Source organism: Rana temporaria, chromosome 6 (genome assembly GCF_905171775.1).
Source record: "Rana temporaria chromosome 6, aRanTem1.1, whole genome shotgun sequence".
Lineage (NCBI taxonomy): Eukaryota > Metazoa > Chordata > Amphibia > Anura > Ranidae > Rana > Rana temporaria.
This window is the reverse complement of record NC_053494.1, coordinates 88277292-89430724: the sequence shown is the minus strand read 5'-3', so window position 1 is coordinate 89430724 and position 1153433 is coordinate 88277292. Positions and strand designations below refer to the sequence as shown.

The 1153433-nt window shown below is 45.1% G+C and overlaps 4 protein-coding genes and 2 pseudogenes across 6 annotated transcripts in view; 4 read left to right on the top strand and 2 right to left on the bottom strand.

Annotated features, from left to right (window-relative positions):
- Positions 1–244736: 244736 nt before the first annotated feature.
- TMEM114 (transmembrane protein 114) lies at positions 244737–351387 on the bottom strand. Its single transcript, XM_040356985.1, has 4 exons — positions 350863–351387; positions 350626–350706; positions 291874–292011; positions 244737–245331 (listed from the first exon to the last, which is right to left on the bottom strand). Exons 1-4 carry the CDS (start codon positions 351044–351046, stop codon positions 245102–245104), a joined length of 633 nt encoding a protein of 210 aa, XP_040212919.1. The 5' UTR covers positions 351047–351387; the 3' UTR covers positions 244737–245101.
- A 4084-nt stretch (positions 351388–355471) lies between these two features.
- Positions 355472–759841, top strand: METTL22 (methyltransferase like 22). Of its 2 annotated transcripts, none has more exons than XM_040356984.1 (11): positions 355472–355628; positions 397293–397452; positions 413192–413527; positions 519506–519546; positions 555682–555826; positions 614371–614442; positions 629736–629789; positions 689033–689113; positions 698947–699049; positions 723057–723222; positions 735891–736232. In XM_040356984.1, the coding sequence occupies exons 2-11, from the start codon at positions 397347–397349 to the stop codon at positions 735900–735902; spliced, it is 1116 nt and encodes a 371-aa protein (XP_040212918.1). In that variant the 5' UTR covers positions 355472–355628; positions 397293–397346; the 3' UTR covers positions 735903–736232. The 2 variants fall into 2 exon arrangements, with proteins under 2 accessions (XP_040212918.1, XP_040212917.1); XM_040356983.1 differs by lacking the exon at positions 735891–736232 and adding an exon at positions 757298–759841 and having other exon boundaries at positions 355502–355628.
- On the top strand, positions 583301–583419 carry LOC120944608 (annotated as a pseudogene).
- LOC120944610 lies at positions 703462–703570 on the top strand (annotated as a pseudogene).
- A 221301-nt stretch (positions 759842–981142) lies between the features above and the next one.
- The window catches only part of ABAT (4-aminobutyrate aminotransferase), a 396642-nt gene continuing 224351 nt past the window's right edge, over positions 981143–1153433 (top strand). Inside the window, exons 1-3 of one of the 2 annotated variants that reach the window (XM_040356981.1) lie at positions 981143–981327; positions 1050506–1050637; positions 1143172–1143269. In XM_040356981.1, coding sequence (XP_040212915.1) covers positions 1050568–1050637; positions 1143172–1143269 — 168 coding nt within the window. In that variant the 5' untranslated portion in view covers positions 981143–981327; positions 1050506–1050567. Of the gene's footprint in view, positions 981386–1050505; positions 1050638–1143171; positions 1143270–1153433 lie in introns of both variants that reach the window. The other variant, XM_040356980.1, reaches the window with a different exon arrangement.
- On the bottom strand, positions 988186–992005 carry LOC120943602. The gene is made up of 2 exons (XM_040356982.1): positions 990878–992005; positions 988186–988740 (listed from the first exon to the last, which is right to left on the bottom strand). Exons 1-2 carry the CDS (start codon positions 991898–991900, stop codon positions 988330–988332), a joined length of 1434 nt encoding a protein of 477 aa, XP_040212916.1. The 5' UTR covers positions 991901–992005; the 3' UTR covers positions 988186–988329.

Below are 1153433 nucleotides of genomic sequence, written 5' to 3'. Positions count from 1 at the left end.
AGGCGTATATTTCAGCTGATGGCATCCTAGGCTGCCATAGAATTTGTATTCAAATATGCAAATGATGTAGATGCGCTGATTCCCGAACCTACGCACGATCGGCTTAGGCTACGCGCTGTGCGCGTAAGACGATTGTCCGGCTGAAAGTTACCCCTTATAAAGCTCGGTTAACTTTGCTCCAGACCTGAGTAAGTTAGCTTGAAAAAAGCAAATACAGCAGCACCATCCCGGACGAGCTGAGCAACCAAATTTTGCGGACAACACATTCGTATGCCAACATGCCAGGGGCAGGCGTGGTCTTAGCACTGCTAGTGTGTGAGGAGGAAGAGGCACTTAGAAGGAGGAGGGCACGGAGGAGGGCACGTGAGAGGATCTACCACAGCGCATTAGCCTCTTTGGCATGGCTGATGTGGATGTGTATCACCGTTATAGATTCAGCCCTGATGCCATCCTTGAAATTACCAGAGCCCTGAAGAATGACATCAGCAGCCCAACACAACGATCCCATGCAGTGCAGCCACTGGTGAAGGTCCTGGCAACATTGCATTTTCTTGCCACAGGCTCTTTTCAAAGAACCAGTGGAGACGTGGTTGGGATATCCCAAACCAGCATGAGTAGATGCGTGCACCAAGTTGTCCCCGCAATACTCCGACGCATGTCGCACCACATAATCAGACCCACCCAGGAGGACATGAGGCTGAAGGCAATGACAGATTTCTGCCTAATTGATGGTTTCCCACGCACTGTGGGTGCAATTGATTGTACCCATGTGGCAATACAGCCCCCCCACGAGACCGAGCACATATACCGCAACAGAAAACATTGGCATTCTATCAATGTCCAAGTGATCGTGGATGCACATGGCCTCATATGGCACGTCCGTGCAAAACACCCCGGATCCAGCCATGACAGCTTTATATTCAGGCAAAGTGACATCCCAAGACAATTTGAGCAGAATGTGTATGGGGACAGTTGGCTGGTTGGTGAGTGACATGGGTGTCAGGTATGACTGTCCCCCCCCATGATGCAGACATCACGAGGGGCACATGCATTACTAACATCCTCCTGTCTTTTCCCTTCCAGGTGACTCTGCATATGCCCTGGGACCTCATCTCATGACTCCATTCCGCAATCCGCAAACACCAGGAGAGAGAAGATATAACGAAGCACACGCACGCACCCGTGCAGTGGTTGAGCGAACATTTGGCCTCCTTAACCTCCCTGGCGGTCTTCCCGAGACTGACACGGGGTTAGATTTTCTTGCTACTATCGGTAACCCCGTGTCAGTCACGGGCTTGCCTCGCTAGATCCACAGGCACTTTTTACTTACCTTGTCCCTGGATCCAGCGATGCCACCGCGCTGTGTGAGCGAGCGGGACCTCGCTCGATTCACATAGTGCCTCCGTGTGACGCCGATCTCCGTTCCCTGCGACGTTATGACGCACGGGGACGGAGAACGGCGCCAAATTCAAAAACGTAAACAAACACTATACACACAGTATACTGTAATCTTATAGATTACAGTACTGTATGTAAAAAAAAACACACCCCCCCCTGTCCCTAGTGGTCTGCCCAGTGTCCTGCATGTCATTTTATATAATAAAAACCTTTTTTTCTCCCTGCAAACTGTAGATTGTCCATAGCAACCAAAAGAGTCCCTTTATGTCAAAAATAGTTTTAGATCAGCTAAAAAACAGCGATAATAAATTATAATCACTTGCAGAATTGTGCGATAGCGATTTGTGGGGAAATTCGTCATAAAAAAATAAAAGTAATGACAGCGACAATTCTGCAACTGAGCAAATTTCAGTGATTTTGATTTGATTACATTATTGAATAATTTTTATTATAATTATATTATTATTTGTTATAATTATTTATAATTATTTATTATATTATAATTTATAATTTTGTTTTTAAAAAAATGTAATACACGGGATGCCTATTAGAATCTTGTTTGGTCAGATTTAAGTGAGTTATTTCTAAAAATTACAGACCTACAATATAAAACGCCAAATTTCCTTGCAAATAATGGTACCGCTTTTAGCATGTTTTTTCTGAAAGAATCATACCGCCAGGGAGGTTAAGTCACGATTTCGATGCCTGGATAAGACTGGGGGTACCCTGCTGTATTCCCCCAACTTCGTGTGCCAAATCATCGCTGCATGTTGCGTGCTGCACAACTTCGCAGTGAGAAAGGGCCTGCAGATTGACCTACGTGATGACCTGACCCCCCAACCACCATGTCCCCCCCTAACCGAGGCTACCCCGTCTGCTGATGGTACAGCAGTCAGGAGATGTCTCGTGGAGCGAATCTTTGAACGTTAAACACAAACATTAAACATGGCACACAGAAAATGCACGCATGCACACCACTGTGGTCCCTAACACACACCCCACATGCACAGAACATTGGATTAGACCGAAGTACACCGCACGGTACTAAGGAGCAGCAACGCCGCGTCAAGGCCCCAATGATGTTGCTGTCCATTCATACGTCATTCATACGGACCTGGGGAGAACTTATCACCAGCGCCCGAGGGTGACACCCCTTACTGGCAGGAATATCACCACCCCACATTCACACACCATTCACACTGTACTCTGCAACACTGCCTGTGTGCAGCACCCAAAATTAAAAAAAAAGCTCTTAACCAGAGCAAATAATAAAATAAGCTCTTAACCAGAGCAAATAATAAAATAAGCTCTTAACCAGAGCAAATGAAGAATAAATAATCACTTGCCCCGGCGCGGGCTACGCCTGGTGCCCAGGTTCCTGGCCCTCACTTGCCTGGGGGGAGCTGGGGCATCAGGTGGAGGAACATCTCCAGGTGGAGGAACATTCCCAGGTGCCTCCCTGCCTGCCTGTCTGCCCTCCAAAGCTAGTGCTATGCAGGTGAGCAATGACTCCTGGGTAGCTGTCTGGGCCTGAACAGCCCTTCGCAGGCACCTGACCTCCCCCACAAGTTCGGCAGTTGTAGTCTGCAGCTCACCCAGGCTGGTGATTGTGGCTGCGCAGTTTCCAGCCACATCTTGGAGAGCATCTGGTACTGCTCCCGAGGAGGCCAAGCTGTCGGACAGGCGCCTCAACTCCACCAAGATTTCCCCCATATGACGGGTTTGCTGGTCCTGCTGCCTGGCCAGATTCTCATGCAGCATTTCTGCCGCACCCCTTGTCCTGTGGGTAGCCCTCCTGGGGACAGGAGTGGCTGGGCCCCTTGCATAGAGTGAGGACCTGGAGGGGCTGGAGATGAGGGGGATGGGACGGGAGGGACTGGAGAGGGTGTTGGAGGACCCTGAGGGGCTGGAGATGCGGGGGCTTTGTGATGGTCCTGCCACCACATGCGACTCCTCCAAAAAAATGAAGACCTCCTGCTCGCTGTGGACCACCTCTTCCTGGACCACCTCTTCCTGGACCTCCTCTTCATGGACCTCCTCCTCAACAACCTCCTGCGCGGAGGACTGACCACTCCCCTCCACCAAGGCCTGTTGGCTTCCCAGGAGGTCAGTCACAGAAGCAGACTGCTCAGTGGATGATGGTCTGTGACGGCCACTGGCAGCATTGGATGGCCCCGCTTCATCCTGCTCACCTGTGGATGACACAAAACATTCACATGTTGGTGGACCCACACACTTGTCACATAACCCACCACCCCCACCACACATGCAACACACCAGAAGATAAAACACACTTACCTGTCCTCATGGGTGGCTCACTTGAGTCATGGCCCTCCAGGCCCTCCACCTGCTCCCTCCGAAGGCAGTGGGCAATCACTTCCTCCTCTTGAGTGAGCCGGGTAGAACAGGGTGGCCCCCCTCCTGTGCCCCTGGCATGCTTTGCAATGATGGCCATCTTGTTCCTGACCACACCACGCAGGTCATTCATTTTTTTCAGAATTTCCTGGGGGGTCCTTGCCTCATGGCCTAAGGCATTGACCTGGGCAGTCACTTTCCTAAGGATCTCCTCCTTTTTGGTTTTACTTGTGCTGCCACTGTCAGCACCATGGAGTCTTGAATCGTATCTCTCCATGGCAGAGACTACGATGGCCCTCTCATCTTGGCTGAAATTTTTTTTTCTCCTTTCCTTCCTGGGTCCAGGCATTGCAAAGCTAAAGAGCAAAATCTCACGGACACCACCAACAGAATAAATGGAGTCACTTTGCACTCGTTGGGCGCATGTGGTGACGCTTTTATGCACTGGGCCGGCCCAACTCAGCAGGGATTTACGCCTACTGTTGTTTTGCGCATGCGCAGAGGGCGGGGCACGTCCGGCGCATGCTCCGTTCGGTCTGGACATCATTTGCATGGGGTCACGGTTCATTAGCATTCTTCACGCCCACATCCCTCCTACCGTCACTTGCGCCTACTTACGCCGACACATTTCAGCTCCGCGAGCGCAACGTAGGACGCATGTGGTACGGGAATATGGGAGAGCTCTCTCCAAGTTAAGCCGGCGTAGCGCAACTATGATGCGCTACACCTGAGTAAATATGCGCCGATCTACGAGAATATGGCCCAATGTGTTACACTGTCGGATCTTTTTTTCAATTTAAAAATGGCGCCGGGGGCGTTCCCGCTGATTTACGATAAATAATATGTAAATCAGCGAAATACGCAAATTCACGAACGTACGCGGACCCGTCGCAGTGTTCTTACGTCGTTTCCGTATCGGTTTTCCGTCGTATACTTACCCCTTCTTTTATCAGGTGCAGCCAATGTTAAGTATAGCCGGCGTTCCCAGGTCGAATTTGAATTTTCCTATGTCATTTGCGTACGCCGATTCACGAAAACGCGCGTCGCAAGTCCCGCTCACGTCGCAACCACTGACGTCCTAGTGACGTCAGTGGGAGCAATGCACGCCGGGAAATTCCCCGGACGACGCATGCGCATTTAAATCGGCGCGGGAACGCGCCTGATTTAAATATGACACTCCCCTAGCCGCGGAATTTGATTTAGGATCCGCCGTCGCAAGTTTGGAGGTAAGTGGTTTGTGAATTAGCCACTTGCCTCCTAAACTTGCGGGAGCGGATCTTAATTCACGTAGAACGAGCGGATCTATAGATCCGCTGCGCTACGTGAATCTGGCCCAAAGGGTCAGATTCAGAGAGCTTCGCCTATCTTTAGGCAGATACACTACGCGCCGTAAGTTTGAGCAGCAAGTTGTGTATTCACATAGAACTTGCACTGAAACTTACGGCGACGTAGTGAAACTGGGCCGGCGTAAGCCCGCCTAATTCAAAATAGGCTGGTTGGGGGCGTGTACTATGTAAAATAGTAGTGACCCCACGTTTTTAACGAACGGCGCATGCGCCGTCCGTGGATGTATCCCAGTGCGCATGCTCCAAATGACGTTGGCAAATCGTCATGCTTTCGACGTGAACGTAAATTACATCCAGCCCTATTCGCGAACGACTTACGCAAACGACGTAAAAATTTCAAAACTCGGCGCGGGAACGACGGCCATACTTATCATAGGATACGCCGCACATACCCCTCATATAGCAGGGGTAACTTTATGCCGGAAAAAGCCGAACGCAAATGACGTAAAAAAAAAGCGCCGGGCGGTAGTTCGTTCCTGAATCGGTGTAAATACTAATTTGCATATTCCTCACGTAAAAATACGGAGGCGCCACCTAGCGGCCAGCCAGAAAATGCAGCCTAAGATACAACGGTGTAAGACACTTACACCTGTCGGATCTTAGGGATATCTATGCCTAACTGATTCTCTGAATCAGGCGCATAGATACGACCGACCGCACTCAGAGATACAACGGCGTATCAGGAGATACGCCGTCGTATCTCTTTTCTGAATCCGGCCCAGTCTGTCCTACACAAACCTTCTGCATCAGATTGACCTGGGACTCCAAAGAGGATATCTTGAATTTGAAATTGTAGAGGCTGTAGTCAATGCCATTAGCCTAGGCCTAAGCATCAGAGGCATGCTGGAAATGAAAAATGGACTGACTTTAGTACAACTTAGGAGAATACTAAAGAGCTACTACAAAGAGGAAGATGCTGCTGAACTATATCATCAACTGATAAATATGGCACAGAGCAGTCAGGAGACTCCCCAGAGGTCTGTGGTTACAGGACTGAGAAGTGACTATATCAAGTTCCAGTTAAGGCAGTACTTGGACGATCCTTTCATTCCAGATGAGATGCTCATTGAAGAGACTAATGAAGCAGCCAAGATGGAAATGGAAAGGGAGAAGAAACAAAGAAAAATTCAGTCCAGCAACACAGCAAGAACCAAAGGGCATCAATCCAATATTCTACAGGGCTCTTAGGAACCCAGTGTCCTGACAGTGAACACTGACCAAATGCCCTGGTCCTTACCTGTACAACATCTGCCCAAGTCTGAATTAGGGAAACTGTTTCAGATGCAGAAGGAGATGTTGGAAATGATGGCTAGAGATGTATAGAACGGTTCGCCGGCGAATAGTTTGCAGCGATTTTCGACCCGCCTCCTATTAATTAACATTGAGCAAACTTTGACCCTCTACCTCACAGTCAGCAGACACATTCCAGCCAATCAGCAGCATACCCTCCCTCCCTGACCCTCCCACCTCTAGGGCAGCATCCATTTTAGATTCATTCTGAACTTGCATTCTTAGTGAGAGGAGGGACAGTGTTGATGCTGCAGATTTTATAGGGAAAGCGATAGCTAGGCCAGTGTACTCCAGTCCTGAAAGACTCATCTGATCTCTGCTGTTAGAACAGCACCCCAAACAGCCCTTGTTAGGGCTAATCAATCAGTCTGCTTTTTTTTTCTCTGTAATCTGTGCTGCGTTGTTTACAGAGAGAGACAGAGAGAGAGAGAGAGAGAGAGAGAGTGTAATTTTTTGGAGTTAGGCAGGCTAGTCAGTTAATGTTACAGTGTGTAGAGGATATATATACATCCCAGGAGTTGTACATATATTTATACACTGTATAGTTTAGTTAGATTAGAGGTGCAGGGTGCTGTGTAATATAAAGTTGTCCAGTGGTGCAGGGTGCTATGTATATCGGCCCAGAGCTGTGGGGTGCTGTGTAATGTAAGGGGCCCAGTGGTGCAAGCTGCTGTGTAATATAAAGGGGTCCAGTGGTGCTGGGTGCTATGTAGAGGGGCTCAGAGCTGTGGGGTGCTGTGTAATGTAAGGGGCCCAGGCTCACAGTGTAAACTGTGCCCACCTGCCAGTGCCACATCTCATCTATATTGTGTTGGCACAGTTGATAAGATATAAAAAACAAAATGCACTGCAATACTAAATAGTAGTCTTTTGTCTGCCAGGGTGTCTTTGCCTCACAGGGTAAACTGTGCCCACCTGCCTGCCAGTGCCACATCTCATCTATATTGTGTTGGCACAGTTGATAAGATATAAAAACAAAATTCACTGCAATACTAAATAGTAGTCTTTTGTCTGCCAGGGTGTCTTTGCCTCACAGGGTAAACTGTGCCCACCTGCCAGTGCCACATCTCATATCTGGTGGCACAGTATATTACATTAAAAAAAATGCAGGGGGTCCAGAACTGTTAGGGGGGTGTCTGTGTAACATACAGGTGTCTAGAGCTATGGGGGCTGTGTAATGTAAAGGGGTGCAGGGTACTGTTCAATGTAAAGGGGCCAGAGCTGTGGGGTGCTATGTAATGTAAGGGGTCCAGTGGTGCAAGGTGCTGTGTAGTGTAAAGGGGTGCAGGGTGCTGTGTAATGTAAAGGGGTCCAGAGGTGCAGGGTGCTGTATAATATAAAGGAGTCCAGTGGTGCAGTGCTGTGTAATGTAAAGGGGTCCAGAGGTGCAGGGTACTGTTCAATGTAAAGGGGTCCAGAGGTGCAAGGGGTTGTGTAATGTAAGGGGCCCAGTGGTGCAGGGGGCTGTGTAATGTAAAGGGGCCCAGAGGAGCAGGGTGCTGTGTAATATAAAGGGGTCCAGAGGTGCAGGGTGCTGTGTAATGTAAAGGGGTCCAGTGATGCAGGGTGCTATGTAAAGGGGTCCAGAGCTGTGGGGTGCTGTGTAATGTAAGGGGCCCAGTGGTGCAGGGGGCTGTGTAGCGTAAAGGGGTCCAGAGATGCAGGGTGCTGAGTAATGTAAAGGGGCCCAGAGGTGCAGGGTGCTGTGTAATATAAAGGGGTCCAATGGTGCAGGGTGCTGTGTAATAAAAAGGGACCCAGAGGTGCAGGGTGCTGTGTAATGTAAAGGGGTCCAGTGGTGCAGGGTGCTGTGTAATAAATAGGGGCCCAGAGGTACAGGGTGCTGTGTAATGTAAGGGGCCCAGTGGTGCAGGGTGATGTGTAATATAAAGGGGTCCAGTGCTGTGTAATGTAAAGGGGTACAGAGGTGCAGTGATGTGTAATGTAAAGGGGTCCAGAGGTGCAGGGTACTGTTCAATGTAAAGGGGTCCAGAGGTGCAAGGGGTTGTGTAATGTAAGGGGCCCAGTGGTGCAGGGGGCTGTGTAATGTAAAGGGGTCCAGAGGTGCAGGGTGCTGTGCAATGTAAGGGGCCCAGTGGTGCAGGGGGCTGTGTAATGTAAAGGGGTCCAGAGGTGAAGGGTGCTGTGTTGTCACGTACCTGGTTATAGAGCCCAACGTGCAGGGAGCGGCCTCTCGTAAGCCTCCGACCCAAGACCTACTGGTAGAATGGACAGGGGGTCAAGGGTCCGGAGGGACACAAGTGCCTGGTGGTAAAGCTGAGTAGTGGTCCAGGAATGGTAGCCGGTAGGTATGCTGGTTCAGGCAGGGCACTTAAGCAGCAGACAAGACGGTAGTATGGCACTTGTAGGTACAGAGATCGGGCAGGTAAATAAGCCGGTCGGGTCACCGGTAAGTGGTTCAGGTAACAAGGAAAGTCCAGAGAATCGTGGTAGTCCAAGCCGGGTCAGTAATACGGGCGGGCAGCGACAAACCAGGGATTGAGCAGAGCCGTGGTCAGAAGAAGCCGGGGTCAAAGGCGGGTTGCAGACAAGGAAGGTCAAGGAAGGCCGGGTCAGGTAAACAGGTGAATCAATAGGTAGCAGATGCAGGTTCTCAGGTAAACGCTGTAGACTGGTCAGCAAGATGGTGAGGGACTGACCAGTTTAAATAGCGTTTCCTTGGCGCCAAACGCCGTCAGGGGGCGCGCGCACTCCCGCGCCGCGCGCCGCGCACACTAACGCGCGCATGCGCACGCGCTGGGGCTGAATTCCCCTGACATTGACAGGACTGCAGAATCTCCTTTCGTGACATTGCCCCCCCTCTACGGGCAGCCTCCGGATGCCCAACTGGGCCAATCTTCTTGGGTGTGCCCTTTTATAAGCTTGGATCAGTCTCTGGGCATGAATGTTGGCTTCTGGTTCCCAGGAATTTTCTTCCGGACCATAACCCTTCCATTTCACTAGGTATTGTACTAGGTTACGTCTCTTCCGACAATCTAGGATGGATTCCACCTCAAATTCCTCCTCGCCGTCGATAAGTACCGGCTCGGGGGGACCGACATTCCGGTCGGTGAAGGGATCCGGGATCGCAGGCTTGAGAAGTGCCACATGGAAAACTGGATGGATCCGGAAAGAAGCAGGTAGTTTTAACTCGTAGGCCACTTCGTTAATCCTCCTGAGAATCTGGAAAGGCCCCACAAACTTGGGACCAAGTTTCTTGGATGGGCAGGCTAGTTTTAGATTCAAAGTGGACAGCCAAACTTGGTCTCCTGGAGCCAGATCAAGTTCCCCCCTTCTCCTCCTGTCGAATACCTCTTTATTATGTACTTGGGCCTTTGCCATTGTCTCTTGGAGTAATTTGTTATTAGTGGCGAAAAAATCCAAGGTTTCTTGGGCAGCTGGTACTGAGCATTCCGGGATAGTGTTGGATAGGAAGAGAGGGTGGAAGCCATAATTAGCAAAAAATGGAGATTGGTTGGTGGCCGAATGGACCGAGTTGTTGTAGGCGAACTCTGCCAGAGGCAATAGAGAGGCCCAATCGTCCTGTGAAAAACTGGAGAAGCATCGCAGATATTGCTCGAGCGTCTGATTGGTGCGCTCCGTTTGGCCATTGGTCTGCGGGTGGTACGCAGAAGAAAAGGAAAGGTCAATCTTCAATGCCCCGCACAGAGCCTTCCAAAACCTTGAGGTGAATTGCACCCCGCGGTCCGATACAATATTAGCAGGTATGCCATGAAGTCTCACAATCTCTCTTATGAAAATTTTTGCTGTTTCAGCCGCAGAAGGTGTCCCCAGCATTGGTAAGAAGTGCGCCATCTTTGATAGCCTGTCCACCACCACAAAGATAGTGGTATATTCTTCCGAAGGGGGTAGCTCAACAATGAAGTCCATTGAAATCCTTCTCCACGGTTTCTCTGGAACAGGCAGTGGTTTGAGTAAACCCCAAGCTTTGGTTCTGCTACCCTTATGCTGAATACAGGTAATACAGGATTCCACGTCATTTTTACAGTCCTGAAGTAGTTGGGGCCACCAGAAGGTGCGCTGGAGGAGCTCAGCCGTCTTATGTATCCCAAAATGACCAGCTAGCTCATGGTCATGGCAGGACTTAAGAGCTGCTACCCGTAGCTGTTGAGGGACGAAAATCTTGTCCTTGTTCCAGAGTAAGCCATCCCTTAACTGTAGAGTAGGATCTGGGGCTAAGGAACTTCCTGAAGAAACCTGCTTGATTTGAGAGAGAAGGTCTCCTTGTAACATGAGAAAATTTCCAGGAGTAAGGATGGTGTCTGAAGATGAAGGGACTTCAAGACCACTGAACATCCGGGAGAGAGCGTCGGGCTTGGTGTTTTTCGACCCAGGTCTGTAGGTTATATGGAACGAAAAACGGGTGAAGAACAATGCCCACCTGGCCTGGCGTGGCTTCAGTCTTTTGGCAACCTTTAAATACTCTAAGTTCTTATGATCCGTGAAGATCAGAATAGGGTGTGCAGCACCCTCCAGAAGATAGCGCCATTCTTCGAGGGCTGCTTTGATTGCCAAAAGCTCCCTGTCCCCAACATCATAATTCCTCTCGGCTTCTGAAAGTTTGCGGGAAAAAAAAGCGACTGGATGTAGGAGAGATTTGGACCCCTGTCTCTGAGAGAGCACTGCCCCGACCGCCACTTCAGAGACATCCACTTCCAATGTATAGGGTAGGACCGGGTCAGGATGCTTCAGGATAGAGGCTGAAATAAACAGATCCTTCAAGGTGACAAAAGCAGCTTGTGCCTCGGGAGACCACTGAAAACGGGTGCCCTGTTTGGTTAGACTTGTGATAGGGGCGATTATTGAAGAGAAGCCCTTGATGAACTTACGATAAAAATTCGCAAATCCCACGAAGCGTTGGACTGCTTTTTTATCGGTGGGAGCAGGCCACTCTGTGATAGCAGTGACCTTTTGAGGATCCATCCTGACACCTTCGATTGAGATTATAAGACCCAGAAACTGAATACTTTCTTGTTCAAACTCGCATTTCTCGGCTTTAGCGTATAGGCTATGTTGACGGAGCCGAGCTAGAACTCTTTGGACATGCTTCCGATGATCTGGCAGGGAGGAAGAGAAGACCAGGATGTCGTCCAGATAGATAATGACGAATAGATCAAGGTAGTCTCTAAATATATCATTTACGAAATGTTGGAAGGTGGCTGGGGCGTTGCACAAACCGAAGGGCATAACTAAATATTCAAAGTGCCCGAATCTGGTGCGGAACGCTGTCTTCCACTCGTCTCCGTCTCTAATACGGACAAGGTTGTAGGCCCCGCGTAGATCGAGTTTGGTAAAGATGACGGCTGCTCCTAGTCTCTGGAATAATTCGGGGACAAGAGGAAGGGGATATCTGTTTTTAATTGTGATCTTGTTCAAATCCCGATAGTCTACGCAGGGGCGTAGAGAATGGTCTTTCTTCTCCACAAAGAATATGCCGGCTCCCGCGGGGGATGTGGAAGGGTGTATGAAGCCTTTTTCAAGGTTTTCGTCGATATAGGATCTTAACGTGCCCAATTCCAGTTCTGTCAAGGGGAATATCCTACCGAACAGGATTTCTGCACCAGGTAAAAGTTCAATTGGGCAGTCGTAGGACCTGTGTGGAGGTAAGGTTTCTGCCCCTTTTTTACTAAAAACATCCAGGAAACCATGATACGCCTCCGGAACCAGTTGACGGTTTCCAACTTCAGAGTCTAGACACATTAAGGGAGATGAGGAAGCTGCAGACTCCTGGAGGCAATGTTGGCGGCAGTAGGAGGAAAGGAAGTTGATCTCCCCGGACTCCCAGTCAATTTGGGGATTATGAGTCTTTAACCAGGGCATTCCCAAGATAACGGGAAAGATAGGTGACACAATGATATCAAAACAAAGAACTTCCCGATGGTTGTTAGCAATGAGCGTGTGTAAGGGGGCAGTTTCCTGTGTGACAGGACCGGATCTGATGGCCGATCCTTCGGCTAAATGAACGGTGAGTTCCGAGCATCTAGGTCGAAGAGGAACTCCATGTCGGGCGGCAAAGGAAGCATCCATGAAGCCGCTGCAAGCACCGGAATCAATAATCACGGGTACTTGGACGTCCCCTCCTGGGAGCTGCAGAGAGATTGAAATTACCAGGTGAGTATCATTATTACATAAAGTGGATGAAAGGGTAGAAGGCAAGACTGAACACTTACGGAACTTGACAGGGCAGGTGTTTACATAGTGCCCGGATCCTCCGCAATACAGACAGAGATTATTGCGTCGGCGCCGCTGGCGCTCTTCCAGTGTTAGAGAGGGCCGCAGTAGGCCTAGTTGCATTGGTTCTGGGGCATCGGCAAAGGTCGATACAGCATTTGGAGGAGGTATATGCGGAGAGCTTGGTACCCGTGGCATCATCCATGTGGGTCGTGCGGGACCGGACGTACGTTCAGCACGCCGTTCCCTTAAACGTCTGTCGATTTGTACAGAGAGGAGGATGAGGGCGTCAAGCGTTGCGGGAATGCCCACTCGAGCCAGTTCGTCCTTTAATGAGTCCGAGAGGCCCGCACGGAACTGGTGACGCAGGGCAACATCGTTCCAGTTGGTGTCGGAACTCCACTGTCTGAATTCAGCTACATAGTCCTCTACTGCCCTGCGCCCCTGTTGGAGTACACATAACGCTGCTTCAGCAGTTGCCGCTAACTGAGTATCCTCATAAATAAGGTCCATGGCTTGAAAAAAGGCAACAAGATGGTTCAGGCATTCTTCCTTGCGTTCCAATAGGCGGTGGGCCCAGGTTTGGGGTTCGCCGGATAACAGCGAGATGACGAAGCCCACTTTTGTAGCTTCGAGCGAGAAAGTTCTAGGTTGTAGCGCAAAGAAAAGTTTGCAGGCGTTGCGGAAGGCTCTGTATTTGCTGCGGTCACCAGAAAATCTTTCAGGCGTGGGCACACGGGGTTCCGGTGGCAACATCACTACAGAAGGGGTGGCTGAAGTTCCGGATGCCGCAGGAGCGGTTGTAGCCAAAGTTTGGACGCGCTCCTCCAGACGGGTATAACCCTCTTGTAGGTTCCTTACAGCTGTAGTAAGACCATCCAGATGGCGGCATAAGTCCTCCATAGGAGATGCTCCCTGCGTGGGCTCGGTCATGGCTGACCAGTACTGTCACGTACCTGGTTATAGAGCCCAACGTGCAGGGAGCGGCCTCTCGTAAGCCTCCGACCCAAGACCTACTGGTAGAATGGACAGGGGGTCAAGGGTCCGGAGGGACACAAGTGCCTGGTGGTAAAGCTGAGTAGTGGTCCAGTAATGGTAGCCGGTAGGTATGCTGGTTCAGGCAGGGCACTTAAGCAGCAGACAAGACGGTAGTATGGCACTTGTAGGTACAGAGATCGGGCAGGTAAATAAGCCGGTCGGGTCACCGGTAAGTGGTTCAGGTAACAAGGAAAGTCCAGAGAATCGTGGTAGTCCAAGCCGGGTCAGTAATACGGGTGGGCAGCGACAAACCAGGGATTGAGCAGAGCCGTGGTCAGAAGAAGCCGGGGTCAAAGGCGTGTTGCAGACAAGGAAGGTCAAGGAAAGCCGGGTCAGGTAAACAGGTGAATCAATAGGTAGCAGATGCAGGTTCTCAGGTAAACGCTGTAGACTGGTCAGCAAGATGGTGAGGGACTGACCAGTTTAAATAGCGTTTCCTTGGCGCCAAATGCCGTCAGCGGGCGCGCGCACTCCCGCGCCGCGCAAAGGCGCACACTAACGCGCGCCAATGCGCACGCGCTGGGCTGAATTCCCCTGACATTGACAGGACTGCAGAATCTCCTTTCGTGACATGTGTAATGTAAAGGGGTCCAGTGATTCAGGGTGCTATGTAAAGGGGTCCAGAGCTATGGGGTGGTGTGTAATGTGAGGGGTCCAGTGGTGCAGGGGGCTGTGTAGTGTAAAGGGGTCCAGAGATGCAGGGTGCTGAGTAATGTAAAGTGGCCCAGAGGTGCAGGGTGCTGTGTAATATAAAGGGGTCCAGTGATGCAGGGTGCTGTGTAATAGACATGTGCACAGAAAAAAAAATGTTGTTCTGTTTCGTATCGTTCCGTAGGTTCGTTTCCGTTCTTTTTCGTAAGACGCCCGTTTTCCTGTTCGTTCCCGTTCGTTTTTCGTACGACGAGATTTTTTCGTATTCCGATCGTTTCGTATTTTCGTTACCGTTTTATTTTCGTACATGCGGGATGGTTCGTTATTCTGTTTAATTCATGTTCGTTACTTGTTAGACAATAATTTTCGTGAATTTTCGTCAATGATTTGCATTCTGTGTTTTGGATTCCTTTTTCTGTTCGTGTTTTCGGTCGTGTGTTCGTGTGACATCTATGACAATTTGTTGTGGATGTCATGTGGGCATGCGACTGAAGATACGAACAGAAAAAGGATTTTCGTCATTTTGTACTTTCGTAAATATATCGCGGGATTCGCGGCACTTTCAACACGCGGCTTATCCATATTAACGATTGTTAAGCCCCATACACTTGGTCAGACTTTTTTAACAACAAACATAAAAACGGTCGTTTTCCGTTTGTTCTCAGAAAATTTGTTCGTTTTTAAACTCGATAAGAAAACCATTTTTGGGTTCAAAAGTCTGGCCAACTGATCTCCCTTCAGATGAAAATCCACAGAAAAGTTTATTTGGCTTTACTGTACTACTCAGCACAAAAGAGAAGCTGCTTTACTAACTACACTCACTGCCCATTCAAAAAAACTAAAATTACATCTGTGGCAAGGGATTTGCATTCTGTGTTTTGGGTCCTTTTTCTTTTGGTGTTTTCGGTCGTGTGTTCATGTGACATCTGTGGAAAAAGATTTGCATTCTGTTGAATCCAAAATACGAACAGAAAAAAGGAATTCAAAATACAGGGTCTTTTGTTGTGGATGTCGTGTGAGCATGCGACTGGGGATGCGGACAGGGAAAGGATTCAAACAAGATACAGAGTGCAAATCTTTTGTTGTGGATGTCGTGTGAACATACGGCTGAGGATACGAGCAGAGAGGGGATTCAAACAGGATACAGAATGCAAATCTTTTGTTGTGGATGTAGTGTGAACATACGGCTGAGGATACGAGCAGAGAGGGGATTCAAACAGGATACAGAATGCAAATCTTTTGTTGTGGATGTCGTGTGAACATACGGCTGAGGATACGAACAGAGAGGGGATTCAAACAGGATACAGAATGCAAATCTTTTGTTGTAGGTGTCATGTAAACATGCAGCTGAGGATAAGAGCAGAGAGGGGATTCAAACAGGATACAGAATGCAAATCTTTTGTTATAGATGTCATTTTCGTTCTTTTGCCGTTTTCGTTTTGTCGTATTTTCGTCAGATCGTTCGTTCGTATTTGCGGTTGTTCGTTATGTGGCTCATTCGTAATCCCGTCGTTTTCGTATTTTGGTGCTTTAATTTTTTCGTATGTACACATTATTCTGCGGGTACGAAAATGAACATTTTCGTACGAAAATAACATTCGTACGAACGGGAATGCACATATCTACTGTGTAATAAAAAGGAACCCAGAGGTGCAGGGTGCTGTGTAATGTAAAGAGGTCCAGAGGTGCAAGGTGCTGTGTAATATAAAGGGGTCCAGTGGTGCAGGGTGCTGTGTAATGTAAAGGGGTCCAGAGGTGCAGGGGGCTGTGTAATTTAAAGGGGCAATGCAGAGAGAGGAGTCTGAAGAAGAGGAGTCAGAGGAGGAAGGTGTCTTTGAGGAGGTGGAAGACCAACCACAGCAGGCGTCCCAGGGGGCTTGTTGTCACCTTTCAGGGACCCTTGGTGTTGTACGTGGCTGGGTGGAGGAAGAGACATTCAATGACGTCAGTGAGGACAAGAAACGGGACATGGCTAGCTTGGTATCCAACCTTGTGTAAATGGGGAGTTTGCGGTTGTGCAAATGGACTGTTTGCGGTGCGTTAAACGGGGAGTTTGGTCTGTCAGAGTTTGGTCTGTCACTGTGAACCCTAACCCTAACCCTAACCCTGTCTGTAACCCTAACCCTAACCCTTACACTACCTGATCGATACATCATCATACCTGATGTTTTAAAGCACGTTATTCCAAACAATTTAGGAATGTTAGGTGATTTATGCCCTTTAAGGATTAAAAACGGACTCTGTGACAACAACGTAATTTTCCATGGGAGTTTTGCCATGGATCCCCCTCCGGTATGCCACAGTCCAGGTGTTAGTCCCTTTGAAACAACTTTTCCATCACTATTGTGGCAAGAAAGAGTCCCTGTGGGTTTTAAAATTCGCCTGCCTATTAAAGTCTATGGCGGTTCGCCCGTTCGCGAACATTTGCGGAAGTTTGCGTTCGCCGTTCGCGAACACAACATTTTAGGTTCGCGCTATCACTACTAATAAATACGAATGAAACAACAACAGATGAACCAGCATATGCTCAAACGGCTTTAAGAAATAACTCCACCTTTAATCCTACTAATTCAGGAAACCAATGTTTAGGAGCTTTTAAAAAAATGGTTGAAGGTGATCTGAGAAAATTGGAAAATAAATGTAATAGAAAGAGCAAGAATGTATGGAAAACAATCAAAGAGATAGGCAACAGAAATGAAGTTATCATACGGCCAGCAGATAAAGGGGGAGGACTAGTTATCCTCAATAAGAAAGATTATGAACAAGAATATCCTCAATAAGAAAGATTATGAACAAGAAATTGATAATCTACTTAGTGTTGAAAATACATATAAGAAACTTAAGGGGAACCCCAAGCAGAGATTTCAGAAGAAATCAGAAAAAAAGAAAGGCAAATCGAGTGCGCATGCGCGAGGCTTCCTGGATGGCTGCGTAGTCCGGGAGCTCCGACCTGCCTCGGCCAACTTGCCTCCCCAGAGCGGAATCCACTACTGAAGGCAGACAGCGTGCCCCGGGACCAGATCGGGGATCACCCCAACTCCCTACCCATGCTCGGGAGCTCAGTCCGGCGGGATTTGGGCCCAAGTTTCACCGCCGAGGGAGCGGTGGAGGAATCCAAGATGGCGGACACGTCGCAGCAGTGAGAAGCACACGGCGGAGGGCCTCTGGGAAGCAGGCAAGTACTAGCGCCTGCAACGCTGACATTCACCCCTCAGGCTTCTCAGGGGGTTCCCCACGCCGTTACTCCCTCTCCCTCCTCCACTGAATCCTTAATAGGCCGCATGCTGGGAGCTGGCCTATTAACTCCACTAGGTGCTGCTTCTCCTCACATGGAGGATGTTTTCACTCCTGGAGGCCCTGACTCTGACATTCCCCAAAATGCAGGGGACTTGTTCCTAAAACTGTCTGAGCTTTTGGAAAAAGGTCTTGCCCACACTGCTAGCAAAATAACAAATGATATCCGATCAGATTTTCAAAACCTGGGGAGTAGAATGGAGGCCATTGAAAACAAATTAGATATCACAGTCTCTAGAGACAGTCAAAACACTGACCACATCCAGGCTCTCCAGTAATTAGATGAGGCCTTATGTAAATTGGACGACCTTGAGAACTGCTCAAGAAGGGATAATTTTAGAATACGAGGACTCCCTGAATCCCTTTTGCCTTCCATACCCCCTCACAAGCTTGAACTTGATAGAGCCCACAGATCACTGGGTCCTCCCAGGAAGGACGGTTCCCCCAGGGACGTGGTGGTGAAACCCCATTTCTACAATGTAAAGGAAGATATTATGAAAATATCCCGTCAAAGCTCCAACTTATCTTTTCAAGGTCATGACATTCAGTTTTATGCGGATATATCCCCCTTGACTATCCAACGGCGTAGGGCTCTGAAACCGTTGCTTTCAATTCTCACGCAAAAGAATGTTAGGTATTGGTGGGCCTTCCCTTTTGCCCTAAAATTCTCTTTTAAGGGAAAAATGTTCTCTTTTTCATCGCTTCCAGAGGGTGAAAAGATTCTACTGCACCTCAAATTCATCACGCAAGAATCTGAGATGGACACTTCAAATCTGCAAGCGGTTTCCTCGAAACGTCCTACACCTACGAGTCCAATCTCCCCCTTATGGAAATCCACGAAGTCTAGGCGCACCAAAGCTTCGTCGCCCACCTGAGGAAGAGGCTGTTTGAGATTTCGGTTTGCCGTTTTGTCCCTCCTCTTCCTTGAAAAATTTTCCTTCTTCAGGAACTGATTCATCCTCAGTGGAGTTCCAGGAGTGGGTTTTTTTTCCATTTCTTCGGTCCTCGGTTGAGAATCCTATTTTTTGTCTGTGACTTCGAGAGTTTTTTTTTTTTTTTCCAAATTCCCTCCCACAGGGAGGTTATGTTTTTTATTTTTTTTTTATTTTTTTCTTTGCCGGGAGTCTGTTTGATTATTTGTGTTTTGCTGTTATTATGCATGTAATCGGGCACCTGTGATCGGGTGAGTATGGATTCCCTTATGGGGGGTTCGTGCTTCCTGTTTGCTGGTCTTTGATTTTTTTTGGCAAGTGGATTTACATATATTGCTAACTGTAATTTACTTTATCTAGCTTATGGCTTATTTTTATTTTTATTTTTTCACGATATTACTAGCTCAAGGTTTCCTGGGGTTGGTTTTGGCCGAGGCAACAGTCATGTGCCTCCATTCACCCTCTGAGTATGATTTTTTCATGCTTAGGGGTTGAATTTGTGGCCCGATTTTTGGGCCGCTGTGTTTCACTATTTGGAGGGGTAGAGGGAGATTATTATCCCTCTCTGCCTCGTAAGCCCATTTTGGGTTTTTTTGTTTCGTTTTTTTTTCTCATTTCCTTTCTTTTCTTTGCTAATTCTTTTTCTCTGTTTGTCAGTACAAGAGTGCTTCAAGAATCAAGCTTCAATCCAGATCCCAGGTTCCTGTGTCGTTTTAGTCTTGTCTGCTTCCAGTTGGGGGAGGTAAGTTCCATCTATATTGCCAGATTTTCCCTGCCCACACAATATGTCTCATAACACGGGGTCGAGTCCGGTGCTGAAGGTGGCAACTCACAATGTACAAGGCATTAATTCGGCAATTAAGAGGAGAAAATTTTTTAATTTATATCAATCACAAAAATTAGAGGTAATATTATTGCAGGAAACTCATTTTCCTTCTAGTTATTCTTCGTCCTTCCTTCACGCGCATTTTCCACAATTCTTTCTGGCAAGCTCGGATAACAAAACTAAAGGAGTAGCGATTTTATTCGCTAAAACTTGTAAATTCAAAGAATCTTTGGTGTATAAGGACCCTGGGGGTAGATTTATTTTGGTGAAGGGGCTGTTAGAGGATCAAATGTTTTCATTTGTTTCCTATTATACCCCTAACACTGGCCAGACGGGGTTCTTTCGAACAATGTTTCTTACTTTGGAGGCGTTGTTGGAAGGAATAGTGATCTTTGGTGGCGACTCAAACGTGGCTTTTGACCAAGGGCTAGATAAATGGTTCCATCCAAACAATTGACCCATCCCAGTAGGAGCAGCTCTAAGGTTGACGTCTGGAGGGAAATGAATCCGACAAATCGTGATTATACGCATTTTTCGAACCCGCATTCAAGTTACTCTAGGATAGACCACATTTTTTTGGGATCCGTCCATACTCCTCTAGTGCAAAAGGCCTTTATTAAGGATACGGCTTTATCGGATCACTCATTGGTAGTTATGACTCTAAACGGAAACTTTAATAGACCCCATCTGTCCCATTGGAGGCTGAATGAATTTTTACTTGATGACCACGTTATTGTTGCCGAAGTGGAAAAAGCAATTCAAGAATTTTTTCAGATTAATGATACGGATGAGATCTCGGCGGAGATGCTGTGGGCCTCACACAAGGCCACGATCCGTGGAAAATTCATTCAGTTGTCTTCCAAAAGGAAGAAAGAGAGGGCTCTGGATATCGAGAGACTCGAGAAGGAGTTCGAGACTCTCAGTGCTCAGCATAAAAAGGACTCATCTTCAGTAACTGCGGCTAAACTTGCTAGCGCTAAATTAGACTTAAATTTAGCACTTACAATTAAAGTGGAAAAATCCCTCAACAGTTCGGGGGCTAAATTTTATTTGAACTCAGACAAAATGAGTACCATGTTAGCTAATAAACTCTCCCCGAAATTTCGCTCTTATACCCTTCCTCACATTAGGCTTCAAAATGGTGACGTCACTCATAACCCTCAGCGTATCTTAAGCTCTTTTCAGTATTACTACTCTAAGCTATATAAAAACACTGATTCGGTTGGGACTTCATCCATTAATTAATTTCTAGATACCCTCTCTATTCCTACCTTAGGTGAGGACCATAAGGCTTTACTGGATTCTCCGATTACTACTGAAGAAACATTAGGAGTGATCAAAGATTTAAAAATTGGGTCAGCACCAGGCTCTGATGGGTTCTCTACCCAGTATTACAAAACCTTTATGAATACTCTTTCCCCTCGTTTAACTAAATTTTTTAATTCTAAAAGCTCGGGTGATTCGATGGAGGTTAATCTTAATTCGGCCTACATTTCGGTGATTCCCAAGCCCGACAAAAATCATGAATTGGTCGAAAACTTTAGACCTATTTACTTAATTAATAACGATCTAAAGATCCTTACGAAAATTTTAGCCAATAGAGTTAGTTCCTTTATCAATCTGTATATTCATAAGGACCAGGTGGGGTTTATACCGGGCAGGCAGGGCCCTGATCAGGTTAGGAGGGCTATTGACATAATTTCTATTCTTCACTCAGGTTGGGATGGGGGCCCTAGTCAAGAAGGCTTTATACTCTCGCTCGACCTACAAAAAGCCTTTGACTCTTTGTCTTGGTCATACTTATTTTCAGTCTTAAAACGCTGGGGTTTCGGAGATTACTTTTTGGGACTTCTAAGTGCACTTTATTCTAATCCGGAAGCTAGGATTAAGCTCCAGGGATATTATTCGGATCCCATCCATATTGCTAGGGGTACTAAGCAGGGGTGTCCTCTTTCGCCTCTAATTTTTGCCATAGCAATAGAAACACTGGCAATAGCCATCAGATCGGATCATAACATTGAGGGGGTCAGATGCGGACAAGTGATGCACAAATGCGCGCTTTTCGCTGATGATGTCCTCCTCTTCATCACCTTACCGAAAACTTCCCTTCTCGCCATAAATAATCTCCTTGAAACCTTTGGAACTATATCCGGCTTGAAGGTAAATATGTCTAAATCTCAGGCCCTAAATGTCTCGCTAACGCCTACTACGGTCGCTCATTTACAGTCCTCTTTTAGATATAAGTGGAACTCTTCCACAATTCGTTATTTGGGGATTGATTTGACCCCTAAATTTGACCAATTGTATGAAGCTAACTTTCCCCCGATGTACAGGAAATTGGTTAGTGATCTTAAAAAGTGGTCTTCCAATAATATTTCTTGGTTGGGTAGGGTTCACTCGATTAAGATGACTTTGCTTCCGAGGCTTCTGTATTTATTTAGACGCCTTCCTATCGGAATTTATAGGGGTCATCTTAAATCCTTCCAGGGGAAAGTGATCAAATTTGTCTGGGGGCATAAGGGTTATAGGCTCTCCCGTGCAGTCCTCTTTAGCCCTAAAACGAGGGGGGGTGGGTCTTCCTGACCTCTTTAAGTATTTCCAGGTGGCAAGATTAGCTCAACTCTCAATGATATACTTTAAATACGAAAAGCCAGATTGGATAAATATTGAAAGACAGGCAGCTCCTTCCTTTACATTGGACTTCTTGCTTTGGTGCCCCCGTAGGTCTAGACCCTCGATATTATCCCCTACATTATCTCAGTCCCTGGCCCTGTGGGATGGGATGAGGCATTATCGCTCCCTAATCTCTGACATTGAACCTTTAGCTCATATTTTTCGTAACTCTTCATTTTGCCCAGGAATGGACATAAAATCCTTTAAGTGGTGGTTGGATAAGGGGATGTACAGAATAGGTAATTTTTTCTCCTCTTCGGGACCTTTTTCTACACAATATTGTCGAGACGAATTAGATATGCCGGACTCAGAAAATTTCAGACACCTCCAGATCTTTGAAAATGGAAGGTAGAGTGCGCTCAACCACACAATAGTGATTGTGAAATGTGGAATACCACACAACAACGTGCAACAATTAATAATAAAATATGTTTCCAAAAGTATATGTGAACAGTGATTGCTGAAACAATATAAATCAATATACAGCAGAAATGTCCCACACAGATGTGCATGAATACGCAGATTCCTCTGCAGTGTAAGCAAAAAACACTGAGGCCTCGTACACACGACAGAGAAACTCGACGTGCTTGGCACGTCGAGTTCCTCGTCTCGTTTTGGGATGAAGCCGCCGAAGAGCTCGGCGGGCCGCCTTCTCCTATAGAACAACGCGGCCAACGAGAAAATAGAGAACATGTTCTCTATTTTCTCGTCGAGCTCCTCGGCGGCTCCATCGAGCCAAAACTGTACAGACGACAGAGATTCTCGGCAGAATCCGGGTTTTGACCGAGTTTCTCGGCGAATTCTGCCGAGAATCTCTGTCGTGTGTACGAGGCCTGAGGTTCACTGTGTTAAACACCAAAAAAATATAAAAATAAAAATAGAGTCCCAATATCATGCATAGAAAGCCAAACGAATCTTGACAATTACTGTGATCTTCCTAGTGGAGAAAAGTAGAAAATGCCACCACCATACTTTTCAAATTTCACTTGTTTCCACCCAAGGTGCTTTGTATATAAAGTGCTCTTACCAGAGCCTGTTGACCACTTTACTTAAAAAGATGGTCATACGGGCTAGTGCAGGATTGTGCCTACACACACATGGATATGGACTATTGAATCTCGTTTCCAGGCATTCCAGATAAGGATGATATGCAAAAAAAGAGAACCGGTAGACGCCGATAGCGTAATAACGTTTTAATAATAAAAACAACTAAAAACAACGGAAAGCCGAATGGCCTCTTACTTTAAAAGTGCCTACCCGGCACTGGGACTGCAGGCCTGTCACCGCCAATCTGCGGTTCAAAACTTGGGTTATCAGGATCGGATACCACCGCCGTAGTTCCACCATAAACTCCTTCCTGTCAGCTTCACCAGAGCGGGGGGGCGTCTCGTGACCAGGACTGCCTCCAACGTCTGTTTCGATTACTCGTCTTCAGGGGGGCGTGCCTGATCACAATGCCCGAGAGATGCCGTTTTTTATTTTTTATTTTTATTTTATTTTTTCGTCTAGCTCCGTGCAGGAGCTATTTAAGAAAGAAATTTTGCAATACTATTGAAGGGATGTTTTATTCAATGTATGCATTTGCTTGATTATGGTATTGTTAATGATTTTGATGAATGCTTAAACGGCACTGGGGCTGTGTAGTTTGGAACTTTCCCTAATTGGACAATTGAGTAGCCATACTGACTACAAATACAGAGATGCATTGTGATCAGGCACGCCCCCCTGAAGACGAGTAATCAAAACGGACGTTGGAGGCAGTCCTGGTCACGAGACGCCCCCCCGCTCTGGTGAAGCTGACAGGAAGGAGTTTATGGTGGAACTACGGCGGTGGTATCCGATCCTGATAACCCAAGTTTTGAACCGCAGATTGGCGGTGACAGGCCTGCAGTCCCAGTGCCGGGTAGGCACTTTTAAAGTAAGAGGCCATTCGGCTTTCCGTTGTTTTTAGTTGTTTTTATTATTAAAACGTTATTACGCTATCGGCGTCTACCGGTTCTCTTTTTTTGCATATCATCCTTATCTGGAATGCCTGGAAACGAGATTCAATAGTCCATATCCATGTGTGTGTAGGCACAATCCTGCACTAGCCCGTATGACCATCTTTTTAAGTAAAGTGGTCAACAGGCTCTGGTAAGAGCACTTTATATACAAAGCACCTTGGGTGGAAACAAGTGAAATTTGAAAAGTATGGTGGTGGCATTTTCTACTTTTCTCCACTAGGAAGATCACAGTAATTGTCAAGATTCGTTTGGCTTTCTATGCATGATATTGGGACTCTATTTTTATATTTATATTTTTTTGGTGTTTAACACAGTGAACCTCAGTGTTTTTTGCTTACACTGCAGAGGAATCTGCGTATTCATGCACATCTGTGTGGGACATTTCTGCTGTATATTGATTTATATTGTTTCAGCAATCACTGTTCACATATACTTTTGGAAACGTATTTTATTATTAATTGTTGCACGTTGTTGTGTGGTATTCCACATTTCACAATCACTATTGTGTGGTTGAGCGCCCTCTACCTTCCATTTTCATTATCACAATTCAGTATTGTTCTTTGAGGAGCAGCTTATTTAGTTTAATTTAGTATTTATTTATATTTGGCGCGGAATTTTCTATTCTACACCTCCAGATCTTTCATTTTCTTTCTTCCTGTTGGAAGAATAAATCGAAACCCCCAGAATTCACGCCCTATGAGCAGTGGTGTGGGCAGGGAAAAGAATATAGAGGAGGCATTTCTATTATTTATCTATCTTTGAAGGAACCCGTTGCCAAGTTCTCCTTCATGGAAGCATGGGAAGCAGATATGCAGGAGACCTGGGATCTACAGGATTGGCACAAAGTTGTGTCGAGAGCCTCTAAAGGTATATTAAATGTGCAATTGATTGAATATTAAGGTTCTAATGAGATGGTATCTGGTCCCCACCAGGCTCGCATTGATGTTTCCGTCCACGTCTCCAGATTGTTTCAGAGGGTGTCAGGCACGGGGTTCCATGTGGCACATCTGGTGGGAATGCCCAAAAATTAGAGGCTTTTGGAATAGGCTATTCTGTCTTATAAGGAAAGTTACGAACATTTCTATACACCAATCCCCTCAAATAGCTCTACTAAACGCCGATATTCCGAAAGCCTCTAAACACAATCGTAAATTGATAGCCTTTATGCTTTTGGGAGCGAAACTTACCCTAGCTAAAGCATGGAAACAACCAACGGTTTCTCTGGCAGCTGCTAAGAGAAAGATCTCATGGTTACTGACACAAGAGAAATTGGTAAGCCGTATTTTGAAGACCACCTCTACTTTTGAAGCGACTTGGGAACCCTGGGCCTCTCATATGGGTATTTCTTTGATACCTGGAGTGATAGTTAAGTAACTTGTCACAATATGCTTTTTGTCTTGCTGACGGGCATCTGCCGTCTTTTCTCTTTTTCTATTTCTTTCTTTCTTCTATCTCTCTTTGTTTATGTTATTTTATTTTATTTTTTCTATTTTTTTTTGTTGGATTTTGGAAGATGTATATTTACATGTGGTTTTACCATCCTACTATTAGGATTGGTGTCCCGTTTTCTTTGAGTGGATACTGATCCTCTGCAGCTTATTTTTGTTTTTTATTCATGATTATCTTTTTGCTTTAGTTTATGTGGAGGCTAACTACGAATCCTTTTGCTATTATATTTCTTTTTTTTTGCTTGACGAACAGGAGGGAGTTTTTTTTTCTTTTTTTTTTATGACATAGCTTTTTCCCACGTCAGGTTAGATTCTGGGTTGCTTGCAGGGTTCGGGAGATTTCTGTTATTCCCGGATCCGGGAAGCGACCCCACTGAGAGTGGAGTGTTTAGTTGGGGACTTTTATTTCTCCGGGTCCAGGCTATGTTTGCACCCTTAGGGGCGCTTGGCCCGGTGATTGTTACTAGTTCGCTCCACTGAACTCTTGTATTGATATGTTAATTCCCTTCATTGATTCAGCTGACGTATTTTTAGAAGTCTCCATTCTGAAGATGTGATGGTTTATGATAAAATGGCATATTTCTTATAATTTGTCTTTATCTTATGCCAAAGAATGTTGCCCTATGTAGGGCTTTATTTTGTACTGTGATATGATTTACAATAAAACATAAAAAAAAAAAAGAAAAGAAAGGCAAATCTATGGGCATATTAAATAAGAACGAAGCAGAATACCTCGTGTCTAACTCCACCAAGACACCAGTGATCTGCTACACCCCCAAAATCCATAAAAGATTGGAAAAACCGTCGGGGAGAGCAATCAACTCAGCAATCAACTCAGTGTTCTCCCGGTTAGGGGAATATTTAGACACCTTTCTTAAACCTCTAGTTAAGGAAGGTAAATCATACCTGCGGGATAGCCTACAACTTATACAGGAGCTTCAAACAATCAAAGTGGCAGAAAACTACCTACTAGCTACAGTGGATGTTAATTCACTGTACACAAGCATTGTACAAGATGATGGAATAATGGGGGTAGAAAAGGCGCTACATGAGAAAACTAATTTAAAACAAGAGCATATACAGTTTATTTTGGAAGGTCTGCAGATGGCAATGCAATGTAATTATTTTTGGTACAACAAAAATTATTTTATTAAAACGAAGGGTGTTGCCATGGGGGCTCGATATGCCCCCAGTGTGGCTAATCTGCGTATGAACCTATGGGAAGAAGATTATGTGTACAACAAGAATATTCCAGAACTCAGACTGTATCGGAGATACATAGATGACCTAGTGATACTTTGGGATGGCACAGTTGAGAAGTTTCAACAGTTCAGGAACTTGATATCAACAGATTCTGCTTCTCTTTCACCAGTAAATGTGATTTAGAATGTATTGAGTACCTCTATCTGGAAATCTATAAGAAAAGGAACCTCACTGCATACGAGAACCTTTAGGGGACAGATCGCAATGGGTACATTCCCACTTCTAGTTGCCATCATCCAAGACGGAAGGCGAATATCCCCAAGGGGCAATTATTGAGGCTACGGAGAAATTGCGATTCAGATGAGGATTTCCAAATACATCATTGACAGATTCAAGGAGAAGGGGTACTCCTCTGAAATTCTGGCTAAATTGAAAGAAGACACCATCAAAATAGACCGAAAGAATCTACTAGTACAGAAAAACAGAGCAACAAATAGCCAACAGAGTATGGCCTTCATCACTGGGTTTAATACACAGTATAAAGAATTTGAATTCATACTCAAAAAGTATTGGCCAATCCTTAAAGAGGACCACACTCTTTCAAAAATTCTGCCTAACAAACCTACCTTCATATACAGAAGAGCTCCATCCCTAAGACACCACCTTGTACACAATGTAATAAATCCTCTCAAGAAAGTTAACATCTGCCCTGAATTAAAAGGTTTTTATAAGTGCCAAAGGTGCCTGGCATGTAGGGTCAGTAAAAAACAACCACGCAGGAAAACCAGTTTCAAATCCAGAACAGACCATAGGGAATATAAAATTAAGGACCTCATAACATGCAATACTACTCATGTTACTTACATCATAGAATGCCCATGCCACCTCCAATATGTGGGTAGGACCACTAGACCATTATATATTCGGATACGTGAATATATCAATAATATCCGTAAAGGGTTTCCAAAACACAACCTGTCTCGTCACTTTGATGAAGTACACCAAAGAGACCCTACTGGCCTCATTTTTATGGGATTGATATGGTCAAGGACAACTGGAGTGGAGGCAATAAGCAGACAGCTATATCACAAAATGAAACAAGCTGGATATATCGCTTAGGATCCTTATTACCACATGGCCTGAATCTGGACATAGACCTGAATTGTTTTTTTAGCAAACCCTTAATTAGAACCTACACATGGCAGGTTATGTACACAGTTTCTTCCTTGGCAAATCTTTTCAGGGTACCATTGGAGCCATAGTTTCTCAGAACACATAGAGGTTCCCATGTACTATATATCTTTCTTTCCCCTTTCTCTTTTTTTCTCTCTAGTCTAGTTATTTATTTCCCATTTTTTTTTCTTTTTTTTCTTTCCACTTCAGACTAACCACAGCAAGAGACTTGCTCATGATTTTATTCATAATTCTGTCTCTACTTCCGGTTTTGCATCATTTGTGGTTTTATACATGTTTTTGTGAATGTTGATCTACTTTTTATATCTTATTTCTTCTTTTTTTTTTTTTTTTGCATACCGTCTCTTTCCCCATCTACTTGGGACTAAAGCGTTTAGCACAAAAACAGAATTACCAAATATATTTTTCATCTCTGGGGAAAAAAAACCAAAGAAACAAATATACTACCCCTCTCCCCAACCTCCCCCCCGACCCCCCCGACCCCCCCGACCATCTCACGACTCCACCTAATGAAACTATTCCCTTTATTCCAACTGTTTTCCTATTCCTCTTTCAGGTTTTCTGTGAAACTCCTAGATTTTTTAAATTCTAACCAGGATGCCCAGCTGTCCTTGCACTCCTGCTTGTTTTTATCTGTACCGAATTTTAATTTCTCCCTCCTATATGTATCCTCGACCGAGTCAATCCACTCCCACATTTGGGGACTTTCCGGCTCCCTCCATTTTAGCGGTATCAGGCGTTTCGCTGCATTCAGCAAATGGGGAATCAGTGATGCTTTATACTCTTTAACTGACACCTCCCCCCATGAAAAAGGACTACCCATGGGCTGTCTTCTACTTCTTTTTTTGTTATGTTTTTTATCAGGGACAGAGTTTTTTTCCAATACAATTTTTTCTTTGGGCAGTTCCACCACAAATGGGCCATTGTTCCCCTGTACCCACATCCTCTCCAACATTCCTCTGACTCTCCTTCTCTAAATTTGCCAATTTTGTCTGGGGTGGCGTACCATCCCGTCAGGCATTTATAGTTCATTTCCGCAGTTCTTACATCTACCGCCGAGGTGTGAGTCAAATTTAAGATTCTTCCTATAGTTGTTTTTCCCCTTGGGACATTTAGGTCTCTTTCCCACTTTTGAATATATTTTAACGTATCCGACTCATCCATTTTTTGCATATACTTATATATTTTGGAAATGTTCCCTTTTGAGCTTTCGGTGCTACACATTTGTTCCAATATGGTGTACTCCTCCTGTGACCGTATAGGATGTGGAAGACGCTTGACGAATGATGACAGATGCAAGTACCTCCACTCGTCAAACATCGTAAAATCTATCTTGTGTTTAATTTCGTGAAATGTCATTATTTTACCTTGTAGTGTTATATCTTTTAACTGAACTCTATTTCTTATCCAATTACCACCTACTTCCCTTATCCCTGGTGCGAAATATTCATTTTCTTTTAGATCTATAAAAGGCGAGTTGAATTTTGTTTTTATTTGTTTGTGCAATCTGTCCCAGATCCTCAACGCGTTGTGTGTGATTGCATGTGCTGATGTGTGAATAGATCTGAATTGTGGTGGGTTCCAAATCAATCTCCCTAACTGTGCCTTAGCTAGTGAACATTCAACATTTATCCATCTTTTATCCTGTGACTCTTTAGCCCATTCTATAACCCTTGAGAGAACCGAAGCGTTATAATATAATCTGACGTCTGGTACCGCTAAACCCCCCTTGTATTTGGCCCGTTTTAGGGTTTGAGCCGAGATCCTGTGTTTTTTGTTGTTCCAGATATAATTCATGATAAGGGAGTTAAGTATTTTAACCTATGGTGGAGGTAGATAAATTGGGACCATTTGAAATTTATATATGATTTTAGGAATTAGGATCATTTTCGCAACATTAATCCTTCCGAACCACGAAATTGGTCTATTATAGATATTTTTAATTTCCTTTTTTATTTCGTCGAGCAGAGGGATATAATTTATTCTATAAATTTTTTTAAGGGTGTTTGCCAATTTGATGCCCAGATAATTTATCTCTTTCTGCCATGAGAAGTTATATTTTTTCCGCAGGTATTGTTCTTCCTTTTTATGGATATTGACATTCAGAATCTCCGTCTTTACTGTGTTCATTTTAAAGTTAGAGACCTCACCATATTGTCTTAAGGTAGCTAATAGATTTGGGAGAGTGACTCTTGGACTACAAATAAAAAATAAGACATCATCGGCAAAAGCCGACAGTTTATGCTCCTCTTCTCCTACTTCTACTCCATAGATTTCTGGGTTTTGTCGGACCATTGCCAATAGGGGTTCTAATGTTAACACAAAAAGAAGGGGGGACAGGGGGCATCCCTGCCTGGTCCCATTTCTCATCTCAAAGGGTGCTGATAGGGATCCGTTGATTTTTATCCTAGCACGTGGGTGATGGTAGAGAGTTTTGATCCACCTTATCATCCTTGGGCCTAGTCCTATAGCTTCTAATGTTTTTATCAGGAACCCCCAGTCTACCCTATCGAATGCTTTCTCAGCGTCTACAGATAGGAGCAGACCGGGGGTCCCACTTTCCCTCAGCTGTTGAAGAAGAAGAAGTGCCCTAACCCCGTTATCTTTACCCTCCCTTCCCGGGATAAATCCAACCTGGTCGGGGTCTGTCATCACTCCCTTCATTCGTCCAGCAAAAATTTTCGCGTACAACTTAGTATCCGCGTTCAGGAGCGAGATAGGTCGAAAGCCTGAGCAAATCGTATTATCCTTCCCCTCTTTTTTTATCACCGTAATCGTCGCTGTTAACGCCTCTCTGCTCATCTCATAATCTAACCCCAGGCCATTAAAATATTGACACATTCTGGGAACTAGAATGGTACTAAACTTTTGTATGTAGGCGGTCGTGAATCCATCTGGCCCAGGACTTTTCCCCTTAGGGGAATTCTTTAGGGCCTCCCTAATCTCCTGCTCAGTTATACATTCCTCCATTTTTAATCTTTCGTGCTCTTCTATCTTTGGTAGGTTGGCTTGCTTTAATACTTCCCATATCTTGCCATTTTTTTCCTCCAGATCCCTAATCTTATGTTGAACCCCGTATAAATCTTTATAGTAACTTCTAAAGGAGTCTGCTATCTTATTTGTCGCATATACAAGATCCCCTTTCCCATCCCTGATTTTTTCTATGAAATTCCTAGTCTTCTTTTTTCTTACCATTCTGGCCAAGTTTTTACTAGGTTTATTTCCCCATACATATCTTTCTCTTGCTGTCCTATCTATATATTTCTTGGTTTCTTGTTCAACGAGAGCTCTGTATTCATCTCTTATTATAGTTAGCTCTCGCAGTGTTTCCCTCTGCCCCTGTGATTTATGTTCCTGTTCCAGCCTATATATTTCTTCCCTTAATGTTTTAAGTTTACTCATTCTTATTTTATTCTTCCTTGCCCCTTCTCTAATAAAGGTCCCTCTTATATAGGCCTTGTGGGCATCCCAGAGTGAAGCTTTTGAAATTTCCTCCTTGTCATTCTCCTGAAAATAGAATTCCAGCTCTTTTCGCACTCTCTCGACTACATCCTTGTCCTCCAACAGACCTTCATCCAGTCTCCACTCTGGGGGACTGGCTTTTTGTATGGATGTTCTTATTTTCATGGTTATAGGGGCGTGATCAGAAATCGTCATGATCTCGCAACTTGTCTCGACCACACTCTCCAGAAGTCTGTGGTTCACGAGGATGTAGTCGATCCTCGAGTACGTCCCATGCACTGAGGAGAAGAACGTATAGTCACGGGTTTTGGGGTTGCAGATTCGCCAAACATCCACCATTTGACTCTGCGACATTTGCTTTTTAAACGACTCTAGGTGCTCCCGCTTAGTCCCCATTACATGGGACGTACTATCAAGGCTCGGCGTCATACAAAAGTTAAAATCGGCCATCATCACTACCTGTCCTTCTTCATACTCTTTCAATTTTCTAAGAATCTTACTAATATATTTGACTGAATTAACATTAGGGGCATATACATTCGCCAAGGTAAAGACTTCCCCTCCCAATTTTATTTTCATGAATAGATACCTACCCTCGGGATCTGTCTGTCTATCCACCAGAGTAAAGCGAACTCTTTCTGCAAAACCTATTGCTACCCCACGGGATCGTGATGAGACTGTGTCCCCGTAATACCAGACAGGATAGTCCGATGAGTACAGTTTGATGTTGGACTCTAAGGTAATGTGAGTCTCTTGGAGGTAGACTATATCTGCTTTATACTGCTTTAATTCTCCTAGGATTTTGTGCCTCTTGATATGCGAGTTCAATGCTTTTACATTGTATGTAAGAAACTTAAATTCTGTCATTTATAGATATATATCTCCCCCCCTCTTTTTTTTTTTTTTTAAGGAGTTTAGGAAAATTTCTTGTGGAGTCGTTCAGATGGTCCCCCTCCCTCATCCCCCCAAAACCCCCCCTTACCCTTCCCCTCCCCTCCCTCCAATTCCCCCCCCTCCCCCCACACCCCAGCCCCCCCTCCCTCCCTCCCCCACCCTGGCCCACTCTTGGCCTGGGAGCCGCTGGTAGAAGACTCCTCGCCTTCATCCTTGGCTCCTCTTTCGTGGTGGTGTTCAGGGCTCTCCCTTGACTCCCCCCCCCCCCCCCCCCCCCCCCCCCTCCCCCCACCTCCCCGTCCAGCATCTCAGAGTTCCATACTAGGCAGAGCCCAGCTAATCCACCCAATCAGGAAGTTCAGGGATTGTTAATTCCATTTTAAGGCAAAATTCGTTCAGTTCCTCCGGGTACCTAAGTCGTGCTGTTTTGCCCCCCTTTATACCTATGAGGCACGCCGGGAAACCCCATTGGTACTTAATATTTTGTGCCCGCATCAGCTCTAAGAGGGGTTTCAAGCATCTCCTCCTTGCCAGTGTTTCTTTCGCCAGATCGGAGAATATTTGTAAATCAGTGTCTCTATATCTCAGGGGGGGTTTCCCCCTAAGCCTGCTCCATATTTCTGCTTTATCGACGTAATTCCTGAACCTAACGACCACATCCCTTGGGCCGTATCTTTCTATCTGTTGGGGGTTCCCCACTCGGTGCACTCTCTCAATCTTAAGGGGCTTAGATTCTACTGATCTCTCTAGCAGAGGGTTAAAAATTGTGTTCATGATGTTTCTAAGGTCTTCATCCTTTTGTTCTACTAACCCTCTGATTCTAAGGTTCTGTCGCCTGTTGCGATTCTCCTGGTCCTCAATCCTATATGCCGCCAATCTCTGATTTTCAGTCAGAGCCTTTACTTGCTTTTTCAAGGAGTTTATTTCCTGATCCTGCTCCTCTATTCTCTTTTCCGTCTCTACCACTCTTTCACGAAGCCCTCCAAGGTCTATTCTTACCCTGTTAATTTCTGTCCTTATGATATTTTCCATGACATTTTCCATCCTCAACAGCATTGCGTTCATCTCTGCCTTTGTAGGGGGCTGTGTATCTTGGGCTAGCTCCTCTGCATTATTTTGCTCTTGCTCTTGCTCGCTTTCTAGTGTCGTTTCACCTCTAGAGCTCTCCACACTACCTGTTCCTACACCATTTTTTTATCAGTCTTCTTCTTTTCAGTTTTTTTTGCGAGTCCTGGGCTTTTAAGGCTCCCTTCCTGCGTCATATATTGCTGTATGGAGCTATTCCCCGAGTTATTCTTAGTTGGTTTTGTAGTGCCACCCCTCGTAGATCTATTCATTTTGTTGGGGGGTCGAATTCTCTTCCCCAGTTTGGAAATGGATTTTTTTTTTTTTTTTATATAATTAACACCCTTATCGGCCCACAATTTTCTTCACCGATGTATGCTCTTATCTTCCCTTAACTACTTCTCATGCCCTGAGAAAATAGATATTTTAATATAGAGAGGGCCACGGGAAAACGAGAGTCCCGAACTAAAGAGAGGAGGTAAAGGGCTGATCAACAGGAGAGAGGACTGTAACGGACATATGCCTGCTGCCGGGACAGTTATAATCTTCATGCAGGAAGGACTACAAGGAACTGCATGGCTTGTCACAATTGGATGTACCACATTGTATTCTGAGCTCAAAGGGTTAACTGGACAAAGGGTCTCTTTCACTGCTGAATGCTAATGTACCCTTCGCATAGCTAATGAACTCTCTCTTTTGTGGAGGTAAACAGCCCCCCTGTGAGGTGTATGCTGATGGGGATTATGTGTGAGTGATAATTGTTTTAAAGGTTAATTGAATTCTATTGAGAAAGGAATGTGCCTGGCCAGAAAATGTTAAGTGGGGTGCGGTGCCGAAGCGGCTAGAGACTGGCCAAGTGATTAATTCAAGGAGATGTCATTGTTTCAGGGGGTCTGTGTTGAAGCCCCCTACTGGGTGAAGGGGGGGGGCGGAAACTGTCATTGTTCTTGTAACAGTTGTAAGCAGATATAAGCAGGTGAAATATGCCAAATATAGTTAGTCTGCTTGACCCTTCAAACGTAGCCCGTCTCGTTTCTTGGAAGGGCGTTCGATGGGATATACCGGCGGTACCTGCATATCATAGCTTGCCAGGGAAAAGGACGTCGCCAACGGCTGAGACCCTCACACTACATGGGTAGCCGTTACATTGGTTGGCAGCGGTGGGATGGTCCTTTTATCCAAAGAACAAGTTCTGAATGGAGTCGCAGTACACCAGGCTGAAAAGATCCACACTAAAAGATCTATTGGAGAGTCGTGGTAGGAGCGCCAGCAACAGACCACGGAGGGAGCTGATAGCTGAACTGCTGGAGCTGGACGAAATGGATGGATCCATGGAAGGAACTGAGCCCCTTGCACCGGTCAGCGAGGAAGATGTAATTACTGGGATTGTACAGCGGAGATTATCCTTGTATCCAGAAACGTCCGTGGAACTAATAAACCAGCTGTTCCGGGAAGCAAGGGAGGAGATACAAACGAAGAGGGGACAAGAACTGGAACTGGTAAGAGCGAGACAGCCCAGTACACCTGCAGTTCCTACCCCCCCACCTGCTGCTACAGGAAAGAAAATACCGTTCACTGCATTTAAAGCTTTTGTAGAAAGTGAGGAGGAAATAGATGGATATTTGGCGGACTTTGAGAGGCAGTGCTCACTACACCAGGTACCACCAGACCAATGGGTCACTATTTTGTCGGGGGAAATTGTCGGGCAAAGCCAATGAAGCCTTTCGGGCTCTCGCTCCAGAGGATATTTTACAATACCAGCAAGTTAAAAAGGCGCTGCTAACCCAATACGCCGTAACTCCAGAAGCCTACCGCCGTCGCTTCCGGGAGTCCAAGAAGAAGGCTGTGGACTCCCACATGGAATGGGCAAACCAGTTACAAAGGGTGGCATCCCATTGGGTCCAAGGGTGCAAGGCCAACACCGGGGAGGAGGTATTACAGCTGTTCCTAATGGAACATTTCTTCCAAGACCTGGCCGCAGACATACAAGACTGGGTACGAGATCGCCGTCCCGCTAACTTAAACGAGGCGGCTCGGCTAGCAGATGAGTACGCGGAGACAAGGAAAGTAAGCCAGAGTACTACACGGCTGGCTCATAAGGTGGAACCACGTACTCCAACCGTCACCCCACGCCCAGAGTTTCGGGCTCCAGTCCCACCAGGACCACCACGTCCTCAGGGGCCTAACAACTACCCCCGGGATTCGTCTAGGGTGACGTGCCATCACTGCAGCAACACGGGACATATTGCTCGTTATTGCCCCCTAAGAGCTACAAATAACAACTGGAGACGTACAACACCCAACACAGAAGTCACTCCATCACGCCCCTCTGCGGCCCACTGCCTGGAGACCGAGGGGGGCCCGGAGGAATGTCTGGGAATTTTGTATGAGGCAGACCCAATACAAGCTGCCTCTCCAGATAACCGTCAGCATCACCGTCAGGAGGTACGGGTGAATGGACAAGTAGCACAAGGCTTAAGAGATACCGGGGCCACTATCACTCTGGTTCAAAAACATCTGGTAAAGCCAGAGAACGTCTCCACTCGTACAGTTGCCGTCCGGGTCGCAGGGGGCGCTGTATTCCGCTTACCCACCGCCCGGGTGCACTTAGACTGGGGAGTCGGGTCAGGAAAGACCACCGTTGGTATCATGGACAACCTACCGGCCGAGGTTGTGCTGGGCAACGACATTGGCCCTCTGACTTCGGCGTATCTACCTACACCTGATGCAGCTTGCCCCGTGACCACCCGCTCACAGACCCGTATCACAGATGATCCTACAACAGGCCAGGAGACCCAGGTAAGCCAAGAACCGACATGTAACCCCACTACGGTAGAGAGACCCATAGCTTGGGACACCCCAGAGGAATTTGGGAGGGAAACTAGGGAGGACTCCACCCTTCAAAAGTATCGAGAATTAGCAGACAGTAGAGGGGATGAGCGGGAACGTTTTATATGGGATGGTGACAGGTTATACAGATTGACTGAAGGCAGAAAGAGAGGCGGTGTCCCTTCGCAAAAGCGCCAACTAGTGGTACCCAGAAAGTACCGGTTGGAACTTCTCCGAATCGGCCACGACATTCCGTTGGCAGGGCACCTAGGGGGTAACCGCACCACCTACAGGATCACCCAGACTTTCTTTTGGCCGGGGATCTCGAAGGATGTGCGACGTTACTGCAGCACCTGTGACGTATGCCAACGGGTAGGAAAAAGAGGGGACCACCCTAAGGCTCGACTGTCACCTATGCCCGTGATCGAGGAACCGTTTAGCAGGGTAGCAGTCGACCTAATGGGACCTCTACCTAACCCCAGTCCCTCAGGTAAGAAATACATTCTTACCGTAGTAGACTATGCTACCCGCTACCCGGAGGCCGTCGCTCTGACGAATATTCAGGCGGACACTGTTGCCAGTGCGCTTGTCGGGATATTCACCCGAGTGGGGTTCCCTCAGGAAATCCTGTCCGACCGAGGGACCCAGTTTACTGCAGACCTAACCCAACAGTTATGGAAGGTCTGCGGTATTAAGACCCTGCTTAGTTCACCGTACCACCCTCAGACCAACGGTCTCTGTGAACGCTTTAATGGTACCCTCAAGCAATTGCTGCGGACCTTTACGGCGGAATACAGAGACTGGGAGCGATTTTTGCCGCACCTCTTGTTTGCCTATCGAGAGGTACCGCAGGAATCCACAGGGTTCTCCCCCTTCGAGCTGCTCTATGGACGGAGAGTGCGAGGCCCCCTCGACCTCATCCGGGAGCACTGGGAGGGCGAGACAGAACATGAAGGTGTCCCCATTGTGCCATATGTGCTGGAAATGCGGGACCGCATGGAACAGTTAGCTCGGATGGCACGGGACCATCTCCAAACGGCCCAGGGACGACAGAAACACTGGTACGACCGGGGCGCCCGTCAGAGAACGTTTCAAGTGGGCCAGAAGGTGCTGGTGCTTAGGCCTGTCAAAGGGAATAAGCTCCAGACCTCATGGCAGGGCCCTTACAAAGTGGTAGCACAAGTCTGCGATACTACATATGTAATCGCCAGCAGCCAAGATGAAAGGGTCCAGAAATCCTTTCATTTAAACTTATTAAAAGAGTATCAGGAAAGACCAGAGGATGTAGCAGCCATATGTATTCCAGCCACTGAAGACCCTGACAGCTTACCCATCCCAGATCTATTAGCAGATTCGGAACCTAAAACTCTGCTCAATACGATACAGCTAGGGGAACGGTTACCTCCCGCAGAAAAGGGACAGATGCGACAATTGATAACTGAGAAAGGACTGACATTTTCCCAGGAGCCCGGGTACACTCTATTAGCGACTCACTACGTAGAGACCCCAGGACAAAACCCGCTCAGACAGACTCCCTACAGAATCCCTGAGGCAGTAAAAGAGGAGATGAGGAAGGAAATACAAGAAATGTTAAGACTGGGGATCATAGAACCATCTGACAGCCCCTGGGCCTCGCCCGTTGTCCTAGTACCCAAAAAGGACGGAACAACCCGATTCTGTGTCGATTACCGACGCCTCAATGACAAAACCGTGACAGATGCCTACCCCATGCCCCGAGTAGACGAGCTATTAGATCGTATTGCCAGGGGACGTTATCTGACCACAATCGACCTGTGCAAAGGGTATTGGCAGATTCCCCTGTCCAAGGAGGCTATCCCTAAGTCGGCATTTGTCACCCCATTTGGCTTATTCCAGTTCAAGGTCATGCCATTTGGGATGAAGAACGCCCCAGCCACATTTCAGCGCTTAGTGGACCGCCTCCTTGTTGGCTTCAAGGATTTCGCTTGCGCGTACCTGGATGACATTGCGATCTATAATGAGACTTGGGGGGAACACTTGAGGCATGTTGAGGCTGTACTGGATCAGATTAGGGCCGCGGGCCTAACCCTGAAACCAGAAAAATTTAATTTCGGGATGGCAGAAGTCCAGTACTTGGGACACAGAGTGGGGTGTGGGAAACAACGACCAGAACCCGCTAAGGTTGAGGCTGTAGCCAATTGGCCAACTCCCCACACTAAGACCCAGGTACTGGCATTTCTAGGGACAGCGGGGTATTACAGAAAATTTGTCCCTGACTATAGCACCATTGCTAAACCCCTGACGGATTTGACCAAAAAGAATTTGCCTAGAGTAGTCCTGTGGTCTCCCGCCTGTGAAACAGCATTCCAAACCTTGAAACAAGCATTGATCAACGCACCTGTTCTATCTGCCCCCGTCCCTAACAAAAGATTTGTCGTTCATACAGATGCGTCCATGTACGGACTGGGGGCAGTTCTAAGCCAGATCGGGGAGGATGGAGGAGAACACCCTGTTGCGTACCTGAGTAGAAAATTGTTACCCAGGGAAGTGAGCTACGCGGCCGTGGAAAAGGAATGTTTAGCCCTGGTTTGGGCTTTAAAGAAGCTCACACCCTACCTGTATGGTCAGGAATTCACCCTGATCACGGACCATAACCCCCTAGTATGGCTGAACCGGGTAGCCGGAGTGTCAGGGCCAAAGCGCTGTACTTCCTCCTTTAACACACCAGCGTAGTAGATTGGCTTCCCGGCGGCTAACTGGGCACTTTAGGCGTGTGCGCATACGCATGTGACCTCTCGGGGCCAATCACCAGCGTGACCGCCCTATTTAAACCAGCTCCTGTCAGTAGACAGGTTGCTGGTTTATCGTCAGCTACTTCCTGAACCTGTGTCTCTGGAAACCATTTCCTGTTGGAATTCCGTTCGACTCACCTCTCACCTGGAACCTGACTTTGGATTGCTTCACCACTCTATTGAACTCTTCTGACCCCGACCTCGGCTTGTGACCTGGACTCTGTTGTTGTTTCTCCTGCCCTTGAACCTCTTGGCTTGTGACCCGGATCTGCTGTCTTCTCTGCTCCCCGAACCTTGGCTTGCACCCCGGACTTTCCAGTTTGTTGCTTGGACTCTTTCAGTACCGGTTATCCGGCTTCAGTATCGTTTGTTCCTGTTTCCGTCTGCAGTCACCCAGAAGCACCTGTCATCTACAACCGTCACCGGTCAACGCTTCTCCACTGGCACCGGTACCGCCTCGTGCTTCCGCCACCTGTTCCAAAACTCAGTGGGCGGGCGCGCTTGGTCGTAAAGGTGAACCACCCTCGGCAGTTCGGTCTCGGTGAGTACTTGATTCCTGATACGGAGATAATGGGCGCCTGCTAAGATGGAGCTTGGCCCTACAACCCTACAATTTTTCTATCCAATACCGCCCCGGCAGATTCAATGGGAATGCCGACGGACTGTCCAGGCAAACGGAACTTTTACCCTAACAGCAGACCGGACATCCCCAAGTTGATCCGAAAAAGATCAATCCGGGTCTGCCGGAGTGTTCCACAAAAGGGGAGTAGTGTAACGGACATATGCCTGCTGCCGGGACAGTTATAATCTTCATGCAGGAAGGACTACAAGGAACTGCATGGCTTGTCACAATTGGATGTACCACATTGTATTCTGAGCTCAAAGGGTTAACTGGACAAAGGGTCTCTTTCACTGCTGAATGCTAATGTACCCTTCGCATAGCTAATGAACTCTCTCTTTTGTGGAGGTAAACAGCCCCCCTGTGAGGTGTATGCTGATGGGGATTATGTGTGAGTGATAATTGTTTTAAAGGTTAATTGAATTCTATTGAGAAAGGAATGTGCCTGGCCAGAAAATGTTAAGTGGGGTGCGGTGCCGAAGCGGCTAGAGACTGGCCAAGTGATTAATTCAAGGAGATGTCATTGTTTCAGGGGGTCTGTGTTGAAGCCCCCTATTGGGTGAAGGGGGGGCGGAAACTGTCATTGTTCTTGTAACAGTTGTAAGCAGATATAAGCAGGTGAAATATGCCAAATATAGTTAGTCTGCTTGACCCTTCAAACGTAGCCCGTCTCGTTTCTTGGAAGGGCGTTCGATGGGATATATCGGCGGTACCTGCATATCATAGCTTGCCAGGGAAAAGGACGTCGCCAACGGCTGAGACCCTCACACTACATGGGTAGCCGTTACAAGGACGTTTACTGCTGTAAGCAGAGTTACATGGACTACCGGATTCTCTTCTTATAAGGTGAATACCTTCAGTGTTTTTACAGAATTATCTCTTGTGTTACATCAGCCCAGTACGTCCTAATTGTTCCAGAGAACGAGGAAGACACTTTGTGTCAGGAAGGGTCTAAATGATCTTTTCCCTGTCCCCCAATCATCAAAACTGGGATTTTACCAGCTTCTCACAGTCACATATGCGTTTTGTACCGGTACAGTCCAGAGAGAATAATATATTTTTGACCATCCTTCACCAACCTGAGTTTTCCCTCACAACGCTAATGCTTCAATGCCCAGGCCATCGGAGTTGTCGTTGGTTCAACTATATGCAGGGCAATTAGGCAAGTCACGAGAGGGGAGTTTAGAATTTAGATCGCCCTAGATTTCCCTCCTGTTTAACACCACAGACCAGCCAGGGCCAATCAGAGCGGTTCAGTAAAGACAGGAGCCAGACTCTTAAATATATCCTAGGCAAAACAAGCAGTGTAGAGATATTGCAACAGGTGGGGAGCTCAATTAAACCGGATATCATACCCCTCAGATATTCCTTCAATTACTTCATCTTGTCCCGGTGTGAGTTATATATTTAATTATATGTTCAATTACATTTTGTATTCATATTCCCTTCATATGCGGCTCTCACAGATTTCAAACCCAGTAGAAGATTAGCATCTCATTATTCTCCAATTTTTACACAAGAGGGCGCCTTATGGTGTATAGATGTAAGAACTTCTAGAGAGCAGTATCATAACAAACGGGAGGGGGGGTCACGGGGGGGGGGGACCCACTCAGACTCGGCTCTACTGAGCGCCTCACCAGTCCCTTTGATTTTCCTCCTGGGCCGCTGCCCGGCGACGTGTCTCTGATGGACTTCTGAAGACCCCGCACAGCATGTCACCGCTCAGGCTGCTGACCTCCAGTGCTGGGTACGCAGCAGCTTCAATTCCTCCGGCGCAGCGTGTCCAGCGGGAGCTCGTTCACCGGCGCCTCTCAGGTAAGGACCCCCTGAGTATGTCTGATCCCGGGCAGGGATGAGGCACCCGCTCGCTCCTCGCAGATCCCGGCCTCTCACGCTGTAGACTGCGGGGCCACGAGCGGTGCTGACGGAGCCTTGGAGCGGCGTGTGTCTCCTGCCGCTATGGAGCCGTCCGGCACCTCCCACCTCACTCACGCCACGTCACGTCCTCCGCCGATTTATTTCCCATTTCATACCAGTTATAGTTACGGGGTATGTATATCCACCTATATTATAAAGGGGCGTCCTGAATTGCCACTCATTAGGGGGGGTTGGGATTGTCTTTAGGACCCTAATAAGGCCTATATCCTCCATGGTATTATAGGCAGGGGATTGCAATGAGACAACTACCCCCCTCCATTTTTGACCTTTCAGATTCAGGGTGTTGGTCCTTTGAGTGGCCACCTATTCAATAGCTGCTTGTTATACTGCCACCACTTGTTCAGTTTTATTACATTACAACAATGCATTATGGAACTTGAAGTACATGGAGATAAAGACTCCATTGCCTTGGGTGTTTAACAGACTACAATGCCCACAGTGCTACTGTGCTACCCAAAGTGCATTGCATCATGCACAGCCTTCTGGGAGAAGCTACTAAACCACTTGCCGACCGCGCCATAGACATTTTACTGCTACAGCGCGGTCGAGTTATTCTGGGAGGACGTCCCTGGGACGTCCTCCCAGAATCCTCCACTCGCGCGCCCCCTGGGGCGCGCTCCTGGAATCATCCGTGAGCGCCGGGTCTAGAAGACCCGGCGCATCACGGATCACAGTAAATTGCCGCTGATATCGGCCGTTTACCACGTGATCGCTCCGTCAAATGATGAAGCGATCACTTGTAAACAAACCGGCATCATTTGATGACGCCAGTTCCTCCCTCTCCTCTCTGTACCGTTCGGTACAGTGTGAGAGGAGGGGGGGAGCGCAGGTGTCAGCAGCAGCACTGAGGGCTGGATCTGTGACAACTGCAGTCATAGATCCAGCCATCCATCCATCCCAGCTCAGCTATCCCTGCGCAATACTCTGCAATACCCCAATACTCTGCAATACCCCAATACTCTGCAATACCCTGCGCAGTACTCTGCAATACCCCAATACTCTGCAAAAACCCTGCGCAATACTCTGCAATACCCCAATATTCTGCAATACCCCAATACTCTGCAATACCCCAATACACTGCACGATACTCTGAAATACCCCAATACTCTGCAATACCCTGCGCAATACTCTGCAATACCCCAATATTCTGCAATACCCCAATACTCTGCAATACCCCAATACTCTGCACGATACTCTGCAATACCTCAATACTCTGCAATACCCTGCGCGATACTCTGCAGTACCCCAATACTCTGCAATACCCTGCGCGATACTCTGCAATACTCCAATACTCTGCAATACCCTGCGTGATACTCTGCAATACCCCAATACTCTGCAATACCCTGCGCGATACTCTGCAATACCCCAATACTCTGCAATACCCTGCGCGATACTCTGCAATACCCTGCGCGATACTCTGCAATACCCCAATACTCTGAAATACCCCAATACTCTGCAATACCCCAATACTCTGCAATACCCCAATACTCTGCAATACCCCCCATACTCTGCAATACCCCCCATACTCTGCAATACCCCAATACTCTGCAATACCCCAATACTCTGCAATACCCCAATACTCTGCAATACCCCCCATACTCTGCAATACCCCAATACTCTGCAATACCCCAATACTCTGCAATACTCTGCAATACCCTGCGCGATACTCTGCAATACCCCAATACTCTGCAATACCCAAATACTCTGCAATACCCATTTTTTTAAAGCGCCCCTGTCCCCGTGTGCTCGCATGCAGAAGCGAACGTATACGTAACGGTGTTCAAGCTACACATGTGAGGTATCTCTGCGAACGTTAGAGCGAGAGCAATCATTTTGGCCCTAGACCTCCTCTGTAACTAAAAACATGTAACCAATAAAAGTAATTAAAGCGTCACCTATGGGGATTTTTAAGTAGCGAAGTTTGGCGCCATTCCATGAGTGTGCGAAATTTTGAAGTGTGACATGTTGGGTATCTTTTTACTCGGCGTAACTTCATCTTTCACATTATGAAAAAAAATTGGGCTAACTTTACTGTTTTGTTTTTTTTTTAAGCACAAAACAGTTTTTTTTTAAAAACACGCGTTCAAAAAATTTCGGCGAAAATACCATGCGAGATAAAAAGTTGTAACGGCCGCCATTGTATTCTCCAGGGTCTTTGCTAAAAAAGCATATATAATGTTTTGGGGTTCTATGTAATTTTCTAGCAAATAAATGATGATTTTTACATGTAGGAGAGAAATGTCAGAATTGGCCTGGGTGCTTTAGAACGCCTGATGGTGCTCCCTGCATGTTGGGCCTCTGTATGTGGCCATGCTGTGTAAAAGTCTCACACAAGTGGTATCACCATACTCGGGAGGAATAGCAGAATGTGTTTTGGGGTGTAATTTGTAGTATGCATATGCTGTGTGTGAGAAATAACCTGCTAATATGACAGAAACTAGATTTTTTTTTTTTTCACAGAATTTTCAGTAGTTTTTCTTTTATAGCGCAAAAAATAAAAAACCCAGAGGTGATCAAATACCACCAAAATAAAGCTCTATTTGTGTGAAAAAAAAAGGACAAAAATTTCAAATGGGTACAATGTTGTATGACTGAGTAATTGTCATTCAAATTGTGAGAGCACCAAAAGCTGAAAATTGGTCTGGTCAGGAAGGAGGTTTAAGTGCCCAGTGGTCAAGAGGTTAAAGAAAGGGGAGGTTTGCGTCCGGCCTCTTGGGATGGCAACTTCTAGCAAGCAGGAAGCCTGTGCTGAGGCCTGCTTCAAGGAAGCCTCAGAAGCCTGGGCCTACAGTCGCCAGTGCGGATCGCCTATCCAGTGTCAGGAATGCTGGTAGATCAGACTGTGTGACCGCACAGAGGAACCAAACAAGGTGAGTAGTGAAATAAAAGGTGTTTATTTACAAATGTGTGAACCACCAGTGCACAATAAAACGACAAACAGTATGTACAAATAAAGGGGAATACCGTATTCATAAACGAGCCAAGCCGAGGTCATACACATGGGAGGTCAGTAGATGGGTGAGGATGGGAACACAGCGGATCAGGGAGCGGATGGATGGACAGGCTGCGGGGCAGGAATCCAAGAGGGAACAGGAACCAATGTAAACAGGCAAAGGGAAGAACGGGTCCAGGATAAGCTCAGGATGGGGAACAGAAACAGAGTCCAGATAGCAGGGTCAGATAACAGACTCAGGTCCAGGAGGTATGACGATACCAGGGCGAGGAGTGATTACACACGCCGGGTATTTATAGAGGCGTGCTGATTGCATTCAGGTCACACCTGAACGCAGCAAGGGCTGTATGCTCCATACTGCCAAGAACCCCCCGCTGGTGGACGCCAGTACTGCAGCCCAAGGATCACATAATACCACCAGGGGAGAGCTCCCCCGGCAGTCCAAGACTGCCGGGAGACACCTGGTGGTGGGCCACAGTACTGCACGCCAAATACCAGGCAGTAAAACCAGCGGGGGGAACCTTCCCTGACATCCAGAGGGGGATCCTTGACGCAGTGTTTGGCCTACGTTCTTCGGCAACCAAAGTCGCCTGTCGACCAGCACTTTGTGGCGGCTGCGCGGAGGACCAGAGACTGCCAGTTGCAGAGAGGCCGAGAACCGGGACACTACAGATGGAGCATACCGGAGAGGCGAGGCCTCATTGGGTGAGAATGGCACCTGCCCAGCGATATAATAACTGTATCGCAGGAAGGTGGATCTGATAGACTCACCATTGTTGTTTGGAGGTTAACACGCCACGTGCAGGGACACATTGCAGGGATACATTGCATCCGGCAGTGACTGTGCATTAAAGGAGTTTGCGATTGTGTCACCAACACGCCATATTTACTTTGAATGTTCGTTTTCCATTTTCTTTATCCCTATTGGATTACAAATTGTTAACGTGCACCAACTAATGCTAGCGAAGACTTCAGTAAACCGGAAAGGACCGATTACAAGACCCAGTCTGACTAACTAAGCTATCATAGTAGTACACGTGTCCAAGAACTGCCGGCTAGGGGGAGCTAAAGAGTCATAGACTCATATACATAACAGTTGTTGTTTAACTCTGTTTCATTTTTTTCTCTACCAAGTAAACACTTCTTGGTTAAAGTGCATTTTGTGTGGAGCCATATCTATTACCATTTGAACAGGTGGTCAACACAAGGTTATAACATTAAATTGTATTTGTATAACTGTATGATATCATTATGATATCCCAACTGCCAGTGGGTTCCACAATTGTTGTGTTATTCAGTTGTGCCAAGGGAGGGTTTCGAGCCAAACTTCTGTGGTTGTTAGGCAAAGTAGACCCAAAATCTAAACCAGCAGGGTAGTGCTACAAAGCCTTTTCAGAAAGTAGACACCCCAAGGAAATTGCTGAGAGGCAAGTTGAGCCCATGGATGATTTTATTTTTTGTAAGTTAAAAAAAAAACTGATGACAAAAAATGTTTTTATTATTTTGACACAAAGTTGTCACTTTAATGATATTTTTCACACATGTGTGTATGTAAAATGACACCCCAAAACACATTCTGCTACTTCTGAGTATGTAGATACTACATGTGTGAGACTTTTCACGTACTGGGCCCAAAAACCAATGACCCCCTTCAAGCTTTCAAAGGGTGTAATATCCTCATTTAAAGGGTCACTAAAGGAAAGAAATGTTTTTGCTGAAATGACTGTTTACAGGGTATAGAGACATAAAAGTTAACTGATTCCTTTTAAAAATGATTAAAAGTAGATAAAAATCAATCATATAATGTGCCTCTAGTTTCACTTTCACTTTTAAACTGGCTTCATGTTTCTGTGAAGTAGAGAGACACACAGAACAAAAACAAACAAATCCAGGGCAGTGTTGTGTTTTTAAAATGAATCTGATTGGTTCTGGGAAGTTTTAGACACACAGTAATGACAGCTTAGACCACCGTGAGAAAGCTCCCAGTACCATGGTTATAAGGAGCCAGACAAGCAGGAAGTGTGGAGATTACAGCAGAATTACAGCTACTTCAAAGCAAAAACAAACAATGAGGACATGAAACCAGTACTGCAGTAAGGTAAAGTAAGCTATTTAGATAAAAAAAAAATTCCTTTAGTGACCCTTTAACTTCCTGATTACCTATCAGTTTCAAAGGCCCTGAAATGCCAGAATAGCACACTTTGTTTTTTACTGATCAGAACTGTAACCGTAAACTTTCAAGACCTTCATTTTAGGGTCTCTCAACATGTGATGAGAGACTATCTACCTGACTATCTACCATCTTCAAGGCCCTTCAAGGCTTATGTGAATTGTGTGCCCTAGACTGCTTTACCCTATACTTTTGCCACGTACACACGACCGTTTTTCATGACGACAAAAATAGAATTTTTTAAATTGGTCATTAAAAACGATCAGAGCATTTTTCGTGACGTGAAAATGGGCTTTAAAAATGTAGAACATGCTCTTTTTTTTCTCTACGTTTTTCACGTCGTGAAAAATGGTTGTGTGTAGACTTTAACGACGGGGAAAAAAACATGCATGCTCAGAATCAAGTTATGAGAAGGAAAATGTGCATAATCAAGCCCAAAGGGTGGCACCATTCGAATGGAACTTCCCCTTTATAGTCCCGTCATACGTGTTGTACGTCACCGCGCTTTGCTCAAGCATTTTGTTTTCACGATCGTGTGTATGCAAGGCAGGCTTGACAAGAATCACGTAGAGAAAAACTTTGTTTTTTCCATGACATTAAAAACGATCGTGTGTACGTGGCATTATATTCCACTAATGTGTGGTAGAAACGGAAGCAGAGACGAGGTTGGCATGGACAGTAGAAGAATAAAAAACGTTTGTCTTCTCTTATTCCGCATCTACTACAGACACAACATATTCTTTGGGGTGTTTTTTGGGTTGGGGTACCAGGGAGATCAGAAAAATGCCTCTAGTGCAGCCGGCTCACACAGCACCACGGATACCCTGGATACAAAAGGGCCGTGATAATCCGTTCTTAAAATTTTAGGAAGGATCCACTTCTTTCTGAAGAATACTTTTTCTAATTCTATGTGTTTATGAACTGTACTTCATTCAATTATAGCTATGTAGTGGCTTTTAACCACTTACTGCCAGGTCTATAGCAAAATGATGGCCTGACTGGGCGTCATATGATATCTAGAAGGATAAGCGGGGATTGTGCACCCGGGGGGCGCACAGCGTGGCGATCGGTGGTGCAGTGTGTCAGTCTGACACACCGCAAAACCGATCTCAGTAAAGAGCCTCTGACGGAGGCTGGACAAGGCTGATCACAATGTAAACAGAAAGAGACATTTATCAGATTTTCCTCAAACGTGTCTGACAGACGCAAGTAGAGCAGAGCCGATCTGCGGCTCTCCTAACAGTGTTCATCAGCACAGCCTTCCCATGGATGCCCACCCAGGACCATCATGGATGCCCACAAAGGACACCCACTAGGTATGCCACCTGGAACACCAGGGATATGCCAATCAGTGCCCAGGCAGATGCTAATCAGTGCCCATTAGCAATACCTGCCAGTGCCATCGGTGATGCCTATCAGTGCCACCCATCAGTGCCGCTTATCAGTGCCCATCAGTGCTACCTATCAGTGCCCATATGTGCCGCCTATCACTGCCAACTATAAGTACCTATCAGTGCGGCCTTTCAGTGTCTATTAGTGTCACCTATCAGTGCTCATCAGTGCCCACCAGTGCCACCTATGAGTGTCCATCAGTGTCGCCTATCAATGCCCATCAGTGCTGCATATCAGCACCACCTATCAGTACCCATCAGTGACGCCTATTAGTGCCTATCGTCAGTGCCCATTAGTGCCACCTCATTAGTGTCACCTCATCGGTGCCGCCTTATCAGTGCCCTTCAGTGCAGCCTCATCAGTGCCCATTAGTGAATAAGAAAACATACTTATTTACAAAGTTTTAGAACAAAAACTTGTCATTTAAAAAGTGACAGCGCTAAAAGCTGAAAATTGGCTTGGGCAGGAGGGGGGGGGGGGGGAAGTAACCGGTATTGAAGGGGTTAATCTATTTCATGTTGAGTGCAAATTTATACTCTCTTTATGACAGTAAATTCAGTAAGTCGCTATATATGCATTACTTCTGTAGCGCCCACCCCAAATCTAGGGGGGCTATTTCAAATTTAGGGGAAGTCTGGGCCAGTACTTGGGCCCAGACCTGTTTGATTAACACAAATTTGCCTCTGTTCTGGCTGTGGTACTGCTTGGTAGTTTCCCTTGTTGCCTGAAGGTGATGTTGCAATCCTGGCCTTATGTTGGAACACAGGTGTACCGGGTGTCCTTTCTCGGCAGCGGTACTGGTCCCGCTGTGCATGCTGGGGGAGGATACTTAAGGGGCAGACGCCATTTTCTGGGGTCCTTCGCCTTGTTGCCCTCCTGGCACGAGGTGTGCGTGTGTGTGAGTCCGACTTCGGGACCACGTTGGCCCGGAGTTGCTTCGCTGTTTAGTAGGCCCAGCTATGCTGGCTGGGGCCTGCAATCCCAAAAGGGGATCCCAAGCTGTCTGTCCACAAGGGAGGAAGCTGTCTTAATGAAGGAAACCAGGGGAGGACCTGCCCTGGAGGAGATCGGCAAAGTGCTAGCGTTTTGGGTGAGGCCTGGTGATCGAATTTAGGAGGGATCCACTATATTAAAAGCCCTGCAGTCCACTGGTATCGGCTTAGAGGCTCTTCTGCTGCGTGGCTGGAGGTTTGGGACTTTGAAATCCTGTGGCAGAGGATTCCTGGATGCATCCACATACATTCAAGGGTCTGTGGCAGAGACCAAGTTCATTCCAAGAGGTCTGTTATGTCCGTTATGTATGGCGGAAAACTAACACTGCACATCACCCTCAGAGTTGATTCACACAGGGGCGACTAGTCACGCTCTGCTCTATTCAATAGAACCATTCTAATAGGCGCTCCGATCTAGAAAAAGGTTCTTGTACGACTTTGGGGACGACTTGGGGCGACTTGCATTGACTTCAATATAGAAGTAATTTTGCAAGGTCGCCTCTCAAGTCGTCTTGAGATCACCTTGCCGAGTCGCCCCCAAAGTCGTGCCTCCCCTGTGTGAACCGGTTTTTAACCGATTGCCAACTGCCTAACACATATACTGTATACGTCAGCAAAATGGCATGAGCAGGCAAAGCAACTTATACATATATTGCTTTGAATCCTGCCTGTGCGCGCCTGCCGCAGTCTCCGTGATCGTGCCCGCGGGACCCGCAGACTCGATGGTCGCCGGTGTCCCACGATCGGGTCACGGAACTGCAGAACGGGATAATGCCTTTGTAAACAAACTGTTCTGCCTGGTGACATGTCACTGATCGTCTGCTTCCTCTCATCAGAAGCAGCGATCAGTGACGTGTCACAGTAAGCCACGCCCCCTAACAGTTATAATCACTCCCTAGGACACACTTAACCCCTTCCCACCCCCTAGTGGTTAACCCCTTCACTGCCAGTCACATTTGCACAGTAATCAGTGCATTTTTATAGCACTGATCACTGTATAAATGAGAATGGTCCCAAAATGGTGTCTGCCATAATGTCGCAGTCACAAAACAAATTTCGGATTGCCGCCATAACAAGTGAAAAAAAAAATGCTATAAACTACCAAATAAAACATACAAAAATATGTAGAAAAATACATATCGGCCTAAACTGAAAAAAAAATTGCTTTTTAAAAAAAAAAAATGGGGATATTTATTATATGGATAGAAAGAAAAACAACTGCGCTATACAAACAAATAGAAAATGAACCGTGAGCGACTGGCACACAAACAAACAAAGTAAATAACAAATTATATAACAAAAGTGCAGCGCTAAAATGGAAGGTCAATGACATAAATCTTGACCACTGGTGTCTGGTGATGAAACAATAAAAGTCCAAATATTGAATCTCAAAACAGCTTAATGGATTGCTCCAGCTGATATATAGAGCACAGTTCAAATCAACGAAGGTGAATGGATAGTTATCCCATGTAGTTGTCTGAAGTCATCATCCAAAACATTACAATAAATAAATGGGTACTCTTACCGACAGGTGTGGACTTACGTGTTCGTACAAACAGTGAGTCTGTAAGGCGTGATGGTCTCAACAGACCTAGGACTCTGCAAGGATGGTCACTTGGTGGTGGTTGTATCAATCCTAGTAGAACGAATACCTCCAATCCAGGAACCAGGCGCATGTGATTAGGCATGATGGCCAACCTCAATGAACAGGTAGGACAATTGGACATGGAAATAAAAAGAAGAGTGCTCCAGATGGTGCAAATCAAACTAAACCTTGGAAGGTTTTATTTGAAAAGTAAAAAATAAATTACATAAAATCACGTGAAAATATAAAAAGCAGTATAGGGTGCTAACATAGCGGTACCCGACGCGTTTCGGCTGAAAAAGCCATCAACAGGGGCATATCTCTGCACCGTCATACTGCTAACTTTAAATAGAACATAAAAACAAAGCCACAGCTACTAGTGGGAGTGGACAGGAAGTTGCAAAGTGGCCATATGTGTTACAATACAATATTATAATATCTGATAAGGTTATAATAATAAAATGCAAAATATACATATATATGGTATACAATATAAATATACAGATCCACAACAATACAATATCATGAATAATTGGACTGCATGAATTAATCCTAAGCCTCTGTGCATAGGGCCTGTGTGGACGTGATATATTTGGATTTTGGATTTTGCAAAAGCGTTCGGTACAGTTCCGCACACACGGCTCATGTGTAAGGTAAGGTCTACAGGATTGGATATATCAGTTTGTAAATGGATAGAAAACTGGCTGAAAGACAGAATTCAGAGAGTCGTGGTTAATGATTCTTACTCTGAATGGTCCAAGGTTATCAGTGGTGTACCCCAAGGTTCAGTGCTGGGACCCTTACTTTTCAATATATTTATAAATGATATTGGGTCTGAGATCAAAAGTAACATTTCTGTCTTTGCAGATGACACCAAGCTATGCAGTGGAATAACGTCCTTGCAGGATGTCTCCAATTTACAAGCCGACCTCAATGCTCTGTCTAATTGGGCGACTAAGTGGCATATGAGGTTTAATGTAGATAAATGTAAAGTTATGCACTTGGGGGCTAAGAATATGCATGCATCATACATACTAGGGGGAGTACAACTGGGGGGATCTGTAGTGGAGAAGTTGATCATAAGCTCAATAATGGCATGCAATGCCCAGCTGCGGTTTCCAAAGCGAGCAAAGTCCTTTCTTGTATTAAGAGAGGTATGGACTCCAGACACAGAGATATAATTTTGCCCCTGTACAAATCATTAGTAAGACCTCATCTGGAATATGCAGTTCAGTTTTGGGCACCAGTTCTCAAAAAGGACATCGGAGAACTGGAGAAAGTGCAGAGAAGGGCAACCAAACTAATAAGAGGCATGGAGGAGCTCAGCTATGAGGAAAGATTAGAAGAACTAAATGTATTCACTGTGGGTATGGAGTTGGGTGTATAGGATTTTACTGTGTTTTTTATTTTTTATGTTTTTTGTGGTTGAACTGGATGGACTTGTGTCTTTTTTCAACCTGACTAACTATGTAACTATGTAACTATGTAACTACCCGGAAATGGTTGATGAAAATCTATCCAGGGGACACCTTTAATGGACAGGGCATCAAACACATAAAGAAAATCTATATTAGGCCCTAATAGCTCGAAACGTTTCCACCTGAGCGATGGGGCACTGACAAATAAACAGCAATCCTCCCAGAGCCTCACAGATATGCAGGCCTGGGAGACAAAAAGCCACGCCATGGCTTAAAGTGTATTGTGGGGACACTGTCTCAGCTGTATAACAGCGTGTAAACACAGGAGAGAGCGGGGCGGTGCCAAACAAAGGGCTGGCGGCGGACATCCAAAAGGGGCAGTCCGCGACCATGGCTCCTCCCATAGGCCCGCCCGCATCTCTAAGTGTGTACAGCACTGGGCGGATGACACAATGACCCCGCCGCGCTGAACACCAACCAATAGGTGCCCGCGAGTGACGTTGGATCGCGGTGACGTCAGCTGCACCGCCCAATGAGGTCTCAGACTCGCGTTAAAGACAGAAAGAACGCAAATCCACACTAAGGGGACACCACCACTGGATGGTATGAAGTATAAAGGCTAATACAACTACTATCCAAACGTGGATCTAGAGCACAATATGCGGGGCATTCTAACATACAATATCTTACTGCAGCGCTGATAGACCATACCTTAAATAAAAGCCCACAGCTGCTTAAAAAACACAATAAAAAACAATAAAGATTTTGACAGATTATATTTGAATAAACCTGTATTGAGCATACAATAATTATATAGGAGAATGAGAAAGCTATTTTAAACAGCGCATGAACATAAAGATGTAGAGCACACCAGCCCAGAAAGGTGTGCCCACATCATAGAGTTCGACGCTGATATTCAGAAACACAGATATGGCTCCTAAAAAAAGGAGGAAAACACAGAGGGAGAATTGGAAATGGAAAAACACGAGCCCAGGGTACTCACGCCCGGTTAATGAAACAATTAATGTCCCATTCAACATTCATGCCGTGGGGTGAGTAACTCCTGAGCTTGTGTATCCAATAGGTCTCTAAACGAGAGACTCCCCTCAACCGAGAGTCACCCCTCCAATAAGGGACACATTTATCGATAATCTGAAAATAAGTACCTTTAGGGTCTTTGGCATGGTATTCTAAATAATGTCTCCAGACCGTATGTTTCGGGCAGCCCTTCCTAATTTTTGCTAAATGCTCGTTGACCCTGATAGCAAAATTACGAATAGTACGACCCACATATTGTAACTTGCAAGGACAAGTGATGAGGTATACTATATGGCTGGTGAAACAAGTAGTGAATTGCTTCATCTGGTAGGTACGATTAGTCACAGTAGACCTGAATGTATCGGTCCTGCGTCTACCACAGATATTAATGACACATACATTGCATTTGTGGCATAGATGGTACCCATTGGTCTCAGGAAAAAAATAGATTTTTTTAGGGGGATCTACTGTATAACATTAGGGGCCACCTCGCTCTGAATAGACCTGGGGCCCCTAAATATTATACCCGCCCTTTCAGGTAAGGATGGTCCCAAAATCTTGTCGCTACGAAGCACTTTCCAATGCCTGTTCAGAATTTTCTTCACCTCATTGTGTTGTGTGGAAAACTCTGTAAAAAATTACCACTTAAAACTGTCATCATTAACCTTTTTAGGTTTATCAACCAAAAGGGATGACCTTTCAATGGTGGAAACTGAATTGATAGCCTCATCAAGTACCCAGCGTTTGTACCCCTTATCTACAAATCTCTCTCTTAAGATCTGGCATTGGGACTGAAAATCCTCCTCTTTAGTACAGTTCCTCCTGAGTCGGAGGAACTAGCCTCGAGGTACAGATCCCAGCCATTGACCGTGATGGCAACTGTCGATCGGTATATAATCGTTCTGATCAGTTGGTTTGAAGAATGTTTTAAACTCAAAGTGACCATCAGTGGCTGAGATTTCTAGATCTAGAAAGTGGACTGATGTGGAACTTGCCTCATAAGACAAAATAATGCCACAATCGTTGTTGTTAAGGCCAACCATGAAGGAGTCAAAGGATTCCTTGGTGCCTTTCTACAGGAGGAGGATGTCGTCTATGTAGCGTGCCCAAAGGACCAACTCGGGTCTCTGAAGGGCATAGATGACATCCTCCTCCCACTGCGCCATAAACAGGTTGGCGAGGCTGGGGGCATATTTAGCCCCCATAGCCACGCCTTTAACCTGTGAAAAAAATTGACCCTGAAACCAAAAATAATTATGCCGTGTGGCAAAGTTCAACAATTGCATAATAAAGTTCCTCTGTATCACAGATAGAGATTGGTTCCTAGTGAGAAACATTTCTTCCGCGGACAAGCCTAGCTGGTGTGAAATACATGTGTAAAGAGCCGATACATCGGCTGTCACCAGCCAGATTTCGTCCTGGTAGTGAACATCCTCCAATAACTTAATAGTATCCCTAGTGTCCTTCAAATACGAAGGAACTAGTTTAACCAATGGTTGAAGGTAGAAGTCTATATACTTGCCGATCCGAGAGGTTACGGAATCGATCCCGCTGACGATAGGATGTCCAGGGGGATTTATAGGATCTTTATGAACCTTCGGCAAGTAATAGATCACTGGGATACGGGGGGCCAAAGGAACCAAAAAATCAGCTTCTTTCTTACTTAAAATATTCAAAGCTGAACCTTCTTTGATAACGGCTATCAAAGCCTTTTTATATTTAATGGTTGGGTCACCAGGTAAAGTAATGTATGTAGTCTTATCCTCAAGTAATTTGTTCATTTCTCGGAGATATGCATCTTTATCCAATACCACAATCCCACCGCCTTTGTCGGCGGGACGAACAATGATATTTTTTTTAACACAAAGTGTCTCCAATCCAGCCTGGATGGCCGGATCTTGGTGTACTTTTATATTAGGTAATTTGTCCAAATCTTCCAGAACTAAACTGCGGAAAACATTGATGGAATGGGCTGCATTAGCCGCAGGATTGAACGTGGAAGGGTTCGACAAACCTGAATGTAAAGTTGCCGCATTGGAAACCGAACCGACAGTGGCGGGGGGGGCGAGAACCCCGCACAGCCACCAGATCCGTTTGGTTGACTGAACTGGGCAAGGATAAAAAGTGTCTCTGAATATTTAGCTTTCTAATATATTTTTGGACATCAATAAAGGTTGAAAACTTGTTGATATTTATTATAGTAAAAAGTACAAAATATAGCTTTTTTTCAAAATTTTCGCTCTATTTTTGTTCATAGCGCAAAAAAATAAAAACCTCAGAGGTGATCAAATACCACCAAAAGAAAGCTATATTTGTGGGAAAAAAAGGACGTAATTTTTTTTGGGAGCCACGTCGCAAGACCGCGTAATTGTCAATTAAAGCGACGAGGTGCCGAATCGCAAAAAGTGGCCTGGTCATTTGGCAGCCAAATGGTCCGGGCTGAATTGGTTAACACACCATCCTCACCATGAAACATGGAGGTGGCAGCATTTTGTTGTGTGGATGCTTTTCTTTAGCAGGGACAGGGAAGCTGGTCAGAGTTGATTGGAAGATGAATGGAGCCAAATGCAGGGCAATCTTAGAAGAAAACCTTTTTTACCTCGTACACACAATCGGGTTTCCCGGTGGACTTTTTACCGCCGTGAAACCCGAGGAGAAAGCAGAGAACCTGCTTGGTTCAGTCTTTCCCCTACACACGGCCGTTTTTCCCGACAGGAAAACTGCAGTGGAGCTTTGGCCGGGAATCCCGGCCGTGTGTATACTCCCATAGGAAAACTGCCAACTAGGCAGTTTTTCCATCTGAAAAACTGCGAGGAGCATACACATGGCTGGGATTCCTGGCCAAAAGCTCTCCTCACAGTTTTCCCGTCGGGAAAACTGATCGTGTGTATGTGGCTTTATGCCGCGTAAACACGACCATTTTTAATGGTCTAGAAAAAATGTCATTTTTTTCAACCCGATTATTGTTAAGCCTGCCTTCACGATCGTAAAAAAAATGCTCTAGCAATGCGCGGTGACGTAAAAAACGTACGAAAGCACTATAAAGGGGAAGTTCCATTCGGATGGCGCCACCCTTGGGGCTGATTTTGCTGATTTTATGTTAGTAAAAGTTTGGTGAGAGACGATTCGCGCTTTTCAGTCTTTTACAGCATGATGAATGTGCTATCTCCATTACGAATGCTAGTTTTACCAGAACAAGCTCTCCTGTCTCATAACATGCTTCTGAGCATGTGCGTTATTTTCACATCGTTAAAGCCCACACACGACCATTTTTTACAATGTTAAAAACGACGCAAAAATTTAGAGCATGTTCTAAATTTGTAATGGCCATTTTTAACGTCGCGAAAAATGCTCTGGAGCCCACACACGATAGTTTTTAACAACAATAAAAAAAAATGTCGCGTGTACGCGGCATTACAGTCTGCAAAAGACTTAAGACTGGGGCAGAGGTTCACTTTCCAGAAGGACAATGACCCTAAAAATATAACCAGAGCTGCAATGGAATGGTTTAGATCAAAGCATATTAATGTGTTAGAATGGTTCAGTCAAAGTCTGTGTCAAGACTTGAAAATTGCTGTTTACAGATGCTCTCCATCCAATCTAAGAGAGCTTCCTCTATTTTTCAAAGAAGAATGGGCAAAAATGTCACTCTGTAGATGTGCAAAGATGGTAGAGACTTCCCCGAAAATAATTTGTGCTGTAATTGCAGCGAAAGGTGGTTCTACAAAGTTATTATGCCCCTCACTACACGTGACTGATGTGTATTCGGGCACACTGGTAACTCTTCTCATACTAATGCATTCCAGTAGGCGCAGAATCCTTATGAACTTTTATTAGCACAAGACAGAGTAAAACTGTAATAGATACAAACAGATTACAATTAATAAACAATAATACAATTAGAGCCTCCCTATCTATCTATCTAGAGAGACAAAGTTGCACGTACCGTAGATGCATCGATATGGCTGACGTGAGAAAGAACTCAGCAGACATGTGCTTCCTTGGAAGGAAAAATGGAAAAGAAGGCTCTGGAGGTGCTGCAAAGCCTCATGGGATATAAATACGGAAGCTTGCATGGACCAAATTAATGAACTATTCTAGCTGACTATATTAACATAGAACAGGTGCAATTAAACAGAAAGTCCACTAGATGGCAGCATTGATTTAATTCAAACTAAAGTCAAAACTATGAAGACGATGAGCCTTATGAATGAAGGCATGACACTCCTCGCCTGGTTTCCCACGGATACCACACATCATGGCACTCCGGAGGAGAGTAACAAAACAAGTTCGGAAACAGGTCTGAGGAAAAGTTTAGGCTGGCCTTGCCTAATGACTTTGAGTTCAACTTTCCTGACGTGTCCATCTTCACTGGGAAACACTTGGGTTATCAGACCCAAAGGCCACTCGTTTCTCCTTGATTGAGAGTCTTTCATGAGAACAATGGCACCAGGCTCTAAGTTGGGCTTGCTGTCTTGCCATTTGTTCCTGGTCTGTAGATTAGACAAGTATTGTTTCTTCCACTTGTTCCAAAAGGTGTCGGCTAACACTTGTACTCTTTTCCATTGACATCTGTATAAGTCCTTTGGGTCGAGATTGACAGAAGGAGCTGTGATCACCTCGACTTTCTGAGTGAGCAAAGTGGAAGGTGTAAGCAAGAAAGGATCTTCAGGATCATTGGGTATAGATGTCAAGGGTCTGGCATTCATTATAGCTGATACTTCAGCCATGAAGGTTGTCAGAGTCTCATGTGTGAGTTTTGAAGTTCCCAATTGTAGAAACATTGAATCTAGGATTCTTCGAGCTATACCAATCATACGCTCCCAGGCACCTCCCATGTGAGAAGAGTGTGGGGGGTTAAATGTCCATGTACAACCCTGTTCTGAAAGGTATCTCTCAACATATTCTGTGTCAAGGTTTGAAGTGATATTCAATTCTTTGCAAGCTCCAACAAAGTTGGTTCCTCTATCAGAGCGTATGTGCTTGACAGGGCCTCTAATAGAGATGAAACGTCTCAGGGCATTGATGAAGCTGGATGTGTCTAAGGACTCAATTACTTCTATGTGTACAGCTCTGATGCACATGCAAGTAAACATGACAGCCCAGCGTTTGCTGTTGGCACTGCCTCCTCTGGTTTGACGTGTGATGACAGCCCAAGGTCCAAACACATCAAGACCGACGTTTGTGAAAGGGGGTTCTGTACTGAGACGGTCTGCAGGAAGGTTGGCCATTTTCTGGGTTTGGAAAATACCACGAAGCTTACGACAGGTGATACATTTGAAAATGGTTTTACTCACAAGTCTCTTGGCTCCCACTATCCAGAGTCCAGCCACACGCAAAGCTCCTTCCGTGAACAAACGTCCTTGATGTTTTGTCTGTGTGTGGTAGTGTTCCACAAGTAAAGAAGCAACATGGTTATTTGGTATTATGACAGGATTGCTTTCACCAGTATCAAGTCCTGCATTTGAGATGCGCCCTCCAACTCTTAACAGTCCTTCATTGTCTATAAAGGGGTTGAGTTTCCTTAGAGGACAGTTCTTTGGAATGCTCTTGTTATATTGAAGACATTCTAGTGTTAGTGCATAAGTCTCTTGTTGGATACAGCGGATGATTAAATTTTTTGCTTCTGTGAGCTCATCTACTGTATATGGCTTGTGGCAATAATGCCAACCTTTGCAACAACTTGGTCTTGTAGGGGTGCCTTTAAAGGATCTGGCTATGTTAACCAAGCAAGCTGTAGCTCTTTGTAAGGATTTCCAAGTGGAGAACTTATCGAAGCGCTTGGATCCCAACAGTTGGTTAGAAATTGTTGTATGTAGTGTGGAAACCTGAGGACGGATGTCTGAGTCAGATTCAGGTTCTAACAGTTCATAAGTCTCCCTTTGTGGAGTGGTAGGCACTGACTTGTACAGGAAGGGTGGTCCTGTGAGCCATGTAGTGCCTTTGAGACGGGATGCTGGCACAGACCTTGTGGCATGATCTGCTGGGTTATGATCAGTTGAGACATAACGCCACTGGGTGGGCTGTGTAGACTTCCTGATCCTTAGGACTCTGTTGTGCACATAGACATAGAATCTCCTACTTTCGTTGTAAATGTAGCCCAACACTACCTTGCTGTCTGTGTAAAACTCTGTATCCTCGAGTTCTATATCCATCTCAGTTGTAATAAGTTCTGCTAGTTCTACTGCTAATACAGCAGCACACAGTTCCAATCTTGGAATGGTGGTTTCAGGACATGGTGCTAGCTTGGCTTTGCCCATAACGAACCCAATATGAATTTGGCCCTCGATGTCTACTGACTTGAGGTAGGTTACTGCTCCTATTGCTTTGACTGAAGCATCGCAGAATACACATAACTTTCTAGACTGAACCCTTTCAGGAGGAAAGTGGGAGTATGGTCTATGTATGTGTAGGTTAGATAAAGTCTTTAAAGAGTCTCTCCATGTTACCCATAATGTCTCTTTCTCAGGAGGTAGTGGAGAATCCCAATCACATGTGTCTGCAGTAAGCTCTCTAAGCATAATCTTACCTTGGACGGTCACCGGTGCTGCGAACCCGAGTGGATCATACAGGCTGTTGATGGTGGATAGGACACCTCGCCGAGTGAAGGGTTTTGGCTCTTGGTCGACCTGAAAGGTAAGGGTGTCAGTCTTGAGGTCCCAGTTGAGTCCTAGGCTGCGTTGCATAGGAAGGGAGTCTGTAGCTAAGTCCAGATCTTTGAAGTCACTGGCATAATCTTGAGAAGGGAAGGCCTCCATGACGACCTTGCTGTTTGATGCTATCTTATGCAGTCTAAGATTTGAAGAGGCAAGTGTGCTTTGAGTCCTCTTGAGTAGACTTATTGCAGCTTCAGGTGAAGAAAGTGATTTCAGACCATCATCTACATAAAAGTCTCTTTCAATAAACTGTGTAACGTCTTTCTCAACTTCTTGAGCGGATAGCTTAAGTCCGTAGATGGCAACAGCAGGGGATGGACTGTTACCAAAAACGTGCACTTTCATGCGGTATTCTGTAATGTCTTTAGTAGGGTCATTGTCTTTGAACCATAGGAATCTCAAGAAGTTCCTGTGTTCTTCCTTGACTTGGAAGCTGTGAAACATTTGCTGTATGTCTGCAACTATGGCAACTGCTTCCTTGCAGAACCTGATGAGAACACCAAGAAGTGTGTTGTTGAGATCTGGTCCCTTTAGGAGGACATCATTTAGTGAGACCCCTTCGTGCTGAGAGCTGGAGTCAAACACTACCCGGATTTTACCTGGCTTCTTGGGGTGGTAGACACCGAAGATTGGTAGGTACCAGCACTCTTCTTTGTCTTTTAAAGGTGGGGCTATCTCAGCATGGTCATCCTCAAACATCTTACTCATGAATGAGAAGAAATGCCCTTTCATTTCTGGCTTTCTTTGAAGATTGCGTTTAAGGGAAGAAAAGCGCTTTAAAGCTTGTTCTCTGTTGTTAGCAAGGCAGGGTCTCTGTGCTTTGAAAGGCAGGGGTGCTACCCAGCTGTTTTCATTATTTTTGTGGAATCCCTGTCTCATTATTTCCAAGAAGATATGATCTTCAATTGATGGGGCAAGTTTGTGATCTTCTTTAGTCCCTTGGAAAACTGAGCATCCTAAACGATCTCTGTCTTCATCACAAAGAAGATTAGCGGTGTAAGGGTTGGAATGAATTACACTGGCAGGCTTCTCTCTTACAAAGAATCTGTTGGTACAAGGCTGAAATAAGGATGGACGCCCACCCTCTAGTGTCTTTGTAAAGAGAGAGTTCACGCTGGTTGGTTTGTGAACACTCCCTAGGCATACGTTGCCTATGATGACCCATCCGAGATCTAGCTTCTGGGCATAGGGGGAGTTGTGGGGACCATTGATTTGTTTTCTCACCTTGTGAACTCTGATGATGTCCCTCCCAAGGAGAAGTGCTATCTCAGCCTGGGGATCCAGTTCAGGGATGAGGTGTGCTATGCCCTTCAGATGTCTGTGATGAAGTGCCACCTCTGGTGTAGGGATCTCCTCTCTTTCAGTTGGGAACTGATTGCACTCGATTAGAGTTGGCAGAGGCAGGGTTGTCTGACCATCAAAGGATTCGATTTGGTAACCGATGGCTCTTCTCCCAGTTTCTTCACTTACCCCTGTACAAGTCTTGAGTAAGTATGAAGAGTTTGCTTCCTTGATTTTGAAGGTGTCAAAGAAGGTTGAGCTGGCGAGTGATCTGTTGCTTTGATCGTCCAGGATCACGTATAGCTTCACTGCTTTTTCTCTGTGGCCTGTGGGGTAAACTGTAACAAGACAAATCTTGGAGCAGGATTTGTTAGACGAACCTTCTCCACATACTTGGGTGCACTGGGGTGTAACTACAGGAGGTACTGTGTCTTGTTGCTCCCCGCCGTGCTCTTCCACCTGGAGTGAGGGGGTAAGAGTCCATGGCGCTGGCCCTGGATGTAGAGCTGTGTTGTGTTCTGTGCTGTTACACTCAGACCAGTTGATGCTCACCTTACAGTCTTTACCGATGTGAGAAGTTGATGCGCAGCACCTGTAACAAATTCTGCTTTCTTTGAGGAAGGTTCTGCGATCTTGGAGAGTCTTTTCTCTAAAACCTCTGCACTTTGACAATGAATGGGGCTTCTTGTGAAGAGGTCACTCTCTGCTTGGATTCTCAGCTGGAGATACACTTGCTTTGCGTACTGCAACAGGTGTGACTTTGAAGTTGCGGGTTAGAGCAGGCTTACTTGGCCTAGGGAGAGCAGAGAGGCTCCTTGCTAAGATCTGGTGTGGAATTTCTGATCAGAAGTGGAATTTTTGATTACAAGTGGAAGAGTTAAAAACCAGGAGTTTAAAACAAGAGTTAAGACAGGAGTCTTCTAAAACTGTAAGTATTATCTTAATCTTCATACAAGTAATTATATTGTAACTGGGAAATGAGTGCTAGCAGGGTTGAAGGTTTTGCTCAGTGCACAGTGTGTCACATGTATGCAAAATTGGTGCAACAGCTTCAAGATGGATACCGCTGTGACAGGTGTGAGCAGGTTGCCCTTCTGGAAGCTCGTATTAGAGATCTGGAGGAGCAAGTTGCAACACTGGGTAGAAATGACAACCTTGAAAGGGGTCCTCTGCTCGCTGAGCAAGTGGTCAGTAAGGTTGATGTGGAGGGTGGAGGGGAAAGTCAGGATTATCAGATAGGGAGATGGGTTAATGCAGTTAGAGGGAGTGGAAGGGGCGTGAAGAAAGGGAAGGCCAGTCCTGTATTTGCGCATCAAAACAAATTTGCCAAGTTGGGTGATGATGTGGAGGTGGCAAACACAGAGGTGGCAGCCCTAGATGTTACTGCTACCCCTAACAGCCGGGAGAGCAACCCATCTAGTAGAGGTGGGGAGGGGAGTGCAGGTAGGCCTAGACAGTTGGTGGTAATAGGGGATTCTATAATCAGAAGGACTGATAGAATAATTTGTCGCCAGGATCGCTTCAACCGAATGGTTTGCTGTCTCCCTGGTGCCAGGGTTCGGCATGTGGTGGACCGGGTGGATAAATTACTGGGAGGGGCTGGGCATGACCCAGCTGTCTTGGTCCACGTTGGAACCAATGACAGTATACATGGAAGGTGGAGGCTCCTTAAGAATCAATTTAAAGAACTAGGCTGCAAGATGAAGGGAAGGACCTCCAAGGTGATATTCTCTGAAATATTGCCTGTGCCATGCGCAACACAGGAAAGGCAGGGGGAGATTAGAGAGCTGAATGCATGGCTAAAGACCTGGTGTAGGAAGGAGGGATTTGGGTTTCTAGAGCACTGGGCTGACTTTTCATTGGGGTGCAGCCTATATGCTAAAGACGGTTTGCACTTGAATGGAAGGGGGTCTGCTGTGCTGGGGGAGAGGTTTATGGGAATGCTGGAGGAGTATTTAAACTAGGATTGAGGGGGGAGGGTGAATTAGAATTACATCGAGCAGACAGGTCAGTTAGTTATCAGACATTAATGGAGAGTGGAATGGGGATAGATGGGGGGAGGGTTATGGCAGGTGACAAGAAAGTTCCCATGTTGCAAACAGCCATTGGAAATAATAGTGCCATTTGTACTACTATAAATTATATGAAAAACACCAGAGAAAAATGTAACAATACATTTAAGTGTTTGTTCACCAATGCCAGAAGTCTGCCAAGCAAAACAGGTGAGCTGGAAGCTCTGGTGCATGAGGAGAGCTATGATGTAATCGGTATTGCTGAAACTTGGCTTCAATCCTCACATGACTGGGCTATTAATATTCCTGGCTATGCTCTCTTTCGGAAAGACAGGGTAAAAAGGAAAGGTGGAGGGGTCTGTCTCTATGTGAGAAGTGACCTCAAAGCAAGCGTGAAAGAGAACCTGGTTGATGGAGAGTGTGATGAGGCTGAAGCATTATGGGTGGAACTGCATACAGATGTGCGTAGTTCAAAATTAATCATTGGAGTTTGAATAACAGGTTGGGTGTAGTAGCGCTTGCCCAATTAAATAACCTAATAAAAATATAGATATAATAAATAAGGTGACAATCCAAAATAAATGAAGGTAAAAACGTCAATCCACCACCGACTGTGGGTCTAAAAGTGTTCCACTCAAATTAGTGTCCAAAGAATGACCACCCAACATTTAGAAATCAAATGTGGTAAGTCATGATGAGTGGTAAATAATAATGGATAAAGAAACAACAATTATGCCAATCTCAGCACAATGTAAATCATTAAGAACAGTGATCACAATAAAGATAGTGACATCCAAAAAGTGCTTCAATCAAAAAAGTGCATAGTGCAACATGATGCAATAAAAAATATAACCACAAAATAGTCCACAAAATAATCCAAAAAAGTAGCATGCATAAGTGGGCATGAACAAAAATAATTTAAATAAATAATGTGCCAATCACAAAGAAAATCAGATGATGATCAATACTGACAGTGCAGTGTTAAAAAAGTGTCCAGTGCACAATCCGTGCAGAAAATAAATAATGTTCTTAAAAGATCTTTCAATCAATAAAATTAAATAAATAAATATGTGAAAATCTATATATCAAATATAAAGTGCAAATAGTGCTCCAATGAATCCATTAAAGAAACTTGAGTGGTTGATGCTGAACGTGCAATCGTGCTTGTATAGAATCCTTCGGGCTCCCCACAGTGTCTGGAGAATAGTGTGTTCCAGCCCCTTACCTTTGGAGGGCTTTACATAAAGCCTCTATGTAAATAATCCCAAATACGGCGGCTTGCTGCTCCACTCCCATATAACACGGCTCATGGGTTAAAGATGACTCTCAAATGACAAAAGGGAAGCCTCCATAGCATAAAATCTTACGATTTATTAGGTAAAACAAAGTAAAAAAACACTCACAAACAGATGAATGTAAACAGCGTGTCTGTCGTTGTGTCTCCGCTCTGCGGCCGCGAGCGGATGACGTCACCAGCAGCTCTCCACGTCCTCACGCGTATCGTGACTGACAAAACGTCACTTAATCATAGGATGGAGAGCGGCTGGTACGAGGGTGACTTATATAGTGCCGTGGCGGCAAATAGTTGACAAATAATCTAAAACATTTAAATATGCAACGCTACTGATAGGGCTTCAAAAACAATAACTGGATCGTTCATTTTTGCAAACATACATTATCAGGCAAAAATGAATTGAAAGCGGAATGCACTCCCTCCAGTGGTGGAAAAGGCACAGTGCAAAAGGGTTACTTGGAATAGGTGTACCTCTACCCCCTGCTGGATGGCTAGGGAATAAGTGAAAGGAAAGAATGACAAAATTGGGATATCTAGATAGCAAATAGATATCCAGGCAGGAATAATGGTCCAAAATGTTTTCATAACACTGGGATAATACCCAAATGTGGGAGGAAGATCATATAAGGTGGGAACCAAGGATAATTAAAATAGAATATAAAATAACTGATCACTTAGACAAGGGACAAAAATGTATATCCATATAGGTCTTCCAAATGAAATAATGTATCCACATAAAATGTGGGTAGGAATAGATGGCCTTAATGATAACTAAAACCACTAAAAGCAATAATAATGACATAAAAACACTAAAATAGGTCATAATAAAAAGGAGAAGGATAAAAGACTAAAAATTAGATATAAAACAATTAAGATCAAACTCAATGTTATGCCCGTGCGGTGTTAAAGTACACAATTCATGTATCCAACGGGATTCCGCCTGACTAATTTTTTGTATTTTGTTATCTCCTCTCCAATGGGGTTTGTATTTCTCTATGCCCCATACCTTTAGTGAGGAGGGGTCTTTATTATGATAACGCTCATAATGGCGGGACAGGCTGTGTTTTGGGAACGCATTTATAATGTTTTGTGTGTGTTCACGTAGTCTTATCCAAAGTTTTCTTTTTGTTCTGCCGACATATTGGATTTTGCATGGGCATTCTAGGAGGTACACGACCCCTTCAGTATCGCAGGAAATAAACTCTTTGATTTTATATTCTTTTCCTGTGACACTGGATTTAAAGTTTTCCTTTTTCTTTTTGCTCTCTTTTGTATGTTTACATGTAAAGCATCTTTTACATGGGTAATATCCTTTCTCATTGAAAAAAGAAAAACTTTTTTTCTCAGGTGGGTCGAGAACATTTTTAGCAATCATGTCTCTTAAAGTAGGTGCCCTCCTATATGTAAACATTGGTTTTTCTGGCAATATTGATGATAAATGACGATCGGCTTTTACAATATGCCAATATTTCTTGCAGATTGCTTCTATTTGCTTATGCTGTACACTGTAGTCCATTATTAGGGGTACTTTGCCGGCAAAATAATTAATCCTAGTAGAGTCCTGGATAAGCGTATCTCTATCTAATGCAACCACATCTTTAATTTTTTTCTCAATAAAATCTTGTTTGTAGCCTTTTTCTACAAATCTCTTGCCGACAAAGTCAGCCTGTTCCAAAAATACGTCAGTCTTTGTGCAGTTTCTCCTTAGTCTTAGGAACTGGCCCTTAGGAATATTTTCCAGCCAGGGAGTGTGATGACAGCTGTCTAAGGGTAGGTAGCTATTTCTGTCTACCGTTTTAAAATGTGTTTTTGTTACCAACTTAGTTTCTTCTTTGGTAATCTCCAAGTCCAGAAAGCTGATTTTCTCATCACTAATCTCCCATGATAATTTAATGTTTTTTTCATTAAAATTCAAATAAAAGCCAAAGTCTATAAGACTCTCCCTATCTCCTGACCAAATAATTAAAATATCATCAATAAAACGTCTGTATAAAAGTAACTGTGGTGGTTTTCTGTTATATAAAACTTCTGCTTCCCATTCAGCCATGTACAAATTTGCCACACTAGGGGCATACTTAGCGCCCATCGCAATCCCACATATTTGTTTGAAGTAATCATTGTCATACCAGAAGTAATTGTGGTCTAAACTGTATTCTAAACAATTGGAGATAAAATTCTTTTGTGGGGTTTTTAGATCACTCAGATTATTCATAGCCCAATTTGTGGCTTGGATCGCTTCTTTATGATTTATAATCGTGTAGAGCGATGATACATCTGCTGTGGCCATGTATATAGAACTCCCATCAAGTACAATAGTATCCAACAACTGGATCAGATGTTTTGTATCTCTGAGGTAAGCTTCAGTTTTCTTCACCAAGGGTTGCAGAAACCAATCTATGTATTCTCCTATTCTCGCACCTACGGAGTTTATGCCATTAACTATTGGTCTTCCTGGTGGATCATCTCTTGATTTGTGGATTTTTGGGAGTGTGTACAGTACTGGTATCTTGCATCCCACTGGTTGTAGGTATTTTGCTTCCTTCTTGTTTAGCAATTCTTTCTTCCTTCCTTTCTTGATAAGTCTTGCTAGATCATCTTTGTAGCGTACTATTGGGTTCCCGGGTAGTTTTAAATAGGTAGTTTTGTCACTCAATTGGCGCTCGATTTCCTTCTTGTAGGCCACTTTAGATTGAATGACAATAGCCCCCCCCCCCCTTGTCAGCTTGTCTAACCACCACATCATTCCTTTCTTCAAGTTTCCGTGTCCCATTTCTGATGTCTCCTGGATCAGATATTTTCTTAATCTTCAAATCATGTAAATCTTTCAGTACCATACGCCTGAATGCTTCAATGTGTCCGTCGTTACTAATTGGTGGATTGAATACAGATTTGTTCCTTAGATTACTGAACACAACATCATTATTTTCAGTAGTAATTCTTGTTACACCTTCTCCTGGTTTGTTCATTATGTACTTTTTAATGTGGAGATTTCTGGCAAATTTGTTGATATCCACATACGCATCAAATTTGTTAAAGTTTTTCTTAGGGGCATATTTGAGGCCCTTATCCAATACTTTAAGTTCTTCTTTGGTGAGTTCTATTCCGCTAATATTAATGACTCCTTCCCCTATCAATCTCTTCTTCTTCTGTTTTTTTGTTCCCGCTCTGCATCCTCTCCTCGGTTTCCGTGACTTCCAGATTGATTTTCTTGGGTCCTTGCAGGTGTTCTTCTCGGCTTTTCTTCTTTGTCCCGACTCCTCCGAAAATCTTTGTTCCTGTGTTCTCCTTTCCTCATTTCTCCTGGTCTCGGTCCCGGGCTCCAATACCTCTGTCTCTGCACCCCATTCTCCCGATGACGCCTTGGGGATTCTTGGCGTCTCGGCTCTAAAAAACGCCTAGGAGATGCGTTTCTATTTTCTCTTCCATAGGAAAAATGACGATACGGTGTTCTCCTATTATCAAAAACTCTAGGGGTTCTTCCCCCTCCACCATCATCTCTTCTTAAATGATCATAATAATTGTATACAGGTACATTGTATGAATGATCATAAGCCCTTCTTTCTTCCTGTGGATAATAGTTTCCTTCACGTCTTTGGTTTTCATAATGATTCATATCCTGGTACGCTTGATTTCTCCACGGTGGTGTTCGTGATCTCCCCCTATTAGGTATTTGTTGAAAAGGTCTAGGGGCATTATAGGTATTTTGGTTATTCCGGTTGTTTTTCCAGAAGGGTTTCCAGCCATTATTATTCCCATTTTTTCTGGGTTTATGATTTGGGGTGTTTGTCCCATTGTTCAACTCCATTGTATTGACATTCTGATTGCTTTCTTTTCCATTGGCTATAGTATCTCTTGTGTCTTGTTCAGGTGAACTCCTATTAGAAGAAGTCCCAGGTTCTTCTAGTTTGTTCTGCCATTTATAGACTAGATCATCCTCATAGTCTATCATATCCCTTTGATATTTTCTTTTTTTCCTAGCTACTGTTTCCTTGTCTTTTTGTTCCATGTCCCGCTGTAATTGGTTAGACAGGGCTATAAATTCAGGTAGTTCCTTACTACTTTCCAGGTTGTTTTTCAGTTCAGTGATAGTGCGATCAAGTGTTCTGATTTTGCGTTGTTTTCTTTTTATCAAAAAAGCTAAAAGCTCTAGGCCTTTATCATTAAAGAACTGAAACTACTCTTCCGTGGACTCTTTATCTATTAGACCATCATTGATGGGTACATCCCACCTTAATCTCCTTGGGATTAATCTATCCTTTATGTATTTCTCATGGGTTGCGATGTCCCACCAAGCATTAATTTTCTTCTCCATTAAATGGCCCATCTTTCTGAAAAAATTTCCAATATTCCCTGTTGGGTTCTCTTCAGGTTTCTCAAATATATTTTCCATATCTAATTCCCTATTCTCAAGGAACCCAAATACCTCCATGATATGCTGCACAAGTAATGTAGATCTAATAGCAAGTATGAAAATGGGGGGGAACTAATGCGCAAATCAACCTAACCAAGGTGATAATAAACTAAAAATAGAGTAGATAACATAAATAACAACTAATAAGCAGCAGCCACTACTAAAAATGCTCACGCACTAAAGGTAAATGAATAACAGGTTGGGTGTAGTAGCGCTTGCCCAATTAAATAACCTAATAAAAATATAGATATAATAAATAAGGTGACAATCCAAAATAAATGAAGGTAAAAACGTCAATCCACCACCGACTGTGGGTCTAAAAGTGTTCCACTCAAATTAGTGTCCAAAGAATGACCACCCAACATTTAGAAATCAAATGTGGTAAGTCATGATGAGTGGTAAATAATAATGGATAAAGAAACAACAATTATGCCAATCTCAGCACAATGTAAATCATTAAGAACAGTGATCACAATAAAGATAGTGACATCCAAAAAGTGCTTCAATCAAAAAAGTGCATAGTGCAACATGATGCAATAAAAAATATAACCACAAAATAGTCCACAAAATAATCCAAAAAAGTAGCATGCATAAGTGGGCATGAACAAAAATAATTTAAATAAATAATGTGCCAATCACAAAGAAAATCAGATGATGATCAATACTGACAGTGCAGTGTTAAAAAAGTGTCCAGTGCACAATCCGTGCAGAAAATAAATAACGTTCTTAAAAGATCTTTCAATCAATAAAATTAAATAAATAAATATGTGAAAATCTATATATCAAATATAAAGTGCAAATAGTGCTCCAATGAATCCATTAAAGAAACTTGAGTGGTTGATGCTGAACGTGCAATCGTGCTTGTATAGAATCCTTCAGGCTCCCCACAGTGTCTGGAGAATAGTGTGTTCCAGCCCCTTACCTTTGGAGGGCTTTACATAAAGCCTCTATGTAAATAATCCCAAATACGGCGGCTTGCTGCTCCACTCCCATATAACACGGCTCATGGGTTAAAGATGACTCTCAAATGACAAAAGGGAAGCCTCCATAGCATAAAATCTTATGATTTATTAGGTAAAACAAAGTAAAAAACACTCACAAACAGATGAATGTAAACAGCGTGTCTGTCGTTGTGTCTCCGCTCTGTGGCCGCGAGCGGATGACGTCACCAGCAGCTCTCCACGTCCTCACGCGTATCGTGACTGACAAAACGTCACTTAATCATAGGATGGAGAGCGGCTGGTACGAGGGTGACTTATATTATATTATATATTTTTAGAGCCGAGACGCCAAGAATCCCCAAGGCGTCATCGGGAGAATGGGGTGCAGAGACAGAGGTATTGGAGCCCGGGACCGAGACCAGGAGAAATGAGGAAAGGAGAACACAGGAACAAAGATTTTCGGAGGAGTCGGGACAAAGAAGAAAAGCCGAGAAGAACACCTGCAAGGACCCAAGAAAATCAATCTGGAAGTCACGGAAACCGAGGAGAGGATGCAGAGCGGGAACAAAAAAACAGAAGAAGAAGAGATTGATAGGGGAAGGAGTCATTAATATTAGCGGAATAGAACTCACCAAAGAAGAACTTAAAGTATTGGATAAGGGCCTCAAATATGCCCCTAAGAAAAACTTTAACAAATTTGATGCGTATGTGGATATCAACAAATTTGCCAGAAATCTCCACATTAAAAAGTACATAATGAACAAACCAGGAGAAGGTGTAACAAGAATTACTACTGAAAATAATGATGTTGTGTTCAGTAATCTAAGGAACAAATCTGTATTCAATGCACCAATTAGTAACGACGGACACATTGAAGCATTCAGGCGTATGGTACTGAAAGATTTACATGATTTGAAGATTAAGAAAATATCTGATCCAGGAGACATCAGAAATGGGATACGGAAACTTGAAGAAAGGAATGATGTGGTGGTTAGACAAGCTGACAAGGGGGGGGGGGGCTATTGTCATTCAATCTAAAGTGGCCTACAAGAAGGAAATCGAGCGCCAATTGAGTGACAAAACTACCTATTTAAAACTACCCGGGAACCCAATAGTACGCTACAAAGATGATCTAGCAAGACTTATCAAGAAAGGAAGGAAGAAAGAATTGCTAAACAAGAAGGAAGCAAAATACCTACAACCAGTGGGATGCAAGATACCAGTACTGTACACACTCCCAAAAATCCACAAATCAAGAGATGATCCACCAGGAAGACCAATAGTTAATGGCATAAACTCCGTAGGTGCGAGAATAGGAGAATACATAGATTGGTTTCTGCAACCCTTGGTGAAGAAAACTGAAGCTTACCTCAGAGATACAAAACATCTGATCCAGTTGTTGGATACTATTGTACTTGATGGGAGTTCTATATACATGGCCACAGCAGATGTATCATCGCTCTACACGATTATAAATCATAAAGAAGCGATCCAAGCCACAAATTGGGCTATGAATAATCTGAGTGATCTAAAAACCCCACAAAAGAATTTTATCTCCAATTGTTTAGAATACAGTTTAGACCACAATTACTTCTGGTATGACAATGATTACTTCAAACAAATATGTGGGATTGCGATGGGCGCTAAGTATGCCCCTAGTGTGGCAAATTTGTACATGGCTGAATGGGAAGCAGAAGTTTTATATAACAGAAAACCACCACAGTTACTTTTATACAGACGTTTTATTGATGATATTTTAATTATTTGGTCAGGAGATAGGAAGAGTCTTATAGACTTTGGCTTTTATTTGAATTTTAATGAAAAAAACATTAAATTATCATGGGAGATTAGTGATGAGAAAATCAGCTTTCTGGACTTAGAGATTACCAAAGAAGAAACTAAGTTGGTAACAAAAACACATTTTAAAACGGTAGACAGAAATAGCTACCTACCCTTAGACAGCTGTCATCACACTCCCTGGCTGGAAAATATTCCTAAGGGCCAGTTCCTAAGACTAAGGAGAAACTGCACAAAGACTGACGTATTTTTGGAACAGGCTGACTTTGTCGGCAAGAGATTTGTAGAAAAAGGCTACAAACAAGATTTTATTGAGAAAAAAATTAAAGATGTGGTTGCATTAGATAGAGATACGCTTATCCAGGACTCTACTAGGATTAATTCTTTTGCCGGCAAAGTACCCCTAATAATGGACTACAGTGTACAGCATAAGCAAATAGAAGCAATCTGCAAGAAATATTGGCATATTGTAAAAGCCGATCGTCATTTATCATCAATATTGCCAGAAAAACCAATGTTTACATATAGGAGGGCACCTACTTTAAGAGACATGATTGCTAAAAATGTTCTCGACCCACCTGAGAAAAAAAGTTTTTCTTTTTTCAATGAGAAAGGATATTACCCATGTAAAAGATGCTTTACATGTAAACATACAAAAGAGAGCAAAAAGAAAAAGGAAAACTTTAAATCCAGTGTCACAGGAAAAGAATATAAAATCAAAGAGTTTATTTCCTGCGATACTGAAGGGGTCGTGTACCTCCTAGAATGCCCATGCAAAATCCAATATGTCGGCAGAACAAAAAGAAAACTTTGGATAAGACTACGTGAACACACACAAAACATTATAAATGCGTTCCCAAAACACAGCCTGTCCCGCCATTATGAGCGTTATCATAATAAAGACCCCTCCTCACTAAAGGTATGGGGCATAGAGAAATACAAACCCCATTGGAGATAACAAAATACAAAAAATTAGTCAGGCGGAATCCCGTTGGATACATGAATTGTGTACTTTAACACCGCACGGGCATAACATTGAGTTTGATCTTAATTGTTTTATATCTAATTTTTAGTCCTTTATCCTTCTCCTTTTTATTATGACCTATTTTAGTGTTTTTATGTCATTATTATTGCTTTTAGTGGTTTTAGTTATCATTAAGGCCATCTATTCCTACCCACATTTTATGTGGATACATTATTTCATTTGGAAGACCTATATGGATATACATTTTTGTCCCTTGTCTAAGTGATCAGTTATTTTATATTCTATTTTAATTATCCTTGGTTCCCACCTTATATGATCTTCCTCCCACATTTGGGTATTATCCCAGTGTTATGAAAACATTTTGGACCATTATTCCTGCCTGGATATCTATTTGCTATCTAGATATCCCAATTTTGTCATTCTTTCCTTTCACTTATTCCCTAGCCATCCAGCAGGGGGTAGAGGTACACCTATTCCAAGTAACCCTTTTGCACTGTGCCTTTTCCACCACTGGAGGGAGTGCATTCCGCTTTCAATTCATTTTTGCCTGATAATGTATGTTTGCAAAAATGAACGATCCAGTTATTGTTTTTGAAGCCCTATCAGTAGCGTTGCATATTTAAATGTTTTAGATTATTTGTCAACTATTTGCCGCCACGGCACTATATAAGTCACCCTCGTACCAGCCGCTCTCCATCCTATGATTAAGTGACGTTTTGTCAGTCACGATACGCGTGAGGACGTGGAGAGCTGCTGGTGACGTCATCCGCTCGCGGCCGCAGAGCGGAGACACAACGACAGACACGATGTTTACATTCATCTGTTTGTGAGTGTTTTTTACTTTGTTTTACCTAATAAATCGTAAGATTTTATGCTATGGAGGCTTCCCTTTTGTCATTTGAGAGTCATCTTTAACCCATGAGCCGTGTTATATGGGAGTGGAGCAGCAAGCCGCCGTATTTGGGATTATTTACATAGAGGCTTTATGTAAAGCCCTCCAAAGGTAAGGGGCTGGAACACACTATTCTCCAGACACTGTGGGGAGCCTGAAGGATTCTATACAAGCACGATTGCACGTTCAGCATCAACCACTCAAGTTTCTTTAATGGATTCATTGGAGCACTATTTGCACTTTATATTTGATATATAGATTTTCACATATTTATTTATTTAATTTTATTGATTGAAAGATCTTTTAAGAACATTATTTATTTTCTGCACGGATTGTGCACTGGACACTTTTTTAACACTGCACTGTCAGTATTGATCATCATCTGATTTTCTTTGTGATTGGCACATTATTTATTTAAATTATTTTTGTTCATGCCCACTTATGCATGCTACTTTTTTGGATTATTTTGTGGACTATTTTGTGGTTATATTTTTTATTGCATCATGTTGCACTATGCACTTTTTTGATTGAAGCACTTTTTGGATGTCACTATCTTTATTGTGATCACTGTTCTTAATGATTTACATTGTGCTGAGATTGGCATAATTGTTGTTTCTTTATCCATTATTATTTACCACTCATCATGACTTACCACATTTGATTTCTAAATGTTGGGTGGTCATTCTTTGGACACTAATTTGAGTGGAACACTTTTAGACCCACAGTCGGTGGTGGATTGACGTTTTTACCTTCATTTATTTTGGATTGTCACCTTATTTATTATATCTATATTTTTATTAGGTTATTTAATTGGGCAAGCGCTACTACACCCAACCTGTTATTCATTTACCTTTAGTGCGTGAGCATTTTTAGTAGTGGCTGCTGCTTATTAGTTGTTATTTATGTTATCTACTCTATTTTTAGTTTATTATCACCTTGGTTAGGTTGATTTGCGCATTAGTTCCCCCCCATTTTCAATCATTGGAGTTTGTTATAAACCACCCAATGTTAATGAGGAGGTGGAGACTCAGCTCCTTGCACAGATGGAAAGGGCTGCAAGGTCTGGGACGGTGATAATAATGGGGGATTTTAACTACCCAGAAATTGACTGGATTAATGGCACTTCTGGGACAGTTAAAGGACAAAAATTTAAAAACCTATTGCAGGACAATTTTATGGTGCAGTTTATTGAGGCCCCAACTAGGAATGATGCCCTGTTGGACCTGATAATTTCAAACCATGCAGAGCTTATTACTAATGTTCAGATAAAGGAACACCTGGGTAGCAGTGATCATAACATGATTTCATTTAATGTTAACTATAAGCAAGAAATACATACAGGAAATATTAAAACACTAAATTTTAAGAGAGCAAATTTTCCAAGGATGAGGGCTGCTCTCCAGGACTTGGACTGGGAGGGACTATTGGCACAGATGAACACAGAACAAAAATGGGAATTCTTCAAAAAGACTGTGTGGAACCTCACTGCAAAGTATGTTCCCATGGGCAATAAGTTTAAAAGGCTAAAAATAAAACCTATGTGGCTCACGGTCAAAGTTAAAAAAGCTATAAACAATAAGAAAGTAGCTTTTAAAAAATATAAAAATGAAGGAACACTAGTGTTGTTTAAATGTTACAAAGAATATAACAGGATATGCAAAAAGGAAATCAAGGATGCAAAAATTCAAAAAGAACGACAGATTGCAAAAGATAGTAGAACAAACCCCAAAAAATTCTTTAAATATATTAATAGTAAAAAGGTGAAGTCTGAGCATGTAGGCCCCTTACAAAATAATCTAGAGTGGGTGACTGGGGACAAAGAGAAGGCAAATTTATTAAATGTTTTCTTCAGCTCTGTGTATACAATGGAGCATGGGGGAGCTCATGTCCAAAATGGGGGTGGGAGTGACACAGCCCCAAATCCACAATGGCTCAAAAGTGATATGGTCCAGAAATATTTAGACAGAATAAAGGTGGATAAAGCACCTGGACCTGATGGCATCCATCCACGGATCCTAGGTGAGTTGAGCTCTGTCATTTCAAAGCCACTGTATCTAATATTTAGGGACTCATTAAAGACAGGAATAGTACCACTGGATTGGCGCAGGGCCAATGTGGTGCCCATATTTAAAAAGGGAACAAAGTCTTTACCAAGTAACTATAGACCTGTTAGTTTAACTTCTATAGTTGGGAAGATACTGGAACGTTTAATAAAAGACCACATGGATGCGTTCTTGCTGGAAAAAAACTATTTAAGCAGCAGACAACATGGATTCATGAAAGACAGAAGTTGTCAGACAAACCTGATTTCCTTTTATGAAGAGGTAAGTAAAACCCTGGACAGAGGAGTGGCTGTGGACGTGATATATTTGGATTTTGCAAAATCGTTCGATACAGTTCCGCACACACGGCTCATGTGTAAGGTAAGGTCTACAGGATTGGATATATCAGTTTGTAAATGGATAGAAAACTGGCTGAAAGACAGAATTCAGAGAGTCGTGGTTAATGATTCTTACTCTGAATGGTCCAAGGTTATCAGTGGTGTACCCCAAGGTTCAGTGCTGGGACCCTTACTTTTCAATATATTTATAAATGATATTGGGTCTGAGATCAAAAGTAACATTTCTGTCTTTGCAGATGACACCAAGCTATGCAGTGGAATAACGTCCTTACAGGATGTCTCCAATTTACAAGCCGACCTCAATGCTCTGTCTGATTGGGCGACTAAGTGGCAGATGAGGTTTAATGTAGATAAATGTAAAGTTATGCACTTGGGGGCTAAGAATATGCATGCATCATACATACTAGGGGGAGTACAACTGGGGGGATCTGTAGTGGAGAAGGATCTGGGGGTTTTAGTTGATCATAAGCTCAATAATGGCATGCAATGCCAAGCTGCGGTTTCCAAAGCGAGCAAAGTCCTTTCTTGTATTAAGAGAGGTATGGACTCCAGAGACAGAGATATAATTTTGCCCCTGTACAAATCATTAGTAAGACCTCATCTGGAATATGCAGTTCAGTTTTGGGCACCAGTTCTCAAAAAGGATATAGGAGAACTGGAGAAAGTGCAGAGAAGAGCAACCAAACTGATAAGAGGCATGGAGGAGCTCAGCTATGAGGAAAGATTAGAGGAACTACATTTATTCACTCTTGAGAAGAGGAGAATAAGGGGGGATATGATCAACATGTACAAATATATAAGAGGTCCATACAGTGAACTTGGTGTTGAGTTATTCACTTTACGGTCATCACTGAGGACAAGGGGGCACTCTTTACGTCTAGAGGAAAAGAGATTTCACCTCCAAATACGGAAAGGTTTTTTCACAGTAAGAGCTGTGAAAATGTGGAACAGACTCCCTCCAGAGGTGGTTCTGGCCAGCTCAGTAGATTGCTTTAAGAAAGGTCTGGATTCTTTCCTAAATGTACAGAATATAACTGAGTACTAAGATTTGTAGGTATAGTTGATCCAGGGTAAATCCGATTGCCTCTCGGGGGATCAGGAAGGAATTTTTTCCCCTGCTGTAGCAAATTGGATCATGCTCCGCTGGGGTTTTTTGCCTTCCTCTGGATCAACTGTGGGTATGGAGTTGGGTGTATAGGATTTTACTGTGTTTTTTATTTTGTTTTTTTGTTTTTTGTGGTTGAACTGGATGGACTTGTGTCTTTTTTCAACCTGACTAACTATGTAACTATGTAACTATGTAACTATGATGAGATGTCAAAACTAGGATCATTTTTAACCTTTGCTTGATGGCGAATAAAGTCCACAAAATAAGAGAATGGTGGGAAGGGAACGTTGTGCCTTTGCTTGTAGTTGGAGCCTTGTGTAATCCAGGCTTCTTGAAGGCTGTAAGGTAGCTTCTGCACTATAGGGTTAACACCACGGGCTGTGTCCAGAAAGGCAAGGCCTGGCAAGTCTCCTTCTGATTTGGCTATTTGGAGTTCTGTCACTAGGTCACTCAATTCTCTCAGCTTCTGGTAGCCTTTGTTAGAAATCTTGGGAAAGTCCTCTATTCTTTTAAAAAGAGAGTTTTCTAGAACTTCTGGGGAACCGTAACATTCGTCAATCCTCTCCCATATCATGCTCAGCCCTTTGGTTGGGTAATTAATGTTAATGTCTCTGATTCTCCTTGCATGCTCTGATGACTCATTCCCCAGTGATTGGACTAAGAGATTGGCTTCCTCACTTGCTTTAAAACCAAGATCCTTAATTGCATTTCTGAAGGACGAACGCCATGCTCTATAACTTTCAGGGCGATCGTTAAACTTTGCAAGTCCTTTTGCTAACAGTTCACGTTGTGCTAAGAGCTTGAAGAAATCTGACATACCTTGATCGTTGTGTGAGTAGCCAGGGGGCGCTTTGTTGTGCCAGGAACTTGTGGAGTAGATACGGTCATCAGAGATGCTGTCGCTGGGTCTTTTAACTTGTTGTTCTTCATTTTCGACTTGGTCAACTGTGACGTAGTGCTTTGATAGCCTGGATGCAGAATGTGCTGAAAACTGAGTAAGTGCAGGTTTACTTTCTTGCTTGATATATGGCGTGTGAATGGCGGGAGTTGATTCCGCTCTTGGCGCTGTAAGCCGGCAGTTGTCTGGTTTGGCGTGTCGCCGCACATATTCTGAGGTACGCTCTGTACTGTCATGAGGAACGGATTCTTCCCCTAGCACGTTGCTGTGCCGCTCACTGGTGGGCTTTGCAAGTTCTTCTAGGATGTCTGCCTCGGCTGCAGCAGCCGCTGACTCCTTCTCTGCAGCTAGTTTCTCTAATGCAGTTTCCATGCGTAACTTAGTTTCCATGCGTAACTTGTCTAATTTGATTTGCATCTCTTTTTCAGCAAACCTAGCCTTTACTTCGGCCTCTTTTGCTGCAAAGTCAGCTTTCACCTTGGCAGATTTTGCCTTTGCGCGGGCAATGGCGATTGTTTCGCTTTTCACTGACCTCCTTGAGCTCGTGGAGTAAACTTCTGACCTTGTCACGAGGTGCTCTGACTTTGTCTGCGACATGATGTCTAGCTGTATATGGAAGCTGATAACTTTGATGTCTCTTTGGCGTTCTATGTGGTAGCTGTGCTTAGAAGCCTTGGTTCCTATGGCGTTCTGTATGCTGGTCGTGCTTAGAAACCTTCGTTTTGCTGGAAGTTCTGTATGCTAGCCATGTTTAGAAGCCTACGTTTTACTATTATGCCCCTCACTACACGTGACTGATGTGTATTCGGGCACACTGATAACTCTTCTCATACTAATGCATTCCAGTAGGCGCAGAATCCTTATGAACTTTTATTAGCACAAGACAGAGTAAAACTGTAATAGATACAAACAGATTACAATTAATAAACAATAATACAATTAGAGCCTCCCTATCTATCTATCTAGAGAGACAAAGTTGCACGTACCGTAGATGCATCGATATGGCTGACGTGAGAAAGAACTCAGCAGACATGTGCTTGCTTGGAAGGAAAAATGGAAAAGAAGGCTCTGGAGGTGCTGCAAAGCCTCATGGGATAGAAATACGGAAGCTTGCATGGACCAAATTAATGAACTATTCTAGCTGACTATATTAACATAGAACAGGTGCAATTAAACAGAAAGTCCACTAGATGGCAGCATTGATTTAATTCAAACTAAAGTCAAAACTATGAAGACGATGAGCCTTATGAAGGCATGACAAAAGTATTGACTCAGGCCTCGTACACACGACAGAGTTTCTCGGCAGAATTTGTCGAGAAACTCGGTGAAGAGCCGGATTCTGTCGAGAAACTCTGTTGTGTGTACAATTTCGGCCCGATGGAGCCGCCGAGGAACTCGTCGAGCAAATAGAGAGCAGGTTCTCTATTTTCTCGATGGGAGTGGATTTTGGATCGACGAGTTCTTCATCGGGCTGTTTTTTCAACGAGAAACTCGGTCGTGTGTATGCTAAGAAACCTGTGAAAAACTTAGACACTGGAGAACAACATCGGTAAAAGTAGCGTTTGGAATGGAGATAGCACATTCATCTCGCTTCCAACATTATTGCATCGTTTATTTGCAGCGCTTTAAACAATTTTTTGTAAGGGCACAAAACAGCAATATTCTTTTTTGCTTTTGTTAGGATATTCACACAGAGTTCTGTAAAATTTGGTGGAACCTTTTTCTTACTGATCTCAATTATATATTTTTTAAAAATTCTCACCTTATTTTGGTCCTGTGTTTTAAATCCTGCTCTTAATATTCCCCTTAATTTTTTATTTATCAAAAATGCAAATCCTCTGATTTTTTGGAATGTCAAGTTCCCCCCATTTAAACCTTATTGCTTTGTCTTATCTCATCTGTCCCTTTCAAATTACATTTTATATCACATTTTTTTTAAACATAACCTGCCTTCTCACAAGATAAATTTTAAAGCAAAAAAAAACAAGGACAAGTATGAACTGTAAAATCAAAATTTACCATTTATTTTGGTTTGAAAAATAAAGTAAGTAAGCAAAAGTCAGCACTGGAGAGCTTGCTGCCATTTGTGCACAGCCAGGTGTGGCCTGATGTGACTGGTGAGCAATTGGAGGCCAAAATGGGGACTTGAGAGGTTCATTCAGGAAGGAACGCATCAAGGTCTTGGACTCCCCGAGGTCACAAACTGGAGCAGGGCAGGCAGATGTCACCACATGGAAGTAAGGGAGTCACTTTCTTGTTTTCTTCAAGGCCTTCCTTGGTGGCTTCCATGCAGCCTGCTCTTTGACCTTCTCTGCAGCCTCCTCAGCAGCCTTCCTCTTCTGCCTGGCTGGAGGTGGTGCCACAGGGGTAGTACTCATGCCAGGAGGAGGAGTAGACCAAGGTGGTGGAGGATGAGTAGACAAAGGTGGTGGAGGAGGAGGTGGAGGAGGAGGAGGTGGAGCAGTAGAAGGAGGAGGAGCAGTAGAAGGAGCAGTAGAAGGAGGAGGAGTAGTAGAAGGAGGAGGAGTAGTAGAAGGAGGAGGAGTAGTAGAAGGAGCAGTAGAAGGAGGTGGAGCAGTAGAAGGAGGAGGAGCAGTAGAAGGAGGAGGAGTAGTAGAAGGAGCAGTAGAAGGAGGAGGAGTAGTAGAAGGAGCAGTAGAAGGAGGAGGAGTAGTAGAAGGAGCAGTAGAAGGAGGTGGAGCAGTAGAAGGAGGAGGAGCAGTAGAAGGAGCAGTAGAAGGAGGAGGAGTAGTAGAAGGAGCAGTAGAAGGAGGAGGAGTAGTAGAAGGAGCAGTAGAAGGAGGTGGAGCAGTAGAAGGAGGAGGAGCAGTAGAAGGAGCAGTAGAAGGAGCAGTAGAAGGAGCTGGAGCAGGAGTAGTAGAAGAAGAAGAGGAAGAAGAATGTTGAGAAGGAGCAGGAGAAGAAGAGGAAGAAGAATGTTGAGAAGGAGCAGGAGAAGAAGAGGAAGAAGAATGTTGAGATGGAGCAGGAGAAGAAGAAGGTGGGGGAGGTTGAGAAGGAGCATGAGAAGAAGAAGGTGGGGGAGGTTGAGAAGGAGCATGAGAAGAAGAAGGTGGAGGAGGTTGGGAGTTATCTGGTGTCTGAGGATGGGGATGGCGGCAAATGACAGTGTCCTCCGTGAGAAGACCCCTCACCCCCTGATTTGCTAGGGTAAAAAGGAGTCCCTCAAAGAGGAGGCGCTGGTCCACTCTCATGTCTGCCATTTTAGCCAAAACCACTGTCACAAATCCCTCCTGAGCAGTGGGAGGCTGTTGAAGGGTTGCATGGGCGTCCCGAATGAGGGCTAGTGAGGCTCACGCACCCTCGTATCCCTCACCTGCCTTCTCGGACGCAGGCGAAGAGGAGGCACCTGACATCTGGTACTTCGCCCAGCCACCTCGTCCAAGCCACTTGGGCCTGCCACCTTGTTCAAGCCACTTGGGCCTGCCACCTAGTCCAAGATACTTGGGCCTGCAGCCTCCTCCAAGCCACTCACCCTACCCTCCTCCTGCCTGGCATTTTCCCGATCCTCCTGCTGTCTGGTCTCGTCCTGTGTATGGAAAAAAAGTACAGTTTTACTTTCTTTTTTAAAAATAAGACTCAATTTTCAGCTCCTGACTGTTGCATATTTTTTATTCACGACTTAGCTAAGCCAATCATTGTGACCCATGTTTTATAGTGAATCACACAAAAATAATTCCTGGCCAATACTGACAAATGATCTGTATAACACTTTTATCTCTACCTTTTTTTTACCTTTAACATCTTAATTTACATCTCTTTAACAACATTTAAACACCACACATTTGCACATTGAAAGTACTATATACCTGGCTCCAGCTGGGCAAATCCGGATCTTCATCCAGGATGGAAGGCTGCTGAGAGGGTTCATCTGCAGAGGGAGCAGCAGGTTGGCTGGAGGGAAGGCTGGAGGGAAGGCTGGACCTTCTGTTCCTTCTGGGGGCAAGGCTAGAAAGTGACTCCCTTACCTCCAGGTGTTCATCCAGGAAGCTCAGTTTACTATAGTACCACAACTTGGGTACATATACCTGCCCTGCTCCAGCTCTCATCGAAGCCAAGACCTTGTTGCGTGCCTTCCTGTCGGTGCCTCTCAAGGTCCCAATTTTGACCTCCAACTGGTCAGTCGTCACATCAAACCCCACCTGTCTCAGCACAAGTGGGAGCAGGCTCTCCAGTGCTGTTTTCCGCAAGTCTTTGTTGCGGGAGATGGGGTCTTTGATGGCCCACAGAACTGGAAGTTCTCTCCACCGGTCAATAAAGATGTCCAAAAACTATGGTCTATTGAACAGGTTCATCTTTTCCTGTCCAAAACCAAGGAGAAATAAATAATGTCAATACACAGTCTATAAAGTTAATTACTCTTTCTCACCAGCTAGCCCTTAAAGGGTCACTAATGGATAAATCTTTTTTTGCTGAAATGACTGTTTACAGTGTCTAGAGACATACAAGTGCATACATATAATGTGCCTCTAGTTTCACTTTTGCTTTTAAACTGATTTAATGTTTCTGTGAAGTAAAGAGACACACAGAACAAAAACAAACAAATCCAGGGCATATTTTATTCCAAAAAATTATTACCATTGTTTCTGTGGATTTTTAGACACACAGCTTAGACCACAGTGAGAAGCTCCCATGATAAATTTTAGAGGGAGCCAGAGAACCAGGAAGTGAGGATTTATGCAAAGGATTACAGCTGCTTAAAAGCAAAAACGGACAATGAGGACATGAAATCCAGACTGATATAATGTAAAGTAAGTTATTTCTGCCCCAAAATATTTGGGGTTATTGCTCCTTTAAATGTCTGTCTTTCCTGAATATGCCACTGCTGTCCCAAGTTCGAAGCATACCTACACGCTTGTCGTTCAAACGTCTTTCTTACGCAACCCGGTCGTATGGACGCTACGTGTGTTCGAGCCTTATATACACTCCGCACACGTCATCCGCCCATGCTTAAAAAATTAGATGTTTCCCCCCGCCCCTTATCTTCCGTCGCGAAAACGACAAGGAGGAATTGGCAGCAGATCATGTTGGGTAAGTTCGTAGGAAACAGATGACCAGTTGTGTTGAACTAATAAGCCAGATCTCCTCCTCATTTGTGTATGAAACGTTAGAGAAAAGCACTCCGATCTAGTTTGGTCAAGACATAAAAGCGACCATTTGCATCATGTTTAAAACGACATTTTTTCTAAAGACATCCTGAGAACCGAGATTGGCCACACAACAGTAGTTGGATCAAAATGCATAAGCAAAGCGTTGGTTACGTACGACGGCACTATAGCGGCCCATTACCTTCAATTTTAGAACTAGCTATGTCTTAGTTTATGAACATAATATGTAGCCCACAAAATCATTCAATTAAGAATAACATGTAAAATGTAGTTACATACCGGTGTTTGACCCGACCGTTATCTCCGCCGTCTTCCACAAACTGTGAACGCCCCTTTTACTCATGTGGTAGCCCTTTATACACGCGCATGTGTGACTTTACGCACGTCTCCCCGCCCCTGACGTTCGCGGTGTAGTCCTTTCCCCGCCCCTTTTCATTCTTTTTTTTGGTTGGGAGCACATGTTAAGAAATATGGCAGCAATACAGGAGCCAGGCCAGGCGGGACGAGGGATCCACAGAAGAATCCGTTTTAAGGCCACCAACATGACCTTTGAAGAAATGGTGGAGATGGTCCTCATCTTCAAAGCAGAGGACTATGATGGGAGGCATGGGCCATACAAGTACCCGAACAAGGTAAAGGCCGCAATAATGGAGAAGGTGAGGAGGAGTCTCCATCGCAAATTTGGGGTGAAAAGATCTAAGGAACAGATCAGAAAAAGGTGGTCGGACCTCAAAAAGCGGGAGCCGGAACAAATGAAGCGGATCAGGAGAGTGATTAGAAGAAGTAAGTTTTTTATATATTTATTATTATTTGTTCCGCGCCATGTGTTTTTAATTTCAGGTTGTACTGTATTATGTTTTTCTGCCCAATAATTTGTCATCAAAGTCGACGTACATTCTTAACGACAACTCATACGACAAAATATTGTGCATAAAATCCAGAAAATTATGACATTTCAATAAATTTAGGGTGAGATCAATATTGAAGCGGATCAGGAGAGTGATTAGAAGAAGTAAGTTTTTTATATATTTATTATTATTTGTTCCGCGCCATGTGTTTTTAATTTCAGGTTGTACTGTATTATGTTTTTCTGCCCAATAATTTGTCATCAAAGTCGACGTACATTCTTAACGACAACTCATACGACAAAATATTGTGCATAAAATCCAGAAAATTATGATCTCAGAAATCTGGGCCTGCAGAGAAGAGGTGGAGGAGATACATCTGGCCAACAGAAAAATAAAAGAACGAACAAGGAGGGTGGAAAATAAATTAAAAAATTTAATAGATGTTTTGGGGAGAGTCTGAATGTTACGAAAAAAGTTTGTGAAACCAAAAAAATTATGATTTTTTTAGTATTTAATATTAATCCAAAAAAAACAAAAAACAAAACAAAACCAGATTTGAAGGATTATTTAATCCAAAAAAATACAAAAAAATAACAAAACCAGATTTGAAGGATTATTTAATAAAAAAAAAACAAAAAAATAACAAAACCAGATTTTTAGGATTATTTAATCAAAATATTATAAAAAAATAACAACATTTTTGTATATTGTATGATAAAAAAGAAAAAAAAAAAGAAAAAAATGATTATTGGATATTGTATGATAAAAAAGACGAAAAAAATGATTATTGGATATTGTATGATAAAAAAGACAAAAAAAAAAAAGAAAAAAATGATTATTGGATATTGTATGATAAAAAAGACAAAAAAAGAAAAAAATGATTATTGGATATTGTATGATCCAAAAAAGACAAAAAAAAAGAAAAAAATGATTATTGGATATTGTATGATCCAAAAAAGACAAAAAAAAAAAGAAAAAAATGATTATTGGATATTGTATGATAAAAAAAGACAAAACAAAATGAAAAAATTATTATTGGATATTGTATGATCCAAAAAAATAATTAAAAAAATAAAAAAAATTTTGTGGGTATTTGGTAAACCCAAAAAAATAAAAATTCAGAAAATAAAGAGCTTTTGAACCTGAAAAAAGTGTGTGGTGTTTTTCATAAAATACGTCAAATTTTCTATGTGTTTGGTTTGGGGGTCACCTGGGAAATGTTTGCTAGTTGATAATGAAAATACACTTAGTTACACTTAGTAAACAACTCCAAGCAACACAAGCAAGACATAACAAGTTTTTTCAAAATATTTGTATTTATTTTTTGTAAACCAAAAATTATGGCAAATTGGCTTGAGGTGGTATTGCCCCCCTACCCATGAAATAGTCCATGTATTTGTCCCGCACTTCACGGGCACTCTGGGGGGGCAGTCCTGTGTGGCCAGCTTCAAGGCCCGGCAAAGTTTCTGATGGAGACAAAACTTGTGCCTCGGGCCCAACCAGGGCCATATAATTAGCCTCTTGACCACTGGGCACTTAAACACCCTTCCTAACCAGACGAATTTTCAGCTTTCGGTGCTCTCACATTTTGAATGACAATTACTCAGTCATGCAACATTGTACCAATATGAAATTTCCGTCCTTTTTTTCCCACAAATAGAGCTTTCTTTTGGTGGTATTTGATCACCTGTGGGTTTTTTATTTTTTGTGATATAAATGAAAAAAGACTGAAAATTTGGTAAAAAAAATGAATTTTTCTTCATTTCTATTATAAAATATTGCAAATAAGTCATTTTTCTTCATAAATTTTGGCAAAAATGTATACTGCTACATATCGTTAGTAAAAATAACCCAAATTAGTGGATATTATTTAGTCTGGGTGAAAGTTATAGGATCTACAAGCTATGGTGCCAATCACTGAAAATTGATCAATTTGATCACACCTGATGTGCTGACAGCCTATCTCATTTCTTGAGACCCTAACAAGCCAGCAAAGTACAAATACCCCCCAAATGACCCCTTTTTAGAATGTAGACATCCCAAGGTAGTTAGTAAGAGGCATAGTTAGTTTTTTGAAGTTGTCATTTTTTCCCACAATTCTTTGCAAAATTAAGATTTATTTTTATTTTTATTTTTTTCACACCAAATTGTCATTATAACAGGTTATTTCTCTCACATGGCATGTACATTCCACAAATGACACCCCAAAATATATTCTCCTACTCCTCCTGAGTATGGCGATACCACATGTGTGAGACTTTTACACAGCATGACCACATACAGAGGCCCAACACCGAAGTAGCAACTTCAAGCATTCTAGGAGCATAAATTACACATCTAATCTCTCAACCACCTATTACACTTTTGAAGACCCTGGAGCACCAGGACAATGGAAACGCCCACAAAGTGACCCCATTTTGGAAAGCTAACACCCCAACGTATAATCTATGAGGCATAATGAGTCTTTTGAACAGTTCATTTTTTTCCAGATGTTTTTGGAAAATGTGGAAAAAAATAAAAACGCATTTTTTTTTACAGAAAGTTGTCCATTTATAGGATATTTCCAACACATAGCATGTACATAGAAAAAATTACACCCCAAAATATATTCTGCTGCTCCTCCTGAGTATGGCGATACCACATGTGTGAGACTTTTACACAGCGTGGCCACATACAGAGGCCCAACACCGAAGTAGCAACTTCAAGCATTCTAGGAGCATAAATTACACATCTAATCTCTCAACCACCTATTACACTTTTGAAGGCCCTGGAGCACCAGGACAATGGAAACGCCCACAAAGTGACCCCATTTTGGAAAGCTAACACCCCAACGTATAATCTATGAGGCATAATGAGTCTTTTGAACAGTTCATTTTTTTCCAGATGTTTTTGGAAAATGTGGAAAAAAATAAAAACGCATTTTTTTTTACAGAAAGTTGTCCATTTATAGGATATTTCCAACACATAGCATGTACATAGAAAAAATTACACCCCAAAATATATTCTGCTGCTCCTCCTGAGTATGGCGATACCACATGTGTGAGACTTTTACACAGCGTGGCCACATACAGAGGCCCAACACCGAAGTAGCAACTTCAAGCATTCTAGGAGCATAAATTACACATCTAATCTCTCAACCACCTATTACACTTTTGAAGGCCCTGGAGCACCAGGACAATGGAAACGCCCACAAAGTGACCCCATTTTGGAAAGCTAACACCCCAACGTATAATCTATGAGGCATAATGAGTCTTTTGAACAGTTCATTTTTTTCCAGATGTTTTTGGAAAATGTGGAAAAAAATAAAAACGCATTTTTTTTTACAGAAAGTTGTCCATTTATAGGATATTTCCAACACATAGCATGTACATAGAAAAAATTACACCCCAAAATATATTCTGCTGCTCCTCCTGAGTATGGCGATACCACATGTGTGAGACTTTTACACAGCGTGGCCACATACAGAGGCCCAACACCGAAGTAGCAACTTCAAGCATTCTAGGAGCATAAATTACACATCTAATCTCTCAACCACCTATTACACTTTTGAAGGCCCTGGAGCACCAAGACAATGGAAACCCCCACAAAGTGACCCCATTTTGGAAAGATAACACCCCAACGTATAATCTATGAGGCATAATGAGTCTTTTGAAAAGTTCATCTTTTTCCAGAAGTTTGGGGAAAATGTGGAAAAAAAATGAAAACGCATTTTTTTTACACAAAGTTGTCCATTTATAAGATATTTCCAACACATAGCATGTACATAGCCAAAATGACACCCCAAAATATATTCTCCTGCTCCTCCCGAGTATGACGATACCACATGTGTGAGAATTTTACACAGCCTGGCCACATAGAGGCCCAACATCCAAGAAGAACCATCAAGTGTTCTAGGGACATAAATTACGCATTTAATTTCCTTACAATCTATCCCATTTTTGAAGGCCCTTCATATTTCTAGCATATACATACCAAAAATTACACCCTAAAATACATTTTGCTGAGTAATGGGTAAACAAAATATTACCTGTGGTTTTAGTAGTCCAGTTGTCCACAGGAGGAGAGCCCTGATCCAGGCAGCAGGCAGGGACGTGGTCAGCGTCGGTGAATGGAATTGTCCAGGCAGAAATATTGTCCATAGTCAGTACTGGCAGGGTTACAGTCCAGGGTCAGTGCAAGTAGAGACATTGCCAGCAGTGCCAAAATATTGGTCCTGGTAGTAAGCAGGAACATGGTCCAAGTAGCAGGCCAGGAAAGAAGGGGGACAGGGGTAGAGGCTTCTCCCACCCAAATCTCTTTGAAGCCTCCGGGCAACCAGACCCTAATCCGGGAATGAGAAAACTAAAAAACTAGTTTTTTCATCCAGAAAAACAATTCTGGAGCCCCTCACATATGTGAGACCCCTGTGTTCCCACTAGCATAGCAGGGTAAAAGATCAATCCAAGGGGCAGGCAAAAAGCGTGGTCAAACAGTCCAGGGTCAGTTCCAGAGCGGGCAGAAGTGGGTACAGTTTAGTGTTAGGCAGAAGCATAGTCGTATAACAGGCCAGGGTCAGTTCCAGAGCAGGCAGAGGTAGGTACAGTTTAGCGTTGGACAGAAGAGTAGTCGTATAACAAGCCAGGGTCGGTTCCGGAGCAGGCAGAGGTAGGTACAGTTTATCGTTAGGCAGAAGAGTAGTCGTATAACAAGCCAGGGTCAGTTCTGGAGCAGGCAGCGGTATGTACAGTGGCATAAGAGGTGTGGCGGTAAATGACAATTACGTTTACCATACTTTCCTAATAATTTAGAAAAGAATGGTAACGGCGGAAACATTGATTGAAACAAAGGCCTGGTTGGGAAGGACAGTCAGGGCAATAATATATAGTGTCTCTTCTAGTTCCTGCTTTGGTGCACACACGGCATCTCTTCTGACGTTTTCGGCCTGATTCATGGGGGGGGAGTTTATCAATATAGTGTCGTTCATGGAGTCTGCTCACGCAATCAGAGCGAATGCCATCTGGTGAGTCTTCAGGGTACAAAAGGGAGGAGACAATTTCTTCTTGGTAATAAAGATAAGATAAGGGGTTACTTGTAGATTTACGGTAAACGACATAAGTGTTGTAAATGGCCAAACTGAAAAGATATATGGAGACCTTTTTGTACCAATAGCGGCTTTTTCTTGTGGGAAGGTATGGTTCGAGCATCTGATCATTGAAATCTACTCCCCCCATGAACAGATTATAGTCATGAACACATGCCGGTTTTTGGACAGGGCCGTTTCTTTTGGGGATTTCCACGTAGGTGTCATTATGTATCGTTGAGAGCATGTGGACGTTTCGTTTGTCCCTCCACCGGATAGCCAATACTTCTTCATTCCGCAAAGACGCCGTCTCCCCTTTTTGCAGTCTTTCCATAATGAGCCTTTGCGGGAAACCCTTCCTATTGGGTCGCACTGTACCACACGCTGGAGTGCCCATCCGGTGAAGGTTGCGGAAGAGGGGCAAGCTAGTATAGAAGTTATCCACATAAAGGTGGTAACCCTTTCCAAGGAGTGGATATACTAGCTCCCAAACAATCTTTCCGCTGGCTCCGATATATTCTGGACATTCAGGGGGCTGCAGTTGGGTGTCCTTCCCTTCGTAGACCCGGAAGGCGTAGACATACCCCGTGACCCGGTCACATAGCTTGTAGAGCTTAACCCCATATCGGGCCCTTTTGTTTGGGATAAACTGCTTGATGCCAAGCCTGCCTGTGAAGTGGACCAATGACTCATCCACGGAAATATTTTGGTCGGGGACAAATAACTGGGGAAATTTCTCTGAGAAAAAGTTTAGAAGTGGCCGAATTTTAAATAATTTGTCCTGTGATGGGTCATTTCGGGGAGGGCACTGGTCGTTGTCATTGTAATGGAGGAAACGCATTATCCTGTGGTATCTGGTTCTTGACATAATGGATGAAAAGACTGGCATGTGGTGGATGGGTTTTTTGGACCAATATGAGTATGATTCATTTTTTTTTGAGAGCCCCATGTTGAACGTTAGGCCTAAAAATAATTTAAATTCCTCCACTGTCAATGCTTTCCATTGATAGGGACGGGCGTAACTTGAATCAGGGTTGTCTCTTATGAATTGCTGTGCATAGAGGTTGCACTGGGCCACAATGGAGGATAATAGGTCTGGGGTAAAAACTAAATTAAAAAAATCAATAGGGGCAAAGTTCTCTGTGTTCACCTTAACACCTGGCTGGGCGGTGAAAGGGGGGACGTTTGCTGCTCCGGAATTGGGGGGAAGCCACGTAGGGTTTTCAAGGGCATAGGGAAGGCTGGCATGGGTCCTAACCCTTTGGGGCTGAGATGACACTCTGCTGGTTATTGGCCTTTGCTGCAGTGGTACTTCATTTCTCCTGGATGGTACTGAGCTGCTAGTTGATGCCACTGTATTTCTGGTGGATGGCTGCGAGCTGCTGGTTGATGCCACAGCGCTACTTGTGGTAGCCTGCTGCCCCATGTCAGAACGCCTTCGTTTCATGGGCACACTTTGCTCTTCCTCTGAATCTGTAGAAGACCCAGTGCTTCCAACCGGTTCATATTCTGAATCAGAATCAGAGAGCTCCCCGCTGCTCTCGTCGGTCAAGCACATATGTTCGTATGCCTGCTGAGTGGTAAAAAACCTTTTTGCCATACTGGTGACTGTGGGCTGTGGTGACAAACTATGGTAGGGAAACTGGAACAGATATGGCTGCACTGATGGGTGCTGATGAGATGAGGCTGGTCTAATGAGTGTGCACTGATGGGTACTGAGGGTGCACTGATGGGAACTGATGAGGGTGCACTGATTATCTGCCACTGATATGCACTGATAAGGCGGCGGTGATGAGGATCCACTGATGAGCACTCACTTATGGGCACTATTGGGCACTCTAGTGGCACTGATGAGCGCTGTAGTGGTGTAGATGAGCACTATAGTGGCGCTGATGTGGTACTGATGGCACTAATGTGGCACTGGGCACTGATGGCACCGATGGGCACTGTAGTGACACTGGGCACGGTAGTGGCACTGACGGAGCACTGGTGGCACTGATGGAGCACTGGTGGCACAAATGGGCACTGTAGTGGCACTGATGGTGCACTGACGGACACTGGTGGCACAGATGAGCACTGGTGTAGCACTGATGAGCACTGACAGACACTGGCGGCACAGATGAGCACTGTAGTGGCACTGATGGAGCACTGACGGCACTGAGCACTGTAGTGGCACTGGTGGTGCACTGATTGGCACTGATGAGTACTGTAGTGGCACTGGGCACTGGTGTGGCACTGATGGACACTGGCAGCACCGATAAGCACTGTAGTGGCACTGACGGACACTGTAGTGGCACTGACGGACACTGTAGTGGCACTTATGGACACTAGCAGCAGAGGTGGCACTGAAGTGGCAGAGGTGGCACTGGTGGGGACTGTATTGGCACTGGTGGAGACTGTATTGGCACTGGTGGGGACTGTATTGGCACTGGTGGGGACTGAAGTGGCACTGTAGGGGCACAGATGGGTACTGTAAGGGCACAGATGGGTACTGTAAGGGCACAGATGGGTACTGTGTGGCACAGATGGGTACTGTGTGGCACAGATGAGCACTGCTAGGCACTGCTGGGCACAAGAAAAAAATGACACTCACTTTAAAATGTCTTCTCTCCTCACACTCTGTAACAGGGTGAGGAGAGAAGAGAAGGAGACCTTTGAGTGACCTGTTTTTGTTTACATATTGATCGCTCCCTCATTGGAGGGAGCGATCAGGTGGTGAAGAGCCGCTTTCATTGGCTCTTCACCGCGATCTCTGTTGCGCCGGGTCTCCTGGACCCGGCAAGCACACACACTCCCGCGAGCGCGTCGCAGGACGCGCGCGAGACACGGAGGTGTACGAGGACGTCCCATGGACGTCCTGTCACAATAACCCGGCCGCGCTGTAGCAGTATTTCTGCTATGGCGCGGTCGGCAAAAGGTTAGGAGATTGTCTCCGCAAAAAATTATGTAGTATGCAGCATGCAAAAATAATTATATTCCACTTATATTCCGCCATGTGGAGAGAGGTGAGGAAAAGGCGGAAACGGCTGGCCATGATGCCGAAGGCGTTCTCAACCACTCTGCGTGCTCGGCCCAGCCGGAAATTAAAGACACTCCTCTCTGGGGTGAGGGTGCGCTGAGGGTATGGCCTCATAAGATGGGGTCCCAGGGCAAACGCTTCATCAGCCAGGAAAACAAATGGCAGGCCTTCTACATTCTGGTCATCCGATGGCAATGACAGATCATCATCCTGAAGGCGAAGCGCAAACTCCGTCTGCCTGAAGGCTCCCCCATCCGATATCCGTCCGTTCATCCCGACATCCACAAAAAGGAATTCGTACTGTGCTGACACCACCGCCATCAGCACAATACTGTTGAACCCCTTATAATTAAAGAACTGGGATCCTGAACGGGGTGGAGGCACGATGCGGACGTGCTTCCCGTCGATGGCTCCCCCGCAGTTGGGGAAGTTCCAACGGGTCTGGAAGTCCAAAGCCACAGACTGCCACTCCTGTGGTGTGGACAGAAGCTGGGGAAGAAAAAATCAAAAAATTAGCCACATAACCTTGCAAGCAGATTAGACAAAGACATTATAAGCATTATAACATTTCTGGGAACTAGCATATTATATCTAAATATATTTAGACAATTAGCACATTAAACACCCCCTCTGATGGGCCAGTGCCCAAGTTTGGGGGAGGGCTAGATGAGTTTGGGAGTCAAAAAAATCATATAATTAGGATTATTGGAGTCCAAAAATCAAAAATAACAATTATTTAATATTGGTGAACATAGACTTTACAACACATTTTGGAGGGGAGGGCTAGATGAGTTTGGGAGTCCAAAAATCAAAAATAACAATTATTTAATATTGGTGAACATAGACTTTACAACACATTTTGGAGGGGAGGGCTAGATGAGTTTGGGAGTCCAAAAATCAAAAATAAAATGTATTTAATATTGGTGAACATAGACTTTACAACACATTTTGGAGGGGAGGGCTAGATGAGTTTGGGAGTCCAAAAATCAAAAATCAAAATTATTTAATATGGGTGAACATAGACATTACAACACATTTTGGATGGGAGGGCTAGATGAGTTTGGGAGTCCAAAAATCAAAAATAACAATTATTTAATATTGGTGAACATAGACTTTACAACACATTTTGGAGGGGAGGGCTAGATGAGTTTGGGAGTCCAAAAATCAAAAATAAAATGTATTTAATATTGGTGAACATAGACTTTACCACACATTTGGGAGGGGGGGGACATTACAATGGATATAACACAATACATTGGGAAGTGACTAGACTAGGTAGGTTGGGGCCCAGGATAGCATGCTGGGGAGGTAAGTGATGGGAAATATGCATGTAGGCCAAAAAAGGGGCATCAATAAAGTTTACAGCATGCATGGGGGCAAAGGGAACATTCACAGCATATTCCAGACATGGTAATTAGGGAAGGAGGAGATAACTACAAGACATTAGCATACATTATAGACATAAAATGGGATATTAAAGGAGAAAACTTACCCTCATATATTCCTCCTGCAGAACCTGGATGATGGCAGAGCAGGTGTCAGGAATGATGAGGCCCAGAGCCTGGGGGGAGATGCCCATCGAGAACTTTAAGTCCTGAAGGCTTCTCCCAGTTGCCAGATAACGGAGGGTGGCAACTAGCCTCTGCTCAGCACTGATGGCTTCCCGCATAACGGTGTCCTGCCGGGTAATATAGGGGGACACCAAAGCCAACAGGTGCTGAAAGACGGGATCAGACATCCTCAGGAAATTCCTGTAATCAACAGGATTATTTTCCTGAAGCTCCCGCAGCAAAGGCATGTGTGAGAATTGGTTCCTACGGAGCAACCAATTCTTGGTCCATGAACGCGTCCTCCTCCTGTTCATGAACTCCTCATCGTCTAGGTCATAAACAAACAGACCTACACACAGAAGATGCTTAGCACGAAGTCGGCGACGACTAGGTGCCTGCAACATGGCTACAAGGCTAGGAACGAACGACAAATCAGAATTGCACTAAACAGACCGCAGTGAAGAACAGCAAGACCTATGAAGAACGACCCTGACAATGAAAAACGCGGGGACAGGACCGCAATGTAAAACAATACGACCTGACCGCACGTTCCGATTGCCTAGATACGACCCCCACAAGTACAAACTGAACGGCAGAGATCAATCTGAAAGCACAAAGACTGAAAAGCACGAATCGTCACTCACCAAACTTTTACTAACACGCGTAAACACGGAATCAGCAAAAGGAGCCCCAAGGGTGGCGCCAACAAAATCAAACCTCCCCTTTATAGTCGCGTCATACGTGGTGAGCGTCACCGCGCTGGAGAACGACCAAATTGTTGTCTGTTACGTGTGTACGCAAAGCAAGCCTGTCGAGCTTCTCGACAAGTTCAACAAGGAACTCGACGAGGAACTCGATGTGCTTGGCACGTCGAGTTCCTCGGCCGTGTGTACGGGGCCTCAGAGGCGCTGAATACAAATGCATGCCACACAAAAAAACATTGATCATTTTATTTCCACTTCACAATTATGTGACACTGTGGTGGTTATTTACGAAAGGCAAATCCACTTTGCACTACAAGTGCAAACTACAAGTGTAAAATGCACTTGGAAGTGCAGTTGCTGTAAATCTGGGGGGTAGATCTAAAATGAGGAGAAGCTCTGCTGATTTTATCATCCAATCATGTGCAAGCTAAAATGCTTTTTTTTTTTTCGTTGCATGTCCCCCTCAGATCTACAGCGACTGCACTTCAAAGTGCACTTTCAGTGCAATTTCAAGCGGTTTGCACTTGTAGTTCAAAGTGGATTTGCCTTTAGTAAATAACCCCCTCATAAAGAAACCAAAGTTGTTTGACAACTTCAATCCTTTGGCCCCGTACACACGACCAAACATGTATGCTGAAACTGGTCCGCGTGCCATTTTCAGTAGACATGTTTGGTCGTGTGTGGGCGCGAGCGGGCCGAATTCCAGCAAACATTTGCCCGCCAGGCCTTTTCCCAGCGGACAAATATTCCTGGACGTGTTTTAAAACCGTCCGCTGGAATCCTGCCCGCTCGGACATGTACGGTCGTCAGTACAGACCTACCGTACATGTCCAGGCGCCCGCCGTCCCTCGCATGCGTCGAATGACTTCGACGCATGCGTGGAAGCCTTAAAATGGCAGGCCCGCCAACGTCTCCGCGTCATCGTCGCGGCGACGACGCGGACACGCCCCGCGTAATGTTTACGCGCGGACTTCTGTACGATGGTGTGTACAACCATCGTACAGAAGCCCTCTGGCAGACATGTATGGTGAAAACGGTCCGACGGACCGCTTTCACCGTACATGTTTGTTCGTGAGTACCCGGCCTTTGTGTATCCATGCTGACTCTTGCTTATAATAGTGTTTTCTAGAAAAAAAACTCTTCTGTGTGTTCCTTTTTTAAACTCTCTAGTATTTTCTTCATTCTGTAATTATTTTGTAAAAACTTGTTCCGTCGTTATTGCCCATACAATGAAAAGCAGGGCTCCCCCATAACTGTGTTTCTATGTTTGTTCACAGTAAATGTCACTGGCTGAAGCCACGTCTTTCCCGGACTGTCTCCGGTGAAGACAGGTGATGCGCTGCGCTGGATGGACATCTCATTGCTGGATCCTGGACCTGGATGAAGAGATCTTCTCATCGTTGGACCCCAGGGAGGAGATCACCTATCGTAGGATACCGACATCGTTAGGGTGGAGACCGAGAGTGGATTACCACCGCTGGAATCTTTTTTTTTTTTTTTTAATACAGGACTTTCCCAACGGTGTCTGTGTTTTTTTTTTACAATTGTTACACTTTATTTGTGAAATAGTAGGAGTACAATGTACCCCATTACCAATTCATATAGTGGGGGGCTGAGATCTGGGGGTCCTCCTTGTTAAAGGGGTCTTCCAGATTCCAATAAGCCCCCCGCCCGCAGACCCCCACAACCACCGGGCAAGGGTTGTGGGGATGAGGCCCTTGTCCCCATCAACATGGGGACATGGTGCTTTGAGATGTCACAGACCCCCAAAGCATCCTCCCATTGTTTCGGGCATGTAGCCTGGTACGGTCCAGGAGAGGGGGGTCACTCTCTCGTCCCCCCTCTTTTCTTGCGGCCTGCCAGGTTGCGTGCTCGGATAAAGAGTCTGATGTGGATTTTTGGGGGGAACTTTTTTTAAAAATTTGGGGTGGAGTTCCCCTTAAAATTCATACCACACCCCAAGGGTCTGGAATGGATATTTGAGAGGAACCCCATGTCATTCTTTTTTATATTTGACGCGGGGTTCCCCTTAATATCCATACCAGACCTGAAGGGCCTGGTAATTGAATTTGGGGGGACCCTCATCTTTTTTTTTTTTTTTAATGAATGACTTTTCTCGGTATTGCCAGGAGCCGACAATTCATTATAGCCGCAAGTGATTTTAAATGATACTTTGTGCAGGGACAGTTCTAAGCACGGGAAACAAGTGTTGCTTTACAGGCATTCTATACACGGCACGAAAAAACGGCCATTTTTACAATAAATATTTGCATTGATACATGTCCCCTGGGGCAGGACCTAGGTCCCCAAACACTTTTTATGACAATGACTTGCATATTAACCTTTAAAATTAGCACTTTTCACACAAACTTTTGGTCTTTTTGCAGGTTCTGGTGCAAACCGAACGGGGGGGTGTCCCTACTTGTGGCAAATGCTTCACAGAAGCAGGCTAATACAGAGCAATGCCTGGCCAATGTTACACTCCATAAAAAGATAATCACAATGAGAGAAACCACAGCATCACAAAAAGACTCTTACTGATAAATCACTGTTTTAAAGTCATGAGCAAGTGGTTGTTGGTCCCGGCAAACAGAAAACCTCCATGTCATGTTTTACACATGACTTGCAGTTATTTATGACAACACTTCAAAAGACAGCAGAAAAAAAAGGGTGACCGAAAGACAAATAGGCTGGCCCAAATTCTTTCCTCCAAGAAAAAGGCATATTATGACTCCACTCTTAAGAACACTAGGGTGTGTGATTTTAACCCATCTGGCGGTAATAACAGCTGTTTACGAATATTAGGTGCACTGGTCAAGCTACCAATAAGATTAGCTGCCACAGTCACAAATGCATGATTTGATCCTGTTGTTCACTAAGTGGCTCAAATGGTGGAGAGAGCCATTACGGAACAGTATCTGAATGGTCCCTGTCGGTTAACCTAGTGGGTGTGTCAGAGATCTGAAAAATGCAGACCATCTTGTGGAAATGCTGGAAAGGTATACACTGATTGAGAAACTCACCCCCACCAAATAGAAGGGAAAAACAGTTTGCAGAACTCTGGATTCAAACTAAAAAAAATCCATGGAAAAGTCAGCCCAGGCCCCTTTGGCAAAGCACCATAGGTTCATTGTGCTGCAGATACAATGTTTCAGCCCAGTGCAATGTTGGAGTCATAATTGAGGCCATATTAGAGCACAGTACCAATTAGGGATGGGTCGAATGGACCCCTGTTCGGTTCACACCAGAACTTTCGAACACTGCGAAAGTTCAGACCCGAATAACGTACCCCATTAAAGTCAATAGGACCACAAACGTCAAGAATCAAAAGTGTCCATTTTGAAGGCTTATATGCAAGTAATTGGGCATACAATGGTTATAGGGGTCCGGGTCCTGCCCTGGGGGACATGTAATTAAAAAAAAGTTTGTGAAAAACTTCATTTTTAAATGAGCAGAGATTTTTAGGTTTTTTTAAGTGAAAATAAAAATGAAAAAATCCTTCCAATATAGAGCCTGGCAGTCCCCTTAGTCTATCTGTAAAGTGGCAGATCTGTATCATGTCTAGAATCTGCTGCAGAGATAACTGCATTTATAAAGCCCAAAAAAAAATGTTTTCCCTGCAAACTGCTTTTATTTTGCTCAGCAACAGCTGTGGGGCCAGTGTGTATGGTAGGACCACAATGTAGTGCACTGGGAACAAGATTAGAGATTTTTTTGATACATTCTGGTGTCACTTTGACTCTGGATAGAAGTAAAGGGTGCGTTGGTCTTTGTGTGTTGGTTGCGCCTTCCCACCGTAACTCTATAGAGGTACTCTTGATGAAAGCAAGAATTGGCCTTGCTGTAAAAAAATTGCACCTTCCCACCTGTCAAACAGATGCTGAAAAATTGGTATTTGGGTGTCAGTGGTGCCTTCCCATCGTAACTCTATAGTGCAGTGGTCATCAACCCTGTCCTCAGGGCCCACTAACAGGCCGGGTTTGCAAGATAACTAAAATACATCAGAGGTGATATAATTTGCTGCTCAGTCATTGCAGTATTCTAGTCTGCATCTCCCCAAGATAATAGATAAAACCTGGCCTGTTAGTGGGCCCTGAGGACATGGTTGATGAAAGCACAAATTGGTCTTGCTGTAAAAAATTGCAATGATATTCACCTGTCAAACAGGTGCTGAAAAATTGGTTTTTGGGTGTTAATTGTGCCCATGAAACCAAAACCAATACCAAAAACATTCTTCCAGATGAAATTATTGAACACCCTCAAAGCTAGGCAGCCTCAAAGTCCCGCAGAGATTCCACATCCCACTAATACCTAATCAGTGACATTAAACTTGCAGTAACGCACACGGAAGTAAATGGCGTTAAACTTGAAGTAACACACAAAACTATATGGCGGTAAACTGGCAGTAACGCACACAAAACGATATGGTGTTAACCAAGATGCTTTTGAACATCTACATCCATGGAGATACAAGGACTTAACCACTGGTGTCTGTGTCTATTTCCACCCTCGATGGAACTGTTGAAAATTAAGTGAGACTGGTTACAAATCTGAAAAAAACTGTAATGGTAGGACTTGACTTTGCAGTTTCTGAGAACTGTAGGAAACTGTGAGGTAGAAGGGGTCTGGTCAGATGGGTAGAACAGACCCTCAACCTTCAGTGGAAATAGTTGTAGAAATGCTAAATGATATTTTATGTGATTAGAGCAGGATTAATGCTGTTGCTCTGTTAGCCTTCTTTCTTGCAGCTCTCTACTGCTCCACTGACACCTCTACCGTGCAGACACACACACTTTTGGCTGTTTGCTTGCACCGACATGGAATTCTTTGGGAGGGTGGAGACCAGAACCCTAGTTCTGAGTCTACAAAAAACCCAGCTTACACCCGCTACCAAAACCAGGACCTAGGCGATTTCATCCCACCCAAACCACTGAGAAATCTACAGGTTCCAGGTCCCAAACTGGATTTTACAAACCACTGAGGAAGCTGAAAAAACTGTTTCCTCCAAATGAAACAAGCACCCTGGAGCCCCTCAATTCGCCTGGCTGAGAATTGTGGGTGATATAAAAGCATTTAAACATCATGAAATGGCACTGCACTGTCACTATATATATATATATATATATATATATATATATATATATACGTATGCACGTATGTAGTGACAGTGCAGTGCCATTTCAAGATGTTAAAATGCTTTTATATATACGGTATCTCTCTCTCTCTCTCTCTCTCTCTCTCTCTATATCTACATATATATATATATACTGTATATATATATATATATATATATATATATATATATATATATATATATATATATATATATATTATACACACACATTCTTACTAGATTCTATCTACTGTACTTACAATTCTAAACCATAGCATCACTTTGCATAAGGCTATCAAGTCCACAGGAGTTGGAGATTGGAGTTTTATGACATATGGGTTCAATCTTCTCAAACTGCTTGCTTGCAGTTTTGTGCAGAGCATGTGTGATATGAGGCAGAAAATCAGATTGAGATTTGTGTTCTCATACCTGCTTTCAGCCAACAGCAGATACCAATGTAGTCCCTTCCACTTGAAATGACCCACTTCCCTTTAATGCAAAATTGCTTTTTAAATGTATGTTGAAATTCACAAAGGTGCAATAGTGTATGTTTGTGACTTGCGCGCTGAAGTTAAACTGCCATAAAGTTGTGCAACATTTATTAAATGCATTAAGTAAAGGCTAATTTGTTTAGAAAACTGCCCTGTAATTATGCATGTGGTCTCATGCCAGCCTTTATCCAATAATATATGTGTTAGTTGAGTAAATTAATGTGAGTTGTTTTGTTTACTAGCTGTAAAGAGTTGCATATATAGATTTTGTTACAGTAATTAACCTGTAAGAAAAACATACCTTAATTTGTCTTCGCACCAATAATTATATGCATAATTCACAAATGATATAGCACAAACAAATGTCAGGCCCCATACACACGAGAGGATTTATCCGCGGATACGGTCCAGCGGAGGAGTTCAGCAGATTTCTATGCGATGGCGTGTACACACCATCGCATTGAAATCCGCGCCGAAATCCTCTGGCGATGACGTGTCGCGCCGTCGCCGCGATTATGACGCGGCGACGGGCGCGACGCTGTCATATAAGGAATTCCACGCATGCGTCAAATCATTACGACGCGTGCGGGGAATCCCTTTGGACGGATGGATCCGGTGAGTCTGTACAGACGAGCGGATCCATCCGTGGGATCCGATTCCAGCAGATAGATATTCTGTGCATGTTGACAAATATTTATCTGCTGGAATTCGGAAATATCCGCAGATAAATATCCGCCGGAGTGTACACACCATAGAATCTATCCGCTGAAACCCATTCGATGGGATTTATCTGCGGATAGATTCTATGGTGTGTACGGGGCCTCACTTTTCCTGCAAACAGATCCTAGGAAGCAACATATACTATGGTGACCTGTGTGTATAGACAAAGTAAGGTTAGCTACAATGTATCACAATTATAGCACCCACGCAGGAGCCTCTGGATAGGATGGTTCCTCTGTTCTTTGTCTCAACCTTATTCAAAAACCTCAGCCCCTCTTAAAGCGGTAGTAAACCCGCAGCAGTTTTTTTTTTACCTACCTGAAAGGCAAAAGGCACAGTGAGCTAGTATGCACCGCATACTAGCTCATCACGAAATACTTACCTTGGAACGAGGCGTGGGGAACTTACCTGGTCCACGCCGAGGGAGATGTCATCTTCCGGGTATTGCCGCTCCAGCGCTGTGATTGGCTGGAGCGGCTATGTCGTCACCCCCGCGCATGCGCAAGGGAGACTTCTTTCCGGCAGGGTCCGGCGGCTGCCGGGCCTTTAGCCAAGGATTCCCGCTGCGCATGTGCCACTGCAGTCAGCGGCTCATTGCAAGGTAAGCGGCTTTTATCTACAGGTAAGCCTTATTATAGGCTTACCTGTAGGTAAAAGTGTTAGTACAGAGTTTACTACCACTTTAAGGCCCATACACACGATTGTACTTTTTGACAACAAAACTCAGACGGATCTGATTTTGCAGACAATCTGACCGTGTGTACGCTCCATCGGACAAACTTTTTTGCTTTTTATTTGGACAAATGTTCGCTATGAGAATAGACAAACATTCCAGCAACAAATGTCCTACATCAGCTAATCCGATCGTGTGTACACAAGTCTATCGGACTAAAGTCCAAACTACAAACACGCATGCTCAGAAGTAAGGACCCGCGGGAAGCGTTCGGTCTTGTAAAACTAACGTTCGTAATGGAGATATCACATTTGTGACGCGGCAAATTATGAAATCTCAAAATGCAGCGCACATTAGACATGTGCACAGCAAAAATTTTCGTTTATTTCTGTTTCGTTTCTGTTCATTTATCGTGATTCGCAACGAGTCGTAATTTCGTAAGACGTTAGTTATCGTATTCGTACTCTTTAGTATTTTCGTAACACTCTTTTTTCCGTTTCCGTTTTTTTCTGTTAGTTTATTTTTTGTTGAATCGAGATTAGTATTTTCGTTATATTTTGTATTCTGCCGCGTTCGTATTTTTAAAATGATTTTATTCGTTCCTTCGTTTTTACGTTGGTTAATTTTTCATTGTTTTGCTATTCGTATTTACATTATATTTTCCATCATGCCGCGTTCGTATTTTCGTAAGAAATATATTTTCGTTGCTTTATGATCATTCGTATTTTCGTGTCTAATTTCCTTTGATTGTAAAAACGTACTTTTGTAGATTTTATTGCATTCGTAATTCTGTTAGAATACATTTTACGTTTAGGCCCCATACACACGAGAGGATTTATCCGCAGATACGGTCCAGCGGACCGTATCCGCGGATAAATCCTCTGGAGGATTTCAGAAGATTTCAATGCGATGGCGTGTACACACCATCGCATTGAAATCCGCGCTGAAATCCTCTGCCGATGACGTGTCGCGCCGTCGCCGCTATTATGACGCGGCGACGGGCGCGACGCTGTCATATAAGGAATTCCACGCATGCGTCAAATCATTACGACGCGTGCGGGGAATCCCTTTGGACGGATGGATCCGGTAAGTCTGTACAGACGAGCGGATCCATCCGTTGGAATGGATTCCAGCAGATGGATTTGTTGAGCATGTCAGCAAATATCCATCTGCTGGAAATCCATCCCAGGGGAGATTTATCCGCGGATAAATATCCGACGGAGTGTACACACCATAGGATCTATCCGCAGAAACCCATTTGATGGGATTTATCTGCGGATAGATTCTATGGTGTGTATGGGGCCTTATTCGACACACTACTCGTCGTAATTTTGTAATTCGTACTTTACTGTGATTGACTTGACTGTCTTAGTTAGCACACACACCCTGTCTAGAATGAAGTCTGACGTAGAAGAAAACTAAAATATGTCAGATATTACAAATACAAATCTAGAAATTAGATGCACTGCAGTCTAACACAGAAAAAGACACAAGGAGCCAGGAGGTAATGAGAAAGAAGCTCATTGGGGGAAGGAATAAACCTCTTCAGAGGAAAGGGACAGCGCTCAGTGGCTATTGGTCAATGTCCAGAAATATTTCAGTACTAACGAAAGCTAATTTACATTATTTCGTATTTTCGTTGTTTTCATTTCCGTTTTCCGAAGATTCGTAATTTATTTTTCGTTAGTTTTGATTTTTGTTTTTTATTCTTTGTTCGGCATTTCGGTTGTTTTCTTTTCGGTCTTCGAATATTCGCAAGTTTGCATTTTCGTTCATTTTGTTTTTCGTAATTATTATTTTTTTTGGGTCCGGTATTTTCGTTGTTTCTATGTTTTCGTTTCTTTCTTCTTTCGTATCTTCGTTGTTTTTCATATTCGTTATTTTGAAAATATCGTTATTCGTTATTAATTGCGCTAAACCGTTCGTTCATTCGTATGTTAACGAATCAACTAAAATAACGAAAATTTACGGAAAACGTATTCGTAACTTAAAAAATTGCACATGCCTAGCACACATTCTCTTCTTGTTTATAATGGCTTAATACGCTTCTTTACTGGTGATACTGACGGAGTAAGACCAAACATATTAACAAAGGATTTGTGTTCTAGTGATACCAATAAAAGATATTTTTTTATTTATTTTTGTGTCAAGTTAGCACAACCCCATTATCCCCTAGTGGTTTTGAAGCTCAACGCTCCAACTCTATTTGTGTTCCTTGTTCTTATATTTAAGAAATGTACCTGCCTACTCCCAAGCTGTCATTAGAAGTTAAACACAAAAGCATTTTCTTTTCGTTATTATTATTTATTTATTTTTTAATAGTAAGCACAAGAATGGCATATCAAAATCAAGAGGAAGGCAGCATTAGATCAACTGGTGGGATTGGTGAAGCCTCTGTACCCCAGGGCAGACATAAATTATGTGAAGAGCAAAATTGGGAACCTGAGGAGTCCATACAATAGGGAGCAAAAGAAGGTCGCAGACTCCAAGGCCCCGTACACACGAGAGGATCTATCCGCTGGAATTTATCCGCAGATCACTTTCAGCGGATAGATCCGCTGGTGTGTACAACCCAGCGGATATTTATCCGCGGATATTTTTCGGGCCGATGGTTTTCCAGCGGATCAAAATTTCTTAGCATCCAGTCCAGCGGATTGATCCGATGGTCTGTACAGACTCACCGGATCAATCCGTCCGATTCCCTCCCTCGCATGCGTCGTAATGATTCGATGCATGCGTGGAAGTCCTTATATTACAGCGTCGCGCACGTCATCATCGCGGCGACGGCGCGACACGTCACCGCGGAGGGAATTCCACGCGGATTTTGATCTGATGGTTAGTACAACCATCAGATCAAAATCCGCCAGAGGATTTATCCTCTCGTGTGTACTAGGCCCAAGAGACCGGGAGCAGCAGCAGATGACATATATGTCCCCAGGCTGTACGTGGTACTACAACAGGCTGTGATTTTTGACAGACCAGACCGAACCACGCTCATCACTCTCCACATTTCTTTCCACATCAGCTGAGGCCATTATGTCTCTTGTGCATATAGAACAAAAATAAAAGAAAAAAATTAGTAGACATATTCTCTGTCATCAAAATTAACAAACTGAAACCAAAAGAGCAAATGATACACAGAAAAGGAACTCAATTATAACAAACAAAATCATAATTAAATAAAAACAAATCTAAATTAGTAGGCCTAAAACTCCCCAGACCACTGGCCTTGTTGGGGATCCTGTGGCTGATTTTGCCACTGACCACTATGCTGCTGGGGTGTGTGGGCTTGCTGGGGTGGGTAGGTTTGCTGAGGCGGGTACGGTTGCTGAGGTGGGTAGGTTTGCTGGGGTGGGAAAGTTTGCTGGGGTGGGTAGGCTTGTTATTGTGGAGGTGTGTGCTCCAAATCACACACATGTGATTTTGGGGTTAGCTCATGCTTCCTGGCCTTGCTGAGGAGCTGGATCAGTATCCCCTAACATAGCTCCCATTGATCCTCATCCATCTCCTGGAGCTTATTAGCTACAAAACAGCCAAACCCTTCAGCACTAATCGGATGCTGTTGTGATGACCGATGTGGCCCTAGGAAGGAAGTCAGCTGTGGCCTCATCCAGGTGGTGTCTCTTCCTGGCCCTTTTGTAGGAGGGCGCAGGGGAGGGATTTGGCACAGTGTTGTCTGGCTGCTGGGCCCGGCCTCTTCTTGGCTGAAAAGTTCCTGTGTGTGAAAATGGAACATCATTTTAGTTTTTTTACATCAATCACCAACACTTTTCAGCTCATGACTTTTTAAATGTGAATGTGTCCAAATAGTAGACTATCATTCTGACTCCAGCATTTCTCATTCTTGTCCTTATCCTTCTTGGCCACTACTGTCTATTGATATGCAACTCACTTTGTTAATGCAGAAAATTATTATCCATAATAACATCTACCGTATTTATCGGCGTATAATGGGCCGTACACACGACCGAACATGTCTGCTGAAACTGGTCCGCGGACCAGTTTCAGCAGACATGTTCGGTCGTGTGTAGGCCCGAGCGGACAGGATTCCAGCATACATTTGCCCGCCGGGCCTTTTTCCAGCGGGCAAATATTTCTGGACTTGTTTTAAAACAGCCCGCTGAAATCCTGCCCGCTCGGACATGTTCGGTCATCTGTACAGACCTACCGTACATGTCCGAGCGCCCGCCATCCCTCGCATGCGTCGAATGAATTCGACGCATGCGTGGAAGCATTGAACTGGCAGGGCCGCCCACGTCGCCGCGGCGACGGCGCGGACATGCCCGCGTATTGTTTACGCGCGGATTTCTGTATGATGGTGAGTACAGCCACCATACAGAAATCCCCGGGACCGGTTTCATCGTACATGTATGCTTGTCTGTACGCGGCCTTACACGCACAGGCGTATAACACGCACCCTAACTTTAAGAGGGAAGTTACAGAAAAAAAAACTTTCCACAGCCCCCTATGTATAACACGCAGGCACAGTTTTCACTCCATTTTCAGGATAAAAAAGTGAGTGTTATACGCCAATAAATACAGTAATTAACATCATTTTTTTTTTGTCTTTCTAATCTTTTCAACTACGCTATACCTGGCTTAAGCTGAGCTCCTCCTTCTCCTCTTCATCCTGTGTAGGATCAGGCTCAGTATCGGTGGCCTCAGCTGATGTGAAGGGTAGTGTGGAGAGAGATTTTCGTGGTACAATGTGATCCAACAAAAATTGCAGACTCCCGATTGTTTTGATTCCTCAATCTTCTTTTGCTCCCTGTTATACATGCTCCTGAGGCCCCCAATTTTGGTCTTTACCAAATTGTAGGTTGCCTTCGGATGCACAGTCTTCGCCAATTCCACCATGCTCTTGCTTCCCTCCTCTTGATTTTATTAGAATAATCTTTATGTTTTACTTGCCACAGACAGGTCAGCTCCCTGTATTTTTCTATAAATTGCGCCACAAATTTGTGGGTATTCAATACTGACCTAATTTTTGTGTCAAGTATCAAATAGCTGCAAGACAGAACACAATACAATACAATACGTAATGGGTGGCATTCAGCTCATAATCTGGTCACAATATAGGCCTCTATCTAAGCAGTATATGCCACTAACCACCACAAACCCAAGTTTCAAAAGTACCTTTTTTTTGTGGCGCCCTTTGGCTTGCACTCGTCTCAAAACTATCGGAACTTTCCTATGGCCGTTACATTGACCGCTCATTATGGATTGATATACCCTGTGCATTCATGAAACTCCACTCTCTGAGCGTCATGAAGCTTGGGCATGACCAGATACTTTATTCTGCATGCGACATACACGGCGGAACATTCAGACTACATGATGGCAGAATCACCGATAACGAGCAGGCCCCGTGGTGGTGGAGCTTATCGAAAACACAAGGCCACTGCCATAAGCAAGAGGGGGAAGGTGGAGATGATGCTCATATTGGAGAAATATGACTACGACTGTAAGCTGCAGAACTATGATAGGCCCAACAACATAAAAACTGGATTCTGGAGGGAGAATATTCGTTGTAAGGATGAGCCAAATGCCCCCCATTCGGTTCGCACCGGAACCTGCGAACAGACCAAAAGTTTGTTAAAGTCTATGGGACTCGAATGTTTGAAATCTAAAGTGCTAATTTTAAAGGCTAATATGCAAGTTATTGTCCTAAAAAGTGTTTGGGGACCCGGGTCCTGAACCAGGGGACATGTATCAATGCAAAAAAAGTTTTAAAAACAAATCTTTTTTCAGGAGCAGTGATTTTAATAATGCTTAAAGTGAAACAATAAAAGTGAAATATTCCTTTAAATTTCGTACCTGGGGGGGGGGGGTTGTATAGTATGCCTGTGAAGTAGCGCTTGTTTCCCATGCTTAGAACTGTCCCTGCACAAAATGTCGCAGCTATAGTGAATTGTTGGCTCCCAGCAATACAGAGAAAAGTCATTGATAAAAAAAATGCATGGGGGTCCCCCCAAATTCAATTACCAGGCCCTTCAGGTCTGGTATAGCTATTAAGGGGAACTTCATCCCAATTTTTTTTATGACTTGGGGTTCCCCCCAAATACCCATACCAGACCCTTCAGGTCTGGTATGGATTTTAAGGGGAACTTCACCCCGAATAAAAAAAAATGGTGTGGAGTTCCCCCCAAAAATCCATACCAGACCCTTTATCCAAGCGCGCAACCTGGCAGGCCACAGGAAAAGAGGGGGGGGGAGAAAGAGCGCCCCCCTCCTAAAAAAAATTTTTAACGCGCCCCGTCCCGACAAGCTCGTGCGCAGAAGCAAACGCATGCGTGAGCAGCGCCCGCATATGAAAACGGTGTTCAAACCACACAAGTGAGGTATCACCGTGATCGTTAAAGGGAGAGCAATAATTCTAGACCTCCTCTGTAACTCAAAAGATGCAACCTATAGAATGTTTGCAGACATCTCATTGTTGGATCCTGGACCTGGATGAAGAGGAGATCATCTCATCGCTGGACCCCGGAGAGGAGATCACCCATCGCAGGATACCGACAGTGTTGGAGCGGAGACCGAGAGTGGATTACCACCACTAGAATCTTTTTTTTATTAAATTTTTTTATTTTGAATAAAGGATATTCCCAACGTTGTCTGTGTTTTTTTGTGAAATGGTAGGGTTTCAATGTACCCCATTACCAATTCACATGAGGGGCGGGATATGGGGGTCCCCTTTGTTAAAGGGGTTTTCCAGATTCCGATAAGCCCCCCGCCCACAGACCCCCACAACCACCGGGCAAGGGTTGTGGGGATGAGGCTTTGTCCCCATCAACATGGGGACATGGTGCTTTGAGGGGTCATAGACCCCCAAAGCATCCTCCCCATGTTGAGGGCATGTGGCCTGGTACGGTTCAGGAGGGGGGCGCTCTCTTGTCCCCCCTCTTTTCCTGCGGCCTGCCAGGTTGCGTGCTCGGATAAAGGGTCTGGTATGGATTTTTGGGGGGAACCTCGCGTAATTTTTTTTTTTTTATTTGGGGTGGAGTTCCCCCTTAATATCTATACCAGACCTGAAGGGCCTGGGAATTGAATTTGGGGGGACCTCCCACGCATTTTTTTTTTTTATCAATAACTCTCAATGCCTTTTCTCTGTATTGCCGGGAGCCGACATTTCATTATAGCCGCGAGTGGTTTTAAATTCCTTTTGTTCCTTCAGAAATTACACTCAGTTCTAAGCACAGGAAACAAGTGTTGCTTTATAGGCATACTTTACACACCCCTAGGTACGAAATTTAAAGGAATATTTCACTTTCATTGTTTCACTTAAACCACTTATCCCTCGGACCATATTGCTGGTCAAAGACCAGAGGACTTGCGATTTGGCACTGCGTCGCTTTAACTGACAATTCCGCGGTTGTGCGATGTGGCTCCCAAACAAAATTGGCATCCTTTTTTCCCCACAAATAGAGCTTTCTTTTGGTGGTATTTGATCACTTCTGCGGTTTTTAGTTTTTGCGCTATAAACAAAAATAGAGCGACAATTTTGAAAAAAAAATATATTTTTAACTTTTTGCTATAATAAATATCCCCCAAAAATATATATAAACAGTTTTTTTTTCCTCAGTTTAGGCCGATACGTATTCTTCTACATATGTTTCGTAAACAAAAATCACAATAAGCGTTTATTGATTGGTTTGCGCAAAAGTTATAGCGTTTACAAAATAGGGGGTATTTTTATGGCATTTTTATAGCGACCATTGCTATAAAAATGCATTGGATTACTATAAAAATGCCACTGGCAGTGAAGGGGTTAACACTAGGGGGCAGGGAAGGGGATAAGTATGTTCCCTGGGTGTGTTGTAACTGTAGGGGGCAAGGCCTCACTAGGGGAAATGACTGAATCTTCTGTTCATACATTGTATGAACAGAAAATCCGCATTTCTCTCCCTGACAGGACCGGGAGCTGTGTGTTTACACACACAGCTCCCGGTCTCCGCTCTGTAACGAGTGATCGCTTGTGCCCGGCGGCGATGTTGCCTGCCGGGCACGCGCACGGGAGTTGGGGGCGAGAGCCGATTTATAGCTACAGGGCTCTCGCGCAGGGGAGCCGACCTGCCGCCATAAAATGACGGCGGCTGTTCGGCAAGTAGTTAAGCATTATTAACCCTTTCACGCCGAGCGTACGCATATATGCGTCCTCGGCTTTCAGGGGTTGTACCGGGATGATGCCTGCAGCCGCAGGCATCATCCCGGTACCGTTGTTTAGAGCGGGCGATCGGCTTTCCAAACATAACAACCGATGCGGCTAAAAGCCGCTCGGTTGTTATGCCGGAGGAGCGGGAGGGGACATCCCCCCCCTCCCGCCGCCTCTCGCCGCTCTGACCGGGCCTCCCGTCCCACCGGGAGACCCGATCCACGATCCGGCGCCTCCAGCGTCTCGGCGCGCTCTGAAACAAAGCCGTAAACGGCTTTGATTCAGTCTCCGCATTGAAACCACGGAAGCGGCGTCATGACGTCACTTCCGGGTTTCTCGGCTGCCAATGGCGCCGGATTTAAAAAAGTACACAGTATTCAGAATCGCCGTTTTCGGCGATCTGAATACTTTGAAGTGCAAAGGAGGGCTCGGAGGTCTTTTAGACCCCGATCCCTCCATAAAGAGTACCTGTCACGACCTATTGCTGTCACAAGGGATGTTTACATTCCTTGTGACAGCAATAAAAGTGATCAAAATGTAAAAAAAAAAAAAAAAAAAATGTAATATTAGAAAAAATAAATAAATAAATAAGAAAACAAAAAAAAAATTTTTTAAAGCGCCCCCCTCCCCGCGAGCTTGCGCAGCAAAGAAAGCGCATACGGAAGTCGCGCCCGCATATGAAAACGGTGTTCAAATAACACATGTGAGGTATCGCCGCGATCGTAAGAGCGAGAGCAATAATTATAGCACTAGGCCTACTCTGTAACTCTAACCTGGTAACCGTAAAAAAAGTTTAAAGCGTCGCCTATGGAGATTTTTAGTTACCGTAGTTTGTCGCCATTCCACGAGTGCGTGCAATTATAAAGCGTGTCATGCTTGGTATCTATTTACTCGGCATAACATCATCTTTCACATTATGCAAAAAAATTGGGCTAATTTTACTTTTTCATTTTTTTAAAATTCATGAAAGTAAATTTTTCCCAAAAAGTTGTGTTTAAAACACCGCCGCACAAATACCGTATGACATAAAATATTGCAACAATCGCCATTTTATTCTCTAGATTCTCTGCTAAAAATATATATATAATGTTTGGGGGTTCTAAGTAATTTTCTAGCCAAAAATATGGATTTTAACTTGTAAACACCAAATGTCATACATAGGCATAGGCATGAAAGGGTTAAAATCACTGCTCCCAAAATTTTTTTGCCATTGATACATGTTCCCTGGGGCAGGACCCAGGTCCCCAAACACTTTTTATGAAAATAAGTTGCATATAAGCCTTTAAAATTAGCACTTTAGATTTCTCCCGTAGACTTTTACAGGGTGTTCTGCGGCTTTTCGAATTTGCCGCGAACCCCCCCAAATTGTTCTCTGTTCGGCCAACAGGCAATGTTCGAGTCGAACATGAGTTTGACTCGAACTCGAAGCTCATCCCTAATTCATTGCACCGAACGAATTATTAAATCTGCAAGCGCTGGTCAGATTTAAAGCACCGCAAGAAAGACTAGATGGACTCCATCCATCGCATCATAAAAAAAGTAAGCCAGATTAATAACTAAAATCATTATGTAAATGTTGAAATTAGCTGTCTGTATATTTGCTTTATACAAGTAGGTCTTCATAGACATAATGTTTTCTCTAATCTAGGTATGAATATTTTGTGGAATTGTGAAAATAGTGCGCTTATCTGATACAATAATAAAAAGCAGCAAACTCAAAATGTTATACAAACATAAATATCATAGGCAAAAGGTGGAGTTGCGCTAAAATAGCGCAACTCCACCTTTTGCCTATGAATATTTTGTGTAAAGTTGAAGTTATTTTAAAGCAGATATGAACTCTATGAACTATACTTGTTTTTTATTTTGGATTACCCTTTTTTGGTGTAATCATTTTTAGTGTATTTTCTTCTTTCAACAGGAAAATAGAATAGACAAAATCACCAGACAAGCCACCAGAGGGGACAAAGGGAGGCTTCCCTTGGCTGGGCCCCAACAGGGGAGACAACTGGTCCATCTTCCCCCCCAAAATCGGAAGTGACAACTTCAAACACACTCATTTAGCCACCAACAGGTGTGTTTCTAGGTGGGACAAAGGCCATGGGCTTAGGGCGTAATTTAAGGGGTAAAGAACACTTTATGTTTGCTGCGTGGCTCAGCAGTGCCCATTAACCACTTAAGGACCTTGCCTGTTTTTCAGATTTGGTGTTTACAAGATTAAAACTGTTTTTTTGTGCTAGAAAATTACTTAAAACCCCCAAACATTATATATTTTTTTCTAACACCCTAGAGAATAAAATGGCGCTCATTGCAGTACTTTTTGTCACACCGTATTTGCGCAGCGGTCTTACAAGCACACTTTTTTGAGAAAAAAATCACTTTTTTGAATAAAAAAATAAGACAACAGTAAAGTTAGCCCATTTTTTTTTATATTGTGAAAGATAATGTTACGCCGAGTAAAATTATACCCAACATGTCACGCCCGCCCGCTCGTGGAATGACATCAAACTTTTACCCTTAAAAATCTCCATAGGCAACGTTTTTAAAAATTCTATAGGTTGTATCTTTTGAGTTACAGAGGAGGTTTAGGGCTAGAATTATTGCTCTTGCTCTAACGATCGCGGTGATACCTCGCTTGTGTGGTTTGAACACCGTTTTCATATGCAGGCGCTCAGTGGCGGCCCGTCCATAGGGACGCCTGGGCGCCGCCTTCCCCCCTCCTCTCCTGTAGTCACCAAAAAAAAAAACGGGCCCTTTAAGAATTTTTATTTGGCTTAAAATGTAATTTTACATTTTACTTTCAATAAATTTTTATTTTTCCAAGAATAGAGTACAATTACAGTATGACCAAAGGCCGTGTCTACAACATCAAAATATTCAACAAATAAGGCAAAATGTCAGCAACAAGGCCTCAACCGACTTCATATTGCCCGATTGTAGGCTGATTAAAGGAAATATACGAGCTTGCTAACAGGGGAAGGGGAGGAAAAAAAATGAATATAGTGGTCACTCGCTCAGGGGAGTCCTACCTGTCCCGGGCACCCCTAATGGGATCATTCTGTGCCCCGGCCAGGCCCCCCCCCAATCAACCCCCTCCAATAAAATCATTTGTTAGAAAATTAGTGGGTTTGAATTTGACTTCAGTGCACTTCTAGCTCGTACTTAAGAATTCAATTAGGCCTATAGTGTTGCAAAATTGTTTTTATAAAAAACCGAATATAAAACATTACCCTTAAGTCATACAACTATCTTAAAAGGATAAGAGGTAGGAAAGAGAAAGAGAAGTGGGGGGAAGAGAAAAAGAAAGGGAAGGGAGCATGTGCCTAACTAGAGCTGGAGGATGCAGGTTGCACAGGGTGTACCCCAGTAGCTAGAGATAAACCACAGTGGGACGCCCATGGTTCCCATACAGCTTCAAATGTTTGTTTCGTGTTAGATAGGATGCTGGCCAGCTTTTCCTGCATCATGATCCACGAAATCTTGCGGTTTACCGCTTTAATGGAAACCCTGGGTTGTTTCCAAGCCCTAGCGATGGTAATTTTAGCCCTGAGGAGCATAAATCGGATCAGCTTCTGATTGGGCTTGGATATACCCGGAATCCGAGCGTTTGGGAGAGCAACAGATGCTGACCTGGGGACCGAGCATTCAGTGACTGTGTAGATGAGGTTAAAAATCTTCTTCCAGACTGGTCTAATTCTGGGACATTCCCACCAGACATGCACCATCGAACCCAGGAGTTGGCATCCTCTAAAACAACTGGGATCTGATAATGGGTAGATGGCCGCAAGTCTGGCGGGAGTCATGTACCACCTCATGAGAACTTTTAAGTTTGCTTATATCAAGGAAGTATTTAAGATACCCTGAAATGAATCAAAGCAAGCCGCTTGCCAGGTCTCCAGGTCCCATTCAAGTTGGAGGTCGGCCTCCCATGCCATCATGTAGGAAGACTTCTCGGTCGGGCGAGTGAGGGAAGAGTAGATGACAGATATCCCTCCCCTTTGTCCCATGGCCTGCCCGCACCAGAGCTTGTTGTCAAGGAAGCATGAATCAGACGTACAAAACAGATAAATGAATAAGAAGATTTTATTGGAAACCAAACAGCAAGGTCAAAGTCCAAACTGACGGTCGGAACAGCCAGAAGAGTAGTCCAACGGTGCCAGGGTCGATAGCCAGGGATGGGAGTCAGCCAAGCGGGAGTCTGTAACCAGAGACGGGGTGAAACGAAGCCGGGAATCAGGAACCAGAAGGAACATCCGTAGCCGGGTCGGTGTCCAGGAGCAGGCAGCACGAACACAGAAGGGGTGTCAGACAAAAGGCCCAAGCGAGGAAATGCTGCAGCTGCCGTCATATATATATGCTGAGCAGCCAGCTCTTCCCAGTGGGAAGGAGGAGCCGCAGGGTGTGGCAGGTTACAAGAACCCCATGAAGCAAGATGGCTGCTAGCACAGGTCAGTGATGAGAAGCCTGCAAAGAGGTAAGACCATGACAGTACCTCCCCCTCAAGGGCCCCTCCTCCGCGTCGCAAAATACGGCTTCTGGGGAAAGCGCGCGTGGAAGGCTCAGAGGAGAACAGGAGCATGGACATCTGCGGAAGGAACCCAGGAACGCTCCTCAGGACCATACCCACGCCAGTGGACCAAGAACTGCAACCGGCCACAGACCAAGCGTGAGTCCAGGATATCGCTCACCTCGTATTCTTCATGATTGCCGCATAGGCAACCGGGTTCACCCTGCGGAGCACACGGAAGGGACCAACAAAGCGAGGAGCCAGCTTGGGAGTGGGCACTCGGAGGTTGAGATTGCGAGTGGACAACCATACATGATCTCCGACCTGGTAGGAAGGAGCAGGCAACCGTCTGCGATCAGCCTGGAGCTTCTGGCGCTGCGCAGAGACCCTGAGGGACCTCTGGATCTGTACCCATGAAGCACGTAGGGCAGAACGGTGGTTCTCCACAGCCGGAACATCTTGGGGAGAGAATGACTCCGGCAATACCGCAGGTTGGAACCCATAATTGGCCATGAAGGGATACATCCCAGAGGAAGAGTTAACCGCTGTGTTCCTGGCAAACTCAGCCCATGGCAGAAGGTCAACCCAATTGTCCTGATGATCGGAGACATGGCAACGAAGAAATTGCTCCAGGGCTTGATTGGATCGCTCTGCGGCCCCATTGGACTGAGGGTGGTAAGCCGAAGAGAAGGAGAGTCGAATACCCAACTGAGAGCAAAAGGCACGCCAGAACCTGGACACAAACTGACTCCCTCGATCCGAAACTATCTCTTTAGGCAAACCATGCAACCGGAAGACCTCCCTGGCGAAAACCGTGGCCAACTCCTGTGCAGTGGGTAACTTCTTGAATGGAACACAGTGGCACATTTCAGAGAACCGATCCACAATCATGAGAATGACCATATGGCCTCGGGACACAGGAAGGTCCACAATGAAGTCCATCCCCAGGTGTGACCATGGGCGCTCCCCATTGGTAATGGGTTGTAGAAGTCCCAACGGAAGATGCCGAGGGGATTTATTCTGGGCACAAACAGAGCATGCCGCTACATATGCGGCAATGTCGGACCGTAGAGAAGGCCACCAGAACAAGCGTGAGACAGCCCAGGACAGTTGATTCTTTCAAGGATGCCCCGCTGTCTTGGAGTTATGGTAGGTTCGCAACAGCCGGGTGCGCAACTCCTCAGGCACGAAGCACCTACCATTGGGTCTCCCATAGGAAGCACCAGATTGAGCCACCAGAATCTGCTCTCCAAGGGGAGAGGTCAAGCTAGTGCGGATGGCGGCCAGGATCTGATTTGGAGGTATGACCGAAGTTGGTATCGAATCCTCTTTGGACAGCTCGGAGTATTGACGTGATAAGGGATTCGCCCTGACGTTCTTGGAACCGGGTAAGTAGGAGACCACGTAATTAAAGCGTGACAGAAACAGAGCCCATCTAGCCTGTCAATCTCTTGGCCTCCGAAAGGTACGTCAGATTCTTGTGGTCCGTCAGGATGAGAACCGGAACCACAGAACCCTGTAGCAAGTGCCTCCATTCTTTGAGAGCCTGCACGATAGCTAACAGCTCTCTGTCACCAATCTGGTAGTTGCATTCCGCGGGAGACAGTTTCCTGGAGTCAAACCCACAGGGAAGCAGAGGTCCCTCTGGTGTCCAACGCTGAGACAGAAGGGCGCCTACTCCCGTCTCAGACGCATCCACCTCAAGGACGAAGGGCAACCCAGGATTGGGATGAGACAGTATTGGAGCCGAAACAAAGGCTGATTTCAGAGCCTCAAAAGCCACGATGGCCTCGGCCGGCCAATCATGGGAATTACTGCCCTTCCTGGTCAGATCCGTGAGAGGCTTGGCCAGCATGGAGAAGTCCCTGATGAACTTCCGATAATAATTGGCGAAGCCCAAAAAGCGCTGCAGGGAACGAAGACCAGTGGGCTGTGGCCACTGTAGGACTGCCGAAACCTTCTCAGGGTCCATGGAGAACCCCTCCGCGGAAATGATGTAACCTAAGAAGGTTACCTGGGACCGGTGAAATTCGCATTTCTCAAGCTTACAGAAAAGCTTGTTCTCTCGTAACCGTTGCAACACTCGCTTGACGTCCAGAATGTGGACCTCCATGGATTCAGAATATACCAAGATGTTGTCCAAGTAGACCACTACACACTGCTGCAACAGGTCACGAAAAACATCATTGATAAACTCCTGAAAGACTGCGGGCGCATTGCACAACCCAAAGGGCATAACCAGGGATTCGTAATGACCGGTCCTGGTGTTGAACGCGGTCATCCACTCATCACCCTCCCTGATCCTTACAAGGTTATACGCAGCCCTCAGGTCGAGTTTGGTAAAGACCGTTGCCCCCTTGAGACGGTCGAACAACTCGGAAATCAACGGAATCGGGTATGCATTCTTAATCGTGATGCGATTCAGGCCCCTATAGTCGATGCAAGGCCTCAATTCTCTGCCCTTCTTCTTTACAAAGAAAAATCCAGCCCCGCTGGGGAAGAGTATTTGCGAATGTGCCCCCGGGAAAGCGCCTCCCTCACGTACTCCTCCATGGCTTCATTCTCAGCAACCGACAGTGGATATACCCTGCCACGAGGAGGAATGGCACCAGGCTGTAAATCTATGGCACAATCGTATGGGTGGTGCGGAGGCAGGGCACCAGCGCGCACCTTATCGAATACATCCAGATACTCCCTGTATTCAGAGGGCAACACGGAGTCTGAGGAGACACACAACACCTTGACGGGCCCATGGATGCAACTAGCCCCACACTGTGGGGACCACGAGAGGATCTCAGCTGATCTCCAATCGAAAGTCGGATTATGCCTCTGGAGCCAGGGGTACCCCAAGACCACCGAGTAGTGAGGAGATGAAATGACCTGAAGACAGACCGACTCCCTGTGAGCGGCCCCAATGGCTATCTCCACTGGAAGGGTCTCATGAGTCACCTGCGACGGCTGAAGGGGTCTGCCGTCAATCGCCTCAAGAACCAGCGGAGAAACTCGAGCCTGCAGAGGAATGGAGTTTTCGGCAGCACCAGAATCCACCAACGCCTGGGCCGTCACCAAGCCCCCGGCCCAGGAGATGTCACGTACCTGGTACAGAGCAGAGCCTGGCGTGCAGGGAATGGCAACTCTTGCTCCTCTGACTCCGGAACCCCTGGTAGAGCAGACAGGGAGCGCTAGAGTTCAGAGTCGCACAAGCGCCAGGAAGGTGCCGTGCAGGTCTGCGGTGGTCTCCTGAAGACTCCACAGATGCTGTGCAGGAACTGCAGAGATGCTGGAGGTAAGACAGCAGACAACAGGAGCTTGGTGCAGATGGCTGGAACAGGCAGCAGGTGGGAGGTGTGCTGTAGTACAGATGCTGGCAGAGTCAGGCAGGCCGGGTCAAACACAGGCGGGCGGATCAGGTACAGGGGGAAGCCAAAGCAGAGTCGTAGTTCAAGCCGGATCAGTAACAGGCGGGCAGCAGACCGTTTGGAAGGAGGAGGCAGAAGCGAAGTCAGACAAGCCAAGGGTCAGGGCAGGCGGAGAACAGCAGGGTCAATGGTAAGCCAAGGTCACAGGAAACAGGAGCCAATCAGGTAACAGGTATCAGGTAGGGTAAACAGGAACGCTGTTGACTGAGCAGCAGGGGGCTATGGGGAGAGCCCCATTAAATAGCCTAAGTGGCGCCAAAATGGCGTCAGCACGTGCCCGCGCGCGCCGCTATTGCGCGTGCCCGCGCGCGCCGCTATTGCGCGCACCCGTGCGCGCCGACGTGCCGCGAACGCGCGCTCCCGTGCGTGCTAATGCGCTATTGCCGCTATTGCGCGCCGGTGCGCGATTAGCGCCACCTAGTGGTCTACCAAGTCCATGACATTGCCCCCCTCCAATGGGCAGCCTCCGGATGCCCAACTGAGACATCTTGAGTGGATGAGCGTTCTTGAAGGACCGAATCAAGCTCTTAGCGTGGATGTTACGTTCAGGTTCCCAGGAGTTTTCCTCAGGGCCATAGCCCTTCCATTTCACCAGGAACTGAACCTGATTGCGCCTTTTTCTGCAGTCAAGGATAGACTCAATCTCGAATTCCTCCTCACCGTTAACCAAGACCGGTTCGGGTGGATCAGTGCTTCGCCCAGGAAAGGGGTTGGTGACGTCAGGCTTCAGGAGGGTGACATGAAAGACCGGATGGATGCGGAAAGACTCTGGTAATTCGAGTTCATAGGCCACACTGTTGATCTTCCTTCTGATTGGAAATGGCCCCATAAACTTAGGCCCCAGTTTCTTAGACGGACAGGCAAGTCTCAAGTTCACAGTAGACAACCATACCAGATCCCCAGGTTCCAGGTTGAGTTCTCCTCTTCGCCTTTTATCAAATACCTCCTTATTATGCTCCTGAGTCTTTGCCATAGTTTCCTGGAGAAGCCTGTTGTTAGCGCTGAAGAAGTCTAATGTCTCTTGGACGGCGGGCACCGTACATTCCGGGACACGATTAGACAAAAATAGCGGGTGGTAGCCGTAATTCGCAAAGAAAGGGGATTGTTTGGTAGCAGAGTGAATTGAATTATTATATGCGAATTCAGCCAGTGGAAGTAGAGAGACCCAATCTTCCTGGGAGAACGAAGAGAAACAGCGTAGGTATTGTTCTAAAGTTTGGTTTGTCCTCTCAGTTTGGCCATTTGATTGTGGGTGATAAGCAGATGAGAACGACAGCTCAATCTTGAGGGACTCGCAGAGCGCTCTCCAGAACCTGGAAGTAAACTGTACTCCACGATCTGACACGATATTTGCGGGGATGCCGTGTAACCGCACAATTTCCTTAATGAAGATTTTAGCAGTTTCGGGAGCAGAAGGTGTACCCCTCATGGGCAGAAAGTGTGCCATCTTGGATAGTCTGTCCACTGTCACAAAAATGGTGGTGAAACCCTCAGAAGGAGGGAGCTCAACAATAAAATCCATGGAGATCATTCTCCATGGTCTCTCTGGTACGGGCAAAGGCTTCAACAGTCCCCAGGCTCTGGATTTGCTCCCTTTACTTCGGATGCACGTGGTGCACGACTCCACATAACTCTTACAGTCTTTCATAAGCTGGGGCCACCAAAACGTGCGCTGCAAGAGTTCCGAGGTCTTCTGTACCCCAAAATGGCCAGCCAGCTCATGGTCATGACAGAGACTCAGGACACTGACCCGTAAGTCTTCCGGCACAAAAATCCTGTCCTCATGCCACAACAAGCCATCTCTGAGTTGCAAATTTGTATCCGAAGAGGAGGCCATTCCTGCAGAGGCCTGTTTGATCCGTGACAATAGGTCATCCTGAAGCAACAGAAAATTTCCCGAAGATAAGATAGTGTCCGGAGGAGCAGGGTTTTCAGAATCGCAGTACATCCGGGAAAGAGCATCGGACTTGGTATTCTTCGACCCTGGCCTGTACGTTATATGGAAAGTGAACCTGGTAAAAAAAAGCGCCCATCTGGCTTGACGTGGTCTTAGTCTCTTGGCTACTCTCAGGTATTCTAAGTTCTTGTGATCTGTATAGATCAAAATTGGGTGCGCTGCACCTTCCAATAAGTACCGCCACTCCTCCAGCGCTGCCTTGATCGCTAAAAGTTCTCGGTCACCCACATCATAGTTCCGTTCCGCGTCAGATAGTTTGCGGGAAAAAAAAGCAACCGGGTGGAGAAGGGCCTTTGGCCCCTGTCTTTGGGAAAGCACCGCCCCGACTGCCGTCTCCGAAGCATCCACCTCCAAGATATAGGGCAGGCTGGCATCTGGGTGTCTAAGGACCGGTGCAGACGTAAACAGTTTCTTCAACGCCTCAAAAGCTCCTTGGGCTTCAGGGGACCAACGGAACCGGACAGTTTGTTTGGTTAGGCCAGTTATGGGGGCGATGATGTTGGAAAACCCCCTAATGAACTTTCTGTAGAAATTGGCAAACCCGATAAAGCGTTGGATGCCCTTTTTATCTGTGGGCGCAGGCCACTCAAGGATTGCCGTAACCTTCTGCGGGTCCATCTCAATGCCGTTGACTGAAATAACAAGTCCCAGGAACTGTATGCTTTCACATTCAAACTCACATTTTTCAGGTTTGGCGTATAATCCGTGTATTCGGAGTCGCTTAAGTACGCTTTTGACGTGTTCCCGATGTTTGACAACAGAAGGGGAAAAAATGAGGATGTCATCAAGGTAGACCACGACAAAGAGGTCAAGGTAGTCTTTAAAGATGTCATTCACGAAGTGCTGGAATGTGGCAGGCGCGTTGCAGAGCCCGAAGGGCATCACCAAGTACTCAAAGTGGCCGAAGCGGGTGCGGAAGGCAGTCTTCCATTCGTCGCCGTCCCGTATTCGTACCAAGTTATAGGCCCCCCGCAAGTCCAGTTTCGTAAAAATGACCGCTGCTCCCAGTCTTTGGAATAGTTCCGGCACCAGCGGGAGAGGGTATCGATTTTTTATTGTTACCTTATTAAGCTCGCGGTAATCCACGCAGGGGCGGAGAGAATGGTCCTTCTTCTCGACAAAGAAAATTCCTGCCCCTGCTGGTGAGGTAGAGGGGCGGATAAACCCCTTCTTGAGGTTATCGTCGACATAAGTCTTTAGATTTCCAAGTTCTAGTTCAGTTAGGGGGAAAATTCTTCCGAAAGGGATTTCGGCCCCGGGGAGGAGCTCAATCGGGCAGTCGTATGGTCGGTGAGGGGGAAGGGTGTCAGCCCCCTTTTTGCTGAAGACGTCCAGGAACTCATGGTACACCTCGGGGACGGATTGGCGGATGTCAATGTCGGAGTCCATGCAAAGCAAAGAGGGGGGAGATGAGATTGTCTGCAAGCAGTGTTGTTGACAGTAGGTGGAACAAAAGCAAATCTCACCGGTAGTCCAGTTTATCTGAGGGTTGTGAGCCTGGAGCCAGGGTATGCCCAGGATTATAGGGAACAGAGGGGATTCAATAACATCCAGGCATAAAAGTTCTCGATGACTGTCCGAGATGGTAGTGGCGATGGGCAAGGTTTCTTGGGTGACTGGCCCGGATTTCAAGATAGACCCATCGGCCAAGTGTACAGACAGTCCAACAGCCCTTGGGCGCAACGGAATATGGTGATGAGTGGCAAAGGCAGAGTCCAGAAAACAGCTGCAGGCCCCGGAATCAAGTATGGCGCTGGTCCGTATATCCCTTCCTGGAAGCTGCAATAAAACGGGGACAGCCAGATGAGCAGATTTGTTGAAGACAATGGGTGAGGGGACAGATGACATGAAGGTGCACTTACGGAATTTTGCTGGGCAGGTCCTCACGTAGTGGCCGGACTCTCCGCAGTAGAGGCAAAGGTTGTTTGTCCGGCGTCGAAGTCGTTCCTCAGCAGTGAGAGAAGGGCGGATCAAACCCAGCTGCATGGGTTCTGGAATGTCTCTAGAGGCAGTGGTCGGGGCTGGAGGAATCGGGTTAGGGTACGCGGGTACCCGGGGTAGCATCCATGTTGGGCGATTCAGACCGGTGGCACGTTCAGTCCTGCGTTCCCTCAAGCGTCTGTCAATCTGGATGGTTAGGTTGATAAGAGCCTCCAAAGTGTCAGGGACCCCTACACGTGCGAGTTCATCCTTAAGTGCTTCGGCGAGGCCCAAGCGGAACTGATAACAAAGGGCCGAATTGTTCCAGGTAGTGTCCGCACTCCACCTTCTGAACTCGGCTACATAGTCCTCAACGGGTCTGCGACCTTGCAGGAGGGCATGCAAAGCGGCTTCAGCGGTAGCGGCCTGATGAGGGTCTTCATACAACAATGACATAGCCTGAAAGAACGTGTCCAACCGGTCAAGGGATAAGTCCTTTTGCTCCATCAGACGGTGGGCCCACGCCTGCGGTTCACCCGATAGGAGGGCCATAACAAAACCTACTTTGGTAGCTTCTAGTGAGAAAGTTCGTGGCTGAAGCGCAAAGTAGAGCTCACAAGCATTCCGGAACGCTCTAAACTTGCTTCGTTCTCCTGCAAATCTTTCAGGCATGGGCACTTTAGGTTCAGGAGGCAGCATAATAACTGAAGGTGACGCGGATGCGCCAGACGAAGAAGAAGTGGATGGAGTAGACAGTTCCTGGACACGATTTTCAAGTCGGGTATAGCCTTCCTGCAGGGCCCTGACTGCTTGGGTAAGGCCATCCAGATGGCGACAAAGTTCCGTCATAGGGTCCATTCCCTGCGCAGGCTCAGACATGGCTGCTCAGTACTGTCACGTACCTGGTACAGAGCAGAGCCTGGCGTGCAGGGAATGGCAACTCTTGCTCCTCTGACTCCGGAACCCCTGGTAGAGCAGACAGGGAGCGCTAGAGTTCAGAGTCGCACAAGCGCCAGGAAGGTGCCGTGCAGGTCTGCGGTGGTCTCCTGAAGACTCCACAGATGCTGTGCAGGAACTGCAGAGATGCTGGAGGTAAGACAGCAGACAACAGGAGCTTGGTGCAGATGGCTGGAACAGGCAGCAGGTGGGAGGTGTGCTGTAGTACAGATGCTGGCAGAGTCAGGCAGGCCGGGTCAAACACAGGCGGGCGGATCAGGTACAGGGGGAAGCCAAAGCAGAGTCGTAGTTCAAGCCGGATCAGTAACAGGCGGGCAGCAGACCGTTTGGAAGGAGGAGGCAGAAGCGAAGTCAGACAAGCCAAGGGTCAGGGCAGGCGGAGAACAGCAGGGTCAATGGTAAGCCAAGGTCACAGGAAACAGGAGCCAATCAGGTAACAGGTATCAGGTAGGGTAAACAGGAACGCTGTTGACTGAGCAGCAGGGGGCTATGGGGAGAGCCCCATTAAATAGCCTAAGTGGCGCCAAAATGGCGTCAGCACGTGCCCGCGCGCGCCGCTATTGCGCGTGCCCGCGCGCGCCGCTATTGCGCGCACCCGTGCGCGCCGACGTGCCGCGAACGCGCGCTCCCGTGCGTGCTAATGCGCTATTGCCGCTATTGCGCGCCGGTGCGCGATTAGCGCCACCTAGTGGTCTACCAAGTCCATGACAGGAGAGGACAATGGTAATTGTTTGTGTATAGGGATTCTTTACGCGCTGTTAAGGAAATCCCTAGATATTTGATGGATGAGGGACACCATTCAAATTTGAATGACTGTTGAAGGAGGGATACTGTGGAAGGTGGGAGGGACACGTTCAAGGCTTGTGATTTGGCATAATTAACCCGAAGCCCAGAGATTTTAGAGAATTCTGAAATTACCCTGTAGAGGTTTGGTAAGGAAGTAATGGGAGAGGTTAGAAATAATAGTAAATCATCGGCAAAGAGCCCACATTTATGAGTTTGATCTCTGCATGATACACCCATAATGTCAGGGTTCTGTCGGATAGCTATTGCCAGGGTTTCAATTGCCATTGCAAAAATGATTGGGGAGAGAGGGCATCCCTGTCTGGTACCCCTAGCTATGTCTATTGGGGAAGAATAGTACCCTTGGATTCGGATTAGGGCCTTGGGGTTGGAATAGAGAGCTTGTATCACCCCCAGGAATCTCGGGCCAAAGCCCCATCGCTCTAGTAGGGGGCGGAGATATTGCCAGGACACAGAATCAAAGGCCTTCTGCAGATCAAGTGCTAGGAGAAAGCCTTGTAATAGAAAAAAAGCATGACAGGTCCTCTTAAATATGAGATCTGGGGTAAAAAATACCTCAGATCCCATATTTAGACTAAAATGCAAAAAAAATAAAAAAAATAAATGTGTAATTTGAAAAAATTACAACAAGAAAATGTCCCTTTAAGAAGCATGGGCGAAAGTGACGTTTTGACGTCACTTTCGCCCTGCTATGGAGAAGGATGGGGGCCATCTTGCCCTCACTCGTATCCCAGCCGAGCAGGGGACAGGACCCGCTGCCGACGGCTCCGATAAGCGGCGGAGGGCGCGGGAGAGCAGCGGGAGGGGGGGCCACCTCTCCCGCCGCCGATGACGGTGATCTCGCGGCAAATCCACTGCGGAGACCACCGTTATCGTTTAGAGGACCGCTCACTAAAAAGATGGATATCTCGGTTGTGGCAGCAGCTGCTGCCGTTACCGAGATATCCATCTTTAAAAAAATGACGTATATATACAGTGAGGGGTCCTTAAGTGGTTAATGATGCCTTGCCAGGGTAGACATGGGTAGAGGAGAGGACTTGGGATCACAGTCACACAGAGTCCTGCCTTATAGAATGATCATCATATATACCCTATCCTATAGGAGACAAGAGGGGTGGGTGGCAACTGAATGAGTTGCACAATGTGGGTATTTAGCCGTTTTTTCCCCTTTTAACCACTTCCTTACTGGGCACATATACCCCTTCCTGACCAGGTGAAATTTCAGCTTGTGGCGGTAGTCTCGGGGCGTGGCTCGGGAATGGCGGTGTGAGAGACACGTTGGTTTGGAGCTCCGGGCCTTCTCCATATCCCCATGAGGAACATAGCATGAACCCAGCAATCTAGCATGCACTTTACCCCACTTTAGTGACCAACGGTGTGTTCCTGGCAGCAGATGAAGCACTACAGCACGGTATGCATAGTGGTCGCAGACGTATAACGCGAGCTGAGTAAAAGAAGGCAGACCTGGCTGCCGGTACTATAGCAAGCAGCGCAGCAAAAAGCATGCAGGGAGACATCCAGCGCTACTTTACCTCAGCGTCCCCTGTGCTCATATCAGCGAGCGGGTCTATTAACATAGGTGCCCGAGGATGGGGAAGCGAGTGTTACGTCAGCAGGGGAAGGTCAGCATCACAGCGGAGATCTTCCGGTGTAGGGAGTCCCCAAACACAGACGCCGGCAAGTATACAGACCTCGACGGACGCTCTGAAGGTGGGAACCGCGGAGATGGAGACTACGGAGGCCGCAGAGATAAAAGCTATGCTGGCAGCTCTTCCCACTCGTCAGGATATCGAGAAACTACCTACTCGGCAGGAGATCGAGGTATTGATATTGCGCGTGGAAGAGACGCAGCGCCAGGAACTACAGGCGGTAAGACACGACTTAAACACACTGACAGAGAAGGTGATGCTGAGAGAGGACACAATAGTCTCTATAGAGCAAAGAGTGGGGGCTATTGAGAAAGCAATGGAAGCAAAACAGGACACTGAAGTAGAGTGGGTAACAGAAACAATTATTGACTTACAGCTACAGATGGAGGTCTTAGAGGATAGGTGCCGTAGGTGTAATTTACGGTTGCGGGGTGTACCTGAAGCGGCAGACAATGAGGACTTGGACATTAAAATCAAAGTGATCTTTGAGGCTATACTAAAATCACCCCAGAAGGAGATCGAAATAGAGAGGGTGCATAGAGCCCCCGGCCCCAAATCCTCTAATTTAGAAAGACCAAGGGACATAATCTGCCGATTGTATAGATACCAGCAGAAAGAAATGATTTTGAGGAAGGCTTGGGACCTGGGAGACATAGAACATGAGGGTGCACACATAAAAGTTCTTCCTGACCTGTCCTGGGCCACACTCCAACGAAGAGCATGCCTGCGACCTATATTGGACCTAGCCAGAGAAAAGGGGTTCACATACAGGTGGGGATACCCACTTGCGGTGACATTCCGTAAGTCTACAGTCTCGTTTATGCTCAGAACCCCATCAGAACTTCCGGATCTGTTTCAGTTTCTGGGAACACCTCCCATTCAATATCAAACTGGCTATTTCCCATAACATATAAGGGGAGCAGAGGAAGACCCCAAACGAGGACAGGACAAGGACAGGGAAATGTCCCAATAATTTTTTTTGATCAAAAAGGTTTTTATTGCTCACATGCCAAATAAACATAGTACAGATGACATTGTACATTTCCAATTGCAAAAGAGTATGTCTTCAGGAATACAGTTCAACCATCAGATGCACTTTGTAAGGTCACTTATGCGCGATCATTTTGACAACAGACCCATCTGGGCACCAACCCTTCCACTCCACCCCCACCCTCTCTCCCCATTCTCCCCCCTTCATATATCCGCACATGTACACAGGCCCGGGGTTCCGCGAATCATTCCCCGTCTCTACATCCCCCCAAGTAACCGCTCTTGAACTAGTTCAACGGGGCTCAGCCCTGGCGTTGCAAGCCATGGGTCCCACAGTCTGAAAAATTTACCTGCATTGCCCCTGTGCTGGTAGATGTATTTCTCCATCAGTAAAGTCTTGCCCACATGTTGTACCCATACCTTAACAGACGGGGGCTCCCTTGACTTCCAATGTATAAGGATAAGCTTTCTCGCCTGGAATAGAGCCCTGGCAAACGCCACTCTAGTGGTTTCTTCCGCTATCGCCCCTTCCAGCACGCCCAAGAGGCAGCAAAGTGGGTCTAATGGGACACTAGTCTGAAATACCGAGTTCAGGGTCGTCAGAACCTCCGACCAGTACCTGTGGAGCTTTGGACACCGCCATAGCAAGTGCACCAAGTCTCCCTGGGTTGCCCTACATCGACCACACAGTGGGTCTGGGGCACAGCCCATTCTAAAGAGTTTGACAGGAGTGTAATGTACCCTGAGTAGGATGTAGAGCTGAGACACCCTTTGCGACACATTCAGCGAGCACGCGTTCACCGCCAGCAGGGCCTCCTCCCATACCTCCCCCTCAATCGGCCCCAAGTCTGCCTCCCATTGCTCTGCCACCTTCATAGGGTGCCCCTCTAACAATGACGACAGGAGCATATTATAGCATTGCGAAATCATGCCTTTGGTATCCTGCGCTTGAAACACCGTTCGGAAAACCGGAGTGGGGGACTGAACCCACTCAACTGCTGTCCCCTGCGCTCTCACTGCATGCTGTAGCTGTATGTAATAAAAGTGCATATTGTGTGACAGGTTAAATCTACTTTGTAGTTCACTGAAGGGAAGTAGGGCCCCCCCTCTAAAGATATGTTTGAGGTGCGTGACCCCACAGGAGCTCCACCTGCTACCCTGCTCGAGCTTGGCCAGCTCCCCATAGGTGTCATTCCCCCAAATGGGACTGAACTCTGTGAACCCGGTTACTCCCTGGAGCTGTCTAGCCTTGTTCCATATCTTCTGGACAAGCGCATATGTGGGCATTTTCCTATTGGGTTTTTGAAATTTACACGCCTCCAGCCCCTCTGGTATCAAGGCTGCCCCCGATCCCCGCAGCATAAGTAGAGCCGCCGAGGCATCGGGTTGCACCCCCGTGGTTCCTATCAAATGTTGGAGTTGGGCCGCTAAGTAATATATCCAGGGATTCGGCAGTGCCAGCCCACCCCCCTCCTTCGGACGCTGCAACTGCTCAAGTTTGATCCTAGGGGTTTTGGTGCCCCACAGCAGCTGCCTAAAGAGAGAGTTGACCACTCTGAATACCTTCAGGGTGATCACCATAGGAGCATTGTGCAAGAAATACAGCAACTGGGGCATTAGTATCATTTTGATGAGATTAGTTTTGCCCGCCAGGGACATTTTTAGTTTGTTCCATACTTGAATTTTGTCTCTAAATTTGGATAACAGGGGGTAGATATTTAATTTACAGAAGTCAGTAATCGTGGGGGATATCCAGACCCCCAGATATTTAAAGGATGACACTACGGGTACTGAGCACGCTGGGCCACCCCCCTGCGCGGGTGCCCCATCCAGAAACATCAGTGCTGACTTGGTCCAATTAATGGTAAGCCCCGAAAAGCGGCCAAAGTCAGTAACAATGGCCATGGTCCGCTGCAGAGATCCCTCCGTATCCTCCAAAAAGAGGAGCATGTCATCTGCGTATAACATGATTTTCTCCTGCATGTCTCCATACCTGAACCCCCGAATCGCCTCGCAGCTCCTCACCAGGACCGCAAGGGGCTCGATGGCCAGAGCAAAGAGCAGGGGGGACAGGGGACAGCCCTGCCTAGTCCCCCTGCCCAGAGCAAAGGCATGGGACATCCTATCCGCCATACGTATGGCCGCCTGAGGTGTAGCATACAGAAGCCGGACCCATCCCTGGAACCTAGGGCCGAAGCCAAATTTGTTCAGTACCGCCCATAGATACCGCCAGCCGACACTGTCGAAGGCCTTATTGGCATCTAGCGACAACAGTGCCCTACTGCCGACGGCCTCCGAGGGGGTCTGCATGTTCAGGTACAGCCGCCGGAGATTCGTCGCCGTGGATTTGCATGGCATGAATCCTGCCTGGTCTGGGTGTATGATGGACAGAATAATTTTGTTCACGCGCATGGCCAGGACTTTTGCAAGTATTTTGACGTCGCTCTGTAGCAAAGAAATGGGTCTATACGATCCGGGATCCAAAGGATCCTTGCCCGCCTTCAGTAATAAGATAATATTCGCCCTTGTCATGGACGGAGGCAGGGCCCCCGAGTCGAGCGAGGCGTTAAACACCTCGAGCAACCTAGGCAGCACCACCCCCCCATACTGGGTATACACCTCCATGGGTAGGCCGTCATCCCCCGGGGCCTTGCACGTGGGGAACGAGGCCACCGCCTCCCCCAGCTCCTCCACAGTCAACGGCTTCTCTAGCTCGGCCCTTGCCCCCTCTTTCAGGGCCGGGAGAGCTATCGCATCCATGTAGCGCTGCAACTCCTCGTCCGTGAAGTCATCCCTTGAACTGTACAGTGACGAGTAAAAAGCCGCTAACTCGGTCAAGATTGATTCAGGTTCATTCACCAGCCTACCCCTTGTATCCCGAATTGCTCCTATGGCCGGGGACGCCTGCTGTGACCTCGCTATTCTGGCCAACAAGCGGCCTGTTTTTTCCCCTTCCTCATAGTAGGCCTGCTGGGTAAAGAATCGCTTTTTCTCCGCGGTGGAGGATCTCAGCCGGTCCAGGGCGTCCTGGGCCGACATCCACCCCTCCCTCGCGGATTCCGAGGGGTCAACAACATAGGTCAATTCTAACCGTCTCACCTGGTCCTCCACCTGCTCCATAAGAGCAGAGGAGTTGTGTTTTATGGACGCAATCTCCTCAATGAACGTCCCCCGCAGGCATGCTTTAAAGGCATCCCAGCCCAGGGCCCTCTCCGTCCCCTCCCAGTTGTCTCGGAAGTATTGTTCTATTCTGCGGGTAATATGGTCATGGGAGGTGAACAACTTTAGCCAGAAGGCGTTTAGTTTCCACGGGGCCCTGGGCAAAGAGGACACCTGACGCGTGACCAGGTGGGCCACAAGTGGGGAGTGATCAGAGACCCCCCGTGGAAAATATTCCACCCTAGGGATCATATGAAGTACCTGCGGGGACCCGACACATAGATCGATGCGGGACAGTGAGCCGTGCGTTTTGGAGAAGCACGAGAACTGTTTGGTCACAGGGTATCTAGCTCTCCAAATATCTAGCCACCCTACCTCCCCCATCAATCTGCTCAGGGCTGTCCCCCTACTCCCCTGGGGCATCCTAACCGGTGGGTGCCTATCCTCCCTCGGATCCATACATGCATTGAAGTCCCCCATAATCATCACGGGAACATCCGACTTATCACCCAGATATGACAGCAGAAGCTGTAACACCTCTTTCGAGAAAGGGGGGGGAATATATACAAAAGCAATAACCATCGTTACCATAAATACTTTGCAATATAGAAAGACATATCTACCAAGCGGGTCAACCTGTGCGTCTATTTCCTGGTAGGCCAAGGATCCGTGTACCAACACACTCACCCCCCTTGAATATGAGGTGTGAGTGGAGTGGTATGCCTTGCCCACCCAGGAAAATCCCAGATACCCAACCGTGTCCTTGGTAAGGTGAGTTTCCTGCAACCCCACAATAGCAGGGAGAAATTTCTTCAGGCCCGCCCGTATCATAGACCGTTTCAGTGGATCATGTACCCCGCGCACATTCCAAGTCACTATCGGGGTGGTGGCCATAGTTGAGTCTGAAAATAGTTATCGTTCAGGGTATAAGGCCTCGAGGCCTTTTCCGAAAAACCAAGCCCCAGCCGGGGCCGGGTCTGGTCCATCAAGTAATCTTGCATCATGTGGCATAAGTCTGTGAGCAGAGTATCAAAAATAACCAATAATAAAAAGGAGAAAAAACAATTAAACATACGTGTCCGCCTCTCGGCCCCGTCCGGGGCAGAGGTCGATATCCTGTTGCGTGGATCCAGCAGTCCCTGTGTGCCAACAGGGCACCAAAAAACTAGGGAAGACTCCCCCGGCCGGGGTTCGTCGCTGGTACCAAATAGCTCATACGTGTAGGCCCCCCCCTGTAGCATGGAGTCCAGAGGGGGTGCAATTCAGCTTCCGAAGCTCTTAGGTAACGCTATCAAAAGTGGAATCAGGTAAAGTTCCGGCTTGCAGGTAACAACAAAACTGGTCTGCGGCGAACTCAGCGGCTATGTGTGGGTGTCCCTAGGGCCTCAGTCCCCCCTGTCCTCCTCGCGGCGTCTCCTCAAGTCCTGTTCGTTGTGGTCTAGCCACTGTGCGGCCTCCGCGGCAGATTCGAAAAACGTGGCTTGGCCCCTCACCGTAACCCTCAGCTTGGCCGGGAACAGCATGGCGTAGTTAACTTGGATCCTCTGCAGGCGCTTTTTAACATCTACAAACTTGGCCCTCTTGCGTTGCACCTCAGCTGAGAAGTCGGGGTAGAACGACACCCTGGCCCCATTGTAGTGCACCGATCCCCTCTCTCTGGCCAGCCGCAGGATGGTTTCTTTGTCCCTATAATTTAGGAGCCTGGCTAGGACGGATCTGGGGGGGCCGCCAGGGGGAAGGGGTCTGGGAGGCGTTCGGTGCGCCCTCTCTACCGCGTACAGCGTGGAAAATGCCTCCTTGCCAAAAGTCTCCTGGAGCCATGTCTCAATGAACGTAGTGGGGTCCCTACCTTCCACCTTCTCGGGGAGGCCCACTATGCGGACATTGTTCCTCCTCAGGCGGTTCTCAATGTCGTCTGTTTTTGCGGCGGCCTGTGCGGACTGCTGCAGTGCTGTCCTAGCATCTCTGGTGAGGGGTGGGAGCGCGTCCTCTACCTCGCTGATGCGTCCCTCCACAGCCGTGGTTCTCTCCCTAATTTTCTGGAGGTCATGGCGCATGAGAGATACTGTCTCAGTAAGCTCCCCAAACTGTGCCTTCAGGCCGTCCACAGAGGCTGTAACTGAAGTTGTGCACTTCTGCACCGCCCGGAGGATCTCACTAAGTGTGGGTTGTGGGGCATCATCCTGTAATTCCCCAAATATGTCCTGCATAGTGTCTGTGGAGCTCTCAAGCGGCAGCGTGTCATCCATAGCAGAGTCTCCATTGAGGCCCTGCACTCTCTGCGCCCACGTCGGCTGTGTATGCGTCGGGGAGCTGGTAGGGCCCTGCAGCCTTTGGGTGTAATATAACATGTCCTTGGGGGGTTCTTTCCCCTGGTGTTTGGCCGTTTTGGGCGCCTTACCTCCAGCCTCTGCTTGTCTTTCAGGCCCGCGCACTGCACGCTGCTGCTGAGAGGCCCCGGCGCCATCTTGGATCTCCATGGCCGAGCCGACCGCGGCTCCTTTCTCGGGTTTGCGGGTCATTCGGATCCCCGCCGCTCGATCAGACACCCCCCGCTGAGGTCCGTGAAGTGCGCTGTCGCTTTTGGTCCGCTCGTTGGCGTCAGTTGTTGCCGGTAACAGGATCGTAGCAGGATCAGTAGCGGGAGCTCCGTGAACTGCGACTGTTCACATGCCCGTCCAGGCCACGCCCCGTCCCAATAATTTACAACCAGGTGGATGCGAATAGGCCAGGTGACCCTTGAAAGGCCTAACAGAAGAAAGGAGCCGGCTGTTAGATAAAGATGGAAATAATGAAAACGCGCATAGAACGGCCAGACTGAGGCAATGAGATACACCTGCTTAGAATAAATAGTAGATAGAATAGTGGAGAGACTGAAGATAACGTGGTTGAACCCTACTGTCTCCCCCCCTTTTTTTTTTTTTTTTAACCTTAGCCTCGGAGTTGGAGTGGAAGGTCCATCCCCCCCCCTTTTTTTTTGGGGGGGGAGTGGTTGGACTGAGGGGGGGATATACCCCTTTCACCCCCTTTTTGGGGGGGGGGGCCTGGGGGAGGGGGGACAAACAAAATGGCCTGAAGAGGTCTGAATTAGGGATCTGAATATGGGACAGAGTACAGGACCTAAGGACAATAGGCCAGTACGCAGATTATGGCATTATGTAGATAAGGAACTGCTCATTATGTTGCCTAATATGTACGGGTGGCGGATAGTATGAAGAAGGCCTAATAATGGGTAACGCTGACGCTACCGGTTGGGATGGTAGGGGAGAAAGAGGGACGGGTTTATGGAGGCCCCCTTCCTTTTTCCTTTTCACTCTTAATCAGGGCTGGACTGGGAATGAAAACCAGCCCTGGAAATAATAATTTCATACCAGCCCCACAGCATAACATCATTATTTTCTTGTTCATAAAAAGGAAAAACATTTGAAAGCACATTTGAAGAGTGTATTATGTAAAGATATGACACAGCATGTTGTATAGGCTTCCCAGTTTTCCACTATACCTACTACATGCTGTGTACCCCTGGCGGGGAGTTGGATCTGGTGAGTGGGGACCCTTGTGGGGGAGCACCGGGACCACCGCGAATGCTGTATCAGCTGTATAGGAACACCTTTTCTCACTGCAAGAACCTGCATCCATAAGCCCTGACTGGAATCAATAGAACCTCTCCCACTAGAGCAGTGGTTCTCAACCTGGGGGTCGGGACCCCCTCGGGGGTCAAATGACAATTTGCCAGGGGTCACCGGATCTTGGGCAGTTCCTGGAGCCTGTGGCCGCCCATTCAGTTCACGGCATGGCTGGGGGGCAGAGACTAGAGGTCAGCTGACTGGTGAGAAATGTGAAGTGGGAGGGACTGGAGGAGACCCTATATTCTGATTTCGGCATAGGTGTCACTGCTGCGAGACACCACAGAGCTGGAGACACATTAGGTAACACTACCTGTGATTAGAGTTGCCATTTAGAGTCCCCACTACAGTTCTCAGATCAGCAGGTGATCTTGATCAAGAGCACCCAAGTTGGCTGATCAGAACTCCCTGCCAGCACTGCCACTCACCCCCCCCCCTAACCCCCAAAAAGGAGTAAGAGAAGGAATAAAAATCGAGAATACATGGAAGGGAGAGGAAAAAAGGGAGAGAAAGAACATGAAATATGGCTAGAGAGAGGGTTGGGGAACAAAAAAACAAGAAATTAAGATACGAGTGGAAGGGACGCAGGGAGCCCTAAATGTCCATGGGTTAGGGGCAAATTACTTGTCTTGCCTTGGTTGCTGACAACCTGGGCTGCGAAAATTCCACTGTTAGGGGTCCCCACAACCTGGGAAATTTTATCAAGGGGTCATAACACTATTAAGGTTGAGAACCACTGCACTAGAGACTATTGTGTTTTATGTTTTTATGTGATCTCCTTCATGCGGTCTTACTGGTCAGACATCATATAGCCTTAGACCTGAGGCTGCAATTGGACTATATACTTTGTATCTCGTTCACCTACCCCTTTTAGGGGATTGGTTTCCAGCAGTGGCGGGCCGCCCATAGGGGGCGCCCGGGCGCCGCCCCCCCTCCTGTAGGCAAAATATAAAAAATAAAAAAATAATATATTTTTTTTTTCAATGGCCCCTTTAAAAAAAAAAAAAAAAGAAGTCCTTTAAAAAAATTAGATTGAGCGCCGGCCACCATTGCACTATGAAGCGACACGTCAATGCAATCTCTAGATTGCAGACGTGGCGCTTCATTTGCAGGCTTTTATCCCGCCTTTTGGCGCATTGCACAGTGCTGAATAGCTTCCCGTGCGTCCGTATCCACTATGGGCGCCTGGAGCATTACTATTGTTGTTGCTTCCGGGATTCGTCTTACAGACGAAAACCGGAAGTGACGTCACGCGGGAAAGCTACGTCGTTTACACTGCCCCAGCGGAGCTGGAAAGGTAAGCCATGCCATTGCGGCATTGCCTCATCCCATCGCCTTGTTTTTTATTGACTCAAAATCAGCGATGGACTGCCTGATGCCCACCCATCCACCTCGGAGCCTGTAATTTTAGTAAGACTGCTGGGACTTTTAGTTCTCCATCTTCTCCTGGGGCTCATGAAGAAGATGGAGATCTACAAGTCCCAGCAGGTTATACATACAATAAGGCTCTGAGGTGGATGGGTGTGGATTGCATGCACCTGAGCCCAGGAGAAGATGGAGAACTACAAGTCCCAGCAGGTTATAATATAAGGCTCCAAGGTGGATGGATGTCCGGACACCCATCCACCTCGGAGCCTTATAGTATAACCTGCTGGGACTTGTAGTTCCCCATCTTCTCCTGGGGCTCAGGTGCATGCAATCCACACCCATTCACCTCAGAGCCTTACTGTATGTATAACCTGCTGGGACTTGTAGTTCTCCATTGTCTCCTGGGGCTCAGGTACATGCAATCCACCATCTATGGGACTACAAGTCCCAGCAGTGAGAAAAACAGAACAAAGATGGTGGATTGCATGCACCTGAGCCCCAGGAGACGATGAAGAACTACAAGTCCCAGCAGGTTATAATATAAAGCTCCGAGGTGGATGGATGTCTGGACAGTGACACAGTGGGGACAATTGGCACAGCGGCATGAATGGGCACAGTGGCGACAATTAAAGGGCACAGTGGCTGTGTTTGATGGCATGGCACAGTGGCTGTGTTTGATGGCATGGCACAGTGGTGACAACTGATGGCACAGTGGCTGCGTTTGATGGCATGGCACAGTGGTGACAATTGATGGCACAGTGGCTGCGTTTGATGGCATGGCACAGTGGCTGCATTTTATGGCATGGCACAGTGGCTGCGTTTGATGGTATGGCACAGTGGTGATAATTGATGGCATGGCAGTGGCTGTGTTTGATGGCATGGCAGTGGCTGCGTTTGATGGCATGGCACAGTGGCTGCGTTTGATGGCATGGCACAGTGGTGCGAATTGATGGCACAGTGGCTGCATTTGATGGGCACAGTGAGGCTTCGATTTTTTTTTTTCGTTTGCGCCCCCCCCAAAAAATTTGAGCACCAGCTACCACTGGTTTCCAGGGGGGGCAGCAGCCCAATTCACGGTCCTAAGCGCAGGCAGATTATTGTTTTTTTTTTTTCATTTAAAAGGTAGGTGCAGAGAGGGGGGAGTTGACCATGGAATGGTGAGAGAGAGATTATACACTCCAGAGTACAATTTGCAGGGGCAGCAAAGGTGACAATGAAAGTGGGGTGCACCATGCAACCCCCCTCTCTCTCTCTGTCACCTCTGCTGCCCCTGCAAATTGTAATCTGGACTGTATAATCTCTCTCACCATTGCATGGTCAAACCCCCCCCCTCTCTGCACCTACCTTTTCTGCCCCTGCAAATTGTAAACTGTATAATCTCTCTCTCTCACACCACCATTGCACGGTGCACTCCCCCCCCCTCTCTGAGATTATTATACAGACAGACAGTTTACAATTTCCAGGAACAGCAAAGGTAGGTGACAGAGAGAGGAGGGGGGCCTGGGGGGTGCACCGTTATATGGTGAGAGAGAGTCGAGATACAGACAGTATGGATTTCAAATCTATTTTCACCTTGTGCTCCATGGGTGGCCGAGCGTTCACTTCTTCTTCTCCTCTGCGGGTGGCTCTGCCTTCCCACGTGACTCTGCACTGGGCAGTGCTGGCGCTGTACGGGACGATGGAACAAGAGCTGTTCTCCTGCTCGGCTCCTCCCCTCCCTCAGATATGTGACATGATCGCTCCAGTCAGCGCGGGAAGGAAGAGAAGTGCAGCGGCGAGCATGGCGGCCGCAACCAGCCGGCGGCCGGCCCGCCGCTGCATTTTATACATACACGACAATGTGATGTGACACTGGAGAGGGGCCGGGCAGGTATATAATTGAAAAGTGCGGCCGCCGCCGTGGCCCACAGGCAGCTGAGCTGACTAATTTTTGACTGACAGCAGGCGGCCTACCGGGAATTTTCCCGGTCTCCCGGTAGGCCAGTCCGGCCCTGCTCTTAATGCATTTTTTTTTATTTAAGTGTGGGTCTAAGACACCTCAGGGATGTGAAACATATTCCTACTTAGGGCACTAAGACACTAACTGTAAGTAGACATCACAAACACAAACACTATGACAGACACCACGACACAAAATAATAAGTACTATCAACACAATATACAATACAACACACACATTATTCCACTGCATATTATATAATATAATATAACACTGACAGGGTGTATTTTTTTCACATGACCGCTTAATAAGTGGTACACACACACTTTTTTTTTTTTCTCCGTTAGCACGTCTCACTTTTTTTTTGGGGCTTTCCATTGTCCGGTCTATATGGAAGATAACGCCTAGCTGGGAAGGAATAAAGTTCACCCCCCCCTTTTCTTTTTTTTTTTGGTTTGTCTTTTTCTCTCCAGTAAGGGGGGTGGAAGGAGAGTTAAAGGGTAAATGTAAAGGCTAAAGGTTTAAGTAATGTATATGACTATGTGTATGATAATCTATGACAAATTACAACCAAATGTTTATGGTTAAGGATATATATGTTTTATTTCTGGAATGGGATTTTTCTTTTTCTTTGGCCCTGTTTTGTGGCAAGATGGTGGAGGTCAAGGGGGAAGGAAGGGAAGGGAGGGAAGGGAGAGCGGATCCCCCGCCGTGGAGGGGAGGCCTTTTGGCATCTGGCCCAAGCTAGCTGCCCCCCCCTTTTTTTTTTGTTTCTTTTTTTTCTCTGGGGAGAAGCTTACCCCCCTTAATGTCTTCTCTAGGGGGGGACGATGAGGGAGAAGGAGAGGGGGTGGGAGTGTGGGAGGAGCAGAAAATTCAGAGTGATCTATGGCTTTGAAATAGATAAAGATATGGATTTCCTGTGAGAGTCCTACATGTCCCACTCTCCTCCTCCTCCCTCTTCAGGTGATGGCAATTGTGATGAGTTTTTTTTTTTTTTTGGGTATGCCTCTCCTGAAACACCTCTGAAACACCGAGGCCTCCGTCTCCCCCCTCCCTCCCGCAGATACCCCTTTGGGGGAATAAAATGACCTCACCAGATTGCTATCCGGGCGACTATAGAGGGGCTACGGAGAGGCCCGAAGCTGCAAACTTTTATTTTTATCTTAATTTTTAGATTTTGGATAACTGTCTTTTTTTTTTTGTCTCTCCCAAAAGGGAACATCTATGTCCTGAGATTCTTTTTTTTCTTTTATCAATTTTTTTTGTACTGAATCTCTATAAGATAAAGGACATAGGTATAACATAGGAGCCATCCAGGGTACACGCCCCTACACATAGGACGACGCTCAAATACCGTTAATACGGTGAGTGTTTAGTAGCAAGGTAGCTAATATTAGTAAGGGGGGACCTCCTGCTCGACTACGGTGGGAGACTACCCCCCCCCCCTTTTTTTTTCCTTTCTTTTTCTTTTTCCTTTTTTTTTTTGTCTGTAGGGTTTTTTTTTCCTCTTCCCCTCCCCCATCTCCCTTTTGTACCCACCTCCCCCTGCCCTCCTCTCGTTGTCGGCCCTTTCCCCCACATAAGTATAATAAAGGTGTGGAAATAGGAAAATAGGATGGAAGCATTAAACGTATTATCATTGAACGCGAAGGGACTAAATACACCCGAAAAAAGGAGGGTACTTATGGAGGATCTGCAAGGATTAGGAGTAGACGTGGCGTACATACAGGAAACACATTTTAGAGAAGATAAAACCATTTTAAAGACTAGAATATATCCAATAGTATACCACGCGACAAACCAGGAGGCTAAGTCAAAGGGGGTGTCTATCCTTATAGCAGGGAGAATTAAATGGACATACGTAGACTCTATGAGAGATCCGAAAGGAAGATATATATTTGTGAAAGTTAGGATAGGAGGAGTGGGGGTAACACTTGCCACTGTATATGCACCAAATGAAAAACAGGAAATCTTCCTAGGCAAAATGATCACGCGTCTGCAAGATTTTACGGAAGGTCACCTGATTCTGGGAGGGGATTTGAATATCCCACTAGATCCTAAAGAGGACACATCAGCCGGAAAGTCTTCTATCCCGTATGGGGTGAGAAACCGTACCACCCAAATTTTGCATAAAAATCAGTTGATCGACATATGGAGGCTGCTACATAATAAAGAAAAAGACTATACGTTCTATTCCGTCCAACATAAAATATACTCTCGTATAGACCTTTTCTTAATTCCACATGCTCAACTGCATTCAGTACGATCGGCTAAAATAGGACCCATTACATGGTCAGATCATGCACCGATTTTCTTGGAATATGAGATACAAGACCTAAGACAGACCAGACCAAACCAATGGAGATTAAATGAAAGTCTCCTGCAAGATAAAGAAGTCCTAGAAGACGTAATCAAAGAGTTGGAGTTTTACTTTAGCACTAATGATACCCCAGAGTGCGACCCAGGAATTGTCTGGGAAGCACACAAGGCGGTCATCAGAGGTGTGTTAATCAAACACGGATCTAGAATAAAGAGGAAATGTATGGAAAAATTAAAAAGGTTACTGGAAGAATTAGTCACTTTAGAAGGTAGACATAAGCAAACAAGATCAACTATAGTAGAGGAAGAGATAGTTACATAGTTAGTCAGGTTGAAAAAAGACACAAGTCCATCCAGTTCAACCACAAAAAATAAAAAAACTAAATAAAAAACACAGTAAAATCCTATACACCCAACTCCATACCCACAGTTGATCCAGAGGAAGGCAAAAAACCCCAGCAGAGCTAGATCCAATTTGCTACAGCAGGGGAAAAAATTCCTTCCAGATCCCCCGAGAGGCAATCGGATTTACCCTGGATCAACTTTACCTACAAATCTTAGTACTCAGTTATATTCTGTACATTTAGGAAAGAATCCAGGCCTTTCTTAAAGCAATCTACTGAGCTGGCCAGAACCACCTCTGGAGGGAGTCTGTTCCACATTTTCACAGCTCTTACTGTGAAAAAACCTTTCCGTATTTGGAGGTGAAATCTCTTTTCCTCTAGACGTAAAGAGTGCCCCCTTGTCCTCAGTGTTGACCGTAAAGTGAATAACTCAACACCAAGTTCACTGTATGGACCTCTTATATATTTGTACATGTTGATCATATCTTCCCTAATTCTCCTCTTCTCAAGAGTGAATAAATTCAGTTCCTCTAATCTGTCCTCATAGCTGAGCTCCTCCATGCCTCTTATCAGTTTGGTTGCCCTTCTCTGCACTTTCTCCAGTTCTCCAATGTCCTTTTTGAGAACTGGTGCCCAAAACTGAACTGCATATTCCAGATGAGGTCTTACTAATGATTTGTACAGGGGCAAAATGATATCTCTGTCTCTGGAGTCCATACCTCTCTTAATACAAGAAAGGACTTTGCTCGCTTTGGAAACCGCAGCTTGGCATTGCATGCCATTATTGAGCTTATGATCAACTAAAACCCCCAGATCCTTCTCCACTACAGATCCCCCCAGTTGTACTCCCCCTAGTATGTATGATGCATGCATATTCTTAGCCCCCAAGTGCATAACTTTACATTTATCTACATTAAACCTCATCTGCCACTTAGTCGCCCAATTAGACAGAGCATTGAGGTCGGCTTGTAAATTGGAGACATCCTGCAAGGACGTTATTCCACTGCATAGCTTGGTGTCATCTGCAAAGTCAGAAATGTTACTTTTGATCTCAGACCCAATATCATTTATAAATATATTGAAAAGTAAGGGTCCCAGCACTGAACCTTGGGGTACACCACTGATAACCTTGGACCATTCAGAGTAAGAATCATTAACCACGACTCTCTGAATTCTGTCTTTCAGCCAGTTTTCTATCCATTTACAAACTGATATATCCAATCCTGTAGACCTTACCTTACACATGAGCCGTGTGTGCGGAACTGTATCGAACACTTTTGCAAAATCCAAATATATCACGTCCACAGCCACGCCTCTGTCCAGGGTTTTACTTACCTCTTCATAAAAGGAAATCAGGTTTGTCTGACAACTTCTGTCTTTCATGAATCCATGTTGTCTGCTGCTTAAATAGTTTTTTTCCAGCAAGAACTCATCCATGTGGTCTTTTATTAAACGTTCCAGTATCTTCCCAACTATAGAAGTTAAACTAACAGGTCTATAGATACTTGGTAAAGACTTTGTTCCCTTTTTAAATATGGGCACCACATTGGCCCTGCGCCAATCCAGTGGTACTATTCCTGTCTTTAATGAGTCCCTAAATATTAGATACAGTGGCTTTGAAATGACAGAGCTCAACTCACCTAGGATCCGTGGATGGATGCCATCAGGTCCAGGTGCTTTATCCACCTTTATTCTGTCTAAATATTTCTGAACCATATCACTTTTGAGCCATTGTGGATTTGAGGCTGTGTCACTCCCACCCCCATTTTGGACATGAGCTCCCCCATGCTCCATTGTATACACAGAGCTGAAGAAAACATTTAATAAATTTGCCTTCTCTTTGTCCCCAGTCACCCACTCTAGATTATTTTGTAAGGGGCCTACATGCTCAGACTTCACCTTTTTACTATTAATATATTTAAAGAATTTTTTGGGGTTTGTCCTACTATCTTTTGCAATCTGTCGTTCGTTTTGAATTTTTGCATCCTTGATTTCCTTTTTGCATATCCTGTTATATTCTTTGTAACATTTAAACAACACTAGTGTTCCTTCATTTTTATATTTTTTAAAAGCTACTTTCTTATTGTTTATAGCTTTTTTAACTTTGACCGTGAGCCACATAGGTTTTATTTTTAGCCTTTTAAACTTATTGCCCATGGGAACATACTTTGCAGTGAGGTTCAACACAGTCTTTTTGAAGAATTCCCATTTCTGTTCTGTGTTCAGCTGTGCCAATAGTCCCTCCCAGTCCAAGTCCTGGAGAGCAGCCCTCATCCTTGGAAAATTTGCTCTCTTAAAATTTAGTGTTTTAATATTTCCTGTATGTATTTCTTGCTTATAGTTAACATTAAATGAAATCATGTTATGATCACTGCTACCCAGGTGTTCCTTTATCTGAACATTAGTAATAAACTCTGCATGGTTTGAGATTATCAGGTCCAACAGGGCATCATTCCTAGTTGGGGCCTCAATAAACTGCACCATAAAATTGTCCTGCAATAGGTTTTTAAATTGTTGTCCTTTAACTGTTCCAGAAGTGCCATTTATCCAGTCAATTTCTGGGTAGTTAAAATCCCCCATTATTATCACTGTCCCAGACCTTGCAGCCCTTTCCATCTGTGCAAGGAGCTGAGTCTCCACCTCCTCATTAACATTGGGTGGTTTATAACAAACTCCAATGATTAATTTTGAACTACGCACATCTGTATGCATTTCCACCCATAATGCTTCAGCCTCATCACACTCTCCATCAACCATGTTCTCTTTCACGCTTGCTTTGAGGTCACTTCTCACATAGAGACAGACCCCTCCACCTTTCCTTTTTACCCTGTCTTTCCGAAAGAGAGCATAGCCAGGAATATTAATGGTGAGGAAAAGAACGGAAATCACTGACCTTCTGTACTATAAAGCAAAAGCAGCAATACAGAGATGTAAAAAGTTTGCATATGAATCAGGTGACAAATGCGGGAAAAGACTTGCTAGATTATTAAGAGAACAGAAAATGAGCAATTATATTCCACAGATTAAGCCACCAAAGAAACCAAAGGTTACTAAGCCAAATGATATAGCAAAAGAGTTTCAAGAATATTACTGCTCTCTTTATAATATACAGAGTAAACTCCTGACCCAAGACCAGATTGATCGGTACCTCACGGAATCAGACATTCCAAGACTATCAGAATCAGACAAAGAGAGGTTAGATGCCCCCATAGCAGAAGAGGAATTCAAAGTGGCAGTAAGCTCAATAAAAATGGGTAAAGCCCCGGGACCTGATGGCTATACGGGTCAATAATTTAAAATCTTGTTCCCCTCGTTATCGAAATATATGACTAAATTATTTAATGCGTTGGGGACAGCTGCTAACCTAACGAAAGAAACCTTATTAGCCTATATCTCGGTGATACCAAAAGAGGGGAAAGATCTGGGCCTATGCGGAAGTTACCGGACGATTTCCCTACTAAATTTAGATGTCAAGATCTTTGCTAAGGTTCTAGCAAACAGGATACAACAGCATATCCCAGATCTGATACATCTGGACCAGGTGGGATTTGTTCCCACGCGGGAGGCACGCGATAATACTATCAAAGCCATCAACCTGGTACAGATAGCAAACACAACTCAGACGCAATGCGTGTTCCTAAATACAGATGCAGAGAAGGCCTTTGACAGGGTGAATTGGAGTTTCATGCGGGCAGTTTTACAATATGGAGGCTTTGGAAACAAAATAATAAAATGGATATTCTCTATGTACTCAGGGCTAACGGCCCAGGTACGGGCCAATGGAATACTGTCAGAGCCCCTACAGATCTCGAACGGGATTAGACAGGGCTGCCCCCTGTCCCCACTCCTCTTCGCCCTGTCATTAGAGCCATTTCTGAGTACGGTGCGCCAAAATCGGGATGTCTCAGGAATACAAATAGGGAAGAACCATTGCAAAATCACAGCCTACGCAGATGACATGTTGTTTACCCTCACTAATCCGTTGATCTCAATCCCGAATTTGATGAGGGAATTTGAGAAATATGGATCTCTCTCGAACTTGAGTATCAATTTCAATAAATCAGAAGCAATGGGAGTTAATGTCCCACAAACATCTATAACACACCTAAAACAAACATTTAAGTTCAAGTGGACAGATAGAGCATTGACATATCTTGGTATACAATTAGCAGGGAAAGTGGACAAGATCTTTGATCTAAATTTCCCACCACTACTGCAAAAGGTGAAGTTGTTACTTGACAAATGGAACCAGGGGTTCCATACTTGGTTGGGCCGATGCAACATCGTTAAGATGAACATACTTCCGAAAATCCTTTACTTACTACAAACACTACCAATACATATCCCAGTGCAGTATTTCAAACAATGTCAGAGAGTTATCTTTGAGTTTGTATGGGCACATAAAAACCCAAGGATACAAAGGAAAAAATTAATGTATACTAAGCAACAGGGAGGACTGGGGGTCCCAGATATAAGGAAATACTACTATGCTGTACACCTGAATAGATTAGTAGATTGGAATAGGCATTCAAGTAAATTATGGGTACAAATTGAACAGTCACAATCTAAAATACCATTAGAAAGGGCGCCATGGTGGTTTGCTGCACTGCCTAAAGAAACAAATAAGAACCCGATATGGGGAAATACGGTGAAGATATGTGCAGCAGCATTCTCTATGATTGGTATTGACCCTAGGACCTCCCCACTATACCCGGTGATAGGTAACCCTATGTTCCCGATGGGATATCAAGAGGGTGCTTTCCGACATTTAAGAGACAGAGAATGTATACAGGTAGTTAATTATATCCGAATGGGAAAATGGGTTACAATAGCCGACCTGATGGAACAAGGGAACGTATTCTGCCTAAAGTTTTGGAACGCACTCCAGATGGTTCACTTCCTGAACACATTACCAAATCCAGGGGGTTTTGAGAGACCACTTAAGAGATTTGAGAAAATGTGTAGTGAGAGGGGAATACTGACACACACCCTATCAATGAGTTACGAACTACTAGCGCAATCAGGGAGTTGCCCTCCGAAGTGTGTCCAAGACTGGGAACAGGAACTAAAAAAGACATTTAATACGGAACAACGACAACGTCTATATAAACGAACGCATGAAACATCAATTTGCGCGAGAACCCAAGAGACAAATTATAAGATTTTTGCAAGGTGGTATAGGACACTAGAAAGATTAAATAAAATCTTTCCAGAAGTGTCAGACAAATGCTGGAGTTGCCAGGTAAGCAAAGGGATGATGCTTCATATATTCTGGGATTGTCCCTTGTTAAAGTGCTTCTGGTTAGAGATCAAAAGGGCCCTCCAGTTCTGTTCAGAATATGAGATACCTGAAAATCCAGAATTCTATCTTTTACATATGAACCAAATCCCAGAGAAAGCTTATAGGGAGACAAGCATATGACACTTATTAGATGCGGCAAAAGCATGCATAACAAAGAAGTGGAAGTCATCAGCCCCACCAACTATAGAGATGTGGATAAGTAAAGTGAAGGAAATTAGTAAATTAGAAGAACTAGTATTGACAGCACGACACCAACAGGAAAGATACTTAAGAACATGGACTTCCTGGAAATCCTTTTTGGACTCCAGGGCAGAGATGTAAGGAGGGTAAGGGCAAATATTACAGAGGCCACTGCGAACATAGATTTGCAGGGAGAGGATAACAGGGAGTGGTTGGGGTGGGGGGGGGGGGCAGGGTTGTTTGGGTTTTTTTTTTTTTTGTCTTTTTTTGTCTTTCTGTTTTTTCCCTCTTTTCTCTTTTTTCTTGATGTATTGTTTTGGGTGGTGTCGTTGTTTCTCCCGGATAACCAGGAGGAGGGATGTGAAGTAAGGTAGTGACGACTAAGGTTAAAAGGGGATGCTCGATAGTATGTATTGTATTATTGTATCTTGTATGCTCAGTTGTATCATTTGTACATGTATTATTAATTTGTTTTAAATAAAAAAAAGCTTAAATCTAAAAAAAAGATATTTCAGCTTGTGCCACTGCGTCACTTTAACTGACAATTGCGCGGTCGTGCGACGTGACTCCCAAACAAAATTGACGTCCTTTTTTCCCCACAAACAGAGCTTTCTTTTGGTGGTATTTGATCGCCTCTGCGGTTTTTATTTTTTGCACTATAAACAAAAATAGAGCGACAATTTTGAAAAAAAACAATATTTTTTACTTGTTGCTATAATAAATAGCCCAATTTTTTTTAAAACATTTTTTTTCTCAGTCTAGGCGATAAGTATTCTTCTACATATTTTTGAAAAAAAAAAAATCGTCTGGTTTTTGCGCTTACAAAATAGGGGACAGAATTATTATTATTTTTTATTATTTTTTTTTACTACTAATGGCGGCGATCAGCATTTTTTTCGTGACTGCGACATTATGGCGGACACATCGGACACTTTTGACACATTTTTGGCGCCATTCACATTTATACAGCGATCAGTGCCTGGCATTGAAGGGGTTAACACTAGGGGGGTGAGGAAGGGGTTAAATGTGTACCCTAAATTGTGTTCTAACTGTAGGTGGAGGGGGGGTGACTGGGGGAGGTGACCGATCTATGTCCCTATGTACAAGGGACACAGATCGGTCTCCTCTCTCCCCTGACAGGACATGGATCTCTGTGTTTACACACAGAGCTCCACGTCTTGTCCCTGCCGCCGATCCCGAGTGTCACATCACGGCCGCCAGGCACTCGCATTAGCATCTCAGCGATGCGGCGAGCACGCGCGCGCCGCCGCTGGACGCGCGCACAGGCCGTAAAACACGGCCAGTTAGAGATTCAGAACCACCCCGCGGCCGTATAAAGTCGTACGGCCGTCGGGTAGTGGTTAAAATGACATCACCTTCCCTTTTCAATGCATTTTTCAAAGTTTAATAAAGAATAGTGCAGTATGTTGGAGTCCACTAGTCAGGAGCAAACATTTTCACCAGTGCAAGGCTGGTCAACTAATTCAGCAAAAGGGATGCTAGGAACAGATGTGACTTGGGGTGGCTTCATGAATGTTGTATTGTTTATTTTTAGAGGAACGTGAGTGTGGTCAGAGCCCACATTTGGAGGACTGGGATCTGAGAGCTGGACACAGCACAGAGCCTCCACTGGACAGAACATCTCCTGATGAAAAACAGACAGAGGGCGGAAGACTGCAACAAGTTAAATTAAATCTCTTTGAGCAGCCATGAAAACATCAAAATGTATTATACTGGGGACCTGTACATATTTTTTCCTCTGCAATTCTATTTGTATTTGTAGTTCTTGTTCTCTCCTTTTTTGTTTCTTTTTTGCTGCTGCAATATTTGAGATATATTGTCCTCACAAATATGCCTTAAAAGCATCCCAGACAATATCTATTGCAGATGTACCTTCATTATTCTCCCAGTAATCCGACTCGAACATTGCCTGTTCGCATGTTCGGCGAACAGCGAACAATTTGGGGCATTTGCGGCAAATTTGAAAAACCGCGGAACACCCTGTTAAAGTCTATGGGAGAAATCTAAAGTGCTAATTTAAAAGGCTAATATGCAAGTTATTGTCCTAAAAAGTGTTTGGGGACCTGGGTCCTGCCCCAGGGGACATGTATCAATCAATGTTTTAAAAACGTTATTTTTTTCGGGAGCAGTGATTTTAATAATGCTTAAAGTGAAACAATAAAAGTGAAATATTCCTTTAAATTTTGTACCTAGGAGGTGTGTATAGTATGCCTGTGAAGCAGCGCATGTTTCCCGTGCTTAGAACTGTCTATGCACAAAGTGTCATTTCTGAAGGAAAAAAAGTCATTTAAAATCACTTGCGGATATAATGAATTGTCGGCTCCGGGCAATTCAGAGAAAAAGTCATTCATAAAAAAAAAATTGTGGGGGTCCCCCCAAATTCAATTACCAGGCCCTTCAGGTCTGGTATGGATATTAAAGCGGAGGTTCACCCAAAAATCCACTTTTTGACATTAGCTGTAGCATACTGCTAACATCTGCAGTATGCTGTTTTTTTTTTTCTTGTACTTATCGTTATATGAGCCCTTGTTTTCCGGCTCCGAGCGGGGAATCCTGCGGGGAATGGGCATTTCTAAGCGAAGAAGAGTTGATTGACAGCTGCTAAGGCGCGTCACGCTTTCCGAAAAAACCCGAAGTCACACTCGGGCGTTTACGGTGCCTGCGCCTGCCGTGTAGAGTTGACTGCGCAGGCGCCGCAAACACCCGAGTGTGACTTCGGGTATTTTCGGAAGGCGTGGCGCGCTTTAGCAGCCGTCAATCAACTCCTCTCAGCTTAGGAACGCCTATACCCGGAAGTAATCCCCCGCTCAGAGCTAGATAACAAGGGCTCATATAACGAGTACAAAAAAAAAACCCAGCATACTGCAGATGTTAGCAGTATGCTGGAGGGATGTAGCTAATGTAAAAGAGTTTATTTTTGGGTGAACCCCCGCTTTAAGGGGAACCCCACCGTAAATTTAAAAAAAAAAAGACGTGGGTTTCCCCCCAAGTATCCAAATCCACACCAGACCCCTTATCCGAGCACGCAACCTGGCCGGCCGCAGGAAAAGAGGGGGACGAGAGAGCGCCCCCCCCTCCTGAACCGTACCAGGCCACATGTCCTCAACATTGGGAGGATGCTTTGGGGGTCTGTGACCCCTCAAAGCACCATGTCCCCATGTTGATGGGGACAATTGGGCCTCATCCCCACAATCCTTGCCTTGTTGTGGGGGTCTGCAGGCGGGGTGCTTATCGGAATCTGGAAGACCCCTTTAACAAAGGGGACCCCCAGATCTCGCCCCCCCATGTGAATTGGTAATGGGGTACATTGTACCTCTACCATTTCACTAAGAACGTGTAAAGAATTGTAAAAATAAAACACACACACCGTGGAAAAAGTCCTTTATTAAAAAAAAAAATCCACTGGTGGTAATCCAATCTCGGCCCCCGCTCCACCGTCACCCGTCACGTGACCCCAACCCCCTCTGATGCAAGGGAGAGCCTGGGATTCCCCAGTGACATAGTCACAGGGTGCGTCAGAGGGGGATGGGGTCACGTGACAGGTGGCCCCGCCTCACCTATATAAGAGCTGTCACTGGCTGAAGCCGCGTCATTTGCCGGGCTGTCTCCGGTGGAGACAGACGGCCGGCAATGCGTGCGCCCTGGATCCTGGACCTGGAAGAAGAGATCTTCTCATTGCTGGACCCCGGCGGAGATGAGATCATTCGTCGCAGGATACCGACAACGTTGGAGAGGGGACCAAGAGTGAATTACCACCGCTGGATTTTTTTCCCTCGGTGTGTGTGTGTTTTATTTTTACAGTTCTTAGTGGAAATGGTAGAGGTACAATGTACCCCATTACCAATTCACATAGTGGGGGCGGGATCTGGGGGTCCCCTTTGTTAAAGGGGTCTTGCAGATTCCTATAAGACCCCTGCCCGCAGACCCCCACAACCACCGGGCAAGGGTTGTGGGGATGAGGTCCTTGTCCCCATCAACATGGGGACATGGTGCTTTGAGGGAAAGAAGGAACCGCCGCTCCAGATGATGTACCTCAGTGGTGAATAAAATAGCCCTAAATCCAGTGGGTGCAGGCAATGCACAGAGCATAAATGGGAGAAAAGAAATTTTGGACAACCGCACTCCAATAAAAGGTACAAAGGTGGTGCCTTTTATTCTGGTAAAAAAAATACTACAAAAGCAAGAAAAAAACAGCAAACAGTGGGGTAATAGAGCTAACTAGTTTCACATTGATAACCAATGCTTAGTCATAGCTATGGATATAGAACATAAGCGAGGATATGTGAGTGCACTAAGTGCAGCCTTTATCCACATCTATATGGTACAATATTGCGCTATGTTTCCTTTTCCTCCTCTTTTGCATGTGACTGAATGAAACTGGAAACATCTGATCGCTTGCTGGAGGTTGTTGTAACCTGATCACATTGAAGTGAGAGCTTGGCAATTAGGGAAGGATCACTGCAGACTGGCTGATTCAATCATCAGGACTTTTTCATGATCTACTCATATATATATTAAGAGTTTCTTCACCAGGTTTTTTTGCTTGATTGTATATGTATGATTCACATTGCACATGACATGAGTTAATACGAGCGCATCAGTATTTATTCATTTATCATTTGGTTTAGTTCACCGTTTTTTGATTGCTGCTGTATTATTTAGTTATTTTTTGTGTGGTTTCTTTGAGATTATTTGTTAGCAGTGTTGCTCATCTTACTTTAAAAAAGTAATTAGTTACAGTTACAAATTACTTCTCCGAAAAAGTAATTGCGTTAGTGACTCAGTTACTACATTGAAAAAGTAATTAGTTACTCAGCAAAGTAACTGACTTTTTTTTTAATATTCTACAATGCTTTGTTGAGATGATTTCCTTTCTAGAATGCAGGTGACGGGCGCTTGCCAGGGAGCAGTGAGTTAATACTCCAAGACAAAAGAATGCCAGATCCTTGAGAGAAGAAAACCGGAAACAAATGGTGATCTTGTGTATATCCCAGCCTAGGTGCATCCGTCCCACCATGTATGTGCAGTTAATAGGACTTAAAACCCTTATCCATCTGCTATATATTACATCCAAATTATAATCTGGATTAAAATGTATGTTTATAATATACATTCCCTTGACGTTTACAGAGTCTGTAATTTAAAATCTTATATTAGGCTTTATAAGAATTTTCTATAGTTTATTGTTTATTATTTTATTTATCTTATATAAGCTTTATTAGATGCAAGGGATCTGGAATGGGGATGTCAGATTTTTCTTTGTCTGATGAAGAGATGAAATCACTGACCAAAAATAACCTGCTGATCATTGGTCTGTATAGATGTCCTGCACTTACCATGTTGACCACTAGATGTCGCTGTGTACACTGTGTTGTATAGGGAACGTTTGTTCTGTGGAACATTTTGTTCCGGCCATGTGTTCCCCGGATCATTGATCAGGTTGCGCACACAGTGTAAAAAAGAACAAAAAGCGGCGCCCTCTAAGCGTAGTATGTAGTTTAATAAGGCAGACAAGCAACAGTAAATCATATGAGGGGTTACTCACAAAAGTAGAGGGAACACAGGTATTTATATACTGGTTTCATCTGAGGATAAAGTCCGGAAAGTGTAGACTCTGCTGGGAAGATCTTTAATGCAGGCTCCAGGCAGCGTGATGGTAGATCCACACGATGATGGCCGTGGGGGGTGTCTCTGGGGGGATCCCCGGATGATATCACAGCAGTAGTACTGGGGGAGACAGAGACGCCACATTCGGCGTGGTGGAACGCAGCCGTGGAGCGCAAAGCAGTCGTACGTCACTTCCGGGTGAAGCCTCAGCATCACCCTGAGGCTTCACCCGGAAGTGACGTACGACTGCTTTGCGCTCCACGGCTGCGTTCCACCACGCCGAAAGTGGCGTCTCTGTCTCCCCCAGTACTACTGCTGTGATATCATCCGGGGATCCCCCCAGAGACACCCCCCACGGCCATCATCGTGTGGATCTACCATCACGCTGCCTGGAGCCTGCATTAAAGATCTTCCCAGCAGAGTCTACACTTTCCGGACTTTATCCTCAGATGAAACCAGTATATAAATACCTGTGTTCCCTCTACTTTTGTGAGTAACCCCTCATATGATTTACTGTTGCTTGTCTGCCTTATTAAACTACATACTACGCTTAGAGGGCGCCGCTTTTTGTTCTTTTTTATGTTTTCTCCAGAATTGCTTCTTCTTGACAGCTGGCAGCCCTCCAAGCAAAAGAGTATATACTTAATCAACAAACTTTTGTGCTATCGTTCCGTGAATTACCCCATGGACTGAACTCTTATCACAAATATCCTAAGGACATTATCATTTTTAATAATTGTTTTTAATATAACCAATTAATTATTCCCTAATTCCTCAGTCTTTCTCTAAAGTTTCACCTTTATACTATTCCATTTCCCATACGTATATTCCCATCTCCCTCATTTCTTTTTAGTGAGCGCTTGATTCTATTTGTTTTTTGCGCACACAGTGTGTGTGTGTGATCGATGTGAGTTGTTCCCCGGTGATAGGTCAGTGTGAGGCGGATGGGGCTCATTGTATCCAGGGCTCCTTGCGATTGGGAGTTTTCAGACCGCTGTGACAGGCCATCACAGCGGTCACATGACTCTAAAGTGGAGTTCCACCCATATTCATATTCACAGCGCCGGCAGAAGCAATTACTCTGCTGCCATCTAGTGGCGGTAGATGTAATTGCGGTAATGTCGCCCAAGTAATGGGAACTGCGTTACCGTGAGGGGAAGAGTAATCAGGTAGATTACTCATTACCCTCAAAAGGGGCTGCGTTAGGTAACTGCGTTTATTGTAACTCCGTTACTTACAACACTTTTTGTTAGTAGCGCTGTAGTCCTTTTCACTATATATCTCCCCATCATATGGCTTTCCGCAGAGACGTCCATACACTATATAAACCACACCATTGCTCCCTCCTCCCATCCCACCCTATCCCCTTCCACTCCCCTCCCTAATCTAAAACCCCATTACATAGGAATAGACAAAAACATATTTGAACAGGGAAATAAAAGTGGGGGGTTCTTAGCAAGATTAGGCCAACAAGAGTATCAAGCGACAATTATTTCAGAAATAGAAAATATGAGGGGAGAGATTAAAAAAGAACCAGAAGGAATTTTGGAGGCCTTTAGAGAGTACTATAGTTCACTATATGCCTCTGCTCTCCCCTCCGACTTCCGCCCAGGAGCTATCAACCACCTTCTGGATCGGGTAGCTCTTGGGTGGTTGACGGACAGGCAGAGAGAGGCATTGGTTCAGCCGATCACAAGTGAATAGGTTATGAGGATAATACATATGTTTCCTGGGGAGAAATCGCCAGATCCAGATGGAATACCTGTGGAGTTCTATAAAAAATATGAAATAATATTAGCTCCAAAACTTGCAGAAGCATATACTCATGGGCTAATGGGGGGAATTCTGCTGGATTCAATGAGACGGGCACATATAACACTTATATATATAAAGAAACGGATATAAAGAAAAAGGATCCAAAACAATGTGCACCATATAGGCAAATAGCATTTTTAAATATGGATTTTAAGATACTGACTAAAATAATAATACAAAGATTACAATTCCATCGCTCTCTTAACTCTTTGATATAGTTAAATTAAGTAGAAGAGATGAAATGTAACATCCTGTAACGTAATTCTTGAAATAAATAAAGAATTTATAAAATAAAAAAAGGAACTATTATAGATTCAGACCAGGCATGCTTTATGCCAGAGAGAACGATGGATAATAATGTATGGAGATTATATACAAACATACATACACACCATATACACAAAGAATCGAGAAGGCCTTCGATACCATAGAATGGCCCTTTTTGTGGGAAATACTCAGGCAGATGGGCTTCCCAATAGTTTTCGTTAAATGGATTCAAACTATATACGATAAACCCATGTCAGCAGTTAAACTGGGGGGAAGACTCTCAGCTTTCTTCCAGTTGAATAGAGGCACGAGACAGGGATGTCCCCTGTCGGCAGCTCTTTTTGCGATACCGATCGAGCCGGTGGCAGAGGCACTTAGGACTTCTCCAAACGTGCAAGGGCTCCATATAGGGGGACTAGAAGAAAGAGTAGCATTATATGCCGACGATATGTTGTTGTTTTTGAGAGATGCAGGACCATCATTAGAGGGAGCTCTGGAATTCCTGAATAGTTTTTCAGTTTTCAAAGTAAAAGATTAAAAGTAAACTGGGATAAGTCCATATTATTTCTGATAGATCAAGGGGTAACAGAATTGAAATATTTAGGTATAATAATATCTCGACGAGCTGACGAATTTCGAACATTAAACCTCAAGCCTGTAGTATATTAAGTTAAGAAAAAATTAAGGGCCTGGGAGGCATTACCTATATCCCTGCTAGATTGTATCAACTTAATAAAAATGAAGATTCTTCCTAAGTTCATATTTCTATTTAGAAACTCCCCACAATGGCTATCAAAACGTTTTTTTTTCAGCAGTCAAAATAACCACACTTATGAAGCCGATACTACAGGAGAGACTGGCATTTCCAGATATATATGGATATTTCCTAGCGGCGCAGCATCCAAGGGGATGGCTGAATCTGGATAAAACGAATCCTGCCACAATGTTAGAGGCTGCAGTAGTGGGCTCGGTGGAAGCACTTGAAGCACTACTATATTGTGGGCTGAAATCTAAATATGAACTAACCCCTTCGATGAAAACAACAATCAAGACATGAAAAGTGGGGCTATGAAAGAGAGGCAATTAACTACTAGGATATCCCCAAATACTCCATTATGGAGGAACCCAGAGCTTTCACATCTGGACTCCATGCTGGAGCCTGGGGCATGGACCAAATTTGGAATTAAAAAGTTATCGCAGGTAATAAAGGAAGATAGAATTGCCTCATTCATAGAGATAAAACAAGACAAGAATATACCAGAGAGTTATAAATTTTGATACAGACAGCTGGCACATGCCCTATAGGCCCAGTTTCCTGACGGCATACCTCAAATAATAGAATCAGACTTAGAACAAATGATCAGAAAGAAATGCGAAAAGAAGGCGATTTCAGTTCATACACACCTATTAAAAATTGTACCATCATATATGAGTAATCTTAGGGAATGCTGGCAAATAGATGTTTCAGAATTGGTAGAGGAGAACTGGAAAGAGATCTGGAGAAATTCACATCAGATACTGATATCACTTTGTGATAGGAATATACAGTTCAAGATAACACATAGAAGGGGGCGTGGCCAGCAGCCGGAGCGGATGGCTGTGTGAGGAGAGATCTCCGTATAGAGAACCAGCATCCAGCGGCATCAAGCGACGAATCCAGCCAAAAAACGACTCTAGTGTCCTGCAGCATACCCCGGAGGAGACTCGGTGACTATGGGGAAGAGAAAGACCAACAGAAAACCAAAAAAACTCACGGATTTCTATCCGCCGACGAGCACACCTAGGCCGCAAGATGGCCCAGAGGCCTCGGGCTCGCGGCGCAGTCTGCAGTGCGGGGGAGACCTAACCAGCTCAGCACAACCCGCAAGAGAGTCGACACTCCACAGCGGTGGCGGAGGCAGCGGAGGATCCACACCGAATCCCTCTCCCATCAACAGCCCACAGAAATCTGGCCAGAAGCGATCAGCGGAACACAAGTATGCAGGTGAGCCAGAAGAACCCTGTGATTCCCAGAACAGCACTAGGGATTTCATAGAACAGATCCATGAATTCCCAACCTCAGGGGTGCCTCTTAGTGATACAGTCATGAGGGATATGTTGGTAACTCTCAGAGGCTCACTGCACAAGGACATGATCCTTGTGCAACTATAGGAGGCAGAGTCAGTAATTTGGAAGACAAGATGGGGGAATTCACTGTCGCGCATAATGATTTAGTGGATGCACATTATGATGTGGAGGGGGACATCCAAGCCATGCGGGAAAAGATAGCGGACTTAGAAGATAGGTCCCGCCAAAACAACATTAAGCTATGGGGAGTGGAGGAATCTGTGACGCCGTCTGAATTAAGGCGTTATGTCTAAGATTTCATAGCGGCAATTTTGCCTGATGCCCCAGGCAATGAAATCATTGTGGACAGAGCTCACCGTCTCCCAAAGCCAAAATTTCTTCCTGAAAAAGTCCCTAGGGATGTAATCGCCCGCTTTAATTTTTTTTACGTTAAAGATGACCTGATGCGTTTTTCAAGGAAAAATCATCCCCTAACCGCCCCCCCCCCCCCCCCCCCAACTCAGATATTTCGGTTTTTGCGGACCTGTCACAGCACACCATGATGGCAGGCGAGAATTTGTCATCCATCACTAATGTAGCGCTACCCCCTCAGGAGCCGCTGGTTGTTGTTGGGATCGGCATATTAAGTTACCTCTTACCGTTGTCTAGGGGTGAAGGTGATGAGTAGATTAAGTGAGCGAATGTCCAGACAATAAATAAATGTTTTCTGAATGCCTTATTCTCGGCCCAACATGACCAACATCAACATGAGGTAGAAAGGAAAGGTTGATGAAGCAATAGAGAACTTTGCAGTATCAGGCCTGGATATGAAACAAGCAATCCTGCTCTCAGTAGTAGTAGATACAGTTCGTCGCCACTCTAGCCAGAGTGGGTGAAGTGCCCCCGGACAAACTCTTGCCACGTGTTTGGCAGCAGCGCTACTTTAAGGTTGCTGGGAGGAACAGGTCTCTGCCACAGACCTGGCTCTAGGGACCTCTGCCACAGGCCTAGTACTTGGATGAGCTGAATGGATTGAGCGAATCCTCCCAGTAAATTAAGTCAGGGTCACCGGGTGACAGTTGAAGTGTACCTGTCAATGTCCCAGTCACCAGATCCCCGATGGTTCGTTCAAGCCTCTCAGATACGAAAACAAAAGAAGCAGTGCTCGATGGGTAGGGTAATTGCACTTTATAGTCTAAAATGAAAAATAACAAATAACAGAAGTATTGGCACATACAAAGATAAAAATTAGTAAAAATAGAATGTCATATATAAAAGTGTAATAAAACAACAAGTCCACAATGAAAAAAAAAATACAATTTTTTTTATAAAAAAAATATATATAAAAAAAATATATATAAATATAATAATAATAATAATGCTGCTGCAAATGAAAAATATAAAATATATATGTACATTAACACATATATAAACACACACATATACATCAAAAAGTCACCAAAATATAACATAAAAATTAGATGATAAGGTCCCAATGAAAAATATATATATATACACAATATACACAATATATATATATATATATATATATATATATATATATATATATATATATACTGTGACAGGAAGTCAGGTAAATCTGGGGGTGTTGTCACAGACGGGAGATACATTTCTGCCTCGTTTAGAAAATTCACCAATTTCTATCAGGTGTCGGCTGCAGAAGTAGCCAGAAAGGTTTAAGGACGTTGGATAGCTTCAGCTGTTCAGAATGAGGAAATTAAAGTCTCTATAAATTGTCCAGAGGATTACTACTCAATGCTGCATCCTGAGGCTTGTTGAGTTAAGGAGAGCAGTGAGCTGAGGAAGACTTCTGAAGGTGACGTGGTTGTTGATACTTTTGCTGTGTGATAAGAAAATCAAAAAGACTATTGTTTTCTGCTGGAAGACCAGCAGTGTCTGCCTAGCAGTAGGCTGTGCCAGACTCCATGGGGCTGATTTACCAAGCCTTTACTCCATGACTCATGGAGTAAAAGCAGGAGTAGCAGCCGTTTTGACATTTACTAAAGAAATACGCTGCTAGTGCAGTGTATTTCCCTAGTTACTAATGTGCTCCGTGCGCCCAGGAGAGGGTGCATTGTGCACCAGTACAGACCTGGCGCACGGCACATTGAACTGTAAATTGCGGGGGTTTGGGCGGGAGTTTATTAGGGGGGAGGTGGGGGGATGCAGGGGAAGTGAAGTGACATGTGTTTTGAAGTGTTTGGCGGGCCGAATTGAAAGGGAAAGTGTTTTTTGAAAACAGATCCCTGTACGCTTGCACAGTGCGCACGGGAATCTCCGAGCTGTTTTCAGCCCTGAAGGGGAACTCCGCGCCAAATTTCAAACTTGAAATCGGCGCGGGTCCCCCTCCAGGGCTACCTTAGGCTGTTAGGCTTGGTCCAGAACGTGAGGGGTTAAACCCGCGCCGATTCGGCGCGGGGGTCCCCCCCCCAGATCCAAACCAAGCCCTCATCCCAAGCATGCAGTCTGGCCCGGACAGGAATGGGGGAGGGGACGAGCGAGCGCCCCCCCCCCTCCTGAGCCGTACCAGACCGCATGCCCTCAACATGGGGGGGGTGTGTGCTGTGGGGGAGGGGGGCACTGCCCCCCCACCCCACAGCACTCTTGCCCCCATGTCGATAGGGACAAGAGCCTCTTCCCGACAACCCTTGCCATTGGTTGTCGGGGTATGCGGGCGGGGCTAATCGGAATCTGCGAGCTCCCTTTAATAAGGGGGCCCCCAGATGCCGGCCCCCCACCCTATGTGAATGAGTATGGGGTACATCGTACCTCTACCCATTCACATGGGGGAAATGTAAAGTAAAATAAAACACCACACAGAATAAAATATTTTATTAATCTGCTCCGGAGCCCCCCCCTTTCTTCTTTAGCTCTCTTACAAGGGGGGGTTTCTTCTCTCCCGATCTTCCGCCGGGACCCTGGGCTTCGGTGATTTCTGCCGGGGGAGGGCGCCATCCCTCGGTCCTCTCCGAAGCCTTCCGCCGGATGCCCCCACCCCATTTAAGCTCTTTTTCATTAGGGGGGGGCATCCGGACTTCGGGGTCTTCTGCCGGGGGATGGCGCCTATCCCCCGGTCTTTCCGGTGCCTTCCGCCAGGGTTCCGGTCTTCCTGGTCTTCTGCCGGGGGTGCGCCAACTCCCCGGTCTTTTCTCTGCTCCCTCTTCTGCCTGGCTCCCCCGCGGAGCCAGGGCTTTCTTCCGTCTTCTTTCTTCTCTCTTCCTTCTTCTGCCTGTCTCCTCCGGGAGCCCAGGGCTTGTCTCCGCTGTCTTCTTCCTTCTCTTCCATTGGATGTTGACACGACGAGGTCCCGCGCTAACATGCCCTGTCAGCGGCGGGCATGGACTTATATAGGGTAATGCCACCATGTGACCTCAACCCATGTGACATCACATTCCTTGGGCATGATGGGAATGTGATGTCACATGGGTTGAGGTCACATGGTGGCATTGCCCTATATAAGTCCATGCCCACTGCTCAGACGGCATTCCAGCGCCGGACCTCGTCGTGTCAACATCGAATGGAAGAGAAGGGAGAAGACAGCGGAGACAAGCCCTGTGCTCCGCGGAGGAGACAGGCAGAAGCGGAAGGCATCGCAGAAGCCCGCGGGTGTCGCCCCCCGGCGGAAGACACCATACAACCCTCCCCCAAAGGCAGGAGCCTCACTGGTGAAGGGGGTCCCGGTGAATTACGTCGCTGAAGACGGGGGTGGGGTGCCAGTGCACCCCCCCCCTGCAGAAACCGTCGTGGAAGCCCGGGACCCTCCCCCAAAGGCAGGAGCCTCACTGGTGAAGGGGGTCCCGGTGAATTACGTCGCTGAAGACGGGGGTGGGGTGCCAGTGCACCCCCCCCCCGCAGAAACCGTCGTGGAAGCCTGGGACCCTCCCCCAAAGGCAGGAGCCTCACTGGTGAAGGGGGTCCCGGTGAATTACGTCGCTGAAGACGGGGGTGGGGTGCCAGTGCACCCCCCCCGCAGAAACCGTCGTGGAAGCCCGGGACCCTCCCCCAAAGGCAGGAGCCTCACTGGTGAAGGGGGTCCCGGTGAAAGACGGCGAAGCCCGGGGCCTAATGGGGTGGTGGTGGTGGTGGGGGGCCCCGGCAGAAGACCCCCGGCAGACTAATAAATTAATTTATTCATATGTGGTGTTTTATTTCTTTACATTTTTTTCCCCAGGTGAATGGGTAGGGGTACGATGTACCCCCATACTCCTTCACATAGGGTGAGGGGCCGGAATCTGGGGGCCACCTTATTAAAGGGGCCTCTCAGATTCTGATAAGCCCCCCGCCCGCATACCCCGACAACCAACGGCCAGGTTTGTCGGGAAGAGGCTCTTGTCCCTATCGACATGGGGACAAGAGTGCTTTGGGGTGGGGGGGCAGTGCCCCCTCCCCCACAGCACACACTCCCCCATGTTGAGGGCATGTGGTCTGGTATGGCTCAGGAGGGAGGGGGGCGCTCGCTCGTCCCCACCCCCATTCCTGTCTGACCAGACTGCGTGCCTGGGATAAGGGCTTGGTTTGGATCTTGGGGGGGACCCCACGCTGTTTTTTTTTGCACGGGTTTAACCCCTTATGTTCCAGACCAAGCCTAAGAGCCTGGTATGCACCTGGAGGGAACCCACCTTATTTTTTTGGGGGGGTCTGGAGTTCCCCTTCATGAACAGCGATCTGTCATTTACACATGTCAGTCCCACCCCCCCCTACAGTTAGAACACACCCAGGGAACATATTTAACCCCTCCCTCGCACCTAGTGTTAACCCCTTCCCTGCCAGTGGCATTTTTAGAGTAAGCAATGCATTTTTACAGCACTGATCGCTAGAAAAATGCCAATGGTTCCAAAAAAGTGTTCGATGTGTCCGCCATAATGTCGCAGTACCGATAAAAATCGCTGATCGCCGCAATAACTAGTTAAAACAAAAAAAAAATATTTTGTAGACGCTATAACTTTTGCCAAAACCAAACACTAAACGCTATTTGCGATTTTTTGGAACCAAAAAGATGTAGAATACGTATCGGCCTAAACTGAGGATTTTTTTCTTTTTTAGAATATATATTTTTGGGGATATTTATTATAGCAAAAATTATTATTTTTTTTTACATATGTGGGCGGGACTTACGCAAGTCCCGCCCACATATATAAACATTGTTCAAACCACACATGTGAGGTATTGACGCGTGCGTTAGAGCGAGAGCAATACTTTTACCACTAGACCTTCTTTGTAACTATAAACTGGTAACCTGGAAAAAAAAAGAAAAAGGTCGCCTATGGGGATATTCACGGAATTAATTTTGGCCCGATTGCAGGAGTGTTTCCAATAGTAAAGCGTGACATGTAAGGTATCTATTTACTCGGTCTAACATCATCTTTCACATTATCCCCAAAAATTGGGCTAACTTTTGTGTTTTGTTAATTTTTAACCACTTGAGCCCTGGACCATATTGCTGGTCAATGACCAGGCCAGGCTGGAAAGCATGAGATCAGGGGAAAAAAAAAAAAAAACTCATGCCATTGCAGCTTGGTTCCTACATGTGTGATGAACTGAGCGTGCTCAAACACTTAGAAAAAATCCTTTCTTTTTAAAAGGTGAAAATCTCTTGGATGGTCATAGAGCGTGGGTTGGGTTAATTAACCAGGTGTAAGCTCACCCACACTAGAGACTGCAATTTGTTCATGTGATTTCAATTGCTTCATTACTAGCACATGTTATAAAAACCGTGCATCGATCTGCCCTCATAGGGGCAGGCAGAAATGCTGTTGTGGAACACAAATGTGGTTTGTTGCATGGGTTTTTATTTTGCCAATGGTTTTTTGTTTATTTTTAAATGATGTTCACTTTGATGTATTTGTCTCTGCTGCCTTATTTTATGAAAAAATTGTGAAGATGTTGCGACTTTAAATCTGTTTATTTTGAGTTTTGAAATGTATTTTTGTTTGTGTGTGTTTGTTTGTTTTTTTTCTTTCCTTGTTTTGTTGACCAATAAAAATTACTTTAAAATTTTGAAGTTTGTTTTTTGTTACTTTTTCATGCAACATATTTTGACAGCTGCAGCTGAACTAGGTTAGGGCCTAACAAATTAGGTGTGATTTTTGTCTAAGCTTCTTTCCTGGTGTGTAATCATGAAATGTTTGCCATGTTTATTCCCCATGACTTTAAAGACAAAAACTGGTAAGTATTTTCTTTTAACTGTAGTGGTCCTCAGCCCTCAAGTACCCCCGACAGGACATGTTTTGTGGATTTCTCTTAAGAATTGCTGTCCAGACTGTCTTTTAAAGCACATGTGCAAGATGAAGGAAAACCTGCAAACATGGCCTGGGGGGGGGGGGGGGGGGGGTTGCTATTGGTGGACAGGCTTGAAGTGCTGATTTACAGCACTGTGCTTAAATCTAGCGCAAGGCAATCCTATTCTAATTGTGGGTGTTTGAGGGAAGCCAAGTGAGTGTTAGAACCCCTGCTTGTGTTTTTTTTTTTTTGGTGTTGAGCTTTGTGTCCCTTTTCTTAAAATTGGCTTCACTTCCTGTCACACAGCTGAACAGGAAGTGAGGTTAAAACCCTACCAGTGTCTTTTCTTGGGGACACAGGTCAATCTAACTAGTGTCCCCATTAAGCAAATTGCACTCCAGCACTGCTGTGTACACCCCAAATCATGGGTCTTCAAACTACGGCCCTCCAGTTGTTCAGGAACTACAATTCCCATCATGCCTAGTCATGTCTGTGAATGTCAGTGCATTACAAGGCATCATGGGATGTGTAGTTCTACAACAGCTGGAGGGCCGTAGTTTGAGGATCCCTGCCCCAAATGATTATTTAGTTTGGGGTTTAGTAAAGGCAAAGCCACTCTGCAGTACAAGCATAGTTGCTGAAAATCAGAGAGGAAGCACTGATGGTTTTAACATCCAATCCTGTAGAAGCAAAGTTGTTTTGTTTTCTTCCTTGCTTTGCACTTGTAGTGCAAAGTGGATTTGCCTTTAGTAAATGGACCCCAAAGTCCAAGATCCCTAATAATTTGGGGTGTACACAGCAAAATACTAGAGTGCAATTTACATAATGGGAAACTATTTAGATTGATCTCTGTGTCCCCAAGAAAAGATATTAGTAAGGTTTTACCCTCATTTCCTGTTTGGCTATGTGACAGGAAGTGAATGAATTTGAATTAGAAAGGGTGAAGACACCTCACAAATGTTCTCACTATCAGGGGTGCAGACATCCCCAAAAAATAAGCAGATAATACTTATTTGCAAATTAATAATTTTTTAGTTAACATTGGGTGGGGTGCTCTAACACACACATTCATACGTATTAGCAACGCTGTATCCTGGCCTATTGGCATGGTTATATTTTCTTAGGCCTCTCAATAAAACTCTATGAAATTTGTGCTTAAACTAGAACCAGGGGCGGACTGACAACTCATGGGGCCCCCGGGCAATAGAAGAGTATGGGGCCCCTCTGGCTTACAGATGGCCACCACGCCAGGAGGTAGTGCAGAGGCGGGCAGCTAAAATCTTGGGATATTCACATTAAAAGCATGTCATTTTCGGACATATCGGGGACAGATCTAAAAAAAACACAGATTTTTACATACTGAGCCTGGCAACCCGGATGGGGACCCCTAGTGGCATGGGGCCCTCGGGCAGTGCCCGAGTGACTCAATGGTCAGTCCGCCCCTGACTAGAACTATAATCAACACTTTTTATTTTCTTTAATTTTGGATAGAGTGAGGGAGGGTTATAGGCCCTGTCAGTTTATTTTGTATTATCTGTGTCCAATTGGGGAGATTTGCCTTCACTTCCTGCCCCATAGCCAAACAGGAAGTGAGAGAAAAACTATGCAAATGAACCACTTCCCGCCCAGCCTATGGCCGATTTACGTCCGGGAAGTGGTTACACAATCCTGACAGGACGTCCTGCAGGATTTCATGCCGCGCGCGCCTGTGGGGGCACGCAGCGCGGCGATCGGTGATGCGGGGTGTCAGTCTGACACCCTGCATCTCGGATCTCGGTAAAGAGTCTCTCACGGAGACGGAGACTCTTTACCACGTGATCAGCCGTGTCCAATCACGGCTGATCACGATGTAAACAGGAAGAGCCATCGATGGCTCTTCCTCACTCGCGTCTGACAGACGCGAGTATAGGAGAGCCGATCGGCGGCTCTCCTGACAGGGGGTGTTCGCGCTGATTGTTTATCAGCGCAGCCCCCCCTCGGATGACCACACTGGACCACCAGGGTGGGCAAAAAAACTAAAACAATATGGAAAAAAAAACAACAAAAAGCATTAAAAAAAAAGAAAAAAGATGCCAATCAGTGCCCACAAATGGGCACTGACTGGCAACCTGGGAAAATCAGTGCCACCCCACAGTGCCCATCCATGCACAGTGCCCACCTATCAGTGCCCACCTGTGCCACCCATAAGTATCCATCAGTGCCACCCATAAGTGCCGCCCATGAGTGCCCATCTGTGCCGCCCATGAGTGCCCATCAGTGCCGCATACCAGCACCGCCAATCAATGCCACCTCATCTGTGCCCGTCAGTACTACCTCATCGATGTCCATCAGTGCCATCTCATCGGTGCCCATCAGTGCCGCCATATCAGTGCCCGTAATTGAAAGAGAAAAACTTATTTACAAAAAAATTAACAGACAAAAAAAAAAAACGTTTTTTTTTTTTCTAAATTTGCTGTCTTTTTTTAGTTGTTGCGCAAAAAAAAAATCGCAGAGGTGATCAAATACCAACAAAAGAAAGCTCTATTTGTGGGGGAAAAAGGACGCCAATTTTGTTTGGGTACAGTGTTGTATGACCGCGCAATTGCCATTCAAAGTGCGACAGTGCTGAAAGCTGAAAATTGGCTTGGGCGGGAAGGTGCGTAAGTGCCTGGTAAGGAAGTGGTTAAGGGAATCCAGTGCCCCCCCAGAACTAGTGTGTGGGTCCCCTGAAAATTACTGGGCGGGTCATACAAAAACAGGGTGTGACCTTGACAGGAAGGGGTGGGTCATTTTTCTATTAGGAGGTGCAGATATGTAGTCAGGCCTAGGGCAGAACAAAACCTAAATATACTACTGCATATTAGGGCTTATTTAGACCGGATCCGATTTACAGCGTGTTTTTATATTGTGGGAGGAAACCCACACAGGCACAGGGAGAACATGCAGACTCCATGCAGATGGTGTCACGGGCTGGATTCGAACCAGCGACCGCAAATACCGTTGGAAATCAAATAAAAAATGACCGCCACTTTATTCCCTAGGGTGTCTGCTAAAAAATTAGATATAATGTTTGGGGGTCCTGATTAATTTCCCAGGAACAAAATATAATTTTTACATGAAGGAGAGAAGTGCCAGAATAGGCGCGGTATGAAAGTGGTTAAAGTGAAATAATAAAAGTGAAATATTCCTTTAAATTTCAGACAGGGGGGGAGGGGGGGTACACGCATGTTTCCCGTGCTTAGAACTGTCCCTGTACAAGATGTCATTTCTGAAGTGAAACAAAAAAAAGGAAGTTGAAAGTACTCATGGCTATAAAGAATACAGTCATTGCTCATTAAAAATAATTAAAAAAAAAAAAAAAAAATGGGGGTCCCTCCAAATTAAATTACCAGGCCCTTCAGGTCTGGAATGGATATTAAGGGGAACCCCGCCGTAAAAAAAACCCCAAAAAATGGCGTGGGGTCCCCCCAAATATCCATACCAGACCCTTCAGGTCTGGTGTGGATTTTAAGGGGAACTCCACCCCAAATTGAAAAAAAATGGCGTGGAGTCCCCCTAAAAATCCACACCAGACCCTTATCCGAGCACGTTGACCTGGCCGGCCGCAGAAAAGAGGGGGGGACAGAGTGCGGCCCCCCCCCCTCTCCTGAACCGCACCAGGCCACATGCCCTCAACATGGGGAGGATGTCCCCATGTTGATGGGGACAAGGGCCTCATCCCCACAACTAGGGTTGTCCAGATACCGATACTAGTATCGGTATCGGGACCGATACCGAGTATTTGCGGGAGTACTCGTACTCGCGCAAATGCTCCCGATACCTAAATAGAATACTTTTTTTGTATTTATCAACATGTTCTATGAAAATTCTTTGAGTATTTTACTACTGCGTGACAAGCAAATACATTTTTTTATTCTTTTATAATGTCTTGAGTTAGAGTTCTTCATAATTCTAAAGAAAATATCCTTAGTCTGTATTGTGGTTTGAAAACTGTCACATGACATTTAAAAAAAGTATCGGTATTCGGTATCGGCGACTACATGAAAAAAAGTATCGGTACTTGTACTCGGTCCTAAAAAAGTGGTATCGGGACAACCCTACTGTAGATACAGTCATGGCCGAAATTGTTGGCACCCCAGAAATTGTTCTCACAGAAAAGTATTGCAGTAACACATGTTTTGCTATACACATGTTTATTCCCTTTGTGTGTATTGGAAAAAAACAAAAAAAGGGAGGAAAAAAGACAAATTGGACATAATGTCATACAAAACTCAAAAAATTGACTGGTCAAAATTCTTGGCACCCTTTCAAAATTGTGGATAAATAAGAAGTACGTTCGTAAATCGGCGTATCTAGTCTTTTGCATATTTTTAATGGGAACTCTGAATGCTTCCAGCGTAACTATGCTCCTACGATACGCTGGCATAGGCAAGTTACGTCGGACGGCTGAAGCCATGTTTTTGGACGTATCTCGCTTTGTGAATCGGCGTAAAGATGCGACGGCGCACATTTGAAATTACGGCGGCGTATCTGGAGATACGCCAGCATACATCGTTTATGAATCTGGCCCCATATTTTTTACTTTTTAAATTAATATATATAAATTAAAAATATATATATTTTTTTCCTCAGTTTAGACCGATACATATTCTTCTACATATTTTTGATAATTTTTTTTGCAATAAGCGTATATTGATTGGTTTGCACAAAAGTTATAGCGTCTACAAAATAGGGGATAGATTTATGGCATTTTTGTTTTTTTACTAGTAATGGCGCCGATCTGCGATTTTTATTGTGACCGTGACATTGTGGCAAGACATATCAGTCACATTTGACACGTTTTTGGGACCATTCACATCTATACAGCGATTAGTAGGGTTGTCCCGATACCACTTTTTTAAGACCGAGTACAAGTACCGATACTTTTTTTCCCAAGTACTCGCCGATACCGAATACCGATACTTTTTTTTAATCTCATGTGACAGCGGCACATGTGTCAGTAGTTTTTTTTTATCTTTAACAATTTGCCCCAAATTCTCAAAGAAGTTACGCCGGCGTATCTCGAGATGCGCTGCGTAAGTGTATATATACGCCAGCGTATCTATGCGCCGTACCCACAGAACCAGATACGCCTGAAAATAGGCTTCTTCCGACCAACGTAACTTTTCTACGCCGGCGTAGCGTGGGCGCATATTTATGCTGGGCGCATCTTGCACTCCCATTGATTTCCTATTTAAATATGTAAATGAGGGAGATACGCCGATTCCCAAACGTACGTGCGTCCGACGCAGGCTACGCGCGGTGCGCGTAAGACATACGTTCGGCCTAAAGTTACCCCTCATAAAGCAGGGGTAACTTTGCACCAGACGTGCGCAAGTCAGCTGGAGAGCAACTACAGCAGCACCGTTATGGACGAGCTGAGCAACCACACTTGCAGGACAACACATCCGTATTCCAACATGCCAGGGGCAGGCAGGGTCATAGCACTACTAGTGTGTGCAGAGGCGCGTAGAAGGAGGAGGGCACGGGAGAGGATATACCGAACGCGCATGAACGTCTTTGGCATGGGGGATTCAGAGGTGTATCGCATCTTCAGATTCAACACTGCTGCCATCCTGGAATTAGCCACAACCCTGCATGATGAAATCACCAGCCAGACACACCGCTCACATGCAGTGCAGCCACTGGTCAAGGTACTGGCAACACTGCATTTCCTCGCCAGTGGATCATTCCAGCGTACAAGTGGAGTAGTGGCTGGGATGTCACAAACCAGCATGAGCAGATGTGTGCACCAGGTTGTCCCCGTAATCCTCAGACGCATGTCCAACCACATCATCAGACCCACCCAGGAGCACACATGTGGCACTACGGCCCCCCCGTGCCACAGAGCACATATACCGCAATCGTAAGCACTGGCATTCCATCAACGTACAGGTGATAGTCGATGGCCAAGGCGTATCTCAGGGTTTACGCCGGGCGTAGTTGTGAGCATGCGCAGAGGGGCGCGGGACATACATTTCTACTTTGAATTACGCCAGCTTACGCCAACAAATTTACGTTACGCGGGCGCAAAATTGGGTGCATTTGCTATGAGAATGCGGAGCTTACCTCTCTAACTTACGTTGGCATAATGCATATGAGATGCGCTATGCCGGCATAAAAATGTGCCTATCTACGTGAATCTGGGCCTTTGTTTTTAATTTTTTACAATTTTTTTTTTTACATTTTTTTTACAAATTTTTTTATTTATAATGCTTTCTTTTTTTTTAAGGGGGGGGGGGGGTGGACCGTGTCAGTGTGTTATTTATTTTATTTTTTTATTTTCTACAATAATTTTTTTATTCTTTTGTTTTTTTATTCTTTATTAATTTTTTTCAGCCCGGCTTTGGTGAGATATCAGGGGTCTTAACAGACCTCTGACATCTCCCCTTTGAGACAGGGAAAGGGACTAGGGACACATGTTCCCCAGTCCCTTTCTCAGCAGCATCAGCTGCGCTGAAAATGAAAGGAGAGAAGACAGCGTCTTCTCTTCATTCATAAACAAACATTGGCCCAGATTCAGGTAGATTTGCCCATTAGTTGCACATGTGAAGAGCAGCTGATTTGCTCTGCGCTGGGGCAAATTGGAAAGATTGCCACCTGATTCAGGATTCCCTTTGTCTGCTAACTTGCTCCTTTGTAAGGCAAAAATCAGGGCCTAAGGCAGCGCAAGTGAAAGTGGGTGTGCCCTATGCAAATGATCTTTTTTCCACTCAGCAGTGGTTTGCGCCTATTTTCAGGGCAAATTTTGCCCAACTGCTTGCACTGAGCAAATAAATAGGGGCAGACCTGCGCAGGTTGGGCCAGATTCTCAAAGGCGTTACGACGGCGCAACACCATTAGCGCCGTCGTAACACCTCATCTGGCCCCGGGTATCTATGCGACTGATTCTCAGAATCAGTTGCGCATAGGTACCCATTAGATCTGACAAGCGTAAGGCTGTTACGCTGTCAGATCTTAAAAGTAATTTTTTTTCCCGCCGCTAGGTGTCGCATCGTCGCTTTTCCCCGTCGTCTATGCAAATGAGGTAAGTACGGCGATTCCCGAACATACGCGAGGTCGATGCAGCGAATTAACGTCGTTTGCGTAGCGTACCCGACGCGTAAGGTTGCCCCTGCTAATTAGCAGGCGCAACCAATGTTAACTATGGCCGTCGTTCCCGCGTCGAATTGAATAAAAGTTACGTCGTTTGCGTAAGACGTCCGTGAATGGCGCTGGACGCCATTTACGTATACATCTAGGCAAATGACGTCGGGGCGACGTCATTTAGCGCAATGCACGTTGGGTAATTTACCCGACGGAGCATGCGCAGTACGCTCGGCGCGGGAGCGCGCCTAATTTAAATGGTGCCCGCCCCATTTGAATTGGGCGGGCTTGCGCCGAGCAATCTAACGCTACACCGCCGCAAGTTTACAGGTAAGTGTTCTGAGAATCAGGATTTAAACCTGTAGACCTGCGGCAGTGTAACGTAGAGCTCATACATTACGCTGCCCAGGAGCAGCGCTAATGTATGAGAATCTGGGCCGTCCTGTGCAAAATTACATCCTGCTTGTTCCACCCCCCCCCTGAGCAAGGTAATTTTGCCCTTTGCTGCGAGATGGCACCTCCCGGCCAAAAAAAAAAGGAGGAAGGCTAATTTTGTGGCAGCGGAGATGGAGATCATGCTGGCGGCACTGACGCGCCATATTGCTGTTCTGTATGGCGCTGAACGCCAAAATACTACCGTATATTTGAGGCGATAACCTTAGACATCAATGCCCTGGGCTTTGAGGACCGGACTTGGATGGACATCCAGAAAAAGTTCACGGACATGCGGCGTCACGTCCGGGACAAAATTGTCCTCATTAAAAAGCACAGCAGGGGCACCGGAGGAGGACCAGCCTGTTCTGTGCGACTCAATCCGGAGGAGGAGGTCATCTCTCAGAGTCTAGCGCTGGAGCAGGTGGAGGGACTCCCAGGCTATGACTCCACTGTTGGGGACTTGGGGACTGGTAAGTTTTTTGTTTCTCATATCTGCTGTGTATCATGGGAGGGGGTAGAAGTGAACATATGAGGGGGTAGAAGGGAACATGTAACAAGTTTTTGTTTCTCATATCTGCTGTGTATCATGGGAGGGGGTAGAAGTGAACATATGAGGGGGTAGAAGGGAACATGTAACAAGTTTTTGTTTCTCATATCTGCTGTGTATCATGGGAGAGGGTAGAAGGGAACATATGATAAGTGTGTTGCTCCAGCAACATTTTTGTTTTGTGTCATCCACAGATGTTGATGATGAGGCTGGGCCGTCGTCGGCTGTAGGGCGACCCACGCCATCCCCAGAACATCATGGGGTGCAGTCAGGCCCTCTGCAGATCCTGGGCATGTTGGTGGAGGAGGATTTCGGCCAGAGTCCATCTAGGAAGGATGAAGTGATGGAGGAGGCCGTTATCCTCAATCTGGAGGAAGCAGTGTCCCTCCAGGAGGATCCCACCATCCCTGACCGACCCACCACCCCCCGACCATCACGTCATCCCCCTCCAGGGCAAGCCCCTCCAGTGTCCCTCCCTCCAGTGTCCCTCCCTCCAGTGTCCCCCCTCCAGTGTCACTCCCTCCTGTGTGACCCCCTCCCCTTCTGCTCCCTCAGTTTGTGCCCCAGCCTCTCCTCCAAGGAAGGCTCTTTCTAAAACTAGGGGTGTACCCTCCAGCCTCCGTGAGGGTCTGCAGGAGGAGCAGGTAGGGTTGCCACCTCATCCCTTTAAAACAGAACACATATGAATTACACAGGTTCTGTGGCTGATTTAATTTAGATAAGGCTCCACTTGAGTTCAATTACCACCTTAATCAGCCACAGAACCTGTGTAATTCATATGTGTTCTGTTTTAAAGGGATGAGGTGGCAACCCTAGGAGCAGGCCCGGCAGACCCACCATATAGGGGAGATGGTGGGAGACCTGAGGCGGGTGGCGGACAGCCTGGCATCCTCCTCCTCCTCTGTCCAGCAGGCCCTCACCCACCATGCTGACCGGGGGGACCGACAGAATGAGACCCTGGAGGATGTTAGTGGCAACTGCGCAGCCATTGTGACCTGTCTGGTTGAACAGCAGGATGCCACTGCATTATTAACTTCGGAGGTGAGCAGGTTGGCAGGTGCGGTGGAGGCGCCAACACTGCTGCTGTGCGGGAGAAGGGGAGACTTACCCAATGGCAGTTGAGGATCACCACCACATGGCAGATGAGGATGTTGGGACAGACCAACACCGTCCTCAACCGCCTGGCCAACGCCATGGAGGGCTTGCAGGCACCACCTGCCAGGAGAGATGAAGTGGGGGTTGATGCTCCCCCCCCTCCATCCCCACCCCATGCTCCACCACGGCATCTGAGGAGCCAGAGCCGGGGCACCCTTGGGCCAAGGATGTCCAAAAAAAAAAAAAAAAAATTATGACCATTTTTTTTTTGTGGCTCAGATTATGAGCTTGTTTTTTTTTATTGATGCTCAGATTATGAGCTTTTTTTTATTTTGTAGCTGCCCCTGGCATGTTGGCACACAGATGTGAGATCCAGAAAGTGTGGGTGCTCTGCTTGTTCAGCTCGTCCGTCTTGGTGCTGCTGTAGTTGCTCTCCAGCTGACCTGTGGCCATCTGTTGCTAACTTGCCCCTGCTTTTATAAAGTGCAAATTTGCCCCGGCCAAACAGCTTGCGCGCTTTGGGAGCAAAATGCTCCTCACACGCGCAAGTTTATGAATCAGTGGCAGTTCCTCATTTGCATATTTGCTGAGGGAAAACCATGAGAGCGCAAGTTGCTCCCTGAGCAAAATTGCCCCTTAATTGCGCCGGGGCAGAGAAACTGCCTCCGTGCAAAAATGGCACATTTCAGGCTTAGCTTGCTTTCTGGGTCACCCGCAAATTTGCCTGGGAGAAAATCCGTACTTGCGCGGCGCAAATCACACTTGCTCCCGCGCAAGTCGTACCTGAATCTGGGCCATTGTAAACACAGGTTACGATGTTTCAGTTATGTGCAATGCCGCGTCCTGGCGTGCACGTGGCACCGGCGGCGTGCGCGCCCCCTAGCGGCCGCAAAGCAAAGGACATCATATGACGTCTACCCGGAGGGAGAAACAGTTCCTGCCGACGTCATATTACTATGGCTCGGTAGGGAACTGGTTAAAATGGTTATTTATTTTAAGTTTACAAAATTGTTAAATAAATAGGCCGTAAGGCCAATTTTTCTCCACAAACTTGTCAGTTGTTTTATTGGTATATAGGGGGTGTTGGGGAGGTTGTTGATAACATGTCATTACTAGGGATCTGTCCTTAACATGTCATGGTCCTTCAGTATCTTTCTTTCTTCCAAATACTCTCCATGGCTCCTTGGTGGACTTTTGCATTTACCAAACTGTTTTTGGGTCTTAGATCCATAAGGTCCCTGAGACCCCACAGGCAATGTAGAACTCCACTCTGGATATGTTTGGATTTGCTGACAATGGCCCAGATTCAGGTACGACTTGCGCGGGAGCAAGTGCGATTTGCGCCGCGCAAGTACGGATTTGCGCCCAGGCAAATTTGCGGGTGACCCAGAAAGCAAGCTAAGCCTGAAATGTGGCATTTTTGCACGGAGGCAGTTTCTCTGCCCCGGCGCAATTAAGGGGCAATTTTGCTCAGGGAGCAACTTGCGCTCTCAGGCCTGGTACACACGATAGGATTGATCCGCGGATAAATCCTCTGCGGATTTTAATCCGATGGAGTGTACACACCATCGGATCGAAATCCGCGGTGAATTCCCATCACGGTGACGTGTCGCGCCGTCGCCGCGATGATGACGCGGCGATGTGCGTGACGCTGTCATATAAGGATATCCACGCATGCGTCAAATCATTACGACGCATGCGAGGGATGGGTTCCGACGGATCGATCCGGTGAGTCTGTACAGACCACCGGATCGATCCGCTGGTGCCGATTCCAGCGGATAGATTTGTAAGCATGTCTACAAATTTTTATCTGCTGGAATTCGGAAATATCCGCGGATAAATATCCGCTGGAACGTACACACCAGGGGATCTATCCGCTGAAACCGATCCGCTGAGATTTTTCAGCGGATGGATCCTCTCGTGTGTACGGGGCCTCATGGTTTTCCCTCAGCAAATATGCAAATTAGGAACTGCCACTGATTCATAAACTTGCGCGTGTGAGGAGCAAATTTACACTTTATAAAAGCAGGGGCAAGTTAGCAACAGATGGCCACAGGTCAGCTGGAGAGCAACTACAGCAGCACCAAGACGGACGAGCTGAACAAGCAGAGCACGCACACTTTCTGGATCTCACATCTGTGTGCCAACATGCCAGGGGCAGCTACAAAATAAAAAAAAGCTCATAATCTGAGCATCAATAAAAAAATAAAAATAAAAATCTGAGCATAACCAAAAAACAAGCTCATAATCTGAGCCACCAAAAAAAATAAAAATGGTCATAAATTATTTTTTTCTTTTGGGACATCCTTGGCCCAAGGGTGCCCCGGCTCTGGCTCCTCAGACGCCGTGGTGGAGCATGGGGTGGGGATGGAGGGGGGGAGCATCAACCCCTACTTCATCTCTCCTGGCAGGTGGTGCCTGCAAGCCCTCCATGGCGTTGGCCAGGCGGTTGAGGACGGTGTTGGTCTGTCCCAACATCCTCATCTGCCATATGGTGGTGATCCTCAACTGCCGTCGGGTAAGTCTCACCCTCCTCCCGCACAGCAGCAGTGTTGGCCTCCACCGCACCTGCCAACCTGCTCACCTCCGAAGTTAATAATGCAGTGGCATCCTGCTGTTCAACCAGACAGGTCACAATGGCTGCGCAGTTGCCACTAACATCCTCCAGGGTCTCATTCTGTCGGTCCCCCCGGTCAGCATGGTGGGTGAGGGCCTGCTGGACAGAGAAGGAGGAGGATGCCAGGCTGTCTGCCACCCGCCTCAGGTCTCCCACCATCTCCCCTATATGGTGGGTCTGCCGGGCCTGCTCCTCCTGCAGACCCTCACGGAGGCTGGAGGGTACACCCCTAGTTTTAGAAAGAGCCTTCCTTGGAGGAGAGGCTGGGGCACGAACTGAGGGAGCAGAAGGGGAGGGGGTCACACAGGAGGGAGTGACACTGGAGGGGGGACACTGGAGGGAGGGACACTGGAGGGAGGGACACTGGAGGGGCTTGCCCTGGAGGGGGATGATGTTATGGTCGAGGGGGTGGTGGGTCGGTCAGGGATGGTGGGATCCTCCTGGAGGGACACTGCTTCCTCCAGATTGAGGATAACGGCCTCCTCCACCGCTTCCTCCTCCCTAGATGGACTCCTCCACCAACATGCCCAGGATCTGCAGAGGGCCTGACTGCACCCCATGATGTACTGGGGATGGCGTGGGTCGCCCTACAGCCGACGACGGCCCAGCCTCATCATCAACATCTGTGGATGACACAAAACAAAAATGTTGCTGGAGCAACACACTTATCATATGTTCCCTTCTACCCCCTCCCATGATACACAGCAGATATGAGAAACAAAAACTTGTTACATGTTCCCTTCTACCCCCTCATATGTTCACTTCTACCCCCTCTCATGATACACAGCAGATATGAGAAACAAAAAACTTACCAGTCCCCAAGTCCCCAACAGTGGAGTCATAGCCTGGCAGTCCCTCCACCTGCTCCAGCGCTAGACTCTGAGAGATGACCTCCTCCTTCGGATTGAGTCGCACAGAACAGGCTGGTCCTCCTCCGGTGCCCCTGCTGTGCTTTTTAATGAGGACAATTTTGTCCCGAACGCGACGCCGCATGTCCGTGAACTTTTTCTGGATGTCCATCCAAGTCCGGTCCTCAAAGCCCAGGGCATTGATGTCTAAGGTTATCGCCTCAAATATTACCCTCCTTTGGGCTACGGTAGTATTTTGGCGTTCAGCGCCATACAGAACAGCAGTATGGCGCGTCAGTGCCTCCAGCATGATCTCCATCTCCGCTGCCACAAAATTAGCCTTCCTCTTTTTTTTTTGGCCGGGAGGTGCCATCTCGCAGCAAAGGGCAAAATTACCTTGCTCAGGGGGGGGGGGGTGGAACAAGCAGGATGTAATTTTGCACAGGACCTGCGCAGGTCTGCCCCTATTTATTTGCTCAGTGCAAGCAGGTGGGCAAAATTTGCCCTGAAAATAGGCACAAACCACTGCTGAGTGGAAAAAAGATCATTTGCATAGGGCACACCCACTTTCACTTGCGCTGCCTTACGCCCTGATTTTTGCCTTACAAAGGAGCAAATTAGCAGACAAAAGGAATCCTGAATCAGGTGGCAATCTTTCCAATTTGCCCCAGCGCAGAGCAAATCAGCTGCTCTTCACAGGTGTAACTAAAGGGCAAATCTACCTGAATCTGGGCCCAAGCGTTCGATCTGAGCATGCTCCGTAGAGGATGCGCCGGGCATAAGCCACTGCTGAGCGGAAAGACCATCATTTGCATAGGGGCACACCCACTTTCACTTGCACAGGCTTGCGCCCTCAATTTTGCCTTACACAGGAGCAAATTACCAGACAAAAGGCATCCTGAATCAGGTGGCTGTAACATCTCTGATGTTATTCTTTCTACAATGAGCGCAGCTGTCCCTTCTACTAGAAGCTGCGCTCCGTTCTGTATGGCGTCCGCGTCACTTCCGGTGCGCGGACGTCTGCGTTCCACGCTGGAACGCGGAAGTGCGACTCAGCGTCGTTTCCCCGCGAATTCGCGGCTATTTAAAGCTTGCAGAAATGACGGCAGGGTGTTCCGTTATTTTGTCGGATCCCTGCCGTCACCTGCGATCACCCCATTGAGCGCTGAACCCCACGATCCACTGGAGACCTTGTCACCCAGATCCATCCCTGCCTACGGAGACCTTGGCTTCCTGAACCTGCAAGCTGCATCTCTTCACCACTCTGCATCCTGCCACAATCCCTCTTGGATCATCCATACAAGGAACCATCAGTACTCAGGATCTTGGGACTTCCCTAGCACTTTCCTACAAGCTCCTCTCAGTGCACCATAAGCTCCAGCAGTACCGCAAGTATCTTTACCCACATAATACACTTGAATTGATATTAATGACCTATCTGCTTACCATTGGGAGGATTTACTAGTTGCTGTAACCTATCCTATATACATCTCCTTACCATCTGAAAGACTGTGTCTATTTCAATATTGTGCCTAATATATGTGGAGTAACATAACACTAGTCACATATTAATCATCCAGCCACTTACATACTTGTCAGCTAAGAACTGCCTAGTTAGGTTGCACTGTAACGTTCCCACCTCTCAGCGTCACTTATCATTTGTTTCCTTTTATTGCCATGCTTATGATGGAATAAGCAAGTTTCATGTTGGTACCACTTTGAGGATGTGATGAGTTAACCCCAAACTTTCTGTATACTAAGAGAGTGAACTGGTGGTTACACCTGAGAAGCCTCTGCAGCTGTGATCCAACCCTCTCATTAATTACTCATATAGCAGAGACTTTACAGTGGCAATCTTGACAAATTGCCCCGGCGCAGAGAAATTCAGCTGAGCTGCACAGGTTTAAGTAATGGGCAAATCTACCTGAATCTGGGCCAGCGTCCCAGATTCAAGAAGCAATTGCGCCCGTGTAACCATGAGTTACACGGCGCAATTGCTTACTTGCTCCGGTGTAACGAGTGCTCCTGATTCAGGAACCTCGTTACACCGGCTGCAGCCTAAAATCTGCGCAGCATAAGGCTCTTATGCCTCGCAGATTTTAGGCTGCATTGTTGCGGGGGCCGCTAGGGGGCGCTCCCATTGTGTATCAGCGTGTAGTATGCAAATTGCATACTACCACTGATTCACAATCTTGCGCGGGCCCCGCGCAAGCCAGGTACGGAGTTTCCGTACGGCTACTTTAGCGCAAGGCTGCGCTTTCTAATAGCAGGGGCAGCCTGTGCTAAAGTATACCGCCGCTCCCGCATCGCGACGTTCAAATGTTACGTCGTTTGCGTAAGTGCTTCGTGAATGGCGCTGGACGCCATTCACGTTCACTTTGAAGCAAATGACGTCCTTGAGACGTCATTTGCCGCAATGCACGTCTGGAAATTTTCCCAAAGGAGCATGCGCTGTACGCTCGGCGCGGGAGCGCGCCTAATTTAAAGGATTCCCACCCCCGGCGGGATCATTTAACTTGCGCGCGCTTACGCCGGGCAAATTTGCCGGCGCGCCCTCGCAAGTCACGGAGCTACTGCTCCTTAAACGAGGGCAGCGCAAAATATTTGCGTGGGCGCAGGGCAAAATCATTGCCCTGCTCCCCCGCAAATATAGCGCAAGCTATGCTGAATCTGGGCCAATGTTTACTTTTATTTGCTATTGAAGCCTGCCTTGGACATTTAGCATCATGGGTCATTCCCTGGTCATGTAACTGTTGGATGGAACTTGAACAAATAATGATGGCAATAAAGTCTTATAAGCTTTAAACGATCAAAAAATTAACCAACATCAAAGAAAGCAAAAGCAGCACACTTCAGTATGTAAAACCACTTTTTTCCAAATAGTCCAAACTCGTTACAACCCTAAACAAGTGAGTCCAAAAATGAGGCTTTCTCCACTCAGTGTTTCTTTAGGATATGACAGGTGTATAAATATACAGATCCTTCACCACACCTCGTGATTAGGGATGAGCTTTGTGTTCGACCGTTCGTAGAATTACGAACGTTATGGGTCGTTCGCGCCAAATTCGAGTGGCGTGTCATGGCCCAAAATTCACTACGGCTTTGCTGTGCATTGCTGGCTGATGATTGGCCAAGCATGCACTATGACCCGCATGCTTTGGCCAATCACAGCGCGCAAAAAACTAAGAGCCATAATTGGCCAAAGCCAGAGTTTAGCACACGCCCCAGACTATATAAGGCCGCCTCCGTGGCGGCCTTGTGTAGTGTGTTGCGGTGGGTAAAGACAGATAGAGAGAGAGTGTCATTTATTTTGAGTTAGATAGAGCAGGCAGGCGAGTCAGTTACAGTTACAGTGTGTAGAGGATATATATGCATCCCAGGTGTTGTATATATATATTTATACACTGTATTGAGTTTAGCTAGATCCGTTCCTGTTTGCTCTTCCTAATATAGTGACATGCAGGCAGGTGATTGTGCTAGCTGCAGTATTTTCACTTGGTGTACTGTGTCCTCTGCACAGTGTGCACCTAAAACTACGTGAATACATTTGCTGGTGTTCTCATATTAATACCACAGGCAGTGACTGATCAGCAAGTATTCTCACTTGGTGTACTATTACCTCTGCCCAGTGTGCACCTAAAGCTATGTGAATACATTTGCTGGTGTTCTCATAATAATACCACAGGCAGTGACTGATCAGCAAGTATTTTCTTTTGGTGTACTGTGTCCTCTGCACAGTGTGCACCTAAAGCTACGTGAATACATTTGCTGGTGTTCTCATATTAATACCACAGGCAGTGACTTATCAGCAAGTATTCTCACATGGTGTACTGTGTCCTCTGCACAGTGTGCACCTAAAGCTACGTGAATACAATTGCTGGTGTTCTCATATTAATACCACAGGCAGTGACTTATCAGTAAGTATTTTCACTTGGTGTACTATTACCTCTGCACAGTGTGCACCTAAAGCTACGTGAATACAATTGCTGGTGTTCTCATATTAATACCACAGGCAGTGACTGATCAGCAAGTATTCTCCACTTGGTGTACTGTGTCCTCTGCACAGTGTGCACCTAAAGCTACGTGAATACAATTGCTTGTGTTCTCATATTAATACCACAGGCAGTGACTGATCAGCAAGTATTCTCACTTGGTGTACTGTGTCCCTGCACAGTGTGCACCTAAGGCCTCGTACACACGACCGAACATGTCTGCTGAAACTGGTCCGGCGGACCAGTTTCCACGAACATGTTTGGTCGTCTGTACGGCCGACCGGACAATTTTCCGGCGCATCGGACAGGTTTCCAGCGGACAAATATTTCTTAGCATGCTAAGAAACATGTCCGCTGGAAGCCTGTCCGTCGGACATGTTCGGTCGTCTGTATGACTCACCGGACATGTCCGCTTGGCCAAAAGCCCTTGCATGCGTCAAAGTGATTTGACGCATGCGTGGAAGCATTGACCTTCCAGGGTCGCGCACGTCGCCGCGTCATCGTCGCGGCGACGGCGTGGCCACGTCACCGCATTCACTGTCCGCGGGAAATTTGGTCTGATGGTGTGTACAGCCATCAGACCAAAATCCGCCAGCGGACATGTCCGATGAAAACGGTCCACGGACCGTTTTAATCGGACATGTCCCGTCGTGTGTACGAGGCCTAAAGCTACGTGAATACATTTGCTGGTGTTCTCATATTAATACCACAGGCAGTGACTGATCAGCAAGTATTCTCACTTGGTGTACTGTGTCCTCTGCACAGTGTGCACCTAAAGCTACGTGAATACAATTGCTTGTGTTCTCATATTAATACCACAGGCAGTGACTGATCAGCAAGTATTCTCACTTGGTGTACTCTGTCCTCTGCACAGTGTGCACCTAAAGCTACGTGGATATAATTGCTGGTGTTCTTATATTAATACCACAGGCAGTGACTGATCAGCAAGTATTCTCACTTGGTGTAGTGTCTCATCTGCACAGTGTGCACCTAAAGCTATGTGAATACAATTGCTGGTGTTCTCATATTAAATTCCACAGGCATTGATCAGCAAGTATTTTCACTTGGTGCAGTGTCTCATCTGCACCGTGTTCACCTAAAGCTACGTGAATACAATTGCTGGTGTTCTCATATTAATACCACAGGCAGTGACTGACCAGCAAGTATTTTCACTTGGTGTACGGTGTCCTCTTCACAGTGTGCACCTAATGCTACGTGAATACAATTGCTGGTGTTCTCATATTAATACCACAATCAGTGACTGATCAGCAAGTATTCTCACTTGGTGTCAGTATTTGTGCAGCTACATCTCCCTGCAGGCCATTAGTATGTCTGGAAGGACAACAAGGAGAGGCAGAGAGTCACAAGCTCGTCCTTTTTTTGGCAGCTGGCCGTGTTGAGCCGCAACATGCCGAACACTTGGTACAGTGGAAGACCAAGCCATCCTCATCCTTCCCATCCTCTCTCACCCAGGCTCAGAGTACTTTGTCTGGCAAAGCAGCTGCCAACGTGGCCTCTTCCCTCTGCTCAATGGCATCAGTCACTCCTTCACTAGCCCCACCATGTCCTCCTGAGGAGTCCCCCGAACTGTTTGACCACAGTGTTGGGTACATGCTGCAGGAGGATGCACAGCGTTTTGAAGACTCCGATGATGGTACACAGCTAGAGGAAGGCAGTAACGTGAGCCCAGAGAGAGGGGGTGCCCAAGAAGGACAGCAATCTGGCAGTCATGTTCCCCCAGCTGCAGCATACTGCCAGGTTTTCTACAGTGATGAGGAGGGAGGGGATGATGAGGTCACTGACTCCATGTGGGTGCCTAATAGGAGAGAGGAGGAGGCACATCTCCAACGAGACAAGATGCCCTCCAGGGGCCAGCTTAAGGGCAGCACACAGACTGCATCACAACGCAGAGCTCCGCATGTGCAGGGTGCTGCTGTCTCTCTGCGTTATTCCAAAAGTTCTTTGGTGTGGACCTTTTTTGAGACAAGTGCATCAGATTGCACCGCTGCTATTTGCAACATATGTCGCAAGCGTACCTCGCGTGGCCAAAACATCACCCGCTTGGGCACCACATGCTTGACCAGACATATGTCGACCTGCCATGCAGTTTGTTGGCAAGTGTACCTTAAAGACCCACACCAAAGAACAAAGCAGACCTCTCCTTGCTCCTCATCAGCTGGGATCTTCACTGATAGGACTGAAGGTGTAGAATTAGGTGTATCACAGCCAAGTACTTGCGGCCAATCTACTATCGGTACACCGACGTCAGTTTGTACCAGGCAAATTTCCTTGCCCCAGCTGCTGCAGCATCGATAGAAGTTCTCTCCCAGCCATCCACATGCCCAGCGGTTGAATTCTAGCCTAACTAAATTGCTAGTAGAGTTGAGCGGACACCTGGATCATCGGGTTCGGACCCGAACCCGGACTTTGAAAAAAAAGTTCGGGTTCGGGATCGAACCCGACCCAAACTTTGACCGAACCCCATTGAAGTCAATGGGGACCCGGACTTTTGACTACAAAAATGTCTCTAAAAAACAAAGGGAAAGGGCGGGAGGGCTGAAAATGGCAGCAAAATATTGGGAAGAGCATGGCAAGTACTCTGGAAATAAATGTAGATAGGGAAATAACTTAAAATAACATAAAATAAATAACAAATAAAAAATTTAATAATTTTGACCTAGGAGGACAAGGTCCATATGTAGTAGGAGGTTGAGGTGGATGTGGCGGTGTAGGTGGAAGCGGCGGTGGAGGAGGAGGAGGTAGCCAACACAGCAGGTTTTGGTTTTTAATTGATTTATTTTTTAAATTAGGGTAAACCCCAAAAGAGTGAGAAAGATCTAGGGTTGCTACCTCATCCCTTTAAACCTGAACACAGAGTAATTACACAGGTTCTGGGGCTAATTTAATGTCGATAAGGCACCAAGTGTGTTTAATTAGCAGCACCTTATTCAGCCAGAGAACCTGTGTAATTAATATGTTTTTGCTTTTAAAGGGATTAGATGGCAACCCTAGAAAGATCAGAAAAAAAAAACAATGGCTGGGTAAGGCCGGCCCGGTGTCTATTCTGCACAAGGTACGGACAAGTCCTCTGGGATCCATGCCTGGTTCTTTTTAATGAACGTGAGCTTGTCCACATTGGCTCTGGACAGGCGGTTGCGCTTGTCTGTGATAACGCCCCCTGCCATGCTAAATACACGACTGGCCGCAGGGCAGGCCAGCACCTCCAAGGCGTAAAGGGCAAGCTCAGGCCATGTGCCCAATTTGGAGACCCAGAAGTTTATGGCGGCATAGCCGTCATTCAGTACGTGTAGGCGTGTGCACACATACTGCTCCACCATGTTGCTGAAATGTTGCCTACTGCTAAAACGTTCTATATCAGCTGGTGGTGCTGTTTGTTGTGGCGTGCTGACAAAGCTTTTCCACACAATGGGCTGATAACAAGACACAAGTGGTTTGTGGGAGGTGTATCATCTGTGTCCTCTGTATCCCCCCAGCCATTCACCAGTGATGGCCATGAGCTGGTCTGGATGCCATCCTGCTGTGAACATGGTTCCTCCTCCTCCTCCATGTCTTCCTCCTCCTCATCCTCCACCGCGTCATCCTCCAGAACTGTGCCCTTGCTGGACAATTGTGTACCTGGCCTTTGTTGGTGCACGAACCCACCCACAGAGCCACTTGTGAATGACTGCCCTAAAAGCCTTGGAAATGATCCTGATTCCTCCTCCTCCTCCTCCTGTGCCACATCCTCTTCCATCATCGCCCGTAGCGTTTTTTCAAGGAGGCATAGAACTGGGATAGTCACGCTGAGAGCGGTGTCATCGGCACTGGCCATGTTGGTGGAGTATTCGAAACAGCGCAACAAGGCACACAGGTCTTGCATGGAGGCCCAGTTATTGGTGGTGAAGTGGTTCTGTTCCGCAGAGTGACTTACGCGTGCGTGCTGCAGTTGAAACTCCACTATCGTCTGCTGCTGCTCGCACAGTCTAGCCAGCATGTGCAAGGAGGAGTTCCACCTTGTGGGCACATCACATATGCCAATTAGGCTATCACATATTATCACACTCAGGTACTTGTATTCTTTTCACTTGTTTTGATCACATACAAGTCACATCTGTACCTTATTGGTACATTCAGCCTCTATTCTAGACAGCGCCACTACCCCTTCCATTTTTTATTTTAGTTCTGTTTGTATCCCCTAGGGGATTACTTATTAGGGGGGCTGCAGTCTCCAGCTACATTCACACTCATTGTCTCTGAGTTATTCATATTACTGACATCACCCCAGTTCACCCTCACTAATTCTCTCCTAAGCGCGGTACACCTTCCCCTTTATTCACATCACATATGAGGCGGTGAGCGGGAAGGCTGAAGTTACGCTGCAGCGCTGACAGGCGAGCAGCAGCAGGGTGAGAACGCCAAAAGTGCGCACAGACGGCCCGCACTTTCTGCAGCAGCTGTGGCATATCGGGGTAAGTTTTCAGGAAACTCTGCACCACCAAATTCAGCACATGCGCCAGGCAAGGGATGTGCGTCAAACCGGCTAGGCCCAGAGCTGCTATGAGATTTCGCCCATTATCGCACACCACCAGGCCCGGCTTGAGGCTCACTGACGCCAACCACTCATGGGTCTGTTGTTCCATGTCCCTCCACAACTCCTGCGTGGTGTGTGGTTTTCCCCCTCAAACAGGAAAGTTTTAAAACTGCCTGCTGGCGTTTACCCATGGCTGTGCTGAAGTTGGTGGTGAATTTGTTACGCTGACTGGATGAGGAGGCGGTAGAGGATGAGGAAGCGGAGTAGGAGGAGTTAGGAACAGGAGGCAAACTGAAGCGCCCTGCAATCCTCGGTGGTGGAAGGACATGCGCCAAACTGCTATCCGCCTCAGGCCCAGCCGCCACTGCATTTACCCAGTGCACTGTTAGGGAGATATAACGTCCCTGACCGTGCTTACTGGTCCACGTATCCGTAGTTAGGTGGACCTTGGCACAGATGGCGTTGCGCAGTGCACACCTGATTTTGTCCCCCACTTGGTTGTGCAGGGAAGGGATGGCTCGCCTGGAAAAGTAGTGGCGGCTGGGCACGACATACTGTGGGACAGCCAATGCCATCAGGCTTTTAAAACTCTGCATCTCCACCAGACGGAATGACAGCATTTCAAAGGCCAGTAATTTTGAAATGCTGGCATTGAGGGCCAGGGATCGCGGGTGGGTAGGGGGGTACTTCCACTTCCGCTCCAGTATTTGGGAGATAGAGAGCTGAATGCTTCAATGGGACATTGTGGAGATGTTTGGGGACCCAGGTGGTAGTGTTGCTTGCCGGTCCTCTAATTGAGGGGTGGCAGGTGGCACTGTCACTACAGAGGTGGATGAAGAGGCCAAGAGGCCCGAGACTGATGCAGAAGAGGAAGCAGGAGGAGCCAGACACCTTTCTTGGTTTTTGAGGTGTCTACTCCACTGCAGCTCGTGCTTTGCACTTAGATGCCTGGTCATGCAGGTTGTGCTCAGGTTGAGAACGTTTATGCCTCGCTTCAGGCTCTGATTGCACAACGTGCAAACCACTTGTGTCTTGTTATCAGCCCATTGTGTGAAGAACTGCCACGCTAGGGAACTCCTTGGACCTGGCTTTGGTGTACTCGGTCCCTTGCTGCGTTAGGCAGTAGCAGGTGTACTGTCTAGGGGACGGACACTCTGCTTTGGCACCCTGCTCCCTCTTCTGCTGTGCTGGTGGCTCTGTGCGACCACCGCCTCTTCCTCCGAACTACATGGGTCACCTGCATGAGGTTGATTCCATGTTGGGTTGAGGACCTCATCGTCCTCCACATCATCTTCCACCCAGTCTTCACCACTGCCCTCCTTGTCGGTCTGCACAATTGCAAAAGCACCACCTGTGATGGTCCCCCTATGTACTCATCTTGAAATATAAGTGGTTGGCCATCGGTGCACTCAATCTCTTCCACTTCTGGGGCTGGGCTAGGTGGATGGCCCTGGGAACACATGCTAACAGACTCATCAAAAAGAAGAAGAGACTGCTGCACGATTTGGGGCTCAGACTGCTTGGCTGATTTTCAAGGGGGTGAGGTGAAAGACTGATGGTGGACATCGGCTGCAGGCGCCAACTCTGAACTTTCCTTCACTTTGGTTGGAAAACAATGTGAAGGAACTGGAGGCACTGTCAGCAACCCAATCTACTACCGCCTGTTCTGCTCCTGGCCTCAACATTCGTAGAGCTGGATTAGGCCCGACCAAATACCGCTGCAGGCTCTGTCGCCTACTCGCACCTGAGAAAGGTGTTTCACTTGTGCGTGTAGCTGGCACAGATCGACCACGTCCTCTCCCTGTAACAGAAGCTCCACCAGCAGCACCACGACCGCGGCCACGTCCCTTATTTGACGTTTTCCTCATATTTCTCAAATGTAGGATCTTGCCCTAAATGAGTGTATGCAAAGATTCCCCTATACAATTCTTTCCCTATAGCAGGAACCTAGCCCTAAACAATGTACTGCACAGTAAGTGAAGTGAACTCCTGCGCTGTCTAGAGTGAGGAGACAAGTGAAAAGTGGGGATACTGCTGCAAATAAAAAAGAGGTCTACCTCGATAGACAAAAAGTGATAATTGTAACAAGTGAAATATTTGCGCTGTAAAGTGTTATACAAATTAATGTGTGTGTGCATATAACCACATACATATACAAGTACAAAAAATGTGTGGGGAAAGTCCAAAAAAGGGGGAGTGACACTAATATACCAGTAAACAATATTGTTGAATAGTCATTAATCGAGGGCACTTCATTAATCATTAAACAAGTGACACTAATATACCAGTAAACAATATTGTTGAATAGTCATTAATCGAGGGCACAGTCATTAATCTCTTCAGCACTGTGCCCTCGATTAATGACTATTCAACAATATTGTTTACTGGTATATTAGTGTCACTCCCCCTTTTTTGGACTTTCCCCACCCATTTTTTGTACTTGTATATGTATGTGGTTATATGCACACACACACATTAGTTTGTATAACACTTTACAGCGCAAATATTTCACTTGTTACAATGTACTGCACAGACAGTATATCACAGGGAACAGGTAGAGTGCTGGTGAAATAGGCAGAGATTCACCTATATATTTCTCTCCCTATAGCAAGAAGCAGGAACCTAGCCCTAAACAATGTACTGCACAGACAGTATATCACAGGAGACAGGTAGAGTGCTGGTGAAATAGGCAGAGATTCACCTATATATTTCTCTACCTATAGCAAGAAGCAGGAACCTAGCCCTAAACAATGTACTGCACAGACAGTATATCACAGGGGACAGGTAGAGTGCTGGTGAAATATGCAGAGATTCACCTATATATTTCTCTACCTATAGCAAGAAGCAGGAACCTAGCCCTAAACAATGTACTGGACAGACAGTATATCACAGGGGACAGGTGGAGTGCTGGTGAAATATGCAGAGATTCACCTATATATTTCTCTACCTATAGCAAGAAGCAGGAACCTAGCCCTAAACAATGTACTGGACAGACAGTATATCACAGGGGACAGGTGGAGTGCTGGTGAAATATGCAGAGATCCACCTATATATTTCTCTACCTATAGCAAGAAGCAGGAACCTAGCCCTAAACAATGTACTGCACAGACAGTATATCACAGGGGACAGGTTGAGTGCTGGTGAAATATGCAGAGATTCACCTATATATTTCTCTACCTATAGCAAGAAGCAGGAACCTAGCCCTAAACAATGTACTGGACAGACAGTATATCACAGGGGACAGGTGGAGTGCTGGTGAAATATGCAGAGATTCACCTATATATTTCTCTACCTATAGCAAGAAGCAGGAACCTAGCCCTAAACAATGTACTGCACAGACAGTATATCACAGGGGACAGGTGGAGTGCTGGTGAAATAGGCAGAGATTCACCTATATATTTCTCTACCTATAGCAAGAAGCAGGAACCTAGCCCTAAACAATGTACTGCACAGACAGTATATCACAGGGGACAGGTGGAGTGCTGGTGAAAAAGGCAGAGATTCACCTATATATTTCTCTCCCTATAGCAAGAAGCAGGAACCTAGCCCTAAACAATGTACTGCACAGACAGTATATCACAGGGGACAGGTAGAGTGCTGGTTAAATATGCAGAGATTCACCTATATATTTCTCTACCTATATCAAGAAGCAGGAACCTAGCCCTAAACAATGTACTGGACAGACAGTATATCACAGGGGACAGGTGGAGTGCTGGTGAAATATGCAGAGATTCACCTATATAATTCTTTCCATATAGCAAGAAGCAGGAACCTAGCCCTAAACAATGTACTGCACAGACAGTATATCACAGGGAACAGATGGAGTGCTGGTGAAATATGCAGAGAGTCACCTATATATTTCTGTTCCTATAGCAAATAGCTGGAACCTCTCCAGAAACTATGTACTGGACACACACAGTATATCACAGGTGGTGACAGGTGCAGTGCTGGTGAAATATACAGAGAGTCACCTATAGATTGCTGTCCCTATAGGAAATGGCCGGAACCTCTCCCTAAACTATGTACTGGACACACACAGTATATCACAGGTGGTGACAGGTGCAGTGCTGGTGAAATATACAGAGAGTCACCTATAGATTGCTATCCCTATAGGAAATAGCTGGAACCTCTCCCTAAACTATGTACTGGACACACACACAGTATATCACAGGTGGTGACAGGTGCAGTGCTGGTGAAATATACAGAGAGTCACCTATAGATTGCTGTCCCTATAGAAAATAGCTGTAACCTCTCCCTAAACTATGTACTGGACACACACAGTATATCACAGGTGGTGACAGGTGCAGTGCTGGTGAAATATACAGAGAGTCACCTATAGATTGCTGTCACTATAGGAAATAGCTGGAACCTCTCCCTAAACTATGTACTGGACACACACAGTATATCACAGGTGGTGACAGGTGCAGTGCTGGTGAAATATACAGAGAGTCACCTATAGATTGCTGTCCATATAGGAAATAGCTGGAACCTCTCCCTAAACTATGTACTACACACACACAGTATATCACAGGTGTTGACAGGTGCAGTGCTGGTGAAATATACAGAGAGTCACCTATAGATTGCTGTCCCTATATCAAATAGCTGGAACCTCTCCCTAAACTATAAGATGCAGATCTCACAGAAATAAACAGTGCTTGTGTAGATTTCTGAAGCAGGATACACCTCTCTGACACTGTCCCTCAATCAACAGCAGCCTGTCCCTACCCTAGCTAAAGCAGAGTGACGAGCCCTAAACGATAAGATGCAGATCGCACAGAAATAAACAGTGCTTGTGTAGATTTCTGAAGCAGGATACACCTCTCTGACACTGTCCCTCAATCAGCAGCAGCCTCTCCCTACACTAGCTAATGCAGAGTGACGAGCTGTGCTGTGTGCCTCTATCTGATATAGAGGCTGGTCACATGCAGGGTCACATGCTGCACTGGCCAATCACAGCCATGCCATTAGTAGGCATGGCTGTGATGGCTTCCTAGTCACACTAGTAAAACAAATGGCGATTGGCTGCCGTGCAGTGCGCCATAAAATAGCCGAACTCTGAACCCAAACTTTTTCCAATTATTCGGGTTCGGGAGGAAAAAAAAAACAAAGGCCCAGATTCAGGTACGACTTGCGCGGGAGCAAGTGTGATTTGCGCCGCGCAAGTACAGATTTGCTCCCAGGCAAATTTGCGGGTGACCCAGAAAGCAAGCTAAGCCTGAAATGTGCCATTTTTGCACGGAGGCAGTTTCTCTGCCCCGGCGCAATTAAGGGGCAATTTTGCTCAGGGAGCAACTTGCGCTCTCATGGTTTTCCCTCAGCAAATATGCAAATGAGGAACTGCCACTGATTCATAAACTTGCGCGTGTGAGGAGCATTTTGCTCCAAAAGCGCGCAAGCTGTTTGGCCGGGGCAAATTTGCACTTTATAAAAGCAGGGGCAAGTTAGCAACAGATGGCCACAGGTCAGCTGGAGAGCAACTACAGCAGCACCAAGACGGACGAGCTGAACAAGCAGAGCACCCACACTTTCTGGATCTCACATCTGTGTGCCAACATGCCAGGGGCAGCTACAAAATAAAAAAAAGCTCATAATCTGAGCATCAATAAAAATAAAAAAAACTCAAAATCTGAGCATAACCAAAAAACAAGCTCATAATCTGAGCCACCAAAAAAAAAAAAAATGGTCATAAATTATTTTTTTCTTTTGGACATCCTTGGCCCAAGGGTGCCCCGGCTCTGGCTCCTCAGACGCCGTGGTGGAGCATGGGGTGGGGATGGAGGGGGGGGAGCATCAACCCCTACTTCATCTCTCCTGGCAGGTGGTGCCTGCAAGCCCTCCATGGCGTTGGCCAGGCGGTTGAGGACGGTGTTGGTCTGTCCCAACATCCTCATCTGCCATGTGGTGGTGATCCTCAACTGCCGTCGGGTAAGTCTCCCCTCCTCCCGCACAGCAGCAGTGTTGGCCTCCACCGCACCTGCCAACCTGCTCACCTCCGAAGTTAATAATGCAGTGGCATCCTGCTGTTCAACCAGACAGGTCACAATGGCTGCGCAGTTGCCACTAACATCCTCCAGGGTCTCATTCTGTCGGTCCCCCCGGTCAGCATGGTGGGTGAGGGCCTGCTGGACAGAGGAGGATGCCAGGCTGTCCGCCACTCGCCTCAGGTCTCCCACCATCTCCCCTATATGGTGGGTCTGCCGGGCCTGCTCCTCCTGCAGACCGTCACGGAGGCTGGAGGGTACACCCGTAGTTTTAGAAAGAGCCTTCCTTGGAGGAGAGGCTGGGGCACGAACTGAGGGAGCAGAAGGGGAGGGGGTCACACAGGAGGGAGTGACACTGGAGGGAGGGACACTGGAGGGAGGGACACTGGAGGGGCTTGCCCTGGAGGGGTATGATGTTATGGTCGGGGGGGTGGTGGGTCGGTCAGGGATGGTGGGATCCTCCTGGAGGGACACTGCTTCCTCCAGATTGAGGATAACGGCCTCCTCCACCACTTCCTCCTCCCTAGATGGACTCTGGCCGATATCCTCCTCCACCAACATGCCCAGGATCTGCAGAGGGCCTGACTGCACCCCATGATGTTCTGGGGATGGCGTGGGTCGCCCTACAGCCGACGACGGCCCAGCCTCATCATCAACATCTGTGGATGACACAAAACAAAAATGTTGCTGGAGCAACACACTTATTATATGTTCCCTTCTACCCCCTCCCATGATACACAGCAGATATGAGAAACAAAAACTTGTTACATGTTCCCTTCTACCCCCTCATATGTTCACTTCTACCCCCTCCCATGATACACAGCAGATATGAGAAACAAAAACGTGTTACATGTTCCCTTCTACCCCCTCATATGTTCACTTCTATCCCCTCCCATGATACACAGCAGATATGAGCAACAAAAACTTGTTACATGTTCCCTTCTACCCCCTCATATGTTCACTTCTACCCCCTCCCATGATACACAGCAGATATGAGAAACAAAAAACTTACCAGTCCCCAAGTCCCCAACAGTGGAGTCATAGCCTGGCAGTCCCTCCACCTGCTCCAGCGCTAGACTCTGAGAGATGACCTCCTCCTCCGGAATGAGTCGCACAGAACAGGCTGGTCCTCCTCCGGTGCCCCTGCTGTGCTTTTTAATGAGGACAATTTTGTCCCGGACGCGACGCCGCATGTCCGTGAATTTTTCTGGATGTCCATCCAAGTCCGATCCTCAAAGCCCAGGGCATTGATGTCTAAGGTTATCGCCTCAAATATCGCCTTCCTTTGGGCTATGGTAGTATTTTGGCGTTCAGCGCCATACAGAACAGCAGTATGGCGCGTCAGTGCCTCCAGCATGATCTCCATCTCCGCTGCCACAAAATTAGCCTTCCTCTTTTTTTTTTTGGCCGGGAGGTGCCATCTCGCAGCAAAGGGCAAAATTACCTTGCTCAGGGGGGGGTGGAACAAGCAGGATGGAATTTTGCACAGGACCTGCTCAGGTCTGCCCCTATTTATTTGCTCAGTGCAAGCAGGTGGGCAAAATTTGCCCTGAAAATAGGCGCAAACCACTGCTGAGTGGAAAAAAGATCATTTGCATAGGGCACACCCACTTTCACTTGCGCTGCCTTACACCCTGATTTTTGCCTTACAAAGGAGCAAATTAGCAGACAAAAGGAATCCTGAATCAGGTGGCAATCTTTCCAATTTGCCCCAGCGCAGAGCAAATCAGCTGCTCTTCACAGGTGTAACTAAAGGGCAAATCTACCTGAATCTGGGCCACTATCGCTAATAATGAATTGTCGGGTCCCGGCAATACAGATAAAAGTCATTGAAAAAATGGCAGGGGTTCCCCTTAATATTCATAACAGACACAAAGGGGCTGGTAATGGACTGGAGGGGACCCCTGTCATTTTTTCAATTACTTTTCTCTGTATTGCTGGGAGCCGCTTTATTATAGCCGCTAGTAGTTTTAAATTACCTTTTTTCCTTCAGAAATGACACTTTGTGCAAGGACAATTCTAAGCACGGGAAACATGCGCTACTTTACATGCATACTTTAGACACCCCCCAGGTACAAAATTTAAAGGAATATTTTACTTTTATTGTTTCACTTTAAGCATTATTAAAATCACTGCTCCCGAGAAAAAACTGCAGTTTTTAGAACTTTTTTTTGCATTGATACATGTCCCAGGTCCCCAAACACTTTTTAGAACAAAAGCTTGAAAATTAACCTTTAAAATTAGCACTTTAGAATTCTTCCATAGACTTTTACAGGGTGTTCCGCGACTTCTCGGATTTGCCGCTAACACCCCAAATTGTTCGCTGTTCGCCGAACTGGCAAACACCCAATGTTCGAGTCAAACTCATGTTCGACTTGAACTCGAAACTCATGCCTACTTCTAATTTGTTATATCTTTAAAGACCATGCAGGTACAGAAACAGTGGCTGTGGTTTCTGTCATTTGACAAATCCCAGGCAAATGTAAGCCACCACAGAAATAAAGGTCTGAGCAATGTCTTACAAAAGCTTAAGCACACGCTGCTTGATGCATCCTGACTTTTAATAGATGAAACTAAAAAATACAATTACATGAAGTAAATGGAAATTTGGAAAGGCAGACCACTGATGACAGAAAGAGATAAACAAAGTATTAAAGTGCAGTTCAATGTTTTAGTAGTGTGTAGTCACATATGAACATGTAAAGCTATTTATAAAAATACAAAGATATTATAAAATCTTAAAACTCCACTCTTAAAGTGGAAGTAAACCACTTTAAGGTGTCCGTTTAATAAACTGTGAAGTTTTTTCTCAGTTCAGTTCACAGCAGTTCATGGCAGTTCTCATGAGGAGAATTATCTCCTCTGCAGCCGGTTTAATAAACTGAGAACTTCAGTTCTCAGCTGGTGAACAGAGGTGAAGTTTTTTCTCTGAAAACAGCCGAGATCTGTGTAAAAGTGGGTGGACTGCATGTAATCTCGTGAGATATTGTGAGATTATGGTGCAGCCGAATTCAAAAAGTGAAACTAAAGTTTAAAAGAACATGTAATTAATGTTTTCAGACATGTGATAACATATTATATATATATATATATATATAAAATTACATATATATATATATATATATATATATATAGTATGTATGTGTGTGTATATATATATATATATATATATATATATATATATATATATATATATATATATACACACATATATACATACATATATACCGTATTTATCAGCCTATTGTGCGCACCCGCGTATAGCGCGCACCCCTACTCTGGATGTGAAATTCTTGAATTTTATTTATTTTTTATTACTTACAGTTTTGGTGTCTTGCCTAGCGTCCATCGGCGGCCTTGTCCGGTCCGGCGTCCGTCTGCGGCCTTCGTGGTGTCCTCCCCGCTGCTCCTGCGCTGTCTCTGAGCCGATCCCTGCTTCCCGCGCTGTGTTTGAACGCCGCCGGCGACATAAACCGAGCGCAGTACACTCGAGCACGCTCGGCTCCTCTCGCATAACCTAGAAGGGAGCCGAGCCTGGCCGACTGTACCCGAGTGTACTGCGCTCGGTATATGTCCGCGGCGGCGTTCAAACACAGTGCGGGAAGCAGGGATCGGCGGCAAAGTTCAAACACAGTGCGGGAAGCAAGTATCGGCGTATATCGCGCACCCACAATTTTGCCCTCATTTTAAGGGCAAAAAAGTGCATGGTATACGCCGATAAATACGGTATATATGTGTGTGTGTGTATATATATATATATGCGCACACACGCACACACGTGTTATATAGATACTGTATGTGTGTGTGTGTATATATATATATATATATATATATATATATATATATACACACACACACACGTGTATATTGTTGTTAATATTCATTTTTAACCCACTGGTGTTAAAATTAGGAAGAAATAAGCCTTCTTCCTCTTATCACACCAGCTTCTCTCCCAGATTCTCCACCTCTGAGCTGGTGAATCTGGAAGGGAGATATTTCAGGTGAAGAGCTGTGAAATCTTCATATCACGGTTTATTAAACTGGCCGTTTGTGACAAAACATCCATGTGATGTGATATGAAGTGGAGAATGTGTTCTCTGCTCCTTATCACAGTTTATTAAACCGGCAATGCTCTGTGATAAGCAGTGATCAGCCGTGATCATCATGATCTCGGCTTATCACGGTTTATTAAACGTACACCCATGAGTGGAGTTTTAGCCAAGAGTGGAGTTTTCATCCAAGGAAGCAGCCATCTTGACCTCTGTTTAATCTGCAACTGCCATGATGCTGTACATGTGGCCTGTTATGAAACCAGCCATTGGATGGTTTGGCAGTTTGGTTGAGAGCACAAACAAATGTGACAGCTAGCTTTTCCGGCATGCCTGGAATGTTAACTGTTTTTGTAACTATCAAATTGAAGGGTTTACTTCCGCTTTAAAAAAAAGTAAAAACCGTATTTGGTACTATGACACATTATTTTATTTAAAGAATTTGTCATTTTGTCCATCTAATCTTGAGATTTACACAACCTTTCCAGCTAGGTTGGCAGGTTAGTGTCCTGACTTTTCTCTGCTACACTACAGTTAAAGTTGAATTAAACCCCCCAAAAATACTCACCATCCACTTTCCAGCAATGTATTATATCCCTCATCAGCCACTGCCACCTTCAACCTGGCTACTTCTAGTTGCAGAGTAGATTGCCCAATGGAGAAATCAGGTATTTTTACACATACACATAGGTCCGGATTCACAAAGCCCTTACGCCGACGTATCACCAGATACGCCGCGTAAGTGTAACTATGCGCCGTCGTATCTATGCGCCATGCCCATAAACTGAGATACGCCTGAAAATAGACTTCATCCGACCGATGTAACTTTCCTACGCCGTTGTATAGTAGGCGCATATTTACGCTGGGCGTATTTGCCGCTCCCATAGATTTTCTACCCACATATGCAAATTAGTGTGATACGCCAATTCATGAACGTAGTTGCGCCCGGCGCATAATATATGCGGTTTGCGTAAGTCGTACGTTCGACGTGAAGTTATTCCCCATATAGGAGGTGCAACTCATGCAAAGGTATGGACCAGGGAACACAAGCCGTCGTATCTCTTGTCGTTTAAATAGGGCTGGGCGTAGGTTACGTTCAAGTCGTAGGCAGTGATCCGTCGTATCTTAGGGAGTAGTTCCGACGTGATTCTGCGCATGCGCACTGGGATGCGTCCACGGGACGGCACATGCACCGTACGTTATTCGTATCTTTATGAGGCTCAATCCATCATTTGCATGGGGTCACGCCTCATTAGCATGGCTCACGCCCACTTCCACCTACGCTGGCTTACGCCGAGGAAGCCCAGCGTATCTTTAAGAGCGAGTTGGAGCGAGTGCTTTGTGAATCCAGTGCTTGCATCTGTGCGCTGCGTCGGCGTAGCTTATATTAGATACGCTACGCCCGCATAAATTTGCGCCAATGTATGTGAATCCGGGCCATAGTATATAACATATGTAATAAAAGATGATAGATGCAAGTTATATGACATATATTTTTTTTATAGTGGCATTATGCCTAAAGTGGACGCAAACCCACTCTCATCCTTTCTAAACTACTGCCATAGTGCTGATCTATAAGGATATACATGCCTCCTTCATGTATCCTTACCTGTCAAATGTCTCCCCTCTGTCTGTTATAAGAACTGAAAAACTGCCGATTCTGTGGGTGGATCTGTTGTCTGGAGTTCGGTGGGTGGAGTCGTGATGTCAGTAGACTGCCCCGCCCTCCTCTACACTCCACTTGTCAACATGCATTTTCTCTTGTGTATTTCTTACACTAAATTCTGCTATGATCACTAACATCCAGTCAAAATCTGGAAAAGTAACCCCATGACTTCAGAAAAGGAGTGAGGGTGGGAATTAAAAATATAATGCCTGTCCAGGCTAGTGCATGAGATATGTAAATAACCTGTCACTCACAGCAAGGGGGCGGAACGGACCAAGGTCTTTCTCTGTTAGTCCGTTTTATCTCACTGAAAAATAAAAGAGGATTGCTCAGAGATAGATTAACTCTGTGTGGCAAGATGGGGACAGATGATAGGAAATCTTTTACTCTACATTGTGACAGCAAAAAAATAAAATAAACAAAATTGGGGTTTATATCCACTTTAAGATCTGCGTATTCAGAAAAGGATGATCTAAAGAAGGGTTTGGATAATATATATAGATAATCAGGGGGCTCATAGCATCTGGGGCTCTTTCTCCAAGTGGGGCTTTTTCTATAAGTGGAAGCACTTCTGACTCTGCACTTGTCTGAAGATTTCTTCTCTGTCTCTTCACAGTGGATATTAGGAGCATAGCGTGCTGATCGTTTACAGGCTTTGGATTTGGAGGAAGTCGGATGGTGCAGAGGTTCAGAGTTTGTCTAACTCTACCTTTTGGTGAGTAGATACCCATAAGGGGAGATTGACACGGGAGAAGTGTGGAGTGTGCACGTTTGATGTCACCTGCAGCGGAGAACTCACCATTCTTTATAGAGCACTTCTTTCACTGGACTCTTGCTTACATCCCTTCATCTTAATATCATTTCCTTCTATGCTTGGTCATAGGAAAGAGGATTCACAGTCTATAGCAGTGATGGCGAACCTTGGCACCCCAGTTGTTTTGGAACTACATTTCCCATGATGCTCATGCACTTTGCAGTGTACTAGAGCATCATGGGAAATGTAGTTCCAAAACATCTGGGGTGCCAAGGTTCGCCATCACTGGTCTATAGTGACAACTAGCGCTGCTGCAGTAACTGATAAAAATTTTATTGCTTATTGTAATTTACTATAATTTTAGATGTTTTGTATTTTAAAGCGGCTGCAGACAGTTTTATATTGAATGACTAATGGTAACATTTAGTCATCTGTTTTCTGTTATGAATTTCTTTGTTTGCTCGTAGCGCCGAGATAGTGAAAGTAGGCCTTGATCTTCACTATATTAGTTTGTAATAGTAACTCCTAGCTACATTAGTGTCTGTAATTCGCATTTGTCTTTATTTAGCTGCACTTTGCTATTTTTTCACTAGATGTCAGGCTAACACTACTATTTGAATAAAAATTGCATATACTATATATTTAGCAACGTAGTGTATTCAAATCGAATATATATACCTAATCATGTAAACTATAGTCAATAAAATATAATTAGAATTGATACAAAGGTGGATTAGACTCGACACAAAGGTGGATCTTTTTTTAAAACCTCTTTGCTCTTATCTTTTCAGGCTCTTATTAAAGTGGAGGTTCACCCAAAAAAAAAAAAAATTTTAACATTACAATCAGCCGACAATCGGCTGTTTTTTTTTTTTTTTTTCGTACATACCTTATTTTCACCGCCGCTTCCGGGTTTGTCTTCTGCGGGACTGGGCGTTCCTATCTGATTGACAGGCTTCCGACCGTCGCATACTACGCGTCACGAGTTGCCGAAAGAAGCCGAACGTCGGTGCGCAGGCGCCGTATAGAGCCGCACCGACGTTCAGCTTCTTTCGGCAACTCGTGAACCGTAGTATGCGACGGTCGGAAGCCTGTCAATCAGATAGGAATGCCCAGTCCCGGAGAAGACATACCCGGAAGCGGCGGTGAAATAAGGTATGTACGGAAAAAAAAAAAAACAGTCGATTGTCATTAGGACAACTCGGCTGAATGTAATGTTAAAAATAGATTTTTGGGTGAACCCCCGCTTTAAGGTATTTCACAGAAAACTGAAAATTGTATACTCACCTTTCCGTAATTTTCCTTTCCTGACGCATCTTCATGGCAGCACACACTGGGTTGTGACTCCGCCCCCACAACCTGACAGGATTGGTTAGCTATAAATTTGAAGGGGAGACGCCCCGCACCATTCTCTGTATATATCATCATAAAACAGCAGGGCGGGCATCTGTGTGCTGCCATGAAGATGCGTCAGGAAAGGAAAATTACGGAAAGGTGAGTATACAATTTTCCGTTTTCCTGACGCATTCATGGCAGCACACACTGGGAAATAACTCGCCAGTCGGGAGGGTGCAAGAAAACAGTAATATTTATTCTCTATAGCGCTGAGGAATTGGCTCTAAGAACAGATCTGCCAAAGTCGACGGTAGCCAGGAGAGCAGAATCCACTCTGTAGTGAGAAATGAAGATGTGTTGGGAAGACCAAGTTGCTAATCTGCCTATGGTTTCCGGTGAAGTCCTGCAATATGCTGCCCGAGAAGTGGCCACTGCCCCTGCCCTAATGCTCTTTAGGAGTCGTAAGTTGCTGGATGGAATAGGTCTCCCCGATAGCCCTAACAACCAAGAGGTAATGGTACGGGAGGTAGCTGGCTGACCTTGTCTGCTCCCGTGTGGGATAATTAAGAGAGAATCCGTCTTCCTGAGATGTAGCTGTGAAGTAACTGGAGATGGTAGACTTGACATCCTAGGCATGGGACTCGCCCCTCTCATTAGTAAAAGACGGAAGGACGATGTCCTGGTTATAATGAAAGGAGGAAGTTACCCTTGGATAAAAATGGTCTGAGGGCTTCAGAACCATTCTGTCAGGGGAGAACACTAAATAGGGGTTCCGTAGCCAAAAGTGCTTGTATCTCCGACGCCCTCTTAGCTGAGGTGATAGCAATACGGGAAGCCATCTTCAGAGCTAGGTTCCACGGTGAGACTAAGTTGAATGGAGAAAAGGGTGGATTGGACAGGGCCTCGAGTACTACACAGAGATCCCCTGTTGGAAAGGCTGGCCTCCTAGGTGGTCTTATCTTACGCAGGCCCTGAGAAACAGAGTGACTGGATGATGAAGAGCCCATCTAGTACCCGTCATGGCTGAAAGGGCGGATACTTGCACCTTCAGGGTACCCGAGCCCGGGCCCTTGTTAAGCCCTGACTGAAGAAATTCAAGAATTTGAGATGGGATTCCAATCTCTTTGCTGCGACGACACAAACCTCTCCCAGATCCTAGTATAGGTGACATCAGTGGAGCTCCTTAGAGCTTGTAATAAGGTTGATATTACCTCCTGAGAGTATCCTAGTTCCCCTAACCTAGCCCTCTCAACTTCCAAGCTGGCAAATGCAGCTTCTCTGGGCTGGATGGAAGAATTGCCTCTGATGTATGAGATCTCAGGTTACTGGAAGATGTATTGGAGGCCGCGTACCTAGTTGTAGCAGGGACGTAAACCATGGCCTCCTCGGCCGGAACGGTATTAGTACAATAACCGTGGCTGAGGACCTCCAAAGTTGGGACAGGAATCTTGTAATCCGAGAAGTTGGAAGAAAAATGTACCCCAGCTCGAACTTCCTCTTGAAACGTGCGACTCCTGATGCCCCCCTGTATCTGGATACATGACACCGCTACTTGTTATCCATCCTGATCAGGACACTCTTCCCCTCTAGAAGAGGCGCAACGGCCAGGAGAGCCTGAAAGGCTGCTCTGAGCTCTAAAATATTTGACACTATGCCCTGAGCCCGAAAGTGCCACTGTCCTTGAGCTACTTGGTCTAGATAGTGTGGACCCCATCCCCCCTGGCTGGCGTCCGATGTTACTACTTCTGGACTTGGGGGAACTATTGGAATAGACTCCCTGAGGTTGGACGGGTGTGTCCACCACCATACTAATTGCTTTACCCATTTCGGGATGTGAATGGTTAGGAGTATTGACGTTCCATTCCACTCCCTGAGAAAGGAGTTCTGTAAGACTCGCATGTGCCACAGGGGCCACTGTATCAAAGGTATGGATGCTGACATGGACCCCCGGGTACTGAGGCAGGCTCTGACAGTAGACGTCTGGATGATAGCAGATTCTGTATCTTCTGGAGTAAGGGCTTCAGCCTCTCTTGAGGGAGTTGCACCCGGGAAAACCTGGTATATTATTCTGCCCCTAGGAACACCCTGACTTGCTGAATGCTCTGGGTGCTGAGGCGATGCCGAATGGGGGGCACCAAAATTGGAAATGAGATTGATAGATTGAGAACCGAAGGGACCTCTGGAAGGCGGGATGATCGGGACGTGAAGGTAAACGTCCGAAAAATCTAGAGATAGCATCCAGTCTCCCACGTCTACTGTCAACAAAATGGACTGAAGGCTTTTCCAATCTGAGGGCCTCTATTTTGATCGTCTGTTGAACCTCTTTAGGTCCAGGACTGGACGTAGATCCCCTGTTTGTTTTTTGTACCAGAAATAAAGGGGAATAAAACCCCCTCCCTTTCTGGTGCGGAGGTACTTGGTAGGCTGGAATGTGTTCCCTGGCAATGTGCCCATGAATTTCCAATTGTGACCGGTCTTGATAGAGGATAGTGTCCATGAATCTGTTATACGAGTTGCCCATATCCAAGCAAATCTCTTGAGTCTGGTGCCCACCTGAGCTGGGTGGGCAGACGGACCCTCAAAAAGGACTTCTGCTGTTCCCCGGCTGTGATAGCCTTGGCTTACTGTACCTACATGAAGGAGGGTCGAGTCTTCCAGTCCCTCCTAAATTCCCTGCCGGGACAGTAGGATCTAACATCCCTGTACTTGACAGGAAGATCGCGTCTGTAGGCGGGGCCCTTCTGGGGCTCTGGTCTCCTATCGGAGGGAATCAGCCCGGATTTTCCCCCGGTAACCTTGGAGATGGCCAAGTCCATCTTTGTGCCAAATACACTTGAGCCGCCATATGGCGTTTTGCACCAGTGGATTTTGATGCTGTCTCCGCTATCCAGGGTCTCAGCCATAAGGCTCTTCCCAGTCATGAAGTCGCCCCCTCAGGAGCCGTAAACCAACTTAATTTTCCTGCAGGGAGGAAAATATCTTCCCCTGGTCGGCTCCTTCTAGAATGGAATTCTCAACGTTAGCCGCCCATGCAGCGATAGTTTTAGCTACTGCCGCCGTGGTGATAGCCGGCCTACTTGCGTCTCCTGTCGCGGAGCAGGCTTTCTTCAGTTCTATATTGATTTCAAGATCAAGAACGTCCCAGATGGTAACTGCATCTTCAATCGGTAGAGAAACGTCTCTAGCGAGTCGCATTAAAGATGAATCGACCGTAGTTGCATTGATCAAAGAATTGATCTTAGACTCCCACAAGGGGTACAATCTGCAAACTTATGCGATCTCCCTCACTCATCCTTTATGAGGTTTTCCAGCTCTTTGATGAAGGGAAATGATTCAGGACCCCCTTTTTAGCACCGGGAAATATTTCTGAACCTTCAGAGGTTCTGCCATAACCTCCTCCCAGCCGATCGCTTCCTCGACTGAATGGGCAAATGGTTCAACTAAAAGAAGAGACAGTCTGACGCCTGCTCACACTCCTCATTCTTAGAGAGGGTTTTTGCAGCCTGGCGTAATGGCCGGGTGCTGGGCGATGTGCTTGGGGAAGGATCGCCCACAATTGACCCCTGTGGCGATTCTCCTAGGAGCTCAGTATCTACTCTGGCCTCCGAATCCTTGGTTACTTCAATGAAGCACATGCGGCAGGCCAATTCCCCTGGCAAAGCTGGCGCCCCGCATATTTGGCAAACATTTGCTGTGGTGCGGGTAAGATAGCTCCATCTGGGATGAAGGTAATCGTCTGCGGTGGGACCGACTATGACGGGAGTGGCTGTGACGCGAGCGGCTATGCCTTGATTGAAGAAAGCAAAAGGGTAACCTTGAGTGACGACTTGCGCCTTCTGCCGGAAGCATGGCTAGAATCTCCCTCTGTGCCGCAAACTTGCGTCTCTTGACCCGATAGGGCTACCAAAACTGTATCGTCAGTGGTCAGGCTCTCTTTTTGTCTCTTCTCTACTTACCACCTTCTGGACGGCCTCTATACCTGGTCAGCTGATGGTGGTCTGCGAGGGCAGTGGCCCCCATGAGGATAGCAGAGAGACAGCCCGGAAAGGTGGGAAAAAAGAGAGAAGGGAAAACATTACAATATGTCCCCCCCCAACATTTCTATTTATTAAATATAATAATTTTATATATATATATATCTATCCTTATTTTATTTTTTATTTTTTGGATTATATTAATTGTTTAATTATGGATATACTTTTTTCCTATAATATGTTATAAATTAATATATAAATGCATTATATCTTCTATCCTATTGTTCCTTTTTTTTTTTTTTTGTGTAATCAATTGGCCCAGGCTGAACTGGGACGTGCCTGCACACACCTGGTGCAATCTTCACTCTGAGTAGAGCAGAGAAGCAGGACTGCAGCCAGAACTACAGAGCGATAGGACTGTTTCTTTTTTTTTTTTTTTTTTTTTAAACGGCGCCGCCATTGGAAGAGGGCAGAGGAGACAGGCGGCGTCATCACTGAGCTGCGTGCATGCGCAGAGCGCTGAGGGGTACACGGCGGTGACCCCGAGAGTATGGGGTGTCAGAGGAACCACAGGGCTCAGCAGAGCTGAGAAAAAAACAACAGGCAGACAAAGGTACAAAACGGACTAACCTTAGATGGCAAATGTAATGATACAAATACCTTTGTGGAAGCACACACTGCACTGGAAGGAAAGACAGAGCGAAAGTGGGGGCCACTGCGAGATTTGAAGCTTCTTTAAAGCTTGCTACAGATGCCAGTATAATTCCAGAGCCCCTGAGACCACCAGAATGGGGTTCCCACCATAAAGCTCATTTAGAGACTGTACAGGAGGGACTTCCAAACAGGAGAGGCTGAACCTGCTGGGGCGATCTGCGGTAAGAGGCATGCTTCTTGCTTGTTCGTCCAATCTGTCAGGTGAGGATAAAAAAAGAGAATGGTGCGGGGCGTCTCCCCTTCAAATTTATAGCTAACCAATCCTGTCAGGTTGTGGGGGCGGAGTCACAACCCAGTGTGTGCTGCCATGAATGCGTCAGGAAATACACTTTTAGTGCAGTTACAAGTAGAGGGACCTTACTGAGTAACCCTGACATGCCTGTCTATACTCTGCCATACTCTAATGCCGCATACACACCATCACTTTATGTGATGAAAAAAAACAAAATTTTCTGTGAAGTAAAAAACGACGTTTTTGAAACTTCAATTTTCAAAGACGAAGTTGCCTACACACCATCGTTTTTCTCACAATGTTCTAGCAAAGCGAGGTTACGTTCCACCACGTTTTTCCATTGAAGCTTGCTTCATAAGTAGCTTCTGGGCATGCGCGGATGAAAAAACGTCGTTTTAAACGACGTTTTTGCTACACACGGTCAATTTCTGTGAAGTAAAAGTTGACGTTTTGAAAAACGACACATAAAATTGAAGCATGCTTCAATTTTTTTTGGTCGTTTTTTAGAAGACATAAAACAAAGTTTTCCCCCACACACGGTCAATTAGAGTGACGTTTTTAAAAACGTCATTTTTTTTCATCACATAAAGTGATGGTGTGTACGTGGCATTACACTAAAGGGATGAGCAATGTAAAGCATATGTAAAGGCAAAAGGCAGTTTATCCTTGCAACACATGCAGATTGCCCGCATTGTATTCCTTTAACTACTTGCCACACAAATAGAGATTTATGTCGGTGGTATTTAATCAGCACTGTGTTGTTGTTTTTTTTGTGCTATAAATGAAAAAAGACAGAACATTTTGAAAAAAAAAATGTTTTTCTTTGTTTCTGTTACAAAATTTTGCAAATAAGTACATTTTCTTCAAAGATTTTGTCCAAAATTAATTCTGCTAAATAAATTCAGCTAAATAGAAATAATCCAAATCAGTGTCTGTTATTCGGACTGTGTGAAAGTTATAGCATCTAAAAGCTATGGTGCCAATCATTGAAAATTGATCACACCTGATGTACTAATGGCCTCATTTCTTGAGACGCTAACAAGCTAGGACAGTACAAATACCCCCAAATGCCCCCTTTTTGGAAAGTAGACATTCTAATGTATTTAGTAATGGTGGCATGGTGAGTTTTTGGAAGTTGTAATTTTCCGTCCAGAAAAACTATTCTGGAGCCTCTCACATATGTGAGATGCCTGTGTTATCATGAATCCCACTACAACAGTATCAGGGCAAAAGATCAGTCCAAGCGGCAGGCAAAAAACATGATAGATTAACAGGCAAATGGTCAGCACAGATATTGAAAATAGAGAAATGGCAGGCTGTTAGAAATATATTTTAGTGATGAGTGAAAATGTCAGAAGCAAGTCTCCAATGCATAGGCCCGGTTGGGAGGGACACTGTGGACAATGATAACTGGTGTCTCTTTTAAATCCCCCTCTGCTGCATACGCAACATCCTTTCTGGCATCTTAAGCCTGCTTCTGTTGGTGGAATGCTCTAAGGCAGTGGTTCTCAACCTGGGGGTCGGGACCCCCTCGGGGGTCAAATGACAATATGCCAGGGGTCACCAAATCCTGGGCTGTTCCTGAACCACACAGCACTCACAGCGTTTTCGCAGCCACCCAGCAGGGCAGTCCCTGGAGCCTGTGGCATGGCTGTGGGGCAGGCAGAGACTAGAGGTCAGCTGACTGTTGAGAAATGTGAAGTGTGAGGGGCTGGAGGAGACCCTGGAGGAGCCCTTATCTCCTGATTTCAGCATTGGTGTCACTGCTGCTAGACACTACAGAGCTGGAGACACAGTGGAGTAACACTACCTGTGATTAGAGTTTCCATTTAAAGTCCACACTACAGTTCTCAGATCAGCAGATGACCTTGATCAAGAGCACCGAAGTTGGCTGATCAGAACTTTACGCCAGCATTGCCACTCATCCCCCCCCCCCAGGGAGTAAGAGAAGAAAGAAATATAAAAATAGAGAATACATGGAAGGGAGAGGAAGAATAAGAGAAAGAACAGGAAAGATGGCTAAACAGAGGGATGGGGGGAAAAAACAAGAAATTACGATAGAGAGATAAAAGGGAAAGCAAGGAGAACATAGAGAGAGGGATAAATCCTAAAAGGTACCAGAAGGGGTTTTAATATTGCACTAGTGGAAGGGGCTCAGGGAGCCCTAAATATCCTTGGGTGCTGACAACCCACGCTACAAAAATTCTACTGTTGGGCGTCCCCACAACTTGGGAAATATTATCAAGGGGTCACGGTACTAGAAAGGTTGAGAACCACTGCTCTAAGGGAAATGGCCTTCATGAAGTCTGCTAACAGCATCAAAGCAAAGGTTTTCTGGGTATGAATTTGAGCAAGGCAGTGGGCTTTTATGTCTTCCCAGGAATCTCTACCAAGGTGTCATTGTGGATGGTGGAAACCTCTCTCATATCCTTCCACTTTACAGCTAACACTTTGTCATTTCTCAGAATTGCTAATTCTCCTTTGTAGCCATGTGTTCCTTAAAGTTTGTGGGAAGCCCTTCCTGTTTTTTACTGATGGGACCACAATCCATTTTTTTTTTATGGTACAGGTGGCAAAAAAGGGGCAGACTGGTATAGAAATTGTCTACGTAGATGTGATAACCTTTTTGGAGAAGTGGAAATAACAGGTCCCAGACAATTTTTCCACTTGTGCCGATGTAGGTTTGGCACTCAGGAGGCAGGAGCTGAGAATCTTTTCCCTTGTACGCGCGGAATGCATACAAATATCTAGTGGCTCATTCACAAAGCTTGTAGAGCTTTACTTCATATCTGGCCTTTTTGGAATGTATTGTTTGATTCCCAGCCGACCATTTACATTTTTGGTTGTAACATGACAAAATGTGGAAAAATTCAAGTGGCATGAATACTTTTTCAAGGCACTGTAAAAAAAATTCTCATGTATGGTACGGCAACAAATATACTTGCACAGTAAATTGAGGCTTAGAGTAGGTTCTTTAAAAATTATACAAAATCTTTATTGTTCTTAAAAAAAAGTATAGATAAAAGAAACAAATCACATGATGTTAAAATGGTTATTACAGAATCCTTAGTTATTATACAGTATACTCAGATTTCCATATGAGATCACCAAACAGGAAATTCAAGTGGTGAACACCCAACGTGTTTTGAAATCTGTATTTGAATTACAACCCACTTCCGGCCACACGTCTCGGGCAAAAGACGGATTTTTCCAGACTTCCCGTCTGTCCCCCGTTGTGTGCTCGGCTCCCAGCACACAGCGTGTGAGCCAATCGGCGGGCGCAGCGCGACTCGCGCATGCGCCGTAGGGAACCGGGTAGTGAAGCCGGAGCGCTTCACTTCCTGGTTCCCTCACTGAGGATGGCGATCACTCATCCTCTGCTGCAGACGGCGCTGGACTCCAGGACAGGTAAGTGGTAAGTGTCCTAATATTAAAAGTCAGCAGCTGCAGTATTTGTAGCTGCTGGCTTTTAATATTTTTTTTTAATGGCACATCCGCTTTAAAACCAGCTCTGCAGCTCTAGTTTGCAGAGCTCCCTCTGTCCACTGCACTGAATGGTCATTTCCCTGTAGCTTCCTGATTCCTTACACGTCAGCCATTCAGACCCCTCATACTAGTTTCACCACACCTCGTGACTTCCTCAGGGATGGGTACCAAATTTAAACAAATCTGAAATAACAACAAAAAATTCAGATGAAATTCAAATAGATTTGAATAGTTTTCGAATAGATTTGAATGATTTTCAAATCAATTTTGAATAATTTTAGAATTTGAAAACTTTTCAAATTCAAATAGTTTATGAATTGAAATAGTTTTTGAATTCAAATAGTTTTCAAATTCAAATAGTTTTCAAATTCAAATAGTTTTTGAATTCGAATAGTTTTTGAATTTGAATAATTTTTTATTTAAATCATTTTCAAATTCAAATCGTTTTTTTTTTCCAATTTCCAAAGAATATAAATGAATAGAATAGAAACAAATAGAATATACTAGAAAAGAATATAACATCAATTAAAAGAATAGAATATAATAGAGTAAAACAGAACAAAATAGAATAGCAAATAAAAGAACAGAAAATAATAGAAATGAATAGAATAAAGAATAGAATAAAATAGAATGAATATAACTATCTTCTAAAATTTGAATTTCAAATAGAAAAAAATTGAATACTTAAGAAAAGAATATAATAGACTGTAATAGCATTGAAAAGAATATAATTTAAAAAAACAACAGAATACAATAGAAAGAATATAACCATTTCCCAATATTCAAATAGAATCAATTTGAATAGAAAAGAATAGATTCGAATAGAATAGAAAATAACAGAATAGATTTGAACGAGATTTAACAAAATTTGAGGAGTACTGCAACGGGAATGGAACGCTTCGACATACTCTCTCTAAAATGTGCGAACTGTTGAACACACCCACAGAGGACTTCAGATTGCCCTTTTTTAATAGGTGGCAGCGGGAACTGGGCAGGGTTTTTTCAGAGGAGCAAAAGAATAAGATAATACAAAATATGTCCAAGAAGGAGTGTTTAAAAAGAAGAATGTAGCAGCGTGCACCTTCCACCAAAATCCTCTCAATCCACCACTTGTGAACACTCGCCCCGTCGGGGTTCAAACTCACCACAATTAACCCCCTTGGCAGTAAACCCGAGCGTGACTCGGGGTTGGTTTTCAATGTTAGGATCGGTAACCCCGAGTCACGCTCGGGCTGGACGTGCAGAGTGTGCAGCGGCGCGGCTTACCTTCTCGCTGGATCCACAGGCAAGTTACTTACCTTGTCCCTGGATCCAGCGATGCCACCCCGCTGTGTGAGCGAGCGGGACCTCCTCGCTCGATTCACAGTGTCCCCGTGTGCCGCTGATCTCCGTTCCCTGCGACGTTACGACGCACGGGAGCGGAGAACGGCGCCAAATTCAAAAAAGTAAACAAACACTTTACATACAGTATACTGTAATCTTATAGATTACAGTACTGTATGTAAAAAATACACCCCCCCCCCTTGTCCCTAGTGGTCTGCCCAGTGCCCTACATGTACTTTTATATAATAAAAAAATTTCTTTCTGCCTAAAAACTGTAGATTGTCCAAAAGTGTCCCTTTATGTCAAAAATGGTTTTAGATCAGCTAGAAAACAGCGATAATAAATTATAATCACTTGCAGAAATGTGCGATAGCGATTTGTGGGGAAATTCGTCATAAAAAAAATAAATAATGACAGCGACAATTCTGCAACTGAGCAAATTTCAGTGATTTTGAGTTGATTACATTATTGAATAATTTTTATTATAATTATATTATTATTTGTTATAATTATTTATTATATTATAATTTATCATTTTGTTTTAAAAAAAATCATACCTGGGATGCCTACAAGACTCTTGTTTAGTCAGATTTAAATTAGTTATTCCTAAAAATTACAGACCTACAGTATAAAACGCCAAATTTCCTTGCAAAATAATTGTACCGCTTTTGGTACGTAATTCCAGACAGAATCATACCGCCAGGGAGGTTAAATAAATGATAAGCCTTTCAGTGAATCAAACTTCATTGACCATGGACCTCTGCAGACAGCATCTATCATGGAGCCACTTATGATAAGGAACTGTCATTTGGAGTTGTAGCAGCCATTTACCTTTTATGAATGTATCTGTAATTGTTGACTGGTTAGCTCTTGGGCTTGCTCCTTAATTTGACCATGCATCTGTATAATCCCAGCTATGGGCTGGGTAACATCGAGCCTTTGACTCCGAATTAACACAGGCAATGCCTGCCTGCTATAACTCCAAATGACAGTTCCTTATCATGATGGATGCTGTCTGCAGAGGTCCATGGTCAATGAAGTTTGATTCACTGAAAGGCTTATCATTTATTTCATTGTGGTGAGTTTGAACCCCGACGGGGCGAGTGTTCACAAGTGGTGGATTGAGAGGATTTTGGTGGAAGATGCACGCTGCTACATTCTTCTTTTTTTTTTTTTTTTTTTTTTTTTTTCTTCCGCCTCAGAGAACTATCAGGATATTCAATCAATTTGCGTTCAATTCGCAGTCTCCTTAGTTCGCATCATGGTTGGAAAATTTATTTATCTATCCATTTCATTTTCTTCCCTTTTTTATTCCCTTTTTTTTCTTTTTTTTTTTTTTCTTAAATATATGTCAGTAAATATACAAAAGGAGAGAAAGGAAAAAATACTTAAATACATAAATAGATACATTAGTTTCCCCTAGCCGAACAAACCCTCGTCCCACCCTCAAGCCGCCCCCAGCCCTTATCCCCTCCTTCCCGCCCTCCCCTATCTCCGGAATTCTGTCTCCTATTGAATCACTCTTTGCCCATTAACCTTCCTACACTATATCATATCATCCTATCTATATACCTTGGTGCAAGTTTAAAATTAGCCCAGTCCTGCCATTTTCGTTTAAATCCGCCTTCTCCTTCCTCTCCCATGTACCTGAGCTGTTCAGCATAATATATATCATTGATTCTGCAAAACCAGCTCTTCTCTGTCGGGCTCATAGGGTCCTTCCATTGTTTGGGAATCAGACTCTTTGCTGCATCTAGTACGTGAGGAAGTAAAGTTCTCATGTACTGTTTAGTTGACATTTCTGTCCCATGGAACAAGCAGACCCATGGATCAGGAAGTATTTTAATTCCGGTTATCTCCTCAATTACCAATAATACATTATTCCAGTATGTTTTAATTTTTGGGCAGGTCCACCATATATGTGACATAGTTCCCACTTCAAGACAGCCCCTCCAGCAATATTTGGAGGTGTCGTCTTGATAACGGTGTGCTATGGCCGGGGTTATATACCATCGTGCTAAACACTTAAAGTTCATTTCGATCAATGCACAATTAAATGAAGTCGTATGCGTCCTTTCTAATATTTTCCTGACCTCTGTCTCGGTTTTACCCGTTCCCAATTCCTCTTCCCATTTATTAATATAAGGAGGGAAACCGGGGTCTTTCAATCCCATCAATATTTTATAAATTGCGGAAATCGCGCCCCTTCCCTTTGGAGCTAAACACAGACGCTCCAAAGGAAGCAAGTGTCTATCTGACCTCAGGGGGGAGGGGAAGGAATCTACAAAATGCGTCAACTGCAAGTATCGCCACCTGTTCAACTCAAACAATTCTTTTTTTTTACTTAGTTCCTGGTAGGTAAGAATTTTGCCATCTTTTAATATGTCTTTTAATTGTGCATCTGTTTTTTTAATCCAGTTACCAAACAGGTCCATTTTCCCTGGTACAAAAAAATTTGTGTCAAATAAAGGGATTAGTGGGGAGTTATAGCCCCATCTATGTTTTTTATGTGCCCTATCCCATATAGACGTGGATGCCAATGTGATTTTGTGCATGTGCGTATTTATTTGTCTAAAATGTGGCGGTATCCAAATCTCTTTTCCTAACCGTGACTTATTTGAGCAACTTTCTATTCTCACCCACCTTTTCTCTTTGTTATCTCTGACCCAATCAACCACCCGTGCCATGTGAATGGCCCTATAATATGTGTAAATATCCGGTACCCCCAAACCACCATGTTCCTTATCTCTAATTAACACCTCCATACTTATGCACATTTTTTTGTTCCGCCATATAAACCTATTTAGTAACTGTTTTAGTATTTTAAAATAAACACCCGGTAATGCGATTGGTAACATTTGCATTATATATAATATCTTAGGGAGAGTAAACATTTTAAAACAATTTATTCTCCCTAGTAGGGATCTTTGTCTCAATGCAATTCTCTTTAAATTTTTTTTAATATCATTTAATAATGGTATATAATTCTGCAGGTAAATTAGGTCAGGGGATGATGTAATATTGACTCCCAAATATTTTATCTCGGTATCTTTCCAAATAAATGGGAACTCTTGCTTATATCTCCGTACGTCCTGTGCGTTCACGCTAATATTGAGGATTTCTGATTTTAGAGGATTGATTTTAAAATTAGATACATCTCCATACAATTTGAGGGTTTTTAATAGATTCGGGAGTGTTATAGTTGGATTCGTTATAAATAATAAGATATCGTCGGCGAACGCTGCAAGTTTATGTTCCCCATCATTTGTTTGAATCCCCCTAATGTCGGGGTTATTTCTAATCCCGGCCAGCAATGGTTCCAAAGATAAAATAAATAAAAGAGGGGACAGGGGGCACCCCTGTCTAGTCCCATTGAACATTTCGAATGTCCCTGACAATGTCCCGTTCACCTTAACTCTTGCCGTTGGGTGTTTATACAGAGCGCTTATCCACCCCATCATTTTTGGACCGATCCCGATAAACTCCAATGTGTTCAATAGAAATCCCCAGTCTACCCTGTCGAAAGCCTTTTCGGCGTCTATAGACAGGAGTAGACCTGGGGATTTACTATCTTTTATTATCTGTGTCAACAGAAGTGTTCTGATGCTATTGTCCCTACCTTCCCTCCCGGGGACAAAACCTACTTGATCAGTATGTACTAAATCTTTCATGATTGTTTTCATTCTCCCTGCTAAGATTTTGGCGAACAATTTTACGTCTGCATTTAATAGCGAAATGGGTCTAAAACTAGAACATAAGGAGGGATCTTTACCTATCTTGGGGATTACTGTAATTGCAGTCTCCAAAGCCTCTTGACGAATATCCCAGTTTAAACCGATACCGTTTATATAGGAGCACATCCTGGGGATCAGAATGTCACTGAACTTTTGATAGTATGCAATTGTTAGCCCATCGGGGCCTGGGCTTTTCCCCTTTGGTAACTCCTTTAAATTATTACGGATTTCCATTTCCGTTATAGGTTCTTCTAAAAAACTAATTTTGTCATCTGGTATTTTATTTAAACATGTGTTACTTAAAAAAATTTTTGTATTAACACTTCTCCTTTTTGTTTTTTCTGAGGTGTCCCCTTGCGATATCGAATACAACTTCCCATAGTATTCTTGAAATACTCTTGCAATTTCTGATGTTGTGTGTACCTTACTCCCTTTGCCTGTTTGAATACTTTCTATAAAATTACCCTTAAATTTGTTTTGAAACCCTTTTGCTAGGTATTTACCCGACAAGTCACCCCATTGATAGTTCTCTTTCTTACGTCTGTAAGATGCCGCTCTATTATCATATTCAATGAGATCTCTTAATTCCTCTCTTTTTAAGATAACGGTGCGCTCCGCTTCATGCTCTCCTGTTAGTTTATGGGTCTGTTCAAGATCCAAGATAGTTTTATATAACTCATCATATTTTTTCTTAGTTTCTTTTTTTTTCGCTGATCCTATTGCGATCAGTATGCCCCTGATATAGGCCTTGTGAGCCTCCCAAACTAATGATTCCGACATGTGTTCGGAACAGTTTGTCTTGAAATACCATTCCAATTCCTGTTTTATCCTTACTACAACCTCTTCGTCCTGTATTAAATCCTCGTTAAGTCTCCATTTGGTGTTGCTTTTGGGAGCTCCCTCGTTTTTTAAGTTGATTGAAACTGGCGCATGATCCGACAGGGTAGTTATCCCAATTCCCGAACTTGTCACTACATCCAGTGAGCTATGATCCACTAAAAAAAAGTCGATCCTAGAGTACGTCCCGTGCACAGCGGAGTAGAATGAGTAATCTCGTGTTTTCGGATGCTGAATTCTCCAAACGTCTATCAATTGGAGTTGGTGTAATTTTTTTTTAAGTAATTTTCTTTGTGCATCTCCAGTCCGCTGTGCACGGGACGTACAATCAAGGTCCAGATCCAGGCAGAGATTCATATCACCCGCCACAACTGCCCTGCCTATCCTGAAGTCCATAAACATCTCAATGACCCCCTTAAGAAATCTCATGGAGTTCTTATTTGGACAGTAAATGTTTGCAATAGAATAGTCCACTTCGTTTATTTTTCCTCTAAGTAGGAGATACCGCCCCTCGGGATCTACTTTTCTCTCTACCAGGACGAATCTAACTTCCTTGGCAAACCCTATGGCAACCCCCTTTGCCAGTTTAGTCGGTGAGTCTCCATAGTACCATAGTGGGTATTCCGGTGAACTTATTTTAAGATTTGACTCCTGCGAGATATGTGTCTCTTGTATGAGTACTATATCTGCTTTAAGATGTTTAATTTCTCTTAAAATATTACCCCTTTTTAACGGGGAATTTAATCCCCTTACATTATATGAGAGTATTTTTAAGGTTCCCATAGTTCTACCAGATAATCCCTCGCCCCCGGACCACTCCCGTTACATTGTTATTATTATATTCAGTTGTTATGAATTGAGTCGTGTCACTCGTCATCTTACATAGACAGGATTTCCAATAAGCATCAGGGCAAAGCCACAACAGGCAGCTTATTTCTGATACTGATAACCGGAGATACTCCCCCCCGAACCCTCTCCCACACCCCCCCACCTCCCCCCATTTACTCTGTACTATGACCCCTATATTCACCATAACCCTCCCCCCCTCCCTCCCTTCCCCCACCAATAGGGGCATTACGGCCTAAAATAGGCACCTGGATCCGTGGCCAACCTGCTCCACCCGGCCCACGGTTCTCGCCCCAGAGGTTGAGCTCTGCAAGTGTGACTACATCCCGAACTGCCCCCGCCCCCCCCCCCAACCGGAGGCTGGGGGTGGGTGAGTAGCCCCAGGACCCCAGAACTCCCCGGGCTCACACCAGCCGGCCCCCCCCCCCCCCCCCTAACCCCCCCCCCCACCCCCCGGCCCCCCTCATCATCTCCCTTTTTATTCATCTTATGTGGATTTTTTCTTAATTATTTTCCTCTTTTATTTCCTGGGATGAGGTTCCATGTCTGATGACCCGGTATAGGTGATATCTTCTCTTGTGGTTCATTCCATCCAGGTATCTCTATCAATGGAATGTCCAGTCTCTTACAGAACTTAGTCATCTCTTCAGGGAACCTTAAGGTCGCGGACCTGCCCTCCTTCTTCCCGATTAAACACGCTGGGTAACCCCAGGAATATTGGATACCATGTATTTTTAAATGTTCGAGTAGCGGTTTTAATAATCTCCTTCTAGAGAGGGTCTCGGTGGCAAGGTCCGGAAAAATCTGTAATTCAGTCTCATTGAATGTTACCGGCCTGATGGTTTTAAGACGCTGCCATATCTGTTCTTTATCTTGGAAATTATGAAATCTTGCGATCACGTCTCTGGGTATTCCGGCTGCCAATTCCGCCGGTTTTCTAATCCGATGAATTCTTTCGAATTTGATTTTTTCCGTTTCTGTTTTACACAAAATGGGGCCGAATAATTTATCGAGTTTTACTCGAGTTTTACTCTGGTAAACCCCGGATCCTCAAATTTTTCCTCCGGTTCCGATTTTCTTGATCTTCCATACGGTACCTCAAGTTCCTTTGTTCTATTTGTAATTCCTTCATTTGCATTTTTAACTCTGACACCTCAGCTGCTTGGCTATCCAGTTTTTCTTCAGTTTCTTCCACTCTTCTCAATAAATGACTCATGTCTTCGTGTACAATCGTTATCTCATTTTTTAACGAGAGCTCCATTCGTGAGATTGATAATTCTAGTCGCGAAAACATCTCTAATAGCTCTGTTTTTGATGGGGGTAAATCTTTATGGGTGGCACCGTGTGGTTCCGCAACATCCTCCTCAGACTCTCTGATTGTCACTGTTTCAGAGTACCTTCTCTGTCCATTTTTTTGTTGGCCCAATGATGGTCTGCTTTTGGCCCCAGATGTTTCGCTAGGACAGTCTTTGGAAGTGTCTTGTGTCATGTATTTTTTTATGGTGCCAGGGCTGGCACTTATTTTGGGGGCGTTAGCCACAGCACCCCTTACTGGGCGGCCTCTCATTTCCTATATTCTGTTAGTCACACAAAAAAAAAAAAAAAAAAAAAATGATCGGGGGACCCCCCAAATACCCTTAACACGGCCAATTGATCGACTATAAGGGCTTTCAATTCTGAATAGTTTTCCACTAATGACCCCTCAGACAACTCAACAGTTGGATAGCGGATAAGTGGTGGGGCTGTTATATCCCTTCGCTTGTTGCAATCGATTACCGGAGCATTTGCCAGAACTTAAAGTTAAGACTATAGTTACCAGTTGATGAACCTCTGAAGATAGAAAGGTGTCCTTTGTTTTCCTTAATTTTTCTCTTTCTCCTTTATCTCACGTCTCCTGCTCAGGCGTCTCCCATCCTTTGATATTTAAAGTGTAGTGAGAACCTGCGGACTGTGGGAGCAATGTGAGCTGGTAGGTGAACTTGAGCTTGAGCTGAAAGGTGGTAGGGGGCAGGGAAAGAAAGCCACGCTTCCCCGCACACTATTCTGGCACACTATTCCCCACACACCCCACGCCCCTTGTAATCCCTTAAAGTGGCAATCCACTATCCACTATCCGCTTCGGTTTCTGCTTCAGCCTCGCTCACTAAAGTGCCCTGTAGTGCGCTGTCCCCTGACACGCTAATCACAACTCCATCGCCTATAATTGTAATCATTTATGATGACTTATAGTTACTTATAGTTACTTATAGTTGCATACAGTTGCTATATAATTAGCTTATGATTAGCTGATAGTTAGTATTTATTTAGAATTTAGTTAGTGACAGTCTTCAATCGGCAAACCGCTTCAACACTTATCATCACTTGCTGGAGTGCAATTTTATAGTTGACTGATGGTTAGCGTTTAGATAGCATTAGATAGCATTGGGTCAATAACAGTCTTCTATCGATCCTCCTCTATCAGTAATCTGCTGCCGCTGTAGCCACATTCACTGAGGTGCCTTTATATATGCCTTGTATGCCTTTGTATAATTAGCTGATGGTGATTAACATTTAGGTAGCATATAGGTTTTATCAATGATAATAATGATAATGATAATCACAGTCTTTCTGTTAGTCCACTATCAGTAGTCTATCAGTAGTCAGCTGCAGCTTCACTCACTGAGGTACGCTGCATGCTGAACCGTGCTGACACACTGACACACTGGGAACTCACACCGCCTGAGACAGACGAATCAGACTGCACTTCCTCACCGCTCCTCAGCTCCTCAGCACCGCACAGCGCGCCCAGCACACCCAGCACACAGAACCCAAGCCCCTCAGCTCCTCCAACACCTGCGAACGTCGGGGCTCCACAAACTCACGTCTCCAGGAGATCCTCGCGACCACTCTCCACAGCGCGGTTCCAAGGTACCGAGGCAGCACGACGGGACGAGAGGTGGGGGGAGCGGGGGGAAGAAGCACGGCGGGGGGGAAGGGAAGAGACGCAGCCTAGTGCACGCCCGAGTGATCCATGGAGCCCACGGAGCTCCTCAGAGCTAGCAGCGTGTTCCGACGAGCACCCTCATCAGGCCCCTCCCTCTCACAAGTCCCCTACATTGTTCTTTTTAAACACTCCTTCTTGGACATTTTTCATCTGCTGTTCTACATCTACCTTGGATTTCATGGTGGTAGTGATTACGCCACCTAATGATTAGCGCTGTTTGTGCTTTATTTTATTGAATGGACTTACCTTTTTCATCAATAAGCGTTAGGGTGCTATTTTGTATATGTTTTCTTTTTTTAAACAGCTGCTTCCGTTTAGGTTGTCTGTTATTTAATTAGCAGATCATTTTATATTTATATTGTTATTCTTTACTCTTGGTTTTGCATAGGTATTTATATCCAGGTGGCTCTAAGCAGTGTATATTAGGCCTTCTTATACACTATTGAAATATAATACAAAATATGTTTGAATCCTCAGTATGTGTAAGAACGCAGGAGATGAATTTTAAGATCTTATCGCAGTGGTATCGCACCCCAGCAGTTTTAAGTAGATGTTACCCAGATATGCTAGATAGATGTTGGAGGTACAGGTGAAAAGGAGGGACGTTAATACACATCTTCTGGACCTGTCCCAGAATACAGAGTTTTTGGAAGAAGGTGCGGGAAATTGTGCAAAAAATTTTGAGAGGAGGAGTTGCCGGAGGATTTGTCTTTTTTTTTTGCTGCAGGACTCGGATAGTGCGGTTAAACGGTATAGGAGGTCGGTCACTTGTCATCTCCTGAATGCAGCAGGAGCTTGTATTCCAGTTATGTGGAAGCAGACCCAGCCCCCGTCAGTAGGGATGTGGCTTAAACGAGTAGAAGATCTGAATAGGATGGAGGACTTGGTGTGGACCCCTAGGCAGAAACGGGGGGTCTATTTGGAGACATGGGCGGAATGGAACCTCTTTAATTATTCAGAGGAGGGGAGGACTCTTATAGATGTAAACTAAACAGATGCTAATGGGAGTTTGATTTGGGGGGCACAGGGGAGAGAGAGCGGTGGCCGAGAGGGGCTGGGGGTTTTTATTATTTTTTTTGGTGGGGGGGGGGAGGACAAGTTGAAGCGAAAAGAGTTGCAACAAGATAGGGATGAGAAGCCCCCCTCCAGCTTGGGGACAAGAAATGGAGCCACGAGGGGAGGGGGACTAACCGCCCAATTGGGTGCATATGAGGAACCTAAGGTATATGAAGGGAGGTAATACAAGTAAGATTTGTCTAAAGATGGTTATGAATGTGAAGTATTATGATGTTGTATATGAGGGTATAGTATACACAGCAGACAGGGGATGTTGCATGAATGAATGAATGAAATTTGTTTTCATAAAACAAATAAAAAGGATGAATTACAAAAGAAAATAACAGAATAGTATAATGAAAAAAACAGAATAGAATAGAAAGAATATAACCATCTTCTGAAATTCAAATTTCGAATAGAATGAATTCTAATTTGAATAGAAAAGAATAAAAAATAAAATAATAGCATAGAAAAGAATAGAATAGAATAGAATAGAATAAACAAATAGAAAAAGAATAGAATAAAAAATAGAATAGAAAGAATAGAACCATTTCCCAAAATTCAAATAGAATCAATTTGAATTTGAATTGAATAGAAAATAATAGATTAGAATAGGAAGCTGGTTATATTCTTTCTATTCTATTCTGTTGTTTTTTTTCTATACTATTGTGATATTTTCTATTCTATTCTAACCTATTATTTTCTATTCTATTCAAATTCGAATTGATTATATTTGAATTTGGGGAAATGGTTATATTATTTCTATTCTATTCTTTTTTTTTTTTTTTTTCTCTTTTTTTTTTTTTTTTTTTTCGACTCAGAGAACACTTACCGGAGACCTAATCAATTTTGCGTTCATACGCTGTCTCCATCCTGGTTCGCATCATGGTGGGAAATATCTCCTTTTTTTTTTCCTTGTTTCTTTCTGTTTTGTTTTGCTTTGTTTGCTATGTCATTATGTGTTTATATTAAGCCAGCGTGGCCACAGTATGGCAAAGTACAAAAAAAAATTGTATCATAAAACCAAAGTGCCCCTACCCAAGTCAACTAACCCATCCCCACCCCCCCCCCTGTACCCAAACCCTCCCCTTTCTCTCCGAACCTCAGTCTCTTAGTTTATCAACTTTTACTTCACTACACTTCCTGTCCTATACCATCCGGACTAGATAACTCTGTGATGACTTATAGTCAACCCAGTCCTGCCATTTAAGTTTGAATCCCCTTTCACCTTCCTCCCCCATAAACTTAAGCTGTTCAATGTAATAAATATCATTTATTTTATCAAGACAATTCTTCATTGTTGGGCTCTCGGGATCTTTCCACTGTTTAGGGATCAGGCTCTTTGCTGCATTCAGGATATGGGGGAGCAAAGTTCTCATATACTGTTTACTATTCATATTTGTCCCATGGAACAAACACACCCACGGGTCAGCTACTATTTTAATTCCAGTAATTTCCTTGATTAATGATACCACTTTATGCCAATATCTGTTGATTTTGGGGCACGTCCACCAAAGGTGTGACATGGTTCCGGGTTCCGTACAACCCCTCCAACAGAATCCGGAAGTCTCCCCTTGGAATCGATGTGCAATATCTGGGGTGATATACCATCTTGATAAACATTTAAAATTCATTTCTATCAACCCGCAGTTAGTTGAAGTAATGTGCGTCATCTTCAGTATTTTCCCAAAATCTCTCTCAGTGTCCCCTGTTGCCAACTCTTCATCCCATTTTTTAATATACGGAGGTAGCCCCTTATTTTTTTGTCCCGACAATATTTTATAAATCCGTGAGATCCCACCTCGTCCGCACGAGGCCAGGCACATACGCTCTAGTGGGAGCAAATTTCCCTCTAGCCTGATCGGACGAGGAAGGGAGTCCACAAAATGTTTCAACTGTTGGTATCTCAGCCAATTCAGCTCAAACATTTCTTTGTGTTCCCCAAGTTCCTGATAATTACAGATTTTGCCATCTTTCAGTATATCCCTTAATTTCACGTCAGTCTTCTTTATCCAACTCCCAGACAAGCTTACTTTCCCTGGTGCAAAATAATTTGTGTCGTATAGTGGTATTAGTAGGGAATTGTATCCCCATTTTTCGTTTTTGTGAACCCTATCCCATATTAACATAGATGTCCGTGTAATCGTGTACAAGTGCTCTTTTGCCTGTCTAAATTGTGCCGGGATCCAAATCTCCTTTCCTAACCTAGTTTTATTTAAGCTACTTTCCAATTTAACCCATAATTTTTCTTTATTTTCTCTAACCCATTCAACCACCCGTGTCATGTGAATGGCCGTGTAGTATGCCTTAATGTCTGGTAACCCCAACCCACCCTGCGCCTTGTCTCTGGTGAGTATAGACATGGCTATGCGCGCTTTCTTTTTCCGCCATATGAATCTAATTAATAACTTTTTTAACGTTTTAAAATATACTTCTGGTATTGCAATTGGCAGCATTTGTAATTTATATAGAATCTTGGGCAAAGTTAACATTTTAAAACTATTTATTCTTCCTAATATGGACCTCTGTCTGGAAGCAATTTTATTTAAGTCCATTTTAATATCATTCAATAATGGAATAAAATTATACTGATAAATTGACTCAGAAGATGTTGTTATATTGACACCTAGGTATTTTAATACAGTAACTCTCCAAATAAATGGGAAATCTTTTTTAAATCTGGTTACATCCTGTGCTTTCACAGTAATATTCAGGATTTCGGACTTTAAGGGATTAATTTTGAAATTAGAAACTTCACCGTAGACTTTAAGAGTTTTTAAAAGATTAGGGAGAGATGTAGTTGGGTTCACTATATATAAAAGAATGTCATCGGCGTAGGCCGCAATTTTATGTTCTCCGTCTTCTGTCTGTATCCCCTCGATGTCAGTGTTATTTCTAATCGTAGACAGTAAAGGTTCTAAGAACAAAATAAACAATAAGGGTGACAAGGGACAGCCTTGACGAGTCCCATTAAACATCTCAAAAAGCCCGGATACCGTCCCATTTACCTTAACCCTTGCCGTAGGGTGGTTATATAGAGCTTTTATCCACCCCAACATCTTGGGGCCTAGCCCATAAAACTCTAAAGTAGTCTGAAGGTATCCCCAGTCTACTCTGTCGAAAGCTTTTTCAGCGTCTATCGACAGTAGTAGACCTGGGGACTTACCTTCTTTTATTCTCTGAATCAGTAACAGTGTCTTAATACTGTTATCCCTACTTTCCCTACCTGGGATAAAGCCCACTTGATCATTATATACCAATTTATTCATGATATTCTTCATTCTACCAGCTAAGATTTTGGCGAACAACTTTACATCTGCATTTAATAGGGAAATAGGTCTATAACTGGAACACAATGAAGGGATAATCGTAATTGCAGCCTCAAGTGCCTCACGACGAATATCCCAATTCGTGCCGATGCCATTCATATAAGCACACATCCTAGGAACTAGGATATCGCTAAACTTCCTATAATACTCAGTTGTTAGCCCATCCGGGCCAGGACTTTTCCCTAATGGGGACTCACTTAAGTTTTTCCTAATTTCCATTTATGTTATAGGGTCCTCTAGAAAGCTAAGTTTATCTACTGGTATTTTTTTAAGACCTGCTTCCTCTAAGAATTTCTTTTGGTATTCTGATCTCCTTTTCACTTTCTCAGGGGGATCATTTTGAGATATCGCGTACAGCCTCCCATAGTATTCTTGGAATATTCCCGCAATCTCAGGGGTTGTAAATACTTTATTTCCTTTACTAGTTTGTATACTTTCAATAAAATTTCTGGTAGATTCATTTTTTAACATTTTGGCTAGATATTTACCCGACAAGTCCCCCCATTGGTACCTTTCTTTCTTAACTTTAAGACAGGCTGATCTATTCTCTTGTTCAATAAGGTCCCTTAGTTCTGCCCTTTTTAGAATAACCGAATGTCCAGCTACACAATCACCTGTTAATTTATGTCTTTGTTCCAGATCAAGAATTGTTTTATATAAGTCATCTCGTTTCTTACTACTTTCTTTTTTTTTAGCTGTTCCGATTGCGATCATAATACCTCTGATATAGGCCTTGTGAGTTTCCCATACTAATGCGTCTGACAGAAATTCTGAACTATTTTCTTTAAAATACAATCCTAATTCCCTTTTAATCTTATCTACAGCCTCTTCGTCTTGCATTAAATCCTCATTAATTTTCCATGTTCTATTATTCTTTTGTATTCCCGCTATGTTTAAATTAATTGATACTGGGGCATGATCCGACAAAGTTACTATTCCGATATTAGAACTTTTGACTGTCTCCAAAGATTCAAAGTCAATTCTGGAATATGTCCCGTGTACAGAGGAGCGGAATGAATAATCCCGTACTTTTGGATGTTGAATTCTCCATACATCCATTAATTGGTGTTGATGTAATTTCTTTTTTAGTAATTTCCGTTGTACGTTCCCTCCCCTCTGTACACGCGACGTACAGTCTGTATCTAGATCCAGACAGAGATTCATATCTCCGGCCATAATTACCCTGCCGGACCTAAAACCCATGAACCTCTCAATTACTCCCTTAAGAAATTTAACAGGGTTTTGGTTTGGGCCATAGATATTAGCTATAGAGTAGTCGACTTCATTTATTTTGCCCCTGAGGAAAAGATAGCGCCCCTCGGGGTCTACCATTCTCTCCCCCAGGGCAAATCTGACTGCCCTAGCAAAACCAATGGCGACACCCTTAGCACGTTTAATAGGTGAGTCCCCATAGTACCATAGCGGGTAGTCATATGAACTTATTTTAAGATTAGAGTCCAGTGAAATATGTGTTTCTTGTAATAGAACTATATCTGCTTTAATAAATTTTAGTTCTCTTAAAATATTACCTCTTTTTGTAGGGTTATTCAAACCACGAACATTATACGAAAGAATTTTTAGGGTTCCTATTTTATCTGCCGGATGGTATGTCACCAGGACTACACTGCAGGTTCGGAGAGAACCTCAATCCAAAACCCACCCCCCCCCTTTCCCACCACCCCCCCATTCCATCCACCCCCTCCCACCCACCCACAACATCCCATACCCGGCCTACCCCCCCAAAACCTCCCCCTACTACCCTATCATATTGGGGGATTGCAGCCTTCAAAAGGCTTAAGGATCCGTGGCCCTCCTTCTCCATCCGGCCCTACGGTTCTCCCCCCTGAGGTTGAGCTCTGATTTAAGACCCTCAGAGAGCTTCTGCCACCCGCCCCCGGTATCCGCGCCCCTACTTAAACTTCCGTCACTTATAAGGTCGACTCTAACCCCAAATCCTTCCCCTTTCCTCCCCCCTTTTTTTTTTTCTTCCTTATTCCCCCCCTCCTCCTTTCCCAAAACGCTTCATGCCGTGGGATCCTAGGCCTTTATTCCCCAACCCTCCCCCCTCTATTTAAAGCCACCCTACTACTCCCTCGTTCTTATTATTATTTCTGCTATAAACTATTTTCCTCTTTTATTTCCTGGAATGCGGTGCCAAGTCTGTTGTTCAAGTGCTTTCGATGTTTTCTCTTCATTTTCACTCCTTTCAGGTATATCTATCAGGGGAATGTCAAGTCTTTTGCAGAACTTAGCCAGCTCTTCAGGAAATCTTAGGGTCGCGGACCTGCCTTCCTTTCTTCCCGTTAAACAAGCAGGGTAACCCCAAAAATATTGAATGTTATTCAATTTAAGATGTTCCAATAGTGGCTTTAATAGTCTCCTTCTGGACAGGGTCTCGGTAGCGAGATCCGGAAAGATCTGTAAGTTGACCTCATTTAACTTCGCAGGACTGGATTTCAGGGCTTGCCAGATTTGTTCTTTATCTTGGAAGTTATGGAACCTCGCGATCACATCTCTAGGTATTTCTGCGGCCAATTCCGTAGGTTTCCTGATCCGGTGAAACCTTTCGAATTTAATTTTTTCGGTTTAAATTTTTCCCAATAATTGACCAAAAACTTTATCCAATTTTTCTTGAAGATCTTCTCCTTCCTGATCATGCAAACCACGAATCCTCAGATTTTTCCTCCGGTTCCGATTTTCTTGATCTTCCATTCTGTACCGCATATTCCGTTGCTCCCTCTGTAAATCCTTCATCTGTTTTTTTAACTCTGTCACTTCTTCTGCCTGGCAGTCCAGTTTTTCCTCTGTTTCTTCAACTCTTCTTAATAGGTGATTCATGTCATCATGTACTATTGATATCTCATTTTTTAACGTATGCTCCATCCGAGTGATAGATATTTGCAATTTTGAAAACATCTCTAATAACTCCCCTTTTGATGGGGGTAGATCTATATAACTTGCTCCGCTTGGTCCTGCAGCAACCTCCTCTGTTTCTTCAGTTATCCCAATTTCTGATTGTCTTCTTTGGCTGTTTTCTAATTGGCCCTCCGATAGTCTACTTTTGGCCCCTGCTATTCTCCCAGAGTTATCTTTGGAGCCATTTTGAGTCATATATTTTTTTATAGTGCCTGGGCTAGCACTGGTTTTGGGGGCATTGGCTACCACTCCTCTTACAGGACGGCCTCTCATTCTCCCTTCCCTCTTTTCTGCTTTGCCAAGAAAAGCACTCCAGAAAAAGAGAGATGCCCGGTTATAATACAAAAATATGAATGTATAAGAAGGAGTAAATAATACCCGCTACTTATAATAACAATTATATTTTTATTATTGCAGTTACTGTCTGCGATGCGATTGAGCCATAACCATTAGTGAGACAGCCCACGTGTGCATACAATCGGTGCTGTAAAGCTGGCCAATCTGTATCACGATTAGGGAGTAATCAAAAAGGCACCTCTTAAAATCTTATTAATAGTCACAGTTATATTCCCATGCAGAACTCACTTTAGCGATCATTTTCATTCATTTCATCTTGCAGAACAGTCTTTGAAGCACATGAAATATGAGATAATTACAGAGATGGTGACACTCCGTTTATTTAACTCTGAACTCTCTATGTGGGCTGTTTTTGATTTGTTTTAGAGTTACCTGAAGAGCAGCCTCTGCGTGTTCATTGGGACCGCCACATCTACTTGTCCTTCAGGCGTCAGTCACCCCGTAAGGATATTGGTAGAGTACACAAGGCCGCTCCCCCCAGTCCAAAGCCCAAAGACCACAGGGAATATCCAAGCCACCGAGCAGCCACGATGGATCAGTGCAATGGGATGTGGGTGGAGAGAATGATCCCTTGCATGGGACACCCAGAGCCTGGTGCTCAAAAAAAAAAAAAAAACTTTATGAGTCAATGTGTGGTATATAGTAACGGCAGTATTGGATCAAATTTAAGATTTAAAAAGTCACATTTAACAGTCGCACAGATACATAATGCAGGATAACCAGGTTGATGTTACTTTCTTACAGCCTTCTTATCTTGTTATAGTGTGATAGACCAACTATGCATGATATATATGCTGGAGTAAATGCAGAGGGAATGCCCAGAATGTCCAATCTCTGTTCCAGTCTGCAAGCTCAATTATATCACTCTCCTTTGTTCACTTTAGTATTTATAGTCAAAACCATACATCTTGCATTACATCTTGCAGGTCAGTTTTTTAGATATAGGAGCGTGAAGTATGAAGTATGCAGAGATGACTCACCATTTGTAGAATTCTCAGTGAATACTGTTTCTAGATTTATATAGTATACCTGTTGTACCTCCTTGTACCTCCCTGCTTGCTCATGGATATTGAACCCGTCGGTCTGCCGTTTCTTCAGGCTGTATCACTTTACTGGGGGGAGGGTGGATTCGTGTATGAATGAATACGTTGGACCCCTTTACCCTGACACAGAACCTGTCAGGCTACCAGAGTGAGCCAGCTGACCCACTAAAGCAACTGGAGGATGAGAGGGGGGGGTAGCCTCCCCAAATGAGGTCAGTGTATATGCATGCTGTAGCTTCTGGCTTGGATTAGTTTGGCTCAGCTCAGCTCCATCCGCACACTCACGAGCCCTCCCTTTTAAACCCACTGAATATGGATGTGAGCGTGCTGGAAGCTCCAAGTGAACCAGCACAGCCCTGCACAACACATCCCAGCGTGAGCCCGCCAAGCAAAGCAAGCTGTCATACTCCGGGGGAGAGAGCGGGGAGAGAGGGGGAGGAGGGGAGCCGGTCAGTTCAAAACAAACCGGCGCGCTGACACGGGGAGATGGGGGAGATTGCTCAGCTAATCGCTCAGCTGATCACCGCCGAGCAGCTGAACGGCTGGACGCCACCTATCGCAGCACCGCCTATGGGGATGGCTCCTAGATCTCATGGAGCCTGTAGAGCCTGTAGAGCCTGGGGATCCGGGTTCAGCGGCGGCAGCAGCATCAGGAACGAGTCCTCACATTATGCTCCTCCTCCCACCAGGGTCCCAGTTTTCTATTCTATTCTATTGTTTGTTTAATTATTTATTTTTTTCTATTCTATTCTTTTCTATTTTAATTTTAGACAATGGTTATATAAATTTTTATTATATAATTTTTATTATATTCTATTCATTTTTTATTATATTCTATACCATTCTATTCTGTTGTTTTATTTTCTATTCTATTTTACTCTATTATATTAGATTATTAAATTTTTTTCTATTCTATTCCTTTATTTTCTATTCAATTGTATTATCTTTGAAAATTGGAAATCTATTCGAATTAGAAAACTTTTCAAATTCGAATTTGAAAACTACTTAAATTCAAAAAAAGATTCAAAATGTATTCAAAAACTTTTCCAATTGATTCGAATTTGGAAAATTCAAATCAATTTGGATACGAAAATGAAAACATTCTGAAAATGAATTAAACTAATTGAACTAAATACATTTTTGTAAATAACTAATCGAAAGCAAAAATTGTTTTAGTTCTGCACATGTTTACGAGTTTCTTCACCCATGTCACAGCAGATTACATATGATGGCCTTGAAATTGAGAGGCAAAAGTTAATAGCCCTCGGTTGCTCTCAGAAGGTAAAGTCTATGGACCAGATTCAGAGAGAATTGCGTTACGCTGCGGCGGCGTAACGTATCGCATTTACGTTACACCGCCGCAGGTTTACAGCGTAAGTGCCTGATTCACAAAGCTCTTACCTGTAAACTTGCGGCGGTGTAACGTAAATCCGCTCGGCGCAAGCCCGCCTAATTCAAATGGGGCGGGCACCACTTAAATTAGGCGCGTTCCCGCGCCGAACGTTCTGCGCATGCTCCAGTTAAAATTTCCCGACGTGCTTTGCACGAAATTACGGCGCCCCAACGTTTTTTTTGAACGGCAACGTGCGTTACGGCGTTTCGTATTTCCGGACGTCTTACGCAAAAAAAAAAAATTGAAATTCGACGCGGGAACGACGGCCATACTTTAACATGGCTGTTCTAAAGATAAGCCATGTTAAAGCAGGCCTAACTTTGCAACGGGAAAAACCGACTAGCGACGACGTACGAGATTGCGGCGAACATGCGTATCTTCGTGGATCGCCGTAACTAGTCATTTGCATATTCTACGCCAACCGCAATGGAATCGCCACCTAGCGGCCGGCCTAGAGTTGCATCCTAAGATCCGACGGTGTAAGTCAATTACACCTGTCAGATCTTATGGCTATCTATGCGTAACTGATTCTATGAATCAGCCGCATAGTTAGGACGGGCGGATCACAGGGATACGACGGCGTATCAAATCAAACTTACCATAAGGTTTGGCTGAGATATATATATTTTGCTTAGACCCCTTTCACACTGAATCGTTTTTACAGCGTTTTAGCGTTAAAAATAGCGCTATTAAAACGCTCATAAAACGCTCTCCATGCATCTCAATGGACCCTTTCACACTGAGTCCTGCAAACAGCATCTTTGAAACAGCTTTTGGGCGCTGAAAAAAAAAACACTCCAAAAACGCCCCTCTCCATTGAAATTAATTGAAAGCGCTGTAAAACAGGCATTGATAAATGCTTATATAGCACTACCCCCACAGGTTTTACAGATGACTGATTCCCTGACTTCTGCAGAGCCAGGCAACAAGCATTTTCCACTTTCATTCAGACACACAGAACAGTCTTTGAGCTTGGTTTTTGTTGTTTATTAGGGGTAATAATTTGGATGGGGAATAGGAATTATGTGAGGCCGAGCTTGATTGCAACAATAACAGGGACAACGTGCTCCCTGTGAACATGCTCCAAAACTGTCCTCCTCCTGAATACTGACAGTCTCTGATAATTAAAGATCAAAAGGCCCCTTAAAGACTAGGATCTCTCGGTCCTTTAGAAAGTAGCACAAAAGTGTTGTAGGATGCATGCCTGTTTAGCTTGTGTCTAGCTATTAACCAGTTGCCGACCGCAGCACGACAATATACCTAGACAGAATGGCACGAGCAGGCAGATGGGTGTACCTGTACGTCCCTGCCTCCCAGCGGGTGAGGGGCTCGATCGAGATCCCCCACGGTGCCGGCGGCGGTCAAAATCCCTCCAGGAGCGGTCCGTGATTAGTGGGCAGCCATCGATTCGTGACCACCCCCTCATAATCGCTCCTGGCGAATGAGAAGCTTTCTCCTCTTCTGTAAACATAATCAGGAGCAGAGGAAGTGATGCGATCTCTCCTCGCGGCGGTCTTTTCGTGTGGAGCGCAGAGAGAAGACATTAAGTAAGTGCACAACACTGCACTGACAACAGTACACATAGGCACACAAATCACCCCCAATCACCCCCCGATCACCCCCCAAATCACCCCCTGCACCCCCAGTCACAGTGTCACCGTTTGCAGTGGTCATTTATTTATTGATCACTGCATGCTATGTCATTTACTACTTTACAAAATAGGGTTATTGGGGGAGGTTTTATGCCATCTTGGCATTTTATGGCCTGCAAAACTGTAATAGGTAGTGAGGAGTGAAATCAAAAATTTGTGCCCTTAGAAATCCTGAAGTTGGTGCTTGGTTTTAGAGGCCCCGTACGCAGCTAGGCTCTCAAAAAGTTCAACACATGTGGTACCCCCATACTCTGGAGAAGCAGCAGAATGTATTTTGGGGTGTAATGCCCATGGCATGTTTGAGCAATATATCATTTAGTGACAAAATTGTGCAAAAAAAAAAAAAAAGAAAGAAAAGTTTGTAATTTTCCCGCAACTTGTGGCAAAATATAAAATATTCCATGGACTCAACACGCCTCTCAGCAAATAGCTTGGGGTGTCTACTTTCCAAAATGGGGTTATTGGGGGAGGTTTAATGCCATCTTGGCATTTTATGGCCTTCAAAACTGTGATAGGTAGTGAGGAGTGAAATCAAAAATTTGCGCCCTTAGAAATCCTGAAGGCGGTGCTTGGTTTTGGAGGCCCCGTACGCGGCTAGGCTCCCAAAAAGTTCCACACATGTGGTATCCCCATACTCAGGAGAAGCAGCATAATGTATTTTGGGGTGTAATTTCACATATGCCCATGGCATGTTTGAGCAATATATCATTTAGTGACAACTTTGTGCAAAAAAAATAAAGAAACGTTTGTAATTTTCCCGCAACTTGTGGCAAAATATAAAATATTCCATGGACTCAACACGCCTCTCAGAAAATAGCTTGGGGTGTCTACTTTCCAAAATGGGGTTATTTGGGGGGGGGGTTGTGCCATCTTGGCATTTTATGGCATTCAAAACTGTGATAATTAGTGAGGAGTGAAATCAAAACTTTACGCCCTTAGAAATGCTGAAGGTGGTGCTTGGTTTTCGGGGCCGCGTACATGGCTAGGCTTCTGAAAAATTCCCACACATGTGGTATCCTCAGACTCAGGAGAAGCAGCAGAATGTATTTTGGGGTGTAATACCACATATGGGCATGGCATGTTTGAGCAATATATCATTTAGTGACAACTTTGTGCAAAAAAAAAGTTTGTCATATTCCTGCAACATGTGGCAAAATAGTAAATATTTCATGGACTCAACATGCCTCTCAGAAAATAGCTTGGGGTGTCTACTTTCCAAAATGGGGTAATTTTGGGGGGGGGGTGTGCTATTTTGGCATTTTATGGCCTTCAAAACTGCGATAGGTAGTGAGGAGTGAAATCAAAATTGTGCGCCCTTAGAAATCATTTGGAAGGGTTTTGTAGTGCCCTGCCATTTTAGCACCTTAAGAAATTAGATAGGCAGTCATAATACTAAAAGCAATGTAAATTCCAGAAAATGTACCCTAGTTTGTAGACGCTATAACTTTTGCGCAAACCAATAAGTATAGGCTTATTGACCTTTTTTTTTTACAAAGGACATGTGGCTGAATACATTTTGGCCTAAATGTATGACTAAAATTGAGTTTATTTGATTTTTCTTATAATAAAATGTAGAAAATATAATTTTTTTTCAAAATTTTCAGTCTTTTTCCGTTTATATTGCAAAAAAATAAAAATTGCAGAGGCAATCATATACCATCAAAAGAAAGCTTTATTTGTGGGAAAAAAAGGACACAAATTTTGTTTGGGTACAACATTGCATGACCACGCAATTATCAGTTAAAGCAGTGCAGTGCCAAATTGTAAAACAAAATGGTCTTTAACCACTTACCCCCCGGACCATATTGCTGCCCAAAGACCAGAGTACTTTTTGCGATTCGGGACTGCGTCGCTTTAACAGACAATTGCGCGGTCGTGCGACGTGGCTCCCAAACAAAATTGGCGTCCTTTTTTTCCCACAAATAGAGCTTTCTTTTGGTGGTATTTGATCACCTCTGCGTTTTTTATTTTTTGCGCTATAAACAAAAATAGAACGACAATTTTGAAAAAAATTAATATTTTTTACTTTTTGCTGTAATAAATATCCCCCAAAAATATATAAAAAAACATTTTTTTTCCTCAGTTTAGGCCGATACGTATTCTTCTACATATTTTTCGTAAAAAAAAATTGCAATAAGCGTTTATTGATTGGTTTGCGCAAAAGTTATAGCGTTTACAAAATAGGGGGTATTTTTATGGCATTTTTATTAATATTTTTTTTTACTAGTAATGGCGGCGATCAGCGATTTTTTTTTCGGTATTGCGACATTATGGCGGACACTTCGGACATTTTTGACACATTTTTGGCACCATTGGCATTTTTATAGCGATCAGTGCTATAAAAATGCATTAGATTACTATAAAAATGCCACTGGCAGTGAAGGGGTTAACACTAGGGGGCGGGGAAGGGGTTAAGTATGCCTGGGTGTGTTCTTACTGTGGGGGGGGGGGTGGCCTCACTAGGGGAAACACTGATCTTCTGTTCATACAGTGTATGAACAGAAAATCAGCATTTCCCCTGCTGACAGGAACGAGAGCTGTGTGTTTACACACACAGCTCCCGTTCCCCGCTCTGTACCGAGCGATCGCGTGTGCCCGGCGGCGATCGCGCCCGCCGGGCACACGCACGGGAGTCGGGCGGCTAAAAGGCAGGACGTCCATTTACGTGGTCTCGCCTAGGAGAGCCACCTTGTGGACGTATAATGACGGTGCGGCGACGGTAAGTGGTTAAGCTGATAAAAATGGTCCGTGGCTGAAGTGGTTAAAGGTTCTTGTGGTAAAAACCAAGGAAGCTTAGCCTCTGTGGTGTATCAATGCTTTTCTTAACAGAAAAGCCGTACATACAATTTGTTACAAAATATGCCCACAACATGTACAAGCCAATTATCTGTTAGGCCTCGTACACACGAGGGGACATGTCCGATGAAAACGGTCCACGAACCGTTTTCATCGGACATGTCCGTTTGGAGATTTCGGTCTGATGGTTGTACACACCATCAAACCGAAATCCGGGCGGACAGGATACGTGGTGACGTGGCCGCGCCGTCGCCGCGACGATGACGCGGCGACGTGCGCGACCCTGGAAGGTCAATGCTTCCACGCATGTGTCGAATCACTTCGACGCATGCAAGGGCTTTCGGCTGAGCGGACATGTCCGGTAAGTCGTACAGACGACCGAACATGTCCGACGGACAGGCTTCCAGCGGACATGTTTCTTAGCATGCTAAGAAACATTCGTCCGCTGGAAACCTGTCCGATCCACCGGAAAATCCGCGGACCAGTTTCAGCAGAAATGTCCCCTCGTGTGTACGAGGCCTTAGGCCTCGTACACACCACCGGATCTATCCGCTGGGATTGATCCGCGGATCATTTCCAGCGGACAAATCCGGTCGTCTGTACGGCCTAGCGGATATTTTTACGTGGAGATTTCTCAGCCGGATCGATTTCAAGCGGATATAAATTTCTTAGCATGCTAAGAAATGTATCCGCTTGAATCGGGTCCAGCGGATTGATCCGGTGGTCTGTACAGACTCACCGGATCAATCCGTCCGCTCCCCTCCCTCGCATGCGTCGTAATGATTCGACGCATGCGTGGAAGTACTTACATTCCAGCGTCGCGCACGTCGCCGCGGCATCATCGCGGCGACGGCACGACACGTCACCGCGGATGAATTCCGCGCGGATTTTGATTCGATGGTGAGTACAAGCCATCGGATCCAAATCCAGAGGAGGAATCTCCGCTGCAAACGGTCCGGCGGATAGGAGTAGATAGATAGATAGATAGGAGTCAGTCAGTCCTGTTTCAGAAATCAAATTACTCAGCGATCTACATAGCACAGCAAGTCACTCTGCTTTAGATACTTTAGGGAAAGGTTGCTGCTGTTGTTTTTAGGGAGAGAATTAGATAGGAGTCAGTCAGTCCTGCTTCAGAAATCAAATTACTCAGCGATCTACATAGCACAGCAAGTCACTCTGCTTTGGATACTTTAGGGAAAGGTTCCTGGTGTTGGTTTTAGGGAGAGAAATAGATAGGAGTCAGTCCTGCTTCAGAAATCAAATTACACCAGCACTGCATATGTTACTGTGAGATACACCCTTTAGATACTTTTCTTCTATTGTGCTATTCAAAAAACATCCATTTAGGGCAAAAAAAAATTTTTTTGCAGTGTTTCCACCATATCTGTACGTGTGAGATACACCCTTTAGATACTGTTCTTCTATTGTGCTATTCAAAAAACATCCATTTAGGGCAAAAAAAAAAAAAATTGCAGTGTTTCCACCATATCTGTACGTGTGAGATACACCCTTTAGATACTGTTCTTCTATTGTGCTATTCAAAAAACACCCATTTAGGGCAAAAAAAAATATTTTGCAGTACTAGCTTTCGGCTTCACAGCTGGGCACTCACTGCGCATGCGCGAGCGGCGCTGCACTACCTGATTGGACAGGCGATCGCCTGGGACCTGTCACGTGTCCCAGGCGATCGCCTACAGGCAGTGGTGTATTTAGGTTTCGTGCTGCCCTAGGCCTGACTAAACTCGTGCACCCCCTAATTTAAATATGAGCCACCCCTTCCTGTCAAGGCCACGCCCCATTCTGTTTAAGACCCGTCCTGAAATTTTTGAGTGTGGACACTAGTTCTTAGGGCCTGGGGGGGGGGGAATGGATTCCCTTAATTTGCATAGATTTTCTCTCACTTCTTGTTTGGCTATGGGGCAGGAAATGAAGGGAAATCTTTGCAATGGGACGGAGATGGTAAAAAATAAACTGACAGGGGCTATAACCCTCCCTTACTCTATCCAAAATGAAAAAAAAGTGTTGCCTATAGTTCTACTTTAAGCACAAATTTCAGATACTTTTATGGAGAGGACTAAGAAGATATAGCCATGCCAATGGTGCAGAAGAAAACATATAGCACAGTGAGGAAGGTTTGTGGTCCAGGATGATAGGACAGTCAAAATTAAAAGCAGCTTATGTTATACTAACAGTGTAGTGCAAGCCGACAGGGACTCTTTCCATGCTGCCCCCCTGCAAAGTGCTGCCCTAGGCCTGGGCCTTGTTGGCCTAGGCCAGGATACAGCCTTGCCTACTGGGAGGGTCCGCCGTAGGCGATATGACGTATCACCTAAGCAGTCCCTGGGTGGAAGGAGGAAGTTGAACAGGAAGTCCCACTCCTCCTGAAGCCCTCACTCCCCCCCAAAAAAAATACAGGCCAAATGTGGCATATAAGGGGGCGAGAAGTGGGTTAAGCGGAAGTTCCACTTTTGAGTGGAACTCTGCTTTAATCTAGCGCCCTCTATTCTTCACATTTAATCAATTAGGTATTACACTTTATTTGCAGAGGAGAAGCTCTATTTTTTTATAGTTAATATTTATCACTTAATTGGCACGGAATCAATTTTTGTTTATCAGTGAAAGGATCTGCCTGAATCTGTCTCATTCATTCTGTGGATCTGTGCTTTCTTTGAGACTCCTATTGCTTCTCCCACTGATTGTCAGATCGACAGTTATCAGAGGGACAGCTTTGACTTGAGGAAACTAAACCCTGCTCCTCTAGACATGTGCAGAATGGAAACATTTGCTTTGGATATATTCGTTATGTTACCTCGTCCTCCTCCACCGCCACTTCCACCTACACCGCCACATCCACCGCCACCTCAACCTCCTACTGGTCCTAATGGTCCTCCTAGGTCAAAATTATAATTTTTGTATTTTTATGATTTTATGTTATTTTAAGTTATTTCCCTATCCACATTTGTTTGCAGAGTACTTGGCATGCTCTTACCAAAATGTTGCTACTATTTGCAGCCCTCTAGCCCTTTCCATTACTTTTTTAGGGACATTTTAGTACTCAAAAGTTCTGGTCCCTATTGACTTCAATGGGGTTCGGGGTTAAGTTCGGGTCCCGAACCCGGACTTTTTTTCGAAGTTCGGCCGAACTCGTCGAACCCGAACATCCAGGTGTCCGCTCAACTCTAATTTCTAACATTATGCTTTCTAGCAAAATGAGCATCTACAATATGTTTACAATAAGTAAACTAAACAATTACTCAACTTCCATTGATGAGGTCATCTCATGGTTCCTTGGTCAAAGTCCTCCAGCTTGAAGCAGCCATGTCTTACCTCTTTGTCCTCCAAATTAAAACTCCTTTGTCTCACTGTATGCTTGTTTCAAAACCTAATCCCCTCCCCCTAAACTCCTCTACCGTATATCCTGTAAAGCGCTTCCTCTGAGACCAGTCCAACTGGTATATTTGCTTACCAATGGGGATGTTCTATCCCCTAATATAGCAGATCCACTATCAGTAAGCCGGCATTTGGGAAATCTTTATTGGCTACTTGATCAGCATATGCAGTGACTATGGGCCAGATTCACGTATCTGGCCGTATCTTTGTGCGGGCGTAGCTTATCCTATTTACGCTACGCCTCCGCAACTTGGACAGGCAAGAGCAGTATTCACAAAGCACTTGCTCCGTAAGTTGCGGCGGCATAGCGTAAATTGGCCGGCGTAAGCCCGCCTAATACAAAATTGGCTGGTAGGGGGCGTGTTGTATGTAAATGAATCGTGACCCCACGTAAATGACGCGCCTAACGAATGGCGCATGCGCGCGCATGCTCAGTATCATGTCGAATTTACTCCATAATATACGCCAGGCCCAATGCCTGTGACGTGAACGTAACCTATGCACAGCCCCATTCATGTACGACTTACGTAAAGATACGCTTGCCGACGTCCATACTTTGCATTGGCTGCGCCTCATATAGCAGGGGTAACTTTGCGCCGGACGTAAGCCTAACGTAAACGGCACAGCGGGCGCAAGTATGTTTGTGAATCGGTGTATCTACCTAATTTACATATTCGAAACGTAAATCTACAGAAGCGCCCCTTGCGGCCAGCGTAAATATGCACCCAAGATACAACGGCGTAGGAGACTTACGCCGCTCGTATCTTGGCCAAATCTATGCGTAACTGATTCTAAGATACAGGCGCATAGATACGACGGCTCACGTTTCGGACTTACGACGGCGTACGTGGAGATACGCCATCGTAAGTCCACTGTGAATCTGGCCCTATATGTATAGACACTGTATATGCTGATCAAGTAGCCAATAAAGATTTTGCAAAGAAGAATTCTTAAGTGCCAGCTTTCTGATTGTAGACCTGAACAGGACTGTCTGCCCGGGAAGCACGGAACACCTGTGAACATCTGTAAACACAGCCCTCCATGGGCATACAATTTAGTACAACCTATGTGAACAAGGCCTTAGCAGCAATTTAGCTGGAACTTTGTAAGCTATGTTGTGTTTTTCTGCAATAATAATAAAAGTCATGTGCTTTCAGAAAATGTATGATTTGGGGGGTCTTTTACAAATTCTGAAAACTATAAGTGAAAATGGATAATCTCCAGTGCATTGTTTTTTGTTACAATTTTGTGCACCTTTAGTTTTCATCATTTCACAAAAAGGTGTAAATTTAAAATGTACAAATATTTGTTATTTATTAGCTCAATACAGTTTTAACTTTATATTTATGTTGCTGTACTCCCGTAGGGGCTGCTGGGAATTGTGGTCCGTCTGTCACCCTGCCTAGCAAGGCACACACTTTTACACTCCTCAGAGACAATAAAGCAGTCCTTTCACTTTGTTTTTTTTGTTTTTATTTATGGATATTAAACTTGGATAGGGAAAACCAAAGTGATTAGAACATTGCAATTTGGGACTACATATCCATCTGATATATACATCACTCCTGCACATTACTTCCTCTCTAATCTTCATTCCTTTCTCTTCCTGCACATCACTTCCTCTCTAATCTTCTCCAGTTAAGCTAGCACTGATTTGGTAGGCCTGACGCTGGCTCAGCCAGGTCTAAAGCAAATGCCCTTTACAGGCAAGGACCATTGGCCCTTATGGTGTAGCAGATAGAAAAGTCCCAATGCTAGCTGTCTCTGTGGCTACTGCTCCAAGTACCACCTCTTCAGGCACTGCCAGCCCTCCTGGCTGCAGCTGCTTCGATCCACTGCCCATGACATTACCATCCTTCAGACTGGCTCTGCACCCATCCAAGACTGCTCCTCAGTCCTCTCAGGTGTGCCTCCCAGTCCTCCCGACGATGTGCTCACTCCTCAGCCCTCCTGGCTGCCCCTATGGAACTCCTGGAGACTTGTCTGGTTGTGTTCCCTCTGCCTCCTGTCCAGGACGATTCCACGCTTCCTTGGAAGGCAATGACCGTACCCAAGCCCAAGGTCACCCCACCAGACTGGGAAGCTCCTTCAAAGGCCTCGACAGCCAAATATCACAGTGCCTTTAAAATAAGTAGCACTTTAATTTTATTCTATTGATTCTATGCTTTCAGAAAATTTATGGTTTCGAGGGTCTTTCAAATACACTGAAAACTGTAAGGAAAAAATAAAAAAAGCAATTGGAAAAATTGCAAAAATGGCCTGAACACCAAAGTTTAAAAGTGGAGTGCAGAGCCTGGCAGCAAAATGGTTAAAGCATCTCACAAGCATGTTATTAAAAGGAGAAGTCCAGCCAAAGCTTGTTTGGCTTTACTTCTCCTATGAGTCACAGGAGTGCAATTCGGTTTGCACTCCTGTGACCCGTTTTCCTCAGAGAGCAGGCTAAAGTCCACTCTCTGCTGACATCACAGAGAACAGTCCAGGCACTGCGTCATCCTGACAATGGTAGTTTTAATCAGCCAGGTACCTGGACTGATACCTATCTCCCCCTCTCAGTGAGCCACTGAGAGCTTGAGATGGTCACTTCCACCCCTCCACAGCCCAGCGCTCCAGTGAGTGAGGAGGGAGCAGAGCAGAGAGCTGCTGATTGACAGTCTATAGCTCTCTGCTCGGAGAACTGTGAGAACCGAGCCATCGATGATGTTCGATCACTCGGTTCTCAGTGCAGAGGCACCGGGGGACATATGCAGCATCGTAACGATGCTGTATCCACCAAGGTAAGTATGAAACTGAAAAAATCCCTTACTTCTCTTTTAAAAGGTATTGCATTTTTATGTTGCCCTTTTAGCTGCTCCAAAATGGCTGTTCCCTGTTGAATGATAACTTTTATTTATTTTTTCTTTGGTATAAGTCCCGCAGAAACGTGCCCTGCCCTCCATGCCCCTTCTCTGTCATTCCCTTGACTTTTAGGTTTGAAAATGCCCATTACTGAAATTAAAAGTTCAGCTTCTAATTATATTGGCTAGGTTCAGATTCTGAATCTATACTTCAATAAAGTTCACCAAACCCCGTACATTTGGGTCATCCCTAAACAGCAAGAATTTTGGGGGGCGTGGCCAGGCAGCGGATGTAGCCGGACGCACCTTTTGCTTCTCTCCGCCGAATCTCCTGCAATCCATCCTGATACTTACCCGACAGACCCGCTCTTCACGCCAGCTCGCTGCAGGAAGGCTCCCTGATTGCTCCGGTACCTCTTGTTCCCCGATCCGAACACGATGGCGGCGGCTAGGAGACAAAATGCGGCCAGGTCCCCGGACAGCGTGGGGATCCAAGATGGCGCTCAGGCCCAGCGCACGGCCAAGGAAAAATACAGGGATGGGGCGGAGAAGTTATTCTCCAGAGTGCTGGCCGCCGATCCCAATGCTCGCCCGGGAGGCCAGAACGAGATGCAGGGTGCAGTATCGGACGCGGATGATACAGTCCCCCTGGAGGATGGTGGAGGCCCGGACTTTCCATGGAGTGCAGTGAGTACCCCTAACAGCAATACCACTAGGCCGCAGGCCCTCACCAGCCCAGCCACTAGTCCTGCTACTGACGGGGAGCCCTCATTAAGAGATATATTTGCAGCTATAACTACATGCAATACCTCCCTAACTGCCCTGACTGCTGATATTAAGGGGGTGAAAGCAGAAATGTCATTCATGAGGCAAGATGCACAGAAACTAAGGGAGAGGACATCTGCTGTGGAGGGGAGGGTGAGCTCCATAGAGGATGATATGGCCCCCATGCAAAGAGATCTTTCCTACAATAATCATCTCCTTACACAACATTCCTCTCGTTTAGAGGAATTGGAGAACAGAATGAGACGAAATAACGTGAGGCTGGTGGGTCTACCTGAAAGAGCTGAAGGGAAGAATCCTGTAGAATTTATTGAAAACTGGCTGGTGACTGCTTTTGGCAAAGAAGCTTTCACTCCATTATTCTCGGTGGAAAGAGCTCATAGGGTGCCCTCCCGTCCCCCTCAGCCAGGAGCACCTCCGAGACCCTTTTTATTTAAACTTCTGCATTACAAAGACAGGGATGCCATACTGCGCAATGCCAGGATTAAACCCGAGGCCATGAAGGTTGATAATGCTAAAATCTCCTGCTTCCCTGATTTTTCTGCTGAGCTGCAAAAGCAACGTGCAAAGTTTCTGGATGTTAAACGTCGCCTCAGAGTACTAGATGTGAAATATGCTATGCTGTACCCCTCCAAGCTTAGGGTGGAAGCATTGGGATCTGTACACTTCTTTGATCTTCCGTCATCAGCTGCACAATGGCTAGACAGAGAGGAACATTCAATCCGAGAAGGTCGCAATCGTCACCGTGCTCAACAAGATGGGTAATACCTAGATAGACTTATCCTGCCATTTACCTACTATTCCCCTTTATCAAGGCGGAGAAGTTGCTGAGATTTCGCTCATACTAGATACACTGGGCTATTTGTTCTTGCTGTTGAGAAGTTTAGACACTTGGTGCACTTCCACTGTTGCCCCCATACGGGCCTGGTTCAGGCCTCGCACTGCCTGTAGGCAAACAAAGTTGGCCATGTTGGCCTGTTATTTTTTGAATATATCTTTTTTTCTTTTTCACTTAACATCCCTTTTTTCATCTGCCAATGTAACTGTGGGTTCGTCGTCCTCTACATACCACCTGCTTTGGGGGTTCACTACCCCACCAGTGACTACCTATGTTGTGCACTTTGTGATACTCCTCGGCCTGACCTCACCTACTACGTTGGGCTGTCTGGCCCTGCTATGTGTGCCTCTGCACTCGACTGAGGGCATACTAATGAATCCTCCCCCAAGGGGGACTGACTGTCCTGTTTTTTGCTGCTGTGTGTCTGCCATTGACTCCTATGTTTTACTTATTACTAATATGCAATGTCTAAGATAACCAGATTTGTGTCCTGGAATGTGCGGGGATTGAACAACCCTGTTAAACGCTTGGCTGTGCTCCGCACAATCAAGCGTATAACCGCTGATATTGTCTGCCTGCAGGAGACTCATCTCCCCCCGACCTCCACACCCCAATTTGCGATAAGGCAATTTAGCCACCAGTATCATTCTACTTTCTCAGTGTACTCGAGGGGGGTGAGCATCCTAGTCAAACAGGGCACGCAATTTACGGCTCTGGAGACACTAATTGACCCTGAGGGGCGCTATGTCATTATTCTATGCTGTATATGCGGTACTAAATGTTTACTTGCAGGTATTTATATTCCCCCTCCATTTTCTACTAGCGTACTGAAAGTATTGGCAGATTTTGTTGCCCGTTTTCCGGGTGTCCCTGTGTTGGTTGTAGGGGATTTTAATAACTGTCTGGACCATACTAGGCATAGGTTGTCTGCCCAAGGGGTGGTTGGAGTACAAAGGGGATGTGGGCCGACCCCGTTCGCTCGATTACTATTGGAAATGGGCCTAACAGATGTCTGGAGGGTCCGCAATCCGGATGCCAGAGTCTATTCGTGTCAATCTGCTTCGGTAGGGGGCCTCTCTAGAATAGACCTAGGGCTGGGAAATGCATTGCTCCTGTCATTGTTGGAAACCTCTCAATACCACCCTAGGCAAATTTCTGATCATGCTCCTCTCTCGATTGACATCAGGTGTGGGGCTCGCAGGGGCAATACCCTCTGGAAGCTTAACCCCTTTTGGCTATCACTTTTTCCGGACCCTGATCCTATCCCAGAGCTCCTCAAAAAAATTTTCAATCAAAACCTAGATACTGCGGCATTAGATATAGTCTGGGACACAGCCAAAGCCTTCCTCAGAGGGCAATTTATTAGAGTAATTTCCAAGATAAAAACCTCCACTAAGGAATGGGAAATGTCGGTCCTAGAGGAAGTACGATCCTCGGAGGCCAGATATATTGCTGACCCCACAGACGATACGAAACGCTCGTGGCTGGCATCCCAAACCTTACTTAAAGATCTAACTATGCAACTAGCTGAAAATAAGCTCTTTTTCCTACAACAAAGTCATTTTGAGGAGGGAGAGAATACGGGGCATATGTTAGCGCTACTGGCCAAGTCACAACAGCCGTCCTCGCATATCGCATCTATAACAAACTCCGAGGGGAATCCCTGCCACTCTACTAGAGAAGTTACTAGGGTATTTAGTCTTTTTTTTCAGGATGTTTATTCCTCCAAGGTTAACCCCACTCGAGAGGACATACACTCGTTTCTAGACAAGTATCCTGTGCCATCCTTGTCTGCTTCGGATGTGGCCCTTCTTAATGCTCCTCTGACTGAGGATGAATTACTTGAGGCGCTGGCCCACTCGAAAAATAGCCGGGCACCCGGGGCTGATGGGTTACCCTCTGAGGTATACAAAAGGTACTCAACTCAACTCCTCCCCATTCTTCTTAAAATGTATAATCATGCATTCGAAACAGGGTCTCTCCCCCCTTCTATGAATGAGGCGCTTATTGTGGTCCTGTTGAAGCCCGGAAAGGACCCATCTTACAGACCGATCTCACTTTTAACCTATGATGTCAAGCTGCTGGCCAGGATTTTGGCTAGCAGGTTGGCTAGCTGTATACAAAAAGTGATACATAGAGATCAGTCTGGGTTCATTCCTACGAGATCCACATCTCAGAATTTGCGCAGACTTTTCCTGAACTTACAACTCCCCCCGGACAATGTAGGTAACAGGGCAATCCTATCGTTGGACGCCGCTAAGGCGTTCGACAGCGTGGAGTGGCCATACCTTTGGGAAGTCCTAACTCGATTTGGGGTGGGTCCCTCATTTTTGAAATGGGTGCAGTTATTGTATAGCTCCCCGTCGGCGAGAATGCGTATTAATGGAGAGGTGTCGGAACCCTTCTGTCTGGCTAGGGGCACTCGGCAGGGGTGCCCTTTGTCGCCCCTGTTGTTTGCCCTGGCTCTTGAGCCACTGGCCATTCATATTAGAAACAGGCAGGATATAGTGGGGTTTCAGAGAGGTCCCAGAAAAGATGTGGTTTCACTTTACGCGGATGATACATTGATATATCTGGGGGACACGGCAAGCTCCCTGCAAAACGTAATGAGCCTGATCGCTGACTTTGGTCGGCTCTCGGGGTTCAGTATTAACTGGAACAAATCAGTTATTATGCCTCTAGACCCGTTGCCAAACCCTCTGCCGGACTGTGCGAAGGACATTGCAATAGTAGATGAATTCCGTTACCTGGGCATACAGGTCACACCTAGTCCATCCCAGTACCTTGACAAAAACTTATCTCCGCTAATGCAGAAACTACGGCTGAAATGCTCAGCCTGGAGAAAGTTACCTCTATCCGTGACCGGAAGAGTTAACCTAATTAAGATGATATGGGCACCTCAACTTTTATATATTTTTCACAACTCCCCGATCTGGATCACTCATAAATGGTTTACCCGTATAGACTCTCAATTTAGAGAGTTGATATGGAAGGGGGGGTCGGCCCGCATTGGTTTGCATTCTCTGCAATTACCAAAAGATCAGGGAGGCATGGCAGTTCCGCATTCTCGTTTTACTTCATAGCGTCACAGCTCCAGCAACTGGCTAATTGGGGAATAGCAGATGAATCTGACCCGATAAGATCACTGATAGTCCCAGTGGACTCAACCCTCCCAGCGCTGGTGTATCTGGATGCAGGCCTTACCCAATTTCCTACTGCACTGCCCACGATTGGCCTATTAACTAAGTTATGGGACTATGTAAGGACCATTTTTAAGATCAAGACAATGTGCCAGTTTACCCCAATATGGAGGAATAGACATTATTGTGAACTTCTTAAGTTGAAAGGATTTGGCTCATGGGAAGGGTTGGGCATACATTATATCGCCCAGCTGTTCTCTGGACCTATACTTAAATCCTTTGCGACTCTAAAAGAGGAATATGGTTTATGTAACTCCCAATTTTACCAATACCTGCAACTGAGACACGCTGTACAATGCGAAAGCAGACTTACTCGACCAGCTGTAGTGGTACATCCTCTGATGAGAGATGTGCTCATTACTGATGACCGGGCGGGCATGATATCTAGGGTCTATGCAAGACTGATTCAATCTACACATGATGCAAGTAAGCTCCCCTGCAGACGAGGATGGGAACGGGATTTGGGACCTATAGATGGTGAAACATGGGAACTGTGTCTGACATCCGCCCCACTAGTGTCTGTATCGGCGTCACAGAGGCTCTCTCACTTATATCTGTTACATAGGGTATACAGAACACCGGCTAGGCTACATAAATGGGGTTTTAGAGAGACACCTTTGTGCCCAAAATGTAATGCGCATACTGGGGATCTCTTGCACATGTTCTGGAAATGCCCGAAACTCTTTAGGTACTGGAAATATGTCCTTGATACCATAGCCCAGGTATTTCAGATACCAGTTATTACCGACCCAGTGGTCTGCCTCCTTGGCGCGCTGGAGTTACCTGATCTGTCACCAAACGGTCACACGGCGGTGCTACGGTTGCTCTACCTAGCTCGCAAGGAGATTGCGAAGATGTGGATTACGCCTAGGGTACCAACGGGCACAATATGGGTGAAACAGGCCAATAACTTACTGATTCGTGAAAAATTAACATACCAACACAGGGGTGCTTCGAAAAAGTTTTACTCACTATGGCAGCCCTGGTTAGATGTCCCAGGATTGGGACCTCTTCAGCTAGTGAGGGACAGATTGTTACAGGGATGATCCCTCAAAACAAATGATGATAAATCAATATTGAATGGTGTAACTGTACTAATGGTGGGGTATGAGGAGTGAGAATGCAACACTACCCTTTGCTCACTAGGTGGAGGTTGGAAACATGTTGAGGACCACAGTTCTAGAGATAAAGATCTTCTCTCTCTTTTTCCTCTTTTCTTTTTCTTTCTTTCTTTCCCCCCCCTTTTTTTTTCTTCTCTTTCTGTCCCTATTTGGTTTTATTTTTCTACCTCTGGAGTTAAAGAGTTACTATTGAAATACACAGTCAGACTGAGCTAATGTGGTAATGCCTTGTGTGATGAAGTAAGTTATACTATCATACCCATCCCTCTATGCATCTGAAGTGTAGATATTGATTCGTTCATTTAATATATGTCTTGGCATTACTTAAAGATTTGGATGTTTGCCACTGTGGGAGTACACTTGGTATATTCCCTTTACCATTCTGATGCACTTTCTATTGATCTGCCTGTGTATATATATATATGTTTGTTTTGATACAATAAACTTATTTTTGATTCAAAAAAAAAAACAGCAAGAATTTTAAAAATATGTACCAAATGTCAAAATATAAACTATTGATGATTTTTAAATACATTGGGGGTTATTTACGAAAGGCAAATCCACATTGCACTGCAAGTGCACTTGAAAGTGCAGTGGATTTAGATCCGAGGGGGACATGCAAGGAAAATAAAAAACAGCATTTTAGCTTACACATGATTGGATGGTAAAATCAGCAGAGCATCCCCTCATTTCAGATCTACCCCTCAGATTTACGACGACTGCACTTCCAAGTGCACTTTCAAGTGCAAAGTGGATTTGCCTTTCATAAATAACCCCCGTTGTGTTGTACAATACACACATTATCTCACAAAAGTGAGCACACCCGTCACATTTTTGTAAATATTTTAGTATAACTTTTCATGTGACAACGTAAAGAAGTGAGTGTACAGCTTGTATAACAGTGTAAATTTGCTGTCCGTTAAAAATAAATCAAAACACAGTCATTAATGTCTAATAGGGATGAGCCGAACACCCCCAGTTCGGTTTGCAGCAGAACATGTGAACAGGCAAAACATTCGCGTAACACCCTTCAAAAGTCTATGGGAGAAATCTAAAGTGCTAATTTTAAAGGTTAATATGCAAGTTATTGTCATAAAAAGTTGTTAAAGGGGGCTTCCAGATTCTGATAAGCCCCCGTCCGCAGACCCCCACAACCACCGGGTGTGGGGTTGTGGGGATGAGGTCCTTGTCCCCATCAACATGGGGACATGCTCCCCATGTTGAGGGCATGTGGCCTGGCATGGTTCAGGAGGGGGGGCAATCTCTCTTTCCCCCTCTTTTCCTGCGGCCTGCCAGGTTGCATGCCTGGATAAGAATCTGGTATGGATTTTTGGGGGAACCCCACATCATTGTTTTTTAATTTTGGCGTGGGGTTCCCCTTAAAATCCATACCAAACCTGAAGGGTCTGGTATGGATTTTGAGGGGGACCCTACGCCATTTTTTTTTATTTGGCACAGGGTTCCCCTTAATATCTATACCAGACCTGAAGGGCCTGGTATGGAATTTGGGGGGACCCCCACCCATTTTTTTTTTATTTTGGTTCGGGGTTCCCCTTAATTTTCATACTAGACATAAAGGGCCTGGTAATGGACTGTGGGGGGGGGGGGGTGCATGCCATTTTTTTCAATGACTTATTTTATCTGTACTGCTGGGACCCGACAATTCATTATAGCCGTGAGTAGTTTTAAATTACTTTTTTTCCTTTAGAAATTTCATTTTGTGCAAGGACTGTTCTAAACACGAGAAACATGCGCTACTTTACAGGCATACTACAGACACCCCCCAGGTATGGAATTTAAAGGAATATTTCACTTTTTTTGTGTTGTTTTTTGTATTGAATAAATGAAATCTTTTATATAAGACATTCTTCTTTCTCATCATTACCGCCTAAATAGTTGGACCGTAAATTTATCCCCTTTTTCCACTTGTCCACAAATTCAATATTTCACTTTTTTTGTTTCACTTTAAGCATTATTAAAGTCCCTGCTCCTGAAAAAACTTCAGTTTTTAAAACTTTTAAAATGAGCACTTTTGATTTCTCCCATAGACTTTTAAAGGGTGTTTCGCGGCTTTCGAATTTGCCGCGAACACCCCAAATTGTTTGCTATTCGGCGAACACCCGATGTTCGAGTCAAACTTATGTTCGACTCAAACATCGGGCTCATCCCTAATCTCTAAACTTCTGGCAACAAAAGTGTGTACACCCCTAAGTGAAAATGTCAGAATTCAGCCCAATTAGCCATTTTCCCTCCCCAGTGTTATGTGACTCATTAGTGTTACAAGGTGTGAATGGGAAGCAGGTGTGCTAAATTTGGTGTTATCGCTCTCACCCTCTCATATTGGTCACTTGAAGTTCAACATGGCACCTCATGGCAAAGAACTCTCTAAGGGTCTGAAAAAATATTATTTTGCTCTACATAAAGATGGCATAGACTATAAGAAGATTGCCAAGACCCTGAAACTGAGCTGCAGCACGGTGGCCAAGACAGGAGCCATTTAACAGGACAGGATCCACTCAGAACAGGCCTCGCCATGGTTGACCAAAAGAGGTGCATGCACATGCTCAGTGTCATATCCAGAGGTTGTCTTTGGGAGATAGATATATGATAGCTGCCAGCATTGCTAAAGAGGTTGAAGTGGTGGGGGGTCAGCCTGTCAGTGCTCAGACTATATGCTGCACACTTCATCAATTTGGTCTTCATGGCTGTCATCCCAGAAGAAAGCCTCTTCTAAAAATGATGCACAAGAAGGCCCACAAACAATTTGCTGAAGACAAGCAGACTAAGGACATGAATTACTGGAACCATGTCCTGTGGTCTAAAGAGACGAAGATAAACCTATTTGGTTCAGATAGGCCCAATTTGGACATTTCCACTTAGGAGTGTACTCACTTTTGTTGCCAGCTTTTTAGACATTAATGGCTGTGTTGCGTTATTTTGAGGGGACAGCAAAATTACACTGTAATACAAGCTGTACACTCACTACTTTACATTCTAGCAAAGTGTAATTTCTTCAGTGTTGTCACATGAAAATATATAATAAAAGATTTAAAAAAATGTAAGGGGTGTACTCACTTTTGTGAGATACTGTATGATAAATTAGCGTTAGAAATATTTTACTCAAGGACAGGAATAGATGAAATCAAGGAACAATGTTTCTCTGTCTGTGCTGGTATTTCTTTTCTGAAATGATATTGTTCTACAGATGAAAGGGTAGCTTACTGAATAAGATGTGAAAAGATCATTCATTGTCATCATTAAGGATGAGCCGAACACCCCCCTGTTCGGTTCGCATCAGAACTTGCGAACACACCAAATGTTCGTGTGAACTTTAGAACCCCGTTAAAGTCTATGGGACTCGAACATTTGAAATCTAAAGTGTTAATTGTAAAGGCTAATATGCAATTTATCGTCCTAAAAAGTGTTTGGGGACCTGGGTCCTGTCCCAGGAAAACGGCCGTTTTTTCAGGAGCAGTGAATTTAATAATGCTAAAAGTAAAACAATAAAAGTGTAATATTACTTTAAATTTCGTACCTAGGGGGGGTGTAAAGTCAGCATGTGAAAAAGCGCATGTTTCCCGTACATAGAACTGTCCCTGCACAAAGTGTCATTTCTGAAAGAAAAAAAGGCATTTAAAACCGGCTTTGCGGCTCTAATGAATTGTCGGCTCTGGCAATTCAGAGATGATTCAATCATAAAAAATAAAAATAAAAAAGCCCCCAAATTCCATTAACAGGCCCTTCAGGTCTAATATGGATATTAAGGGGAACCCCGCCGTCAATTTAAAAAAAATGACGTGGGGTTCCCCCCAAATATCCATACCAGACCCTTCAGGTCTGGTGTGGATTTTAAGGGGAACTCCACCCCAAATTTAAAAAAAAATGGCGTGGAGTTCCCCCAAAAATCCACACCAGACCCTTATCCGAGCACGTTAACCTGGCCGGCTGCAGAAAAGAGGGGGGACAGAGTGCGCCCCCCCCCCTCTCCTGAACCGCACCAGGCCACATGCCCTCAACATTGGGAGGATGTCCCCATGTTGATGGGGACAAGGGCCTTATCCCCACAACCCTTGCCCGGTGGTTGTGGGGGTCTGCAGGCGGGGGGCTTATCAGAATCTGGAAGACCCCTTTAACAAAGGGGACCCCCAGATCCTGGCCCCCCTATGTGAATTGATAATGGGGTACACTGTACCTCTACCATTTCACGAAGGAAGTGTAAATAGTTAAAAAAATAAATACACACAGACACCGTAGAAAAAAATCCTTTATTAATAAAAAAAAAAATCCAGCGATGTGAATCCACTCTCGGCCCGGGCCCCGCTCCAACGTTGTCTTCTATCCTGCGACGGATGATCTCTCCAGCGACGGACGGGTGATCAGCGGTCCGGTCCAGCGATGAGAAGATCCATCCGTCCAGAGCGCAGCAGGCGAGCTCCACTCTCCGCTGGACACAGCCCAGCGGAATGACGCGCTGGAGCTGTGACATTTCTTATATAGGGGAAGCGGCCACCCGTCACGTGACCCCGCCCCCTCTGACGCACCCTCGTACATCACTAGGAAAGCCCGGTCTTTCTCCCCTGTCTCCCCTGGTGCAGTTCAGGAGAGGGGGGGCCGCACTCTGTCCCCCCCTCTTTTCTGCAGCCGGCCAGGTTAATGTGCTCGGATAAGGGTCTGGTGTGGATTTTTGGGGGAACTCCACGCCATTTTTTTTTTATTTGGGGTGGAGTTCCCCTTAAAATCCACACCAGACCTGAAGGGTCTGGTATGGATATTTGGGGGGGAACCCCACGTCATTTTTTCTTTAAATTGACGGCGGGGCTCCCCTTAATATCCATATCAGACCTGAAGGGCCTGTTAATAGAATTTGGGGGGACCCCCAGCTTTTTTATTTTTTATGAATGAATCATCTCTGAATTGCAAAAGCCGACAATTCATTAGAGCCGCAAAGCCGGTTTTAAATGCCTTTTTTTCTTTCAGAAATTACACTTTGTGCAGGGACAGTTCTATGTACGGGAAACATGCGCTTTTTCACATGCTGACTTTACACCCCCCCCTAGGTACGAAATTTAAAGTAATATTACACTTTTATTGTTTCACTTTTAGCATTATTAAATTCACTGCTCCTGAAAAAACGGCCGTTTTTTTTTTTGCATTGATACATGTTTCCTGGGACAGGTCCCAGGTCCCCAAATACTTTTTAGGACAATAAATTGCATATTAGCCTTTAAAATTAACACTTTAGATTTCTCCCATAGACTTTAACAGGGTGTTCCGCGGCTTTTCGAATTTGCCGCGAACACCCCTAATTGTTCATTGTTCGCCGACCTCGAAGCTCATCCCTCCCTAGTCATCATATCTATATCATGCAAAAATAAAACCAAGTTTATTTGATAAATTTAAATTTACATTAAGTCCATACATGTCTATAACCACTTGTGGTGAAATAAATAGAATAGAGGGTATATTAAACACCAACACTGCTAGTAACAAGGAACATTCATCAATTTCTACTTCACAAAAAGCCCTATACAAGTCAATTGTCAATCTTGCCTGAATTTTGGACAGTGATTATTTAGTGGCAAAAAAAAACATTACATTGCTCTTCCCACACTGTCATTTACAGTTGAAAATATACGTTTGACAGAACTCTACAAAAGATTGTGTTGTATATTTCAAAAGTTAATTTGGATCTTCTTGTGAAATCTAGGAGACAACAATATATGCAATTCTCATGAGGTATATGCAGTGGTGAGAAGGGTCCTCTCAATCATTTATATAACTTGATCTCCAGTTCGTTTGAGGCCAGTAACTCTGGCTGCCAAGAGAAAGGCCATTCCAGTCAATATTTCTGTGATGAAAGATATCCATGCCAAAGCCAATGACCATCCAAAACGTATGTCAATTTCAGACAGAATTGCACTGCCCGAGGAATACAATACATAATTAAATGCAGCGGCAGAATAGGCAATGTAAATGCTAATTCCCATTAGCGTCAATAGTGCTGAAGAGAAAAGAAAGAAAAATAAATGATATGCACACATTTTTATACAGCATGTAAGTTCAGTGCCAGCTAAATTCAGTATATGTTTAAAAGTGAAACTGTGACCAGGCTATGGACATTCAAAAATGCACAAATTCCTAATTTTTTGTAGGTTGGTTTCAAAACAAGCTCTTAATGACTTGTTACAGCTACAATGGAGCAATAAACCCTCAAAGTTTACAGCAAAAAAGACTTTGTTTTATTTCAGCAGTTGAATAATTCTTTTGATATCTTTGGTTTGTTTTCTGAACTGATTGTGTTTAAAAGGTACCTGTTAAAGTCCCATTTTTGTTGTGCTTTTACATTTGTGTAGCCAGGTGACTGGCAAAGGACATGAAGTGAGAGAAACACTGCTCTCTGTAGCTGCTGCCCTGCAGTGCTGAACTGGTTAGCAGCTATGACAGTAATAGGAGGGAGCTGCTGAGCAGGAAGAGTTTAATTGACAGATTCGGGCAACACTGCACTGTGGGAACTGTAGTCCAGAGAAAAGAGACTCTACTGTAACCAAGCATATTTCCCAGAGGGAGATTGCCAGGATAAAGGGGAAGAGATTTTTTTTTCAGGCTGTAGAGGACACAGTTTCCTCTTGCTATGAGTGAGCCCAGAGAGTGCACATTACTACCCAGTGTGCACCACTACTGCTTCATAAGGGCGACCTGAGCAGGCTCTGGAGTGCTGAGTTTAGCGTGACAATAATGCCGCGTACACACGATCGGTTTGTCTGATGGAAAACGGTCTGATGGACCGTTTTCATCAGACTAACCGATCGTGTGTGGGCCCCACCGGTTTTTTAACCATCGGTTAAAAAAATAGGAACTTGTTTTAAAATGATCAGATGGTTAACTAACCGATAGAAAAAAACTATCGTCTGTAGGCACGTCCATCGGTTAAAAATCCACGCATGCTCAGACTAAATTAGGGGATGGGAGCGCTATTTCTGGTAAAACTAGCGTTCGTTATGAAGATGGCACATTCTAAATTTTTTAAATTAGTGCCTCGTTTATTGCAGCGCATTTTTTTCTTCGTTCTATTGCTAGAATAAAGACGTTGTTTTGCTGATGGTATTAAGACAGAGTTCACACATACTGACTTCTTGTACTTTTTGCTTGTGATCTCATGAAAACATTTTTATTTTTTAAAAAGCCAGATCTCCCTAATAATTTTCTTTACTCCACATCTCCTTTTTTTTCCCAGGTGTTTTTTTTTTTATCAAGTTATCACAACAACATTTTTTTTTGTTTCCCCCCCTCAAGGAGGTTGTGTCCTTTGTTAACAACTTAAGGCCCGCCTTCTGCACATTTACGTCGGCAGAATGGCACGGCTGGGCACAAGCACGTACAGGTACGTCCTCTTTAAGTGCCCAGCCGTGGGTCACGGGCGCACGCCCGTGACCCGGTCCGAAGCTCCGTGACCGCGGGACCCAATCGCCGCTGGAGTCCCGCGATCGGTCCCCAGAGCTGAAGAACGGGGAGAGCTGTGTGTAAACACAGCTTCCCCATTCTTTTTTTTTTATAATTCTTTATTTTATATATGTTTTTCTTTTTCCTTTCATATACAGAAAAAATAAATACAGCAATTTCAATATCTTCTGTATCATAACATTCATTTGAAACATCAACTAAACATCTCGTAATCTTTATTTTAAATTGCTACGGCCTATTCCGTGTCTGTTCTCTCTTTCACTGGCTATAATACTACCTTCTAAATGGTCTTACACCCTTCGACTACGACCATCGGAGAAGCCTCTTAACCTCAGAGGGAGTGATAGTTCGATAGTTCCCTCCTTACTCCCCCCCCCCCCCCAAAAAAAATAATTGTATATCTCTCTTCCCTCCTCCCCCCCCATCCCCCCCCCCTAGGGATTTTGTTCCCTATATTCTATGTATGGAGTCCAAGTCCTTCAATACTCCTCCTCTCGCTCCCGCATTCCCATAGTGAGATTTTCCATCAACTGGATCTCAGTTATTCTACTGAGCCAATGTGACCTTGTTGGGAGAGCTGTACTCTTCCATAGGATTGGTATACAAGCCTTTGCAGCTGTTATCAAATGTCGCAGTAAAGATTGCTTATAATTTTCCAGAGATAATGGGATGTCAAATAACAAAAAAGCTGCAGGTCTATCTCCAAGATTCACCGCGGTGATTTCCAGAATTGTATCCGAGACCATCTTCCAAAACTCTCTTATCTTTTGACAACCCCAAAAAATGTGTATCATGGTGCCCTCTTCTTTCTGACATCTCCAGCAAACTTTTGATATATTAGGAAAGATCCGATTTAATGATGCTGGTGTCCTATACCACCTAGTCAGTACTTTGTATCCCCCCTCCTGATACCTAGATGCAATTGATGCTTTGTGTGTGAATGAGAAGATCTTATTTTTCTGTGTCTCTGAGAACTTTATACCCAAATCCTTTTCCCAGGCCTGTATGAAAACCAGTTCTTGTGGTGCGTTTAATTCGATCAGTAAATTGTACATATATGATAGCATGTGTCTCATTGGTTCTTTTTTTAAACAGATTTCCTCAAATTTCGAGGGTACCCCTATATCTTCCAATCAGAGTTTCAACGAGCCTATGAAAGTTCTCAACTGATTTTGTCTCCATAAATCTATATCCTCCCCGTATGCCTGCTCCAACTCCTCACTATGCATCACATGATTATCTCTCATAAAATGAGTCAGCCTGCTGATTCCTTTCCGTCTCAGATTGCTAAAACATCGGTCTTTTAGGCCCCGTACACACGATAGAATCTATCCGCAGATAAATCCCAGCAAATGGGTTTCTGCGGATAGATCCTATGGTGTGTACACGCCAGCGGATCTGTTTCCGCGGAGAAATCTCCTCTGGGATGGATTCCAGCAGATCGAATATTTGTTGTGCTGCACAACATATCCATCTGCTGGAATCCATTCCAACGGATGGATCCGCTCGTCTGTACAGACTTACCGGATCCATCCGTCCAAAGGGATTCCCCGCACGCGTCGTAATGATTTGACGCATGCGTGGAATTCCTTATATGACAGCGTCGCGCCCGTCGCCGCGTCATAATCGCGGCGACGGCGCGACACGTCATCGGCAGAGGATTTCCGCGCGGATTTCAATGGGATGGTGTGTACACTCCATCCCATCGAAATCAGCGGATTTCTTTGAGAGAATTTATCCGTGGAAACGGTCCGCTGGACCGTATCTGCGGATAAATCCTCTCGTGTGTATGGGGCCTTAGACCTGGCTCAAAACTCGGATTACCCAGAATAGGTGTCATAGGGCCGATACAATTCCGCAACTTCGTTTTCTTACCGATCCTTCTGATAACTCTAAGGCCCCATACACACGATAGAATCCATGCGCTTGAATTTATCCGCGGATCAGTTTCAGCGGATCGGCGGATTTATCTGTTGGTCCGCTGGCACGTCCACACTAGCGTATAAAAATCCACGCGAACCAGAACGTATGCAACGTAAACCACGTAAGACGTCACTATAAAGGGGAAGACCAAAGTCAACGGCGCCGCCCTCTGTTCCGCTTTTCTAGTTCCGTGTTACAGCGTGCTAGTGAAGGTTTGGTTAGAGCCGATTCGTGCTTTTCAGTCTCCGCGTTTTGACAGGTGGTATTCTTGGGTTCAGTGCGTGTGCTTGCGGGTTCGCAGTTGGCATTCGGGCACAGGCTTTCAGCACGTTTCAGCGCACTGTGCGCTCGTATCTGTGTGTCATGCTGGCTTAGCAGGTTGTGCTGGATTTGGGGGTGCTTTCTGTTGGAGTGTGTTCTTGACTGACCAGCCGGCCGGTTTGAAGCCATGATGGAGCAGCATCGTCGATTCTCGCGAATTGGTGGTGTTTATGGGTTTGCTTATGGACAGGCTCAGCGAATCAGTTGTTTGGCCAGGAACAGTGGGAGGAGGCGTTTCTGGGCCAAGAATTGGTTGCGCCAGCGTGACCATTTTTCTCATATGCCTCTGCTTAGGGAACTCCAGGAGAATAATCCTGATGATTTTAGGAATTTTCTCCGCATGACGGACCCCGTATTCAACCGTCTGCTGGAACTTCTGTCCCCCTATATCACGAGGCAGGACACTGTGATGCGCCAAGCCATCACGGCCGAGCAGAGGCTTATTGCCACGTTGCGGTACCTGGCGACTGGGAGGAGCCTGCAGGACCTCAAGTTCTCGACAGGCATCTCTCCCCAGGCGCTTGGGGTCATCATACCGGAGACGTGTACTGCCATCATACATGTTCTGCAGGAGGAGTATATTATGGTAAGTTCCCTAATTTTAACATCACAATGTATTTTTTTTAAATGTGTGCGAAAGTCTAATATTTTTTTCTTCCCTAATAACCATGAGATTGTAATCTGCTGTGTGTGGGATGTTCCCTTTTCTCCCCATGCATATTGTTAACCTTTACATGTTTTTTTTTTTTGGCCTACCTGCATATTTTGACTTTACCCACCATAAACCTGTCCAGCATGCTTTCCTAGGGCCAAATATTTTTTTTTGGCTAATCAATTGTAGCTCTGCCCCCCCCCCTTCTCCCCCCCCGAAATTAGTTTATTGCTCTATCATCAGAGGGATGTGGAGTCTGATAATTAAGTGTGCCTATATTTTTTTAACTAAATACTCACTTCACAATGATTGTATGAAATTAGAATCCTGTTGTTGAAGTTGCACAATGATGGTTTTTGTATTGTGATTGCAATGTTTATCTGATAAATTACTAATATTTTTTCTTTTGTTTGTCCCCACATCTACCCTCCACACCACAGGAATGGCAGTCTGTGGCTTCCCAATTTGCCCAGCTTTGTGATTTTCCGAACTGCGGTGGAGCAATAGATGGGAAGCACGTCCGCATTGTGCCCCCACCCCACTCGGGGTCCTACTATTATAACTACAAGGGTTATCATAGTATTGTGTTGATGGCGGTGGTGTCGGCACAGTATGAGTTTCTCTATGTGGACGTGGGGAAGAACGGCCGGCTGTCAGATGGGGGAGTGTTCTCACGGACTGAATTCTACGATCGTCTCCAAACTGGTGGTCTGGCATTGCCACCAGATGAAGATAATGTTGAAGGACTTCCGTTTGTGTTCCTAGCGGACGAAGCTTTCGGGCTTGGACCTCACCTAATGCGGCCTTTTCCCCATAGGACTCTCACCTACGAGAGGAGAGTGTTTAATTTTCGGTTGGCCAGAGCTCGGAGGGTAGTCGAGAATGCCTTTGGGATTCTCACCAACCGGTTCCGCCTGTTCCTGACAGCTATACATCTGGCGGAATATAAATTGAACACCATTGTATTTGCCTGCTGCATTTTGCACAACTTTTTACGCAGGCATTCCCAGACGTACCTACTCGACAGAGTTTCTGAGGCAAGACTACTCTCAGATCCTCTCCCTGGTCTGGACACTGGTCGCGCTGGCATTGGCACCCAATCTGCTCGTGAGGTACGTGACAAATATGTTGAGTACTTCATGGGTCGGGGGCCATTGCTATGCCAGATGATATTTCTTTCTAATTCGGCCCCCAAAAGAAAGGAATATTCACAGAACTAATAAATAATTAGACCATTGGACTTTATACAGTTGTTTGTCATTACTGCTTTTTCTCTTTTTATCTGTCTTCCTGGTTTGCAACAAAAATAGTGCACTTCTAGTGCCAAATGTAGGGTTCAGGTTTTAGTAAATAAACACAATTGCACATTATTCACTCATCTCCAAACTGGGTATTCAGCATATAAAGAATAAAGCCACTCATTGATTGGATTTTGGAAAAGCTTTTTTTATTTTGAGCTTTTTCATTTTCCTTGATTACTCAAAATATTTTTAGTAACAAACATGTCAACATTTTTGTTTTGCAAGGCTTTTATTTTTAGGTATATTTTTGATTTTTTAATTTTTATTTTTTGGTACAATCATTATTAGAAAAAAAAATTGGTGTTCACAAACAATGTATTACAATTGTAACATTTTTCACACAAATATAATATTTCCCAAATGTAAACTTAACAAAAGTTTTATTTGGTCATTTTTTTTTAATTTTTGCTTTCCAAAAAAAATTGTGATCTTATTTTTTTTTTTTTTTTTAGTGAATTTTTTTGGGCTAATTTTTTTCTCAAATATTTTTTAACTTTTTTTGTATTTTTGAAAAATATTTTATTATTTTTTTTGTATTTTTTCACAAATATTGGTAACATTTTTGTTAGATATTTCTCACCAAATATTTTTTTTTACACTTTGAATTTTTTGATTGTTTTCGTCAAACAAATCTTCAATTGTAGCAAATTTTTTTAAAAATGTTTAAAATTATTTTAACTATTTTTATTTTGTTTTATTTTTTTTTTTTTTTAAAATTGGTTAAATTTTTGTTATATATGTGTTACCTATTTTTTCATTTTTTTTTTTTTGTTGTTTATATATTTTTTTATTTTTTTTAAAGATTTTTCTGGCTTGTTGATTTAAGCCTTTGTTTTTTTTAAAACATATAAAATGTCAAACAAATATAAAAGACAAATGTGTCACTTTTACATCACAGTCATGGTGTGAGTTCACACCTGAACACGCCAAAATTTGAAGATGCACACATTCAGTGCAATTCGCCAAATGTCAGTTCTACAACATAGAAACACAGACAAAGGGCGACATGTGCTATCTGCCATCATGAGTGATCAATGTCTGTGTTATGTGGGAGCAAACCCTTCCTCAAAAACTACTTGAGAATCGAGGAGGGGTTTGTACCCACAAAGCACAGATAATCAATATTCTGTGATGGCAGATAGCACATGTTGCCACACTGTGTGTGCATCTTCAAATTTTGGCGTATTGCTGAGTCCCAAAATAAAACAGGTTGGGGGATGGGCGGGTGGGGGGGGTGTTCAGTCTTTGACCCGGCCCATCATGTCAATGATATTTTTATAGTTCTGTTCTATACCGATCATTTTTTGGTGCATAGTTTCCAGCTCTGTGCAGCACTCTAAAAAGTAACTTTTCACATTCTGTTCCATGAGAAGCAGTCTTTGGAGCATATTGTCCATCTCACTGCTGCACTCCATCACTTGCTGGATAATTATTCCAGCACTTGCGGCTGAAAAATGATGAACAACATCTTCATCCCCTACAAAATGAAGCCAAAAAAAATAAAAAATTATAAAAAGCCTATCTACATCTATATAGGGTTGCCACCTCATCCCTTTAAACCAGAACACATATTAATTTAACAGGTTCTGTGGCTGATTAAGGTGGTAATTAAACTCATCTGGTGCCATATCAGCATTACACTAGCCACAGAACATGTGTAATCCATATGTGTTTGTGATTAAAGGGATGAGGTGGCAAGCCTATCTACATCTGTTTTTCCATATAAAGCTGGTGTGACACTGACCTGATGTTGTGCTCCTTCCAACCTCCACATCTTCTCCATCTTCAATAACTCCTCCTTCTTGCACCACTTCCCCCTCATCCTCCACGACTCCTCCTTCTTCATCTTCCATTAATCCACCATCTTCTAAATTGCAAAAATCCTCTTCATCAAATTCCCCTTCCTCTTCCAGAAGTACAAGATCCAAAATGACTCCATCCTCCTCTCTTCCTTGCACATCCTCCTCCTCATCCACATCCTCCTCTCTTCCTTCCACATCCTCCTCCTCCTCCACATCCTCCTCTCTTCCTTCCACATCCTCCTCCACATCCTCCTCTCTTCCTTGCACATCCTCCTCCACATCCTCCTCTCTTCCTTCCACATCCTCCTCCTCCTCCACATGGCGAGATGTTCGATTTTGGCCTTGTCTGGCCCTCTCAGCCTCCTCAAACTGCAGGCGTCTTCTTTCCCCTAAATAAACAAAGAAAAAAAGGTATACTCATCAACACACAGATATTGTAGGGCAGAAATCGCATACATTGCTTAGAAGGAAGAGGCTTTATTTTTTCCGCTAAATTGGGTCTTCTCCCCCCCACTCAAAAATTTTGGATGACTTCTAGGCCAAGCTCTGATTCGGTCCCTATTTAGCGAAGTGACACACATGGATGTCCCCCCCCTTAAAATTTTAACACGGAGACCATACAAATTTTAATATAATATTTTGGTGGAGACACAGGTGCTCTGGATTACAGATATGAAAACACCTGCTTAGTAGCACTGTTGGCATTACACAATCTTGGATTTGCATTTTCCACAACTGTATTTGTACCCAATGTTTACAAACCATGTTTTTGGCCAGAGAGGCATGTCCAGGTGTTTTGTTCCTGGGCCAACATCGTATTTGGGAGAAAGAAGCTGATGTGAACGATGTTTCCTATTAACAGTCGTTGCCCAAGCAAAATGTTTGTGCAAAACACCTTCTATTTCAACATGAGCTCAGATGTACAACCAGGCCAAGGAGACAGATGTAGAAATGTACCTGACCAAGCTTAAACTCTTAAAATGTTCCCCCCCCCAAATAATATAAATAACTTACTTTTCTTTAATATTTTTTTTATCTTCTTGTACTGATGTGGCTCCCTCAGTTTCAAATCGGACCACCGCTTCCGTAGCTGCTCCTTGGACCTGGTGATCCCAAACATCCTCTTCATTCTCCTTGCCACCTTCTCCATAATTTTCCCCTTTCTGCGGTTGGAGGTCTTGTATGGCCCATATTGGCCATCATAGTCCTTCCTCCGCATTATGTCCACAAGCTCAACCATTTCTTCAAAAGCCATATTAGTGGCCTTATACCGTTTTGGCCGGGATCGGGACGTTCCTGCCTCTTTCCCCTGACTTGTGGCCTGAGAGCTCCGTGCATGCTCGCCTGACATCGCCATCTTTCTTTCCCACAGAGATTAGGGGCGTGGAAAACAGGAAATGTCCCGTCATGGGCGGGGACGAGGGCAGCGGTTCATGCATACGCGGAGTGTAGAGAATGAATAAGACGTGATTACGTAGGTTACGCGGAGATTATTCGCTCGTTTCACAGAAGTTACATAGTTCACGCCATATTTTTGGAGATAACATTGATTAGGGGGCATGGCAAAGGTGACGAAGGCGGGGTGTCACGCACACGCGGAGTGTATAGAAGGGAAGCCACGTGGTTACGTACGTTACGCGGAGATGATTATAACATTTGACAGAAGTTACACAGTTAACGCCATATTTTTGGAGTTAACATTGATTAGGGGGCATGGCAAAGGTGACGAAGGCGGGGTGTCACGCACACGCGGAGTGTATAGAAGGGAAGCCACGTGGTTACGTGGAGATGATTATAACATTTGACAGAAGTTACACAGTTAACGCCATATTTTTGGAGTTAACATTGATTAGGGGGCATGGCAAAGGTGACGAAGGCGGGGTGTCACGCATACGCGGAGTGTATAAAAGGGAACCTACGTGGTTACGTACGTTACGCGGAGATTATTTCAAGGTGCTTTACGAGGAGCTAGAGATAATAAGGTAAGAAATTTAGAACATGGGATCAGCAGAGGCCTAAAAACTATAGAGCCATGGGATTGGGGTTTTGTCTGTTGTTTGCACCCTTTTAACGCTACTTATGTTTCTTGTGTCCCCAAAACGGTATTTACTTCTCACAATGCTTTCACACATCACTTAAATCTAGATGTGAAGAATGCTCTACCTATTTGTACTTTTTGCCAGGTGTATTGTGATCATGCAAGTATTGTTCTGTGTTGGTTGGCCAGAGGTTATTATGAAGTGTATTTATATGTCAGGAATGATGAGGGGCATGCTAGGTACACATGAAATAGTGCCTTGAGGAATGGTCAAAATATAAAAAGTGGAGGATGGTTATAGATGACACGTATTTAGCAAACTTTATTCCAAAATGGTCTGCATGTGAAATAATTGTTGGTCACAACAATGGGGCAGAGCTGGCCAGCATTTTAGCTGCAGGAGACACTGTGTTTGCATAGTACTTTATAAATCTGGGGCCACATATTATTACAATGTGAATGCTGTGCATTTTTTAATGCTTATTTATTTTGGTTTTAACAGTGTGAATTTTGAGTATTGCGAAAATACATTCGAACAATCAATGGACCAGATTGTGGGCAAAGAACCAATAAGTCGCCTTATTGAAAGGTATCGGGAGACGCCCCTACTTTGGGATACCAGACACCCCCTCTATAAGAATCGGCCGCGACGAAGGACAGCACTTGCTGAGATTGCAACATATATGCAGACATGGGTTCCCGGCTGCACAGGCCACATAGTCAAGACCAAAATGAACAACCTGAGGGCCGCATACCGCAGCAAAAGAAAACAACTACGGGAGCAAAGATCAGGAGCAGCAGCAAGCGAGTCCACGTAGGCCAGTCTGTGGTACTACCAAGAGATGGAGTTTTTGGGGGATCAAATGGATGGCCGGCCATCAATGTCAAGCCTTCCTTGCAGACAGCAGTGCAGCAGACCTTCCACGGATCACTACAGCCAGGAGGAGAACAGTGAGGGGCTGGCTGGCATGCGTCCAAATCTTCGACTGACCACTTCTTCTGAGGTAGAGTATTTTCCCCTAAATTTTTGGGCTGCTAATTATGGTTTAATTATTGAGTTGATATTGTAATCCCAAAAGAAAAAATGGTGTAGAAAAGTCGTGGGCATAAAAATAGGGGTCCTGGATGACAAGTGCAGGGATCAGAAGGAGAGTATATTCAAGATTAAAGTAAGATAAAACAAACCAGTCTAGAGCATGAAAATGTGTGTGATTTGCTTGTGTCAAATTGTAAAACATGTCCCTTTTTTTGCCACAGGAAGAAGTGACCAGCCAGGATTTGACGGCTACTGATGCCGAGATGCATGCCAGCCATGAGGAAGGGGTCATTGGCAGCCAGGAGGAGGAGGCCGGGCCAAGCACAAGTCAGGAGGGCCCCAGGCCCAGGGCTAGCACGAGCACGCATGTCCCTCCCCCCCCCCCCCCGGGTCAGGCAAGCAGGCCTAATGAGGTGCAGGAGGGAAGTGGAGGATAGGAGCCTAGAAATGATACGAGAGGCGAGCGCCATAATGAGGGTCCCCCTCACCCGCACTGAATCCTACAGTGCCTATGTGGCGCACGAACTATCAGAAGGGGGAGGAAGATCAGATGCGTGCCAGGAACCTCTTCAATAAGGTTATTTTATGGATGCAGAAGGGCTGGCTGACCGATGACACCGAGCTCAGTGACCCGGCCCATCCTGCCCAACACCTGTTACCTCCTCCTGCTGCCACATCCTCCCCACCTGCAAGGGGCCGTGGACAGATCCGTGGAAGATCTGCTGCAATGCAGGCTGCAAGGAGGGTTACAAGGAACAGGAGAGGATGATTCCCGGCCTTCCATTTGATCCCCCAAAAACTTTAATCTTTTTGGACTACCACAGCCTGGGCTCCATTGGCTCACTTGCTGCTGCTCCTGGTTTTTGTTTTTTGTGGTTGTTCTCTTTAGTTGTCGGTATGTGGTCCTCAAGGTTTGCCATTTTGTCCTTGACTATGTTGCCTGTGCAGTCTGGAACACAAGTCTGCATGTATGTTGCTATCTCATCAAGCGCTGCCCTTCTAGTTATTTTTTTTGTGAATTATGTTGAAAATAAATGGTGATTTTGTTTTCAGAAATACCTTGTCTATTGTGTTTTTAGACTGTGTTGATTAGGCATGAAACATTTTTGCTAATATGTGTCATTTAGAAAGGACACCAACTCCTTGGGGGGGGGGGGGGAACATTTGGTGTACCAACTTGGTAAAACAAAAAAGGAAAAACACACGCATAACAAAAATGGTGACATAACTTCACCCAAAAAGAAGAGAAAAATAAAGTGCAAGAAAAAACAATGGTGCCATAAATTGCACAAAAAAAATATATATAAAAAAAATGTGCAAGAAAAAACAATGGTGCCATAAATTGCACAAAAAAATAATTAAAAAAAAATGTGCAAGAAAAAACAATGGTGCCATAAATTGCACAAAAAAAATATATAAAAAAAATGTGCAAGAAAAAACAATGGTGCCATAAATTGCACAAAGAAAAAAAAAATTAAACACAATAAAAAAAAACATTGAATTTAACAAAAAACAAAAAAACATTAACATGTGGAGGACAAAAAGAAAGTTACAACATCTGGATAGATAGCATCAGCAAGAGAACGGGTTTACTCTAGCAAAAGAACGCAGAAAAAAAAAGAGGCAAGAAACAACACAATAGAGATTTAAAAGGACAAATGTGCCATATCCCAAACAAACGAGAGTTTTACCTGAACGAGTGCTCCCATCCCCTTATTTCGTCTGAGCATGCGCAGGGTTTTTATCCGCGGATATTGTGTACTAACCAACGGATCTATCCGTCGGATAGCTTCACAGCGGATAGATTTGTTAAGCATGTCATCAAATATTTGATCTGCTGAAAAGCGATTAGACGGAAAAATATCCGCGGAAAATTATCCGCTGGAGTGTACACACCATAGGATCTATCCGCTGAAACCCATTTGCACGGATTTATCCGCGGATGGATTCTATCGTGTGTACGGGGCCTAAGTGTTGCATTCATCATTGGATGTTTTTTTACACTCTGAGGTATATTATTCTCTGCTAACCATGCCAGTCCTTCTAAGGGGATATTGCTCGCCTCCCGTTCCAGATTGACCCACGGTTTATCTGCCTGATGTGTACACCAGTCCGCTATACGTGCTAAATGTGAGGCATCATAATAACACATTGGGTCTGGGAGTCCAGCTCCTCCTCTTTCTTTTGGTAGGGTCAATATATTTCTCCTCACCCTTGCAGGTTTTCCTGCCCATATGAACTTCATGAGCCTTACTCTCAATTCTCTCAGAAATCCCGACGGTATATTTATGGGTAGAGTCTGAAACAGATAGAGTATTCTTGACATCACATTAATTTTTACTATGTTAATTCTACCGAACCATGAGAAAATTTCTTTGTCCCACTTTTGTAAATCTAGTTTAATTTGTTTTATCAGGGGTGCAAAATTTAACTCAAAGACTCTACTTAGTTTCTTTGGTATCTTAGTCCCTAGATATCCTACGTGGGAGTCTGTCCATCTGAAAGGGAAGTTAAAAGCTAATTGCTGCTGCATCCGAATGTCTACCTCCACTCCCATAGCCTCTGACTTGTTATAATTCACTTTAAAATTGGATATTTCTCCATATCTTTTTATTTCCGCTAATAAGCATGGTAACGATGTTGCTGGGGAAGTTATTGTAAACAATAGGTCATCCGCGTACGCAGCCACCTTATACTCATCCCCCTTACCCCGGATACCCCTTATGTCTGAATTTGCTCTTATAGTTCTCAAAAACGGCTCCAGCGTGAGGATGAATATAATAGGGGAGAGAGGGCATCCCTGCCGCGTACCGTTCTGAATATGGAAAGGGCCTGATTTCATCCCGTTTATCTTCACCCTTGCTGTAGGACAAGAGTAAAGACCTGTAATCCAATTCTGTAACCCCCTCCCTATTCCTATATGTTGTAATATAGCTTTTAAAAACCCCCAGTCAACCCTATCAAAGGCTTTTTCTGCATCTGCGGATATGAGAACTAGTGGCTGGTTGAGTTGCTGAGATAGATATATTGTACTTAATACTCTTTGAGTATTTTCTCTACCTTCTCTGCCCGGCGTAAACCCTACCTGATCCGAATGTATCAGGGCGGGAATGTGCGTCAATAGTCTATTGGCCAGTATCCTTGCCAAAATTTTTAAATCGACATTTAGCAAAGATATTGGGCGATAACTCACGCATTGAGCGGGGTCCTTCCCTTCCTTAGGAATTACTACTATTTCGGCCATTAAGGTTTCCTCCAGCATCCTATGTCCGTCGCGGATCAAATTGAAAGCCGCGACAAACCTAGGCGCCAGCTTTTCCTCAAAAATTTTATAATAACGTAATGTATACCCGTCAGGGCCCGGCGCCTTTCCCATTTTCAATGATCTCAGGGCCCCTACGAACTCTTCTATTGCAATCGGGCCATCTATGTTCTCTGCCTCCTCTATGGATATCCTAGGCATCCCTGAGGCCATTAAATATTCCTTGATCCTTTCAAGGAGCTTCCCCGTTCTTCACTGTGGCGCCGTGATCGATTGTGTTCCCTTTTATAGGGAAACACAATCGATGATGTCACACCTACAGCCACACCCCCCTACAGTTAGAAACAGACATGAGGTCACACATAACCCCTTCAGCGCCCCCTTGTGGTTAACTCCCAAACTGCAATTGTCATTTTCACAGTAAACAATGCATTTTTAATGCATCTTTTGCTGTGAAAATGACAATGGTCCCAAAAATGTGTCAAAATTGTCCGAAGTGTCCGCCATAATGTCACAGTCACGAAAAAAATTGCTGATCGTCGCCATTAGTAGTAAAAAAAATAAATGATAAAAATGCAATAAAACTATCCCCTATTTTGTTGCTATAAATTTTGCGCAAACCAACCGATAAACGCTTATTGCGATTTTTTTTTACCAAAAATAGGTAGAAGAATACGTATCGGCCTAAACTGAGGAATTTATATATATATATATATTTTTTTTTTTTTTTTTTTTGGGGGGGGGGGATATTTATTATAGCACAAAGTAAAAAATATTGAATTTTTTTCAAAATTGTTGCTCTATTTTTGTTTATAGCGCAAAAAATAAAAACCGCAGAGGTGAACAAATACCACCAAACTAAAGCTCTATTTGTGGGAAAAAAAGGACGCCAATTTTGTTTGGGAGCCACGTCGCACGACCGCACAATTGTCAGTTAAAGCGACGCAGTGCCGAATCGCAAAAACTGTCCGGGTCCTTTAGCTGCCTTGTATTTCTGAAATGTTTTATGGCTATTCACCAGAAAAACACATAGACAAGTATTTAACTTAAATGAAATCTCCATTTATTCTGGACCAAAAAATTTAAGATGAAGGGCAACAATTGAGCAATCAGCCAAATATATGCAGACTTTGGATCCCAAAGGCAGATTTCACCATGATAAACAACAAAATCAATAACATGAGGAGTCCCTCTAATTGGGATCACAATCTGGTCCCCAAATCACAGAAATCAGGAGCAGCAGCAGATGTCATACATGTCCCCAAGCTGTGGTACTCCAACAACAACCTCCGTTTTCTGGCAGATCAGCTTGAAGCCAGGGAATCACTTTCTGGTCTTCCTTCCACGGCTCCCTGCAGCGTTCCTTCCACGGCTCCCTTTACGGCCCCTTGCAGGCGTTGGTGGTGAGAAAGTGGCAACAGGAGGAGGAGGAGAAGGCTGGGCCAGGTCACTGAGGTGTGTGGTCTCAGTCAGCAGGCCCCTTTTTCCCCTCTGAATCACAGTGGCAAATACATCTTTTGCCAGTGCCCGTTGTCCCTCCTCCATTCTTTGCAACTGGTCTGCGAGGTAGCAGCTGTAGCCCTCTGCAGGGTTAAGGGGTGCTTTCATTATTGCAGCTGCCTCCCTAATGACCTGCAGAGACTCCTCCTCCAGCTGTGACATGCGTTTTTGTCTTTTTGATCGCATCTGGAGGGGAGGCACCTGTGATTCAGTGCTGTCACTGGGCCAGGGCACCTGCTGACTGCCACTTGGCCCAGCCTCCTCCTGGCTGCCACTTACCCCTTCCTCCTCCTGGCTGCCACATTCTGAAGCCTCCTCATCTTGGCTGAGCTCTGTGTATAAAAAAGGGACATGGTTTTATTTTTTGCTTCATCAATAATACACATTTTAAAGCTCATGACTGTTGCAATTAGAATTTTGTTGGCATCCCTGTCACACTAATTTCTGTCCACGACTTTTTTTTTGGTTTCAAGCTTTCATTTTGTTTCCCAAAACATTTCGTTAAACCAACAATAATTTGAGGCCAAGAAATATGTTGTAAACTACTATACCTGACTGAAGATGTTCAGATCTGGCTCTTTGAGCTCAGCCTGCTCCTCGGCACCCTCTGCAGGGGTGGGTGGAACCGTGGAAGGAACCTCTGGAGGGAACGGTGGAGGGAAGGGTGGAAGGAAGAGTGGAAAATGATTCTCTGGCCTCTATGTGATCGTCCAGAAAACGGCTTTGGCTCCTGTACTTCGTCTGCTGCTGCTCCTGACCTCCGAGAAGCACGGACCTCTTTAAATTGCTTCTTGTAAGCATTCCTGATGTTATTGATTTTGTTGCTTATCATGGTGGAATCTATCTCTGGGATCCATGTCTGCATATAAATGGCCAATTGCTTAATTGTTGCCCTTCTAACATTGTTGTTATAATAATGTTTGTTTTTAATCTCCCAGAGGTTTCTGAGTTCACGGTATTTTTCGATGAACCTCAACATAATTTTTGGCTCGCGTAACTTATCCATATTCAATAAATGTCTAGAAGATAAAACCAAAAACATATAAACACTAGGACCTGGATTCACAGACATCGGTGCACATTACGCCGCCGCAGCGCATCCCCCTGTGCGCTACGCCGACGCATAGCAGAGAGGCAAGCACTGCATTCAGCAAGCTATTGCTCCCAACGCTGTGTCGGCGTGACGTAGATTTCGAAGGCGCAGGCCGGCGTAGAAGGAAGTGGGCTTGACCCATGCAAACCCATGCAAATGAGGTGTGACCCCATGCAAATGATGGTCCGAGCGCCAGACAAGTACATTTAATGAACTGCGCATGTGTTGTGCCGTGGACGCATCCCCCTGCGCATGCTCACAACCACATCGGAACTACTGCCTTAGATACGCCGGATCACTGCCTACGCCATGAACGTATCCTACGCCCAGCCAGACTCACGTCCAACGTAAACTACGTAAAATACGCCGGCTTGTATTCCTTGGTGCAGACCTTTGCATGCCTGCTGCTGGGTTACACCTCCTTTATGGGGCTTAACTTTACGCCAGACGTACAACTTACACGCACCACTCATAGCCTGCGTCAAGCGCACGTACGTTCTTGAATTTTCCTCGTTTGCATATTTGAATGGCTGATCAATGGGAGTGCCACCATGCGTCCAGCCTAAATATGCGCCCACGCTACACCGGCGTAGGCAAGTTACGTCGGTGGGATGAAGCCTATTTTTAGGCGTATCTTAGTTTGTGGGTCCGGCACACAGATACGACGGCGCATATTTGCACTTACGCCGCGTATCTTGGGATACGTCGGCGCAAGTGCTTTGTGAATCCGGGCCATGGTCAGCTTAAATTGTCATAATCTTATCACAATCTAGACCTTTAAACACAGTGGGTTTCAGGTAGACGGCGTATCTCCAGATACGCAGTCGTATCTCTGAGTTGCGGCGTCGTATCTATGCCCCTAATTCATAGAATCAGTTACGCATAGATTTCCCTAAGATCCGACTGGCGTAAGTGTCTTACACCGTCATATCTTAGGCTGCATTTACGCTGGCCGCTAGGTGGCGCTTCCGTCGATTTACGCGAGGAATATGCTAATTAGGTAGATACGCCGATTCACAAACGTACGTACGCCCGGCGCTATTTTGTTACGTCGTTTACGTTAGGTTTTTCGGCGTAAGGTTGCTCCTGCTCTTATGAGGCGTACGCAATGTTAAGTATGGACGTCGTTCCCGTGTCAAATTTTTTAATTCTTACGTCGTTTGCGTAAGTCATTCGCAAATAGGGCTGTACGTAAGTTACGTTCACATCTAAAGCATTGACGATTTGCAGCGGAATTTCGAGCGTGCGCACTGGGATTCTTTTACGTAAAAAGAATTTGTTCGTAAAAAACGTCAAATACGTGGGGTCACACTAAATTTTTTAAATAAAACACGCCCACATCATCCAAATTTGAATTAGGCGGGCTTACGTCGGAGCACATACGTTACGCCGCCGTAACTTAGGGCACAAGTTCTTTCTGAATACGGAACTTGCGCCCTAATTTACGGCGGCCTAATGTATCGGAGATACGTTAGGCCCGCACAATATTACGCAGGGCTACCTGAATCCGGCCCAGTGTCTACTGCTGCCACTAAATGCTGCCCAGCTCTACCCAATTGTTGTGTAATGATGATTTAACTGCAGACCTGGGCCCCGATTCAGATACATTTTCGTATCTATCAGCAGGCGTAACGTATGTCAGATACATTACGCCCGCCGTAACTTAGTGCGCAAGTTCCGTATTCAGAAAGAACTTGCGCCCTAAGTTACGGCGGCGTAGTGTAAATGTGTCGGCATAAGCCCGCCTAATTAAAATGTGGATGATGTGGGCGTGTTTTATCTAAATTACTTGTGACCCCACGTATTTGAAGTTTTTTACGAATGGCGCATGCGCCATGCGTGAACGTTTCCAAGTGTGCATGCTCCAAATTACGCCGCAAACTGTTAATGCTTTCGTCGTGAACGTAACTTACGTACAGCCCTATTTGCGAACGACTTACGCAAACTACGTAAAATACGACGCTGTTCATTCGTTTCTGACGTCCATACCTAACATGACTTACCCCTGCTTTGAGGGTAACTTTACGCCGGAAAAAGGCTTGCGTAAACTACGTAAAAAAATGCGCCGGGCGGACGTACGTTTCTGAATCGGCATATCTACCTAATTTGCATATTCAACACGGAAGTCTAGGGAAGCGCCCCTAGCGGTCAGCGTAAATATTGCACCCTAAGATACGACGGCTTAGGAGACTTATGCCGCTCGTATCTAGGTAACATTGAGGCCCGCACTCTGGAGATACGCCGTCTTAACTGCTTTCTGAATCTGGGCCCTTGTGTTTACATCTAAATAAATACGTGGCATTAATATGCTAAAGTAATGAGAGCATTCATCAAGGCACCATTCATGTGTATATATCATGCCCCTCTGCATTGATGAGTTGATACACTGCTTAATTACCTCTGTCCAACAGTCACAATCATTGCCTGATCTGATACACAGTAAAATAATCTGTTTTGGAGTCTATATTGTAGATGTCTCAGAGCAGATGGAGAGAAAAATTGCATAGGGGGCCCCAAGATTAAATTGGTTCAAGGGTCCAATCAGCATAAACCCCCCATCCCTGCCTTGATATCATGACTCAAGTATATATAGGCCTCTGATGGCCCCATTTTAATTTTTACCTTCTTTTCAGTCGGTCGTGACTTCCGCTCGTCTTTACTCCACGTAACCAACGTAGTCACGTCATTCTCCTTATATATCCAGCGCATGCGTGAAACACCAATCTTTTCACCCGCCCATGACGGACCTTTTCCTCTATTCCACGCCCCTTCTCAGTGTGAAACGACAAAATGGCGGTGTCACATGAGCGTGGTATATCCCGTACCGACGAGGAAAGCCCGGAGGCGGGAACGTCCCGATCCAGGCCCAGACGATACAAAGCCACGAATATGTCACTTGAAGAGATAGTAGAGATGTTGGACATACTGCGGAGGAAAGATTACGATGGCGATCATGGCCCATACCATACCCCTAATCGGAGGAAGGCCCAAATAATGAACAAAGTGGCGAGGAGTCTTTACGATAAATTTGGGGTCATAGGAAAAATAGAAAACATGTTCTATTTTTTTACACCGATGGAAAAAAGACTGATGGGGCCTACACACGATCGGTTTGTCCGATGAAAACAATCCACCGGTCGTTTTTCATCAGACAAACCGATTGTGTATACGCGGCTTTAGTGTTTTTATAGGTGCTTGCAGTAACTTTCACCCAACCAGGTGTGTCTGAGGGGCTGAGGTTGTTCTTGGAGTTAAGGTGCAGAACCCAAATTACCAAGCATCTCACTTTCATAATATTAGACTTCTTTTTCATTCTCTCTGTCTCTAACTATGAACCCTAATCTGGAACTATGAAGAATATATTCTTACAGTGCAATAGAGTCTCTTAGAGCAAAAAAAAAAAGAAATGGCAGCACAAAACTAAGTAAATTGGGGGTGATGCAAGATCATTTTATTTGGGTATTGTACATCCCTGTTTTCCTCTGCATTATAAAGTAAACGCTGTTGTGGGGGGCGGAGTCATCTAACATGGCGCCGTAGGAAGAGCGGCGTGCTACGAGCTCCTGAAAACCCCCCCATGAGACTAAACTGACCGGATGATTTGTGGACGATTTCGGATGGGGTGGTGTCTGTTGCTGGGCGCATTCTGAACAGCGGAGGTCCCGTGCTGGATATCGGCTCCCATGTGTGGTAACGGGCTCTGAAGGAGGCTATCTGCGTTTGGACTTACCCCCCCCCCCCGAGCGGTCTCCCAGAGCGGCGGTACCCTGACCTGTGCACGGCTGTGGAACGGAGCCTGGCTCCAGCGGTTTAGCTGTCGGCCCCCCCCCCCCCAGGGCTGTAAGGAGGACGCAGCGCTCACCTGCACAGCGGGTTGCTTCCGAGGAGGACGCTGACGAGCCGCCGGCGGAGAGTGTGGAGGTGGGTCCATCAGGAGCGGGTGTCCTCGGGCTCCCTGGCTGAGGAGAGCGCGGAGTTGCTTGGACGCGGTGACCAGCAAGTGCATCCAGGATAGAAGGTGTCAGTGACAAAAAAAACCTACCCAGCAGTGACACCCGAAGGAAATCACCAGCAATAGCAGCACTCATAAAATGACATAAGAGGGGTGCTCAGCAAAAGAAGCTGGTAAGACTGTTCAAGTTTTTTTCTTTTTTTTTGCTCATGTATATTGTCTGCTGTTTGCTGTTGGAGAAATCAGGGGCAGAGTAAAGATTCTGGCGGTTGCCAAGTAAAAAATACAATAAAATACAGAAGAGATAAGTGGACTTGTTATGAAGTGGCTAACGGTGGCGAATACCCTCTATTAATTTTCCCCCCACTGACTTTAGGAAAAGGATCGCCTATAAAGAGGAGGTGTACCCTGAGTGCCCCATATAGCCCCATATAGCTCCCAGTATAGCTTTCGGCGTATTGATAAACGGTACCATAAATTCTCCGTATAATTGGACTTGGCATTTAGCATACGGGAGGAAAAGCAGACAGAGGGAAGCTGAGAGTGCCCCAATATATCTGAATTAATTGACTATCATCTGACGGTTGTTAAACGACTTAAAACAGAAAGTAAAGAAGAATGGTGAGGAAGGCGGCCAAAAACAATACAATAACATCTTATCTGGTGGCCGATGGCCCTAGCCAAGGGGCAGAGAGCCCAAGGAAAAAAGGGACTGTAACCTCCCCAGTAAAGAACACTCCAGACCCAGAAGCGTACCGTACCCTAGAGGCGACCCCAGGAACAAATAAGGACAAAAGCAAAAAGGGTATGGCACCTGGGGGTAAAGGTATAAATAAGGATCAAAGATCCCCAGAGAAATTGCAACAACTGGACGGCTCCCCTGAAGGGGCACAGGCCCCCCCTACTAGGCAGGATATGATGGAAATGATGGAGATGATATTAAGCTTGGAGCGGACAGTAAAGGGGGAAATGGGAGCAACAAGGAAGGACATACAGAGTGTATTACAGAGGGTAGAAGGTATAGAAGAGCAATTGGAGGAGCACAAAAATGCAATTGACGAATTGAGAGGTCGGGCAGACAATGACTGGATTGAGATAAGGAACACACGATATAGATTAGAAGATCAAGAGAACCGCAGTAGGAGAAAGAACTTGCGTGTAAGGGGCCTTACGGAAGAGGTAAAGGATGTAGAACTTGCCGAGACATTGCGAGAGATATTCAATAAAGCGCTTAAGCGAGAGCCGACAGCTCAGATGCATTTTGTAAGGGCACATAGAATACAAAGGTCATATAATGCCCAGAGGGACTCACCAAGGGACACTATAGTAAGATTTCAGGACTTCGGCCAGAAAGAGTTAGTGTCCAGAAGTACAAGAAACTCTGCCTCATTGGACTACAAAGGTACACCGTTGCTTATTTTCTCAGATCTATCCCCAGAAACCTTGGCACGTAAAAGGGCACTGAAACCGGTGACGATCCATCTCCGGGAAAAAAACATTATTTATAGATGGGGGTTTCCCTCATGTCTGTCGGTTAAAAATCAGGGGGTGTCGGCATATATTCGGTTTCCTGAGGATGTAGAAGAATTTTGCAGCAAACTAAGCATACAGCATATTAAGGTGGAAAACTGGGAGAGAAGACCCCTTGGATGGAGGAGTTGGAAAGATCAAGATTGGAACAGAGCATAGAGCTCAGAAATATAGGGCATGAATTATAAGGAACTAAGAAATCGGAAAGACTATCCCCCCCCCCCTTTTTTTTTTTTTTTATCTATTTATTTTATTTATTTTTTTATTCATTTTTCTTTACCTTTTTTGGGGGTGTCAAACTCCTGTCTTTTTTTTTTTTTTTTGTTTGTATTTTTGCTGACATTTTCTTTTTTCTGGGGTTGGTGTAAGCTACTGGCTTCTGTGTCTTTTTTTTTTCTTCCCTTGGCTTCTCTCCCCCCCCTCCTTGGAAGGGGGGGGATTAGAGAGGGGATGGGAGGGAATGTATTAAGGATTATAGATTAAGTGTCAAATGGGTCCGGTCAGGTCCATGGGGGGGTGGGAGGGGGCACGGAGTAAATGTGTCTCACCCCCAGTCCGGGGAACACCCCTAAGCGGGGGGGGGACCGGCTGAGGGGGAGACATATTCCACGCCCCTAGATAGGCCCGCTCGGCAAGCCGCCTGGATGGGCGCAGATCGAGGGTGTCTAAATAATGTGGTACAATGTGATTTGGGGTTGGGAAGGGGGGGGAATGGGGGAATATGTGGTCTCCAAAAGGTATGTTTCCTAGGTTGCTTTGGCTAATGTCGGTGGCTTTAAAATTGGTCGGGAGTCTCTCCTATGTCATGCAGAAGTCTGAGTTAGGATATGAAAAGGAAAGATAGAAAATGGCAGCATTAAAAATTGCCACGTACAATGTATGGGGGTTGAACAACCCAAGTAAGCGATACCAGATACTGCAGGAGATGAGGAGACTCTCGATCAATATAGTGTTTCTACAAGAAACCCACTTAAAAACAACATCTATGACAAGATTGAAGTCAAAAGAGTTCCCTACTTGGTATCATAGTTATTCTCCTGATAAAAAATCGAAAGGTACCGCAATTGGGTTTGATAGAAACACTAACTTTATCCTAGAAGCAATAGAAATGGACCCTGAGGGTAGATATTTATTCATAAAAGGCTCTATGCTTAATTCGAAATATACATTAGCAAATGTGTACTGTCCTAATGTGAGATCGGCAGCATTTTTGAAGAAAATCCTGAATAGATTAGAAAGATTTAGAGATGGTAATGTGATATGTACAGGGGATTTTAATTTTGTTTTCGATCCATTTTTGGATACCCAACCGGTGTCATTGAGATCAGAGGGAAAATATCTTAGTGCAATCAAACAAAAACTTCACCAAATGCAATTAGTAGAAGCTTGGAGAATTTTACACCCAAGGGTGAAAGATTTCACATATTTCTCATCGGTCCATAGGTCATACTCAAGAATCGACCATATCATTCTAGATCATCGGTTATTAGAAGGATTGAGAAGCGTAGACATAAAATCTATAACACTGTCAGATCATGCTCCAGTGGTGATGTCTTTAGATGTTGGCGAGGTCCCTCTGGAGCAGAGAACATGGAAATTAGATGAATCTCTCCTAAATAACACTAAGATAGCCGATGATCTGGAAAAGGATATGTGTCTATTCTTCCAGGAAAATGATATAGAAAATGTTGCCCCCTCGACGCTATGGGAAACACATAAGGTATTCATGAGAGGGAGGTTAATCTCTGAAAAAGTTAAAAGAAAGAAAATTAGGCAGGCACAGAAGCAAAGGTTACTAGATGAAATATGGAGTTTAGAACAGTTACATAAAAGATCACAGGCAGAAGAGGTCTATAAATCATTAAGCAGGAAGAGAGAGGACCTTTGTAACCTGTTAGAATTGGAAACAAAATGGGTATTTAATAAAATGAATAATAATTTCTATGCTCTGGGGAACAAACCAGGGAGATTTTTGGCAAGGATTATTAAGCCACAAAACTCAAAAAACTTTATACCAAAAATAAAGGATAAAAAGGGAGAACTGAGACACTCTACGAAGGAAATTATGGGAATATTTCAGGAGTATTATCAAAATTTATATAAGGTTAATCAAGAACAGGGATTAATAGAAACCCAGAATAAGAAAATGAAGATTAAACAATATTTAGAAAAGGTGAAGATCCCGTGCCTATCGGAGGAAGTGAGTAGTAGATTAGAGGGGGAAATCACAAAAGATGAAATAAGCCAAACAATAAAGAACATTAAGATGGGGAAAAGTCCTGGCCCAGACGGGTATACATCAGCCTACTACAAAAGGTTTGGAGAGACACTAGGGCCCTTCTTCCAGAAGTATATGAACTCCATCGGGGGAGGTATGAGAATAAGGGATGAGGCTCTAGGGGCCCATATAACCCTGATTGGAAAAGAAAATAAGGATCCCTCACTATGTGCAAGTTATAGGCCTATATCCCTGATCAATGTGGATATAAAAATCTACTCAAAAATCCTGGCTGAGAGAATAAGACCACTCTTACCTGAATTGATAGAAAATGATCAGGCGGGATTTGTACCAGGGAGGGAAACAAGGGACAACACCTTGAGAGCCCTGTTCTTGATACAAAAGGCCAGAAAAAGTAAGAAACCAACACTGTTTTTGTCATTGGACGCTGAAAAGGCGTTTGACAGGGTGGACTGGGACTTTTTGCTAGCCACCCTGTCACATGTCGGATTGGGCCCAAATATGTTGAGATGGATAGGGGCATTATATTCTAGCCCCTCGGCCCAGGTAAGGGTAAACGGTACCCTGTCAGATAGATTCCTACTCCACAACGGGACCCGGCAGGGATGCCCACTTTCCCCCCTCCTGTTTGTTCTGACATTGGAGCCACTAATGGAGACAATAAGAGGGAATCAGGAAATAGAGGGGATAGCAGTGGGGGAGAAGGAGCATAAGATCTCTGCGTTCTCTATTCGTCCAAGGATAATAGCCGAATACGAGAGATATGGAGAGATCTCAAATCTAAAAATCAACCAAGAGAAAACAGAGATTTTGAGTATTTCGGTGGGGCGGGGTGAACGCAGAGATCTTGAAGCTTTATATCCATTTAAGTGGAAGCAGAGGGGAATGAGATATCTGGGGGTATTTCTATCAACCAAGGATAGGTATATATATGAAGACAACTATATACTCCTATTAAATACAATAAGATCAGAGTTAAAAGGGTACAGCATAAGTAGAGTGTCGTGGTTAGGAAGAGTAAATACAATAAAAATGATGATATTACCTAAAGTTCTATACATTTTTCAAACCCTCCCGATAGGAATCCCAGAAGCTTTTTTAGAATTTTAGGAAGGATAGTTGGGGGATTCATATGGAAGGGTAAGAAACCCCGTATAGCAATAGAAACTTTGAACAGATCCAGACAGGAAGGAGGACTCCTACTGCCCAATTTTAAGCGGTATTACGAGGCTTCGGTACTAAGGAGGATGACAGATTGGTTCTTGAGTGAGGGAAGGGAGAAAAAGAAATGGGTGGAAGTGGAAGAAAGTTTAAGTGCTAACAAACTAGGAGGGAGAATATGGTTACCAAAACAGTACAGGGGGTTGCCCCAAGATGTCCCAACAATTACAAAAGAAACATATAGAGTCTATGATAGAATATGCAAAAGGGAAGAATGGCCATATAACAGTCCACTGATGCCCTTAACGGGCTCAGACTATTTCAAGCCTGGCAGAGAAGGAGGTATATACTTGAGGTGGGGGACGTCAGGAACATTAAAATTGATAGACATGATGAAAGGTGAGGGTCTGTGTTCACTTTTAGAGTTGCGAGAAAGATACAGAGTATCCCCAGGAGATACTTGGAGATACAGGCAAACTAAACATTTTATAAATACTCTGCCGAAACCCTTACGAGGCCCAAGTGAATTAAACCAATGGGAAAAATGTACCCTCCGGGGAGGTATAGGAAAGCAGGGACTCTCCAATATATATAAGATCCTGACACCCAATGGCAAGCGGGAGGCATGTAAAATAGTCGAAAAATGGGAAGTAGAATTGAACCAAACTATATGTATAAAAAAAAAAGGAAGATACTTGAATACGCCCACTCTATGTCAATGGATTCCAGGGTTAAGGAAATGAATTATAAGCTTCTTTGTAAATGGTATCTTGTTCCAAAAAAAATGCACAAGATAGATAGAGAGATATCGCCCCTGTGCTGGAGAGAGTGCGGGATGGAAGGATCCCACGCTCACATATGGTGGCAGTGCCCCCTGATCCAGGAATACTGGAAGGAGGTATTGGCACATATAAAGGAGATCAGTGGATTTGAGGTGAAACAGGACCCCTGGGAATGCCTGTTCCATAACGCCGAAATGTCTAGGAAAAAATATAGAGGGTCAATAGTCCCGCATCTACTAAACGGAGCTAAGATACTTATCCCTAGGAATTGGAAGAAAAAAGAGGCACCCAATATAGAGGAATGGTTCCGTGAGATAGACAGAATTGGAAGGATGGAGGAATTGTGGGCCTTCCATGGCAACCCTAGGAGGGGACAGGAGGAGGTATGGGCGGGATGGAGGAGGTTTAGGAGGGGGGGGGGGGGGGGGGGGGGGGGGGGGGGGGGGGGGGGGGAGATGTGGTAGAGTTCCCCTAAACATGTTCCCCTTCTCCCCATTGATTTCGCCTCTCTTCTCTTTTCTTTTATTCTTTTTTTTATTTTATTATTTTTTTTTCTCTCTCTCTCTTCCTTTTCTCACAAGTCACTAGGGTGGGAGGTAAGGGGCAGGTGCTGCCCCCTTAGAGTTGGGTAGGCTGGGCACTTTTTTTTTTTGTTTTTGTTTTTTAGAGTTTAGAGGATATAGCACTTATATATATAGTAGGAAGGCGAGAGTACTTCCCCTATGGGTTTTTTTTTTTTTTTTTTTTACTTTTTCACTAAGCACTAGGGTTGGAGGTATGGGACAGTTGCTGCCCTTTGAGAGTTAGGCAGGTTTAGCACTATAATATATATTTATATATATATATATATATATATATATATATATTAAAAAAAAAAAAGAAAGAAAAGGAAAGAGGACTTTTTTTTTCTCTCTTTTCCTTTATCTTTCCCTCTTTTTCACTAAACAATAGGGGTGGAGGTATGGGATAGAAGCTGCCACCTGAGAGTTATGTAGATTTGGCACTAAATATATATACAAAAAGGGGAAAAAGGAAAAAGGTGATATATCTAGTTTTTTTTTCTTTTTGTTTATTTAATTATTTATCTATTTATTTATTTTTTCCTTTCTCACAATCACTGGGGGGGGGGGGTGGTAAGGGGCAGGGGTGCCCCCATAGAGATAGGTAGGTTAGCACAAAATATGCATATATATATGTAAAAAAAGAAAAGAAGAAGAAGGGAAAGGGAAGGGGAAAGGGAAGGGGGAGGAGAAGGGTTTTTTTTTTTTCTCTTCTCCTCTCCTTCCCTTCCCTTTCTCCTTCCCTTCCCTTTCTCTCTCTCTCTCTCCTTCTTTCTTCCTTCCTTCTTCCTTGTTGGGTTCCCCGTTTCCTTATATTCTATTCCTCTACAGCCAGTATTAGTATGTGGATCAGGTTTCATGATGCACCGCTTTGTATATATACAAGAGAGGGGTCACTCTTTCTCTAGAGTGAACTGGTAGAAAGATAGGCCATCATAGAATAATCAATATAAAGGACAACAAGGAGACCATGTATGTGTGTGTTTTTATATGTATGTTAACATATAGTCATAATAATGTGTATGTTAATATTAAGTTATTGTCACAAATATTTAATAAAAATTTATAGAAAAAAAAAAGAGAATGAGCACAGCTGTTGTTCCAGTTACCGGAATGCAATTTGCTGTGGATGGAATTCTCTAAATGATGCTTAGATGTGTCATCAAATCCTCTTAAAGGGATGCTGTATTAGATTTTGGCCAAATAAATTCATTTTTTCGATAGAAAAAAATAAATAAAATAAAATAAAGTAAACGCTGTTGAGCATGGATATTTCTCTCCCTGGAAATCATTATGCTATTCCTGATGAGCCTTTTGTGACTGCCTTTATGAGCTGACAATGCATATACTGTATCTTGTGAATGTCCCTAAGCTTTCCATGTTTAATTCAGGGACAATAACAAACAAGTAAATATTTCAGTGTGACATTTTTTTTAGGTGGTCCAGTGCAAATGGCTGAAGCTTATAGATGAGTTAAAGTAGTAGGTGTGGCTCTGTTCTTAGGAGTGGTTCACCTGAAAAAGATTTTTTAAAAGCCAGCAGCTACAAATACAGCAGCTGCTGACTTTTAAAAAATGACACTTACCTGTCCAGATCGCCCACGACGTCGGCAGCCGAAGCTGAGCGGTAGCTCGGCTTTCCGCTTCCCCAGCCGCCATCCTCAGTGAGGGAATTGGGAAGTGAAGCGCTGTGGCTTCACTGCCCGGTTCCCTACTGCGCATGCGCAAGTCGCGCTGCGCCATTCCCACTGGTCCCTGTTGTGTTCGGGGAGCCGAGTGTTTCCCAGAACACAACGGGGGGGGGGGTGACGTGGAGGGGCCAGACTCCCGCAGGAGTCTCTACCAGGAAGTGGTGCAAATATCTGTTTTATATAGGTATCTTCACCCCCTTCCCCCTGAAAGGTGTCAAATGTGACACCGGAGGGGGGGAGGGATCCGAAAAGTGGAGGTTCACTTTTGGGTGAACCTCCGCTTTAAGACAGAAGTCTAAGTGCTCTAATGTTCAGCCTCTTATCAGTGACTTCCTGATTAGGGATGATTGTTGATCCTGTAGCTATCCTGAGTGCCAGCAGCATTTGATTTTGCCAGATTCAGGCTGCACTGATGAGGCTGCACTGATGGGCACTGACGAGGCTGCACTGATGGGACTGTACTGATGGGTATTGGTCGGCTGCACTGATGAGGCTGCACTGACAGGAACTGATAGGCTGCACTGATGAGACTGCACTGATGGTTACTGATATGCTTTATGTTAATATTGTTAAAGTTGTTGTTAATATTTATTTTTGGAACTTAATTCTGCATAAAACATTTAACAGGGTAATTTCATTCGATAATTTACGAGGATGTGTTTAGGGGCGGACTTAGAGGCGGAGTAGGGTAAGGGTTGGGTAGGGCAACTGTTGGCGAGCAACTCTTAAGGCCTGGCTAGTGGCTCAGGACTTGAAATTTTGAGCCCTGGGTTAAGCACTCATTATTCTCTGGTCATATCAAAAGATTTAAACCATATATTATTTTATTCCAGGAAACCCATTTGCAGGGCTCCACGTTCATGGCACTGAAACGTTCCAATATTGTACATGCAGAGTACTCTACCTATTCTAGAGTTGTTACTATTTTGGATACTAAATCCCTCAAAATACATATTTAATTAATTAAAACGGACCCAAGGGGGCGATATGTTATTTTGTTGTGTAAGATCTTTAATACATGTTTAACTATAGTGAGTATGTACAGTCCCTCGCCATTTTCTTTTCAACCTTTGGAGGCTATTTGGGCTACTGTTATCTTGGTGGCAGAGGAGCTTTATTACTCCTGGGAGATGTTAATGTAGTTTCTTTTTTTTTTCATTCTTTATTATATTTTTATCTCATACAAATTTTTAAAAATTCATTAAAAACAGGAAAAAATTGTTCCTTATATATATATATCATAATTTTAGTACAAATACAAAAAGTGAGATCTCCTGAATTGGTATACTGGGAGGCAAATAACATTTACTGGAGTTGAGGAGCCCACTGGGCCAGTAGTTATATATAATATTATAATTTGTACTATTTGTCAACCCTCCTCTCTTTTTATTCCTCCCCACTTAGTACTACTCCATTAATCTATTTTACTGTTGGTTTCGTAAATCTATTCCATCGCCCGGTTGTCGCCCTTCCCCCATCTAAATCCAAAGGCTACAATAGTCATAGCTCTACCAAGATATCCCACATGTGACTTTTCAATCAGCTATTATATTTGGTTATTCTCTACCCCAACTATAATTCTTACCCCCTAGATAGAAGCGCCCTTTTTCTCCAACCATGGTCCAACCAAGTCCTTAAGATTACCTCTTTTTATATAGACTTCTCTTTCTTTACAGATTGACTCGTTTATTACCCTGGTCCATTCTCTTACTGCCGGTGGCGTTGTTGCCTGCCATCTCATGGCTATTAATTTTCTGGCTTGAAACAAACATCTCAATATTGCAACTGTAGTACTTCTTTTCTCCTCCTGTTCCTTCCTGTAGCCCAGTACACATAGTGTGGCCTCCATCTCCAACAGTGTTCCAAATATATCTCTCAAAGTATTGAGTACTCCCTCCTAATAGCGAAACAGCTTTGGGCAGCGCCACACCATGTGCACTAGGTCTCCCGGCCCCTGACATCTGGGACATTTTTCATCTGGTCTTTTACCAAACTTGAACAGGCGCTTTGGCGTGTAATAGGCTCTATTTATCAACATCAGGTGGGAGATGTTCTGAGGGGGTGGAACTGAAACCTTTGATCCCATCTCTAGGATTCTCCTCCACTGTTCCTGTGTTATTTCCACTATATCTTCTTCCCATCTCTCTCTTACTTTAAGGAGGTGTGACCCTGTATTGATCTTTTTGGTTATCTGTACATATATTTCGGATATGAGACCCTTGGTTGGGCCACCTTTAACTAAGTTTTGGAATAGGGGCGTTTTATTCCACACTAGGGTTTGTGTCCTAAATTGGGCTTCAAGGGCATGCCCTACCTGGAGATAAGTAAAAAATGAGGGTTGCGGGATATTAAATTCCTCCCTCAAATCCTGGAACTTCCTATAACTGTCGCCCTTGTACAGTTGTCTCAGCCTTTTTATACCGCACATTTCCCATTCCCCCACCTTTCCTATCTTAAGTATTTTCTGTAGGTTAGAGTTATTCCACAGAGGGGTATACTCAGTGAATCCAGTGTAACCCATCAGTTTTTTGGCCTTTTTCCATATTTTAATTATCATTTTTATTGTTGGGGTCCTATATCTAAAGGAATCTGCTTCTAATACTTCAATAACAGAATCATGTGAGGCACCATTCAGCATTATTCTCCCATTAGGGGTGTCCCCCCCCCCGGCATATTACATCCCATTAGTTGTTGCAATTGTGCCCATAAGTAGTAGCTCTCAGGGTGGGGAACAGCCAGACCCCCTTCCACTACCGGGGCTGCAGTGTACGAAGTCGGATCCTGGGTTGTCCCCCTTTCCATATTAGTTCTCTGATTCGATTTTATTAAACCATTTTCTACAAATCCAAACAGGACAATTATGCATTATATAATAATACAGCAGTTGTGGCTGCCAAATCATCTTAATTAAGCTGCATCTGCCAACCACTGATAAAGGGAGCCGTTTCCAAATATAGATTTATTTTTTGTTTAAATTTAGCCAGTAGGGGGATTAGATTTTTATCTATATATAGATTTGGATCTTTCATCACCAGTATCCCCAAATATTTCAATGTGTCCACCACCTTCAATTGTGGTATTCCCAATGCCCCAGTTTCTCCAATTGGGTCTACCTGTAATAACTCAAATTTTTCCCAATTTATCTCTAGGCCCGTAAAGCTACCAAATTCCTCTACTATACTCATTGCTCTTACCAGTGATTGTTCTGTATCTCCCAAGTAGAGGAGAATATCATCGGCATAGAGCGCGATTCTTTCGTCTCCCTTTGAAATCCAGTTATCTCAGTGCTTGACCTTATGGCAATCGCCAATGGTTCCATCGCTAGGGCGAAGAGCAGGGGTGACATTTAATGTAGTTTCTGATGTCACCTTGGATCACCATGGGAGTGCGTCAGTGGTTTCTCCTTTGCTGTCAGCATGGTTGGAGAGTTAAGCCCTTGTGAATGTTGGCCACACAGGAATCTTGGGATTACAGAATTCTCTTACCGTTCAGAAACCCATTGTACACTTTTACGTATACACATGTTACTGTCTACATCAGTGGTTCTCAACTCCTGTCCTCAGGACCCACTAACATGCCAGATTTAAAGTATTACCTTGGGGAGATGCAGACTGGAATACTGCAATCACTGAGCAGCAAAATGTATCACCTGTGATGTATTTCAGTTATCTTGCAAACCGGGCCTGTTAGTGGGTCCTGAGTTGAGAACCATTGGTCTACATGTACAGATTTCTTTAAAACAGAATGTGAAGTATTTGCCAAGGGCTATTTCCGAGCATTCTATTATGGTTGGTTTGCAGTTGGGTGCTCGACACAGGATTAGACACTGGTTTATGAACACATATTGGTTGCTAGAAGAATATGTGAAACTAGGCTATTTGTCGACAATACATTTTTACTGGGCAGAAAATTGTTTGGTTACTGCTCTTTCTTCCCTTTGGGAGGCGGTTAGGGCTACCCTTTAGAGGAGCATTAATAAAAGAAGTCAAGGATTTTTCCAGAGTTTTGGAGGTTGAGGTGACAAAGATAGGGAAACAAGTGACCTTGGTGGAAAGCTTAGATGTGCGTGAACCATCTACTGCTAATTACGGGGCATGGCAGGAATATTTATATAGGTATCGTCTGCTTTGGGCAGAACAATCTAGTAAGAATCATCAACATAGATGAATTTTTCAGGGAGTTCGGGGAGAAAAACAGTCACCTTTTAACTTTTTTGCGCAACCTTCCTATACTTCAATATCTATTTTGCGTATCCGGACTCCTCAAGGACATATAGTGGAGAATTCCCAGGAGGTATTAACTACTTTTAAGCAGTTTTATCAATCCCTTTATAGCCTTCTGGGCGTATTTTCAGATTCTGATATCTCCTTTTATCTTTCTAGTATTGAACTTCCGAAACTGTCCAGGGAATGTAAAGATGTACTGCATTAAGCTATTACTTTCTGGTCAAAGCCCCTACTAATATTAGGAGAGTCATACTGCAGTAAGCAGCAGTGTGTGTACATACACACTAGCAGTATGTGTCTGGGTTCTGGCCTGTCAGGCCATAAAGACAGGTAACTTGACCAGACTGTCTCCTGAGAGTGGTGAAAGTCTATGCGGCAGCACACCGATGGACTATGTGGCCAGTATATTCAGGAGGCTAAGTTGTTTTGTCTGTAAAGTTTGCTATGTACTGTACAGTTGTGCTCATAAGTGTACATACCCTGGCAGCATTTATGATATCTTGGCCATTTTTCTGAGAATATGAACGATAACACAAAAACTTTTCCTCTCACTCATGGTTAGTGTTTGGCTGAAGCCATTTATTATCAATCAACTGTGTTTACTCTTTTTAAATCATAATGACAACAAAAACTACCCAAATTACTACCCAAATGATCAAAAGTTTACATACCCCAGTTCTTAATACCGTGTATTGCCCCCTTTAACATCAATGACAGCTTGAAGTCTTTTGTGGTATTTGTGGATGAGGCTCTTTATCTTCTCAGATGGTAAAGCTTCCCATTGCTCTTGGCAAATAGCCTCCAGTTCCTGTAAACTCTTGGGCTGTCTTGCATGAACTGCACGTTTGAGATCTCCCCAGAGTGGCTCAGTGACATTGAGGTCAGGTGACCAGGGCCGCTGATAGGGCAGTACAGCCAGCCCTGATGTACCGGGCCCGGCTCAGCTAGGGGGCCCGGGAAGCTTTATAGTTAAATTCTGACAGAATATATTAAAATGTTTTTCTAAACCACCCATGTTCCTGCTTGCTTTTTAGGGTGTACTTACATAATCCTGGGCCCCATTAGGGCAATAGAGGGGCCCAGGAAGTGAAATAACTGAAGGGACTTTATTTCCATTTTCGGGGGGCGCAGGTAGATAAAGCCCTCTGCTTGTACCATCCCTGGCGGAGTGATTTATGTGTACAGGGCTCCCTCAGTAAGTGCTGTCTGTGGGAGTGAGAGAGTCATGTGACTGTCTGGCTGAGAGGATGCAGGAAACTTAATCGAGCAGCGGTGCACAGCTACAGGCAAGGAAGGGCACACAGTCACACCAGCTACCATGGAAAGAAGGTACAGCCCCCTGACTCCCCACTGTGTTCATGATTATCGTTATTAGGATGATCACAACACTTTAGATCCTCTATTGCTCTTCCACAGTGTCACATGGCTATTGGGTCTGAGTGTGTACAGACTGTCACACAATAGAGCCATAACAAAGTCAGCACTCAATAGCCATGTGGCACTGTGGCAGAGCAATAGAGGATCTAAAGTTCTGTGATCATCATAATGATAATCATAAGCATGAGATGCTATTTTACACTTGCTACTTGTTTGGATGGAAGGGGGGGGGGGGAGTAAAAACATGTAGCTGAGCTGCATTTTTTTAACCACCCACCAACCACCCCTCCTTAAAGAAGCTTTCACCCAAACCTTACAATTAGATCTGCCTGCCATTTTTTCATGTGGATCTGTATGATCTGTATGAAAGCTCTATATAGGATGGAATCCAGATATACATAGATTTAAAAAAAAAAATGCTGCTATCTCTCTGTATTGTGGGTTTGTGATGCTTTTCTATGTGGATATAAAAGCTAATTTTTTTTTTCTGATGCTGGAAGTGTGGTCAATCTTCCTTCCACATTGCCTGTTGTGAGTGGACACAAGTCCAAATTTCCATTTGGCCACCCATAGAGACATCACAAGTCCTCCCCTGTGGGCTGTGCATTGTGTGCAGATGCAAACTGAACAGACCTGGAAATCAGAACACATCTGTCCCATTTAGCTCCAATTCTGCAGAGAATCCACTCACTGATCCCTTGCTGAGTGGAGCAGCACTGTGTGAAAGGGCCCTCATGCTGGAAAGGTAGTGGTTGGCAAAGTACATATGCAGCTTCCGCAAAGCAACTACTGTAACCACCCACCATGTTTCCTGCTGAGGAGGTGATACAGTGCCTGTTCACCACCAGCCAAATTCTGTCAGAAGAGCAATCCGCATGCAGATCACTCTTCAGAGAGCAATGCTAGTGTGAATTGGGTCATACAGATTTAAATAATTTTTTGGAGTGCATGCCTCAGCTGATTTAAAGGCATAATAGATGTGCTGGCTTAAGGAAAATTGAATCCTTAAAGTCAGCTGCAGCACTCTCATTTGTTAGAAGGAATGTGATTAGCCTGGACAAAGATAAATATCACTTAAAATATCACTTTTTTGAGGCGGGGTTGGGGGGGGGCCCATCAGGTAGGCTGTACGGGGCCCCATGATTTCTAACAGCGGCCCTGCAGGTCACTGAGATATCCACTCCAGAACCTTCACTTTATTCTGCTGTAGCCATTGACAGGTCGACTTGACTTTGTGTTTTGGTTTATTGTCATGTTGCAATGTCCAAGTGCGTCCCATGCGCAGCTTCTAGGCTGATGAATGGAAATGTTTCTCCAGTATTTTTGATAACTTACTGCATTCATCTTGCCATCAATTCTGACCAAATTTCTTGTGCCTTTGTAGCTCTCACGTCCCCTAAACATCAGCGATCCACCTCTGTGTTTCACAGTAGGAATGGTATACCATTCATCAGTAGGAATGGTATACCTTTCATCATAGGCCGTGTTGACTCCTCTCCAATGTAGCATTTATGGTTGTGGCCAAAAAGCAAAATTTTGGTCTCATCACTCCCACTTTGTGCCAGAAGGTTTGAGACCTGTCTGTGCGTTGTTTGGTGTATTGTAAGCAGGATACTTTGTGGCATTTGCATAGTAATTGCTTTCTTCTGGTGACTCGACTATGCAGCCCATATTTCTTCAAGTGCCTCCTTATTGTGCATCTTGAAACAGCCACATCACATGTTTTCAGGGAGCCCTATATTTCACCTGAAGTTATTTGTGGGTTTTTCTTTGTATCCCAAACTATTTTCCTGGTAGTTGTGGCTGAAATTTTAGTTGGTCTACCTAGTTTTGTTTTAACAGAACTCCTCATTTTCCACTTCTCTTTGAGTTTGAACACTGCTGATTGGCATTCTCAATTCCTTGGATATCTTTTTATATCCCTTCAAACCCTTATGCATGTTATCAGGCCAAAATCACCAGGGCAAACTTTTGATCAGGGTCATTTGGGTAATTTCTGTGTCCATTATGACTTAAAAAGAGTAAACACAGTTGATTGATAATAAATGGCTTCAGCCAAACACTAAACACAAGTTCAAGAAATGTTTTTGTGTTATCATTCATATTCTCTGAAAAATGGCCAAGAAATCATAAATTCTGCCAGGGTAACTTATGAGCACAACTGTATATATCATGTGTTATGCTGAACACCTGCATGAGAAATCTGATGTAAAGGAACTTTCTTTTGAATAAAACTGGGCAGAAGAGCCCTTAAACACAAGTTAGCATATGTCTGAGTCCTGGCAACAAGTCTTTACTGCAGAATGTCCCAGTAAACAGTGCAATAAGGATCATTACAGTGTATGACCCCATGTAAATAGTAAATTATAAACTATAAATAAAAACAAGGTTTTTAATGCATGAATACACCTTTATAACACTTTTAACATTAAAGGGTATGTAAAGGTAATTTTTATTTTTTTTAAATAACAAACATGTAATACGTATCTCCACTGTGCAGCTCGTTTTGCACAGAGTGGCCCCGAACCTGGTCTTCTGGGGTCCCTCGGCGGCTGTCTTGGCTCCCCCTCACAAGAACTCATCACCTTCATGCGAGCGTGCTCGCATGGTGATGAGTTGTTGCGGGCGTGCTACTGTGATACAGCCGGCAGCCATAACCGCTTACTGTATTACTCGACCCTGACCCCCGACGCGCCGCGTCATTGGATATGATTGACAGCAGCACGAGCCAATGGCTGCGCTGCTTTTAATCAACCAATGAATGACCCGAGAAGCCGACCGACAAGCCTGCGCGTTCACGGCGCGGGACTTTTGAAGGGTCAGGTAAGTAAACGGGAACTCGGGGGGTGCTATTCCTCGGATATTTAAGGTGAAAAAACTTTTACCTTTTTCAACCCCTTTAAGTTGTTTTTTTAATAAAAAAAAAAATACATTCCTACAACATTAACCTAATCTTAAAAAAATTAGAAGATCTAAACAAAAGTATGTACTGCATGCTTATTTAATAAGAAAATGTACAAAGTGCAATGAGCATTTAGAATTTCTTCTTAATGATTGGATTACTTAAATAGTATTTAACCACTTAAGACCTGGACCAATATGCAGCTAAAGGACCCAAGGGGGCAGATCCACAAAGATCTGCCCCGTCACATCGTATCCGAGACACGCTACATCGCCGTACCTTACCTGGCTTTAAATCGAATCCATAAAGAATTTGCGCCGTAAGTTACGGTGGCGTAGTGTATCTCAAGCGGCGTAACGGCGCGGAATTCAAATCGGCGATTAGGGGGCGTGTTTCATTTAAATGAAGCGCGTCCCCGCGCCAAATGAACTGCGCATGCGCCGTCCCTGAATTTCCCACCGTGCATTGCGCTGAATGACGTCGCAAGGACGTCATTTTTTTTTAACATAGACGTGAATTACGTCCATCCCGATTCACGGACGACTTACGCAAACAAAAAAAAAATTCTAAATAAACGCGGGAACGACGGCCATACTTAACATGGCAGGTCTAACTATACGCCACGAAATACCAGCTTTAACTATACGCCGGAAAAAGCAGACTAGAGACGACGTAAAGGATTGCGCCGGCCGCTCGTACGTTCGTGGATCGTCGGAAATAGCTAATTTGCATACTCAACGCGGAAAACAACGTGAACGCCACCCAGCGGACGCCGAAGAATTGCATCTTAGATCCGAAGGCATATGAAGACGTAAGCCTGTCGGATCTAACCCAGATGCCATTGTATCTTGTTTTGAGGATTCAAAACAACGATACGACGCGGGTAATTTGAAAGTACGCTGACGTATCAGTAGATACGCCGGCGTACTCGCTCTGTGGATCTGCCCCAAGGTGTTTTTACAATTTGGCACTGCACTGCTTTAACTGGTAATTGCACGGTCATGCAATGTTGTACTGAAACAAAATTTTCATCCTTTTCTTCCCACAAATAGAGCTTTCTTTTGATGGTATTTGATTGTCTCTGCGATTTTTTTTTTTTGCGATTTAAATGGAAAAAGACCGAAAATTTTGAAAAAATAATTATTTTTTACTTTTTGTTATAAGAAAAATCGAACAAACTAAATTTTAGTCAAACATTTAGGCCAAAATGTATTCAGCCACATGTCTTTAGTAAAAAAAATCGCAATAAGTGTATATTTATTGGTTTTCGCAAAAGTTATAGCGTCTACAAACTAGGGTGCATTTTCTGGAATTTACACAGCTTTTAATTTATGACTGCCTATCTCAATTCTTGAGGTGCTAAAATGGCAGGGCAGTACAACCCCCCCCCCCCAAATTACCCCATTTTGGAAAGTAGACACCCCAATGAAACTGCTGAGAGGCATGTTGAGTCCATTGAATATTTTTTTTTGTTGTCCCAAGTGATTGAATAATGACAACATTTTTTTTTTTTTTACAAAAAGTTGTCACTAAATGATATATTTCTCACACATGCCATGGTTATATGTGGAATTGCACCCTAAAATACATTCTGCTGCTTCTCTTGAGTACGGGGATACCACATGTTTGGGACTTTTTGGGAGCCTAGACGCGTATGCGGCCCCAAAAACCAAGCACCGCCTTCAGCATTTCTAAGGGCACAAATTTTTGATTTTACTCCTCACTACCTATCACAGTTTCGAAGGCCATAAAATGCCAAAATAGCACAAAACCATCCCAAATGACCCCATTTTGGAAAGTAGACACCCCAAGCTATTTCCTGAGAGGCATGTTAAGTCCATGAAATATTTTATATTTTGACACAAGTTGCGGGAATATGACAAACTGATTTATTTTTGCACAAAGTTGTCACTAAATGATATATTTCTCACACATGCCATAGTTATATGTGAAATTGCACCCCAAAATACATTCTGCTGCTTCTCCTGAGTACGGAGATACCACATGTGTGGGACTTTTTGGGAGCCTAGTCGCGTACAGGACCCCAAAAACCAAGCACCGCCATCAAGATTTCTAAGGGCATTAATTTTTTTATTTCACTCCTCACTACCTATCACAGTTTTGAAGGCCATAAAATGCCAAGATGGCACACAACCCCCCCAAATGACCCCATTTTGGAAAGAAGACACCCCAAGCTATTTGCTGAGAGGCATGTTGAGCCCACTGAATATTACATTTTTTTGCCCCAAGTGATTGAATAATGACAAAAATAAAATAAAACATTTACAAAACGTTGTCACTAAATTATATATTTCTCACACATGCTATGGGCATATGTGGAATTATACACCCCAAAATACATTCTGTTGCTTCTCCTGAGTACGGGGATACCAAATGTGTGGGACTTTTTGGGAGCCTAGCCGCGTACGGGACCCCGAAAACCAATCACCACCTTCAAGATTTCTAAGGACATACATTTTTGATTTCACTCCTCACTACCTATCACTACCTATCACAGTTTTAAAGGCCATAAAATGCCAAGATGGCACAAACCCCTCCCCCCCCAAATTACCCAATTTTGGAAAGAATACACCCCAAGCTATTTGCTGAGAGGCATGTTGAGCCCATTGAATATTACATTTTTTTGCCCCAAGTGATTGAATAATGACCAAAAAGAAAAAAAATTACAAAAAGTTGTCACTAAATTATATATTGCTGACACATGCCATGGGCATATGTGGAATTACACCCCAAAATACATTCTGCTGCTATTCCTAAATACGGGGATACCACATGTGTGGGACTTTTTTGGAGCTTAGCCGCATATGGGACCCCGAAAACCAAGCACTGCCTTCAAGATTTCTAAAGGCATACATTTTTGATTTCAGTCCTCACTACTTATCACAGTTTCGAAGGCCATAAAATGCCAAAATAGCATAAAACCCCCCCAAATGACTCCATTTTGTAAAGTAGACACCCCAAGCTATTTGCTGAGAGGCATAGTGAGTATTTTACAGCTCTCATTTGTTTTTGAAAATGAAGAAAGAAAATAGAAATTTTTTTTTTCTTTTTTAAATTTTCAAAACTTTGTGACAAAAAGCGAGATCTGCAAAATACTCACCATACCTCTCAGCAAATAGCTTGGGTGTCTACTTTCCAAAATGGGGTCATTTGGGGGGGTTTTGTGCCATATGGGCATTCCATGGCCTCCGAAACTGTGATAGGTAGTGAGGAGTAAAATCAAAAATTTACACCCTTAGAAAGCCTGAAGGCGGTGATTGGTTTTTGGGGTCCCGTACGCGGCTAGGCTCCCATAAAGTCCCACACATGTGGTATCCCCGTACTCAGGAGAAGCAGCAGAATGTATTTTGGGGTGTAATTCCACATATGCCCATGGCATGTTTGAGCAATATATCATTTAGTGACAACTTTGCGCAAAAAAAAAAAAATTTTTTTCCCGCAACTTGTGTCAAAATATAAAATATTCCATGGACTCGAGATGCCTCTCAGCAAATAGCTTGGGGTGTCTACTTTCCAAAATGGGGTTATTTGGTGGGTTTTGAATTATCCTGGCCCTTTTTTTGCACAACATGTGTTAGAAGCTTATGTCATACATCACCCACTCTTCTAACCACTTGAAGACAAAGAAGCCCTTTCTGACACTGTTTGTTTACATAAAAACATATTTTTTTTTTTGCAAGAAAGTTAAGTTGAACCCCCAAACATTATATATTTTATAAAGCAAAGGCCCTACAGATTAAAATGGTGGGTGTTGCATTTTTTTTTCCACACAGTATTTGCGCAGCGATTTTTCAAACGCATTTTTTGGGGAAAAAATACACTTTTTTTATTTTAAAGCACTAAAACACACTATATTGCCCAAATTATTGATGAAATAAAAAAGATGATGTTAGACCGAGTACATGGATGCCAAACACGACATACTTTAAAATTGCGCACAAACGCGCAGCGGCGACAAACTACATACATTTTTAAAAGCCTTTACAGGTTACCACATTAGATTTACAGAGTAGGTCTACTGCTAAAATTACTTCCCTCGATCTGCCCTTCGCGGTGATACTTTACATGCATGGTACAATTGCTGTTTACATATGACTCCAGACCGACGCTTGCGTTCGCCTTTGCGCAAAAGCAGGGGGGGACAGGGATGCCTTTTATATATATATATATATATATATATATATATATATATATATATATATATATATATATATATATATATTTATTTAGCTTTTTTTATTTTATTTGTAAACTGTTCCTTCCATTTTATTTTATTTCTACCATTTTTATTGTTATATCAGGGAATGTTAATATCCCTTATGATAGCAATAGTTAGTGACAGGTACTCTTTTTTTTTTTTTTTTAAATGGGGTCTATTAGACCCAAGATCTTTCCTCTGCCCTCAAAGCATCTGACCACACCAAGATCGGTGTGATAAAATGCTTTCCCAATTTCCCAAAGGCGCTGTTTATATCCGGGGGGAGGGACATTCCCTCCCACTGAATGTAAAAGCAGTCTAGAGGTTAATTAGCCGCTAGGACTGCTTTTACATGAAAGCCGACCGCTGGCTGAAAAGAATGATACCAAGATAACACCAAAACCTGCAGGCATCATTCTGGTATAACCATTCAAAGTCCAGCAACATACCAGTACGTTGATGGTTCTTGTTGGACATGTATTGTAATCTTTTTTTCCATGCAGCCTGTTGGGTATGCCCACTATTAGAATACCTCCCTTCATCCACCCACTTCTAATGATCGGCATACATGCACCATTTATATATGCCGAAACATGTGGGCATCCTCCCGCAAAAAGGTTATGCTGCGTACACACGGTTGGACTTTTCTATGTCGTGTACACATGGTCAGACTTTTCCACGAGAAAGCTCCCGTAGGAATGTCAACCGTATGTACGCGGCATTAGGAGCAAAATCGCTCCTCCGCCCCTAATGCCCCACATGCTTCGGCATATATGCTCTTTTTTTAACTGTGGTGGTGAAATCACCTCCTACAGCATAGGAGTCGCGGCTTTATATATCGTGGGAGCAAACGCTGTTGCTGTCACGCTAAATAAATCCGCGCTGCAACTGAATAGCGTACCTGCTAAGCAAATGCAAATGATGGTTAACATTAAAACAAAGTAACATTACAGTATAACAGTAAGATCATACCATACCTGCAAATAAAAAATACCAAAAAAAAAACATAGTAAAAAATAAAACATTTTTTAACGCAACCTGTGCCTAGGGCCTCGTACAAACCAGAGGATATCCACTGGAAACAGTCCGCCGGACCGTGCTAAGAAATTTATATCCGCTTGAAATCGATCGGCTGGACGAATCTCCGCGGATAAATATCCACTAGGCCGTACAGACGACCGGATTTGTCCGTGGAACTGATCCGCGGATCAATCCCAGCGGACAGATCCGGTCGTCTGTACGAGGCCTAAAATATATATATGCCGAAGCATGGGGGCATCCTCCCGCAAAAAAGTTATGCCGCGTACACACGGTCGGACTTTTCCACGGGAAAGCCTCTGTAGGAATGTCGGCAGTATGTACGCGGCATTAGGAGCAAAATCGCTCCTCCGCCCCTAATGCCCCCATGCTTCGGCATATATGCTCTTTGTTTTTTTATTTTATATTTTTTTGTGTTTTTATTTTTTACTTTTTAACACTTTTTTTTGTAACTGTAACTGTTCAACTTTTCGGTTCCAGGTTTGGATCTCTCAAAATGCGATGGCATCTTGGGAGACCCTGTGTAAGTGTGCCTAGCCTGTGAAATGTTTTACCCTACGCTAATACTTCACTAGTGTGTGGAAGCGTTCAAAACATTCACCAATACAAAGACCAGGATCGTCAGGACAGCGGGGACAAAAATAACGGGTGTCACGCCTAGATCCGCGCTTGCTACAGACACGACATCTTCTTTGGGGGGCTCGTTGGGTAGGGGTACTCCTGAGGACATAAGAAAAATGCTTCTCATGCAGTCGGCTTACTGCATTTGGTAGGGGATGGTGAGGTGCAGAACTGCCTGGATACAGGAGTTCTAAGATGATCTCATCCTGGAAATCAAGGAAGGATCCATTCCGTCCTGAAGCTTTGTATAAGACATAAGCATTCAGTAAAGTCAATTGAAATAAATATAGAGAGACTTTTTTCTTACCAGCGTCTCGCCTTACAGGCAATATGATATGGTGCCATCAACTGGTCGTTGAGGTCCACCCCTCCCATATTTTTGTTATATTCGTGGACACAGAGGGGTTTCTCCACAGGACCAGCCGCCGTACGAATTTGGACTGTCGTATCTGCGTGAAGGGTGGTAAGAACGAAAACATTCTTATTGTCCCGCCACTTCACAGCGAGCAAATTATTACACCTGCAGCAGGCTCTCGCCCCCAGCCTAAGACGGGAATCTACAAGTCGCTGGGGAAAGCCCCGGCAATTAGGTTGCACGGTGCCACATGCTCCAATCTGATGATCAAACAAGTGACTAAAAAGTGGCACGCTGGTGTAATAATTGTCCACGTATAAGTGGTACCCCTTTCCGAATAAGGGTGATACCAAGTCCCACACCATCTTGCCCCCATGTAATCTGGGCATCCCTCCGGCTCTACCTCACTATCTTTGCCCTCATAAACCCTAAAGCTCCATGTGTAGCCTGTTGCCCTGTCACAAAGCTTATAGAGCTTGACCCCGTATCTGGCACGCTTGCTGGGAAGGTACTGCTTGAAAGACAAGCGGACAGAACATTTAATCAGGGACTCATCAACGCAGACAACTTGCTGGGGATTAAACAAGGCGGGAAAACGTTCGTTGAAATGGTTTATGAGGGGCCAAATTTTGTAGAGTCGGTCAAATTCAGGGTCTCCGCGTGGACGACAAAGTGCATTGTCACTGAAATGCAGGAACCGCAGGATCGCCTTGTATCGTTTCCTGGCCATGTGAGCAGAGAATATGGGCATATGGTGGTGTGGACTTGTGGACCAATACATCCGCAACTTCGGAAATTGGTGTATGCCCATGTTGAGGGTAAGGCCCAGAAAGGTCTTAAATTCGGAAACCGTAAGTGGTTTCCATTCTCTGGCAAGGACGGAACAGGGATTAGCGGCGATGTAAGTAATAGCATATAAATTACTCTGGTCCACAATAGATCTATAGAGATCTTCCGTGAAATACAGCGAATAAAAATCAAGTGACGTAAAATTAGCTGTATCCACCTGAATACCGGGTTGGCCAGTGAATGGGGGAAGTACGGATTCTGCAGAAGTGGTGGGGACCCAATAAGGATAGGCAAATAATGCAGGAAGGGCACTATGGGCACGACGGGCCTGTCTTTGTCTTTTTCTCTGCGGCAGCGGTACACTACTTGTGCTTGGCACCTCGCCAGCTTGAACTGCACTTATGAGACTCGCCACGTCACCACGTGATACTGCAGTGCTGGATTAACGACCAGGGTGTACTAGGCCGCTGGTGCTTGCCAGTTCACCAGAAAGATTAGCGGCGCTAGTACTTCTCTGCTCCATTCAAGGGTCCTGCGGTTCTTGCTGCTCAACAACATCAGAACGGGGTCGGGCACGCCTGGCCTTAGCAGGGACCACAACTTCGTCGTCAGAGCTATCTGGCATGGAGCCGCTGTCATAAACAGGATCGTATTCTGAGCCAGAATCTGACAGATGCGTGATCTCCTCTTCACTATCTGTCATGCTCAGTAACAAGTAGGCCTCTTCATCAGTGTATATTCGCTTTGCCATTTTGGGCTCTAAATTTAGTGGTACACTGGTGATGATTCACAGGTAAAAAAAAGGACCTGACTGTCAGCAAACGTAGAAAAAAAAAATGTTAATGTTTGCAGGGATCAGGCCTGTCTCTGCGAACGCTGCAGTTATGTGTGTTATGTTTTGGAAGTGACAGTGATCGATCGATACTGCACTTGGGTGGGTTGGGTTGGGCTGGGCGGAGGGGCAAAACGCAGGTGCTAGCGGGTATCTGGGCTGATTCCGCTAACAATGTGTCTTTGGGTACCCTAAATTGCTGGGTACGGTAGTATAGATCTGATCAGATCAGGTATCGATCCGTTTAGATACTATACCACTAAGGGGGGTGTATGCTTTGCGCGTGGGTGTAAGCGTTACTGGCACTAACCTAACGCTGCCTCGGGCGATGCAGACCCTGACTGACGCTAAAATTTAATTGATATCATCCGCCGGGTGATCAGGGGGTTAAACCTTTATTGGGTTATATACGGCGGGTGCCCTGATGCTATAAACAGCAAACTAACTAACCAGCGTCAACCGTAACACTTATACGGTGATCACTGGTTAAAGGGTTAACTAGGGGGCAATCAGGGGGTTAAAACCTTTATTAGGTAATATATGGGGGTACCTGACGCTTTCTAAAAACCTGGCGGCGAACCTAAATAACGAAATAACTAACTGGCTAACCTGCATCACCAGTGACACTTATACAGTGATCACTGGTGAAAGGGTTAACTCTAGGGGCAATCAGGGGTTTAAACCTTTATTTATGGGGGTACCTAACGCTAAAAAAAAACTGGCGGCGAACCTCAAAAAATAACTAGCTACCTAGCGGCAACAGTGACACTAATACAGCGATCAGAAAACCGTTCGCTTAGTGACACTGGCAATAGGGAGTGAAAGGGTTAACTAGGGCGGTGATCAAGGGGTTAAACCTTTATTAGGGGGCTACCCTGAACCTAAAGGGGCCCAACACTAACTGCCCTGCAACATTTACTGTCACAAATGACACTAAATGCAGTGATCAGTAAATAAATGATCACTGCAATCAGTGACACTGTGACTGGAGGCTGGGGGGGGGGTGATCGGGGGGTGACTGGGGGGGTTATGTGCCTGTGTGTACTGGTGTTAGTGTGCTGTTAGGTGCAACTTACTGTGAGATGTCTTCTCTCCTTTGTGTCGGACAAAAAGACCGCCAGAGGAGAGATGACATCACTTCCTCCTGCCTGTGTTTACATTACACAGGCAGAGGAAGTCCATCGTCGGAAGGGGATTGGCTGGATCACTCCTACAGCCACGGGAACCGCCGCATGTACCGGGGGGTCCCCATCGGACCCCCGACCCACGTCAAGGCAGGCACGTACAGGTACGTGGATGTGCCTGTCCGTGCCATTCTGCCGAGGTATATTTACATGCGGCGGTCCTTAAGTGGTTAAACCGAAAAACAAACACAATATATACCTTTCCGCTTTGTACCATGTAATCCTGCAAATAATATACTTCTCATCACTGGATGGCCAATCTCATTTCTCCACTGTATGTATGAAGGGAGCTATGGTTGTTACAAGGGTAAGTAGTTTACACAACAAAAATAGCAATGTGTTATGATTCCAAGTAAGTTCACAAAGTAAAAAGGACTATTTTCTGTACTTGCTGAAAATGTTTTTAGCTTGAAAATGAAAATTAATGCGCTGCATTTTATTACCTTTTTACTCTTGGGTTTAGAGATGATTTAAAGATAACTTGATCGAATAATTAACTGCACTTTGTATATCATTGTTGCTCATTGTATTACTTTTTAATAAGAAAGTCTGTATTTGTTATACAGTATGTGCAGCACATTCCAAATTGTGCTTTCTAATGAAGCAAACTAGATAGTAATAGTAAATACAAGCTACAGTAAAAAATAACATAAATTCGACAATATAACTTATTTTTCTTAATAAATCCATACATTACCTCCAAATAGAAAAAACATTCCAGTTAAAAGCAGTAGCAGATATGCCCTTGCTAGTATACTAACAAATCCAGTCATTCCTCCAAAAATAATCAGGATGAGACTAAGGGGCAACAGAATTACAAGAGTTCCATGCATACCTGCATATAAAATAAAGGATTTGTTATTGCTGGATAACAGCTCTGGAAAATAACAAGCTTAATTAAGAATATTTTAATTGGATGCACATTAAAAAAACAAAAACTCAGTAATCTGCAGAACAAATAATGCTTCAAATGAATTAATGCTTTCAGTGTTTGGTAGCTCTGTAAGTAACTTGTATAATTATATAATCCCCCCATTTGCATTTTGTTCCTAATTGTAATGACACTTATGGTGCATGCAAGTAAAAGTGAGAAATTAAATGTTGATATGCATGTTATTTGCTACCTATTAATCAGCTATATGAAATACATTTGGAAGAAGTTCTGTGAAAGAGAATTATTTGCTAACTCATAGCCAAATCTAAAGATGGCTCCAGATCTATGGGTAGCAATTGCACTGGTAGTCAGTCAATCTATATAGAGATAGAATGAATGGTAGAGTATGGCTTACTTTAGGCAGGAAGGACAAGTGCCCTTTATATAAAAATGTGTCTTTTAACTCTTTTTACATTCCTGCATTATGCTTACCTAGGATTTGACAAACCATTAAGGCCGCGTACACACGGTCGGTCCAAACCAATGAAAACGGCCTGAAGTCCAGTTTCATAGGTCCAAACCGACCGTGTGTACGGCCCATCGGTCCGTTGTCCTTCGGTCAAAAATTTTAGAACTTGCTTTCAAATCGAACCGATGGACCGCTGCCCGATAGGTCCAAACCGATGGTTAGTACACAAAAGCATCGGTTCAAAACCCACGCATGCTCAGAAGTCGACACATGCTTGGAAGCATTGAACTTCGTTTTTTTCAGCACGTTGTGTTTTACGTCATCGTGTTCTGCCCCGATCGGTTTTTGAACTGATGGTGTGTACGCACATCAGACCATCAGGCCACTTCAGCGGTGAACCGATGAAAACGGTCCGTCGGACCATTCTCATCGGTTTGGATCGACCGTGTGTACGTGGCCTTAGAGTATGCCCAAATCAAAATTGATAACAAGATGCCCACATGGACTCACCTCTTGGGTAATTGCATTTTTTATACATATATGTTAATTACTTATATTGTAAAGGAATTAAGTATTAAAGTCAGCAGCTAGAAGCACTGCAGCGGCTGACTTTCAAAATAAGGACACTTACCTGTCCAGTGCACCTGCGATGTCGGCACCCGAAGCCGAACTCTGCTTCGGCTCTCGGATGCTGCCGCCTCCATCTTCGGTAAGGGAATCAGGAAGTGTCTCCCAGAAGACAGCAGGGGGGCGCCGAACGTGGCGTAGATTCCTGCAGATAATGTGGGAATCTATGCCCTGAAGTGGGTGAAAATACCTGTCTTAGACAGGTATCTGACCCCCCCCCCCCCCGAAAGGTGCCAAATGTGACACAGGAGGGGGGGGGGAGGAATCCGAATAGCGGAGGTTCCATTTTTGTGTGGACCTCCACTTTAAGTAAGGAATATACTCCCTTACAATTAATTACCAAATATAGTAATACAATTGCTGACAAATTCTAATAATAAAAAAAATGAATGAATATTTGTACATTTGTGCATTAATCAAGTCACATATGTGTTCTTAAAATACATGTAACAAACAAATCAACAATGTATACCAATATGTCCAAGCACATACTTCAAAGTGAAAAAAAAATAAGATGTATTGACATTAAATCTCTCTCTTGTATACTGTGGAGGAAATAATTATTTGATCCCCTGCAGATTTTGTAAGTTTGCCCACTTACAAAGAAATAAAGGGTCTATAATTTTATCATAGGTGTATTTTAAATGATCGAAACCAAAAATCCAGAAAAAAACCCACATGATTCAAATGTTATAAATTAAACAGTTCAGTGAGTAAAATAAGTCTTTGATCCCCTACCAACCAACAATAATTCTGGCTCCCACAGACTAGCTACAGTATGTGTTCATGTGGTACACAGATTAGTTCTGTCAATTTAAAGCAGAGGTTCGCCCAAATCTTTTTTACAATTTAAACCAGCAGCTACACATACTGCAGCTGCTGGCTTTTAATAATAGGACACTTACCTGTCCTGGAGTTCAGCGATGTCGGCACCGCAGCTGATGTTTCTGTTAGCTGTCTGGTGCTGCCGCCGCCGCCATTGCATGTAAGGGTACTGCGCATGCGCAAGGTCTGCTCCTCTCTCCTACTGGCCCGGCAACAGTGGAAGGACGAGGGAGGAGGAGGTAGCCCCAACTGTGATGTCAAGGTAAAGTCCCCCGGAAGTGGGAAAGGATACCTGTCAAAGACAGGTATCCTGTCCCCCCTCTCCCCCGAGAGGTGCCAATTGTGGCACCGGAGGGGGGAGGAATCAGATGAGCAGAAGTTCCACTTTTGGGTGGAACTCCGCTTTAAGAAGATGCTCCTAACGGCAACTCGTTATATGTATACTGTAAAAGACACCTGTCCACAGAATGTTTGCGTTCATGGGCAAGACCAAAGAGCTGTCAAAGGACATCAGGGACAAGAGTATAGACCTGCACAAGGGTGGAATGGAAGCTTGGTGAGAAGGAGACAACTGTTGGAGCTATTGTTCGCAAATGGAAGAAATGCAAAATAATCATCAATCGCCCTCGGTCTGGAGCTGCATGCTAGATTTTGCCTCATGAGGTAAGGATGATCATGTACATTCATTGAGTTCATTAAGAGTAGGGAGTCAAGGGGCAATTTTAACAGAGCAATTCAAATCATTGACCATCCACCCTGTCTCCTCCAGTCCATGGATAACAAAAAGGCATTTGACAGCAGGGCGGGTGCTAGACTATTTTGTGCACTAGGCTAAACCAGCTACTTGCGCCTCCCCCCCCCCCCCCAGAAAAAAAAAAGCTATTGTGGAGGTCTGGGGGGTGAATGTTTGCCAATGATTCCCCACGATTCAGTATACAATATTTCCCCATATACTATCTACATGAGAGAGAGAGAGAGAGAGAGAGAGAGAGATTAAGGATATGAGAGAGGGGGAGATGATGAGAGAGGGTGGGAGGGGATGAGAGAGGGGGAGAGGATGAGAGAGGGGGAGAGGGTGAGAGAGGGGGGAAGGGATGAGAGAGGGGAAAGGGATGGGAGAGGGGAGAGGATCAGAGAGGGGGGAGACGATTAGAGGAGGGGGGAGAGGATGAGAGAAGGTGGAAGGATGAGAGAGGGGGAGAGAGGATGAGAGAGGGAGAGAGAGGATGAGAGAGGGGGAGAGAGGATGAGAGAGGGGGAGAGAGGATGAGAGAGGGGGAGAGAGGATGAGAGGAGGGGGGAGGATGAGAGAGGGGTGTGAGGATGAGAGGGGAGAGGATTAGTGAGGGGGGATGAGAGAATGAGAGAGGGGGAAGAGTATGAGAGAGGGGGGGCCCTAACAGTGTCTGCAGTCCCTTCTATGCACCCTTAGTCCCAGTCTGTGGGTAAGTGTATACCTCCTTCCATAGACGTACACGCTGGACAGCAGCAGGCCATTCTTGTAGCTGGTGAGGATGGAGGTGCTCTGTTCTATGCCATTAGATCATAGATCACTCTGGCTATGTTTTGACTATGCTTAGTCTGTTTATCTTTTTATTATTATTATTATTAAACAAGTATGATTTAACTGTACTTCTGTCTCGAAGCTGATTCATGGTTTCTGACATTTATACTGAAACTAATTGACTTGTGATCGCTGTTTCATAAATTGCATCCATGATCAGGTCTGTATTGTTGGTTATCACTAGGTCTAGTAACACCTTGTTTTTAGTTGGTGCGTTTACCATCTGCAGGCTTTATACTTTACTGTTTACTGTGTTTTATTGTTAACGATTATTTTCTTTTGGTTCCAATCAAGGTATTGCACACACGATTTTCTCTTCAGGCATGCCATTTAGCTGCAGCTCTGATTTATTTATCTTGAGAGCAACCGCATTTGTTCTCACGATACGTAAATCAGTAAAATCAGGAGGTCATTTTACCCCCACAGTTGAAAACAAAAATGGTGCATGTATGCCCATCATTAAAAGTGGGTTGATGCAGGACATAATTCTAATGGTGGGCACACCCACCGATCAATCTCTTTTTTGTTCAGCCCACAGGCTGCATGAAAAAAAGAACATTACAATATATGCCAACAAGGACCAGCTGGACTCTGGTATTGAGTAGTTATGAGTGGTTATACCGTTAATGATGCCTGCAGGTTTAAGTATGATTTTGGTATTGTTCTTTTCAGCCGACGGTCAGCTTTAATGTAAAAGCAATCCTACAGCAAATTAGCTGCTAGACTGCTTTTGCAAGCAGGGGAAGCGAACATTCCCCCCTCGGCGTGGCTTTACCGTGCCGGGGGAACTCGCGAATGCAGCTGGTGGTTTCCGCCAGCTGACCATAGAGCTGAGTGGAGACCAGAATGGCTCCAATCATCTCTATGGCCTAAGAAACAGGAAGCTATGAGCATTTCATGACTTAGACCCCGTACACACGACCGGATCTATCCGCTGGGATTGATCCGCGGATCAGTTCCAGCAGATAGATCCGGTCGTGTGTACGTCCGAGCGGACATTTCCCAGCGGATAAAAATCCAGCTGACGGATTCCCAGCAGGTAAAAATTTCTTAGCATGCTAAGAAATCTATCCACTGGAATCCAGTCCAGCGGACTGATCCGGTCATCTGTACAGACTCACCGGATCAGTCCGTCCGCTCCCATCCCTCGCCTGCGTCGTAATGATTCGACGCATGCGTGGAAGTATTTACCTTCCAGGGTCGCGCACGTTGCCGCGGCGATGGCGCAGCCACGTCACCGCGGATGTATTCCGCTGGGATTTCGATCTGATGGTGTGTACAGCCATAAAATCCAAATCCGCCAGAGGATTTATCCGCTGGAAATGGTCCGGCGGACCATTTCCAGCGGCTATCCTCTCGTCTGTACGAGGCCTTAGGTTTCTTTGGATATAAACAACGCCATTGCGAAATTGAGGGCAGAGGAGAGATCTAGAGTCTAATAGATCCCATTTAAAAAAAAAAAAAAGGAGTACCTGTCACTACCTATTGCTATCATAGGGATATTTACATTCAGTGTGATAACAATAAAAATAGTAAAACAATACAAAATAAAGGAACTTTGTAAAAATACAAGTAAAAGGCAAAATAAATAATCAAAAAATAAAAGCAAAGCACCCCTGCCCCCCTGTAAAGGCTTTTAAAAATGTATGTAGTTTGTTGCCACTGCGCGGTTGTACGCAATTTTAATACATGCTGTGATTGGTATCTATGTACTTGGCATCAGATCATCTTTTATATTTTACCAAACATTTGGGCAATATATTGTGTTTTAGTGCATTAAAATTTTTAAAAAAATGCGTTTGAAGAATCGCTGTGCAAATACTGTTTGAAAAGAAATTGCAGCACCCACCATTTTAATCTCTAAGGCCTTTGCTTTAAAGAATATATAATGTTTGGGGGTTCAAAGTAATTTTCAAGCAAAAACAATATTTTTTCATGTAAACAAAGTGTCAGAAACACATCTTCAAATACATGCGTACGCCACAGAGCCTTGTCACGGCACGCTGGTATCTGTGGTCCTATCACTAGCTTATGAGTGACCCCACAATGGAAGCACTTGCATTCTGATGGATAGGTGGAGGGCAGGTGGATTGAAGGATTTTCAAATGTGTGCTGACTAAACCCCTGTTTTAATGCATACTGTTAGATAGGTTGATTCGGTTGTCAGCGGCTGGTAGGTGAGTAAGCTTGGATCTTTCCTTGGATTTATCCTTGACCTTGTTTATATCATATGTTCATACCTCCCAACATCTTGAGATGGGAATGAGGGACACCTCATGTGTGCAATCATAGGACACTGCCACGCCCCTTAAATGGCAAATAACAAAAATAAGGTTGATTAAATCCTCAAGTGCTTATTTTTACCACTACTATTCCTTTATATTGGCTTTTAAAATAAAAAGATGCAGCAATTTAGAATTTGAATGAAATGTTTAGCACTGGTAAACACTTTTTGAAAGATAAAAAGTGCATTTTATATACAGCTATATAGATCAGACCAAAATGAGGGACAAATGAGGAGGAAAGAGCGACATAGGGGCATTGCTCCAAATCAGGGACAGTACTTTGAAATCAGGGACAGTTGAGAGTTATGTATGTTGCCTTCCAATGCTGCTTGTTGAAATGGCCAGTTGTCAGCAGATAGCACAACCAGAGGCGTATCTAGTGAAAATGGCGCCTATGGCAAGCACTGAAACTGCGCCCCTGTCAAAACATTGGAAACCCATCTTTTAGATAACCTTAACAAAAAAAAAAATCAAGCTCTTTAATCTCACAATTAAATTATGAATTGACGCTACATAAAAATTACAACCGCAATTACACTACTTGTTGCTTTTAGCCGGTATTGTACTCAATGACAGTGTTTACAAATTCAAATGAATGGCAGCGCTCTGCAAGCTCTCCAAAACTGCGTGCAGTGTGGTTCAAGGGATTAAAGCGCACAGTGTGGCAGAGATACGCCTCCTCACCACCTCTCAAATGCACATGTGAAAGAGCCCTACATATTCCTGCATCATGTCAATGGTGAAGGGAAGCTCAAACAAAATGTCATGCCTTTTGCTGAACCACGAAAAAACACTGATCACCAAGTTGTCTCACAAAAATTGCATTTCTGTATATATATATTTTTTACAGTACATCTCAGCATATATAAAGGTCCACTTTTTTGAAAGCCAGACAGAGCAGACTTGCTATACTGTATGTACAACGTGCACTGTCCTGTGTAAAACATTTGCTCTTCCCTCTTTGGGTGCCAGAAGGATCAGCAAGGTGATCTCTGTCCCAGTGTGCAGTGACTCGGTACCAGCACACTTGAGACTGTGCAGGATGAGCTGAACACACAGCTTACACCAAGGATGGGGCACAGGAATTTTGGTGACTCTTTGCTATGACACAGCACCTTGGCATTGCAATTGGAGAGGGGGGCCTAGAATTGTGACAGGCAGGGGGTACCTGGGCAGCGTGATGGGGGGTACCTGGGTAGTGTGATAGGAAGAGGGGGTACCTGGGTAGTGTGATAGGAAGACGGGGTAGCTGGGCAGTGTGATAGGAGGAGGGCGGTCCCCGGACAGTGTGATAGGAGGAGGGGGGTCCCCGGACAGTGTGATAGGAGGAGGGGGGTCCCCGGACAGTGTGATAGGAGGAGCGGGGTCCCTGGACAGTGTGATAGGTGTAGGGGGGTCCCTGGACAGTGTGATAGGTGGAGGGGGATCCCTGGACAGTGTGATAGGAGGGGGGTCCCTGGACAGTGTGATAGGAGGAGGGGGGTCCCTGGACAGTGTGATAGGTGGAGGGGGGTCCCTGGACAGTGTGATAGGAGGGGGGTCCCTGGACAGTGTGATAGGAGGAGGGGGGTCCCTGGACAGTGTGATAGGAGGAGGGGGGTCCCTGGACAGTGTGATAGGAGGAGGGGGGTCCCTGGACAGTGTGATAGGAGGAGGGGGGTCCCTGGACAGTGTGATAGGAAGAGGGGGGTCCCTGGACAGTGTGCAGTCCCGCTAAAAATCGCACATCGCCGCCAAAATGTAAAAATCTAATTTGTTCATCATTTTTGGCCAATTTGTTTTCTGCCACATACTTTTGGTTAAAAAAAATCCCAATAAGTGTATTTTGATTGGTTTGCGCAAAAGTTATTGCTTCTACAAACTAGGGGAAAGATTATGTCATTTTTTTTTTTACTAGTAATGGCGGCGATGTGCGATTTTTAGCGGGACTGCGACATTGCGGCGGACAGATCGGACCCCTAACTGACATTTTTGACACTTTTGGGGGGGTCCAGTGACACGAAGGGGTTAACCCTTGAAAATCCGGAGAAACTAAATCTGACAGCAGCAGTGTTACTGAGAGGGTTCAGGGAGGGTGACAACACTCCTTATACCCCTCATGTATGTGTGATGATCATTTTCTGCCTTCTTGTGATGGGATTTGCATTGTGGCTTCTCTGAATAGAGCCTCTCATCTTCACATACATGTAACATGTATGTGTGCCATTATATCATTGTATATACGTGTGTTTAATGCTTCACTATTATCCTGAAATTAATGGCTGCATCGGGAGCGCGCACGGGGGCGGGATCAGGGTGAATAAAGTGCTGTAGTGTTTTGTAAATAGATTCCACGGAGAGACAATGGGCAGAGCTGGAGTGGAGTAAACTGGAGGGGAGGAGTATTGATCGGCTGGAGAGGCAGAGCTGGGAGGAGCTGGACTGCATCAGGCTGGAGGGGCGGAGTTCCGATCGCAGCCAAAAGCAAGGTTTCGATACAACACCGGCCAGACTCTGAAGAGGGAGGGGGCAGGGCTGAACTCCGTTCACTGCTAGAATCCCTCTTCTTCAGCAGCATAAGCTGAGTTCTCTGTAAAGTCCTCCAGGGCTGGGGTGCTCTGTGTCCACAAGACACTTCTTCTCCCCCCCTACAGGATCCTGGCTGACTGAGTTTGCATTGACGGAGATGCTGGAATATATTTTTGGCAGCTCCTCAAGAAAAAAAGCCATGTCTCAGAGGCGCCCCCTTCATAAGTAGCGCCCATGGCACTTGCTATGCCTGCCATACCCTGGATACGCCACTGAGCACAACCCCCCCCCCCCTCAAATTACCCCATTTTGGAAAGCAGACATCCAAAGCTAGTGCTGAGAAGCATGTTGAGGCCATGTAATATTTTATATTTTGCCACAAGTCTTGGGAAAATGCACAAAGTTGTCACTAAATTATATATTGTATAATTATATATTATATATAAGTGATGGGAAATCTTAAATGTTACAGTTGTCACAACAACAGGAGGTGAGGGTACATTTTCTAGTTGGAAAATTTTGCCTGGTGACAACTATCTAAGGGTTCTTTCACATGGGTAGCAGACTTTGTTGCCCTTCTGAAAAATGATCCACAGATCACTTTTCTGAGGGCAGTTAAAGGGGTTGTAAAGGTTCATGTTTTTTCACCTTAATGCATTCTATGCATTAAGGTGAAAAAACATCCGACGATTACCGGCCCTGGAAAGTCCTGCGTCGTGAACTCTCTTGATCGTTGCCCAGGCTTCTCGGCTCTTCATTGGATAGATTGATAGCAGCGCAGCCATTGTCTCGCACTGCTGTCAATCAAATCCAATGACGTGGTGCATAGGGGGTGGGACCGAGTCATACAGTGACCGGCTATGGACTGTATCACACAGGAGCGCTCCCGCAAGGTAACCCCCTCTGGAGAGAGCTTCCCAGAGGAGGTTAGCTCTTGCGGGGAGGAGCCTCGAGAGCCACCGTGGGACCCCAGAAGAGGACAATCTGGGCCACTATGTGAAAAACGAACTGCACAGTGGAGGTAAGTATGATATTTTTGTTATTTAAAAAACATAATAATCAAACCTTTACAACCCCTTTAACAGGTGGCTGGGTGACAATATGTCTTCTCCTTACCATCTGTTTTCCCCTTTAAAGTCCACACCACTGTGCTAAAATCACGTGCAATGAGTTGCATTTAGCAGCGGTAATGCACAAACGTGCTATATTTTTTGCCACAGCATGTGTACAAGCTTTTGACACTGGCAAACAGAAAGCCACCCTGGGTCTAATGGTTCACACTCCCAGCAAGCTTCAGTTTTTTTTCTAGCGCCCTATGAGGTTGGATACCGTTTCTATTTTTCCTAAACATTTTACTAGCCATTTAATTTTTTTCTCAAGATATTTTCTTGCTTTAACCAAGATTTTGTTTACATGTTGTGGTGCTTTGATCCTTATTTAGCTACCTGGATTGGCCTTTTATCAACTATAATTTTGGAGGCCATACCCAGACACCACTACACTAAGAATTGTGGGGCTGTCTGGAGTGTGACCTCCTGGTCCCAGGTTCTGATTGTGGTTCTTTCCAAACCTTTCTGTACTATTTGAATTAGCCATGCAGTGCTTTCCACATCCAGGGTCTCTAGTGTAACTCAGTCTTTAAAGTGGGTGTAAACCCTTACAGACCACTTAAATAAGGCTTACCTGTAGGTGCAAGAAATATCTCCTTAACCTACACGGTTAAGAAGATATTTTCCAAAAAACGGGCACTGATGTCTACGGCGCGCAGCGGAACAGGTGCACTGAGCATGCCGTTAGTGAGGGCGAACGTGCTATGCATACTTGCTCATTATGCCTTTTGCCGCGTACACACGACCGTTTTTCATGACGTGAAAAATTACATTTTTTTAAATGGTCATTAAAAACAATGGTGTGTAGGCTCCAGAGCATTTTTCATGACGTGAAAACTGGGAATTAAAAATTTAGAACATGCTCTAAATTTTCGCAGCGTTTTTTCGTGTAGGCTTTAACGACGTGAAAAAAACGCGCATGCTCAGAAGCAAGTTATGAGACGGGAGCCCTCATTCTGGTAAAACTAGCGTTCGTAATGGAGATAGCACATTCGTCATGTTGTAAATGTAGCGTTACCCCCGAAGGAGCCGCTGGTTGATTTGGGATCTACTCTCTGTTGGCTTAGCTCACCCCTATTTAACTAGCTCGAACCCTCCCTTGACACATCAGAAGTCTGGTGAGTGAGATATTGTGACCTCTGCTGGGCTGGGGTCACAATAGCAGGCACACAATATGCAGTGATGTATGACAATAGGATTACCTGCTGTTATGGACGGTCCTTCCAGACAAGAAAATACACTCCACACAGTGAATATATTTAAATAAAAATAATGAGTTTACTTTATATGAACTCAAAGAGAAACAAGCATAAGTTTAAATCATTAAATGGATAACTGTTATGCAACAACACAATATGATTTCGCAAGGGCCCTTGCGGAAATCAGCAAGTGACATTAATGAAGAAAAACAGGTCTATACTAAAGAATGTTACCATTAGGGGCGCATGCGCGGCGCGATGCTGACAGGACTCGCCTGAGCTCAGCTCCGTCGCACCCGGTCCTTTTGGCACACTTTCCCGGGGCTAATCAGCACGGATCGCGGCGAAATTCACTAGCACCCCCGTGGGAACTAAGAGTGCATGCCACCAGCGAAGGGGAAGCGTTTTAAAAGACCCCAGCACTGCCTCACTAACTTTCTCCTGGACATGGAGCAGAGGAGCGGCAAAGCGTCCCAAGATGGCGCCGGCGGCCTCACATGGGGAGGGGGAGAGCAGACCTCACTACAGCCCAGCACTAAAGACAACCGTGAGTACAACTCCCCTCTGTCTAAGGCAGATCTGGATGAGAGTCTCACTTCCATATATATTAAATTAGTAGAGAAAATAGAGAGAGAGGTGCATAAATCCACTACTGCCCTCTCACATGAGATAGCCAGCATAGGCACTCGCACTGATCTTCTGGAGACCAAACATGACGAACTTTCATTGGCACATAACGACCTAAGAAAGGACTTTGAAAACCTGGCAGATAATTTTGCCTTTATGCAGGCACAGGTTGAAGATTTGGACAACAGAAATCGCCGCCAAAACATCAGGCTGCGTGGGGTCCCAGAGTCTGTTACAGATCTAATGCCTGCAGTATCTAAAATCTTCCATGATCTCCTCCCAGACAAGCCTTTAATTGCATTTGCATGTGACAGGATTCACAGAGCCCTACGTCCAAAACCCACCGCTGATAACCCCCCTAGGGACATTATCATGTGCATGAAGGACTTTTTGATTAAAGAGGATATAATGAGAGCATCCAGAAATACCCCCAATATTTCATTTGAGGGTAAAAGAATCCAGATATACCCAGATATCTCTCCTGCCACGCTGGATAGGAGACGTCGGATGAAAGAGGTCACCTCTGTTTTACAAGCAGCCAGAATAAGATATCGTTGGGGATTCCCATTTAAGCTCACAATACCCCACAATGGCTCCACATACACTGTATACAATGTGATTGAAGGCAAGGAGCTTCTGATAAAATTGGGCCTGCTGACACAGGACCCCCACGCCCGCCCACCAGCCACACCAAGGCCCTCACCTATTTGGTCCACCCCTTCCACCAGGCGCAACCAGAGGGATCAAAGGAGACTGACCAATTCCTTTCCAAATCATCATATCTGACATCCCTAGTTCTCCATGAGATGTGTACTAATTTTTCTTGTTTTGTTTTTGGAAGTTCTTAAGGGGTGTCTTTCCTACGGGAAATATGACAGATGTTTGTGTCCCTGGAAATTTTTTTTTTTTTTTTTTTTTTTTTTACAGAGCTACCCCATCCTTCCCGCTCCCCAAGTTCTTGACATCTTTCCTGGGACTCTCATCAATCTCACCCTGATCCGCTTACCCCATCTGGCCGGTGTGTGGTTCGGCTTCATGGCCTTACATACACACTCACCGAAGGAACTGAGACAACTCCGCCAACCCCCAGGAACGGGCCGCGGTGTTGCCCAACATGCTCAGTCAATCCCCTGATGTCCAAACATATTTTGTTTTTTTTTGGGGTGATAGTATAATAGGGTATAATAGGGTATAATTCACAAACAGTTTAATATGTTTATGTATACCCTTCTCTTGCAGATCATATGTTTATTATTGGGAGTTCTTGGGGGGTAATTTCTCTGTGAAAGAGTGACAGATGTTCCCTTTTTTTTTTTTTTTTTTTTTTTTTTTTTTTTTCCAACAACCTCCAAGAACGTGCCAATATTTAACCTAACATGCTCAGATAATCTCCTAATGTCCACAAATTTCTTAATCACTTATGGGGAGAATGTATGATAGCCTGTAATTCTCAGGCTGTACTATATGTATACCCTTCTCTTACAGATCATTTGTTATTGATTATACATGCTAACACCATGCACTAAGCTAACACAGCGTATGCTTGTTTTTTTTTTTTTTTTCTGCCCTTTTTTTTCCTCAAGGACCGGGGGCATCCACCGTTGCTTGATTGACCCCACTCCTGCCCAGAGACTCGATTGCGGCACTTTTGATATTGCAGTACCCGAGTCTGCTGCAGGATATGGACCCCTTTTTGGTCCTTCAAATTTTCTGTTTTTTACAGGTTAGTTTTGACAGACTTTTTCCTGTCCCACTGATGCTAGTATGCATCAGAATTGTTTATCTTTCCAAGGCTTTTTGGGCCTATAGTTACATAGCAATTTCAAATTATAAATATGAGTTCACATTGGTTCTCAATGATATGTATGCTCTTACAGCTCTGTATCCAACTTACTTGAATATTGGTGAAATCATCAGACCTCCAACACACAATGGGGGAATTATGTTGACGCCCCTTTTTATACTTAATCAATGTTCTGGCTCAGGACGCAGTGGGGAACCAATCTATTATTCTATCACTACAGTGAGTGTGGTATCGTGTACTACTCAGTTGATAGTATCAGTGAAATCACAAGATGGGCCTTAAAATAATATCACACAACACAAATGGCTTTAATTCCCCCAATAAACGCAAGAAAGCATTCCAACAATATAAAAGACTAGGGGCAGATATAATTCTGCTCCAAGAAACACATTTTGCCACCTCTGGCCATCCTAAATATTTTCACAGATCATACAATCAGGTCTACTTTACCACTTTCACTAACAAAACTAGAGGGGTTGCAATATTTATCCGCAACTCAATAATCTTTGACATTCATCACATCTTTAAAGACCCCGATAGTAGATACATCATCCTCAAAGGGAGAGTAAATAACAGAGACGTCACTATCGCATCGGTATATGCCCCTAATGATACCCATACTTCCTTCTTCACAAAATTTTTCGACACGATAGACAAATATCATTCCCCACATCTGGTGATTGGGGGTGATTTCAACCTGGCAGCTCATCCAGTTCTGGACAGAAGCAAGATATCCCCCCACACCAAATCGTTCTCTAAGACAATCAGTCGTCTCATTAATAAGATGCAGTTGATTGATTCTTGGAGAGCCCATAACACAGGCATCAAAGCTTACACACATTATTCACATCCACATGACTGCTACGCCAGGCTGGACTATATATTTTGTACCCCTACTCTCATGGCAAACTCCACACAAGCACAAATCTACCCCTGCTCATGGTCAGACCATAATATCACATCTTTTGACACCTCCTATATTGGACTTGCCCCTTCCCCTTTCAATTGGCGTCTTAATGACTCTTTACTTACTGACCCTACATTTATTTCGGCTATCTCTAACCACATAGACAACTATTTCACTGAAAATGTAAACGATGAAACAGCGCCTTCCACAATATGGGTTGCCCACAAAGCGGTCCTGAGAGGCCACATAATTAATATAGCAGCTACCAAAAACAAAGAAAGACAAGCTGACATTAAAAGACTCACTAGAGACCTGCACCACCTATACAACAAACTGCAACACTCTACTACTCCCCTTATTACTCAGGAGATACAGGAGAAGAGGCGGGCCCTTGATTTGATCTTATCAGCCAATGCAGAGAAGTCCCTTAGATTCTCCAGGGCCAAGTTCATGCTTTACAGTAATACCACCTCGGCGATGTTTGCCAGGAAACTTAATCAGGACTGTAAACCCACGCATATCTATAAACTGAGAAACAGTAAAGGCGACTTGGTCACCCATCCACAAGAGGTTCTTAAAATTTTTACCTCCTTCTATAAGGAACTCATGGCGGATCCTGGGGAAGCTCCGGGAGGTGCGTCCAAGTCATGGTTTGAGGCTCTCAGTATTCCCTCCCTGACACAACAACAAACTGACTCCCTCAACTCCCCCTGCACAATCGAGGAAATAACCCAAATCATTAAATCCCTTAAGACCTCTACTGCCCCTGGCCCCGATGGATTTACATCCTCATATTATAAAAAATTTGCCCCACTTTTAGCCCCCAACCTTGTGAGGTTGTTTAACTACATCCTCGAAGGTAACAACTTTCCCAACGAGATGCTCTTGGCAAATCTATCTCTCATTCCCAAACCAGACAAAGACCATACTCTCCCTCAAAATTTCAGGCCAATATCAGTATTGAACAATGACCTTAAATTATTCGGTCGAATTCTTGCGGATAGACTCGCAAAGGTGATCTCTCCACTCATTCATATTGACCAATCTGGCTTTATCCCTAATAGACAGATAACGGATAACATCAGACTAGTGATGAACATTATACAGGATACCAACCTACATTACCGCCAAACATGCCTACTTAGCCTAGACATACATAAGGCTTTTGATAGTGTTAGCTGGACATACATGAACAATCTCCTGCCCAGGTTCGGAATCTCAGGCCAATTCCTCCAAGGCTTTAATGCTCTTTATCAAGCCCCCCAAACCCGTATTAGGATCCCGGGATACAATTCGGATTTCTTCCCTCTAGGCAGAGGCACTAGACAGGGCTGCCCCCTATCACCACTCCTCTTTGCTCTGGCTATAGAACCCCTTGCCCAAGCCATAAGAACCAATCCTGACATAAGAGGATACTCCAAAGAGAATATAGAATACAAAATTAGTCTTTACGCTGACGATGCGTTGCTTTACATCACAGACCCTCATATTTCTATCCCGGTCCTTCTGAAGGAACTGAATATGTTTCACGACATTTCGGGCCTCAAGATAAACTTAAGTAAATGCTCAGCCTTGCCCATTAACATCCCACAAAACACCCTTAATATACTTCAAGCCAACTTCCCTTTTTCGTGGAACTCACGCTCAGTGAAATACTTGGGGGTTAATGTCACTCCTAATTACAATGACTTATTCAAACTTAATTACATTCCCCTTTTCAACCATGTTAGTTCCCTCCTTGGTACCTGGTCCACCTACAATATTTCTTTCCTGGGCAGAATCAGTGCAATCAAAATGAACATTATCCCCAAAATCCTATACTATTTCCGTACTCTTCCAATCAACATTCCCAAATCCAAATTAGAATCCATCCAAAGGCTCATCAACAAGTTCATATGGGCAAACAAAAAACCCAGATACAGCTACGCTCTACTACATAGAACCCTTCCCAATGGAGGGCTAGGCCTCCCTAATTTGTGGAAGTACTTCTTAGCAGCCAGACTCTCCCAAATATCACAGTGGTTCTCTCCCTCTCAGGATATCCCCTGGATTAAATTTGAAACATCCTCCATCCTCCCCTTCCATCTCCAGGGTATATTATGGTCCAACAACGTCCTATACAGAAAACTACGCAAACTCAATTTGATAGTGGCACATATGCTTCATTTATGGCTTAAAATTAAGGACATATTTATATTATCTTCCCCTATCTCGCCACTCACCTCATTCCTTGGGGATCCCAGATTAGCCCCAGCATTTAATGATAGATCCTCATTTTCAAGCTGGATAAACTCCAATAAGACCACACTAGGATCCTTACAATATAAATGGGAATTCAGGCCCTTTGAGGCTCTTCAGAGGATAGATGGTATTCCCCTTACAGAGCATGAAAGATATCTTCAGATAAAAGAATTTTTTTCCACACACTTCTCCCTCTCTACCCAACCTACTAACACATTATTCGAGAGAATATGTCTCTCCACATCTAGAGATAAAGGGATGATTTCAAGAATTTATCAATACCTTAATGAACTCTCTACCCCTGACAAGTCACAGCCAATGTTGCATTGGGAAGCTGAAATAGGACTTAACTTCACTTCTGACACCTGGAAAGATATGTCGGAGAACCTCCGTAAAAGCAACAGAGCGGCCTCCTTCAGAGAAACCCCATTAAAACTATTCTGTAGATGGTACCTTACACCTGCCAAAATTCACACGTATTATCCCTTAGTCTCCCCAAACTGTTTCAGAGGTTGCCAGTTGGAGGGCACATTACTACATATCTTCTGGAGCTGCCCCCATATAACTCAAATTTGGAAAGATGCATCACACAGATTTGAAAGCTCCTCAAAACACACATTCACTCTCACCCCCCAAGTTTGCCTATTGTACGCTAATATTCCTGATGTCCCTCCCCCATGTGGCAGACTGTTTCACTCCCTCTGCAGCTCCATACAGTGGATGATTGCCCTTAATTGGAAAACAGAGGCTTTGCATTGGTCACAGGTACTAGATAGGATGGAGCTGCTAAGACTATCCGATAGAATCTACCACACACTTAATGATACCTTGCATGCATTTGACGACAAATGGTCGTACTGGTCGATTCCACAATAATTCCTATCTCACTCACAAGTTACAATATGATCAAACTTTTTTTTTCTGTATCAATGATTCAATAAGTTACTGTGCCTCATGTAAGATTTGCATACTATGTTTTTTGTGTTGTTTTTTATTACACATCTTGAGACGATTTCATATATATTGTCTATGTTTATATCCATCTCAAATTGTACAATAAAACTTTTGTAAACAAAAAAAAAGAATGTTACCATTACTTAAACTAAGATAGGCAGTCTATGCTCGCGAGCGCCCTCTAGCGGGCAGTCCTGCCCACAGCTAAAGTCGGTTGGTGCACGTTAAATTTTATAATCCAAGTGGTAAATGATAAGAGGAAGTGTATTACATAAAGTATCTTGAACAGCAAACGTTGGTGACCTGATTGCTAGCCAGCGTCAGTCACTTCTGTATAACAAATGTGAACAGTAAAGGGGCCTCTAAGTTTCAGCTGGAGGCCAAACACGTGTCTCCGGCCTGTGGGGTGGCACTAGGTTAACTGTCTAAAGGAAGAGTTGGAAATTGAGCATGTACTCTCTCACCCGACAGGCCGATCCGCCGGAGTTCTTCTCAGAAGGTGTGTTGATAAATCACTGCTCCACAGCACAAGGATCCCGGACGAGGGTTCTCCACTGTTTCAGTTGTCAGCTGGGTTGCCTCTCCGATCTCTGGGAACACAGGCTGGATACTGGAGTCTTGCTTCCTTCCGGGTGGCTGGTCTCTCGGTGAATTTAGGACCAGGCTTCTGGCCTAGCAGCACGGCTGTGCTCCTCAGCAGCTCTGCCCAGGAGAAGATGCAGATCCCAAGAGGGAGAGATCAGCCACTCCCTTTCTTTAAATAACCTCCCCCATAAGTCTGTGCGGAGGTGTCACATGTTCCAATAACACAGGGCATTGTGGGAAGTGCAGTCTGTTTCTCCTAAGAGTCAATGGAGTCCATATCTCCTGCTACTTGCAGTCCCACAATGCATAACTTTGTTAAAGGTATCTTACATATTTACAAGCTACAAGCGTGAATAAAGTTCCAGCGGGGATGGCCTGTCATTAGATTCTGACAGGCAGACCCCGCTACATAAATGATTGCATCGTTTAATGCAGCACATTCTGACAAACTTGTTTCTTTATTATTTATTGTTATCTCATGAATAATATTTATTTTTTGAAAGCCAGATCTCCCTATAAAAAAAAATCATAAGATTTTCAATATTTTAATGAAGATCTTCTTTTTTGGTTATTAATTGGGTAATAATTTAGACTTCTTTCCATTTTATTTAATTTTTTTGGAATGTGTCAAGTTACCACAACAACATTATTATTTTGTATTATTTACTCACAAGGTTAGTGTCCCTTGTTAATTTGAAAATGTTTTTTTTAAATGTCCCTGCCTACTCACTAGCAAACTATTTTTAATAAAAACACATGGTCAAGTTTTGGCAGAAAACCAAAAATCCATTTATTCTGGAAGCCAGGAAGGCAGCACAGGATACCCTGCTTGAATTTGTGCAGACACAGATCCCCACAGCAAACAACCAAGGATGTCAAGAACAAAATTGGGAACATGAGAAGCACATATATCCTCATTTTCTGTTTTTTGTTTTAAGCCTTCCCTGCAGTCTTCCCTGCAGCCTTCGATAACCGAGTCTTCAGAGGCCGTGTCCCTGGAGGAGAGCTTGTGGCAGGAGCAGGAACAGGAGCAGGAGCAGGAGCAGGAACAGGAGGAGCGATCTGCACAATGTCGGTATAATCGTCCAGCTTCCCTATCATGCACATGTTGACCGCCTTTAAAATTAGCATTTTGCAGCGAAGACACTGGCCCATCTCAATTGTTGGCAGCTTGTGAGCAATAAGGTGAGCAAATCCCTCTGCAGCGGTGGGGGGCTCTCTAAGGGCCACAGTAGCCTCCCTTATTAGGGGCTGTGTCTCCTCCTCCATCTGCAAAAGCCTCCTGGCCCTTTTTGCTGGAGTGCGGAGAGGAGGTATCCGCGACCTGGTGTTTTGCCGTGCCTCATCATGTGTCCCACTGGGACCTGCCTCCTTCTGTGTCCCATTGGGGACTGCCTCCCCCTGGCTCAAATTTTCTCCCCCCCCCCCCTCATCCTGGCTTTACTCTGTCTGTGTATAAAAAAAGGTACATATTTAAATGTTGGTCTTCAGCTATCACACACATTTTTCACCTCATGACAGTTGCAAATTGAATGCTAATAAATATTAAAGACAATCATTCGAGGGGCGTGGCCGGATGTAGGAGCGGTGCGGTGCGCCTGGTGTGAGAATGGTGGAGTGAGCGAACGAGTCCCTCCACTCCATACCCTACACCTATGCCCGAGACCATGCTGGCAATAACATGCCTCAGTTGTGTCTTTTGTTGATACAAAATCCCCACGCCTCTATCTGCCTTTATCCTGTCAGGTCTGCTTGGCTTACTGCTGTACTGTTTGTGCACTATTCCCATTAGTGAAAACAAGTACACCGTAGGATTGCGGGTCCATCCCGGCTCGTAGCAGCCTCGTCCGCCCGTCAGGGTTTTTTTTTGTTGGAAAGCTGCCCAATAGGAATGGCTCTCACCTTGCGGTAGTAAGCAGGTCTTGCAGGAGCCCGGATGGTCGTCCACAGTGCAGCGGTGCGAGAATTGACGGGGGTCGGCAACAAACAGAGCTGAGCGAACCCCAGTCAGAAGCGCCGTCGGAAATCTCGCGAGAGCGCAGCAAGACGGATCACAGCTACAGCCAGTTCCAGACCCGTAGCTAGTCTAAGGAAGAGTACTCTGCTGCACCCTGCTGTGGAAAAGACAGACTGCAGGGAAACAGACCTGCAAGAAGACAATTCTCTCAGCAAGGAATTGGGGGGAAAAGGAAAAAGAAAAAAAAAAAAAGGAAAAAAAAGTTCCGGGTGATACTTTACTCTTTTTATGTTTCCTGCTTATCTCAATTACTAGCATTTTGCTCCTTGTTTTTTGGTCCCTTGCATTTTGTGTCTAATGAAATGAAATTGTTCCCATTGAGAACTTGAAACTTTCTAGTGACTACTATAGAACATTGCAGTAAATAGCGTGGGGCAGAGGAGAACCTAACCCGGCGTGTGCTTAAAGAGCAGTCATTATTGTGGAAGGAAAAAGGAAAAAAAAAAAAAGAAAAAAGGGTTCCTTTTTTTATTGTCCTCTCGGCGCTGTGATTTTTTTTTTCTCCCCCTCCTCCTTCCCCCAGGACCGGTTTTGATTGACAAGATTGTGGTCCCGTGGTGGGGGAGGCTAGCCGCTTCCCGTATACATTTTTTGCTATTCTTAATATGTCCAAGGGGCAGGCGGGAGCCCTAACCACACGTTCCGCAAAAAGTCAGGCAAATGCGTCAGCGCCACCAGCAATATCTGTAGCAGCTGCAGCCGCAGCAAAACTCGATCGCTTTGCTCGAACCTCTCTGTCTCCAGCTAAGGGGATCAGTCAACAGTCAGCGCAAGCAGGACCCTCCACGGACAGGAGAAGTAAAGGTTTGACAACGATAAAACCAGTAGCAGTACCCTTTACGAAAACCGTGAGTACCAAAGGGTCTGGGGGAGGTAAAGATTATACGGTAATTGCTGTAACAAATGCTGTAACAAAACTGGCTGATCTACCTAAAACAATCATGGCAGGTGGTACATCAGGAAGTGAGGGGGAACCCACATTGAAAGACCTCCTGTATGCCATAAATGCTTGCAAGGATTCAATCACTGGCCTAGAGACTAAGTTGAATGGCATCAAGGAGGACTTATGTTCAATGGGGGACAAATTGAGCAAGACTATGGAAAGAACCACCATCCTAGAGGAAAGATTAAGCACAGTCGAGGACGATTTATTCCCGCTCAGGCAAGAAATCTCAGGGTTAAAAAAACAAATGGACATGCAGGGGGCCAAGATCGATGACTTGGAAAATAGAAGTCGTAGAAATAATATTCGAATTATCGGCATACCGGAGAGGAGTGAGGGAGCCAACCCCATTGAATTTCTCGAGGGCTGGTTTAGGGAGTCTTTCGGGGCCACAACTTTTTCACCCTTCTTTGGCATCGAACGTGCCCACCGGGTCCCCTTTAAACCACGCCTGCCAAGTGAGCGCCCTAGGCCATTGCTTGTCAAAATGTTCAACTATACCGACAAAGTGACTCTGCTCCGAAAGGCCAGAGAAAAAGGGGAGATTTTATACAACGGGGTTAAAGTCTCATTGTATCAGGACTTCTCCCCCGATTTGCAGAGACGAAGAGCTGACTTCATTCCAATCAAGCGAACTCTTCAAAAACATAAACTTCCTTACGCTCTGCTTTATCCTGCCCGCCTGCGAGTCTCTGACTTGGGGGGAACTTTCTTTTTTGACTCACCGGCAAGCACTGCGAAATGGCTCGAGGACAATAAGAAAGACATTTGAAAGTCTTATGAACCCAGGGACCCCTTGTTTTTTTTTTTTTTTTTTTGTCTCTTTGGGCCCTTTTTTTTTGGGCTTGGTTACTTATTGCACTTTTTAACACATTCACGAATTTAGCAAACATTGTAACACGGTAGTGAGCCAAATACTGGCTAGTTAAACCACAGGGAATTCCTTCCCTTATACAATAAAACAGCACTTAAACTGCACAAAATGGGAAGAAGAGAAAGAAGAGAAAGTAAGAGGCACTGAATGGTAGCTAGAGGGCGGGGTGGGGTGGGGGATGGAGGGTTGTATGGTTGTGATTCGTATAGGGAGGTATGACAGTTTCACTAATGGTGAGTAGTATGGAGGCCACAGGTAGAGTCCCCAGGGGAGGCCTAGGAGGGCCAAGGGTGGGAGGGTTGGGTAGAATGGGTAGGGATATGAGGGAGGGAACTATTGCGGGAAGAGGGGGGGAGGGTGGGCGAGGATTGGATGGGTTTGGATGGGTCACACACCACAACTAAACCACAACTAAATACTTGATGACACTATTAATACTTGCAATTTTTTTATTTAGATTGTTTTTTCTTATTATTTTTGGTCAAAGGTCGATATATTTTATGATTGCACCATTTTTTTTTTTTTTCTCTCTCGATCTCTCTCGATATAAGGCAAGAGAGAATAATAGGGGGGCTAATGTCAAACTCAACCAGAGGATATGGTAGATAAAACGTTCTGTATAAAATCTTTGAACGTGCGTGGAATGAGGGACTCTATCAAGAGAACGACTATCCTAGATATGCTGGGGGGAGAGGAGCAGGCCTGCTCTGTCTGCAGGAGACGCACAGTTGAGCGGTCCAAAATTCCAGTCCACTTACCACTCATACCACTCATCCTATTCCAGGGGAGTGAGTATACTGGTGGGGAGAGGTTTGGTATTCTCCTGTAGAGAGAGCAGAATAGACAATCAGGGAAGGTTTATATTTTTATTCCGCTCAATTGAAAATAAATTATTTGTGATAGCCAGCGTTTATATCCCCCCCCCATTTAAATTCGAAGTTCTACACAAATTGATTGAGTTCACATTGGATAAACCAGGGATACCGACACTCATTATAGGAGATTTTAATGAAGCCTTAGATAGGATCCAGGATAGGTTCCCGCCGGGAAACAGACCTAAAACAAAAGGAGAGGATCGACTAGCTCTATTTCTGGATGAAGTTGGATTATGTGATATTTGGCGTACGCGCTATCCGCAGGAACGCCAATACTCCTGTTTTTCGAAGACTCACCACACTTTATCCAGAATAGACATGGCGTTGGGTAACGACGAGGCAGTAACACTAGTAACAAATATAGAATATGGCCCAAGAGGAGTCTCCGATCACTCACCGATCGAGCTGACAATAAAATCTAGGGGTAAATGGTACCCCAGTGAATGGAAAATTAGTCCTCACTGGCTCGAGCTAATGAGCGAACACAGTATGGTGATGTCTGCTCTCAAAGAATTTTTACAGATAAATGTGGGAACTGCATCGGTGGGGGTGGTATGGGACACCCTAAAAGCTCACCTCCGAGGTCTCCTGATTCAAAAGATAGCAGGGATAAAGAGGAAGAACAGGGAGGGAGAGAGCGAGATAAGGAACCAGTTACTACAGGCAGAGAAGAGATACATTGAAGCCCCAACCTCGAACAGTTTAAAAGAGTGGTTAGAAAAACAACAGATATATAAAATGACTACATTAAAAAGAACAGAGGGAAAACGAATATTCCAGAGACAGAATCAGTTTGGAGAGGGAGAGCGAGTGGGGCGCCTACTATCCCTGCTTATTAGAACTAATTCCCCCCCCCCTCTACTGTTACAGCAGTCAAGTTAGCAAGTGGGGAAACTTCCACCGATAAAACAGCGATACTAAACACCTTTAGAGAATTCTACGTATCCCTTTATAGCTCCAAGAGGAGGGAAGGGACCGAAGGACCGGGAAATTTCTTCCAGGGAATGTCCGTCCCGACCCTGTCGGAGGAAGATAACATTGATATGGAGGCGCCAATCACTCTAGGCGAATTAAAACAGGCAGTGGCGGGGATGTCAACTCAAAAGTCACCTGGCCCAGACGGGTTGCCCTTAGAGATTTATAAAAGATATGGGGATATTCTGTTACCAGAACTCCTCAAGACATTAAATTGGGCATTGACACATGGAACACTCCCCACCTCTATGATAGAAGCTGCTATTATTGTCTTACATAAGGAGGGGAAGGATCCAACTGAGGCCTCATCGTATCGTCCTATCTCACTCCTTTGTACTGACGCCAAGATTTTGGCTAAAGTATTAGCATCTCGTCTAAACCGGAATATCCAAGCGCTCATACATCCTGACCAATCGGGCTTCATCCCTAATAGGTCAACCAGTATTAATATCAGGAGATTGTTCCTGAATATGCAAATTCCAACAGAGGGGGTGGGTTCGAGAGCTGTTTTAGCCCTGGATGCTGCCAAGGCTTTCGACAGTCTAGAATGGGACTACCTATGGAAGGTCCTAGAGAAATTCGGGTTTGGCCCCAGGTTTATTAGTTGGGTGAAGCTGTTATATAACCAGCCAAGAGCAAAAATTAAAATCAACAACGAACTTTCCGAAATCTTCCAATTAGAGAGAGGAACTCGACAAGGCTGTCCCCTTTCCCCCCTTCTGTTCGCGCTGGCAATGGAACCATTGGCCATTAAAATCAGAAAATCAGAAAATATACAGGGGTTCCGTAGACTAACCATAGAGGATAAGATCGCACTGTTTGCGGACGATGTCCTTTTTTTTCTGGGAGACACCGAAACCTCGTTAAAAAATGTGATCAAAACGGTGGGTGAGTTTGGGCTATGTTCTGGGCTGGTCATTAATTGGGAAAAGTCGGCACTATTGCCGATAGATCCCCTTGGTGTCCAGATACCCCACGGAACCCCTCAGTTAAAAGTAGTAGCCACGATGAAATACCTTGGGATATGGATCACGAGGGACATCAATAGCTTTGTTCCAAATAATCTAATTCCCCTCTTGTCCAAATGGGAACAAAAAAGAGACATCTGGTGTAGACTACCATTATCCATAGCGGGACGATGTAATTTAATAAAAATGCTATGGCTGCCCCAGCTACTCTATATCCTCCATAACTCCCCAGTCTGGATAGATCAAAAATGGTTCAAAAGGATAGAATCCATCTTTAGAGAGTTAATCTGGAAGAAGGGACAAGCCAGGATTTGTCTCCAGACCATGCAGTTACCAGCTAAAGAGGGGGGAATGGCAGTACCCCACCCGAAAACATACTTCCTAGCTTCGCAGCTACAACATCTTGCGAATTGCGGATCGGAGGGAGACGGGAATCCCGGTACATTGATGCTAATAGGGGCACCACATAGGACAATATTGGAGGCACTCGAGGCTGGCTCGTTTATTCATAAATGTCCAACTATAAAACTTGTCCTTAAAGTATGGCAAACTACAAAAGCACTGATGGGCTATAATGGAATAACAACGTTTGCCCCTCTCTGGTGCAACCAGAACTTAAGGGAACTAAAAGACATTGAGAGATGTAAGGAATGGGAGAGACAAGGGATAAACCGCTTAAACCAATTGTATGATGGAGAACATATGAAATCCTTTCAAGACTTGCGACAGGAATTCAATATAGCAAATAAAACATTTTACAGATACCTCCAGATCCGGCACGGCATCCAAGCCCAGTTCGGGTCACAACCCATTGTATGGTCCTCGGCCCCTACCCTCCTGAAAATAAGCTCTTCAAAAACAACTAAAGGCCTGATCTCCGAATTGTATTCCAGAATAGGAGCCAAAACAATAAGTAGGGCAGGCCCAATAAAGAGTAGGATAGGGTGGGAGAGAGACTTAGGGCAAATGACCACGGAACAGTGGAGCGCGATCTTGAAGAGGGGGGTATTGGTTTCAATCTCTCCATCTCAGAAAGTATCACACTTGTTCCTCTTGCATAGAGTATACTATACCTCCAGGAGAATGTTTAATCTTGGGTGGAGAAGTACTGACGAATGTCCAAGGTGCAGTGGGACAGGCAGTCTTATCCACATGTGGAAATGTCCTAAGCTATTCAGATACTGGGAGGAGGTGATAGACATAATAAATAAAACTTTTAAAACGAATTTGGAAGTTGAGTCTAAGACATGCCTATTAGGAAGTATCGGGGAGGATAGAGTGCCCGCCGGTGCCCTTGAGGTGGTGCTGAGATGCCTCTTCCAGGCAAGAAAGTTAATTGCGTGGAGGTGGCAGGCCCAGACCCCACCCACTGTCAAATCTTGGGTTGAAACCATTAACATAATGATCTGGAGCGAGAGAGTGACACTCACTAGACAGGGCAACTATAGAAAGTTTGTGAGGATGTGGAAACCTTGGCTAGACATAACAGGATGTTCTATATAAGAAGATGATGTCTTTTAAACTCAATATATACTTTAATCCGCTACTGGACATCCCTTTATGGGGAGGATTAATCTAATGAAGCAAATTGACTAAAAAAAAAAAAAAACTGGTCCACGGTGTGATGGGAGGTGTGATTGGGTGGGCGAGGGCGGGAGGGGTGGTGGGGGGGATGGTGGACATACGGGAAGACAATTTGGTATGTAAGAGTTTTTTTCACTTAAACATAATGATACAGAGGTAGGGGAGGGGAAAAATGTATGCTTGTATATGTATTATGTTAAGTCTATGTACGATGGTGTACTATTTTTTGTACTTTATATATGCAAACAACAATAAAAAAACGAAGAATTAAAAAAAAAAAGACAATCATTCTGACCCCTGCATTTTTCATTCTTGTCCCCATCATTTTTGGCCACTACTGTCTATTGATATGTCCAACACTTTTTGTTCAATCCTTAAATTTTGAGCACTATTAACATCTATTTGACATTATTATACTTTTAGTACAAAAAATCTTTAGCAAATTACAATACCTGGCTCCATGTGGGACAATCAGGCTCCTCTAGGAACTCTGGTTGTTCCTCCGAAGATGGCTGATCTTGGCTGCAGGGAAGGCTGGAGGGTTGGCTGCAGGGAAGGCTGGAGCTACTTCTGGGGGGGAAGGGTTGAAAGGGATTCCCTTGCCTCCAGATGATCATCAAGGAAATGTAGTTGGCTGAAGTACCACAGATTTGGCTTGTAGATCTTACCTGCAGCTACTCATAGATTTTACTACTTTATTTAGTTCAGAACGATATGTGCCCCTAATGGTCCCAATTTTGTTCTTGACATCCTTGATAGTTGCTGTGGAGATCTGGGTTTTCACAAATGCAAGCAGGCTCTCCAATGCTTCCTTCTTTGTTTTTATTGAGATTACTTTTTGTCTGCCATAAAATTGTCAGATCCTTCCATCTTTGCACAAACTCTGTCATGAAGTCGTGGTCCTTGAAGACCTGCATGATTTCTGCAAGTCAAAATCAAGACAAAAATACTAGCCTCTACTAATAATCTTTCTCACCATATATAGGCCACAAACTTATCCACTGATCAGTAAAGTAAAAAAAAAATTACGTACCCTTGTTCTACACGTTCGTTGCTTCCACCTTCTTCCACACACTGAACGTCATTTTGACCCATGCGGATTACCGTTATATACACTGCACATGCGTGAAGCTCCGCACGCTTTCTAGCTCACCTGACTTTCATTCTAGCACTTTCCCCACACCTTCTCGGTCGTCTAGTGCAAGACAACATGGCGGACACTCGGCAAGTGGCAACCTCAACCGAGGAGCAAAACCAGGCGGAACCACACACCAGATCCCGGAGATACAAGGCCACAAACATGGCGTTTGAGGAGATGGTTAAAATGGTGGCAATATTGAGGAGGGAGGATTATGATGATAAAAATAGCCCATACAAATACCCTAATAAAGTAAAGGCCCAATTAATGGACAAAGTGGTCAAAACTCTGTACCACAAATTCGGGGTGCACAGATCCAGGGAATAGCTCCGCAAAAGATGGTCTGACATCAAGTTGAGGGAGCCGGAGCAATACCAGCAAATTAAAAGAGTTATTAGAAAAAGTAAGTCATTTTCCTGTGTACTCAGATTAGTATTAATGGCATGGTGCTGCATGTGCTTTTTCTTTAATGTAGTACAGTTCAAGATGTCAAGTTTCATGTTCGTCGGCACAATAATCGGTCGTAGGAATCATCGTTCATTCGCTCACTAATGATAAAATACAATCTTTTTGTCTGATACAGTGTTTACTAAATTTCACCATGCCTATTTAGGCATGGTCAAATGTAGTTAACACTGTATCAGACAAAAAGATCATATTATTATTAGTGAGGGAATGAACGATGATTCCTAAGACTGATTATTGTTACCGACGAACATAAAAATTGACATCTTAATCTATTTATGTGAGAATATTTTTTGGAACATGGTTGTGTAGATGTGTTCTTAACTATACTTAACTTATCTAAATGGATTCAGTATACAGTAAGGAGAGTATGCTCAGCAGCTGGTTACACATCTGGACTCAGTAGCACAAGTGTAGACCACAAGAACAACCTTTTTAGGGTGACACACACAGGTGATCCAGTGGATACTTGGTGGGTTTCCATGTGGGAAACTTGACCAAAAATAGATAAATGTACCAGCTTTGGTAATGGATACAATCATGTGTTCAGCTTAGAAGCATTGATAAAACAGACAATTGTACCACACTTCCAAAGAATGATTCATTTTCCTCTTTCAGGCCTCAAATCTTTTTTACTCAAGTATCCCTTTTGTTTCAATCTCATAGGGCGTTAAAGAGCTTCAAGACAGAAGCCTACGATCCCCACACCTCCAAACCAAGACCCACCCCCGCGGGATGTGGAGGAAGAAGCGGAGGAAGTGGAAACTGGCACCACAACAGGTCAGTGTCATACACCACACCTTCAGGTAATAGATGTAGGCCTGCATATTTATAATACATGGTGTGTTTCTAAATTTTAGGAGATTTTCTGCCTGCGGAACAACGATTCGACAGTCACAGTGCCCAGATGTTGATCCGTGAAAAATTATGGTCTGCTCTGGTGACCTGGATGACATAAACCAAAACTCAGGCAAAAGACCAAGCAGGTGGAGCAAAGGCTCAAAAATATCATTGATGTTCTTGGGAGGGTTTAAAATAAGTTTATTATGTTCAAATATTTTATACATTTAATTTTGTTTTGTTTGTAATGTTTTAATTGTTTTTATTTGAATTGTATACATGTTGAACTCTACAAGTTACATTGTTCATGCGTTTTAGCAAGAAAAACAAAAACATTTTAGATTATAAAAAAAACATACAGTATATAAAAAAAAAAGGAAAAATTGATTTTATATTTTTACCAAAAAACAAAAACAAATTTAAAACGTGAAACAATAAAAAATATTTGATACTCAACAATGTGTGGCTTCTTATATCAATGTTGCCTAAAATATCAAATAAATATTTGGGGTGTTTACACTGACAGTGATGGGTATTTAGTAAAGGAAAATACACATGGCACTACAAGTGCATTAGGAGAACCTAGGAGAAAGATAAAAGAAACCCAACAAAAAAAAATTATGTTTTCATTAGAAAATATATTTTTATTAAACATTTTTATTCAAACCTCATAAGGCATTGCAATGGTCCCCCTACCCATAAAATATTCTAAATATTGTTGGCGGACATCACGGGCCAGGCCTGTAGGGTCAGCTTCCTGGGCTGCAATGCCATTTCAGATTGAAGAGTGGCCACAGGCCCAATGGAAGCTAAATAATTGTTGGAATTTTCCTTTAAAAAGTTATGTAGAATGCAACAGCACATCACAATGTGATTCCACTTGTACAACCGCCAGATTTATGGAGGTCAGAAAGTGGTGGAAACGGCTGGCCATGATGCCAAAGGCATTTTCAACAACCCTTCTGGCTCTGGCCAGCCTGAAATTAAACACCCTCCTCTCAGGGGTGAGGGTCCTTTGGGGAAAAGGCCTCATCAGGTGGGGACCCAGCGCAAATGCCTCATCTGCGATGAACACAAAGGGAAGTCCCTCTTCATTCTCTGTCGCAGGTGGCAATGCCAGGTCATCTGATTGGAGCCGTTGAGCAAACTTTGTCTGGGCAAACACTCCGCCGTCAGACATCCGCCCATTTTTCCCCACATCCACAAAAAGAAATTCAGAATTGGCAGACACCCCCACCATCAGAACGATACTATGGAACCCTTTATAATTAAAATAATAGGATCCTGAACAGGGTGGTGGCACGATGCGGACGTGCTTGCCATCAATGGCTACTCCACAGTTTGGAAAGTTCCAACACTGGGAAAACTACGATGCCACAGTCTGCCATTCCTGTGGTGTAGAAGGGAACTGTGGAGTAACAAAAACAAAAAAAAAATACTTTGAGACATAAACATTGCAAGCAGATTATCCAAAAACATTCTTGCCAAAACATCAGTATATCATTACTTTGAAGGAGTATTTTAAGACAAAAAAAAAAGGATCACTAATCAGATTCCTCACCACCTCTGATGGCCCAATACAATTATTTTATCGGGGGGTGCAAGATGAGTTGGGGACCTCAGAAATAAAGGCTCTAGCACTCTGTTTGAATTTTAAAAAAATAATTAAATGCACACATTTTAGGGGGGGGGGGTCAAGCACTACAATGGACAATGGAGCAGACAAAATACATTGGGAAGTGACTAGGCTAGGGGTGTTTGGGCCCAGGATAGAATGCTGGAGAGGTTGGCTATTGGAAATATGCATGTAGGCTAAAAAAGGAGCATTAAAAGCTTACAGCATGCATGGGGACAAAGGGGACATTCACAGCATATTACAATCATGGTAATTAGGGACTGATTCAAAAAATACGATACATTAGCAAGCATTAAATACATAGAATGTGAGGTTAAAGGACAAAACTTATCTTAATATAGTCCTCCTGCAGACCTTGGATTATAGCAGAACAGGTGTCTGGGGTTATGAGGCCCAGAGCCTGGGGGGAGATGCCTGTCGAACTTGAGGTCCTGCAAGCTTCTCCCTGTTGCCATGTAGCGCAAAGTAGCAACTAGCCTCTGCTCAGCAGTGATGGCTTCCCGCATAACGGTGTCCCGCCTGCTGATATAGGGGGACACCAAAGCCAAGAGCTGCTGAAAAACGGGGTTAGACATCCTAAGAAAATTCCTGACGTCATCAGGGTTATTCTCCTGGATCTCCAGCAGCAGAGGCATGTGACAGAATTGGTCCCGCTGGAGCAACCAATTCTTGGTCCATGAACTCCTCCTCACCCAGTTCATGGACCGGAGCCAGGATAAAGCAGAAATCCCAGCACTAAGCACAGCACGATCTCGGCGACGAGAACGTACCCACAACATGGCTGGAAAACGAACGTCTAATCAGAACGAACTAAAAGAACAGCAAGGCCTCTGAAGAATGACCTGAAAAACAGTAACAAGCAGACAAGAACGCACTGCAAAAACAGATACGAACTGACAACAAGCACTGAAAGACAGATACGAACCAACAAGTACAAACTGAACACCGGAAAACGATCTTCAAAGCACAAAGACTGAAAATCGCTAATCGTCTCTCACCAAACTTTTACTAACACGAGGTAACACAAAATCAGCAAAAGCAGCCCGAAGGGTGGCACCATCTGAATGGAACTTCGCCTTTATAGTGCCGTCGTACGTGTTGTACGTCACCGTGCTTTGCTCAAGCATTTTTTTTTCATGATCGTGTGTATGCAAGGCAGGCTTGACAAGAATCACATTGAGAAAAACTTAGAACATTCACATGGTCATGTGTACACGGCATTTGTCTTGCAGGTTTTTTTTATTTATTTTTTTCATTTTTGTTTATGGGTTTACTTCCTCTTTAAAGACTCTTAATGAGCTGAATGAGCATTGAGAGCTACTAGATTATTGGTAACACTGAGCACCACTACTACTCCCCTTTTTCAATACTAGGAAATTAGGTAATCCAGAATGTCAACAACAGCAACTGTGGAAAAAGGGAAATGTCAGTTTTATATTTATTTTTTTCTTTGAGTTTGTGTGGGATATTTTTACTTTTTCACAATTTGTGTTGTTGATACTGTATGCTGGACAACCTAAATTCCTAGTATTATAATTGTTTCTATATTTTTGGAGGGGATCAATAGAAGGAGATTGGAGCAGGGCTCAAGTCCTGCGGGAACGCGTGGGAACGGAGTTCCTGCACTTTTTTCACAGCAGGAACGCAGTTCCCTTTGCAGGACTAGAGCAGCCGAGCCACCCGAGCCAATCCTTCACTGAGCGGCAATGCCCAGCTTGACTCACTGTCAGGGGCAGGCGAACCTTAGTAATCCTTTATGTTACTGACCGCTTCCTGTATATGGATTCATCGGGTAGTGGGTATTCCGTCACTTCCTCGATGCCGCAATGTCTCCTGAGAGCTTTTGTCATTGTTCCCAGGAGACATCGCGGAGGTCTGCTGCGAGTTATCGTGGGATTTAGAAAGAGCTTGCTTAAAAAAAAAACATGCACTTTAGTAATTATGCATATGAGCATATGATTTTTTTTTTTTTGGTGGGGGAGTGGATCTTGGGTGTGAGTTCCCACACTTTTTTCCCCAGGACTTGACCCCTGGATTGGAGGATTCCTCAACCACAAAATATGTATAATTACTCTCTTTCTTCAGTTTCTGCAAAAAGGATCAGAAGAGTTAACACACTGAGATATTAATTGCTGCGTCACAATGTTGCTTGTGGATACTCCAAACTCTATGCCTGCTTTTTCAGGATGAAGTAGTTTATTCCCACTATCACTCATATTTGCAAGAGATATGCCATTTTACACCTTGGTAAGGCTTTGCTGCAGACTACAGTGACCTGGTTAAGCAGCTTGTAGGCAGGTAGAGTTGCTGCCCCAGTCGGGAATGACTGTGGTGGTGTTTATTTACATTGAGGGAGTTTACTATAGTTCAGTCATCTTTTCAAGGAAAGGTACCCCATGTGTAAGACAGTGACCCTATACAAAGTGTCTAGCATAGCCCAGAAGAACCCATCTCAGAGTAGGCCTCTCATGTGACCCTTGCTTGGCACCCAAAGAGGAGAGGTACATGGAGGATGTGATCACCACCCCACGACCTTCTCTTTCTACCAGCTGGCTGTGAGTACCCATCTGGTATTCTCTATTAAAGTAGAAATTCAGCCTACGGCTAAAACTAAAATCTCTAAATCTACTTGCAGCCACAATCTAAGACTAACCTATATAGCCCTGTAAAGAAAAAGTCGCTATTCATACCTTTTCTGAAGCTGCTCCGGTTCCGGTCCCCATGAGCTGTCAGCGGTGGCTTCTCTGTGTATGTGGGTGCAAAAGAAGCACCCGACAAAAGAAGCCCCATAGTAACTCTATAAGTGACGCCACTTCTCAGGCATTTCCCAGGCATTGTCAACTGTCTCCTGCACACAGCATCTGCCGCTGAAGACCGAACTGGAGCGGCTTCAGAAAGGGTATGTATTGTGATTTTTGCTTTACAGGATAGATAGGTTTATGTTAGATTGTGGCTGCATGTTGATTCAGAGATATTAGTTTTAGGCTGAACTTTCACTTTAAGCTGTCCCTTTTACGCAGTGCAACATTTCATATCCCATGTGCAAGAGTAGCCGTTCCAGTAGCATGATCAACTGGGTTCTGGGGCTACCTGTAGTCTCTATCCTTGAGGACCTTACATTAACAACCTAGATCACGATTTCTCAACTGGGGTGCCACAGAGAGTTCTCAGGGGTGCCACCTCCTTTCCTTATCACACAGATGGCTGCTATGACTAATCCAGCAGCTAAAGATGAAAGAGGAGCTGAAATAGCAGCCCTTACTTAGTTGGTAAGGTTTAATAAAGATACCAGTCTAGTTCAACCTATGTGTGTGTGTATTCTTTTATGTCTCTACCACTTCCCACATCCCTGTATATTGTGTTCGCTAGGATGGTCATTTAAAGTGTTTTTGAAATTATCAACACCCCTTTGACACCACAGATTGTGAAAGGGAGTTCTACATCCTTACCATTCTAACAGTAACCCAGATAGCAAGCAATTGAGCTGCAAGTTTGAAAATGACTTGTTAAGCTATTGCTAGACTTGCCAGGCTTCACAAGTTTTTGGCACAATTCCGCATTGCATGACTCCAGATCAACTTTCATTGCAAACATTCTGAAAGTCCTTTCGCTGGCTCTGGTTCAGTTATGTTGGGCAATAGTCATCCCACTGTGGCTAAATTTGAAAAAGTGTCAACTAGAACTTGTGCTTCAAGTGTTCTGCAAGTGTACAACATGACAGTGAAAATGTGCAGCAAGTTAACAAGACTTACAACTACACTGCCACTATTTATCACCACCCTTTGGGCACACCCCTGTAACCAATTTTCTACGCAGGTACATATCATAAATGCCAAGAGACCTTAAAAGGGGTTGTAAACCCTCATGTTTTTTAACCGTAATGCATTCTATGCATTAAGGTGAAAAAACTTCTGGCACTGACCGGCCCCCCAGCCCCCCTGTTTAACTTACCTGAGTCCTGTATTCCCCTGATGCAGGAGCGGGGGGGGGGGCTGAGTCCTACATTCAGCGTTTATGGACTGCTGGACACGGGAGAGTGCCCGCAAGGTAACTGCCCCGGGAAAGTGCTTCTTCTAGGGGGTTATACGATGCAGGGAGGAGTTACCAGCGCCGCCGGGGGACCCCAGAAGTCAAGGATCGGGGCCACTCTGTGCTTTGTGTTTATTAAAAAAAAAAAGCCTTACAATCACTTTAATTTGTTTCCCATCATCTCCAGGGGTGCCGATTGAGAGAATCTTCTCCAGCAGGAATTCCATGCTTTGCTCACTAAGTGACATAACAGCCAGTCACTGACTGCTCTTACCATAAAACTCACTGACTGCCACTACATAACACTTAATACTGCTCACTGACCACCCTACTGCTGTATACTGCCCTGTCCTGCCAGTACATACTGCACACTGATTTCTACAGGTACAAGGCAACTCTGTATCACAACTTACTGATCAATGAATTCCGCCTCACAAACTAAAATAATGTCCCAGTTTGTTGTTCCCTGCTTGAGTCAACACACTCCTCAGAATCTCACTTAGCCCAATCAGGTGTGGCGACACACCTCTGCTTTTTCCAGGGAGGAGTTCTCTGCAGCTTTAGCATTTACTGGTGTGGTGTGAGCATCAATAAGAGCCTGAACAGCCTGATGCTTCTGCAGATGCTGTGACTAGTCTGGGATGCTTAGGTCTAAAGATTTCTGGAATACATATTCACTCTGCCCAAATGTACAGACGAGTATGTATTCGTAGTTGCCATTCTTAAGAAGTGCGTTGTCACCAATGTGGACCCAGCGACCCTGGTTACCTCAACAAAACCAAAACTAAAGAATGTGGTGACCAGGGACTACAAACTATAGTCCTGCTATCTGATTCTACCCAGGTTCATGTTGTCAAACCTGCATGTGTTTCTCACAGACATCCCTACTGCTTTTGCAGATCTTTTGAACCAATGAATTATCAGCATTGTAGCAACAGCAGAAAGGTTGTGGGGTTTTTACTTTAACCTTTTTTTTTTTTTTTTAAATCCGAAAAGTTTTTATTGCTCACAAAACATACATAGAAAAGAAACAATATGACACGACAGCAATAGCATTTACAGTACACTTTACACAAACCTCTCCAACCAACATCTAGCACATATTAGCAATTACCGGTGGCATGCCCTCCAATCCCGCCTCCCCATAACCGGCCAGTCTAGTTACCGATCAACAGTCTCCCCTGGACTAGTTCCATAGGGCTCAAGCCAGGTGTGGCAAGCCACGGTCCCAAAGCCTGTCAAATTTGCCCGCGTTCCCTCTGTGCTGAAAAATGTATTTCTCCATAACAAGCATCTTGCCCATGAGTGTCAACCAACATTTTAGTGTGGGGGGAGCCTCTAGTTTCCATTTCAGGAGAATGGCCCTCCTGGCCTGGAACAGTGCTCTATTAAAAGCCAGTCGAGTCAGCTCCTCCGTGATTACTCCCTCCAATACTCCAAGCAGACAATGTAACGGCTCCAGGGGAACAGAGACCTGGAACACAGAATTAAGTGTTTCCAGGACCCCGCTCCAGAACCTGTGGAGCTTGGGGCAGCGCCAGAGCAGATGAATCAGATCACCAAACATTACCTTACATCTGTTACATATTGGGTCGGTGACCCCACCCATCTTAAAGAGTTTCACCGGGGTAAAGTGGACCCTCAATAAAATATATAGCTGGGATACCTTCTGTGCTACATTAAGCGAGCAGCTGTTGACCGCCAGCAGCGCTTCCTCCCACATGTCTCCTGTCATCGGGCCCACGTCTGCCTCCCACTGGTCTGCCACCTTCATGGGGTGCCCCCCTAAAAATGCGTCCAGCAACATGTTGTAACATTGCGAAATAATACCTTTAGTCTCCGATGCGGCCCTCAAGACGCGGAATACCGGAGTGGGGGACTGAGCCCACTCCACCGCGTCCCCCTGGGCTCTAATTGCATGTTGCAGTTGTAAGTAGTAAAAGAACATGGATTGGGGGAGTGCAAACCTGGACCGTAGGGTATCAAATGGGAGCAGTGCGCCACCTCGGAATATCTGTTTAAGAAGCGTTATGCCCTGAAGGAGCCACCTTGGGCCCTGATCTAGTTTGGCCAGTTCAGTGTACGAATTGTTCCCCCAAATTGGACTGAATTCAGTAAATCCTGTGACCCCCTGAAGCTGCCTCGCCTTATTCCACACCTTCTGGGTAAGCGCGAAGGTGGGCATTTTCTTATTAGGTTTCTGAAACTGCTGGGCCTCAAGTCCCTCTGGTATCGACGCAGCCCCCGAGCCAAGCAGTAAGAGCCTAGCCGAGGAGCCGGCCGGAGCCGGGGACATGGCACCAATTAGGTGCTGTAGCTGTGCTGCTAAATAGTAGATCCATGGGTTAGGAATGGCCAGCCCCCCACCCTCCTTGGGGCGCTGCAGTTGTTCCAACTTTATCCTGGGGGTTTTAACATGCCAAAGCAGTTGCCTAAAAAGCGAGTTGACCACTCTAAAAGTTTTGAGGGTAATGACTACTGGGGAATTGTGGAGCAGGTACAGTAACTGCGGCATCAGAATCATCTCGATGAGGTTGGTCTTACCTGCTAGGGACATTTTCAGCCTATTCCATATATGGATTTTGTCTCTAAACCGGGTCAGCAAGGGAAAAACTTTCAGACTACAGTAGTCGGTCACCCTAGGGGAGACGTATACCCCCAGGTACTTAAAGGAGGTCACCACGGGGACAGGGCATGTGGGACCAACGTCGGACGGGGGAGGCCCGTCCAGAAACATTAGGGCCGACTTAGTCCAGTTGATGGTGAGGCCCGAAAAATGGCCAAACCTCACCACTAGGGACATCACCCGGCTCAAGGATTCCTCTGCATCCTCCAAAAATAGGAGCATGTCATCTGCGTAAAGCATGATTTTTTCGTGCATGTCTCCGTAGCGGAAGCCCCTGACTACAGGACAATCCCGCACCAGGGCCGCCAGTGGCTCAATTGCCAGAGCAAAGAGCAGGGGGGACAGAGGACATCCCTGCCTGGTCCCCCTGCCCAGAGCAAAGGGCTGAGACATCCTGTCTGATAAACGCATGGTCGCTTGTGGTGCTTCATATAGTAGTCTCACCCATCTAAGAAAGTTGGGGCCGAAGCCAAACTTGGTCAATACAGCCCACAGATACCGCCAGCCGACACTGTCGAAAGCCTTATTGGCATCAAGTGACAACAGTGCCCGGTGGCCGGCGGAGTCCGACGGAGTCTGCATGTTAAGGAATAGGCGCCTAAGGTTGGTCGCCGTGGAACTACGAGGCATAAACCCTGCCTGGTCGGGATGGATTATGGATAGGATGACCTTGTTTACTCTCATGGCTAGCGCTTTTGCAAGGATTTTAACATCGCTTTGCAGCAGGGAGATGGGCTTGTAAGAGCCTGGATCGAGGGGGTCCTTGCCTGGTTTCAACAGTAGGATAATATTGGCCCTTGTCATAGATATAGGGAGTTTCCCCAGATCAAATGAGGCATTGAATGCTCTCAGTAACCTGGGGAGGATTTCCCCCCCGTACTGGGTGTATACCTCCATGGGGATCCCATCATCTCCCGGGGCCTTGCAGGTAGGGAAGGAGGCTGCCGCCTCCGTTAGCTCAGTAAGGGTCAGTGGAGCGTCCATCTCCGCCCGGGCCCGCCCGCTCAGAGTCGGGAGAGCTACAGCATCCATGTACGCCTGTAGTTCACTATCCGAATAATCGTCCCGTGGCTTGTACAGATCAGAGTAGAAAGATGCCAAGGCGGCAACGATCTGCTCGGGGTCATTCACTAACCGTCCCTGAGAGTCACGGATTGCTCCTATGGCTGGGGACGCCTGTTGGGACCTAGCAATCCTTGCCAAAAGTCGGCCTGTCTTCTCCCCCTCCTCATAAAAGGCCTGCTTTGTAAAAAAGCGATTCTTCTCCGCGGTGGAGGCCCTCAACCGGTCCAGAGAGTCCTGACCCGATATCCAAGCCTCCCTCGCGGAGTCCGAGGGATCCGTCACAAACTGCAGCTCCAACCTCTGTACCTGGTCCCCTACCTGTTCTAAAAGGGCAGCAGAGTTGCGCTTGACAGAGGTGATTTCAGCTATGAAAGTGCCCCTAAGGCACGCCTTAAACGCATCCCATCCCTCTACTGTAACAACACCCTGACCATTCTCTGCGAAGTATTGCTCTATCTGCCGTCCTACCCGTTCGTGAGAAGTGAATAGCTTTAGCCAAAAGGCATTCATTTTCCAGGGAGCCCTGGGCAGGGAGGATGCCGGGCGGGTGATCAAGTGTGCTGCCAGGGGGGAGTGGTCTGACACCCCTCTGGGTAGATACTCTGACTTGGAAACCATGTGTAACATATGAGGGGACCCTACGCACAAGTCAATGCGGGATAGCGACCCATGGGTCTTAGAGACACAGGAGAATTGTTTGGTCGTCGGGTGTCTGGCTCTCCACACATCTATCCAACCCACCTCCGCCAACAGGCGGCTCAGAATGGCTTCCCGAAGCACAACGTTAGTAGGCATTTTGCGGAGAAACATAATAAAGATTAGGACTACTAATGTTTTGGGGGATAGATAAATTTAACAAGCCATGGAGAGGAGCCCATTTGGTTAGGACAATAAGTCAGAAAGAATCTCAGTGGATTCACTCTTTAAATACTTTAGTGCCTAATGGGTTAAATGTTGAGTTCGACGTCAACTGTTTTTTAAGCAATTTTTAGTTGTTTTAGATTTCTGGTTTAGAATGCAATGATGTGATCTATTCATTGGAGGGGTATTCACTTGTAAACGCAAGGGGTATCACTCACTCCAGTCAAGTCCAGTACCTCATTCACAATCCAAGATTTTATGTATTTTACATTTTAATATTTAAAATTTTATCTTGAAAGGTTATTAAAATGTACAGACTACCATCAATTAATAATTAAATAATGTTTAGGACCCCACTAGTTAATTGTTATGAAACGTTTATCTATCCAATATAGTCCTTAGTCTGTTATCTTGTCATTTATATACATATTTTATTTTGACAAGTTTTAATGTGGGTTTTACATTTAATTTAATATAATAGTTTTTTTTTTGGCATTTTGAGTTGTTCATATTCAATATGTCCGTTGTTTTTAGCGTGACATGTTCTGGTCCGTATTTCTGTTACGTCACCAGTTCAAATAAATAAGTATTTTTTTCCCTTATCTTTGCCCTTCTTCAAAATGGCCGCAGCCTAGCTGTGTTCAAATGCCATTTTGTAATCTAAAATGGCTGCTGGACCATTTCCTGTTTGTATCAATATAAGGCAGTATCCATTAGTCACTCAGTAACCTCTGATGAAGTCACGTGTCGTGACGTAATGCATAAGGTTAGACGTGACCGGAAGTGACGTGACACCCTGACCGTCCACCGGAAGTGCCGCTGTTTGGCGTTTTATTTGTTTTTTCAATGTAAGCACATTTTTACCTTTATTAAATTTTAAGTGCTTGCATACTTCACCATGAGAGCTTTTTATTTCTACATTTGCTCTTGATACACCTTGTGGCTATCCTGTGGAGTCGACTTCGCTGCGCCTGGACCGATACTGGTATTGGATACAGAGAACGCCCCTCGACTCTATCTCAGCACTGGGAAGATTCCGTGCAACACGAGTTACCCACTGTTTGGATTCTGTTCCAGTTTTGGGAGGATTTCGTTGATACGCATGACCTAGTGTCTGGAGGTAAGCGCTCTGTGAGCCCAGGCTAAGCAAAGAGTTATCAAGATTGTCCACATTGATGCCCGAAGTGCAGAAGTTTTGTTTATCACTGGCACACCAGATTGATTTATCCAAACTTTGATTTATATATTTGGACTTTTATTTTTGGATTTATTATCAGTTTTGGGTTATTTCACTAATTTTTAATTCACTGCATATCTTTATTGATTGCTATCAGTCCCCTATGGACTGTCTTTATATTCACTTTTAGATTTTTAGTTTGCGCTCATCATTCTTTATTCAGGCTCAGAATGGTACCTCTTCCCCCTAACGGCGGTAAGACTGGCGGGTGTCTATCTAGTCTGGGGTCAAGGCATCCGTTGAAGTCCCCCATGATCATAACAGGCATATCTGGCTTACTCACTAGCCACTTGCCCACCGGGTTAATTCTGGCACTTCTCTCCTTCATGTGAAAATCACAATTTTTTTGCTAGAAAATTAATCAGAACCCCCAAACATTATATATTTTTTTTTAGCAGACATCCTAGGGAATAAAATGGCAGTCATTGCAATACTTGTTGTCACACCGTATTTGCGCAGCGCACTTTTTTTGGATAAAAATCACTTTTTTGAATTAAAAAATAAGACAATACATTTTGCCCAATTTTTTTATATATTGTGAAAGATAATGTTACGCCGAGTAAAATGATACCCAACATGTCACGCTTAAAAATTGCGCCCGCTCGTGGCATGGCGTCAAACTTTTACCCTTAAAAATCTCGATAGGCGACGTTTAAAAAATTCTACAGGTTGCATTTTTTGAGTTGCAGAGTAGGTCTAGGGCTAGAATTATTGCTCTCGCTCTAACGATCGCGGCGATACCTCACTTGTGTGGTTTGAATACCGTTTTCATATGCGGGCGCTACTCGCGTATGCGTTTGCTTCTGCGCGCGAGCTCGTCGGGACGGGGCGCTTTAAAAAATTTTTTTGGGGTTTTCTTATTTATTTTTATTTAGTTTTATAATTTTTTACACTGAAAAAAAAAAAAAAAAAATTGATCACTTTTATTCCTATTACAAGGAATGTAAACATCCCTTGTAATAGAAAAAAGCATGACAGGTCCTCTTAAATATGAGATCTGGGGTCAAAAAGACCTCAGATCTCATAATTAGACTTAAATGCAAAAAAATAAAAAATAAAAATAAAAATGTCATTTTTTCAAATGACAAAAAAAAAAATGTTTCTTTAAGAGGCTGGGCGGGACTGGCGTTTTGACGTCACTTCCGCCCAGCAGAGCTATGAGGACGGGTGAAGGAGATTTCTCCTTCAGTCCCGTCCCCGCTCAGCTGCCGGACACATCCGATCCCCTCCGCCGCTACCGACGGCTCCGGTAAGCGGCGGAGGGCGCGGGAGAGCGGCGGGAGGGGGGGGGGGCCCTCTCCCGCCACCGATAACGGCGATCTCGCGGAGACCGCCGTTATCGTGTACACCACCGCCCCCTGAAAAGATGAATATCCAGATATTCAACTTTAAAAAGAGGACGTCTTTTTGACATGGGGCAGTGGTCAAGAGGCTAGGTACGACAAAAGGCATTGTATAACTTCTCTAGAAAACGGAGGAGGGATATAAACAAATGCAAGTATCATTGTTACAGTAAAATTTTTGCAATATAGAAAAACATATCTCCCATGAGAGTCCACTGCCGAGTCGATTTCCTGGTAAGCCAAGGATTTGTGTACCAGCACACTCACCCCCCGAGAGTAGGAGGTGTGAGTGGAGTGGTAGGCCTTGCCCACCCAGGAAAAACCCAGGCAGCCTGATGTGTCCCTCGTGAGGTGTGTTTCCTGTAGGCCTACAATGGCCGGGTGAAACTTTTTCAGGCAGGAGCTGATCATAGTACGCTTCAAAGGGTCATGAACTCCCCGAACATTCCATGCCACTATTGGTGTAGTAGCCATGACAAGGAAAAAAAAGCAACAGCGCCATGGGGTGTGCGCCCTAGCGGATCGGTCCTGAGCCAAGTTAGTGGTACGGGTCGCTTAGTTTGGGCACAGATGTCAGAAGTGGGGCGTGCAATCCTGCACATGTCTATCCACACGTGGGGTGTGTTGGGGAGCACAGATACAAGGGGAGGGGGGGAGGCAGTAAAACGTGTACTGAGGTGAGCAAAAAAAGAAACAAAAATAAACGAACATAGTCTCCGGGACTCCGTGCCAACCGGGCACCAAACAGTCCACCCCTTCAAGCGGGATTGATCTCGAACTTGCGCAACAAGGTGGGGGTGCCTCCTCCACAACCGCTTAGATTCCATCATAGGGAAATATCAGCTTTCAAAGCACTGAGCCAGCGCTAACCAAACAAAAAGAAGAAACAATGAACAAGTCCCGCTTCACAAGTAGTGAAAAAAGACTCCCCCATTCAGCAAGTATCGTACCTATTCCACCGGGAGTGGTTCCGGGCTTCAGTCTCCCTCGTCCGCATCACGTCTCCTCCTCAGGTCTTGTTCATTGCGATCTAGCCAATCAGCGGTTTCGAAGAATGTTGCTTGACCTCTGGCGGTGACCCTCAGCTTGGCTGGGTACAACATGGCATAGGTGACCTGGAGCCTTTGTAGACGTTTCTTTACTTCGGCAAACTTGGCTCTCCTTCGCTGTACTTCTGCCGAGAAGTCTGGGTAGAATGAGACCCTTGCGCCGTTGTAGTGCACCGTTCCCTTTTCCCGGGCCAGTCGAAGTACAATCTCTCTGTCCCTGTAGTTCAAGAGCCTGGCAAGCATAGGTCTAGGCGGGTTGCCTGGCGGGAGGGGTCTGGGAGGTGTGCGGTGGGCCCTCTCTACCGCAAACAACGTGGTAAACGCTTCCGCGCCAAATACCTCCTGGAGCCAAGATTCCACGAATGTCGTGGGGTCCCTACCTTCCACCTTCTCGGGGAGCCCCACTATGCGTACGTTGTTCCTCCGTAAACGGTTTTCGATGTCATCCGTTTTTGCGTTCGCCTGGGCCGCCTGTTGTAGTGCCGATCTCGTATCTCTGGTGAGGGGGGGTATTTGATCTTCCACCTCACTGATGCGCCCCTCCACCGCCGTGGTCCGCTCTCTGATTTTCTGAATGTCATGTCTAATAAATGACACAGTTTCTGTCAGTGCTCCGAACTGTAATTTTAAGCCATCCACAGATGCCTTCACAGAGGTTGTGCATCTCTGCACTGCCTGCAGGATCTCGCTTAACGTGGGCTGCGGGGCATCTGCTGACCTCTCTAGCATGTCAGTGATCTGATCTTGGTCCAGGGACACCTCCAAGGGCAGCGTGTCATCTAGTGTGGAGGCGCCATTTTGCCCTCCTGCATCATGTAATGTGGCTGGCAGCAGGGGGGGAAGGGATTGCTAGGGCCCTGCAGCTTTTGAGTATAATAAAGCATGTCCTTAGGCTGCTCCCTTCCCTGCTGTTTTTGGGCCTTTGTGGACTTACTTGCGTCCTGGGGTTTCTCCCAGCCTCGCGGAGCTCGTTGTGTGAGAGCAGGGCCGGCACCATCTTGGGAGTGCAGGGCCGCCGCCGCCATCGCGTCTTTGTCGCTTTTGCGGGAGTCAGGGATGGTCTGAAAACGTTACCGCTGCACCGGGGAAGGTCTGGTGAGTCTTTTGGCAGGTTTTCGTCCAGCAGGATCGCCGCGGGAAGGATCGTTGGAAGATCGATAGCGGGAGCTCCGTGCTATGCGACCGCTCACATGCCTGTCCAGGCCACGCCCCCACTTTAACCTTTTCACTGGAACTTAGGATCGGCAGCAACAGGGATCTTAGACCAAATCGATAACCCATGCCAGGCATGCAAGAAACATGGGGTGCAACAATATTAGATACACCAGCTGATGAGACCCAAACCCTGGTACCAAAGATTAGCTGGGCCGGACCATCGAAGACAGGCTGGCCATTAGGCACCAGACTATCAGAGGCAGGCTGGACATGAGAGTTAGCCTGGGCCCCGGCCCAGTAGAGTAAGTTTGGGCACTGCCTCATCAGAAGCAGTTTAGGCATAAGGCACTGGACCATCAGAGGCAGACCGAGCATTGGGTACTGGGCCATCATGAAGGCTGACTGGACTTCATCAGCAGAGGTAGAGGTGGACTGGACCCTATCAGCAGGTGTGGAGGCAAACTAGACCCCATCAGCAGGTGTGGAAGCAGACTGGACCCCATCAACAAGCATAGAGGCAGGAACTAACACAGGATCTGACTGAACAAGGACTGCAATAGGAGTGGATTGTGGCAGGATTGCATGGATTGAGAAATACTTCAATTTCTTGTAATGTTTGGACACTAGAGTGCAGCTGATGGAGTAGTAGTAACAGTACTGAGAGAGTAGTGAAAAAGGGGTAGAAGTTGCAAAGGAGGATTTCTAAGGTGTTACTAAGGGCAACGGGGCAGTAGAGGGAGACTTCAATTGATTAAATGCAAGGCAAGTGCAGCTAGTGGACACCGGGTAATAATGTATAGTTGAAAACAAAGTATACTAAACTGCAGCTGTGGTTGCTATGATTAATGGATATGGGAAACTAGAACTGGTGTCTAGATGCAGGAGAGGATTGGTGCATTTTAGCTGTGCCTGAGAAGTATATAAACAACTAGGCTTGGAGTAGGGTTTGAACAAAACTTAATTTACATTTCCCTTGTCTGGCTAGAGAATGTAATGTATTAACACAAGTCACTAAGGCTTCTCGTGAATATACTGAATAATGCTCAAAAAAGTGTGGCTTATCTTCTAGTAGCCACACATGATGTTTCACTGGAGACACACTAAAAGGAGGAGAGACGTCATCACCATCTTTGCAAGACAAAGCCAGCTCTGCACAAACCTGAATCAGGGGCTGAACTTTACCAAACAAAACCCTGCTTTGATCAACAATAGAATGAGCCAGACTTGCATGCCAACTACTATTCCCTAGTCTGCTCCTTCAATAGATGGAGGCAATATTCCCTTTCCTCTGTCACTAGCAATGCATAGTACAAAACCTCCTCTGAGCACATCTTGTAGCAATTAGCAAATGCTGAGACCAGTTACTTCCCAATTCACATGTGCAGATGCTGATCGTTAGTGGCTTCAGTGATACGTAAGGGATAGCATCAGAAGGTATCCAGCAGGGATTGCCAAATCATTGAGCTACATCTCAAGGAATCCTGAACCAGACCGAGCATGCTTAACCACTTGCCGCCCGCCAATGACATATTGACGTCGGCAAAGTGCTTTCAATATCCTGAGCGGCGATCGTTGTTGCAGGGTGTCAGTCTGACACCCCGCAACACCGATCTAGGTAAAGAGTCTCTCACAGACTCTTTACCACGTGATTGGCCGTGTCCAATCACTGCTGATCACGATGTAAACAGGAAAAGCCGGTAATCTGCTTTTCCTTACTCGCGTCTGTCAGACGCGAGTAGAGGAGAGCCGATCGGCTGCTCCTGTGACAGGGGGGTTTGTGCTGATCAATTTATCAGCACAGCCCCCCCGGGGATGCCCACTGGACCACCAGGGATGACAATGACACAAAAATGAATGCCAATCAGTGCCCACAATGGATGCCAATCAGTGCCCACAATGGGCACCACTGATTGGCAGGCATTGTTTGGCACTGATTGGCATCCATTAGTACAACACATACGATAGTGCCACCTATTAGTGCCCATCTATGCCCATCTGTGCCACCAATCGGTGCCCATCCATGCCGCCTATCAGGGCCCATCCATGCCGCCTATCAGTGCCCATCCATGCCGCCTATCAGTGCCCATTCGTGCCGCCTATCCATGCCCATCTGTGCCGCCTATCCGTGCCCATCCGTGCCGCCTATCCATGCCCATCAATGCCGCCTATCAGTGCCCATCCGTGCCACCCATCAGTGCTGCATATTAGTGCCCATCAATGCCACCACATCAGTGCCACCTCATCGGTGCCCATCAGTGCTGCCTTATCAGTGCCCATCAGTGCAGTACCATCAGTGAAGGAGAAAACATACTTATTTACAATGTTTTATAACAGAAACAAAAAAAACAACGTTTTTTTTCCCAACATTTTCTGTATTTTTTTGGCAGAAAATAAAAATCCCAGAGGTGATAAAATACCACCAAAAGAAAGCTCTATTTGTGGGAACAAAATGATAAAAATTAAGTTTGGGTACAGTGTAGAACGACCGCGCAATTGTCATTCAAAGTGCAACAGCGCTGAAAGCTAAAAATTGGTCTGGGCAGGAAGGTGTATAAGTGTCCTGTATGGAAGTGGTTAAAGTGTTACTAAACCTAGGACCTTGCATTTACTATATCTGGTCTTACATAGTACACAGAACATGGAAATGCAATTATTTTAGTAACTATAAACTGCTAAATACCTTTTCTCATCAGCAATTAGAGCAGTCTTGTGACTTATACTAGCGTCTGGTTAAAGCTTGTATGAGGAGTTTTCATTCACCCCTAATTGTCCTGTGTGACCCCTGACCCTCTTGTCTGGATAGTGTCGATTGGCCCTGTGCTGATCACATGCACTCTCCCAAGAAAAAAAACCTCTCTAGCAATACACACAAAACTGAGCATGTGCAGCTTTCCCCCAAGGCTCTGTTCTATCAGGAGATGAATTGGGAACTGTGGATCAAACAGCTTTTTTACACAATTCAGACGATAAAGTTGAAGCATGCTTTACTGCATATACAGACTGATTTTACTGTTGTGGGTTTAGTAACACTTTAAGTAAAGTGTATTAACATAATTAACATCCTTCCAACACCAACAAACAATAAACAATGTAAAAGTCGCATAAACAGGGCAGAATCAGGACTGGGACTGGGAACAAGCGGTATAGAGCAGGATATTGGATGCAGGGAACATGATACTGTATACTAGGTACAGGGTACTGGAAGCAGGTCACAGGAAACAAGGCACAGGATCAGGCAGGGACCTGACTCACAGGACAAGCACTGAAGCACTGATATTCATCAAGGGAGGAGTTGAATACCTTCCCAGAAGCCAGTATAAGGTGAAGCCTAATTACTAGGCTGAGCTGGCTGCTAGGAGACACCTGCCGGTGGCCACTAGGACTCTAGAAACAACAGTGCCACCAGCAGGTGGCTCAGGTCCTGACATGAGTCCTGACACCTATACCCCTTGATGATTCAACATTATGGAGCTTTGTGTGATTTGGTAGTTCCTTTCACCACGGGACACTCCATCTAGAGCAGTGGTTCTCAATCTTTCTAGTGCTGTGACCCCTTGATAAAATTCCCTAAGTTGCGAGGACCCCTAACGGTAAAATTATTTTCGTAGTGTGGGTTGTCAGCATCCAAGGCAAGTAATTTGTGCCCCTAACCCAAGGACATTTAGCGCTCCCTGAGTCCCTTCCACTCATACAGTATTAATACCCCTTATGGTACATTTGAGGACGTACCCCTCTTTCTCTTTGTTCTCCTTTCTTTACCCTTTTTTTACCCTATTCCTCGCTAGCCCTTTTTTTTGTTCCTTCACCTCTTTTTCTCTCCCTTCCATGTAGTCTATTTTTATTCCTTCTCTTATTTCTTGGTGGGTGGGGTTAATTGGATCAGTGGCAGTGCTGGCAACTATAATCACAAGTAGTGTTACTCCGCATTCACGGTGTCTCAGACTTTGTGGTGTCTGGTAGCGGTGACACCTATGCTGAAATCAGGAGATAGGGTCTCCTCCAGCCTCTCCCACTTCACATTCCTCACGTCAGCCGACTTCTAGTCTTTAGGATCCAGAAAAAGCCCAGGATTTGGTGACCCTCTGGCAAGTCATGATTTGACCCCCAAAGGGGTCCCGACCCCCAGGTTGAGAACCACCGATCTAGAGGGTCAAACAATCAGGACTCAGTTAGGAAATGGCACAGCAGAGGTATACATCAACAGTGAAACCAGAATCCAGAGAGAAATAAGAGATGTGTAAAGATTTTTAGCCTGGGTCTGAATTCAACACGCCAGCCTTGTTCACCTTCACATATAAGAAGTGCACAATTAGCAGGCAGACTACTTCAGCTGGCAGCAATTGGATTCAGGATTCAGATTCAACAAAAAACTACCCAGGCCTTAAGGGTTACTCGCCACCAGTTTCCTCACCCAACCCCTACCCTGCCCTGCCCCTAATCACGCCATTAATAAATAATCTCACAAAATGACACTTAAATGTTTTATGCAGAATGAAGTTACAAAAAAAAATATTACCAACAACTTTATCAGTGCCTATAAGTGCAGCCTCACCAGTGCCCATCAATAAAACCTCACCAGTGCTCATCAGCACAGCCTCATCAATGCAGGCTCACCTGTGCCCATCAATGCAGCCTCATCAGTGCCCATCAATGCAGGCTCACCTGTGCCCATCAATGCAGCAGGACCAGTGCCCATCAAGGCCTTTAGAAGGAGAAGAAGGCTCTGAGCGCGTAGCCTAGATTCTCAGTGGTTTGCCTCATACTGTCCTTCCCCCGGTGCTTTCTCTGGTTCCGCTTCCTGTGACGTCATCGTCTGAGTTCCACGCTGGTTCTGGCTGGCTTTCCTGATTACAACAGGATGAATTTCTACACTCTCCTGCCTACCCATGAGGCTAGATTCACCTGAGACCGGACCAAGCTGCGATTACAGCACACAGATTCAAGTGGAGCGTCACGGCCCATAATTCACTGCGGCATCGCAGTGCATTGCTGGCTGATGATTGGCCAAGCTTGTACTATGACCCAATTATGCCTCAGGGGATTTAGTACACGCCCCACACTATATAAGGCCACCTTGAAGTTGGCCTTGTGTAGTGTGTTGCGGCGTTTGTGAAAGACAGACAGAGAGAGACAGTGTCATTTCAATTGAGTTAGATAGAGCAGGCAGGCGAGTCAGTTAGCTGCAGTGACAGTGTGTAGAGGATATATATGCATCCCAGGTGTTGTATATATATGTATACACTGTATCCAGTTTAGCTAGATCCGTTCCTGTATGCTCTTCCTAATATACTGACAGGCAGGCAGGTTATTGTGCTAGCTGCAGTATTTTCACTTAGTGTACTGTGTCCTTTGCACAGTGGCACCTAAAGCTTACCTGAATACAATAGCTAGTGTTCTCATACAAATACATGGCAGGGACATACAGTATTCAGTTTTATTGTCCTTTGCACAGTGTGCACCTAAAGCTTACCTGAATACAATTGCTGGTGTTCTCATACAAATACAGGCAGGGACATACAGTATTCAGTTTTATTGTCCTTTGCACAGTGTGCACCTAAAGCTTACCTGAATACAATTGCCGGTGTTCTCATCAAAAAACAGGCAGGGACATACAGTAGTCAGTTTTATTGTCCTTTGCACGGTGTGCACCTAAAGCTACCTGACTACAATTGCTGGTGTTCTCATAGTAATACCACGGGCAGGGATCTGCAAGTATTGTCAGTTAGTGTACTGTGTCTTTGCACAGTGTGCACCTAAAGCTACATGACTACAATTGCTGGTGTTCTCATACTAATACCCATAGGTGTGCGCAGCCTATGGCATTAGGATGTGCACCCCAAAGCTCCAACACATATGCGTTTGACATATTTACCGGCCTCTTCCGCGCTCTCCATCCTGAAACAATGGGGGAAAGGGGTCGCAAGGGAGCACATGGTGGACCTGGGGAACAGAAGGAAGAGGAACAGGGAAAGGAGGGGTGTCATATATTAGTACAGATCCCCTATATTTTCCTCCTGTGGCAGCCGTTTTTCAGCTGCTGCAGGAGGAAAATACAGATCAGTTCCACTAAATTCCACCCCCGCCACCTCTCCTGTCCAGGTTCTGAGAACCGGCAAGGAAGGATTGTGGTTTACCTGTCACCTGCCCACCATTGACAGGTTGCCAACCCCAGGATTAGGGTGTGCCCAGGCACACCTGGCACACCCCTTGCGCACACGCCTATGCTAATACCACAGGCAGGGATCTACAAGTATTTTGACTTGGTGAACTGTGTCCTCTGCACAGTGTGCACCTAAATCTACCTGACTACAATTGCTGGTGTTCTCATACTAATACCACAGGCAGGGATCTGCAAGTATTGTCAGTTAGTGTGCTGTGTCTTTGCACAGTATGCACCTAAAGCTACATGACTACAATTTCTGATGTTCTCATACTAATACCACAGGCAGGGATCAGCAAGTATTTTCACTTGGTGTACTGTGTCCTCTGTACAGTGTGCACCTAAAGCTACCTGACTACAATTGCTGGTGTTCTCATACTAATACCATAGGCAGGGATCTGCAAGTATTGTCAGTTAGTGTACTGTGTTTTTGCACAGAGTGCACCTAAAGCTATGTGACTACAATTGTTGGTGTTCTCATACTAATACCACAGGCAGGGATCTGCAAGTATTTTCACTTGGTGTACCGTGTCCTCTGCACAGTGTGCACCTAAAGCTACCTGACCACAATTGCTGGTGTTCTCATAATAATATCACAGGCAGGGATCTGCAAGTATTGTCAGCTAGTGTACTGTGTCTTTGCACAGTGTGCACCTGAAGCTACGTGACTACAATTGCTGGTGTTCCCATACTAATACCACAAGCAGGGATCTGCAAGTATTGTCAGTTTGTGTACTGTGTCCTCTGTACAGTGTGCACCTAAAGCTACCTGACTACAATTGCTGGTGTTCTCATACTAATACCACAGGCAGGGATCTGCAAGTATTGTCAGTTTGTGTACTGTGTCTTTGCACAGTGTGCACCTAAAGCTACGTGACTACAATTGCTGGTGTTCTCATACTAATACCACAGGCAGGGATCTGCAAGTATTTTCACTTGGTGTACTGTGTCCTCTGCACAGTGTGCACCTAAATCTACCTGACTACAATTGCTGGTGTTCTCATACTAATACCACAGGCAGGGATCTGCAAGTATTGTCAGTTTGTGTACTGTGTCTTTGCACTGTGTGCACCTAAATCTACCTGACTACAATTGCTGGTGTTCTCATACTAATACCACAGGCAGGGATCTGCAAGTATTGTCAGTTTGTGTACTGTGTCTTTGCACAGTGTGCACCTAAAGCTACGTGACTACAATTGCTGGTGTTCTCATACTAATACCACAGGCAGGGATCTGCAAGTATTTTCACTTGGTGTACTGTGTCCTCTGCAGTGTGCACCGAAATCTACCTGACTACAGTTGTTGAGGTTCTCATACTAATACCACAGACAGGGATCTGCAAGTATTGTCAGTTTGTGTACTGTGTCTTTACACAGTGTGCACCTAAAGCTACGTGACTACAATTGATGGTGTTCTCATACTAATACCACAGGCAGGGATCTGCAAGTATTGTCAGTATTTGTGCAGCTACATCTCCCTGCAGGCCATTAGTATGTCTGTAAGGACAACAAGGAAAGGCAGAGAGTCACAAGCCGATAAATGAAGGCAAGCAGGCTCTACATCTAGAGGCAACAGTGCTGGTCGTGGACACGGTGCATCCTTATCAGCACGTGGCCGTGGGACACGCTCGTCCTTTTTTTCGGCAGCTGGCCGCATTCAGCCGCAACATGTCGAACACTTGGTAGAGTAGATGACCAAGCCAACCTCATCCTCTCTCACCCAGGCTCAGGGTACTTTGTCTGGCAAAGCAGCTGCCAACGCGCCCTCTTCCCTCTGCTCAATGACATCAGTCACTCCTTTCCTAGCCCCACCATGTTCTCCTGAGGAGTCCCCCGAACTGTTTGACCACAGTGTTGGGTACATGCTGCAGGAGGATGCGCAGCGTTTTGAAGGCTCCGATGATGGTACCCAGCTAGAGGAAGGCAGTAACGTGAGCCCAGAGAGGGGGTGCCCAAGATGGACAGCAATCTGGCAGTCATGTTCCCCCAGCTGCATCATACTGCCAGGTTTGCTACAGTGATGAGGAGGGAGGGGATGATGAGGTCACTGACTTCACATGGGTGCCTGATAGGAGAGAGGGGGAGGAGGATACACATCTCCAACGAGGCAGGATGCCCTCCAAGGGCCAGCTTAAGTGCAGCACACCGACTGCATCACACCGCAGAGCTCTCCATGTGCAGGGCGCTGCTGTCTCTGCGTTATTCCAAAAGTTCTTTGGTGTGGGCCTTTTTTGAGACGAGTGCATCAGATCGCACCGCTGCTATTTGCAACATATGTCTCAAGCGTATCTCGCGTGGCCAAAACATAACCCGCTTGGGCACCACATGCTTGACCAGACATATGTCGACCTGCCATGCAGTTCTTTGGCAAGCGTACCTAAAAGACCCACACCAAAGAACAAAGCAGACCTTTCCTTGCTCCTCATCAGCTGGGATCTTCAACCCCATTATACCTATAGTCCTCTCTAAAACCTGCACTGAGAGGAATGAAGGTGTAGAATTAGATGTGTCACAGCCAAGTACTTACGGGCAATCTGCTATCGGTACACCAACGTTAGATTGTACCAGGGAAATTTCCCGGCCCCACCTACTGCAGCGCTGAAAGAAGTTCGCTCCCAGCCATCCATATGCCCAGCGGTTGAATGCTAGCTTGGCTAAATTGCTAGCACTTCAACTGCTGCCTTTTCAGTTGGTAGACTCTGCCCCCTTCCGTGAGTTTGTGGAATATGCGGTACCTCAATTGTAGGTTCCCAAACGCCACTTTTTCTCACGGAAGGCAATTCCGGCTCTCTACCGGCATGTGGAAGGCAATGTCCATGCCTCGCTGGACAGGGCGGTCAGCGGTAAGGTGCATATTACCAATGACTCATGGTCCAGCAGGCATGGACAGGGACATTACCTATCTTTCACGACGCATTGGGTGACTCTGCTGGCAGCTGGGAAGGATGCAGGACAAGGTACAGTAGTTTTGTTGCTTGTTTTTCCGCCACCACGCCTCCAAAATGCTACTACTGGTGATTGTGACACACCTCTCTCCTCCACCCCCTCCTTTTCTTCCTCCATGGCCTCTTCCTGTGCTGATTTGTCTTCGGAACCAGCGGCGCTCCGTAGGCGTTCAAGGGGCTAAGCAGGTACGCAGGCAAAATGATGCCATGTGGTGCTTGAGCTAGTGTGCTTGGGGGACAGGAGCAACACTGGGGCAGAGGTTCTGTCAGCTCTGCAGGGGCAGGTTCAGAGGTGGTTGACGCCATGCCAGCTTAAGCCAGGAATGGTGGTTCGCGACAATGATACCAACCTCCTCTCCGCCCTCCGATAGGGACAACTGACCCATGTGCCCTGTTTTGCTCACGTCCTTAACTTGGTGGTGCAGCGGTTCTTGGGCAGGTACCCAGGCTTTCATAATGTCCACAAGCAGGCCAGGAAACTCTGTGTGCATTTCCGACAGTCATATAATACCAGTGCTCGGCTGGCTGACCTCCAAAAGGAATACAACCTGCCCAAGAACCGCCTAATCTGTGACATGCCCACCAATATGGCACCAGGACAGGGTCAGGGGAGCTTGTTTTTTTTCCCCACGCCAGTGGGCCATGATCAGGGATGCATGCACTGTCCTGTCACCATTTGAGGAGGCCACGAGGATAGTGAGCAGTGACAGTGCATTCATCAGTGACACTGTCCCTCTTATCCACCTGTTGGAGCACACGCTGCATGGAATAATGGACAGGGCACTTGAGGCAGAACAGAGGGAGGAAGAGGAGGACTTCCTTACCTCTCAAGGCCCCCTTTATCCAGACAGTGTACCTGCTTGCCCGCCTATCACACAGGAAGAGGACGAGAAGGAGGAGGATTGTGTCAGCATGGAGGTGGAGCCTAGCACTCAGCATCAGCAGCAGTCTTCAAGGGATCAATTACAGTCACAAGAAACCCATGGACCTGTACATGGCTGGGAGGAGGTGGCTGTGGATCATGTCGTCCTGAGGGACCCAGAGGACTCCGGACCAAATGCCTCAGCAAACCTACGCTGCATGGCCTCCCTAATCCTGCAAAGTTTGCGGAAGGATCCCCGTATTCGTGCTATCAAGGAGAGGGATCAATACTGGCTGGCAACCCTCCTTGATCCACGTTACAATGGCAAGGTTGCGGACCTTATCTTGCCATTGCAGAGGGAGCAGAGGATGAAATATCTTCGGGAGGCCTTGCAGAAAGGTCTGTGCAACGCGTTCCCAGAGACTGGGAGGTTAAAAAATCCTGGTCCTGGACAACGTGTTGCTGAGGCTTCCGTCAGTCAAAGAAGGAGCGGAGGAGAAGGTGGCCGTCTGACGGATGCGTTCAGACAATTTTTTAGTCCGCAGCCCCAAGGTATGATCTGTTCCAGCAACTATCGCCAGCGTCTGTTTCACACGGTGCGGGAACACCTGGGGGCAAGATCAGACTTGGCCACCTTTCCCATCGAAAATCCTCTGGCTTACTGGGTCTTGAGGATGGATCACTGGCCAGAGCTTGCATAGTATGCAATTGAGCTACTGGCCTGTCCTGCATCCAGCATTCTTTCAGTGGTGCTGGAGGCTTTGTAACCGATCACAGGGTGCGCCTGTCCACCGACTCTGTCGATCGACTGACCTTCATAAAAATGAATCAGTCTTGGATCACCACCAGCTACCAAGCACCTGATGCTGATGTAACCAAATATATTTTTTTGAAATGTCAGATCCCTTCAAGACTGCCTATGCTGATGCTGAGTGACTATCCTGTTATGCTGAGTGACTACCCTCTTCCTCCTCAATGAACATGCTGATAGATTGTAAGAACATTTTTGGTTCTGGGCACTGCGACCAGTGGCAAAGGCCCAATTTTCTGCCCCTGTTTAACAAGGGCATGTAATTAAAAATTTTGATGCAATACTTTGCAGCAGGGCTCATTCCTACGTTCCAACTAGAGTATCTGTGAGGGATTGCAGTGTTGTGGCACCAGCACCAGTGCCTGAGGCCCATTTTTTCCGCCCCTGTTCAACAGGGGCATGTAATTATAATTCTTGATCTAATATTTCACAGTGGGGCCCATTCCTGTGCCCACCAAGAGTAACTGTGAGGGCTTACAGTGTTGTGGCAAACCACCACCAAAGGTCCAATTTTTCTGCCCCTGTTCAACGGGTGCATGTAATTACAATTCTTGATCTAATATTTAACAGCTGGGCCCATTCCTGCGCCACCAAGAGTAACTGTGAGGACTTATATTGTTGTGGCACCAGCACCACCACCACCACCAGCACCACCACCAAAAGCCCAATTTTTCTACCACTGTTAAACAATGGCATGTAGTTACAATTTTTGATATATTGGTTCACAGCAGGGCGTTCCAGCGTCCACCAAGACTAACTGTGAGGGCTTACAGTGTTGTGGCAACACCAACACCTAAGGCCCAAATTTCTGCAGAGTATATATGGCAGGCCCCTACTTTTAAACATCCAACTTACAAACGACTCCTGCTTGCAAACGGAAGGACACAACAGGAAGTGAGAGGAAATCTACCCCTAGGAAGGGAAATTCTCTCCTGTAAGAGTTAATATGAGAAAAGGGTGAATAAAAAAAGGAGGGGAAAAGGGGGAGCACTCACATTTGCCACATCCGTAATATTGGAAGACAAGTAGAGAAAACAATTACCCAAAAGAACGGCAATTGGTGGTCGAATTTTAAAGGCAAGACGGAAAAAACAAAAATATATAAATTTTATTACAAAAATAAAAAATTTGACAGTAACACAAATAAAAAAAAACATATAAAAATATGATATGAGCAATATCCTCTGTACATCGTCCAGACGATGTACAGAGGATATTGCTCATATCATATTTTTATATGTTTTTTTTTATTTTTGTTACTGTCTAATTTTTTATTTTTGTAATAAAATGTATATAATTTTGTTATTCCTATCTTGCCTTAAAAATCCAACCATCAATTGCCGTTCTTTTGGGTATGGGAAAAAGGTGTCTCCTCTCCACTGATGCTTTATCACCAATCCTTGTTTCACTAAAAAACCCAAATTTAAAAAAAAAATTGCTGTTCAGAGTATACAGGGCCTGGGGGCCCCACTCCTTTCCTTTTTTTTTTTCACAACAAAACACCTTTCCTTTTTTTTAAGTTGGGTGCAGGTTCCTTTTCATATCCATACAAGACCCAAAGGGCCTGGTAATGGGCTGGTGGGGAGGTACCCATGCCATTTTTCTCAATGATTTTCATCCATATTGCTGGGACCCCAACATTATATTAAAGCCGCGGTTTTAAATTACTTTTTTCCTACAGAAATGTCATTTTGTTAAAGCCGCGGTTTTAAATTACTTTTTTCCTACAGAAATGTCATTTTGTGCAGGGACAGTTCTAAACACGGGAAACATGTGCCACTTCCCAGGCATACTATAGACACCCAGCAGGTACGATATTTAAAGGAATATTTCACTGTTTTTTTTCACTTTAAGCTTTATTAAAATCACTGCTCCCGAAAAAACTTTTTTTTGCATTGATACATGTTCCCTAGGGGAGGACCCGGGTCCCCAAACCCTTTTTAGGACAACAACTTGCATATTAGCCTTTAAAATTAGCACTTTTGATTACGAAAGTTCGAGTACCATAGACTTCAATGGGGTTCTAAAGTATGCACGAAAGTTCGGTCCGTTCGAAGGTTCTGATGCGAACGGAACTGGGGGGTGTTCGGCTCATCCCTAATCCCTAGTCAGGAAGCAGTTATTGATATATATTAGACAAAGGCTTAGAGCATGGGTGCTCAACCTGTGGCTCTCCAGCTGTTTCAGAACTACAATTCCCATGAGGCATTGCAAGCTACTGACTGTTACAAGCATGACTCCCAAAGGCAGAGGCATGATGGGACTTGAAGTTCTGCAACAGCTGGAGAGCCACAGGTTGAGCACCCATGGCTTAGAGGAATCCCTTTATTGCAGACTCCTCCACAGAACTACTTTAGGCTAATTAGGAGTAAAATCAAAAGACTAGATTGTGATGTTACAATCCCGTGCACTTCAGCTGCTAATTACATATGGTTCCTATTTCACAAAATTGTATCACTAGATAAAGAGGTGCCACAAAACATAATTTGCACAGTTTAAATTGCTGCTAAAATTTTAAGTTGTCTCTACCTAAAACTGCATTTTTTTTTTTCTCATAAGCTTGCAGAACATTGCATCAATGATCAATGGATACAATGGAACAATGTTAGGCTCCTGTACACTCTTCCTACAGCTCTGTTTTCATAACTCTGTACAAGCTGTCAATTTCAGAGTTTCAGGAAGACTGAATGGACCACAAGCACACTGATAAGTCTGTCTGCTGTCTTGGAAAACCGGACTTGTCGTTTTTTTATTCACAGAACACTGCCTTGCTTATTTTAAATGTTATAGTGGGTGAGGGGGAGAAGAACCCCAACTTGCTGTCACACTTGGTGAGGGGGGTGCTGCTTAGCAGTATGTTACATAATGCTGATGTAACATGTTTCTGAAGGTAATTTTATCCTTTCATTTAGAACTTAAACTGAATAGGGTTTTCAATACAGCATAATGCATGTTATATGTGTTGACTTTGAATTCTATGTGCCTCCCAATGCACTAAAATGCAGGATAAATGAATGTTGTGTTTTTCAATACACAATGCACTACAGTGCCAAGAAAGGAACAGGCACTGCATTACATAGAAAGAAGGTGGACACATGCATGTTAGCATGTTGCAATGCCAACGTGTAATGGATTCTTGTTTGGGCTGCAGCTTTATATGAACATCAGTTTTTGTTTTTATTTCTGCCAAAATTATTATTAATATTATTATTATTATTTTGTTCTTTTGCATGAATAATTTACATTTATTTGAATGTTTTATATGTTATAACTAGGTCTTAGATACATTTCAGTAATTATTTTTCTTTCTGCAATATTAACTCAAAATATCATATAGCATGCAACTAAAAAATACCTTATTGCTCTGTGAATGATAAGTGTTTTATAACCACAGCATCATTTTAACCATGTAAACCAGTGACTACTTCAAACAAATTTTCAATTTAACAGGCAGGTCATTTTTTGTCAGCTTATGGATAATACTATGTATTCATGTGGATATATAGACACTGTATGCAGTTTGAAATGTTTAACACATACAGCAATACTATATTCGATTTATAGAGGAAGTAACAGTCATTTTAACAAGAAGATCACTTTGTGTTGGAGATAAGATTATCCTGTTATTTAAAATGTTAATATTTATTGCAGTACTACAAATATCCTGCAAGGGGCAGTGCTACACTTTAACACAGAAAAAAATATACTATATACATTTCAGTAATAACATTCCCCAATCATTTGTTCTCTAAGGTGATAAGAGACCACCAATGGTTCCATAGCTGGAATTACCACAATATATTTTGAAATGTGATATGAATGCAATATTTGTATATGCAGAGCATATGTCAAACATCTGATATACCTCACATTTTAAAGCAAAAATAAGTAAATTGAATTAATCATAAATCACAGCTTTAAAAACATAATTTTTTTTTTCTTGCAATACAATTTTGTAACCAATTTTTTTTTTGTTTTGTTTTACCTTTTTCTTGTAACATGCTTTCTAAATCTGTTATGGCTACATTAGGTTTAACCATATATATTTATTTAACAAGATTAAAATGACTGCAGCTAAATAAAGTCACCCAAAGAACACATGGGGGATTTACTAAAACTGGAGTATGCTAAATCTGGTGCAGCTCTGCACGAAAACCAATCAGCTTGCAGTTTTTTTTTGTAAATGCCTAATTGAACACGCTGAAGTTAGAAGCCAATTGGCTACCTTGCAAAGCTGTACCAGATTGCTCCAGTTTTAGTAAATCTCCCCCAATGTCTGCCTAGTTATTACATGCTATTATTTGTGGTATAGGGAATGGTCTTTAACAATAACGAGGTGGTTGGATGTTGTACAAATATATGCTACTGTTAAATAGATATAGCCAGCACACAGGGATTGGTAAATCCAACTCACTTAAAAGTTGCTTTTGTGAATCCGTAAAGTTTACATTCCCATGCCAAAAAGGATTTATCAGAGGAGAGCACTTGTCATTAACTGAAAGAGAAAATGCAAAATAAATAAAAAAACTTATGTGAAAGAATTATTAAAAAATGAATAAATATATATATATATATATATATATATATATATATAAATAAACAGATATATAATAACTAACTCAACATAAACAAGATGTCATGTATTACTTACAATTACACATCCTCCACAGTCCTGAGTGTGAACTGAGGGTCTCTGAGAAGTTCCGTTTTAATTCCAGTTTAGAAGCATCGATTATATACCAAAAATCGGTTCCAATAGCAACCACTAAAAAAATAAAACTCAATATACCAAGAAAAGCCACAAATCCAGACAAAATGCTCAATTTAAGCTTCATTGTACATTAGATTTCCTGTGATAATTTTGTAGATTATCTGTAGATTTCTATCCTGTGCTTCAGAAGCAAATGAAAGAAGATTCATGTTCCATGATGAAATATCAAAAGCTGTCTTTGTCTTGGTTCAGCAAGTTCCAGTGATGTTCTAGTGCAGTATTATGGCAGTATGAGTTCAGCAGGCATTTCTGCTTGCATGCAACAAGCGGAGCACTGAAAGCTTTCCTGACTCGTACAAACAGGCAAGAATGTGGGGAAGGTGGGAAAGAATACAGGGATCTGCCTGCAAATGTGTTGTACTTTTATGAAAGCTTGCTTTTATATCTAAAAAAATTTAAGCAGAATCAATACATTTGTAGATGTCAACCTTTAATATTTACATTAAAGAAGGGGAAAATCACAAGCTGTATTCAATATGGAGCATTGAATATATACAGTACATGGAGGTATACTATAAGCAGGCAATGCATGTATGAATCAACAAAGCTGTAAAGCCATGCTTTAATGATCCACAGCAGGATAGGCAAAGCGTCACTCAGCTATAATGGAATAAGGCACAGTAGCTAACCAGCATTACTTTACAATAGCACCTTGTATACATGGGCACAGAATCTAACAGCCATCCTATAATAAGTGGAAAAGTACTGAAAACATTATAATGGGCTAGGGATTGAGAGAGATGGAATCCACACTAAAGTTGCAGCATTACGTGCATTTATTGAAAAATCCAGCATAAATAAACACAACAGTTTTGGACAGTTCTGCCAAAGACATGCAAAATACAAATTGAGAGGGGTTCCCCTGGGAGAATCAGCGATGAAAAAGAATCTGGGGGTGTTTGTAGATCACAGACTTAAGCCTCGTACACACAATCCGATTGTTGGCCAGCCAAGCGTCTGATTTTTGTCCAAAGGGAGTGTGCCTGGATCTTGTCTTGCATACTAACGGTACACAATTGTCGGCAAACAAAACACAAACATAGTGATGTACTACGAGGAATTTCAGCTCTTGAGTGCCACCCTTTGGGCCCCTTCTGCTAATTTTTGTTTGGTGAGCATTGATTCCGAGCATGCGTGTTTGTACTTTCGACTTGGGTGACGGAATTGTAGACTGACGATATGAAAATCGGACAACAAACCATTGTCCACTGAAAATTTACTAGCCTGTCACCCAACATTTGTTGGCCGAAAGTTGGACAACAATTGTCAGAAGAAGCATACTAACGGTCAAACTTTAGGAAAACAGTCTGTCAACAGACAATCCCCTGCCAACAATCGGATCACGTGTATGAGGCTTTAGCAATAGCATGTGATGCCTAACTGCAGATATCAAAGTTGGCAAAATATTCTAATGCATTAAAAAGGACATACCGTATTTGCCGGCGTATAAGACGACCCCCTAATTTTGCAGTTTTTAAAGAATTTTTTGCTTGTACTCACCGTATAAGACAACCCCTATTCCGATGCTTCACATTTTCTTTCTTCTGGAGCCATATTCTTCATTCTTGCTGGAGATGGAGCCAATCACGGCCAATCCAATCACTGCTTGGATTGGCAGAGGCTGTAACATCATCAGCTGACACCTCTTTGACTCTCAAAGCCAATCCGAGCAGGCTACTGTATGTAGGCACTCGGATTGCCAGAGGTTGTTACTCCAATCTGAGCAGGCTCTGTATTCATTTGAATACATCGCTCACCGGGATTGGCTAAGCGGTATTACCGCACATCCAGCAGGCAGCCGAGCAGCTGACCCGGCGTATAAGACGACCCCTGCTTTTTGGCCAGTTTTTTTAAGTGTAAAAGGTAGTCTTATACGCCAGCAAATACAGTACATTCAAAAGATAAATCAATAATTCCATCTCTTACAAAACAATGGATTGGCCTCATTTTGAATGTGCAGTTCAGTTTTGGTCCACAATCTTCAGAAAAGACATTGTTGAATTAGAAGGAGTTTAGCAAAAGGCCACAAAATTAATAAGGGTGGGTGGAGGACTTAAGCTATGGGGATCTATTACATTGTTTACAGTTATTCACTCTGGAGAAGACGTGCTTAAGAGGGAATATGATTACAATGTACAAATATATCAAAGGTTCCTTCAAATGTTCTTGACTGATAATTTGTATTGTATTATTTTCAAAGGTAACTTCATAATAAGCCGTTTACTCTAAGGTCCCTGAAAAGGACACATGACCATGCATGATTTGAAGTTTGAAGAAAGGAGATTTAACCTTGAGGAAAGGGCCTAATTCTAATAAACACATTGGGCCAGATTCACGTACAAGAGCGCCGGTGTAACGTAACCCGTTTACGATACACCGCCGCAAGTTTCCAGTTTTAGTGCCCGATCCACAAAGCACTTACCTGGAAACTTGCGGCGGTGTATCGTAAAGACGTCCGGCGCAAGGCGGGCCAATTCAAATGGGCATGTGCCATTTAAATTAGGCACGCTCCCGCGCCGGACCTACTGCGCATGCTCCGTTTTGCAATTCCCGTCGTGCTTTGCGCGCAGTGACGTCATTTTTTCGAACGGCGACGCGCGTAGCGGAATTCCATATTCCCGGAACGGCTTACGCAAACGACGTTCATTTTTAAATTCGACGCGGGAACGACGGCCATACTTTATACAGCAATACGATTGCTGTGTAAAGTTAAGGCAGGTCAAATAACGACTAACTTTGCGACGGGAAACTAGACTAGCGGCGACACAGCGAACGTGAAAATCCGTCGGGAATCGCCGTAACTCCTAATTTGCATACCTGACGCAAACTCCCCCAGCGGCGGCCGCGGTACTGCATCCTATGATCCAACAGTGTAAAACAATTACACCTGTCGGATCTTATGGATATCTATGCGTAACTGATTCTATGGATCACACGTGTAATGTCAGGGTGGGGGGGACTGCTCTGGAGATGTCCCCCAACGCTCCTTTGTGGCATAATCCCCAACTTCGTGAGATATTTCAGGTACCAGATGGGTCGTGCTGGGCTGCGTATGGGGTTAAGTACGCTCATCAACTATTTAGAGATGGGGCCTTTAGGACCTTTGTGGATTTGAAATCGGAATATGGGGTCCCCAACACATTTTTTTTCGATACCTTCAGCTGCGTCATGCGGTAAATGCCCAATATGGCAGGGGGTGGTGGCGCTCTCCCCTTCTAAAGTGGAAAGCATACTAATTGACAGAGAACATACGCAGTTGATCTCCAAATATTACCTTATGCTGTTGACATCATCTTCTCCTAGAATGAGGAGGGTGCTGTCACAGTGGCAGGCAGATATACCGTCCCTCACGGACGATACATGGTCGGAGGCTCTGGACACGCTGGTACCCTTGGTGATCTCAGCTAGAGACAAATTGACTCAATTCAACTATCTTCATAGGATTTACTATACTCCCAAGAGTTTACACAAGATGGGTAGACGGGAATCATCAGACTGCCCTCGCTGTCACACATCGGAGGGTGATTTCTTTCATATGATATGGCTATGCCCCCGGGTGGAGAGCTTCTGGAGGGAAATATTAAAATTTCTGGAGGATACTATGGAGCTTCCGAACATTTACTCCCCGGCCAGATGTCTCTTAGGGGATCTGGAAGAGGAGGAAATATCGAACTCACAGAAGAATCTGCTTAGAGTACTGTTTTGCTACGCTAAGAAAGCGGTGGCCCTTAAATGGAAGAATCCGTCACCCCCGTCCCTGCAAGAATGGATGGTCCTGGTAAACAGGGCTGTGCCGATGTATAAGTTGACCTACATTGCCAGAGGTTGTCCTAAAAAAATTGATAAAGTATGGGCTAGATGGGTGGAAAGGGTATCAGGTGAAGAGGCAGGGGCATAAATTAGCAATTGAAAGGTGGCGGGAGAGATGGGTGGAGGCCTGTAACAAAGTTGGGCGCTGGAGGGTCTAAGTGGATTGCACATTGGGGGCAGGGTATGAGACAGTTGTCTTTTCTAACATGCAGTGTGTCTCAAGATCCGGGCTGTAAACTGGATGATTCTATGATCAATAGTTGATGTACTTGAAGTATATTGTACAAAAATGTGTAGTGTGTTGTATCATTGGATGATACTTTTCATATGTACAATAAAATTTACCCTTTAAAAAAAAAAAAAAAAAATGCATGCGGTTGTCAAGCATTTGCAAGTTTAAACAGCTGGTGAAGATACATCATTCATATTGCTCCTTCACTGGCTTCCACACACCTCAGAAAAGCAATCCAAATACACATTACTTTTTAGTAGTGCAGCAGTCTAACTTAGACTTAAGGGGTTCCTTTTTTTCACCTCAGAAAGTTGGGAAGCATTTAGCAATCTCAAAATGTATAAAACATGCCTCTAACTGAATGCTAAGTTTGTGAGAAACCATCCACGCCATGGTCCATACAGGGAAGGAGTAACATGTCACTGAGTAATGTTGGCTGCCCTGGAACAGACACCGATGTGATAAACCAAGCCGCCCAAAAATAACATCTCCCCATGTAAGGTTCTAGGCTAGTGTGTGGCGCCCAGCGCCGTGTGACGTCATCGAAGTGCGACTCTCAGGCTGAGTGAAGCTGGCGCTACCATTGTTTTTAGCAAAACGTCCGGTGAGTGCTGCTGGCTTACTATCGGCATTGTGTTGTGCAATTGAATAAATGTACCAACAAATAAAACACAATAAACTGGGGCTGGACGTGAGAGGACGAAGAGTTGTCTAAAATGAAAACTGTGTATTGTATACAAGGAAGCTTGCCTGCCAGGAGTAACATTTTTGCTTGTACGAATCGTGTACTGAGACAAATTGGCAGGCTCCTCCTGAAATGCCAGTTGTTTGGAGTAATGCTGATCCCATGGCTGTAATACTTAGTCTAGCTTCCCACATATGTGGGTAAGGGAGCTCATGTAAGTCACACCTGATCCTGTCCCAAATCCGCTGCTCTTTATTAGCAGATGTGTGGAGGTGTCATTAATTCTTAATGGCACCCCCACCCATCTGAAAGCGCAGATTATTTTTGGGTGTACAGAACTACATGGCGCCATAGTTCTATGCGGCTACCCTTTGGGTGTGTTTTAGAAAAAGAGTTGGGGACTTTCCCCCCCTGCGTTGAATGCGTTGCTGTTCCCTTGCAAACGCACCTGCACAGACCCAAATATGTCAATCCAACCTTTAATACCCCTGTATAAGTATGCAGAGCCGGAGTTTAGACTAACTTTACTGAAGGTTTAATGATGCAGAAAATAGCCAGGCAACTAGCATTTTCATAATACATATTTGTGCTAGTAAAGCTGTATTACATTTAGGGCTCCTTCACACGGGCAGCCGTGGATGGTAAAAAATAGGTAGTTAATCTGTGGTTTTGCCACCTCTCTGCCCCCATCCCAATGGCAAAAAGACCAGACTGTACATATGCTGTGATTTTGATTGCTTTCTGCTGCTGCAAAAGTTTTACTCCATTACTCCGTTTGACAGACAGTACCACCAAGTGAATGAAGCTGTGCCGCAGCTGTGTGTAATGCATGCAGTGGTGCAGGCTTTTCAGGGTTAAAACAGGAGGTGACCTATTGCCTGTCAACGGCCCTCTGAAAAGTAATCCACTGCATATCGCTTTTTGGATGGCCGGCATGGGCTGTGGCAAGCATGTATGAGCCCTTTGGGAGTATTTTTTGGGGGGGCTGCACCTTTGTTCTATTTACACCTAAGCGCAGATATTATTATTACTATTATTATTATTATTATTACTCTTATGTATGAGCCCTTAACCACTTGATCGTCCTGAAGTTTTACCTCCCTTTGTGAACAGGCCATTTTTTGCTGTTCAGCACTGTGCTACTTTTAACAGCAATTGCTTGGTCATGTAACACTGTACATTAAAGCGGAGTTCCACCCTCTTTTTGAACTTTAAAGCATCCTTAATAATACTGCCCCCTTAAATATATTTGGCATGTTTTTAAAAAAAAAAAACAACTGGCGGTGTTATCAAGATTTGTTTTTTCCTCCCGCCGCAGCGCTTCTATGCCTCCTGGGAGATGTTTATCAATCCCAGAAGACAGTAAGGTTGCTGGGCTGAAGTCTCGCGGGACTTCCGCCGCAGTTAAAAACAACCTTGAGCGGGCGGAGATATGGTTAACAGCCCCGCCCACCGCACTAATTATGTACTCGGCGGGGGAATGAGGGGTAGTGTTGGGAGCGGAGCTTGCTATCATATAGGCTGCCACTGCACCCAGCAAACGCAGCCACTGTACCATCAAACGGCTGCCTCACTGTGCCATCAAACTGTCTCACTTGGGCCATCAAATGCAACCACTGTGCCAAACACTGCCTCACTGTGCCCGTCAAACGCATCCACTGTGCCCAACGCTGCCTCACTGTGCCCGTCAAACTCATCGACTGTGCCCAACGCTGCCTCACTGTGCCAGTAAAACGCATCCATGTGCTGGGGGATATGCGATTTGGTGGGAGCGATGCTATGCGATTTGGCGGGGGTCAATGCAATGTGTTGGGGCGATGCAATGTGCTGGGGGGATGCGACTTGGCGAGGGGCGATGCAATGTGCTGTGGCGGGGGGTTGCAATGTTCTGGGGTAATGCGATTTGGCAGGGGGGCGATGCTATGTTCTTGGGTAATGCAATTTTGTGGGGGGGGGTGATGCAATGTGCTGGGGCGATGCGATTTGGTGGCGGGGCTATGCTATGTGCCGGTGCGATGTCATGCAATTTGGCTGGGGCAATGCGATGTGCTGGGGCAATGTGGTTTGGTGGGGGGGGGCATTGCAATGTGCTGTGCTGGGGCCAATGTGGTGTGCTGCGATGTGCTGGGACCGATGCGGTGTATTGGGGCCGATGCGGTGCGCAATGTTATGGTGGCAATGTGCTGTGGGAAGGAGGAAGCAGGAGGAAGTCAGCGCAGCACAGGGATGGTGGGAACCCCTCATCATGAGCACAGCAGAAGTACAAACCCAGGAAGTCAGCACAGCACAGGGATGGTGGGAACCCCTCATGAGCACAGCACAGGGATGGTGGGAACCCCTCATGAGCACAGCACAGGGATGGTGGGAACCCCTCATGAGCAGCACAGAAGTACAAACCCAGAAATTCATCACAGAACAGGGATGGTGGGAACTCATTATAAGGGGTTCTTCCCACCATCCCTGTGCTGTGCTGACTTCCTGGGGCTGTACCCCTGCTGTGCTCATTATGAGGGGTTCCCACCATCCCTGTGCTCATTATGAGGGGTTCCCACCATCCTTGTGCTGTGCAGACTTCCTGGGTTTGTACTTCTGCTGACAGTGCACATGTCTAGTATATGTATACACACTACATATATAACAAGATATATATATATATATATATATATCGTGTTGTGTAGATATATCTGCACAGAAACAAATTATTTAGTATATTTACTGGTTCCTGGAAGGAGAGGTTTGCATAGATAAGGGGCGGCAACTTCCTCTGACACTCCCGTTGCTATTGAAACCTATTACACTGCTTGTGCGAGATCAAGGCTAAAATCCAGGAAGTCATACAGTCTGGCTTCATGATGCCCACACTTAAGATGGCCCCAGTCAATTTATTTTATAAAGTATCTGAATGCTATAACAACCTAACAAAACGGACCTTAGTTTACAGACTAACTTTACTAGAATACATTAAGCTTGTGTATTACAGGGGTATGTATATTTAAAAAGTGAAATTGTTGCCGGAACTCCGCTTTAATGAAATGTATATCATTGTTTTCACACAAATAGAGCTTTCCTTTGGTTGTATTTGATCACCTCTGTTTTATTTACACACATATATATATATAAACCAAAAATTGTAAAGAAAAAAAAAAAACCCTATTAGTTAATACTTTCTATTTATAAGACATATCAAATAAAAAAAATATAAAAAAATCAAAATTTCCTCATAAATTTAGGTCAAAATGTATTGTGCTACATGTCTTTGGTAAAAAAAAGAAAATCCAGAAAAGTGTATATTAATTGGTTTGTGTGGAAGTTAGAGACTGCAAGATATATATGCAGCTATGACACTATAATGTAATGGCGGTGTTCAGCGACTTATAGTGGGACTGTTATAGCATGGCGGGCATTGTGGCGATAACAGACCCTTGCTGGGAGGTACACTAACTGACAACGGCATCAAGTGACACTAATTAGGGATGAGCTCCGATGTGTTCGCACACTCCACGTGCAGAGCCCGCCAGGAAGTCGGCACTGCGCTGCGCTAATCACAGGCAGTGAGACATTTCCAGATCTCTGCAGCCGAGCATCAGGACAATGTCTCCCTGCCTGTGATTAGCACAGCGCCATGCCGACTTCCTGGCGGGCTCTGCACGTGGATTGTGCGAACACACCAGGGCTCATCCCTTACACCAATATAATGATCAGATATAATACGGTACACTATCACTGTACTAATGTCACTGGCTGAGAAGGTGTTAACATCAAGGGGTTAACTATGCGTAACAAGTGTTCCTTTTCTAAGAGATCTGGCTGTTTTTTTTTTTTTTTTTCTGAAATAACCAGAGTCCTGGTTATAAATCATTGGCTGACACCTGCTGACAAAATTGCACTGTACCAACCCGAAGCAAGCCAGCAATGTTTATTTACGTTGCTGGGCCTGCAAGTGGTTAAAGATAATTTCTAGGGAAACTAGCACTCAGGACTACTCTGTGGTGTGATACTAAATAATTTCAAGTGCTTATTTAGGTCTAGGGCAGGCATCACTAAATGGCGGACCACGGTCCGGTTTCCGGCCCCAGTAGCCATATTACTCGGACCGCAGCCTCGCCAAATAGTTGCCTGTGGGTCCTCTCCCTGCCGTCAGCTCGCCTGCCTGCCTAATGCTGGCGCGCCGCGTACAGGTCTGTCCCTTCGATAGGATAGTTTTACTGCCCCCTCCTCACACTGCCTGTCTTATTCACTCAAGATGAGAAGCGCGGCCGCTCTGGACAATGGGCGGGACCTTTTAAGCTAAGAAGCGGATGATTGATTGCTACGCAGCGGGGCGGTCCCAGCATTCAATCAATCACTCACCTTTAATGTGAAAAGTCCCACCCTTTGTCCAGGGCTGCCGTGCTTTCCGTCTTGTGTAAATAAGGTACGGCTCTATGGGGAGGGGGAGTGCTGTGCATGACAGGAGTCTACTATCAAGGAGGGTCAGTCCTGTGATGTGGGGGGTCGGTCAGTCCTGTGATGTGGGGGGTCGGTCAGTCCTGTGATGTGGGGGGTCGGTCAGTCCTGTGATGTGGGGGGTCGGTCAGTCCTGTGATGTGGGGGGTCGGTCAGTCCTGTGATGTGGGGGGTCGGTCAGTCCTGTGATGTGGGGGGTCGGTCAGTCCTGTGATGTGGGGGGTCGGTCAGTCCTGTGATGTGGTGGGTCAGTCTGTCATGAGGGGGTAAGTCCTGTGATGGTGGGGTCAGTCCTGTGATGTGGGGGGTCAGTCTATCATGAGGGGGTCAGTCCTGTGATGTAATGGGTCAGTCTGTCATGAGGGGGTCAGTCCTGTGATGGTGGGGTTAGTCCTGTGATGGTGGGGTTAGTCCTGTGATGGTGGGGTTAGTCCTGTGATGGTGGGGTTAGTCCTGTGATGGTGGGGTTAGTCCTGTGATGGGGTGGGGTTAGTCCTGTGATGTGGTGGGGTTAGTCATGTGATGTGGTGGGGTTAGTCATGTGATGTGGTGGGGTTAGTCATGTGATGTGGTGGGGTTAGTCCTGTGATGTGGTGGGGTTAGTCCTGTGATGTGGTGGGGTTAGTCCTGTGATGTGGTGGGGTTAGTCCTGTGATGTGGTGGGTCAGTCCTGTGATGTGGTGGGGTCAGTCCTGTGATGTGGTGGGTCAGTCCTGTGATGTGGTGGGTCAGTCCTGTGATGTGGTGGGTCAGTCCTGTGATGTGGTGGGTCAGTCCTGTGATGTGGTGGGTCAGTCCTGTGATGTGGTGGGTCAGTCCTGTGATGTGGTGGGTCAGTCAGTCCTGTGATGTGATGGGTCAGTCCTGTGATGTGATGGGTCAGTCCTGTGATGTGGGGGGTCAGTCTGTCATGAGGGGGTCAGTCCTGTGATGGTGGGGTAGTCTGCGATGGGGGCCAGTCCTGTGATGGGGGCCAGTCCTGTGATGGGGGCCAGTCCTGTGATGTGGGGGACCAGTCTGTGATGGGGGTCTGAGATGAGGGGCCTGTGACGTGCACAGGAGGCTGCGATGTGGAGGATATCATGTGAAGTCATAGCACCAATATGACACTCGGACCTCCGCTAGAAGAAAAAAATTCTGTCCGGACCCCCGTGAATTTTAATTCACTACCTCTGATCTAGGGAATGGGAAAAGCAGTTTTACCTACCCAATCCTCCTCACCCACAGGCTCCCTCCAGGCATTAAGACTGGTCTGGTCTCTGAAGCATCATCTCCCCCTACACTTGGACAGTCACAGGTTCTTTGATGTCATCAAGTTCAATGAAGAGCTCATAGTTTTTCACAGGATGTGAGGACTACGAGGAACAGTCCACTACTGGCGTGTAAGGGATGCTGTGAGAGCAGAGGATCTGGTAAGTTAGACTGCTTTCCCTGTCCCATAGACAGTTTTCACTGGATTTGGGCTTTAAAGTACAAGTGCATGATCAGACATACAAAGAAATCTGTTCCCCCAACCTTCTTTCTTTGAGTAAAAATGCCTTCCAATGCAGAAACACTGTATGCTGTTGACACAAGTTCAGCAATCAGGTTACTATAGAAATGTGAGCACTGGGACGTCCTCTTCAGCTTGCACATGCACCATGTAGCCAATATGCTGTAATGGTCTCTCCCGTTGACTCATGTTGATGGAAATGAATTACAGCTTTCGGGGCTACAGGGTGCATGGCAGAAAGTTTACACAAGTGTCTACATTGGAAGGTGAGCATTTTCTATGATTAGAGAGTGCCTTGGAGGCACTTATCTACTCACTCACTTATCCTTTCATTTATGGAATTCTACATTTCAAAGGCTTTCAATCCAAGAACTGGTGCTTTTAAATTTAGAGAACCAGTTACAGATGGAATACAGTGGGATACAGTGCAAGGATAAAATTATTATTTCTCTTCCGTCCATGGACGGACACAGCAGCAATTGACCTTAGGGTATTATCCTCCCTTTTAGGAGATTGACTAGGCAGAAAAACAGCATGTTAAGTGTTAAACACTCCACACAGCACAGTACCTCCCAGGGGGCGGTTCCCCGGGTACACTCCCCATTCTCTGTTCTGCAGCCTCAGTTTTTTTCTGCCTAGCAAGGAGATGACATGGCTCCTCTGGGCCCATGTGCTCTGGGGATTTTTCTTTTGCAATTTTCTTGCTTTTCTTTTTGTTTTTCCTGCATTTTTGGAACCCTGCGATCTACAGTCAATTGCTGACTGGGTGACAGGCTGGATTCTCGATCCTTGTAGTCCCCCCAAGTTCGGCCATCGAGCGTGTGCCGGCCTTTAGCTACGCGCTGGGCCGTCCACAACATGCCCCGTTGCTCCAGGGGTGGCTGGTGAGCTATACGCTCCAGGGTACACATATGACCGGGCTCTATGTCCGTGTCGCAGTGTGCCGGGCCGACAGCCATGCCGTAACTGCGCGGACGTTGGTTCTGTCCGGAATGCCTCCAGTCGGTGGTCGCAGGACGGGTAAGTAGCAGTCCCCTTGCTTTGGCGGGGTGGTGCGGCTGGTGCATTCCTGGGAGGTCGATCGGGGGTCCGCCCTGCTTTCCTCTCTCCCTTCCTCTCCCTCCTTCCCCGCGCTCTGGGTGGTCGGCAGTGAGGTGGGGGTCCGCCTGGGGGGCTCCATCCTGTGGCTGGGGGCTGTGTCTGCTATCGGGGGTGCTGTTTTTATTGCCATGTGTGCGGGGGGGGGGGCTGCTGGGTGTTTTTTACTGTGTGATGTGTTTTTACTGGGCACTGCGGCCGCCATTTTGGCGGCGCCGTTCGCCTTTATTAGAGTTCGGTGGCCATTTTCTTGTAGCCCACATGCTCTTTTTGCATGTCAGTGGCCATTTTGGATGGGGTTTTTGCCTCTAGTGGCTAGAATAACGGCACGAACGGCTCCAGCACACTTCCTAAGGGACGACACAGCACCGACAGCGCTCTGTGGCAGACAGCAGCAGTACAGCCTGGTCGGGTGGTGAGTCCTCTGGGGGTCCCCTGTTCTCTGCTGCGGCTGGGAGGGTGGCCTGTGGATCTTGCCTTGCAGTCCAAGGGCGGCTATTGGGTGGGTCAGCATGGCATCCGAACCGGATGCTTCTCCCCCAGACATACCGGAGTTAACCCTTAGTGCCCCTGTTCCTGCGGCCTCTGTGGATGCTATGACGACAGTCCTTGAGGCGTTTGTTGCCAGGATTAAATCGGTGCGTGGCCAGAGGGGGGGGGGGGTAAAAAGCGCCCCCTCCCCCGCCTTCTTCTGGGGATGCCTCTGACACGGAATCGAGACCTGGAGGTCTCTTCTTTCCGACCGTTGGGTTTGTGAAGTAGTTTACTCGGGTTACAAGATAGAGTTTCTCTCTTGTCCGCCAAACAGATTTTTTCCTTCCAACCTCCAGCTTCCTCCGGGTCGTTGGGAGGCCCTGTTTGGGGCTGTTCAGGATCTGCTGGTCAGGGGGATTATCGTGCCGGTTCCTTTACTGGAACGGTATCAGGGGTTTTACTCCAATTTGTTTGTAGTCCCCAAGAAGGAATGGGTCCGTCCAATCCTGGATATCAAGGCCCTCAACTGTTTTGTCAAAGTGCAAAAGTTCAGGATGGAGTCGGTTCAATCTGTAGTGGCAGCACTCCATCAGGGGGATTTTCTGGCATCCTTGGATATCAAGGACGCGTACTTGCATATCCCCATATGCGCAAAGCACCAGAGATTTCTGCGCTTTGCGGTCAGGGAGGACCACTTTCAATTTGTGGCCCTCCCTTTTGGCCTGGCTTCGGCACCCAGGGTTTTCACCAAGGTGCTCGCTCCGATTCTGGCCCTGCTGAGGCAGCGCGGGATCGCTATTGTAGGATACCTGGACGACCTTCTTCTGAGAGCTTCTTCAAGTTTAGAATTATAGGTGGATGTGTCTATCACCTGCCAGACCCTCCGGGAATTCGGTTGGCTGCTAAATGTCCAGAAGTCAGTGTTGGTACCGTCCCAGCGCCTGGAATACCTGGGGTTGGTCCTGGATTCCTCGGAGGCGAGAGTTTTCCTTCCCACGGAGAAACTACAGACACTGCAATCTGCGGTGCAGCGGGTGGCAACCCAGAAGTGGTCGTCGCTTTGCTTTTGCATACGAGTTCTAGGTCTGATGGTGGCCTCATTCGAGGCGGTTCCGTATGCTCAATTCCACACTCAAGTGTTACAGAGAGAAATTCTGTCGCGTTGGAACAAGTGCCCTTCGTCTCTGGATTACCAAGTCCGGGTGAGTCCGCCTGGTCAGGTCCTCCCTAGTGTGGTGGCTGACATCTCCGGTACTTCGGGCCGGGGAAATCATTCCTGCCGTACCATTGGACAGTGATCACGACGGATGCCAGTCTCTCCGGCTGGTGGGGTGTCTGGGGTGTTCAGTCAGCCCAGGGGCGCTGGACTCAGGAAGAGTCCCGTCTGTCGATCAATGTCCTGGAGCTCTGGGCGATCAGGCTGTACCTCTTCAGGTGGTCCCTGAGACTGTAGCGCCACCCGGTCAGGATCCAGTCGGACAACGCCACAGCTGTGGCGTATGTCAATTATCAAGGGGGCACACGGAGCTCGGCTTCAGCGGCGGAAGTCACTCACATCCTCCGGTGGGCCGAAAAGAAAAGTTTCGGCTGTGTACATTCCGGGGGTACAGAACTGGCAGTCCGACTACCTAAGTCGCCAAACGCTAGACCAAGGAGAATGGTCACTACACCCGGATGTGTTTCAGAGTCTGTGTCTGAAATGGGGCACTCCAGACGTGGATCTTCTGGCATCCCGTCACAATCGGAAGGTGTCGCGGTTCGTGGCCAGGTCAAGTGACCCGTGGGCGGACGCATCAGGCGCGTTGGTGGCTTTGTGGGATCACTATCGCCTACTCTACGCCTTCCCTCCTCTAAAGCTTCTCCCTTGTCTGCTGCGCAGAGTGGGAGCCGAGGGGATAGCAACAATCCTAATCGCTCCAGATTGGCCTCGCGACCCCTGGTACGCGGATCTGGTGTGTTTGGTGGCAGACATTCCTTGGCGCCTGTCCCTGCGAGAGGATCTTCTGTCTACTTCACGGAAGATTTACTATTGTACGTGGAAGGCTTACATCTCTATGTGTGAGGAGATGAATTGACACCCCCGTGCATACGTGATGTCCCGGATTCTGCCGTTTTTACAGCGTGGAGTGGATCAGGCACTCGCCTTAAGTACGATTAAGGGTCAGATTTCGGCCTTGGCTGTTTTCTTTCAGCCACTCTTGGCGCACTCTCTGGTGCGTACGTTTGTACAGGGGGTTCGACATGTGGCCCCTCCTGTGCGTCCTCCACTGCCTCCATGGGACTTGAATTTAGTCCTCTCGGTGCTTCAACAGTCTCCGTTTGAGGACATTAGGGAAATCCCTTTATTGACTCTTTCCCAGAAGGTGTTTTTTCTGGTGGCAATTACATCGGTCAGACGGGTTTCTGAATAAGCGGCCTTGTCTTGCAAGGCACCTTACTTGGTCATCCACAGGGATAAGGTGTTGCTGCGGCCGCAGCCGTCATTCCTTCCTAGAGTTGTTTCGGCCTTTCACATTAATGAGGACATTGTTCTTCCATCCTTGTGTCCTCGGCCGCTGAATCCGAAAGGGGCCACGTTGCATTCTTTGGACGTGGTTCGGGCCCTACGGTTGTACCTGTCTGCTACGGCTCTGTTTCGGAGGTCGGATTCACTGTTCGTGACGGTGACTGGTCCTAAGAAGGGTCTGGTGGTCTCGTCTGCCACCATTTCTAGGTTGATCAGGCAGGTCGTGCTTCAGGCCTATGCCCTTAAGGGGCGGGCGCTCCTCTTCCCGGTTACGGCGCATTCGACCAGGGCGATTAGTGCCTCTTGGGCTTTCCGCCATCAAGTGTCTGTTTTACAGGTGTGTAAGGCAGCGACCTGGTCGTCAGTCCACACCTTCTCAAAGTTTTACAAGGTGGATGTGAGTGCATCTTCAGTTCCCTCTTTTGGCCGCAAGGTTTTGCAGGCGGCTGTTTAAGGTTGAAGTTCCTCCGTTGAGGAACTCCGGTTTGTTTGGGGATAGGTTGTTTTGCTGTGTTTTCCCACCCCTCGATTTTTGACACTGCTTGGGGACGTCCCTAAGGTCAATTGCTGCTGTGTCCGTCCATGAACGGAAGAGGAAATCGGAGTTTTTGTACTCACTGTAAAATCCATTTCTCTGAGTTCATGGACGGACACAGCACCCACCCCTCCTTTGTTTGTACTGCTTGTTTACGAACTGAGGCTGCAGAACAGAGAATGGGGGATGTACCCAGGGGAACCACCCCCTGGGAGGTACTGTGCTGCGTGGAGTGTTTAACACTTAACATGCTGTTTTTCTGCCTAGTCAATCTCCTAAAAGGGAGGATGATACCCTAAGGTCAATTGCTGCTGTGTCCGTCCATGAACTCAGAGAAAGGGATTTTACGGTGAATGCAAAAATCCTATTTTTCACTCTCCCTTTTTTCTGTGAATGGATCATCCTCTTAGCATAGATTCTAAACCAAATGAGGACCATTCCAAAATATTACATATATCATGTCCTCCAAGATTTTGCTCGCATGGAAATGAGGACCACACACCAGCACCTCAAATATAAAGCAGATTATTAAAAAATAAAAAATTGGACCTAACAAAATTATATCTGTAATATTTAGTATCTGTAATATGTAAAACAATTCTAAACCTTTAATTTTATTGTGGCTTAAAGCTAGCCTATCTCCTCTGTTCTACCATGGTCTCTGTTTATAAAGCAGTGATGTGGCCATACTGCTATTCAAAAAAGTCTTAAAAAAAAACAAAAAAGCTAATTTATAAAGCACAGGGTTGTGGGACTCCAAAACATGCCCTATTAACATGTATGAATTTAAAAAAGGTAAAAATAAAGAGGACGGAAATTCAGTGTGTATGGTCTCTCCTCTGATCATTGAGTTCTTTACAGTGTTAAACGCCGAGTTCACCTTTTCCAAAATATAGCCTTTTTTTGTCAGGGGGTGTTCTGACAAAAACTCCAACTCACCAAAATCTCCAACCACGTCGCTTCTGGTAACACTCCAGCAGCAATAATTGGAGATTTTGACGAGTTGACTGTTTTCACAGAACACTGGCAGCTTATACACTATGGTACACAATATAATGAGTGGACATTGTTAGTCGGCCTGCTAATAACCAACAAGATGGCCTCCTCCAAGTCAGTGACAACTTTTTTCCTCCTTACCCGGTGTTCTGCCAAAACAGCCAACTGGTCGAAATCTGCAATTATTTCTGCTGCAGAGTCACCGGTAATAACGTAGTTGGAAATTTTGTCGAGTTGGAGTTTTTCGGCAGAACAGGGGGTCCTAGCAAGTATTAAAAACTTAGCAGACTTGTAATAAGTTAATTTATTTTATTGTCATACCAGTAAGCCTTTTGAGCTCCCCTGAAGGCCTGGCTGAAAAACTCCCAGTCAGCAATCCCCAAGTCCTACCTTACTGCTAGGGCACAAGAATCCTGTAATGTGCTGAGTGAATGTCCAGCAGCTTTTACATACTAGCAACTAGATGACTGTGCATCGAAATTTCGGCTGCCGAAACATATCAGCCAAAAACTGTTTAACCACTTGACCACTGGGCACTTAAACCTTCTTCTTAACCAGACCAATTTTCAGCTTTCGGTGCTCTCACATTTTGAATGACAATTACTCGGTCATGCAACACTTTACCCATATCAAATGTTTTGTCCTTCCCCCCCCCCCCCCCCCCACACATAGAGCTTTCTTTTGGTGGCATTTAATCACCACATTTTTTTTCTGGGGGGGGGGGGGGGTATAAAAGAAAAAAGACTGAAAATTCTGTAAAAAAAAAAAAGAGTTTTTCTTAATTTCTGTTATAACATTTAGCAAATTAGTAATTTTTCTTCATAAAATAAATTTTGGCCAAAATTTATACTGCTACTTATCTTTGGTAAAAAATAACCCAAATCTGTGTATATTATTTGGTCTTTGTAAAAGTTATATAATCCACAGGCTATGGTGCCAATCTCTGAAAATTAATCACCTGAAGTACTGATGGCCTGTCTCAATTCTTGAGACCTAACATGCCAGGAAAGTACAAATACCCCCCAAATGACCCTTTTTTTGGAAAGTAGACATTGCAATGTATTTAGTAGGGTTATTTCTCGCACACAGCATATGCATACCACAAATTACACCCCCAAAACATATTCTGCTATTACTCCTGAGTATGGCGATACCACATGTGTGAGACCTTTACACAGCATGGCCACATACAGAGGACCAACATCCAGGGAGCATCTTTAGGCGTTCTAGGAGCATAAATTGCATATCTAATTTTATGACTACCGCTCGCACTTTTACATAGGTTGAAAAAAGACACAAGTCCATCCAATTCAACCATAAAAAAAAATATATATATATATATATATATATATATATATATATATATATCATACAATCCCATATACCCAATTCTATACCCCAAGAAGTAAGGGAGGGGAGAAGAGGAGGAGGGCGGCCTAGGGCAGGCCAAAGAGGTTACTATAGGCAACAGGAAGTGATTGGTCAGGTAATAGTCAGAGTATAAATATACAAAATGTATTATTTTGGTAAAAGAGTACGAAGAGTATATAAATATAATGAAGTACAGTGATCATATAGCTATCTAGAGGGAGATACACAATTGAATACAATAATCAATTGAGCATTGTAAAAACATGCAACATGACTGACAGGACAAACAATGATGGACAAACAAGAACTGACGGCACAGGTCCGGACGTGGGTGTATTCAGCACCGACAACCAAGCATAGTTGTTAATAATTACGGTTCATGATGAGCAGGGGGAGAGAAGGGTAAACCATGTCTCAAATTAAATAAATGACCCCTGCATGGGACCTAATGTATGCTATTAGTGAAGGGCTGAATACATGGGTGTGGGAAGGTGTGGGAAGGAAGGAGGAGGGGGATGGCAGGGGGCTGAGTAGTTGCAGCTGTGTCTTGATTGCAGATCATATGATCGATGGTATTGGGCAATGAAGAAAATAATATTTTAGTGATGGTTCAGCTGAACAAAAGGATGTTAATTCATTCCCTCCTGAAAGGGATGGAAGGGAGTAATGGTGCCACCTGTAGTTATTGAGTCCCAAGTGGGGCTTGAAATGAGGAGTCAGTGATTGACACAGTTACCTGGATCCTGTATGGGTAAAGCACTCAGTGGAAGGCAAGAAGCAGCAAGAGCAATATGCATAAAGCAGCTGAGGTTAGTATAGCATGAGGTGTAGCTGGAATTAGTATTGGATTCATTTGGTAAATGGATACAAGTCATTGCTAAGTTTCAACATGTCTGATGGTGTTTAGGCAAGAAATCTGACCGTAAATGGTATATATCTCTCAAACACTATTTGAAGCAGACAGTGAGCTTATGACCAGTTTGGTACATTACCATCTCCTTGCTGCTGTTTGGTTTCCTGTCATCCAAGTGCTGATGGTTGGGAGCGGGTCCATAGGATTAGCTGGTCAGTGGCCGGATTGTCTTGGGGACGTCCACAGTGGGGGACTGGGTGCCAGTTAGCGAATCCGTCTGCTGGATTCGATGCGCGCCATGCACGGTTACCTGGACGGTTTTTCCTCCGATCAATCCGGGTCCTCGGAGCCGCACTTGGGACTAAAACGGTTCCTCCGCGTTCCTCTCCAGCACGCTCGCACAGGAGACGTCACGTGGCGTGGCCGGGTGATGACGTCAACGCGTTTTGCTGGGCTAGTAGCGTAGCTTCATCTCGGACGGTATACTGACCCCCAGTGGTCGTGCGTATATATGCACGTTGGGCGGCCAGCAATTAACAACACAAGGAAACGGCTGATTGTCAAATGTAAAGGTACATCGAGTCCTATAATTAAGGTGAACTGAATGTTCCATGTCGGGGATTCTTTGCTCATCTCCCTCCTAGTGTTTTTTAAAGATGATAGTGAGTCTATTTTAGGCAACATGAAGGCCAGGAGACCAAGTTGAAGAAACGAGAAAAAAATTAATAGTAGTTGTTTATAAGGATTTTAAGATATTGTTGCTGGTTTTGATGTCACTATTTTTAAGAAAGAGAACAAGTAAAGAGTATGGAATTTATTGGGATGCATAGGGTCACACAAAGGGAAAATTACGAGAGGAAGTTGACAAGGGGAAAAGGGAAAGCATGGTATGGTTAGGAGTGGCAGCAACATGGAGTCTGCATACCAAGGCCGAGTCTATGGGTTAAGAAAAACCTGCAAGTTGAGCTCAGTATTGAGACCAGAGGGCGCTAAATATTTTAAATGGTACACCCACCATTTCTCCTTCTGGAGGAGAATGCGGTCAAAGTCCCTACGTCTTGTGGGCAACTTAAGGGCATAAATTCCTTTCACTGTTAGGCCCTCTGAGCACCTATTATGGTATTGTGCAAAATGCTTTGCTAGCGGTTTTTCGGGGGGTTTTTCCTTTTCATTAATTTCCCGAAGGTGTTCCCCTATTCTGATTTTTAATGAACGTTTTGTTTTTCCGACGTAAATTTTTGGACATGGGCAGGTTATGATGTATATCACTCGGGTGGACGAACAGTTTATCAGGTCTTTGATCTCATAGGATCGCTGACCCAAGGCATCCGTGAATGTAGAAGTACGATGAACAAAAGGGGCAAATCTGGCATTTGTTACATGGGTACATCCCAAGAGTTCTTGGATAGTTGGACAACCAAGTGGTGTCCAGGTCACGCGTGAATTCCAATTTAATCAGGATGTCGCCAATACTTTTAGAGCGACGAGCCACCAGTTTGGGTGAGTCGCCCACTATGGCGGCAAGGGCTGGGGTGTTAGTATATAGCCCAATGTTTATCAAGGATTGAGCGAACCAATCCCCATTGTGAACCAAAGGAGGTGATAATTCTTATTGGTTCGGTCGAATCCTGGGGAAATTTTTCAACGGATCTTTTCTTGGTCAGTAGGTCCAGTCGATCGCGTATCGCGGCTCTTTTCTTGGCCTTTTTGATTTGATTGTGCGAGTAACCTCGTTCGCGAAAACGGGTATACAGCTCCTGACTTTCCCGTCGGTAGTCCACTGCGTTAGAGCAATTTCTCTTTATACGCAAGAACTGTCCGACTGGGATGCCATTTTTTAGCCAGTGTGGATGGTGGCTCGTGGCATAAAGCAGGGTGTTGGCTTTCGAAAGGTGCACGTATTGATCCTACCATTATCAATGGTTATCTGTAAGTCCAAGAAGGACAGTTTTTTGAGATCGAACGTGTACGTTAGGTGAATATTCCGGTCATTTTTATTGAGTTCACCCATGAACGTATGTAGTTCATCAGTAGACCCCTGCCACAGCATGAGCACGTCACCGATGTACCGCCACCAGGTAAGTACATGGCGGCGGTACATCGGGGACGTGTACACTTCCTCCTCCTCCCAAAGACCGAGATGGAGGCAGGCGTAGGCCGGTGCCCACGCTGCCCCCATAGAGGTCCCCCTGATTTGGTGGTAAAATTTGTTTAGGAACTGGAAAAAATTATTATGTAGGGCGAAGTCTAGGATGTCAAGGATGAACTCATTTTGTGGCCCCGATGTGGGGTATGTGAGGTCTAGAAAGGTTTCAACGGCCTTGATGCCAACCGTATGGGGTATTGACGTGTACAGTGACTTGACATCAATGCCGACCAGTAGCACCCCTTCAGGTTGACTGCTGTCACCAAGGTCGTTGAGTTTGGCCAGAACGTGTTGAGTGTCTTGTACGAAGGATTTGAGATCCGTGACCATCTCTTTTAGTAATAGGTCCAGGTATTTTCCAATTCGCTCCAGGGGGCCCTGACAAGCCGACACGATAGGTCGGCCCAGGGGGGCCTGGAGATTTTTATGGACCTTGGGGATAATATAGAAAGTGGGGATATTATAGTCTTGTATCCCCAAGTAGTTGGATTCCCTCATGGTCAGCAGGCCTTCTTCCTTTGCCAGTTTGAGTTTGTAATTTAACTCAGTAACAAGAGCGAGAAGGGGGTTGTGGTCAAGTTTTAGGTAAGTTGTTTTATCACTCAGTAAGCGTTTAGCTTCTCTTTCGTATTGCTCCTGAGGGAGCAAGACCACATTGCCACCCTTGTCGCTGTTCTTAATGACTATTTTTTTGTTATTTTGTAAGTCCTTCAGGGCCTGGCGTTCCCCAGTGGTCAAGTTGTCAGTAATCTTACGGGACCAATCAATTTTTTCCAAGTCGCTTTGGACCATGTCTAGGAACAGTTTAAGCCATCGATTCTTTGATAATGGGGGCATGTTCAACGATCTAATCCGTAGGTTGGCCCGTCGTATCAATGTGGGGGGTTCCTCTACTGTTGTTGAGTTCTCATCTAGTAGGGAATTAAGGATGTCAAGTGCCCTTTGGTCCTCAACGTCAATTGACTCCACAATAGTGGGGACTGAGGTGGTTTTGTGTATATAATGAACGGAAAAAAACTTTCCGTAAAAATAGAGTGACGTCCTTGAAGACCATGAATTTGTCCATATTGGCAACAGGGGAGAAGGTCATGCCTTTGTGTAGAAGACTTAAATGGTCATTAGTTAATGTAATGTCGGAGAGGTTTATGACCTTCAGGTCCTCAGATCCCTGAGGGGAAAGTTGTCCTAACTTATTGGTCATTTGTTCTGACTTCTTGTTTGGGTACGTTCCCGTGTAGTTCTGGGTGGCTTTGTTGTTTTGAGCGAGGATTTTTGGGATGGGGGTATCTCGCTTTCTATTTCCTCCCCCTGCTGGTCTAAAAAAATGACGGATTTTGGGGTTTCCTCCTCAGTAGCACTGTGTTTTTTTTTTTTACGTCGTGATCGTGATTGTGATTGCGATGAGCGGCCCTTGGATCGGCTGCGACTACGTCGAGGGGTAAGATCAAATATCTCACCTTTCTCGAAGTCTAATAAATCACGTCGGTATTTTCCCTGTTTGGTGATCTTAAGGTTAAGTTCAACCTTTTCAATCTCTTTTTTTAAAAGGTCATTTTGTCTCGTGAATTCTATACCCACAGTTGAGGACCTTGCCCCTTTTTGCGATTCGGCACTGTGACGGTATTGGTATGATATCCCCGTCAACGTTCCCTTCTTCCCATAACGAAAATCACCCCAATATTCCACGAGAAGGAATATCCCTGGAGTCGCCCAGAAAGCCACACATGCCAAGCTTACTGCTGGAACAACACAGAGTTTAATGTTATAACACACACAGCTTATGTCATTTCCAAAACTGTTACAATGACAAATCTCCGCCCCCTCTTACACAGTGGGGGGTCTTCAATACAGCTCCTTTGAAATAAAGATATTTCTTTGAACTAGTCAGTATCTAGCCGGTTCGGCACCGCATATAGAGAGATAATTACCACAATGAAGCAATCAGCATAATTAACATGAGCCACTTATCTAATCACAGTAACCAGTAAACACAGGGCTAGAACAATTAACATTTGAAACAGGACTAGCTGCAGAAGGGTAAATACCATAACAGCCTTAAACAAGCAGGGAGGATTAAACTGAAGCATATAGGTAAAAAGTCCTTCACAGGCACTGCGTCGCTTTAACTGACAATTGCGCGGTCGTGCGACGTGGCTCCCAAACAAAATTGGCGTCCTTTTTTCCCCACAAATAGAGCTTTCTTTTGGTGGTATTTGATCACCTCTGCGGTTTTTTATTTTTTGCGCTATAAACAAAAATAGAGCAACAATTTTGAAAAAAAAAACAATAATTTAATTATAATAAATATCCCCCAAATATATATAATTTTTTTTTCCCTCGGTTTAGGCCGATACGTATTCTTCTACCTATTTTCAGTAAAAAAAAATCGCAATAAGCGTTTATCGGTTGGTTTGTGCAAAATTTATAGCATTTACAAAATAGGGGATGGTTTTATTGCATTTTTATTATTTTTTTTTTTTTTTACTACTAATGGCGGCGATCAGCGATTTTTTTTTTTCATGACTGCGACATTATGGCAGACACTTCAGACAATTTTGACACATTTTTGGGACCATTGTCATTTTCACAGCAAAAAATGCATTTAAAATGCATTGTTTATTGTGAAAATGAAAATTGCAGTTTGGGAGTTAACCACAGGGGGCGCTGATGGGCTTATGTGTGACCTCAAGTGTGTTTACAACTGTAGGGGGGTGTGGCTGTAGGTGTGACGTCATCGATTGTGTCCCCCTATAAAAGGGATGACACGATCGATGCTGCCGCCACAGTGAAGAACGGGGAAGCCGTGTTTACACACGGCTCTCCCCATTCTTCAGCTCCGGGGACCGATCGCGGGACTCCATCGGTGATCGGGTCCGAAAGTCCCGCGGTCACGGTTATGGAGCTTTGGACCGGGTCGCAGGAGTGCGCCCGCGACCCCCACGGCTAGGCTTAAAGGACAACGTACATATACATTAATGTGCCCAGCCGTGCCATTCTGCCGACCGTATATCGGCGTGAAGAGGTCCTTAAGTGGTTAAAATCCCCCATTATTATCACCGTCCCAGCTCTTGCAGCCCTTTCCATCTGTGCAAGGAGCTGGGTCTCCACCTCCTCATTAACATTGGGTGGTCTATTGCAAACTCCAATGATTAACTTTGAACTATGCACATCTGTATTCAGTTCCACCCATAATGCTTCAGACTCATCACACTCTCCATCCACCAGGTCCTCTTTCACCCTTGCTTTGAGATCACTTCTCACATAGAGACAGACCCTGCCACCTTTCCTTTTTACCCTGTCTTTCCGTACTAACGATAAACACTAGGGCTGCAACTAACGATTATTTTCATAATCGATTAGTTGGCCGATTATTGTTTCGATTAATCGATTATTCGGATAATAGCCTTAAAAAAAAAAAAAAAAAAAAAATTATTTTTACATTTTTAGTGGGCCAATTTGTTGTTGGGCAGATTACAAAACACAAATTGCCACAAAAACACATTAAATGCTTTTCTGCCGTTTCTCCATTGAAGTATATTGAACCAAAAAAAAAATGGCACCGTTTTGCGTTAAAAAGTCCTTGCCCTTTCCAAATACGCAGCAGCCGAAAAAAAAATCATGGATGTGAACGTGTCCCATAGGAAAACATGTATATGAACTGTAGTGCGTTTCTGCAAAAAGCACCAAAAAACAGAGGTGTGAACCCAGGCCTGAGATGTTTAGTAACATAATGGGGTTAAAAAAAAAAATAGGTACAAAATTAGCAAATAATCTCTTTGTAAGGGGTTCATTTTTTTTACTGTGGGACAGTGAAATTAATATTTACAGTAGCGATTTACTTTTTTGTACTATAAAGGGCTAATTTTAGTAGTTTTAACCCCATTATTTTACTGGCCGATTAATCGATTATGAAAATTGTAATCGATTAATTTCATAATCGATTAGTTGTCGATTAGTTGTTTCGGCCCTAATAAACACACACTACTCAGACAACACTCAAGTACTCCCACTACACAGGTACTATGACCCCTGTTTAAACTCTTGATTTTAACTTACCACTTAGTCCAGTTACACTTGGACAGAGTTCCAGCAAACTCCAAGATGAGCAGGCTCAAAATGAATTCTACAGAAATATATATATAGGCCTCAAGCACCTGTGACCAATTAACCAGTCCCCTTAATTAGTAGGCTGAAGGGGAAAACATATATATTTTTTTTTATTGAGAAGGTGATCTGTGATGTGCATAAAATTAAAACCAATGGTAGTTCTGGGATAATAACTTATCTAATTTTCTCAAGCTTGATTGTGCAGAGCGTAATAATATAGGATGTCATATTACAGGACCACACTTTCAAAAATATTGATATTCTGATTAACTGTATACAGTTATTACATGTAATGTTTGTTTTGCATTTAGGACCTCCTATTTTTTATTTAGCTTGTCTAAGTTTTCCCTATTTACATATAGAATAAGCTGTCCAGCAAAAGTGATGGGGACAGGGGTTTGAAATAGGCTGTACCTCTCTCTGCCTAGGATGCTTGAGCAGATGTAGTCATTATATTTTTTTTTTTAGGATATTATGTGCTGACTGGTTGGCATTTTTATTGCAGAATTTCTCTAAAGTTCTTGAAATGCAGCTTCACCCTCAGCTCACAAAATCGGCTGAACACCGGAGGAACTGGGGAACTGATAAAGGGTGTGGTAGATACCCTAGAGAATAAAATGGTGGTTGTTGCAATATTTTATGTTACACTGATTTGTGCAGCGGTTTTTCAAACGCAATTTAAAAAAAATACACTTTAATTATTAAAAAAAAACTAAACTAAACAGTAAAGTTAGCCCAATTTTCTTGTATAATGTGAAAGAAGATGTTACACTGCGAGAATCGCGATCTTTATTCTAAGCAAAAAAATTGTAATTCTCATTTTAGCCAGAATCATGCAGCTCTAGTTTAGGCGGATATTAATTCTTCTACATATTTTTGGTAAAAAAAATAGCAATAGGCGTATATTGATTGGTTTGCACAAAACGTATTGCATCTACAAACGATGGAAAGATTAAAGGACTTTGATTTACCACGCAGGCACAGTTTACCCTTTATTTTCAGGGTAAAAAAGTGAGTGTTATACGCCAATAAATACAGTATTTTAAATTATTTTTTACTAGTAATGGCGGCGAGCTGATTACACGTTTTGGGGACCAGTGACATTATTACATTGATCAGTGCTAAAGTGCAGTAGATCGTTGCCATGTCTCCTGTCAGAATGGGGATCTGCCTTGTTTTCAAAGGCAGATCCCTATTATACCTCTGTACTAGGCGATTGCGTGTCATCGACTTCGCCCGACCTGCGGGCACGCTCCCACAGCAGGTGTGAGAGTGCGCCGCCCGATATTGTGCCTGCGCAAGCCGCCATGCAGCTACAGTGATTTGAGCAGGAGAGCCGACCTGCCACAGTATAACAACGGCAGCTGGTCGGCAAGCAGTTAAACGGAATCTAAATAAATCATATTGGAGTGGTCTTGGTGTAAACGGTTGGTCTCACTTTTCACTTATGTTTTGTCTCGCACGTGGTGCATTTTGCCAGCACTTTGTCTGGCAATTTATTTATTTTATAGCGTTTGTTACTCCAACACTTTATATTCCTAATATGTGCCTGCTGTACCATGTGCTTGTATAAAAAAGTTAGTTCTCTAGCTATGCTTGGAACTCTGTGTACTCTCCTCCAATGATCAGCCCTTTCCTGACACCCCCCCTGCTGCACAGCCATTCACTGGGAAGCTTAGTGTTCTGGTGCTTCTCCTCCCCCCAGCTCTTTTGCAGCTGAGAACAGAGGGAATATGATCGCTTAAAAAAAAAAAAAAAAGTAAAGAAAAACAATTAATAATGTTTTTTTTTTATACATCTATTCAAAAATGTTTTGCCTTTCATTTCTATTTTAAACTGAATAAATTTGTTTTACAAGGTGATTTTTTACAATCACTTTAAGTTTGCAGGTTTTGTTCATCAACATATCTAGACCTTTATTTTATGTTCATAAAGTATATCTATATTGCACCTCTACAGTATTGTGTTATAGCAGTTAAATGTGTAGCCTTTGCCTGGGATTTTATTGGGCCAGATTATTCCTGTTCATTATAGATTAGGAAATCCCACACTATCGGGAAACCTTAAAGTGGAGTTCAACTCAAAAGTGGAACTTATGCTTATCCGTCTCCCCCCCTCCGGTGCTGCATTTGGTGTGGGAGGAGTACCAGTTTTTTGACAGGTACCATTCCCTACTTCCGGGAGACCAGGCTACGGCCCAGTCTCTCAGAAGTTCAGCCCCCTCCTCCTTTCTCCACAGCACGCATCATGCATGCGCAGTAGGGAACCGGCTGTAAAGCCAAAAGGCTTAACTGCTGGGTTCCCTTACCAGGAATGACGGTGGCTAAACCCGACAGCCAATCCAAAGATTGGCTGGAGTGTCAACATTGCGGGCTCCCTGGACAGACAAGTGTCCATATATTAAAAGTATTTAATTTGGAGCTGGACCTCCTCTTTAATGAAGAAAATGGTGTGCGCCTCCTCTCCACCTTAGTTGTTTCTTGAGCTAAAATGGAAGGTGAAAATAAAAACAGTTTTGGCTATGGGCCCGGAAGTGAAGGTCTCCTAATGGGACAAACTGCAAAAATTAACCTTATAGGGAATAAACCTCAAGAAAGATTTTCCTATAGTTTTCTTTAAATTTCAGATGATCTTGAAGCTATTCATTCTTCCTTTGACCTAGCTCCAGGATTTCCACATTGGTGTGTGTTTTCATATGTATGAAGTTTGGACTTAAGTATGTGTTTATGGCTAATTTCTGTGGACTGTTGTTCATTATGATAGGCAGTCCAGTTAGATAACGATGGCTGAAGTGTTTCCGCCCTTTCGTCCTCCTTCTGGTGCCAGTGACATCATGACCTTCTCTGGTACTGTGCTGCCGTGGTGACATTGGGATACAGGGAGTGGGGATCGACTGATTATCGGTACGACCGATTATTGCAGGCCGATATCAGCATTTTCAAGAAATTGGTATCTGTCGCAAACTAGACCAATATCACTGATATTGGTCTCCATGGGCTGCGGCCATCTTTTTAGGGTCCAAAAGTTTGCAGAGTGCAGACCCAGTGTGCAGGGGCGCGCAGGACATGCACACAATGTCATTACGTCTCTGCGCACTGGGCCTATCGAGTCTGACAGCTTCCCTCACCTTGCCTCGAAACTCAGACGACGGACATCCCACCCGGCCAGCCACCCACCCACAGTAAGGTTCCAGGCCACTGAGGCCAGCCAGCTAGCAGCCACCCACCCACAGCAATGTGCCAGGCCACTGAGGCCAGCCAGCCACCCACAGTAAGGTGCTAGCCAGCAGCCACCCACAGCAAGGTGCCAGCCAGCAGTCACCCACCCACAGCAATGTGCCAGGCTACTGAGACCAGTCAGCAGCCACCCACCCACAGCAAGGTGCCAGCCAGCGGCCACCCACAGCAAGGTGCCAGCCAGCGGCCACCCACAGCAAGGGGCCAGCCAGCAGCCAACTACAGCAAGGTGCCAGCCAGGCCAGCCTGCAGCCACCCACAACAAGGTACCAGACAGCACGCAGCCATCCACAGCAAGAGGCCAGCCACCCACAGCAGGGTGCCAGCCAGCCAGCAAGCCAGCCGCCCACAGCAGGGTGCAAGCCAGCCGCCCACAGCAGGCTGCCAGCCAGCAAGCAAAAAACAACAAAAATAAATCTGCGCTATCTGGATAACAAGCAGCTACATACAATCCAGTGAAAAAGGAAAGCAAGAAAAACAAAATACAAAAAATGTAGCGCTGAGAAATGAGTGAATAATAAGAAGACACTAATTGTCTATATCACACATCAATGTATCAGTGTAAACAAAAATATAAGTCCATACACCAAATCGATGAAAAAGTGGTAGATGATGTTACAAAGACACTGATTGTGTATGTCTAATATCAATTTAGACTAAGTACGAGGGTATAAGTCCATATGAGTGAACGTGAACTGGATAGATGATAGGGCCAACTCCAACTACGGTGATCAGAAACCCACAGTGATTCTTATTGAACTAAAATGTAGTGATAACACCCGCCACCAGAGGAGGAGGCTTACCAGATGGGGTGGACCCAAATGAGCGTATGCCCAAAGGGTCAGAAAGGCTGTAAAAATGTAGATGGAAAGATGTACCGGCACACACCAAATTATGCGATCAGCAAGAAACAATGAAGTCTTCACTTGATAGCGGGTGGAGGTGGTATCATCAGCTGGGAGATAACTCATGGGATGTAGGGGAAAATAAAAGGCACATAGTGTAATTCCGTACAAACGGGGAAGTTTAATATCGGTTAAAAACACTTACAGTTGGTAGATTTAAAAAGGACATCAATTTTGTAAAGTGCATGGCAGCAGTAGAGTCTGACGCGTTTCGCAATAACTTGCATCGTCTGGGGTAAGACTCCACTGTTGCCACCATGCTTCAAATATAAAATGTGACCTCCATGGGGATACGCCCCTAGGGGATCGCCCAATGAGAATACACTTCCGGGTCACCCTGATGTGATTTAATAAACCTATATGTAGATATTGACCTGAAAGAAACTACAGGGCCAATGTTTAGGGATGTGTAAATCACTTAGAAATATCATAAAATAGGCTGACCTTGCCTGTGTATAAATAAAATACGATCCACCGCCGTCTGTCACGCTGGGGTCACATGACAGATCATGTGAGCCCAGAGCAGAGTCCAGAGACCAATAGTATGGCGTGGCATCATAACCCAGCACCGTCATTGGACGGGTATGGGTTGAACAGCGCATGTGTCACCCCGCGCACTTGTCGAATGACTGTGCGGGAACGGGCGCGTAAACAAACGTCATCTGGCGCGCCGCCCGACTCATACGTCCTCCACAACGTGTTTTGGTGAAGTATGGACCAACTATATTGTAGATCTGATATGGGGAATTATCTGACCACCAATGGATCCTAGTTTGGATATTTGATCTAATGACACGCCAATGATTGAAAGGCATGCATGATATGGGTTGTCAGAATGCATGACTTTTTTGTACTCCATTAGGGAGATGTTTTATGTTTGTACAAGGCAGCACACGACAACACTGTTTTTTTTGTTTACAAACGATTTTATTATATCAAAAGGTCAAAGATTAATACAGAGTCATTACAGAAGCAAAAGGTACAATCAAACTAAACAGGCTTGTACTTGACATGTGATACATGAAACATGTAAAGATGAAAATGGTAAAACATTACAGTCCAGCTACATTATGGACATCTGATAAGTTAGAAAATATTCACGGAAGTGCTATATCCCAAGGGGACCATCTTTGACACAATGCATGTTTTCAAAAAGACAACACTGTTTTTTAAAAGGTTTGAGCACTAGGTAATCAACATGAAATGGTTAATAAGCAAATAGGTCGGTAGCACCTGAGTTTTATTGGAGTAATTAAGGGTAGGTTGTGGCCCCATTTTTAAAGGAGTGCTGATAAACTGTTCCCCAGTTCTGACGAAGTTCCGAGACACATGAAACAAAACATGTAAACTCTTGGGGATCAGCACCCCCCATACATGTTGAGCTTTGCTACCCCCTTTAGCTCAGTGATATCTATACTTTGAGCCGTTATGCAGCTTACTGGAGGACATCATATGGAGACATGAATTGTCTACACTGAAGACAATCACCACCCTCTGCATGGAGCCGATTTAACTGTTTGGATTGGAGACTATTATATATCCTGTTTGGACATTGGAATCAGCCATTGTTACACCAGACATTGGCATCAAACGTTGTTTTCACCGGATATCAGCACTAATTATTATTTCACCGGACATTTACTACATGTACTCTAGTAATGAGCAGTGCACTCAGTGTTGTGGATATACACGGATGGATGGATTGGCTGCAATCCCTTTGAGCAACTTGTGACAACATATTGGATGGAATAGCTGCGATTCTGAGCTATTTGTGACAGCTAACAGCTGTGTGTTACATTGCTTTGGAATACTACTGCAATCACTATTGCTTTTAACCATCACGCTACTTGTCTGTTTACAAGCTGCCTACCCAACACTGTGGATATATATCTTATGGATTGATTCAGATCTTCTATGAGTAACAGCTGCTAGTAATATAGTGAAAAGCTACATCACAATTACTTTGATTGAATGGACTATACCCGTATGATATGGGAATCCATTTAACTGTGGCCACATCATTGCGACTTTACTAATCGCATTTCTGGTGAATAATATTGTGAACATCTACAGCGCTTTGCCATCTCCTCTGTCTCCCAAATAATTCTTATGCCGCGTACACACGATAATTTTTCGGCATGAAAAAAACGACGTTTTTCGGCATGTAGAAAAAACGCAGTTTTTCCAACTTCATCATTAAAACGACGTTGCCCACACACCATCGTTTAAAAAAAAAAATGCTCTAGAAAAGCGCGGTGATGTACAACACGTATGATGGCACTATAAAGGGGAAGTTCCATGCAGATGATGCCACCCTTGGGGCTGCTTTAGCTGATTCCGTGTTAGTAAAAGATGATTTGCGCTTTTCTGTCTTATACAGCGTGACGAATAGTGGTGCAACGGATCACAGTTGATCCATGATCCGAACGGGTCACCCCCTTCAGGTCGGCACACACTGTGATCCGCGGATTGCCGCGGCTCCTGAGCTAGGCCGAAGCCACGGCCTTTCCTAACGTTATGGCCGCGGCTTCGGCCTACTTCCGGAGCCGCGGCCATAATGTTAGGAAAGGACGCGGCTTCGGGCCCAGCTCCGGAGCCGCGGCCATAACGTTAGGAAAGGACGCGGCTTCGGCCTAGCTCCGGAGCCGCGGCTTCGGCCTAGCTCCGGAGCCGCGACCATCTTGGTACACCCGGCGTCGGCCCTCCTCCTCCGTTTACACCCACAGAGGAGGAGAAGCCCGCACTCGTGGGACACACCGCTGGAAGTGTCTTACCTGAGGGGGGGGGGGTGTCTTGCCTGAGGGGGGGGGTGTCTTGCCTGGGGGGGGGTGTCTTGCCTGAGGGGGGGGGGGTCTTGCCTGAGGGGGGGTGTCTTGCCTGAGGGGGGGGTGTCTTGCCTGAGGGGGGGGTGTCTTGCCTGAGGGGGGGTGTCTTGCCTGAGGGGGGGTGTCTTGCCTGAGGGGGGGTGTCTTGCCTGAGGGGGGGTGTCTGCACTGATGCGGGTGTCTGCCACGAGGGGGCTCTTTACTGAGGGGGGACTATAGTTGGTGGGGGGGGGTGACACCATTTTTTTCTGCCCTGGGTGACACCAACCCTAGTGAAGCCACTGCAGTGGGGGAGATGTGGATATTACAGTGAGGGGGGGGGGTGTGGATATTACAGTGGGGGAGAGATGTGGATATTACAGTGGGGGAGAATTTTTTATTTTTTTTGGCCGATCTGAAAATGATCCGATCCGTGACTCCTGATCCGAGGAACGATCCGAACCGTGAGTTTTTTGATCCGTTGCACCCCTAGTGATGAATGTGCTTACTCCATTCAGAACGATAGTTTTACCAGAACGAGCGCTCCCGTCTCATAACTTGCTTCTGAGCATGCGCGGGTTTTTAACGTCGTTTTAGCCCACACTCAATCATTTTTTACAACCCGAAAAACAACATCGTTTAAAACGTTGTTAACCACTTAAGCCCCGGACCTTTAGGCAGCTAAATGCCCAGGCCAGGTTTTGCGATTCGGCACTGCGTCGCTTTAACAGACAATTGCGCGGTCGTGCGACGTGGCTCCCAAACAAAATTGGCGTCTTTTTTTCCCCACAAATAGAGCTTTTTTTTTGTGGTATTTGATCACCTCTGCGGTTTTTATTTTTTGCGCTATAAACAAAAATAGAGCGCCAATTTTGAAAAAAATGCTATATTTTTAACTTTTTGCTATAATAAATATCCCCCAAAAACATATATAATTTTTTTTTTTCCTCAGTTTAGGCCGATACGTATTCTTCTACCTATTTTTGGTAAAAAAAATCGCCATCGATCGAGTCTCCCTTATAAAAAGGATCACTCGATCGATATGCCGCCACAGTGAAGCACGGGGAAGCCGTGTTTACATACGGCTCTCCCCGTTCTTCAGCTCCGGGGAGCGATCGCGACGGAGCGGCTATAAACGAATAGCCGCGCCGTCGTCCCGGATCGCTCCCCGAGGGAATCCGCACGCAGCGGGGGGGGGTCCCGATCGGACCCCCCATCCGCTAGAAGGCAGGGACGTATATCTACGTCCTTCTGCCTGTACGTGCCATTCTGTGGACGTAAATAGTCGTGCGGCGGGCGTTAAGGGGTTAAAAAATGCAGCATGTTCGAAAAAAAAAAAATTGTCGTTTTTCAAAAGCCGAAAAATGATGTGAAGCTCTCACACGATCATTTAAAATGAAATTTTTTAAAAACGACGTTTTTTTAATGCCGAAAAATTATTGTGTGTACGCGGCATCAGAATCAATGAGATCAGACCCATATGGAGGTTACACCTGTTTGACTTAGTGATTTCTATGGAAGGACTTTTAATCTACCCATCAGGTTCCTTGTCCCTCTGGTATTTTCATTGATAATCTTGCTTGTTATAAGCCATCCATCCAAGTGGAGTGATGTACCATATCTTTTTACCACATTCACATGGTTTGTATATTTATTTCCAGGTGTCTTTTCAGTGCTGCGTTTCCACACATAGACAGTGGACATTTATCACCTGTTATTACAGGGAATCACTGTCCTGTGTGGGAACCATCAGGGGTACATTTAGTTAGCAGTTAGGCTGTTCATCTAGGGGGGTGTCTGTGTTTTGTGGATGGTGGGTGTGCTATTTATATATACCTCGGTCCTCCTGCAGGGAAATCGAGTTTGTTTAGTTACCAGTAAATGCCGTTATTGGGGTTCTTTTAATGGGGATTGATCTGGGTAGGTCCACCTATTTATAGGGGACCAGTTTTTATGTCTTATATATGTTTTTGATATAGCTTCAATAACATTTGTAGTTGACTCTTTAGGTTGTCTGTTTCTTTCTTATTTTTTATTTTTGGTCATACTTTATATCAGATTGCACCCCCGAAAATATCGGTGAGTGCTGCAGCTTTTACAATTAGGTGGGAATCCCATATTCTCTATTTTTTTTTTATTTTTTATTGATGATGTGACAGAAGCAGCTGGATGAATTATGCAGTGTATATATACTGTCAGATTCAGCCAAATGCAGCAAAGTTGATTGGACGGCGCTTTACAGTACAAGTGGACAATGATCCAAAACACACATTACAAAAGCAACCCAGGAGCTTTTGAAGGAAAAGAAGTGGAATATTTTACAATGGGCGAGTCAGTCACCTGATCGCAACCCAATTGAGCATGCATTTTACTTGCTGAAGGTAAAACTAAAAGCAGAAAGACCCACAAACAAAGAACTGAAGACAGTTGCCTTTAGACCCTGGCAAAGCATCAGAAAGGAGGAAACCCAGTCTTTGGTAATGTCCATGGGTTCCAGACTTTAGGCAGTCATTGCCAGTAAAGGATTTTCAACAAATTATTACAAATTATTATTTATTTATGATTATATTCATTTGTCCAATTACATTTGAGCTCCTGTAAATGTGGGGACTGTGTATAAAAATGGTTGCAGTAGCCAGAGCATCCGCTCATCCAGGGCCTCACTGCTGCATATTTACATTCTTAGAGGTTCCATGGTTGTGAATACCTGAGATGAGCAAGTGCTCATACACATAAGGGTATAGAATAGTATCTGAGAGTCCCGTCTTTTGCTTGGTGTTCCCCATTTAAAGTATTTATGGGTGATCCTGGATCATATTATGGTTTATTTAGACCAACAATTATAGTTGCCATTGTCATAGTTGTTTTGCTTGTTATAAGTTATGGCCTGGCTGTTATGCGCTGCTGCACTTGCCTACTGCGGGTGTCATTTGTTAAGACGGAGGATATCTGACCTGCAGACTTGCACATTTTGATGCATACTCTGCAGTGAAAGACCTTGCCCAGTGGAAGAATGACTGGTCGCTAATGTTGCCCGGGTTTCATGACTACTCCAGGGCCTGTACAGTGAGCTGCCTTATTAACCTGGGCCAGCGTCTAGTGGGAAACGGATACCTCATTTTATTTTAGGAGTTAATCGGTAGGCACCCTCCTACCCCCACCAGAGGCAGACTCCTCTCCTATACTTGGCTGACCCTTTACCGTGGGGATAGAGATTATACTTTCTTCTCCCCCCCCCCCCGCATAATCGCTATTCGAGATTAGACTATCTATTCATTCCACAAGCAGATCTCTCCTACCTCCATAGTCGCACTATAGAAAACATGGTACTGTTGGATCATCATCCGATGACCATAACTTTGCGGTTCCCAGATAGTCACCTCTACTAAAATCTGGAGAATGGATGCAGCCCTACTCTCGAATCCCAGTGATCTAGAATCTACTAGACATGAAATTGGTGACTTTTTACGCCAAATGACACCCCAGATGTCTCCTATATGACACAGTGGGAGGCGCACAAATGTGTCCATAAGAGGTCACTTGCTTTCCATAGCAGCTCAGAAGAAAAAAGAAAGCCAAACTCTAGTAGTGGATTTTTCCGATAAGATTCATAAGCTGGAAGACCAACACAAACGTTTATAGGTATATACGATAGCACAGGAATTGGAGGAAGCGCGCTTGCTCTTATTAGAACTCTTTAAAAGGTTGTGTAGCCGGAATATCTTATCCCAAAAATTGTTCTTTGGACAAGGGAATAAACTAGGTAGGCTTCTGGCTAGATATATTGGGTGTGACCCACTCTAAAAATGAGCATATTGCCCAACAGTTTCAAAACTTCTATAGTAGGCTGTATGACCTAAAGTCCAGTGACATTAGTGAGTAATCATGCTGAGCTGATACCTGAATTATTGCGACAATATTGTCCCCCTGCTTTATCTGTAGAAGACTCAAAGGCTTTAGAAGCCCCTCTGAAGGAAGGAGAATGGAAATTAGCTCTGAAGACTATGAAACCAGGTAAATGCCCAGGCCCAGAATGTCTTCTGGCACAATATTATAAAGTGTTCTCCGGCTCTCTGGTCTCGGGCTTTCCGAAGGCCTTTAATTTCTTGTCTACTGTGCCCTGCACCTCAGAGAGCCTCCTTGAGGCATACATTTCAGTTATTTCTAAAGAAGGGAAAGAACCCACTAATGTTGCCAACTACTGTCCAACTTCTCTTCTTAATGTGGACGTCAAGCTGTTCCCCAAGATCTTGGCGACACGTTTGTCCTACTGTGTTCCAGCCTGTGTAGGTGGGGCTTGTCCCTGGCAGAGAAGCCAGGGACAACACTTATAAAGCCCTGAATTTACATCGAGGAGGATTTCTTTCTTGCAATGAACACAGAGTGGCCTGGGATTTTTTGGATGCAGTTCTAGGTGCTTTGGGGATCAGGACATGAATGAGAGCCTTCATACTCTCCTTGTATGCCAACCCCAGAGCTAGAGTCAGGGTTAATGGCCACCTGTCGAGCGCCTTTTCTATCCATAATGGGACCAGACAAGGATGCCCTATTTCCCCACTGCTTTACATTCTTAAGCTGGAATCCCTTCTCCGCTGCATTTAAGCCCACCCTGATATTAAGGGCATACATGTACGCAATCGGGATTACAAGAGTGCAGCTTTTGCAGACGATGTTCTGCTTTTCCTTTCTTCTTAGTTGACGTCCCTCCCTAACCTTATCAAAGTCTTCGGTCACTTTAAACTCTTGTCAAATTTGAAAATCGACTCAATGTCCTTTGCACTGAATATCTCACTCCCAAAGGAATTAGCCAAGCAATTCCAGACAAGCTTCCCCTGTCAATGAAACCAGATGCCATCACTTATTTTCAGTGCCTTGCAAAAGTATTCACCCCCCTTATCATCTTTCGTGTTTTGTTGCCTTACAACCTGGAATTAACATGGATTGTTTGAGGATCTGCATCATTTAATTTACAGAACATGTAAAAAAACTGAAAAAACACTGCGCTAAACAAAAAAATTAAAATGCTGCTAGTACCAAAAATATAGATACAAATATTTAAACAAAATAAAGAAAGGAAGAGGTACAACGCAAATTCTAGTGTATAGAAATTCTGATGTAATACCAGAAAATTCCTGACGTGACACTAATAAGTGAAGGTGACACAAAATCGTAAGGTCAATTGCTATGCATCACTGAAACGAAACAATTGACTATAAATAAAAATGCACGTGAAAAGCAAAAATAACTTGTAAATGAAAACAATATATGAATGTGTATACAATCTGTGAATGAATGAGATTGTGCAAGCAAAAAAGACTACAGGTGAGGTATTAGTCCATATGCTCCCAGATATCTTAAAGAAAACTTCTTTAGAAGAATGAACTTCACAGCGAATGTCTTCAGAGAAAAGGATAGTACAGGGCTGACACAACCTTCCACCAAGGCACACCTGAGTGACAAAACAATGCCCTTACCAGATGTGGAGACCACAACGGTGGTCAGACTGGACCCGGGTATATTTAGAGTCACCCAAATGACTGTATGTAGCACACTGGATCTGCTTCAAGCTATTTCCCATCAGTCAGAACGGATGAATGGCTCAGATGCAAAAAGAAAAGAAAAAGGGCCCATAGTGCAACTTTGCAAAACAATTTAATGATCAAAGTAAAATATTGCACTTACAGATAGGTGGAGAATCATAAGCCCAATAAGGTGCACAAAGTGCGGTTTCAAAAGCTGGATCTCGGCGTCCTCTATGGCTTCCCCTTCCTGGGTCAGTTCAGGTTAGCGTGAAAAACGTCAGAGTGCAGGCCACGCCTATGCATTTCGTCATACGTGACATCGTCTGGGACTGGCTGCTTTTTTCTGAAGACATTCGCTGTGAAGTTCATTCTTCTAAAGAAGTTTTCTTTAAGATATCTGGGAGCATATGGACTAATACCTCACCTGTAGTCTTTTTTGCTTGCACAATCTCATTCATTCACAGATTGTATACACATTCATATATTGTTTTCATTTACAAGTTATTTTCGCTTTTCACGTGCATTTTTATTTAAAGGTCAATTGTTTCGTTTCAGTGATGCATAGCAATTGACCTTACGATTTTGTGTCACCTTCACTTATTAATTTACAGAACATGCCAACAACTTTGAAGATGTTGTGTTTATTTTATTTTATTATTATTATTATTATTATTATTATTATTATTATTATTATTATTGTGAAGCAACCAACAAATAGGACAAAATAACAGAAAGTCAATGTGCACAACTATTCACCCCCCTAAAGTCAATACTTTGTAGAGCCACCTTTTGCAGCTATCACAGCTCTAAGTCGCTTTGGATAAGTCTTGCCACATCTTACCACTGGGATTTTTGTCCATTCCTCCTTGCAAAACTGCTCCAGCTCCTTCAAGTTGGATGGTTCGCGCTTGTGAACAGCAATCTTTAAGTCTGACCACAGATTTTCTATTGGATTGAGGTCTGGGCTTTGACTAGGTCATTCCAACACATTTACATGTATCCCATTAAACCACTCAAGTGTTGCTTTAGCAGTGTGTTTGGGGTCATTGTCTTGCTGGAAGGCGAACCTCCATCCTAGCCTCAAATCACACACAGAGTGGTACAGGTTTTGCTCAAGAATATCCTTGTATTTAGCACCATCCATATTTCCCTCAACTCTGACCAGTTTCCCAGTCCTGACTGCTGAAAAACATCCCCACAGCATGATGCTGCCACAACCATGTTTCACAGTGGGGATGGTGCTCTTTGGGTGATGTGATGTGTTGGGTTTGCTCCAGACATAGTGTTTTCTTTGATGGCCAAAAAGTTGAATTTTTGTCTCCTCAGACCAGAGCACCTTCCTCCATACATTTTGGGAGACTCTCACATGCCTTTTCACAAACTCAAAATGTCATTTTATTTTTTGCTGAAGGTAATGTCTTTCTTCTGGCCACTCTGCCATAAAGTCCGATTCTATTGAGCGTACGGCTTATTGTCATCCTATGTACAAATACTCCAGCCTCTGCTGTGGGACTCTGCAGCTTTTTCAGGATTACCGTATTTATCGGCGTATAACGCGCACCGGCGTATAACGCGCACCCTAATTTTAGGAGGGAAGTTTTAGGAAAAAAACTTTCAACAGCCCCTTTTATATTCCAAAGCCCCTCTGCACATTATACAGATCCCAGCACATATGACACACAGATCCCAGCACATATGACACACAGATCCCAGCACATATGACACACAGATCCCAGCACATATGACACACAGATCCCAGCACATGATATTACACACAGATCCCAGCACATGATATTACACACAGATCCCAGCACATGATATTACACACAGATCCCAGCACATGATATTACACACAGATCCCAGCACATGATATTACACACAGATCCAAGCACATGATATTAGAAACAGATCCCAGCACATGATATTAGAAACAGATCCCAGCACATGATATTAGAAACAGATTCCAGCACATGACATTACACTGTCGTCCTACCTGCTTCTCCTGTCACAGTCCATGAGATGCTCCACTCACCCAGCTCCGGCGTCAGTGTCAGCAGTCCCGACGTCTCAGCGATCACGTCGGATCAAGTCTCTGGGTGTTGATACCCGTTCAAGCCGGATTGGGTCCCCACGGATGCCCGCAAAGCCGATCAGGTCGGCATCAAACTACACAGTCTCCCGCGCGAAACAAACAGTCTCCTCCTCTCCTCCTCCTCCAATCTGAAGCTACACTCGGAGGGGGGAGGAGGAGCAAGAAGAGGAGAGAAGGGAATATTTTGTTAATATTCTTAGTAAGCCGGCGGGCTGTCCAATGCGAGGTGGGACGGCCGGAACGACACTCCCGCCCAATCTCCGCCCCCCCCACTGGTAAACGAACATGACATCGGCGTATAACGCGCACCCACGATTTCCCCCTGATTTTAAGGGTTAAAAAGTGCGCGTTATACGCCGATAAATACGGTACCTTTTGGTCTCTGTGCTGCCTCTCTGATTAATGCCCTCCTTGCCCAGTCCGTGAGTTTTGGTGTGCAGTCGTTTCGCAGAACAGGGAAATGCCTTGTTTACATCTCCCCATTCTGCCTCTCCATGACACGATCGCGGGCCGCCGGCGAACATCGAGTTTGGGGGGCCCGTGGGCACGGTCACGCCTGCTGCACGGCTTCTTAAAGGGAACATACAGATACGTCCATTCTGCTGACGTATATCGGCGTGCAGCGGTCGGCAAGTGGTTAAGGTAAAAAATGTAGAGTTTTGAACCACTACAAATACTGTAGCTGCTGACTTTTAATAAAATAATGCTTACCAGCACTATCTTCACCTGACTTGATCTTTGCCAGTCTTTTGGTCCCTAGCATTGCGGTGATCACTATGGGCAGACAGCTGTGACTTCCCACTGCACAGGGGTGGGCCACACTGTGCTATGTGAATGGTCCTGGAGCCTTCTGGGACCTTGTGAGGTGCCCCAGACAATTTCGGGCAACTTCCACTTGAATAACCTAGGTACCTGCCTGACCCCCCCCCCCCCCTCCAAAAAAAGGAGGGGGTGGTGGAAGGAAGCAGAAAAGCTGAACTTCCGCTTTTAGAATTTTTGAGTTAAGCACAGGGGTAGCTTCTCTGAATAGAAATGTAATCTGTTCTAGTAAATATATCATGCAGAGCTCAGTAGTGAATGTAGTAGTCCCCAATGATTAGGTGAAGCTCCCTCCATGTATCTATCAAATTCTAGGCAAAGAAAAGCTTCTCAAAGCATTGCGAGCCAGGGTTGCATGATGTAGGTTTGTAGGAAGATTCATCTAATGTTATGGGAAGTACAACTTTAAAATTGTCTTGTGGCTATGCAGTAAAATTTAAAGGTGGGACGAAAAGGGTGTGTTTGAGGTGTTGGGGCCTGCTTTGTTAGAATAATGACTTTTGTGCCTTGTAGGAGGCCTTGAAGAATCGAGTAATGACCCCAAGGATCTACAATTTTCATATTACATTGGAATGTCAATACTTTTTCTTCATGCTGTACCTCTTTTTTCTTTAAACCAATGCAGAGCATCTATTTTTATTTGTTTTTATTTTTTGTGCGCAGATACAACTATATACTGAAATGTAACAATTTTATGTCACATGTAGAGCCGGTATACACAGGGGTGACCTGGGATCCGACTTCAGGTCGCATCAAGTCGCGCTGCATGAAAAAATGAATGTAAGTGAATGGAGCCGTATTAAAGCGGAGTTCCACCCAAAAATGGAACTTCCGCTTAATCCACTCCTTGCCCCCTTACATGCCACATTTGGCATGTAATTTTTTTTGGGGGGGAGTGGGGGCTTCAGGAGGAGTGGGACTTCTTAATCGCCTTACTGCAGCCCCTCCCTGTAGGCAATCGCCTGTCCAATGGGACGGTGCAGCGCCGCTCGCGCATGCGCAGTGGGTGCCCGGCCGTGAAGCCGAAAGCTGTCACGGCCGGGTGCCCACACTTGGAATGAAGACGGAGAGGGGGGGAGAGGAGCGGAGGCCCGGCCGGCGCGTCGCTGGAACCATGGAGCAGGTAAGTGTCTATTTATTAAAAGCCAGCAGCTACACTTTTTGTAGCTGCTGACTTTTAATAAACATAAAAAAAGTCTGGAACTCCCCTTTTAATGTACACTACTGCAGTCGCTCCGACTTTAAATAAGGTTCCTGTACTACTTCAATCCGACTTGTAGGTGACTTGTACCCATTGATTTCAATGGAAGTCGCCTCCAAGTCGTATCCCCGTTCACAGTGAGGCAACTTTACAGGAAGTCGCCCCAGTGTGAACCTGTTCTAAGGCAAACACCTCCCTCCCACAGGGGAACTCCACGCCAATTTTTAAATAAAAAAACGGCGTGGATTCCCCCTCCAGGGGCATACCAGGCCCTTAGGTCTGGTTTGGATTTCAAGGGGAACCCCCTATGCCAAAAAAACGGCGTGGGGGTCCCCCCCAAATCCATACCAGACCCTTATCCGAGCACGCAGACCGGGCCAGTCAGGAAAGGGTTGGGGATGAGCGAGCCCCCCCCCCCCTTCTGAGCCGTACCAGGCGGCATTCCCCTCAACATGGGGGAGTGGGTGTTTTGGGGCAGGGCGGGGGGATTATCGGAAACTGGGAGCCCCCTTTAATAAGGGGGCCCCCAGATCCCGGCCCCCCACCCTATGTGAATGAGTATGGGGTACATCGTGAGCACTCGGTGTGTGCACTTCCTGTTAGTCCGGCCAGGAAACTGATTCTCTGTGGGAGGAACAAAGAGGAGCTCAGCCACGCTACAGGCTGTAGCATTTATAGGAAGCAGTGGCGTGGCAAGGGCCCGCTCGGGGCCCCAAGTAATTGCTTGGTTTGTCTGCCTTGTCGCGACGGGCCTGAGTATACACACCGCTCCTTCACTGCTCCAAAGATGCAGCTAGCGGGACTTTATTTTACCGCCCTGCTAGCGCACCTCTCCAGTGTGAAAGCCCTCGGGGCTTTCACACTGGAGACACAGCAGCAGCTGTTTTGGGTCAGTTTGCAGGCGCTATTTTTAGCGCAATAGCACCTGCAAACCGCTCCAGTGTGAAAGGGGTCTTAGACACACAAAATAATGGCCTAAATTTAGATATCGGTTTCCTTACCCATTATACTACAGTTTTACGACCCCCTCTGTTACTAGCATCCCCCTCCCAGTCATTAGCTCTCCCTCTATCTTATCTCACTAGCTCTGCTGCTAGCTTTATTACCATTTGTATGGGTTTGTTTTTCTTATTTTTTCCTTTCCCTCAGAGATTTTTTTTTTGTTTTCACATTCTGCTAAAATAAAAATTGTGAATCCGTACTGCTTGGACCTTGAAGAAGGGGACGTAACCCGAAGGTTTGTTCTGAATTTTTTTTAGTGCAAATAAAAAAAGTATCACAGACAGTACTCAATTTTCTCAGTTGTACTTTAAAAAAGAAAAAACATGTCTATGATAAAAAGCAAGAAATTGATGTTTACAAGAAGAACTCCAGCTTTTTCTTCCCAAAACAGATGCATTGTGCATGTAAATGAAATACAACCCCGCTATCAGATTGTGTGTAACTTGCCTACTTTAGCTGTATAAAGCAGGTTTCTGTGTCAGTGATGTCACACCTTCTCTAACTTCATGTTTCCTTCCTTTAGCAGTCCTAATACTGCATGTCCCATGATCCTTTGTGCCTCTGTAGTTTCAGGGCAGGCTGTGGGAGTCAGTTGTAGCAGTTCTGGGAGTTGATGCGGGTGGGTCCCTAGGGTTACTGTGGGTGTTTCTGGGCCTTCATGTGGGTGATGAAAAGGAGAGTATTGGAATTCTGCTCTCACCAATTACACTCCATTCCTCTCTGCAGTGAACAGAGTGCAGGAAATGTAACATCACAAACCATCTGTTGGACAAGAAATGGGCTATTCCAGCTATAAAGGGCACACATATATAAGACTGATCACATGATTGTTTGTTTTCTGCTTGGATCGCATTATTTTTAGCAGAGAAACCGCATACTGTCTTTGTTGAAGGCATGATTTGTGATGTATATAGTGTTTGCACACACAACAAACACACACAAAACTATTTTGTCAAATCTTTGGTTGTTGTAAAGTGTAAGAGCCGGTTCACACTGGGGCGATCCGACTTCCAGCGCGACTTCCAGAGGCGATTCCGACACGACTTGAATGTGAACCACAGGGCGATCTGAGGCGATCTGGGGCGATTTATAAATCGCCTCCAGGACAGGGAATGTCAGAAATGGCCAATCAGAGCTACTAAGCTCTTCTGACATTCTTCTTCCTGTTTGATTTCTTCTTCCCTGTTCCCTGTTTTCCTGTGTTTAAAATGCTCTCTGTGCGTTACCTAATGGCAGCTGTCATAACAGCTGGTTTGGCAGTATTGACATGCTATTGAGCTAATGTTGTCAAGGATCTATTGCTGTTGTCATGTGAACTTGTGTTCCGATCAGGGATCTATTGTTGTTGGGGGACCTGTTGTTCCTGCCAGGGATCTAGTGTTTTTCAAGGATCTATTGTTCTCATGTGAACTTGTGTTCCGATCAGGGATCTATTGTTGTTGGGGGATCTATTGTTCCTGCCAGGTATCTAGTTTTGTCAAGGATCTATTGTTGTTCTCATGTGAACTTGTGTTCCGATCAGGGATCTATTGTTGGGGGATCTGTTGTTCCTACCAGGGATCTAGTTTTGTCAAGGATCTATTGTTGTTCTCATGTTAACTTGTGTTCCGATCAGGGATCTATTGTTGGGGGATCTGTTGTTCCTGCCAGGGATCTAGTTTTGTCAAGGATCTATTGTTGTTCTCATGTGAACTTGTGTTCCGATCAGGGATCTATTGTTGTTGGGGGATCTATTGTTCCTGCCAGGGATCTAGTTTTGTCAAGGATCTATTGTTGTTCTCATGTGAACTTGTGTTCCGATCAGGGATCTATTGTTGGGGGATCTGTTGTTCCTGCCAGGGATCTAGTTTTGTCAAGGATCTATTGTTGTTCTCATGTGAACTTGTGTTCCGATCAGGGATCTATTGTTGGGGGATCTGTTGTTCCTGCCAGGGATCTAGTGTTGTCAAGGATCTATTGTTGTTATCATGTGAACTAGTGTTCCGATCAGGGATCTATTGTTGTTCTTGTCATTTGAAGTAGTGTTCCTGTTAGGGATCTACTTTTTTGGGGAATCTATGGTTCCTGTCTGCATCTACTATTGCCAGCATGGGATATACTGTTCCTGCCAGGGGATCTATTGATGCCGGTAAGGGAGTTCATGCCGCCATTCTCTGTGCAAACAAGTGGCATGTATGGAACTACAACCAGCATGCCTAGGCAAGGAAAATAGACATATAATAAAAAGGTTAAACTTACTTTTGGCAGTGCGGTCAGTCTCAGACAATATGCCCCAATCCTCAAAGGTCAGGCGAGAAATGTCCAGCCAGGCATTGTCCCTCTTCATTTGGTCCTTGTAAAAGGGGTCCCTCTTGTCGTAGAGGCATGGTCTCTCTTTTACCAGCCTTATAAGGGACTCATTATCCACGGCCTCTTTCCTAACTCTGGCAGCCGTGCTGCAAACAGAGACAACGTACTAAGAAAGTGAAATTAATCCGTGCCAAGAAGGTGGGGGCTGCCTGGGGACAGGGGAGTACCTGGTGGCTTCTGGGTAAATTCCTCTCTGCTTCTGGCAAAATCGCCTCACTATGAACAGGGATCAGACTTGAAAGCTACTTCCATTGAAATCAATGGGTAGGAATCGCCTACAAGTCGGATTGAAGTCGTACAGGAACTTCTTTTGAAGTCGGATCGCCTTGAGTCGTGTGTATTAACACCACTCCCATTCACTTGCATTGTTTTTCTTGACAGCACGACTTGGGACGACTTGAGGCGATTTCAAGTCGGATCCCAAATCGCCCCAGTGTGAACCGGCTCTAAGTGTAGTCACCACACTAATATTATTGTGAGCAGAAATGCACACTCCTTCTACACAAAGTGTAAATGGGGCCTTAGATGCTAGGGATCACTACTATACTAGAATCATTGCAGTCTTATGGCTTGTTTAAATTAATGGTGTAAAAATGCAGCACAACCACAAGGTTTTACTGTCCCCCAACTGCTTCCCCTTTAGCTGAAGTGGTTGGGGGTGAACACACAACTGCGATACTCTGCTTCATGGCTGTGGTGGGAACTATACCTCCTGTTGTACTTGGTGGGCACTACTGCCTGCCAGACAATCAATTCTAGGGAATGGAGCCACACTGCAATTGCACACAATGGGCCAGATCCACATAGATCGGCACCGGCGCAGCGTATCTAAGATACGCTACGCCGCCGTAACTTACTTGGCTTTGTTTTAAATCCACAACGAATTTGGGCCGTAAGTTACGGCGGCGTAGTGTATCTCTGGCGGCGGAATTCAAATCGGCGATTAGGGGGCGTGATTCATTTAAATGAAGCGCGTCCCCGTGCTGAATGAACTGAGCATGCTCCGTTTCTAAATTTCCCGTCGTGCATTGCGCGAAATGACGTCGCAAGGACCTCATTTTTTAAACTTAGACGTGACTTACGTCCATCCCGATTCATGGACGACTTACGCAAAAAAAAAAAAAATTAAAATTTCGACGCGGGAACGACGGCCATACTTAACATGGCAAATCTAACTATACGCCGCAAAAAAGCAGCTTTAACTATACACCGGAAAAAGCCGACTAGAGACGACGTAAGAGAATGCGATGACCGCTCGTACGTTCGTGGATCGTCGGAAATAGCTAATTTGCGTACCCGACGCGAAAAACGACGCAAACTCCACCCAGCGGACGCCGAAATATTGCATCTACGATCCGAAGGCGTACAAAGCCATACGCCTGTCGGATCTAACCCAGATGGCGTTGTATCTTGGTTTGAGGATTCAAACTAAAGATACGACGCGGGAAATTTGAAAGTACGCCGGCGTATCAGTAGATACGCCGGCGTACTTTCACTGTGGATCTGGCCCAATGTGTGTATTTGCAGTGCAGTACTGCAGAATACAAATATTTATGGAATTATAAAACTGAACCGCATAATGTGTAAAGCTGAATCTTGCTTTTGGTGATTTCAATTTTGTTGTTTTAGCCATCCTACTAACCACAGGAATTGAAACATGCCGACCTGGGAGAGTGGACAGAAATGGAAGTGATTACCTTTACAAAAGATACAGTCTTATCTGATGTCCATGTACACACCCAACAAAAGCGGCATCTCATGGTCAGACTGAACAGAGTAGGGCAGCCAGGTAAATAACTTTTAACAAAATATAAATTTTTTACATTTATTTCAGTTTCAACACAAATTATTTTCTTTATGCCTGCCTTGTAGACCCCTTTCACATCTGCTTTTAAAAATGTATGCTGCTTTTTTTTTTTTTCTTTTAAACACCTGCCACTATGTCTGCTCCAAGCATCCAATGTTCAATAAAAATAATGCAAAAAAAAAAATGGGAAGTGGCGCTGCTAAATAATATGAGATTTAATACATTAGTCCATCAATAAGTCCTTGAAGTGGATACTCGGTATATGTGGAGGGGGAGAGATGAAGAGGGGTGACCTGTATTGATTATTTTAGCAGTCCAAAACAACCTTGGCAGCCTTTGAGGGGGGGAGTTGAAAGCAGACTCCAGATACAGTATGCAAATGAGAAGAGAAACACATGCACCTCTAGGTTAGAACTGTAAACGTTTTAATGAGATACAGGTGCATTATCCACTTACATGGAGGTTAAGGAAGTAGGGCAAGGAGCGCTCCCTGAGTTCCATCTACCAGTGTGCATACTTCGAAACGCCATTGCAACCCACCAGTGACGTCATCACGCCCCTTGCCGTTGTCCAGGCCTCACCATCGGCCCGATCCAAGCCTCGGTTTCATCGCTGTGGTCCCAGAGATCCTGCTGGCTAGGATTTCTCCCCAACAGGCAGAAAAATCTGCTGTTCAGAGCGCTGCTCTGCAGTGAACGCCACGCTAGTGTGGAAGGACTCATTCCTTACTTCCTTAACCTCCATGTAAGTGGATAATGCACCGGTATCTCATTAAAATGTTTACAGTTCCAACTTAGATGCGTCTGTGTTTCTCTTCCCAATAAAAATTATGCTCCTGTTTTTCTGTCCCAGTAAGGGAAATTTATTTTATGTATCTGTTTTGGTAGTCATTGTCACCGACCCCTGTCACTACCTCTGCTAGAGGGTACTCAATCTTTGAATACCATTTGGTAAATGGTCGCGAACCACAATGATCTATGGGGTTTTACCACCCCCATACTAAAAATGTGAACAAGCTCTTACTGTCCTGAGCTCCCATTAAGACTGCTCTCACAGTGATGCACTGCAGTTTTCCCCGCACTTTGGGTGCAGCGCAGTGTTACCTGCAGCTTCCCTGTGTGGGTTAGCTGCACTGAGCCATAGACTTCTGTAACATCTTGCAGGTGTGGTGCGCTTTCAGGAAGTGCACTAAACCCCCAGGATATAATACAAGTCTATGGCTTAGTGCAGCTAACTTACAGGAAAGCTGCAGGTGCACTGTGCTGCACCTGTGGATTAGTGTGGAAGCAGCCTTATCTTTTTTATTAGTGCTGATCTGCCAATTGCAAAAGTGATGGATAATAGACTAACCTTTTCCCTCCTCAAGCTTCTGCTGGAATTGCTCTGCAGGCTGCTACAGAGGAACCATCTGCTTGCCTTTGGCCACCTGCGCTGCTGGCACTGACTCCATGCACTCTGATGCTCTGGGTTGGCGATCTGGGCTTGCTGATCCTCTATTCCAGAGTATGGGCATGCGCTTCCCTGGTTTTGGGTTGCAGGACATCAAAAGGCACCACAGGCCACTGGTTGACCACCCCTGATTTACACAGATGTCATTGATACAGGTGTCCCCGTTGAAAGATTGACCCTCACTTCCTTCACTGGTAACAACTGTAACCACTTCAATACCTGGAAAGTTCACCCCTTCCTGTCCAGGCCAATTTTCAGCTTTCAATGCTGTCACACTTTGAATGACAATTGTGCGGTCATGCAACACTGTACCCAAATGTTTTTTTGAGACCGATGGAGCTTTCTTTTGGTGGTATTTAATCGCCGCTGGTTTTTTTTTCTTAGTTTTTGTTTGTGACAGATCTCGGATAGCCCAGGTGGGCATCTCCGCCAGACCCGTGTCTCCTGTTCTCCAAACGCACCTGCAGCCTCGCCATAACCAGCCCTTAACCCCTCAATCACGAGACAAGTCACACAGGTGTTGAGGGTTAAACATGCAGAGCATAAACTCTTTATTAAGTACCAAACATACACTTTTAAACACAGTTAGGGACACTCCCCTGTCATATAGGGGACAAGGAAAAACCAATGGGAACTCAACACTTGTACATTAAAACAGAAACTACAGTTGAAACATAAAGGGATTATCATAAGCAGGTAGCCCCTCCTTACACATCCCCTGCGGAGAGATGTCTCCAATCCAGACCAATTGTCTACGTGCCATGACCCAACACAATTGAACACAGCAACAAAATTGGTGGGATGGGGGAGAAGGGATGTAGCATTACATTACATTATCTCAATGCCAGCTTGTCCCCAAGTCTCTCAGTCTCTTCTGGGCCATAGTCTGTGGGCAGTAGGCCAGCCCACAGTCCCTTCCAAAACACACAGTGACAGTGGGTTCTGTCACACGGTTATTCAATTTTGCAAATAAGTAATTTTTCTTCTTCACTGATGTGCGCTGATGGGGCTGCACTATTACGGGGCTCAAACCCAAAATAAAAAACAATGTTTGAGAGAAATAGGGCTTTTGTGTACATAGAAAAAGACATAGGGCCAGATTCACAGAAGAAGTACGCCGGAGTATCTACTGATACTCCGACGTACTTTCAAATTTGCCGCGTCGTATCTTTAGTTTGAATACTGAAACCAAGATACAACGGCTTTTGGCTTCGATCCGATAGGCGTACGGCTTCGTACGCCTTCGGATCGTAGGTGTAATACTTCGGTGCCCGCTGGGTGGAGTTTGCGTTGTTTTCCGCGTTGGGTATGCTAATTAGCTTTTTCCGGCAATTCACGAAGGTACGCGCGGCCGTCGCATTCTCTAACGTCGTCGCTAGTCGGCTTTTCCCGGCGTATTGTTAAAGCTGCTATTCTGTGGCGTATAGATAGACGTGCCATGTTAAAGTTTTTTTTTTTGCGTAAGTCGTCCGTGAATAGGAAAGGACGTAACTCACGTTGATGTTCAAAAAATCACGTCGGTGCGGCGTCATTTCGCGCAAAGCACGACGGGAAATTTCAAAACGGAGCATGCGCAGTACGTTCGGCGCGGGAACGCGCCTAATTTAAATGATCCACGCCCCCTACCCGGATCATTTGAATTAGGCGGGCTTGCACCGGAGGGATTTACGCTACGCCGCCGCAACTTTACAGGCAAGTGCTTTGTGAATCAAGCACTTGCCCGTAAAACTTGCGGCGGTGTAACGTAAATGCGATACATTAGGCCGCCGCAAATGTACCTGAATCTGGCCCATAGATCTTGGTGTTCAGCTCGTGATAAAAGGGGGCAAACACAAAATTGTTGCATTTATAATTTGGCTGTGTAATTATGACCCCAATGAGGAAAACGGATCAAAGACAAAAATATATGGTGGTTTCACCCCCTGGCCCGCATTGCCTCCTTGGAGGGAATGTGTGTGTGTATATATATATATAAAACAAATGTATTGGGCTAGTGCTCCTGCAAAGGGCTGTTCAAAAGTGATTCTGTTTGTTAAAAGGAGCCAGAGCAGAACCCGTGCTTTCTGGAGGTGCTCAATGGGAATTCACATGATGTGTGCCACTAGTACAGAAACATCGTAGTAGGGTAGCTAAACTCAGCTGCCCTACTACTATGTTAAGACTGGTGACATGACTGGTGACCACTGTTATGACTGGTGACAGTCATAACCGTGGTCTAGAGGAAGTTCAGTAATCTGGATTTAGGTTGTATGATATAGTATGAAAATTGATGAGGGGGCGCTGATGGTCACTGATGATGCTGCACTGACGATCAGGGTACTGATTAATCAGTGCCTTGATTATCAGTGTTAACAATGTACTGACAGCCTTGCCAGTTATCGACTTACCTTTCCTCACACAGACACAGCGAGTGGGGAAAGGACTGCCGATAACCAGCAAGTTTGTTTACATGTGACCAGCTGTGACTGTACACAACTGATCACATGGTAAAGGGCCGTTGTGATTGGCTTTTTCCCGGGATCTGTGATCACAGAGGGTTCCTGATGCGTGCCCCAGGGGGCGTATGGGAGATGGGGTTCTGGGAAGGCATCCCATGAATGCCCTCCCAGAACTGGAATCCCGTGCTGTAGCCGTCTTTTGGCTATAGTGCGGATGGGAAGAAGTTAAAATATTGAATTTCCTAATAAATTTTGTGTCAGTGACAATGGCTACCAAAACAGAGGGAATTATTCTCCCTTGCTGGGGTACAGACAAAAATAGGAGTATTATATTTATTGAATATTGCATGCTTGGATCATGCAGACCTGAGGTAGTGAGTCTCTGTAGATTTTGCAGGGTCCTCGGACATGCAGCAGTGCATCAGCCAGCAGGCTGCCCTTACCCAGGCCATAACGGACTGCCTGCATGACATCAATGCCAACTGTGCAGCCATGGCCAAAAGTCTCTGTGACCAAAGTCTGACTCTGGATGCCATTCATCAGCAGATGTCAGCAGGGGCTCCCTCGTCATCTGGGGACGTGCAGGCCACCCTGGCCCAGCCCACTGCGGAAATTGTGGAGCTGCAGGCCACATCATCTGGGATCCTGGCAGAGGTGAAGAGCCTGGGGGAGGCTGTGCAGGCCAACACTGCTGCCATCCAGGCAGAGGGTCGGCAGAACAGGCGCCTCCAGCGGCAGACCAACGCCCGCCATCTACGGATGCAGGCGTATACTAACGCTGTTCTCACCCACATTGCCGTTGCGTTGGAGGGCATGCAGGCTCCATCTGCCATCAGAGCCAGGAGTGACAGACCAAGGGATGAACCTCCTCCTGATGCCCCACCCCCCCACTTAAGGCTCCCCTCAGACAATTGAGGAGCCCTACACGTGGCACCAGGCCTGGCCCACGAGGGCAAATGACTGTTCTCTGTTTTTTTTTAGCTTTATTTTTTGTTTTTGTTGGACGTGCACAGAAGTATGCGCCGTCCTCCTTTAAGGACATGATCCCTTTATATTTTTTGTTTGGACGTGCACACGGTGAGGAATGCAGAAGTGGTGCCCGGACACCCGTTTGCAGGGGCAGGGTTTGCCCGGTGCTGCTACAGTGTGACTGGTGTGTGAATGTGTGTGTAACATTCCTGCCAGCAAGGCGTGTCACCTTGGATCGTCAGGGAGAGGTTATCCCCACGACCGTGTGAATGTGGTATGAATGGACAGCAACATCATTGGGGCCTTGGCGTGGCGTTGCTGCTCCCAAGTCCTGCACGGTAGACTTGGGCTAAACCAATGTGAGGTGGATGTGGTGTGTGTGAGCTAGGGACCACAGTGGTGTGCATGCATGCAATGTCCGTGTTCCATGATGAATGTGTGTGTTTAACATGCAAAGATACGTTTCACAAGGCAACTCCTGACTGCTTTTCCCTCAGCAGAAGGGGTAGCCTCGGTTAGGGGGGGACTGTCTGGTTCAGGGGTCAGGTCATCTCATATGTCAATCTCCAGGCCCTTTCTAATGGCGTAGTTGTGCAGCAAGCAACATCCACCGATGATCTGGCACACAAAGTTTGGGGAATACAACAGGGCCCCCCAGGGCTTATCCAGGCATTGGAAACGGGTCTTCAGGATGCCAAATGTGCGCTCCACCACTGCACGGGTGCGTATATGTGCAGCATTGTATCTTCTCTCTCCTTTGCTTTGGGGATTCCGGTATGGAGTCAGGAGATGGGGCCCAAGTGCATATGCAGAGTCACCTGGAAGGGAAAAGACAGGAGGATGTTAGTCGTGCATGTGCCCCTCGCGATGTCTGCATCATGGGGTCGGACAGTCATGCCTGACACCCATGTCACTCACCAACCAGCCAGCTGTCCCTGTACACGTTCTGTTCGAATTCCGTTGGGATGTTGCTTTGACGGTATATGTAGCTGTCGTGGCTGGCCCCTGGGTGTTTGGCACGGACGTGCCATATGAGGCATTGGGCATTGCCTATCACCTGTACGTTAATGGAATGCCACTGCTTACGATTACGGTATATGTGCTCTGTGGCACGGGGGGCCGTAGTGCCACATGTGTGCAATCAATGGCCCCAACGGTGCGTGGGAATCTGGCAATTTGTAGAAATCCTGCATTGCCTTCTGCCGCAGCTGCTCATGGGTGGGTTTGATGATGTGGTGGGACATGCGTGTGAGGATTGCGGGGACAGCCTGGTGCACGCATCTGCTCATGGTGGATTGTGACATCCCAGACACGACTCCACTTGTACGTTGGAAAATCCACTGGTGAGGAAATGGAGTGTTGCCAGTGCCTTGACTAGTGGCTGCACTGCATGTGAGCGTTCTGTCTGGCTGGTGATTTCATCATGCAGGGCTGTGGCTAATTCCAGGATGGCATCAGGGCTGAATCTGAAGATGCGATACACCTCAGATTCCCCCATGCCAAAGACGTTCATGTGCGTTCGGTATATCCTCTCCTGTGCCCTCCTCCGTGCCTGTGGACGCAGTAGTGCTATGACCATGGCTGCCCCTGGCATGTTGGCATACAGATGTGTTGTCCTGCAAGTGTGGTTGCTCAGCTCGTCCGTTACGGTGATGCGGCAGCTGCTCTCCAGCTGACCTGTGCACATCTGGTGCAGAGTTACACCTCCTTTATGGGGAATAACTTTAGGAGATAAGACAGGGCGGTCCCTGCACAGTGTGTGTGGACCGCCCTGTCATCCGACGGCTCAGCAGGGATCAGCGGAGCGATCCCCGCTAAACAAGCGGAGGTTCACGGGCGGATCATGATTGATCCGCCTTGTGTAAAAGAGCCCTTATTCTATCTCTTATTTATAACTCTCTTCTGGAAAATCAGTAGTTTGTAGTGTGAAAAGACAGTTTCATTTTTGCCAATAATGGTGGAACTATAAATATTCAATATTGAACATCCAAGCCAATATCTCTACTTAAACCTTAAGTATATGTAAACCCCCACCCTTTGAACCAACCCATTTAGTTTAAAATATAAATAATTTGTATATACATAAAAAAACATTATAAATGCCTTTTTTCTCTTCTTTTTAGATGATTGCATATATTCTCTTTAATCAGCTGCATAAGAGCTGTACAAACAGTACAATGATCTTACCAGTGAAAGGCTGTGCAGGAGGGAGGTAGTGGGTGTCGGGACAATTCTTATCATTGGAGGAGAGCAGGTGAAGTTCAGCTTGAAAACTGACCAAGCTGTGCTCTCATGCCTAGCGTTTACAGTTTTTAATAGGAAAGAAGAGGGACTGTCAGTAACACCAGGGATTTCACGCAAAGGAAACAATACAAAGAGAACGGGATACCTCCTTTTCATACAAGTACATGGTACGGCAGGCACATATCAGAATTATTCAAAAAGTGTGTAACTGGAGCTTAAGGGAGGAGCTCAAGTCAAAAACAGGGCTCCATATAGAAACTCACTGTAGCATATACAAAATCTAAATTTTGTTCAACACTTCAATTGTTATCAAAAAGCAGATCAAAACCTTCACCATACTATAAATAAAAACATTTAAGACAACTTTGTCAGGAAAGTAAAGATAAAAAACAACCCAGGCTCGGATACTGTCCAGATGTTCACCAATGCGGATACGCAACTGCCGTTTAATCTTGGGCCGCGTACACACGGTCGGACAAAACCGATGAGAATGAACCGAGGTTCAGTTTCATTGGTCCAAACCGACCGTGTGTATAGCCCATCGGTCTGTTGTCCTTCGGTCCAAAATTTTAAAACATGCTTTAAAATCAAACCGATGGCCCGCTGCCCGATCGGTCCAAACCGATGGTTAGTACAGAAAGCATCAGTTCAAAACCTGTGCATGCTCAGAATCAAGTTGACGCATGCTTGAAAGCATTGAACTTCGTTTTATTCAGCACGTCGTGTGTTTGACGTCACCACGTTCTGACCCGATCGGTTTTTGGAACGATGGTGTGTACGCACATCGGACCATCGGGCCACTTCAGCGGTGAACCGATGGAAATGGCCCGTCGGACCATTCTCATCGGTTTGGACCGACCGTGTGTATGCGGCCTTAGACGTATAATTTTTTTCAGGGGCACTCAAGGATGTAGAGGACCAGTGCTAGAGTTAATAAACTTTTTTTATATGATGCACATTTTGCCATTCTGCATCAGTGCGTTCCACAAACCTGCAAATGTGGCAATGGCCACAAGAGAACAGGCTACATGAATGCTTCAACTGACTTGCTTGCCACATTTTGCATGAGCTTCTATCCACATAGTCCATAGTGTCTCTATGCGCTCCATCTCACCTTAAAGTGAATTTTAACCTGATTCATGAAATTTGAGCTGGGCACATACTGTATATCTGTAGTGTTTTTTTTTTTTTTTAATCTCTCTTCAAGGCGTTATGTCCTGTAGCTTTGTCCTGCTCTGTTCCTCTTTACTTTCTTGACATTGTTGTCATGAATGTTTTTATTGATGGCATGGTAAAGGTTTTGATCTGCTTTTTGATAACTAAGACCCCCTTTCACACTGACAGCAGTAAAGCGCTGCTAGTTTTAGCAGTGCTTTACCACTTTTGACAGGAAGTCAGGTAAATCTGTGGGTGTTGTCACAGACGGAACATACATTTCTGCCTTCTTTAGACAATACACCATTATTGGGCATCGGCTGCAGAAATAGCCAGGAAGGCCAAGGGCCGTTGGAAGACTCCAGCTGTTCAGAGTGAGGCAATTAAAGGCCTCTATAAGAAGTCCAAAGGATTACCACTAATTGGCTGCAACATCCTGAGTCTGTGTGAATAGGAGAGCAGTGCCAGAAAGCCTTGTGTGAAGCTGAGAAGAGGATTGATTTTTCTGTGTGATAAAAATCAAAAGACTATTGTTTTGTGCTGTATGACCAGCACTGTCTACCCAGCAGTAGGCTGTGTTAGACTTCATAGATAGGTTCCTGTGTGGAAGGTAGACGCCCAGAGTGGCTAGGATTTATTTGATGTTTGATTTTGTTTATGCTGTTTGAATGCTTGCAATTATTTTCCAGCAAGATGGAAAAATAAACCAGAAACGTTGTTTTCAACCATATTTGACTGCCAGTCTGTAGAAATTCAGTGTGTGGTGAACCCATCCAAGGGATCACACACCCCGCTACCGAGCTAACCCCTCACATATGGTGGAGTGCGGCGGGCAGTTAAAGTAAACCCAAAATGGAGGAGATACTGAAACAGCTGGTTTTATCAAATGCAAATCAACAGCAGATGAATGCAGATTTGCAGCGGAGCATTGCAGCTCAACAACAGAGCCTTGCAGCTCAACAGGCTCACCAAGGGAGCCTTGCAGCTCAACAACAGGCTCACCAAGGGAGCCTTGCAGCTCAACAACAGGCTCACCAAGAGAGCCTTGCAGCTCAACAACAGGCTCACCAAGAGAGCCCTGCAGCTCACCGAGAGAGCATGGCAGGCTTGGAACAGAGACAGCAGACCGAGGCTGGGAGTCAGGCCAGTAACATACTGACTTTTTGGGACAGAGAACTGGGATACCAACAAAGCCCAGCAGAGAATGTTCTGTTGTTGGAGGACTGCACAATCTACCGTACAAATGAAGATTTTTTTCAGTGCGAAAGTAGTACAAAATGTTTTGAGAAGAAATACCGCTGTGATGGGGTGCCACAGTGTCCTGATGGATCTGATGAAAAAAACTGCTGGAGACCAACAGATCCCTCTGTTCGGTGTCTTTCAAAGACTTGCTGCGTGCCTCAGAATTGGATCTGTGATGGTAAACCAAACTGCATTGATGAGCCTGATGAACAAGGCTGTGAACGTAAGGAATGTGGCAGTAACAAGTTCCAGTGTACTAATGGACAGTGTATTCCCTATACTATGCACTGCAATGGAGACAGTGATTTGTGGTGACCATTCAGATGAACAAAACTGTACAGTCACTAAACATGTCCGCTGTCAAAGTGGGGAATTTAAATGTCCATCTGGTGAATGCAGAAAGTGATGACAAGGACTGTAAATTGGAGAAGATCACTTGTGAAAACGAGCAGTGGGCTTGTGCTAGTGAAGATCAATGTATTCCGACCTTCTGGCGGTGTGATGGTCGCACAGACTGCCATGATGGCAGTGATGAAGTTCACTGCAAACTGCAGATGTGCAAAAGTAACGAGTATCAGTGTAAAAATCTTAATTGTGTTCCAACTAATGCTGTTTGCGATGGACAATCTGACTGTCTGGATGACTCATATGACGGTTGTGCAACCTCAGTTCAAGATGAGCGTGACTCTGATGATTCAGAAGATAATGAACCTAGGGAGCGAACATCCAGTGATGTAGAAAATGGTAGCAATAATCGTAATGCTAGTGACTCTGAAAATGAAGATGCTCAAAATCTCATTGCCAGCGATTCGGATGATGAGCCAACCGGACAAAAAGGCACAAATGAAATTGAGGTTGGGGTAGACGAGGAAGGATTTATTTACCTTTCATTTAAAAACCCAGAGCTAGTTGACACTCCACAGTTCCTCTGGTCCAAGGACTACAAGGGAGCTCCAGACTCAGAGAGAACAGACATTTCTACTGATGGAAATAAGTCTAAACTTATTCTAACAAACCCTTCTGAGGAAGATGTAGGCACCTATGCTGTTGAAGTGCCAAATACAGATGGAGTATCTGCTAGTCACATGCTAACAAAGGAAGAACTAGAGGAACTGATGCGCAAAAGCCATGATGTACGACATCCACTGATACAGAAAATCTCAGGCTGGAATATGGAAGTACTGGAGAATGGGGATGTGCGCCTCTGGTTACAAGTAGAAAAACTGTCCCCTGATGCAGATTTGGAGATGATTCTTAACGACAAACTCATCCAAAATACACCGAAACGAAAAATAACATTTGACAAGGAAAATTGACTTATTGGAATAATTAAGGAAGATTTTGGTGAAGAAGATAAAGGAACGTATACTGCAAAAGTAGTAGATGGAAAAGCATCAAACCAGCTCATTGTTACCCTTACTGGGGAAGATTTTGATAAAGTTTATGATGAGTCCCAAAAGAAGAAGAAGGCATGGAAAAAAAACAAGGACCACATTTTGAGGAGCAGTTGCAGTGGAAGGTCACAGAAGACTGCCACGTTATTATGATATGCAAAGTTAAAAATACAAAAACAGAGACCACGCTCAAGTGGTCTGTGGACAAGAAACCATTATCTAACGGACAATTTGATAATCAAACTGGGTCAGGGACACTTGTAATGAAAGAGTTTACAAATGAAGATAAAGGACTTAACAAAGCTGTGGTAAAAGATAGCAGGGGAAACGACACGACTGAAATGGATCTTACCAAAGAACGTATTGAAGATATAATGCAGGAAATTTGTAGAATAAGTGCAATGTCTGCCTCCCCACTGAAAGGTAAAGGCACAGCTGACGGAATTAAGATTTACAGCGATGTGAAATATTTCATGGAGAGCATGAATCCTGGGTGGCACCACAAAGATAAGAAAGTAAGCAGTACAGATCGACTTAAATCAGGAAGCACAATGGAACAGGTTTGGTTGCACATTACAAATCCTACAGAGTCAGATCGGGGCTTGTACATGCTGGAACTGTCTGATGGCAAGGAGGAGTTGGGAAAGAACATAAATGTAGATGAAGCAGCAGCTATGGGGGCTGTATATCAAGCAACTGCTCTTAGCAAGGCATTCAAAGTTAAGCCGTTTGTAGTTCGTGATGCAGCGATCTATCAAATACAGGTGGAGTTTACTAGAGAGGTGGAAGAAGAAGAAGACAATGAAGATAACAAGCATGATATCAGTGATACCTTTTCAGAGTCAGGTTATGAAAATGATTCTGTTGAAAATTTGAAAGAAATAACTGCCGGGTCATCGAGGGAAAAGAGGAAAGCGAAGGTATTTCTGGGAATATAGTGAGCAATTAATGCCTTCTCAACATGAAGGGATGCTGAGAGCGTCTGAATGTGACAGAGACACGGTTTCCAGTAATATGTACCAGAAGAATCGTCTGCATCACGGCAAGGACACTGTGAAGAACTCTCACAGGACAGATGTGGAAGACATGACTCCAAATCCAAGTAAACTTCTGCAGATTGGTGGTGAACTGCCTAAACTGAATAAAGTAATCAGTGACATAACACCTGTATCGGAGCTTCATGTCACTGCCAGGCCGCGATCTTGTAAGGAGAAAAACAAGCTGGCTTCCAGAGCTTGCCGTCTAAAAAAGAAAGCCCAGTATGAAGCCATTAAAGTGAAGCTGTGGGGCCTGAATACTGAATATGATAATTTGCTGTTTGTGATCAATTTAATAAAACAAGAGATAATGACACGAATACAAATCCCCTGGGTGAAATGGGTTTTGGATTCTCTCCGGTACTACCTCGTGGGTAGACAGTTTGAACTGGTGACGGATCATGCCCCATTGAAGTGGAGGGCACCGACCAAAGATTTAAAGGCACGGATTGAAGATTTAAATGAGCTTCAACTAAAGCTTAAAGAGGCCCTAAAAACTAGCAAGGCTAGAGAGAATAACCTCACAGAAGACCTTGAAAACCTAAACCAAGTGTTGCGAACAAAGCAGAGAACCCTTAATAAGCAACAGAAGGAAAAAGATGAAGTAAACAAGGAAAATGAGGAACTGAAAAAAAGGGTGAAACGTTTGATGAGCAGCGTACAGAGCAAGTCCGATCTGAACAATAAACAGAGCATGATAGATGAGCTTCAGAAGAAAATTAAAAAGCTTGAACTGGTAACGCATCGCCCCGGTGCTAAAAGGGGGAATGCAGATGGGTTGTCCCGAGTGCATGCCTGCCTGGCAACCTGTGTCCCAACCCTAGGGTTAAAACAAGAGGAAGGGGGGTGTGACAGGAAGTCAGGTAAATCTGTGGGTGTTGTCACAGACGGAACATACATTTCTGCCTTCTTTAGACAATACACCAATCATTATTGGGCGTCGGCTGCAGAAATAGCCAGGAAGGCTAAGGTCCGTTGGAAGACTCCAGCTGTTCAGAGTGAGGCAATTAAAGGCCTCTATAAGAAGTCCAAAGGATTACCACTAATTGGCTGCAACATCCTGAGTCTGTGAGTAGGAGAGCAGTGCCAGAAAGCCTTGTGTGAAGGTGAGAAGAGGATTGATTTTTCTGTGTGATAAAAATCAAAAGACTATTGTTTTGTGCTGTATGACCAGCACTGTCTACCCAGCAGTAGGCTGTATTAGACTTCATAGATAGGTTCCTGTGTGGAAGGTAGACGCCCAGAGTGGCTAGGATTTATTTGATGTTTGATTTTGTTTATGCTGTTTGAATGCTTGCAATTATTTTCCAGCAAGATGGAAAAATAAACCAGAAACTTTGTTTTAAACCGTCTTCGACTGCCAGTCTGTAGAAATTCAGTGTGTGGTGAACCCATCCAAGGGGTCACACACCCCGCTACCGAGCTAACCCCTCACACACGGTTATAGCGGTGCTTTTCATCCTCTAACAGGGTTCTTTTAACCCCTGCTAGCTGCAGAGGAAAGTGTTAATAGCGCCCGTTTTGCGCCGCTGCCAAAGCACTTTGCAGGCACTTCTGCAGCACTGCTTATTCATTTCAATGGGCAGGGGCGGTGGGGGAGCGGTGTATACACCGCTCCCCCACCGCCCCAAAGATGCTGCTTGCAAGACTTTTTTTTTCTGTCCTGTAAGCGCACCGTCCCAGTGTGAAAGCATTCCTGCTTTCACACTGGGGTGGCTTGAGAGGTGCTTTACAGGCGCTAATTGTAGAGCTAAAACACCTGAAAAGTATCCCAGTGTGAAAGGGGTCTAATCAAATAAATACAATTTTGTTTTTTATATGCTGCAGTGAGTTTCTATATGGACCCCTGTTTTTGACTTGTTTTGACCTGTTTTTGACGCTCCAGAAACCCCACCCATATATAGGGTGAGCTGGCTACCTACTTATTCATTGCATCTTATGTGATGTATATCCTTTTTTTGAGTGCACATATCAGAAATATAAAATATTGGGTTTACATAGTAGGTGTCTCTCTGCTCTCTTTGCATTCAGGGCCGAAACTAGAGGGGGAGCAGGGGGAAGAACACGCCCCGGGTGATGCATCTAGGGGGGCACCGCCAGGGGTTCCATCACCCCCACTGGGAAGCGCTGCTCTAAGGGTGTCTCTTCTGCCCGATCAAGTGTAATGGATAGGCAGCGCCCGCTGCATAGTTTACCAAATAGGAGGGAGACTGCCCGCCAGCGCTATAGAAAGGCATTCCAGAGTGACGCTTCAGCATGGGAGATCCTTTGTGGAACTCAGTCATTTATTAGGACAAGAAGAGGGATTTGTGTGCAGAAGGCCCTGTACTAGGAAGTTGGAGTTGGTATGGCAAAAAGATTGGAGGAGGCCTGCATAGAAGGCCCTGGATTGAGGAGGGTTTTAAAGAAGCTCTGGACTGAGGTAAAAGACTAAAAACGAGGTCCTGCATTGGGAGGGATGCAGTGGAGGCTTTGGGCTGATGGGGGGGGGAGCAGAGGAGACACTGGACTGAGGGGGGGTGCAGAGGAGGTCCTGACCTGGGGGGTGCAGAGGAGGCCCTAGGATGGGGGTTGTGAAGGAGGCCCTGGGCTTGGGGGGGTGGTGCAGAGGAGGCCCTGGGCTGGGGAGGGTGCAGAGGAGGCTCTGGACTGAGGAGGGGTGGGGTACAGCAGAGGCCCTGGGCTAGGGAAATGCACAGGAGGCACTGGAAGGGGGGGGATGCAGAGGAGGCCCTGGACTAGAAAACGGTTGGTGTGGAAAAGTCCCTGGATTAAGAGGAGGCCCTGGACTGGGAGATGCAGAGGAGGCCCTGGACTAGCAGGGGAGTGCAGAGGAAGCCTTGATCTAGGGGATCCAGAGGAGGCCCTGGAGTAGGAGCGGAGTACACCTAGGGAGAAAGAGCCTGTATCTTAAGTCTGAGCTATGGAGGGTGATTTTACAACATGAAAATGGACATTTATCAATTGTCACAAGTAATGCCAAACAGGAGCAGAGAGGCAAATTGTGTGATAGGTTTATTGCTTGTTTGGCTGTACTTCTGTAGTGCAGCTTGTTTTGTATTCATGTGACAAGTTTTCGGCTGACTGCGGTGTTGTTGACTGAGCTCACAGAGCCAGTACAGGCTATAGAAAGTTTGCAACCATATGGTAGGGATCTGCTCGCATGCATGGACCAGCACCCAGCTCAGTCTGAGCCGGCTTACTTCCGTCCCCTCCACAACCCAGTGTTTCAGTGAGTGCAGGGGGTGGCAGAGCAGAGAGCCAAAGACTGACAGTCACCAGATCTCTGCTCAGGGAGCACTGAGTACTGAGTGATCGGCAGTGTTTGGGGACTCGGGACAGATGCAACATCCACTTACATAAGTATGATTAAAAAAAAAATCCCATATCCGACATCTCCTCTTTCTCTCCCTCTGGCCCACTGTACTGTCTGTTACATGCTCGCTTGCAGCATAGTCATGAAAACATATGGACATTTAAGCCCCTCCCACTGATTCTGCAATCTGACCACAACCACAGTTTTGGCATGGCGTCGCTATGTTACCACATACCATTTTTCTTGGCCCTGGGTACCAGATGTGCTAGCTACGCCAGTGTTTGCATGTATGCAAACTGTTTATCCTTCCATAGAATTTGTAATTCTGTTTAGTCAGTCTTGAAATGTATACAGTTCCCCTACAGACACATGCCACCTATGTCATCTGCCTTGCTTTTGAACAATAAACTAAAAGTGTAATGATGCCTAAAATCTAAATTTTAATCGGGCTGTATTCATTTTTTGTGTCTCCTGAAGTTTTTCAGACACATTTTAAGATCCTTTGGCAAAACAATAATCTGAAATCTGCAAGTGAAGATTGTGTAATTATTACGGACAATGAAGACACAGAAAATCGATGTGAAGAAGAATTATTGGTTTTCAAAGCTCCAACATTATGTGATATACAAACCGTGGAAAGCTTTCTTGATGAAGATGGAGACCTTGAAGTCCAGAGAAGGCCACCGTCTCCGGACAAGGATAATGCCAAGGATTATGCTCGAGATGTGGTGTGCCCAACTATTCTGACCATGGGTAGTGAAGGTGAAATTGAGGAGGAAAAATGTGTAAATAATAAAGATGTAATTAAAATAGGTAAGTAACGCAATTGCAAATGTGAAACTTTGGCTTTTTACTAGTTTTGTCTAACTTTGAAGTTTATTTATAACATTGCTCAGTTCTACAATATAATACAATACAAGGTATTTTTGATTTGTTGCAAAGGTTTTAATGCTTTGCTAATGCAGGGAATTTCATCAAGTTGCAAGTTCAATTTAAAGTCCACCTCTGCAGAATCTTATAATAACCTTTCCTTCACCCCTTTGTTGTTCCACTTGTCTCCAGGAGTAGAAGCCATGTGTAAGAGCCAAATAGATCTCGTTTGAAGCTTATACAGGGCTCCACACTCTGACCTTTTGCTTTGTGTGAACTGTGTCAATTGTTTCTGTCAACAGGTGTGAAAAGTACACTTGTTGAGAGTATGTTCCAGGTTAGTAATTTTTAAATCAATAAAACAAGATCCTAGCATAAGTTGGGGAATGGGGGGAAGAGTAACCTGAATAAACTCTATTAGGAAGACAGTTTTGAAATAACTCCTGAGTGGCACTAAATTATAGCCTAAGGGCCCTTTCACACAGGGCGGATCAGTAATGATCTGCCTCCGTGTGTCCGTAAGCTCAGCGGAGGCGGGTAATTACGGGTGTCAGCGGATGTTTATCCGCCGACACCCGCAATTACATAGGGACCAATGTATGTCCCTTTTCATCCGCAAACGGATGGATGAAAAAGCGGACATATGGTCCGCACGTCTGAAAGGGCCTTTACTTTCCAAAAAATAATAAACATGAACTAGCCCTATAATCAGTTTTTCATAAAGTTGTTTCTATGCTTTTTTTCCTCATTGTACTTTCCTCTGTGAGCTCCCAAGCATCATTCCCACATTCCATAGTTTGTAGTCCCTTGTTAATGTCGAGAGCAAACAAGAAAGCGTGACTTAATTCTACATACAGTTGGAACATGGAGGATGAGCATAGCCACCCTCTAAAAGAAAGGCAGATCACAGCAGCAACAACATTATTAATTCCTGGGAATGAAGGCTCTGAGAAATTCCTAAGGAAATAAAACCTCTGTATGTCCTAATTTGAATTAGCCCTGTTGAAATAAAAGCTCTGAATGAACTTCTGTGTGAATAATGGATATGAAAGAAGTCATATGGAATAAGGACTAAATGAAAAATGAAATCCTGTTGAAAAGAAGGCTCTGAATGAACTCCTGTGTAGCGCCTGGTTACTTCAAAGTACCAGTGCTATCTAAATTTAGAGGGAGATCAGAGTGTTAATTAAACTCTGATCCAGTTATTGTGTTCAAACTTAGGTCTCTGTCTCAGCTTGGCTGTGCTGTGGGCTCATTCTGTTGTTGCTAGGGTGTTCTTCCCACTCCAGGATAGTAGGTGGTAGCAGTGGAGTCCAAATTTGGGTGCTTTTCCCCAGTAGCCAATCAGGAGGACTGGGCCTCGCTGTGCATGCTGGGGAAGGGTATTTACGGGACAGACGCCATTGGTTCTGGGTCTACTTCTTCGTGTGCGGCACCCACCTTTTAGGGTGACTGCACCACGGCGCTAGGAATTCGGAGAGCCACAAGGTAAATGTGCCACCCAAAACAAACCAGCTGCTCCGGGGGTAGTGCTACACCTGTAAGGATGAAGGGTCCAAAAAAAGCACTTATGAGAATGAAGGTTCTGAATAAACTCCTGTGGCAATGAAGGCTCAAAGTGTAATTCTATGGAAACGAGGGCTGTGAATAAACCTCAGTAAGAATTAAGGCTCCAAATGAGCTCTTGTGGGAATGAATGCTTTATGAAATATCGGTGTTAAAGCTCTGAATATACTGCTGTGGGAATGAAGGCTCTGGGTGGACGTCTATGGGAGTGAAGGCTGTGAATAAACCCATATTAAAATTAAGGTGTTGATTTACTAAAACTGGAGAGTGCAAAATCTGGTGCAGTTCTGCATAGAAACAAATCACCTTTCAGGCCTTTATGTCAAAGCTTAAGTGAATAGACTGAATTTAAAAGCTGATTGACTATCATGCGCAACTGCACCAGATGTTGCCCTCCTCAGTTTTTGTAAATCAGCCCCTAAGGCCCCTTTCACACCTGCGGACCGTATGTCCGCTTTTTCATCCATCCGTTTGCAGGTGAAAAAGGGACATACATTGGTCCCTATGAGATTGCGGATGTCAGCGGATGAACATCCGCTAACACCCAATCTCGTCCGCTTCCGCAATGATCCGTTTCTGCATACGGAAGAAACCCCTACAGTATTTTTCCTTCCGTCTGCGGATCGGATGAACACGGACATACAATACTGATCCGCCCCGTGTGAAAGGGGCCTTAGGCTACAAATGAGCTCTTGTAAAAATAAAGTCTTTTTGAACATGTATGAGAATGAAGGCTCCTGTGTCAATGAATGCTCTAAAAAAAAAAATGTGAATGAACATCTCTGAAAAAAATAAATAAAGGCTCTATGAATGCCTGTGAGAATATACGGTGGTCTATAAATAGACTCCTGTTGGAATAAAGGTTCTGAATAAACTTCTGTGTGGATGGAGGACCAGATTGGCTGCTCTGAATAAACTCCTGTTGGATTAAAGGTTTAAATAATCTCCTGTGGTAATGAAGGTTCCAAATTAACTCCTGTGGAAATAAAGACTCAGAATTATCCCCTTTGAGAATGGAGGATTCCAGATAAATTCCTATGGAAAAGAAGGCTGCAAATGAAACCCTGTTGGAATGAAGGTTTTGAGAGAACTTTTATAAGAATGGTTGTATGAGGAATTGTATGGGAATGAAGGCTTTATGTACTGTACATCTATGAGCGTGAAGGCTCTATAAACCCCTGTGGGAGTTAAGGTTTTAAATGAAGCCCCTGACTAAACTCCTGTGTGAGTGAAGGCTCTGATTCGACTCCAATAAGATTCAAGGCTCATAATAAACTCCTGTGAAAATTAAGGCTTCACATTAACCCCTTGAGGAAAGGAGGATGCAAATTAACTCCAGTGGGCAAGTAAATTCTCTGAACGAAATCCTGTGGGAATGAAGGCTCTGAATGTACTGATTTGCAAATGGAGGCTCTGAATAAAATTCTGTGGGAATGGATGTTCTGAATGAATGAACTGAAGGAATGAAGACTCCTGATGATCTCATGTGATAATGAAGGCTCAATGAAATCCTGTGGAAATGTAGCAGAGTTAGAGAGCACAGGAAGTTTACATGTCTTTATATTTCTGGCAGGATCAACTGGTATTTTTTTTTTTTATTATGTTTGTGTACCCAGAATTGTACAATACAAGCCAAGCAGGAAAGAGCATAAATGGGTACATAGATAACCAACGTGCAGTATAAATTGTGCTTAATATGAACTGCTCAGCTATAATAAGCATATCACAGTAAAACAAACCACAAAACAGATAGCAGCCATCAGAGCTTAGAGATCAAACAAACTTTAAATTAGTTATCAGCCAAAAGAACTACTGTGGAAGTGGAGGGAAAGAACTGCGCTAAACCCAAAATAAAGTGGAAACAAGCTAGCTCAAACAAAGAAAGTCTATAGTGTAAGATTGGGGATCAGACTCCAATGGTAGGTGCGTTTTTTAGTGAGTACGCCAGTCCAGAACTGAGTTTTTAAGGGCCTGGTAGCCCACTTTTATTTAAAAACATCAAAGTTCACAGATACAAAAGCAGCCCTCGCAGGGGGGTTTCATCATTCCTGTATCTTGCAAAAAATCAACAGTCGCACACAGCGTCTTATTCGCACACAGCGACTTATCCACACACAGCATTTGATTCGCACACAGCGACTTATCCGCACACAGCATTTGATTCGCACACAGCGACTTGTCCGCACACAGCGTTTGATTCGCACACAGCGATTTATCCTCTTGAAGCACACAGCTTCTAGCTGCAACCCATGCAGCCTCTTTCTTCTCTCAGACATATGGGAGCTCACCTGGCTCCCAAGAACAGACCTCCTGTCTGTAGGGTGGGACCCTGAATGCTGTTCAGGTCAGACTGAAAAAAGCCCAAAACACAGCTGACCCATTAATGTGTGTTTCTCCACAGAATTTGGCGTAAAGCAGCCATTTCTCCCACAGCACAGGGTCCCATCCTTACAATAGTAAATATTGAAAAGCTGGTGTAGCGCTAATAGTCTTACTGTTTTAAGAGCAATAATAAGTGTACTCAAAAACACAATGTGAAAAACTGGGAAATAAACATCAGGGAGAAGGAAGGACAAATGTATATACCACAATATGTGATAAAGTCCAACTGTGAATATAAACTTCAAAATGTGATATGGAATGAGGTCCACACAAAAGCAGAAAAAAGGCCAATGAAGCTTCTTCCTGTTGAGGTGATACCGAATATTAGAAAGGGGGACAAAGTTGCCTGTTGTCACACTTAAAACTCTTCAGAGATAAGGTACTCCTACCAGCTGGAATGGATACACATGTCTTACGACAGAGGGTCAATAAGGCTCAAAATGGTCCGGTGGATCAAGATGTGGGGTCCCCGGTTCTTGGCTGACATACACCACAAATGCCACAAGATCCCTTCAGGGTCAGGTCAGGGACGGTATACACCAGGGTAGCTTCTCACAGACTCCAACAAGGAAAAGATATGGAAAAAGCTCCAACATGGTGAAGGTCAACCAAATAGGTTTTATTGAAAAAATGTCATACATCAAAATGTCACGGGTATAAAAAGTGACCACAAATAAAAAAAGTCTAAAAAGCAATGTAGGGTGCAGTAAATGCTAGCCCTACGTGTTTCAACACTAGGGGTCTTCAACTGGGGCATATATCTGTCCCCTCACATTGTAACTAAATAAGTTCAGAAAACACACAGGTCCGCCCCTGGGGGGGGGGCGGGAATAAGCAAAATAACATGCCTCCCAAGCCTCAATGTGACTCAAGGTCAAAGGTAGTATGTTGCCCAAAAGTGAGACCCATATTCAACAAAAAAGGGTCGCCAATGAAGAGCACAGGCACATGAGGCACATTGAGAAACATAGCCGTATGTGCTCCAAGTCTTACTTTGGAACCACACTATTAGCCAATGAGAGCAGGTGTAATAAATATAAAAGACCGCTGTCCAAAGAATCCCTGCTTGAGGAGATCAAATGACCGTGGTGACACACATTATACGGGGCCGCGCTCCCCTTACTAGGAGCCGGACACCACCACGATCTCGCCACCGAGGTCAGGTGCTCACCGGTCATGAGCCAATGAGAACACAGGGATGAGAAGAACAGATAGCGTGACCGCTATTCCAGCCACTCCCCATTGTAAGGGTCACATGACGCCAGCCACATGCATCATGCGAGCCCTCGCACATCTCACCAGGAGCTGGGTGTCGCCATGGCCTCGTCGACAAGGTCACATGTCCACTGGTCCTGTAGAATGAATGAATGACAAATCCGGCGGCCAATGGGAACAGTGGCTGGAGAGGCGGAGGTGTGGAAGTGACGCTGACCAATCCCTAACCACAGAGGCACATAATCCCAGTGTTAAGTGTAATGTGAGCCCGAGTGCCTAGCAACAGGAATGGGGCATCACCACACAATATTTACCATGAAGGGATGTCCAATCATCGCCATCCTCACTGGGCAAGTCATGGGGCAACTGGATGATAGCGTCAGCAAATCTAATGACCAGTAATCGCCCAAATAGCAACAATTAAACTCTTGATATACATTCTGGAATTAATTAACATCAAAAATATAAATGTCAAATTCACACTCTGTCAACTATGTGAAAACCATAATCTATTTATGCAATACATGGACACACCGAACGCCAGCCAGTGTAATGAAATCTCCCATATAGCCGAAAGGTACATGGAAAAGTGTTCAAATACTGGTAAAGGCGCAGGGGCGGGCATGGAATGATGTAGTTGGCATAATGCTATGATATACATATACACCCCACCAAAAGGGGAACAAATCTATCAATGATCTGGAACTGGGTACCGGTGGGGTCTCTCCCATGGTGCTCCAAATAGTGGTGGTGTACAGTATGTTTGCATCCCTTTTTTAATTTTGGCCAAATGCTCATTCACCTTGATGGAGAAATTCCTAATAGTACGTCCCACGTACTGTTTTTTACATGGGCACGTAATGAGGTGAACTTAGTCGCACAAGTAGTGAAATGTTTCATAGAATATACATGCATGGTGACTGTGGACATGAAAGTATCTGTCTTCCCAAAAACATTGTGTAGGCAGACATTACACTTTCTGCATGGGAAGTAACCCTTGCATTCTGGAAAGAATGAGATGGTCTTGGGGGATCAATGGTATTGGGGGCAATGTCACCCTGAATAGAGCATGCACCCCTAAAAATAATTCCCGCCTGTTCTGGGAGGGATGACCCCAGAATTTTATCACTAAGGAGTATTTTTCCAATGTATGTTGAGAATTTTTTTGATCTATTTGAGCTGGATAGATAAACAAGTAAAAAAAGACCATTTGAATTTATCATCACTGGTGACTTTGGGTTTGTCAACCAAAAGAGAAGCTCTATCCACCAAAGAAACTGCACCAATGTCAGTTCCAAATCTGAGGGCCTGTAACACTTATCCATAAATCTCTGTCTGAGAATGTTAGATTGGAAGAGAAAATTGCCGTCATTGGTGCAGTTCCTCCTAAGGCGGAGGAACTGGCCCCTGGGGACAGATTGAAGCCACTGACGATGGTGACAACTGTCCCCCGGGATGTAGCCATTCCTATTTGTAGGCTTGAAAAAAGTCTTAAGTTCTAAATGATTGTTGGTGGCTGTAATTTCCAAGTCCAAGAAATGGATGGTTGTTGGACTGGCCTCATAATTTATAATGATGCCTCGATCATTATCATTCAGAATGGCCATGAAGGAGTCCAAAGAAGCTTTGTCACCCCTCCAAATTAAGAGGATGTCGTCTATATACCTGGCCCACAGGACCAGTTCAGGTCTCCCAAGGACATAGACAACATGCTCCTCCCACTGGGCCTTGAACAAATTGGCCAAACTGGGGGCATATTTGGCCCCCATGGCCACACCCCTGATCTGAGAAAAAAAGGTGCCCTAAAACCAAAAATAATTGTGCTCTGTGGCAAATCTCAACAACTCCATTATGAAGTTCCTGTGAATGGCAGGGAGAGCTGAGTTCCTTGTCAAAAACAGTTCTGTTGCCATGATACCAAATGATATGGAATGCAGGTGTAAAGAGCGGAAACGTCCGCTGTGACCAAAAGAAAGTCATCATGGTATTGCACCAGTTCTTCAGCAATCTGATCGCGTCTCTAGTGTATTTTAGATATGACAGGACAGGTTTGACCAGAGGCTGGAAATAGTGACACCCCTCCTACAACAGGGATAGAGGACATCCGAAACGTGGGGATACTGGCAATGCCTCCCACTCTGATTATTCAGATGGGCCTTCCAGAGCATGGTGAGATAATAGATCAGGATACGCAGAGGTGGTTGCTCACAAGGTACACCTGTACATACTCATAACCGTTTTGCTCCCCTTCGTGATGATGGTCCCTATGACACATATCATGATTCATATCCATATATGAATCGGGAGGAAGAAGAGCACTCTAGGACCCCCTACAAATATAACCACAACTATCCTGGCCAGTCCCAATACCAGAGTTTTCACAGGTCTACCCCCAACCCCCCCAGAAGCCCAAAACCAAACAAGGCTCCAGAGGGGGGTGGTGCCTCCAACGGAAAAAGAGAACATAGTATGTGCAGGGATTTATATTTCAGGTACAGTCGCTCTATCAGATGAAGAAAAGCACACTTTACAAAGGCCTTAAATTTGTTCCCCCTAGAAAGCTTAACAGATTTAATACTTGTATTGATGTGCAGAAGTATATAAGGAAACTCAACATCCAAACTTTCTAATCCATCCCTTTTTAATCCACCGGGCAACACAGCCCCCTCTATCAATGTTTTCAGTAATTTAGTGCTCAAAGATCTAGAGAAACTACAGAACAACAGATTTCATCAGGACCCAGCCATTGAGGTGGGACTAAATCTCTTTGTGAGAAAAAAAATCTCATCATCCGCCGCACTAACAAAGGGGGTGGGATTGTTGTGCTGGATAAAGACACATACATTATGGAAATTAATAGATTCCTGGATGACCGCACCACTTATAGTCAGTTGCCTGGAGACCCAACTTTGAACTATAAAAAGGCTTTGATCGAGATTGTGAATGAAGGTTTTGCCTTGAATATTCTGAACAAAAAAGAAAATGATTACCGTATTTATCGGCGTATAACGCACACTTTCCCCCCCTTTAAAAACAGGGGGAAATCGTGGGTGCGCATTATACGCTGATCCCCTGTCTCTGAGCTCCGCCGCCGACATATACCGAGTGCAGTACACTCAGGTACACTCGGCTAGGCTCGGCCACGCTCGGCTCCTCTTGCAGGGCGTGACCGCGAGCGGAGCCGAGCGTGGCTGAGCCTAGCCGAGTATACCCGAGTGTACTGCGCTCGGTATATGTCGGCGGCGGCGCTCTTAGACAGCTCGGAGACAGCGTGGGAGAAGCGGGGAGGACACCACGAAGGCCGAAGACGGACGCTGGACCGGACAAGGCCGCCGATGGACGCCGGGCATAACACTGAAGAGTGACATTTAAACTGTAAGTACTGGGTGCGCGCTATACGCCGGTGTGCGCTATACCCAGATAAATACTGATTCCATTGGCACCACGCATTCAAATTTATTATCAATTGTCTAAGATGCACAGGGACCCTATCAATCCTCCTGGTTGCCTGATTGTCAGCAGGATCGACTCGGTGACCTCAAGGATTGGTAGGTACATTGATCACTATGTCCGGCCTCTGTCCCCCCGTCATAGCTAAAATACACTAGATATGATCAGATTGCTGGAGAATGTGCAATACCACGATGAACTTCTTTTGGTCACAGCGGATGTTTTCGCTCTTTACACCTGCATTCCAGATCATTTGGGTATCATGGCAGTAGAACTGTTTATGATTAGGAACTCGGCTCTCCCTCCCATTCACAGGAACTTCATAATGGAGTTGTTGAGATTTGCCACAGAGCACAATTATTTTTGGTTTCAGGGCACCTTTTTTTCTCAGATATGCCCCCAGTTTGGCCAATTTGTTCATGGCCCAGTGGGAGGAGGATGTCGTCTATGCCCTTGGGAGACCTGAACTGGTCCTATGGGCCAGGTATATAGACGACATCCTCCTCATTTGGAGGGGTGACAGAGCTTCTTTGGACTCCTTCATGGCCATTCTGAATGATAAAGATAGAGGCATCATATTAAATTATGAGGCCAGTCCAACCACCATCCATTTCTTGGACTTGGAAATTACAGCTACCAAAAACCATTTAGAACTTAAGACTTTTTTCAAGCCTACAGATAGGAATGGCTACATCCCGGTGGACAGTTGCCACCACCATCAGTGGCTTCAAACTGTCCGCAGGGGCCAGTTTCTCTGCCTTAGGAGGAACTGTACCAATGACGGCAATTTTCTCTTCCAATCTAACATTCTCAGACAGAGATTTATGGATAAGTGTTACAGGCCCTCAGATTTGGATGCTGACATTGGTGCAGTTTCTTTGGTGGATAGAGCTTCTCTTTTGGTTGACAAACCCAAAGTCACCAGGGATGATAAATTCAAATGGGCCTTTTTTACTTCTTTCTCTATCCAGCAGAAAGAGATCAAAAAAATCTCAACCGACATAGGAAAATACTCCTTAGTGGTAAAATTCTGGGCCATCCCTCCCAGAACAGGCGGGAATTATTTTTAGGGGTGCACTCTCTATTCAGGGGGACATTGCCCCCAATACCAATGATCCCCCCAAGACCATCACATTCTTTCCAGACTGCAAGAGTTACTTCCCATGCAGAAAGTGTCTTGGTAGACGTAAGACAGATACTTTCATGTCCACAATCACCATGCATGTATATTCTATGAAACAAAAAGGTATGTAGGACGCACTATTAGGAATTTCTCCATCAGGGTGAATGAGCATTTGGCCAAAATTAAAAAGAGATGCATCAAACATACTGTACACCACCACTATTTGGAGCACCATGGGAGAAACCCCACCGATACCCAGTTCCAGATCATTGATAGATTTGTTCCCCATTGGAGGGGGGGATTCATGTCTACGGGGCGTGTCATGGCTTGAGACTTACTGGATACATGAGCTCAAATGCTACTCACCCTATGGTATGAACGTAGATTGGGACATAAATTGTTTCATCAACTAGGCGTGAGTGGCATGAATTATTACTGTATTCTCCACCATGACACTGCTACTACATTTCCCAGTATTGACATATAAAATACTTCTCTATATCTGCACATTCAATCCTCACATCTTCCATTTATCATCTGCTTCTTTGCATGAATCCAGTTATCCATACATCGGTGTATATGTATATCATAGCATTATGCCAACTACATCATTCCATGACCGCCTCCTGCGCCTTTACCAGTGTTTGTACACTTCTCCATGTAACTTTCGGCTATATGGGAGATGTCATTACACTGGCTGGCGTTCGGTGTGACCATGTATTGCATAAATAGATTATGGTTTTCATAGAGTTGACACTGTGTGGATTTGACATTTATATTTTTGGTGTTAATTCCATAATGTATATCAAGAGTTTAATTGTTGATATTTGGGTGAATACTGGTCATTAGATTTGTTGACGCTATCATCCAGTTGCACCATGACTTGCCCAGTGAGGATGGTGACGATCGGACATCCTTTCACGTTGAATTTTGTGTGGTGATGCCCCGTTTCTGTTGCTATTCACTCGGGCTCACATTACACTTAACGCTAGGATTATGTGCCTCTGTGTTTAGGGATTCGTTCGCGTTGCTTCCACACCTCCGCCTCTCCAGCCACTGTTCCCATTGCCCGCCAGTCCTGTCATTCATTCATTCTACTGGACCAGTGGACATGTGACCTTGTTGACGAGGCCGTGGCAACGCCCAGCTCCTGGTGAGAGGCGCGTGGGTTCATATGACGCATGTGGCTGGCATCATGTGACCCTTACAATGGGGAGTGGCTAGAATAGCGCTCACGCGATCTGTTCTTCTCATCCCTGTTCTCATTAGCTCATGGCTGGTGAGCACGTGACCTCGGTGGCAAGATCGTGGCGGTGTCGGGCTCCTAGTGAGGGAAGTTCGGCCCGTATGACATGCGTCGCCATGGTCATGTGATCTCCTCATGCTAGGATTCATTGGGCGGCGGTCATTTATATTTATTACACCCACTCTCATTGGCTAATAGTTTGGTCCCAAAGTGAGGCTTGGAGCACATACGGTGATGTTTCTCAATGTGCCTCGTGCCTTGTGTCTATGCTCTTCATTGGCCCCCCTTTTTTGTTAGGCTTTACATGTAAGCCCCTATGAATATGGGTCTCACTTTTGGGCAACATACTACCTTTCACCTGGTCACATCAAGGTTTGGGAGGCATGTTATTTTGCTTATTACTGCCCCCCCCCCCCAGGGGCGGTGTCAGGGATCAGATGGGAGACTTGATTTAATGAGGTCGCCTCTCTTATATCTCCTGTCCTGGCTCCGCTGAAGGTGAAACAGAGGAAGCCGAAGGACAAGAGGGACACGAGTGCCTGGAGCCGGAGGTCCCTGGAGAACAGCTTGGCAGGGTTCAGCGGCCTGGAACAGACTGTGATGAGTTTAGCAGGAACAGGTAACAGCCAGGCAGGTAACCGAGGGTTAACAGCAACCAGGAACATAGACAGGAGCAAGGTCTCAGGGATAGCCAGGTTCGTCAGCAGGCGGGCAGTGAGGTACCAAATCATAGACAGAGCCAGAGTCAGGAACGGAGCCGGGTCAGGGATGGACATCAGTACAGGATCAGAACACAGAGCCAAGGTCAAGAACAAGCTGGGTCAAAATACTAGGAAAACACACAGGATCAGAGCAAGAGTCAGGAACACAGCTGAAGATCAGTCAGCAAAGCACAAGAGCCCAGACTCCCTTTAAATAGGCTGTCTGGCGCCAAACGTAATTAGGCTCGTACGTGTGCGCGCGTGCTCACCTCTGCATGGTGCAATTGCGAGCTCTGGTGCGCATGCGCGTGCCTGTGTGCCATTCTATGGCAAAGACTATGCGCTTGCGCACGTCTGTGTGCAAAACGTCTCACAGGAGTTCCCTGACATTGCCCCCCCCCTTAGGGGCAGCCTCCGGATGCCCACAAGAGACCATTTTTTAGGATGAAGCTGGAGGTAGACCTGTATCAACCGGGGAGCATGAACATTGGAGGCTGGTTCCCAGGAGTTATCCTCAGGGCCATAACCCTTCCATTTAATGAGGAACTGAGTATGACCTCCCCTCTTCCTACAGTCCAGAACAGCCTCAACCTCATATTCTGCACTTCCTTCAACCAGTAGTGGGGCAGGGGCTTCGGTGCCACGATTTGGGAAGGGGTTAGAGACTGTAGACTTGAGCAGCAAAATGTGGAACACAGGATGGATCTTTAAACTGCTTGGCAAGGATAATTTAAAAGCCACAGAATTTCTTTATTGGAAAAGGACCCAAAAATTTTGGGCCAAGTTTCTTTGAAGGGCATTGCAACTTTAGGTTGGCTGTGGACAGAAAAACCCTGTCTCCTGGCTTCAAGTTCAGGTTCCCTCTTCTCTTCCTATCAAAAAACTTTTTGTTAGCCGCCTGTGACTTTAGGATCGTTTCTCGCAAGAGTTGATTATTGGTGGTAAAAAAGTCCAGTCTCTCTTGCACAGCTGGTACAGAAGACTCCATGGGTACATCGGGTAGAAAGGAAGGGTGATACCCATAATTAACATAGAAGGGTGACTGATAGCAGAATGAACATAATTATTGTATGCAAATTCTGCCAAGGGGAGTAGGGACACCCAATCATCCTGAGAGAAGGATGAGAAACATCTCAAGTATTGCTCCAGGGACTGATTAGTCCTTTCGGTCTGACCATTGGTCTGCGGGTGATAAGTAGATGAAAGACATAGTTCAATCCTTAAGGCTTTACATAGGGCCCTCCAAAATTTGGAGGTGAACTGTACCCCACGATCTCAGGTTATGCTTGCTGGAACGCCATGCAGTCTCACGATCTCCTTAACAAATTCAGAGGGGGTTCCTTTCAGAGGTACAAAATGGGCCATTTTTTCATGGTGGTGAATCCTTCGGACGGGGGGAGTTCCACAATGAAATCCAAGGAAATCATGTTCCAAGGTTTTTCAGGTACAGAAAGAGATTCTAACAACCCCCAGGTCTTGGCACGATCAGACTTGTTTCTGAGACATACGGAGCAGGACCTTACATAATCTCTACAATCTTTCAATAAACCAGGCCACCAAAAGGAACGGGACACTAGGTCAGAGGTTTTGTGATTTCCAGTGTCCGGCAAGTGGATGGTCATGGCATTTCTTGAGTATATGAACTCTAAACTGCTCAGGAATAAAAATTTGCTCCTTGTGAAAGAAGAGATCATCCTTTGGTTGAAGATGCAGATCCAGAGGAGGGGGATGATTAGCAACTGCCTCCTTGATTTGGGACATCACATCTTCCTGCAGGAGTAGAACGTTTTTGGCAGGTAAAATAGTGTCAGGTTCAGGAGGTGGGGCCGACTCAGAGAACATGCGCGAGAGCGCATCGGGTTTGCCGTTCTTGGATCCGGGGCGGAAGGTAAGATGAAAATTGAAACGTGAAAAGAATAGTGCCCATCTGGCTTGTCGGGGTCTTAGGCGTTTGGCAGTTCTTAAATATTCCAAGTTTTTATGATCAATAAAACTAACCAACAGATAGCGCCATTCCTCTAGGGCGGCTTTGATGGCTAATGGTTCACGATCCCCCACATCATAATTCTTTTCAGAAGAGTTCAGTTTCCTAGAGAAGAAGGCAATCGGATGGAGTAAAGATTTAGCCCCCTGTCTTTGGGATAGTATAGCCCCAATGGTCGTTTCAGAGGCGTCTATCTCGAGTACATAGGCCAGAGCAGGGTCAGGGTGTCTTAGAATGGGGGCAGAAGTGAACAAAGTCTTTAATTTTTCAAAGGCATCCTGTGCCTCGGAAGTCCATTTGAAAGAAGTATGTTGTTTGGTCAACTGGGTGACAGGAGCAATGATACCGGAAAAGTTTTTAATAAACTTTCTCTAAAAATTGGCAAAGCCTACAAAACGTTAAATGGCTTTCTTGCCTTTAGGAGCAGGCCAATCAAGCACAGCAGCAACTTTTTGCGGATCCATAGAGATGCCTTCTGCAGAAATAACAAGTCCCAAGAATTGGATAGAAGGTCTTTCAAAGTCGCATTTCTCGACTTTAGCGTAAAGATGGTGTTGTCGCAGTCTTTCAAGTACTTTCTTTACATGACACCTGTGAAGATCAAGAGAATTGGAGAATATAAGAATATCGTCCAGGTAGACGATAATGAACAAATCTAAGTAGTCCCGGAAGATGTCATTCACCAGATGTTTTAACGTGGCAGGGGCATTGCAGAGGCCAAATGGCATGACAAGATACTCATAGTGTCCAAAGCGTGTTCGGAATGCAGTTTTCCATTTGTCCCCGTTACGAATTCTGACTAAATTGTATGCACCCCTCAGATCTAGTTTAGAAAACACTTGTGCCCCTAGCAATCTTTGAAAAAGTTCTGGAATCAGGGGAAGTGGGTACCGATTCTTAACCGTTATCTTGTTAAGATCTCGATAATCCACACAGGGTCTGAGGGTATGATCCTTTTTTTCGACAAAGAAGATGCCTGCCCCTGCAGGAGATGTGGAATGTCGGATGAAGCCCTTCTCCAAATTTTCGTCAATGTAGTGACGGAGGTCTTCTAATTCGGGCTCAGAAAGAGGATAGATGCAGCCAAACTGAATCTCGGCTCCGGGCAACAGTTCTATGGGGCAATCATAGGCCCGGTGAGGAGGTAGAGAGTCTGCATTCTTCTTATTGAAGACATCAAGAAATTCACGATAGACTGCAGGAACAAGTTTTGAGGTTTCTGGATCAGACTGGATGGCCAGGAGAGGTGTAGTGGTGCGTACTTCGTGTGAAATACAGTGTACCAGACAGTAGGGTGAAGAGAAAAGGACCTCCCCTGTATGCCAATTGATGCTGGGATTATGTGCCCTCAGCCAGGGCATACCCAAGATGATGGGGAACAAGGGTGACGAGATGACATCTAGACGTAGGAACTCTTGATGACTGGTAGAAGAAAAGCAGAGGATGGGGACCGTTTCCTGTGTTACTGGGCCAGACTTGATACCAGAGCCATCAGCAAGGTGTACTATGAACCCTTGTTTTTTGGTACAAAGAGGGAGATTGTGCCGAGCTGCGAAACTAGAGTCCACAAAGCAGCTACAGGCACCAGAGTCTATGATTGCAGAGACAGAAATGGTTTTATCAGCAAGCTGAAGATGGAAGGGAAGGGTTAGGTGAACCCGGTCAGGTTAGGGCGGATGCATCGTGTGGATCCAGTTGATAGGGGATTTGTGTGGCCGTACAGGACAGCTGCGCAAATAGTGACCGGCATCACCACAGTAGAGGCAGAGGTCAGAGTGCTGGCGACGAAGACGTTCGGCTGCAGACAGAGGGGACCTCAAAAAACTTTTCCGAGGAGGAGCTTGGGGTGAGCTAGTCGTGTCGCTGGAGAGACAGGTAATGGCACTCTTGGATCTGTGGTGAGGAGAGTCTCTGTGGGTTTTCTCAGACTGGCGTTCCCGTAACCGTCGGTCAATCAAAATGACAAGGTTAATTAGATCCTCCAGAACAGGGGGTACTTCCACTCTGGCAAGTTCATCCTTAATAGCATCAGATAAACCAAGACGAAACTGATGATGAAGGGCTGATTGATTGCACTCTGTATCAGTACTCCAGAGGCGAAAGTCTGTTACATAATCCTCCACAGGTCTCTGGCCCTGCTGTAGTTTGCTGAGTTCTTGTTCGGCAGTCTGCCTACAAAAGGGGTCAGCGTACAGCTGAGACATGGCAGAGAAAAAAGAGTCCATAGAGGCTAGGGCTGGATCAAGCTGCTCATGAAGCTGAAAGGCCCAGGATTGGGGCTCATTCAGAAGGAGAGAGATAACAAATCCCACCCTGACATCTTGTGTCACGTACCTTGGAGGGTGAGCCCGACGTGCAGGAAGTGGCAGCCGTTACTCCTCTGATTCCGGGACCCCTGGTAGAGTAGACAGGGGGAACGGAAATACAGAGTCGCACAAGCGCCTGGAGTGACGCTGATGCAGGGGCTGGTTGATGCTTCTGCAGGATCTGATGGAGTCTCTGGAAGGCAGGTGCAGCCTGGCAAGTAGCAGACCGGAGGGAAGGTGTGACGAGATCCTTTCTCGCCCGGTTCTGCTCTCCCGACACTCCTCTGCTACCAGTGAGTCAGCTTGCAGATTGCAGCGTCTGATGGTCCAGTCATCCAAGGTTCCGGGGTCCGAACTACAGCTATGTGCCATTCAGACCCATTAAGAACAAACACCAGGCAGGCTGTATGTAAGTTCAAGCAGGACTCTTTATTTTCAAGTACACAGCACACGTTTATACAGAATTTGGTACATCCCACCCCCAACAACCGCTTTCCCATTGGTCAATTGTAAAGCATGCAGTCTTCACTCAGGTTCTCCTTGACCATGCAAATGAGGACTTGAAATAGTCAACAGGGATTAGTCCAATAGCTTGGATAGAAAGACTTGTGTATTGAGACAGAAGCCCCAGGGGGTAATCAATGTACACAATAACCCGGTCTACTTAATTACTACCTCTGAGAGGTTACATTGCTTTAGACAATAGAATGCTAATTCAATGCTCCTGACAGGAGGCTTCTGACCTTTAGAACAGTACAAAGGCACTTAGCATAAACACTTACATCTTCAGACGGGCTGTCTCCGACAGAAGACACCCACACCTGATAATCACAAAGGCTTTAAACAGGCTTATCACATAATGGAAATGTCTCAATATAGCTCAGTAACCACTCCATTACTCCAAGGTCCATGACATTACTTCCCCTGGGAAACAGTCCAACAGCCGCAGTGGGACCCAAACGGGTCAACTCGAGGATGTTGGAAAAGTAGCCTTAAGGTTCCAGGACTGTCTGCCGGGATAAACCATCCGCATTCCCATTTTGAGGCCCTGGCCGATATTGTATGGTGAAATTGTACGGTTGCAAAGCCAGGCTCCACCGTAGTAATCGCCCGTTCTCTCCCGCCACCCGGTTAAGCCATATTAAAGGATTGTGGTCCGTCATGACGGTAAAAGAGCGTCCATACACGTAGGGCTGCAATTTCTTTAACGCCCAGACTAAGGCCAAACACTCCTTTTCCACAGCAGCATATCCAACTTCCCGGGGTAACAACTTGCGGCTGAGATACGCCACCGGGTGCTCTTTTCCGTCATCACCAACTTGGCTTAGTACAGCTCCCAGTCCGAACATGGAGGCATCTGTATGGACGACAAAGCGTTTGTTAGGATCAGGTGCCGCCAGTATGGGAGCTTGCGTTAGGGCGGTTTTTAACTGACGAAATGCTGTCTCGCACTCCGGGGACCACAGGACCTGTTTAGGGAGAGTCTTTTTGGTCAGGTCCGTTAGGGGTTTGGCTATGTCACTATAGTGGGGTACAAACTTCCTGTAGTACCCTGCTGTCCCTAAAAATGCAAGTACCTGGGTCTTGGTTCTGGGAACCGGCCAATTTAGGACGGCCTCTATTTTTGCAGGTTCTGGCCTCTGCTTCCCACATCCCACTCTATGTCCCAGATATTGCACTTCAGACATCCCGATGTTACATTTGTCTGGCTTGAGGGTCAGGTTTGCGGCTCGGATCCTATCCAGCACTATTCCCAGGTGTCTAAGATGTTCCTCCCAGGTCTGGCTATAGATTGCGATGTCGTCAAGATAGGCACATGCAAAATCTTGCAGACCATCGAGGAGTTCATCTATCATCCGCTGGAAGGTAGCCGGAGCATTTTTCATCCCAAATGGCATCACCAGAAACTGGTAAAGGCCAAACGGGGTGATGAAGGCCGACTTCGGAATTGCTTCCGCGTCCAAGGGAATCTGCCAGTAGCCCTTACACAAGTCAATAGTCGTCAGATACTGTCCCTGAGCTATTTTGTCTAGCAATTCGTCCACTCGGGGCATAGGGTAGGCATCTGTCACAGTACAGTCATTCAGTCGCCTATAGTCCACACAAAATCGGGTCGTGCCATCCCGTTTTGGGACTAATACTACAGGGGACGCCCAGGGGCTTGCTGAGGGTTCGATCACCCCTAACTCAAGCATTTCCCTAATCTCCGCTCTCATCCCTTCTTGCACTGCTCCGGGAATCCTATAGGCTGGCTGTCTCAGGGGCTTCTGCCCAGGAGTCTCTACCTTGTGCACAGCTATGTGAGTGTACCCAGGGAGTGCCGAGAACATCTCCTGTCGGTCCTGGAGTAATTCTCTGGCCTGTTCTCGTTTTTGGGATCCTAATCCGTCTCCTAGCCGTATATCCTCCACCCCCCCGGAACAGTTACTGATTTCGGGAAGCTCCAGCATCGGTAGATATTCAGAGTCCCCGGTGGCCGGAGCACATATGGCGGCTACTGCCTCCGCCCTTTCATTAAAGGCCTTCATCATATTAATGTGGAACGTCCTCTTGATTTTTGGTGTCGGCACAGCTGGCAACCACGTAGGTGGTATCGCACAGCTGTTTTACCACCTGATAGGGACCCTGCCAGGAGGCCTGTAATTTATTTTGCTTCAGGGGTTTTAGTACCAGGACTTTCTGTCCGATATAAAAGGTGCGATTTCGCGCAGCCCGATCATACCAAACCTTCTGCTGATTCTGGGCCGATTGCATATTCTCATGGACTAGATCAGTAAGGTCCCACAGTCGCTCCCTGAGTTCCAAGACATAACTAAGGATGGGGAGGCCTTCCGGATCCTCTACCCCCTCCCACTGGGCCCTCACTAAGTCTAAGGGCCCCCTAACCCTTCGCCCATATAACAGCTCAAATGGGGAAAACCCTGTGGACTCTTGGGGTACCTCTCTGTATGCAAACAGTAGATGGGGAAGGTATTTCTCCCAATCCTTCCTACTCTCCACGAAAGACCGAAGCAGCTGCTTCAGGGTCCCGTTAAATCTCTCACACAGCCCATTAGTCTGAGGGTGGTAGGGGGAGCTTTGGAGGGGTTTAATCCCACAGAGACGCCAAACCTGTTGCGTCAGCTCAGCTGTGAACTGGGTACCCTGATCGGACAATATCTCCTGGGGAAACCCTACCCTAGTGAATACCCGCAGTAAGGCATCTGCTACTGTATCTGCCTGGATATTGGATAAGGGAATGGCCTCCGGGTAGCGGGTGGCGTAATCCACCACCGTAAGAATATACTTCTTCCCGGTGGCACTGGGGCGGGCCAGTGGGCCTATAATATCTACGGCTATGCGGCTAAAGGGTTCTCTAATAATCGGCAGGGGTTGCAGCGAGGCTTTTGGGTGATCCCCTGTCTTCCCTACTTTCTGACAAGTCTCACAGGTCCGGCAGTATTCTCGCACCTCAGCATGTAGTCTGGGCCAGAAGAAAGCATGAGACAACCGACTCCGGGTCTTGGCTATCCCTAAATGTCCGGCCAAGGGGATGTCATGAGCCAGTCGTAATAGCTCCCGTCTGTATTTCTGGGGTACAACTAGCTGTTTGTGGGGGCCCTGTCGCTTCCCAGTGCCCATTCCCTCAGTGTAACGATAAAGGAACCCCCCCTCCCACTCTATTCTGTCTTCCCCCAACCCACCTGGATCCTTGCCCGCCCTGTCCCGATAACCAGCTAAAGTTGGGTCACTCTGAGTCTCCTGCCTAACGTCAGAGGGCGAATCCCAGGACACAGTGTTGTCAAGTCGGGGTAACGTAGGAGGATTTGGTCTTACCTGGGTCCCCATAGAAGTGGAGTTGCCTTGAAGTCGGCTCTGACGTCTGGTGGTCACGGCCATGGCGGCCTCTGGGGCATATGAGGAAGTTAAATGGCCCAAATCGTTCCCCAAAAGTACTTCTGCAGGTAACTCGCGTAGTAATCCCACTCGCACATGTCGCTCCCCTGAGCCCCAATCCAAGAGGACTTGGGCGGTGGATAAACGTAGCACCTTGCCCCCTGCTACCCTGACTGCAACAGTCTGGCCGGTCCGGGCTGACTGGGGAATCATGTGAGGCTGGATGAGGGTAATCGTAGCCCCGGAATCGCGGAGTCCCTGGGCTGGCTGCCCATTTACCCATACTGCCTGGCGATGGTGCTGTCGATTATCTCCGGCAGCAGCTTGGACAGGATCCACTTCGAAAAGTTCGCCGCACTCTTCCTGAACATCTCGATGGTTGGGCTCATTCTGGAAGCAATGAGCCGCTGGTCTAGATGGATGATTAGTCTCTCGATACCTTGTGGATTGGGTAGGGCAAAATCGTTGCAGATGACCGGTTTGGTTGCAGGTATAGCACTTAGGTCCGGTAGGAGGGTTGGGTCGGGCTGGGGGTCTAGAGGCGGACCACTGAGGTACTGAAGTTGGCTTAGAGGCTGGTAAACTGGGCCGAGATAGTGGATAGCGCTCGTTTTCGCCTGACCTTCGAGAGTCCAGATATTCATCGGCCAAAGTAGCCGCTTGCTGTACCGTCTGTGGTTGCTTATCTCGCACCCAATCCTGTACTACCGGAGGGGTGTGATTAAAGAACTGTTCTAATAGTACTAGCTGGGTGATGTCCTCTATGGTATGAGCGTGGCTTCCCTGGAACCAGCTCTTAAGGTCCCGCTGCAGACGATGTGCCCACTCCACGTATGTTGTGTTGGTTTGTTTCCGGGATTCTCGAAACTTAATCCGGCTGGCTTCGGGTGTAATGGCAAATCGGGCTAGCAAAGCTTCTTTTACCCGGTCATAGTCTTTAGCGTCCTCGTCCTCCATGGCCCGATATGCATCCGCAGCCCTGCCAGTTAAATTACTCGCCAGTAAGACGACCCAATCTTGGGACAGTACTTCATGTATCTGGCATAGTCTCTCAAAGTCCTGCAGGAATGCTTCAATTTCCTCCTCTCCTTCCTTAAATAGTTTGAACGCCCGAAAGGGCAACTTACGGAAAGTCGCTGCATCTTTAGGCGTTTTCTCTGATTGCCGTATTTCTGCCATTCTTTGCTCATGTTGCCGCTCTCGTTCTCTCTCTTGTCGCTCTCGTTCTCTCTCTTGTCGCTCTCGTTCTCTCTCTTGTCGCTCTAGTTCTTTCTCTTGTCGCTCATCCTGCAGCTTGATGTCTCTAATGGCATTCTGTATGGCGGTCTCTGATGGGTTAGCACCATATAATGCCAACCGCTCTCGAACTCGTTGCTGAAACAAGTCTTCAACTGACCGGGGTCCTGCATCACCATCCCTCTGGTCCATCTCGGCTAGCTCACTGATCAGGGTGGCCTTGTTCTTTGTCCCACCGGTCCCTCCACGGATCTCAAGTAAGTCTTTCAGCGTAGCTCTCTTGCATGCTGCATAGCTGGTCATTTACTGTGGTGGTTTGGAGTTGTCCCAGTAACTGGAGAGCAAATCCCACTGCTGCCACCAATGTGACGAGATCCTTTCTCGCCCGGTTCTGCTCTCCCGACACTCCTCTGCTACCAGTGAGTCAGCTTGCAGATTGCAGCGTCTGATGGTCCAGTCATCCAAGGTTCCGGGGTCCGAACTACAGCTATGTGCCATTCAGACCCATTAAGAACAAACACCAGGCAGGCTGTATGTAAGTTCAAGCAGGACTCTTTATTTTCAAGTACACAGCACACGTTTATACAGAATTTGGTACATCCCACCCCCAACAACCGCTTTCCCATTGGTCAATTGTGAAGCATGCAGTCTTCACTCAGGTTCTCCTTGACCATGCAAATGAGGACTTGAAATAGTCAACAGGGATTGGTCCAATAGCTTGGATAGAAAGACTTGTGTATTGAGACAGAAGCCCCAGGGGGTAATCAATGTACACAATAACCCGGTCTACTTAATTACTACCTCTGAGAGGTTACATTGCTTTAGACAATAGAATGCTAATTCAATGCTCCTGACAGGAGGCTTCTGACCTTTAGAACAGTACAAAGGCACTTAGCATAAACACTTACATCTTCAGACGGGCTGTCTCCGACAGAAGACACCCACACCTGATAATCACAAAGGCTTTAAACAGGCTTATCACATAATGGAAATGTCTCAATATAGCTCAGTAACCACTCCATTACTCCAAGGTCCATGACAGAAGGTGTTTTGTAGATCAGGCAGCAACAAGTCCCAGAAGACAGTGAAAAAGTCCCAGAAGCCGGAGAGAAGCTGGACCAGCCGATCAGGCACAGGAAGGTCAAGATGGTAGAGAGGTCGTCAAGCCGGGTCAGTAACAGGCGGGCGGCAGAGTACCAGGGATGAGGCAGAGGGATGGTCGGAGAAAGCCAAAAGGTCAGGGCAGGCGGAAGACAGGGTCAACAGGAACAAGCCGGGTATCAGGATCTGGATCAAGCAGGGGTAACAGGTACTGGTAGGTTCAGGAAACGCTTTAGACCGGACAGCAAGAGGCCAGACTCTCAGGACGCCTTAAGTACCCCGTTTTGGCGCCGAATTGCCGTTTGCGCGCGCCGTAGTACCGCGAACGCGCGTGCCCGCGCGCCATTGCCGCGATTGCGCGTGCCGATGCGCCGCTAGCGCCATCTGGTGGCTGGGGTATTTCATGACATTGCCCCCCTCCAATGGGCAGCCTCCGGATGCCCAATCGAGACATCTCCAGTGGATGCGAGTCCTTAAATGATTGGATTAGCCTTTCAGCATGTATGTTTTCCTCTGGTTCCCATGAATTCTCCTCGGGCCCATACCCCTTCCACTTAACGAGGAACTGAATTTGGTTGCGTCTCCTCCTGCAGTCAAGGATGGATTCTACCTCAAATTCTTCTTCCCCATTGACTAATACCGGTTCTGGGGGACCAGTATCTCGTTCAGGAAAGGGGTTGGGAACATCCGACTTGAGCAAGGCAACATGAAAGACTGGATGAATTCGAAAGGTTTCTGGTAAGTCAAGTTCGTAGGCTACCTCATTTATCTTTCTTTTAACAGAAAAGGGGCCCACAAATTTAGGGCCTAGCTTCTTCGTGGGGCATGCAAGTCTTAAATTCAGAGTGGACAAATAAACTTTGGTTCCGGGTTCCAGATTGAGTTCTCCTCTTCTTCCCTTGTCAAAGATCTCTTTATTGCGTTCCTGTGTCTGTCATTGTCTCCTGCAGGATCTTGTTATTTGTGTTGAAAAAAATTAAAGTGTCCTGGACAGCGGGTACCGTACTTTCCGGAATAGAATTAGACAGGAACAATGGATGAAACCTGTAGTTGGCAAAAAAGGGTGACTGTTTGGTGGCGGAGTGAATAGAATTATTGTAAGCGAATTCCGCTAAGGGCAGCAGGGACACCCAATCTTCTTGAGAGAAAGAGGAGAAGCAGCGGAGATACTGTTCAAGAGTCTGATTTGTTCTCTCCGTCTGCCAATTTGACTGTGGGTGGTACGCTGATGAAAAGGAGAGACCGATTTTGAGACTACTGCAGAGTGCCCTCCAGAACCTGGAAGTGAACTGCACCCCCCGATCGGACACGATGTCCGCTGGGATGCTGTGAAGTCTAACAATTTCCCTGATGAAAACTTTGGCTGTTTCCGGGGCAGAGGGTGTGCCTTTCAAAGGGACAAAGTGTGCCATCTTTGAGAGCCTGTCCACGACCACAAAGATAGTGGTGAAGCCTTCTGATGGGGGAAGTTCCACGATGAAATCCTTGGAGATCATTCTCCATGGTCTTTCTGGCACTGATAACGGTTTAAGGAGTCCCCAGGCTCTAAGCTTGCTTCCCTTGTTGCAAATGCACGTGGTGCATGACTCCACATAGTCCTTGCAATCCTTCAGAAGTTGGGGCCACCAAAAGGTGCGTTGCAAAAGTTCAGAAGTTTTTTGTACCCCAAAGTGACCAGCCAACTCATGATCGTGACAAGAGCTCAGGACATCAATTTGTAGACTCTCAGGCACGAAGATCTTGTCCTGATGCCATAGCAAACCGTCCCTGGACTGCAGCTCCGAACCAGATAAAGGGGAAATTCCAGCAGAGGCTTGCCTGATTTGAGGTAATAAGTCCCTTTGTAACAACAGAAAGTTTCCTGATGACAAGATGGTGTCGGGGGGGCTGAGAGACCCTGAATCTCCGTACATGCGGGAAAGAGCATCCGGCTTGGTGTTTTTTGACCCTGGCCTGTACGTGATGTGAAAGGAGAATCTCGTAAAAAAAAAGTGCCCATCTGGCCTGGCGTGGTTTAAGTCTCTTGGCCACCTTCAGGTACTCGAGATTCTTGTGGTCGGTGTAAATCAAAATTGGGTGCGCTGCGCCCTCCAGGAGGTAACGCCACTCCTCCAGAGCGACCTTTATTGCCAACAACTCTCTGTCCCCAACGTCGTAATTTCTTTCCGCTTCAGATAACTTACGGGAGAAGTAAGCAACGGGATGTAACAGAGCCTTGGTGCCCTGTCTCTGCGAAAGAACTGCCCCAACCGCGGTTTCAGACGCATCCACCTCAAGAATGTAGGGCAAACTCGCGTTGGGGTGTCTGAGAATGGATGCCGAAGTGAACAAGTCCTTCAGGGTTTCAAAGGCTGTTTGGGCTTCTGTAGTCCAACGGAACCGAGCAGTCTGTTTGGTCAAATCCGTTATAGGAGCAATGATGTTGGAGAAGGCTCTGATGAATTTCCTATAAAAATTTGCGAAACCGACGAATCGCTGAACGTCCTTTCGGTCTGTAGGTGCTGGTCAGTCAAGAATCGCGGAGACCTTCTGGGGGTCCATCTCAACGCCCTTTACGGAAATTATAAGCCCCAGGAACTGTATACTTGAGCGCTCGAACTCGCATTTATCGGGTTTGGCATACAGTCCGTGAGTTCGGAGACGCTCAAGTACATTCCTGACGTGTAGCCGGTGTTTTTCCAGGGAAGGGGAGAAGATTAGGATATCGTCCAGATAAATGATGACAAAGAGGTCCAGGTAGTCTCTAAAAATGTCATTCATGAAGTGTTGGAACGTTGCTGGGGCGTTACAGAGCCCGAAGGGCATGACTAAATATTCAAAGTGCCCGAAACGGGTACGAAAAGCGGTTTTCCACTCATCCCATTCACGTATGCGGACTAAATTGTAGGCCCCACGGAGGTCTAGTTTGGTAAAGACAACCGCGGACCCAAGACGTTGAAACAGTTCAGGCACCAAGGGGAGAGGGTACAGGTTCCCGATAGTCCACACAAGGGCAAAGGGAATGGTCCTTTTTTTCCACAAAAAAGATGCCCGCTCCCGCGGGTGATGTGGATGGACGGATGAACCCCTTCCTCAGGCTGTCATCGATGTACGTTTTTAAAGTCTCTAGTTCAAGTCCTGTTAAGGGAAAGATCCTTCCGAAAGGAACTTCGGCACCTGGAAGGAGTTCGATGGGGCAATCGTAGGCCCTGTGTGGTGGAAGGGTCTCAGCCCCCTTCTTGCTGAAAACATCCAGGTAGTCATGGTAAGCTTCTGGAACAGATTGACGGGTCTCAATGTCGAAGTCCATACAAAGTAAAGGCAGAGGTGGAGATGACACTTGTAAGCAGTGCTGTCGGCAGAACGGGGAACCGAAGCTGACCTTGCCCGTGGCCCAGTCAATCTGTGGGTTGTGAACTTGAAGCCATGGTACCCCTAGTATGACAGGAAACAGGGGAGAGTCAATCACATCTAGGCATAGCAATTCATGGTGATTTTCAGCAATGGTAGTGGGAAGAGGCTGGGTTTCTCGGGTGACTGGTCCGGATTTTAACACCGAGCCATCCGCTAGATAAACAGAGAGTCCAGTAGTCCTGGGACGAAAAGGGATCTGGTGCTTGATGGCGAAGGACTGGTCCAAAAAGCAGCTGCAGGCCCCTGAATCAATTATAGCGCTGACTTGGATAGTCTCTCCTGGAAGCTGGAAGAAAATAGGAATAGCCAGATGAGCGGAATTACTTGGCAGAACAGGTAGGTGAACAGAAGACATGGACAGACACTTACGAAGCTTGGCAGGGCAGGTCCTCACGTAGTGCCCGGCCTCCCCGCAATACAGGCATAAGTTGTTGACCCTGCGGCGTTGTCGTTCTTCGGGCGTCAGGGAAGGGCGGAGGAGACCCAGCTGCATGGGCTCTGAGGTGTCAGGAACAGACGAGGCTGAAGGAACCGGAGGAACTATACTGGAAACGGGAGGCACCCGTGGCATCATCCAGACCGGACGAGATGGGGCAGTGGCCCTTTCCGTTCTGCGCTCCCTCAGGCGCCGATCGATCTGGATGGTCAGGTTAATTAATGCATCCAGGGTCCCTGGAACCCCTACCCGGGCCAGTTCGTCCTTCAGTGGCTCAGAAAGACCAAGGCGGAATTGGTAACAGAGGGCCGAGTCATTCCAGGTTGTGTCTGAGCTCCATCTGCGAAACTTGGACACATAGACCCTGTTGCAGGGCGTGCAAAGCGGCTTCTGCGGAGGCGGTCTGGTGAGGGTCCTCATACAGCAGAGACATGGCTTGGAAAAAGGTAGTGATATTATCAAGTGATGGTTCTTTGTTTTCCAAGAGGCGATGGGCCCAAGTTTGCGGTTCGCCAGACAGCAGCGAAATGGCGAAACCCACTTTTAGTGGCTTCTAACGAAAAGGTCCGTGGTTGCAGAGCAAAGTACAGTTCGCAAGCATTGTGGAAGGCCCGGTATTTGCTACGCTCACCTGCGAACCTCTCGGGCATAGGGACTTTGGGTTCGGGCGGCAGCATGATCACGGATGGGGAAGCAGATGCCCCAGAAGCCGCTGAAGTGGTGGCGGGAGTAGATAGAGCCTGGACACGATTCTCCAAACGCGTGTAGCCTTCTTGCAGGGTTCGGACGGCCTGGGTCAGTCCCTCAAGATGGCGGCAGAGTTCCTGCATAGGATCCACTCCCTGCGCGGGCTCGGACATGACTTTTCGTAATGCATGCAAACTTTATTTTTCTCTCCTCCCAAGAACTTTCTCCACGAAAGATGTCATGAAATACCCCAGCCACCAGATGGCGCATCGGCGCGCGCGGGGCACGCACAATCGCGGCAATGGCAAGATGGTAGAGAGGTCGTCAAGCCGGGTCAGTAACAGGCGGGCGGCAGAGTACCAGGGATGAGGCAGAGGGATGGTCGGAGCAAGCCAAAAGGTCAGGGCAGGCGGAAGACAGGGTCAACAGGAACAAGCCAGGTATCAGGATCTGGATCAAGCAGGGGTAACAGGTACTGGTAGGTTCAGGAAACGCTTTAGACCGGACAGCAAGAGGCCAGACTCTCAGGACGCCTTAAGTACCCCGTTTTGGTGCCGAATTGCCGTTTGCGCGCGCCCGTGCGCCGTTGCCACCGGTGCGCGCGCCGTAGTACCGCGAACGCGCGCCATTGCCGCGACTGTGCGTGCCCCGCGCGCGCCGATGCGCCGCTAGTGCCATCTGGTGGCTGGGGTATTTCATGACATCTTGCGTGGAGAAAGTTCTTGGGAGGAGAGAAAAATAAAGTTTGCATGCATTACGAAAAGTCAGAAATTTCCTGCGATCTCCAGAAAAGCGTTCGGGGATGGGCACTCGGGGTTCAGGGATAGGGTAGGTTCCACTGGATATGTAGACCTCCGTCTGAGTAGCTGCATCTGTAGCAGCAGAAGAACCTAAGAGTGGCAAAGTCTCTGCATTGGTTGGTAATCGATCTTCCATGCGACTTAGATCTGCTTACAACTTTTGCACGATGTGCGTTAGCGCAGAGATTGATTGCAAAAAGTCCATGGGTGGAGAGGCCTCCCTTTCAGACTCCATTATTGGCTGACTGATACTGTCAGGGATCGGATGGGAGACTGATTTGATGAGGTCGGGCTCTCTTATATCTCCTGTCCTGGCTCCGCTGAAGGTGAAACAGAGGATGCCGAAGGACAAGAGGGACACGTGTCCCTGGAGAACAGCTTGGCAGGATTCAGCGGCCTGGAACAGACTGTGATGAGTTTAGCAGGAACAGGTAACAGCCAGGCAGGTAACCGAGGGTTAACAGCAACCAGGAACATAGATAGGAGCAAGGTCTCAGGGATAGCCAGGTTCGTCGGCAGGCGGGCAGTGAGGTACCAAATCATAGACAGAGCCAGAGTCAGGAACGGAGCCGGGTCAGGGATGGACGTCCGTACAGGATCAGAACACAGAGCCAAGGTCAAGAACAAGCTTGTGCTCGCGTCTGTGCGCATGCGTGCCTGCAATTGCATGCTATGGCAAAGACTATGCGCTTGCGCACGTCTGTGTGCAAAATGTCTCACAGGAGTTCCCTGACAGGCGGACCTGTGTGTTTTCTGAACTTCTATATTTAGTAGCAATGTGAGGGGACAGAGATATGCCCCAGTTAAAGACCCTTAGTGTCGAAACGTGTAGGGATAGCTTTTGCTGCGCCCCACATTGCTTTTTAGACATTTTTTTATTCGTGATCACTTTTTATACCCGTGTCATTTTGATGTATGACATTTTTTTCAATAAAACCTATTTGGTTGACCTGCACCATTTGAAGCTTTTTCCATACCTTTTTCCTTGGAGTCCGTGAGGAGCTACCCTGGTGTATATTGTCCCTGACCCTGAAGGGATCTTGCAGCATTTGTGGGGTTTGTCAGCCGAGAACCGGGGACCCCACATCTTGATCCACCGGACCTCCTCCCATATACAGCACCGGATCCAGACCATCTATGATTTTGAGCCTTATTGACCCACTGTCGTAAGACGTGTGTCCATCCAAGCTGGTAAGAGTACCTTATCTACTTATCTCTAAAGAGTTTTAAGAGGGACAACAGGCAACTTTGTCACCTCAACAGGAAGAAGCTTCATTGGCCTCTTTTCTGCTTTTGTGTGGACTTTATTCAGTATCGCATTTTTAAGTTTATATTCACAGTTGGACTTTATCACATATTGTTTATATTGTGTTATATACATTTGTCCTTCCTTCTCCTTGATGTTTATTTCCCAGTTTTTCACATTGTGTTTTTTAGTACACTTATTGCTCTTACACAGTAAGACTATTAGCGATACACTATCTTTTCACCATAGAACTACTGGCTTAGCTAGAAGCAACAAATAACTCTAAGTGATGTAATAAAGTCCTGAGGTCACTTAAGGGGACCCAGGGGCCATGAAAAATTGTCTTTGGGGCACTTAGCTACAAAAGAGGAAAAGGGGAAGGGTAAAAAAGGGAAAACGACAAAGGAAGTGTGGAGGGGGAGCAAGACGTAAGACCAGAAAGATAGCAGGGTTGCTCCTCCAAGGCCCAAATCGGGCAAAACCCAGAAATCACCCCGGTTTGCGAAATCTTTTGTAAATTGACGTCCGTGTATATAAAATGTTGCCATGGCCTCCAGGTGTCCAGAAAGGTCTCCTTACGATTTTATAAGGTCACCGTAAGATCCTCCATGTCCATATGCTCATTCATTTTGGAGTACCAAAGAGACCTCAAAGGTAGAATCATAGATCTCCAACGCAGAAGAATACAGGCCTTTGCAGCATTTAACAACTGGATCGTGAGTGAAGCCTTATATTTTTTGATGGGCCGTGTTGTGAGGTGCAGCAGACACGCCACAGGGTTTCCTGCTAGATCAACTTTGGTCAGACCTTTAATGGTTGAGGTCACCCCCTGCCAGAACGGTTTGATTCTTGGGCAGTCCAAGAAAATGTGGAACATTGTGCCTCGATCAGCGTTGCATCGCCAACATTTCTCTGTTAGCTGTGGAAAAATGTGGTGTAAATTAACGGGAACCCTATACCACCTAGTCAAAATCTGGTAGCTGGTTTCTTGGACTTTAGTGGCAATCAAAGCTTTCTAAACGAAATTAAGATTTCCTCCTTTTTTGAAACAGTAAAATGCATAGTAAGATCTGATTCCCACTTAGAAAGGAATGCCAGGGTAAAATCCTCTTTAGGTTCGTTCGAGGCAGCATAGATAGTGGAAAGACAGTGGCAAATCCGTTCCTGTCTATGGCAGATGCTCTCTATTTCTGTAAGTTGACAGTTGTGAGAACAAGCACACTGGGAAAGTAAGTGCCTGAGCTGGTAGCTGCTCCAGAAGTCTAATGAGGGTACTGAGGTGTTCATAAGGGCAGTAGAGGAGAGCTTGCCATCGGGCTCCAAGAAGTCGCAAAGGTGGAGACGACCACTGGACAACAAACTTTGGAACTGCAAGTTGTGGAGGCCTGGCTGGAACTCCAGACTTCCTAGAGAAATGATCATACTGTAGGTGATGGCAATGGGGAAAGTGAAAAGCTCCGAAGGGTATCCCTCACAACCATCAAAGTACCACCTAGGGTAGGATGGGTAGTGAGGTCTTTCAGCAGCTGGGAGGTGATCCAGGGCCAGCTGTTCGCTGTGCCACCGGAGTCCTCCAGCTCCATAGCCACCCAGTGTTTTGCCTGAGCGTGACAGTGCCAGTCCACTAACCTTGTGAGCTGAGTCGCCCTATAGTAGGCCTGCACATCCGGGAGGCCAACTCCACCCTGTCCTTTAGGAAGATGAAGAAGTTGGATTTGGAGATGAGGTTTCCGATTTGAACCACACAAATTCTCGGAAGAGGGAGGGCTTGCAGGAGATATTGCCTTTAGCAATAATGTCATCTTGAGGGCATTGCAATGGCCAAACCAGGTCAACATAAGTGAATGCCAGCGAAGTAAGTTGGCTCTCATGCTCAAAAGAAGTGGCTCAAAACTTGCTGAATAAAGAGTAGCAGGGTCTGGAGTGACATGTATTCCCAAATAACGAACAGAGTCAGTCACCCAATGAAATGGAAAAGAGGGACGGAGACGTCCAATTACAGCTTGCTCCACTGTAATGTTGAAAGCGGTGGATTTGGATAAATAAATTTGGAAGTATGACATGGTGCCATACTCGCGGAAGGAGTGTAGTAGATTCGGAAAAGACGTCAGTGGATCCATCAAAGAAAATCAAATTGTCCGTAAAGGCAGCCACTTTGTGAGCGCCTAAGGCTTTCTGGAGGTCCACAATGCTAAAAGCCTCACTGTGCATAGTCAGGGTTCTAGAGTAAGAGCCAAGATCAGGGGCGAGAGCGGACATCCCTTTAAAGTACCATTTGTAAGTGCAAAAAAATCAGACCTTGTTTCATTAACTTTAACTACAGCCAAGGGACAAGAACAAAGGGAGAGGATCCAGCTCAACATAGAGAACCCCAGGCCAATATGTTCCAGAGTGTCTTGCATAAACTGCCAGTTGACCCTATCAAAAGCCTTCTCTGCATCTGTAGACAGCAGGAGAAGGGGATGATGGGAGGTCCTGGCAGTGTGGATCAATTTGAGGACTCGGATCATGTTATCCCTGGGTTCACGGAGAGGCACAAAGCCCGCCTGGTCCCTGTGGATGAGACGTGGGACATGGGGGGAGTAACCAATTGGACATGAATTTAGGAGGGCGATCGGGTGGTAATTCTCACAATGGGAGAGGTCCTTCTCCTCCTTAGGGATTAATGTGATGTAAGCTTGCAGGATGTCCAGGGACATGTTATTCCCATCTGTTATGGAGTTGAGCGCAGAGGTCAAATGAGGGGACAATACCGCAAAGAAAGACTTGCAATAAGCTGGAGAAGGGCCTCCTGGACCTGGGGCTTTCTTGGGTTTAGAGCTAGCCAAAGCCATCCCCAACTCTTCCATTGTGATGGGCTCCTCCAATTCATCCCTTGGGGGCGCGGACGGCATTCTCAAAGATGTTAGGTAGGACTGTATCCTGGAGGCTTCCACCGAGGGGGAGGTCGATCGAGAAGAACAACCAAGGTTATAAAAGTCATGATAAAAAGTTTTTAAGGTGGATGCCATCACCTTAGAGGTGGCCAGTTTCTGTTCAGAGGGGTCCTTTAATGTATGGAATAAAGATTTTGGTACGCGGACCACGTAAGGCCCGAACCAGTAGCGTATCTGGTTTATTGGAAAATTCATACATAGTGCGATGGGCCCATGCAAATTTTTGCTTCTTTTTATAGTAGAGAAGAGACTGCAACTCCTCCCGCACTTTAAGAAGATCCTGGTAAGTGGAGCGTGCAAGAGTCGCTTTGTTGGAACATCCGAATCTGCGCAACTCTGCTAAAAGTTTTTCCGTGTGACAGATGTGTTCCAGTTTGATGTGACTACCGATTCTAATTAATGCATCCTGCACAACTGGCTTATGTGCCTCCCAGACCACCAATGGATTATGCACCGACTGTTAATGTAAAAATACTCCAAGGTTGTCGGCAATAAAGCCTCATTCAGTCTCCACGAAGGGGGACTGTGTGAGACGGTGACAGCTGCACAGTTACATGGACTGGAGCATGGTCAGAGAGGGAAATAACATTAATGCTCGCAGCCAGAACTCTAGGTAAAGCCTGATGAGATATCATGAGATAATCGAGTTGCGAATGTGTGTGGTTGACAGAGGAGAAAAAAAGAGTAATCCTGCTCCTGAGGGTTCAGAAAATGCCAAGGGTCCACCAAATGTCAGAGCTGCAGATCTGCCTTCAAACGTTTGAGGTGAGAATAGGAAAGGTGGGAGGAACCCCGCAACGCGTTCAATAGGGAATCCATAGCGAAATTAAGATCTCCCCCAAAGACTAATGTCGCGTACAAATTGTGGATTTTTTTTCTGACGGATGTTGGCTCAAACTTGTCTTGCATACACACGGTCACACAAATGTTGTCAGAGCATGCGTGGAATTTTGTGCGTCGAAATTGTCCACACACGATCGTAATTTACGAGAACAGATTTTATTGTCGGAAAATTTGAGAACCAGCTCTCAAATGTTTTTTTTGTCGGAAATTCCAACAGCAAATGTCCGATGGCGCCTACACATGGTCGGAATTTCAAGCTCCCTTCGAACATTTGTTGTCGGAAATTCTGACCGTGTGTACGCGGCATAAGAGTCCTTCAGAGAATTCCAAAAGAAAATTAAGAAAGTCCCAGAGGAATTGGGGATGGTCCACATTCGGGAAATAGACATTGGCAAAGGTGATCTGAACATCCTGAACCTCCCCTAAAGCTGGAGAAAGCGACCCTGGGTGTCTGTCCGCATCTCGCCCAGAATCCACAGTACTAACTTGTCGACCAGTATACTGACCCCTTTAGATTTAGAAATAGGCGAGGGACTGTGGTACACCCATGGAAAGTCTATTGGTCAATTTGGGGACACTGTCACTCCTAAAGTGCGTTTCCTGCAGAAAGGCAACTTGGGTTTTACCCTTCCGGAGATCAGCTAGTAACCGTGAGCGTTTTTTCCGGGACATTCAGACCTCGTACATTGAGGGTGGAGATCCGAAGGAAGTCCATGACGGGCTGAGAGAAGGCACACGTTCAGGGAGGTTAAGGCAGAAAAACTCATGGGGTAGCCCTGGACGAGTGACAGCAGAAGATCAAAGGAAAATAGGAGATGGTAGGTAAAAGAGTGACAAGGAGGGGGGGGGGGGGATTAGGATGGAAAGGTCTGAAAATAAGACAAGAAACATGAGATGAGATCAAGGGATAAAAGGTATAACTCTTCTCGTCTCCCTTCCAGCAATGGGTGGGATAGGAAGAAAGAGAGACAAAGGGGAGGGGTAGGAGTAGTCAACAAAAATGTTAAATTAAATGAAAGGGGTGAGAAACGGCAAAGAGAGGAGGTGCACGGACTAGATGTCCAGGACAAACTGAGTAAGAAACTAGTAGAACCGCACTCTACACCCGCTGAAAGGTCCAGACAGCAGTGGGTAAAATAATAGACATGCATTAGCTGTCACATAGACGTGGGAGACACAGTGAAACTAAGCCCTGACCCCTGACCTGATGGCACAATGCATAAGGTATCTAATCTCTGTCGTACTTTAAATAGTATAATGCAAGCATAAGTCTAGAACATATAATGAAGATATTAACAAAGTATTTTGATGCGGAATGGACCCCATAGCCCCATGAAAATAGGCAACACCCATGTAAGGATGGGAGGAGTGGAAAAATAAAATGACAACTTTTTCCCTCTAGGTGAGCAATGGTACGGCTATTGACCAGCAGCCGATCCATGCCCTATGTGCAAAAAACGAAAGAGAAGGAGGTCCATTCGCATAATTGCAGTAATCGCTCTGGGCGACCGACTGACTGCCCAAAGCCAGTGAACCACCAACTGTATAACCCCCGCACCGTATTAGCCATTGAGGCACATACCTATATCCCAAACCGTGTGGGTGTTCGAAGGCGACTGGTCTCGGGTGCCTGAGAGAGCATTCTAGAGATTAGTGGCTGTCTAAACCAAATTCATGCAAGGTAGGGATGGTATGGGGCCTCGGGGAGGTCACAAACCACATACAGGGAGACAAACCTAATTTAGCAGAGGTATGCATCGGTGACATTTATAGATGGGGCCAAATATGAAATGCGGATGGTCCAGAAAGTTTTGTTCAGGAGGGAGAAACCAAGCCGGGTCTACAGTGGTAGAGCCTAGTGAAGAGGGTAAACCTAAGTCAGTCTTCTGAGGCAGCATGCAGAGGTCTAGGCGTTACTCGGCTGGGGGTCTCACGGCTGGAGGCTCTGGAACAAGGTCATCGGGTCCACTGTGGTCTTGGCAAAGAGGAGTAGGAAACCTTCGGATTCAACAAAAAGTCCAACCAGTTGGGGACCTTGACAATAGGCTTATCCAAAAAGTCAAACAGCGCTGGCAACTGCTCAGAAGAGCAATCCCCTGTTTATGGACAATGAGATGGAACGGATGGCCCCATCTGTAGGTCGCCTCTGTCTCCCGGATAACTTCCAACAGAGGATGCAGCATCTCCCACATTGCTCAGGTCTGCCTGGAGACATCAGAATACACTTTAATTGTGGCACCATCAAAGTCAATAGAGCCTTTAGACCAGGCTTGATGTAGAATTTCTTCTTTGACAGTGTACAAATGGACCCGCAAAGGACGTCTCGCAGAGGAACCACAGAGGGAACTGCAGAGGCCGCTGAAGTTGAAGGTGGTGGACAGGGCCCTTGCCCTCTGGACCCAGTCTAGTTCCGTCTCGGCAGTAGGTGGTTTGGCAAGAAGCTGGTTGAGGATTGCTGACACTGTGGCACGCAAATCTGTGCCCATAGTGGCCTCCGGAATCTGTAGGTTGTTTCGCCAATTGCGGTTTTCACCGTCATCTAAATGAAGTTGCACATCAATGAGATGGCGGCATAAGGCCTGCTGGTCAGCCTCTAGTGCAGTGAGCCTGTTGTCAGTAGAGTTTACAGAGGTTTCTAGATCAGTTACCCGTTGCTCCACTGAATCCACCTGCTGACGCAGGTCATGCAGTTCATAGGAGAGAGCATTGACGATGGAAGTGGCCATTGCCTGTAGGTCCTGCTTAGTGGTGATGTCTGCCAGAAGTTGCCTAATAGTGTTCCCTGCATGAGCATCCAGCTCCTGTGTCTCCCTGGAGTCTGCCATGGAGTCTGCCTGCGTGAGCTCTTGGAACAATATGGGAGAGGAAGGGCACAGTAGAGCTGCTACATCCTCCCCTACAACAGACGCTGAAGGCTGCAGTCTCTTTTTACTGGGAGTGGAGCAGTTGCATGTTGGCGCCATCTTGGCAGGGGCCGCGGGAGATGGAGCCGTAGAAGGGGCAGTGTGTTGGTGAAGGAAATAGTGAGATGTTTGCTCCTCTCTGGTCCCCTGAATGCAGCTGTTGTCTCTGGTCACTAGACATGTGAAGGTGGATGGAAAGAGCAGCTCGTCAGTTGAAAGTAAGTCCCGGTCCGTGCAGAGCTTCAGAGCAAGCATCATCAAACCGCCATAGCCAAACCACGCTCCAACTTTTTTTGCACTAGTTTATGTGAAACATTTTTCAAAGGAAAGTATATAACAGATTCCTGGAACTAATAAAATAATTTAATTGTTAGGATTTACATACACTTTAGCTCAGAGCTTAAGTGATTTGTAAGATGTTAGGGGCCCGGTTGTGAGATAGTGATGAATGCAGGTCCAAAGAGAACAACCTGAGATGTGGCAAAGTACACAAGAGGCCATCACAAACTGTGACAACCAGGGTCCAGCACTAAGACCAGGAGCTGAAACAATAGTCTCATGGGCTGTCAGGTGCTGCTACAGATGACTCCGTAGGATTAAACCTTAGGAGTGAATGTAAACACAACACTTCTGCATTGTGTTTATATTGGGAGTGTAGTAATTCCACAGCACCTCCTGTTAGTAAGTCTCAGGCAAAACTATTGCAGCTCTGTCCAGCTTCTCCTTACAGCAGTTGATCACTGTCATAGTGATCTATCGCTGGCTGACTGTATTTAGTGCTAGATCGCTATTAGAAATGATCTACTGCTTCCCAACTCTGTTGGGGGATCTGAATCTGTTCTCCACTAACCATTAAGAAAAAAAACTGTAAAACACAGAAAAATGAATATACTACCATATTTTTCACTCCCTAAGACGCACCTGACCATAAGACACACCTAGGTTTTAGAGAGGGAAAACAAGAAAAAATAGGATTTTTGTACTCACCGTAAAATCCATTTCTCTGAGTTCATGGACAGACACAGCAGCATTGACCTTAGGGTTATATACCTTCCTTCTAGGAGAGACTCAGTACAGGACCTCCCAGGGGGCGTCTCCCCGGGTACATCCCACTCTCTGGAACATCCAGCCTCAGTTCGTAGACAAGCAGTACAAACAAAGGAGGGGTGGGTGCTGTCTGTCCATGAACTCAGAGAAATGGATTTTACGGTGAGTACAAAAATCCTATTTTCTCTTCCGTTCATGGACGGATACAGCAGCATTGACCTTAGGGACGTCCCCAAGAAGTGTCAAAAAAATTTGAGGGGTGGGAAAAAACACAGCAAACCAAGCTTCACCCCAAACAAACCAGAGTTCCTCAACGGAGGAAATTCAACCTTCAACTGCCGCCTGTAAAACCTTGCGGCCAAAGGAGGCATCCGAAGATGCACTCACATCCACCTTGTAAAATTTTGAGAAGGTGTGGATTGACGACCAGGTCGCCGCCTTACATACCTGTAAGACAGACGCTTGATGACGGAAAGCCCAAGAGGCACCAATCGCCCTGGTCGAATGCGCCGTGACCTGAAAGGGAGGCGCCCGCCCCTTTAGGGCATAGGCCTGGAGCACGACCTGTCTGATCCACCTAGAAATGGTGGCCGACGAGACCGCCAGACCTTTTTTTTTTTTTTTTTAGGACCAGTCACGGACACGAACAGTGAGTCCAACTTCCGAAATGGAGCCGTAGCAGACAAGTACACCCGTAGGGCCCGAACCACGTCCAAGGAATGCAAAGTGGCCTCCTTCGGGTTTTTCGGCCGAGGACATAAGGATGGCAAAACAATGTCCTCATTAATGTGAAAAGCTGAAACAACCTTTGGAAGGAATGATGGCTGCGGCCGCAGCACCACCTTATCCTTATGGATGACTAAGTAAGGAGCCTTGCAAGACAAGTTCAGATACTCGTCTGACCGAAGTAATTGCCACCAGAAAAACCACCTTCTGAGACAACGTCCGTAAAGGAATCTTCCGAATGTCCTCAAACGGAGCTTCTTGAAGCGCCGAAAGAACTAAAGGCAGTGGGGGACGCACAGGAGGGGCCACATGCCGGACCCCCTGCACAAATGTACGCACCAAGGAGTGCACCGCCAAGGGTCGCTGAAAGTAAACAGCTAGAGCCGAGATCTGACTCTTAACCGTACTTAAAGTGGAGGTTCACCCGAAAAGTTAATTTTTAACCTTAGATTGATGCTCATTTTGTCTAGGGGAATCGGGTAGTTTTTTTAAAATCGAAGCAGTACTTACCGTTTTAGAGAGCGATCTTCTCTGCCGCTTCCGGGTATGGGCTGCGGGACTGGGCGTTCCTATTTGATTGACAGGCTTCCGATGGTCGCATCTATCACGTCACGATTTTTCGAAAGTAGCCGAACGTCGTGCGCAGGCGCCGTATAGAGCCGCACCGACATTCGGCTTCTTTCGGCTACTCGTGACGCGATGTATGCGACCGTCGGAAGCCTGTCAATCAAATAGGAACGCCCAGTCCCGAAGACCATACCCGGAAGCGGCGGAGAAGATCGCTCTCTAAAACGGTAAGTACGGCTTCGATTTTAAAAAAACTACCCGATTCCCCTTGACAAAATGAACATCAATCTAAGGTTAAAAAAAAAATTTGGGTGAACTCCCGCTTTTAAGGCGAGAGCCTGATCCACTCCACGCTGTAAAAAACGCAGAATCCGGGACATCACTTATGTACGGGGGTGCCACTTCATCTCTTCACACATAGAGATGTAGGCCTTCCACGTACGATGGTAAATCTTTCGTGAAGTAGACTTCCGTGCTCATAGCATGGTAGAAATCACTGAGCCCGACAGACCTTGGTCCTTCAACACCTGGCTCTCAACATCCACGCCGTCAAAGCCAGCGACTGTAAAGCAGGGTGAAAGATAGGACCTTGCGACAGAAGGTCTTCTCTCAGGGGTAGACGCCAGGGAACGTCTGCCACCAGACGCACCAGGTCCACGTACCAGGGAAGGCGCGGTCAATCTGGGGATTGTTGGTATTCCCTCGGCTTCCACCCTGCACAGCAGACGAGGAAGAAGCTGAAAGGGCGGGAAATCGTATATTAGGCGATAGTGACCCCAAGGCGCCACGGGTCCCTCGACCTAGTCACGAATCGTGATACCTTCCGATTGAGACGAGGCGCTAGAAGGTCCACATCCGGAGTGCCCCATTTTTGGCACAGACTCTGAAACACCTCCGGGGGGAGCAACCATTCTCCTTGGTCTAGCTTTTGGCGACTTAGATAGTCCGCTTGCCAATTCAGCACCCCCGGAATGTACACCACCGACAGAGCTGGAACGTAGCTTTTGGCCCACCGGAGGATGTGCACGACTTCCGTCGCTGCAACCGAGCTTTGTGTGCCCCCCCTGATGATTGACGTATGCCACAGCCGTGGCGTTGTCGGACTGGATTCTGATCGGTCGGCCTTGCAGACCCAGAGACCACTTGGAGAGACACAACTTGATTGCTCAGAGCTTCAATACATTGATTGGAAGGCGGAACTCCTCCTGAGTCCAGCGTCCCTGGGCTGACTGGACACCCCAGACACCCCCCCAGCCGGAGAGGCTGGCATCCGTCGTGATCACTGTCCAGTGACACGGCAGAAGCGGTTTCCCGGTCCGGAGTACCGGAGACGTTGGCCACCACACTAGGGAGGACTAGGTCAGTCGATTTACCCGAATCTGGTAATCCAGAGACGAAGGAAGTTTGTTCCAACGTGACAGAATCTCTTTCTGTAACACTCGAGTGTGGAATTGGGCATACGAAACTGCCTCGAAAGAGGCCACCATCAGACCGAGCACTCTCATGCAAAAGCGACGCCCATCTCTGGGTCGCCAACCGCTGCACCGCAGATTGCAGAGTCTGCAGCTTTTCCGCTGGGAGAAAAACTCTTGCCTCCAAGGTATCCAGGACCAACCCCAGATATTCCAGCCGCTGAGATGGTACCAGCACTGACTTCTGAATATTCAGCAGCCAACCGAATTCTCGGAGGGTCTGACAGGTGATAGACATGTCCTCTTCTAATTCTGAGCTTGAGGAAGCTCTCAGAAGAAGTTCGTCCAGGTATCCCACGATAGCGATCCCACGCTGCCGCAGCAAGGCCAGGATCGGGGCGAGCAACTTGGTGAAAACCCGTGGTGCCAAAGCCAGGCCGAACGGGAGGGCCACAAATTGAAAGTGGTCCTCCCCGACCGCAAAGCGCAGAAACCTCTGGTGTTTCGCGCATATTGGGATATGCAGGTACGCATCCTGGATATTCAAGGGTGCTAGGAAATCCCCCTGATGGAGCGCTGCTATTACTGAGCGAATCCATCCTGAATTTTTGCACTTTGACAAAGCAATTGAGGGCCTTGAGGTCCAGGACTGGACGGACCCCATCCTTCTTGGGGACTACAAACAGATTGGAGTAAAACCCCTGAAACCGTTCTGTTGAGGGAACCGGTACAACCACCTCCCTGCCCAGCAGATCCTGGACAGCTCCTGACAGGTCCTTCAGGCGATCCGGAGGAACAGGAGGTTGGAGGGAAAAAATCTGTTTGGTGGACAAGAGAGAAACTCTATCTTGTACCCCGAGGAAATTACTATGCAAACCCAATGGTCGGAAAGAAGAGACCTCCACCGAGCCGCGAATTCGCGAAGCCGGCCCCCCACCCGAGATGTGGGCGGGGGCAAACCTTCATGCGAAGGCAGGCTTGTCCACAGGCTTGTTGGGCTTGCGGTAACAGGGGCGCTTTTGCCCTTCAGTGGACGCCTTAGCACCCTGGAAATGTTTTCCTGCCGCACTTGGCGGGCGAAAAAAAAACGCTTGGGGGCAGTAAATGAGGGCCCTTGCTTACGGCGAGACTCCTTACCCTTCCCAGATTGCAGGAGCAGAGTGCTCTTTCCGCCTGTGGCATCTTTCATGATGTCATCCAGGGACGCCCCAAAAAGCCGTTCACCCTTAAAGGGTAAGTCCACCAGGGACTTTTTAGAGGACTGGTCCGCAGACCAACACTTTAGCCACACAAGGCGGCATAGTACCACTGCCGAGGCACTGGAGAGCAAGGGGAGCGTATCCAGGGCTGACTCACAGACAAATTTCAGACCTTGCACCAACTGGTCGGCCAGGTCCACACAGAGCTCAGGAGCATTAGGCGCCTCCAGCTCCTGTACCAGGGGCTTAGCCCATTCGGTAAGTGTCTGCGACACCAGAGCCCCGGCCAAAACCGGTGTCACTGCCGACCCCACCACTGTGAATAAGGAGCGGGCCACAGCCTCAGCTCTTTTATCTGCAGGGTCCTTAAAGGCGGGAGCCCCTTCCACAGGCCTTGTTCAGCCTGGACACCGGTGGGTCCACTGACGGAGGAGATACCCACTTTTTTAGGAAATCAAAAGGGTAACGGGCCACAAAGTATTTTGGTACTGCTAAAACTTTCTGCGGCCGATCCCATTCCTTTTATAACAGTTCACCCAGATACGGAACACAAGGAAACACTTTTGCGGTGCGGGGTGGCTTGCGGAACCCAAAAGGGACTGGCATGTCTGATGCCTCCGCCAAATCCTCAAGTTTTTGAGTATCCCGCACCGCAGTGATAAGAGCTCCAACAAATTCCTTATCCTGCTTCGACCCTGAAGCAGAGTCATCCTCACTGTCCGCGTGGGCTAAGTCTGCATCATCTGACACAACAGAACCAGGGCCAAATGCAGAAGCAGCACCTGATTCTGCATCAGAGACATCCCAATAAGCAGGCTCAGGGAAGGGCTGCTTTTTACCCCCCTACTGGCCACTTGCCGCTTCAATCCTGGCAACAAACGCCTCCAGGACTGCCGTCATAGCATCCAAAGAGGCCACAGGAGCAGGGGCACTAAGGGTTAACTCTGGCATGGTGGAGGAGCTGCAGTGGCTCAACGCGATTGGCACTGCGCTGACAAGCCATTCACCTCTGCAGCCAGGGGTTCGGATCCATGTGAATTGAGTTTCCCGGTGGGTGTGCTATGCGAGGTAAGCCTGCGCTTAGTACGCCCACCCCCCTCCCACAAAAAACCACCACACTTACACGCACTCGAAATTGAGTTTACATGCACGCACTTTGACCATGCGGTCTCTAAAAGAGAGGCGAAGGACTAACGGGGCTGGTTGAGCGGGCTAGATCCTCTCACTCCCTTGTAGGGAGTCCCTCTGCCCCGTTGGGCTTCAAAGCGGAGCAGGTAGGGTGGGCTGTGTGGGAGGACCCCCTCACACACCCGCCATTGCCACCCGGGGCATGGAGAAAGGTGGCAGATTGCAGTCCGGCTCCTCTCTCGAGTACACGCACAAAATACACTTAGAAAAAAGAAAAAAGAAAAAAAAAACTCTGGCATGGTTGGGGTAGAAGCCTTTGGTTCAGATTCCATGCTGTCCCACCTAAATATGCCACCTTAGTACTGCAGAAAAAAACGGGACCCACCAGCCACCCTCCCGGCTTTCACAGAGAGCAGAGGACCCCCGTGGACTCACCACCCAGAACCAGGCTGTACCACTGTGCAGAGCTGAGAGTGCTGTGTCGTTCCCTCAGGAAGAAAAAACTGCAGTGTTGGCGCCGTTATTCCAGACACTAGAGGCCAAAACTTTTTCAAGATGACCGCCGACATGCAAAAAAACAGCATGCGGGCTACAAGAAAATATGCCGACATATAGAACCGCGGCTCCGGCAAAATGGCGGCCGTACACGTGTTAAACACACAGTGAAACACAGCCGACACTGCCACAGCACCATCACAATAAAAACATACAGCACCAGCACAATAAAAAATACAGTACCCCACAGCAGCACAGCCCCTCGGCAGTAGCAGAGCCCCCCCTCAGGTGGACCCCCCACCACACAGCCGCCACCCAGAATGGGGAAGGAGGGAGAGGAAGGGAGAGAGGAAAGCAGGGCGGACCCTCAGTCGACCTCCCCAGGAATGCACCAGCCGAAAACACCCTGCCGAGGCAAGGGGATACTACTTACCCATCCTGCGACCACCGGCTGGAGGCATTCCAGGCAGACCCAACGTCTGCAGGTAGATAAGACATGGCTGTCGGCCCAGCACACTGTGAGACAGCCATAGAGACCAGTCATATGTGTGCCCTGGAACATGTAGTTCACCGGCCGCCCCTGGAGAAACGGGGCATGTCGTGGACGGCCTAGCTAAAGACCGGCACACGCTCGATGGCCGAACATGGGAGGACTACAAGGATCAAGATCCAGCCTGTCACCCAGTCGGCAGTTGATAGTAGATCCCAGGATCCAAAAATGCAGGAACAAAATCAAATAAAGCGAAAAAACGCAAAAAATCTACAGAGCACATTGGCTCCAGAAAGGCCATGTCCTCTCCTGACGCTAGGCAGATTAAACCTGAGGCTGGATGTTCCAGAGAGTGGGATGTACCCGGGGGACACGCCCCCTGGGAGGTGCTGTACTGAGAGAAGTGTTTTTAACTGTTAGTGCTGTTTCTTTCTGCCTAGTCTCTCCTAGAAGGAAGGTATATAACCCTAAGGTCAATGCTGCTGTGTCCGTCCATGAACGGAAGAGAAATAAATATTGTGAACTCAATTTTGTACTTAAATATTTCCCATTGCCATAAACACAGCCTGACCATTGCCATAAACGGAGCCTAACCATTGCCATAAACGCAGCCTGACCATTGCCATAAACGCAGCCTGACCATTGCCATAAACGCAGCCTGACCATTGCCATAAACGCAGCCTGATTATTGCCATAAATGCAGACTGACCATTGCCATAAACGCCATAAAAAGTGCCTGAAACCTGTTGTTTTCTTTGGTTGCTCACAGTCTGAGGTTTGTAGGGCCATATGCTTAAAAAGCAAGGGCACTGGTGAGGTTGGCATAGTTGCTATCACTTGAGGATACCTTTTCTTTAGATCAGGCCTAGTTTTTTGGCAGAAATGTTTTATTCAAGAAGAGGGATAATCGAATCAGTTTTTAACGTATGTGTGCATTAGTGGGCCACCCCATTATCTCTTGCATCACCACTGAACCAGGAAACTGTTTTCTTGTATCCTGCAGCAGCCGATGGACAGGAGGGAAGAGTGCTTGCCACTTCCCCCATATAACATCTAGCACACAAATACAGGCTGAATTTCATGTGTTGTGTGGGGAAAGAAAGACATGCGGGTGGCCGATTACAGCACAAACTGTGTACTCATTTGCGTTTAAATTCCAGGAACTGACAATCCAATTTCTAAACTTGTACTAATAGCTTGACTATTTGGGAAATAAAATTATTTGTTTTCACAAAATACATTAATGGTTTAATCTCACAAACTGCCTTTTCATAACAAAATCAGTGTAAACAAATCAGTAAAATACATTACTAGAAACTTGCCATCTGCATGATAATAATGGGGGATTTTAACTACCCAGAAATTGACTGGATTAATGGCACTTCTGGGACAGTTAAAGGACAAAAATTTAAAAACCTATTGCAGGACAATTTTATGGTGCAGTTTATTGAGGCCCCAACTAGGAATGATGCCCTGTTGGACCTGATAATCTCAAACCATGCCGAGCTTATTACTAATGTTCAGATAAAGGAACACCTGGGTAGCAGTGATCATAACATGATTTCATTTAATGTTAACTATAAGCAAGAAATACATACAGGAAATATTAAAACACTAAATTTTAAGAGAGCAAATTTTCCAAGGATGAGGGCTGCTCTCCAGGACTTGGACTGGGAGGGACTATTGGCACAGCTGAACACAGAGCAGAAATGGGAATTCTTCAAAAAGACTGTGTGGAACCTCACTGCAAAGTATGTTCCCATGGGCAATAAGTTTAAAAGGCTAAAAATAAAACCTATGTGGCTCACGGTCAAAGTTAAAAAAGCTATAAACAATAAGAAAGTAGCTTTTAAAAAATATAAAAATGAAGGAACACTAGTGTTGTTTAAATGTTACAAAGAATATAACAGGATATGTAAAAAGGAAATCAAGGATGCAAAAATTCAAAACGAACGACAGATTGCAAAAGATAGGACAAACCCCAAAAAATTCTTTAAATATATTAATAGTAAAAAGGTGAAGTCTGAGCATGTAGGCCCCTTACAAAATAATCTAGAGTGGGTGACTGGGGACAAAGAGAAGGCAAATTTATTAAATGTTTTCTTCAGCTCTGTGTATACAATGGAGCATGGGGGAGCTCATGTCCAAAATGGGGGTGGGAGTGACACAGCCTCAAATCCACAATGGCTCAAAAGTGATATGGTCCAGAAATATTTAGACATAATAAAGGTGGATAAAGCACCTGGACCTGATGGCATCCATCCACAGATCCTAGGTGAGTTGAGCTCTGTCATTTCAAAGCCACTGTATCTAATATTTAGGGACTCATTAAAGACAGGAATAGTACCACTGGATTGGCGCAGGGCCAATGTGGTGCCCATATTTAAAAAGGGAACAAAGTCTTTACCAAGTAACTATAGACCGGTTAGTTTAACTTCTATAGTTGGGAAGATACTGGAACGTTTAATAAAAGACCACATGGATGAGTTCTTGCTGGAAAAAAACTATTTAACCAGTTCCCGACCCCCGCATGTACATATACGTCCACAATATGGCACGTACAGGCACATGGGCGTACATGTACGTCCTTGCCTATTAGCGGGTGGGGGGTCCGATCGGGACCCCCCCGCTACATGCGGAGGTTGGGTCCGCTCGGGGAGCGATCCGGGACCACGGCGCGGCTATTTGTTTATAGCCGCTCCGTCGCGATCGCTCCCCGGAGCTGAAGAACGGGGAGAGCCGTGTGTAAACACGGCTTCCCCGTGCTTCACTATGGCGGCGCATCGATCGCGTCATTCCCTTTATAGGGAAGACACGATCAATGACGTCATTCCTACAGCCACACCCCCCTACCGTTGTAAACACATACTAGGTGCACCCTAACTCCTACAGCGCCACCTGTGGTTAACTCCCAAACTGCAACTGTCATTTTCACAATAAAGAATGCAAATTAAATGCATTTTTTGCTGTGAAAATGACAATGGTCCCAAAAATGTGTCAAAATTGTCCGAAGTGTCCGCCATAATGTCGCAGTCACAAAAAAAATTGCTGATCGCCGCCATTGGTAGTAAAAAAAAAAAAAAATAATAAAAATGCAATAAAACTATCCCCTATTTTGTAAACGCTATAAATTTTGCGCAAACCAATCGATAAACGCTTATTGCGATTTTTTTTTACTAAAAATAGGTAGAAGAATACGTATCGGCCTAAACTGAGGAAAAAAATGTTTTTATATATGTTTTGGGGGGATATTTATTACAGCAAAAAGTAAAAAATATTGCATTTTTTTCAAAATTGTCGCTCTATTTTTGTTTATAGCGCAAAAACTAAAAACCGCAGATGTGATCAAATACCACCAAAAGAAAGCTCTATTTGTGGGGGGGAAAAGGACGCCAATTTTGTTTGGGAGCCACGTCGCACGACCGCGCAATTGTCTGTTAAAGCGACGCAGTCCCGAACTGTAAAAACACCTTGGGTCTTTAGGCTGCATATTGGTCCGGGGCTTAACTGGTTAAGCAGCAGACAACATGGATTCATGAAAGACAGAAGTTGTCAGACAAACCTGATTTCCTTTTATGAAGAGGTAAGTAAAACCCTGGACAGAGGCGTGGCTGTGGACGTGATATATTTGGATTTTGCAAAAGCGTTCGATACATTTCCGCACACACGGCTCATGTGTAAGGTAAGGTCTACAGGATTGGATATATCAGTTTGTAAATGGATAGAAAACTGGCTGAAAGACAGAATTCAGAGAGTCGTGGTTAATGATTCTTACTCTGAATGGTCCAAGGTTATCAGTGGTGTACCCCAAGGTTCAGTGCTGGGACCCTTACTTTTCAATATATTTATAAATGATATTGGGTCTGAGATCAAAAGTAACATTTCTGTCTTTGCAGATGACACCAAGCTATGCAGTGGAATAACGTCCTTGCAGGATGTCTCCCATTTACAAGCCGACCTCAATGCTCTGTCTAATTGGGCGACTAAGTGGCAGATGAGGTTTAATGTAGATAAATGTAAAGTTATGCACTTGGGGGCTAAGAATATGCATGCATCATACATACTAGGGGGAGTACAACTGGGGGGATCTGTAGTGGAGAAGGATCTGGGGGTTTTAGTTGATCATAAGCTCAATAATGGCATGCAATGCCAAGCTGCGGTTTCCAAAGCGAGCAAAGTCCTTTCTTGTATTAAGAGAGGTATGGACTCCAGAGACAGAGATATAATTTTGCCTCTGTACAAATCATTAGTAAGACCTCATCTGGAATATGCAGTTCAGTTTTGGGCACCAGTTCTCAAAAAGGACATCGGAGAACTGGAGAAAGTGCAGAGAAGGGCAACCAAACTGATAAGAGGCATGGAGGAGCTCAGCTATGAGGAAAGATTAGAGGAACTGAATTTATTCACTCTTGAGAAGAGGAGAATAAGGGGGGATATGATCAACATGTACAAATATATAAGAGGTCCATACAGTGAACTTGGTGTTGAGTTATTCACTTTACGGTCAACACTGAGGACAAGGGGGCACTCTTTACGTCTAGAGGAAAAGAGATTTCACCTCCAAATACGGAAAGGTTTTTTCACAGTAAGAGCTGTGAAAATGTGGAACAGACTCCCTCCAGAGGTGGTTCTGGCCAGCTCAGTAGATTGCTTTAAGAAAGGCCTGGATTCTTTCCTAAATGTACAGAATATAACTGAGTACTAAGATTTGTAGGTAAAGTTGATCCAGGGTAAATCCGATTGCCTCTCGGGGGATCAGGAAGGATTTTTTTCCCCTGCTGTAGCAAATTGGATCATGCTCTGCTGGGGTTTTTTGCCTTCCTCTGGATCAACTGTGGGTATGGAGTTGGGTGTATAGGATTTTACTGTGTTTTTTATTTTGTTTTTTTATTTTTTGTGGTTGAACTGGATGGACTTGTGTCTTTTTTCAACCTGACTAACTATGTAACTATGTAACTATGCATTTACAATCGGTATAGGAAAAACCTTTTGTTAATTTTTTACACTTTTTATTTATTTTTATCTCTTAATTTTAATACAACACAAGGTGGGTTGACAGGCCCTCTCACTGGTGACAAATCTCCCTTATATAGACATAAGTAGCTGGATTCAGGTAGAGCTGCGCATCTTTGTGCCGGCGTAGCGCAGCTCAAATGCGCTATGCTGACGTAAAACAGAGAGGCAAGCACATTATTCACAAAGCACTTGCTCCCAACGTTGCGCCGGCGTAACGTAAATTTGAAGGCTTAAGCAGGCGTAAGTGTAAGTGGGTGTGACGTTATGCTAATGGTGGTCTGAGCGTGAAGCAGTGGCTTACGCCCGGCGTATCGTGAACGGAGCATGCGCAGTGACGTGGACGTATGATCGCTTCCCTGTGCGCATGCTCACAACTACGCCGGCGTAACTTCCTGGGATACGCCGGCCCACGCCGAGCGCATAAATACGGCCAGACATGCGCCCGTCCGGTGCAAAAGTACATCCTGCTCCCCCCCCCCCTTTAAGCAAGGTACTTTTGCTCAGCGATGGCAAATGTGGAGTCTGAGAGACAGGAGGAAGAAGATTTTTGTCATCTCGGCCATCGAGAAGTATACTAGCTTTCTCCATGGCGCCCAAAGTCACCAGACCAGCAGGGCCAGGAAAGAAGTCATCCTGGCGACGATCGCCAGTGATGTCAGTGCCCTTGGCAATGAGTCCCGGACCTCCAAGGACATTAAGAAGAAGATTAATGACTTAAGGCGCAATGTCCGGGATAAAGTGGCCACCATCAGGAAGCACCAGAGGGGCACAGGGGGTGGACCACTATGTGATGAGCGGTTGTCCCCGGAGGAGCAGGTCATTGCCAGGTGTCTGGAGAGGGAGCAGTTGGAGGGCTTTGACTCCCTTGATCAGGCCTCGAGGACAGGTAAGTGCTTTTTATCCCCTATCCGGTGTGTAGCATGTGAGGGGGTGGAAGGGAACATGTGTCAAGTGTGTGGGTCCACCAACATGTGAATGCTTTGTGTCATCCACAGATGTGCTGGAGGGAGTGGGGCCATCTGCTGCCAGTGGCCGTCCCACACCATCATCCCCGGAACATCCTCAGCCTGACCCCCTGGGAAGCCAAGATCCAGCGGTGGAGGGGAGTGGCCACACCTCTCCTCTCGAGGTGGTTGAGGAGGAGACGGTGAACCTTGCTGAGGTTTGCCTCTATCTTGAGGATTCTTCCTCTTTGGCCGGGCCCTCTCAGACCTCCCCCAGCAGGGGAAGCCCCTCAGGCTCAGCCCCTCAAGGGCCTCCCCATACACATGGTCACAAGCCTCTTCTGCCCCCAGGAAGGCGACGCGGAAGACCAGGGGTGTTGCTGATTCCCTGCAGGAAGATATTGCAAGGGACCAGGCCCGGCAGATCCGCCATATGGGGGAAATAGCCGGGGACCTGCACCGGGTGGCAGACAGCCTGGCCTCCTCGGCACAGATTACCGATGGCCTGCAGGATGTCAGTGGCAATTGCGCTGCAGTGGTCACCTGCCTTGGGGAGCTGCAGGCCACCACAGCAAACCTTGTGACAGAGGTTAAGACCCTGACTGTGGCGGTACAGGCCAACACGGCTGCCATCAAGGAGGAGGCAGAGGCAGCGCAACCAGTGGCACAACATCACCCGCCAGCTGAGAATGCAGGCACAGACCAATCTGTTCCTCAGCCGCATTGCCGTGGCCTTGGAGGGCAGGCAGCCATCACGTGCCAGGAGTGGCAGACCTGGGGATGAGCCACCTACAGATGCCCCACCCCCCCACCCGAGCCTCCCCCCAGACAGCTGAGGAGGCAGAGCCGTGGCACCAGGCGCATCCCACGTCAGGGCAAATGAGTGCCTTTTTTTTCTGTTGTGCTCACAGTATGAGCTTCTTTGTTTTTTATGTGCTCAGGTCATGAGTTTTTTGTTTTTCTTTATGTGCTCAGGTCATGAGCTTATTCATTTTTTTGTGTATGCACACGGTCAGTAGTGCAGGCTACAGTGTGACTGGTGTGTAAATGTGGGGGTGACATACCTGGCAGCAAGGTGTGTCACCCTGGGTCGTCGGGGATAAGTTATCCCCATGACCGTGTGAATGTGGTATGAATGGACAGCGACACCATTGGGGCCTTGGTGCGGCGTTGCTGCTCCCAAGTCCTGCATGGTGGACTTGGGCTAATCCAATGCGAGTTGGATGTGGTGTGTGTGAGCTAGGGACCACAGTTGTGTTCATGTGTGCATTCTCCTTGTGCCATGATGAATGTGTGTGTTTAACGTGCAAAGATGCCTACCACGAGGCATCTCCTGACTGCTCTTCTCTCAGGAGACCGGGGAGCCTTGGTTAGGGGGGGACTGTCTGGTTCGGGGGTCAGGTCATCACATATGTCAATCTCCATGCACTTTCTCATGGCGTAGTTGTGCAGCATGCAACATGCACCGATGATCTGGCACACAAAGTTTGGGGAATACAGCAGGGTCCCCCCGGACTTATCCAGGCATCGGAAACGGGACTTCAGGAGGCAAATGTGCGTTCCACCACTGCACGGGTACGTATATGTGCAGCATTGTATTTTCTCTCTCCTCTGGTTTCGGGATTCCGGAATGGAGTCATGAGATGGGGCCCAAGTGCATATGCAGAGTCACCTGGAAGGGAAAAGACAGGAGGATGTTAGTCGTGCATGTGCCCCTCGTGATGTCTGCATCATGGGGTCGGACAGTCATACCTGACACCCATGTCATTTACCAACCAGCCAGCTGTTCCCCTACACGTTCTGTTCGAATTCCGCTGGGATGTTGCTTTGACGGTATATGTAGCTGTCGTGGCCCCTGGGTGTTTGGCACGGACGTGCCATATGAGGCATTGGGCATTGGCTATCACCTGTATGTTGATGGAATGCCACTGCTTACAATTACTGTATATGTGCTCTGTGGCACGGGGGGGCCGCAGTGCCACATGTGTGCAATCAATGGCCCCCACGGTGCGTGGGAATCCTGCAATCCTGTAGAAATCCTGCATTGCCTTCTGCCGCAGATGCTTATGGGTGGGTATGATGATGTGGTGGGACATGCGTGTGAGGATTGCGGGGACAACCTGGTACATGCATCTGCTCATGGTGGATTGTGACATCCCAGCCACTACTCCACTTGTACGCTGAAAATATCCACTTGCAAGGAAATGCAGTGTTGCCAGTACCTTAACCAGTGGTTCCACTGCGTGTGAGCGTTGTGTCTTGCTGGTGATGTCATCATGCAGGGCTGTGGCTAATTCCAGGATGGCAGCAGGGCTGAATCTGAAGATGCGATACACCTCCGAATCACCCATGCCAAAGACGTTCATGCGCGTGCGGTATATCCTCTCCCGTGCCCTCCTACGTGCCTGTGGACACATTAGTAGTGCTATGACCATGGCTGCCCCTGGCATGTTGGCAGACAGATGTGTTGTCCTGCAAGTGGGGTTGCTCAGCTCGTCCGTAATGGCGCTGCTGTAGCTGCTCTCCAGCTGACATGTGCACGTCTGGTGCTGAGATAAACCAGCTTTTTGATGAACTATCTTTAGGCCAGACGTACAACGTAGCCTGCGTCGGGCGCACGTACATTCGTGAATCGCATTATCTCCCTCATTTGCATATTTGAATAGCAAAACAATGGGAGCGCCAGATGCGTCCAGCGTAAATATGCGCCCACGATACGCCGGCGTAGGAAAGTTACGTCGGTCGGAAGAAGCCTATTTTCAGGCGTATCTAGTTCTGTGGGTACGGTGCATAGATACGACGGCGCATATTTACACTTATGCGGCGTATCTTTAGATACGTCGGCGTAAGTCTTTCTGAATCCGGCTAAAGGGGTCTGTTAGTGCCCTAATGTTTCCAATGCAATCAGAGAAAATATATTGGGGACATTTCGTCCCCTTTTGCTTTTTACCTGGCTCTGCTGACTAGTTACTGCCAGAGGGGGGACACTATCATAAGGGCATGTAGAGGGTCCTGGAGTCATGGCTCTTTTCAGCCAGAACATGCCGGCTCCAGGCTAACCCTGAGTGAGACTGCTCAGTGTTACTCTCACTGTTGATGCGGCTGCCTCCTGTCGCAAACCTGCTGCCGGAGAATGACAGTCTGAGCAAGCAACTCTCCAGGCAGCTGCACACTGAGTCCTACCCCACCCAGGTACATAAGGGGGGGGACCTATGCTGGAGGAGGTGTCTGTACTGATGGAGGGGTCTGTACTAATGGGGGTCTCTACTGAGGGGAGGTCTGTACTAATGGAGGGTGATCTGTACTGAGGGGGGTCTCTACTTAGTGGAGGGGGTTCTATACTGAGGAAGTGGGGTCTGTACTTAGTGGAGGGCGGTCTATACTGTGGGAGGACTATACTTGGTGGCGGGAGGGTCTGTACTGGAGGGGGACTATACTTGAAGGGGCGTCTGTACTTATGGGGGGTCTATATTTAGTGGAGGGGGGGTCTGTACTGAGGGAGGGGGGTCTGTGCTGAGGGAAGACTATAATTGGTGGAGGGGGGTCTGTACTGAGGGGGAACTGTACTAAGGGCTGAATATAGTTGTTAGAGAGGGGTGACACCATGTTTTACCACACCAGGTGACGCCAACCCTAGTGATGCCACTGCCCAGAATTGTTTGAACTAAGCTTCTCCAGGTTTTCAGAAGAGATCAATGAAGGGAAGGTTCCTTGCTCTTCATCCTGTGTTTTTTTTTCCAGTGCTTTGTCTGAAATGCATAATTTAGTGATTGTACTATGTGTAAAATGTGGCCAGTGCAGTGCAAAAAAAAATAATGCAGCAATATGAACATAATGTAACGCCGCCGCCGTTACTTACAATTAGAACGGGTGCAGCTGCATCTTGTCCTGGCAGCTGGGCACCGTGAGCGTCACTTCCGGTGCGCGGCCTGTGCGTTCCACTCTGGAACGCGGAAGTGCGACCGCGTTAGTCGTGGCTCCTCCCCCTCCTACCCGGCGCTCTATTTGAACGCCCAGGACAGACAGCTAGGCGTTCCTCTATTTTGTTAGGATGCCAGCTGTCATCTGCGAATCCGCAGCCACCACCACAACCGGCACTCCTCTACAGGCCATCCCTCCACAGCCAGCACCCTGCTACAGGCCATCCCTGATCTAGACCACCAGGACCTCCAGCACCGTCAGTCAGCCCCCACCTGAACCGCAAGTACACAGCCTGGCTAACCTGCCTAGTAGTCCTTGAATGCCTAAGAACTGTGCTATCATTACCAAGTAATGTGGAAACCTCACATGCCTGCTCAGTAGTTTCCACATGCCTGTGATCTGTGCTTGTCTTGCCTTGTATTACTGGAAGTCAATCTGTGCTATTCTTACCAAGTGTTTCAGGAAGCCTTTCATGCACGCTCATAGCCCTTACTAGCCTTGTGACGCTTATGAAGGAATAAGTGTCAATCACTCCTCTGAGGCTGTGATGATTGAACCCTAACTCTCTACACTGATTGAGAGTGAAACCTGGGTTCAAACCTGCGAAGCCTCCGCAGTTGTGATCCACACATTTAGAACCCAGATAGGCGTGTCGTGACACATAACTACTGTTAAACCTGAATGCTAGTCCAAACTCAAATGCCCCGTACACACGATCACTTTTTGTGATGAAAAAAAATTACATTTTTAAAAACGTCATTTAAAATGATCGTGTGTGGGCTAAACATAATTTTTTGTCTTCTGAAAAACGACCAAAAAAAAATTCGAACATGCTTCAATTTTTTATGTCATTTTTTAAAATGTAATTTTTTGTGTCGTAAAAAATGATCGTGTGTCGGCAAAAACAACGTTTTAAACCCGCACATGCCCAGAAGCAAGTTATGAGACGGGAGGTAAAACTACCATTCATAATGGAGTAAGCACATTCACCACGCTGTAACAGACGAAAAAGCACGAATCGTCTTTTACTAACAAGTAACCAGCTAAAAGCAGCCTCAAGGCGAATAGAACTTCCCCTTTAGAGTGCCGTCGCTTTGTTCATCATTTTTCAAAAACGATGGTGTGTGGGCAACATCATTTTAAATGATGAAGTTGAAAAATTTCATTTTTTTTCATGATAAAAAATGACATTTTTTTCCATCACAAAAAGTGATCGTGTGTACGCGACAAAAGACTATTCTGTCTGAGGCATGTTAAAGTGTAAAAAAAAAGAAAAATACATGCCCATTTTGCCAGAAGTCCAATGAGCTCCTAACTTACTGTAGTGACCTGGCAACTCTGCCTCTGCTGAAGTGAAATCACAAAAAGAGTTATAAGTGTTTTCCGAGTTGTAATTGAAGGTTTTGATTACCTGGTAGAGGTCAAGCTGATGAGAGGGCTTCCCTTGCATCTCCTGTCCAGTACCCCCTACTGTTGGGGACACGGTGTAGCAGAGTGCCTACGGTAAGTCCTGGCACAGTAGATGGTCAGACGAAAGTCTTGATGCTGCGGATGCTCAGACTGAAACCTGCCCAGAATTCTGCCACACAGGTGGAGTGCAGGAACTTGCAGCTGCAGGAAGTAAAGAGGTAGTCAAAACCAGGCAGATTTAGCAACATTCGGGTAGAAGGAATACCAAATCCGAAGCAGGAGCAGGGTCAAAAGCCAGGTCAGAGTCTAAATCAAATGAGCAGCAGAAATACCAAACCAGATGGCAGAGGACGAAGTCAGGATACAAGTCAAGGTCAGCATTATGAGATCTGGATACAGCAGTCATGAAGCATGTTGGTTTAAACACAAGATAGCAGGATGCAGGTCTGGTCACAGACACAGGATCTGACAACTACTCACCAATTCTCCTTAGTAGTGCTTTTAAACACTTCACGTCTTTAGGCAGTTTTAAAATATACTGGTTATGAAAATATTAAAACAAGGAGTGATTCTTTTCAGATGGTGATCGGCTGTTTATTAAAAGTGATCGTTTTACAATAAGGAGAAGAGCCCCCCTGTGTAACAGGCGCTGTTGCGCCACCTGTCTTAGTGAAACGGGCGCCGTTGCGCCAGCTCTTTTTTGTGAATAGGCACTCTCGGCTCCGTATTGCGTTCCATGCTGGAATGCATGCGCGATGATGTCATCGCCCGGCGCCGTAATGCGTTCCAGCGTGAAACGCGGAAGTGCGCCGCACATGGCGCTCGTTTGAATCAGTGCTATGCACTGCACCTGTTTCTATGCCTATAAAGGCATACATTTGATAAAGGAACTTCATTCTATTATTGCCAGCTGTAGTGTCAGCCGTAGATTCAGGCCTAGCCTGGCAGCTCAGCCATGCTGCTGTCCTTACTACCTTTGCTGGAACACCGCTCCAGGAAACAACTACTACTTTGCTGCTAAGACTGCCTACAACAACTGCATTGTTAGAAACTACCTTTATGCCAGGAACATCTTGCTTTATGGACATTCCATCTCCTGCAAACGCATAAGTAGACATTCCTTCACTTGTAGTTCTATAGGAAGATCTAATGCTAATGATTCATCTATTACAATTGTACTATTACAAATACTGTGTAGATATTACTATATCTTCTGGGAGATAATAATGTGTTAAAGCTTATTGCAAAGGAGTACCTAAAGGGCACAGCTACCTGTAAATCATTATAGCAATAATTACCTCAAGTATGTTACTATAATTACCTGAGCTATACTGCCTCTCATATGTGTGCATTGCTACATCTATAATTATAGCTCATGTCTACAACTATATTTACCTGAGCTATACTGCCTCTCATATTATTCTACAAATAAATACCTCAAGTATGTTACTATAATTGCCTGAGTTATACTGCCTCTCATAAGCAATAGTATTACATCTACCACTTTAGGGTGGAGCTCTGCTTTAATGCATTGCCTGCCTTAAGATAACAAATCCCAGTTTATTGCCCCTGCAACTCCATAAACACTTATCTGAATCCTTTCTTGATCCAGTGCCAGGTCCATCTGCAGCAACACTCTCCCCTCTGCCTCTTCTCATAGCTCGGGAGTGCGCCCACATGAGTGCCCCAATAGCACTTGCCTTGCTCGCAAAAGAGGAGAAGCAGAGAGTGTCAGCGGGGCACCCCAGAAGTGTAGGTAAGAGAATGCTTTGTGCAATACCATTTCACAGAGAAGGTAAGTATGACTACTTTTTTATTTTGGGAAAAATAAAAGACTTCATTACCACTCTAAGATGTTTTTGCTCAAGAGAAATACAAAGTAGCAGAATGGTAGTTTTTGTTTACAGCAGGGATATGCAAATAGCTGACCTCCAGCTGTTGCTATGACTCATGTGATAGTTCTACAACAGCTGGAGGTCCGCTAATTGCATATCCCTGGTTTACAGGATTTACCTGTATTCTGACATCTTTCTGACCTGCTTCAAGATAAGGAAATAGAGTTTGTTTAAATGAAAATGCATTTTTTCTATAAATTGTACAGTAGATCAGGAATGTGTCCTGAACAGCAGGTATATTTCTCCAATATTTGAGCTGTGGTCCCTTTTAAGAGGGATAGTTTGAAGACTGGGCTGAGTACTTAAGGGTTCTCACCCATGCAGGGTGAGAGGTTCTGGGGTAATCTGGTTGGAAAGAGAGGACTGATTGTTAGTACTCTCTGCATTCATAAGTTCCTATCAGGGACCTGGAACGTCAGGAAGGAAGGCAGCAGGAAGGAATCGGCACTTGTGTCAATGAGGCAGAGAGGAGTGGTTCACAGGTTGTGAGCAAGGGTGACCCCTGCAGCCTGTCCATTACCCTGATACACCGAGGAAGCCTAACCCATTATGGGATCAAGAGATTAGTGATGAGCCTGTGGTGTGATTCCTTTTTATACCTGAACTAGGCACCTGTTTTTTTGCTGTACTTTTGGCCAAAGAAAGCTCTTTGAGTTTATTTTGGGGATACAGATAAAAAGACTGCTTGATTTTACCAACTTGGCTGGCTGATGTTCCTGGGGTACCTCATATAACAAAATATATCACATAATAAAAGTCCAACTTATTTGTATCTTTTTCAAATTTTTATCTTGTGTAATGTAAAAAATATTGAGGTTACAAAAAGGGGATCTGAATTTGATTATTCAAGTAATATACTCCTTATTCAATTGCTACCAGCTAGATTTCACAGTTGTGATGCAACAAAAAAATGTAATTGATAATATTGGATTGTCGTTCCTGTTTAGCATCTCCTTTACTCAACCACAGTAATGTCTTGGGGCTATGGGCCAGGTTAATTAAACTGATACATTTGTGAATGAGTGTAATGAATAAAGCAAGTGCGCTAAGGAATTATTTTTATTACATAAAGTATATGAACAATTGTGTAATTTGATATCCATATATCTAAAAAGCATCTGGTGCAATATCCATAACAAATACAGCAGATCAGGGTCATCTCAAATAAAAACCATGGAAAATGTTTTGGTTGTGTTGCATCTCATCTGAATAGTAACAAGTCAAAATCAACGCTATAAAACACATGCAAATCCAAATGTATTCAATGTAATGAAATGCAACACAATTTAAAAAGCTTGACAGAAGACATCAACACATTTTAAAGATATGTAGAGTTTTAAAAGCAGAAAGCAGATTACAAATACATTCTTAGAATATTGATTAGATCAGTGGTTCCCTCTTGATCATCTGGGACACTAGAGGTTGCATTTAGGCTATGTTTACACTGCTCCGACACGAAAGTTGTAAGACTTCCGGTCCGGCTTTGCCCTGATATTTCAGACCCGACTTCTATGCAACTTTAATGAACAGGATCCGACTTACTGTGACTTGTCCTCTGGCGAATTAAAACAATTTCTTTGCTTCGCTATGGAGGAAACCTCATGCCAAATAAAAAATAAATAAAAAATAGTTGTGGAGCCCCCCCACAGCCATACCAGGCCCTTTGAATCTGGTATGGATCTTGAGGGGGAACTCCACCCCAAAATAAAAGAAAAAATGGTGTGGGCACCCCCCAAGACCATACCAGGCTCTTCGCTGTCGGGGGCCTCTTCCCGACAACCCTGGCCAGTGGTTGTGGGGTCTACAAGCATTCCCATTCACCCCAAAAAAGTGTAAGTTTACAAAAAACGGTGCTCAAAGTCCTTTATTAAAAAATGAAGAATGTCCCCATGGTAGCGCCGTGTCTTCCTCCGGTCTTCTCCCTCTGATTTTCTTCTCCCAATTTTTTTCCCTCTACTTCATCTCCTGGTTCTTCTCCCTCCGCCGATGACTTCTTCCTCCAACACTGGCTCCCGCAGTTGTCAGGACCGGTGTCAGACAGTTCTTATATATCTTATAAGATCCCACCCCCTCGTGACAAGGGGCGGGGTTTCCAGGTGACGTCCACCAGATGGCCACCCCCCCCCCCATGGCTATATAAGAACTGTCAGAATCCAGTCCTGACACAACTGCGGGAGCCAGCGTTGAAGGACCGGGTTGGTAGAGGAAGAAGTCATCGACAGAGGCAGAAGAACCAGGAGAAGAATCGGCAGAAGAACTAGAGTCATCGGGAAGAGGCCCTTGTTCCCATCAACATGCGGACAATGTGATTTGGGGTAGGGGCACAGAGCCTCACTGTCCCAAAGCACACACCCCCCATGTTGAGGGCATGTGGCCTGGTATGGTCAAGGAGGGGGATGCTTGCTCGCCCCCCCCTTTCCTGACTTATCGGCTGCATGCTCAGATTAAGGGTCTCGTATGGAACTTGAGGGGGACCCCACACCCGTTTTTTGTTTTTTTTGTTGGTGTGAGGATTTTCCTTAAAATCGTTACCAGACCGAAGGGTCTGGTATGGTCTTGGGGGGGAAGGACTCCACACAGTTTTTTTATTTATTATTTTGTTATTGGGTTCCCCCTCTAGAGCCATACCAGAATCAAAGGGGGGGAGAACCCTATGCCATTTTTTTTTATTAATTTTGGCTGGGGTTCCCCATCAAGATCCTTACAGCACAAGTCGCATGTCACAAGCTGGATCAGTTAAGATAGTGATCCTGACTTCCATTCAAATCTATTCAAACCAATATCTATATCAAGCCCAAATTGGACCAAAGTAGTACAGAAGGCATTTTCAAAGTCAGACCATCACAAGTCTGAACAGTTGAGATGGCTCTCATAAAATGATAAAACTTAAAAACTAGTAGCAATAATAAATGTGTGCATAAATCCCCAAAGAACCCCACAATGTCCCAGAATGAACTGAAACTAATACAAAGTGATACTATCAACAAAAAAGGTAAAAAACTTAGCAAAGCTCCTTTCATCACTCCTGTGTGATAGTGACCAAGTAACCACCCTTAAAACTCCAAACCATCCACCATGTGCTGTCCTCCACTCACATGGATCTGCACTAGGGCCGAAACAACTAATCGATTAATCGACAACTAATCGATTATGAAATTAATTGATTACAATTTTCATAATCGATTAATCGGCCAGTAACATAATGGGTTTAAAAAAACTAAAATTGGCCCTTTATAGTACAACAAAGTAAATCGCTACTGTAAATATTTGTACTTATTTTAGTTTTTTTAACCCCATTATGTTACTAAACATCTCAGGCCTGGGTTCACACCTCTGTTTTTTGGTGCTTTTTGCAGAAACGCACTACAGTTCAGTTACATGTTTTCCTATGGGACACGTTCACATCCATGATTTTTTTTCAGCTGCTGCGTATTTAGAAAGGGCAAGGACTTTTTAACCCAAAACTGTGCCATTTTGTTGTTTTTGGTTCAATATACTTCTCAATGGAGAAGCTGCAGAAAAGCATGTAATGTGTTTTTGCGGCAATTTGTGTTTTGTAATCTGCCCAACAAATTGGCCTGAAAAAAAATGTTTTTTTTTTTTTAAGGCTATTATCCGATTTAATCAATTAATCAACACAATAATCGGCCAACTAATCGATTATGAAAATAATCGTTAGTTGCAGCCCTAATCTGCACTCATCAAAAGATATTGCCATACTTTTCATATTATTTTTCAAGTTTATATGTTATGTATTTGATGTGAGTTGTTTATTGCACTGTAGTATGGTTTCCAGGCACAAGATGGAGGCAGGTCCTGGTGCGCTGTTCTGATGTGAATATGTTTACACAATTAAAGCTCTGTTAGTCTTAGACTAGTATCTGCATTGGCAGTTTACTGTTCTAATATTAAATACATTTTTAAATACTAATATTAGTTTCACTTCATCGGTATTGATTTAATGTTTTTTTAATTTTTTATTGTGAATATTATTTATTATTATTATTATACAGAATTTACATAGAGCCAACAGTTTGTGCAGCGCTTTACAATATAAAATAATTATTTATATTGTGAATATAATTTGCCCCCATTTTTAAGATGGAGCCGATATTAGGCGTTTTGTTTCTAGCCTAGGCTTCCTGTGTGTGGATTGCACAGGAGACGCTTATTTTCTGTGGTATCGAAGATATTTCTCCTTCCTTTACTTGGTTTGGCACGCAATTATCTGGTTACCGGTCATGTGTATGTATAAGGTGCAATGGCGGACGCAAACCACGCCCCTGATGATGTCATTGATGAAACGCGTAGGGAGGAGCTAGGACTTGTGATGACATTGCGCACTGGGACACAGCGGCCATTTTGTTGGTTGGAAACGATCTGCAGATTTAAATCAATGCCTACAATTTTCTTGTATCATGTGAGTTCCATAATTTCACACTTTTAATAAACCTCTTTTGGAACATACTTCATTATGACATGCACTTTTGTTCCTTCCTGTATGGATGTGAGTGACTGACAGACCTGGGGGAGTGGATATATCCAGTAAGAGTACTATGAGACATCCTTCTAAGACCCCACTCCAGCTGACTGTTTAGAACAGACCTGATTGACCTCTGTAATAGTGGTCCATGCATAGCGGTAAGAGGCAGTGTGAACCAGTGTTGGATACACTTCGGTCCAATCCATTATTGTTTTGGTTCTTTTATAGAGACTATATATATTACCATTACAAGACTGTCAATCTGTTTTTAAGTGCTGCACTTTTTGTTGTTTTATTATTACTGTCTATGTTGTTCCAGCGTTTCCGTGCTAACTGCTGTTCCTCATACTATTCTTTGTCACTGTAACTCAATTTTTTAGCGCAGCTGGTTTTGGTTTTTATATTATACTTTTCATACATACGGCAATTGCACTTATGAGATCGCAGAAAGATGAAAGCCACCTCTTCAATCACCAAGTTGTTTTCTGATGTTTACATGTAATCTCTCCACCAGCAAGCATACAAAAGAAAGAGGCCATACACAGTATGATATTGTAGGATTAAAAACCTTTTATTTTTACAAAGCCATTATACTCACATTTAAATTGCACAAAAATGCTGGGTTCACATATATGCAAATTGGATGCTTGTTTAACCGCATACAATTCACATTACATGTGAATGTGACCGGCTTTCAATGGAGCCGGTTCACACATATTCAGGGCGGCTGCGGAGTGGTTTGAAAAAGAGTCCTGTGCATTTTTTGGTCAAGTGCAAATTCAGGTAAAAATTTGCCCCTGAATCGCACAGGAAATGGTGAACAGAAATGCTCCGGACTGCAAACTGCAGCTGGACATGTGTGAACCCAGCCTAAAGCATCCAAAATACCCCCAGCGGATCACAGCAGTGATTAGTGAGTGCTCCACTGTGTCTCACACACACCCAGCCACACTGTGAGAGAAGACTCCGGGGCTGATTTACCAAGCCTTTACTCCATGACTCATGGAGTAAAAGCAGGAGTAGCAGCCGTTTGGTCATTTACTAAAGAAATACGCTGCTAGTGCAGTGTATTTCCCTAGTTACTAATGTGCTCCGTGCGCCCAGGAGAGGGTGCATTGTGCACCAGTACAGACCTGGCGCACGGCACATTGAAATGTAAATTGCGGGGGTTTGGGCGGGAGTTTATTAGGGGGGGAGGTGGGGGGATGCAGGGGAAGTGAAGTGACATGTGTTTGAATGTGTTTGGCAGGCCGAATTGAAAGTGAAAGTGTTTTTTGAAAACAGATCCCCGTACGCTTGCACAGTGCGCCTGAACCTCGGGAGGTTCATTTGCATACTGGGCATGCGTAGAGAGAAATTTCGGAGCTTCCCGTGCGCCGTGTCAGTACGCCGTGAAAATCTTGGTAAATACCAAGTGGCGTACCCGTGATTGCGATGCGTGACGCGGCGCACGGGAATCTCCGAGCTGTTTTCAGCCATGAAGGGGAACTCTGTGCCAAATTTCAAACTTGAAATCGGCGCGGGGTCCCCCTCCAGGGGTACATTAGGCTCTTAGGCTTGGTCCGGAACGTGAGGGGTTAAACCCGCGCCGATTCGGCGCGGGGTTCCCCCCCCAGATCCAAACCAAGCCCTCATCCCAAGCACGCAGTCTGGCCCGGACAGGAATGGGGGTGGGGACGAGCGAGCGCCCCCCCCCTCCTGAGCCGTACCAGACCGCATGCCCTCAACATGGGGGAGTGTGTGCTGTGGGGGAGGGGGCACTGCCCCCCCACCCCACAGCACTCTTGCCCCCATGTCGATAGGGACAAGAGCCTCTTCCCGACAACCCTTGCCATTGGTTGTCGGGGTATGCGGGCGGGGCTAATCGGAATCTGTGAGCTCCCTTTAATAAGGGGGCCCCCAGATGCCGGCCCCCCACCCTATGTGAATGAGTATGGGGTACATTGTACCTCTACCCATTCACCTGGGGGAAATGTAAAGTAAAATAAAACACCACACAGAATAAAATATTTTATTAATCAGCTCCGGAGCCCCCCCCCTTTCTTCTTTAGCTCTGTCACAAGGGGGGGTTTCTTCTCTCCCGATCTTCTGCCGGGACCCTGGGCTTCGGTGATTTCTGCCGGGGGAGGGCGCCATCCCTCGGTCCTCCCTGGAGCCTTCCGCCGGGTGCCCCCACCCCATTTAATCTCTTTTACATTAGGGGGGGGGCATCCGGACTTCGGCGGCTTCTGCCGGGGGATGGCGCCTATCCCCCGGTCTTTCCGGTGCCTTCCGCCAGGGTTCCGGTCTTCCTGGTCTTCTGCCGGGGGTGCGCCAACTCCCCGGTCTTTTCTCTGCTCCCTCTTCTGCCTGGCTCCCCCGCGGAGCCAGGGCTTTCTTCCGTCTTCTTTCTTCTCTCTTCCTTCTTCTGCCTGTCTCCTCCGGGAGCACAGGGCTTGTCTGCGCTGTCCTCTCCCTTCTCTTCCATTGGATGTTGATAAAACGAGGTTCCGCGCTGACATGCCATGTCAGCGGCGGGCATCGACTTATATAGGGCAATGCCACCATGTGACCTCAACCCATGTGACATCACATTCCCTGGGCATGATGGGAATGTGATGTCACATGGGTTGAGGTCACATGGTGGCATTGCCCTATATAAGTCGATGCCCGCTGCTCAGACGGCATTCCAGCGCGGAACCTCGTCGTGTCAACATCCAATGGAAGAGAAGGGAGAACACAGCGGAGACAAGCCCTGTGCTCCCGGAGGAGCCAGGCAGAAGCGGAAGGCACCGCAGAAGCCCGGAGGGTGGCGCCCTCCGGCGGAAGAAAGCCCTGTGCTCCGCGGAGGAGACAGGCAGAAGCGGAAGGCAGCGCAGAAGCCCGCGGGTGTCGCCCCCCGGCGGAAAACACTGTAGAAGCCCGGGACCCGGGAAAGACGGTGCTGCACCCCCCCCCGCAGAAACCGACGAAGCCCGGGACCCTCCCCCAAAGGCAAGGAGCCTCACTGGTGAAGGGAGTCCCGGTGAAAGACGGCGCTGAAGACCCCCGCAGAAACCGACGAAGCCCGGGACCCTCCCCCAAAGGCAAGGAGCCTCACTGGTGAAGGGGGTCCCGGTGAAAGACGGTGCTGAAGACGGGGGGTAGGTGAACCCCCCCGCAGAAAGCGACGGAGCCCTCCCCCATAGGCAGGAGCCTCATGGTGAAGGGGGCTCCGGCAGAAGACGGCGAAGCCCGGGGCCTAATGGGGTGGTGGTGGGGGGCCCCGGCAGAAGACCCCCGGCAGACTAATAAATTAATTTATTAATGTGTGTTGTGTTTTATTTCTTGACATTTTTTTCCCCAGGTGAATTGGTAGGGGTACAATGTACCCCATACTCCTTCACATAGGGTGGGGGGCCGGAATCTGGGGGCCACCTTATTAAAGGCGCCTCTCAGATTCTGATAAGCCCCCCGCCCGCATACCCCGACAACCACGGCCAGGGTTGTCGGGAAGAGGCTCTTGTCCCTATCGACATGGGGACAAGAGTGCTTTGGGGTGGGGGGGCAGTGCTCCCCATGTTGAGGGCATGCGGTCTGGTACGGCTCAGGAGGGGGGGGGTGCTCGCTCGTCCCCGCCCCCATTCCTGTCCGGCCAGACTGCGTGCCTGGGATAAGGGCTTGGTCTGCATCTTGGGGGGGACCCCACGCTGGTTTTCGGCGCGGGTTTAACCCCTTATGTTCCAGACCAAGCCTAAGAGCCTGGTATGCACCTGAAGGGGGAACCCACATTTTTTTTTTTGGTCTGGAGTTCCCCTTCATGAACAGCGATCTGTCATTTACCCATGTCAGTCCCACCCCCCCTTCAGTTAGAACACACCCAGGGAACATATTTAACCCCTCCCTCGCACCTAGTGTTAACCCCTTCCCTGCCAGTGGCATTTTTATAGTAAGCAATGCATTTTTACAGCACTGATCGCTAGAAAAATGCCAATGGTTCCAAAAAAGTGTCCGATGTGTCCGCCATAATGTAAAACAATAAGACCCAAATAATTTAGACAACATTGGCTGCTTGAGGCCAAACAAGTGTCACTAATTAGGTCAGGGGAAGAGGGAAGGGGATTTTGGTGGGGATTTTTCACGGCACTGGTTGGAAACGGTATGGTAAAAAGTAACAATGTTTATTTAACATCAAACAAATATCATAAAACAACATTTAGGGACAGGCCCCACATTGCACATCAGAAAGCCAAAAACAAACTGTGTCTGAATGTAAGGAGTCGATGACCTCGACCGGTTTCGCGGTAGTTTACTGCTTCTTCAGGAGGAGATTTTTTACGAAATATGCATAAAACATAAATACACAAGCAAATTATACAATAGATGTAAACATTATGTAGAAAGATCCAGGCAGCACGCTATATAATGGAGCAGAGAACTCGCCCAGACTGGTCATATGATCAAGCTCGGAGCCCGGTTTAAGCCTTCTTTGGCGCATGGAGGGGGATTTTTATTTAGGACGGGCTCTATTGAAGTGAGGAATGAAATTTGATAAAGCATATGCAAAAGGATGATCAGTTAATTAATGGGGTGTGGATCACCAGTGAGTGAATAAGGGGAAGTGTATCTGAGTGACAGGAAGTGAGGAGAATAAGGGGAGGGGAGGGTGGGGGGAAAGGGGGGTGGAGGGGGGGGAGAGAAAAGGGGGAAAGAGGGGTGGAGGGGGGAGAGAAAAGGGGGAAACAAAGGGGAGTGACAGTCAGATATGGTGTGAATGGGTGGGGGGAGGGACTAGAAGGAAGAGAGAGGAGAAGGGAGATGGATAGGGTGAAGGTAGGGCAGGAAGGAAAAAGGGGGGGATTAAGAAAAGGGGGAGGGAAAGAAGGGAGGGGAGGGGGGAAGTAAAGGGGGGGAAAGGAGGTATTATGGGGGAGGAGGACTAGGTAAAGGGGAGAAAAAAAGAAAATAAATTTAAGATAAGGCTAGATTAGAGAAGGGTTAAGGTTTGAGAAGGGAGGGAAGAAGAGGGAAAGTGGGGGTAGGGAGGGGGGCAGAAGGGAGGGGGGGAGGGAGGGGGAAGGAAAAGGGGGAGGGGAAGGGAGAGGGAGAGTGGGGGGAGGGAGGGGGGGAGGGCAAGGAGTGGGTAGTATAAAACAAGAGGGGGGGAGGGGGCGGGGAGTGTCAGTGATGGGGGGGTGGTTGTGAAATAGCAAGGGTAGGTGTAAGAGGTGTGGGGGGGGAAGCAAAAGAGGGGGGAGGTAGTGCGGGGGGAAAGGGGCAGTTGTGAAGTGATGGAGAGTTATTGTGAAATAACAAGGGTGAAAGTAGAAAGTGGGGTGTCTGGGAAGGTGGAGGGGGTATCCAGGAAAACCAGGGATAAGAGAAACCAGTCACCAGACAAACAATAAGGAGACCCAAATGGGTCCTTACCATTGCTGTAATGGAAATACGCAAATTACTGGGGCACAGAGGGACAGTTACTTTCGGCCATGTATATGGTGTGCTGTATTGCCAGGGTAAGGGCAGTATTAGGCACTGGATCCAGCTGAGGAAATCAGGGAAGAAGTTAGCCATCTTATCAGATAACAGGGCAAGGGAGGGAGAGGCCAAATAGTTCAGCAACAATCTCACTTACCGTGGCTAGTGACTCCCCCCTCCCCCCTCTTTTGCTTCCCCCCCCCACACCTCTTACACCTACCCTTGCTATTTCACAACCACCCCCCCATCACTCCATCACTGACACTCCCCGCCCCCTCACCCTCCCCCCCTCTTGTTTTATACTACCCACTCCTTGCCCGCCCCCTCACCCTCCCCCCCTCTTGTTTTATACTACCCACTCCTTGCCCTCCCCCCTCCCTTCTGCCCCCCTCCCTCCCCCCACTCTCCCTCTCCCTTCCCCTTTTCCTTCCCCTCCCCTCCCCCCCCTCCCTTCTGCCCCCTCCCTACCCCCACTTTCCCTCTTCTTCCCTCCCTTCTCAACCCTTAACCCTTCTCTAATCTAGCCTTATCTTAAATTTATTTTCTTTTTTCTCCCCTTTACCCAGTCCTCCTCCCCCATAATACCTCCTTTTCCCCCCCTTTACTTCCCCCCCTCCCTTCTTTCCCTCCCCCCCTTTTCTTAATCCCCCTCTTTTTCCTTCCTGCCCTACCTTCACCCTATCCATCTCCCTTCTCCTCTCTCTTCCTTCTAGTCCCTCCCCCCACCCATTCACACCATATCTGACTGTCACTCCCCTTTGTTTCCCCCTTTTCTCCCCCCCCCCCTCCACCCTTCTCCCCCCCTTCCCCCCTATTCTCCTCACTTCCTGTCACTCAGATACACTTCCTCTTATTCACTCACTGGTGACCCACACCCCAATAATTAACTGATCATCCTTTTGCATATGCTTTATCAATTTTATTCCTCACTTCAATAGAGCCCGTCCTAAATAAAAATCCCCCTCCATGCGCCAAAGAAGGCTTAAACCGGGCTCCGAGCTTGATCATATGACCAGTCTGGGTGAGTTCTCTGCTCCATTATATAGCGTGCTGCCTGGATCTTTCTACATAATGTTTACATCTATTGTATAATTTGCTTGTATATTTATGTTTTATGCATATTTCGTAGAAAATCTCCTCCTGAAGAAGCGGTAAACTACCGCAAAACCGGTCGAGGTCATCGACTCCTTACATTCAGACACAGTTTGTTTTTGGCTTTCTGATGTGCAATGTGGGGCCTGTCCCTAAATGTTGTTTTATGATATTTGTTTGATGTTAAATAAACATTGTTACTTTTTACCATACCGTTTCCAACCAGTGCCGTGAAAAGTCCCCACCAAAATCCCCTTCCCTCTCTTCCCCTGACCTAATTAGTGACACTCGTTTTGGCCTCAAGCAGCCAATGTTGTCTAAATGATTTGGGTCTTATTGTTTTACATACTAAATGGGATGTAGGCACCTGTTTACTCTTCATACTTTTACTTTAAAAGAGGCCATACTCGCCCTTTTCTTCAAGTGTCCGCCATGTCGCAGTACCGATAAAAATCGCTGATCGCTGCAATAACTAGTTCAAAAAAAATATAACAAAAATGCCATATTTTGGAGACTTTTGTCAAAACCAATCAATAAACGCTAATTGCGATTTTTTTGGAACCAAAAAGATATAGAATATGTATCGGCCTAAACTGAGGGATTTATTTATTTTTTAGAATATATATTTTTGGGGATATTTATTATAGCAAAAAGTCAAAATTATTCTTTTTTTTTTTTTTTTTTAAATTGTCGCTCTATTTTTGGTTATAGCTCTAAAAATTCCAAAAACGCAGAGGTGATCAAATACCACCAAAATAAAGCTCTCTTTGTGGGGAAAAAAAAGGTTGCCAATTTTGTTTGGGAGCCACGTCGCACGACTGCGCAATTGTCAGTTAAAGCGACGCCGTGCCGAATCACAAAAACTGGCCCGGTCATTGACCAGCAATATGGTCCGGGGCTCAAGTGGTTAAAAATTCACAAAACACTAAAGTTAGCCCAATTTTTGGTGATAATGTGAAAGATGATGTTACGCCGAGTAAATGGATACCTTACATGTCACGCTTCACTATTGAAAATACTCCTGCAATGGGGCCAAAATTCAGTACTGGAAATTCCCCATAGGCGACTTTTTTTTTTTTCAGGTTACCAGTTTATAGCTACAGAGAAAGTCTAGTGCTAAAAGTATTTCTCTCGCTCTAACGCACGCGACAATACCTCACATGTGTGGTTTGAACGGTGTTTACATATGTGGGCGGGACTTACGCAAGTCCCGCCCACATATATAAACATCGTTCAAACCACACATGTGAGGTATTGACGCGTGCGTTAGAGCGAGAGCAATACTTTTAGCACTAGACCTTCTTTGTAACTATAAACTGGTAACCTGAAAAAAAAAAAGGTCGCCTTTGGGGAATTTCAAGTACTGAATTTTGGCCCCATTGCAGGAGTGTTTTCAATAGTAAAGCGTGACATGTAAAGGTATCTATTTACTCGGTGTAACATCATCTTTCACATTATCACCAAAAATTGGGCTAACTTTAGTGTTTTGTGAATTTTTAACCACTTGAGCCCGGACCATATTGCTGGTCAATGACCGGGCCAGTTTATGTGATTCGGCACGGCGTCGCTTTAACTGACAATTGCGCAGTCGTACGACGTAGCTCCCAAACAAAATTGGCAACCTTTTTTTTCCCACAAATAGATTATTAAATGTGCGTGTTCAATTCTGTCTTTAACACCTCCCCTTTAGGCTGGAAAGCATCAGATCAGGAAAAAAAAAAAAAAAAAGCTCTCATGCCATTGCAGCTTTGTTCCTACATGTGTGATGAACTGAGTCTGCTCAGACACTTAGAAAAAAATTATCCTTTCTTTTGAAAAGGTGAAAATCACTTTGATGCTCATAGAGCGTGGTTTGGGTTAATACCAGGTGTGCGCAATTACAAGCTCACCCAACTAGAGACTGCAATTTGTTCATGTGATTTCAATTGCTTCATTACTAGCACTGTTATAAAAAGCATGGATCGATCATTCCTCAGCTGCCCTCAGAAGGGGCAGGCTGGCAGAAATGCTGTTGCTAAACACAAATGTGGTTTGTTGCATGTTTTTTTTTTATTTTGCCAATGGTTTTTGTTTATTTTTAAATGATGTTCACTTTGATGTATTTGTCTATGCGGCCTTATTTTATGAAAAATTGTCAAGATGTTGTGAGGTTAAAACTATGTTTATTTTGATTTTTGAAATGTATTTTTGTTTGTGTGTTTGTTTGTCTTTTTTTGCTTTCCTTGTTTTGTTGACCAATAAAAATTACTTTAAAATTTGGAAGTTTGTTTTTTGTTACTTTTTCATGCTATATTTTGACAGCTGCAGCTGAAATAGGTTTATGCCTAACAAATTATGTGTGATTTTTGTCTAAGCTTCTTTCCTGGTGTGTAGGCATGAAATGTTTGCCATGTTTAATCTCGAGGAAATTAAAGACAAACTGGTAAGTATTTTCTTTTTTCTGCAGTGGTCCTCATCCCTCAAGTACCCCCTACAGGACATGTTTTGTCGATTTCTCTTATCAAGAATTGCTGTCCAGACTGTCGTTTAAAGCACATGTGCAAGATGAAGTAAAACCTGCAAACATGGCCTGTGGGGGGGGGGGGGGTTTGCTATTGGTGGACAGGCTTGACGTGCTGATTTACAGCACTGTGCTTAAATCTAGCGCAAGGCAATCCTATTCTAATTGTGGGTGTTTGATGGAAGCCAAGTGAGTGTTAGAACCCCTGCTTTGTGTTTTTTTTGGGGTTGAGCTTTGTGTCCCTTTTCTTAAAATTGGCTTCACTTCCTGTCACACAGCTGAACAGGAAGTGAGGTTAAAACCCTACCAGTGTCTTTTCTTGGGGACACAGGCCACTCTAACTAGTGTCCCCATTAGGCAAATTGCACTCCAGCACTGCTGTGTACACCCCAAATCATGGGTCTTCAAACTACGGCCCTCCAGTTGTTCAGGAACTACAATTCCCATCATGCCTAGTCATGTCTGTGAATGTCAGTGCATTACAAGGCCTCATGGGATGTGTAGTTCTACAACAGCTGGAGGGCCGTAGTTTGAGGATCCCTGCCCCAAATGATTATTTAGTTTGGGGTTTAGTAAAGGCAAAGCCACTCTGCAGTACAAGCATAGTTGCTGAAAATCAGAGAGGAAGCACTGATGGTTTTAACATCCAATCCTGTAGAAGCAAAGTTGTTTTGTTTTCTTCATTGCTTTGCACTTGTAGTGCAAAGTGGATTTGCCTTTAGTAAATGGACCCCAAAGTCCAAGATCCCTAATAATTTGGGGTGTACACAGCAAAATGCTAGAGTGCAATTTACATAATGGGAAACTATTTAGATTGATCTGTGTCCCCAAGAAAAGATATTAGTAAGGTTTTACCCTTACTTCCTGTTTGGCTATGTAACAGGAAGTGAATGAATTAGAAAGGGTGAAGACATCTCACAAATGTTGTCACTATCAGGGGTGCAGACATCCCCCCAAAAAATGAGCAGATAATACTTATTTGCAAATTAATAATTTTTTAGTTAACATTGGGTGGGGTGCTCTAACACACACATTCATACATATTAGCCACGCTGTATCCTGGCCTATTGTCATGGTTATATTTTCTTAGGCCTCTCAATAAAACTCTATGAAATTTGTGCTTAAACTAGAACCAGGGGCGGACTGACAACTCATGGGGCCCCCGGGCAATAGAAGATTATGGGGCCCCTCTGGCTTACAGATGGCCACCACGCCAGGAGGCAGTGCAGAGGCAGGGCAGCTAAAATCTTGGGATATTCACATTAAAAGCATGTCAGTTTCGGACATATCAGGGACAGATCTAAAAAAAACACAGATTTTTACATACTGTCCCTGGTTTTACTGAGCCTGGCAACCCTGATGGGGGCCCCCTAGTGGCATGTGGCCCTCGGGCAGTGCCCGAGTGACTCAATGGTCAGTCCGCCCCTGACTAGAACAATAATCAACACTTTTTATTTTCTTTAATTTTGGATAGAGTGAGGGAGGGTTATAGGCCCTGTCAGTTTATTTTGTATTATCTGTGTCCAATTGGGGAGATTTGCCTTCACTTCCTGCCCCATAGCCAAACAGGAAGTGAGAGAAAAACTATGCAAATTAAGGGAGTCCAGTAACCCCCTCCCCCCCCCCAGAACTAGTGTGTGTGTGTGCCCTGAAAATTCCTGGGCGGGTGATACAAAAACAGGGTGTGGAGACTGGGTGAAACTCCTGCGCTGTCTTGGATAGGTGAATGGGGGAGAGGGGAATGTGGGACGTGAATGGGAACACTGCAGCAGACAAAGAAAGTCTATCCTAATTAGACAATAAAAGATAATTTGCAAAAGGTGATGATGTCTGCGCTGTGAATGATTACCACTGTGGGCAGGGGAGAGAGGAAGGTGAGGGGAAGGGGGGGGGGGAATTAAGGTTAAAGGGGGGGGGTTAAAGTCAGGTGGGTCTCTGGAGCAGTAATGAAAGCACAAAAATGGTAGAGGTGCAGTTGCAAAGTGGTGATTAAATCAACATAAACTAGACAAAACTGTGCATATCACTGAAGAGGACTGAGAAAAAACTACAGTACATATATCTGACAGTCCCAAGTTAGATGAAAAAAAGAACCAAAATCAAATTCCAAAAAGTGCTGTTGCAAGAAAGCATACGGAGTAAATAATCAAAAATAAAGTTCCAAAGCCAATGATGAATGAAGATGTGCGGGAAAATCAAATCCAAATGAATGAAGATGTGCGGGAAAATCAAATCCAAACAAGTGCGCCCACACCGTTAGTGATCCAAGCAGCTTACCTCCTGGTTATCATTCAACAACCCCAAAAATGGGTGCTCTGGCCTTTCATTTGGTGGGGATCTTCCTGGTGAGTCTCAGTAGTTGGTCATGTATGGAAAATATATAATAATAAAGATAATGTGGCGTGATGCTGGTATCACATAAATAAAACAATTATATGTGATACCAGCATCACGCCACATTATCTTTATTATTATATATTTTCCATACATGACCAACTACTGAGACTCATCAGGAAGATCCCCACCAAATGAAAGGCCAGAGCACCCATTTTTGGGGTTGTTGAATGATAACCAGGAGGTAAGCTGCTTGGATCACTAAGGGCGCACTTGTTTGGATTTGATTTTCCCGCACATCTTCATTCATTTGGATTTGATTTTCCCGCACATCTTCATTCATCATTGGCTTTGGAACTTTATTTTTGATTATTTACTCCGTATGCTTTCTTGCAACAGCACTTTTTGGAATTTGATTTTGGTTCTTTTTTTCATCTAACTTGGGACTGTCAGATATATGTACTGTAGTTTTTTCTCAGTCCTCTTCAGTGATATGCACAGTTTTGTCTAGTTTATGTTGATTTAATCACCACTTTGCAACTGCACCTCTACCATTTTTGTGCTTTCATTACTGCTCCAGAGACCCACCTGACTTTAACCCCCCCCCCCTTTAACCTTAATTCTCCCCCCCCTCTCCCCCCACCTTCCTCTCTCCCCTGCCCACAGTGGTAATCATTCACAGCGCAGACATCATCACCTTTTGCAAAAACAGGGTGTGGCTTTGACAGGAAGGGGTGGGTCATTTTTCTATTAGGAGGTGCAGAAATGTAGTCAGGCCTAGGGCAGCACAAAACCTAAATATACTACTGCATATTAGGGCTTATTTAGACCGGATCCGATGTACAGCATGTTTTTATATTGTGGGAGGAAACCCACACAGGGAGAACATGCAAACTCCATGCAGATGCTGTCACGGGCGGGATTCGAACCAACGACTCTTTTGCTGCTAGGTCAAAGTGCTATACATTACACCACTGTGCTGAACGAATATGATTGCAGCTGAAAGCATGAGATCTTTTTTTTTTTCCAATACCATGCTTTCCAGCCTTATTGACCCCGCCTCTCTCCATAAAGAGGACCTGTCACACACTAGTCCTATTACAAGGGATGTTTACATTCCTTGTAATAGGAAGAAAAGTGATCCGAAATCAAAAAAAGTGTCAAAAAAGTGAAAGAAGAAAAATATGAGCTAAAAAACACCAAAAAATAAACGGCCCTGTCCCTAGAAGCTCGCACTCAGAAGCGAATATGCATGTAAGTCCCCACATATGTAAACACCATTCAAACCACACATGTGAGGTATTGACGCATGCGTTAGAGCGAGAGCAATAATTCTAGCCCTAGACCTCCTCTGTAACTCTGAACTGGTCACCTGTAAAAAAAAAAACAAGCATCGCCTATGGATATTTTTATGTCCCGAAGTTTGGCGCCATTCCATGATTGTGTGACAAGTCGGTATCTATTTACTCGGTGTAACATCATCTTTCACATTATCCATAAAAATTGGGCTAACTTTACTGTTTGGTTATTTTTAAATTCATGGACCATGGTGTTTTTTTTGGGCAAAAAAAAAAAGGCGTTAGAATAATTATTGCGCAAATGCCGTTGGAAAGCAAATAAAAAATGTCCGCCACTTTATTCCCTAGGGTGTCTGCTAAAAAATTATATATAATGTTTGGGGGTCCTGAGTAATTTCCCAGTAACAAAATATAATTTTTACATGAAGGAGAGAAGTGCCAGAATAGGCGCGGTATGGAAGTGGTTAAAGTGAAATAATAAAAGTGAAATATTCCTTTAAATTTCATACAGGGGGGAGGGGGTCTACACACATGTTTCCCGTGCTTAGAACTGTCCCTGTACAAGATGTCATTTCTGAAGTGAAAAAAAAGTAAGTTTAAAGTACTCATGGCTATAAAGAATACAGTCATTGCTCATTAAAACAAAAACAAAAAAAAATTTATGGGGGTCCCCCCAAATTAAATTACTAGACCCTTCAGGTCTGGAATGGATATTAAGGGGAACCCCGCCGTAAAAACAAAAAAAATGGCGTGGGGTCCCCCCAAATATCCATACCAGGCCCTTCAGGTCTGGTGTGGATTTTAAGGGGAACTCCACCCCAAATTTAAAAAAAAAAATGGCGTGGAGTCCCCCTAAAAATCCACACCAGACCCTTATCCGAGCACGTTAACCTGGCCAGCCGCAGAAAAGAGGGGGGGACAGAGTGCGCCCCCCCTCTCCTGAACTGTACCAGGCCACATGCCCTCAACATGGGGAGGATGTCCCCATGTTGATGGGGACAAGGGCCTCATCCCCACAACCCTTGCCCGGTGGTTGTGGGGGTCTGCGGGCGGGGGGCTTATCAGAATCTGGAAGACCCCTTTAACAAAGGGGTCCCCCAGATCCTGGCCCCCCCTGTGTGAAATGGTAATGGGGTACATTGTACCCCTACCATTTTACAAAAAAAAAGTGACAAAAGTGTGAAAAATGACAGTAGCCGGTTTTTGACAATTCCTTTAATAAAATCTTCTTTCCGCGGTTCCTTCTTCTTCTTCTTTCATTCGGGTTTCTTCCTCTGCTTCTTTCTTGGGTCTTCTCGTCCACATCTTGCCATCTTGCCATCTTCTCCCATCTTCTTCTCTGTCCGTCGACCTTCTCGTCCCGCATCTTCTTCATCTTCTGGGCGCTGCGCTTGAAATTGTAGATCCCGCCGTGTTCCCGCTCCTGGGACCCGTCCCCCTCTGACGCCACAGGTTAACTCATCTGAAAGTCCGCGTGTGGCATATGTGCGTCAGAGGGGGGCGGGGACACATGAGTGTGACACGGCGGGAACTTCAATTGGAAGCTGCGGCGGCTTTTTCTTCTCCGGATGTCGCGCTTGAAATCGAATTCCCCCGCCGTGTGACGCTCTGTGACCCCGCCCCCCTCTGACGCACATGACCTTCTAAGGAGTTTACTTGTGGCGTCAGAGGGGGGCGGGTCCCAGGAGCGGAACACGGCGGCCAATTCAAATTCAAGCGCTGGGTCCGGGGAAGAAAAAGATGTGGACGAGAAGGCTGGCGGACCGAGAAGAAGACCGGAGAAGACACAAGATGCGGACGAGGAGGCCGACGGAAGGAGAAGATAGGAGAAGACACCGGGCAGACGAGGAGGCTGAAGGACGGACGGAGAAGATAGAAGAAGACGTCGGGCAAGATGTAGACGAGAAGACCCAAGAAAGAAGCAGCGGAAGAAACCCGAATGGAAGAAGAAAAGAAGATTTTAATAAAAGATTTGTCAAAAACCGGTTACTGTCATTTTTAACACTTTTGACATTTTTTTGGGGTGAAATGGTAGAGGTACCATGTACCCCATTACCAATTCACATAGGGGGGGCCAGGATCTGGGGGTCCCCTTTGTTAAAGAGGTCTTCCAGATTCTGATAAGCCCCCCACCCGCAGACCCCCACAACCACAACCCCCACAACCACCGGGCAAGGGTTGTGGGGATGAGGCCCTTGTCCCCATCAACATGGGGACATCCTCCCCATGTTGAGGGAATGTGGCCTGGTGCGGTTCAGGAGAGGGGGGGGGCCCGCACTCTGTCCCCCCCTCTTTTCTGCGGCCGGCCAGGTTAACGTGCTCGGATAAGGGTCTGTTTTTTTTTTTAAATTTGGGGTGGAGTTCCCCTTAAAATCCACACCGGACCTGAAGGGCCTGGTATGGATATTTGCCGGGAACCGCACGTCTTTTTTTTTTTTTTTTTTTTTTAACGGCGGGGTTCCCCTTAATATCCATATCAGACCTAAAGGGCCTGGTAATTTAATTTGGGGGAACCCCTACACATTTTTTTTTTTGTTTTATGAATTAATCCTGTCAGAATTGTCAGAGCCGACAATTCATTATAGCCGCGTGTGAATTTTAAATGGCTTTTTTTCCTTCTGAATGTCACTTTGTGCAGGGGCAGTTCTAAGTGCGGGAAAAATGCGCTATTTCACATGCTGACATTACACCCCCCCTAGGTACGAAATTTAAAGGAATATTTCACTTTTATTGTTTCACTTTAAGAATTATTAATTTCACTGCTCCCGAAAAAACGGACGTTTAAAAAAAAAAAAAAAAAACATTGATACATGTCCCCTGGGACAGGACTGAGGTCCCCAAACACTTTTTAGGACAAAACTTGCAGATTAGCCTTTAATAATAACACTTTTGATTTCTCCCATAGACTTCTATAGGGAGATCGGCGCGGCTTTACATATTACTTTCAATGCGCCGGCTGCTACGCTGGTTCATGCGCCTAATTAAGGCTTCACCCGGAGTACTAATTAACGCATTAACCAGCGCAGCGCACAGAGCATAGTAAATCAGCCCCATTGCCCGATGCACACAAAGCCTGACTCTGCCTAATGCATATTGTCAGTTTGATGATTTCTTCCAGAGTGTCAGACTGAAAAAATGCATTAAGAGCTATTTATACGACTGCTTCGTTGGTTCGTTGTATTCACAAAAGCGGTGCTTTTGCCGGCAATGGCCGCCGATTTAGGTATGCGGTTTGACATGTTGAGTCGCATGCCAAATCGCTTTAGTTTGAACCTAGCCTTGGGTTTGTGGTATCTCTGCTCAGAATTGTTCACTTTTGTGTATGTCTGATGTGCACCTGTATAAGATTGTGTCTTTTATGTCCTATATTTACTGCCTTGTTGGCTGCATATCAGAAAAGACACAACAGTGAGGTTGGCTGTCCTTTCTGGTTTTGTTTTGCTTCTCAACAGAGATGCACATTAAAGCGGGAGTTCAACCAATTTGTTTTTTTTTTCTCTTTTCCCCTTAGCTTCATGCTCGTTTTGTCTAGGGGAATCGGCTATTTGTTTTAAAATATGAGCCGTACTTACCGTTTTCGAGATGCATCTTCTCCGTCAGCTTCCGGGTATGGGTCTTCGGGAGCGGGCGTTCCTTCTTGATTGACAGTCTTCCGAGAGGCTTCCGACGGTCGCATCCATCGCGTCACTCGTAGCCGAAACAAGCCGAACGTCGGTGCGGCTCTATACTGCGCCTGCGCACCGACGTTCGGCTTCTTTCGGAAAATCGTGAAGCGATAGATGCGACCGTCGGAAGCCTCTCGGAAGACTGTCAATCAAGAAGGAACGCCCAGTCCCGCAGCCCATACCCGGAAGCGACGGAGAGGATGCATCTCGTAAACGATAAGTACAGGTCATATTTTAAAACAACTAGCCGATTCCCCTAGACAAAACGAGCATGAAGCTAAGGGGAAAATGTGTTCTCTATGGGTGAACCTCCGCTTTAAGGGTGGTGGCATCTCTGCTCAGAATTCTTATGTTGCTACACATCAGACATACACAAAAATGTAAGATTGTTTGTGTCCTTTATGTCATATATTTACTGCCTTATCGTCTGCATATCAGAAAAACACAGCAGACTTTTTTTTTTTTCTGTTTCTTGTTGGCTTACCTTGCTGCTCTTTAGGGATACACAGCAGGGGATTGTTGGCTGCGCTCCAGGGAGACACTTTCACTTATGCGACCTGGAAATTGCATGTTTTTTTCTACAACTTGAAACGGTACTGATGTAATCTTGAGACTTCGGGTCACACTAAGGTCAAACCAGAGTGGTGCAGGGACTGCTTTTGAGGCGGTGTGACCTGGAGTTGCACAGACATGAATGGTACCCATTGGAAGTCATGGAGTATGACTTGTCATGCGTCTTGCAGTCCCAAGTTGCAAGGCGGGTCTCGTGGGTGTGGCGGGGGCCTTAAGCTTATCTGTCCCTTCTGGTTGATGTTTTGCTGCACAGCAGGAATACACATCATTGATTATTGCCTTATTTTGCAGCACACCAGAAACATCACAGCTATGAAAGCTGTCTCTTTTTTTCTGTTTTATGTTGCTGCTCAACATTGAAGCTTGTTGGTGCCTTCTATTTCATGTTGCCTTACCTTACTGCACTTCAGAAAAACAATATGCTGCAGGTTGCTTGAGTTCCTTCTCAGTTTTCCTCTATCTGGCTGTATTTCAGAACTGCATAACATTAAAGAGTATCTTGTGTTTCATTTTATTTTACCCTGCGGCACATCAGAAATGCACAACATGGGAGTTGGTGTCTTTTTTGTGTTTTTATATTGATTTTATAACGGTATTTGGTTGTTCGTCAGAAATACGCAATGCTTAAGGTTGGGTTGTGTTTTTATGTCTTCTAGTTATTGCCTTATTTGTTGTACATTAGTAAAACACCACAGTGAAAGGGGATTTCTGTATTTATATCAGTTATAACCTAGCTAGATGCACTTCAGAAATACGTAGCATTAAGGTTTTGCTCTTGTCTTTCTGTTTTTACATTTTGGCCGCACATCAGAAAACAGTGAAGATGTTTTTTTTTTTTTCCGGGTCATATCTCTTATAAAGCTTAGCTTGTTATACTTCAAAGATATATAGCATTGAAGTTCAGATTTGGATCTCTTCCGTTCATATTTGATATGTCGGTTTAGCTAGCCGCACTCAGATACACAACATTGTTGTCTACGCTTGTGTCTCTTCTGTCTAAATCTATTTATTGTGCTGTGCGCACAATCTATGACCTTTTACATTTGTGATATTAATAATACATGTTTAAACTTTTTATTTCAGACCTTCCTTTCCATGGAGGGGCAAGGAGTTTTGGCTGCAGATGTCAGAAAGCCTCAGCCCTTTACATTCAGGGATGCCAAAATCATTTACTGGGGTTATAGGACACTGAAGGAAAGCTATAAAAATCATCCTGTTTAGAAAGAACTTAGGAAGTTCTGATCAGAGGAGTATTATGGCCTGAAGATGAAGTATAAGAACTTATCACCTGACCGGTATAACCGACCAAAAAGAATACGGCTAGGTAAATGGCCTTCATATCACCCTCCTAGCAGAACTAGAGGTAGCAATATGAGTGTTCTACTCCTGCTATGGGTTTCCTTTTTTTTTCCTTGCATCTATTTTATGTGAGCTACTGATGTCTATAAACCTTTCCAGCCCTCTCAGAAGTGCCCCTATTTTGTTAAAATCAAGATAAATACCTGTTCATACAGCATCATCCAGACAATGCTGTGAATATAGAGTCTGGATACACCCCCTTCCTTGTCGTTTTGCTTGACTAATGTCCTCTTTCCTCCCTCTGCTCGTTTCTGAGACTTCACAGAGCATAGCTGCTTACCCCTCCCTTCTCACTTCTCTCTCCTCCCCCTCCCTATCTATCAGCACAGCCATGTCTGTTAGGGGAGAGGGGACAGAGGCAGGGGGTGTGTTGGTGAAGATGTTCACACCCCCTGAAACTTTTCAAACTGAAAATGGACCGTTTTTGCCAGCTGAAGGAAAGTTCATGTGCACATGCTGTAAAAACTAAAAGAGGTAGGAAAAAAAGACTAGCTGATATGTGACTGATGTGATATGTACTAGTTATTTAACCCATCCCATACTTCTCTTTTAATCTCCTGAAGTAGGCACTCGGGTGTAAGGAAAGCCATGGGTTGGGCATGCCTTCTAAACCCAGGGATCAAGCTTCTGTTAATCTATTAGGCGGCTTTCACACTGAGGCGCTTTGCAAAAAATAGCGCCTTGAAAGAGCCTCTCCTTTCATTTCAATGTGAAAGCACAAGGACTTTTTACACTGAAGCCGTGCACTGGCAGGACGGTAAAAAAAAGTCCGCTAGACGCATCTTTGTAGCACTGTAGGAGCGTATACACCTTTCTTAAAGCGCCCCTGCCCATTGAAATCAATGCTGTTATAGCACTGAGCAGCGCTTTACCGCCGACACATTGCGCTGCTCAGTATAAAAAACAGCCTTAGTCTTGAGGAGGCTTCCCTTAAAGCGGAAGTAAACCCATCGATCTAACAGTTTCAAAAAGCAGTTACATTTCCGGCATGCCGGGATTGCTAACTGTCACATTGGTTGTGCTCTCAACCAAACTGTCAAACCATCCAATGGCTGGTGCCATAACTGATCACATGTGCAGCATCATGGCAGTTGAAGATTAAACATAGGCCAAGATGGCAGCTTCCTTGCCTGAAAATGATAGGTGGGTTTACTTACACTTTAAGTCTTCAAGGGGAAGGGTGGGGACTTAAAACAGCTGCCAATTAATTGTTTGTTAGTGTAATGTAATTTTTTTACAGGTACCTGCACACATTGCTTACAGCCCTGTTGCCCGTACTTCTATATGGGCTGTCACTTTCAGAGTTGTAGGCAGTAAGCACTACATTGTCTGCCGCGGTGGAAGATGTCAGTTTATTTATTCACAGTGAACTTATTCTTTAAAAGCTTAAGTTCACCTTTTAATAAAAAATAATGAATGCACATACCTTTTTCTGGTCAAATATATTTTTTCCAAATGGGAGCTTTCAAAGTATTGCTCCTTCTTCTGCACACGATGCCCACAGCTCTGTTACCCATACCTCTGTAGGGGCTGTCCTTTTAGACATGTGCACTGCCAAAAAAATCATTTTTTTTAGTTTGTTATTTTCGTTTTTTTGTTTTTTTCGGAAATTCTGGAAAATCTAAAAAAAAAAAAAATCTTTTTTGTTTCATTCGTTTTTTTTTTTTTTCGGAAATCCGGGAAAATCTAAAAAAATTTTTTTTTGCGTTTTATTCGTTTTTTTGCTTTTTTCGTAAATTCAGGAAATTTGAGAATTCGGAATTCGGAAAATCCGAATTTTCGGATTTCCGAAAAAGCAAAAAACGAATAAAACGCAAAAAACTAAATTTCCGGAAAAAAATTAAACGAGAATTAAATTTTTTTTTTCGGAAATTAAAAAAATTCTGAAAATTTCCGAAAATTCGGAAATGAAAAAATTCGGAAGTACAAACATTTTTGAATTAGAAAATTTGGGATTTCTGAATTTCTAAAATTCGAAAATTATAATCGAAAAATCCACAATTTCGAAAATTCCACAATTTCGAAAATTCAAATTTTTATAATTTTCGAATTTTTATTTTTTTTATTTTTCGAAAATGAAAAATTCGAATATTAGAAATTTCGAAAATTAGAAAGGCAGGCTTGACAAGAATTACATTGAGAAAGATGTTGTTTTTTTCCATGACATGAAAAACGGTTGTGTGTATGTGGCATTAGAGTTGTCCCAAGAACAAAAAAATAAGGGTCAGATCTTCTACTAGGGTTGCCTATTCCTGGGACAACTGCCTAAGAGCAGAATTTCTCTAACTTCCTGATGTGTTACTGGGAAAGTGAAGGGTAATTTCCTCAGTGGTACAAAAATAGGATTTTATACTCACCGTAAAATCCTTTTATCTGAGTTCATGGACAGACACAGCCTTAATCTTGACAACATGGAAAATGGCATTCCTTTTGGAGTGACTAGGCAGAAAGTGTTAACTTCAAAGCTGAACAGACTCGCCCAGGGTGTGGTCCTACTGACTATATCCCCTCAGCCTGCACCAAGCAGTTCAGTTCGTAGCGAGCAGTACAAACCTAAAAAAAGAAGGGTGGGTGCTGTGTCCGTCCATGAACTCAGAGAAAAGGATTTTATGGTGAGTATAAAATCCTATTTTCTCTTTCGTTCATGGACGGACACAGCCTTAATCTTGACAACGTGGGACGTCCCAAGGCAGTGTCAAAATGAGGGGTGGAAACCGCATAAAATTTAACTTTACCCCAAAACAAAACAGAGCTCCTCAACTGAGGAGTTGTCACTCTAAACAGCCGCCTGCAAAACTTTGTGGCTGAAGAAGAAGCATCTGAAGATGCACTCACATCAACTTGTAAAATTTAGTGAAAGTGTGAGCAGGCAACCAGGTCGCCACCTTACACACCTGGGAAACAGACGCTTGATGTCAGAAAGCCTAAGAGGCACCATTGCCCTGGTCAAATGCATCGTGACAGGGAGGCGCCCGACTATTTATGAAATAAATTAAAGAAAAAAGTGCAGCGCCAATGGAAACAAATATGCCCTGTTGGGCAATATCATATAATGTATCAGTGATTACATAAGCAAAAATACCCAATAGGTGATAAATTAGATGAGAAGTAACTGATATATCCTCACAGACCTGAATGGTCAGCAGGAATAAGTTCTTCCCAAACTGTGAATATCTAAGTGCTGGAATCTAAAATCCCAAAAAGGCTATAACACCCTCACAAAGTATACACATATGTGATCAATCACAAACAAACATGATATTCATATAGTGAAAAAAGAGGTTCTATATGGTAAATGACATAGAATGTATAGTCCCATTCAATACACAGAGGTATTCTATGTTCTCATAGGTGGAAGACAAAGAAGAACACTTTTCTTTCTGATCAATGGTGTCTCATCCCCAATCAGATAATCTCTGTTAAGAGTAAATGCCCTTACCAGATGTTGTAGACCTACAGCTCGCCATACGGTGGGGGGTCCTTAAGGCTTGTGTAGGCCGATTGCCTTACCAGGGTAACCTTCTGGACACTCCTGATGGTGTTTTCAGCAGGGCCTTCCTACAGCAAATCAGACCAGGAACATATGATGGTGGTGATCTTGGTGGCAAGTAAAATTCTCAGGGGATCCAGCATAAAAATATAAAAGGAGAGAAACACCTCCTCATCGCGTAAAATTTTTATCAAAAAGTCAAAAGGACATGCTCACAGAAGATCCAAATGAATCTCAAAGAGATCTCACACCAAAATGTCCATACAGGTAAACATCACTGCACAGCAACCACAGCAATCTTAGCAATCAATCTTCAAAAAGGTGGTAGAACAATCAGTGCGCAGTAAGGGTGGATATAATCAATAACCCGACCGGTTTCGTCTAACAAGACTTCGACAGGGGTGCATATCTGAATACACCACCCTGCCTGCGCCTTAAATAGTCCCTCAAAGTACCCCAATGAGGTCCGGTTCCCCAGCACTCACCGTTCACGGCGTGCGTTCAAATTCCAGTCACTTCCGGTATTCGTGCGCTCCAGGTGCCCGGAAATGAAGTATCAGAGTGTCTCCAATTGGCTCCCAAGCTCTCCCTTAACCTTGCGTTCCAGGCGCAAGGAAATGATGCGCCCTCTATGCCCGCCCACAGTCCGGATCTCTCCTATACAGAAACCTCCTCCAATGAATGGCAGGAGGTCAAAGAAGACCGCACCGCCCCCCGCACAGACAGCGTATCACACAGATGGAGCGCGTCACCATCTCCCGCAAGCTCCACCCACTTATGACGCGGCCATATGGCAGGGGGTTAAACAGACGCTGCCAGTATGTGACTGATCGGTATACGCTCCAGCGTGACCCAAACATGTCACAACCACAGTGTCTGCTGAATGGGTCAGATGGACTCATCGATCCTTGTGGGACCACAGGGCACCGAGAAGAAACTTAAAGGGAAGGGGATTAGGAGAATTTAAACTGAATAAACAGCTAGTATATACTGCCAATTGGATAATATATTCACTGTGCGTGGAGAGCCTCCTAGTGGTGAGAACATGGTAGCTATACACCACCACCTCATCTACCCACAATCATAGGCTCCCAAGGAGAATATTTTAATATTCATCTATGGGGTCGGTCTCATGGGAATATGGAGGAACAGACATTTAAGTCTGTCGACATATATAACAGAGGAAACAATAAATGTTAAATAAATAATAAACATCAATTATAGTATGCAAATGTCAAGATTGGTTAATAAACGAGTTTACGTCCCACTCCACATTAAGGCCATGGGGCACGTAACACTTTAACTGGTAAATCCAGAAAACCTCCAGTTTGGATACACCCCGAACACTAGGTTCCCCTCTCCAGTGGGGAACGAAGTGGTCAATGATCTGAAAGGTGGTACCCTCAATCTGTTTGTTATGTTGTTCAAGATAATGTCTGGGTACCGTATGTTTCGTGCACCCTTTTTTAATTTTGGCAATGTGCTCACCTACCATTGTGGAGAAACTTCTTATGGTGCGACCCACATATTGTTTCCCACAAGGGCAGGTGATAAGATAGACAACATGTCTAGTCGCACATGTGAAAAAGTGTTTCATAGGAAACACAAGACCAGTAACCGTAGAAGTGAAACTAACAGTTTTCTTTCTGTTGTGGTTATGTAGACATACCTTGCATCTTCTGCAGGGATGATATCCCTTAGAGAGAGGGAAAAAAGATCCGGATATGTCAGATCCACCTCAAAATGGCGGCCGATGAGAAGATCAGATAGGGAGCCTTTCATGACAAGGCTGCCAGCTCAGAACCCGTCTTAACTGACATAACAGCCACCAAAAGGACAACTTTCTAAGAAGGTGTCAACAAGGGAACTTCCCGAATGTTCTCAAATGGTGGTTTCTGAGGCACCTAGAGGTCATGCCATTAGGGCCATTGACTGTAAAGCAGGATGACCTATGGGACCTTGCAACAGCAGGTCCTCTCGTAGCGGTAGACGCCAAGAGACATCTGCTATTCAAATGCCCACGGAGGTAGTGGAGGTCGGACCGGAAGGGCCGCATGCCGAACCGACTGTACAAACGTTCTCACTAGAGAGTGGGCCGCCAGGGGTCGTTGAAAAAAGACAACCAGGGCAGATATCTGCCCCCTAATTGTACTTAAAGCAAATTTTGTAAGAACAGCAGGACTCTGGGAAGCAAATAAGCACACAGATGTCACCTCATTTTCTCACGAATGGATACGTAGGTCTTCCAAGTGCGATGGTAAATCTTCCTGGAGGACGATTTCCGAGCACTCCTCATGGTAGAGATCACCGAGTCTGACAGGTCCGGGTCTCTTAGCACCTGGCTCTCAATAGCCCTGCCATTAAGCCAGTGACTGTAAAACAGGATGGCATATGGGACCTTGAGACAGCAGGTCTTTCCTAGCAGTAGACGCCAAGGGACGTCTGCTACTAGACCCACTAGGTCGGCGTAGCAAGGACGCCTAGGCCAATCTGGAGCAATTAGGATCATTGGAATCCCCTCTCTGTGAAGCAGATGAGGTAGGAGCTTTAGAGGAGGGAAGGCATAGGTTAGCCGGTACTGACTCCACAGTGCCACTAACGCATCTGTTGCATCTGCCCATGGCCACAAACCTCAATACCTTCCGATTGAGTCGAGACGTCAGGAGATCTACATCTGGCGTGCCCCATCTTGGGCAAAGGAGCTGAAACACACGTGCAGAAACCATTCTCCTTGGTCCAGCATCTGGCGACTCAGTAGTCCGCCTGCCAGTTTTCCATGCCCGGAATGTATACGGCCGACAGGGCCAGTACGCTCCTTTCTGCCCACCTTAGGATGTGAGCGACCTCTGACGCTGCAGCCAAGCTTCTTGTTCCTCCTTGATGGTTGACATATGCCACAGCAGTGGCGCTGTCTGACTAGATCCTGACTGGACGCCCTTGTAGCCTCTGAGACCATGTGGAGAGGCACAGCCTGATTGCCCGAAGTTCCAGGACATTGATCGGCAAGTGGGAATCCTCTGGAGACCAGCAACCCTGGGTTGACTGAACCCCCCAGACTCCAGCCAACCGGTAAGGCTGGCGTCCATCGTGATGACTATCCAGTGAAAGGGAAGGAACGACTTCCCAGGCAGAAGTGCCGGTGAGGTCAGCCACCAAACAAGGGAGGTCCTGACCAGGTGGCTCACCCAGATTTAATAATCCAGGGATGATGGGCGCTTGTCCCATCTGGACAGAATTTTCTTCTGCAGCACTCGCATGTGAGATTGAGCATATGGTACCGCCTCGAAGGAGGCCACCATGAGGCCCAGGACTCGCATGCAAAAGTGGAGTGTAACGAAATGACCCGTGATAACCAGAGACTTTTGAAGGATGTGGGGTACTCCTGTGCCAGCGTCACTAATGACTCTTGGGTCTAGGGCCATCCTGTGCCCCTTTTGGGGCATAGGATGACTGGGAAATATTAATTATAAATTACATGAGATGGGACAATACTGATAATTCGTGTTGCAGGATATCTTGAGATATTACAAGTTGGTTCATGCTGACCCACACCAGGTCAATAGAGTGTTTTCATTCAATGTGAGGACACATGCTCTTGAGATGTTAATTGGGGCTGCTCCAAGACATTCCATTGTCTATTGTGTGATGCTAACTAAGTCGTAAAGCTCAGATGTCTAGCTTTGAGGTGTTAATTCAGCCTGGCTCCTAAAGACCTTTCATTATGTATGCTAATAATACTGTTTTGTGTGTGGAATGTGACTTGTCAAGCTGTAGTAATTACCTCCTCTAATGCGGAGACAGGCTGTCTGGAATGTTTAGTAATTAGCCCATCTAAAGGTGTATTGAAGCCCCATTGTGTGATGCTGGGGGTGGAGAGTTCTTTTGTTCCTTTGATTACTGTAAACATGCCTGTACTGCATAAAAAGCTGAGAGCTAACCATTAAAGATCATTCATACATTTTGACTCAGAGAACAGAGCTTGTCTCGTTTATTCTGGGGAAATCCATATGGATCGTGTCTGGTTGGATGGTTGGAGTGTCAGATAAGCTGTCGTGGTTGATGGAATGGGAATATCGTAAACGGTGGTGACCGTTACACGGAGTGACGACCATTTCTGGGATGTCAACTGCCACATTGCAGCCCGAAGGGTCTGCAACTTTTCCACAGGGAAACAAACCTCTGCCTCTGAGGAGTCCAGAATCAACCCCAGATATACTAGGCATTGAGTCGGTACCATTACTGACTTCTGAATGTTTAGTACCCAAGCAAAGTGTCGGAGGGTTTGACAGATTATAGACACGCTCACCTCTAATTCTGAGGCTGAAGCGGCACTCAGAAGCAGGTTATCCAAGTAGCCCACGATAGCGATGCCACGTTGTCTTAGTAGGGCGAGAATTGGGGTAAGCACCTTGGTGAACACCCTTGGTGCCAATGCCAGGCCAAAGGGGAGAGCCACAAATTGATAGTGGTCTTCCCCGACCGCAAAGCGCAAAAGTCTCTGATGCTTTGTGCATATGGGGACATGTAAATAGGCATCCCTGATGTCCAAGGATGCCAGAAAGTCCCCCGGCTGGAGGGCCGTGACGACAGAGCGAACCGATTCCATCCGGAATCTTTGTACGTTCACGAAGCAATTGAGGGCCCTGAGGTCCAGAATTGGGCAAACGCCATACTACTTTGGTACTATGAACAGATTGGAGTAAAACCCCTGAAACCGATCCTGTTCTGGGACAGGAATAACCACCCCGCGTTTCAGCAGGTCTTGAACTGCCCCAAATAGGGCTTCCCGACGAGTCGGTTGTCCAAAAAGTCTGAAAAAAAACAACAAAAACACTGGCGCTAAAGATGGTAGTATAAGTAAGAATAATTGATGGTAAATAGTTCAGGAAGTTGCCAATATCTCCTAGGAGAGTGTAAATAAGAGAGTCCAGAGCCGCAGGAAAAAAATACCCAGAAGTACTAATTAAAAATAAAAACAGCACTAAAACCAGAGCTCATGGCTCTCAAACATATATAAACTAGATACCAGAGAGTGTAAAAATAAGGTTCAGGGTTTTGAAGAGCACGCCCCTGTTCCCCTCCCCTTGTTTGCCCTTATGCCCCTCCCTTTTTTTCTATTTAAACATTGTGGGTGCCTCATTTCCTTGACTTTGAAAAAGCGCACAGAGCGGAAAACGCGTTGTCAAGGCTACCCTGCCCCCCTCTCATCTATTTTAGATCTTATTTCATGATCCGGTCCACAAGGATTTTATTCAGCGTTTTTTTACTGATCCCCGTTTTATGTCAGCTTATGTATACTAAGGACTAAAAATTGGGTGGTCATTTCCATTCTTTTCCACCAGAGCGTAGCAGTACACCTATGCTCCAAGTACAGGCATTGCACCTACGGCTCTGTCCATCCATAGCGCTGCCTGTTCCCCCAGATAGCAGCTGGTGTCGCAGACGTGTGACGTCATCCCCCTCAGAGGAAGGAAGGCAGCGTGTGTGTGTCTTTCCCAGCCGTGCTACAGTCTCGGCCAGCGCTGCCTGCGTTTGAGGGTTCCTTCACCCTCCCCTTCACCATCGACTGCTGTCAACTAAGGAACAGAAGCCCTAAGCCGCGCTACAGTCCCAGCCAGCACTGCCTGCGTTTGAGGGTTCCATCCCCCTCTCCTTCACCATCGATTGCTGACAGCTAGGTAACAGAAGCCCTAAGGTACTGTGTATTCCTTTCATCATAGGAGCTGCTCTCTGAGTCCTGAAACCTTCACCCATTGTGTGCTCCCTGGATCTCGGACACTACCATTGTTGATTGTACATTGCTGTTTATCTAATTTTATCTATTTTTATCTGCTTTCACTATTTGGACAATTATTCACTCATGATTGGACCCATTATATGTTATTGCGATCAATAAATGGACTTATTTTTACACTCTCTGGTATCTAGTTTATATATGTTTGAGAGCCATGAGCGCTGGTTTTAGTGCTGTTTTTGTGTCCAAAAAGTCTGTCGCCCTTAAAGGGCAAGTCCATCAGGGCTTTCTTGGAAGATTGGTCGGCGGACCAAATCTTTAACCAAAGTAGGTGGCATAACGCCACTGCCTAACCTGAAGCTCTGGCCAGCAGAGGAATAGTGTCCAAGGCTGATTCACAAATGAATTTTAGGCCTTGTACTAGTTGGTCAGCTAGGGCTACCTCGTTCGAGGAAGCCTGATGTGCTTGTAACCCATTGAGCAGCATCTTTGCCCATTCAGTGAGTGTCTGAGACACCAGGGCCCCAACTATGGTTGGGCGTACCGTCGAACCCACTACCGTGCACAGGTTGCGGGTGATCGCATCAGCCTTCTTGTCCGCAGGGTCTTTGAAGGCGGGAGCCCCCTCCACTGGTATGGTGGTTAGCTTGTTTAATCTGGACAGAGGAGGGTCCACTATCGGGGGCGAGGTCCATCTTTTCAAGAAACTCTTCAAGAGGGTAACGCACCACTAGATTTTTAGGGACTGAAAAAACCTTCTGTGATTTATCCCACTCCTTGTATAAAAGTTTGTCTAAATAAGACACACAAGGAGACACTTTAGCAGTGCGGGTTGCCTTACGGAACGGAAAAGGGACCAGCTCATCTGCTGCTTCTGCAGACCCCTCTATTTTTTGAGTATCTCGCACTGCGGTGATAAGGTCACTTACCAGAGCCCTATCGCGTCCTGACCTGAGTCCGAGGTCTTCTTCACTGTCTGGGCGATCTTGGTCCGCATCCTCAGATACCTCAGAGCCAGGGTCATGAGCGCTAGCTGGACCCGGCTCTGCATCTGAGTTGTCCCCAGAAGATGGCAGGGGGAGGGGGGCGCTTTCTAGCCCCCGTTCTCACATGCGTTGCTTCCACCTTGGCCACAAAGGCATCAAGGATTGCCGACATAGCGTCCACATCAATACATCGGGTGCCCCTCCTGGCTGCAGCCAAGGGGTTCCCCCCCAGAGGACTCACCACCCAGGAACCGTAGTAGATGGTTTAGATAGCAAAGCTGCTTCCTGCAGAGTGTGTCTGTTGATTTGTGCTCTCCAAAGCTGGGATCGAGGGTTGTTTGTGGGGCTGTTATTTTTGTCAATCTTTCAGACTGCTCAGTCAGCAGCGTGTATCTGTTCATCTGCCATCTTTATATGGTCTGATCCATGGTACAATGGCCGCCGATCTGACACTAGAGGCCAACAGGGCCGAAAACCGTAATGCAGCAGTCAGTACACATCAGCAGAAATCACCAGGAAAATGGCCACGGAGCGTCGCTAGAGGCCAATACAGATGCGGCTACAAGAATATGGCCGCCAGTGCAAGTAAAGAAATACAGCATGGTCACATCAAACATGGCCAATGACAGCATGGAGCAGGGTACACAGGTAAGCAAAATCTCTTATGCAGCTTTATACATTGTGCAAGTAAAGAAATACAGCATGGATACACCAAACATGGCCACCAACAGCATGGAGCAGGACACACAGGTAAGCAGAATCTCTTATGCAGCTTTATACATTGTGCAAGTAAAGAAATACAGCATGGACACACCAAACATGGCCGCCGACAGCATGGAGCAGAACACACAGGTAAGCAGAATCTCTTATGCAGCTTTATACACTGATTTAGTGACTTATGGTTCCCCAAGTGAAGCTCCCCAGAGGAACCCCTGCCCAGCAGCTAGCTCAGAGAGTCTAAGGAGGAGGGAAGGGAGGGAGGGGAGAAGGGGGATAAGGCCCTTAACTCACCTCTCCTGGGATGCCCAGCTTTGTCTTACTGCCAAAGCAGGGGATTACTACTTACCCTTTCTGAGGGTTGTGCTGGAAGCATTCTAGACAGACCATCTCTTGCATGGTAATGGAGGTGACTGTCGGCCTGGCTGCTGCGACTCGACCCTATAGGACCGGTCATATGCGTGCCCTGGAGCGTCTGGCTCACCGGCCACCCGTAGAGCGAAGGGCATGTCGTGGAAGACCCAGTGCGTAGCTATGGTAGGCACACACTCGATGGCCAAAACTGGGGGGACTACAAGGATCTGGGATCCAGCCTGTCACCCAGTCGGCAGTTGATAGAAGATCACAGGAACAAATAAATTAAAAATTAAAAACAAAATCCAAAGTAGATTTGAAATAAAGCCTTCAGGCCTATGGGCCCGAAGAGAGCCATGTCTTCTCCTTAACTAGGCAGAAAAAAACTGGACTGCTTGGTGCAGGCTGAGGGGATATAGTCAGTAGGACCGCACCCTGGGCAGGGCTGTTCAGCTTTGAAGTTGTTAACACTTTCTGCCTAGTCACTCCTAAAGAAAGGCTATTTCCCATGTTGTCAAGATTAAGGCTGTGTCCGTCCATGAACGAAAGAGAAAAATGGGTGTTAATCCTTCACCACTCTATATAAATAATGTTTTGGCTGTACCTACATTTTAAGGTAACTCCAGGAATCTCAGTAAACTTGTTTACAGTGGTTTTGTAACATCTCTGATGTTTCCCTGTACAGAACGAGCGCAGCTGAGCCTTCTACAAGCAGCTGCGCTCCGTTCTGCAAGACATCTGCGTCACTTCCGGTGCGCGGACGTTTGCGCTCCAGCGTGGAACGCGGAAGTGCGACTCTGCCTCCTTCCTCGATTTCCCCGCGAATTCGGGGCTATTTAAACTCCTTAGAGATGGCGGTAGGGTGTTCGGTTATTTTGTCGGATCCCTGCCGCCAGTCAAGGAACACTACCTCCCAGCACCGAGCCCTGGAACCACTGCTGTACTCCTCTCCAGCCAATATCCATACCTCAGATCTCTACCTCTCTAATCCACATGCTGCATGCCTGTTTGTTACTACACCCAGCCTCAGCTTGACAGGAGAACCATTGCTTCCTGGATTCTTGGACCCTTTTACCTAGCAACTACATACATCCCCTGGTGAACAACTACTACCAGCTGAACCGCAAGTATCTTGAATTACAATAGTTCCCTGCATTATAACCAGATATCTGTTGTTCTCAAGCTGTTGGGATTATACTAATGAATGCTGATCCTTTTGGGCTATATTCTAACCACAAACTGAGGGATTGTTTTCTATAGATAAAACTACTCCATAATATTGTGAATTAACAATATGACTGCCAGAGTTTAAATACTTGCTGCATTCAGACTTTTCTCAAATTACACTGTGTAGCAAAGTTAATACAATCTCCATACTTCAGCTGCTGCTGGGATAGCTCATATACTTTTATACTCACATGAGGTTGTGATGATTTAACCCCTAAACTTTCTGATACATAAGAGAGTGCATTGGTGGTTTACCCTGAGAAACCTCTTTCTGCTGAGTTCCAATCATACCTGTTATTAATAAATTCTCAGGAGTGTTACATAATAACCGAACCCAATAAAACCATACAAGATAGGAACCATGGATCCAGCAGACCTTGCTAACCACCTAGTTGGACTTTCACAAAGAGTGGATAACCTCACTACTACTATGAATGAATTACGTTTTGAAAATGAAGCATTACGCAACCAAAACCTTGCATTACCCCGAGAGAGACCTGAACCTAAGGTCTGCCCCCCAGAACCCTTTTCAGGGGACCGGAAAATTTTTCGCCAATTCATTAGTGCTTGCCGTCTCATGTTTGATTTACGCCCCCGCACCTACCATTCAGACAGGGTTCGTATCCTTACACTTATATCCTACCTAAGAGGAGAACCTAGAATCTGGGCTGATGCATATGTGGAAGAACATGGTGATTTATTGGGGGCTTTCAATACATTTTTGGATGAGATGTCACTTTTATATGAAGATCCAAACAAACAACTTACTGCAGAGAACTTTATCAGGAGCCTCAAACAGGGGAAAAGACCCGTAGAGGATTTTATTTCGGAATTCAAGTGTTGGAGTAGAGAAACACAATGGACAGATATTGCTCTTCGTAATCAATTCAGATTAGGACTATCCGAATCTATGAAGGATGAGATAGCTCGTGTACAGCTTCCTCCGTCCCTTGAGGACCTCATGCATTTATCCCTTACCATTGACCGACGTCTCCGTGAAAGGAAGGCTGAACGCTTCAACACTTATCTTCCCCCACAATTCAGAAGATCTAAATCTCCCCCAAAAGAGGTTCCAATGGAACTTGGAGCTGTCAGGGCTCCTTTATCATTTGCTGAGAAACAACGCCGCAGAGCTCATAACCTCTGCCTCTACTGTTCCGCTCCAGACCACATGGTCTCCACTTGCCCACTCCTCAAGAAGAATTCCGAAGGTAACTTTTTAAACATAAGTAAGACTAATCCAACAGGAAATACTACTAATCGTTTTGTTTATGTCACTCTTACCTTACAGTGGGATCAAGAAAGACTTAGGATTGATGCAATGGTGGATACCGGCGCTTGCGGAAATTTCATTGATTTAGGAATTGTAAAGTCTAATAAAATTCCTTGCATGGTTAAACAAAATCCTCTTTCTGTCACTTTTATTGACGGTTCAAGTTCCATTTCGGGCCCTATTTCCTCTCAAACCTCACCCCTACTGGTCACTTGTGGCAATGACCATACAGAGACTCTTGTCTTTGATGTCATTCCATCTCCATTGTTTCCAATAGTCCTAGGATTACCTTGGTTAATACTCCATCAGCCAACTTTCCTTTGGACTAACCTCTCACTTAATCTAAATTCTACATATTGCCAGGAGAATTGCTACCCTATTCTTTCGGTTCTGTCCACAACAGTTGACTCAATAGATCTCCCTAACTATCTACAAGATTTCTCAGATGTTTTTAGTAAAACCAAGGCAGAGATTCTTCCGCCCCATCGTATTTACGACTGTCCTATAGATCTCATTCCTGATACACCTGTACCAACTGCACGTATTTATCCTCTATCCCAACCAGAACTTGTACACCTGAAGGATTACCTTGATGAAAACTTAAAAAGGGGTTTTATCAGACCATCCACATCTCCTGCAAGTGCAGCTATGTTTTTTGTTAAAAATAAAGATGGTTCACTACGTCCGATCATTGACTACCGTCGTCTCAATAGCATCACTATTAAGAATCGCTACCCTCTTCCTCTCATTCCAGAACTCATCGAACGTCTTCAAACTTCAAAAGTTTTCACAAAACTAGACCTTAGGGGTGCCTATAACCTGATCAGGATTCGTCCAGGTGATGAGTGGAAGACCGCTTTCAAGACTAGATACGGTCTCTTTGAATACACTGTAATGCCATTCGGTCTGTGTAACGCACCCGCCACTTTTCAGTGGTTCATAAATGACATTTTTCGAGATCTGCTTGACATCTGTGTTGTGATATACTTGGATGACATCCTGATTTACTCTGATACACTTGAGGAACACACTAAACATGTCCGTTGGGTTTTGGCCAGGCTCAGAACGCATTCTTTATATGCCAAACTAGAAAAATGCGTTTTCAGTCAGTCAAGTATTTCCTTCCTTGGATACCATATTACTCCTCAGGGCATCCAGATGGAACCCTCTAAAGTAGAATGTATCCTCTCCTGGCCAACTCCCAACTCTAGGAAGGCCCTTCAACGTTTTCTCGGTTTCTCAAACTACTATCGCAAATTCATCAAAGATTTTTCAGCAATTGTCAAACCATTGAGTGCCCTTACTAGCACGAAGATACCTTTTACGTGGTCAAAGGAAGCCCAGATTTCTTTCGACACTCTTAAACAATGCTACACTTCAGCTCCCATCTTACAATTACCCAACCCACAATACTACTTCACTGTGGAAGTAGACGCCTCTCATTATGCTCTTGGAGCTATACTTTCTCAACGTCCAAGTCTATCTGAACCTCTACACCCAGTAGCTTTTTTTTCAAGGACCTTGTCTTCAGCAGAGAAGAATTACCCCATTGGTGAAAAAGAACTTCTTGCAATTAAAGATGCACTACAAAATTGGAGGCACCTATTGGAGGGTAGTAAACACCCAATTACCATCCTTACAGACCACCGTAATTTACAGCATTTGAAAACATGTAAGACACTCTCTGCCCGTCAAGTTAGGTGGAGTTTATTCTTTGACAGGTTTAATTTTTTCATATCTTATAGGCCTGGTTCACAGAACATCAAGGCTGACTCTTTGTCCCGCATGCATGAAAACCAGAACACTGAGATTCCTCCTCTATCTATAATTCCTTCAGACCGTTTCATTGGAATCTCTTCGTCTTTTAGACAGTTAATCTCACAGTCACTCTCCAAAGATCTCTCTTGTCTACCAAAAAATCTTACCAGACTGCCAGATGGAGTGTATACTTTCAATAATAAGGTTTTCGTTCCTCCTAAATTACAAATTACACTTCTCAAACATCTTCATGATTCACCATTAGCCGGCCATCCCGGAATCAATAAAACCATCCATCTTGTTAAGAGAGACTACTGGTGGCCTAATATGACTAAAACAATCCACACTTATGTTAATTCATGTGAGATTTGTGCTCGTAACAAGCATTCTAGGAGACCCCCTTCTGGTCTACTCACTTCTATTCCAGTACCCAACAGACCGTGGGAAGTTGTGTCGATGGACTTCATTGTTGAACTCCCTAAGTCAAACGGTGCTAACACTATCATGGTTACAGTAGACCTTTTGACCAAAATGGCACACTTCACTCCTTTAAAGAAGTTACCAACTTCCCATGAAACTGCAAAAGCTTTCATTTCCAATGTTCTTAAATTACATGGACTACCCTCTCAAATCATATCTGATCGTGGAACTCAGTTTATTTCTAAATTTTGGAAGGCTTTATGTAATACTCTGAAAATTGACCACCGCATGTCCACTGCATACCACCCACAAACAAATGGACAAACTGAACGAATTAACCAAATCCTTGAACAATACTTACGATGTTACTGTACACATCTACAAGATGATTGGTTTCAATTACTACCCCTTGCTGAATTCTCTTATAACAATTCTGCCAGTTCTTCTTCTCGATTTACACCATTTTTTGTTAATTATGGTTTCCACCCCAACAGTCTCCCAACCAATCACCCCCCAAACAGTGTTCCAGCAGTTAATCAATATCTCACGACTTTAAAGAACACACTAGACATCTTACGGTCTAACTTAAAATTTGCCCAACAAAGACAAAAGCGATACTACGACTCTCACAGATCGACACCACCTGAATATAAGGTTGGCGACTTGGTTTGGCTTTCCACGCGAAATCTTCACCTTAAAGTACCTTCAAAAAAATTAGGCACTCAATTCGTTGGACCATTCCAAATATCCCATTTGATCAATCCGAACGCTGTAAAATTACTTCTACCCCCAGATTGGAAGATACATTCCTCATTTCACGTTTCCCTCATTAAACCTTTTATTTCTAACCCATTTCCTAACAGACAGCCAAACCCTCCTCCTCCTGTCGAGGTACATGGTGAGATTGAATACGAGGTTGAAAAGATCCTGGATTCGAGGAAACATGGTTCCACCCTTCAATACCTGATACATTGGAAAGGTTATGATCAACTTAATGACTCTTGGGAGAATTCTTCAAACATACATGCTCCTCGCCTGATTAGACAATTTCATCTTAGGTATCCTAATCGCCCCTCTCTTTCTAGGAGCACTGCTGGTGCCCCCTTGAGGAGGGGAGTATGTAACATCTCTGATGTTTCCCTGTACAGAACGAGCGCAGCTGAGCCTTCTACAAGCAGCTGCGCTCCGTTCTGCAAGACATCTGCGTCACTTCCGGTGCGCGGACGTTTGCGCTCCAGCGTGGAACGCGGAAGTGCGACTCTGCCTCCTTCCTCGATTTCCCCGCGAATTCGGGGCTATTTAAACTCCTTAGAGATGGCGGTAGGGTGTTCGGTTATTTTGTCGGATCCCTGCCGCCAGTCAAGGAACACTACCTCCCAGCACCGAGCCCTGGAACCACTGCTGTACTCCTCTCCAGCCAATATCCATACCTCAGATCTCTACCTCTCTAATCCACATGCTGCATGCCTGTTTGTTACTACACCCAGCCTCAGCTTGACAGGAGAACCATTGCTTCCTGGATTCTTGGACCCTTTTACCTAGCAACTACATACATCCCCTGGTGAACAACTACTACCAGCTGAACCGCAAGTATCTTGAATTACAATAGTTCCCTGCATTATAACCAGATATCTGTTGTTCTCAAGCTGTTGGGATTATACTAATGAATGCTGATCCTTTTGGGCTATATTCTAACCACAAACTGAGGGATTGTTTTCTATAGATAAAACTACTCCATAATATTGTGAATTAACAATATGACTGCCAGAGTTTAAATACTTGCTGCATTCAGACTTTTCTCAAATTACACTGTGTAGCAAAGTTAATACAATCTCCATACTTCAGCTGCTGCTGGGATAGCTCATATACTTTTATACTCACATGAGGTTGTGATGATTTAACCCCTAAACTTTCTGATACATAAGAGAGTGCATTGGTGGTTTACCCTGAGAAACCTCTTTCTGCTGAGTTCCAATCATACCTGTTATTAATAAATTCTCAGGAGTGTTACAGGTTTACAAACAAAGATGATAACCTAAATGGACTTAATACACAGAAGAAAAAAAAATACTTAAAACCAGTAATTTATTTTCTTTTAAGTAAATTGCTTATATTGTAGCTGGGGTAATGAGTGGTAACCAGGGTTCGTTGCACAGTGTGCCTCATGTATGCGTGACTGGAGAAATTGATCCAGAGAAAATACCTGTGGAAGATGTAAACATGCACGCTAGCGTTTTAACTGTTTTAAATGCTAGTGACAGGTTCCTTTTTAAAAGATAAATTCACCTTTGGGAACATGTTACATGTTGGGTGAAACATGTAACATGTTCCCGCTCCTGCATTTGCTCTGCTATCTGAGCAAATGCCGATCGCTGGCGCAATGCTTTCCATGCTTCTGAAAAGAGAATATAGTAAATGCACATTTTTTTTTTTTCCCTGCAAAATAATGTGCATTAATTTTTTTTTAAAGATTAACGTATCCTTTAAAACCATTCTCGGTAATCTGCTTGCAAAGCAAATGTATAGGCAGGGTTGCTATTGAATGTCTTGGTTTGGGTAGTTAATCTAATTTCATGTATGCTAAATGTCTTTTTTTTTCTATTGTAGAACTAAATCTTACAGCGCACACATGCAAAAATTAAATTTAACTCCTGCAAGGCTATTTAAAACACCTGAACATTTAAAAAAAATATTGGGATTTAGTCACACCATATGACTATATGGTGCCTAATCCCACTTACTGCATCAAAGTACCCCATTATCAGTGGGTGCTACACTTTTCATAGAAAGGAAGATCCTGCTTCTCTGAACCATGGGAGAAATACACTCCTCTATATGGGAGAACTAAAATGACTCCTATAACACAGGTGGATACTATAATAATAGGAAATGATGGGGGAGTGGGGTGCTCCAGTCCAAAGGGATTTGGTCAGAATACATACAATAGACAAACGAAGATTTGGGGGACACACCCTAAAAGATGCATTAAAGATGGTGCAGCCATTTTTTCTATTGTAGGGGCAGGATTTCTAAATTTCTAGCCTCCCAGCTATACGAACTGTTGACTTGCCAAAATCTGTTTAATAGGGTGCAGTCACTTTTCTGCTCTAATTGCAGTTACCAGATTTGTCAGCCATATTGTGAAATAAGTGTTTGTATAGCGTTTTGGTAACAGACTATAGAATCGCCACCTTTCTGCCTTGCTTTTTGATGGTGAAGTCTGCCCTCTCTTCTCCTTTACTGCACAAGGGGCCTAAAACTACTGGGATAAAATGTCTCGCTTACCCTATTCTTTACTAGGGTCCTACCTCATTTGTGCAGATGCACATCACACAAAGCCGACGAGTAATTGAAAGAGCATGTTCCAAAAAGTGTAAATTGGCATTTCCTTTTTTTTTCCTGGCCAACTGATGTGGAATATTTTATTTATTTATAAACATAATAATAATATCTTACGTACAGAGGCATGATTTATCAACAAGGTTAGCATCGCCTCCTGTCTCCATGCAGAAAAATATATAAAGGTGGATATGTTGTCCTTAAAGTGTATGCAAATACTAACAATGAACTTATGTTATTTATTCCCTTTTATCTGCTAGACATGCCACTGAAAGTGCTTTGTTATATGTGTTTGTCAAGTACAAAAAATACCTATTGATTTTGACAGCTGATAACTTGCATGCTCTCCACCTGTGCAAAGGGAGGACATATGAATGAAAATGAAATGAATGAAAAAAAACGTATAAAGCGCGGCGCATGCGAACTGAATCGCTTCTGGGCGCTAGTTGTTCGTGTCTCATGACATCAAAAGAGCAGAGTTTTGATCTGTCTTCTGAAAGTCAGGTGGTTTTCCTCCAACCGAATGCTGGTTGGTAAAGCGTTCCATAGTCTAGGACCCTGAAAAGCAAACCTTCTTTCTCCTTTGGACTTGTATTTGGTTTTTGGTACCCTGACCAGATTTTGGTCGGTGGATCGCAGAACGCGATTCGAATTGTGAGGTTCTATCTTGTCGCAAAGATATTGCGGAGCCTTCCCATGGATGCACTTATGTGTCAGGCAGAGTGCTTTAAATGCAATTCTGTCTTTTACTGGCAGCCAGTGAAGGGTTCTCAACGAAGGTGAGATTGATTCCCATTTTTTTTCCCAGTCACCAGTCTGGCGGCCGTATTCTGAACGACTTGCAGACGGGAGATTTGGTACTTTGGGAGTCCGAGGTACAGGGCGTTAGCATAGTCCAGTCTGGAATTCACGATTGTTCCCACCACGACTGCTACGTCTTCTTTGGGGATAAATGGAATAAGTCTGCGTAGTAGGCGCAACAGATGGTGCGCTCCGCTGACTACTGACCCTATTTGTGCGTCCATTGTCATGAAGGTGTCGAAGATGACCCCGAGACTTTTGACTTTGGAGCTAGGGGTGATGATTTGGCCCAGAATGGGCGGGGGTGTCCAGGTTGTTGCCAGTTGACTCTTTCGGCTGGCGTGAAACATAAGGAGTTCTGTTTTTGAACTGTTGAGTTTAAGATAACTCTTTGTCATCCAGTTTTCTATCAAAGAGAGACATTTCTCTAAACTGGGATGATGATCCTTTTTGTTGCAGATGCGAAAATACAGTTGCGTATCGTCTGCATAAGAGTGATAGAGTTGTTCTTGGCTACTGATAATATCAAAGAGAGGGCGAAGATAGATGTTGAAAAGCACCGGTGACAGGGGGGATCCTTGGGGGACTCCACATGACACCGTGCGCTTTTCCGACGTGAAAGAACCCAATTTAACTGTTTGTGATCGGTTTTCAAGAAAGGAAGAAAACCATGGTAAATCACCTTCTGCAACTTCTGCTACCTTGGCTAGTCGCATCAGTAACAGTTTGTGGTCTACCGTGTCAAAGGCTGCGCTTAGGTCCAGCAGACAAGATTCTCCTTCGTCTGCGGCCTCGAGGGCATCGTCCCATATTTTGAGTAAGGCCGTTTCTGTCCCGTGTCCGGGACGGAAGCCTGATTGTAATGGACCCAGTAGATTGTGGGTATCTAGATGCTGTTGCAGCTGTTGTACCACTACTTTCTCCATTATCTTGGAGAGAACATTTAGGCCTGTTATGGGACGGCGGTGAGTTAGGTCCTTGGGATCCAGGTTAGGTTTTTTCAAGATGGGCTGGATTGTGCCCTCTTTCAACAGGGATGGCACTGTGCCTTCCTTAAATGACTGGTTTATAAGCTGTGTGATGGGTGGTGCCAGGATGTCGGCACATTCCTTCAGCAGTTTGGTGGGGATGATATCATTGGGCGATGTGCTGTTCCGCAAAGCACCAATGATATTTTTTGTGGTATCGATGGAGATCGGTTCCAGAGTGAACTTTGTTGATTGTAGAGCGTTTCTGTGGGTGTTTTGTGGTTGATTGACAGTGGGGTTGAGGGGGGTATTGTTTTGCAAGATGCTTTCCCGGATTCTTTCAATTTTGTTGATGAAGAAATCCGATAGTTCATTACAGAACTCTTGGGTGTCTGAATTGGGGACTTCAAGACATCCTGGATTCATGGTCTGGGTGACCATCTTGAAGAGTTCGCGGGGGCGGTTTAGGGCGCTGTTAATCGCCATAGAAAAATTATGTTTCTTGGCTTTGAAGATTTCTTTATGATATCGTGTTGTTATTGCCTTGTAGATGATGAGGTTATCCTCTGCAGGGCTTCTTTTCCAGGCGGCTTCCGCCCTTCTGCGCTCTTGCTTCAGAAGCGACAGCTGGTTGTTGAACCAGCCAGACTTTCTTTTTCGGATGCAGGCTTTGCGTTTCGGTGCTACTAAATCGGCTGACTGTAGCAGGGCTGCGTTTATGGCATCCAGTGTATCTGCGGCTGTTTGATGTGGATGGATTGTTTTGATTTGGTTTCCCAAGGTAGATTTAAAGAGTTCCGAATGGAGCTTCTTCTGAGATCTAGCCCAGTGTATTGTCACCGGCTTGGGTGCTTTTATCACTGGGGGAATTTTGGAGATTATGAAATTGATTGCATGGTGGTCTGTCCATGGCAATGGTTCATTTTCTAAAATGCTTATTTTCAGATTTTGTCTGAAAATTAGGTCGAGTGTGTGACCTGAAGCATGTGTTGGCCCGCATATAAGTTGCTGTAGCCCTAATCCCTCCAGGTGATCGATGCAGGCGTCCGCAATGGGATCCTGTGCGGAGTTGGCCCACAGATTAAAGTCCCCGAGCAGCAAAAGATGTTTGCTGTTAAGGGTATAAGTGGATATGAACTCCGTTAAAGATGGCAAAAACTGTGATTTTGGCCCAGGTGGCCTATAGCAGAGGAGAATGTGAACAGTCTCCTGGGGGGAAGTTTGAAGTTGAAGAGTAAGGGTTTCCATGAATGGAAGAGGATTTTGAAGGGCTGGCTTAGTGATTGTAATGTGATTCTTGTGGATCACCGCCAGGCCTCCTCCTCTTTGCCCTATTCTGTTTTCCGTTATAATGCGATAGTTTTCTGGCACCAATTCTCCGAGAATGGTGTTGCAGTCGTCTGAGAGCCAGCTTTCTGTAATAAAGAGGCAGTCTAGATCGTTTTGTAGTAAGAAATCGTGGATTTCTAATCGGTGTTTTACTGCCGATCTTGTGTTGATCAAAGCACATGATATGTGCTTGGGCTGGGTTAAATAGTTTACATTTTTGATGGTCGATCGTCGATCGAATCTCAAAAGTTGCTCTATTTTTAAGGCCTTTTTGGTGACGGCTGGTAATGCTGTTGCGAATTGTCTCAGACCCCGAATAGAGTCCGCAGAGTATCGCAGATTAGCCATTGTCGCCAGTCACATTGTCGTCAGTCTTTCCTAATTGCGAGATTATTATTATTATAATACAGGATTTATATAGCGCCAACAGTTTGCGCTGCGCTTTACAGCAGGGAAGACCGTACAGTCACAATACAAATCAATACAGGAGGGATCAGAGGGCCCTGCTCGTTAGAGCTTACTATCTAGAATCTAGATTAAGGGGGGGGGGCAGAGTTATGTGTTCTTTGTAATTCATCAGAAATGGTGTAGGCAAGAAGGTTTTATCCATCCAATAGCTTTGTTTGCCTGATGGCCAGTACATATTTTAAATACATTTGGAATTAAACAATGATTTATTTATTTTTTAGCAAGACAAGCAATATGTTCAGAGGTTCTTTACTTTCATATTGTGCTTTTGTGAAACCCACTCAAGCCTACCTTTAGTGGGAACCTGGCAAGTCATGTTTATAATGTGTCATGTGGGTCATAGCAGACTGGAAAATTCATAGGAGAAAATGTCACAGCAAAGAAATGATCTCAAACACTAGGAACATCAAAATAAATTTCCATTTCCATGCTCACATTATCAGTCAGTGCTGTCAGCTCTGGCTTTAGGTTCCATAGCGTGTAGGTCTGAAAATCATATGTTTAAAAATTAGTATGATTTTATATTTCAAACTGCATTTTAAAAAATTGATTTCATAACAAAGATATACATTTGGAAGGAAGTTTTATAATAACAGTTATACAATTAAAGCGCTTATAAACCTCTGAAATGAAAAAAGCATATCCTTCTATAGTGTGTAATTGCTGTGATCTAGGGCACGAAGTGTTATTTCTGTCTGCCCTGTCATTCCTCTGTTATCTGCACGAGTCACTTTTGACTGTCTATCAGGCAATTCTGGGTGATGGCCTCTCCATTACCCAGCGGGTGATTGACAGCCTCAGCTGTACATGTTTCTTTAGGAGACTGTGTAGAATGGGCTGTGTCCATTGCCTCCACTCAGGTCTCAGATTACAATCAGCACCCTGTTCTATGCTCTTCAGCATGTGACATCAGATATTTGCGTCCCGCCTCCCATTTCATAATATCTCAAATGATTTATGCTATGCATACCAAATGCACACTCTACTACTAGCATGTAGCTGCAGAAATTGGGATTATTCAAACAAATCAACTGCCAAGCTTTGGTGATGCCATCCCCTTTTGTAGCCTCAAATTATTGTTCTTAGCTGAGATCAGAGAACCTGTGTGGTCTAGGTTGTTGTAACCCATCCTTTTAAATTTTATGCATGTGTGCAGATGCCCTTCTGCACACTAGGTTCTTTGAATACATGTGTACTTTCTGTCTGCTTTAAAGCGTTATTAAACCACAAATGTAATATATTGCAGCTTACCAATCGTTACTGTATATGTGGTGGATGCAATAATTTTTTATGTTTAAGGCCTCATTCACACGATGGACCGTTTGGGTCCGCCTGTCAGTTTTGATGGTGGACCTGAACGTCCACTCTATGCAATCCTATGGAGCGTCGGATATCAGCGGAGACATGTCCGCTGACATCCGACCCTATCCGATCGGATCGGGTGCTGTCCGTTTTCATCAGATCGCTCCATAGGAGACAGCGGTGCCCAGCAAGCCCCTCCCCCTCAGTAAGCAGAGAGGAGCTTGTCATCCATCGGCTCAGCGGAGATCTGTGGACTGATCTCCCGCTGAGCTGGAGAACGGAGTCCGCCTAGTGTGAATGGGACCTTAGGCTTTTCTCTCTCTGTTTTCACCTGGTGATCTGGCCGGTAACACACCTCCTTTTTTACAGTGCCCCCAATCTGGATGAAGGAGCACAGGGGCACCTTTGGACAGCAGCATTGTTGATCTGTGTAGAGGGAAGTGTTGGATGTACTCAGAGATTTAGATACATTAACAAATTGAAACCAAACTCCAGATAACACTTTTTAAGCAGTTACAGCAAACAGTTGTGTTCCTTTTGGGATAAAGGTTTTACATAAACAAATAAAAGCTGATCGTTTTAAGTTCTGCTGTTAGTGGTAAATGGTTTGTATTATTCCTGTAACTGCTACATGTGCAGGACAGCTTGTTCTTTTGAAAAACAGACTAACTGGATAGACCACTGAGTGAAAAAAAAAAGGAAGCCTAAAAATGAAAACTAATGCAATCATCACATCTAAGAATTGGTAAGCTGCAATATAATAAATGTTTGCTTTTGGGTTTGATACCGCTTTAGTGATGGCAGTGCTTCTCCAAACTCATTTACTAATTAGGTGATTTTATATTGCATATTGCTGCTCATTAGGTTTTTGTAAACTCAAGAAACTTTAAAGCACAAAAGTCCCAGGGGATCAGTAGTTTTCTGTAACCACCACATCGGGCATTTTTTTGTAAGTTGTTTAAAATTGATAATTTACTGTATATCTTCCTCCTCTTGAGCACATCTGCATGCATTATGTATTGAGTTGCAGCTACATTTAGGTACATACATTAGCAAGCAGGTGTATCCTATAAAGTAACCACTGAGTGTATATATACAGTATCTCACAAAAGTGAGTACACCCCTCACATTTGTGTACATATTTTATTATATCTTTTCATGTGACAACACTGAAAAAATTGCACTTTACTACAATGTAAAGTTGTGAGTGTAAAGCTTGTATAACAGTGTACATTTGCTGTCCCCTCAAAATGACTCAACACAGCCATTAATGTCTAAACCGCTGGCAACAAAAGTAAGTACACCCCTGAGTGAAAATGTCCAATTTCGACCCAATTAGCCATTTTCCCTCCCCATTGTCATGTGGCTCATTAATGTTACAGGGTCTCATGTGTGAATGGGGTGCAGGTATGTTAAATTTGGTGTTATCGCTCTCATTCTGTCATACTGGTCGGTGGAAGTTCAACATGGCACCTCATGGCAAAGAACTCTCTGAGGATCAGCAAAAAAAATTGTTGCTCTACCTAAAGATCGCCTAGGTTATAAGAAGATTGCCAAGACCCTGAAACTGAGTTGCAGCTCGATGGCCAAGACCATACAGCGGTTTAACAGGACAGGTTCCACTCAGAATAGTATAGATACAAGTCATCCCAGACAGAGGGGGAAAGAAGAAAAGCAGGGGCTTATAGAATGACAGAAAGCACATCACTAGTAAAGTATAAAACACTTTATTCTTAAATATAGAACATGGTAATTAATTGTGGTTAATGGTGCAGGACTTGCTCATAAATAGTATAGCTGGTCACAGTGGACTAGTGGTTGTTCCACTTGCAGCATTTGCTGATCAATCGGTAATATCCAAGTGTGAGCACCCAGTTCCAATATACCTGGCGTCCGGACGTCTCTGTAATTTATGCTACATGTTTTATGTTGTATTGTCCCACATATGTGTTTTTGGTTGGCTAGTCCACTGTGACCAGCTATACTATTTATGAGCGATTCCTGCACCATTAACCGCAATTAATTACCACGTTTACCATCTATATTTAAGAATAAAGTGTTTACTAGTGATGTGCTTTCTGTCATTTTATAAGCCCCTGCTTTAAGCCTCCTTAAAAATACCTTTTTAGCTCCACTCAAAACAGAGGCCTCGCCATGGTTGACCAAAGAAGTTGAATTCACGTGCTCAGCGTCATATCCAGAGGTTGTCTTTGGGAAATAGACATATGAGTGTTGACAGCATTGCTGCAAAAGTTGAAAGGGTGGAGGGTCAGCCTGTCGGTGCTCAGACCATACGCCGCACACTGCATCAAATTGGTCTGCATGGCTGTCGTCCCAGAATGAAGCCTCTTCTTAAGATGATGCACAAAGCCCACAAACAGTTTGCTGAAGACAAGCAGACTAAGGACATGGATTACTGGAACCATGTCCTGTGGTCTGATGAGACCAAGATAAACTTATTTGGTTCAGATGGTGTCAAACGTGTGGGACAGCAACCAGGTCAGGAGTGCATAAACAAGTGTGTCTTGCCTACAGTCAAGCATGATGGTGGTGGGAGTGTCATGGTTTCGGGCTGCATGAGTGCTGACGGCACTGGGGCACTACGGTTTGTAGAGGGAACCATGAATGCCAAAATGTACTGTGACATACTGAAGTAGAGCATGATCCCATCCCTTCAGAGACTGGGCTGCAGGACAGTATTCAAACACAATGACCTCAAACACACTTCCAAGCCGACCACTGCCTTGCTAAAGAAGCTGAGGGTAAAGGTGATGGACTGGCCAAGCATGTTTTCAGAACTAAACCCTATTAAGCATCTGTGGGGCATCCTCAAATGGAAGGTGGAGGAGCGCAAGGGCTCTAACATCCACCAGCTTTGTGATGATGTCATGAAGGAGTGGAAGAGGACTCCAGTGGCAACCTGCAAAGCTCTGGTGAACTCCATGCCCAAGAGGGTTAAAGCAGTGCTGGAAAATATTGACACTTTGTGCCCAATTTGGACATTTTCACTTAGGGGTGTACTTACCTTTGTTGCCAGCGGTTTAGACATTATTGGCGTGTTGAGTTATTTTGAGGGTACCACTAATTTACACTGTTATATAGGCTGTACACTCACTACTTTACACCGTAGAAAAGTGTAATTTCTTCAGTGTTGTATGAAAAAGTATAATAAAATATTTACAAAAATCTGAGAGGTGTACTCACTTTTGTGAGATACTGTGTGTGTGTGTGTGTGTGTGTGTGTATATATATATATATATATATATATATATATATATATAATGTTTAGACACAATGACAAATGTTGATTTTTTTTTTTTTTTTTTACATTGCAGAACATACTATGGCAACACCATTAGAAGATGTTGGGAAACAGGTAAGCAATAAAGAATGTTCTTGTTTATTTACGATTTGTGAGCTAAACATGAAGCAGAATTCTAGCTTATCCCATCTTGATTTTAAATAGAATGAAATAAATAAAACTATCATGCTGTAGTATACTTTATATACAGTAGTATATTGCTAGCACATTATGCCTTTACTTTGTAGGGAAGAAAAAAAGGAAGAAAAACCGACCAGGGTTTGCCTCCTCTTTAAAAAACATATGTTGTAGAAAAATGTATTTCCTGACAGACTCTAGGCAGACTACGTGCGGGTTAACCCCGCCTCCTCTCCAATGCTATAGGACCCCACTCCCATAAATTTGAGCGCACACCTAGAGACTGCATTCCTTTTTCTTACATCGTATCGTACACCATGGAGCACAGAGCCTTTACATAGTGGGTTGTATAGTTCACCAGAGGTGATTGGACACTGGCACACCCAATGAAGACAAGTTTCCCTCTATATAACCCCTCCCACAAGGGAAGTACCTCAGTTTTTTCACCAGTGTCTAAGGTGATGAACTCGTCTAAGGATGTGCTAAGAGGAAGCTCTGCTAAAATATCCCTCCGAGGGTCAAAGAGCTACAGTACGGATCCATCCAAAAAGCTTACTAAGTTACGCTAAAAATGGATGGTACCCAGGCGTCGCAGAAGACCGAGGCTGTTGCCTGTAATGTCTCTCCTTTGAGGACTGGGCTCTGGGATCCAGTACTTTCGCTATATGAAAAAAAAAAACATTTCCTGGCAGAGTCTTTTACAAGGCCCAGGGAAGAGGCAACCTTTAAGTAGGAACCCATATCCCTGAAGGTTGGCACAACCCGCGGTGATGGGTAAAGACTGGTACTGACTGGTCTTCAGCATTCCTGCAGTGGGGATCAGGTAAATGGGAAAAAATCCTAAGAAAAATGCATCTTAAAGCGGGGGTTCACCCCAAAAAAATGTTTTAACATTACATTCAGCCGAGTTGTCAGAATGACAATCGGCTGTTTTTTTTTATTTTATTGCCGTACATACCGTATTTTCACCACCGCTTCCGGGTATGTAATCTGCGGGACTGGGCGTTCCTAATTGATTGACATCCTTCAGACCGGCGCATACAGCGCGTCACGAGTTGCCGAAAGAAGCCGGACTGCGAGTCGGCTCTATACGGCGCCTGCGCACCGACGTTCGACTTCTTTCGGCAACTCGTGACGTGCTGTATGCGCCGGTCGGAAGGATGTCAATCAATTAGGAACGCCCAGTCCTGCAGATTACATATCCGGAAGCAGCGGTGAAAATACGGTATGTACGGCAATAAAATAAAAAAAACAGCCGATTGTCATTCTGACAACTCGGCTAAATGTAATGGTAATTTTTTTTTTTTTTGGGTGAACCCCCGCTTTAAGGAGTTTCCCCATTTGAGTAGAGTGTCTTGCCTATATCAGCCACTGGAGGAAGTAAAGAGCTGATATTCACTCACATGCTCCACGAGAAGCCAGTGTCAGCTGAAGCTCAGACAGCGCGTTTCCTCCGCTGCAGGCTCTGCAAAAAGGTAACCTTCCTGGGAGGTAAAGCTGCTGAAGGGACCCTCCCCCCCCCCCCCCCCACACCATTTCCCTAAACACACGCGCTTTTATAGGGCACGGCCGAAAACGGGGTGCGGTCACGGAGCGGGTGCGTGCACGTGCGAGACACAGCAGCTGTTGACACATAAGCTACTCTGTGGTTGTATTCAGGCACTCCTGGACACCTACTCAGCATCAAAGCTGTGTGATTAGTTGCATTACTTTATGTTGATTGCTAAACTAACACAGTAGTGTATGCATTGTGTGTACCTTTGCTTTGGCATAGGACTATGTCTTCCTATAGGAGAAATTCAAGGTCGTCAAAAAAGGCCAATAAAGCATTGCCACTTGAATCGGAGGGCTCTAACCATTTCTGCCTAGTACCAGCCTCTCCTACAAGACCCTGCACAGGATGAGCCATTATCTTTATCAGGCATAGTAGCCTCTCCTGTTATACCAGCTCCTGCATATGTCACTGAATACACTTTAGCAGCAGCTTTGAAATGGAGAATTGGTACTTTTAATCGCAGTGTCCTCACAGAAGGACAAAAAGCGAAGTAGGTCCTCTTCGGTTGTCCTAGATCCTCCTTCAGAAAAATCTGACAATGAGGAGGATAATGCAGCACCATCAGGGGATGAGGAGTTATCGGATGGTTCAGAAGTATCAGATGAACCTTTTTCTGCTTCCCAGGTTCTTAAATTGCCGGTGTAATATAATGCGGTCTAGATTCAAGTTACCCTCGTCTAGGTTAACTGAATCACCTGTTTCCTCCCTGGGTTCATTAAGATCCCCAAAGGCTGCATGTTCCTTTCCGGTTCATCCTTTATTGGAGAACCTGATTTAGACAGACTGACAACATCCAGACAAGCGTTTTTCTCCTCCAAGAAAATGTGATATTCTTTATCCTATGGAGGAAAAGTTTGCTAAGAAATGGAAACTGCCTACAGTAGATGTGACCATTTCTTGTGTAAATAGAAACCTAACTTGCTCAGGTATTTAAAGATTCTTCTGAAAATAAATTGGAATCTTTACTTAAGTCATCCTTTCTCATGCCTGGCGCCAGTGGCGGCTGGTGACGTTTTAGGATGGGGGGCGCCAGACCCGCCCATCATTTTTTACCCCTCCCACTTATAAGCCCCACCCCTTATAGCATCCACCCACTTCATCCCCTGTATTCCACTTGCTTCCACCCATAGTGTCAGGAGTATACAGCTCATCACAGGACAGAGTATACAGCTCATCACAGAACAGAATATACAGCCCAGACTCACAGCAGAGTATACAGCCCAGGCTCAAAGCAGAGTGTACAGCCCAGGCTCACAGCAGAGTGTACAGCCCAGGCTCACAGCAAAGTGTACAGCCCAGGCTCACAGCAAAGTGTACAGCCCAGGCTCACAGCAGAGTGTACAGCCCAGACTCAGAGCAGAGTGTACAGCCCAGGCTCAGAGCAGAGTGTACAGCCCAGGCTCAGAGCAGAGTGTACAGCCCAGGCTCAGAGCAGAGTGTACAGCCCAGGCTCAGAGCAGAGTGTACAGCCCAGGCTCAGAGCAGAGTGTACAGCCCAGGCTCAGAGCAGAGTGTACAGCCCAGGCTCAGAGCAGAGTGTACAGCCCAGGCTCAGAGCAGAGTGTACAGCCCAGGCTCAGAGCAGAGTGTACAGCCCAGGCTCACAGCAAAGTGTACAGCCCAGGCTCACAGCAAAGTGTACAGCCCAGGCTCACAGCAGAGTGTACAGCCCAGACTCAGAGCAGAGTGTACAGCCCAGGCTCAGAGCAGAGTGTACAGCCCAGGCTCAGAGCAGAGTGTACAGCCCAGGCTCAGAGCAGAGTGTACAGCCCAGGCTCAGAGCAGAGTGTACAGCCCAGGCTCAGAGCAGAGTGTACAGCCCAGGCTCAGAGCAGAGTGTACAGCCCAGGCTCAGAGCAGAGTGTACAGCCCAGGCTCAGAGCAGAGTGTACAGCCCAGACTCAGAGCAGAGTGGACAGCCCAGACTCAGAGCAGAGTGGACAGCCCAGACTCAGAGCAGAGTGGACAGCCCAGACTCAGAGCAGAGTGGACAGCCCAGACTCAGAGCAGAGTGGACAGCCCAGACTCAGAGCAGAGTGGACAGCCCAGACTCAGAGCAGAGTGGACAGCCCAGGCTCAGAGCAGAGTGGACAGCCCAGACTCAGAGCAGAGTGGACAGCCCAGGCTCAGAGCAGAGTGGACAGCCCAGGCTCAGAGCAGAGTGGACAGCCCAGGCTCAGAGCAGAGTGGACAGCCCAGGCTCAGAGCAGAGTGGACAGCCCAGGCTCAGAGCAGAGTGGACAGCCCAGGCTCAGAGCAGAGTGGACAGCCCAGGCTCAGAGCAGAGTGGACAGCCCAGGCTCAGAGCAGAGTGGACAGCCCAGGCTCAGAGCAGAGTGGACAGCCCAGGCTCAGAGCAGAGTGGACAGCCCAGGCTCAGAGCAGAGTGGACAGCCCAGGCTCAGAGCAGAGTGGACAGCCCAGGCTCAGAGCAGAGTGGACAGCCCAGGCTCAGAGCAGAGTGGACAGCCCAGGCTCAGAGCAGAGTGGACAGCCCAGGCTCAGAGCAGAGTGGACAGCCCAGACTCAGAGCAGAGTGGACAGCCCAGACTCAGAGCAGAGTGGACAGCCCAGACTCAGAGCAGAGTGGACAGCCCAGACTCAGAGCAGAGTGGACAGCCCAGACTCAGAGCAGAGTGGACAGCCCAGACTCAGAGCAGAGTGGACAGCCCAGACTCAGAGCAGAGTGGACAGCCCAGACTCAGAGCAGAGTGGACAGCCCAGACTCAGAGCAGAGTAGCATTTCTCACAAAGCCTGGCATATAGCATTTCTCACAAAGCCTGGCATATAGCATTTCTCACAAAGCCTGGCATATAACATTTCTCATTGGTCTCCCCTTCTGCTTGAGTCTCTCGCATGGCTACTTAAAGTGTAAGTTCACTTTTACAGAAAAATCTGTAAGGTGAAGTTACACAGGGTGGGTCTCCCCGGATCGCTCTCGAATGCCATCCAAAGGGTGTCCACATGCCATGTCAGGCACGCGTGTTGGGGGTTGCCTAGCCCTTCTCTAATGTATAGAAATCTCAATAAAAAGTCACCACAGTACTGGTCTCTGTTATGTAAAGTCACTAGGGCTGTTACTGATCAAAAATTTTCTGTTCGATTAATCGTTTTTTTTTTTAATTGACTAATTTCGATTAATTATAACGCACATACAGATCCAACTACTTTTAGCTGATCTCCTTGCAGGCTGATTCCCAGTGCAGCTACCAACCACTGGAAAAATGGATAGCAGGATACAAAAACACACAAAGGCAGCGCTCGATGGGAATAGCATTAAAACTTTTATAGTCTTCAAGTAGGTAACCAAATAAATATTGCACTGGAGATAAAATTGATGTAGCTACATAAACTGTAAAAATGGTGCGAGTAATACCAAACAGTACCAAAAGCAGTCATAAAAAGTATGATACTGGTATAAAAATGTGTACAACGATACCACTGCTGAATCCAGATGAGGAGAGGTTAACATCAGTCCGTCGGCATGTAGATGTCCCGTGAAGGGAACTATTACAACTCCCAGTGGGTGGTTATAGAATCCCAGGTTGATAGAGGGAAGTGTAACAGCCCTTGCGTGTGGCAGATAGTAAGGTCCCGCCAGCATGCAGATATGAAGGCACAGCAAAGGAGCCCTTCAGATGGACACGGCAAGCCCCGCCTGTGTCCGTGACATTACTGGATCTCCGACAGAACTCCCTGAAGGCCCAGAAGCTGGCGGAGAGGTGAGTACCAATCAAAAGAATTTTAATCGATAAAAAAGATTTTGATCGATAAAAAAAATTAAAGATTAATCGATTAATTAAAAGTTAATTTGCACAGCCCTAAAAGTCACATATAATACACATCACACTGAAATAAGAAAAATCACTGCAAACTTAACCGTCCCCTTCCCCTTCCCCACTCTCCATCCAGAAAGCATTCCCCCGCAGCAGCCGGGAAGAAGAGGGGAGGGGGGAACCAGGCAGCACTGTGTGGGATGAGGGGGGCCAAAGAGTACACAGGAGCTTGGGGCAGCAAATGGTGGATAGCGTGGGGGAGGGGGGCTGCATATAGAGGAACCGTTCCCCTTCATTTTCCTCCTGCAGCAGCTGAAAGGCTACAGGAGGAAAATTAAGGGGATTGGTTTCTCTATATAGGAAAAAATGGGTAATGGGGGTGGTGGCGCTGCCTACCCTAATGCCGCGTACAGACGGTCGTTTTATGCGATGTAAAAAAACGACGTTTTTAAAAACGTCAATTTAATTGACCGTGTGTGGGAGAAAACGTCGTTTTATGTCTTCTGAAAAACGACCAAAAAAAATTGAAGCATGCTTCAATTTTATGTGTCGTTTTTCAAAACGTCATTTTTTACTTCACAGAATTTGACCGTGTGTAGCAAAAAAACGACGTTTCACACCCGTTTTTATACCCGCGCATGCCCAGAAGCTAGTTATGAAGCGAGCTTCAATGGAAAAACGTGGTGAACGTAACCTCGCTTTGCTAGAGCATTGTGAAAAAACTATGGTGTGTAGGCAACATCGTTTTTGAAAATTGAAGCTTCAAAAACATCGTTTTTTACTTCACAGAAAACGTCATTTTTTAACATCGCATAGAACGACCGTCTGTACGCGGCATTAGAATCAAAAAGGGGCAGAAGGCCCCTCAGATGTATCTACAGAAGTGTGGGTTTTAATGACTGGAAATAACCCTGTCTGTGTTACTAGATACCGTCTACCCAAAAGTGCATATAAAAAGCTGTGTATTAAGCACATACATAAGAAATGTGGCAATATTCATGTGCCTGTGCCCTGACTCAGTTATGCTAGTAATGTCAGCTGTTACCAAACTGTGTGATACAGGTATATATTGTGAACCATAAGTGCAATAATCCTATATTGGATATAAGTTATGACCTCATATGAAATATAACTGCAACTATGTGAAACACATGTGATATAAAGTAAAGAATATATATATATATATATATATATATATATATATATATATATATATATATATATATATATATATATATATATATATATTTATATATATATTTATATATATATATATATATATATATATATATATATATATTTATATTTATATATATATATATATATATATATATATATATATATATATATATATATATATAAAAAATATATAAACTGGCATCTCATGTCCTCAATCAGGAAAAACAATCAAAAGGTCCTTATAAATTGTCAATGAAAAAAAGAAGAAAAAATAATAGTGAAAAAAATGTGGTGAAAAAAAGAGTCCATCACACAATGTGATTAATGTCCCATACACATAAATCTTTAAATTCCTTTCGTCAGAGTGCAGGATCCCGCAGTGAAAAGTGTTCCTATAATGCAATATGTGATCCCGAAGTGGTTCCGGTGCTCCCCCACCTGGGTTCCCACTGGTGAGTGACATAACTAGCATAACTGAGTCAGGGCACAGGCACATGAATATTGCTCACATTTCTTATGTATGTGCTTATTACACAGCTTTTTATATGCGTTTTTGGGTAGACAGTATCTAGTAACACGGACGGGGTTATTTCCATTCATTAAAACCCACACTTCTTTAGATACATCTGAGGGGCCTTCTCCCCCTTTTTTGATTGTAAGGGTAGGCAGCACCACCACCGCCATTCCCCATTGTTTTCATATTTACTGTAGTATCCCCCTTGGGGGGACTCTATGGGACTGCAGCCTTTCTCATTTGCTTTTTTTCTAAGCGCAGGATTATACTTATTTTCATCGGTTTCTCTATATGCCTCTCCTCCTATCCAGGTGTACAGGAGGCTGCACAGGAAACCTGGAGCATGCAATTGTGACCCTTGCAACTCCTGTACATGCGCCCCTGCTGGGGGGATAGGATGAGTGTCAGTGCCAGGGGGGTGGGATCAGTGTCAGTTCTGGGGGGGTGGGGTCAGTGCTGGGTGGAGGATAGGATCATTGTCAGTGCTGGGGGGAGGATGGGATCACTGTCAGTGCTGGGGGGAGGATGGGATCACTGTCAGTGCCCGGGGGGAGGATGGGATCACTGTCAGTGCCCGGGGGGAGGATGGGATCAGTGTCAGTGCCGGGGGGGTGGTGGGATCAGTGTCAGTGCTGGGGGGTGAGTCCCTTAATATTAGCAGCCCCCCCTTAGAGACCCCATTAGCTGAGTGAGTCCTTATATGTATCAGTACCCCCCTACTAGCAGCACTTGACAGGGCCCAGGGAAATGGGGTCCAGAACGCTGCTGCTGGGAGAGAGAGAGTGTATTCAGGCTGCAGCAACTCCGTCTGATCTGCACATTGAGGTGGGGGGGGAATTTAAGCTGTTGCAAGTGCACACTGCTGCTCCGGTGCGGAGTGGGGCGGCAGGACTCTGAGTGAACTGTGGGGCCAGGGGGCGCTTCTGGTGCTGGTGGTGGCGGGGCTGGCTGGCTAGCCGTACTAGCACGGACTCCGCAGAGAGAAGTATTCAGCTGCGGGGCTCGGTGGCAGTGCTGCTGGCGCTGGTGGTGGCGGGGCTGGCAGGCAATTGGATGCGGGGGTGCTGCTGGTGCTGGTGAGGAAGATGGAGCCGGTTTGTTCCACACTTACCTTCAATGGTTGGCGCCGCTCCTCTGACTCCCCCACACACGCTCCAGATACCAGAATACCGGAAGTGATTTAGGAAGTGATGTAATGGCACTGCCCACTGACCTGTCCTCCGGTCCCCACCCCGCCAATCCCATGACAACTAGTGGGCATGCTAGCAAATCAAAGGACAATGGGAGTGTGTGCGGGCGCACAGCTTGCGCCCTGCACATGCCCTAAACACGGGCAAATCAGCTTCCCAGCCTGCAATCAGCTGTTTGCAGGCTGGGAAGCTTCCCATAGACCGCTGCATGTCTGGCGCCTGGTCACTCTTAAAGTGATTTTTTTTATTTTTTTTACAGCTTGGGGGCGGCGGCGCCCGAGCGCCCCCTATGGACGGGCCACCACTGCCTTGCGCTGTAACTCAACCTGCTGAGGCAGCAGTTGGTATGTGTCAAGTCCTAAGGGAACAGGTGAAGGAAGGGCTTAAAGAGCTTCCCCCAGATCAGGTCAAACTATGGGAGAACCTGCCTAAGGATGCCATAGGAGATTCTATTCAGCAGGCATCCCGCCTTATGCTCCAGCTGGTGCATATGCGCTAGATTTTGTGGCTAAAACATTGGTCAGCGGAAGCTCCGTGTAAAAAACTTTTGACCGGTTTCCCCTTTTATAGGGAACGACTCTTTGGGGATGATCTGGATAAGTATATCCAAAAGATTTTAAGTGGTAAAACTACTTTGTTACCAGATAAGAAGAAGCGCCCTTATTTTAAGCGCTCTTTCTCCCCAGTTCCTGGAACCACTGCCTCCAGACAGTGGCAACGGCATTCTCAGCCAGCCACCAGAGCCAAGACCCAGGGTCCCAAAAACCTGTAGGGTCAGAGAACTAATAAGCGGAACCCCAAAGCCTCCTCTGCCCCTCTGCGGCAGTTTGCAGCAGCCTGGCAGACAGAGATCCCGGACAAGTGGGTAGTTTCCACAGTATCCCTAGGGTACAAGTTGGAATTCCGAGAAATCTCACCTTATCAGTTTTTAAGCTCAACCATCTCCAAAGATCCATTAAAAAGAAAACCCTTTTTCCCCAAGCATTGGATCACTTGCTGTCTTAGGGGGTAATCATGGAAGTCTCCCTAAAAGAGTAAGGTTTGGGGTTTTATTCAAACCTCTTTGTGGTTCCAAAACTAAACAGAAACGTCAGTCTCATTCTGGATCTAAAAGCTCTGAATCAGTTTCTTAACATTCACCATTTCCGAATGTAAACTATTCAATCGGTGGTCTCTACCCTACAAGGTGGATAATTCATGGCATCAATAGACATCAAAGACGCATACTTACACATGCCTATCCATCCTGCTCACCAAAAGTACCTAAGGTTTGCGGTAGAACACCGCCACTACCAGTTTGTGGCTAAACATTTTGACTTGGCTACCGCACCCTGGGTGTTTACAAAGGTGATGGCCCCGCTTTTGGCAAATCTAAGAGCGCAGGGCATAGCGGTGACAGCGTATCTAGACAACTTGCTTCTAGTAGAGCAATCGGATTAAATCAGTGTGCTCAGTACGGTAAAACACCTAGAGCATTTAGGAATTTAGGGTCTAAACCTGAGCTCCTAAGAAGGCTGAAGTATTTGGACATGATCATAGACATGACCCAAAGCAGGGTGTTCCTTCCAGAGCCAAAGATGAAAGCTTTAAGGGAACTGGTCTACATGGTCAAGGCAAAGAAGGGTCCATTCATTCGCCTTTGCATGAAGTTATTAGGGAAAATGGTAGCCTCCTTTTGAGGCCGTCTCTTATGCCCAGTTTCATTCAAGACTGCTTCAAAACAGTATCCTGACTGCCAGGAACAAGAGAATCCAGGCTCTAGATTTACCAATGCACTCATCTTCAAGGGTGCGCCAGAGCTTCAGTTGGTGGTTAAAGACCAAGAATTTGAAAAAAGGAAAATCCTTCCTCCCAGTCACCTGGAAGGTGATGTCTATGGATGCTGGCCTTTCCGGCGGGGGTAATTCTGGAACCCCCCCCCCCCCCCGCAGCTTGTCCATCAACATATTGGAGATTTAGGCAGTATATCTGTAACGGTTTACGATATTCCATTCCACCAACCCAAGACAGCTTATCCGACACTCCACAATCCAGCAGACACGACCTATTCCATTCCCCAGAATAACGAGACACACAGCTCTGTTCTGTTCTCTGGTTCCAAACGGATGAATACTTTAATGTTAAACTCAGGCTGGTTATATACAGTTACAAAGCATGCTGCAGTAATCACAGGGACAATGAAACACTCCACCCACAACATCACACAAAGGGGTGCTCAATACACATTCCATTAGATAATGACATTCAGATGAACTAATTAGTCATCATTACCCAGACGTTCTGACTCTGCGATAAGTTATTCCCTGCTACATAAAACACATTATTTTAGTAAACATAATTGACATGATAATCCACTACACCTGACATCAGACCTTTCAGACTGCCAACACATATCTATCATCAATAGAACTTTCACACAATACAGTGTCATTAGCATCACACAATGAAATATCTTAGGAGCCAGCCCTAATTAACACAATAGACAATAGAATGCAAACACAGCAAGCTTTTATCACTACAGCAAGGTAGACTTAATTAGCACCTCAAGAGTCTGTGTCCCCACATGAATGAGTCACTCTGCTATTGACCTGTTGGGGTCAGAATTAACCACCTGTAATATTTCAAGATATCCTGCAATACATGAATTTTGATTACTGTCCCATCTCATGTAATCCGAGATATAATTTCTCAGTCATCCTATGCCCCTATTGGACATAGGATGACCCTAGACCCAAGAGTCATTAGTGAAGCTGGCACAGGAGTACCCCGCATCCTTCAAAAGTCTCTGGGTATCACTGGCCATTCCGTTTCAATATCTAGCCTTGACACAGAGTTACCCTGTTCGTATTCAATCCAACAATGCTACTGCGGTAGCTTATATCAATCTCATAAACTTATTTCAGGGGGGCACCCGGAGTCGGAATGCTCAAAGAAGTGAACCAGATATTGGTATGGGCAGAAAATCATATGTTTTGTCTTTCTGCAATCCAGGAGTGGAAAATTGGCAGGCAGATTACATAAGCTGCCATCAACTGTTGCCAGGGGAGTGGTCTCTCCACCCCGATATTTTTCAGACTATATGTCAGAAATGATGTGGACTTACTAGCCTCCAGGGTCAACAGCAAGGATCAGAGATCATCTAGCCTTCGGAATGGATGCACTAGTGATTTCCTGGGATCAGTTTTCACTGATCTATGTATTCCCTCCAGTTCCGCTCTTACAGAGACTGCTTTGCAAAATCAAAAAAGAGGGAATACCAGTATTTTTGGTGGCTCTGAATTAGCCAAGAAGGTCCTGGTACACCGAAATCATAAGGATGGCAGTGAGGGAACCTTGGATTCTTCCACTTCCCCAAGACCTGCTGTCGCAGGGTCCAGTGTTCCATCCTTCCTTACGAAAACGAAATTTGACAATTTGACTGTTGAAACCTACATATTGAGGAAACGTGGGCTCTCCAGTCTAGTTCTCTCCACTCTCGTTAATGCTAGGAACCCGGCCTCCAGGCTCATTTATTATAGAGTCTGGAAGGCATATGTTTCTTGGTGTGAATCGAGAGGGTGGAATCCTCAAAAATATGTCATTAATGGGATTCTAGCCTTTTGTCAATTGGGGTAGATATGAAACTAGCCATTAAGGGTCAGATCTCTGCTCTATCCATTTTCTTTCAGAGACCGCTGGCATCTCATTCCCTAGTCCAGACATGCATTCAGGGGGTACTACGAGTAAATCTGCCAGTCAAACCACCCTTGTGTCCATGGGATTTGAATCTGGTCATGTCTGTCTTGAAAAAGCAGCCCTTTGAACCTATTCGCTAGATTCCATTGATTCTTTTGAGTAGGAAATTGGCCTTTCTGGTTGCTATGTTTTCTGCTAGGAGTGTTCCTGCAAAGAGCCTTATTTAGTTTGTCACAAATACAAAATGGTGGTGTCGGCATTTCCTTAACATCAGGATATTATTTTACCTGCCATTTTTCCACAGTCGGCAAAGGAAAAATTATTGCACTCTCTTGATGTAGTGAGAGCAATGAAAGTTTAGCAAGCAACCGCTCAGATACGTAAAATGTTTGATTTGCCAGAAGGTCCCAAAAAGGGCCAAGCGGCATTTTGAAATCGACTATTTCTAGGTGGATTCGACAAGTGATAATTCAAGCTTATGGTTTAAAAAACAAAATTCCTCCTTTTCCTGTTAAAGCGCACTTGACCAGAGCATTGAGTGCTTCATGGGCAGTGCATCATCAGGCTTCTATGGCTCAGATCTGTAAAGCTGCAACTTGATCTTCAGTCCACACATTTACCAAATTCTCTTAAATAGATGTAAGAGGATATGAGGATGCCGCCTTCGGGCGTAGTGTATTACAGGCAGTGGTATAGGGCCTCATGTCCAGTGGTGGTCTTCTTGATCTGTGTCTCCCTCCCCTCATATTGTGCATTGCTCTGGGACCTCCCGCTATGTAAAGGCTCTGTGTCCCGTGGTGTACGATAAAGAAAATAGGATTTTTAATAATGGCTTACCTGTAAATTCCTTTTCTTGGAGTACACCACAGGACACAGAGGTCCCACCCTTCTATAGGATCCTTACCGCTTTGCTACAAAACTGAGGTACTTCCCTTATGGGAGGGGTTATATAGAGGGGGAACTTGCCTTAATTGGGTGTGTCAGTGTCCAATCACCTCTGGTGAACTATACAACCCACTATGTAAAGGTTCTGTGTCCCATGGCGTACTCCAAGAAAAGGATTTTACAGGTAAGTCATTATTAAAAATCCTATTTTTGTCCTCCTCTTTGGACCTACATCATTATACAATTAAGTTTCCTCACGTCCAAACAGGATGAAGGAGTCTCGAGCGGACCGGCGTCAGGCATACCAGCAGATCAGTGTTTAGAGTCCAGGGCCCAGCCACGGGCGGATGAGCGGTTTCAGGCATGTACGTCCCAGCGGTGGAGGGCAGCCTGTGTATGCCTAAGAGGAATTTGTTTGTCATGGCTGGCAAGGTCGGGAGTCTTCTGTTCGTTTTTTCTCCATGGCAGTACTTATGTTGCTTAAATGTTTGTTTGTTGCAACCCCCCCCGTTTTTCCTTCCCCTGGCCCCGTTTTTCCGTTTCATGGCGTCTGGAGCGCTTTTGTGTTCCAGAGCGCCGTCTTCCCCCAAACCCGCAGCTTCCCCCAAACCCTGGGCCTCCATCCATGAGGTAGGCTGGCCCAGGGTTGGGCTTCTTGGGACATCAGAGGTCCTTAAAGGGACAGTAGTATTTTTGAAATATATGCTCTTCCCTCTGGTTTGTCCCAGGACTATTCAGAGTCTCCTGCAAAACAGCCTGGTATTGTTGGGGCACCACAGACAGGTTGCCGCCTTAATGTGACCAGCCCTCACGCTAAGGTTGCATGAGGCAAAGGGGCTAGGTGGACTCATGATTGGACTGGCGTCCTAGTATCATGCATTTGCTTTCCATTCCCTTTTTTTCAGCCCTGTCCAGGTCATATAGTCGGCTCACACGGGACGAGCATTTATCATCCGGGTCCAGACGAGGTTCTTCGCCCAGGACCCAACATCAGCAGAGATGTTCCCATTCCTCCTTCAATCAGAGGAGATGTTCCCATTCCTCCTTCAATTAGAGATTTTCCCATTCCCCCTTCAATCAGAGGAGATGTTCCCATTCCTCCTCCATACACCACACCCACCGCTACGACAGATGCTCTGATTGCAGAGCCTGCTGAGGATGTGGGATACGAGTCGGAAGGGCAAATCGCTTCGCGACCCATACTATGCTCAGGCGGTCGGGGGAAAAAGAGATCCTACATGGAATATCTAGTTAAGCGTGTAATGCAGCAATCCCTAAAGGAGTAGGGTATATTCCGCACGCGGAGCCAGTCCACCATTTTATCTGGAGGATCCTGGCTCATTCCAGCCTTATGATTTCTCCCCTGATTCCTCGCACAGCGAGATGGAGGGAGATGAGTTTGTCTGAGGCTTCGACTTTGCCTTAGTTTCACCACGGATTAAAGCGGTTAATGAAAGCCTTTAAGTGGTAAGACACTTCCACTCCCTGGCTAAATAAAGAAAAAATTCCTTAAGCATCTGGTGAAGGAATGCTACAATTTCTCTCACCTTTCAGAGTTAAGGATAACATTGTTGAAGAATGGAGCTAAGTAGACAAGCAAACTTATTTGTCAAGCAAAACCTCCAGATTATACCCCTTTAAGGCAGAGGCAGTGTAGCATCAGGAAAATGCTCCCCTGGTGGACGCAGCATTGATGCGTTTAACCAAACTTCCTTTAGAGGATGCTGTATCCTTTCAGGATGGGGTAGATCAAGACCTCAAGAGGATATACGGGTTAGCTGGGGTATGGCTTGTAAACCCACCTTGGCCCTCGAGACCATGTCCAGATCTTTGGAAGCCTGGACAGAAAATGTGAACTCAAGGGCGTTTCAGAAGGACTGGGCAGAGGCTTGACAGTCCAAGAACTAAAGCTGGCAGTGACCTTCTCGGGGGGAAACTTCTATCAACATGATCCGCCTGTTGGCCCGGACTATGCTGTTCTTGTTCCCGACTAAGCGGGCCTTATGGTTACGACCTTGGTTCGCTGATCCAGCATCTAAACAGACCTTGTGTAGGATCCCCTTTTGAAGGGCCCTCGTGGATTTGCAGCAGGCTGAATAGCGCTATGGCCCGGGCCACGGGTGGGAAGTCAAGCTTCTCGCCCCAGGATAAGCATCTGTTTGGCCAGAAGAGGCCTCAGCAGAGAAGAGCGTTCAAGAGAACACACTCTTACAGGTGCGACTGGAATTTCAGAAGGGGACGATTGGTCCATCAATTTGATCTCTACAGGCCACACGTGGTCCCTCACTAGTATCCCCCCCCAGATTTATTTATTTCTACTCTGCTACCACGGTCAGAACAAAGGAAGGTGGTACTACTGTCCTATGGGATGCACTGATGGGCCAGGGAGCCGTGGTGCCTGCCCCGAAGGGCAAAGAACTCCAAGGGGTGGGCCCCCCTCTCTTCCTAGTGCTAAAGAAAACGCTAAATGCTGTGCAGCCAGGCGATTGGCTATTCCTAATCGACTTATAGGATACCTACTTCCACATGCCTGTAGCAAAGTCATGGTCGGGCAAGATCATCTACAGTTCACCTACCTCCCTTTTGGGCTGACAACCTCACCCCAAGTCTTTTTAAAAGTTCTCCTGGCCATGGTGGCCCTCATTAGAATAAAAGGGATATGCTTGTATCACTGTCTTGTCTTCCTGCTACTATTCCAAGACAAAGAGCAGTGGTTGCTCCACAGAAAGCAGGTTATCACCACACTGCTCGAATTTGGTTGGTCGGCTCATAAACTTAGAGAAAAGCCATCTGGAACCAGTTCAGCGCTTGGTATACCTGGGGTTCAGTTTGACACTGTGGAAAGTACCATCTCTCCCAGTAGAGAAGATCCCAGTCTTCCGAAAAGAATATCGCAGGCTCTGAGTTCCTCACACCTGGGGGCCTCACAGAGCCTAAACATTATTGGCACAATGGTCTCTACGACCCCCATGGTCAGATAGTCTCTGTAAAGGCTACATCCTTTTCAAGATAGGGTTTCCCCAGCACCAACCAATCCTTTCATATAACAGCAGTAATGCAGAACAGTCTCTTCTGGTGGCTTCAGCGCAGAAATCTGCTCACATGCCACTCCATCGCCCCTGTCTCAAAGCGGTGCTGGACAAGGAGCTCTTTGCAGGTCAGAGCTTGCACAAGGCAGATGGGATGCTCGTTTCCACATCCCTGGCTTGAACGTCCCGGAATTACAGGCAGCCTGGTGTACCCTTCAATCCTTTAGTAATTTCCTAGGGTGGGAAATCAGTGTTCTGAGAATGGAAAACGCCACAGCGGTCTCCTATGTGAAGAGACAAGGGGGCACACAGAGTTCCACCTTGCTCCAAGAAGTCGAGCCCATCATGTCATGGGCCAAGGAAAACCTGGTCAATGTCTTGGCAGTCTTTGTTTCTGGAGTCCGGAACGTCTGAGCGGACTTTTCGTCTTGCACACATGTAGATAACGACGGGTTGTCCCTTTATTTGGAAATGTTCGAGTCAATGCTGAACTAATACAGTATATAGAGAAACAGTGCAGCGCAAAACCAATAATGTGTAATATTAAATATACAAATAAAGTCCAAAAGGACAGGAAAAAATCAATTTGCCAAATCTTAGGCATCTTCACCACGTGATGAGAAGCACGCCAAAATAAAAGTGATCCCACCACCAGTAAAGATGGGTACTCTCACCTCCGCACATGGACCACTGTGTTTAGCAGATGGTCAAATAGGCAGGTTGTCAACAGAAGTGTTAAATCCAATTTGGGGGTCTCAATCAGACCATCAGATGATGAGGCAGTAGATCCACATAAGTAGGTGCTTTAATTAAGACATTGCAATGGAGAAAGACAACACAGATCTCGGCTACTATAAGCGAGTAAATGTGAAAGTGTTTCTGAGCTTACAACTGCGGGATATACAATTTATACGTATGAATATTCATACGATATAGGTGTGTATCAAGTGTATTCTAGGCGTGATAAAGGTGTGATCGTATAGTTTTGTCCAATCAAAGTCCATTTCTTCTTTATAGTAAGGGAACAGTTAAATGGGTGGTAACATCACGTGACTGGCAGAAAAACCTTATCCAGGAGTCTCTGGTCAGTTCAAACTGGTTTAATAGAAAGTCTATTTTCAACTGGCTTTATCAGTCTTCTGTCTGATTCCCAAGGACAAAACGTAGAAGCTGTGAACATCTGTGAAAAAGCAAACAAGAGTGCATTAACAATCCTTAACCACTAGAGTACCGGGCCATCGTCAAATGACGGCTCCACGGTTACTCTGAAAATTCAACAGGACGTCATTTGACATCCTGTATTCTTGCGGCCACTGGGGGGCGCGCGAGCGCCCGACGCGTCCCCGAGATGCCGATGCGCGTGCCTGGCGGTCGCGATGTCCGCCAGGCACTCGGAATCGGCGGCTACAGGGACAAGACGTGGAGCTCTGTGTGTAAACACAGAGCTCCACGTCCTGTCAGGGGAGAGAGGAGACCGATCTGTGTCCCTTGTACATAGGGACATAGATCGGTCACCTCCCCCAGTCACCCCCCTTCCCCCACAGTTAGAACACAATTCAGGTATACATATTAACCCCTCCCTCACCCCCTAGTGTTAAACCCTTGAATGCCAGTCACATTTATACAGTAATTAGTGCATATTTATCGCATTAATCGCTGTATAAATGTGAATGGCGCCAAAAACGTGTCAAAAGTGTCCGATGTGTTCGCCGCAATGTCACGGTGACAGTAAAAAAAAATCGCAAATCGCCGCCAATACTAGTAAAAAAATTAATAAAATAAAAATGCCATAAATCTATCAGCTATTTTGTAAACGCTATAACTTTTGCGCAAACCAATCAATATATGATCATTGCGATTTTTTTTACCAAAAATATGTAGAAGAATACATATCGGCCTAAACTGAGGAAAAAAAACGTTTTTTTAAAAAAAAATTGTGATATTTATTAAATAAAAAAGTAAAAAATAGTGTTTTTTTTTTAAATTGTCACTCTTCTTTTGTTTATAGCGCAAAAAATAAAAACCGCAGAGGTGATCAAATACCACCAAAAGAAAGCTCTATTTGTGGGAACAAAATGATAAAAAAATTGTTTGGGTACAGTGTAGCACGACCGCGCAATTGTCATTCAAAGTGCGACAGTGCTGAAAGCTGAAAATTGGCTTGGGCAGGAAGGGGCGTAAGTGCCCGGTATGGAAGTGGTTAAAGTGAACGTCTATGTTTATATATCTATATTATCAGACCCCTATATTTTACTCAGAAGTGAACAGGAAGCAAGATGGTATTCAATCCTCGTATATCAGCCATGCATATGGACCCAGACATGTAAAAGGAATGATAAATCTAAGAGCTTTCCGCTGGACTCGGTTTTTATTAAAATAATTAATTAAAATCACAGGCTACTCACATTTAGCCAATGAATAACAGGCATTGAAAGTACAAACAGGGCATCAAATCATACATTTTTCAGGACGGCATTGAGCGATGCAAGCTTAGGCTCCTGACCCGCGGACGCGTTGCGTTGTTACAACTTCCTCAGCAGGGCGGAGCCTAAGACGTCACACGCTCGCCTATAAATCTTCCTGCAACAGAATGTAGACGCGCAGAGCAGCATGTCCAGCGTCACGCTCTGATAGTGAACAACTTTATTGTTCTTGCAAGAGATCTACAGACTCCATTAAAGAATAGAATAGCTTTCGCCATCTTGTGGTCAGAGGTATAAATATTAAGGAAAAACATTTAGAATATTCCTGACTCCATTAGAGATAAAAAATTATATATATAAATCGTTCAATACCGTCCTCAAAATTAACATCTAAAAAATATAAAAACAGCAATATGACATAAATGTCCAGAAACACAGAAATAATTAATAACATAATATATACATATCTTACCCAAAAAATTTGTAAAATACATTTTACCAATTATGCAAAAATCCCTAAAAAATCTTCTATGTTACAATAAAAGTATATACATTTATTTATTTGATATACAACAATTTAAGTCGAAATCGACATTAAGTCCTTCAGGGGTAAGAACTTTAGCCTCAAAGATCCAGAAAGATTCTCTTTGGCTGATATGTCGGATATAGTTCCCTCCCCTCCAATGTCTATCAACCCTTTCTAGCCCCCAAAATTTTAAGCATCTGGGATTCCTATCGTGACATTGTCTAAAATGTCTGGAGACACTATGGGAGCGTAAACCCAGCTTAATGTTGTTCACGTGTTCACCAACTCTCACAGCTAAAGATCGTGAGGTGCGACCTATATACTGAAGTCCACAATTGCACTCCAGCATATAGACCACACCTACTGTATTGCAAGTGATCACATTTTTGATGGTATAAGATTTTTTTGTTGAGAATGAGGTGAATTTACATTGTTTGCAGGCCTGGCATCGCCCACAGGCATAGAAACCTGACAAAAAGGAAAACATTTTCTTTAAATACCGGCGGGTCTATTACCCCAGGAGCCACAACATCTCTCAAAGTGGGTGCCTTCTTATAAATAAAAAGAGGCCGTGGGGGAAGGACCGTGCCAAGGATCTTATCTACTAGGATCTACTAGAGGCCAATTCATACGGCTTAGACGAAATTGTACTTCTGAGACTGATTTTTTTGCACAGTCTAAAATCCTGGCGAATAGGTTTCATCAAAAGGGGTACAACAAGGACATTGTTGGAAATTTATTATCCAGAGTAGGCACTTTAAACAGAGCTGACCTAGTTTCTGATTCTAATACGGGGGAATGAGGAAGGAAAATATGAATTTAAAATAGTTCTTGACTATAATATTCAACATCAACAATTTGAAAAAATAATAACTAAACATTGCGAGGTCTTAAAGGATAAGATCCTTGGCACGGTCCTTCCCCCACGGCCTCTTTTTATTTATAAGAAGGCACCCACTTTGAGAGATGTGGCTCCTGGGGTAATAGACCCGCCGGTATTTAAAGAAAACAGAATTTTTTCCTTTTTGTCAGGTTTCTATGCCTGTGGGCGATGCCAGGCCTGCAAACAATGTAAATTCAATGTCAAAAAATGTAAAGAATTTACCCCATTCTCAACGAAAAAATCTTTTACCATAAAAAATGTGATCACTTGCAATACAGTAGGTGTGGTCTATATGCTGGAGTGTGATTGTGGCCTCCAGTATATAGGTCGCACCTCATGATCTTTAGCTGTGAGAGTTGGTGAACACGTGAACAACATTAAGCTGGGTTTACGCTCCCATAGTGTCTACAGACATTTTAGACAATGTCACGATAGGAATCCCAGATGCTTACAATTTTGGGGGCTAGAAAGGGTTGATAGACATTGGAGGGGAGGGAACTATATCCAACATATCAGCCAAAGAGAATCTTTCTGGATCTTTGAGGCTAAAGTTCTTACCCCTGAAGGACTTAATGTCGATTTCGACTTAAATAGTTTTTTATCAAATAAATACATTTCTATACTTTTATTGTAACATAGAAGATTTTTATAGGGATTTTTGCATAATTGGTAAAATACATTTTACAAATGTTTGGGGTAAGATATGTATATATTATTTTATTTATAATTATTTCTGTGTTTCTGGACATTTATGTCATATTGCTGGTTTTTATATTTTTAGATGTTAATTTTGAGGACGGTATTGAACGATTTATATATATAATTTTTATCTCTAATGGAGTCAGGAATATTTAAAATGTTTTTCCTTAATATTTATACCTCTGACCACAGGATGGCGAAAGCTATTCTATTCTTTAATGGAGTCTGTAGATCTCTTGCAAGATCTCATGACGCTGGACATGCCGCTCTGCGCATCTACGTTCTGTTGCAGGAAGATCTCCATGACAACGGCACCATATTTATAGGCGAGCGTGTGACGTCTTAGGCTCCGCCCTGCTGAGGAAGTTGTAACAAGCCTAAGCTTGCATCGCTCAATGCCGTCCTGAAAAACATATGATTCGATGCCCTGTTTGTACTTTCAATGCCTGTTATTCATCGGCTAAATGTGAGTAGCCTGTGATTTTAATTATTTTAATAAAAACCGAGTCCAGCGGAAAGCTCTTAGATTTATCATTCCTTTTACATGTCTGGGTCCATATGCATGGCTGATATACGAGGATTGAATACCATCTTGCTTCCTGGTCACTTCTGTTGACAACCTGCCTATTTGACCATCTGCTAAACACAGTGGTCCATGTGCGGAGGTGAGAGTACCCATCTTTACTGGTGGAGGGATCACTTTTATTTTGGCATGCTTCTCATCACGTGGTGAAGATTCCTAAGATTTGGCAAATTGATTTTTTCCTGTCTTTTTGGACTTTATTTGTATATTTAATATTACACATTATTGGTTTTGCGCTGCACTGTTTCTCTATATACTGTATTACTTTGGAATTTTGTGAATGTTCTTTAGTGTTCAGCTAGCATACCGGTGAACTCAAATAATTATTTGGGATTTTTTCACATTTTTTTTATAACTTTTATTTAAAATCATATATGATCTTTAATTTTTCGCTGACAGCACTCTTGTTTTTTTCTAATCAATGCTGAAGTAGACAAATTTGCATCCCCCCTACAACTTCAAGATTGGGAAGTATTATATGCGGGGCCGTTGCAGCCAGGCCTTCGGGATAAATGCCCTGACAGATCGCTGGAGTTTCAGCAGGGCACGTGCCTTCTTTTCCCTGTTTCATCCTCAGATTTTTTTTTTGTGCTGAGGCTCCAATCGGAAGTGGTCGAGGTGGTGGTGATATTGCCTTACTGGCCGAACAGGCCATGGTTTCCCCTCTTGACCCAGCTCAGCTTCCGGTTTCCGGTTCCTCTTCCTCTCAGGCCGGACCTTCTTTCTCAGGGGGCAGTTCCGCATCCTTGCGCGGCGTTGGGACTAATGGTCTTGTTTTTGGGAGGGAGGGGCTGGAATCTCTCGATGCACTTCAAGAATAATTCCCACCCTCATGAGCTCAAGAAAGGTGAGCACGAATGAAATCGATGGGAGAATCTGGGGCCAAGTTTGTTGAATTTTCATCCACTACGGTCAGATCATTCATAGATCCAGAAATCCAGAATATCCTTGGCTTCCTTCAATTTGGCCTAGATCTGTCTCTATCCATCAGCTCTCTCAGGGTCCAAGTCTCAGCCTTGTGGGCCCTCTCTGGAACATCATGAGCCTTTCACCCTCTAATCCGGCAGTTCTTCTGTGGGGGAACATAACTCAGGCCCCAAAGAAGACCAAGATTCTCTAAATGGGATCTTCCCCTTGCCCTCGACAAACTGTCTGGTCTCAGTACTGTGGGATCTGCCCCTCTTTCTATTAAATACTTTTTCTGCATGAATCACTTTCCTAGTAGCCATCACTTCGGTCAAAAGGGTTTCTGAGATCGGGTCCTCATCCCTATGCTTGGCTCAAACCCAAAAGTCTCTTCAGTGTTCCATGAGAACCAAGAAATTTGCCTACCTACATTCAGAACCTCGGGGTCCACCGAAGTTCATCCTCTGAATGTAGGCGATATGATGAAGAAATGCCTGAGTTACTTCCTCCTTTAGACGCTCCGACTACCTGTTCATTCTGCACTCCGGCAGCAACAGAGGGAAGCGAGCTTTAACCAGAACAATTGTGGGCTGGATTGCCAGTCCATCCAGCAGGCTTGTAGGGCTTAGCTCCACCAGAGCCAGTGACTACATTCTGCCAGGGGGGGTATGGTGGCTTCGGGGGCAGCAGCCCGGCATGTGGCTCCAGATGTCGTCTGCAATGTGGCCCTGTGGGCCTCCATTAATACCTTTATGTCACATTACTGCATAGAGCCTGCTTCTCTATCACCTGTGAACATTGGTCTAAGAATCCTGTCGTTTGACGGGCCAAATTTTCTTTTAGGTCAGAATACCCACCCATGTGGTTTGGCTAGTTATTTCCCACACGTAGTCTGCCATGGAGTCTGTCAGGAAAATGGAAAATGTATTATCAATACCGAAATTTTCCTTTCCTGTTAGACTCCATGGCAGACGGAGTTCCCACCCATTGGTCAAAGAGTCGGCTAGTTACGGAACACAGTCTCTAGCTGTGAGCTCAAATTTATGGGAGTGGGGTCCTATAGCATTGGAGAGGTGGCAGGGGTTAAGCCACAGGTAGTCTGCCATAGAGTCTATCGGGAAAGGAAAATTATGGTAAGTATTGATAATAAATTTTCCGTTTTGTTGTAAGGTGTGGGGGGTGGTGGTTTTTTTTTTTTTTTCTGAAGATCTGCATATATTTTTTTTTTCTTGGTGTACATTGCAGAGATTTTAACAAACTTTGTTGCAGATTCCTGTTTCTGCTCTTAAGAAATAGCTTTTTACTGTACTATGTCTTTTGACTACTGGTTTGTGAATGGAAGTGACTAATTTTAAGCAACTGATGCACTTTCTATGATTTGATGAGAAAAGTTGCAGTGTCTGCATCCCTTTAGAAGGTAATAACCTTTAGGGGAGTATCTCCTAAAATGACAATTTTGTTGTAGAGGATTTTGAAACCCTGACTTGTATCATAGTTCAGAGTTCTTCACAGAAGCAGGAAATAACACTGAATACAGAATGCCTCCAGGTTGCCATACTGCATTGAATTTTACAGAAAATGACAGTGTTTCAGTTTGAAAAAGTAATTTTAATAACCCCAAATTACAATATGGCTTGTGTAGCAATTGTGTTTTATATATTGTGTGTATTATTTTTTTTCCCTTTCTTTTTTTTTTTTGCTTGATTTACATACAATATAATACTCTTTTACAACATTTTTAAATAATCTATAGTGAAAAAACATTTAATGGTCCAAAAAAAGTGATTGAAATATCCTAGCCACTTAAGGACCGCCTCCTGCACATATACGTCGGCTTCCCCGTGCTTCACTGTGGCGGCGTATCGATCGCGTCATCCCCTTTATAGGGGAGACACGATCAATGGCGTCACACCTACAGCCACACCCCCCTACAGTTGTAAACACTCACAAAGTGAAGCCTAACTCCTACAGCGCCCCTTGTGGTTAACTCCCAAACTGCAACTGTCATTTTCACAATAAAGAATGCAATTTAAATGCATTTTTTGCTGTGAAAATGACAATGGTCCCAAAAATGTGTCAAAATTGTCCGAAGTGTCCGCCATAATGTCGCAGTCACGAAAAAAATCGCTGATCGCCGCCATTAGTAGTAAAAAAAAAAAAAAAAAAATGCAATAAAACGATCCCCTATTTTGTAAACGCTATAAATTTTGCGCAAACCAACCGATAAACGATTATTGCGATTTTTTTTTTTACCAAAAATAGGTAGAAGAATACGTATCGGCCTAAACTGAGGGAAAAAAAAATTATATATGTTTTTGGGGGATATTTATTATAGCAAAAAGTAAAAAATGTTGAATTTTTTTCAAAATTGACGCTCTATTTTTGTTTTAATAGCGCAAAAACTAAAGACCGCAGATGTGATCAAATACCACCAAAAGAAAGCTCTATTTGTGGGGAAAAAAGGACGCCAATTTTGTTTGGGAGCCACGTCGCATGACCGCGCAATTGTCTGTTAAAGCGACGCAGTCCCGAACTGTAAAAACACCTTGGGTCTTTAGCCAGCATATTGGTCCGGGGCTTAAGTGGCTAGAATTCACACGTGATCAGTAGTATGGATATCCATCCTCCAAATAGGTGCTCAGTTGAAAGTCCTAGTTAACCACTTAAGCCCGGACCATATTGCTGGTCAAAGACCAGAGCTATTTTTGCGATTCGGCACTGCGTCGCCTTAACTGACAATTGCGCGGTCATGCGACGTGGCTCCCAAACAAAATTGGCGTCCTTTTTTTTTTCCACAAATAGAGCTTTCTTTTGGTGGTATTTGATCACCTCTGCGGTTTTTAGTTTTTGCGCTATAAAACAAAATTTTGAAAAAAAATAATATTTTTTACTTTTTACCATAATAAATATCCCCCAAAAATATATAAAAACATATTTTTTTCCTAAGTTTAGACCGATACGTATTTTTCTACATATTTTTCGTAAAAAAAAATTGCAATACGCGTTTACAAAATAGGGGGTAGTTTTATTAATATAATTTTTTTACTAGTAATGGCGGCGATCAGCGATTTTTTTTTTTTTCGGTACTGCGACATTATGGCGGACACTTCGGACACTTTTGACACATTTTTGGGACCATTGGCATTTTTATAGCGATCAGTGCTATAAAAATGCATTGATTTACTATAAAAATGCCACTGGCAGGGAAGGGGTTAACACTAGGGGGCGGGGAAGGGGTTAAGTATGTTCCCTGGGTGTGTTCTAACTGTAGGGGGGGTGGCCTCACTAGGGGAAATGACTGATCGCTGTTCATACATTGTATGAACAGACGGTCAGGCATTTCTCCCCTGACAGGCCCGGGAGCTGTGTGTTTATACACACAGCTCCTGGTTCTCGCTCTGTAATGAGCGATCGCGAGGGGCCTGGCGGTGAACTGCGGCGGCTGGTCGGCATGTAGTTAAAGTGCTGAAATGTTCCAAAGTAAACACAATGTGAAGTGAGGCACACTCCCCTCTTATAATTCTACTCACACGAAATTGACCCTCAGCTTTTCAGTCTGAGGGTCAGACTCGCACGGTGCCAAATTCTTTCTCTATCCTCAAACCACTGCTTTAATGAAAAGAGAGAGTCCTCATAGTGCAGTGTTTTAAAATGTGTTCAATATCAAATATCAAATTCTGCTTACAAGGTCTCAGCTAAAAATCACACTTTTTCATAGTGATATGCTCGTTCGTGTCCCCTGGGGTGCGGCGATCAGGGATGAGGCGTGTCACTCTATCACAGTCCACCCCCGATCAGAGTAAAGAGCCAATGAAATTGGATACAACCGGTCACAAATCCTAATGAACTAACTACCGTGTTTCCCCAAAAATAAGCCCAGGTCTTATATATCTTTTGGCAACAAAAGACAAAGTAGGGCTTATTTTTGGGGTAGATCTTACCATGTACCGTATTTATCGGGGTAAAGCGCGCACCCCTAAAGTTGCCCCCATTCCTGTGGAAAAAAATTGTTCTTTGTACTTACAGTTTTGGTGTCTTGCGCGGCGTCCATTGGCAGGTCCGGCGTCCGTCTGCGGCTTCGGGTGTCCTCTTCATCGGGTCCGGCGTCCTCCCCACTCGTTTCCCACGCCGAGTTTGAATACTGCGCCGGCATATACCGAGCGCAGTACACTCGGGCAGGCTCGGCAACTGTCGCACTCACGTCCTGTACGTCCAGGACGTGAGCGCAGAAGAAGCCGAGACTGGACGACTATACCCGAGTGTACTGCGCTCGGTATATGTCGGCGCAGTATTCAAAACTCGGCGCGGGAAAGCGGGTATCGGCGTATATCGCGCACCCACGATTTTCAGGGCAAAATAGTGCGCGGTATGCGCCGATAAATACGGTAATGTGCTATCTTCTCTCCCTGACTGACAGGAATCCCCAGTGGGAACTGAGTTAAAATGCTTGTAAAATTCTATAATCCACTCTATTTACAGTAGTATATGTTGTACAATGTGTGTTTCTGTAATATAACCTGCCGGAGCACTCTAACCCACAATTATATTACAGAAACACACACATTGTACATTTTATACTACTGTAATAGAGTGGATTATAGGATTTCACAAGCATTTTAAACTAGGGCTCATTTTCGAGCTAGGGCTTATTTTGCAGCTCGGATGGAGCGTTCATGCCAGGTCTCTGCATGGCGGCGCCGAATATCGGACGGCAGGTGACATCAGTTCCAGTGGGCGGAGACTTCCGGTGGGGCGTAGCAGTGATTGGTTCTGGCTGCTGGAATGCAGAAGGAAGGGGTGGGTCTTCTGGCTGGGACTTCCTTCCCCTCACATGATGAGTTGAGCAAGGAGGGAGACATTTAAAGCCCACAGGCGGCTGCTGCGGCGGTTCACGATGGAGGAGGCAGAATCATCAGCAGCTATGGCGGATGCAGGCGCCCAGGTTCCCGGCCAGGCTCAGGTAGGAGAGGTGCAGTGGCACCTCTTTCCTTTTCTATTCACTGCAGATTTCGTGAGGAAAGAGTCCATACAAAGCATGTAAAGAACTTTTGACATCAGTGAGGAAAGAACTAGCAGAGACCCTAGGGACAGTGCGTTCCCTTGTGAAAAAACAAGGCTCAGCCAGGAATAGAGCTCTCAGTCCAGTCTCCCTCCGACCACTTCCAGACCAGTGGAAAGTGAGTCTGAGGCAGAAATGGGAAGCATCTACCCCTCAACCATTGATTCCGAGGATGAGGAGGAAGAGGAGACGAGATCATCTAGGTGCAAGCTAACGCTTGAGGAGGCAGACTTACTACTGAAGGCAATCTATACCACCCTGGAGATCCAGGAGGAATTGCATAACAAGATAATCAGGGTCTGGAGGAAGTTAGGTACAGAGTCTTCCCTGTCCACAAGGTTCTGACAGATACCATTACAAAGGGAATGAAGGGATCCAGAAAAAGCACAGTTCTTCTCCAGAGCCCTCAAAATAATGTTTCCTTTCGAGGAGAACGAAAAGTTGGTTTCGAATAAAAAAAACAAAGATTGATGCCACTTTTTCATAAATATCTAGAAAGACTGATCTGGCTTTCGAGGATATGGGCATTTTTAAGGATGCTATGGACAAGAGAGCAGACTGACTATTGAAGAAAGCCTGGGACGCATCCTTATCCAACCTTAAGCCCGCAATGGCAGCTACAGTTGTGACTAGAAACATGGAATGTTGGCTAGATAAACTTAAAAGCCATGTGGTAGCAGGTACCTCCAGGAAAGATCTGTTGCAGTCTTTCCCTACCCTGCTGAAAGCGGTCAAATATATGGCAAATGCATCAGCAGAATCCATCAGGATGTCGGCCAGATCCTCAGCGCTAGTTAACTCAGCTAGGAGGGCACTCTGGCTCAAGACCTGGTCAGGGGACTCTGCTTCCAAGGTGAAGCTGTGTGGAATTCCCTTTTCAGGAGAACTGATATTCGGGCCGGAACTAGAGACTGTCCTTGATAGGACAGCGGATAAAAAGAAAGCTTTCCCACAGAAAAAGAAAGTGGGGCAGCAAAGAAAGAATTTTCGTCCTTTTCAACAAGCCAATAAGGAAGAAGACCAGACACAGAAAAGGCTCTGGAAGCCTCAGAGAGGGAGAGGTGGAAGAGGGGTGCTCTTTAGACCTCCCAAGCAAACCCCAAAAAACAGTGACCATCTCCCAGTAGGAGGGAGACTACAGGACTTCCTACCAGCTTGGGAAGAAGCAACAAGAAGACAGTTTGTCCTGGGTTTAATCAACCAGGGATATCATCTAGAATTTTCACAGATACCCCCCAAGTCGGTTTTACATCACAAACCTCCCAAAGGATTGGGAGAAGGCCCTGGCTATGAAGTCTCTTCTAGAAGAACTGATGCAACATGGCGTCATTTCCCAGGTACCAAAAGATCAGGAGGGGAAAGGGTTTTACTCCCACATTTTACTGGTCAAAAAGCCATCAGTAAAGTCTCACCCAATTTCTTATTTTGAAAATTCTGAACCAATCCATAAAATACAAACAATTCAGGATGGATACAATATTCTCTGTGAGGAATTTAATCACCCCCAGATGTAACATGGCATCCATCAACCTGAGAGATGCCTATCTCTATATTTCAATAGCACCCCCGTCACAGAAATTTCTGCGACTTGCAGTCAATCTGGGGGGTGGGGAGGATTGGCACCTGCAGGTCCGGGCTCTGCCCTTTGGCCTTTCCTCCTCCCCTAGAATATTCACGAAAGTGATGGCAGAAGCTTTGCAGTCCCTGAGGCTGTGGGGGATCCCAATAGTGCTTTACTTGGACAACCTACAGAATAGATTCATTGGAACAGAGAATATTTCTTCCCCAGGAGAAAATAGAGAAGATGCAGTCAGCTCTGAAAGCGCTTTAAACCAACTCAGACTTCTGTAAGGCAAGCCATGTCCGCTCTATGCCTGTTGACTGTGGCAATTCCCTCAGTGCAGTGGCCAAGGTTTTATGCTCGTCCTCTGCAGGCAGACATCCTGATGAATTGGTCTTACCAGGAACCTCTGGAGAAGTTCAGCATAGGTCCAAGAGCAAAAAGATCACTCTGGTGGTGGAGAGACCAAAGAAACATCTCAAGAGGGCTTCTATGGACAACTCAGGGGGTTTGGTCCAAGCCAGAGGCAAGAAGATCATCAAATTGGAGAGAGTTGAAGACTATTCACCTAAGTCTTCTTTCCTTCCAGCGAGTTCTAGTGAAACAACCTGTTCAAATAGTGTCGGACAACTTGTTGGCCGTATTATATGTAACAAAGCAAGGGGGCACAAAAAGCAAGACCTTGATGAATCTAGCTCATTAGATCCTGAGATGGGCAGAAAACAATTTAGCCTCTCTATATGCGGTTCATCTGAAAGGTACATCAGGATAAAAATATGGGAAGCCGAGTGGTCTCTAAACCAGGAGTTATTCGAAAGGATCTCAGAGAATTGGGGTTGTCCTCAGGTGGATCCCTTTGCAAAGCAATAAAATGCAAAGACACTGGCCTTCTTCTCTCTTCAGAGGCAGGATCGAGCTCTTGGGGTAGATGCGTTAGCCCACAAGTGGAACTTCCCTTTGTCTTACGCATTCCCCCCATTTCAACTGATACCAAGGGTGTTGTCAAAATTCCGAGTGGCGTCCACAGAACTAATAACTTAATAGCTCCCTACTGACCAAAGAGACCCTGGTTTTCCACCTTGATGAATCTCTCAGCAAAACCCCCCTGGAGATTGCCGATCAGGGCAGATCTGGTTTCCAAAGAACAAATCTTGAGGCAGAAGGGATTATCAGAAAAAACGTTTTTTTATATATTTTTGGGGGATATTTATTATAGCAAAAAATTTATAGCGCATAAAATAAAAACCGCAGAGGTGATCAAATGCCACCAAAAGAAAGCTCTATTTGTTTGAAAAAAAGGACGTCCATTTTGTTTGGGAGCCATGTCACACGACCGCGCAAATGTCAGTTAAAGCGACGCAGTACCAAATCACACAAAGTGGTCTGGTCTTTGACCAGCGTAATAGTTCGGTGCTCAAGTGGTTAATAAGCTTTTTCCTCAGTTTAGGCCGATACCAATTCTTCTACATATTTATTTATATTTTTTTATCATGACTGCAACATTATGGCGGACACTTTTGACACATTTTTGTGACCATTGTAATTTTTACAGCGATCAGTGATATAAAAATGCACTGGTTACTGTGAAAAGAACACTGGCAGTGAAGTTAACCACTAGGTGGCGCTGTAGAGGTTAAGTGTTCCCTAGGGGGTGATTCTTACTGTTAGGGGGCGTGGCTACACGTGACTCGTCACTGATGACTGTTCCCGATCAGGGGGGACAGCTATCAGTGAAAGTGTCACTAGGCAGAATAGTGGAATGCCTTGTTTACAAAGGGATCACCCTGTTCTGACTTTGCCGACTGCAATCGCGGGCCGCCCTCCCCCTGTTCTGCCTTTGCCGACCGCAATTGCGGGCCTCCTGGGAACATTGAGTTCCCGGGACCCACGAACACGCTCACAAGGCACACGGCGCTTGCTGGGTGGCAGATTTAAAGGGACGTATCTGTACGCCAATCTGCCTGCCCGTGCCATTCTGTTGGCGTAAAAATGCGGCGTCGGTAAGCGATTAATACCCTTCTTGCAAGTAGGAAAAAAGTCACCAGGGCTATCTACTTTAAAGTATGAAAAATCTATAATACCTGGTGTTCCAGCAAGAACTTTAATTTCCTTAGCACTATTTCGGTTTTCGAATTTCTTCAAAAGGGATTGGAGAAGGTTTAGCAACAAGTACTCTCAAGACGCAGGTAGCTGCTTTATCATTTTTTGGGGGGAAAAACCCTGTCAAGGGAACCATTTGATGATTCTTTTTTTAGGGATATGGCAAAAGTAAGGCCTAGACCTATTGTTAGTTTTCACAAATGGGATTTATCCCTAGTTCTTTAGGGACTCACTGAGTCTCCTTTTGAACCTATAGAAGAAACACTGTTAACATTTTTGACACTTAAAACAATTCTGCTGGTAGCAGTGACATCTGCCCGTAGAATTAGCGAGATACAAGCACTTTCAATCAAAGAATCTTTTATGAGATGTCTGCCGGATAGAGTAGTCTTAAGAACAGATCCAGCCTTCCCACGAAAGTTTCCTCAGTCTTTCACCGTACACAGGAGTCATTCTACCTACCTTTTGCCCCTTACCTTCAGGGCCAGGAGAAGAAGCCTTCCACACTCTGGATGTCAGAAGGTGCCTTCTAAAGAATCTGGAGATAACAAAGAATGTTAGGAAATCATCTTCACTTTTTGTCTTAATGGAAGGTACTCACAAAGGGAGGCTTCCAAGAGTACCCTTGGAAGATGGTTAAAACAAGCCATTAAAGAGGTATTCATCTCTTTAGGTCTGGAACCTCCAGTGGGAATTTTACCTCATTCTACCTGAGCAGTGGCGGCATCATGGGCAGAAAAGGCAGGGGGCACCTCCTGAGCAAATTTGCAGGGCTGCCACATGGTCCAGTTTCTCGACCTTTATAAGAAACTACCGGTTGGATCTACTGTCAGCCTCGGACCAGTCTTTTGGTAGGGAGGTGTGAAGGACTTTTATGCAATTGCCTATATGCTTCAGTTTAATTCTCTCCCTGCTATTTTAATGTGTTATATGTAAAAGGTGACTTTTTGAATTCTGCTTGAACATCCACGATAATCCTTCAGTGAGGCATACAAAGGGTTAATTGTAGAATGACTCTTTAACTGCTAAATTCTAATGTCCCTTCTTAGTTAATTGACGCTCTTTTGTGTATTGTTCAAGTTAGCAGGCACCTGTCAGGTGTATGCTGATGGTCTGTGAGTGTGTATTGTTCTAAATGTTAATTGAATTCTATTGATAAAGGAATGTGTCTGATCAGGTCATGTTAAACATGCGCGGAGCCGAACCGGCTAGAGACTGATTAGTTCAAGGAGATATCATTATTTCAAAGTATCTGTATTGAAGCCCCCCCACTGTGTGAGGGGGGCGGAGATTGTCATTGTTCCTAAAAGTTTGTAACCACATATAAGCTAGGTGTTGTACCATTAAAAAGTGTCTTGTTCCAGCATTAAGCTTTGGCTCATGTGTGGATTATTGGGCGATTCCAGAGATTCCTACTCGTGGAATATTGGGTGATTTTCTTTATGGGAAGAAGGGAATGCTTGACGGGGATATGTTCTACTACCGTCACAACTGGTTGGCAGCAGCAGGATTTTCCCTTCTACTTTCCTTTACACCAGGATTCCAAGCAGACACTGGGAAGTTCATGGAAGGATTGCTAGCAACAAAATTAAGCGGGTCATCATAGCAGAATTAATGGAGCTAGACCAGGACAACTTGGTTGCAGCAACGCCAGCAGTACAAGAGATGTAGACACCAGTGATTCAGGAGGAGGAATCGCCCCCGGCCAACAAAGTAATGAGAGAGAAGCTAGCATGGTTCGGTCCGAACCCAATGGCGGATGTGGTGCTGAAAGTGATGGACCTGTTAGCGAAGGAGGCTAAACAAATAAGAGACGCAGAGCTACAGTTAAAACTGGCAGCAGTCCAACAAGCAGCCGCACATTCTCCAAACAGTGAGTACAGCACAGCAGACACAAGGAAGATTCCGTTTAGCGCTTTTAAAGCTTTTGATGAAAAAGATTGTGAAATTGATAACTACCTGGCAGATTTTGAGCGACAATGTAACCTGCACCGAATAGCTAGAGGAGAGTGGGTTTCAATATTGTCAGGCAAACTGTCAGGCAAAGCTTCTGATGCTTTCCGGACCGTGCCAGAGCAGGAGATCCATAGCTACGCCAGGGTTAAAGAAGTGCTCCTGGCTCGTTATGCAGTAACCCCAGAGTCCTACCGACGAAGTTCAGGGACTCACGCAAAACCACGAAAGACTCTTACGTGGAATGGGCATGCCAGTTATCCCTGTCGGCCTCTAACTGGGTTAACAGCAGCCAGGCCACCACCGCAGAGGACATTTTGCAACTAATGCTCCTGGAGCAATTTTACAATCACATCCAGACGGATGTCAAAGACTGGGTGAGAGATCGCAGGCCCATGACTCTACCAGAGGCCGCTAAGTTGGCAGATGAATATGCGGATACTCTCAAGACGAACCAGGTCACACCACGGGTACAACCTCCACGGCCAACGGTGCCCTCACACCCACCAGCCGCTAGATACCAACCTCCTAACAGACCGGTGACATCTAGCCCTCGCTATCCACGCCAGGAGGACAACGAACACTGCTGCTTCCGGTGCAAACAGCTGGGTCACTTCAAGCAGAATTGCCCCATGAACGACAACACCAGGTCAAAATGGTCTCAACCTGGGTACCGCCCACCAGCAGCAGCCCATTGTGTATACTCGGCTTGGGATCCCCAGGAGCTGGGTCAGGAAGAACCATTGGGCACCCCTTACGAAGCCCTCATGATACAATCTGTTATTACGGACAACAGGGAACACCATTGTCAGCTGGTCATGGGTAACGGAAAAACCGCCCAGGGATTAAGAGACAGCCGGGTGGGCGACAGCCATGATCCGGAGGGGCCCTGGAGGGAGCTGGGCAGAAAGAGGCACCGCCGGCTACCCTCCAAGAAGAAGAGGTCCTGGAAGCCATATAACAAGCTGACCTGGGAGGAGAAGAAGCGACTGGAGGAGAGGGAGTCGCAGCGGGCGTCCAAGATGCAGGCCGAGATGTTCGCCAAGGGCCAACTGGTGGCCCCTTACAACACCACCCAGTTCCTGATGGAGGCCCACGTGGAGAGCCTGCAGGACATGAGCAAGCAGGAGCTGATCTGTGAGTACATGGAGCTGGAGAAGTGCATAAGCCGCATGGAGGAGGAGAACAACCGCCTGAGGTCACAGCAGGCCGACCCCACCCCAGGCTCCATGAACTGGAGATGGAGCTGGAGAAGCTCAAAGAGGAGAACCGGCGGCTGCGGAGGGAGCAGGTGGTGGCTGACCCTATGGGGCACTGATCCCACCCCCCCCCCGGACTCTGAGCACCAGTGCTACAGCATTTCAACAAATATAAATTTTTCTTTTTATGATTCTCCTGTGATTGTCACTTCAGAGCCATTACCTGCCCCCTCCCATAGCGGGACACCTAGACGGCGGCGCACAGACCCATCCGCCGTCTTCACACTGACTTCTGGTGACTCTGCAGATCGCACAAAGACTTGGGGACTGACCGGCGTGTGATCTGACGACCCGGTGGCATACCTGAGTCGGAAGCTGTTGCCAAGGGAGGTCAGTTACGCCACCATTGAAAAAGAGTGTTTGGCCTTGGTATGGGCACTCAAAAAGCTCACACCTTACCTCATGGCCGGGCTTTCACTCTCATCACCGATCACAACCCCTTGGTGTGGCTTAACCGGGTTTCAGGGGACAACGCCTGTTTGCTACGCTGGAGCTTGGCTTTACAGCCCTATGACTTTACGATTCACTATCGCCCAGGCAAGCAAAACGGGAATGCCGATGGATTGTCACGTCAAACGGAGTTAACCTCGGACTAAAAGCTCTGAACCCGTCAACCCTACTGGACCAGGAAAGGTCCAACCGAGTTGCCGGAGCAGGGAGAAAAAGGGGGGCCATTGTGAAGGACTGTTATGCAATTGCCTATATGCTTCAGTTTAATTCTCTCCCTGCTATTTTAATGTGTTATAGGTAAAAGGTGACTTTTTGTATTCTGCTTGAACATCCATGAGAATCCTACAGTGAGGCATACAAAGGGTTAATTGTAGAATGACTCTTTAACTGATAAATTCTAATGTCCCTTCTTAGTTAATTGACGCTCTTTTGTGTATTGTTCAAGTTAGCAGTCGCCTGTCAGGTGTATGCTGATGGTCTGTGAGTGTGTATTGTTCTAAATGTTAATTGAATTCTATTGATAAAGGAATGTGTCTGATCAGGTCATGTTAAACATAGCGCTGAGCCGAACCGGCTAGAGACGGATTAGTTCAAGGAGATATCATTATTTCAAAGTATCTGTATTGAAGCCCCCCACTGTGTGAGGGGGGGCGGAGATTGTCATTGTTCCTAACAGTTTGTAACCACATATAAGCTAGGTGTTGTACAATTAAAAAGTGTCTTGTTCCAGCATTAAGCTTTGGCTCATGTGTGGATTATTGGGCGATTCCAGAGATTCCTACTCATGGAATATTGGGTGATTTTCTTTATGGGAAGAAGGGAATGCTTGACGGGGATATGTTCTACTACCATCACGGAAGGTTTTACAGGCAGTGGTCCCACCCTGAAGTAAGTTTCTTGGTTATTCTCTCCAAGGTGCTGTCCTGAAAGGCGAAGGGAGAAAACCTTAGACTTACCAGTGATGGTATTTCTACAAGCCTTTCGGGACAGCAGCCCACTTCCCTCCCTAGGTTATCATGTAAAATATAATTGTGGGGTTTGGTAATTGTCTGCTTATATCTTCCAGCATGTCAGATAATTTCTTGGTAACAACTGATGGCATGGTGGAAGCAGCTGCTTTTAAAAGTGTTGTGCAGTGTTTCCTGTGAAGAGGTTGAGCTACGCTCTCTCCAAGGTGCTGTCCCTTAAAGTGGAGTTCCCCTCGTTTTTTTTTTATCTTTGCACTAAAAAAACTAAAGTAAATAATAATAAAAAAAAAATGGACGTTTTTCTATATATATATATATATATATATATATATATATATATATATATATATATATATATATATATATATATATATACATACATACATACATACATACATACTCACCTGAAAGGGCTGTTGCTATGCGGAAGTAGCTCTTCTGCCTCTTCTTCCACCGCGGAGGATCTTCAGGCTCGTCCTACGTCGCTGTGTCTTCTTGTGAATGAGCCGCGCTGCCTTCTGGGAACCGTGTGTATCCCAGCAGGCAGCGGCTCATTCACAAAGCGCCATGCGAGTCGCGCATGCGCAGTAGGAAACACTACCTGTTTCCCTTAGTAAGGATGGAGGCGCCAGGACTAAGCAATCGCCAGCAATCGCCGTTGGGGGACCGACATCGCGGGCGAATAGGACAGGTAAGTGTCCTTAATAAAAGTCAGCAGCTACACTGTTAGGGAGCTAGGGGAGATTACCCAATTAGGCTCACATGCATCAATAAACGCCTGATGGAGATTTGTACCAACTTCACTATATCCAAGGAGAAAAGACAACAAATTAGCATTGGAACTAATAATGATAAAGACATTTCTTAAAAACCCGCTACTGTTATCATTCATTTTTAGATATGGCGTGGAGCTTTCATTCTCGCTGACTACATTCTGAGCCAGCAAGATCTATTCAGAGGTTGTACTGCACTGGAGCTTGGGGCTGGCACTGGTTTCACCAGCATCATTATGGCAACAGTTGCTAAGACTGTCTACTGCACAGGTACCGCATGTCATTTTATTATATCCCTTATGTTAGACTATAAATTGCACTAATGCCTTAAGTCCAAGGTTAGGATTCTAAATTGGGTTTAAGAGCTTGACATACATATATGAGAGATCAGTTATTTCTCTTATGGTATGAGTATGTTCCTGGCTTTTAAAGCAATTTTGTGATAATGTTAATGTATGCTTAGATAGCTCAGTTATACATGCATACAGTGCCTTGAAAAAGTATTCATACCCGTTTAATTTTTCCACATTTTGTCATGTTGCAACCAAAAACTTAACTGTATTTTATTGTGATTTTATGTGATAGACCAACACAAAGTGGCACATAATTGTGAAGTGGAAGAAAAATACTAAATTGTTCAGTTTTTTTTTTTTCTTTTTTAACAAATATGTGAAAAGTGTGGCAAGCATTTTGTATTCAGCCCCCTGAGTCAATACTTTGTAGAACCAACTTTTGCTGTAATTACAGCTGCAAGTCTTTTTGGGGATGTTTCTACCAGCTTTGCACATCTAGAGTGCATTTTTTGCCCATTCTTCTTTGCAAAATAGCTCAAGCTCTGTCATATTGGATGGAGAGCATCTGTGAACAGCAACGTAATTTTTTCTCATGAAAAAAAACAACGTTTTTCAAACTTCATTTTAAAAAACGACGTTGCCTACACACCATCGTTTTTTCAAAATGCTCTAGCAAAGCGCGGTTACGTTCAGCACGTACGGCGGCACTCTGTTCCATTCAAGCTTGCTTCATAACTTGCTTCTGAGCATGCGCGGGTTTTAAAATGTCGTTTTAGCTACACACAGTGATTTTTTATGACACAAAAAAACGACGTTTTGAAAAACGACATAAAAAATTTAAGCATGCTCGAATTTTTTTTTGGTCGTTTTCCAGAAGACATAAAACAACGTTTTCCCCACACACGGTCATTTTAAATTTGGTTTTTAAAAAATTTGGTTTTTTTTCATCACAAAAAACGACAGTGTGTACGCGGCATAACAGGTTTTCTTCTAAAATATTGCCCTGTATTTGGCTCAATCCATCTACCCATCAACTCTGACCAGCTTCTCTGTCCCCGCTGAAGAAAAGCATCTGCACAACATGATGCTGCCACCACCATTTTTACTGGTGAGGATGGTGTGTTAAGGGTGATGTGCAGTCTTGGTTTTCCGCCACACATAGCAAACTGAAAACTGGACTTTTTATGTCTTTCTTTCAACTATGGCTTTCTTCTTGCCACTCTTCCATAAAGGCCAGATTTATGGAGTGCACAACTAATTGGCCCATACACACGTTTGGATTTCCCATTGGAATAAACTCTGACATGTTTTTCCGATGGAATTCTGCTCAAGCTGTCTTGCATACACACGGACACACCAAATCCCGACTGTCGAAAACGCGGTGACATACAACATGACGCTGAATAATGAAGTTCAATGCTTCCGAGCATTTGTCAAATTGTTTTCAAGCTTTCATGTTTTTTGTCTCCATCAGAATTCCATACAGACAAACAGAATTTCCAACAGAAATGGGGCATACACACGATCAGAATATCCAATGAAATAATTCCGAATTACTTTTTTCATCGGAAATTCCGATCGTGTGTACAAGGCATAAAAGTTGTCCTGTGGACAGATACTGCCACTTGAGCTGTGGATCTCTGAAGCTCTTCCAGAGTTACCATGAGCCTTTTGGCTGCTTCTCTGATTAAAGTGGATGTAAAACCGATTTTTTATATATTTTTTTGATGTCACAATGTAGAGAATACGATTTCCTATCATCTGTGCTCAGTCTTGCCACACAGAGTTAATCCAGCTCTGAGCAATCCTCTTTTTATTGTTCAGCGAAATAAAACGGCTTACAGAGAAAAAACTAAGTCCGTTCTGCCCCCTTGCTTCGAGTGACAGGTTATTTATATATCTCATGCACTAGCCTGGAGACATGCACATCCTGTGTAAAAAGTTCACAATTCACATCCCCCTCCCCTCCTCTCCTCTCCCCTCCAGCTCTCCCAGGATTGGCTGCATTTACTGTGTTTTGACTAGATGTTTCTCATAATATGGGGTGTGATCCACAGTTCAGTGTGACAAGGAAATGTATGCTGCAGTGAACAGCCATCAGAATATACATAGACAAGTGATTAGGGGAGATGTATTTGGTCAGAGCTGGGCAGAGTAGAAGCTTGAGTGATCTTCTTATTATTGTTATATTGCAGTGTGTGTCTGAGGTCACCTGATCACAGATGCAACATTCCTTTATATTACCAGGATGTGGGGAAGGGGTGTTTTTCTCACTTTTTATACTTACACCCAGTAAGGCTGAATGAGCTTAGGGCTGGTTCATATTAGTGCGCTGTGCGAGATCGCAAGTGATTCGCAGCGCAAATCACATGCGATGTCTGTGGAGTGTATTTCAGCAATACAGATAGTGTTTGGACCACACGCACAGGACCCTTTTTTTGGTCCGCACCAGAATCGCATAGGTGTTCACACCTATGCAATCCAATTCATGTCCTAACTGTCAGTTTGCAGTGCGATATGTGAGTTGAAATGAGGGTGTCATTACCATTGTATGACACTCCCCAGCAGTTCGCATATGGCAGTGTGAACTGCCGTGCGAGTCGGGTGCGATGTGGTAACCTGCAGTGGATTTGCAGGGTTCCCGAATCGCACCAGTGTGAACCGAGCCTTGGTGGGAGCAGTCAGGTGACATTTGTAGGCTGTATGCTTTGAGGCTTGTTCACACTGGTGCGATTCGGGAACCCTGCAAATCCACTGCGGGTTACTACATCGCACCTGACTCGCATGACAGTTCACACTGCCATATGCGAACTGCTGGGGAGCGTCATACAATAGTAATGACACCCCCATTTCAGCTCGCATATCGCACTGCGAACTGACAGTTAGGACATGAATCGGATTGCATAGGTGTGAACACCTATGCGATTCTGGTGCAGACCAAAAAAAAGATCCTGTGCGTGTTTGGTCCGAATGTGATACGATTTCAGCCATACAGTTTGTATGGCTGAAATCGCATCGCACAGACATCGCATGTGATCTAAACAGCAATGCGGTGCGAATCACAGGAATGCGGAGTGTACAGTGGTGGGTAGTACGTGCAGGATGGTGTCGGGATAGTGTCAGATAATATTTTGTATTTTACAATTTAATATATATATATATTTTTTTAAAGTTTTTTTGGTACCAGTGGATTTGTATTATTTTCTACAATTAAATTTATTTTATTCTATTTTTTTACAATTTATTTTTGTACTATTGATGGGAGGGTGGGGTTTTATTTTTTAAATATTTTTTTTCACAGTGCTTTTGGGAAAGGGGGTGGGGGGGTGGAGCAGTGGTCGGTGTCAGTGGATGATGTCAGTGGGGTAGTGGACAGTGTCAGTGGGCTAGTAGTTGGTGTCAGTGGATGATATCAATGGGGTAGTGTCAGTGGGGTTGTGGTCGGTGTCAGTGGTCTTGGGGCTCTGGACTGTGTTGGTACAGGGGGGGCTGTTGTGGTGTCAGTTGTTTTATTTTTTCAATTTATTTTCTTTTATTTTAATCAGCCCTGTTGGGGGCGTTGGTGACATGTCAGGGGTCTAAACAGAGACCCCTGACATCTCCCATTTGAGACATGGAAAGGGACAGAGGACATTCATCCCCCAGTCCTTTTCTCTGCAGAGATGATGAATGGAGAGAAGACAGCGTCTCCCCTCCATTCATAAACTGAAGCAGAGTAACACACAGGTTACAGGTCACAGGACACAGAGTGATCGGTAATGACGCTATCTGTGTCCCATTCAGAAAAGAAAGGGGCTGGTAACTGGCCCCTTTCTCCGCTCTTCATCCTGACACCCCCCCCCCCCTCGCAGCCTGCGGGAGAGGGAAGCCATCCACTGCAAGGGAGAGTGGGGGTGGAGGGCATATCTTCTATCAAAGTTGTTGAGCTGGGGGGGTGAGGCGGTGGGGGGGCCGGTTGCTGGTGCTGCCGCGGGACCCCATTTTTTTACCCTCTGTGTTTAGCGGGGGGTTGCTGGTGCTGTCGCGGGACACCGTGTTTTTTACCCCTGAAATCAAAGTTGTTGGGTGGGGGGATGGGTTGCTGGTGCTGCCGCGCCACACCGTTTTTTTTAGCCCTCTAATCCAAGTTGTTCAGGGCGAGGGTGGTTGCTGGTGCTGCCGCGGGACACACTGTTGTATATGCGCAGAAACCGTGCTTGTTGGGAGTAGAAGGGGGGGGGGGGCGATGGAGGAGGCAGACACGGAGCACAGTCGGGGATAATTGGTGCAGCAGGGACAGCTGTTAACACCGCAATCCCCCATACATGGCTTTTCAGGTGAAAGCCGCGGGAGGGAGAGAAGGAGAAGCGGCTGATGAAAACCATGCATTGGGGATCATGGTGTTCACAGCTGTCCCTGCTGCACCGATCATCCCCCGACTGTCCCTGGACATACACATGTGTGCAGAAGTGACAGGGGCCGTGAGCGCACTCTGCTTCTTCACAGAACGCGCTCAGTCACTCATGCACATGAACGCCAGTCTCAACAGGCGCGAGACTCGTCCTCGCAACGCTGGCTGGCCGTAGGAGTGTAGTGGTGGGCGGAGGAGTCCTGTGACGTCACGACTCCGCCCACCGAGCGCCGAGAAAAAAACCGCCTGCAGATTCTGCAATTTTGCGGGGCTTCTGACAGGTGAGGGGATGACATTTATAATATATAGATACATGCAGGAGGCATGTATAGCATTATAGATTTCAACAGTATTAATGATTAAAATTTGATGACAGTGGGTTTACATCCACTTTAATGCTCTCCTTGCCCTGCCTGTCAGTTTAGGTGGACGGCCATGTCTTGGTAGGTTTGCAGTTATGCCATACGCTTTCTATTTCCAGATGATGGATTGAACAGTGTTCCATGAGATGTTCAAAGCTTGGGAGATTTGTTTATAACCTAACGCTGCTTTAAACTGCTAACACAACTTTATCCTTCATGATGCGGTTTGTTCACTAAGGTTCCCTGACAAATCTCTGAGGGCTTCACAGAACAGCTGTATTTATACTGAAAAATGCCCCCCCCCCCCATACTCTTTTCACATATTCTGTAAAAATTAAATTGAAAAGCATTTTCCTATTCACTTCACAATTATGTGCCACTGTGTGTTGGTCTATCACATAAAATCTCAATAAAATACATTTGCATTTTTGGTTGTCACATGAACAAAATGGGGAAAATTTCAAGGGGGTATGAATACTTTTTCAAGGCCCTGTAGCTACCATATTATCATCCTAAATAACAGAATGCTAGTGTTATAAGAATTTCCTTTTATACCATAAGCAACATGTGTTTTGAATCTTTGACTCTTGGATTGCCTATAACGTAACAATTTAACAGAAAAAAAATGTAAAACTTCAATTGTCTATGACTTTGTCCATGTCCATGTTTCTTAGCCGTCTCTGACATGGCAATCAAAGGTTTAAAACAAGTTCACAGCTACATTAGCAGCTGAAAAACTTTACATTGTGGTAGTGACCGGCAATCTGCAAATCTACCTTTCTTAATTGTACACAGAAGTAGGTAGATTCACAAAGAGTTAGGCCGGCTTATCAGTAGATAAGCCGACCTAACTCTGAATCTACGCCGGCGTTTGTTTAAGCGTATTCTCAAACAGAGATACGCTTAAACAAATCTAAGATAGGCCGGCTTGCGCCATTCTATCTTAGCTTGCAATGTTTCTGATGGCCGCTAGATGGCGCTTCGATTGCGGCCGGCGTAGATGATGTAAATGAGGGCATACGCCGATTCACGAATGAGGTGGAATAACAATGTTAAAGTATGGCCGCCGTTCCCGCCGCGAGGTTCGTAATTTTTGCGTCGTTTGCGTAAGTCGTCCGCAAATCGGGAGTTAAGTCGTTTACGTCCACGTCAAAATCAATAGGCCCGTACGGCGTACTTAGCCGCAATGCGCACTGGGAAATGTAGTCGCCCTGCGCATGCGCAGTGTCAAAAAATGTCAGAAAACGTCAGGTCAAGCCTCATTTCCATACAACACGCCCCCTCCAAGCAATTTGAATTAGGCACCCTTACGCCCGCTCGTTTTAGGCTACGCCGCCGTAGATTAGCAGGTAAGTAGATTGTGAATCACTACTAGCCTAACTAATTTACGACGGTGTAGCCTAAACAGGCTAGGCTAGGCCGCCCTTAAGTTAGGCCTATGTGTGTGAATCTACCTAATGGTTTATATTTTGGACCAGTTTATTACGCTCCACCTACATGTGATTTGACACTGGACAATAACAAAACTTAGCACTGCCTAGCATAACCCTCTTATTCCCAGCATTGCCTCAGTTTTGTCAGCAGGCAATATTGGCCCTGAGGGTCCTGTGTCCTGTGATGTACTCCAAGAAAGGTATTTTACAGGTAAGGCAGAAACACTATTTTCATATTCGATCATCAAAAGGACATGGAAGAGTTCATTCCTAGACAACTGGGACCTCCAAACCCAATCCTATGAGGGACAAGCAATAGCAAATTACAACAGGCTCAACAGTAACGATCCTCTTATCAAAACAAGTGGAGGAACAACTGAGAAGGTCTGTACAGGGAAACATGAAGGACTCTCCAACAAGGCCTGAACATCTATAATATACCAACTGCCATCATTTACAAAACATTAAATAAAATGCATTAAATATTATGCATGAGTATGTTCTTAAAAGCAGTATAAAACCCAAAGGCAAAAATGTAATATATTGCAGTTTACCAGCCCTTAAATGTGTTGGGCTTTTTTTTTTCTTTACTTTCATCTGATGATCCAGCCAATAGGTCTGTTATTTTTCAACTTCCTTAACCACTTCGTGCCCAGACCAATTCTGACACTTCGCTCCTATATGTAAAAATCATGATTTTTTTGCTATAAAATTACATAGAACCCCTAAACACTATGGGCCAGATTCACAGAAAAAGTACGCCGGAGTATCTGCTGATACTCCGGCGTACTTTCAAATTTGCCGTGTCGTATCTTTATTTTGAATTCACAAACAAAGATACGACGGCATTTGGCTAAGATCCGACAGGCGTACAGCTTCGTATGACTTCGGATCTTAGGATGCAATACTTTGGCGCCCGCTGGGTGGAGTTTGCGTCGTTTTCCGCGTCGGGTATGCTAATTAGCTGTTTACGGCGATCCACAAAGGTACGCGCGTTCGTCGCATTCTCTTACGTCGTCGCTATTCGGCTTTTCCCGTTGTAAAGTTGCGATTGCTATTTAGGTGGTGTAAAATTAGACAGCCCATGTTAAAGTATGGCCGTCGTTCCCGCGTCAAATTTCAATTTTTTTTTTTTGCGTAAGTCGCCCGGGAATTCGAAAAGTACATAACGCACGTCGCCGTTCAAAACGCGCAAAGCACGGCGGGAAATTTCAAAACGAAGCATGCGCAGTACGTTCGGCGCGGGAACGCGCCTAATTTAAATTATACACGCCCCATTTGAATTAGGCGTGCTTGCGCCGGACGGCTTTACGCTACGCCGCCGCAAGTTTACAGGCAAGTGCTTTGTGAATCAAGCACTTACGCTGAAAACTTGCGGCGGTGTAACGTAAATGGGATACGTTACACCGCCGGATTTCTACATGAATCTGGCCCTATATATGTTTTTTCAACAGCGACCCTAGAGAATACAATGGCGGTCATTGCAACTTTCTATCTCGCACGGTATTTGCGCAGCAATTTTTTAAACACTTTTTTTTGGGGAAAAAACAATGTTTCATGCTTAAAAAAAACAAAAAAAAACAGTAAAGTTATCCCAATTTTTTTCCATAATGTGAAAGATGAAGTTACGCCGAGTAAATAGATACCTAACATGTTTCGCTTTAAAATTGCACACGCTCGTGGAATGGTGCCAAACTTCTGTACTTAAAAATTCCCATAGGTGACGCTTTAATTTTTTTTACTGGTTTTGAGTTAGAGGAGAGCTAGGGCTAGAATTATTGCTCTGGCTCTAACGGTCGCAGCGACACCTCACATGTGTGGTTTGAACACCGTTTGCATATGTGGGCGGGACTTGCATATGCGTTAGTTTCTGCGTGAGAGCACACAGGGACAGCGGCACTTTAAAAAATAAATACAAATTTATTGTTAATTTTACTTACAATTGTTTGTTTTGACACTTATTTTTAAAAACAAAAGACAATGTTTGATCACTTTTATTCCTATTACTATTATATTATTATTGTAAACATCTCTTGTAATAGAAATGACATGTCAGGACCTCTTTACAGTGAGATGAGGGGTCAATAAGACCCCACATCTCACCACTAGGCTGGAAAGCCCCCCCCCCCCCAAAAAAAATAACATCGCGCCCGGCCTCCGAACGATCATAGAGACTCGGCGACCATCTGGTCCACCGAAAATCACTATGGTAGGAACCCGGGGCCGGCAGATCTGTTCTCAGACTCACCGATCGCAGTGATGAGTCGGGAGAAGCACCGGAGGGTGGCGGAAGGGGAGACGTTCCCTCTCGCCGCCTGTAAGAACGATCAACTATCAATCGGCAGAACAGCCGCTTTGATCATTCTTACGGTGCACAGAATCGCTGGCTCTAAAAAACAATATCTGAATGATGCCTGTAGCATATGGGGCCTCTGGGCGCGAAGTGGTTAAACAGACCAAGCTGTCCAGCAAAAGTGGCAGTTGAAACTTTTTAACACTGTGAGGGGTGTTCACAATGATGAGCTGTTTTTGTAAAACCTTTTATCCCAAAAGTAAAAAGGATGTTTCTGTAACAGATAACTTTGCTAGTGCATTTAACTCTCCCCTCTCCTAAGCCTGACAGTGCTGCTATTCATATGTTTCTCCTCCATCCAGAAAGGACCCACACTAAGACCTGAATTACATCAGAACACAGTTCGGGAAACGCACTTTTAATGCAAGTTCCCCACACCATGTTGGAACTCGCTGCCCTTGTGATCTGGTGGGGTGCATGCATGTTCCAGTGTTATTTGCAGCCTATTCAAATGAATGGGCTGAAAAATCACATTGAACAAGAACGTGTAGGAATTGTACAGAAACGTGGCACACGTTCCTGTGTGAACTGGCCTTAAAGGGACATTAAAAGCAATTTTTTTTTTTTTTTTTTGTAAATAACAAACATGTCATTCTTTCCTCCACTGTGCAGTTAGTTTTGCACGGAGTGGCCCCAAACGTCCTCTTCTGGGGTCCCACGGCGGCTGTCTCGGCTCCACCCTGCAAGAGCTTGCCCCCTCTGGGAAGCTCTCTCCCGAGGGGGTTACCTTGCGGGCGTGCTCCTGTGTTATACACTTGGCGTGCATAGCCGTCGAGTGTATAACTCGTCCCCGGCAGGCGCGTCACTGGATTTGATTGACAACAGCGGGAGCCAATGGCTGCGCTGCTATCAATCTATCCATTGAGGAGCCGTCCAAACATTGAGAGAACGACGCGGGATCGTGCCCACGGAGATTTGGGGCTCAGGTAAGTAAAATGGAGGCTTGGGGAGGCCAGAGAGTTCAAGGGTTCAAGGATGCATTAAGGTGAAAAAACACAAAGATTTACAACCCCTTTAAAACAAGAAGTGTGTTACTGGCCAGATCGCCAGATTAAAATAAAGAAGGCAAGACAAAATAAAACTAATGGAGCATCAACATCTGAGGTTTGGTAGGCTGCAATATATTGCATTATCTTCTTGAAGACCAAGCCTTTTCTGGCAATTTGTGTTTACAAGTTTAAATCTCTGGGCCAGATTCTGAAAGGGCTTACGACGGCGCAGCGCCATGTACGCCGTCGTAAGTCCGAATCCGACCCGTCGTATCTATGCGCCTGATTCTTAGAATCAGTTACGCATAGATCGGATCTTAACTGCATTTTTTTTTGACCACTAGGTGGCGCTTCTGTCGAATTCCGCGTCGAGTATGCAAATTAGCTAGATACGTGAATTCCCGAACGTACGCGCGGCCGACGCAGTAAAGTTACAACGTTTACGTTAGGCTTTTCCCGGCGTATAGTTGCCCCTGCTATATGAGGCATAAGTGTGGCGTAACAATGTTAAGTATGGCCGTCGTTACCGTGTCGAAATTTGAAAAAGTTACGTTGTTTGCGTAAGTCGTCTGTGAATGGGGCTGGACGTCATTTACGTTCACGTCGAAACCAATGACGTCCTTGCTGCGTACTTTGGAGCAATGCACACTGGGAAATTCCACGGACGGCGCATGCGCCGTTCCACAAAAAACTTCAATCACGTCGGGTCACAGTAGTTTTCCATAAAACACGCCCCCCTGCTACGCCGCTGCAACTTACGGAGCAAGTGCTTTGAGAATACAGCACTTGCCCGTGTAAGTTGCGGAGGCGTAACGTAAATCAGATACGTTACGCCCGCACAATTTTACGCGGCTGTACGTGAATCTGGCCCTCTATTTCTTTTGCTAGAAAATTACTTATAACCCCAAAATATTTTATATATATATATATATATATATATATATATATTTTTTTTTTTTTAAGAGACCTCAGGGAATAAAATGGTGATTTGTTGCAATTTTTTTTATATCACATGGTATTTACACAGCGTTTTTTCAAACGCAATTTTTGAGGAAATTGACCACTTCATCCCCTTAATGACAGGCCATTTTTTTGCGATGTGGCACTGTCAATTTTGCAGTTGTGCGACATTGTACCCAAAAAAAAATGATGTCCTTTTTTCTCCCACAAATGGAGCCTTTGGGCCAGATTCACAGCCAAGATACGACGGAGTATCTCAGATACTCCGTCGTATCTCTCAGAGTATCTATGCAACTGATTCATAGAATCAGTTACGCATAGATAGCCCTTAGATCCGACAGGTGTAATTGTTTTACACTGTCGGATTTTAGGATGCAATACCGCGGTCGCCGCTGGGGGGAGTTTGCGTCGTAAACCAGCGTCGGGTATGCAAATTAGTAGTTACGGCGATCCACAACGTTTTTTTCGCGTTCGCTACGTCGCTGCTAGTCTAGTTTCCCTTTTGCAAAGTTAGTCGTCGTTTTAGGTGCCCTAACTTTACACAGCACACGTATGTGCTGTATAAAGTACGGCAGTCGTTCCCGCGTCGAAATTTAAAAATGTTTCCTTCTTGCGTAAGACGACCGGGAATACGGAAGTACGCTACGCACGTCGGCGTTCGAAAAAATGACGTCACTTCGCGCAAAGCACGGCGGGAAATTCAAAAGGGAGCATGCGCAGTAGGTCCGGCGCGGGAGCGCGCCTAATTTAAATGGCACACGCCCCTTTGAATTACACATGCTTACCCCGGAGGCCGCCGGCGGAAGTTTTCTCGTGCTTTGTGAATCAGGCACTTGCGATAAAAACTTGCGGCGGTGTAACGTATCTACGATACGTTACGCCACCGCGATTCTACGTGAATCTGGCCCTTTATTTGGTGGTATTTGATCACCTCTGCAGTTTATTTTTTGTGCTATAAACAAAAAAAATACAGACAATTTTGAAAAAAAAAATAAACATAAAAGGTTTTTTTTTTACTTTTTGCTATAATATCCCCAAAAAATAATTCTCGGATTGCTGTATAAATTACACTGGCAGGAAAGGGGTTAACACTAAGAGGGATCAAAGGGTTTAGCGTGTCCTAGAGAGGTGCGTTCTAACTGTGAGGGGAGTGGACTGACGGAGTACAGAGAGATGGCTGTTCCTAATCGCTAAGAACAGACAATCACATTGGACTCCCCTGACAGAACGGGCATCTGCCTTGTTTACATTGGCTTACACTGAGGCGGCTGGACCAAAGTCTTGTAGAGTGAGAGAATTGTTGCTTTTATCCCTGGAGTTAATCCCCTTTTTGATGCATGCCAATATTCTGTTTGCTTTTTTAGCAGCAGCGTGGCATTGCATGCCATTGTTGAGACTATCTTCTACTAGGAACCCCAGGTCATTTTCCATCCTATACCTCCAATCAGCTGGTACCATTCCAGAGTTACCAAAGTACCCTCGGGTACAAGCCATCATGTCCTGGTGATTTATTAACCACTTAACCACTTAAGCCCTGAGCCTGTTTTTCAGATTCGGCGTTTACAAGACTAAAACAGTTTTGTTTGCTAGAAAATTGCTTAAACCCCCCAAAAATTATATATATATTTTTTTCTAACACCCTAGAGAATAAAATGACGGTCATCGCAATACTTTTTGTCACACCGTATTTGCGCAGCGGTCTTACAAGCACACTTTTTTTGGAAACAATTCACTTTTTTTAATTAAAAAATAAGACAACAATAAATTTGGCCCAATTTTTTTATATATTGTGTAAGATAATGTTACGCCGAGTAAAATGATACCCAACATGTCACGCTTTAAAATTGCGCCCGCTCGTGGCATGGCGTCAAACTTTTACCCTTAAAAATCTCGATAGGCGACGTTTAAAAAATTCTATAGGTTGCATTTTTTGAGCTACAGAGTAGGTCTAGGGCTAGAATTATTACTCTCGCTCTAACGATCGCGGCGATACCTCACTTGTGTGGTTTGAACATGGTTTTCATATGCGGGCGCTACTCGCGTATGCGTTCGCTTCTGAGCGCGAGCTCGTCGGAACGGGGCGCTTTAAAACATTTTTTTTTGTTTTCTTCTTTATTTTTATTGATTTTATAATTTTTTACACTGAAATAAAAAAAAATGTATCACTTTTATTTATATTACAAGGAATGTAAACATCCCTTGTAGTAGAAAAAAGCATGGCAGGTCCTCTTAAATATGAGATCTGGGGTCAAAAAGACCTCAGATCTCATATTTAGACTTCAATGCAAAAAAAAAATGGAAATTTTGTAATTTAAAGAAATGACAACAAAAAAATTGTCTCATTAAGACGCTGGGCGGGACTGACGTTTTGACGTCACTTCCGCCCAGCGAAGCTATGAGGACGAGTGGGGGCCATCTTGCCTCACTGATCAGGCAGCAGCACCCAATCTCCTCCGCCGCTACCGACAGCTACGGTAAGCGGCGGAGGACGCGGGAGAGCGGCGGGAGGGCGAATCCGCCGTGGAGACCGCCGTTATCGTTTACACGTCCGCCCACTGAAGAGATGGATACCTCGGTTGTGGCAGCAGCTGCTGCCGTTACCGAGATATCCATCTTTAAAAAGAGGACGTATATATACAGTGGGCGGGCGTTAACCGGTTAAGGACCCCTTCACACCGATATACGTCGGTAGAATGGTATGGTTGGGCACAATCACGTACCTGTACGTGTCTCTTTAAGCCCAGCCATGGGGTCGCGAGCGCGCCGACGGCAGCGCACTCGCGACCCGGTACTAAGCTCCGTGGCCACGCACGCAGGACCCGCGGACTCGATCGCCGCTGGTGTCCCGCGATCGGTCACCGGAGCTGAAGAATGGGGAGAGGTGTGTGTAAACACACCTTCCCTGTTCTTCACTGTGGCAGTGTCATTGATCGTCTGTTCCCTGATATAGGGAAAGACGATCAATAACGTCACAAGTCCAGCCCCGCTCCCCTACAGTTAGAAACTCATATGAGGTCACACTTAACCCCTACAGCGCCCCCTTGTGGTTAACTCCTAAACTGCAATTGTAATTTTTACAGTAAACTGTGAAAATGACAATGGTCCCAAAAATGTGTCAAAATTGTCCGATGTGTCTGCCATAATGGAAGAAAGGGGGGTTACTCCTGCGCTAATCTATCTGAAGCAAAATTGATAAACATATATTGACAAAAAAACAAGCAGCAACATAAACATGTGATAATCATGAAAAAGGCAAAAAAAATAAAAAATTGTTGCGCTAAGTGATACCAAATAAAATGAAAAAATTGGATAAGTAAAAATGGCATTGATAGCCAATGAGTGAAGACAGTGAACCAACTCAACAGCAGATAGTTAAATGAGCGTACATCTATATCGCAAGATATCTGCCTGTGAAAATAAAAAACTAGCAACAATAGTGCCAAACAACATACAAGTGCAAAAATAAATAATTGGTGATATTAAATGTCCAAGGCAGGACAGCCAGTATATTCCAAACAGATCAGAGTGTATCCACACACAAGGATTGTTCCGAATAAATACAGTAAAAAACAGTCCAATGAGAGGGAGGAAACATCAGAACTTCAGGTATACACTGATAGATGTGTCTAAGACAGGAAGTAGAGCTGTCATCCACCACCACAGCGATGAAATATTCTCCAGTGCCACACAGAGTAGTAAAGGGGGGACCCTTACTAGAACCGTAGGACCTCAGAGTGTAAGGTCTAAATCGCCTTTGCAGATAAACCTCTGCAGAGGTTATACTGGATCCTCCGACCTCCAGGCTCCTCTGAGTCTCCACAGAAAATCCTCCTCTGAGACCGGTAATAGAAGTGGTAGTATATTTATAGTATCCCACCAGATTCTGGAAGAACATTGGTTTATTGCTAGGAGGATCACAAGCGCTGGGAGCCAAGGAGTTAGGTAAAGGCAGCCATATGTCCTCTGAGATCTTCAGTCATCCCCAGGGAGAGCTGTGCTGTGTGCTGGACCTGCCATAATGTCGCAGTCACGAAAAAAAATCGCTGATCGCCGCCATTGGTAGTAAAAAAAAATATATATTAATAGAAATGCAATAAAACTATCCCCTATTTTGTAAACGCTATAAATTTTGCGCAAACCAATCGATAAACGTTTATTGCGATTTTTTTTTTTTTTTTTACCAAAAATATGTAGAAGAATACGCATCGGCCTAAACTGAGGGAATTTTTTTTTTTATATCTTTTTGGGGGATATTTATTATAGCAAAAAGTAAAAAATGTTGCATTTTTTTCAAAATTGTCGCTCTATTTTTGTTTCTAGCGCAAAAAAATTAAAACCACAGAGGTGATCAAATACCACCAAAAGAAAGCTCTATTTGTGGGAAAAAAAGGACGCCGATTATGTTTGGGAGCCACGTTGCACGACCGTGCAATTGTCAGTTAAAGTGACGCAGTGCCGAATCACAAAAAGGGGCAAGGTCCTTAACCTGCATAATGGTCCGAGTCTTAAGTGGTTAAAGGGGTTGTAAAGGTTTTTTTTTCTTTTCTAAATAGATTCCTTTAAGCTAGTGCATTGTTGGTTCACTTACCTTTTCCTTTGATTTCCCTTCTAAATGTTTTTTCTCTTATCGTCCATGGACGGACACAGCTCCTTAAATCTTGACAAGTGGGTTATGTTCTTGTTCACAGGAGAGAACTAGGCAGAAACATGTTAGATAATTAAATACATGTTACTTTTAACAGAGTTGAACAGCCCCACGCAGGGTGTGGTCCCTCCAGACATAACCCTCCTCCCTGCAGTATGCAGCCTCAGTTTCGTTCTGCCTAGCAAAGGAGAAGGACGTACGGCTCCCTTTGGGCCCAGCGCCCTGAGGAAAAGTTTTTTTTTTAAAGAATCTTCCATCAACTGTCGGCTGAGAGACAGGCTGGATATATAGATCCTTGTAGTCTTCTCAGTCCGGCCAGCGAGCATGAGCACACATTTGCAAAGAGGCTGGGTCTGCCACTACATACCCCATGACTCCTGGGGTGGCCGGTGAGCTTTCCGCTCCCAGGTCCACATATGACTGAGCTGTGGTGTTGTCTCACTCACAGTGGACCGGGCTGACAGCTACCTCCATTACGGTTGTAGGCCTGTCAGGAATGCATCAGTGAGGCCTCGTACACACGACAGAGAAACTCGACGTGCCAAGCCCGTCGAGTTCCTCGTCGAGTTCCTTGTTGAACTTGTCGAGAAGCTCGGCAGGCTTGCTTTGCGTACACACGTAACATACCAAAATCTGGTCGTTCTCCGGCGCGATGACGCTCACGACGTATGACGCGACTATAAAGGGGAGGTTTGATTTTGTTGGCGCCACCCTTGGGGCTCCTTTTGCTGATTCCGTGTTTACGCGTGTTAGTAAAAGTTTGGTGAGTGACGATTCGTGCTTTTCAGTCTTTGTGCTTTCAGATTGATCTCTGCCGTTCAGTTTGTACTTGTGTGGGTCGTATCTAGGCAATCGAGACGTGCGGTCAGGTCGTATTGTTTTACATTGCGGTCCTGTCCCCGCGTTTTTCATTGTCAGGGTCGTTCTTCATAGGTCTTGCTGTTCTTCACTGCGGTCTGTTTAGTGCAATTCTGATTTGTCGTTCGTAACTAGCCTTGTAGCCATGTTGCAGGCACCTAGTCGTCGCCGACTTCGTGCTAAGCATCTTCTGAGTATAGGTCTGTTTGTTTATGACCTAGACGATGAGGAGTTCATGAACAGGAGGAGGACACGTTCATGGACCAAGAATTGGTTGCTCCGTAGGAACCAATTCTCTCACATGCCTTTGCTGCGGGAGCTTCAGGAAAATAATCCTGTTGATTACAGGAATTTCCTGAGGATGTCTGATCCCGTCTTTCAGCACCTGTTGGCTTTTGTGTCCCCCTATATTACCAGGCAGGACACCGTTATGCGGGAAGCCATCAGTGCTGAGCAGAGGCTAGTTGCCACCCTCCGTTATCTGGCAACTGGGAGAAGCCTTCAGGACTTAAAGTTCTCCACGGGCATCTCCCCCCAGGCTCTGGGCCTCATCATTCCTGACACCTGCTCTGCCATCATCCAGGTTCTGCAGGAGGAATATATGAGGGTAAGTTTTCTCCTTTAATCTCACATTTTATGTCTATAATGTATGCTAATGTCTTGTAGTTATCTCCTCCTTCCCTAATTACCATGTCTGGAATATGCTGTGAATGTCCCCTTTGCCCCCATGCATGATGTAAACTTTGATGCCCCTTTTTTGGCCTACATGCATATTTCCCATCACTTACCTCCCCAGCATGCTATCCTGGGCCCCAACCTACCTAGTCTAGTCACTTCCCAATGTATTGTGTTATATCCATTGTAATGTCCCCCCCCTCCCCTCCAAAATGTGTTGTAAAGTCTATGTTCACCAATATTAAATTTTTTTTTTTTTAAATTTTAGGACTCCAAAACTCATCTAGCCCTCCCCTCCCAAATGTGTTGTAAAGTCTATGTTCACCAATAATCAAAATTATATTTTTTTAGTACTCCCAAACTCATCTAGCCCTCCCCTCCAAAATGTGTTGTAAAGTCTATGTTCACCAATATTAAATTTTTTTTTTTTAAATTTTAGGACTCCAAAACTCATCTAGCCCTCCCCTCCCAAATGTGTTGTAAAGTCTATGTTCACCAATAATCAAAATTTTTTTTTTTTAGTACTCCCAAACTCATCTAGCCCTCCCCCAAACTTGGGCACTGGCCCATCAGAGGGGGTGTTTAATGTGTTAATTGTCTAAATATATTTAGATATAATATGCTAGTTCCCAGAAATGTTATAATGCTTATAATGTCTTTGTATAATCTGCTTGCAAGGTTATGTGGCTAATTTTTTCTTTTTTTCTTCCCCAGCTTCCGTCCACACCACAGGAGTGGCAGTCTGTGGCTTTGGACTTCCAGACCCGATGGAACTTCCCCAACTGCGGGGGAGCCATCGACGGGAAGCACGTCCGCATCGTGCCTCCACCCCGTTCAGGATCCCAGTTCTTTAATTATAAGGGGTTCAACAGTATTGTGCTGATGGCGGTGGTGTCAGCACAGTATGAATTCCTTTTTGTGGATGTCGGGATGAATGGACGGGTATCGGATGGGGGAGCCTTCAGGCAGACGGAGTTCGCGCTTCGCCTTCAGGATGATGATCTGTCATTGCCACCGGATGACCAGAATGTAGAAGGCCTGCCATTTGTTTTCCTGGCTGATGAAGCGTTTGCCCTGGGACCCCATCTTATGAGGCCATACCCTCAGCGCACCCTCACCCCAGAGAGGAGTGTCTTTAATTTCCGGCTGGGCCGAGCACGTAGAGTGGTTGAGAACGCTTTCGGCATCATGGCCAGCCGGTTCCGCCTTTTCCTCACCTCTCTCCACATGGCGGAATATAAGTGGAATACAATTATTTTTGCCTGCTGCATTCTCCACAATTTTTTGCGGAGACAATCTCCAAATTATATGGCCCTGGTTGGGCCCGAGGCACAACATTTGACCCCTGCAGAAACTTTGGCGGGCCTTGAAGCTGGCCACACAGGACTGCCCCCCCAGAGTGCCCGTGAAGTCCGGGACAAATACATGGACTATTTCATGGGTAGGGGGGCAATACCATCTCAATCAAATTTGCCCTAATTGTAGCTTTCAACAAAATAAATCATAATCTTTTTTCTAAACTTGTTATGTCTTGCTTGTGTTGTTTGGAGTTCTTTACTAAGTGTAACTAAGTGTATTTTCATTATCAACTAGCAAACATTTCCCAGGTGACCCCCAAACCAAACACATAGAAAATTTAACGTATTTTAGGAAAAACACCACACACTTTTTTGATGTTCAAAAGCTCTTTATTTTCTTAATTTTTTTATTTTTATTTTTTCCAAAATACCCTACAAAAATTTTTGGTATATTTTTCTCATACAATATACAATCATTTTTGTATTTTTTTGGGTTTTTTTACTCATACAATATACAATCATTTTTGTGGGTGATTTTTCTCATACAATATACAATCATTTTTGTATTTTTGTTGGTGATTTTTCTCATACAATATACAATCATTTTTGTAATTTTTTTGGTTATTTTTCTCATACAATATACAATCATTTTTGTATTTTTGTGGCTGATTTTTCTCATACAATATACAATCATTTTTGTATTTTTTTTGGTTTTTTTACTCATACAATATACAATCATTTTTGTGGGTGATTTTTCTCATACAATATACAATCATTTTTGTATTTTTGTGGGTGATTTTTCTCATACAATATACAATCATTTTTGTAATTTTTTTGGTTATTTTTCTCATACAATATACAATCATTTTTGTATTTTTGTTGGTCATTTTTCTCATACAATATACAATCATTTTTGTAATTTTTTTGGTTTTTTTGCTCATACAATATACAATCATTTTTGTAATTTTTTTGGTTTTTTTGCTCATACAATATACAATCATTTTTGTAATTTTTTAGGTTTTTTTTCTTAATAAACATTAAAATCTGGTTATTTTATTTTTTTGTTTTTTTTTTTATTAAAGAAACTGTCAAATCTGGTTATATTATTTTTTTTTTTTTTTTTATTATTAAATAAAGTATAAAATCTGGTTATATTATTTTTTTGGTTTTTTTTTAATTAAAGTATAAAATCTTGTTATATAATTTTTTTGTTTTTTTTTTAATTAAATAAAGTATAAAATCTGGTTATTATTTTTTTTTTTTTTAAATTAAATAAACAGCTAAATCTGGTTATATTATTTTTTTGGTTTTTTTTTAATTAAATAAACAGCTAAATCTGGTATTTAAATTTTTTTTTTTTTTTTTTTCTGATTCAGACTCTCCCCAAAACATCTATTTTTTAATTTAGTTTCCGCCCTCCTTGCTCTTTCGTTTATTTTTCTGTTGGCCAGATGTATCTCCTCCACCTCTTCTCTGCAGGCCCATATTTCGGAGATCAGCATCTGTTTAGTATGCCTGTCCAAGCCACCACCTGATCCTGAAATGTGGGACAAAATTTTTTTTTTAAATTAGGCAGGCCTACATCTACATTACCTGAAGCTGGGTTAGTTATATGTTACTTTACCTGATGTGGTGGCAGGCTGCGCATCATCACCATCCCTCGGGGGTGTGGCTTGCTGGACTTCTTGCTCCCTTCTTGCTTCATGACGCCCTACGAGAATGAAGAAAATGGAAACAGGATTTTTATAGCTTATAGGCCTGAAAGAGGAATATGATTCACTTTATACAATTTCTGGGACTATTGATGTTTAGAAAAACCCCTCAGGGCAAAACACAGGATTGAAGGCATTCACAAAGATCCTGACAAATCTTGTAGCTTTGGTCTACTTTTAAACATGTAAGCCAACCAAGTATACACTGGATCACCTCAGCTCTGTGTGAAGCCCAAAATGGGTTATTAAAGGGGACAACAATTATGCAAATGAGTCCACATGTGTCACCGACTGCTGAGCAGACTCTCCTTTTACTGTATATTTAATTATTAAAAAAAGTTTTGTGGTTTTAATAGCACATCTACATAATTTTCACGATTGATCTCACCACAATTTTAAAAAAATGTCATAATTTGTAGGATTTTAAACACAATATTTAGTCGTTCCGAATGGACGTCCAGTTTGACGACAAATTCTTGTGCATAAAAAAATATTACAGTACAACCTGAAATAAAAAACACATGGCGCGGAACAAATCTTACAAAATATATAACAAACTTACTTCTTCTAATCACTCTCCTGATCCTCTTCATTTGTTCCGGCTCACGTTTTTTAAGGTCACACCACCTTTTCCGGATCTGCTCCTTGGACCTTTTCACCCCAAATTTCTGATGGAGACTCCTCCTCACCTTCTCCATTATTTGGGCCTTGACCTTATTAGGGTACTTATATGGCCCATGCCTCCCATCGTAGTCCTCTGCTTTGAGGATGAGGACCATCTCCACCATTTCCTCAAAGGTCATGTTGGAGGCCTTACAACGGATTCGCCATGCTGCCATATTCTCCATGTGCTTCCAACAAAAAAAAGATGGAAAAGGGGCGGGGAAAATACGACACCATGAACGTCAGGGGCGGGGAGACGTGCGTAAAGTCCCACATGCGCGTGTATAAAGGGCTACCACGTGAGTAAAAGGGGCGTTCACAGTTTGTGGAAGACAGCGGAGATAACGATCGGGTCAAAGAGCGGTATGTAACTACATTTTACATGTTTTTCTTGATTGAAATTTGAAGGTAATGGTCCGCTATAGTGCCGTCGTACGTAAACAACGCTTTGATTATGCATTTTGATCCAACTACTGTTGTGTGGGCAATCTCGGTTCTCATCAGGATGTCTTCTAAAAACAAGTCGGTTTAAACATGATGCAAATGGTCGCTTTTATGTCTTGACCAAACTATATCGGGAGTGCTTTTCTCTAACTAACGTTTCATACACAAATGAGGATGAGATCTGGCTTATTAGTTCGACACAACTGGTCATGTTTCCTAGGAACTGACCCAACATGATCTGCTGCCAATTCCTCCTTGTCGTTTTTGCGACGGAAGATAAGGGGCGGGGGGGAAACATCAATTTTTTTTAAGCATGGGCGGATGTCGTGTGCGGAGTGTATATAAGGCTCGAACACATGTAGCGTCCATACGACCGGGTTGCGTAAGAAAGACGTTTGAACGACAAGCGTGTAGGTATGCTTCGAACTTGGGACAGCAGTGGCATATTCAGGAAAGACAGACATTTAAAGGAGCAATAAGCCAAAATTGTTTGGGGCAGAAATAACTAACTTTACATTATATCAGTCTTGATTTCATGTCCTCATTGTCCCTTTTTGCTTTTAAGCAGCTGTAATCATTTGCATAAATCATCACTTCCTGGTTCTCTGGCTCCCTCTCAAATTTATCAGGGGAGCTTGTCACTGTGGTCTAAGCTGTGTGTGTAAAAATCCACCAAAACAATGCTAATAATTTTAGAAATTAAAATATGCCCTGCTTTTATTTTTTTTGGGTTCTGTGTGTCTCTTTACTTCACAGAAACATTAAATAAATTTAAAACCAAAAGTGAAACTAGAGGCACATTATATGTATGCACTTGTATGTCTCTAGACACTGTAAACAGTCATTTCCTCCAAAAATATAGTTATCCATTAGTGACCCTTTAAGGGCTAGCTTGTGAGAAAGAGTAATTAACTTTATAGATTGTGTAGTGACATTATTTTTTTATCCTTGGTTTTGGACAGGAAAAGATGAATCTCTTTAACCGACCCGACTTCTTGGAGATCTTCATTGATAGGTGGCAAGAACTTCCTGTTCTGTGGGCCACCAAAGACCCCATCTCGAGAAATAGAGAATTGCGCAAAACTGCACTGGAGAGCCTGCTCCCACTTGTGCGGAGACAGGTGGGGTTTGATGTGACAACTGACCAGTTGGAGGTCAAAATTGGGACCTTGAGAGGCACCTACAGGAAGGCACGCAACAAGGTCTTGGCTTCGATGAGGTCTGGAGCTGGAGCAGGGCGGGTATTTAAACCCAAGTTGTGGTACTACAGCAAACTGAGCTTCCTGGATGAACACCTGGAGGTAAGGGAGTCACTTTCTAGCCTTCCCCCCAGAAGCCACAGAAGGTCCAGCCTTCCCTCCAGCCAACCTGCTGCTCCCTCTGCAGATGAAACCTCTCAGCAGCCTTCCATCCTGGATGAAGATCCGGATTTGCCCAGCTGGAGCCAGGTATATAGTACTTTCAATGTGCAAATGTGTGGTGTTTAAATGTTGTTAAAGAGATGTAAATTAAGATATTAAAGGTAAATAAAAATTAGATCTAAAAGTGTTATTCCTAAAATTTGTCAGTATTGGCCATGAATTTTTGTGGTGTGATTGACCATAAAACATGGGTCAGAATGATTGGCTTAGCTAAGTCGTGACAAAAAAAAATGCTACAGTCAGGAGCTTAAATAAATAAAACAAAAATTTTTTAAAATAGTAAAACTTTACTTTTTTTCCATACACAGGACGAGACCAGGCAGCAGGAGGATCAGGAAAATGCCAGGCAGGAGGAGGACAGGGTGAGTGGCTTGGAGGAGGCTGCAGGCCCAAGTATCTTGGACGTGTTGGCAGGCCCAAGTATCAGTAACGTGGTGGCAGGCCCAAGTGGAGCGGATGAGGTGGCAGGCCCAAGTGGGTTGCACGAGGTTGCTGGGCCAAGCACAAGATGCCAGGTGTCTCCTCTTCGTCTGCGTCCGAGAAGGCAGGTGAGGGATACAAGGGTGCGTGACGCCTCACTAGCCCTCATTCGGGACGCCCATGCAACCCTGCAACAGCCTCCCACTGCTCAGGAGGGATTTGTAACAGTGGTTTTGGCCAAAATGTCAGAAATGACATTAGACCAACGCCTCCTCTTTGAGGGCCTCCTCATCACCCTCGCAAATCAGGGGGTGAGGGGTCTTCTCACGGAGGACACTGTGATTTGCCGCCATCCCCATCCTCACACACCAGATAACTCCCAAGCTCCCCCACCTTCTTCTTCTTCTCATGCTCCTTCTCAAGCTCCCCCACCTTCTTCTTCTTCTTCTTCTTCTCATGCTCCTTCTCAAGCTCCCCCACCTTCTTCTTCTTCTTCTTCTTCTCATGCTCCTTCTCAAGCTCCCCCACCTTCTTCTTCTTCTTCTTCTCATGCTCCTTCTCAAGCTCCCCCACCTTCTTCTTCTTCTTCTTCTCATGCTCCTTCTCAAGCTCCCCCACCTTCTTCTTCTTCTCATGCTCCACCTGAACATTCTTCTTCCTCTTCTTCTCCTGCTCCTTCTGAACATTCTTCTTCCTCTTCTTCTCCTGCTCCATCTGAACATTCTTCTTCCTCTTCTTCTCCTGCTCCATCTGAACATTCTGCTTCCTCTTCTTCTCCTGCTCCATCTGAACATTCTGCTTCCTCTTCTTCTCCTGCTCCATCTGAACATTCTGCTTCCTCTTCTTCTTCTACTACTCCTCCTCCTTCTACTGCTCCTCCTCCTTCTACTCCTCCTCCTTCTACTCCTCCTCCTTCTACTGCTCCTCCTCCTTCTACTCCTCCTTCTACTGCTCCTCCTCCTTCTACTCCTCCTCCTTCTACTCCTCCTCCTTCTACTGCTCCTCCTCCTTCTACTCCTCCTTCTACTGCTCCTCCTCCTTCTACTCCTCCTTCTACTACTCCTCCTCCTTCTACTGCTCCTCCTCCTCCTCCACCTCCTCCTCCACCACCGTCGGCTACTCATCCTCCACCACCTTCGTCTACTCCTCCTCCTGGCATGAGTACTACCCCTGTGGCACCACCTCCAGCCAGGCAGAAGAGGAAGGCTGCTGAGAAGGCTGCAGAGAAGGTGAAAGAGCAGGCTGCAGGGAAGCCACCAAGGAAGGCCTTGAAGAAATCCAGAAAGTGACTCCCTTACTTCCATGTGGTGTACCAGAGTTCAGGCTGCTGTAGTACCACAACCTGGTGACATCTGCCTGCCCTGCTCCAGTTTCTGACCTCGGGGAGTCCAAGACCTTGATGCGTGACTTCCTGAATGAACCTCTCAAGTCCCCATTTTGGCCTCCAACTGATCACCAGTCACATCAGGCCACACCTGGCTGTGCACAAATGGCAGCAAGCTCTCCAGTGCTGACTTTTGCATATTAAATTTTTTTTTATTACCAAAATAAATGGTACATTTTTTTTTTACAGTTCATACTTGTCCTTGTATTTTTTTACATTTCAATTTTGCAAGTGAGAAGGCAGGTTCTTATTTTTAAAAAATTGGATATAAGGTGTAATTTGAAAGGGACACATGAGATAAGACAAAGCAATAAGGTTTCTATGGGGGGAACTTGACATTACAAAAAAAAAAAGTATTTGCATTTTTTTAAAATTTAAAATTAAGGTGAATATTAAAAGCAGGATTTAAAACACACGACCAAAATAAGGTGACAATAAAAAAAAAAAAAAATATTGAGTCCAGTAAGAAAAAGGTTCCACCTAATTTTAAGGAACTCTGTGTGAATATCGTAAAAAAAAATTATATTGCTGTTTTGTGCCCTTAGAAAAAATTGTGTAAAGCGCTGCAAATAAACGATTAAATAATGTTGGAAGCGACACGAATGTGCTATCTCCATTCCAAACGCTAGTTTTACCTATGTTGGTCTCCAGTGTCTAAGTTTTTGACAGGTTTCTTAGCATACACACGACCGAGTTTCTCGTTTAAAAAACAGCCCGATGAAGAACTCGTCGAGCCAAAATCCACTGCCATCGAGAAAATAGAGAACCTGCTCTCTATTTGCTCGACGAGTTCCTCGGCGGCTCCATCGGGCCGAAAATGTACACACGACCGAGTTTCTCGACAGAATCCGGCTCTTCACCGAGATTCTCGACGAATTCTGCCGAGAAACTCTGTCGTGTGTACGAGGCCTGAGCCCTCGCTTGGACGGGGTAAGTACAGTCCCTCCCGCTTGGGTGGGTTGGTACGGCTGGGCATTCCTGGAGTTCAGGGGTCCTCCCATCCTCCCTTCCCTGCTACTTTTCCTTTGCTGCATTGCTAAAATTGCTGCTGTCGGGGGGGGGGGTCTTACTGATGGGACTGTGGTGCGTCTGGCATGCGTTTCTGTGCTGGAAACGTTTGGCGGCCATCTTTGATGAGTCTTTGGCCTCTAGTGGTACACGCTGTGTACTGAGGGCGCTGTGCAGTCTCCTCCTGTGATGGTGAGTCCCCTGGGTAATCCCCTGGTCAGTGCAGCAAGAGGGTGGGTTTTCATTGTAGCCTGAATAGGGAGCCTCTGTTTTGGAGTCAGTATCTGGGTTCTTCTTTCCCAAACATGCCTCGGTGGCAGCTGGTGCTCCTGCACCTGGAATTCCCACAGACACTTTATTGGCAGTCCTGGAAACTTTTGTTGCCAGGGTGGGAGCAGAGTGCAGACGTAAGGGGGGTAAAAAGCGCCCTCTCCCCCGCTATCCCCTGGGGAATGCTCTGTATCAGACTAGGACCTGGCTGTGGTTCAGGTCCCCGGTTCTGTTTTATCTGGAGCCGTGGACCAGGTACTTGTGAGGATGACCCCTCACTTGGGTCAGTGCATGACAAGGCACTTGTTGGTGCGCTTTTCAATGCTGTAAGGGACTCCCTTAAGCTGGATAGTGCAGCTGGGCTTCCGCTGTAGGCTCGGTCTTTTTTGGGTCACACAAATTAGACCGCTCTGTGAAGGTTTTTCCTTATGTGCCCTTCTTTGATAATTTCATTGATGCGGAATGGGAATAGCCACAGAAGGCTTTTGTAGTCCCTCACCGCCTGGTGGTTCGGTACCCCTCTTCAAGAGGTAGGGCTTCTCCTCCGGTGGTGGACCCTCCGGTTGTCAGGGTTAATGAGGTATCCACTCTCCCTATTGAGGGAACCCCTGCTTGTATGGATCTGACTGATAGGAAATCTAAAGTACTGACCCGTTCGATTTTTATCATGCTGGGGTCTCCCTTGTGGCCTATTGTGGCCACTCCTCTGGGGTCTCAGTCACTCACTGAATGGGCAAGCATTTTGCACCAGACTGTGGAGGAGCACCGACTCCCTCCCGAAGTTATTAGGCTAGCGGACCAGCTGGTCCAGGGCCTTGTATATGTCTGTGATGCTTCACAGAATGCCGCGCCCTTGATATCCACGACATTGGACATATGACGACATTATCAAGGATGTCACTGGAGGGAAGAGCACTCTCCTCCCTCAGTCCTCCAGGGGGAAGGAGCCCCGCCGTCGGACGGGTCCTTCCTTTCCCACGCCGAAGCAGTATTTTTGTCAGTCAGGGTCCGTGGGCAAACCCTCCCAGGCCGACAAAGGCTCAGCTGGGGGACTAAAACGTCCCTGGGTGCGTAAGCCGAACACGCCGGCACCCAAACCTGCCATTGTATGTAGCCTTCCCCTGCCCATCTCTGGGGTGGGGGGTCGGCTTTGCAGGTTCACAGCTCGGTGAACCTCCCTGCTCTCCGACCAGTGAGTCTGCAAGGTGGTCTCTTCGGAGTACTAGATAGGGTTCCTTCCTGTCTACGAACAGATTTTTTCCCTTGTGTCTCCCTCTCCTTCTGGCTCGTTGGTCTGCCCTGGGGCAGTGTGGGACATGCTAAGCTGTGGGGTAATTTCACCTGTCCTGCAGGATGAGAGGTTTGAGGGATTCTATTCGAATCTGTTCTTGGTCCCGAAGATAGACGGGATCCGTCTGATTTTGGGCCTCAAGCTCTATATGCCTTTGTGAACGTTGGGTAGTTCCGCATGGAATCCATTCGTTCAGTGGTAGCTTTGCGATGGGGGAGGACCTTCCTTTTTGATCTGGCGTCGGCACCAAGAGTTTTCACCAGGGAGCTCGCACTTATCCTAGCTTTGCTGGGATAGCGTGGCTTTGCCATCATGGGCTACTTAGATGACTTTCTTCTGAGAGCAGCCTCTGGCTCAGAATTAGTGGCTGTGTCTATAGCCATTCAGACCCTCTGAGAATTCGGGTGGGTGTTAAACATTTTGAACGCGGTCCTGGTTCCGATTTAGCATTTGGATTACCTAGGGTTGATCCGGACTCCTCGGTGGCGAAGGTCTTTTTCCCCCTTGAGAAATTGCAGACTCGTCAGTCTGAGGTGAAGGCATTGGCATCATGCAATCGGTCATCTCTTCGTTTTGCATGCAAGTCCTAGGCCTGTTGGTAGCTTCCTTCGAGGCGGTACCGTATGCCCAGTTCCACACATTTTCCAGAGGGAAATACTGTCCAAGTGGTACAAATCTTTGTCTCTGGATCATCAGATTCAGGTGCACCACCTAGTCTGAGTCTTTCTGAATTGGTGGCTGAAATCCCCGACTCTTCGGTCCGGGAAGTCGTTTCTTCCCTTCCAGTGGACGGTGATTGCGACGGACGCCAGCCTCACGGGTTGAGGGGGGCGCCTGCGGGGTCCAGTCGGCCCAGGGTCACTGGACTCTAGTGGGCCTACGGCCACATCACCCTGAATGCACCCGCTTTTGTCTGATCTCGGTAGCTAACCAGGGTCGGGCCTGGTTAGTACTTAGATGGAAGACCACCTGGGAATACCAGGTGCTGTAAATCCTGTCTACCGATCATTGACCTAGTACTTTGGGCGATCGGCAGGACTACCGGAGTCGCCAGATGCTGGACAAGGGCGACTGGTCTTTGTACTTGGAAGTGTTTCAGCTCCCTTGTAGGAGGTGAGACTCACAAGGCATGGATCTCCTGGCCGCTCATCTCAACCGCAAGGTGTCGAAGTTCGTGGCCAGGTCTAGTGATCCTGTACAGACGCGTCAGTCACGTTGGTGGCTCTTTGGGGTCAGTATCGGCTACTTTATGCCTTTCCTCCATTGTAGTTGCTTCCTCGGCTGCTCCACAGAGTGGAGTCCAAGGGGATCCCGATGATTCTAATCGCTCCAGATTGGCCTCGGCGTCCTTGGTACGTCGATCTCGGGTGCCTGGTGTCAGAGGTACCCTAGGGGTTTGCAGAGGGGGCGAGCAGGAGTGTCAGGACGCCCACTAACACACAGCTCCTTTCTCTATCTGCAAAGTAGAGAGTGTCCTGACATGCCTGCTCGCCCCCTCAAGAGGCTTTCTCCACACCAGGGAGATGAGCGTCGCATTACGGTGTGTAGTTACAGACAGAAGAACAGGAAGTGAGCATTTCTCAGAAGAAATAAGGACATTTAAAAGCAAAATTTAAGGATGAGCTAAGTGAAGGAGGACTGCACTAAGGTAAAGGAAGCTATTCAGGAAAAAAATAATCCTTTACAACCCCTTTAAGCACCGTTTGGGGGCAGATTTCAGCCTTGACTGTTTTTTTTCAGTGGCCTTTTGCGGTCCATTCCCTGGTGGGTACCTTTTGGTGCAGGGGGTTTGTCATATACTTTCCCCTCTTGGCCCATCTCTTCCCCCATGGGTTTTGACTCTGGTGCTCTCGGTACTTCAGGAACCTTCCTTTTGGAAACATCAGAGATTCTTCCCTTCACACTATCTTGGAAGGTGGCATTTTTTAGTGGCCATTACTTCTGTCAGAAGGGTTTCTGAGTTGGCGGTCTTGTCTTGCAAGTCACCATGCTTGATCCTCCATAAAGATTAGGTGGTGGTGGTGCGCCCACGACCTTTCCTTCTTCCGAAGGTGGTTTTGGCCTTTCACCTGAATGGACGTCAGAGAAAAGGATTTTACGGTGAGTACAAAAAATCCTATTTTTTCTTTGTCTGAATTTATCACTTCCTGTTTCTCCTCAGTAAACTTGCCACCATCATCCGAGCGGTGGTAAGTCAGCCAGAACAGCTTACTGAACAGCTTACTGACGAGGAACAGAAAGTGAGAAATTCAGACAAAGAAAACAAAGAAAAAAACATTTAGAAGGAAAATCAAAGAAAAAGGTAAGTGAACCAACAATGCACTAGCTTAAAGGAACCTATTTGAAAATAAAAAACAAACCTTTACAACCCCTTTAATGCTAAGTTTCCCAAGTCTATTTCTAATTCTGTCCTCTTTTAGCCATGAGGGTTGCTTCCTGTGATGTATCATGAGGACAAACACTGCAGTTTTGGTTACTGAAGCCCCCTGATTCCCTTGTGAAGACTAGGGAGAAGAATACATTCAATACCTTCACCATCTCTCCCCATCCTTTGTAACCAGATGTCCTTCCTCATTTTGTATGGTGCCAATATGGTCTGTCCTCCTTCTTTTTTTACTGTTTATATATTTAAAGATATTATCTTGGGATTTATTTTGCTCTCCTCCGCTATGTGTCTTTCGTGTTCTATCTTAGCCACCCTAAATGCACCCTTACCTATCTTGTTGCATTCTTTGTAAAGTCTGAATGCTGGTGATGATCCCTCAGCCTTGTATTTTTTAAGGCCTTTTCCTTTGCTTTTACTGTATATGCATTTTTACATTGGAGTTAAGCCATCCAGGACTTTTGTTCACTTTTAAATTTATTTCCCAATGGGATGCACTGTCTAATGCCCTTATTTAATATGCTCTTAAAGCATACCCATCTCTCCTCTGTGTCCTTTGTTCCTAAGATTTTATCCCAATTTATATCTTCTAGCAATGTTCATAGTTTAGGGAAGTTGGCTCTTTTGAAACTCAGTGTCTTTTTGTTCCCCTTGTGTTTCCTAATTGTGTGACTTTATACTGAAGCCAATTGATCTGTGATCACTGTTTCCTAAATTGCACCGTATTTCCACATCCGTGATCAGGTCTGTATTGTTGGTAAAGCGCTTTGGCACCACCGACTGGTGGTATATGTGCGCTTCACAAACAAATAGTAATAAATAAATAAAATAATCAGTAGACCTAGTAACGCCTTGTTTCTAGACGTTTAGGAACTGGCGAGCCTTGGACAAATGCGTGGTTCCCTCTGCCCAGTTTGTTTGGATAATCCCCCCATTATGATAATACTTCCCTACCTAATCCAAATTGTGATAAGAGGTCAGTCTCCCCTTCCTCCATCAGGTTGGGGGCCTATAGCATACTCCCAGTATTTTCCCCTTAGCTTAATCCCTTTGGAGCTCTACCCATAAAGATTCCACCTACTCCCTAGCTCCCTTAGTGATGTCATCTCTCACATTCACTTGTACATTATTCTTGATATATAGGCATAACCCTTCCCCTTTTTTACCCTCTCTATCCCTGCGCTAAAGGGAATACCCTTGAATGGTTGCCACAAAATCTAAATCCTCCTCGTTCAACAGTATCTCTAGTTTACAGTATCATTTGTTTTGTGAAATATTAAAGATGATGTTTTATGCTGATTAAGTAGATACCTAACATGTCACGCTTTAAAATTGCTTGTGAATATACCTTGAGACAACTGGATTAGTTTAGGATGGGGGGGGCCAGCTCGGGCTTTGGACACAGTCTTGAACCCAGATGGGGTGCCTGGAGCTGGAGACGGTCCTCCTATCGAATGTACTTCGAGAATACCCAGACCTATATACCTCTGTTCGCAATTGAGGACTACTGTAGTTAACCGTGTATTGTTATCATTTGATGTGCTGTACGTGGCGTTGTTTGACCGCTACAAATGCTCTTGTTTTATTTCTTGTTTTATCTCTTGTTACTTACTGCGACACTCAGCTTGTCTGAATAACTTTGAATGTACCTTGAAAAACTTCAATAAAAATCTATTGATGAAAAAAATTGCTTGTGAAATGGCGACAAACTACGGTACTTAAAAAAAAAAAAAAACTCCATAGACGATACTTTAAAAAAAAAATTAAGGTTATCTGTTTAAAGTTGGAGGAAGTCTAGCGCTAGAATTATTACTCTCGCTCTAATGTTTGCGTCAAACACCGTTTTCATATGCGTGCGCGACTTGCGTATGTGTTCACTTCTGCATACAAGCACAAAATGTTATTTATTTTAATTACTTTTTAATCCTATTACAAGGTTTAACGGGAGTCACTTTTGGGCATAGGGTGACTGAGAAAATATTGGATTACTTCAAATGGGACATTAATTACTTCAAATGGGACATTAATATTCACTAAAAATATCTCTCAAGAAATATGAAGATGTTATCCCCTGTGTGCTGTGAGGTCTATGCACAGGAAGTAACGCCTAATATGGGCAATCCAGGATATATGTAAAGACTGACTGAATAGGAGGTGCTGATGTCGTCAACTCCAGCCACCTGGCTGCCTGTTGTAATGTAAATTAATCCAGGCTAACTAAGGTTCTTTTCATTGTGGCTTACACCAATTAACCCTGCAATTGTGTGAAGGAGTTCTGTGTTGATATATCTATGATGTGTATTGTAGTTTAGGAGACGACCAGTCTAGGAAATTCAAAGGTCATGTCTCTGAGTCATTTTGGCTGCTAAGGGATGTATTGACACTCAGAAAAAAGTGTATTGGGGGCTCGTTATGTAACCATTGTGTGATGTTGTGGGTGGATCCGGGTCATTGTTCAGTATTCTCAAGTGTATAAAAAGAGACTGCATTCCTTCCAATAAAGTTCATATTCCTGTTTGACCTTCAACACGGAGCTTTGTCTCATATTTGGGGGATAATTATTCCTATGGGTTCGCCTGACTGTGTGTCTGTAGCTGCCTTGGTGTTCAGAAAGGGAATGTCCTAAACGGCTTTAACCACTCTCATACTTGGGGTGTCGTTACACTGGTGGCAAGCAGCGGGATGATTCCCACAGCCTAGAAGGACAGCTACAAGAGGATACAGGCCAATGGAAGCACAGTATGAACGGCTAAAGCTCTCTACCCTCAAGGACTTATTGGAGAACTGGGGCAGACCAGCCAACAACCGTAAGAAGAGGGACATTATCGCAGAACTAGTCAAAATGGTTCGAGCCAAAAGACCCAACATAACCGAAAAGTCCCAGCGTAACAGACAGGACACACGAAGAGGCAAGTTTTGATCGGCTGTTAACATAAGACTGGCACATTATGGTACCAACCCTACAGTGGAGATCATAGGCCACGTTATAGCGGCTGTGGATGCAAATTGGCTACAGCAAAGAGGTGCTGCAGCAGCAGAAGTCACAGCAACTGAAAGGAGAAAGGTACATTTTGCTGCTTTTTAAAATTTCATCGAAACAGAAGGGGAGATTGATGGATACCTTGCCGTTTTTGAACGGCAATGTGCCCTACACCGGGTGCCCACAGAGGAATGTCTGGGAAATTGTCCGGCTGGGCCAGTGAAGCGTTCAGGGCCATCCCAGACGAGGATATTATGAACTATGGACTGGTAAAAGAAGCACTGTTGGCCAGGTTTGCCGTCACGCCGGAGGCATATGGGAGGTGGTCAGCAAGCTGACTGGAGACTCATATACCGAGTGGGCATGTCGCCTACACTGCACAGCATATCACTGGGTCGCTGGATTCCAAGCAGTATCCGGGGAAGAGGTTCTGCAGGTGTTACTGCTGGAGCACTTCTTTGACAAGCTGTCCCTGGAAGTCAGAGAGTGGGTCCAGGACTGAAAACCTTTCACCTTGCCTGAAGCAGCTCGCCTGGCGGATGAATACACAGACGCCCGCAAACTGGATAACCCTGTGGTCAAGACAACAGCTCGGGTGGATTATCGATCAGTGGCACCCCCTCCAGCTGCTGCCCACCAACCACGGTCGTACCGCCCTACAGCACCACCTTCAGCGGCCACTTATTCTCAGCAGCCCAGGTTCAACTCCCAGAACTACTCACAACCCAGCAGGTGTTTCGGGTGTAAACAGCTAGGGCACAAAAAGACAGACTGTCCGTTGAATCCAGCCAGGCAGTCCCAGTTTTGGAGAAAGCCAGCAAGGGGGAACCCCTGCACATCCATGCCTGCGGCCCACTGCATTGAGGAGGAAGAACATTGGGGCATCCTGCACAAGGCTGATCCAGTACAAGCAGCTAATCGGGACAACAGGCAGACTGTCCGGGTCAATGGAAAGGTAGCCAATAGCCTATGTGATACTGGCGCCACCATGACCCTACTACAGAAGAGCCTCATCCCAGAGAGCCAACACATCGGAGACACTGTAGCCGTGAGTGTGGCGGGATTGGGGGCTTGGTTCGGGACACGTGAATGTGGGGGTGATGAAGGATTTACCAGCGGATGTACTACTGGGGAATGATTTGGCCCCACTCATTTCTGCTTACGCCCCGATGGGCCCCGCTGAACTACCTGTGCCCAGTGACTACCTGTACTCAGACAGGTTCTGCTGGAACCCCCGTTTGCTGAGACCCGGGTAAGACTATCTCCCCCCGACATGTACCTTAGATCAGGCACAATATCACAGTCTAAAATTGGAATGTGACAAGTTAGCCAGTAAGAAACCTGAGATGCAACAACACATATTATGAGATGTCCTATGGCTTGAACATTGAAATGTACAAATTGGCAGAAATTGTCAAAAGGTTAAATCGGATTTGCGCCCGGGTTTTGCCTTACCTCTCCCAAGAGCATCAGCAACAAGTCCTGGGAGCCATTGAGAGAGCAAAGCAAGTGACTGCTCCAGAACTGAATTCCATTATTACCAGCCCTTGTAATAGAAATAAGGATGACAGATCCTCTTTATGGAGAGATCTGGGGTCTCTCCAACTCTGTGATCAGGCAGCCTCACCATCAGATCATTTCTCAGGCAAGGGGCCAATAAAAAACTTGCCCTGAGCATTTTAATATTGGTGCAAGAGTGCTGCTTAAATCTAAGGCCTTGTACACACAGGGCAAACATGTACGATGAAAACGGTCCGCCGGACCGTTTTCAGCGTACATGTCTGCCCAGGGATTTCTGTATGATGGCTGTACTCACCATCATAAGAAATCCGCACGTACTCGATACGCGGCGACGTGCACGGCCCTGCCAGTTCAATGCTTCCACGCATGCGTCAAAGTCAATCGACGCATGCGAGGGATGGCGGCCGCTCGGACATGTACGGTAGGTCTGTACAGACGACCGAACATGTCCGACGGACAGGATTCCAGCAGGCTGTTTCTAAACAAGTTTGGAAATATTTGCCCACTGGAAAAAGGCCCGGCGGGCAAATGTACGCTGGAATCCTATCCGCTCGGCTGTACAGACGACCGAACTTGTCTGCTGAAACTGGTCCGCGGACCTGTTTCAGCACACATGTTCGGTCGTCTGTACGGGGCCTAAGAAGGAAGTACAGTACTCCACAAATGCTTGTCCTGAAAATGTTAATGTTTAATGTTTTAACGCTTAGTATTGCTTAGACGATAGATAAAGGGCGGTACACCATAAAAAAATTATCCTAAAAATATTAAAAGCCAGCAGCTACAAATACTGCAGCTGCTGACTTTTAATAAATGAACACTTACCTGTCCTGGAGTCCAGCGACGTCGGCAGCAAAAGACGAGCAATCACTCGTCTCTCTGCTGCCCCCACCACAATCCTCGGTGAGGGAATTAGGAAGTGAAGCGTTGCAGCTTCACTGCCCAAATCCCTACTGCACATGCGCGAGACGCGCTGCGCCGTCCTCACTGGTCCCTGCTGTGTTCTGGGAGCCGTGTGTTTCCCAGAACACAATGGGGGGGGGGGGGAGTGACACACTACCCGCAGGTCCCCGCAGAGTGTTCCCGGAAGTGGGTGCAAATATCTTAGACAGGTATCTGCACCCCCCCCCCTGAATGGTGCCAAATGTGACACCGGAGGGGGGAGGGTTCCGATAAGCGGAAGTTCCACTTTAGGGTGGAGCTCCACTTTAATGCTAGTGCATGAAAAAAAAAAAAAACTAATTTGGTGTGCATCAAGCGTAAGGTGATAATACGGATGCACCGGTATTAGATGTGCCACCGCCCCGATAATGTAGAATTGAACTAAGGACTAGTGAGTTGGGCTTTGAAGGCACACGATTCAAAAATTGTAGAAAACTAGAAAAATGTATTATAGATATAGAAATATCATAGAAACCGTTATAAATAAAAAATCACAAAGTCTAGTTCAATTGACAACTGGTTTACCACACACGGTTCACATACATTGTATAGTTCTAACATAAAAAGCTTAAGATAAAAAGCATAATTATAAAAAACTTTATATCACAAGTGACCAGATGGTTGTCCAGAGGACTAGGAGGATTTGCTCGACATGTTGCGCGCTTATGGAATTAGCGCTTCCTCAGGAGCATAGATATTTCAGTACTGGCGCTACTCTGTTACCAGGGACACACTCAGCTATACACTGTACTGCAACACTAAGGACTTTAACGCCCTCACCTATTATCCTTTCCATACCCATGGACTAAGGTCAGTTAGGTAGGCGATTATTTAGACAGATTTACCCATCTGTTTTTCTATGTCCGATTTAATACACTGTATGCACTAGCTGGGTGTGTGAACATATACCTGGATCAGATTCATTGTTCGTTGCTTACCAGCAATCAACTGCCATACCACCGCATGCAATTTAGTTCTGCTTTTTCTTTATGATTATACTCTCCTATCTGGTTGAAACAAATTTCCTTGTGAATTACAATCAGTGATAGGCCAATAAAAGACCGTTCGTTGATTACCACCAACGCGGGATACCCCTTAATGAAATATCTATGCTCCTGAGGAAGCGCTAATTCCATAAGCGCGCAACATGTCAAGCAAATCCTCCTAGTCCTCTGGACAACCATCTGGTCACTTGTGATATAACGTTTTTTATAATTATGCTTTTTATCTTAAGCTTTTTATGTTAGAACTATACAATGTATGTGAACCGTGTGTGGTAAACCAGTTGTCAATTGAACTTCACTTTGTGATTTTTTATTTATAACGGTTTCTATGATATTTCTATATCTATAATACATTTTTCTAGTTTTCTACAATTTTTGTATCGTGTGCCTTCAAAGCCCAACTCACTAGTCCTTAGTTCAATTCTTAATGCTAGTGCAGAGTACTGCTTGGACCTTAGAAGAAGAGGGTATACCCAAAATCTTGTCCTGAAAATTATAATGTTAGCGCAGAGTACTATTGAGATCATTAGAAGAAGGGGATACCCCTAAAGGCTTGTCCAGAAAATGTTAATGTTAGTGCAGAGTACTGCTTGGACCTTGCATAACGGGGTTACACCATGAAAGCTTGTCCTGAAAATTTCAGTGTTGGTGCAGTACTCAATTGTTTTTGATTTGTTCATGCTAACTAAAATATAACTAAAAACAACTGCATAATTATAGCTAAGGCTGGGTTCACACTGGTACGACACGACAGTCGTACTACTTTGGATATGACTTTGCCCTGTGACTTGAAGTCAGAAACGCGTCCGACATCAATGAACAGGGATCCGACAATGCCAGGCACTATTTGGTATGAATCTTAAGGGAGAACACCACGCCAAAATCCATACCAGACCCTTATCCGAGCACGCAGCCCGGCCGGTCAGGAAAGGGGTGGTGATGTCATAAGGGGGCGGGGTCACATGATGACATAACCCGGTGATCACGCTCCATGGCAATATAAGTCGTTGCAGAGGACAGTGAGAGAAGAACCGGAGAGCACGGAGAAGAGGCCGGAGAGCGTGGGGAAGTCGGAAGAGACCCCCGGAGCTGCCTTATTACTTTAAAAACCTATGTAGTGCATTTTATTTTTGACACTTTTTCTTCCAGGTAAATGGGTAGGGGTATGATGTACCCCATACTCATTCACATAGGGTATGGGGCCGGGATCTGGGGGCCCCCTTATTAAAAGGGGCTCCCAGATTCCGATAAGTCCCCACCTGCAGACCCCAACAAACAGTCAGGGTTGTCTGGAAGAGGCCTTTGTCATCATCAACACGGGGACAAGGTGCTTTGGGGTGGGGGCGCAGGGCCCTCCCTGCCCCAAAGCACCCACCCCACATGATGAGGGCATGTGTCCTGGTACAGTTCAGGGGGGCTCGCTCGTCCCCCACCCCTTTCCTGACCGGCTGGGCTGCATGCTCGGATAAGGGTCTGGTATGGATTTTGGGGGGCCCCATGCCCTTTTTTCGGCATAGGGGGTTCCTCCTAAAATCCATACCAGACCAAAGGGCCTGGTATGCTCTTGGAGGGGGAACCCATGGCGTTTTTTATTTTAATTTTGTGTGGAGTTCCCCCTCAAGATCATCAGAGCACGTCGAATGCCACAGTCGGATCATGCAAGACGGTGATCTGACTTTGTTCTGACTTCAGTGATATTCAATGGGCTGACAGAGGCTCAAAGTCAGAACAAAGTAGTGCAGGGAGCATTTTCAAAGTCAGACCGACATGTGTCGGACCAGTTAAGACGGCTTCCATAGGAAAACATTGATTTTCACATGTCATGCGACATGAGCTCCCAATGTTGGAGTGTTTGTCCCACTAGTGTGAACCGGGCCTAAATGCTCTACTTTCATATAACATTTGCCAGACTACACCTTTACAATAGAATCATTTGATTCTCCAATACGTCTAAAACTTTGAATAACACAAAAGTCATTTGAACATGAACATCTTGCTCCCGTTAAATGTAACCACTAACAGATGCGCAATGTCACAGATCAGCTGCAGAGCTGATCTGTGTCTTACCTTTATTGATGTAGGTAGGCTGGCACCTGTTGTTCCACAAGCTTGTGTTCAGCTCTGGCTGCACTCAGCAGCTATGGGTGTTACTGGCTTCACGTGTTGCTTAATATATCCTTCCTTCCTGCTACTTCCTGTCCACCCCCCCATGTGCCTCGCTATTTAAATTCCACTCAGGCCAGTTTCTGGTTGCTTGAGCAACACTCGTTTCTGAGCACCCTTCCTGTAACCTGTTCAACCTGACTTCTCGTGAACTGATCTCTTGTGTACCGATTCAGCTAGTTCTCCTGATTTACGTTGTCTGCTGCTGGCCTTGGCTCGCCATCCGGCTCTACTTTTACTTCATCCATCCATCCATGTCTGACTGGGTCTTCTGGTACTCTCCTCACGAGCAGGGTGAACCTGGGGGTTGTGACCTGGGGTCAGGACGCAGCTAAGCCCAAACCCTCGTGAGGGGGTCCCTGGCAGAATACCGGCTGGCCCTTAGATTTCATGCCCTGGAGGATCTCGTGTCACCTGCTCGCCTGTGGGCTCACATCAGTACCATGGTGACAGTTTGCTCAAGCCATGAGCTCCTCGGAGAATCGGCCACTGACTGAGGACCAAATGCAGCATCTAGTTCAGGGACTTAACTCCCAGCAAGCAAATCAAGAGCACAGGATCTTGCCTCCCGCCTGGATCGCTTGAAAGTCGCTGCAACTTCACCTCTTTCGGCTCCTGCTTCTGCCTCATCTGCTCTCGTGTTACCTGCCTCACCTGGCAATCCCTGCTTTCATCTGCCTCCCCACTTTGGAAACAACACTAATCCATCATCTCCAACCTTCAGGCCTTTTTGGATGCTTTCCGGAAAACTTTTGATGAGTGTTTTCTGCTGCTGGGGCCCTCCTTTGTCTTCTCATCAGCAAGGAATGACAGTTGGTCAATATGCAGTTCAATTCCGTATGCTGGCCGCTGAACTCAAATGAAATAATGAGGCTCTTACCGCTACCTTCTGGCAAGGCCTATCTGAGCGTGTAAAGGATGAACTCGCTGGACGCACTATTCCTCCCACATTGGATGATTTAATTGCATTAAGCATTCAAATATACATTATTTTTCAGGAGTGGGCCCTGGAGAGATCCAGATCCAGTCATCCTCCTGCTGGCTGTCCAGCACAGGCACTCCAAAGACTTGTGGAACCCTCTCTGTCTTCAACCTCTCAAACGATGAAAGAACCTATGCACCTTGGGCGAACTGCAAACTGAACCCGCTGCATGGGTTTGGGCTTGTGCCTTTTATTGTAATGATAAAGGACATCTTTTGAACTCCTGTCCAGTTCGTCCGGGAAACTCCAGGGTCCAGGCCACTCGGAGAGAGGTGATCTAGACAGGTCCTTTAATTCTGGCAGCTTCTCTCGTTTCACCCTACCCATGTCTATCCGCTGGGCTCAAAATGCCTATCAACTCTCTGCATACGTAGGCTCTGGAGCAGCCAGGAATTGAATTGAACAATTTTTGGCTTCCGAGTTGGGCATTTTCTTTGTTGCCCTGGCTATACCCTTCTCCGTGACTGCAGTAGATGGCTACTTCTTGCCAATGAGCCTCATCTGGTTTAAAACCCCTCCTATTGTGTTACGCATTTGGGGTTTTGCATGGTGAGGAAATCTTTCCTAATTCTGCCTTAATTCTCCAGTCCCATCATTCTGGGTCTTCAATGGTTGCAGAAATACTCCCAGCATCTTGATTGGAACTCTGGACACGTATTGGTTTGGGTCTTCAGTGTCAGCAATGATGCGTTTCCAAGGTACTACCACCTCCTTCCATTCCTCTGACTGAAACCTCCACAACTCCCATGTTGCCTTCCCAATATCCGTTCCTCCGAGATGTGTTCTGCAAAAAGTCTGCTAATCACCTGCCTCCTCACAGAGACTATGACTGCTCCATTGATCTGTTGCCAGGGACCTCTCCTCCCTGAGGCCGAGTCTACCCTCTATCTATCCCAGAGACACAAGCCATGTCTGAATGCATTCAGGAAAACCTGCAAGAGGGTTTTATCAGGAAATCCAACTCACCTGCCTGAGCCAGGTTTTTCTTTGTAGGGAAAAAAGATGGTTCACGCCATCCATGCATCGACTGCAGGGGCCTTAACGCCAAAACCGTGAAGAACCGATACCCTCTTCCTTTAGTTTCGAAACTTTTTGACAGACTGCAAGGTTCTCATGTTTTTACTAAATTGGATCTTAGAGGGGCTTACAATTTAATAAGAATCTGGGAAGGAGACGAGTGGAAGACCACCTTTAACACCAGAGACTGACATTATGAATATCTTGTGATGCCCTTTGGCTTATGCAATGCCCCAACTGTTTTCCAAAATTTGGTTAATGAGATCTTCCGCGACCTTCTGTGTGTCTGTGTTATTGTATATCTGGATGATACTCTTATTTTCTCACCAGACTTACTCACCCATCGTCTTCATGTGAAAGCTGTGCTACAGCGTCTACAGGACAATTGTCTATATGCTAAATTGGAGAAGTGCCTATTTAAACAAACACAAGTTCCATTTCTGGGCTACAGAATCTCATCACAGGGCCTCCTCATGGGCCCAGCCAAACTTTGTGCCATCTCTGAGTGGCCCCAGCCCTCTGGTCTTAAAGCCACCCAACGTTTTTTTGGGTTTCACCAATTACTATCTCCAATTCATTCGTAACTACTCCTCCTTGGTGGCCCCTATTACATCTCTCACCCACAAGGGTGTCAATACCCAGCTCTGGTCAGCTGAAGCCATTGATGCTTTCCACTAACTCAAGGCAGCCTTCCTCTCCGCCCCAATTCTCCTACGTCCGTACATTACGAAACCCTTTTCTTTGGAAGTTGATGCCTCCTCAGTAGTCAGTGCCGTCATACTACAAGCTCAGAAGGGCAATTCTCAGCCTTGCGGATTCTTTTCCAAGAAGTTTTCTGATGTGGAAAATAACTATGCCTATAGGGACCGTGAGCTACTGGCTATTAAACACTTGACAACCGGCCTATTTTGGCACTTCTCTCCTTCATGTAAAAATCTATTTTTTTTCCTAGAAAATTAATCATAACCCCCAAACATTATATATATTTTTTTTAGCAGACACCATAGGCAATAAAATGGCTGTCATTGCAACTTTTTTTCTCGCACTGTATTTGCACAATAATTTTTCAAACACCTTTTTTTAGGAAAAAAACGGTGTCGTGAATTAAAAAATAACAAAACAGTAAAGTTAGCCCAATTTTTTTTATATAATGTGAAAGATGATGTTACGCCGAGTAAATAGATACCTAACATGTCACACTTTAAAATTTGGCACACTCATGGAATGGCGCCAAACTTCGGTACTTAAAAATCTCCATAGGCGGCGTTTTAATTTTTTTTACTGGTTACTATTTTCGAGGTACAGAGGTGTTCTAGTGCTAGAATTGTTGCACATGCTCTAACGCACGCGACGATACCTCATATGTGGGGTTTGAACAGCGTTTACATACGTGGGCGAGATTTGCATGCGCGTTCGCTTCTGCGCGAAAGCTACCGGAGATAGGGGCGCATTAAAAAAAAATGTTTTTCATTTTATTTTTATTTTACTTCATTTTTTATTTTTACTGGTGACCCTCTCTTCGTAAGGATGTCAAAGAGTACGTTCAAGCTTGTACGGTTTGTGTACTATCCAAGTCTTCCACGTCCGCCCCACCTGGGTTGCTTCTGCCCTTACCAGTTCCTGATTTTATCTCAGATCCGCCCCCTTCAACAGGTTCTACAGTCATCTGGGTAGTGGTAGATCGGTTCTCCAAAATGTGTCACTTGATCCCTCTCCCAGGCCTACCTTCTGCTGCCAGTCTTGCCACAACTTTCATTAAGGAGATCTTTTATCTTCATGGGATGCATTCACATATCGTCTCTGACAGAGGAGTTCAATATACTGCTCGGATTTGGAGAGCCTTGGCCAAATCCTTTGGGATTAAATTAGATTTTTCTTCTGCCTTCAATCCCCAGTTCAATGGGCAAACGAATTGTGTCAATCAAAATGTAGAACGTTTTCTCCATGCCTTCATCTCAGCCCACCAAGGTGACTGGGTGGACCATTTGCCCTGGGCAGAGTTTGCCTTAAACCAACACTCCAATGGCAATTCTGGAAAATCTCCCTTCTTCACTGTTTATGGGCAGCGTCCATCTGTTCCCTTCCCTGTTCCCATTTCTCCCCTCATACCAGCAGCAGCTGAAACCCAAGGACCTTCGACTCAATCTGGGCGGAAGTCACTAAGAATCTTCATCTGGCTGCTTCCAGGCATAAAACGGCAGCAGATCATCATCGCCGTCCGGCTCCTAAGTTCCTACTTGGCGATAGAGTCTGGCTCTCTACCAAGCACATTTCATCTGCCTCAGGGTGCCCTCAATGAAATTTGCCCCTTGCTTCATTGGTCTCTTTCCCATTCTCCGTCAGATCAATCCAGTTGCTTTCAAGCTCCGTCTGCCCTCTCATCTCAGGATCCCCAATGCCTTCCATGTCTCCCTGCCCAGGCCACAGGTCCTCAATCGCTTCTCTTGCACCGCTCCCGTAGCTGATACCACAGATCAGTATGATGACTCTACTGCCGAGGAAAGCTACTCTATCTGATTGATTGGAAGGGCTATGGCCCGGAGGAGAGGTCTTGGGTTCCTGCTGAAGATGTCTCAACCCTACGCTTGGTGACCAGATTTCATCGAAAATGTCCCTCCAAGCAAGCCCCCAGATGTGTAGGGGGACCTTGTAAGCGGGAGGGGGGGGTTTACTGTCACAGATCGGCTGCGGAGCTCATCTGTGTCTTACCTTTACTGCTGTAGGTCGTCTGGCACCTGTTCCACAAGCTTGTGTTCAGCTCTGGCTGCACTCAGCAGCTATGGGTGTCGCCGTCTTCACCTGTTGCTTAATATATCCTTCCTTCCTGCTACTTCCTGTCCAGCCCCCCATGTGCCTCACTATTTAAATTCTCACACAGACCAGTTTCTGGTTGCTCTGCAACACTTGTTTCTGAGCATCCTTCCTGTAACCTGTTTAACCTGACTTCTCGTGAACTGATCTCTTGTGTACCGATTTGGCTAGTTCTCCTGATTGCGTTTGTCTGCTGCCCACCCGGGCCTTGGCTCACCATTCAGCTCTCCATTTGCTTTATCTATGTCTGACTTGGTCTTCTGGTACTCTCCTCGCGAGCAGGGTGAAGATGGGGGCCATGTCCTGGGGTCGGCATGCAGCTAAGCCCAAACTCTCGTGAGGGGGTCCCTGGCAGAATACCGGCTGGCCCTTAGATTCCATGCCCTTGGGAATCCCATGTCACCTGCTCGCCTGTGGGCTCACATCAGTACCATTGTGACATGCAAACTGCGTAAATGAAGAACAATATTTGTTTTAACAGTACACACACTGTACTGCATTTTTGAGCTATTGCAATAAAAATCACTAACAAAACCAAATCGCTCTGGTGCTAAATGTTATAGAAATAAAAAAAATAAGAGCAAAGATTTCAGCTCCTCCTAGAATGACACTTAACATTTATGCTTCTTATGTGACCTTTTCTATTTACTGCTGATCTGGTTTGCTCAGTTTCATTTGATTGATTACCCTGAAGTCATTGTTAATCACTGTGCACTGCTCAGTAAAACATAGCTCTTTGCAATTAGAAATAGATTTCAAGGGAAATTAAAAAGGGAGTCTGAAGTGCAAGAAAATTATTATGTGAGAAGCATGTACATGCCAGCTATTTTATACAACCTTTCATAACCCAGATCACAGCATCAGTGTGGTCTTCTTTTTCAAAGCTCTCATTTATGAGCCCATGTTTGATATATTGTTTATTAAATACAGAGGGTTTTCATAAAGGAGACCTGAATTGCTGGCATAATGCACTAAAAAAAGTTTATATTCTCTGCATGTGGTGTCCTCGCTGTTCTGTACATTTCATGGTACTTCATTAGTAAGGTAACATGCAAGGCATAGTACTTAGAGTAGTCTCTTATTGTCCAATCTACAGTGCATCCGGAAGTATTCACAGCGCTTCACTTTTTCCACATTTTGTTATGTTACAGACTTTTTCCAAAATTGATTAAATTTATTATTTTCCTCAAAATTCTACAAACAATGCCCAAAAATGACAACATAAAATAAGTTTGATAGCTTTGCAAATTTGCTAAACATAAAAAATAAAAAATAAATCACATGTACCTACAGTGAAGGAAAAAATAGGATTTTTTATAAAGGCTTACCTGTAAAAATAATTTTCTTGAAGGTACATCAGGGGACACAGAGCACCAGTAATTACTACATGGGTTATGGGCCACCTTCAGGTGATGGACATTGGCATAAGCAAGACAGGAAGTCCCCCTCTATATAAACCCTCCCACATGGGGAGTGCCTCAGTTTTGTAGCACAGCAATATATAATCCAAAAGAGGGGAGGGACCTCTGTGTCCCGTGATATTCCTTCAAGAAAAGGATTTTTACAGGTAAGCATTTAGAAAAATCCTATTTTATCACATCACAGGACACAGAGCACCAGTAATTACTACATGGCATGTCCCAAAGCGATGCCATCTGAGGGTAGGGAGACACAAACAAAGCAGACCTACGTTCGACATGAGGACCTATACTGCCGCCTGCAAAACACTGCGGCCAAATGCGGCATCCTCCTGTTGACCCGCATCTACCTAGTAAAATTTTGTGATTGTATGAACAGATGACCAAGTTGCGGCCTTGCACACCTGAGCTATGGAGGTTTGGTGACGCACTGCCCAAGAAGCACTGGTGGAGTGCGCTCTTAGGACGGAAAGGCAGGACTTTCCCTTTTGAATCATACACTTGAGTAATGATCTGACAAACCCCTCGAGATGGACGATTTGGATGCTGCTTGTCCCCTTCTGGGGCCCCCTGGCAGCACGAACAACGCGTCAGTTTTCCTTATCTGAGCAGTTGCTTCCAGAAGCTAACTGTAATGACTCTTACACTGCCAAATGTGGCTCTGGAAAAAACAAAAGCAGCAAGATATCCTGGTTCAAATGGGAACTGGATACTACTTTAGGCAGAAAGGACGGCCGAGGATGTAGCACCACTTTGTCCCTATGAATCGCCATAAATGGTTCTTTACAAGATATAGCTGCCAACTCCAAGACTCTTCTTGCGGAAGTACCGTGACCAAAAATACTAGTTTTCTTGTGACCATGGCCAACGGGGCATCACACATCAGCTCAAAAGGAGACCCATGAAGGACTGACAAAACCAGATTCAGATCCCATGGGCACAGCGGTGACTTAATTGGTGGATTCATGTGCGTTACGCCTTACATAAATGCCTGCACTAGGGAGTGAGAAGCATGAGGTTTTGGGAAAAAACTGACAAAGCTGAGACTTGACCCCTATATTTTTACTTTGATGTAAGTTTCTACAGCTTTATTTATTAAAAATCCCTTGCTGTACTTCACGATGGAGTCTCTCTTTTGATTTTACTGGGGCCCAAATCGAGAAGAGAACTTGTGAGGCTATAAGTCTGCATATACCTGCCTTAAGGTAAGCGCTCTGTGAGCACAGCACCTAGAAGATTTATACAGAAGATTGTGAAGTTCTTTTAAGATTTTGGATTGCACAAGGACCCTCATCACTTATTTTTGCCATTTTCTGTTCACTTATGTTTACACTTTGGGAATATTAGCATTTATTGCACATTATTGTCACTTATCACTTTTTTGATGGTGGTTCTGCGTTATACTGTATAGGTCTGGGGGAACATATGATGCAGTGGATCTCTAAGATCTATTCACACCCGACAGCACAGGTTAAAGTTAACGGTGTTCTTTCAGACCCTTTCCCTATCTCAAATGGGACGAGGCAAGGGTGTCCATTGTCCCCTCTTCTTTATGTTCTCTCCCTGGAGCCGTTTTTGTGTAGGATCCACCTGAACCCAGACATTACTGGAGTTGGAGTGAGAGAGGAGCAACATAAAATCTCAGCTTTTGCGGACGATTTTCTCTTCTCCCTCACCAACCCTTTGGTTTCATTACCGAATGTTATTCGAGAATTTGACATTTATGGTCGATTGTCCAATCTAAGGATCAATTTTAACAAATCGGAGGCAATGGGGGTAGGTCATGGAACCGGGGGCTGTATTCGTGGTTTGCTAGATGTAATCTTTTAAAGATGAGTATCCTACTTAAGTATCTATATTTATTTCAGACTCTGCCGATCAAAATACCACCCCATTACTTTAAACAGGTTCAATCCATGTTTATTAAATTTATTTGGGCACATAAGAAACCACGCACTCCTAGATCCCAACTTTCTAGGCCTAAACATAGTGGAGGAATAGAGCTCCCAGATGTACTTAAATACTATCAGGCTGTACATATGGGGAGACTCATAGATTGGAATCGACACTCAATAAACAAACTCTGGGTTCAGATTGAACAAGAGCAAACGGATGTTTCACTGAAAGGGGCACCATGGTGTTACGATAAACTTTCACTTGATATAACGAGGCATGCTCTGATAGGTCCTACAATACGAATCTGCACACAAGTGATTGTTAAAACCTCTCTTTCGACAGTGGACTCGCCTCTGATGCCCATTCTTGGGAATCCAGAATTCCCCCCAGGCTTGAGAGACCATCACTTTTCTATTATGCGTCAAAATAATCGCTTTCGTGCATCGCATTTTTTAGTATCAGAGGGTTGGCCATCCATAACCGCTTTAATGGAACCTGCAGGCTTTCTCTGTTTACCCTTCTGGAATGCTCTGCAGCTTCACCATTTCCATTTCACCAGTTCCATTTCCTTCAAACACTTAAGTCACCAGAGAGGTTCAGACGACAGTTAACCATATTTGAAGAATACTGCTTGAAGGAGGGAATTTTGTCACAAACACTTTTAAAAATGTATACTTTACTGATTTCCCCCCGGAACAAACAAATCTATCATGGATAGAGAAATGGGAGAGAGAGATGAACCGTAGCTTTACAATCAGCCAAAGACAAAATATGATTGAACTCTCTCTGAAATCATCTATTTGTACTAAGATTCAGGAGATGAATTATAAAATATTAACAAGATGGTATTATACCCCACAGAGGTTACATCAATTTTATCCTGAAATACCAGACTGTTGCTGGAGATGTATGGAGGAAGGAGGTACGATATTACACATTTTTTGGTCATGTCCAAAAATAACATCTTACTGGAAGGCAGTACGAAATCTTATTCAAAGATTCACGGACTACAGGATACCAGAGAATCCAGCTTTTTTTTTTTTGCTACATGTTATGGATATCCCAGTCAAAAAATATAAAAAATCTATTTTACGACACCTAGTAAATGTGGCCAAAGCTTGTATCCCACTTAGGTGGAAAAATACGTTCCCCCCTATGGTTGGAATCTGGCTACATAAAGTGGAAGAGACAAATAAGATGGAAGACCTCACACTTTCAACACAAAACCAACAAGAAAAGTATTCTGAGGTATGGAGACAGTGGAATATGTTTATTGCTTCTGAAGAAGGTCTGATCTTGCTTAACTCAGGATGATCTGATATAAGCATCATAACTAGTTATCCATTACTTACTCAGGGTAGTCCCACGTCCAGACAAAGCTACGTGACCCCGTTGCGAAACGTTTTGACGTCACAGCCTCTGGACGTCTCGCACACACCCCCCACCACTCTGGGCTGGAAACAGGATGACACGGCGCTGCGCGCCAGTTTCGATTCAGCTGCGAATCAGCTGCCACAACCATTGATTGAATTACAGGGCAGAGCGTGCGCCTGCACGTCCAAATACCAACGGCACATTGTTCTTAAAGGATCAGAGGGCTGTCACCTTTTCACATCAGGAGGACATCAGGACACCAAGAGGCTGCTATTGTATGCTTACCTCATACTCGCCATACTAGGTGAATATTTATATGGCCTCAGCCAAGGAGCTGGTAAGTCCTTCATACATCACTGACCTGATGACATGATGCCCTTTCCTCTGAATGGCTCTATATGTGTACTTATATGAAGAGGACATTTAACTTAATCCAATTCCATTCAGGCTGTCTGTTCATGATTATCCAGGGCCATATATACTTAATGGACTCATGTGATCATCAATTCTTTGGAAATCACCATGCTAACTGAACTAATAGTTTGATGAACTTATACTCATAGCTGTGACATATTTAGTCCTCACCAGGATACACACAAGTACCGTCAACAAGATAGAGACTGCCATATCGGTTTAAGAGCATAATTCACCCTGAGGGGCGGGCTCTTCTATCTTATTGTTTTTCAATATATATAGGCCTTGTTTTCTTGTTGCAACCAGTGGTACCATATATATTTTTCTCCAGACACCCGTGGGGTCACCTCTGCTGCCTTGTTCCATTGCATTAAAAATCAATCATATCAATTTGTTTCATTTAATTATTGCATTATTGTTTTGGCTATACTGCGTGGAAAATTCAGCAGAGGTGTTTGTTTGAACGTCCGGACTGTCTGTCTATATTTGTTATATGTACGTCATTGTCTTTCATGTATGTTTGCGTGTTTACTTTGTATATAGTAATCTTTACTTGCACATGCTGCTTATCTAATTTGGATTAGTTGCCTGTTTCATCAGTGGCACTTGCACTTTTTTACTGCCAATCAATTGATATTTTGTAGCGATCTTTTTTCATCTAATAAATTGCATTATTTGTAAATATATTTGGTTTACTAGTATAGCCCGTCTTTTTACCTATAGTAGCCCTCTTTTGTTGCTCTTGGGATACCTCCCCTCTTGGGGTCTCCCGGGGGCAATCCTCTCTTTTTTGCCTAGTCCCTTTCCTTCCCTTTTTTTTCTCTTTCCCTTAATCCCCCCCCCCCCCCCCCCCCCCCTTAAAAAATGTTTTATCCCCCCCCCCTTTTTTTCCCCTCTGTTTTTGCGCATTGCTTAGAAAATGGAAAAGGTATAGGGTGAATCCAGATACAGCGTATGGGGGTGGTTCCCCCGCTCGCTGTAATATCAGCATGGTGGCCTCCTCAGGGGAGTATGGAGGCTGCTATGAAGAATGTGATTATTATCTTGTGTTTAAGGATTAGTGATCATATCTGTTATGTTTATATATGATTGTTATGAAAACCTGGATTCTCCCTTGGCGGTAGAAATAAAGTATTTGAAAAAAAAAAAAAAGATAAGAGGAAATGAAGGGAGGATATGATCAACATGTTCAAATATTTAAGGGGTCCATATTGTGAACTTGGTGTTGAGTTATTCACTTTACGATCAACACAGAGGACAAGGGGGGCACCCTTTACGTCTAGAGGAAAAGAGATTTAATCTTCAAATACGGAAAGGTTTCTTCACAGTAAGAGCTGTGAAAATGTGGAATAGACTCCCTGCAGAGGTGGTTCTGGCCAGCTCAGTAGATTGCTTTAAGGAAGGTCTGGATTATTTCCTAAATGTACATAATATAACTGGGTACTGATATTTATATGTAAAATCTAATTGCCTCTCGGGGGATTGGGAAGGATTTTTTTTCCCCTGCTGTAGCAAATTGGATCATGCTCTGCTGGGGTTTTTCGCCTTCCTCTGGATCAACTGTGGGTATAGAATTGGGTATATGGAATTGTATCATATATTACATATTTTTTTTTAATCTTTTTTTATGGTTGAATGGATGGACTTTTTTGGGCTTCAGTCGTTTTTGTTTTAGGAAAAAAAAAAAAACTCTCAGATGTGAACAGGGGCCATTGAAATGAATGGAATTTTGCTTGTTGGGCATTTTTGGAGTTTCAGAGCTGAGCGTTTTACAAGCTGAAAATTGCTCTGGTGTGAATGGGGCCTAAACAGTGTGGAGGGAAGAATCGCCACCTACCGCCTATTGTATTCTCATAGCAGGCACCTCTGGGCTAACAGAGTATCCAAACTGTTCCGGATTGAATGCAGGTGGTATTTGACTAAGAATTTTCTGCCAGTTGAAAAATGTTGTCGATCTGGCTGGTGCCGACAGCGCTGTTCAGGAGGAATTGGCTAAGATACACTTTGTACATGGGTAGCTTAACCACTTCCTGTCCACCATATAATAGAATGATGTGCACAAAGTGGTTAGGTTATCCTGACTGGACGTCATATGACATAGAGCAAAATAAGCTGCGATTGCTCACCCGGGGGTTATGCAGCTCCGCGATCGGTGATGTGGCGTGTTGCTCTGATGCCGCGTACACACCATCACTTTATGTGATGGAAAAAAACCGACATTTTCTTAGAAGTAAAAAACAACGTTTTTGAAACTTCAATTTTCAAAAACGACGTTACCTACACACCATCGTTTTTTCACAATGCTCTAGCAAAGCGAGGTTACGTTCACCACTTTTTTCCATTGAAGCTTGCTTCATAACTAGCTTCTGAGCATGCGTGGGTTTAAAAACGTCGTTTTAAACATCGTTTTTTGCTACACATGGTCAATTTTTGTGAAACAAAAAACGACGTTTTGAAAAACGACACATAAATTGAAGCATGCTTCAATTTTTTTTGTCGTTTTTCACAAGACATAAAACAAAATTTTCCACCACACACGGTCATTTAAATTGACGTTTTTAAAAAAGTTGTTTTTTTTCATCACATAAAGTGATGGTGTGTACGCGGCATAACACACTGCAACTCCGACCGTGGTAAAGCGCCTATGACATAGGCTCTTTACCACGTGATCAGCTGTGACCAATCACAGCGTGTAACCAGAAAGTACCGGTAAACGGCTTTCCTCGGTTCACGCTGACAGGAGAGCCGATTATCAGCTCATCCCCCATCAGAGGTGCCCACCACATCTGCCAATCAGTGCCGCCTGTCAGTGCCCATCAGTGCTGCATATCAGTGCCCATCAATTGTACTTATTAGTTCCTCATCAGTGCCCGTCAGTGAAGGAAAAAAATATTATAACAAAGAAAAACTGATTTTTTTTTTCTAACATTTCGATTTTTTTTTTGTTTGTTTAGCAAAAAAACTAAAACCCCAGTGGTGATCAAATACCAACAAAAAAATCTCTATTTGTGCAAAGAAAATTATAAAAATGTTGTTTGAGTACAGTGTTGCATTGCTGCGCAATTGTCATTCAAAGAGTGACAGCACTGAAAGCTGAGAATTGTCCTGGGCAGGAAGGGGGAAGTGCTTGGTATTAAAGTGGTTAAAGTATAACTAAAGACAAAACGTATTCTCTCTTTTCGTCCATGAACGGACACAGCTTCCTTAAATCTTGACTTGTGGGTTATGTTCCGTCTATTAGGAGAGGTCTAGGCAGACATGTTAGATATTTAAATACATGTAACTTTTTTTTTTTTTATTGTTTTTATTGAAGAATTTAGACAGAAAAACAAAACAATAGACAAGACACAGACAGCTCAACTTCGTACAGCCCTTGAGGGGAGATGACTAATACAACCTATTAATATCTGCAGTGTATACATGCTGACAGGCTCATACATACATATTGACTGATAGACATGTAATGGGGAAATGAAAAGGGGGGGTGGGGGATGTCTTCCTAGGAACCATGTTCTAACCAGCAGTATCGGACTCCTCCAGCCAAGCCCGCCAGACCTTATCATATTTCTGCGGGCACCTTCGGTTGACATACGTAGAGCAACAGGCTGACTAGAGTGCGCTTCGCTGAGGTCGGGACAACATTCTCAATTATACCCAAAAGACATATGTTTAGAGGCAATCGTGTCACAGCAATTTTGTTGGTCATTTCCAGCACCGCCTCCCAGTAGTGCACCACCTCCGGGCATCGCCAGAAGATGTGGGCGAAATCACCCGGGGAGGCGCCACACCTCCAGCACCCCTGGGAGTGCGTGGGGTTCATCTTGTGTAGCCTGTATGGGGTAAAGTATGCCCTATGTACAATTTTATATTGCACCAGCCTATCTCGGACTGATACCAAAGTAGTGAAAGGAAGGTCCCATATTTCATCCCAGTCATCCATGTCCAGTGTAGGAATGTCATTCTGCCACCTGGATCGCAGTTTTTCAAGGGGAGGGAGGGACACAAAGAGTAGATAGGAATAGAAATGCAAGGTGGGTTTCACATCACAGTCGAATCCAAGTGTCCTCTCCAACTCCGACTGGGCCACAATGCAGGACGACATTGTAAACTAAGCTGAAAAGGCATGTGATAGTTGAAGGTATCTAAAAAAGATAGTGAGAGGGTAGATTAAACTCGGACAAAAGCTCGGCGAAGGGCTTCAGCACATTCTGCGAAACGATATGGAAAACTAATTTGACACCGTACCTCGACCACGCGAAGGGATCCAATAGCCGATAAAAGTGGGCTAACGTAGGGTTTATCCAGATCGGAGCGTTAGGTGAGATTTCATTGGGTTTGCATTTTTCAATGGCAAGGCCGGTTCGCCACGCCCGCAGGGTGGTAAGCATGGAGGGGTTAGAGAGTATGGCACGCGGGGGCCCCGGAACAGTAAAAGCTGGAGGGCCTCCAGCGAGCCAACCACCGAGGCCTCAAGGGCAGTGGAGGCGTTCGTACCATCCGGCTGCAACCACCAAGCCGCCGTTACCAACTGGGTAGTATTTGTAGCAGTCTGGAAATGGCATCCCACCCTGCGTCCGCGGCCTCATTAGCGTAGTTAGTTTGTACCTCGGCGGGGAGGGACCCCAAATAAAGGAGGAAAAAATTTGATTACATTTATTAAAAAAGGACCTAGGCACCCATTGTGGCGAGTGACGGAAGAGATAGACAAGTTTGGGGACAATTTTCATCTTGAGAAGATTCACCCTTCCCCAGACCGACAGAGGGAGATTGCTCCATGCCTTAAACTTGGATTGGGCTTCTACCAGAACCGGGGAGAGATTAAGTGAGATGAAATCAGAGGCCGAGGCCGAGACATGTACGCCCAAATATTTAAATGTACTCACCCAGCAGAGGGGGTTATCAGGGGGGGAGGTGGATCTAGCCGCCTGGTCTATCGGGAACAGGAGGGATTTGGACCAATTCACTCTGAGTCCGGTGGCCAGGGCGAATGTGTCCAGGACAGTCAGCGCGCCTTGCAGCGAGGGGCCCACAACGTTTAAGAAAAGCAACATATCGTCCGCGTACAAGGCCACCCTCTCCTCCAGCAGACCCACTCGGAGACCCTTGACATGTGGCGACGTGCGCAGAGCCTCCGCCACCAGTTCAATGGCAAGAGCGAATAAGGCCGAGGAAAGAGGACAGCCCTGTCTAGTACACTGAGAGAGCCGAAAGGGGATGGATAAACCACGACCCAGACGCACCGAAGAGGTGGGGGCCTTGTATATCACCTGGAGCCACTTTATGAATAGTAGGGGGAACCCCATCCTACGCAAAGTTTCCCATAAAAAGGGCCACTTGACCGTGTCAAAAGCCTTTTCCACGTCCAACGAGGCAGCACAGTCCTCGTTTCTGTATTAATGTGCTGGGTGTGGATATTGGTAAAAAGTCTCCTAAGGTTAACATCTGTTGACCTCCGGGACATGAACCCCGTCTGGTCGGAGTCTATCACCGTGGGTAGCATGGGGTATAACCGAAGGACTAGAAGCTTGGTAAGTACTTTAAAGTCTGTGTTTAGTAGTGCAATAGGTCGGTAGGAAGCGCAGGAAGTGGGATCCTTGGGGGGTTTATATATCAGTGTCAAGTGGGCATGGTACATGGATGCAGGGAGGCTGCCCTCGGACAGGCACGTGGTGTACAGCTGTGCCAGCAAGGGGGCCAGAAGGCCTACATGGGCTCTATAAAAATCCAGTGGGAGCCCATCCGGTCCGGGCGCCTTGCCCGGTGGAAAGGACTGGATGGCATTCTGAACCTCAAGGGCCGTAAATGGAAGTCCTTGCGGGCAGTCCAGAAGAGTACAGGGTCCTGTAGAAGTCATTGAAAGTCTGTAGGATGTCCTGAGGGGAGGACACAGTTCCCCCCCGGGACCTGAAGGAGAGATATTGTCGTGAGGGGTTGGTCGTGCTGGGCCACAAAAAGTCAATTTCGATCACCTTGCTCAAAGGCCCTCTGTTTGCTCTTGTGGATTTCTAGACACGTCGCCTCCGCTATGTGTAGGTGCAAGTCACGCTGAGCTGCCAACATCAGATCAAAATGATCCGAGGAGGGGTCAGAGTTGTATGTGTCAGTGCGGTCAGTGACCAATTGCTCCAATTCACTGGTCTGTGCTGAGTGTTGTTTTTTGACGCTAGCTATGGAGGATATGTACTGCCCTCTAGTGTAGGCCTTAAAGGTGTCCCAAACAATGTCCGGGAGGACGAACCAGCATTCTGTTCCCAGAATTCAGTCAGTAGAGGGGGTAAGGCAGCTGCTACATCAGGATGAGTTACCCACTGCACGCCCAGTCTCCAAAGCGCAGCACAGCGCGATGTCGGAGAGCGGAGCACCACCCTCAATGGGCTATGATCTGACAGACCGGTGGGAAGATAGTCCGCCTCCAACACATCCGCTAACAGTGCATGGTTGGAGAAGGCCAGTTCTATCCGGGAGGCGGTCTTGTATGAAGCCGAGAAGCAGGAGTAAGCTCGTACATCTGGGTGTTTCCACCTCCAGACCTCCTCCAAACCCACCGCCTGGGCCCAGGCTAGCAGGTCTGGACACCGGGTCTTCGGCGGGGTAGGTCTGTCTAGCTCTTGGGACAAGATGGCATTGAAGTCCCCCATCACCAAAACCTTCCCAGGGCAGAAAGGCGTGATCTTATCCAAAACATCATACAGTAGGGCAGAAGAAAAGGGGGGGTGTACAGATTGACGACAATATATCTCTGCAACCATAGTGTAAAGACAAGTATCACATATTTACCCATAGGGTCCGTACGGACTTCTTCAATCACACAGGGAAAATTTTTGTGAACAAGGATCGACACACCCCTGGCATATGTGGAGTATGTAGCATATATCGCCCGCTGTACCCAGGGCTTTTTAAGAGTCAGGATCTTGCTGCCCATGAGGTGAGTCTCCTGAAGCAAAATTAGCTGGACCGAATGGGACCTCAAGTATTGAAAAAGGGTGGCGCGCTTAAACCTGGAGTTGAAGCCCCTGACATTCCAGGAGAGGATGGTAAATGAGTCAGGCGAGCGGTCAGCCATCAGGCAGAGGGGGTGAGAAAAGGACAGGATAACGATGTGGGTATATCCCGAGACACCCTCGGAGCAGCAAGATCCCAAGCACACTGCATGGCACGAAAATAACACTTGAGCATAGCATCATCAGAAGGAAGTACAAGACATTGAGCTTATCAAACACAATTAACAAAAAAAACAACAAGTTTCCCAGGCACCAGGTGCCTATCCTACTATGTCCCATCCCTCTAGCAACGGTCAGAGGGGTGGGAATAGTTTTTACCCAAAACACAGTAAAAAAAAGGGTGTAAATGAGCCCCTAAAACTGGGGGCCCTACACGGCAGCTGCCAGGTCGTCCACATGCAGCAAAGACCTGCGGTCAGTGTTCAGGCTCAGGGAGCGAGTGTGGGACAGGACGCAAAGATAAAAACAGAACAAAACAAAAGTAGGGGGGTAGCAGTTCTTGAGTGCTACTACGTCTGTGAGCGTCTTATCCGTGCGCTGAGCACCAATCTCTTACTAGCAGTAACGGGACAGATTCCCGGCCCGGGCAGGGCAAAGTGGCCAATCCAGGGAGGGGAAAAAACCTAGAGGCTAGAAGTCCGTAGTGAAAGGGTAAACCAGCGAGAAGGGGGAGGGGGGGTAAGCGGATCTCAATTCTCAGTCTAAGGGAAACAAAGCTTGAAAAACATGTTCGCACCCGCCCCCCTCCGGCAGCGGGACCAGGGACCGAAGGCAATGGCGGCCATTCTGAAAAAACGGATGGGAGTGACCTAGTGAAAAATAAAAACCAAAAATGAAAAAGTTAAAAATAAACAGTGCCAACGAAAAGAGATTGATCCCCACCCTATGTCAGAGAGGGCCATAGCCTATCCATCAAAAATACAAAAAAACGGATGGGTAGGTATGGGTAACCCGGGGAGATGGTCAGATTATCAAACTGCAATACTTGCCACAAGGTGTGTTTCATCAGCGGGCCTCCAGCCACGACATAGCCGTGCAAGGCAGCCAGGGATGCCGACGGATTAGGTAGGGCTGGAAAGTCAACCGACATCTCAAGTGCGGGGCACCAGTCGCCGAGGACGAGCGGAGCTTACCCGGCGGCAGCGGAGGGGGCTTCGGGGTACCGGGTGCCTTCTTCCGCCCCTGGGTGCCTGACAGGCGGTTGCTGGAAGGAGGAATCTGCGCTGGAATCAAGTCAGGATGGAGGTAAGAGCGGAGCTCAGCTAACGCACGTCTGCTCCCTTTCACATCCCGGCCACGCCCCCAAAATACATGTAACTTTAACAGAGTTGAACAGCCCCGCCCAGGGGGCGGACCCTCCGTCATAACCCCTCACCCTGCAGCCAGCAACTCAGTTTTTTTCTGCCTAGTAGAGGAGAAGGACCTGGCTCCATTTTGGGCCCAGAGTCCTGAAGAAATTTTAACTTTTTATTGTTTATTATTTTATTTTTTGATCCTGAGATCTACTATCAACTGCCGAGTTTGTGACAGGCTGGATAATAAAGATCCTGGTAGTCTCCCCAGTCCAGCCATCGAGCATGAGCAGACCTTAGCTACGCGCTGGGTCGGCCACAACATGCCCCGTTTGCTACATGGGTGGCCGGTGAGCTCTATGCTCCGGGGTTCACATATGACTGGGCTGCTGTTGTCTCAGTCACAGTGTAATAACAGCTGGGCATTCCTGGGGGGTCGCTTAGGGGTGTCCTGTCCTCCCTTTCCTCTCCCTCTGCCCCCCCCTTCCTCCTCCCCTTGACTTAAAGGTTTCGCTTTTTCTTGGCTGTTTTTTACTGACTCTGCACGGCAGACATCTCTGGCATTTGTAAAATCCTTTCATTTCAGCAAAGATTTTAACCGGTTTTGGGAGGTCAATTACATTATGGACCAGATGATTGTGGAGTGTGGGTGCCCTCCTGTATACAAATTTGGGTTTGTTCGGCAGGATTTTTGATAATACTCTGTCCTCCTTATGGATAGGCCAATATTTTCCCATAATGCGTTTGAAGGCCCTAAATTGGGTGTTGAAGCCTGTAACAAAGGGTATTTCCATCTGGTTATCATGTATCCATGTTTTCTTGCGGAACAAAGCATCTCTGTCCATTTTGATTACTTCAAGCTTCAGTTTTTTTAAACTGTCCTGCTTGTAACCCTTTTCCTGAAACCTTAAAATCAACATGTCTGCTTGTGCATGGAAATACTCAAGTTTGTCACTATTCTTTGCTTTGAATGCACTCTGTAAGGCACGCCCACTTCAATGAGGGATGGGAGGAACTTGGATGGCCGCTCTCCTCAAATAGACGTTGGTTGCGATGTGAAGGTACCGCCTCAGACGACGTCCATGACGTAACGCGTCATGGAAGAGGCTACGCACACAACATCAGGTCGAGAGGAAATTGGGTGGAACGCAGTTGGAATGCATGCTGCTCATCCTGGCTTCCTAGACGCCACACTTAGACCCAGTTTTTTGTAGTGTACTGTTTTGTGGGATGACATTATCAGCACTGTATGCAAGACTGCTGAGTTATCTCTATTTTAATTAACTTTTGATTAAAAAAATGTGACACTACACTATTGGAGCCCTTATCTCTTCCTTATGAGGTTTGATCGCTGTGGATTCAATAGCAATACACCAGCTGTCATCTAGCATTCGGCTAACGCAGGATATCCTATGGGGAAGGCTGTAGGCGATCTGATTTGGAGAGACATCAGGACTTCAGTTCCTTTATATACTCCTGCAGGGGTAGTATGAGCTGGTGAGTGGGGACCCAGGAGGAGGAGCACGAAAGTTACCTGATTATCCTATGCAAACAGCCTACACAAGTCACTTTGGATCACATGGTCTTGAATGAACTTTATATGAAAAAAATATTTTTTTTTACGTTTTTAATTTTTGGGTTGGTTTTCTTTGCAAATCACATTGTGGTGGACTGAGAACAATTAACATGCTAGCACATTGGTTGATGTGGCTTTATGTGGACTATGTTTCACCATATACATACTTGTACTTAGTATATATACTCTCTTTTCTGTATTAAATCACAGGATTTTTCTCTACCTCTTTTATAGGAGGTAGAGACTCAGATTTTGTTGTTACTATTAGTTGATTTATTTTTACGTATTATCCCCATGGGACATGCTTTTTGTATGGTTTTTGCATGAGAATATTTTAATTAGTGTTCACTTATACACACATATATATATTTTATGAAGATTGCCTAGTGGGATCTTAACCCTTATGTAACCTAGGTAGCGCCACTTACCCCTTTCCTTTTTACCATATTTATTAGATTCCCCTGTGGAAGCTCTTTAGGGGAGGCAGCAACCTAACCTCTGTCCTAGGCGCGGTACTACCGGTATACTTTTTGCTTATTTGGTGTCCTGTGCCTTCTTAGGAGCTCCCAAGCCCCCCAGAGTGGGCCATCCTCCTTTGGGCCTCCGGCAACTCATTGTTTCTGGGTGAGATGATCTTTTCGGGGGGCACCCACAACAGCTACTTAACATGTTACACTATATTATGCTATTTGAAACACTGTTATGCAATATTTGACTAATGTATGTTCTCTTTATCTCATAGTTATATGATAAGTGTCTTATAATCTTTGTGTATGTGTACAATATACCACCTGAAGAAGTGGTAAATGTGACCCGCGAAACATGTAGAGCAACTGATACACAGATAGTGATAGTGCTCTAGCTGCCACACTTTTGTTTGACTATAGAACTAGACCTTTCTTGATTATCATTGCCGTTAAAAAAAAAAAACACTTTATTGTTAAAGATGAATATTTTTGTAATAAAATGTATCTAAATATTTTTTATGACTGTCTAATTCAGTTGGTGTACAGTACCACAAAAGTTCACTATAGCCTCCCCCTTTTTCAATTCCTCCAGCAACTCTACTCTGTCTACAAGTCATAGCAAGAACATTTGGTAACGCGTTTGGAAAAAAATATATTTCTTATATGTGGCTTTGGTTTATTGATCTTTTCTTTCTTGATTTTTTTAGATGTCGGTGATGATCTTCTTGAAATGTGTGAAAGAAATGTGTCTCTAAACAGATCCTTCATGGAACAAGCAGGTGGTAAACTATTCTGTCACTGTCTAATCTCCAAAGAATTTAGGTTTGCATCATAGTAGATTAACTAAGATTTTAAAAATAATTCTGCTAATATTTGATTGTTTATAAAAACACATGTAAAACCAAGTGGCCATTGGATTTCAATTGGAGTTTCTAGTTGTCAGATCTACTGCATATGCTGAATGTTTTGACTCAATTTCTGATCCAACCATTACAATATCAAATAAGGAAAGCACAATCTTCATGCTGCAGTCACCATAATGCAAAGTTAGGAGTGCAGATATGGCAAAACTCAGGTACAGAAAACATGCTTGTATTGTATACTTTAGAGACAATGGCAGAATGGTTACATGGACTGTCTGCTTTCTCAAAAACTGAAACATTTGATTGACCATTCTAAAAAATAATGCTCTCTTTATCGTACACCACGGGACACAGAGCTTAGTCATTGCATAGTGGGTTGTATGGTCACCAGAGGTGATTGGACACTGGCACAATCAATGAGAACAAGTTCCCCTCCATATAACCCCTCCCATACAGGAAGTAACTTAGTTTTTTTGCCGGTGTCTAAGAAGATTGGACGCGATGAGGATAGTGCTAAAGGAAGCTCTGCCATAGAGGCCCCTGCGGCAAGAGAGCTATACTTTGGGTCCATCCAAGACACTTAAATTATTACGCCACAATTGGATGGTATCCGGGCCCCGCCGTGATGGGTGAAGATTGGACGCGATGAGGATAGTGCTAAAGGAAGCTCTGCCATAGAGGCCCCTGCGGCAAGAGAGCTATACTTTGGGTCCATCCAAGACACTTAAATTATTACGCCACAATTGGATGGTATCCGGGCCCCGCCGTGATGGGTGAAGATTATTATTTTTTTTGTCTGATTTTCAGCAAACCTGTGGCGTGGATCAGGTAAGCAGGAAAAAAGTATTAAGCATTTACCTTAAAAACGTTTTCCTTGTAAGTGGGTGTCTTCTCCATTTCCGCCACTAGAGGGAGTAAATAGTCAAGTTTTACTCACCAAGCTCCAGACAGTGTCAGGTCGGTTCAGATAGCACACTCTCTGCTGCAGAGCTCTGCCATGGGGCGATCAGGTCCTTTTTTCCTTACTGCCATAATGCAGGAGAATCCTGCTTCCCTCAGAGACGCCAGACCCTTTGGGGGCGCGCTTTATGGGGCAAAGAGGAAGGGCCGGATCATGGGCGCGCCACCGTGCACGTCATCCACACCGTTTTTGCAGGCAGAAGCATGTTAAAGCCTCTCAAAACCTGCAGCTCTCCCCTGATCTGGGACACAGCGACTTGTAAAAGGGCACGTAAGATCTCTGTTGTTGGTTATCTGGGCACCCCCAATAGAGGACCCCCACTGGGCATGAAACTGTGGCCCAGATTCTCGTAGATGGGCGTAAAACTGCGGCGGCGTAACGTATATCATTTAGGTTACGCCGCCGCAGGTTTTACAGGCAAGTGCTTTATTCACGAAGAACTTGCCTGTAAAGTTGCGGCGGCGTATCGTAAATCCCCTGGCGCAAGCCCGCCTAATTCAAATGAGCCGGGTAGGGGGCGTAGAGCATTTAAATTAGGCGCGTTCCCGCGCTGAACGTACTGCGCGGGGACGTCATTGGTTTCGACGTGAACGTAAATGGCGTCCAGCCCCATTCACGGATGACTTGCGCAAACAACATACATTTTTAAATTTCGACGCGGGAACGACGGCCCTACTTAACATTGGTTGCCCCTCATATAGCAGGGGCAACTTTACGTGTCGCAAATCTAACGTAAACGTCGTAACTTCACTGCGTCGACCGTGCGTACGTTCGGGAATTCGAGTATTTTGCTAATTTGCATACTCGACGGGGAAAACGACGAAGGCGACACCTAGCGGCGAAAAAAAAAATGCATTTAATATCCGACAGCGTAAGAGCCCTACGCCTGTCGGATCTAATGGATATCTATGCGTAACTGATTCTAAGAATCAGTCGCATAGATACGACGGCCCAGATTAGGATTTACGACGGCGGCGTACATTGCGTTGCGCCGTCGTAAGCCCTTTCAGAATCTGGGCCTGTGTGTTTAGTTGCATACTGTATGTAAAGGCTTAGCTAGCACAGAAATATATGCTGTTAATACAGGGGTTAAAAAAGACAAAAAAGCATTGCCATCTGAGACGAGAGCCTCTAGCCCAGCCCGCTTGGTTCTTTCCTCTCCAGTAATATATGCACCTGTGCAGGATGAGCAATTGACTCCTTCAGGAGCAACAGCCTCTCCTGTAGTGCCTGGGCCTGCATATGTCACTCTGGACTCTTTGACAGTAGCCCATAACAATTTTGAAGGAACAATCACTTTGTTAATCCCAAAGTCCTCACAAAAGGACAAAAAGCGAAGCAGAGCTCCTTCTGTTACTTCAGATCTTCCTTCAGACAGGTCTGGAGATGATGAGGAGGACATAGCGCCATCAGAGGATAAGGCTGAGGAGTCAGAAGGTGCTGGGATTTCAGAAGAGCCTTTCTCTGCTTCCCAGGTTCTAAAAATGCAGGTGCAATATTATACTGAAACAGTACGCTCTGCATTTAAATTACCTTCTTCAGAGTTAACTGATTCACCTGTCTCCTCTCTGGGTTCATTGAAATCCCCACAGGCTGCATGTTCCTTTCCGGTTCATCCTTTATTAGAGAATCTGATATACGCAGACTGGAAGCATCCAGATGGGCGTTTTTCTCCTCCTGGGAAGTTTGAAGTTCTCTGTCCAATGGAGGAGAAGTTTACCAAGAAGTGGAGCCTGCCTTCAGTAGATGTGGCTATTTCTTGTGTAAATAAAAGCCTAACCTGTCCTGTGGACAATGTTCAGGTATTTAAAGATCCTTCTGAGAAAAAGTTTAAGTCTTTACAGAAGTCTCCCTTTCTCCTGGCAGGCGCAGTAACCCAACCTGCTGTGGTGGCAGTGGGTATGTGTCAGGTCTTAAAGGATCCAGTGAAACAAGGGCTGAAAGACCTGCCTCCGGAGCAGATACAATTTTGGGAGAATATGCCCATGGCCTTATGTTTCACAATAGATGCCATCAGGGATTCTATTCAACAAGCATCTCGCCTTACGCTCCAACTGGTGCACATGCGCAGAATTCTTTGGCTGAAGCACTGGTCAGCGGAGGCCCCATGCAAAAAGCTGTTAACCAGCTTTCCCTTCCATGGTGAACGCCTTTTTGGGGATGATTTGGAAAAATATATCCAAAAGATATCAAGCGGAAAGACTACTCTGTTGCCAAGGAAGAAGAAAAACAAGCGTCTTTGTTTTAAAAGTTCTCTCTCCCCAGCTCGTGAAACATCTGCCGTTAGGCAGTGGCGACAGCAGTCTCAGACAGCCTCAAAGGCTAAAGACCAGGGCCAGGCATAGAAAACAGTGGGGGCAAAGAGCTAACAAGCAAAGCCCCAAATCTTCCTCATGAAGGGGTGCCCCCACTCGGCCGAGTGGGGGGGCGGCTTTGGCAGTTTTCAGCGGCTTGGCAAGCAGTGATCCAGGACAAATGGGTGGTTTTGGCTGTATCCCTGGGGTACAAGCTAGAATTTCGAGAGACCCCCACACGATCAGTTCAGAAGTTCAGGGGTCTCCAAAGATCCAACAAAAAGATTCCTTCTTTCAAGGTTTGGATCACTTGCTGTCTCAGGGGGTAATCAAGGAAGTCCCTCTAAGAGAGCGAGGTGCAGGGTTTTATTCAAACCTCTTTGTGGTTTCCTAAACCAAGTGGAGACGCCAGACCCGTTCTGGACCTAAAAGGATCTAAACTAGTTTCTAGGCATTCGCCATTTCTGAATGGAAACCATTCGGTCCGTGGTCGCCACCCTACAAGGCGGGGAGTATTTGGCGTCTATAGACATCAAGGACACCTATTTACATGTGCCTATTTATCCCTCTCACCAAAGGTTCTTAAAATTTGCGATAGAGTATTGCCACTTTCAGTTTGTGGCTCTACCTTTTTGGTTTGGCCACTGCACCCCGGGTATTTTCAAAAGTTCTGGCCCCACTGTTGGCAAACTTGAGAGCACAGGGCATAAGGGTGACTGCCTATCTAGACGATCTACTTGTGATAGATCAGTCAGTGGCAGGACTAGATCAGGCAGTGCTCAATACTGTGAGATACTTGGAGCATTTAGGGTGGATCATAAACCTGCAGAAATCCTCTCTACAACTCTAAGAAGGGTAGAGTATTTGGGCATGATCATAGACACAGCCCAAAGCAGGGTATTCCTGCCAGAGCCAAAGATCAAGTCCCTAAGAGAATTGATCCACAAAGTCAGAACGAAGAAAGGACCATCAATTCGCCTTTGCATGAGGCTATTGGGGAAGATGGTGGCCTCCTTTGAGGCTGTTGCCTACGCACCAGTTTCATTCGAGACTACTGCAGGGCAGCATTCTGGCTGCTTGGAACAGGAAAAGCCGAGCTCTGGATTTACCCATGCTTCTGTCTCCACAGGTGCACCAAAGCTTCAGTTGGTTGAAAACCAAGAACTTGTGGAAAGGAAGGTCCTTCCTCCCAGTCACCTGGAAGGTGGTGTCAACAGATGCCAGCCTGTTAGACTGGGGAGCAGTGTTAGAAGAAGCCTCGGCCCAGGGTTCCTGGGCCAAAACCGAGAAGAGCCTGCCCATCAATATTCTGGGAATTCGGGCAGTATATTTGGCTCTCAGAACCTGGACTCACAGGTTACAGGGCAATCCGATTCAGATTCAATCCAAAAATGCTACTGCAGTAGCTTATATCAATCACCAAGGAGTCACCCGGAGCCAGGATGCTCAGAAAGTGGTGAATCGATTTTGATATGGGCAGAAGAACATGTTCCTTGTCTTTCTGCAATCTTCATTCCAGGGGTAGAAAACTGGAAAGCTGACTATCTAAGTCGCCAGCAAGTGTCTCCAGGAGAGTGGTCTCTCCACCCCGATGTCTTTCAGGCAATTTGCCAGAGATGGGGGACCCCAGATATAGACCTGTTAGCCTCCAGGCTCAACAAGAAGTTGGACAACTTTGTGTCCAGGACGAGAGATCCACTTGCTTACGGAACGGATGCTCTGACAATTCCTTGGAATCAGTTTTCAATGATCTATGCATTCCCCCCGATCTTTCAGAGATTGCTGGGTAGGATCAAGAAGGAGGGAATACCGGTGCTCCTAGTGGCCCCCAATTGACCCAGGAGGCTTTGGTAAGCCGAGATCATAAAGATGGTGGTAGGAAGACCTTGAGTGCTTCCACTACGTCACGACTTGCTGTCACAAGGTCCAGTGTTCCACCCTTCCTTACAGAAGCTAAATTTGACGGTCTGGCTACTGAGACCTACATTTTGAAGAAACTAGGACTCTCTGGTCGAGTTCTGTCTACACTCATTAATGCTTGAAAGCCAGCCTCCTGGCTAATCTGCTATAGAGTCTGAAAGGCATATGTTTCCTGAAGGTGGAATCCTCTAAAGTATGCTATAAGTAGGATTCTCGCCTTTTGCCAATTAGGAGTGGATATGAAATTGGTCCTGAGTACTATCAAGGGTCAAATATCGGCTTTATCAGTCTTTTTTCAGAAACCATTGGCATCTCATTCCCTAGTCTGGGCTTTCATTTAGGGAGTACTGCGGATAAATCCACCAGTCAAATCACCCTTGTATCCCTGGGGTTTGAACTTAGTATTATCAGTTCTGCAGAAGCAACCTTTTGAACCTATTCGCCATATTTCTTTGATTCTTTTAAGCAAGAAATTGGCCTTCCTGATTGCCATCTCTTCTGCTAGAAGGGTTAGCAGCTCTTTCTTCTAAAGAGCCCTATTTAATTTGTTACAAAGACAAAATTGTACTACGCCCTCACCCTACCTTTCTTCTAACTGTGGTGTTGGTGTTTTATTTAAATCAAGACATTGTTTTGCCTTCCTTTTTTTCCCAAACCGCGAACAGCGGAGGAAAAGTTATTGCACTCCCTAGATGTAGTTAGAGTAAAAGTCTGCAGGCTACAGCTCAGATACGTAAAACAGATGTTTTGTTCATTTTGCCAGATTGTCCCAAGAAGGGCCAGCCGGCATCAAAATCCACAATTGCTAGGTGGATTCGACAAGTAATTATTCAAGCTTATGGTTTAATGAACAGGATTCCTCCTTTTTCTAATATGGCGCACTCGACCAGGGCAATAAGTGCTTCATGGGCAGTGCATCACCAGGCTTCGATGGCTCAGATCTGTAAAGCTGCAACTTGGTCTTCAGTCCATACATTTACCAAATTATATCAAATAGATGTAAAAGGACACAGTGGGCATAGTGTGCTGCAGGCAGAGGTCTAGGGCTTCTTATCCGTTGGCGGCCTGCTTGATCTGTGTCTCCCACCCTTCATATTGAGCATTGCTCTGGGATGTCCCACTATGTAATGACTAAGCTCTGTGTCCCGTGGTGTACGATAAAAGAAAGTAGGATTTTTATTAACAGTTTACCTGTAAAATCATTTTCTTTGAGTACACCACGGGACATAGAGCCCCCCCCCCTTTCTATTGGATTCTTAAAACTAAGGTACTTCCTGTATGGGAGGGGAACTTGTTCTCATTGGTTGTGCCAGTGTCCAATCACCTCTGGTGACCATACAACCCACTATGTAATGACTAAGCTCTGTGTCCCGTGGTGTACTCAAAGAAACGGATTTTACAGGTAAGCTGTTATTAAAAATCCTACTTGGTCACTTCAGATTTAACATTCTAGATCCACCAATATACCAAAATACAGATGACTAATATCCAGCCACACATTTGTACTATACAAATAAAGCAGTTTTTAAGAAATAGAACAAGCTTTGTAGTTGAACAGGGTATACTCTTAGAATACGTTTGGCAAAAGGATGTACAAAAATATGTTTTCATGGAACAATCCTCCTTTGTCAGCTGTATCCTTAAAGTGCCCTTTAACTGCAAATAAACCATGTTTTCCTGTAATAATGTTGTGTACCATTAAATATAACTTGCATTCATTTGCTGTATATATATTTTTTGATGTATTTGTATTGGCGGTTTTAGATTGAAAGTACAATAGTACAACATAGCTCAGCAGTTAAATAACATATGATCCAGTTCAAATGTCTTCTGTTAGAAGCTATATACGTAAAATTGTGATCCAAGAGTGGCCAGCAGATTAAACTAATAATGGTGCGTTTGGGAAATACTCTGGGTGATTGTTGTGTGGTCGCTATAGCAAGCCTGTTGGACAATCTGGAGGGTTGTGATAAATGTCATGCATTGTGTTCTGTTGGCTGCACAACAGAGGTCTAGTGATCGAAATCATGAATCCAAACTGTGGCATAAAAATTTAACTTAACCTTTTCAAACACGCTAAAATATAGGCATAAAAGGAACAAATGTAAAGAATAATATAGCACAAAGAGAGCATTTCCTATAAAAGTTGATGGTTGGAGGTGTGGGAAGACCGAGGGCGGGGGGTTAGAAGGATGTGGGAGGGCAGCTTGGTAAGCCAAGGTCAGTGACTGTCTCAGTTGAGATTGTTCTAATGAGGTTTTAAAAATGAGGATCAAAGCAAATCCAGGGGCCCCACACTCATTCAAAGTAGGATTGTTGTTCATTCTAGCAGTAAGAGCTTCCATAAGTTTAACATCTCAAATACAAATGTGTATAGGTCAAGTGGATGTGGTCCACGGTCTACTTCCAGTGGGATGCAAAAAGACATCTTGCAGCAGTCAGTATATGTAGCAACAACTTCTGGAGTCTGCTCATATTGAGAGGTGGAAGCCCTAGTATATTGTGTAGGTATATGTGTAGCGCTAAAAAATGACAATATATAATAAAATAATTATAATCAAAGGTGACATAAATAATGCATGCTAGTAGAAACAAACATGATATGACAATTAGTCCAATAAAGTCCAAATTGTACAATGGGACATAAACCACTAAATGAATGTCCATATGTGACCATAACAAAACATCCACCGCGTGTCACAATTGTGTTTGATACTGGAATATTAAAGTGACGAATCAGATGATAACAGTGACTTCTTATGTGCATAAATAACCCTCCACCGATAAGGATGTAGGCTTACCGTAACGTATGGACTCAAAGAAATGTATATCTCATATGAGTCAAACAGGCTTAGGGACCCATATGAACTCCAAAGGGATCTCTTTGAGAAAAAATTGATCGACCAATGGCTCTTCAGCAGAGATGCATTCGCCCAATGATGAGTAGACAATAACCACAATGGCTTGTAGCATGCCCTCAGTAAATCTCAATGGTTAAAGGATATGGAGAAGGAGAAAGGAGGCAACATAGCGTGATTCCCGTAAAAAGATTTAGTAAGCAATTGCACTTACATATGATGAGAAGTTACAGCGCATGTCAATAAGAGGCAGCAATGGAGTCTTCCCAATGCGTTTCGTGTCATAACACGTCCTATGGGGGTGTCTCAACATTGCAGCCCACTCCCAATTTATAGAAATATTAGCCCCCATAATGAGAGCCAGGCTCACCTCCTCACAGTGGTGTTCTAAGCGCCTACTTACGGTTTCCGGCAAAATTGCCGAGCGGCGTGCGTTCCATGCCTCGATATGGCATGTCGCATGCGCTCCAATTGTCATCACGGCGCCGGGAGCCAAGTGGAGAGGACGTGTGCGCTCCACACCTCTGTGGACAGATGGTGTATGCGCTCCAGACGTCACTCGCACGCCGTAGCTCACAGCTGTGTAGAAGATGTTTACACGGCAGAGCTCAACACGCCTAAAGCTGTACAAAACTGGAATAGCCAGCCTGATGTAAATTAAATATAGCAATATATATCAAGAGAGGGGAGAATGTCTGGAACTCTAATTGGCCGTCAAAATTGTATAGGCACAAAGTATTCCTGGGGGTGAATAGATGTCCCACACACAAATGGCGTGCGATATCAAATATGTAATAAACTATTTAAATTGCGAATGTATATAGCCATAGCTTATATTAATAGTACTAAACAGAAAATAATAAAAAATATGTAAACATGTGGGGGAAACCACAATTAGGCCCCATACACACGAGAGGATTTATCCGCAGATACGGTCCAGCGGACCGTATCCGCGGATAAATCCTCTCGAGGATTTCAGAAGATTTCTATGCGATGGCGTGTACACACCATCGCATTGAAATCCGCGCTGAAATCCTCTGCCGATGACGTGTCGCGCCGTCGCCGCTATTATGACGCGGCGACGGGCGCGACGCTGTCATATAAGGAATTCCACGCATGCGTCAAATCATTACGACGCGTGCGGGGAATCCCTTTGGACAGATGGATCCGGTAAGTCTGTACAGACGAGCGGATCCATCCGTTGGAATGGATTCCAGCAGATGGATTTGTTGAGCATGTCAGCAAATATCCATCTGCTGGAAATCCATCCCAGGGGAGATTTATCCGCGGATAAATATCCGACGGAGTGTACACACCATAGAATCTATGCGCAGAAACCCATTTGATGGGATTTATCTGCGGATAGATTCTATGGTGTGTATGGGGCCTGAGAATAAAAAAATGTATTGATCAAATATATGAAATAGCCACATATGAAAATAAAAATGGCTCAAAACTAATTTTGAAAAGGGAATCAATAAATCACTAAATATGCCCAAAGTGAATATGAGCTGGACTCCCATATGGTAACATTGCAAATAATTTGCATAGCCGAAATATTAAATATACAAAAAAGGCCAAGCCTAAATGTACATATGAAGCTGAATTGCAATATAAACAATTTAGAATCAGAATTAGAGTTATAAAAGGCACAAACTAAATTAGGGAAAAAAGATTAATGTGAAAAATATATTGTTAAATGTATATTAAGTGCATATATGGTTGACCATCAATACCGCAACACTAAGTATCAAGACATGTCAATGAACGAATTTATATCCCATTCTACATTCAACCCTGATGGGCAGTGGGATTGAAGTTCGTATATCCAAAAAGTTTCAAGGCGGGAGACCCCCCTTGTCATGGCACCCCCTCTCCTAGGGGGTATAAATCTGTCAATGATGACAAACTTAGTACCTGTGGGATCTCTATTATGGTGTTGTCTGTAATGCCTGGGAACTGTATGTTTAGTATCACCGCCCTTGATAAGGGTGATGTGTTCACCCACTCTGATGGAAAAAGAGCGAATCGTACAGCCTACATATTGCATCCCACAGGGACAAGTAATCAAATACACAACGTGTTTAGTTTCACACGTGCACAATTGTTTAATCTTATACTGCTTGTTAGTCACAATAGAAGAAAATTGGGTCGTTTTACATCTCCCTAGTGCGTTGTGCTGACACACGTTGCACTTCTTACATGGAAAGAAGCCCATTAGATCGTGAAAAAACTAGCTACGCACCAGAGGGTTGATGATGTTAGGGGCAATCCTGCTTTGCAGCGAGGGTGCCCCCCTAAAAACCCAGAAGCCCTAGTATATAAATAGAGCGGTCGAGAGCGCGTAGGACAAGTCTAAATATATGAAAAAGAGTTCCAGTTTATTTAGAGTGGTTGTAAATTCTGTTACACTACTTGTACCTACAGGTAACAACAAAGGCCTGGGGAAAGCCCAGAAAAAAAACAAGCCTACTTACCGACCAGCTCGCAGACAACCAATTAACCTGTCTAACAATATGCCTTAAAAACCGGGGTTTTGTCCGCACGCATTTGCAAACGTATGCAAGAGCCACGTCACGGCACCCTGGAATCTGTGGTCCTAACACTAAACTACGAGTGTCCCCACAATGGAGGCACATGTATTCTGATCGATAGATGAGGGCAGGTGGACTGAAGGGGAGCCATATAGCCTATGATAAGGCTTACCTGTAGGTACTGTAAATATCTCCTAAACGTACACAGTATCGGAGATATTCACTATATGCCCTGCTGCCGACATCATTGGTGCATGTGCACTGCCATTTCTAAAGGCCAGATGTCGCCCTCAAATGAAACGCCCGATTTGGTAACAATGCAAGGGAACCGGCCCGCATATTGATGTTTTTTGTTCTGTTCATAATATGGAGTGTCGGCTGACTTTGTTCTAGTTTGTCCGGTTCTTTATGTTTTTTTTTTTCCTGCCATTTGTGAATTTGGGTGTTCTTTAGTATGGCAGAAGGAAACCATGACTAGAGGGCCTGGTGCTTCCTTGATTGTCATCAGACAGCTCATGCTGCAAGTCTAATGCACACTCCCTGTGGAAAATAGCAAGTCTTTATGAATCGTTGTGGAATTGATTTATTTGGAGTGTGGCCCTCCTACTATAAAGTTCCTAGAAAATTTATTCACTGCACCTATTCTTTATCAGGTGATCGCTCCACAGCCCTGGACAGATCAGAGGACTTGTATGTCCTGGATCAGATAGAAAGGGCCCTGCATTGGGATTTCCGTGTCAGGTTCTATTGACACTGCTGGGTTTCCTTTATAGACAGATCTGCTTTTCTTACCGTTTTATGATGCCGCTACTCAACAATGTGTGGCTTCTTCTTTCAATGCTCAATACCAGTTTGTGTATTTCGTTGGTGTTTACAGTGACAATGGGGATTATTTAATAAAGGAACAACCACTTGACACTACAAGTGCACTAGGAGAACCTAGGAGACAGCTAAAAGAAACACAAGCAGCAAATCAAATTCAAGATTGTATCAGATCAAAATATTTTTTTCTTTTATAAAAGATTCACAAATTTGCTGGCATAGCAATGGCCCCACTACTACATATTTTGACGCACTTCACAGGCGCTTTGGGGGGGCAAGCCAGGACGGCCAGCTTCCAGGGCCGTCAGGGTATTTCCATGAAGTCCGGCCTCAGACCCAACTGAGGCCACATAATTCGGAGCATTAATCCTTAAAAAGTTGTGAAGTATGCAGCATGCTAGCACTATGTGGTTCAGTTTATACTCCGCCATGTAAATTGCTGTAAGAAATAGATGGAACCGACTGGCCATTATCCCAAAGAAATTCTCCACGACTCTTCTGGCTCTGACCAGCCGGTAATTAAAAACCCTCTTCTGAGGGCCCTCTGAGGGAATGGCCTCATCAGGTGATCACCCAGACCAAAGGCTTTATCTGCAACGAAGACAAATGGGAGTCCTTCCATGTGCTTCTCAGCAGGTGGCAATGCCAAGCCAGCCATCTGGAAAACTCTGTCTGGGCAAAGACTCCGACATCCGGCCATTCTTCCCCATATAAAAACTCATATGTCGCCGACATCAACACGATACTATTGAACCCCTTATAATTCAAATAGTATGACCCCGAATGGGGTGGTGGTACGAAGTGGACATGTTTCCCATCGATTGCCCCTCCGCAGTTGGGAAAGTCCCACCGTTCCGCAAATTGGGAAGCCACAGTCTGCCATTCCTGTGGTGTTCAAGGGAACCGTGGAGTCAAACCAGAAAAAAAATTGGTACTTTTGCACATAACGTTGCAAGCAGATTAAACACAAACATTCTTGGCCAACATCAGGATAACATTTATTTTAAGGAGTATTTAAAGACAAAAAATATAAGGTCCACTTATCAGATTCCTCATCTCCTCTGATGGCCCATTGTAAAAATGTTAGGGGGGTTCTAAATGAGTTTGGGACCCCCAAAAAAAACTCTGGCGCTCTGCCTGAATTTTAATGAGAACAATAACATGTGTACACATTTTAGGGAGGGGGAGGGTTCTAAATGAGTTTGGGACCCCAAGAAAAAGCCTCTGGCACTCTGCCTGAATTTAATGAGAAGAATAACATGTGTACACATTTTAGGGAGGGGAGGATTCTACATGAGTTTGGGACCCCAAGAAAAAGCCCCTGAATTTAAGGACAACAATAACATTTGTACACATTTTAGGGGGTGTTTAGGGTAAAGCACTACAATGGAGCTGACAAAATACATTGTTAAGTGACTAGGCTAGGTGTGTATGGGCCCAGGATAGCATGCTGGAGAGGTTAGTGAAGGCAAATATGCATGTAGGCCAAAAAAGGAGCATTAAAAGCTTACAGCATACATGAGGACATTCACAGCATATTGCAATCATGGTAATTAGGGAATGATGAAAGAAATACAATACATTAGTAAACACTAAATACATAGAATGTGATGTTAAAGGAGAACACTTAATATAGTTCTTCTGCAGGACTTGAATGATGGCAGAACAGGTCTCTGAAATAATGATCCCCAGAACCTGGGGCGAGATGCCTGTGGTGAACTTGAGGTCCTGCAGACTTCTCCCTGTCGCCAAGTACCGCAACGTGGCGACTAGCCTTTGCTCGGTAGTGATGGCTTGCCGCATGCAGGTGTCCTGCTTCGTGATATAAGAGGACAGCAAAGCAAACAGACGGTGAAAAACGGGATCTGTCACCCGGAGATAATTTCTAAAATCATCAGGATTATTCTCCTGGATCTCCCGCAGCAAAGGCATATGACAGAATTGGTCACGCTGGAGCAGCCAATTCTTCGTCCATGAACTCCTCACCACCCGGTTTATAGACTGGGCTTGGGTCAAAGTAAGAACCCCAACACGAAGCCTCCGCACAGCACGAACTCTACGACAAGTATGTACCCGCAACATGGATAGAAAACGGTCGGCTGGTCAGAACGAACTAACAGAACGCACTGAAGAACAGAAAGGCCTATGAAGACCGAGCTGAAAACCAGATACGAACCCACAAGCACAAACTTAACAGCATTAACAGTCTGAAAAACAGGAAGGCTGAAAAGCGTGAATCGTCTCGCACCAAACTAACACGAGATTAGCGGTAGGAGCCCAAAGGGTGTTGGACTCGGAATGGAATTTCCGTTTTATAGTGCCGTCGTATGTGTTGTACGTCACTGCATTCTTGATAGGCGGAATTTGGTGTGACTGTGTATATGCAAGACAAGTTTGAGCCAGCATTCCGTCGGGGAAAAAAACGTGTTTTTCTTGTCGGAATTTCCGATCGTGTGTATGTGGCATTAGGGGGGCTGAATACAAATGCATGCCACACTTTTCACATATTTATTTATAAGCGCTGTGCACTGCTGTCCACTCTGTATTGTGCCCTTCTGCCCATGCTGTACTGTGCCCTCCCGCTCACCCTGTACCCTCCTGCCAGCCCTACACTGTGCCATTCTGCCCCCCATGCTGTGCCCCCCTGCCCACCATGTACTGTGTCCTGCTGTCCCCCATACTGCCCTCTTAATGACCAGGCCATTTTTTGCGATACGGCACTGTCTTTTTAACTGACAGTTGCGCGGACTTGTGACGCTGTACCCAAACAAAATTTACGTCCTTATGTACTGCTGATGAAAAGGTAGTAACAGTACTGGGGAGAATAGAGGGAAGAGTAGCAAAAATTGTCCTGCTGTCCCCCATACTGCCCTCAATGACCAGGCCATTTTTTGCGATACTGCGCTGTCTTTTTAACTGACAGTTGCGCGGACTTGTGACGCTGTACCCAAACAAAATTTACGTCCTTGTGTACTGCTGATGGAAAGGTAGTAACAGTACTGGGGAGAATAGAGGGAAGAGTAGCAGAACTATGAGAAGACGCCTGAAACATTGTTATGGGTAACGGCACCGCAGAGGGAGCCTTCAATGGATTGCATACAGAGGAAGTGTGGCCATTGTTTGCGATACAGCACTAAATCGCAATAGGCGTATATTGATGGGTTTACACAAAAGTTATCGTGTCTACAAACTACGGGATAGATTTAGAGACTTCTATTTATTTATTGTTTTTACTGTTAATGGTGGCGAGCTGCGATATTTAGCGGGATTGCGGCAGACAAATCTGAATGACACTTTTTGGGAACCAGTGACATTATTTCATTGATCAGTGCTATAAAAATGCATTGATCAATGTAAATAGACACTGGCAGGGAATGTGTTAATACTAGGTGGCGATCAAGGGGTTAAGTGTGTTCCCTGGGTGTGTTCTAACTGAAGGGGGATGGGCTCACTGGGACATGACAGAGATCACTGTTCCGATCACTGGGAACAGAAGATCTGAAATGTCATTAGGCAGAATGGGGAATCGTCTTGTTTACATAGGCATTTCCCCGTTCTGCTTCTGTACACAGCGATCGCGGGTCGCCGCTATCTAGTGGCGCACGATGGGCGTGTGCCCGCTATCCTCCTTGCACAGACTAACGTACACCTACAGTGGTTTGCGCAGGAGAGCCGACCTGCCACAGTATGATGGCAGCTGGTCAGCAGGAGAGTAAACAACAATAGTGTCAGGGGCATAGCAATAAAATTAAAGCCATAAAGATTGTATTTTTTTACAAGGGCAAGTTTTAACTTTTTTTCTTTTTTGTGTAATTTGTAGGCGGACAAATAAAGGTGAAGGAATTGGATTGGCTTAAGAACCAACTTGGTACAGGTAATACAATTCAAAAAAGCAAAAGCAACATATAAAGCTTCATATTGTCTAACATTTTGGTTTTCTAGACTAAGTGAAGTGTTCAGCAAAGTCATTTTCATTAGATGCTGGTGTTAACCACTTAAAGTGTCACTAAAGGAAAACAATTTTTTAATTTAACCACTTGCTTACTGGGCACATATACCCCCCTCCTGCCCAGGTGAAATTTCAGCTTCCGGCACTGCGTCGCTTTAACTAACAATTGCGCGGTCGTGCGACGTGGCTCCCAAACAAAATTGACGTCCTTTTTTCCCCACAAATAGAGCTTTCTTTTGGTGGTATTTGATCGCCTGTGCGGTTTTTATTTTTTGCGCTATAAACAAAAAAGTGCGACAATTTTGAAAAAAATACAATATTTTTTACTTGTTGCTATAATAAATATCCCAATTAAAAAAAAAACACATTTTTTCCCCTCAGTTTAGGCCGATACGTATTCTTCTACATATTTTTGGTAAAAAAAAAAAAATCGCAATAAGCGACTGGTTTGCGCAAAAGTTATAGCGCCTACAAAATAAGGGACAGAATTATTATTTTTTATTATTTTTTTTTACTAGAAATGGCGGCGATCTGCGATTTTTATTGGGACTGCGACGTTATAGCGGACACATCGGACACTTTTGACACATTTTTGGCGCCATTCACATTTATACTGTGATCAGTGCTATAAATATGCACTAATTACAGTATAAATGTGACTGGCATTGAAGGGGTTAACACTAGGGGGTGAGGAAGGGGTTAAATGTATTCCCTGCTTTGTGTTCTAACTGTAGGTGGAGGGGGGGTGACTGGGGGGGTGACCAATTTATGTCCCTATGTACAAGGGACACAGATCGGTCTCCTCTCCAGAGACAGCACCGCTGTCTCTGTGTAAAATGGCAATGAGAGATGATCTCATATGTTTACATATGAGATCATCTCTCATTGGCCGCACAGATCGCATCGCAAACGGCCACTCTGATTGGCCGTTGCGGCGATCTGTAATTGGCTGTGTCCAAGGAACACGGCCAACACAGAGTTTCCCCGCTGCGCGCTCTGGAGCGCGCGCGGGGAACGCGCAAAGGGGCGGACGTCAATTGACGTCCACTTGGATTTTCGGATCCGCGCTGTAGCCGTCATTTGACTATAGCGCGGATCCCAAGCGGTTAAAATAACAAACATGTGATACTTACCTCCACTGTGCAGTTCGTTTTGCACAGAGTGGCCCCGATCCACGACTTCTGAGTCCCTTGGCGGCTGTCTCTGGTCCTCCCCGCAATTACTCACCACAGTCATGCGAGAGCTCGCATGGTGGTCAGTAATTGTGGGCGCGCTCCCGTGATACCCGCTCGCTGTATCACTTGGCGCCGTGTCACTGGATGTGATTGACAGCAGCGCCAGCCAATGGCTGCGCTGCTCTCAATCCATCCACTCTAGCCAATCAGCGGCCAGGCTGAGCGGCGAAGAGGGTATCGGGACCGCGCGGGACTTTCGAGGGGTCAGGTAAGTATAACGGGGGTCGGTGGCAGAATTCAATGTTTTTTCACATTGCATAGATTGCATTAAGGTGAAAAAATGTTTTTCTTTACAACTCCTTTAAAGCGGGTGTTCACCCTAAAAAAAACATTTTTTTTTCTAGCATGCCATCAAGCATACTAGCGCGATCTACAGTACGCCTTTATTTTATACTCACAGTTTACTGCCGTAGTGAAGTTTCAGACTCCCTGCGGGAAATGGGCGTTTCTATGCACAGGGAAGATGATTGACGGCTGGCTATGGCGCGTCACGCTTCCCGAAGATAGCCGAAATAGGACTTGCCTCTTCACGGCGCCTGCGCAGTCAGCTCCGATGTCTGTGCGCAGGCGCCGTATAGCGCCGTGAAGAGGCAAGTCCTATTTCGGCTATCTTCAGGAAGCGTGACGCGCCATAGCCGGCCGTCAATCATCTTCCCTCTGCATAGGAACGCCCATTCCCCGCGGGGAGTCTGAAACTTCACTACAGGATTAAGCTGTGAGTATGGCGCAAAAAAAAAAAAGAAAGGCATACTGTAGCTCGCGCTAGTATGCTTGATGGCATGCTAGAAACTTGTTTTTTAGGGTGAAACACCGCTCTAAGGACCTGCTCACGACTATATACGTCTTGTCTTTAAAGATGGATATCTCAGTAACAGCAGCAGCTGCTGCCACAACCAAGATATCCATCTTTCCTGCGAGCGGTCCTGTAAACGGTAATGGTGGTCTCCTCGGCGGATTCGCCACAAGATCACCGTTATCGGCGGCGGGAGAGGGGTCCCCCCCTCCCGCCGCTCTCCTGCGCCCTCCGCCGCTTACCGGAGCCGTCGATAGCGGCGGAGGTGATCGGGTGCTGTCTTCTGCTTGGCTGGGATACGAGTGAGGGCAAGATGGCCCCCACCCGTCCCCATAGCATAGCAGGGCGGAAGTGATGTCAAAAGTCTAAATATGAGATCTCATATTTAAGAGGACCTGTCATGCTTTTTTCTATTACAAGGGATGTTTACATTCCTTGTAATAGGAATAAAAGTGATCCATTTTATTTTTATTTATTTTTTTCAGCGTAAAAATTTATAAAATAAATAAAAATAAAGAAGAAAACAAAAAAAAAAGCCCCGTCCAGACGAGCTCGCGCGCAGAAGCGTACGCATACGTGAGTAGCGCCCGCATATAATAACGGTGTTCAAACCACCCAAGTCAGGTATTACCGCGATCGTCAGAGCGAGAGCAATAATTCTAGCCCTAGATCTCCTCTGTAATTTAAAAGATGCAATCTATAGTATTTTTTAAACTTCGCCTATGGAGATTTTTAAGGGTAAAAGTTTGACGCCATTCCACAAGCGGGCACAATTTTGAAGAGTGACATGTTGGGTATCATTTTATTCGGCGTAACATTATCTATGGAGGGCATAGAACCCCTCTGCCCCAAAGCACCCATCCCCCCATGTTGAGGGCATGCAGCCTGGTATGGTTCGGAGGGGGGGTGCTCGCTCATTCCCTCCCTTTCCTGACCTGCCGGGTTGCATGCTCGGATAAGGGCCTGGTATGGATTTTGGGGGGACCCCCACGCCATTTTTATTAATTTTTTTGGTGTCGGAGGGTCTCCTCCGAATTCATACTAGTCCCAAGTGCCTGGTATGCCGGCTTTTTTTTACATTCAGCGGGAAGCCGCTGACAGCTGATGACTCGTCGGTTGTTAAGGACGCGGCGGCCGGCTTCCCGGCCCCCTCCTTAGCAACCAGCTAGATACAGTGTTAAAAAAAATGTGAATCGCAGCTAAATCGGGGTAAAAACGCGGCAAAAAGCACTGCAAAAACGCTCAAAAGCAACACACATATATGTGAATCGAGCCTCACAAAGAAAGGAAGGGTCTATAAGTTTTACCTTGGGTGTATTTAAAATGATAGAGACAGAATAGCAACCAAAATTCTAGAAAAAAACACATGATATAAATGTTATAAATTAAGTTGCAAGTCGGTGAGTAAAAATAATTATTTCCTCCTCAAGCAAAACATGACTTAGTACTTGGTGGAGAAACCCTTGTTGGCAAACACGTAGGTAAGGTGTTTCTTGTACTTGGTTACCAGGTTTGCACATATCTCAGGCCCCGTCCATTGACCCCTCAATGCAGCAAGATTGGCCTGTACTTTTAGCAGAGAAACAGCGCCAAAGCATGTTTTCACCTCTGTGCCTGATTGTAGGGATGGTGTTCTTATAGTCAGCATTTTTCTTCCAAACACAGCCAGTCCGTTAATGCCAAAGAGCTCAATTTTGGTCTCATCTGACCACAGCACTTTCTCCTAATCCTTCTTTGAATCATTTAGATGTTCATTGGCAAACTTCAGATAGACCTGTACATTATTATTATTTTTATTATTATAATACAGGATCTATATAGCACCGACAGTTTGCGCAGCGCTTTGCAACATGAGGGTTGAATACAATTTAATACAGTAGGAATCAGAGAGCCCTGCTCGTTGGAGCTTACAATCTAAGAGCTGTACATGTGCCTTCTGGTGGCCTATTGTGTTACCAATGGTTCGTTAGGAGCACCTTCTTTGGTGGGCACATACTGTAGCCAGTCTGTGGAAGCAATAATTATTGTTAGTTGGTAGGGGATCAAATACTTATTTTACTCACTGAACTGCAACTGAATTTATAACATTTGTATCATGTGTTTTTTCTAGATTTGTTGTTGATATTTTGTCTCTATCATTTAAAATAGACCTATGATGAAAAATTATAGACCCTTAATTTCTATATAACTTACAAAATCTGCAAGGGATCAAATCATTTTCCCCACTGTAGGTCAGTGTCAGGGTTAGTGTTGGGATCAAAGGTCTGGGTCAGTACATTTTAGGCAGGATTTTTTTTCAAAAAAAGCATTTTTTCTTTTTATTGGATCAGTTTAAGCTAGTGTCAGTGGGCCAGATCCACAAAGAACTTACGTCGGTGTATCTATTGATACGCCGCGTAAGTTCTACGATGCCCCGTCGTATCTTTGTTTTGTATCCACAAAACAAGATACGACTGAATGTGGGCTCGATCCGACTGACGTACGTCTTAGTACGCCGTCGGATCTTAGGTGCATATTTACGCTGGCCGCTAGGTGGCGCTTCCGTTGATTTCCACGTAGAGTATGCAAATTAGCTAGATACGACGATCCTCAAACGTACGTCCGCCCGGCGAATAGACCCCTGGGTCTATGAGGCGTACGCAATGTTAAGTATGGACGTCGGGACAGCTTCGAATTTTCCGTTGTTTGCGTAAAACATTCGCAAATAGGGCTTTGCGTAAATTACGTTCACGTCGAAAGCATTGACTATTTGCGACGTGATTTCCAGCATGCGCACTGGGATACCCCCAAGGACGGTGCATGCGCCATTAAAAAAAAATAATTTACGTGGGGTCAAGATGAATTAACATAAAACAAGCCCACGTCTTAGTCATTCGAATTGCGTGCCCTTACGCCGACACACTTACATTATGCCGCCGTAACTTACGGCGCAAATTCTTTCTGGATACGGAAACACGCTACGCCTGCCTAAAGATAGGCAAATCTTTGTGGATCTGGCCCCGTGTGTTTTGGGTATGATAAAAAAGCAATATTGTTTCTGGGGCCTACTATGGGTATGATGTGCGATCGTCAGGAGCCGGATCGTTTATTTTGGGATATTCTTTGCTGATAAGTTAAAGTAATGGCAAGGAATGTACCACTAAATTGAAGCAGAAGTTGTACCAATGCCCTTTTGGTCCTATTTCTTCTGTGGGTCACTGGAGTGCACTTGCTGTTCTGCATTCCTGTGACCTGTATTCAGCTGACGGTTGGCTAAAATTTGCTGTGGGCTAACATCACTCAGCCAGTCCAGACTCTGGACAGATCCCAACTCTAATTTTGAGATCCACCCAGATGCCTGATCGGCAGCTGTCTCAGCACACCACCGAGAGCCTGAGCCAACCACTCATGTCTCCTCCCCAGCCTGGCACTCCAGTGACCAGACAGTTACCAGATCTCTGCTCACCGAAGAAGACCAGGAACTGAACAATCAGCGATCTTTGATTGCTCAATTCCTGGTCGTAGAGGCAGACCGATGCTGCATCCAGCTAGGTGAGAAAGATTGTTTGGATTTTTTTTCTCTTTAAAAAATGTCTTTATTTTTATTATTTTGGGGCATTATTCCTTTGATAATGAATAAAAAAATCTGAGATATGCATTACCATTTACCACTGTCCACCAAAGCCCAATTTGTCGGGTAAAAAACAAGGTATAATCCACCTGGATACACAAAGTAGTTACAATGATATGTACAGTTTTACTAACATGTCAAAGTTGCAAAATTGTATTCAGGCGTTAGGATTTGTTTTACCCTCCATCATGAAAGGGTTAATCCTCCTAGCAAATTTGACTACTCCAGGAAGAGTCAATTCCCTAAGCAAAGCCTCCTCCTTCCTTGCACTTCATAGCCCTTTCCTCCTCTGGGAGTGTCTAAATACTTTGTGCTGACCCAGCTTCTCTCTCCCCCCCCAATACCTCTGTACACCTCCCTACAGAGTAGTTGGGGAGGAGCAAAAGGGAATACTATAGAATAGGGATAGGCAAATCTGCCTGAATTACATTTTGAGAGGGTTCATCCTCTTAGCAGTGAATCACTTTGAAGTCATAAGGAAAGATCATAATCCTGTTAATTGATTCTGAATATTTCTTTATCGTACACCACGGGACACGGAGGCTTAAATTATTACATAGTGGGTTGTATGGTCACCAACAATTGAAGACAATTCCCCTCCATATAACCCCTCCCCTAAGGGAAGTACCTCCGTTTTTTCTCCAGTGTCTAAAGGTGTTGGTCGCGACTAGAGGTCGACCGATATATCGGTTGGCCGATATATCGGCCGATATTTGGCGTTTTTAAATTAATCGGCATCGGCCGATTTGTGCTTTAAAAAAGCCGATTGATAAATTCAGCACCGCGACTTGCAAAAAGCTTCTGCAATACAAGTCAATGCAAGTGCTTCCCGTAGAAGACTTCTCTCTCTCTCTCCCTCCTGGGCAGCCTGCCAAGTTTTAGAAAAGATATACAATGTTGCTACTTATCAATTAACTGAACTCCGTGTAGGAGAATTCTCAGTTTAAAGCGGTGGTTCCCCCTAAAACACATTTCTAACAATAGATTCGTAAGACCCGTTACACTGCGGGTAGGCTGGCTTTTTTTTTTTTTTTTCGTACATACCGAGATCTCGGCGTCTCGTCCCTTGGCGGTGGGCGTTCCTATTTGATTGACGTTCCTCGGACGGGCGCATACGTGACGTCACGACTTTCCGACAGAAGCCGAACGTCATTGCGCAGGCGCCGTATAGAGTCGGCTCTATACGGCACCTGCGCAGCGACGTTCGGCTTCTTTTGGAAAGTCGTGACGTCACGTATGCGCCCGTCCGAGGAACGTCAATCAACTAGGAACGCCCACTGACAAGGGACGAGACGCCGAGATCTCGGTATGTACTAAAAAAAAAAAAAAAAAGCCAGCCTACCCGCAGTGTAACGGGTCTTACGAATCTATTGTTAGAAATGAGTTTTAGGTGGAACCACCCCTTTAACCATTTAAAGGCTAAATCTTTTTTTACATTTGTTGCTTACAAGTAAAAATCCGGTATTTTCTGCTAGAAAATTACTTGGAACCCCCAAACATTATATATTTTTTTTTAGCAGAGACCCTAGGAAATAAAATAGCGATTGCTGCAATATTTAATGTTACACGGTATTTGCGCAGCGGTCTTTCAAACAAATTTTTTGGGGAAAAAATATACTTTAACAAATAAAATAAAAAAACTAAACAGTAGTTAGCCCATATTTATTTATTTTTTCGACCAAAAGTTTTCATTACCTGTTTTTGTGTATTACATTTTATATATATATATATATATATATATATATATGTGTAATATATATATATATATATATATATATATATATATATATAAAATGTAATACACAAAAACAGGTAATGAAAACTTTTGGTTGAAAAAAAATAAATATGGGCTAACTTTACTGTTTAGCCCAAAAGCGCCTGAAAAATCGGCTTAACATATCGGCCCAAAAAAATCGGCATCATAAATCGGCTATCGGCCGCCGTGATTTCTAAATATCGGCATCGGTATCGGCCAGAGAAAAACCCATATCGGTCTACCTCTAGTCGCGACTAATGATGTGCTAAGGCGAAGCTCTACTAAGAATACCTCTGGGGGTCAATAGGGGCTGCGCAATCGGATCCATCCAAAACGCTTATTTTATACGCCTAATTGGATGGTACCCATACCTGAATGAAGAAAAAAGGAAAAAAGTGTGCTACCAAAATTAAGCAATAAAAATTGCATATATAAATGTTCAGATGCAGAAACTGACAAATAATAAATTGAATCAAGTGTCCTTGATCCTATATCAAATGTGTGCTATGAATGGGTGAGTCCTTGCACAATAGCATCAATGTGCTGGCTCGTATGCGATTGCAATCCTCCGTTGGATGACTGGATGGATGCAGGAAACTTATAGACAAGAAATCCCCACGTGTAAATGAAATGGATGGCCGCTTACCAGATCCGTCAGGCCACCACAGGGATCAGAAAGGCTCAGAGACAGGGATGTCCTCGGCTGAATCAAGGCGATTACTCCAGGTCTTCTCCTCTGTTGGAAGTCCAGGGACAGATCTGCCGTTATCTCCCAACGGTTGTTCCAAGGTACAGCAGCCTCACCAGATCGTTGGGAACGTGTAGGTTAAAGGGAGAAAGAGTACTTCATAGTGCAGTAATTCGTTAAAAAGTTACTCTTTATTCCACTCAAAGAAAAAAGAAAACTGACATCTAAAAAAACTGCACTATTACAAAGTTTCAAGATATGACTTGGAAGCGTGTGCAAATCAAACCAGCATCAGCTCAGGCCGATCAGCTGGGGGCGTGGTGACGTCAGCAATTCTCGCTCCACCCGAATGGGCATCGACAGGGAAAGGAGGCATAGGATCGGACGTCACACACCACGCTCTTATGTATACACAGACAGGAATGTGACACCGGAAACTCCATAATAAAGGAGTACCCGGGTGTATACTTAGCAGAGCCAGCTCCTTTACCACCGCTGAGACACAGCTCTACCTCGAGGAGGAAAGACATGTGCATGGCTCAACATAAAAAAACAGATATAAAACAGTTAAAAACAGAACAGGAACACACTAATATTTACATTTAATAACATGAGAACCTATTCCCTGTGCCTGGCGGGATATAGGTATGCATAGGTGGAAGCCATAATCAGAAAAAAGGGGGTAAATTCCCTCCCCTCGTATGTAACCCCATGGTCCAAAGGAACCGGCAGATCAAATATACAATTACATTATGCCTACACATATGCATATCTCCCACCCAAACACCTTATATGTAAATAAAATAATTAATTAAAATTAAATTAAAAGAACAATATGAAACAAAACAAAAAAAAAAAAACAGGAAAACACACTGTAACCCAATTCTAGGTGAATACAGAGTGCCACAACTACGTGGTAACCACAATGAGGTTACTTAATGCCCCTAAATGTCTCATTATAAACTCAATGGAGGATATCGACACCTACACTAGGTGGATAAATTAGTATCTCCGTATACCCCTTGGGTAATGTTCCCGGGTAAAAGGGGAACATGAAGGACAGCCAGAAAGCCCAGCTCAATAAAAACCTTTAATCAGGAGCAGAAGGAAAAAATAAGGGAAGGCAGAGGGGAAACATGGAGAGGGCCTGATAATGGGAAAATATAACTGTTATTAATATAGCAGTTAATATCCCACTCCATGTTGAGACCTAGAGGGGTGTAACATTGCATCTCATATATCCAACGCGTTTCTCTGCGTGATATATGATGTTTCAAATCACTCCCTCTCCAATGTGGGGTATATTTTTCAATTCCCACCACTTCCAGCACAGAGGGATCTCGGTTGTGATGTTGCCGAAAATGCAACCATACACTATGTTCCGTGAAACCCCAGCGTACACAAGAGAGGTGTTCACCTATTCTGATCTTAAGGGCCCGAGTGGACCTCTCAATTAACTGGAGACCACACGGGCACCTCAAGAGGTAGATGACCCCTACCGTATCACAGGTGATAAATTCTGAAATGGAATAAACCCGAGATGTGACCTGAGATGAGAAAACAGGTGTTTTAATGGTCTTTCAAGAGGCACACACCTTACACCTCTTGCATGGAAAGAAACCTTTAAGGTTCTCAAACATGCAAATTCTGGGGTGAGGGTCTACAACACTTGGTGCCAGCAGGTCCTTAAGATTTTTGTTTCTTCTCAGAAGACCGAGGTTTGCTTGTAACGTATCTCTTTGGAGGACTGGGCTCTAGGGTCAAGTACTTTCGCTATACAAACTAAAGAGCAAAAGTTTCTAGCAGAGTCTTTTACAAGGCCCAGGGAAGAGGTCTCCTTTAAGTAGAAATCCAGACCCCTGAGGGTTGGCACAACATACCCGCCGTGATGGGTGAAGGTTGGTACTGTCTGGTTTTCAGCAGTCCTGCGGCAGGGATCAGGTAAGTGGGAAAAAATCCTAAGAAAAAATTGTCTTAAGGAGTTTCCCCTTTATGAGTGAAGTGTCCTGCCTACTTTCTGCCGCTGGAGGGAGTAAAGAGCTGTTTTTACTCACCATTTTTCAGAGAAGTCAGTGTCAGCTGCTCAACAGACGGCATGCTTCCTCCGCTGCAGGCTCTGCATACCTGATACACGATACCTTCCTGGGCAAGGTAGGGCTGGTCAGTGTAATCCTCTTGTCTCCCCTTTCTAGTGCCGCTATTCCCCTACGCCGGGCGTGCCTTTTTACATACACGGCCGAAAGAAGGCGGCGTGGTCACGGGAGCTGGCACGTGCAGGCGCAGGGTGGGAGGTTTGAAAATGACCTCAGATGCCGGGGGGAAGTTCTCTAAGAGCAGACACAGCAGCCAAGGGCACGTAAGCTTCTCTGTGTGGGTGAATACAGGCACTCCTGGACACCTACTCAGTATACTATATGTATATTGCTTAACTAACACAGTAGTGTATGCATTTGTTTGTACCTCTGCTCTTGGCTTAGGACTAATGTCTTCCTATAGGAGAAATATGGGGTCGCCAAAAAAGGCCAGTAAACCATCCCAGCAGGGGGTTCTGACAATTCCTGCCTAGTACCATCCTCTCCTGCAAAACCTAAAGCACCTGTACAGGATGAGCCATTGCAGTTATCAGGCATAGAAGCCTCTCCTGTTATACCAGCTCCTGCATATTCCCCCTTCAGAAAAATCTGATAATGAGGATGGGGAAGATAACGCAGCACCTTTAGGAGATGAGGAGCAGTCGAATGGTTCAGCAATATCAGATGAACCTTTTTCTGCCTCTTAGGTTCTTAAATTGCAGGTGCAATGTTATGCTGAAGCAGTCCATTCCACATTCAAGTTACCCTCGTCTGGGTTAACTGAATGACCTGTCTCCTCCTCCCTAGGTTTATTAAATCCCCACAGGCTGCATGTTCTTTTCCTGTTCATCCTTAATTGGAGAACCTGATTTACGCAGACTGGCAACATCCAGATATGCGTTTTTCTCCTGCAAGAAAATGTGATGTTCTTTATCCTATGGAGGAAAAATTAACTAAGAAATGGAAGCTGCCTACAGTAGATGCGGCCATTTCTTGTGTGAATAGAAACCTGACCTGTCCTGTAGACAATGCTCAGGGGTTTAAAGATCCGTCTGAAAAGAAATTGGAGTCTTTGCTTAAGTCTTCCTTTCTTATGGCTGGCGCTGTGACTGCGGTAGCAGCAGTTGGCATGTGTCGGGTCCTAAGCGAACAAGTGAAGCAAGGGCTTAAAGAGCTTCCCCCACACTTTTACTGTAAAAAAAAAGAGCTTCCCCCAGATCAAGTCAAACTATGGGATAACCTACCTAAGGCCTTATGTTTTACGATGGATGCCATGGGAAATTCTATCCAGCAGGCATCCCTCACGCTCCAGCTGGTGCATGTGTGCAGGATTCTGTGGCTAAAGCATTGGTCAGCAGAAACTCCATGTAAAAAACTATTGGCTGGATTCACCTTCTATGGGGAATGACTGTTTGGGGATGATCTGGATAAATATATCCAAAAGATTTCAAGTGGTAAAACTACTGTTACCAGATAAGAAAAAGAATAAGCGTCCCTGTTTTAAACGCTTACTCTCCCCGGTTCCCGGAACTTCTGCCTCCAGACAGTGGCGACAGCATTCTCAGCCAGCCACCAGAGCTAAGAGCCAAGCCCAGGGTCCCAAGAAACAGTGGGGTCAGAGATCTACCAAACAGAACCCCAAATCTCCCTTATGAAGGGCTGCCCCCACTCGGCCGAGTGGGGAGCGGCTTCAGCAGTTTTCAACCATCTCCAAAGATCCATTAAAAAGAAAACCTCTTTTCCAAGCTTTGGATCACTTACTGTCCCAGGGGGTAATCATGGAAGTCCCCCTGAAAGAACAAGGTTAGGGGTTTTATTCAAATGTTTTTGTGGTTCCAAAACCAAACGGAAACGCCAGACCCATTCTGGATCTAAAAGCTCTGAATCAGTTTCTGAACATTCGCCATTTCCAAATGGAAACCATGCGATCGGTGGTCTCCACCTTTCAAGGCAGAGATTTCTTAGCGTCAATAGACATCAAAGACGCATACTTACACATGCCTATCCATCCTGCTCTTCAAAAGTTCCTAAGATTCGCAGTAGAACACCGCCATTACCAGTTTGTAGCTTGGCTACCGCACCCCGGGTTTTTACAAAAGTTCTGGCCAACTTTTGGAAAATCGAATGGCATAGCGGGGACGTCGTATCTAGACGACATTCTTCTAGTAGAACAGTCAGTAACACGATTGAACCAGAGTGTACTCAGTATGGTAAAATACCTAGAACAGTTGGGATGGATCCTAAACCTACAAAAATCCTTTCTACAACCCCTAAGAAGGGTGGAGTATTTGGGCATGATCATAGACACAGCCCAAAGCAGAGTGTTCCTTCCAAAGCCAAAGATCAAAGCCTTGAAGGATCTGGGTTGCATGGTCAAGGCAAAGAGAGAGGACCATACATTTGCCTTTGCATGAGGTTGTTGAGGAAGATGGTGGCCTTCGAGTCCATCCCCTATGCCCAGTTTCATTTGAGACTGCTGCAGAACAGTATTTTGGCTGCCTGGAACAGGAAAATCCAGGCTCTAGATCTGCCAATGCACCCGTCCTTAAGGGTACGTCAAAGCCTCAGTTGGTGGTTGGACACCAAAAACTAAAAAAAAAGGTAAAACCTTTCTCCCAGTCGCCTGGAAGGTGATATGCATGGATGCCAGCCTGTCTGCGATCCCAAAGGGTTGGCAAAGGGTTGTCCTTCTCAGGTCCCCAAATGTGCTAGGGATCGCAGAGATGACCTCTGGGTCAGGACAGATTTTATATGGAACACTTCCCTTCCCTATAGGACCTCTACTACTGGGGTTTTAACAGCAGAGATAGTTCTAATGTTTAACGTGGATATCAGGACCTCCTGGCCTTGGCATGGATCAGCTGGCTTCACTCAGCATTGTGCTGACCAGAGTGTACTGCTGATGGAAAGGTAGTAACAGTACTGGGGAGAATAGAGGGAAGAGTAGCAGAGAATATAAGAAGGGGCCTGAGACGTTGCTATAGGTAACACCACTGTAGACAAAGCCTTCAATGGATTGCATACAGGGGAAGTGTGGCCATTTTTTGCAATACGGCACTGCGTTGTTTTACCTGGCAAGTGCGCAGTAACCAAACAAAAATGTACGTCCTTTTTTTCCCACAAAAAGAGCCATCTTTTGGTGGTATTTGATCACCTCTGCGGTTTTAATTTTTTGCACTATAAACAAAAGAAGAGCGACAATTTTGAAAAAAACACTATCTTATCTATAATAAATATCCCAGTTTAGGCCGATATATATATTCTTCTACATATTTTTGGTAAATAAAATCGCCATAAGCATATATTGATTGGTTTGCGCAAAAGTTATAGTGTCTACAAAATAGGGAATAGATGTATGGCATTTTTTTTTTTTTACTACTAATGGCAGGGATCTGCAAATTTTTTTTTTACTTTTTTTTGTTTGTTTGCTTTTTTGGGACTGCAATATTGCGGCAGACACATCAGACACTTTCAACACATTTTTGGGACCATTGACTTTTATAGAGCGATCAGTGCTATAAAAATGCACTGATTACTGTATCAATGTCACTGGCAGGGAAGGGGTTAACACTAGGGGGCGATCAAGGGGTTAAATATGTTACCTAGGTGTGTTCTAACTGTAGGGGGGTGGGACTGTCTAGGAGGAGATATAGATCGGTGTTCATACTTAGTATAAACACACGATCTGTCTCTACTCCCCTGAAAGAACCGGGATTTGTGTGTTTTTACAAATCGACGTAAGGTAACGTCGATTTGCCCAGCCGAGCCAACCTGTCGCAGTAAAACTGCAGAGGCTGGTCGGCAAGTGGTTAACAGTGAACAGACACCAATAAACATACATAGCAAACCCTAAGACAAAGTAACTGATGACTTAACAATTAACTATATACAAAATATAATATAAGGGACAATGGTACAGGGAATGCAAGGAAGGGGGGTCACGACTGGGTACACGAGCAGGAGCAAGGCAGAGGGGTACAGGAAGCTTTAGGATAGGTATCAGGCACAAATTGCAGCAGGGAGGTGATCAGAATAGTGACACACTGGGGTCAAAGAGGAGCAGCCTTACATAGCCACCTAAATGCTAAGCCAAGGTGTGGCTGATTCTAACAGCCTGCTGGCTCTTAGGAGACACCTGCTGGTGGACACTGGAGCTGCAGAAAACAGCCCAGAGCAGCACAGTGCCACCAGCAGGTGAACTCAATCCTAACAGTTATTCTGAGAGATGAGGTTAAACACCTGCAGTATACTGACTAACCGCAATTAGCAGAATTGAGCTGCGTGTACCTAGCAACAGTATATAAAGACAGTCCTAATTTGCTTTAGCAGTCTCAGTTTTATCCCACTGGCCAGTGATTAACTACTTCCTGCCAGGCCTTTTCTAAAATGCTCCGTACCCGGGTTATTTCTTTTCCAGGTGATATCTTGTGGATGCTTGTGACTCGTTTTGGGCCCTTAGGATCCTGCCTTGTTAATACTGCCTATAACCTCCCCCTCTCCATTGATTGGGGATCTTTTAGGCTGGCTTCTGGTTCGGTAGAATTACCCATCTGCCCACTACTGCTCAGCCCATCTCATCTAGCATAATACTACCGCATGGTTATACCCCTGGATCCGATATTTATTGCTTACCAGCAATCGACTGCCTTACCACCTTACACTTTCTTTGTCCTCGTGTTTATGACACTACCCCTACATTAGGCTGGATCAGTATTAATCTGAACATACAGCCATTGTGGGGATAACACACAACCGTTTGTTGCCTACCCCCAACAAGGCCTATCTATTCAAATATCTATGCTCCTGAGGAAGCGCTAGTTCAAGCACGCAACATGTAGAGCAAGCCCTCCATATCCTCCGGAATACTACTTGGGTTACACAATATAAGATCGTATCTACAACTCTGCTTTTTATTTAAGCCTCTATATACTGAGATCATATAATTTTGTGATAACCTCTGTGGAACCAGCTATTCACTTGATTTCTATTTTGATTTTATGTTTATAACTGATTTTATGATATTTCATACCAATAAATTTTCTAGTTTCATACAATATGTACTGTGTGCCCTTAAAGCCCAAACCACTAGCTCTCAATCAAATTTCCTCAATATCGGGGCGGTGGCACACTTAAAAATCGGTGCATCCGTAGCATCACCCTGCGACTAATGCACGCTAAAATAGGCCCTCTTTCTCTCAACTATTCTAAAATGATGACCAGCTAGAGCCTAGGGGCTGCGCAGCGGCACAGTCTGTCACCCACTGTGTCCACCAGACACAGAGAAAGACAGGTTGTTATACTTGGCCAGTCCCCGGGTACCCTGTGATTGCTGTGACCAATCGGTGTTCACGTGTCCTTAGTACACAATGGCTTTCAACAATAGTCATACATCTCTGTAATTGGTCATAGTGATCACATGGTATTTTATTAGCTGTAGCCAATCACAGCTATCACAATAGTACACAATGGCACATGAATGAATGCTATTCATAAAAATGATTGCTTATAACCATGATCAGATCATCACTGTAATAAGCAATCCTAGTGAAAGAACAAAATACCTGATCACCTCCCCAGAGCAGTATAGTATCACTATGGGGACAATGTACTGCTCTGGTCACAGTAATAAAAGAAGAAAAAAGATATAAAAAAAATACTGGCGACTATGTAAAAAACTTTAAATTTATTTAATTTCTTATTTTTCCAAAAAATTGTGACAAAAAACTCGCCATGCCTCTTAGAATTATTAAAAACATACAGACACATAATTTTGTTATATTGCAACATTTTTAACCACTTAAGGACTGCCTCCTGCACATATATGTCAGCAGAATGGCACGGCTGGGCACAAGCACGTACAGGTATGTCCTCTTTAAGTGCCCAGCCGTGGGTCGCGGGCGCGCGCCCGTGACCCGGTCCGAAGCTCCGTGACCACGGGACCCGTGGACCCGATCGCCGCTGGAGTCCCGCGATTGGTCCCTGGAGCTGAAGAACGGGGAGAGCTGTGTGTAAACACAGCTTCCCCGTTCTTCACTGTGGCGCCGTCATTGATCGTGTGTTCCCTTTTATAGGGAAACACAATCAATGACATCACAGCCACCCCCCCCTACAGTTAGAAACACAAATGAGGTCACACTTAACCCCTTCAGCGCCCCCTTGTGGTTAACTCCCAAACTGCAATTGTCATTTTCACAGTAAACAATGCATTTTTAATGCATTTTTTGCTGTGAAAATGACAATGGTCCCAAAAATGTGTCAAAATTGTCCGAAGTGTCCGCCATAATGTCGCAGTCACGAAAGAAATCGGTGATCGCCGCCATTTGTATTAAAATTTTTTTTTTTTATAAAAATGCAATAAAACTTTCCTTTAGTGACCCTTTAAGTTACAGAGTTAGGTTGAAAAAAAGTCCATCTAGTTCAACCATAAAAATAAATAAATAAAAATATCATGCAATCCCATATACCCAAACCAATGCCCAAAATTGATCCAGAGGAATGCCAAAAACCCCAGCAAAGCACGATCTAATTTGCTACAGCAGAGAAAAAAATTCCTTCCTGATCCCCCCTGAGAGGCAATCAACTTTACCTATAAATGTTTGTACCCGATTATTGTATGTACATTTAGGAAATAATCTAGGCATTTATTTAAGTAATTAACTTAGCTGGCCAGAACCACCTAGTGTTTTCTACCTTCTCATTAGTGTTAAGACCTAAATTTGGATTTGAACACAAATTTTCCTCTCACCCTACCACGCCACTCTTCCTTACCCTCCCTCCAACCTTCCCGACCTTCTGCTGTCTGGAAAAAACAGATTATAGCGCACACATTCAAGAATGACATTTTTATCCTGCAAGGCTAGTTAAAATCACCTGAACATTATAAAAAAAAATATGGGGGTTTGGTCACACTATATGGTCATATAGTGCTAAGCCCACTTTCTGTGACAAAGTACCCTGAATTAGTCGGTCCTACCCTAGTAATAAAATGAAAGATCCTACGTCTCAACCATGGGAGCCAAACTCCTCTATGTGGGAGAACTGAAGGGATTCCTCCTATGCACTGGTGGCCACTAATAAGAGGTAATGAGGAGGAGGAGGGCTGCTCCAGCCCAAAAAAAACTGGTCAGGGTCACTACAATATACAAAAACATACTTGGGGGAGGGGGGGGGGGGCACACCCTAAAATGTGTTTAGATTCAAGATGGTGCTGCTACAAGACCAACAAACAGTACAAAACAGATAATAGCGCACACATTCACGAATTACATTTATCCTGCAAGGCTAGTTAAAAACACCTGAACATATTAAAAAAAAATACGGGGTTTGGTCACACTATATGGTCATATAGTGCTAAGCCCACTTATTGCGACAAAGTACCCCAAATTAGTGGGTCCTACCTTAGTAAGGAATGAAAGATCCTGCGTCTCAACCATGGGAGCCAAACTCCTCTATGTGGGAGTTTGGCTATCTGCTGTCTGACTCTCTCCATTCATCCTTTGCTCGATTGTCCCCATCTTTTCCTTGTTTTCCCCCACAGCCTCTACGCTCAGGGAATACCTCCCATTGGGCCGGTCCCTTGGCTTGCCCCCATCGCCCATTCCTATCTGCAGTCTCCCAGTACTCCTTTTTAGGAGTGCCAAACGGCTAACTTTGTTTCAACCTGTGCATAGATAATGGTACTTTTACCTAAATACTCCCCCCCACTCCCCACATTCTTTGTCATCATGTTCAGTATGCACAGACTTTCAGCCTACTTCAATATGTCTATTTGGAGGACTGTCCTCCCATACCACTTGTTATGTATCCTTTTTTATTCCTACATGGCCATTTCCATGTTACAGTACCTTGAAAAAGTATTCATATCCCTTGAAAGTTTCCATAGTTTGTCAGGTTACAACCAAAAACGTAAATATATTTTATGTGATGGACCAACACAAAGTGGCACATAATTGTGGAGTGGAAAGAAAATGATAAATGGTTTTTAAAATTCTTTACAAATAAATATCTGAAAAAGCATCATAAAGGCCAAAGAACACACCAGACAGGTCAGTGATAAAGTTGTGGATTCAGCGAATTTTATGCCAAACTGTATAACCTGAAAAACTCCACCACATATTTCCACCCTACACTGGCAGATATTCACTCCTTTCTAGCATTCATAGACTTATCCTCTCTCTAACCTGAATATTTAAATTACCTCTCTAGACCCTTCACAGCTGAAGAAATTCTTAAAATAATCTCTAAACTCCCGCTGCACAAAGCTCCTGGCCCAGACGGGTTTAATATTGAATATTATAAGTCCTTCAAGGAATTATCACCCCACTTTCAAAAAGCATTTTCCTCCTTTACAAACTCTGGTTAAATCCTCAAAGAATCCCTAGAAGCACTCATAGTGAAAATCCCCAAACCAGGCAAAGCTAGACAATCCAGCTAACTATCATCCCATTTCATTGCTTAATGTAGACATAAAAATCTTGGTCGGGCGTGGCCAGGCAGCGGATGTAGCCGGACGCACCTTTAGCTATCTGCGCCGAATCTCTGCTAACTTATCCTGATCTACAGCCCGGTTTACCTGCTCTCACTGCCCGCTGGCTGCTGGAAGGTCCCCCGAGTGTCCCGCTACCTCCCACGGCCCGATACTCGCCAGATGTCCGCCACAAAGAAGCAGTCTGCAGCCCGGACAGCAGACAGCATGGACCAAAATGGTGCCCTGGCCCAAGGCATGGCTAAGGAGAGACACAGGGAGGGAGCGGAGAAACTTTTCTCCATGTCGCTGGCCGCGGACCTCAATGCTCAGCCTGGAGTGCCTGGAGACCCATCCCGAGGCACGTCTAATGCCGATGACACGGTCCCCCTGGAGGATGCAGGCGGATCGGGGTTCCCATGGAGCGTAGTGAGTACACCTGAAGGTAGCTTCACTAAGCCTCATGCCCCCTCCAGCCCTAACGCTGACAGTGAACCCTCACTCAGACATTTTGGCAGCAATAAACACGTGTAACGTTTCCCTAACCGCCCTCACTGCGGACATTAAAGGGGTAAAAGCAGAAACCTCCTTTATGAGGCAGGATGCCCAGAAGTTGAGGGAGAGAACCTCTGCAGTGGAAGGGAGAGTGAGCTCTATAGAAGATGACATGGCGCCCATGCAGAGGGATCTCACATACAATAACCACCTTCTGGGACCGCACAGTGGCTGGATCGGGAAGAACAGTCAATCCGGGAGTCTCGCAACCGGCGCCATGCTCCTCCAGATGGGTAATGTACTGCTACATTCGCTATAATATGGATCATTTCTTTCTACTTGTCTTTTTTTTTTTTTTTCGCTCAGACTTAACACTCTTGGTGACTTTCTCATGGAAGATGGACCCCCATCGTCTCCAAAGAAGTTTAGCATCATATGCGGAAAAATGTGTTCTTATCAATAAGTTTTATATGCTTCTTCTTTTTTTTTTTTTTTTTAAAGAGGGTATGTAACCGTAAGCAGCCGAAAATAAGAACAATTAAGCCTACCTTGCCCCCCCTCCCCCCCATTGAACCCCCCCTCCCCCACCCCACCCCACCATCTCGTGATGCCATATTTGCATAATTAAACCTTATTAAATCAGTATCTCTCATTTTTCTCAAGTTCTCCGCAAAACTCCAAGTTTTTTTAAAATCTTTCCAAATTACCCAACTGTCCCTGGAGCCCACCTCTTCCACCTCCGCCCCGTACTTCAACTCCTCCCTCCTATATGTGTCCTCCACGGAGTCCATCCACTCCCAAACTTGTGGGCTTTCCACCTCCCTCCATTTCTTTGGTATCAGTCGCTTGGCTGCGTTGAGCAGATGGGGAGTCAGGGAACTTTTATATTCTTTTAGGGTCTCTTCTCCCCCATGGAAAAGAATGACCCATGGGTCCTCTTCTATCTCTTTTTTGGTTATAACCTTAATCAATGGCAGGATTTTTTGCCAGTAATTTTTTATTTTCGGACAATCCCACCATACAGTAGGTCTTTGTGATATTGTGTTTTTAGCACGACAGCATCGCGCTGATTCTCGGCGACATGGTGCCGAGATCTCGCCGACATCTCACACTCACTGGAATAGTGACAGCACATCCCAGCAAGCGCGTCATAGAAGCGACGGGAGATCCGACTTGGATTCCCGCCAATTCTACACGTGTGCGGCGTTTGTTATGAATCCTGAGAGGGAAGTCCCCGCTGGATTTTAAATAAAAATCCGGCATGGGTTCCCCCCTCAGGAGCATACCGGGCCCTTAGGTCTGTTATGGGTTGTAAGGAGAGCCCCCCTACGCCGAAAAAAACGGCGTAGGAGGTCCCCCTACAATCCATACCAGACCCGTATCCAAAGCACGCTACCCGGCCGGCCAGGAAGGGAGTGGGGACGAGCGAGCGCCCCCCCCTCCTGAGCCGTACCAGGCTGCATGCCCTCAACATGGGGGGGGTTGGGTGCTCTGGGGCAGGGGGGCGCACTGCGGCCCCCCCACCTCAGAGCACCCTGTCCCCATGTTGATGAGGACAGGGCCCCTTCCCGACAACCCTGGCCGTTGGTTGTCGGGGTATGCGGGCGGGAGGCTTATCGGAATCTGGGAGCCCCCTTTAATAAGGGGGCCCCCAGATACCGGCCCCCCACCCTAAGTGAATGGATATGGGGTACATCGTACCCCTAACCATTCACCTGTAGGAAAAATGTCAAAGTTAATAAACACATCACACAAGGGTTTTTAAAATAATTTATTTTTCTGCTCCGGAGGCCCCCCCTGTCTTCTTTATTAGCTCTTTTACCAGGGGGAGCTTCTTCTTTGACGTCTTCGGGTGGGTGGGGGCCGCCGTCTGGTTCTCTTCCACCGCCGGGGGGGTCGCTTTTAAAAAAGCCCCCACCCCCCGGCGGGTTTCCTCCGGCGTTTTCAGCGGGGGGGGCTTCTTCTACCGCTATCCCGACGGGTCTTCTCCGCTATCCGGGGGGTCTTCTCAACTCTCCGGGGGTCTCCTTCTATGTTCGCCGCTCTCCGCTGTTGACTTGGCGCACCCCGGTTCTTCCTCTCGCTGTCCGGTGCCTTCTTCTTCCGTGCTGTACGTCTTCTTCTCCTTCTGTGCTGTGAGTTCTTCTTCCGTGCTGTGACGTCATGTTCTTCACTTCTCTCCTTCTCCCAAAGTTGACACGTCGCCTTTCCTCGCTGCAATGACGGGTGCGCGGCTTGCATCGAATTTATATAGACCTCACAATCCCATCATGCTCTGGTACCTACCCATGTGATACCTACCCACGTGGGTAGGTATCCCTGCCCCAGAGCACCCAACCCCCCCATGTTGAGGGCATGCAGCCTGGTACGGCTCAGGAGGGGGGCGCTTGCTCGTCCCCACTCCCTTCCTGGCCGGCCGGTAGCGTGCTTTGGATACGGGTCTGGTATGGATTGTAGGGGGACCTCCTATGCCGTTTTTTTCGGCGTAGGGGGGGCTCTCCTTACAACCCATAACAGACCTAAGGGCCCGGTATGCTCCTGAGGGGGGAACCCATGCCGGATTTTTATTTAAAATCCGGCGGGGTCTTCCCCCTCAGGATTCATAACAAACGCCGCACACGTGTAGAATTGGCGAGAATCCAAGTCGGATCTCCCGTCGCTTCTATGACGGCTCTGTCTCCATCGCGGCAAGCCAGCTCGGCGCTGGCTCCCGCGATGGGGCTCGTAGGTGGTCAATCTCGCCGAGAAAGGGAGCGAGATTGACACAATATCGCGTGCACCTACTGTAGGTGGGCCATCGTTCCCCTTGCAGCACACCCTCTCCAGCAATCCGCTGACTGCCCTTCATTGAATTTGCTAGTTTTATCTGGGGTAGCATATCAGCCCGTAATACATTTAAAATTCATCTCGGCCGTCCTTACATCCACTGCCGAGGTATGGGTCAGGTTGAGAATCCTTCCTACTGTCGTTTTACCTCTTGAGACTCCTAATTCTCTTTCCCATTTTTTTATATATTTTAACGTTTCTGGCTCATCTGCCTTCAGCAGAAATCTATAAATCTTAGAGATATTACCCCTGGAACTTTCTGTTAAACAAAGTTGTTCCATCGTTGTGTACTCCTCCCGTGGGCGCAGAGGTTGTGGTAGGCGCTTGATGAATAGTGATAGCTGTAGATATCGCCACTCGTCCAGCATCATATATTCTATCTTAGATTTAATCTCGTGTAGTGCCAACATTTTTGAATTATATCCCTTACCTGTGTTCTTTCTACTTGTCAAGGCGGAGAAGCTGTTGATGTATGGACCTCTTTCTAACACCAGGGCTACTTGTTCTAGCTGTTGAGAAGTTAAGACGCTTATGTGCGCTTCCACTGTTGCCCCCAAGACGGTCTGGTCCAGACCTCACAGTGCCTTGTGGCTTACTAGTTTGGCCATGTTGGCCTGGTACTTTTTGTTTTTATTTTAGTTTTCTTACCTTTTTGTATACCCCATCATTGGATCACCACTATTGATGCCCCAAATGCTCTCGTGACTGCTTTACCTGCCTCTTTCATGTCATGTCTTTTATTGGGACTGCCGCCACTACTCCGTCACTTTATTTTGATCTGCTTTTATTTATTTATTTTTTTCTAAAGAAATAGTGAAAGAATTTTCTCTAGGTCTGTTCTGTTTCAATTACTCACAGCACTTTGGGCCTATTATTGTTATCCTTGTTTTGGTTTTTCATGTGATAAAATGTCTAAGATAACCAGAATTATGTCCTGGAATGTCCGGGGTTTGAACAATCCTGTCAAACGCTTGGCGGTGCTCCGCACGATCAAGCAGGTGAACACGGATGTCATATGCCTGCAGGAGACTCGCCTTCCCCTGACTTCTACACCTCAATTTGCTGTGAGACAGTTTTGTCACCAATACCATGCTACTTTCTCGGTGTACTCGAGGAGGGTGAGCCTTCTTGTTAGACACGGTGTGCATTTTCCTGCAATTGAAGTAAAAATTGACCAAGAGGGTCGATATGTCTTTATTTTGTGTTCCCTTTACGTGACTAAATGTATTCTGGCAGGGCTGTACATTCCTCCACCCTTCTCGGCTAGTCTCCTAAAAATATTAGCGGACTTTATTGCCCGTTTCCCGGGCATACCCGTCTTGGCTTTTGGAGATTTCAAAAATTATCTTGACCACACTAAGGCGTGCTCTCTGCCAGAATGGGGGATGGTGCGCAGAGACGTGGTGGGCCTACCCCATTTGCCTGCTTGTTATTAGAACTGGGCCTCACAGATCTTTGGAGGATACGTAACCCAGATGCTAGGATGTATTCATGTCAATCTGCTTCGGTGGGGGGTTTGTCCAGAATTGATTTGGGGTTGGGGAATGACCTTCTCCTTCCATTGTTGGACTCATCACAATATCATCCCCGACAGGTCTCGGATCACTCCCCACTGTCCATAGATATTCGATTTGGGGAATCAAGGGGCAATCACTTATCCTGAACCCTGACCCGATACCGAATCTCCTTACGACTTTTTTCAGACATAATATAGATTCCGCGACTATAGCTGTGGTTTGGGAGACTGCTAAGGCGTACCTGAGGGGACAGTTTATTAGAGTGATTTCCCAGATTAAAACTTCTACTAAAGAATGGGAGATGTCAGTTTTGGAGGAGGCACGTTCTTCAGAGGCCAGATATGTCACTGACCCCTCTGATGACACAAAACGGTTGTGGCTAGCGTCTCAATCCATGCTTAGGGACTTATCTCTGCAATTAGCTGAGAACAAGCGCTTTTTTCTACAACAGAGCCACTTTGAGGAAGGGGAACATACGGGACATATGTTAGCACAAGAAAAAAGAGAAAACTGCGCCAACTAATACATATACTCAGCAAGCAAGACTGGTATAAATGTGACAGTATGAACAAAGTCCAATTGAATGTTGAATATTGATTGGACGCCTTAGATAATAAAACTCAGGACGAACACCCAGGTGCATTTGATATCCGTGGACACCACCACCACATGAAAAGCAGCTTACCAGATTGCAGATAAAAACAGCGATGTGTGATAATCCAACAGTGAATAAAACTAGGTATAACAAAGCCACAGTAGGGTTGTCCTCAGATTGTGGAGACTCAGATCCGTATCAGGCGACCAATCTATGGGTCATAAACATAATTAAAAGAAACCGGACCATAGCGTGATACCATTTAAAATGCGGGTTTATTAAGTATAAAAAATCTTACACATCTGTGAATAGTAAGCAGGTAGCAAACAAATGCCGGCTGGCACAATAGGAGCCCTTCCTCCTTGCGTTGAACGCGGTGACGTCACTGCACGCCGTCCCAGACGCGTTTCGTCAAAAGTTTGACGTTTTCAATGGGGATGGGCTCTGCAATGATTCACCGCTATATATACTCAAGCCTCGTTTTGGTCACAAGAAACAGGAAATAGAAAAAACTCCATATTGAGTATGGGAAAGGGGCTAATCCAGCCCATAGCGGACTAGGATAAGCACCAATACACTAATTTGGTATCTACTAAAAAGTTCTTTTAAGAGAACACTATGAACAAAATGCACAAATTGGAGTTGTTTAACCACTTACCCCCCGGACCATATTGCTGCCCAAAGACCAGAGTACTTTTTGCGATTCGGGACTGCGTCGCTTTAACAGACAATTGCGCGGTCGTGCGACGTGGCTCCCAAACAAAATTGGCGTCCTTTTTTCCCCACAAATAGAGCTTTCTTTTGGTGGTATTTGATTACCTCTGCGTTTTTTATTTTTTGCGCTATAAACAAAAATAGAACGACAATTTTGAAAAAAATGAATATTTTTTACTTTTTGCTGTAATAAATATCCCCCAAAAATATATAAAAAAAACATTTTTTTTCCTCAGTTTAGGCCGATACGTATTCTTCTACATATTTTTCGTAAAAAAAAATCGCAATAAGCGTTTATTGATTGGTTTGCGCAAAAGTTATAGCGTTTACAAAATAGGGGGTATTTTTATGGCATTTTTATTAATATTTTTTTTACTAGTAATGGCGGCGATCAGCGATTTTTTTTTCGGTATTGCGACATTATGGCGGACACTTCGGACATTTTTGACACATTTTTGGGACCATTGGCATTTTTATAGCGATCAGTGCTATAAAAATGCATTAGATTACTATAAAAATGCCACTGGCAGTGAAGGGGTTAACACTAGGGGGCGGGGAAGGGGTTAAGTATGCCTGGGTGTGTTCTTACTGTGGGGGGGGGGGGTGGCCTCACTAGGGGAAACACTGATCTTCTGTTCATACATTGTATGAACATAAAATCAGCATTTCCCCTGCTGACAGGAACGAGAGCTGTGTGTTTACACACACAGCTCCCGTTCCCCGCTCTGTACCGAGCGATCGCGTGTGCCCGGCGGCGATCGCGCCCGCCGGGCACACGCACGGGAGTCGGGGGGGCGCGCGCGCGCCTCCGGCGGCGCGCGTGCGCCCCTAGTGGCGGCTAATAGGCAGGACGTCATATTACGTGCTCTCGCCTAGGAGAGCCACCTTGTGGATGTATTATGACGGTGCGGCGACGGCAAGTGGATAATAAAAATTTTAAATTATAAAATAAAAGCAGATCCCTAATAGGGGAATCAACTCCATAATTATACGGCCAAAAATGTAAACAAAAAATATATATAAAAACACCAGCAACTGATAATAAATTGCAGTGTTGACCCCTATTTAGAGAAAACTATGTGTCTCTCTCCAGCTACAGATAAGCACTATCATTGAAAAGTGTAAATGTGTATATATAATAATAAATACAAAGGACCTGTGAAACATATGTGGGCTTGACCACATCTATAGTGATCATATGACAATAATATTGTCTTATTATACTAATCGTGAACATAGAAAAGGAGAGCTTATAGGTCTATATTAAAAAAACGTAGAGCATATCCATATAGTGAAAAAATTGTGAACATTTTTTTTGATATATATTAATGAATAAACTAAGACCCCTTGTTTAAAGAAGGGGAAGTGCACAAATATGTGTCTTGGGGTGCCCCGAAAACTAAAACATACCCATTAATAAAAAACTGAAAAATTACATCAATACAAAAAAAATCAGTAATCTTAATGTGATGTGGTGCAAAAAAGTATATATTTGGGGGGGGGGGGAACTCCCATCCTTGTGAGCCAAAACCAGACTTTTAAAATTGTTATCAAAATCAGATTAAGCATAATTTATAAACGCATTGACGTAAGTGTCAATGTTTAGGCCATATGGTGTGTACGACTTCAACCGGTAGATCCAAGCCATTTCTAGCTTGGATATCTCTCTCACCAGATCGCTACCCCTCCAATTAGGCCTAATTTTATCAATGCCCAAAACGGTCACTGATCGGAACTCATTCATTCCAATGAATAGTTGTCACCATAGTCCGTGGCTTAAGGCATTTCCGAAGAGCCAATACCTCAGGCTCCGCAGGAATTGCTCCGATCCCCAGGAATTTCTTGAACAGGCTGATGTCCTAAAGGGCCAATTTTTTTTAGAAGGGGTATAGTAAGGAGTTCCTTGAGGAGACCCTGGAATCAGTTAGGTCTACTGTAAGGGCTGACCTACTGACTGAGAGGGGTCCTCAGGAGTGTGAACAGTTTCCGGTGGGCGGTCCTTTTATCACCTCCTATTCAATCCAACATCGAGTTGTTAAACAGTTAATTAGTAAACATTGGCATATCGCCAGGAATTACCCTATTTTAAGAGATATACTACCGGATAAACCGAGGGTTATCTTTAAAGGTGTGTCATCTTTACGCAACCATATAGCACCCGATGTCCTGAATCCTCCGTGCAGTACTAATGTTTTTTTCGACCAACTGACTGGTTTTTACCAATGCAGACGGTGTAGGGTCTGTTCCTTTAATTCCTGTAGGAGCAGAAGAACCACTATGTGCATGTCTACTGTTACACAAAGGCAACACTGTATAAAACCCTTCATTACTTGTGCTATTACGGGGGTGGTCTACTTTCTGCAGTGCCCGTGTGGCCTGCAGTATGTGGGCCGGACTAAGCGACCCCTACAGGTTCGCCTAAATCAGCACATCACCAATATCATCACATAGTTCAAAAATCATTCAGTGTCTAAGCACCATCTCCTAAAACACAATCGAGATCCGTCTAATATGCTATGTTTGGGCATTGATAAATTTAGGCCTAATTGGAGGGGTAGCGATCTGGTGAGAGAGATATCCAAGCTAGAAATGGCTTGGATCTACCGGTTGAAGTCGTACACACCATATGGCCTAAACATTGACACTGATGTCAATGCGTTTATAAATAATGCTTGATCTAATTTTGATAACGATTGTAAAAGTCTGGTTTTGGCTCACAAGGATGGGAGTTCCCTCCCCCCCCCCTAAATATATACTTTTTTGCACCACATCACATTAAGATTACTGTTTTTTTTGTATTGATGTAATTTTTCAGTTTTTTATTAATGGGTATGTTTTAGTTTTTGGGGCACCCCAAGACACATATTTGTGCACTTCCCCTTCTTTAAACAAGGGGTCTTAGTTTATTCATTAATATATATCAAAATATGTTGTTCACAATTTTTTCACTATATGGATATGCTCTACAGTTTTTTAATATAGACCTATAAGCTCTCCTTTTCTATGTTCACGATTAGTATAATAAGACAATATTATTGTCATATGATCACTATAGATGTGGTCAAGCCCACATATGTTTCACAGGTCCTTTGTATTTATTATTATATATACACATTTACACTTTTCAATGATACTGCCTATCTGTAGCTGGAGAGAGACACCTAGTTTTCTCTAAATAGGGGTCAACACCGCAATTTATTATCAGTTGCTGGTGTTTTTATATATATTTTTGGTTTACATTTTTGGCTGTATAATTATGATGTTGATTCCCCTAATAGGGATCTGCTTTTATTTTTTATTTTTATTTTATCATTTTTAATTTTTATTTTTTATTATACAACTTCAATTTGTGCATTTTGTTCATAGTGTTCTCTGAAAAGAACTTTTTAGTAGATACAAAATTAGTGTATTGGTGCTTATCCTAGTCCGCTATGGGCTGGATTAGCCCCTTTCCCATACTCAATATGGAGTTTTTTCTATTTTCTGTTCCTTGTGACCAAAACGAGGCTTGGGTATATATAGCGGTGAATCATTGCAGAGCCCATCCCCATTGAAAACGTCAAACTTATGACGAAACGCATCTGGGACGGCGTGCAGTGACGTCACCGCATTAAACGCAAGTAGGAAGCGCTCCTATTGTGCCGGCCGGCATTTGTTTGCTACATGCTTACTATTCACAGATGTCTGTGAGTAAGATTTTTTATACTTGATAAACCCACATTTTAAATGGTATCATGCTATGGTCCGGTTTCTTTTAATTATGTTTATGACCCATGGATCGGTCGCCTGATACAGATCTGAGTCTTCACAATATGAGGACAACCCTACTGTGGCTTTGTTATACCTGGTTTCATTCACTGTTGGATTATCATAAATCGCTGTTTTTATCTGCAATCTGGTAAGCTGCTTTTCATGTGGTGGTGGTGTCCACGGATGTCAAATGCACCTGGGTGTTGTTCGTCCTGAATTTTATTATCTGAGGCGTCCATTCAATATTCAACATTCAATTGGACTTTGTTCATACTGTCATATTTATACCAGCCTTGCTTGCTGAGTATATGTATTAGTTGGCGCAGTTTTCTCTTTTTTTCTATTTGTATTTGTACCACGTAATTGCAGCCTTCTGGTTTACACCTGATTATTAATTCTTCTGACTAGCGCAGTTTTTCCTGTATTATATGTTAGCACTACTAGCTAGATCACAGCAGTCGTGGGGCACCTTGTTACTCTACTAAAGCCATCACTGATGTATTTAAACAGTTTTTTCAGGATGTCTACTAATCTAAGGTCAGGCCTACCCGAGACGACATCTGTACGTTCTTGGATAGATACCCCATGCCATGCTTGTCCACTTCGGACTTTGCCCTGCTTAATGCCCCCCTGACGAAGGAGGAATTATAGGAGGCATTGGCTCATGCAAAAAATGGGCGGGCTCCTGGGGCTGATGGATTAGCGTCAGAGGTGTACAAGCGTTATGCAACACAACTTATCCCGATCCTCCTAAAAGTTTACAATCAAGCTTTTGAGAGTGGGACTCTCCCACCTTCTATGAATGAGGCACTTATAGTGGTACTGTTAAAACCCGGTAAGGACGCTCTGTCAACTGACACATACAGACCAATTTCGCTTCTAACATTCGATGTTAAGTTGCTGGCCAGGATTCTGGCAAATAGGTTGGCCGGTTGTATCCAAAAAGTGATACATAAGGATCAATCCGGGTTCATTCCCACGAGATCTATGTCCCAAAACTTACGTAGGCTATTTCTACATTTACAAGTCCCTACTGACAATTCGGGTAATAGGGCGCTCCTCTCTTTGGACGCGGCCAAAACGTTTGATAGCATGGAATGGCCCTATCAGTGGGAAGTACTGACTAGATTTGGGGTGGGTCCCTCCTTTTTAAAATGGGTTCAGCTGCTATATAATTCCCTGTCGGCGAGACTACGCATTAACTGTGAGGTGGCGGAATCCTTCTCGACTCGCTAGGGGCACGCGTCAGGGTTGCCCATTGTCGCCCCTGTTGTTTGCCCTTGCATTGGAGCCCTTGGCCATATATATTAGTCACAGGACATTACGGGATTTCAAAGGGGATGGTGGAAGGATGTTGTATCCCTATACGCAGATGACACGTTGATTTACCTGGGAGACATGGTTGGGTCCCTACAAAATGTGATGACCCTGATAGCTGACTTTGGGCAGCTTTCGGGTTTTAGCATTAATTGGAACAAGTCGGTGCTTATGCCCATAGATCCTTTGCCGGGACCCTTGCCTGACTGCGAGAAAGATATTACTGTGGTTGATGAATTCCGTTACTTAGGCATACAGGTGACCCCGGACCCTACTCAATACCTTGATCGGAACATGTCCCCGCTACTTCAAAAATTTAGGTTGAAGTGTTCTTCCTGGAGAAAACTGCCACTTTCAATTACTGGGAGAGTGTGTGGTGGATTAGGGAAAAAATCCTATTTGATAAGTTGAGCTTATTCTTTTATTAGAACCACTAAAATGTTTCTCGGTTTATATTCTTTTAATTTATTTTTATATTTTCATATTTCTTTTTATATATGCATATGTATGTATGAGAATGATCAACACTGCTTATTTTTCTTGATAAGTTTTGTCAGACATGTTTTTAAAGTATATTTCAACTTGGATGGACATACAGAGAGAGCTATTAACCACTTAAGCCCCGGACCTTTAGGCAGCTTAATGCCCAGGCCAGGTTTTGCGATTCGGCACTGCGTCGCTTTAACAGACAATTGCGCAGTCGTGCAACGTGGCTCCCAAACAAAATTGGCGTCCTTTTTTCCCCACAAATAGAGCTTTCTTTTGGTGGTATTTGATTACCTCTGCGGTTTTTATTTTTTGCGCTATAAACAAAAATAGAGCGACAATTTTGAAAAAAATTCAATATTTTTTACTTTTTGCTGTAATAAATATCCCCCAAAAACATATATTAAAATGTTTTTTTTCCTCAGTTTAGGCCGATACGTATTCTTCTACCTATTTTTGGTAAAAAAAATCGCAATAGGCGTTTATCGATTGGTTTGCGCAAAATTTATAGCGTTTACAAAATAGGGGATAGTTTTATTGCATTTTTATTTTTTTTTATTTTTTTACTACTAATGGCGGCGATCAGCGATTTTTTTCGTGACTGCGACATTATGGCGGACACTTCGGACAATTTTGACACATTTTTGGGACCATTGTCATTTTCACAGCAAAAAATGCATTTAAATTGCATTGTTTATTGTGAAAATGACCGTTGCAGTTTGGGAGTTAACCACAGGGGGGCGCTGTAGGAGTTAGTGTTCACTTAGTGTGTGTTTACAACTGTAGGGGGGGTGTGGCTGTAGGACTGACGTCATCAATCGAGTCTCCCTACATAAGGGATCACTCGATCGATGCAGCGCCATAGTGAAGCACGGGGAAGCCGTGTTTACATACGGCTCTCCCCATTCTTCAGCTCCGGGGAGCGATCGCGACGGAGCGGCTATAAACAAATAGCGTCGTCGTCCCGGATCGCTCCCCGCGGGAATCCGACCGCCGCATGTAGCGGGGGGTCCCGATCGGACCCCCCACCCGCTAGAAGGCAAGGACGTACATGTACGCCCATGTGCCTGTATGTGCCATTCTGTGGACGTACATTTACATGCGGTGGTCGGGAAGTGGTTAAAATCAAAAAGCAGCTCCATCCCCCTCACTCCGCGTCCCCCCTTCTACTGCCATTCCTCCTTGTGATGTACTCCAAAAGAGCAGAAAATAACTTTTGAGAGGAAGTTCCCATCCCCCATTGCATTCCTAAATGAACTGTGAGCCTGTGTGACTTTTTGGAAGAAAACTGTTTGCAGAGCTGAATGAACTTGTTTACACTGGGCAGCATGCCCAAACATGGACTTCCATTTCTTTCCTTTTGCTCATGGACTTTGAAATATGTGTCATGTGTTAAAGACGTCACAAGGGGGTGGGTGGTACTGAGTAATCAGTGGGTGTTTCTGTTTAATGTGAACCAATCAAATGCATTTTTGTGATGTTGTATTTTTAATAAAACTGAAGTGAGGAGGGCTTGCTCTTCCTGTTTGGGATTGAAGCTGAGAGAGGTGAGATGTGGAATTTATTTTGTGTGTAGATTTGCACATATTTCACCATAGTAATTTGAATCAGACGGCAGAAATGGGTAACCCTGAGATTGTATCAGGAAATCAATTAATTAATGAGTCCACATCAAGTGAACTTAATTAAGATGGTTTGGGCCCCTCAACTTCTTTACATTTTTCACAATTCTCCAATTTGGATAATGCACAGATGGTTCTCCCGAATTGATGCCCAGTTTAGGGACTTAATTTGGGGTAACAAACCGGCACATATCAGTCTGCGTTCTCTGCAATTGGCAAAGGACCAGGGTGGTATGGCGGTACCTCACGCCAGATATTATTTTATAGCCTCTCAGCTTCAACAATTAGGTAATTGTGGGATGGTGGACAAGTCTGACCCAGTTAGGTCCCTGCTGGTACCTGCGAACTCTGATCTTCCAATCTTGACACATTTGGAAGCAGGCTTTACGCATCTTCCGAATACCCTCCCTACTATTGGATTATTGAATACCCTATGGAAATACATCCGATCCCTCCTTAAAATTAAAGGGGTATGTCCATTTACTCCAATATGGAGGAATAAATATTTTAAGGAGCTTTTCAAATTTAAGGGTTTTGGTCCCTGGGAGGAAGCTGGCGTTTATTACATAGCACAATTATACTCTTGTACAGTGTTTAAATCTTACGCAGACTTGAAAGAGGAATTTTTCCTACATAATTCCCAATTTTATGAATATATCCAATTAAGGCATGCAATACAATGTGAGGGCAGAGTGTCCTCGTTTGCGCAGATTGTGCACCCTTTGATGAAGGATGTATTGTAAACGGATGATAGGAAGGGTATGATCTCAAGGGTATATGCTAGACTACTTAATTCCACGCATAACGCAAGTAAGATCCCCTGTAGGAAAGGATGGGAACGGGACCTGGGGCCCATAGATGGTGACACTTGGGAGTTATGTCTGACTTCTGCTCCTCTAGTGTCAGTGTCTGCATCATCTCTATCTTCTACATAGAGTGTATAGAACCCCGGCCTGCCTACACAAATGGGGACTTAGAGATTCACTGTTATGCCCAAAATGTAATGCTCACACTGGATGAGGAAGTGCCCAAAACTTTTCAGGTATTGGCAATATGTCCTCTTACAAGTATTCCAGTTACCAGTCCTGCAGGATTCGGTTGTGCGCCTACTTGGTGCCTTGGAGTTACCCTCACTATCACTGAATGGTCATATTGCTATACTACGTTTGCTTTATGTTGCCCGCAAGGCAGTTGCGAGGCTCTGGATTACTCCAAGAGTACCGACGGGCGGACAATGGGTGACTCGGGTTAATAGTCTGTTAATACGTGAGAAGCTTACATACCAACACCGTAATGTTCTGAAGAAATTTTATACAATGTGGCAACCATGGTTAGACACTCCGGGATTAGGTCCTCTACAGTTAGTAAGAGACAGACTACTGCAGATGTGATATGTTTCCTATGAGAGCGTGCAGGGTGGGTAATGTATTATGATTGTTGCTGGAGGTAGAAGGTGGGGGGTGTTGTGGTGGTTGGTCCTATTCGGCTGCTATGCTAGGTGGTTAGGATCCTACTTCCTACTGGTGGGATACAGCTGTTATATTTTTCTTTGTTTTCGTATTGTTTTCTGTTTTGGGTTTATTGACATATCTGTTGATTATTTGTCGCAAAGGAGTAATAGGGGATACAGTCGAGTTTCATACTTACATTATCCATAGGTTGGCGGGCAGCAGAGTATTACACAGTGTTTCCTATTATTCCGGTTTCTTACCTGTAACATCCTAAATCATTTTACCACTGTGTATGTACACCTAGTCAGAATGTCACTCTTATATTATTTTATTTGTGCTTGTACCCTTTTATCTTCCCCTTTTGCTGCTAATGCCATTGGACTGTTTGTATATGTAATTGTAATTTATTTTCTTTCAATAAACTTGCTTTTGATTTAAAAAAAGAAAAAGACATAAAAATCTTTGCAAAACTCTTAGCTTCCAGAATTTCCCAATATGTCCCATCGCTTGTCCACAAAGATCAGGTAGGGTTTGTGGAGGGATGCCAAGCCTCTGACGGGACAAGACTCTTGATAGACCTGATTAAGTGGGCAGAGTGCAGCCAAAGGCCTTCTCTGCTTTTATCACTTTGACAAAGTGCACTGGAATTATCTGAAGGGTTCTTTTAAAATATGGCTTCAGCTGCCCTATTCTCTCAGCAATATTAGGCCTATACTCCCTCCCCAGTGCACTAGTGTGGACCTCTGGACTTCTATCCAACCCCTTTGACATCAGAAATGGTACTCATCAGGGGTGTCCGCTCTCCCCGTGATTTTTGCTCTAATCATGGAGCCTCTAGCGATCTCCATTAGATTCAACACCAACATCTTGGGCATCACAGTTGGTCCAGAGGAGTTCAAAATAGGCCTATATGCAGATGATATTCCCCTTTCCCTCTCCAACCCCTTAGTATCCCTTCCTTAAGTACAAAAAACATTTGGAACGGTCTTGATATATAAAACCAATTACACCAAGTCTAGCAAGCTAGATATTCACCTTGATTCTGTCCTTAAAAAACACGTTTCTATTCTAACCCCTTCTTCTGGGCACCAAACAATTCTCTTACATATTTAGGCGTTCAGCTGACCGCACCTTCCAATAACATCCTTACCATCAACTATAAAAGAGTGGTCAAAAAACGATCTCTCAAGACATGAAACAAGTCAAAGTCTCCTGGGCTGGAAGAATTGCCCTGTCACATCATTTCCGGGTAGGGTTGTCACCTGTCCGGGATTCACCCAGACAGTCCGGGTTTTAAATCATGTGTCCCGGTTTCTGTCCGCCTGAAACCCGGACACATTATACCGGACTGTGGCTCCCCAAGCATACTTGACAACTGTCCCGCCTCCACTTTGTTCCAGTATATGTCCTAGAAAGTGCAGGGTAAAGATCACTAAACCGCTGCTCAGTATACCAAACACAGTGCTGTCCACAAATGCTCCCTCCTCGCCTCCAGCATGCACTGTCATTGTTGCACTCTGTACAGCTGTGGCGCATGCAGTGCTAAAGTGTTCGGGTTTGGCTTGACGGAAAAGTGGCAACCCTACTTCCAGGTCATCAACTAGAAGACTCGTCTGCGTGACGTCAGCACTTACAGAAAAGTAAAAAATTATTCAGCGCTGAAAAATAAACAACAAACTATACAATAAGAATGCTAGCCAGCACTTAGGACAAATTCAAATAAAACATCCCAAAGTAACAAGTGATATAAAGAAGTGCAGCGCAAAAGATTACTTAATAATAAAAAATAGTAAATAAATTAAGTCCATAAGTGAAATAAGTGCAAGGAAAAAAAATTCAATAATTTCATATAGGTGTGAATCCAGAAACGTGACTAGAGTAAAGATCCTCCACCAGAAAGTACAGATGGCCCCTCACCTCCTTACTTCGACCTCCAGGAGGTCACAACGCGTGGTAAGCTGATATCACAGATCCTGGTAACAAGGGTCAGCAGATGTCTGGTAACTCCGTATCCAAAAACACACAAAAATGATAAAATACACTCACATTGTATGGCACTCTCAGCCGAGTGCTAAGCTCCAAGCAGTACACTCAAACAGTGTCAAACGGCCAGATTCATCGTGAGGCGGCGATCGTGGGTGACGTCACACGTTAACTCCTCCCCTCGTACGCGTTACATCCCAGTAGGCGGGACTTCTTCAGCGTAGGGTCAGGAAATAGCGTGGACGTCCCGCTGTTCAAAGGAATATATAGCCAAGGCAATTTAACGCTGTCATGGCAACCACCACAACAACCACCAAGCGCAACCACTAAAAGGGATGCAAAAAAGTTATATAAAGACAGCAGCTCAATATCATTGAAAAAACATCCGATCTAGTCACTTATCGGATGACAGCCAGCAATAATCAACGCAGGCTGAGTAAATCACCAATTAACAGGCAAAAAATAATCATATCAAAAACCGTAAGAAAACGGCTTTCATAAACTTTACATGACGTCATCCGTGATCACCTCCTCAGTACATTAAAATACATCTTGTTACATAAAATAAGCCAAAAAGGCTAAATGTAAAAAAACATAAAAACATTCAAATAATTCAAAATAACTAAAATGACACTAGACTAAATGTATCTATTTGAAATAAGTGAAACAAAAAAGGTGTAGCGCTAAATATATGTGAAATAATATGGAAGACTGTAAACCAGATCTGAAAAACGTAAATTGATGTCACCATAAGTGCTCAAAAGTCTGTGAATAAAAACATATATAAATCAAGATTCATTGGCATAATAAAGTCCCATAGAAAATTCAAAATCAGTTAGTCCAACAAAAAGTAACTTAATGTTGAGAACATGAAGTGAAGATCGATCGTGAATCCACCACCAAGGTAAAATGGAGGCTTACCAGAATGTATGGACCCAATTAAGCATATACTTATTGAGTCATATAGGCTAAAAGATGATGGTGTCCTGGTTCCGGAGGTATCTTGAATGATAGGCAGGAAGGTGATTTCCACTACAAATGCAGTATACAGGTGGTTCTCAAAAAATTAGCATATTGTGATAAAGTTCATTGTTTTCTGTAATGTACTGATAAACATTAGACTTTCATATATTCTAGATTCATTACACACAACTGAAGTAGTTCAAGCCTTTTTATTGTTTTAATATTGATGATTTTGGCATACAGCTCATGAAAATCCCAAATTCCTATCTAAAAAAATTAGCATATTTCATCCGACTAATAAAAGAAAAGTGTTTTTAATAAAAAAAAGTCAACCTTCAAATAATTATGTTCAGTTATGCACTCAATACTTGGTCGGGAATCCTTTTGCAGAAATGACTGCTTCAATGCAGCGTGGCATGGAGGCAATCAGCCTGTATCACTGCTGAGGTGTTATGGAGGCCCAGGATGCTTCGGTAGCGGCCTTAAGCTCATCCAGAGTGTTGGGTCTTGCGTCTCTCAACTTTCTCTTCCCAATATCCCACAGATTCTCTATTGGGTTCAGGTCAGGAGAGTTGGCAGGCCAATTGAGCACAGTAATACCATGGTCAGTAAACCATTTACCAGTGGTTTTGGCACTGTGAGCAGGTGCCAGGCCGTGCTGAAAAATGAAATCTTCATCTCCATAAAGCTTTTCAGCAGATGGAAGCATGAAGTGCTCCAAAATCTCCTGATAGCTAGCTGCATTCACCCTGCCCTTGATAAAACACAGTGGACCAACACCAGCAGCTGACATGGCACCCCAGACCATCACTGACTGTGGGTACTTGACACTGGACTTCAGGCATTTTGGCATTTCCCTCTCCCCAGTCTTCCTCCACACTCTGGCACCTTGATTACCGAATGACATGCAAAATTTCCTTTCATCCGAAAAAAGTACTTTGGACCACTGAGCAACAGTCCAGTGTTGCTTCTCTGTAGCCCAGGTCAGGCGCTTCTGTCGCTGTTTCTGGTTCAAAAGTGGCTTGACCTGGGGAATGCGGCACCTGTAGCCCATTTCCTGCACACGGTGGCTCTGGATGTTTCTACTCCAGGCTCAGTCCACTGCTTCCGCAGGTCCCCCTAAGTCTGGAATTGGTCCTTCTCCACAATCTTCCTCAGGGTCCGGTCACCTCTTCTCGTTGTGCAGAGTTTTCTGCCACACTTTTTCCTTCCCACAGACTTCCCACTGAGGTGCCTTGATACAGCACTCTGGGAACAGCCTATTCGTTCAGAAATTTCTTTCTGTGTCTTACCCTCTTGCTTGAGGGTGTCAATGATGGCCTTCTGGACAGCAGTCAGGTCGGCAGTCTTACCCATGATTGCGGTTTGGAGTAATGAACCAGGCTGGGAGTTTTTAAAAGCCTCAGGAATCTTTTGCAGGTGTTTAGAGTTAATTAGTTGATTCAGATGATTAGGTTAAGAGCTCGTTTAGATAACCTTTTCATGATATGCTAATTTTTTGAGATAGGAATTTTGGGTTTTCATGAGCTTTATGCCAAAATCATCAATATTAAAACAATAAAAAGTCTTGAACTACTTCAGTTGTGTGTAATGAATCTAAAATATATGAAAGTCTAATGTTTATCAGTACATTACAGAAAATAATGAACTTTATCACAATATGCTAATTTTTTGAGAACCACCTGTATAGTATACAGAAGGAGGAGATTACCCCAATATCAGCCAGTAATGATAAAGGCTTGTGCCAATAACATCAGATCCAAAAACTCAGTGTATAGAAAAGGATAAAAGAGAAAACGAAGATGCACATAGTGTAAAACTGTATAAAATGATTTTACTTGGCAGCAAAAAGATTTAAAGTTTACACTCACATTTCAGCAGATAAAAATCAGGCACCCGCTGACCCTACTGCTTATATGATTATATGCCTGATTTTTATCTGCTGAAATGTGAGTGTAAACTTTAAATCTTTTTGCTGCCAAGTAAAATCATTTTATACAGCACTTATGGTGACATCAATTTACGTTTTTCAGATCTGGTTTACAGTCTTCCATATTATTTCACATATATTTAGCGCTACACCTTTTTTGTTTCACATGTTTGTTTGCCTGCAGAATTGATCTTATTCTGTGGTGTCGGCTCCCATTTGTATGTTATTATAGGTAGCGCAGTGATATATATACATATTTTGTATGTTGTTTGTATATCTATTTGAAATAAAACAGTTCAAATCGAACTCTACATTGAGGCCCGCTGGCGAGGAGACCTTGGTCTCATATATCCAGTATGATTTGCGGCGGCTTAATTGACGAATATAATGTCCCCCCAAAATTTAAGACCTTTGGGATCTCGTTGGTGATATTGCCTAAAATGTTTAGAAACACTATGGGTTTTAATTCCTCGGTTAATGTTGCTGATATGTTCCCCCACCCTTACGTGTAACGCACGGGAAGTACGCCCCACATATTGGAGACCGCATTCGCATTGAAGCATATAGACCACACCCACTGTAGTACATCTGATCAGTTGCTTGATAGGATATTCGATCTGCGTGACTGTAGAGCAAAAGGATTTGCATTTTTTGATATTGGTCTTTACATGCTTTCAAGTCGCACAACGGCCACAGGCATAAAAGCCAGACAGGAAATCAAAAAGTTTAGGCTGAGCTGTGATCGGTGGATCCACAGCTCCTGGAGCCAAACAATCCCTAAGTGAAGGGGCTTTCCTGTAAATAAATTGTGGACGATCAGGGAGAACCGGACCTAAAATTCCATCTCCTTTCAGGATCGGTCAATATTTGGCCACAATCTTTTCAAATTTTTTATGTTGTATATTAAAATCCAACACAATTTTATAATTACTGGCAATCTCCCTATCTGGGTTATGGGGCTTATTTGATACTCTTGTACTCCTTTCTGTGGCCCTTACCTTCTTAATTTCCTGCTGAATCTACAGTGTACTACAGTGGGTGTGGTCTATATGCTTCAATGCGAATGTGGTCTCCAATATGAGGGGCGTACTTCCCGTGCGTTACACGTAAGGGTGGGGGAACATATCAGCAACATTAAGCGAGGAATTAAAACCCATAGCGTTTCTAAACATTTTAGGCAGTATCGCCAACGAGATCCCAAAGGTCTTAAATTTTGGGGTATAGAAAAGGTGAATAAGCACTGGCGAGGGGGACATTATATTCGTCGATTAAGCCGCCGCGAATCATACTGGATATATGAGACCAAGGTCTCCTCGCCAGCGGGCCTCAATGTAGAGTTCGATTTTAACTGTTTTATTTCAAATAGATACATTTAGTCTAGTGTCATTTTAGTTATTTTGAATTATTTGAATGTTTTTATGTTTTTTTACATTTAGCCTTTTTGGCTTATTTTATGTAACAAGATGTATTTTAATGTACTGAGGAGGTGATCACGTATGACGTCATGTAAAGTTTATGAAAGCTGTTTTCTTACGGTTTTTGATATGATTATTTTTTGCCTGTTAATTGGTGATTTACTCAGCCTGCGTTGATTATTGCTGGCTGTCATCCGATAAGTGACTAGATCGGATGTTTTTTCAATGATATTGAGCTGCTGTCTTTATATAACTTTTTTGCATCCATTTTAGTGGTTGCATTGGACTGCGCTTGGTGGTTGTTGTGGTGGTTGCCATGACAGCGTTAAATTGCCTTGGCTATATATTCCTTTGAACAGCGGGACGTCCACGCTATTTCCTGACCCTACGCTGAAGAAGTTCCACCTACTGGGACGTAACGCGTACAAGGGGAGGAGTTAACGTGTGACGTCACCCGCGATTGCCGCCTCACGATGAACCTGGCCGTTTCACACTGTTTGAGTGTACTGCTTGGAGCTTAGCACTCGGCTGAGAGTGCCATACAATGTGAGTGTATTTTATACATTTTTTACCTGAATAAATGCTGGTTTAGCTACAGAGAGCACCAGATCTCTTCCCTCTTTGTTCTACATGTCCTATTGCTGCCAAACCTTGGGCTGTGTGTTTTTGGATACGGAGTTACCAGACATCTGCTGACCCTTGTTACCAGGATCTGTGATATCCGCTTACCACGCTTTGTGACCTCCTAGAGGTCGAATTAAGGAGGTGAGGGGCCATCCGTACTTTCTGGTGGAGGATCTTTACTCTAGTCATGTTTCTGGATTCACACCTATATGAAATTATTGGATTTTTTTTCCTTGCACTTATTTCACTTATGGACTTTATTTATTTACAATTTTTTATTATTAAGTAATCTTTTGCGCTGCACTTCTTTATATCACTAGTCGGCACGTACAGGACTCTCTCTACTGTACTTCCAGTCAGTCCACTGGCTATTTTTAGCTCTGATCACTGTAATGTCACTGGTCCTAAAAAAGTGTTAAAAGTGTCCGATCTGATGCAGTCTCGCTAAAAATCGCTGATCACCGTCATTAGTAGTAAAAAAAATAATAATAAAAATTACATAAATCTATCCCCTATTTTGTAGATGCTATAACTTTTGTGCAAATATTTGCTTATTGTGATTTTTTTTTTTTTTTTTACCAAAAATATGTAGAATACATATTGGCCTAAACTGAGGAAGACATTTTTTTTCCTGGGATATTTATTCTAGCAAAAAGTTAAAACATTGTCTTTTTTTTCAGAATTGGCTGTCTTTTTTTTGTTTATAGTGCAAAAAATAAAAACCACAGAGGTGATCAAATATCGCCACAAGAATGCTCTATTTGTGGGAAAAAACTATCGCGCAATTGTCAGTTGAAGCGAGGAAGTGCCGTATCACAAAAAATGGTCTGGTTATTAAGGGGGTAAATCCTTCCGGGGCTGAAGTGGTTAAGGAGGAGGACTGATATTCATCTCTGCACTTATTTCACTCATATTATTACACCCCTGATAGACAAGACACTGTTGATTCACTGCAGCAAAGAGGGGGATTTTTTTTATTTTATTTTTTACACCCCATTCTCATCTGAGCATTTTGGAGCTTGAGGCTCCAGAACACTCGGCATCCAAAAAACAATGGTTTTCAATTGTGCCTGTTCACGCCAGAGCATAGTGTTGATTGAAGCTTGTAGTTTGAAAAAGTACATAAACTTCTTTTGAGGTACCATTTTACCACTTAAGGACCAGTGCACGTCTATATATGTCGAAACAATGGCTCCTGTGGGCAGAGGGACGTACCTGTACATCCCCTTTAAGATGCAGCATTGTGGGAGCGCGCACCTGCTGTGAGCTCCGCGGGTCCCGTGGACTCGATGTCCGCAGGAATACCCGCAATCATCTCAAGGAGAGGAAAAATGGGGAAATGCTGATGTAAACAAGCATTTCCCCATTCTTCCTAGTAACAGGACACTGATCACCACTCCCTGTAATCCGGATCGGTGATCAGTGTTGTGTCACACATAGCCCATCCCCCCTACAGTTAGAAGCACTCCCTATGACACACTTAACCCCTTCAGTGCCCCCTACTGGTTAACCCCTTCACTGACAGTGTAATTTTTACAGTAACCAGTGCATTTTTATAGCACTGATCGCTGTATCAATGACAATGGTCCCAAAATGGCATCAAAAGTGTCCAATGTGTCCACCATAATGTCGCATTCACAATAAAAATCGCTGATCACTGCCATTACTAGTAAAAAAAAAAAATATTAATAAAAATGCCATAAAACTATCCACAATTTTGTAGACGCTATAACTTTTACGCAAATCAATCAATAAACGCTTATTGTTAAAGGAAAGGACTCCTGCGCTGTCAGCGAACTAAGCTAGGGGGCACTGCTGCAGACACCTAGTCATCTGTCCTCGCCAAAAATATTTGTCAATGAATAAATGGTGGTGTCTGCGCTGTGTAATACAAAGAACAAAAGGGACAGTGTGACTAATAGGCACACTGAATATATAAAGTAAGTGAGAGTGTAAGCTACACAGTGAAAGCAATAGGTAAACCTCTCAATAAGAGCAATAGGTGATCCAGAATCATCAACAATTCTTCAGCAAACATAAAATACAGAAACCAAGTGAAATAAATCAAACGTGGTAAAATAGTGACAAAAAAAATATATGTGAAGCCAAAAATTTGGCAAGAAAACACACTAAATAGTATATAATGAGAAAAAATGTCTCTAGGTGGTGATCCCAAAACCAGGCACAAGTGTTGAGAGGAGGGATAGCTTCAGTGCAAACACCTTTTGTGTCTCCTAGCAGCTCACCTCACAGCTGTTGCACGGATAGCCCAAAAATCCTCAGGTGTATACTCAGTAGCTGGTGATGATACAAGAGGCTAGTATGTGGCTGAAGGACTCAGAGCCAGATAATGCATGTGGAAAGAACAACAAAGGGATATATCGCGTAATACTGTGAGGACAATACTGATGTAGAATAAATCACACGGTAATGCACTCACTCAGAGGACAATGATAGTGGGCATATCTCAGACGAACGCAGAGTTTGTGAATAATCCTGTATATCTCTTCCTATTTCTCCTAGCCTTCCAATAGCATCAGATGTGTTGCTCAGAGGATAGTGGTAAAAAGGAAGGCACATCGCATAATCCCGTAATAGGAACGTATTTAATAATAAAAAACACAATAAAACTCACATGTATAGCAGATCTGCATTCTAATACATCTACGAGCGGCGAGCTTGTCTCCTGCCATCAGAAAGTGCTTAATCTAGATTAGATTATTAGATTATTAGATTAAGCACTTTCTGGTGGCAGAAGACGCGCAGATCTGCTATACATGTGAGTTTTATTGTGTTTTTTTATTATTAAATACGTTCCTATTACGGGATTATGCCTTCCTTTCTTTTATTTTACCACTATCCTCAGTCAGCCTATTAGTCACACTGTCCTTTTTGTTCTTTGTATTACACAGCGCAGACACCACCATTTATTCATTAATAAACGCTTATTGCAATTATTATTTTTTTTACCAAAAATATGTCAAACACGTATCGGCCTTAACTGAGGAAAAAAAAATATTATTGTTTTATATATTTTTGGGGGATATTTATTATAACAAAAAGTAAAAAATATTGCTTTTTTTTTTCAAAATTGTCACTCTATATTTGTTTATAGCGCAAGAAATAAAAACCGCAGAGGTGATCAAATACCACCAAAAGAAAGCTCTATTTGTGGGAAAAAAAGGACGTAAATTTTGTTTGGGAGCCAAGTCGCACGACCGTGCAATTGTCAGTTAAAATGACACAGTGTCGAATCGCAAAAAGTGCTCTGGTCTTTGGCCAGCCAAATGGTCCGGGGCTTAAGTGGTTAAAGCGTTTTGTTAACCTTTAAAAAAAAACGTGCTGCTCCTGTCGCTTTAATGTGCACGCTGCAGCTTGGTGCTTTTGCTTTTTGCAACCACGATTATCATGGCTGCTGAGCTAAAATACCGTGGTCTAAATGCGTGTAATAAGATGATGCAATGGTTAGGGAACCATGTACTGTGTGCCTGATTTAATATGAAGTTTTTTCCCCGAATGGACTTCAATGGCAACGCCTGAAAAAACGGTTCCTTTGTTTTCGCTCCAGCAGCTTAGCAACTAGCTTCTTTTTAGCTGAAACAACCAAAGAGTCTTAGCTCAAGTGTGAATATAGCCGGATTATACATTTTTCTCCATTCTTTTGTTTTTTTGGATTTTCTTGTGAACTTGAGATTGTCATCATAGGATACCTCTAGCTGTGTAAACAATTTTTATTCAAGGTTCAGTTGTGATAGTAGTTGTCCTGTTGACTATATTATAACATTAGATCTTTATGCTAATTCAGGCCCTAGCCCCAATTTAAACTCTGATTCATTTTTATATGTATATATATATATATATAAATGTATTATCTTGCACTAAACCAAAAATTCAGAAAAAAGACTGCTCCCCTTTTTACCACTCCCTGAATACAGGAAATAAATATGAAATGTGCCAAGAATGTAAAAGATTTGCGCTGTCTGTTATCAAGATGAAAATTTGAAACAAGATATATTGTGCCCAAACACTAAATTATTTCAACACATATAGCCAGATTCACAAAGAGTTACCCCGGCGTATCGGCAGATACGCCGACGTAACTCGGAATCTAAAAGCCGTCGTAAGTTGAGGTGTATGCTCAAACTGAGATACACTTAAACCTAGCTAAGATACGATGGCCTGCGCCGTCGTATCTTAGGGTGCAATTTTTTCGCTGGCCGCTAGGTGGCGCTTCCGTTGAGTAGAACATGTAAATGACTAGATACGCCGATTCACGAACGTACGTGCGCCCGTCGCAGTAAAGATACGCCGTTTACGTAAGGCGTTTTCCGGCGTAAAGTTACTCCAACAAATAGCTGGCCTAGCCAATGTTGAGTATGGCCGTCGTTCCCGCATCGAAATGTGAAAATGTTACCTCGTTTGCGTAAGTCGTCCGTGATTGGGGCTGGACGTAATTTCCGTTCACGTCGAAACCAATACGTCCTTGCGGCGTACTTTGGAGCAATGCACACTGGGATATGTACACGGACGGCGAATGCGCCGTTCGTAAAAAAACTTCAATCACATCGGGTCACCAATAATTTCCATAAAACACGCCCCCCCATCCTCATTTTAATTAGGTGCGCTTACGCCGGCCCCATTTACGCTACGCCGCCGTAAGTTAGGAGGCAAGTGCTTTGTGAATAAAGTACTTGCCTCTCTGACTTAAGGCGACGTAGCATAAATACGATACGCTACGCCACCTTAAAGATGCGGCGCCCTACCTGAATCTGGCTAATAAACATCAATAGTAATCAAGTGTCCATATTCGAAATATGTGTTCATGTCATATTCCAACAAGATAATACACAGTGCTCCACTCCCAGTGACAAATGTAGATGAATCTGTGTTCCATCAATGTGATAATTAAATGTGCGTCTTACCAAATCGACACAACTGTATATTATAGGAGATCATGTTAAGCCTGATGTAAAAAGACACTCTCGTGACAGAGGAATCAGGAGCCCAAAGATTGGCATCCCAGCTTCACACGACTATCCAGACTTACTATGCACCTCACACTCGATCCGTGTTTTGGATTAAAACAAAAAAGGCTCATTGCGTAATGAATAAAACTTTAGGGGTTTATTTAGCTAAATACTGCACTCGCAACAGGCAGTAGTAGACGCAATCAGGTAGTAGAGAGAGGATAATCTGACCATGGGATTACCAGCAGATCCAGACAATAGTAACGCCACAGCTCCTTTCTCCTTCCGATGTGTTCCCCAAAAAAGGCTAAGTCTGGGAATGATGGATAGACTCCATCTTCCATTCCCAGATGTTGCCTTTTATGCCTCTGACAGCTCTGAGTCTGGGGCACACGTGTCGCAGGCGACTTCCTCCTGCTGTGATTGGACACAACAGGAGCCAATCAGCGGGTCGGGCAGATGTGATGTCCACCGGGACCCTACAGTATGTAAACAAGTCAAACCGCCATTCTGTGAGAGGGGAATGTACTGATCCTGTGTTTTTGCTAAGCAGGAACACGGATCTTTACCTTTCCCCAGTCAAAGTGTCAGTTGTCCGATTTGTCTGCCGCAATAATGCAGTCCAACTATAAGTCGCTGATCGCTGCCATTACTAGTAAAAAAATATCACATAGTTTGTAGATACTAAAACTTTTGCGCAAACCAATCAATATACGCTTATTGGGATTTTGTTTACCAAAAATATGTAGCAGAATACATATTGGCCTAAATTGATGAAGAAATTAGGTTTATTTTGTATTGGGTATGTTTTCTACCAGCAAGTCAAAAACATTGTTTCTCTTCTCTTGTATCTCTTAAATCTTGACAAGTGGGTTATGTTCCCTGTTTACAGGAGAGGACTAGGCAGAAACATGTTAAATACATGTTACATTAACAGAGTTGAACAGCCCCGCCCAGGGGTGGTCCCTCCAGACATAACCCTCCTCACTGCAGCATGCAGCCTCAGTTTCGTTCTGCCTAGCAAAGGAGAAGGACGTATGGCTCCCTTTGGGCCCAGCGCCCTGAGGAAAATATTTTATTTTATTTGGTTTTTATTTTGTCTTTTTGACTTCTATCAACTGTTGGCTGAGAGACAGGCTGGATATTATAGATCCTTGTAGTCTTCTCAGTTCGGCCAGTGAGCGTGGGCACACCTTTGCAAAGAGGCTGGGTCTGCCACGACATGACCCATGACTCCTGGGGTGGCCAGTGAGCTTTGCTCCACATGACTGAGCGGTGGTGTTGTCTCACTCACAGTGGATCGGGCCGACGGCTACCTCTATTGCGGTTGAACGCAAGTCTGGAATGCGTCAGCGAGTCGTCGTAAGTACAGTCCCTCCCTCTTAGGTGGGGTGGTGCTGCTGAGCATTCCTGGGGTTTGGGTATCCTCCCTTCCCTGCTCCCTTCTTCCCTCTGCTGTTCTGCATTGCTGTCGGGATGGGGGGGGACCTGGTTGGGGGGACTGTGCGTCTGGCCTGTGTGTTTTTTACTGTTGGGACCCGCTTTTCTGGTCTTTTTGGGGTGCTGGGCAGCCTTTCTCTGTGTTCAGGTTTTAAAATGCTGTGTTTTGCAGCGCTGTTCTCCTCACACAGCACCTCACAGCTTCCTCACGGTTTTCTCCTCACACACACAGCAGGTGTGCGGGACACAGGTAGAGGCGCTGGGCAGTCTCCTCCGGTGTGATAAGTCCCCTGGACCCCTACCCCTCCCTCCTCCCCCCGGTCAGCGCAGCAGGAGTGTTTTTTTTTTCTGTTCAGTCAGAACTGGGCCCTGGGAGTTTTAACTTAATTATTGAGTCAGTGTAGCTTCAGTTTATCTGTAAGGACAGGTGCTACATGCACCTACATGTTATACACATTATGTATATGTTCTTGAGCTATGGAGTCAGTATCTGGGTCCTTCCCCAACTTGCTGGTGATGGCTGCAGGTTTTAGCACCTGGGATTCCCACAGAGGTTCTATTATTGGTCCTGGACACTTTTGTGCCATGGTGGGGGTGGACTGCGGACGGGCGGGGCTTAAAGAGTGCCCCCTCCCCCCCCTTATTCCCTGGGGATTGCTCTGTTATGGAGCTGTGGCCTGGATACTTAGGTGCAGGATAAGGCATTCATGGGTGCGCTTCTCACTGCTGTATGGGACTCTCTTCAGCTGGTTAGTTCAGCTGGGTTTCCGCCGAGGGCTCTGTCTTTTTTGGTTCACAATTCAGACTGTTCTGCGTAGGTTTTTTCCTTCTGTGCCCTCCTTTGATAATTTCTTAGATGCGGAATGAGAAAAGCCACTGAGGGCTTTTGTAGTCCCTCACCGCCGGGCAGTTCAGTGCCCCTTTGAGGAGGGCCCTTTCAAGAGGTGGGCTTCTTCTCCGGTGGTGGAACCCCCTGGGTGTCATGTATACGTGACCATTCTCCCTATTGCAGGGACCCCACTTGTATGGATCTGACTGATGGCAGATCCGAAGTTTTGACCCGTTCCATGTTTCCATGCTGGGGTCTGACTGGTGGCCTATTTTGGCTGCTACTCTGGGGTCTCAGTCACTCACGGAGTGAGCATTTTGCGCCAGACAGCGGAGGAGCGCGACTCCCCCCGAAGTTATTAGACTAGAGGACCAGCTGGTCCAGGGCCTCATATAGGTCTGTTTCAGAATGGTTTTATGCACACGGTGGTGTAGTGGGTAACTCCATCACTTGGCAGCAAGTGACTCATTGGTTCAATTTGGACACTGACACCAATCTGCCTGGAGCTTGCATTGTCGCTCCCTGTATCTGCGTGGGTTTCCCCCGGGTACTCCGATTTCCTCCAGGGGTGTGTGCATACACCTACATAATATTCATACACACTGGGGGTGTGTGTGTATTATTTATGGGCAACCCTCCCAGGCCTTCAAGGGCACAGCTGGGGGTCTAATCCATCCCTGGGTGCGTAAGCAATCACACCGGCACAAAAATCCTACCAATGTATGTGGCCTTCCCTCCCTATCCCTAGGTGGGGGGGCAGCTTGCAGGTTCACAATTCGGTAAAACCTTCCTGCTCTCTGACCAGTGGGTCTGTGAGGTGGTCTCTTCGGAGTACTAGATAGGGTTCCCTCCTATCCACAGAAATAAGTTATTTCCTTGTGTCTTTCTCTCCCGGCCCGTCGGTCTGCCTTGGTCAGTGTGGGACTTTCTAAGCTGCGGGGTAATTTTACCTTTCCTGCAGGATGAGAGGTTTGGTGTTTTTTTTCTAGGGCCCTCAGGCCCTAAATACCCTTGTGAATGTTGGGTAGTTCTGCATGGAATCCATTCGTTTGGTAGCTGCGCTCCATCCGGCGGACGCCCTGGCATCCTCAGACATCAGGGACGCTTACATGCATGTCCCGTTTTGCGCATGTCACAGTGTTCTTTCTGTGATTTATGGTGAGAGAGGGTCTCTCTCAGCCTGTGGTCCTCCCTGTCGATCTGGCGTCGGCACCATGGGTTTCCAGCTAGGAGCTTGCACTTGGTTGGGACAGCGAGGCTTTGCCTCGTTGGCTACTTGGGTGACTTTCTTCTGAAAGTAACTACTTTCTCAGACCTAGTGGATGTGTTGTTCTCATTCGGACCCTCCGAAGATTCTGGTGAGTGTTAAACACCAGAAGGTGTAGCTCAGTGGCAGCAAGCCCACCTTCCTTGTGTGCGACCCAGGGTTCAAATCCTGGGCATGCTAGGTTCCGACTAAGCGTTGGAGTATCTAGAGTTGATACGGACTCCTCAGTGGCGAAGGTCTTTCTTCTCCTGGAGATATTGCAGACTCTTCAATCTGCGGTGAAGGTATTGCCAGTAGCCTCCTTCGAGGCGGTACTGTATGCCCAGTTCCACACTCGTTTTTTCCGGGGGAAATACTGTCCAGATGGTAAACATTGCTTGTCTCTGAAATCTTCAGATTCCGGTGCACCACCTAGTCAGAGTCTTCTGAGTTGGTGACAGAGATTCCAGACTTTTTGGTCTGGGAAGTTTTTTCTTCCTTCCAGGGGTCGATATTTACGATGGATGTCAGCCTCAAGGGTTGTGGGCCTAGGGGGTCCCGTCGGGTCTGAGTTGCTGGACTTGCGTGGATCTGCGGCCACACCTCCATGTATGTGCCCGCTCTCGTCTGGTCTCGGTAGTTACCCAGGGTCAGGCCTGGCTAGTGCCTGAGTGGGTGACCGCCTGGGTCCACCAGGTGCTGTGGACCCTGTCTACCGGTCTTTGTCCTATTTTAGGCGATCAGGCTATGTTTCTCCTCTTGGTCGAGGAGGTTGCATGGTCGTCCGATCTGGTTTCAGCCGGACAACGCCACGGCGGTGACTTCGGTCTACCTTTAGGTATACCAGCAGGCGGGCTACTGGAGTCGCCAGATGCTGGACCAGGGTGTCTGATCTTTGTGCTGGGCTTCCTTGCATGTGAACCTCACAGGGCATGGATCACCTGGCACTCGTCTCCACCGCAGGGTTGTCAAAGCTAGTAGCCATGTCTAGTGATTTGGTACAGGCGCGTCAGTCGCGCTGGTGGCCCTGTGAGGTCTGTATCGGCAATTTTTTGCCATTCCGCCATTATAGTTGCTTCCTAGGCTGCTCCACAGAGTGGGGGCTTAGGAGATCCTGATGCTTCTAATCGTTCCAGCTTGGCCTCAGCGTCCTTGTTTTGTCTACCCTGACGGTTGTCAGGGTGGGAGGTACTTCTGTCCCGAGGTCCCATGTTTTGTCCTGTTGTAAGTCACTGACTTGCCCAACATGGATATTGGAAGCCGGACTTTAAGAGACTGGGGTCTGTCTGACTCGGTCATCTCAACAATGCTGAGGGCACGGTAGTTTTCCCGAGGATCTACCGTCGCGCCTGGCAGGCTTACATCTCTTGGTGCGAAGAGATGGAGTGACGTCCACGGACGTACTCTGTTTCCAGGGTCCTGCTGTTTTTACAGCTTGGAGTGGATCTAAAAATTGCTTAAATAACCGTTTGGGGATTTCAGCCTTGGCTGTGTTCTTGGTGGGTCCCTTTTTTGTGCAGGGGGTTTGTCATATACTTTCCCCTCTTGGCCCATCTCTCCCCCCCATGAGTTTTGACTCTGGTGCTCCCGGTTCTTCTTGAACCTTCTTTTTGGTATCATCAGGGAGATTGACACTATCTCAGAAGGTGGCCCCTTCAGTGGCCTTTACCAGAGTTAGAGGGGTTTCTGAGTTGGCGGTCTTGTCTTGCAAGCTGCAATGCTTGATCCTCCATAAAGGATTAGGTGGTGGTGCACCCGCGACCTTTCCTTCTTCCGAAGGTGGTTTCGGCCTTTCGCAGGAACAAGGACATAAGAACTTCCATCCTTCTGTCCTCGGCCGGCTCATCCTACGGAGGTTGCCTTTCATACTTTAGGCATGGTATGTGCTTCACGGGTGTACCAGCCTGCTACGGCTCTGTTCGGAGTTCTGACTCTCTTTTGTGTCGGTGTCTGGTCCACAAAAGGGCCTGGCGGTCTTGTCGACCACCGTTTCTCGGTGGATCAGGTAGGCTGTAACGCAGGCCTATGCTCTTAAGGGGCGGGCTCATTTACCGGTCACTGCACTTTCGACCAGGGCAATTGGTGCTTCCTGGGTTTTTGTTCTGACATCATGCGTCGGTCTCACAGGTGTGCGAGGCGGCGATTTGCTCGTCCATTCACGTTTTTTCCAGAATTTACATGGTTACTGTGAGTGCATCTTCTGAGGCTTCCTTCGGCCTCTAGTTTTTGCAGACGGTTGTTTAAAGTTGCACCTCCTCCGTTAAGGAGCTCTGCTTGTCTTGGGGTGAAATTGAAAATTGGTTTTACTGGTGTATTTCCCACCCCTCGTTTTTGACACTGTTTGGGGACGTCCCACTTGTCAAGATTTAAGGAGCTGTGTCCATGGACGATAAGAGTAAATAGGATTTTTTGTACTCACCGTAAAATCCTTTCCTCTGGTGTCCATGGACGGACACAGCTCCCACCCCTCATTTTTAGGTTTTTAGGTTTGTACTGCTTGTTATGAACTGAGGCTGCATGCTGCAGTGAGGAGAGTTATGTCTGGAGGGACCGCCCCCTGGGCGGGGCTGTTTAACTATGTTAATGTAACATGTATTTAACTATTTAACATGTTTCTGCCTAGTCCTCTCCTGTAAACAGGGAACATAACCCACTTGTCAAGATTTAAGGTGCTGTGTCCGTCCATGGACGATAAGAGAAAATGATTTTACGGTGAGTACAAAAAAATCATTTTTTTTCTTTCTCGTACATCACGGGACACAGAGAAGCAAAGGTAGCTTCAGGTGATGGACACTGGCACACCCTTAAGGCAGGAAGTTCCCTCCCCTATATAACCCCTCCCATACCTCAGTTTTTTTATAAAGTGTCTAAGGTGGTGGTCACGCAATATAACATCTAAGAAAGCTTGCTTGAGCAAGCCTATTCCAGATCCGTCCAAAGTACTTCTTAGCCAAAGTGGACAGTACCCGGGCCTCGGTTGAGAAGAATGGGGTTTTGCCTGTAATGCCTTTCATTTGAGGGCTGGGTCCTGGGGGTTCAGTGCTTTTTCAGACCCAATACCAAAAGCTTACTGACAGGGTGCGATACCGGTCCAGGGGTGTGGTGTTCCTGTCCATGGACCCCAGTCCCTGAAGGTCTGCAGACTTAGCTATCCGTGATGGACGAAGATTGGACTGCCTGTATTTTTGCAGAGTCCTGCAGCGTTGGATAATGTAAGTGAAGGTCCTTCAGAACTTGGTTCTAAAGGGGTCCTTCCTCTGAGCCATTATGCTAAGATGCCTGGGATTGCCGGCCTGTGCCTCTCCCTGTCATTTATATGACTTGCCCTGTGTGCTGAACTTTTGTGTCGGTAGTTGTGTGAGTGTTTTTCTTTTTTGCCTTAGCAGGTACTTACCTGGGTCCTCCTATGCTGGCGGCAGATTGTTCCAGGAAAGGTCCTCCATAGTGATGGCTGTTTGACATCCTGTCTTCCCCACATGCTGTCTTCTGAAGCTGACAGTGGCAGCACCTCGTGCACAGGCACGATTGCGTCGCGTGGGCGCGGTAAACTTCGTAGGCACACGCGCACCAGCCTCGTTTATGCGCTCGCCAGCATCCTGTGCGTGCGGACAGGCACTGGGGGCGTTGACAGAGGATGCACACAGTAACGCATGGAAGAATGTGGGAGGACGTGTGCACGCGCGCGGCCTCGCGCACATGCGCGCACGAGGATTCTTTCAGCTGCTGTGTATTAGGCATAATGAGCTCTGCATCAGGCTGACCATTAAATGGCAGCATCATTGCTGGTCTATAGGTCCGCAAGTGGATGCAAATCCTGGCTGTGAGTACCTCGACTTTATTATGGCAAAAAGTTCAGGAACTAAAAATGCAAAAAAACAAAGGGTTCACCATCAGGCTCAGAGGATCTCGGGCATGCTCCTGCTGCTATGTTCTCCCCTGATAAATCAGAAGTGCCTCAGGGTGAACCATCAGGGCTGTTAGGTGCCTCAGCTGCCCTTGCCCCCCCAGCTCCATTGTTTGTAACAGAAGAGGCTCTAGCCTCAGCCATGGGTGGTCTGGAACAAAGATTGGTGACTTTGATCGCATCTTCTCTTTCAAGAGAAAAACGCACCAGGTCTCCCTCTCCCCCTGCAGAATTCCTCTTGGCAGAACAACTATCCCCGGAGGAGGTTAACTTGCCTTCAGGGGATCAGGCAGAGGGTCAGTCAGATATCTTTGACTCTGAGGATTCTACCCTGGAGGAACCTTTTTCGGCTTCTCAGTCCGAAAGGTTGTTAGTGCAGTCTCTTACTGAGATGGTCTGTTCTGCCTTCAAGTTACCTCTATTAGAGCCAGCTTCTAGCTCGGTCTCTTCTTTGGGGTCTTTAAAAGCCCCTCAGGCTAATTATTCCTTTCCGGCTCATCTGCTACTAGAAGGTCTTATCTATCAAGATTGGGAACATCCAGATAGGCTGTTTCTGCCTCCTAAAAAAAATCTGTTTTATATCCCATGGAGGAGAAGTTCACTAAAAAGTGGAGTGTCCCTGCGGTGGATGCAGCTATCTCCTGCGTGAACAAGACTCTGACCTGTCCGGTGGACAATGTCCAGATGTTTAAAGACCCGACAGATAAGAGATTGAAGACGTTGTTAAAAACCTTGTTCTCTACAGCCAGAGGGGTAGCCCAACCTGCAGTGGCAGCTATCGGTATCTGCCAAGCCTTAAAAGACCAGATGAAGCAGGTCTTGAAAGATCTAATGCGGGAGGAAGACCTCAGGGGCAACCTCAGGTTCCCAAAAAAACCTGGAACCGTAAGCCGGTCAAGCCAGCTTCTAAGTCAGCATTATGAAGGTTCACCCTCACTAAGCCGGGTGGGGGGAAGACTTCAGCCGTTTGCAGGGGCCTGGCAAGAAAGGATGCAAGATAATTGGGTCCTCTCCACGGTCTCCGAGGGGTACAGACTGGAGTTGCAAGAATTCCCTCCATCCCGCCTTCTGGCCTCAAGCGTCCCGAAAGACCCGGGAAAGAGAAAGTCTCTAGCAATGGCCTTGGATCATCTGTTATCCCAAGGGGTAATCATAGAACTACCGGTAGAAGAGCAAGGTTTGGGTTTCTATTCAAATCTTTTTACCATTCCCAAGCCGAACGGGGACGTAAGACCCATTCTCAGGACCCTAAACCAGTTCCTAAATGTCCTATCTTTTCAGATGGAATCAATCCGGTCAGTGGTCGCCTCCTTACAGGGAGGGGAACTATTAGCGTCCATCTATTTTAAAGACGCATACCTACACATACCTATTTTCCTCAACCATCAGAAGCTGTTATGCTTTGCAATAAATCAACGCCATTTTCAGTTTGTGGCTTTACCCTTCGGACTGGCCACTGCACCTCAAGTATTCACGAAGGTGCTGGCCCCCCTGTTGGCCAATCTAAGGTCTCAGGGCATATCTATAGTAGCCTATTTGGATGATCTGTTGCTGGTAGATCACTCAGTTGTAGATCTAAACCTAGCAGTACACAGAGTCGTGAGGTACCTGGAGTACATGGGTTGGATTCTCAACCTGGACAAGTCCGCCTTGGTTCCTGTGAAAAGGCTGGAATATTTAGGTCTACTCATAGACACAGATCAGAAAAATATATTTTTGCCCCAGACAAAGATCGATTCTTTAAAGGAACTAGTCCAGTTGGTCAGTTCAAAGCGTCAGCCCTCCATTCGCCTTTGTATGCGGCTGCTGGGGAAGATGGTAGCCTCGTTCAAGGCCGTCCCATTTGCCCAGTTCCACTCAAGGAAACTACAGAACGCCATCTTGACCGCTTGGAACAAGAAGGTCCAAGCCTTATGCCGCGTACACACCATCACTTTATGTGATGAAAAAAAATGACGTTTTTAAAAACGTCACTTTAATTGACTGTGTGTGGGGGAAAACGTCGTTTTATGTCTTGTAAAAAACGACCAAAAAAAATTGAAGCATGCTTCAATTTTATGTGTCGTTTTTCAAAAGTGCACTTTTTACTTCACAGAAATTGACCGTGTGTAGCAAAAAACTTTGTTTTCTAAGACGTTTTTTCATCCACGCATGCCCAGAAGCTACTTATGAAGCGAGCTTCAATGGTAAAACGTGGTGGAACGTAACCTCACTTTGCAAGATCATTGTGAGAAAACGATGGTGTGTAGGCAACTTGGTCTTTGAAAATTGAAGTTTCAAAAACGTCATTTTTTACTTCACAGAAAGTGTCGTTTTTTTTCATCACATAAAGTGATGGTGTGTACGCGGCATTAGACTTCCCTATGTTGCTCTCCCCAACAGTTCGGCAGAGACTTTGTTGGTGCCTAGTTCCCCAGAACTAGCTAAAGGGGAAGTCCTTTGTTCCAATTTCTTGGCGGGTAGTGACTACAGATGCCAGTCTTCTAGGCTGGGGTGCAGTCCTGGGGGAGCTATCTCTCCAGGGAAAGTGGTCAGTCTCTGAGAAATCTCTACCCTTCAACCTGCTAGAGATTCGGGCAGCACGTTTAGCCCTAAGAGCATGGACAGACAAGTTGTGGGGGTAAACAGTCAGGATACAATCCGAAAAATGCCACGGCTGTGGCATACATAAATCACCAGGGGGGCACAAGGAGTCGTGCTGCCCAAAAAGAAGTAGATCAGATACTGATCTGGGCAGAAAAACATGTCCCGTGCATATCAGCGATATTCATTCCGGGAGTAGACAATTGTCAGGCAGACTTCTTAAGTCGCCAACAGTTACTTCCAGGAGAATGGGCTCTTCACCCCGACATCTTCCGGGGCATTTGTCAGAGGTGGGCAACACCAGATGTGGATCTCTTGGCATCGAGGTTCAATGCGAAAAGGGACAATTTTCTGTGCCGTACGAGGGATCCGCTCGCTTGCGGTGTTTCCATGGAATCGTTTCTCCCTAATCTATGCGTTCCCTCCGCTGCAATTGTTACCCCGCCTCCTTCGCAGGATAAAGTCGGAAGAGAAACCAGTGATTTTGGTCGCTCCAGCTTGGCCCAGAAGGGCCTGGTACGCAGAGATTGTAAGGATGTGGGTGGGACATCCATGGACCCTTCCGCTTCGTCCAGACCTGCTCTCACAAGGGCCAATATTCCACCCTTCCTTACAGTCTCTAAATTTAGCGGTACGACTGTTGAATCCCATATCCTAAGGAGGAGGGGTCTCTCTAATTCGGTAGCATCTACACTAATTAATGCCAGAAAGCCAGCATCTAGGCTTATTTATTACAGAAAGAGATGGTATCTCGCGCCAATAAAGTGAAATATAAGTAAATAAATGTAATTACATAAATATTATTAGTGAAAAGGCTGCTCTCCTGAAATTGAGACCAAGGTCAAAGGTCAGAATTAGATAATGGTAGTGTGTGAAAGGGGGCGCTCATAAAAAAGTAAATAATCAAAGATGACTAAATAAATCCGTCTGTGTCAACAGCCTAATATATACAAATGGTGAACAATATATCTATACAATAATTAATTAAATTAAATGTAAAGTATATATAACAATATATAGACCAAAGAGAATATGGTGAATAAATAGTGAATAAATAAAGTCCATTCAAATAGTGATTTGGGTGAAATCCATTCAAGTAGGTCCTAGACAGATTCAACTGGAAGAACAATATTGAAAGTTCATATGGAAGGTGTCATCCTCCACCAAGAAAAAGATCCCCCAAAAGTGCTCTAATAGATGGCTTCTTACCGCAGGACGTTGACCTAATTGTTTAGAAAAGGTCACATAAAGCGATTGGTCACTAAACCAGATATAGGATTCAGCTATGCAGCAATATGTCTCCTGGACTCGGATACTCTCGTAAAAGAGGGAGAAGGAGAACCGCCATAGTAAAGTAAAGTATTTTTTATTTAAAATGTGAAAAAATAACATCGTAGCCAAATGGCCTCTTACTTTGAGTAGTGCCTGGGGCCCGGCACTGAGGTTAGTCGGCAAGGCAGGTGTACTGCAAAGAGGGTTCCTCGCTGGGGAACTGGCGTGTATGATAGAGATTCCTCGCTGGGTAGATGGCGTGCGTTCCAAGCACGAGAGCCAGCGGGACCAGAAGTGCGTCGTTCGTATGTATCTGGGCGCCTCGACGTACGTTTCGTGGTTAACACGTCGCCGGGAAGCTCTCGTGCTTGGAATACCCAGCGAGGAATCTCCATCATACACGCCAGTTCCCCAGCGAGGAACCCTCTTTGCAGTACACCTGCCTTGCCGACTAGCCTTAGTGCCGGGTCCCAGGCACTACTCAAAGTAAGAGGCCATTTGCCTGCGATGTTATTTTTTCACATTTTAAATAAACAATACTTTACTATGGCGGTTCTCCTTCTCCCTCTTTTATGAGAGTATCCGAGTCCAGGAGACATATTGCTGCATAGCTGAATCCTATATCTGGTTTAGTGACCAATCGCTTTATGTGACCTTTTCTAAACAATTAGGTCAACGTCCTGTGGTAAGAAGCCATCTATTAGAGCACTTTTGGGGGATCTTTTTCTTGGTGGAGGATGACACCTTCCATATGAACTTTCAATATTGTTCTTCCAGTTGAATCTGTCTAGGACCTACTTGAATGGATTTCACCCAAATCACTATTTGAATGGACTTTATCTATTCACTATTTTTTCACCATATTCTCTTTGGTTATATATTGTTATATTTACTTTACATTTAATTTATTATTGTATAGATATATTGTTCACCATTTGTATATATTAGGCTGTTGACACAGATGGATTTATTTAGTCATCTTCGATTATTTACTTATTTATTACAGAGTTTGGAAGGCATATGTGGCCTGGTGCAAAGCCAAAGGGTTGCATCCTCGCAGGTATGTCATTGGCAGAATACTGGAGTTTCTGCAGTTGGGGGCAGACATTAAGGTTATCCTTAAGTACCATCAAAGGCCAGGTCTCGGCCTTATCAATATTTTTTCAAAGGCCACTGGCTACACATTCTCTGGTTAAAACCTTCTTACAGGGGGGTGATTTGTGTTAATCCTCAAATTAAGACCCCCTTGTGCCAGTGGGACCTGAATCTGGTCCTTTCTGCCTTACAAAGGCAACCCTTTGAGCCTCTGTCTCACATTCCCTTGGTCCTCTTGACCAGGAAGGTGGTTTTCTTGGTGGCCATATCCTCTGCTAGGTGGGTATCGGAGTTGGCGGCCCTGTCATGTAAGGAGCCATACCTAATTCTTCACAAGGACAGAGTGGTTCTGTCGCCTCATCCAGCCTTCCTTCCCAAGGTTGTTTCAAACTTTCATCTGAACCATGATCTGGTTCTCCCTTTTTTTTCCCCAGAGCCTAGTTCTGCAAAAGAAAGGTCATTGCATACTCTGGACGTACTGAGAGCAGTTAAGATCTATCTTAAGGCTACTGCTCAGATTCGGAAGACGGACATTTTATTCGTTCTGCCGGAAGGTCCCAGAAGTGGACAGGCAGCATCTAAGTCCACTATCTCTAAATTAATTTGGCAAGTCATTACTCAAGCCTATGGCTTGAAGGGAAAGGTTCTTCCGTTTAAGGTTAAAGCGCATTCCACTAGAGCGGTTGGCATTTCCTGGGCAGTGCATCATCAAACCTCCATGGCTCAGGTCTGCAAGGCCGCGACTTGGTCGTCAGTCCATACTTTCACTAAATTTTACCAATTGGATATAAGAAAAAATGAGGAAGTCACCTTTGGGCGCAGTGTGCTGCAGGCTACAGTTTGATTCCTCACATCTGATGGTGCCCAGCTTATTTTTTGGGGGTCTCCCTCCCCTCATTGACATTGCTTTAGGACATCCCACATAGTAATTACTATGCTTCTCTGTGTCCTGTGATGTACGGGAAAGAAAATAGGATTTTTATAACGGCTTACCTGTAAAAATCCTTTTCTTGGAGTACATCACGGAACACAGAGCTCCCGCCCCTCTTGATGGGGATATTGGGACACTTATTGCTTTGCTACAAAACTGAGGTACTCCCGGTATGGGAGGGGTTATATAGGGGAGGGAACTTCCTGCCTTAAGGGCATGCCAGTGTCCATCACCTGAAGGTAGACTTTATAACCCACATAGTAATTACTATGCTTTTCTGTGTCCCGTGATGTACTCCAAGAAAAGGATTTTACAGGTAAACTGTTATAAAAATCCAATTTTTTTTTCACAATTGTAGGTCTTTATTGTTGATAGCAAAAAAATAAAAACCACAGAGGTGATCAAATGCTATCAAAAGAAAGCTCTATTTGTGGGAGAGAAAAAGGACAAACCTTTTATTTGGGTAAAGCATCGCACAACCGTGCAATTGTCAGTTAAAATAACGCAGTGCTGTATCGCACAAAATAGCCTGGTCATGAAGGGGCGTAAACCTTCTGGAGCTGAAGTGGTTAATGGACATTATTTCTCTTTACAGATCCAGAAAACCTATACAACTGGACAGAAGATGACATATCTCACTTTTATGATGAAACAACAGTAATATTCGCTGCTGATGGTAACGTTTTGTGGTTCTGATTGTGTGCAACTGTGTCTTGTTTTTAGTTGAATCATTTACTACCCATGTACAGTATCCTTATGCCGCGTACACACCATCACTTTATGTGATGAAAAAAAATGACGTTTTTAAAAACGTCACTTTAATTGACTGTGTGTGGGGGAAAACGTTGTTTTATGTCTTGTAAAAAGCGACCAAAATAAATTGAAGCATGCTTCAATTTTATGTGTCGTTTTTCAAAAGTGCACTTTTTACTTCACAGAAATTGACCGTGTGTAGCAAAAAACGTCGTTTTCTAAGACGTTTTTTCATCCACGCATGCCCAGAAGCTACTTATGAAGCAAGCTTCAATGGTAAAACGTGGTGGAACGTAACCTCACTTTGCAAGATCATTGTGAGAAAACGATGGTGTGTAGGCAACTTCGTCTTTGAAAATTGAAGTTTCAAAAACGTCATTTTTTACTTCACAGAAAGTGTCGTTTTTTTTCATCACATAAAGTGATGGTGTGTACGCGGCATTACCCTAATCCTCTGACCATTTCATTATTTTTATTTTTTTTAGATTTTATAAATGTTACTCCAAGACTTGTATAGTACTACTGTACATGGATAATTCCAAAACAGGAACATATTCTGATTATGTGCAAAGTCTTAAATAACTCATGTAATAAAAAAATATTAAATTTAAAATGCATTGTATTTATACTTTAGAATTTTAGAACTACTCTTTTGTAGAAATAAATACACAGCATAAAAGCAAATGACCTTTCCTTTTTCTTCTCTCACATGAATTATGCTGTCAGTCTATATTTACTAATTTACTGGAGATAAGTTTAGCTACCCTTTCATGACACTGAAAGAGGATAAAGGCATTACCTGGTTATGTTTTGTAAATTTTTACATATATCTAAATTATATGCTATGTGAATATATTGAACAAGTTTTTGAAAGGGGCTGTCTGTAAACAAAAATGGTTAACACTTATCATTGCTGCTAAGCCTTTAGTCACTGCTCTCTTGAGTTGATCTGGCTGAAAATGTTTCTTCGAACACACTTCCTGGTATGTTGGATTCCTGGTCCCCTGCCAGTGGCGTCACTAGGGTTTGTGTCACCTGGTGCGATAAGCCATGGTGTAACCCCCCCCCCCCCCCTATAATTTTGATTTGATTTTTGAACTGACCTGCTGACACGGTGTGTTGCTTGCTGGCTGCAGGCACAAGTGGCGGCATTTGATGGGGCACAGTGACTGCATTTGATGGGGCACAGTGGCTGCATTTGATGGGGCACAAGTGGCTGCATATGTTGGGCACAGTGACTGCATTTGATGGGGGCACAAGTGGCTGCATATGATGGGCACAGTGGTGACATTTGACAGGCACAGTGGCTGCATTTGATGGGGCACAAGTGGCTGCATATGACGGGCACAGTGGCTGCATTTTATGGGGCACAAGTGGGCCCCCCCCACCCCACCCCTGCAGCGTGCGTCTCCTTTTCATCTACTGTTTTTTGCTTGCTGACTATAGGGCCTTGTAGCAACACGACTTGTTGTTGGCTGGTCACAGCATCTTGCCTGCGGCCAGCAAGCAACACACCGTGTCAGCAGGTCAGTTCAAAAATCAAAATGACACCATGTTTTACCACACCAATCCTAGTGACGCCAATTAATGAAACCACAAAATGTAGAAAAGAGCCAAACATCCAACACTCCAAAAGTAGTAGATGCTGAAATGTTTAAAGCCATAATAACTCTGCAACAAATTGGTGGCATATACGGTAGGACAGAAAGTATTATCTCTTCTGTTTACAGGCAGTCCTCCTTTTTTTAAAAAAAACTCTTTCCTCTCTCTAATGAATTATTTTTAATGTACATATGAAAGGGATCTGATTGTTTTATATTCTTATAGGTGTCAGTGATATGAAACTTTTCTTTTTTTGAGTAGTTTGAAGTTATATATGTACAACAAAGGAGTCATATTTGCTTATTACAAAAGCAAGCTTTATTTAGTGATGCACGGTGATTGGGCTCTCCTGATCCTCTTTCTTCTCTGATGTTCTACCAGACAATGAATCTGATTTAATAAAGTAATTAAGAATCTTCACACAATAAATTGTATAAAAAGTTAATTCCAGTTAATACAATCATGTGAAAAGCAAATCTCTGTTTGCCTATTCTGTCTGAAAATAATTGGAAAATTGGAGTGAATATCACATTCTTTTGTGAAGATTCTTAAGGCAGACAATAGACGTTTCAAATTTCTTTCTTGCAGCCATGGGTTGTGGGAAATAAATTTGCACAATTCCCCCATCAACACAGTCAGTGATGGCAGGGAAATCCCTCCTGCCAAGATATTGTACTCTCCTGGAGGGAAAACAGTGGTTATTGCTAGCGGCTCTAGCAGCCACCATCAATAGTCACAAGTTAATCCGGCAGGCTGGTTGAAGCCAAGTTGTTCAATTTGATCAACTTGGTACAATCAGCCTGCTCATACACTGTTCGGATCTCGGCCGGTTTCTGCTGAACCGGCCAAGTTTAGAACAGTCTATGGCCAGCCTAACTCCTTTAGTAAATCAACTCTGGCTAATTGAATACAAGAGACTCTCTATAGTCTCTAAATTAAATGAAAGACCCACAATGTTCATGGTATTTAGAGACTATGGCCCGGATTCACAAAGCACTTGCACCGACGTATCTCGAGATACGCCGCGTAAGTGCAAATATGCGCCGTTGTATCTGTGCGCCAGACCCACATACTAAGATACGCCTAAAAACAGGCTTCATCCCACCGACGTAACTTGCCTACGCCGGCGTAGAGTGGGCGCATTTTTACGCTGGACGCTCCCATTGATTTTCCATTCAAATATGCAAATGAGGGAGATACGACAATTCACGAACGTACGTGCGCCCGTAAGTTATACATACGTCGTAAAGTTATGCCCCATAAAGGGCTGCACCAGGGAACACAAGCTGGCGTATTTTACGTAGTTTACGTTGGACGTGAATATGGCTGAGCGTAGGTTACGTTCACGCCGTAGCCAGTGATCCGACGTATTTTAGGGAGTAGTTCCAACGTGATTCTGAGCATGCGCACTGGGATGCGTCCACGGGACAGCGCATGTGCCGTTCGTTATACGTATCTGTCTGGCGCTCGGCCCATCATTTGCATGGGGTCACACCGCATTTGCATGGCTCACGCCCACTTCCACCTATGCCGGCTTACGCTTAGGAAACCCAGCGCAGTTTTGGGAGCACTGGCTTTGTGAATTCAGTGCTTGCCTCTCTGCGCTGCGTCGGCGTAGCGTACAGGAGATACGCTACGGCGGCATAAATGTGCGCGGCTGTCTGTGAATCCGAGCTTATGTAATCTTTGCCTAAACCTTTATGTCAAATGAGGAGATCAAGAGAATAATTGGAATAATGTAATTTAATAATGCTAGTACAAGCCTACTGATCTACACACATAGCCAGATTCAGGTAGAGTTACGCCGGCGTATCAGTAGATACGCCGGCGTAACTCCGAATCTGCGCCATCGTATATTTAAGCATATTCTCAAATTGAGATACGCTTAAATGTTGCTAAGATACGACCGCCGTATCTTAGCTGTCTATTTACGCTGGCCGATAGGGGCTTTATGCTGATTTACGCCTAGAATGCGTAAATCAGCGAGATACGCCTATTCAAGAACGTACGCTTGCCCGTCGCAGTAAAGATACGGCGTTTACGTAAGGCGTTTTACCCTTCACCCCCAATTAGAAAAGGCGGTCCTCCAGCCTCCTCCTCAGTTTTTTTGTGTTTCCTGCCGGACGGGAAGGAGCACATTGGGAACGTGTTTTTATTTTTCCAGAGTGAACCTACCTTTTTCTGTTTTTCCTTCAGCACTCCTCTGGCCCTAGGGGTAGAGAGCGTGGCTGAAGTCACCTCCGCCGGGAGATTGGCGAGAGTCGGACCCCGTTGACGGCGGGATCCCTTCCTCTGGGCGGCAGATCCTGAATGAACCGTGGTAAAGGGCGAGAGACGCCATCGAATCCGCGTGCGATACGCTTCCGGGATCTGCGCTCGAGGGGCGGAGACCTTGCGTTCCAAAGAGGGGAAGTGTCAAATTCCCCAGCGAATGCGCGTCATCAGGGGGCGCCCAGAAACATCATTCCTGTTTTCAAAAAGGGCGCGGAGGTGGCTTGAAGGAACCCGGCGCCAGTGTATGTTCAGAGTGCTGAACGGAAAACACCAGGAAACATGGACAATACCCCCCCTAGGTGGTGAGCCTGTTTGGTGGTGGGTTTAGGCACTTTTTTTAGGAACCTTTCACAGGGGTGAATAGGGTTTGGCTGGTAGTAATGAGGTCTATTATTCTGTTTTTTCAACAGGTTAAGGCCCATGATAAAACTCAAAACCAGCCTCCTAGAAAGAAATGTGCCGTGTGTGGGACAAAGCTAAGTTCTAACTGGGATAAGCCTTTATGTCCTGATTGTGTCAACAGTTTGGTTAAAGATAATTCAGTAACCACTTGTCACCAAATTTTGTCATCTGTAAAGGATGAGATTGCATCTACGTTTCAGTCATTCAAAGGACTGATGGATAGGATGCAGGGTCCGGCCTAGAGCCGCTAGTGTTTCTTCCTTACCTCAGGTTCAGGAGGAGGAGGATTGTAGGGAGAGGACTCCCAGGTCAGTTGCTTCCTCTCAGGCAGGTTCAGCATCTGAATCAGAGGGAGAAGAGGATTCCTCCAGGGCGTCCAGATACAAATTGTCATTAGACGATGTTGCGGATCTTCTAAATGCTATTTATGATACTTTAGAGATCCAAGAAGAACAGGTTCAGCTCTCAAAGGGAATGCAAACAGAACCAGAGTTTTTCCGGTTCATAATGCCGCGTACACACCATCACTTTATGTGATGAAAAAAATGACGTTTTTAAAAACGTCACTTTAATTGACCGTGTGTGGGGGAAAACGTTGTTTTATGTCTTCTAAAAAACGACCCAAAAAAATTGAAGCATGCTTCAATTTTATGTGTCGTTTTTCAAAACGTCAACTTTTACTTCACAGAAATTGAGCGTGTGTAGCAAAAAACGTCGTTTAAAACAAAGTTTTTTCACCCGCGCATGCCCAGAAGCTACTTATGAAGCGAGCTTCAATGGAAAAACGTGGTGGAATGTAACCTCGCTTTGCTAGAACATTGTGAGAAAAACGATGGTGTGTAGGCAACTTCGTCTTTGAAAATTGAAGTTTCAAAAACGTTGTTTTTTACTTCACAGAAAATGTCGTTTTTTTTCATCACATAAAGTGATGGTGTGTATGCTGCATAAGTCTTTAATTGATACGATTCTGCGAGAATGGGAACAACCTGAGAGAAGTCCTTTCTTTTCAGGAAGCCTATAACGAAGGTTCCCGTTTGAAGCGGATGTGTCTCATCCCTGGAACAAGGTTCCTAAGTTGGATGCCCCTTTAGCCAAGGTATCCAGAAAGACCGATCTGGCCTTTGACGATCTGGGTTCCCTTAGGGATCCAATGGACAAGAGGGGGGACCTGCTGTTAAAACGAGCGTGGGACGCCTCTTCTATAGGTTTAAAGCCAGCTCTCGCAGCTACTTGTGTCGCTAGAAACTTGGAGTGCTGGCTCACTCAGTTACAGGCGCACATCTTGGCAGGTACCTCCAGACAGGAGCTTCTGAAATCCTTTCCGCTCTTATTCAAAGCAGTAGGATTCCTTGCGGACGCCTCAATGGAGTCGGTAAAGTTAGCTGCCAGGTCAGCAGCTCTTGTTAATGCAGCCAGAAGATCTGTATGGCTGAAGACTTGGACTGGTGATGCCGCCTCAAAATTGAAGTTGTGTGGGTTGCCGTTTTCAGGAGACCACTTGTTCGGATCCGGCCTCCAGGAGGCATTGGAGCGAACTCAAGACAAGAAAAAAGCTTTTCCTTAGAAGAAGAAAAAGACAGAAGGAAAGGTTTTTTTTCGTGGCTTCAAGGGGTCAGGCAGTTGGCATCAGAACCAAAAGAAAGAGGGCCAACCCAAGAAGCACTGGGCAGGTCACAAGGGTCGGGGTAGAGGAGGAATCCTTTTCAATCCTCCTCAATCCACCCCAAAGTCGCAGTGACTCCGGTGTCCCCGTGGGAGGAAGGTTGGGGCAGTTCCTCCCGCAATGGACCAAGGCAACTTCAAGCCCGTTCATATTAGATCTTATAAAAAACGGATACCAGCTGGAGTTGACGTCACCGCCTCACTTGAACTTTATGGTTACTCAGCCACCCAGAGACAAAGCGAAAGCAGAGGCTTTGTTCCTGTCTCTGGGAGAGTTGGTGGATCAAAGAGTACTAATTCAGGTACCCCAGGAGGAGCAGGGACAGGGAGTATATTCCCATGTCTTTATCATCAGAAAACCATCAGGGAAGTTCAGGATGATCCTGAATCTCCGGCCCCTGAACAAATTTGTAAAATACAAAAGGTTCAGGATGGAGTCGATTTTTACTGTAACAAGATGTCTGTTCCCAGGGTGTTACATGGCGACCCTGGATCTGAGGGATGCTTATCTGCACATTCCCATACATGCAGAATACCAAAAATTCCTCAGAGTGGCAGTAAGGGTGAATTCAAGCATTCAACACTTTCAATTCCGAGCCCTTCCCTTTGGGCTATCTTTGTCTCCGAGAATCTTTACGAAGGTTCTGGCAGAGGCTCTTGCCCCACTGAGAGACAAGGCTATCACAGTAATCCCTTATCTGGACGATCTCCTTTTTTTAGCAGGATCGGCTCGTCAGCTGGAAAGGGATTTACAGATAGCACAAGATTTTCTCTCCTCACTCGGATGGATTATCAACCAGGACAAGTCACAGTTGGTTCCATCCCAGGAGGTCGTGTACCTAGGGTACAGGATCTCTTCGGTAGAGAGAAAAATTTATCTCCCCGAAGAGAAGATTGTCAGGGTGGATCAAGCAGTAGCCCAGTTACAGTCCAATCCGGTGACTTCGGTCAGAGAAGTGATGAGGGTGCTGGGGTTCATGACATCTTGTTTCCCAGCAGTTCCTTGGGCAAAATATCATCAACGTCCATTACAGGAACTTATGCTTCGTCTCTGGAGAGTCAGGATTTAGAATCACAGATCCCAATCTCAGCCAGAGTAAAAAGGACTTTGTGATGGTGGCGAGTTCATCACAATCTGGACAAAGGTCTAGACTGGACCTTCCCTGTGGAAGTGGTAGTTACCACAGACGCCAGTGCCTGGGGGTGGGGAGCCCACCTAGAGGAGGCAGTGGCCCAGGGAGCATGGTCTCCAGTGGAGGCAAGTCGCTCTTCCAACCAAAAAGAGCTTTTAGCGATTCTAAGAACGATCGAGTCGTTTCAGGGAAGGTTAGCAGGATGGCACCTGCAAGTTCGCACAGACAACGCGGCTGCTGTCACGTACTTGAACAAGCAGGGAGGGACAAGAAGCCCTGCTCTTCAAGAGATATCCAGCAAGATTCTCTCCTGGGCGGAGAACAACCTATCTTCACAAACAGCGGTCCACCTAAAGGGCACTCAAAATTCTCTAGCAGATTACCTAAGTCGGCAGCCAGTGAGACAGGACGAATAGTCCCTAAACGAGAAGGTATTCTCTCAGATGTGCTATGAAATGGGGTCTTCCGGAAGTAGATCTTTTTGCCTCCGAAAAGAACAGTAAAGTAACCAAATTCTTTTCAATACATCCAAGAGACCAGGCCTCGAAGATAGATGCCTTTTCCGGTCCTTGGAAATTCAACATCTGCTACGCCTTCCCTCCAGTGAGGATGATTTCAGCAGTACTTCAAAAGTTTCGCTCGGAAGAGATAGACTTAATTTTGATCACGCCTTTTTGGCCAAAGAGACCCTGGTTCGCAATTTTGAAGAAACTGAGCGTTCTCCCTCCATTTCCTCTTCCAATCCGGAAGGATCTGATCTCGCAGGGTCCAATTCTGCACCCGCAGGTAGACAGACTAAGCCTAACTGTGTGGTATCTGAGGAACAGTTGTTGAGGGCACAGGGTTTCTCAGAGAGGGTACGAGAGCAATTTATGCAAAGTTCTGGAAGAAATTTTGTTCATGGTTGAGAGAACAAGGTTTAGATCAACCAGGGATTCCAGCTATCTTGGATTTTTTACAGGCTGGGGTAGATCTGGGTCTCTCCCCAAGTACCTTAATGTTGCAGGTTGCAGCTCTTAGTGTCTTCTTGCAGTGTTCCCTACAGCAGAATCCATTTGTTAAAAGTTTTTTCAAGGCCTTGACAAGATCTAGGCCAGTGAGGGTGTCGCCCTGTCCCTCTTGGGATCTTTCTTTGGTGCTCAGGGCACTTTCAGGCAGACCTTTTGAACCTCTGGAGGAATCCATCTTGAAATGGGTTACACTTAAGACAGTGCTTTTGGTGGCAGTCACTTCAGCCAGACGGATGAGTGAGCTACAGGCTCTTTCCATTAAAGAGCCGTTTTTGTTGATTTTTGAGGATAGAATTGTTTTGAAAACAGATCCCAGTTTTCTCCCATAAGTTGTATCCAAATTTCATAGGACACAGGACATTGTACTACCTTCTTTTTGTTCCACCTCAAGTGCAGAGGTAGCATCCCAAAACTTGTTAGATGTTAGGAGATGCCTTTTAATTTACTTAGAAACTTCCAAGGAATTTAGGAAGTCTAATTCTCTTTTTGTAAATTTTTCAGGAAGTAAGAAGGGCAGAAAACTTTTAAAACTTCCATTGCCAGATGGATCAGGATGTCAATTGGAAAGGCTTATGAGTTAGAGGGCATACAAGTCCTGTTTGTTAAAGCACACTCAACTAGAGCGTTTTCGAGTTCTTGGGCTGAGAGGGCCGGTGCATCACCAGAAGAGATTTGTAAGGCGGCAACGTGGTCAAGTTGTACTACTTTTGCCAAACACTATCGCCTGGATTTGATGTCTGAGAAGGATCAGGCATTTGGTAGAAGTGTCCTCCAAGCAGTAACCCCACCCTGATAAGTAAGTTTCTTGTCAATCATCTCAGGGCTGTCCTGGAAGACGAAAGGGTAAAACCAGAGTTAGGCTTACCGGTAACTCTTTTTCCAGGAGTCTTCCAGGACAGCCTGGCTTCCCACCCTGTGTTTATATTATTAACTGGAAGCGGATGTATGTACTGACGGTTTGTTAGTAGATTATGTCTTTCAGAGCCTTCAGGAATTCTTGGATGAACTGAGGAGGAGGCCTGGAGGACCGCCTTTTCTAATTGGGGGTGAATGTGTTTCCTGTCCCGGAGGGAGGAGCTATATCTCAGGGCTGTCCTGGAAGACTCCTGGAAAAAGAGTTACCGGTAAGCCTAACTCCGGTTTTCAGGCGTAAAGATAAACCACCAAAAAGATGGCGCAGCCAATGTTAAGTATGGACGTCGGAACCGCGTCAAATTTTTTTATTTTTACGTCGTTTGCGTAAGTCGTCCATGAATGGGGCTGGCCGTAATTTACGTACACGTCGAAAGCAATGAGTCTTTGCGGTGTAATTTGGAGCATGCGCACTGGGTTACGTCCACGGACGGCGCATGCGCCGTTCGTTAAAAACTTCATTTACGTGGGTCATGCTTTATTTACATAAAACACACCCACCTCTTCACAATTTGAATTAGGCTCGCTTACGCTGGCACATTTACACTACGCCGCCGCAACTTACGGAGCAAGTGCTTTGTGAATACTGCACTTGCCTCTCTAACTTGCGGCAGGGTAATGTAAATGACATACGCTACGCCCGCACAAAGTTAAGCCGACGTTTGTGAATCTGGCTAAAAGTCTGAATTTAAACAATGGTTATTTTTAGGAATGCTTAGTCACCCAGTTAAAAAGTAAATACATTTAATTGTATTTTTCAGTGTTTTATGATGACGACCTTACAGATGCACTCTTTAAAACCCTTTACCGGATCACACAATCATTAAGACGTAATTGCATTATTTATTTATCTATGGAGAGAAGGTATGTTATATACATGTGAACATGTTGTCATATACCTGTATTTTAAATATATTTTTATAAAGTGAGCAGGGATTCTTTTTTATGCTACTGTGACAAACTACATTTGAAAAAGTTTTCTTAACAAGTGCATAGAATAAAGCAGTCACACATTTTTGTCAGAGTAACTTCTCCCCTGGTGTATGGAGACTTTTTAGCTTAGATACTTTATCAGGGGCTTTTTGCCAATCCTGAGAGAGCCCAGGGTCTTTCATCTTGTTCTCCAGAGGCAGCAATGTATGGTCCTCAATACTACATAGAAGGGTACTTCCTTTATGACAGGGGCCATCAACCTTTTTCCGCTTAAGGGCCAGATCCAATGTATGTGAATGCATGGGGGGCTGCATTCCCCTGCTAATAAATGAAAATACTAATAATCCTAACATAGTAATAATAACAATACATGTTTAACTCACTTTAAGGTGCTTCACTAATACAAAGCCAGTTCGCCCTGAGGGAGAATGCAGCAGTGGCAACCCATACACACCGCCACAGCCAGGGCCGGATTCCAAACAAGGCCAGGCCTCGGGGCGGCAGTGGGTGCAGGGGCGGCACTGCGGCTGAGAGGAGAGGACGCTTTCACTTTCATATCAGGAGTTCCCCCCTGTCATGCAGATGGTGAGAGGAGAAAAAACAGAGGGAAGAGGAGGTGAGATAGTTCTTGGCAGAAGCAACCCCCCTCCCGGTTCTCAATGTCATTTTGTCATTTTCGGCAGCAGCACCCCCCAATGCTCAATGTCATTTTTGGCAGCAACACCCCCCCCCCCGCTTCTCGGTGTCCTGCCGAAAATGTCCCTCCCGTACTGTGCAGCCGGGGGCGGCATTGAAGGACCCGGCCTTGGGGTGGCAAAGGGAGTAAATCCGGGCCTGGCCACAGCCCTCCCTATTCATGCGCCTAGCCCCTTTCAGGATGCCGGGCGCATGAATTACAATTGTGGGGATAGGTGGGGGTGTGCCTTTTGAAGCACCTGATTCGGGCCAGAGGCTCCGATAGACTTCATAATAGGGTAGGCTCGGGGCGCAGAGAGTGCATCCTGATCCCACCCAGTTGTGTGACACTAGCAAATTAATATTTGCTATTCTGCCACATTCTCCTCCCAGCCAATCAGGAATCCCCTATTGTCCAGGGAGTCTTATGACTCCTTGGCAAATCGTGCCCCTGGACACTCTTCTGGGTTTCAATCGGCTGGAAGGAGAATGTCTTTGTCCTCGCTGGAGCGGCCTTCTCTTCCTTCTCCCTGCCTCCATGTCGACTCCATGCCTTCGCTAAGTAAGGTGATCGCTGCTGCCTGTGTCTCCAGGGGGGTTGTTGGTGCTGTGGGTTATTGCCACTGTCCGTGTCTCTGGAAGGGGGGGGGTTGTTGGTGCTGCAGGGGTTATTGCCGATGTCTGTGTCTCCGGCAGGTGGGTAGTGTTGGTTGTGCTGCCCCCCTCAAAAAATAGTAAGCACCAGACGCCACTGGTATGCAGGTTCACTCCCTCGAGGCTCTGTCATCGCTGCATGGTCTCCCACCCACCTTGCCTGTAGCGATTAGTTTGTTCAAATTATACTCACCCTCTCCATTGCTCTCATGCAGCGCCAGCATGTCTTCAGGCCCTTCCCTTGTGACACCCGGCCCCTGATGCTGGCAGTCTGCCCACTAAGTTCACAGCAACACCTGCATGGCAAATTAGGCATATTGGCTTGCCAAAGTGTGTTCGGCATCTTTTCAAAAATTGCACTGCACCATGTTGCATTGATGGGAATGAGCACCTTAAAAATTATTGTAAATTCAATTTTTGCAATGTGACGGCAGATGCAGGAGAAATTGCACTGACGTGAGTAGGGCCTAAATGGGATGATTAAATAACGCTGTGCCTACTTACCGTATACAGTGCACATACAGTACATATACAGTTAAAAGTATGTATAAAGGCGCTCTGAGTGACAGGACTGAGCAGATATCAGTCTATGTAAAAATGGAAAGGAGTCTTCATACAGTTACGGCAGCACTTGAGAGGAAAGCAGACTCTAAAAATAAAATAAACAGAAAAAAAGGCACCTTTAAGTGCAGAAGTAAAAACTTTTTATATCACACAAAAAGGGTTAACAACACTTACAAAAGGGTGGATGAACAGGAGCACATCACATGTATAGTATGGCAGGTGGTCCTGCATTCTGGTAGTCCCAATGTGTCTTAGGCCTCGTACAGACGAGCGGATGCATCGAATCACTTCGACGTCATGCGCGGGTTCTCGGGCCAGCGGACATGTCCGATGAGTCGTACTGACCAAGAAACATTTGTCCTTTGTGCTGGAAACCTGTCCGGTCGGCCGGAAAATTGTCCGGTCGGCCCTACACGCGACCGAACATGTCTGCTGAAACTGGTCCGACTGTCTGAGCCAGCGTAGAGACCGAATCCGAGAAGTGACGTCAGTGGAAGGGGACCAGCAACCAGCGTAGACTGCAAACCAGAAGTAATGTCATCAGAATGTGACGGATTTCGGAACAACTGATTGGTTGCTTCATTTAGAAGGAACCAAACGGTTTCCTGAAACGCGTCATGTTCTAATGACATCACTTCCGGTTTGCGGTCCATCCCCCTGACCTCACTTAAGAGATTCGGTCTCCATTCTGTCTCAGACAGCTCAGCGGTCTTCCCAGTATCCGGAGTTGTGGCTTCCATCTGCTGGGCACTTTCGAACATGCTGCTATACAGTTTTACCTTTGGATATCTCTGAGACACATTGGGACTATCAGGACACCGAACCCCCTTCCATACTATACATATGAGCCCAGATTCACATAGCACTTACGCCAACGTATCTGGAGATACGCCGCGTAAGTGCACATATGCACCGTCGTATCTATGCACCTGACTCTGAAATCAAGATACGCCTGAAAATAGGCTTCATCTGACCGACATACGTTTCCTACGCTGTCGTATCGTGGGCGCATATTTACGCTGGCCGCAAGGGGTGCTCCCATTGATTTACGATTTGAATATGCAAATGAGTGAGATACGACGATTCACGAACGTACTTGCGCCCGGCGCATTAATATACGCGGTTTACGTAAGTCGTACGTCCGGCGTAAAGTAAAAGCCGCATATAGCAGGTGTAATGCCTCGTACACACGGTCGTTTTATGTGATGAAAAAAAATTACGTTTTTAAAATCGTCACTTTAATTGACCGTGTGTGGGGGAAAACGTCGTTTTATGTCTTCTAAAAAACGACCAAAAAAAATTGAAGCATGCTTCAATTTTATGTGTCGTTTTTCAAAACGTCAACTTTTACTTCACAGAAATTGACCGTGTGTAGCAAAAACGTTGTTTAAAACTACGTTTTTTCATCCGCGCATGCCCAGAAGCTACTTATGAAGCGAGCTTCAATACAAAAACGTGGTGGAACGTAACCTCGCTTTGCTAGAACATTGTGAGAAAAACGATGGTGTGTAGGCAACTTCGTCTTTGAAAATTGAAGTTTCAAAAACGTCGTTTTTTACTTCACAGAAAATGTCGTTTTTTTTCATCACATAAAGTGATGGTGTGTACGGGGCATCAGTCAGCAGCATCAATGCAAATGGCTGCACCAGGGAACACAGCCGTCGTTTTTTACGTCGTTTACGTAGTACGTGAATAGGGCTAGTCGTAGGTTACGTTCAAGTCGTAGGCAGTGATTCGACGTAACTTAGGCAGTTGTTTTGACGTGATTCTGAGCATGCGCACTGGGAAGCGTCCATGGGCCGTTCGTTATTCGTATCTTGATGGCGCTCGGCCCATCATTTACATGGGGTCACGCCTCATTAGCATGGCTCACGCCCACTGCCACTTACGACAAGTTAGGCCGAGGGAACCCAGTGTAGATTAGGGAGCAAGTGCTTTGTGAATACTGTGCTTGTCACTCTGCACTACGTCGGCGTATCGTATATTCGATACGCTACGCCGGCATAACTATGCGCCAAGGTATGTGAATCCGGGCCATGATGTGCTCCTGTTCATCCACCCTTTTGTTATTTTTTTTAACCCTTTTTGTGATATAAAACGCTTTCTTTATCATACATCATGGGACACAGAGAAGTATAGTAATTACTATGTGGGTTATAGAGTCTACCTTCAGGTGATGGAGGGATCAATGCTGGATTTAAAAAGCCTCCATAGAAACCGGATCAGTCCAAAGTGCTTCTTAGCCAAAGTGGACGGTACCCGGGCCTCGGATGAGAAGAACGCACCAGGTCTCCCTCTCCCCCTGCAGATTTCCTCTTGTCGGAACAACTATCCCCGGAAGAGGATGACTTACCCTGAGGGGATCAGGCAGAGGGTCAGTCAGATGTCTCTGACTCTGATGATTCTACCCTGGAGGAACCGTTTTCGGCTTCTCAGTCGAAAGGTTGTTAGCCTACGGCCACATCACCATGAAAGCGCCCGATCTCGGAGGCTAAGCAGTGTCGGGCCTGGTCAGTACCTGGATGGGAGACCGCCTGGGATTACCAGGTGCTGTAGGCTTCGGCCTTCAAGTTATCTTACTGTTTCTGCCTCCTAAAAATTCTGTTTTATATCCCATGGAGTTGAAGTTCACTAAAATTGGAGTGTCCCTACGGTGGACGCAGCTATCTCCTGTGTGAACAAGACTCTGACCTGTCCGGTGGACAACGTGCAGATATTTAAGACCCGACAGATAAGAGACTGGAGACGTTGTTAAAAACATTATTTGCTACAGCCAGAGGGGTAGCTCAACCTTCAGTAGCAGCTATTGGTATCAAGCCAATGAAGCAAGACCAGATGAAGCAAGTCTTGAAAGATAGGTAAAAAAGAGAAGGATGAGACAGCAACAGGGTCAAATGGAATGGTAACAAAAACTTTATTGATGAATACATATACAGTTTAATAAAAAAAAGGTCCAACTGGGGTGGTACAGAGACCTCCTGAGTGGGACCCATTCCTCCAATGTACAGTTATCTATAAAAATGCAAAAACGACAACGTTGTATAATAAAAGTTTGCTAAAAGACTGACCGATCGCTACTGACTGGGGAGATAAACACAAACCTCCGATATAAAAACTGATCGCTGGCAAAAAATATATATGTGGATATATGTGTGACTGGCCCCACTAGTCTGGGTCAGAGAGAAGGGGGAAGCGGATGCAAATTAAAACACACATATTGAATATGTACAGCCGATCAGTTCAAGGAAGGTATCCAGGAAGTGCTCAATAGATTGCAGGATGTCTCCAAATGCAATGGAACAACATTGATCGATCTCAGATTAATAAAAATCAAACAAAAATAGTCCTTAAGCGCATCCTGTGCAAAGTATGCTCAAACAGGTCCATTCATAGAGGCATATGGCTGCCATGAACATACAGGGAATATATATCACCGTCTCTACCAAACTTGAAGCACTTATCAATCCTCAGTATGAAAATATTATGAAGTGATTTTGCTGCTTGGAAGGTAAGAGATTTCCCTTGGACTTGTTAGACTGCAGGTTTAGCTTGAAACAGCATAAACACAATGGATAGTCTCAGTGTTAATGCAGGTTGGAGGGGGGGGGGGGGGGGTACAATCAACTGGTGATTAGTTCAAAAGGAATATGTCTCCTATGTAATGTCACAGGATTGTTCCCACATGCAGATCCTGAAATCCAATGATGTATAGATGGTTCTTACCCTTACTGAAGTCTGCCACAGTTCTCTCAATATAATGTCTGTGTAATGAATATGCATCAAGTCTGTCTGCTTACCTGATCTCCATGTGTTCATTAGAGGCTGACCCTGTTCTGGTTTCCCTTTTTATCACTTCCTCTTCCTGTATGGCTCCACCCTAGTTCATCCCAGGAAGCCTATACTAACCGTTGCTCTACAGGTCTGCAGTGCTGTTCAACAGTGTTCCTATGCTTAGTTCCTGTCTGCAGTGTAGTTTGCTAGTTCCTGTTTGCAGAGTGCTACGATCATTTTTCCGTGTACTGTTTTGGCTTGTCCCCGACTTCCTTGTCTGCCTGTGCCCATGACTATTTGCATGTCCCACGGTTATCCTTGTCTGCCTGTTGCCCTGACCTCGACCTGTCCATCACCACTGTTTGTCCTGCTGGCTGCTTCCCCTTTCTCCCTGCAGAGTGTGACTTAAGGAATCCCGGGAACGCGACCTGGACCCAGTTGCGGCCAAGACCAACCTTACCATCAAAGGCTCTGGTGAATACAAAACTGGGTCTTAGACTCCGCGCCCTGGGTGATCTTGGGTTACGCTTCCTCCCTGCCAGCAGTAGTCGGCTATAGGGTTCACTTCCCTGTGGTGCATCCCTGACCCCTATGGGGTGCACTTGTCACCTGGCCACAGGTGACCTGACAGTCTGCAATTGTATGTCTGTGTGGTATTCAGGCAGTCCTGGCAAACACAGACAGCATTTGTAAAACACGTGTGGAGATGTAAGGTATCCTCTCTGGTACAAAACTGGAACAAGTGTTCCTCCAGTGGCCAGTAGATGGCAGTCAAGATCCAAGAAAGCTGAACCGCAGATCAAAAATGAGCTGCAGCACGTCCGTGTTTCAAAGGAGATTCATGCTGACACAGATGGATTACTCAGTAAATGTAGCAGTGGTCGTCAAGTAGCAAACGCATCGTACATCGACTAGTTTTGTGACCCGAACCGGTCACTTCGTCTGGATGAAGCAAGTCTTAAAAGATATCCCGGCTCAGCAAGCTCAGGAGTTGGCTGACTTCCCCAAGGCATTATGCTTTGCAGTAGATGCCATCAAGGACTCTATACAACAGTCCCTTCCGCCTTACGCTCCTTTTAGTACATATGCGTAGGCTGCTCTGGTTGAGGAATTGGTCAGCTGAAACCCCTTGCAAAAAGCTTCTAGCGGGGTTTCCCTTCCACGGAGAGCGTTTGTTTGGGGAAGATCTGGTAAGGTATATCCAGAAAATTTCCAGTGGCAAAGCATGCTGTTGCCAGTTAAAAAGAGGTTTAGAGGTCCCCCCTCCTTTAAGAGGCCCTCCTGTTTGGTTCCTGGGCCTTCTGCTTCCAGGCAGTTCCGACGGCCTCCCGGAAGGTTTAATGCAGGAGAAAAACCTCAAGGACAATCTCAGGCTCCCAAGAAACCCTGGAACTGTAAGCCGGCCAGGCCTGTGTCTAGATCAGCATTATGAAGGTTCACCCCCACTCAGCCGAGTGGGGAAAAGACTTCAGCTGTTTGCGGGGGCCTGGCAAGAAAGGATCCAAGACAATTGGGTCCTGTCCACGGTTCCGAGGGGTACAGGCTGGAGTTGCGAGAATTTCCCCCACCCCGCTTCCTGGCCTCAAGCGCCCCGAAAGACCCGGGAAAAAGAAAGACTCTAGCGTTGGCCTTGGATCATATGCTTTCCCATGGGGTGATCATAGAACTACCGGTAGAAGAAGGTTTGGGTTTCTATTCAAATCTTTTTACCGTCCCCAAGCCGAACGGAGACGCAAGACCATTCTGGATCTCAAGGTCCTAAACTAGTTCCTAAATGTCTAAACCTTTCGGATGGAATCAATCCAGTCAGTGGTCGCCTCCTTGCAGGGAGGAGAACTATTAGCGTCCATAGATATCAAGGACACATACCTACACATACCTATCTTTCTCAGCCATCAGAAGCTGTTACGCTTCGCGATAAATTAGCGCCATTTTCAGTTTGTGGCTTTACCCTTCGGTCTAGCCACTGCACCTCGGGTGTTCACAAAGGTGCTGGCCCCCCTGTTGGCCAATCTAAGGTCTCAGGGCATATCTATAGTAGCCTATTTGGACGATCTGTTGCTGGTAGATCGATCAGTTGCCATACTAAATCGAGCAGTACACAGAACCGTGAGGTACCTGAAGTCCATGGGTTGGATTCTCAACCTGGACAAGTCAGCCTTAGTTCCTGTGAAAAGGCTGGAATATTTAGGTCTACTCATAGACACAGATCACTCAAGGAAACGACAGAACGCCATCTCGTCCGCTTGGAACAAGAAGATCCAAGCCTTAGGCTTCCCTATGTTGCTCTCCCCAACAGTTGGGCAGAGCCTTTGTTGGTGGTTGGTTCCCCAGAATCTGCAAAAAGGGAAGTCCTTTTGTTCTAATCTCTTGGCGGGTAGTGACTACAGATGCCAGTCTTCTGGGCTGGGGTGCAGTCCTGGGGGAGCTATCCCTCCAAGGAAAGTGGTCAGTCTCCGAGAAATTTCTACCCATGAACCTGCTAGAGATTCGGGCAGTACGTCTAGCCCTAACAGCATGGACAGACAAGTTGCGGGAGTATCCAGTCAGGATACAATCCGACAATGCCACAGCTGTGGCATACATAAGTCACCAGGGTGGCACAAGGAGTCGTGCGGCCCAAAAAGAAGTAGATCAGATCCTGATTTGGGCAGAAAAGCATGTCCCGTGCATATCAGCGATATTCATTCCAGGAGTAGACAATTGGCAGGCAGACTTCTTAAGTCGCCAACAGTTGCTCCCAGGAGAATGGGCTCTTCACCCCGACATCTTCCGGGGCATTTGTCAGAGGTGGGGAACACCAGATGTGGATCTCTTGGCATCAATGTTCAATGCGAAAGTGGAAAATGTTCTGTCCCGAACGAGAGATCCGCTCGCTTGCAGAACAGATGCGCTGGTGTTTCCGTGGGATCGGTTCTCCCTAATCTATGCAATTTCCTCTGCTGCAATTGTTACCCCGCCTCCTTCGCAGGATAAAGTCAGAAGGAAAACCAGTGATTCTGGTCGCTCCAGCTTGGCCCAGAAGGGCCTGGTACGCGGAGATTGTAAGGATGTCGGTAGGACATCCATGGACCCTTCAGCTTCATCCAGACCTGCTCTCACAGGGGCCAATATTCCACCCTTCCTTACGGTCTCTAAATTTAACGGTCTGGCTGTTGAATCCCATATCCTAAAGAGGAGGGGTCTCTCTAATTCTGTAGTGTCTACACTAATTAATGCCAGAAAACCAGCATCTAGGCTTATTTATTACAGAGTTTGGAAGGCATATGTGGCCTGGTGCGAAGCCAAGGGGTGGCATCCTCGCAGGTATGTCATTGGCAGAATACTGGAGTTTCTGCAGTTGGGGGCAGACATGAAGTTAGCCTTAAGTACCATCAATATTTTTTTTCAAAGGCCACTAGCTACACATTCTCTGGTTAAAACCTTTTACAGGGGGTGATTCGTGTTAATCCTCCAATTAAGACCCCCTTGTTCCAGTGGGACCTAAAGCTGGTCCTTTCTGCCCTCCAGAAACAACCACTTTAGCCTCTGTCTCATATTCCCTTGGTCCTCTTGACCAGAAAGGGGGTTTTCTTGGTAGCCATATCCTCTGCTAGGAGGGTATCGGAGTTGGCGGCCCTCTCATGTAAGGGGCCATACCTAATTCTTCACAAGGATAGACTGGTCCTGCAGGCCTTATCCAGCCTTCCTTCCCAAGGTAGTTTCCAACTTTCAGAGCCTAGTTCTGCAAAAGAGAGATCTTTGCACACTCTGGATGTACTGAGAGCAGTTAAGATCTATCTTAATTATGTGCAAATTAAATCTCGCGCCAAATTAAACTAAAGTGAACTATAGCTGCAACCCAAAATAATCAATAGATTATAAACTGTGGTATGGGGGGTGGGTGCGCTGACAATTATTTTACCAGTGCTAAGTAAAACAAATACGTATGTGAATACAGCAATGTGATACAAGCTAAATACTTAAACACCTAAAACCAAAATGATCTAGTAGAAAAGTCAGTTAAACACCACTAGTGCTAACAGATGCTTAGTGCCAGTACTTTGACATTAATAATAAAATTAAAATATAAAGGAAGTGAGTCCAATATATATACAGTGATCCTAGACAAAGGTCCAAATAAATCTTTGGTGATGAACAGATGCGTGCTCTTATTCAGATCAGTAGAAATCCACCGTCACCAATTAATACACCCGAAGTGAATGGATATAGATGGCTCCTTACCACAAGGTATTGCTCCTTACTTTGGTATCAAAAAAGGAGTCATGTAAGGCTTTTTACAGGCAAACCTGTATGATCAGATGGATCTTGACAGTACTTAACTCGCGATCAGAGATATCCCAGTTGATGCATGAAAAATAGAGTAATGCCGAATATAGTGTAATTTGTTTATTAAAAACGTTTCTATAAATGTATAAAACAGGGAGCCAAGTGGCCGCCTACTATTTCAGGTGCCTCAAACCCAGCACTGAGGCTCAACAGCGGAGTGTAGATGGCATGTCCTGGGTGCTAGACTCGTGTATCAAGCGAGTCTCCGGCGTGCGTTCCACCTCAGATTCGATCGGAACCAGCGGGACAGGAAGTGACGAAATGCCGTGCGTGGATAGGTACCTGGCAGCGTCTAAGTCCACTATCTCTAGATGGATTTGACAAGTCATTACTCAAGCCTTCGTGGGCAGTGCATCATCAAGCCTCCATGGCTCAGGTCTGTAAGGCCGCGACTTGGTCGTCAGTCCATACTTTCACAAAATTTTACCAATTGGATATCAGAAAAAATGGGGAAGACGCCTTTGGGCGCAGTGTGCTGCAGACTGCAGTTTAACTCCTCACGTCTGATGGCGCCCGGCTTATTTTTGGTGTCTCCCTCCCCTCATTTGGCATTGCTTTAGGACATCCCACATAGTAATTACTATGCTTCTCTGTGTCCCGTGATGTACGATAAAGAAAATAGGATTTTTATAACAGCTTACCTGTAAAATCCTTTTCTTGGAGTACATCACGGGACACAGAGCTCCCGCCTCTCTTGATGGGGATATTGGGACACTTATTGCTTTGCTACAAAACTGAGGTACTCCCGATATGGGAGGGGTTATATAGAGGAGGGAACTTCCTGCCTTAAGGGCGTGCCAGTGTCCATCACCTGAAGGTAGACTCTATAACCCACATAGTAATTACTATGCTTCTCTGTGTCCCGTGATGTACTCCAAGAAAAGGATTTTACAGGTAAGCTGTCATAAAAAATCCTATTTTTACTTCTGCACTTAGAAGCGCCTTTTTTCTGTTTACAACATACATATACATTTTGTGGGTCCGGGTGACAGTCTCACATATACATTGTGTGTGTGTGTAATATATATGTATATATATATATATATATATATATATATATATATATATATATATATATATATATATATATATACACACCTCAGAACACAGTTAAAAATACATTTTTCAATTTGATATGCTTTCCTGCACACAATTTCTTTTTACTTTGTCTGAACCTAAAATGAGATCTACTATAACAGCATACACTTTCAGTTTATAACATCAACATTGTAATAGCAAAACAGATTAATGGTATTTTTTCCTTTGCTCATTCCTTTGGATTACTTTAATTTTGTAAGGGCTACATATTCCATGGAACCTTGCTGCCTGCAAGCAGATATGATGTGGTGTGTTTCCTATACTAATTGTGCCTCCTGAAACACCTACTCTCAGCACGTCTGTAGTTCAGACCGCAGGCTCTGTGAAAGGTGTGACACAAGCTGTGTATTATCACACTGTAGATACATACTTTAAGGAGGAGGAACATATATACATTTCCATAACTCTTGAGGCAATAAACACATGTAATAAATAGGTATGTAGTGCAAAGTCCTTTCTTGTATTAAGAGAGGTATGGACTCCAGAGACAGAGATATAATTTTGCCCCTGTACAAATCATTAGTAAGACCTCATCTGGAATATGCAGTTCAGTTTTGGGCACCAGTTCTCATGAAAGGATATCGGAGAACTGGAGAAAGTGCAGAGAAGGGCAACCAAACTGATAAGAGGCATGGAGGAGCTTAGCTATGAGGAAAGATTAGAAGAACTACATTTATTCACTCTTGAGAAGAGGAGAATTAGGGGGGATATGATCAACATGTACAAATATATAAGAGGTCCATACAGTGAACTTGGTGTTGAGTTATTCACTTTACGGTCAACACTGAGGACGAGGGGGCACTCTTTACGTCTAGAGGAAAAGAGATTTCACCTCCAAATACGGAAAGGTTTTTTCACAGTAAGAGCTGTGAAAATGTGGAACAGACTCCCTCCAGAGGTGGTTCTGGCCAGATCAGTAGATTGCTTTAAGAAAGGTCTGGATTCTTTCCTAAATGTACATAAAATAACCGAGTACTAAGATTTGTAGGTAAAGTTGATCCAGGGTAAATCCGATTGCCTCTCGGGGGATCAGGAAGGAATTTTTTCCCCTGCTGTAGCAAATTGGATCATGCTCTGCTGGGGTTTTTTGCCTTCCTCTGGATCAACTGTGGGTATGGAGTTGGGTGTATGGGATTGTACTGTGTTTTTTATTTTGTTTGTTTATTTTTTTGTGGTTGAACTGGATGGACTTGTGTCTTTTTTCAACCTGACTAACTATGTAACAGCTCAGTTTGTGGATCAGTCGTAACTATGTTATGTAGTGCTACCCCTGAAGTAGCTGCTTGGTAATTTGCATATTCTGTTCTGCACCTCAAAGCCATGAACACCCTCCGTCCCTCTGACACACCTCGTGGAATGAAAGTTACTGCAAGCACTTATAGGAATACAAGTTTAGATACCGTTTTAACTTGGCTGTAAATTGGTACAAGGAAATGGTCGCAAGACCATTTAGTGGTAAATGAACTCCATGTTAAATAGATAGTCTGGTTGGGAAAAGACCATCCAGAAGTCCATCTAGTTAAATCAATAAAAGGGGAGGGAGAAAAAAAGTGCAATACCCTCCCCACAGTTGATCTAGAGCAGGGATCCTCAAACTACGGCCCTCCAGCTATTGTAGAACTACACATCCCATGAGGCAATGTAAAACTCTGACACTCACAGACATGACTAGGCATGATGGGAATTGTAGTTCCTGAACAACTGGGGGGCCATAGTTTGAAGACCTATGATCTAGAGGAAGGCAAAAAAAACAGCAAAGCCTGATCCAATTTGCTCCAACAGGCAAAAATGTATTCCTGATACCCCAAGAGGCAATCGCATATTCTCTGGAACAACTTTACATATAAATGTTAGTATCCAGTCATATAATGTATTGGTATGGGATAGAATAAATGGTGGTTTGAGCATAAATGAACACACAGAGCAGGTAGATTCAGACAATCAGATAAACCGTATAATCACAATGTCAAAGTAACTTAGAATAGAGTCCCGCTAAACTGGGATTAACTTATGAATCAGCAAAGTCAACAATAAACAGTGCATACAGTATAAGAATTAACTGCAATTCAAATAATAACACTAAAACTAGTCTAGGGTGCACTCTAGTAGAACAGCTAGGATATGGTGCTATGTCCCCTGCATAAGCAATATGTGGAGGTCTCTGTGCAGCAGCTTTAATGGGATAGTCTGCACATGAGAATAGTCCTATTCAAGTCTGCATCCAGTAAATGTTATTGGACTGCTGTTTAGTCAGTTCCTAAAGGGTGCTGTCTCCAGCAGCAGATAGTAATTCCCCACAGCAGCAGCTCACCATGCCCCAGCAATATTGCAGGTCATCATCCGGTCAAATACAGTGATTAGTCCACTCTCTGCTCTGCACCCAGGTGACTCTGGCTGTTGGCACACATGGATTTAGCATTTTGGATCCTGCTCGGGCAACCGTTACGCAGCAATGTGCACTCTCTGGCTCCCTCATGGCAAGAGAGAGATGTGTCCTGCACAGTCGGAGAAAATGTAACTCTCTCTCCTCCCGACAATCTCCCTCTGGAAAATGCAGTTCAAAAGCTCTTGATTACATTAAAGTCTTCTGCCTCTGGAGTACAGTTCCCACAGTGAAGTGCTGCCTGACTCTATTGAACTCTTCCTGCTCAGCAGCTCCCTCCTCCTGATGATATACTGTACTTGTTAATCAGTTTAGCATCACAAGGCAGCAGCTACAGCCACTGTTTCTCTGCCTTTCACGGCCAAGTACTAAGAAAGATAGCAAAAAGAAAGGAGACAGGAGGTGGGAGAGAGACAAGGCGGTAAGACAGAGAGAGAGGGGGTGAGAAAATTATGCGTTTTCCTCAGTGAGGGGGAAACCTGTTGCTTCACTTAGAGAGAGACATAGAGAGAGAGTGAGTCTTAAACGATCCTGTCACCTGGGAAGAAAGAATAAAGCAAGCATGAACCTATAAAGAAGAAAGCAAGTACTTGTCTCACCATACCAGTAAATTTCCGAGAGTTGCTGGGAACCAGGAGTTTGTCACTTCCAGAAGTGTGCATTTCCCAGCAAAATTCAGGGAAACTTTTAACAACATACAGTGGGGATCGAAAGTTTGGGCACCCCAGGTAAAAATTTGGATTAATGTGCATAACAAAGCCAAGGAAAGATGGAAAAATCTTCAAAAGGCATCAAATTACACATTAGACATTCTTATAATATATCAAAAAAAGTTAGATTTTATTTCCATCATTTACACTTTCAAAATTACAGAAAACAAAAAAATGGTGTTTGCAAAAGTTTGGGCACCCTTCAGAATTTATAGCATGCACTGCCCCCTTTGCAAAGCTGAGACCTGCCAGTGTCATGAATTGTTCTCAATCATCGTCTGGGAAGACCAGGTGATGTCAATCTCAAAGGTTTTAAATGCCCAGACTCATCTGACCTTGCCCCAACAATCAGCACCATGGGTTCTTCTAAGCAGTTGTCTAGAAAACTGAAACTGAAAATAGTTGACGCTCATAAAGCTGGAGAAGGCTATAAGAAGATAGCAAAGCGTTTTCAGATGTCAATATCCTCTGTTCAGAATGTAATTAAGAAATGGCAGTCATCAGGAACAGTGGAAGTTAAAGCAAGATCTGGATGACCAAGAAAAATATCAGACAGAACAGCTCGCAGGATTGTGAGAAAAGCAATTCAAAACCCACGTTTGACTGCACAATCCCTCCAGAAAGATTGGGCAGACACTGGAGTTGTGGTACACTATTCCACTATAAAGAGATACTTGTACAAATATGGTCTTCATGGAAGAGTCATCAGAAGAAAACCTTTTCTACGTCCTCACCACAAAAATCAGCGTTTGAACTTTGCAAATGAACATATAGACAAACCTGATGCATTTTGGAAACAAGTTCTATGGACCGATGAGGTTAAAATAGAACTTTTTGGCCGGAATGAGCAAAGGTACGTTTGGAGAAGAAAGGGCACAGAATTTAATGAAAAGAACCTCTGTCCAACTGTTAAGCATGGGGGTGGATCAATCATGCTTTGGGGTTGTATTGCAGCCAGTGGCACAGGGAACATTTCACGAGTAGAGGGAAAAATTGATTTAATACAATTTCAGCAAATTTTGGATGGTAACTTGATGCCATCTGTGAAAAAGCTGAAGTTAAAGAGAGGATGGCTTCTACAAATGGATAATGATTCTAAACACACCTCAAAATTCACAGGGGATTACATCAAGAGGCGTAAACTGAAGGTTTTGCCATGGCCTTCACAATCTCCTGAACTCAACATAATTGAAAAATCTATGGATAGACTCTTGGCTAGCTACAAAAAGCGTTTACAAGCTGTGATACTTGCCAAAGGGGACAGTACAAGATATTAACTCTGCAGGGTGCCCAAACTTTTGCTGACGCCATTTTTTTGTTTTCTGTAATTTTGAAAGTGTAAATGATGGAAATAAAATCTAACTTTTTTTGACATATTATAAGAATGTCTAATCTGTAATTTGATGCCTTTTGGAGATTTTTCCATCTTTCCTTGGCTTCGTTATGCACATTAATACAAATTTTTACCTGGGGTGCCCAAACTTTCCCACTGTAAACTTGTGCGGAGAGGTACCATATTTATCGGCATATAACACGCATTTTTTCCCCCTGAAAATCGGGGACAAAGCAGGGGTGCGTGTTATACGCCGATAGCGTACCTGCATTGAGGACTTCTTTTGGGCTGCAGATGGACATTGATGGTCACTGACCCTTAATTTGCTTCAAAGTTGTTTATTTAAAAAATGTTTTTTCCTGAAACTTCCTTCTTAAAATTGGGGTGCGTGTTATATGCTGGTGAGTGTTATACGCCGATAAATACGGGTAAGTATTTTGTTTCTTCTTTACAAGTATTTACTTACTTTACACTTTTCTCTTAGGTGGTAGGGTTGCTTTAAAGTTTATAAACTTCTGAAAGCTGGGCAAAATTTTAATTAACAGGAATGTCAAATAGTTTCTTAAGGCAGCCAGCAAGAAAAAATAATTCCAGACTCCCAGAATCCTGCTGTGCAGAGGTGCTTTCTCAGTATTTCCCTTTCCATTAATATTTTGCCAAGCTTCCACAAGTGTAAAACAGGCGACAATGTGGCTCTTTAGTGTGAGCAGATCTTAGTAAACTAAATGTTACTATATAGTACTATATATGCAGATTAGCTACAATTCTCTTACACTGTAAGATCAGTTCTGATGATCACCCGGAAAGTATTCACAGCGCTTCACTTTTTCTACATTCTGTTATGTTACAGCCATATTTCAGATTGGATTAAATTAATTATTTTCCTCAGAATAACACAAACAATACCCCATAGTGGCAATGTGAAAGAAGTTTGTTTGAAATATTTGCAAATTTATTGAAAATAAACAGCAAAAAATATCACATGTACATAAGTATTCACAGCTTTTGCTCAATACTTTGTTGAAGCACCTTTGACACCAATTACAGCCTCAAGTCTTTTTGCGTATGATGCTACAAGCTTAGCACACCTATTTTTGGTCATTTTCTCCCATTCTTATTTGCAGGACCTCTCAAACTCCATTAGGTTGGATGGGGAACCTCGTTGCCCCGCCATTTTTAGATCTCTCCAGAGATTCACAATCGGGTTCAAGTCTGGGCTACTCAAGGACATTTACAGAGTTGTCCCGTAGTCACTCCTTGTTATTTTGGCTGTTTGCTTAGGGTAATTTTTTTTTACTGTTGGAAGATGAACCTTGGCCCCAGTCTGAGGTCCAGAGCGCTCTGGAGCAGGTTTTCATCATCATCATCATTTCATCAGTGCTGCATCATTGCATACATTGCTGCATTCATCTTTGCCTCAATTCTGACTTGTCTGCCAGTTCCTGCCGCTGAAAAACATCTCGACAGCATGATGCTGCCACCACCAAGCTTTACTGTAGGGATGGTATTGGCCAGGTGATGAACAGTGCCTGGTTTTCTCCAGACATGATGCTCGCCATTCAGGCCAAAGAGTTTAATCTTTGTTTCATCACACTAGAGTCCTTCAGGTGCCTATTGGCAAACTCCAGGCATGCTGTCATGTGCCTTTTACTGAGGTGTGGCTTCTGTCTGACCACTATACTATACAGGCCTGCAGAGATGGTTGTTGTTCTGGAAGGTTTTCCTCTCTACATGGAGAAACACTGGAGCTCTTGTCAGAGTGACCATCTGGTTCTTAGTCACCTCCCTGACTAAGGCCCTTCTCCCTTGATCGCTCAGTTTGGCCAGGCTGCCGCTCTAGTAAGAGTGCTGGTGGTTGCAAACTTCTTCCATTCACGGATGATGGAGGCCACTGTCTTCATTGTGACATTCAATGCTGCAAAAAAATTCTGTACACTTCGCCAGATCTGTGCCTCGATACAATCCTGTCTCAGAGGTCTACAGTTCCCTGGATGTCATGGCTTGGTTTGCGCTCTGACATGCATTGTTAACTGTGAGACCTTAGGCTGGATTCACACCTGTGCATTGTCAGTGCTTTTTGCCTTTTGCAGATTTGCACTACAGAACGTGTTCCATAGGAAACCATGTTAAATGGACTGTAGTGCAAATCTGAAAAATGCAAAAAGTGCTAAAACTGCTTAAGTGTGAATCCAGGAATTGAGGACGTCTGGTCACCATAGCTTATGATATATTTGATGGTTCCCTTTTATGCTAGGGAGAGTATCGTCCCTGCCCAGACTATTAGTCCTTTAATTTCTTAAGACATTACAAGAGTTATAAGTGGGGCTGCATAAACTGATATAATTGTTTGTTCTACATGAAAACAAGTTTGCTATAGATCAAGAGAAAGAATTTTACTATAGATGCAGAACAGTAGAGTTATGCCACCTCCAATTTGTTTTCTGCTGTTGATAGCCTCTGAATTAAATGCAGAACAGCATGTTTATGCTTCCACAGATGTGGTTACCTATGGTATGATCTTGCTATGGGTCTGCATTGGTGACAAAGCAATTTCACAAAAAACAAATGGAAAGCCTCAGCTAAAGAGGATTGATGCAGATGCCAGAGCAAAAGGTTTTCTATCCAGCTTACTTTGTTGTGGCAGGTGCATGGAAACCAAGTAAATCTTAGCTCTTGAATGTTTTCTAATTCCCAAAGCTTCACTTCCTTGAATGAGAAGTTTGAAAGTGTTAATGAGAGTGTACCAGCTGATTTTTTTTACAATTAAAAAAAATATATGTTTTATCTGTTTATGAAGCTCAGGTACTAAACAGCTTACTGTCTGTTTTCATTTACCTATTAGTAATTGCAAAAGACTTTTTAAAATAAAAAATGACGATTCCACAGAATACAGCAGTGTAAAATTGAGCTCAAACAGTTAAGGATTGTAGGTCTAACCGATATATGCCTAAATGTTATATTATCTATGGGGAGGGGAGTGTTCTTGAGTGGACTGTCAGCAACAATTGTCCGATGTTGTCTAAGTTTAAAGTTGTAATCTAAAAAAAAGAAAATTGAGAAAGTAGCTAAGGTTGACATTTGAAAGCTAGCGATCAATTCGTTTTTGTTAACTTCTGTTGATCCATAAAAGGATTTTTGGGTGTACAGTTCTGTGCACACAGACAGGACACATTAGAAAAGTTTCTTCTAGCACTGCAATTCAAAGAATCACGTTTGTTAAAGTGGATATAAACCCAACCACTAAAATTTTATTGGAGCTTAATATAAAGGCCCTTTTCATGCACTTTGTTGTATGGGGTGACAATGCTCTGCCCCTTACCCTCAAAATTGTCTTTCTGTAAATCGCCCTGTCACCTTTAAAAAGTTTGCAGCTAGAACAATAAGGAAATATCCCATGTGAAAAAACACATGCATCCGATCATCGGTTAACTGCATTTGGACATGAAAAATTGCAGCCTCAAAAATTAAGGAAATACAGTATGTCCAGCAGACAGACTGTGAAACAAATTCAGTTGCAACCAACAAAAAATAGAAAACATTTTTAAAACTGTAGACATTCCATGTGGAGAAGCTGTAAAGGAATTTGCAGGACACACATTGGCAACCTTAAAGGGGTTGTAAACCTTCCTGTTTTTTCACCTTAATGCATTGTAAGATTCTTAAAATTACAATGTTGATACAATGCATATTTGTTTATGAGAAATGGAGAAGAACGCATATTTGCTTTTTTAATGCTATCTGCAAGTGTATAAGGTTATAACAATTAATGCATTTAACAAGCTCATGATGTTTTCAGTAATTCTAGTTGATATAGTACTGTGAAGAATATTAAAGACTTGCAGATAGTGTAAATTTACTGACAACACAGCCCTTGCTCAGCTCTTTTCAAAGACTGCAAACTTGAAGTCTATATATATAGTGTCATGGACCTTGGAGTAACTGGAGTGGTTACTGAGCTATACTGAGACATTTCCATTATGTGATAAGCCTGTTTAAAGCCTTTTGATTAGCAGGTGTGGGTATCTTCTGTTAGTAGAGATAGACCGTCTGTCTAAAGATGTGGAATGACATACCATGTTCTATTGTGTGATGCCAATACTGTGTTGTAACTGATTAAGTCAAAAGGGTCTCTGCCCTGTCTTAAGGCTAACTCACTCTCCAGACGGTCCCATTGTTCTGTGGCTGGCTATTGTGTACATTGATTACCCCCTGGGGCTTCTGTCTCAATACACATAAGCCTTTCTATCCAAGCTATTGGACCAATCCCTGTTGACTATTTCAAGTCCTCATTTGCATGGTCAAGGAGGACCTGAGTGAAGACTGCATATACTTTACAATTGACCAATGGGAAAGCGGTTGTTGGGGGTGGGATGTTCCCAATTATGTATAAAAGTGTGCTGTGTACTTGAAAATAAAGAGTCCTGTTTGAACTTACATACAGCCTGCCTGGTGTTTGTTCTTAATGGGTCCGAATGGCACATAGCTGTAATTCGGATCCCGGAACCTTGGATGACTGGACCATCAGACGTTGCAATCTGCAAGCTGATCTAATAGAAGCAGAGGAGTGTCGGGAGAGCAGAACCGGGCGAGCAAAGGATCTCGTCACATTGGTGGCAGCAGTGGGATATCGGGAACTTGCCATTCCCAAAGCTGAAGTACTGACCGCAGGGCCGAACTCTGCTAACCTCTGCTCAGTACCTATAGCATCTTCTGGGTTCCATGGACAGGAGATGGTGAACCTCTATCCCCAGACACCAGTTGTAGAGACAGGGGATTTGATAGACTTTTCTGCTGAGGAAGAACAACCTGGGGAGCCTCCAGCAGAAGAGCTGGTATCAGGGCCAAACTTCACTGTGCTCTGCCCAGCACCAAGGGCAGTATTTGTGGAGTTACCAGGAACTTCCCCAGCTGAAGCGCTGGTCACCGGACAGAGGGATCAAGACCTCTGCCCCACCCCTGTGGCAGTTCTGGAGGCTCAGGGTGAGAAGATGGCGATCACTCCCCAGCCACAGATTACAGAAGATATGGACTGTTCAGAGGATGTTATGGATTATGCACACCCAGCAAAAGAGCTGGCCACAGAGCAGAGTGCCCCGGGCCTCTGCTTTCAACTAACAGAAGAGGGGGTGCCTGTGGTAGTGGATGAGACTCCGATCTCCACTGACACAACCCCAGAAAATGGTGCGGCACTGAGACAGGAGGATGTCGGCTTTGCTTTGCAAGCACCGGGGGATTTTTACCTAGCATCAGTGGATGGGACTGCAGTCTCCACTGGTATACCCCAGGAATGGTGGCCAGTTGGCCCAGATCCCAAACGGCATGATGAACTGAGCCCAGCCACCCTGTCTTCTCTCCAGCGGCTGAAAGGACTCCAGGGAGAAGGGCCAGTCCAGGCCTCTCACCAGCGGCAGGCGTGTTCTCTGAGAGAGGCAGATATTGGCTGGGTGAGTAATGCTCTGTTTGAGACAAGTTATCTGGGGTACTGGGTGGGTACCGGAATTGAGGTCTCTCCCAGTGTTAGTCTCCTGCCAAAGGGGGAGATGTGTGACAGACCTAGCCGGGACAGGGGCTTTTGGAGAGGACTGAATTCGAGCCTCTTGCCGTCCGATTATGGGCCAGGACCTCAAAACAGGAAGGCAGATGGGTCATCCCAGCAGACAGTCCTGGAACTTTAAGACTTCTTTTCCAACATCCTCGAGTTGACCCGTTTGGGTCCCACTGCGGCTGTTTCCATGACATATAGTATGTAACAATCATCTATTTTGCAACTGATCCATAAATATCTACTGCTGTGAAATAAATTAAAGGATGTTTGAGAGAACAGCAGCATATTGTAGAGGACAAATTAAATAAACAGAGTCATTAAAACATCTGGTGTGTTATTTCTGTTTTGAGGAGAATGGTACTAGTGTCACAGTATACAATAAAAGCAACAATCAGCGCACAAATAATACAGTTAAACTAAAAATACTGCAAGCTGAACACAAAAAAGGTAATCACGACCTCAAATGTAGCAAATGAAAACAATATGTAGGTACAGCACAATGAAAGTCCATATAAATGTAACTGAAGATGACACCCAGTGATACAGCGAAAACTCTTCAAACGAAAGTGATGTAACCTCCACCAACAAGAGAAATGCTTCCTTATCAGATGGGATGGACCATTTGCGTTAACAACTGGTCAAAACAGCTTGGTCTCAGCATAGGAGAGAAGACACGGATGGATCCAGCAAAGTGGTAAGTAATCCGATCAGATGGGATGGACCATTTGCATTAACAACTGTTCAAAACAGCTTGGTCTCAGCATAGGAGAGAAGATGCGGATGGATCCAGCAGAATGGTAGGTAATCCGATCAGATATGAAAAAACAACAGAAAACACGATCTCAGTGTAGACTGTTTGTATTTTATTCCAATGGTAAAAAAGTTCACTATACAGCAAAAATCCTGGACTGGACAATAGGCACAGGGAAATCCCCGGGGGAGGAGCTTTGTGATGTCACCCGTGTCCTTTCCATTGCTGTTTGCAGCTGTACACCACGGCTACATGCCATGCTTTTTTATGATTTTAATCTCATTCGCTATACCAGACGGTAGTCCTCCAGTGGATTTCCCTGTGCCTATTGTCCATTCCAGGATTTTTGCTGTATAGTGAACTTTTTTACCCTTGGAATAAAATACAAACAGTCTACACTGAGATCGTGTTTTCTGTTGTTTTTATTATCTGATCGGATTACCTACCATTCTGCTGGATCCATCCGCATCTTCTCTCCTATGCTGAGACCAAGCTGTTTTGACCAGTTGGTAATGCTAATGGCCCATCCCATCTGATCGGATTACTTACCACTTTGCTGGATCCATCCGTGTCTTCTCTCCTATGCTGAGACCAAGCTGTTTTGACCAGTTGTTAACACAAATGGTCCATCCCATCTGGTAAGGAAGCATTTCTCTTGTTGGTGGAGGTTACATCACTTGCGTTTGAAGAGTTTTCGCTGTATCACTGGGTGTCATCTTCAGTTTCTTTTATATGGACTTTCATTGCGCTGCACTTACATATTTTTTTTATTAGCATCACAGTATAACAGCAGAAGTAGGCCCCTAGGTTTGTTTGACATGAAAATTCCGGTGGGTTCAGATGGAAACATGTAAGCTTGTTTTCAGTTTTGGTCATAAAAGTAATGTACTTTATTACTAAAATATTAGAAATATTTAATATGGCAAATGGCTACTAGGCACCTGGTCTGGATAACTACAGTAACATGGAACTGCAGGGTGTTAGTAAGTGTATTATTTAAATGACGTTTGAGCATGTAATTGTGCAACGAAACACATGCAATTCATTAACATTCACCATCACCAGTTATTAAGCCTGTATTTTAATTAAGTTGTACGCCAAAACCATACTGAAACGTTGATTTTTTTTTTTATTAACTTGTATTTTAATAATTGATCTCTGGATAGAATTATAATAAGCAAATGATACAAATGGAACCAATGTTTTTGGTAAATTTTTAACTACATTTTCTGGAGTGTTTTGTAGATATAAACATAATTAAAATTGCTTCCAGGAACACTTTTAACAGAAGCTTCTGACCTTTCTATTTTGACGGTCCAGCATTCGCTGGTCACTTTTTGTTAACTGTCTCAGTCTAATTAGTATTGTATGCCTAGTCTTATGGGGCTAGAGACAGAGGGGGTAAATATGTGTATAGAAAAACAAATAATTTTTTTAAAGATAATGTTGACAGAAGAATCCCTTGTTTAAGATATTCTTTAAATCTAAAGCAACACCAGTTACCAGAGCTCTACACTGGAAACTAGACGTACAAGACTAGAATTAGACAGAAAAAAGTTAATGGTGTTTTATTTAAATCACACTTCAGTATTATTTAATTGAAATTATTAAATGCACATTTAGAGAAGTGCTAGTTTACCTGAAATCAATCGGTGTACTAAGATTTCATAATCCACTGTTCATCAGAAATGAGTTACTCTTGCTTTGCACAGTGTTGTCAATCAATCTAAGGCGTTCCATTCACCAAGCAGCTTACCATTCTGATGATGCACCTTCATAATTCAGTGGACAGGGGGGATAACTCAGGAAGCTGCAGAACTGCTCTGTATTGTGGATTAGTTGTCTTACCTCTGGTTATGTAGTACAGCAAGGATGGCTGTATAGAATTCCAAATCGTTTTGCAAGGAAAAAAAAGTATAACAATGTATTTGTTTTTTTTAATGACGTTTTGCTTTACCTGAACAAAAATACGCATGAAAAAATATGTTGTTTTGCTTCTACAATTGGGGATAGTGATGTTAATATGAACCAATCTTGCACAACTTAAAGTATAAGATTATGACTAAATATTTTAAATTCAAAAGGGTTTCATACAGTTGGTTGTTATGAAATGTTTCTGTTATAGGTACAACTTCACCCTAAGATACATGAACATCACATGTGATGCATATAATCATTTTCGAAATTGCTTAAACAATTTTGAGACCGCTAGACATGGAAAACAAAGATGGTCAGCACAGGAAATCAAACTAATGTTTCCACAATTTTTCATCTATGAACGAGAACATTTGGTAAGTTTTTGTTATGTGATCTCATGCAGTGTGTTCCCTCTGGTTCCTAAGGAACAACAAAATGGAAATGTATTTACTATCTAGCATGTTGTATCTCTTTCAAATGTTTGAATCCCACTGTTCTAACTGTTGGCTTCTAACTGACTTTGGTATGTAGTAAATCTAAACCATGCTCTTCACTTTTTTTTTCCTTTAAGTTAGCAGGACATTTAATATTTAAGAGAAAATAAGCCAAATCAATAATCATACACAAAAAAATTACATTTCATCTAGCTGAACACAAAGGTGATTCAGAGAGACACAAATAAATTCATACTGTATAAAGCATTGCCTAATTTGCTCTAACAGAAAAACATTCTGGGTCAGATTCACGTAGCCCGGGCGCAACGTAACTTAACCGATTTAGGTTACACCGCCGCAAATTTTCTGGCTAAGTGCCCGATCCACAAAGCACTTACCTGGAAATTTGCGGCGTTGTATCCTAAATCTGTCCGGCGCAAGGCGGGCCAATTCAAATGGGGTGGGTACCATTTAAATTAGGCACGCTCCTGCGCCGGACGTACTGCGCATGCTCCCGATGCAAATTTCCTGACATGCTTTGCGTGAAATTACGACGCGCCAACGTTTTGTGAATCGCGACGTGAAAAAAAAACTTGCGCCGGGAAAACATTTTTTAAAAAAAAAATCCAAAAGCGACGCGGGAAAGACGGGTATACTTTTACATGGTGTACTAATTTTACACTTTGTAAAAGGTGCCCTATCTTTGCGACGGCAAACTAACACTTGCGGCACCGTAACGACGGGAAAAAGTTTCGTGGATCGCCCTAACTGCTAATTTACATACCCGACACTGGTTTACAACGCAAACTCCCCCCAGCGGCGGCCGCGGTACTGCATCCTAAGATCCGACAGTGTAAAACTATTACACCTGTCGGATCTTAGGGATATCTATGCGTAACTGATTCTATGAATCAGTCGCATAGATAGAAACAGGGATACGACGGCGTATCAGCAGATACGCCCTTTTGTGAATCTGGCCCTCTGTTCTGATTTTCAGATATACTATGGTCTTCTGCCTGTGTATATGGTCAGCCCTTCTTTGTTTTTGTAAACACAGTGAAATGTGATTCAAGTACACCTATAGTTACCTTCAGTGAAATCTGCCTGTCAAAATGATCAGTAGATACAGGCAGATAAAGCAATATAGTTACATAGTTGGGTTGAAAAAAGACACAAGTCCATCCAGTCCAACCATTAAAAAAAAAAAAAAAAATCATACAATCCCATATACCATAATTCTATACCCACAGTTGATCCAGAAGAAGGCAAAAAACCCCAGCAGAGCATGATCCAATTTACTACAGCAGGCGAAAAAAATCCTTCCTGATCCCCCGAGAGGCAATTAGATTTTCCCTGGATCAACTTTACCTATAAATGTTAGTACTCAGTTATACTATGTACATTTAGAAAAGTATCCAGGCCTTTCTTAAAGCAATCTACTGAGCTGGGCAGAACCACTTCTGGAGGGAGTCTGTTCCACATTTTCACAGCTCTTACTCTTACTCAGCTCTTGTGAAGAAACCTTTCCGTATTTGGAGATGAAATCTTTTTTCCTCTAGATGTAAAGAGTGCCGCCTTGTCATATCCATGTACCGTATCCTATAAAAGTCAATCTTGGCCCCACCTCCTCCTGCCTCACAATCCTCTGTGTGAATGAACTGGCTTTATACACTTACCAAAAGTATTGGGACGCCTGCCTTTGCACGCACATGAACTTTAATGGTATTTCAGTCTTAGTCCGTAGGGTTTAATATTGACTGGCCTCAACTTAATAGAACACCTTTGTGATGAATTAAGGATGAGACTACAAGCCAGGTTTTTTTTTTTCATCATATGTTCAGTTTTAGATTTAAGATCTGTTACAGGTTTACTTGAAGTATCATTTAAATATACTTGCCCCCAAGTGTATGGAGAGTCACCTTCTCTTAGGGCTTAGTTTGTATGCTCAAAAGAGGCAGAGGAGGAGCTGTACTTATAGTGGACACATGAAAACCATATATTTATGTCACTTTGCCAGAGAAAATTGGCCAATTAAAACTTTAATATCTGCAATAATAAATGTACACATTATCTTATGGAAGCATTGTTGTTAAAATTTGTGGTCTGGTTATAAGGTACCTTTAACCTTTTTGCCACCACTGCCCGATCGCTTTCACCAACTATTTTTGCCCTCCCCAGGGTTAAACCCCCCCCCCCTCCCCTACCATTGTGCTTTCCAGGCACTGCTGTCCCACTTACGGGCGAAGGACCCACATGGCAGGGTTTGCAGGGTGAAGGAGAACCAGCAAACATCCTTCCGGCCAGGGAAAAAGCTGATGGAGCATGATCTGCACTCCATTGGCTTCAGGTGGGCAGGTGAGACATCAGGGTTCCAAAAAAAACAACTGATGTCTCATTAAATGGGAACTGTCTTAAAAATACACGATATAAATAATGTTTTAGTGAAAGTAAAAAAAAATACAAAAAAAAGTCCAGAAATACACCCAAGCACTTAAAAACCTCACCCTGCCCCTACGTGCATGCATACACAAATGTAAATATGCTCTTAAGGGGTGCCTACATAAGAAAACATTGCTTACGATACATATTGCAAATCACTGCACACCAAAGTTAGAGCAGTATTTCCATGGCTATTATTCACAGTACATCTAACCCGATTACCTGTATGGGCTTTTAAAGTGTTGCCCATAGAAAATATAGGGTACTGAAATTTGTCTTTGTTTGGCGGGTGCATGCAAATTAAAAGCTTGACATGTTGGGTATCTATTTACTCAGTTTAACCTTATCCTTTATACTTTACCAAAAAATGGATAATAAATATTGTGTTTGTGCCCTAAAATGAATTTACATTTTAGTTTTTACTGACATTTTTACACTTAATAAACCATTGCGCAAATATCATGTGACATAAAAATTTGGAACTGCCATGATTTTATTCTCTGTTTTCAGAAAATATTCAATGGTTTGGAGATTTAACTAATCTTCAGGCCTTAATACATTTTTAAATATGTGGGCAAAAAAGCATTATCAGTGAAAGGGTTAAAGTTTCCCTGTCATGTGAGAATTATGTAGGCTGTTATTGATTACCTCTCCTTTTGAGAATGCTAATATCTTGCTGTTATGGTTAGGCATTGTCCCTGGCCTGGAATAAAACTAGGTGTAGAGATAAGGATCTGATTTATTTTCCTGCGTGTTTCCTGTCTGTGGCTCAAAAATATCAGGTACACTCAGCCAGGGAACCAGCATATTCAAAAGGCATCCTGCAAAAGCAGCCCTCCTATTTCTTTCATGGCACTCCTGGGCATCACCAGTCTGGTGATAGGAACATAACTGTTAAATTCTCAATTTCAGGATCAGAGTAAAGCACTTCATGACTCTCATTTAGTCTCTTCCATATTGAGCAATTGTCTTTCTGCTTCTTTGGACAGCTTGTCTGTCATAAGCATTCATGGGCTGTTCTATCACTTGGGTTTTTTCAGCCTTTCATTTCTGAGCTTGGAAAGCCTCCATCTTGGAATGAAGAACTCCATGACCTCTGTTATCACCACACTGCAGATAGCTAAAGAGTTGCAAGCTACCCAAGGTCAGACTGGGACACTGGGGCCTACCACATACAATTGTGTTTTGGTGCACATCTTGCTCAACGCCAAGTTTTTCATCACAGCACAAACGTGTTCATTCAACAACATTGCATTTATTCCTGATGCCATAAAAGGACAGGAAGCAATTACACTTTATCATACATCACAGGACAGAGTTAGGCTGATATTACCTACTGGATTAAATGCCATCTCTAGGTGACTGGGCACTGGTAGACAAAGGTAAGTATGACATGTTTGTTATTTAAAAAAAAAAAAATTGAACCTTTAGTATTACTTTAAGCCGTGTATGCCAAGCATGCAGTGCTTCCAGGGGGCAACTGTGGGACACAGACTCTGAACCAGGCATTTTCAGCAGTTAATTTCCCCTTACCCGGGTCACCAGAGTCACCAGGTGTTGCTTGGCAGGCTAAGGTCCTTAACAGGATTGCTGCATAGGGGCTTGGTAAACCCTATTAAGGGGTCTCCCTTCTGGGGTATGTAAATAGTAAATACAAGGTATTCCCTTTTTGTGGCTTGCAATGTCTTCAAAAAAAAGGAGCCTAGTCATATCAAAAGTGTTGTATCCCCTGAGAGACCAGAGGCTTCTGGCAATCTGAGCCGTTGCGCCTGTCTGGTATTGTGCCTACAGTCAACGCTGCTGCTTTACCCTTTATCACCAGGGATGAACTATTCTCAGCCCTAACCGGGTTAGAGCACAGGATTGCTGGCATGATTGTCTCCATTCCGCAGGGTGGCAGTAGGAATGGGTTGAGAATCGGGAAGAGCTAAATGCCAAGGATTCTGTGGAGGGCCTGACAGATGAGTCTGCTTCTGAGCAATCTGGGCCAGATGATGTCCAGTTAATGTCTGCCCCTTTGGGGTCCCTGAGGCCTCCTCAGGCCTCACAGGCCTTCCACCTGCACCCACTGTTGGAACAGACTGTGTATGCTGACTGGGAACATCGTTACAGAATTTGCATTCCTCCTAAGAGGGTTTTCCCTTGTATATCCCATGGAGGAAAAGTTTAAGAAGTGGAGGATGCCATAACCCTGGTATCCTCTCCAACAGTCCACTTTCAGATAAAAGTCCTCTCAGCGGCAGATTCGCTGCAAGACTTTTTTTGGGGGCAGAGAAGGCCCACCTCCCGCCGCGCTCCTGTGGTCTCCGCTGCTTACCGGAGCTGCTCAGCTCCACACCGTCAAACGTCACTTCCGCCCAATGGTCTTTTAATTATTGCATCTTAGTGTAAATGTTAGATCTGAGGTATTTTTTACCTCAAATCTCATGTTTAAGAGATCCTGTCATGCTTTTTTTCTATTACAAGGGGTGTTTACATTCCATGTAATAGGAATAAAAGTAACCCATTTCTTTTTTTAAAGGACAGTGTTAAAATAAAAAGTAAAATAAATAATCAAAACAATATTATTATTTTTTTAAAGCTCCCCGTCCCGCCGCATACGAAAACGGTGTTCAAACCACACATGTGAGGTATCGTCGCGATCGTTAGAGCAAGAGCCATAATTCTAGCACTAGACCTCCGATGTAACTCAAAACTGGTAACCTGTAGAAATTCTTAAACATCGCCTATGGAGATTTTTAAGAGTCAAAGTTGGTTCCCATTCCACAAGCAGGCGCAATTTTGAAGAATGACATGTTTGGTATCAATTTACTCAGTGTAACATTATGTTTTACAATTTAAAAAATTATTTGCGCTACGGTTACTGTTTTATTTTTTAAATAAAAGACTGCTGCGCAAATACGGTGTGACATAAAGTATTGCAACGACCAGCATTTTATTCTCTAGGGTGTCTGAAAAATATGTATAATGTTTGGGGGTTCTTCTAGCAAAAAAAATGATTTTAACTTGTAAACACCAAGTCTGAAAAATAGGCCCAGTCCTTAAGTGGTTAAACAAGAACTTAACTAATGTGTACTAAACAGCAGGGAGGGCTTGGAGTCCCAGATATATGGAAATATTACTACGCAGCACACCTGAACAGGTTAATAGATCAGAACAGACACTCAGATACAAAGTTATGGGTACAAATTGAACAGGAACAATTTAAAATACCCCTAGAAAGAGCACCGTGGGGGTTTGACGCACTCCCTAAAGAAATTAAACAAAATCCGATAGTGGGTAACACGGTTAGGATGTGTGCAATAGCTCTACCTATGATGGGGATTGAACCCAGGACATCTCCACTATACCCAGTGATAGGTAATCCCCTCTTCCCATTAGGATATGAAGATGGAGCATTCCGGTATTTAAGGAATAGAGAGTCTACACAAGTAGTGAGGTATATCCACATGGGAAGATGGGTAACAATAGCGGAACTAATGGAAACATAAAACGTATTTAGACTAAAATTCTGGAACGCACTCCAGATGGTACACTTCCTGAACACCTTACCGAATCCAGAGAGTTTTGAAAGACCACTCACGAGATTTGAGAAAATGTGCAACAAACAAGGAATATTATCACATACTCTTTCAATAAGTTATGAGTTATTGATGCAAACAGGGGGACACCATCTGAAGTGCGGGAAAGGGAACTAGAGAAGACATTCAGCCTGGTACAACGTCAATGCATATACAAGCGGGCACACGAAACATCAACCTGCGTGAGAATACAAGAGATAAATTACAAAATATTTACGAGATGGTATAGGACACCCGAAAGGCTAAACAAAATTTTCCCAGAAGTATCAGACACATGTTGGAGGTGCCAGGGGAGCAAAGGAACGATGTTACACATATTTTGGGATTGCCCTAGGTTAAGGAATTTTTGGTCAGAGATTAAAGGAGTTCTCCAGCTATGCTCAGAATACGAGATCCCGGAAGATCCAGAATTCTACCTTCTACATGTTAACCATATACCAGAAAAAGCCTATAGGGAAACAATTATATGCCACCTCCTAGACACGGCAAAGGCCTGTATAACAAAGAAGTGGAAGTCACCAATCCCTCCATCAGTGGAGATGTGGATAGGTAAAGTTAAGGAAGTAAGTAAATTAGAAGAGTTGGTACTGACAGAACAACATCAAAAAGAAAAATACCTAAGAACGTGGACGTCTTGGAAGACCTACATGGGTAACAGGGGAGAGGTTTAAAGTGGATCTCCCACGCAAAATCGATTTTTTTCTTTATGCGCTATTTAAATGGTCAATAGCACTGCTTTGCTGAACTCACGGTTCTGGTGTCCCACGGCCGCTCCGCTGTCATGCTGTGTGGAATATAGACTTATATCTTTTGTATTAGGGTTGTCCCGATACCAGTATCGGTATCGGGACCGATACCGAGTATTTGCGCTAGTACTCGTACTCGCGCAAATACTCCAGATACCAAAATAGAATACTTTTTTTTTTTTTTTTTTTTTACATCGAGCGGTGCATAGAGGCAGGGCCGGATTAACCGTGGGGCTGATGGAGCTGCACCTCCAGGCCCCCATCATAATATAGGCCCAAACTTAATGCCAGTGCCATTGGATGGCACTGATAGGTGGCACTGGCATTGATTGAATGGCACTCATAAATGGATGGCACTGATAGGTGGCACTGGCATTGATTGGGTGGCACTGATGAGATGCACTAATAAGCTGCCTCCCTGCACTGATGCACTAATGGGCACTGATCTGCACTGATAGGTGGCACTGGCTAGCTGCACTTTTGGGCACTGGCACCGATGAGCTGCACTGATAGGTGGCACTGGCAGTGATCACTCCTTCAATGATATGTAGTTTTCCAGTACCGTATGCTAAAAAACAGCCCCACACCATGATGTACCAGTTCTTCATATTTCTAAAGAAAATATCCTTGGTCTGTATTGTGGTTTGAAAACAGTCACATGACATTTAAAAAAAGTATCGGTATTCGGTATCGGCGACTACTTGAAAAAAAGTATCGGTACTTGTACTCGGTCCTAAAAAAAGTGGTATCGGGACAACCCTACTTTGTATCCTTCCGTTGCCATCTTAGGTTTGGGCGTTACAAGCCCACAAGCAGGGACTTCCTATTTGCGGTGGATGCTGTCCCAGCATCCACCGCTCGATCTCGCGCATGCGCACTGGCAAAGGTGAGCAGCGGCGTTACAGGATCAGTATCTGTATAATGGAGATTGTTCAAACGCCCGCCCTCCTTTGTTTACATCCACGTCACTTCCTGGTAAACGAAGTCGCGCGATGTTTGCTGTCACAGGGCCAAATATGATAATTAGGGAGCTATGACACAAGCTCCCAGAAGACACAGCGCGGGACAGGAAACAACAGAAAACCCGACGCAGACCAGAAGCCCATCTAGTTCAGATGGTATAGTAAAACTTTTTTATATAAAACTATCCGATTTAGCATTGTTTTGGAGCATTAGTAATATTGAGATTTAGTTAAATTCAGGGTGGAGCTCCGCTTTAAGGAAGGTAAGGCTAAATGCCCCGGAAGAAGCGCGGGAACCTTAAAGAAGTATATGTTTGGATGTATGAAGAACTACAGAACCATAGAGAGGGGGAAGGGAGAGGGAATTTCTGATTCTTTGGGGGTCCAGGGTTTTTTTTTTTTTTGCTTTCCATGGATGTCCTCCCCGGGAAGCAGGGGGGGGGAAAGAGATAGGTATGATTGATGTATAATGTAGATCATAAGGCAGCAAGGGATGTATAAGAACAGGTAGAACTGTTACCGTGGCTGTATTATTGTTTGTGTATTATGTGTTGTATTATTTTGTTTTGTAATAAAAGGAAAAAATGTAAAAAAAAAAAAAAAAAACAAGAACTTAACTTGTCCGGTGGATAATGCACAGGGCTTAAAGGACCCAATTGACAAGAAACTGAAGTCATTATTAAAGACTTCCTTTTGTTTGGCCAGCTCAGCCTATTCATCTAGCTTTCGCAGCTGGAGTCTGCCAGTCCTAAAGGATCAGGTCAGACAGCCTGACAATCCTAACCAAAAGGATGATCCTGCTGAAAGCAGAACAGATATACTTTGAGCGCTGTTTTTTGCTGTTGATGCCTCAAAGGAATTATTACAGCAGGTTTCTCGTTTGGCTCTCCTGTCTATACACATTCGCAGACTTTTGTGGCTTAAGAACTGGTCAGCCGAGCTTCCTTGTAAGAAGTTATTGGAAGGGTTCCCATCACATGGGGAACGTTTGTTTGGTGAAGATTTGGACAAATATAGGCAAAAGATTTCTGAAGGGAAAAGTTCTCTACTTCCTGTGAAGAAAAAAAAATCAGGTGTCCCTTGTTTAAAACCTCAGGGACCACTTCCTCAGGTGTCTTAGCGCCAAGGCAGTTCCGCCACCAACAGGACACTAGAGCCAGGGGGAAGCTGCAGGGCCAGAAGAAACCCTGGGTCCAAAACTGTTCTAAACCCAGCACCAAGCCCTACTTTTGAGGGGACGCCCCCACTCTATAGGGTGGGGGAAGGCTGCTGTACTTGGAGAACAGTGGTTCAGGACAAGTAGGTCACCTCAACAGTATCCCGCGGTTACAAGCTGGAATTACAGGGGTGTTCCTCCTCAGAGGTTTCTAAGATCCAGCATCCTCTCGGATCCTCCAAAGAGAAACCCATTGTTTCAGGCATTACATCATTTAGTGCATCAGTAAGTGATTGTACAGGTTCCTGTATCCAAAAGGGGCACAGGGTTTAACTTTAACCTTTTTACAGTTCAAAAACCAAATGGGGGACACAAGGCCCATTTTGGATTTAAGATCCCCGAACCAATATCTATTAATACAGTTCTTTTGGATGGAGTCTGTCTGCTCAGTAGTAGCCTCGTTCCAGATGGGAAACAGTGACGGGAGTCACTTTGGGTGGGGGGGCCGTGGAACCCAGAATCCTTTGGGGAGGTTGGGGAAACCCTTGTTATGTGAAATATTTTATATATATATTTGTCTCATTTTGTTGTGTATTCTATGCTGGGTCGTTTGGGGTGTGGCTGTATTCCATTGTTCTATTGTGTCTGTCTGCCCTAGGTATTATGGGATGTGTAAATATGTGTGCTGTGAGGAGGGAGGGGGGGTTCCTCCAACAGCTCTCCCTGCTGATTGGACACATCTACCCCCCCGGAATGCAAAGGGGGGCTGTCCCAAGTATTACCTGTGTACCTGTGTTTCAATAAATTGTTAAATGTTTGTTAGATCACCAACCACAGGATGGACTGTGGGTGTCTAAAGTAGTGCAGTGCCACGTTCTAGAAATATTTTGAAGCAGCAAATGTCGAGGAAAGAAATGGACTTTATAGGCACCAATAATAAAAATACAGATATATTTTTTAACATATAGCCCGAAAGGGTTTGTTAAAAAATGGAAAACACAGTACATAAAATCAAATAAATTAAAAAAGAACTACAGTGACAACTGCAGTAGCCAAAGGTGATCCAATAGGAGTCCAAGAGTGGTCAACACATCTTACAAAGAGAATATGTGACTATATTACAAAGTAGAATGAGTTTTAGCTCGACATGTTTTGCGGAGGCCGCTTCTTCGGGAGCTAGTAGTGTTTCTAAGGCCCCGTACGCACGACTGAACATGTCTGCCGAAACTGGTCCGCGGACCAGTTTCAGCAGACATGTTTCAGTGACAAAGTGATTCGACGCATGCGTGGAAGCATTGAACTTCCAGGGCCGCGCACGTCGCCACAACGACGCGGCCACGTCACCGCGTATTGTGTACGCGCGGATTTCTGTCTGATGGTGTGTACAACCATCAGACAGAAATCTCCGGGCGGACATGTCCGCTGAAAACGGTCCGGCGGACCGTTTTCAGCGGACAGTCCGTGCGTCTGTATGAGGCCTAAGAGAAAACAGACTATTATTGGTTTTGGGGTTACATAATACAATGTAAACATAGAAAAAAACATAAAATAACAGAAAAATAAGAACAACAAAGGGTTGTTATGGAAAACAAATTAATGTACCACGTGCATTAAAGCACTTTTAAAACCAGTCAGGACGTGCGAGAAGAAGCCAGGGAGCACCCAAAGGAGAGTCACTATAGGGGAGCCACCCGCACAAGGCACCAGGGAGGAGATGTGGGGACACACCTAGTAGAATATAGTGGAAGGGAAATGAATAAGGCAGGGGAGAATTTTTATATATATATATGTAATATAGCAAAGATATATAAATAATGGTTAGTAAACTATATCAGTGCCGAGGGTAGTACCTTCCATATAATGGTAGATGGAACTAATAAGAGGCACTAGCAAAGTAGTTATAAAGACTAGTAAAAAAAGAAAAGAAGGAATGTATATGATTTGAGAAAAAGGGTAGTGCCAACACCACAAAATCGTGTGTGAGAATAGTAAATGAAAAAACGCAAAGTGAATTGCGCAAATGCGTACCATATACAGTGACAAAATATGCTTGAAAGTAAGTTGTTGATGGAGAAATTAGTAATTGGTAGCGAGTTGGTATGTGCCCTGAGTGAACCACAATAATCATGGAATAAGAGTTCTGTCATAAAAGATAAGATATATATAATGATAAGAATAATAAAGAATTTACAAGGTAACAAATATGTAAAGAGAAAAAACCCTACACCCAACATACATAGCAACACCAAGACCTAAAAAGTGCCAGACCTTACCTATTTAGATTGCAAAATGGCAGTGGGTAACAGCCAGGCAGAGTAGGTAGAGATCCTCATGAGCCCATGAGCAATTGAAAAAAGTGTTATAAAACCGATAGGGTAAACCTAGAATAGAGCTTTTCCCAGCAGGTTCCCAGAGGGTTGTAACAATGGTACACTACCTAGTGAAAAAATATATAAATAGAATCCACATGTAAGGAGCTAGCGCCAATAAGCCACAACAGCAGCAGAGAGAATTGTGTAGTGGGAAAGTACATACCAATATGCGGTAGATGGTGAACGCGTCCAGGTATGAAAGTCCACAGGTGAAATGGCTGTCTAAGCAGCAGAACACACACATCGCCTTATGTGTGTGTCCCAGTCACGTGTGCGGATTGAACTTCTGCATCACGTGACTCGGCCGGGTCAGGGACACACGCCTGCAGCACCGCCCATCACGCCGCGCTGCTAGAAGCAAGCGCACCATAGAGGCAAGTGCCGCCAGATCGAGCGTCCATAGAACACAATGGCGGCCCCCCGGTGGCACCAGTACACAATGTCCCGACCAGCAGACGCAAGGACAGAACAGACTGGGAAACAACAGGAAGGAGCAAAGGCCGACAATGCTCCAACCGCATCGCACTGTAAATAATACAGTGCTCTGCAGTTGCCCGGCCGCACATCACACCCCCCAGAGTGCCCAAACGCATGCGAGTCCCTACATTACTGTGCAATTCCCTGAGATACTCGCACGTCCTGAATAGCGAAGTAATTAAAATATTAAAATCACATGTACGTGTAAGTATATTTAAACAAAAATACCAAAATATAAATTTGTATTGTTAATAGTGATCACAAAGATATAAAATGTCTATTATGCATATGAATATGCAGTTGTATTTAAACGGATTTGAGTAAGCTACCACGGCATGGGAACAGGGAGAGGGGCAGGGAGGGCGAAATCAATCAAAGTCTTAGTAGATGGAAAGAATAAAGACAAAAAAGACCCCGAAGTATCAAGACAGTGTGTTCCATCTGGTACAATAGACTTTCTAAAATATATTATAAGAAAGATTTGTACGTTTGTACCAGGTGGTTGTGTGGCATTCAAACGTTCTATCGATTTGGTCTCCTGTTGTAATATTTTTTTGTCCCAATCGCCTCTTCTTGGGTCCTGCTGTACTACAGCCAAAGCCAAGAAGGTGACCACAGAAGTGTCAAACCAATGATAGAGGTCGAGGTGTCTGCTTATGGGAGTTAAAATGTTACCACTAGAGTGACTCTTTTGGGTGCTCCCTGGCTTCTTCTCGTACGTCCTGACTGGTTTTAAAAGTGCTTTAATGCATGTGGTACATTAATTTGTTTTCCATAACAACCTTTTGTTCTTATTTTTCTGTTCTTTTATGTTTTTTCTATGTTTACACTGTATTATGTAACCCCAAAACCAATAATAGTCTGTTTTCTCTTAGAAACACTACTAGCTCTCGAAGAAGCGGCCTCCGTGAAACATGTCGAGCTAAAACTCATTCTACTTTGTAATATAGTCACATATTCTCTTTGTAAGATGTGTTGACCACTCTTGGACTCCTATTGGATCACCTTTGGTTACTGCAGTTGGCACTGTAGTTCTTTTTTAAATTCTTTGATTTTATGTACTGTGTTTTCCATTTTTTAACAAACCCTTTCGGGCTATATGTTAATAAATATATCTGTATTTTTATTATTGGTGCCTATAAAGTCCATTTCTTTCCTCAAAATTTGCTGCTTCAAAATGTGTTTCAATAAACAGTTCATGTTGAGCAACCAAACAAGTACTGCCTAGTTTGTGTCTGTCAGCGGTTGGAATATCTGATATCTATATTCAGACTGGGAGGAAGCGGTATATGACAAAAGCACTCAAGCGGGCATTGCGCATGGCTGAGAGAGTGGCCCCAGGAGCAATGGGTGACTGAGTTGGACAAGCTGGTCCAGCAGGAGATAAAGCTGGACAATGGCACGCAGAGCAGGGATTTTTAGGGGAGACAACAAAATAGGGATATGACTTTGACGGCCCTGGATTGCTGTGGGGAGCCTTACAGATCATTTTGTTTGGCGATAAAGGGGAACCTACCCTTCAGGACCTGTGAGAATACAGAGAGGCTATGCTCTGTCTTACAGGGGTCTTAGAGCTTAAGCCTGATCTGGACTATTTGCTAAGTAAGGAACAGTATCTGGAAAGGGCATACAGGAAACTGCTAGAACACGTTCAGCAGCATGCCAGAGAATCAGCAGTGAAAAATCTGGAGATTGCTGTCTCCAAAGCTGAAGTGCTGACAACAGGGCAGAGCGCTGCTAATCTCTGCCCAGCACCAACAGCAGCTTCAGCCTCCCGGAGAGAAGAGGCAGTTGGCCTTTCTCCCACAACACTAACAAGACCCCTGCCCTACACTTCTGGCAGTTCCAAAGGTCCAGGGTGAGTAGGTGGTGGTCTTTCCTCCCCAGCAAGGATCCATGCACCTGGGAGCCAGTAGCAGAGACATGTCGTCCCAAGAGCCAGATGAGGGTAAGGTACGTGAAGCAGCCGGCTTTCCTCCTTAACAGCAGATGGCATCCCAGAATGATGCCAGCAACCTAGCAGAGGTTCTGGCAACAGGGCAGAGTCCTGCTGGCCTTTTTCTTAACTGACAAAAGATGCGGTCTCCATCTGTATACCCCAAGGATGCTGGACAGTATTTCCAGATCCCCAACAACATGATGAAGTGAGCCCAGCCACCCTGCCTTTCCAGTGGCTGAAAGGACTCCAGGGAGAAGGGCCAGGCTGCACTTCTTCCCAGGGGTAGGTATGTTCTCTGAGAGGCACAGGTTGGTTGGGAGATTAATGCTGTGTTTGGGACAATTTATTTGAGGTACTGTGTGGATACCAGCATTGGAGGACTGGAACTACTGACTAACTTCGAAGTCAACCTGTCTGGGGTCTCCTCCTGGGTTAGTCTGCTGCTGAAATGGGGGAGGGGGCCTGTGAAACCCCAGAATTCCTTTGGGGAGGTTGGGAAAAGCACTTAAGCGGAGTGTGGAACGTTTTGTTACAGAGACAGGTCCCTAGCACCAGTATTGGGTCTTTTAAGGGATCTTGGTGATTGGGTACCTGGACCTGGCTCAGAGATCACTCACTACAGGCTCTAGAACAGAGCATAGCCTGCACAGTGTGGTATTTGGAAAGCTTGGGCTGGGTCATTAATACTGAAAAGTCAGCCTCGAGTCCAGCTTTAATGCCAGAAGTATTTAGGTCTGATCCTAGATAGTCCAGGCAAGGGTGTTTTTGCCACCCATAAGGATCTGTGCCTTGAAGGATTAGGTGTGTCAGATAAGGGGCATCAGACAACCCTCCATTCGGCTCTATATGAGTCTTCTAGAAAGGATGGTGTCCTCCTTCGAGGCAGTGCCCTATGCCCAGTTCCATTTCATGCCTATACAACAAGACATCTTGTTGGCTTGGCACAGGAGAGGACGAGCCTTGGATTATCCCATGTTATTATCTTTTTGGGCGCACTTAAGCCCTAAGCTGATGGTTGCAGGATCAGAACCTGTGAAAGGAAAGATCCTTCCTCCCGGTATCTTGGAGAGTACTGACCACAGACGCCAGTCTCTCAGGGTAGGGAGCGACCTTAGAAGGAACTCACAGCTCAGGGGAGATAGTCAAGGACAGAACAGAACCTGCCCATCAACACCCTAAAGTTGCAGGCAGTGGGCCGAATTCAGAAAGAAGATACGACGGCGTATCTCCTTATACGCCATCGTATCTCTGAGTCCGGCCGTCGTATCTATGCGCCTGATTCATAGAATCAGGTTACGCATAGATATGCCTAAGATCCGACAGGTGTAAGTGACTTACACCGTCGGATCTTAGGCTGCAATTCCAGGCCGGCCGCTAGGTGGCGCTTCCATATCTTTTATGCGTCGAATATGCAAATGAGCATTTACGCCGATTCAGAAACAAACGACCGCCCGGCGCTTTTTTTTTTACGTTGTTTGCGTTTGGCTTTTTCTGGCGGAAAGTTACCCCTGCTATAGTAGAGGTAAGTGCGGCGTAACCTATGTTAAGTATGGCCGTCGTTCCCGCGCCGAGTTTTGCATTTTTTATGTCGTTTGCGCAAGTCGTTCGCGAATATGGCCGGACGTAATTTACGTTAACGTCGAAACCAATGACGTCCTTGCGACGTCATTTGGAGCAATGCACGCTGGGAAAATTTGCAGACGGCGCATGCGCTGTTAGATCAGCGCGGGGACGCGCCTGATTTAAATAGTACACGCCCCCTAGCCGCGGAATTTGATTTCCGCCGGGGGATTTACGATACGCCGCCGCAACTTTAGAGGCAAGTGCTTGCTTCAAAAAATAGCGGCAGTGTAACGTAAATCAGATAGGCTACGCGGATCTAAAGATCCGCTAACCTATCTGAATCTTGCCCACAATGTCTGGCCCTACCATCCTGGACCACTGTAGTGGCCTATATATACCACCAGGGCGGTACCAGGAGTCATTCACCTCTAAAGGAGGTGAACCACATACTAGCCTGGGCAGAGGGACATTTTCCCGGTGTCATGCCTTCATTAAATAAGGCTCATAGTCTTCATTGACTTTAGTTTGTTTGAATTAAATCAATGCTGCCATCTAATGGACATTCTGTTTAACTGCACCTGTTCTATCTTAATACAGTCAGTTAGAATAGTTTATTAGTTTGGTCCATGCAAGCCTCCGTATTTCTATCCCATGAGGCTTTGCAGCATCTCCAGGCTTTTCTTTCCATTTTCTCCTTGGAAGCAAGCACATGTCTGCTGAGTTCTATCCCACGTCAGCCATACCGATCCATCTCCGTTTTACTCTATCTTGTACTAATAAAAGTTCAAAAGGATTCTGCGCCTACTGGAATGCATTGGTATCAGAAGAGTTATCAGTGTGCCCGAATACACATCAGTCACGTGTAGTGAGGGGCATAAAAGCAAAACGGAGGCTTCTAAACATGGCTTGCATACAGAATGCCATAAAATCAAGGCTTCTAAGCACGGCTACCATACAGAACGCCAAAGAGACAGCAGTGTTATCAGCTTCCATATAGCACAGCCACCATGTCACAGATAAAATCAGAGCTCTTCATGACAAGGACAGAAGTCTACTCCACGAGCACAAGGAGGTCGGTGAAAAGCGAAACAATCGCCATTGCCCGCACAAAAGCAGAATCTGCAAAGGTGAAAGCTGACTTTGCAGCAAAGGAGGCCGAAGTAAAGGCTGCAATCGCTGAGAAACAACTCAAACTAGAAAAGGTACGCATGGAAACTGCATTTGAGAAGTTACGCATGGAAAATGAATTTGAGAAGTTACGCATGGAAACTGCATTAGAGAAACTAGCTGCAGAGAAGGAGTCAGCGGCTGCTGCAGCCGAGGCAGACATTCTAGAAGAACTTGCAAAGACCACCAGTGAGCGGCTCAGCAACGTGCTTGGGGAAAAATACGTTCCTCATGACAGTACAGAGCGTACCTCAGAATATGTGTGGCGACACGCCAAACCAGACAACTGCCCGCTTACAGCGCCAAGAGCCGAATCAACTCCCGCCATTCACACGCCTTATATCAAGCATGAAAGTAAACCTGCACTCAGTCAGTTTTCAGCACATTCTGCATCCAGGCTTTCAAATCACTACGCCACAGTTGACCAAATTGAAAATGAAGAACAACAGGTTAAAAGACCCAGCGACAGCATCTCTGATGACCGCATCTCCTCCACAAGTTCCTTGCACAACAAATCGCCCCCTGGCTACTCACACAACGATCAAGGTATGTCAGATCTCTTCAAGTTCTTAGCACGACGTGAACTGTTAGCAAAGGGACTTGCAAAATTTAACGATCGCCCTGAAAGTTATAGAGCATGGCGTTCGTCCTTCAGAAATGCAATTAGGGATCTTGGTTTTAAAGCAAGTGATGAAGCCGATCTCTTAGTCCAATACCTGGGAAATGAGTCATCAGAGCATGCAAGGAGAATCAGAGACATTAACATTAATTACCCAACTAAAGGGCTGAGCACTATATGGGAGAGGATTGATGAATGTTACGGTTCCCCAGAAGTTCTAGAAAACTCTTTTTAAAAGAATAGAGGACTTTCCCAAGATTCCTAACAAATGATACCAGAAGCTGAGAAAATTGAGTGACCTAGTGACAGAACTCCAAATAGCCAAATCAGAAGGAGACTTGCCAGGCCTTGCCTTTCTGGACACAGCCCGTGGTGTTAACCCTATAGTGCAGAAGCTACCTTACAGCCTTCAAGAAGCCTGGATTACACGAGGCTCCAACTATAAGCAAAGGCACAATGTCCCCTTCCCACCATTCTCTTATTTTGTGGACTTTATTCGCCATCAAGCAAAGGTCAAGAATGATCCCAGTTTTGTCATCTCATCATCTGACTCTGCTCTCCCTAGCTTAAGTAAGCCTGCTCTAACCCGCAACTTCAAAGACACACCTGTCGCAGTACGCAAAACAAGTGTATCTCCAGCTGAGAATCCAAGCAGAGAGTGCCCTCTTCACAAGATGCCTCATTCATTGTTAAAGTGCAGAGGTTTTAGAGAAAAGACTCTCCAAGATCGCAGAACCTTCCTCAAAGAAAACAGAATCAGTTACAGGTGCTGCGCATTAACTTCTCACATCGGTAAAGACTGTAAGGTGAGCATCAACTGCTCTGAGTGTAACAGCACAGAACACAACACAGCTCTACATCCAGGGCCAGCGCCATGGACTCTTACCCCCTCATTCCAGGTGGAAGAGCACAGCGGGGAGCAACAAGACACAGTACCTCCTGTAGTTACACCCCAGTGCACCCAAGTATGTGGAGAAGGTTCATCTAACAAATCCTGCTCTAAGATTTGTCTTGTTACAGTTTACCCCACAGGCCACAGAGAAAAAGCAGTGAAGCTATACGTGATCCTGGACTATCAAAGCAACAGATCACTCGCCAGCTCAACCTTCGTTGACACCTTCAAAATCAAGAAAGCAAACTCTTCATACTTACTCAAGACTTGTACAGGGGTAAGTGAAGAAACTGGGAGAAGAGCCATTGGTTACCAAATCGAATCCTTTGATGGTCAGACAACCCTGCCTCTGCCACCTCTAATCGAGTGCAATCAGTTCCCAACTGAAAGAGAGGAGATCCCTACACCAGAGGTGGCACTTCATCAAAGACATCTGAAGGGCATAGCACACCTCATCCCTGAACTGGATCCCCAGGCTGAGATAGCACTTCTCCTTGGGAGGGACATCATCAGAGTTCACAAGGTGAGAAAACAAATCAATGGTCCCCACAACTCCCCCTATGCCCAGAAGCTAGATCTCGGATGGGTCATCATTGGCAACGTATGCCTAGGGAGTGTTCACAAACCAACCAGCGTGAACTCTCTCTTTACAAAGACACTAGAGGGTGGGCGTCTATCCTTATTTCAGCCTTGCACCAACAGATTCCTCGTAAGAGAAGCCTGCCAGTGTAATTCATTCCAACCCTTACACCGCTAATCTTCTTTGTTATGAAGACAGAGATCATCTAGGATGCTCAGTTTTCCAAAGGACTAAAGAGGATCACAAACTTGCCCCATCTATTGAAGATCATATCTTCTTGGAAAAAATGAGACACAAAAACAATGAAAACAGCTGGGTAGCACCCCTGCCTTTCAAAGCACAGAGACCCTGCCTTGCTAACAACAGAGAACAAGCTTTAAAGCAGTTTTCTTCCCTTAAACGCAATCTTCAAAGGAAGCCAGAAATGAAAGGGCATTTCTTCTCATTCATGAGTAAGAGTAAGATGTTTGAGGATGACCATGCTGAGATAGCCCCACCTTTAAAAGACAATGAAGAGTGCTGGTACCTACCAATCTTCGGCGTCTACCACCCCAAGAAGCCAGGTAAAATCCGGGTAGTGTTCGACTCCATCTCTCAGCACGAAGGGGTCTCACTAAATGATGTCCTCCTAAAGGGACCAGATCTCAACAACACACTTCTTGGTGTTCTCATCAGGTTCTGCAAGGAAGCAGTTGCCATAGTTGCAGACATACAGCAAATGTTTCACAGCTTCCAGGTCAAGGAAGAACACAGGAACTTCTTGAGATTCCTATGGTTCAAAGACAATGACCCTACTAAAGACATTACAGAATACCGCATTAAAGTGCACGTTTTTGGTAACAGTCCATCCCCTGCTGTTGCCATCTATGGACTTAAGCTATCCGCCCAAGAAGGTGAGAAAGATGTTACACAGTTTATTGAAAGAGACTTTTATGTAGATGATGGTCTGAAATCACTTTCTTCACCCGAAGCTGCAATAAGTCTACTCAAGAGGACTCAAAGCACGCTTGCCTCTTTAAATCTTAGACTGCATAAGATAGAATCAAACAGCAAGGTCGTCATGGAGGCCTTCCCTTCTCAAGATTATGCCAGTGACTTCAAATATCTGGACTTAGCTACAGACTCCCTTCCTATGCAACGCAGCCTAGGACTCAACTGGGACCTCAAGACTGACACCCTTACCTTTCAGGTCGACCAAGAGCCAAAACCCTTCACTCTGCGAGGTGTCCTATCCACCATCAACAGCCTGTATGATCCACTTGGGTTTGCAGCACCGGTGACCATCCAAGGTAAGATTCTGCTTAGAGAGCTTACTGCAGACACATGTGATTGGGATTCTCCACTACCTCCTGAGAAAGAGACATTATGGGTAACATGGAGAGACTCTTTAAAGACTTTATCTAACCTACACATACATAGACCATATACCCACTTTCCTCCTGAAAGGGTTCAGTCTAGAAAGTTATGTGTATTCTGCGATGCTTCATGCACCATGTGCTGAAACCACCATTCCAAGATTGGAACTGTGTGCTGCTGTACTAGCAGTAGGACTAGCAGAACTTATTACATCTGAGATGGATAAAGAACTCGAGGATACAGAGTTTTACACAGACAGCAAGGTAGTGTTGGGCTACATTTACAACGAAAGTAGGAGATTCTATGTCTATGTACACAACAGAGTCCTAAGAATCAGGAAGTCTACACAGCCCACAGTGGCGTTGCGTCTCAACTGATCACAACCCAGCAGATCATGCCACAAGGTCTGTGCCAGAATCCCCTCTCAAAGACACTACATGGCTCACAGGACCACCCTTCCTGTACAAGTCAGTACCTACCACTCCACAAAGGAAGACATATGAACTGTTAGAACCTGAATCTGACTCAGACATCTGTCCTCAGGTTTCCACACTACATACAACAATTTCTAACCAACTGTTGGGATCCGAGCGCTTCCATAAGTTCTCCACTTGGAAGTCCTTACAAAGGGCTACAGCTTGCTTGGTTCACATAGCCAGATCATTTAAAGGCACCCCTACAAGACCAAGTTGTTGCAAAGGTTGGCATTATTGTCACAAGCTATACAGGGAGTGCAGAATTATTAGGCAAATTAGTATTTTGACCACATCATCCTCTTTATGCATGTTGTCTTACTCCAAGCTGTATAGGCTCGAAAGCCTACTACCAATTAAGCATATTAGGTGATGTGCATCTCTGTAATGAGAAGGTGTGTGGTCTAATGACATCAACACCCTATATCAGGTGTGCATAATTATTAGTCAACTTCCTTTCCTTTGGCAAAATGGGTCAAAAGAAGGACTTGACAGGCTCAGAAAAGTAAAAAACAGTGAGATATCTTGCAGAGGGATGCAGCACTCTTAAAATTGCAAAGCTTCTGAAGCGTGATCATCGAACAATCAAGCCTTTCATTCAAAATGTTCTCATCAGGTTCTGCAAGGAAGCAGTTGCCATAGTTGCAGACATACAGCAAATGTTTCACAGCTTCCAGGTCAAGGAAGAACACAGGAACTTCTTGAGATTCCTATGGTTCAAAGACAATGACCCTACTAAAGACATTACAGAATACCGCATTAAAGTGCACGTTTTTGGTAACAGTCCATCCCCTGCTGTTGCCATCTATGGACTTAAGCTATCCGCCCAAGAAGGTGAGAAAGATGTTACACAGTTTATTGAAAGAGACTTTTATGTAGATGATGGTCTGAAATCACTTTCTTCACCCGAAGCTGCAATAAGTCTACTCAAGAGGACTCAAAGCACGCTTGCCTCTTTAAATCTTAGACTGCATAAGATAGAATCAAACAGCAAGGTCGTCATGGAGGCCTTCCCTTCTCAAGATTATGCCAGTGACTTCAAATATCTGGACTTAGCTACAGACTCCCTTCCTATGCAACGCAGCCTAGGACTCAACTGGGACCTCAAGACTGACACCCTTACCTTTCAGGTCGACCAAGAGCCAAAACCCTTCACTCTGCGAGGTGTCCTATCCACCATCAACAGCCTGTATGATCCACTTGGGTTTGCAGCACCGGTGACCATCCAAGGTAAGATTCTGCTTAGAGAGCTTACTGCAGGAAACTTCCTTTCCTTTGGCAAAATGGGTCAAAAGAAGGACTTGACAGGCTCAGAAAAGTAAAAAACAGTGAGATATCTTGCAGAGGGATGCAGCACTCTTAAAATTGCAAAGCTTCTGAAGCGTGATCATCGAACAATCAAGCCTTTCATTCAAAATGGTCAACAGGGTCGCAAGAAGCGTGTGGAAAAACCAAGGCGCAAAATAACTGCCCATGAACTGAGAAAAGTCAAGCGTGCAGCTGCCAAGATGCCACTTGCCACCAGTTTGGCCATATTTCAGAGCTGCAACATCACTGGAGTGCCCAAAAGCACAAGGTGTGCAATACTCAGGCCAAGGTAAGAAAGGCTGAAAGACGACCACCACTGAACAAGACACACAAGCTGAAACGTCAAGACTGGGCCAAGAAATATCTCAAGACTGATTTTTCTAAGGTTTTATGGACTGATGAAATGAGAGTGAGTCTTGATGGGCCAGATGGATGGGCCCGTGGCTGGATTGGTAAAGGGCAAAGAGCTCCAGTCCGACTCCAGCAAGGTGGAGGTGGAGTACTGGTTTGGGCTGGTATCATCAAAGATGAGCTTGTGGGGCCTTTTCGGGTTGAGGATGGAGTCAAGCTCAACTCCCAGTCCTACTGCCAGTTTCTGGAAGACACCTTCTTCAAGCAGTGGTACAGGAAGAAGTCTGCATCCTTCAAGAAAAACATGATTTTCATGCAGGACAATGCTCCATCACACGCGTCCAAGTACTCCACAGCGTGGCTGGCAAGAAAGGGTATAAAAGAAGAAAAACTAATGACATGGCCTCCTTGTTCACCTGATCTGAACCCCATTGAGAACCTGTGGTCCATCATCAAATGTGAGATTTACAAGGAGGTAAAACAGTACACCTCTCTGAACAGTGTCTGGGAGGCTGTGGTTGCTGCTGCACGCAATGTTGATGGTGAACAGATAAAAACACTGACAGAATCCATGGATGGCAGGCTTTTGAGTGTCCATGCAAAGAAAGGTGGCTATATTGGTCACTGATTTGTTTTTGTTTTGTTTTTGAATGTCAGAAATGTATATTTGTGAATGTTGAGATGTTATATTGGTTTCACTGGTAAAAATAAATAATTGAAATGGGTATAAAAAAATTTTTTGTTAAGTTGCCTAATAATTATGCACAGTAATAGTCACCTGCACACACAGATATCCCCCTAAAATAGCTAAAACTAAAAACACTACTTCCAAAAATATTCAGCTTTGATATTAATGAGTTTTTTGGGTTCATTGAGAACATGGTTGTTGTTCAATAATAAAATTAATCCTCAAAAATACAACTTGCCTAATAATTCTGCACTCCCTGTATACAGTAGATGAGCTCACAGAAGCAAACAATTTAATCATTCGCTGTATCCAACAAGAGACTTATGCAGTAGCACTAGAATGTCTTCAAAATTGCAAGAGCATTCCAAAGAACTGTTCCCTAAGGAAACTCAACCCCTTTATAGACAATGAAGGACTGTTAAGAGTTGGAGGGCGCATCTCAAATGCAGGACTTGATAGTGATGAAAGCAATCCTGTTATAATACCAAATAACCATGTTGCTTTTCTACAATTGGGAACTTCAAAACTCACACATGAGACTCTGACAACCTTCAAGGCTGAAGTATCAGCAATAATGAATGCCAGACCCTTGACATCTATACCCAATGATCCTGAAGATCCTTTCTTGCTTCCACCTTCCACTTTGCTCACTCAGAAAGTCGAGGTGATCACAGCTCCTTCAGTCAATCTGGATCCAAAGGATTTATACAGATGTCAATGGAAAAGAGTACAAGTGTTAGCCGACACCTTTTGGAACAAGTGGAAGAAACAATACTTGTCTAATCTACAGACCAGGAACAAATGGCAAGACAGCAAGCCCAACTTAGAGCCTGGTGCCATTGTTTTCATGAAAGACTCTCAATCAAGGAGAAACGAGTGGCCTTTGGGTCTGATAACCCAAGTGTTTCCCAGTGAAGATGGACACGTCAGGAAAGTTGAACTCAAATAGGTAGATTCAGGTACGAGTGCTTAAACTTGTGGCAGCGTAGCTTAGCCTGTTTAGGCTACGCCGCCATAAATTAGCTAGGCTAGTAATGATTCTCAATATACTTGCCTGCTAATATACGGCGGCGTAGCCTAAAGCGGGCGGGCGTAAGGGCGCCAAATTCAAATGTGTTGGAGGGGGGCGTGTTTGATGGTAATGAGGCTTGACCTCCTGTTTTTTTTCAACTGCGCATGCGGCGGGCGCCTACATTTTCCAGTGTGCATTGCGGCTACGTACGCCGCACGGGCCTATTGATGTGGACGTAAACGACGTAAATCCCGATTCGCGGACGACTTATGCAAACGACGTAAAAAATTTGAATCTCGCGGCGGGAACGGCGGCCATACTTTAACATTGTTATTCCACCTAATAGGTGGAATAACTTTAGGCCTGCTAATGCCTTACGGAAACGGCGTAAATCGACTGCGGCGGCCGGGCGTAGGTTCGTGAATCGGCGTATCCCCTCATTTACATATTCTACGCCGACGCAATAGAAGCGTCACCTAGCGGCCATCCAAAATATTGCAATCTAAGATAGGACGGCGCAAGCCGTCGTATCTTAGATATGTTTAGGCATATCTCTGTTTGAGCATACGCTTAAACATAGGTCGGCGTAGATTCTGAGTTAGGTCGGCTTATCTACTGATACCTGAATCTACCTAAAAGTCATTAGGTAAGGCCAGCCTAAACTTTTCCTCAGACCTGTTTCCGCACTTGTTTTGTTACTCTCCTCCGGAGTGCCATGATATGTGGTATCCGTGGGAAACCAGGCGGGGAGTGTCATGCCTTCATTAAATAAGGCTCATAGTCTTCATTGACTTTAGTTTGTTTAAATTAAATCAATGCTGCCATCTAATGGACATTCTGTTTAACTGCACCTGTTCTATCTTAATACAGTCAGTTAGAATAGTTTATTAGTTTGGTCCATGCAAGCCTCCGTATTTCTACCCCATGAGGCTTTACAGCATCTCCAGGCTTTTCTTTTCCATTTTCTCCTTGGAAGCAAGCACATGTCTGCTGAGTTCTATACCACGTCAGCCATACCGATCCATCTCCGTTTTACTCTATCTTGTACTAATAAAAGTTCAAAAGGATTCTGCGCCTACTGGAATGCATTGGTATTAGAAGAGTTATCAGTGTGCCCGAATACACATCAGTCATGTGTAGTGAGGGGCATAACACCCGGTTCCATCGACGGTCCATATCCTGGGAATAGAGAACTGGCAGGTAGATTATCTGCGGAGGGAATGGTCTCTTAACCCGAGGGTGTTCCAGGAAATTTGCCAGTGTTGGGGATGGCAAGATGTCGATCTATTGGCATCCAGGTTCAACAACAAGCTACATTAGTGTGTGTCGCGAACAAGGGATCCCCTGGCAATCGAAGCAGATGCTCTGGTAGTTCCATGGAGTCAGTACTCCCTGGTTTATGCTTTCCCTCTGATCCCTATCCTTCCACATTTGTTGCGCAGGATTCGGAGAGAGGGGGTTCCAGTCATTCTGGTGGCTACAGCCTGGCCCAGAATGCCCTGGTTCCCAGAGATTGGCAATAGACGGGCCAAGGACGCGTCTGTGTCTCCCCAATCTTTCGTCTCGTGGTCCTATATTCCACCCCAATTTACAGTCTCAAAATTTGACAGCATGTCTATTGAAGCCAGGGTGCTGAAGGATTGTGTCATCTCGGGACCAGTGGTGTCTACCCCAGTGAATGCTAGGAAAGCAGTAATGCAGTCACTAGGAAGATCTATCATAAGGTCTGGAAGACTTGTATTGCTTGGTATGAAGCCAGAAAATGGCATCCTTGGAAATGCGTGATTGGGAGAATTCTCTCTTTTCTACAGTCGGCTGTGGAAATCAAATTGGCTTTGAGTACAATCAGAGGTCAGATTTCAGCCCTGTCAGTATTCTTCCAAAGGCCTTTAGCCTCCCATTCGCTGGTCCAAACCTTTATGCAGGGGTAACTCATTTGCTTCCGTCTATTAGGTCATCTATGTGTCCTTGGGACTTCAATTTGGTGCTGTCTGTGTTACAGAAACAACCATTTGAGCCTATCGAGGAAATTCCATTAGTCATGCTGTCACACAAGCTAGCCTTCCTGATGGCCATCGCCTTGGCTAGAAGGGTGTCTGAATTGGCAGCCCTTTCATCTAAGGAACCATACCTAATTCTTCACCACGACAAGGTGGTGTTGCGTCCTATCCCATCCTTCTTACCAAAGGTGGTGTCGGCCTTTCATTTAAATCAGTAAGTGGAAAAGATTTTCCCCCTTGCAGGACTTTAATGGCCCTAGTGATTGAAAATAATCAATCACTGTGTGTATGCAACACAGTATAAAAGTATTTAGAAAAATATAATTGTATTTATACAAATCTATAAAAAAAAGTAGTAGATGTATACATTTAAACACAAATACTGACTGATGAACATGAACATAAACATGGCTTACCAATGACTGTTATACTCATAGGTCCCAGACTACCATGGTGGAGTAGTGGAGTTCAGGGCCCACACTAACGTGTTTCAGAATCCCTTCTTTCTTCAGGGGTGTATTTATAGATGAAGAGTATTAACAATGTTGATAATGATTTATAAAAAGTTTTCAGCCACAAACCCCATAAAAACAGCCCATCCAGAGAGCACTAAAGAACCAAAAATACCTCACCAGCAGGATATCAATGAGGCACAGCAAGACCAGGTACTGGAACACCCCTCAAGATCCAGGTATGAGGGTTTGTATTATGTCCAGTAAAAGATTAAGTAATCAGCTGGTGCAATGTGACCCATAGAGGAGCAGTGTGAACACACACCCTGAGGTTCAGAGGAATGGGTGGCCATCGTATGGGGCCACTTTGTTTATTTAGTTCACTCAGACCACAAATGGCACTGCTGCAACCTTGAACCTCATCCCTACTCCTCAAAGGCTCAGAGCAGGCAGTTGCCTGCAAGCAGTGCTAATGCATCCTTTTTCGAATTCCTCTGAAGGGTACTTTAAGACAAGTGATTGCTCTGTGCCCTTTGGAGAGGAGGAGGAAAGGGGGCATTAGCAATACTTAGTTAATGCAGGCCCACAGTGGGCTGCTAATCTGCCTTTTATCTCCTCCTCTACTCACCAGGGACACAGATGTCAGTTTCCCCTAAGTGCTGCTAATGAAATCTTTTCATCTTCCTCCTCAAAAGGTGTAGAGCAGCCACTGGCCTGCCAGCACTGTTAATGCAACCTTTGCACCTTCTTGTCTGCTAATCCAGACATAGTCCTGCCAACTGACAATGCAGAGTCAGGAAAATTATTTGTACAATATTCTGCCCTGGGTTAATCCAACAGGGCTCTGCACTACTTTTTAGGGTCCTTTTTAAATGCTGCTGGAGCAAAAAGCCCTTTCTGGGAGTTTTTCCTATCTACATGATGGCTGGTACCCAGCTGCCATTTTCCCTGAAAGCCATCAGCCAGTTGCCATTACTTTGCAAAAGGATGATTGGGATGTTGACAGTAAGAAGAGTTGGGGTGCTGTTTACAGGATGAGGTAATGAGGGTGACTTTTATGGGGAATGTTTCACTTCTCTTCAAAGCAAGGGAAAAATTAGGAGATCTACTACCACCATCCCAGAGGGCAGCATTTTCTGATGGTGGAAGGGTTCCCTCTGTTGAAAAACGTGCCTCTGATCTCTGAAAATAGGTTTTTGTAAGCAGCCAGCCCTGACTTCAATCAGCACTTAAAGGCAACTTCCGGACCATACGGACTAGTCCAAAGGCAAATCTAGGCTTTGTGAGGCCTTAAGCAAAATCTAGACATGAGGCCCCACTTGCGCCCATAACAGAAAAAATAATTCAAGCGATAAAAAAATGAACGGCAGAAATTGCATATATTAAGAGCTTTAAAGTGCTGGTGTCAGTGCTCTCTATCTCGGTGCTGGTGTAAGTGCAGGGCAGAGGGAGGGGTCAGGGGCTGTCAAGCACAGGTTGGCACACTGGGACACGATACCAGGAAAAGGGTAGTAGAGGGGAGGGGGCAGGGGGTTGATTTAAAGGCCAGTGGCTGAGGGATGCTGCAGAAGCCAGGGATGAGAGGCTGGCTGGCTCTCTCTAATAATGGTTGTAGCTGTCTCAGACACAATTTCTCTCCTCCCTCCCCCTTCCATCAGCTTCATACACAGTGCTGGTGAGGCTTCCTCCCCTGCGGAACCCTCCTCTTCCCCTCTGCAGCTCTGCTTAGCTTACCAGTCAGACGATTCCTCCGGGTGTGCGGGGAGGCGATCTGCATCCCCGGAGCAGCGGAAATACGTTTAATTTTGCCCTGGGTGCTGCTGGAATGAGTCTCCTCCCCCGGACAACACAGTGCTGGCCGGCCCCGCCTCCTCTCCAAGACACAGCCACAGGCCCGTCCTCTCTCCACTGCCTGGCAATGGAACTCACAGGCAACATTAAAACTGCTGGCCAGAGCACAGCGCCGCCGCAGCTGCATTGTTGTCATCCGGGGTGGCTCTTAACCACTTCATTACTGGGCACTTAAACCCCCTTCGTGCCCAGACCAATTTTCAGCTTTCAGCGCTGACGCATTTTGAATGACAATTGCGCGGTCATACAACACTGTACCAAAATTATATTTTTATAATTTTTTTCCCACAAATAGAGCTTTCTTTTGGTGGTATTTGATCATCTCTGCGATTATTATTTTTTTTCACTATAAACAAAAAAAGACAGAAAATTTTGAAAACAAACACAATATTTGTTACTTTTTGTTATAATAATATCCCAATTTTTTATTTTATTTTTTATATTTTTTTCCTCGGTTTAGGCCGATACGTATTCTTCTACATATTTTTGTTAAAAAAAACGCAATAAGCGTATATTGATTGGTTTGCGCAAAAGTTATAGCGCCTACAAAATAGGGGATAGATTTATTTTTTATTTTTTACTAGTAATGGCGGCGATCTGTGATTTTTTTTGTCAGGCCTTCGATATTGCGACAGACATATCGGACACTTTTGACACAATTTTGGGACCATTCACATTTATACAGCGATCAGTGCTATAAAAATGCACTAATTACTGTATAAATGTGACTGGCAGTGAAGGGGTTAACACTAGGGGGTGAGGAAGAGGTTAAATGTGTATCCTGGGTGTGTTCTAACTGTGTGGGGGGAGGGGACTGACTGGGGGAGGTGACCGATGCTGTGTCCCTACGGTATGTACAAGGGACACAGATCGGTCTCCTCTCTCCCTGACAGGACGTGGAGCTCTGTGTTTACACACAGAGCTCCACGTCCCTGCTGTCACCGCCGATCGCGGGTACCTGGCGGACATCGTGGCTGCCAGGCACACGCATCGGCTTCTCAGCGATGCGCCGGGCACAGTGTTTACCCCCAGCGGCGCGCGGGTAATGCACATAAAAAAATGTGCAGGGACGTCCACCCGGCACTTGAGAGCCGCGCTGTGGACGTCTTTCGTCTATAGCGCGGCTCTCAAGTGGTTAAATTAGGCAGTTTGCCTAATTAGAGAGCCTCTGCTGACTACATTGCAATATTTGGAGGAGGAGGGCGGGTTGGGGTGTCGGTGGTGGCAGTCTTCAGAGTATATATTTTTTTTATTTCATTATAGTCAGGGCACTGGAGGCATAGCTGTGGGGGGGGGGGCAGCCTAAAATGATAAGCTGCCCATCTTTCCAAAACACACACAGCAACAAATAGAGGGGGCAAAATCCTATGGTCAGGGAGATATGCACGCACCAGCAAACCCTACATCTTTCCCAAATCAGGGTTTATTTTTGGGAGGGCGGTATATCATCTTTTTGCTGGGGCCTTTTTCTTCTTGGGGTCTGCAACAGACACTTGTTGCTGACACAGTGCCGGCCCAAGACATTGTGCTGCCTGGGACCAAGAATGAAGGGCTGCCCCCCCCCCCCAGAAAAAAAATCACGCCAACCAAAAGGCCCCCACATTCATTATTTTATATCATGATAACTAAAGGGGACCCGTCATGGCTCTATACCTGTATAAAGGAGTATAAAGGGGACCTGTCATGGCTCTATACATGTATAAAGGAGTATAAAGGGGACCTGTCATGGCTCTATACATGTATAAAGGTGTATAAAGGGGACCCGTCATGGCTCTATACATGTATAAATGAGTATAAAGAGGACCTGTCATTGCTCTATACATGTATAGGAGTATAAAGAGGACCTGTCATGGCTCTATACATGTATATAGAGGACCTGTCATTACTCTTTACATGTAAAGGAATATCAAGAGGACCTGTCATGGCTCTATAAATGTATATAGGACTATAAAGAGTACTTGACATGGCCCTATACATGTATAAAGGAGTATAACGAGGGCCTGTCATGGCTCTATAGATGTATAAAGAGAACCTGTCATGGCTCTATACATGTATATAGAGGACCTGTCGAGACTCTTTACAAGTAAAGGAATATAAAGAGGACCTGCCATGGCTCTATACATGTATAAAGGAGTATAACGAGGGCCTGTCATGGCTCTATAGATGTATAAAGAGGGCCTGTCATGGCTCTATACATGCATATAGGCGTATAAAAGGACCTGCCATGGCTCTATACAAGTATCCAGAAGTATAAAGGGATCTGTGAATTGCCGGCGGCCACAATGTCTTTTGCGCAAACTAATCAATGTACGCTAATTGTGGGGTTTTTTTGGTACCAAAAATATGTAGAAGAATACATATTGGCCTAAACTGAAGAAAATTGTTTATTTTTCAAAATTTTGGGGATATTTATTATAGCAAAAAGTTAAAAATATATATATATTTATAGCACAAAAAATAAAAACCGCAGAGGTGATCAAATATCACCAAAAGAGAGCTCTATTTGTAAGAAAAAAAGGACATCAATTTTATTTGGGTAGCGGAGCTGGCGGAACGGGCTGGCGGGCATCAGTATGCTGCCCCCCCTAAAAGTGCTGCCTGGTACCCATGGTACCACCCGGTCCCATCATAGGGCCGGCCCTGTGCTGACACAGATAAAGCTTTCCTTTGCTGAACATCACCACATACTTGTCCGGTAAAGTTGTGTGCACCGAACCACCACACTTTTTGTTTACATGAAAGACATTTTTTTTTTCTAACAGATTGTACAACTGTCTGACCCCGGAAAATCACTTTACCTTCACTTAGGAGAAATTTGAAAAATAGGTTCATTCCCAAACTAGTCCATAGAGATCAGGTGGGCTTTGTCCCTGGCAGGCATGCAGGGGATAACACCCGCCGTACAATAGATCTGATAGATCTTTTGGACAGATCTTCCCGTTCGGCATTAATTTTAAGTTTGGATGCACAAAAGGCTTTTGACAGGCTGAGTTGGCCTTATATGTTTGCTGCTTTGAAAACATTTGGTTTTAATGGCCCTTTTTTAAAGGCTCTAGAGGCCCTTTATTCGTTAGTCACAGCCCAGGTTCAGATGTCGTCCTTCATGTCGCCTGGTTTCCCCATGACAAACGGAACTCGGCAGGGGTGTCCCTTATCACCATTACTTTTTATTTTATGTCTAGAACCCCTGGCCAAGTCCATCCGCACTCATCCGGATATCCGTGGGGTTGTAATGCGACATGGAGAATATAAATTGTCACTTTTTGCAGATGACATTCTGCTCACTATTACTAATCCATTGATATCTCTCCCTTCTCTGCACAAATGATTGGCCTCTTTTGGTGCTATTTCCGGTTACAAGGTCAACACTTCCAAAACTGAAGCCCTCCCCATACATGTCTCGCCATCATTGCTATCCCAGCTTAAAGACTCATATACTTATAAATGGTGCAATGCCTCCCTCAAATATTTAGGTGTCCTACTCAACCCTGCTTACTCTTCCCATTATTCTGCTAACTTCCCCCCTCTGGTTTTAGACATTAACAGATCCCTGATGGCCTAGATAAAGTATCCCCTGTCCCTGTTGGGTAGGATTAATGTCCTAAAAATGTCAATTTTGCCCAGACTTCTATACCACTTTGAAACACTACCAGTCGCTGTGCCTTCTGCTCAACTAAAAGCTATTCAGAAGAGTTTTCTAAAGTTCATCTGGGGCGATAGGGCCCACTGCATAGCGAGTTCAGTGGTGTTTACCCCTGGGTCCAGGGGGGGATTGGGTGCCTCGAACATTATTAAATATTACTACGTCTCACATTTGAGGGCTATTGCTTCGTGGTCCTTGCACGCACCAAATCAATGGACCACCATTGAAAAGGGGGTGTTGTTTCCGGTCCACCCATGCTCTTTGGTTTGGGGCGCCCTCTTATCCCTGGATCCTATCTTCAAACGCCAATGCACTGCTCCAATGACTTTCACCTTAACCATTTGGCATAATTGCCTCAAGGCTTATCATCTTGCCTCACCTTGCCCTCCCCTTGTAAATCTGCTGTTTAACCCAAGCATACCGGACAGTATGTCCCTGGGCAGGGTTTTCCCATGGCTCAATTCCCCTCTTTTTCAGCTCCGAAATTTGGTTCATAATATCACGTAGAGATTGCATACTTTTGATACTCTACGTGAGAAATTCGATATATCCCCCCAACTTTTCCACTTTTATTTACAGGTTAGGCATTTCTTCCATTCCAAGTCTCCAACCCCGATTCTTGATAAACTGACCGCTTTCAAGTACTTATGCACACAAGGCCCTCACGAACTTCATTTAATATCCTCCATTCACCGTATCCTCCATGAGTCGACCCCTCTTACCGAGGCCACACACCATTACATGAGGAGATGTCCCATTTAATAGGCAGACCTATTACGGTTCAGATATGGGATAGGATTTGGTCCTCTAACTTCAAGTCCTCCAAATGTGTAACCCAATATGATTCCTCAGTCTCGTCGCACTGCTGGCGTTGTGGGACTGACACAGGTTCCTTTTTTCATGTTTTCTGCCAATGCTCTATGATCCAACCCTTTTGGCATGATTTGAGGCTACTGATACAGGAGGTGGTGGACGTGTCCCTTCCGCTTGATCCTTTTTATTATTTGTTGGGTCTCCCTTTTTCTGGCATACCCAAGAAGGCTTATTTTATTATGCTGGTTATCTAGTGCTCCTCCTCCGTGGTCCAGATTTCTCCATTTAGTGGCTGAGATTCAGAGGATGGAATATTTAACGGCCTCTGTACATGACACTATTCCCCAATTTGATAAAGTTTGGGAGCCTTGGGATTGATCGGGATATGGGACTCCTATGCCACTTACCACATCTTGAACTGTATTAGCACTGTATTTTTCTTGTTGGTTTTACATTTATATTACTTACCTACGAGTTGTTTACCTTATATAATTTTGTTGCGCCGTACTGGGCACCCCAGTGCTCTGTACTTATGGACATTGTTTATCTGTAACTCCTATTTCTTAATTTTTTTATCGGATATTTTGATGCTTTTGATATTTGTGTACATTATGTGATAATATTATATTTGTTCTTTAAAATCTTATTTAAAACCCAATAAAAATAAAAATTTGAAAAAATAATTACTGCCCTCGATCTGAGCTTTGCGGTGATACCTCACATGCATGGTGCAATTTCTGTTTACATGTGACGCCAGACCGACACTTGTGCGAGAGCAGGGGGGGACAGGAGTGTTTTTTTTTTTATTATTATTTATTTTACTTTTGTATTTTATTTTTAAACTGTTCCTTTCACCCTGGCATGCAGGGATGGGTTGATGGTTGTGCCATCCATCTTGACAGAGAAGTCAGGGGAAGGGGCTTGTGGGGAAGGAAATATTATGAGCTCAGTTTTGGACAGGTTAAGTTTGAGGAAGTGGTGTGATATCCAGACTGATATGTCTGTTGGTAAATTAGTGTGTACAGCAGCCGTTCCATCAGAAGACGTCTGTCGAAGAGGCATTACCATAAAAGGTCTGCTGATCAGCATCCAATCAGCTCTCTCAGCCACTTGCTGACAAGGGTGTTCTGGTGGGAGGACTGTCCCCCTGTCAGAACACAATAGCTCAGCAGGGGAGATTGTTGTGCTAACATTGGATTCTTAATACAGCGGCTCCTCCCTGAGCAGGTTTATTTTTTTTGTTGAGCCCGCTGGGTTGAACAAAAAAACACTACTGTGTACCAGGCTTTAGTATCAGTTCTACTAGTGATAGAACCTAATATATTCAGAATTAGCATATCCAGAGCATTGATTATATTATTATTACTACTATAGAATTGTGCTTTGTTCAACTAGGACAATGTCAGAGGGCATTGTAAAATGTTATTTTTATTTTTGTGTTACTATACAGTATGTATTTTTTAACTGTGGAGTTAGCTTGGAATCCAGCTTTATTCTTAATGAGAATTATTTCAACAAGTACAAAAATATACATAAAGCTATAGATTAAACTTATTTTCTTTTTTGGTTTGACAGGAATTGTGGAAAATTACTGCCACACCCCTTGCGTGACCTGTTTATAGAAGACCTACTGTACAACGGCACAGAACAGAGCCACTCATGATCTGAGAATTATACAGAAATATATTGTTTGCTACTGAAAACATTCAGTTGTGTGCATAAACTTTTCTTGGAGAATGCAGTGTTTGTGTAAAGTAGGCTTAAAAGACTGGTAAATAATAATTTTTATTCATTGCTGATCATGCCTAGTTTTATTTCAATCGGAGTGTAAATAGTGAATAAACATATGCAGATAAGGCAGAAAAATAAATATCTGCTAAGATTTGGCACAAACAAAAAGGCAATCACATCAATTTTAGAAGAGTTCCCTCTCTAGATTTTCAAAACTGGAAATAAAAGAATGCCAGTATCTGGTGTAGAAAATTATAGTTAAGCACTTGTTAATAAACTGGTAAATGTATTCACAAAAAGGATTACACTAGAATATATTTGTCTTGTTAAAATATACTGATACTAAGTAAGAGAAGCAATCCATAACATATTTAAAGCTGAATTCCAGAAATAAAGCCACTTTGCAAAAAGATTTCAAAGTGGTGCATTACATCTCTTGAACTTATCTCTATTTAAATCATGCAGGTTTATGGCTCTACTGGAGCATACAGTGACACAGTTGTTTGAGAGAGGCACACAGAGCAGCTGTGCCTGCCCTTCCCCTCTGCTGCCCATTGAGAGAAGCCTTTGTATTTTGTGAATAAGTTCAAATACTACAAAGGCTTCTGTGATTGGGCAGGAGGGAGGGGAGGTGCAGGCATAGCAACTGCACTAACTCTAATGTTAAAGATGCTTAGATCTGAAGAATCAGCATTGGGCTTATAGTAATGCAGTTTAGTCATCTTCCACGAATGCTATACAACTGTCAGATGTAAATAAATAAAGATTAGCCCAGAAGATGTCAAGAAGCTCTTTGGACTTAACTCATTGTGTGCCTTCACTTTTTATAAATAAGCAAAACTCCTGGAATTCAGCTTTAAAACAAACTTGTAAGGGTTGGAATTCAAACGTTGTTACTTCTCTGATGGTATTTAAAGTTTCACTGCTGTCATCCTAATTTTAGCCTACTATCTTGTAAGTAATGGACCTGAAACAAGTCTGACAATTCTGAAGTCGTGTACTAGTCCTTCAGTGGTTTTTAGATACTCAAACAAAAAACATAGTTGGTGGTCCCAAAGACTACACAATTATAAACAGGTCTCAAATATGCAAATTAGTGAAATTGTGATCCATTTAAAAATATAACAATATATTTCAGAATTTTATGAAAAGTTCTGTTTTCTGGATCATGACATGCTAATTTAATGTTGTCATAAGCTAAAACAAAGCTATTCAAGCATAGAACGTGTAGTTTTCCATTACTATGTTCTTTTCTAATTTTACTAAATTATTTCTAATTACAAAATGTTTTATCACAAGGACCTGCTACATTTGCTGCATACAAGTTATGGCATTTTTGTTATGTAAATCCCCCAAGATTTTTACAGGGGGGTGTTGCTTCCTAAAATAACATTTTTATTCATTGAGGGGAGAAGACAAAGAGCTATTTTCACTAAAGATAAAATTACTCCGTGGCAAAAAGTACAAACTCGTAAAGAAAAATATTTAGATGAAAAAATACTGTAGCTTGATCAAATAACATAACACAACTGAAATAACATATGAAACTTCAAATTATTTACTAATGTGTGAATCCAAACTACAAAAATATATACTAGAAAGTTAGTTAATGGGGAAAGAATAATAATAATAAAAAAAATCTTAACCATAAAAATAAACTTAAGTACTGAGCAGGTAGATGAGAGTTTTGTGTCCGCTCCGCTATGTAGAGCGGACACAGACCACTTCCCTCTATGGGGCAATCGAATGGAAACGGACCTCTTGTCCATTTCCATCCAATCCAAACTGATCCACTGGATGAATGGGGAAAAGGACCACCATTAGTCTGTTTTTGGCAGGCAGGATCGGATCGGATGGTGGCAGGTGCCAGCGGACATGTGTCTGTTGTCATCCGCCGCTCCATAGAAGAGACTGGAGGGTCCGATCAAGTCCGCCTGAAAAACTGACAGGCGGACCCTTTTGTGAAAGGGCCTAAAGGAAAAATCTTCTAAAAGAAGCAGGATAAAATCTTTAACCTATAACTTTTAGGTAAACACTGATGCAAAAACAAATGTGTTTATTCAATTGTGCCCCGAAGTGTGGTCTGCATTCCTTAGTAAATTATGTTATATATGTTTAAGCCATCCTACCTCAAACTGTATGATTGGTGGCTGCATCTGTCATAGTGCAAGCAGTTACTGCTTATAGGACAAGAACAGTGCAAAATTAACCAAGAAATGCCCTGTTTTTTTTCTTCTATTCACTAAATTAAAGTTACCATAACCACTGTTGTTTGAACTACAATAATACAATTCATATAATTTAAATAAATACTTTATTTTTATTGTATTTCTCAAACATTTTACTGTTAAATTTGAATGTTACATTTTATTAAAGGTTGTGATGATACTCCTGTGTTGGATTTATATTGATATAAAGATGGACTTTATAATTATATCAACAAACAAGAACACTTGTTCATAGAGCAATTCACTAATTGGACAAAAGGGCATATTGCTACTTGTAAGTATGTCAGTGTCTGGACTAATGTAAACATGACGTTTCAAAACCATCAATGGTCCCCACTATTCTGAATAATTATTTGCATGCTGCAAACATTCAATAGTTTTTTGGGTTTTGCTTCATTAGCATTGGGGAGCTTGAATGCACAATGCAGAACTGATTTTGTCATTGTTTCAGCCAACTATACAACACTAATGCCTTATTTCTTAAGATGAGAATCCAAATCCTCATGTTCTTTATAAAAAATAAAAATGGCAATTGATTATAATACACAGTTTACATACAGTAGCAACAAAATAGTATTCAATTAGTACCTAAATGTACTTTTAGAGGTGACGTGTTCCTGCAGCCTTGAAAAATTGTCAAAATCATGGGTTGCCTTTACTGTAAAGCAGGAATAGTTTCAATCAACATAGCATTTAAAAAGTTGTTTTTTGAGACAGGCAGCTCACTTAAGAACATGTCGTCTGTCCTCAAACAATCCCCTCTAGTGGAATAAAATGGCTCAGAGCATCAACAAAGAGTTGGTATGCTGCTTGGAACCGCTGAATTATTTCTAGTGAAGGTAACCCAACATGTTTTTGCAGGGATAAGCAAAATGTCACAATGAAAGTGCAAGTATACTGCACTTTTTGTAGCATTTATACATACTTTACGGATTCTTCATATTCATAAAACTAAAAGTCTACTTTCTTGCAAACCTTTCTAAAAAAATAAATACACGGCTCAGCTTTTACAATCATCTTTTAGCTTTACAGGACTAAAATATATTAGTATTGTATATACCTACAAAACAAAATCTTGTAAATTACAATGTGATGTATGTATGTGTCTCTCCTCCTAGTGATAATACCAGCACTGCAGTTTAATTACCAGGCCATACTTATAGCAATTAATAATACGTTTAGTTAAAGCTCATTCCTCTGTTCTCATACATTTCTGTAGATACAGTAAATTGTATTGCTTCCAGGTAAGATACAATTAAAGTAGGCATCAAATCAAACTTTTATTAATGCACAACTGCATGTGCAAGGTAAGGCCAGCCATACACGTGTCAAATTCTGAATGGTTTTTCATTATAAAATTGCACCTTTTGAATAATCCTTCAATCTTCTACCATTAGTAAGGCTACTTTCACACCGAGGCATTGGGGGCGTCGGTGGTAAAGCGCCCATATTTTAGCAGCACTTTACTGTCTTTTTTGCGGCACTTTTCGGACGCTAGTGGGGCGCTTTGGGCTTTCACATTGGAGTGATAGGAGAGGCTCTTTCAAGGTGCTTTGCAGGTGCTATTTCTCTTTCGTTCATGGACGGACACAGCCTTAATCTTGACAAAGTGGGTATTAACCTTCCTTTAGGAGTGACTAGGCAGAAACGTATAGTAAATGTTTAAACACCTCATACACCCCTACAGCCCCGCCCAGGAGGCGGGCCCTCTGGGTATAACCCCTCTCTCTGCACCCCACAGATCAGTTTTTTTCTGCCTAGTTAAGGAGAAGACATGGCTCCTTTCGGGCCTATAGGCCTGGAGGCTTTACCTCAAATTCAGTGTTGGATTATTTTTTTCCCTCTTTTTTCCTGTGATCAACTGCCGACTGAGCAACAGGCTGGATCCCAGATCCTTGTAGTCCCCCCCAGTTTCGGCCATCGAGTGTGTGCCGACCATAGTTACGCACTGGGTCGTCCACGACATGCCCGTCGCTCTACGGGTGGCCGGTGAGCTAAATGCTCCAGGGCATGCTTATGACCAGTCTATAGGGCCGAGTCGCAGCAGCCGGGATGACAGTCACCTCCGTTACCATGCAGGAGATGGTCTGTCTAGGATGCTTCCAGCACAACCCCCAGGAAGGGTAAGTAGTAATCCCCTGCTTCGGCAGGAAGACAGAGCTGGGCATCCCTGGAAAGGTGAGTAAAGGGCCTTACCCCCCTTCTCCCCTCCCTCCCTTCCCTCCTCCTTAGACTCTTTGAGCTAACTGCTGGGCAGGGGTTCCTCTGGGGAGCTTCACTTGGGGAACCATAAGTCACTAAATCAGTGTATAATGCTGCATTAGGCCCCGTACTCATGACCAAACATGTCTGCTGAAACTGGTCCGCAGACCAGTTTCAGCAGACATGTTTGGCCGTGTGTTGGCCCGAGCGGACCATTTTGGGAAGGATCGGACAGGTTTCCAGCGGACAACTGTTTCCCGGACTTGTTTTAAAACAGTCCGCTGGAAACCTGTCCGCCCGGACATGTACGGTCGTCTGTACAGACCTACCGTACATGTCCTGCCGCCCGCATCCCTCGCATGCGTCGAATGACTTCGACGCATGCGTGGAAGCATTTTTAAGGCGGCCCGCCCACGTCGCCGCGTCATTGTCGCGGCGACACCGCGTCATCGACGCGGCGACACCGCGGACACGCCCCGCGTAATGTTTACGCGCGGGCTTCTGTTCGATGGTGTGTATAGCCATCGAACAGAAGTCCCCGGGCAGTCCCCGGCCAGACATGTCCGATGGAAACGGTCTGCAGACCGTTTTCATCGGACATGTCCTGCCGTGAGTACAAGGCCTAAGAGATTCTGCTTACCTGTGTGTCCTGCTCCATGCTTTCGCAGGCATGTTTGCTGTGTCCATGCTATATTTCTTTACTTGCACTGGCGGCCATGTTCTTGTAGCCGCATCTGTATTGGCCTCTAGCGACGCTCGGCGGCCATTTTCCTGGTGATTCCTGCTGATGTGTATGACTGCATTACTCTGCTGCACTGTGGTTTTCTGCTAAAATGGCAACTCGACGGCCTCCGCATTTTTTCTCCAGGCTCCCAGATACAGCGGCGCCCTGAACGATCTTTCCTGTAGCTGCCCTTGGTAGGCCTCTAGCAGCCATTTTCCTGTAGATCCATCTAGGCTGGCGGCCATGCTTTTGTGGCCCACGCCCTGTTGGCCTCTAGTGTCAGATCGGTGGCCATTTTATCATGGATCAGACCATTTAAAAACGGCAGATGAACAGATGCATGCTGCTGACTGAGCAGTCTGAAAGATTGACAAAAATAGCAGCCCCACAAACAGCCTTCGATCCCAGCTTTGGAGAGCACAGATCGACAGACATACTCTGCAGGAAGCAGCTCTGCTAGCTAAACCATCTACTACGGTTCCTGGATGGTGCGTCCTCTGGGGGGAACCCCGTTGTCTCTGCTGCAGCCAGGAGTGGTGGGTCACTTGTTTGTGAGTCCCTGTGTCAGGTGTGTGGACAGCATGTGCGATCTGATGCTGATCAAAAAAGGCCCACACCAAAGAATTTTTGCAGTACCGTTGAGACACAGCAGCGCCCTGCACAGGCGTAGCTCTGCGATGTAATGCAGTTGGTGTGCTGCCCTTAAGCTGTCCCCTGGAGAGCATCCTGCCCCTTTGGAGATGTGCCTGTGCCTCTTCCTCCTCCTCCTCCTCTTCCTCCTCCTCTCTCCTATCAGGCACCCACGTAGAGTCAGTGACCTCATCATCCCCTCCCTCCTCATCACTGTTGAAAACCTGGCAGAATGCTGCAGCTGGGGGAACATGACTGCCAGATTACTGTCCCTCTCGGGCACCCGCTCTCTCTGGACTCACATCAATGCCTTCCTATATCTGTGTTCCGTCATCGGAGCCTTCAAAATGCTGCGCATCTTCATGTAGCATGTACCCAACACTGTGTTGAAACAGTTTGGGGGACTCCTCAGGAGGACATGGTGGGACTAGGGAAGGATTGTGTGATGCCATTGCGCAGAGGGAAGAGGATGCCTTGGCAGCTGCTTTGCCAGATAAACTAAGCTCAGCCTGGGTGAGAGAGGATGAGGACGACTTGGTAATCCACTCTACTAATTTTTCTGCATGTTGAGGCTCAACACGGCCAGCTCCCGAAAAGAAGGACGAGCGTGTCAGATGGCCACGTCCTGAAGAGGATGCACCGTGTCCACCACCAGCGTTGTCTCTAGATGCAGAGCCTGCTTGCCCTTGTGACTTTCTGCCTTTTTTTGTTGTCCTTCCAGACATTTTAATAGGCTGCACAGGACAAAATCAGGAATAAACAGCACCTGTCCAGTAAGAGCGACTGCGTTTATGGGCAAAAACACAGCAAACGTGCACTAACAGCAACATTGTTTATGGGCAAAAACACAGCAAACGTGCAGTAAGATCGACTGCGTTTATGGGCAAAAACACAGCAAACGTGCAGTATAAGAGACTGCGTTTATGACTAAAAACACAGCAAACGTGCACTAACAGCGACTGCGTTTATGGGCAAAAACACAGCAAACGTGCAGTAAGAGCGACTGCATTTATGGGCAAAAACACAGCAAACGTGCAGTAAGAGCGACTGCATTTATGGCCAAAAACACAGCAAACGTGCATTAACAGCAATTGCGTTTATGGGCAAAAACACAGCAAACGTGCAGTAAGAGCGACTGCGTTTATGCGCAAAAACACAGCAAACGTGCACTAACAGCGACTGCGTTTATGGGCAAAAACACAGCAAATGTGCAGTAAGAGCGACTGCGTTTATGGGCAAAAACACAGCAAACGTGCACTAACAGCGACTACGTTTATGGGCAAAAACACAGCAAACGTGCAGTAAGAGCAATGGAAATCACACACAAAAAAATATATGGCAAAAATGTCTATATCCGTGAACTGAATATGTGGACATAAATAAAGTTCATAAGCAGAGGAAATCTTTTCAGGATCCTTAGGAAGTACTTCCACCACACCACAGTGTCTGCGTGACTCCACCACCCTTCAGAAATGCGAACTCACCGCAATAAATGGCCTGACACTCTCGTGTTTAGGCAAAAAGGCTTTAAACTGGAACACTCAGCATAGTAGATGGAAATCCGTATTAGAGTGAATAAACTCCAAGATGGTAGCCACATGAATAATGAAGAAAAAAGAGCACAATAGTGTAATACTGCAGAGCAACTTTAATAAAACACTAAAAAATCTTCCAAAAGATGCACTCACAAAACACTCTCTTGTATCAAGCAGTGAATAAATCCAAAGAATCACAGTGTTGCACAAAACAAAACAAACTCCTCCAGGTGAACTAGTGGTCACGGCGGACCAACGAACAGCCCAAGTGTACTCACAGCCCTGTGATGGTGTACTGGAGCAGCTGCTATGGTAAATGCTGGTGTCAAATCGAAGCGTCCCACTTCCAGCTAGTTCAGGTTAGATTGCGGCAATGACCTAGTGACCACGCCCCGACATGTTTCGTCACAAGGACTTAGTCATGGGGTTGGTCACTAGGTGCCAGGTACTGCCTAAATACTTGCCCAGGAATTCCGATCGCTTCCATGCTGGAGCGCGCCATTGTTGTTTACCACCGCCAGCTGGGAAGACGCACGCCTCCTTCAGACGTGCTAACGTGAGCGTGATCGCCGCCCTCCAATCAGAGCCGCGCCAGCCCACGTATAAAATAATGATCTTTAAAACTTAAAAAATAATAATATATATATTATACTTTAAAATACATATACAATTAAAACATTTAAAAAAAGTTGAAAACATATTAATATGCGACTCCATGAACGAATTCATTGAAAAATAGTCGCCATGAATATTGGAAAAAGCCTAGCTAAGGAATTGGCTATGTTAATGACATGTAAAATTATGCAAATTAAACAGTCCTGCAAAGTGGGTGATCCTCGGCATTCTTGTATATATAGGTCTAGGAGTGATATGGTCATGTTAATGATCCTGATGGGTAGCCCAGCTGCCCGGCCCCCCTGTGTAAACATATATCAAGATCAATCTCATAATCCATCTGACTAGACTGAGGATATACATGTCATAAACTACGCATTGCTGATAAAACAATTCACGTCCAATTCTATGTTGAGGCCCCTGGGAAATTGACTTTTTAAAAGGAAGATCCATTGTGTTTCTCGCTGCGACAAATCTCTCACCCTGTTCGACCCTCTCCACGAAGGGTGAACACCGTCGATGCCACAGAATTGGGCTAATGAGGGATCTTTGCTACTTGTAAGGTTGATAAGGTTGTACGCAAGATTCTAGATCCTCCGGACCAGCAGGCCCTTAAAATAGATTTTACGGGTTTTTACTCGTGCAGGAAATGCATCTGTTGTAGAACTGTGCAGATAAGCAACAGAGGCAAACAACAGGTTACAGCCAGTGATGGGAAAATGTTCTCCATAAAAGAATTTATCACCTGTAACTCTTCTTATGTAGTTTACTTGATTTGGTGCCCTTGTGGGTTACTTTATGTAGGGAGGACTAAGAGACTGTTGCGGATACGAGTGGCTGAACATCTGGCTAATATAAAGAAGGGCTTTGATTATCACAGTGTGTCAGTCCACTTTAAAGAGAAACACAACAAAGATCCCTCATTAGCCCAATTCTGTGGCATCGACTGTGTTCACCCTTCGTGGAGAGGGTCGAACAGGGTGAGAGATTTGTCGCAGCGAGAAACACAATGGATCTTCCTTTTAAAAAGTCAATTTCCCAGGGGCCTCAACATAGAATTGGATGTGAATTGTTTTATCAGCAATGCGTAGTTTATGACATGTATATCCTCAGTCTAGTCAGATGGATTATGAGATTGATCTTGATATATGTTTACACAGGAGGGCCGGGCAGCTGGGCTACCCATCAGGATCATTAACACGACCATATCACTCCTAGACCTATATATACAAGAATGCCGAGGATCACCCACTTTGCAGGACTGTTTAATTTGCATAATTTTACATGTCATTAACATAGCCAATTCCTTAGCTAGGCTTTTTCCAATATTCATTCATTTTTCAATGAATTCGTTCATGGAGTCGCATATTAATATGTTTGCAACTTTTTTCAATTTTTTTATTTTATATGTATTGTAAAGTATAATATATATATATTATTATTTTTTAAGTTTTAAAGATCATTATTTTATCTAACCATACAGCATGCTCTCGTGAAATAGCAGTGAGCATTTTGTACCTTGTGTCTTTGATTTATTACTGTTATAGATTGTATGTTTATGCCAAGAGGTGACTCGTGGTCATGGGGACACCCGATAAGCTGCTAGATAGAGCTTTGTGTGATGTTTCCCTCTAACAAGCAATACATTCTATTGGTACATGTGCTGTTCACCAGTGTAACCACTGGGGACTTGCGCCGTGTATCGAATACAGGCAGTGGTTACAGGTGTAGTTCACCAACGTCACCACTGGGGACATTCGCCGCGCGGACACGCAGGAGGAGCGCCAGCCGGCTGAGTCGATACGTGGGCTGACGCGGCTCTGATTGGAGGGCGGCGATCACGCTCACGTTAGCACGTCTGAAGGAGGCGTGCGTCGTCCCAGCTGGCGGTGGTAAACAACAATGGCGCGCTCCAGCATGGAAGCGATCGGAATTCCTGGGCAAGTATTTAAGGCAGTACCTGGCACCTAGTGATCAACCCCATGACTAAGTCCTTGTGACGAAACATGTCGGGGCGTGGTCACTAGGTCATTGCCGCAATCTAACCTGAACTAGCTGGACGTGGGACGGTTCGATTTGACACCAGCATTTACCATAGCAGCTGCTCCAGTACACCATCACAGGGCTGTGAGTACACGTGGGCTGTTCGTTGGTCCGCCGTGACCACTAGTTCAACTGGAGGAGTTCGTTTTGTTTTGTGAAACACTGTGATTCTTTGGATTTATTCACTGCTTGATACAAGAGAGTGTTTTGTGAGTGCATCTTTTGGAAGATTTTTTAGTGTTTTATTAAAGTTGCTCTGCAGTATTACACTATTGTGCTCTTTTCTCTTCATTATTCATGTGGCTACCATCTTGGAGTTTATTCACTCTAATACGGATTTCCATCTACTATGCTGAGTGTTCCAGTTTAAAGCCTTTTTGCCTAAACACGAGAGTGTCAGGCCATTTATTGCGGTGAGTGCGCATTTCTGAAGGGTGGTGGAGTCACGCAGACACTGTGGTGTGGTGGAAGTACTTCCTCAGGATCCTGAAAAGATTTCCTCTGCTTATGAATTTTATTTATGTCCACATATTCAGTTCACAGATATAGACATTTTTGCCATATATTTTTATGTGTGTGATTTCCATTGCACCTATATATTGGTTCACATATAGGGTGTATTATTCACTTATTTCACTCTGTGATTCTATTCAATTATATGTTGATTTTATTTTATTTATTTGTTTAGATGTTAGCGCTGCTTTATATCACAAATGACACTTGATTCATACTAGGTGGCATTTATATGCATATTCCATTTTTCACTTTATCTATTTAATAGCGGCAGCTTTAGCACACTTGATTAATATATTTATTTATATTTATTCACTTTATATATATTCACTTATCTCCAGTCGAGCGCAGTGGGGGTGGTTCAGTTAGACGGCCTTTTTTATTTCCACCTTTTGCTCAAACGTGCAGTAAGAGCGACTGCGTTTATGTCCAAAAACACAGCAAACGTGCACTAACAGTGACTGCGTTTATGGGCAAAAACACAGCAAACGTGCAGTAAGAGCGACTGCGTTTATGGGCAAAAACACAGCAAACGTGCACTAACAGTGACTGCGTTTATGGTCAAAAACACAGCAAATGTGCAGTAAGAGCGACTGCATTTATGGCCAAAAACACAGCAAACGTGCAGTAAGAGCGACTGCGTTTATGGGCAAAAACACAGCAAACGTGCAGTAAGAGCGACTGCGCTTATGGCCAAAAACACAGCAAATGTGCACTAACAGCGACTGCGTTTATGGGCAAAAACGCAGCAAACGTGCAGTAAGAGCGACTGCGTTTATGGCCAAAAACACAGCAAACATGCACTAACAGCGACTGCGTTTATGGGCAAAAACACAGCAAACGTGCAGTAAGAGCGACTGTGTTTATGGCCAAAAACACAGCAAACATGCACTAACAGTGACTGCGTTTTTGGGCAAAAACACAGCAAACGTGCAGTAAGAGCGACTGCGTTTATGGGCAAAAACACAGCACGCGTGCAGTAAGAGCGACTGCGTTTATGTGCAATTAAATAGCCCACGTGCATTAACAGCGACTGCGTTTATGTGCAAATAAATAGCACACGTGCAGTAACAGCAACTGCGTCTATGTGCAATTAAATAGCACACGTTTTCAGCAAACAAGTGGAGCTGTGGCTGGTTTGTCACAATCCTCCATGAGCAGATGTGTGCACCAGGTTGTCCCCACAATCCTCAGACGCATGTCCCACCACATCATCAGACCCACCCAGGAGCATCAGCGGCAGAAGGCAATGGCAGATTTCTACAGAATTGCCAGATTCCCACGCACCATCGGGGCCATTGATTGCACACATGTGGCACTACAGCCCCCCGTGAGACAGAGCACATATACCGCAATCGGAAGCATTGGCATTCCATCAACGTACAGGTGATAGCCGATGCCCAATACCTCATATGGCACGTCCGTGCCAAACACCCAGGGTCCAGTCACGACAGCTACATATACCGTCAAAGCACCATCCCGATGGAATTTGAACAGAACGTGTATGGGGACAGCTGGCTGGTTGGTGAGTGACATGGGTGTCAGGCATGACTGTCCCCCCCCATGATGCAGACATCACGAGGGGCACATGCACAACTAACATCCTCCTGTCTTTTCCTTTCCAGGTGACTATGCATATGCACTTGGACCCCATCTCATCACTCCATTCAGGAATCCTGAAACCCCAGGAGAGAGAAGATACAATGAAGCACACACATGTACCCGTGGAGTGGTGGAATGCACCTATGGCCTCCTGAAGTCCCGTTTCCGATGCCTGGATAAGTCTGGGGGTACCCTGTTGTATTCCCCAAACTTTGTGTGCCAAATCATCGGGGCATGTTGCATTCTACACAACTTCGCCATGAGAAGGGGCCTGCAGATTGACCTAAGTGAGGACCTGGCCCCTGAACCAGACAGTCCCCACCAAACCAATGGTAACCCGTCTTCTGAGGGAAGAGCAGTCAGGAGATGCCCCACAGTAGGCATCTTTTCACGTTAAACACACACATTCATCATGGCACAATGAGAATGCACGCATGCACACCACTGTGGTCCCTAGCACACACACACCCCACATCCCCATTGAATTGGATTAGACCAAAGTACACTGCACGGTACTTGGGAGCAGCAACGCCACGTCAAGGTTCCAATTATGTTGCTGTATATTAATTCTACATAAAAAAAAAAGACTCATAACGAGTATAATAATTAAATTATAAGACTCATAACATGAGTATAATATTAACCAAAAAAGACTCATAACGAGTATAATAATTAAATAACAAGACTCATAACGAGTATAATAATTAAATAATAAGACCCATAACGAGTATAATAAACAAATAATATAACTGGCACTCATCTGCCCTGGCGAGGGCTACGCCTAGTGCCAAGGCTCCTGACCCTCTGTTGCCTAGGGGCAGCCGTTCATTGGGAGGAGGATCATCCCCGGTCTCTCCCTGGCTGGCTGGCTTCCCTCCAAAGCCAGGGCTATGCGTGTGAGGACCGCATTTGTCTGATTCCCCACCGCCTCAATGACTGCTGTATTGGCCTGTATGGCCACTGCCAGGCTCCTCACCTCTGCCACAAGGCCTGCATTTGTGGCATCCAGGTCCCTCAGGCAGGTCACTAATGCAGTGCTTTTTACACTGACCTCCTGCACACTTTCTGTGATGGCGGAAGTGTAAGCAGCCTGCTGGTTGAGGGCCTGCTGGACTGCCAGTGTGCTGGCAGCCTGGGTCTGCTCCAAGGAGGCCAGGCTGGCTGCCACCCGGCGCATGTCAGACGCAACCGAACCAACATGGTGGGTCTGCCTGGCCTTGTACCTCGACAAAGTGGCTTCTAAGGCCGCTGGATCACCCCTCGTCTTCCTAGTAGCCTTCCTGGGTGGAGGAGAGGCTTGGGGCCGTCTATATGGGGATGCCCTTGAGGGTACTTCCCTTATGGAGGAGGAGGGGCTTCCCAAAATGTTGGAGGCCCTTGGGGGGCTTCCCAAAATGTTGGAGGCCCTTGGGGGGCTTCCCAAAATGTTGGAGGCCCTTGGGGGCTTCCCCTGATGTTGGAGGCCCTTGGGGGCTATCCCCTATGGAGGTGGAGGTATGGGAGTGTCCTGGGATGGTGGTCTCGTCCCCAAGGTAGATTCCATCCTCCAGAGGACCGTGCTCCTCCTCTACTTCCTCTAAAGGAGATATGTGGACACTGTCCTCATGGGATGGGGTTGGTTGCCCAGCAGCCGAGGATGGGCCCACTTCATCCTGCACATCTGTGGATGACACAAAACATTCACATGTTGGAGGACCCAAACACTTGTCACATATTCCCTTCCCCCCCACACATGCTACACACCAGATAAAAGATAAAACACACTTACCTGTCCTCAAGGGCTGATCAACTGACTGATCAACTGATCTGATCCTTCCGGAACTTGCTGGTCATGCCACTTTCCAAACCATGGAGGTACTTGTTGTGCCTTGCCATGGCATCAATAATTATCGCCTTCTCCTCTTTAGTAAAAAATTTCAGCCTCCTTTCCTTAGGCTTAGGCACTGCTTCAGACATGTTTCTCAAATAAGAAGACAAAATTAGCCACACCAAACCAACCAAAGCTGCTGGTGTACTTTTGCGCTCAACAGGCACATGTCTGGGCGTATTCATACCCTGGACGTAAACGGTGGGCCGGCTTATCTTGGGGGATACGACAGGCGTAGTTGTGCACATGCGCAGAGGGACGCAGGACATGCTATCACGTGACGGCGCATGCGTCGTTCGTTCGGCCCTTCATTTGCATGGGGTCACGCTTCATGTAAATGGTACACGCCCACTTCCTTCCCACTTTAAATTACGTCGGCTTACGCCGTCTAATTTAAGTTACGCCGGCGCAATGCAGCGCGTATTCGCTTTCAGAATATGCTGCTTGCCTCTCGAAGTTTCGTCGGCGTAGTGCATCTTCGATGCGCTACGCCAGCATAAAGATGCGCCGAGGTACGTGAATCTGGCCCTGTGTCTCTATCTATCTCTCTCTCTCTCTAACTGTTCTTTTTTTTAACAAAGCCGGGAACACACTACACGCGGCCGCCTTACAGGTGGCCTTATATAGTGTGGGGCGTGTACTAAACCCCCTGAGCCATAATTGGCCAAAGTCACCCTGGCCTTGGTCAATTATGGCTCTCCGTTTTTTGCGCGCTGTGATTGGCCAAGCATGCAGGGTCATGATGCATGCTTGACCAATTATCAGCGCGCAATGCCGCAGTGAATTATGGGCCGACGTGCGTCACTCGAATTTGGTGCGAACGTCCCGTTTTGTTTGAAATTCATCGAACGTATGAACAGACGATGTTCGAGTCGAACATACGTTCGAGCGAACACAAAGCTCATCCATAGCACAGACCTTGTGGCATGATCTGCTGGGTTATGATCAGTTGAGACATAACGCCACTGGGTGGGCTGTGTAGACTTCCTGATTCTTAGGACTCTGTTGTGTACATAGACATAGAATCTCCTACTTTCGTTGTAAATGTAGCCCAACACTACCTTGCTGTCTGTGTAAAACTCTGTATCCTCGAGTTTTATATCCATCTCAGATGTAATAAGTTCTGCTAGTTCTACTGCTAGTACAACAGCACACAGTTCCAATCTTGGAATGGTGGTTTCAGGACATGGTGCTAGCTTGGCCTTGCCCAAAACAAACCCAATATGAATTTGGCCCTCGATGTCTACTGACTTGAGGTAGGTTACTGCTAAGGCCCTATACTCACGACCAAACATGTCTGCTGAAACTGGTCCGCGGGCCAGTTTCAGCAGACATGTTTGGTCGTGTGTGGGCGCGAGCGGGCCGAATTCCAGCAAACATTTGCCCGCCGGGCCTTTTCCCAGCGGACAAATATTCCTGGACTTGTTTTAAAACAGTCCGCTGGAATCCTGCCCGCTCGGACATGTACGGTCGTCAGTACAGACCTACCGTACATGTCCAGGCGCCCGCCGTCCCTCGCATGCGTCGAATGACTTCGACGCATGCGTGGAAGCATTTTAAAGGCAGGCCGCCCACGTCGCCGCGTCATTATCGCGGCGACACCGCGTCATCGGCGCGGCGACACCGCGGACACGCCCCGCGTATTGTTTACGCGCGGACTTCTGTACGATGGTGTGTACAACCATCGTACAGAAGCCCTCTGGCAGACATGTACGGTGAAAACGGTCCGACGGACCGCTTTCACCGTACATGTTTGTCCGTGTGTACCCGGCCTTATATTGCCTTGACTGAAGCATTGCAGAATACACATAACTTTCGAGACTGAACCCTTTCAGGAGGAAAGTGGGTGTATGGTCTATGTATGTGTAGGTTGGATAAAGTCTTTAAAGAGTCTCTCCATGTTACCCATAATGTATTTTTCTCAGAAGGTAGTGGAGAATCCCAATCACATGTGTCTGCAGTAAGCTCTCTAAGCAGAATCTTACCTTGGACGGTCACCGGTGCTGCAAACCCAAGTGGATCATACAGGCTGTTGATGGTGGATAAGACACCTCGTCGAGTGAAGGGTTTTGGCTCTTGGTCGACCTGGAAGGTAAGGGTGTCAGTCTTGAGGTCCCAGTTGAGTCCTAGGCTGTGTTGCATAGGAAGGGAGTCTGTAGCCAAGTCCAGATCTTTGAAGTCACTGGCATAATCTTGAGAAGGGAAGGCCTCCATGACGACCTTCCTGTTTGATGCTATCTTATGCAGTCTAAGATTTGAAGAGGCAAGTGTGCTTTGAGTCCTCTTGAGTAGACTTATTGCAGCTTCGGGTGAAGAAAGTGATTTCAGACCATCATCTACATAAAAGTCTCTTTCAATAAACTGTGTAACGTCTTTCTCACCTTCTTGGGCAGATAGCTTAAGTCTATAGATGGCAACAGCAGGGGATGGACTGTTACCAAAAACGTGCACTTTAATGCGGTATTCTGTAATGTCTTTAGTAGGGTCATTGTCTTTGAACCATAGGAATCTCAAGAAGTTCCTGTGTTCTTCCTTGACTTGGAAGCTGTGAAACATTTGCTGTATGTCTTAAACTATGGCAACTGCTTCCTTGCGGAATCTGATGAGAACACCAAGAAGTGTGTTGAGATCTGGTCCCTTTAGGAGGACATCATTTAGTGAGACCCCTTCGTGCTGAGAGCTGGAGTCAAACACTACCCGGATTTTACCTGGCTTCTTGGGGTGGTAGACGCAGAAGATTGGTAGGTACCAGCACTCTTCATTGTCTTTTAAAGGTAGGGCTATCTCAGCATGGTCATCCTCAAACATCTTACTCATGAATGTGAAGAAATGCCCTTTCATTTCTGGCTTCCTTTGAAGATTGCATTTAAGGGAAGAAACGCGCTTTAAAGCTTGTTCTCTGTTGTTAGCAAGACAGGGTCTCTGTGCTTTGAAAGGCAGGGGTGCTACCCAGCTGTTTTCGTTGTTTTTGTGGAATCCCTGTCTAATTTTTTCCAAGAAGATATGATCTTCAATAGATGGTGCAAGTTTGTGATCTTCTTTAGTCCTTTGGAAAACTGAGCATCCTAAATGATCTCTGTCTTCGTCACAAAGAAGATTAGCGGTGTAAGGGTTGGAATGAATTACACTGGCAAGCTTCTCTCCTACGAGGAATCTGTTGGTGCAAGGCTGAAATAAGGATGGACACCCACCCTCTAGTGTCTTTGTAAAGAGAGAGTTCACGCTGGTTGGTTTGTGAACACTCCCTAAACATACGTTGCCTATGATGACCCATCCGAGATCTAGCTTCTGGGCATAGGGGGAGTTGTGGGGACCATTGATTTGTTTTCTCACCTTGTGAACTCTGATGATGTCCCTCCCAAGGAGAAGTGCTATCTCAGCTTGGGGATCCAGTTCAGGGATGAGGTGTGCTATGCCCTTCAGATGTCTGTGATGAAGTGCCACCTCTGGTGTAGGGATCTCCTCTCTTTCAGTTGGGAACTGATTGCACTCGATTAGAGTTGGCAGAGGCAGGGTTGTCTGACCATCAAAGGATTTGATTTGGTAACCAATGGCTCTTCTCCCAGTTTCTTCACTTACCCCTGTACAAGTCTTGAGTAAGTATGAAGAGTTTGCTTTCTTGATTTTGAAGGTGTCAAAAAAGGTTGAGCTGGCGAGTGATCTGTTGCTTTGATCGTCCAGGATCACGTATAGCTTCACTGCTCTTTCTCTGTGACCTGTGGGGTAAACTGTAACAAGATAAGTCTTGGAGCAGGACTTTTTAGACAAACCTTCTCCACATACTTGGGTGCACTGGGGTGTAACTACAGGAGGTACTGTGTCTTGTTGCTCCCCACCGTGCTCTTCTACCTGGGGTGAGGGGGTAAGCGTCCATGGCGCTGGCCCTGGATGTAGAGCTGTGTTGTGCTCTGTGCTGTCACACTCAGAGCAGTTGATGCTCACCTTACAGTCTTTACCGATGTGAGAATTTGATGCACAGCACCTGTAACAAATTCTGTTTTCTTTGAGGAAGGTTCTGCGATCTTGGAGAGTCTTTTCTCTAAAACCTCTGCACTTTAACAATGAATGAGGCTTCTTGTGAAGAGGACACTCTCTGCTTGGATTCTCAGCTGGAGATGCACTTGTTTTGCGTACTGTGACAGGTGTGTCTTTGAAGTTGCGGGTTAGAGCAGGCTTACTTAACCTAGGGAAAGCAGAGTCAGATGATGAGATGACAAAACTAGGATACCCATACTCATTTACATCGGGGTGGCCGGGATCTGGGGACCTCCAATGTTGAAGGGGGCTTCCAGATTCCGATAAGCCTCCCACCCGCAACTCCCACAACCACCGGCTAGAGTTGTGGGAAAGAGGCCCTTGTCCCCCTCAACATGGGAACAAGGTGCTTTGGGGCGGGCAGCCTGCCCCAAAGCACAACCCCCATGTTGAGTGCATGTGGCCTGGTATGGTTCATAAGGGGGTGCTCACTCCCCCCCTTCCTGACCTGCATGCTTGGATAAGGGTCTGGTATGGATTTTGGGGGGCCCCATTGCATTTTTTTTTTACATTTTGGCATGGGGTTTCCCTTAAAATCCATATAAGACCACTGCTGGAATTCTTTTTTTTACATTCAGCTGTTAATGGGGAAACCTGCTGACAGCTGATTAGTCATCAGTTGTTAAGGATGCGGTGGCCAGCCTGCTATTTAAAGTGGAGGTTCACACAAAAAGTGAACCTCTGCTTTTTGTATCCCCCTCCGGTGACACATTTGGCACCTTTCAGGGGGAGGGGGGTGCAGATACCTGTCTGAGACAGGTATTTGCACCACTTCTCGGTTCTGATCTCCGCAGGGGATCCAGCCTGTGACATCACCCAGAAGAGCGGGGACCAGTGACGGCGTGCCGCGATCCTCGTGCATACGCAGTAGGGAATTGAGCAGTAAAGCCGCAAGGCTTCTGTCAGGAAAGGTTCCTCCCGCTGGTGATACTGCCTGATATTTGGCGTGCAGTACTATTATGTGATCTTTAGGCTGCAGTACTGGCATACAGCGGGGGTTCCTGGCAGTGTGGGGCCGACATCTCCTGCGATCAGGCGTCACCTGAGCCTGATTGCAGGAGATGTGTATAAATACCTGGCTGTGACAATTAGACCTTGCCTTGATATCTTTCTATGCGCCCTGAACCTGAAACCTGTACCTGTATCTGAACCTAGAATCCTGTGATCCTGTACCCTGTGCTCCCTGAACCTGAAACCTGTACCTGAACCTGGAATCCTGTGATCCTGTACCCTGTGCTCCCTGAACCTGAAACCTGTACCTGAACCTGGAACCCTGTGCTCTGTACCTATACCTGTTCCCCCCGTGATCCATCCATCCCCTCCTTGTCCTGTTTGTGCTCCCTTTCCCCAGCTGCTGACCTCCCGTTGACGATCCTGGCCTGGCCCTGTTGTGATCCCGGTTTGCCCCTATTACTTGTACATATTGGTCTATTACTGTTATTATTTGTGGTTTCTGTTGGTGTTGGTTGGAGTGTTTATTGGAGGTTGTTATTTTAATATTATTCACTATCCTTAATAAATTATATTTTCACTTAAAACACGTCTGGGTTCCCTCTGTTGCAGTCCACACAGTTCTGATCACATCTGATTCATGACAGTATATCAAGGCCATCCCTGATCAGAAGTGGCTGCACAGAGGAACCATATTGGTTTCGTTGGCTTGTTGAAATTAACCCTAACGTGATTCCCTATTATGCTTTGCTGGCATCTAAAAGTGGTGACTATCTACGCCAGACACTAAAACAGTGGACCCGTGACCAGCTGCTTGAGATCATCCGCTTGGCCTCCCAGGTGGACCAAGGCTGTGTTTTGTTTGGAGAGGTGCAGCCTTTGATCCAAATATGTGCTGAGCTAGCCCTGTCCTGTGTTCCAGGGACCTGTGATGATTTTTCTCCCCCTTTCAGTGCTGATCAGGTGGAATCTCTGGTATGGCTGCTAGAGGATGATCCCTCATGCTTTTGTGAGCACTATTCAGTTTGTACCCGGCAAAAGCTTGTGGAATGTATTCAGTCAGTACAGACCCTTGTCAGACAGGCAGCATGTGATTCATTCTTTGTCCAACCAATACTCTCTGCATGGTCTGATATGTTACAATCAATCCCAGCCAACCCACAGCAAACCACTTCTACCATCAGACACCTACCTGTTCAAAAGTCTGTTCTCCCATCACCCATGGCAACCCCAGTCGCAGCTCAGTATACACTGCTTCCCACCAGATACCAATACCCAGTGTCTGCTCCCTGTACCTATCCTGCATACAACCCACCTGTCTCTTCTCAGCTGCCTACAAACCCACAAAAACTTCCTCCAGCTACTGTTCCCTCTTCTTTGCCATATCCCAATCCTCCTTTCCAGTCTGCTGCACCCCTTACCTACAGAGCTTCTGTGGCTAAGCCCAAGAAAAAACGAAAGTTTTTCCCAACCAAAACGATCCTGCCAGTAAACCAACCTGTCTCCACACCAACCAACCTGCTCCAGTCTGCTTGCATGCCAGCTGAACCTGATAACCAGCCTGATTCTGCCAAACCTCTACCTGCTATCCGGCCAGTGCCTCCGCCTGAAGTTCCTGTATGCCAGCCTGATGTTCCTGTGCCAGTTTTCCAGCCTGACATTCCTGTGTCAGTTTGCCAGCCTGATGTTCCTGTATGCCAGCCTGATGTTCCTGTATGCCAGCCTGATGTTCCTGTGCCAGTTTGCCAGCCTGAAGTTCCTCTGCCTGCCTTCCAGTCTGATGTCTCAGTACCTGCCTTCCAGCCTGATGTCTTGGCGCCTGCCTTCCAGCCTGATGTCTTGGTGCCTGCCATCCAGCCAGTTTTCCAGCCTGAAGTGCCAGCTGCCCAGCCTGTTGTTCCTGTGCCCGCTGCCCAGCCTGTGCCAGCTGCCCAGCCTGTTGTTCCTGTGCCAGCTGCCCAGCCTGTTGTTCCTGTGCCAGCTGCTCAGCCTGTTGTTCCTGTGCCGGCTGCCCAGCCTGTTGTTCCTGTGCCGGCTGCCCAGCCTGTTGTTCCTGTGCCGGCTGTCCAGCCTGTTCCTGTGCCAGCTGCCCAGCCTGTTCCAGTGCCAGCTGCCCAGCCTGTTCCAGTGCCAGCTGCCCAGCCGGTTCCAGTGCCAGCTGCCCAGCCGGTTCCAGTGCCAGCTGCCCAGCCTGTTGTTCCTGTGCCAGCTGCCCAGCCTGTTGTTCCTGTGCCGGCTGCCCAGCCTGTTGTTCCTGTGCCGGCTGCCCAGCCTGTTGTTCCTGTGCCGGCTGCCCAGCCTGTTGTTCCTGTCCCGGCTGTCCAGCCTGTTGTTCCTGTGCCGGCTGCCCAGCCTGTTGTTCCTGTGCCGGCTGCCCAGCCTGTTGTTCCAGTGCCAGCTGCCCAGCCGGTTCCAGTGCCAGCTGCCCAGCCGGTTCCAGTGCCAGCTGCCCAGCCGGTTCCAGTGCCAGCTGCCCAGCCGGTTCCAGTGCCAGCTGCCCAGCCGGTTCCAGTGCCAGCTGCCCAGCCTGTTGTTCCTTTGCCAGCTGCCCAGCCTGTTGTTCCTGTGCCGGCTGCCCAGCCTGTTGTTCCTGTGCCGGCTGTCCAGCCGGTTCCAGTGCCAGCTGCCCAGCCTGTTGTTCTTGTGCCAGCTGCCCAGCCTGTTGTTCCTGTGCCGGCTGCCCAGCCTGTTGTTCCTGTGCCGGCTGTCCAGCCTGTTGTTCCTGTTCCGGCTGTCCAGCCTGTTCCTGTGCCAGCTGCCTAGCCTGTTCCAGTGCCAGCTGCCCAGCCGGTTCCAGTGCCAGCTGCCCAGCCTGTTCCAGTGCCAGCTGCCCAGCCGGTTCCAGTGCCAGCTGCCCAGCCGGTTCCAGTGCCAGCTGCCCAGCCTGTTGTTCCTGTGCCAGCTGCCCAGCCTGTTCCAGTGCCAGCTGCCCAGCCTGTTCCAGTGCCAGCTGCCCAGCCTGATGAGCTTCTGTTTTCTGCCCAGCCTGATGAGCTTCTGTTTGCTGCCCAGCCTGATGAGCTTCTGTTTGCTGCCCAGCCTGATGAGCTTCTGTTTGCTGCCCAGCCTGATGAGCTTCTGTCCGCTGCCCAGCCTGATGAGCTTCTGTTCGCTGCCCAGCCTGAGGTGTTTCTGTCCGCTGCCCAGCCTGAGGTGTTCCTGTCCGCTGCCCAGCCTGAGGTGTTCCTGTCCGCTGCCCAGCCTGAGGTGTCCCTGTTCGGTGCCCAGCTCGACGACCCAGAGCCTGCTGCCCAGCTCAACGACCCGGAGCCTGCTGCCCAGCTCGACGACCCGGAGCCTGCTGCCCAGCCCGATGACCCGGAGCCTGTTGCCCAGATTGATGTGCCTGCTGCTCAGCTTGAGATTCCTGTGTCTGCTGCCCAGCTTGATGTACTTTTTGCCAGCTGCCCAGCCTGTTGTGCCAGCTGCCCAGCCTGGTGAGCTTTTGTTTGCTGCCCAGCCTGATGAGCTTCTGTTTGCTGCCCAGCCTGATGAGCTTCTGTTTGCTGCCCAGCATGATGAGCTTCTGTTTGCTGCCCAGCCTGATGAGCTTCTGTTTGCTGCCCAGCCTGATGAGCTTCTGTTTGCTGCCCAGCCTGATGAGCTTCTGTTTGCTGCCCAGCCTGATGAGCTTCTGTTTGCTGCCCAGCCTGATGAGCTTCTGTCCGCTGCCCAGCCTGAGGTGTTCCTGTCTGCTGCCCAGCCTGAGGTGTCCCTGTCCGCTCCCCAGCTTGACAACCCGGAGCCTGCTGCCCAGCTCGACGACCCGGAGCCTGCTGTCCAGCTCGATGACCCGGAGCCTGCTGCCCAGCCCGATGACCCGGAGCCTGTTGCCCAGATTGATGTGCCTGCTGCTCAGTAGATATGTGCATTCCCGTTCGTACGAATGTTATTTTCGTACGAAAATGTTCATTTTCGTACCCGCAGAATAATGTGTACATACGAAAAAATTTAAGCACCAAAATACGAAAACGACGGGATTACGAATGAGTCGCATAACGAACAACCGCAAATACGAACGAACGATCCGACGAAAATACGACCAAACAAAAACGGCAAAAGAACGAATATGACATCTATAACAAAAGACTTGCATTCTTTATTTTGTTTGAATCCTTGTTCTGTTCGTATTTTGATTTTCAGTCGTATGTTCATATGACATCTAACAAAAGATTTTCATTCTGTATTTTGTTTGATTCCTTTTTCTGTTTGTATGTTCATATGACATCTTATAACAAAAGATTTGTATTCTGTATTCTGAATTCCTTTTTTCTGTTCGTAATTTGGTTTCAAAATACAGAATGCAAATCTTTTGTTATAAGATGTAATTTTCGTTTTTTTGAATGGACAGTGAGGCCCCGTACACACGGCCGAGGAACTCGACGTGCTTGGCACGTCGAGTTCCTCGTCGAGTTCTGGGATGAAGCCGCCGAGGAGCTCGGCGGGACGCCTTCTCCCATAGAACAACGAGAAAATAGAGAACATGTTCTCTATTTTCTCGACGAGCTCCTCGGCGGCTCCATCGAGCCAAAAGTGTACACACGACAGAGATTCTCGGCAGAATCCGGGTTTTGACCGAGTTTCTCGGTGAATTCTGCCGAGAAACTCTGTCGTGTGTACGAGGCCTCAGTGTAGTTAGTTAGTGATGCAGCTTCTCTTTTGTGCTGAGTAGTACAGTAAAGCCAAATAAACTTTTCTGTGGATTTTCGTCTGAAGGGAGAGATCAGTTGGCTAGACTTTTGAACCTGGAACCCAAAAATGGTTTTCTGATGGAGTTTAAAAACGAACGAACGTTCGGTAAAACGATCGTTTTTATGTTTGTTGTTAAAAAAGTCTGACCAAGTGTATGGGGCTTAACAATAGTTAATATGGATGAGCCGCGTGTTGAAAGTGCCGCGAATCCCGCGATATATTTATGAAAGTACAAAATGACGAAAATTCATGAAAATTATTGTCTAACAAGTAACGAACATGAATTAAACAGAATAACGAACCATCCCGCATGTACGAAAATAAAACGGTAACCAAAATACGAAACGATCGGAATACGAAAAAATTGCGTCGTACCAAAAACGAACGGGAACGAACAGGAAAATGGGCGTCTTACATAAAACGAACGGGAACGAACCTACGGAACGATACGAAACAGAACAAAAAAAACAAAAAAAATGTCTGTGCACATGTCTACTGCTCAGCTTGAGATTCCTGTGTCTGCTACCCAGCTTGATGTACTTTTTGCCAGCTGCCCAGCCTGTTGTGCCAGCTGCCCAGCCTGGTGAGCTTTTGTTTGCTGCCCAGCCTGATGAGCTTCTGTTTGCTGCCCAGCCTGATGAGCTTCTGTTTGCTGCCCAGCATGATGAGCTTCTGTTTGCTGCCCAGCCTGATGAGCTTCTGTTTGCTGCCCAGCCTGATGAGCTTCTGTTTGCTGCCCAGCCTGATGAGCTTCTGTTTGCTGCCCAGCCTGATGAGCTTCTGTCCGCTGCCCAGCCTGAGGTGTTCCTGTCTGCTGCCCAGCCTGAGGTGTCCCTGTCCGCTCCCCAGCTTGATGACCCGGAGCCTGCTGCCCAGCTCGACGACCCGGAGCCTGCTGCCCAGCTCGATGAACCGGAGTATGCTGCCCAGCTCGACGACCCGGAGCCTCTGTCTGCTACCCAGCTCGATGACCCGAAGCCTGCTGCCCAGCTTGACGACCCGGAGTTTGCTGCCCAGCTTGATTTGCCCCTGTCTGCTGCCCAGCTTTATTTGCCCCTGTCTGCTGCCCAGCTTGATGTGCCTGCTACTCAGCTTGAGATTCCTGTGTCTGCTACCGAGCTTGATGTACTTTTTGCCCAGCCTGAGATGTCTGTACCCGCTGCCCAGCTCGAGCTGCACTTTGCCCGGTTTAAAGTCATGGACCTTCCTCTGGCCCAACCTGATGTGACTTTATCCGCTGCCCGGCTTGACACCATGGACTTTCCCCAGCAACAGCTAGTTGGAGTGTCCGGAGGCCGCTCCTTTGAGGGGGGGTACTGTCAGGAAAGGTTCCTCCCGCTGGTGATACTGCCTGATATTTGGCGTGCAGTACTGTGGTCCACCACCAGGTGTCTCCTGGCAGTCTGGAACTGCCAGGGGAGCTCTCCCCTGGTGGTATTATGTGATCTTTAGGCTGCAGTACTGGCGTCCACCAGCGGGGGGTTCCTGGCAGTGTGGGGGCAACATTTCCTGCGATCAGGCGTCACCTGAGCCTGATTGCAGGAGATGTGTATAAATACCTGGCTGTGACAATTAGACCTTGCCTTGATAACTTTCTATGCGCCCTGAACCTGAAACCTGAACCTGGAATCCTGTGATCCTGTACCCTGTGCTCCCTGAACCTGAAACCTGTACCTGAAGCTGGAATCCTGTGATCCTGTACCCTGTGCTCCCTGAACCTGAAACCTGTACCTAAACCTGGAATCCTGCGATCCTGTGATCCTGTACCCTGTGCTCTGTACCTATACCTGTTCCCCCCGTGATCCATCCATCCCCTTCTTGTCCTGTTTGCGCTCCTTTTTCCCAGCTGCTGACCTCCAGTTGATGATCCTGGCCTGGCCCTGTTGTGATTCCGGTTTGCCCCTTTTACTTGTACATATTGGTCTATTACTGTTACTAGGATACCATACTCATTTACATTGGGGTGGCCGGGATCTGGGGACCTCCAATGTTGAAGGGGGCTTCCAGATTCCGATAAGCCTCCCGCCCGCAACTCCCACAACCACCGGCTAGAGTTGTGGGAAAGAGGCCCTTGTCCCCCTCAACATGGGAACAAGGTGCTTTGGGGCGGGCAGCCTGCCCCAAAGCACAACCCCCATGTTGAGTGCATGTGGCCTGGTATGGTTCATAAGGGGGTGCTCACTCCCCCCCTTCCTGACCTGCATGCTTGGATAAGGGTCTGGTATGGATTTTGTGGGGCCCCATTGCATTTTTTTTTTACATTTTGGCATGGGGTTTCCCTTAAAATCCATATAAGACCACTGCTGGAATTCTTTTTTTTACATTCAGCTGTTAACGGGGAAACCTGCTGACAGCTGATTAGTCATCAGTTGTTAAGGATGCGGTGGCCAGCCTGCTATTTAAAGTGGAGGTTCACACAAAAAGTGAACCTCTGCTTTTTGTATCCCCCTCCGGTGACACATTTGGCACCTTTCAGGGGGAGGGGGGGTGCAGATACCTGTCTGAGACAGGTATTTGCACCACTTCTCGGTTCTGATCTCCGCAGGGGATCCAGCCTGTGACATCACCCAGAAGAGCGGGGACCAGTGACGGCGTGCCGCGATCCTCGTGCATACGCAGTAGGGAATTGAGCAGTAAAGCCGCAAGGCTTCTGTCAGGAAAGGTTCCTCCCGCTGGTGATACTGCCTGATATTTGGCGTGCAGTACTATTATGTGATCTTTAGGCTGCAGTACTGGCATCCACCAGCGGGGGTTCCTGGCAGTGTGGGGCCGACATCTCCTGCGATCAGGCGTCACCTGAGCCTGATTGCAGGAGATGTGTATAAATACCTGGCTGTGACAATTAGACCTTGCCTTGATATCTTTCTATGCGCCCTGAACCTGAAACCTGTACCTGTATCTGAACCTAGAATCCTGTGATCCTGTACCCTGTGCTCCCTGAACCTGAAACCTGTACCTGAACCTGGAATCCTGTGATCCTGTACCCTGTGCTCCCTGAACCTGAAACCTGTACCTGAACCTGGAACCCTGTGCTCTGTACCTATACCTGTTCCCCCCGTGATCCATCCATCCCCTCCTTGTCCTGTTTGTGCTCCCTTTCCCCAGCTGCTGACCTCCCGTTGACGATCCTGGCCTGGCCCTGTTGTGATCCCGGTTTGCCCCTATTACTTGTACATATTGGTCTATTACTGTTATTATTTGTGGTTTCTGTTGGTGTTGGTTGGAGTGTTTATTGGAGGTTGTTATTTTAATATTATTCACTATCCTTAATAAATTATATTTTCACTTAAAACACGTCTGGGTTCCCTCTGTTGCAGTCCACACAGTTCTGATCACATCTGATTCATGACAGCTTCACTTCCTGATCCCCTCACTGAGGATGGCGGCGGAAGCATTTGAGGACCGAGCGATTGCTCAGTCTCGGCTCCTGACATCGCGGGCGAGCTGGACAGGTAAGTGTCTATTTTTTAAAAGTCAGCAGCTGCCGTATTTGTAGCTGCTGACTTTTAAAAAAAAATGGAAATTCAGTCATTTGGCTCAATGCGTAAATTCTATAAACTTCTTGACTATACATATTGGGTCTGGGATCTATAACTCAATACATTTTGTGGCTTTGTAGCCACTCTACAGGAGCAGGCACGTGAAGCAAATCTATAATAATATATATAGAATATACATAAATATATGAATTCCTAAATGATCTAACATGGTTGATTAATAACAGCAAGGGAATAGATCCACTAACCATAACATCGCGCGGCCTCCAAACAATCATAAAGACTCCAGGGATTGTATACCCTGATCTGTAATGTTGAGATATATATCCTTATCTGTAATGTTTAGCTACATACCCTGATCTGTAATGCTGAGCTATATACCCTGACCTATGAGGCTGAGCTGTATCCTCTGTATTGTGATGCTTGGGCTGTATACTCCTGTCCTGTGAGGCTGAGTTGTATACTCCTGACACTATGGGTGAAAGCAAGTGGAATACAGGGGGTGGGGGTGGATTCTATAAGGGCTGGGGCTTATTAGAAGTGGTCAAAAAGGAAGGGTGGGGTCTGGCGCCCCCATCCTAAAATTTCACCAGTCACCACTGATAGGAATACTGACCTTATTCCTCGCCCTAGTAAGCTCCCTACAGTGCTATGACTGGTCCCCTAAAGCTTCTTAGTAAGCTGCAACAAGCCACAGTCCCACTCTAGCCTCTTCAGCATATCAAAAAAGGTTTTTGTCCCTGTACTTTATTTGATGATGCTGATGTTTTGCCCAAAGAGCGGACCTTCGGGTGGAGGAGGATAGCACTGGAGTTGGCCAGAACTAGGCTGTTCTAGACACTTGTAAGGGTGGATATTTTTACTTTCCCAGAGTTGGGCTGTAATATTGCCTACTGGGTCAGCAAACCACATCCCCTACTATTTGCACTCAAATTCTTGAATAGGGTATTAATTACTGGGTCTTTTCAGGTGTTTTATACACGTATTTCATATACACACTACTGTATATCTTATAAAAAATGTATTCTTTTTAATTAGATGCAATGGGCCGGATTCAGAAAGAAATACAACGGCGTATCTCCTGATACGCCGTCGTATCTCTGAGTGCGCTCGGTCGTATCTATGCGACTGATTCATAGAATCAGTTACGCATAGATATCCCTAAGATCCGACAGGTGTAAGTGTCTTACACCGTCGGATCTTAGGCTGCATATTTACGCTGGCTGCTAGGTGGCGCTTCCGTTTGTTTACGCAAGGAATATGCAAATTACTATTTACGTCGATTCAGAAACGAACGACCGCCCAACGCTTTTTTTTACGTCGTTTGCGTTCGGCTTTTTCTGGCATAAAGTTACCCCTGCTATATGAGGGGTATGTGCGGCGTATCCTATGTTAAGTAAAAAAAAAAAAAAAGCAATGACATTTTGCGGCGGATTTTCGAGCATGCGCACTGGGATGTTTTCACGAACGGCGCATGCGCCGTTAAAAAAAACGTAATATACGCGGGGTCAAGCCTAATTTGAATAAAACACGCCCCCAACATCCCTATTTGAATTACAGGGCCTTACGCCGCAACACATACGTTACGCCGCCGTAAATAAGGGCGCAAATTCTTTCTGAATACAGAACTTGCACCCAAAGTTACAGCGGCGTAACGTATCTAAGATACGTTACGCCGGCCGGACAGATACGCTCAGGTATCTGAATCCGGCCCAATGTGTATGTGGAGTACATGTATTAAGCTCCTGAAAAGTCCCAGTAATTAATATCCTATTCAAAAAAAGTGCTTTGCTTTTTGGTAAACCTGCACTTAAAACCTTGTGTTTTTTCACCTTAATGCATCCTATGCCCACCCCCCGTTTTACTCACCTGACCGCCTTTGAACTCCAGGCAGAGACACGCTATACCTCTCTGCCTGGGGTTCTTGGCTCTTGACTGGATAGATTTAAAGCAATGCAGCCATTAGCTCTCACTGCTGTCAATCAAATCCAATGATCCGGGGGCGGGGCCTAGTCATACATTCGGCGTCTATGGATGCCGAATGCTGGACTCGGGAGCGCGCCCGCAAGGTAAACCCCCGGGAGAGCGCTTCTCCTAGAAGGTTGTACAAAATCAAGGAGGAGCCACGTGAGCTACCGGGGGACCCCAGAAGAAGATGATCGGGCCACTCTGTGCAAAACAAACTGTTTGTTATTTAAAAAAAAAACAACATGAAATCAGTAAAAATAAATTCACTGATCACATGCCGACAGCCGCAATTGTGGCTTTGTTTACTTGCGGGTACCGGGCGTGACGTCATTACGTCGCGCCCGGGCCTCCGACTGTCATAGAGATGACTGGTGACCATCTGGTCACCAGTCATCTCTATGCTTCCCAGGCAGCGCCGGCCGATTTGCTCTCCATGCCACTGGAGAGCCCGGGGAAGCACCGGATGGCGACGGGAGGGGGGGACGTCCCCTCCCTCCACCTATAAGAACGATCAATCAGTGGAACTGCCGCTTTGATCGTTCTTATCGTGCACAGAATCGGCGGCTGAAGACGGTGATATCTGAATGATGCCTGTAGCTGCAGGCATCATTCAGATATTACAGCACAAAGTCGAGGACGTTAAAAGACGGCCTCCGGTTGTAAAGTGGTTAAAAAAACTCAACGCTTTAGAGCCCATTCACACAGGGGCAACACGACTTCCAGCGTGACTTTGGGAGGCAACTTGGACACAACTTGAGTATGAATCACAGCGCGACTTGGGGCGACTTCAGCGGGACTTACAAGCGACTTGAAGTCGCCTCCAGGAGGGGGAACTTCATGCCAAATTTTAAATAAAAAACCGGCATGGGTTCCCCCTCCAAGAGCATACCAGGTTCTTAGGCCTGGTATGGATTTCAAGGGGAAACCCCTACGCCGCAAAAACGGCATGGGTGGTCCCCCCAAAATCCATACCAGACCCTTATCCGAGCACACAGCCCGGCCTGTCAGGAAAGGGGGTGGGGACGAGCGAGCGCCCCCCCCTCCTGAACCATACCAGGCCGCATGTCCTCAACATGGGGGGTGGGTGCAGCTCCCCCAGCACCTTGTCCCCAACACACTAGACAGGTTTTTAAAGTAATTTATTAGGCAGCTCTGTGGGTCTTCTTCCAACTTCTCCGCTCTCCGATTCTTTCTCCCTTCTGCCGGGCACCTCCGCTATCTTCTTCCAGCTATTTTACTAGCGGTTGCCCGGTCTTTTCCCTTCTTCAGGGGTCTTCTTCCGACTTTGGGGGTCTTCTGACTTCTCCGCTCTCTTCTCCCGCTCTCCGGTTCTTTCTGCCTTCTGCCGGGCACCTCCGCTATTTTCCTTTTACTAGTGGGGGCCCGGTCTTCTGCATCGCCTTCTTCCCTCTTCTCTTCTTCGATGTTGACTCGAGGCTTCCTCCAGCTGTAATGCCGGGTGTGCGGCGCGCAACGATTTATATAGGCCTCTTATGACATCACAGTCCCATCATGCTCCGGGTGGTGACGACATAATTACCCCACCCCCTTTTGTCATCACTAGGATGGGACTGTGACGTCATAAGAGGCCTATATAAATCGTTGCGCATCGCACACCCGGCATTACAGCGGGAGAAAGCGTTGAGTTAACATCGAAGAAGAGAAGAGGGAGGAAGGCGATTCAGAAGACCGGGTCCCCTCTAGTAAAAGAGCTGGAAGAAGATAGCGGCAGAAGGCAGAAAGAACCGGAGAGCGGGAGAAGAGAGCGGAGAAGTCGGAAGACCCCCGAAGTCGGAAGAAGACCCCCGAAGAAGGGAGAAGACCGGGCCACCGCTAGTAAAAGAGCTGGAAGAAGATAGCGGAGGTGCCCGGCAGAAGGGAGAAAGAACTGGAGAGCGGAGAAGTCGGAAGACCCCAAAGTCGTAAGAAAACCCCCGGAGCTGCCTAATAAATTACTTTAAAAACCTGTCTAGTGTGTTTTTTTTTCTTGGCACTTGTTCCCCCCCAGGTGAATGGGTAGGGGTACGATGTACCCCATACTCATTCAAATAGGGTGGGAGGCCTGGATTCCGATAAGCCCCCCGCCTGCAGACCCCGACAACCAACGGCCAGGGTTGTTGGGAAGAGGCCCTTCAACTTGGTGATAAGAATATGGTATGGATTATGGGGGGACTCCCATGCCGTTTTTTTGGCATAGAGGTTTCCCCTTGAAATCCATACCAGACCCAAGGGCCTGGTGTGCTCCTAGAGGGGAACCCATGCCGTTTTTTTATTTAAAATTTGGCGTGGAGTTCCCCTGTGGGGGGGAGGGTTTTGCCTTAGAACAGGTTCATACTGGGGCGACTTCCTGTAAAGTTGCCTCACTATGAACGAGGATCCGACTTGGAGGCGACTTCCATTGAAATCAATGGGTACAAGTCGCCTACAAGTCGGATTGAAGTAGTACAGGAACCTTTTTTCAAGTCGGAGCGATTGCAGTAGTGTGCATTAAGACGGCTCCATTCACTTACACTTGATTCATGCAGCGCAACTTGAGGCAACTAGGGGCGACTTGAAGTGGGATCCAAAGTCAGACCTGTGTGAATGGGCTCTTACAATCCCTTCCTGAACACAAAGGCAGCTACCGATCACTCCAACCAGCCGAACAAAAAACCCATACGAATAATTCTCCCCCAGATACGAGATGGGCTCTGTGCTGAGGGTCAAACAGGAAATATTTTTATTGAAAACAATGCAAGTTTTATAAACAGTAAAAGAGGATGTGCCTACAACCTGCTCATATTACTCTAGTAATACACCTTTGACCAGAAACCTTATTTACATGAGCTCATTAACTAATCCCTTTAGACAGCCTAGGCATGCTTAGCCTGGCTGTCTCCTAAACTACAATATACATTATCATACATATCAACACAGAACTCCTTCATACAATTGCAGGGTCAATTATCACAGATGACAACAGGTGAAAGAGAATCCACACTAGACTCAATTACATTATACAAACAACAGACAGACAGGTGGCTGGAGTTGACATCAGCACCTCCTAACATTATGAATCAATCAGTCTTTCTAATATGGTATATGCAGGGTTCCACTCCAAGTAACCCAAGCCACGTTCTTAAGGTCCATTATTTTCTTGCTCACCCTGTGCCCCTAATAGACACAGAGGCCCAGATTCTTTTACACTTTGCGTATCTCTGCGGCGGCGTAACGTATCCGATTTAAGTTACGCCGCCGCAAGTTTTTCAGGCAAGTGCTTTATTCACAAAGCACTTGCCTGTAAAGTTGCGGCGGCGTAGCGTAAATCACCCGGCGGAATTCAAATTTGGCGGGTAGGGGGCGTGTATCATTTAAATGAAGCGCCCCCCTGCGCCGAACGAGCTGCGCATGCGCCATCCGTAAAATATCCCAGTGTGCATTGCTCCAAATGACGTCGCAAGGACGTCATTGGTTTCGACGTGAACGTAAATGACGTCCAGCCCCTTTTACGGACGACTTACGCAAACTACGTAACTTTTTAAAATTACGACGCGGGAACTACAGAAACACAGGCTCAGGAGACAGTATTTCTCTTTTAAGGAACAGGTCATGGCTGTTGCCACAGGGAGGAGAATACCAATGGGTACAGATACATCGTCATGACTTGTGTAGGCTGTAGTAGTGACGGGGGTTGGGAAATTATTTGGTGTGTAAGCCAAGTTATTTTTGTGGAAAGATTCTTCTGCACACTTGCAACCCAGTGTCCCCCTCCATCCTTAAAATTAAACTGTGCGAACTGAGCAAAGAAAACAGGTACTTGTGGTTGAAAGACAGGCAGAGTGGTTCAATGTCAGTCCAGGTACAGAGGCAGGTGGAGTTCAGAAACTAGTCTGATATTCGATCTGAGGTCATCAATAAGGGAATCCAAAGAGCAGAGTAGGACAAACAGGCAGCTTGAGCACATGTAACCAGTGCTATCACAAGCATGAAACTGAAGGTTTGGCTGGTCTAAACCAGATTGGTGTCCACCCAGGGACTGGCCACACCAATCAGCTTTCAGGTGGATAGACAGAATGTATCAAGCCAAAACCAGGATGCAGGTGTAGCACCCTCTTCTTTACTAGAAGAATGGTACATGTTTGTGAGAGCAGGTACATTTCCAGGCTTGGCGTGTGTTTTTATATTGGCTGGGAGTGGCTCAGATTAGTGCTGGGTGACTCACAGGTAGCATCAGCAGGACCTCCCACTTCTTTCCAAAAATGTTTTGGTGTTTTCTGGAAAGAGAGGTGGAGAGGGGCGGTGGAGCTGCCTGGGGTGTTCTAAGGAGCCCTGACCAATCCCCAATCTGTATTGGCAGAGGGCAGGCCTCCTTAAATACCCTGGGTCAGCCCAGCTTGGGATGAGTTGATCGGGTGGAAGATGGAGTGTTTCGGCTGTCGGGGCCTTTGTTGGAGCTCCCCAGTCTGGGAGGGGGGTGACCTTGGGCCTGGGCTCAAGTGCAGACGGGACCCTCTTACAACCCACAGAGGTGTTCTGACTAGGAGGCACAGGAGGAACAAGAGAGGACAGCGGGAGAACACTGCTGGGCAAGTGTCAAGGAGTTCCACAGAGGCAGCCTAGAGGGCTGGTGTGTGTTCACATACTCGGAAGGACTGGGAGGCACGCCTGAATGGACTGAGATGCAGCAATCTGGGATGGGTGCAGAGCCAATCTGGAGGATTGTGGTGGTATGGGCAGTGGAAGGGGGCAGCTGCAGCCAGGAGGACTGGCAGTGCTTGAAGAGGCGGTACTGGGAGCAGTAGCCAAATGGACAGCTAGCACGGAAACTTTCTATATTTTTGCTACACCATAGGGGCCTGCCTGCAAAGGGACTCTGCTTAGGGCCTGGATGAGCCAATGTCAGGCTCATCCAGTGCTAGTTGTCAGCCAGTGCTAGTTGGTCCGGGAAGTGCAAGCAAGCGATGTGCTGGAGGAGTGAGGAGTGATAGTCTGCAAGTAAGGAAGTGCAGTAGGAGAAGAGGAGATTGTATATAACGTGGTGTATATAGTTGGTCCCAATTTTGACTGTTAAATATCTGAGCATCTCATAAGTTTCCCATCCCATACGAAGTTAAATTCCTCTCAATAAAATACAAGAAAACCAGTGAAAGGACTGCTTTCATGTCTCCGGATGCTTGAGAAGTGTGTGCCTGGCTGGGCAGGGTGACAGACAGACTACTACACACCTCAGCCCCTACGGGGGTACCGCTACACAGGAATAAGACCATTCGCTGTGATGCAGCAGGAGCGCTAGGCGCTCCTGACAACACTGACAACATATATGCATGACTTGGATTTTACCCATTATGCTGGGAGCCCATTAGACAGATGACCATAGAAAGAATAATACTGTATATAAAAGGCAACTCACTCTAATAAATAGAATGGTATAGAGAGCATGCCACAGGATCAAATGGGGTACACTGACATCTGACTGGTTTCATTGATATCCCAACTTCCTCAGAGATTGACCGGGTGTGGCATAACCTTCAGGTGAGTTTAATTTACTCTCAATTTTGATTATCTATTTGCTTTGACTTTATCTTATGTTTTAACTATTTGTACCATGGTAAAATTCTACCATTTTAACACATGCTTGATTGGGTACCTGAAAAATCCTGCTGGGTGAATTTTTTTTATTCTTGGTTCAATGTGTAATTAGGATGTGGTAACCATTTTGCATCTTAAACCCCTTTTTGTTTTACATACATGCTTTAATAAAGTATAATTTGTAGGCATAAGGGCTGTGATATACAGTATGTGATCTGTGCATACAGTGAGTAGACGCAGGTTACTATTTATACCCCCTTAAATATTAGTGCAGTGAAGCCACATCCACTGTTCTCTGTGGTGTGTTATGCACGCCACATCCTTCTTGTGCTCTAATAATGATTAGGTTTTCATTCATCATTCTCTAAAAAATATATTTTTTCCTTTACGGTATGTTTTTGGCAGTTACTGTAGGTTACTACCCTTTTCCATGGAAAACAAAACCTGTTATAAATAAACAGTTCAGTTCTTCCTGAGCTGTCCCTTGAAATAAGGAACAGATGGTACAAAAAGCTATATTTACACTGTGTACAATAGTTGCTACAGTAGCAATATTGTTTAATGTTTTATTTGCTTCCGCCTTTCTCTGAAATGTTGAAGGCTATGATCACAAAATCAATATAACACAATCAAATAATTCACAGGCAATTGGAAAATACTGTACATACCTGGAAAAGACTTATTGGTCTACAAGCACTCATCAAAGAAGCTAGACCATCAAAAGAAATGTATACCTTATTATTATAGCTGAAATCTAGGCAGGTATAAAGGACTCAAATTAATGCAGTCCTGAAATCAATACTCTTTTTTTTTTTTTTTTTTTATGCAAGGAGTTTAAGTAGGGGAGGGGAAGCTCTGAAATTAGGGGAAGCTCTGCTGATTTTTATCATCCAAACGTGTGCAAGCAAAAATGCTATTTTTTTATTTTCCTTGCATGTCCCCCTCAGAGCTACAGCGACTGCACTTCCAAGTGCACTTTAAGTGCACTTGTAGTGCAAAGTGGATTTGCCATTTGTAAATAACCCCCTGTAAGAGGAAGTAGCAGAACAAGGAACCAGTAAGCTTTCTGATAAGAAGAGAAAGTAGAGTGACAGGCAGGGTCAGATTAAGAACATCATGGGCCTGGTGCTGAAGATTTTGGTAGGGCCTTTAATAAATAATAAATAAATAAAATTAAATGCAAAAAATTTTTGTTATAACAAATTAAAGAGAGAGAGAGGGAGGATGAGAGAGAGAAAGGGAGGATGAGAGAGAGAGAGAGGAAGAGAGAGAAAAGGGAAGAGAGAGAGGGAGGATGAGAGAGAGAGAGAAAGAGAGAGAAATGGAAGAGAGAGAGGTGAGGCATAAGGGAGGGAGGATGAGAGAGAAAGGGGGGTGAGGGAGAGAGGATGCGCATGAGCATGTATGGGAATGACATCAACGCAGCTTGGCCAAGGCAAGTGACCGAAGGCACAGAACCCAGAAGGAAGACCAGGTGAAGATGGAAGAGCCCAGGCCCCGCCGGATTGATCACAGTGCAGCACTGGAGGGCTCAGTCTGACAATTTAACCACTTAAGCCCCGGACCATTTTGCTGGTCATGGACCAGGCCACTTTTTGCGATTCGGCACTGCGTCGCTTTAACTGACAATTGCGCGGCCGTGCGACGTGGCTCCCAAACAAAATTGCCGTCCTTTTTTTCCCACAAATAGAGCTTTCTTTTGGTGGTATTTGATCACCTCTGCGGTTTTTATTTTTTGCGCTATAAACAAATATAAAGCGACAATTTTGAAAAAAAAAATGAATATTTTTTACTTTGTGCTGTAATAAATATTCCCCAAAAATATTTTAAATTTTTTTTTTCCTCCGTTTAGGCCGATACGTATTTTTCTACATATTTTTCGTAAAAAAAATCGCAATAAGCGTTTATTGATTGGTTTACGCAAAAGTTATAGCGTCTACAAAATAGGGGATAGTTTTATGGCATTTTTATTAATTTTTTTTTTTTTGTAGTAATGGTGGCGATCAGTGATTTTTATGGATACTGCGACTTTATGGCGGACACTTCGGACACTTTTGACACATTTTTGGGACCATTGCCATTTTTATAGCGATCAGTGCTATAAAAATACATTGATTACTGTAAAAATGTCACTGGCAGGGAAGGGGTTAACACTAGAGGGAGAGGAAGGGGTTAATTATGTTCCCTAGGTGTGTTCTAACTGAAGGGGGGTGGGACTGACTAGGGCAGTGGTTCTCAACCTGTCTAGTGCCGTGACCCCTTGATAAAATTTCCCAAGTTGTGTAAAATTATTTTCGTAGCATGGGTTGTCAGCATCCAAGGCAAGACACTAAATTTGTGCCCCTAACCCACAGACATTTAGCGCTGACTGAGTCCTTTCCACTTGTACAGTATTAAAACCCCTTCTTGTACGTTTTAGGATGTACCACTCTTTCTCTGTGTTCTCCTTTCTTTCCCTTTTATCTCTCTCTATCCTAATTTCTTGTTTTTTTCCCCCATATCCCTCTCTCTAGATTAAGGTGACCAGATTTTTAAAATGAAATCTGGGGACATATTTTTTCTTTACTAGTAATGGCAACAATCAGCGACTCTTTGCCCGTCGCCGCTCGCCTCACAGCCTCTCAAGTCTTAAGCCGCGTACACGCGATCAGTCCATCTGATGAGAACAGTCTGATGGACAGTTTTCAACGGTTAACCGATGAAGCTGACTGATGGTCCGTCGCGCCTACACACCATTGGTTAAATAACCGATCGTGTCAGAACGCATTGACGTAAAACACGACGACGTGCTGAAAAAAATGAAGTTCAATGCTTCCAAGCATGTGTCGACTTGATTATGAGCATGCGTGGATTTTTAACCTATCGGTTAGGAATCCATCGGTTAAATTTAAAGCAAGTTGGCTTTTTTTTAACGGATGGTTAAATAACCGATGGCGCCCACACACGATCGGTTTTGACCGATGAAAACAGTCCATCAGACCATTCTCATCGGTTTAACCGATCGTGTGTACGCAGCCTTACTCTTCGGGCCCCAGCTACTACTGGATGGGGAGCGGAGGAAGATCACTCCGCCAGGGAAGGCAAGGAGATAGGCAGGTGGCTGGCCAGGATTTGAGCCAAGGCAGAAGAACATGCGAGCCAAGCTGAATGGCAATGCGCCCAAAACTGAAGAAATATTCCCTTCGACCAGCATATGATCATCAGAAAGGTGCACAGTTAATGGGAAAAATACAACCCCCCTATGCTAGTAGGCACGGCGGAGCGGGGGTGTATAATTCTAATTTTTTTATTTTAATTCTCCACTGGTTGTCTTTGAAATTGCCCCTGCCCCCTATTAAATCCAATCTGGGGACAAAACCAGGGCCAGACTTGGTCCGGGGACAGCGTCCTCAATCAGGGGACTGTCCCCTGAAACTGGGGATGTCTGGTCACCCTACTCTAGATGTCTTTCTTGTTCTTTCTACTAGTCTTTCTCTCCCTTTGTCTTTGTTCCTCCCTCTCTTTTCCTCTCCCTTCCATGTATTCTCTATTGTTATTCCTTCTCTTACTCCTTGGTGGTGGTGGGGGGAGTTCTGATTAGCCAACTTAGGTGCTCTTTATCAAGGTCATCTGCTGATCTGAGAATTGTAGAGGGGACTCTTAAGGGCAACTATAATCACAGGTAGTGTTACTCACTGTGTCTCCGGCTTCACTGTGTCTCCGACTTTGTGGTGTCTCGTAGCAGTGACACCTGTGTCGAAATCAGCCCCTCCCACTTCACATTCCTCACCAGTCAACTGACCTCTAGTCTCTGCCCCCACCCATGCAGTGAACTGAATGGGCAGCTGCAGGCTGCAGGAACAGCCTAGCTGAGATTCCCCAAAAAGGCTGGGAGAGTGGTGTGGGCTTCAGGAACAGCCCAGGATTCGGTGACCCCTGGCAAATCATCATTCGACCCCCAGGTTGAAAACCACTGGACTAGGGGAAATGACAGATCGCTGTTCATACATTGTATGAACAGACGATCAGTCATTTCTCCCCCTGACAGGACCGGAAGCTGTGTGTTTACACACACAGCTCCCGGTTCTCGCTCTGTAACGAGCGATCACACGTGCGTCGGCACCAGGGGCGAGCAGGGGGCGTGCACGTGCCTTCGGCGCAGCGCACGCTCCCCTAATGGCTGAAATGCAAAATTACGTAATATTACGTAGTTTCGCGCAGCCGAGTCAACCTGCTGCCGTAAAACTGCGGCGGCTGGTCGGCTAGTGGTTAAGTGTACCCCAAAATCCTAGGTGTGCACAGCCTAATGCATTAGGGTGTGCACCCTTTAGCTCAAACACACATGCATGTCTATGTATCTACATATATATATGACCCCGGCACATTGATCTCCCTGCTGGCACAGTAAAAAAAAAGAAGGGCATAAATGCTTCTCTTATGGCAGAGCCAATAAGAGGGAGATCTTTCCAATGTTCCTGTTGCTACATAGAGCGATAACACTAATGCGCACAGGGTAATTAGGGTGTGCCTGGGCGGCCTTTTGACCCGGTGGCCTTTTGGCAGTGCATAGTTGCCAAAATGTCAAAAATATTTTCAGGGACACTTTTTTTACAAGTGCTATATTTAGAGTAGCTGAGATCCCTACAGGAGAGGAGTGTTGAGGGTATCACAGTAGGCGGTATGTACAGGAGAGGAGTGTGGATGTTATAATAGTGGGCAGTATGCACAGGAGAGACGTATGGAGGGTATGATGGGGGCAGTATGTACAGGAGAGGAGTGTGGAGGATATGACAGTGGTCAGTATGTACAGGAGAGGAGTGTGGAGGGTATGACAGCCGGCACCAGGGCCATCTTAATAGCATCATGGGCCCCTGGGCAAAGTAATGCTATGGGGCCACTACAAGCCTGCCCCAATTTACGCACCTACTCTCAAGAATGAAAGTACAATATTTCTACTTTACAGCGTGTCACTTGCCACCGTCACCTGCCACCAGATTCAGTGTGTCACTTGCCGCCATCACCTGCCACCAGATTTAGCATGTCACTTGCCACCGTCACCTGCCACCAGATTCAGCATGTCACTTGCCACTGTCACCTGCCACCAGATTCAGTGTGTCACTTGCCACTGTCACCCGTCATCAAATTCAGCGTGTCACTTGCTACTGTCCCCTGCCACCAGATTCAGCGTGTCACTTGCCACCGTCAACTGTCATCAAGTTCAGTGTGTCACTTGCCACCGTCACCTGCCACCAGATTAAGCATGTCACTTGCCACCATCACCTGTCATAAAATTTAGCGTGTCACTTGCCACCCGTCCCCTGTCACTAGATTCAGCGTGTCACTTGTCACCAATCCCGTCATCAGATTAGCATGTCACTTGCCACTGGTTCCTTGTCACCAGATTCAGCGTGTCACTTGCCACGTCGTCTGTCACCAGATGCAGATTGTCACTTACCAAGTCACCTGCCACACGTTGCGGATTGTTACCTGCCACATGTTGCGGATTGTCACCTTCCTACATCACCTGCCACACGTTGCGGATTGTCACGTGCCACATCACCTGCCACACGTTGCGGATTGTCACTTGCCACAAGTTGCCACATGGGGAGCTGACAGAGAAGATGGGGGTCTGGCAGAGAGGAGGGGGGAGTACTGGCAGAGAGGAGAAGGGAGGTCTGGCAGAGAGGAGTGGGGGTCTGGCAAAGAGGAGGGGGAGGTCTGGCAGAGAGGAGGAGGGAGGTCTGGCAGAGAGGAAGGGGTCTGGCAGAAAGAAGGGGGGGTCTGGCAGAGAGGAGGGGAGGTCTGGCAGAGAGGAGGGGGGGTCTGGCAGAAAGAAGGGGGGGTCTGGCAGAAAGAAGGGGGGGTCTGATAGAGAGGAGGGGAGGTCTGGCAGAGAGGAGGGGAGGTCTGGCAGAGAGGAGGGGGGGTCTGGCAGAGAGGAGGGGTGAGCCTGGCAGAGAGGAGGGGTGGTCTGGCAGAGAGGAGGGGGGTCTGGCAGAGAGGAGTGGTGGTCTGGCAGAGAGGAGGGGGGTCTGGCAGAGAGAAGGGGGGTCTGGCAGAGAGGAGGGGAGGTCTGGCAGAGAGGAGGGGGGTCTGGCAGAGAGGAGGGGTGGTCCGGCAGAAAGGAGGGGGGTCCGGCAGAGAGGAGGGGGTCCGGCAGAGAGGAGGGGGGGTCTGGCAGAGAGCAGGGGGGGTCCGGCAGAGAGGAGGGGGGTCCGGCAGAGAGGAGGGGGGGTCCGGCAGAGAGGAGGAGGGGTCTGGCAGAGGGAAGGAGGGTCTGGTAGAGAGGAGGGGGGGTCTGGCAGAGAGGAGGAGGGGTCTGGCAGAGAGGAGGGGGGTCTGGCAGAGAAAAGGGGGGTCTGACAGAGAGAAGGGGGGTCTGGGAGAGAGGAGGGGGGTCTGGCAGAAAGGAGGGGAGGTCTGGCAGAGAGGAGGGGGGTCTGGCAGAGAGGAGAGGGAGGTCTGGCAGAGAGGAGGGGGGTCTGGCAGAGAGAAGGGGGGTCTGGCAGAGAGGAGGGGGGGTCTGGCAGAGAGGAGGGGGGGTTGGCAGAGAGGAGGGGGGGTTGGCAGAGAGGAGGGGGGGTTGGCAGAGAGGAGGGGTGGTCTGGCAGAGAGGAGGGGGGTCTGGCAGAGAGAAGGGGGGTCTGGCAGAGAGGAGGGGTGGTCTGGCAGAGAGGAGGGGGTCTGGCAGGGAGGAGGAGGGGTCTGGCAGGGAGGAGGGGGGTCTGGCAGGGAGGAGGGGGGGTCTGGAAGAGAGGTGGGGGGGTCTGGCAGAGAGGAGTGGGGGTCTGGCAGAGAGGAGTGGGGGTCTGGCAGAGAGGAGTGGTGGTCTGGCAGAGAGGAGTGGTGGTCTGGCAGAGAGGAGGGGGGGTCTGGCAGAGAGGAGGGGGGGTCTGGCAGAGAGGAGGGGGTCTGGCAGAGAGGAGGGGGAGGTCTGGCAGAGAGGAGGGGGAGATCTGGCAGAGAGGAGGGGGGGTCTGGCAGAGAGAAGGGGGGTCTGGCAGAGAGAAGGGGGTCTGGCAGAGAGGAGGGGGGTTGGCATAGAGGAGGGGGGGTTTGGCAGAGAGGAGGGGTGGTCTGGCAGAGAGGAGGGGGGTCTGGCAGAGAGGAGGGGGGGTCTGGCAGAGAGGAGGGGTGGTCTGGCAGAGAGGAGTGGTGGTCTGGCAGAGAGGAGTGGTGGTCTGGCAGAGAGGAGTAGTGGTCGGGCAGAGAGGATGGGGAGTGTGCTGCCTTGCTAATCGATCGGCACATTAAGGGGGGGAGGCGATCCGACAATGAGGGACTCAGGAGCACTCACCACTAAAAGCATGGGGTGCTGGTGGTGCCCGGCACCTATCTTCCGGGACTATGTTTCCCATGATGCTTCCCCGGTGTCTTCGGATTGGAGATAGTGGACAGGAAGGTGGGCGTTGTCGCTGCAAACAGAGCTGCTCTCTGTTCTTCGCTCGGCTGAGAGGAGAAAGGGGAGGGGGCGAGCAGTGGGGGGGAGTAAGATACACCCACAGCCCGCCTCTCCCCTGTGTCACATCGCTGCTGCTGGAAAATCAACCCACTTTAACCCCCCCGCCCCCCCCCCCGCGCCAGCCGCTGCCGCCGCACACCCTCATAGGGACGCTACCGTCCGTTGCCAGTAGTGCATCCGCATCGCATCCACCTAGATCGGAGCAGAGCAGAGCCGGCCCCGATGGGGCGTGCCCACTGGTGCCCGCTCAATAAGACGGCCCTGGCTGGCACTATGTACAATAGAGGAGTTTATGAAAGTGGGCAGTATGTACAGGAGAGGAGTGTGGACGGTATTATACTGAGCATTATGTACATTAGGGGTGTTGAAATTGATCGATGCATCGAGATTATACCCTTCTCGATTCTGCATCGATGTGGTATTCAGCAATAATTGATTGTGAATGACGTCATTGCGACCCCTCCCCCCGCACAGCAATGTCTTTGCTGGAATGTAGTGCCGCCGACCGGCTGGCTGCGCCTAGCACTGTCCCCTCCTCAACACACACAATATAGTCTCTTTGCTGCCCCCACCCACGCTCTCCCCCTCCTCTGGGATTTGTAGCTTTGGACACTGGTCATCTCCCCGATTGGCGGTGCTGAGCCGCACGCAGGGCCGGATTAACAATGGGGCTGATGGAGCTGCAGCTCCAGGCCCCTTTCTCAAGATAGGCCCATTTGCCCAAAAAAAAAAAAAAAAATTTTTTTTTTTTAAGAATTTTTTTTTTTAAGATCGAATTTGGGGGGTTGCAGCTCGATGACCAGAGGTCACAGAAACCCCACATTTGGGGGTAGGCATGGGAAGAGCTACCCCACAACTGGTTAAAATATGGGACGGCTATCATTTATGGTTCCGGAGATACGGGCCTGCTTGCACAGCCTGTCAGAAGCTACATTCAGAGCGGCCAATATAAATACAAGCTGACACACTGCAGCAGACTGATAGGATCACAGTGCTTATAATAATTATTTGTATATTACGCATGGTAATTAACCCCTTACCACCCAGGCCAATTCTGACACTTCTCTACTACATGTAAAAATCATCATTTGTTTTTTGCTAGAAAATTACTCTATGGTGGTCTTTGCACTTTTTATGTTGCAGGGTACAGAAGATAGATCACGATTCTCTCACGATTCTTGCGGCGTAACATCATCTTTCACATTAAAACAAAAAAAAATGGGCTAACTTCACTGTTTTGTTTTTATGGTTTTTATTATTCATTGAAGTGGGAAAATGCAGTGTGACATAAAATATTGCAGCATTTGCCATTGTATTCCCAAGAGTCTCTGCTAAAATATATATAATGTTTGGCGGTTCCAAGTAATTTTCTAGCAAATAATATTGCTTAAAAACAAGTGTTGGACTTTAAGTGGTTAAATTTAGTTACAATGTTAGTTAGTTACAATGTTTCATTTTGTTTACAAACTTCGCAGACTGCCCAGATTTGTTCTTTACACACAGAAGTGTATCCCTTTGATCTAAGAAGGAAGTGTCAGTTACAATGTTTCCTGTTAAAAACTTGGCAGACTGCCCAGATATTTCCTTTTGACAGCTGAAAGTCTCTCCACTTGTTATATGAAAGAATCGGCAAACTCTGCATTGAAGATCGTCAGGGGGGTTGAATCGAGATCACGATTTTTTTAACGATTAATTGTGCAGCTCTAGCACGGTATTTGCGCAGCAATTTTTCAAACATGTTTTTTTGGAAAAAAATGTTTCATTCATTAAAAAAACAGTTAGTTAGTTAAGTTAGCACAATTTTTTTTGGTATCCTAAGCGATGCTTTACATTTTTTTAGGTTACATGTTTAGAGTTACAGAGGAGGTCTAGTACTAGAATTATTGTTCTCGCTCTAACGATCGTGGCGTATGTAACCTGTGTGTATCTGGCTCTGATACTACCAGTGCCTACCCAGCCACTGACTAGTATCTCTCCCCAGCCTGTCCCCACACACCCTCTCACCTGCTGACCTGTGGATGGGGGAATCACTCCTGCAGTGTTATTGTGTTCTGCCAGTGCGTACAATGATCAGTGTTTCTAACTTTAGCTGGCAGCACTGATTGTTTTAAGAAAAAAAAAACAGGCTAGTTGTACTCAAGTTGATTAATAGATTGACTTGTGTAAAACCAGCTAGCCCATACATAGATTGACTATGGCTGGTCTCTGCATAATTGGCGTAATTTAAATCCATGTATGACCCGCTTAACCACTACTCAGTCCCTAAATATCCTTCCACTCCTGTACATAGTGCTCACTGTCATACTCTCCACACTCCTCTCCTGTACATAGTGCCCACTGTCATACTCTCCACACTTCTCTCCTATACATAGTACCCACTGTCATACCCTACACACTCCTCTCCTGTACATAGTGCCCACTGTCATACCCTTCACACTCCTCTCCTGTACATAGTGCCTGCTGTCATACACTTCTCTCCTGTACTTAGTGCCCACTGTCGCACCCTCCACACTCCTCTCCTATACATACTGCTCACTGTCATACCCTCCACACTCCTCTCCTATACATAGTGCCCACTGTCATACCCTCCACACTCCTCTCCTATACATAGTGTTCACTGTCATACCCTCCACACTCCTCTCCTATACATAGAGCCCACTATCATACCGTCTACATTCCTCTCCTGTACATACTGCCCACTGTCATACCCTCCACACTCCTCTCCTGTACATACTGCCCCATCATACCCTCCACACTTCTCTCTGGTACGTACTACCCTCTGTCATACCCCCTCACTCTTCCTGTACATACTGCCCATTGTCATACCCTTCACACTACTCTCCTGTACATAGTATGCCCACTGTTAGACCCTCCACATTCCTCTCCCTCACCTGCACATACTTCCCACTTATATACCGTCCATACTCCTCCCCTATGTCGCTTACCCACAAAAACAGTTCTTTAAAATTATACTGAATATCCTCAATGTTACCAGCTCTAGAATGGACACACTTTTGTTAGTTCAACTAAAGGAAATATCAGTTCTCATATTTGTTCTGCCCCATTATTAGTACTCATTTAATTTTGTGATTACTACTATGATGTATAGAGGAACATGGTGGATCTCAGCTACTCTAAATATAGCACTTATATAAAAAAGTGGCCCTGAAAATATTTTTTAAATGTTGGCAACTGTGCACTTAGGCACTGCCCAAGGGCCACTGGGTCAGTAGGGGGCCCCATGAGAGGCTCCTGGGATCCTGTGATAATAAAGCGGTAGTAAACTTTCCTGACATTATTACTTTTTAGAGGCCCTGGGGTAGGTTATGCCACAATGCTCCGGAGGTGAGAGATAAGCCTGTCATGCTTGATATATGGGTGAGAGTATAGAGGTGGCACACCCACCCCCCCCCCCCCCTTACCTGCTGCAGCTATGTGTGTGTACTGTGTGCCTAACACATTGGGGGCTGCACAAACTCTTTTATTGTCTAATTTCTTCCTGTGATTTCCCTCATCTCTGAGGCCCCATACACACCACCGAGTTTCTCGACAGAATTCAGCGAGAAACTTGGTCGGAGCCGGATTCTGCCGAGAAACCCGGTCGTGTGTACACTTTTCAGCGAGGAACCTCGGCGGCTTCCACACTGAACTCGACGAGGAACTCGATGTGTTTGGCACGTCGAGTTCCTCTGTCGTGTGTACGTGGCCTCACAGAATACAAAGCTCATCATCTCTCCCCTCTGGAACCATCTACTGATCTGCAAGCAGTATATTTCTTGCTGATTAGAATTTCTTCCTTTTTTTATTTTTGCAGTAATATTGACCTGTTTACTATGCAAGTGGCTGCCAAAAGACTCAATGGGTTTGTTAAAGTGATACTAAAGGGTATTATTTTTAAAAAAAATATACATACTTACCTGCTGATCTTCTGTATAATTTCCGCAGTCTCTGACCATTTCCTGTAGCATGTCCGCAGTCTCTGAACATCTTCTGTAGCATGTCGGTAGTCTCTGATCAGCTTTTGTATCATGTCCGCAGTCTCTGACCATTTCCTGTAGCATGTCTGCAGTCTCTGATCATCTTCTGTAGCATGTCTGCAGTCTCCGACCATCTCCTGTAGCATTTCCGCAGTCTCTGACCATCTCTTGTAGCATGTCCACAGTCTCTAATCATCTCCTGTAGCATTTCCGCAGTCTCTGATCATCTCCTGTAGCAATTCCGCAATCTCTGATCATCTCCTCCGTATTTTGAGTTCTCCTGACTACTTGAATATTTTTTGATGAAAACCATGCGCACTTGCGCTGTAATCGTGATGCATCGCGGAATCGCATCGAATCGCATCGTTGACATGATAATCGAATTGAATCGTGAGGCCAGTGAAGATGCGCACCCCTAATGTACATGAGATGAGTGTGGAGGGTAAGACAGTGAGCAGTATGTACATGTTACGTACCTGGATGTGAGCCTGATGCGTGGAGGGAGACCTACCGTACAACCCCGGCTCGGAGACCACTGGAATGGGGACAGTGGTGGTAAGAGCACGGTGAGGTAAGGGTGCCTGTTCTGGTAGTTGCTGTTGGTGAAGCTGAAACCGCTGGGCAGGAAGCAGGTGATGCAGGTCAGCAGAGCAGCAGATGCAGATCAGCAGAGCATGTGATGCAGGTCAGCAGAGCAGCAGAGTCAGGCAGGCCGGGTCATACACTTCAGAGCAACAGCATAAACGGCAGGCAGGGGAATAGTCGGAGTCCAGGCTGGGTCTAAGCAACGGGTAATCAGGCAGAGAACTGAGCAGGGTCAAACAAGCCGAAGTCAGGACTGGAGATAGAAGCAAGTTCAGGAGAAGCCGGGTCATACACTGGAACATAATTGTAACGGTCACCACCGTTTACGACCTTCCATCACATCCAAGACAGCTTATCGACACTCCAACCGACAGGACCCGATCCCATTTCATTTGCCCAGAATCAAGACGAGACACAGCTCTGTACTTGTTCCAAATGTAATGATCAACTTTAATGGTTTCTTTCAGTCTTATATACAGTACAAGGCATTAAAGGAACAATCAACTCCCCACCCACACACTAAGGCTAATTACTAACCATTCTAGACAGGTCGGCGCCGGCCTATAATTATCATGTCTAATCACTGCACATTCCTTCATTAACAGCATAACAAACAAAACATCATCACACACTGAGTTCCCTAGGCAGACGTTCCGTCTCCGCATACAGCTTGACACCTATTCACACCTCTGAGCATCACTAGGCTTTAGACAGTGTTATCACACATAAACAGTATTTAGCATACATAATTAGAGGTCTGGGAGCAGACCTGGATTAACACCTCTACAGCCTTACACAATGGTTAATGGAATATTTTAGGAGTCTATGCAATTAACACCCTTCACAAGGACAATGAAATGTCTTCCAGGCCCTGACTCAATTAGCATGTCACTAGTCAGGGCTAATCATAAAATGAGTCACCACATTGAATAGCCAACAACTTGTGATATCTCAAGACATCCTGCAAACATGATTTATTATTAATGTCCCATCTCATGTAATACATGAATTATGATTCACTTGCCACCCCATGCCCAAAGGGCACAGGGTGGACTCAGATCCAAGAGTTATCAGTGACGCTGACACAGGAGTATCCCCCATCCTCACAAAGTCTCTGGTTGTCCCGGGTCATTCCGTTACAATAATGCTTCAAACAGGAACAGGGATACAAGGAAACAGACGCAGATCAAGCCGCGAGATGCAGCATCCCTACAGCGTCTTTTATAGGCTGCAGGGCGCCTACTACTTTAGTGCTATTGCATCTACTACAATACAGAGCCATTGCTGGGGACAACCTTGGAGGCCTTTACTGAACACCCTACACCACGGAATCCCTATCTCCTACATTGAAGTCTACTAACGGATAAGTAGCTATTGTATCACTTGTAGTCCTATAGGAAGATCTGCTGCTTATGTTCTATCTAATACAATTGCTGTTATTTATTAGGCCTTTTGCCTATCAACATACTATTTGGGATATACTTTTGTGCTTATGGCTCATTTCTAAGGAATATCTTAAAGGGACATTTACTTCCAAATTACCTCAGCTATAATTGCCTCTCATATGCAACTATTATTACCTGAGCTATAATTGTCACTCTTATGCAATTATTAGTTGTCGCAACAACTCCTATTTACTACGTGTACTCTCAAAGTACCTGTGTCACGTACCTTACCAGAGACAGAAGTGCTGAGGGGGCTTTCCTTGCGACTAATTGCAGAACGCCCCCTGGAGGTGACACAGGGGGAGCTATGCCCAGAGATGCAGGAGTTGCCAGCTGCGACTTGCTGAGTAGATGTTGGAGATCAGCTGTAGACCAGGATACGCAGTCAGGCAGGGGTACCACGGAAGTAGTAGATGAGGTGGACTGGCAGGAAACCCAGGGGCGGAGTCAGGAGCCGAGTCGGTAGTCATACACAGGAAGCAGGAAGTGACTGGAACAGGTCAGAAGGCAAGCCGAGGTCATACACTGGATCCAGCAGACAGAAACAGGACAAGGATAAGCTGAGAGACAAGCCAGGGGTCATACACGGAGAAGTCTGGTCAGGCAAGCTGGGTTGTCAACAGGAATACAAGGAGAACAGGAACAAGGATTCAGAATCACACCAAGGTGAAGCTGAAGATCATGCAGCAGTTGGTGACTGCTGCAGCAAGCTTTAAATAGGGCACTGACGCCAGGAGTCCTGCCCGCATTGCGTTGGCGGGACTTGCGTTCTTTTTTTTAATCAGAAAAGTTTTTATTTTGAAAAATGAAAAAAAAGTACAGTAGCAGTACAGAATACCAGGAATGTACAACACGAATAGGCAACCAAAAGGAGATAAGCACCTTCACAGTACATAATTAGTCAAACCCATAGGCTATGAATGATACATATTCCCAGTGACGGTGCTAAAATAATATTTCCATAAACCTGGCATTCCTTCTGTAGGCACTACAAGCCTGAGAAAAATATAAGGCAGATAAACAATAATAAAAGTAAAGATCAAATAATAGGGAACAAAGAAAAAGCAAAAACAATAAAAAAGGGGGGGGGAATCAGCCCAGGCTACTGCCAAAGGCACCCTGTCTGTTAACCCATACATCTCATTAGCTCCTCGACTCACAGTCCTGACTAGTGACATGCTAATTGAGTCAGGGCCTGGAAGACATTTCATTGTCCTTGTGAAGGGTGTTAATTGCATAGACTCCTAAAATATTCCATTAACCATTGTGTAAGGCTGTAGAGGTGTTAATCCAGGTCTGCTCCCAGACCTCTAATTATGTATGCTAAATACTGTTTATGTGTGATAACACTGTCTAAAACCTCCAGGGGGCGTTCTGCAATTAGTCGCAAGGAAAGCCCCCTCAGCACTTCTGTCTCTGGTAAGGTACGTGACACAGGTACTTTGAGAGTACACGTAGTAAATAGGAGTTGTTGCGACAACTAATAATTGCATAAGAGTGACAATTATAGCTCAGGTAATAATAGTTGCATATGAGAGGCAATTATAGCTTGAGGTGCACAGAGAAAATTTTGTCACTGAGCAATTGAGGGACCCCACATTGCTAAGAGCCCGGGAGAATGTAGTGAAGATAGATGGGGAGTTAGTTAACCCTGACGAGAGGGTTGCCCTCCCTTACTTCATTATTGAAAGGGACCTGTTATATCGAGTGTCACAGAGGATAGAGGACACCATTAAGCAACTGGTAGTGCCTAAACTGTACCGCATGATGGTTTTGGAACTGGCCCATGGGCACATTCTTGGGGGACATTTGGGAGCGGAAAAAACCCAAGAGAGGATCACCCAGAGGTTTTATTGGCCTGGGATCACTAAAGAAGTGGAATTGTACTGCTCTTCCTGTCCAGTGTGTCAGATTACTGCACCCTGCCACATTTCCGCAGTCCGTTGGTACCCCTGCCCATTATTGAGGTCCCTTTTGAGAGGATCGCCATGGACTTGGTTGGCCCCTTACTGAAGTCCACTAGAGGGCACCAGCACATCTTGGTAATAATGGACTATGCCACCCGGTACACAGAAGCGATTCCTCTCCGAAACACCTCTGCTAAAACCATTGCCAAAGAGTTGTTTCAGGTTTTCAGCCGTGTAGGTCTTCCTAAGGAAGTCCTAACTGACCAGGGCACCCAATTTATGTCTAGGGTGACCAAAGAACTTTGTAAACTCCTGAAAGTGACCCAATTACGTACATCAGTATATCACCCTCAGATAGACGGGTTAGTCGAAAGGTTTAGTAAAACCTTAAAACAAATGTTGAGGAAGGTGGTGGATAAAGACGGAAAGAATTGGGATTATCTGCTCCCTTATCTGATGTTTGCAATAAGAGAGGTTCCCCAATTGTCCACAGGGTTCTCTCCATTTGAGCTACTGTATGGGAGGCACCCTCGGGGCCTACTGGACATTGCCAGGGAAACATGGGAGAGTGAGAGTTTCCCTCATCGAAGTGTGATTGAACATGTGGCCCAAATGCAAGACAGAATTGCCCAAGTGATGCAGATTGTGAAGGAACATTTAGCCCAAGCCCAATTGGCTTAACAAAGGATTTACAATCGTGGGGCCCAGGTCCGTTCCTTTGCACCTGGTGATAGGGTGTTGGTGCTGGTCCCCACGGTCGAAAGTAAATTCCTAGCCAAATGGCAGGGTCCATATGAAGTGTTGGAAAAAATGGGAGTGATGAATTATAAAATTAGCCAACCAGGAAGACGAAAACCTGAGCAGCTCTATCACGTGAACTTGCTGAAACCATAGAAGGATAGAGAGTCCTTGGTCGCTAAGACTACCCGATTTTCTGCTCCATTTAACCTGGCTGTCCCTGAAGTTGGCATAGCGGAGACTTTATCCAAAACTCAGAAACAGGAGGTTAAAGAATTTGTACTCCGTAATAAGGAGAAGTTTTCAGACCTGCCAGGTTGGGTCTCCGGAGTTGAACATGACATTATCACCACACCAGGGGATAAGGTCAAGTTGAAGCCTTATAGAATTCCAGAAGCCCGGCGAGAGGCAATTCGCCAGGAAGTAAAACAAATGCTTGAGCTGGGGGTGATAGAAGAGTCAAATAGTGATTGGTCAAGTCCCATTGTCTTAGTGCCCAAACCAGATGGAAGTTGGCGGTTTTGTAATGACTTTCGCCGCCTGAATAAAATCACTAAGTTTGACACCTATCCCATGCCCCGCATAAATGAACTGATTGATCACCTAGGCACTGCCCGGTACATGACAACGTTAGACCTGACCGAGGGTTATTGGCAAATTCCTCTCTCGGAGTCGGCCAGCAAAAAAACAGCATTTGTAACTCCTGACGGATCTTTCCAATATCGGAGGATGCCTTTTGGGTTACAGAATGCTCCCGCCACATTTCAACGCACCATGAATAAGACCCTTCGCCCTCATTGAGCCTATGCTGCTGCATACCTCGATGACGTTGTCATCCACAGTGATGATTGGGAATCACACTTGCCAAAAGTTCAGGCTGTGTTGGATTCCATCTGGAAAGCCGGGTTTACAGCCAATCCAAAAAAATTTACCCTTGGGCTAGAAGAGGCGAAGTATCTGGGGTTTACCATTGGAAAAGGTCTAATCAAGCCTCAAATAAATATAGTTGAGGCTATTCAGGATTGGCCACGTCCCACCAACAAGAAACAGGTTCGTGCATTTTTGGGGATCGCGGGCTACTATCGCCGCTTTATTCCCCATTTTGCCTCACAGGCTGTTCCCCTGACCAATTTGACCAAAAGGAAGGAGTCTAATGACCAAATGGACTCCCGAAGCAGAAACAGCTTTTCAGGCTTTAAAACAGGCCTTATGTAGTCAGCCAGTTTTAAATTTGCCTGATTTTTCACGGGACTTTGTGGTTCAGACAGATGCGTCAAATGTGGGCTTAGGAGCAGTACTGTCTCAGATTATCAAGGGGGAGGAACACCCTGTTATGTTCCTCAGCCGAAATTTGAAGGCCCATGAAGAGAATTATGCTACCATTGAGAAAGAATGTTTGGCGGTGAAATGGGCTTTGGATTCTCTCTGGTACTACCTCGTGGGTAGACAGTTTGAACTGGTGACAGATCATGCCCCATTGAAGTGGATGGCACAGAACAAAGAGACCAATAGGAGAATAAATAGGTGGTTCCTGGCCCTCCAGTAATTTAGTTTTGTGGTAACGCATCGCCCTGGTGATAAAATGGGGAATGCAGATGGGTTGTCCCGAGTGCATGCCTGCCTGGCAACCTGTGTCCCAACCCTAGGGTTGAAACAAGAGGGGGGGGGTATGTGACAGGAAGTCAGGTAAATCTGTGGGTGTTGACATTTCTGCCTTGTTTAGACAATACACCAATTGTTATTAGGCGTTGGCTGCAGAGGTGGCCAGAAAAGGTCTGGGGGCGTTGGAAGACTTCAGCTGTTCAGAATGAGGCAATTAAGGCCCCTATAAGTAATCCAGAGGATTACCACTGAATTGCTGCATCCTGAGGCTTTCTGAGTGAAAGAGAGCAGTAGCTGAAAGTCTTCTGAGGAGGTGAGGAGGATTGATTTTTCTGTGTGATAAAAATCAAAATACTATTGTTTTTCTGCTGTATGACCAGCCGTGTCTGCCCAGCACTAGGCTGTACCAGACTTCGTAGATAGGTTCCTGTGTGGTGAAGATAGACGCCCCAAGTGGCCAGGTTTTATTTTATGTTTGATTTTGTTTATGCTGTTTGGATGCTTGCACTTGTTTCCAGCAAGATGGAAGAATAAACCAAAATCTTTGTTTTCAACCGTCTTCGACTGCCTGTCTGTATAAATTCAGTGTGTAGTGAACCCATCCAAGGGGTCACACACCCCGCTACCGAGCTAACCCTTTACAATATATATATATATAATGTGTGTGTAAATTAAATAAAAAAAATCACAAATGCATGCTAACAAAAGCACCATGCATTTTTTTGAGAATCGTGAGAGAATCGTGATTTTCATTCTAAGCAAAAGAATCGTGATTCTCATTTTTCCCAGAATCATGCAGCTCTACTGCCTTTAGGAATTAATATGAGAAACACCAGCAAATTTATTGACGTAGCTTTAGGTGCATACTGTACAGAGGACACAGACAGTACACCACATGAAAATACTGCAGCTAGCACAATCACCTGCTTGCCTGTCAGTATATTAGGAAGAGCGGATCTATCTAAACTCAATACAATGTATAAATATATATACAACACCTGGGATGCATATATATCCTCTACACACTGTAACTCTAACTGACTAGCCTGCCTGCCTGCTCTATCTAACTCCAAAAAATGACACTCTCTCTCTTTCTGTCTCTCTCTGTAAACCACCATTACACTACACAAGGCCGACTTCCAGGCAGCATTATATAGTGTGGGGCGTGTACTAAACCCCCTGAACCATAATTGGCCAAAGCCACCCTGGCTTTGGCCAAATATGGCTCTCCGTTTTTTGCACGCTGTGATTGGCCAAGCATGCGGGTCATAGTGCATGCTTGGCCAATCATCAGCCAGCAATGCACTGCGATGCCGCCGTGAATTATGGGCCATGAGACGCCACTCGAATTTGGCACGAACGGTCCAAAACTTTCGAAATTCGACGAACGATCGAACATACGATGTTCGAGTCGAACGTGATAACATACTAAGGGACAACCAGGGCCGGTGCTACCACTAGACTACCTCCGATGTGTCCCGTTGTGTGCCCTGTCACATCTCCTCACACATCGCCGCTTCAGGACTCCAGCCTGTCGCTTTGGTGCTGCGCTTTGTGTCTGTGTGAGTGCAGTGGAGGGGCAGGGCTCGATGGAGATTGGAGCATTGAGAGGTGCAACATCTGTAAGTTGACCTACCGACCAGCGGGACACCATGGAGCGGCTGGATGGCAGCGCTGGCAAGGACTCCTATTCTATACTGCCCGGCGAGCCCTGATGTTTTAATCAATCAAGCCATGAAGAGCAGAGGTAAGGAGGAGGATGGATCCTCCCCGATCTACATCGAGCTGTGTGTGGGGGATGGGGGGTGAGTAGTGCAGAAAGTAGAAGTCAATGTGTCAGGTAGGTGGGTCACTGTATGTGTCAGTTAGGTCAGTGTAGTTGTCAGATAGGTGGGTCACTATATGTGTCAGGTAGGTGGGTCAGTGTATGTGTCAGGTCAGTGTATGCAGGTTGGGGAGCACCAACTGTGTATGGAATATGTGGCCGCCCAAGCCATTGGGGACAGTCCCGTCCCTCTCGGATCGATTTACTATACTGAGATCTCTTCAATCACTACAGCAGTTGGTTGCAACTGTGAAGACACTCCGATATTCTGCTTGAAATCGTATCTGGTTTGAGGTAGAGTTTATTATATCTGTGCTATATATATATATATATATATATATATATATATATATATTTTCTCACCATTATTTGTGCATTTATTTGGAGCCCTAGTGTAGTTGGCTGTGCAATTTATACATAAATTGTCTTTCCCTTTATAGAGTGACTCCAAACATACCAAAAATCTGTTTCCATACTCCCAAGGCTGCTGTAGTAACTGCCGATGTGAGTATGGGTATAGTTGACATATAATTATGTTCACTATTACCCTTAGCACAGTATTTTACTATATTACTTTATATTTTTCATTATTTGTAGTTACCTGGTGCACCCCCGTATTCTAATACTTAGGGTGGATTGTGCCCCCTCAATCGGCGCCGGGGTCCAGTGGCCTTCCTCTCTGGCTGAGTGGTGTGTGTTCTCTGCTGCTGCACGTTTAGGGCAAGGGCGGATGTTTAATGTTCTCTAATGCACCATTTATTGGTGAGTTTACATGTATTTATATATGTAGATATCAATCTGTATTATCATGTATTTATACTCTAATTGAAGTATGCTTTTTTCAAAATTAAGAAGCTCCTGGGGAAGCGACACAATTTTTAGTCACGAAACATGTTAAGCTGTTTTAACCCTTCAAAGAACACTTGGAAATACCCAGGAGATACTTCCCTTTCAGCGTGGGCTTTTGCTTCTTGATACAGCCACGCAATAAGTATATATTGGCCCAGATTCACAAAGCACTTACGCCGACGTATTACAAGTTACGCCGACCTAAGTGCAAATGTGCGCCGTTGTATCTGTGCGCCAAACCCACAAACAGATATGCGACTAAAACCAGGCTAAACCCTGCCAACGTATTTTGCTTACGCCGGCGTAGGGTGGGCTTACATTTAGGCTGGGAGCATGGTGCCGCTCCCATTGATTAGCCATTCAAACATGCAAATGAGGGAAATACGGCGATTCACGAACCTGTGTGCGCCCGATGCAAACTACGCGAGGTGCGCGTAAGTTGTACGTCCGGTGTAAAGTTATTCCCCATAAAGGAGGTGCAACCCAGCAGCAGACATGCAAAGGTCTGCACCAGGGAACACAAGCCGGCGTATTTTACGTTGGACAGTTGTCTGGCTTGGCGTAGGTTACGTTCACGCCGTATGCAGTGATCCGGTGTAGTTTAGGCAGTTATTCCGCTGTGAACATGCGCATGGGGATGCATCCACGTCGTGGCGCATGCACAGTTCGTGATAGGTATCTGTCTGGCGCTCGGCCCATCATTTGCATGGGGTCATGCCTCATTTGCATGGGTCACGCCCACTTCCACCTACGCCGGTGTATGCCTTCGAATCCCACGCTACGCTGGCGCAGCGTTGTAAGCAATACCTTGCTGAATGCATTGCTTGCCTCTCTGCGCTGTGTTGGCGTAGCGTACATTGGTTACTCTACGGCGGCGTAATGTGCGCCTGCTCTCTGTGAAGCTGGGCCATTGTATCTACTGAGTAATATTCTCCGGGAAAACCATTTGGCCTTTTCTAATTTTTGTATTTCTGATTCTAGATATATTCTGTATTATATATGATTATGTGAACTATTAAAATGTATCTAAACTTTTCATACGTGCCTACAAAGTCAATTTTTCTATAAACCTCCATTTCAATCTATTAGGATGTGGCACTTTTCTATTTCGGGTGTTTGAATAGCACCCAAGGGCATTTGTAATCAATTTATATTCTAGGTCAGTGTATGTGTCAGGTAGGTAGGTCAGTGTATGTGTCAGGTAGGTGGGTCAGTGTATGTGTCAGGTAGTTGGGTCAGTGTATGCGTCAGGTAGGTGGGGTCAGGTAGGTCAGCGTAGTTGTCAGGTAGGTGGTTCGGTGTATGTATTAGGTAGGTCAGTGTAGTTGTCAGGTAGGTGGGGTCAGGTAGGTCAGTGTAGTTGTCAGGTAGGTGAGTCACTGTGTGGGGTCAGGTAGGTCAGCGTAGTTGTCAGTGTATGTGTCAGGTAGGTCCCTGTATGTGTCAGGTAGGTCAGTGTAATTTTCAGGTAGGTCACATGTGTTACAAGGGCAGGGCAAAGGGTGGAGTCAGGGGTGGGGCCAAGGGGGCGGCAAAATTTGGTTTTGTCTAGGGTGTCAAAAATCCTTACACCAGCCCTGGGGACATCTGACAACACAGTATGTAAAATATAAATTTTTAGAGAGAGGTGATTTTTAGAATTTATATTTGAAGAGTAATGTCACTTGATATAAGGTGTACTAGGATGGAACTCATAACAATCTGAGAAAACTAAAATAGATGAGGGTGTACATACCAGTTTATATAATCATCTTCCTTTGTTTCATATTTTTCTCCCTTTACATAAAATGATTACATAAAACAGTTTGAGAACTCCTCTGTGGTCTCCACATTGCTTGTATTATTTTAACATATCCCATTATTTATTTATGTTTCTATAGACTATAGGCATATTTATTGCTACAATTTGCTGCACAATTTGGAATAAGTCTGCATTGCCATCTGGTGGTATTATAAAATATAGCGACCTTTATCATAAACAAGGTTAAAACGTTGGGCTAGATTTTATGTTATGGGGGTATTGTAGAATCCAAGGTTAAAAAGTCATGGTGACCTATGAGACTTTACATTAACAGTATTTAAAGTGTTGTGTAGCGAAAGGTACATTCCAGTCAAACATTAAACATGCTTTTAAACTTACTAAGAGACACAGCCTACCAAAGGAATGTATTTAGCTTTCTCTCTAGCATTTAGCTTGTGAGGCCTCGTACACACGGCCGAGGAACTCGACGTGCCAAACACATCGAGTTCCTCGGCCAGTTCAGCCCTGAAGCCGCCGAGGAGCTCGGCGGGCCGAGAGCTCCCATAGAACAACGAGAAAATAGAGAACATGTTCTCTATTTTCTCGACGAGTTCCTCGGCGGCTCCATCGGGCCGAAAGTGTACACACGACAGAGTTTCTCGGCAGAATCCGGCTCTGACCAAGTTTCTCGCCGAATTCTGCCGAGAAACTCTGTCGTGTGTACGAGGCCTTAGAGAGTTACATGCACAATAAGTCAGGCTGAAAAAAAACACATCTTTTAAGGTCAAAAGAAGGAAAAAAATACTTATATCCACAAAAAAGCTAAAGCCGCAGCTGATCCAAAAATGACAAAGAAAACCCCTACGAAATGTGATCCAAAGGCATTTCTTATACATAGAAGTAGCTGTTTATATTTTTTGTATTTAGAAATACAGCCATCATCCAATCTACCCCAATACATCTGTAAATGAATGTTCTCAGGCACAGTGGGCCAGATTCACGTAGAGCGGCGCAAATTAAGTTACTCCAAACGTATGTAATTTAAGTTACGGCGCCTTAATTTTGTGTCGTAAGTGCCGCATCCACAGCGCATTTGCGCCCAAATTTGCGCCAGCGTAACTTAAATCCTGAGGCGTAAGGCAGGGTTATTGCAAGTGGGAAGGAAGTGGGCGTGCTCCATTGTAATGAGCCGTGACCCCATGCAAATGAAGGGCCGGCCGTACAGCGCCCAGACAAACACACTTCCCTTGCAAAAGTACATCCCTGTTTTCCCCTTCCTAAAGCAAGTTGCTTTTGCTCTGTCGTCTGTTGGTGTGTGTTGGTGAGTGTATTGCTAGATAAAAGATTTTGAGGAGTAGTAGATTGTAGTAGCTGTGTTTTTTTTCTGAGTGTTTTTTCTGTTTGTTTTTTTCGGTGTTTGTTTTTTCTGATTGTTTTTTCTGATTGTTTTTTCTGTTTGTTTTTTCGGTGTTTGTTTTTGAATTTGTATTAGCTGTCTGCTTGTGCGGTTTGATTTTTGTGTGTGTTTGTTCTGTGAGTATTTGTGTTTGTTTGTTCTGTGAGTATTTGTGTTTGTTTGTTGTGTTTGTTTTTTGTGTTTGGTGCTGAGTGTTGGGTATAATGGCACCGAAGCGCAGGAAGTTGAATTTTTCTGTGAGAGAAAAGCAGATACTTGCTAGGGCCATCACCCGTTTCGGGCGTTATTTGCATGGCCCTAAGAGCCGGGACACCACCCCGGTCAGGAGGAAGGAGATCGTTCAGCGAATTACTGACGAGATCAATGCGGGGGGGGAGACGAGGACCCCCAGTGGGATTCAGAAGAAGATCAACGATCTTAGGAGCCTGAAATGAGGAAAGGTGTCTCTATATGGAAACACTAACAGCGCTCAGATAAAAGATTAAAAAATCTAAAATTACCCCTCTGCTTATGGTGATAAATAATCACCCTTGGTGAGAGCAGTTGTCACTCCAAATCAATCATATACCATGAGTAAAAAAAGAAGAGAACAAAACCTCACTAAAATGATAATGGTTAAAATTGAAAAAGAATCAATGATACAAAGTCCATTTACCAAAAAAACTCATTAGCATGATCTTAGGAGCCTGGTCCGTGACAAGATGGCCAAGATAAGTGCCCATGCCATGCGCACTGGAGGAGGACCACCCTGATATGGACATTGCCAGGAAAATACTTTTGGCTTCGAATGTGGTTCCCCCTGAGGCTGGCAGCAGTCAGGCCACCATCAGGGGTAGCCCCTCCCACTCCTCCCCCAACAGGCCTCCCCCCACAAGGGTCTCTCTCTCCCCTCCTCCCAGGCCACAAGACTCAGCTGCAGGCAGGAAGGCGACCCAGAAGACCAGGGGGTGGCCGAGTGTCTGCCGGCCAATCTGCGGAGGGACCATGCCCTTCAGACCCGCCATCTGGGTCAGATCAACCGGACTTTGACCCAGATGGAGGACAGCCTGGGCTCAATTAAGGAATCACTCACTGATGTGGCCACAAACTCCTTGGCGGTCATCACATGCATTTGTGACCTGCAGACCGCAACAACAGGCGTGGCCCAGGAGGTGAGTGCCCTGACCCAGGCTGTCCACGACAACACCCGGGCTGTCCAGGCCAATACGGCAGCCTTCACACTGAGTCTGAACAGGATAGCAGTGGCCTTGGAGGGCAGGCCAGCATGAGGACAGTCACCAAGGGAGGCTCCTCCTTCCCCTGCTCACCCCCCCATGAGTCTCCTCCTTCCCCTGCCTCCCCCCCCAGGAGTCTCCCCTGGTTGGCCGTGGCCGGCCCAGGCGTAGCTCACGCCGCCGCCGTTAAGTTTGGGGGTACTTTTGATTTTTTTTTTTTTATTATTATACTGTGCTTATGATTTGTTTTATGTGTGTGAATGATGTATGAATGTGGGGGTGGCATTCCTGATTAAATAAGGGTGTCACCCTCAGTTTTGGTGGATTAGGCATCCCCAGGACCAGGGAGAAGTGATCCCAGGTCCATGTGAATGGTGTATGAATGCACAGTGACATAATTGGAGCCGTGGCGTGGCGTTACTGCTCCCAAGTACCATTGGGGGTACTTGGATCTAATCCAATTAGATGTGCATGTGATGTGTTTGTGCTAGGGACCACAGTGGGTGTGCATGCATGCATTCTCATTGTGCCATGATTAATGAGTGTGCTTACTGTGCAAAGATGCATTCTGCGAGGCGTCTCCTGGCTGCTGTTCCCTCAGAAGAGGGGGTACCCTCGGTTACTAAAGTCACAAGTATAGTTATGAGCATGGATGCCCCTGGCATGTTGGCATACAGATTGTTGTCCTGCAAGTGTGTGTGCTCAGCTCTTCCTTAATGGTGTTGCTTTAGCTGACATTTACACGGCTGGTGCAAAGTTAGGGCACCTTTTATAAAGTGTAATTTTACACCATGAAACTAGCAGATGCGCACAGGGCGTAGCCTACGCCGCACACACTTAATTTTGTGGATCGCCTTATCTCCCTCATTTGCATCTTTGCCTATCAAAACAGCGGTGTGTCTAGCGTATTTTGCGCTCGAAGAAGCGCTGGTGTAATTATTTTAGGTAGGATGGAAAAAACTGGATTTCAGGCGTATCTCGTTTTGAGGATACGGCGCAAAGATACGCGCGGCGCATTTTTCAATTACGCCGCGCATCTCGAGATAAGTCCGCGTAAGTGCTTTGTGAATCTGGCCCAGTGTCTCATGCTGAGAGAACATTTACCTTTCATCTGAAAATTAGGATCATGCACTTGTTAGCACTCCCACCTCTGGGACCATGCAGTCATTGAAAGCCGCAGGTCTCATTCAAATGATCAGAAACCATTAAGGCGCCATGCACACAAGCATTTTTTTAAGCTCCTAGAAGCTGTTATTAGCATTTTTTTCTGCTCCCAGAAACTAAATTGTGTTATCCGATGTGTCCATGCATGCTACTTTAGGCTATTAGCATTTTTTGAGCTTCAGCTTCTAGGAGCAGAAAAAAAATAGTAAAAAAAAATAGTAATTTTGTAGAGTTTCTTGGAGTGTTTTTCCCCTTCACGTACTACAAAAAGCCAATAAAATGCTAATGCTCCTAACACCCCCCGACCAACTCTCCCCCATTCCCCCACTTTTCCCCATTCCCCTCCCCCTCATTTATTTATTCTTTTTCCCACATTCTTTTACTTCCGACTCCCTGATTTCTTGATTGTACATCCTTCTGTCCAATTTGATTAGACATTCTTTACCTTCTATTGTGCTAAGATATGCCTAGTCAAGGTATACCCAAAGGGCCAACCTGAGGAAGCTATTAGGATGTATGCCATAATAGATGAACAGAGCAACAGATCCCTGGTTAAGCCTAAATTCTTTGAGCTCTTTGGTATAGAGCAGTGGTTCTCAACCTGGGGGTCGGGACCCCCTCGGGGGTCAAATGACGATTTGCCAGGGGTCCTTGGGTTCCTGGGCTGTTCCTGAAGCCTGCACCGCTTCACCAGCGTACCAGCTGGGCTGTTCCTGGAGCATGCGGCCTCCCACTCAGCTTCATTGCAGCCGCCCATTCAGTTCACGGCATGGCTGGGGGGTAGAGACTAGAGGTCAGCTGACTGGTGAGGAATGTGAAGTGGGAAAGGCTGGAGGAGACCCTATCTCCTGATTTCTCGCATAGGTGTCACTGCTACAAGACACCACAAAGTCAGAGACACAGTGAGTAACACTACCTGTGATTATAGTTGCCATTAAAAGCCCCCACTACAGTTCTCAGATCAAGAGCACCAAAGTTGGCTGATGAGAACCCCCCGCTGCACTGCCACTCATCCTATTCCCCTCACCCCCCACCAAAGAGTAAGAGATGGAATAAAAAAATAAAGAATTCATGAAAAGAGGGGGAGGAACAAAGAAAAAGGGAGAGGAAGAATAAGAGAACAAGAAAGACGGCTAGAGAACGAGGTATGTGGGGGGGGGGGGGTGGGACAACAAGAAATTAGGATAGAGAGAGATAAAAGTGGAAAAAAAAGAGAACAAAAGAGAAAGTATGTACCATAAGGGGTTTTAATACTGTACGAGTGGAAGGGACTCGGGAAACGATAAATGTCTATGGGTTAGGGGCGCAAATTACTTTTCTTGCCTTGGGTGCCGACAACATCCTCTACAAAAATAATTTTACTGTTAGGGGTCCCCACAACTTTGGAAATTTTATCAAGGGGTCACGGCACTAGAAGGTTGAGAACCACTGGTATAGAGGGACATTTTTTTACCGTATACTCTTGGAGCCTGTTCCGGTCGTGAAGAGACCTTCGCAGTGGCGGTTCATCCATAGAGGGCGCTGGTGCGCCGCCCCCTCTGGCTCTCACCACCTCTGAGTCTAATAACATAGATTAATGCATTGCACAAATCTATGTTATTGTCGATGTTGCCGCTGTTCTATTCAGATGGCCGGACATGAGGCGCCGACCATCTGAATAACAGCAGCTGGTTGGCTGTACGGAAGTGCCTATCAGAGCTAGCGGCTCTGATAGGCTTTCCGAGTACAGCCCTTGGGTCCCCTGAAGCTTATCCTCGGAACGCATGGGGGGGTGCGTTCCTTGGATAAGACTGACAGGCGTCTCAGCCAATCAGGTTGGCCGGTTCTGGCTACCGGTAACCTGATTGGCTGAAGTGTCATCGAGGGCGGGAGAAGACATCGAGGGTCAAGGACGTGGATGGCTGACTCCAGTAAAGGTAAGTGCCGGGCGGGGGGGGAGGGGCATTTTACAGGGCACAGCGGCGACAAAGGGCACAGTGACATCAATGGGCACAGTGGCGACAATAGGCACAGTGGCAACAATGGGGACAATTGGCACAGCGGCATAAATGGGAACAGTGGCGACAATTAAAGGGCACAGTGACATCAATGGGCACAGTGGTGACAATAGGCACAGTGGGGACAATGGGCACAGTGGGGACAATTGGCACAGCGGCATGAATGGGCACAGTGGCGACAATTAAAGGGCACAGTGGTGACAATTGGCACAGTGGCGACAATTGATGGCACAGTGGCTGTGTTTGATGGCATGGCACAGTGGCTGCGTTTGATGACATGGCACAGTGCTGACAATTGATGGCACAGTGGCTGCGTTTGATGGCATGGCACAGTGGCTGCGTTTAATGGCAAGGCACAGTGGTGCGAATTGATGGCACAGTGGCTGCGTTTGATGGCATGGCATAGTGACTGCATTTGATGGCATGGAACAGTGGTGACGATTCATTGCACAGTGGCTGCGTTTGATGGCATGGCATAGTGACTGCATTTGATGGCATGGCACAGTGGTGCGAATTGATGGCACAGTGGCTGCGTTTGATGGCATGGAACAGTGGTGAAAATTGATGGCACAGTGGCTGTATTTGATGGCATGCCACAATCAATGGTGACAATTGATGGCACAGTGGGTGCATTTGATGGGCACAGTGAGGCTGCTATTTTTTTTCCGTTTGCGCCCCCCCAAAAATTTTGAGCACCAGCCGCCACTGAACCTTCGGCAGAAGGGACAATGGGTTCATGGTCTCTCATATCAATAAGAAAGAGGGCATACCCCTACCAACATTAGTTGAGTGTGACCAGATACCAGACAAAAGGGAAGAAATTCCTACTCCAGAGGCTGCATATCACCATCCTCACTTAAGGCACCTTGCTAATGAGATTCCTGCAATGGACATGATTGCTGAAATCTTGGTCTTGCTAGGAAGAGACATTCTCAGAGTACATAAAGTACGCAAGCAGTGCAATGGACCTGATAATGCCCCTTAAGCACAAAAACTTGATCTAGGCTGGGTAATTGTGGGCAATGTATGCTTGGATGGAATGCGTATGTCATCCGAGATCCACTCCTTCAAAGCTTACACGTTAGCAGTGGCGGTGCATCCATAGATGGCGCAGGAGCACCGCCCCCTCTCTCTCCTGCACCGCCACTGAAATACAATACATAGATTCATGCATTGCATGAATCTATGTATTGTTGTTGACGCCCACTATTCAGATGGCCGGCCCCCTGGTGAGCGCCGGCCATCTGAATAACGGCAGCTGGTTGGCTTTGGAAGTGCCTATCAGAGCAAGCTTCCAAATAGTTGTCCAGGGGAGGCACGGGGGGTACATTCCCTGGTAAACACTGACAGGCATCTCAGCTAATCAGGTTCACTGGTTCTGGTTACCGGTAACCTGATTGACTGAAGCGTCATCGAGGGTAGAAAATTGATGGTCACAGTGGCTACAATTGATGGGCACAGTGGCGACAATTGATGGCATGGCACAGTGGCAACAATTGATGGCACAGTGGCGACAATTGATGGCACAGTGGCGACAATTGATGGCATGGCACAGTGGTGACAATTGATGGCACAGTGGCTGCATTTGATGGCACAGTGGCTGCATTTGATGGGCACAGTGGCTGTGTTTGATGGGCACAGTGGCTGTGTTTGATAGGCACAGTGGAGACAATTGATGGGCACAGTGGTGACAATTGATGGGCACAGTGGTGACAATTGATGGCACAGTGGCGACAATTGATGGCACAGTGGCTGCGTTTGATGGCATGGCACAGTGGCTGCGTTTGGTATGGCACAGTGGTGACAATTGATGGCACAGTGGCTGTGTTTGATGGCATGACCCAGTGGCTGCGTTTGATGGCACAGTGGCTACATTTGGCATGGCACAGTGGTGACAATTAATGGGCACAGTGGCGAAAATTTATGGCACAGTGGCTGCATTTGATGGCACAGTGGCTGCATTTGACATGGCACAGTGGTGAAAAATGATGGGCACAGTGGCGACAATTGATGGCACAGTGGTAAAAATGGGCACAGTGGCGATAAATGATGGCACAGTGGCTGCGCTTGATGGCATGACACAGTGGCTGCATTTGATGGCATGGCACAGTGGCGACAATTGATGGCACAGTGGCGACAATTGATGGCACAGTGGCTGCATTTGATGGCATAGTGGCTAGGTATGATGAGCACAGTGGCTGCGTTTGATGGGCACAGTGGCTGCAATTGATGGGCACAGTAGCTGCATTTGATGGGCACAGTAAGGCTGCAATTGTTGTATAGTGCAAGTGTGCTGATGACTTTGCACCTAAACCCACTTGGTGTATACTACAAGTGTGCTCATTACTTTGCACCTAAACCCACTTGGTGTATAGTGCAAGTGTGCTGATTACTTTTCACCTAAACCCACTTGGTGTATAGTGCAAGTGTGCTGATTACTTTGCACCTAAACCCACTTGGTGTATAGTGCAAGTGTGCTGATTACGTTTCACCTAAACCCACTTGGTGTATACCGAAAGTGTGCTGATTACTTTGCACCTAAACCCACTTGGTGTATAGTGCAAGTGTGCTGATTACTTTTCACCTAAACCCACTTGGTGTATACTACAAGTGTGCTCATTACTTTTCACCTAAACCCACTTGGTGTATACTACAAGTGTGCTCATTACTTTGCACCTAAACCCACTTGGTGTATAGTGCAAGTGTGCTGATTACTTTGCACCTAAACCCACTTGGTGTATACTACAAGTGTGCTCATTACTTTGCACCTAAACCCACTTGGTGTATAGTGCAAGTGTGCTGATTACTTTGCACCTAAACCCACTTGGTGTATACTACAAGTGTGCTCATTACTTTGCACCTAAACCCACTTGGTGTATAGTGCAAGTGTGCTGATTACTTTGCACCTAAACCCACTTGGTGTATACTACAAGTGTGCTCATTACTTTGCACCTAAACCCACTTGGTGCATAGTGCAAGTGAGTTGATTACTTTGCACCTAAACCCACTTGGTGTATACTACAAGTGTGCCCATTACTTTGCACCTAAACCCACTTGGTGTATACTACAAGTGTGCTCATTACTTTGCACCTAACCCCACTTGGTGTATAGTGCATGTGTGCTGATTACTTTGCACCTAAACCCACTTGGTGTATACTACAAGTGTGCTCATTACTTTGCACCTAAACCCACTTGGTGTATAGTGCAAGTGTGCTGATTACTTTGCACCTAAACCCACTTGGTGTATAGTGCAAGTGTGCTGATTATTTGCACCTAAACCCACTTGGTGTATACTACAAGTGTGCTCATTACTTTGCACCTAAACACACTTGGTGTATAGTGCAAGTGTGCTGATTACTTTTCATCCTAAACCCACTTGGTGATTAGTGCAAGTGTGCTGATTACTTTGCACCTAAACCCACTTGGTGTATAGTGCAAGTGTGCTGATTACTTTTCACCTAAACCCACTTGGTGTATACTACAAGTGTGCTGATTACTTTGCACCTAAACCCACTTGGTGTATACTACAAGTGTGCTCATTACTTTGCACCTAAACCCACTTGGTGTATAGTGCAAGTGTGCTGATTACTTTGCACCTAAACCCATTTGGTGTATACTACAAGTGTGCTCATTACTTTGCACCTAAACCCACTTGGTGTATAGTGCAAGTGTGCTGATTACTTTGCACCTAAACCCACTTGGTGTATACTACAAGTGTGCTCGTTACTTTGCACCTAAACCCACTTGGTGTATAGTGCAAGTGTGCTGATTACTTTGCACCTAAACCCACTTGGTGTATACTACAAGTGTGCTCGTTACTTTTCACCTAAACCCACTTGGTGTATACTACAAGTGTGCTCATTACTTTGCACCTAAACCCACTTGGTGTATAGTGCAAGTGTGCTGATTACTTTGCACCTAAACCCATTTGGTGTATACTACAAGTGTGCTCATTACTTTGCACCTAAACCCACTTGGTGTATAGTGCAAGTGTGCTGATTACTTTGCACCTAAACCCACTTGGTGTATACTACAAGTGTGCTCATTACTTTGCACCTAAACCCACTTGGTGTATAGTGCAAGTGTGCTGATTACTTTGCACCTAAACCCACTTGGTGTATACTACAAGTGTGCTCGTTACTTTTCACCTAAACCCACTTGGTGTATACTACAAGTGTGCTGATTACTTTGCACCTAAACCCACTTGTAGGTAAATTCACAAAGAGTTAGGCTGGCTTATCAGTAGATAAGCCGACCTAACTCAGAATCTACGCCGACTTATGTTTAAGTGTATTCTCAAACAGAGATACGCTTAAACATATCTAAGATACGACGGCTTGCGCCGTCCTATCTTAGGTTGCAATATTGAGGCTGGCCGCTAGGTGGCGCCTCCATTGCGGTCGGCGTAGAATATGTAAATTAGTAGATACGCCGATTCACGAACGTACGCCCGGCCGCCGCAATACATTTACGCCATTTCCGTAAGGCATTATCAGGCCTAAAGTTATTCCATCTATTAGATGGAATAGTAATGTTAAAGTATGGCCGCCGTTCCCGCTTCGAGATTCAACATTTTTACGTTGTTTGCCTAAGTCGTCCGCGAATAGCGATTTACGTTGTTTACGTCCACATCGAAATCAATAGGCCCGTGCGGCGTACTTAGCCGCAATGCACACTGGGAAATGTAGGCGCCCGGCGCATGCGCAATAAAACGTCAAAAACGTAAGGTCAAGCCCCATTAAAATAAAACACGCCCCCTTACACACATTTGAATTAGGCGCCCTTACGCCCGCCCGCTTTAGGCTACGCCGCCGTAACTTAGCAGGCAAGTACATTGTGAATCATGTACTTGCCTAGCTAACTTACGGCGGCGTAGCCTAAACACGCTAAGCTACGCCGCCCCAAGTTTAGGTAAATCTACCTGAATCTACCTTTTAGTGCAGGGATCCTCAAACTATGGCCCTCCAGCTGTTGTAGAACTACACATCCCATGAGGCCTTGTAACACACTGACATTCACAGACATGACTAGGCATGGTGGGAATTGTAGTTCCTGAACAACTGGAGGGCCGTAGTTTGAAGACCCATGTTTTAGTGTATACTACAAGTGTACTCATTACTTTGCACCTAAACCCACTTGGTGTATAGTGCAAGTGTGCTGATTACTTTGCACCTAAACCCACTTGGTGTATAGTGCAAGTGTGCTGATTACTTTTCACCTAAACCCACTTGGTGTATACTACAAGTGTACTGATTACATTGCACCTAAACCCAATTGGTGTATAGTACAAGTGTGCTGATTACTTTTCACCTAAACCCACTTGGTGTATAGTGCAAGTGTGCTGATTACTTTTCACCTAAACCCACTTGGTGTATACTACAAGTGTGCTGATTACTTTGCACCTAAACCGACTTGGTGTATACTACAAGTGTGCTGATTACTTTGCACCTAAACCCACTTAGTGTATAGTGCAAGTGTGCTGATTACTTTGCACCTAAACCCACTTGGTGTATAGTGCAAGTGTGTTGATTACTTTTCACCTAAACCCACTTGGTGTATAGTGCAAGTGTGCTTATTAGTTTGCACATAAAGCTACTTGGTGTGTACTGCACGTGTTCTCTGCAGTTTGCACCTAAAGCTACAAGGTGTGTGTACTGACTTTGTCCTCTGCAGGCCATAATAATGTCTGGAAGGGCAACAAGGAGAGGCAGAGAGTCACGAGGGCAAGCAGGCTCTGCGTCTAGAGGCAACAGTGCTGGTGGTGGACACGGTGCATCCTCTTCAGCACATGGCCGTTGGACACGCTCGTCCTTGTTTTCGGGAACTGGCCGTGTTTAGCCTCAACATGCAGACAAATTGAATAAAACATAAAGTGTAGCGCTAATTATAAGTGAGATAAAGGATTGGGTATATTAATAATTAACCAATCATTGAAAAGTGTCCGTATGAAACACATTAAAGTAGTCCATAAAAAACTGTGAAAAAATTAATAAAAAATGAATCCTCAAAATTCAGTTCACAGTGGATAAATGTGCAAAATAAACTTCAATAAAGAAATGGTAATAAATCTTCATAGGTAAAAAAGATGTATAAATCCAGCACCAAAATGAATGGAGGCTTACCAGAAGCTGTGGACCCAGAATAGGCATATACCTAGTGGGTCATTTGCGCTTTAAAGTTGATGATACCAGCGAGGAGGTGAAGTCCAACACAGGATCAGGTGAAAGTCGGTTCAGAAGCACCTTGTATTAGGTTGTAGACTTGGGTCCATATGGAGGTTCAAACACTCAATACAACGGAAGTTAGAAAAAAGAAGGCAAAAATGCACATAGTGTAAATCCGTTTAAAAGTTTACTTGATAGCAAAATCAAAAAATGGGTTACACTCACATTTTCAGCATTGGTAACAGGCATGTAACAAAGAGCAGTATTGTCAGCAAATTCCCGACATGTTTCAATCTAAACGATCATCATCTGGGGATGATCGTTTAGATTGAAACATGTCGGGAATTTGCTGACAATACTGCTCTTTGTTACATGCCTGTTACCAATGCTGAAAATGTGAGTGTAACCCATTTTTTGATTTTGCTATCAAGTAAACTTTTAGTAGATTCTGCACCCTTCCGTGAGTTTGTGGAATGTGCAGTACCTCAGTGGCAAGTTCCGAAACGGCACTTTTTCTCACGGAAGGCGATTACGGCTCTCTACCGCCATGTGAAAGACAATGTCCATGCCTCGCTGGACAGGGCAGTCAGTGGTAAGGTGCATATTACCGCTGACTCATGGTCCAGCAGGCATGGACAGGGACGTTACCTCTCTTTCACGGCGCATTGGGTGACTCTGCTGGCAGCTGGGAAGGACGCAGGGCAAGGTACAGTAGTGTTGGAGGTTGTTCCGCCACCACGCCTCCAAAACACTACTACTGGTTGTGACACACCTCTCTCCTCCACCCCCTCCTCTTCTTCCTCTGTGGCCTCTTCTTGTGCTGATGTGTCCTCGGAACCAGCGGTGCTCCGTAGGCGTACGAGGGGCTACGCAGAAATGCAGGCAAAGAGATGCCATGCGGTGCTAGAGCTAGTGTGCTTGGGAGACAGGAGCCACACTGGGGCAGAGGTTCTGTCAGCTCTGCAGGGGCAGGCTCAGAGGTGGTTGACGCCACGCCAGCTTAAGCCAGAAATGGTGGTTAGCGACAATGGCACCAACCTCCTCTCTGCCCTGCGACAGGGACAACTGACCCATGTGCCCTGTTTTTTCTCATGTTTTGAATTTGGGGGTGCAGCGGTTCTTGGGCAGGTACTCGGGCTTACAGGATGTCCTGAAGCAGGCCAGGAAAGTGTATGTGCATTTCCGAAGGTCATATAATGCCAGTGCTAGGCTGACAGACCTCCAAAGGGAATACAACCTGCTCAAGAACCGCCTAATCTGTGACATGCCCACCAGATGAAACTCTACATTGGCCATGCTGCAGCGGCTGCACACGCAGCAGAGGGCCATCAATGAGTACCTGTGCCAATATGGCAGCAGAACTGGGTCAGGGGAGCTTTTTTTCCCCACGCCAGTGGGCCTTGATCAGGGATGCATGCACTGTCCTGTCACCATTTGAGGACGCCACGAGGATGGTGAGCAGTGACAGTGCATGCATCAGTGAGACTGTCCCTCTTATTCACATGTTGGAGCACACGCTACGTGGAATAATGGACAGGGCCCTTGAGGAAGAGGAGAACTTCCTTACTTCTCAAGGCCCCCTTTATCCAGACAGTGGTCATGCTTGCCCGCCTAGCACATAGGAAGAGGACGAGGAGGAGGATGATTGTATCAGCAGCATGGAGGTGGAGCCTAGCACTCGGCATCAGCAGTCTTCAAGGGATCATTTACAGTCCCAAGGAACCCATGGATTTTTACGTGGCTGGGATGAGGTGACTGCAGGTCCTGTCGTCCTCAGTGACCCAGAGGACTGTGCCCCGAATGCCTCAGCAAACCTACGCTGCATGACCTCCCTGATCGTGCAAAGCCTGCATAAGGATACTCGTATTCGTGGTATTAAGGAGAGGGATCATTACTGGCTGGCAACTATCCTTGATCCACGTTACAAGGGTAAACTTGCGGACCTTATCTTGCTGTCGCAGAGGGAGCAGAAGATGAAACATCTTCGGGAGGCCTTGCAGAAAGGTCTGTGCAATGCGTTCCCAGAGACTGGGGGGTTACCAAATCCTGGACAACGTGTTGCTGAGGCTTCGGTGAGTCACAGAAGGAGCGGTGGAGAAGGTGGCCGTCTGACCGATGCGTTTAGACAATTTTTTAGTCCGCAGCCCCAAGGTATGACCGGTTCCAGCAACCATCGCCAGCGTCTGGTTTACATGGTGCGGGAATACCTAGGGGCAAGATCAGACTTGGACACCTTCCCCACCGAAAATCCTCTGGCTTACTGGGTCTTGAGGATGGATCACTGGCCAGAGCTTGCACAGTACGCAATTGAGCTACTGGCTTGTCCTGCATCCAGTGTTCTTTCAGAACACACATTCAGTGCTGCTGGAGGCTTTGTGACCGATCACAGGATGTGCCTCTCCACCGAGTCCGTCGATCGACTGACCTTCATAAAAATGAATCAGGCTTGGATCACCGCCAGCTACCAAGCACCTGATGCTGATGTAACTGAATCATTTTTTTGAAATGTCAGATCCCTTGGAGACTGCCTATGCTGATGCTGAGTGACTGTCCTGTTATGCTGACTGAATATCCTTTTCCTTCTCAATGATCTTGCTGATAGCTAGTAAGAACATTGTTGGTTCTGGGCACCACCACCAGTGCCTAAGGCCAAATTTTTCTGCCCCTGTTTATCAGGGGTGTGTAATAACAATTTTTGATGCAATTCTTTGCATGTGGCTCTTTGCTGCGCTCCCATTACAGTATCTGTGAGGGGTTGCAGTGTTGTGGCACCGCCAGCAGTGCCTAAGGCCCAGTTTTTCTGCCCCTGTTTATCAGGGGCGTATAATAAAACATTTTGATGCAATACTTTGCATGTGGCTCTTTGCTGCGCTCCAATTACAGTATCTGTGAGGGGTTGCAGTGTTGTGGCATCCCTGCAGTGCCTAAGGCCCAATTTTTCTGCCCCTGTTTAACAGGGGCATGTAATTAAAATTTTTGATGCAATGCTTTGCAGCGGGCTCATTCCTGCACTCCAACTAGAGTATCTGTGAGGATTTTCAGTGTTGTGGCACCAGCACCAGTGCCTAAGTCCCAATTTTTCTGCCCCTGTTCAACATGGGCATGTAATTACAATTCTTGATCTAATATTTCACAGCAGGGCGTTCCAGCGCCCACCAAGACTAACTGTGAGGGCTTACAGTGTTGTGGCAACACCAACACCTAGGGCCCAAATTTATGCAGAGTATATACGGCAGGCCCCTACTTTCAAAAATCCAACTTACAAACGACTCCTACTTGCAAACGGAAGGAGACAACAGGAAGTGAGAGGAAATCTACCCCTAGGAAGGGAAATTCTCTTCTGTAAAAGGTGTCTCCTGTCCCTTGATGCTTTATCACATATCCTTGTTTCACAAAAAAATAAATAATCATTTGTCATTGGGACAGAAAGTGAGGTGCAATATTCTGAACAGATGCACACAGACAGCAAAAAAAATGTTACAAGGGTGATAACCCTTCTCTATGTTTTCAGAAAAGCTTAAAAAAAGATTTTATGGCTGAAGCTACACTTTAAAGAAGTACCAGTTGAAAATTACAAACAGATTCTACTTAACAACAAACCTACAGTCCCTGTCTTGTTTGCACCGCCTGTATACTGCTGTTCAAAGTATATATGGCCAAAGGGGCTTGTAATGACCTGGGGGGAGGGGGGCGGGGAAACCCATGCTATTTTTCTCAGTGATTTTCATCCATATTGCAGGGACCAAACATTACATTAAAGCCGCAAGCAGTCTTAAATGACTTTTTTCTTATAGTATTCTAATTTTGTGCAGGGACAGTTCTAAACACGTGCCACCTCACAGGCATACTATAGACACCCAGCAGGTACGATATTTAAAGGAATTAAAAAAAAATTCACTTTAAGCATCATTAAAATCGCTGCTCCAGAAAAAACGACCGTTTTTAAAACTTTTTTCCATTGATACATGTTCCCTGGGGCAAGACCCGGGTTCTCAAAGACGTTTTCCGACAATAACTTGCATATTAGGCTTTAAAATGAACACTTTTGAATTCGAACGTTCGAGTCCCATAGACGTCAATGGGGTTCGATATGTTCACGCAAACGTTCGGTCCGTTCAAAGGTTCTGGTGCGAACCGAACGGGGGGGTGTTCGGCTCATCCCTACTGCTGTGTCTTCTTTCGGAATGAAGGGAACGAATCTTCGTAGTAGACGTAGAAGATGGTGAGATCCGCTAACTACTGATCCTATTTGTGCATCCATTGTCATGTCAGAGTCAAAAATGACTCCGAGGCTTTTGACTTTGGTGCATGGGGTGATGGTTTGTCCCAAGATGGGCGGTGGCATCCATGTCGTCCTGGCAGGTCTTTTTCGGTTTTCATGGAGTAGAAGGAGTTCTGTTTTTGATCCATTGAGTTTAAGATAACTAAGATCCAGTTGTCTATCAAAGTGAGGCATTGTTCTAGTACGGGTAATTGGTCCTTTTTGTTACTGATATGAAAATAAAGTTGAGTGTCGTCCGCATAGGAATGGTAGAGTAGGTCCTGGTTACTGATAATTTTGAGGAGTGGATGGAGGTAAATGTTGAATAGTACGGGCGACAGGGGTGATCCTTGGGGGACTCCGCATGACACGGTACCTGCTTCAGACGTGAAAGGTCCTAGTTTCACTGTCTGGGGTCGATTTTCTAGGAATGATGAAAACCAGGGTAGATCCGAGTCTGCAACTCTAGCTACTTCTGCGAGGCGAGTCAGCAACAATTTGTGGTCTACTGTGTCAAAGGCAGCACTAAGGTCCAGCAGTATCAGAAGACAAGATTCTCCTTCGTCTGCTGCTTGGAGAGCGTCATCCCATATTTTGAGAAGTGCTGTTTCCGTCCCGTGTCCTGGACGGAAACCTGATTGTAGTGGGTCCAGAAGTTTGTGGATGTCTAAATGGTGTTGGTGCTGTTGTACTACTGTTTTCTCAATAACCTTGGAGAGTACGGTTAAAGGTCGACGGTTGTTTGGGTCTTTTGGGTCGAGGTTGTTTTTTTTTAAAAGGGGTTTAATTATGCCTTGCTTTAGGGAGGTCGGAACCATACCTTCCTTAAATGATTGGTTTATAAGGTGCGTGATCGCGGGTGCCAAAATATCGTCACATTCTTTCAGCAGTTTTGTGGGAATGATGTCATTAGGGGATGTACTGTCTAGCAGGCTTCCGATGATATTTTTAGTGGTATCGATGGAAATTGGCTCCAATGTAAATTTTGTTGATTGAAGAGTATTTGTATTAATATTTTCTTTTTGATTTGTAGGGGTGAGGCTTGTAGTTTTTTTTTTTTTTTGCTGAATTGTTTCCCCATTTTTTTTTTATTTTGTTGATGAAAAAATCATATAATTCATTGCAAAAAATGTGTGTTTCATATTTAGGGGCCTCTAGGCAGGCTGGATTCATAGTCTGAGCGACTAGGTTGAAGAACTCTCGGAGATGGTTCCGGACTTTTATGATGATGTTTGAAAAATGCTCTTTTTTTGCTTTGAAGATTTCTTTGTGATATTTCTTAGTGATTGATTTGTAATTTATGTGGTTTTCCTTTGTTGAGTTTCTTCTCCAGGCGCCTTCCGCTCTCCTGCGTTCTTGCTTTAATAACGTGAGAGCGTCATTGAACCAACCAGAGTTATTTTTACAGATGAGCGCTCTGCGTTTTCGGAGCGAATATGTCTGCAGTCTGTAGTAATGCTTTGTTAATGGAGTTGAGTGTTTCCACTGCTGATTGACTTTGTTTTATTGTTGTCATTTTATTTAAAGCGGTTGTATACCCGCAATCATTTTTTTTTTTACACCTGAAAGGCAAAAGGCATAAAGAGCTAGTATGCACCGCATACTAGCTCATTATGAAATACTTACCTTGGAACGAGGTGTAGAGAACTTACATGGTCCTTCCGGGTATTATATATGTTTGTGAGTACTCAGAATTGGCATTTTTGTCCTTTCTTTTTTGATTATACTTAGCCAATTATTTGACTGCATACTATTCTGCTATTACAAATACCCTATGACATCCGCCCCTGAAGAGTGTTTTTTTACACGAAACGCGTCGGGCATCAAGGATGTAGCTTTATGCTAAATAGGATTCTATTCAGACATATCCAATCATTTTTTGACTTATATAACTTTACATCCATTTTTAAATAGTTTGCTCTGTGCTGCCCAGTCTATATGTGTACGTTATTATCCACGCTGTTTAACAATTTTATTGCATTATTTTGTTCTAATTGCTTGCTACTATGTTGATGTTTTAATGTTCATTTTTTTTATTATGTGCGGTTGTATATGCTACCCACAAATATGTGATACTGTGTGTAGTTGCACACGCCACCTTCATATATGTGATACATATTATTATGCACTTATGCAAATAAAATATGTTTATTTTGTACCTAAGCCCAATCGGTCAGCTGCTTAATTTAAAGTCCCAAAATTCCCCTCTTTCTTATTACCTTGAACCTGAGATGATGCCATCCTGTTTTAGACGGGCGATCGTCGTTCAATTCTTAGAAGTTGTTCTTTCCATAGTTTTCTTTGAATGGCGTCTGGTAACATTGAGGCGGTGTTCCTTAGGTCACAGGTGTTTTTTGACGAATATTTCATGTTGAGCGTGGTACCAAAAAATGCCGAAGATGAAGGGATGGTTAGTGGTAATAGCACTGGTGATGACGATGGCGGTACCTATAAGATGAAAAAGTTGCTGGCGATGATAATCGGCGACGGGAGGGGGACCCCAATTTACCCTCCTAGTTGATCCAGGGGAAGCGAAAAAAACCCTGCCGAGAGTAGCCAATATGCTTCAGCCCAGCCGGGGAAAAAATTCCTTCCTAAACCCTCTGGTGGCAATCGGTTTAGCCCTGCATCAACTTGCTGTGGTGAGAGGCCTGGGACCTTACCTGCTTGTTGGTTGCGAGGCCGCTGGTCCAACATGGTCCTGACAATGATCCTCAGATAGAGGTGATAGACAGTGCGGCAGGGGAGGAGGTGGTGGTGAGGGAGGAAAAAGGGGGGGTGGTGTAGGGATAACAGTGCTTAGGTGTAGCACTATGGCTGCTACTTACCGGCCTGTCCTCCGTCTTTCAGGCTTCCCTGTTGTGAGTGGCCTGAGGGGTGGGGTCTCTACTAAATGCTGGTTCCCTGGTGACTGAGGGGGGTGTGAGCTAGGGTGTTCTGAGTTTCTTAGCCGGGTGTACCAAGATGGCCATCGGACGGGACTAGGCCCGAGCCATGGTCTTTCCCTTTTGGAGATGGACAGCCGTCGACTCGGGGGGCTCCGGGGGAAGGAGGCAGACGGTGGGCCTGCCTGGGCGTGGGGAGGTGAGGAAGAACGCAATTTAGGGGCTGGAGCGGTGGATGGCTGTGTCGGCTTCAGCTAGGCCGCAGCCGCGTACTCTCCTGAGAGAGCCGCGGACTGCCGTGGGGGGTTAACACCTACCTCTGTGTGGTTTCTGGGCCGAGTGCTGGTTTGGGAGGCCCTCCAGGGAGCACGGTGGCTGGCGGACCTGTGGGAGGAAGAGATGGGAGGAAAAAGTGGGGAGGCCGGATGTTTTAGGCCGCAGCCGCAGTCTGTCCTGCGGGCCTGGTGCTCGAATGTGGATGGCTGCAGATTGCGGCTGTGGTCAGTGACCTGTTTGAGTAGGGGAGGGCTGGGAGAGAAAAACCGAATCTAGGGGGACTATAGAGCGGTTTGCATATGTGTAAAATCCGAAGGAAATCGTTGAAGCTGGATGCCTGCTTTGAATGCCTGCCTGGAGCTATATCCCACACCTCCTTCTTCCTGGACCGTACGGCCGTAGTGAGCTCCTGTTGCTATCCTGGTCCAAGTGACAGAACCCAGGATCTTGGTAAATATACTATATGCTCTTTCATTATTGTGTCATTTTCTGTTGCTGTGTTCTACACTAACATTGTTAAGCAGGTGTTGCAGAGAGATTGAGACAGTTCTTAAGCAACAGAGTGCAGAACCAAATAAATATTAAGCTGCTCCGGGGGTAGCACTACACATGACGGCTCGTAAAGGTTACCTGCTACTCTGCAATCAACCCCCCACAGGGCACCCCTATAAGCACCAAAATGTACCCCGCCACTGCGATTCAGTGGAGCAAAGAAGAAGTGAGCGTGGTAGTCGAGTTCCCTGGGAGGCTTGCCCAGAAGAACAAATCAGTCAAGCAGTGAAGACGCTGTCTCCAGACAGAAAGGTGTGGGTGATTGCTGTCAAAATGGACCATGGGACCTCCCACACCTATGCACTGTTAGAATGGAGGCAAGAAGTTCCTAAAAATTTCTGAGGCGTCAGTGTGCAGTTGACTGACAAGACTAAACTTTGCATAATTCAGTTGAAAGTCCCAGAGGAGGGCCCAACAAGCTCCAGCCAAGCAAAGGTGGTTGAAGAAGTAGCCCACTCCGTGGCACCCCTAGCCATGATCGGGCCAGAGTTCTTTACAGCCATGGGAGACTTTGTCTCAAAATGCCAGAGAAGCAACACAGTGTGTTTTGAGGCTGGATACCTGAAGCTGAGGATCTCTGGAAAACAGCCTGTGCCAAATGGAGAGGAAGAATTTGAAGTATGGATGGAGCAGGCCATAGAAGAGAGGGATCTGCCAGAGGCCCAAAAGAAGCAACGCATCAGTGAGAGTTTGCGAGGAGCTGCTGCTGAGGCTATCAGGAACTTGAGATTTAGTAACACAACCTGTACAGCTTATGATTACCTGGCCATGTTACAGGAGGAGTTCGGGCGGACAGAGAAAGCAGCTGACCTGATCTGTCAGTTTGAACACGCCCTTCAACATCAAGGTGAATGCTTTTCTGAATACATCAGACAGCTGAATAAGATGCTATACCAGATTGTGCTAAAAAAAAAGGATGATGCCCTCCGCCATAGACTAGGCCAGAATACAGCAAATTCTAAAGTGGGCCCTACACTCTGACCCAGTCTGGCTCCAGCTGAAGACCTCTGTGGGTGTTATGTCCCTGAAATACCCTGACCTCATCAGAGTCATGAGAGATGAAGAAGCCATGTTCGATGACAAGCAAGCAGCTGTTTGTCCAGCCTCCACATCTTCAGCTGAAGTCGCGTCCCTAGGAACAGCGGAGTGAGATGCTGAAATAGCCACCCTGAAGTCTCAAATGGCACAGATGATGGAGATCATATCCTTGTTGATAGCGAAAGTCACCAAGACAACTAATGAAGGTAACACCGAGACAAGAGTGCCTCAGACATCATCTACTACCTTGGGCCAGAGGCCAATGAGTAACAAAGTTTGCTTCAACTGTAGAGGAACTGGACATTATTGACGAGTGTGCCCAAGCCCAGGAAAACCTGGGGCACAGCGCCAAAAGCCGGCAGGAAACTCCAGAGGGCCCAGGAGTCAACCAGGTGCCCTGTTTCATCAGCTAGCTCCAAAAAACCCAACAACGCAAAGAGACCACAGCAGAAGTCCAAACCCTCACAGAGGGCTCCTGTTGTTGCAACTGACGTGACCCATTTTCCCACTCCCTTTGACCTGGGCTACCTGACGGTGGGGAGTCAGTGCACACCAGACGCCCAGAGCTCAACAGAGACTTAACTTGGATCAGAATTTCCACAAGAAGGGGGTGCAGATACAGGTCACCGAACAGGCCCAACCTGCCACCTCTCACAAATTCCCTCACACGTTAGTGGGACATTCCCCCTTTGTCTCTATCCAGGTGGAAGGAATATACACCAAGGTCCTCCTGGATACTGGAGCGCAAGTGACCCTCCTCTATAAAGACTTTTATGACAAGCACCTACAGAAGCTAGAAGAGCTAGAGATATGGGAAGATATGGGATATTGGGACTCAAAATTACCTCTATGATGGCAATCTACCAGTCAAACTGACCAAACTGTAGCTGGTAAGACTGAGACTTTTGATACTTTGGCAGTGGTCTGTCCTCATAAACCAGGGGCAAATAAAAGCTCCCTCATCATCGGAACTAATACTGAACTTGTCAGAAGACACCTCTTGTCCAAGAGCAGGGTACTTCAACTACAAGTGTGCACCCCATGTTGAGACAAGCCTATTAGCGCCTGGTGCAAGAACAGAAGGCCCCAGCTGAAGGAGTGGGGAAGATCTGGTGCTTGGACCGGAGTGAGAAGGTATTACAGCCTGGAGAGGTAACTTGTTTGAGAGCATCCGTCAAGCTGAATTGGAAGCAACCAGGCCCTTTCATTGTCCTTGAAGTGGACGGTCAGAAAGAAGACATGGGAGTGGAGATAATCCTTGAAGTGGTCCCAACAAAGGCGTTACAGAGAAGTCACAGGAATATCTCAATTAGTGTTCGCAACGTGACAACCTCACCAGTGAGGATGCCGGCTCGGATGTTGTTGGGACAAGTTAACCCGGCCACCCCAGGTCTCACCGTCTGATTTAGTGGGAGACGCAAAAGATGAAATCCCTGTAGAGGAGTTCTATCCAAAGAATACTCCTCTCTCATCTGCCTGGAGGGAAAGGGCCAAGACTCAGCTCCTAAGATGGCGAGCTTCATTCTCCAAGAGCGAGTTTGATGTTGGATGTGCAAAAAGTGCCCAACAGCGGATCCGCCTCCAAGAGGATAAGCCATTCTGAGAAAGAGTCAAACGAATTCCTTTAGTGGACTTGGAAGACCTGCACAAACAGCTGGCAGAGTTAAAAGAGCAGGTCTCATCTAAGAGTCTCGAAGTCCATATGCTTCCCCAATAGTGGAGGTACGGAAGAAGAATGGATCGCTGTGGTTGTGTATCGACTACAGGACGCTAAACAGAAGGACCATTCCTGATCAATATACCACCCAAAGGATAGAAGACACCTTACAGACCATGTCGGGGGCGAAATGGTTTAGCGTGCTAGATTTGAAGAGCGGGTACTACCAAATCCCCATGCACCCTGAAGATTGGGAAAAGACCGCTTTCATTACCCCATTGGTATTCTTTGAATTTGATCGCATGCCTCAAGGCCTGTCCGGTCCCCCCGGGCCACTTTACAGAGGCTAATGGAGAAGACTGTGAGTGACATGAACCTGATCGAGGTGTTGGTGTACTTGGATGACATCATAGTGTTTGGCAGGACTTTGGAGGAGCATGAAGAGTGTCTGGAGAAGATCCTGAAGAGACTCCATGACGAAGGCTTGAAGCTCTCTATAAAGAAGTGCCAGTTTTACCAGCCTTCGGTCAACTACCTTGGCCACATCATGTCTGCTGGAAGCCGTCACCTCTTGGCCGAGACTCGCTGATGTGACCGAGCTTAGGTCATTTCTGGGATTCTGCTCATATTATCGGAGATTCATCGAGGGATTTGCTAAAATAGCTTGCCCACTCAATGAGCTACTGAAAAGTGAAGAGGAAAACCATAATCCAGATTCAGTCAAGTCTGTAAGACCAGTTGGAGGACCCAGGGAGCCCAAAGAGTCCATTCAAGAACAGTGGACCACCCAGTGTGAAGAGGCTTTTAAAAAGTTGAAGCAGGGCCTTACAACTGCTCCAGTCTTGGCCTATGCAGACCCATCTAAGTCATACGAACTACATGTGGATGCCAGCCGAGAAGGGCTGGGTGGAGTGTTGTATCAAGAACATGACGGTCACCTACGATCTGTCGCATATGTGAGTTGAAGTTTGGCACCTGCCGAGAAGAACTACCCCACACACAAACTAGAGTTCCTGGCCTTGAAGTGGGCAGTAGTGGATAAACTATATGGAGCAGAGTTCGTAATTAAGACTGACAATAATCCCCTCACATACCTACTCACTACTGCAAAGTTGGATGCTACGGGTCACAGATGTCAGGCTTCCCTATCAGGCTTTACCTTCAGCCTGAAGTACTGGCCAGGGATCAGGAACAAGGATGCAGATGCTCTGTCGAGAAGGCCCCACTGTTCCAGACAACCCAGAAGAATGGACTCAGCTGACCCCCGAGGGGGTCAGAGCTCTTTGTCAAGCAGTAGAACAGCAAGCTAGAGGGGGAGCCAGGGCTGAGGAAGTCAGAGTGTCAGCCACCCAGATGCTATTGCGACATCACTCAAGTTGTGGATGAAGGTCTGCCAAAACTTTCCAAGAAGGACCTGCTAAGGGACCAGTTGGAAGATCCCCTCTGTAGTCTGGCATTAAAGGCCTTGGAGAGCCAACGCCCTGACCTGCTGCTCACTAATTCTCCAAAGGAAGCCTGTTTACTGCACAAGGAGTGGGATCAGATGCAGCTGCAACAAGGGGTGGTCTACCGAAGGGGCCCCTCTGCTAATCCCAAAAAGAAATGGCAGTTATTCCACCCGAAAAGCATCGGAAGACAGTGTTAACTGCTCTACATGACCAACATGGCCATCTAGGGTCAGAGAGGACTTTCCAACTGGTGAGGAGCCGATTCTATTGGCCTTGCATGCAGGCTGAATTCGAGGACTACTGCCACTCTTGCCTTAGATGTATCCAAAGGAAGACTTTGCCTCACCAAACTGCCCCAATGGGCCACCTTCAGAGCCAGGGACCACTTGAGCTGGTGTGCATTGACTTCCTGTGCTTGGAGCCTTATCTGAGTGGGCAGGGAAATATCCTGGTGATAACCGACCACTTCACTCGTTATGTCCAACCATTTCCCACAAAGGACCAAAAGGCATCCACGGTAGCCAAAATCTTAGTGAAGAAGTTCTTTGTACACTATGGCCTACCTCAGCGCATCCACCCAGACCAAAGGAGAGACTTTGAGAGCAATCTCATTAAGAGACTTTTAGACTTGCTGGGCATCAAGAAATCTAGAACCACTCTATACCATCCTCAAGGAGATCCTCAACAAGAGAGGTTCAACAGAACTCTTCTGAATATGCTCGGGACTCTAACTTTGGAGCAAAAGCAACACTGGAGCAAGCACATAGTGGCTATTGTGCATGCTTATAACAGCACTGCAAATGATGCCACATGATACTGTCCCTATAGCTTGATGTTTGGGCGGGAGGCCTGGCTGCCAGTAGTAGATATGTGCATTCCCGTTCGTACGAATGTTATTTTCGTACGAAAATGTTCATTTTCGTACCCGCAGAATAATGTGTACATACGAAAAAATTAAAGCACCAAAATACGAAAACGACGGGATTACGAATGAGCCGCATAACAAACAACCGCAAATACGAACGAACGATCTGCCGAAAATACGACAAAACGAAAACGGCAAAAGAACGAAAATTACATCTATAACAAAAGATTTGCATTCTGTATCCTGTTTGAATCCCCTCTCTGCTCGTATCCTCAGCCGCATGTCCACACGACATCCACAACAAAAGATTTGCACTCTGTATCTTGTTTGAATCCCTTCTCTGTTCGCACCCTCAGTCGTATGCTCATATGACATCCACAAGAAAAGACCCGCACTCTGCATTTTGTTTGAATCCTTTCCCTGTCCGCATCCCCAGTCGCATGCTCACACGACATCCACAACAAAAGATTTGCATTCTGTATCCTGTTTGAATCCCCTCTCTGCTCGTATCCTCAGCCGTATGTTCACACGACATCCACAACAAAAGATTTGCACTCTGTATCTTGTTTGAATCCCTTCTCTGTTCGCACCCTCAGTCGTATGCTCACACGACATGCACAACAAAAGACTCGCACCCTGTATTTTGAATTCCTTTTTTCTGTTCGTATTTTGGATTCAACAGAATGCAAATCTTTTGCCACAGATGTCACACGAACACACGACCAAAAACACCAAAAGAAAAAGGACCCAAAACACAGAATGCAAATCCCTTGCCACAATTTTCGTTTTTTTTGAATGGGCAGTGAGTGTAGTTAGTAAAGCAGCTTCTCTTTTGTGCTGAGTAGTACAGTAAAGCCAAATAAACTTTTCTATGGATTTTCATCTGAAGGGAGATCAGTTGGCCAGACTTTTGAACCCAAAAATGGTTTTCTGATGGAGTTTAAAAACGAACAAATTTTCGTTTTTATGTTTGTTGTTAAAAAAGTCTGACCAAGTGTATGGGGCTTAACAATCGTTAATATGGATGAGCCGCATGTTGAAAGTGCCGCGAATCCCGCGATATATTTACGAAAGTACAAAATGACGAAAATCCTTTTTCTGTTCGTATCTTCAGTCGCATGCCCACATGACATCCACAACAAATTGTCATAGATGTCACATGAACACACGACCGAAAACACGAACAGAAAAAGGAATCCAAAACACAGAATGCAAATCATTGACGAAAATTCACGAAAATTATTGTCTAACAAGTAACGAACATGAATTAAACAGAATAACGAACCATCCCGCATGTACGAAAATAAAACGGTAACGAAAATACGAAACGATCGGAATACGAAAAAATCTCATCGTACGAAAAACAAACGGGAACGAAAAGGAAAACGGGCGTCTTACGAAAAATGAACGGAAACGAACCTACGGGTAGATACGAAACAGAACAAAAAAAAACAAAAAAAATTTCTGTGCACATGTCTAGTAGATCTAGCTTTTGGCACGTCCACAGACCACACCTCAGCAACTTCCCACAGAGGGTATGTGGACCGACTGCGGTGAAGCCTGAGGACTGCCTATGATAAAGCCCAAGCTGTTTCAGATGCCCAAGGTCAAAGGAACAAAAGACATTTTGACCTCAGGGTGCGACTATAGGACTTACAACCAGGTCATAGAGTGCCATTGAGAAATCTAGGTATACCTGGGAAACACAAATTGGCTGATCGTTGGAAGTCACAGCCCTATATTATCTGAAAACAACTGCCAGTGTACCAGATCTGGCCAGAGGGATGCACAGGCACACTAAAGACTTGGAATCACAATCATCTCTTTCCCCTGGCAGAGGCAGTTTGTGTACCACCGCAGCAAGATTCACCGTCCAGATCCACCATCTCTCAGAGATCCCGACCAGTGACTAGATCTCAGTCTGTGCCTCTTGCTGAAGATGATGAGGACAGTGAAGATGAAGAGATGGGAATAGACTGGCTGTGGCCATCTCACACGCCAGAGACTGCTGCCACCCCCTTTTCTCATCCCACGGTGACAGACAGTGGGATTCTCTGACCAGAAGCCCCCAAGTTTGTGCCAAATGACAAACCTCAGGAAGATTTGGAAGGCCCTCAATCTTCCTTGATATAAGCAGACTCTGAGGATTCTTCTTCATTCCTTGGAGCTGAAATGCAAGAAGCAGAAGTGGATGTAGAGGAGGAAGAAGTGGCCATGGATGAAGAAGACACCAGTGTGCCTGTAACACCGGAAACTTAAGAACAGAGAGTGAAGAGAGTTATTCATCCACCCAAGAGACTAACCTATGACACTCTGGGTGAAAGCTCAGAGGAGATTTGTCTTACTTCAAAAAGGACTCCTGAAGCACATGGTCCTTCCACTGCTGATTTGGTGGAGGACAACCCCATCTCACCCCCTGGCACATCTATGCAGTGTCAGTAGCAAGTGGACACAACAGCCTCCCTTCTTATGACAATTGGTGGGAGGCTCCTCTGTCAGCTCTGTGTTATGATATGAGCTGTTTGAGTTTGAACTCTTCCTATGAAAATGCAACTAGTTTGTTGTCATGTGTGCATTAACCTGTTTTTCTCGCATGTATTCTAAAAGCGTGTAACAGGTCACAAACTTTTACTGTCTTTGGGGACCAAAGATTTCAAGTGGGGGGAGTGTGTAGCACACAGGTCTACTGTACTACCAAAAGTTATCATTTGTATTGTTTCTTTAGAAAAGGATTTGGCCCCTCTTTAGTGGCCATTGAAACTTTATCAGGATATTTCCTTCTGGTTAAGAAAAACAGTTATGCATTGTGGGATATATGGGACAATAAGGAAGCGCTAATGTTGTTAAATCAGGCTGGGAACTACAATCCCACAATGCCAAACTACAAACCCACAATGCCAGGTCACAGCACAGCCTGCTGGGTAAGCAGATAAAATGACAGACGTGGCCTGCTTTTTCTCTGGACGCCATTCAACAACCAGCAAGAGGCCTTTGTGTGTGCCCAGGGCTGGGAGAGCCTGTGGCCTTCAGCATTGAGAGTGGATCGCCCACCTCAAAGGAATCCTTTTGAGCAGCCCTGCCAATCAAGCTGGAAAACCAGCCAGTGCTTCAGAGCTTTTGAAGCCACTTGCCTTCCAGCATACCGGGAGGAGCACCACGGCGCGGAGGTGCCATCTATACAGAGTCCACAGCCAGCTGGGATCCAGAGGGTTGAGAAGGCATTTGCCTATCCATGTAGTGACTGTACTATTGTTAAGTGATTGCCTGCTCTACAGACTGCTGCTGAGACCTGTAGTCCCATGGCTGTGGATCTATTGCACCTGAGTATTCTTTAGCTGGATCCCTGAGTTTTCTGTTTCCTTTTCCCCCATGCTGCAAGGTCAGCACTGTACTGTTCACTCACAGAAGGAATTACAAGTGGGGGTAGTTTGCAGCTAAGTAATCATTCCCACCATTTTCTACAGTTACGGTTTCCTTTGCTATTTTGGATTACAAATACGCCTCACACTGCAGTATAATTAAGCTAGCTGAAGACAAGAAAACTGGAACTGGAGGAACTTTCAATACTTTTGTACTTTTGCACTATAGGAAATTTAGGGTAAAGTTCAGAGAAATAGTTGGCTATGAACTAGCTTAATTGTCTAAATTTGGGGTCTCTGCTTTAGCTTGGCTGTGCTGTATGCTATCCTTTTGTTCGGGGACTTCCCACCCCCCCGTACGGCAGGTGGCAGCAGTGGGGTCAAGTGTGTCTGAGTATCACTCCTCAGCAGCCTAGCAGGAGGTTGGACCACCTCGCTGTGCATGCTGGGGAGGGGTATTTAAGGGGCAGACGCCATTCTCTCTGGGTTCTTCTTCCTCGTGTGGTGCCCACCATTGGGGTAGCCATTCCACGACACCCCCGCAAATGGCCCTCCTGGCCAGGGTGTGCGTGTATCGCAGTGTTCCTGGTTCCGGGAACACGTTGGCCCGGAGCAATTGATCTGCTGTACGGACCCAGTGATTGACTGGGTCCCCAATCGGAAGGTGGTCCCGAGCTGTCCGTCCAATTGGAGGAAGCTGACCGATGAGGAGTCTGTCAGAAGGATACCAAGCATGAGGCTGGTGTTCCAGGAGGGGCCTGTCCATTCATCAGAGGACAACCTTGGTTCTGAGAGGCTGGATGTTGGTCGCCTGTCAGTTGCTAATTTGACCAAAACTACCTGAAGGAGATCCGTGTGCTGAATCTACTGAAAGAGGATTCCGGACCATAATTTCTCCAACCTTTAGGAGGGTCTGTGGCAGTGACACTCTGGCTGCCAGGCTGGTGAGAGAGGCCTGTCCAGATGCACTATACCCACTCTGGCTAGAGTGATGATGTAAAGTTGTCGTTGAAAGCAGGACTGTTTCCCTATCCGGTTACACCTGAATTCGCCATTTCCTATTCTTCTATCTCTTCACCCATTTCTACTATTATCGTTTTTACCCGCTGGGTAATAAAAGCACAGAAAAGATACCTGTCGTGTGGACATTCCCTTTATTACAGCTCTCATCAAGTACCCTAGACGGAGGAGATACAGAGGTAACGTGCCACCCAAAACAAACCAGCCGCTCCTTCGGGGGTAGTGCTACACTTTATTCTTTCACAAGGCTTTACTGCTATACAATTGTGTATCACTCTGAACTGCACTCTAGGGGGAGCCATTTAGCAACATACAGTTGGAACTTGTACTTTTATTACTGTGTTCACTGTTGTGTATTCTGCGTGCAGTGGTCTGTGTGGTGACGCCTCAGTGGGGAGGAGCTTCAATACAGGTATTAAAGTATTGAGGATCTATTCCACTGTGCACCTGTTCACCTATACCCTTATCAGGTTGCTATTGGATACAGAGGTGTGACGTTATTGCTTTGAACAAATATCTCTGCCAATCAATACTTGTGTTATTTATCTGTGATTCACACCATTTCTTTATGTTATTCTTCACTATTTTTCATCATGGTAAACTTTTACAAGTTGTTTATTGATATCTTGTATAAGTCTCAATTTACTGCCACAATTGATGAAGTGACAGAACCCAGGGTCTCGGTAAAAATACTAAATGCTCTTTCATTATTGTTTCATTTTCTGTTGCTGGGTTCTACACTAACATTGTTAAGCAGGTGTGCCAGAGGGGTTGAGACAGTTCTTGGTGTTGAGAGGCAGAGTGTAGAACCAAACAAATATTAAGCGGCTCCTACGGGGGTAACGCTACACACATTTTCCATATGCTCCTACTGAAGTCTATGCAGTGCAAAAAGCACTATGGAGCTAGAAAATACATGGCACTTGAATTCCGAGGGCAACGGACAAGACAGAGGGTCCAACTACGGAACTCAGTTTTCTGGGCATCGTGATCGATTTCAGGGCCATGGAGTGTAGGCTGTCGGTGGATAAGGTGGAGGATCTCCGGCTGGAGATGAGGGGGCTGCTGGGGCAGAGCGCAGTCCAGCTACGGATGTTGCAGTCCTTGCTAGGTGAGTTTAATTTTGCCTGTCGGATTATTCAGATGGGGAGGGTGTTTTGCCGGCAGCAACCGGGGGGTTAGGGCCCTGACCCATTTCTTTAGACTTACCAGGGAGCTTAAGGCCGACCTGAGAGTGTGGCATACATTGCTGGAGACATTTAATGGTGATCACTTTGGATGGATGGACCGGTGAGTAACTTGGATTTAGACCTGGTCACAGATGCGGTGGGGTCTACGGGCTATGGAGCATTCTTTCAGAAGGAAGGGAAGTGCAGAAGCTTGGCCTAGGTCTTGGGTGGAGACGGGATGTCTCCGGAATCTGATATTGTTGGAATTATTTTCCGATGGTCCTGGGCCTGGCTATGGAGCTGTGGGGGAAGGCTTGCAATAATTTGAAGATCAGGTGAACTGTGATAACATGGGGATGGTCCAAGTCATCAACCGGATTTCCGCGTCTTCGCAGCCGGTGATACGGTTGTTGCGGCACTTAGTATGGCGTTGCTTACAGCTTAATAATTTTCTGTATGCTGTACACATCACAGGTGTGGACAACACGCTCGCTGATGCCATGTCTCAGTTTCAGTGGGCTGGCTCCGGCTGCAGAGAATAACTGGGTTCCTTGTTCAGGGTGGCGGTGGGAGATTGCCTATGAGTCGCCGCAGGACGGATCATGCATTCGGTGAGTGGGTCAATCTGGGAACGTGCTCGAAAGTCTGGAGGGAGTGGTTAGCTTTTACACGGCTGGCGGAGGCCAAGATGGGGGTGTCAGAGACAGAGTGGTTGTTAGTGTATTTTGTTTCTAGGCACATGGAGGGAGGGGGATCAGTATCAGCCATTGAAAAGAAAATGGCGGGTTTGGTTTTTCTGTTTACATTACAGGGCCTGCCGGATTTCACAAAAAGGCGGTGAAGGGGTATCGTAAGTGTCACTCACTCAGAGATACTCGCAGGCTGGTCTTTTTTTTCGACCCTTCAGGCCATCAGCGAGGAACTGGAGTCTGTGTGTTCCTCGGGTTATGAGGTGTGTTTGCTTAGAGCTGTTTCTCAGTGGCGTTTTTGGGACTTTTCGGGGGGAGAGCTGGGGATCCCATCTCGGATGGTAGCTGGGAGGTACATGGCCAGGGATGTGTTGGCTACGCAAGACAGGGTGGTATTAAAGTTACGCCAGTCTCAGACGGATCAGAGGGAAAAGTGGTGAGTGTTGAGCTGTATTCGCTGCCGGGTTCGAGGGTTTGCCGGGTCAGGGTGGTAAGGGATTTCTTGGAGGTTCATCCGGTTGGGGATGGGTCATTCTGGGTTCTTGGGGATGGTTTACATTTATCTAGGTTTCAATTTATTGCGTTTTTTTTTAGAAAATGTCTTAGCATGGCTGGGTTTGAGTGCGGCCAATTTGCCTCACACTACTACAGTAGCGGCCCATTGTGGGTTGGATGAGGCAGCGGTTAAGAAGATTGGGCATTGGGAGCCCATAAGATCCAGCTCTTATGTGCTCCCCCACATGTTGGAAGGAGGGGTGGTACGGAAGAGGGGATGCGATGAACCAGTGTGCCTGCCTTTTTGGATTTGTGTGTGGTGTGTTAATAATGCCCATTGTTTGTTGTTCTTGCATTACAGATGGAGGTCACAAACTTCTCATCTGGATTCTAAGACATTCATTATTTTTTGAGGGGCCAGGAGAGCAGATGTGAGGCCGGAAGGTAGGCAGCTGGGCATATCTCAGAGGGAGGCAGTGATTAGGTGACTGGGTATTCCAGGGATGGTATGGAGCAGGGTGGTACCGGAGAATAAAGCATGGATCAAGGTTGATAATAATAGTGGGTAGATTTGTATCACAGAATGGGGGTTTGGTGATCAGGCACACAGTTGGAGATTAATGTGGGCTTGTATCTGAAAGGGGATAGAGTTCACCTTTCAGCAATGGGTATACCTGTGGGTGCTGGGGCTTCTGGATGGACTTCAGCGGGCCCTGCGGGTGTGGAGGGGCCCTTAATGATAAGGGGTTATCCTCGCGGGCTTTGGTGGTGTCCTTGGTCTTTGATGGTGGCAGATGACATGTGATGGAAGTGGTGGGGGGCTTATCTGTGGTATGGGACCCTCTGGGGTATATCCCAGTGGAACAGTGTCTGCTGGAATACGGTTATGGTTGCACTGTGGGAAAAGGGGGTTGTCTCCGAGCTGGTGATACGGCTGGAGGCCTGGTATGGTAAAAAGGTTGTCCCGCAGTGTAGTGGTGGAAAAGGTTAGGTTTGGGGTGCCGTCAAAGACCAACAGGCTGTGTGTGTGTTAATTAATTAATTAATTATTTAATATGTTAATAAAAAGGTTGCTATGGCCATTTATAATGCCAAACTCTTGTGTGGTCGTTTTCATTTAGGTGGGGTAAGAAAAACGGGATGTGGGGGAGTATTGTGGGTAAATTAAGGTGGTATGGGTAAAATGGGGGATATCTTTACTACATTGGTCAAGGGAGGTCCAGAGTGGAGAAAAACAAAGAGAAAGATAACGGAGGGCTGGGCATGACTAAGTGTAAAGTGAGCCATTAAAGGGTTAAGATAGAGGAGATGTGAAGGGGAGGTGACAGGATGAGAAAGTTGGTGGAAAGGGCCGATCACAGTAGCACTGTGGGAGGGATTCCCCACCAACACTGTCTGCAGTAGCGGCCCGTCTATTAGGGGAGCCACCCCCTCTACCCACCCCCTATATGAATAATAGATAGATTCATGCATAGCATGAATCTATCCACGGCCACCATGGCCACCCCCTATTCGTGTTTTTTTAAGCACCTGATTAGAGTCATAGGCTCTAATAGGCTTCAAAATAGAGTAGGCCATGAGCCCATGCAGGTGTTACACTGTAACACTGATCCTCAATCCAGCCAATCAGAAGCAGGTCTGAGACCCATTTTCCGATTAACCGAAAAGAGAAAAATCCCGATTGGCCGCCGTGGTGGAGGGAGAAAATGGAAGCCGCCGATGCCCGTGGAGAACAGAGGAAGGGAAAGCTGTCACCGTTGCCCAGCAAGGGAAGCCGCCGGTGAAGTGCTGCATAGATGGGGTAAGTGCACCAGACACGCCTGTGGACCGACCAACTGACGGGGGGTTGTAACTGTTTGCCGCCCCCCCCAAAAAAAGAATTACCACTGGCCGCCACTGACTGACTGTATTCATGGGGGAATCGTGCAATTTTCTTCCCTTCCACCTGTGATTGAAGAAAAGAAAATTGCATAATGAAGGGGCTGCCTTACGCTTTCCTTATGGTTGTGACTTTTGTCTAAAATATACCTAACATATTGGGCTAGATTCAGGTAGGGGCGCGCATAGTTACGGCGGCGCAGCGTATTGTATTTACGCTACGCCGACGCAACTTACAGGAGCTAGTGCAGTATTCACAAAGCACTTGCTCCGTAAGTTGCAGCGGCGTAGCGTAAATGGGGCGGGCGTAAGCGCGCGTAATTCAAATGTGGAAGGGGGCGTGTTTTATGTAAATCTATGATGACCTGACGTGATTGACGTTTTGTATGCGCCGTCCGTGTACATTTCCCAGTGTGCATTGCTCCCAAGTACGGCGCAACGACGTATTGGTTTCGACGTGAATGTAAATTACGTCCAGCCCTATACGCAAACGACGTAAAAAAATCTAATTTCGAATCGGGAATGACGTCCATACTTAATATTGGCTGTGCCTCCTAATAGCAGGAACAACCTTACGCCAAAAAAGCCTAACGTAAACGACGTAAATAAATTGCGCCGGCCGTATGTACGTTTGTGAATCGGCGTATCTAGGTAATTTGCATATTGTACGCCAAAAACAACGGAAGCGCCCCTAGCGGCCAACGTAATATTGCACACAATTATACGCCGCCGCATTCAAGTTTTTGGAGTGTGTCTGCCTTTGAGAATCGGCGTAACGATACGCCGGCGCAGATTTGAAATTACGGCGGCGTATTTGGAGATACGCCGCCGTAAATGCTACATGAATGTAGCCCATTATTTAGTATGTTCCCTGGGACTTGTATTTTCACAATTTGAGAAATATCCTAAGCCTACTCTTCAATTTCATTTTTATTATATAAACGCTGGACATACATTACCATTTCCCTCTGTTTTTGCTTTTTTCATAAATGTCAGAATAGGGATTCTTATTCTGAGCTGAGTTCAGAGAGATTCAGAAATGACAGGTACATGGCTAAAAATAAAGATCATTATTCTTGTGTGAAGCTTCAATTTCTGATGACATTTCTTTATATGACTGGTAAACAGACTTTGGTAACGGTTAACGCCACATCTTCCTAATGTCCAGGGTTCACTGGATCAAACTCGTTGCTGCTGGTTTATACTGTCAAAAAGGAAGAGCCTATGTTAAGGAACCCTCCCTTGCTCCTTTGTTATTGGGTATAAAAGGCCAGTGGGCCTGGTTTAAGCTTCTCCACCTCTTAACTGATTGACTTATTTTTCTAGATGCGGTGATCTGCAGACTGTGATTGGATGGAACGTCTGTCCTCACGTGTTGGCTGATATCTGGGCTCATAGCCTCTGTACCAGAGATAGAGGAGTCTCAGCATCCCTGGTATCCCTTTAGATGTGCATGCTTTTTTCACATGTTTACATTACGCCCCTCTAAATTAGTTGATAAGTTCAGGACTGGACTGATGGACAATCGTGACATTTGCCAGAAGGCTGATCTGTCTTCCTCTTCTGCCTTGGGTGAAGGATTGTGTATATGAGATTGTATGATTTTTTATTTATTTTTGGTTGAACTAGATAGATGAACCATGTGTCTTTTTTCAACCTGATTACTATTTAACTGTCAGAAGAAGAGAGCTGGTATGGACTTATATACATTGATCAGTGATAAAGACAAATTAAGTTTATTGTAACCAACAAGATGTAGACTTCTGGTATTCTTAGCTGTTTTTCCCTATGCTGTGGATGGTTATATTGGAATTAAATTCAGCTATACTTTATTTAAAGAGGTAGTAAACCCCCGCCATTTTTTTCTATTTTTGAATTGATATAGTACACCAGCTCAGCGCAATGCATTCTACATATAACACTTTTAAAAACGAGTCCTGTAAATACCTTTTTCGTGGAGTTTTTATTCGCAGCATTTCCGGGTATTAAAAGCGCCATTGCGACTGCTGTTTAGGGACTCCTTTTCATATGTCATTTTCGCCCTTACTGTTTCACTGTTGTAAATCTTGCGCATGCGCTGTATCCAGGGCTGTGGAGTCAGAGTCGAGGAGTCGGGGGAAATTTTGGGTACCTGGAGTCGGAGTCGGCAAACAATGCACCGACTCCGACTAATACTAAATTTAGATTGGAATAAAAAAAAAAAAAAAGCAAGTTTAAATGTCCCAATTCACAAAAAGTTATAATTAATGACTTCTCTACTGTAAGAATAAAGACCAATGCATGCAGTGCCTCACGTAACCGCAAAACGAACACGTTAAGTGACCGTGAAGAAGCATGCTTTTCATGTGCTTCACTATATGGCACGTAACGCACAATTAGGAGCTGCAATACTTATACTTTCCATAGTGTTGTGTTCTGCTTTTACAGGGAACGCAGCGTCCATGTGTAACCTAGCCTCTCACAGATAAGGGATTAAATACATATGTTTTTTGCAGGACTAGAGAGTGAGACACTTGTATAAGTGAAGGGAATGGAGGGCCAATAGTTCAAGACTGAAGCTGTAAACCATTGGAAAAACTGCTGTCATTTAGCTAAGGCTATAAAAACTTGTAAACTCTGATTGTTAGCTTAAACTTTAAACATGACTAGGATTCTCCTAGGAAAATCATGTTTTAGAATAAATGCCCCTTCCTGGATCCTCCCACTGCCCTATCTTCAGCAGCAGATAAGCACACAAAGGAGAAAGCAGCAGCCCAACTACCTCTCTAAAATTATTTTCAGCCCTAAAAATAATAAAGTCTGACTTAAGAGCCTCTATGAAAGAGGATCTGGCAGAGGCAATTCTCTTCCTTAGAACTCTACATTGAATTGATTTGCATTTACTAAGCCTATAACTACATTTCAAAATTAATATAAACCATTTCTAGGTTTTACAGATTTTGTTTTTGGTTCATTATAGATAAGCTGTCAGGGGATGCCCACGCAGGCATCCGAGTACTGGGTAACAGGTCAATGGGCTGCACTAACGGAAACAGGCACCAAGATAGTGAAAAATATATGTTTTATTAAAAGTAAAAGCACACGTGAAAAACAAACATAGAAAACCCCCAAGATAAGCAATAATGACACAGCAAACCAAAAACCACCAAACAGGTAATGCAGGGATAAGACACAAGCAAGTCCAAGGTTAAAGCCAGGGGTCAAGCATTGGAGAGAACAGCAAAGTCCAAAAATACAAGCCGGGGTCAATAAGCGACAGAGTCCAGGGCAGGGAGGCGAAGCAGGGACAGGTTGGCAACAGCTAACAGATCAGGCAGGGAACAGGCTGACAAGCAAAATACTGAAGCCCTGAACTCCAGTTTAGGGCGGGCTTAAATACCTGTGCAAATATACATAGGGAGACACCTGCTGGTGGCCACCAGAACTGCACCCCTGTTACTGGAGGGAACAGTGCCACCAGCAGGTGACCAGAGTCATGACACGGATCATGACATAAGCTTTGTTTTTGTTCTAAAACAACCAAATAATGTGGTTTGTATTTTTGAACTGGTAAAGATCCTGTTCCTGATGTTTATGCCTGTTGCTACTATCCAGCCACTTGATTGATTAATAAAAAAAATAAAATAAAACTTTGTTTTCATTGTGTTTGTCTTTTGCTTAAACTGTGCAATACAGTAGACTGTTGGCTTCCCAGCCAGTAGTCCTGTGGTAGGTTGCGTTTCTTTCCCTCAAGGAATGTATAAAATACATTCACATATTAATACAGAGGAGTCGGAGTCGGAGCCCTGGCTGTATCGCCGTAACCAAGCCTCGATCTCAATCTCCGTTACCGTGGAAACGACATTAGTTGCTGTGTCTGCGGCTGCAGTGTACTCCCCTTTGTGACGTCTTATACAGTCACACGTGGGGAGTATCAGGAAGAGCTATAACAACGCGAGACTTCTCCTCTGTGTCGGACAGAGGGGAAGCTCTCTCACATTCAGTGCCGGAAGCAACAAAAATGAAAAACCGGCCAACTTTAGATGGGCCGGTTTTGACGAGCATAAGTGCGCAAGCGATTTTACAGCTAATTACAGGGGTGAGTACATTTTCACATTTTCACATGCCATAATGTGCTAGAAAACACAGCATAATAGTACATTATGGCAGACTAATCTGTCAAACATAGCCCTCCAGCACTGCGCCGTCAGAGTTCCAGCTGGTCACCACCACTTCCATCTGCTCCTGATCTTTATTCCGGGATCGCTCAGTTTGACCACTTGAATGACCACGCTGCAATGATGTCACTCCTCCTGTATATACAGGGCCGCCATCAGGAATTTTTGGGGGGCCCCTTACACAGCTTCAGGCATGGGGCTGGCGCGAATTAAGAACTGGGGGGGGCTGCCACAAATTGAGAAGAGGGGGTGGGTGCTGCCTCAAACCGGGTTGCTGCCTGTGTCTCACCTTCTCCTCTCTCAGGCCACTACATGAAAGAGCGAGGGGAACTAACGAAAAGAAAGTGATTTCTCTCCTCTCAGCCGCGCGCTGAGAACGGGGGGAGGCCCGGGCCCCTGGGAACATTCGGCCCCTTACAGGTGTAATGCCTGTACCCCCCCTGATGGCGACCCTGTGTATATATACACTGAACTGAACATGTGTGGCTCAGTATACATTACCGCTGGCAGACAAGCGGAAAAGTCTATAAAAGGCCGCTTCTGCCTGGCCCACCAGGCATATACCTGGTGTGCCCTATGGCCAGCCTTGGACTGGTGTAGGGTGTCAGGTGTGTGTGTGCACATTTTTGTTTTTTTACTTTCTGGTACCTGTAGTCCTCCTGCAGTATCGCCAAGTCAAGCTCTGCAGTACTCTCCCAAGGCCTCTAGCCAGACTTAAAAGCTGGCTCTCGCTTCCTATTAGGTAGACTTGACAAAGTGGGAGAACCCTCAAAACATGTTGCCACCCACCCCCTCTGAATTTAGGGTAAAACTTAGGGTGACCACATTTCCAAACTGCCATTCAGGGACCCCACCCAAAAAAATATGTTTATTGATACTTGGGGGGGACAACTGTCAGTAATTGGGACACACTGAGAGATCGCTCCTGTGTTCTGTGATAACTGAGCAGAGTGAACTGATTACCCCATTTTCTCTCCTCTACAACACCCACTATCATTCTTATTCACTTTAATTTCCCATCTAATGTTAACAGCTCAGCCCCATCTCAACTTCTCTTTACTTAATTTACTTAACTCCTGCAGGAGATGCTGATTAGTTTTGGGTCTACTCTCTGACCTATCAAGCCCTCTAAGTGGCTTGAACCCTCCCTTGACACAACAGGCAAATGCAAATGTATTGTGAGTCCCACATTTTTGCTAGGACCACAATAAACACATGTAAAATACACAATGACATGCAATAATGTTGTTACCTTCTTCTGCATGCAGTCCTCAGGAGCAAACACACCTCAAACAAGCAATATAGTAAACCAAGGGTAACTTTACTTGGCATGTAAAAAAAAGATAAAAGAGCAATTTACAAATATATATATATATATATATATATATATATATATATATATATATATATATATATATATATATATATATATATATATATATATATATATATATCTGACTCTGCAAGGGCCCTTGCAAGAGTCAATAAGAGCAAAACTAAAGTGTTAATGTTATCAAATCTGCAAGTAGCTATAAGTAAGTAGTATAAGTATAAGTAGTCTATGCTCGCGAGCTCCCCCTAGTGGGCAATTCCTTTAAGTACAGTTGCTGGTATTCTCAATTAGGCCTGGCCCAGACAACTCCAGATAGTTCCTCAGTGGTAAATTCTATTGTAGATACGTTGGTGCACTTTAACTTATTTGTAATCCAAAGGGTTCTCTAATCAATGAAATAATGTAGAACAATATAGAACAGTAACTTCAATTGTGCAAGGTATCTGTGCACTCCTTCCTGGGAATATACTTCCAGCAGCAGTCACTTGATAATTAAATTAGGCTTGAGGCCTATATACACGTAACTGGTGCTGACACACTTATTGTTTCTCCCGGTATAATTGTCTATTAATCTCACAATATCAGTCCCCAAAGAAGTGTGGAACCTAGGCCTATTTGTAACTCAGTTCAGCTTAATGAAGTTTTCTCCAAGGAACTACACTTTCCAACAACACTGTGGTAGTAAGTCTAAGTGTAAGAGTGTATCAAGCAACTGTGGGCGGCTGCCCTGCTCACCACACTGGGCCTGGAAGAACTGGAAACCTCCGCTCCGGCTGTCCCTGGATCCTGCTTTCAGTCAGCACAAGCAAGCATCTTATATTCACAGGATGGCTGGAACTGGCAGATGTCTCTGGATCCTTCTTGATCCCGTTCCTCTGTCTCTTCAGCTCAGGGATGTGACACAGGATCGCTGGATGTTCTTCCCCACAGTCTTGTAGGCCCCACTCTCTGGATCACCTCCTCACAGCTCCCTGTAGGCAGGCCACACATTCAGAAGAGACCCAAGATGGCCACCACAGGGCCTTTTATCTCCTACTCAGCATGTACTTCAGCCCTGAGGGTTCATGCGTAGGTTATTTGCATAAAATCTCACCATGTTCTTGAAAAATGAAAATAAATGAAGTCCATTTCACGTTTTTGCCACTAGATGGTGCCGCATACCAATTTATCACATTAGTCATGGATTAACACTAATATAACATTTGAGAAGCAAAAATGTCCACGCTACATACTCCCCTCACTTAAAGTCTTTGGTCCCCAAAGATATTCAAAATCTTATTGCCTCTAGGCGATTGCACAATTCTGACAGAGGAACCTCCCACCAATTGTCAGCTGAGGGCAGGATACTCTGTCCACTACCTACTAACACTGAGGTGTCTTGCTCAGATGTGCCAGGGGGTGAGCTGGGGCTGTCCCCCACCAAATTTACAGTGGGAGAATGAGGTAGGGTACTGGATCTTTTGGAAGTGATAATAACCTCTTCAGAGCATTCCCCCAAATGATCATAAGTCAGTCTCTTGGGTGGGTGAATGACTCTTCTTTCCCTCTGTTCCTTAAAAATTATTGGCTCAGGAAGGATAGGTTCAATCTCACTGTCTTCTGCATTAAGTATACCAGACTCCATACCTCTTGAATCACTCAATTCTCTGTCAGGTAGGCTTGAGCCTCCATGGGATCTCCTATGGACAATGACTCCACATCCTCCTTTGAGTATATTGTGAGGTACAAATTCAGGGGCCTCCGGTCGGAGTGTCCCACTATTTGTCACTTCAGATGAGGGCAGGAAAGAAGTAGTGGGCACTGGTTGTTGAGGGGACCATAACCATCCTGACCCTATTCATTCATCTGTGGACTCTTCATCCTCTGTATCTGGATGTGTCAACTGAGATCTGGTGACCGGTCCAGGTGATTTGGAGGTCAAGGGCAACTCCAAAGAGACAGGTGCAGAAGGTATTTGGACAGCTTCAGTGAGAGGTAACAGGTGATTCCTGTGCCAAGTCTTTTGAGGGCCCACACTTCCTTCTGGTCGGATCTGGTATACTGGGAGACCAGGTAACTGTTTGCATATAATGTATGGCTGTGACTTCCAACGATCGGCTAATTTATACTTCCCTGGGATACCCAGATTCCTCAATAACACTCGGTCTCCTGGTTGCAAGTCTAGTATCCTGACTTTCAAGTCAATGTTTCTTTTGTTTCTCTGTTCCCGTTTATCCGAGTTAGCCTGGGCCCTCTCATAGGCTGTTCTCAAATTGTTTCTTAATCGGTCTACATAACCCTTGTGAGAAGTTGCAGATGTATGATCCAGAGATACACCGAAAGCTAAGTCAATTGATAATCGGGCTTCTCACCCAAACATCGAACGGTATGGTGAGTATCCAGTTGCATCATTCGTCATGCTGTTATATGCGTGTACAATGGCAGCCACATGCTTGCTTCAGTGTTGTTTCTTTTCTGAGCTTAATGTTCCCAACATATTAAAAATAGTTCTGTTAAAGCGCTCAGGCGGGGCATCCCCCTGAGGATGATAAGGGGTGGTTCTGGTTTTCTCTATGCTCAATAAATCCAACAGCTTCTTTATTAGCTTGCTTTCAAAGTCCCCCCCCCCCTGGTCGGAGTGCATGCGTCGTGGTAGTCCGTAATGTACGAAGAATTTCTCCACTAGCACTTTTGCTACTGTTGAGGACTTCTGATCCTTAGTTGGTGAAATGGTCGGTCACAATTAGGACATTTCCTATTTCACTCAAATCAGGCTCCAGACAGAGAAAGTCTATGCACACCAAGTCCAGAGGTCCCTGACTTTGGAGATGACCCATTGGGGCAGCTTGACGGGGTAAAGTCTTTCTCTGTTTTTTTTTTTTCTTTCTTTTTTTTTTTGTTTTTTTCCCCAAAAAAAATAAAAAGTAAAGTCTTTCTCTGGATACACCGGATACAAGAATGACAGTATCCCTCAACCTCAGCCCTCATACAGGGCCAGTAGAACCTGTCTCAGACTAGTTGGAAAGTTCTTTCAGGGCCCAGATGACCATGTTGGTCATGGAGTGCAGCTTAAACGGCCTCTCTGTGCTTCCTGGGCAGGAACAACTGCCATTTCTCTTCTGGACCATCAGAGGGGCCCCTTTGGTAGACCACCCCTTGATGTAGCTGCAACCGGTCCCACTTTTTGTGTATTAGCCGTGCTTCTCTTGGGGAGTTAGTGAGGAGTACACCCGGGTCTTGGTCTTTAAGAGCCTGTAGAACCAATTTTCCAAGGGGATCTTCTTCTTGGTCCTTCTTGGACAATTTAGGCAGGCCCTCGCTTCCCATTTGAGTTACGTTACAGTAATACTTGGGCACCCCCACAGCCGAAACTCCTATCTCTTCAGCTCTGGGTCTTCCTCCCATCTGCAACTCCACTCCTTGATACAGAGCCTGCACCCCATCTGGGGTTATTTTAGTCCATTCCTTCTCAGAGTCACTTGACCCATGAGGCCTCCTTGATAGGGCGTCTGCATCTCTGTTCCCCATTCCGGGTTGATATTTCAGACTGAAATTAAATCCTGAGAGGGCGGCCAACCATCTATGTCCTGTAGCATCTAATTTGGCTGTGGTTAACAGATAAAGTGAGCGGGTTGTTGTCAGTTCTCACCACAAACTCAGCTCCGTATAAATAGTCCCTTAGCTTACACTACAGCCCATTTTAGTGCCAAATATTCAAGTTTGTGGGTGGGGTAGTTCTTCTCAGATGGAGTTAGACTCCTGCTCACATAGGCTACAGGGCGTAAATAACCACTGTATCTTGGTACTGCACCCCTCCAAGTCCCTCTCTACTGGCATCGACGTGCAGCTCATAGGGCTTGGTGTAACGCTATTGGCATTAATTCAACGAGCGCAGCTGTATCCCTATCTAACAGCTGCGCTCCATTCAGTAACACGCTCGCGTCACTTCCGGTGCGTGGGCGTATGCGATTCAAGCTGGAACGCGGAAGTGCGTTCCAGCGTGCGGCGCTCGGCGGTTCTCACAGCCCGGGCTATTTAAACCTCCCAGGTTCGGCGGCAGGGTGTTCGGATATTGTAGTTGGACGCCTGCCGCCACCTGGGAGTCCAGAACCGCTTTGGGGGAGACTCTAATTTCCGGGACCCTGGATGCCAATCCGCCTTACCTTCTCTCCTGCACCCGGACTTCAGCTCCATGGCATTCTCTCCCTCTCTGCTCCAGCCAAAGCAGCATCTGAACCAGCAGCTCATCCCTCTCCTCTGCTATATGGACACCATTTAACACCAGCCATTAGGAAATCCCCTTTGCAGCTACAGCCTAACCGCAAGTATTCTGTCTCTCATTGCCAGAGTCATTGTATGTAGTCATCAGTATGTTTAAAGGGACTGTGTTCTAATTCTACAATATACTGCATATCATCATCAGTGCATTTAAAGGGACTGTGTTCTAATTCTACAATATACTGCATATCATCATCCGTGCATTTAAAGGGACTGTGTTCTAAGGCTACAATATACTGCTTATCATCACTAGTTTACTGCTGGGTTGCTGTCTGTCTGATGTAGACATCACTAGGTGCAAGAGAGGCCTTTAGTATTACTAAACAACCACTGTCTCATTGCTGCACTTAAACGCTGATTAACCCGTTATTACAATAGAGACTGTTTTCTTATTGCTGGCTTATCAAGCTTATGAGGTAATAGGCTTGTTGACTATAGTTTCTGTTTCTCACTGGAGGTTGTGATGAGTAACCCCAAACTCTCTGTACATTGAGAGTGAACAGGTGGTTAAACCCTGAGTAGCCTCCGCAGCTGAGATCCAAATCTATAACCTCCAAATTCAGATTGATTTCATAAGTCCTAACACTTGGAAGTATCCGCGTAGGCCAATACAGGGGCAGCAGTTAAGTTCTTCTTGAGCTGGATGAACGCCTCTTCACACTGGGGGTTCCACTGGTCCTGAATAGACTCTTTAGGCTTCCGGGGCCCCAAATTGATCTTTACTGGTTTCACTGATTCAGGAACACCATCTTCCTCTTCAGTTCTCAGCAGTTGATTCAAAGGCCGTGCAATTTTCACAAACCCCTCCACAAACCTCCTGTAGTAGGAGCAGAATCCCAGGAATGACCGTAATTCCGTCACATTAGCTGGCCTGGGCCAAGAGGTCACTGCCTCCAACTTCACTGGGTCTGTTGATATCCCTTCGGCAGAGACAATGTGGCCAAGATAGTGAACCGATGGTTGGTAGAATTGGCACTTTTGTCTGGAGAGCTTTAGGCCTTCATCATGGAGCCTTTTCAGTACCTTTTCCAGTCTCTCTTCATGTTCTTCCAGAGTTCTTCCGAACACAATGATGTCATCCAGATATACCAACACTTTAATCAGATTCATGTCCCCTACTGTCTTTTCCATAAATCTTTGGAAAGTGGCTGGAGCCCCTGAAAATCCCTGTGGCATGCGGTTAAACTCAAAGAAACCCACTGGGGTGATGAAGGCTGTCTTTTCCCTGTCCTCTGGGTGCATGGGAATCTGGTAATAACCACTCTTTAGGTCCATTACACTGAAACATTTGGCTCCCGACAGACTCTGTAAAGCATCCTCTATCCGAGGAGTGGTATACTGGTCAGGTATGGTTCGCTTGTTGAGGATTCTGTAGTCGATGCACAGCCTCATTGAGCCATTTTTCTTCCTTACCACCACTATTGGAGAGGAATAAGGGCTCCTGGACTCTCTGATGGTCCTTGTCCTTTTCAGTTCTGCCAGTTGCTCTCTGAGGTCTTCTAGGTCCGTCAGAGGAACTCTCCGGACTCGCTCCCTGAAGGGTTAATCCCTTCCTGCAGCCGAATCCTGTGAGTGGCACTCCTTGCACACCGACATTAAACTCAGTTTTGGAGAATATCTTTTGCCACCTGTCAAGTTGAGCTTTTGCCCTCTCTTCCCATTCTGGTGGAAGATTTGTGCCTTCAGGATGGCAGCCCCCGATGAGGTCTTCCTCTTTTTTCCTCTCTTCTAGGTTAGAGGGAGCAACTGGGGTGGCTTGGTGCACATGGCCCAGTAGCATTCTGGCTGGCACTTCCACAGGGCTGGTGGTAGCATTCCCAATGCTGACGGACACCCTTCCATGATTTCTCTCCAACACCTTCAGTGGGATTACCTCTGGTATCACTTCCACTCCTTCTGAGTGTCCAGCAGGGTCAGGTTCGAGAACAAGGAATGGACCTGGCTGGGACCAGGTAGGCTTTACAGAGGCCTTCAGGCAGGTCACTTCACCTGGTTGTAAGATCTTCGCTGTCTTGTCCAGCCGCCAGATCTTGCCCACTCCTTCTTTAGGGGCCTTCTTCTCCATCACCATCCATCATAAGGGAAACTCTGAGTCCCAATACCCCACGTTTTTGCCACTAGATGGTGCCACATACCAATTTATCACATTAGTCATGGAGAAAAAAAGGGGGTATAACATTTGAGAAGCAAAAATGCCCACGCTACATAATGAAGACACACTTCCACTCACTGATGGTAACACCCCTACCTTGTATTCACCTATCTCTGCAGTTCTGGCAACCTCACTAGCACCCCTTTCCTCTCACTAATCACATCCTCATCAATTTTAATCAGCAATCCCTTTAAGAATCAAAGTACTTGTAGAAACCTTCACTACGTTAACCTTGTTTTTTTACATTTCATTTTCATTTTAAACTATGTCGTTTTTCGGGTTGTAAAAAATGATCGTGTGTGGGCTAAAACGACGTAAAAAAACTGCGCATGCTCAGAAGCAAGTTCTGAATGGAGTATGCACATTCGTTAGTTTTGAAATTATTGCATTGTGTAATGCAGCGCATTCTTTTCTTCTTTTTAATGCTACAATAATCCTCGTTTTTTGCTGCTGATATTGTTACATAGTTATGACAAGCTTGTTACTTTATTATTTATTGTAATCTAATGTTTTTATTTTTATTTTTTTAAGCCAAATCTCCTCAAAAAATTTCTGCATATTTAAAATATTTTAATGTAGATCTTTTTGGTTATTAATTTGATAGTATTTTAGACTGCTTTCTATTGTTCCCACAACAACATTATTAGTAATTATAATTTACCCACAAGGAGGTTAGTGTCCCTTGTTAATTAGAAAATGTTATTTTCTCTTTCGTTCATGGACGGACACAGCAGCATTGACCTTAGGGTTATGTACCTAGGCAGAAAAAAACAGCACTTTAAGTGTTAAAAACACATCTCAGTACAGCACCTCCCATGGGGGCGTGTCCCCCGGGTACATCCTACTCTCTGGAAGAATCCAGCCTCAGTTTTAATCTGCCTAGCGTCAGGAGAGCATGGCTTTTCTGGAGCTCATTGCTCTGGATTTTTTTTGCGATTTTTTTCGCCTTTATTTGTTTTCTGTTCCTGCTTTTTTCATCCTGGGATCTCTATCAACTGCCGACTGGGTGACAGGCTGGATTTTGAATCCTTGTAGTCGTCCCACGTTCGGCCATTGAGCGTGTGTCGGTCTTTTACTTGGCCGTCCACGACATGCCCTGTTGATCCAGGGGTGGCCGGTGAACTACATGTTCCAGGGCACACATATGACTGTTCTCTATGGCTGTGTCACAGTGTGCCGGGCCGACAGCAATGCCTGCAAGTGGACGTTGGTTCTGTCTGGAATGCATCCAGCCGGTGTTTGCAGGACGGGTAAGTAGTGTCCCCTTGCCTCGGCAGGGGGATTTCGGCTGGTGCATTCCTGGGAAGGTCGTCTGAGGGTCCGCCCTGCTTTCCTCTCTCCCTTTTCCTCTCCCTCCTTCCCCGTTTCTGGGTGGCGGCTGTGAGCTGGGGGGTCCACCTGAGGGGGGCTCTGCTACTGCCAGGGGGGCTGTGCTGCTGTGGGGTGCTATGTTTTTTACTGCACTGGCCTGAAATTTATTATTGTGGGGGCTGTGTGTTTTTTACAGTGTGTTTGCACATGTACGGCCGCCATTTTGCCGGAGCCACGGCTCTATATACTCGGCGGCCATTTTCTTGTAGCCTGCATGCTGTTTTATGCATGTTGGCGGCCATTTTAGAAATTCTTTGGCCTCATGTGCCTGTAATAACGGCGCGCACACCGCAGCTTCTTCTCCGGAGCAAACGACACAGCACAGACAGCATTTTTCTCAGCTCTGCTCAGCGGAACAGCCTGTCCTGGGTGGTGAGTCCTTGGGGTCCCTGCTCTTTGTATCAGACAGGAGGGTGGCCGGTGGGTCCGTTTTGGAGTCTGCAGACTAAGGTGGCAAATTTTTTTGTGGTGGACAGCATGGAGTCTGAACCACCAGGGTCCCTCATGTGAGGTTTTTTCCCCAATCATGCCAGACTTAACCCGTAGTGCCCCTGCGGCTTAGCTGGATGCTGTGACGGCAGTCCTGAAGGCATTTGTTGCCAGGATGGAGCGGCTAGTGGCCAGAAGGGGGGTTAAAAAGCGCCCCCTCCCTGAGCCTGCTTATGGGGGTGTCTCTGACGCAGAATCAGGTACTGCTTCTGCTCTTGACCACACTTCTCTCATGTCAGAGGATGCAGACTTAACCCACGCGGACAGTGAGGATGATTCTGCTTCAGGGTCAAAGCAAGATAAGGAATTTATTGGAGCTTTTATCACTGCGGTGCGGGATACTCTAAAACTTGAGGATTTGGTGGAGGCATCAGACATGCCGGTCCCTTTTGGGTTCCGCAAGCCAGCCCGCACTGCGAAAGTGTTTCCTTGTGTTCCTTATCCGGACGACTTGTTATACAAGGAATGGGATCGGCCGCAGAAAGCTGTTGCTGTACTAAAGTACTTTACGGTCCGTTACCCTTTTGGGGAGGATTTCCAAAAACAGTGGGTATCTCCTCCGTCAGTGGACCCCCCTGTGTCCAGGCTTAACAAAGCTACCATGTTGCCTGTGGAAGGGGCTCCCTCCTTTAAGGACCCCGCAGACAGGAGAGCTGAGGCTGTGGCCCGCTCTTTATTCACAGTGGTGGGGTCGGCAGTGAGACCGGTTTTGGCCGGGGCTCTGGTGTTACAGACTTTTACTGAACGGGCTAAGTCCCTGGTGCAGGAGCTGGAGGGGCAGAATGCTTCGGAGACCTGCGTTGACCTGGCCGACCAGTTGGTCCAAGGTCTCAAATTTGTCTGTGAGTCGGCCCTGGATACGCTTCCCTTGCTTTCCAGGGCCTCCGCCTACGCTGTGGTACTACGCCGCCTTGTGTGGCTAAAATGTTGGTCTGCGCACCAGTCCTCTAAGAAGTCCCTGTTGGACTTACCCTTTAAGGGTGAACGGCTTTTTTGGGGCTTCCCTGGATGACATCATAAAGGATGCAACAGGCGGTAGAGCACTCTGCTCCCACCGTCTGGGAAGGGAAAGGAGCCTCGCCGGTTCCCTCGCAGGAACGTTTTCAGCGGTTTTACTCCAATCTGTTTGTATCCCCAAGAAGGACGGGGTCCATCCGGTTCTGAACCTCAAGGCCCTCAATTGCTTTGTAAAGGTACAAAAGCTCAGGATGGAGTCGATACGCTCAGTGATAGCAGCGCTCCGTCAGGGGGATTTCGTAGCGTCCTGGGATATCAGGGACGCGTACCTGCATATCCCCATATGTGCAAAACACCAGAGATTTCTGCGTTTTGCGATCGGAGAGGACCACTTTCAAATTGTGGCCCTCCCGTTCGGCCTGGCCTTGGCACCACGGGTTTTCACCAAGGTTTTTGCCCACGATTCTGGCCCTGCTGCGGCAGCGCGGGATCGACATCATGGGATACCTGGACGACCTTCTTCCAAGAGCTTCCTCAAGCTCAGAGTTAGAAGAGGACGTGTCTATCACCTGTCAGACCCTCCGGGAAATCGGTTGGCTACTGAATATACAGAAGTCAATACTAGTACCGTCTCAGCGGCTGGAGTATCTGGGGTTGGTCCTGGATTCTTCGGAGGCAAACGTTTTCTTCCCAGCGGAGAAGCTGCAGACTCTGCAATCTGCGGTGCGGCGGTTGGTGACCCAGAAATGGGCTTCTGTTTGTATCCCCAAGAAGGACGGGGTCCATCCGGTTCTGAACCTCAAGGCCCTCAATTGCTTTGTAAAGGTACAAAAGCTCAGGATGGAGTCGATACGCTCAGTGATAGCAGCGCTCCGTCAGGGGGATTTCGTAGCGTCCTGGGATATCAGGGACGCGTACCTGCATATCCCCATATGTGCAAAACACCAGAGATTTCTGCGTTTTGCGATCGGAGAGGACCACTTTCAAATTGTGGCCCTCCCGTTCGGCCTGGCCTTGGCACCACGGGTTTTCACCAAGGTTTTTGCCCACGATTCTGGCCCTGCTGCGGCAGCGCGGGATCGACATCATGGGATACCTGGACGACCTTCTTCCAAGAGCTTCCTCAAGCTTAGAGTTAGAAGAGGAAGTGTCTATCACCTGTCAGACCCTCCGGGAAATCGGTTGGCTACTGAATATACAGAAGTCAATACTAGTACCGTCTCAGCGGCTGGAGTATCTGGGGTTGGTCCTGGATTCTTCGGAGGCAAACGTTTTCTTCCCAGCGGAGAAGCTGCAGACTCTGCAATCTGCGGTGCGGCGGTTGGTGACCCAGAAATGGGCTTCGCTTCGCCTTTGCATGAGAGTACTGGGTCTGATGGTGGCCTCTTTCGAGGCAGTCCCGTTTGCCCAATTCCACACTCGAGTGTTGCAGAATGAGATTCTGTCACATTGGAACAAGCTTCCTTCGTCTCTGGATTACCAGATTCGGGTGAGTCGACTGACCAAGTCCTCCCTAGTGTGGTGGCTGACATCTCCGGTACTCAGGAACGAAAAAAAATTTCTGCCGTGTCACTGGACAAGTGATCACAACGGATGCCAGCCTTTCCGAGCGGGGGGGGTGTCTGGGGTGTCCAGTCAGCCCAGGGGCATTGGACTCAGGAGGAGTCCCGTCTTCTGATCAAAGTACTGGAGCTTCGAGCGATCAAGTGGTGTCTCTCCAAGCGGTCTCTGGGCCTACAAGGCCTACCGGTCAGTATCCAGTCCGACAACGCCACGGCAGTGGCATATGTCAATCACCAGAGGGGCACATGAAGCTCGACTGTGGCGACTGAAGTCCGGTGGGCCGAAAGCTACGTTCCAGCTCTGTTGGCGGTGTACATTCCGGGGGTGCTGAATTGGCAAGCCGACTATCTAAGTCGCCAAAAGCTGGACCAAGGAGAATGGTCGCTACACCTGGAGGTGTTCAGGCTCTGTGCTAGAAATGGGGCACTCCAGACATGAACCTTCTAGCGTCCCGTCTCAATCGGAAGGTGTCACGAATGGTGACCAGATCGAGGGACCCGTGGGTGGACGCATCAGACGAGCTGGTGGCGCCATGGGGTCATTAACGCCTAATATACGCCTTCCCTCCCCTGCAGCTTCTTCTTTGCCTGCTACGCAGGGTGGAAGCCGAGGGGATACCAACAATCCTGGATTGGCCTCGCCGTCCCTGGTACGTGGGCCTGGTGCGTCTGGTGGTAGACATTCCCTGGCGTCTACCCCTGGGAGAAGACCTGCTGTCGCACGGTCCTATTTTTCACCCTACTTTACAGTCGCTGGCTTTGATGGCGTGGCTCTTGAGAGCCAGGTGTTGAAGGACCGAGGCCTGTTGGGCCCGGTGTTTTCTACCATGCTACGGGCATGGAAGTCCACTTCACGAAAGATTTACCATCATACATGGAGGGCCTACATCTAGATGTGTAAAGAGATGAAGTGGCACCCCCGTATATACGGGATGTCCCGAATTCTGTTGTTTTTACAGCGTGGAGTGGTTCAGGCTCTAGCCTTGAGCACGGTGAAGAGTCAGATCTCGGCCCTAGCAGTCAGTACAAACAATTGTTTCGTCACGAAGGGACTTCTATTCCCCCGTAGAAGTCCCTTCGTGACGAAACAATTGTTGGGTGCCGTGACGTCATCGCGTTCCGTTCTGAACGCTGGCCGTGGTTGCAGACTGAGTAGCAAGGAGCATCGGAACACTACAGCTGAAGCGCTCTCTTTTCTTTGTCCACTTATATGCGGTTTTTTGGCAACATAACTGTAAGTGCATTACTTTTATTAAATCCTACCTTGGTTTAAACGGTATGCACTATGAAAAGTTTCTTTTGTTCCAATTTATGATACCCGGATCGATTGCTGAGGTTTAATATTGCTGAAAGGGTATTGGGAGACCAGACTTCCCATAGGCTCTATAAGACTGGTGGAAAACAGTCTTTATCTCTGGTAAGCGGTTAATCCTTACTTCACGAATTGCATGGGTGAACACCTTCTCACAGCAATCAAGATATCATCACATCTTGCTAATTAAGGAATTGTTTTCACACCAGATTGAGACACTTTTTAATTTCTGGGTTTTTAAATGGACTTTGCTGTTTTTTCTATCACTTATTAATTTAATTCATTTATTTGGATTCCTTCTCTTATCAAAGAGTTATTTTTGTTTACATTTTATTTTTGTTTACACTGTTTTTTACTTAATTGTTTTTAAGTATTCTATCACTATTAATAGCGCTGCACTGCCTTTTATATTTATTCTTCAGCGTATGGCAAAGAGATACGCAGACGTCCCGCTGATAGAGAAATAAATAGCGGAAGCGATGTCATGACAACCTCCATATCCAATCTGACCATACGACGAGCGCAGCCCATAATGGCTCACGTCTCATAACGGAGCTGTAACAAAAAGTGGCAGCAAACAGGCACTGATTGGTCACAATAGAATTGTAACAAAATCACTGCTAATATAAAATCAAAGAGATACATCCAATCTGGTCACTAACTGGATGAGCAAATTCGACCCATAGTTAATTAAAAATACAAATAATTTTAATTTTAAAGGACAAAAAAGTGGTGTATGTAAATACAACAATGACAGGGGAAGGGAGAACCCTGTCACTGCATCATACAATCCAATAGGATTTTAAATGGAATAACACCGTTGTCCAATACAAACAGAAAGGGAAAATATTTATTTCTAATAGGTACATTTATTTTTATTGAGGAAAACATTTTTTTTAATTATTATTATTCTTTAGGTTACTATAAATTTTTATTAATATTGTGTACTTATTAAATTTTATGATTTATTTAATGAAGGTACTACTTGTGTTCAAGGTAATCGCGGATTACGTCATTTTTATATATATATATATATATATATATATATTTATGTATTTTTATACAATTTTTAATAATACCATGTTTGCGGGGAAAACAATTTTGCCAACATTTTTTAATAAAGGGGTTAATTATAAGTTATATATTTTCCCTTTATGTTTGTATTGGACAACGGTGTTATTCCATTTAAAATCCTATTGGATTGAATGATGCAGTGACAGGGTTCTCCCTTCCCCTGTCATTGTTGTATTTACATACAACACTTGTTTGTCCTTTAAAATTAAAATTATTTGTATTTTTAATTAACTATGGGTCGAATTTGTTTATCCAGTTAGTGACCAGATTGGATGTATCTCTTTGATTTTATATTAGCGGTTATTTTGTTACAATTCTATTGTGACCAATCAGTGCCTGTTTACTGCCACTTTTTGTTGCAGCTCCGTTATGAGACGTGAGCCAATATGGGCTGAGCTCGTCGTATGGTCAGATTGGATATGGCGGTTGTCATGACATCGCTTCCGCTAATTATTTCTCTATCAGCGGGACGTCTGCGTATCTCTTTGCCCTACGCTGAAGAAGTCCTGCCCACGGGACGTAACGCGTACGAAGGGGAGGAGCTGGGTGTGACGTCACTCGCGATCGCCGCTGTACACACTCGATAGTGTCACCTGACTGTCAGCTAGCACTCGGCTGAGAGTGCTGATGCATGTGAATGTATTGACTTTTGATCTTTTAATAAATGCTTTTTGCTATTGAGAGCATTAGATCTCTCTTCCTTTTTCATTCCATATGTCCAACCATTGCTGTTATTTATGGGCCACATATTGTTATCCGGCGTTGTCAAGTGACCTTCTGATCGTTACTATTGTGGTGGAAATTTGAAGATGTATTTAATATGTATTGTCATAATGGCACCCAGTTTTAGTACTTCCGCAACCTGCTCTAAATAGAACTGACTGGGGCAGTCTGAGACTGGTTGAATCTCGCCTGGTAGTAGAAAATGTCTTGAGGTTGGAGTGTGATGTTTGCGGCGTGGGCGTATGTCCACCGGCGAGGGGCCCTCTGTGATTCTGATTGTATATGACTGTGTGTGTGTGTGTGTGTGTGTGTGTGTGACTTTGTGTGATTCTGATTGTATGTGACTGTGTGTGTGTGTCTGTGGATTTGATGGTATGTGTATGTATGATTTTGTCATGGACTGGAAGTTTGATGTGTATGTCTGAATGCTGTTTGAGTGTGGCTGAACAGTTTGTAAGTGATTGAATACAACAATGACAGGGGAAGGGAGAACCCTGTCACTGCATCATACAATCCAATAGGATTTTAAATGGAATAACACTGTTGTCCAATACAAACAGAAAGGGAAAATATTTATTTCTAATAGGTACATTTATTTTTATTGAGGAAAACATTTTTTTTATTATTATTATTCTTTAGGTTACTAAAAAATTTTATTAATATTGTGTACTTATTAAATTTTATGGTTTATTTAATGAAGGTACTACTTGTGTTCAAGGTAATCGCGGATGACGTCATTTTTATTTATTTATATATATATATATATATATATATATATATATATATATATATATTTATGTATTTTTATACAATTTTTAATAATACCACGTTTGCGGGGAAAACTATTTTGCCAACATTTTTTAATAAAGGGGTTAATTATAAGTTATATATTTTCCCTTTATGTTTGTATTGGACAACGGTGTTATTCCATTTAAAATCCTATTGGATTGAATGATGCAGTGACAGGGTTCTCCCTTCCCCTGTCATTGTTGTATTTATATACAACACTTGTTTGTCCTTTAAAATTAAAATTATTTGTATTTTTAATTAACTATGGGTCGAATTTGTTTATCCAGTTAGTGACCAGATTGGATGTATCTCTTTGATTTTATATTAGCGGTTATTTTGTTACAATTCTATTGTGACCAATCAGTGCCTGTTTACTGCCACTTTTTGTTGCAGCTCCGTTATGAGACGTGAGCCATTATGGGCTGAGCTCGTCGTATGGTCAGATTGGATATGGCGGTTGTCATGACATCGCTTCCGCTATATATTGCTCTATCAGCGGGACGTCTGCGTATCTCTTTGCCCTACGCTGAAGAAGTCCCGCCCACGGGACGTAACGCGTACGAACGGGAGGAGCTGGGTGTGACGTCACTCGCGATCGCCGCTGTACACACTCGATAGTGTCACCTGACTGTCAGCTAGCACTCGGCTGAGAGTGCTGATGCATGTGAATGTATTGACTTTTGATCTTTTAATAAATGCTTTTTGCTATTGAGAGCATTAGATCTCTCTACCTTTTTCATTCCATATGTCCAACCATTGCTGTTGTTTATGGGCCACATATTGTTATCCGGAGTTGTCAAGTGACCTTCTGATCGTTACTATTGTGGTGGAAATTTGAAGATGTATTTAATATGTATTGTCATAATGGCACCCAGTTTTAGTACTTCCGCAACCTGCTCTAAATAGAACTGACTGGGGCAGTCTGAGACTGGTTGAATCTCGCCTGGTAGTAGAAAATGTCTTGAGGTTGGAGTGTGATGTTTGCGGCGTGGGCGTATGTCCGCCGGCGAGGGGCCCTCTGTGATTCTGATTGTATGTGACTGTGTGTGTGTGTGTGACTTTGTGTGATTCTGATTTTATGTGACTGTGTGTGTGTGTCTGTGGATTTGATGGTATGTGTATGTATGATTTTGTCATGGACTGGAAGTTTGATGTGTATGCCTGAATGCTGTTTGAGTGTGGCTGAACAGTTTGTAAGTGATTGAATTGTTTGATTGACCAGATTGAAACTGCTTGAAAAGGCCACCTTTTGTGTAGCCAGGCATGTTCCATTGTGTAAGATGGCTTCTATGGCCATGCGGCTCGGGGGAGGGGCAGACAGTGTTCTGATTCTGTGTCAATTGACTTTGCAACTTTCAGAACATGGTTAGATATAACATTTTTATGATGCATATGGAAACTGTATATTGTGGATGATTTGTCTGTATAGAGGTGGGATTATTCTGCCTGCGATGTATGCGGCTGAGTCTTTTTGTATTTTCTGAATGTCTTGTCCGCATGAGTGTGGCTGAACTGAATGAATTGTTTGGCTGATGAAGGAAACATGTGCCCATGGTTTACAATGAAGCTGTTTGGAAAAGTTCAGCCAGGCATGTTCCATTGTGTAACATGGCCGCTTTTGGCCATGTGTTTGGTGTGCCATGCGGCTCGGGGGAGGGGGCGACTAGTGTTGGATCTCTGTGTTTCTTGAGTGTACAATTTTTAGAGCAAAGTCATGTGTAATATGTTCATGATCTATGTGAGGAATAGAAATTGATAAATTGTGATTTTTACCTTTTGTATGGGACCAAGACACAGGTCCCCATGAGTGTGGAAGTGTTTTAAGTAAGTTGAAATTTCCCGCCGCATATTCAAGTGGCCAGACAATAGTGGCTGCTTGCTGAAAGGAATCAGCCTTTCCTTTGGCTGCTAGCATGAAAAGAGATTTTTTTAAGGTTTTAAATGATGTAACATCACTGTATATATCTCTCTTTTCATGTTGCACATGTAACCAACATTTTTTAGTGTGCTGATTGAGGGCCAGATCCACAAAGCACTTACGCCGGCGTATCTCGAGATGCACGGCGTAAGTGTATATATACGCAGGCGTAACTATGCGCCGTATCCACAAAACTAGATACGCCTGAAAATCGTCTTTTTCCGACCGACATAACTTTTCTGCGCCGGCGCATCATGGGCGCATATATACGCTGGACACATCTGGCGCTCCCATTGATTTGCTATTCAAATATGCAAATGAGGGAGATACGGGGATCCACGAACGTACGTGCGTCCGACGCGGGCTACGCGCGCTGCGCGTAAGTTGTACGTCCGGCCTAAAGTTACTCCTTATAAAGCAGGGGTAAGTCAGCAGCAGACATGCACAGGTCAGCTGGAGAGCAGCTTCAGCAGCACCGTTACGGACGAGCTGAGCATCCACACTTGCAGGACAACAATCTGTATGCCAACATGCCAGGGGCATCCATGGTCATAGCTATACTACTGGCTTCACAGGCGCGTAGGAGGAGGGCACGGGAGAGGATATACCGACTGTGCCTAAACGTCTTTGGCATGGGGGATTCGGAGGTGTATCGCATCTTCAGATTCAGCCCTGCTGCCATCCTGGAATTAGCCACAACCATGAAAGATGACATCACCAGCCAGACACACCGCTCACATGCAGTGGAGCCACTGGTCAAGGTACTGGCAACACTCCATTTCCTTGCCAGTGGCTCGTTCCAGCGTACAAGTGGAGTTGTGGCTGGGATGGCACAATCCTCCATTAGCAGATGTGTGCACCAGGTTGTCCCCGCAATCCTCAGACACATGTCCCACCACATCATCAGACCCACCCAGGAACATCTGCGGCAGAAGGCAATGCGTGATTTCTACAGTATTGCAAGATTCCCACGCACCGTGGGGGGCCATTGATTGCACACATGTGGCACTACGGCCCCCCGTGACACAGAGCACATATACCGCAATCGTAAGCATTGGCATTCCATCAACGTACAGGTGATAGCCGATGCCCAATGCCTCATATGGCACGTCTGTGCCAAACACCCAGGGTCCAGCCATGACAGCTACATATCCCGTCAAAGCACCATCCCAACAGAATTTGAACAGAACGTGTACAGGAACAGCTGGCTGGTTGGTGAGTGACAAGGGTGTCAGGCATGACTGTCCGACCCCATGATGCAGACATCACGAGGGGCACATGCACGACTAACTTTCTGTCTTTTTCCTTCCAGGTGACTCTGCATATGCACTTGGGCCCCATCTCATGACTCCATTCCGGAATCCCCGAAACCCCAGGAGAGAGAAGATACAATGATGCTCACACACGTACCTGTGCAGTGGTGGAACGCACCTTTGGCCTCCTGAAGTCCCGTTTCCGATGCCTGGATAAGTCCGGGGGTACCCTTTTGTATTACCCAAACTTTGTGTGCCAGATCATCGGTGCATGTTGCATGCTGCACAACTTCGCCGTGAGAAAGGGCCTGGAGATTGACATACGTAATGACCTGACCCCCGAACCAGACATTCCCTCCTAACCGAGGCTACCCCGTCTGCTGAGGGAAGAGCAGTCAGGAGATGCCTCACAGTAGGCATCTTTGCACGTTAAACACACACATTCATCATGGCACAAGGAGAATGCACGCATGCACACCACTGTGGTCCCTAGCTCACACACACCACATCCACATCACATTGCATTAGCCCAAGTCCACCATGCAGGACTTGGGAGCAGCAACGCCACGTCAAGGCTCCAATTATGTTGCTGTCCATTCATACCACATTCACACGGTCCTGGGGATCACTTCTTCCTGACGACCGAGGGTGACACCCCTTTTCCGGAAGGAATGTCACCCCCACATTCAAACACCAGTCACACTGTAGCCTGCACTACTGACCGTGTGCTTGGGCTATAAAAAAAAACCAATAACATGAGTATAAAAAATAAACACAAAAAACTCATAACCTGAGTATAAAAAATAAACACAAAAAAAACATTAGCGGCGCTGTCGTGGCCCACGCCTGGTGCCACGGCCACGGCTCCTCATGGGAGACTCATGGGGGGGGAAATCAGGAGGAGGAGGAGCATCCCCTGGTCTCTCCACGGCTGGCGGCCTGCCCTCCAACGACAGGGTGTTGGTGTCGGCCTGCAGCAGCCTTGACTGCCTCCCCTCCGCCTGGATGGCAGCTGTATTTTCCCTGACAGCCTCTGCCAGGGCGTAGACCTCATCCACAAGGCCTGCTGTGGTGGCCTGCAGATCCCCCAGGCAGGTGAACACAGCAGCAGAATTGGAGCCAACATCCTGGACAGCTTCCGTCATGGTGGCATAGAAGGCCATGCTGTCTACCATACGCTCCATCTGCTTTGCAACCTCACCTAGATGACAGGTCTGGCGGGCCTGGTCCCTCCTGAGTTGTTCCGGGAGGACATCAGAAACCCCCTAGTCTTCCTGGTCACCTTCCTGTGGCCAGAAGAGGCTTGGGGCCGTGGAGAAGGGGAGACCCTTGAGGGGGAAGCCCTGTTGAGGGAGGACCCAGAGGGGCTACCCCTGATAGAGGTATGACTGGTCCCAGCCAAAGCGGGAGACTCCTCCAAATAGAGGCAGACCTCGTTGCCACTGGTCACCTCCTCCTCAACCACCTCCTGAGGAGAGGTGTGGCCACTCCCCTCCACTGATGAGTCATGGCTTGCCAGGGGGTCTGACTCGGACTGATGTCCGGGGGATGGTGTTGAAGAGCCACCGGCAGCAGATGGCCCGGAACCCTCCTGCACATCTGTGGATGACACAAAACATTCACATGTTGGAGGACCCACACACTTGTTCCCTTCCACCCCCACACATGCTACACACCAGATAGGAGATAAAACACACTTACCTATCCTCAAGGCATCCTCAATGGAGTCAAAGCCCTCCACTCCCTCCACTTGATGCCTGTGGAGACACTGGGCAACCACCTGCTCCTCAGGAGTGAGCGTCAAAGTAGTTGCTGGTCCCCCTCCAGTGCCCCTGGCATGAGCCCTCATCCTCGCCATCTTACCTTTGACCAGGCGACGCAGATCATAAATTTTTTTTTGAATGTCATTGGTGGTCCTGACCTCGTATCCCAATGCATTCACATCAGCCGCAATCAGCCGCAATCTGCACCAGGATCTCTGTCCTCCTGGCCTTTGTGGTGTTGGCACTCTCTGCACCATGGAGGTAGACATCAAACTGGGACATGGCCCTGATGATCACCTCCTTCTCCTGTGGGGAAAAGTTCAGCTTCCTCCTCTTCTCTGAACCTGGAGCAGACATGGCTCAGAAAAAAACAGCACGCACATCAGAGCATGCCGTGCGCGTGCACGTGAGGACGTGAGGTCGCGTTGCGCTCCTGGGTGAGGAGTGAAGAGCTATGGGATCGACGGGAGGAAGGACGGACCGTAGCGAGTGAAGGAGAAGATATTCCCCATACAGCACGCAGTACACCTCGCTTACCGACTCTCCATGGAGCCGTGGGGACTGCCTGTGTCCTGCAGATAGTGGGGTGTCGTCCCGCTGCATCGGGGGCAGAGTCCATGCTGGTAAGCTAAAGGGGACATCCGAAACAGCACAGCGCAAACAGCGGGAGATCAGCATTCGCAGCCCACATTGCCTTCTGTCAGGCTATCAACCCACACAGACGTGAGTATGTTGAGCCAGCGGACACGCTGAGCTCAGATGGACTTCTATTGCACCCCTTCTTCCAGCGGACCCGGAATGAAAGGTACACTTGGTAATGTGACTAAGTTATGCTGAAGGTGACTCAGAGGGCCGGCTAGCAGTATTTTTTGTGAACTTACTGTGAAGGGAGACATAATAAGCACGGCGGAAAATCTAAAAGCTCTGATACGCTGTGGGCTGCATGACATGTCAAATGATATATTGCCTCCATTATATGACTGAAATGTGGTTATTGGATGCACAAGGGAAATGATGTTCTACAATATATGGTCCGAAGTAAAATAAATTTACCAAATGTGAACAGGAGGACACATAGAGGAGCTGTAGTGGAGAGAATTGGAAACTTAGAGATAATAAACTGCCTGCTCCAGATGACCCTAAATGAACCTGAATAAATAGGGTGGACAAGGATACACTAACTAATTTACTAATTAATCAACTAACTAACAAACTAACTGGAGGGGACTATATATACTTTAAGTGGGAAAGCCTGGAAAAGGTGGAATAGGCAAATCTATACAAATATATTTATTTGTTTTTTCACTTTTGCTCCTCTCTCCCCTCTCTCTCTTTTTTTTTTGTTGTTCTTGTCCCCCCACACACTGCTTTAAAGACGGGTATATCCCCCGATACCCTTGGGGCTGCTGCTGACTGAAGGACATTTTTATGTACCCCCTTTATTAGGGAATCTTTAGAGGCTCTCCGATTCGGGTCTTTTCCGCCTCTCCCCGGGGAGCCCCCTTCCCGGTCCCGGGGCGTAGAAAGGGAAGGAAAAAAAAAACAGGAGGGAGACTGAAAGGGGAGAAAACCGAAAGTTATCCTGTTTCCCCCTCTCGGACACCCCAACAGTGAACGTCAAACAGGCAAGTCCCGCTCGATTGTACCTCCTGCAGATGCAGACCCTGCCCGCTCTGAGTCTGATCAGGTAGTTATTAAAACCACTGATAAATATATGAACAGAGGAAAGGTTTTATGAAAAGGGGGGGAACAACGCTTTCCCTTTAAATAAAGGGAAGACGGAGGAGAAATAAACCCTCTGGATATCTTGTGGATATATTGTACAGGAACATACTATTAATTCCAGAAATCCCTGTATTAGTCTGTTGGAAATAAGTGGTCAAACTGGGGAAGAGAATCAGAAGGAGGGAGACTAATATGAGCAGAATGATAAGTAGATCAACAAAGGGGGGACCCCCTACCACTCCAAGCAATATAACAGCAACAAGCTCAATAAGACCTTTTGTGGCCAGAGGAGAGAGCCCACGAGCTATTGGAGCCCAGGCAGCAACAAAGCAACAACCAGCAAATAAAGCAAAGAAAGCTGAAGATAAGAAACCTCAGAATGAAAACCCCAGAGAAACATCTATGGAATCAAGAGAGGAAGGACCCCTAGGAAGTAGATTGGAAAGCAGCAGGGTAGATGAACAAAGTTCAGATGCACAGTCCCCCTCAAAGAGAGAAATGGCAGAGATGCTGTTAAATTTGGAAAATGTGATAAAGGGTGAAATACAGAACTTGCGAACCGATTTTGGCCACATGCTATCCAGAATAGAATCAGCAGAGGAACAATCAGAGAAACAAGAACAAGAATCAATTCTATTAAAAGACCAGATTGATCGGATTCAACTACAGCAGAGGCATATTCTCTATAAACTAGAAGACCAGGAAAACAGAAACCGGAGACAAAACCTAAGGATAAGGTCTATACCAGAGAAGAGGGGTGAGGACCTTAGGATAATAACCCAGACGATATTTAACCCATTATTGGAAAGAACAGCAGACAATCCAATTAGGATCGAAAGGGTCCATCGAGTAGGAAACCCGAAAAGAGGGACCTCCGAGCGAACAAGAGATGTCATAATAAGGTTTCGATTATATGAAGATAAAGAAGCAATCTGGAAGAGACTGAGGGGACATCCCCCGATAGTTTTTGAAGGGGTGGATCTCCAGATATTTACTGATGTGGCCCCAGAAACTTTGGCAAGGAGATGGTTGTTAAAACCACTCCTAAAACAGATGATAGATCTGAACATCAAATATAACTGGGGCTTCCCTGCTTGTTTAATTGGGACAAAAGAGGGGAGATCTGCGACATTGAGATTCCCAGAGGAGCTAAATGAATTTTGTAGAAAATTGGATATGCAGGTGCCTGATCTACCGGGTTGGGAGTAGGGGAGGGAGTGGAGACGGGAGGGAGGGGTAAAGTTGGCCCCCCCCCCCCTCTCTCTGCTCTGTCTCATGATGCACTCTCTCTCCCTGGGGCCCCTTTGGAGGCTCTTTTTCTTTTCCTTTTCTTTATGTATGCCACTGTTTTTGGATCTGTGGGGATCCCCGGAGACAGGGAGGAGATGTTCCAACCTCCCCCCACCCCTCCTGGTGAAAAGACAGGAGGGGGGGAGGAATTCCCAAACCTCACCCAGAGCGAAACTGAACCAAGACATGGAAGATGGTTCAGAGGTCTTTAATAGGCCAATAGGGGGGTGGGAGGGGGGGAAGAGGGCGGAGGGGAGGAGGGGGTGGATGTGGGGGGGAGGGAGGAGAGGTGGGGGGGAGGGAGGAAGGGGGGGATGGATTGGAGGGAGGGAAGATACCCTATCTCACCAAAACAATCAGAAGAAAGCGTAACCAACATCAAAGATGCCAGTAATTAAATGCCTATCATACAACGTGAAAGGTCTCAATAGCCCATCCAAGAGACATAAGGTGTTAAAGGAATTGAAGAGGTATAGGACAGACATAGCTTTTCGACAAGAAACCCATCTTACACTAGGATCAAACATAAGGTTATATTCCCCTGACTTTCCCATATGGTATTATGGCGACACCATTTCCAAAAGGGCCAGAGGGGTAGCAATTGGAATAGCTAAGGGGACTCGGTTTGTACTAACAGATAGATTGACAGACCCAGAAGGGAGATTCCTCTTCTTAAGGGGAAAACTAGTGGAGGAGGAATATACTCTCGTAAATATATATGCGCCGAACACCTCCCAGATGAAATACCTTCTGGGAATATTAGGGAAATTAAAAGACTTTAGGAGGGGAAAGATAATACTGGGAGGAGATCTAAACTTATGTATGGACACAAAGGTTGATAAGACATACCAGACATTAGAAACACAAGAAATGCAACTAAGAAAGGTAAAGGATAGCCTACATAGAAGTCAACTAGTAGACACATGGAGGATCTTTAACCCAAGCAAACGAGACTATACATTTTATTCCCATGTCCATAAGAGCTATTCTCGGATCGACCACATTTTTGTCGAGCATAGAATGTTAGAAACAGTGGTCGAGACGAAAATAGAGACGATGACGATTTCCGATCACGCCCCTATTAGCATATCCATAAATATTATAGGCAATCAAAGGTCCTATCAAAATTGGAGACTAAATGAGAAACTACTAATAGAAGAGAAAAGTTTAATGAGGGTTAAAAAAGAACTAGAGGAGTATTTTAAGACAAACAAGACAGATGAAATCTCGGCAGCAACATTATGGGACGCCCATAAGGCGGTGATTAGAGGGGTTTTAATTTCTGAAGGAGCAAGGAGGAAAAAAGAAGAGAATAGCAAAAAGGAAAAATTAATAGACGAGATCTTCAACTTAGAACAAATACATAAGAAAACGGGAAAACAACGAGATCTATATCTGAACCTAGTTAATAAGCGGAACGAACTTAAAGAACTCATTGACCAGGAAACAAGAAGGGAATTTAACTTAATAGCAAGGGAAAGATACAGGTGGGGAAATAAAACAAGCAAACATCTGGCTCGGATGGTACAAAAAAAGAAATCAAGGAACTATATAGATAAAATTAAAAACGAAAAAGGAGAGGTCTTACATACAACAAAAGACATTGCTGAAACATTTAGATTATACTACGAAAAATTATATTCAGTAGAACAAAAAAACTGCCAAAAAGGTGAGAAAGAAAATAAAACCACAGCATTTTTAGAAGAAGCAGGGCTATCAAAAATTAGTCAAGTAGACGCAGAAGGGATGGATAGGCCAATTACGGAAAATGAAATTAAATTAGCACTAACAAGCTCAGCCTCAGGTAAACGTCCGGGACCAGACGGCTTTACAGTAATGTATTACAAAAAATGTAAGGAGATACTCCTGCCAAGGCTATGCCAGTATTTCAATGGTCTTGGAAAGGAGTATAAACTAAGTAAAGAGGCATCAGAGGCAACTATCACCGTTATCCCTAAGGAAGGTAAGGATACCGGAAATTGTTCGGGGGACCGGCCGATATCTCTGCTTAATACAGATTTAAAACTGTTTGCAAAGGTACTGGCCGGGAGAGTTAGACAGGAAATGACAAAATTGGTGCACCCGGATCAGACGGGGTTTATCCAAGTAAGAGAGGGGAGAGACAATGGGGTAAGAACACTTTTGATACTCCGGAGAATGAAGGCAATGGGGTCCCCAGGTCTACTCCTGTCGATAGATGCAGAAAAAGCGTTTGACAGGGTAGACTGGGGACTTATGTTGCTCACCCTGAAGGAAATGGGGTTTGGACAGAGGATGATGGATTGGATTGGCACCCTTTACAGGTTCCCCACGGCCAAAATAAAAATAAATGGCAGTCTCTCTCAAACTTTTCTAATGAGAAACGGTACAAGGCAGGGGTGCCCTTTGTCGCCACTACTGTTCGTGCTCTCATTGGAACCCCTGCTGGCCAGGATTCGAAACTCTCAAAAAATAAAAGGGGTCAAAATAGGAGAGGAAGAACACAAACTTGCTGCTTTTGCAGACGATGTCCTCTTCTACTTAGTGGAACCCAAAACATCAATTCCAAACCTTTTAAATCTATGCTGCGAATATGGAGAAATTTCAAACTTCAAATTAAACATCACTAAAACGGAGATCATGAGCATAAACATAAGTAAGATAGAAGAGCAACTCCTGAAAGCGAAGTACCAATTTGCTTGGGTTAAAGATCTTAAATACCTAGGGATATTGTTAGCAAAATCAATTAGGAAGATCTATGTGATAAACTTCATCCCCTTACTAAATGAAATTAAGGCAGAAACAAAAAGGGTGGAAAATAGAGCAATATCATGGATAGGACGAATTAATTACTGCAAAATGGTTATTTTACCAAAAATTTTATATAAATTCCAGATGATCCCCATAGCCCTCCCAGGAACACTGTTCTCTGCCCTTAGAAAACTAATTATGAATTACATATGGAGAAATAAGAAACACAGGATATCACTTCAGACCCTAAAACAACCAAAAAAAAGGGGGGATTAGCGGTCCCCGATGTTAAGGGATACTATGATGCGGTTGTATTAACAAGAGTGGTGGAGTGGGCCAGAGTCAACAAAGAAAAAAGGTGGGTAAGTTTAGAAAATGAATTATCACAGGCAAGGTTAGATAAGATAATTTGGAACCCTCCCCAATTCAGGACATTAGATAAAAATGTACACGAGATAACTAAAAATGCACTCAAAGTTTGGGACACTGTTTATAAGAAAATTGTGAAGGAGTACAATTCACCCCTTATAGCACTGAAGAATAATGACTATTTTGCACCAGGTAAAACACAAGTGGGGGGAAATTGGATTAAAGAGGACACTATACAATTAAGGGATATAATGAATGAAGGTCATATTTTAACACTACAGGAGTTAAAACTTAAAAAAAATGTAATGGAAATTAATGAATGGAGGTACCAGCAACTAAACCATTTTATCCAAGATCTCCCACACCCATTGAGGTCAGGAGATCAGTTATTAGAACTGGAAAAAAAATGTTCCACAAAAAGTGCTAGAAGAATCACTTCAGGGCTATATAGGATCTTATTGAAGATGGAGGAGCAGAACATACCTCCATTGATTAAAAAATGGGAAAGGGAACTTGGGACACAGCGGGATAGGACCACAATAGAGAAAATGTTGACTCTGACACACTCCTCCGCGGTAGACAGCCGCACTGCGGAGATGTGTTTTAAATGCATAGCCGGATGGTACATGACACCAGACAAATTAAGAAAATTTAAAGAAGGGCAAACAGGAGAGTGCTGGAGGGGCTGCGGATCACCAGGAAATATGGCTCACCTTTGGTGGGGATGCCCTAAGGTAAAGAGGTACTGGGAAAAAATATTGGCCTGCGTGGAAGAGATCACAAAGAAAAAGATAAAGATGGACCCATGGGTTGTCTTATTCCACGGGGGGGAAGAAGGCATTAAAAGTTATAAAAAATCGCTAGTACCGCACCTACTGAACGCCGCTAAAAGATTAATTCCAAGGGGGTGGCAAGAGGTGGAGTGCCCATCAATCTGGGAATGGATTGATGCGGGCGAAGAAACCTATAGAATGGAAGAACTGAAAGAGGACATAGAGGGCAACAACATTTTACAAAATACGAAATGGGACAACTGGAGGACCTTTAAGAAATCATGGAGTTACGCGGAAAAGTTAAGAGAAGATATTTAAAGTCATCATAGAAAAATCAGAGAGAACTAGAGGTACAAAGAGATTGTTTTAGGTGAGATAGGGGGGAGTGGGGGGAGGGAAGGATAAGGGGGTGAAGCTGTAACGGTAAAACTTTTGTATCTTTTAAGCAAAAGGAGTTAATATATATTTAAAGAAACAATATAATAAGGAAAAAAAAAAAAGAAAGGAAAAACAAAAAATAATTTACACAAGAAGTAGAGACACTAATGATGCAAAACCAAAATAGAGATGCAATGGGCTGGCACGCAGAACATGAGCATATAAATGCACACTCTATGAGGTAGAGTCTGAAGTGTAAAAAAAAAAAAAAAAAAAGAAAAAAACAGCACCAAACCAACCAGCAAAAAGTACCTTGCTTCAGGGGGGGAAACAAGCGGATGTACTTTTGCACTCGACAGGCGCATGTCTGGGCGTATTTATGCCCTGGGCGTATCTCAGGGATTACGCCGGGCCTAGTTCTGAGCATGCGCAGAGAGGTGCGGGACATAGTCAGTGTCACGGCGCATGCGCCGTTCATTCGGCCCTTCATTTGCATGGGGTCACGGTTCATATACCACCAAAAGAAAGCTCTATTTGTGGGGAAAAAAGGACGCCAATTTTGTTTGGGAGCCACGTCGCACGACCGCGCAATTGTCAGTTAAAGCGACGCAGTGCCGAATCGCAAAAACTGGCCGGGTACTTTAGCTGCCTAAAGGTTCGGGTCTTAAGTGGTTAATAAAAAAAATATATATATATATATTCATTTTTTTTTTTTTTATAAAAAAAAAGGGGGGGGGTTGTCATCCGGGCCCCTGGGGACCTCTGGGCCCCTTACAGGTGTACTGCCTGTACCCCCCTGATGGCGGCCCTGTTCATCATCCTGGTAGATGGCAACAAATTTTTATCAAGACTTACATTTTTCCATTCATCCTTCTGTCAACGATATGAAGTTTGCCAGTACTGTATGCTGAAAAACAGTCCCACACCATGGTGTTCCCGCCTCCAAACTTTACTGTTGGTATGGTGTTTTTGGGGTGATGTGCAATGCCATTTGACCTCCAAACATGGTGTGTATTATGGAAACCAAATAGTTAAATTTTGGTCTTATCTCACCAGACTATATTCTCTTAGTATTACATAGGCTTGTCTAAATGTTGTGCAGCAATCTTTAAATGAGCTTCAACATGCTTTTTCTTCAGCAATGGAGTCTTGCGTGGTGAGCGAACATATAGGCCATGGCAGTTGAATACATTACTTATTGTTTTCTTTGAAACAATTGCACCGTTGGTCCCGAGTATGACCATCGAGTCGGCACTGTGCTTTCCCGCAGCAGCTGCTGTATCGTCCTAGAAGAGTCACGAGCGCATGTCAGTGAGGGCGCCTTGACCTCGTTCCTTGCCCCCTACCTCCGCCGCCCACTGACCCGCCCACCCAGCATGCCTGCAGCAGTGTCCACATCCCCTGCCCGGCACCCGCTGTATCCGTACAAGGAGGGAAGAGGAGGTAAGTTAGGTCCGCCCCACCTCCTCCCCATGTCCCCCCTGTTCCCGCCCACAACCCCTTGTGCAGCCAATCTGTGCCTGGAAAGGGGTGTGGGCGGGAGATTTCAAAGCAGCCAGACCAGTGACACTGTCCTGATATCGCTGCCTGTGCATCCAAAGACAATGTAGCCTGAATGAGTGATCTCTCCCCTCTCTCTCTTCCCTAAATGTGCCATAGTCTTCCACCCTTCCACGCGCCATAGTCTTCCAGCCTTCCACGCGCCATAGTCTTCCAGCCTTCCCTGTGCCATAGTCTTCCAGTTTTCCATGCGCCATAGTCTTCCTGCCTTCCACACGCCGTAGTCTTTCATGCACCATAGTCTTTCAGCCTTCCATGTACCATAGTACTCCTTCCTGCCTTCCATGTACCATAGTGATCCTTTATTCCTGTCTTCCTTGTACCATAGCGCTCCCTCCTGCCTTTCATGTGCCATAGTGGCAAAATAAGGTTTTGCCTAGGGTGTCAAAAATCATTGCACCAGCCCTATTGTAATTTCAGATGGAAGCGTGATGCGGTAGCGTCCTTCGGGTGCAGGCATATCCACATGGTGAATGGGCAGCCCCACAGAAGGAGGTGGCGTCCACGTGGAAGGTGAACACAGACGGCAGCTGGGAGCCCAGGAGAGAGAAGAGCTTCACAACTTCCTAGACCCCCGAGGTGGCGCGCAGCCCCCTCTCTGCTCCAGCATCAGCAGTCAGTGAGGCCTGGAGGACAAGGAGTGGGAGGGGAAGCTGCCAGGGAGCTGCTAGAAAAAGCAGCAGAGCACCTCCTGGATCAAGAAGGTACTTGGCATCATACACTGACTTAGACCTACCTGCATATACAGACAGGGCTAGGGATCTCTCTGTCAGTCCAGTCCCCCTCTCTCTCAGCCCCTCCCCCTCTCTTAGCTCCACCTCTTTCTCTCTCAGCCCCCTCTCTGTCCACCACCCTCTCTCTCAGCCCCCCCTCTCTCTCTCAGATCCACCTTCTGACCACTACCCTTTCTCTCAGTCCCCCTCTCTCTCAGCCCAACCTCTCTCACTCAGCCCCCTCTCTGTCCACTATGCTCTCTCTGAGCCCCTCTCTCACTCATCCCCCCTTTCTGTCCACTACCCTCTCTTAGCCCCCATCTCTCAGCCCCCCTCTCTGTCCACTACCCTCTGTCTAAGCCCCTCTCTGTCTCAGCCCCTCTCTGTCTTAGCCCCTCTCTGTATCAGCCCCTCTCTGTCTCAGCCCCTCTCTCTGTCCACTACCCTCCCTCTGAGCCCCTCTCTGCTCCAGCATCAGCAGTCAGTGAGGCCTGGAGGACAAGGACGAGTGGGAGGCGAAGCTGCCAGGGAGCTGCTGGAAGAAGCAGCAGAGCACCTATTGGATCAAGAAGGTACTTGGCATCATACACTGACTTAGACCTACCTGCAGATACAGACAGGGCTAGGGATCTCTCTGTCAGTCCAGTCCCCCTCTCTCTCTCTCTTAGCCCCACCTCTTTCTCTCTCAGCCCCCTCTCTGTCCACCACCCTCTCTCTCAGCCCCCCCTCTCTCTCTCAGATCCACCTTCTGACCACTACCCTTTCTCTCAGTTCCCCTCTCTCTCAGCCCAACCTCTCTCACTCAGCACCCTCTCTGTCCACTATCCTCTCTCTCTGAGCCCCTCTCTCACTCAACCCCCCTTTCTGTCCACTACCCTCTCTTAGCCCCCATCTCTCAGCCCCCCTCTCTGTCCACTACCCTCTGTCTCAGCCCCTCTCTGTCTCAGCCCCTCTCTGTCTCAGCCCCTCTCTCTGTCCACTACCCTCCCTCTGAGCCCCCCTCTCTCTCTCAGCCCCACCTCGCTCTCTCTCTCAGCCACACCTCTCTGTCCACTACCCTCTCTCTCAGCCTCACCTCTCTCTCTCTCTTAGCCATACCTCTCTCAGCCCTCTCTTTGAGCCCCTCTCTGTCCACTACCCTCTCTCTCAGCCCCCTCTGTCTAAGCCTCACTTCTCTCAGCCTCATCTCTCTCTCTCTCTCAGCATTTGGTGGGTACTAATAAAGGCTGCATTTGGTGGGCACTGGTAGGCTGCATTTAATGGGCACTAATAAGGCTGCATTTGGTGGGCACTGGTAGGCTACAATTTGTGAGCAATGGTAGGCTGCATTTGATGGGCACTGATAAGGCTGCATTTGGTGGGCACTGATAAGGCTGCATTTGGTGGGCACTGATAAGGCTGCATTTGATGGTCACTGGTGAGGCTGCATTGATCTCTTGTACCATGTCTGCAGTCCCTGACCATGTCCTGTACTATGTCTGCAGTCTCTGATCATCTCCTGTATCATGTCTGCAATTTCTGATCATCTCCTGTATCATGTCTGCAGTTTCTGATCATCTCCTGTATCATGTCTGCAGTTTCTGATCATCTCCTGTATCATGTCTGCAGTCTCTGATCATCTCCTGTATCATGTCTGCAGTCTCTGATCATCTCCTGTATTATGTCTGGGGGCTCTTTCTAAACAGACTCTCTAACAGAGGCCCTCTCCGTGTCCATTAGAGAGACCCCCCCCTCCAGGTCCATTTAGAGTACTCTGCTTCTCTTCCTGTATTTTGTTTATTGTTAAGAGATTGTGGGAGGATCCCGGGGGAACAATGACTCCTTAGGGGATCATCTCTGTGTTTGAGTCGTTGCCATAGAAACAATTGTAAAGGGAGAGAAGTTGGTAAGGTGACCATGCCCTTGTAGGGGCACCAGAATTATTTCTGCACCCAGGCGCATATGACACTAGGACAGGGGTGGATCCAGAGTCTAATCTCGGGAGGGGCACTGCCAAAATTTCTGCAGGAAATTTGTAGGGGCAATGGCTGGTGCTGGTGCTTAAATCATCATGGCACCATGGTTAATATGGTACCAGGATGATTGAAGCGCATTATTTCAATTATTACTGTGTGGGAGCAGCCAGGTGGAGGGGAGGACAGGGGGGTTGCAGCCAGGTGGAGGTGAGGACAGGTTGGATGCAGCCAGGTGGAGGAGAGGACAGGGTGGATGCAGCCCAGTGGAGGAGAGGACAGGGTGGATGCAGCCAGGTGGAGGAGAGGACAGGGTGGATGCAGCCAGGTGGAGGAGAGGACAGGGGGGTTGCAGCCAGGTGGAGGGCAGGACAGGGGGTTGCAGCCAGGTGGAGGGAAGGAAAGGGGGGTTGCAGCCAGGTGGAGGGAAGGAAAAGGGGGTTGCAGCCAGGTGTAGGGTAGGACAGTGGGGGTTGAAGCCAGGTGGAGGAGAGGAAAGGGTAGTTGCAGCCAGGTCGAGGGGAGGACAGGGGGGTTGCAGCCAGGTGGAGTGGAGGAAAGGGGGGTTGTAGCCAGGAGGAGGGGATGACAGGGGGGTTGCAGCCAGGTGGAGGGGAGGACGGGGGGGTTGCAGCCAGGTGGAGGGGAGGACGGGGGGTTGCAGCCAGGTGGAGGGGAGGACAGGGGGGTTGCAGCCAAGTGGAGGGAAGGAAAGGGGGGTTGCAATCAGGTGGAGGGGAGGACAGGGGGGTTGCAATCAGGTGGAGGGGAGGACAGGGTGGTTTCAGCCAGGTGGAGGGAAGGAAATGGGGGTTGCAGCCAGGAGGAGGGAAGGAAAGGGGGTTGCAGCCAGGTGGAGGGGAGGACATGGGGGGTTGAAGCCAGGTGGAGGGAAGGAAAGGGGGGTTGCAATCAGGTGGAGGGGAGTACAGGGGGTTGCAGCCAGGTGGAGGGAAGGAAAGGGAGGTTGCAATCAGGTGGAGGGGAGGACAGGGGGGTTGCAATCAGGTGTTGGGGAGTACAGGGTGGTTTCAGCCAGGTGGAGGGAAGGAAAGGGGGGTTGCAGCCAGGAGGAGGGAAGGAAGGGGGGGTTGCAGCCAGGAGGAGGGAAGGAAAGGGGGGTTGCAGCCAGGTGGAGGGGAGGACATGGGGGGTTGCAGCCAGGTGGAGGGTGGAGGGAAGGTAAGTTCTTACCTTGGAGGATAATAATAGAATCACTGGCTCCCTCCACCCTACATCCTCATGGTCCCTCTTCTCCTCTCTTCCCCTTCCTGCTCGGCATGTTAGGGGCTTCAGTCCTCTCAGGGAATCCTCCTGGGGCCTGCTGGTACTACATGTCCCATAAGCCTCTTGATTCTAGTTTACCAGCCATTGGCTCTGAAAGTAGCCAATAGAAGCAGGCATTACCGGGTGAATGAGAGTTACTCGGCTCAAGGAGGAGAGCGAGGGGTGGAAATCCCCCGCAGCTGTAGCTCTGCTTGTGTCCCTTCACAGAGAGCCTGTCAGCAACGGCTGAGGGGGTCGGCATCAGTATCAGCACAGCCTGCAGTGCTTACTATTTTCTCGGAGGTTTGTGGAAATTTAAAGATGTATTTAATATGTATTGTCATATTGTCACCCATTGTTGGTTCTCCTTCAGCCCGCTCTAGAGAGCTGACTGGGGCAGACAGACTGGTTGAGATACACTTCCTGATTTGGAGAAGGGTGTTTGTGGAGTGGGGGTGTCGGCCGGCGAAAGGGCCCCTGTGTGATGCACAGATATTCGCCTTCCGGGTGCGTCCACTCTACAAGCGCATTGTCAGTTTAGCTGGTGTGTGCTCCTGTCATCTCTCAGTACATGATCAACACTGTTTTGTGATGTGAGCATACGCCTGCAGATAAGCTCCTCATCAGGAACTGTATCCTATTGTTATTATATTATTGCTGTATTATTATATTACTGTATTGTTATTGAATTATTACTGTATTGAATCCCTGTCGGAAGGGTTTGTCTTGTGCTGCCAAATCCATATATGGGCATTTGCTGTGTTGAGCCCACATGCTGTGACATCACTTCCCATGAAGGAGGTCACATGCTGTGACATCACTTCCTATGGTCACATGCTGTGATCTCCTCCATTCAGATGTGGTCTGTGAAGCCTTTTGTGGTAATAAAAGGACGTCTGGATGGGTGTCGGCGACAGTCTGGTGAGGATGTCAAGATGAAAACAAGCATGGTGTGATGGTCTGTTACTGAATGAATGGCAGGGAATGAATGGTGAGTGAGCTTATTTAGTTTAAAGATGGATTATTTCACTAGGACGAAGTGTGTGCTTTTTAGCACAGGGCAAAATGGTGGTATGCTCAGCATACAGCCCATTTTGCCAAGTCAGGGGGGGGCAATTGACCCGTTGCCCCCCCTTGGATCTGCCCCTGCCGTAGGATTGGCCCTGCTTCCTGAAGCTCCACAAATGGTCATTGGCTCTTGGATAACTCTTCTGATAATTATTTTCTCTCCTCTGTCAGAAATATTGCAAGGAGCACCTGTTTGTGGTCTTTTAATGGTGAAATTATGTTCTTTCTACTTCTGGATTATGGTACCAACAGTGCTCAGTGTAACATTTAGAAGTTTAGAAATCCTTCTGTAACCAATTCCATCAGTATGTTTTGCAACAGTAAAGTTGCAAAGGTCTTGAGAGAGCTCTTTGCTTTTACCCATCATGAGTAGGCATGTGCATTTCGTTTCGTTCCGAATCGAAATTCGGACAAATTTTTCATTATTCGGACATTCTGATGCATACGAATTCCCGAATTGCAATATTAATGAATTTACCGAATCCGAACAAACGTTTTCGATTCCGAATCGAAAACCCGCGGACGAAATTCGATCGGAATTCGTTTTTTTTTTTTTTTTTTAATTCCGATGGAATTTCGTCCGCGGGTTTTCGATTTGGAATTCGATAAAAAAATTTTTTTTTTTTTTTTTTTAAATTCCGATCGAATTTCGTCCTTGGGTTTTCGATTTGGAATTCGACTTTTTTTTTTTTTTCGAATTCCGATCGAATTTCGAAATTATATTCGAAAAGAGACTATTTGTTGTCGAATCCGGTCGAAATACTTTCGAATTCGACCGGATTTTTCGAAATTCGGTCGAAAACGAACGAATTCCGAAACCAGTCGAAATATTTTCAAATTCGACCGGATTTTTCGAAATTCGGTCGAAAACTAACGAGTTCCGAAAACGAACCGAACCTAACATGTAACGAACCTAACTTAACGAAATTAATTAAATAACGAATTAAAACGAAACTAAACAAAACAAAATTTTCCCTTTTGCACATGCCTAATCATGAGATGTTTCTTGTGTGACACCGTTTTGTAGTCCATCAGTTGAGACTGGATCAGCTGATATTAATATGCACTGACAAGGGACAGGACTGCTTTCAAATTACTGATAGATTTCAGCTGGTGTCTTGGCTTTCAATGCCTTTTTGCACCTCCCTTTTTAATAATTTTTCCCTGTATCATTAAATTTTATTGCACATAACTTAATTTCTGAACTCATTTGTTTTGGTTTCTTTGTATGTATGGGTTGTTACCAACATGTGGTGAAATTGTTATGTCAATAGCATCTTTAATAATATATTTACCTAGAAAAATGGTGATGTGTTCAATATTTTTTTTGCCCACTGTTCTTAATTTTTCCGACAGCAAAAGTTCTTGTCGGAAATTCCGATCGTCTGTATGCAATTCCAACACACAAAAATCCTACGCATGCTCGGGAAAAGCCACGGTTTTGTTGTCAGAATTTCCGATCATGTTTACCTGGCATAAGTGTTTCTATAATTGCTGATCTCCTGTGATTTTCATGCACAAAATGTCTTGTTGATGAAAGATTAGGGGAATAGCTAGGTACACCGGTTCAACCAGACAGAAATGCTGCACTAACTCAACAGCAAAGGCCACATCGGTTTTCCTTGGCTGACTGCCAAGAATATAAAGCTGAGGCTTTAGTAGACACTAGGGATGAGCTTGTCGTTCGACTCGAACATCGTCTGTTCGCACGTTCGACGAATTTCGAACAAAATGGGTCGTTCGTGCCAAATTCGAGTGACGCGCATCGGTCCATAATTCACTGTGGCGTTGCACGCTGATGATTGGTCAAGCATGCACCATGACCCTGCATGCTTGGCCAAGCACAGCGCGCAAAAAACGAAGAACCATTATTTGCCAAAGCCAGGGTAGCTTTGGCCAATTATGGCTCAGGGTTCCGGCTTTGTTAAAGAGAAGTCAGTCAGACACTTAGAGAGAGATAGATAGATAGAGATACAGTGGGGCAGATTCAGGTACATTTGGCGTATCTCTGCGTCGGCGTAACGTATCCGATTTACGTTACACCGCCGCAAGTTTTTCAGGCAAGTGCTTTGGGCCAGATCCACAGCCAGCGCCGCAAATTAAGTTACTCAAAACTTATGTCATTTAAGTTACGCCCTAATTTGGTGTCGTAAGTGCCGTATCCACAGCGCATTTGCGCACAAAATTGCGCAAGCGTAACTTAAATCCCGAGGCGTAAGGCGGGGTTATTGCAAGTGGGAAGGAAGTGGGCGTGCTTCATTGTAATGAGTCGTGACCCCATGCAAATGAAGGTCCGGCCGTACTGCGCATGCGCGCACGAATCTGCTGCTCACTGGGCATGTGCAGAACTTTGCTCGGCGCAATCAGTGAGATAGGTAAAAGGCCAAGCGTACTAAGTTTGAGGATCGCCCTGTGTATAAATAGCCCCAGACAAACACACTTCCCTTGCAAAAGTATTTCCCTGTGTTACCCTTCCTAGAGCAAGTTGCTTCTGCTCTGAACGTTAGTCGGTGTTTGTTGGTGAGTTGTGTGTGTTAAAGAAGTTTTGGAGGAGTATAAGATTGTAGTTGGTGTTTGTTTCTGCTAAGTGTATTTTCTGTTTGTTTTTGTCTGAATATTTTTATTTATTTTTTCTGAGTGTATTTTGTGTTTGTTTTTTTCTGATTGTATTTTGTGTTTGTTTTTTGCGTGTTTGTTTTTGAATTTGTAGTAGCTGTCTGCTTGTGTGTTTTGCTTTTTGTGTGTTTCTTCTGTGAGTTTTTTTGTTTGTTTGTTGTGTGTGTATTTTTGTTTGTTTGTCCTGTGAGTTTCTTCTTGTTGCTGAGTGGTGTCTGTGATGGCACCCAAGCGCAGGAAGCTCAATTTTAATCAGGTTGAGAAGCAAATCCTTGCTCGGGCCATCGTCCTATATGGGCGATATTTACATGGCCCTGATAGCTGGAACACCTCCCCGGCCCAAAGGAAGGCGATTCTAAAAAAGATAACGGATCAGATCAATGCGGCGGGGGGGGGGAGACGAGGACCCCCGCTGGCACCAAAAAAAACATCAACGATCTAAAGAGCGTGGTCCGCAACAAGGTGGCAAAGATCAATGCCCATACCACGGGCACTGGAGGAGGCCCAGCCTGCCCCATCCGGCTCAGTGAGGAGGAATGGGCAGTGGCCCGGTGTTTCCAGCCAGAGCAGGTGGTGGGCCTGCGTGGATATCAGTCAGGTGTTCCTGTGAGGCCAGGTAAGTTTTTTGTTTTTCTATCTGGTGATTAGCATGTGTGGGTGGGGGAAGGGAAGATGTGCCAAGTGTGTGGATCCTCAAACCTGTGATTGTTTTGTGTCCTCCACAGATGATCAGGAGGTTGCTGGCCCATCAGGCCAGGTTGCTGCACCACCCCAAGGACAAGATGCTGCTGATGAGTCCCAAGAAGGGCAGGATTCCCCAGGGGAAGGGAGTGGCCAAACCTCCCCTCATGAGGAGGTTGAGGGGGAGGAGGATGAGGGGGAGGAGGATGAGGGGGTGGAGGAAGAAGATCTTCAAATTGGCAGAGAAGTCCTTTTGACCTCGGATATGATTACCTTTGAGGCTACCCTTGAGGCTACCCTTGAGGCTACCCCTGAGGCTACCCTGAGGCTGGCAGCAGTCAGGTCACCATCAGGGGTGGCCCCTCCCACTCCTCCTCCAACAGGCCGCAACCCACAAGGGTCACTCTCTCCCCTCCTCCCAGGCCACAAGCCTCAGGGGCAGGCAGGATGGCGACCCAGGAGACCAGGGGGTGGCCGAGCATCTGCCGGCCAGTCTGCAGAAGGACAATGCCCGGCAGATCCGCCATCTGGGTCAGATAAAAGAGACTCTGACCCAGATGGAGCACAGCCTGGGTGCAATGAAGGAGTCACTCGGTGATGGGGCCACAAACTTGTTGTCGGTCATCACATGTTTGTGGGACCTGAAGACCGCCACAACAGGCGTGGCCCAGGAGGTGACTGCCCTGACCCAGTCTGTGCAGGACAATACCAGGGCTGTGCAGGACAATACCCGGGCTGGCCAGGCCAATACGGCTGCCGTCACTGTCTGTCTCACAAGGATAGCAGTGGCCTTGGAGGGCAGGCCAGCAGGAGGACAGACACAGGGGAGGCTCCTCCTTCCCGTGCTCACACCCCCCCTCATGAAGATACTCCCTCCCCTGCTCACACCCCCCCCATGAAGATGCTCCGGTTGGCCGTGGCCGTGCCTGTGTCCGTGCCCGTGGGCGGCCCAGGCGTAGCAATCGCCGCCGCAATTAATTTGCAGGGGTACTTTTGTTTTTTTATGATTTTTTTTATATTTTTATGATTTTGTTTATTATACTGTACTTATGATTTGGTTTATGTGTGTGAATGATGTGTGAATGTGGGGGGGTGGCATTCCTGATTAAATAAGGGTGTCACCCTCAGTTTTGGTGGAGTAGGGATCCCCAGGACCAGGGAGAAGTGATCCCAGGTCCCTGAATGGTGTATGAATGCACAGTAACAGAATTAGAGCCGTGGCGGGGCGTTACTGCTCCCAAGTACCGGGGGGGTACTTGGATCTAATCCAATTAGATGTGCATGTGATATGTCTGTGCTAGGGACCACAGTGGTGTGCATTCATGCATTCTCATTGTGACATAATTAATGTGTGTGTTTACTGTGCAAAGATGCATTCTGCGAGGCGTCTCCTGACTGCTGTTCCCTCAGAAGAGGGGGTACCCTCGGTTACTGAAGTCACTAGTCTAGCTATGCGCATGGATGCCCCTGGCATGTTGGCATACAGATTGTTGTCCTGCAAGTGTGTGTGCTCAGCTCTTCCTTAATGGTGTTGCTTTAGCTGACCTTTACACGGCATGTGTAAAATTAGGGCTGCTTTTATAAAGTGTAACTTTACACATTGAAACTAACAGAAGCGCACAGGGCGTAATCTACGGCGCACACAGTTAATTTTGTGGATCGCCCTATCTCCCTCATTTGCATCTTTGCCTATCAAAACAGCGGCGTGTCTAGCGTAATTTGCGCACGAAAATGCGCCGGTGTAATTATTTTAGGTAGGACGGAAAAACCTGATTTTCCACACTGACCCAGGGGAGCTCCTCTCCCCCTTGTTACACCCCCCTGATACCCCCGTGGGAAGTTTGATGGTGCGGTATTGGTCATCTGGTCCGGATCTACGCCTTCGAGTGGACGCCCCTGGGTGAGTGGCAATGGTACCTTTTACATCAGTCCACATTTACAGGAGGAACACCCGCATCCCGCCATCTATTTATATGGCTGTGGGTGGCGGGCCTCCCCATGTTCTGTTGTTATGATGTTCCACTCATTTGCATGTATCTTTTTGTATGTATTCTTTTTATAGAACCTATGGCAGCGTCTAACCAATACTCCCTGAAGAAGACCGTTACTTTCAAAAGGTCGAAACGCGTAGGGGTGTTTTTTCGCCCATAGTATTTTGTATATTCCACAGTACTGTTATGCTATGTCTGTATTTGTTCTATTCTCTGTTTTTATTCGCTATGTATAACCTCTGTTGTTATAAGCTCATATCTTGAGTCCCCACTGTTTGGGGCTTTTTGAACTCTATATTTAATAAATTTATAACTTTTTATTTCATGGTACGTTTTCATTTTTTGCTGCAGCACAAAGCCCCTAGGGGTAATTTTCTCTTTTCTTCGGAAAAACCTGATTTTAAGGCGTATCTCGTTTTGAGGATCAGGCGCAAAGATACGCGCCGTGTAAATTTTAATTACGCCGCGTATCTCGAGTTAAGTCGGCACATCTGCTTTGTGGATCTGGCCCTTTATTCACAAAGCACTTGCCTGTAAAGTTGCGGCGGCGTAGCGTAAATCACCCGGCGGAAATTAAAATTCGGTGGGTAGGGGGCGTGTATCATTTAAATGAAGCGAAAATATCCCAGTGTGCATTGCTCCAAATGACGTCGCAAGGACGTCACTGGTTTCGACATGAACGTAAATGACGTCCAGCCCCATTCACGGACGACTTACGCAAACGACGTAACTTTTTAAAATTTCGACGCGGGAACGACGGCCATACTTAACATTGGCTGCGCCTCATATAGCAGGGGCAACTTTACGCCGGGAAAAGCCTAACGTAAACGTCATAACTTTACTGGGTCGGTCGTGCGTACGTTCGGGAATTCGCGTATCTAGCTAATTTGCATACTCGATGCTGAAATCGACAAAAGCGCCACCTAGCGGGCAAAAAAAAATTGCAGTTTAGATCCGACGGCGTAAGAGACTTACGCCTGTCGGATCTAATGGATTTCTATGCGTAACTGATTCTAAGAATCAGTCGCATAGATATGACGGCCCAGATTAGGACTTACGACCGCGTACATGGCGCTGCGCCGTCGTAAGTCCTTTGAGAATCTGGGCCAGTGTCTTTTCTACCAGATAGATAGATAGATAGATAGATAGATAGATAGATAGATAGATAGATAGATAGATAGATAGATAGAGCAGGAAGGCTAGTGAGTTTAGTTACATTTACAGTGTGTAGAGGATATATATACATCCTAGCGTTGTACATATATTTATACACTGTATAGCTTAGCTAGATCAGCTATTCCTATTGTTAGGCAGTAGATTGTGCTAGATGCAGTGCTCTAACGTGTTGTATTGCCTGCATAGTGTTTAGTTTACACCTAAACATAGTACTCAGTGTTAGTGGACGTGTGCTATTTAATTGCACATACACGCAGTTGCTGTTACTGTACGTGTGCTATTTGCACATAAACGCAGTCGCTGTTAATGTACTTGGGCTATTTAATTGCACATAAACGCAGTCGCTGTTAGTGCACGTTTGCTGTGTTTTTGCCCATAAACGCAGTCGCTCTTACTGCGCGTTTGCTGTGTTTTTGCCCATAAACGCAGTCGCTGTAAGTGCACGTTTGCTGTGTTTTTGGATATAAACGCAGTCGCTCTTACTGCACGTTTGCTGTGTTTTTGCCCATAAACGCAGTTGATCTTACTGCACGTTTGCTGTGGTTTTGCCCATAAACGCAGTCGATCTTACTGCACGTTTGCTGTGTTTTTGCCCATAAACGCAGTCGATCTTACTGCACGTTTGCTGTGTTTTTGCCCATAAACGTAGTCAATCTTACTGCACGTTTGCTGTGTTTTTGCACATAGACGCAGTCGATCTTACTTCACGTTTGCTGTGTTTTTGCCCATAAATGCAGTCGCTGTTAGTGCACGTTTGCTGTGTTTTTGGCCATAAACGCAGTCGCTCTTACTGCACGTTTGCTGTGTTTTTGCCCATAGACGCAGTCGATCTTACTTCACGTTTGCTGTGTTTTTGCCCATAAATGCAGTCGCTGTTAGTGCACGTTTGCTGTGTTTTTGGCCATAAACGCAGTCGCTCTTACTGCACGTTTGCTGTGTTTTTGGCCATAAACGCAGTCGCTCTTACTGCACGTTTGCTGTGTTTTTGCCCATAAACGCAGTCGATCTTACTGCACGTTTGCTGTGTTTTTGCCCATAAATGCAGTCGATCTTACTGCACGTTTGCTGTGTTTTTGCCCATAAATGCAGTCGATCTTACTGCACGTTTGCTGTGATTTTGCCCATAAACGCAGTCGATCTTACTGCACGTTTGCTGTGTTTTTGCCTATAAACACAGTTGATCTTACTGCACGTTTGCTGTGTTTTTGCCCATAAACGCAGTTGCTCTTACTGCAGTGTATAAAGGGATATTGCGTGAGTGAGAACGTCGTTCGCAGTCGGTAGAAAACGTCGGGCAAACGATCGTGCAGTACGACGAAACGAAACTTGATTTTTGGACTTTATGATCAGTGGATGAGTTTGTGGGTTAGATATGGGGAGAAAGCTAAGGCTTGACTGATATTAGTTTTTTTTTATACATTTTGACTTGCAGAAATAATGGAGGCCTTCAGAGAACAGGAGTTCTTCACAGAATTTGACATGGTTCAGATTCTACTTAACAAACCTACAGTCCTTGTCTTGTTTGCACCGCCTGTATACTGCTGTTCAAAGTATATAGGGCCAAAGGGTCTTGTCAGGGCCCATCCTCCCTATAGGCTCACTATGCAAGCCGCTCAGGGCCCCGCAAAGCTGCAAAGGGCCCCCCAAATTACTAGAGGCCCCGTCTGGTGAGAAGTAATTTTCGCCCCCTCACCCCGCTTCTAAACTCGCTGGCTGAGTCATTTCCGACAGCAAAACATCCCCTCCCCCCCGCTTCTCAACTTTCTTTAATGTGACATGTCACTGTCGTCAGAGCCCCCTGCTTCTCATTTTTAATGTGCCATGTCATTTTGCTTAGGGCCCCAGGGAGGTCAGGATCGGCACTGGGTCTTGTAATGACCTGGGGGGAGTGGTGGCGGGGAAACTCATGCTATTTTTTTCCAGGATTTTTATCCATATTTCAGGGACCAAACATTACATTGAAGCCGCAAGCAGTATTAAATTACTTTTTTCTGAGAGTAATCTCATGTTGTGCAGGGACATTTCTAAACACGTGCCACTACTATAGACTCCCAGCAGGTACGATATTTAAAGGAATTTTTGAAAAATTTTTTTCACTTTAAGCATCATTAAAATCGCTGCTCCAGAAAAAAATATAGTTTTTAAAACTTTTTTCTATTGATGCATGTTCCCTGGGGCAAGACACAGTTCTCAAAGACGTTTTCCAACAATAACTTGAATATTGGGCTTTAAAATGAGCACTTTTGAATTCGAACATTCGAGTCCCATAGACTTCAATGGGGTTCTAAATGTTCGCGCAAACGATTGGTCTGATGCGAACCGAACGCGGGTATGTTCGGCTCATTCCTAGTAGATACAGGTTCACCAAAACTGGACCCTTGAAGACTGGAAAACTGTAGCTTGGTCTCATTATTCTTGATTCCTGGTGAGTCATATCAATGGTATTATCAAATCTGAATCCAGTAGAACAACTTTGGAATGTTGAAGCATGGAATATTCACAGCATAAATGTGAAGCTGACATCTGCAGAAGTGCATTGTGATGCAATCATGTCAACACAGATCATAATCTTAAAGGAATGTTTGTGGAATGTAAAATCCATGCCTGGAAGTATTGAGGCTGACTTGAAGGGAAACCATATCCAGTATTAGCATACTGAGCCTAATAAATTGCTCAGGGAGTGTATCTCCTCTTTAACTCCACATTCCCCTTTCCCCAACCACATATGCTTATCTTTCTGTACACTGCTCCTTTACCCCACTGGGACTGGTGGAAGAGAGTCCTGTGTAAGCTCCACACAGAACTTTAGAGCTTAGACAGAGGTACGGTGCCCTTCCTGAGAGCATGAAAGGGCACCACTATTTTCAAATGGTAGAGGGGGAATAAGTTACATATTCACCCATACCTAAAAGTGCTCAGTATTTTACTTTGATTCTGATGGCTTAACAAAGTAATAGGGGAGCAAACAAAGAGTGAGTTAATGCTCCTGGATGTGGAGGGGAGTAGAAAAGGACCCTACAGCAGATATATGTTTTCATATTAAGGCCTAACCCCAGGCTCAGCTTCCCATGAGCATAAAACCAACCCTACTACCCCAGTTGTATATGCGTTTTTTACTTACTGTTACTTTTATTCTACTTACTTTTATTTAACTTTTTTCCTGCTTGCTTACTTTACCTTTTTTATTTTACAGTAATACTTCGGATTGTGAGTAACATGGTTTAGGAGTGTTTTGCAATACGAGCTATTATTTTTTTTAAATACTGACTCGGTTTGGGAGCATTGTCTCGCAAGACTAGCAGGATTCAAGCCTCTGGGGTGTGCAGTACCACATTTGCCCAGAGATGTCGGTGACACTCCGCTCCCGAATGTCTCAGAGTGCATCCGAGGGACTCTGAGCGGTGTCTGAGTGTCTCCGGCACCCACCCACCTCTGGCTACATGCAGTACTGTATACAATAGCAGTCACTGTGGAACAAATTATCTAAGCTTCCATTGACTCCTATGGAGAAACTCGCTTTGATATGAGTGCTTTGGATTACAAGCATTCTTCTGTAACAAATTATGCTTGTAATCAAAGGTACCACTGTACTTATTTTACTGATTTGATCCAGTGGTTAAAATAGAGCACATTGGGTGAGACTTAACCACTTGCCGACAGACTCACACCGATATAAGTCGGCAGAATGGCACGTACAGGCATATTAATGTACTGTAAGGGGTTAGCTCGGTAGCGGGGGTGTGTGACCTCCTGAGTGGGTTCACTACACACTGAATTATACAGAGAATAAGCAGTGGGTGGTTGTAAAAACAAGGGTTATGGTTTATTCTTCCATATTGCTGGAAGCAAAACAAAACATAAAATAAACCCTGGCCACTTAGGCCGTCTACCTTCACAACACAAGAACCTACCTATGGAGTCTGGCACAGCCTACTGCTGGGCAGACACTGCTGGTCTTCCAGCAGAAAACAATAGTCTTTTTGATTTTCTTATCACACAGCAAAAATATCAACAAGCACTTCACCTTCAGAAGTCTTCCTCAGCTCACTGCTCTCCTTAACTCAACAAGCCTCAGGATGCAGCATTCAGTAGTAATCCTCTCGACAACTTATAGAGGCCTTAATTGCCTCATTCTGAACAGCTGAAGCTATCCAACGTCCTTAAACCTTTCTGGCTACCTCTGCAGCCGACACCTGATAGTAATTGGTGAATTTTCAAAACAAGGCAGAAATGTACTCCCGTCTGTGACAACACCCCCAGATTTACCTGACTTCCTGTCACATATCCCCCCTCTTGTTTCAACCCTAGGGTTGGGACACAGGTTGCCAGGCACGCATGTACTCTGGACAAACCATCTGCATTCCCCATTTTAACACCGGGGCGATGCGTTACCACAAAACTAAATTCCTGAAGGGCCAGGAACCACCTATTTATTCTCCTATTGGTCTCTTTGTTTTGTGCCATCCACTTCAATGGGGCATGATCCGTCACCAGTTCAAACTGTCTGCCCACGAGGTAGTACCGGAGAGAATCCAAAGCCCATTTTACCGCCAAACACTCTTTCTCAATGGTGGCATAATTCTCCTCATAGGCCTTCAACTTTCGGCTGAGGTAAAGAACAGGGTGTTCCTCCCCCTTGATAATCTGGGACAGTACAGCTCCTAACCCCACATTTGACGCATCTGTCTGAACCACAAAGTTCCATGAAAAATCAGGCGAATTTAAAACTGGCTGACTACATAAGGTCTGTTTTAAAGCCTGAAAAGCTGTTTCTGCTTCGGGAGTCCGTTTGGTCATGACAGACTCCTTCCCTTTGGTCAAATTGGTCAGGGGAGCAGCCTGTGAGGCAAAATGGGGGATAAAACGGCGATAATAACCCGCGATCCCCAAAATGCACGAACCTGTTTCTTATTGGCGGGACGTGGCCAATCCTGAATAGCCTCAACTTTGTTTATCTGGGGCTTGATTAGACCTCTTCCAATGGTATACCCCAGATACTTTGCCTCTTCTAACCCAAGGGTACATTTTTTTGGATTGGCTGTAAACCCGGCTTCCCAGATGGAATCCAACACAGCCTGAACTTTTGGTAAGTGTGAGTCCCAATCCTCACTGTGGATGACCACATCATCGAGGTATGCAGCAGCATAGGCTCGATGAGGCCGAAGGGTCTTATCCATGGTGCGTTGAAACGTGCCGGGAGCATTCTGTAACCCAAAAGGCATCCTCCGATATTGGAAAGATCCTTCTGGAGTTACAAATGCTGTTTTTTCCCTGGCCGACTCCGAGACAGGAATTTGCCAATAACCCTTGGTCAGGTCTAACGTCGTCATGTACCGGGCAGTGCCTAGGCGATCAATCAGTTCATCCATGCGGGCATAGGATAGGTGTCATACTTAGTGATTTTATTCAGGCGGTGAAAATAATTACAAAACCGCTAACTTCCATCTGGTTTGGGTACTAAGACAATGGGACTGGACCAATCACTATTTGACTCTTCTATCACCCCTAGCTCAAGCATTTTTTTTAGTTACTGGTGAATTGTCTCTCGCCGGGCTTCTGGAATTCGATAAGGCTTCAACTTGACCTTATCCCCTGGTGTGGTGATAATGTCATGTTCAACTCCGGAGACCCAACCTAGCAAGTCTGAAAACTTCTCCCTATTTCGGAGCACAAACTCTTTAGCCTCCTGTTGCTGAGTTTTGGACAGAGTCTCCGCTATCCCAACTTCAGGGACAGCCAGGTTAAACGGAGCAGAAGATCGGGTAGTCTTAGCGACCAAGGACTCTCTATCCTTCCATGGTTTCAACAAGTTCACGTGATAGGGTTGCTCAGGTTTTCGTCTTCCCGGTTGGCTAATTTTATAATTCACCACCCCCATTTTCTCCAACACTTCATAGGGACCCTGCCATTTGGCTAGGAATTTACTTTTCACCGTGGGGACCAGCACCAACAACCTATCACCAGGTGCAAAGGAACGGACCTGGGCCCCACAATTGTAAATCCTTTGTTGAGCCAGCTGGGCTTGGGCTAAATGTACCTTCACAATCGGCATCACTTGGGCAATTCTATCTTGCATTTGTGCCACATGTTCAATCACACTTCGATGAGGGGAACTCTCACTCTCCCATGTTTCCCTGGCAATGTCCAGTAGGCCCCAGGGGTGCCTCCCATACAAAAACTCAAATGGAGAGAACCCTGTGGACGATTGGGGAACCTCTCTTATGGCAAACATCAGATAAGGTAGCAGATAATCCCAATTCTTTCCGTCTTTATCCACCACCTTCCTCAACATTTGTTTTAAGGTTTTATTAAACCTTTCCACTAACCCGTCTGTTTGAGGGTGATATACTGATGTACGTAATTGGGTCACTTTCAGGAGTTTACAAAGTTCTCTCTCTAGTCACCCTAGACATAAACGGGGTGCCCTGGTCAGTTAGGACTTCCTTAGGGAGACCCACACGCCTGAAAACCTGAAATAACTCTTTAGCAATGGTTTTAGCAGAGGTGTTTCTGAGAGGAATCGCTTCTGGGTAACGGGTGGCATAGTCCATTATTACCAAGATGTGCTGGTGCCCTCTAGTGGACTTCAGTAAGGGGCCAACCAAGTCCATGGCGATCCTCTCAAAAGGGACCTCAATAATGGGCAGGGGTACCAACGGACTGCGGAAATGGGGCATGGGTGCAGTAATCTGACACACTGGACAGGAAGAGCAGTACACTTCCACTTCCTTAGTGATCCCAGGACAATAAAACCTCTGGGTGATTCTCTCCCGGGTTTTTTCTGCTCCCAAATGTCCCCCAAGAATGTCCCCATGGGCCAGTTCCAACACCATCTTGCGGTACGGTTTAGGCACTACCAGTTGCTCAATGGTGTCCTCTATCCTCTGTGACACTCGATATAACAGGTCCCTTTCAATAATGAAGTAAGGGAGGGCAACCCTCTCGTCAGGGTTAACTAACTCCTTATCTATCTTCACTATATTCTCCCGGGCTCTTAGCAATGTGGAGTCCCTCAATTGCTCAGTGATAAAATTTTCTCTGTGCACCTCGAGGTCAACAAACCCTATCGGCCGTTGTTCCTCTTCTGAGGTAGCCGGCTCCTCCCTAGGGACTGGTGTTTCCCCTGCTAAGACTGAGAACGGAAACTCAGGAGAATCCTCACAGTTAGAGGATTCTGGCGTAGATGGTTCAGGCTCAGAAGAACCACTTACTGGGGAATCTGGGCAATCCCAGAGTTCCCAGAACTTTGGGAAATCCCTTTCTACAATTGCATCATGTGGCAGTCATCTTTGGCAATAAGTGGCTTACCCTAAAAGTCGGTATGTTACTGGCCTGACTCCCAACCTCAGCCTGCTGTCTCATGATGGCCTCCATTTGCTGCTGGTGTCTCTGTTCCAAGACTGCAATGCTCTCTTGGTGAGCTGCAAGGCTCCGCTGCAAACCTGCATTTGTCTGCTGTTGATTTGCATTTGCTATAGCCAGCTGCTTCAGTATTTCCTCCATTTTGGGTTTACTTTAACTGCCCGCGGCACTCCACCATGTGTAAGGGGTTAGCTCGGTAGCGGGGGTGTGTGACCTCCTGAGTGGGTTCACTACACACTGAATTATACAGAGAGGCAGCCGTGGGTGGTTGAAAAAACAAGGGTTATGGTTTATTCTTCCATATTGCTGGAAACAAGTGCAAGCATCCAAACAGTATAAACAAAACAAAACATAAAATAAACCCTGGCCACTTGGGCCGTCTACCTTCACAACACAACCCTCTCCTATTTGTGTTACCCTTAAAGCCCCATCCTGGGGGAATTCCTTCCTTTTCCTGTATAAACCAGGGGTGTTGGTAACCTACTAGGGTCTCCCATACTAGATACTTTCCTTTTAAACCTTCACAACACAGGAACCTACCTATGGAGTCTGGCACAGCCTACTGCTGGGCAGACACTGCTGGTCTTCCAGCAGAAAACAATAGTCTTTTTGATTTTCTTATCACACAGCAAAAATATCAACAAGCACCTCACCTTCAGAAGTCTCCCTCAGCTCACTGCTCTCCTTAACTCAACAAGCCTCAGGATGCAGCATTCAGTAGTAATCCTCTCAACAAATTATAGAGGCCTTAATTTTCTCAATCTGAACAGCTGAAGCTATCCAACGTCCTTAAACCTTTCTGGCTACCTCTGCAGCCGACACCTGATAGTAATTGGTGAATTTTCTAAACAAGGCAGAAATGTATCTCCCGTCTGTGACAACACCCCCAGATTTACCTGACTTCCTGTCACAGTACCCGTATGTCACCTTTAAGAACCGCATTGTGGGCGTGCACACGCCCCCGGCGACGAGCACGTGCATCCGCCGTGAGCTCCGTGAGTGTGATCGCGGGTCCCGCGGACTCGATGTCTCACAGAGAGAAAGAAGGGGGAAATGCTAATGTAAACAAGCATTTCCCCATTCTGCCTAGTGACAGCACACTGATCACAGCTCCCTGTGATCGGGAGTGGTGATCAGTGTCATGTCACATGTAGCCCCACCCCCTACAGATAGAACACATCCCTAGGACACACTTAACCCCTTCAGTACCCCCTCCTGGTTAACCCCTTCACTGCCAGTCACATTTACACAGTCATAAGTGCTTATTTATAGCACTGATCGCTGTGTAAATGTGAATGGTTCCAAAATAGTGGCAAAAGTGTCCGATGTGTCCGCCATAATGTCGCAGTCATGATAAAAATCGATGATCGCTGCCATTACTAGTAAAAAAAAAATGATTAATAAAAATGCCATAAAACGATCCCCTATTTCGTAGATGCTATAACTTTTGCGCAAACCAATCACTAAACGCTTATTGCGTTTTTTTTTACCAAAAATATGTAGAAGAATACGTATCGGCCTAAACTGAGGGAAAAAAATGTTTTTATATATTTTTTGGGGATATTTATATTAGCAAAAAGTAAAAAATATTGCTTTTTTTCAAAATTGTCGCTCTTTTTTTGTTTATAGGGCAAAAAATAAAAACCGCAGGGGTGATCAAATACCAACAAAAGAAAGCTCTATTTGTGGGGAAAAAGGACCTCAATTTTGTTTGGCAGCCACGTCGCAGGACCGCGCAATTGTCAGTTAAATCTACGCAGTGCCGAATCGCAAAAAGTACTCTGGTCTTTGGCCAGCCAAATGGTCCAGGGCTGAAGTGGCATTGCAGGTGCTGCACTAGGCATATTACATCACAGTCACTACAAATTGGCCGGCTGCACAGATCACTCTGCCTCGCACCTGGCCAGTGTATCACTGAAATACCATATACAGTGCCAGCTTCAGCGCAGATAAGTCCCCCTGTCAATTTAATTTTACTGTCTGTTTCACTGTTGCTGAGCACTTGGGCAGGATACTCTAGGTGTGGGGGGTTCTACATTCCCCTTATCTACATCTCTGCAATGTGAATCTATAAATTATTGTGTAGGAACCTGTGTGGGCAGTCTTTGGGCATGTGTCGATGACATCAGATTGGCACACTTTTCACACATCTTGCCTAAAGTTGACCTCCTTCTCATCTGCATTTCATCTACTTCAAAGGGGTTTTAAATTTCTAAGGACTGGTATTGGAGTGCAAAATCTGCTTAAGGCTTCATTTCCACTGGCGTTTTTACAGCCACTTTTGTTAGCCTTTTTTACAGCTTAAAAACGCCTGTCCATGTTTATTTTGAAAAAAATATATATATTTTTTAGTGAGCTGGAGCTCACGAGTTTTTGCGCGTTTTTGAGCGTTTTTGAGCGTTTTTTAATGTCTGGCGTTTTTACAGCTCTATTGCTGGAGCCAAAGAACGCCCTGGCCCCGCGTTTTTTTTACAGCTCAAAAACGCCTATGCCATTTGCAGCTCAAAAACTGTAAAAAACGCTCAGAAAAAGTGGCTGTAAAAACGCCAGTGGAAATTAAGCCTAAAGAAAATAAAAGTCCTTCATCACAAATGCCATTGATCATTGAGCAGGTAGCATGAAATTTGTGGACCAATCAGAGTGGATTAAAAATAGGTAAGCACACAAATCTTTTTTGTAGCACCACCCCCGTAAGGGCCACTGGAAGATGACTGTCCCCAAAGGTTACCCTGACATTGCAAGCCTCCCAACACCTCTGACACCCTGGGTTTGGACATAATTCAAAGAAAGAATGCAATTGCAAAGACACCAGACTGTAGCAAACTAAATTAGTATTTTACTAAGGATTCTTAAGTCGGCAAAGAGAAAGGAATGTTGAAGCAAATATCTTTCCATTTCAAACGTTATGCCGCGTACACACGACCATTTTTAATGGTCTAGAAAAAACAATGGGCTAGATTCAGGTAGGATTTACGCTGGAAGTATAAAGAATATGATCTTATATACATGTTATTTGGGTGAACCTCCGCTTTTAGGCTCCATTCACACGACAAAACGCCCGACGCCCGACGCTCGTGCCGCTGGAGGGGAGAATTGCCATTGATGTCTATGAGATGGTTCACATCTCATAAACGCCGTACGCCTGCCGCCTGAAAACATGTCCCGGACCCTTTTTTTCAGGCGACATTGGCGTTCGGCCATAGACATCAATGGCAATTCTTTGTAAAAAAAAAAAAAAATTAACCTAATCGCGGCAAAATACGCCGCGTACGCGGCGTTACAATGTGAATGGGGGCTAAAGAAGAAGTCCAGACTAAGCTTGTTTGGCTGGGCTTCTCCTATGGGTCACAGGAGTACAATTCGTTTTGCACTCCTGTGACCCATTTTCAGCAGAGAGCGGGCTGAAGTCCGCTCTCCGCTGACATCACTGAAATCAGTCCAGGCACCATGGGCGTCCGCTGAACTTTTTTCAGGGGGGGGCATCATTTTAAAGTCATCAGTGCTCGGTCCCTTTTTGACAATGTCACAAAGAAGAGGGGCTTAGTCATTATCGCATAAAGCGCAGGCATGCAAAGGTTTGAGAAACCTGATGCAAAAGCTTAATAGAAGGATCAAGCTGCCATTGTCTGATTAGCAATTTCTAATTTGTTTTTATGTTTACACTAGTGACACCATTGAATGCACCACATTATTCATACACACATGATCAAGGCACTACAAGTGAATTATAAAAAAAAAACACGTAGAATCTGCATTTGGTGTTAACAAATGGCAAATAAAATATATGATAAATGTATTTATTTTTAAATTTATTAACTTAAATATAATACATACACACACATTTTTAAATATATATATATATATAAAACAAAATAACTGTTCTCATCCAAATTGAAAAATAAAACATATAAACTTTAACTGCAAACATCTGCACTCTTGCTCAAATTTAACAATCACATTTTTCAATGGGTACGGTAGTTAAGTTTTGAACAATTTATTGTTCACTGGTTAGTGATCTCGAAAAAGAAACTGTAAACGTCTGTGGTCACTGGTTAGTGATCTCGAAAAAGAAACTGTAAACGTCTGTGGTCACTGGTTAGTGATCTCGAAAAAGAAACTGTAAACGTCTGTGGTCACTGGTTAGTGATCTCGAAAAAGAAACTGTAAACGTCTGTGGTCACTGGTTAGTGATCTCGAAAAAGAAACTGTAAACGTCTGTGGTCCTGGGCAAATTTATCAATTACTGTGTCAATCAGCTGTTGTTTGTTTTCAGCAATTTTTGCTCTATGTATGCTCATCATGCACAAACCCGATAAGCGATCATCTGCCATTGTTGATCTCAGCCAGGTTTTCACCCTTCTCATTGTGCTGAATGACCTTTCCACTGTACAAGTGGTCACTGGTAATGTGAGAGCAATTAAAATTGCTTGCCGGACTGATGGGAATAAATCTGTGTGATTTAGCAAATCCAGAAATCCATTGTCAAACTCCTTATCCTTCGTTGACCAAACCTCAAACCACGTCACTGCTTCTGCTTCCAGGTTTTCAATGCCATAAATTTCTGTGATGTCTGCAATATGGCATTTGTATTGCTCTAGTGTCATTTTTGCCATATGTTTTGGGTAGAGTGAGAACAGACTGAAATTTTTCTTGTTTTCATTGCCAAACCGGCTTTCTAATGATGCAATGATTGAGTCCATGTATGGCACATAGATAGACTGGCGATAGTATTCTTCCACAGAAGAGGAACCAAAATTAGAACGAAATACTTGCCTGCCACACTGTCTGGGAACAGAAAGTTCGATGTTCAATTTTTCTGCCATTGTTTGAACATTTGAAAATATTTCTTTAAATTGCTCCTCTGCATTTTCTCTGTGATTGCGGAACACAGTCAGAAGGTCTTGCATGTGATTACACACGTTGAGGATATCAAGCTGAACAGCTTGGAGAGCCTGGCTTACTGATTCCAATCTTGACGAGTAATTTGAAATGATGGTCAAGCAAAAAAGGAAGCTCACTGTGCTTGAAGAACATTGCAATTGATATGCATCCTGACGTGTTTTTCCTGATGCTGTAGTGACCAGTAAGCTTAATTGATTGAAAATATCTTCAAAGTTTGAGCTAAAAATGCGAATGCTTTTGTATTTGGCTGTCCATCGTGTTTCACTCAGCAATGGTACATTAGGAATCAGAGATCTTCTTTTTGGACTCTCACGGAAAAACTTGATGATGGCTTTCACTGTGCCAATAGAATTCCGTATATCAGGAACAGCATTCAGGTCATTAACCACCAAATTGAGTTTATGTGCAGCACAGTGAGAAAAAGCAGCTTTAGGGTATCTTCTCTTTATTATGGCTTGAACGCCACCTTCTTTTCCTGCCATTGTAGAGCATCCATCATATCCTTGGCCGTAGAGTTTTTCTAAGTTTAATCCAAATTTAGAACATGTATCTATAATCATATTTGCAATTGAGATAGCATCCATTTCTTTTAAGGTTGCAAATCCAAGGAATTCTTCCCTGATGACAGCTACAGTTTTGCTTGTGTCTACAAAACGTACTCCAAGTGACATCTGTTCTTTTCCAGATATGTCAGCACTTTCATCAGCAATGATTGAAAACCCATTTGACATGTTGACTAAGGATACTAGATCTTCTCTTAATGTTTCTTCACATAATCGAATCAATTCATTTTCAACACGAACTGATGTGTAACGTGCAGTAACTGGTGCATTTTCAAGATGGTTCTTTAGGATCACATCTCCTGCTTCAATGCGAAATTGGTACAGACTTTGCACATTTCCAGTTGTACTTTGTTTCCCACGTAAAGCAATGTCATGTGTTCCACAAAATAAGATAGTAGACAAAATTGGAAATAACTTTTTCCGATTTTCTTCAACTTGCCTTTTCACAGAGCTGTCTATTTGGCACACAATACTTGTTTCTGGTTTCTTTCTGACGTCCAAAAAATGAGTTGCATCCACTTGTGCATTTCTATGCCAAGACGTTGAAACATGGTTTCTTGCACCTTCATGGAAATCTTTATATTTTCTGAAAGGCGTAGTTATGAATGCCCCTTGTATCCCACGATGAACTGGCTGTGGAAAGACTGTGCAATACTTGCAAATCGCACCTTTCAGTTGTGGAGAGTAGCTAAGCCAAGGTGAATATTGATTAATCCACACCTGACGGAAAAAGCGTGGTCCAGTAGAATCCTTCTTGAAGTCATAATTATCTGGTGGGGTATATGTATTTATTAACAGATTATATTTAAGATCATCTGTTAGTTTTTTGGATGAATTTAAATATAATCCAATGTCATATACAGGAGCATCAAAATGGCTACATTCTGTTGGAGCTGGAACTGGACCAGCAGAACCGCTTGTGCTTGATTCTGCCTGTTGTTCACCATGTCCAGATTCTTGTCTTGCTTCTTTATCAGGTTCTACCTCATCCAATTTTCGTTTCGAAAAAAAATTGCGGATATCCATTTCTAAAAAGAAATGGAGATCATTATATACTCTGCTCATCACCAGGCTACATCACCAGATTGTACCCACAGCAGTTGCCACAGCACCAGCTCTATAGATATAACCCCACTGTACCAGATACAGATCCACAGCACTTGAAATAACCCCACAACACCAGATATAGATCCACTGCACAATATAAAGATCCAGAGCACTAGACAAAACTCCACGGCACCAGATACAACACCATAGTACAAAATATAAACCCACAGAAACAGATTGCTCTAACAGAGGCCCTGTCTGTGTCCTGTGATTGGCTGACTGGCACCTGGCTACCAGGTTTTCCTGCACTACCAGGTACTACAGGCTCTCTGCAAAGGATATGTATAGTTAACCAACATGACCCCCCTTTACAGCAGGCCAGGGTCCCCGTACCGGTAGATCCTCCTTTAGAGCATGGTCACCATAGATCCCCCCCCCTCCCCCTTAGAGCAGGCCATAGTTTATTATATTTATTAATCAGGTTATAATTTTTTGGGTAACAAAGAATGCAGGTGATCAAGAGTGTGCTGTGCTCAGAATGCAGGCATCAGGAGTGAGTTACACTCAGAATGCAGGGATCAGGAGTGTGCTGCGCTCAGAATGCAGGGATCAGGAGTGTGCTGCGCTCAGAATACCAGTTATAAGGAGAATATTATATATTGCAATTTGCTGCTTGTAAACTTGGACAGCTGAGCTGAGCTATTGCTGGAAAAATATATGTGTGTGTGGCACTGCTGCTGTTACCTGTGGTTCTTCAGCGATAGGCCCAGGGCAGGCACTGGCAGCGTATTCTCTCTCGTCTTAGCCACTGCACGCCATGCACCTGTGGGAGGAGCTGGCACTGCGACAGGCGGATCGGCATAGGCATAGCAACATACATTTACACAGGCAGGCATTGCAACACAGGGGGCAAGTCAAGTCAGTGCCATCTTAAGAGCATTATAGGCACTGGGGCCCCCAGCCCTGTCTACATAATCACGCACAAGAATAAAAAGTTAATTAATTAATCTGTGACCAGTAAAATCATTCATCAGTGACAGTGGCCAGTAAAATCATTCATCAGTGACCCGTGACCAGTAAACTAATTCATCAGTGACCAGTAAAATCATTTGACAGTGACCAGTAAAATCATTCATCAATGACCAGTAAAATCATTCATCAGTGACCAGTAAAATAATTCATCAGTGACCAGTAAAATAATTTATCAGTGACCAGTAAAATCATTCATCAGTGACCAGTAAAATCATTCATCAGTGACCCGTGACCAGTAAAATCATTCATCAGTGACCAGTAAAATCATTCATCAGTGACCCGTGACCAGTAAAATCATTCATCAGTGACCAGTAAAATCATTCATCAGTGACCCGTGACCAGTAAAATCATTCATCAGTGACCAGTAAAATCATTCATCAGTGACCAGTAAAATCATTCATCAGTGACCAGTAAAATAATTCATCAGTGACCAGTAAAATCATTCATCAGTGACCAGTAAAATCATTCATCAGTGACCCGTGACCAGTAAAATCATTCATCAGTGACCAGTAAAATAATTCATCAGTGACCAGTAAAATAATTCATCAGTGACCAGTAAAATCATTCATCAGTGACCAGTAAAATCATTCATCAGTGACCAGTAAAATCATTCATCAGTGACCAGTAAAATCATTCATCAGTGACCAGTAAAATAATTCATCAGTGACCCGTAAAATCATTCATCAGTGACCAGTAAAATCATTCATCAGTGACCAGTAAAATCATTCATCAGTGACCAGTAAAATAATTCATCAGTGACCAGTAAAATAATTCATCAGTGACCAGTAAAATCATTCATCAGTGACCCGTAAAATCATTCATCAGTGACCAGTAAAATCATTCATCAGTGACCAGTAAAATCATTCATCAGTGACCAGTAAAATAATTCATCAGTGACCGTTACCAGTGCAGGACATTAATACATGAGTTACTATGACCAGTGCTAGACATTTATCCCCCCCGCCGCATATTACAAAAATCTGTCATTACAGTTAATAATCTTCAGACTGCATCATTCCGTATGGCATCAGTTGGAAGATTTTTTTAATATGCATCATGGCGGCGGGGGGAGGGGGGTAAATGTCCTGCACTGGTCATAGTAACTCGTATTAATGTCCTGCACTGACATTAATACATGAGTTACTATGACCACTGACCAGTGCACCCTCCTGGCATTTTAAGGGTATATATACGAAGAAAAATGTAAAGGTTTTTGTTGCCAATCCCCTTAAAGGAGTTCTCTAAGCTAAAACTTTTAACCCCCGCTGTGCCCGGGCTGTAAAACTATACAAAATAAACTTTCACTTACCTGCCTACGATCCCCCGTTGTTCCGATATCGCCGTCCCGTTCTCCGGTCCCGGTCTCTTCCACTTCCTGCGGGTCGGTGACTCACAGTGCGCTCAGCCTATCAGCGGCCGCAGCAATGTCCCGTTGCGGCCGCTGATAGGCTGAGCGCACTGTGAGTCACCGACCCGCAGGAAGTGGAACAGACCGGGACCGGAGAACGGGACGGCGATATCGGAACAACGGGGGATCGTAGGCAGGTAAGTGAAAGTTTATTTTGTATAGTTTTACAGCCCGGGCACAGCGGGGGTTAAAAGTTTTAGCTTAGAGAACTCCTTTAAAGCGCTAGTTGTTTGGCTGTCTCTGGTGGCTTTCCAGCCAAGAAACTAGTATTTTCAGAAGGGAAGTCAGTAAAACCAGGCTGGCTTTGCAGTGCAGTAATGCAACACACATTTGGCGCACTTTGTACGTATTAAAGTGGAGGTTCCCCTAAAAATAAACTTTTAACGTTGCATTTATGAGATTAATGACAATTAGAATCGGCTGTTTTTTAAAAAAAAATACGTCTGTACATACCGTTTCCTATATGTGTTCTCACCGCCGCTTCCGGGTATGATGGTCGGGGCTGAGCATTCCTAATTGATTGACAGGCATCCGACCGACGCATACAGCGCGTCACGAGATGCCGAAAGAAGCCGAACGTCGGTGCGGCTCTATATGGCGCCTGTGCACCGACGTTCGGCTTCTTTCGGCATCTCATGACGCGATGTATGCGTCGGTCGGATGCCTGTCAATCAATTAGGAACGCCCAGCCCCGACCATCATACCCGGAAGCGGAGGTGAGAACACATATAGGAAACGGTATGTACGGACTTATTTTTTTTAAAAAAACAGCCGATTCTAATTGTCATTAATCTCATAAAATGCAATGTTAAAAGTTTATTTTTAGGGGAACCTCCACTTTAATGTTTGCACTGACATGTTTTTTAATGGCTCCCCAATGCACTAAAGGAACACACCTGACCTGCTGCATGGTAATACACTTGGTTGGATTAATTAATTATATACACTTTGATTTTTACTCTATGCAATTGTGATTGTTATTATTCGAGTAGACTAGTGAGCCTCACTGAGCCATTTTACAGTGTGTGCACATGTGATAAACTTGCCTAAACAGCGGCGCTCCGGGCACTGGCTCCTCTTGGTACAGCTCTCTACACTCCTCCCAATCTCCCATCAGTCTCACGATGATGCCCGACCCCTCCCAGCGTGAGTGACGTCACGCCGCCAGGACGAGCACTGGGCTAGACTGTAAAGTTAGGGGGAGTGAGCGGCTCAGCAGTCGTCTTCATCTATTGGCTGGCCAGAAAACAAGGGGCGGGAGCGGAGCGGAACACAGACTGGCTGACTTGATATGCCGCGGCGCTGACATACGAGAGACACACTACACACAGTGACGATCGGCGGCGCAGGTGCGAGAGGCAGCCGCAGCTAAATGTGTGACAGTTACAGTGACGCTAACATACATGGGAGACAGAGACACACACAGACTCAGTGACAATCGGCGGCGCAGGTGCGGGAGGCGGCCGCGGCTAAATGACAGTGTGACAGGCAGTGTCTTACTACTGATTCCAGGGGGGGGGCGAACGCCCTAGCTTGCCCTATGGAGCGGACGCCCATGCCAGGCACCGCATCATCATGACAATAAAGTCTGGATCCGCCAGGTGCCTGGACTGATACTCGTCTCGGCCTCTCCGCGAGCCACTGAGATGGCTGGCCCCCCGCCCCTCCACAGCTCAGCGTTCCAGTGAGGCAGAGTGGAGAGCTGCTGATTGACAATGTATAACTCTCTGCTCAGGGAGCTGAGAGAACCAAGCCGTCGGCGATGTTCAATCGCTCGGTTCTCAGAGGTGGCAGGGGACAGATGCAGCATCGGACCAATACTGCATCAACCTAGGTAAGTATGAATCAACGAAAACAGGGCACTTTCGCCACCTTCCTGCACAGGACAATTTTCAGCTTTCAGCACTGTTATGCCGCGTACACACTGTCGTTTTTTGGCATAAAAAAAAGAAAATTTTTTAGAATGTCATTTAAAATCATCATGTGTGGGCTTCACATCGTTTTTCGGGTTCTGAAAATTCGAACATGCTGCATTTTTTAATGTCGTTTTTTAAAATGTCGTTTTTCGGGTTGTAAAAAATTATCGTGTGTGGGCTAAAACGACGTTTTAAACCCGTGCATGCCCAGAAGCAAGTTATGAGACGGGAGCGCTCGTTCTGGTAAAACTACCATTCATAATGGAGTAAGCACATTTATCACGCTGTACCAGACAAAAAAGCGCAAACTAACATGGAATCAGCTAAAAGCAGCCCAAAGGCGAATAGAACTTCCCCTTCAGATTGCCGTCGTACGTGTTGTACATCACTGTGCTTTGTTCATAATTTTTCAAAAACGATGGTGTGTGGGCAACATCGTTTTTAATGATGAAGTTGGAAAAACTTTGTTTTTTGGACATGCTGAAGATTTTTTTTTGCCGAAAAACGACCGCGTGTACGCGGCATCACACTTTGAATGACAATTGTGCAGTCATGCAACACTGTATCCAAATTCAATTTTTATAATTGTGTTCCCACAAATAAAGCTTTCTTTTGGTGGTATTTGATCACCTCTGGGGTGAACAAATAAAAAAAGGCAGAAAATTTGGAAAAAAATATGTTTCTCTTTGTTGCTGTTATAATTTTTTTAACCACTTCCTTCCTAAACCCCCCTCCTGCCCAGACTATTTTTTATCTTTCAATGCTGATGCACTTTGAATGACAAATGTGCGGTCATACAATGCTGTACCCAAATGAAATTTTTATATTTTTTTCACACAGATAGAGATTTCTTTTGGTGGTATTTAATCACCACTGGGGTTTTAATTTTTTGCTAAACAAACAAAAAAACATGGAAAATGTTGAAAAAAAAATTCATAGTTTGTTATAACATTTTACAAACAGGTAATTTTTCTCCTTCATTGATATGCGCTGATGAGGCAGCACTGGTGGGCATTGATAGGCTACACTGGTGGGCACTGATAGGCACAGATAAGGGGGCACTGATGGGGACAGATAAGGTGGACTGATGGGGACAGATAAAGTGGCACTGATGGGCACAGATAAGGCGGCACTGATGGCCACTGATAAGATGGCACTGTTGGGCCCTGATGGGGGGCACTGATGAATGGCACTGATGGGCACTGGTAGGTGACACTGACGGGCACTGGTAGATGACACTGATGAGCACTGGTAGTTGACACTGATGGGCGGCACTGGTAGGTGACACTGATGGGTGGCACTGTGGGCACTGAGGGGTGGCGCTGGTGGGCACTGGCAGGCAGCACTGTTGTACACTGGCAGGTGGCACAGATGAGCAGGCGGCTGCTCTCCTTCATCGGGACCGATGTCCCTCTGACAGCTGTTGGTGATCAGGTTTTTTTTCTCCTCACGCTATCAGCGCGAGGAGAAAAAATTGCCGATTAACGGCTCTGTTTACATCACATGATCAGCTGTAATTGGCCGAAAGCTGATCACATGGTAAGGGCCCTGCAGGGAGCACTTAGGCCGCTCGAGAACGGGAGGAACTCCATGGACGCCCTCCCGGCAAATTAGGTCCGCGCTGTAGCTGTCTTTTGGCTATAGCGCGGATCTGAAGAAGTTAAATAAGTACGTTTTTTTCCTTCACTGATGGGCACTGATGAGGATGCACTGGTGGGCACTGATGAGGTGGCAACAAAGAGGCGGCACTGATGCGGTGGCACTGATGGGCACTAATGGTCACTGAACGGCTGCACTGATGGGTACTTATTAGTGGCACTGGTAGGCACTGATAGGTGGCACTGATGGGTGGCACTGATGAGCACCGTTTGCCACTGATGGATGGCCCTGATGGGAATCACTGTAAAAGATTCACTGGCAGGCATTACTGATGGGCACTGTGTGGCATGATTTTTGAGCACAGATTGGCTCAAAAAGTGTACTGATTGGCATCCCTGGTGGTCATCAGTGGTGGCCATCCCTGGTGGACCTGGGTGGGTCATACACACGATCGAAAATTCCGATGTGAAGTCTGATGTGAGCTTTTGGTTGGAATTTCCAAACGTGTGTAGGCTCCATCAGAATTTTTCTGTCAGAATTTCCGCCAAGAAAAAATTGAGAACTGGTTCTCAATTTTTCTGACGGGAAAAGTTTGTAGAGAAAATTCCCATTGTCTGTATGCAATTCCGACGCGCAAAAAAACACGCATGCTCTGAAGCAAGTACGAGAGAATCGCTCGGTCTGGTAAAACTAGCATTCGTAATGGCACATTCGTCACGCTGCAAATTTTAGCATCTTTTAAAGCAGCGCATTCTTTTCTTCTTTATAATGCTAGAATAATCCAGTTGATTTGCTGCTGCTATATATACAGAGCTCTGACAGACATATTTCTTTATTATTTCTCGTGATCTCTTGAATAATCTTTTTTTTTTTAAAGCCAGATCTCCATAATAATGTGTTTTTTTGTTGTTGTTTTTTTTATAGTCATCTTTTTTTATTTTACTCAAGATCTCCTTTTTTTATTATTACAAAGTCAAGTTACCACAACAACATTATTATCTTGTATTTTTTAACCTCAAGGAGGTTGGTTGGTGTTCCTTGTTAATTTGACATTATATATTTTTTTAAATGTACCTGCCTACTTACAAACAAACTGTCCTTTTTAAGCAAAACACAATAGGCAAGTATTTGCAGAAAAAGAATATCAATTTATTCTGGCTCATAACAAAATAAAGAGGAAGGCAACGATGGAGAAACTGCTGGAGTTTGCAAAGCCTTTGTACCCCATGGCAGACATCAACTATTTGAAAACCAAAATTGGTAGCCTGAGAAGTCCATATAATAGGGAGCACAATCTGGTCCAGGACTCCGAGAGATCAGGAACAGCAGCAGATGACATATATGTCCCCAGTCTGTGGTACTACAACAGCCTGTGACTTCTGTCAGACCAGACTGAACCTGGGCCATTACTTTCTTGTGTTTTTTACTGCGTTGCCTGCAGCCTTCCCTATAGCCCTCCCTCCAGCCTTCCCCACATGCTTCCTTGGAGGCTATGGCTCTGGAGATGGAGTTGTGGCAGGAGGAGGAGGAGGAGGATGGGCAAGCTCACATAAGTGCATTGTTGGTGTCAGTTGGCCCCTCATCCCCTTATTAAGGTCCATAAAAATAATTTCCTCACACAAGAGGTGTTGGCCCTCCTCCATTATCTGCATTTAAGCACCACCAAGCAGCCATAGGACTCTTCTACGACAGGGGGGGGTGGGGGTGGGATGGTTCTCAGGGCTGCATTAGCCTCCCAAATGAGTCCCAGTGCTGCCTCCTCCAAGTTTCTCCCTTTGCTGGCCCTTTATGTTGGAAGGCGGAGGGGAGGCACCTGGGATTCTGTGAGGCTACTGGGCCCCGCCACCTCCTGGCTGCCACTTACCCCACCTCCTCTCCTCCTGTCTGCCACATTTCAGAGGTCTTCCTGTGTATAAGAAAGGGACATAGTTTTTGTTTTTGGTTCATCAATCACACACAATTTTCAGCTCATGACTGTTGCAAATTGAATGTTAATTAATAGAAAAGACTCTCATTCTGACCCCAGCAGTTTTCATTCTTGTCCCAATCATTTTTGGCCACTATTGTCTATTGATATGTAAAACACTTTTTGTTAAATCATTAATTTGTTATCACTTATAACATCTAGTTAACATCATTATTGTTAGTACAATAAATATCTAGAAAGATGCTATACCTGGCTCAAGCTGGGCACCTCCACTTCTTCCTGGCTGGAAAGCCCAGGTTGGTCCTCGGAAACCTCAGCTGGGGTTGAGGGAAGGGTGGAAGGAAGGGGAGAAGGAAGTGATTCCCTAACTTCAATCTGGTCTTCTAGAAAACACATTCTGTTGTAGAACCACAGACTGGGTAAATACACGTCTTCTGCTGCTGCTCCTGATTTGAGGAAATCCTGGACCTTATAATGCTCCTTCTTATATGTACTTCTCAAGCTACCAATTTTGGCATTCAAAAAGGGGATGTCTGCGTTGGGTACATGTGGCTTCACAAACTCCAGCAGTTTTTCTATCGCTACCTTCCTAGCTGTTTTCTTTTGTATAAAGGGTGTTTGACATGTCACAAATTGCTCAGCTCCCTGTACAAATCTATGAACTGGCCCAAGAAATCAGGGTCCTTGAATTTGTTCATTTCTCTGCAAGACAAAACACAAGACAAAAACCCTAATGTCAGGCTAAACTCTCCATATCTTATCCCAATATAGGCCTCAATCTAGAAGCAGTATAGGCCACTGATGCCCCAAGTTAAAATGTTACCTTCATTCTCACGGTCAGCACTTCCGTTACTCCTTCCTCCGCTCACAGATCGTGGTTACGACACACAAGTGTTAGCTTTATATACACTGTGCATGCGTGAAACTCCGCACACGTCGCCCGCGCCTGACGTTCTTTCTAGTATATTTCCCGCCTCTTCTCTTTCCTCGCAGTGGGAGAGGAACATGGCACAGCAGGTGTGTGATAATAGCACTAACGAGGAGGAAAGACCGGAGTCAGAAACGTCCCGATCCAGGAGGAGATATAAGGCCTCAAATATGTCCTTTGTAGAGATGGTGGACATCTTGAAGAGAACCGACTATGATGAGAAGTATGGACTGTACCCCAACCCAAATGTGAGAAAGGCCAAGATCATGAGTAAAGTTGTGAGAAGTCTGCACAGGAATTTTGGGGTACAACGATCCAAGGAGCAATTGAGGGAGCATGATCAGTACAGAAGGATCAGGAAACTGCTTCTAAATAGGAAGTATTTGTCCTGTGTTCCTATTATTATTATGACTTGCATGTTGCTCCATGTGCTTTTCTTTACTGTTGTACAGTTTAAAAAATGACATCTTTCAGGTTCTTGGGCACAGTATCTGGTCGTAGTAAACATCGTTTGTTCACCCACTAATACAATGTTTTTGGCAGATACAGGTTAACTACATTTGGTCCTGCCTATTTGTATTAAAAGATGTTTAGTACATTGTTGTCTAGATGTGTTTGTAACTAGAATGAAATGCAAACTTGATTTGGTGTATAGGAGAGGACACTCAGCAGCTATTTACACATCTGGACTCAGGAGCACTAGTGTGAGACACCAGAACAACCTTTTTAGGGTGTCCCACACAGATGCTCCAGTCGATACTTGAAGTGTCTCCATGTGTGAAACTTGTTCAAAAAAGGTAAGTATTCAAGCTTTGGTAAGGGAAAAAATCATGTCTTCAGCTTGGAACTCTGCCAAAACAGACAATTGTACCTCACTTCCAAGCAATAATTCATATTCCTATTTCTGGCCTTAAATATCTGTGTGCTAAGTATACCTTTTGTTTCATTCACATAGGGGAGAAAAGACTCGAAAAATATAAGGGCACCAGGAACCCCACGCCTCCTAAAGAAGGGGGACACCAGAACCTGAAGATGTGGAGGGAGGAGAAGTGGGCGAAGTGGGCGAAATAGTGACCACGACAGGTCAGTGTCTAACACTACAGCTTCAGGTAATACATGCATGCCTGCATATTTATAATACATGGTGTGTTTTAAAAATTTTAGAATCTCAATCTGCACAAATCCTCATCTAGGACATACTGGTGTGCAATTGGGATTTACACCTGATCAAGCAAAAGTCGCATGACAAGTCATACCCCATGATTTCCAATGAGTTCCGTTCATATCTGTGCGACTTCAAGTCGCAGCAACTTCAAAGTAGTCCCTGCACTAATTTGGTCCCACTTTGATAGACCTCAAAAATACACAGGCATTGCTTCAAGTCGCAGCAAAAAATTGTGGTAAAATCGCCGCAAAATTGCACGACTTTGGGGTTGCAATAGTGGAAACAGAGCCTAAGGCAGTCGTTGTTAAATAATGTCCCACAATAACACAGGCAGACCAGCCAATGCCTGGCTACATCTTTATACAGGTTAGACAGAATAGGTAGGGGGAGAATACAATTTTAAGAATAGTTTTAGTTAGGCTTTTCTTCTGTTTTAAAATAGAGCTAAATCCAAAACTTTTACTTAAATTTGGGCGGAGTAAGGAAAGCCACTGACAGTTTATTTAGTTATTTATTTTTTGCAATCTGTGTCCCATTGGGGAGATTTCCTTTCACTTACTGTCCCATTGCCAAATCAGGAAGCAAAAGGAAATCTATCCAAATTGAGGGAATCCCTGGTTGTCACCAGTACTAAGGTTCTCATTGGATGATTTCCCCTCTATTCCTGTTCTGGTAACAATTAAAAAATTTGGGATTTTCTTTCACTTTTATTTTCAGTAATAATAGTCACCAGGACAAACAGACAAACGGCCCACTGATAGGGGTTTATTGCTGTCTCTCCACTAATTATCCTGAGGCGTTTGTACTGGTGGTGACCTCCAGACCAGACCCCTCAAGACAGTAAGCCTTCCTCAGTACAAACCCCTCAGGACAGTCACCCTCCAGACCAGACCCCTCAAGACAGTAAGCCTTCCTCAATACAAACCCTTCAGGACAGTCATTGGAGGGTGAATTTCCTGAGGGGTTTGTACTTGTGGGGGGGGGGCTCTGTACTGATGGGCGACTGTCCTGAGGGGTCCGTACTGAAGAAGGGTGATTGTCCTGAGAAGGCTGTACTGGGGAGGGGTGGCTGTTCTAAGGGATGTGTACTTGGGAGGGGTGACCTGTGGGGTCTGTACTGAGGAGGGGGGCTCTGTCCTAGGAAGCGGTGATTACCCTGAGAAGTCTGTACTGGGGGGGTGACTGTCCTGAGGGGTTTGTACTTGGTAGGGGGGTCTGCATTGAGGGGTGACTCTCCTGAGGCGTCTGTACTGGGAAAGGGTGACTGTCCTGAGGAGTCTGTACTGGGGAGGGTTGTTTGTTCTGAGGGATTTGCACTGGGGAGGGGGGTCTGTCCTGAGTGGTTTGTACTGGGGAGGGTGTCTGTCCTGAGGGGTTTATACTGGAAAGGGGTGACAGTTTTGGGGTGTCTATACTGGAGGGTTACTGTCTGTTAAAATGCCTCCCGAAGTCGGGAGTGTAAGGTTGATGGTGTTCCTCTGAACCCGGGTTGGACTCTTGGGTGTGTGGAAGAACCTTTGATGCGCATCGGATAATTAAAAGCCACTCTGTATTATGGTGGATTTCAACTAACACTGGTTTATTTGTCACACAGCATATTTATGCATTCATCATTAGGAAACCCCCCCTGCGGTGCAACCAATTACAGCAGGACACGATGTTTACACAATACAATAGCATGTTAGGTTTCAAACAACGTGTATACTATTTTGCCTGCAGGTAATTCTATTGTCTTCAGTAATGATACACTAGCTTCAGATAATCAGGTATTTCCTGATAACAAACACATTCTTGTTATGTTTATGGTGCTAACTGCAGGCTACAATCTTATCAATCTAAGTTAAATGCCATCTACACATTCTTCTGCGGTCTTCTCTATGTAGGCATACAAATAAATGATTTCAAATTTATTCTAGTTAAAAACATAAAGGGGTACTCTTTCAGAACCTTACAAAACCCTCCTTTGATCATACATACGGATGTATTTATTGATCACTCATTACACCATTTCTGATTTGTGGTAATCATTGCCATACTCATAGAAGGGTCCTCACCTTTTCTTGCCTTTAAGCTAGTCATTTTGCCAATAGCACAAAGCATTAATTTGATAGTTAAATACACTACAAAAACAACAATCAGTATCATTATAATAATCATCACAATATCTTTTAACCCGGAGAAGATCCCATTTAAGCCCAAAATCTCCTCCACCAAACAAGCTCCATGTTTTATCAATATCCCTGGCATCCTGTTGTAATTTATTTACTTCCTTTCTATGTTGCGCGATTATATCATAATAATCAGTGTTATGAATCCATGTTTGGGGAACACTGAAAATGTGGTCAGCCCCAGGAGTGTCCAGCGTTTCTCAGAATCCTGAGCAGTAAACAAAGTCATTTTTCTGTATTCGCTTTTCGAGGATTTAAAACACCTGCTTCACCTCCTTGGTCTGGTACTGAAGCTTTATCTGTGTCTTGTCTTGCTTCGCACAATCCACCTTGACCTTTTTTATTCGACTGGCATGGATCCAGGCTTGGGAATTCTCCACTAGGATGGCTGTCCGGGTCACCGTGACTTCTAATGGTAGGAGGTCCAAAGGGATATGTTGGTTTCTGTGAACAAAAAGAAGAGATGTGCGAGCAACATTTCTTTGAACTTGGTCTAAAGTTTCAATTAACTTTCTGACACATTTATTTTTTTCTCCCTTATCTGATCGAGATCTCCTGCTTCTAAGATAAGGGGTGTTCTTGCCCAAGGGGTGGGAAAGGGTCTACCCATAAAAATGGAAACTACCCTGTGGCTTTACAGGGGTCATTCTGATCTTGGCAAGAACTACTGGTAACATTTTATCCCATTCATGGAAATATCCCCCTGTGGCTCTACTGTTTGCAATGGACATCCCCACCTAGGAATGATTTCCTGCGTGAGTATGCACACTACTGTCTGTGTGTCTTCTCTTGTGGTTTTGAATGCTTCCACCCATCGTGAGAATACATCCACGATGACCAAAAGGTATTCTTGCTCTGTCCCTTTCTTTGGCATGTGGGTGAAATTTATTTGCAGATGAGTGAAAGGTGTAGTAGAATATGGGAGGTGTTTCACCTTGTGTGGTATGTTTGAATTATTCCTGATACATGTGATGCACCGTGACACATATGCTTTAACAAGCTTGGGTATGTTTGCGATAAACATATTCAGTAACATTTCACATGTGTTCTGCCAACCTCTATGACCTACCCCATGGTATTGGGCTATAAACAAAGGCGCACTAGCTGCGGGCATACATGTCTTCCCCTCTTCGAGGAAAAGTCAATTTATGGTCTTTTCCGCGTCATCCCCCATCCAAACCTTCAAATCTCTCTCTGTGGCATGTGTCTGGAGATCTATGAAATAAAGTTGATAGCTTGGCTTGTATTTAAATAGCACACTTACTGCTATTAAATCGATCGTGAGACAGATTCGTGAATAAAAAACGTGTGTTTAATGTACACACTTAACATAAGTACAAAAACAGTTTAAATGTATCAAATAGCTTCAAATAAGAGTTCAAAAAAATAAGAATTTCAAATGAATCAGATGTGTGTTCCAAGACTTGCTTCCGTATGTTTGCAAAATGAATGTCTGTCAATGTGAGCTTCTTCTTCTTGGTGGCTGAATAGAAAAAAGCTACCGAAGCCATCAGACCTATAGTTTATATATCAAAGACATTTCTTTGTCTGAATTTCGCGCTCAGAAAAATACCCTCCCAAAAGGGTGTGACTTATAATGAAAACCTGATACAACATCTGTTTTACATCTATCTCAACCTTTACATAGGAAATGGCTCCTAAGAACCTAGTCTAAATATTCTGTAGATCTCAAGAGGAAATGGCTTGTTTAGGTAAGAAAAGGTGAAAGGTCTGCAGACACAGCTAAAATCACATTCTAAACAGAATGTGGCCTAGCTAATCAATCACTGAGAAACAGCCATATGAATTACCTCAATAGGAGAACACATTCCAATCAAATACAATTCTTTACTTAAAACATTAAACATTTCAAATGAACATATATATATATTTCATATTCAAACTTATACGTTTTTGGAGTTTCAAATCTCGATTTCAGCGAATTACACAAGAAAATTAATAGCTCAAACAGTCTCACATTCATTCATATTAACAAGAATATATATATTCTTTATAAAATCCTTCCGGAAGGGATTTTAGAATATAACATTCCCCTCTGAAATATGAATAATGACCATATTTCCTAATCATTTATACACCCATTTATGTCACAAACACTCTGACTTTGATCTAATAACTCCAAATGCATTGTCACCTGTCATCGAATTTGCAACTCCAAAACCTAATCTCCTTTTAAGCTTATTTTGCAACATATCGTCACCTTTCTTGATTTCATTTCTGATTTGCTTATACAGTTTTTTCATTCTAAACATTAAAAATAATTGATATATAATGCATAACATAATAATAATAAAAATAATAACTATAGGATGTGATAAAATATTTCCTGCTGCGGAAGTAATTGAAGTTTTTCCCCAAATAGATATACTATTTTTAAATTGATGCCACCAGCTGGAACCTGTTAAAGTGGACCATTGATGAACTACCTCTTGCAAATTCCCTTGCTCATGTTTAAACGATATCTCTGCATTCCTGAGTTCTTTAGCTAGAGCCATTAATAAACCTTGATCCTTTTGAATTATGTTAACCCATTCTCTCCATGGAAACTCATCTATTTGAGACAAATTATATAGTGTCGGACTAACACTAACATTTCTCAATGATAGATGAGATAAATTAGTTCTTATACCATTTACATTTATGGCCCTTAAATCACCTTCTGCACAATACAATCCCCGTTTTAGGTTTTCTGTGTTTGTGCAAGAGGAAAAGAAAGTCTGAACCCTTTCTGTATCTTTCATGATCTGAAAACAAACTTTCCTTTTATCTACAAGAGTAGTTAATTCAGAAGAAGCTTCAAATGTTTCTATTCTTGCAGAACATAATGTATGATTATGATAACAAGAATGAAATATACTTTTATCTTGATTAGGTAAACAAAGAACTTTAGACTGAAATTGTAAACATGATGACAAATCTAATTGTTCTAATTCCAAATTATCCTTGTTAAGCGCAAAATCTGTATACTGCAATTTATAAAATAATAATTGAGTATCACTAATTGGTAATCCCAAAACAGTAATTGGAACCAAAATTTGTTCTCTCCCTGCTATAGGAATCATAGAAGAACTGTAACATACATCCTGACTACATCCTAACCATTTATTTACCCATAAATCAGTATGATTTCTTGCATATGCATATTCTCTGGGTAAATTCTGCAATATACCAAGAGGGGTAACTCCACTCTGAAAAGCTTGTGCAATTATTTTAAAATTAGTGGAATATTCTGTTTGAATTTCTAAACATAATCTGGCAATATGTGAATGTTCTTCACTAGTCATTAAATTGAGAGTAATATTCTGAAGATGTAGTATGGATGGACCCATTACATTGGCTGTTTTAATAACCATATCTTCTAATATCTGATTTAAGTTTCTTTGGATCTTAAAACCTTTACTTCCCACTAAACCTGCTGACTCAAGATCAGATTTTAACGTGTTAATATCCATACTATTTGCAATGCTGCCAATTACACCTATGCCCCCTAGGGCTCCTTCGACAATACCACGTCTATTTCTGTTATGACTATTGATTCCAAACCATCTTTCAATACCCAATTCCATATTAACCAAATGTCTTTGACATTGTGGAAACCTTGTAGAAATTTTCCATTCTGAAATATTAAAGTTCCACAATATAATGACGAATGTTCCTTCTCTCAATAGAGCTCTGGATTGTAAATGGTTAATCTGGAAGGGATTAGCAAAAACACTGTTTTTACCAACACATGGAGTTTTCCCTGGGGACATGACAATTATACTTGCATTAGCACATTTCAAGGGATAGCCTTCTATTAATATGCAGCACTCATATATACCAGTATCATTTAAAGATACACCTGATTGATGATAAATAAATTTATCATTGATCCAATTCACATTACCAAAAATTCCTTTGTGAATTATATTAGTTGTACTGTGGAAAAAACTACCCAAAAAATCACCATTCCTTTTCCAAGTTAACAATGAACTTTGAGGTAAATAAATTTGAGTACTACACATCAAATTCAATCCATCTTCACCTTCAATGACTTTTAAAGACTGTGGTGACACTTTTATCTCTGGAACAATAATATCTACCACAGTAATGCTAATTTTGACTCGTAACTGAGTAGATTTTCTTATTACTCTAAAATCCCATTTTCTTACAATGTCTCCTTTTTCATCTCCAATTCTATTTAGATGTTCTGGGTCTAATATTTTTACAAAACATTGAAAAAGATAATAATACTGGTCTACTGGATAAAATATTTTCCCAGAGCTTATCACATCATTATTGACATCTCCAGACCAAATTGTTGAATCATTACCTTTTACAAATAATGTCCAAAAAGCTCTTTTCAGTATATTACATTCAAAAATCTTGGTTATGTTATTAGACCTATAAAATCCTTGCATTTTTAACAAAACTTGTTTTCGACTCTATTTTAACTTCGATTTCCACCTCATTACTATGAATGAAATATAATTCCATACAATGCTCATATCCCTGTCCCACAGCTATATACCCAATCAAATCATCAGCTGTATTGACATTGGTATATCTAAACCTATCCAATGTGTTATCTACATTAATATCATTGTCCACATTTCTTTTGCTTCTTAATACTGTAATGTCTTTGAGAAAATTGTCAATCCTGTTAACCTCTGCATGGCTGGAACAGTTTGTGATATATTTTACCACTGATAAAAATGTCAATAGAGAAAAAATGAATCCTGTGACGATGACGATGATGATCAACTTTCTTTCTTTAAGATTTTTCATCTCTTTTGTAGTCATCTTTCCTTCTTTGATCAATTTTTGTAAAAATCATTCCTAGAAAAAAGAAAAGCAGTATCATTTATCTCAAAATATAAATTTTTATCTCATAAAATAACATTATCATCTCATAATATACCATTTTCACTAATCAATGTATATCCATATTTTTGTTGTCTACGTGCATATTCCACTGAATTGAGAGGTCTTTGAACTTCCACCATTAATCATTATGTTTTCTCTATTGCCCCTCTGTGCATCGTAGACAAAAAAAAATTCATTGAAAAACCAAATGACATTTTCCTTCCTGTCAGTAAATTCACAGTGTTACAGAAAATGCTGTACTTCTGAAACTTCATCTCAAAACAAACAAGATTAAATTACACTGTCTGCTGTGTATTCCATTTTGTCCCAATAAAACTTTACTATAAGAAAATCAAACAGTTTTTCTTTTACCAAAGTGACCTAAACTCTCATGAATGAATTTAGTGAATTCCCTGAAGGTGTTGAGATATAACAAGACACAAAAACCCATTGAAAGTCATGACGCAACATCAACGTTCTCATGAACCATAGAAGATGTCGAATCAACCTGTAGAGGAACAAAAATTCCTTTTTCTGTTCTTCAGCAAATTAGGGTATCTGTGTGTTTGTTTTCCTTGCAACAATTATACCAATTCAGGTTGAATCACCATTTCACCATGTAAAACCTACTTCCTTTGCTAAAGTCTCTTAAATAGAAACCTCAAAATACTAATAAAGATAGTATAAATATATATATATTGTGCGTATGTGTATGTGTTTCAAACTGGATCAACTTCCTCGTGTGTGTGATTTTTCAAAAGTGTGTGTGTGATTCCTATCAGGCTGTCAGCACGTCTGCATGTCTCCCTTTGGCCCCCACCTTTTCTTACAAAGGAGAGCTTTGGAAGCAAAACCCCGCAAAATTTAAATCACAAGGATGTATGTCACTTACTCCAAAATTACTAAGGATGGACTGTGAAGAGCTGAGATAGGAATAATATATATTGTACTCAATGTTTGAAACAAATAACACTACATACATACACATATATAAATCCTTACTTATTCATTCGATTTCTTTTATCATTAAAATCAATTCCCTTCATGTCTTAAAAAAACTTCAATATGATCTGTTACATTTACTGCACAATGCACATCCACTACACTATACAAGTAAAGAAACAATAAATTCTGTCTCTTTTTCTAAACCAATTAATATTCCTTAAAATTTCACTTCACTTTTCATGAGCTAGACGTTACATATATTCCACTTAAAATCTCTTCTTTCAGAATTGTCTGCAATTCTGCCAGAAAAATAAAATATTCAACTTTCTGATTCCCAACATGAAATCTGTCGAACTTATGTCAAAACCTTATTTAATAAACCTTATGCAATACCAAAAATCATAGCCAAAAAGTCATAACCAAAAATCATAAATTCCATGCCGCTCACTAAGGAACATATCTATTTTTTCCTCCCAGCGTAACATTAGAAGTAACAAATGGCTTATTGTACTTTAAATAATATTGTTCTTCTTGTCTAACTTGAAAATTATACCTCCTATGATTACTCCATCTTACAGAGTAAACTTCATAACGCCTTGGAGACGTTTTGAAATTACGTGACTGCCTGTCACTCACTGACCAACAAAATTTTGCCATATGACCTTTCCTGCGACATAAAGAACATTTGAAAACTTGCTTTCTCTGTGCATATGACGATGGATAAACACATTGCTTCTTAGAATGAACAAACGTAACACATTCCTTGTCTCTATTGCCTGAAATGCTTTCAAAAACATTCACTGTGTTTTTAGTAATGTCTGCTGCAATAATATTATCCTGTTTCCCTGCATGTGGTATCTCCTCCATTTTATCTGAGGACTGAGCAAATTCTGTTAATACCATATCTGACTGCGTTCCTATTTCACTCTGCTCAACATAATTACATACAGTTCCACAATTTAAACAACTAGCTGCAGTAGATACATTCTCATGTGTTTGCATATTGCCTGCATTACCTGAAGTGTCCTCTGAATGTATTTCTGTTACCTCAGAAATCATTGAATTAAAATCTGTAACTAGTTTCATTACATTACTTAATTTCCTTTTAATTTTAGCTAACGAGAATCTCTCTGCATCAATAGCCAGATTAGATTCTAAACATTGCAAATATAACGACTTCCATAAAACAGAATAACAAATCTGTTTCGATAAACCTTGACATTCATCAGCTGAACATTTAAAACATTCCATGATTTTACTCACCGAATAAGAAGTCTTCCGTGTTCTACGAATCTCCAGGTCATTCACGATAAATCAATACTTCTAGGCTCTCGTCAAACTCTTTCCGTAGTTTCTCTCAGTACTAACATGTTCCCCCTTTCGATATAAGGGACAGTTGTAAAAAAACTGCGACAAAATGAGCGACTGGCTGATTGTTGACTTCTAGGTTCTCGTCAAACGTTTCAAAAATTACTCAATACTCTACTTCTCTCCGATAGCACTTTGAGAAAGTGGTATAATATTTGAAAATCGTCCAAAGCCTGGCTGGCTTAGCCAATGAAATAAAGTTGATAGCTTGGCTTGTATTTAAATAGCACACTTACTGCTATTAAATCGATCGTGAGACAGATTCGTGAATAAAAAACGTGTGTTTAATGTACACACTTAACATAAGTACAAAAACAGTTTAAATGTATCAAATAGCTTCAAATAAGAGTTCAAAAAAATAAGAATTTCAAATGAATCAGATGTGTGTTCCAAGACTTGCTTCCGTATGTTTGCAAAATGAATGTCTGTCAATGTGAGCTTCTTCTTCTTGGTGGCTGAATAGAAAAAAGCTACCGAAGCCATCAGACCTATAGTTTATATATCAAAGACATTTCTTTGTCTGAATTTCGCGCTCAGAAAAATACCCTCCCAAAAGGGTGTGACTTATAATGAAAACCTGATACAACATCTGTTTTACATCTATCTCAACCTTTACATAGGAAATGGCTCCTAAGAACCTAGTCTAAATATTCTGTAGATCTCAAGAGGAAATGGCTTGTTTAGGTAAGAAAAGGTGAAAGGTCTGCAGACACAGCTAAAATCACATTCTAAACAGAATGTGGCCTAGCTAATCAATCACTGAGAAACAGCCATATGAATTACCTCAATAGGAGAACACATTCCAATCAAATACAATTCTTTACTTAAAACATTAAACATTTCAAATGAACATATATATATATTTCATATTCAAACTTATACGTTTTTGGAGTTTCAAATCTCGATTTCAGCGAATTACACAAGAAAATTAATAGCTCAAACAGTCTCACATTCATTCATATTAACAAGAATATATATATTCTTTATAAAATCCTTCCGGAAGGGATTTTAGAATATAACAATCTAATAATGAATGATCTATGCCATTTAAGGTGTTTAGTACTGGCATTTGGGTATGTGCTGGCTGTTCTAGTAGCTGACTCTGCAAATGCACTCAAATAACAGCAGAATCTACAAAACCCTTGTGTACATCAGATAAAACAGTGGAAGTCATAAATGACCCGGGAGAAGTGTCCCGTTGAGCAATGTGTATACAGCCATGTTGTGACACTACCTCACCCTGTTCTATTTAATCCCAAAAAGGCATTAAAATCCTAGCTTTTGGATTAACTCCATATCTGCCCAATCTTTGAGCAGACATGTGTTGGGTGTGAATATTTTAAGTAACATTGTATTTGGTCTGCCCAGGGTAAATGATGTTGCCATCCCCTACCACCATCGCTCAGGAGGCATACCCTGAACTGGAACCACCTTTGGGGAAAAAAACCCACAGGGCACAGCTCTCCACCATGTTTTTTTTTGGTGAGGACACCTGTCATAGTCTTACAATTGTCCCCTGCATACAGACATAACGAGGAGGCCAAGTCTGGGTGGTACAACCACAGCACTTTTCAGATACCTTTACTTGGGCACCCGGATATATCTTATATTTCTGGAAGGAAGGTTCAGCCCTTGGTAACACCTTTTGGTAGCAGGTAAAACAAGAAGCGGTATATTAAAAAATGCAACTGTGTTGGACCCTGTCTCTATCCATGTTCATTTACTAGGGCAGCCATAACTGCTATTGACTGAAGACACGTTGCATGTGTCAGGCTGTAGGGCTGTGGAGGGGTCAGAATGGCTGGCAGACATAAAAGATCACATTGATTCCAAAGTTGCCCCCTGTGGACCACTTGTTCTTCTCGTTCTGGGGTCCTTAAAGTTTAATTATTTTTCCCAGCTATACTGGGCCAGAACTAGGTGGAATCTGTGAGTTGCACAGTCCCATCAAGTGTCCGGGGCTGTAATGCAGAATCCTTGGCCATCTGCTCTGTTTCCATATATGAGTCTCAAATGCTAGAATGGCTACCTCAGTAAGAACCTGGAAAGCTGAAAACAGCCAATCAATCTAACTTATTGCTTGATTGATTTACCTGCCGAAGTAAAACAAACCTCTGGCCCTTTAAATGAAACCAAAACACCCTTTGTCTCTCTACGTAAATATATATCCACCGACCCCGAGTAAAGGATCCAACGACTCTGAATACAGATGTGTCCTTCTGGGTGCAAACTCAACCCGTCCTTTCAACTGACCTCCAAAGAGTACTGTATACTGTAGCAGGACAGATCTATGTGTAGGTGTGTCTCGCAGGTGGGCTCACAATGTGGTCTGGAGCATAATTGCGTAGACAACAAAGGTACATAACCCTGAGGATATCATCCACCAGGTTAGTCGCTGGCCATGAAGGATACATTTCCGAAAGATGGGCTGCGTCCACAAGGGGATGCCCTCTCCTAAAATGCATTCGCTAAACCAATCACTATGAAGTGAAATGGGTAGCATTAGATGGTGTGCTTGTGGCATGGCACATCAGGTAAAACTGGTGCTCTAGGTATAACTAAACTGTTAATTTCCCTCAAGTCCTGTATAAAACGGTAAGTTCCATCAGCTTTCTTTACAGGGTTTATAGAGGTGTTGTAGGGTGATATCCAGTATCCCCTCTTCGAGAAATTTATAAACTATAAAATGTGTTTTTTTTTTTTTTTTAATGCCTCAGAACAGGGTGTTATCAGCATCACTACAATTGCTCACTAATACACAGATTAGGCTTAATAAGCATTTCAAGTGTTATGTTCCTTTAAGATGCAATGTTTATAAAAAACTTCAAATGCAAAAATCTATTTTTCAAAATAAACTTCCTGTTTATTTGATTAGGCATCTTGCCAACTATTTTTATTGGACCCCACCCCTGATCCCAGTGTGGCTTTATAGGATGTACATTGGATGAGTCCTACATACAGTCAGGTCTCAGCTCACCTGTCTCTTTTCCTTGTCCCTTATCTCACTTGGGTGTTCTGTTTCTGTCAGGAACAGGGGGGGGGGGGGGATTACTGGGCTGTGGCTTGCACCTGAGGACTAGGGGAATTTCTCTCCCATCTGCTCTGACCCTAGCGTTTCCAACCCATCTCTTTCCATAAGATGGAACGCTACATACATATACAATGTTTACCTAGCAATATAAACAATATAAATAAGTGCACAAGTTCCTTTAATATTCTGGCATGCTAAACCAACACAATCACACATAATTATTATTATTTATTTTTTTCAATCGCTCCCTGAGGAATCACAAATGTTCATTTATTTTTCTTCATAAGTGCAAAAGGAGGGGCAATTTCCTCACAGAGAAGCCTGAGGGTGGGGGCTTCTGTGGAGGAGCACATCTTCACTTACGCATAGTATTTAGAAAAATTGACAGGAGATGCTTTATTTTTGTATTAGCCAATGGACTCCAGACACCGACTAATTATTAGCCACTAATAACAGAATTAATGAGAATAATCGTTTCGTCATTGTGGCCACTCTTCTGTTAAAAGCGGGGTTCACGTCTTTTTGGTCTGGGGTGTCCATTGACCCTTCCTATCAGCATTTGTAAGTTTTCACGTTAACTTATAGAACACCTTGGCTTATACTTATACAGGATTTTCCTGTACCTTCACATAATCATAAATCATAATCACTTCATTCACTTCAAATCAATATCACGCTTGGCTTCTAGACAACTCCATACAAACAGTTTATTTCATATTTGTCACGCGACAGGAAGGACAGCGACAGAGGTCTGAGTTTTTTTTTTTTCCCCTCACCCATAGTTTTTTTTTTACTACTACTTCTTAGAACAGTTAAACTGTTGATTCTACATAAAACAGATCGGTCATTTAGTATTCCAAAAATGCTCAGACCCACCTCATGAGTCCATACATTTTTGAACCATGCCCAGTTTCCCCTGCTTTCTATCTGCAGGCTATGGCTGTGGGGAGGAAGCTTTTTTACTTCCTTAAACAAATAACCTCTACTGATCCTATATTACCTCTACCAATTGACTAACCACTAGGAATACTCAAGTATTCCCTGCGGTTTCTATAATAAAACAAAACATCTAGTGCACAACAAAACAGTACACCCACAACACATTCAGAACATCTATGAGACATTAATTTTCTTATACTCTAAAATATGTCTGATTACTGTAAATAGCAAACCAACTGTCCACTCACACACTCTGTGCACTTACCAGGCACCAACAATATTCTTATACTTCTATACAAGATTATACTTATACTTCTATGCGATAGAAAGAAAAGCAAAAGCAACCTGAAATATCGGAAAACAACGTGTCAATCTATTTTGTGTATACACCTTTAAATTTAAGTTTCCCTTAATAGCCACCTAGGACTGAGATCCGTCTAGGATCTATTTATATGTTTTTCCAAAACACTACATATATATGGCCAATACAATGCAGTTATTGTTATATTATATATACTTATCAATAACATAGTAGGGTTTCCACACACCCGTCCTTTCCTATGAGAGGCAGCTACGTTGCTCTCATAGCAGAAAATACCATATGCTTCTAAAGCCTTTTAGTCCGGCCACACCAGTGGGACAATCCTTATCCTTTAACCAATCCAACCTTCAGAGCCCAGGACTGCCAACCTAGCAGGTCCTCGAGGTCTATTTAAAAAAAAAATCAAACAATACAGCAAGAGCCCAGGACTGCCATCCTAGCAGGTCCTCGAGGTCTATAAAAAAAAAAAAATCAAACAATACAGCAAGAGCCCAGGACTGCCAACCTAGCAGGTCCTCGAGGTCTATTAAAAAAAAAAATCAAACAATACAGCAAGAGCCCAGGACTGCCAACCTAGCAGGTCCTCGAGGTCTATTTAAAAAAAAATCAAACAATACAGCAAGAGCCCAGGACTGCCAACCTAGCAGGTCCTCGAGGTCTATTAAAAAAAAAATCAAACAATACAGCAAGGTCAATCGAGACAGAGTAAGTGAGAGTGCTTTGCAAAGAGAAATAGTTTGCAAAGTTTTTTTTTTTCACTTACGCTGTCAAACGAAAGACCCCACTTCTGGTACCATTTGTAAGGTTGATGGTGTTCCTCTGAACCCGGGTTGGACTCTTGGGTGTGTGGAAGAACCTTTGATGCGCATCGGATAATTAAAAGCCACTCTGTATTATGGTGGATTTCAACTAACACTGGTTTATTTGTCACACAGCATATTTATGCATTCATCATTAGGAAACCCCCCCTGCGGTGCAACCAATTACAGCAGGACACGATGTTTACACAATACAATAGCATGTTAGGTTTCAAACAACATGTATACTATTTTGCCTGCAGGTAATTCTATTGTCTTCAGTAATGATACACTAGCTTCAGATAATCAGGTATTTCCTGATAACAAACACATTCTTGTTATGTTTATGGTGCTAACTGCAGGCTACAATCTTATCAATCTAAGTTAAATGCCATCTACACATTCTTCTGCGGTCTTCTCTATGTAGGCATACAAATAAATGATTTCAAATGTATTCTAGTTAAAAACATAAAGGGGTACTCTTTCAGAACCTTACAGGGAGTTTAGCTGAACTTGCATGATTTAAAAGCAGCTCCAATGTGAACCTAGGCTTAAGAAGTAGTTAATGTATTACTTTTTCAGGACTTTAGCACAATTTCACTGCCATAGACTATAATGTAAGCTGCAAATCATACCTGTGTCTATATCGGCACAACTTGAGCCTGAAAATATTAAATAATTAAATGTTAAATATTAACTATGTAACTATGTAACTATGTAACCCTTTGCTAGTTAAACTTTTTTTCATAAGATCACTGTTCCTTCCTGTGACATGGACAGCCCCTCTCACTGAAGTAGCACTGAAGTCTTAATCATTACAAATCTCACAGAAGTAGTGCTGAAGTAGTGCTGAAATAGTATGAGGCTCTGTTTCCACTACTGCGAGTTGTTGTGCGACATGTGAAGTCATATGACAAGTCAAAATCCATGTATTTCAATGGTCCCTGTTCTAATTGGTGGGATTCAAGTCGCAGTGACTCCAAACATTTTTTTTGCACTACTGTGTTTCGTCTTCGGTGCGACTTATTCTCCATTAAAAGTAATTAAGCCGCAATGCAGTCGCATGTACATATTTGACACCGTGACTTTGTTGCGAATTCCACGGAAATCTGCAGAAGCATATGATTTCTGCACCTCCCAAATACATCACTTCCTATATTGATGTATGTGAGTGTGGAAGCCAGTAGGAAGCATGCCTAGGACTAGAAAGAACAAGCGACAAGTTCATGAAAATGAAGAAATCATTCGGCTTGTCAGACAACGTCCGGCAATATATGACCTCAGAGATCCATGTTACAAAGATCATGTAAAGAAGAAGAGAGAAGAGAGAGCATGGTTGGAGGTGGCTCCCATATATTATGATACCTGGGACTCTTTATCAGCTAAAGAACGGTCTGCAAAAAGTAATTTGCTGCTTAGCACTTTGTGGCTTGCACCTATTTAAAGTGGAGGTTCACCCAAAAACTAAATTTTTAACATTAGATTGAGGCTCATTTTGGGAAGCAGAATCGGGTGTTTTTTTTTTGCAGCGCGTCACGGTCGCAGCGCGTCACGATTTTCTGAAAGTAGCCAAACGTCGGTGCGCAAGCGCCATATAGAGCCGCACCGACCGTTCGGCTTCTTTCGGCTACTCGTGATGCGATGTATGCGACCGTCGGAAGCCTGTCGGAAGCCTGTCAATCAAATAGGAATGCCCAGTCCTGAAGACCATACCCGGAAGCGGCGGAGAAGATCTATCTCTAAAACGGTAAGTACTGCTTCGATTTAAAAAAAAACACCCGATTCTGCTTCCCAAAATGAGCCTCAATCTAATGTTAAAAATTGTTTTTCGGGTGAACTCCCGCTTTAAATGTGCAGCAACCAATGGGTGTGTGATAATAATGTGCAGTAATCTCCAGCAAACAATGGGTGTGTGGTAATTATGTGCACAGTGTTTTCTTGGTGGGGACTGCTTCTCCTGCCAGGAGATCACAATGGTTTGGCAGGAGGGAATTCCCTGTCAACGTGGTCTGTGTTGATGGTGGAATTTCGCTAGTTTCTTTCCTGCAACCTGTGGCTGCAGGAAAGTAAATCGGTGTGTGTGTGTGTGTGTGTGTGTGTGTGTGTGTATGTGGGGCCCCAAATAATATCCGTGGTCCAAACAATAATAAAGATGGCTCTGTCGACATCCTTCAGCACATAAGTTCTGCAGATGTCATGGATAATATAGCTTGCTGTTGTTTTCTCAACATCAATTATGCAGCCTAGCAAATGAATGACCTATGGCCAGTCAATAAAGAAACATTTTTTGAACTTGGTATTGTCTTTATATTTTACAGTACACGTTACAAACTCGATGGAGAAGTCTCAAAGACTGTAACCAACCAGTACCTATGAAAATTAAAAGAAGGAAGGAGTGGTTCCGACTCAAAAAGATTAGCCCCATATGCCCAATGCCGGTGTAACTGCTCTGGTGAACGGAGTGAACCACAACTGCGGTAGCAAGGATTTCAATGCTATTCTTAATGTAAGAATTCAGTATTAGGCCCCAGGCGTCACTCCACACAATCAGGAGTTTGGGGGTTCTCTACATCATATCTCTCTCACATAAGGAAAGGCGTTGAGCTACTGAGCTTGGACGAATTACAACACTCAGTCTCAATGGCCCACCTCTGAATTTTTCTTTTGTCGTTTTTCAGAACCCGAAAAATTATGTGAAGCCCACACACGATCGTTTTAAATGACATTTTTAAAAAACGTTGTTTTTTACATCGTTTTTTACATGCCGAAAAATGATTGTGTGTACGCGGCATAATAGTTACATGAGAGGCAATTATAGGTCAGGTACTTTGAGAGTACACGTAGTAAATAGGAGTTGTTACGACAACTAATAATTGCATATGAGATGCAAATATATCTCAGGTAATTTGAGAGTACCCGTAGTAAATAGGAGTTGTAGGGACAACTAATAGTTGCATATAAGAGGCAAATATAGCTCAGGTAATTTGAGTGTAGATGTCCCTTTAAAATATTCCTTAGCAAACTATTTTAGGCACAACAGTCTATCCCAAGTAGTACGTTAATAGCCAAAAGCCATAATAAATAACAGCAATTGTTTTAGGTGGAAAGTATGCAGCAGATCTTTCTGTAGAACTACAAGTGACACAATTGCTACTTATCCATTTGCAGGGCTTCAGTGTTTAGCAGCAAGGGACTCCGTAGTGTAGGGCATCAGCAAGGAAGAACTCCCAGGTTGTCCGCAACGATGGCAGGCTGGACGCAGTGAATGTCTTTTGCTAGCTGGCCATAATTGCCTGTCTTGTAGCGTGGCCGGTACGGCTGACAATAATAGAACAGGGCTTGAATGCCTTTATAGGCCGGTAACAGCTGCAGTGCATCAGCACTGAATTCAAGAGAACCGGGCGATGACATCATCGCGCGAGCGCCGTATGCGTTCCAGCATGAAACGCATTACGTCGCTGGAAGCGCCTGCTATATCAGAGAACAGGCGGCGTGACGGCGCCTGTTACAGTACCCCCCTCTTAAGGGTGTAGTATATAAAAAAATGTTTTATATACTGTCTGTAAAAATGTTAGCGAACCCCCCAAAAAAAGTTTATAATCGCCCTTTGGTAAAATAAACAAAGGCACAGAAAAAAAAATGGTCTGTTCAAAGACACAATCTCTGGAGCTTGGCGTAAAGGAAATAAGCTCTAATTCTTGCAAGTAGTCATCTGACATATTTCTGATGTTGCAAAAGTTCAACTGAGCAATAAAGTATGTCCTCCTAGACACATCACTACGCACATGTCCAGAAGCTCTTTTAAGGAATCATTCAGAAAGCTTTGAACGACTGCTGGAGCATTGCACGGTCCCAATGTCCATTACTTTCTCAAAAGGGGACAGGCTCAGTTCTTGAGGTGTAGGGACAGGTGCTGTGGAACTTGATGAAGATTCAGATTGTGTCTCTCTTAAGCTACGATCTATTGTGATAGCACGTTGTATGGTATCATTGAGAGTTTAGGGGAGATCTGCTTTAGCCAACTCATCCTTGAGTGGTTCCGAAAGGCCAAGACGAAAATGGTTACGGAAGGGTCATATTCCACTCAGTCTCAATGGCCCACCTCTGAAATTGCGCTATGAAGTCCTCAACAGGTCCAGTACCTTGTTTGAGATTCCTAATAGCATTTTCTGCAGTGAGTTGCTTGTTGAAATCATCATAAAGCAAGGACATAGTTGTGAAAAACCGTGGACATGAATTTAGGATGGGATCCTCTTCTTCTAGGTAGGTATTTGCCCAAGCACGTGGTTCACAAATGTAAATAGGATATGAGGGTAAGCACCTTAATCCGGTCATTGGGGAAGGTGCAAGGGCATAGTTCAAACATTAATTTACACACATTAATTAATTCCCTGTAGGTCTTTCGATCACCAGTAAAAGGTGCAGGTGGATTGACCTTAGGTTCAGGGGGAAAAGGAGACACATTGGGATTTTGCGCAACTAAATCCTGCAGTGTTTGGTTCTCCAACTGCAGAGTTTGTACAGTTTGAGCAAGTATAACTACCTTTTGAGAAAGGGCGACCACATTGTTCGCAAGCTCCGCTGGGTTCATTTTTATGGTTCTATTATTCTGTAACAGCTCTGGTGAACAGAGTGAACTACAACTGCGGTAGCAAGGATTTCAATGCTATTCTTTATGTGAGAATTCAGTATTAGGCCCCAGGCGTCACTCCACACAAACAGGAGTTTGGGGGTTCTCTACATCATCTCTCTCTCACATAAAGAAAGGCATTGAGCTACTGAGCTTGGACGCATTACAACATGCGACCAAAGCTCAGCGTTTAAAATTATAGTATGCAAGTAAAGATTCCTTTTTTTTCATATTTATTCTTTTTTATTTTCCTTTTTTCTTTTATAACAAGGTCACAGGAGATTATCATACAATTGATTACAGCCATACATTACATTATTCTAAACATAATGTCTCTTCAGAAAACAAACAAACAAACCCAAGCCCAAAGGCATAATTATAGCCAATTCATTTTCCTCCCTATTCTTAAATACATTCATTGTCAATTTACCCTACTTTGTCTGCTCCCCTAGTTCAAAATGTATGTACGTCAAGCTCCTCCTCCCATCTGTTTCCTTGTTATCGGTATCACCTTACTTGTCTAACCCCTTATGTGGGGATCCCCCAAAATACACAACTCCAACACAACCCCGAACACAAAAACATAAGCAACGACACAAAGAAGAAAAGAAAAAAAAAAAAAAAAAATATATAATAAATAAATAAAGAAAAAAAATAAAAAAAAAATAAAGAAAAAATAAAGGACCCAGATTCCAGATTCCTCTCTCTTTCCCCACCTCCCACCGCACATATCCTCGCCAGCATCCAATCTTCCTTACCATCAACTAACTTCTGATCACTTGGGCTCCCTCGCCTCTCATCCCTCTTCTAATAGTCTCTTCCCCTCTTCTGTATGCATAAACTTATTCCAACTTGCCCATGTTTCTACATACTGTTCCCTTCTATTCCTAGATGAAAGCATTAAGTCCTCCATAGCTCCAATTTCCCTGACCCTATTGAGCCATCTTGCTACGGAGGGAGGTCTACTGTCTCTCCACTGGAGACTTATTCCCATTTTTGCTGTATTTATCAGGTGTCGTAACACCGACTTTTGGTATTCCCCTACTGGAATCTGTGAGCTATGGAGGAGAAAGAAGGCTGGGTCATCTGGAATCTGAAATTTCGTAAATTTTTGTCCTATTCTACGCACCTCCTTCCAGTAATCCTTCACCTTTACGCAGTCCCAAAATAAATGTCGCAAAGTCCCCTGTTCCAGCCCACATCTCCAGCAATTCTCTGAGTTCTCATTAGAAAGTTTATGCAACTTTACTGGAGTGTAGTACCACTGCGACAGTAATTTATAGTTACATTCCTGTATCCGTGTTGATACAGATGAATATAAAGCCAGAGATACTATTTGTTTCCGTTGGGTCTGTGAGAAGGTTATCCCCAGGTCTCTTTCCCATTTAGTGATTCCTGGAAGGACAAAATCTTCCCGGGGAGCATTTAATATTTTATACATTTTAGATCCCACTCGCTGTATTGGTTCTTCCTCATCGCAATATTTTTCAAATTTTGTCAGTTGCCGCTGGAAATTAGAAGGGTGTCCCAAAGTGCTTAGGAAATGTCTAGTTTGGAGCGCTTGCCAGAAACTTAACTCATACTCTCCCCCTACCCTCATCAGATCGGCGATTGATGGCCACCTATCTGTTTTCAAGAAATGTGATACCTGGATTTTACCCCTCCCTTTCAAGTTATTGTATATTGCCCCGGTCATCCCCGGTGTAAATCTTGGGTTCCCCAGTACCGGGTATAGGGGTGAGTATTTAGATGAAACTTTAGAGTTTTTGCATATTTTAGCAGTGACGGACAGGGTCGCTCCTATTAAGGGGTGTTTCTTTAACTTACTTGGTAGTGATTTATAACACCAGGGTGCCCTACCTAGTGCCACTGGGGAGTTCTGCTGTTCTACCTCAACCCACCTTTTATATTGTCTATTTCTACACCAATCTATCAACCTCGTCAGGTGGGCTGCTTGATAATATTTGGCTATATCCGGTATTGCCATCCCTCCCCAGCTCTTTGGAAGTTTCAACACCTCTTTTTTTATCCTTGGCCTTTTCCCGTTCCAGACAAAACTCATTAAAGTCGTGTCCAGTTGCCGGAGAAAGGTCAAGGGTATTTTAATCGGTAGAGTCTGAAACAAATACGTTATTTTTGGTAGTATACTCATTTTCACTATATTGTTTCTGCCAAACCATGAGTATATTCCATACTTCCATTTCTCCATAAGCTTTCTGACTGAGTTAAGGAGGGGTGGGAAATTTATTTTAAACGTTTCTTTTATGTTTGCTGGAATTAGAGTACCTAAAAATTTTAGCGCCGTTTTCCATTTGAATCTGAAGTTTTGTTGTATTGTATTCCGCATCTGTGTTGGTACTGCTACAATTAATGCTTCAGATTTAGTCTGATTTACTTTTAAATTAGATAGTTCTCCAAATCTTACAATCTCTCTAACCAAAATGGGTAGAGAAACATGTGGATTTGCAATGGAAAACAGCAGGTCATCCGCAAACGCTATTACCTTATGACTCCCCTCCCCTATCTGAATGCCCCCTGAATGTCTGGATTTTGCCGGATTCTGTTTAAGAGAGGTTCCAAGGACAGGACAAAGAGTAATGGTGACAGGGGGCATCCCTGCCGTGTTCCATTCGAAGTTGTAAATATTTTAGAGTATATCCCATTTACTCTCACCGAGGCACGTGGGTCAGTGTACACACTTCTAATCCATCCCAACATATTTTCTCCTAGGCCCACGTGACGCAGCACCGAGAACAGAAACCTCCAACTAACTCTGTCAAAAGCCTTCTCGGCATCAGTATTTAGGAACACGGCAGGGATGCCCCCCTCAGATGCCCCCTGAACCAGATTCAGGGCCCTTATTGTACCATCTCTTGCCTCTCTCGTAGGGATAAATCCTACCTGGTCCCTATCTATCAACTCCGGAAGCCACACTTTCAACCTACTAGCTAATATCTTTGTGAACAATTTCAGGTCAGAGTTTAATAACGAGATCGGCCTGTAACTGCCGCACTCCGCCGGGTCCTTCCCCTCCTTAGGGATCACTGTAATATGAGCTAATAAAGCCTCCGGCGGAAATGCGGCAGAATGGCCCATATCATTGAAAACCCTTGTCATTTGCTTACTCAGATATGGTAAAAACTCCTTGTAATATCTAATCGTATACCCATCCGGCCCCGGAGCTTTCCCATCTTTCATAGTTTTTAGTGTTGACTCTAGTTCCTCTACTGAGATGGGGATATCTAGGCTGGCCTGGGCGATAGGGGGCAGTCTAACTAAATCCGCTGTTAAAAGATACTCATCTATCTCTGTTTGGGACACCGATGTCTGAGCCAGATTGTACAAGTTGGAATAGTATCTACCAAATTCCTCTGCTATCTCCTTAGGTTTCCGCTTTAATTGCCCCTCCTGTCCCTTAATTTGTGGGATATACGTTGCTTGGCTCTTTTCTTTCAGCTTCCCCGCTAACAGTTTGCTACACTTGTCCCCGAATTCATAGTTTGTTTTTTTGCCCCTTTGTATAATTGCCTTTGCCTTGTATCGTAGTAATTCTGTGATCTGCCTCCGCAAATGGCTCAATTCTCTACCTATTTCAGGGGTCATTGTCTTTTTATGCTGGAGTTCTAGTGTTTGAATTTCTGCTAATAAATTCTTTACCTGTTGGTCACGTTTCTTTTTTATTTTTGCTCCAAGTCTCATCAGTGTCCCTCTGATTACTGCCTTGTGGGCTTGCCAGACCATCCCAGGGTTGCTCCCAGGGATATCATTCAGTTGGAAGTAATCTGTAATATCCCGGGCAACTTCCTCTCTCACTTCTTCATTCTGTAGGAGGCTCTCGTTGAGACGCCACCTTCTTTCCTGGGCCAACTCCGTCCCTGCCAACGAGATACATAAACTCACCGGCGCGTGGTCGGACCACGTTATATTTCCTATGGAGACCTCTGTTACAGATGGAATCAGATACTGGGGTACCATGAACAGGTCAATCCTAGAGTACAACTGATGTGGGTTGGAGTAGAAAGTGTAGTCCCTCTCCTCTCCATGTAACGTTCTCCATACATCTACTAGTTGAGCCTCATAGAATCCACCCAGCACACCCCGTCTGATTCCATCTGCAACAGATGAAGTCCCCCGGGAGCAATCAATCTTTGGATTTAGTGGGATATTAAAATCACCTCCCAGTATTAATTTACCTTCCGAGACTGCCATCAGGGCCCTCAGGGTTTTCCTCAGGAATACATCCTGTTGTACGTTTGGTAAATACACTGTAGCTAAAGTCACCTTAATCCCTCTTATTGACCCCTTTAGAAAAAGATATCTCCCTTTTGGATCTTGATATATTTTTTCTAGTATCCATGGGATCCTATTTGATATCAGGATGGAAACCCCTTTAGATTTTGCTTCTTGGTTTTCCGCATGATACACATATGGGTAATACTTATTTTGTAGCATAGGGAGCCCACCTGCTCTAAAGTGCGTCTCCTGTATATAACCGATGTCTGTTCCTATAGACCTCATGTCCCGCACTAACATCCTACGTTTCTCAGGGGTGTTAAGTCCCCTGACATTTAAAGATGTAATTTTTATTCCCTCCATCTGGGCACCCAGTGGACAAGAAAATTCAATGCGCTAGTGGCGCGGGGTAGGTAAAGGTCAGAGAGAGAAATGGTCACACAAAAAAAAAAAAAAAAACCTTGTATTCTAGGCTGGATCCCACACCTACTCACCCCCCTCTACTTCCCCCTTCCCCTTCCCTCCCACCTCCCCCCCCTTATGTCTCACCTAGAGAGAGAACCCACTTATGACCCCCACCCCCAATTGGTCAGTGGATATTTCCTATTCCGGGGATTGGACCAATTAGGCAGAGTACTGTATCTATTTATCTAATTGTTCCCACTTAACAGTAGTGTGGATATAAAGAGAAAAAAAAAGAGATCAAATCCCAAAAATAATATATACAGACGTGTGAAACTTTATACTCCCAGCTACTCCGTCCCCGCCCCTCCATTTTACTGATACCCTATAGAAACGTCCCAATTTCCTTCCTGCCCCATTACCCTCCCTCCTTTCCCGGGCCCCCAGAGCCCCCAGAGCCCCCATCCTAAACCTTCCCGTCCCCCCCGCCCCCCCTCCCCTCCCCAGGTCGACTCTCCTCCTTGAGCTCCCAATATTCCGCTTCTCGCCACCTCTTCCCCCCCGCCCCCCATCCCCCCCCCCAGATCCACCGGGGGAGAAGGGGGTATGGGGAAGGGGGGGGTACACCCCCCTCGGTAGCGGTGAGGACCTCCCACATCCTGCCCACTTGCCCACCCCCCTCTCATCTACAGATCATTATTCAGAGCACTATACTGTGTTCCCAAACTATTTCAGGAGGTTCCCGTCCCTCCTCTCCTCCTTCTCAGTGTTTACACACCCACTTCGTGATTAACTTAAATATTACTTATGTTATACGTGTTTGACCTCTAGGGTCTACTGTGTTGTATTCTCGTCTCCTCGTTCGAGGGGACCAGGATAATTATAGTGCAAATATAATACAATTATAATAAAAAAAAAAAAAGAAAACAGAGTATCACATAAACTCTGGTAGTAACACACTTGTGATATTCCTTCCATATCACTCTTAATATTGTATATCCTCTAGGGACATCATCACCTTATAAAAAAAAACCACCCATCTTTAAGGTCTCCCTAAAAAAAAATACCTTGGGGGAGACTTATTAATAAATGAAGACTCAGCTCCTAGTATGGCCTGAGCTCCCCAATAAGCACATCTAAACAGTGTTTCCTATGTGATAGTGTCACTAATTCCCCCTCCGAGGGAGGCAGGGGGGGGGGGGGGGAGCTACCCGCTGTGGCCTAGAACCAGCCCCGGAGCCCATCGGTCTCACCCATGGGCCCCTTCAAGCTGTCCCCGTCCACAGACGTCCACAGACCAGTGGAACTACTGGGGGCCATGTGGGGGGGCCCCGCAGAGGCCCAAACCCCCACAAACCCCCAAGAAAGAGGCTAACCTACGGGAAAACAAAAAACCCCTAAAAAAGAAAAAAAAGAAAGAAAAAAGGGAGGGGGGGACACGCGGGGGGCCAGTGGTCCAATGGGAGTGGAAAAAACCCACCCCTCCCTCTATGGCTCTATGGCTCGGGTGCCACCAAGATACCGTGAGGAAGACCTTGAACTTATGACCTATCAGCTTAGACAAAAAAAAAAAAAAGGGTTGAACCCCAAAAGGCAAAGGGATAACATGACAAAGTTTTAGCCCATCATTCCTCTGACTTTAGTCCATCAAAATAAAACAGTAATAGTCCATCTTTCCTCTAGTGGTCACAAGTCCATCGCATTATATAGTGTAGGGACTTTATGTCCTATGAATATCCTATGTAGGCACGGCTCTTCCCTGGTCCCTTTCTATTCTCTCTGGACTCTTAGGCCCAGTGAAGTTTGTTTTATTATAGGCTCGGTTTGGCAGATGTTGTAGCCAATTTGGGACCTCCATCTCCTCCATCTCCATAAACCTAAACAACTCAGGTAACTCCATAGGCTGTTGTAAATGAAATGACTGTGCGTTCTTCTTAATAATGACTGCTATGGGGTACCCCCAACGATAAGTTCCACCTGCTTGTTTAACCTTATCTAAAACCAAACGCAGCATGGCTCTCCTTTGTAAAGTAGCACGGGAGAGGTCTGGCAGTATTTGTATCCTAGTCCCTTCATACACCACCCCTCCTGCGTCCCAAGCTTTCCAGCTCACAAGTTCTTTATGTGAAAAGTTCAAGAAGCAACCAATCACGTCTCTTGGCTTATTGGGGTTCAGTGAGGGGGGGCCCAGTGCTCTATGTAGCCGTTCAAATTCCAGGGGTTGAGAGAGGCCCTGGCCCACCAATTGTTGACATATTGCTACTATGCACTGCTGCAACGACTCAGACCCCACTGTCTCGGGGACCCCCCTGAACCTCAAATTTTTGCGTCTGCTTCTGTCCTCCATCTCTTCTATCTTTAACTGGAGTAGATCGACTTGAAGGGAATGTGTATTCTGTATTTGTTCTAATTTAGCTACTCGCTTTTCCAACATTCCCCCCTCAGTAACAACATGTGTTAACTTATCTGTCAGATGTTGTATCTCCCCGTGGACCGACTCCATCTCTCTCCGGTGGGACTCCTCCATTCGTGTTACCAACGCTTCCATCTCTGCGCGTGTGGGGAGCGCTAGTATATCAGCTCGCGTTGGTAAGGTGATGCAGCAATAGCATGCAGGTTAAGTACTCTGACAGCCAATGAAGCCATGGGAGACTTCCTGAAGGACGTGGGTTCGAATCCCCATGTTGGCTCTCACCAGCGAAGGGGCCGCCATTTGCAGGTTAAGTACTCTGACGGCCAGCGTAGCCATGGGAGACTTCCTGAAGACGTGGGGTTTTAACCTCACGTTGGCTCCTTGTGACCTTGGACAAGTCACTTTGTCGCCTTGTGTCCCCACCTTCAGGGGGGAGTGGCCTAATGATGGCGGAGTAGAAGCAAGTTGACTCCAGAGCTCCTCTAAGCCCCCGCTTACCTCCGGATTTCAGTGAACATTTGAGTGATGCCCTATGGCCGGAAAAGGTGTACCTTACCCGCTTGGTTGGAGGGTGTAGTGGCGTGGTGGCTCCAGGGGTCCTAGCCTAAGAGGTGGACCGGGGATGAAGCAGGAGGAGAGATCCTCCAGACCCTCCAGAGTGCGCGTGCAGGCTGACATCCAGCAGTTCTTCCCCCAGACACGGGCGGCGGTGAATCGGATTCGCTCAGCTGAGTCACGTGGGAGTAAGGAAGCGTGCGCGCCGCCAGCGTCCTCGCCCACCCGCAGAGAGACAGCAGACCAAAGTGAGTCCCCCCCGGCCGGTGGTGTTACGGATAACGGAGCAGAAAGAGCAAAAGGGAGAGACTCCAGAGGCGTGTGTTTGGGAGAGAGGAGACAGCCTGAGATGGAGGCACAGCAGGGTCTGCAAGAGGGAGAACTGAGGTCTCTGAAAGAGGTGCTACAGACCTTACCAACGCAAGTAAAGATTCCAATGCACAACTGTATGCAAGCGATTATCAGTATTACATAGCGTCGTGCATTAGGCCACTAAGGGAGAAGGTATGAAATACGTCAACCCTTAGCATAGAAAAATTTAGGCGAACATGTTCCGCAACTTAGGGCATGGGCCCATAAACAGGTAGCACTTATGTCAAGCACGTAGTAAATAGGCGTTGTTGAGACAACCAATAGTTACATATGAGAGGAAATTATAGCTCAGGTACTTTGAGAGTACACGTAGTAAATACGAGTTGTTACGACAACTAATAATTGCATATGAGACGCAAATATAGATCAGGTAATTTAAGTGTAGATGTCCCTTTAAAATATTCCTAAGCAAACTATCATAGGCACAACAGTCTATCCCAAGTAGTACGTTAATAGCCAAAAGCCATAATAAATAACAGCAATTGTTTTAGGTGGAAAGTATGCAGCAGATCTTTCTGTAGAACTACAAGTGACACAATTGCTACTTATCCGTTTGCAGAGCTTCAGTGTTTAGCAGCAAGTGACTCCGTAGTGTAGGGCAACAGCAAGGAAGAACTCCCAGGTTGTCCGCAACGATGGCAGACTGGACGCAGTGAATGTCTTTTGCTAGCTGGCCATAATGTTGCCTGTCTTGTAGCGTGGCCGGTACGGTTGACAATAATAGAACAGGGCTTGACTGTAGCTTGAATGCCTTTATAGGCCGGTAACAGCTGCAGTGCATCAGCACTGAATTCAAGAGAACCGCCGCGAGTAGTGGCGCACTTCCACGTTCCAAGCTGGAACGCACCACGCCGCCCCGGGCGATGACGTCATCGCGCGAGCGCCGTATGCGTTCTGCTATAACAGAGAACAGGCAGCGCGACGGCGCCTGTTATAGCGGGGAATCTTCAATTTTTAAAACCGGTGTTGGAAATGCGAGAGTAAGTTATGAGCAGACATAAAAAAATTGTTATTTGTATTTCAGAACCCAAGCAAGCTGGGAAGACAACACACAGGGTTTGCCACTGGAAGATGAGTCAGAGGAGGCAGCTATGAAGGAGGAAGAACAATTCCAAGACAATGTTGAGAAGGAACTGTTCGTAGATGAATCAAGGTCAACAAACTCCATGAATGAGGAGGTTGCTAAAATAGGGCCTAGCAATGTCTCTAGGCCTTTGCGAAGATCTACAAGGGGAAGTTCCAGGGCTGGGAAACCCATGGATAAAATCTTAGATGTGGTCAGTCAAATGTCCACTAAACTGTCTGAAAACCAGTGTGAAGACACAGCATTTCTCACTGTAATTTTAGGCATATGTAAACAGGTCACACGAGAGAAAAAATATGCTCTTAGCATGGCTTTGATGTCAACTGCTCAATCCTTTGTAGGTGAGGAGCAAGCAACATCCAGCATATATGCAACCCCCCATATCTGCCTTATCAACAGTACCCTCACTTTTAAACTACACAGTATACCCCACCAATAAACTGGCCATAATGTGACGAGTATGGTAATATGCTAAATCCCTCAAGGCCACACATGTCACATCCAATTCCTGCCCCCACTACCTCCACCCTTGGCCCCCCCGACCACTCACCAACTTAGGCAGCCTACACCCAGTCAAGTTACACCTTTTCTGGAAAGGCAATACTACCCAGGAACATCAGTGGATTACCTTGTACCAACCACTCATTTTTATTTGATTTTTGGTGTTGTTTTGATACCTGTTCATTTATGTTTCTCTGTTGTGGTTGCCAAAACAACTACCCAAAAATGGTGAAGTTCATGGAAACATTTTGCTGCTAAAAAATATTCAGATTCTATGTATTTTTTTTTTTAAGTGTTCAAATTGATATATGTTAATTTATTTTTCTTTGTTGTGGTTGTCAAAAATAAACAACCAAAAAATGGTGTAGTTCACCGAAAACAAACTTTATTTTTGGTACATTCTTGCACAAAAATGTTGAAAATAAAAATTATTCTGGTTACATTATGTGTTTTTTTTATTCATCCCTTTTAATATTTTGTGTTAAAGACCTGTTATTCAGCATTTGAATGCAATTACACATAAATAATAATCAAAAATAAAATACATGACATACATTAGGCAATAGCATCCTGCTGCCAGGGGACACAACCAGCAGCAGACATGAAAAACAAAGGGAAAACCTCACGCACAGTGGCACCATTGCTAGTGCTCCTACTGGCACCCTCCATATCATGCATTAGAAAATCTTCAAAAAGGTACCCATCACGAGTTCGGACATAGTTATGAAGCACACATGCTTCTTTTAACACAGATATTGCATTCACCATTTTCAAATTGATAGGTGTATGTAGGAACCGCCACTTGTTCGATAAAATGCCAAAAGCACATTCGACAACTCTTCTTACCCTCAATAAGCAGTAGTTGAAGATTATCTTCCCTTCACTCAGAGACCGATTGGAATAAGGCCTTAGTAGATGGTCACTGAGAGCAAAGGCCTAATCCCCAACATAGACAAATGGCAGTGGCGGCCCATTTGTCCCTGGCAGCGGACAGTCCTGCGGCCGGTCCAGGCCATTTTCACTGAACATTCTTCCAAAAGATGATCGTGCAAAAAATACTGGAGTCTGAGCTGCTGCTGTACGATCCTATCTACCGTATTTATCGGCATATAACGCACACTTTTTTCTCCTTAAAATCAGGGGGAAATCGTGGGTGCGCGTTATATGCCGATCCGCGCTGTCTGAGCGCCGCCGCCGACATATACCAAGCGCAGTACACTCGGGTACACTCGGCTAAGCTCGGCCATGCTCAGCTCCGCTTGAGGTCACGCCTTGTCCCGCCTCCTAGCCTTTATGTGAGAGGAGCTGAGCGTGGCCGCCGATGGACACCGACGAGGGGCATTCAAACTGTAAGTATTTCTTTTTTTTTCTTAAAATTCCCTTCTAGGTTTGGGGTGCGCGCTATACGGCAGTGCGCGCTTTACCCCGATAAATACGATATATATCAAATACAATAATTGGCATCAGCCACTGCTAGTAAGACAAACGAAAAAAATATTTTTTATGTTGAAGAATTTAGTATCAGTGACAATGGGCATCACTACTCATATGTTTGCCGTCAATTGCCCTGACACAATTTGGAAAATTGCATCGCTCCCAGAAAACTTCCACTATCTTGTACCAATCTTCAGGAGTGGGCTTCTTCATTAGCAAATCACTAAGAACATTCCAGATGTCTCTGCAGGTATATTACAATATAGCTGGCAGTAGTTTTGCCAACCAAGAACTCAAAAACTTGCCAAGGAATGTCCAGTTGCCAGGTACCTAAAATGGCAGAGTAAATACAGTTTATTAGATTGATGCATATTAACAATAAGCTACTTCTTTATTAGAACTAAAAATGAGCTTGGAAGGAGGTGCCTGAGCTAGTGAAGCTGTGGTGGAAGAATTCCCTTGGGCTTTGTACGCAAATCCACACCGCACCAAAATGTGCACTTCCAATGAACAAAAAAGCACTAAACAATTCCTTCGTGCTCAAAAGCACGTTTGTATCAAGCTCTTTGGTACAAGGAATGTGAAGTACTTCATGGCACCAGGTAGAATCAGAAACAATGCTGCTTCAAACTGGAATCTCAAGCTTCTGCCCTGGGCACAGAAACTCAGGTTCTTTTATTCATTGGAAACAAAAGAATAACAAAGCACGGAGTGATGGCCCCAACAGCCAATCACTTCCCTTAATACAAAATCACATGACAGGAAATGACAAACAGTAAAAGGGGAGGGCACTCAAAGAAAGGCAGGGGGAGGAAGTGCACACACCCCATCTTAGCCAGCATGGAGCACATTCAGATATTGTTCAAAGTAAAACAATATCTAAATTAAGATCATTCTACTTGTTCTTACAGGCTTCAGACAATCTGCGGGGACACTTCCACTGCTGTTGTCAATATACGGTAGAAGTACACCGACAAGGCAGATATCAATGTCCTCTCAAACAGATATGTATCCACAAGGGTATAGCGAAGTCCGCAAGAGAGCTATAATAGGTGTGGACTTCGCTTCTCTAATGTGTATAGACATTGGAAAGCAAGCAGTCCAGCGCATTGCGCTTGATATCTACAAACCAACAAACGCCCACACACACACACAGAGAACACGTTTCAATCCCATAAGAAGGTTTTCATACTGACCGTTTTTACCGCTGGTCTCGATTCAACCCAAGTGCGCTCTGCTAGAGCGCTCTTTGATTAAACATCAGACACAGGGAGACAGATGACAATCTATAAAACTCACATCCTAGAATAAAATGTACACATATATAACATTTCCACAACAAAGCACGGGGACAATTAATATGGTAAAAACAATCACACCCACAAGAACATGCTAGTATTTATTATTTAGAAAAAAAGGGGTTGATTCAGCGCCAATCTAATTATACAAATACATGAAATTAAATTAAATTAAATTAATTATAAGCTGCTCCTCTGTATAGTATACAATATACTGTGAATGTGCAAAAAGTGAAAGGTAGAGGGTGCTCAATTACAGGGTAATTAGTACCACATAACAACCTATAATTGTGATTATAACAAAATATTGATTAAACACTCTATACAGATCTAATATCATGCAATATTGTCAACAAATTCGTACTTAGTGTACAAAAAAGTGTCTCTTGATAATATAGTCCCAATAGTAAACAGTAGAGGTGCACCGAAATGGAAATTTCAGAACCGAAACGAAACCGAAATAAAAAAAAATGTCAGGCCGAAACCGAAAATTACTTTTTTTTTATTTTTTATAATTGTATGTTAAAACACCACCCCCACAATCACCTCCTGCCAGCTCCTGCCCCCACCACCCCCTGCCACCATCACCTCCTGCCAGCTCTTGCCGCCATCACCTCCTGCCCCCACCACCCCCTGCCACCATCACCTCCTGCCAGCTCTTGCCGCCATCACCTCCTGCCCCCACCACCTCCTGCCAGCTCTTGCAACCATCACCTCCTGCCAGCTCTTGCCGCCATCACCTCCTGCTCCCACCACCACCACCTCCTGCCAGCTCTTGCCGCCATCACCTCCTGCTCTCACCACCACCTCCTGCACCCACCACCCCCACCTCCTGCCACAATCGGCTCCTGCCACCATCACCTCACCCACCTCCTGCCATGGTGCCACCATTACCTTTTCCACCATCACCTCATGCACCCACCTCCTGCCACAGTGCCAGCATAACCTTCTTCCACCATCACCTCATGCCCCCACCACCTCCTGCCACCATCACCTCACCCACCTCCTGCCACAGTGCCAGCATAACCTTCTTCGACCATCACCTCATGCCCCCACCACCTCCTGCCACCATCACCTACTGCCACCACCAGCTTTTTATTACCTTAAAGCTGGACATGACTGTGCTGTGCTGGGCTCAGGGCTGTGCTGGGCTCAGGGCTGTGCTGTGCTGGACAGGACTGGGCTGTCACGGCTCCGTCCTCTGCCTATGGCGAGTGCACTGCACGAGCCAACGAGTGTCACTGCCAAAGTGTCCCTCCTGAGTCCTCCTGACTCGATCGGCTATTCAAAAATGGCGCCGGGTGGCGCCAATACGTAACTGCGCATTCGCCGCCCGGCCGAGCGGATACAAGCTTTTGGCTTGTTAATTTTTTTTTTATAAATACAATATTACGCTATGGGTATCTTCCTGTTTTTTCCTTAACTGTTCTCCGGGAATGAGGCAACATAAATAGATCCAGTCAATCCAGCATGTGAGCAGGCACAATCCTGTCTACGATATATTTGACTATCTTTTTCAGTAAAGAAGTAAAATATTTGTGGTAAGCGCAATACAACTTTTGAGCACTTCGGGTGAAGCTGTATTAATTATTTGGTGAAGGAGTACAATATCACCTTAAAGCAAGATTTTTCACAAGTCATTGGAGAAATATCGTTATCTGTTTACTATTGGGACTATATTATCAAGAGACACTTTTTTGTACACTAAGCACGAATTTGTTTAAGTGGATCACTGAGACAATATTGCATGATATTAGATCTGTATAGAGTGTTTAATCAATATTTTGTTATAATCACAATTATAGGTTGTGGTACTAATTACCCTGCAATTGAGCGCCCTCTACCTTTCACTTTTTGCACAGTATTTATTATTTCACTTCATGTAAAAAAGATCAAAGAATGATGTGGATCTCCAAGAAGAAAAAGTAGGAATGAAACGTTGCCTCAATGTTATGCCGAAATACTCCTTCGGAAACTGGTGTTTTGTCACTCTAGATCAGTGGTTCTTAACCTTGTTGGAGGTACTGAACCCCACCAGTTTCATATGCGCATTCACCGAACCCTTCTTAATTGGAAAAATAAAAATATGATTTTTTCAAATTTAAAACATAGGTATATATTTAGGTATATATTTATACATAGGTGCACAAAATGAACAAAACCAATAAAGAACAAAACCATTAAGAACAAAGAACAAAACCATTAAAACATGATTTTTACACAAAAACATAATAATGAATATTTACTGCAAATCAGTGTGACTTCTGCTGTTGTCTTTCAGAGACCAGTTCAGAAATGCGCGGCTTTACCTTGGCAAGTGCCACTCTCATGTCATTTTTGCAACAAAGTCTGTTCCTTTTCTTCGTTTTTATGTCCAGCATCCTCGAAAAAGTATTGCTCGCAAAGATATGTTGTAACAAACGGTATGAAAATCTCCAGAGCTTTCTTAGCAATAACAGGGTACGTTACCATTTGTTGACACCAAAACGTTGAGAGCGTTGTTGTTCTGAAGTGTTGCTGTTGAACCTGGCTCTGCTGAAGTTCAATGATTTCATCAAGGTATTCATCATTGACATCTGTTGTCTCAACACTAAACGTGAACGGCTGTCTCACCCATGCTGGATATGACTCTCCTATAGGGAAGTATCCGTCGAGAGACTTTGCAAGCTCATCTAAGTGTGTGGCAATTGCTTGCTTCAGTTCCTCGGGTACAGAAATGTCTCCGATTCCAGATACATCTTCGATCTTACTTACACAGTCGTCTAGCAGGGGAAAGTTTGCAAAGTTATCGTTCTCTATTCGTCGTTTCCATAACGGTAGCTTTTTTTGAAAAGCCTTCAGGTTTTCTTCCGCTTCAATGATGTTGACTCCACCGCCCTGCATCTATTGATTGAGATGATTGAGAGCTGCGAAGATATCAGTCATGTACGCTAAAATGAGAATGAACTCAGAATTTTTGAAGCAATCTGCATGACAATGTTGGTGCTCTTGCAAAAACAGGGCTAGTTCCACATGCACGGCAAAAACACGATTCAGCACCTGTCCCCGGGATAACCACCGAACGTTAGAATGGTACAGAAGTACCTCGAATTCAGATTTCTGAAGATACGGTGCCTCAGAGCACTATTTCGCACATAGTTCACGCATTCCACTACAATTTTTAATACTTCTGCCAGTTTTGGAGGCAAGGTTTTTGTTGCCAACGCATGCCTGTGCAGAATACAATGCGTAACAATGATGTGTGGTGCATCGGCTTTCACTAGCGCACCAAAACCAGACTTTCTTCCCAGCATGGCTGGAGCTCTATCCGAACAAACTGCAGAAACCATATCCCACGAAAGATTGTTGTCTTTGAAGAATTCATCCACAAGTTTCTTCACATCGGCTGCCTTAGTTGTTGTTGTAAGAGGCTTACAAAATAAAAAATCTTCCTTTATCACGTCGTCTTTCACATAGCGCACAAATACTGCAAGCTGGCTTAGATTGGAAATGTCTGTGGTCTCGTCGAGTTGAAGGCTGAATTTTGCCGGGCTTGAAATCAGATCTGCAACTACTTGAGCCAAGATGTCTTTGCTCATGTCCTCTATTCTGTCGCTGATGGTGTCATTTGAAAGAGGAATTTGGGATAACTTAACTTCAGCCACTTTTCCCAGCATGATATTCGCCATCTTTAACACAGCTGGTTTTATGAGTGTTTCACCAATGGTGTGTGGTTTGCCCTGCTTTGCGATCAGGTAAGCAACTTTGTACGATGCTATGAGGATCGGTTTGTTGATGGGTACAAAGCGGAGAACAGGCAGACAAGCCTTTTCATCGAATCTGGCTCTCCTCACCTTGAATTCAGCGAGCGTTGTGTTCTTGTATTTTCCATCTCCATGCAGCTTAAAGGGGTTGTAAAGGGAAACATTTTTTTTTTCAGAATAAGCATCCTTTACCCGCAGACATTCCTCTTTTCACTTCCTCATTGTTTGTTTTTGTTCAGAAGTTGCTCTATTTCTTCTCTGTTCTGTTCACTTCCTGCTTGTCTATTTTACTGACCATCGTGAAGGGAGGCTTTACTGCCGTGGTCAGTAACGTGCTCACCCTCTCCTGGGAACAACATATGTGCGGCAGGACGCTCTCTACATGTTAGAGACTTCAAGGAGGTGTGAATTACTGGGCTTGCCGCAATTAATACTGGGAAATGTAGTTCTTACATGAATGAGCGATGCAAACCAGGAAGTGAATGAGAGAACAGAAACTAGAATGCCGGAGGTGATATAGATGAAGGAATTTAATAGGTATTTACTAGTTTTTTAACAGAATCATTACACTATTCTGTCTGTCTACCTTGCAGACATAAATTTTAGGCAAAATGTTTTTTTCCTTTAGTGACCCTTTAAGGAAGTGTTCTCTTAGTTTTGCTGGTGCTAGACTAGAATTGCTCAACTTGGCATTGCAAATCATGCAGTTAGGACGCTGACTCCCATCACGTTCCGTTATACATGTGAATCCATATTGTACATATTCGTCCGACCACTTTCTTTTTTTGCTCGACATAGTTAGTATGAAGGGATTAAAATATTAAGAAAGAAATCACACGACGTGCCATCACAACAGTTAGGATTCGACTACTGGGCGTGCAAATTCCCTGCAGCACAGATAGGCCAAGCGATGTTGCGTGATCACCTGCAACCAATGATGGACAAGCGGGGCGTGTCATCGCGAATCATATGAGTCGGGTGTGTGTCTTGACCGCCGAACCTGCGAGACTGACTCACGATCGAACCCAGGTTAAAAACCACTGCTCTAGATGGCTAGAGAGTAAAGCCAACAATTCATCAAAACTGTAGAGAAAATATATGCCTATTAGGGGTGCACCGAATGGAAATTTTGGTGCCAAAACCGTAAATGAAGTATGCACTAGGCCAAAAAACGAAACCGATCGCAAAAATGACAGTTTTAAAAAAATATTTATATTTTTATATACAGTTGTATTATATTTTTTACTTTTTATTAATTATCATCAATTTAAATTAATATGAATTTATTGTTGGCCAGTATTGGCACGTTTAGTGAAAGAAAAGCTCAGGAAAAATGCAGTCTGCAGTCTCTAACCATTTCTTGTATCATGTCCCCAGTCTCTAACCATCTGATACAGAAGGTGATCAGAGACTGCGGACTTGATACAGGAGGTGGTCGGAGACTGCAGACATGATACAGGAGATGGTCAGAGACTACGGACATGATACATGAGGTGGTCAGATTCTGTAGACATGATACGGGAGGTGGTCAGAGACTGCGGTCATGATACAGGAGGTAGTCAGAGACTGCAGACATGATACAGGAGGTGGTCAGAGACTGCAGACATACTACAGGAGATGTCAGACTGCAGACATGATACAAAAGATCAATGCAGCCTCACCAGTGTCCGTCATGCAGCCTGCGTGTGCCCCTCAGATGCAGCCTGCGTGTGCCCCTCAGATGAAGCCTGCGTGTGCCCATCATGCAGCCTGCCTGTGCCCATAACATACAGTCTCACCTGTGCCCATCATGCAACTTGCCAGTGCCCATCATGCAGTCTCACCAGTGCCCATCATGCAGCCTCACCAGTGCCCGTCATGCATCCTGCCAGTGCCTGAATCAGAGCGGCAATCTCCGTGTGCCCCGGAGCTGTATTTGAATTGCCCTGGTCGCAGTAACAATGTCCTGCCTTCTGTGATCACATCACACTGATTCAATGTCCCACCATTGGATCAGTGTGCTGTCTGTCACAGGAGGAGGGACATTGTTACGGCGGTCTGTGCAGTTCAGCTCCGTGACACACAGGAGGGAGGGGAGGAGGAGAGAACTGGGGCACTCCAGAACGACACCCCCTCCAATATGTGCAATTTTTTTCTTTCTGCAATGTGCCAAAAACACAATTTTTAGCCAATATGTTTCGGCAGCTGAAATTTCGGTGCATCCCTACCTATTAGCTACATTGGCCATGTAAAAATAGACCCAGATTTTTGTTAACACTTCTAGCCATTCGAAGCTTAAAATTTGAAAAAGAGTCATAGTGACCATGCATATACACGTTTTCATAGATATATCTTGGAGCATTTGCAAGTTGACATAAACAAATGTTCTCACCTTCTAATTGACATCCATGTGTAGTTGAAGAATTTGTCTTCATGAGCACGAAGGTCGTTGTAAAGTACCCAAAACTGGCCTCTCCCTTCCCTTTGGGCGATGACGGGATGGATCCAAAACCTAAGCCTTCTCCTCCTCTGGTTATCCTCTTCTTCTTTATCTATTTATGCTGCTACAGCAGCCATAATGACTGCTGACATATTGCATAGCCAACATGTTTATTAAGCACTATCCAACACGTGACAATGAAAGAGGAAGGGGAAATGACTAAGCAGGACAAGGAATTGCATCACTATGACTAAATTGCACAACATCAAAGTCACACAAAATCATTTAGAAAGTTGCGTCAAATCGCAACATTGCAAAGTTGCACTGTAAATCGCGTGACTTTGGGGTCGCACTAGTGGAAACTGAGCCTTAAATCGTAGTAAAAGTCAGGCTTAAATCACATTACCTTCAAATGGTACCCGGTGTGAGCGCAGGCTAAATGTGTGAGCAGCTTCACAAAGTAAAAATGTTCAGAATAGTTCAGATTAATAGGAGTAGGCTGGAAATATTTGAGATACAGTGGGGAGATGAATATACTGTATGACTTTACATCTTGACCACACATATAGTTTAAAGTGCTACTAAAGTCTTTAAAAAAAACTGCTGGTTAAAGGGGCTGTAAACAACATTTTTTTTTTTTAAATAACAAACGTGTTATACTTACCTCCACTGTGCAGCTCGTTTTGCACAGAGTGACCCCGATCCACGCCTTCTGGGGTCCCTCGGCGGCTGTCTCTAGTACTCCCCGCAAGAACTACACACATTCATGCGAGAGAGCTCGCATTGTGTGTAGTCCTTGCGGGCGCGCTCCTGTGATACAGCGAGCGGCCATAGCCGCTAACTGTATCACTCGGCCCCGCCCCTCGACGGGCCGTGTCACTGGGTGTGATTGACAGCAGCGCCAGCCAATGGCTGCGCTGCTTTCAATCCATCTGCTTTAGCCAATCAGCGGCCAGGCTGAGCGGCAAAGAGGATCTCGGGACCGAGCGCAGGACTTTCGAGGGGTCAGGTAAGTATAACGGGGGGCCCGGGGGGGCGGTATACTCTAAAGTTTTTTCACCTTAATGCATTGAATGCATTAAGGTGAAAAAACGTTTTCCTTTACAACTTCTTTAATGTCATAATGACTATGACAGACTTATCTGTAATTCGGATCCCTCCAGCAGCACACTTTCACTGCTGACAGACAGGGCTTCCATTTTTACCTGGTCTTTCTTCTGGGTTTGCGTGCTTCGGCTGTTTGAATGACCAGGCTGCGATGACGTCACTCCCATGCATGCACACCGGGGTCATGATCGCGGCACAACACTTTGAATGGACAGCACACAGAACTTTGAATGGACAGCACACTTGAGTGTGCGACTGTTCAGAGCTCAGTGCACATGTGACCTCACAGGCCACTACAAATGTGAATAGCTCCTACATGGCACACATTTAGAAGATATTCACTGTACCTACAAGAAAGCTTTATTATAGGCTTAAATGTACATACAAGGAAAAATTTGGACTTTACTACCCCTTTAATCACTTCCCGCCCGGTCAATGGTCAATGGTCAATTGACGTCCGGGAAGTGGTTGTGAAATCCTGACTGGACGTCTATTGACGTCCTGCAGGATTTCATGCCAGCGCGCGCCCGTGGGGGCACGCAGAGCAGCGATCGGTGATGCGGGGTGTCCGGCGGAGGCTCTTTACCACGTGATCAGCCGTGTCCAACCACGGCTGATCACGATGTAAACAGGAAGAGCCGTTGATCGGCTCTTCCTCACTCACGTCTGACAGATCTGCGGCTCTCCTGACAGGGGGGCACTGACTGGCAACATGGGCACTGACTAATGATGCCCAGCAATGCCATCAGTGCCACCCCTCAGTGTCACCCAGTGTCCATCAGTGCCACCTCTTAGTGCCCATCTATGCCCAGTGCCCACCTATCAGTGCCCATCTGTGCCACCCATAAGTGCCCATCAGTGCCACCCATCAATGCCGCCCATGAGTGCCCATCAGTGCCACCAAAGAGTGCCCAGTGCGCCTATGAGTACCCATCAGTGCTGCCTATGAGTTCCCATCAGTGCCACCTATGAGTGCCCATCAGTGCCGCCTATGAGTGCCCATCAGTGCCGCATACCTGCGCTGCCTATCAGTGCCCATCAGTGCCGCCTATCGGTGCCCATCAGTGCCGCCTATCGATGCCCATCAGTGCCACCTCATCGGTGCCCATCAGTGCCGCCATATCAGTGCTCATAATTGAAGAAGAAAACGTACTTATTTACAAAAAATAAAAATCACAGAGGTGATCAAATACCACCAAAAGAAAGCTCTATTTGTGGGAACAAAATTATAAAAATGTAATTTGGGTACAGTGTAGCATGACAGCGAAATTGTCATTCAAATTGCGACAGTGCTGAAAGCTGAAAATGGGCTTGGGCGGGAAGGTGCGTAAGTGCCTGGTATGGAAGTGGTTAAAGTCTGTGTGAACCCTCACCTTGTAAAACAGCCCATTCTGTTTAACAACTTCAGCCCGGAAAGATTTACCCCCAGGCCCGGATTTCCCACAAGGCCACTGAGGCCAGGCCTTGGGGCGGCAGGGCGCCAAGGGGCGGCAGTGGCATGGAGTCCCCCGATGCCCGGAACATACAATTAAGGGCTGTAAGTTATGGGGGAATCCGCTCGCTCGTTAAGAACTGATTTTGGCGATGTCGCCGAAATCACTTGTAAAATGTGTGCTCCCGTATGTCCTCCCCTCTCCCCCCACCCCACATACCTCTCTTTGCTGGCTCTGTCTTCAGAACTCCGCCCTCTCCTGTCCCTGCTGCCGATGTACACAGTGAGAGGGGAGAGCTGTGCGCTTCCCATCTCAGCTGTGACAGGAGTTCTAGCACAATGCTAGGACTCCTATTTTGGAGGTGACAGGGTCAATAAAGAGAACATGTCACCTCCAATTGCTATCACACAGGGAATTGTTTAAGTTAAGTGAACAAAATTGATAAAAAATAAATAAATAATAAGAAATAATAATTAAATAATAATTAAATGAATAAAATAAAAAAGTAAAGAAAAATAAAAAATATAAGGAAAATAATAAGAAAATTATACAAAAATTAAAAAAAGTAAGCGACAAGCTACAAATAATAATAATAATAAAAAAAAAAAAAGTGATAAAAAAAGTAAAAAAAAAAACATATTTTAACTAACCGTGCCGCCCATTCTCCGTTGATTTGGGGGGGGGGGGGGGGGGGTTCGGTTGGCAGGGAGGGGGTGCATTGCGGAACCTTAGCTTTGGTGGTGGCAGGGAGAGCAAATCCGGCCCTGTTTACCCCCTATCTGACCAGAGCATTTTTTGCGATTCGGCACTGCGTGGCTTTAGCTGACAATTGCGCGGTCGTGCGACGTTGTGGTGTTTAATCACCTCTGCAGTTTAAATTTTTTTTGCGCTATAAACAAAAAAAAAAGCTAACATTTTGAAAAAAAGCTATATTTTGTACTTTTTGCTATAATAAATATCCCTAAAAAAATATATATTGTGACAGGAAGTCAAGTAAATCTGTGGGTGTTGTCACTGATGGGACATACATTTCTGCCTTGTTTAGACGATACACAGATTATTATCGGGTGTCGGCTACGAACATAGCCAGAGGAAGGCTAGAGGCCGTTAGAAAACTTCAGCTGTTCAGAATGAAGCAATTAAGGCCTTTATAAGTAGCCAGAGGGTTACCACTTGGTTGCTGCATCACTCCTAAGGCTGTGCGAGTAGGAGAGCAGTGCCTGATGAGGTGAGGAGACCATTGTTTTTTCTGTGTGATAAAAATCAAAAGACTATTGTTTGTGCTATATGAGCAGCACTGTCTATCTAGCGGTAGGCTGTGTTAGACTTCATAGATAGGTTCCTGTGTGGAAGGTAGACGCCCAGAGTGGCTAGAGTTTATTTTATGTTTTGATTTTGTTTATGCTGTTTGGATGCTTGCAACTGTTTTCCAGCAAGATGGAAAAATAAACCAGAAACTTTATTTTCAACCATCTTCGACTGCCAGTCTGTATAAGTTCAGTGTGTGGTGAACCCAACCAAGGGGTCACACACCCCGCTACCGAGCTAACCCCTCACATATGGTGGAGTGCCGCGGGCAACTAAAGTGAACACAAAATGGAGGAGATACTGAAACAGCTGGCTTTAGCAAATGCAAATCAACAACAGGCAAATGCAAGTCAACAACAGGCAAATGCAAGTCAACAACAGACGAATGCAGCTTTGCAGCAAGCTCACCAAGAGAGCATTGCAGGCTTGGAACAGAGACACCAGCAGCAAATGGAGGCCATTGTGAAACAACTTCAGAGACAGCAGACCGAGGCTGGGAGTCAGGCCAGTAACGTACCGACTTTTCAGGTGCGACACTTATTGCCAAAGATGACTGCAGATGAGGACCCTGAGATGTTTCTGACCACGTTTGAGAGAGCAGCGGAAAGAGAGAATTGGCCTAAAGACCGGTGGGCTGGACTAGTGGCTCCCCTATTATCTGGAGAAGCCCAAAAGGCATATTTCAAATTGGAGCTTGCAGACGCAAATAACTATGATCGATTAAAAGAGGAAATATTGGCACGTTTTGGTGTAACCCTGGATGTCCGTGCTCAGCGGGTCCACAATTGGAGTTATCAGCAGAGGAAGCCACCTTGGTCACAGATGTATGATCTTATCCATTTGGCTAAGAAGTGGCTGCAGCCAGAAACTCTGTCCGGACCAAAAATTTTGGAGCGAGTAGTCATGGACAAATTTCTTAGGTCTCTTCCTAACACCCTGCAGAAATGGGTGAACCACGGTGGTCCGGAGACTGCAGACAAACTTGTAGACCTGGTCGAAAGGTACCTAACAACGGAGAGTTTGTCCTCTTCCACCTGAGACGCACAGACTTTTCACCCCAAGACCAGACCGTCCCCACCTATAGGTAAGACTGCATCAAGGGATGGGGGTGGAGAGAGGTACCAAGGAGCAACTAGAGGAATTATCGGGACTACTGCTAATGTTTGGCGAGAGCGGCCTGGAAGACCCATCCCACAGGAGAGGACCAGAAGGTTGATTTGTTACCATTGCCATGAAGAGGGACATGTAGCAGCTGTTTGCCCAGCGGGTGATGAACCCATGCAATGTGACTTTCTTACCGAGAGACGACAGTCCCTTTTTGCAACCACATGCACTGCAGTAAAGGGAAATAAGAAACCGTTATATAGAATGTGCTTAGATGGTAAAAATGTTGTGGTATTGTTGGATTTAGGTAGCCTGGTCACCTTAGTGAAAAGTGACCTAGTGGTAGGAAAAACCTTACATCCAAGGAAAATGGCTGTAGTTTGTGTACATGGGGACACTCGAGAATATCCGGTGACTACCGTTTCCTTTGAAACCTCCCTCGGTAACTTGTGTCACCAGGTAGGTTTAGTTCCCAAACTACCACATGACACCATTGTGGGAAGGGATTTCCCAAAATTCTGGGAACTCTGGGACTGCCCAGATTCCTCAGTAGGTGGTTCTTCTGAGTCTGAACCATCTATTCCAGAAACCTCTAACTGTGAGGATTCTCCTGAGTTTCCATTCTCAGTATTAGCAGGGGAAACACCAGTCCCTAGGGAGGAGCCTGCTACCTCAGAAGAGGAACAGCGGACGATAGGGTTTGATGACCTTTGAGGTGCACAGAGAAAACTTTGTCACTGAGCAATTGAGGTACCCCACATTGCTAAGAGCCCGAGAGAATGCAGTGAAGGTAGATGGGGAGTTAGTTAATCCTGACGAGAGGGTTGCCCTCCCTTACTTTATTATTGAAAGGGACCTGTTATATAGAGTGTCACAGAGGATAGAGGACACCATTGAGCAACTGGTAGTGCCTAAACCGTACCGCAAGATGGTTTTGGAACTGGCCCATGGGACATTTGGGAGCGGAAAAAACCCGGGAGAGGATCACCCAGAGGTTTTATTGGCCTGGGATCACTAAAGAAGTGGAATTGTACTGCTCTTCCTGTCCAGTGTGTCAGATTACTGCACCCATGCCACATTTCCGCAGTCCGTTGGTACCCCTGCCCATTATCGAGGTCCCTTTTGAGAGGATCGCCATGGACCTGGTTGGCCCCTTGTTGAAGTCCACTAGAGGGCACCAGCACATCTTGGTAATAATAGACTATGCCACCCGGTACCCAGAAGCGATTCCTCTCCGAAACACCTCTGCTAAAACAATTGCCAAATAATTATTTCAGGTTTTCAGCCGTGTGGGTCTCCCTAAGGAAGTCCTAACTGACCAGGGCACCCCGTTTATGTCTAGGGTGACCAAAGAACTTTGTAAACTCCTGAAAGTGACCCTACGTACATCCGTATATCGCCCTCAGACAGACGGGTTAGTGGAGAGGTTTAATAAAACCATAAAACAAATGTTGAGGAGGGTGGTGGATAAAGACGGAAAGAATTGGGATTATCTGCTCCCTTATCTAATGTTTGCAATAAGACAGGTTCCCCAATCGTCCACAGGGTTCTCTCCGTTTGAGCTACTGTATGGGAGGCACCCTCGGGGCCTACTGGACATTGCCAGGGAAACATGGGAGAGTGAGAGTTCACCCCATCGAAGTGTGATTGAACATGTGGCCCAAATGCAAGACAGAATTGCCCAAGTAATGCCAATTGTGAAGGAACATATAGCCCAAGCCCAATTGGCTCAACAAAGGATTTACAATCGTGGGGCCCAGGTCCGTTCCTTTGCACCTGGTGATAGGGTGTTGGTGTTGGTCCCCACGGTCGAAAGTAAATTCCTAGCCAAATGGCAGGGTCCATATGAAGTGTTGGAAAAAGTGGGAGTGGTGAATTATAAAATTAGCCAACCGGGAAGACGAAAACCTGAGCAGCTCTATCACGTGAACTTGCTGAAACCATGGAAGGATAGAGAGTCCTTGGTCGCTGAGACTGCCCAAGTTTCTGCTCCATTTGACCGGACTGTCCCTGAAGTTGGGATAGCGGAGACTCTATCCAAAACGCAGAAACAGGAGGTTAAAGAATTTGTGCTCCGTAATAAAGAGAAGTTTTCAGACCTGCCAGGTTGGGTCTCCGGAGTTGAACATGACATTATCACCACCCCAAGGGAAAAGGTCAAGTTGAAGCCCTATAGAATTCCAGAAGCCCGGCGAGAGGCAATTCGCCAGGAAGTAAAACAAATGCTTTAGCTGGGGGTGATAGAAGAGTCAAATAGTTATTGGTCAAGTCCCATTGTCTTAGTGCCCAAACCCGATGGAAGTTGGCGGTTTTGTAATGACTTTCGCAGCCTTAATCAAATCACTAAGTTTGACACCTATCCCATGCCCCGCATAGATGAACTGATTGATCGCCTAGGCACTGCTCGGTACATGACAACGTTAGACCTTACCAAGGGTTATTGGCAAATTCCTCTCTCGAAGTCGGCCAGGGAAAAATCAGCATTTGTAACTCCAGACGGATCTTTCCAATATCGGAGAATGCCTTTTGGGTTACAAAATGCTCTCGCCACATTCAAACGAGTCATGGATAAGACCCTTTCGGCCTCATCGAGCCTATGCTGCTGCATACCTCGATGACGTTGTCATTCACAGTGAGGATTGGGAATCACACTTGCCAAAAGTTCAGGCTATGTTGGATTCCATCTGGAAAGCCGGGTTTACAGCTAATCCAAAAAAATGTACCGTTGTGCTAGAATAGGCGAAGTATCTGGGGTATACTATTGGAAGAGGTCTAATTAGGCCCCAAATAAACAAAGTTGAGGCTATTCAGGATTGGCCACGTCCCACCAACAAGAAACAGGTTCGTGCATTTTTGGGGATCGCGGGCTACTATCGCCGCTTTATCCCCCATTTTGCCTCACAGGCTGTTCCCCTGACCAATTTGACCAAGGGGAAAGAGTCTGTAATGACCAAATGGACTCCCGAAGCAGAAACGGCTTTTCAGGCTTTAAAACAGGCCTTATGTAGTCAGCCAGTTTTAAATTCGCCCGATTTCTCACAGGACTTTGTGGTTCAGACAGATGCGTCAAATGTGGGTTTAGGAGCTGTACTGTCTCAGGTTATCAAGGGGGAGGAACACCCTGTTATGTACCTCAGCCGAAAGTTGAAGGCCCATGAAGAGAATTATGCCACCATTGAGAAAGAATGTTTGGCGGAGAAATGGGCTTTGGATTCTCTCCGGCACTACCTCGTGGGTAGACAGTTTGAGCTGGTGACGGATCATGCCCCGTTGAAGTGGATGTCACAGAACAAAGAGACCAATAGGAGGATAAATAGGTGGTTCCTGGCCCTCCAAGAATTTAGTTTTGTGGTGACGCATCGCCCCGGTGCTGAAATGGGGAATGCAGATGGGTTGTCCCGAGTGCATGCCTGCCTGGCAACCTGTGTCCCAACCCTAGGGTTGAAACAAGAGGGGGGGTATGTGACAGGTAAATCTGTGGGTGTTGTCACTGATGGGACATACATTTCTGCCTTGTTTAGACGATACACAGATTATTATCGGGCGTCGGCTACAAACATAGCCAGAGGAAGGCTAGAGGCCGTTAGAAAACTTCAGCTGTTCAGAATGAAGCAATTAAGGCCTTTATAAGTAGCCAGAGGGTTACCACTTGGTTGCTGCATCACTCCTAAGGCTGTGTGAGTAGGAGAGCAGTGCCTGATGAGGTGAGGAGACCATTGTTTTTTCTGTGTGATAAAAATCAAAAGACTATTGTTTGTGCTGTATGAGCAGCACTGTCTATCCATCGGTGAACTGTGTTAGACATCATAGATAGGTTCCTGTGTGGAAGGTAGACGCCCAGAGTGGCTAGAGTTTATTTTATGTTTTGATTTTGTTTATGCTGTTTGGATGCTTGCAACTGTTTTCCAGCAAGATGGAAAAATAAACCAGAAACTTTAGTTTGAACCGTCTTCGACTGCCAGTCTGTATAAGTTCAGTGTGTGGTGAACCCAACCAAGGGGTCACACACCCCGCTACCGAGCTAACCCCTCACATAATACATATATATATATATATATATATATATATATATATATATATATATATATATATATATATATATATATATATAAATGTCTGTCAGTTTAGGCCGATGTGTATTCTTCTACAAATTTTTGGTAAAAAAAAAAATCGCTATAAGTGTATATTGATTGGTTTGCGCAAAAGTTATAGCGTCTACAAAATAGGGGATAGATTATTGGCATTTTTATTATAATTTTTTTTTTAACTACGGTAGTAATTTTTATTGTGATTTCAACATTGCGGCAGGCAGATTAGACACTTTTGACACTATTTTGGGACCACAGCGATCAGAGCTAAAAATAGCCACTGATTACCGTATTATTGTCACTGGCAGGGAAGGGGTAAAACACTAGGGGGCGATTAAATGGTTAAGTGTGTTCCCTGGATGTGTTCTAACTTTAGGGGGGATGAGTTTAGTACAACATGACAGAGATCACTGCTCCCAATGACAGGGAGCAGTAGCTCCCTGTCATGTTGCTAGGCATCTCCCCGTTCTGCCTCTCCGCGCCACAATTGCAGGCCACCGGCGAACATCGTGTTTGCGGGACCCGCGGGCACGTGCCCGCCAAGTGGGAATTTTAAAGGAACGTGCGGGTGTTTTATATGCATAAAACAAATCATGAAAAAATCATAAATCCTTTTTTTTTATACGTGATCACATAATCCAAGGCGGTCCAACCTGTGGCACAAGTGCAATGAATAAGGCCAAACACAAAATTGTCAACTTACTTAACCACTTAACAACCCACCCATAGACAAAAGACGTCTACAGGGCAGTTCGTTAACTCTGAGAGGACGTCTATGCCCTTGGGGCATGCACACAGGAGTGTCCGTGACCGCCGGGTCCAGAGGACCCAGCGCATCACGGTAAATAACCGCTGATGGCGGCCATTTACCACGTGATCGCTCCGTCAAATGACGGAACGATCACTTGTAAACAAACCGGCGTCATTTGATGACGCCGGTTCCTTCCTTCTCTGTAATACTCTGCAATACCCTGCCAATACTCTGTGTAACCGAACCCCAAATGGGACAGGGGTTGAATCAGTTTACGATATTCCATTCCACCCAAGACAGCTTATCGACACTCCACAATCAGGCAAAACGAACATAAGAATTCCCCCCAGAAACGAGACACACAGCTCTGTGTCAGGGACTCACCGACTTGCCATCTTCATCTCCGCAGACGTCCTCCATGCAGTCCTCCTCCATGTAGGTTTTTCCCAGGCTGTCGGCGCGCCATCGCGGGTCCCGCGCTCGTGCACGCGCATCAACGGTGCGCGCGTGCACGGGAGCGCGCATGCACGGGAGCGTGCGCGTTCACGTTAATTAGCGCTGGCGCCAAAAAGACACTTTAAAAACCCTTTGCTGTTTGCAGCACATTGCTGCCTGATCTGCAGTTCTGACGTGGATCCTATCTGAGACCTGTTGTTTACCTGAACCTGATTTATCTCTGAACCCGGCTTGTCTGACTATTCTATCTGAATCCTGATTGAACTCTGAACCCGGCTTGTCTGACTCCTCTCACCTCTCCAACCCTGACCCGGCTCTGTTTGACCATCCATCCGCCTGACCTCTCTGTTGCCAGATCCTCCTGCCTGTTATACGACTATTCTTCAGCTCACCACCTGCATGGTACCTGTTATGATCCGACTTGTCTGACACTGCTGTTCCAGTATACCTGAACTGTTTGTGCCGCTATAGTTGCAGCTTTCGTACGGGTCGCTGACCCATCCTCTACTCCAGCGTTCCTGCATCTACTCATCACCACCCGGCACTCCTACCCCTCTGTGTTCCGAGCCCGCTGTCTCATATCCAGTGGCTCGCGAACCAGAGCCGTAAGAGAGGCTACCCTGCATCAGACTCTGGAAACCAGGTATGTGACACTCTGTTTGAGGTTCAAAACAGGGAATGAATCTTTATTGCAAACACATGGTAACACATTTCTCTTCAGAATACATCCCTCCCACCCTTGGGAAACAGGGTGGGTTAAATTGTCCAATAACAATGGTGATACAGGTCAGGTGTGTTCAAACTTCTCCTTCAGTAAACAGTCTTAGCAGGGGGGTTTGCTGGAGTGATCCCCCCCCCTTTCCTCACAGCAAGACACTTAAACATCCCATAATAGGTATCCAGGCTGTCTACCAAGCTCTAATCCACATCACCACAGTAGCAGACTTAATTACCACAGTGGACAATAGGATGCAATCACACCCCACCCCTTTCATTACAGCAAGCTTACTAGTACACATCAGCCAACACACAATATATATACAATATATACAATATCTGACCGCATTAAATGTGACTAGCACAGACCATAGTGGGGTTCTCATTCACCCTGTGCCCCTAAAGTGACTCCCGTTACATGGCTTCCTCCTTGTGGGACACTCCGGCAGACCCGGCTTGATCCTTCTCGGGTCAACTTGGGGATGTCCGGAACTAGGAGGCTGGCATGACGTCTGTTTGCCGGGATAACCCATCCGCATTGCCATTTTGCTTACCGTGTCGGTAGCTGATGGTGAAGGTGAATAATGGAATTCAGTTCTGGAACAGTCACTTGTTTTGCTCTCTCAATGGCTCCCAAAACCTGTTGCTGATGCTCTTGGGAGAGATAAGGCACAACCTGGGCGCAAATTTAATTTAACCTTTTGACAATTTCAGCCTGTTTGTGCATTTCAATGTTCAAGCCACGGGACATCTCATAATACATGGCGTAGTGTCGTTGCATCTCCGATTTCTCACTGGCCAACTTGTCACATTCCCATTTTAGACTCTGTGATATTGTGCCTGATCTACGGTACCTGTCGGGGGAGATAGTCTTACCCGGGTCTCAGCAGTAAGCGGTTTTGGTTCCAGCAGCACGGGACTGGGCACAGGTAGTCACTGTGTGGGCTTCAGCGGGGCACATCGGGGCATAAGCAGAAACAAGGGGGGCCAATTCATTCAGTAGTACATCCGCTGGCAAATCCTTCATCACCCCAACATTCACATGACCCGAACCAACCCCCCAATCCAGGTGAACCCGGGCAACGGGTAGCCGGAAGACGGTGTCTCCCGCCACTCTTACGGCTACAGTGTCTCCGGTGTGCTGGCTCTCTGGGATGAGTTTCTTCTGTAGCAGGGTCATGGTGGCCCCAGTATCACGTAGTCCATTGGCTACCTTTCCATTGACCCAGACAGTCTGCCTGTGTTGCTGCCTGTTGTCCTGGTTAGCTGCTTGTATCGGATCTGCCTCGTGCAGGATGCCCCAAAGTTCTTCCTCCTCAACGCAGTGGGCCGCAGGCATGGATGTGTGGGGGTTCCCCCTTTCTGGCTGTCTCCATCACTGTGACTGTGTCACGGTCGCTACCGTGCCAAACAGACAGCGAGGCGTGGTCACGCCCCAAGTGGCTCTGGGTGGAATTGAACCCAGGACCTCTCCGTTGCTGCTCCAGGTCTTTGCCTCTGAGCCACTCCTCAGTTGGTATTCTGCTTGCTGTCCATTGAAGCCTGGTTCTGAACTATGTGCTGATTGCCTGTCTTTGGATCTCCCTACAATCTGCACCTGTCTATCCTGGTCCAGCTGAGGCAGGTTACCCAATCAACCAGGGTATAAAGCACTGCCTCACTCTGATGGATTTGTCAGTTTATTGTTCTGTGATTGTCCTGTCTGTGCCAAAGGTTCCTGTGTTTGTTTCAGCTACAAGACTGACCCCCGGCTTCTGACCCTGGCTACATTTATCATTTACTCTGAATTCTGGAATCCTGGACCCTGGCTATACTTTGACTATCCTTGGCAAATCCCTATCTAGCCCCCGTGCACAGACTCACAGCCCAGTTAGTGTCTTACCTTATTACCGTGGGCTGTGTGTACCTGCAAGGGTGAGCTTACAACTCTGCAAAATGGACTCCACTCAAGGTAAGCCCTTACAGACTGCCTGGGTGGATTCAATTGACAGTCTAGCTTTTTGTGTCCTAGCTGTTTACACCCGAAACACCTGATGGGCTGTGAGTAGTCCTGGGAGTTGAGCCTGGGCTGCTCAGGATAAGTGGCCGCTGGAGGTGGTGCTGTAGGATGGTCCGACTGGGGTTTGTAGGCAATAGCCGAAGGGGGTGCCGCCAATCAATAATCCACCTGAGCCGTGGTCTTGACCACAGAGTTATCCAGTTTGCGGGCGTCTGTGTATTCGTCCGCCAGGCGAGCTGCTTCAGACAAGGAGAAAGGGTTTCTGTCCCGGACCCACTCTCTGACTTCCCGGGACAGTTTGTCAAAGAAGTGCTCCAGCAGGAACACCTGCAGCACCTCTTCCCCGGATTCTGCTTGGCATCCATCGACCCAGTGGGATGCTGTGCGGTGTAGGCGGCATGCCCACTCGGTATATGAGTCTCCAGTCTGCTTGCTCGTCTCTCGGAACCGCCTGTGGTATGCCTCTGGTGTGACGGCATACCTGGCCAAAAGTGCTTCTTTTACCAGTCCATAGTTCATAATATCCTTGTCTGGGATGGCCCTGAACGCTTCACTGGCCTGGCCGGACAATTTCCCAGACAAAATGGTAACCCATTCCTCTGTGGGCACCCGGTGTAAGGCACATTGCCGTTCAAAATCCGCCAGGTACCCATCAATCTCCCCTTCAGTTTCAATGAAATTCTTAAAAGCAGCAAAATTTATCTTTCTCCTTTCGGTGGGTGCTGCTGTGACTTCTGCAGAACCTCTTTGCCATAGCCAATTTGCATCCACAGCAGCTTTAACTTGGTCTATGATCTCCGGTGGAGGGTTAGGACCATAGTGTGCCGGTCTTAGTTTAACAGCCCGATCAAAACTTGCCTCCTCGGGGGTGTCCTGTCTGTTACGCTGGGCCTTTCCGTTATGTTGGGTCTTTCAGCTCCATCCATTTGGACAAGTTCTGTGATCACGTCCATCTTCTTACGGTTGCTGGCCGGTCTGCCACAGTTCTCCAGTAAGTCCTTGAGGATAGAGAGCTTTAGCCATTCCTACTGTGCCTTCATTGTCCTGTGTCCTCTTGTAGCTGTTCTTCTGGCGATGGGAATCATCCCACTGCTGCCACCAATTGTAACGGAACCTCAAATGGGACAGGGGTTGAATCTGTTTACGATATTCCACCCATGACAGCTTATCGACACTCCACAATCAGGCAAATGAATGCGACCCATAAGAATTCCCCCCAGAAATGAGACACAAAGCTCTGTTTGAGGTTCAAAAACAGGGAATGAATCTTTATTGCAAACACATGGTAACACATTTATCTTCAACATACATCCCTCCCACCCTTGGGAAACAGGGTGGGTTAAATTGTCCAATGACAATGGTGATACAGGTCAGGTGTGTTCAAACTTCTCCTTCAGTAAACAGTCTTAGCAGGGGGGGGGGGGTTGCTGGAGTGATTCCCCCGCCCTTTCCTCACAGCAGGACACTTAAACATACCATAATAGGTATCCATACTGTCTACCAAGCTCCAATCCACATCACCACGGTAGCACACTTAATTACCACAATAGACAATAGGATGCAATCACACCCCACCCCTTTCATCACAGCAAGCTTACTAGTACACATCAGCCAACACACAATATACATACAATATCTGACCGCATTAAATGTGACTAGCACAGACCATAGTGGGGTTCTCATTCACCCTGTGCCCCTAAAGTGACTCCCGTTATACTCTGCAATACTCTGCAATAGCCTGCCAATACTCTGCAATAGCCTGCCAATATTCTGCAATACTCTGCCAATACCCGGAAAATACTCTGCAATACTGGGAAAATACTCTACAATACCCTGCCAATACTCTGCACTACCCAGAAAATACTCTGCAATACCCTGCGACACTCTGCAATACCCTGCAATACCCAGCCATACTCTGGTGTACTGGGCTGTACTCGGCCTCTGTATGTGGTCAGGTTGTGTAAGTCTCACACATGTGGTATCGCCGTACTCAGGAGAATCTATTTTGGGGTGTCATTTTTGGTATGTACATGCTATGTGTTAGATATTGTATAAATGGAAAACTTTGTGTTAAAATAAAATGTGTTTTAACCACCCGCCCGCCGGCCGTCATATGATGTCCTTGAATTTGTGCAGGGATATCTGAATGATGGGTGCAGCTACAGGCATCATTCAGATATCAGCTTTTTCACCTGGCAATTCTCTACACCATAAGAATGATCATAGCGGCTGTTCCGCCTCTTGATCGTTCTTACGGGAGGCGAGAGGGGACGTCCCCCCCCTCCAGTGCTTCTACCGACTCACCGCTACGATCAAAGCAGGATTGTTTTTTTTATTTCAGGCTTCCCAGCCTAGAGGTGAGATGTGGGGTCTTATTGACCCCATATCTCACTGTAAAGAGGACCTGTCATGCCATATTCTTATTACAAGGGATGTTTACATTCCTTGTAATAGGTGTAGCGCTACCCCCGAAGGAGCCGCTGGTTGATTTTGGGATCGGCCTACTAAGTTACCCTGGCGTGGTCTAGGGGTGTAGTTGTGAGAGCAGCGGTAGTGAGCGAAGGTCCAGACAGCCAATAAAGGGTTTTTTAATGCTTTATTGTCCAGGCCAAACACGGCCAACATCAACATAAATTGGAAAGGTCAAGGTTGATGAAGGAAAGAAAGAGAACCTTGCGGTATCAGGCCTGGATATCAAATGGAGCAGTCAGTACTGCTCTGTATAGTACCAATTTTGTAACTCGTCGCCACTCTGCTTGAAATGGGTAAAGTGCCCCCGGACAGACCCCTATGATAGGCCTGGCAGCCGAAGCATCACTCTGAATTAGCTGGGAGGAAGAGGTCTCTCTCACAGACCTGGCTCTAGGGCCTCTGCCACAGGCCAATTTCAATAAAGGACTTAGGTAAATAAAGAGAGCGAATCCTCCCAGTAGACTTTTCCTATATAGGCCCCCGGATGACAGCAATCATACCTGTCAGTGGTCCGGACACCCGATCCCAGATTGGGATTTTCTCAACAGGTCCAGGAACCCAGTGAAGCACTAAGGTCCCCTTTTACCTCCGGATGAGGTTCGAGGCAGTTTGCAGCTTTGGCCAGGTGGGCCGCGCTGGAGGGGTCTATGGATGCGCGTACCCTGAAGGTGGATACCGCACCTGGAACGGGGACCCCGCAAAGATTTTTTAACACATGACCCCTGTCACAGATATACTCTCCCCCAGCATGCCCCGCGAGGGAAAAACTCCTCCAATTGGCTGCTGGGGAAAACTCGCTCTGCCAGAACCCCTCTGGCGCCAACTGCCGGCCAGGGGTGGTATTTCACCCCTGGACCACAGACTGACCCAGTGGACATTTCTAGAATGACAGAAGTCCCAACATTTAAACAAACCATGAATGGGAGCAAGGTAACTCTCCCATTCCCCATTAACTTTAGCGTAATGCCCATGCTGAAAGCAGAGGGGCGCTACATAGGAATAAAAGTGATCAAAACATTTGTTTTTGGGGGAAAACGTGTCAAACTAATAAAAAAAGTCAAGTGTGCTTGCATACAGAAGCGAACGCATACGTAAGTCCCGCCCACATATGAAAACGGTGTTCAAACCACACACGTGAGGTATCGCTGCGAACGTTAGAGCGAGAGCAATAATTTTGGCCCTAGACCTCCTCTCTAACTAAAAACATGTAACCAGTAAAAATATTTAAAGCGTCATCTATAAGTTTTTTTTAAGTAGCGAAGTTTGGTTCCATTCCACGAGCGTGGGTGACAGGGTGACATGTGAGGCCCTGTACACACGACCAAGTTTTTCGGCAGAATTCAGCCAGAAAGTCGATCGGAGCCGTATTCTGCCGAGAAACCCGGTCGTGTGTACACTTTTGGCCGAAGAAACCGACGAGGAACTCGTCGAGCCAAATAGAGAACATGTTCTCTATTTCCTCGTTAGTCAATGGGGAAACTTGGCTCGCCGAGATCCTCAGCGGCTTTACAAGGAACTCGAGGAGCAAAACGATGTGTTTTGCCCGTCGAGTTTCTCGGACGTGTGTACGGGGCCTTAGGTATCTATTTACTCAGCGTAACTTCATATTTCACATTATAAAAAAACATTGGGCTAACTTTAATGTTTTTGTTTTTTTAAAAGCACAAAACAGTTTATTTCCCAAAAAAACGCGTTTGAAAAATTGCTGCGCAAATACCGTGTGCGATAAAAAGTTGCAATGACCGCCATTGTATTCTCTGGGGTCTTTGCTAAAATATATATATATATATATATATATATATATATATATATATATATAATGTTTTTGGGTTCTATGTCATTTTCTAGCAAATAAATTATGATTTTTACATGTAGGAGAGAAATGTCAGAATTGGCCTGGGTGTCCTCCAGAACGCCTAATGGTGCTCTCTACATGTTGGGTCTCTGTATGTGGCCACGCTGTGTAAAAGTCTCACATGTGGTATCGCCATACTCGGGAGGAATAGCAGAATGTGTTTTGGGGTGTATTTTGTGGTATGCTGTGTGTGAGAAATAACCTGCTAATATGACAATTTTGTGAAAAAAAAAAAGAAAGAAAAAAAAAATCTTGATTTTGCAAAGAATTGTGGGAAAAAATTACAACTTCAGAAAACTCACTGTGCCTCTTTCTAAATACCTTGGAATGTCTTCTTTGCAAAAAGGGGTCCATTGGGTATCTGTACTTTTCTGGCATGTTAGGGTCTCAAGAAATTAGATTTTCAGATATTGGCACCATAGCTTGTGGACTCTATAACTTTCACAAAGACCGAATAATATACACCAATTTGTACTTATTTATACCAAAGATATGTAGCAGTATAAACTTTGGCCAAAATTTATGAAAAAAAATTACAAATTTGCTAAATTTTATAACAAACGATGAAAATTAATTTTTTTTTACTGAATTTTCAGTCTTTTTGATTTTATAGCGCAAAAAAAAAAAAACAACAAAAAAAAGGACAAAAATATCATATGGGTACAGTGTTGTATGACTGAAAGCTGAAAATTGGTCTGGTTATTAAGGGGGTTTAAGTGCCCAGTTGTCAAGTGGTTAAATAATGTTTTACATTTTTTTGTAAAAATGCGCTTACACGTAGCAGACACATGGAGCCAAAGAAAAAAATACAGGGCCAGATCCACATAGATCGGCACCGGCGCAGCGTATTTAAGATACGCTACGCCGCCGTAACTTACTTGGCTTTGTTTCAAATCCACAACGAATTTGCGCCGTAAGTTACGGCGGCGTAGTGTATCTCTGGCGGCGGAATTCAAATTGGCGATTAGGGGGCGTGATTCATTTAAATGAAGCGCGTCCCCGCGCCGAATGAACTGCACATGCTCCGTTTCTAAATTTCCCACCGTGCATTGCGCGAAATGACGTCGCAAGGACGTAATTTTTTAAAGTTAGACGTGACTTACGTCCATCCCGATTCACGGACGACTTACGCAAAAAAAATAAAAAATTCAAATTTCGATGCGGGAACGACGGCCATACTTAACATGGCAAATCTATCTATACGCTGCAAAATAGCAGCTTTAACTATACGCCGGAAAAAGCCGACTAGAGATGACGTAAGAGAATGCGAAGGCCGCGCTTACGTTCGTGGATCGTCGGAAATAGCTAATTTGCATACCCGACGTGGAAAATGACGCAAACTCCACCCAGCGGACGCCGAAGTATTGCATCTACGATCCGAAGGCGTACAAAGCCGTACGACTGTCCGATCAAACCCAGATGCCGTCGTATCTTGGTTTGAGGATTCAAACTAAAGATACGACGCGGGAAATTTAAAATTACGCCGGCGTATCAGTAGATACGCCGGCGTACTCTCACTGTGGATATGGCCCATAGTGTCTCTTTAATGGACTTTTATAGCTTTTATATCCCCAAAGAAAAATATGCCACTCTTCACACTCATGTCTTATTCATGACCTTAGTTTTTAGCAGCTCCTATATTTGTGAGCAACTATTTTCGAAGATAAAGAACAAAGGGCAAAATTAGAACCAAAATATCTGATGAGCACCTTGAGAATAAATTGAGAATTTCTGCTACATAGTTTGCCTGAAAAAAGACACAAGTCCATCTAATTCAGACCTGGGCAAACTACGGCCCGCAGGCCGTATACGGCCCGGCGGACCTTTTAATCCAGCCCCCGGGCAGTGTTGCCAATAGGGTTGTCCCGATACCGATACCAGTATCGGTATCGGGACAGATACAGAGTATTAGCGGGAGTACTCATCTGATCTCATGACTTTCTCCCATGACTCCTCTGGATCATCCAAATGGTCATTGGCAAACTTAAGACGAGCCTTGACATGTGTTGATTTCAAACCATGACGTCTTAGTGTATTACCAACAGTAACCTTGGAAACGGTGGTCCCAGCTCTTTTCAGGTCATTGACCAGCTCCTCCCATGTAGTCCTGGGCTGATTTCTCACCTTTCTTAGGATCATTGAGACCCCACGAGGTGAGATTTTGCATGGAGCCCCAGTCCGAGGGAGATTGACAGTCATGTTTAGCTTCTTCCATTTTCTAATGATTGCTCCAACAGTGGACCTTTTTTCACCAAGCTGCTTGGCAATTTCCCCGTAGCCCTTTCCAGCCTTGTGGACGTGTACAATTTTGTCTCTAGTGTCTTTGGACAGCTCTTTGGTCTTGGCCATGTTAGTAGGATTCTTACTGATTGTATGGGGTGGACAGGTGTCTTTATGCAGCTAATGACCTCAAACAGGTGCATCTAATTTAGGATAATAAATGGAGTGGAGGTGGACATTTTAAAAGCAGACTAACAGGTCTTTGAGGGTCAGAATTCTAACTGATAGACAGGTGTTCAAATACTTATTTGCAGCTGTATCATACAAATAAATAGTTAAAAAATCATAAATTGTGATTTCTGGATTTTTTTTTTGATTATGTCTCTCACAGTGGACATGCACCTACGATGACAATTTCAGACCCCTCCATGATTTCCAAGTGGGAGAACTTGCAAAATAGCAGGGTGTTCAAATACTTATTTTCCTCACTGTATATAAGTGATTGTGAACTTGTGATCTGCCTTACCTGATCTGCTCATCAGCATTTTTTTATTGTAATGCCGCATACAGACGGTCGTTTTTTGTGATGAAAAAAAAACGATGTTTTAAATCATGAAATAAAACGACGTTTTTGAAACATCATTTTCAAAAACGATGTTGCCTACACACCATCGTTTTTTCACAATGCTCTAGCAAAGCGAGGTTACGTTTCACCACTTTTTTCCATTGAAGCTCACTTCATAACTAGCTTCTGGGCATGCGCGGGTTTAAAAACTTAGTTTTTTGGTACACACGGTCAATTTCTGTGAAACAAAAAACGACGTTTTGAAAAACGACACAAAAAATTCGAGCATGTTCAAATTTTTTTTGGTCGTTTTTTTGAAGACATAAAACGACGTTTTGCCCACACACGATCATTTTAAATGACGTTTTTTAAAACATCGTTTTTTTTCATCACAAAAAACGACCGTCTGTACGCGGCATTAGTGTATTTTATGTGTGGCCAAGAGAATTCCTCTTCTTCCAATGTTGCCCAGGAAGGTTGGACACCCATGAAACACCCATGTCATAATCTCTGTTCTTAGCTGCATGAAGGGCTGAGCGCTGGGGGTGGAGATGCAGCAATAGACTGATCTTCCTAGTAAATGGTTGTGTAAGGGAGAGTGTCAGCAGAAGTCTGACCATTGGGGGACAGACAGGCTGTTCTCCCAGCACAGCCAGAAGGCTGACCATGCTGGGATGGAGATGCTCTTGTGCGTAGCGTGGTCAGTTTGAAGCTGTAAATCAGAAGGCCTAGCAGAATTACCAGATATTTCACATAAAGGAAACAACAGAAAGAGTTGGTTACTTTTTAAACCACTTGCCCCCTGCCCACAGTACATTTCCGTCATTACTTTAACATTAAATTCAGTTAGCTGCCATAACCACGTTATTATTTTGTACTGTGAACGATTCTTCGTCTGATAAAAGTTGTCCCAGTGGATCACTTTTAGGCCCCGTACAGACGACCGAACATGTCTGCTGAAACTGGTCCGCGGACCAGTTTCAGCAGACATGTTCGGTCGTCTGTACAGCCGAGCGGACAGGATTCCAGCGTACATTTGCCCGCCGGGCCTTTTTCGAGCGGGCAAATATTTCTAAACATGTTTAGAAACATGCCCGCTGGAATCCTGTCCGTCGGACATGTTCGGTCGTCTGTACAGACCTACCGTACATGTCCGAGCGGCCGCCATCCCTCGCATGCATCGAATGACTTCGACGCATGCGTGGAAGCATTGAACTGCCAGTGCCGCGCACGTCGTCGCGGCCTCGTCGCCGCTTATCGAGTACGCGCAGATTTCTGAATGATGGTGTGTACAGCCATCATACAGAAATCTCCGGGCAGACATGTACGCTGAAAACGGTCCGGCAGACCGTTTTCATCGTACATGTTTGCCCGTCTGTACGAGGCCTTAGAGGTGGCAGAAGAGGTGCCCCCCTCTAGCCACTTCCCGGTCGTGTCCGAGCTTACCGGAGCCATTCGTAAGCCTGAAGCTGATCTGATCCTTCAGATGCCTGGGCAGGCTCTATGCCCTTGGAAAACTGCGGCAACGTCGGACGTCACTTCTGCCTCTCGTTCTTAGGGCTAATTTTTTATTTATTTTTTGTTAAAGGTAAATTAAAGATCTGGGGTCTATTTGACCACAGATCTCTCAATAATGAGGACCTGTCATGCTTATTTTTGTTACAAGGGATGTTTACAATTCTTTTAATAGTCATAAAAGTGATATAAAAAAAATAAAGGGACAGTAATAAGGGCCCTTTCACACGTACGGACAAACGATCTGTTTATTACAAGTCCGTAAACGGACTTGTAATGCTTCCCTATGGGATTGCAGACATTAGCAGATGATGCATCCGTTAACGTCCGCAAAGATCCGCTTTTTCAGACAGAAGAAAAGCCTATTTTTCTTCCGTCTGGCGGAACGGATCGGATGAATACGGACACACGGTCCGTATTCATCCGATTCCCCATAGGGGAGAGCGGAGGAAAGACAGGGCGGTCTCTGCACAGTGTGCGGGGACCGCCCTGTCCACCGACAGCTCAGCGGGGATTTACGGATGATCCCCGCTGAGCCGACGGACACACACGGGGCGGATCAATACGGATCCGCTCCATGTGAAAGGGCCCTAAAAGCTAAATTAAATAAGTTTTTATTTTTTAAAGTGCCCATCCTTCTGAGCTTGTGCGCTGAAGCAAATGCATTAGTAAGTAAATGGTGTATGTTGGGTATCTATTTACTTAGCGTAGCATCATCTTTTACATTCTACAAAAAATTTGGGTTTGTTTTTATGTTTTTTATTTTATTTCATTAGTGCATGTTTTCCCCAAAAATTGCATTTGAAAGACCGCTGCACAAATACAGTGTGACATAAAATATTGCAACCATTGTAATTTTATTCTCTATGTTCTCTGCTTAACTACTTAAGGACCCCTTCACGCCGATTTACGTCGGCAGAATGGCACGGCTGGGCACATCAACGTATATGGACGTTGCGCTTTAAGCCCAGCCGTGGGGTCGCGCGTGCACGCGACCCGGTCCGAAGCTCCGTGACCACTGCCGCGGGACTCGTGGACCCGATCGCCGCTGGAGTCCCACGATCGGTCCCCGGAGCTGAAGAACGGGGAGAGCTGTGTGTAAACACAGCTTCCCTGTTCTTCACTGTGGTGCCGTGATCGATCGTGTGTTCCCGTATATAGGGAATCACAATCGATGATGTCACACCTACAGCCACACCCCCCTACAGTTAGAAACAGACATGAGGTCACACATAACCCCATCAGCGCCCCCTTGTGGTTAACTCCCAAAATGCAATTGTCATTTTCACAGTAAACAATGCATTTTAAATGCATTTTTTGCTGTGAAAATGACAATGGTCCCAAAAATGTGTCAAAATTGTCCGAAGTGTCCGCCATAATGTCGCAGTCACGAAAAAAACCGCTGATCGCCGCCATTAGTAGTAAAAAAAGAAAAATTATAAAAATGCAATAAAACTATTCCCTAATTTGTAAACGCTATAAATTTTGCGCAAAGCAACCGATAAACGCTTATTGCGATTTTTTTTTTTTTTACAAAAAATATGTAGAAGAATACGTATCGGCCTAATATATTTTTTGGGGATATTTATTATAGCAAAAAGTAAAAAATATAGCATTTTTTTCAAAACTCTATTTTTGTTTATAGCGCAAAAAATAAAAACCGCAGAGGTGGTCAAATACCACCAAAAGAAAGCTCTATTTGTAGGAAAAAAAGCACGCAAATTTTGTTTGGGAGCCACGTCGCACGACCGCGCAATTGTCAGTTAAAGCGACGCAGTGCCGAATCGCAAAAAAAAATGGCCGGGTCCTTTAGTTGCCTAAAGGTCCGGGTCTTAAGTGGTTAATATACCTGTGTGTATACATATATATATATATAAAATATATGGAAGTTCTAAGTAATTTTCTAGCAAACCTGTAAACAAAGAGTGCCAGAAAAGCTACAACAAAAGACATGTCACAAAAATGAATTATTGGAGTAACATATTCTTTAATCGCTTGCCAACCACCTCACTTAGGCTCGGTTCACACTTGTGTGATGCGGGAACCAGCACGATTCCAGTGAGGGTTCCCACATCGCACCTAAATCGCCGGCAGTTCACACTGCCCTCTGCGTAATGACACCCCCCGTTCAGGTTTGCAGTGCGAACTATGAAATGGTGCAGGAATCAGATCACATGACACCCATGCGATCCAATTCCAGCGCGGACCAAAAAAGGGTCCTGCACTATTTTGGTGCGAATGCAGACATTACATATGATGTGCAAAGCAATGCGTTGTGAATCACATGCGATGTCTGGCATTGCATAAGTGTGATCCAAGTGGCCTCTCTTCACTGGATTACGTCTCTGATACGTGACCCAGCACTTCTGGGCAGGGGAGTGCGCACCTGTGCCATGATTGGTTACAATGATCACCGGCTCCGTCATTCAAGAAATGGAGCTCTGTGTTGTAGATCACCTCTACATCTCCTCCAGCTTTATGAGCACCTCCAGCGGCTGTGATTTGCTATCATCAGCAGGCCTGGGACACCTATGCAGATTTTACATTTGAAAGAAAAGAAAAAGGAGGGCGCACCGACCTAGTGCATTATCACAAAGGGATTTTATTAAGAGATTAATACAATAGTCATACTCACAAACGGAGATGAAAGACAGCGCTTATCAGACAATTGAACTGATATACAATATCGCCGAGCGACCACGATAACAACACGGATCAGATGGCATCAGACCGACATTTATGACTTACGCGTTTTAGAGGCAAACCTCTTTCATCAGAGCCTCGGTGGTCAGTAGTTGCTTGCCTTTACATTTGGCCAGAGATGTACTGTGAGTTCTAACGTTTTTTTTTTAAATAAACTGCTCACTAGTTGGCGCTTTTCCCTTACTTTACACACCCAGGAACAGTGGGGGAAATTGCATGCGATTCTTTGCAGTAGGATTTGTGCCTATTCATTTTGTATTGATGTAAGCAGGGGCGGAGTGACAACTCATGGGGCCCCCGGGCAATAGGAAATTATGGGGCCCCCAGGCAATAGATTATGGGGCCACATGGTATACACACAGTATACATATATATATATATACACACACAGTATACATATATATATATATACACACACAGTATACATACACACACTGAGAAGGTACTGGAGAGGCGGGGCAGCTATAATCTTGTGATTTTTAGCCCAAAAGGTTGTCGGTAAGGAACATTTCAGGGACAGATTTAAAAAACATACTGCCCCATGTTTTACTGAGGCTTGTGTAGCGCTACCCCCGCAGGAGCCGCTGGTTGTTTTGGGATCGGCGTATTAAGTTACCTCTTACCGTTGTCTAGGGGTGAGTTTGATGAGTAGATTAGTAAGCGAATGTCCAGTCATCAAATAAAGGTTTTCCGAATGCTTTATTTCCAGCCCAACACGACCAACATCAACATGAGGTAGAGAGAAAAGGTTGATGAAGCAATAGAGAACTTTGCAGTATCAGGCCTGGATATGAGAAAGAGCAATCCTGCTCTCAGTAGTAGTAGATACAGTTCGTCGTCACTCTAGCCAGAGTAGGTGAAGTGCCCCCGGACAGGCCCCTGCACCAGCCTGGCAGCCGAAAGTGTCACTTTAGGTTGCTGGGAGGAACAGGTCTCTGCCACAGACCCGGCTCTAAGGACCTCTGCCACAGGCCTAGTACTTCAATGAGCTAAATGGATTGAGCAAATCCTCCCAGTAGATTACATTAGGGTCACCGGGTGACAGTTGAAGTGTACCTGTCAGTGTCCCGGTCACCAGATCCCCGATGGTTCGTTCAAGCCCTATTGGACAACCTGCCTCCGGGTTCTCCTCAAGCCGACCCCCCACCGAACAGCATACAGCCTGGGATCTCCTTAGTAGATGGGGGACCCAGTAAGTCACTGGGGCCCCTTAGTAGCATCAGTTGCTCCAGGCCAGGAGGGCCCAAAGTCTGGAACTCCGCGTAGCGCGTGACCCCGGGCCAGGTCAGCCATAGTGGTGGGGCCCGCGATGTGTGCACACCCTGAAGGTGGGTGCCGCACCTGGAACCCGCGAAGAACACACAAAAATGGCGTCCGCCCCAGATATACCCTCCCCCAGCATGCTCCGCGAGGGAAAACTCCTCTAATTGGCTGCTGGGGAAAAGTGGCTCTGCCAGAACCCCTCTAGCGCCAACTGTCGCCCAGGGATGGGATCCCATCCCTGGAGTGCAGACTGACCTACAGGACAGTTCTGGAATGACAGCAGCCCAAAATGTAACCAATTACGAATGGGAGCAAAATAACTCTCCTATTCCCCCACTAACTTTAGCGTAGTGCCCATACTGAAAGTAACGGGCGCTACACTTGCATCCCTGATGGGGCCCCCTAGTGGCATGGGACCCTCGGGCAGTGCCCGAGTCCCCGAATGGTCAGTCCGCCCCTGGATGTATCAGTTTTGGTATTGGAAGCATTTGCAGGAGTATCAGCAGGGCTTTTTTTCAGGGGGAACTCAGTTCCACCACCTCTGGCTCAGACCCTTTGGTGCCTGCTCACCACAATCACTTGTAAACACAGAAGTCTGGTTTCTGTGTTTACAAGTGACAGCTTTGTAACTCCCTGAACTCTGCATGCAATGCAATTCTGGTATTTAATGCCCCTTTAAGATCCTTCTACTGTTTGTGAGATCTGAACGGGTCGTGGTTGAGTTCCTGCACCTATTTTCTGAGAAAAAAAGTTCTGAGTATCAGTACTGATACCACATCAGCGCATCTCTAATAAAAATGTCATTTGTGTATAGTGTTGTATGACTGCGCTATTGCCAGTTAAAGTAGCACCATGCCGAATAGTAAAAAAATACCCTGGTCATGGAGGGGTAAAATCTTGCACAGATCATGTGGTAAAGCTACACTCGGCTGTAAAATTCTTTCTATGCTCGTAGCCCTTTTTCGTGCCTCAGATCATGGTCTAGTTGGAAAGTTCTTCTCTCAGCTTCTACTGTATGAGGTGATAGAGAGGAGTGCAGGAGAAGTTAGCACCACCCAGTGGCCGGCAGAGGGAGTAGAATGCTCATCTAAAGGGAAGCTGAGGATACGTTCAGTAACAGAACTCCGGTGCTGCAAACAGCTGTGAGCTGCCGGTGTCGTCTTGTTCGTTCTCTGAGCTCCAGGAATAGAGTGTCCGGAGCTGAGGGGCCGCTCTGGGAGAAGGTGAGAGACGCTCTCTTGTTCCGGCTCTGTGTAAAGGACTGTTATACGCAGATACAAGGTAAGCAGGCTGATTAGTGGTGTAGATATGAGGACAGCTCACATAGCGGGAGGAAGAGGAGGGAAGTGTGTGCTTGGCTCCATCCTATGGATGAGATATCTGCTTGTTTACCGATGGAGCCGGGGATTGGCCGCTGTCTATAATGATGAGTGGAAGGGAGCCGGCCATGGTTGTCTATGAGGAGAGGTGCTGTCATTGTATTGTATTGTAGAGGTGACATTCAGGTAAAGGATGATTGGAGATGGGGACCTGTGAGGTCATTGAATGGAACCCTGTTCAATAATGATATGCAAGATGTCATCACCTACCGTATAACCATCACATTCCACAATAGCGTGGTCCACCAAGTTCACACAGCACCCTGACCGCCCACCTATGGAGGTGATGACCCGTTCACATTTTTGCAGCTATAATGCAGTTCTAATGCCCTGTAAACACCCATGAAGGTTTGACCGTGCGTCGTGTTTAGGGTAGATGCATTCATTTTAATTGGCTGCCCTAAGCACAAAATTTGCACAGGCTCTAGCAAATTTGGCACGCAATTTCTCATGCATGTTAGCAAGGTGTGATGGAGTGCCCATAAGAATTGGGGCTCATTCAGAGGGGCCATTAATGTCAGGTGCATGTGCATTCACCTTGGCGTTTAGGGTTGCCACCTCATCCCTTTAAATCCGAACACGTATTAATTACACAGGTTCTGGGGCTAATTTAATGCAGATAAGGCACTAAGTGAGTTTAATAATCAGCCACAGAACCTGTGTACAATGTGTTTGGGTTTAAAGGGAATGAGGTGGGAATCCTATTGGCATTGCGTGCAGGCAATCCATAGAAGTGGATGCACAGGCAGTGGCTGCATGGACACAATCGCATGTTAAATTTTAATATGTGGGTAGGAGCGGGTGAACAGATCGGAACACAGGTACTGTGCATTGGGATCCATGCACCTGACCGCGTGTCAAACTTTGTAATGCGATTGTTTTAATAGAATGAGGAGGAATTCATATATGTAAGGTTGTTGGTCTAGGTTCACACTCGTGCGGATTAGGAACACTTAAAATCGTGTTCCCGATCTGCAGGCAAGACGCACATGAGTGCCATTAATTCTTAAAGCGGAGTTTTACCCAAAAATGGAACTTCCACTTTTCAGATTCCTTCCCCCTCTGATGTCACATTTGGCACCTTTCAGGGGGGTGAGAGGAGCAGATACCTGTGTAATCCAGGTATTTTCTCCCACTTCAGGGCATAGATTGCCGCAGTATCCGCGGCGATCTATGCCATGTCCCCCTCCCCCCGCTGGGACCAGTGAAATTGCGCTGCGCGACTCGCGCATTCGCAGTGGGGGGAACCAGAAAGTGAAGCCGAAGATGGCAGCACCTCCGCCTGAGAGACGAGGGACAGATCGGCTTTGGATGCTGACATATATTAAGTCAGCAGCTGCTGTATTTGTAGCTGCTGACTTTTAATTCAATTTTTTTTTTCAGCTGAACTCTGCTTTAACGGTAATCCCACGTATTGGAACATTTGGCACATTTTCATGCACGCCAAACTCGGCTTGACGAAAAAGAATCAGAGACTCCAGCCCCCCTACATTTCTGTGGGTAGGCCAGTCCATTAAAATGAATAGGCTGCCTACCCACAGGTCACACAAAAACAAAAAAGTTCCCATTGAACCACAGTAAGACTGCTTCCAGTATTTTTTCTGCAGGCAGGTGGCACGGCCAGGTACATGATGCAGCGTCTTCCGAATTGTGGCCCCTGGTACCAATTTGCTATGCAAGCACATGATCACAATGTCAACAAAGCTGAAATGAATACATTTTATTCATGACAGCTGTGAGTGCTATAGTGATGCTGTAATTGGGCCACAGCTGTCATATGGGCCAATCACAGTATCATGTGATGGCTGTCGGCCAATCACAGCACACAATAGTAATATACAGCTGAAATGAATATACCCCACTCATGACCGTTCAAAACATTGCTCCTATAGTGATCATCACTGTAATAGCAATTAAAGTGTAAAAAAAAAGAGAGAAAAATATCCCTGACCCCCCCCCCCCCCCCATGAAATTAATTGAATAAAAAAAATTATGTAATTATTATTTTTTTTTTTAACATACTATCACCAGTTTATCTAATTACAACTTCAAAAAACTCACCATGCCTCCTACTTACCTTGGACTGTCTACTATCCAAAAATAGGTCATTTGGGGGATATTTATACTGTCTTGGCATTTTAGGGCCTCAAGAAATTAGATCTGCCATCAGTACATAAGGACTGATCAATTTTCAAATACACAATATATACCATAGTTTGTACACTCTTTGTAGACCATAGTTTCACACAAACCAATTAATATACACTTATTATTATTATTATACAGGATTTATATAGCGCCAACAGTTTACGCAGCACTGTACAATATAAAGGGAGACAAAACAGTTACAATACAATAAAATACAAGAGGATAACGAGGGCCCTGCTCAGAAGAGCTTACAATCTAATAGGGTGGGGCAGGTGGTACAAAAGGTTGTAACTGCGGGGAATGAGCTTATGGAAGTGGTAAAAGATTAGTTGGAGACGTGATAGGCTTCCCTGAAGAGGTGAGTTTTCAGGGATCGCCTGAAGGTAGCAAGAGTAGGGGATAGCCGGACAGGTTGAGGTAGTGAGTCCCAGAGGATGGGAGAGGCTCTGGAGAAATCCTGGAGACGAGCATGGGAGGAAGAGACAAGAGAGCTTGACAGTAGGAGAACTTGAGAAGAGCGGAGAGGACGGTTTGGGATATGTTTAGAAACAAGATTGGTGATGTAGCTTGAGCAGAGTTGTGGATGGCTTTGTAGGTTGTGGTTAGTATTTTGAATTTAATTCGCTGGGTGATAGGAAGCCAGTGTAGGGATTGGAGGAGAGGTTTGGCAGATACTGAGCGGTTTGTAAGGTGGATAAGTCTGGCAGCAGCATTCATAATAGACTGAAGAGGGGATAGCCTATAGAGAGGCAGGCCAATAAGAAGGGAGTTGCAATAGTCAAGGCGAGAGATAACAAGGGAGTGAATGAGGAGTTTGGTGGTTTCATTTGTTAGAAAGGGGCGAATTTTAGAGATGTTACGAAGGTGAATTCTACAAACTTTTGACAACGATTGGATTTGAGGCTGAAATGACAAGTCAGAGTCTAGGATTACACCGAGTACCCTGGCCTGAGGGGAGGGACTGATGGTTGCATTGTGGATTTTGATGGAAAAGTCATGGAAGGGGGCACGGGCAGGGGGGAATATTAGTAACTCAGTTTTAGAGAGATTTAGTTTAACCACTTCCCACCCGGCCTATAGCCGATTTACATCCGGGAAGTGGTTATGAAATCCTGACAGGACGTTCTAGAACGTCCTGCAGGATTTCATGCCTCGCGCGCCCGTGGGGGCGCGCATCGCGGCGATCGGTGATGCGGGGTGTCAGTCTGACACCCTGCATCTCCGATCTCGGTAAAGAGCCTCCGGCGGAGACTCTTTACCACGTGATCAGCCGTGTCCAATCACGGCTGATCACGATGTAAACAGGAAGAGCCGTTGATGGCTCTTCCTCACTCGCGTCTGACAAACGCGAGTAGAGGAGAGCCGATCGGCGGCTCTCCTGACAGGGGGGGTTCGCGCTGATTGTTTATCAGCGCAGCCCCCCCTCGGATCGCCACACTGGACCACCAGGGATGCCCACCCTGGAGCACCAGGGTGGGCAAAAAAAAAAAAAAAAAGCCTGCAAAAAAAAAGTCTAAACAAAAAAAAGCGTTAAAAAAAAGAAAAAAGATGCCAGTCAGTTCCCACAAATGGGCACTGACTGGCAACCTGGCAAAAATCAGTGCTGCCACCCCAGTGTCCATCAGCGCCACCCCAGTGTCCATCAGCGCCACCCCAGTGTCCATCAGCGCCACCCCAGTGTCCATCAGTGCCACCCCACAGTGCCCATCCATGCCCAGTGCCCACCTATCAGTGCCCATCTGTGCCACCCATAAGTATCCATCAGTGCCACCCATAAGTGCCGCCCATGAGTGCCCATCTGTGCCGCCTATGTGTGCCCATCTGTGCCGCCTATGTGTGCCCATCTGTGCCGCCTATGTGTGCCCATCTGTGCCGCCTATGTGTGCCCATCTGTGCCGCCTATGTGTGCCCATCTGTGCCGCCTATGTGTGCCCATCTGTGCCGCCTATGTGTGCCCATCTGTGCCGCCTATGTGTGCCCATCTGTGCCGCCTATGTGTGCCCATCTGTGCCGCCTATGTGTGCCCATCTGTGCCGCCTATGTGTGCCCATCTGTGCCGCCTATGTGTGCCCATCTGTGCCGCCTATGTGTGCCCATCAGTGTCGCCTATGAGTCCCCATCAGTACTACCTCATCGATGTCCATCAGTGCCATCTCATCGGTGCCCATTAGTGCCGCCATATCAGTGCCCGTAATTGAAAGAGAAAACTTATTTACAAAAAAATTTACAGAAAAAAATTAAAACGTAATTTTTTTTCCAAATTTTCAGCCTTTTTTTAGTTGTTGCGCAAAAAAAAAAAATCGCAGAGGTGATCAAATACCACCAAAAGAAAGCTCTATTTGTGGGGAAAAAAGGACGCCAATTTTGTTTGGGTACAGTGTAGCATGACCGCGCAATTGCCATTCAAAGTGCGACAGTGCTGAAAGCTGAAAATTGGCTTAGGCGGGAAGCTGCGTAAGTGCCTGGTATGGAAGTGGTTAAGGAAGTGGTGCGACATCCATGCTGAGATGTCAGTTAGTAAGTTAGTAATGCGAGAGGAGACTGAAGGAGTGAGGTGAGGAGTAGACAGATAGATTTGGGTGTCATCGGCGTATAGGTGGTATTGAAAGCCGTGGGCGGTTATCAAGTGACCAAGGGAGGAGGTGTAGATAGAGAAGAGAAGTGGTCCAAGAACAGAGCCTTGAGGGACCCCCACAGAAAGGGGCAATGGAGAGGAGGAGACAGAGTTGTAGGTAACACTGAAGGAGCGCTGTGATAGATAGGCAGAGAACCAGGATAGAGCAGAATCTTGGAGGCCAAGGGAATGGAGTTTATTGAGAAGGAGTGGGTGGTCAACGGTATCAAAGGCTGCAGAGAGGTCGACTAGAAGGAGTATGGAGTACTGGCTGTTGCATTTAGCAGTTAGTAAATCGTTAGTGATTTTTAGTAAGGCAGTTTCCGTGGAGTGCTGCGAGCGAAAGCCAGACTGTAAGGGGTCAAGAAGGTTATTTTCACTGAGGTAGGAGCCAAGACGGTTGTAGACTAGGCGTTCTAGAAGTTTAGCGGTAAATGGGAGCAATGAGATGGGCCTTAAGTTGTTCAGGTTGGTGGGGTCCAGTGAGGGCTTTTTAAGTATTGGAGTGATCTGTGCATGTTTTAGAGGGGAGGGGAAGATACCACTAGAGAGGGAGAGATTGAAGATGTGAGTGAGGGAGCATAGGATAGAAGAAGAGGGTGACCGTAGTAGATGTGAGGGAACAGGGTCCAAGGGACAATTGGTTAGGTGGGCATCTGAGAAAAGTTTTGTAACCTCTTCAATAGTAGCCAATTCAAAAGAGGAGAGTGTTGAAAGTGCCGTTAGGCAAGTTATGTTGGGTGGTAAAGATGTACGGACGGTGGAGGTGTCCTCACGAATTGCATCAATCTTGTCTTTGAAGTGATTGGCAATCTCTTGGGCAGTGAGTGAGTTAGTGGGTAGAGGGGGTGGGGGACGAAGCGGAGAGTTTAAGGTTGAGAAGAGCCGACGGGGACTGGATGACAAGGTAGTAATAAGAGACACAAAATAGTCTTGTTTGGCAGCATGGAGGCAGGAATTGTATTTTAGAAGGGCAGATTTATATAGGGTGAAGTCCTGCAGGCATTTGGTTTTACGCCACAGTCGTTCAAGAGCACGGCAATGTCTCTTGAGATTTTTAGTGTTGTCAGTTTGCCAGGGTTGTAGCGGTCGGGGCCTGATTCTGTGTGTGGTTAGAGGAGCAAGTGTATCTAGTGATGATGAGAGTGAACTGTTGTAGACAGAGGTGGCCAGGTCAGGACAGGACAGGGGAGAGATTATGTCGTATAGGTGGTCAGTAGCAGAATAGAGAAGAGAAGGGTTTAAGTTGCGAAGGTTCCTACAAGTAATTGTTTGCTGCTTGGAGGGATAGTTGGTTGGAGGCAAGGATACAGTGAAACTGATGAATTTGTGATCAGAGAGAGGAAAGGGTTATTAGGATTTATTTTCACCAACGATGTGTAGCATAATAAATTTTGGCCTAAATTGATGAAGAAATATTTTATAAACCGAAAGTAGAATATATATATATATATATATATATATATATATATATATATATATATATATATATATATATATATATATATATATATATATATATATATATATATATATATATATATATATATATATATAATATATATATTGTTCTGTATCAGCATTGGTTGTACCTGTGACAAGCTTCTTGTAGACCCAGTCTGTAAGGATGTATGCAGCAGGTTGAATGATGACTTTAACAGACAGCTTACTCAATGAATAAAGACTCCAGAGGTGTTTTCCAATGCTTCTTTATGCTTCAAGGTAACAAGGATATAAACATAGAGGCTTTTCCATAGGTAAATTTCCAATGAAGATACAAAGCTCCCACACTCTGCAGACTTTTCAAGCAACTAAGCAAAGATGGGGTTTAGAGCAGGAAATGGTGGGTGGGAGCAACCAGACTAGTCAGAACAGCAGGGGGGTAAGGATCATACCAAATAACATAATAACATAACATGTAATAACTGCTAGACAGTAAAAGCTGCGTGACAGCACACTCCCCGCCTGGTATCGTGAGATACCACTATACTCTACATTGTTTTTCTTTTACATATTATTAACATTGCATACAGTAACATGCTATCTAGCCTTCTCAAGTCTATAAGCTAGCTATATTAAAGGTCCTAAGTGGCTCCTTCACATAACACTGAATCAGAATTTTTGGAAGCAGGCATTATTAGGACTGTCTCTGTGACTGGTCTCAGGAAGGTTTTTGAAGCCCCATCCTTAACGATCCTGACTTCCACACTTCGGACTCTTCCATCATCACTGGTGATGGCCTTTGTAATAAGTCCAACTGGCCACTGGATAAGGTGAGCTTTCTGGTCTTTTAGCAGGTTTGACTTATTTAGTCGTCCACCGACTCGAAGCATGCCTTCATTGTCGATTATTGGATTCAGTTGGAATAGTGGGCTACTCTTTGAGACTGGTTTATTGCCTCTCAAGCATCTAATCTCTTCTGCAAAGACTTCTTCTTGCACAAGACGTATGATGAATAATTCTGCGTTCTCATACTCTAACGCATTGGGTGACTCCTTGCAAGTGTCCAATACAAAAACAAATCTCCTGCGCTCCGGTATTCTTTGGAAAGATTTTTCAAGAAAAAGGTGATACTCAATAGCAACTCAATTAAAAGGTATCTTCCAAAGTCTTGCAGCCCTCCTCTGAATCGTTGGAATTCATAAAACTAAAGGAAACAAAAGAGGAAAAACGGAGGGCGCACCGACCTAGTGTGATACTGTTTGGTGGATTTTATTAAATCAATAAAAACAAATCATAATACTCACAAAAGGAGTGTTAAAAACAGGCCTTGAATCACAATGCAGCAAAGAACCAACACCATCGGCATAGCACGATATTGTTTCGATCCGTGACCGTGGCTAGGGCTGACGCGTTTCAGGGGAGAACCCCTTTCCTCAGAGCTAAAAGGTCTGCAGTGCTTCCTCACCAAGGGACTTGTCTCAATAAATACTAGCTTTCAGTAAGTGGTAAAGGTGCCCCTCCCATGAAGTAGGAGGTGCATGGCCGGACACCCACCCACATGTCTGTCACCTTTTCCTTATTCCTCTCTCCATGTCTATATCAAGCCATTCTTAGTATGAATGCACAGTCCAAATTGCACTATACCCAGCAATGTATACAAAGATGTACATACAAAATAACTACCACAATAAGGCATCAATATATATACACATACATACACACACCACAATATGGAAAGCCTTTTCAGTCAAAACACTCAGCAGATTGCTGCCTCCAAGTGTGTAGTTATAACAAATCAAATCCATAAAGTGCCATAGTGTAATAAGGCCTCTCCTAATCACACTTCCAATAAGGGGCTGTGTAGTTGCTCATATGTACCACACAAGCCCCACTTGCAGTGCTGTGCCTACCTTTCTTGGACGAGGAGGCTGCTGGAACGCACGCCCAACGTGGAGGAAGTTGTTTGCGCTCCAGCCGAGTCTACGTTCCACTGCGCATGCGCGTGACGTCATTGACGCCGCGCGCGGCGCATATACAGTGACAATGCGCTCCAGCTTGTAGAACCAGCAGGCTGGAGCGTCTCCTTCCCTACTAGATGGCACGTTCCCAAAGGGGAGAGTTACACCGTTGCCATCTAGTGGTGAAAGATGAATATTGCCTCTCAGTGTCGCCTCTAAATAGCAGGGCAACATCACTGAATGACAGTGATGTTGCCCTGCTATTTAGAGGCGACACTGAGAGGCAATATTCATCTTTCACCACTAGATGGCAACGGTGTAACTCTCCCCTTTGGGAACGTGCCATCTAGTAGGGAAGGAGACGCTCCAGCCTGCTGGTTCTACAAGCTGGAGCGCATTGTCACTGTATATGCGCCGCGCGCGGCGTCAATGACGTCACGCGCATGCGCAGTGGAACGTAGACTCGGCTGGAGCGCAAACAACTTCCTCCACGTTGGGCGTGCGTTCCAGCAGCCTCCTCGTCCAAGAAAGGTAGGCACAGCACTGCAAGTGGGGCTTGTGTGGTACATATGAGCAACTACACAGCCCCTTATTGGAAGTGTGATTAGGAGAGGCCTTATTACACTATGGCACTTTATGGATTTGATTTGTTATAACTACACACTTGGAGGCAGCAATCTGCTGAGTGTTTTGACTGAAAAGGCTTTCCATATTGTGGTGTGTGTATGTATGTGTATATATATTGATGCCTTATTGTGGTAGTTATTTTGTATGTACATCTTTGTATACATTGCTGGGTATAGTGCAATTTGGACTGTGCATTCATACTAAGAATGGCTTGATATAGACATGGAGAGAGGAATAAGGAAAAGGTGACAGACATGTGGGTGGGTGTCCGGCCATGCACCTCCTACTTCATGGGAGGGGCACCTTTACCACTTACTGAAAGCTAGTATTTATTGAGACAAGTCCCTTGGTGAGGAAGCACTGCAGACCTTTTAGCTCTGAGGAAAGGGGTTCTCCCCTGAAACGCGTCAGCCCTAGCCACGGTCACGGATCGAAACAATATCGTGCTATGCCGATGGTGTTGGTTCTTTGCTGCATTGTGATTCAAGGCCTGTTTTTAACACTCCTTTTGTGAGTATTATGATTTGTTTTTATTGATTTAATAAAATCCACCAAACAGTATCACACTAGGTCGGTGCGCCCTCCGTTTTTCCTCTTTTGTTTCCTTGCAAGTGTGCCATCCATGACAAGACGATGTCTGATTGGGCTTGCGGAAAGTCTGGGCAATATGTCTCAATCTTGTTATAGTCTTGACCAATCTTTTCCAAGAAGAGAAACGTTTAAAGCGTCTTGCTTCCAAGTTTCTTCTTGAGCAGATGTTGGAACTCAATGTTATCACTTCAGGGCGGATTTCTGGATCAGTATCTGGATCCACCAGGTGGAAATCGATATCTTCTTTTGAGTTTGTAGAAGACTGGTCCGATAAAAACTTGGGTCCTGAAAACCAAATGGTTTGCGTGAGGACAACTGCTGACACTGACCTCGTTGCAATGTCTGCGGGATTCAAACCAGTCGGGACATAGTTCCATTGTTCAGGTCTACTGACTTTTCTTATACGTTCTACCCTGTTGGACACGTACACATATAACCTCCTTACGCTGTTGCATATGTAGCCAAGTACGACCTTGCTGTCGGTGTAGTACTTAACCTGATCAATTTCAGCGTCCATTTCATTTTGCAGGAATTCTGCGACTTCGACAGCTAGGGTTGCGCCACACAATTCTAATCTTGGAATAGTGTGAGCAGGTTTTGGAGCTAACTTGGCTCTTCCTAGTAGAAAACCGACATTGGATCTCCCGGAGGGATCTATGATCTTAAGATAAGCCGCTATAGCCTCGGTAGATGCATCGCAAAAGACGTGAATCTCTTTCCTCAGACTTCTTGAAGTTGAAGCGGGTGAATAGCAGCGTGGGATATTAGGTTCTTTCAGTACTTTCATGGAGTTTCTCCATTTCTCCCATTTAGGCAACAGGTCTGGTGCTGGTTCAGCGTGAACGTTATCTAAAATCTTCTGCATAAATGCTAGAAAGTGCTCTTGCATCTCTGGTTTGTTACAGAGAGTTTTCTTAAGTGCAGCAAATCTGGTTAAAGCTTGTCCTCGATTGTTAGGGATAGTAAGCCTTGGTACTCGGAAGGGTAATGGAGCTACCCAACTGTTGGAATTGTCCTTGAAGAACTCTTCATCCATAATCTTGATGAACTCCTTATCTTCGACTGAAGGGGCAATCTTGTTGTCATCGCAAGTAGTCTGGTACACTGAATCGCCAAGGTCCTTCTGAGAAGTGAGCTTGCAGTTTATACCTTGGAGTGGTTGATATCCTTCACATAATGATGCAATGGACATTTCATCGACCGATAGGCAACATTGGTTTTGTAGGAAGCTACATCCAAGAGCTTGTAAGATTGGTCTAAACAGACTTCTCCTATTATCACCCATCCAAGATCAAGTTTCTGGGCCTGAGGAGCATTGTCTGGACCGTTACATAACTCTCTTATTTTATGGACTCTAGGAACGTCTCTCCCTAGTAGAATCAAGATCTTAACATCCTTGTTAAGTGGTGGAATGTAGTCAGCAATGTGGCTTAAATGGGGGTGATGACGTACAGCCTCTGGTGTGGGGATTTCTTCTCTGTTGTTCGGTAGCTGATCACATTCGATTAGAGTTGGAAGAGGAAACTCTATGTCCTCATATTCTGATGCCACTATGAAGCCATGGGCTCTTCTTCCAGAAGTATTGATCTTTCCTGCACATGTCTGCAAGGTATAGGACCAGGCCTCTCCATGAATGTTGAATAGGTCAAAGAATTCTGGACTGGCCAATGAGCGATTGCTCTGATCGTCGAGTATGGCATACATTTTTATGGAATTTTGTGGGCATCCTTCAGGAAAAACCCTTACAAGACATATCTTGCTACAAGACTTGCTATGAAGCCCTTCTCCACATACCTCTGTACACCTTGTGGTTACGGGGTTGGCATGTTGCTCAGTTCTCTCCCCGCCATCATCTGATGTAGGCTTGGGGTTGCTGCCGGATGAAGGTTTCCTTTTGAACAGGTCTGAATGAAGAGCGTCCACATGTTTGGCACTGTTGCACAGAGAACATCTGATGGTGATCTTACAGTCTCTTGCTAAATGATCGGAGGATGCACAACACTTGAAACAGATATTATGCTCTTTGAGAAATGACTTGCGTTCTTCAATAGGCTTGTCCTTAAATGCACGGCATTTGGAGAGAGAATGTGGCGCATTATGGATAGGACACTGTTGATTAAGATTGCTTGCCTTTATGCCTGTAGCCAAGACGTTGGATGCTACCTCTGTCTTCCTCACGGCAATAGGATACTTTAAATCCTTGAATTTACTGTTGGTGGCAATACCCCTTGAAGTGGTTAAAGGAGTGGTGGTTGTATCTGGATAGAAGAAGCTTGGGTCATTCTTGGATTTTGCAACCTTCCGCACAAACTCTGAAAAATAAGAAAAGGGAGGGAAGGAAACATGATGTTCATACTTATATTTTGATCCTACACTAGTCCACTTTCCCTGAAGATAACTAGGCAACCTTGCTACAATAGGATTCACGCCCTGAGCAGTGTCTAAATAGCTAAGACCTGGTAAACTAGGATCTAGCTTAGCAATTTCAAGTTCATGAAGGAGGTCACCTAACTCTCTAAGCTTATGATTGTCCTTAACTGAGATCTTAGGAAAGTCGTTTAGTCTCTGGAATAAGGCAGATTCAATGACTTCGGGACTCCCATAGTCTTGATCTAGACGTTCCCAGGCAGCATCAAGGCCTGCGTTAAAGTTATAGATGTAAACAGATTTAAGTCTCTTTACTTGTTCTGAAGATTGTCGCCCCAAATACCTTATTAGTAAATCGAGTTCTGCTTGAGGTTCAACGGGCAAGCTCTTGATTACCGCCTTAAATGTAGATCTCCAACTCCTGTAGTTCTCTGGGCGGTCATCAAATTTATACAGTCCAGTTGTGATCAATTCTTGTAAAGCCATACTCTTGCTGAGCTCCGTAGCGTTGATGCTTTCAGTTTTTATAGCCACCGGGGATACTGATGGTGCGCCGGCTTGAGCCATGGTTGGTATCTGAAGTTGGCTGGTTGGTGGAGCGAAAGGTGTTGCAGATGGGTTCAATCTAGGTAAGGGTCTGATGTCTGAAGGTCTCTGAGCATTTGAAGTTGAAGAGAACTGTATCACAGGGGTCATAGAGTTCATCCTGTAGTCTTTTGCTGTACCCTTGTAATCTCTATTCGCATAGGGTTGCGGTGGCACGTGAGCCGCGTAGGTTGACTCACTTGATTTTGTGATATGCGGTAGTTGCGGAGTGTCTCTGTTAGCAGGTGTGTCTAGTTGACCAGCTTGATTTTGTGACACGTTGCCTTCTGGTCCACATGCTGGATGATCATGAGAAAAATCTCCAACTGTAGGTGGGACTGTGATGTCGTGGTTCTGGCTTAAGACAAACTGTAGGGTCCTTTCAATGGGGTCTTGACAAGCAGCCAAGCTGGGACAAGCTGCTCCTTCTTCTTCCAATAGGGCTTGTTCCAAGACACATAACTCCGCCAATGCTACTTCCTTTTCTTTACTCTTCTGAAGGATTTCTAGCTGAGCCTCTGTTTCTGCTTGAATGCGTTTAGCTTCTGCTTTGATGGCTGCTTCTCTTTCAGAGCAGGCGGCTTGAACCTGGGCTGCTGCGACCTTCTGGCGAGCTTTGACTATTTGGTCGCTCAGTGTTGACCTTACAGAGCAGGACCGCAGTGACTTAGATGAGGATTTATGATAGGAGCGGGCAGATCTAGAAGATTTTCCTGAGTGTCTGGAAGAAGCAGATTTACAGGATGTAGTTTCATGTAGCTGTGCTAATCTACCTTCTATCTGTGCCTTTGCTTCAAGATATGTGCTATGCCTCTGCTGGTCAGTAGAAGTAAAGTCCTTTAATTCCACTGCGGCTTCCTCCATGCTGGAATGTGACAATAGGGAATAGAACTTTTCAGAAAGTCTTTTATAATTCTCAAATGCCTTCTTAACCCTTGAGAGAGCAGTGTTCAATTGCTCAGGATTGTTGCTAGTTTCATTAGCGGTTTTTATACAACTTAAAGTCTTATGCCATAATGCAGTCAGGTTACTAGATGTTTCTTCCTTACTTTCTTCATAAACCTCTTTTGCCTTCAAGGATGGATGAGGACCTCTAGCGGGACGAGCAGAATGAAGTAAGGAGTCTGCTTTATCTTGGTTAAATGCAGGTGACTCTGTGGGATCTCTGTCAGACATAATGACAAGTGCTGTAGTTTTGGTGTCTTGTTACAAATCTGCCAGAGCTGAGCTCTGTAGTGACTTCTGATATTAGGCAGATTGAACTGAGGAGCTGGATATTTGTGACATCTAGTGCTGCAACTGGTTCAGACTGGATGGCACAGTTCACTATCACTTTATACAGGCAGGAATACACAGCTATTTCAGTAGATTCATGTATTGGATTCACAACCAAAACAGCTTGACAATGATAAATCCTAGGGACTTGATGAAGCTATGATACAGTCTTTGAGCAGTTCAAAAGGTACTTATTGCTCTCCAATAAAGGCAAAATCCCTGGCAGTGAACAGTTATGGAGCATTCAGTAGAAGGCTGGCTTCATACACAGAGTAATGGTGGCTGCAGGAGTCACACACAGGCCTAACTCTCAGTGCACAGCCTGCAGATGGTTTCCTGTGTTAGGATGTTTGTTCTTCACACACACACGTGGTTACTCACGTTTCTGAAGCTGCAGAGATAGCTGTGTGATGGATTCTTCTGGAAATTTACTGTTCTGTATCAGCATCGGTTGTACCTGTGACAAGCTTCTTGTAGACCCAGTCTGTAAGGATGTATGCAGCAGGTTGAATGATGACTTTAACAGACAGCTTACTCAATGAATAAAGACTCCAGAGGTGTTTTCCAATGCTTCTTTATGCTTCAAGGTAACAAGGATATAAACATAGAGGCTTTTCCATAGGTAAATTTCCAATGAAGATACAAAGCTCCCACACTCTGCAGACTTTTCAAGCAACTAAGCAAAGATGGGGTTTAGAGCAGGAAATGGTGGGTGGGAGCAACCAGACTAGTCAGAACAGCAGGGGGGTAAGGATCATACCAAATAACATAATAACATAACATGTAATAACTGCTAGACAGTAAAAGCTGCGTGACAGCACATTATATATATATATATATATATATATATATATATATATATATATATATATATATATATATATATATATATATATATATATATATATATATTTTTTTTTTTTTTTCAGAAGTTTCTGTATTTTGTTTGCTTAGCAAAAAATAAAAAAAACCCAGTGGTGATCAAATACCACCAAAAGAAAGCTCTATTTGTGTGAAATGATAAAAAATTTATTTGGGTACAGTGTTTTTGTAGACGCTATAACTTTTGTGCAAACCGATTTAATAAACGCTTATTGCGATTTACATATATAATTTTTTTGTGGATATTTATTATAGCAAAAAGTAAAAAATATTGTTAGTTAAAGCAACGCAGTGCTGAATCGCAAAAAAGTGGCCCGGTCATTGACCAGCAAAATGGTCCGGGCTTAAGTGGTTAATAATGCTTAAAGTGAAACAATAAAAGCAAAATATTCCTTTAAATGTTGTACCTGGGGGGTGTCTATAGTATGCCTGCAAAGTGGCACATTTTTCTCGTGTTTAGAACAGTCCCTGCAGCAAAATGACATTTGTAAAGGAAAAAAGTAATTTAAAACTACTCGCAGCTATAATGAATTGTCTGGTCCCGGCAATAGATACAATTCACTGAAAAAAATGTCATGGAACCAAAATAAAAATAAAAATTGTGTGTGGGTTGGGGGTCCCCCCCCCAATTCCATACCAGTCCCTTCAGGTCTGGATATTAAGGGGAACCCTGCGCCAATTTTTTTAAGAAAATGGCGTAGGGGAAACCCCACTCAAAAAAAATAAAATAAAAAGGCGTAGTGGTCCCCCAGAAATCCATACCAGACGCTTATCTGAGCATGCAACCTGGCAGGCCGCAGGAAAATAGAGGGGGGGAAGAGAGCCCCTCCTCCTGAACCGTACCAGGCCACATGCCCTCAACATGGGGAGGATGCTTTGGGGTCTGGACCCCAAAGCACCATGTCCCTATGTTGAGGACAAGGGCCTCATCCCCACAACCCTTGCCCAGTGGTTGTGGGGGTCTATGGATGGGGGGCTTATTTGAATCTGGAAGCCACCTTTAACAAAGGGGACCCCCAGATCCTGCCCCCCCCATGTGAATTGGTAACGGGGTACATTGTACCCCTACCATTTCACTCAAAAATGAAAAAAAGAGCCAGCTTGGGACATGTCATTTTGCTGCAGGGACCGCTCTAAACATGGGGAAAAATTTGCCACTTTACAGGCATACTATAGACGCCCCCCAGGTATGAAATTTAAAGGAATATTTCACTTTTATTGTTTCACTTTAAGCATTATTAAAATCACTGCTCTCGAAAAACAGCAGTTTTTTTTTTCTATTGATGCATGTCAAGAGGCCCGTGGGCAGACGCGTTGGTGGCTCCCTGGGGTCGTTATCGCCTGATTTACGCTTTCCCTCCTCTGAAGCTCCTCCCTCGCCTGCTGCGCAGGGCGGAAGCCGAGAGGATTCCAACAATCCTGATCGCCCCAGATTGGCCGCGCCGCTCCTGGTACTACCCCTGAGAGAAGATCTTCTGTCGCAGGGTCCGATCTTCCACCCTGCTTTACAGTCGCTGGCTTTAACGGCGTGGCTGTTGAGAGCCAGGTACTGAAGGACCGGGGCCTGTCGGGCTTGGTGATCTCTACCATGCTGCGCGCACGGAAGACTACTTCACAAAAGATTTACCATCGTACGTGGAAAGCCTACATCTCTATGTGTGAGAAGATGAAGTGGCAACCTCGTACATACGTGGTGTCCCGGATTCTGCTGTTTTTACAGCGGGGAGTGGATCAGGCTCTCGCCTTGAGCACGGTCAAGAGCCAGATATCTGCTCTAGCTGTTTACTTTCAGCGTCCTTTGGCAGCGCAGTCCTTGATTCGCACTTTTGTGCAGGGGGTCCGCCATGTGGCCCCTCCGGTGCGCCCTTCACTGCCCACGTGGGACTTGAATTTGGTCCTCTCGGTGCTTCAGCGAGCTCCCTTTTGAGGACATTCGGAAGATCCCTTTGTTGACTCTGTCACAAAAGGACTGTTTTTTCTGGTAGCTATTCCCTCTATCAGACGGGTGTCTGAACTGGCGGCCTTGTCCTGCAGGGCCCCCTACTTGGTCATCCATCAGGATAAGGAGGTGCTGCGTCCACAGCCCTCTTTTCTTCCAAAGGTCGTTTCAGCCTTTCACATTAATGAGGACATTGTTGTTCCATCCTTATGTCCTCAGCCAAAGAACCCAAAGGAGGTCACTTTACATTCCCTGGATGTAGTTCGGGCCCTTCGAGTTTACTTATCGGCGACGGCTCCGTTCCGGAAGTCTGACTCACTGTTTTTGTCGGTGTCTGGTCCCAGAAAGAGCCTGGCAGTCTCGTCGGCCACCATTTCCAGGTGAATCCGACAGGTTGTGCTTCAGACCTATGCCCTGAAGGGGCGGGCGCCCCCTTTTCGGGTCACGGTGCATTCGACCAGGGCGATCGGTGCCTCTTGGGCGTTCCGACATCAAGCCTCTGTGTTACAGGTGTTTAAGGCAGCAAACTGGTCGTCGGTCCACACTTTTTCAAAGTTTTACAAGGTGGATGTGAGTGCATCTTCTGATGCCTCCTTCGGCCGCAGGGTGTTACAGGCGGCAGTTTAACCACTTCCATACTGGGCACTTAAACACTCTCCTTACCAGACCAATTTTCAGCTTTCAGGGCTCTCACACTTTGACAATTACTCAGTCATGCAACACTGTACCCAAATGATTTTTTTGTCCTTTTTTTCCCACAAATAGAGCTTCCTTTTGGTGGTATTTGATCACCTCTGGGTTTTTTATTTTTTGCGCTATTAATGAAAAAATACCGAAATTTTTGAAAAAAAATGTTTTTTTCTTAGTTTCTGTGATAAAATTTTGCAAAATATTTTTTCTTCATAAATTTTGGCCACAATTTATACTGCTACATGTCTTTGATAAAAATAACCCAAATTTTTTGGAAATTATTTGGTCTGTGTGAAAGTTTTAGAGTCTACAAGCTATAGTGCAAATCATAATAAATTATCACATATGATCACACCTGATGTATTGAAGGCCTATCTCATTTCTTGAGACCCTAACAAGCCAGGAAAGTACAAATGCCCCCCAAATAACCCCTTTTTGGAAAGTAGACATCCCAAGGTATTCATGGTGAGTTATTTGAAGTTGTAATTTTTTCCCAAAACACTTTGCAAAATTAAGATTTTTATTTTTTATTTAAAAAATTTCACAAAAGTTTCATTGTAATAGCTTATTTCTCTCACATGGCATGTGCATACCACAAATGACACCCCAAAATACATTCTGCTACTCCTCCTGAGTAAAACGATACCCCATGTGTTAGACTTTTTCACTGCCTGGCCACATACCGATGCCCAACATGCAGGGAGCGCCATCAGGGGTTTTAGGAGCATAAATTGCACATCTAACTAGTTGACAACCTATTACAATTTAGAAGGCCCTGGAACACCAGGACAATGGAATTACCCACAAAATGACCCCATTTTGGAAAGCTAACACCCTAACGTATAATCTATGAGGCATAATGAGTCTTTTGAACTGTTCATTTTTTTCCAGAAGTTTTTGGAATATGTGGGAAAAAAAATGAAAACACATTTTTTTTACACAAAGTTGTCCATTGATAAGATATTTCCAACACATAGCATGTACATAGCAAAAATGACACCCCAAAATACATTCTGCTACTCCTGAGTAAAACGATACCCCATGTGTGAGACTTTTTCACTGCCTGGCCACATACCGATGCCCAACATGCAGGGAGCGCCATCAGGGGTTTTAGGAGCATAAATTGCACATCTAACTAGTTGACAACCTATTACACGTTTGAAGGCCCTGGAACACCAGGACAATGGAATTACCCACAAAATGACCCCATTTTGGAAAGCTAACACCCCAACGTATAATCTATGAAGCATTATGAGTCTTTTGAACGGTTCATTTTTTTCCAGAATTTTTGGGGAAATGTGGAAAAAAAATGAAAATGCTTTTTTTTTACACAAAGTTGTCCATTTATAAGATATTTCTAACACATAGCATATACATAGCAAACATGACACCCCAAAATGCATTCCGCTACTCCTCCTGAGTATGGCGATACCAAATGTGTGGGACTTTTACACAGCCTGACCACATACAGAGGCCCAACATCTAAGTAGCACTTCCAGGCATTCTAGCAGCATTAATTGCACATATAATTTTCTGACTACCGATCACATTTTTGAAGGCCCTTCATATATCTAACACATAGCAGGTACATACCAAATAACAAAAGATTACCTGTGGTTTTAGAAGTGCAGTGGTCCACAGAGGAGAGCATCAGTCCAGGCAGCAGACAGGGATGAGGTCAGCGACAACAAAAGCAATCATTCAGGCAGCAGGCAGGAATACTGTCCATAGTTCGTACAGGCAGAGAAACTGTCAGCACAGCCAGAGCACAGCCAAAGCACAGCCAAAGCACCGCCAAAAGCACAGGTCCAGGTAGCAGGCAGAGGTGTCCCAGCAGAAATACTGTGCAAAGTCAGTAGAGGCAGCAGGCAGATATATGATCAACACAGCCAAAGTATTAGTCCAAGCAGCAGGAAGAAACATGGTCCATAATGTCATGGGTCATTACAGGCAGTAATATGGTCAGCACAGCCAAAGCATTGGTCCAGGCAGCAGGAAGGACCGTCAAGCTTAGGGCCAGGGGGACAGGGGTAGAGGCTTCTCCCACCCAAATCGCTTTGAAGCCTCCGGGCAACCAGACCCTGTTCTGGGAGCACAGCAAACTAAAAACTGGTTTTCTCTACTCAGAACGCTTTTCTGAAGCCCCTCACATATGTGAGACCCCTGTGTACTAAAAGTAAATGGCCAAAAGATCAGTCCAAGTGGCAGGCAAAAACGTGGTAGATTAACAGGCCAAGGTCGGTGCACGTGGAAGTCAGAAACGTGGTTTAAATCGGCAGGCAGAGGCATCGTCGGTAAACAGGCTGAGGTTGGTACACATGGAGGTCAGAAACGTGGTTTAAATCGGCAAGCAAAGACATCGTCGGTAAACAGGCTGAGGTTGGTGCACGTGGAGGTCAGAAACGTGGTTTAAATCGGCAAGCAAAGACATCGTCGGTAAACAGGCCAGGGTCAGTTAATTAACATGGAAGGTAGTTACATGGTAGCAGGCAAATGGGGAAATGGCAGTCTGTTAATAATAAGGGGAACTAATATTGGATGGATGTATGATACGTTTTGAAGCACTGTCCCAGGCACAGGCCAGGTTGGGAGGGACAATCAGGACAGTAACAGGTGGTGTCTATTCTTACTCCTGCTCTGCTGCATACACGGCATTTTTTTTGGCGTTTTCTTCCAGATTCTGTGGGGGGGATGCTAAAGGGAAAGTGTCGCTCGTGAAGACGACTCACACAATCAGAGCGAATGCTTCCTGGGACGGGATCTTGTTGATAAATGAGAGCTTCAATGATATCCTTGATATATCTGAGGTAGGAGATTTGTGGGTTTTGAGTTGGCTGATTGGCTTTTTGGTAGCAGACAAACGAATTATAAAGGGCCATGTGAAACAAGTAAAACGCAACTTTTTTGTGCCAAAAATAGGACTTTCTTGTTGATAAGTAGGGCTGTAGCATCTGGTCATTTAAATCCACCCCACCCATGTACAAATTGTAATCGTGAACACATTCAGGCTTTGTAATAGGGCCGTGTCGTCTTTGGATCTCCACCATGGTGTCATTGTGGATGGTAGAGAGGATGTGGACATCTTTCTTGTCCCTCCACTTCATGGCCAACACCTCCTCGTTCCTCATGAATGACGATTCTCCAGTTTTCAAATTTTTGGTCAACAAATTTTGTGGGAATCCCTTCCGTTTTTTTTTTTAAGGTACCGCAGGCTGGGGTTTGCTTGCTGTAAAGGTGACGAAAAAGGGGCAGGCTGGTATAATAATTATCAACATATAAATGATAGCCTTTTCCGAACAGTTCCAATATATGTGGGGCAATCACGGGGCTGGAGCTGGGAGTCTTTGCCTTCGTAGATCCTGAATGTGAACACATATCCAGTGGCTCGATCGCATAATTTATTTAATTTTAACCCATACCTGGCTCTCTTGTTTGGGATGTACTGCTTGAAGTGCAGTCGGCCAGTGAAATGGATGAGGGACTCGTCCACACAAATGTTTTGGTCTGGGATGAAAACTTCTGCAAATCTCTGGGAAAAGGCATTGATTAGGGGGCGTGTTTTGTATAATTTATCGTAGTGGGGATGATCTCGGGGAGGGCACTGTGAATTGTCATTAAAGTGGAGAAAACGCATTATCATGTCGTATCTTGTCCTGGACATGACAGAGGAAAATATAGGCATGTGTTCAATGGGGCGTGTAGACCAATATGAATGGCCTTCATTCTTCTTTGTAAGTCCCATATTGAACATAAGGCCCAAAAACATTTTAAATTCTTCCAATGTTAGACGCCGCCACTGGAACATGCGGGCGTAGGAAGAATTGGGGTTGGCGGCAATAAATTGGGATGCATATATATTGGTTTGATCCACTATATTCTGCATAAAATCTTCTGGGAAAAATAAACAAAAATAATCAAATTGAGAAAAATCTGTAGTGTCGGGCTGCACACCTGGCTGTGCGGTGAAAGGGGGGATGATGGCGGATCCTGAGTTGGCAGGCAACCATAAGGGGTTTGCCAGGGCATCGGGAAGGTAGGACTGGGGCAGGATTCTTCGAGTTGGGCGTGTATTTCCATTATTTGTACTGGGCTCCTCTTCCTGGGGTATGGCGCTGCTGGTGCTGGGCAGATCTGCAGATCTTGGTCCTGAACTTGGTCCTGAACTTGGTCCTGAACTTGGTCCTGAACTTGGTCCTGAACTTGGTCCTGAACTTGGTCCTGAACTTGGTCCTGAACTTGGTCCTGAACTTGGTCCTGAACTTGGTCCTGAACTTGGTCCTGAACTTGGTCCTGAACTTGGTCCTGAAATTGGTCCCGATCGCATTCTTTTGGGAGGGACGGTTTCCTCCGGGGACTCATACTCTGACTCTGACTCTGAGCCAGTATCCTCCACTGGCTCGTATTCCGAATCAGAATCGGATAATGGGAGCTCCTCGCTGTTATCCGACATGGTGGAAATAATGACAAATGCCTCCTCGGTTGTGTAATGCCTTTTGGACATTATGGCAGTATGGCAGTACTTATTGTTGGGCCTGCGTAATAGTACTGCTGGTGGCCTGTGTGGTGGTACCGATGGCGGGTACGGGTGGTGGTACCGATGGCGGTACGGGTGGTGGTGGTACCGATGGCGGTACGGGTGGTGGTGGTACCGATGGCGGTTTGGGTGGTGGTGGTACCGATGGCGGTTTGGGTGGTGGTGGTACCGATGGCGGTTTGGGTGGTGGTGGTACCGTTGGCGGTATGGGTGGTGGTACCGATGTCTGTGGTACAGGTGGTGGTGTTGGTACGGATGGTGGTTGTACCGATGGCGGTACGGGTGGTGGCGGTACCGATGGCGGTGGTACGGGTGGTGGTGGTACCGGTACCGATGGCGGTACGGGTGGTGGTGGTACCGATGGCGGTACGGGTGGTGGTACCGATGGCGGTACGGGTGGTGGTACCGATGGCGGTACGGGTGGCGGTGGTACCGATGGCGGTTTGGGTGGTGGTGGTGGTGGTGGTACCGTTGGCGGTATGGGTGGTGGCACGGGTGGTGGTACCGATGGCGGTGTCGGTGGTACGGGTGGTGGTGGTACAGATGGCGGTACTGGTAGCCTGTGTGGTGGTATCAATGGAGGTATTAGTGGCAGGAATGTGTGGTGGTACCGATGGCGGTGGTACGGGTGGTGTTGGTACCGATGGCGGTGGTACGGGTGGTGGTACCGATGGCGGTGGTAGGGGTGGTGGTGGTACGGGTGGCGGCGGTACAGGTGGCGGCGGTACCGATGGCGGTACGGGTGGCAGCGGTACAGATGGCGGTAAGGGTGGCAGCGGTACAGATGGCGGTAAGGGTGGCAGCGGTACAGATGGCGGCAGTATGGGTGGCGGCGGTACCGATGGCGGTACGGGTGGTGGTGGTACTGATGGCGGTGGTACCGCTGATTGACAGATTGGCTGATTGACAGGTGGGCTGATTGAATGGTGGGCTGATTGACAGGTGGGCTGATTGACAGGTGGGCTGTGTCAGGTCCTCTTTATTGGTGGGGGGGAGGGGGGGCTGTGTTGTGCACAAACTACAGTAACAAACTACACTGATCTCACTTACTGATCCCTGCTCTCTCCTCACAAATCGGTGTGTGAGGAGAGATCAGAGATCAGGTACTAACTGCCCTGTTTGTTTACATTTGTGACCGTCTGTGATTGGACACAGCCGGTCACGTGGTAAACAGCCAATTTCATTGGCTGTTTACCCTGATCGGGGAAGCGCTGTGTCCATGGGACACGCGCCTTCCCCGATCCCCGCTCTGCAAGCCTCTGGCGGCGCGCACGGAGCACGCCGCCGAGTTTGTTTTGACATGTGATCAGCTGCGTCTTTGACACAGCTGATCACGTGGTAAACAGCCAATGAAATTGGCTGTTTACCGTGATCGGGGAAGCGCTGTGTCCGAGGGACACACGCCGTCCCTGATCACCGAGCTGCGCGCCCCCGCGGGCGCGCGCTAGGCATTATCCTGCAGGACGTTCGAGAACGTCCTGTCAGGATTTGGTAACCACTTCCCGGACGTCTATTTCCTATAGACCGGGCGGGAAGTGGTTAAGGTTGGAGTTCCTCTGTTGAGTAACTCCGGTTTTGTTTGGGGTGAAGCTTGGTTTGCTGTGTTGTTTTTCCCACCCCTCGAAAAAAAATTGACACTGCTTGGGGATGTCCCTACTGTCAAAGGATGCTGTGTCTGTCCATGAACGAAAGAGAAAATAGGATTTTTGTACTCACCGTAAAATCCATTTCTCTGAAGTTCATGGACGGACACAGCACCCACCACTCCTTTGTTTGTACTGCTTGTTACGTACTGAGGCTGCTAGAGCAGGGTGTGGGTTATGCCCGGGGAGCCACGCCCCCTGGGAGGAGTGGCACTAAGGAAAGGTTGTTAACGCTTTAAGTGCTGTAAATTCTGCCTAAACTCTCCTGGAAGGAAGGTGCATAACCCTACTGTCAAAGAATGCTGTGTCCGTCCATGAACTTCAGAGAAATGGATTTTACGGTGAGTACAAAAATCCTATTTTTTCCTCAGTTTAGACCGATACGTATTCTTCTACATATTTTTGGTATTAAAAAAAATCGCAATAAGCGTATTTGATCGGTTTGCGCAAAGGTTCTAGCGTCTACAAAATAGGGAATAGAATTATGCAATTTTTTATTTATTTTTTTACTAGTAATGGCGGCGATCTGCGATTTGTATTGTGACCGTGACATATCGGACACTTTTGACACATTTTTGGGACCATTTACACAGCAATTAGTGCTATAAAACTGCACTGATTACTGTGTAAATGTGACTGGCAGGGAAGGGGTTAACACTAGGGGGCGCTGAAGGGGTTAAATATGTTCCCTAAAGTGTGTTCTAACTGTAGGGGGAGGGGGACTCAAAAGGAGAGGAGATCGATGTGTGTTCCTCTGTACTGGGAACACACATCGGTCTCCTCACCGCTGACAGGACATGGATCTGTGTGTTTACACACACAGATCCATGGTCCTGCCGTGATTGCGGGCAATCGCGGGTGCCCAGCGGACATCGCGGCCGGGAATGCAAGGACGTCATATAAAGTCCAGTCTGAAGGACAAAAGGTCCCTGCCAACATCATTTCACTATGACCCGGTAGGGAAGTGGTTAAGCAACAGACAGCATGGATTCACGAAAGACAGAAGTTGTCAGACAAATCTGATTTCTGTTTTACGAAGATGTAAGTAAAACCTTGGACAGAGGCGTAGCAGTGGATGTGGTATACTTGGATTTTGAAAAAGTGTTTGATATAGTTCCCCATACATGACTCATGTGTCAGGTAAAGTCTACAGGTTTGGCAATATCAGTTTCTAAATGGATAGAAAACAGTCTAAAAGACAGAATTCAGAGAGTCGTGGTTAATGATTCTTACTCTGAATAGTCTAATGTTATCAGTGGTGTACCCCAAGGTTCAGTATTGGGAGCCTTACTTTTTAATATCTTTTTAAATGATATTGGGTCTGGGATCAAACATAACATTTCTGTCTTTGCAGATGACACCAAGCTATGCAGTGGAATAACGTCCTTGCAGGATGTCTCCATTTTGCAAGCCGACCTCAATGCTCTGTATAATTGGGAGACTATGTGGCAGATGAGGTTTAATGTTGATAAATGTAAAGTTATGCACTTGGGGGCTAAGAATATGCATGCGTCATACATACTAGGGGGAGTACAAGTGGGGGATCCATAGTGGAGAATGATCTGGGGGTTTTGGTAGATCATAAGCTCAATAATGGCATGCAATGTCAAGCTGTGGTTTCCAAAGCAAGCAAAGTTCTTTCTTGCGTTAAGAGATATCATTTTTCCCCTGTTCAAATCATTAGTAAGACCTCATCTGGAATATGCAGTTCAGTTTTGGGCTCCAGTTCTCAAAAAGGATATTGGGGAACTGGAGAAAGTGCAGAGAAAGGCAACCAAACTGATAAGAGGCATGGAGGAGCTCAGCTATGAGGAAAGATTAGAGGAACTGAATTTATTCACTCTTGAGAAGAGGAGAATAAGGGGGGATATGATCCACATGTACAACTATATAAGGGGTCCATATAGTGAACTTGGTTTTGAGTTATTCACTTTACGGTCAACACTGAGGACAAGGGGGCACTCTTTACGTCTAGAGGAAAAGAGATTTCACCTCCAAATACGGAAAGGTTTCTTCACAGTAAGAGCTGTGAAAATGTGGAACAGACTCCCTGTAGAGGTAGTTCTGGCCAGCTCAGTAGATTGCTTTAAGAAAGGCCTGGAATCTTTCCTAAATGTACAGAATATAACTGAGTACTAACATTTATATGTAAAGTTGATCCGGGGAAAATCTGATTGCCATGGGATCAGGAAGGAATGTTTTCCCCTGCTGTAACAAAGTGGATCGTGCTCTGCTGGGGTTTTTCGCCTTCCTCTGGATCAACTGTGGGTATAGAATTGGGTATATGGGATTGCATGATATTATTATTATTATTATTATTTTGTTTATTTTATGGTTGAACTGGATGGACTTGTCTTTTCAACCTGACTATGTAACAGGCGACTTAGCCGCCTGACAAGTCACACTCCATGCAATGGAACTGTTCTAATAGGAGTGACTCAAGTTGCTCAAACTTAGAAAAAGGTTCCTGCACTACTTTGGAGCAAAATTCAGAGCTGAGGTCACGCTGTGAAGGGCTGCTTCAGAGTCGGATGACTTTGAAGCCGCCCCTGTGTGAACCGGCACTTAGGCTACTTTTGCACTGAGGTGCTTTGCATGCGCTATAGCGCTAAAAATAGCCATTGCAACGCGCCCTGAAAGAGCTGCTTCTTTCACGCCAGTGTGAAATCCTGAGGGCTTTCACACTGGAGCGGTGCGCTGGCAGGATGCTCAAAAAAGTCCTACCATATGCATCTTTTGAGGCGCTGTAGGAGTGGTGGAGTGCTCTTCAATCTTCCTGCGGCCTCCGGAAAGCCGCAATGACCCTCCATTACAAGTAGGGGGAAGACTCCAGGAGTTCGTTCCCCAGGGGAGAGACATCACTGCAAATCGGTATATTGTAAACATGCTCTCACAAGGATATGCGATGGAATTCATGGAAGAACCTCCGCCATGAAGTCCCTAATCCAGGAACTGATATCCCACAGAGTCATTGTTCAGGTTCCAACAAAGGAGTTCTTCCAGTGTTTCTATCCACAAGTTTTCCTGGTTCGGAAACCTTCAGGAAAATACCCCCTCATCCTAAATCTAAATATACTGAATCTGTCAGTGGAATACAGAAGATTTTGGATGGATTCCATTTTCTCAGTAAGAAGCCTGCTGAGTCAACGGTGCTTCATGGCATCAATAAATTTACAGGATGCCTACCTCCACATTCCTAATGCCACCAGGTCCCAGAGATATCGGAGACTAGCACTGAGAGAAGGGAAGAAGGTGGTACACCTGCAATTCAGGGCTCTCCCATTCTGCCTGTCATAATCTCCAAGGGTGTTCACAAAGGTAATGGCCGAAGCTCTGGCACCCCTACGTCTAGGGGTGATTCCTTATGTAGACGACCTGATGTTTTTTGCTCAAATCAGAGGAACTTGGACAGAGCTCGGGCTTATCTAGAGTCCATTGGATGGATATTAAATCTCCAAAAGTCAAATCTGATTCCCTCACAGGAGGTGTTATTTCTGGGTTTTCTTATCTCTTTTGAGCAAAAGATATTTCTCTCAGAAGAAAAACAGAAACAGTTGATAGAAGTGGTGTCACTGTTGAAATCCACTCAGCTTCTGTCCATCAGGAGGGTCATGTCAGTGCTAGGAACCCTGACCTTTTCCATACCAACAGTTTAGTGGGCAAAGCTCCAATTCAGACTGCTACAAAGTTTTCTGTTAAAAATCTGGGATTGCCAGCAAAATTCACTGGATTCACTAGTGAAGAATCCCACCAAAGTAAAAAGGAGTCTCTGGTGGTGGAAGAACCAGACGAGATTTTTAGCAGGCCTTTTATGGTCCTTTCCAACTCAGGTAAGGCTAACAACCGATGCCAGCTCCTGGGATTGGGGAGCTCAGGAATCGTGGTCCACAAGAGAAGCACTGAGATCCTCAAACTGGAGGGAACTAAAGCTATAGAAATGGCCTTATTGACCTTGCAGGGCACATTCTAAACCAGGCAAAGCTCCATAATCGATACTTGTCCACGGTCCACCTAAAAGGGACTCTAAACAGGATGGCGGACTTCCTCAGCAGGAATCAGGTGTACGAAGCAGAGTGGCAATTGAATCCAGATGTCTTCAATCTGATAGTCAAGAAATGGGGACAGCCAAGAGTGGATCTCTTTGCGACTCAAATACACAAATATTCCGCTTATTCTCCCTGAACAGGAACAAGTCCTCACTGGGGATAGATGCTCTGGCGCACAGTTGGAATTTTCACCTCTGCTACGCCTTTTCTCCTTTTCAGCTTATCCCGCAGGTCATAAAAAAAATCCGGAAAGAGGATACGATGGTTATCCTTGTCAATCCCCTCTGGCCCCAAAGGCCTTGGTTTTTGTCTCTTCTACAGATGCAGATCAAACCATACTGGCATCTGCCGTTGAGACAAGACCTACTGTTACAAGGTCCCCTGCTTCACCAACAAGTAAAAAAGCTAAAACTCACAGCTTGACTTCTGAGGAACAACTCTTGAGGCGAAAAGGCTTCTTGGATAGGTTGGTCGCTACCCTCCTATCTAGCAGAATGTTTTTTACCAGAGCAATATATTTCAAAGTCTGGAAAGTCTTTAACTCCTGGTGCACAGCATCCGGCAGGTCTTTAAAACTTATTTCTTCCATCCTAGAATTCCTGCAAGAAGGAGCGGGCCTAGGGGTCAAGGGCCAAAGGCCTAGCGGTCAGTACCCTCAAAGTTCAGGTTGCCGCACTAGGGGTATTTTTGGAAAAATCAATTTCATCAGAACCTCTAGTAATCAGATTATTTTAAAGCCCACACTTGGGACTACCGTATTTATCTTCATATAGCGCGCGCCGGCGTATAGCGCGCAACCTCAACCTAGAAGGTTAAGTTCAGGAAAAAAAAGAAAATACTTAGTTTGAATGCCCCTCGTCGGTTTCTTGCCCGGCGTCCATCAGCGGCCTTGTCCGGTCCGGCATCCGTCTGCGGCCTCGTGGTGTCCTCCCCGCTTCTCCCGTGCTGTTTTTGAGCCGATCCCCGCGCTGTGTTTGAACGCCGCCGCCGCACCCTCGCCCACGCTCGTCTCCTCTCGCATAAAGGCTAGGAGGCGGCACAGGGCGTGACCGCAAGCGGAGCAGAGCCTGGCCGAGTGTACTGCGCTTGGTATAATTTGGCAGCGGCGTTCAAACACAGCGCGGGTATCGGCGTATATTGCGCACCCACGATTTTCCCCTTATTTTAAGGGGAAAAAAGTGCGCGGTATACGCCGATTAAATACGGTAATTTAATTAAAGGTGTTTTCTGTGGGAGGAGGAGCCGCCATGATCTCTCAGGTGCTGTCCTGAAAGCTTATTGGGAAAACAAGTTACCGGTAAGTCTAACTATTTCAAAGCAAAATCACCCATGCGTTTTGTGGAGAAATTACTTTGAAAACGCCCCCTAGCATTTTTAGCCACAGCCATGTTTGAGTAAGTGCAGATGATTTGTGCAGCATTTACTTCCTGGAATCCATCTACCCTTATAAAAGGCATACCGACAGGATGTGTGCTTAGTTTAGAAGGCCCCTCCTTCAGATGAAAACAAAAAAAAACCTAGGAAGACTCCTGGGATGTTTGCCATAATTTGGCCTAAGCCAGAAAGCTGGAAGCATCTAAAGAAATGTTAAGGGGGTTAAAACAAGTACATATGTAATTTCCTATCATTTTACTAATGCTAACAAATGTAAATGGTGTTCAAATCACACATGTGAGGTATTGCCACGATCGTCAGAGCGAGAGCAAGAATACTTGCAAAAGATCGCCTCTGTAACTAAACTGGTAACCGTTAATCATTTTTAAATGGTCGCCAATGGGGTTTTCTTAAGTACTGTAGTTTGTTGCCATTGCGCGAGTGTGTGCAATTTTAAACTGTAACATGTTTGGTATCTATTCACTCAGCGTAACATCATCTTTCACAATATACAAAAAAAAGTGGCTTTACTGTTTTTTTAGTTTTTCTTTTATTTAGTAAAGTGTATTTTTTTCCCTAAAAAAAATGTATTTGAAAGGCTGAGTCTTTGCTAAAATTATAGATAGATAGATAGATAGATAGATAGATAGATAGATAGATATTAGTGTGTGTGTGTTTGGGGGTTCTAAGTAAACGAAAAATGTCATAAATAGGGTATTTAAAAAATAATACATTTTTTATTAACAATTGATTTCAGAAAACAACCAGACAAACAGTGGTTTATTAAAAAAAGGTTTTGCAAAGTATAAAATTGACAAATATACTATATCAGCACAAACCCATATACCAACAATAATTCTTGAAAGAAACCTAATGATGTCCTTGTGAGACAATAAATGGTACTAGTAGACTTGGTATCGGTAGATCAGAAATGTGCATTGTTTGGCTCTACATGTTATGCGTGTGAAAGCTTCTTCAGGAGATTTAGGCATATATTAGAATGGAGAGACAAAGATAGTGAACAAACAAACTTTAAAAACCTATTGATGATATGCATGAATAATCAATATATAACAGATATTGAAATCAGAGTAGATATTTGAAATCAAGTTGATTTAAATCACTAGTAAAAAGGCTTGATTTTAATCATAATTTTTAAAGAGCAACTGTCATCTTTGTCCTGCAGCAGCTCCTCCTCTGACCCGCTGTTGACTCACCGGCAGCTCCATTAATTTTAATGGGACAGCTGGTGATGCGGCAGTGACACAAGGTGAGGAATGTGGTGGCAGCAGGTGAGTGGATGCCGCTAACGGGCACCTGACATGATGGATCTGAAATTACAGGTGCTCTTTAAATGTAAGGACTTATTCTTGCTGCTAGTTAGAATCTTTAATATTTGCAAAAAAATAGAGGTCTCCTATTTAGAATAATAAGCTGTCAGGTTAGTAATACAGCAATATCAGAACTGATTCAATCATACAGTTTGTAGTGTACATAGATTTGTAAAACAATGGGTTAAAGGAATATTCCTGAACTTTGGTTTATCTCATGGTTACTGTGAAATTATGTGAATGAAGTGCATGTTATCTCAGCTTGCAGAGCCTGGATTCATTGAATGAGTTTACCAAAATATGTTAATATTGCAGAATATACCACCTCATGCTATATAACTAGGCTCCATTTCATGCTGAATAAACTAAATTAATTATTTATCTATCTTAAATAGAAAACTATTTTAGGTAGATTTTTTTTGCTCTAAAAGCATTTTATTAAAATAAATTTAATCAAAAAAATCGATTTTAAATTAATCTGATTTTAAATTAAAAAAAAATACTGACTTCTATTAACCCTGATTGAAATGATTCATACTGGCTGTTTGGCAGACCACACATAAATGTTTTTTATGTTTGGTCTGCCAAACAGCCAGTATGAGTTATTTCAATATCTGTTATATATTAATTATGATAACGAATTATGATATGATAACGAACTCTGGAATTTGTTCGTCACACATTTTCTTGGACTTTCACTCACGTTGAATTTTGTTTCTTATTGACTTTTTGGCCCAGATTTTTTGCTGAGTTTTTTCACTTTTATTGCATCATTTGGATTTTATGCGCTGCACTAACCTGTTTTATTATACTCCAGGTGCAGCTGGACCAGAGTCTTGTAGAGTGGGAGAATTATAATTTTATCCCTGGAGTTAATCCCCTTTTTAATGCATGCCAAAATTTTGTTGGCTTTGCTTGCAGCAGCTTGGTGTTGCTTGCCAATGCTGAGCTGATCATCTACTAGGACCCCCAGGTCCCAGCTTCCCCCCGAGGTTCTCTTCTCCTCTTCTTTTTTTTTTTTTTTTTTTTATAAATAACTTGCATTTCAGTGCCTATAAAGTCCAGTACCAATCTTTCAATATTTTAAAATGTATGGGATGTGGCACATGTATATTCTTCCACAATAGCTTGCTATTTCCAATCAAAGTACTTTTTACATTATTTTTTATAACCGATCTACAGCTGTCATGTGACCCAGACTCTTTCCCAGCCCATCTGCATGGAAACCTCAGTGGAGGGAGGGAGGAGAAGCCTCTATTCCTCTCTTGCCAGTCATATGTTAAAACAAGCTAATATCAATTTAATGTTTTAAATCGTCTTACAAATTTGTATTTGGACCAAATCTTTATTGTTTTTGCACAAATATGGTGTGGGATATCTAGAGGGAGGTTTTGCCAATCACAGCCTGTTTCACGCCCCTCTTGCCTGTGTCTATTGTTTTGTATGTGCTTAGAATTACACGGAGGTTACGCCTTCATCAAGCAATATGTAATATGCCACCCGATTGTCTATAGCTGTTTAGTAGACATGGAGGAGGGAGGGAGTGGGCTGTCATTTATCCGGGCTGTATACGCCCACATGTGACTCTATTGTCCATCGATGACATGGGCTGCAAAGATAAGAAAATAAAGCAAATAAACTGCTTAGAAGGAACTGAAAATGGCGTATGCTCAGTAGATGTGGCAACGGTTGGTCTACACAATCTCAGGCTGCAGTGGGGACACAGATAAGGAGGGAGGGACAGTGAACAACAGGATCAACCATTTTTTTTTTTTTTTTTTGCAGAATACAGAAAACAAATACCATAGTGAGTATGAACAGCATGTAATACAGCATGTACTGACACGTTTTAATGATGTGGTTTTAATGACACTTTAATATGTTGGAATTGTAGTACTACAAATCCAAATCTATCCCTGTTTTAGCCTGATGTATCACAGCGTGTAAAAAAGCACCATAATATACATGTAGTATTTAAGTATGTAAACTGTTTCTGCTTATAAAAGCTAGAATTTACTGTAAATACATATGTCGCTACCTCATGGATTCATGTAAAAGCCATAGTGTAAAGACTCGTCCACACCTGCGCCTGTGTGAGATTTGTGTAGAAAGCATGTCTGCTGGTATGCGCTGTGCGCCTGCATTGCAACACAGTGGGGGTAGATCCGAGGAGGACATGCAAGGAAAATATTTTTTTTTTTTAGCCTGCACATGATTGGATAATAAAATCAGCAGAGCTTCCCTCTTCTCGGATCTACCCCTCAGATTTACAGTGACTGCACTTCCAAGTGCACTTTGCACTTGTAGTGTAAAGTGGATTTGCCTTTCGTAAATAACCCCCATTGCAGTGGTTTTTATTTTTTTTTATTTTTTCACTCTTTACTGTCAGTTGACAACGGTTCATTCAACTCTTTGCACAACAGCATGTTGTGATGCTCTACCATGCATTGTAATACAATATTCACAATTGTTTTCTGTGTCTCTTTACAACAAACATTGAGCAGTGCAGCTCAATATATCTTGCGTGGTCAAGAGTTAGGCCTCATCCATACGGACTCTGAGGCTCATAGTCCACGAATAGGCTGTGTAGTTATGCAGCTTGAGTCACCAGGTGCTGTGTGCAGGCAGACAATGTAAGTGTCTAGGGAAGCGGTGGAAGCATGGACACAGCTGCTTGTCCCAGTTGGCAGATATGCAGGTGAACGTCCCAAATGCAGACGGCGTTCATTTGGGGCCGCTTACCCACACCCGCATGCCTGTCAAATTTGGACAAGCGTCTGTATCCTTGCAGCCGTTGCACCCTCATACACTTACATTGTCTGCCTGCATGCAGCACCAGGTGGTTTAAGCCATATAAACACAGGGCCTATTCACAGACTGAAGGGCTTGGCACCCTTGTGGAACAGGCCTTAAGTGGTCCAATTAACTTTTCCCTGAGGTAAAGAGACTTGTACCATTTTGGGCAACGTAACAGAGTACATTACCAGCCCCCTTACACCTGCCATTCCTCTTCAAGTTAACCCTTATATAAGCTTAACTAGGATGTGTTGGAGGTTTTAGGCTAAAGGCATTTGGCCACTTAGGTCTGAGCACTGCATCCTGGAAAGTTTGTCCCATTTTCTCCATACTTGTATGTATTAGTGACAGATGGGATCATTTCCCCAATAGGGGTAGAATGATGCACAACCTTGTGTTTCATGCCCATGCCCTAATATTTGTATGCATGGTGGCAGGTTATTTTGAAAGAGTCCTGGGTTTAGTCTAAACTCATTAAGACTTCCTAGAAATTGCTGTGTAATCCACACTAGCTACGTGATTCTTGTTTGTCCTTTGACCTTTAGACTTTCATTCCAGAAATACTTTGGAACACTTATTGGTTATCCATTCTGTAAACTGTAATGTTTCTAAGTAAATCATTTCCATTTATATGGATTGTTAAATGTTCCCTATTTCTTTTCAAAGAAAAAAAATGGTTTCCAGATATGAACAGAATAGTGATTAATGATTAATAGTTTTGTTCAAACACAGTGGGCTATTTTTTGGAAAGTTTATAAAAATGTTTGCATGGCTCATTGCAGACAGCTGTCATTTTCTGACAAAGGCTAAAAAATAGAATGCAGGGTTTTCTTTAAATCTGCACAGTTAACTCCCCTACATTTTGTCTCTAGCACCCCATATAATGGTTCCTTCCCCTAAAGTGATTGTAAACCTCTGACATGAAATATGAACAAAGCATATCCTTCTATAGTGAGAGCTTGTCTCCATCCAAAGCCCTAAGACTGCTTTCACGCTGAAAGCATCGGCCGTTAGCGCTAAAATGCCGTTTAATTTAGCGGCACTTTATAGCTGTTTAAAGCGGGGGTTCACCCTATATAAAAAAAAAAAAAATTTTTTTTTTCCTCTAGCATTAAATTCGGCATAGTAGCGCGAGCTACAGTATGCCTATCTGTATTTTGTTATCCCCGTACTCACTGTGCTATTGTACATTGAAGATTCCGGGGAATGGGCGTTCCTATGGAGAGAGAGAAGGTGATTGACGGCCGGCCCTGGCACGTCACGCTTCTCCGGAAATAGCCGAAATAGGCTTGGCTCTTCACGGCGCCTGCGCATAGCCTGTGCGCAGGCGCCGTGAAGAGCCGAGACCTACTCTGGCTGTCTTCGGGGAGCGTGACGTGCCAGAGCCGGCCGTCAATCATCCTCCCTCTCCATAGGCACGCCCATTCCCCGCGGGAGTCGGAATCTTCAATGTGCAATAGCACTGTGAGTACGGGGATAAAAAAATACAGATAGGCATACTGTAGCTCGCGCTACTATGCCGAATGTAATGCTAGACTGATGTTAAGGAGGGTGAACCACCGCTTTAAGCGCCGCTTTTCAGCTGGTAGTGGGGCACTTTTAATCCCAGTGCGTGGTTTTTTTTTTTTTTTCATCGAAAATGCATGGACAGAAGGTTACATGGATTTCAATGGCAAAGTTCTCACAATTGCAGTGCATTCCAGTACGTTCAACAAAAGTATAACATGCTACAAATTTTTTCCTGCAAGGAATTTCACTGAAACGCATTAAAATGCATCATAAACTCACCAGAATGCATAAAAAAGTGCAAACAAACGCATCAGTGGTGTGAACTGGCCCCAAGGTAAAAAAAAACATCTGGGTGCAGCCCCCCCCCCCCCCAACTATACTTGCCTGATCGTGACCCAGCGCTGTGCATGAGAGCAGCACTAATCTGCTCCCTCTGCCTCCTCACAGGGCAGATTGATAGCAGTGGGAGCCATTGGCATGAGGGTCCTAATAGCAAGCAGCTTAGTATGGAGGCACCTTAGAAAAAGGGGTAGATGAGAGTGCCAGCGGGGGACCCCAGAAGAGGAGGCTTGGGGCTGCTATGCGCAAATCCATTGCACATAGCAGGCAAGTATAACATTTTTTTTATCTTTTAATTAAGACAGCCTTTAGAATCACTTTAAGGTCTCTTGCTCACAGGGCCGTCCAGCTGTAATGCATCTCTGTGGCAGCCTATCGGTCTATGGCAGGCTTCTGGTGGACAGGACTAAATGCTGTACTAAGTGGTATCATTGTTTAGGACCCTGTGCATTCATGGATAATGGTCCTGAATGCAGGTCTTCCTATTACTACCCGTGGTTAATTTGCTGAACTACTAGTGAATATTGTGGTGTTTATGGGCAGTATTATTAGATGGCAGACACAAATGAGGCACAAGAATGTAAGAATAAAATTGTAAGGGGTAATGGTTGTGAACCATTTGTAAATTCTGGATTCCTGTCCAATGGCCTCCAAAATGTGGTCTGATCATCATCCAAACCATAACGGACTACTATAATAAACAAGACATGTTTTGTATTGCCATGCCAACACTAGACAATCATGCTTTTAGTGAAGGTTGTCTTTATGATCTTCTAATAATTTACATTTTATTAGCAATTTATGCTGAAACACAGGAAATGTCAAGGGATTCACAAACTTTTTCTAACAAGCGTAGATGATTAATATACTGCATGTTTAGGTTTATTATTGCTCAACATGCGTGTTTAATGACTTGGTGGCCGCCACTTAACCAGTTCCTTTAATGTCATTTTTTGTGCTGTTCTACTTAGGATCACTTAAGTGTATCTGAGTATTAATGCCTGAAAGAAGTGGTTGTACAGATGAGTGAGTTCATTATCTGGGTGGACTGAACTGGAGCCCAAAGCATTTATTTACTTAAAGTAAAAAAATAAATAAAAATGAGGGTGCATGTATTTCATCTTTTTGTGTTCTTCTTTCTTGTATTTTACTTTTTAAATGATAAAATGTTTCTCAATTGACGTTAATGCTATTTGCATTAGTAGATTTTTTTTTTTTTTTGTTAACATTCTGTTTTGGCTGAATCTAACAGATTCACTCATTGGTGGTGCTTATACAGCATTCAGCAATCTCTCTTCATTGGACTGAAATGTTTTTTTTTTAACATTATAGGGCCAGGGTCACCTTGCCAATTCGGGTCAAAGTGACAATATGTGTCACTTGCAGCTGGTTGCTAGATCTGAGCATTGTCACGGGGAGAGGTGGTTCCTCCATATAAGGAAGTTGGGTGTTGTAGATCAGGGCTTGACAAATTTGCTTGGAATCTAGGAGCCAGCTACAAAAGTTAAGAGCCAGGAACTTGCCCTGTCCCACCGAGCTTGTGTGCAGAAGCGAACGAATACGTGAGTAGCGCCCGCATATGAAAGCGGTGTTCAAACCACACATGTGAGGTATCGCCGCGATTGGTAGACCTCCTCTGTAACTCAAAACATGCAACCTGTAGAATTTTTTTAAACGTCGCCTATGGAGATTTTAAAGGGACGACCGGACGCAATTTTGAAGCGTGACATGTTGGGTATGAATTTACTCGGCGTAACATTATCTTTCACAATATAAAAAAATTGGGCTAACTTTACTGTGTTTATTTCCATCCATTTTATTTTCCAAAAAAGTGCGCTTGTAAGACCGCTGCACAAATACGGTGTGACAGAGTATTGCAACAACCGCCATTTTATTCTCTAGGGTGTTAGAATAAAAAATATATATAATATAAGGAAGGAGATGGACAGGCAGTGAAAACAGGCAGGGCATTAGCATTGCTGGTTGTCTTGTCATACCAACGGCCACCACAAGAGGGCGCCATATTCCACAAGGAAGCATTGGACTGCAGAAAGTCGCAGCCTCAATTACCGGCCGGTGCAGCCCAATGCGATCGCTTCGGGGGGGGGGGGGGTGCGCACGGAGACAAAATACCACAGCTGTGCCGCGCCATGTCGCTAATTCTAGTCGCAAATGCGACCTGGTGCTGGGGTTTGTCGAGCCCTGTAGATAGCTGATGAGGAAGGAGAGGCGATATAGGAATTGAACTTGACAGTGTGGAAATTGCTTTACATGAATTGCTTCAGTGCATCCTTAACAATAATGTGGATAGAATAAATATTTAAAAGAGAAGTATGGGAATTTTTTTCCCCCATATTCATATTTATGTAGGTGGATGCAGCATCAGACCGATGCTGCATCTGTCTGCTGCTGCCTCTGCACTGATAACCGAGCCACCGAACATCGCTGATGATTCGGTTCTCTCACCTCCCAGAGCCGAGAGATGCTGCCCGTCAGTCAGCATCTCTCCTGCTCTGTTCTTCCACGTTCACTGGAGTGCTGAGCCGTGGAAGGGTGGGGAGCGGATGTCTCAGCGGCTCGCTGAGACTGCCATCAGTCCAGGCAGCTGGCAGATCTCGAATTCCTAAGTCAGGAAGAAGCCCAGCGTAAAAAGCTCAGGCTGAACTTCTCCTTTAAACAGTATTACATTAATGTGAAGATCGAGCAAGGAAGACCGCTACACTTGTGGATTTATGCGATCAGTATTACAAGTCACATAGGTTTAAGAAAGGGCCAGATCCAGTTTGTTGAGCTGTTAATAAAACTACAACCTTTCTGAAGGATGTTGGGTCTTGTGATACTGGTGGATGAATGTGATTTAACTGTGTGCCCAATTATAAGGCAAGTGAGTATTTTGACCAAATCATCATTTGGATACATATTGTCCATCTCCAAGCTGTATAAATACAAATGCGTATTGGATTTAAGTAAGGAAGTCTGAAAGCCGACCAACACTGAACAAAACACAGACTGGGCCAAGAAATATCTGAAGACCGTTTTTTTCAAAGGTTTTATGGACTGATGAGATTAGAGTGAGGCCTCGTACACACAGGCAAGAATCTCGTCAGGAAAAAAACGTTGTTTTTTCCGACGAGATTCTTGGCAAGAATCTCTTGCCGCCCGAGTGTACACACAGACCTTTCAAGAGAACCGTTCTCTTGTAAGGCAAGAACACGGTGACGTCATCGCGTACGATGAGCATGCGCTCGTCACATTCAATGCCATCTTGCTTCATCCTACCTATGCTGCGGAAGCTACCGCGCATGCGTGAAAGTCATTTCGAGAATGCGCGGGTTTCCACGCCGACAGGTAAGTATACACACTCTCGGGTTTCCCATCAGGAAACAGGCCGACAAGAATCTCGACGAGAAAATTGAGAGCAGGTTCTCTATTTTTTCTCGTCGAGATTCTGGCCAGATTTCCAGACGAGAAACCTGAAAGCCTCGTACACACGCTCGGTTTATTCGGCAAGAAAGCTCTGCCAGCAGTTTTCTTGCTGGTTCTTGCTGAGAAAACCAAGCGTGTGTACGAGGCTTAACTCTTGAGGGACCAGATGGCTGGGCCTGTGGCTGGATCGGTAATGGGCACAGAACTCTGCTTCGACTCAGGCGCCAGCAACGTGGAGGTGTGGGCTGGTATTATTAAAGATGAGCTAGTTGGACCCTTTTGAGCAGACGATGGACTCAATCAACTCCCAAACCTAATGCCAGTCTTTTAGAAGACACTTTCTTCAAGCAGTGGTACAGGAAAAAGTCTGCCTCTTTCAAGAAGACCATGATATTTATGCAGGACAATGCTCCATCGCATGCATCAAAGTACCGTATTTATCGGCGTATAACACGCACCTTAATTTTAAGAGGGGAGTTTCAGGGAAAAAAAACGTACATTTTAAACAAAGTACTTTGAAGTAAAATAAGGGTCACGGCCCATCAATGCAACTTCGCCAATGTTGGTTTACACAGAGCCATGATCTCCTGTGTACTCGGCGCTCAGTCATTCACAGTCCCGCCTCCCGGCCCTGCTTATATGATAGAAGGAACAGTGGCCTAGTGCAGGGCCAGGAGGCGTGGCTGTGCGTGACTGAGTGCCGGGTACACAGGAGATTGCGGCTCTGTGTAATCCAACGGCACTCGCTCCTCCTCTTCCCTCAGAGACGGCAGGAATCGGCATATAATACGCACACAAATTCCCCCTTTTAAGAAAAGTGCATGTTAAAGGCTGATAAATACCGCGCTCCACTGCGTGGCTAGCCAGTAAAGGCCTTTAAAGATTAAAGAAAAATGACCTAAACCCTATTGAGAGCTTGTGGACCCTTCTGTGTATGAGGCCATATTAAGAATTTCCCAGGCCTCCTTTCTCTTGGGGAAAACGAATCCTCTTCAGAGGATGATGGTGAAAGTATAAACAGAGATGAGTTCGGAGTATGTGCAAGCTCATCTCGACCCAAGGCCCACTTTCAAAAGAAAATGTCAGTCCTTTTAGCTGAGCCCAATGGCATTTGAAAAATGACCGTCATGTTGCTGATCATGAAGTTCCTTTTTTCTTTATTAAAGATTTGTCAATTTGAATATTTAAAAGTAAGTCTTAGGCTGGATTCACACCTATGCAGTTTTTAGTGCTTTTTGCATTTTGCAGATTTGCACTACAATCCATTTAACATGGTTTCCTATGGAAACAACATCCAACAATCCATTTAACACGTTCGGTGTGCAAATCTGCAAAAAACACTAAAACTGCCTAGGTGTGAATCCAGCCTTAACAGTAGGCCTCATGCACACTGGACATTTTTACAGCTAGGGGCTTCTGACATTTTTTACACCCCTCCATGTTGGTCTATGTGACCATGCAGACATAGGGGCAGATCCACAGAGCGAGTACGCCAGCGTATCTACTGATATGCCGGCGTAATTTCAAATTACCCGCGTTGTATCTTTGGTTTGAATCCTCAAACTAAGATACGACGGCATCTGGGTTAGATCCAACAGGTATACGTCCTCGTACGCCTTTCGGATCTAAGATGCTATACTTTGGCGTCCACTGGGTGGCGTTCACGTCGTTTTCTGCGTCGGGTATGCAAATTAGCTATTTCCGTCGATCCACGAACGTACGAGCGGCCCGCGCATTTTTTTACGGCGTCTCTAGTCGGCTTTTTCCGGCGTATAGTTAAAGCTGGTATTTTGCGGCGTATAGTTAGACTTGCCATGTTAAGTATGGCCGTCGTTCCCGCGTCAAAATTTTTAATTTTTTTTGCGTAAGTCGTCCGTGAATCGGGATGGACGTAATTCACGTCTAAGTTAAAAAAAAATTACGTCGTTGCGACGTCAATTAGCGCAATCCATGGCGGGAAATTTAGAAACGGAGCATGCGCAGTTCATTCGGCGCGGGGACGCGCTTCATTTAAATGAAACATGCCCCCTAATCGCCGATTTGAATTCTGCTGCCAGAGATACACTACGCCACCGTAACTTACGGCGCAAAATATTTAAGGATTCAAAATTACGCCAGGTAAGGTACGGCGGCGTAGCGTATCTCTGATACGCTGCGCGGATCTATTTCTATCTGGCCCATAGGCTTTAGCAGCATTTAGTGGCAGGAACACACTGCCAGTGCTTCCAGGAGCAGCAGAGTTTAGGCAGATACACGCTTGCTGCTACTAAAAGCTACTGCTTGAGTATTAATTAAATTCCATGGCCAGAATAAATTATTTATTTTGGCCAATTAAATGAATTCAAGCCCAACAGCTTGAGGTCTGTAAAAGCTTTAGACACTTTTTTACAAGAGTTAAAAAAAATGTCCTGTGTGCATGAGGTCTAATAATATTAAATATATTTTTTAGGTAAATGCTTACATTGGCTTGAAAGTGCATCTTCAAAGCAAAAGGGAAAAAAATAACTCGTCTGATCTTGGTAATGCTGTAGAAGCGCATTTTCATAAGCTGACCTGTCTAGTCAGGATTGAAATAGTTATTCAGTTTTACTTGTGTTGCATTCATTTTTCTCTTGTGAGTAAACATTAACAGATTTGTTGATCTGCTCTACCAAGCCGGCTTGGATATTTTCCATATTTTGCTCTTGGTTGGAGGTTTCAGGTCCTTTATTTTACAAAAAAAATTAAAATACTCATTCATAGTAAGCATGATTTATTTCAGGAAATGTTTTTACTAGTTATGCAGTGTGAATCTAAATCCTTTCCACCATCTGTCTATTTTAATTTTTGTAGGCTGTTTTAGTGCTCGATGCATAGCAGCAGTGAGGATGGGGCCATGCATTTGTACATCTCAAAGCACTTTATTTTTATTTTTTTACTTTATTGAAATGTCAAAAATGACCATTCACTATAAGCCGCTGTACTGCAGTGCGGTGTGGTTTGATAAGGTACAGTACGGAAAATGCAGCCAAGCATCACAGTCCACCTCAAAGCAGCATTGTGGCGTGAACAGGGCATATAGTAAACAATTGTTCTCTGTGTCCTGGTGTTAAACCTGCATTGATCTGTGCTAATCACTGCAGCTCAGCTGATGTGGTGTGAACAAGCCCTTCGTCTTTTCTGCGGTTGTTATTATGTCCCATACTTTCCAAAGGGTTCCCATTCCAAAACAGGACATCTAAGCCCTAAAGAAGTGCCTTAGCAGGTTGTATATGCACGAGAATAGTGTCAATGATGTGACGGCAGGCAATATGTGCAGGATTGGAGTACAAAAGGTATGAAGGCAGGTAGCATGTTTGTTTAGGAGAGAAGTACAGAAAGTATGATGTATTGGGGTTGATTTACTAAAACTGGAGGAGGCAAAATCTGGTGCAGCTCAACAAAAAAAACCTGAAAGCCAAATGGTTTCTATGCAAACGCTTAATTTAAACAAGCTGAAGTTAGAAGCCGGTTGGCTATCGTGCACGGGTGCACTCTCCAATTTTAGCAAATTAACCCCATAGAGTCTTTAGAGGTTAACCTACATGAACTGGATACTGGGGCCAAGGAGTTAAGGAACATGCTTGGGAACTTCCATCCTTCTCCAGGAACAAAATCCCAGTCGGGTTGGGCCGCTGCTCAGCCATTCACAGGTAGCTTTGTATTCCCCTGAGGTGGAGGGGTGGGCAGATGATGTTTGTGATCTCCATGTCAGCCGATCAGAGGGAACTTTTTATTAATTCATTAAATACAAATCCTTCTGTGAATGGCTGAGCAGCACTCAGCCTGACTTGATTTCCCTCCCGAGAGTGGGATAGGAATTTCCTGCCCTGCTGCTGGAACACGACACTGTATACTATATGTAGTTTATGCTATGTACCGTTTATACAGCAGAGACAGCAGGCGCATGTGTTGGTGAAGCAGATAGTTCATTTGGACCCGCTTGGTCTAAACTAACTATTTTTAAAGTTCACCAAAACCTGGAGTTGGGCTTTAACTCTCATACACTGGTAACTGATGTTGGCATACTCCTCTAGGTACTCAGTCTGATTATATATATATATATTAGGGCTGTTACTGATCAAAATGTTTCTGTTCGATTAATCGTTTTTTTTTTTTTTTATCGATTAATCGACTAATTTCGATTAATTATAACACTCATACAGATCCAACTACTTTTAGCTGATCTCCTTGCAGGCTGATTCCCAGTGCAGCTACCAACCACTGGAAAAATGGATAGCAGGATACAAAAAGCACACAAAGGCAGCGCTCGATGGGAATAGCATTAAAACTTTTATAGTCTTCAAGTAGGTAACCAAATATTGCACTTGAGATAAAATCGATGTAGCTACATAAACTGTAAAAATGGTGCGAGTAATACCAAATGGTAGCAAAAGCAGTCATAGAAACATGTAGCTAAGTATGATACTGGTATAAAAATGTGTACAACGATGCCACTGCTGAATCCAGATGAGGAGAGGTTAACATCAGTCCGTTGGCATGTAGATGTCCCATGAAGGGAACTATCACAACTCCCAGTGGATGGTTGTAGAATCCCAGGTTAATAGAGGGAAGTGATAGAGGGAAGTGTAACAGCCCTTGCGTATGGCAGATAGTAAGGTCCCGCCGCCATGCAGATATGAAGGCACAGCAAAGGAGCCCTTCAGATGGACACGGCAAGCCCTGCCGGGGTCCGTGACGTCACTGGATCTCCGACGGAACTCCCTGAAGGCCCAGAAGCCGGCAAAGAGGTGAGTACCAATTAAAAGAATTTTAATCGATCAAAAAGATTTTGATCGATCAAAAAAATTAAAGATTAATCGATTTAATTAAAAGTTAATTTGCACAGCCCTAATAAATAAATATATATATATAAAAATAAAATAAAATAAAATAAAATAAAATGTATGTGTCTTTTTGCAGGTAGAAAAATGTTAATTTATTTTTGCTAGGAGCCTGCAAAGCATTGCACCCATGATCAGCAGATCTGTTACATGTTTCACCCTGGACATGGCTGTTGCATATTATGAAAGGTAAACTTAACCTTTTGAGGCCATACCAAAGACCTAAGGCTACATTCTTATTGGCGATTAGGGCTGGTGTGAATTGTAGTGGCAGGAATCTGAGATTCCTGCTGTGGCACTCTGCAGATAGGTGTAGACCGTCGCTTGTTCTGTTCATTATAATAACCAGTCACTGGGGGCTGCACCTAAATGCAGCACTGCACAACCAGCGATTACAAAATTGTGTCCAGCAGCAATCACTGCAGGTAATAGTTGGCTGTGCAGAGAGGTACGAATGGCAGGAACTGCAGCTACAATTCACACTGGCTTTAATCTCTGGTGTGAAGGTTTAAGTAAAATATCTGGTTAGAAAAGTCATTAGTTGAATTTTTATTAATTCATATATAGATTTTTTTATTATTATTCAAGAAGTATATAGCTGTTGGTTGGGGACATTGAGTAAGGTCTAAATTCCTCCATCCACACCCTAGCTGTGTGAATACACCGATCAGATGTAGCTGATTGACTTCAGTTGCTTATTGAGTGCCATTTCACACTTATGAAAATTCTGTGTGCATCAGATGCTATCCGAAAGCATTGATTTGCATTTCCTCTAAAAAAAGCGTTATTTCCAATGCAGGACGTTCACATCGGTGCGATTTTATTAACCAAAAGGGTCCTGTGTGAGTTTGGTGTGAATTTAATCTCCAGCTATGTCCAGTCCCCTCAAAAATCACATTAAATTTGCCCCTGCTACAACAGAATTGCACAGGGAAATCACATCAGATTCACACCGCATCAGTGTGAACCTGGACTCGGAAAAGTTTTCCAGCATGTCCATTTTACACTCTGCTGCAATGTATACAGATGATAGCGGGTTGCTCGTCCATTCAGTAAATGTCTTGAATTATTTCACATGCTCTGGGAATGGAAGTGGTACAGATGAACATCACCATCTCTCCTTTGCCATCTTCCTGTGAAAAGAATGCAAGACACCTACTGAGAAAGGTGCAGAGCGAGCGATCCATTGACTATCAGAGCTTTAATTCAGCCTGAAAGTATACATTTCAGTGGCCGACAATCGTGAATGAAAGTAAGAGTTGTACACAACACTGCAGCCTAAAAACATGGCAAACACTTCATTAGCGATAATTTATTTTCAGAGCACTCGGGTCCGGATATTATTTTTGAGTATAGCTTTAGGAACTCCTTTTGCTGCTTTTGAAGCTACTCAAGGTTTGGTAGTTTTCATCTGTTGTTTTTGTAATATTGTAGTTCTCTACTTTTTAAAGTGATATTAAAGTCTCGTCTTTTCGGGTTCCTCTTTGGCACTTTTGACCCCTCAATCCTGCTGAGTGCCCCCACAAAAAGCGGCTAGCTATGAGGCCAGCCGAGCCCCGCACCCTGTGTCCATTTAGACACAGAGCCGTGGTCTTTCTCGATTGCTCCCTCTCGAGGTGGGGCTTCTACACTTGGAACACTTTTTTATCTTCATGAATATAGAATACATTGAGATTAAAAACCTGCCTTTACAACCATTTTAAGCTATTCTGGAAACTGAGACTAAACCTTTGGAAGCTACTATTGCTGACCTAACTTTTTCAAGGTACATACTTGGGCTTCTTTTATCTCACTTGTTACATACGGTAATTACTTTGTGAGTCACTAACTGAAAGTCCGTTTTAAAAAAATCTTAAAAGAGTTGTAAAGGAAAATGTTTTTTCACCTTAATGCAATCTATGCATTAAGGTGAAAAAACATCTGATACTGCTGGCCACCCCGAGCCCCCCTTATACTTACCTGACCCCTCGAAAGTCTCACGATCCTCTTCGCCACTCAGCCTGGCCGCTGATTGGCTAGAGCGGATGGATTGAGAGCAGCGCAGCCATTGGCTGGCGCTGCTGTCAATCACATCCAGTGACGTGGCGCGCCGAGGGGCGGGGCTGAGTGATACAGTGAGCGGCTATGGCCGCTCGCTGTATCACGGGAGCACGCCCACAATTAGTGACCATCATGCTAGCTCTCGCATGACTGTGGTGACTAATTGCGGGGAGGACCAGAGACAGCCCCAGAAGACGTGGATCGGGGCCACCCTGTGCAAAACGAACTGCACAGTGGAGGTACGTATGACATGTTTGTTATTTAAAAAAAAAAAAAATATTTCCTTTAACGCTTTAATTATCTTAGATTGAATGAGATGAAGGGCTGCCTGAGGGTATACTTGATTTTCAATCGCTGCCCCCAGGAGCCCTGAAAACAGGTGTGATCTATCATGCTAACAAACATTCACTAAGGCCCGAATATCGTACAACTTTTTTCGCTTAATAGTCGCAAGTAGAAATTAAATGGGTTACCAAAGTCACGAAAATTCTCGTATTACAGGAAAAAAAAATCGGAAGTGATGTCATGTGTTGTAATGTATTTGTATTGTATTTTCGGACAACAGCTGTACTGACTAAACAAAAAACATACGATCTGGTATTGTACAAGAGATTTTCGTGCATGTCCGATTCAAATTATATCAGATGAACTGTCATGATCGACTCTCGAAAGCTCTGTACTAACGATCTGATTATCGTACGATTCTTTCTCGGACGACATTTTTTGTACGATATTCGTACCATTAGCGCCTTTTGCATTTTACAGATTTGCACTACAATCCATTTAACATGGTTTCCTATGGAACACGTTCTGTAGTGCAAATCTGCAAAAAGCACTAAAAATGCATAGGTGTGAACCCAGCCTTGGGAAGCCTGAGGTTTGCCTTGATAGATTCTATTAAAAGTACCTTATCAGTAGAATTCACAAATGTGTGCATTGAATAGATATGATTCTGACGGTCTTATGGATTTCTGATTGGGATGGTGTACGAGTGATATCTTGTGATGTGCAAAGTTCATAAAAAATGCTGAGGTCACTCCAGGATCAGTGTTTAACCAGTGTACCAGGCTACAAAAAGCACATTTTATTAATGCTTCTTTATTCTGAACCAGACAGCTATGAGTCTATATAGGAAATAACTTGTGGAGTTCTCAGATTGCCTTTATAGCTCAGGAAGGTATTTTTTTTTTTTTCTAGTTGGAGTAAATTGGACTTCACTTTAGCCCACGTTCACAACAGGGTGTTACGACATGTCAAATCGCCGCCTATTGCTGACAACAGCACTATCAGAATCGGTGCAACCCTGTCTTTGCGGCGCCTCACCGATTCCCTAAAGTAGTTCTTGCACTACTTTATGGTGACTTCGGGGTTGATTTGAATAGACATCTGGACAGGAACCCGCACAGATGTCTCTGAAATCGCTCCCGAAGTTGGACTGACGTGGGTTTGAAATCGTGCGAGTTCAGCTCACGATTTCAAACCTGCAACAGTGTAAACCTAGACTCAGAAGTGTTTTTGGCTTCATTATGAAATCTAAATTTCCTATGACCATCGGCTCCGTCTAGTAGCCATAATGTGGTATATTGCTGATTAATGCTATTCTGTATCAATAAATAACATTTGTCCTGGAAAGAAAATATCCTAGCAACATTCATTTCCACAGAATGACTGTATATGCAGTTTCAAAAGAGTCAATTGCTCTGCACACATTTTTGTAAATGCATCCCTGTGTGTGTGTCTTTTTTTCCCCTTAATTCACATATATCTGTTTTTATTATTATTTATATCAGACTAATAGAGACTTCTTTTTAGCGTTAAAAGTTATTTCCATTAGCCTAGAGCACAGGTGACCAAACTGGCGGTCCTCCAGCTGTTGACGAATTACATGTCCCATGAGGCATTGCAAGGCTGACAGTTACAAGCATGACTTCCACAGGCAAAGGCATGATGGGACTTGTAGTTCCGCAACCGCTGGATGGCCGCCAGTTTGACAACCCTGGCCTAGAGGCGCTGTTTCTAGAGGATCTGTGTATCGTTGTCCCCCTTTATATAATGGCCTTCAACAACGTGTATTTTCCTTCTGAAGAAAACCTTGGGGCACATTTGCGCCACAGATTCTTGTGTTCCCCAAGTTCACTGCATTTTTTCCCTCTAGAGCTCATAACAGTTGGAATCATTGCACTGTGCTGATTACTGGACTATGAAAGTTCAATTTGCTCTCCTAGTAATTACAGATTTCTGTCAAGATTTTCCCAATTGGTTACCATGGCAACTGTGTAATAGCTCATCTGAAAGCTGTCACAGTGATTTAAAAGTATTTGAGCCTTTCCAATGCATTGCTTTGCTATTTCTTTCCCACCCACCAATCTTTAGGGTTACTATGACAACAAGGTTATTATTATTATTATTTTTTTAAGCTTCTTTTCCTATAATGTACATCATTATAGGAAATGCACAGTTTTTTTATATTTATCATATTCAACGGACCTAAGCGGTTTGCTGGGGTTTTGTAGAAACCTGAGAAAAAGCTGATTCTGTCCACTCAACAAAACGGTTTAATATGGGCAATGCAAGGTGTGTGCACCATCGTTATTTAACCATCCTGAATAAAAACTAGGATGCTGCGCAAAATCATGTAGTCTCCTGTATACCATTTTCCTTTATGATGGGAGAATATCTAAATGTGCACAGACAACAATAGTGAAGACCTGGCTAAATTGCCCTGGCAGGCAGGGAGATAGTCTGGAACCTTTTCTCTACACTGACCTTGCATTCACTGTAGCGCAACATGTGAAAAACATAGGTTGCGCTTGTGGTGCCATTTATTGTTATTGGCTTTCTGAATGTGCCAAGCAAGAAGTGTGTTTTTGCAAGCATTTGAGTGTGTGACAAATGAGAAAAAATGCACAAGCTTAAATTAATTGGTTGTAGGGCAGCCTATTAAAATGAATGGGCTGCCCTACACACACATGTGAGGACTTGGTGCCCTGTAGGCATCAGGGAGTCAGGGGGTGATTGCTGGGTAAGGGCTCATTTACAGAATATGCTCTCAAACACCTTTTTAAGTGAAATACAAATGCATATGGAAGAAAAATTTGTGTACTTCAGTGAGCCTGATTTATGCAATTGCAGTGCTTTCACTTGCGTTAATACGTATCGTTCGCTGCATTTTTTTTTTACACCAGAACGTGATGTAAATGCAACTTGATAATAAAAAAAATGGTGCCATAAAATGCACCACATTCACACTGTGAGGCCCAAGGATATATGTAGCTAGGCGTTCCCCTCTTTTTGGTATGTTTTGTGAAGTATTTGAACTAATGCATGCTTAGGGTCATCAGTGTAAGCAAATAAGCCTCAGTTGAAAAGTCAGTCCGTTTCCTAAAGGCATTATAAACCTTCCTACCTGCACCTTGTGTTTTTCACCTCCTTGTGATGCACACTGATCATGTAGCTTCATTGTGTTAGTTGTTGCCCCTTATGCACAGCCTGTAGTAGAGTACATTTTCACATTCCTTTGTCAGCAATTTCTAAGGCTTTCACACTGGGGCGTTAGCGGTAAAGCGCTCCTATTTTTATCTGCGCTTTACCGTCGTTTTTTCAACCCCCGCTAGTGGCCGAAAAAGGGTTAAAACCGCCCGCAAATCGCAGGTGCAGAGGCGCTTTGGCGGTTCAGAGGCGCTGCCCATTGATTTCAATGGGCAGGGGTGATTTAGGAGAGGTGTAGTCACTGCTCCTACAGCGCCTCAGAGATGCAGCTAGCAGGACTTCTCTTGAGCGTCCTGCCAGCGCACCTCTCCAGTGTGAAAGCCCTCAGGCTTTCACACTGGAGAGAAAGGAGCGACTCTTTCAGGGCACTTTTCTTGCGCTATTTTTAGCGTTATATCGCCTGCAAAGCGCCCCAGTGTGAAAGCAGCCTTACTCTGTTCGAACATTAGACATGCTGCATGGCACTAGATACGAAGAAAGAGGATGGATAGCCGCACTCCAAAACCAATAGAGAAGAGAAGGGATCACGCTCCAGGTGGGTCACTATGTAGAGATGGACTGACTCAGGATACCGTGGGTGCTGGCAATGCACTGACCATGCCTAATATACGAAGAAAGAGGATGGATAGCCGCACTCCAATGACCAAACGGTTGTCTTTTATTCAAAAAAGCACAGCAAGTAGTAGTACATCACTTCACAGGTGCAATAAAGGAACAGGTAGATAGCCGACGCGTTTCGCACTGAGCTAGTGCTTAATCATGGCTAGCCATGATTAAGCACTAGCTCAGTGCGAAACGCGTTGGCTATCTACCTGTTCCTTTGTTGCACCTGTGAAGTGATGTACTACTACTTGCTGTGCTTTTTTGAATAAAAGACAACCGTTTGGTCATTGGAGTGCGGCTATCCATCCTCTTAGGCATGGTCAGTGCATTGCCAGCACCCACGGTATCCTGAGTCAGTCCATCTCTACATAGTGACCCACCTGGAGCGGTGATCCCTTCTCTTCTTTATTGGTTTTGGATGCTGCATGGCACTGCACAGGTTAATGCATTACCACTGCCTATAGTCTGACAATCCCTTCAAGAAACTATATATTCCACAATCCCTGGGTCTCTCAGTCTAGTGTTTCACAGGTGAAAGCCGTACAGTAATTTGATCTAAAGGATACAAACAGGCAGAGCAATTAAGGGAAGAGATGTATTTTTATAACATTAACACATATTTGTGATGTAACAGAGAAATGGCGAGGCATGGATTGTACAATGCGTGACCTGAAACAAGAAGTTGCCAGACCCTGCAGCTAGGTGAATAAAGCGTCAAGGAATCAATCAGCTATGACTCTACATGCTGCAACCACATAAGCTTATCATTATAAGGCAAACAAACACGGAGAATAAGACTACTTTAATGCCATGTCAATACAGCACAAACATGTGAAAGTGTACAATGCTTTTACAATCTGAGAGAATGTTATAGTGAATTGGTGATGCTGGCATTCTCAGGATGGGTTCATCACAGATGTGCATCATATCCAAGCTTGCATCGGCATCTGTGCTTGGCTGCATTATTGCAGCCAAGCACAGATCATGATCACTGAAGCAAGTACTGTAATTTCCATAAATGCCACGCTGTTTTCCTGGACATTCTTACATTTTTACTATTTTTAGACAGTGGGTGTGATGCATAAAAATGGGGAGTAATAGGTAGAAATGTTTCACATAGTAACTAACTTACATGGCAAGCATGGAAAAAATGATGAACTCAATTCTTGAACCACTGTATCAATAGTAATATGAATGAATGAATGACTTGTATAGCGCTACTCATGCGAACTGAATTGCCTCTGGGCGCTTTTTCCAGCCAGAGTCTGCTTGGCTGGAGCGGTCATTTTACCCCGTAGGATCGTGACACGCTTGGGACACACAGTCATACACACAGATATACATATATATACTGGGCCAATTTGGACAAGATCCAATTTACCTACCAGCATGTCTTTGGAGTGAAATTGGTCACTGGAAACTGACAGGTTTGAGTGATGGATCATTGTAAGTACATGAACAGGCACCACAATCCCCTGAACTGACAATGCTTAAAGTGGTTCTAAAGGCAGACGTGTTTATTTTTTTTATCTTAATGCATTCTATGTATTGGGATAAAAAAATCTATATGCAGCAGCCCCTCATATTACCTGAGCCCCGTCTCAATCCAGCAATGTTGTACGAGAGCCTCTGCTGTATGGCGACTCTCCCTCCTCATTGGCTGACAGCAGTGGGTGCGATTGTCTGTCAATTAAAATCGGTGAACCAATAAGGACAAAGGCCAGGGCTGTGCTATTGCTCCATTTCTGAATGGACACACACAGCAGCGGCTTAGCTCTGAAGCGAGGCTGCTTGTTTACTCCCATGCTGTGGGGGCACTCATAAGGAGAAGCCAGGAGTCATGGAGAGGGACCGGAGAAGAGGAGGATCTGAGCTGCTCTGTGCAAAACCACTACACAGAGCTAGTAAGTATGTTTAAAAAAAAACAAGATTTTAATATAGCTTTCTCTGGGTGTTTACCTTAAAGGGGTTGTAAACCCTTGTATTTTTTCACCTTAAAGACCCCCAAACATTACTATTTTTTTTCTTAAAGGCTGCTCTGTAACTGTCTCAATGTATAAATGAACATTTCTAAAAAAAAATTGCGCATTTCTAAAAAAATAGTTACTTACTGATCTCGGAAGCAGGCAGTTTCCATTTTAGTTGTGGGCATCTGAAGCCCTCTTGTGTTTAATTTACTGTTTTTTTGTGCAGCTGTCTATCCATCATGCACCATCAAATCTTGCACATGCTCAATAATGCCTCAGGGAAACCGGGTGACACCATCCAGATGGTGTTACAAACCATGACTTTAGGTATTTTAATATTTTCACACTAAACACCTCTTGCGCTGCGGACGTGCCTGGCCGTTATTTACCTTCACTGACTGCTCCCTGAGTCTGCCCTGTCACTATATCAAACAATGTCTAGCCCACGCTGAGACCATATAACATTGAGCAGATATTGTTGCTTGTAATATCTGTTGTGTGTGACACTGTCGTGTATTGTAAGGGAGAGAGAGAGGTGCTGTCATAATTCAGCGGTAATGTTGGGGTTGGGCAGGACTGAGAAGCTATTGAACACCAGCCAATTACGGTGCTTTTTAAGAAAGGGGGCGGAGCCGCATACGCATAGCGGCCTGCCCTGACCCCCATCCTATTGACTGGCGTTCAATAGCTGCTTGGTCCCGCCCACCCCGACATCAGCAATGAATCTGACAGCTACTCTCTCTTCCTGCACAGTTACATTACAAGACAGTGTCACACACAACGGATCTTACAAGCATTTAAGGCAAGATTTCGGCAGTAGGCGATTCGCAAGGAGTCATGCGATACATGACGCCGCTATCCAGGAACCCTTGCAAATCGCCTACTGACGGGGAGAGGATCATGCTCTGCTTCAGTATGTCATTGAACTGTAGCTCCCCAGTGCCAGAAGCAATCATGCAGCCCCAGACCATGACACTCCCACCACCATGCTTGACTGTAGACAAGACACACTTGTCTTTGTACTCCTCTCCTAGTTGCCGCCACACATGCTTGACACCATCTGAACCAAATAAGTTTATCTTGGTCTCATCAGACCACAGGACATGGTTCCAGTAATCCATGTCCTTAGTCTGCTTGTCTTCAGCAAACCTTGTGCAGGCTTTCTTGTGCATCATTCGTAGAAGAGGCTTCCTTCTGGGGTGACATCGATGCAGACCAATTTGATGCAGTGTGCGGCATATTGCCTGAGCACTGACAGGCTGACCCCTTCAACCTTTGCAGCAGTGCTGGCAGCATTCTTATGTTTATTTCCCAAGACAACCTCTGGATATGACACTGAGCACGTGCATTCAACTTCTTTGGTCGACCATGGCGAATTCTGTAGCTGTGGCTGGCTCCTGCGTCCTCTGTGGCTGGCTTGCTTCCACGTCCTCTGTGGCTGGCTTGCTTCCACGTCCTCTGTGGCTGGCTGGCTCCCGCGTCCTCTGTGGCTGGCTGGCTCCCGCGTCCTCTGTGGCTGGCTGGCTCCCGCGTCCTCTGTGGCTGGCTGGCTCCCGCGTCCTCTGTGGCTGGCTGGCTCCCGCGTCCTCTGTGGCTGACTGGCTCCCGCGTCCTCTGTGGCTGACTGGCTCCCGCGTCCTCTGTGGCTGGCTGGCTCCCGCGTCCTCTGTGGCTGGCTGGCTCCCGCGTCCTCTGTGGCTGGCTGGCTCCCGCGTCCTCTGTGGCTGGCTGGCTCCCGCATCCTCTGTGGCTGGCTACCGCATCCTCTGTGGCTGGCTTGCTTCCACGTCCTCTGTGGCTGGCTGGCTTCCGCGTCCTCTGTGGCTGGCTTGCTTCCGCGTCCTCTGTGGCTGGCTTGCTTCCGCGTCCTCTGTGGCTGGCTTGCTTCCGCGTCCTCTGTGGCTGGCTTGCTTCCGCGTCCTCTGTGGCTGGCTGGCTCCCGCGTCCTCTGTGGCTGGCTGGCTCCCGCGTCCTCTGTGGCTGGCTGGCTCCCGCGTCCTCTGTGGCTGGCTGGCTCCCGCGTCCTCTGTGGCTGGCTGGCTCCCGCGTCCTCTGTGGCTGGCTGGCTCCCGCGTCCTCTGTGGCTGGCTGGCTCCCGCGTCCTCTGTGGCTGGCTGGCTCCCGTGTCCTCTGTGGCTGGCTGGCTCCCGTGTCCTCTGTGGCTGGCTGGCTGGCTCCCGCATCCTCTGTGGCTGGCTGGCTCCCGCATCCTCTGTGGCTGGCTGGCTGGCTCCCGAATCCTCGCTGGCTGGCTGGCTCCCGCATCCTCTGTGGCTGGCTGGCTACCACATCCTCTGTGGCTGTCTGGCTCCTGCATCCCTGGCCCTGCTGTGGATGGGTCACAGTGGCTGGCTGGTTTCCTGGTGTGGATGAGTTACCCTGTGTGGATGGCTGGCACCCTGGCTCTGCTGTGGGTGGGTCACTGTAGGTGGCTGGCTGGCTCCCTGCTGCGGGTGGCTGGCCTGGCTCCCTGCTGTGGGTCAGTGGGTAGGTGGCTGGTAGGTGGCTGGCATGGTGCACCCTGCTGTGGCTGACAGAGAGGGGGCGCTGATAGAGAGAGGTGGGCTGACAGAGGTGGGGGAGGGTGGCTGACAGAGGTGGGGGAGGTGCTGACAGAGATAAGTGGGCTGACTGACACAGGGGGAGGGGGGCTGATAGAAGGATGGGCTGATAGAGAGGGGAGGTGGGCTGACAGTGATTAGAGGGAGACCTCCAGAGACGCACAGCGCGCCAGGCAGGGAGGCGGGACTCACACATGCAGCTGATCCGGTTGCCAAATCTGACGGAACACCGCAATCCCTCACAGACCAGCCCCGCCTCCACATCTTCCGCGGCCAATCGCAAATGACCTCAATCGGCCAATCACAGGGCGCTCGTCGCCCATCGCTAAGCACGGCTCGCAGCGGACCAGCTGGTGTTCTGTAGCTTCTGGTCAGTCCGCCCCTGCAATTGCCACTACACAGAGAGGCCGTGGGAGAACGGGTGGGGGGCTCGTCAAACTTTCTCATACAGGGGGAAAAAACACAGCACCGAGCGGGTTGCTGGCAGTGGTGGGGGACGGCAGTGACAAGAGGCGTTGTCAGCGGTGGCGGGGGGTGGTGCCTAATATACATTTGCTCTATAAGCAGAGAGGTTTTCCCCCATATTTTTATAGGGAAAAAAGTGCATCTTATATTCCGAAAAATATTATAAATTATAAAATTCTGGCCAAAAAGGGCTTGGTTTACCGCCATTCTTCTTCCATTCTTCGAATGGCAGTCAGGCCGCCTTGGCGGCTGCCGCTCCGGCAGGACTTACTTCTACAGGGTCCGATATACCATCCGGAGGTGGCCTGTCTAAGCCTTACGGCGTGGTATCTAAGAGGCAGTTGTTGAGACAAAAAGGTCTGTCTCAACCGCTTGTGACTGCCTTGCTTTCCAGTAGAAAGGTGGTTACCAGGAAGATCTATGCTAAATACTGGAAAGTCTACAACTCCTGGTGTCACTCGTCTAATAGAGTGATGAAAAATCTAGTGTCAATTATGGAATTTCTTCAGAATGGAGCAGAAAAAGGCTTGTCAGTACACTTAAAGTGCAGATAGGCCTTTCCAGAAAAACTCCCAATGCGGCTATCTTCAGAGCCTTTAGTTTCAAGATTTTTCAAGACGCTTTCTAGATCCAGACCAGCTCCTGTGAGACACTTCCCCAGTTGGGATTTGTCAGTGGTTCTTCAGACACTATCTAAGGAACCCTTTGAACCGCTACAAGACATTTCTCTGAAGTACCTTACTCTCAAAATGGTGTTCCTAGTGGCAATTACGACAGCCAGAAGAATCGGTGAGCTGCACGCCCTGTCAATAAATAAACCCTTTCTATCCATCTACAAGGACAGGGTTGTACTAAAGACTGACCCAGCCTTTCTACCAAAAGTGGCATCAGCCCTCAACCGGTCGCAGGAAATTGTCATACCGACCTTCTGCTCTTACCCATCAGGGGAGAAGGAACACCAATTCCACATGTTGGATGTGAGAAGAACCTTACTACATTACCTTGAAGTGACCAAGGATTTTCGATCTTCAGACTCCTTGTTCATACTTTTTTCAGGAAAAAAGGGCCACCAAGCATCTAAGGGGTCAATAGCTAGATGGCTAAAAACCGCTATTCTGGAAGCCTACTCCCAAGCAGGGCTATCTCTCCCATTGGGAATTAGAGCACACTCTTCTAGAGCTCAGGCCACTACATGGGCAGAAATAGCTGGTGCCACCCCAGATCAGATCTGCAAGGCGGCTACGTGGTGAAGTTACCTTGCGTTCGTCCGTCGTTACAGACTGGATCTTCTGTCGGCAAGCGATCAGGCTTTTGGCAGAAAGGTCTTGCAGGCTGTGGTTCCTCCCTAAGTGGGTAAGTCTCAGTTATCCTCTCAATGTGCTGTCCTGAAAGACGATATGGGAAAAGTCAAGTTAGACTTACCAGTAACTTGTTTTCCATGAGTCTCTCAGGACAGCAGAAACCTGCCCCTATTGTTTTGAATAATTATGCTGTGACTAACCATACTCTGATTATGTGTTCCAGCTTGGGCCGGAGGTTTCTCTACTACTACTACTGATAAGTGGAAGGAGCCTCCCTTTTAAGAAGTTTGGTGGAGGTGTGTTTCCTGTCAAGTGGGTGGAGTCACGCTCTCAAGGTGCTATCCTGAAAGACTCATGGAAAACAAGTTACCGGTAAGTCTAACTTTTTTTTTTAGATCCTCAGTTCTTTGCCATGTTGAACTTCCAGTGACCATTATGAGAGAGTGAAAGCGATAACACCAAATTTAACACACCTGCTCCCCATTCACACCTGAGACCTTGTAACGAGTGACATGACACCGGGGAGGGAAAATGGCTAAATGGGTCCAATTTGGAAATTTTCTCATAGGGATGTACTCGCTTTTGTTGCCAGCGGTTTAGACATTAATGGCTGTGTGTTGTTATTTTGAGGGGACAGCAAATGTACACTGTTATACAAGCTCTACACTCACTACTTTACAAAAAATGTGAGGAGTGTACTTACTTTTGTGAGATACTGTAGATATTTAAGAATAAATTGCCTTTCATTTTAAACTTTACATATTAACAAAATTATACACCACACTTTTTTTTTTTTTTTAAGGTTATTATTCCGATTTAAATGAAATCTAAATTGGCCAACTAATCAAAAATGAAAATAATTGTTAGTTGCAGCCCTACTGCATGGCATCATACCAACACAATTTGCTTGTCAATGTGTGTGTGTTGTGGTGTCCTCTGCTGCCAAAAATGTTACATGTACCTATTTTTGGTGTGTTTTCGTGAACTAAGCAGCCCATTTAAATGCATGGGTTTATGAGTTTTGATGTGCTGCAATGCATTGTGCATTGCTCTCTACTGTAAGACGCATTATAGTGTCATTCATGGCTATGCAATGCACAATGTATGGCATAAGGAATGGCACAGCAGCACAATGCACATAGAGCTGTTGTGTTGCCATGCGTTGTGGTTACTAATTTTGCCACAATACAGAGCTGACAATGGGCCCTCAAAGTGCAACTGCATAATGCTTTTTATCATTTTGTTATTTCTAGCAATATTTTAACCGAGGATTTGCACTTTTTTTTTGCAGTATATGACTTTGTGTTAAAGCGGGGGTTCACCCTAAAAAAACATCAAGCATACTAGCGCGATCTACAGTACACCTTTCTTTTATTTTTTGGCGCCGTACTCACTGTTTACTGCCGTAATGAAGTTTCAGACTCCCCGCGGGGAATGGGCGTTCCTATGCACAGGGAAGATGATTGACGGCCGGCTATGGCGCGTCACGCTCCCCGAAGATAGCCGAAATAGGACTTGCCTCTTCACGGCGCCTGCGCAGTCAGCTCCGATGTCTGTGCGCAGGCGCCGTATAGCGGCGTGAAGAGGCAAGTCCTATTTCGGCTATCTTCGGTGAGCATGACGCGCCATAGCCGGCCGTCAATCATCTTCCCTGTGCATAGGAACGCCCATTCCCCGCGGGGAGTCTGAAACTTCACTACGGCAGTAAACTGTAAGTACGGCACAAAAAAATAAAAGAAAGGTGTACTGTAGATCGCGCTAGTATGCTTGATGGCATGCTAGAAATTTGTTTTTAGGGTGAAACACCACTTTAAGCATAGATAATTTAAATGTCACAATTCTGCCTTACATGCCTTTTAATAATACACCAGATAGTGTGATGGTACAGATTGTAAAGTTTAGTGAAACCAATTTTGTATGGAAATGGTTGTGTTAATTCTGTTTTTACTGCTTAGAGTTGGGCCACTGTGTTGGACAAAATAGTTTGCGAATGCCTAGTTTGCTGTCATAGAAACCAAAACAAAGGCTCCTTTTCTGTAGCATTGATGTATAACCATGGAGACCGGTGAATTGTATAATGTTACTTTATTTTTCATTCTGGGCCATTCTTGTTAAGTTCATAAACGGAAACAAACATAAGCACTATATGACTATGGCAGTTATTTTTTTTTGTTTCCTGTAAAACCGCAGATTTCAAATTGGAAATAGGCAAAAAATAAATACAATTAAAACTCTGACTGAGCTCTTAAAGACCATGTGCATGTTTTTGTTTTCTTTGTAAAAGGTTCTTGTGTGTGTTATTTAAAAAAAAAAAAAAAAGAACCTTTACAACCTTTTAACCACAGCCCCGGGAGATTTTACCCCCTTCCTGACCAGAGCACTTTTTACAATTCTGCCGCCCCCACAAATAGAGCTTTCTTTTGGTGGTACTTGATCACCTCTACGATTACATTTTTTTGCGCTATAAACAAAAAAAGCGACAATAAAAAAAAAAAAAATCACAATAAGCGTATATTGATTGGTTTGTGCAAAAGTTATAGCGTCTTCAAACTATGGGAAAGATTTATGTCCTTTTTTTATTATTTTTTTTTATGAGTAATGTCGGTTATAAGCGACTTTTAGCGGTACTACGACGGACAGATCGGACACCTTTGACACATTTTTGGGACCATTGACATTTTTACAGCGATCAGAGCTATAAAAATGCACTGATTACTATGTAAATGTCACTAGTAGGAAAGGGGTTAACACTAGAGGGCGACGAAGGGGTTAAATGTGTGTTCTCTGGTTGTGTTCTAACTGTATGGGGATAGGACTGACTGGGGGAGGAGACATAACGTTGTTCCTACCTAGTAGGAACAAACAATAAGTCTCCTCTCCCCTGACAGAACAGGCATTTGTGTGTTTACACACACAAATGTACATGCTGGCTCTCGTGCCCGCCGACCACATGCATTGGGTCCCCCACTGTGCTGTGGGTGCGCCTCTGGCAGCTCTTAAAAGCAACAGCATACCCATACGTTGTTTGGGAAAAAAGAGCCAACTCACATATGATAGCATGTAGTTGCCATCATCCCATAGTACTACAAATGAATCGAAAATACCTCATAGAGTGGGATTGTATAGGCAACGAATAATAAAAATTTCAAAAATATATATGAAAAAATAACAATTTATTACAAAAATAGATACAACATATACAAAAATATCTCGAGCATTATAAGAATATACATAATACAAAACAAAACATGGATGATGCAGATACTGTCCGGCATACGGTACCATCACCCTAAGGGAGGTAAAGGTGTAGCTGAAAAAGCCGACGCGTTTCGAATGCTACGCATTCTTCATCATGGCATAAAACAAGTATTGCATCTAGGGTAAAGCAAAAAATATTAAATACATTCACATTAAATCATTGTATTCTCTCCATTGAAGTGCAAAAGCACATACACATCCTCCTCATCAAGTAAGGAAAAGGCATAAATAACAATGAAGAGGACTCACCTATTGCTTAAAAAGCTCCACGCCCAGGAGTGTGGGGCAGAGGGCCCCCGAGACATCGGCGTCCCTGAATACCCGGGGGCCCTCTGCCCCACACTCCTGGGCGTGGAGCTTTTTAAGCAATAGGTGAGTCCTCTTCATTGTTATTTATGCCTTTTCCTTACTTGATGAGGAGGATGTGTATGTGCTTTTGCACTTCAATGGAGAGAATACAATGATTTAATGTGAATGTATTTAATATTTTTTGCTTTACCCTAGATGCAATACTTGTTTTATGCCATGATGAAGAATGCGTAGCATTCGAAACGCGTCGGCTTTTTCAGCTACACCTTTACCTCCCTTAGGGTGATGGTACCGTATGCCGGACAGTATCTGCATCATCCATGTTTTGTTTTGTATTATGTATATTCTTATAATGCTCGAGATATTTTTGTATATGTTGTATCTATTTTTGTAATAAATTGTTATTTTTTCATATATATTTTTGAAATTTTTATTATTCGTTGCCTATACAATCCCACTCTATGAGGTATTTTCGATTCACCCATACGTTGTTTTGCCCAGCCGTGCCATTCTGCAGCGCTCCTCCCCATATTAAGTGACACAGACAACAAGACTCGCCCCCGAGTCCGGTGTCACTGGATTTGATTGACGGCAGTGGAAGCCAATGGCTGCACTGCTATCAATCTAACCAATGATGAGCCGACAAGCCATTTGAAAAGCAACGTGGGATCGTGCCCACGGAAGTTTGGGGCTCAGTTGAGTAAAACGGGGGCTCGGGGGGGGGGGGGGGGAGAGAGTGCAAAGGATGCATTAAGGTGAAAAAAACACAAAAGTTTACAACCCCTTTAAGCTCTGTCACACTTTGAATAACAATTGCATGGTCATGCAACACTGTACCTATATGACATTTTTCTTGGTGGTATTTTTTCACCATTGGGTTTTTTATTTTTTGCTAAAAACAAAAAAAGGCAAATATGTAATTTTTCTTAAACACAGATGGGCACTGGTCGGGCGGCATTGATAGTGTAAATGTGCCTGTCAGTATTTCCGGTTACCGGCTATCCTTTCCTCGCACTGTGTGAAGAAAGCACTGCTGATAACGGTAAGTCTATTTGCAATGTTACCAGCTGTCATTGGACACAGCTGATCACATGGTAAAGAGCTGCTGTGATTGGCTCCTTACATCGGTTTGTGATCAGCTGTGTCCGAAGACGTGCAGAGTTTATGTGAAAGTGATGTTATATATATATATATATATATATATATATATATATATATATATATATATATATATATATATATATATATATATATATGTCGACAGATATAGGTTTTTCTCTGGCCGATGCCGATATTTGGAAATCGGGGCGGCCGATATATGATGCCGATTTTTGCGGCCGATATTTTAGGCCGATTTTTCTTCTTTTTTTCCCCTTCATCTCATAAAATCTAACAGTTAAAAAATAAAAGCGTGATGCCAGACATCGCATGCGATTCGCACCACATTGGAGTGCACATCACATGCAATGTGCGATGCAATTTCAGCCATACAAACTGTATGGCTGAAATCGCATTGCATACGCACCAAAATGGTGCAGGACCCTTTATTTGGTCCGCACTGGAATCGGATCGGATGGGTGTTCACACCCATCCAATCCGATTCCTGCACCATGTCATCGTTTGCACTGCGATCTGGAACTGATCTGGGGGTATTAGCTTTACATTGACACCTGCAGTGGTTTTCAGATCTCAGTCTGAACCACTGTGCGATTCAGGTGCGATGTGGGACCCGCACTGAATTTGCACAGTTCTTGCATCGCACTAGTGTGAACCGGGCCTAAATCTGACTGCCCATAGAGTAGAGTGGGGCTGTGTCAGTGTTCGCTCAGCAGAAACTGAGCAGACATGGGCTTGTCATCTGCCCGCACTCGGCAGACAGATACCCCACTGAGTAAAGCCCACCCTGTGTCTTCTGTTTTGTCCCCATCAGCTTTGCTCTGTCCCCTTCTGCCCCCCTCCTTTTTCACTTGCTCTTTGTCCCCCAACTATTCCTCATGAGTTTAGTCTACAGAGTCCCCATGGTGTACATGCTGGAGCTGCAGGCTGCATAATCAGAACAGACAGCCACATAGAATGAAGCATCTAATCTATGTCCTACCTCCCACTGAGGATTCTCATACGTGCCATGCCATTCCAGAACCTGTAACTGCTGGCCCCGCCCCCTGGTATCACTCGGCCCCTCCCTCTGGTTTTACTCTTCCCGGGCTCTCCCTCATCTCACTCACCCGCCCGATAGTCTGTGCAGGACTGAGAGTGGGAGAGGATTGGTCATAGGGTGGGCGGGAGGGAGAGAAGGGGAGGGGTTCATAAACGAGTGGCCATCATCTATCTTGCAGCTTACTGGGAGAGAGGAGGAGGAGAAGGAGGGGCTGGGGGAGCAGAAAGAAGTTTGTGAGAGGCAGCATCTGAAATTCACAGTGCCCAGGGCTGTGCTGCTTCTCACTGTGTGTGCGCCGTGCTGAGCGAAGTACATATGGGAGCCGCGCCGCTATGCTAATCGGCCTAATTAACATAATAATCGTTCAATGCCGATTTCCTAAAAAAGCCCAAATATCAGCCGATATATCGGCTCATATATATATATTACACACACACACACACACACACACACACACACACACAGTGCCTTGCGAAAGTATTCGGCCCCCTTGAACTTTGCGACCTTTTGCCACATTTCAGGCTTTAAACATAAAGATATAAAACTAATTTTTTTTGAAGAATCAACAAGTGGGACAGTCGCTTGGGGTATGTCTCTATCAGTTTTTCACATCGAGAGACTGAAATTTTTGCCCATTCCTCCTTGCAAAACAGCTCGAGCTCAGTGAGGTTGGATGGAGAGCGTTTGTGAACAGCAGTTTTCAGTTCTTTCCACAGATTCTCGATTGGATTCAGGTCTGGACTATGACTTGGCCATTCTAACACCTGGATATGTTTATTTGTGAACCATTCCATTGTAGATTTTGCTTTATGTTTTGGATCATTGTCTTGTTGGAAGACAAATCTCCGTCCCAGTCTCAGGTCTTTTGCAGACTCCATCAGGTTTTCTTCCAGAATGGTCCTGTATTTGGCTCCATCCATCTTCCCATCAATTTTAACCACCTTCCCTGTCCCTGTTGAAGAAAAGCAGGCCCAAACCATGATGCTGCCACCACCATGTTTCACAGTGGGGATGGTGTGTTCAGGGTGATGAGCTGTGTTTCTTTTACGCCAAACATAACGTTTTGCATTGTTGCCAAAAAGTTTTGATTTTGGTTTCATCTGACCAGAGCACCTTCTTCCACATGTTTGGTGTGTCTCCCAGGTGGCTTGTGGCAAACTTTAAACAACACTTTTTATGGATATCTTTAAGAAATGGCTTTCTTCTTGCCACTCTTCCATAAAGGCCAGATTTGTGCAGTATACGACTGATTGTTGTCCTATGGACAGAGTCTCCTACCTCAGCTGTAGATGTCTGCAGTTCATCCAGAGTGATCATGGGCCTCTTGGCTGCATCTCTGATCAGTCTTCTCCTTGTATGAGCTGAAAGTTTAGAGGGACGGCCAGGTCTTCGTAGATTTGCAGTGGTCTGATACTCCTTCCATTTCAATATTATCGCTTGCACAGTGCTCCTTGGGATGTTTAAAGCTTGGGAAATCTTTTTGTATCCAAATCCGGCTTTAAACTTCTCCATAACAGTATCTCGGACCTGCCTGGTGTGTTCCTTGTTCTTCATGATGCTCTCTGCGCTTTAAACGGACCTCTGAGACTATCACAGTGCAGGTGCATTTATACAGAGACTTGATTACACACAGGTGGATTCTATTTATCATCATTAGTCATTTAGGTCAACATTGGATCATTCAGAGATCCTCACTGAACTTCTGGAGAGAGTTTGCTGCACTGAAAGTAAAGGGGCTGAATAATTTTGCACACCCAATTTTTAAGTTTTTTATTTGTTAAAGTTTGAAATATCTAACAAATTTCGTTCCACTTCGTGGTTGTGTCCCACATGTTGTTGATTCTTCCAAAAAAAATTACAGTTTTATATCTTTATGTTTGAAGCCTGTCCCAATAAGCTTCTACAAACTATGGGATAGATTTTTTTTTTTAGGATAGCAGCAGACAATTCGGACAAACTGACCATTTTTGGGGACCAATGACACTAATACAGTGATCAGTGCTAAAAAATACACTGTCACTGTACTAATGACACTGGCAGGGCAGTGGATAACATCAGGGGCGATCAAAGGGTTAAATGTGCTCCTAGGGAGTGCTTTTTAACTGTGTGGGGGATGCTTTGACTGGAGGAAGAGAGATTGTGTTCCTGCCAGGGTACATTTGATTTAAAGTAGACTTTAAATCACTAGTAAAAAGGCTGGATTTAAATCATAATTTTAACGACTTAAGACCCGGACCAAAATGCAGCTAAAGGACCAGGCCAGGTTTTGCGATTCGGGACTGCGTCGCTTTAACAGACAATTGCGCAGTCGTGCGACGTGGCTCCCAAACAAAATTGGCGTCCTTTTTTTCCCACAAATAGAGCTTTCTTTTGGTGGTATTTGATCACCTCTGCAGGTTTTTTTTTTTGCGCTATAAACAAAAATAGAGCGACAATTTTGAAAAAAATTCAATATTTTTTGCTATAATAAATATCCCCAAAAAATATATCAAAAACATTTTTTCCTCAGTTTAAGCCGATACTTATTCTTCTACCTATTTGTGGTAAAAAAAAATCGCAATAAGCGTTTATCGGTTGGTTTGCGCAAAATTTATAGCGTTTACAAAATAGGGGATAGTTTTATTGCATTTTTATTAATTATTTTTGTTTTACTACTAATGGCGGCGATCAGCGATTTATTTCGTGACTGCGACAATATAGCGGACACTTCGGACAATTTTGACACATTTTTGGGACCATTGTCATTTTCACAGCAAAAAATGCATTTAAAATGCATTGTTTACTGTGGAAATGACAGTTGCAGTTTGGGAGTTAACCACTAGGGGGCGCTGAAGGGGTTATGTGTCACCTAATGTGTGTTTACAACTGTAGGGGGGTGTGGCTGTAGGTGTGACGTCATCGATTGTGTCCCCCTATAAAAGAAATCACACGATCGATGACACCGCCACAGTGAAGAACGGGGAAGCCGTGTTTACACACAGCTCTCCCCGTTCTTCAGCTCCGGGGACCGATCGCGGGACTCCAGCGGCGATCGGGTCCGCTGGTCCTGCGGTCCCGGAGCTTCGGACCGGGTCGCGGGAGCGCGCCCACGACCCACGGCTGGGCTTAAAGATCAATGTACATATACGTTGATCTGCTGACGTATATGTGCAGGAGGCGGTCCTTAAGTGGTTAAAGAGCAATTGTCATCTCTGTCCTGCAGCAGCTCCTCCTTTGACCTGCTGTTTGACTCAGTGACAGACCTATTCACTTTAATGGAGCGGCTGGTGATACGGCAGTGACACAAGGTGAGGGACGTGGCGGCAGCAGGTGAGTGGATGTCGCTAACGGGCGCTGCCATGATGGATCTAAACTGGTAGTTAGAATCTTTAATATTTGCAAACAAAAGTAAGGTTTCCTATTTAAAATAATTTGTCATGTTAGTAATACGGCAATATCAAAACCGATTCAATCATACGGTTTGTAGTGTACATAGATTGGCAAAAAAATGGGATAAAGGAGTATTCCTGAACTTTGGTTTATCTCATGGTTACTGTGAAATTGTGTGAATTCATCAATGCAGTGCATGTTATCTCGGCTTGCAGAGCTTGGCTTTATTGAATGAGTTTACCAAAAATTGGAATTTTGCCAAATATACAGCCTCATGCTACACAACTAAGCTCCATTTCATGCTTAACCACTAGCCGACCGCCCACCGCCGTTCTACATCGGCAAGTTGGCTCGGCTGGACGAGAGCACGTAGTATAACGTCCTCTCTCCCAGCCGCCACTAGGGGCGCGCGCGCGCGCCCTCCGCTCGCCCCCGACTCCCGTGCGTGTGCCCGGCGGGCGCGATCGCCGCCGGGCACACGCGATCGCTCGGTACAGAGCGGGAACCGGGAGCTGTGTGTGTAAACACACAGCTCCCGGTCCTGTCAGCAGGGGAAATGCTGATCTTCGGTTCATACAATGTATGAACCGAGGATCAGTGTTTCCCCTAGTGAGGCCACCCCCCCCCCCACAGTAAGAACACACCCAGGCATACTTAACCACTTCCCTGCCCCCTAGTGTTAACCCCTTCACTGCCAGTGGCATTTTTATAGTAATCCAATGCATTTTTATAGCACTGATCGCTATAAAAATGCCAATGGTCCCAAAAATGTGTCAAAAGTGTCCGAAGTGTCCGCCATAATGTCGCAATACCGAAAAAAAAATCGCTGATCGCCGCCATTACTAGTAAAAAAAAATATAATAAAAATTACATAAAAATACCCCCTATTTTGTAAACGCTATAACTTTTGCGCAAACCAATCAATAAACGCTTATTGCGATTTTTTTTTTTTTACGAAAAATATGTAGAAGAAAACGTATCGGCCTAAACTGAGGAAAAAAAATGTTTTTTTATATATTTTTGGGGGATATTTATTATAGCAAAATGTAAAAAATATTCATTTTTTTCAAAATTGTCTCTCTATTTTTGTTTAAAGCGCAAAAACTAAAAACCGCAGAGGTGATCAAATACCACCAAAAGAAAGCTCTATTTGTGGGAAAAAAAGGACGCCAATTTTGTTTGGGAGCCACATCGCACGACCGCGCAATTGTCTGTTAAAGCGACGCAGACCCGAATCGCAAAAAGTACTCTGGTCTTTGGGCAGCAATATGGTCCGGGGGTTAAGTGGTTAATAAACTCTGTTATTAATGTATCTTATATCTATCCCGACCAGCTCACACAGATTTTACTGCGGCAGAATGACTCTCCTGGGTGAAATCCAATACATGTACGGCTTCGCCCAGGAGAACCACCAGAGGGCTCGTGAGCGCCGCTGCACTCTGGGGTACCCGATGCGTGCGGGCGTGATCGCTGCTGGGGCCACACTCGATTGCATGCGCGCGTGTGTGTGTATAAACGCATCAATCCCTGTGCTGTCTGAGGAGAGAAGACAGATTGTGTGTTTCTACAAAGTAGAAACCTTGATCTGTCATCTCTCCTAGTTATTCCCATCCCCCCACAGTTGGAACAGTTAACCCCTTGATTGCCCTCTAGTGTTAACCCCTTCCCTGCCAGCGACATTTACATAGTAATCAGTGCATATTTGTAGCACTGATCGCTCTGTAAATGTCAAGTGTCCGACCTGTCCGTCGCAATACCGCAAAAAAAAATCACAGATCACTGGCATTACTAGTGTGTAAAAAAAAAAAAAAAAAAAGCCATATAGATGTCATAAAAATGTCCCATAGTTTGTAGACTCTATAACTTTTGCACAAACCAATCGATGTACGCTTTTTTTTTTTTTTTTTTTTTTTATATTCTTTACCAAAAATATGTAGAAGTATACATATCAGCCAAAATTAAGGAAAAAATATGTATTATAGCAAAATTACTTTTTTATTTAATAAATATCACAATTTTTTTTTAAAAAAACTTTTTTTTTCCTCAGTTTAGGCCGATAAGTATTCTTCTACATATTTTTGGTTAAAAAAAAATCGCAATAATCGTATATTGATTGGTTTGGCAAAAGTTATAGCGTCTACAAAATATATGATAGATTTATGGCTTTTTTGTTTTATAATTTATTTTTAATAGTATTGGCGGCGATTTGCGTTTTTTTTTTAATTTTTATTGTGATCGTGACATTGCGGCGAACACATCGGACACTTTTGACATGTTTTTTGGGACCATTCACATTTATACAGCGATTAGTGCTTTAAATATGCATTGATTACTGTGTAAATGTGACTGACAGGGAAGGGGTTAACCACTAGGGGGCGCTGAAGGGGTTAATATGTTCCCTAAGGTGTGTCCTAACTGTAAGGGGGAGGAGACTCACAAGGGCAGGAGACCGATGTGTGTTCCTCTGTACTAGGAACAAACATTGGTCTCCTCACCACTGACAGGAGGTGGATCTGTGTGTTTACACACACAGATCCACACTCCTGCCGTGATCAATGGCAATCGCGGCTGCCGGGCACCTGCGCCGGGTCACGAGCGGTGCCGCGCGCACCCTGGATCGCCGGGAACGCAGGACGTCATATGACGTCCACCCGGATCGAGGGAGGGTTCCTGCCGGCGTCATTTTATAATGCGCCGGTAAGGAAGTTGTTAAATAAAAAAATCAGATTTTAAATTAAAAAAAAATCTGACTTTTTTTTTATCATGGATTTATATCCACCCTGGTTCCTGCTTAGCAGAAACGCAAGAGCTCCATCTTTCCCTCTGACAGAACGCGGTTCTGCTGTGCTTTCAGAGAAAAGCGGTCTCAGCGACAGATTCGCCCTGAGATCACTTTCATCAGGTATGAAAAAGAGCCCCCCCTCCCGCCGCGCTCTGGTGCCCTCTGCTAGAAGTTTAGGTGCTTCATTAGGTGACATCATCAAAGTGGAACTTGAAAGCTGAAGGCCTCATGCACGCAGGGCGTTTGTCCTGGTGCATGAGGCTCCGGTATTTGCTGTGGACAGAGAGCACAGGTGTCCCATCCAGCCCTCTGACAGATGGAAGTCTGACAGATGCTGTGGCTAGATGGTGCACTTTGTTTCTTTTAGTTCCGAGCATTAGTTTCTAGGCACATAATGCCATAAATGTTCATACAGGTGTACCATCCAGCCGCAGCAGTTGTCAGATCCTCATAGAATTTGACGGGGTGCCAGTAGCAGGGATAGACTGGACACTTGTGCCCTCTGTCTGCAGATAAACACCGGAGCCTCATGCAGTGTGACTTAACACTGTGTGCAAGGGACCTTGTGCTATGATTGCTTACATTGAATGTCTATTTGTTTAACGGTCCAGTTCTCTATCTTGTATAATAAATGTATAGATAGATTCAAGTTGTAAGTCCCATGCACACTGGGCGTTTGCTAAAGCCACATTTTTCAAACACATTTGGAGGCTTTAAGGTGCATCAAGCATTTGGTTGTTATTAATTTGACCAGAATTTAAATTAATGCTCAAACGCGCATTGCGTTTAGGTGTGTCGGGATTCTTTTTTCTGCCCAAACGCTCCTCTACTGAATGGAATTTTGTTGTGTTCAGGATTGTCTTGCCTCTAAAGGCCTATAAACGTCTATAGGCTATAGGTAAACACATAGGCTACATAGAGCGGCATTTAAAGGCAGGAATAAAAAAAAAAAAAAAAAGTAAAATGCCTGTAAAATAAAACCGAGAAAAAACCCCCAGTAATGGGATTATGTGGGCCCAAGATCAACATATAACAATAGTAAACCTCAAAAGGTGTAAAAGCAAAATTGCAATTTTTATTAAGGACAACTGTTAAAATAACATTATAAATGGCTGGTGTGTGACAACTTATCACCTTAGGACATATAGTGATACATCATTTTCGGAACATATGTTGTTGTCATACACATGTACATGAGCCATGACTACCCAGTATAAAAATGCACAGGAACACCCATGTGGATTTGAACATACACTATATGGTGGTCACATTTTTACCTTTTTGGGTTTTGCACTCTGGAGAGGGTATTGAATAAAGAGAAGACACAATGGTGGTTTTGGGATCAAGCTTTATTTGCCCACATTCACTAGGGTTCTAGAATCTGGTCAGTCAAACATATTAAATATAGGAAGACAAGTTTACAAATATATGAAAATATTTTTTCACCAAGTGGTATATATTGCCTCAGTACAGTTTTTTGTGTGTGTGTGTGTTTTTTCTCTACCTGCAGTTCAGCTTTAATTCTAGTCTCTATGGCAAAATTTTCTGTCTTATTAAATTAGTACCGTGTGTTATGAGGAAGTCCCCAGATGTTTCATGTTACATTACTTATGAGCACTTCATGGTTTCATTTAATTGCCGTAGTTATAATTACAATTTTTTCTTGCCTTGCAATGTTCAAATATGTATGTTCTGATGTGTTTGTGCGCCTGTAACACAGATTTTATTTTTTGTTTTTTAGTAAAGGAAGCATAAGGCACTTGTCTACAATTTACAAGCCATCTGTGAATCAAGTCTAGAAAAATGGCGTCAATGTTGCTTACTAGACATATGACACAGGCCCTGCAGCAAAACTCCAGATTTCTTGTGCCATGTAAGTAAAACTTAATATCCATTTACAGTCAGAAGTGTAATGCAATTGTTTAAATATCGGTATAAACACACACATGCATGTATAAACTGGTACATAATGTTCGAAATTATGTATACAGAATGAAAGGGTTAAAAAAACGTGGAAGCCTCCCTTATTCAAATGGTGTCCAAATAACAACCGTATTCCGTTCCTATATGTAAATACAAAAAGGAAAATGCAAGTTGAAATGTCCTAGATTGTAAGCTCTAATGAGCAGGGCCCTCTCATTCGTCCTGTATTAAATTGTATTGTAACTGTACTGTCTGCCCTCATGTTGTAAAGTGCTGTGTAAACTGTTGGCACTTCTGTATAATAATAATGACATGTTGGTTCCTGTAGCCAATGATTTTTGTACTATGCATACCATCTGGTTAGTGCCCAGAGACACTGTATAGGCAGTTGAAATGATATGTCTTATCGTACAGTACACTGGAATTGATTCATAGACCGTAGTTGATAAAACTCTGCATTCTGGTGATTGGACACTGGCAAAATCTTAGCTGGGATTGTACCCAGTGTACCCATATAAGCCTACCTACTCCGTGAGTCTCCAGTTTTTTGCAGCAAGAATTCTGCTGCAGGCCCTGAGGAAACTCTACGTTCCTGGCAGGATGATGGTGGTTTGTGCCGGAGCAAGTTCTTAGACTGAGAGCGCTTTATCCCTCTTTAAATGTAACGTTATGCGATAAATGTAAAGTTATGCACTTGGGGGCTAAGAATATGCATGCATCATACATACTAGGAGGAGTACAACTGGGGGGATCTGTAGTGGAGAAGGATCTTGGGGTTTTGGTAGATAATAATAATAATGGCATGCAATGCCAAGCTGTGGTTTCCAAAGCAAGCAAAGTCCTTTCTTGTATTAAGAGAGGTATGGACTCCAGAGAGAGAGAGATATCATTTTGCCCCTGTACAAATCATTAGTAAGACCTCATCTGGAATATGCAGTTCAGTTTTGGGCTCCAGTTCTCAAAAAGGATATTGGGGAACTGGAGAAAGATGCGGAGAAGGGCAACCAAACTGATAAGAGGCATGGAGGAGCTCCGCTATGAGAAAAGATTAGAGGAACTGAATTTATTCACTCTTGAGAAGAGAATAAGGGGGGATATGATCAACATGTACAAATATATAATGGGTCCATATAGTGAACTTGGGGTTGTTGTTATTCACTTTACGGTCAACACTGAGGACAAGGGGGCACTCTTTACGTCTAGAGGAAAAGAGATTTCACCTCCAAATACGGAAAGGTTTCTTCACAGTAAGAGCTGTGAAAATGTGGAACAGACTCCCTCCAGAGGTGGTTCTGGCCAGCTCAGTAGATTGCTTTAAGAAAGGTCTGGATACTTTCCTAAATGTACATAATATAACCGAGTACTAAGATTTGTAGGTAAAGTTGATCCAGGGTAAATCCGATTGCCTCTCGGGGGGGATCAGGAAGGATTTTTTTCCCCTGCTGTAGCAAATCGGATCATGCTTCTGCTGGGGTTTTTGCCTTCCTCTGGATCAACTGTGGTTATGGAGTTGGGTGTATGGGATTGTACTATGTTTTTTATTTTGTGTATTTTTTTGTGGTTGAACTGGATGGACTTGTGTCTTTTTTCAACCTGACTAACTATGTTAGTGCCCCCACTCTAGATGAAGGAGCACAAGGGGGCACCCTTGAAAAGCAACATTGTTAATCTGGGTGGAGGAGAGTGTTGCGTGTACTAGCAGTTTTAAATATTGAAGTCAAACTCGCACTGCACTCGGCCATGCAGTTGCAGCAAAGATATTTATTTTGGGATAAAGGATTTACATACAATACAATCAAAACAACAAATGGCATGAGCAGAAACAAGACAAGAAGACAAGCGATGTCTTGATTATACAAGTAGCGTCATGTCTCAACTGAATATAAAAAAGAGAGGCGCCTCTAAGTGTAGCAATATGGTTACATTTAAATGGGTTGTAAAGGTACAATTTATTTTTTCCTAAATAGCTTCCTTTAGAGCCGGTTCACACTGGGGCAACACGACTTTCAGCACAACTTTGGGAGGCAACTTGAACACGACTTGAGTATGAATCACAACGCGACTTACAACATGACTTGAGGTCTCCTCCAGGAGGGGGAACTCTATGCCAAATTTTAAATAAAAAACCGGCATGGGTTCCCCTCTAGGAGAATACCAGGCCATTAGGTCTGGTATGGATTTCAAGGGAAACCCCCTACGCCGAAAAAACGGCATGGCGGTTGCTCCCAAATCCCTACCAGACCCTTATTCGAGCACGCAGACCGTTCAGGAAAGGGGGTGGGGACGGGCGAGTGCCCCCCCTCCTGAACCATACCAGGCGACACGCCCTCAACATGGGGGGTGCTTTGGGGCAGGGGGCGCCCTGTGCCCCCCCACCCCAAGGCACCTTGTCCCCATGTTGATGGGGACAAGGGCCTCTTCCCGACAACCCTGGCCGTTGGTTGTCGGGGTCTGCGGGCTAGGGGCTTATCGGAATCTGGGAACCCCCTTTAATAAGGGGGCCCCCAGATCCTGGCCCCCCACCCTATGTGAATGAGTATGGGTAGGGGTATGATGTACCCCATTCACCTGGTGGAAAATAAATGTCAATAAAAAAAACACTACAATGTTTTTTAAAGTATTAGGCAGCTCCGGGGGTCTTCTTCCGACTTCGGAGGTCTTCTGCCGGGCACCACCGCTGTCTTCTTTCAGCTCTTTTACCAGCGGTGGCCCGGTCTTCTCCCGACTTCGGGGGTCTTCCAACTTCTCCGCGCTCTCTGGTTCTTTTTCTCTTCTGCCGGGCACCACCGATGTCTTCTTTCAGCTCTTTCACCAGCGGGGGCCCGGTCTTCTGCTTCGCCTTCTTCTCTTCTTCTCTTCGATATTGACTCAACGCTCCCTCCCGCTGTAATGCCTGGTGTGCGGTGCGCGGCAAATTATATAGGCCTCTTATGACGTCACAGTCCCAGCATGCTCCGGGTGGTACCGGAGCATGCTGGGACTGTGACGTCATTAGAGGCATATATAAATTGCCGCGCACTGCACACCCGGTATTACAGCGGGAGGGGGCGTCGAGTCAACATCGAAGAAGAGAAGAAGGCGACGCAGAAGACCGGGGCCCCCACTGGTGAAAGAGCTGAAAGAAGACAGCGGTGATGCCCAGGAGAAGACCCCCGAAGTCGGAAGAAGACTCCCGGAGCTGCCTAATAAACTACTTTAAAAACCTGTGTAGTGTTTTTTTTTTATTTGACGTTTATTTTTCACCAGGTGAATGGGTAGGGGGGCGATGTACCCCATTCTCATTCACATAGGGTGGGGGGCCCCCTTATTAAAGGGGGTTCCCAGATTGCGATAACCCCCCCTGCCCGCAGACCCCGACAACCAATGGCCAGGGTTGTCGGGAAGAGGCCCTTGTGCCACAGCACGCCCCCCTGTCCCAAAGCACCCCCCCATGTTGAGGGCATGCCGCCTGGTACGGTTCAGGAGGGGGGGGCAGCTCGCCCGTCCCCACCCCCTTTCCTGACCGGCCGGTCTGCATTCTCTGATAAGGGTCTGGTATGGATTTGGAGGGAACCCCCACGCTGTTTTTTTGGCATAGGGTGTTCCCCTTGAAATCCATACCAGACCTAAGGGCCTGGTATGCTCCTAGAGGGGAATCCATGCCGGTTTTTTATTTAAAATTTGGCGTGGAGTTCCCCTGTGGGAGGGAGGAGCTTGCCTTAGAACAGGTTCACACTGGGGTGACTTCCTGTAAAGTTGCCTCACTGTCAACGGGGATCCGAATGGATACAGGTCACCTACAAGTCGGATTGAAGTAGTACAGGAACCTTTTCTGAAGTCGGAGCGACTTCAGTAGTGTACATTAAGACTGCTCCCATTCACTTCCATTCATTTTCTCGACTGCACGACTTGGGGCGTCTTGAAGTCGGATCCCAGGTCGCCCCAGTGTGAACCGGCTCTTACCTTAGTGCAGTCCTCCTTCACTTACCTCATCCTTCGATTTTGCTTTTAAATGTCCTTATTTCTTCTGAGAAATCCTCACTTCCTATTCTTCTGTCTGTAACTCCACACAGTAATGCAAGGTTTTCTCCCTGGTGTGGAGTGTCGTGCTCGCCCCCTCCCCTGGACTACAGGTGAGTCGGGACACTCTCTACGTTGCAGATAGAGAAAGGAGCTGCTTGTTAGTGGGCGTCCTGACTCTCCTGTGCTCCAAGGGAGGGGGCGAGCACGACACTCCACACCAGGGAGAAAGCCTTGCATTACTGTGTGGAGTTAGACACAAGAACAGGAAGTGAGGATTTCTCAGAAGAAATAAGGACATTTAAATGCAAAATCGAAGGATGAGGTAAGTGAAGGAGGACTGCACTATGGTAAAGGAAGCTATTTAGGGAAAAAATGTACCTTTACAACCCCTTTAATGAAGGTACAACATTTAAGCAACTTAATGATTGATGATCAAAAGAGGCACATCTAAGTATGCAGGCATACGGGGTAAAGCTGTTCACATAGATCAGGGGTGCCCAACCAGTGGCCCGCGGAGCCCTCTGATGTGGCCCGCGACCTACTGCTCTGGGATGGAATAAAATACTGTTATTAAAGTTAAAGGAACACTGAAGTCGACATTTTTTTTTTTTTTTTAAATAACAAACATGTTATACTTACCTCCACTGTGCAGTTTGTTTTGCACAGAGTGTCCCCGATCCGTGTCTTCTGGGGTCCCTCGGCAGCTGTCTCGGCTCCTCCTCGCAAAAGCTTTCTGCCTTTATGCGAGCGAGCTCGCATGGTGGAAAATTTTTGCGAGCGCGTTCCAGTGATACAGCGGCGGACATAGCCGCCGACTGTATCACTCGGCCCTGCCCCCCAGCGCGCCGCGTCATCCGCTGTGATTGACAGCAGCGCCAGCCAATAGCTGCGCTGCTATCAATCCGCCCAGCCTAGCCAATCAACGGCCAGACTGGGAACCCAAGAACATCACATGGACGGGAATTTCGAACGGTCAGGTAAGTAAAACGGGGGCTCGGGGGGGCGGTACCATCGGATGTTTTTTCACCTTAATGCATAGAATGCATTAAGGTGAAAAAACATTTACCTTTACAACCCCTTTAAGTTCATTACTAAAACCAGTTCATATATGGCATATCTGTTCTGCAGTGGTTACTGGGCTGCTTTCAAACTGATCCACAAGTGCAGAGCAGTTTACCTGCGGGTTACCTGCCCTAAGTCATAGACTTCTGTTATTACCTGCGAGTTTGGTGTGCTGAGAGTAGAGCCGAGTCAGCTGCCATTCACCTGCTCGGCTCATTGTGGCAAGCGACAGGGTACCAAGTCGCTTAAGTGGCCCTTGCTCTTCAAAAGGTTGGGCACCCCTGACATAGACCATCCTCCTCACCGCCGTCAAAGTCGTCCCCTCCATGCTGCACTCCATGAGCGCTTCGAGGCTCGCTTTAAAATTGCTCCACTGCAGGATAGTCTTCACAGTCATGATTGCAGACTGACGGCGGTGAGAGCTGGCGGTGCGGGGGATGGTCTATGTTTACAGCTTTACCCCGGATGCCTGCATACTTGCTGTAGATGTGTCTCTTTTAATCATCAACCATGTGAGTTGCTAAATGTTGTATCTTCAATAAATGTAACCACATTGCTACACTTGGAGGTGCCTCTCTTCTTTTTTTTTTTTTTTTATACTCTGTAGCTCTGTAGCCTATCACATTGCTGTAATCATTTTATATGGACTTTAAACTGTGAAGGACTTATGAAAAAATGGCTGTAGAAAGAATCATCTGAGTTTCCATTATTTCTTATGGGGAAATTTGCTTTGATATGCAAGTGCTTTGGATTACAAGCATGTTTCTGGAACAAATTATGCTCACAATTCAAGGTTTTACTGTATTTGCGCACTTGTAAAAGGGCACAATGATGTTCATTCTAGTCCATAAAATATCTTTTCTTCAGAAAATACACTCACTGACCACTTTATTGGGTACACCTTGCTAGTTCTGGGTTGGACCTCTTCTTGCCTTCAGAACTGCCTTAATTCTTTGTGGCATAGATTCAACAAGGTGTTGGAAACATTCCTCAGAGATTTTGGTCCATATTGACAGGATAGCAACATGCTGTTACTGCAGATTTGTTGGCTGCACATCCATGATGCGAATCTCATGTTCCACCACATCCCAAAGGTGCTCTAATGGATTGCAGAATGGAGGGAGAGATGAGGGTGCTCTGGTGAGAGGAACCTTTCTCTTTACTTTAGGCTCTATTGGATTAGGATATGGTGACTGTGGAGACCATTGGAGTACAGTGAACTCATTGTCCTGTTCAAGAAACCAGTGGTGAGTTGCTTTGTGACATGGTGCATTATTCTGTTGGATGTAACCATCAGAAGATGGGTACACTGTAGTCATAAAGGGATAAACGTGGTCAGCAACAATACTTGGGTAGGTCCTGGCATTTAAACAATGCTCAGATAGTACTAAGGAGCCCAAAATGTGCCAAGAAAATGTTACCTACACCAGCCCTCAAAAATTCCACTCGCCTGCTCGCAATTTGCGAGTGGAATTTAATGCAGGGCGAGTGAGGAGCAGGGGTAGACCAGGCTGATCGTTTTCTTGCTGAAGCGATCAGCCAGGAAACTGTCAGCCAGAGGACACACAGTCGCCGCTTTGAGCTGAGGTGAGGAGGCTGTAGCGCTCCCCTCCCTCTCTCTCCTTCTCCCCCTCTTGTTATGTTTTATCGCACACACAGCGGGGATGTCCCGCTGTGTCATGGAGTTGGCTGTGTCTGTGTTCGGCGCGCTGTGTAACACGGCCCCCCCCCCCCCCTTGACCGGCTTGTGTGATAGTATCAGTGTTCCGCCTATGAAACTAGCCATCTAGGGGTGTGGGACCTTGTTACACTGCGCGCGGGGGGGGGAGGGATTTGTTTGCTCGCTGAGGAAAGGCTACTACTTCAGGAAAGGAAAGCCATGTTAAAAGACGCTGGAAGGGAAAGTCAGCTAACACCAATGCAGTGAAGGTGGAGGAGCTCTCCCTCTAGAGGATATCCCGTGATACAGGAGCATCCCTGGAGGCACGGGAGTAACGATGAAGAGGAAGGAATCGACTGACAAAGTAAGTGACATAATAGTCAGTGCAGCTGATCCCAACCTCTGCCTCTTTACTGACCCCCCCTCGCCATCACAGGTCTTAGCCCTATCCCCGGGATCTCCCCCCCCCCCCCCACCACCACCACTGATCCCACCACCCCCGCCACTGATCCCACCCACCACCAATGATGTAACCACCCCTGTCACTGATCCCACCCACCACCGATGTCACCACCCCTGCTACTGATCCTACCACCACCACCGATGTCACCACCCCTGCCACTGATCCCACCAACCACCACCACCAATCCCGCCACCCCTGCAATTGATCCCACCACCACCACTGCTGATCCCACCCCCCCACCGTCACCACTGCCAGTGATCTTACCTCCTTCACAGCCACCACTGATCCCATCCCCCCACCACCACCACCACTGATCTCATCCCCCCCACCACCACCACTGATCCCACCACCCCTGCCACTGATCCCACCACCCCTGCCACTGATCCCACCACCCCTGCCACTGATCCCACCACCCCTGCCACTGATCCCACCACCCCTGCCACTGATCCCACCACCCCTGCCACTGATCCCACCACCCCCGCCACTGATCCCACCACCCCCGCCACTGATCCCACCACCCCCGCCACTGATTCCACCACCACCACTGATCCCATCACCCCTCACCGTCACCACTGCCAATGATCTAACCCCCCCTCACAGCCACCACTGATCCCATCCCCCCCAAACTGCTGCCACTCGCCCCACCCAACCCACCACCACTGATCCCATCCCATTCCCCCCCTATCACTGCTACCACCGCTCACTGTTACTCATCCCAGCCCCATGCTTCAGGGGGCCCATGTTTCACCCCTGTACACCCGGATAGGAGGGGCAGCGGGCAGCATATAGAGGAACCAGCACCCTCCATTTTCCTCCTGCAGCCGTGACTGGGGCTGGGATGAGTGACAGTGAGCGGTGGTAGCAGTGATGGGGGGAATGGGATCGGTGATGGAAAAATGGAGGGGATTGGTTCCTCTGTATGCTGCCCTGGCCCTCTTCCTTTTCAGGTGTACAGGGGTGACACATGGGCCCTCTGAAGCATGGGGCTGGGTCGCTCCGGGGGTCAGGGGGCCCTTTATGGTTTCTTACAATGGGGCCCTGAAGGTTCTAGTTATGCCTCTGGGCTGCGTTCACGGGCGCAGTGAGGCTGCATTCACGGGCGCAGTGAGGCTGCATTCACGGGCGCAGTGAGGCTGCATTCACGGGCGCAGTGAGGCTGCATTCACAGGGGCAGTGAGGCTGCATTCATGGGGGCAGTGAGGCTGCGTTCATGGGGGCAGTGAGGCTGCATTGATGGACACAGTGAGGCTGCAATAATGGGCATAGTGAGGCTGCAATCATTGGCACTATAAAGCTGCATTTGATGGGCACAGTGAGGCTGCATTGATGGGCACAGTGCAGCTGCATTTGATGGGTACTGATGTGCTTTATGGTAATATTGTTAAAGTTGTTGTTTATTTTTGGAACTTAATTCTGCTGAAAACATTTAACAATGTAACTCTTATGCCGCGTACACACCATCACTTTATGTGATGAAAAAAAACGACACTTTCTGTGAAGTAAAAAATGACGTTTTTGAAACTTCAATTTTCAAAGACGAAGTTGCCTACACACCATCGTTTTTCTCACAATGTTCTTGCAAAGTGAGGTTACGTTCCACCACGTTTTACCATTGAAGCTCGCTTCATAAGTAGCTTCTGGGCAAGCGCGGATGAAAAAACGTCTTAGAAAACGACGTTTTTTGCTACACACGGTCAATTTCTGTGAAGTAAAAAGTGCACTTTTGAAAAACGACACATAAAATTGAAGCATGCTTCAATTTTTTTTGGTCGTTTTTTACAAGACATAAAACTACGTTTTCCCCCACACACGGTCAATTAAAGTGACGTTTTTAAAAACGTCATTTTTTTTCATCACATAAAGTGATGGTGTGTACGCGGCATTAGGCCGCATTCACACCTGAGCGTAGCGTTTTCGAAAGTTTTTTCCGGCGTTTTGTCGCGAGTATTCACACATTCGCGCGTTTGCATGCAGCGTTGTCCGACGTTTTTGAACTTCGTCGTTTTTTATTTTAGCCAATAGGAAAAATGATCATCTTTCATCATTTGTTGCTATGTTTGTAGATTTTTTTTTTATAATCTTCCTGGGTGAATGTTCTATTTCACAAAACAGATTAAAGCGACAAAACGCCCGTAGAAACGCTCGTTGTCGCGCTGGACGCTTGAATCGAGCGTTTCCATGGGAATACAAACGTTCAAAAACGCCCAAATCGCACAACAAAAAAGGGTCCAGAACTTGTTTGAGCTTCAGGCGTTAGGCTTCAGGCGTTTTGGAGTGGACATGTGAACCATCTCCATTGAGACTAATGGATTTTTTCCCCTCTAGCGTTTTATGGCTTCAGGCTACAAAACGCTCAGGTGTGAATGCAGCCTTAAGGTCTGGCTAGTGGCTCAGAACTTTGAGCCCTGCCCTACACCATTACACCACCACCAGCTTTAAACGTTGATACAAGGCAGAATAAATTCATGCTTTCATGTTTATGCCAAGTTCTGACCCTATCATCTGAATGTCGCAGCTGAAATCAAGACTCCTCAAACCAGGCAACATTTTTCCAATCTTATATTGTCCCATTTTGGTGAGCTTGTGCAGGTTGTAGCCCCAGTTTACTGTTCTTAGCAGACCAGAGTGGCACCCGGTGTGGTTTTATGCTGCTGTAGCGCATCTGCTTTAAGGTTCGCTGTGTTGTGCGTTCAGAGATATTCTGCATACCTTGGCTGTAACAAGTGGTCTATTTGAATTACTGTTGCTGTTTACTGGACATTTTCACTTTTTAGTACCATTCTCTGTAAACTCTAGAGGTGTGTGTGTGTGAAAATCTCAGTAGATTAGCAGTTTTTTAAATACTCAGACCAGCCTGTCTGGCATCAACAACCATGCCACGTTCAAAGTCATTTTAAATCCCCTTTCTTTCCCATTCTGATACTTGGTTTTGAACTTCAGCAAGTCGTCTTAACCATGTCTATATTCCTAAATGCATTGAGTTTCTGCCATGTGATTGGTGTACCTAATAATGTGGGTGGTGAGTGTATATGGTATAATGGCCAGGACTTGCTTCATTTCCTTTTGGGAGGCAAAAATCGGAAAGGGGTTTCCAAATGGCCCCATTCAGCAGCACCTGGTCTTGGCCCTGATGTACACATTTGGAACAGAGATAGAAATATATGATGTAGAAGAACAGAACACTATATTACAGGAAGAGTGAACTGAAAAGGGAGTGGGGATAAGGGTGATGGGGGGGGGGGGGATAAGAGAAAAGTAAATCTCCCCATTCTAACCCCATCATGGCAAGGTCAAAGGGGAAGCCCAGTAACAAGAAGACCTATGTCCCTGAACTCTTGCTCAATCCTGTCCTATTAAAGTGGTTGCAAACCCTCCACTTTAGCTCATTTCAATCCTATATAGAACAGGCAGCTGATCACTGCCTGTGAAATTTTACTTACTCTTTCTGTTTCATCATAATAGATGGAGGTTTGGTTTGGACGTGATTGCGCGTGCGTGATATTTAGACAGGAAAACAAAGTAAGGGTGGTAATGGCGTCTACTAGCAGTTGCTGAATCTTTTGTGAAGATGTCAAGGCCAATACTCGGAAGAATTTTTGCAAAAGCTAAAAAGGGTATTTTTAAAACCTCGTTTTGTCACCTTTTACATGTGTAATGCCGCGTACACACCATCACTTTATGTGATGGAAAAAAACGACATTTTCTGTGAAGTAAAAAACAACGTTTTTGAAACTTCAATTTTCAAAAACGACGCTGCCTACACACCATCGTTTTTTCACAATGCTCTAGCAAAGCGAGGTTACGTTCACCACTTAATTATCTTTTATTTTTATTTTCTCCAACGAATACCATACAGTTAACTTAAAGCACTTCTGCCAATAATATTACATTTACAAGTACATAATTCACGTAAACTGTCCTACTCCAGATCCTTATCTATACAGTATTCATTCCTATTACTCCCTTTTTCCCACCCCCCCTCCCTCCCCCCCCCCTCCCTCCCCCCCCCAAAAAAAAAAAAAGGGAAAAAAGAAGGGGGAGGTTCTCTATTTCCCTTCCTCTCCCCTCGCCCCCCCCTCCCCCTCAAAATAAAGAGCCTTCCCTCCTTCCCTCGTACCCTCTATGGATCCTCTCAATTCCCCTCCATAAGCCTCTTTCCTTCTTCAGATCTCGTAAACGTATTCCATCCTGACCAAGTATCATTATACTGTGTCCTCCTATTCTGCGCTGAAAGCACCAAATCTTCCATTGCTCCTACCTCTTGGATCCTATTGAGCCACCCTGAAATACAGGGTGTCCTTGTATCCCTCCACCTCAGTGTGACTTCTGCCCTTGCCGCATTTATCATGTGACACACCACTGATTTTCTATATTTTTTCCCAGGTATCTGTGAACTATGCAGCAAAAAAAAAGCGGGATCATCCGGTATCAAATTTTCAATACATTTTTGACTAATTCTTCGTACCTCCTTCCAATAGTACCTCATTTTGTTACAGGACCAAAAAATATGTAAAAGTGTGCCCTGCTCTCTACCACATCTCCAGCAACTTCCGTCTACCTGTTTATCAAATTGGTGTAACCTTTCTGGAGTATAGTACCATTGTGTTAAGAGCTTATAGTTCGCTTCTTGCGTCTTTGAACACACCGAAGAATTGACTGCCATAAATATTATCTGTTTATGTTGGGTTGGGGTGAAAATTCTCCCCAGGTCCCTCTCCCATTTCCGAATACTTGGCATCACGAAATCTTCTGGAGGTGCGTTCAAAAACCCATACATTTTCGACAACACTCCAGAAAGTGGTTCCACTTCATTACAACATCTCTCCAATGATGTCAATTGTCTTTGAAATTCCCCTATCCGTCCCAAAGATCTTCAAAAAATGGCTTACCTGCAGTGCCTGCCACAGTGCAAGTTCATATGAACCTCCTATTTCTGTTAGATCTCTAATTGAGGGCCACTCACTTGACTTTATAAAGTCTAACACCTGGCTAAGGCCCTTTCTTCTGAACTTTTCAACTATAGCCTGCCCCAACCCTGGAGTAAAATTAGGGTTTCCTACTACAGGTATCAATGGTGATTTACCTGGTGTGTATTTCTTATCTCCACATATTTTAGCTGAGATTTGCAATGTTGGACCTATTATAGGCTGTCTCTTAAGGTGTCTAGGGAGTGACGGATAGCACCATGCTGCTCTGGATAGCGGGATTGGGCTTGCATGTTGCTCTATATTTACCCACCTTTTAAACTCTCCATGTCTACACCAGTCTACCAATCTGGTCAGATGAGATGCTCTGTAATAATTTATTATATTTGGAATTGCCATCCCTCCCACATTTTTGGGCATTCTCAATAATTCCCTTTTGATTCTAGGTTTTTTCCCTGCCCAAATAAATCTCATAAACAGGGTATTTACCTGTCTTAAAAAAGTTATCGGTATAGAAATTGGCAGGGCCTGAATCATATACAGCATTTTTGGTAGAATGCACATTTTTACTATACTTCCTCTCCCAAACCATGAGTGCAGTCCTTGTCCCCATTTATCTAGCAGTAATTTCATTGCATTATATAGTGGAGGGAAATTCAGGGCAAAGATGTTCTTGATATTTGATGTTATATATGTGCCTAAGTATTTTAGTACTGTCACCCATTTGAACCTAAAGTTCTGTTTTATTGTATCTCCTATTATTCCCCGAATCCCTACATTCATCGCTTCTGATTTGGTTTTATTAATTTTCATGTTTGAAACTTTCCCATACTTCTCAATTTCTCGTAGAAGGTTGGGAAGTGACATATGGGGATTAGTCACTGAGAAGAGCAGGTCATCCGCATATGCTGCTATTTTATGTACCTGTTTTCCCATCTGTATTCCTTGAATATCTACATTTTGTCGAATTCTGTTTAGTAAGGGCTCTACTGTAAGGGCGAACAACAGGGGCGACAGTGGACATCCCTGTCTTGTACCATTTTTAATTTTAAAAGGAGATGAAAGTACTCCATTAACCCTTACCGAGGCACGTGGGTTTGTATATACACTCATAATCCATCTGATCATGCAATTTCCCAATCCCACCTGTCTCAGTACTTCCTCTAGAAACCGCCAGCTTACCCGGTCGAACGCTTTTTCTGCGTCTGTGTTAAGAAATACACAGGAAATTTTTTTTTTCTCCTACATAATGTACCAGGTTAAGGATTTTGATCGTATTGTCTTTAGCCTCCCTCCCTGGCACAAATCCCACCTGATCCATATCTACCAGCTGCGCTATCCATGGTTGGAGCCTAGATGCTATTATTTTTGAAAAAAACTTTTAAATCTGCGTTTAACAGTGAAATAGGTCTGTAGCTGCCGCAGTCCGCCGGGTACCTTGCTCTCTTTGGGAATGACTTTAATATGTGCCAAAAGGGCTTCCGGAGGGAATACCGCAGTACCCCCCAGTGCATTAAAAAACTTTGCCATCTGTCCATTCAATAACCCGGAGAATTCTCTGTAATAACTCACCGAGAATCCATCCGGGCCTAGAGATTTCCCTAACTTCACCTTTTTTAGGATTTCCCCTACTTCTTGCGTAGATATAGGTATCTCTAATTTCTTTCGGGCTAATGAAGGTAATCTGGGCATACCTGCTCCCAGCAAATATTCCTCTATCTCCGACTGTGTGTCCCCTTCTGATGACAAATTATATAGGGCCGAATAATATTCCTCAAATGTCTGCGCTATCTCTCTTGTTTTTTTTAACAGTTTCCCCTCTTTCCCTTTAATTTGAGGGACATAAATTGTTCTACTCTTCTCTTTCAGTTTCCCTGCGAGCAGCTTACTGCATTTGTCCCCCATCTCATATTTAGCCTTCCTCCCTCTCTGTATACTTGCTTTAGCTTTAAATCGCATAATCTCTGATATCTGCCTCCTCAGTTGTCCTAATTCCCTCCCTACCTCCGCTGATAGTTTTTCCTTATGTTGAATTTCTAATCTCTGAATTTCTTCCAGTATCTCCTTAATCTGTTTCTCACGTTTTTTCTTCAGGTAGGACCCATGTTTTATCAGGATCCCCCTGATCACGGTTTTATGTGCCTCTCACACTATTCCTGGATCACTACCTGGTGTATCGTTGACCTGAAAGTATGCCGCAATCTCCCTAGTCACATCCTCCTTTACTTCTGGATTTTGCAGCAGGCTCTCGTTCAACCGCCATATTCTATCTTGGGCAAATACCGTATTAGATAGGGAGAGGCACATACTAATCGGGGCGTGGTCCGACCAGGTTATATTTCCAATTGTAATTTCTGATACTGAAGTAATCAGATAATGAGGGATAAGAAACATGTCTATACGTGTATATACCTAATGTGGAACAGAAAAAAAAGTATAGTCCTTTTCATCTGCATGAAAAGTCCTCCACACATCCACTAATTGTACCTCGTATAGTTTCTTTATTATCCCCCTTCTGATTCTTCCTGGAATCGACGAGACCCCCGAAGATGCATCCATTTTGGGCTCTAAAGTCATGTTAAAATCTCCTCCCAAAATTAATTTCCCCTCTGAAAATTCAACCAATTCTGTAAGCACTTTCTTAATGAATACGTCTTGTTTAATATTTGGTGCGTACAGCGTAGCCAGGGTTACCTTGACCCCTCCTATACTCCCCTTCAGGAAAAGGAACCTGCCATTAAGATCTAAACGTTTCTCTTGTAAAGTCCACGCTATTCGATTAGAGATCAAAATTGATACTCCCTTGGACTTCGCCTCCTGATTCATCGCACGGTAAACACATGGGAAGAATCTGTTCTGTAGGAATGGCAGGCTCCCTCCCCTAAAATGGGTTTCCTGTACAAAAGCAACATCTGTCCCCCATCTACTTAAGTCCTTTAACATAATTTTCCGTTTTTTTCTGGAATATTAAGTCCCTTAGCATTCAGGGAGGTTACTTTTATTGTCCCCATCTCAATATTACTTAAGGGGAAGAGGAGAGGAAGGGAAGAGAGGGGGGAAAAAAAAAAAACCCTGAGAGAGAGAGAAAAAAAAAGGGAGAAAAAAAAACAAAAAAAAAAGGGGGGGGGGATAAAATGTAACCCAAAAAACTACCCTAGTACCTTTGTACCTACCCCCATCCCCTTTTCCTTTTAAACAACCAACCGAGACTGGATCCTTCTCCAGCAATCACCGTGGGTGTATGCCTACTCTGGGGGGATGTAACGGAATGGTCAAGTGGCTCCCACCCAGCTCCCCTCCACCCTCCCCCCCCGACCCTCTTCATCCTACTTTTCTATCTCTTCTTCTTTCTTTCTTCCCCCTTCCATTCTCCCCTTCCCTTTCCTTCCCTCTCCCCCTGTCCCTCCATCCAGTTTTTCTTATTTTGCCTTTTCTCTCACTTTCTTATTTCCACATTACTCACTTACTCATTCTATCTCACTTTCCAGTCAACTTTACTCCAAATTGGTATTATTTTAGTACTACTAAGCTCTAAAGGTCCTATACCCTCCCCTAAGAGGGGGTCCCCCCCCTTGCTTAACCAATTGACCAATAAAGCTGACCACTAAAGCTTGCTCATACTGGTGAGGCGGGGCTCATTTCAGGGAAAGTAAAAACTTAAAAAACTTAAACATAAACAAAATGGGGAAAGAAAGACAAAATAAACCACCGTTATCCTATCGACGGCTACGGCCTAACTATCTTCACTACCCCTACCCCTCACCTTGGCCACCTCCCCCTTATCTTTATTATCTTTATTATCCTTATTACCATATATCGAACATATATCAAGCAGGGAGCCCAGAAAAACCACATATCCCCCGGGTCTTGCCCCCCCCCCCCTGTTCTCTGTTCCCTCTCCACCTCCCTCCCCCGGCCCTCCATGTTTTAGTGAAAAAAAAATAAAAAAAATAAAAAGGGAAAGAGAAACCCCATGTGTATATCTCTTCACATGTACTTATCAATCTCTACTATCCAATTTTCCTATACACATATTCTCTTAACTCAAGCATATAAAGTCCTGTGTATACTGTGAATCAGTGACATTTTTGTGACTTTTTGTGCAAAAAAAAAAGGAAAAAGCCTTATACATTTTACCCCGTGGTTCTATTCCCATGGGGCCTAAAAAAAAAAAAAACACAACAAATTTTCCCCAGAGGATCCCCACTGCTCCCTCCCAAAGGGGTGCAGGGGGAAAAATAAGTACCCCCACAATATACTACCCCAAAATATACAACCCCCCCCAAAAAAAATTAAATTTAAAAATAAAATATTTAGTCTCGTATCTCGGACCCTTAGTTCTAGTCTTCTTCTTATCTCAGTTTTTATCTCCGTTTCTAGTCCTATGTGAATTGTGCTATTGTGCTATTTCGTGTCCCAGAAAAATTCCCTCCAGTGAGAGAGAAAAAAAAAAATTTGTGGGCCGACAGGTAGGAAGGGGTCAGACACACCTCAAAAACATGGGGAAAAAAAAAAAAGTGTATTTCTTCCTTTCCCCTCCTCTCTTCTCTTTTGGAGGGGAGCCCCCCGGGAAAAAAAAAGTCTCTTCTTCTGGCACTCCTCAACCTTTATCCATCCTTATTTTCTTAGTCTATGTAACCCCGGTAATTGCTGTAGCCAATCTGGTACCTCCATAGGTTCCATTCCCAAAAACTTGAACAGGTCAGGGAGATCCTTATGCTGCTGTAAAGGGAAAGACTCCACCCCCTTTCTAATTGATACAGATATTGGGTACCCCCATCTATTACTCCCCCCCAATCCTTTTACTTTGTCCAGTAAAGGGCGCAACATGGCCCTTTGTTGTAACGTTGCCTTAGATAAGTCAGGGAGGATTTTTATTTGCACCCCTTCAAACACAATCTCGCCGGCTTCCCATGCTGCTCTGCTGACCATCTCTTTGTGAGCATATCTATGGAAGCACACGATTATGTCTCTAGGCCTGTCCAGGTTCGTTGAGCAGGGACCCAGTGCTCTATGGAGTCTTTCAAATTCAAACCCCTGAGGGGGAGGGGATTGCACCAACTGGTTACATAAGCCATTTATCATTGTCTGCAGATCTCGTACGCCTGGTGGCGGATGCACCCTGGCGGCTGCCTGTCTCAACATCCCATACTTCATCCTGCTTTACAGTCGCTGGCTTTAACGGCATGGCTGTTGAAAGCCAGTGTCAGGGACCTGCCAATAGGCTCCGGCGTGCACGCATGCGCACACTTACTGATGGTCAGAATCCGCACCAATCGCCTATTCATGTGCGCAGGCGCGTCCCACATGCACACGGATATGAGCCAAATGCGCGCATCTGTGCGCCAAATGTGCGCGCTCGTATGCGCGCGCATGCGCCTAATACACGCGCACGTGCACGATGGCGGGAACGCGCGTGTGCGCGTTAATGCGCGATTGGCGCCACTCGGCCTTTAAAAAGCAAGCAGCTGCAGTGACACTTTGCTGTCTGATCTGCAGCATTGTATCTGTGAAACTTGTGACCTGTTGTAACCTGTTACCTCAAACCGACCCGGCTCCGTCTGACCATCCGACCCTCTCCACTCCGACCCCTGGCTTGCTCTGACTCCGCTCTGCTCTCCTGCCCATCGTTACCAGACCCTGTGCCTGAATCTGACTACGCTTGCCTAACCCACCTGATTATCTGCTAACCCGGTTTTGCTTTACCAGCTCCTGCTATCCAGTGCCTGTGCCAGCTCCAGAGATGCTGTCTCCTACAACCACCGTCCCGAAGGACCACCACTGGTGCCGAGCTGCTATCATCACCAGGCACTCCTACCTCGCCGTGCTCCCGAGCTTGCTGTCCCAACTCCAGCAGCTCCAGAGCCGGGGCTGTAAGAGAGGCCTCCTCCTGCACACTAGGCTCTGGCTACAAGGTACGTTCCAGTACATAACAGTATCAGACAGCCATGACAGAGCCTGCAGGAGTAACCCCTGCCTTGGAGATCTGCAAACATCTGGCATCCCTCACAGAAGCAGTAAAGAACCTACAGCAAGGCTATTTAAGACTAGAGGGACAAGTACAAAGTTTGTCTGCTCCTGGCGACACAGCTTCTACATCTACTGCCAGGACCGCATCTGCCGCCTCTGCTCCCTCGGTAGTAATGCTTCCACCTGAACCAAGAGTTCCAGTACCAGAAAGATTTGCGGGAGACCGATCTAAATTCCGGGCCTTCCGTAGTGCCTGCCAGCTTTATTTTGCCTTGCAACCACGGACTTTTTCTTTGGAGGCCACCAAAGTGGGATTTGTGGTCTCTCTACTACAAGGTGAACCTCAGACCTGGGCCCATCGGCTGCTTGAAGAAAACGGTGACCAGACGCAGACCCTGTTCGCCTTCTTTGAGGCCATGGCTCAGTTATACGATGACCCACAACGGGCCGCCACTGCTGAGTCTGCCCTGCTAGCGCTCCAGCAAGGTCGCAGAGCGGCCGAGGACTACGTCACAGACTTTAGACGCTGGAGCGCAGATACTTTTTGGAACGATGCGGCTCTCCGGCACAAGTTCCGCCTGGGCCTTTCCGAAAGCTTAAAAGATGAGCTCGCTCGAGTTGGGGTACCTGAGACCCTTGAAGATTTAATTACCAAGGCCATTCAACTTGACCGCAGACTCCGTGAACGCCGGGCCGAGCGTTCCTCTCAGCCAAGTCGCCCCGCCTGGATGACCGCAAGAGTGCCAATGCCTGCTTCTCGCTACCAGCCTCCCACCTGCCTTAATCCTCCCAGCACCACTATGGACACTTCCGAGCCCATGCAACTCGGTCTTATGCGACCAACACTACCACCCGAAGAACGAGCACGCCGCCGCCAACTGAACCTTTGCCTGTACTGCGGCGAGCCTGGCCACTACGTGCGCAACTGCCCTGTTAAGATGCGTAAGTGCTTTCCTTCAGTTCCTGTTAACTTTTCCGCTCTGTCTGCCAACGCAACCCACCTTGCTCTCCCTTTCTCATTACAGTGCCTGTGAAGGACGGTTCCAGTCAACGCTATCATTGATTCCGGCGCATGTAGCTGCTTCATTGACTCTGCCTTCGTCAGCTTGCATAATATTCCCCTACAAGAAAAGGCTCATGGACTTTCTGTTTTTCTGGCAGATGGCTCCCGCATTAGTTCAGGACAGGTGACCCAGGAGACTCTTCCCCTGCCTGTTTTAATCGCTCCTCGACACAAGGAACTGCTGATCCTGGACGTCATCTCCTCTCCGCTGTTTCCGGTTATCCTAGGCCTACCCTGGCTCCAGGCCCATAACCCTCTGATTAACTGGGTATCCGGAGAAGTGTCATTTCCATCCCCCTACTGTCCGCAACACTGCTTGCCTGGACCCTCTTGCTCACCCACCACCCTGCTATGCATGGACTCTGATCCCAACCTGCTCCAGTCTGTTCCTGAACCCTATCACGAGTTCCTGGACGTTTTCAGTAAACGGGGGGCTAACTCCCTTCAACCTCATCGCCCCTATGACTGTCCTATCGAGCTCCTTCCGGGGGCCGAAATTCCCTTTGGGCGCATTTTCCCATTATCAGAAAAGGAGCAAGAGGCCTTAAAAGTATACGTCGATGAAAATTTGGACAAAGGATTTATTCGGCCCTCTACCTCTCCAGCGGGCGCTGGAATATTCTTTGTTACCAAGAAGGACCATTCCCTTCGTCCTTGTGTGGACTATCGCGAGTTAAATAACATCACGGTGAAGAACCGGTACCCGCTTCCTTTGATACCCGAGCTCTTCCAGAAGCTAAGATCTGCCATCATCTTCACCAAGTTGGACCTGAGAGGGGCCTACAACCTAGTCCGCATTCGGGAGGGGGACGAGTGGAAAACAGCTTTTCGTACCCGATTCGGTCACTACGAATACCTGGTCATGCCCTTCGGTCTGTGCAACGCACCCGCCACCTTCCAACATTTTATCAACGATGTGTTCAGAGACTTCCTTGATATATTTGTAATTGTCTATCTCGATGACATCTTAGTCTTTTCCAGATCACTAGACAGACATCGGGAACACGTCCGTAAGGTCCTCTGCCGTCTCCGCTTACACGGACTGTATGCCAAGGCGGAAAAATGTGAATTTGAGCAGCAAACCATCCAGTTCCTGGGCCTGGTGATCTCCCCTACAGGAATTAAAATGGATCCCCAAAAGGTGTCTGCTATTCTTGATTGGCCTGTACCCCTGGATAAGAAAGGAGTGCAACGCTTCGTGGGGTTTGCGAACTTCTATAGGAGATTTATCCGGGGGTTTTCTGCAATAATCTCCCCTATCACACAGTTGACCAAACAGAACCTGCGTTTCCGCTGGAACCCCGAAGCCCAAAGGGCCTTTGACAAGCTTAAAGGACTTTTTACCTCAGCCCCTATGCTCAGCCACCCTGATCCAGCACTACCTTATCTCCTTGAAGCAGACGCATCTGAAATTGCAGTGGGAGCTGTTCTCTCCCAACGCCAGGGGAATAAAGACTTAATGCATCCTGTCGGGTTCTTTTCCCGGAAGCTCTCCCCCGCGGAGAGAAATTATGATGTAGGTGACCGTGAATTACTTGCCATCAAGACCGCCTTGGAGGAATGGAGGTACTTATTAGAAGGTGCAGCCCATCCAGTGTTAATCTATACAGATCACAAAAACCTCGAATACTTGAGATCTGCTAAGAGACTGAAACCTCGGCAGGCCCGCTGGGCACTGTTTTTCTCACGCTTCTGTTTCCACATAACTTACCGGCGGGGGTCAAAGAATGTCAAACCGGATGCACTATCACGGATGCATGATAACCCCAAAGATGTATCTGTTCCCGACACCATCCTACCTGCAGGTAACTTTTTACTTCTTCGGACTGATCTGCTCTCTCAAATTAGGGAAGCATCCACGGACACTTCCAAACCTCCTGGTATCACTCTAACATCCAGAGATGGGCTGTTCTGGAGAGAAAGTCAAATTTTCGTTCCGGGAAGTAATCGAGTGGAGGTCTTGAAGCTTCTTCACGACCACCCGTTGGCAGGGCACTTCGGGATTCGCAAGACCCTTGAATTGGTACGCCGTACCTTCTGGTGGCCAGGCTTGGAAGAGTTCTGTAAATCGTACGTCAATACGTGTCCCATCTGCAATCAGAACAAGACTACAAGGGACCGAGCCTGGGGATTACTAAAACCCTTACCTGTACCTGATAGACCCTGGAAGATGATTGCCATGGATTTTATAGTGGAGCTTCCATGTTCTGAAGGGTGTACGGCAATTTTTGTGGTCATAGACCGTCTGTCTAAAATGGCTCATTTTCTCTCACTAAAGGGTACCCCAACGGCTGCAGAAACGGCTCGTGTCTTCATCAAGGAGATTATCCGACTACATGGAGTCCCTACAAACATCGTGTCTGATAGGGGGGTTCAGTTCACGTCACGTTTTTGGAGAGCCCTATGTGAGACTTTGAAGATCGAACTTGCCTTTTCCTCAGCCTACCATCCTCAAACCAACGGGCAAACAGAGAGAACCAATCAAACGCTGGAACAGTATATTAGGTGCTTCACGTCCTTCTCTCAGGACGACTGGGTCTCTTTGTTGCCCTTAGCGGAGTTTGCCTATAATAACGCCAACCATTCAGCCACTGGGCAGTCCCCCTTCTTTGCCAATTATGGCTTTAACCTAACATTCTTACCTGACTTTTTTCCAGAATCTCCAGTTCCGGCAGTGCAGAGCACAGTGGAGTTCCTCAACCACAACAATCGGGTGTTGCAGGAAGCAGTGACCAAAGCCCAAGCCGACAGCAAGAAATTCTTTGACAGGAAGAGGAGAGGTGAGCTAGATCTCCAACCAGGTGACCAAGTATGGCTATCTACAGCTAACCTCAGGTTGGCCTGTCCTTCCAAGAAGTTGGGACCGAAATTTATGGGACCTTTTTCAATACAAAGAAGAATCAATGAGGTATCGTATGAACTGTCTTTACCCGATTCACTTAAAGTTCATCCGGTGTTTCACGTTTCACTGTTGAAACCTGCAGTTCCTGATCCCTTTCCTGACAGAGGGGCCAGTCCTCCGGAACCTATTGTGGTTGATGGGTGCGAGGAATACGTGGTGGAGGCCATCCTTGACTGCAGGAAACGGCAAGGGCAGACGCAGTTTCTAGTTAAATGGCAGGGGTATGGTCCAGAAGACAACTCTTGGGAACCTGAAAACAACATTCATGCACAAAGACTGGTTCGTGCTTTTTTTTCTGCTCACCCTGAGAAGAGGGCCCGACTTGGCATCCGGAGGCTGCCCCTTGGGGGGGGGGGCAATGTCAGGGACCTGCCAATAGGCTCCGGCGTGCACGCATGCGCACACTTACTGATGGTCAGAATCAGCACCAATCGCCTATTCATGTGCGCAGGCGCGTCCCACATGCACACGGATATGAGCCAAATGCGCGCATCTGTGCGCCAAATGTGCGCGCTCGTATGCGCCTAATACACGCACACGTGCACGATGGCGGGAACGCGCGCGTTAATGCGCGATTGGCGCCACTCAGCCTTTAAAAAGCAAGCAGCTGCAGTGACACTTTGCTGTCTGATCTGCAGCATTGTATCTGTGAAACTTGTGACCTGTTGTAACCTGTTACCTCAAACCGACCCGGCTCCGTCTGACCATCCGACCCTCTCCACTCCGACCCCTGGCTTGCTCTGACTCCGCTCTGCTCTCCTGCCCATCGTTACCAGACCCTGTGCCTGAATCTGACTACGCTTGCCTAACCCACCTGATTATCTGCTAACCCGGTTTTGCTTTACCAGCTCCTGCTATCCAGTGCCTGTGCCAGCTCCAGAGACGCTGTCTCCTACAACCACCGTCCCGAAGGACCACCACTGGTGCCGAGCTGCTATCATCACCAGGCACTCCTACCTCGCTGTGCTCCCGAGCTTGCTGTCCCAACTCCAGCAGCTCCAGAGGCGGGGCTGTAAGAGAGGCCTCCTCCTGCACACTAGGCTCTGGCTACAAGGTACGTTCCAGTACATAACAGCCAGGTACTAAGGGACCGAGGTCTTTCCGACTCGGTCATCTCAACTATGTTGAGGGCACGGAAGTTTTCTTCCAGGAAGATCAACCATCGCAAGTCTATGTGCGAAGAGATGGGGTGGCGTCCACGGACGTATTCGGTTTCCAGGGTCCTGCTGTTTTTGCAGCGTGGAGTAGATCAGAAACTTGCCTTAAGCACCATTAAGGGACAGATTTCAGCCTTGGCTATTTTTTTTCAACGGCCTTTGGTGGCCCATTCTCTGGTGGGTACCTTTTGTGCAGGGGGTTCGTCATGTACTTCCCCCTATTAAATCACCTCTTTCTCCATGGGATTCCACCTTAACAAGGACATTGTACTTCCATCCTTGTGTCCTCGGCCGGCGCATCCTAAGAAGGTTGCGCTTCATACTTTAGACGTTGTACGTGCCTTGCGGGTGTACCTGTCTGCTACGGCTCAGTTTTTAGAGGTCTGACTCGCTATTTGTGTAGGTGTCTGGTCCACAAAAAGGCCTGGCAGTCTTGTCGGCCACCATTTCTCGTGGATCAGGCAGACCGTCATACAGGCCTATGCTCTTAAGGGGCGGGCGCCCCCCCTTTCCGGTCATGGCACATTCAACCAGGGCAATTGGTGCTTCCTGGGCTTTCCGACATCAAGCGTCTGTCTCACAGGTGTGCAAAGCGATGACTTGTTCGTCTGTTCACACCTTTTCCAAATTTTACAAGGTGAGTGCATCTTCAGATACTTCCTGCGGCCGCAAGGTTTTGCAGGCGGCTGTTTAAAGTTGCAACTTCTCCGTTGAGGAGCTCTGCTTGTTTTGGGGTGAAGTTATTTGTTTTTCATTAATACTGTTCCCACCCTTCGTTTTTTTGACACTGCTTGGGGACGTCCCATATGTCAAGATTTGTGAAGGCTGTGTCCGACCATGGACGAAAAGAGAAAATAGGATTTTTTGTACTCACAGTAAAATCCTTTTCTCTGTCGTCCATGGACGGACACAGCACCCACCCCTCCTTTTTAGGTTTGTACTCTCCTATGAACAGGAACATACAGTAACCCCATATATCAAGATTTGTGAAGGCTGTGTCTGTCAATGAACGACAGAGAAGGATTTTACGGTGAGTACAAAAAAATTCTATTTTTTTTTTATTATTTGCGTGGCTATATAATGAAATGCAGGTATAAAGGCAATTTCAACAATGCTAGTGTACAACGTGGCTTTTATGTAAATATATATGTTATATTAATTTTTAACGAAACTTGAGTTTTCCTTTAACTAGCAGTGAAACTGTTATCAGTTAAAATTCTTTTAAAAGACTAAAGTCCATTTCTACTGAATAGATAATGCTCTAAGATGCAGTAAAAACTTGAAAAGTATAGTTTGCACAGATATTTAGTCAGTCAATTCTGTGTTTTTAAGTAACCTTAGCCAAGTTTGGTACACACGATCAGATTGTTGGACGAATAATCGTCCGTTTTTTTTTTGTTGCATGCTCGTCCCATAGCGAAAGTGAAGAGATTACTCAAAGTATGAAAATCCTCGTACGACAGAATACAAGTTTGGAAGTGATGTTATGTGTTGACTCGTTTTGTAATTTCTTTAGTTGTGTATTCTTTCTCTTATGATTTTTTTTTTTTTTCGGACGATAACTACTTATTAAACGAAAATCGGACTTTGTGTTCACTTCCGATATTATTTCAGAAGAAATAAGGACATTTAAAAGCAAAATCGAAGGAATGGGTAAGTGAAGGAGGACTGCACTAGGGTAAAGGAAGCTTTTTAGGAGAAAAATTGTACCTTTACAACCCCTTTATATCCAGTTACTAATTCCAAGGACTTTAACCACTTAAGGACCGCCTCCTGCACATATACGTCGGCAGAATGCCACGGCTGGGCACAAGCACGTTCCGAAGCTCCGTGACCGCGGGCCCGATCGCCGCTGGAGTCCCGCGATCGGTCCCCGGAGCTGAAGAACAGGGAGAGCTGTGTGTAAACACAGCCTCTCCGTTCTTCACTGTGGCGCTGTCATTGATCATCTGTTCTCTGATATAGGGAAAAGCGATCAATGACGTCAAACCCCTTCAGCGCCCCCTAGTGGTTAACCCTCAAACTGCAATTTTCATTTTCACAGTAAACAATGCATTTTTATAGCATTTTTTGCTGTGAAAATGACAATGGTCCCAAAAATGTGTCAAAATTGTCTGATATATCCGCCATAATGCCGCAGTCACGGAAAAAATCGCTGATCGCCGCCATTAGTAGTAACAAAAAAATTATTAATTAAAATGCAATAAAACTATCCGCTATTTTGTAAACACTTGCGTTTTTTTTTACCAAAAATATGTACAAGAATTCGTATCGGCCTAAACTGAGAAAAAAATGTATAACTTTTTTGGGGGTATTTATTATAGCAAAAATTTAAAAATATTCTTTTATTTTTTTCAAAATTGTCGCTCTATTTTTGTTTATAGCGCAAAAACTAAAAACCATAGAGGTGATCAAATACCACAAAAAGAAAGCTCTATTTGTGGGAAAAAAAGGACGGCAGTTTTGTTTGGGAGCCACATCGCACGACCGCAATTGTCAGTTAAAGCGACGCAGTGCTGAATCGCAAAAACTGGCCAGGTCCTTTACCTGCGTAATGGTCCGGGTCTTAAGTGGTTAAAGGGAATGTAAAGAAACTTTTTTTTTTTCTTTAGCAATTTTGGATAGCATAGTGAATCTCCCTACTGGCAATAAAAACGTGAGAATGTCCTGTTGACTGTTGTCAGAAAGACGCATTCCATAGATTAACCCCTCCTTTTTTTTTTTTCATTTTGCCAGTGCAGCAGGTCGAATGGAGAAAAAACTTGATTTCCCCCATCCACACACTCAATGTGGATAGGGCTCACTCCCTGCTGAGGTTTTGTATTCTGACAGCGGGGATACTCCCCCCCCCCCCCCCCCCCCCCCCCGCCATCAAAATACACAGATCAGCACTGTCCACTATGGCGCTGATCGTGTGGTAATTCTTCCAACAGGTTGGCTATACAGAAGTAATTTGGTAGATCGGCTCCTGTACAACCAGTCTGCCCATACATGGATTTAAATTCATCTGGTCCCTGCTGAACCAGTGGAATTTCGATCCATGAGCCATGTAGCTTTTTTTTACCTTAAAGTGGTTCTAAAGGCTGAAGGTTTTCTTCTTGCTTTAATTTACCCTAGAGGGCACATCCAACCAGATAAACGGCTGGTTTGTCACAAAGTCTGCTTTATAGGCATGCAGCATCTCGGCTGTGGCCAGTGATGGTCTGCAGTATCATGGTGGATTACTATGGTTCCTGGCGTTCATTGCTGAAGGTACCATGACTTAGGCAGGCCATACATGGATTTAAATTCAGCTGGTTCAGTTGAATTTCGATCCATGTATGGGCTTTCTGGTTATACACATACTATTGATCAACTTGTGTACAGCCAGTCTGTTGGGTTTTTCCTGAATGATCAGTGCAGCCGGCAGAATGCAATAGCTCAGCAGAAGTGAATTTTCCCATTTACATCAAATGTGTAGATGGAGTAATCGGTTCAGTTTCTGGTTGAACCAAAAAAAAAAAATAAGAATCCTGTATGGCCTGCCTAATGCTCCTTTCTGTCTGCTGCTCACCCCTTCTGTCCCATCTTTAACTTCAACTTAGCTTCCTCTGTTCAATGTATGGGAGCAATGTATGGAGGTATGGAGGCCTAAGGTTTTGCCTTCCGCCTGGGTTTTGTGGTTGCTGTTCAGGGTGGGGGGGGGGGGAAAGCCCCCCATAGAACATATTGTACTTGATGGCATGGCTGGTTAGTTCCCCCTATAGGGATCACTACTGTGGCTGGTTTTGGGGGCAGTGTGCTTGGGCTTCTGCCACTTTTTTTTAAATTGTTTGAACAGTGAGATCGAGTTAGGTTAGGGCTTTTGCCCTGTGCATTGTGTGCTCCAGGCTGATGCAAAATGTGCACAGCGGTTGTCCACCACTCTAGTGTTTACAGTTGGCTTTGTGAGCCATAGCCTTCTAGGGGAATAGCCAGAGCCATGGCCCATGCTGGTAGAAGAAGGTGCAAGAAGGGGCGTGGGATTATACAATGGTAGTAGTGCTGTACATTGGGTAGCTGTAAACTCTAGAATCAGAGCCTACCAAGTCTTGCTGTGCTGCTGCTGCCATTAAAGTCTCCATCACTGGCAATATCACTCCCATACTTGAGTCCCCTCTCCCACCCTCAGGTTGCCCAGGACCAGCTGTAACCATGGATTCCCTGATCCCCATGTTGCAGGGCTTTGTTTCTTGAGTGGAATGAACCTGTACCCAACCACGTTTTGGTAAAAAAAATTCTATCTCCACCTCCCTCAGTGTCCCCAAAGGAATTTTGAGCAGGAATCAATCCAGGTGGTAGGTGCAGCTTCAGTGACAAATGAGAGGTCATATTCAGGATCAGCATCCTCTGGAAGCAAAGAACAGTCTGCCTCAACCTTGCTCCAAGAGGAAGGTCCCACAAAGTCCACAGAGAAGTCCCCCCTCCTTAACATGAGATTTTGTCCCCATCTCTCCAGTTCAAGGTGGGTGGGGGGGGGGGCAACTTATAACATTTAGAAGACTGGCTAGCCCATGTGTCAGACAAATGGGTTTGTGGATTAGTATCTTCGAGGCACAAATCGCGTTTTGTACACCCCCTTCAAAGAAGTATTTTTTTTTTATTCCTCCACCTATGACTCCTCTACTGAAAAGTTAGCAGGCTTACATCTCACGGTCACAAATTTCTGATCCAGGGGGTAGGGATCTCAGTACCTGCTGCAGAAAGGTTTCAGGGGTTTACGCAAATCTTTTATGGTGCCCAAAAATGGTGGGATAGGACTGGTCTTGGATTCCAAAGCCTTGAACATTTTATTTCAAAATCCACAAATTTCAGGATGGAGTCCAACTGTTCAAACTGGTCAGCACATTCATTTAGGGAATTGTGCACATTGCTCCTCCTGTGAGACCATTGTTGTTGTTGTGGGCCCTGAATCTAGTAATGTTGGTTTTACAAAAACATCCAAGAGATTCCGTTGTTGCATAGTCAGGTTGAAAAAAAGACAGTCTCGTTCAACCAAAAATAAATAAATCATACAATCCCATATACACAATCCCTTACCCACTGTTGATCCAGAGGAAGGCAAAAAAAAAAAGCAATGCATGATCCAATTTGCTATTACAGGGGTTAAAAATTCCTTCCTGATCCCTCAAGAGGCAATCGGATATTCCCTGGATCAACTTTACCTACAGTGAGGGAAGAAAGTATTTTATCCCCTGCTGGTTTTTGAATGTCTGCCCACTGAAAAAGAAATGATTAGTCTATAATTTTAATGGTAGGTTTATTTTAACAGTGAGAGAAAGAATAACAACAAAAATATCCAGAAAAACACTTTTTAAAAGTTATAAATTGATTTGCATTTTAATGAGTGAAATAAGGATTTGACCCCTTCACAAAACATGACTTGGTACTTGATGGAAAAACCCTTGTTGGCATTCAGATGTCAGACATTTCTTTGTATGTTGGCCACCAGGTTTGCACACATCTCGGGAGGGATTTTGTCATACTCATTTACTCATTTTTGCTGTTGGGGGAGGGGGTTCCACCGAATCCATACTAGATAGACCTGAAGGGCCTGGGGGGACCCCACGCCGGCAATTTATGTATTTTACATTTGGCTGTTAGCATGTTTAATGCAGGGAAATTTAAAAAATGGATGTGAGCGGATCGTCCGCTAACGATCTTAAAAAACAGAGCTTAGCTTAACAGACGGATATATTATTATCCGCTGACGTCCGCTATCCCATAGAGATGCATATATGTCTGTTTTTCATCCGCCAACAGATGGATAAAAAACGGACATGCGGAACGCCTGTGTGAAAGGGGCCTTAATTGTCCTTGACCCATCAAGAGAAGCACCATAGTTCAGCAGAGAAGATAGAATATGTGTGCTGCAACTCACAGATCTGGTGTGTGAGAGCGGGCAGGTGTCCTGTTGATGTTGGTCACCGTCCCGATAGAAGTGGGGCTCCGCTGGACTAAACTCTGCCGCAGGAATAAATAGCAAGTGCCGGTGACCTGCTGAGCTCCAGAAGCTGTGTTCAGAAGGTAGTATGGAGATATCAGGTAGAACGGAAGATGGGACCAGTAGCAGCAGGGCTAAGCTACGGTGTAGAGATGGGAAGGAATTGGACAAATCGCCGAAGCTCTCAGAAGACACACTACTTGTTTCGGGGATTTTGTCATACTCATTTACAGATCCTCTCCAAGTCATTAAAGTTTCGAGTAATCTTTAGTTCCCTCCACATTCTATAGAATTAGGTTTGGAGATTGGCTAGGCCACTCTAGGACCCTAACATGCTTCTTTTTGAGACACCCCTTTGTTGCCTTGGCCGTGTGTTTTGGGTCATTGTCATGCTGGAATACCCATCCTTGCTAGGGGAAGGAGGTTCTCACCCAAGATTTGATGGTACATGGCCCCCATCCATCATTCCTTTCATGCAGTGATGTGGTCCTTTCCCCTTAGCAGATAAACTTCCTCAAAGAATGTTTTCACCTCCATGTTTGATGACGGGGATGGTGTTCTTGGGTTCATAGGCAGCATGCCTCCTGCTCCAAACATGATGAGTTGATGCTATAGACCTTGATTTTGGTCTCATTTGACCACAACACATTCACCCAGGTCGCCTCTGAATCATTCAGATTTTAGCAAACTTGAGACAGGCCTGTACATGTGCTTTCTTGAGTAGGGGGACCTTGTGGGTGCTGCAGGATTTCAGTCCTTCATGGCTTAAACAAAAAACAAGTGTGACTGAACTTCATACACTGTATATAGCTGGTTGTTAAGAAGGGTTAATGGTAGCCGGCTGCCGTGTCCTTAACAACCAATGAGTCATTAGAATAAAGAAAAAAATGATTGCTGGCAAAATGGTGTGGGGGCTCCCAGGTCCAAACCAAGCCCTTTGGGTCTAGTATGGATTCAGAGGGGACCCCCAAAGCCATTTTTTTTTTAAAAGGCGTAGGGTCTCCCCAATCCACACCAGACCCTTATCCGAGCATGCCCTCAACATGGCACATTGCCCCCATGTTGATGGGGACAAGGGCCTCTTCCCAACAACCCTGGCCGGTGGTTGTCGGGGTCTGCGGTTGGGGGCTTATCGGAAACTGGAAGCCCCCTTTAACAAGGGGGCCCTCAGATTACAGCCCCCCCATGTGAATGGGTATCAGGTACATCGTACCCCTACCTATTCACCAAAAAAACTGTGAAATGTAAGAAAAAAATGCAGGTTTTTGACAAGTCCTTTATTAATGGCTCTGAGCCGTCTTCTCCCGCCGTCGTCTTCTCCCTTATCGCCGGTTACCCGCTAAAAAACAGTCACAGGGAGTGGGCTCTCCCGGGTATGTCATCTGATGGCCACACCCCATGGCTATATAACAGATGCCAGACAGCGAGCGACAACACAATGGAGGATGACGACCACAGAACATCGGCTTTTTTTAAATTTTCCGTGTGTAACCGACGGCGAGGGAGAAGATGGCTCAGGAATGACGGCGGCTGGAGAAGACCGCTCAGAGCTATTAAAGGACTTGTCAAAAACCTTTATCTTCTGTTTTTATTTTTTTACTGCTTTGTTGGTGATTGGGTAGGAGCATGATGTACCCGATAAGCACCCCCCACCCACAGACCCCAAAAACCACCAGCCAGGATTGTCGGAAAGAGGCCCTTTTCCCCATCAACATGGGGGGCAAGGTGCTTTGGGGTTGGGGGAACAGATCTGCCCCAAAGCACCCAACCCCCAAAGCACCCAACCCCCATGTTGAGGGCATGCAGACTGGTATGGTGCGGGGGGGGGGGCGCTCGTCCCCTCCCTTTCCTGACCTGCCGGGCTGCATGCTCCAATAAGAGTCTGGTATGGATTTTGGTGGGTGGCCCCACACCATTATTTTTAAATTTTGCTGTTGGGGGAGGGGGTTCCACCGAATCCATACTAGATAGACCTGAAGGGCCTGGGGGGACCCCACGCCGGCAATTTATGTATTTTACATTTGGCTGTTAGCATGTTTAATGATGGGAAATTTAAAAAATGGATGTGAGCGGATCGTCCGCTAACGATCTTAAAAAACAGAGCTTAGCTTAACAGACGGATATATTATTATCCGCTGACGTCCGCTATCCCATAGAAAATGGGGAGGGTAGTGCTGCGCTAATCAGTGGTGAATGGATAAGTGAATAAACAGGTGGGGGAGGGGAATGAAAGTAGGTGTAATTGAAATGAGGAGCAATATAGCCCAAATGGCATCAGCATAAAAATAAATATAAATGATCAGTGAACAATAACAGTAATGGTGCAAATCATATAACTACACAGGTTCCTCTTAATGTGATGAAATACACTATAAGTAATGGTGCAAAAAATTTTTTCAGGTAACTGTGCTAAGTGACACTCCTATATTGGTGATAAACAGTCCATCAACAGAGTTTGAAAAATATTAGCAAAAAATATAAGTAAAATTTCAAAAGTCCAAGAAAGCAAAAGTGCAAGTGTAGGTCCGCAATATGGAGTGAGAGGAAAATGGGTATCCAGTGATCCTTTTAGGGTAAGTAAGGATGTCCCCTTACCTTACTGCTGTAAGGTAACAGCATATAGATCCAACCACATTAGATGGTTCACTCGATGGGCTCTGATCCAACAACGGCAGGTCCTCCTTGGGGTTCTCGTCCCAGATTGGTCAGTTTCTCGCCCCAAAGAAATAAAGCATCGATGGTGTGATACCGTTTTAAAAATTTTAATTCTCAAAGAAAATAGACAGGGGTACTCACATAATCCAAAATACAATTGAGCATGTAAAAAAGAGGGGCAATCTGTCGCCAACGTCACCTCCGATACCTCTCAGTGGACTCTAAGTGTAGTGTAGTTATATGATTTGCACCATTACTGTTATTGTTCACTGATCATTTATATTTATTTTTATGCTGATGCCATTTGGGCTATATTGCTCCTCATTTCAATTACACCTACTTTCATTCCCCTCCCCCACCTGTTTATTCACTTATCCATTCACCACTGATTAGCGCAGCACTACCCTCCCCATTTTCAATTGCTTATGGTTTGATACACCTTCCAGTGCCGCAGCTGTACCTCCACTTCTCATCACTTTCATTTCCCCTCCCCCTTTCTTCCCCTCTCTGTTTCCCCTCCTTTGATAAGCGCGGTAATATCCATTTTTCCCGCTATCCCATAGAGATGCATATATGTCTGTTTTTCATCCGCCAACAGATGGATAAAAAACGGACATGCGGAACGCCTGTGTGAAAGGGGCCTTAATTGTCCTTGACCCATCAAGAGAAGCACCATAGTTCAGCAGAGAAGATAGAATATGTGTGCTGCAACTCACGGATCTGGTGTGTGAGAGCGGGCAGGTGTCCTGTTGATGTTGGTCACCGTCCCGATAGAAGTGGGGCTCCGCTGGACTAAACTCTGCCGCAGGAATAAATAGCAAGTGCTGGTGACCTGCTGAGCTCCAGAAGCTGTGTTCAGAAGGTAGTATGGAGATGTCAGGTAGAACGGAAGATGGGACCAGTAGCAGCAGGGCTAAGCTACGGTGTAGAGATGGGAAGGAATTGGACAAATCGCCGAAGCTCTCAGAAGACACACTACTTGTTTCGGGGATGATTTAACCCCTGTCTTCAGGTCAAATTTTCTGTCCCCTCGGAATAACACACGGCTATTAATGTCTAAACTGCTGCCAACAAAAGTGAGTACACCCCTAAGTGAAAATGTCCAAATTTGTCCCAATTAGCCATTTTCCCTCCCTGGTGTCATGTAACTTGTTAATGTTACAAGGTCTCAGGTGTAAATGGGGAGAAGGTGTGTTAAGTTTGGTGTTATCACTCTCTATCTTACTGGTCACTGGAAGTTCTACATTGCACTTTATGGGAAAAAAATCACTGATTATCTGAAAAAAAGAATTGTTGCGCTACATAAAGATGGCCCAGGCTATAAGAATATTGCAAAGACCCTGAAACTGAGCTGCAGCACGGTGGCCAAGACCATACAGCGGTTTAACAGGACTGGTTCTACTCAGAACAGGCCTCGCCATGGTCAACCAAAGAAGTTGAGTTTTTGGGAAATAGACGTATGAGTTCTGCCAGCATTACAGCAGAGGTTTAAGGGGTGGGGAGGTCAGCCTGTCAGTGCTCAGACCATATGCCGCACACTGCTTCAAATTGGTCTGCATGGCTATCATCCAAGAAGGAAGCCTCTTCAAAAGATGATGCCCAAGTAAGCCTGCTAACAGTTTGTCTGATGAGACCAAGATAAACTTATTTGGTTTAGATGGTGTCAAGCGTGTGTGGCGGCAACCAGGTGAGGAGTACAAAGACAATGTGTCTGATCTACAGTCAAGCATGGTGGTGGGAGTGTCATGGTCTGGGGCTGCATGAGTGCTGCTGGCACTGGGGAGCTACAGTTCATTGAGGGAACCATTTATATCAACATGCACTGTGACATTCTGAAGCAGAGCATGATCCCTTCCTTTCGGAGACTGGGCTGCAGGGCAGTATTCCAACATAACGACCCCAAAACACACCCCCAAGACGACCACTGCCTTGCTAAAGAAGTTGAGGGTAAAGGTGATGGTTTGGCCAAGCATGTCTCTAGACCTAAACCCTATTGAGCATCTGTGGGGCATCCTCAAACGGAAGGTGGAGGAGCGCAAGGTCTCTAACATCCACCAGCTCCATGATGTCATCATGGAGGTGTGGAAGAGGACCCCAGTGGCAACCTGTGAAGCTCTGGTGAACTCCGTGCCCAAGAGGGTTAAGGCAGTGCTGAAAAATAATGGTGGGCACACAAAATATTGACACTTTAGGCCCAATTTCACTTCGACTTCCATGACGACATCATGGAGCTGGTGGATGTTGGAGACCTTGCGCTCCTCAACCTTCCGTTTTAGGATGCCTCACTGATGCTTAATAGGGTTTAGGTCTGGAGACATGCTTGGCCAGTCCATCACCTTTACCCTCAGCTTTTTTAGCAAGGCAGTGGTCATCTTGGAGGTGTGTTTGGGGTCATCATGTTGGAATACTGCCCTGTGGCCCAGTCTCAGACGAAAAGGGATCATGCTCTGCTTTAGTATACCACAGTACTTGTTGGCATTCATAAAGTTACATACAATTGTTAAGGTTGAAAAAAGAAACCAGTCCATAAAGTCCAACCTGTGTGTGTGCTTTTATGTCAATATTACATTGTATATCCCTGTATGTTATGGTTGTTTAGGTGCCTATCTAATAGTTTTTTTGAAATCCTCTATACTCCCTGCTGAAACCACTACTCGTGGAAGAGAATTCCACATTCTTACCGTAAAGAACCCTCTATGCAGTTTCCGGTTAAATCGATTTTCTTCTAATTTTAGTGAATGGCCGCGGGTCTTTTTAAATGCCCTTTCACAGAAAAGTGTTATCCCTATTGTGGGGTCACCAGTACGGTATTTGTACATTGAAATCATATCCCCTCTAAAGCATCTCTTTGCCAGAGGAAATAAGTTCAGTGCTTGTAATCTTTCCTCAAAATTAAGATCCTCCAGTCTCTTTATTAGCTTTGTTGCCCTTCTCTTGACAGTCCAGAGTCTTAAAGAGTGTGAGAATTACCATTTTTATCTCTGGAGTTAATTCTCTTTTTTAATGAATGCCAATATTCTATTGGTTTTGCTTGCAGCAGCTTGGCATTGCATGCCATTGCCGAGACTGTCATCTACTAGGACCCCCAGGTCCTTTTCCATCCTAGATTCCCCCAGAGCCTCTCCCCCTAGTGAGTAGATTGCATCCATGTTTTTGCTACCTAAATGCATTATTTTACTTTCTTCTACATTAAACCTCATTTGCCTTGTAAATGTATTTCTCTTATCTCCTTAACTCCTTAAATCTTGACAAGTGGGTTATTTTCCTGTTCACAGAAGAGGACTAGGCAGAAACTTGTTAGATAATTAAATACATGTTACTTTAACAGAGTTCAACAGCCCTGCCCAGGGGGCGGTCCCTCTGGACATAACCCTCCTCCCTGCAGTATACAGCCTCAGTTTCTTTCTGCCTAGCAAAGGAGAAGGATGTATGGCTCCCTTTGGGCCCAGTGCCCTGAGGAAATTTGTATTTTTATTTTATTTTCTTCTTGAAGAATCTTCTATCAACTGTCGGCTGAGAGACAGGCTGGATAGATAGATCCTTGTAGTCCCCTCAGCATGCGCACACCTTTGCAAAGAGTCTGGGTCTGCCACAACATGCCCCATGGCTCCTGGGTGGCCAGTGAGCTTTGGCTCCAGGGTCCACATATGACTGGGCTGTGGTGTTGTCTCACTCGCAGTGTACCGGGCCGACAGCTACTCCTACGCAGTGTATGCCTGTCAGGAATGTGTCAGTGGGTCCTCGCATGGACGGGTAAGTATAGTCTTTTCCTGCTTTGGCGGGTTAGTACGGCTGAGCATTCCTGGGGTTTGGGGGTCCTCCTGTCCTTCCTTTCCTGCTCTGTCATATTTCCCTCTGCTGTTCTATTGCTGCCGGGATGGACCTGTGGGGGGGGGGGCTCATTTTCCCAACAGGGGACTGTGGGGTGTCTGGGCCTGTGGGGGTGTATTTGCTCAGAAAGGCCTAATTAGGCCTTCTCATCCACGTCGCAGCATTTTGCCGCCATTTTTGCAGCACGGGCGCCATTTTTTTGTAGCTTGCTGCTACCATTGTGAATTCCTATTGGCGGCCATTTTGTTGTGGTCGCGCTATGGCGCAGCTTACTATTGCGGTCGGCCATTTTACTGTGGCTGTTTCTGAAGCGTCCGGGGGCCATTTTGGAGTTTTTTTTCTACCTCTAGTGCTAAGCTTCTACAGCACGCAGCACAGATCTCCTCATGATGTTTTGATCACAGCTTTTCCTCACAGCATTTCTCCTCACACACTCGCTGTGTTCTGAGGGTAGGCAGTGGCGCTGAATGGTCTCCTTCAGTGATTGGTGAGTCCCCTGGGTAACCCCCGGTCAGCACAGCAAAAAGGGTGGGAATTATTCAGGTCTGAAATGGGTCCCTGAGAGCTGTCTAGATGGAGTCAGTGTCTGGTTCTTCCTCCCCAAAACATGCCAGAGGTGGCAGCTGGGGCTCCTGCGGTTCATGGACACTTTGTTGGAGCGGTGTGCGGGTGTTAAGGGGGGTTAAAAATTGCCCCCTACGCCCACCATCCCCTGTGGACTGCTCTGGCACAGACCAGGACCTGGCTGTCATGTCCCTGGTTCTGTGTTGTCTGTGTAAGTGGACCAGAACCTTCCTTGTGAGGAGGACTCCTCGCTTGGGTTGGTGACAGGGCACTTGTCAGTGCGCTTAGTGATGCTGTATGGAACTCACTTATGTTGTATTGTGCAGCAGAGATATCCGCTGTGGGCTCGGTCTTTTTTGTGCACACAAATCAGACCGCTCTGTAAAAGTTTTTCCTTCCATGTCCTTTTCTTTTGACTAGTTCATTAATAAGCAATGGGAAAGACCACAGAAGTCCTTGTAGTTCCTCAGCGCCTGGGGTTTCGGTACCCCTTTGAGGAGAGTTTAACAAAAAAAAAGGCTTCTCCTCAGGTAGTGGCCCCCGGTTTTGCGCCACCCGATTTGGCTGAAATGCTGGTCTGCTGACCAAACATCCAAAAAAGCCCTGGCTGATATTCCCTTCAGGGGTAGGATTTTTTTTTCTTTTCTTTTGGTACCTCGCTGGATAACAATATCAAGGATGTCACTGGGGGTAAGAGCACTCTCCTCCCACAGTCCACCAGGGAAAAGGAGCCACGCCGTGAGACGGGTCCCTCATTCCCCGCTCAGAAGTGGTATTATTTTGTCAGTCAGGGCCCGCGGGCAAACCCTCCCAGGCCGACAAGGGCTCAGCTGGGGGACGGAAACGTCCCTAGGTGCGTATACCGAACAAGCTGGCACCCAAACCCGCCAATGTATGTAGCCTTACCCCTGCCCATCTCAGGGGTAGGGGGACGGCTTCACAGGTTCACAGCTCGGTGAACCTCCCTGCTCTCCGACCAGTGGGTCTGCGAGATGGTCTCTTCGGTGTACTAGGTAGAGCTCTTTCCTATCCACAGAACAGATTCTTTCCCTCATGTTTCCCTCTCCTTCCGGCTCGTCGGTCTGCCCTGCCAGGGGCAGTGAAGGACTTGTTAAGCTGCGAGGTAATTTTACCCATCCCGCAGGACAAGAGGTTTCAGGGACTTTATTCAAATCTGTTTAGGGTCACGAAGATGGACAGGGTCTGTCCAATTTTGGACCTCAAAGCCCTAAATGCCTTTATGAGAGTAAGGGAGTTCCGCATGTAATCCATTTGTTCGGTGGTAGCTACGCTCCATCCAGGGGACCTTCTGGTGTCCTTGGACATCAAGGACACATACTTGCATGTCCCAATTTGCGCAAGTCACCAGAGGTTTCTCGCTTCGCGTTAGAGGAGGACTACTATCAGTTTGTGGCTTTTCCTTTTGGTCTAGTGTCAGCACCAAGAGTTTTCACCAAGGTACTCGCACCGATCCTAGCTTGTTGCGACAGCGAGGCATTGCCATCATGGGCTACTTAGACGACCTTCTTCTGAGACCAGCTTCAGGCTCAGAATTTGAGAAGGGTGGGTCTATAGCCAGCCAGACCCTCCTAGAGTTCGGGTGGATGTTAAACATTCAGAAGTCAGTCCTGGTTCCGACTCTGCATTTGGAGTACCTAGGGTTGATCCTGGACTCCTTGGAAGCAAAGGTCTTTCTTCGCCTGGAGAAATTGCAGACTCTTCAGTCTGCAGTGAGGGCGTTGACCTTACGCAAATGGTTGTCTCTCCGTTTTTGCATGCGAGTCCTGGACCTGATGGTAGCCTCCTTCGAGGCGGTTCCGTATGCCCAGTTTCAAACTCGTGTTTTGCTGAAGGACATACTGTCCAAGTGGAACAAATCTCCTTTGTCTCTGGATTGTCAGATTCAGTTAAGCCACCTAGTTAGAGTCTCTCTGAGTTGGTGGCTGAGATCCCCGGCTCTTCGGTCTGGGTAGTCGTTTCTTCCCTTCCAGTGGACGGCGATTACGACGGACGCCAGCCTCACGGGTTGGGGGGCTTCTGGGGGATCCAGTCTACCCAGGGTCGCTGGACTCTAGCGGAATCCCATCTACCAATCAATGTCCTAGAACTCCGGGCGTTCAGGCTTTGCCTCTCCTCGTGGTCGAGGAGGTTGCAAAGTCACTCGATCAGGATTCAGTCATCTGGTAAACTGGCAGGCGGACTACCTGAGTCGCCAAATGCTGGACCAGGGTGACTGGTCTTTGCACTCAAAGGTGTTTCAACTCCCTTGCAGGAGGTGGGGCTCACAGGGCGTGGATCTCCTGGCCGCTCATCTCAACCACAAGGTGTCGAAGTTCGTGGCCAGGTCTAGTGATCCCTGTGCTGATGCGTCTGACGTGTTGGTGGCCCTGTGGGGTCAGTATCTGCTACTTTATGCCTTTCCCCCATTGAAGTTGCTTCCTCGGCTGCTCCGCGGAGTGGAGGTTGAGGGGATCCCGATGATTCTAATCGCTCCAAATTGGCCTTGGCGTCCTTGGTACGCCGATCTTGTGCGCCTGGTGGCGGATGTACCCGGGCGGTTGCCAATGCAGAGGACCTTCTGTCTCGGGGTCCCATACTTCATCCTGCTTTACAGTCACTGGCTTTCACAGCATGGCTATTGAAAGACAGGTTTTAAGAGACCGGGGTCTGTCCGACTCGGTCATCTCAACCATGCTGAGGGCACGGAAGTCTTCTTCCAGGAGGGTCTACCATCGCACCTGGAAGGCCTACATCTCTTTGTGCGAAGAGATGGGGTGGCGTCCACGGATGTACTCGTGTCCAGGGTCCTGCTGTTTTTTACAGTTTGGAGTAGTTCAGAAACTTGCCTTAAGCACCGTTAAGGGGCAGTTTTCAGCCTTGGCTGTGTTTTTTCTGTGGCCTTTGGCGAGCCTTTCTCTGGTGGGTACCTTTGTGCAAGGGGTTTCGTCATAAACTTCCCCCCTCTTGACCCATCTCTTCCCCCATGGGGTTTGACTCTGGTGCTCTTGGTTCTTCAGGAACCTTCCTTTTGAAAACAGAGTTCCCTCTCTTGACTCAGAAGGTGGCCTTTTTGGTGGCCATTACTTCTGTCAGAAGGCTTTCTGAGTTGGCGGCCTTGTCTTGCAAGTCACCATACTTGGTCCTCCATAAGGATAAGGCGGTGGTGCGTCCGCGACCTTCCTTTCTTCCGAAGGTGGTTTTGGCTTTTCACCTGAATGAGGACATTTGTTTTTCCATCCTTATGTCCTCGGCCGGCGCATCGTAAGGAGGTTGCGCTTTATGCTTTGGGCGTGGTACGCGCTTTGTGGGTGTACTTGTCCGTTGCAGCTCAGTTTCTGAGAACTGACACACTTTGTGTCGGTGTCTGGTCCACAAAAGGGCCTGGCGGTCTTGTCCGCCACCATTTCCCGGTGGATCTGGCAGACCGCCATACAGGCCTATGCTCTTAGGGAGCGGTTGCTTCCTTTCCGGTCACGGCACTTTCGACCAGGGCAATTGGGCGGGGCTGTAAAACTCTGTAGCAATATGTATTTAATTATCTAACATGTTTCTGCCTAGTGCTCTCCTGTGAACAGGAACATAACCCACTTGTCAAGATTTAAGTAGCTGTGTCCGTCCATGGACGACAGAAAAAAGGATTTTACGGTGAGTACAAAAAATCCTATTTTTTGACAAAGATCGACAGAACACGAACTTTGAATGTGAACTAACTAAGCGCATGAGACACTTCACTTTGGAGGAGTTCCTGTGGGCTCTGTGACTTGATGCTACTCTACGATGAAGGAGCAAATGAGGATTCCCCTAGCTCTTCGCAGAATGGCTCCTCGGTTGAGACTGGTTTTTAAGCTCTCGAGGATACCCTCTTTAATTTTTAACCTTTAACCTCCAAAAGATTTAAACCTAAATCGCATAACTTTCCAGACCTGATGACTTGCCCTGCTATCTGGGCGTTTCTTCACCAATCTATTTAAGACATCAAACACTATAGATGGCAGGACTATAACTCGAACCTCACTTCCAATCAACTTCTAGCACTTAAACGTCTACAAAAACGGGTTGACATCATCATTAAACCATCTGACAAGGGTGGAAATATTGTGGTCATGTTGCATACCCAATATCAGACCATGTGTTTTGAGGTATTGAACAACTGCACATGGTACAGACCAATCCCTCACTATCGAGTTCAGAGATCTCTGTACCAGTGCCTTTTGGCAAGGCCTGATTTTTTGATCATCAAGCAGCCACGGACCCCCACCATTTACATTTTACCAAAAACACATAAAAACCTTAATCGACCTCCAGGCAGACCTATTTAGGTAGATTCAGAGAGAGTTAGGCCGGCGTATCAGTAGATACGCCGACCTAACTCAGAATCTGCGCCGACCTATGTTTAAGTGTATTCTCAAACAGAGATACGCTTAAACATATCTAAGATACGACGGCTTGCGCCGTCCTATCTTAGGTTGCAATATTGAGGCTGGCCGCTAGGTGGCGCTTCCATTGCGGTCGGCATAGAATATGTTAATTAGTAGATACTCCGATTCACGAACGTACGCCCGGCCGACGCAGTACATTTACGCCATTTACGTAAGAGATAGGCCGCCTAAAGTTAGAGCTGGGCCCTAGGTGGCGTTGCCAATGTTTAAGTATGGCCGCCGTTCCCGCGTCAAAATTTTTACGTCGTTTGCGTAAGTTGTCCGTGAATAGGGATTTACGTCGTTTACGTCCACGTCGAAATCAATAGGCCTGTGCGGCGTACTTAGCCGCAATGGACACTGGGAGATGTAGGCGCCCGGCGCTTGCGCAGTTGAGAAAAATTTCAATCACGTCGGGTCAAGCCTCATTACCATAAAACACGCCCCCTCAGACAGATTTGAATTAGGCGCCCTTACGCCCGCCCGCTTTAGGCTATGCCGCCGTAACTTAGCAGGCAAGTACTTTGAGAATCAAGTACTTGCCTCGCTAACTTACTCCTGCGTAGCCTAAACACGCTAAGCTACGCCGCCGCAAAGTTGGGCCAATCTCTGTGAATCTAGCTAATTGTGTCTGGGATCAGGTCACTGACGGACAATGCCAGCAAATTTGTAAACAGTTTCTTGATGCCCCATGTTCACAGTCTGCCTTCCTATATTCGTGACACCACAGATTTGCTGAAACACATCGAATGGATTCAGGTCCTTTGCGACTCCCTGCTCTTGGCTATCAATATCGAGGCTTTGTACTCGAGTATCCCCCACGAGCAGAGAGTCTTGATGACCAAATACTTTGATGGAACAAGATCACACGACGTGGCCCCTCAACGATTTCATTCTCAAACTTATGTTTCGTTCTTACTCTGAACTATTTTGTATTTGGTGAGCAATATTTCTTGCAACGATGGGCACATCCTGTGTCCTGTTCTACGCTAACCTCTATTTGGGGGCCTGGGAGAGAAGGATGTTCTCTAATCACCAATATACTCCCTATCTTCAATCTGTGCTGGTACAGATTTATACATTACCCATTTCTTGTCTGGACGGGTTCATTAGCAAGCCTGAGAGACTTTACAAGTCCCTAACATCAACAACATGAATTTTACATTTCACCTTCAATGTGTGTTCTGTACAGATCCAATTTCTGGATCTCTTTATCACAAATCCAGATGGGACTATTGATACTAATTCATATGGGAAGCCTACAGCAGGCAACACCTTGCAGGCACCCTAAATGGTAGGCGGCCACTTGGCTCCCTCTACTTACTTTATATTTTAATAAAAAAACAAACTACACTATGTTCGGCATTACCTTTGTTTTACATGCATAAATCGGGCATCCAATCAACAACGCAAGTATTACTGCCAGGACGTTATTAACTGTTACAAGCCTTAATGTTCCCTTTTTTGGTAACAAAGTAAGGGACATTAATATCTGGTAAGAAGCCATCCAATCCTTACACTTTGGTGATAGCTTTAAAGGTGAAGGTGGAAACATCGCTTTATCTGAAAATACAGCACGCAGCACTTTATTTTTGATTCAACAGCATGCAAATTTTTTTCACCACTTGAGGAATCATTTGGAAAACTAGACTTTCATTTGAATGATAAATACCTATTAATAGAACTTGGTTCATTTTCACAGTTTTTATTCATCTATTTATTTTATTCATTTATTTGGCACAGCAACTTGAGCAATTCATCACTGGAACACAGCTCACTATTATAGGACTTTTACTATATTAATTATAGGTGTTTCATATTTATATTTATGTTTATATATATTTGATCATATATTTTAATCATTTATCACAATTTATTTATTAGCGCACCCATTTCCACACAATTTTACCTTGCTGCATGCCTCAAGCACACAACCCAGACCCCTTGTACATAGTATTGCGTATACACAGTACCTGCGGCTACGCAGGAACTGTGCACTAGAAGAAGATTTCCGTACAAAGGCTGCTCTGTTACAGGAACGGTTATTACGAAGGCTATTCCCGTAAAAACCTGACAAAAGCCTTCAATCAAGCCCTGGCTCAACATTGCCACCTACTTACAGATCATCATATTCTCAAGAAATGCATCAAAACCACACCAGAGCTAGTCTTTCGAAGAGCCACCTCCTTGAAAGATTGGCTACTAATCGGCTACTACAATCCTGCTGCTAATCATTCCTCGACCAACAAGGTACCTCAAGATGTAGCCAGTCTTCATGCTTCCCTTGGATCCTTGACGGTACAACCTATAAGACTGCCCAACAGTTTATTATTTACCCCACGTACCCCAGCCAATTGTGGTATTGGGGATCACCTGTATTGTTCCACAAATGACAAAATGACTACCATTGGCCGCCACATTGGCTTAAACCACAGGTTTAATCCCCTGGCAGCCAAGTTATTTGCCTTGGAGGTTATACCTTTAGACTCTGGGGGGGGGGGGGGGTGATCGCAACAAGGTATACTCCAGATGCGGCCAAACCAGAGTTTTTATAAAGTGGCAGAATTCTTATTTTATTTCTGGAGTTTATTTCTGCTGGCTCTGCTTGCTGCAGCTCAACACTGCAGGCTATTGCTCAGTCTGTCTTCTACTAGGACCCCCAGATCTTTCTCCATCCTGGAATCATCTAGGGGTTCTCCCCCTAGTGAGTAACTTGCGTTTATTTTTATTTTTTGTGTCATCGGCAAACACTGAGGTTGAGCTATTTATCCCATCCTCTAGATCAGGGGTATCCAAGCTATGGCCCTCCAGTTGTTCAGGAACTACAATTCCCATCATGCCTAGTCATAACTGTAAATGTCAGAGTTTTACAATGCCTCATGGAATGTGTAGTTTTGCAACAGCTGAAGGGCTGTAGTTTGGAGACCCCTGATCTAGAGCAAAGTATATACCCATGGGCAATTTAAAAGGCTAAAAATAAAACCTATGTGACTCACGGCCAAAGTTAAAATGGCTATAAATAATAGCCTTTAAAAATATAAAAATGAAGCAATGGGGATGATAGTGACACAGTATCGTTTAAATGTTACAAAAAATATATCCGAATATGTAAAAAGGATGCAAAAATTCAAAACAAATGACAGATTACAAAAGATAGGACAGACCCCCAAAAATTCTTTAAATATATTATTAGTAAAAAGGTCAAGTCTGAGCATGTAGGCCCCTTACAAAATTATCTAGAGTGGGTGACTGGGGACAAAGAGAAGGCAAATGTATAAAGTAATTTCTTCAGCTCTGTGTATACAAAGGAGCATGGGGGAGCTCATGTCCATAATGGGGATAGTAGTGACAAAGCCCCAAATGATCCACAATGGCTCAAAAGTGATATGGGCAAGAAATATTTAGACAGAATAAAGGTGGATAAAGCACCTGGACCAGATGGCATCCACCCACGGATCCTAAAAGAATTGAGCTCTGTCGTTTTTAAAATTTAAGGGACTCGTTAATGACTGGAATGATACCACTGGATTGTCGCAGGACCAATGTGGTGCCCACATTTAAAAAGGGATCAAGTAACTATAGAGTTGTTAGTTTAACTTCTATAGTCGGGAAGATACTGTAGAGTTTAATAAAAGACAACATAGACGCGTTCTTGCTGTAAAAAAATATTTTAAGCAACAGACATCATGGATTCATTAAAGACAGAAGTTGTCAAACCTGATTTTATTTTTATGAGGAGGTAAGTAAAACCTTGGAAAGGGGTGAGGTGGACGTGGAATACTTGAATTTTGCAAAAGCATTTTACAGTTCTCCACACACGGCTCATGTGTCAAATAAAGTCTACAGGCTTGCAAAGATCAATTTATAAATGGATAGAAAACTGGCTAAAAGACCGAATCAGCTGCCTATTGTGGAGACGCCATTCACGGAGTCTCTGTGTCCTGTTGTGACTGGTGATTCAGTTAGACTCTGGTTGGACTTTGGTGTCTGGATAGTTACATAGTTAGTCAGGTTGAAAAAAGACACAAGTCCATCCAGTTCAACCACAAAAAATAAAAAAACAAAAATAAAAAACACAGTAAAATCCTATACACCCAACTCCATTCCCACAGTTGATCCAGAGGAAGGCAAAAAACCCCAGCAGAGCATGATCCAATTTGCTACAGCAGGGGAAAAAATTCCTTCCTGATCCCCCGAGAGGCAATCGGATTTACCCTGGATCAACTTTACCTACAAATCTTAATACTCAAGTTATATTCTGTACATTTAGGAAAGAATCCAGGCCTTTCTTAAAGCAATCTACTGAGCTGGCCAGAACCACCTCTGGAGGGAGTCTGTTCCACATTTTCACAGCTCTTACTGTGAAGAAACCTTTCCGTATTTGGAGGTGAAATCTCTTTTCCTCTAGACGTAAAGAGTGCCCCCTTGTCCTCAGTGTTGACCGTAAAGTGAATAACTCAACACCAAGTTCACTGTATGGACCTCTTATATATTTGTACATGTTGATCATATCCCCCCTTATTCTCCTCTTCTCAAGAGTGAATAAATTCAGTTCCTCTAATCTTTCCTCATAGCTGAGCTCCTCCATGCCTCTTATCAGTTTGGTTGCCCTTCTCTGCACTTTCTCCAGTTCTCCGGTGTCCTTTTTGAGAACTGGTGCCCAAAACTGAACTGCATATTCCAGATGAGGTCTTACTAATGATTTGTACAGGGGCAAAATTATATCTCTGTCTCTGGAGTCCATACCTCTTTTAATACAAGAAAGGACTTTGCTCGCTTTGGAAACCGCAGCTTGGCATTGCATGCCATTATTGAGCTTATGATCAACTAAAACCCCCAGATCCTTCTCCACTACAGATCCCCCCAGTTGTACTCCCCCTAGTATGTATGATGCATGCATATTCTTAGCCCCCAAGTGCATAACTTTACATTTATCTACATTAAACCTCATCTGCCACTTAGTCGCCCAATTAGACAGAGCATTGAGGTCGGCTTGTAAATTGGAGACATCCTGCAAGGACGTTATTCCACTGCATAGCTTGGTGTCATCTGCAAAGACAGAAATGTTACTTTTGATCTCAGACCCAATATCATTTATAAATATATTGAAAAGTAAGGGTCCCAGCACTGAACCTTGGGGTACACCACTGATAACATTGGACCATTCAGAGTAAGAATCATTAACCACGACTCTCTGAATTCTGTCTTTCAGCCAATTTTCTATCCATTTCTATCTGGATGGTACCTTTGTTTTCCTTAATATTACGTCACGATCTCTTGATCCGAATATTGTCGGTTCCGGTGGATTAATGAGGGACATACTGTTGGGATATTGATTTTTTCTGGTCCTGGTGACTTTCCCTAAACTGTGTATTCTCCTTCCTTTCGTTATATGGCTAAAATATATTATGCTTTTGAAGAAGCGTGTCCGCACGTGAAACATGTCAAGCTCCATTTTTCTCCAATCGAATGCGATTTATCAAATCTATTGCGGCAGGTGTTGAGCCACACTTTCAGGACACCTATGTCACTATGGAAAGAATTTAATGTCCTTCCCTGCAAGTTGTATTAACAATGTGTCTTCTCCACTAATCAATGAGATGTTTATTTCATTCATATATATATATATATATATATATATATATATATATATATATATATATATATATATATATATATATATATATATATATATATATATATATATATATATATAATATTTTGTGATATGTCAAAGGACTTTTGGAAACCAACTTTATCTATGTAATTCTAATAATTTTTTACAAATTATTCGTAAGACCGCATCTGGAATATGAAGTTTAGTTTTGGGCACCAGTTCTCAAAAAGGATATTGGGGAACTGAAGAAAGGGCAGAGAAGGGCAACCAAACTGATAAGAGGCATGGAGGAGCTCAGCTATGAGGAAAGATTAGAGGAACTGAATCTCTTCACCCTGGAGAAGAGATTAAGGGGGGATATGATCAACATGTACAAATACTTAAAGGAGTTGTAAAGGAAACATTTTTTTTGCCTAAAATTAATGTCTGCAAGGTAGACAGACAGAATAGTGTAATGATTCTGTTAAAAAACGAGTAAATACCTATTCAATTCCTTCATCTATATCACCTCCGGCATTCTAGTTTCTGTTCTCTCATTCACTTCCTGGTTTGCATCGCACGTTCATGTAAGAACTACATTTACCAGTATGAATTGCGGCACGCCCAGTAATTCACACCTCCTTGAAGTCTCTAACACGTAGAGAGCATCCTGCCACAAAGATGTATTTCCCAGGAGGGGGCGAGCACGTTACTGACCACCGCAGTAAAGCCTCCCTTCACGGTGGTCAGTAAAATCAGACAAGCAGGAAGTGAACAGAACAGAGAAGAAATAGAGCAACTTCTGAGCAAAAACGAACAAAGAGGAAGTGAAAAGAGGAATGTCTGCAGGTAAAGGATGCTTATTATGAACATTTTTTTTTTCCCTTTACAACCCCTTTAAGTGGATCCAGGGAAAATCCGATTGCCTCCGATTGCCTCTCGGTGGGATCAGGAATGAATTATTTTCACAGCTGTAGCAACTTGGAGCATGCTTTGCTGGAGTTTTTTACCTTCCTCTGGATCAACTGTGGGTGAAGGATTGTGTATATGGGATTGTATTTTATTTAGTTTTTTTGGTTGAAGTAGATGGACTTGTCCTCTTTTCAACCTGACTAACTATGTAATGATACAGGGCCAGATCCACATACATGTAGATTGGCGCAGCGTATCAGAGATACACTACGCCGCCGTACCTTACTGTCACGGAAGCATGAATCGGACGTACAACAATAGATAAATGAAATAGGAAGGCTTTATTGAAAACCAAACAGCAAGGTAAAAGTCCAAACGGAAGATCCAACAGTGCAGAGTCTTCCACCGGAGCCAGGGATCAGGAGCCAGAAGGATAGTCCGAACGAAGCCAGGGATCAGGAGCCAGAAGGGTAGTCCGTGGAAGTCGGGTCGGTAACCAAAAGCAGCAGCACAATCTCAGGAGCATGTGAATACAAGAGGACCAAGCAGGGAACTGAAGCAAAAGACCTCCTATATATATGCAAGGCATCCAGCTCCTCCCAGTGGAAAGGAGGAGCCGCAGGGTGTGGTAAGTTATAAGAAGCCCAGAAACCAACATGGCCGCCAGCACATGTCAGATGAAAGAAGCCAGCAAGAGGTAAGACCATGACACTTACCTGGCGTATATTCGAATCCTCAGCGAGTTCGCAGCCGTAAGTTACGGCGGCGTAGTGTATTTCTGGCGGCGGATTTCAAATTGGGCGGGTTGGGGGCGGGTTTCATTTAAATGAAGCGCGTCTCCGCGCCGAATGAACTGCGCATGCGTCGTCCCGAAATTTCCCGACGTTCATTGCGCTAAATGACGTCGCTAGGACGTAATTTTTTAACTTAGACGTGAGTTACGTCCATCCCGATTCACGGACGACTTGCGCAAAAAATAAAAGAAATTCAAATTTCGACGCGGGAACGACGGCCATACTTAACATGGCAAGTCTAGCTATACGCCGCAAAATACCAGCTTTAACTATACGCCGGAAAAAGCCGACTACAGACGACGTTAGAAAATGCGTCGGCCGCGCGTACGTTCGTGGATCGTTGTAAATCGCTAATTTGCATACCTGACACAGAAAACGCCAAAGTATTGCATCTTAAATCCGAAGGCGTACGAAGACGTACACCTGTCGGATCTAAGAAGCCGTTGTATCTTGTTTTGAGGATACAAAACAACGATACGACGCAGGAAATTTGAAAGTACACCGGCGTATCAGTAGATACGCCGGCGTACTTCGTCTGTGGATCTGGCCCACAGTGTTCATCAGCAAATTGTTGGATATGGTCCCTTATATTCCCCCTTAATGGCGTAATTTTTTTTTCACAGGTTACTATTTTCGAGTTACAGAAGAGGTCTAGTGCTAGAATTGTTGCACATGCTTTAACGCACGCGACGATACCTCACATGTGGGGTTTGAATGGCGTTTACATCTGTGGGCGGGACTTGCATGCGTGTTCGCTTCTGCGCGCTTGATAGCGGTGACAGGGGCGTTTTAAAAAAATAAAATACATATTTTTTTATTTTTTTTTTACACTTTTATTCCTATTACAAGGAATGTAAACATCCCTTGTAATATGAATCAGTGTAACAGGTCCTCTTTATGGAGAGATGTGGGGTCAATAAGACCCCACATCTCTTCTCCAGGCGGCTTTGTTTACTTCCGGGTACCGGACGTGACATCATAACGTCGCACCTGGGCCTCCGACGGTCATAGAGATGACTGGTGACCATCAGGTCACCAGTAATCTCTATGCTTTCCAGGCAGCGCCAATCAATTCGCTCTCCGGGCCCCTGATGGCACGGGAGAGCCCGGAGAAGCAACGGATGGAGGGGGGGACGTCCCCTCCCGCTGCCTATAAGAATGATCAAGCGGTGGAACTGCCGCTTTGATCGTTCTTATCCTGCAGAGAAACGGTGGCTGAAGACGGTGATATCTGAATGATGCCTGTAGCTGCAGGTATCATTCAGATATCACCGCACAAAGTCGAGGACATCCCAGGGACGTCCTTGGTTGTCAAGAGGTTAAAGTAATTTTTTCCCAAAAAATGTCATGTGAAAGACCTCTGCGCAAATACAGTGCAATATAAAATATTGCAACAACCACCATGTTATTCTCTAGGGTCTCTAACATTATATATAATGTTTGGGGGTTCAAAGTCATTTTATAGCAAAAAAGATTTTAAACTTGAAACCAACAAATGTCAGAACAAGGTTTGGTGTTTAAGTGGTTAAACTTTCCTAATTTAAGTTTATTCCTTTGATGTAAAAGACAAATTGTGTGTTTTTTTTTTTTTAATGTCACAATGTACAGTATAAGATTTCCTATCATCTGTGCCCAGTCTTGCCACACAGAGTTAATCCAGCTCTGAGCAATCCTCTTTTATTGTTCAGTGAAATAAAACGGACTTGCAGAGAAAAACCTTAGTCCGTTCCGCCCCCTTGCTGTGAATGACAGGTTATTTACATATCTAATGCACTAGCCTGGAGACAGGCATTATTTTTCAATTCCCACCCCCACACCTTTTCTGAAGTCTTGTGGTTGCTTTTCTCGATTTTGACTGGATGTTGGTGATCACATGACTGGGCTATTAATATTCCTGGCTATTCTCTCTTTCGGAAAGACAGGGTAAAAAGGAAAGGTGGAGGGGTCTGTCTCTATGGGAGAAGTGACCTCAAAGCAAGCGTGAAAGAGGACCTGGTTGATGGAGAGTGTGAAGCTGAAGCATTATGGGTGGAACTGCATACAGATGTGCGTAGTTCTAAGTTAATCATTGGAGTTTGTTACAAACCACCCAATGTTAATGAGGAGGTGGAGACTCAGCTCCTTGCACAGATGGAAAGGGCTGCAAGGGCTGGGACGGTTGATAATAATGGGGGATTTTAACTACTGTAATAATGGCATTGCTGGGACAGTTAAAGGACACAAATGTAAAAACCTATTGCAGGACAATTTTATGGTGCAGTTTATTGAGGCCCCAACTAGGAATGATTTTCTGTTGGACCTGATAATCTCAAACAATGCAGAGCTTATTACTAATGTTCAGATAAAGGAACACCTGGATAGCAGTGATCATAACATGATTTAATTTAATGTTAAAGGGGTTGTAAAGACAAAAATATTTTCCTCTCAAATTAAAGTCTGACAGTAGCTGATAAAGTAAAAAGTAATGTTTTGCATTATAACTAGTTTGATACCTGTTGAAATCGAGCTGTTTTATTCACCTCCGTCACTCCTGAATCATTATTCTCACTGACTTCCTGGTTTGCGGTGCTCATTCATTCTTGCTACATCACGGCCTAATGGGAACTACAGTTCCCATTAGGCTTGGCATCCATGCCTGTGAGGGATAAGAGAGCATCTTCACGCAGGGCTGTAGTCATAGGGAGGGGGTGAGCACATTCTGTTTTCCACCATGCAAAACGGCTCAGATGCTGGTGGAAAGCAAGAAGAGGCGAATCAGGAAATGGCATTTTCAAACCTGGATTACTGTATTTTGGAGGTCAAAAGGAATAATGATGGGCAATCAAGCAAAAACTCCAGCAAATGCAATTAGTAGAAGTCTGGAGAATTTTGCATCCAAGGGACAAAGATTTTACATACTTCTCACCGGTACATAGGTCATACTCAAGAATTGACCATATCATTCTAGATCATCGGTTATTAGAAGGTTTGAGAAGTGTAGATATCAAATCTATAACACTGTCAGATCATGCCCCAGTGGTGATGGTTTTAGACGTAGGGGAGGTCCCGCTGGAGCAGAAAATCTGGAAAATAGACGAATCTCTCTTAAACAACATCAAGATAGCCGATGATCTGGAAAGGGATACAGTATGTGTCTTTTTTTCAGGAAAATTATATAGAAAATGTCGCCCCCTCGACATTATGGGAAACGCATAAGGTGTTCATGAGAGGGAGGTTGATCGCAGAGAAAATTAAAAGAAAGAAAATTAGGCAGGCACAGAAGCAAAAGTTATTAGAGGAAATTGGGAGCTTAGAACAGTTACATAAAAAGTCACAGGTAGAAGAGGTGTATAAAATATTGAGTAGGAGTTCACATCTCATAGACGCCGTACGCCTGTCGCCTGAAAAAAAGTCCCGGACCCTTTTTTTCAGGCGGCATTGGCGTTCGGCCATACAAAGCAATGGGAAGGCTTTGTTTAAAAAAAAAAAAAAAAAGTTACACACTCGCGGCAAAATTCGCCCTGCGTACGCGGCGTATCTTGTCGCGGAGGTGTGAATGCAGCCTAAATGTTACAAAGAATATAACAGGATATGTAAAAAGGAAATCAAGGCTACAAACATTCACAACGAATGACAGATTGCAAAACATAGTAGGACAAACCCCAAAAAATTCTTTAAATATATTAATAGTAAAAAGGTGAAGTGTGAGCATGTAGGCCCCTTACAAAATAATCTAGAGTGGGTGACTGGGGACAAAGAGAAGGCAAATTTATTAAAGCGGGAGTTCACCCGAAATTTTTTTTTTTAACATTAGTTTTCGGCTAATTAAGGGGAGCAGAAACGTGTATTTTTTTTTTTTAAATCAATCCTGTACTTACCGTTTTAGAGATAGATGTTCTCCCGCTGCTTCCGGGTATGATCTTCGGGACTGGGCGTTCCTATTTGATTGACAGCCTTCCGACAGTCGCATACAGCGCGTCGCCAGTTGCCGAAAGAAGCCGAACGTCGGTGCGGCTCTATACGGCAGCTGCGCACCAATGTTCGGCTACTTTCGGAAACTCGAGATGCGCTGTATGCGACGGTCGGAAGGCTGTCAATCAAATAGGACCGCCCAGTCCCACAGCCCATACCCAGAAGCGGCGGGAGAACATCTATCTCTACAACGGTAAGTACGGCATTGATTTTAAAAAAAATACCTGTTTCTGCTCCCCTTAATTAGCCTAAATCTAATGTTAAAAATTTATATTTTGGGTAAACCACTTTAAATGCTTTCTTCAGCTCTGTGTATACAAAGGAGCATGGGGGAGGGCTCATGTCCAAAATGGGGGTGGGAGTGACACAGTCCCAAATCCACAATGGCTCAAAAGTGATATGGTCCAGAAATATTTAGACAGAATAAAGGTGGATAAAGCACCTGGACCAGATGACATCCACCCACGGATCCTAAAAGAATTGAGCTCTGTAATTTCAAAGCTATTGTATTTATTATTTAGGTACTTATTGATGACGGGAATAGTACCACTGGATTGGCGTAGAGCCAATGTGTGCTGCCCATATTTAAAAAGGGAACAAAGTCTTTGCCAAGTAACTATAGACCTGTTAGTCTAACTTCTATGGTTGGGAAGATACTGGAACGTTTAATAAAAGACCACATGGATGAGTTCTTGCTGGAAAAAAAATATATTTAAGCAGCAGACAACATGGATTCATGAAAGACAGAAGTGGTCAGACAAACCTGATTTCCTTTTATGAAGAGGTAAGTAAAACCTTGGACAGAGGAGTGGCTGTGGACGTGATATACTTGGATTTTGCAAAAGCGTTCAATACAGTTCCCCACACACGGCTCATGTGTAAGGTAAGGTCTACAGGATTGGATATATCAGTTTGTAAATGGATAGAAAACTGGCTGAAAGACAGAATTCAGAGAGTCGTGGTTAATGATTCTTACTCTGAATGGTCCAAGGTTATCAGCGGTGTACCCCAAGGTTCAGTGCTGGGAGCCTTACTTTTTAATATCTTTATAAATGATATTGGGTCTGAGATCAAATGTAACATTTCTGTCTTTGCAGATGACACCAAGCTATGCAGTGGAATAACGTCCTTGCAGGATGTCTCCAATTTACAAGCCGACCTCAATGCTCTGTCTAATTGGGCGACTATGTGGCAGATGAGGTTTAATGTTGATAAATGTAAAGTTATGCACTTAGGGAATAAGAATATGCATGCATCATACATGCTAGGGGGAGTACAACTGGGGGGGATCTGTAGTGGAGAAGGATCTGGGGGTTTTGGTAGATCATAAGCTCAATAATGGCATGCAATGCCAAGCGACTGTTTCCAAAGCAAGCAAAGTCCTTTCTTGTATTAAGAGAGGTATGGACTCCAGAGACAGAGATATAATTTTGCCCCTGTACAAATCATTAGTAAGACCTCATCTGGAATATGCAGTTCAGTTTTGGGCCCCAGTTCTCAAAAAGAATATCGGAGAACTGGAGAAAGTGCAGAGAAGGGCAACCAAACTGATAAGAGGAATGGAGGAGCTCGGCTATGAGAAAAGATTAGAGGAACTGAATTTATTTACTCTTGAGAAGAGGAGAATAAGGGGGGATATGATCAACATATACAAATATATAAGGGGTCCATATAGTGAACTTGGTGTTGAGTTATTCACTTTACGGTCAACACAGAAGACAATGGGGCATTCTTTACATCTAGAGGAAAAGATTTCATCTCCAAATACGGAAAGGTTTCTTCACAGTAAGAGCTGTGAAAATGTGGAACAGACTCCCTCCAGAGGTGGTTCTGGCCAGCTCAGTAGATTGCTTTAACCACTTCTCTACTTTGGGTGTTTTTCAGATTTGGTGTTTACAAGACTAAAACAGTTTTTTTTGCTAGAAAATTACTTAAAACCCACAAACATATATTTTTTTTTTCTAACACCCTAGAGAATAAAATGGCGATCATTGCAATACTTTTTGTCACACCATATTTGCGCTGCGGTCCTACAAGCGCACTTTATTTGGAAAATCACTTTTTTGAATTAAAAAATAAGACAGCAATAAATTTGGCCCAATTTTTTTATATATTGTGAAAGATCATGTTACGCCGAGTAAAATGGTACCCAACATGTCACGCTTACAAATTGCGCCCGCTCGTGGCATGGCGTCAAACTTTTACCCTTAAAAATCTCGATAGGCGACGTTTAAAAAATTCTATAGGTTGCATTTTTTGAGTTACAGAGTAGGTCTAGGGCTATAATTATTGCTCTCGCTCTAACGATCGCGGCGATACCTCACTTGTGTCGTTTGAACACCGTTTTCATATGCGGGCGCTACTCGCGTATGCGTTCGCTTCTGCGCATGAGCTCGTCGGGACGGGGCGCTTTAAATTTTTTTTTTTTTTTTCTAATTTATTTTTATTTATTTTATTATTTTTTAAAAATAAAAATAAAAAAATGATCACTTTTATTCCTATTACAAGGAATGTAAACATCCCTTGTAATAGAAAAAAGCATGACAGGTCCTCTTAAAGCGGTTGTAAACCTTAAATTTGCACTTTTACCTACAGGTAAGCCTATAACAAGGCTTACCTGTAGGTAAAAAGAATATCTCCTAAACCTGTACGGTTTAGGAGATATTCCCCTCGCAATGCGGGCGGCGCATGCGCAGGGGGGATCCACGGCGGAAGATCCGGCAGCCGCCGGACCTTGCCGATTTTTAAATCTCCCGCGCGCATGCGCGGGAGTGACGTCATCGCCGCTCCAGCCAATCACAGCGCTGGAGCGGCGCCGCTCCAGCCAATCACAGCGCTGGAGCGGCGATACCCGGAAGACACGCCGGAGCAAGATGACATCTCGCTCGGCGTGAACCAGGTAAGTGTTGTTCACCTCGTTTTTAGGTAAGTATTTCATAATCAGCTATTATGCGGTGCATACTAGCTGATTATGCATTTTGCCTTGCAGGTAAAAAAAAAAAAAAAATTATATATGCGGTTTACAACCGCTTTAAATATTAGATCTGGGGTCAAAAAGACCTCAGATCTCCTATTTAGACTAAAATGCAAAAATAAATAAACAAATTTGAAACTGTCATTTTTTCAAATGACAAAAAAAAATGTTTCTTTAAGAGGCTGGTCCCCAGTCACCAGCCGAACGGTCCCGATCGCCTCCGCCGCTACCGACGGCTACGGATTCGCCGTTATCGGCGGCGGGAGAGAGGCGGGAGGGGGATTGCCCTCTCCCGCCGCCGATAACGGCGAATCCGCCGCGGAGACCGCCGTTATCGTTTACAGAACCGCTGACACTAAAGATTGATACCTCGGTTGTGGCAGCAGCTGCTGCCGTTACCGAGATATCAATCTTTAAAGTTAGGCCGTATAAAGACGTACGGCGGTTTAGAAGTGGTTAAGAAAGGTCTGGATACTTTCCTAAATGTACAGAATATAACTGAGTACTGACATTTATAGGTAAAGTTGATCCAGGGTAAATCCGATTGCCTCTCGGGGGATCAGGAAGGAATTTTTTCCCCTGCTGTAGCAAATTGGATCATGCTCTGTTGGGTTTTTTTGCCTTCCTCTGAATTGTCTGTGGCTATGGAGTTGGGTGTATGGGATTGTATTGTGTTTTTTATTTTGTTTGTTTATTTATTTAATTTTTATTTATTTTTTTGTGGTTGAACTGGATGGACTTGTGTCTTTTTTCAACCTGACTAACTATAGCAGAATTGTGAAAGAAAGTGTAAGGAATGCATAAGAAAAAATGCATGTAGACAAGGGGAGTGTAGAGGAGGGTGGGGAGTCTACTGACATCACGACTCCACCCACAGAGCTTCAGACAACAGATCCACCCACAGAATCTGCAGTTTTTCAGTTCTTATAACAGACAGAGGGGAGACATTTGACAGGTAAGGATACAGGCAGGAGTCCTGTATATCCTTATAGATCAGCACTATGGCAGTAGTTTAGAAAGGATGAGAGTGGGTTTACATCCACTTTAACCCACTGATAAAGAATGTTCTGACTCTTGGCAGACTGCCCGGATTTTACAGCTGTGGCTTCAGCAGAGCAGAGAGATCTCTGCATGGAAAGATCAGGAAATACTTGTCAAGATCTCAACAGGAAAAAAATTGCGATAAAGATTCTTGACGATTAATTTTGCCAGTCTAGTAGAATTTTGTAAAATGTTATAAAATGGAGCACAGGGCCTGGCAGCGAAAGGGTTAAGGACTCTCTGGTATAAGCCATCTGGTTTAGCTGCTCACCTGTTTGGAGACACTTCTGCTGCATGGATCATTTCGTATTATCCCACAGTGTTCCATCTTTTCTGGTAAGCACATTGTGTGTGTGGTGGTGGATTCTGCTGTCACGTTCACCAGCAGAGGATTCAAACTCGCCTTCTTCACAGGATGAAGTCCCTTGTGAAGAAGGCGAGTTTGAATGGAATATATATAAAATCTTGTGATTTGCATATCACTGTTTCATGTATTAATTTATTTGCGCTGCACATACCCATTGTTTTTGTAAGCCATCTTGTCCTGGTGATTTATTTGTTAAGCTTCTCTAATCCTTTTTTAAACTCCAGGCTCTGTTAGACACAAGGGTAGATCCAGTGACGTGTTACTAACAAAACAGTTGTGGTTGGTATAACACCCTCCTTTTCCTGTGTGAAGACTGAGGAGAAGAAAGCATTTAGTTCTCTTATTCTCCTTGTCGTTTGTAACGATCGTTCCTTCCCCTTCCTTTATGGGGCATATGTGTTTTTCTACCTCGCCTTTTTACGGTTAATATTTAAAAAAAATATATATATATATATTTACCTATCCTCCGCTATGTGTCTATTTTATTTTTGCCGCCCTGGTTGCATTCTTACACTTCTTATTACATTCCTTGTAGTGTTGGAATACTGACAATGACCCCCCCCCCCCTTGTACTTTTTTTTGTCATTAATATGACATAAGTCATCCCTGTGGCCAAGCCCAATGATCTATGGATGTTGTCAGAGGGGTTAGGGTGTACTTCAATGTCAAGGGCAGGTTTCATAGGACAGTATACCTGGTTGTGGTTGTAGAGGGTCCACATATGGGCTTTGCAGCGTTGATTGCTACAATCTCACACTGAATATGGCACACCATTATACAGGTGAATGCCATTAAGCACCGATAACCCCCATTTCCAGTAACTTACTACCAGTGCAGTAAGTGTATCCTTTACTTTCTACCATCAGGCCTCAGTTTTTCAGTTTTGTAAGGTGGCCATGTGCTCAATTGCCCAATTGTACGCCCCAACAAAAAAAAAAATTCTGCATTAATTTGCGTACACCGCAAATTTGCAGAAACTCTTGCCCTGTTTGTTTTAAAGTTTTAAATGGGATTGGACCCAAAAACATTCTATGCAAATGGTATCTATCAGAAAGTTGTTTCCATAGCATGTAGACAGGGTGGTACAGGTAGTGGGGGCACTCTGGATTGTAGTGGAGGAAATGATGGGAAAGATGAGAATCCCAAATCTGGTGAGAAGACACTCTTACACTGGAATGTGTTCTCCTTAGATTTGGGGTACTCATTGTTTCCCAGTATTCTCTATGGATGGATTAGGTGAGTATTTATTTATTCTAAACTGTTTTTTTTTTCTCACATGTACAATTTTGGCCCTGCATTACATATGGCTTTTAAAAGGGGATTAGGTTGCACTTTTGTTGCAAGGTCTGCTTGAGAGCGAATAATGTGATTTTCTTTGGTTCCTGTTAGTGACTGTTACAAGATCTTCTTCCCTGACCCTCATAGAACTGTATGCTTTTGTCATTGAACCTTTGGTGATTGCCATTTGGCTTGACCCACCATGTCATTGACCGATAACATTATCTCCAAATATTGACGTTTTCCATTGCAGGAGCTGTAGGTAAATATAGTAGTCATGATGATAATGTATCAGAGAAAGTATTGTGTTGCTGTGGCAACGCTAAAATTTGACACATACGTTATTTTGTGAAAATGAAGTAATATTGGAAATTTTTTAAAAAGGTTCTTTTAAACACAAGGAAATTTCCTCCCATTTCACTTTGAAACATAATGAATAACTCCCTGTTTTGCATTATAGGGTTGGGCATCAGTTACTTGTGAATCAGATGATCAAAAAAAAAATCTTTAAACTAAAGGTTCGTACACACGATAGGTTAAACCGATGAAAACGGTATGAAGGACCGTTTTGATCAGTCCAAGCCGATCGTGTGTAGGCCCCATAGGTTATTTAACCTAAGGTTAAAAAAATGGCAACTTGCTTTAAAATTTAACCTATGGATGGTAACCGATAGGTCAAAACCGATCGTTAGTATGCAAAACCATCGGTTAAAAACCTGTGCATGCTCTGAATCAAGTCGACGCATGCTTGGAAGCATTGAACTTCGTTTTTTTCAGCACGTCGATGTGTTTTACTTTACCGCGTTCTGACACGATCGGTTATTTAACCTATGGTGTACGCACGACGGACCATCAGTCAGCTTTATATGTTGACCTAGGACAACTGTCCTTCAGACCGTTTTCATCGGATGGACTGATCGTGTGTATGAGGCTTTACAGTCTGTCAATGACCATCTTTTTAGTTGACATGATAAACACAAAAAACTGCTCAGAGCTGCATTTAAAGGCAACACTATTTTATAAACAGTTTTTAGTCATTTAAATTGTCACTATAGATCTTTGTAGTAGCCTCTCAAGGCAAGGTTGTGTAGGAGACCTATAATGGTTTAGAGTAATCTCGTTTTGTAGGCATACACGGGTAAATCTTTTGGAATACAGTAGATGCTATACTGTTTTCATATGTCGTTTAATTGCTATACTCTGCTTAAATTATTATTATACAGGATTTATATAGCGCTAACAGTTTACGCAGCGCTTTACAATATAAAAGGGAAACAATACAGTTCTAATACAATAAAATGCAAGAGGATTAAGAGGGCCCTGCTCAGAAGAACTTACAATCTAATAGAGTGGGGTAGGTGGTACAAAAGGTTGTAACTGTGGGGGAATGAGCTGATGGAAGTGGTAAAAGATTAGTTGTAGACGTGATGGGCTTCCCTGAAGAGATGAGTTTTCAGGGATCGCCTGAAGGTAGCAAGAGTAGGGCATAGCCGCACAGGTTGAGGTGGCGTATTCCATAGGATGGGAGAGGCTCTGGAGAAATCCTGGAAACGAGATGGCAGCAGCATTCATGATAGACTGAAAAGGGGATAGCCTATGGAGAGGCAGGCCAGTGAGAAGGGGGTTGCAATAGTCAAGACAAGGGAGTGAATGAGGAGCTTGGTGGTTTCATTTGTTAAAAAGGGGCACATTTTAGAGATGTTATGGAGGTGAATTCTACAAACTTTTGACATTGATTGGACTTGAGGCTGAAATGACAAGTCAGAGTCTAGGATTACACCTAGTACTCTGGCATGAGGGGAGCGACTGATGGTTGCATTGTTGATTCTCATGGAAAAGTCATGGAGGAGGGGGGCACGGGTAGAGGGGAATATTAGTAACTCAGTTTTAGAGAGATTTCGTTTAACCCCTTCCATACAGGGCATTTTCACCCCCCTTCCTGCCCAGACCAATTTTTAATTTTCAGTGCTGTTGCACTTTGAATGACAATTGCGCGGTCATGCAACACTACCCAAATTAAATTTTAGTTTTTTCCCCCACAAATAGAGCTTTCGTTTGATGGTATTTGATCATCTCTGCGGTTTTTATTTTTTGCGCTATAAACCAAAAGAAGTCAAAAAAGGGGAATACAAAGGGTTATTCTAGGACTTTGTAGGCACAGTAATGGACAATATTTTATGAAAAAATTCATTAAGATAATTGACATAAAAAACACAATTCTCAAAAGCCTAGGTGAGGCATCATAATTCAACAAACACCCATACAGAGCCAAAAAACATAAGTAATATCAGTGGAAAATCCATGGTAAAATAAACTTCCAAGGTAATAAGACAAATCGAAACACGGTTGACTTGGAAAGTTGATTAACCACTTGCACTACTGTAGATTGGCATGGGAGATGGATAGACTTGACATGTTTCGCGTGTATCCATGCTTCTTCAAAAGCCTTTGTTAGGCTGTAGAAAGGGAGAGAATTTGTAAAACAAACAGATGTAAATCACAGTAAATACAAGATCCAGATGGAGGACATCCGAGTCAACATATAGCAACAAGGAAGCCAAACTGAACACTATGGGGACGTGTAAAATGTTATAATAAATATTGTATAGAAATACTTTTTTTTTTTTCTTAACACTACTCTCAAAGTGGAGGTTCACCCAGAACCGTTAATTTTTAACCTTAGATTAATGCTCATTTTGTCAAGGGGAATCGGGTAGTTTTTTTAAAATCCAAGCAGTACTTACCGTTTTAGAGAGCGATCTTCTCCGCCGCTTCCGGGTATGGGCTGCGGGACTGGGCGTTCCTATTTGATTGACAGTCTTCCGACAGGCTTCCGACGGTCGCATCTATCGCATCACAATTTTCCGAAAGTAGCCGAACGTCGGTGCGCAGGCGCCGTATAGAGCCGCACCGACGTTCGGCTTCTTTCGGCTACTCGTGACGCGATGTATGCGTCCGTCGGAAGCCTGTTGGAAGACTATCAATCAAATAGGAACGCCCAGTCCCGAAGACCATACCCGGAAGCGGAAGAGAATATCGCTCTCTAAAACGGTAAGTACTGCTTAGATTTTAAAAAAACTACCCGATTCCCCTTGACAAAATGAGCATGAATCTAATGTTAAAACATTTTTTTCGGGTGAACTCCCGCTTTAACAATGAAATTGTTAGATAAGCTACTTATAGATACCACTTCCTGGGGAATTTTAAGCTGCTAGTAGCAGAGAGGGATAAATCTTACAACAATTCGGTATAGTAGTAATAAGGTGAAAAATACTTACTAAAGTATATATACGAAGTTTTGAATACTAGGAAAAAGTAAGAAAAAGTAGGCAGCAATATTATGCGCGTAGAAAACTGAGCAGTCACCAGGGGGAGTCAATCTTTGTAGCAGGCAGCATTGAATGGTTGCTGAATGTGAAACAGCTGTAAAAAATCAGGGTAATATGTCATAAGTAAGATAGAATGTATCGTCTAATGGTTCAATCAACTGAAGCATTGTCAGTGAGCAATTAGTTAATTAACTCGCCCAGTGATCATGGAAAAGGTAGCTCACCGTTGGAAAAGAATTGTGGAAGAAAGCTAAATAGAAAATGCTAGCACACACACATTCAAAGGTTGCCTGGGGTCAAAGGGGAGTATCCTAGATACAGGTATTATGAGAAAGAAACCTCCCTGGAGGCTGATGCAGCTGCATGCCGAAATTGGCGTGTTTTTATATACACGTCCCGACCGTCGGTGCACGTCAGCCGGCGTGGCTGGCGCAACGTCATCTGGACTGGCCGCTGGAGCTACTGCACATGCGTCGCCCATAGCCTGGAGCCTAGATAAGGCACCCAACTACGGATGCCTTGCGTGAGTAGTATGCAGACCAGTAGGTAGGACAGAGACATGGAAGTTGTCTCCACCTAGTGGTCTGCCATTGCATCGCTGTTAGTGAAGATGTAAAAACAAAAACAAACAATGCCGACAGTGGCCACATAGTGGTCAGATGGCAACCATAAATAGCCAATAGGTGGCAGGGAGTCCCCAGCATGGCAGAAACCTTCAAACAAGAGCAAAGCAGTATGGAAAAAGGTCCGCATATAAAAGTGCACATAGTACAAAAAAATAACATGTTATATAGAATGATACATAAAGAGATTACATAATAATGTTTGGTAGACAGCAAACTATTCCAGAATTTTCCAAAAACATACATTATTGCCTAGAGCAGTGGTTCTCAACCTGTCTAGTGCCGTGATAAAATGTCCCATGTTGTGGGGACCCCTAACAGTAAAATTTTCGTAGCGTGAGTTGTCAGCACCCAAGGCAAGACAAGTAATTTGCGCCCCTAACCCACAGACATTTAGCGCTCCCTGAGTCCCTTCCACTCGTACAGTATTAAAACCCCTTATGGTACATTTTAGGATGTACCACTCTCTTTGTTCTCCTTTCTTTCCCTTTTATCTCTTTCTATCGGCTGCGAAAAGGCTGGAAAAGCGGTGCAGGCTTCAGGAACACCCCAGGATTCGGTGACCCCTGGCAAATTGTTGTTCGACCCCCAAGGGGGTCCCGACCCCCAGGTTGAGAACCACTGGCCTAGAGGGATATCCCAGGTATTAAAGGCATGAATGTGCAACATTGTTGAACAATGCGGCGTACACCTTTGACACATTTTTGGGACCATATCACATTTATACAGCGATTAGTGCTATAAAACTGCACTGATTACTGTGTAAATGTGACTGGCAGGGAAGGGGTTAATGCTAGGGGGGGGCTGAAGGGGTTAAAATGTTCCCTAAAGTGTGTTCTAACTGTAGGGGGAGGGGACTCACAAGGGGAGGAGACCGATGTGTGTTCTTCTGTACTGGGAACACAGCATCGGTCTCCTCACCTCTGACGGGCATAAACCGCTGGGTCACGAGCGGTGGCGCACCCTAGATTGCCGGGAAGAAAGGACGTCATATGACGTCCACCTGGATCGAGGGAGGGTTCCTGCTGGCGTAATTTTATAATGGCCCGGTAAGGAAGAGGTTAAGGAAGTGGTACGACATCCATTAAATATTGTAAGACAATATACATATAAATATTTTAGCATATCTTGGCTGCTATTTATAGCATCCATGTTGATTAGACATATGGGAAGAAGTTTCACATTTGTTGGACTTTGTGTTACTTGGCAAATAAACATTTTGAGTGAAATCCTTGTTGGATCATATTCTGAGCACTGGTTTGCTAAAACCTTGAACACAGTCAGGTAAGTGATCAGTGTACTCCCAGTGATTTCTTCTCGGAGTCTTGTGTTCCACGTGTTGTATGCAAAATAAAGATGTTGCATTCTCTGTGATGTGCTGTCATATCTCTCCTTCTCACATTGGCTGCCTGCCTATGACTGTCTTTCCCTTACAAAGTATCATAAAAAGTGCATAGAGACTACAGGTGTATCTAAAAAAAAAATAGATCGTGATCAAAAAGTAAATTTATTTCAGTAATTCAATTCAAAAAGTGAACCTCCTATATTATATAGATTCATTACACCAGGGCTCGACAAAATCCGGGTGCCCGGTCGCAATTGCGACAAGAATTGTGATCTGGCGCCCGCCGGTAATTGAGGCCGCGGCCTACAAGGCTATGGCTTCATTTATCGGCCGTCGCATGCCCGCCGTGATCGTGCGGCGCACAGAGGCACAGGATCTTGGGTCAACGTGCGCCCCCGTGGCGCGATCACAGTGGGCCCACGATGGCTGTTAATTGAGGCCGCGGTTTTGCAGCCTTGTGTCATGCTTGTGGCTGTCAGAGTCTTGCTATGCCTCATGGGACTTGTAGTTCTGCAACAGCTGGAGGTCCGCTAATTGCATATCACTGCCCTAGAGAATAAAATGGCGATCGTTGCAATACTTTCTGTCACACCGTATTTGCGCAGCGGTCTTACAAGTGCACTTTTTATGGGGGGAAATACACTTTTTTAATTAAAAAATAAGACAACCGTAAAGTTATCCCAATTTTTTTTTTATATTGTGAAAGATAATGTTACGCCAAGTAAATTGATACCCAACATGTCACGCTTCAAAATTGCGTCCGCTCGTGGAATGCCGACAAACTTTTAACCTTTTTAAAATCTCCATAGGCGACGTTAAAAAAATTCTACAAGTTGCATGTTTTGAGTTAGAGGAGGTCTAGGGCTAGAATTATTGCTCTCGCTCTAACGATCACGGCGATACCTCACATGTGTGGTTTGAATACCGTTTACATATGCGGATGATACTCAGGTATGTGTTTGCTTCTGCGCACAAGCTTGGCGGGACGGGGCGCGTTTTCTGGCTCCTAACTTTTTTTGCTGGCTCCTAGATTCCAAGTAAATTTGTCAAACCCTGCATTACACACATTGATATATTCCAAGCATTTATGTCTTTTAGTTTTGAGGATTATGGCTTGCAGCTACTGAAAACTCCAAATTCAGTATCTCAGAAAATTACAATATTATAGAAGACCAATAAAAATAGAAAATGTTTAGCTTACTGAAAAGTATGTTCATGTTTAGTATGCATACAATGCTTGGTCAGGGCTCTTTTTGCATGAATTACTGCATCAATGTGGCATGGAGGTGATCAGCCTGTGACACTGCTGTGGTGTTATGGAAGTCCAGGTTGCTTTGATAGCAGACTTCAGCTCGTCTGCATTGTTGGGTCTGGTGTCTTATCTTCCTCTTGACAATACCCCACAGATTCTCTATGGGGTTTAGGTCACTGGAGTTTGCTGGCCAATCAAGCACAGTGATACCATGATCATTAAACCAGGCATTGGTACTTTTGGCATTGTGGGCAGGTGCCAAGTCCTGCTGGAAAATTAAATCGGCATTTCCATAAAGCTGGACAGTAGAGGGAAGCACAAAGTGCTCTAGAATTTCCTGATAGAGGGCAGCGCTGACTTTGGACTTGATCGAACACAGTGAACCAACACCAGCAGATGATATGGCTCCCCAAATCATCACTGTGGAAACTTCACACTGGACCTCTTGACTTGGCTATTGAAGCCGAATTCCTGAAGGATAGGGGAGTGTCAGTCAGTCATTCCAACACTCTTAGACCCCATACACACTATACAACTTTTGTTGTCCGATTCCCTTTAGATTTATCAAAACCATGTAGTGCAAGGGCCTGCCTGATTGCATACAAATTTTAACTCTTAAGGTTTGACCTCATATGGTTTTGGTAAATCTGAAGGAAAAAATCTACAAAACATTGTACAGTATAATGTGTATCCAGCTTTAAGGACCAGGAAGGCTACTTCAAGAAAGATTTACCATGGGACCTGCTGTGGGCTGGAGTTTGGCTACCATGTGTGTCTTGCTGCCACCTCACCCTCCCCTCCCTCTTTCCATGTCGGTGTGTGGGTTTAGAGGCTGTAGGGTAGGACTTGGATCCTGCATCATGGAGATGGTATTTTTGCACATGCGGTCAGTGGGAGGTGGGTACTCTGGGCTCCACTGGCCAGTTTTTCTGCCAGGCAGTCCCACAGGTGCTCGCACCAGACAGTCAGGCTGTTTACAAATTAAGAACATTGGCTTAGTGATGTCACTCCTGCCTGCATTTAGACTGGGGGCAGACGTGTGTGCTGGTGACCTTTTCCTGTGTGGGCAGTGCTGTGCTGGGCAGCCACTACCATGTACCATTCTGCACAGCACCCTCCCTTTTTTAAGGGGGGGGCATTTTTTACTGTAGGAGAGACGAGCGGCGGTGCCTGCCATTGTGAATGGTGTCACTTTAGCCTATGCTTTTGTTCATGAGCTGGGGGTGGAGGCATGGCAGTCGGCACCCTACCTCCTGTAGGGGCGTGGCTGCCACTGGCAAGCCACCAACTGATGACATCATGCCCAGGGTCCGACTGGTCTTGCTGCAGTATCCAGGGTGTGAGTTAATGGCCCAGCTTCACCATGTTCTGGTGACCTTCTAAGTGTCCCCTGCAAGTTACCTTGCATGTTCTGAGGGGGGGGGGCAATAGAAGTTCTCTCTAGGAAAGTATTGGGACTGGTTTGCCTCTGTACATTGCGTACTCTGCAGTGTTTGGCTAAGTCGTCTATAGCCCTTCCACTTGAAATTACTGTGTGTTTTTTTCTGCTATTATGCACGTTCCTAAGCCATGTTATGGCCTCATGCTTTGTCTCCCTCTGTACCTATTGGGTGTTTCACCTGGCTCCTTGTGGCGGCTGCATTTGCCCTTCTTTTTGTCTTGCCATACTTGTCCCATGTCTTTGGTCAGTATGATTTTTTTTTCTGTGGGGTCATAGATGACTACCATAGACCCAGGCCATTGCAGTGTGTTCCGCCACAATTTGGTCTGCTGTTTTATTTTTATATGCTGGCCTCATGGTCTAGTTTTCCTGTGCCCTGCATCATCCAATTCTGTTCACACCTACTGAGTCTGGGAGGCTTCAGTTTGTCACAGTGGTCTCCAAACTGGTGCCAGATGTGTCCCTTTGCTAGCCTCTATCCATTCCTTGGGGCACTATTCCATCCACAACTGACACCAATGATGGGGCTATGTTCCTCCCACTGGTAATAGTAAGTGATAAGCGCAATAAGTGTGTAAATAAACACAGCCAAGTGCTATGTGAATAGCCTATTAAGCTAAAGAACTAAAAGAATGGTGAATGCATAACACAAATGTCCCATACAGTGAAAGATCTTCGTGGATCAATATAACAATAATAATGGTGGTGGTGATGATCTTCCTGTGATCTTCTAGGTAATTCTTCAAAACAGTGAGCTCACAGAGCGCTTGCCTTCCTGCAGTGATAGTAGCTCCTTTAATGTATAGGTCTCTGCTTATGGTGGTGGTAGATATTTGCTGTATGGCTCCCACAGATCCGGTTCCTCCTGGCGTCCAATGGTGTAGACTAAGTCCTCAGGCTTGTCATCAATGGCGAAGGGAAAAATTTTAAGTAACCAATCCACACAGTACTTCCTGGTGGTGTTCCTAGTGGTTCCGTCCCTTACATGTTACGCCACGTCGGGTGGCTTCATCAGAGGTGCTCCTCCGTCAACTCAGGTATGTCTGCGTGCCATCTTTGTTCAATGGTGGTAAGCCTAGTGGTCGTGGAGTGTAGTAGAGTCTTATAGTAGGACGAAACTATTTTGGTGTGGGAGGGGTCAGTGGGGAAGTTTGCATCTCTATATTTTGTAGTCCGAATTGAGCAGCAGCGGTATGTCGTATCTGTAGATATTCATTTGTCCATTATAATAGTATGCTGCTTATTCTTGCTGCTGGTGCCAAGGGCTATAATATATACACTGCTTCATGTATCTTTCACCCAGCTTGCATTTTCTGTTGTTCAACCTGGACATGGCCTAATAATACAATCCACTCACAATAGCATACCTTAAAGTGGAGTTCCACCCACAAAATGGAACTTCAGTTCATCGTATTCTCTCCCCCCCCACCCCCCCCCTCCACCGGTGCCACATTTGCCACCTTTCATTGGGAGGGGGACCGGATACCTTTGACAGGTATCCTTTCCCACTTTTGGGAGTCCGGTCTGCGGCCCGTGACATCACTGGGGGGCTCCTCCCCCGGCCGCCGGGCCAATAGAGAGGAGCGAGGCCTTGCATATGTGCAGTAGGGTTCCCGACGTGAAACAGAGAGGCTACTGGGTTCACTTACCTGCAATGGCGGTGGCAGGAAACATCAGCTGCGGGGCCGACATCGCTGGACTCAAGGACAGGTAAGTGTCCTATTATTAAAAGCCAGCAGCTGCAGTATGTTTTTTTTTTTTTTGCCCACAACACCGCTTCAATGATTAAATTCACTTGATCTATACTTCCCATATCTTTTTAATCAATTCAATACGATTTAAATTAGTAGTAAACGCATTAACATTTTGAAAAGTTCTCCCTGTAGTTTAAAGGCCTCTTGCACATGGAGTAAAAATGCTAAATTTTTTACTGATCTGAAATGAGATGTATTGCTTGAGACATTGCATACAGCTAAGTAAAGATCAAGTAATACAATGTTGGGTACAGAGCAGTAAAACAAAAATATATATATTTTTTTCTTTTGAGTGCTGTAATTTACGCACATAAACATATGAAGTCAAATATGTCTCATTGATAATAATAAAACATTAACAGCGCTAGAAGAATCAAAATTCATCAGAACTGAATAGTTCTTAATCTGCAGTTATATATGATAGACAAATGAAATTCCAGACACCATTCATGTGAACCTTGTCAAGTCCTCATCTCAAAGTCCAAGTATGAAAACAATAATTTCAAGATTTCATATGTCAGCTTTAAAACTTCACGTTTCTGGTGTTGGTACTATAAACTGACTTTATCCTGGTCTGGTATATGCAAAGGTATTCCGTCACTCGCGTGCCCCTTCAGATATTCTACTCACCAGACCACAGCAAAAATCCAGCATTGAAAGATCCTCTCATCCAGAGATCACTGGCAGCAACATTTTATATGGGTACAAGTGGTTAAGAAGGTTTGTGTACAAGGTTTTAAAAAAATAAATAAAAAATTTACAACTTTTAATTCAAAGGCAAATTGTTACATAGGTTTTTTTTTCTTTTCGCCTTTGTATTAAAAGTTGTCAAATGTAGGGGGGCGTGTCCAGCCACGGAAGTGTATGGACGTAGTGTGAGGGAGCTCCGCTACAACGGACTTCCCTGAGCCGAATTCACAGTGACTTATAAGCCCTAAGTGACACCGTTCTGTTCCGGAGAACAGCGGGAACAAGACGGAGATGGCAGCCAAACGAAAATCCAGAGAGGGGCCACGTAAACTGAGCGCATTCTGTAGCCCTGCAGGGCCTCAGATTCCAAGATGACGCTACCCCCGCCCCTCACTACAGCACTGAGAGCCATGCAGCTAGCTCTGAACAGGCTGAGGAGAAACAATGCGTCTCACAGGCAGAGAGCAACACTGAACACCAGGAAAACATTCTGAGCCCAGTGAGGCAGTGAAGAAGGATCTCTGCTAACGAAGGTAACTTTACCATCTTTAACCCTGACACTGCCTATATCCCAGAAAGCAGTCCATAGGATAAGCTTTATGCTATACAGACAGCAGGACAACCCATACTGGACACAACTATAAAAGACATGATTGTCACTCAGGGGTGCCCTACAGCATGACATGCTGAGCTATATGCACAAGTCCAAAATGGAAATTGATGCGCTGGGTGACAGAGTGGATTACATGGGGAATAAAATGTGCGACTTTACCTCAGCGCACAATGAGTTAATAGACTCTCGTTTTGACCTGGAGGAAGAAGTCAGACAGCTTAGAATCAAGGTCGGAGACATCGAGGACAGAAGCAGAAGAAGTAACATAAAATTCAGAGGAATACCAGAAACGGTGAAACCGTCAGATCTGAAAGGCTTCATTAAAACTATGATATCGGACCTAATCCCTTCAGTCTCAAAACAAGAGCTAGAAATTGATAGAGCCCACAGGCTTCCTAAACCGCAGCATATAGCAGAGAAGTTACCGCAAGATGTCATTGCTAGAATTCATTTTTTTGGGGTGAAGGATCAACTCATGCAATACGCTCGACGCCACTTACCACTACCTGATCCTTAAAAAGGGATAATACTTTTCTCGGATCTCTGCCAAGCGACAATTCTAGCTCGCAAAAACTTAAATTCAATCACGAAAATATTCCGCAACCATGGAATAATCTAAAAATGGGGATTCCCCACAAAACTACTTGTGGAATACAAAGGATCCTCCTACTCGATTAAAAGCTTGGATCAGGGATTGAAAATCCTTCGCTCCTGGGGTTTAATCCCTAATCAAGAGATCGATAAAATGGAAACTAGTGCACCTGGACCATTATCGCAAGACTGGAAGAAAAAAACCTAAGAAAACTCAGTCTACCAAAAATTTGGTTCTACCAGGTTTCTCACGATTGCCATTGGTGTTTTCATTCGGGATATACCTGATTGCTCAGGGAAGGAAATCCCAGGGAATTTGTCCGAGTTATTCCCTTTAACCCCCTGTTTTAAAAGTACATGTTATTGTACACAGGAGTTGCATCACAACTCCTTCTATTTTTTCTGGTTCTTGTTATGTTTTTCTTCCACTATATTATTTGTACCATTTTACTTTATCTGATACAACACTTCCACCTACTGGAGGAAAAGTATAACTACAACTGCACGCTGCTTTTTCCACATTCCATCAATCAACTTAAACACAAAGATGATCTTGCACCTCAGCAATCATTCCCTTGTCAACAATGATTTTTAAACTCATGTCAATGAATGTGAAGGGCCTCAATAGCCCATACAAAAGGAGAGCTTTATGGGCAGACGCCATTAAATTTGGTAGCGACGTCCTCTGTATCCAAGAATCTCATTTTGCTAAGGATAAGTCTCCTAAATTTCAACATCATAAATTTCCACAAATATTCGTTTCCAACAACAATAAAAAGAAAAGAGGTGTGATTACGGCTATAAAGGATGCGGTTTCCTTTCAGCAATTAGACATTAAAACAGATGCCCATGGAAGATATATTATACTAGTGGCCTCAATAGATAATTCGAGATTTTCCTAGCTTGTGACGGAAAATATTGATTATATGAAGACAGGAGGCGAGTATCTTATGCATTATCTTTCTTTAATAATGCCCATAGCAGAAATACAGTAAACATTTATTGTAACTTAAAAGAAAAAATTCAAGGAACTACCCTTCCCAGCAGTCCCTGGGCCAGCGTAGCCCCTCCCAGACCGTAATCTATATAAGGGACTGTCTGAGGTAACCTATTCCTCTTTTTTCATGCGAATTAGTGTAAACAGGAAACGAAAGTCCAATTAGACATCTCCGCGGCTGCCGGGAACCTTCCGACCGGAACACAACATCTGAATCTGGAGGAAACGAAAGGACAAGGCCAACACGGACCAACTTCATCCAGACCAACTTCATCCCAACGGGGACTATAGGAAAACCAAAACCATTCGGAGCCGACCGGTCAGTCGTCTTCAGGAACATGGACCAACGGATTCAGTCAACGGCATCCCGACTCCGGATCTGGAACGTAGTAGGAGCCTCCATCTGCGGTGAACTAAACCCATGGATCGAAACGGAACAGCAATCCCGACGGGGTTAGTGAAAACGAACTGCCGGGGCGTACCAGCCTCCGACTTGCAGGGTGTGTGGTTCAACAGTCTAGAACGAGAGAGAGAGACAACCTCGTGACAGGGTTGGGTCGGGAGGGAAGATACTCGCCTCCTGTCTTCATATAATCAATATTTTCCGTCACAAGCTAGGAAAATCTCGAATTATACCTCAGACAGGAGGCTCATATCTTATGCAAGTTCAAAGCTATAACAATGCATATATAGATGATAACAAATGAAACAACTACAAAATTGATATAGATATGTGTTCCTCCGATCCAAGCAGAATTGGCGGAAAGCAATCGTGGTTACCAGTCCGCCGCTAGCCGTAAATCCTATAGGGAGCTGCCCGGGGTGATGACCTAGGAGCCACCGCTCCTCTGGAGGGGTGGGCGCCCAACGGGGTTACGTAAGACCCTGCCATTTCCATGATTGATCGTACCCCTCTGGCTAGCGTAGCTGAGGAAACCGGAAACTGAGGTTTAGCGTAGGAATGAGGAGTAGGAAGAGATGCGAAGATCGCAGTGGGACCGTGAAGGACTAAGAAATCCGTAGACAACGGAGTACGATGTGCGGGGAAGAACGGGTAGAAAAAAACGATGAAGTCCCGCCGCTGTCCTACGCACGACGGAAAAACCCCGACTCTCCGAGGCGGGATCCGACACCTGGAATGGCCAACGTCGTGACACCTGATATGCGTCTGACGGAATCAGACACGAAGGGGCAGTAGCTCAAACGACAATAACCTCCGACAGAGTGAGATTGTCCCCCCAGTCCTGGCGCATGGTCAGGACCACTGATCACCTCCCAAGAGCGTTGATACCCTGGGTGTGATGGGCGTTGAAACTTAACGCTTACCAAGTCGGTACACCATGGGTGTTATCCCACCGGTAGTAAGTCTACAAGGGAGCGGAAGTCCGAGTTCGCAGCGCGGAAGGCGCAGGGGAGCTATAGGACCTCCCGGACTCAAACGAGTCCACCAGGTAGTTGGTCATCTCAGACGAACGCCTTCATGAGGTTAACTTGTCGTTGATCACCAACTAACCCAGAGTCCTCCGGATGATCGAAATGTATATCTAGTCCCAAGGCCTAGATCAAGGCAAGTGGAACCCCCGTTATAAAAGAAAAGGTCGCTGTCCGTGACCGACACCCCGAAAACCCAACCATGCGAAGAGAAGTAGGACGTGCGTCGTGAATAGAGGGTGCAGATCCCCGTACAGACTGGGGAGAGAAAGGATCCCATAAGGGAGCAAGGGCCAGGAACACTGACCGGTGCAGTCGTCAGTGGATGGAATTGGGCGGGTAACGAGAATTCCAATCTAACACCATAGCGGAAGTGCCTGGGGTACATTTCGCAGCTGGAACGATGTCGCGTTCCAGGCAGAAATGTCAGAGATCTTGCTAGATCCGTTAGGATTTTGGGTCAAGGACCCCCCAAGCGAAGGTCGTACTGGACCGCGGATACGGTGTCCATACGCAAGAACACACCGTAGGTGGACGTGTGTGGCATTAGAGTCCTGATGGCAAGACGGTCATCAGGATTTCCACGTGTGAACGTGCAGCAGAGACTCCGCTGTGGGCCACGCCCCTCCTGTGGACGAGGGACCGCATCGAGTACCCCAACCGAGGTGGTTGGCAACCTATTCCAAGATGAATCCGTCGTGGAGTTGCAGGTGGACCTGCCGTGCCGTCTGTCGACCTGACGTACCACCACCGTAGTTCAATTATGGCTTCCGTGTCCAGAGTGACGACGTCTGCACAGTGAAGCCCCTGGCAAAGACGTAGGGACTGAGACTCTGAAGGTCTCGATAGTGAAAAGAAGCTGGACAAATGGCCTGGATTAACGCCGGAAACAGGCCGACCAGGCGAGCCAGTCCGCGTAAGGATACCCGTCGTTAGCCCAGCACGATACTGACCTCGTGCAGATGGCGGCCAAGTGGTCATGGGTAGCCGAAGGAGCACTAGGTTGGTGTCCACCAAGAACCCTAAAACTCTACCTCCTGAGATGGGGAGAGGATAGATTCCCCGTGATCTATGGGGGACTGTCCCGGAGGCGTGTTCGTTCGCCAGGCGAGGGGTACGAGCCATTAAGAGTAGGTCGTCCAAGTAGATAATCAACCTCACCCTTTGTGTCGCAGAATGTCGTCACTGTATACGGTAATTACGAGAGATTTCTCAAGTTACTACAGGGCGATAACCGCCCTCCTTTCCTGACCAGGAAGACGTTGTTGGGGAAACCCGGGGAGAGCGGGTCCGTCTCCACTATCGTTTGGGTGAACCAGAGACCCTGCAATTCGTTGTCTATTAGGGCGGTGTTCAGGTCTGAAGACCGAGGAAAGAGGGACTAGGTCCATCTCCGGTCCTATAATCCTGATAGACCGGCACTGTACCGTGTTAGACTTTGATGACGTTTGGGCTCATCCGGGATGGAATAGAGCCCTACCGTCTTGGAATATCTTAATCAGTGTGATCCCGACTAGCCTGCCCTCGGTGGTCGGACCGGGGTCTGATTCGGCTAGGTGAGACAGCTGGGGAACAAGCCACGTTAAGATTCGAGCGGCGGTGTCCAGTCGGACCCGTAGTGTCCACGCATCCCAGGAGGCGACCGCCCGTTGGGCCCAGCCCCGATTTGGGACAGGTCAGTCGGCTGTTCAGCGGCGTGGCCTGCTCACTAAGGTGTGGGATGATGGTGATAGGTCCCAAAGATCCAAGGCCCTGGTCTGTATGATCCGAAGGACCTCTCTATTCCCAGCTTGGGGGATTTCCCGTGTATGGTGGGATACCCCCAGGGTATGGGGTTCACCTCGGGAGTGTGCACAGCCATAAATGGTAAAGGAAGGGGGTTACGCCCTGAAAATGATTCGGTGAGTTTTTCGACCGATCTCGGGGTCCATTATGTGATATATTGGATCACCTCGGGCGGAGGTGCCCAGTCATCGGAGTGTGGATGGCATATCGCCCCCGGATCTATAATGGCTCTCTACGAGAATCCATAGAGTGTCACCCTGGGAACAGGGTTGGCGTCGTCATAGAGCGCCATGTGCCCACTGCCCTAACACTCATCATCATTCTCATCATCTACAACCTCAGACTCAAGGTGTTAGCCGCCTCAGACTTCGCGGAAGAGTCCACGAATGGGTCTGGCTTAGTCCGTCTAACGGATCGCTGCCTCTGCATGTGCATCTCCCCGAGGCTCGGGGGTCGGTCAGAGTCTGGGAGGGCAGTGGGTCGGCAGTCCGGGTAGGGTACTGCCTGGGACATATTATTTACTTCCCCTGTCGGGGAGTCAAGGGCCACAGAAACGTGGCAGCGTTTTGGAACGCCCAGCCCTTCTCAGGGGCGGTAGACCGTTGCCGGATGGTCCGGGCATATGGTGTGCAGGCGGGGGTAACCGACGCCATGGTCGTAAAGATTGGTCTACCGATCAGTTTTGGCAACTGTGTAACACTGTTGAGATTTGGCCTCCTAGGACTGTGTCCACCCTATCCGGGGTACCGGCATGAACAATGCCATGATATTCATTAAATTGTAGAATCTTTGTACAATTCAATACAATTTTTTATACATATTTGTATAATTTATTTATATAATGAATATATAATTTGTATAATCCATCTATAATTTATTATTTGTAAAATTGAATAATGGATTTAGTTATATATTATAAGTAATAATATATATTAATAATAATATCATTAATAATAAATGTATTTATTCATTCAATCCTTAGATAGTTATTTAATACATTATTTATTAGGAGTATGTTGTAGGGAATAAATTCCCCGGAGATAAACATGCTATAATTTCTTTATTTAATGTATTGATTTATTGATCTATCTTGTAGATTCGGTTATTTAAATTATTTAATTTAATTTATTTATTTATTTATTTATTAGATATTGATTCATTGGAATGAAATATATATATTTATATATATATATCTGAAAAGATGTACTGCCATCTAGTGGTTGAAAGCATGGTGAAACAGCAGCAGGTTCCTGGCTACGACACCGCTGGGAAGGACATCCTGCGGTGTGAGGGGAGCCTGACGAGATTCTAACTCCAGAGGCGAAGTCTCGCGAGACTACGGCCTCTGGAGTTCTTATTGGCCCGAGGTTGTGAGGGTCGTAACGGTCGATGAGAACCGTTCTCCCCCGTCTCGCTCTCGATACCGAGAGAGGCACCGAAAGAGAGGAGAGGAGGAGCGGCCGCGGCGGAGACCCCGCCCCCCACCTGAGCGCGCGAAGGGGAGCGTGGGGAGGGAGGGGGGGGACAGTTGCCCAGGCATGGCGCCCGCCGAGGGAGCGAATGAAAAACAGCGCGGATCCCGCACGGACGCCCCAGTGCTCCGGCGTCAAAGAAAGGGAAATAACCCGAGCAAAGAATTGGAAACAAACAAACAAACGTGGCCTCTCAAACATATCTGCCTGACACCGCTCCGGTGTCAGGCAGACAGAAATAAAGCGCAGAAACGGGGGATAGCAGGGAGAACCCCCAGTATTCCACATCTTCCAAAAACTACAGAACAATCAATTCCGACAAAATACCTGACACCGGGGCATTCGGTATCAGGGAGAAATTCCAGGGAAACTCCCCATGTTCCACAATACCTCAAACATATCAGTCAAGACTGAACAAAATCACCCGACACCGGGGCACTCGGTATCAGAGACCATTTATACAATCAAACAATAAAGGTACATGAAACACCTATCTTGTAAATAATATAGATACAAGAAGTACCTATCCTGTAAATAATAAAGGTACATGAAATACCTATCTTGTAAATAATAAAGGTACATGAAATACTTATCTTGTGTGCTCTGCCATGAGCAGAAAGAAAGAGGAATAGGTTACCTCAGATAGTCCCTTATATAGATTACGGTCTGGGAGGGGCTACGCTGGCCCAGGGACTGCTGGGAAGGGTAGTTCCTTGAATTTTTTCTTTTAAGTTACAATAAATGTTTACTGTATTTCTGCTATGGGCATTATTAAAGAAAGATAATGCATAAGATATGAGCCTCCTGTCTGAGGTATAATTCAGCGTATACTATTGTCAACATTTTATGCCCTCAACAAAAATCCCCACCAGTTTATCCAGTGATCACGATGGCAAAGAAAATATAGAAGGGATATCGCATTATATGTGGAGACTTTAATGCACTATTGGACCGGGACATGCACACATCAAGAAAAGGGAAAACTCCCAGGAAAGGTCTAGCTGACATTTTCTCAACAGAAGATATGTACGATCCATGGAGATGCTTACACACTACAGAGAAAGACTTCACCTTTTTTTCTAATGTTCACAAATCATACTCCAGTTTGGATTACTTCATCACAGACAAAAATCTCCTACCGAAAATAGTGAACGCCAAAATTCACAATTTAACGTGGTCAGACCACGCACCAATTACAATAGAAATAGATTCAAATCAATTCTGCCCCAACAATTATTTATGGAAGCATAACACGTTTATTCTTGCTCAGGAGAAACCTCAGTCTTTGATTAAGAAATTCATTGTGGAATTTTTTGCACTGAACGACAATAACAACGTTAACGATACTACCTTATGGTGTTCCCACAAAGCCTATGTTAGAGGCCTCCTATCACAAAATTGAAACATCAAAATAAACTCATTACCAAAAGAAATGGCAAACCCAGAAGATTTACATAAAAAAAATCCTCTAGATATTAATTTAGAACGTCAACTTTCCAATCTAAGAGGGGAACTTAAATATATCCTAATAGCTGACCAAGAGAAGTACTTTTAAGAAACTTAATTTAAAATATTACTCCGAAGGTAACAGAGCGGGTAAACTCTTAGCTTCCCAATTACGCCAACGTCGACAAAAAAAAAAAATGATTACATTCACCACAACTCGGGTAAAGTAATGATCAACCCCCAAGAAATTGTAAATACATTCTCACAGTACTATGAAGCATTATACAACCTTAAAGAAGACATAAACACCCCTCATTTGATACTAATAAAATAAAAAAAATTTTAGATAATGTTAATTTACCCTCCATTGAACCATTATCCTTAGATAATCTCAATAAACCAATCTCCAATGAAGAAATTTTGAAAGTCATAAATGATCTTCCAAAAAATAAAGCACCAGGTGCTGATGGCCTATCAGGAGAATATTACTTGGCTTTCAAGGACATTTTAATCCCATACTTGTCCAGACTATTCAACCAAGCAGCAAATTCAAAAACTTTCTCAAAAGACCTTCTAGAAGCTGTAATAACACTACCAAAATCTGACAAGGATCCTACCTCTCCCTTGAATTACAGACCCATATCTTTACTAAACTCCGATCTTAAAATGTATGCGAAAATACTGGCGAATAGATTAGTTGACATCACCCCCTCATTAATTAGACCCGACCAAGTAGGTTTTGTTAAAGGTTGACAAACTCCCGATGGCACTAGAAGAATGTTAAATATTAATAGACTACATAATGATCGAATGCCCGCCCTACTCTTTAACATTAGATGCTGAAAAAGCATTCGACAGAATGCACTGGGAATATAGTTCACAAACTTTATCTAAATTCGGCCTTCAAGGATTTATACACTCTGCCATTATGGCATTATACACTCATCCCACTGCCAAGGTATTTTCATCAGGTATGCTTTCTAGAAATTTTGCACTAACGAGACCAGACAGGGTTGCCCTTTATCCCCACTAATATTCTCCCTTGCGATAAAACCCTTAGCGGAATATATACGCTCTTCCCCAGATATCAAAGGTATTACAATTGGTCAGGGTGAACATAAATTAGGCCTTTTTGCTGATGACATTATACGGACTTTAGCCAATCCTGAATTATCCTTACCATCAGTAATTATAACGCTCGAAAAATTCAAGGAAGTCTCATACTATAAAATCAATATAAATGTTACATACTACCCATAAATATTCATACTCCAATAATAGACAGCCTTAAGTCACAGTATGGTTTTATCTGGAATAATACCTTGATAGCATACTTAGGAATACGACTAACATCACAGCCAACCAAAACTTATGACGTTAACTTCCCTCCCCTCATAGATCAAATAAGTAACAACCTATCAAAAATGCAGAAAACTCAATTATTATGGGTCGGGAAAATGGCTGCATTTAAAATGCAAACATTACAAAAAATTCTACACTATTTTAGATGCCTTCCTATCCCAATTCCTGCTAAATTCTTCAAGCAACTAAACTTAACCACTTAAGGACCGCCTTGTGCACATATACGTCGGCAGAATGGCACGGCTGGCCACAAGCAAGTACAGGTATGTCCTCTTTAAGTGCCCAGCCGTGGGTCGCGGGCGCGCGCCCACGACCTGGTCCGAAGCTCTGTGACCGCGGGACCCACGGACCCGATCACGGCTGGAGTCCCGCGATCGGTCCCCGGAGCTGAAGAACGGGGAGAGCTGTGTGTAAACACAGCTTCCCCGTTCTTCACTGTGGCGCCGTCATTGATCGTGTGTTCCCTTTTATAGGGAAACACAATCAATGACGTCACACCTATAGCCACACCCCCCTACAGTTAAAAAAAACAAATGAGGTCACACTTAACCCCTTCAGCGCCCCCTTGTGGTTAACTCCCAAACTGCAATTGTCATTTTCACAGTAAAGAATGCATTTTTAATGGTCCCAAAAATGTGTCAAAATTGTCCGAAGTGTCCGCCATAATGTCGCAGTCACGAAAAAAATCGCTGATCGCCGCCATTAGTAGTAAAATTTTTTTTTTATAAAAATGCAATAAGACTATCCCCTATTTTGTAAACGCTATAAATTTTGTGCAAACCAATCGATAAATGCTTATTGCGATTTATTTTTTTACCAAAAATAGGTAGAAAAATATGTATCAGCCTAAACTGAGGAAAAACATATTTTTTTTTATATATTTTTGGGGGATATTTATTATAGCAAAAAGTAAAAAATATATTTTTTTTTTTCAAAATTGTCGCTCTTTTTGTTTATAGCGCAAAAATAAAGATGATCAAATACCACCAAAAGAAAGCTCAATTTGTGGGAAAAAAGGACACCAATTTTGTTTGGGAGCCACGTCGCACGACCGCGCAATTGTCAGTTAAAGCGACGCAGTGCCGAATCGTAAAAACTGGCCAGGTCCTTTAGCTGCCTAAAGGTCCGGGTCTTAAGTGGTTAAACAATTTGGAATAAAAAAAAAAAAGGTTGCATTTTCAATTCTAACCACCATTACAACTCATGTACTTCCAAAAGTAGTCAATCCCAATCTAGTAAGTATTAAGGGGGGGGCGTGTCCAACTTCCGGTATGTGAGGAGTGTTTTCTTGTGAGCTCCGGACCGCGCCGAGATTGCTGGGGAACGATCTGGGCGCATGACCATGGTAAATAAGTACGGTCCGAGGGTCGGTGGCACGCCCGTGGAACGTCTTGCTAAATTCGCCCACGAGGCCAGCCAAGATGGCGCCCGGCCTGCAGCAGTGCGGCAAGGCTCTTCTCCGGTGGATGCCGGACTGAAGAGGACAAGGACTGGACAGACCCGCCCGACCCGCTGGCGGATCCCCTGCCCTCTCCCGAGTCGGGGGAGGGAGGCTCCGTTTCACAGGTGAAGGAGCCGACGCTGGCCCAGATTATGGACACCATTAAAAGCTGCCATGCGGCGCTGGCCACGCAAATAGATAGTATCAGGGTGGACTTTAGCATACTGGAGGAGGATGTTCACAAGATTAGACACAGAGTAAACAATGCTGAACAGCAGATTGGGGCAGTGGAGGATGATTTAAACCCACTCATGGTGCATGTCAGAGATATGGCGGCGGACTACAAGTCCCAGGAGGCCAAAATAGGAAACATGGAAGACAGACTCAGAAGGAATAACCTTCCTAAAGAAGCAAACCACTGGTTGTAATCCCTCGGTGCTGCTTGAAGGGCTCTTGCTGTGGTCTTAAGGTAACTCTTTTGCACTTGTTCAGGAGGGGCTCCTCCGAGACATTACTTTGGAACTACTATTCGCTGGCTGAGATGTACATTGTTAACCCCTGCTGATCGCACAGCTATGGGGCTCAGATGTTTAAACCAGACATTAGCGCGGTTCCTCGGTTGCTCTGACTGTCACATACCTACCCCTGCTCTTCCTGTCTGGCTGGATTGGGCGGAATACCCCCCGGGAGTGACTTGTTTTCTTTTTGATGGTTACACTATTTGGGGTGAAGGTCCGTGGGTTGTTAGGGGCTACGGGCAGGGTGGGGGGAAGGGGGATGTGGGTTCTTGTTTGGGTTCGCAATTTCTCATGTTCTGTTTGCTAGTTCTTTCTTTTACTGTTTTTTTTTTTTTTTTTTGCACACATGGTCATACTTGCTCTATGTCTCATGCTATGATTGGCTTATTGTATAGCAGTAATGTGTCTCAGGTTATCATATACAAATGTGGGGTTGGGAGTGGAGTGCCCTGGCCTGGGCCGAGGTGGCTGCCTGGCTGCCCAAGAAAGTTTAGGAATCCTGACATATTAAGTGTTCCCCTCTTACAGTATGCCGTCCCGTAATGTCATTTTTTTGGAATGTGAGAGGTCTTAACTCCAGGATTAAACGGGCTTTGGTTTTCAAACAACTACAGAGTCATAAGCCGAGTATTGTTTTCCTTCAGGAGACACATCTAGTTGGCTCTAAAACATTGGCCCTCCACAGGGCATTTGTAGACAGGGCTTTCCATTCTGTGTACTCAAACTATGCAAGGGGAGTTTCGGTGTTGGTGTATAGATCTCTGTTGTATACTATCAAGTTGGTTAAAACAGACCCATTTGGCAGATTTGTAATCCTAGTCCTTATTGTGAATAAAAGACCACATACCTTTGTGGCAGTGTATATACCACCCCCATTTACAGTGAAAGTATGGGACACAATTGTGTCTGAAGTGCTTAAGGTGGCAGAAGGGCCCATAATTCTAGCAGGGGACTTGAACGTGGTTTTGTCACCAGCAATGGATAGATATAGCATGGCACCTATGGACAGCTCCCCTCTGGGGGCATGTGTGGAACCCTATGACTTGGTGGAGGTGGAAAAATCCTAATACTAAAGCATACTTCTGTTACTCTGCCACATGCAACACCTTGTCAAGGCTGGACATGTGCCCTGTTTCCAAGGAGCTCCTTTCTAGGATCCTGGATGTCCGATACCTCCCCCGGGCCATCTCGGATCATTCTCCCCTGTTGACCACAATAGATTTGGAGGGGCCAAGGGGGTTCGTTTTGTGGAGACTGAGCCCTTTGTGGCTCAAGGAGGAAATCTTTGAGAGATCCACTTTAACAGCTATTAATGCCTTTTGGAGGGAGAATAGAGATGAGATTCCTGTGGGTGTTACATGGGACGCATTCAAGGCCACACTTAGAGGCTCCGTTTCAGGAGTCATTAATCAACTTAGGTCAGATAGAGAATGGAAAATAAGGAAATCAGAACAAATTGCCACCGAGGCCGAGGTAGACTATATTAGGAACCCTAATCCTGACACTCATAGGACATGGAGGGAGGGAGTTAGGCAACTAGATCTAGTATTGGTGGAAAAAACTCAGAAAAAGCTTTTGTATCAGTCCCAGCGCATATTTGAATTCGGCAACAAAAATAGTAGATTACTGGCCTACCTGGCTCACTCGCAGCAACCTGCTGCCTCTATCCCACGCATCTATGACGGGCAGCAGAATCTCTGTGCGTTGCAGATGCTGATGCCTTTTTTGATTTCTATTCGGACTTATATTCTTCCAGAGTGGACTATGGGGAGGAGGTGGTGCATGACTACCTGGCCCCTATACCAATCTCGGAACTGTCTGAGGAAGCGGGGAGGGAACTGGACCTCCCAATGACTGTAGAGGAGGTGGTGTCCGCTATACGCTCACTCAGCCCCGAATAAGACGCCAGGACTGGATGGCTATACGGTCGAATGGTATGATACGTATGCGGAGAATTTAGCTCCTAGACTGCTGGAAGTGTAGGGAAAGTCCCTTGTGCTGGGGGAGCTCCCAGAAACTCTTAGAGAAGCCCTTATTGTACTGATTCCAAAACCGCACAAGGATCATGAGTTATGTGAGTCATATAGGCCTATTTCATTAATTAATGTAGATGCTAAAATCCTAGCTAAACTTCTAGCCGCTCGCTTAAATAAGGTCATAGCTTCAGTTATACATCCTGATCAGACAGGCTTTATACCAGCCCGTTCGACAGCTATAAACTTGAGAAGACTTTACTATCTTACAAACTGAAGGGCCCACCCCTGACACTAGAATAGTGGTGTCATTAGACACTCATAAAGCTTTTGACTCCATTGAATGGCCATACCTGATAGCGGTCCTTGGGCGGTTCGGATTTGGTCCCAAATTTATAGCTTGGGTGAGACTGCTGTATACGGCACCAGTGGCTCGTCTACGGGTGAACAATATTGTTACGGAGCCCTTTAGGATACCTAGAGGCACCAGGCAGGGGTGCCCATTATCACCCCTGCTGTTTTCCCTTGCTATAGAGCCCCTGGCAGCTCTCCTGCGGACGGATGTAGGGATTAAGGGCTGTACTATTAATGACAGGGAGGAAAAAACCTCACTCTATGCAGACGACATGCTTCTGTATTTGGCTGACGCTGAGGACTCCTTGACGTCTGCCTTTAAAAGAATCTCTGGATTCGGAGTGTACTCCGGATTTAAAGTAAACTAGAGTAAATCTGTGGTCTTCCTTTTTCCTCAGAATATGCACCTCTAATGCCCCCGGGGGCCCCGTTACAGGTGGTCTCCCGCTTTCGTTACTTAGGAATCGAGATTCAACTGCCATTGAATACATATATAAAAAATAACCTGCTCCCGATGGTGGCGCGTCTCAAGGAGAGCCTGCAATTCTGGAGCACGTTGCCCCTTAACCTCCTGGGTAGAGTAAATATATATAAAATGATTTATCTCCAAAGATTTCTATATGTACTCTGGCATACACCAATTTACCTACCTAAAACTGTTTACAGATATCAATGCGCTACTTCTTCCTTTTCTATGGGTAGCTAGGCCAGCTAGGGTGTCCTTGGACACCTTGTTCCTGCCGATACGGGTGGGAGGCTTAGCACTACCAAATTTGCAGTGCTACTATCTTGCGGCTCAGCTGTCACATGTGCATTGGTGGGTGTAAACAGAGGAGGGCCGCTGCCGGGTGTACCAAGATGGCCGCGGCTCCGGAGCTAGGCCGAAGCCGCAACCTTTCCTAATGTTACGGCGGCGGCTCCGGAGCTAGGCCGAAGCCACGGCCTTTCCTAGCATTATGGTCGCGGCTCCGGAGGTAGGCTGAAGCCGCGGCCATAACATTAGGAAAGGCTGCGGCTTCGGCCTAGCTCCGGAGCCGCCGCCGTAACATTAGGAAAGGCCGCGGCTTCGGCCTAGCTCCGGAGCCGCCGCCGTAACATTAGGAAAGGCCGCGGCTTCGGCCTAGCTCCGGAGCCGTGGCAATCCGCGGATCAGAGTGTGTTCCGATCCGACGGGGGTGACCCGTTCGGATCACGGATCAACTGTGATCCGTTGCACCCCTACTCAGTATGGGGGGGAGAGGGGTTACTCCCTTCTTGTACGGAGAAAATGATTGTTGAAGAGGGTCACTCCAAGCTTGTCTCTAGATATTATTTTTCGCTGCTGATGACCTCTTCTGCCAGAATGGAGAGGGTGGCGATGCAGTGGAAGGCTGATGTTCAATCCATGTCAGATGAGTCCTGGGCCGAGGCCCTGGACTCGTTGCTGCCATCAATGTTGTCAACAAGAGACAAGCTGATACAATTTAATTATCTGCATAGGATTTATTACACCCCACACCGCTTACATAAGATGGGAAGGTTGGATACGCCGGAGTGTTATAGATGTAGGGATGCAGTGAGCGACTTCTTTCACATGGTGTGGCTATGCCCCCATGTGGTGAGATTCTGGAAGGCGATTCTCCAGTTTATGGAGGATGTTCTGGCCCTCCCAAATATCTATTCTCCAGCCAGGTGCCTGTTAGGGGATCTGGAAGAGGAGGGGCTGTCGGAATCGAGAAAGACACTACTCAGAATACTGTTCTGTTATGCTAAAAAGGCAATAGCTCTCAGATGGAGGGACCCGGTACCTCCCTCGCTGCAGTATTGGGTGGATCTAGTAAACCAGGCGGTGCCAATGTATAAACTGACCTACACTGCTAGGGGTTGCCCCAAAAAAATCGAAAAAGTGTGGGCTGATTGGATGAAATACTCCTCTGGAAATGATGTGGTGGGATAAAAGGCAGATGTGATACAGTAATTGGACTGATGTGATGTGAACAGATATCCGGACAATACGTACCCAAGTTGGGTCTGAATTCTTGCATGATGGGGAGTGTGCGGATGATGGGGAATTTATATTAAGATTGTTTTTTGATTGAAGGCTGTTCTACAGTTAAACCTGTATGCTATGCATTTCATTTGGAGTTATGTTTTACTGAGCTTATACATTATCAATGTAAATTTCAATAGCCATGTGATGTGATACCTTTTGTTTTATTTTATTTTGTCTTTGTTTTTCTGAAAAATTTCAATAAATTTACCCTTTTAAAAAAAAAAGTATTAAGGCCACATTATTTGCATGGAAACACATACTTTCTAAATCTAGACATTTAGAAAAAAAATCTAAATTATGCTTTCCTACAGAAATTATTAACTACTGTAAAATCCGACTATCAGTAGACAATTGGATCAGACAGGGATATCATATTTACGTTAACCTAACTCTGAATTATAAAAATGTCACTCTGTGCAAGCTGGGAGGGTGTAAGCATTTGAAGGATTTCAACCCGGATAATAAGATGGAGATACCATCTATATTGTGGGAATTTCTATCCCAACAAAAGGATTATGTTAAAAAAGGTATTTAATTCTCCTATGACATACCGTATTTATTGGCGTATACTGCACACTTTTTTCCCCTGGAAATAGGGGGGAAATCACGGGTGCACGCTATACGCCAATGGCATACCTCGGAGGGGGACGAGCGCCCGCCAGAAATCACCGAGCTGTCATCTCCTCTCGGCTCTCACGTCTGACACGCACAGTCCCGCCTCCGCCACCAGCATTGGACCAGTGTTCTGTCTGTCACAGAAGATGGTCCAGTGCCGATGGCGGGACTGTGCGTGTGTGACGTGCAGCCGAGTGGAGGTGACGGCTCTGTGATTTCCCGCGGTGATTTCCGGCAGGGGCTCGTCCACCTCCTTCCCCTCCGAGGTATGCTGCATAGTTTTAAATAGCAGAGATTTAAATAGGAGGGAGACCGCACAGGTGCACTGAAGCATTCAGCTAGCAGAGTGGATGGTGTGTCCTGAGTAACAGCCTGATGCACAAATTCCCTGCAGCTGTCAGTCAGACCCAGCTGGAAGTGGTGAACTGTTGGAGACATCTCACTTGGTGTTCATTTTCATTTTGTAAGTGTGGTTTTATCATTTAATAAAGGGATTATTCCTTTTTATAAGGAGAGCACTATCTTTTGTTCTTTGTATCATTTATATGGCTGGATGTATCATTTTGGAGCTGACCAGTTGAGAGGGAAGAGCCTGTAATCTGCTTTGTAGCTGATCCCAGCTCATAAGGGAACAAGTGCAGTTAGACCTTTGATAACCTGTCTATGGGTTCCTGTGGTGGTGGTGGAGGTTCAGAAAAAATTAGTTTTTCCAGAAAATTCCCTAAAATTGGGGTGCGCGTTATACGCCGATAAATACGGTACTTTCATCCTAATCAGCTGAAAAAAACACTCATATGATAAAGTGGGAGAAGGACTTAAACGTATCCTTTTCCTGGGATCAGTGGAAAAAATCATTCCAAACAATTAAAAATGCATCTTCATGCATCGAACACTGGGATAATGCCCAAAAAAAATAACTAATAGCCTGTAAGGGGTTAAATACCACCTATCTAAAATTTACCCTACCACGTCTGACATTTGTTGGAGGTGCAAAGAGCAAACTGGGAATCTCCTACACACTCTATGGAGTTGCAAATCTTTGAGAAGCTTTTGGAACTCAATCTCATCCTTCATAGCAGACATCACAGGTAACCTTCTTGAGCTTACACCTGCCTCAGCATTACTAGGCATTGACCTCGAGAAATACCCCACCATTTATAGAACTATTCTGACCCATATCTTGATAGCCTCGAGACTAACTGTTGCTAAACTCTGGAAATCTACAGAAGCACCCAATATAACTACGGTCATAAACGGATTGAATACCCACGGCTGCACACGTATGTGCGACTAGGAAACTACATACTCCCTCCTGCTCCGGATTTCTAAGCTCTGCTGGCCATTAAGCCTACAAGGTACCCAGACTCTTCAGCAGTGGCGGCTGGTGAAGTTTTTGGATGGGGGGGTGCAAGACTCCGCCCCTCCATGTTGGTCCCTCCCATTTCTAATAAGCCACACCCCTTATATAATCCACCCACTCTGTCCCCTGTATTCCACTTGCTTCCACTCAGTGTCAGGAGTATACAGCTCAGCGTCACAGCACAGAGTATATAGCCCCTGCATCACAAATCATGGTATATAGCGCAGCCTTACAGATCGGCGCAAACAAACTAAAAAATTACACTGTTAGTAACGAAGGACTCTAAATAGGCAGGAGATTACCAGAGACTGCGGACATACTGCATTAGATTACCAGAGACTGCGGACATACTGCATTAGATTACCAGAGACTGCGGACATACTGCATTAGATTACCAGAGACTGCGGACATACTGCATTAGATTACCAGAGACTGCGGACATACTGCAGGAGATTACCAGAGACTGCGGACATACTGCAGGAGATTACCAGAGACTGCGGACATACTGCAGGAGATTACCAGAGACTGCGGACATACTGCAGGAGATTACCAGAGACTGCGGACATACTGCAGGAGATTACCAGAGACTGCGGACATACTGCAGGAGATTACCAGAGACTGCAACATACTGCAGGAGATTACCAGAGACTGCAACATACTGCAGATTACCAGAGACTGCGACATACTGCAGATTACCAGAGACTGCGACATACTGCATTAGATTACCAGAAACTGCAGACATACTGCAGGAGATTACCAGAGACTGTGGATATACTGCAGGAGATTACCAGAGACTGTGGACCTACTGCACAAGATTACCAGAGACTGCGGATCTACTGCACAAGATTACCAGAGACTGCAGATCTAGTGCACAAGATTACCAGAGACTGCGGATCTAGTGCACAAGATTACCAGAGACTGCGGATCTACTGCACAAGATTACCAGAGACTGCGGATCTACTGCACAAGATCACCAGAGACTGCGGATCTACTGCACAAGATCACCAGAGACTTGCGGATCTACTGCACAAGATTACCAGAGACTGCGGAGATAATGCACAAGATTACCAGAGACTGCGGACATACTGCATTAGATTACCAGATACTGCGGAGATACTGCACAAGATTACCAGAGACTGTAGACATACTGCATTAGGGAACCCGTTATTCTGTGAATTGTGGCCCTAATGAAAGACTTTGCGTAGGGGGTGAAGGTTGGTATTTTTGCAGAAATGTACATGTAAAATAAATTTTGTAAATAAGTGGGCGTGGGGGGGGGGGGGACTGAAGGCTGCTATTTTGGCAGAAATGTAAATAAAATCTGGTAAATTGGCGTGGGGGGTGGGGTAAGATGGCCGCTATTTTGGCAGAAATGTACATTTAAAATAAATGACATTTGGTTAATAAGCGGGGGGTGGGGGGTATGGTAGTGACGGCCATAATTTTGGCAGAAATGTACATTTAAAATAAATGACATTTGGTTAATAAGGGGGGTGGGATGGCAGTGACGGCTATAATTTTGGAAGACATGTACATTTAAAGCGGATGTGCCACTAAAAAAAAATATTAAAAGCCAGCAGGTACAAATACTGCAGCTGCTGACTTTTAATATTAGGACACTTACCTGTCCTGGATTTCAGCGCCGATCGCAGCAGATGACGAGCGATCGCTCGTCACCCTGCTGCTCCCCCCTCCATCCACGGTGAGGGAACCAGGAAGTGAAGCGCTCCGGCTTCACTGCCCGGTTCCCTACGGCGCATGCGCGAGTCGCGCTACGCCCGCCGATTGGCTCCCGCTGTGTGCTGGGAGCCGAGTGTTCCCAGCATACAACGGGGGACGGACGGGAAGCAGAGAAAAAACCCGTCTTTTGCCCGTATCGTAGGGCCGGAAGTGGGTGCAGATACCTGTCTGTAGACACGTATCTGCACCCCCCTCCCCCCTGAAAGGTGTCAAATGTGACACCGGAGGGGGGGAGGGTGCCGATCAGCGGGACTCCACTTTAGAGTGGAGATCCGCTTTAAAATAAGACATTTAGTTAATAAGGGGGGAGGGGTAGGTGGGGGAGGGGGTGACAGACACTATTAGAATAATGAGCAGAAGAGCAGAGGGGAATGTACATGTAGAATAATGAGCAGAGAAGCAGAGGGGAATGTACATGTTACATGTACATGCTCCTCTGCTCATTAATCTTATGTGCTGCCGAAATAGCGTCCGTCACCCCCCCCCCACCTACCCCCCCCCCTTATTAACTAAATGTCTTTTACAGTAAAAGACAGTCGGGGGGTGACGGACGCTATTACGGCAGCACATAAGATTAATGAGCAGAGGAGCAGAGAGGAATGTACTGAAAGACAAACAGGCAATAACGAGGAGGAGAAGCAGAGGGGAATGTACATGTAACATGTACTTTCCTCTGTGCTCCTCTGCTCATTAATCCTATGTGCTGCTGAAATAGCGTCTGTCACCCCCCCTCACCCCCCCCGCTTATGAACTAAATGTCTTTTACAGTAAAAGACATTTAGTTAATAAGGGGGGTAGGTGGGGGGGTGACAGACGCTATTTCGGCAGCACATAGGATTAATGAGCAGAGGAGCACAGAGGAATGTACTGAAAGACAAACAGGCAAAACAGGCAATAACGAGGAGGGGGGGGGGCAGGGGGATCGTGGCACTGGCAGCTACTTTTTTAAGACTCCTCAGTACATTAGTCCCGAGGGGGATTAAAGATGAGAGGCGGTAACGAGCACAGGAGTGGAGGGGGATGCATACCTTAATGTCCCGGGAGTCGGAACCACGCGGGCGCTGAGCTGCAGAGTGTGCCGACATCACTTCCTGTACATCGAGTGACGTCGGACTTGGATAACTATAGCGCGCCGCGTGCACCCGCTCGGCCATAATAATAAAGTCCATCGCGCTGGAAATTTTCCGGCGTGATGGAGAACGCCACAAAGGCATTTTTTGCCTTCCAATGTAGCGCCTTGCCTGCAATCTTGTGATTGCACAGACGTGGCGCTACCCGCACCGCACTGTGCCCGGCGCCGGGCACAGTGCACATAAGGACCATTTTTGTTTTCTGATTTTCTTAAAGGGACATGTTTAAAAAAAAAAAAACTTTTTTTTTTTTTTATAATTTTTTTTTCTGACCGGGGGAGGGGGGGCTTAGCCCGGGCGCCCTCTATGGACGGGCCGCCACTGCTCTTCAGCTATTATTTCTGGGACTCGTTATTGGGATCTTCTTTGGAGTAGGGTTGTCCCGATACCACTTTTTTAGGACGGAGTACAAGTACCGATACCTTTTTTCAAGTACTCGCCGATGCCGAATACAGATACTTTTTTTTAAATGTGTCCCCAAATGCAGCCATGTCCCCCCACAAATGCAGCCATGTCCCCCCACAGATGCAGCCATGTCCCCCCCAGATGCAGCCATGGCCCCCCCAGATGCAGCCATGGCCCCCCCCCCATATGCAGCCATGTCCCCCCCATATGCAGCCATGTCCCCCCCCATATGCAGCCATGTCCCCCCCATATGCAGCCATGTCCCCCCCATATGTAGCCATGTCCCCCCCATATGTAGCCATGTCCCCCCCCATATGTAGCCATGTCCCCCCCCATATGTAGCCATGTCCCCCCCCATATGTAGCCATGTCCCCCCCCCATATGTAGCCATGTCCCCCCCCCATATGTAGCCATGTCCCCCCCCATATGTAGCCATGTCCCCCCCCATATGTAGCCATGTCCCCCCCATATGTAGCCATGTCCCCCCCCATATCCAGCCATGCCCCCCCCCCATATCCAGCCATGTCCCCCCCCATATCCAGCCATGTCCCCCCCCCATATCCAGCCATGTCCCCCCCATATCCAGCCATGTCCCCCCCCCCATATCCAGCCATGTCCCCCCCCATATCCAGCCATGTCCCCCCCCCCATATCCAGCCATGTCCCCCCCCCATATCCAGCCATGTCCCCCCCATATGCAGCCATGTCCCCCCCATATGCAGCCATGTCCCCCCCATATGCAGCCATGTCCCCCCATATGCAGCCATGTCCCCCCCATATGCAGCCATGCCCCCCCCTATCCAGCCATGTCCCCCCCCCCCATATCCAGCCATGTCCCCCCCTATCCAGCCATGTCTCCCCCATATGCAGCCATGTCTCCCCCATATGCAGCCATGTCTCCCCCATATGCAGCCATGTCTCCCCATATGCAGCCATGTCTCCCCCATATGCAGCCATGTCTCCCCCCCATGCCGCCATGTCCCCCCCCCCGTGCCGCCATGTCTCCCCCCCGTGCCGCCATGTCTCCCCCCCCCGTGCCGCCATGTCTCCCCCCCGTGCCGCCATGTCTCCCCCCCATGCCGCCATGTGTCCCCCCCATGCCGCCATGTGTCCCCCCCATGCAGCCATGTCTCCCCCCCCCATGCAGCCATGTCTCCCCCCCCCCATGCAGCCATGTCTCCCCCCCCCCATGCAGCCATGTCTCCCCCCCCCATGCAGCCATGTCTCCCCCCCCCATGCAGCCATGTCTCCCCCCCCCCATGCAGCCATGTCCCCCCCCATGCAGCCATGTCCCCCCCCCATGCAGCCATGTCTCCCCCCCCCATGCAGCCATGTCTCTCCCCCCCCCCATGCAGCCATGTCTCTCCCCCCCCCATGCAGCCATGTCTCCCCCCCCCATGCAGCCATGTCTCCCCCCCCATGCAGCCATGTCTCCCCCCCCATGCAGCCATGTCCCCCCCCCATGCAGCCATGTCCCCCCCCCATGCAGCCATGTCCCCCCCCCCATCCAGCCATGTCTCCCCCCATCCAGCCATGTCTCCCCCCATGCAGCCATGTCTCCCCCCCATATCCAGCCATGTCTCCCCCCCATATCCAGCCATGTCCCCCTTACCTGCATCCCCGCTGCCGCCGACTGGTTAATACGCGCGGGGAACATTACAGCTTTGAATAGCTGTAAGGATTTGCGCTGCGTATAGACACTCCCCCTCGCTCGGGATTGGACAGTTCACCCGAGCAAGGGGGAGTGTCTATACGCGGCGCGAATCATTACAGCTATTTAAAGCTGTAATGTTCCCCGCCCGTATTACCCAGTCGGCGGTAGCGGGGATGCGGCGTAACGACGGCAGGGGGGGGATAAGTATTCTATTTCGGTATCGGGGGTATTTGCGGGAGTACAAGTACTCCCGCAAATACTCGGAATCGGTCCCGATACCGATACTAGTATCGGTATAGGGACAACCCTACTTTGGAGTATCCTCTGTCGCCAGACAAAAACTACTTTCTACTTTTATAAACTGTGCACTAGCCCAAAGTTTTTACATCCATATATACTATGATGTTTTAAAAAAAACTGTTACTAGCCCACCAGGCCGGTCAGGCAACAGCATTGTATATGCCATATACTCATTTTTTCACACATTGCTGTGGAGATTTATCTTATTTACCGTTATGCTCCTGATGAAGCGTTTTTTGAACGCGAAACATGTTGAGTAAAAGCAACATCCATCACTCCGCATATTCAATCCAGTCCAAAGGATCTAAAAGTTTTTATATACCTCCTGGTGCTGTACGGTTTTGACTTGTAGGCATATGTGCACTAGTATAAACTTTTATGTAATATTTCCTAATGTATGTACTGTGATAAATATGCCGATATTGTATTATTGTGTTCACAAAGTTTTGTATATCTTTTCCTTCGTATGCTTCTTATTTTTATGAATAAATATATCTATAGATTTTCTACCGTCTAACGTCCATTTCATTAGCCCAGATTAATTCCCAGTTACATATTATCGGGACGTTGGTACATTGTTACATTGGCATTCACAGCGTTAGTCGCCCTGTGTTTTATGCACTTTTTCTAGCAAGATCCATTTAAAGATTGAATACCCAAGCGCAATTCGAGCTGTTGCTAGCTTACAAAAAACACTCTATCATCTCGTTTAGGAGAAGATGGAAAACTTGGCTAACCCACCATAGAGCCGCCTCTTATCTAAAAGATTGTAAAATTTTATTTTCACTTGTTTGTTTGAAAATCTTTATGCTTCGTATTAAGCAGTATGTAGGTGTAGAACAATAATTAATCCACCAGTTCCTTGTGTTTTATTTTGTTTATTTTTATTTTATTTTATTTTTATTGATATTTTTTTTTATATTTTAGTCTGACTCTATCAACCTAATTAAAGTTAGTACAGGCTGTATCGTTGTGTAACCTGATGCCCGACCAGTCCTGCAGTTTGAACCCAGTTGGGGTAGGCTGGTCTAGGTCATCAAGGCCCGACCTTAGTCTATAAGCTAGGCCTTTACAGTTCTATGTATAACATTGATATATTGTTTGAACTGCAACTCTGTCCCTTATGCTTTTGTTGTATGATTGTACAACCTATTTGATAAAATAAAAAATGTATAGTTAAAATAGTTGTCAATTTTTTTTATTTTTTTTCCCCGTCTTAAACTTTTGATATCAAGTTCAGAATTTCATTTAATGCATACATTGTAGTGACATACCTCTCTTTCAGGTTGCCGATACATCAGTCAAGCTGCTGCCAAGAAGAATGTTGATTTTGAATACGATGGTCCACTAATGAAGACAGAAGTCCCAGGACCACGATCAAAAGTGAGTGAATAATGGTAAAACTTACACACACACACACACATCCTTGCCCAAAAATGCAGCCTGCCCATGTCTACTAATGCAGCAAAATGTCCCCATTTTTCAGCCAGAGTCCCCCTACCATTGTAGCCAGAGTCTCCCCCCCCCCACCATTGTAGCCAGAGTCCCCCCCCCCACCATTGTAGCCAGAGTCCCCCCCCCCCACCATTGTAGCCAGAGTCCCCCCCCCCCACCATTGTAGCCAGAGTCCCCCCCCCCCACCATTGTAGCCAGAGTCCCCCCCCCCACCATTGTAGCCAGAGTCCCCCCCCCACCATTGTAGCCAGAGTCCCCCCCCCACCATTGTAGCCAGAGTCCCCCCCCCACCATTGTAGCCAGAGTCCCCCCCCACCATTGTAGCCAGAGTCCCCCCCACCATTGTAGCCAGAGTCCCCCCCCACCATTGTAGCCAGAGTCCCCCCCCACCATTGTAGCCAGAGTCCCCCCCCCCCACCATTGTAGCCAGAGTCCCCCCCCCCCACCATTGTAGCCAGAGTCCCCCCCCCCACCATTGTAGCCAGAGTCCCCCCCCCCACCATTGTAGCCAGAGTCCCCCCCCCCACCATTGTAGCCAGAGTCCCCCCCCCCCCCATTGTAGCCAGAGTCCCCCCCCCCCCCATTGTAGCCAGAGCCCCCCCCCCCACCATTGTAGCCAGAGTCCCCCCCCCCACCATTGTAGCCAGAGTCCCCCCCCCCCACCATTGTAGCCAGAGTCCCCCCCCCACCATTGTAGCCAGAGTCCCCCCCCCCACCATTGTAGCCAGAGTCCCCCCCCCCCACCATTGTAGCCAGAGTCCCCCCCCCCACCATTGCAGCCAGAGTCCCCCCCCCCACCATTGTAGCCAGAGTCCCCCCCCCCCACCATTGTAGCCAGAGTCCCCCCCCCCACCATTGTAGCCAGAGTCCCCCCCCCCACCATTGTAGCCAGAGTCCCCCCCCCCACCATTGTAGCCAGAGTCCCCCCCCCCACCATTGTAGCCAGAGTCCCCCCCCCCCCACCATTGTAGCCAGAGTCCCCCCCCCCACCATTGTAGCCAGAGTCCCCCCCCCCTACCATTGTAGCCAGAGTCCCCCCCCCCTACCATTGTAGCCAGAGTCCCCCCCCCCTACCATTGTAGCCAGAGTCCCCCCCCCCTACCATTGTAGCCAGAGTCCCCCCCCCCCCTACCATTGTAGCCAGAGTCGTCCCCCCCCCTACCATTGTAGCCAGAGTCGCCCCCCCCCCCCTACCATTGTAGCCAGAGCCCCCCCCCCCTACCATTGTAGCCAGAGTCCCCCCCCCTACCATTGTAGCCAGAGTCCCCCCCCCTACCATTGTAGCCAGAGTCCCCCCCCCCTACCATTGCAGCCAGAGTCCCCCCCCCCTACCATTGCAGCCAGAGTCCCCCCCCCCCTACCATTGCAGCCAGAGTCCCCCCCCCCCCCTACCATTGTAGCCAGAGTCCCCCCCCCCCTACCATTGTAGCCAGAGCCCCCCCCCCCTACCATTGTAGCCAGAGTCCCCCCCCCCTACCATTGTAGCCAGAGTCCCCCCCCCCTCCCATTGTAGCCAGAGTCCCCCCCCCTACCATTGTAGCCAGAGTCCCCCCCCCTACCATTGTAGCCAGAGTCCCCCCCCCCTACCATTGTAGCCAGAGTCCCCCCCCCTACCATTGTAGCCAGAGTCCCCCCCCCCCTACCATTGTAGCCAGAGTCCCCCCCCCCCCCCTACCATTGTAGCCAGAGTCCCCCCCCCCTACCATTGTAGCCAGAGTCCCCCCCCCCCCTACCATTGTAGCCAGAGTCCCCCCCCCCCCCCTACCATTGTAGCCAGAGTCCCCCCCCCCCCCTACCATTGTAGCCAGAGTCCCCCCCCCCCCTACCATTGTAGCCAGAGCCCCCCCCCCCCCCCCCATTGTAGCCAGAGTCCCCCCCCCCCCCCCACCATTGTAGCCAGAGTCCCCCCCCCCCCCCCCCATTGTAGCCAGAGTCCCCCCCCCCCTCCACCATTGTAGCCAGAGTCCCCCCCCCCCCCCCCCCCCATTGTAGCCAGAGTCCCCCCCCCCCCTCCACCATTGTAGCCAGAGTCCCCCCCCCCCCCTCCACCATTGTAGCCAGAGTCCCCCCCCCCTCCACCATTGTAGCCAGAGTCCCCCCCCCCTCCACCATTGTAGCCAGAGTCCCCCCCTCCACCATTGTAGCCAGAGGAGCCGCCGCAGAATGGTTCAAACCACGGGGAACATTACAGCTTTCAATTCAAAAGCTGTGTTCCCCTCTGCGTGCGTCATATACAGCCCCTCCCCTCTTGTCCGGGAAACTTTGATAGACAGATCACCCATCCAATCCTGGGATGGGTGGAAATGTCTATCAAAGTGCCCGACAAGGGGGAGAGGCTGTATAAGAGGCGCGCTGCGGGGAACACAGCTATTGAATTGAAAGCTGTAATGTTCACTGCAGTTTGAACGCCGTGGTGGCTCTGCTCTTCTTGCTTAAACCCCCCAAAATACGAGCAGGCAAGTTAAATTTTGAGGGATATATAATGTATGTGTATGTGTGTATATATATATATAATTTAGTAAAGCCTATTCGGGCCGAACAACCACTTCAGCCTCGGACCATCACTTTTTGTGATTCAGCACTGCGTCGCTTTAACTGACAATTGCGCATTTGTGTGACGTGGCTCCCAAACAAAATGTACATTCCCCCGACCCCCGCCCACAAATAGAGCTTTCTTTTGGTGGTATTTGATTACCTCAGCGGTTTTATTTTTTTGCGCTATAAACAATTAAAAAAAAAAAGCAGTATTTTTTACTTTTTTTCTTAAAAAAATATCCCCAAAAAATATATAAACAATTTCTTTCCTCGGTTTAGGCCTATACGTATTCTTCTACATATTTTTGGTAAAAAAATATCGCAATAAGCAATTTATTGGTTTGTGCAAAAGTTATAGGCCCGGATTCACATACATCGGCGCATATTTATGGCGCCGTAGCGTATCTCTTTTACGCTACGCCGACGGAGCGCACAGATGCAAGTACTAGATTCACAAAGCACTTGCTCCCACTCGCTGTTAAAGATAAGCTGGGTTTCCTCGGCGTAAGCCAGCGTAGGTGGAAGTGGGTTTGAGCCATGCTAATGAGACGTGACCCCATGCAAATAATGAGCCAAGCGCCATAGAAGTACTTAAAATGAACGGCGCATGCGCTGTGCCGTGGCCGCATCCCTGTGCGCATGCTCAGAATCACGTCGGAACTGCTCCCTAAGATACGACGGATCACTGCCTACGACGTGAACGTAACCTACGCCTAGTCATATTCACGTACAACGTAAACTACGTTCGTGAATCGGCGTATCCCCCTCATTTGCATATGTGCATAGAAAATCAATGGGAGCGGAAAATGCGCCAAGCGTAAATATGCGCCCACGATACGACGGCGTAGGCAAGTTACGTCAGTCATAGGAAGCCTATTTTTAGGCGTACCTCAGATTGTGGGCACGGCGCACAGATACGACGGCGCATAGATAGACTTACGCGGCGTATCTCGAGATACGTTGGCGTAAGTGCTATGTGAATCCGGGCCATAGTGTCTACAAAATAGGGGATAGTTTTATGGCATTTTTATTAAGATTTTTTTTTTACTAGTAATGGCGGCGATCAGCAATTTTTTTTGTGACTGCGACATGGACACATAGGACATTTTTAATGCCATTTTGGGACCATTGTCATTTATACAGCGATCAGTGCTATAAAAATGCACTGATTACTGTAAAAATGCCACTGGCAGTGAAGGGATTGAGTGTGCAAGGGATGTGTTCTAACTGTGAGGGGGATGGGCTACCTGTGACACGACACTGATCACTGCTCCTGATTACAGTAAACAGTGTCCTGTCACTAGGCAGAATGGGGAAATGCTTGTTTACATCGGCATTTGCCCGTCGTTCTTCCTCGCGGGACTCCTGGCGGACATTGAGTCCGTGTCTTAAAGGCAACGTATATATGCGTTGATATGCCCAGCCAAGCTATTTGGGTTTCTGAATATGTACATTAGCTGATCTCCAAAACCCAGAAGTAAGCCACACATACAGAATCATTTTGGTACTCGCACTGCTTTTAGATAAATTGTCAATGCCCGTTGACGGCTTTCACATGCTTTTGAAGGAATGACCACATGCAGCTCATGTCTTTTAATTCTTGCATGCTAGGATTGTTGGAGACGAGGGTAATACCTTTTTAGATTTTTATCTTTTTTACAGAATTCATGGTGGTTTTCATGAATGTGCTTTGTGATCTTACCATTTCTGTTTACATGTAAAATGCAGTGAATATGGTAATTCCTTTGGAGGCAGATGCTTGTGGATAGAGCTGCACGATTCTGGCTGAAATGAGAATCGCAATTTTTTTGCTTAGAAGATAGATCACAATTCTCTCACGGTTCTCACGGTGCAACATCATCTTTCACATTAAAACAAAAAAAAATGGGCTAACTTTACCGTTTCGTGTTTTTTTTTTTTTTTTTTTTATTCATTGAAGTATATTTTTTCCCAAAACATTGCATTTGAAAGACCACTGGGCAAATACAGTGTGACATAAAATATTGCAGCAATTGCCATTTTATTCCCTAGGGTCTCTGCTAAATTATATATAATGTTTGGGGGTTCCAAGTAATTTTCTAGCAAAAAAAATTGACTTTTTAACTTAAAGGAGTTGTAAAGGAAACATTTTTTTTACTGAAATGACTGTTTACAGGGTATAGAGACATAATAGTTAACTGATTCCTTTTAAAAATGATTAAAAATACATACAAATCAATCATGTACCTGCAGTTTCTAGTTTCGTTTTTGCATGTTGTTTCCTGCTTCTGTGATGTACAGAGCCACAGAGCCAATACAGGGCAGTGATGGTTTGGAAAACTCCCAGAACACAGCAGGGACCAGTGAGGACAGGGCATCGCAACTCGAGCATGCGCAGTAGGAAACCGGGCAGTGAAGCTGCAGCGCTTCACTTCCCGATTCCCTCACAGAGGATGGCGTCGGGGGAAGTCGAGAGCCAATCGGTTGCTCTCCCTTGGCTGCCGACGTCACGGGCGACCTGGACAGGTAAGTGTCCATTTTTTAAAAGTCAGCAGCTGCAGTATTTGTAGCTGCTGGTTTTTAAAAACATATTTTTTCAGGTGAACCTCCACTTTAAGTGGTTAAACTTCCTGCATTTACACACACAAGTTTGATCTAAGAAGGAAGTTGGTTACAATGTTTCATGTTGTTAAAAACTTGGCAGACTGCCTGGATTTTTTCTTTACACACGCAGAAGTTTATCCCTTTGATCTAAACTTGGCAGACTGCTCGGATTTTTTCTTTTGACAGCTGAGTGAGCAGATAGTCTTTCCACTTGTTATATGAAAAAATCGGCAAACTCTGTATTGGAGATCGTCAGGGGGGTTGAATCAAGATCATGATTTTTTAATGATTGTGCAGCTCTACTTGTGGATCAATGACTGTCGGATACCACTGTACACGTGCACAACTCACCTACCCTCAATACTTTTTTTTTCTTCTCCAAATTGGGTGCATGGATGCTGCAACAAGATTTGGACTACATGTGTTTTGTTGAGCAGTGCAAATATATGAGAAACAAAGCTCATTATGTAGGCTACAATACACAAAAACAGCTTCTGTGGAACAACTGTACATTCAAATACTGATACTGTTAAACAACTTAAAGACCTCTCATGACCCTTAAAAAATAAAATCTTAGTCAAGAAAAAAATGTATAAATAAAATCTTTTTCTCCAGTCATCTTCCAGGACGGCACACCTGAGATGACGCATCTCACCTGACAGGAAACACAATCAACAGAGTTTAAAAGGCCCCCACCCTTCCCTCTGTTCCTCAGTTATTGATTGTGTTTCCCACAGAATGCAGCAAAACCGTTTTTTCTCTCTTTTTTCCAGACCAAAGCCTGGGGCCCTATTCCCTCTCCCCCGCAGTATATCTTAAGGGAGCAATGGCTAACAGGGATTAGTTTTTGTTTGTTACAGAGACTGAATGCCCTGCCCAGGGGACGGCCAGTAGGTCTAAGTTCAAAGCCACCTCTAAGTCAAGGCATTGTGCGTACTGCAATGAGCAACTCCCGCAGGGTCTTCTCAAGGCAATCTACGCATCTGACAATATCCAGATGCCACCCACTCAGGTCTCGGCTCAGGATAGAGTATATAGGGGACTAGGCAGACCTCAAGCCAAGTCCTTTCCTGTACACCAATCTCTCAAGGACATAATCCTGAGAGGATGGAAGGAGCCTGAGCGTAAGGTACTAAAACTTAAGACCCAGAAGCATAGATGCCCTTTTAAAAATGAGGAGGAAAGGTTCTTTAAAGTACCGCATTTTGGATGCTTCTTTAGCTCAGGTATCCAGACCTCTCCTTTGAGTTTACCGGCAACATACGGGATCAGATGGATAGGAGGTCAGAAACTGCTACGCAGGGCCTGGGACACTAATGCTGCAGCTATGGATCCAGCATTGGCCTCCACCTGCGTTGCCAGAAATGCAGATGCATGGGTCAGCAGGTTGACAGACCATGTCTCGCGTGGGAACAAATCCAAAGAGGTTGTGGATTCTCTGGAGGTAATTGGTAAGGCGGTAGCCTATCTGGCAGACGCCGCAATGGAAACCGTTAGAACTGCTAAGTTGGCAGTTCTTCTAAATTCCACTAGGAGGGCCATTTGGGTAAAGACGTGGGATGGAGATTTTACCTCTAAATCACGTCTCTGTGGTATACCCTTCGAGGGCTCGCTACTGCTCTTCGGGTCGGGCCTGGATCAGGTCCTATTCCGAACGACAGAAAACGGCAAGAAATTCCCAACTAATCCCAAGACATTTTTTCGAGGCCCCCTTCAAAAGACAGTTTTAAGGGTAAGAAGGAGCCGAAGAAAAAGTGGGGGTTTGGAAAAGGCAAGGAAAAAGGTGGGATCCTTTTTTCTAGGCCCGGACCTTCCAACAAGGAAACCGAATGACGCCAACCTAAAGGTTGGTGGGAGGCTCACATGTTTTCTCCCCCAGTGGGAAAGGATCACACAGAGCCCCTATGTTCTCAATCTCATAAGGGAGGGCTACAGCCTAGAATTCCTGTCCATCCCTCCCCTGAGTTTTACCCTTAACTATCTCCCCAAAGATCCACAGTAGGCAAAGGGCTTTTTGAAGAGTGTCTGGGAGTTGGCAGAACAGGAGGTCGTCATCCCTGTTCCTGTAGGTCAGACCGGCCAGAGGTTTTATTCACACACCTTTTGTGGTCCAGAAACCCTCAGGCAAATTCCGACTGATCATAAACTTATGGAAGCTGAACAGATGCTTACTATACAAGAAGTTCCGTATGGAAAGTATCTACAAGGTCAGAAGACACCTCCAGGGGGGGGGGGGGGGGGGGGAGTCTTCATGATCATGTTGGATCTGAAAGATGCTTATCTGCATGTCCCCATTGCCCCCAAAACATCAGAAGTTTCTGTGTTTTGCGGTTCAGACAGGGCAAGGTGTCCAACACTGGCAGTTCAAGGCACTCCCCTTCAGCCTAGCGGCCAGTCCGAGAATCTTAGCGAAAGTTCTCAGAGGTGTCTTTTTTTTTTTTTTTTTTTTTTTACACCTCCAGGGGGTAGCATTGATCCCATATTTGGACAATATGCTAAGCTACAGTCCGGCCCTAGAACAACTTTGGCTAGACCGAGACAAAGTGTTGTCCACTCTAGAATCACTAGGTTGGATGGTCAGTCGGGTGAAGTCCTCCCTGGATCACTCACAGTCCAAGGTGTACCTAGGTTACCTGGTAGACTCGGTGGCCCAAAGAGTTTTCCTTTCCCAGGAAAAGATTGCAAAGGTGCAGAGGGCTGTGTCAGCTCTCCACACGGCCAAGGGGGCCTCTCTGAGGACCATTATGAGAGTGCTGGGCCTCATGACATCATGCATTCCCCATGTGGAAGAAAAATATATTTAAAAAAACATTCTTAATATATTTTTCCCAAATATATTGACATATATTTAAAATACTACAATTTTGGCCATATTCAATATATTTCAATAATATATTTCACTATATTTATGAATATATATATATATATATATATATATATATATATATATATATATATATATATATATATATATATGTATATATATATATATGTATATATATATATATATATATGAATTAAATATATTTTGGAATGCATTGTGAAATATGTTGCAAATATATTCATAAATATATGTTAAATGTACTTCTGATTGCATTTAGCAATATATTTATGCAGCCATAAGTATATTGCAACGTGCATTTTGGAATGCATTGTGAATATATTCTGAAATATATTGCTTAATGCATTCAGAAGTACATTTAACATATATTTCTGAATACATTCACAATGCATTCCAAAATGCACTTTGCAATATATTTATGGCTGCAAAAATATATTGCTAAATGCATTCAGAAGTACATTTAACATGTATTTATGAATATATTTGCATTCCAAAATATATTTCAAATTATATTCAATATTATATTCACAAATATATTGAAATATATTTTTGAAATATATTTTTGAAATATATTGAATATGGCCAAAATTGTATTATTTCAAATATATTGAAATATATTTGGGAAAAATATATTAAGAATGTGTTTTTAAAGTATAAATGTAAATGTACTTCTGAATGCAAAATAAAAAAATAATACATTCTTATTACAATCTGAAATGTATATTGTAGGCCTATAAAACCAGCAAACATTTGGAAAAAAAAAACAATTACACAGTACAATACACACAACTTTATTATCATGTAAATATACAAAAACTACAACACAGAGAATAGAAAGTGGTGTTAACTGTGGTAAATGACATTAACTACTTGCCGACCAGCCACCGTATAACAGTTATACGGCGACAGGTCTGCTCTCCTGCGCGAGGTTACGTAGATCTACGTCACCTCGCGAAGTGGCCACTATGGGCGCGTGCGCGCCGCCCGCCCCTAATCCCGACGCGCAAGTGGTCACCCGCGATCGCTCGTTACAGAGCGAGAACCGGGAGCTGTGTGTGGAAACACACAGCTCCCGGTCCTGTCAGGGGGGGAAATTACCTATCGTCTGTTCATACAATGTATGAACAGCGATTTGTCATTTCCCCATGTCAGTCCCACCCCCCTTCAGTTAGAACACACCCAGGGAACATGATTAACCCCTTCCTCGCCCCCTAGTGTTAACCCCTTCACTTCAATGTTTTTTTATAGCACTCATCGCTATAAAAATGCCAATGGTCCCAAAAATGTGTCAAGTGTCTGAAGTGAAACTAAAAAGTGGAAAAATTCAGCGCTGGAAAAATAACAATAAAAAATATATAATGATGCAAGCCAGCACTGAAGGATCAATTCAAATAAGTCCCAAGGTGAATTCAGTAATAAAAAAGTGCAGCGCAAATAACAAACTAAATTATAAAATAAAATAATGAATAAATACACAAAAAAGAGTCCATAAAGTGCACTGGTGAAAAGTTTCCAAACGTGCTCCAATAAAATGGTGACTGTTGTGTGATATTTTCTCAAGATCAGTGACCCACAGGAAAAATCCTCCACCAGATATTATAGATGGCCTCTCACCTCAGCCATTCGACCCATGGCTAGGTCACAAAACATGTAATACACCTCCAGATCATGGATAAGACCAGCAATCAGCAAACAGCCCAGCAATTCCCCAGATAGAACCAGCAGTCGGCAAACAGCTCAGCAATTTCCCAGATCCATGGAACGGTATATGCAAGTACAGAAGAGAAAGACTAGTGCTCTCTGTATATACAATCGGTTTATTTTAAAAACAAATATAAAAGCACTCACATTAGCAGACACTCTAAGCCGAGTGTAAGGCACATAGCATGTTCCGGAGCTCCAAGCGTCCGGATAAACAAACGGCGTACAGGTCAGCACGTGAGGTGGCGAACGCGGGTGACGTCACGTGACTCCTCCCCTCGTACGTGTTACGTCCCAGTAGGCGGGACTTCTTCAGCGTGGGGCGGAGAGATCAGCGTAGACGTCCCGCACTAGCCTAAATACTATGCCGTTGCCATAGCAACCAAAGGCACAGAAACGAAACCTGCAAACCTGCGCCATCTAGTGCTTCC

Coding starts and splice junctions, on each gene's coding strand:
- TMEM114 (XM_040356985.1), bottom strand. CDS start 351,046: ATGAAGCTTAAATTGAGCATTTTGTCTGGATTTGTGGCTTTTCTTGGT. Junction 350,707..350,862: donor ACTGTGGAGGATGTGTAATT/GTAAGTAATACA, acceptor TTTCTCTTTCAG/TTAATGACAAGTGCTCTCCT. Junction 245,332..291,873: donor AATGTTTTTTCTATTTGGAG/GTAATGTATGGA, acceptor TTTTCTCTTCAG/CACTATTGACGCTAATGGGA.
- METTL22 (XM_040356983.1), top strand. CDS start 397,347: ATGGAAGTGATTACCTTTACAAAAGATACAGTCTTATCTGATGTCCAT. Junction 413,528..519,505: donor TAAAGATGTAATTAAAATAG/GTAAGTAACGCA, acceptor TTTACATTGCAG/AACATACTATGGCAACACCA. Junction 723,223..757,297: donor TCTATGAACGAGAACATTTG/GTAAGTTTTTGT, acceptor TTGGTTTGACAG/GAATTGTGGAAAATTACTGC.
- LOC120943602 (XM_040356982.1), bottom strand. CDS start 991,900: ATGGATGAAGAGTTCTTCAAGGACAATTCCAACAGTTGGGTAGCTCCA. Junction 988,741..990,877: donor ATGGATGGCACACTTGCAAG/GAAACAAAAGAG, acceptor GACACTTGCAAG/GAGTCACCCAATGCGTTAGA.